General features: G+C 38.1%; 22 protein-coding genes, 4 long non-coding RNA genes, 3 other non-coding genes and 3 pseudogenes across 31 annotated transcripts; 18 read left to right on the top strand and 14 right to left on the bottom strand.

The window, feature by feature from the left end:
• The first annotated feature begins 26,362 nt into the window (after positions 1–26,362).
• LOC134801581 (acetylcholine receptor subunit alpha) lies at positions 26,363–46,607 on the top strand. Its single transcript, XM_063774200.1, has 12 exons — positions 26,363–26,451; positions 35,803–36,009; positions 37,194–37,325; positions 38,311–38,460; positions 39,578–39,771; positions 40,470–40,576; positions 40,719–40,850; positions 41,406–41,511; positions 42,015–42,210; positions 44,441–44,587; positions 45,640–45,800; positions 46,374–46,607. Exons 1-12 carry the CDS (start codon positions 26,364–26,366, stop codon positions 46,575–46,577), a joined length of 1,824 nt encoding a protein of 607 aa, XP_063630270.1. The 5' UTR covers position 26,363; the 3' UTR covers positions 46,578–46,607.
• Positions 46,608–52,416: 5,809 nt separating this feature from the next.
• Positions 52,417–69,619, bottom strand: LOC134801662 (probable chitinase 2). The gene is made up of 8 exons (XM_063774282.1): positions 69,497–69,619; positions 62,997–63,179; positions 61,762–61,862; positions 59,135–59,400; positions 57,179–57,318; positions 56,300–56,454; positions 53,514–53,964; positions 52,417–52,958 (listed from the first exon to the last, which is right to left on the bottom strand). Exons 1-8 carry the CDS (start codon positions 69,558–69,560, stop codon positions 52,774–52,776), a joined length of 1,545 nt encoding a protein of 514 aa, XP_063630352.1. The 5' UTR covers positions 69,561–69,619; the 3' UTR covers positions 52,417–52,773.
• Positions 69,620–76,528: 6,909 nt separating this feature from the next.
• On the top strand, positions 76,529–77,244 carry LOC134799784 (uncharacterized). Its single transcript, XM_063772197.1, has 2 exons — positions 76,529–77,071; positions 77,128–77,244. The coding sequence occupies exons 1-2, from the start codon at positions 76,529–76,531 to the stop codon at positions 77,242–77,244; spliced, it is 660 nt and encodes a 219-aa protein (XP_063628267.1).
• Positions 77,245–98,701: 21,457 nt separating this feature from the next.
• On the top strand, positions 98,702–121,469 carry LOC134801653 (protein SAND). Its single transcript, XM_063774274.1, has 9 exons — positions 98,702–99,098; positions 105,489–105,643; positions 106,289–106,489; positions 106,913–107,073; positions 107,601–107,859; positions 108,773–108,943; positions 116,943–117,072; positions 118,176–118,352; positions 121,226–121,469. Exons 1-9 carry the CDS (start codon positions 98,820–98,822, stop codon positions 121,364–121,366), a joined length of 1,674 nt encoding a protein of 557 aa, XP_063630344.1. The 5' UTR covers positions 98,702–98,819; the 3' UTR covers positions 121,367–121,469.
• On the bottom strand, positions 109,704–113,235 carry LOC134801910 (uncharacterized). The gene is made up of 2 exons (XR_010145742.1): positions 110,807–113,235; positions 109,704–110,242 (listed from the first exon to the last, which is right to left on the bottom strand). It is a non-coding gene; the product is annotated as an uncharacterized LOC134801910 (long non-coding RNA).
• Positions 121,470–125,452: 3,983 nt separating the features above from the next.
• Positions 125,453–144,124, bottom strand: LOC134801731 (uncharacterized). Of its 2 annotated transcripts, none has more exons than XM_063774327.1 (4): positions 143,727–144,124; positions 129,149–129,262; positions 127,837–128,832; positions 125,453–125,701 (listed from the first exon to the last, which is right to left on the bottom strand). In XM_063774327.1, the coding sequence occupies exons 2-4, from the start codon at positions 129,260–129,262 to the stop codon at positions 125,567–125,569; spliced, it is 1,245 nt and encodes a 414-aa protein (XP_063630397.1). In that variant the 5' UTR covers positions 143,727–144,124; the 3' UTR covers positions 125,453–125,566. The 2 variants fall into 2 exon arrangements, with proteins under 2 accessions (XP_063630397.1, XP_063630399.1); XM_063774329.1 differs by lacking the exons at positions 125,453–125,701; positions 127,837–128,832; positions 129,149–129,262 and adding exons at positions 135,205–135,326; positions 135,704–136,735; positions 142,615–142,737 and having other exon boundaries at positions 143,727–143,882.
• LOC134801729 (uncharacterized) lies at positions 130,246–133,630 on the bottom strand (annotated as a pseudogene).
• Positions 144,125–211,137: 67,013 nt separating the features above from the next.
• LOC134801577 (uncharacterized) lies at positions 211,138–214,703 on the top strand. The gene is made up of 2 exons (XR_010145699.1): positions 211,138–211,344; positions 211,423–214,703. It is a non-coding gene; the product is annotated as an uncharacterized LOC134801577 (long non-coding RNA).
• Positions 214,704–259,185: 44,482 nt separating this feature from the next.
• Positions 259,186–749,414, bottom strand: LOC134801853 (protein madd-4). The gene is made up of 30 exons (XM_063774493.1): positions 749,002–749,414; positions 525,027–525,060; positions 437,311–437,399; positions 391,926–392,018; positions 356,347–356,490; positions 340,120–340,299; positions 337,027–337,143; positions 309,916–310,060; positions 294,336–294,465; positions 292,870–292,985; positions 292,319–292,419; positions 284,462–284,602; positions 283,672–283,796; positions 281,614–281,856; positions 277,323–277,443; positions 277,022–277,143; positions 276,392–276,473; positions 275,909–276,076; positions 275,278–275,460; positions 274,682–274,834; positions 274,186–274,364; positions 273,466–273,572; positions 268,225–268,325; positions 266,134–266,226; positions 265,331–265,578; positions 264,918–265,029; positions 264,304–264,460; positions 264,040–264,185; positions 263,375–263,540; positions 259,186–261,899 (listed from the first exon to the last, which is right to left on the bottom strand). The coding sequence occupies exons 3-30, from the start codon at positions 437,353–437,355 to the stop codon at positions 261,793–261,795; spliced, it is 3,825 nt and encodes a 1,274-aa protein (XP_063630563.1). The 5' UTR covers positions 437,356–437,399; positions 525,027–525,060; positions 749,002–749,414; the 3' UTR covers positions 259,186–261,792.
• LOC134801725 (uncharacterized) lies at positions 278,781–281,419 on the top strand. The gene is made up of 2 exons (XM_063774324.1): positions 278,781–279,702; positions 280,943–281,419. The coding sequence occupies exons 1-2, from the start codon at positions 278,902–278,904 to the stop codon at positions 281,396–281,398; spliced, it is 1,257 nt and encodes a 418-aa protein (XP_063630394.1). The 5' UTR covers positions 278,781–278,901; the 3' UTR covers positions 281,399–281,419.
• On the top strand, positions 399,995–407,944 carry LOC134798942 (cilia- and flagella-associated protein 298). Its single transcript, XM_063771378.1, has 5 exons — positions 399,995–400,304; positions 401,355–401,525; positions 401,991–402,234; positions 406,648–406,765; positions 407,372–407,944. The coding sequence occupies exons 1-5, from the start codon at positions 400,098–400,100 to the stop codon at positions 407,508–407,510; spliced, it is 879 nt and encodes a 292-aa protein (XP_063627448.1). The 5' UTR covers positions 399,995–400,097; the 3' UTR covers positions 407,511–407,944.
• On the top strand, positions 478,913–486,769 carry LOC134801566 (uncharacterized). The gene is made up of 3 exons (XM_063774183.1): positions 478,913–479,016; positions 482,467–483,736; positions 486,570–486,769. The coding sequence occupies exons 1-3, from the start codon at positions 478,941–478,943 to the stop codon at positions 486,667–486,669; spliced, it is 1,446 nt and encodes a 481-aa protein (XP_063630253.1). The 5' UTR covers positions 478,913–478,940; the 3' UTR covers positions 486,670–486,769.
• On the top strand, positions 648,473–650,625 carry LOC134801563 (uncharacterized). Its single transcript, XR_010145693.1, has 2 exons — positions 648,473–648,583; positions 649,466–650,625. It is a non-coding gene; the product is annotated as an uncharacterized LOC134801563 (long non-coding RNA).
• Positions 648,506–650,596, bottom strand: LOC134801560 (uncharacterized). Its single transcript, XM_063774160.1, has 2 exons — positions 650,401–650,596; positions 648,506–649,439 (listed from the first exon to the last, which is right to left on the bottom strand). The coding sequence occupies exons 1-2, from the start codon at positions 650,594–650,596 to the stop codon at positions 648,871–648,873; spliced, it is 765 nt and encodes a 254-aa protein (XP_063630230.1). The 3' UTR covers positions 648,506–648,870.
• On the top strand, positions 666,866–668,068 carry LOC134798937 (uncharacterized). The gene is made up of 2 exons (XR_010145287.1): positions 666,866–667,292; positions 667,710–668,068. It is a non-coding gene; the product is annotated as an uncharacterized LOC134798937 (long non-coding RNA).
• A 35,757-nt stretch (positions 749,415–785,171) lies between the features above and the next one.
• Positions 785,172–790,536, top strand: LOC134798927 (glucose dehydrogenase [FAD, quinone]-like). The gene is made up of 6 exons (XM_063771361.1): positions 785,172–785,203; positions 785,514–785,677; positions 786,796–786,878; positions 788,243–788,400; positions 788,652–788,766; positions 789,167–790,536. The coding sequence occupies exons 2-6, from the start codon at positions 785,521–785,523 to the stop codon at positions 790,505–790,507; spliced, it is 1,854 nt and encodes a 617-aa protein (XP_063627431.1). The 5' UTR covers positions 785,172–785,203; positions 785,514–785,520; the 3' UTR covers positions 790,508–790,536.
• Positions 790,537–793,134: 2,598 nt separating this feature from the next.
• LOC134801550 (glucose dehydrogenase [FAD, quinone]-like) lies at positions 793,135–802,234 on the top strand. The gene is made up of 7 exons (XM_063774147.1): positions 793,135–793,194; positions 793,738–793,901; positions 795,972–796,054; positions 797,188–797,345; positions 797,672–797,786; positions 798,390–799,219; positions 801,704–802,234. The coding sequence occupies exons 2-7, from the start codon at positions 793,745–793,747 to the stop codon at positions 802,212–802,214; spliced, it is 1,854 nt and encodes a 617-aa protein (XP_063630217.1). The 5' UTR covers positions 793,135–793,194; positions 793,738–793,744; the 3' UTR covers positions 802,215–802,234.
• A 12,091-nt stretch (positions 802,235–814,325) lies between these two features.
• On the top strand, positions 814,326–817,533 carry LOC134799763 (glucose dehydrogenase [FAD, quinone]-like; annotated as a pseudogene).
• Positions 817,534–831,595: 14,062 nt separating this feature from the next.
• LOC134801869 (glucose dehydrogenase [FAD, quinone]-like) lies at positions 831,596–851,146 on the bottom strand. Its single transcript, XM_063774519.1, has 5 exons — positions 850,993–851,146; positions 850,061–850,143; positions 834,390–834,547; positions 833,683–833,797; positions 831,596–832,942 (listed from the first exon to the last, which is right to left on the bottom strand). Exons 1-5 carry the CDS (start codon positions 851,144–851,146, stop codon positions 831,623–831,625), a joined length of 1,830 nt encoding a protein of 609 aa, XP_063630589.1. The 3' UTR covers positions 831,596–831,622.
• Positions 851,147–857,107: 5,961 nt separating this feature from the next.
• LOC134799718 (glucose dehydrogenase [FAD, quinone]-like) lies at positions 857,108–862,614 on the bottom strand (annotated as a pseudogene).
• A 6,016-nt stretch (positions 862,615–868,630) lies between these two features.
• Positions 868,631–887,465, top strand: LOC134801621 (inner centromere protein). 2 transcript variants are annotated; one of them, XM_063774242.1, is made up of 23 exons: positions 868,631–868,817; positions 869,125–869,242; positions 870,622–870,785; positions 871,445–871,504; positions 872,638–872,737; positions 873,245–873,379; positions 874,249–874,359; positions 874,907–875,031; positions 875,618–875,681; positions 875,852–875,903; positions 876,059–876,395; positions 877,106–877,211; positions 877,363–877,465; positions 878,309–878,393; positions 878,487–878,600; positions 878,825–878,997; positions 879,369–879,461; positions 880,085–880,145; positions 880,555–880,694; positions 881,307–881,407; positions 882,538–882,674; positions 883,389–883,583; positions 887,179–887,465. In XM_063774242.1, exons 1-23 carry the CDS (start codon positions 868,737–868,739, stop codon positions 887,182–887,184), a joined length of 2,661 nt encoding a protein of 886 aa, XP_063630312.1. In that variant the 5' UTR covers positions 868,631–868,736; the 3' UTR covers positions 887,185–887,465. The 2 variants fall into 2 exon arrangements, with proteins under 2 accessions (XP_063630312.1, XP_063630319.1); XM_063774249.1 differs by lacking the exon at positions 871,445–871,504 and having other exon boundaries at positions 887,179–887,464.
• Positions 886,338–886,410, top strand: Trnam-cau (transfer RNA methionine (anticodon CAU)). The gene has a single exon. It is a non-coding gene; the product is annotated as a tRNA-Met (tRNA).
• Positions 887,466–890,173: 2,708 nt separating the features above from the next.
• LOC134801753 (ATP synthase subunit gamma, mitochondrial) lies at positions 890,174–897,472 on the bottom strand. Its single transcript, XM_063774352.1, has 7 exons — positions 897,274–897,472; positions 895,606–895,684; positions 895,007–895,064; positions 894,652–894,809; positions 893,504–893,668; positions 893,105–893,203; positions 890,174–891,052 (listed from the first exon to the last, which is right to left on the bottom strand). Exons 1-7 carry the CDS (start codon positions 897,432–897,434, stop codon positions 890,885–890,887), a joined length of 888 nt encoding a protein of 295 aa, XP_063630422.1. The 5' UTR covers positions 897,435–897,472; the 3' UTR covers positions 890,174–890,884.
• Positions 897,473–899,180: 1,708 nt separating this feature from the next.
• LOC134801875 (V-type proton ATPase subunit C) lies at positions 899,181–918,254 on the bottom strand. The gene is made up of 13 exons (XM_063774530.1): positions 918,096–918,254; positions 916,867–917,000; positions 916,374–916,475; positions 915,804–915,855; positions 906,195–906,292; positions 905,959–906,047; positions 905,518–905,616; positions 905,202–905,325; positions 902,738–902,869; positions 901,471–901,568; positions 901,185–901,323; positions 900,363–900,466; positions 899,181–899,817 (listed from the first exon to the last, which is right to left on the bottom strand). Exons 2-12 carry the CDS (start codon positions 916,993–916,995, stop codon positions 900,374–900,376), a joined length of 1,155 nt encoding a protein of 384 aa, XP_063630600.1. The 5' UTR covers positions 916,996–917,000; positions 918,096–918,254; the 3' UTR covers positions 899,181–899,817; positions 900,363–900,373.
• A 679-nt stretch (positions 918,255–918,933) lies between these two features.
• LOC134801786 (large ribosomal subunit protein uL24m) lies at positions 918,934–923,536 on the top strand. Its single transcript, XM_063774383.1, has 6 exons — positions 918,934–919,073; positions 919,150–919,325; positions 919,810–919,927; positions 920,456–920,596; positions 921,943–922,074; positions 923,387–923,536. Exons 1-6 carry the CDS (start codon positions 918,978–918,980, stop codon positions 923,483–923,485), a joined length of 762 nt encoding a protein of 253 aa, XP_063630453.1. The 5' UTR covers positions 918,934–918,977; the 3' UTR covers positions 923,486–923,536.
• Positions 923,537–947,970: 24,434 nt separating this feature from the next.
• Positions 947,971–961,156, top strand: LOC134801537 (vanin-like protein 1). Its single transcript, XM_063774139.1, has 9 exons — positions 947,971–948,116; positions 949,518–949,601; positions 951,863–951,934; positions 953,083–953,225; positions 953,982–954,163; positions 954,598–954,735; positions 955,314–955,466; positions 958,970–959,099; positions 959,542–961,156. The coding sequence occupies exons 1-9, from the start codon at positions 948,054–948,056 to the stop codon at positions 959,930–959,932; spliced, it is 1,356 nt and encodes a 451-aa protein (XP_063630209.1). The 5' UTR covers positions 947,971–948,053; the 3' UTR covers positions 959,933–961,156.
• Positions 961,157–963,273: 2,117 nt separating this feature from the next.
• Positions 963,274–967,691, bottom strand: LOC134798920 (chymotrypsin-1-like). Its single transcript, XM_063771349.1, has 7 exons — positions 967,641–967,691; positions 965,859–966,042; positions 965,416–965,560; positions 965,001–965,102; positions 963,934–964,080; positions 963,741–963,839; positions 963,274–963,456 (listed from the first exon to the last, which is right to left on the bottom strand). Exons 1-7 carry the CDS (start codon positions 967,684–967,686, stop codon positions 963,325–963,327), a joined length of 855 nt encoding a protein of 284 aa, XP_063627419.1. The 5' UTR covers positions 967,687–967,691; the 3' UTR covers positions 963,274–963,324.
• Trnal-cag (transfer RNA leucine (anticodon CAG)) lies at positions 966,697–966,780 on the bottom strand. Its single transcript has one exon. It is a non-coding gene; the product is annotated as a tRNA-Leu (tRNA).
• A 6,948-nt stretch (positions 967,692–974,639) lies between the features above and the next one.
• On the top strand, positions 974,640–984,339 carry LOC134800713 (uncharacterized). Its single transcript, XM_063773228.1, has 10 exons — positions 974,640–974,769; positions 975,164–975,275; positions 975,729–975,931; positions 976,409–976,507; positions 976,956–977,047; positions 977,640–977,760; positions 978,377–978,520; positions 979,087–979,268; positions 983,532–983,633; positions 984,214–984,339. The coding sequence occupies exons 1-10, from the start codon at positions 974,640–974,642 to the stop codon at positions 984,337–984,339; spliced, it is 1,311 nt and encodes a 436-aa protein (XP_063629298.1).
• A 39,160-nt stretch (positions 984,340–1,023,499) lies between these two features.
• Trnag-ucc (transfer RNA glycine (anticodon UCC)) lies at positions 1,023,500–1,023,571 on the bottom strand. Its single transcript has one exon. It is a non-coding gene; the product is annotated as a tRNA-Gly (tRNA).
• A 21,189-nt stretch (positions 1,023,572–1,044,760) lies between these two features.
• On the bottom strand, positions 1,044,761–1,045,990 carry LOC134800706 (uncharacterized). The gene has a single exon (XM_063773215.1). The coding sequence runs from the start codon at positions 1,045,988–1,045,990 to the stop codon at positions 1,044,761–1,044,763; it is 1,230 nt and encodes a 409-aa protein (XP_063629285.1).
• Positions 1,045,991–1,065,974: 19,984 nt separating this feature from the next.
• LOC134801681 (facilitated trehalose transporter Tret1-like) lies at positions 1,065,975–1,152,155 on the top strand. Its single transcript, XM_063774294.1, has 5 exons — positions 1,065,975–1,066,517; positions 1,125,352–1,125,622; positions 1,135,306–1,135,462; positions 1,146,455–1,146,642; positions 1,148,952–1,152,155. The coding sequence occupies exons 2-5, from the start codon at positions 1,125,518–1,125,520 to the stop codon at positions 1,149,966–1,149,968; spliced, it is 1,467 nt and encodes a 488-aa protein (XP_063630364.1). The 5' UTR covers positions 1,065,975–1,066,517; positions 1,125,352–1,125,517; the 3' UTR covers positions 1,149,969–1,152,155.
• Positions 1,152,156–1,153,433: the final 1,278 nt, after the last annotated feature.

The following is a 1,153,433-nucleotide window of genomic DNA, read 5'->3' as shown; positions in this document are numbered from 1 at the left end:
TACCTACATCATCATCATCTGTGAAAATTTCACCTGTCTAGCTATCACGGTTCATGAGATACAGCCTGGTGACAGACAGATGGTCGGACAGACGGACAGACGGACAGATGGACAGCGGAGTCTTAGTAATAGGGTCCCGTTTTTACCCTTTTGGTACGGAACCCTAAAAACGATCTATCCACTTCGTTGTCCTGTATGTCCTACGTGTTAAACTTTTGGACGCCAATGACCGATATATCCGCACCGCAGGTTCAACGCCAAAGACCGATTAATCGGTCACAGACCACAGAGCAACATAGACCTACGTGCATATGCATAAAGTTCAATTTCAGTTTTGACACTTGCCAAATAACTCACAATTGTTCGACCGTGTACTTTAACACTAGTTTCTCCTTGACATATTAAGGGCTAGGGTCTGTGGTCTAGATTCTTGTGACCTTGAACTCTAATTTGATAGATTAGAGCCCGTTTTGTAGGAGACTACTTTTTTAATAACTTCAACCGAATAGCGTCATTAAAACAACGAATCCACCGCCTCAAGCCCCCATTAAAAGTTAGTTGAAAACCATCAGGGCGATAAAGCTCTTAATGCCATAACAAATTACTGGAATCTACTTAATCCATTTATTGACTTATTGGAACGACCTGCAATCATCAATTTTCATAATAATCTTATGCGCTGGTTCTCAACGCTTGCCGCATACAGGGTGGCAAAAAATAACTGCATTCCCGTTGCCATAGAGGTTTTGGGATTATACTGAGCAACTTTTACTATGGGACCAACCCCGAAATCGCGGAAAAAATATTTGATATTTCATACATTTTGGCTGGTCCATTTTCTATGGGAGGGTAATTTTTTTTCGCGATTTCGGTGTTGGTCCCATAGTAAAAGTTGCTCAGTATAATCCCAAAATCTCTCTGGCAACTTAGCACAGTAGTAGTTGCCACGCACAGCTACGGAATGGACGCCTAATCGCGCTTGCGCCACCTTGCGGTCATATCTGTCTTAATAGACGCGTTTTGTTAGAGTGAACCTTCTGTACCTAGTACTGGTCGTTTCTCAAAAAGTTGGCACCGCCACCTGTAAATAGGTTTATGTTAGAACTTTTTTTTCATTATGTATAATTTTTATATATAAAATTTTAACACATATTTAGAGAGACTTTTTACACAGAGGCCTAATACTTTGAAAAAGATTTAATAAATATTGATTAAGAAAAAAAATATTGTAACTACGTTTATCCGTTAACCTGCCGTGTCCCAACGCGAGGTACTGATGTTCCGAGCTATGAAAACCACACAAATGATTAACTTAATTTAACGTTATTACCGTATTTTATTAACATATATCCTTAACTTTTAAAGTATTGCTATCGCATAATAATATTATACTTATATTTTAAGTTATTCGGCTTCAAAGTTTGTCCAAGGCAATTCTTGACAGTCACCTGGCGCGTCACGTTCACGATGATTGTATAACCCCCATCGCACCTTTCACGTCTCACTCTGCACGAGCCGAAGCCGTCACTCATCAGCTATCACCTGGTAGGACGAAGACGTGGTTATTTTGCTTCGCAAATAAAACACAAACCACAAAGTATCGGAAATTGGAGTTTGTAATGGGTAAGTACTCTTTATCCTGGAGTCGATATCTTGCTAATTATGTAACCTATCGCATTACTATCACGATATGTAACGTAAACAATAGTTTAGTTTTATATGCCTAAGTATGGAGTTCATCAAGCTAATACATTTTGTGTATTCGCGATATAACTGCCATTTTCTCCATCACCTGCATATCGTCCACCTGGCTAAAACTGCCAGGTGGCTGAGATTTTGCGGCAGGTTAATGTCACTGATACCACAACTAATACTCGTAATTATATAATTATATAGCGGTTATATCGCTTTTGTGTGTTAATTTAGGAATAAAAACTATCCTGTCTGTTAAAGCTGCATATTATTGAAATTTGTGTACTTTTGTCTTAAGTCTCGTTAACCTGTCCAAAAAAGGCAGGTGAATGATGCAATGGCAGGTGAATGAAGCGTCATTCACTTGCCATATGACAGGTGATCGATAACTATTTAAAATCCACGTTACATATACTCAAACTAGATTTGTGACGTCCCACGGGAAAAGGTACCTTATGAGGGTTTTTAGTTATAGACATATATTAAAATGATTTGTAAAAAGGTGAATACATGCTCATTGGTCCCGATACAGATTGGTCCCGTTTTTGTCAAAACCCAGTTCTGATGATGGGATCCATGAAGAATCGAGGGAACTCCTCAACTCTTAAAGGCATACATATAGTGATTTTTGTGTTCTTATTTACAAATCAAGCATATACATTCACAAAAGTGACATTTGATGAAGTGGAACTGCTGATGAAGATCAGAACGGAACTCTTCAACGACGCATAGTTCACGTTTGGCGATTTGTCCTCTTCGTTATGTTTGTTAAGCAAATTAAGTTTTTGAGCCACATTTTTGTCAATCTCGAGTTACGATGATGGGATCCATGAGGAATCGAGGGAACTCCTCAAATCTTAAAGGCATGCGTATTGTGACTTTTGGATTTTCATCAGAAAATCAAGCATTTTCATTAAAAACTGTCGCATTTGATGAAGTGGAACTGCTGATGAAGATCAGAACGGAACTCTTCAACGACGCATAGTTCACGTTTGGCGATTTGTCCTCTTCGTTATGTTTGTTAAGCAAATTAAGTTTTTGAGCCACATTTTTGTCAATCTCGAGTTACGATGATGGGATCCATGAGGAATCGAGGGAACTCCTCAAATCTTAAAGGCATGCGTATTGTGACTTTTGGATTTTCATCAGAAAATCAAGCATTTTCATTAAAAACTGTCGCATTTGATGAAGTGGAACTGCTGATGATAATCAGAACAGATCTCTTCAACGACGCATAGTACACTGAGTTCCACTAGGTGCTGCGAGGGTTCAGCATCAGCTGTATCTTGGGTACTGCCCGCCCAAATCCTCATCAAGACGTGTCGAATGACCAGAACAGCGTGTGTCTATGTTGCACCAAAACTGAGTTCCACTAGGTACTGCGAGGGTTCAGCATCAGCTCTATCTGGGGTACTGCTCTCTCAAGTGCTCATCAAGACGTGTTGGATGACCAAAACAGTGTGTGTCTATGTTGCACCAAACCTGAGTTCCACTAGGTGCTGCGAGGGTTCAGCATCAGCTCTATCTTGGGTACTGCTCTTCCAAGTGCTCATCAAGACGTGTTGGATGACCAAAACAGCATGTGTCTATGTTGCACCAAACCTGAGTTCCACTAGGTGCTGCGAGGGTTCAGCATCAGCTGTATCTTGGGTACTGCCCTCCCAAGTCCTCATCAAGACGTGTCGAATGACCAGAACAGCGTGTGTCTATGTTGCACCAAAACTGAGTTCCACTAGGTACTGCGAGGGTTCAGCATCAGCTCTATCTGGGGTACTGCTCTCTCAAGTGCTCATCAAGACGTGTTGGATGACCAAAACAGTGTGTGTCTATGTTGCACCAAACCTGAGTTCCACTAGGTGCTGCGAGGGTTCAGCATCAGCTCTATCTTGGGTACTGCCCTCCCAAGTCCTCATCAAAACGTGTCGAATGACCAAAACAGCGTGTGTCTATGTTGCACCAAACCTGAGTTCCACTAGGTGCTGCGAGGGTTCAGCATCAGCTGTATCTTGGGTACTGCCTTCCCAAGTCCTCATCAAGACGTGTCGAATGACCAAAACAGCGTGTGTCTATGTTGCACCAAACCTGAGTTCCACTAGGTACTGCGAGGGTTCAGCATCAGCTCTATCTTGGGTACTGCTCTTCCAAGTGCTCATCAAGACGTGTTGGATGACCGAAACAGCGTGTGTCTATGTTGCACCAAACCTGAGTTCCACTAGGTGCTGCGAGGGTTCAGCATCAGCTCGATCTTGGGTACTGCCCTCCCAAGTCCTCATCAAAACGTGTCAAATGACCAAAACAGCGTGTGTCTATGTTGCACCAAACCTGAGTTCCACTAGGTGCTGCGAGGGTTCAGCATCAGCTGTATCTTGGGTACTGCCCTCCCAAGTCCTCATCAAGACGTGTCGAATGACCAAAACAGCGTGTGTCTATGTTGCACCAAACCTGAGTTCCACTAGGTACTGCGAGGGTTCAGCATCAGCTCTATCTTGGGTACTGCTCTTCCAAGTGCTCATCAAGACGTGTTGGATGACCGAAACAGCGTGTGTCTATGTTGCACCAAACCTGAGTTCCACTAGGTGCTGCGAGGGTTCAGCATCAGCTCGATCTTGCGTACTGCCCTCCCAAGTCCTCATCAAAACGTGTCGAATGACCAAAACAGCGTGTGTCTATGTTGCACCAAACCTGAGTTCCACTAGGTGCTGCGAGGGTTCAGCATCAGCTGTATCTTGGGTACTGCCCTCCCAAGTCCTCATCAAGACGTGTCGAATGACCAAAACAGCGTGTGTCTATGTTGCACCAAACCTGAGTTCCACTAGGTACTGCGAGGGTTCAGCATCAGCTCTATCTTGGGTACTGCCCTCCCAAGTCCTCATGAAGACGTGTCGAATGACCAAAACAGCGTGTGTCTATGTTGCATCAAACCTGAGTTCCACTAGGTACTGCGATGGTCCAGCATCAGCTCTATCTTGAGTTCTGCTCTCCCAAGTGCTCACCAAGACGAGTTGGATGACCAAAACTGCATGTACCTATGTTGCACCAAACCTGAGTTCCACTAGGTACTGCGAGGGTGAATAGACAGTAAAATTGAATTTACTTATTCACAGAAACTTGTTGTTAAATTGGGAATCGAATCGAAGGAGAGGTGGGATCCAAAATTTTAATCATCATGGTGGACAATAAGGTCCCTTCTTACAGAAGATGACACATTTTTCGATTATTTTTAGAAGGCATTGAAAATGATGTGGTGGACAGGTGGATGACACTCATTACAGGTGAACGATGACAAGAAACCAGGTTAACGGCAACGGACACAGGTTAATGACGCCTCTCGATAACCTGTCAATATTTTCATTGGAATTTGTACTTATTTCTCGATAACCTGCTTCTACTATCGATAACCTGGAGACAAAATATCGTTCACCTGTCCTTGATATCATTAACCTGAATTTCAAACGCCTATATCTCCTAAACTAATTGAAGGAATTGCTTCCCTTCCACATTTTCTAATAGTTAAAGTTGCCTTTTAACGATCCCAATAAAAAAAAAGCGAAAATGCAAAATTTTTGAAAAACGTTAACGTTAACCTGGCGGTGCCAACTTTTTGAGAAACGACCTACTATTATTTACTCTGTGTCTTTAGTATCAGAAAACAGCGTCACCTAGCAAGCGTTACTAAACAAAAATTGTAACAGTCAGCCATGCCATTATCCAAAGAAAAATATTAGTGGTAGTTTTGGCACAGAAAAAACCGGGCAAGTGCGAGTCGGACTCGCGCACGAAGGGTTCCGTACCATAATGAAAAAAAAAAAACGGAAAAAATGGAAAAAAAAAACGGTCACCCATCCAAGTACTGACCACGCCCGACGTTGCTTAACTTTGGTCAAAAATCACGTTTGTTGTATGGGAGCCCCATTTAAATCTTTATTTTATTCTGTTTTTAGTATTTGTTGTTATAGCGGCAACAGAAATACATCATCTGTGAAAATTTCAACTGTCTAGCTATCACGGTTCGTGAGATACAGCCTGGTGACAGACAGACGGACGGACGGACGGACGGACGGACGGACAGCGAAGTCTTCGTAATAGGGTCCCGTTTTACCTTTTGGGTACGGAACCCTAAAAATTATAGTACTAGGTACAGAAGGTTTGATCTCTAACAAAACGCATCTATTACGACAGATATGACCGCTAGGTGGAACAAGCGCGAGCTGGCAGTCGTCCGTTCCATAGCGATGCGCAGCAACTTCTATGGCTAAACACCAAAATTGGTGTGGGCCGCATGTACTTGTAGCGACGCGACGAAATCGCGGAGTGAGCCACGCCTGGTTTTGGTGTGTTTGAGGCAAAACCTCGGCTACACTCTATAGCGTTCAGGGTAAGCTCTCCTGGGTTGGAATTTATGATGACTTAGCCCCGCCCCCGGGTCCTCTCGACTATTAAATTTCAATACTCATGTTCACGACTCGATAGATTTTATAGATGGTATTTGAACTGGCTTTAGAGTAATCGCTGCAAGAATTTATGGTTTTATACGTGTGCAGTCTATAAAGATGGGAACAGTACGCTGAGACTTCTACTAGATTAGAATAGGAATGGATTAGTAATGTTGCCAGATTAGTACTTTATTAAAGCCAGCTATTATAAGTATGTATCTTTATTAGGTATTTTAATAAAAGTAAACAAACAATTTGTAAATTTTCGGGTAGTTATAACATTTATTGATTAACCAACCAAATACAAAACCGCCTGGATCAGTCACTGAACGATCTGACTTTAAGCTGCATTATTTGACCGTGTAATGTTTTCATCTACCCTCAACTGGCTTAAGGAGCCATTTGAGGGTAAATTTGTTTACTTTTATTTAAATACCTAAAGATACAGAGTAAGTTAAGTATGCTAGGAGTTGAACAATTGTTTAAAACATGGTTCCACCCGACAGATATCAAACTTGGCAGGCGTTTATTTTTTATGTTTTTTTTACGAGGCAGGTAACAATCAATACGGCTTGCCTGATGGGATGTGGTTACCGTAGACTATGGACGTGTGACTGTACTCCTCTCTCACTAGTGTTGGAGTTACAACGTTGCACTTTTTAAAACACCCCAGACTGTAGGTAAGTCTATTTACCAAATAAATGGCGACGCAAATTGTGGATATCAACATAGCTTTGATGATACGGGTATGAAGAAGTGAACATTTTTTTTCACTTATAAATATACATTTTAAAAGTCAGTGTCAATATTCGGTTTACAAGTTAGATAACTGGATAAAATAAAACCTATTTAAACGTTTTAAATGTTAAAATTTGAGGCTAAAAAAAAATTGTTACTTATTTGTTTTGATGTAACCAGACAGACTTAACCCATACGTATTCTAAATAAATAAGAAACATACTTAAAACAGTATAACATAAAGTTCAAAAGAACACAGACGGCAGTATATTTCACTCTATTATGCTAAATGAGTATTAATTTATGGCATACTTAGCCCGCTGCAATGTTCTAACTCTGAAATATTACGGGAACTACTGATTTATGTCTTTTACTTACGAGCTTATATCTATTAACTATTGTGATAAATTGTTCAATCTTACATTTTGTTGGTTTATAAAATAATTATGGAACGTGAAACAACAAGAGCCTTAATATAAATATTGTTGGAAAGGTTGGAAATTTCGTCACAATACCATAGAGTAATATACCTAAGTAAGGGAAGAGTGGTAACTATACATCAGTTTTCTTACCAAAACGGGCGTTATTTCGTAGTCGACATCTATAGGTATCATATTCGAAATCGTCTATGACTAGCACACCCTTTCTATAATCAATTGCCAACAATTAACAAATTCAACTAAAATATACCAATATACTTGGCTTCGTATCAATTTGACAGAGAAAAATGTACACACACCTTTTTTTTAACAAAACACGCGCGCCTCCGCAATGGCTTTTCGGCGAGCGCACCAATGACGGTGATATTGAGCAGGTCGCTACATAATTTAAAGGAGTTCCAGAACACCACATTGTAACTGCCATATAATTTAAGCAGTTAAAACAGCACTCATGTCAAAGTAACTCCTCAGAGACTTCAAACTCACCGCTTTAACTTCACTCTTCAGGTGACTTTCGACTTATTTTTCATACCCCTATATTAAGCACAGACTTAGCAACTTTGAGTTTTCGTTTTGTGAATTCGTCTTAAACTTTCTACATTTACATGAATAATTGCGGAGCGGCGCATCATTTTGCCCCGACGCCTATAGCTCAGTCAAGACTGTGTGAATTATTTAAATTAACCCCTCTATATCAGGGAAACTTTGTTTCTTTTTTATGAAAAAAAGTGATTTAAGTTTTAACTCGAACATTGTTAAGTGAAGTGAAACGTGATATCAACACCGAATTCATAATTTTCAATCAATACTGATTTAAAATTATGACGTAACAATAGAATTTTTATAATAATATAATGTAAGGTAAACCCAGGTAAGACCGGACTATTTTTCGGCGAGTTGGAAGGACGTTACCTAAAAATATATTACTTATTTCTTAGTAACTTTTACCTTCGAATGTTTATTGTAAATCATAAAAAAGAAAGCAAACTTTTATTATAAATTCACTTAATGCCCCTTAATGAAATAGGTTAGGATTAATCTACACTCAAAGTTGGATTACATTTATAGTGGTAACCAGATATGAAGCCAGAAAATCAAATCGACCGGGCAGATGGAAAAGATTTTTCAATATTCTCCTCGGTAATATTATATTCAGGAACTTTTCAATAGAATTTAAAGGTTATTTACTAATCTAAATATATAAACGTGAAAGACCTGACTGACTGACTGACTGACTTAAATCAACGCACAGCCCAAACCGCTGGGACTAGAAAGTCCAAATTTTACAACTAGATTCCTTATAAGGTCTAGGTGTCCACTAAGAAAGGATTTTTCAATATACATCCCCTAAAGGAGTGAAATGGGGGTCCAGAGTTTGTATGGGGAAACAAGATAAGTTAGACTATTGTATTCCAAATTTCACAGGAGTATTCCTAAAGATAAATGAGTAAACACGTGTTTGTACAAGTTATACTGCTTTTTTAATATATTAAAAACGGTGTAGTGCGCATATTTCTCAAAAATGTGAATAGTTACCATAGGTAAGTAAAACTTATTTTTCGCTCCCAGAAATTGAATAGCAAAATAGATTCGGGAAATAGGCAGAAATTGAAACGTCCACGGAACTATATCGAATGAATTGTGTGATTGAAAGAGTACGTTTATCAATTATTTATGGAAGTAAGAAGCTGCTATAAAGTTACGATAGTGAGAGGGAGTTTTCGGGAGACATAGTGTACGATATTGACTTTATGTCTGCTCTGATTATTTGTTAGTAGTTTTTTTTTGTAGCGCGGGCGTACAGTTTTTAGGGTACCGTACCCAAAGGGTAAAAACGGGGCCCTATTACTAAGACTCCGCTGACCGTACGTCCGTCCATCCGTCCGTCTGTCTGTCACCAGGCTGTAACTCAAGAACCGTGATAGCTAGACAGGTTGAAATTTGGTACGGTAAATTTAGAGCTCTAGTCAGACTTCTAGGTATAGATACATATATATTTTAGTGATATATTATAATATTATCGTATAGGTAGGTATGCTATAATGAAACTTCTCAAACACCATAACAAATATTACATTTTACAGAATTTCCAAAAACAATTATATTTCACTTCCAAAGAACAGAGAAACAATTTAAGTCGAATTAAACTTAAATTCTGAACAGAGAATGAACGAATGACTCAATATAATGAGTCCAAATTTGAGTCACGTTGTTTCTAACACTTCTAACAATAAAGAAACTGGCAGCAATTCTGTTGAATAAATAACAGCTTTAACAGCCATTGGGAAATTCGTTTGATTAACGACCGTATTCACACGCAATAGAATCTAAATACAAACTGATACCGATGGTTGTTATGGCTGTTATGTTATGGGTAGAATTCTTACCGTACAAAGACGTCCCGGCAATTATTTTGAATGAAAAAGTTGAAGAAAGTTTGTTACAGATTTTGAAGATTATTGATAATGGGGACGTTTGGGGTCTTCATCGTGACTTAGTTTTGTTGAAAAGTTTTTTTCACAATGACATAAAAAATTTGTACATATCAACAATTCAAAAATAATATCCGTATTCTATTAAGAAGGGTTCCTTTTGAGCTATCTCTATTATCCCCACAGGCCCAGTATTGACCTTGCTGAGCAAACGCGAGGCAATGCCAACCAGTGTATCGTGAACTTGAGTGTCAGTCTTTTGAGCATCGGAGTCTAGTCAGCGCTATGGAAAATGCGCCAACTTGCATCCAGCAGCAGCCATAGAGTTGACTAGACGCCGACGCTCAGAAGACGCTAGTGTGAGGTGGCTGAACTGGACTGTGGTGTGGAACTGGACTGGAATGCTACTGGAATGGCCGGTTCACATTATTCCAGTAGCATTTCAGTCCAGAAATCCAATCCAGTGCTGGAATGCTACTGGAATAATGTGAACCGACACTGGAATACACTGGAATGTATACTTTCCAGTGAGCATTCCAGTCCAGTGACTGGAGAGACCGTCAACTTTTCATTCCAGCTCACCCAATCCAGCGCGTATAATGAAAACGATCCCAGACTGGAATAATGTAAAAGATATGCTCCAGTTCAGCACTGGACTGGATTAGCCCGCTGGACCACTGGACTGGAATAATGTGAACCGGGCAGAATAGATGTGAACGCCATAATCGCACGGAGTGTGTTTTTTCTTCGTGTAATCTGACTTGATGTTCAGGCAATTGGAATATCCAAAGGCTATTGAGTAGTATCGTCCCCGCGGGCCGTTCCGGCCCAGCTTGAATAGCGACGTGCGTATTGTTTGATAAGTGGGTCAAAATAGTTTATTGGCTGCTTGGGCCTTATTGAAATGTTTGCTTTTAAAATGTGAAAAGAAATCTGAGAAAGTGGGGTGACGAGGGGCGTACAGCAGGTGTAGGCACCTGAATAGAAGCAAATTGTATAATTTATATTTCAAAAGGGGATCAAATCAGCAGAAAAATCATTCTCGAAAAATAGGTATGCAAAAAGATGACTAAACATTTGGTCAGTATTCTATCATGACTTCATGACATGACACAGACAAAAATTAATGGGCTATCTCAACGATTTCCTACAAGGCTCCCTTAATTTCTTCCATCCTGTAAGTGTATTCAATAGGTTTCTTTATTAGATTGTTATTAGCTTCCTATTCATTTCAACGAATGTAACCAAAGAGGAAGGATGTGGACGAAAATAGAAACATTATTCCCCAGATATAATTGGTGAAAGGCAATAATACAGGATAATTGTGATATGATGATATTGATGTAGGGTTACTGGCTATTTTATTACATAGGTACAAACAGCAGCACTATAAACTACCTACAGTACGATGTACACACCGGTGGACCTTATTACAAAAGGCATAAGGTCTACCGATGTACAGTTAACAGTGTGGGCGATGGTTCGTATTGGATCGATTTTTATTTTGTGTTCGATTTTCGTCTGATTTAGATATAATTTGGGTAGTTTGAAAAGCTTTTTATTCTGAACGAAATGATATAGGGCCCGATTCGGATTTTGAAATAGACATCTATTAGATATCTTTTAGACATCACCAAGATACGATAACGATATGTTTAAGATCTAACCTGTCAAATTTGACATTTGCGCGATTCTGGAGATACCCTTGAACGATTTCCACTGGATATGACTTAGAGATCCAATTCACATCTATTAGATATATCTTACTCTATCTAATGTAAAAGTGGCATTGGTTGCGCGAATTGCGCTGCAAAAGGGAACTAGTTGATATCTAAACTATAACGTATCTAGAATGGATCTAGTACGTGTCGTCTCTTGTGAATATCTTAAAGTTTGAATACGGCAGATACTTACTTACTTACTTGGTTGGTGCGATGACCCAAAATGAGTCTTGGCCTCCAACACAAGAGCACGCCACTTTGATCGGTCCGGATATCCCACCAGCTTTCGCCGACGCCGAGCTCACGGAGATCTGCCTCCACTCTATCTGCCCAACGGAACGAAATATAGCAACTATGATATTAACATAATTTTCCGTATACATTAGTACATTATTGTCGAGGCTCGGAAGTAGCTACTTGCAGGCTGAGGATTCGTTTTAAACGGACGACCTTGGGAGTCCGTTTAATTGAATCCGAAGCCAGCAAGTAGCCTTCCAGCCGAGTCATATATAGTGCTTTTCTCAAAAATGGTGCAAGAAATATAAATATCATAGAAATATTTTACAAAAGCAACGTTCTTACGTATATATTTTCACAGAAAAAAGTAGAAACAATTGAAAAAATTAGCTTTGCCGCCTTTTTATTTTTTTAATAAAAAAATAGAAGTGTATTTTCTGCCGAAAATACGCCAACCTATTTGAGACAGCTAAATAGTCGCGGTACTAATCATCTGTTTGGCTGTTTAATGGGCCTGTGCCTTCATTTGATATGGCCATTTCAACTTTTAAAAAGTTTGGAACTCGACAAATAATGGAATTTGTATGCAACATTGCAGTCCCAAAATCGAGACTGCAATGTTTTTAACTTTTTAATTTTTGACTGACCATAAACTATGCGCTTCGCGACCTATTTTTTAAACGGCAAAGTCGACTTTGCCGTCCATTTTTGAGAAAAATATTTAAATGCCATCAAAAAATTAAGCTGAGAATTTAAAATCAAAATACCTCTCCAAAACAAACATTGTTACAAAGCTTGTAAAAGTGGAATTCATTTTCAACAAAACATAAGTAAGGCCCAAAGGCGCAAAAGAACAAGCAATACATTAACTGAAGTGACTGGAGTTGTCTCCAATTCCAAGATTCACGACAACCAAAACGAAAAGGACCAATGAGCTCTGGCCTCTACTAACGTAAAGTTTATATAACTTCACGGGTCTAGTAATACTGGAAAATGTAACAATTGAGACAAAATGTTTTGCAAAAGGCAGTTTCCGAGTGACCTGTTTACACTAGGTCACCTAGGTGTTCTTGTATAAGTTTCGTACCTTGGGACGTTAAGAAAGATGCGAAAATTGGATTGGCGTAGCAATCTAGAATTATGGAATTGGTAAACATGTGTTATTTTTGACGATGAGGTAAAAATCATACACTAAATATATACAGGGTGGATTAAGAGTCCACAGCAAGCTCGGCTCTCCATACAAATACAATAGGACAAGGTGCCTTCTTTCTTTCAAGGTAGCTTCAGATACTTAGTTAAAATAATACAGCGAATTTAAGTTTTTCACACAAAACTTTTTTTGCTCTATTTCGTTTGTTTTATAAGCTGGAGTAATAAAAAATAACTACAAGCATAGATATACCTCATGTCATTGTATGTGCAAAGTTTCATTACAATCCAACATGTAGTTATAAAATGAGAACGAACGTTTGAATGAGAAGGTGAAATTCGGCCTTGCTCCGGACTTTTAAGTCGTTTTAACATGACCGGTAATAATATTTTATTTAATTATAGGTATACGAGGTACACGCATTGCCATTTATTATTATGTAAGCTGCTTGTAGCAACACTGCCTCAAGGCCAAATATAATATTTTCAGGCTTTACCTCCGTCACAAAAACGTTATTATACCTATTGTTAGACTGTCAATCTCACCATTAAAGCTCTACATAAAAACCATTCAATTGCTTGTACCCATAAAAACAGTATCCATTCATTCGTTCGTTCACAAGACCGAGAATTTATAGCAAACCCTCAACAAAGCGAATGAAAGTCACATTGACAAATGACCGGAATTGCGTTCGGCATTTTTCCACTGGCTATAAAGGCTAATTATTGCTACATCGGCTACATTGATTTAACTTGGCGAGCCTTTTCTTTGCAAAGCCACGTAAAGCTAAGGCGGTGTTTCTGTAGAATAGATTTTTCTGTTTTGTACCAATGTCTGTTTTAATTAGAGGTTTGTCTCTGTCTTCATGTATTATGTGTGTCTGTGTCTCTCTATAAATGTTTTTGAGGTTGTGTAATAAAGAAGATTTATATTGTATTGTATTGTCATTTTATAAGTAGGTACATCATCATCGTAGGCCTTTTCGTCTATAGCAGACGATTTATGGTGTAACACCGGAGAAACACCGTTTTTGGTGGCTGAATAGACCGATGCGAGACCGACACCACGGGTCTGACAAGAGAAGTTTGTGGAAACCGGTTCTGAGACACCTTGTTGTCGTCTTTGCCTCTTGTCAGCGAGTGTGGCGAACCAGGTCTCATCACAAAACTTGCGACCCTCCACAACACGTTTGCGCCATTCCGTCCGCTGCTCTGCGAGCCTCTCCCAGTCTCGGTGGTCGATATGGAAGGCAATCATGTCCCTCTTTGCGCAATCCTTAAAGCGAAGCAATGCCAATTGAGAAACGCTGTTAAGCTAGGCAGCTGTGCAATTTCTAGAACCAGAAGTAGGTACATATACTAATACCTAATATTAATACTATTAAAGCAGTGAATAGAAATCGATTTTACCAATACAAACAGCAAGAAAACCAGTTTTTAATGTATTTGAGTACATATTTATTTAAACATATTTGCAGCGTACAGTACATAAAAGTAAAAATGACGGACTTACTGCCAAAAAGTATTCTCTACCAGTCAAAAGTGTACTTTTTGCGTTTTCAGGAAATATCGCTTCAGAAAGCAATATATGCATCTACCTACAAATGTAGTGCATAATTATTTTCCATCTATTTTCATGGAAACGTAAGAACGTGTCTTGCTATTTCAGTCAGTCTCGGTACAAAAAGAACGGAGGTTGACTGAAGTAGCATGACAAATTCGAACGTTTCCGAGAAAATACGATGTAATCGCATAGAGTATGTTCTGAAAGAGAAGAGTCGTTAAATGTATTGGGCCCCATACATTCCACAACTCTTCTCTTTCCGCACACTAGGTTTTTTTTGCAAAATACAGCATTTCCGTTGCATTAAATGTCTCATTTCCCAGTGTATCTCAAAAATTCTAACTAACACAAAATTCTCCGATACTTGTACGAAACCACCTCATAGCAATAGCTTAAGATTGGTCAGTTAGGCACATTATTCGTTCATGCGAGAAACGCTTAACCGTTGACAGACCTTAATATAATAACAATAAGATTTACAAATGGCGAGGAAGTTAATCGTATTGTGACAAGACCAATGGCCCCTTAGGGCGCGCACACTGCCCAAGAATAATGCGACGTTACAATGCATTAGGTGTCGCCCAAGGATTACACCGCTGTGTGTAATGGGCCGAGCCGGGGTAGGAATTGGGAGGATATCCCTAATAGCATTTTCTTGTAGGGATTTTGTTGGGCCTTTGTTTACGTATTAGTTGGGCAACCGTTATATTTGGCCGTACGATTTGCTGGAGGGCCCTCGACAAAGGCCCTCCCGAAGATTCCCAACAGAGGGCCATTAGAGTAATTTTTTCGTTGGGCCTATTTAAATAAATCATACAATTATTCAACGGTGGTGGTTTTGGTTGGGCCGTGGTTGGTCCTATACACTTTTGTTTGATGGTTGGTTAATTGTTACATTTGGCCGTATGGCTTGCTGTAGGGCCAACTGCAAAAAAATAAAAAAGGGCAATTTTTTCGTTGTGCTTCTGTTTGCAAATTCAACAATTACCCAACGGCAAGTCAGGTAGGTCGGTAGGTAGTCGTGCACCAGGTTGAAGGCCCAACACAGCTTGTCCCACAAAGGGCCAACATTGTAAGTTTAACGTTGGGCCTTGTATAGGATTCTTACAATACTACCGTAGGTAAATAGTTGTGTAATTTATAGTGTGCCTACAGTTTAATTATGTAATGGGCTTTTGTTTACGAGTCCTACAGTTACCCTACGTTAAGTAAGTGGTTGTGTAATACGACGTTGGGCCTTTGCTGATAAATATTACAATTACACTACGGTAGGTATTGGTTGTATCCACATGAAGGCCCTAGGCTAGGCAGCAGTTGTTGTTAATCTTCTCTGTATCGTTCCAATTTTAGTATATGTACTGCCGAAGCAAGTACACTTACTATACACTCTAATTTGTATATATACTAACCGCACTTCGAAACTTCGTAAGCGAGATTTATGTTTTTTGAGATTTAAATTGAGAAAATGTTGGTAAAATACAATTTTTTAAATTTATGTATAAATTTTATAGTTATAGCTATTAGATTTATAAGTTACTTTTAAAAAATATTATGATTATATCCGGAATAATCGAGAAAATAACTATAACTTCGATGTTTGGAGACAGTAACGCCATCTAGTGACGCCACAAGCAAACTCAACTGGTATTGTTGAGCATCAGTACCACAGCCAATGTTGGTAAATGCTATATTTGTGCTCACTGGGCCAACGAATGTTATTGTTGTTTAGCCACCGGTACCAAAATACACAAAGGCCCATTGTTAGGCGTCAGTGCCACAGCCAATGTTGGTAAATACGATATTTGTCATCATTGGGCCATCGGATGATATCTTTGACTAGCCAACATTACCAAAATACACAAAGGCCCATTGTTGGGCATCCGTTCCACAGCCAATGTTGGTAAATGCGGTATTCGTCACCATTGGGCCAACGAATGTTATCGTTGTTTAGCGAACGGTAACAAAATACAGAAAGGCCCATTGTTGGGCCTCAATGCTACAGCCAATGTTGGTAAATGCGATATTTGTCGTCATTGGGCCATCGTATGATATCGTTGATTAGCCAACGTTACCAAAATAAACAAAGGCCCATTATTGGGCATCAGTGCCACAGTCAATGTTGGTAAATGCGATATTAGTCATCATTGGGCCATCGGATGATATCGTTGATTAGCCAACGTTACCAAAATACACAAAGGCCCATTGTTGGGCATCAATGCTACAGTCAATGTTGGTAAATGCGATATTTGTCGTCATTGGGCCATCGGATGATATCGTTGATTAGCCATCGTTACCAAAATAAACAAAGGCCCGTTGTTGGGCATCAATGCTACAGCCAATGTTGGTAAATGTGATATTTGTCGTCATTGGGCCATCGGATGATATCGTTGATTAGCCAACGTTACCAAAATAAACAAAGGCCCATTGTTGGCCAACAGTGCCACAGCCAATGTTGGTAAATGCGATTTTTGTCATCATTGGGCCATCGGATGATATCGTTGATTAGCCAACGTTACCAAAATACACAAAGGCCCATTGTTGGGCATCAATGCTACAGCCCATGTTGGTAAATGCGATATTTGTCGTCATTGGGCCATCGGATGATATCGTCGATTAGCCAACGTTACCAAAATAAACAAAGGCCCATTGTTGGGTATCAGTGCCACAGCCAATGTTGGTAAATGCGATATTTGTCATCATTGGGCCATCGGATGATATCCTTGACTAGCCAACGTTACCAAAATACACAAAGGCCCATTGTTGGGCATCCGTGCCACAGCTAATGTTGGTAAATGCGGTATTCGTCACCATTGGGCCAACGAATGTTATCGTTGTTTAGCGAACGGTAGCAAAATACACAAAGGCCCATTGTTGGGCATCACTGCCACTGCCAATGTTGGTAAATGCGATATATGTCATCATTGGGCCAACGAATATTATCGTTGTTTAGCCAACGGTACCAAAATACACAAAGGCCCATTGTTGGGCATCTGTGCCACAGCGAATGTTGGTAAATGCGATGGTGGGCCAATACAAAATTAATGTTGGCTACGGAACGAACCTCATCCCAACGTTTTCCCTACCGTTGGCACCGTAGGCCCCAACGAAAATGCTACTAGGGATTCTGTGGAAAATCTAGGCATTATTTTAGATATATTCTATTTGTTTTGTTTTGTTTTGTTTGTTTATTAACCATAATGTAACATGATCATTACATGGTAAGTCAGCATTTCACAATATTATACTTAAAGAGTATGAATTTACAAAGTAAATACGCTTAGTAATAATAAAAATCTATTTACAATTTGCGTCAATTAAAATATTTTTTAATAATAAATATTCAGTAATCGAATAGAAGGCATGGTTTTGGAAAAAAGTCTTGACTGTATTTTTGAATAAATTAAAAGGTAAATCCGTGACATTTGTGGGCAGTTTATTAAATAGCTTTATTTTTATGAAAATTCCCTGTTTTTGACACTTTTTTAATCTTAGTGATGGAAGTATTAGTTTGCTATTGTTTCTCGTATTATAATTGTGGCAATCCGAACGCTTAAGTAGAGTGCTTGCTTTCTTGTGAATTTCTAACACAGAGTTGTATATAAACAATGATATGACCGTCATTACTTCAAGCTTCACAAAGTAGGACCTCGCAGATGTGCGCCAATTTACTCCGCATATTATTCTAATCGAGCGTTTTTGTAGAATCAATACCCGGTATATATCTACTGCATTTCCCCAGATAGTAATCGCATAAGTTAGTACACTTTGAACATAAGCATAGTATACAGTTTTTAAAGTTTTTAGGTTAACTAGGGGCTATTTTATAGGGCACGATAATTTCTAGCCTAATTTCAGACCTGCGCGGGACTCCATAAATCTAGCACGACTTCAAGTATGGACTCGCGAGCAAGAACGCAACTCATGCTAGCCGTGGTCCGGAAAGGTGGGCCAAAATGGTTACCGAGGGTCCCACGTAACACTATAGAAGGTGCAGGCCGGGGGTACAGGTAGACTGAAAGGACATGGTGGGACGACTTAGGCCCAGTTGCACCAACCACATTTAACAGACTGATTAACGTCAAACAGCAGTGAAGTATGAAATTTCCCATACAAATAAATTTAGCGAACGCTTTAACGGTGACAGACGATTTGGTGCAACCGACCCTTAGAAGCATTATCCGGACTGGTGGTAAAGTACCTACAAGCGACATAGTCGAGTGGAGGACACGAGTCTGCCTTTGCCCAGCAGTGGGACACTAAGGGCTGATACAGACTGACTGCAACCCGACTGCAATTTGTATGGGAACTGCAAGTTGACTGCACGCCAACTACAACGTCGACGTGCAGTTCCCATACAAGTTGCAGTCGGGTGGCAGTCCGTCTGTATCGGCCCTAAGTTAGGCTAATAAAATATATTAAAAATCTTAAATAGGTTGGAAGGTAGTAGCCGCTTTGGTAAAACCATTTACACGTAGGTACCAATTTTAAGATTCATCATCATCATCATATATTTAAGAGAATGACTCTTGTCGGTGGAGCAATTTCCATGCTTGTCGGTCCTCTGCCTTCTCTTTGACAGCCTGATACGACACGACGTTGATCTTTTCCTTTACTTGATTCATGTACGCTCTCCTTGGTCTTCCCTTCTTCCTCTAAGTATCTCTCTCTTATTTTAAGATTAGGTTGCACTAATTAAATTGCTGACGCAAATGTCTAATTCGATGTGGCTGCCCGGATGTTGACATATATGTGGCAGCATTGCAGTCGGCAGTAATGTAGCGCTGCAATACTGGTGTAGTCTGAGGGCCTACCGCGAACCACGTTCGACGTGTTGCCTCTCTGTCGCACTTTTAAATTCGTACGTAAGTGTCACAAAGGCAACACGTCGAACGTGGTTCGCGATAGGCCCTCTGACTCCGAACGGTAAAACAAGATACGCGTTGTTTATTCGTAAAAACTTCCATAAACAAAGGATCTAATAACCCGACATTTTTACGCCGCATAAAAATATTTGACAGTTAAAATGACACGTGTCGTAATATTACAATAATGGTGGCTATAAATCTGGGGACAAAAGCTGACGTTTTATAAAACGGGGCCCTATTTATGCTGTCACATTATGCGAAGTATGCGAACCCTTGTGTGGGTTGTTATTGCTACAATATTGTTATAATAGGTATTAACAGTTATCGCTTTGGTAGAATTTACTTAAAATAAACACAACTATTTTATCTACATAAATATACACACCCTATAACTATGCTACACACATTATATTATATTATAACCTATGAGGCGTTCAAAAATGAAGGCCAGCATAAACATAAACAAATTTCTTATCTGTAAAATTGCTTATTGCGTAATAATAACGTCAATATCGTTTAATAATGACATTAAAATTACGAATAACTCTGAAAAACAAAGGACTTTGATTTGACCTCATTTCTGGTATCAGTCGAGTGTTTGATCAAAAGCCGCCATGGCGGTCGTAACATGCGGTGCTTGAACTCAGCATAGAGAGCATTACTTTTGTGTGGAGTTAGATACAGTAGTGTATGTAATTGTACTTACATAATTACAATAATTAGGCATTAAAACATGATGTTTTTATGTTACAACGCTAACTCACACTCGTATTTTAATGCCTTTCATTATGTAGCAGTCACATAAACTACTATTAAGTTTTTTCCATACTGTTCGTAAGAAATACAGGCCTATTCGGATTTCGAGATAATCACAAGATCTTGAGACGATTTAGAGATCAACTAGATCTACATTAGATATCGACTAGATGTGACTTGGATATCTAAGTCATAACTTGTCGAAATCGTTCAAGAGGACCTCCAGAATCGCGGAAACGTCAAATTTGACATATCTATCTTACAAATATCTTTAAATTATCCGTATCGTAACTTGTTGAAGTCTAGTAGAAATCTAATTCATTTTCCGAATCGAGCCGATAGATCCATGTTAACATCATCACTGTCCGAACAGACCAATTTCCCGCAACACAAACACATACTAATTGTACACCCATTGATTGCACACACAGACAATTGGTGGACGCCTGAATATTTACAACGGATTTATTAAATGGTGTACTAATTAATGACAAGTGGACTCGCTGTTGTGTTGATCGGTATTATCGAACGTTAAAATTGATAATTATATTATGTATAGTCACCTGCAATAATATGTTACTCTTCGAAGGCCGCAAAAATATATGTCACGCTTAGTGATGTGCCGTGGGAATTTCCTTGTTCCCGGGAAACAACAACAAGGAATATTCCCATATGGGACATTCCTGGGAAATTTCCCGGTGTTCCCGGGAATATTCCCCAAACAGGGGCATATTGAAACATAGATTAAGTGTATTACAATTTTAATTAAAGCTAGCTATAACGACAAGTAACTGCGTTTATAATATATATATAAAACTATAGTAAAATAAAGTAGCCAAAAACCGTAAAATGCAAAGTGGCTTCCCAAAAAAAAACTTGGAAATACCTAACTTATTTTGACCCCGATTAAACTGTGATGATTTGTATCGATTTTGTTGAATAATGACGTATTATTGTAATAAAAAAATATTTTGGCCGGGGAATCATTCCCAGCAACGATGGGAAAATTCCCAGGTCAATCGGAAATTTCCCGGGAAGAATGGGAAATTTACCGGGAATATAGGGAATTTACGTAGGCTGATGACCGAATACCCGTTGTCGCCGTCGTGGGAATATATGCCAGGCTCTTATGGCTCTACCAATAAGTGTCAAATATTTTTGCGGCCTTCGAAGAGTAACATATTATTGCAGGTGACTGTACCAATTAATGACAAGGACCCGCTCTTGTGTCGATCGATATAAACGAACAATTATAATATTAATATTTAATCGTAAAATATATGAACCGTTCGGATTCAGCTACACCAGCGTTAAGGATGACTCACGCTAGACCGGGCTGGGGCCGGGCCGGAGCTTTCGGCGCCTCGTTTTCTATGGAAAGCATCACCATCAGCCGTCATATAAAATGACATGTCGGACGCCTCGGCCCAGGCCCGGTCCGGTTTAGCGCGTGTCATCCTTTACTGCTGCAGTAATGCGGCGAAAGTGTAAAAATCAATTTTGCTGCCCGGATTTCTAATATTTGCGGCAGCAATGCAGTCGGCAGTAATGTCGCGCTGCATTATTGCGACAGTAATGCATCCAATTGCATTAATAGGGTATTATACTGTATTTAAAATAAATTATTTCACACCATGCATGAAATAAAGCACCAGATAATTATTAGAAAAACATAGATAGCAGTTATTTTTAAACACAAGTTCTATTTAATAAATCGGATAGATATATAAAAAAAAAATACTGATTTGCAAGACCGAAGTGATCCCATAAGTGTACCGCGAACAAAGTTTTGATGCGGTACACTAAAAGTAGGTGAGTTGACCGTGACTCATTTCGTGGTCGACGTGGTCATTGTGTTTTTCATATAAATTCCATATTATTAGCAATTTAGCAAATCGTTTTAACAGTTCTAAAAAATAAACTAATTTGACTAGTAGGAGAATACCGTATTGTTACAGGAAACGTCATTTTTACAACAATTACCTATTTATTAATTAGTCAAATAAGTAACACAGCATTACAGTAAAACCAAGGCCCTGTGTAACTATAAAATAATATACAATACATGAAAACAAAAAACAAGTTAAACATTAGATTTGAGCGACGAAGTGACAACGTGACGTGCGTGAGGTAATAAATTTGACAATCGGCAGCATTACTGCAGTACCGTCAGCGGCAGAAGTTGCTAAGCGGGCGAGGTGTTCAAAATTACCTTGACACGCTCTTATTCTCTTAACAATAAAGTCGCGTCAAGATTTTGAACACCTCGCCCGCTTAGCAACATCTGCTGCTGACTGTACCTAATATTGCAGCGCGACATTACAAATGTCGACATCTTTAGTGCTCCACGGATTTCTGACGTGCTAGTGTGGCGTAGTCCTGGATGGGGAGAGTGGTGTCAATATAAGCTCAAATTGTCATCACTTCTTCAGTTTGTAACATTGAATCGGGTCCCTGTTAACCTGGTTGTTGGCTTCGCTCGCTCTCGGCAGGTATTATCAACATATCCAATTCAAACCAGTCAAAAACCGCCTCCAGCTGAATTGAATTATTCAATAACCATTTGGATTTTAGCCCTGATTCGACCAATCATATTTCCCGGTAATACTAGAACCATGTTTGTGGTGCGATACGGGTCATTTACATTTTACATGCCCCCCAGGCACATATGACCATTTAATTTCTATAACCCTAATTTTTCCTTAACACGGTACTGCAATTTCAACTTAATAACGCTAACGTTAAGGTTGCGTTTTTAAAAATACAATCGCGTGAGATACGCTTTTGCGAAAATAATCAAATGGAATTCGATTGTCGGTAGCGTTTTGTTTATTTCACACGTAACTATATTTCATCTTTTCAAGGGATTTAATACGCAATGCCAACAATTTTAAGGTTGATTTTGCTATGGATTAGTCAAGTAAGTTAAGAGTTTGCGTAAGTTAATATACTGAATTAATACAGTTGTATAGTGATTAGAAATCAATATGGCGGCCATTAATCTTGATGGATTGTGAAGAGATGATGGAAGCGATTGGGCGATTGTGTTTGATAGGTGTATTAAATCAATGTGTTAATCTGAGGTGTGATATGGACAATCTACAATTTACAATAAACTGCGAAGATAACTGACCCCCCTTGCAAACAAGTTTCTATGCAGAAGGGGTTTAGTTATCTCTGCAGCTTACTGTACAAAATTGCCTGATAAATATCGGAATGATGTCAAGTGTCATTGGAAGTTTTGAATTTAGAAGTAATAGGGTAATTCGCCAGTAACTGGCCACCCTAAACCAAAAATGAAATCTATTCACCTATAAACAGAATTCATTTTAGTATAAGGTGGCTAGTTATTGAACGCTGGCCGGTTATTGAAACCTTATACTAAAATGAATTCTGTTTATAGGTGAATGGAATTCATTTTTATTTAGGGTGGCCAGTTATTGGCCGGTGGCCAGTTACTGGCAAATTACATTATGTGATTGCGTAAATTATTTGCTTTACTAACGGTATATTTCAAATTATAATCGCTCACTGTATCTCCTAAATATAAGTTTTCGTATTTTCCAGTCGGCTAACCTTAAATTTTGTACATTCAAGCCGGTCGCTAGCGGCCACTATATATTCAGTACAAAAGCCGTCACTTTTTTATTTCGCAGTTTGCCTCTGTCGAATTAATAAAATGTCTGAAATTAAAACGTACATTTTCTCCTGGGAACCAATTCTCCCCAGTTTACCTTAAATTATAATAACATTGATTATAACACGGTGCAACATGTCAACAAAACACTATCGTAACTGGCACCTGTTTATTGGAAGTCGATATTCAATACAAACTTGTCGTGAACTGCTGTGGAAGTTCTGCTAATTTAAACTTTCTTGCTAATGGATACTATCCTTTTACAGAGTAAATTAACTACAGGAAATGTTTGTTGGTTAATTAATCATTTATAATAAGTTACTAAAACCAGGCGTGGCTCACTTCGCGATTTCGTCGCGTCGCTACAATATTAATGTACTTACTAAAATACTAATTGTACTTCCGTAAAACGATAGATAATGCGTGAGATGCGCTTAAACCCTCACAGTGCTCGCGAATCATTCTCAAGTAAACCAAAAAGCGTACCAATGTTTTGTGTGCTCTCTCACTCAAAAGCATACTTATAAGTGTGCGAGCGTGCGCAATGATGGAATCAAATCAGTATTATATTTTAACTCTTCTGAATACGCTCTGTTTGAGCGATACAATTATATTGTAAATTGAGGAATGAGGACATTATCATATTGGTACGTACTTTGATATATTATTCAAATGCTAAAAGCTTGTTCTAGTATAATGCGCTTTGCATGCTTAAATGGGCATTTTAGTAATTATCAATTATTAAATTGTGCTAGTTAAGATGTTTAATAGAGATTTTTTTTGTTCAACTTACAAAATTTGGTTGAGGGAAGATTGACGACTTCTACGCGAAGCCGTGGGCAGCAACTAGCCTATCATAAAATAAATGACTAGCCCCCTTTTATGGTAACATTCCATTTCTAACCGCAGCTGCACTACCGGTACTGAACGCGTCGCTGTCATTGTCAATTTCCATAGTAAAATTGACAGTAATGCAGTTTCCGGTTCGAGCGCCATCTTGATGGTCACGCGTCGTGATCAATTGCTTTGTTTTTTGCTCATTAATATTGTTTAAAGTGTAATATCGATTATACAGTAAACTAATGTGGTAGTGTGCAGTGAATGGAGAATTAATCTTGAAGCACGTTTAACCATCATTTTGGAGTCTACGGCCGGTTGTCCACGTGTTCCTTGTAAAGCCCGCTATCGCTTTACAAGAGCTAAATCACCGTACACTGTCTTGTACTAACCGTACAATTTCAATCGTATTACCCTGCTACTACGACCTTGACACTGGCGAAATAGTCCCAATGGGCTGAAGCCATAATTTTAAAAGAATGAATGACAGTAATGCAGCAGCGGTTAGAAATGGACTGTTACCCTTACATAAAACTTTACGGGCCTGATTTAGTTAAATACATAAGTCAAAGTGACAGATTATTAGCTAATTGAGTTTTGTAGCGCGTTTATGAATAAGGGGGTAGGTAATATAAGACATGTTTTAGATACCTTGCTTTTTAATTAAACCAGCTGTAAATTGTAGTTTATGTGGCTGTTTATTGAAGGCATAAAAATACGGTCGTGGGTTTATGAAACGAGCTGAAAGCGAGTTTCATAAAAATATCACACCAGTGTTTTAATGCCTAATTGTGTACAGAACTTACATACTTACTCCACTTTATCGACATAATATTACAGTCTCTCTATGATGTGTTCAAAGCCGCATGTTACGACCGTCATTGCGACATTTGATCAAACTGCAATTGACATACCATTTCGAATAAAACTTTATCTCAGCTGATATATTCCTTTGTTTTTCAGAGATGTTAGAAATTTTAATGGCGTTATTAATACGCAATAATAACAAGGAACTGTGTTCTAACAAAAAAGTTTATCATTATATGATGGCCATAATTTGCGATTTTTAACGCATTATACATGGTGTATAAACTGTATAATATGTGTGTAGGTAAAATAAATAAAGGTAAAAAATAATACGTACCTAAATAAATTGAATTACAATGAGCGAAAGTTAACCCTCCCGGTGAGCATTTTATAAGCGGCAACCAGCAGACGGTTATCGGCGTCCGGCGCGATAGTGCGCCATTTCCTCTTTGATTGTCAGAGCAGCGAGACCACTATAACAAATTCAAGTATAAAATGTTGTATGCTTGAATACTTATGGAAATATTAAGCCTGAGAGCGTTTTCACATTCTCCGAAATCCGATATCGGACGTGTCGTGACACAAGGCCAATTGTTTTCTTGTTGATATTTTTTCGTCACATTTCGGTGAAATTTGGAGGAGAGTTCTCAATTCTGTACAATAAAAGCGCATTTTTACGGTATGTCCTAAATGCTTCCTCTAAGTAGGTAACGAAAACGTATGTTATTTTCGTAACTCAACGGAAAATTGCATATTATTTCGGAACAATTTAAGATTTAGAATTATCCCACCCAGAATTAAGGATGATTGACTAACGCGAGTCATCCTTAAAGGAGCTCTTCAAACCAGTAAAATGTTATACAAATATAACGTAAAAAAACGCTCAAAAAATTAAAATTGTGCCCTATATTTGACTCGTTCACTTATCACCCAGCTACCTTAACGCGCACACAAAGTTTATGCGAGTAGTGTGCGTGTCTCCCACTTCCTTCATAATCACTAACTTTATTTTTATTATTATCACTAACTTTACTTTTAGTGCCGTTTTAACTATGGATTGGTTACGTTTGCTGTTTTGTGCGGTTTTAGTGCAATTGTGTGCGGCTGGCAATGAAACTAGAAGTACTTTTACTTACGAAAGTAAGTTTCTTTCTTATTTTTAAGTAGCTTTCTGTTTGGCACGTGGAAAAAGTTAAGGGCTTTAATGGGGGGGCGTGTGGACAAATTTAGAACGTTTCCGCGTATTCCTGCTACCTAAATGTGTCTGGATGAGATCGCTTTTTAGAAATAAGGCCCGATCGTTCTTTACTTGAAGCTTGCAAGTATTGCAGCGCGGCAATACTGCCGACTGCATTGCTGCCGCAAATGTCAATATCGTATATTAAACTTTCGTGAGACATATTTTAAACTGTTTAGACGATAAGGGTTTCACTCACTTGAATTTTTAGTCGCTATTGGCGAAATATGCCAAAACAATGAGGACCCGAAACATGTCGCCAATAGCGATTAAAAATTCAAGTGAGTGAAACCCTTGTCGTCTAAACAGTTTAATGTTAATATCTATGTTTCTGCAAGATTTTTTCATTTGCTGCAGTAATATCGCACTGCATTACTGGTGTAGTCATATGTAGATGATACTTAAGAGCCAACAGGAGTGGTCATTCCTCCATACAAACGTAGTCCTCGTTTTCCTCCGTGGTTTTTGAAGCTAGAGTAATGATTTTTTCAACACAGATTAATATTGTCAATATCTGTGTCGGACCGTTTTGCTTTTTTTGATATTTTTGTTTTTTAAGGCGCTAGAGCCCTTCAAAAACGGCCAAAATGGCCTAATAGACTATGCCGCAATGAGAGGCGTGGTATTCAAAACTGATATCAATTAGCCAAAAAAGCAAAACGGTCCGACACAGATAATTTCATAATCATTTAGATTTCCAAATTTGGTTACGATTGGTTAAGTTTTGGGGGAGGAAAAAGAGGACTACGAAACCTCGATTTTTGTCATTTTTACGCAGGATTTTTCGCCTCAGCTGCAGTTGTCCCTATCGCACTAATTTTAGGGGCGGAGTCAAGTTTCTAAATACGTACACAGCCAGAAAAGTGATGGGCAATAGTCGACATTTAATGTCGATAATCTAGTGATGTAAGAAGTTATCGATAAACCGTCTTGTGTGAAAATATCTAGATCCTAAGATACAAGGGGTTTTGGGTTGAGAGTAGGGAACACATTTTTGTAGTTATGATATACAATCTATTATGAACTTTTTGATTCTAATATTTCAAATTAGAAATCAAAATCAAAAATATTTTATTGCATGGTTAAAATGGGTTAACAAAATTTTTAGGTACCTACAGGCACGCTTCGTAATTGTCGAGCAATTTAGGGTCCTAGCTGAATTGGTTGTTCCATACTTACTCGTGCTCTATGGAATGTCCAATTTAGCTAGAACCCTAAATGGCTCAACAATCACGCAGCGTGACAGTACAAATGATTCATGTTCTGGTATATCCTGCCCTACAATGGCGTTAATATTTGGTTGTCATGTCTATACTTCGTTTTTAAGCATTATTGAAAAAAAAAATAGTAAATACTAATATTAACCACTAAGTACATAACTATTACAAAAAAAGCTAAATAATTATACGATTGCATGCTTAAAAAAGACACGTCACCTTCACTCTAATGCTAAACAAACGAAGAATAAGAACTAACAGCGATAAGACCGCCTGTTGCTACCTTTATCTACATTGTAAATCGGTTTTAGAGTTCCGTACCCAAAGGGTAAAACACGGGACCCTATTACTAAGATTCCGCTGTCCGTCCGTCCGTCTGTCACCAGGCTGTATCTCACGAACCGTGATAGCTAGACAGTTGAAATTTTCACAGATGATTTATTTCTGTTGCCGCTATAACAACAAATACTAAAAACAGGATAAAATAAAAATTTTAGTGGGGCCTCCCATACAACAAACGTGATTTTTGACCGAAGTTAAGCAACGTCGGGCGGGGTCAGTACTTGGATGGGTGACCGTTTTTATAAATAATGGTACGGAACCCTTCGTGTGCGAGTCCGACTTGCACTTCGCCGGTTTTTTTTAAATTTGTTTTTATGTTTGTGGTGTAATAAAGAATATTTTAGAGTCAGACCAAGAAAAGTCTACAGCAATTTTGATAGCACACGCAGTGCAAGTGTTATTTATATGTCATAATTTCATAGAAGCGACGTTTGAAATAATACTTGCACTGCGTGTTCTATCAAAATCGCTATAGATTTTTCTTGGCCTAACTCTACTTTAAATTACAAAGTAAGGCCTAAATTATAAAATAAGGCCCATCAATGTTTTTTTTTTTGTGTTTATTAAACTTGATATTTTGTCTATAGTATTAGCGGACATGGCCTCAAAATTTAAACCCGCTTAAGAATCGGGCCTTATTTCGTGCATTATATACAATACTACCCATTTTTGTGTAGTCATTATTTATACTATAGAAGCATTGTTTGAGTAGCCAATTATTTAAACAGTATTTTTTTAAAGGGCAACGGTGGCAATATTTTAAGGTCTGGATAATAAGATACAGATCTTAATAAGGATATCAATGTAAGTGAATGTTACCATGACTACCAAACAAACAAATGTGATAGAATTTGCCAGCTGGCATTGTAACATTCAGACAGTTACCTATGTACCTAATCTGAAATATGAATAAATTAGTAATATTTTAAACTGGAAAGTAAACCGAATTTTGGCCTTTTGCTGGACACAATCACAATAGTAATTTGTTTTACAAGAGGGCAAAGTTTATCGCCACCGGTTGATGCATTTGCAGCACCAATGGTAGAAAATGCAAGCTCATCATCAACTGCATAATCGACGTTTGATATGACTATTGAATCCGAGCTTTTTGATCATGAATCATGATAAACAAAATTTTAGAAGGTCGCAGAATAGTGGATTTAAAATATTTATTTTCTGTGATCTCAAATATCAGGCACGATCATACAAATTGTACATTTGCTGATCTTGCCTTTGTCATTGAAAGACGTAAGGGTTTACACAGAGAATATATATTTAAGTGTAATATGTGGAAAAAAAAGGAAACGTTACACTCTGAAGACCCAAAAAGAAAATGTTAGTAAATACTGCTCCTCCCCATGGTTACTTGGTTCCTTATTCAACCTACCTGAAATTAAACGAGTAGGTTAGTAAATTATATCATTTTACATTATAAAGTTAAATGTTTAGGTATCTCAATCACTTACTCACTGGTGGACATGGACGCAAAATTTTTGCCCATCTACTTATACTATCTTATAAAAAATGAAATTTTGGAAGTTAGCACGCTTAAAGTTCGTTTTTTTTTGCATTAAGGTAACAGATTTTGACATGTCTTATTAAAAATTACCATTGAAAAATAAGTCATAGCAAATATGTTAGAATTATAAATCATATTAATCATATTAATGAGCAAGAGCACCCTAAACCGGCGAGCGTGTATGAGGAATGTTATGAATGTGAAGGAAGCGAAAGTGGTATGTCAGGATCGTAGCAAGTGGAAATCCGTGGTCTCTGCCTACCCCTCCGGGAAATAGGCGTGATTGTATGTATGTATGTATGTATGTATTAATCATATACTTTTTTATATTCTTTTGCTTTCATAAGTAATATAAACAAATTTTTGAAAGCGTTTTTCAATAATTATTAATAAAAAGACACGTCATGATTGTTTACCTTCTTTCTAATGCTAAAAAATAACGAACTATAATAACCGGGCCTTATTTGGTACAGAACCTTGATTTGATAGGTACATCGGATATTCTGGGCCCCTGAGTTTGTTACGTAAAGGACAAAATGGTGACATGTGGTTAGAGCTGATACTGTTAAACTAGTGGTTCTGTGCGCTAAGTATAAAAAATAAGCTTCAGCGAACTCATTAAGCCTAGAAAAAACCCTACACCCTACTGCCACTTAAGTCAGTCTTCAGTCTTTGAATCAATTTCCGTAGTAGTACTACTACTACTAAGGTACTAGGAGGTAATAAGGCCTATAGTAGGTATAATAAGGCCTACCTGAAAAATAATGTTCTTACAACAGTGTAACCGTGTTAGTTATTTGAGTAACATATATGTAAAGTGATACAATTAAAAGCTAACAGCAAACCAGTACATAAATTATATCTTATGTACTTCTTATGAATTACACTCTTATAAAGGTTTCGGCTAATTACGCTTAATTACTTGAATAAAGGTAGATGAATTGCGTGCGGTCCAATAGGTAACCACAACTCACGGAGTCCAAAACAATAAGCTGATCAGCAAAGTCAAGTAAACAAAGCCAAGTCACAGTAGTAGAAAGATTATCGAGTTCCGTAAACGTAAGCCGGGTCAAAAAATTCAATCGCAACACAGTAAGTAATAAGTGAACGCCTCGTGGCAGTAACGCACGAAAAATAACATTGCAAATTGTCGGCAATGAGGCGCGCGCGGGTGCAAGCGTACGCATCTGTGTGCGTGCATTACACACACAAATACAGTCTCTCACGCCCCGTCAGAGCGACGGGTATATTCAGCTTGAAATCTCAAAATTGACTTTTAGCTCAGCTCCCGTTTCGTCTTAACAACTTTTACTATGGGGCCAACCCCGAAATCGCAAAAAAAATCTGCTGTCTCATACATTTCGGTGATTGAGAGTCATTATGTTTTCTATAGAACAGGTGATTTTATTTTCGCGATTTCGGGATTGGCCCCATAGTAAAAGTTTTAATAACAAAACTTCCGTGAGAGACAGATATATTAAATATATGTCGGGGCGTGACTCCAGAAGGACGTATTGCAGCGTTACAGTTCATAGTTTTAGACGCCTGTATACAATTGATTAGCAATGTTTGGCTACTAGCAATGTTTTCTGTTTGGAAGTTGTAACGAAATGCATAACGTAGAGAGTAACGCCGTCTATTGGCGTATTGTTGAACTAAGATGACAGGTAGAAGGCTTTGGAACGTCAAGAGATTTCTCTTGGGTGAAGGTAGGCACGAGTCGGCATTTTTGTCGTTATGTTGGTAGACTGGTCAAGCAGGTTGACCAACTTGACGTTGAGGCGGGAGGACTGGAGCAGCGAGGCTCCGCCGCTGGTGGGCAGTGTTGATCGGACCGCGGATCTTTATTTTGATTTCTTATGTTTCATTGGAAGCTTACTTTTGTGAAATATAGAAAGGATGTGTTGTTTTGAAAGGATGTGATCTTTTAATTTACAACAAATCACTGGGAAGTAATACATTGAGGTACTATGCCCACTGCTGTCGCCCGTGCCTCCGTCATATATTAAGAACATGTTGAGCGTTTATTCGAAAATACGTGAGTTTCATAGTAAAAGTTGTTTAGTACGAATATGACCTACATTTAAACCCCTCAGTATGGTCAGAGAACTCAGAGATAATAATTTCATTCTGTATAAAATGTCCATCAAAGTCTATAAGCTTAAAACGTTCCCTTTAAATCTAATAATAATAATAAATGAGCTCCTTAAACTCGAGTTCAACCAATGTCCATTAACTAGAGCCTATAACTAGAGCAAATTGATTCATTCCAGTTACGGAAAGATTTCTGAACTTCGAGTCGATTCTGATATAACAATTTGATATGCAACAAAAAATAAAATCATCTTAGATATTTACATCTTCTTCTTGATAGCCCTTTTCAATCTTTGAGATGTAGGCCTCCTTCAATTTTAGCCATTCTGATCTATTTTGTGCCCTTTGTACCCATTTTGATCCAGCTGTTCTTTTGATGTCGTCATACCAACGCATCTTTGATTTTCCTACTGGGCATGACTCTCCCCAAGGTCTCCACTCTACCAGCCTCTTACACCACGAGCCGTCTTTCCGGGCGACATGTCCAGCCCACTCCCACTTCAGTTTCGCCATTCGTCTGGTTACATCGGTGACTTTGCTATGTTCCCGAAGCCACTTGTTTGTTTTCCTGTCCCTAAGTGACATTCCTACCATTCTTCTTTCCATCGCTCTTTGGGCTACTTGTAATCTGTGCAAGATTTCTTTTGTAAAGACCCAAGTTTCCGCTCCGTACTTTATAACTGGTAGGACACACTGGTCAAATATGCGAGCCTTTTGTAGTGCTGCGAGGTTCATTTCAAAGGCGAATTTTAAGTAGGAGACGTTGGAGTACGCTGCCCATGCTAGTCTCTGCCGTCGCGCTATCTCATTGTCCTGGTTTTCCTTACCCATGACAATCTCCTGTCCCAGATACACATACTTACTGACTTTTTCAACTACAACTTGGCCAACAGTAATTACAGTGTTTACGCTCATGGTTTCTGCGACGTTTGTCATGGTTTTTGATATTTACATATGTATATATAATTATATTTTTGATTTGTGTTTTAATTAGTCGCACTAATATACTACTATTAAAATTATAAACTGAAAGAGATGACATAAAAAAAGAAAAATAGGGGGCAGGCCCTACGTGACAGAGGCCGGATTTAGTCGAGGCTGGCTGGACTTCCGTCTTCAGCTTACCGTGCCAGACCTCTGGGCTACCCGGGTACACGGCCGTACCTAGAAAAAAACAACGGGTTGCACTCCGGGCGTGCCGGCAGAAGTGAAAACTCAATGACATTGTAACTCAAAATATTAATAACAGCGCCATCTAGTGCAAAATGGCTGCAGCACTATGTATAATAGAGGTTAACGCCATCTAGCGTTATTTCGTCGTATTACTTGAAACCCCTAAGTACATCACTGTGAGTACTAGAGTTATTTTAGTACCAGTTTGAGGGAAACTCACTAGATGTCATTTAAATCAAAAAAGAAAAACTCAATGACATTGTAACAGTGTCCGTCACACGTGACGTCACGTCTTACGAATCTTACCTGTCGCAATTTTAACATTTTTTCCCCATCACAAAAAGTGCTCAGCGCCACTAAAGAAGTTTTCACTTCAAAAAACCGCAAGTATCACAACCAACTAGACTAGGGGGCCGAGTGTGGTCACCCAGACCAGGCCATCGGACACATAGTGCTGGAATGGCCCCTCACAAAATATATGGGCCATGTGAACGACTTCAATATCCTGCCGGAAGAAGCGGCTGATTACCTGAGTAGGGCGAAATTTAAATTTTAAGTTAGTATTAAATATTTTCTCTTAAAGTTTTTTATCCAGTGGCATGTAACGAAGCAATGCGATAAATAAATAGGAACCATCAGAAACCATATCAAATTATTGAAAACAGAATCGACCTCAAAAGATTCCAGAACTTGTCAGCCGTTACGCTGAATGATTAAATAGATCCGGCTCGAAGGACCATTTGGCCGTTAAATATTTAAACTAGGAACGGTTTCACAAACTTGAGCGCTTTTAAATATTAAAATTAAATTTTGGGTTTAAAATAACTTGAGGTTGTGGGTGATTATATGATTTGGGACATACATTTCAGAGGGCCTGCCGTGATCTTCGAAAATCGAAATTTATTTATCTGCCTCCCTACCACTCTTGCATTATGGCTAGACAGTTGAAATTTTCACAGATGATGTAGGTACTTCTGTTGCCGCTATAACAACAAATACTAAAAAGTACGGAACCCCCGGTGGGCGACTCCGACTCGCACTTGTCCGGTTTTTTAAACCTTATTCAGCCCAGAACGAGGAGCTCTACAAACCTACCATTTCATCAAAATCTGACAAAATAAGTACAAAAAATAAAAATCGGCCCAGATAACCTTTCAAAACTACATTTTTGTGAAACCGGGCCCAGTCTTTCCACGGAACTTCATAGGAATTATTACTAGCCGAAGTTTAAAATACAAGTTTAATGATTTAAAGTTCCGATTCCGTTGCTCGCTTCAATTTTAATAACTTTGGATACTTTTGGTGTTTAACAAGTAGGTAATTAATAAATTGGGTACTTAGTGAATTTAGAATTTGAACGTTTTAGGAGGTAGCGGCTCTATTAGGAAATTGGAAACAAGGCATTAAAGGCCCGATTAGAACATTAAGGCCCACTTGCACCATTCCACTAACCTGAAGTTAACCGGTTAAACCTGGAGTTGCCATGGTTACCCGTACAATTTGACACTAGGTTAACGGTTTAAACGCTTAACCCCGGGTTAGTGGAATGGTGCAAGTGGGCCTAAGATACGTTAAATATTCAAAACAAGAACGTCACTTTTGACACTGACATATCTAATTCATATCGTATTTAGACGTAATGTTTGACGTACGAGTATCTTAAAGTTCCAATCGGGCAGTATGTATCAGTTGCAATTAGTTAAAATTGGACAATGATAGAAAGTCTTCCTTTTTTAAAAGAATCAAAGCTTTTTCATAACAATTTAACAATTTAATTAAAGGTTTTTCCTAGTAGATTGTTGTTAGACTTTTTCTAGACGATAGACAATTTATGAATTTGAAATCATATAGAAATAAATGAGCTTAGACCGGTCACTTCACACATCAGTGTTCTGATAAATAATAAGTTGTATGGGAGGTACCTACGTTAAAACGAATTATGAATAAATTTTAAAATCGTTTAAAACTTGATACTTTTAAGCTTAAATTTAATCTTGTTACAGATAAGTTATCGCAAAGCTTGCTTAAAACTTATTATAAATGGGGTTCTATAATTTATACCTATTCTATGTAGTTATGTATGTCTATAGAGTGATCACTGTAAGCTCATTTCTTAATGCTCATATGTAACATTCTATTCCAACATTTTTAGTGTTCCGTACAAAACTTTGCTCACGGAACACTTAGGTAATGGGACCACTACTTCCGAGCCGTTAATCATAATAATTTAAATTTAACGACAGGTATTTAAAAAAGGGGGCCGCTATTTACTGTATTTTGTATTTAAGTACCTTTTGAATACATCAAACTAGTTTTTATGTTGCTGGATTCGTCAATCTATGCGTCCAAAGTTAAATTAAAACGGCCGTTTTTGTTTTGAGTTCATAGATCGACGAATCCAGCAACATAAAAACTAGTTTGATGTATTCAAAAGGTACTTAAATACAAAATACAGTACGTAGCGGCCCCCTTATGTTAATATTTTTCGTGAAATTTAAAATATTTAAATAAGTAATCACGATTATTAAGTACTGGCGCTAGTGCACTGAGAGAAAAAGGATAACAAAAACACACTTAATAGAATTACAAAAATAAACTTAATCCGGGGATAAGGAGAGTCAACTAATAGGAACAAATTGACTTTTGCAATTTCTATTAGTTCTTGCAATTTCTATTATCTGTTTGTTGAAATTAGATTTAGGATTACTGAGCTGTTTGTAGAAATAAAGAAACTTTACAGAAATAGTGAAACGTCCATAATTATTACTAAACTTCATTTTTTTCCCCCAGTACAGAACTGTTTTTTAATTCCTGGTGATGATTTTTCTCTCAGTGTGTGCACGTTGATGGGCTCTTAAGTCTTGAAAATGCCATCGGTTAAATGTTTTATTTATTTTTTTTATTTTTAGTGGTGGCAAAATGCAAAGAGCACATATGTAAACACGGCTACAAGTACGAGACGTTCTACAAAATCGACGCCGAGGACCGTGAACACGTGATATCTGACGCCAGTGTGGCGCTGGAGATGCACATAGCCATACTGGCGGCTAATAATGGGCATATTCTGCTTTCTACTAAAGCTAATCCTACTGTGACGGATCCGGTATATGAAATCGGTGAGTCACCATCAAAAACCCGATATAAATAAATAAAAAGTGATTTCCTCGATTTAAAGCTAGTTTTCTTAAATGGCATAGTAATAAACACAATTTCACTAAGTGGTTACACCAATTATGTAGTTTTAACGATGTTTCGGGATAGGTAAAAGATAGGTGCGACGATCAGTGAGTGCTCGGACACTCGAAAAAGGTTGTACTTTGCTGTCTTGTTGCACAAATATCTATCATCGATGGTGCGATCATGAGTGATTGCTTTGGACTGAAAATAAAGTCGTAGTTTGCTAAAATATTTCAGTTATTTATTGTAAAAGAAGCAAAACGTTCTACAAGTGTAGTTCGCTTGAACTAACAACTGGCCTCTTGTGTACAAACTGCCTAACCTAATATATATAATTAGCTATTACCGGAGTTCACGAGTTATCAAATTAGATTGCATAGTTACACATGGGGTCATTATTGAACTCTAGTCAGACTTCTATAATTATTTATTTAAACTTTATTGCACAATAAAAATAAGTACAAATGGCGGACTTAATGCCTTAAGGCATTCTCTACCAGTCAACCATTAGGGCAAAACGGAAATTCTCGAATGTGGGTGCAGTGAGAAAAATAATTCAGAAAACAACTATTACTTAAGCAGTTTTGCTAATCCAGTTATTAGTTCGTAGCTCGTGCCTTAAAAATGAACACTCGAAAAATATCTAACTCTGCTCTCTGGTTGCATACATATCAGTTATATACTCTGCTTAGTTAAACAAACTAACAACTGGCCACTTGTGTACAAACTGCCGAACAGCTATTACCGGAGTTCGCGAGTTATCAAATTAGGCTGCGATAGCTCCAACGGGACTCCAGACTAATTTGCGTGATTGTTGTTTAGACCTCGGATTTAGATGGCGGATGATAATAGTTATTTACGATACAAGTAAACACCGAAGTGAGCGTTTTAAATCGACACGAGTTGCGAATTACCTATTCGTCGCACGTGTATCGTACAAAGTTTTACAGTACATGTATACGGCCCTTTAAATTTTTGACGTAGTTACGGACATACACAGATCATATAGACATCTAAATATTGTAGGTAATTATTAACTCTTGACGTTAATGTAATGAAATGCTTTTCAAATTCCCTATACAAGGTTAGTAAGATGGTGGCCATACATTTTATTAATTTACAGTTGTTGGAGGAGGAAGTAACAAGTTCACAGAGCTGCGAAGGAACTTGAGACGCAACGGGAAGATCTCGAAGCCGACAGTCGGTATACTCTCCGCGATAGAATTCAGGCCTTTCTTCATCAGAATTACTACAGGTAACTTCATAATATAGAGGTCCGCCCTGGGGTCTAGCCTAGCCAATCTAGCCATACCAAGATGACAAACGTTGATGGCCATAATCAAGTGACTTTTCGTAGCATCTGTCATCACAGTACATTTTTAGGGTTCCGTATCCAAAGGGTAAAAACGGGACTCCGCTGTCCGTCTGTCAATCTGTCCGTCTGTCTATCACCAGGCTGTATCTCATGAACCGTGATAGCTAGACAGTTGAGATTTTCACAGATGATGTATTTCTGTTGCTTCTATAACAACTTATTGTCCCTTTAGAGCGTGTCACATATTTTTGCGGCCTTCGAAGAGAAACATATTATTGTAGGTGACTGACTGTACAGCATAAGGTACGTATGCTATTGTTATTGAACTTTCAGACAATATATTATGCCTGTTGATCAAATAAAAAAATACTAAAAACAAAATAAAATAAATATTTAAGTGGGGCTCCCATACAACAACCGTGATTTTTTTGCCGTTTTTTGGCATGGTACGGAACCCTTCGTGCGCGAGTCCGTCTCAGACTTGGCCGGTTTTTATTTCGTTTGACGTTTGTCGATTTATTTTTTCATCTATTTCAGTCCGCGGTGCACTTACAAGTTTAAAATTTAATCGTGGCGCCCTAACTTTAGCTAGGCTATTCGAAATAGATACCTATTACTCCTATTAGGTACCATGGTGAGGAGGATTGCCTCACGGCGCTCCTCGTTAATTTTTATGACTCCGGGCCCGGGCCGAGGCGTCAGACATGTCATTTTCTATGAAGGCTGATCGGTGATCATGTGGTGCTTTCCATAGAAAACGAAGCGCCGGAAGCCCCGGTCCGGCCCCGGCCCGGTCTAGCGTAAGTCATCCTTTACTGTCTACGGTACACCAAGGCGCCGGGCTGCGCACAGTGGGAACCCCTGTCCTATAATATCAAATAAGATTTTTTTTAAAGCACCATTTCAACAAGGACATGTATTTCAGATGGCGCTGTACAATTTGGTAAAGAAGGGGAGGAGCCCCTCTTGGACTATCGCGACAATAACCATCTCGCTATTCGGTACTTCAGCTTCGCTGCTTGGAACGGAGTCGAAGCTAAATTCTGCTACGATTGTCCACCTAAAGGAACGAATAGTAAGTATATGGTGGCGTTCTACAAAACACACCTGTTACTTACTTTATATACACGCAAATGGCATGATCTCTTCTCATTCGCGTTTTAAAATTTTTGAACGCGCTTCTGTCATGGGCTCCCTGAAAGTGATTTGTTGGGCAAGTGTATGTAGTATCTGTCTGAAGTATTGCGAGGCGATGGATGGTAGTGGTATTTTATAAAACTGTTTTTGTAAAGTGTTGTGTACCGTAACGTATAAGTTCACTCTAAATTGTACAGTGATTTGGTTTATACTGTCAGACTGTATAAATTTTGTTTGCATAAATAAAATAAAATAAACTTAAATGATTAGGGGCCACCTTCTCTTCGGGCATGACCATTATGGATGGCTCACGCTAGAACGTTTCGGATTCGGGCCGAGGCGACTGACATTTCGTTCTCTATAGATAGCATCACGTGATCACTCATCCGTCATAGAAAACGGAGTGTTGGACGCTTTGGCCCGGACCCGGACCGTTCTAGCGTGGGTCATCCTTAAAGGATCCTTCATCCTTGATGGATGACTTAGCCGTGACGACTGGAGTAAAAGAGGAAGGCAGACGTGGTTATATAATGTGGTACTAGTGCTCGACATGTTAATGCCCAATAGATGACACCCTACTGTCACCTCTATTGACAATGACTTAAGTTTCAAGATGACATGTACTGGGACCGCGTCGAGCACCAGTAGTACCACCACCATAAACTGAAAATCATAATTAGATTCCAAAAAAAGTAAGACAATGTTGCCACTTTTTACTAGCGCGTCTTGTATTTATGTAAAAATAAGTAAATAAAAGTATTTTTCTAAATCGTAGGAGTAAAATTACCAATAAATAAATTATCTTAGCGTGTTTATTTGTAAAAAGGAATTTACTATTTTACAAACAAATTATTGCAGTGGCAATATTGTCTTACTTTTTTTGGAATCTAATTATGATTTTCAGTTTAGTTGAGCGGTAGAAGGTATGTATCTTATAAATCTGTCGATGAGCCTAATCATATTTATTTTTACTTATAACCTGTCCATAATTATCTTACCAGCCGCCGCATATATACGTAAGTGGCAGATCTATAATTTGTGTTACAATCCCCTAGGTTCCACAACAAATTCCGAAGCCGTGGATCCCCTAATGTCAAACGCAGACAAACTCAAGGCTGCACTTCTTCAAGACCGCGCCCCGCACCTCCCGCCCGCGTCCCCCGTCACAATAAGGCTCGGCTTTAAGATTACCAGCCTTAAGTACAGCCCGTTCACTTCCAAGATGGTTACCGGAGTCGCTATAGTAGCGGTAAGATTTGTTATTGCAGGTTGGACTTCAAAAGTTCATATCTCTATATAATAAGGTTCGGCCTCAAGGCATTCAGACCAAATCAAGGCTGGACTTCTTTAAGAATTCGCCCCGCGACTCCCGCCAGCAGCCTCCGTCACAATAAGGCTGAGTTTTAAAATAACCAGCCTTATTATTAATGGGCGGACGACGGATGCAATATACATCAAAATCATGTTGTCTTATTTACCTAAACCAATTTTAGATTTTAATTACGTATATCGTTTGACATGATTTTGACGTATGTATATTGCATCCGTCGTCCGCCTATTACTTATTTATTATACAGCCCGTTCACTTCCAAGTTATCGGAGTCGCTACAGTGGCGGTAAGTCCTGACATAGACTAGGAATCCTCTAGACCGAGTTTAGAGCAATTATTTCATGCAACCGATGATGCCAAAAATGCGGGGGTGCGCGGGACGAGGAGGTGAGCGAAGTCCCGTGCCGTGATTGGTCCGTTCAAACGACGAACGAGTTCACGGACGCAACACAAAGACACTTTCGACTCGAACATGGAGTAAAATTACCGTATGCGTGGCAGAGGGGGTAGCGCGACTATGCTAAGTCTGGAGGACATTTCACAGAAGCCTTGACCTATTATATAGTGGGTCATTTATAGTAAGCTAGTTACTATCGTGGCTATCGCACTTGTTCCAGAGTTGGGTGGACGACAGCATGGCTTGGAATCCAGATAAGTTCAACAATATCACCAAGTTGACCTTCAGCGACGGACAAATTTGGCGCCCCACGTTTTTCCTTTTCAAGTAAGTATTATTATGCACCGAGTCTCAAAATATAACTTTAAAGGCTGATGTCTGTTAAGAAAAATTCCCAAAATAATCTTTTGTTTTCTATAAAAATTAAATAGCACACTTTTTCGCGCTAATGTCAGAAATGTCATTTCAGTTCTGAAGACCAAGGCTCCGTGGATATTGACAACCCAGGTCCCATCACGATGGTGAACAGCGGTGAAGCGACTTACTACTTCCAAACTCATCTCACCAGCTGGTGCTTTAATTACGCCAAAACTACCAACAAGTAAGAATCTTTTTTACACGTTATAGCCTTGTTACCCTAATATCCTCTCTTTCTCTTTTGCAAGCCGATTGGTGCGCATATCTTGCTTAGGCCAACAACAGTCGTAAGTACCCATAGTAATAATAGTACTACCTACTTACAATTTTAACCATATTCAATCGGAAGAGTTTCATTTCTTTTGTTTCGTTCGATTTTAAGACAAAGGAAATTCAATCATATTGTTTACACTTTTTCTTGTATAGTGGACCTAAGGTGGATATCCTGAATATCCTGATCCTTTATGACGTCCCACCGGCATCTCCAGGGCTTTCCCCTTTCACTCTCATCCTTTCCTGTCTGTGAGCCGTGCTACTTCGAGGCACCTGAGAAGCTGGGGACGTAATCAAACTTTTGAGAGAACTTCTAACAAATAAAAACCATTATACTCGGTATCTATATCCTAATTGAAGGAAAAATATCTTCAGTTAAGTATTACCTATATCATAGTGTATTCTAGAAACTTGTAGATGCAGACGCCCCATTGCTATGACTGCATGATTGTTCTATCATTTCCAGCTGGCCTCACGACGACTATCATTGCTCCATAGTCATCGCTCCATGGGAGCCGCACGAGAAAATCACCCTGGAGCAAATCAGTCATGCGGATGAGAAGATGGCTATTGTAAGTACTTTTAGAGCCCTTCATGTCAAGAGTCTTTAAAACAATGGCTTGCTAGCCAAATTCAGCCCGTGAGCCTGTTAATTTGATTCGCGAAAATAACCCGGCTTCTTACAGTCTATTTTGCGAAAAGAAACCAAAAGCGACCGCATCATTCGATTTAAAAAAGTTTTAAATTCACTTCCTAATATGAACTGAGTTCTTCAGGGTGTTAGTCTAAAGGTATACCTCTTTGGGTGTAATAGGACTTTCCCAAGAATATCCATAACAACCGATCGCGCGCTACCTTTATCGGTCCACCTTATTAAGGACATTCTGTCCTTATTATTCGCAGCCCAACTCGTTCTAACCAATAAAAGTACGCTCGATATGTACGGGCAAAGGATACCATCATGGGATGAAATTCCTCCAGCTCGCTTATTCAAATGCCAAGAGAAATTCCTTATAGTTTTAATACCGCGTTCTCTCACCAGAAAGCCAATAATTTTAAGTCTAGCTCTAAAAAGTTCGCAGAAAGCAACAAAGTCATCCCCAACGAATGGAGCATCGAATGGAAGCAAGGCGTGGTGGAACCGTCCGCATGGCACACCATCTTCACGGCGAATGACAACGACACCAACCAGAGCGACCGGTTTCTGGTCAACATTGCGCTGAGGAGGAGGGCTACAGCGTTCAATGTTGTGTTTTATACGCCCTTACTAGGTAAGAAGTAACTTGAGTCTTCCTTCCTTCCTTCCTTTCTTATAACTGGACAACGATAACGACACCAATCAGAGCGACCGCTTTCTGGTCAACATTGCGCTGAGGAGGAAGGCGTTCAATGTTGTGTTTTATACCTACACCATTGCAGGGTAAGTCAGTGAGAATTTCAAATTTACTAATCGAAGATTTCCGTTTGCAGACTGCAGTATTGTTCAGCTACCTTAACTGACTTTGGTGGTCCCCTTGAATGCTAATTGCACGCTCGGCTCGGAGCTTACGTTGCTTGGCCCCCGGTTAAGCCCATCATCTTCCTCACGTTGTCCCGGCATTTTGACACGGCTCATGGGAGGGAGCCTGGGTCCGCTTGGCAACTCATCCCATGAATTGGCGTAGGCATAAGTTTTTACGAAAGCGACAGCAATCTGACCTTCCAACCCAGAGGGTAAACTAGGCCTTATTGGGATTAGTCCGGTTTCTTCACGATGTTTTCCTTAACCGAAAAGCGTCTGGTAAATATCAAATGTCCCGGGTTAAACCCAACTATACAAATGAAACTATACAAATGAAACTATACAGAGCGGCTTGGAGAGCACTGGTGAAAAGTGCGCACATTCGTCACGTCCCTTAGCCACGAAGATACAAGTAAGAAGAAGAAGATGAAACTATAAACTGAATATGTGACGTCCCACGGTCAAAGGTACCTTATGGCGGGTATGGAGTTATGCATACCCCAGTAATCTACAATAAATAAGCTATCGATAACACAAAAGATCAACCTTCTAGGTTGCGTAGTTACAGAGATATGATTTTTTGAAAATAATGTTGTGAAATTAGCAACTTTACGATAGAGAAGTTTTAAGTTTAGCCGCCTAAAAAACTATGTTCCTGAAGTAAGTTACATAGTTGACTACAAATAATAATACCTTATATATGTGAGATTAAAAAAATATTGCGACTTGTTCTGTAATGCAAATAGAAACTTTTGATATCGACTGATTTATGTGTATACTAGCCAATCTCTTGAAAATAAAGTTTTATTTCATTTTCACGATTGATTGCAATGAGCTCTCAAGATTTAAATTCTATCTATTAGAAAACGACACTGACAGACAGTTTAAGCAAAAAACAATACCGATTTAGAGGTGAAAATGTATTTTCTGACTTTTTCATATAAAATCACAAAATTGAATATTTTTACTTTTAATGTGACACACAATCAATTTTTCTGAGCACATATGAAAGAAATTCTGTCATTCAAATGAAATAAATCCTAAAACCCCAACTAAATACTATATTTAACCCCTTATGCCACTTTAAACTTACATAACAATAACAGTATTTGCTCCATACATTTACGAAAAGGTACCTTATGGAAATAAATCTAATAATACATCACTACAAAATATCAATCATATTACAGTTTATCTTTTATGAATAGAAAATATTAATTTACATTAAACTGCCCCAAATTTAATTAGTTCTTCGTCATAATAATCTTAAAAAAGACCAATAATTTGTATGTAATGAAAAGGTACCTTGTGATTAAGTTACATGATGAGGCATGATGATGATGGAACAGTTAGGATAAACTAATAATATTTTGGGGTTAAGATGGTATAAATCGTCTATTTCTTATCAATAATATATTTCGGTTGCTATTGAAGATAAGCGGCATTGAGGTTCAATGACCTCAGATATTCCATAAGGTAATGCGTCGGGTATTGGCATTTTTCAGCAAACCAATGGCTGATTTACGGCATGCGACCAAACCAAATGAAGATTATTCTAGTTAAGAAAGACTTGACGAGAGTAACTTTGGTATAATAGCAGGCTACTTGGATTTGTGATGTCGGTCTATGTACGGTTATAATATTTGCGAGGCGCCCCAACCAGAACTGAAATTATCAAATTAGTTTTGCAGAATGCTAATACAGTTCTCTACCAAACTTCTTTTCCCGTATTGACTAGTTTTTTTGGGAATTTTCAATCTTTTTTCCATAAGGTACCTTTTCTACTAAACTCTGAGACGACATTACTAGGCTTATAACTAACTTATAACAAAAATAAAAACAGGTAAACAAACGTTACGCATTAAGGTTTCAGATCACACAATAAAAAAAAATTGAGCATTTTTTCACCTCTTTACAAAACATTTCATATCTCCGAAACTAGAAACCCTCATAAGGTACCTTTTCCCGTGGAACGTCACATATAAACATTTTTGTTCCAGTCCTCGTGTTGTTCGTGCTCATGTCGTTCTGGAGTGAGCCCCTGCAGATGTCCCGTGTGTGGTTCTACGCTGGTTCTACCGTCGTCATATGTGTTGGGCTATGCTACGTCGACTATCTCGTGCCTATACACACAGTGCCTACTATACGTGAGTGTTAAATAATGTATATTAGACCAGAATAGGCTAAACGTAGCTGTCAAACTTGGCTTCTGGAGCCTCTTCAAATTTTATCAAGACCCTTAAAACTAGAACTACCTAGTTCAACGTTCGTCATACATATACTATCTGTGGAGCAATGCTTTCTCCACTGTACGTGAATAATTAAGAGCCAACGGGAGTGGTCATTTCTCCATACAAACGTACTCCTCGTTTTCCTCCGTGGTTTTTGAAGCTAGAGCAATGATTTTTTCAACACAGATTAATATTGTCAATATCTGTGTCGGACAGTTTTGCTTTTTTTGATATTTTTGTTTTTTAAGGCGCTAGAGCCCTTCAAAAATGGCCAAAATGGCCTAATTGACTATGCCGCAATGAGAGGCGTGGCATTCAAAACTGATATCAATTAGCCAAAAAAGCAAAACGGTCCGACACAGATAATTTCATAATCATTTAGATTTCCAAATTTGGTTACGATTGGTTAAGTTTTGGAGGAGGAAACAGAGGAGTACGATACCTCGATTTTTGAGATTTTTACGCAGGATTTTTCGCCTTGTCCTTATCGCACTACTTTTAGGTGCCGCTTCCGTTAGCGAGACGGGTATATTTACCTAAAATATTTAAAACTTAGCTCCTGTTTCGTCTTAAGGCTATATTATGCAACAAGCCTCTCTCCGTAGCCACGTGCCATTGTGGATCGGATTGTATGGAGAAAGTGTAAAAACTCACTTTTTTACTTAGGCATTTCACATGGAGACATTTGGCTCATAAAATATGTTTCTGGAGTATAATTCTACATGTAGGTAGTAGGTACTTACTTATAGTTTCGCAAGCCATTTCCGTCAGTAGAAAAAGGCGGCAAATTTGAAAAATGTAGAATCAAACTAACCCGATCTTCCATAAAAAAAATCGCGCTTTTTTTTTTCTACCGTCATAGTGGGTTTTCCAGTATGTATTTAAATTTCTTTCTATATTCATAATATTCATATTTCTAATATTCTATATCCATAATAATTGTTACTACTTCAGGTTTTTCTTTTCAGTGGTCCTGTACATAACGGTGATGGGAGGTGTTCTACTAGCGCTATTGCTGCAGGTTCTACTGATGACTCCAACGGCGGAACGTCTCTGCCAGACCCACTCAGTGCAATCGCTTCTCCGTTCCAGCATGTTTAGGATTTTGTTCTTCTTGCCTCCTGTTAAGGTGAGTTGTAACTCCAATTGATCTAAGTGATGACAAGAGGTACAGGTTCCAGGTAATCACGGTTCATATCCCGGTCGATATAAGTGTAGAGATACAATTTCTACGGACGACCCCAAAAGCAGAAGCTCTGTTAGACCTACTATGTGCAATCTTCGTTCTAGGGTGGTTAGATACTCCTGTGGTTGTTTAGAAAACAGGATGCTTCCACATATTTTACATGAGTAAATGACAACCATAAGGATGCACTGCCATGCACATATTATACTCACATGCTTCAAAATTAGTAAATCTCTTGTCTTCGGCCAAGAATGTTTAAGGTTTTTTTATTGCCTACTGTCCCATTAAATTTAGAATCAATTTCAGTGGCTTTTAGGTAACATAAATGGAAAGGATCATCTACAGGTTTTATATTTGATGAATATTATAATCAGATTGTCGCTTAAGAAAAGTGCTCTTTTTATTTTTTTGCGTTTTAATTTGACATCCTAATATTTACTCGTCATCGTAACGACACTCAACTCAGGTGAAATGCTTGATCATTTACCCAATCAGAATTAAAACTTTCTTTTACAGAGCGCTGAAAACTATGACAGAATAAACGAGGCATACTCCGGTGAGGAAGACGAGGTTACGCCTCCCAGAAACGGAAACATTCCAGAGATGGAGACGGAGACGCCAACGCCGAGCGAGAGAGACGAGGTCGCAGCGGCTTTGGACTGGTTCCTGTTTCTAGTTTACTCTCTAGTTATAGCTGTTATGCTGGCTATGCATTTTTAAAATTAGAACGCTAATGATCTTCAAAATCTTACATCATGCATTAGGATAAAGTTTAAATTGACCTTGATGTCAGTATTTAGCAAGAAGATAGGGTACGTGAGCCACCTAAGGACGCACCAGAGAGTGGATCAGCTACACTTTAAAAATTGCCTACTCCATAGCACACAGTCGCTGTGGCCGAAATCAGTCAGGAGAGCATCATCATTATCATTATCATTATCATCATCATCATCATCATCATCATCATCATCATCATCATCATCATCATCATCATCATCATCATCATCATCATCATCATCATCATCATCATCATCATCATCATCATCATCATATCACCATCATCATCAACAACAACATCATCAATATCATCATCATCATCATCAACAACATCATCATCATCATGATGTATGAGTGACGCAATAGTTTGATCTTAATGTAGGTTTTTTATAATAAAACTATGTCTAATGTCTCTTTTTTTCCCTTAATACTTTGCAATTCAATTTAATTTGATAGCCTACCGTAATAAATAAAGTAAGTTTGTCCTCCTAATTGTATTGGATTGTATTTTCATGAAGGCAACTTAACCTTCCTATTCAAAGAGAAAACTAAGCCCTATTGTTCTTGAAATTTATGCTTCAAGAAACCTACAAGGATTGTAAGTCAAAACTGCGGTCTAATGATTATGCCGACACAGTTCTAGAGATCCTCGTCTAGTAATATTTTTTATTGAATATAAGTTATCTTCAATAGAGTCTGTTCGTAAAGAGAAGAGTCGTGGAATCGTGGAACCTTTGGGCGGTTGGGCCTTATACATTCCATGACTCTTCTCTTTCCGCACAAACTCTACAATGGATCACCTTAAAAGCAGAACCATCTATAAAGGTACTAAATTATATTTTTTACAGCTATAAAACCTTTTAAAAAAATATTTTCGATGCTTGTATAATTTATATAAAATAATGAAAAGCCGACAAACCATACCTAACCTTTGTCACACATATTTGTCTTAAGCTCTTAAGCCAGATTATTCCGGCAGGATTAAGAGACGGAATTTTCGTGTGGATTAACTGGAATCTAATACAAGCTCGCGAGTGGAGGCTCACTTAAATTGGGGAAAAGCGGGCTGCTTGATATATTGTGGATGTCTTGTGCGCTAGAAATGGCTTATTTTAATGCATAAAAGATGACTCACGTTAGACCGGGCCGTGTCCGGGCCGGAGCTTCCGGCGCTTACTTTTATATGACATGACAGGCGATCACGTGATGCTTTCAATAGAAAACGATGCGCCGGAAGCTCCGGGTAGGACACGGTCTAACGTGAGTCATCCTTAATAGGTACCTACCTACCTACAAGATGTAGTGCATAATTATTTTCCATCGTATTTTCACGGAAACTTACGAACGTGTCCTGCTATTTCAGTCAGTCTCGGTACAAAAAGTACTGACATTGACTGAACTAGTATGACAAAATTACGAACGTTTTCGAGAAAATACGATGGAAAACAATTATGCACTACATCTGTACTCCTAATTTGTTGAAAATTTAGATTCTGGATTAAAGGATCCGTTGTTATGTCTATTTTTGGATGGGACTTTGAACACCGCGTCAACGTCAACGTTTTGGAAACTCAAAATTTCATACAAAATGACACTTAACGCAAACGCGTACGTCACGTCAGCAAGTCATACTATCGAATGAAAACACTAGGGGTACAGTATTGGGTAAAGTTGAAATTCAACATCTTATAGCTGGGCAAGTTTTTCGAACTACACGCACTTGGTCTTGTTTATCAACTTGAACGTTTTGCACACTAGAAAAGAACAAAAATCTAGATGAACTCAGAATTATGAACCTCCTTTTTTAAACACATAGAATTAAATACAATTGGCATTTCCAGTGATAATAAGTAAAGTAGATCTGTGTGTGAACAATTTTCACCGCTTAACGAACCAATCACTTTTCTTTGATGTGTATGTGCCCTCCTGTCGCTTTTCACATGCAAATTCCATTTTTGATCGATTTGTGCAAAAAATTAAGCATTTTTGATCAGCGCTATAAAACGCTTTTTAAAAATGGAAAGAAGTGCGATTGGTTTGCCTCTATTTTTATTTCAGCTTCGGAGAAAATTGGACGTGTTACCTTTCGGTCCTACAAATACTTCAAGTGTGATTATAGGTTTTATGTCCAACGAAGTTCAGTATGAAAGGGCGACCTACGCAGAATATATTTTAACATTTCATGTGGGTAACTACATTTTTTTCGTGATTGTTTTTTGACAGTACTTGGGATGGTTTCATTTGCTTGATTATTTATGTTAGTATGAGTTAATTAGTAGCTAGTAGAGTTGTTTCGAGGGAACCTTTTTACTTAATTTTTTTTAAAGAACTTATCTAGTTATTCTAGTTACTAAACTAAAGTCTTACTTATTGTAACTGAATAATTTAAAAAAACGAGAATGTTTTAATTTCTTCACACGATTTTGTTAACCTAACGGCTTGCTGCATACGTTGGTCAGTAGGTACCAAAGAGAATACCTAGATAGTATAGAGGGGTCCTGTCATAGTAAATTTTGTAGTCACAGTAAATTTACTGCCATCTATGGACACACGACTAAAACACAAAATGAAAAACCTATAAAATTATCAAAAAAATGTATACATATGGATAAATGATTTTATTATTTTTATATCATTTTGACCCATGTTCATTCACTGATATCTATGTGTTAAAATTGTTAAATAAGAAACGGTGTCGTCACGCCATCTAGCCGAGCAAAGGCCAAAGGTGTGTGCGCCATCTACTCGAGAATGACTTTTTCTTGATTTCCGAGGCACTTTTTTCCTTAGACTTTATTCATCTTATACGAAGTTACATATGTCTTTGGTAGGTACCTATTGTTAATTGCGTAAGTTACCTAAGAGCAGATTACTTTTCAATAAAAAAAAAATTATAAATAAATAAATTTTCAATGAGTCGGTAATCGATTCTAAAATTCATGTATAATATATCACTTGTTGCGTATGCCATACAATCCAAGGAAAAACTAAAAACTCGCCATCAACAGATGGGTTTTCCGTCAGCCCCAATCCTTTTATAAACGAGCGGGTATCGAAAACACGTCTGCTCAGTTTGTTCAAGTTTGGGTTGCTATGTACAAATAAATGTTTGAAGTTCTGTCAAAATTCTTGATGTTATTTCTTTTATAAACCTCGCGTTTTGTACACATATTTAATTACACTTTAACGGTTAGCTGCAATTTCTTTGTCAACCCCGAACATTTGTTTAAACTAATTTCGGGTAATTTAGTGATATTTTATTTATATCTCCGCTGACATTTGCTGGGACGTCAGTCTTTCCGTGACCACAGCTGGTGCAACTCAGCTGAAACGTCGGAATTTAAGGTAAAAACAATGAAATTATATCGCGGTAGACCCGTTTGTGTAATTAAATGTTCATTTCTTATGTTTTTAAGGTGCTGGCCTCGTCGTTGATCATAGCCATGTTTGTCTTAAAAGTTCATGGCTACATTCAACATCAAGTAGCGATAGAAATAGACAGCTAAAATAGCCAAATAAAATAACAATTTGGAACACACATTAAATTTGTTAGTTTCATTACTGTAACAAAGATGTGTTCCGATATATTTGACCACTTCGGCTGTCCCAATCTAATAGAGGTTGGCTGTTACATTTTTTAATTACATAATTACCAAAACGTCCGCTTACATGTTGATAAATAGCTATCGTAAATTTTGTGGCAATTTAGGTGCAACAATAATGCCTTGAATTTATCTGTACTGTATACTCGTACATTAATTTACATTATTAATCCTAAATAACAGTAATATGAAACATAATTGGTCATAGGTATCTCTAGAAAATATTTTAAGGAATACTGTAATTTAACTACGCTGTATTGCAATAAAAATTACTCACTAAATATTAACAATCACTCGCCATTTATCAGTATAAATGTCCATAATTATTTACATTTCCCGAAATATCCTGACATCTGGTAACACTACCTACTACTGATACTCGGAGATATTGAAAAGGTACGCTTCCTTTGGTAAGGGTCTCGAGACCGGATAGACGTCATGATCGCATTTTTGATATTGGAAATATCAGGAGATCCGCAGGATTTGTACGCAAATCCCGCAATTTTGCCTGACGAATTTATTGTACATTCAGTTTTTAAAATGTAAAGTGCAGCATGAGAAAATTTGCAATGTCGAAGGATAATATTTTTAATTTCTAGTCGATTTATGCGGGTTTGTGAAGTCTACGGCTCCCAGAGCCGCTAATTAAACGAGTGTTAATGGCTCCTCTACACGAATGGCCAACGCCGGCCAATCCAAGGGACGCATTTATGCAAGAGGGAGCAAGTGATATTGCTATCTCCGTCTACCGCATGGCTGCGTCCCTTGGATTGGCCGGCGTTAGCCATTCGTGTAGAGGAGCCATAAGAGTTTCGGCCAAGCGGCAATACCGCACTGTCATCTAGCCGACCATACCACAAAGTATCAAACCGACTTCTCAAAAATAGGCAAAATATTAGCATCATATCCTTCGTCAACATCTGCCCTGTGGCTTTACATTAAAACCACATTTTTTCCGACACCTATTGAATGGCATAGAATTCACCATAACAATAGACCCTCAGCCTCAGCCTTTCCGCGCGATGACGTGAAAATGACACTTTTATGGGCGCCTGAGTATGCGGATTTTAAATCTAATATCCCTCGTCAAAGTTGCGGCTATTATTACAAGAAATATGTATTGTATAGTTTTGATAAAGTCGTCTGGAGGTTGGATACTTGAATATGATTTATGTAAAATAGTGTAAGAATGTTTTCTTTCATGTGTTTTGTGTAGGGTGAGTCTGGGAGTATTGCCCAGATGAGTTGAATAAGTTAAGCAATTCTTCTTCTTCTCGTGTTGATGGCTTCAGACTGTGAGGGGCCAGAAGTTATCTATATCTTTATTATCGACATTTATCGCCCCGATATCGATATTTTTTTTCCGTGAAGGAACACATCGTGAGGAAACCTGCATACATCTGTGAAGAAATTCAAAAGGTGTATGTGAAGTCCCCAATCCGCATTGGACTAGCGTGGGGACTATTACAGCCCAAGCCCTCTTGCGCACGAGAGAAGGCCTGTGCCCAGCAGTGGGACGTATTAGGCTGAATTATTATTATTATCGCCCCATCTGTCGCGGACGTCCTGCTCAGAGCACTCAAGTTGGCATGCGGGCACGTTGGACATGATAGTATGTGCGATTGTCAATCGAGATTTGCGCTTGTAAAATGTTGTTGATACTGTAGCTTGTAACTGTACTGCAGCTTTCCTGACTCATTAAGGCTGCCTTGTTAACTTAACTTTATTGTTCACAACTTTGGGAACAAATCAAAATTATTATTTTTTGTTCGAATCCGACTTTCACCACTGGAGGGTTTTGTCACTTTTATTTTAATATATGTGATCTATTTCAGTTTTTAACTCTATTGTGTTGAGTTCCATTAAGAGAAGGAATGTGCCCACTAGTGGACGTATAGTACCTACCTAGTGTAAAGGTTGATTACCTAATGGCCCCAATGGATAGCTTTTTTAAGTAAAACAAATAGATTTATATACATTTTGTAATTTTTATACTTAGTAATACACATTTTTTGTACTATCAAATTATTCACAAATTAATACAAACCAATAATATTTAAAAATAATATTGAATATCACGAACCATAAAAAATAATAATCGAGTTTTAATAACAATTGATTACTTAATACAACTCCTTTCAAAAGAGATTAAGACAAAGATCGTTTTGGCATATTTGCCAAAGTCGTAAATTGGCATTTAAAAATATTTACTGACAATATTTATGACCAAAGTTAATATATTTAATATACTAAACCGTTTTTAGCACGGTATTCTTGTAAACACTTGTTAAGTTTGCCTTTAAAGATTATATGAAGTACTCATATAATTAAATAGAGATTTATGTAGTATTTCAAACGAGTTTACACTTTTGTTTAGGTGCATCGAGTTAACTTGGGGAAACAAAGTAATCTTGAAAAACGCTAATTTCTATTAAACTAGAGGCACTTTTTTTGTGCTGTACAGAAAGTGCTTCAAATTTAGAAAATATTTGCAATTTATCAAAATTAACATACATCTGAAGTTTATTTTTCCAACGTTAACATGTGACAAGGTACTTATAATTGCAGTATTTGTTAGTGTCATCCCACACTAGGCCGCTAGGGCAGTCCATGAGTTTGGTCTCCAGACCGTAACCTCCCAAAACACACATAAAGAAGGTAGAGCAGTCCGCGGGGTTGGCTATTGGACCTTCTGAAGTGCACAATGCAGATGGCGTTGATGCTGCAATTAAAAATTGAGTTTGTGATACACGCTTTTATCTCCAGACTTTTTACATATTATGTAAGGTCAATGTGGCTAATTCCGTCATAGGGACTATTCCGTCCACGAGCTTATATTTTCATGATTTTCTATCGTAGGAAAAAATGCATTTGCTTTTTGATTGCTGAAACTAAAAGCAATCGCTGCTTTGTCGGCAAAATTATCAATGTTGTTCGTTGTTCGAGAAAAATGCTAGTGGACGGAATAGTCCCTATGACGGAATTAGCCACATTGACCTTACCAGTACTCTGTAACGCTCTTCTAGAGTCCACATAATTAGTATGTATTCCATACGATGAGAGAAAGGGGCAGAGGATTAATGATCGTTAAGTACCTGATTAGCTAAACATTATAAACAACCAGGTTTGTCTTAGTATAGGCAAAAATCTTCCCCATAGCTTACAACCTTTTAATTTTATGGTTTTTCGAAAAACGGTAGATTCCAAATTCATAACTGCGAAAACGACTCTGGGACTTAACGCTTTTTAACCAGTTTTTAACGGACCCTTTCATTACCTGTTGTTGTCGTTGTTTTTGCGGTAGATGTCGTTGTAGGACTAGACGTAGTGCTTGTAGGCGCTTTAGTTGTAGAAGCCGTAGTACTAGGAGTAGTAGTAGTAGTAGTAGAAGCCGTGCTACTAGGAGTACTAGCCGACGTGGTTGTTGACACTGTGGTACTAGGAGTAGTTGTTGATGTACTAGATGTAGAAGAACTTGATCCAGCTAAGGCTGTTTTAATAGATCTTAGTAAAGCAAAATCCTCTCCACATTTTCCGTGGAAGTCATCAGTTTCGATGCTCCAGACCATGGCACCGGCGATGCCGAGATTCATGGCATATTCGACCTTCTTGGCTAAGGAATTAGGGTCATCGTAGGATACCCAGTTATTGCCTTGGACTGCATATGGTACTTCAGCCGTGGAATCGTAAAGGACGTCCCAGGTTTCCGTATTTAGTTTGTTGCAGAACTGTAAAAGAAAACGTAGTGTAGTTTAAGGAGTGTTATTTGTTGCATATTTAATCCCCTGGGTACACAAATATGGTACTAATTTTAAACATAACCAAAGACTTACATAAAGTATATAATTAAAGGAATAGAAAAAAAACCGGCCAAGTGCGAGTCGGACTCGCGTTCCAAGGGTTCCGTATATTACACAATTTTTAACAATCAGTGCCGGATTAAGATATTTAATGTTGATGCCCTAAGGATTTCTAGGTGCCCCCTCTCCCTAGGGTCATCAAGATTACATTGATTTTTTGGTTAATTGAGAGAAGTTCATTGCCGCGTTACAGCTTGAGAATGGAAATCATCAGTCACATCATTTTATCACGAAAATTGACAGTGCCGCAGCAGTAATGTTGCAACAGAGTACCTAATGCTGTTGCAGTCGCCACCCGAATGTCATCTTTATCATAGCTTAGAAAGTAATAGAAACGCGAGCGAAGCGAGCGCCGAAATTTTTCGATATAAAAACGCAATATGATAGACAGTTGTAAATTTTTACTTTTAGTATGGAAATCAGTCACATCATTTTATCACGGAAGTTGACAGTACTGCAGCAGTAACGTTGCAACAGAGTAATGTTGCTGCAGTCGCCACCCGAATGTCACCTTTATCATACCTTATAAAGTTATTGAAAACGCGAGCGAAGCGAGCGCGAAATTTTTTCGATATACAAACGCAATTTTACTTTTAGTCCCAACCAGGCGCGAATCTAGGATTTCATACAGAGAAGGGATGGGACAGTTTTCTATCAGCCTAGCTTCGCATAGGGCTCGATATTTCTTAGGCTTCGATATTCGAGGTTGTTTTCATGCATAAAATATGCAAGAAAGCAGAGCTTGGAATTGAATTGGCGAAGTGTGAGAAAGGCAGTAGGCCTAGCTGCGAAAGAGGAAAGCTTGGATTTGGATCCACGCCCAAGTGTAATTAAGGCAGAAGGCCTCGCATAAGACCGAACGCCGAACCGCAAAAGAGTGGGTTGAAATCGAATCTATGCATGTAATCACGACTCTTCTACTGCTACCGATTGTTTCCCAAAGAATTACGCGCCATTATTTTTGCAAATTTGCTTTTGGACAGCTAAAAAAAATCGTGTGGTAAAAACGATGTGTCTGTCCCTAATTTTAAAATTTGTTCACCTTTTTCAACCTGGCATTTTGGTGCCCCTCCTGAACGTGGTGCCCTAAGCACGTGCTTGTTTTGCTTATTGGTTACAAAGTCTTTATTAATTCAACCATTAAAGTCGACGAGTACAAAAAACTTTAAGCTAGCTCTCAATTTAACATTTTTTTAAATTTGACCTTACAATTACTCGTAAGTAGGTAAGACCGTTAAATATTTAATATGATTATCTTATCAGAAAATTATCACCAATTACTCTAAGAAAACTACTACTCTAAGTAATCCGGCACTGTTAACAATGTATTTTTTATGTAAAACGTAAGTGAAATCTCTTTAAAAAATCCGTAGGGGTCGGATTAAAAACTGTAATTAAGTCCGACTCACGCTTGACTGTACATTTCTAATAGGTTTTCCTGTCATCTATAGGTATAGACCTATTTAATGTATTTTTTTCAAAATTGTAGACCTAGTAGTTTCGGAGATAAGGGGGGGGGGGGGGGGAATGGTCATTTTTTGCCTATTTTCTTGAATAACTTCTAAACTTTTGATTCGAAAATTATAAAAAAAAAATTATTTGAAATCCTTACAATAAGCTCTTTCATTTGATATGTAACATGATATAGTTTGAACAATTTTTTTTTTTCATTTTTTCATTTACCCCCCAAAAGTGGCCCCCATGTTTAAAATTCATTTGTTTACGTTACATGTCCGTATTCGGGTCACAAACTTACATATGTGTACCAAATTTCAACTTGATTGGTCCAGTAGTTCCGGAGAAAATCGGCTGTGACAGACGGACAGACAGACAGACAGACAGACGCACGAGTGATCCTATAAGGGTTCCGTTTTTTCCTTTTGAGGTACGGAACCCTAAAAAAGCAGAGGAAGACCTAGCGTGCGTTTCTGGACCAAGTCAAAGATAAAATCAGCGTAGTGACGTATCAGGAGCACAAAACAGTGGCAGAGAGAGGAACGGAATGGCAGTTACTCCACCGACAAGAGCCAGGCTCTTGAGAATAAAATTATGATGATGATGATGACAAAGACTTTCCCCGCTTCGTCAATTTTGCGGGATCTTCAAATGAACCATCATGTGAATCTATTACCTATCAACTAAGAGATGTGTCAACTTTTTATTTTTACTTTATGGTGATATAAGGATGGTATAGCCAACTTACCTCGTTGTACCCTATTAAGCCATTAGTTGCAGTATATTGTCCAGCTAAACCAGCGCCGCTTGCTGGAGCCCCTACCCCATTGACACTAGAATCGGTTAAGATAAAAGTTCTGCCGTAGAGGGGTAAGCCCAGGACAAGCTTCTCTGGGGGGCATCCTGAAATAAAAACAATTGATTATGTGAGCCGGCACTGTTACTTTTAACTAGCAATGTGCCAAACAGAATTTTCAAAAATTGCAAAATTCCCTTGAAAAGTTCATGGACTTCATTTTATATTTTTCTATATTTTTTTGCCAAACCCTCAGTTAGTTTCGATTTCTATGAAACTTGAAAAAGACACCAATGAGTGACGTAAATATTACCTAAATGAAACAGTCGTCAACATTTAAGAACATTGAGTAGATAACAAATAATAATCCGTAATCTCAACGGGAACTTTCTAAGTGGAATTGATGATATCGCATGAGAATTTTCTCATGAATGTTTACAGAAAATTTCGGAAATTTTTAGAATGTTCTGTAAATTGCACATTGCTACTGTTAACACCGGAACGACGGAAAAAGGGTTGTATAAGTTTTAGTAATAAATCCTCAAACAATAGTTTCAATAAATACGAATTTTAAATTCCAGTAAAGTTTGTCTAATGTAACTTTCCGTAGAATTTGTCGTTTATAGTGACACTTTGTGACGGCCATGTATTTATAAGTTCAGTCACCATCAGAGATATCGTAGCGGCCAAGGTACTCACAAATATCTGAACACACCTGGTTAGAGTGCGTGTTCAGATACTTTTGAGCACCTCGGCCGCTATATGATGGAAAATGTACTATGTGTTGCGAGGTCTATGTTCGGAGCGAGCTATTAAAAATCAAATACCAACCTTGTGTTAGCCAATAGTTCAAAGCGGCATCGACAGCATAGATTCTACCCGCATCTACGTGAAGAGGTGCGTTGTGTCCGGTGACCGAATCCCAGGCGCCGTACATGTCATATGTCATGATGCTGATGAGGTCGACGTACCTGTGGACAGTTAATTGTATTATGTCCTGTAGGTTGCCCTAGTATGAATCCAAGTACCAAGTAAGAGCATGGCAAGGAAGCATAGGGGTGGACGTATGGCCACGCGTTGGGCGGACAGAATAACGTCAGAGACAAACGCCACATTGCAGGCTAGCAAGCACTGGGCCCAAGACAGAGCGGCTTAGAGAGCACTGGTGAAAAGTGTCCACTTTCGTCACGCCTCTCAGCCATGAGGATACGACAAGGAAGAAGAAGTAAGAGCGCTGATTGCTTAACGGTAAGAGGGTGCGACTTTCACTCCAGAGGTTGCGGCTTCAAACCCCGGTTCGTACATGTACGATATATCGATTTTCGGTGAAGGAAAACATCGTGAGGAAACCGAACTCCCAATAAGGCCTAGTTTTTAGGAACTACGATCCTTGGCTCGCAAAAGTCTTCCAGCTTTCTTTAGCTTATTGTGACAGCCTCGTAAATTCAGTCCTAATTTAATCAGGATGAATAAATAAAAGGAAGCTTAGGCTTAAAAACCGGACAAGTGCGAGTCGGACTCGCCCACCGAGGATTCCGTACTTTTTAGTATTAGTTGATATAGCGGCAACAGAAATACATCATCTATGGAAATTTCAACTGTCTAGCTGTCACAGTTCATGAGATACAGCCTGGTGACAGACAGACGGAAAGACAGACATACGGACAGTGGAGTCTTAGTAATAGGGTCCCATTTTTACCCTTTGGGTACGGAACCATAAAAAAAGGAGTTTTGATGTGTCTAAAACCAAATCAATACGGTAACAAAAAGGAAGACTGTTTTGGAAGTTGTTTAAAGAAAGTGTTATAATCTGCCTGTAGACGTGTTGTTATGTTGCGGCACAAAAGGAAAGGGATAATCCCCAGTTAGTTATATCTTGTTCCGCGCCTCAAGCTTTTTATAAGCCCTTGTAAGACATCATTTACATAAAAGCTTGGTGACTAAACAAAGAGTGCCGGTTTTATACATTTTCAGCGCTTTAAATAAAACACATGTAAGTAAATTTAAATCTTTACACTTTGGATTAAATATAAAAGTACCAAATGACATCGCACAAAAACTAGTGTTTATCCAATTCGTGTAATTAGTTGTCATGCAGATCCCAGGCTCCCATGAGCTGGGCAAAAAGCCGGGATAAAATGAGATGATAATACCATGTGACATACGAAACTAATAACGTTAGGTAAAAAATATGTAATATGGTATGGTGGTGGTATGGTATGTAAAATGTGTAATATGGTAGAGAAGAAGGGAGACCTAGAATCACTTATCTCAGCCAAATAAAAAATAATGCGTCGTATGTGGAAATTAAAAGACTGGCACAAGAAAGAAATGATTGGCGATTACTCCACCGACAAGAGCAAAGCTCTTAAGTTATGATGATGATGAAAAAATATGTCCTGTAGGTAAAAAATATAAATCCTGGCTCGTATCGCTCAATGAGTTTTTCGGAACTTATGTACGAAATATCATATCATCAAATATCAATATTATGTGAAGGAAAACATCGTGAGGAAACCTGCATACATCTGCGAAGATATTCAAAGGTGTATGTGAAGTCCCCAATCCTCATTGGGCTAGCGTGGGGACTATAGCCTAAACCCTCTCGCGCATAAGAGGAGGCCTGTGCCCACCAGTGGGACGTATATAGGCTGAAATGTGATGATGATGATGAAAAAATATGTAACATTATATCATTTACATCATAATCTGCTGTGGTCTACGTGAAATTGTGATAATTAAAGTATCTGTCTGTATTATTCACGAAGTGTCAAGACAAAATCTTACTTGGACATTGTTGGAATATCGTAGGACAGCGATGCACTCTGCTCCACAGCCGCCACAGCTACAGTAATCAACAATCCATATTTATCGAACTCTTCCCTCAATTCTTTTAGTAACAAAGAAAAGTTATCCACATCAGCAGACCCCAGAGTTGTATCTCGTTGGTTCGGGTACTCCCAGTCTATATCTAGGCCATCGAAACCGTAGTTCAGGAGCATATCTCTGGCTGTGGTGATGAAGTTATTTCGTAGGGTAGCGGACGCTGCCATCTGTTGAAAAGTTTGTATTGTTGGTTAAGTTAATATAAAGTCTAGTTACTAGACTGGTGGCCTGTAGTGGCCTGTACAGGCCACTTTCAAACTGATATTATCATTCTCTGTTTCTCAATTTTAATCTTGTGACTTAGCAAAGATGGTAGCTATTTGTATGATTTTTTTATTACTTGGTATTATTTGTTACGAGAGGTAGCGCTAACAAATTATTCCCTGAATAAGCTCTCATGCGGTTAAGGTCAGTTTATAAAATATCAACTATAACATCCCGATATATTGCGTAGTCGATTAAACGAGTACCACGGCTTCTAAAAACGTTGCAACAAATGTCTTGCGATTGTATTATACCTAACTGCAGAAAGACCTTAGATTAGATTAGATTAGATTTATTTATTTCATAATACAGATTACATTATAAATTGCAGGCATGTCAATCTACAGGAATTCATATTATGATCGTCAAAAACAGGGATGTCACAACAATATAATCAATAAAATATCAAATTAAAAGTGAAATGATAAGATTTTAAAATAATGTCAAGTGGTCAAAATCTAATCTATAATCTATAATATAATCTAATCTAAATCTAATCTAATACATCATTCATAAATTCACTAACAGAATACAACGGTTTATCCAACAAAAAATCTCTTAATCGGCGTTTGAATGCTTGATCACACAGTTCATTTCTTACAACGGCCGGAAGTCGTTCATAGTAGGTGGGTCCTATGACACGAGGGTTTTTCTGTGCTAGGGCCATACGGCGAGGAACCGTTCTTAGCCGTCCCGTGGAACGGACGTTTATACCCTCAACGTGAACCCGTTTAAATTCTGATATATTGTTTCTCACGTACATTATGATTTCAAAAAGATATAGTGAAAAATGCGTCATAATGCAATATTCAACAAACAGATCCCTACACGAGTGTCTAGTTTTCGCCCCAGCCAAAATACGTAGCGCGCGCTTTTGAATAATAAAAACTCTTTTTGCATCTGTCGAGTTTCCCCACATTATTATTCCGTATGATATCAATGAGTGGAAATGTGCGTAGTACACAGATCTTAAGGCATCCTGAGATATAAGGGGTTTTAGTTTTCGTAGTGCAAAAACGGCACCACTCAGTCTAGCGCAGAGTTTATCCACGTGACATTGCCAGTTCAGGTTTGAGTCAATCGTGAACCCCAGAAACCGGTTTTTATCGCACATTGTCATTGGGGTATTTTCAAAACAAGGAGACACTTCAACATGACGTCCCGAGAAAAACATAATGTTAGACTTGGTTATGTTCTTAGCGAACTCGGCGCCGTCGACTGGACAGAGTAGCATGGCGGTCTTTGGTGTCGGAGGCCAAGATCCACTTCGGGTCGTTGCGCCACAGCAGTAAGTAAGTAAGTAACTGCCGGCTACGTAGGAGCAATGAATTCAATCGAACGTTCAAATGCCGCAATATATCGCAAATTGTATACAATTATCGGTTATCGGTGTTTGTAGAGGCCATTACATAATCACTCGACTAAATTATTCGAAGAATGGACGTATACGCTCGCTCGGTTTTACGGACTGCGGTTTAGTTAGATGCATCAAAACCACCATGTTCGTTAGCAACGGCTCAAATTCAGAGGGCCTACCGCGAACCACGTTCGACGTGTTGCCTCTCTGTCGCACTTGTAAATTTGTACGTTAGTGTGACAGGGAGGCAACAGTCGAACGGGCTCCGCGGTAGGCCCTCAGGATCCCACCCCGTGTAACAAGCAAGATTTTAACTGGGAAATAATCGCTGGTCTGCCATTTAAGCTAGCAGAAATCACCGCTGCTGTTCGTATATAAAAGCAGGGTGAATAATAACCAAGAAATGGGTCATGCTCGGGCCGATATTTATTTTGTAGTCGATTTTTTTTTTATATAATTTGGCTGGTTTGAGGAGTTGCTGCATTATGGGTGAAATATAATCTGTCAAGCCATTTCCGTCAGTAGAAAAAAGCGGCAATTTTAAAAACTATAGGCGCGAAGGGTTATCGACCCATAGAAAATTTGAATATAGCAATTATTTTGGAATTTAGAACCAACAATGTTTTAGTGAAAGAGTCAAAACTAAAGTCAAATGTACGCTATTATTTAACACAAAAAGATTTACGATGCCTTTATACTAGAAAACCACAGACAAAGACGTATTTACGTAAGGATGACTTACGCTAGACCGGGCCGTGCCCGGGCCGAGGCGTCCGACATGTCATTTTCTATGAAGGCTGATCGGTGATCACGTTGCTTTCCATAGAATACGAAGCGCCGGAAGCTCCGGCCCGGCCCCGGCGCGGTCTAGCGTGAGTCATCCAACAAGAAACACCAAAATACTTACCGTAGAATATTTAGCGGATCCCTCATTCCAGCCACCGACGGCGAGAATAGTTTTCAACTTGGCGTTCTGTTGCTTCAAAGCGTTGAATTTGTTGAAATTATCTGAGAGAAAGTACTAATTTTAAGTTTGAGAAAACCAATTATATTTTAAGTTAAATGGGTAGGTACAGATATAGCCCTCCGAATCGCTAAACTTAAGTGGTAGTGGGGGGGGCACATTGCCCGTAGAACCGATGGCCGTTGGGGCGGAAAGGTTCTCGAGTGGCGACCACGTACCGGTAGGCGCAACGTGGGTAGTTCCCCCACAAGGTGGACTGACGACCTGGTAAAGGTCGCGGGAGTCCGCTGGATGCGGGTGGCGCAAGACCGGTCATTGTGGCACTCTTTGGAGGAGGCCTATGTCCAGCAGTGGACGTCCTCTGGCTGATATGATGATGATGATGATGGGTAGGTACAGTCACCTGCAATAATATGTTAGGTACTCTTCGAAAGCCGCAAAAATATGTCACCCGCTCTTATGGCTCTACAAATAAGATCGTGTCAGATATTTTTGCGGCCTTCGTTGTGTAACATATTATTGCAGGTGACTGTACGACAACCCTGTGGCATTCGATTATTAGAGTTGGACTGGGATAAGTCTGCAACGATTTTGATAGCACACGCAGTTTACGTGTTATTTTAAACGTCAAACTTCGATAAAATTACGAAGTATAAATAACATTTGCACTGCGTATGCTATTAATAACGTTGCAGACTTATCTTGGTCTAACTCTACCTAGGTGTTCTCTAGCAATTTAGGGTCAGTCACGGCAAATCGCGATATTTGGATTAAATATTCGCCAAATTTTGTTTTATAGGAAGTTTCATAATTAGTTACTGAATGACGTTGGTCGATTATGGGTCTTACAACTGCCCTATAATTTATGGTTATAATAAAGTTTGGTGATTATTAAGTAGGTATCAGATCAAGATATGTGGTCAAGCGAGACAACTTTAATTTTTGACCCCCACATAGGTGTAGACGAGATGGAATCCCATGCCATTAGGTGGACTATTCGACAGTTTGAGATAGCAGTATCATACCTAGCCCATAGTTATCAGCTAGATCAAGATACGGATCGAGCGAGACAACCGTCCGTCCCATCATTTTGGATTTTGGATGTTGATGTAACAAGAATCTCTTCCCATTGGGTGGACTATTCGATACTAACAAAAACAGTACCTATACAATCTCACCTAATCCATAGTTATCAGCCAGATCAAGGTACGGATCGAGCGAGACAACGGTCCCGTCATTATTGATCCCGACGAAGGTGTAAACGAGATGGGTGCATAGCGACGTGTTGATGTCCGACACGGAGAACTTTCCGTCGCCGGAGCGGTAGGTGGCCCATGTGCCGTAGTAGCAGACTACGACTTCTATAAACAAATAAAACATAATGTTAATAAAGATAATCTGACACAAACATACACATACACAGACACTGCTGCGTCACTGCTAATCTCCTTGATAAAATCAGTGACGCACACTGCAGCAATGCAGTAATTAGAACGTTCAATCCATCATTCATTTTATCAAGGCAATTGACAGTGACACTGCGTTTGTCAACGCTGCACCAGCACGGATATGATGGTCGTTCTTGTCTACGTGACAGCGTGATAAAACGGTATCCGTCACTGTCTATCCCGTGGTGTTAAAAAGTGACAGTTATTTTATCACGTGGATAAACGTGGATAAAGTCATCCAAAATACGCCGACAGTAATGTCGTCTTCCTAACTTGAAATGTGTAAAATAACTCCTTGTTAACAAACGATAACATTATGCGACTGGCCTCAGTGAACGCTTAGCTGCTCAAATCCCTTGGGGCTAGGGTTTGCAATCCGGATCCGAAATGTATGAAATTATCTGGATCTGGATCCGGATCCGCGGATCTTCCCATACATTTCAGATCACAGTGCCAACCCTACTTGGGGCTTTGACTCTCGACACAAGTTATGTCACACAACGCTACACGCCTCACCGAACGCCTGTACGGTTACCATCAGTCGCACTCGAATATTAGTGCAAACGGGATGTATAGAAAGTAAATTACGTTCTCGACGGCGTTTATGTCAGTGACAAACTTATGGTAACCGTACTGGTTTCAAAAGCGGTAAAGTTGTAGTAAGTAATCCGTAGGCTACGGCAACCGTTTGTGTTGTAGTTTGTTTGACACCGACATGGTAAAATAATTAAAATCAGTACTGAATCTTCCCCTTAATAACCGCATGAGCCCGCCTGGATAACCCGGCCACATTTCATGCACCCTCCAGTAGGCCAGTGACGGGATTGCTCAATGTACCGAGTTATACCGATCTAAATTGAGATATGATTTACGATGTGGTTGCTTGAGAGTGACCGGGAGAAGTGCATAGTAGGCATATACCTACAGTTGTAGTGCATAATTATTTTCTTCCATCGTATTTTCACGGAAACGTATGAACGTGTCTTGCTATTTCAGTCAGTTTCGGCACAAAAGGTACTGAGATTGACTGAAGTAGCATGACAAATACGAACGCTTCCGAGAAAGTACGATGGAAAACAATTATGCACTACGTCTGTATTTACAATTTTTATATTAAAGGAAAAATTTTAATAAATCGGTTTGTTTAGCTGAGTCGTGTAATGTCAGGTGTTTAGGTAAATTCATCCCGAATCGTGAAACTTTAATATCAGATTAGAATTCAAGACACTTTGATATAAGTTTTATTTGCTATATTATATTATATTCGTGCAAAAATATATAATTAACGTACAGCAAAGTAAGTACTTTGATTTAAATACATCAGAAACTTCATTATTGATGACATCATTAAAACTGAAAGTGGAAAGTCCTCTTAGTACCTAATTGGTACATAATTAACAAATAACAAGTGACAGTGCGTCACATAGTGTTTTTCCGAGTGCACTGCTGCCTTATCTGTGAGAAAATGCAGCTTAATCCATACACATAATATTGTAAAATAATTATTAATAAAGATAATAGGTACCGTGCTATTATTGATGTGCCGTGAGAAGTTTCTTAAATTGCGAAATTCTCACAGAAAAGTTTCGGAAACTTCTTATATTTTTGTATAGGACTCGAAATTATCGATTCCTATACAAAATTCCTATACAAAATACTATCCTATATTATTCCTGTGGAATTTTCCTGAAATTTCAGATAACTGTTTCAATTTTCTAGAAACTTTTCGCAACTTGCACCTCTTAACTACTCGTAAATACCATTAGGTATTTAATTGAGATTTTCCGACTCTTAATTTCGGCACCTTGACATAATATTGTTTCTTTCATACAAAACATTGTAAACCCTATAAACAAGGAATGACTCATGCTACAACGGCCCGGATCCGGGCCGAGGCGTCCGACACTTAAGTTTTCCGCAGAAAGCATCACGTGATAACACTGATAACCGATCACCCGTCATAGAAAACGAAGTGTCGGAAACCTCGGCCCGGACTCGGACCGTTCTAGCGTTCATTCTTCACACGACCTACTGTAATTTTCTCTGTAACTCTCCTCCATAGCGTTAACCTGACCAGTGCTAGTTGTCAGTCTTGAGAAGACATTAATCGCGATTGATTCATCGCAATGTAAGCACGGACTGTATCGATACAAGCCACTTATGCCTGCAATTACACAACACGTGATATATCTGGCGGCCTAGCCAAGGTGACGATCGCTTGCGCTTCGCCATCGAATCGCTTTGTGTCTCTCTACGAGTAACTCTTCCATAATTAATGTGACAGAGACAATTGCGTTTCGTTCGCTACATATAAGCGTCGGCGATTGGCATTTTGTCTTACATTAAGATTGGTTAATTCTTTCGACGCCGTGTCATACACAAAAGCAGTCACGCGGACGCCACGTCACCGAAGTGTCAAAACTGAAATTGAACTTTATGCATATGCACGTAGGTCTATGTTGCTCTGTGGTCTGTGACCGATTAATCAGTCTTTGGCGTTGAACCCGCGGTGCGGATATCGGCCATTGGCGTCCAAAAGGTTAAATAAATAAATCAATATACCCAAATATTTTTGGGTAATATTCAAAATTGCAATCGGGGCACGTGTCAGATAAATGCCAGTCACATGTGAACCATTTTTAGGGTTCCGTACCCAAAGGGTTTAAACGGGACCCTATTACTAAGACTCCGCTGTCCGTCTGTCTGTTCGTCTGTCACCAGAACCGTGATAGCTAGTAGTAGAGGAGTTGTATGAAAACTTGTAGGTGAGGGTCAAAATAATTCCCACAAAGACGGGGTTTGATTGGTTGTCTATTGTTTGTCCGAAAATTATATAAAATAATACTCATATGCCCGAATTTTATTTGCCCGAATTTCATTTGCCCGAATTGTTTGTTTACCATAAAAATGATGTGACATACTCTTTGTTTACCCGATTATTAGATTCCAGAACGTACGAGTGCCATACGTGTTGTTGTCCATATTATTAATTGTAATAATATTATTTAATAGAATATTTAAACCTCACCTAACCCACTTTTCCAGTAGTATTTCTTTTCTGTAAGGGTCGCAGTTCAAACCTAACCTAACCCATTTTTCTAGTAGCATTTGGTTTCTGTAAGGGTCGCAATTCAAACCTAACCTAACCCACTTTTCTGATAGCATTTCTTTTCTGTAAGGGTCGCAGTTCAAACCTAACCTAACCTACTTTTCTAGTAGCATTTATTTTCTGTGTGGGGTGCAGTTCGAACCTAACCCACTTTTCCAATAGCATTTCTTTTCTGTAAGGGTCGCAGTTCAAACCTAACCTAACCCACTTTTCCAGTAGCATTACTTTTCTGTAAGGGTCGCAGTTTAAACCTAACCTAACCCATTTTTCTAGTAGCATTTGGTTTCTGTAAAACAATTATATTATGGCTAGTGATAATTATGGCTTACAATGATGATGACAAATGATATTATTGAAATTGATTTTATGGGAAACAAAGTTTCTGGCACGTGACTAATATAGTAAACAATAAGTATGGCATATGTAATTATGGGAAACAATATAATGGCTGTTGACTATTATGGGAAATGAAATTATGGCAAATGAAATTCTGGCAAGTGGGTGTATACCGGTTTGATTTTTTAGTTCTATGTTTGTATCTTTTTGACATACTAAAAATATATCAAAATATATGTATGCAAAACGCTTTTTTTTGACCACCAAAATTTTTAACTTCGTAAATTAAATAAAAAAAATTTATATCGTGTGTGGTATCAAATTACAGGATATTAAATAGTGAAAAAGGTAATGACGTTATTTCTAATTAAAAATAAATATCAAAATGGTGGAAGAAAAAATTAAAGCTTGTGCAGTGTTCAAAATCATAATTTTAATTGCGTTTATAATAAAATAATAAATATAAATCTTAAAATCTTCGGTTTCTTCTGAACGGTTTTTAACCTAATTAAACCACGCTGAATCCGAATTTGCCAATTGCTCGATCGAAATCTTGACCGGAAGTGAGATATTTGATATTAAAGGTCCCTTTTTTAGTTTTTCGTAAATAACTCTTAAACGGTGGCGCCTAGCAAAAAATGTTCTGATACATAAGTAATCTGCATAAAATTGCCTACAAGAAAGATTCAGTACAATTTTTCGCTAGGATCAATATACAAAGAGCTATTAACGCGGGAAATTTAATTATAATCACTTCTAAGGTCCCTTTTTTTTAGATTTACGTAAATAACTCGTAAACATTGGCCAATATAAAAAAATGTTGTTAAATGTTAATAATCTACACAAAATTCTCTACAAATAAGATTCAGTACACTTTTCGCCGGGATTAATATTTAAAAAGATAATAAAGAGGGAAAGTTAATTATAATAAATTCTAAGGTTCCTTGTTTTTATTTTTTCGTTAATAATTTGAAAAGTATGACTCGTAGCAAAAAAAATCTTGTACATAAATAATAAACATAAAATTTCCTACAAGAAACATGTAGAACACTTTTCGCTAGGATCAATATTAGAAACGATATTAAAGGAAGAATGTTCATAACAATTAATTCACAGGTCACTTTATTTTAGTTTTTCGTAAATAATTTGTAAAGTATGACCTATTTTGCTATGGGCCACAGTTTACAAGTTATTTACGAAAAACTAAAAAGGGACTTTTAAACTTATTATAATTAACTTACTCGCTGCTTTATTTTTTTAAATATTGATCCTATCGAAAAGTGTTCCATATGTTTCTTGTAGGAAATTTTATGTTTATTATTTATAAATATCTCACTTCCGGCCAAGAATTCGATCGAGCAAATTCGGATGACTAGTCTACAATCGTTTTTTGCTTTTTATATTCTGCCAATCACCTCCTTTGAAGTGCGTTCAGTTTATTGATAAAACTTTTAAATAAATATAGAGCCTGTGAGCCTATATTTTTCATATTATAATAATATAATTAAAAATAAGTATTCATGAATTAAATATTCTTTTCTTTTACACAATGTATTTTGATGTGTAAAACTATAATAGTTTAGTTTTGTTTTCAGTGTAGAAAATAACTTTCAACATTGAAAAAAAATCAGTTTTTAAGCCACTACTTTTGTTTTTTATTTTTATTTTGTAAAATCAATCTCACAATATTTTTTAGCGTGTAATTTCCTGTTATTTGATACCACACACGATTTTTAATATTATTTTTGATTTTTCAAATATCAAATGTCAATAAATGCGTTTTGCATTAATATATTTTGATATATTTTTAGTATGTCATAAAGATACACACAAAGAACTAAAAACATCAAACCCCGTCTTTGTGGGAATTATTTTGACCCCAAAGGCTATATCCTCTCTACTACTAGACAGTTGAAATTTTCACAGATGATTGTATTTCTGTTGCCACTATAACAACAACTACTGAAAACATAATATAATAAATATTTAAGTGGGGATCCCATACAAGACACGCGATTTTTTTGCCATTTTTTACGTAATGGCACGGAACCCTTCGTGCGCGAGTCCGACTCGCACCTGGCCGGTTTTTTTTAATCAAACATGCGCGGTACTTAGAGCTTAGTCTATATAAATATATACCCAGTCCATGTTTATTACACAATATTTATCTTTAAGTCTAGGAAGCACCTTCCTACTTAAAAAAAACAACGGGTTGCACTCCGGGAGTGCCGACAGAAGTGATAACTCAATGACTAGTCCAAAATGTCTGCAGCACTATGTATAATTGACCCATCCTCCTTTCTATTGAAAAACTTTTGTTCCGAAATTGTGTCAGTGAGCTTGTTTAAAATTCGAATAGAAATTGTAAAGTTACTTTGCAGACCACGCATCTAAATATATTTGGTCATGATATTTTGAGTTTTATTCACCAGTACTAGAGTTCTCTTTTATTAGCGATTTCATCAAGATGTAGCTTTATTGAATTATATTTGAGTGATATAAAGTTAGAATGTAACTGTGAGATCCTCGTATTTCAACCCGTACAAGATTAGAACCTTTTTCATGTAATGTCATTGAGTTTTTCTTTATTGATTTAAATGCCATTTAAATGAGTGGCCATCTAAACGTTACGGTCACGTGATCGCGTTACGCTGTCTGGAGTTTATCATTTTTCCCCACCTCAAAAAGTGCTCAGCGCCGCTAAAGAAGTTTTCAATTCAAAAAAATCCTCTTTCACTATTACCTACATCAATTCTCTCCATCTCATTAAAATTTAATTACTTACTATCTTGCCCCTCCGCAAAAACGGTCAGCAGAAAAATTCCAAACACATTGAACAACAAAGACATTTTCAAAGGTACTAATTATGCTGAAGAATCCAATGATTAGTAATGATAAAGCAATGCCAACTAATATAGTAATAAATAGACTACGTATATATATGAAAAACGTTATCTGGGGAATCAAGATCATGGGGATTAAGGTGAGCAAACTTGATACCTATCTATATTGAGTAAGATTAGATTTTATTGGCCAATATAGTTATGACTGTTTAGGGAAATGCTTTCACAGACAGATAAGAAATACTTACGATACACTTACCTATTCGTCAACATTCTATATCATATAAGTTTAGAGGAATTAAGTCCCAGCTAGCTAGATATCATAATTATTAATACCTTCATTAAGTCCTAAATTCGTATAATACGAGTTTGCTCCATCCCAGGAGGTGTGGATAAATTTTGGGAGCCTTGGGAGATACATTTTACCTTGGATTGACAAAACCACTCGATGTAGAAGGAACCCACCATCAAAATCAATGTCACTACCAGCAAGATAGCTGTAAATCAAACACTGGTAAAAAAAATCGGATTTTAACATGATTTTACCAAAAATAAAAGAAATTCAAAGTGGCGGCCATTTTCTCAATGTTTAACTACGACTTCATATGAAGGTATTTTTCGGATCCTCAGGTGTCAATATTTATCATGATTAGAGCAAATTTTCCGTCGGACGTACCGTTTTTGAACTACAAGCAAAAAACTGAAAAAGAGCAAAATTTTTTCCACAACTCCTGGAATGGAGCAAACTCGGATTACGTGTTTAGATTACGTGTTCAACCTCAGAACCAATCGAAGGTATAAAGACTATTTTCTCAAACATGCAATGAAATATTGATGTTATGTTCCTTATAATAGGCTGCGAAGTATGACGTTTCAGGTGCGGCTAGGACAAAAGGTCGTTAATGGAATTTCATACACATCTTGCAGGCCTAAGCCGGCAAAGTCCTCTTTTTTAATTTTCATTTCACAGATATTTGTGACACAGCATCGTGGCATTCATCCATTAAAAAAAACTAGAGGCAGTATTTGCTTTATGGTTCGTAATGACACTCTGCCACTACGCCTATAAAAAAAAAACACAAAAAACAATGTTTGCTATAATTTGCAGTTTTATTTGTATAAAATTAACATGAACTTAATAAATAATACATTCTATAATTTTATAATTTTAAATTATAAATTTAACTACACAAATAAAAAGATTTAAAATATTTCATCTAAACGTTAGCGGTAAAAAGGTCTACTCAAACATGCGTAACTTTATATTTTTTAAATTGTTATGGAGGTAAAGTTGAAAAATATTCATTCTGTTTTATTGGATTTATGGTGCGTCGTACTTTAATATGAGTTCCGACGAAATAATGAAATTAATATTAATTGTAATCGTAGGTGTTGGAATTGGCAGCGTAAGCAGAATTGATTTTAATAACTTGCTGCCTCTGCCGCCAAGTCAAAGACGAAGTATGTATATGGTTGCTTATGGCAATTTTATTATTTGAGAAACTAAGAAAAATGGTTTACAGTTTATTAGAAACAGTTTTGTGGCATATTTTAAATGAATGTAACTACAAATTCGTCAACACTGTGGAAATTATACTTACTTACTCCATGCATAAAGCAACGATGTATGTGAAACATGATATCAACATGAAAGACTATGTAAATTTATGTGACGAAAACGACAGTCAGACGGATACAAGGCGAAAAAATCGGGCAAGTGCGAGTCGGACTCGCGCACGAAGGGTTCCGTACCATATAAAAAAAAAAAAAGCAAAAAAAAAAACGGTCACCCATCCAAGTACTGACCACTCCCGACGTTGCTTAACTTTGGTCAAAAATCACGTTTGTTGTATGGGAGCCCCATTTAAATCTTTATTTTATTCTGTTTTTAGTATTTGTTGTTATAGCGGCAACAGAAGTACATCATCTGTGAAAATTTCAACTGTCTATCTATCACGGTTCGTGAGATACAGCCTGGTGACAGACGGACGGACGGACGGACGGACGGACGGACGGACGGACGGACGGACGGACGGACGGACGGACGGACGGACGGACGGACAGCGAAGTCTTAGTAATAGGGTCCCGTTTTACCCTTTGGGTACGGAACCCTAAAAATCAAAGATACATGAAAATATACGGGTAGTAAAAATACACGACTCGTGTAAAACATAATACGCGTGATAATGATATAGGTACGTGTTGGTTATATTTTGGGTGTAGTTTACTTTTAGTTTTTTCTATAAATAAAACTTGGGTTTCGTGGATATTTATTTTATTTATTATATTTCATTGCATGTTTGAGAAAAGCACTATACATACCTCGGCGGGAAATGGGGTTGCCCGCGCTCAGACCTATGCGGCCTCGCTTCGCTCGGCCGTCTATATGTCTTCGGCCGGCAACCCCTTTCGTCCCGGCCTCTGTAGTAATGTACTATTCCATCTTGCTTGGAATTAATTCCTGGAATTTTTTTTAGGTATTTGATTGTCCTAGTATAACGCTCTGCAATTATACAGCAGTAATGCCGTGCAGTGTGAATCCAATAGGTATCTTTAAACAGGTGTGAGACCTACACATCTGAAAGTTTATTTCACTTAATTATTTCACTTAACTACGTCGCCAACAAAATGCTGCGGGAATACTAATTGACCGAAGCGTAGCGAAGGTCTACGTTAACCGAAGCGTAGCGAAGGTCTACGTTAACCGAAGCGTAGCGAAGGTCTACGTTGACCGAAGCGTAGCGAAGGTCTACGTTTTGACTCGGGCATTTTGCTTTTGTATGTCCGGATGTTCTCCTCTACAGGTCACAATTCTCAACCGATTCTCGTGAAATTTTGTGACCAGATTCTATGAGTAAATAAAAAAGAAAAATTGTATTGCTGGTTTAGGCGGTATTTAGATATTTAATTTTTACTCGAGAATGAGTAGCCGAATTTCGTCAGCCTAGCTAAGAACTATCTTTCACACAGAAAGTCTGGGTTCGATTCCCAGTGAGACATAACTTTTTGTATTTTTTTTTACTTAATCTTCGTATTTTTTTTTAATAAAATAAAAAATTCTTATTGTTGATTGATCAAACCGCTGTGTGGCGCTGTCATCGTGCACGGTCCCAATAAGATATGCTCGCGAGGTCTACAGCTCACAGAGCCACTAGTGTATAATCATCACAATTATACATCAGCTGAGAAAACATTTATAAGCTACCTATCTAAAGGAATTTAATGATATTAATTGATTAATCATCACGTATTATCAATGGTTTGTAAGAAACCGTGATTTGTTTTTTTTCCGTTTTAGATTAGGTACCTGTTAGGTACCTACTGCATATGTTTACTGATTTTATCATGGAAATATAATACGATTAATTATGATGATTTGTGATTGTGTATATTCGGTCTTCTTGTTTAGGGTGCCTAAGCAAAAAGGTAACACGGGATTACGGGACCCTTATGGTGCGACTCTGTCCGTCTGTCTATCGGTCACATTTTAAATTTGGAATAGTTACACACAAGGCTAATTTTATTATTGACGACCGGTCTGGCCTAGTACTAGTAGACCCTGCCTATGAAGTCGATAGTCCCAGGTTCGAATCCGGTAAACGTTTTGATAGTAGAGGCTTTGTTCAGCTATTTACACAAAATGCATTAGCCGCTCCGACGTATCTGATGGTGGCTGTACTTCTTCTTCCGACCCTTGCCCCTTTTATAATTGGAACGGCTCTCCTAATCCTCCTCCAGAGATGTCGTTTCTGGGTCGTCGCTGGATCTAACTTGTTATTGAAGAGATCCTTTTTAACTGACATCCATGTAGTAAAGGGTACTGCCACTGCCACGAGGATTTGGTCCCGATATGAGGCAACCATGAATCTAGTATTAAACTGGATTGGGCATGAGTGGTGGGGATAACTGACAGAACGGGATAGTCTTACGTATCTTTAGAAAGCGCTATTATTGTTTGTCCTTGTCACAGTCTCACATATTTTTTGTTCCCCACCATTTTTTTAGTATGGATAATGGTGGGCAACAAATAAATTCGACCAATCATAGTGACGCATTGTGTATGTTTTGTCCCTCACGGAGGCACGCGTATCCCACTTCTATAGGATCCTACCTTCTATGGAGGCAACGCATTTTTTGGCATGTGCTCATTATGATGTACGGATATGATGGTCGTTCTTGTCTAGGTGACAGCGTGATAAAACGGTGTCCGTCACTTTCTATCCCACTGTGTTAAAAAGTGACAGTTATTTTATTACGTGGATAGAGATGGATAAAGCTGTCTTCTTATGACATGGCCATACCAGCGCAAGTGCGATTCTGTGACTTTGTCATAGAGTAACTTTGGACTTTGTCTTCTGACGGCGAGTGTACGTATTATGTACATGGGGCCCGTTTCTCAAAAGCTTGTAACTTGTAATGTATTTTAAGAAGTCATCCTTTAAATATATTCAAATCGGCACCCTCAGATCACATGTTATCTTTTTATTGCACGTATTATAACGAGTGTCTAACCAGGTTGTTCACGGCTTAGCTCCACTTGGAATAATTTTCATTTTTACCGATTGACTGATAACAGTATCAGTGTCAACAACTCTTTATTGATAGCGTAATTGAGTGCATTTAATCGTCTCCTTGTGTAACTAAGGTATGTGTCATCCGCCATATATATTGCCTTAAAAATATGCTTTTAAATTAATACACGATTGCACTAAAACATTGAGTTAGGGGCTATTTATAATTACGTCATTTCAAATTAGGGGCTGGTCATCGGATGATGGTAGCATGACGTAGGGGGAAACGGGGTCATTCGAAGCATGATTTTTGGATGATTTGGGGGGGGGGGGGGGGTCAAAAATCGTCAAAAATCGATGACGTAATTTATGGACAGCCCCTTATCACTATCACTATCACTACACTTTATAAAACAAAGTCCCCCGCCGCGTCTGTCTGTTTGTGTGTTTGTTCGTGATAAACTCAAAAACTACTGAACGGATTTTCATGCGGTTTTCACTATCAATAGAGTGATTCTTCGTCAAGTGGACGGAAACTGACACTGGACGAAAACTAGCAACCCCACTATAAAATTAAATTACCTATACTTAAAAAAAAGATGCGAAGCGTGGACACTGACACTCAAGGAAGAAAACATGGTGCTATTAGTGACCGAGAGGAAGATCCTCCGTAAGATACTGGGCCAAAAAAAAAACCGGACGGAAGCTGGTCAGTCCTTAGGAACCGTGAGATCGAAGACCTAGTGGCTGAACCTAACATCATGGGAGAGAATAAAACTCTCAGACTTCGTTGGTTGGGCCACCTTGAGAGAATGGATGAAGATCGGAACGTGAAAAGAGCATACCTGGGCCGTCCAGCAGGAAGACGTCCTATCGGACGCCCCAGATATCGCTGGTGCGACATGGTGGAGGCGGATCTGCGCGAACTTCGAGTCAACAATTGGCGAGAGGTCGCACAGGACCGAGAAAAGTGGCGCTGTCTTGTGTCGGAGGCCAAGTCTCAGTTTGGGTCGCTAAGCCAGCGGAGTAAGTGAGTAGTAAGTATACTTAAAAAACCGGACAAGTGCGAGTCAGGCTCGCCCACCGAGGGTTCCGTACTTTTTAGTACTTATTTGTTGTTATAGCGACAACAGAAATACATCATCTGTGAAAATTTCAACTGCCTAGCTATCACGGTTCATGAGATACAGCCTGATGGTGACAGACGGACGGACGTACGGACGGACAGCGGAGTCTTAGTAATAGGGTCCCGTTTTTACCCTTTGGGTACGGAACCCTATAAAAGCACTTAGTTAATAGTCTAATGTCTACCTAAACTAAACGTACGAAGACAATACGCCAACAAACATAACAGGAAATATTCAATTTATCAGTAATAGCTATATAGTATATACCCTTTGTTTAGGTAGTAAATTAAAAGTAAATTCATCAATGTTTACCTTTCGCCATCTCGAGAACCAACATTCTGTGGGTTGGAGGTTGCGTTTCATTAAAGACAGGTCTGTAGCTGAAGAATATAAACAGAGCCGCCAAAGACGATTTATTATTTTCACTCTCAGGGAGGCACGAGGCTAATTTTAACTTGGCATTTTGTAATGAATAGAATAAATATTAAATAAATAAATAAATATTATAGGACATTGATTGCCTGGAACCTAACATTATTGAATCCGAGGTCAGGAATGCATTACGAAAACTAAGATGTAACAAATCTCCTGGCAGAGACGAAATATTTGCCGAAGAACTTAAAAACCTCGGGGACGAAGGTATCAGAATCTTGCGAAACTTATGTAATAGAGTCTGGCAAACGGCCACCTGGCCCAATGACTGGAGGGAATCTCTGCTAGTACCACTCCACAAAAAGGGATCAACCAGGAAGTGTGGGAACTACAGGACAGTGGCTTTAATATCTCACGCCAGTAAAGTCATGCTGTACATAGTCAATGAAAGGTTAAAATCATTTTTACAATGGCAGATATCAAAGGAGCAGGCAGGGTTCGTCAAAGGCCGTGGCACAAGGGAGCAAATAGTGAACGTGAGGCAGATTATTGAAAAAAGCCGGGAGTTTTACGTTCCAATGATGATGTGCTTCATTGTCTACTCTAAAGCTTTTGACTGTGTACAGTGGGATTGTTTGTGGAAGATTCTCCTGCGGATGGAACGTCTATGGTAAGAGTGAATAGCGTAATCTCGCTCCCTTTTAAGCCTGGTAAAGGAGTACGTCAGGGATGTATTCTCTCTCCCATCCTTTTTAACATATATGGCGAATATATAATGAGAAGAGCCTTGGAAGAATGGGAGGGAGGCATCTCGATAGGGGGTACCAAGATCAGCAACCTGAGGTACGCAGATGACACCACCCTCTTTGCGACCTCAGAGAAGGAACTTGATGAGCTGTTCCGTAGAGTGGAGCACGAGAGTAATCTAGTTGGTCTCTCAATTAACCGAGCAAAAACAAAGGTTATGATCGTAGACCGAGCTGGACAACTCACACGAACAGGAGAACTCTCTGACTTACAGTTCGTTGGTGAATTTGTATACCTGGGGTCACTACTTACTAACGAAGGAGGAAGCGAGAGAGAAATTCGAAGGAGGACTCAAATGGCCAAATCTGCCATGAGTAAGATGACACGAATATGGCAGGATCGAAAAATCTCGAACAACACCAAGATGAGAATCATAAGAACGCTGGTCTTCTCGATTTTTCTCTACGGCTCGGAATCATGGACAATCCGGTCAGCGGAACGCAAGAAAATAGAGGCCTTTGAAATGTGGTGCTGGAGACGGATGCTACGTATCTCATGGACAGCCAAGAGGACAAACGTCTCTATCCTCCAGCAGCTTGGGATCCAGACAAGGCTATCCACCACCTGTTTTAAAAGGATTCTTAGCTATTTTGGACACATAGCCCGCCGAGAACCTGACAACTTGGAGAAACTTGTAGTTGTTGGGAAAGTAGATGGCAAGCGGCGACGTGGCAGATCTCCTGCTCGGTGGTCGGATCAGGTCTCTACCCTTACAGGCCTCACAATAGCAACCGCCATGAAGAAGGCCGAGAGTAGGGTGGGATGGAAGCGATTGGTGACAGAGGTCATCAGAAAATTTCAAGACGGACACGACCTTCAGCAATGAAGAAAACGACTAGAGAGAGAGAGGACATTCTTACACAGATTGACTAAGTCCCACAGTAAGCTCAAGAAGGCTTGTGTTGTGGGTACTCAGACAACGATATATATAATATATAAATACTTAAATACATAGGGAACAACCATGACTCAGGAACAAATATCTGTGTCATCACACAAATAATGCCCTTACTGGGATTCGAACCCAGGACCATCGGCTTCACAGGCAGGGTCACTACCCACTAGGCCAGACCGGTCGTCGAATCGGCGGAGGTCGGCGAAATAGAATTGCGGAAATCCATATTAATTAATACCCAAAATATTACTTTGCTAATCCACATGCTAGTCAATCAGTGCTAACCCGTTATACTTACTAGCGTATTTTTTACATGCATTTAATGTTTACACCCTCCCACCGCAAAAATAAATACACAAATAAAGATATTAAACTACCACCAAAAGAACAATACCTTCTCGACACGTGTTTCGCCTCTGTACGAGGCATCCCCAGGAGATGTTGACGGTCTGACGCCCGGAGGAGGAGGGTAAGTATAGTGGTGTTTTCGTTGCCGGGCGTCAGACCAGCAACATCTCCTGGCACAATCCGACTATACGAGAATCCGACTTATCCGACGAAATAACAATCTGGCGAAACAAGAATCCCGCAAATGGGGAACTAACCACGCGTTCGTTCAATTTTTGGATATGAATAATGATTTAATGACGCTCAAAATGTTAAAAATACCTTCTTTAACACATTAATTGCAATATTTTAGTCACTTCTGTGCGAGTTTTTATTCTATTGGCATCGGAACTTAATTGAAATCGCGACGTGTTCTACGTCGGGCAAACAGCTCAGGATTGAACCCGTTAAGATCTACTTTCCTATCGATAGGTACCACCCTATATCTACGCATGAGTAGGTACGAGTATGTCCAGCAATGTACAAGTTGCAGAATATTCTTAAAATGTCCGCAATTTCTGGAAACTCATAAGAAAATTCTAATGCAAGTTTCCACTTAGAAAGTTCCCGTTCAGATTAGGAATTACCAGTGGGGAGAAACTCCTGACTTCGGGCATACTCGGCTCCGCTCGGCTCAGCATTGCTCCGTGCAATTATTAGGGTTGACACAACTTGACGTCCCTTTGCGTACACGACCACAGATAAGATAATGACTTGAATTTTGACAACCCTAAACAGCCGAAAGGGATAGTGCCATAAGTTAGAAAGGGATATCATGATTCGACCCTGAATCGCTGTCAAACTTCGGTTTTGTAGGAAGTGTCCTTTCTGTACGGTAGTACTATTACTTATTCTATGTTATTACTCAATGTTCATTATATAATGAAATATTATTACTAATAATGTGCTTGCATTTAAAATATAGCTCCTTTAACAAGAAACTTTTTATCAAGTCTTAAATGGTAAAAGGATAAAATACCCAGAAAAACGCGTACACAAACTGGTAAACTGCATCGGAAAATACATTTCTTACTGTTTTATTTTAAAACGACACAGGCTCAAATAGGCGAGAGTAAAAATACCTGGTACTTGATAGCAAGTATTTCTAGTAGGTATTTATCTGTATAGCCCCCTCCAGACTATCCGCGTGAATCGCGGGCGAAGCCGCGAACGCGAGTGTGGAGTCGATTTCGCTGTCTGCGAAAAATCGACTCCACACTCGCGTTCGCGGCTTCGCTCGCGATTCACGCGCATAGTCTGGAGGGGGCTTATGAATGAATGAATGAGTCAAGAGTGCGTGCTCTTATAGTTCGTTTTTTTTTAGCATTAGAAAGAACTTGAAAGAAGGTAAGCGATCTTGACATGTCTTTTAATTGAAAAACGCTTTTTAAAAATCAGTAACTATTATTTATGAAAGCAGAAGAATATAAATGATGGTATTAGATTCATAATTGTAACATATTTGCCGTAATTTACTTTTAAAATGTGTTTTTCAATTAAAAGACACATCAAGATTGTAGGTATACCTTATTTCTAATGCTAAAAAAAACGAACTATAGGTGACTACATTCGTTGTGAGTAAGCATACAGTTACACATACCTAACTGTAATCATGTCTTGATCGCTAAAAATACTTAGTATTAATACTCTGTTCCAAACCAAGTTGCAAAACCAAATTATTCCGATGTTTGCGCAACATACGCATAGAAGGCTCGTATGGATTTATAAATTCAATTTTCACTGGGGTTTCACTCGGATTTGTGGCTCGGACTTAGTGATCAATTTCATGGCTCAAAATGTTTGCATACGCAGCCTGTTAGTAAAGGAGGACTCACGTTACACCGGGCCGTGTCCGGGCCGAGGCGTCCGAGAAGTCATTTTCTTTGACGGCTGATCGGTGATCACGTGGTGCTTTCCATAGAAAACGAAGCGCCGGAAGTTCCGGCCTGGCCCCGGCCCGGTCTAGCGTAAGTCCTTTAGTGATCTAATTCATGGCTTAAAATATTTGCATACGCAGCCTGTTATATAATAATTGTTTTGAGTAAATTAAAAAAGTCTAAGGTTTGTCTAAGCTAATTTTGCACCCTCTTGAATATAACATTATATATTACAAGCTTTTATTTAACTTGCAATGTTTGTAATAATATATGTTTGTTCGGGCAAATCATGCAAGTTAAATTCGATCCACATCCCATTATTCGATTTAGCTAAAAATTCACATACCTACACATATGTAATTGGGTGTGCCATAATCGAACGAGCGAGCGAAGCGAAGCGAAGCGAAGCGAACGAGCGAGCGAAGCGAAGCGAATCGAAGCGAAGTTCTTACATTCGACTTGGATCACGCGGCTGGCTAGCGCACGTCCCGGCATTTCGATGTTTTTAAGAGCGCTATTACATTTCGGCGTTTAGCGAGTTTAGGTATTTTACGCGCTGCGGCAGGCCGTGCGAGCTCAGTATGCCGATCCCTTCTACCACACTCGCACTACAATGATGGATTAAACATTCTTGATCCTTCGCGAAGCATATTGAAATCAACCATAACAACACTAACTGTGCTTAACTTTTAAAGTCCTAAAACTGTTATTTGGTAAGTACGAAAATACTAAATGCAGTGCAAATGTACATAGGGGCTGTTCATAAATTACGTCATCTATTTTTGACGATTTTTGACCCCCCCACCCCTCAAATCATCCAAAAATCATGCTTCGGATGACTCTGTTTCCTCCTACGTCATACTACCATCATCCGATGTCCAGACCCCCCACCCCCCTCCTCCCATTTGAAACGACGTAATTTATGAATAGCCCCATACTCGTACTTATGAAGGTATATTACTCGAAAGAAATTATAGGTACTCGCTTATTCACATGTTTCGTCATAGCATTTGGTACCTATAGTTTGTAAAGTTTGTATCAACGAGGGTTTAAAAACGAACTGGTATTGAGGATCTGATGATAATGATGATGATTAAGGTGGTCACGGATACCAATCAACCATGTAGTAACATGATTAGGCTCGTTTGATTCGTCTCAACAAGATCTTTGACACTGAAGATACACAGGGTCTGGTGATGGAGCTGGAAGGTGGCCACGGGTACCAGTCTATCATGTAACTAAACTACTTCGTGTTTGGGCTCGTTTGATTCGTCTCAACAAGATCTTTGACACTGAAGATACACAGGGTCTGATGATGGAGCTGGAAGGTGGCCACGGGAACCAGTCTATCGTGTAACTAAACAACTTCGTGTTTGGGCTCGTTTGATTCGTCTCAACAAGATCTTTGACACAAGACAGTACTCAGCGTCTGATGATGGAGCTGGAAGGTGGTTACCATTACCAATCAACCATGCAACTAAACCACATCGTGTTTAGGCTCGTTTGATTCATCTCAACAAGATCTTTGACACTAGGTGATACTCAGAGTCTGATGATGGAGCTGGAAGGTGGTCACCGGTACCAACCAACCATGCAACTAAACCACTTCGTGTTTAGGCTCGTTTGATTCATCTCAACAAGATCTTTGACACTAGGTGATAAACCAAACACGAAGCCCAAACACGATGCCCAAACACGAAGCCCAAACACGTAGCCCAAACACGAAGTGGTTCAGTTACGTGATAGACTGGTACCCGTCGCCACCTTCGAGCTCCATCATCAGACCCTGAGTAGTATCTTGTGTCAAAGATCTTGTTGCGACGAATCAAACGAGCCCAAACACGAAGTGGTTCAGTTACATGGTAGACTGGTACCCGTGGCCACAGTCCAGCTCCATCATCAGACTCTGAGTACTAACTTTTGTCAAAGATCTTGTTGCGACGAATCGAACGAGCCCAAGCACGAAGTGGTTTAGTTGCATGGTTGATTGGTACCGGTGACCACCTTCCGGCTCCATCATCAGACCCTGAGTACTATCTTGTGTCAAAGATCTTGTTGCGACAAATCAAACGAGCCCAAACACGAAGTGGTTCAGTTACATGGTAGACTGGTACCCGTGGCCACCTTCGAGCTCCATCATCAGACCTTTGTGTCAAAGATCTTGTTGAGATGAATAAACCGTGCCTAAACACGAAGTGATTTAGTTGCATGGTTGATTGGTACCGGTGACCACATTCCGGCTCCATCATCAGACCTTGAGTACTATCTTGTGTCAAAGATCTTGTTGAGACGAATCAAACGAGCCCAAACACGAAGTGGTTTAGTTGCATGGTTGATTGGTACCGGTGACCACCTTCCGGCTCCATCATCAGACCCTGAGTACTATCTTGTGTCAAAGATCTTGTTGAGACGAATAAAACGAGCCTAAACACGAAGTGGTTTAGTTGCATGGTTGATTGGTACCGGTGACCACTTTCCGGCTCCATCATCAGACCTTGAGTACTATCTTGTGTCAAAGATCTTGTTGAGACGAATCAAACGAGCCCAAACACGAAGTGGTTTAGTTGCATGGTTGTTTGGTACCGGTGACCACCTTCCGGCTCCATCATCAGACCCTGAGTGCTATCTTGTGTCAAAGATCTTGTTGAGACGAATAAAACGAGCCCAAGCACGAAGTGGTTTAGTTGCATGGTTGATTGGTACCGGTGACCACCTTCCGGCTCCATCATCAGACCCTGAGTACTATCTTGTGTCAAAGATCTTGTTGAGACGAATAAAACAAGCCTAAACACGAAGTGGTTTAGTTGCATGGTTGATTGGTACCGGTGACCACCTTCCGGTTCCATCATCAGACCCTGAGTAGTATCTTGTGTCAAAGATCTTGTTGAGACGAATCAAACGAGCCCAAACACGAAGTGGTTTAGTTGCATGGTTGATTGGTACCAGTGACCACCTTCCGGCTCCATCATCAGACCCTGAGTACTATCTTGTGTCAAAGATCTTGTTGAGACGAATAAAACGAGCCTAAACACGAAGTGGTTTAGTTGCATGGTTGATTGGTACCGGTGACCACCTTCCGGCTCCATCATCAGACCCTGAGTACTATCTTGTGTCAAAGATCTTGTTGAGACGAATCAAACGAGCCCAAACACGAAGTGGTTTAGTTGCATGGTTGATTGGTACCGGTGACCACCTTCCGGCTCCATCATCAGACCCTGAGTACTATCTTGTGTCAAAGATCTTGTTGAGATGAATAAAACGAGCCTAAACACGAAGTGGTTTAGTTGCATGGTTGATTGGTACCGGTGACCACCTTCCGGCTCCATCATCAGACCCTGAGTACTATCTTGAGTCAAAATTAATACATATAGAATGTCAGGTCGTTTCAAATATTTTTAATCCTGTCCGGTAGTTTATTAAACTGTACCATTATAAATTATAATACTATAAAAACAGTGCTAGGATCAAAGTCTCTCGTTGCGGTGTTTACACGCACACAGTATAGCGTTTTACACGGCGCCCGCCGCACACAATGATAAAAAATCTCGTCGTCGCCGTTGAAAATGTGCGGAGCCGACCGACACGCGTCCTGCCTCTACAAGCTCTGCCGCGGCACTGAGCTGGCGCAGCGCGCGTCATCGGTAATATAGAGTAGTTTTCAAAAAATTGCCAAAAAATTATAGTAGAATTTCATAAACAATAATGTATACCAACAGTATAAGCAAACGTTGCAGATTGCTTGAGTATGAAAATGACTTCGATATTAAGTAGATTTTCGTAGGAATTGACACTTGTTTCGGAGAGAAAATTGAGTTCGTTTTACTTTGATTTTCTCTTTCTCAAAGGTGTGTAGGAAAAATATCGTTTGATATGCCTAAAGTACAGGGTATTAGTAATACAAAATAGCCAGGTTTAGCAGAGTAAACTTCTCAACATTTCCAAATAAGAGCTTGCCATTCAGTGCTTCACAGGGTTTTTCGGAAACAACCATCAGAAAAAAAATCATTACTAATTTAATAAGTCCTTTTTCTAATATTTACAACGATATTTAAAAAGATAAGAAGACGCTTTTACTGGAACAAGTACTCATTGTTTCTAATAATGAGCACAAAGTCCTGAATTTCGTCGACTAGTATCATCAATTTTGCGTTATTTCGACTTTTCTTGTAAGAGCGCTCTTAAGCTGAACTGTCAGAAGATAGTTTGATACTCAAGAACTTAAGTAAATTTGTTCTAATTTAAATGAAAAAAATGAAAATGGGCCAGCGTGTAGAGAGGGTAGTGGCTTAGTGGTGTCGGATGGCTTATGGCGCGGCGGGATGGCAGTGGGATGGCCACGGTGTCGGTTTTTCATCCGGACGTCAATGATTTTGGCCAGCGATGGTGCGTACGAATCTACACGTGGCCCATTCCATAGTGCGTGCTCTCAACCATCGCATGGCATTCTCGCCGGTCCAATGCTGGGCCATCGTGTACATGAGTCATAACCATCGCATGGCCATCTTGCTGGTCCAACGCTGATGGAGCCATAAGGGTTTTGCGCCCAAGGGCCGCGGATCCCTAATTGCAAACCTTGAAATATTTATACATTTTATTTGCATTGCACCAACTAAAATGGCGGACGCTCATTAATCCTCCACTCTCAGACAACCATTATTTAATAAGCCAGCTGTCCAGGGACTTGAACTAAAAGTTGTACCGACTACTTATTTAAGTTTCTAAGTGAAAGAGCAACAGACACCGGAGTTAACCTGAGTTACTTGACTTGCTTAATTTAATTGTGAGAATTTATGAGATTATGGTAGCTTAGCTATTATAATTAACTTGAAAATTTGTTAAGATGTATTAGGATTAGGTATCTATTAAAATTACCTAAATTAAGTAAGCGATATTAAATAGCAACATAAGTTTAGACGCCACGCCATGTTCATTTGATCACAAGCTAACCATACCATACCTTCACCTTCACCTATATTTCTTTTCTCTTAATGAATGTGTTAATTATACAGGATTTTGACTCTTGGAGACCCTAGGAGACATCTCTAAGGATAATTTGATAAACTATATGATCTTATAGTTCTGACACTTAGAGACATTTACACCTCTACACGCTACCTGCGTCGGTACCCTGGCCCCGTCCCACGTCGAAGGGTCTGCTCGGAAACCCGGGACCGCCGCGGACCAGGCCCAGACTCTCAAGCGCCGCAAATACGCTTTCCTAATGAACGAGTACGAGTTTGCGGCGCTTGCAATGGAAACGCTGGGCCCATGGTCGACTGACACAAAAAAATTCATAAAAGAAGTGTCGGTCCGGCTAATAGGTGTCTCGGGCGACCACAGAGCAGGCTCCTTCTTTGCCTTTCTTTGCGGTGCAAAGGGGCAACGCCGCCAGCATCCTTGGCACCATTCCAGAGGCAGGAGACTTTGGTGAGGTTTTTTATATTTAATTTGTGGTTTAGTTTAGTTTGAGTATAAGTTAGTCAGTAAGCTAGATTAGTTAGTAGTTTTATGATCATATTGTATTGAAAATGATTGTATTGACATAATAATTTATAGTGCAATAAAAAATTAGAAGTTGTCTCCTCTAAACAATTATAGATATTTTTTGTGTTTTTGTATCTGTGTTTTTTTATATTATTATTATAGTTTTTTTTATGTAATTCGACATTAAGAGACAATAATTATACAAATCTCTAAGTAATTGTAATAATAATTATACCTATGCTAGTTTAAATTGGTAGTTCCAGTTGACTAACTGTCAAATACAACTGTATTTTAGGATCTGTGCGGAAAGCGAAGAGTCGTAGAATGTATGGGCTCCCCTACATTTCAAGACTCTTCTCTTTCCGTGTGCGGACTCTATAATTGTTGATGTATTCTTATTATTTTTGCTTGTATGGTAACATTGGTAACTCAATGTTGACGTGTAAAAGGGCCCTTGTGGCCTATTTGCTGAATAAATGTTGAAGTTTGAAGTTATGTACTTGTTCTTCTGATTTCTACCTAGGTACCTACACTACTTACAAATTAGTACAGTCAACTGTAAAAATATGGGTGTAGACAACTTACTCAAAAATATGTCCCATAGTTCTTAATTCGCCGACATAAGAGCTATCATATGAGACATATTTTTGATTAGATTTGTGCACCCATATTTTACATTACCTAGTTTAAGATTTGAGCATCACACTAAAAAACTACTTCACAGTTTGGTGAAATATTAATGTAGGTACCACAAACCCTATAACCCCGAACACACGCGTTATATCAAAAATACGCCACAAATCGCTTCCGCCACAATAAGGCAAACGCATCACGTATAACAAATTTGTCTCTTCAACTTTCAGATGGTAACGTAAAAAGAGTCCGTAATAAAACTGGCGTTTGGGCTCGCGGTTCACGACTTGAGAGTGAAGTTTGTAAATTCGTGAGACACGTAGCTTGCGGCGCTACCATTGTTTCATTAAATAAATCAAATACTAGGCGGACTTTCTCTGATCAGATCGGGGAAATCCTGAAGAAAGGCCAGGTCAAGAGCACCCTAAACCGGCGAGCGTGGGAGGAATGTTATGAAAGTGAAGGAAGCGAAAGAGGTATGTCAGGATCGTAACAAGTGGAAATACGTGGTCTCTGTCTACCCCTCCGGAAAATATTAGGCGTGATTATATTATGTATATATGTATATTTTAAAGTCTGTGCGGAAATAGAAGTGTCGTGAAATATATGGGACCCAAAAATACATTCTAAGTTCGACTCTTCTCTTTCCGCACAGACTCTACATGTATGACATTTTTTTACAAATTAATTAAGCCTCACAGTAAGCTCAGAAGGTTCATTGTTTATTTAAGTATTAAAGCATTTTTAAAAACATTTTTTGGTATGTTTATTTGTAAAACATGTATTTCATTCAGTAAAGTTTAACGGTTTATTTAAGGCCGTTCCCTGAGCCAGAAATGTAAAAATACCCCAATAATTATCATATTTTTCTAAGAAACGGTGATATTTGTAGACGTGGGAAAAATAAATATAATTCTTGATTATATTATCTTTAATAACACAGCTTTCGATACACGATTCATAACACTTCGCTCGATACAATTTATTCCCAAAGTAACCTCCAATTCGAATTTTTACTCCAACTTTACTCGTTTCTTTACTATGTGACACTATGAAACAAAAAAAGGAGAAAAATCAATCATAACTATAACAGTAATTTGACAGCTTTAGAAAAACGATAATTAGAGGCAATATTTTTAAAATAAATAAACATCAACTAATTCTATCGTAACAAAATATCGACTCCGGCCTGCATGCTCTATCTCCGTCCGTCTTTCGAAATGAGACAGTGATGGCTGAGCGCTCGTGCCAGACGGACCTGTACTAGGTGTCCCCAAAACAAATATAAGATTTACTTATAAAAGCTGTGCTGTGTTGTGTGTCCTAGTGATATACCGTGTGCACCAAAACCTTTAAATTATAATGGGTAACAAGCAATTGAATAAAAAGAAGACATCTCGAAAAAGACAACTCGGAAGATTCCAACAAACAATGGAACTAACGTAAGTAAAAATGTATATTTATTACACAGTGAAATACGTAATTATTACTTAATTTAATATATACTGATCGTACTAATTAGTAATCCATATAACTTAAAACATTCTAGAATTTAATAATCACTCCATCTACCGGTTAAACATTGTCATCAATTCATCATCTAAATAGCTTAAAAGGATATTGCGATTCGCGACGTTTACACCACGCGGCACTAGCGCCGCAGCCTTGCACGGCAAAGACAGAAAACATTGCCGTCTATGTGTGCGTCTCCGTAAGTCGTAGTTACGCGGTTGCGGTGTAGTGGGCCTTCCTATAAATACGAGCACACAGTGATACATGTAACGCACACAATTAGAAGCATAAAGCGTTCTTTTAGCAATCCATCCACCTATCGAGGGTTCGAACCTCAGCTCGTGATTTGTCATGCGTCTAAACTTTTTACTTTTTTGTTTTTCTAGGAAAAGAAGAAAATTGGATAATTTCACAGCCGAACATGATATCTTTATCGGGTGAGTATAATTATTTGACTTGTGCTTTTTAGCCCTACCTACGTAACACAATACACTACTACAATTTATCTTTATTTACAGACTGCAAAATATGGAAATGGAATCTCCGATTTCATCAACCACTGACATTCAAAGTAACGAGTAAGTTCTAATTCTAATTGTGGCATTATCTATGAAAAGGGACCTTATTGTCTATGGCGCTTACGACGCACTGCGTCGCACGGCGTGGTATTTATATCAGAGCATCGTTAATAATGGCGGAAGCGCCATCGACAATAAGGTCCCTTTTCATAGATAACGTCACATATGTAGGTACCTATGTCGCGCGTAACTTCGTGCGTTGCGATAAATACCTACCTACTCACAGCGGCGGCGTACGAAAAGACCTTAGTTAGATTTAGATACCTACTGTTTTCCTATCAGTGCAGATGCTTATATCTTTTTATGCTTTGAATTGATATTCTCAATTATTTGGACATATTTTGTACTTATTTTCCTAGATGGCTATTAGTACTACCTACTTAGCAAATGTTCGCCGAAAACTAAATAAAATGTCGCCAATCAATAATATCGTACGAGATACATTGCCCTCATCAGTTATTTGATATTCTCCAAGAGGTACTTAATTTAAAAAAACCGGCCAAGTGCAAGTTGGACTCGCACACGCAGGGTTCCGTACCATTATGCAAAAAACGGCAAAAATCACGTTTGTTGCATAACTATTTATTTTATTCTGTTTTTAGTATTTGTTGTAGCGGCGATAGAAATTCAATCATCTGTGAAAATTTAAACTGTCTAGCTACCACGGTTCATGAGGTACAGCCTGATGACAGACGGACAGACGGACGGACAGCGAAGTCTTAGTAATAGGGTCCCGTTTTTACCCTTTACGGAACGGTACGGAACCCTAAAAATGTACACTGGTAGAATGTAATAGGGTTGCCTGAGTAAGTCCCGGAAATTAAAATCCCGGGATTTACCGATTGTCCGTACTTTCGTTATTCTTTTACGTATTTTTTAATGAACTGATAGTTATTTTATATTATACCTACCCTACACAATAGTAAATGATGTCCTTTTCTTGAGCGTGTTGACCGATTTTTTATTTTAATAAAACTAATAATCTTGGGCAATTATTTCCATTTTCAATTTCTCATTTACCTGTGATAGAGCATTTTTAGGGTTCTGTAGCCAAATGGCAAAAAACGGAACCCTTAAGGATTCGTCATGTCTGTATGTCTGTCCGTCCGTATATACAGCCACTTTTTTCTGAAACTATAAGAACTATAGGTACTGTTGAAACTTGGATTTTCCAACAAAAATAGAAAAAAACAATACATTTTGGGGGTTCCCCATACTTAGAACTAAAACTCAAAATTTTTTTTTGCATCAATCCCATACGTGTGGGGTATTTATGGATAGGTCTTCAAAAAATATATTGAGGTTTTGATATCATTTTTTTCTAAACTCAATAGTTTGCGCGAGAGACCACCTCCAAAGTGGTAAAATGTGTGTCCTTTAACTTCTAAAATAAGAGAATGATAAAACAAAAAAATATATATATGTCGGACCCTGACACCAGAAAGACGTATTGCAGCGTTATAGTTCATTATTTTAGACGCCTGTATAAAATCGATTAGCAATGTTGAGCTACGTATTATTTGGTTGTAACAAAATAAATAACGTTGTGTAGAGAGTAACTCCGTCTATTGGCGCATTGTTGTAATAAAGTTGCGTAGAGAGTAACGCCATCTATTGGCGTGTTGTTGAACTGAGATGACAGGTAGAAGGCTTTGGAACGTCGAGAGGTTTCTCTCGAGTGAGCGTAGGCACGAGTTGGCGTTTTTGTCGGCATGTTGGTAGACTAGTCGAGCAGGTTTGCCAACTTGACTGAGGCGGGAGCGGAGAGGCTCCGCCGCTGGTAGTTCTTCTTGATCGGACCGCGCTAGAGATCGGACGTACTCGTTAGCCAACCTCGTGCCTAACTCGCTACGTTCCTGAAGGCTTATACCTGAAGGATTATTCTGATAGCTTATAGAATCCCGCGTTCTTTAACCATTTAGCTAAGTGTTTTATTTCAAGTGTTATTTTGATTTCTTATGTTTCATTAGTAGCTTACTTTTGTGAAATAAAGAAATGATGTGTTATGTGTTGTTTTAACTTATTTTGAAAAGATTTGTCCCTCTGAGTTTGTTGCCGGTCCCATATAGGGCTAAATCTTCTCATGTATAGAATAGAATAGAATAGAAAAACGTTTATTGCAAAAACCATCTACATACAGCACCACACATATAAATTTAAAAAAGAGGATCTTATACACTAAACAGTTTAAACTATTATTAGCTTAACTAACATGCAATAATAATCGTAGTATTGATGCTGCTATAGAGGCTACAAATGGACACCACTCAGCATATGCTCTAACATAATATATATGCTATAGCGCTGGTCTTCCGTGGAGCCAGGGCAAGAAGATAGCTCAGAACAGTAAAGGCAGTGTCAAAATGTGATTCGGTACTTAATATTTAACACAAATTAGAAACTTATACATGAAGAAAAAGGAAAAGAAAAAAAAAAAAATTGAAATTTGATATGGAAGTGAGTGGGTTGGGAATATGTAAATATATATAAAAGAAGTCAGGCAAGGCATGTATTTAGTATAATATTAAATATAGTGGATCATATATACATAAAAAAGGGAACTCGAATAAATAAAGAATTAAAATAATATAAAATTTGTGAGTTGGTAGTTGTAAATCGGTTTATAGAAAAGGCAACGATCGACGGTTTTAACCAACAAAAAATATACATTATGCACAATATCACGCCGGAAGTAAGTAAAATATACCTATGAAATGATTTAACTAAGATGCATGGAACGCTAAGAACACGGCAGTTGCAAGCTGAAAAGATATTGTTTAAATTTAAGTTTAAAAGTGTGTAATGTTTTTGAGTTACGTATTGGAGGGGGTATGTTGTTCCAGCATTTCGTGGCAGAATAGCGAAAACTGCCACGAAACGCTGCACAACCGCCGTGCCTCGGACAGAGAAGTCGAATGGCATCTCTCATTGGGCGGGAGGAGAACGACAACTTGTTAAAAAGGTATTGGGGCTGCTGAAATTTTACTACACCGAAAAGTAGGGTCGCAAAATGCAACGATCGACGTGCTTCCATTTTCAAAATCTTACCACTGTTAAGATAAGGGGTGACATGAGTACGTGGAGGGATGGGGAAACAGAAACGGGCACAAGCATTCTGGATGCGTTGAAGGAGTGCCTTCGAACGAGCCAGTAAGCAACCATTAATCACAGTATCGACATAGTTGAGTTTGGATAATATTAAAGTGTCGCATAGTTTTATTCTAAGGTCGACACTGAGATATTGACGAACCTGGTATAGTACTTTCAATCTATAGTAGCAGTTTTTAGCGACATCGAGTACATTTTGTTCAAAACGCAAGCCCTCGTCTAAGAGTATGTCAGAGGCGTAGGGTTGGAGCCGGCCTAGTTTGACTTGAATAACGATTTGAACGGTTTATAGCATCTTTTCATTTTCAAATCAATCCTTTGAAATAAAATTAGCACTTAGTTATTTTTATCGTTTAGTACTGAAATATATGGTAGGCGCTAGTATGGTTAACGAGTTCGAATGTTTATTTCATGCACTGGTAGCAATGGTAGCATACTGGTTTAACTGTGAAGTAATACATCTAGGTAATACCCCACGCGCCCACCGCCTTGAGACCATCCGTATTCGACATATATGATGTACATTACCATGCAAACTTCCACCGAAAATTGGTTTGAACGAGATCTAGTAAGCAGTTTTTTTTAGTACTTACGTCATAAACCGCAATTTTATTATGTTACTTGCTAGATTATTGCTTGTTACTATTTGGCTACTTTGTTGCTACAAAGTATTTGACGCCGACTGTACCTGTAACCAGCACAATGGTTTATTTACTTTCAAGTAGTTTTCTCCATTGTCATCACTTGTTATAATATAGATACCTACATAAAAATTTTGAAATTAGTCTGTCTCACTTTTCGAAATAACTGCATTTCTGGAATGCTGCGTTTCGCGGGTCCATGATCAATTTATGAAATAGTAATGGACTAATTTATAAATTGAGTGATGTTGTAAAGAAATGACTGGCTGCTACAATTCTTCGACCGACAGATTTGTCCGGATGCTTAATGAGAGGCAAAATGTGGCTGTTATTGTTCATCATCACTTGATAATAAAAAATAGTGCGAGAAATAGTTGACATGAGTTGCGTATTACCTATTCTCACATGTATCGTACAACGTTTTACAGTACATATAGCCCTATAGGTTAACTGGAAGAGATCCCTCAAAGGGATAAGTTCGCCTTTGTACTTCTTGCTAATTGTATGTTATTTTTAATATGTCTTTTTGTACAATAAAGAGTTTACTACTACTACTTGCCCTTTAAATATTTGACATAGTTACGTAATGTGTGTGTGCATTATCGCACTAGTGGGGTAAAGTCCATATGTGCTGTAAAACATCATACATTTATTTAATTTTGGTTTTGACAGTGAGGCGACCGGCTCAAACATTTTGAACCCACGCATTGCACAGGTGGATGACACTTATCGGGTTCCTAGTATATTAGAGGAAGAAGATACCCATGAGGTAGGTGATTCATGCTAATTATGCTTATTGATTGTAGAGCAGAGAACAATTTTACCTTTTGTACTAACTACCTAGCTAGAATAACATTGTTTCAACTTCGTGTGCCAGAATTCCATCGTAAATTGATTTATCACACGATTCGTAGTCTATTATACAGGGTCTTACTTCTATTTCTCTCGTTGGTTCTTTACCACCGGTGCTTTATATGTACAGTCGACGTCAAATATATGTATACATTTTTCACCTTATTACAAAGGAGTAAGCTGCAATAGGTACATATCTTTGACGTCGACTGTACATGATGTGACAAATTGTAAATGCTAACACATACAATATATTTTATTTTCAGTTACAAATATCGATCAATGTGGAAGAAGAGCTTCCTGACAAAACCGTCGGTCGAAGAATTGTCGCAGTTAGTTACCATTCGATTCGATTCCTCACATTTTATCCAATAAAAGATTGTATGGAAACTATATACATAAACGCAATATTTCACCGACAAAATCGCAATTTTCTTGTTTTGTTCATACTTCAAGATGGACTCTTTGTGACCTTGACGTCACGGTCACATATCGTTTTGTTCGGGGCGTTTCGCGAGTGAAGTACGACTGTCGGACTTTGACTATCATTTCTGACTTTTGTATTCCTTTAATGCAATGGATCCCATATAGACTTTTTATCCTAAAGACAAACCTGATCGATTGATACCATAAATGAAAATTAGTCATCTAGCCTATTATCGATAAGTATATATGTTATTCTTCATCAAATTATCAATAATTTTCATTTTTTAGATTGTTCCCTCTATAAACTCCTAATAGTCTACCTTGGTGCCAAATTTCAAGTTTCTAGGTCAGCTCGAAGTGGGTTAGGTTTTTGATCTATTAGACAGTCAGTCACAAAAATGCCGGTTTTAAAACGTTAATTTATGAATAACTGTTAGAGCTACGTTTACGAAATTTTGTATTCTAGACAAGATAAGGGGCTTGAATAAATGTGCAAAATTGCATGTGAGTAGGTAAAAGTGGTAATAAAATTATCAATAGGAAGGATCAAGAAGTTGTTGCAGCCAGAATTAAGAATTTACCAAGGAGAGGACATGATACTATAATATTTTAATTCATTTTAAAATGTCATTCAGATTATCAATAAGAGTTTCTTATACCGTATTCGAATTAAAAGAAATATTTTATGAATTACACAATTCTCTCTAGTTTTTGCTAGTATTTAGTATACAACTAACTAATTATTCGTATAAAATTATTTATCGTAGTAACACTCGTATAGTTTCAAAATAAGTTATTTTATTTTGTTGGCATTGTCAAACCCATTGACTATTTTTGTTTTGCTTTAATATATGGTCAGTCGTAAAAGTATTAGCGTCAGCAATGGATTTATATAATGTATTTCTTAAAAAAACATGATATTTCATGCTAAGTAACAGAAAACAGTCAAATATTGTACCGGAAATATTAGTCCCGAAAATCCCGAAAGTACCGGGAATTTAATTTTGAAATCCCGGTTCTTTGCTTGACTCTAAATCCCGGGAATTCCCGGTACTTTCGGTACCGGTATTTCCCAGGAGCAAACCCTAGTATGTAGGACTGTAGGTACTGTAAAACGTTGTACGATACATGTGCCAATAAGTAATTCGCAACTCGTGTCGATTCAAAACACTCCCTTCGGTCGTGTTCGAATTTATCGCCACTCGTTTCGAATTTCCTATTTGCCGCACTTGTAAACGTAATGTAGGTAAGTACTATTACAATATGGTGCTACTTTACCGCATTTGTGCGATAATTAGCACATTACGTAACTATGTCGAAAATTTAAAGGGCCATATTATGTACTGTAAAACGTTGTACGATACATGTGCGAATTACCTATTTTTCTCACTTGTATCGGTATGCCCTAACTTTTTAATAAATATCGATGATATACCTGCACAGTATACCTAATAAATAATGATATTATAGAAAACTTGCAGTCATTAATTTGTTTAAATATAAACTGTATTTACCCTTATAGTTAAATATTATTGAAATAAGAGTTGACTTCATTAAAATGAATATTTAATTTACACTATGTTTCATTTATTTTTCCCATTTAACTTTAACGCCATCTATGAGATGCAGCATGCTTTTTTTCAGTATTTAGTAATACGTTTTACAAATCAGTGTCCTGTTAGTTCATTTAAGTCACTACTTCTTGCGTGGCGCTGTTGTATCGTCATTGTATCTAGGGGCGGGACGGGTGGGGTGAGGAGAGGCTCGATTGTAGATTTCATTTGGGTACGGGAACGGCCTTAAGGGGCTACCCGAGGTTTTCGTCGATTTTTGACAAGTTTTGAATTGTATATCCTTTTTTTGTACTACAGATAGAATTATAAGACAAACGGTTATCGGTTCTTCAATCTTTTATCTCCGGTTTTGTCCACCGGATTTTGAAAGAAATGAATACTTATTTTTTTATGATTTTTTTAAACATTGTCTAAAAAAGACTTTTTTCGTATCTAGTTTGCTGTGAAGGATCTTACATGTATGAAATCTATATATTTGGATTCGTCTTTGACGTCTCGAAAAACGTGTCCAGGGTTTTAATATTAAACTAATTAACACAAAAGTTATGGCCTGAAAACCAGTTTTTTAGCCTAAAATTGTTCAACTTTGATGCCAAATATCTCGAAGACAATGAACTTTGAAGTAAATATATGGGATACTATATTGCTTAAAGCAGTTGCTGTTAATATAATATGCTACAAAAAAACATTAGAAAACTAAGGGATTCAGATCGAAGGTCATTGGCGTGGGGTAGCCCCTTAACTCATGGTCTCACCTATTTTTTGTCACCCGCGCGCTCACGCGTTATTCGGACTAACTCGACTTTTTTAGTCATCTAGGATTCTAGGCACTCCGAAACATAAATAGCTAGGCGTGGGCGAAGTGTCCGACCGATCTCATTTGAGTACAAAATTAGTACATAAGCTGTATTATTGAGTAGTACAAATTGGCCAATCGAACTATTTTAGTGTAATATGTAAGAGCAGCTCAGCCTATGTCAAAAAAATAAAAAATCTTGTTCGTCAAGCGCATTTCTAGTGAGTTACCAATAGTACCGCCCTTGTAAGGGAGTTGTATCAACTTGTATGTCGCAGAGTGACTTTTGAAGAGCCCCCTGACAAGTTTAGGCAAGATGTCTGCGCGCGACGTTTTAGTGATTAAGTGCGTTCGCAAATGGCTCGTCATAACAAATTGTTGGAGACAGAAAGGAGCTTAATTAGGTAGGTAGGATGTTTTAGGATTTTGAATTAATAATTTCCTGTTTTGAAGGATTTAGGTAGCTACCTACTTACTTTTTTGAACTGAAAATTTCTTTAGCGGCGCTCTGCACTTTTTGAGGTGGGGAAAAAATGATAAACACGAGACAGCGTAAGGCGTCTCTCCTCTCTTTCTACCGCACGGCGAAAATGTATGCCTGAGCCTGCTGATTCATGTAGGCGGCGCAGGGCGCTTGCGTGACGTTATGTTATGTGTGACGGACGATGTCATTGTTTTTTGTTTTAAATGCCATCTAGTGAGTTTCCCTCAAACTGGTATTAATACTCACAGTGATGTGCTTAGGGGTTTCAAGTAATGCGACGAACGACGATACAACGCTAGATGGCGTTAACCTCTATTATACATAGTGCTGCAGACATTTTGCACTATATGGCCCTGTTATTAATATTTTGAGTTACAATGTCGTTGAGTTTTCACTTCTGCCGGCACTCCCGGAGTGCAACCCGTTATTTTTTTTTTGGTATGGGCCTAACCTAGATTATGTTACTAACCTACTGAAATAAACATAAAACGGTTTAAAGGCTTCTAAATACATTTTAACAAATGACATGCAATTTTTGGGTATTTATTGGCTAAATAAGAGCATCGAATTCAATCGATCGATCCGTCAAATTGCCGCAATGTATCGCAAATCGCATGCGATTATCGGTAACGTTGGTAGAGGCCATTTGGTGCGACTTATTTCGAATACGTGGAGGAAGCATTCATCTTCAGCCTCTTCCTCAGGTTCTTTACTTCATTAGGCATTACATACCTATGTTATTGGAACTTGTTGGAGTATATATGCCGCGACGTGGAAATAAAAGTAGGTAGGTAAATTTGACACTTTTCAACCACGTTCTTTCGAACCACGTTCGACGTGTTGCCTCCCTGTCGTCACACTTATGTACGAATTTACAAGTGCGACAGAGAGGCAACACGTCGAACGTGGTTCGCGGTAGGCCCTCTGTTTTGTTAAAATCGGTGCAAAAAGTTACCTTAGACCTATAAAAGCATCTGTGCATAGATTGACAAGTTTGTCTGTCCGACACATCTGCCGTAAGTACAATTCTGACAGACATACATTTGTTATAGGTACTTTATACCTCATCATCATCATCATCATCATCATCATATCAGCCAGAGGACGTCCACTGCTGGACATAGGCCTCCCCCAAAGAGTGCCACATTGCAATGATCGGTCTTGCGCCACCCGCATCCAGCGGACTCCCGCGATCTATACCAGGTCGTCTGACTGAGTAATCGTTCGACACCCTCTTTTAGGAGGGTGTGAGGGGCCTCTTCCGCCGTTGTGCTGCGGAGGCTGTTTCGGGTCGCGCCCCACCTTGTGGGGCAGGTGGGGCGGGCGGTCGCTCGTCGTTTGAGGACGGCTGTGTATCATGTGTGGGCCAGCTTTGTCACCACCGGCCGTTATCCAACCCCGCGACCCCTAGCCTGGTTATCACCAGGTACCTATCCGGTATCCCGGTTGAGCGGGGGACCAGGTCGTCAGTCCACCTTGTGGGGGATCTACCCACGCTGCGCCTTCCGGTACGTGGACTCGAGACTCCTCCACTCGAGAACCTTTCCGCCCCAATGGCCATCGGTTCTACGGGCAATGTGCCCCGCCCACTGCCACTTATGTTTAGCGATTCGGAGGGCTACATCGGTTACTTTGGTTCTGCTGCGGATGGCCTCATTTCTGATGCGATCACGCAGAGAGACTCCTCTTTGGGTGACTTTATACCTATTACTAGCTAATAGGTAATAACGCTTTCGTATAAAGTTTGCGATAGTCTTTATAATTCCATTCAAGTCCGTTTTATAAGGCAACTCTCCACTCTCTCCAGTGAATCTGCACCGTTAAAGTACGCAGTTATCAGTTGTTTCCACTTGACTGACTCCGAATTTCGAGACACATTGAGTCGTAGTGTCCAACTCCCGTCTAGCGGATATTTCTTAGGAATTTGAGTGTCTTAGAAATATTTTGAATAGAAAAGATTCAGGGAAATAGTAGATTATCCCATAAATCGACACAAAACGCAGATGATCGTGAGTTCGAAACTCTTCGAAAAACTTTGTAAATAATTCTACTTTAACGAAAAAAAAAGGCTAAAAGATGGTCAAAGGTTTTGACGTTGTGGCAAATCCGGTAGTTAGGTATAGGTACTCTGTCAAGCCATTTCCGTCAGTAGAAAAAAGCGGCAAATTTAAAATAATAATATGTAGGCGCGAACATGGGTAATCGTCCCATAAAAAAATTGAATTTCGCGCCTTTTTTAAATTTTGCCGCTTTTTTCTACTGACAGAAATGTCTTGACAGAATTTTATACTACAAATATAAGAAATAAAAATTCCATTTAGGCCAAGCGCGCAGCACGACTTTTTGTCGCGCGATAATTTAGTCGCAGAAATGTAGCGTATGTGTTTATATGGCAGTGCGCGCATATGCGACAAAAAAATCGCAGCGATTTTAAAATTGTGATTTGTCACATTTTTCCGCGACTGCTCGCGACGCGATTGTCGCAAAGTGAATTGCAGCATACGGAGTTGTATGGCCCTGCGCGCACTGCAAATGCGCGCTGCTAATAAAATCGCACCCCGGACCTCAGTCGGCACTTTGCTCTCCAAGCCTCAACATGTCGGAACCTGCTTCTCCGATGGAGTCTCAAGATGAGACGCTAGATGTTGACCATTTAATTATGGAAATAGAAGGAGATCACCTTTGTGGTATAAATACTCAAAGTTATACGGCGATCGCATATTAAAGACACGTTTCATGACAAACGACTGGTACGAAATCCATGTTGACAATGAACAAATCGTCGACTTTTTCATCGCAGTGCGCGCAGTGAATTTTCTGCGATATATTACAGCGCGATTCTAAAATCGTGTCGCAAAAATTAAAATCGTGGTGCGCGCTTGGCCTTATAGTAAGAGAGAATCATACTATCTTTGTCTTACACTCTAGTACTGGCACTGGCACCCAAAAGAAAAATAATATATAAGTTTAGTTTTCATGTTTTTATTTACTGACAAATCCTATTACAATTTTTTTCTATCAATATGTTTATGACTTATGACATTTGGTAACAACATTCGCACTCCAGCAGTAACGAAACGCAAACGTCAGTTTGACATTTCTCTGATCGTCCCCCCATCCCATCAAACCAAACTGTAAATGAAGGATTCAGCATAAAATTTAATTAGAAACTGTTTTCCTTACTAATTAACAACTATAACTATGGCGTCGACATCCAAAGACAGTGTGCCGGCCACAAGTGATGTGCAGGTGAACATAGGAAGTGATTTAGAGCCTGGTGCTTGTCCGGAAAGTATACTGAATCCTACAGATTCTTTTGAAGAATTTGCTTCAGAGATGAGCTCGAGTCTTCAAGAGAGGAACGATTCTTTGACTGTGAAGAGTAGCACTATCAGTGAGATTCAGAGTGAGATTGGAGAGAGTTCGAAAGAAGCGCAAATGAAGACTGCAAAGTCGAGTGATGATTTACGAAATAAAGATGTAAGTGTTTTTGTTTGGTTTTGTTAATCTTATCTTTGCCTTAGTAATAATGAGTGGTTTAAATGTTTACTTTGGCTAATCAACTTATTGGCCAAACCTATATGTAGACACCACCGTTTTTTATGGGTGTGTAAAACCATCTCTAAAGGCATTTGGTAACAAATCTTTATGTTGACACTACAGATATGTAGTTATTAGGATTAGCCCCGTTTCCTCACGATGTTTTCCTTCACCGAAAAGCGACTGGTAAATATCAAATGATATTTCGTACGTAAGTTCCGAAAAACTCATTGGTACGAGCCGGGGTTTGAACCCGCGACCTCCAGATTGAAAGTCGCACGCTCTTACCGCTAGGCCACCAGCATTTATTGGCCTTCTATTACCTAAGTATTAATAATTTTAGTTATATTTATGGCTCTGAGTAAGCACTGGTAAAGTTAATATGTATCTTTAAATCCAGAGGCTGTGGGTTCAAACACTGTCTCATACCAATGAGTTTTATGTAACGTCTTTATGTGATTTAATATTTACCAGTTACTTTTTGGTGAAGGAAAACATTGTCAGGAAACAGGACTAATCCTAAAAAGGTCAAGTCTCCCCTTTGGCTTGGAAGGTCAGATGGCAGTTAATTTTGTTAAAACTATGCCGATTCTTCGAAATAGATGCCAAGCGTACCCCAGGCTCCCAGGAGCGGTTGCAAAAGCCGGGACAATGCTAGAAAGATAATGATATTAGTGTGTGTAAACATATCTTACTCATAGCTTAGCAATTCCCAACAAACAATTTGGTCGTATATGAAGTAGCTATACGACTCGAAAGTATTATAAAAGTAGCGTAACAGTCGTCATTTTGACTATTGGTGCATTATGCAACTAAATAGTCGGATAAACTTATTGTCATGTAGCAAGGTCGAATAAATGTTTATTCTACCATTTTATACAACTAAATAGTCGGTGAAACTTATAGTCGTATAGCAAGGTCGAATAAACGTTTATTCTACCATTTTATACGACTAATAGTCAGTAAACTTATTGTCGTATAGCAAGGTCGAATAAACGTTTATTCTACCATTTTATACGACAGTTGTATAGTAGGTATCACGATGACTCCTATAGAACTTTCTTACACGACAGTTGGTCGCATAGAGGTCCTCATTATTATGGTCGTAATAATGTCGTAGTCACGACAATTACACGACTTTTGAAAAGCTATGGCGACCATTCCAATCCAAACGTATAGATTATACAACCTCAAGTTGTATAACTGTCCCATAAGGCATCTGCTTAATAATTTGTTAATCAAAATAATTAAATACGTAAGAACTTTAAAAGTGCATCAATAATTACTTATGAACGTATATAGCAAACATCAGTAAATTTAACTGCGCAGTAGTTTACAGATATAATATACACTTTTTGTTACGTACGTGTGCTGGCTTGCTAGCTGGAACCGAACTGGGGGTACCCGCAGATCTTCTCATCTACCCACATGTCAATATATAACATGCCTTTCCCTCTGGATAGATGACACTTCACTACATTTTAGAATCCAATATTTAAAGTCAGATTTGTACTACACTGTTTATGCACTTAAACTATATTGTTCACTTGTACCCTAACATGCTTTCATAGTCTTTTATTATTATTTAGTAACTATTTAACTATTGGCTATCTGCACTATAATGTTCATCATCTCCACTATCAGACTCAATGTCTGAACTACCATATTCTTGGAGAGCTATCTTTTTCAAGGATGGTCTGTTGGATGGTGGGCTTTCACTCGACCGGGATCGCTTGTTACTGTTCGGTTCATTTCTAGGCACTGTATCATCCGAATCCCGTACTAAACACTCTTCTGGGCCTTTCACACCAATCATCTCTGCCCACTGACTCGGTGGAGGGATTCTTATTGTGCCAAAACCCTCATCTTCTCTTTCTTCTTCCCCTTGTTGAACTTCTTTACTATTACTTGATGGTCTTGCCTTGATTTCAACTTGTGTTTCTTCTTCTGTGCCACTTCTACTAAAACCAAGCATCTGATTTACATGTCTAATAAATAATTTATTTCCTTGTTTAATTTTATATCTTAACACTCCAATCCTTTTGACTATTGTTCCTTCTAACCATCTAGGCCCAGTTCTATAGTTCCTGAAACAAACTGTCTCTCCCACTCTAAATTCTCTCACACGTTTTGTTTCATTTTCCTGGATATCTTCTGTCTCCTTTTCTTGAATTGAAAGGGGGTGAAGCCTATCAAATTTAGTTCGGAAACGTCTATTGTTCAGGAGTTCCGCGGGTGTCTTACCGGTGACAGAACTAGGTGTTGTCCGCAACCCATACAATATCTTTTGCAGTCTGGTTGACCATGGGAGATGTGACATTTTTTTTAACTTCAATTTTATTGTCTGTACCGTTCTCTCCGCCTGTCCATTGGACGCAGGATGATATGGGGGTACCAGTATATGTCTAATACCATTCTGTTTAAAATATTGACTTATCTCTTCTGACGCAAACGCTTTTCCGTTATCGCTCACTATGGTGTCTGGCAGCCCTTGTTCAGCAAATATCTCATCTAACTTATTAATTACCATACTTGAACTTTGCTCATTAACTATTTTGACCTCCGGCCATTTTGAGTATGAGTCAATTAATATTAAGAAAACTTTGCCCATGAAAGGCCCTGCAAAATCAATATGCAGCCGGGACCAAGCCTTTGGTGGGGTAATCCATCTGTGAGTCACTTTGGCTGGCATATTCCTTACTTCTCTACAAGTTTGGCAATTATGTATCAAGCTCTCTATATCTCTGTCGAGACCAGGCCACCAAAAGTAACTCCTTGCTATTGCTTTAGTGATGACTATACCATCATGATTGCTATGGAGCTCTTTAAGAACGCTTTCACGTAGCTTCAGAGGCACAATTACTCTACCTCCCCACAATATACAGTCATTATATTCTGTTAATTCATCCCGTCTTACATAATAATCTCTATATTTATCTTCTACTGTACTTGGCCAACCATTCCTAATCCAGAACATCACCTTTGCTAATATACCATCGGTCTTACTCAATTTAGCCACATCCTTAGCCGTCATCTGTAACTCAACTGGTGTCTCATTGAGCAACAAAACATTCACCTCTTGCAGCTCTTCTTCTATTCCACTGCTTTCAGGACCAGGCCATCTACTTAGGGCATCAGCATTTCCAATTTTTTTCCCTTCAACATATTGTAACTCGTAATCGTACGAGTTTAACAATAAAGCCCATCTTAACATCCTGGGTGATATCACATTAGGTATTGGCTTCTTTGGGTCAAATATACCCAAAAGTGGTTTATGGTCCGTCTGAATGACTATCTTACGGCCAAAAATATATGAGTAAAATTTCTGTACTGCAAAAATAATGGCAGCAGCCTCTTTATCAATCTGCGAATAATTTCGTTCATGAGAGCTCATTGTCCTGGAAGCAAACATGATTGGTCTCAAAGAACCGTCCTCCATCCTGTGTTCCAGAACCGCACCAAGACCGTACTGCGAAGCATCACATGTAATAACCACTGGTTTCTTTAAATCATAATGTACTAATGTGTTCCCTGTAGTCAACATTATTTTTAAGAGACTAAAAGCTTGTTGGCAATTTGGTGTCCATACCCATTTGGCTCCTTTCAACAATAACTTGTACAGTGGTTCTGCTACAGTTGCTTTCTGTGCTATAAATCTGTCATAAAAATTCAATAAACCAAGAAAAGCCTGCAACTCCTTTACATTTTTTGATGCTGGCGTCTCCATTATAGCCGTGATCTTGTCTCCACAAGGATGCAGCCCATTGGCATCAATCACATGGCCTAGAAACTCCACGCTTGCCTTCCCAAATTTGCACTTCTCCTTGTTGACTCTAAGCCCGGCTTCCTTAAGGATCTGTAAGATGTGTTGAAGTCTGTCACTGTGTTCTTGTATTGTGCATCCGGTGACCACAATATCATCCAGCAGTACCGCTGCTCCTGATACGCCTGCCAATAAGTTGCTCATCATTCGCTGAAAAATTCCAGGACAGGCTTTAACCCCAAATGCTAATCTTTTACACCGAAATAATCCTTTAGGAGTATTTAAAGTAAGTAATTTTGAAGTTGGTTCATCAACTACGACCTGGGTGTAAGCTTGCTCTAAATCTATCTTACTGAAAATAACTCCTCCTTGCAAAACCGCAAAAGCTTCATTTAAGGTTGGCAGAGGGTAAGTATCAGTCTCAGTAGCCATATTCACTGTGGCCCTGTAATCCCCACAAAGCCTGACTTTCCCATTCTTCTTAATGATAGGTACTATAGGACTGGCAAACTCAGAATGACTGACAGGTTCCAAAACATCTTCTGCAACTAATCTGTCTATCTCTTGTAACACTCTCTCTTTAATTGCAAACGCCACAGGCCTACACTTCAAAAACTTTGGTTTCGCCTCGGGTTTCAAAGGTATGGTTACTACTGGGCCGGTGTACTTTCCTAAACCAGACTGAAAAACTTCTTTATATTTTTCCAATAAAGTATCTATATCTTCATCCTCCAATTTCATGTTATATATTCCCTGAATATCTATATTTAACTCTGGAAACCAATCACGGCCCAACAAATCTGGCCCGTTACCTCTCGCGATCAGCAAGTTTAATTTTTTATGTATATTTTTAAACCTTACATCAACTGCCGCTTCTCCTAACAACTCCACCTGGCTCTTAGTCCAGGTTGTTAACCTAACTCTTGACGCATCCAACCTTGGCAAGTTCCCATTCCAAATTTTCCTCGCTGTACTTTCTCTCAACATAGTAAATGCCGCTCCACAATCGACTTCCAACTTGACTAGTCGACCATTTAATTCCACATTTGCATAAAAAGGATCCACCTTGTTCGACACTAAATTACACAAAACATCCTCATACAATCCATTCAACCGACTTGATTCTTTTGACTTACTTTTGTCTCGTGTATCCGAACATACCTCTGCAATATGGCCCTGTTTTTTACACACATAGCACCGACTATATCTGAACCTACAGAAATTTCCGTGCCTTTTGCCACACCGCCAACAATCCTTGCTCGGTTCCAACGGTTTCGCTTTAATTTTATTAACCTCCATTGGCTCGTCACCGCCTGTACCAGCAGGCGCCACGCTAGAGGTCGCTACCGTCGCTGGCGTCGTCGCCGTCGTCATGACTATCACTCCGGCGTCCGCCGTTTCAGCCGTTAACGCCAATTTTACCGCTTGATCAAAAGTTAATGTTGTCTGCTGCAACAATTGTTTTTGCATCTCTTTATCACGAATGCCACATACTAACCGGTCGCGCAACGTGCGATCCAAATCGGTAAAATTGCACTCTATAGCCAATTTACGCAAACTAGCCACGTACTCTTTTATATTTTCACTGCTCGATTGACACCTCATATGAAACTTATACGATTGCACTATTTCATTTTGTTTTGGATTAAAATGATCGTCTAACGCGGACTTTACAGTTGTATAGGTTATGTCTGCGATCTTTTTCGGTGAAATTAACGACTCAACTAGATCATATAAATCACGACCACAAACTGCAAAGAAATTCGCTTTTTTTAACTCGTCCGTTTGAATACTATTCGCGAGCAAACAATATTCGAACCTATTCACGTAATTTTTCCAATTGTCTTTGTCCATATGAAATTCACTAAATTTTACCGACATTTTATTCATCACACTTAAATCACACTTTTAAACATTCAAACACTATGTTTAAAGCACTTTTAGCGTATTCCCGAATTAAATCCCGTCGCCAGAATGTTACGTACGTGTGCTGGCTTGCTAGCTGGAACCGAACTGGGGGTACCCGCAGATCTTCTCATCTACCCACATGTCAATATATAACACTTTTGTCTCCTATTTCATAAACCACCCACTTTAAAAAATGGCTACTTATACCTTCTTTCAAAGATACAATTTCACACCACTTGCTGTTAATATTGATGTCATGTTTGACACAATCCGACGCGGAACTTGCGTTGAAGAAATAAGCTATTTATATGACCTTTAAGCGACGATAACTCAACTTAAAGTCGTATAAATATCGTATTTCTCACCACGACCAAGTGTCGAATCGGCGACGCATATACGACGACTATGCAACTAAATAGGTATTAAAACGTCCATTACTCAACTTTTTTACGACTTTAAGTTGAATAAGCTGCGCCCAAATCGCGTCGTATAAACGTATATACGACGTTCATACGACCATAAAATTTGGTCGTATAAACCTAAATTTTGCCTCAAATTGTTAGTTGGGTTATTTATTGTTTAAAAATATTAATATTAATTGGTATACAGTCGTGATTATATTTTGTCATGTATTAAATAATATTTGATTATATTTCCAGGAATCCATGTCAGCGTCAGCCAGCAACTCCAATCTGGTGGAAGAGAACGGGGAAGTGGAAAGTGAGCAGGATGATTACCTGAAGTCTCCGGAGCTCGTCAACAAGGAGAAGCATGTGTTTATATTGAGTTCTGCCGGTAAACCTATATACTCTAGGTGAGTTCCATTTTAGTATTTAGTGCTTGGGAAACCTTGAGAAGCTTTTGTCAGAAATCCCGACAACCTGATTAATAACAATTAAAAACAGTGATAAAGGAACAAAATAAAACTACAAATGAGTCAGTGAATAAAGGATAATTGTATTGTATTGTACCTGGGAAACCGAGCTTTGCTTAGAAAACATGTAAACACTCAAAAATGCGCGTTTTCCTTAGCTAGATTGACTTTTTGCCCCCGAAAACGACCTTATAGTAAATTTCAACGAAATCGGTACAGCCGTTTCCAAGATCCCCGAAATATATAAATATGTATAGGTATAAGAATTGCTTAAGATGAAAATTTTCTTTTCAAAATTCAAAATTCAAAATTCAACAACCGGCTGTTGATGGATTACTGGGGTTTCATAAATTATAAACAGACATTATTTAAGAGCTGTGTAATGTCGAACCTATGTTTACAAATAAATGAATTTTTATTTTCAATAAAATTTCCCATTCCATATTATATTAAGTATCTAAATTATTCCTGCATTGGAGTTGATAATTTAGGAATATCTTCACAGACACGTTTATATCATATCATATATCCATTTATTCAGTAATAGTCATATATTGTCACAAATCACTACCTAACTACTTTCAGGTATGGAAATGAGGACAAGCTTGCCGGCCTCTGCGGAGTCATCCAAGCGCTAGTCAGCGTAGTAGAAGACCACAACCAGGATATCCTGAGGGCCATCAACACTAAAGACTGCAAAGCAGTGTTCTTAGTGAAAGGACCTTTGATACTGGTTGCAGTGTCAAAGAGCAATGAGAGTGAAACACAGCTGGTTTTACAGTTAACGTAAGTTTTTAGCTAACCGTAAACGTTTACTGACACTTGTAATTCCTAAAGTGAGGTTATGATTGTGGCCAACCAGTTCTACAGTCAGGAAAAGTGTACATAATACCTTCCCGATTCAGTGCGGGCACGTCGTACACTAGAGTCAAAGGAATTTAAACCTTCTATACAGTAGTTACGTTTCCTATTTGAATGGAAGTATCACTACGCGGGCGCTATCGACTAATATCGACCTGTGGCGATGCCATTTAAATATGGATTCTAAGTACAGCGTAGAAGGTTTAAGTTCCTTTGACCGCAGCTAGTATTGAGAAGACCACAACTAAGATATCCTGAGATCTATCAATAATAAAAATAAAATGTACACGATTCGAATGTATTTAATGAGTGTAGAACTTGTAAAGATTTCATTTATTGTATTTTCAGATATGCCTTCAACCAAATAGTGTCAGTTCTAACGCTGACACAACTCAACAAGATCTTCGAGCAACGTCGAAACTACGATCTAAGGAGATTGCTGTCAGGCGCTGAAAGGCTTATAGACCATTTGCTTATATTCATGGAAAAAGACCCAGCGTTTTTACTTGGTAATTATTAAAAATGAAATTTTTGATAAACTATCTAAAATGTGTTAAATAATGGGCTACATAAGATGGCAGAACCTACTATGCACAAGAAAATAAATATACGAGAACGGTAGATGGCAGCACTAAGTGCGCCAAAGCAAGTCTTGCTTTGGCGTGAAGTGCCAATGCACATGTTTATGTTTCCGATTCAGGCCACAAGATGGCAGACCCTCGGCCACGGCCTCTATTCTATATCTCACATGAATGTAAACAATTTGGTTCGATGGGTTAGTTATTGATAGGTTACTAAGGGCCACTTGCACCATAGGGGTTAACTGGGTAAACCGTTAACCTAGCGTCAAATTGTACTGGTAACCATGGTAACTCCAGGTTTTACTGGTTAACCCCGGGTTAGTGAATCGTGCAAGTGGTTCTAAGCGATTATCGCCTTCGGTAGGTTTAGGTATATACGGTTTCTCGGACTAAACATTACAAGAAACTTATTTGTTTGATATTTCTTTTTGATTAACCTGTAGAATTATTTCCAGGTGCCGTCCGTTGCCTGCCTCTACCAGAAAAATCCAGAGAATCCATAACCCACGCCATAATATCAGCCTGTCACAAAATAAGAGACCTGGTATTCGCAATACTCATAGCAGGCAACCAGCTGATCACTTTAGTGAGAATGAAGAAATATACATTACATCCTTCCGATATACATTTGTTGTTTAATCTGGTGAGGAGTTCGGAGTCTTTTAAGACTGCTGAGAGTTGGACGCCGATATGTTTACCCAAGTTTGATGCTACGTGAGTATGAGTTTTTTTGGTTAGTATACAAGGTTGATTTTAGGTTGACTGTGAATTGATATACTTAGTGAATAATCTAGAAAGTTCTTATAAGTACATCTGTATCTTAACACATTCAATACCACTAAGTGCTACGGGTTACGCTCGTAGCGCGTAGCCACGGTTTCGTCGTATGTAGCGCGTAGTCGCTACGAACAGTGAACCCGACAGTCGGGTTCTTGGTGTTGAATGTGTTAATTGATGAGGAGTTAGGAGTATTTTAAGACTGCTAAGAGTTCGACTACGTGAGTATGAGTTTTGTTGTTTTGTGTCGAAGGTTGAATTTAGGTTGACTGAAAAGTGGTATATCTGATGTAAAATCTAGAAAGTTTTTATAGAAACTTCATATTAAAAAGAACCACATACATACCGGCCAAAATCATAATAACCCTCCTTTTGCGTTGCCGTAGTCGGGTAAAAATGGAGAAAGATCATCATGATTTCCATCTATTTTTATATATGATTGAATATAATTCACATAACAGTGGGCTTGTAGATATTTTAGGTTGTTCCTGCCCAGAATCAGTTCTATTGATCCTATAAGAAGAATATAACCAGATAGAATAATATAATATAATTAATTTATTTCAAAATTCTCTTAAGAAAGTTGCTCACGTCATCACTACGCCTTAAGAACAAAGTCCCCTGCCGCGTGTATGTTTGTGTGTTCGCGATAAACTCAAAAAGTACTGAACGGATTTTCATGCTGTTTTCACCTATCAATAGTAATTCTTGAGGAAGCTTTAGGTGTATAATTTGTTAACCCGTGCGAAGCCGGGGCGGGGCGGGTCGCTAGTTATAATATATTATATCGCCCGCTTTGCTACTTCTGCTGCTTTTGACAGTTTTTTGACAACTTTGTTTTTAATTCCAGTGGTTTCCTCCACGGTCACGTCTCATACATCTCTGAAGACTGCCAAGCATGCCTACTCCTTCTAACAGTACAGCGAGATGCGTTCTTCCCTCTCTCTCAAGCAAAACACACCATAGCAGAGAAACTGCGGCAAAATAAATGCTTGTCGGCGATCAACGACGCACTAAACAGGTACTATTCAGTTTTGCTTCTCTTTCTAACAGTACAGCGAGATGCGTTCTTCCCGGTGTACTTTCGTTTGGGCCAAATACCTTTCGCCAAATTTCACTTCCCAATAAACTTATCGCAATAGTTTCATTTCCCAAAGGAACCTTTAGCAAAGTTACACTTCGCATATAATTTATTTGGTCAAATTATCATTTGGCATCATGCCAAATGTTATTAGGACAAAAACTTATTTAGCAAACGTTTTTTATTGGCTAATTTTATATTCCAAAAAGACGTTTATTTGAACTTTTTGTTATGTTAATATAGGTAAGTACGTTAAATTCTACGTAATTTGGGTGGGTTGGGTTAGGTTTGAACTACGATCCTCACAAAACGGAACCGCTATCAGAAAAGTGGGTTAGGTTAAGTTAGAACTGTGACCCTTACAGAAACGAAATGCTATTGGAAAAGTGGGTTAGGTTCTTACAGAAACGGAATACTATGTAAGTACTAGAAAAAGGTCAGGAAGTGGATTAATTAATTTAATAGAATAACGAGATGTAAAAAAATTACATGACATTTTAAACTAAAATGCGGTTTAAATATTGGTGGTTATTTAATATTTTTGGGTTGTGCAGGATTCGGTGGTTTTCCAGGGTCCATTCAATGAAGACGTTTATTAAAATTATAGAAAATTAATTTATTAGGAAAAGTGGCTTTATACAGCTCAAATTTTTAAATGTAACGAGTAACGTGTATATCGTGTCGTATATCGAGGCGAATGAACGAGACAAGATGAGCACGGAGAGGGGCGGTATAGCAGTTGTCGTCGCAGCGCCGCTAGGTGTCGCTAGTAGGTGCGTGAACATGCCCCCGGCCTTGGGAGCACCATCTCCCAAAGTAGTCTTCATCCGTCTAGGGCTGCCGGCTCTGGTAGTAGCGGGCAGATCTTTGAAAAGCTGCGTCGTATTGTTCCTGTCGCCGTGAGGATGTCGGCGACACGGTTCACGCCATCGCTCCCAGGGTATAGACGCGTGACTCGGCCTAACCGCCATTTGAGAGGAGGCTGGTTATCATCTTTGATTAAAACGAGACTGTTTAACGCTATGTCGTCTTTATGAGTCTTCCACTTGGTTCGTCGCTGGAGCTCCGTAACGTACTCAGTAGCCCAACGACGCCAGAAGTGTTGACGTAGGGCTTCGATCCTGGCGTAGCGAGACAGGCGGGAAGGCTGCACATCCGTCAGGTCCTCGCTAGCAGGGCAGGTCAACGGCCGACCAATTAGGAAATGGGCGGGCGTGAGCGGGGATAAATCAGTAGGATCTGTGGACAAGGGTGACATGGGCCGGGAATTCAGGATGGCTTCGGCCTGTGTCAAAACCGAGCTGAATTCCTGGTAAGTTAACCTAGCATTACCTACTACACGTTTCAAATGAAATTTGCACGCTTTTATTCCAGCCTCCCATAATCCGCCAAAATGGGGAGAATAAGGAGGAATGAAACTGAATTTGATGCCATCATTGGCAGCGAAATCGACTATATCCTTCGAATTATTTTTTAAAAATGTGGAAAATTCTTTTTCGGCCCCAACAAAGCATTTTCCATTATCAGAATAAATTATATGAGGCTTTCCTCGTCTACTAATAAAACGTTTAAGCGCTAATAAATAATCATCAGTGGTGAGACTCGTAACAAGTTCCAAATGAACGGCTCGTGTGACCATACATATAAACAAACAAATATACGATTTAATAAGCTGAGCTCCTCTCCCCTTTCGATTAAGTATGAGAATTGGCCCGCCGTAATCAACGGCTGTGCGAATGAACGGGAAACCAGGCTCTAAACGATCCAAAATAACATTACCCATGATAGGACTAAGTACTTTACCTTTCATTCGAATACAGGTAACACATTCTCGAACTATCTTCCTTGCCAAATTTCGCGCACCTAAAGGCCACCAACATTCACGCAAAGTAGATAAGAGTAGCTGCGGTCCGGCATGTAGCAGCCGATTGTGTTCATAATTGAATAACAACACCGTTAATTTATGTTTACTGCACAATAACATGGGATGTTTTCTGTTGTAATCGAAACTTGTGGAATTACACAATCTACCACCGACTCTAATCACTTTTAACTTATTACGATCGTCTAAAAACACGTTAAGACCGGATATACGGTTATATTGTTTACTATTCGTCTTAAGCGGTTTATTTTTAAGTAAATTATCGTAAACGTCCGGAGATGATTGCATCTGCGCGAATCTAACTAGCATAAGACGTGATGCACTGAGCTCGTCCACCGATAATGAACCGGTTTGGCGGAGTTGTTTACGCTCAGAGCTAATGCGTGAGTTTAATATAAAGCGGAGTACATACGCGCCGATTCTAATTAATTTAATGTAAGATGAACATCTATCGAAATTAAATAATTCATCTTGTTGATTGCAAACTAAACTTACCGCGGTCGATCGTAACTCGGGTAAATCTTTGAATGCCGTATTTTTACTCGTATTGTCATTAATAAAATCCGATTTTGGGTCATGCAAAACTGATGGCCCGAACCACCATAAGTTACAATCAATTAAATTATCTAAAGCAACGCCTCTAGACAATAAATCACTAGGGTTGTCTTCGCTTCTCACATGCAACCATGTCGCATTACCGGTGAGATCGTTTATTTGAGTAACGCGATTTTGAACAAAAGGCTTCAATAAATGCGGAGACATGCCTAGCCACGAAATTACTATAGTTGAGTCACACCAGAAGTAAACTTTAGTGAACACTAACCTTAAGGAATCAGTTATTTTCTTGTAAAGTTTAGCAGCAACGAGCGCTCCTGAAAGTTCGAGTTTGGGGATAGTTAGAGATTTCAGGGGTGCGACTTTACTTTTAGCACACAATAATCTAACAGTTACATCTGACCCTTCATCATATGTCCGCATATATGCGCACGCGCCGTAAGCATGCAACGATGCATCTGAAAAAATATGCAATTCCGTATGTCCAGTGTGTACACCCCTTACATGACGCGGAATTCGTAAATCGTTTAAACGGCTCAAAGTGTTTATGAAATTATTCCACATCGATTTAATGTCTTCTGGGACCGGGGTGTCCCAATCGATACGACTTAACCATAATTTTTGAAGCAAAATTTTGGAAATTATCACCGCAGGAGAAAGTAAACCTAACGGATCGTAAATCTGTGAAATAATCGACAACATTATTCGTTTATTTAAGTACGTCGAGTTAGGCAAGGGATCGATTTTTGTAGTGTAATACAATTCATCGCGCGTATTATCCCAACCTACCCCGAGCGTTTTGTTCTGGGTGTGCTCACCAACAAAATGCTCCTTAGACTTGTCCTGCGTAACGTCACAATTAAAGGTCCATTTACGTAAAGGAAAGCATCCTGATTGCAGAACGTTATACGTTTTTTGACATATGTCAAGTAAATTTTGGAAATCATCATCTCCTGTAATTAAATCGTCTACGAATATATCTTGGTTGATAACGCGGGCGATGACGTCATCACCACATTCCGATGCTAACTGTCGTATACAACGTTGACTTAAATATGGCGCACTAGTTTGCCCATAAGTGACCGTATTGAGTTCATAAACGTATAATGGATCGGTAGGTTTTTCACGCCAGAGGATCATTTGCAAGGATCTCTGATCTGGTTGTATCAAAACCTGCCGAAACATTTTCTCCACGTCAGCACAAGCAACGTACTTGTATTGACGGAAACGCAGTAGAATAGCAAATATATCGTTTTGAAGTGCTGGACCCGGCAGCTGAATGCTATTCATCGATTTATTCGTGGTGGTGGGGGCAGCACCACTATACACGACGCGCAATTTAGTGGTGGCACTTCCCTCCCTAAATACACCATGATGAGGGTGGAAGTAATTGGGTGTACCATATTCGGTAACACGAGTCATGTGACCCATTTTTTCGTACTCTCGCATGAAATCACAATATAAACGTTTATATTCCGGCAAACGTTCTAATTTACGTTCTAAGGATAAAAATCGATTTTTCGCTAACGTATAAGAATCGCCCAACGTATCAGCTGATTCTCTTAGCGGCATTCGGACGGAGAACCGACCGTCTTCTTCGCGTGTAGTCGTATTGATAAAAATATCCTCACATTTCTGCTCGTCAGCTGTAAGAATACTATCTACCTGAGGGATATCCTCGATCTCCCAAAACTTTCTAAGTTGAGAGTCAATCGTCTGAGTAAAATAACAATGGACTTGATTATTAATGCGCAAGTTCCCTGTATTATTTGGACCAGATACCAACCAGCCGAATTTCGAATCTATTAAGTACGGCCCTGTCGGTAATCGAATCTTTTCACCGTCTAAAAGGTCCCAAAATATTTCTATACCTATCAGTATATCGATTTCTGCAGGCACGTTAACCCTTAAATGCATAGTGATGCATTTATACACACAACATAAACATCGAATTTTATGCATAATTAAACAAATTCTATTTGTTCCTGTATATTATTTCAATAGTAAAACTAATCCATTTTCCGATTTATTACATAAATTTACGCAGTATTTTAATTTATAAAAATTACATTTGTTTAAAGACGAAATGTCGGAAAACTTGGAAAAACCTGGAAGTTGATGATTTTTAGTATGTGATTTTGGGCAGATTTTTCGGGGTTTGTAATTATTTTTTATTTACAAACTTTATCATAGGAATATCACAAATAGTGTCCCTTTGTGATAGCAGTAAGATTTTTCCTATCCCCCTTACTAATAAGTAGTTATGTATATACATATTTACAAAAATATGATTTAGCCTATGCAACTTCTAACGCTGATTTCGCAGTGAAAATTGATGATATATTTTTTTTACAATTTTTCCTAGAATCGTCAAACAATTATGTGATACATATATTAATTTCGGGCAAAAAGAAAAAATCATGCATTTAAGGGTTAAAATTGGGATCTGCTAACTGAATATTATCAGGAATACGTATACTATCTAAGTCTATGTAAGTCGAGGGCAAACTGGACGTTATGCGCTTCAAGACAAAACACGTTAATGACATAGAATAATCCGAATTTTTAGATCTTATAGTTACATCGCATGAGTGATTTGTCTGTGTAACTATTTCTGCAACACCTGAAATCTGAATAGTGGACTGTATGTTTTTCACGTTTAATCGATTACGTAACTCTTCCGTTATAAAACAATGTTCACTTCCATTGTCTAAAAACGCACGACACGTATGGAACTGATTATTCGCGTCGGCTACTTCTATTAACGCAGTAGTAAGTAAGCCTCGCCTGGGAGTGAACCGATCACCTACCGCGCCACCTTCGCACTCAGCCATAGGCGCGCGGTCAGCTGATACACAGTAGCTAGATGTACTCGGCACTGATAACGGCGCGCTGTGTGCAGGCGCACTCGACGGCCTCACGCACACATTATCATCGCGAGTACTATCCGTATGCAATAAACTATTATGTTTTTGTTGACACTGCTTACACGGACCGAATATACATTCATTTAAGGAATGCCCTTCGCGTAAACAATTATTACATAAGTTTTTATTACGAATTAAGTTTAACCTATCTTGGACAGATAAATTTAAAAACTTAGCACACGTATAAAGTGCATGATTCTCGTTACACATCGCGCAGTTTCGAAAACGTTTATTATTTAAAGGCTTTGATTTATTAGCACTGACACTAGCAGAGACACAACTAACTATTACTTGCGTAGGTTTATTGGACGTGTAATTAGGCTTAGTACTAACCGCGGTCGGTGCCTTGGAATGATTCGAGTTTATCATTTCTAACGTATCCGCCCGGTTTCTGAGAAACGATAAGAGATCTTCCAGCTTAAGTTTCTTAGACTCATTATTGATTGACTTATCCGAGATAGACCCTATGTGAGATTCCCACTTACGCTCCGTGGTCGTATCGAGTTTTGATACAATTAAATGAATAATTAACGTATCCCACGAGTCAGTAGGTTCATCTAACGTTTTTAAAGCGCGTAAATTACGTAACACGGTGTCTATCAGTCTACGTATTTGAGTCGAAGATTCTTGTTTCAAGGCTGAAATGTTGAATAACGATTTTATGTGATTATGCACTAAAAGCCTAGGGTTATGAAAGCGAATTTCAAGCAATTCCCATGCTTGAATGTAGTTGGCAGCCGTGAATTCTAACGCACAAATTACTTGTAATGCACTACCGCTTAGTGATGATCGAAGGTAATGAAACTTTTGAATCGCGTCGAGATCGGAATGTTTATGGATCATTGTTTCATAAGAATGTTTAAATTCGAGCCAACGATCGTACGAACCATCGAATGAGGGCAATTTAATTTCGGGTAGTTTAAATTTTGAAAACGGTTTGTTCACGGCATGGTCACAACTTGGAATAGTAACGTTATTTGTCTCCACACCATCGACTAAACAATTAGCGCTAGCCATAGTACCAAAATATAACTCCTCGAGAGTTTCTACGTATTCAGAATTGGCAGACATTTCTGTTTCTGGAGAGCAAAGTTCAATTTGGCTTTCAATATCATTAAAAAATTTAAAAGTCTCTGTAGCTGCTTGCATACGTAATTTTAATTCAGCAATTTGTACTTTAGAAGGAGTCACCGATAAAAGAGAATCAACGAATTTTTTAAATTGCGTAAGCCGGCCTTTCAAGTTACCCCTTTGCTTGCGAAGGTCTGAAATTGTGGCCTGACTTTTTCTAGGTGACCCTGATCCAGAAGGAATAGTCAATTTAGCAACAGCTTCATCCTTTTCACCCATTTCGAAAGATTAAGAGAAACTGGAACTACTCACGTGCACAAATTCCAAACTGGTACGGTAGATCGCAAACTGCTGCTGCGTGACTTGCGTAACGAGCGGCACTGGAATGCACAAAAAAAACTCGGTTTTAACACAGTTCGATTAGGAAAGGAATAGACGGGATTGGTAGACCTGACCGTTCACTGCTGCAGACGCTGTCGAGGTGCTGGTGTCGTCTCGCAAGGGTATTTCGTCTTCCCGACGAGCTGACTTCTCTCGCAGTATCCGGCTCGAGGATCAATTATGTGCAGGATTCGGTGGTTTTCCAGGGTCCATTCAATGAAGACGTTTATTAAAATTATAGAAAATTAATTTATTAGGAAAAGTGGCTTTATACAGCTCAAATTTTTAAATGTAACGAGTAACGTGTATATCGTGTCGTATATCGAGGCGAATGAACGAGACAAGATGAGCACGGAGAGGGGCGGTATAGCAGTTGTCGTCGCAGCGCCGCTAGGTGTCGCTAGTAGGTGCGTGAACATGGGTTACAATGATAACTTTGGTGTTATTTGCTTTAATAGATGTAAAAATCTATATCTAATGATCAGTTAAATACCAGCCAAATAAAATTCTGCAGCCTCCTCTCTCTATTGGTTTGTAAATTGTATGCCATGTAATATTTTGGGACATGTAAGTTATGCTTAATGATACATTTGACTAAATAATACTTGGTAAAATGAAACTTGTCCAAGTAATTATTTGCTAAACAATAACTTGCCAAAAAATACTATTGCTAACTGAAAAATTGCGATAAGTTGTTTTGCCAAGCAATATTTTGGGAAATGATAATTTGGGAAACATAGTTTGGGATGTGATAGTTTGGGAAACGTTTTTGGCCCATTCGTTAGTAAACCGTTCTTCCCTCTCTCTCAGGCAAAACAAACCATATCAGACCTGCTAGCATGAGTTGCGTTCTCGCGACTCCATACATCAAGCGCGACTTCAAGTATAGAATCGCGCGCAAGAACGCAACTTATGCTAGACCGCCAGAGTAACTGGATTTGATGGGATTAAGTCATTTATCGATGTTCTAAAACAGATGGCGCTGTACACTAATTTTTATATCTATGAAAATCCAACACTCCATAAATAATGACAAATTTACGGCCATGAAAAGTTGAATAAACTTAGTACTTTTGTATTTTATTTGTCTACCACACAATAATGACTATTTTCTGTATTCCAGGCATCCAGATTTACCAACGACAGATCCGCTGAAACACATAGGGATACCAGAGATCAGACACTTTATGTACAAGTGTAAATCCACGGCGCAGCTGTTCACTTCGGACCCTATATCTATAGACAGGTTGCAGGTATGTATATACACCGTGTTTTTTTTGATTTCCGTTAATTTCAAGGGTGCATTCCTGAGCTTAAATCAAGTAACTTTCTCAAAGACACCGATATTCTAATTAACTCCATTTCGGAGATAATCAATAATTTATTTTTTTCCTATAAGGCCTCTACAAGCGTGTACACTTGCCTTAGGGCCGGTTTACATATTGATTAGTGTTTAGAATGAGTTCATACATTTGCTACTAAACTTAAGTACAATCTCGGTCGATCGATTTTCGAAATGACATTGATATGTCACAGAGTTCAATTGTTTGGTTGAGTTAAATGTAATGCCCGTGTTCCAACAACGCTAAATGCAACATATAATTATTTTTTAAACTTACATTTTATTTAAAAAAAAAGAAAAATATTTTTTTTTAATTAACTATGCCATTTAGTTCTCTTAAACGTCCTTAACCATACCCCTAAGTTAACGGAATTCAATAAAAACACGGTGTATAATAATGAACATTTGGGAACACTCTTATACCAAAAAGAACTTGAAATAGAGGCGGATAGTCAAAGTAAATTTAGTGAAATGTAAATTTCTTTTGAGATGAATAAAATTCTTTAACCACAAATTATGTAGTCACAGTGAATTTACTGCCATCTTTCGACAGATGTTTAAAACTTTTAGAACGCCATTTGACTTCGACCCATATTCTTTCAGAGATATGTGTTAAATTTGTTATATATCAAAAAGTGTCGCCATCTACTCGAGATTAGGCCAAAGGTATGGCGCCATCGCTCGAAAAGATGGAACCATGCCTTCGGCCTAGTTTAAACATCTGTCGAAAGATGGCAGTAAATTTACTGTGACTACATAATTTACTTTGACAATAACTCTCTATACACTCCTGCTCTATTCTCTTTGCTTATACAGATCGATTAAGTCCTAATGGAATGTATATAGACAAACCTCTACATTTTTGTCATTAAAGAGTAGTCCATATGACTAACACATATTCACTGAAACTTATCCCTTATGCAACGTTTTCATTCGTTTTTGAAGGAATCTATCTTTAAAAAAAACTATTTTGTGTACCTAGTAATAATTTAATTTCTAACCTCCGTTTTACAGGATTACCGACTACGGCACAAAGAAGGCGGTGACGTAGTCAAAGAGAGGAAGCTAACGAAAATGTCCGAGATCGACTACGTCAGGAACTATAGAAAGTTCTGCAGCCAGATACATTGTACCTCTACACCAGCCAAGCTGATCTTTAGGTCCAATTCACAAGATACCATACTGGCCTGGGTAAGATTTATCTACTATTTACTAGCCTCCGCCTGTGACTTTGTCCGCCCGGAAGTAATATTGGTAGATGTAGATGTAGTGTAGGGACGCCTGGCCGGAAGCAGGCGGGCTGTCGATCGCGTGTCGCGTTCATTCAGCCCGATTCCCTGGAGTCGGAGCTGCAGGTTACTGTCCCGGCGGCATTCCCTCACCATTCTCCTCAAATCTTCTTGTTTTCCTGCAGAACAGAAGGACATCTTTGAGTTCGACGTCCTTTAGTTCGTTCTCTTTTAGTGTGTCTTTGCCGAATGTATTATATCGCGGTGCCGTAATATTGGTAAGAACTCGAGTCCACTGAGTCTGAATTTGAAGAACCCGGCTCGTTTTTACGAGACACGGCGCTTAAAAAACTTCTGAGTCTTTCAAGTCCCGAGTAGAATCCTTTGTTGATTCTTTTTTTAAGAGCAACTTAAGGACTAGAGTCTCCTAATAAAGAATGCGTCAACAATGTTACAGGATTTTCCTAAATAACAGTAAAGAAATTAGGCGTTATTGTATGATTTGTGTACCTAATTCACGAATTAGGTATTCGATCTTACCCCATGCGCTCAATATTCAAGAAATTATGGTTGTCAAACTTTAGATGTGGGGTCAATGAACCCGTGTAGGGTCAATGAACCACGTGGGTTCATTGACACCATAAGCGCGGTAGGTTGAAAAAAGGTGATAAAAGAGGATTAAAGGATAAATTAATATGAAAGTGGAGGAATGAATACGACCATTTTTAATCAGTCTGCGTTTTTATTATTTATAAAGATAGAAACATATTTGATTAAGTATAAGAGATCATTTAAGTATGTGGAGTTACTTAGTTAAGTGTAGAGATCAATACAAGATGATTTGGGAGCTTTATAGTGATTTAATATCTACTATTAATCACATTTACCTAATACCTAATTTAATTAGAAATAGTGGTAACACGAATAAAGTTTGAGCATCCCTGAGAATTTAAGATCAGATGATTAGGATCCGATCTCTTACCACTTCGGGTAAGACCGGATCTCGGCCTACAGGCATCGTATCAAAATTCCAAATATACAGATTTGTCACAAATTTAATAAAAATAACATGCAATATGTAAAAGAAACAAATAACGTTTCAACTTGCCAGTTATTCAAGAAAGACTGGCGGAGGGTATTTCCGGACAAAAAATAAAATCTCATTTTTTGGACGTTTGCACATATCTCGCGACTTGTTAGTCGGAGCGACAAGTGGGGCCTGAAGGGGGGTGCGGGACAAAATAGCGCATTGCAACACCTTGCTAGCATTTAAAAAAAGCCCCGCAAAAAGCGGGAAATTTGAATCATACGATCTTACCCGTTGTCCGATCTTAGTCGAACTCACCTTATTTATCTGAGAAACGGAACTGTTTTGTATGTATACCTTAGGTACCTACCTTTATTACGCAAGAAAATTTTAATGCCCCTAAGCATTATCTATTAAGTTCTTGGTTTTACTAGTTTCCAATTAAAGGTTTTATGATTTATAGCCTTTTTACGCTGGTAAGCCATTATTTATTTATTTATTTATTTATTTATTATTTATTTATTATTAATATCACAAGAACGGTTACAGTACTTATACCAATTACACTTGCTACTACATACTTATACAATTATATCAATAGAATTTTAAAAAATTAACCACATCATAACATCATTAAAAATTATACAATTATAACAATAAAATCTCACATTACAAGTTTTCCATTCATCACCTATTATATCACATATCACACGTTCATTCACTCTCACTATAAGCGAGGCACCTGGACATTAGTTTAGGCCACTTATCCATGAAAATATCCACTTGTGGATTCGTGCGCAGGAGCCCGTTGAGTGAGTTGATCATGTCGCACAGCGGCGAGTTGGAGCGTGACTCAAAAGGACTAGAGTTTTGTAAATTTTCAAGGTTCCATTTAATTAATAATTTTATTTACGTAATGATATTTGTAAAGGAAACGTTCAAGGAATTTCGTACATCGACCCGCCTATTCCTATCTTTATCGCACGCGCATAATTATGTTGCTGTCCCGCTAGCACAGTGTCCTTGACCACCGTTAGCATGGGCGGGACAGCACTATAATTAAGCGCGAGCGATAGAGATAGAGGTTAATCGACGAATCCGACTCGGTTGGGCAGCGTTTAGGAAGCTACGGCACATCTTTTTGTCCAATATTCCGCAGTGTCTCAAGACCAGTGTGTGTTGCCAGTGATGACATATGGAACTGAAACGTGGCCGCTAACTGTGTGCCTCATAAGAAGGCTCAAAGTCACCCAAAGGGCGAAGGAGAGGGCTATGCTTGGAGTCTCTCTGCGTGATCGCATCAGAAATGAGGCCATCCGCAGCAGAACCAAAGTAACCGATGTAGCCCTCCGAATCGCTAAACTTAAGTGGCAGTGGGCGGGGCACATTGCCCGTAGAACCGATGGCCGTTGGGGCGGAAAGGTTCTCGAGTGGCGACCACGTACCGGAAGGCGCAACGTGGGTAGACCCCCCCACAAGATGGACTGACGACATGGTAATGGTCGCGGGAGTCCGCTGGATGCGGGTGGTGCAAGACCGGTCATTGTGGCACTCTTTGGGGGAGGCCTATGTCCAGCAGTGGACGTCCTCTGGCTGATATGATGATGATGATGATAGAGATAGGAACAGGCGGGTCAATGCACGATATTCCTCGTGGTAAACGTTCTTCCTTAACTATTTTGTGTGTTGAATCCCTTACTGGGATTCGAACCCAGGACCATCGGCTTCGCAGGCAGGGTCACTACCCACTAGGCCAGACCGGTCGCTATGTAAGTATCATTTTCACATAAAATTTTCTTTCATTCCAGATAACGAACGGCTTCGAACTCTACGTGACCTTCGATCCCCTGATGGATAAAGACCACGCCATAAAAGCGGTGGACCGCCTCCTCCGGTGGATCAAACGGGAGGAACAGAGGATCTTCATCATGAACGCTCCGACCTTCTAGCCCGCGCCTTTTAGGGTTAGGAACCCCTTTATGAGGTACAGTGTGGAACAGAAAACAAATGATGTACATGAAACTCTTTAATGTTGAAGTGATATTCTTTTACGAATGTTCGTATAGGACAGACTTTTTTTAGAATATTTCACGAGTGTCGGTTACGAAACGCTATTACCCTCTAGCGGCCTACTATAGAAGAAAAATTTACAGTCAAATTTGAATTAATGTTGAATTTTTTTCGTTAAAAGACGTTCTAGCCCTTAGAGGATATAACCAACGGAGACGCCATGTCTAAAATTTTCGGTACAAAATAGTCTGACGTTTTTTGCGGGGGAGGGGCACATCAAATGTATAGGTACGTCATGTCAGATAAACGTCAGTCCATACATATGGTTGACATGTGGTTGACCATTGGCCGCTTATTTTGGACAGAGGGGTACGCCTGTTAATGGCGGCTCCATTGTTAATTACTCCGAGTTCTAGCCCGCGCCGCGCAGGGTTAGGAGCAGGGCTCGGAACCGGTATTTTTAAATCCCAAAATAGCTCAATATTTCTAATTATTTTATGCTCTTTCCGTAGGACTGAATCATGTTTTTAGGTAACGACTTCGTATTATTAGATTGACCCATCAAAAATGAAATAATAAACCAAAGAACGAAAAGGAACGTAATAATACCGGTATTTTTTGTATGAAGAAAAAACCAGTTCCGAGCCTTGTTTAGGAGCCCCTTTATGAGGTATACTTACTGTGGAAGAGAAAACTATCGATGTACATGAAACTCTTTAAAGTTGAAAGTTATGGTGGTATCCGTATACTAAGCTTCGTGATTTTAATAGGAAATACATTAGAAAATTACTCTGGAGTGTTGTGTAAGTCTCTCTCAAAATGCTAGAAAGCTTTCGGTCTGATTTGCTATGTTACTAAATTTGTCAGAAGAATTAAAAAAAATAGCCTTTCGTAAACAACAATCTGGTGTAAAGGTCCTATTTAATTAACTTTACCTTTACAGTAAAAAATAATTATCTGGGTAAAGAGAATCCAAGGCTACGTTTCCGCCAGAGATGTGCGAGTGCGAGGTTACGTAGTGAGGGATGTGTTTGTTAAGAACTAATAGAAATACTCCATTTACTGATGTGATGTGACGCCATTGCACTGGCTATCCAAATTATTGAAAGTTATGTAATATACCTATATATAAAGTGTAACAATGATTATATATGTTACGTTCGTGAACTTCGATCTTCGAACAAGTATATGCTTAAACTAAACGCAGTAGCAACCTCTACCTAGAGTAAAAACACAAAGTTAGCAGAACATATCTCTATTCAACGTTAAATATCCAGACCTTGTATAACATTAAATTATTTATAATAATATTCTACAGATGTACTGCATAATTGTTTTCCATCGTATTTTCTCGGAAACGTTCGTATTTGTCATGCTACTTCCTCGGAGTAATTAACAATGGAGCCGCCATTAACAGGCGTTCCCCTCTGTCGAAAATAGGCGGCCAATGGTCAACCACATGTCAACCATATGTATGGACTGACGTTTATCTGACATGACGTACCTATACATTTGATGTGCCCCTCCCCCGCAAAAAACGGCAGACTATTTTGTACCGAAAATTTTAGACATGGCGTCTCCGTTGGTTATATCCTCTAAGGCTACTTCAGTCAATCTCAGTACTTTTTGTACCGAGACTGACTGAAATAGCACACGTTCGTATGTTTCCGCGAAAATACGATGGAAAATAATTATGCACTATATGTGTATATGCTTAAACTAAACATAGTAGCGACCACTATGCAAAGTAAAATCAAAAAGTTAGCAGTACAATACTCTATTCAACGTTAAATGTATAATATTAAAGTATTGTCAAAGTAAATTTTATAGTCACAGTAAATTTACTGCCATCTTTCGACAAGATTAAAACTTTTAGAACGCCATTTGACTTTGATTCATATTGTTCTTTCACTGATATGTGTTAAATTTGTTCAATATCAAAAGGTGTCGTCATATACACGAGCATAGGCCAAAGATATGGGGCGCCATCGCTCGAAAAGATGGAATTTACTTTGACAATACGCCTCTATAGTAAATTCTCTTTTATAATAATATTCTAACTAAGCGTGTAGTTTTATGAAACGATGCTCGATTACTGTACCTTATTATTATTAGATATTTATAATCTAAAAATTGTAAATAAAATGTAGATAGACAAAAATGGGATAATTTAAATAGCTTTGCTCTATTTAGAGATGGAATTAACTTACTTTTAGGTAACAGCACTTTCACTCAGGGCTCGGAAACCGTCTTACTTTTCAAACCGGTTTCGTTCATTCAACCGGGAACGAAAAGGATTTCGATTCCGTTTGCGGTTACCGGTTCTTGAATTGTTCCCGTGAGATAACGGTGTATGCCAAATAGGTACATTCTCAATTCGTTCTTGAGGAACGAAATTAACCGGTTAAATTGTAAATATCGAAGCAAGACACAACTAGTAAGTACCTATTGCTGTCTCTTTCACTTGTGACAACGAGTTTAACCGCGTCTCCGAGAGATAGTAACCAGCATTATACCGTTCCCCGCGAATCATAAAATTCCGTTCCGTTTTTACCGGTTAGGACATAAAAATATTTTTTTTTAGTTGGTGTACGGTTTTTAATGAACGAAGTAATATAACGGTTCTGGAACGATATTAACAGGTACTTCAATACCGGTTTCGAGCCCTGCTTACACTATATTAGAGCACCTGCTAAAACTGATGTTCCTAAAAATAATGTTTTCAAATAAAAATAATGTTTTGTGTTAATGTATCCAAAAACTAGCTAAAAAATTAGAATGAAAAGTGCCAAATTGGTGGAAGTATTTATCCCTTATATACCATAAGTTTTTTTCCGCATTTTTACTTCGGGTAAGAATAGCAAACTACATAGTGTTCGACCAAGACAAGTCTACAACGATTTCGATGGCACACGCAGTGCAAGTGTTATTTATACGTCATAATTTCATAGTTTGACGTTTAAAATAACACTTGCACGGCGTGTGCTAACAAAATCGTTGCAGACTTTTCTAGGTATAACTCTATTATAAAATAAAGGCACACAAATATTGTATACTTTCTGAATTTAGCAATAATTTTTAACCCTGGCAAATAAGATGTCAAAACTGTCATCTATTTTGTCAATAATTTCAAAACATAACATCTTATTTGCCTGCTATAAGACCATAGATGAACCATTGTTCATATAAATATATAATACAGGGGGATCTCTATTGTTTCCCAAATAGTTTTAAGTCATAATGTATTGTTTGTCCGAATTTTCGTTTGTCATAATTGGTTTTTCTCAGAAACGCGTAACTTTTCAGGATTGCCATAAAACAAACCTAACCTATCTATAGAATAACCTTACGAAAGTCCTTAAAAGTTAACGGTTTCAGTTTTATGACTAACGATAATATGACAAACAATACATTATGACTTAAAACTTTATGGAAAACAAAGGGACCCCAATACAGGGAGTAATAGCTAATATTACTTCCACGGGAGAAGGGATTTCTCCTCTATTATCAAGGCGCTAGAGTGTTCAGATATTTTTGTGCACCTCGGCCGCTCCTATTTATTTGATGGCGATCGACTGTCGACTGTACCTAATCTGACAGCCATTTGTTCGATTTTTAACTTATTTCGAACGACTAGTTGAAAACGTTTATTTAGTGGTTAGAATGCATTTATGAATTTGTAAATATATAAAAATACAAATGTGATGGTAAATTATAAGAATAATTGATGAATTTCTGAATTCAGTATTGAAATTGTCTATGAAATTATTTAGAATGTTATATTTTGTTATTATTTAATGGTTTTATAATAAAGTTGCAGCTTATAAAACAATGTATTGTTTATATTTTTTTCCAAAATGGTCAAGCTGTAAAAAATAGTATAGTGCGACATAAAATAGTAGATTTAAATAATAGAACTAAATAAAATCCATACTAAATTGTTGCCATGTTTAATCATTTTACGTCAAAAATTAGACAGTTACGTAGGAAGTGGCGCCCGCAATAATTTTCTACAATTTCTTGTCGGACTATATGTAATACTATACTCTGGCACACCCACTATGTCAATAGAAAGCCGCCTACGTTGTCCATTTAGGTCGGTGCTTGTTAGCAACCATTGTGGTAAAACTGTCCGAATTTCAAATATAACCGTTGTCAGCACAGTGCACGATACTATTGGCTAGATGTAGTCGGTCCTCATTTACCAGATTCTGTATTTCGTAGGCATCCGCTATGTCGACTATTTTATATTTATTTACGTCGGCCCATATCCACTGAAAAAGAAAAAAAAATATTACCTATAGGTTTTAACTAAAACAGGACTTAATAAAATGTAATATATATTTATTGATTTAAATGTAAAGTCTAAAGCGAGGCTTAGACTAGCAAGAACTTGCAAGCAATTTACGCTACATTGCCACTAAGGTAGACTGCATTCTAAAGTTTGATCAATAGACAGGCGTGGCTCACTCCGCGATTTCGTCGCTTTGCTACAGGCAGCTAAAAGTACATCCGTTCCACACCAATTTTGGTGGCTAGCCATAAGCTGGCGCTGTCGCCACCTAACGGCCATATCTGTCCTGATCGTAACAGACGCGCTTTGTTAGAGAGTGAGTCTTCTGTACTAGACTATTATTTATTCTGTGCAATAGGTACCACAATGTAATGAAAATCGCATGTATAGTTAGCATTGTAGGAGAGGACGGAAAACGCTAAAAGATGGACGAGTGAGTTTGAGGGCCGACACGTTAGTGGAGGCCCTCTAATAATACGAGTCCATCTTTAGCGTTTCCGGCCGAGGCATTACATAGTACTTTTCACGACTACTGCGAGGAAATAAGAAAACATTTGCATAACTATAAGTACTAGCTCGCGATTTCTCTGGTAGCAAATTACTAGCCACTGCCTTAAGAATATCATTTTCTTCACTAGAAGAACACATTTTTATAACGAGCGTAGATACGCGTTTCTTGTACTCGTATTTTTTAGTCAAACACAATTTACACTATCCAATTCAGTGAGTATTTTCCGATCCCGCCTTTTTACTTTTTTTATCACTTTTAAAAGGCGTTTTTCTGTTGTTTGCTTCAAACCGACTCTAAACTTAGAAGCGTTTTTGCTAAAAAACCACAAACAGCTACAAAAGTAAAAAACGCCTTAAGCGTGAATCGACTGAACTGACTGAATGAATGAATGGTTTTGACATTTCTTTTTTTTTTTAAACAAGAAATTGGTCCTATAAATAACCTAATTTTATTTTAGAAGGAAAAACTTGCGCCAAAAAAGATCTTTTATTGATTTTTATGTTTTAAATAATACTCATTGCTGTAGTGAACCGTCACCAATGACAGATGATGATAACTATGAAACATAGTAGTAGTGGTGGTTCAGGTGCTACAGCTATTGCCTACTTTCCAGCATGGTTTTAGACCATCTATTGCCATATTTCCGAACAGTGGCGTGAAAAGTTATTTCTAGTCTAACTGGTAACTCTGGCTGTCAGAAGTTGGTGATTGTCAATGGGGTTGGCTGGTCAAAGTATTTAGCAGATGGCGCCAGCATAGCTTGCCCTGTCAATCCCTAGAACTGTGTCAATTTTTTTTATGGAGTTTTATGCCCTGGTTGCCAGCCCTTTAAGCCAAAACTCATAGAAAAAGGGGCAAGCTATGATGGCGCCATCTATGCAAACCTTTGATAGTTGCCAACCCCATATTCAGTTACCACAAAACATACGTCATCTATGCAAACCTTTGACAGTAAAGTTGCCAACCCCATATTCAGTTAAGTACCACAAAACATATGACGTTGACGCCGCACAGCGCCATATTCAACTCTCAAGCTTGAGACTCGATTTTGTCTTAAGGCCTCTCCAAACGTCACTGATAATGCGATTTGCAATACATTGCGACTTGATCTTGATTGAAATCGTTGCTCCTACTTGGCCAGCAATTACATAAAATTGCATTCCATTTGTTGCAACGTTCGTAGAAGCCTTTAGGTTTTACACATCTATAAGGCTACACATCCAGACTAGTAAATTTTTCGTCAATCTGATCAAATTGCCCGATCGAATCAGGACGTGTGGACGCAAACGCCAATTTGGCTCGCCTAATTCAACCGCCGATAATGACCGATATTACCGATAAAATGAGGTGCGGATGCAAGAATACCAATTTGTGACGCCCCAGTAATTTCGTTCTGGGGCATTTTTTTCAATTTAGAGGGCTCAATATAAGTCTAAAATTGGTGATTAAATTGGAAATTGTCGCCAATTTTATTTCTGATCAAATCGGTCGATTTGATCATCCCGTCTGGATACCGCTATACAATCAATGGATCTTGGCTGGAGCAATGAGACTACCCACTAATCCATTACAAATGTTAATTTCTAATTTTCTGATTCACTCACCTCATCACATACTTTCTTCGTTATATCCGTATAAGTTAGTTTAGTACACGCCGCTTCAAGACTAAATGCTAGACCAAAATACGAGTAATTCCTCACTTCTTCCATAAACATATCAAATGTATATACATCAGGGTCACCGTCAAGCTCTTTTATTCTCATCGCCAAATTTCCATGATAATACTTTAAAAGTCCTTCGTAATCTTTTAATAGTGCCACGTTACTATATATTACGCTAGAGACATCTAGTACTGGACTAGCACATCTAACTTGTTGAAAATCGACCATTTTGACATCAACTGGTATCTCATTAACATATTTAAACATATAGTTATTAGATCTGCAATCTCCGTGCAAAATAACTTTATTTTCTTTAACTGCTTTTGTCAAATCTTTAAAACGTTTGGGTACGGCGAATTCTCTTATTTTCCTTACATAAATGCTATTTGGATATTCGTTTTCAATAGCATTTATGGCTACAGAGCAAATTTGACTCCATAATTTCTTGTACCAACTCCAAAATCTTTCATCGTAGTATGTTTCAGTGATTTCTTTGGTTATTGTCTTATATTTATCAGGATCTTCAGTTTTTAACGCAAATGAGATAGCGTGAAATCTAGCTAATGTTTTTAAAATTAATTTCCCATGTTCTAAATCTATTATTTCATTAGTTTTAAATTCGACAGTCCTAATGTCTTGTAGGCATATCCTGTCATTCTTTCCATCGTAATGTGTGAAACAAAGTTTGACGTGGTTGTCGAATTTTTCACTTGTATCTTTCGAATTTTGAAACTTTAGAAGTTCTGGTAGAACTTTTTCATATAAATTAATCTCGTTTTTGAAGAAATCTGCGCTTCGAAAACTAAGGCTTCTAGTTTTATTCCAAGGCTGATGTTTTAGCACGAGTTCTGCGTATGTGTGTCTGTTTTCTTCGAATTGTGTGTTGACCTTCCATTGGGTCACTTGGCTGGTGAAAGATGTTGATAGGTCGTCGAGGTGCTACAGATAAAAAAAAAGAAATTTAGTAGGTATACTAAATAGTAGTGAACACTTATATATTGTATGCGAATATACATGGGCGTCGCCAAGAGGGAGAGGGGGGCAGCTGTACCACCCTAGAGAATAATGTATGCCCCTCCCCCTCCCCTTGGCCATCTGCCATATAAAGACACCCCCCCCCCTCGCGTGTTGCCTCTGTCGCACTTGTAAATTCGTTCGTATGTATGTCTGACGGGGAGGCGATACGTCGAACGTGGTCCGTGGTAGGCCCACAGATACGTATCAGATAACCGCGTAAAGGTAGGTAGGTACTTACGAAACAATGTGCGAAGTGAGCCGGCTCTCCATACCACCTGGTAAGTGCATCGCAAAGGAACTCGTGACTGAGGATTGGCCCATAGTCCGGGCTTTTACTGGAGAATACGCCCATCTGGAAACCAAAAGAAGCGTGCTTGAGGATGGTATTCCATGTCCCATTTCTTGGTCCAATGTCATTGCGTCTCACTCTCTCATTAAGTAAACAATTGGAAATTAGGTGGAATACGCTATACGCTACGCTCGTGGTTCAATTTTGGAATCTTCCGCTTGCTCGGGTATCAATATTAGCACGAGCGGTTAAACAACAACTTTGCCTCCTTGTAAAACAAATCACTATTGAACCTATGTTAATAGAAATATAAGTTTTCCTGTTATAGGGAAAAACCCACTAGACTCATCCCTGCATACCTATCTATTGCGACATAAATTGTTATAATGTCTACGGCACCATGGTATAATAATATACTCCGCCTGGTACTCCATTCCCGTCTTTTCTAGGTCACCTAACTGACACGGGCCTACGTCATCATGCGACAGCGCTATATGATAATATGCGATAGCGCTATATATAGCGGCCATGTTGTTGTGACGTAGGCCCGTGTCACTCTGGGAAAGGAAGACCATGTTTTATTAGACTATGTACGGCACCTTTATTTTTTACTAATTTAAGTACTTTAGTTTAACAAAAAATAAAACACAAAACAATAGCAACAAAATTGTGAACCTTTTTTAATGAATAACACAACTGTATTAATATTTTATAAAATGAATTGATTAGGTATCTTTATAATATGTCCACTTTCATATAGTATTTAGACGACCACTACCATTACAATAGTATTAGACGTAGGTACCTATTATTATCGTAAAAGTTTGGTAAAGTTAACAAAAACTGATCAAAAGTCACACACACATGCTATCATAACAATGTCAAACTAAACTAAGTGCCAGTTGCACCAACCACATTTGACAGACTGATCAACATCAGCCGGCGCGCCCCGGCGCTTTATTATGAAACTTTCCATACATAAAAATTTAGCGAACTCTTTAACGATACGAACAGTTTGGTGCAACCGACCCTAAATAAACAAATTCACTTGTTGTGTTTACTTCACTTTAGTCGGTTTACTCGGTTTCTGACAAGATATTGTATCCCTTTCTATCAATGGTAAGTTCCTTAAGGTGCGAAGGGTACCGACAACTGGTTTACCAAGGTGATAAACCTACAAAATAATGACTACCAATTCAGACGGCATGTTCGTTTCGCTGCATGGAGTTTTTAAAATGGTCGGCTTATATTGAAACGTCAAAACGTCATTGTGTTTTTTTGTTGAACATACCTACATTACCTAGGTACTATACTTTCATACAGGGTGACATCAGAACAGTGATACGATTCTATGAATTTTAGTTACTTAAGTCCGATTTTAATTTTCAACGATGTAATATAATATAATGTAGATTCTAAATGAAATTTTTATTATAGGTACCTAGGTCATCATACATCATTCTTGTCATTTTCTGGACTAGTCATGAACTATGTTTGATAACAATCGAATGTATAGCAGGAGTGCGGGAGTATTCTCGACGAATAAAAACATAGGTACTTACTTAAGTAAAAATATACGTAATTATATTATATACATTATGTATACAGTCGTGCTAGGTTTTTTTCTTCCAAAATGACATGAATTCGTTTCCTTACATAAATGATTATTCCTACACGCAATCAGCAAATAAAACGGTTGTTTGAGATTCCATCTAATTATACTGTTTTGATCCGCTTTTTTTAGTTAAATATTTGTTATGAACTTATAATATTAAAATAATTAAATTTTATATGTATCCTCGGTCGACGCAGTGTTTCACATTGTTGGCCTCCCTCTGACGTCCCTCCGTGGTCTTGAACGGTGCCAACGTCCAGATTTCGTCTATATTGCGCTTTTTGTCACCCTGAAAAATATACCAAGTAAGTATAAGTCGATAAATCAAGGAACTCAAACTTTGACTATACTCTGTTCAAGACACTCCTAACACTTGATAGTGGGTAATAATATGCTAGGCCCCAAAGCAGAGCGGCTACCGCGAAAACCGAAATTCGCAAATTGCGGGGATCTTTCTCTTTTACTCTAATGAAGGCGTAATTAGAGTGACAGAGAAAAATCCCCGCAATTTGCGAACTTCGATTTTCACGGTTATAGCCCTGTTACCTTCAGTAACAGAGGATGCAACAGATATAAATGCTAATAAAATTGATAAACCTCAGTCAATGTTTCCCTTTCTTACAAATACATAATTTAAGTCCTTAAGGGGTCATCCATTAATTACATCACACATTTAGGGGGAGGGAGGGGGTCAAGAAAATGTAACATGTTGTGACAAGGGGGAGGGGGGAGTCATAAACTTTGTGACGTCACTTTAACTTCATCAGTAACCGAAAATGTATTTAAATTATTTTATACGCTAATTATCATTTAAATAACAAGGTTTTTATTTTTTTCATTTCGTTTTCGTTTTTATTCGTTTAATTTTATTTCTTAATCAGTTTTGGGTTATAAAATTACTAATAATTCTTTTGTCAAAAATATTTTGATAAAATATTAAATAAATATTTGCCGATTTCGTTGAAGAAATGTGACGTCACACCAAATGTGACCAAGTGTGACAAGGAGGGGGGGAAGGGTAAAAAAACCTAGAAATTCGTGTGACGTAATTAATGGACGACCCCTAATGACAGACTTAAATAACTGATTAATAGCTAATTGAGGTTTGTAGCGCGTTTATGAATAATGCCATAAGAAGATAGACAGAGAAAAAAGCTTTGTCCTACCCCTTGCAGCTATTCTTATAGAAATTAAACTTTGTTTAAAGGGCCGTGTTGAGTAGAATCTTTACCTTTAGGTCCATATCAAAAGCTTCCTCCGTAGGCAGCACCATATGCGGCGTTGCCTCTAAACTAAACGCCAGACCGAAAAACGAATACTTCTTCACCTCCTCCATATAGCTGTCCCATGAGTAAACCTTGTCCGGATCACTTCCATACCCCTTTATCTGGCTCGACAGGACCTCATAATAATACTTCAATAGTTCATCATAATGTTTCTCCCGCATATCCTGGGTAGTACAAGAATACATGAAATAAGAGATATCCAGAACTGGAGAAGCGCATCTAGCGAGCTGGAAATCTATCAGTATAGCGTCCACGGGCCGTCCATTTACATACTTGTACAAGAAATTATTCGTCCAAGCATCACCGTGAGAAATGACGCCATTTTTGCGATCTTGGGCTGCTTTTATCATCTCTTATTGTACCTCTCTGGAACAGCGAATTCTTTAATTTTTTTAACGTATTTGGAATTTGGATATTCTTTTTCAACGGCGTCGATGGCGATACCACATAGGCGCTTCCAAAAAGTCTCGTACCATTCCCAGAGACGCTCATCATAGTATGTTTCAAATATTACATTGCTTATCCTGTTAAATTCTTTTGGCTCTTGGTCTCTCATTGCAAAAGATAAAGCGTGAAATTTAGCCAAAGTTCTATAAGTTACCCTGCAATGTTCTAAGTTAACTCCTTCTTGCCTAACAGGGTGTCCAAAGCTTAAAACAGTAGCATCTTCGAGACAAATGATGTCGTTTTCTCCATCACAATGCGTTAGAAATACTTTTGGATAATTATCGAAGGGCTCTGACATGTTTTTGGTAGACTGGAATTTGAGCATTGCTGGTAAGACTTCGGTGTAGAAAAGTATTTCATTTTTAAAAAATTCGTCGCTTCTGAATGTGACACGACGGGAGACACTTCTAGGGATACTCTTAAGAACAACTTGTATGTGTTTGAAATCGCCACTCGCAATCGATACGAATGATTTCGCTTAAATAGTTGTCACCTTTACCCGCTTCGCCAACGTACTGAAAAAGAAAAGACTTCAGTTTGTAAAAATAAGCGTTTCTGTTACTTCAGTCTACCGACCGATAGTCTGAAGTAACAGGGGGGTCTACCGATAAATTCGTCTAGAGTTAGACCAAGCTAAGTTGGCAATGCTTTTGATAGCCCCTACTGTGCAAGTGTTATTTAAACGTCATAATTTCGAAGTTTGAACTTTAAAATAACACTTGCACACTTGCACAGTCTGGGCTACCAAAATCGCTGCCATCTTAGCTTCCTGGTCTAACTCTATTTACTTAATCGCTCTTACAATAATCAATTGGCAGAGGCGGTCACAGCAGAGAAATTAAATTAAATTGAATTAAAGTAATTGAAAAAAAAAACTGTTTACTTTTAATGACCCCAATTTTAAACCATCTTGTATACCTACTTACCTCCCATCGAGCAAAGGTAATATTTTCCCTAAACCAATCACAGAGCAACTCGCTAAGTTTCTTGTCAGTAAGCACGGGGTAAATGCCACTCAGAGTACTAAACTCTTTAGACGACATGGTGCCCTGAAACCAAGAGAGACGGCAGTGTAATAAACTCCATTTCCGTATCTATTCGGCAGAATTAAACTACTATGCTGTCCGTCCGACTTGAAACTTTCCGAAAATGCGCGTACTTTAAAACTCACTCTTATCGTAGGTAGTGTTTGTGTCATAGTGCCACCACCGGCATCTTTTACATTAGGTATCTAATACCACAATTCGACACCAAATTATGATCCCCCTTTTATACTTTAATTAAAAAAAGAGACAGAACCATGAGAAATACACAAATCTACTAAATTGGAAAAACCGGCAACGCTTTATAATAAACAAGTAGATATACCTACCTACAGAGGTTGTCGTGAATCCGACCAAATACAGTAGGTAGGGATTTGAATATTTTGTTTAATACGAAGTTTGCGTTTTGAAATTGGTCGTAATTTCATAATTATGTATGTAATGTAAGTAACGCTACATTTTCCTGTTGCTTGATGATGAATGAGGCAGTGTTGCTAAGTGTGAAAAAAAAGTTCCGTATTAAAAACTGGCAACATTGACCTTGGCATTTAAGCGTTTTGATACTGCACAGATCATCACAAAAAAATATTCGTTTGAAAAGATCTACCATTAACAATTTTTGGTTTATGTGTAAGCGTCAATAATTTTTATCGCTTACACTTAAACCATTCGTACTTTAATTGGTCTATTTGGGAATGAAAAATATAGAGATATCGAATATTCTGTACTAGTTGGTACTAAGAATAAAGAATCATAAAAGTTCTGTTTATTCTTTATTGTCTAAATAAACACCCGGTAAATAATTAAAACAAATATCAAACATAATCATACTTATTACATCACAAATTATAGGTACTACATAAATATCATACCTTGGTAGTCTGATTATAGATTTACTAAGTAACTAGAATGAACTGTTTATATTGTTTATATTTTCAGTAAACCAAAAGTATTATAACTGAAAATGCAATCATTTTCATTGTTCTTAATTTTTTTAATTTCAGAATCTAGCTAATATGAAATACTGATTAGGTAAATTGTCTAAAGTGAGGTAATCTAATAATCGTAAATAATTAACCCTAAATCGAGCTAAATATAAATACATATTTATTGGTACCAGTGGGGAGACACTCCTGACTTCGATCGAACTCGGCTCCGTTCGGCTCAGCATTGCTCCGAGCAATTATTAGGGTTGGCACCACTTGACTTCCTTTTGCGTGCACGACCACAGATAAGATAATCACTTGAATTTTGACAACCGTAAATAGCCGAAAGCGATAGTGCCATACATTAGAAAGGGATAGCATGATTCGACCCTGAACCGCTGTCAAACTTCGGGTTTGTAGGAAGTGTCCTTTCTGTACGGTAGTACTATTATTTCTTCCGTGTTGGTACCACTTATTCGTTCTAGAAATTTCATAATACAGGGTGAGATCGGAGATGAGACCGAAAATTATAAATACATGTTATGTATGTTAGTAGGAACAAATTGGTTTGCTATAATTTGTATTGTATGAGTTTGTAAAAAAAAAATTCAAGCGTAATAGACAAAATAGTTATTTAGTAGCCCTGAGGGATCCCGGCTATTTTTGATTTGTTTTGTAGATAACAATCCCAGTTTATATGTATCCGTGGTCGACGCAGTGCTTTATGTTGTTGGCCTCTCTTTGGCGCCCCTCCTTGGTCTTGAATGGGGTCATCGGCCAGATTTCGTCGATGTTGCGCTTTTTGTCACCCTGAAAAAAAAAAAGAGTTTCGCGACTAGTTTTAAACCACATCTTTTTATGTTTGCCATTAAATGCATCTTATTAAACAAAGAATTCAAGAACATTCGATCAAATATCCAAGTATGAAGACTATTACGTCTAAGTATGTACATTAAGTGTGACAGATTTTTAACGACCCACGACAGTAAAAAATCCGTGTGTGTAAAAAGCACGCTTTTATTTTAGCAATTTTAACAATTGGACCAGCTGCTTTCTAATCTAAGATGTGCATTATCGGTCCGGAAATACCGCGGGCGACAGTTCATTGCACAGTTTAGCTGTGTTAGCATAACATTTCTGGAATAATACACAGTTGAGGAATATCAACCATCTAAAAAAATATTTACCTCCATGTTCATATCACATGCTTCTTCGGGCGGCAGTACAATATGCGGCGTCGATTCAATACTAAACGCCAGACCAAAGAATGAATACTTCTTCACTTCCTCCATAAAGGTCGCCCGTGAATAAACCTTATCGGGGTCACTTCCATACGCCCGTATCTGGCTCGAAAGGACCTCATAATAAAACTCCAATAGTTCATGATAATGTTTCTCCCGCATATCTTCTGTAGTACATCCGTATATGACAAAAGATGTATCCAAAACAGGAGAAGCGCACCTAGTTATCTGGAAATCTATCATCATAGCGTCAACGGGTCGCCCGTTCATATATTTGTATAAGAAATTATTGGTCCAGGAATCTCCGTGACAGATGATTCCATTTTTGCGGTCTCTAACGGCCTTTATCATCTCCTTGTACCTCTCTGGAACAGCGAATTCCTTTACCTTTTCGACGTATTTGGAGTTAGGATATTCTTTTTCTACAGCGTCAATGGCGATACCACACAGACGCTTCCAGAAAGTCTCGTACCAATCCCAGAGACGCTCATCAAAGTAGGTCTCAAATATTAAATTGCTTATCCTGTTAAATTCTTCAGGCTCCTGGTCTCTCATTGCGAAAGATAACGCATGGAATTTTGCCATAGTTTTGTATGTCTGCTTGCAGTGTGCGTAGTCTATTCCTTCTTGCCTGACAGGGTATGGTGCAAAGTTGTAAATAGCGACATCTTCGAGACAAACGATGTCGTTTTCTCCATCACAATACGTTAGGAAGACTTTAGGACAGTTATTGAATGGTTCCGATACGTTTTTAGTGGATTGGAATTTTAGCATGGCTGGCAGGACTTCGGTGTAGAAAATGATTTCGTTTTTAAAGAATTCGTCACTCCTGAAGGTGAGACGACGGGAGACGCTTCTGGGGATACTCTTGAGAATAACTTTGATACTTTTGGGGTCTCCGGAGTCTGTTTTACCGAAGACATTGATGCGCATCAGTTCGCTTAGGTAGGAATCGCCTTTGCCTGTTTCGCCGACGTACTGAAAAAGAACAGATAGATCTGTATAGATTACATTTTAAAATATACAGGAAATACGAAATCTTCAGACATTTTCACGAAGTGACAAACAACTTCACGAATGCACGAATGATCATAATTATTATGATAGTATGCTTCTGTTTCTAAGCACTTTTTATATCATAACGCAAATGGCATGCTTATCAATCACAATTGCATAGGTACAAGGTTATGTTATCATTATACAATAACTGCCTGTAAAGTGGCTGTTTAACTCAGTTTTAATTGCTTTTCTTAAGTGCTTATATGTTATTTACAAAACGATAAAAAGCCTTATGGCACCGTCATGCGTGAGATTGATTAATTCCTATGTTCGAATTCGATTTTTTGGTATACTGAGAGTTTTAGATAGTGTTGAATATCAAGTTTAGTTCGGCAAATTCGTGACTCGTGTAAAACCGTCGTCGTGCCAAATCTCCCATAACGCCCATTCATTGGTCTAATCTAGCGAAACCGAATGTTCGGTTTCGTTATTTTTATGCCGAAACTTAAACTTCGGCCTGACATTGCCGAAAATGTAGTTTTGTCGCGGCCGAAAGGTGCAACAATTTTTTTGCCCGAAACCGAGCCACAATCAAGAACATAATAGAATGACAATAAAATCGGTCGTGATTTTAGATACGATTCGATTACAAAATAAGAAAATATAACTATAGCGTTTATGATGTACAATACGTGTACCTACCTACGGCTATCTAGGTATAGGCAATTGGCCTTGGCGTGGCGTTGACATTAGACAAACTATATAATGATCTTGTTTATGCAGAATATCCGCTCTGTGCCTAACTGTGGCCGAAACTACTGTGACACAATGCGGAACCCATTACTAATCTTACTGTTGGCAAATTCTATAAAGATGTTCCAAGAATACACATTTTTACCACACCCTGCTTTGACGTTTCTTGTATTTTCTCATCATCATCGTCATCATTTTACCTCCGAATTTCCCACAATGCCAATAGCCAACAAGTTACCTAAATATTACTTTTTTAATACAAATGTAAGAGCGAGAGAGATAAATTTTATAACGCCACAAACCTAGGTGCTTCAAAAGATTAAGACGGGGCTAACGCAAAATTGTAGTTCGCAATGTACGCATATTGCATGGTTACTTATTTTAGTCAAGGACTAAAATTGTATAAACAATAACAAGGCGGTTATCATCAATCATAAATAATTACACACGGCTTTATTGTCAAAGCTGCAGAGATGTTATTCAAATTCATATTGTTATAATTCCGAAAATCAGCTCTAGGTATCTCAATATTCTGCATAAAATTACAATACATTTTCGCTCACAGCTACTAAATAACCAAAGGTACTAGCCCCAATTTTAAGGCACCCTGCAGTATACGTACATATACATGTACATACCTCCCATCGAATAAAGATGACGTTCTCCTTAAACCAGTCAGAGAGAGCCTTGCTGAGTCTCTCGTCAGTGAGCACGGGGTACACGCCGCTCAGGGTACTGAAGTTGTCCCCAATGTTAAGTCACCCTATACACATACCTCCCATCGAATAAAGGTGACGTTCTCCTTAAACCAGTCAGAGAGAGCCTTGCTGAGTCTCTCGTCAGTGAGCACGGGGTACACGCCGCTCAGGGTACTGAAGTTGTCCCCAATGTTAAGTCACCCTATACACATACCTAGCTCCCATCGAATAAAGGTGACGTTCTCCTTAAACCAGTCAGAGAGAGCCTTGCTGAACCCTTCGAGTGGCATTGTCCTCCTCGAGGTCTCTACGGTAAGTGGCGGTGGCCGCGAGACGGACAGACATAACAAGCCGGTTGAGTGGCGTGGCGCAGCCATTTTGGAACAATATACGTCAAGTGGCGGGGCCTCAACGGGTGATCATCGCGAATTTGGCGCGACCCGTACCGTTTCCCAAAAAAAATGTATGAATGATATATATAAACTATATATCACTGAATTCAGCATAAAATGGGTTATTTGATTGTATACCAATGAATTCTATTCTATTTATGTGAATTTATGCTAGACTTGTTCTAATCTCATATTACCAACTTTTTTCTACTTTCATGTAAAAATACGTATAAATACGAAATAAAACGATTGTAGAAAAAGCAGTCTTTATGACAAAACAATGCATTTAACACGATTCACACAGTTTATTTCACTTTTTATCAGTGCGTATTCCGTTTGAATGTTCGCGGCTCGACGACGGTCGGCGCGTAATGGGCGAGGTGGGGCAGGAACATCACGTCATTTCTAACAAACTTTGTTTTACGCGGGAATTCGACCGTTAGGGAATACCATCCTTGTTTATTGACGAATGCATCTTGCAAGAGTGAGCAAGCAAGGCATAGTTTTAACGGTTTTATTTTAGGCGCGAAATGCAGTGTCGCACAGATGCCGCAAGACGGTCTCTGCCAATTACGGGCTTGTTATGACCGAACCTTCTCGCGGCCTCTGCCACGCAGAGGCATATTTAAAAAAATGGCCGCGCCATTTCTCCTACCGTTCAACCGGAGGTGCTGCCACCCGAAGGGATAAGAAAATATACCTATAGCGTTTATGATGTACAATACGTGTACCTACCTACGGCTATCTAGGTATAGGCAATTGGCCTTGGCGTGGCGTTGACATTAGACAAACTATATAATGATCTTGTTTATGCAGAATATCCGCTCTGTGCCTAACTGTGGCCGAAACTACTGTGACACAATGCGGAACCCATTACTAATCTTACTGTTGGCAAATTCTATAAAGATGTTCCAAGAATACACATTTTTACCACACCCTGCTTTGACTTTTCTTGTATTTTCTCATCATCATCGTCATCATTTTACCTACGAATTTCCCACAATGCCAATAGCCAACAAGTTACCTAAATATTACTTTTTTAATACAAATGTAAAAGCGAGAGAGATAAATTTTATAACGCGACAAACCTAGGTGCTTCAAAAGATTAAGACGGGGCTAACGCAAAATTGTAGTTCGCAATGTACGCATATTGCATGGTTACTTATTTTAGTCAAGGACTAAAATTGTATAAACAATAACAAGGCGGTTATCATCAATCATAAATAATTACACACGGCTTTATTGTCAAAGCTGCAGAGATGTTATTCAAATTCATATTGTTATAATTCCGAAAATCAGCTCTAGGTATCTCAATATTCTGCATAAAATTACAATACATTTTCGCTCACAGCTACTAAATAACCAAAGGTACTAGCCCCAATTTTAAGGCACCCTGCAGTATACGTACATATACATGTACATACCTCCCATCGAATAAAGATGACGTTCTCCTTAAACCAGTCAGAGAGAGCCTTGCTGAGTCTCTCGTCAGTGAGCACGGGGTACACGCCGCTCAGGGTACTGAAGTTGTCCCCAATGTTAAGTCACCCTATACACATACCTCCCATCGAATAAAGGTGACGTTCTCCTTAAACCAGTCAGAGAGAGCCTTGCTGAGTCTCTCGTCAGTGAGCACGGGGTACACGCCGCTCAGGGTACTGAAGTTGTCCCCAATGTTAAGTCACCCTATACACATACCTAGCTCCCATCGAATAAAGGTGACGTTCTCCTTAAACCAGTCAGAGAGAGCCTTGCTGAGTCTCTCGTCAGTGAGCACCGGGTACATGCCGCTCAGGGTACTGAAGTTGTCCCCAATGTTAAGTCACCCTATACATACCTCCCATCGAGTAAAGGTGACGTTCTCCTTAAACCAGTCAGAGAGAGCCTTGCTGAGTCTCTCGTCAGCGAGCACGGGGTACACGCCGCTCAGGGTACTGAAGTTGTCCCCAATGTTAAGTCACCCTATACACATACCTAGCTCCCATCGAATAAAGGTGACGTTCTCCTTAAACCAGTCAGAGAGAGCCTTGCTGAGTCTCTCGCCAGTGAGCACCGGGTACACGCCGCTCAGGGTACTGAAGTTGTCCCCAATGTTAAGTCACCCTATACATACCTCCCATCGAGTAAAGGTGACGTTCTCCTTAAACCAGTCAGAGAGAGCCTTGTTGAGTCTCTCGTCAGTGAGCACCGGGTACACGCCGCTCAGAGTACTGAAGTTGTCCCCAATGTTAAGTCACCATATACACATACCTCCCATCGAGTAAAGGTGACGTTCTCCTTAAACCAGTCAGAGAGAGCCTTGCTGAGTCTCTCGTCAGTGAGCACCGGGTACACGCCGCTCAGGGTACTGAAGTTGTCCCCAATGTTAAGTCACCCTATACATACCTCCCATCGAGTAAAGGTGACGTTCTCCTTAAACCAGTCAGAGAGAGCCTTGCTGAGTCTCTCGTCAGTGAGCACGGGGTACACGCCGCTCAGGGTACTGAAGTTGTCCCCAATGTTAAGTCACCCTATACATACCTCCCATCGAGTAAAGGTGACGTTCTCCTTAAACCAGTCAGAGAGAGCCTTGCTGAGTTTCTCGTCAGTGAGCACGGGGTACACGCCGCTCAGGGTACTGAAGTTGTCCCCAATGTTAAGTCACCCTATACATACCTCCCATCGAGTAAAGGTGACGTTCTCCTTAAACCAGTCAGAGAGAGCCTTGCTGAGTCTCTCGTCAGTGAGCACCGGGTACACGCCGCTCAGGGTACTGAAGTTGTCCCCAATGTTAAGTCACCCTATACACATACCTCCCATCGAGTAAAGGTGACGTTCTCCTTAAACCAGTCAGAGGGAGCCTTGCTGAGTCTCTCGTCAGTGAGCACCGGGTACACGCCGCTCAGGGTACTGAAGTTGTCCCCAATGTTAAGTCACCCTATACATACCTCCCATCGAATAAAGGTGACGTTCTCCTTAAACCAGTCAGAGAGAGCCTTGCTGAGTCTCTCGTCAGTGAGCACCGGGTACACGCCGCTCAGGGTACTGAAGTTGTCCCCAATGTTAAGTCACCCTATACATACCTCCCATCGAATAAAGGTGACGTTCTCCTTAAACCAGTCAGAGAGAGCCTTGCTGAGTCTCTCGTCAGTGAGCACGGGGTACACGCCGCTCAGGGTACTGAAGTTGTCCCCAATGTTAAGTCACCCTATACATACCTCCCATCGAGTAAAGGTGACGTTCTCCTTAAACCAGTCAGAGAGAGCCTTGCTGAGTCTCTCGTCAGTGAGCACGGGGTACACGCCGCTCAGGGTACTGAAGTTGTCCCCAATGTTAAGTCACCCTATAGATACCTCCCATCGAGTAAAGGTGACGTTCTCCTTAAACCAGTCAGAGAGAGCCTTGCTGAGTCTCTCGTCAGTGAGCACCGGGTACACGCCGCTCAGGGTACTGAAGTTGTCCCCAATGTTAAGTCACCCTATACACATACCTCCCATCGAGTAAAGGTGACGTTCTCCTTAAACCAGTCAGAGAGAGCCTTGCTGAGTCTCTCGTCAGCGAGCACGGGGTACACGCCGCTCAGGGTACTGAAGTTGTCCCCAATGTTAAGTCACCCTATATACATACCTCCCATCGAGTAAAGGTGACGTTCTTCTTAAACCAGTCAGAGAGAGCCTTGCTGAGTCTCTCGTCAGTGAGCACGGGGTACACGCCGCTCAGGGTACTGAAGTTGTCCCCAATGTTAAGTCACCCTATACATACCTCCCATCGAGTAAAGGTGACGTTCTCCTTAAACCAGTCAGAGAGAGCCTTGCTGAGTCTCTCGTCAGTGAGCACCGGGTACACGCCGCTCAGGGTACTGAAGTTGTCCCCAATGTTAAGTCACCCTATACACATACCTCCCATCGAGTAAAGGTGACGTTCTCCTTAAACCAGTCAGAGAGAGCCTTGCTGAGTCTCTCGTCAGCGAGCACGGGGTACACGCCGCTCAGGGTACTGAAGTTGTCCCCAATGTTAAGTCACCCTATATACATACCTCCCATCGAGTAAAGGTGACGTTCTTCTTAAACCAGTCAGAGAGAGCCTTGCTGAGTCTCTCGTCAGTGAGCACGGGGTACACGCCGCTCAGGGTACTGAAGTCCTCAGAAGACATGATGCTCTGAAACAGGGAGGTAGATAACAGTAGGTAAGTAATGTTAGGTATACTTAATCCTTTTAATAATAAGCTATTGCCCAACCCAAGTGGCGAATCAAGACCAATCAAGAGAATTCATTTAATCGAGCGCGGAACATTTAATAATTAGCTATTTTTAGCAAGGAGGACATGACCCACCATATAAAGTTCTCAAATTTTTTATTTGAACCTTATTCTACAAGTAAATTAGAACGAATTTCGTTTGTTTTTAAAAGCAATGAAACAAAAGAAATGCTACTTTATTTGGTTCATGAAAGGTTCAAATTAGATTACACAAATATGTACATTGTAATGTACATTTAGTCTCAGGAGGTTAAATAGCATGAGAAAAGTTAACTATTGATGTTTCTTAAAAAGTAAGTTCCTTACATTAAAGGTAACAGTACTGTTTAATTTTTTTACAAAGTTTTAGCTTGAACAATAATTTTCTCCAAGTTTGTATAAAATGGTTTTAGGGTGCAGTTAATATAATTTATGGTAACATGTTAATGGTAAGCGTTTATTTCATTAAGTTAGATTGTTAATAAAGTATTAAAATATTTATTTATAATGACTAATGACTCACTACATTAAATATAATTCTTATAAATTGTTTCACTTTTATCACAGAAAAATATTATTATTATTTTATTTTTTTGGTGTCACGTCTTAATATAAGTATTAATTATAAAAATAATTGGCAAGTAGTTAGGATTTTTTTAATTAGAACATTTCGTTATTAGTTTTAGTCACCAAAATATTTTTTTAGGAAGTAGGTAATCGTAAATTATACTTACTACTACTATACTAACTCAACTACTTAACAAACAATATTTTAATCGGTAAATAGGTAAGTGAAATTAACAGGATATGTTCTTGTAAAAAAATATCTCACTTTATTGTTTTTAAAGACTCAAAGATAGAAAGCTAATAAAATGATCTAATTATTTAATAAAAACCATTTCAAAACTTACCGTAAACGCGCGTATCTTTAAATTACTCGGACTCCACTTTATCTGCGATGCGTCAAACAACGAATCGCATGTGTCAGCGTCAACACCGGTTCATCTTTTATATTATACCCCGAAATTCGACACCAGTATATTATATTATCTCTTTCACACTACAGTAAAATAAACGCTAAAAGAAGAGACAGAACTATAACAAAAACTCAAAGCCTACGTTGAGAAACTCATAATATTGACTTGATAAGAAGTAGGATGTGTGCTGTTGTTTGGTAATCCGACCAAATACAGTGGTCTTATATTTCACGTTTTGTTGGAAGGCAGTTTGCGTTTTGAAATCAGTCGTGTTTTCATAAAATGTCAAAAGCTGATTTTGCGGGAATGACGTTACCAAGGATGACGTGGCAGGGTTGCTATAGTGTGAAAGATTTATTTACGTAAGAATTAAAATATTTTAAACAGATATCAAACGTGGAAAGTTCTTATTAATTCGTTTTATTTTGTTTTATGTTAGGGACTGTAATAAAAACATCCGTGCGTGCATGTGCATCCGCGGAACACGATATAGATTTAAATCTACAAAAATAATCCTAGGCTTGACGACGAGGCAGCCCTACCGCAGCCCTAGCCCGGAAGTCCACCATTAACCATCCCTCTTCATATATGTATTTTTTTCTTGTTTTCGTTTAATTTAAAAGAATAAAATATGTAATCACTTTAATAATATAAGTAATTAGAATAAAAATATTTTATAAATGTATTAAACAACAAATAAAAACATCCTTTATATACGAAGTAATTTGTGTACCTATTTTTGGATTTATTAGCATATTAACTATACTCTGGCACACCCACTTTGTAAGTAGAAAAAGGCGCGATATTATTTTTTTCTATGGGAAGTTAACCCCTCGCGCGCCTACATTTAATATTCATAGTTAATTATCCGTCTAACTTTTCAAGTATACCTGGTCAAGCAGATCTTGTCAGTAGAAAAAGGCGCGAAATTCAAATTTTCTATGAGACGATATCCCTTCGCGCCTACATTTTTCGAATTTGCCGCCTTTTTTACTGACAAGATCTGCTTGACCAGCTATAAGTAAGATTAACTAATCCTTCGGCTGCTATCAGTAAAATATTCAAAGCTCTGTATTTTGGATCCCACTGGCAACATTGACGTAAAAGCGTTTTGATATTGCACATACTACACAAAATATGTCATAAATACATAATTTATTTAGAAAGATTATATTAAGGTTAAGTATGATTTTGATAATCAGTTTTGAATGTGGATATTAAATACTTATTTGTATAAATGTGATTGCCTCCAAACATAATATTAAGCCTCATAAACAGGTAGTAATTGACGAGTCCTTAAAATGCAAGAACAAAACGCACCGGAAGCGTGAATGTAGACTCAAGGGATCAACCAATCACCGTTCGACAGCGAAAATTGCCGCGTTTATCGTTTTGCCGTGGAATTTTGATATTAATTATTATAATAGGTATCTTGTTTAAACGTAAAATGTAGATACTTAAATAAGATTTTTAGATATTATAATAGGTACTAGCAGTGGCGTAGCTAGCATGGGTGGCACCCGGGGCGGAAATTGTGGGTGTCACCCCAAAATTCAATCAAAATTGTAAAATATGTTTAATATTTTACAATTATAAAATTACGTTTAATATTCCATAGCTCACAATTTACTCCATCGCTTTCATTTTAGATTCCATGAACTCTCAATAGTCCACACCCTGGCGGGTGTTGCCTCTGCGCGCGTTCTATGACACGGGCAAGGACAGCATCCGCTCGGTGTAACCCACATTTCATAAGTGTCATAAGGGCATCTACATGTTGGCTTGGGCTCCGCGCACGCCTCCCAAAGGTCCGAGTCATCATTGTCCCGTGAAAGATATACAAATAATTTACGTAAAAAAAAAAACTTTTTTTGCCAAGTGCGCGATTTGAAAGAGATTCTGTAAAATCCCATTTCATAATGAATTTCAAATAGTCCAGAGTCACCCAATTAGAAACAGTGACATAGCTTCTCAATTACAGAAATAATCACATAATAAAAAAAAACCTTTCTGAATAAAAAAACCTACGAGGCGCCAACATATTATTGTTACATACCAGGAACCCAGAGATATTGTAATCATGCATTTCTGAGGCCAAAATAAGGAAAATATACTAAAAGAGTTTACGTCAATTTCACCAAAATAAAATTGTTTTTCGATTTTTTGTACATAAAATGTAATTGTATGTAAATTTGTAAAACTGTCACCCAAAAATAATTTTAACTTTTTTTTGTCAATTACAGAAATAATCACATACTTAATTAAAAAAAAAAACTTTCCAAAGTTGCGAAACTTTCCACATGAGAATTTCTCGTTTTTCGATTTTTTGTACATAAAATGTAAATGCTAATTTGTAAAACTGTCACCCAAAAATAATTTTAACTTTTTTTTGTCAATTAAAGAAATAATCACATAATTAAAAAAAAAAACTTTCCAAACTTGCGAAACTTTCCACATGAGAATTTTTTGGTAACTTCTGAGAATGTTCTCGAGAACGAGAATTTATTTATTTATCGTAGTTTATACCATGAATATTCACGATAGTTTAGGTGTAGTATCCTTACCCCCAGAAAATTCCGACTTTTGGTCTACCGCTTCCGGTCAGAAAAATGTATGACGGCCCGGCCAAACGGTCAGACCTAGGTGGGGGGTGCTCGACCAAATGTCATAGAGGGACCCTGGCAGTTTTTGACGCCTCCATATTTTTTTCAATATGGCCGACTTTTTTTGAATTTTTTTCAAGTTTGTCCTAGCGCGCTGATACTTTGGTCACGGAATCTCGGGGTCCCCTAAACATGTACCTATGAAAAAAATTTTTTTTTTAAATGCTACAATTGCGGGAAAACTGGCCACTTTTATTTTGTATGGCAACTTTTAAACGGTGCGTGATAGGTGGGGGGTGCTCGAATGTCATAGAGGGCTCCGAGACAAAACAAACTGCATTAAAAGAAAACAAAATGGCCGACTTTTTTTTTAATTTTTTCAAGTTGGTCCGAGCGCGCTCAGATTTAGCATGGCGGGAGATAGAGGCCTCTAGATTCCTATGACAAAAAAATTAAAAAAAAAAATCCAAGATGGCGGAACAATAATTTCCATGTTGCAGGAATGTTCTGAGAACATTCTCGAGAACGTTTCCGCTTTTTGGGAATGTTCTGCAATTTGTACATTGCTATGCTGGTGGTACTGGACTATGAAACTAGGCGAATTCCAAAACAGTTTATAGGACATTTTAGTCTTTAAATATGATCAGGAATATTCTGTCAAAATCTCTCGGGTTCCTCATGGTTGTATATTATTTCCTTAATGGCGGTTATGCAATCTGCCACAGTTTTACGAATTTTTATAGATGCCACTACTGATGTTCACGGTCGGGTGACACCCCCCAAATGGGTGACACCCGGGGCGGGCCGCCCCCGCCGCCCCCCCCTAGCTACGCCACTGGGTACTAGTTCACACCTGAGGATGCCGAAGACCGGGCAAAGTGGAGAAAACTGAGCAGGAAAGCGGACCCTGGCGCTAGGCCGGCAAACGCTAGGTTGAAGAAGAGCTAGAGCGATAGTTTCCGGTAGTAATGTAAATATTTACCTATCTGTATGTACCTAACCATTTAAAAGATTGAAATGATTGATAAGTAACAAAAGGCTTAAATTTTAACTTAAACACAATAATATCGAAGCGTACATAGCTCTGCCGTGCCCTGGACAAGCCATCAATATTAAAACAGGCCGTAACAGAGTGGACATATGAAAACCGCTCATCTGTTTGTTCATACATACCTATCATTATTATGATATTAAACAACGTGTCAATGAACTTATTATTAATGTATAACCATTACTATTTCCCTCGCGTCGAGTCCGCGACACGGGTAAAAATAAGACTAGCGGCGCGATTCGGGAAACAAATTAGAGATTCACTAGATATGAAATAGTAAAGATATGTGACGTTCCACGGCAAAACGTACCTTATGGCGGTTGGCGCTTACGCTATTATTAACGCCGCTCTAATTTTATCGCGGACGCCGTAAGGTACCTTTTGCCGTGGAACGTCACATTTCTTTACTATTTAATATCTAGTGAATCTCTAATTCATTTCCCGAATCGCGTCGTAAGTTTTTAACACTCAAAAACTAATCCTACTTCAATCCTATTCCATTTAAAAAAAAGCCTTGTGTGACGACTTCTTATGGAATAGGAATGAAATGTAATCAGAAATAGTTATTTGTACAACAAGAGATCAAAGTTTGATATTTCTTCGAGTGCTTATTTTGAGTCCCGTGCAAGCGAAAGATTCTATAATAGATTCACGAGCGTAGCGAGTGAATCTAATTTAGAATCTTGAGCGTAGTAAGGGATTCAAAAGCGCACGAGATGTAAATAACTTTGATCTCGTGTAGTACACAAAATTTTTCACCCTAAGCAGTGAGAACATACCTAGAGGGACAGAGATAATAGAACCCAAGTATATCGAACTTGTATTAGACCCCGCGTGTTGAAATGACTATAAAGGTCACTTGAATGTCATTTTGTCTCACTCAGTGAGCAAAATCGCATTTTGCTCACTGAGTGAGACACAATCAGTGAGCAAAATGCGATTTTGCTCACTGAGTGAGACAAAATGACTCAGTGAGCAAAATCGCATTTTGCTCACTGTTTTTAAGAAGCAAAGTAGCCTTGTTCGAGCTGCTGAGGTGAAAAAACTTTTATTTTTACCCGTGTCTTATATTTCACCTCACCTGAGTAGTTGCTCATTTAATTTTTTACGACAAAATAGGTAAGTGTGCGGTCCAGATTTCAGCCTAAAGTACCCGCGTTAATCTAAAGAAAACAGTGGAAACACCTTTAAAGTTACATCTAAATGTGAACCTTAGTAGAGAATACATAGAGTCCAATTTGGAAAGGGATCGTGGTAAATTAAAAGGCTCACACCTGCAAAATCAAAACGCCATCAAAGGTAACGATACAGCTCCTTAGTGCATAGATATGCGTGTTTGGATTGCTGTAGTTATTAGTAAAATGAAAAAAAAAATCTCCACACGTCGTAAAGGCTCTCTTTATTCTTCAAAAACTAATGAGAAAGGTGCATTTTACCCACATGAAGGTGTAGCTTACCGTGGGACTAGGTCGATTTGTGTAAAATTGGCCTATAATATTTATTTATGAGTGGCTAAGTAAGCTGAATAACTTTGAGTTGTTTCCATGTTGGCTAATTGGCTGATAGAATTGACTTTAATGTGATGATTTTGAATGATAAATATCTTTTAATAACGTTCATTTTGATTTATTTGTAATGTTTTAGAACCTATTTTCTCATTTTTCTCGCGTTGGCGTGGTGAAAAATTTTCGTCTTAAGCACTAGCGATCCTACCATAGGTATTGTGTCACCAAAGGTTTCGCATTAAAAAATTCATACCCACACCAGCCGCAACACGCAGCCAATATAACATGCATAATTTAAGGAGCCCCAAATTCCAAGTTCACTCAAAGTCGAAATGGTCATTTACAATTTAGTAGCATTATAGACGTATTCTCGGCGGGTAATACCGTTCGTGAGTGAACTGGTGAATTATAAATGAACGAATGGAAATGGGAAATGTCAACGTTCGTTGCAGGTACTTCAGTGATGTACGAAGTATGGGAGTTTTGGAGTTGGAATATTCCAGGCCGAGTAAGTTCGTGTTCTTCTCTCACTCTCACTGAGCGTAAGCGTGAGTGAAATGGAAGTGCGTGCCCGGAAGCGCGGATGTCATGTTTTTTTAATTTTTTTTTGTAACTACCTACTAATTAAAAAAGTAATCGTACGTTCTGCGGACTCTTAAGGGCTTCTATTTTAAAACGCCTATAACTTATTTGGAGTTATAATATCATTCGGTACAAACAAACTAAAACCAATGATAAACATGACTTATAATAACTTGGTCAAGCAGATCTTGTCAGTAGAAAAAGGCGGCAAATTTGAAAAATGTAGGCGCGGATTATCGTTTGATAGAAAATTTGAATTTCGCGCCTTTTTCTACTGACAAGATTTGCTTCACCATCTATAGAGTCTGTGCGGAAAGAGAAGAGTCGTGGAATGTATGGGGCCCAATACATTCTACGACTCTTTTTTTCCCGCACAGACTCTACCTATATATATTCTTGTAATTATGATTTACGGAGTACATTTTTAACAAGATCCTAAATAAAAGGAATTACGAAATAAAACATAAATTTTGTTAAGAAAAGTTTCTAAAGGGTAGCTAATATTTTTAAGACAATATAAACTCAATTTTCCTTAAACTTCTCAAATGGGTGTTTTTCAGACTTCTAACTTACCAGTTACGATGTTCCTTGGATATTGACTTGGGAGTTGGACGTCGAGAGAAGGCAGACTTGGGAATTTGTTTAGTTATTCTAACCTTTTAACCAAAATGCTGTCACTCGGACGCCACTTCACCGAAGTGTCAAAACTGAAATTGAACTTTATGCATATGCACATAGGTCTATGTTGCTCTGTGGTCTGTGACCGATTAATCCGTCTTTGGCGTTGAACCTGCGGTGCGGATATATCGGTCATTGGCGTCCAAAAGGTTAATTTTGATCCTACTGTTTTAACTATGTCGCGTTTTGAACACATACTCGTAATAAATTATTAAAAGATATTCATATCGGGATTATCGCGAATGTATTTTGCTACCTTTATTTCAGAAATTTCGACGCAGGTTACATTGTTCGTGGCTGCGGATCAAATTATTTTACTTAAATATCTAACGTTCGTAACTAGCATAGCGAAATAACTAAGCTTAGCTTCTATGTATTTAAGTATTTCTCTGTGCCACTAGTTGGCTTCGGTCTGGATGGTGGTTTATCCCATAATCAGGGCCGCCTTAAACTATGCAGGGGCCCTTGGGCACTTAAGAATTTGGGGCCCTTTTGGAAAGTAAAGAAAGCTAATTAAACTAACTATTTTCTACTATGATTTCTATTTATCATGAGTAATCAAATATACTGTTACTGTCGGTCCTTCGGGGCCCCCTGAGGATGGGGGCCCTGGGCACGGGCCCCGTGTGCCCCTATGGTAAAGACGGTACTGCCCATAATGCCTTCTATTTTAGGTTATGAACTGAATAGGGTCATTGCGTCAGTTACCGTCCAGTGCCTGTTTCCGTCCACTTGGCGTAGTTGCCATAAAATATCCCTAACATGATAATAAAATTAATTAGAGATCATGTTAGTAAATATCATGTGTGGTAACAATTATTAACGCCAAAATCAAATGTTGCAGAAGTTTGCTACATTACATTATGGCAATGTCACGAATCCACGGCCTTTGCAAAGCATTACACGCTTAACTAGAAATAGTCCAAAGTTATTTCATAAATTGCGGATACAATTGTATAAATTGTCCTGGAAAACGAGGATGAATTTCTCTCGCCCGAACTATTCTTTTGTGAAAATAGTTACAGTAGAATTGTTGAATTAGTATAAAATATAAGTATCATAGGTACTTGTCCCACTGGCAAAATTGCCGTCTGGTCTGTTCCTGTCACTTGCTGTCACTATCAAACAATGGTCCTTAATATAGACCCCGTGCATGAACTATAGGGGGCAGCATAGGAGCCGTCAGATTTTTGGTGCGAGGCGTAAATGTGTCGTTTATGCTTCCGATGTAGCCCACAAGATGGCAGAACCTACTATGCACAAGGGAACGTACCGACGAGAACGGTAGATGGTAGCACTTGCTTTGGCAATGTACTTGTGCACATAATATATGTTTCCGATTAAGTTAAGTTAAGTCCGCCTTTTGTACTATAAGGTTTTCTTTTGTGCAATAAAGATTAAATAAATAAATAAATAAATAAATAAATTCAGGCCACAAGATAGCAGACCCTCCAACGTCCCTCCCTCCCCCTACAACCCCCCTATACATAATTCCCCGAAAGTCCTGACTTCAAAATTCGTCTGATTAACTTTTACGTACAATTAGCTTATACTTAATTGCTGTACTTAATTAAATATTATTAAATTCTTAGTTTTCATGATTTTAACATTTAACAAGACAATTTCGCAGACGGGATGTTTGCGGTGGACGTTTTTAGACTTTTGAATTAAAATTATTAACGTTTTCGGAAAAGAGGGGTGCGACCTACTTAACCTAACGAAATGATATCGCACAACGTATCAGCATTGCGATACAGCGAGGAAATACCGCCAGCATCCTTGGTACAATGCCTCAAGGGCCTATTTTAGATTTAAGCTAGTTATTAATTTCGTTCAGTAGTACAACTGTATATATCTTGTATGTAAATAAATGATTTTTCCCCAAAAAAAACCAGATGTGTTTGCGAGATAGATAGGTAGTGTAAATGGTAGTAATTAATGTAATTATGCATCCTAACGTCATTGACTATTGTAAATTTAGTTCTGACTTAATTATAGATAAACATGTGAAAACAACATACATAACATAACACATAATACATGTGAAGAGCCTGCGCCTTTCAATCCGGAGGTCGCGGGTTCAATCCCCGGCTCGTACCAATGAGTTTTTCGGAACTTATGTACGAAATATCATTTGATATTTACCAGTTGTTTTTCGGTGAAGGAAAACATCGTGAGGAAACCGGACTAAATCCCAATAAGGCGTAGTTTCCTCTCCGGGTTGGAAGGTCCGATGGCAGTGGCTTTCGTAAAAACTAGTGCCTACGTCAATTCTTGGGATTAGTTGTCAAGCGGACCCCAGGCTCCTATGAGCCGAGCCAGGATAACGCGAGGAAGAAGGAAACATGTGAAAACAACAGCCGAATAGGTTTGTTTCGGTTTGCGTGTTATTTTTTGCAGTTCCATTGAGCCCCCATTTGTAGCTGTGCCCGGCGAGGCGGAAGCGAAATATTGCCTCGTCGGGAAACGAGGCAGAAACCGCATTCAGACCAAAAATAAAAATTGTGACAATTGCGTTATCATCGGTATTGTTACGTGGCATTGTCATGACTGAAAAATATGCGGTAACAGCTATACTGGTTGTTATCAACCCGTAGTAGAGACCAGTACCTACCTACAGATGTAGTGCATATTAATTGTTTTCCTTCGTATTTTCTCGGAAACGTTCGTATTTGTCATGCTACTTCAGTCAACCTCAGTACTTTTTGTACCGATTGACTGAAATAGTACGACACGTTCCTACGTTTCCGTGAAAATACGAAGGAAAATAATTAGGCACTATCTACACCTTATAAAACAAAGTCCCCCGCCGCGTCTGTCTGTATAATGTCTGTCATATTCGCGATAAACTCAAAAACTACCTAACGGATTTCCATACGGTTTTCACCTATGAATAGAGTGATTCTTGAGGAAGGTTTAATGTATAATTTGTTAGGGTTATGTGTAAATTGGTCGAACTAGCCTTGCGAAGCCGGGGCGGGTCGCTAGTACGCAAATAAAACGCTTGTTACAGACTCAATATTATAATCGGCTTGCACAAACAAAATAATTGTTTCCAAAAGCTATATAAAGCAAACACATAGGCCGAATGCCGAGGATTTACAGTTTGTTAGAGCTTGGCGATATTTCTGTGTTGCTGTCAGCGGTTTTATTTGTTTCCGACACAAAAAGGTTAGTTTTCGTAACTCAGACAAAGATTTTTTAGACAGTGAATTTGCGCTTATTTTTACCCGACTACGGCAACGCAAAAGGAGGGTTATGATTTTGACCGGTATGTTTGTGGGTATGTATGTATGTATGTATGTTCATCTGTTCCCTCATAACTTCTAAAGTACTCATTGAAATTTGACAAACGACGTGTCATTCGAATCGTCTTAATCGTCCGCTGGTTATAGGCTATATGACGTCACAAAAAAATGAACACGGCGCCCTCTAGAGGTCATAAAGTCACGAACCAAAAAAATAAAATTAAGTGATGATGACGTGTTATACATCATTTCAAAGAGCTCAATTAGCACATTTCAAATATATAAATATTGTTAGCTTTTGCACCCGGCTTTGCTTGCATGCGCCAGATAAAACAGTAATTTATCGGTTAGGTAATTCGAACTATGAATCTACAAGCGCTCTGGATTCTATCCGCGTGTTACGCGACAACGGCGATACAAGAAGGTTTTTGCAAAAGAAATTTGTTTGGCCGCTATACATGGTTGTAGGCGATGCACGGGGCCGGAACCCCGTAGGCCCACATTCGAACCTAACTTCTTCGATAACTCAGTTGAGTGCTCTTCGGTATAGTCCTATATACTTTTACCGGCTGCAAGTCTGTGCACCCACGAAGTCCTAGCCTTCTTGCCTACTACTTTCCGGGATACTGAAGAAAACACCACTAATATTGTTATTGTCTATAATTATCGTTATCACTGAATAGAAGACATTAAGTAAGGTAAGTAAGTCTATGCGTTTTCTAATTGTGAAACTACTAAAATACCACAGCCTGTTTATAACACACTAAGTTAAGTCTATATGTAAAAACAATTAAATCTGCTTAAACCACTGAACACTTTTGAAAAACTAGAATAGAATCCAGAACTTTCCGGACAGAGTAACCCCGAAATTATTAATATTTACTCGCTAACCGGTGAAGATGCACTGCTGGCGCGAGCGGCGCCTCTAGTTTATATACGCAATTTTGATCCCATATGGGTGGAAAAAATTGGGGAAAAATTAGCCAATAGTGTCCTAGATATCCATTTCCGGTGGATTTCTAGAATGTTCCAACGAACCGGGTTGGTTGCGCAGGAGCAGCCTTACTATTCTAACATACGAGTATATTTCTACTGTCTCTTTCATGCCGTAGAAGGTTCTGGAAACTAGATCAAAAAGAAATTTCTCTAACTACTAATACAGTATACCTTATTACAAGGACATAAGGTCCAGCAAATTCAACAGTGACTAGTGCATTGTTTTAATGTGATTAATTATTTATCTATAAACCTATACCTGGCAATTATTGTACTAAAAGTTGTGGAAAACTAAGTATTTATATAATCTTAAAGCTGATTTAGCCGGAAATGATTTTAAATGACATAAAATGCGTTTTTTGTTAATAATTCTTAGAATATACAATGTTTTAGAAAATTACGACACTTAGGGCATTAAATATGTTATTCCACAAAAATGTATAACATTTTCATATTAATTAAAAGCCTTATTATAGAAAAAAGCGACAGTAACATAGTGGTAGTATGGCGCTGTCTCTTTCAGCGCGTCAAGGACAAAACGATTCCCTGCCGCTTCGCACGCGCAGTGACCTTGCGTTATGAACCTATTTAATGCCTTATTCTAGCCTAACTACTTACTAAACTATATCTACGATTCTATATAATAAAATGTTAACTTATTAGGTACGTAGGTACTAAAATAGTCGCTGGGTGTCCGTAACATTCTCCCCTCGCTGAACACGTAGTCGCGACGTGGTCAGCCTGTCCGTACCGGGAGGACAGCCAGCTTCGTAGTGGGACGCCTGAAGACTCCGCCCTTGGTTGAGACGTCCGCCATCCGGACCCCTCCATCTGGGCCAGGATATACCGCTGTGATGATGCCTCTGGGCCACACGTTCCGTGGTAGCGTGTGGTCGACGATGATTACCAGCCGGCCTAGCCAAGGTTACAATCGCTATCGCTTCGACAACGAAAAGCATTATGTCTCTCTATCACTCTTCCATATTAGCGCGACAGTGACAGTTGCGTTTCGATCGCTACGGAGAGTAAGCGATTGGCATCTTGGCTACGCGGCCTGGTCTCCTACTTGAAGTGGTCTCGCTTGGTTGGTGGGTGACTGCCGTGGGGCGAGTAGCGGCAAATACTCGCGTAGCCACCTCCGCCAGAAATGGTCGGCGAGCGCTAGTGTGGCGCGCCAGGTTCGCCGATCTGCCTCCTCGCACGGACCGGTTATGGGTAGGCCCGTGGAACCTCCAAGTAGAAAGTGAGCTGGTGTGAGTGCCTCTTCGTCTTTCGGGTCGACTGACACGTGAGTGAGAGGTCGCGCGTTGACTGTATTTTCGACCTCCGCGAGCAAAGTTCGAAGCGTCTCCTCCTTTGGCGCCCTCTCATGTAGTGTAGTTGTGAGCGCTGTCTTGACAGAGCGCACAAGCCGCTCCCATGCTCCTCCTTGGTTAGGCGCACCGGGTGGTATGAATCGCCAGCGCAGCCCGTGTTGCAGCCCGTACTCCTGGAGCTGCGGTAGCCACTCCTCGAAGGCTCGCCGTAGCTCGATGTCGGCCGCCCGGAAGTTTGAGCCGTTGTCACTGTAGATGACTGCCGGCCATCCTCTGCGCGCTGCGAACCGCCGCAACGCCATGATTGCACTGTCCGCTGAAAGCGATGAAATAACTTCTAAATGCACAGCTCTTGTAGTTAAACAGGTAAATAGGGCCACCCATCGCTTTTCATGCCTCCTTCCTATGGTAATGTGTAATGGTCCAAACAAATCTACCGCTGAGTGGGTGAATGGCCTTTGATATGGTGTAATTCGTGCTGCTGGTACATCACCCATCGCAGGGACCTCGGGTTTAGCCTTCCTAATTTTACACATCATGCATGCATACGCTACTTTGCGCACTGACGGCCTTAGATGTAGGATCCAATACAGTTGTCTTAGATCATTGATTACACGTTCATTGTTTGCGTGATGACTCCGCGCATGTGCCCGTAAAATAAGTAAAAATACGACCTTATTTTTGCCATCCAGTATGATAGGCCTCTTGTTCAGCCCCTGGACCGGTGCGGCGTTGATTCGTCCACGCATCCTGAGCAGTCCATCCTCCTCTAGCACCGGGTCCAGGCCGTAGAGTCGGCTGCTCGGCGGTATGGGCTCCCCTCGTGACAGCCTTAGTAGTTCGTCGGGGAAGGCTTGCTTCTGTGAGTACTGGAACAGCAGGTGCTCTGCTTTCTTCAGATGGTGTAACTGGAATGCAACATAAGCTTTATTTTTTAAGCGTTCAATAAACTGGAATATCCTTGCTGTTGCATTTAAGAGCCTGTCATAATTCGAAATTCTATCTGGGTCAGGTATAGGGACCTTATTTATAGACGGTGCCACCTGCGTAGCGCAACAAACCTCCTCTAGCCCTTCGGGCTCTATAGGGCGAGTGTCGCCCTCTGCCGGACGTTCTTGAGGCCATTCAGACTCCGGCCGCCTCAAAAAATCTGGTCCCTCATACCAAAGGCTATGTGCATGTACCTGACGCTTCATGTCCGGTCGACTAGCCACGTCTGCCGGGTTAACCTTGGTCGGTACCCATCTCCACTGGTGGGTTCTAGTGAGCTCTGCTATCTCGCCTAGCCTATTTGCCACATACATCGAGTAGCGTTTAGAGCCGTTTCGCACCCAATGTAGAACCGTTGAGCTGTCAGTCCACATACAGACCTTTTCAACGTCGAAACGATGATGTTTGAGTATAGTCTCCTTTAATCTTGAGCCTATAAGAGCTGCCTGTAATTCGAGCCTCGGGACGCTCAGCTGCTTCGTCGGGGAGACCTTACTCCGTCCGCCGATTAGAGTAATTACATAATCTGAATCTACCTTATATCTCCAGTACGCGACGCACGCGTAGGCCTGAGTACTTGCGTCCATGAAAATATGCAGCTGTTTCGTAGACTTCGTGTCCATTGCGAAGTAGCACCGGGGTATTCTTAAGGCCGTGACGCTGTCCATCGCCTCCAGCCAGGCGTTGAAGGCTTCTACATCCTCCGGTGGCAGCGGCTGGTCCCATTCGATTTTCTTACTCCATATTTTCTGTAATACACATTTCGGTGATATAGTATAATGCGCTAATAAGCCTAATGGGTCATATATGGACATGACAGCTGACAGCATTTCTCTCTTATTCGGGGCTCTAAGTTGATCCTTGACCTCCTGAGGTACTCTTAACAGTTTCGTATTAAAGCCGAGTTCGTCAGTTTGCGGGTTCCAAAATAAACCTAATATTTTACTTTCCTTGTTACCCAGCTTCGCGGGTGTTTCTGCTTGCAGCTCCGCTGGTATCTGCTTGCGGAGTAGTTCGCTGTTCGAGCACCACCCGCGAAGCTGGAACCCGCCGCGCTCGTGGCACTCGGCTACTTGCAGGGAGCTGGAAACCAAAGCAGATTCATTTTCAAAACTTGCTACGAAATCATCCATGTAATGATTAGTAGCTATTTCCTCAACAGCTAATGGGAATTCCTTTGCATTATCTAGCGCATTCTTATTTCGCACGCAATGTGCTAGAAACGGGCTCGAGGCTGCTCCGAAAATCATACTTTTCATTTTATAAACCTCAGGAACGCTCTTATTATTCTCTCTCCATAAAAATAACTGACTCGGCTGATCCTCCTTTCGTATCCTTATTTGCAGGAACATTTCGGCGATGTCTGCGACGACTGCGTATGGCCCTTCTCTAAACCTGTATAATATTCCTGGAAGAGACTGTAGGAGATCTGGGCCCTCTATAATGTGGTCATTCAAACTTTGACCCTTGACCTTTGCCGCAGCATCAAAAACTAATCTCAACTTGCCTGGTTTATTGACGTTAGTTACTCCGAAATGTGGTAAATAAAATGTCAAATCACTGTCCGGGCGTTCGTTAACCTTCTCAGCATAACCTTTATCTACCAGATTTTTTATTTGAGCCTTATATGCCTCCGCATACATCTCGTCTCGTTTCATTTTTCTCTCAGTTGAATGAAGCCTCCTTACTGCATTGGTGTAGCTTGGCGGCATCGTTGTGTCGTCCTTACGCCACAGCTGACCGACCTCGTACCTATTTGATTCAATTTTCTTACATGTCTGGTTGAAGATCTCAATCGCACGTTGCTCTGCCGGGTTACTTTTATTTAAATTTTTTATACCTAATGAATCCATCTCGAAATGCGACTTTACTAAGTCGTGCAGCTCGACCTCCTCTTCTGTATGGCAGTGCAGTGCTGAGTATTCTTCTTCTTCGGCAAGTAGTCGCATGAAGTGGGCAGGTGTAGTTCCGTAGACCACCCATCCTAGACGACAGCGTACTAAAGCAGGCTCGGTGTCGTCACCTACTCGCACCTCCTCTGGAATAGTTAAATACCAATGATCAGACCCTATTAATAGTCTAGGCCTCACTGTGCCATCATAGCAGGCATCCTTTTTAAAATCAACAATATGCTTGCAGTTCATAACGTCATCGCGTATTGTTTGCTTGCGTAGTCCTAGATACTCTACTGTTTTAAACGTGACCTCGTAGGCTGGCAGGTTACGACCTCTGACCTTCGCTTTAACCCGGCGACTAAATTGATTCCCAGACTTCATATCTAAAACGCCATTCACATTCAGGGGAATCTGTGGACCTGTGATGCCGGCTTCCTCCATTAATGATTGTTCTGCCAGTGAAATCGAGCTTCCATCGTCTAAAAGGGCGTATGTATTGATCGTCTTCAGCGGGCCCTCGACGATTATCGGAATTACCTTTAGTAGAACCGCTGTACTTTGCTCCTGATCCGGTGTAGTGTTAAGTACTGTTGTTGTCGTTGTCTGCTCGCTATCAGTCGTACCACACGCCTCTGTGCTCGGCTCTATGCGAGGGGGACAAGGAGAGCGAGGCGGGGGCGGTGCTTGAAATCCCGCCGTTTTAGACTTTGTTTCATTACTATGAAGCAGCTTATGATGGACATAGCGACAGCCGGTCACGCCGCAGCCCTTCGCCTGGCATTGATCACGGCTGTGTCTCCTTTCTAGGCATTTGAAACATACCTGATTTCCCTGTGCCCACTCTAGACGTTCTCCTATGGACATACCTAGCATTTTCTTGCAAACACTAATTCTGTGTACTCCGCCGCAGCACAAACAAACCTCTACTGATTTCACCTCTGTTATGTTATAGCTTTTCTCGGGGGGCTTGTGCATCAGTGATTGAGTTTGAACCTTATTATTATAATTTCTACTGTACTTGTAATCGTGTCGCGGCGCCTGAGTCTCTCGTGGCGGCGCGTATTGTCGCGACGGCTGCTCGCGCTGCACAGTAGGCCTCCTAAAACTCGACTTCACGTGGCTAAACTGCAGCTCTATGTCGCTTTCCTCGATTAGAAACTTTGATAAGAGTGTTAGCTCAGTTTTGCCTTTACTCATGTTTTGAGCGGCGTAAGAGCACCATTTTGACCTCAGATGTGGGCTTAGCCTTTCAGTTACCTCTCTAATAAGGAGCGGGTTATCTCCGTAGTTCTTCTTGTCCACATGTATTAAGGTACTTACAATGTTTGCAACCTTTGTAGCAAAATTATTTAAATCAAGGGCGCTCGTTCCGACGTTCGGCAATCTCCGCAGTTCCTCTAAAGCTCTGTCTATAATTAGATCGTTTCGCCCGAAGTTTTTCTGTAGTATTCTAATAATTAAGTCAGGCTCTGACGCCGTAGCCAACAGGTGATGTACACAGGCGCGTGCCTCCCCTCGTAATGCATTACGGAGACGCGCCATATTTTCGTAGTCACTGAATTCGTACCTTTTTGTTGTTTCCTCGTACGCCTTGAAGAATATCTGCCACTCGCTCGTGTCACCGCTAAAATAAGGGAGCTCGTATACCTGTTTTGGCGGCTTAGGGCGTTTAAGCTCTTTTAGTTGATCGGCGAGGGCTTGAAATGCTGCAGCGGCGTCGCTCATAAACGCCGGGTCGTTCATTGCGCGCTCCTCCTGTTCTTTCTTCACTCGTGGTGTAGACGTGTAGGCCGCCTGCCTCGACTGAGCCGGCTGTGGCTCGCGGGCATAGGCGGACGTGTCCTCGCGCTCGCCCTGATGGGGCGCAAGGTCAAAGTACCTATTATAATGCACTCGCGGTTGATTACGAACTTCACTGATAGCTTTAAAAATTTCTGAACGCGACGGCCCTACGTCTCGTTCGTACCGGCGCGGTGGCGACTCATCCGGGAGTCCCTGTCTAACCTTTCTTGATTCTAGCCAAGCATCTATTCTATTAACAGTTTCTAACGGCCTATTCACTTTGTCCGACACTCGCGGTTCATCCACTAAACTGTCACTCGACGACGACCTGCCTAACTGTTCGAGTCTTTTTAATAATCGTTCGTCTTCCGCGGCTCGATTTGCTAACAACGTTTTAATTTGATCTATTTCCGCACGCTTAGCGCTCGACCGCTGCGAGTGTAACGACGGCGTGTTGCTCCCGTCTCGACCGTCGGTCGCGTCGCCGGTGGGATGCGCGGGAAGGGATGCGTCGCCGCTCGGCGGAACTCTGCTGGCGTCGACGACGGTTGAAGCCGCGGCCGTCTCTTTCTTGCGCTTGCTCGGTTGCCGCACCGCAACCTTACGAACCTTTGGTATTGCGCCGGTCTTCTTAAATTTGAAGGAATGTGATCTCGGTGAATATGTAGCGGTAGTATTGACGATCGCCTTGATTTCTGCCGGCTGCAATGTAGCTCCGCCGACGGCCTCTGTAACCTCCTGTACGTTACGGTCCACAATAGTACGGTCTCCCTGCTCGGGATCGAGATTTTGTTGACTCTCCTCCGCGTTACGCTTTGACTGCGACCGCGTAGTCATATGACCTAATAATTTGTCCATTTTTAAAACTATCACGAAAGTCAATCAACTAATACACAGGGAGTCTAATTAGTAACGAGCGTAAGTATCGATCGCGACGAAATAATGTCCACGTGTTTTGAAACCTCCTCGCGAAACGAACACGACGTAAACCTAAAAATCACTACGACCCTACGTAGTAATATGCCTCCTAGCCTATTTTACGCGTGATTCGACCGCACTGAATTTATTGTTCAAATAAATCGCTCGCGAACACTTCTCACTTCGGCGACCGATATCTTGCACGACGTTATTCGTGGGGCCCTCCTCCTGAAGCTGCCGGTCTTGATCCGGCTCGAAGGACCACGCAATGTAGGCGATGCACGGGGCCGGAACCCCGTAGGCCCACATTCGAACCTAACTTCTTCGATAACTCAGTTGAGTGCTCTTCGGTATAGTCCTATATACTTTTACCGGCTGCAAGTCTGTGCACCCACGAAGTCCTAGCCTTCTTGCCTACTACTTTCCGGGATACTGAAGAAAACACCACTAATATTGTTATTGTCTATAATTATCGTTATCACTGAATAGAAGACATTAAGTAAGGTAAGTAAGTCTATGCGTTTTCTAATTGTGAAACTACTAAAATACCACAGCCTGTTTATAACACACTAAGTTAAGTCTATATGTAAAAACAATTAAATCTGCTTAAACCACTGAACACTTTTGAAAAACTAGAATAGAATCCAGAACTTTCCGGACAGAGTAACCCCGAAATTATTAATATTTACTCGCTAACCGGTGAAGATGCACTGCTGGCGCGAGCGGCGCCTCTAGTTTATATACGCAATTTTGATCCCATATGGGTGGAAAAAATTGGGGAAAAATTAGCCAATAGTGTCCTAGATATCCATTTCCGGTGGATTTCTAGAATGTTCCAACGAACCGGGTTGGTTGCGCAGGAGCAGCCTTACTATTCTAACATACGAGTATATTTCTACTGTCTCTTTCATGCCGTAGAAGGTTCTGGAAACTAGATCAAAAAGAAATTTCTCTAACTACTAATACAGTATACCTTATTACAAGGACATAAGGTCCAGCAAATTCAACAGTGACTAGTGCATTGTTTTAATGTGATTAATTATTTATCTATAAACCTATACCTGGCAATTATTGTACTAAAAGTGGTGGAAAACTAAGTATTTATATAATCTTAAAGCTGATTTAGCCGGAAATGATTTTAAATGACATAAAATGCGTTTTTTGTTAATAATTCTTAGAATATACAATGTTTTAGAAAATTACGACACTTAGGGCATTAAATATGTTATTCCACAAAAATGTATAACATTTTCATATTAATTAAAAGCCTTATTATAGAAAAAAGCGACAGTAACATAGTGGTAGTATGGCGCTGTCTCTTTCAGCGCGTCAAGGACAAAACGATTCCCTGCCGCTTCGCACGCGCAGTGACCTTGCGTTATGAACCTATTTAATGCCTTATTCTAGCCTAACTACTTACTAAACTATATCTACGATTCTATATAATAAAATGTTAACTTATTAGGTACGTAGGTACTAAAATAGTCGCTGGGTGTCCGTAACAATGGTGTTTTTTTAATGTCCTGCAACATTTTATAACGTGAATAGGTATAAGTCCTGATCAGCCAAAATGTATGAAACAGTAATTTTTTTTACAAGATACGTACGCGTTCCGAAGCCGGGCGCCTTCGGCGCCCTCGTACTAAAAGTGTCGGGCGTAGCCCGACGTATGCGTTCCAAAGCCGGGCGCCTTCGGCGCCCTCATACTAAATGAGTCGGGCGGAGCCCGACGTACGCGTTCCAAAGCCGCGGGCGCCTTCGGCGCCCTCATACTAAAAGTGTCGGGCGTAGCTCGACATACGCGTTCCAAAGCCGGGCGCCTTCGGCGCCCTCATACTAAAATAGTCGGGCGTAGCCCTACGTACGCGTTCCGAAGCCGGGCGCCTTCGGCGCCCTCACACTAAAAGTGTCGGGCGTATCCTGACGTACGCGTTCCAAAGCCGGGCGCCTTAGGCGCCCTCATACTAAAAGAGTCGGGCGTAGCCCGACGTACGCGTTCCAAAGCCGGGCGCCTTTACTAAGACTCGGGCGGAGCCCGACGTACGCGTCCCAAAGCCGGGCGCCTTCGGCGCCCTCATACTAAAAGTGTCGGGCGTAAGCCGACGTACGCGTTCCAAAGCCGGGCGCCTTCGGCGCTCTCATACTAAAAGTGTCGGGCGTATCCTGACGTACGCGTTCCAAAGCCGGGCGCCCACGGCGCCCTCATACTAAAAGAGTCGGGCGTAGCCCGACGTACGCGTTCCAAAGCCGGGCGCCTTCGGCGCCCTCATACTAAAAGAGTCGGGCGGAGCCCGACGTACGCGTTCCAAAGCCGGGCGCCTTCGGCGCCCTCACACTAAAAGTGTCGGGCGTATCGTGACGTACGCGTTCCAAATTCCAAAGCCGGGCGCCTTCGGCGCTCTCATACTAAAAGTGTCGGGCGTAGCCCTACGTACGCGTTCCGAAGCCGGGCGCCTTCGGCGCCCTCACACTAAAAGTGTCGGGCGTATCCTGACGTACGCGTTCCAAAGCCGGGCGCCTTCGGCGCTCTCATACTAAAAGTGTCGGGCGTATCCTGACGTACGCGTGTCAAAGCCGGGCGCCTTCGGCGCCCTCATACTAAAAGAGTCGGGCGGAGCCCGACGTACGCGTTCCAAAGCCGGGCGCCTTCGGCGCCCTCACACTAAAAGTGTCGGGCGTATCCTGACGTACGCGTTCCAAAGCCGGGCGCCTTAGGCGCCCTCATACTAAAAGAGTCGGGCGTAGCCCGACGTACGCGTTCCAAAGCCGGGCGCCTTTACTAAGACTCGGGCGGAGCCCGACGTACGCGTCCCAAAGCCGGGCGCCTTCGGCGCCCTCATACTAAAAGTGTCGGGCGTAAGCCGACATACGCGTTCCAAAGCCGGGAGCCTTCGGCGCCCTCATACTAAAATAGTCGGGCGTAGCCCGACGTACGCGTTCCAAAGCCGGGCGCCTTCGGCACCCTCATACTAAAAGTGTCGGGCGTATCCTGACGTACGCGTTCCAAAGCCGGGCGCCTTGGGCGCCCTCATACTAAAAGAGTCGGGCGTAGCCCGACGTACGCGTTCCAAAGCCGGACGCCTTCGGTGAAGTTCGGTGCCCTCATACTAAAAGACTCGGGCGGAGCCCGACGTACGCGTCCCAAAGCCGGGCGCCTTCGGCGCCCTCATACTAAAAGTGTCGGGCGTAAGCCGACATACGCGTTCCAAAGCCGGGAGCCTTCGGCGCCCTCATACTAAAATAGTCGGGCGTAGCCCGACGTACGCGTTCCAAAGCCGGGCGCCTTCGGCACCCTCATACTAAAAGTGTCGGGCGTATCCTGACGTACGCGTTCCAAAGCCGGGCGCCTTGGGCGCCCTCATACTAAAAGAGTCGGGCGTAGCCCGACGTACGCGTTCCAAAGCCGGACGCCTTCGGTGAAGTTCGGTGCCCTCATACTAAAAGAATCGGGCGTAGCCCGACGTACGCGTTCCAAAGCCGGGCGCCTTCGGCGCCCTCATACTAAAAGAGTTGGGTGGAGCCCGACGTACGCGTTCCAAAGACGGCCGCCATCGGCGCCCTCATATTAAAGGAGTCGGGCGTAGCCCGATATAGGCGGCGCTCTGCGTGCATTTCTGTACTGAGGACGCCCTCGCAAACGTAATATAAAGTGACTTCAAATAGTTAGTAACGAAATCATGACCCCAAAATTAATTAAATAAAAAATAAGTTCAAAAACTAAAACCCGACTACTGCAAATCGCGCTCTAAAAAGTATGAAACAAGATAGAATTCTTATCTGAAATTATCAAGCAAGAATTTTTTACATATTATATTTACAGAGATTTAGAGGATAGCCGTGGTCGTATGCCACATTACTTTTAAGTTTATAATCGTGGCATACAACCACAGCGATCCTCTGAATTTCTGTAAATATAAAAAAAAATTCTTGCTTGATAATTTCAGATAAGAATTCTATCTTGTTTCATACTTTTTAGAGCGCGATTTGCAGTAGTCGGGTTTTAGTTTTTGAACTTATTTTTTATGTACAGAATAGGAAACTATAGTTATCTTTATTAAAAAACGGCTAAGAACCATCCAACCAGTATAGTCACTAATCAAAACATATTAAAATTATTTTTTTGTTAGAAACTTATTTAAATGCCTATAGTTATTTCAAGTCATCACGTCCTGTCACAAAAAGGCCAGCATATTATATCAGGCTAGTTGAAATGAAGCTCGCTCCCGAGATAGCCGAAATAGCTCGGAGCTCAGTAATGAACGCTGCAGCGAAACTGCACTGCCGTGTTCCGTACGTTAAAGAGATTCCGATAGGAAATACGGGGGCAACATCGATAAATCGGAAATCGTTGTGTGCCTCCCTGTCGCTCTTGGATAATATTCACTAATCAAGTGATAGAACGAAAATAACCATGAAAACTTACGGAAAACAGATTGACTTGCAGTATTTCTGACTGTTTCAAAAAATACTGAATGAGGCAGAATTTTAAGAAAAAGTAATAGGGTACTTGGGATATAGGTACAAATAGTATTCAATCCACTAAAATCGACATGCAATTTAATTTTAAATGTCTATTTATTTCAAGACATCACGTCCATGTCACAAATATACAAAAGTCACCAGCATATTATATCAGACTAGTTGAAATGAAGCTCGCTCCCGGGATAGCCGAAATAGCTCGGAGCTCAGTAATGAACGCTGCAGCGAAACTGCACTGTCGTGTTCCGTACTAAGGAGATTCCGATAGGAAATAGGGATGGCCTACCGCCATCATCGAAAAATCTAAAATCATTAAGTATCTGTATTTCTATCGCTCGAATACAGATGGAGTGCATAATTGTTTACCATCGTATTTCCTCGGAAACGTTCGTATTTGTATGCTACTTCTGTCAACCTCAGTACTTATTGTACTGAGACTGATTGAAATAGCATAACACGTTCGTGCGTTTCCGTGAAAATACGATGGCAAACAATTATGCACTACCTTAGAACGGGGTTACTTTGAAAGATTTAAAACGGCCATAGAATTTTTTTTGAAATTTTTTATTAATTAACATTATTAACTTTAATTTGTAATTTAATGCTCTAATATTTATTTTCATTTAATCAAGTCGTTATTATTATATTTTATTTTAATTTAATTTCATTTCTTTTTAATTTCAATTAATTTATTTATCTCTGACATTGTATAGAATATAGATCATAATACTAACAATATTTTATAAGTCATAGTCGTAAGTACTAACAAAAATGATCTCAGTTGGTCCTTGAATAAATGATAATTAATTAAATTAATTATAGAATTACCATTATTCATTATTTACTGAAAATGTTCCTGTAACTAGTTAGATTACCTAAGTACTATATATTCATATTCACCTACTGTAAAAAATCTCGAATATAAATATATTATGGCTTAAAAACTAGAATTTTAAAGTCGCCCCTGCATTTGAAAGCCACCCCGTTCTACCGTACATATGTTTTAGAGCGATAAATAGGCTGACAACGATTTTCGATGTTGGCTGAAATTGTATCGATGTTTATAGATGTTGGTTAGATGAATTGATAAGCTATAAAAATAAGAAACATCTAAGCTGTGTTTACTAATAAGATACTCTGCTACCCTCTGGTGACGCCTATGGTCATAGCACCAGAGCACGTGACGCCGCAACAGAAAACTGCGTCACGAAAATGACTTTTTTAGTAAGTACCTATTTAATATTTTTATTATAGTATATATGTTAGTTTGTAAGGTATGTATCTATGGGCCTTAGTTGCCTGAAAATAAATGCTTTGATTGATTGATTGATTGAAAGCAATTGATAAAGTTCGATCATGAATCGCTATCAGACTTAATAACGCCAAATAGGCATCTCTTCACAAGTTTGACGTCAAATTGGCAGCGTCACTGTGGGAACGTCAAGTGTCCTTCCATCTAAACAGACTTGACGAGCTTAATTAAAGAGCGAGAGACCCATACACGAATCCCTGAGCCAGAGCGAGATGGAGGATATCAGTAGGTTCCAATTCCCTATACAGTAATTCGCGTCTGTTTTCGAGAGGGCTTCAGTTTGATGGATGGATTATACTTTTCAAAAGGACGTAAACGCCACACTATATAATGTTGTTTAAGACGTTGCTAAAGATATGTTACAAACTTAATCGGTTCGGGTGGCTAAATTTGGAAACGTCGGTTATAAAGTGCCTTAGAGTTTATAGTTGGCTATGACGCGGCGAATATAGGGGTAAGTCGGTATGTTGGGTATGGTATCAGGTGTCGAGGTTGTAATACAACGTTGTATGGGAATGTGATACGTGTTGAGAGTCTTAAGTGTACTCTAACTTGAACAGTTAGCGTAGCGTCAATAGTAACGGATAAAATAATGCGCCAAAAATATACGAGTATGCGTCTCTAAGGGCCACTTGCACTATCCTTCTAACCCGGGGTTAAGCGGTTAATCCGTTAACCTTGTGTCAAATTGTACTGGTACCCATGGTAACTCCAGGTTTAACAGGTTAACCCCGGGTTAGTGGAATGGTGCAAGTGGCGCTTATACATTTAAAAATACAGATTATGTAGGATTATTCCAAAAATTACGTCGGGACGTATCTATTATTTTAAACCTACAAGCGCCACTTGCACCATCCCACTAACCCGGGGTTAACGTGGTGAAACTTTTAAGAGCCAACGGGAGTGGTCATTTCTCCATACAAACGTACTCCTCGTTTTCCTCCGTGGTTTTTGAAGCTAGAGCAATGATTTTTTCAACACAGATTAATATTGTCAATATCTGTGTCGGACCGTTTTGCTTTTTTGATATTTTTGTTTTTTAAGGCGCTAGAGCCCTTCAAAAATGGCCAAAATGGCCTAATTGACTATGCCGCAATGAGAGGCGTGGCATTCAAAACTGATATCAATTAGCCAAAAAAGCAAAACGGTCCGGCACAGATAATTTTATAATCATTTAGATTTTTCAAATTTGGTTACGATTGGTTAAGTTTTGGAGGAGGAAACAGAGGAGTACGAAACCTCGATTTTTGAGATTTTTAAGCAGGATTTTTCGCCTTGTCCTTATCGCACTACTTTTAGGTGCCGCTTCCGTTAGCGAGACGGGTATATTTACCTAAAATATTTAAAACTCAGCTCCTGTTTCGTCTTAACCCAGTGTCAAATTGTACTGGTAACCATGGTGACACCAGGTTTTACCGGTTAACCCCGGGTTAGTAGGATGGTGCTAAGAGACTGGTAATAAAACTATAAGATACTGATAGTGATAAGTATAGGCATACATAGTTTCCTATTGTTTTCCTATGTACCTACAAAACACCTTTCACAAATAAACGACTTATGATTATGACATATCTTATATCTCAATAACCGGTAAAACAAACATTTTTCAAGAAATTTTTTTGGTACCAAAAGCTGAAACATCGTGACAAATACAAGCACGACTATTCTAACTTTGACTCTGGAGGGTTTAACTTTTGGTCTAGCAAACAACTTTGTTCAGGCCGTTTTGAGAATGCATTGAAATTTTTCTCTAATTTCCTTTAGCTTTCTGTTAAAATAAGAATAGGAAGAATATTTTAGATCCCCTTTAAAATCCCCATTCATGGATTTATGTCAAAGTTGACCCCTAAAATCATTGCTCACCTCGCTAAGGGATATGTCACATTAGAGGCAAAAATATTTATCCGAGGTATTTCAGTTTTTATCGTTAAGTATAACAATAACTATATAGTTTAATCAATTAACTCTAACTCTAATTAGTTCTAACTCTTGTTAGAACTAGTTCTCAGTTTTCTTTTTTACACGTATTTCTGTACTTACCATGAAAATCAACGTCGTATCAACCCGCCACATGTTGAGTAAGTAACATTTTGTTTTACTATTTAAATACCAATTAACTGTGTTCTATTTTTGTACTTATGAGTGAATTGCAAAAAAAGTGTACGTAATTAAGCGCACTTAAGAAGCTGTGATTAGTCTTAACTTAATTGATTCATTTGTGTTACAAAAATTAACTATGTAAATTGGATTGTATTGTATTTACTTACTTAATTCGTACACATAGTCTATAGCTTACGCTAACACACTTTCAAGCATCTAACTTAAATAGAAATGGCTTAACTGTTGTAATCAATTAACATTATACTAATTACCGGTGCTTAACTATGTACATTTTTTTTTGCAATTCACTCTTAATACATTTGTATATTACGAATATGATGGTCATTCTTGTCTACGTGACAGCGTGATAAAACGGTGTCCGTCACTTTCTATCCCGCGGTGTTAAAAAGTGACAGTTATTTTATCACGTGGATAAAAGCATCCATAATTATTATACGCCTGCTGCTTATTAAACTTATTTCACGAGAAACAAAACAAACACTTCAATGTTACTGAAAGACAAACGTCCCAACGCTAAATGACTGCTCCACTCAATTAAACTCTTTGATTAAACTATGTATCAATGTCTAGCCCTATCTATACTCTACAGGCTAAAAGCAACCCTAAATCTTTGTAATAAGGTTAAGTTTTCAATGGTAAGCAGGTAAAGAGCAATTTGAATACAGAATACACAAATTGAGATGGTTTTATGCTAGGTGCACGGGTATTGCACAGATCCAAGATCTGATAGTTTTCAGATAAGGCTGTGGGTTGTGCCTTAAATGGTGCAGTCTTGAGACCGAAAGGTAGTCAACGAAGTTGGTGAGTACCTTAGTTTATGGAATTGAATGACCTTTCGACTGTGCTTGATAGGTATATATTATGTTACGGGTAATGTTAGAAGGTTAGGAAGGAAGGAAAATTACCCTGGTAGCTAGTATTACCCGAGCCTTTTGGGTAAAGTCCGAAAATTCAAACAACATTAATCTGTATTCGGCGTTTACCCGGTTGTTTAGTCCGTTAGACCGGGCCGAAGCTTCCGGAGCTTCGTTTTCTATGGAAAGCATCACGTGATCACCTGTCATCTGTAATAGAAAAGTAAGCGCCGGAAGCTCCGGCCCGGACACGGCCCAGTCTAACGTGATAGTCATCCTTTACGAATATCTAAAAAATGAAATTTCCTATAAATTGTAGGAAATTTATTCAGAGAAATTTGAATTCCTGCAAGGTTGTACTTGTAGTAAGAGGAACGTCGTCAGATAAACTCAGATTGTAAAGTTACTCGGGGCCGAGGGAATACCCGCTCAGTATTTGGTGTCAAAGTTATATACAAGGCGACCACTGGATTGAGACTTACGCGCTTTTTCAATATTTCACATTTCTCATGCTCTAAAAATCAGCAAAGTGCGAGTCGAACTCACGCACGAGGGGTTCCGTACCATAACGCAAAAAACGACAACAAAATCACGTTTGTTGTATGGGAGCCCCCCTTAAATATTTATTTTATTTTGTTTACTATTTGTTGTTATAGCGGCAACAGAAATATGTACATCATCTGTGAAAATTTCAACTGTCTAGCTATCACGGTTCTCGAGTTACAGCCTGGTGACAGGCGGACGGACGGACAGACGGACAGCGGAGTCTTAGTAATAGGGTCCCGTTTTTACCCTTTGGGTACGGAACCCTAAAAATGGGTAGTTGTTGTTCTACATACAAGGTGTGCAAAAAGTGATTTTTCTTTTTTTCACTAGAGCATTTTACATTCCAAGTAGGTAGGTACGTTTTTTTTTTATTTTATTACGATAAGATTTCTTACGTAAATACCTACTTTTTAAATTGTTAATTGATAAGTTTATACTTTCTTATGTATCTTTTTTTTTTATACTTTTGAAAATTTAAATCATTTATTTACATACAATATATATACAGTGGTACTACTAAACGAAATTAATAACTAGCTTAAATCTAAAATGTTCTTGTTTCTTTTAGTTACACATGTGTTTTACATTCACACGTGGACTATTGGCGCTCGAACGCAATTGATGTACTTAGGTATTTTCTTCTTATAATATGTGCTTTTTGAATTCTTAAGAGGTATTTCCCATATTTTAAAATTTGTAGCACTGTTTGTATCAGTTGTATCTGCTTGATGAAAAATAGTTCATAAATATTATTGTTGTAATATTCCATAATTTGGCCAACCATACTGGTCATTATGAAAAATATTTATGTTAGTCTATAAGGTGTATGTAATATGGGCCTTGTTAAAATTAAATTAAAATAAACTTATTGTTTTTATTACAGTCAACATATGGCCCATAAACCTGCCTGAATTAATTTTTTAAATAAAAATAAACATAAACAAGCTAGAAGAACATGATCGTTTTCCCAAGTCTGTGGTCCCCGTGGGCCTCACCTGTCGATACCAGGTGCGGCGCTCCCGCGCTCATCTTTACACCTAATAATACCTATTACCGCAAATATAGCGGGAATTTCTGGGACACGGGAATTGGGACGATTTAGATGTAGGTTATATTTGTTTTAGAGAAATAAATGTATACACCCAATAATGTTTGGCAACTGTAAACGTAGGCGTGATTGTGAAAAATCCCGTGTCAATCCGTAATGGACAAAGTCTTGTTTTACGGGCGTTTTTTGGGTGTTTATTACAAATATTTGTTACTGAGTTTTGGATGTGTTCTATACATTTTGTATAGGTTTTATTTTTAACTATGTATAAATATATCGTGTTCTGGTACCCACAACACAGGCCCGCGCAGTGCAGGTGAAATTTATACGTCATAATTTCATAGAAGTTTGACGTTTAAAATAACAGTTGCACTGCGTGGGCTATCAAAATCGTTGCAGACTTCTCTTGGTCTAACTCTAGTTCATTATGATATAATACCAACACAGTTGACTTGGAATATCATCGTCTGAATGCCTGGTATTGAGATGTCGCAGATTATCGCACATTCCACACATCACCTTAACACATATCACAGGGTTGTCACTAATACCAAAAAGAATAGATAGTATAGAGGGCTCCTGTCATTGTAAATTTTGTAGTCACTGTAAATTTACTGCCATCTATCGACACACGACTAAAACTCAAAATGAAAACGTATAAAGTTATCAAAAAATGTATATATATGGATAAATGATTTTATTATTTTTATATCATTTTGATCCATGTTCATTCACTGATATCTATGTGTTATAATTGTTAAATATGAAACGGTGTCGTCACGCCATCTAGCCGAGGATAGGCTAAAGGTGTGTGCGGCATCTATACGAGAATGACTTTTACTTGAATTCCGAGGCACGTTTTTTCCTTAGACTTTATTCGTCTTATACGAAGTTACATATGTCTTTGCTAATACTGTACTCGTAACATACACAATATCTCTGCTTAGCCTTAAGCGTTAAGCTTAGAAACAAATTAAAAGTGGAAAAATTCACTGTCTCGGGCGAGTCTTGAACCCAAACTGGATCGCTAGCCCCGTGCTCTTCCATCTGATCTACCAAGATCTTACCCAATACAGCGAATAATTCCACCATATATTACTAGTGGCTCTGTGAGCTGTAGACTTCGCGAGCAGAGCTTTAAATTACATGGTGCTAAGAAAAAAACTACGAAATTAAAGTGTAAAAAAATAAAAAAAAGTTATATCCCAGCATACAAATACTGGGGATCGAACCCAGACTCTCTGTGCAAACAAAAAAAGCGAACGTTTACAAACTGAGCCAAATAGTTCTTAGATAAGCTGACGAAATTTAGCTACTCATTCTCAAATTAAAATTAGTTAAAATTAAATATCTCAATACCTCCGAAACCAGCGAAATAAATTTTCTGAATTTTTGGCCATTTAATCTATATACATATCTCAAAAAGAAAACACTCGTATGATACCGATACAACTATTTGTTTAGGCGCGAGCTATCACAACTTTTCCATTTTGAAAAATTTCCAAAAACCGGCTCGACAAAAAAATTTTATCGAGTCACAGAATTCGGTTACAAAATTTCACGAGAATCGGTTAAGAATTGCGACCTGTAGAGGAGAACATCCGGACATACAAAAGCAAAATGCGCGAGTCAAAACGTAGACCTTCGCTACGCTTCGGTCAATAAGCCTTATAGTCTAACCTGTTCACTTTAAAAAACTGCAAATGGATGTACAGGTTAGCCATTTGGCACACGCATACTAGAGGTCAAAACAAAATTTTTGACCCGCAGTTCCTAAAAAAATTCTCTTAGGAGGGGAGTGCTGAGTCATTGTTTTTTTTGTATGGGAAAATATTTTTTTTTCAGAACCTATCGTGTTTGGTGAAAGGGCTTTTTGAGGCGATTCTAAAAATATGCCACATCATTACATTTCAGCCATTTTTTTTTAAATAAAACAAAAATAATTTTCAAAATATACCAAGTTTGGGCTCCTCCAGATAGGATACGGCAGATTTTTTTTTGTACAATATACCGCAAATGATACGTGATATCCTCATATCTAACCCTAATAAAGCAATTTTGAAAATAATTTCATAATTTATTTATTTTTTTCAATTTTACTAAGTGATACAGTCCTATTTCAGTACCTATTTTACGAGATTTAATGGAACTGTACTGCAGATATGGTGTATATTAATCATAAAATGATACGTAATATCCATATATCCAACGGGGAATACCTCTTTAACCCTTTTACTGCGCCTTTTCATCAGTTGGTATAACTGTGTAGTAGTACTGTGTCACTATTGAAAAAAAAAAATACTAAATTAAATTATTTTTTAAATTCGTTTCTTGGGGTTAGATATGAGGATATCACGTATCATTTGTGGTATATTGTACAAAAAAAAATCAGCCATATCGTATCTGGAGGAGCCCAAACTAGGTATGTTTTGAAAATTATTTTTGTTTTAATTTAAAAAATGGCTGAAATGTAATGATGTAGTATATTTTTAGAATCGCCTCAAAAAGCCCTTTCATATAACACCACACACGATAGGTTTGTAAAAAAAAAATGTTTTCCCATACAAAAAATAAAATGACGCGGCACTCCCCTCCTAAGGGATTTTTTTTAGGAACTGCGGGTCAAACATTTTGTTTTGACCTCTAGTATACGTGTCCCAAATGGCTAACCTGTACATCGATTTGCAGTGTTTCTATGAAATTCGGGTCGTACGCCTGACGCTATTAGGGAGACTTATCGTAAGGTTTTTTCTTTTGTGCAATAAAGGTTAAATTACGACTACTCTGTAAAAGGTTATGCGTGGTCATACGTTACAATCGGTGAGTGAAAAAATCAATCATCCCCTATTTTCCTACCCTTAAGGTTGGATTTTTTTTTCCAAATTTATATGGGACCAACTTCGGGGTATACCCTTTCCAATAAAAAAATAATTATCTAAATCGAACATCTCTGTAAAAAGTTATGCGTGGTCATACATAAAAAAATAAAAAAATATACGCGTCGACTTGAGAACCTCCTCCGTTTTTTTTTCGTCGGTTGAAAATTTATAAATAATCCATTGACTGTGTATTTAACTATATATCTACTTGTAGGGAGTTTGATATTACCGTATAAACATTATGCTCTAACACTAAAAGTTTGTATGCGATACAAAATAGGTAATTAACCCATTGACCGCCAAAGACGTCAACTGAAGCGGCTACAGCCTAATATCAACTTTCGTGCATTATGACACGGTTCACGATGATGCGCACACGTCAGGCGTGGCGTTCAAAGGGTTAAATTCAATTGAATTTAATATAGGGAGTATTACTGCAATGTTCTGCCGCCAGAGTGCAGCACTAGTGCACCCAGTAAACCATAGAGTAACTTACACAGTCATACTAGGCCTTAAACAGTTTTTTGACAAGTTTTCACTATGACATTGATGCATCAAGGCGGTTTGTTTACAGGTGGCCTACCGCGAAACGCGAAAATGAAATTTCGTTATGTGCCTCTATATCGATCGAGTAAGCAAGAGTGTGCGATGAAGAGGCAGAAACCGAATTTTCGATTTTCGTGTTTCGCGGTAGGCCCTGTGAGTATGCTTTATATTTGTATTTATGTATTTGATAAATTTCTTACCATTGTTATAATTAACTAAATGCGGAAGCAGCCCTAGATGTAGATGGTATTTAAGCTGAACTATAATATATGTTATATACATACGTTTATTATCTGGGTCACCCCTATTGTGTGGTCAATGCAAACACTGCACTGTAATCTGAGTATATATACAGTCCTTAAGACCATTGTCTATACATTTATGTATACGTACATAGAGTACCAAAACTGAGAAATACACGGTGTGGCCTGTAACACGAGCAAAGAATTAAAACATAGATTGTACTCCTCAAACGGTGACACTTTTGTTCAACAACTTTTAAAAATTATGAAGTATTTAGACTCCCTATTTTTCATACAAAATAAATATTATCTTCAATGGACGCCATCGCCACGCCATATTAGTGTGATTGACGTTGCTTGTCACGCCTTAAACATAACAAAATTCGCAATACATTGCGTCTTACAATAAACATTAAAGTGTAATAAAAATCAAACCACAAGTTATTTTTAAAAGTCGCTGAACAAATGTTGGTCAGTATGAGGAGTACAGCCTACAGTTTAATTTTTTGCTCATGTTACAGGCCACACCCGGTATAAGAAAACGAATATAGGTACCTACACGTTGGGGTAAGATTGAAAGGGTTTTGCATGAGGGGTACCTAATTACTTTTGACACTGAAATATCAGTATCATATTGGAAACAGATCGAATAACTAAAACTCGAATTGGACTGTAAGAATTTTAAGATTACCGTAAAACACTATAACATTGCTCTTTCAACATAACTTTGCCCACCGCGTCACAGTTCAGAGCGAAGTAACCTAAAAGTTACAGATACACTTTCTTCGCATTTTTCAGAAAGTGTATCTGTAACTACTTTTAAGTTATTTCGCCTGTACTGAACTGTGACGCGGTGGGCAAAGTTATGTTGAAATGGCAATGTTATAGTGTTTTACGGTACCTACTTCGAAACCAAAACGTCAAAGTTTACTATATTATAAGTAAATTACGAGTGACCCGCGAATTATGTAAATAGGTACCTATCGGCTCCGTGTAAAAAGCAAAACTTTTACACTTTGACGGTGAAGTTTATTCGAAACTGGGATCTTCTCCTATTTGCATATTTGAACGTGGCCCACGGCCCGATTCGAACTTTAAGATACGTCAAATAATACAAGAGTGCTCACTCCATACATCAGTTTTGGTACCAAAAAGACTATTATTTCTAGCACCGAGTAGCGGAATTATCAGTACTGCTACTTGACAATAGATGTAGCAGTAAGTACTGATAATTCCGCTACTCGATGCTAGATGTCGACTATGAAAATAATAGTCTTTTTAGTACCAAAACTGATGTATGGAGTGAGCAAACTAGTACCTAGATTAGATAGGATAATTATGTTCGTTAGGTTTCTTAGGCCAGTAACGCATACGGATTTACTCTCTACTAAGACAGCATATTCCACCTCATTTAACACGGGACCCAAGAATCAACAATCCGCTTTGAAAAAGCAGAACCTAACCTACACACGCCGCTGCGCACAAAGGCGCTCCTACGAGGCTTCCGTCGCCACAATCAGTCTTTTGTACAAGAACACCAACTTATCTTTACACCTGCAACTACCTTAACATGTTAACAATAACCTTATTACTCAGTATTAAGGTTGAGAGTGAAGTTAGAGGTTGGTTGAGATGGTAAAGTTATGGTGGCGTTTTGCAAGTCAGCCATATTGCTTGAAGGCGGGAATCAAGGATTTCGCGTAGTTTCGCGCCAAAACAAAGATTTTTTGCATTTCGCGGGTTTCTTGAGATGTGTAATTAATTAAAAGTTCTGGATTAAGTGAGATTTTAATTAAGTTTGAGTTTTAAGCTTGTTTAGGAAAACCCCGTAGTTTTTAACTAAACTTTTTATTACACTTGTTAGAACTTAAGAGTCTGTATTAACACATTCAACACCAAGAACCCGACTGTCGGGTACACTGTTCGTAGCGACTACGCGCTACATACGACGAAACCGTGGCTACGCGCTACGAGCGTAACCCGTAGCACTTAGTGGTATTGAATGTGTTAAGCACTATGTTTGATACGTAGAGTCAGGTCGCACAAAGGAGAAGTTTATATAAATATACATATAGTAAGCAAAAGAGATAGTATCATAAAGAAGTAATATCATTTTACCAGTACATGTCATTTAGCAGTACACTCAGCAGCAGACGTTCATAAACAGGCAAGGTGTACAAAATTACCTTGACACGCTCTTATTCTCTTAACAATAAAGTCGCGTCAATATGATTTTGAACACCTCGCCCGCTTGGCAACTTGTGCTGCTGACTGTACCTATTCTTTGAGGTATTTATTTGGTTGGTTGTTCATAGCGAAAAGTGCCTACGAACGGAAAACCCGCCTAGCGGGTCGCTAGCAGTAAACGGGTTAACATACAATGTATTAACATTCATTTTAACTTCATTTTAACATGTAATCTTTTTACATAGGTAAGTAAGACAATTAGATTTAACTATAATAGATTGATGAACTTATGCGCTGAATTTGAATGACGAACTGAATGTAGATTGACGCTTGAAACTTGATGTTTGTATTTAATAATTTAAATTTTGATAATTTTTTAGTAAACGCGATATTTTTGTAATGTGTTTTCCTTTGACATGCATGAACTATGTCAATACAAATAATTTTCACATGCCATAAGGCCGAACATATCATGGGTCAATATGTACACTTAATAATATCTACTGTACCATATGTTCTCGTGAATAAACTTTCATTTCATTTGTACCTATGTATGTGTGTAAACACTTTATTGTAAGGTGCAGCGGGGCAATTTGGACTGCGTGGTAATTTCAACTAATCGAAATATCTTCCATGTTTTGCATTACCTGTTAACTAGAGTGCCATATATGTCCAGATAGCCAAAAAGATGTGTTGTGTGTGACTCTATAATTAATAATGTAAAACATGGAAGATATTTCGATTAGTTGAAATTACTCCTCTACTTGTTACATAAGACAGGTTAAAATACAATTAAACCAAAAGTATACAATGTAAGGCGAACTTATGCATAGGTATATAAGGGATAAGTCCAATGGGGTACAATGCGTTTGTGTTTATTTTAGTCGGCTGCTCTTATATACCATCATAATATGAATATTATGTACAATTCAGTATTAGAACACCCAATTAAGAAACTGTCAAGTTTTCAACACCTTTTTTAGTTTACAGCACACATTATGTACCTACTGTATATAGACGGAATCTATTACACTCCAGAGGTGCTAAACATGTCAGCTAGATGTTTACGACGCCTGCGAATGCTACTTTATAGTGAACCTTGTTAGTAGCACCCCTGAGTTTGTGGGGGAACGTGGGTTTTTAATGACTGTTGAGACATCAAGTGAAATATATTATTTTGAGTTTGTCGTCTTGTGAAAAAATGCATGTAGTAGATACTGATAAATCCACTAGGTACTTGACGCTAGATGTCGACTACGAAAATAGGCCTTTTGGTAACAAAACTGATGTATGGAGTGGGCATTCTATGCTTAATTATTTCTCTATGATTAATAGTGTTCCGTATTATGATAAATACAAGGCTCTTCTCAAAAGATACGTATTCAATTCAATTGTTTATGTGATAGCAAACGAGCAGACGAGCCACCTAATGGTAAGCGGTCACTTAATAAATCCTAAATCGTAGTGTACATTTCATTCGACAGCGTGACGAGTGTTCGCGTTTGCGTTATGTCTATTTTTGTATGGGATTTTGGACTGCGCGCCAAGCGGGACGTTTTGGAAACCCAAAATCCCATACACAATGACACGTAACGCAAACGCTAATGAGTGAAATTTACACTAGGGGTAGGTACTGAAAAAAGTGTAGTGAACAACTTTCAATAAAACGGCACAAAAAAATGTGCCATTCTCAACCAAAAGGGTACTTATTGTCGCTTATCAATAGGGTGCTATTTTCATAATGATTGAATTTTTAATAAACCTTATCGACAACCGACAATGTGGTACCTTTTAGTTGAAAACGTCACAAATATTCTTGTAGTCGTAAAATCAAAACATGAACAAAAAAAATCTAAAAATACGAGTAGTCCAGTAACGCACGAAATTTTGACACTTTTTATACTTTTTTAAGAAAATCGCCGCCAGCACTTCAGAATCAATCTGTGATGCCCAAAAATCACCAAGAGCCCAAATCTTCGTTTTATAAAAAAGTAATCGCCGAACAAGATGGCGCTAGCTCAAAAGCCGTCGATCCTTCTAATTGCCGCTGAAAAACATTTCTGGACGGCTGCGTATTAATAGCGGATTACAAGGAGGATTTTATACGACGCGGACAGTTTTCGACTTTTGTATTAACTTGACCCTTCACTTGACATAAATCAGTGTTTTCTGACGAACTTATGGTTCGCAATATCAATTCTAAGTAACAGAAAAAAAACTAAACAGATTACAACGGACAGAGGGTTGAGTTGGATTAGATCTAGAAGTTTGAAAACCATTTCTTAATTAATATTGTGAGAAACAAGTCTTCTGGAAAGATGACAATACTGAAATTGGACACCGACTCATGCGCAAGACTTTTTGCGTCATTCTGTATTTCATCAGTAGGTAGAATAACAAAAGGGTCATGTAGGTATGGGTCCCAGCAATTAGACGGCAGACATATTTTTTGAGAATGACCAAAATAGGGCGTGGAGTACCACTGCTTACTCATTTAAGGGGCCCACTGATTAACAGTCCGCCGGACGGTATCGGCCTGTCAGTTAGAACAAAATTTTGACAGTTCCGAACAACTGACAGGCCGATACCGTCCGGCGGACTGTTAATCAGTGGGCCCCTTTATACAGACGGCAACAAACTAGCATAACTCACTGTCGTTTGTTCGAGAGTCACAGTGTTTTCGACCTTTCTGACATTATGTAGAACTCACGCTCTAAATATAATGCCTGCATATGTCTACAAAATAACCAGCATTTAGTTAATACATGAACGTTATAAAAGTTCTATTTCTCGACTATTTTCTCATCCAAAAGCGAACCTGAGTGATTTTCCGTGTCTCTACACCTTATTTACCTACAGCTTTTCTTCCTATCAAGCTCTGTTGTATATTTCATTTTCCGACCAATTTAGTGGTCGTAAGGTATAAATGCACCCACTGGTAATCTTTCAAAGATTGCCTATTAAGGGGAACGCAAGAAATTAGAACATTTCCCGACGCGGAACGAAACCGAAATCGCAACTAAATAACCTGCCTAATATACTGCTGTATTACTTATTCTGGAATAAAATACGTATAGGAATTAGTTTATTACACTGCCGTATTACTTATACAGGAATAAAATCTGTGTTGGAATTTTTTTTTTCTGTAGTATAAGCTAGTGTTCTTACATCAGTGAAAATCAGCATTAAAGCTTGCCTAAATACTAAACTGGCTCTGTAAGCTTTAGTCGTGAACACTATTGGCATTTAATAAAATCTGAAACCCGTATCGACAAAAAAACTATAAACGATGGAAAAGTAGATTAGTAACTAAAATAATAACGAATAATTAAAATGTAAACAGTAAACGTAGGTGTGAAGTTATTTATATAACTTCACACCTACGTATACCTATCGTGTTTCCTTAAAATATTGTTCAATTTATCTTCAGGTAAAAAACCTAAACCTTATTCTTTATCCTGTTCTAGTTTCCACCTCTATTTTCCTTTATAAAATGACTTCCCTTATTTAAATATCCTCCAATAAACAGACGCTGCAAGTCCAATTCGGTGTTGACAGAAGTTTTTTCCATAAAAGCCTTCGCAGATCTAAATGCGACGGTTCAATATTTATTTAATAAATATTCCAGACGGCAATCAGACGGGGCGAGAGCTTGGAAAAGTGGATAGGGCGATGCAAATAAGGTGGGATGTAAGAATCGTTTGGAGCTAACATTTATATATTAACACACGTTATTTTATTTAGTAACACACGTAGACGTTAACCACTTTATCTCTCTGGAGACGTATGTAGCTGTTTGCGATTTGATACCGTCATTCTATTAAAATAACTATAATTTGTTTGTGGGTAGTTTTTAAGTTTTTAGGTTACAGTTTTTCTTTTTCTTTTTAATATTTTTAAATTTGATGTATATTTTATAATTCAGTGTGGTTTTTTTTATATGTTATTAGTATGTTTTTTTTTTGTTTTCCTTTTCTTTCGTTGTTGTTCAGTATGTATAAATTTTAGTGTCTCTCTCTTTTTTATGTCTGTTTTTTGTGTGTCGCTGGCGTATGTGTTGTCGTCTCATAATTTTATGTCAGGTCCCCACTGAAAACCAGCGCCACGGATTGCCGCGGCATTATGCTGAGTGGGGTCCTATTTTAGCGTCCAATGTTTTTTATGTTTGTATGTCTTTGTTTTCTAGATGTAATATGTTGTGGCGTTAAATAAATGTATTTTGTTTCTTTCTTTCTTTATATTAGTATTGAATTTTCTTTAGCATTGTATTTTCTACGCGTGGACTGGAAACCGAAAAACTACCCAGCTACAGTAGTGCATAGTTATTTTCCATCGTAAATACGATGGAAAATAACTATGCACTACTGTAGCAAGCAATTTTCCGTGCAAATGCACGGAAAATTACGAACGTGTCTTGCTATTTCAGTCAGTTTCGGTACAAAAAGTACTGACGTTGACTGAAGTAGCATGACAAATATGAACCGAGAAAATTATGGAAAACAATTATGAACTAAGTACATCTGTATATTATACTAATATGGTCCAAAACTAACTCTAATGTCCTCGTTCAAAACCCCTAATGTAAATTTCATTCGATAGCATGACGTGCGTTTGCGTTAAGTCTCATTTTGTATGGGATTGTGAACAGCGCGCAAGCGGGACGTTTTGGAAACTCATAATCCCATACAAAATGACACTTAACGCAAACGCGTACGTCACGTCACGCTATCGAATGAAATGTACACTAGGGGTACGTACGGTTACCATCAGTTTGTCACTGACATAAACGCCGTCGAGAACGTAATTTACTTTCTATACATCCCGTTTGCACTAATATGCGAGTGCGAGCGAGATGTATCAGAAAGTAAATTACGTTCTCGACGGCGTTTATGTCAGTGACAAACTGATGGTAACCGTACAGGTGCGACTGGTAAACTTTGTCGTATTGAATTTTGAGGACTGAGGATAGGGGGGAGGGGGGAGCTATGATAATGAGAGGTACGAAAAAGGTAACATGCACATTAATTTAATAAAAATAACAAACTGTCGCCCGTAGTATTTCCATCTGGACCTTCAGAGAAATTAAAAGAGCGTAGGTAGACCAAGAAAACTCTGTAGAGATTTTAATAACCCACGCAGTGCAAGTGTTATTTTAAACGTCAAACTTCTATGAAATTATGACGTATAATTAAATAACACTTGCACTGCATGTTCTGTCAACATCTCAAAATCGCTACAGACTTTTCTTGGTCTAACTAACTCTACTGTCTCTACGGCCGGCAACGTAATTGTAACCTCTTTGGTATTGCATATTGTGTCCATCGACGATCTCATCATCATGCGATTTATATGTTCAACACATCATAAAAAACAAATGCCTCATCTGTAGTTTTAGATCTCCGTTTCGCTATACATCAAGCGGCGAATCAAATTAGCTGGATGCGAAATGTTCGCTGAATCAACTCGGAGACTCTGGAGCAAGAACTCCGCAATCATCAGCTATTCTGTACTTTTATAGAGAATTCGTGTTACAAAATTACATCATCTTTGACGCCTAGCCTATACAGGTTGATTCAGGAGACGTGAGCAGGACTAACACTGCGCATTTCGTAAATTATAAGCAACTGTTTCGTATCAGTATTTAATACTGATACGAAACAGTTGCTTATAATTTATTTAGTAAGGTTAACGTTCATTTTCTAGTCCTGTTGGAAAAAAAAAAATATTTACGACATGCATGGTCACCCTAAAATTAAACTACCGATATTCTGTGTCAAATTGAATGTCATTACTGTCATCACGGTCTGGTTACTTTTGAAAACTCGTATCTCACTCAAGTTTGACAGTTTATTTTCTTCGTAATCAAACTGCTGTCATTACGGTAATATATGATCATTGTCAAGAGGGGGCTATTATTCTCATTTATTGATTGATTCTCATTGATTGGCAACTCGTTATTTTGACTTACATACTTTTACTCACTCTAATCATAATCAGTATCCAAATATTCGGTGTTCACATTTTTTTACTGTCGGTTTTTACCGTATAAAATTCATGTATTTTCTTACGCGTCACACATACGTCAAAATTACCTTACATAGGGTCTGCTACATTGTCAATGAATAAAATAGATCGTCTCCAAAGCCCATAGCAAAGAGAATAGAGTGTATAGAGAGTTATTGTCATAGTAAATTTTGTAGTCACTGTAAATTTATTGCCATCTATCGACACAAGATTAAAACTAAAAATGAAAATCTATGTTATGTATATCTTTGCCCATAGTAAATATTTTTCAAACACATCTTTGTTACTGTACTTAAGTATTTCCTCGCTTATGTATAAGATAACACTACAATAACCAAGTCGTAATAACCAGACTATAATGACATTTTGATTTGTTTACCTGTCAGCTCTGATGTTAATTTGGAAATGTTTCGTAGCGAAATAGTTTAATTTCCCGAACGGTTTTTTCCAGCAGTTTATTATTTACATTATTTACAATGTTTCGCTCTTGATTATGTATAGTTTTGGCCATTTTTTGTCATTTATTATTTAATATTCAACACTTAAGTATTATTCAAGTAAACCGCCACAATGACACTGACAACAGTGACAACCTATCATTAAAATTTTTGCCAGTGTAAGAAATTCCGCATCATGGCGCATGATCATATATTAATGGTCAGGCTTTAAATAGGTTTTATGTTTATGAATTAGGTCCTGTAGGGTGACCATGATTGTAGAGATATAAATTTTCCCTCACTAAAAAGTAAAAAAATAGGAAAAAGTGTGGTTGTTTCACCGAAATACGACGGAGATAGATCATTTATCAGTTACTGAGTGTGCAGGATTAGTCCTGCTCACGTCTCATGAATCACCCTGTATATACGAGTAGACACGAAGTAGGAGGTCCTGGGCTGGTTTCCTGGCAAGGGAATTTGAGGAGTGTCTTTTCAAAAGGGCTTGTTTCTGTATGTCTGTATTGTATGATTTTGTATGATATTTATTCTTGAGCTATGGAGTTTTTCTATCTTTATAAGTATCTATTTATTTATATATATGTAAAGATATAAATATGTGTTTATTTATATATGTAAAATATATTACACATGTATATCGTCGTCTAATACCCATAACGCAATGCATATTGAGCTCACTGTGGGACTAGGTCGATCTGTGTACTGGTTAATCCTTTTAACAAGGGGATATCATTTCCCACTTGGTCTATTCGTATAAAATCGAAGTATTTTTTTAAATTGAGGGCAAAGATAATTGAATATATAGAGGCGGATTATCAAAGTAAATTATGTAGCCACTGTAAATTTACTGCCATCTTTCGACAGAAGATTAAAATTTTAGATCGCAATGTGACTTTGATTTATGATTTATTATATGCAAAGTATTATTGACTAAAATATAACTCCATTAAGTATGCCAAACATCTTGCGCGGCATTACAATATTTGCGAGCCTAAGCTTATATTATGTTACCAATCGGACACTCCCCTAGCAAGCAGTGGCCAAAACACATCACCAGAAAGTACGGTATTAGACTAAACAGTTCTGTCATTCATTAGAGTTCATTAGTGAGCTCTAAGGACGGACCTTTTTGTACATAGACAGTCAAATTTAAACTTAATTAGTCTAGTACTTAACTTAAAGTGCGGTCAGGTTAGGACAAGTTTAGAAGGTTAGGGGCTTAAACGTTAAGTTTAAAAGGTTGAGTGTTGTGAGGGTGTGAAGGGTAATGAGTAATTTGAAGGTTAAGTGTGATGTTAAAATGTAAATTATAATGAATGAGGCTGGAAAAAATTTTTGTTTTAATATAGGTGTAGGTACCTGGGTGAATCAACTTTTAGAACACTGATTTCGTGTCTCTATATAGACATAGACTCCTTAGCAAAAAAAATCGATTTTTTCAAAACCATGTTGATTTTTTACTTTTTTGTGGGTTATCCGCAGATGGTCTAGAACGCAAAATGACTAGTGTGTTGTTTTGCCTAAATCGCAATTAGTCAACATCGCAAACGGTCTAGAACGCAAAATGCCCACATTATTCTAAAACCCAAAAGCCCGTTTTATCTTAAATTTAAAGCGATGTCGACGGAGCCCCGCTTCCGCGGAGCTCCTATTCTGTGCTGTTTGGCCTTCTGCCATTTGAAGATACCTAACGAACCTAACCTATCTATGTAAAATGTGGTGATATAAAAAGTGGGCATTTTGCGTTCTAGACCGTAGACTAATTGCGATTTAGGCAAAACAACACACTAGTCATTTTGCGTTCTAGACCATCTGCGGATAACCCTTTTTTGTTTACACGGGCAATATTAGATCTATAGGTATTTAATTGACATATTAAAATGAACAACTTGGTCAGATAAAAGTTACATTTTGTACGGTCAGGGACAGGGGAGGGATTTTGTATGTGAGCAAACTTTTTTCTGTATTATATCGTCGTCTATTTATTTTTAGGGTTCTACGGTACGCCCAAAGGGTAAAAACGGGACCCTGTTACTAAGACTCCGCTGTCTGTCTGTCCGTCCCTCCGTCCGTCCGTTTGTCTGTCTGTCTGTCATCAGGCTCGAGAACCGTGGTAGCTAGACCGTTGAAATTTTTACAGATGATATATTTGTATTGCCGCTATAACAACAAATACTAAAAACAAAATAAAATAAATATTAAAGTGGGGCTCCCATACAACTAACGTGATTTTTTTGTCGTTTTATGCGTAATGGTACGGAACCCTTCGTGCGCGAGTCCGACTCGCACTTGGCCGGTTTTTATTTATTTGCCTATTTATCATCAGTATCTACAGTATCTAACATGATTACCCCGAGTGATACGCTAAATGCTCCGCTAACTGTAGTTAGCAACAGTTGCAAAGCACTCAAGCGGGAATTACCGACTCGCTACAGTTACCGACTCGCTACTCGCTACACCGTGCCGAGTTCGGACTGTAAGTAAGCTACCCCTATACGGTTACCATCAGTTTGTCACTGACATAAACGCCGTCGAGAACGTAATTTACTTTCTATACATCTCGCTCGCACTCGCATATTAGTGCCAACGGGATGTATAGAAAGTAAATTACGTTCTCGACGGCGTTTATGTCAGTGACAAACTGATGGTAACCGTTCAATAGCGTGACGATGACGTGACGTACCTTGCTTTAATTGTCAATTTGTATGGGATGTTGAGTTTCCAAAACGTCCCGCTTGGCGCGCTGTTCAAAATCCCATACAAAAATAGGCATAACGCAAACACGAACGCTCGTCAGGCTATCGAATGAAATTTACACTTGGGGTTTAGGAAGATTCCCAAATCGGTCTTGCCATCTTCGAGAAATCGGGAATCATGTCAAAATGTTGATCTGTCAAAAATAATTTAACCGGAAGTTTCAGCTCCCGATTGGTCAATTGTGTATCCGCAGAGGCCCCCAAAACAGTAAAAAACCGGACAATTGCGAGTCGGACTCGCCCACCGAGGGTTCCGTACTTTTTAGTATTTGTTGTTATAGCGGCAATAGAAATATCTGTGAAAATTTGAACTGTCTAGCTATCACGGTTCATGAGATACAGCCTGGTGACAGACGGACGGACGGACGGACGGACGGACGGACGGACAGTGGAGTCTAATAGGGTCCCGTTTTTACCCTTTGGGTACGGAACACTAAAAATACTAGAACCCCTAGTCTAAATTTCATTCGATAGCGTGACGCGACGTACGCATTTGCGTTGAGTGTTATTTTGTTGTATGGGATTTTGAGATTCCAAAACGTCCAGCTTGACGTTCTAAATCCTATACAAAAATACATGGTCTAATAAAACATGGTCTTCCATTCCCAGAGTGACACGGGCCTACGTCACAATAACATTGCCACTTTATTTCAACATAACATGTTACATGGGTACATTATACCTATGGTTAATAAGTTAAAATATTTCTTTATAATTTTATAATTTTCATTTATATGTATTTTATCTTAAATTTTACAATAACACGTCATTTTCAATTATTCGTTAGCAATATCTTCCGATTCACGAAAGAAATTTCAGACGTTCGGGTAATTCTGTTTACATTACTGGCAACACAGGATAGCGCTGTGCACATTTGACAATTCGGATCTAGATAACTTCATGCCCTGACCGTCATCCTTGTCGAACGCGTGTTAATTGTTATTTCCTTCCCGCTCAGTGTCAGCAGTCGCAGTGTTTTCCAAACTTTTCACGTCGTAAGCTTGGTAATTAATGTGTAACTGTGAATTAGTTTTTTAAACGTTTGTCTTGTATAGATAAATAAAGTTTAATTTAATACATTAGATTTGTTTTATTTTACTATGTTTCTACACGAATAACTTAAAATTAATGCCGTTAAAATAATTTTCACCGTTGGTTAAAATTCTCCCACATTTCAAAGTTTGAGAACCTGTAAACAGCATGATGACGTAGACGCGTGTCAGTTAGGTCATACGCGAATCTCGGAATGGAGTACCAGGCGGAGTATATTATTATACCATGACAAAAATAGACATAACGCAAACGCACGTGAAGTGACGCTATCGATTTAAATTTACGCTAGGGGTTATGATAACGCACGCTCGCACGTGTCCAAAGCACGGTTCGGTATAACATTTTAGTCTTACTTAAATAGTTAAACTAGCGTTTCAGGTCGTTCCATAGGGCTTGTCTACATACACGCTGCCGTGTCACGCGCATCTCATGTAACTTTAAAAGTTGAGTTTCGAGATAATTACGTTTAAAGTTTTAAAGATATAAATGCTGTTATCGTTGACGGTTCATCGTAATTTTTTTTATTTTTTCTAATCTACATGTAGGAAATATCGTCACAGAATAGGCCCTTTCAATTTTTTTTTCGCATAATCGAATAGTTTTGATTTTATTCGAATTAAATGGTTCCGTATGATCAACTCTTCCATACTATAGTGGTCACACGAAGTCATGTAAGTAAGTCAAGTTACATGACATACGCGTGATCAAACGTGACACGTATTACTTGACCAATATTGTTGTCGTATAAACCATGCGCTCGGCCAGTCATGCCTAACTCCGGACGATGGTGATATTTTGGTTGTGTCAGTCATGCAACTCAAGTTAACTGAGTTGTGCCTGACGCCATCGGCAAAAAAATGAAGTTACATGAGTTAGTCATATGCTTCTCTCAGTAAATAATGAAGATTTTCAAAATTTTCTTTTAGAAGATATATCTTTAATGGTTTTTAAGACGATTTAGACTGGTCATCCGTAACTCATGTAACTCGAGTTAACGGAGTTAGGCGTGACACGGCAGCGTTCATTTTAGTGCGTTGAAGGTAATTTAACACATTCAATACCACTAAGTGCTACGGGTTACGCTCGTAGCGCGTAGCCACGGTTTCGTCGTATGTAGCGCGTAGTCGCTACGAACAGTGTACCCGACAGTCGGGTTCTTGGTGTTGAATGTGTTAATACTACATTAACTTTAAGCTTTTAAATTAAGATTTTTAGACAGCCCCTTATGAGGTAAATTGGGTATCCGAATGAATGAGTATAAAGTTGTCTTGTGCATTAGGTATTATTTGAAAAACCTTATGTAATAATTACTTATTGGCATTTTATTTGTATTAAAATAACCTTGTATTGGTAATATTACCAACAAAAGCTTGTAAACATGATTTTATCTCCGCAATAAAGAGCCGGGATCAATCTAATGCGTATTCTGTTTCAGTTTGCTCGCGTTACATTTATCACGTCATCGAAGCGAGTCCGCGGGGACGCACTAGTCAAAGAGCTAGAGCTTCTTTCATGGATCTTCTACCCAGCGTTATCTCGTTTAATTATTTTCAGAGTTAGGATCATTTAAAAATTTGTATGCAATTTGTTTTTCGCTCTTAACTCTTATAACAATCAAGAACTCGATAAATGTCAAACGAAGGCACATAGCTACTGTCAATATACAATAAATATAAAATCGAAAAACCAGACGAGGGAAGAAGAGAGCACGTATGATAAGAAAAAACTGTTCTAATCTATTATCTGCATATGAGAATAGAACTAGAGCATAATAACTATCGCTTTTGATGCGTATTTAATTTACAATAAGCAAAATAAATTTTCATAACATTCTTCATTTTACGACTATCGGCTATTTTCGGAAACTCTCGGTTGGTTTCGTTTCGAACTTCAAATAACCAAAATTATGTTTGTTATGTTGGTATGCAGTGATTTCGGCTTTTTTTACTCGAAGTAAAATAAAAAATGCTGTCAATGTCAACCTTGGTATATGTATGCCCCCATACGAGTGACTTCTGTCATATTTATGACATCATATTTGTATTAATATATTACTAATAATTTGCATTTCGTTGTTTTAAATTTATTTTCGAGTTATATTATTCAGATTGACTTTTACGGCTTCGGCAACCATTGCCATTCGTCCGGGGAACGGGCTGCCGAGAAAGCCCAAAAAATAAAAAGTTGATACGTTAATATGAAGTCCATCAGTTCAAGGGATGACTTTAGAGATATAATCAATTCGGGAACTGTTTTCTCGCGTAATACGATACGACTCGACCAGGTAAGATTTTTCTTCTTGCTGAATGTCACCATCAGATATATCAGAGCGGATGAGGTATTCACAAATATCTGAACCATGTAAATTATGTATAATGTAATTAAAGTGCATGTTCAGATATGTTTGAGCGACCTTGGTGGCTACGATATATATCTAATGGCGACTACACATTCATAAAGCAAATGTACAGTCTGTACGAAATAGATAGTGACGGCTAAAGTAGCCAAATATATCGTAATATAACTTTGATGCCATAGAAATAAGGATGTGTTCCGATATATTTGGCGATATATTTGGGTATTGGAGAGACCAAAGCGGCTGAGCTTCCGTGGCTCGGACACAGAGAGAATGGGAGAGGGTCGTGCCGTGAAGAGAGCGTACTTGGGACAACGAAATGAGAGACACCCGATTGGAACGCGTCCCGGCGCGTTGGTCAACGACACCTTCTCGTAACTCATGACATGAGCCTATGGGGACTAACAAGCAACACTAAGTGGTTTTCGTAGTCTATGGATGTTGCTATATTAAGGGTGTCACATGCGCGTTTCTGACTTATGAACCAATTGTTTCTACTATACAACCTAAAATAAATAATTAATTTGAGCTATGGTTTTGTTTCGTCCTCTTGCTCGCGGCGAGCTGTAATTGGCCAATTTCATTATAGTTGAGTAAACTGTATCGAAATGAATATTATAGTTGAGTTGGGAGCCCATACATTAAAAATACCTAATTGCAGTATGGTATAAGAAATCTTAATTCAAGAATTACAGTTGACGAGTAGAAAAAATACTATTGTCTCTGTTCGAAGTCATGGTCAAAAAAATTAAGGCCTACCGTCAGAGCAGACAAATGCGAGCGGGCGGGCAGCGTACTCGAATGCACGCGATCACAGTCGCGGTACGGCCCACACTGCCGCCACCGTATTCCCCCGTATATTATGCTAATGTGTGCGTGGCAGCGCGTGCGTACACGGCGCCCGGCGCGCACGCACACATTCAAGCCGGCAGCGGCACATTTCTATGAAGATTCACTACTGTTCATGGTATAATAATATAAAGTGTCATTCTATGGAACTTGCTAACTATGTAAACAAAAGTCCCTAGTAAATTCATCATTTTTGACATTTTCAATATGGCGGTTTGTTTACATAGTTAGCAACTTCCATAGAATGACACTTTACTCCGCCTGGTACTCTATTCCGAGATTCGCGTATGACCTAACTGACACGGGCCTACGTCATCATGCTGTTTACAGGTTCTCAAACTTTGAAATGTGGGAGAATTTTAACCAACGGTGAAAATTATTTTAACGGCATTAATTTTAAGTTATTCATGTAGAAACATAGTAAAATAAAACAAATCTAATGTATTAAATTAAACTTTATTTATCTATACATGACAAACGTTTGAAAAACTAATTCACAGTTACACATTAATTACCAAGCTTACGACGTGAAAAGTTTGGAAAACACTGCGACTGCTGACACTGAGCGAGAAGGAAATAACAATTAACACGCGTTCGACAAGGATGACGGTCAGGGCATGAAGTTATCTAGATCCGAATTGTCAAATGTGACAGCGCTATCCTGTGTTGCCAGTAATGTAAACAGAATTACCCGAACGTCTGAAATTTCTTTCGTGAATCGGAAGATATTGCTAACGAATAATTAAAAATGACGTGTTATTGTATAATTTAAGATAAAATACATATAAATGAAAATTATAAACTTATAAAGAAATATTTTAACTTATTAACCATAGGTATAATGTACCCATGTAACATGTTATGTTGAAATAAAGTGGCAATGTTATTGTGACGTAGGCCCGTGTCACTCTGGGAATAGAAGACCATGTTTTATTAGACCATGCTACTGTTCTTATACTGTGTCCTAGGTACCGCAGAAATGTCGTCGTTGCTCAAGACCTGCTCAACCTCGGCCATAGCGACTGGCAAGAGCTATTGCAAGACCGAGAAACATGGCGTGATCTGGTGTCAGAGGCCAGGACTCTTTTTGGGTCGTTGCGTCATCGTAGTAAGTAAGTATTATTAATATCCGGAAAGGTAAATGGGGACTACCTACGTTTGCATGAAAAGGCGATTTATGGGCGGTGGTCGTCCACATTCATCTTAAGGCGGAAATTAATCTAATGAACGTTTTTGCTGACTGGACTGATATGAGCTTATAAAAATAAATAATAATTAAAAAAAAATACAATCTTGCCTTTTTTCAAATGACATTATTTATTGAGAAATATGCGAACTAAGTTATCCAAATAACGGTTACAAATAAGAAGTCCCTTTCACAGAGTTATGAACCCTGGCAGGGTTGAATACATAATATTTAATGTCGATATTTAACTAAACATAAGACAAACTATTTATTTCATTTACGCGAGCGGAGCCGCGGGCCCGCCTAGTATACAATAAATTGTGTAAAAATATTTTTCATAAAGTCAATATCCATGGAGGAAAATGAGAACTACGTTTGTACGGAAAGGCGGTCGTCCGTTTTCGTCTGAGTACTTACCCCAAGAAGAGCAATAAACTGGAAGAGATCCCTCTTAGGGATAAGTTCGCCGTTGTACTACACATTTGTCAGACCAAGAAAAGTCTGCAGCGGATTTGATAGCCCAGCAGTGCAAGTGTTATTATAAACGTCAAACTTCTATGAAATTATGACGGATAAATAACACTTGCATTGCGTGGGCTATCAAATCCGCTGCAGACTTTTCTTGGTCTAACTCTACTTATCTACTTACGTAAAGTAGGGTGATTTGTCCGTATATAATTTGTCCCGACTCTGGGTCTATGTTGTGAAAGCCCCGGTAACAAATTGGCAAAAACTCCGGCACTCGCGCCCCGGAGCCTCCAACTTGCTGTTTTGAGTTATTGCCTCGTCTGTCAAAGCTTTGAATTCCTGAGTGCTTTAAGGGCTTTGGCACTTTCGGGGGTTCGCGTGGGAACTCCGCGGTACCCATGTTTAATGTGTATTTATTTACATTTAAAAATATATACTTAGGTTGTCCTTAGTAAAACTCATTAAAATGAAAAATAACCATATAATTACTAACAACTTTCTGAACCCCTAGTGTGAATTTCATTCGATAGCGTGACGTGCGTTCGTGTTTGCGTTATGTCTATTTTTGTATGGGATTTTGAACTGCGCTAATCGAGACATTCTGGAAAATCAAAATCCCATACAAAATGACACTTAACGCAAACGCGTACGTCACGTCACGCTATCGAATAAAATTTACACATGGGGTAAGGTTCATTACATTTTTCACAGAGAACTTTTTAACACAATTAGTAAAGTAAAGGTAAATTTTGCTGATCGGCACACATTCATCATTGAATAATTGTTATTTGAATGTTCTATGGTTGAAATATTTGGGTAATGGAAGAAAAAACGCAGTCAAAACCAACATTGGTAAACTTGATGGATGGACATTGGTGGAACTTAATTTCGTCTTAAAATTGTGAATCATAGTTAGGGTAGAAAAGGGATTTCAATCAATATGTGGAAGGGCGGCACCGTCGTCGAAACCAAGCCACCTGGCAGTGGACTTAAAGTGGTGGCGTGTGCCTCGGATGCACATGCTGGTGGCGCCTATAATGGCGATACTGATCCTGCATCTCAGCCAGCCCAGTATTATCTACCCGTTTGCCTATGTATTATGATTTTTATTACTATATTAAATGGTGCGATTTTGTCTTGTGAAACATAGTTGTTGAGTGGTACATAGTGTGTGGTGGTTTCACGGTACCTATCTAAATAGTGCATCATTGAATAATAATCAGTCTATTTCCATCCACTGCCTTGTAATGGCGATGTTTTGGGAGTTTCGGGCAGTACACGTTGCCCGCTCAGAGGCTGTCTAACCGCGGCATGTTTTGCATAAACTGCCGGGGAATATTGATGGGCTGCTGTTATGCAGAGGAACGATACTCGGTACCTAACTCGATATTTAAGAGGGGGTGTAAAGCGAGGAAATTAGAAAAGGCTAAAAGATATGGTAAGCCGCACGAAACTTGCGACGGAAGAAATGGCCGGTCGGGCTTTTACCTTTTATCTGTGACATTACTTATACATCAGTTTAAAATTTTCAAATTAAATTTTTCGGTAATTACCGATCCGATATTCGGTTTAACAGCATTGACATAATATCTAAAGACGGGCCTTACGGGCAATAAGAATGCGGCCAGTACAGCGGTGTTACGCACACCAATTCGAGCTAATCGTGCAGTCTAACGCTACTACAACGCGACTGGTTGATGGGTTCCCATCACGCGCACGATTGGTCGCATCGCAACTAGTGTAGACTGCGCGATTGGCTTGAATTCGTGAGTGACATGTACCATGTACCACTGAACTAGTACCATTCTTAGTAAGGCCCATATTTATATATAGGTCCATATATCAATGTGTGTTTTCCTTTGGCGCCCAACTTGGGGCCTCCGATATGTTTTAATGCCGTTGCTCGCTATCATCCCCTTATGTTTGCTCGGATTTGGGTCGGTATTGAATTTTAACTGTTTGCTGGGCCGCTATGGCCGGTTTTAATAATTGCGTTATCCGCTCTAACCGCGTCACAGCGATCGGGGAGGGTTATGTTTTCCATACAAATAAGACGAATAAATTACGCAAACATTCCAGGTTCTATCTTATCTATAGTTCGACCTAAATTGATATTTGAGGCATTGGTTTTGCATTTGATATGTAAATGACATAGGTATTTAATTACACAAACGGGTCTACCGCGATATAATTTCATTGTTTTTGTCCTACGTTTCAGCTGAGTTGCACCAGCTGTGGTCACGGAAAGACGGACGTCCCAGCAAAAGTGAAATTATATCGCGGTAGACCCGTTTGTGTAATTAAATATGTGTACAAAACGCGAGAGTTTAAAGTGTTATATGTAAATGGCATCTACATATTATATTCAATTTAAGAGTCAGCATACATAGTTAACATCCGACAGATTGACAAATCAAACAAAAAAAATAAAGCAAGTAGAGGTTTTGTATGTAAAATGATGTAAAACTTCTACTCGATCTAATTATGTGTACAAAAATTACGTTTTTAATAGCGGGAAATTGTGTACCTATTGGGTAATACTCAAAGCGGCGTGTGTATTATATTTTATGTTATGAAAAAGTGATAACTGTCTGTGTACCGTTTTCGAAGTCTCAAATGTCTAAGGGGCCCACTGATTAACAGTCCGCCGGACGGTATCGGCCTGTCAGTTGTTCGGCACTGTCTAAATTTTGTTCTAATTGACAGGCCGATACCGTCCGGCGGACTGTTAATCAGTGGGCCCCTTTAAGAGCTTCGTCTATATCCCGTCGCAGCTTGGGGCTTGTTAAGTTTCATGAAAGAGGGGTTTCGGAAATGTGGAACCGACACCAAGCTCAATGCAGGCCTTAAATCACCACAGCAGCCTCGTGTCAAACAGGATACGTCCTTTGTAAATGGCCTCCGTCGGCCATTGGAGCTGCGGCGATGACGGATTAGCTGACTGTATACGGTACAGTCGGTAACACTTTTACAATATTTACTATAGTTGTTTGTGATTTGAAAAGGAATATTCGGTGACCATTTACTACTCGTCTAGATACAATATGTATTTATTGGGTGAGCGATGATTTAAATTTTTAAGTGTCATTTTCAATTGTTTAACCTTTTCGACGCCGTGTCAAACACAAAAGCGGACGCTACGTCACCGAAGTGTCAAAACTGAAATAGAATAGAAGAATAGAATGCATATGCACGTAGGTATATGTTGCTCTGTGGTCTGTGACCGATTAATCCGTCTTTGGCGTTGGACCTGCGGTGAGGATATATCGGTCATTGGTCAACACTACCTACGAACTTACTTTACTTTTTTACTTTACTTTAGAGATCGTGCAGATTTTCCTTGAATAACATTTGCCTTCAATTTAGTAAGACTTCAATTTGCGTTAGCACTGTTAAAATCTCTTCAAACTTAAATATGGAGTTGCTAATTTTATTATCGTACGTCGTCGGCTTTCCTTGGACCTCAAATAGAACATCAATATTTTTTACACCTTATACAGAATAATGTGTCTGAGTGTACCTACGGATACGGGTGACGAATCGGCGAGACGTGACAAGTTGCCGAGTGTACCGCTAACTGGACAGGTGAAGCTATGGATTACCCGGATATAATGCCGATACTCTATTGGGCCACAGTGGAACTAAGAAAACAGTACTTATCACTCAGTTCACTAGTTACGTAATCTTTATTTAACGATGTTAGTCTAAAAGACGATGCCGCTCAATAATACACATCAAGAAATGTTCTTTTTTTTTTAATCCTTTTTTTTAAGGGGTTTTGTCACGCAGTGACACTGTCACCCAAGAAATGTTCTTACAATAAAACATTTAAAAGCTAAATTTGTTCATTATTTTCGTCTTCGGATGCCCACCATCACCATACTGTACATATTTCTCGCTTCCCTTGATTGAGGGAAAGCCAAAATCCTGTTACAGCCGATTTGGTTTCCTAAGAGTTGCCGGAATCACGTGCTACGGATGGAAATATATACCCAGATAATGGTTATACCAAGTCGAATTCATTATTGCGTTTGCGGAAGTACTTATGCTACTTATCGATTTTCAAATTAAGGAACTTATTTCACAACTCTTTACGAGAGTGTATGCCTTTATTGAGTCCAATTTAGCTGCCTAGGTAAAGTCAACAACGGATTATGAGCAGTTTACCCTAAATTGTGCGCAGGCAACTCGTGGGTAGTCTACTTAGAATTTAAACTGACACTGACTGAAAATTATATCTAAATGATGTCAGTCGCCAGTGCGTCTCGCTCGCACCCATACATGCACGTTAGATCTCACAACATAAGTGAGAATTGGCCTCTAGGTTACTGTAATATTCTGCTAACTGTTACCATGTTATTCAACACGCCGCCACACACCGAAGTCTCGAAATAACCGGAACATTCAGCTCTTCCTTTAGTCAAAAACGACGTCCGTACCTTCAAAATACAGTGCACTTACGCTCTTTTATAAAAATGACAGCTGACATTCCAAAATGACGTTTGCTCCTTGAAACTGGAATGTAGTTAAGACGTTTTTTAACTAAGACAGTTGTCTGAAGTATATGAAGTTTGGAGCTAAGATTATTCCTATTGGTTTAGATCGTCAATGGGTGATCTAAGTGTGGTCTCTGGTTATGTATAGATGTTATGGAGCTTGAGGTCAGCTTAGATTGGTTAGTTTGAGGATGAGTACAATAGCCGTGGAACGTAGAAGTTACCTAAAATGTCGCATAGCTTACTAGGGCATGAATACCGGAATTTTGGAATCCCGAAATACTGGAATATCGGACCGATTTTTATGATATTTCAATACTGGGATTGAAAAGGATCAATAACGAAAACTCGGAATTCCTGTATTGGATTTTTATAGTTTCATTTAAAAAAAATAATGATACGAAAGCTATAAAACTGATTAAAAAGTAGACGGCTGTTGGTGGCTGATTTTACCTACAAAAAAGATTTTTAAAAATCATCTTCAATACTACCGGCATTTTTACATGACTCTGTGGAGCACAAAAATTACATAAATCTAATAATATACGATAAAATGATTTATAAACAGCAAAAGATCGTATTTTCCTTTCTGATAATACGATATCGTATAATTGACTTCTTGCAAAGAAAAACATGTTACTCAAGGCTCGAGCCCGTTTCTGCTTTACAAATTTGATAAAGTTTTGATATTTGATACGACCCTGAGTCCCGGCGTCAGAGTCCTGCGATTCCGGGGCAAGTACGCGGCCGTCGGCTCAGCTCAAAGACCCAAAGAAAGGACGCTTAGTACGAGCCACGAGGAGTTTCGGACATTAACCCATTCCTATCTCTATTGCACGCGCGTAATTACTCAACGTGCATCATCACTGAGCAGACGGCCGCGTACTTGCCCCCGGGTTCGCGGATATCTTATAAAATTGTTTCATTGCTGCATACACATGACCTGGCATGGAATGATAGTCAAGCATGGGAATCCCAGCCGCACAATGTAGACAACTCCATCTTTGAGTTTACCACACAGGAACGGCCCAAAGGATTTAACGAAAGCCGACAAATATAGTGAGCACTGAACCGTCTAAGGACTGGTATCGGCAACTGTGCGTACCTCTGGCACAAGTGGGGGTGGAGCGAGTCGGCGGCGTGCGAGTATGGAGACCCAGAACAGACCATACATCACATGGTATTTCAGTTCCCTGTTACCAAATATAAGTGGCCCAGTTGAGGATTTTAAAAACCTGACAATAAACGCGAGTTTGCATCTGCGGAATTGTAAATTTTGATGTTAAGTGTAAATTTCATAAGTGTGTGTACCTATTGCCATACGATAAATAATAATTAATGTCCTGCCTATGATACCAGCGGCCAATGACGCTGTGCTAGGGGGCAGCAATATAATTATGCCCGTGCGATAGAGGTAGGAACATGATGGTCAATGTACGAAATTCCTGGTGCTACGCGTCCATTCTTTAAACACACTGTACCGTAGAACAGAATCGGCCTCCACGTTACTCAAAGCTCGTTCCTACAAAAAAGAGGGTAATTTCCTAGCTTATTCCCTTCGATGCAGCTTAATATTGATACTGGAAGCAATTTGCCGGTTAATGGAAAACAACTATTCCGTAATATCGGAACTGCAGATATTGCTTATTCTATTATTAATATAGCATGGGAAAATCGAGAAAAATACTGATTGGCAGGCCGTATCGCAAGGAATTGTAAAATTATTATGTACATACATTTACCATACCTACTTAATATAACTTCCTGTACCACTAGTGTAAATTTCATTCGATTGTGTGACGTGACGTACGCGTTTGCATTAATTGTCATTCTGTATGGGATTTTGAGTTTCCAAAACGTCCCGCTTGGCGCGCTGTTCAAAATCCCATACGAAAATAGACAACGCAAACGCGATCGCTCGCCACGCTATAGGGTATTTGACTGACTAGAAATTAGTTTCTTTTTCAGAACTATCAAAACGTTTAGGAACTATGGAATCTATGTGAACCACAGAACAAGTGACGTCACGGTCGAGTTATGTACTCTTTAATAGTACTCTCATAAAAAAAAAATTGTCAATAACTGCGGTCTACTTTTTTCTATTAATTTTCTGGTGCTTTATTTTGTTCTTGGTATGAAATAATTGATACAAGAAATTATGTGACGTTTATACATTATACACAACAATACATATATATTAACTTAATTAAATCTAATAGAATAAGGAAAAAAGAAGAATACCCACCCATGAAAAGTCTCTCAAGTTTGAGGAGTCTTGGAGTCTGTTGCCTCCCTGTTACACTTATGTACGAATTTACAAGTGCGGCAGAGAGGCAACACGTCGAACGTTCGCGGTAAGCCCTCTGTCCCCTGCAGAAGGGTACCCATAGGGAATATTACTTAAAACTCTGCGAAGAGGGCGAGGTCACAATGGCCTACCGTGAAACACAACAATCGAAAGTTCGGTTTCTGCCTCTCTATCACTCTTGTCTATTCGATCGATAGAGAGGCAGATAAAGAAATTTAGATTTTCGCGTTTCGCGGTAGGCCACCTGTAAACGAACCGCCTCGATGCATCAATGTCATAGTGAAAACTTGTCAAAAAACTGTTTAAGGCCTAGTATATATAAGTTACTCTATAGTTCACTAAACAAATGTGCTGCACTCTGGCGGCAGAGCATTGCAGTAATACTCCCTATTGCTGTTGTGCATATGCATGTGTATGTATGGATGCAGGTTGGCGCAGCGTCTCATTATGGCTGGTCACGACAAGCGGGTCAAGATCGTGTCGGAGGCACAAGTGAACCATAAAAAGGTGTATTAGTTGAGAAAAACTGCAGTGAGCGTGTTATTTTGTCTCAGGCTCTCAGAAAGTTAATATTATAGTATACTCATGGTCTAATAAAACATGGTCTTCTATTCCCAGAGTGACACGGGCCTACGTCACAATAACATTGCCACTTTATTTCAACATAACATGTTACATGGGTACATTATAGCTATGGTTAATAAGTTAAAATATTTCTTTATAATTTTATAATTTTCATTTTTTTTTTTTTTATAATTTATATTATTTTATCTTAAATTTTACAATAACACGTCATTTTTAATTATTCGTTAGCAATATCTTCCGATTCACGAAAGAAATTTCAGACGTTCGGGTAATTCTGTTTACATTACTGGCAACACAGGATAGCGCTGTCACATTTGACAATTTGGATCTAGATAACTTCATGCCCTGACCGTCATCCTTGTCGAACGCGTGTTAATTGTTATTTCCTTCTCGCTCAGTGTCAGCAGTCGCAGTGTTTTCCAAACTTTTCACGTCGTAAGCTTGGTAATTAATGTGTAACTGTGAATTAGTTTTTTAAACGTTTGTCTTGTATAGATAAATAAAGTTTAATTTAATACATTAGATTTGTTTTATTTTACTATGTTTCTACATGAATAACTTAAAATTAATGCCGTTAAAATAATTTTCACCATTGGTTAAAATTCTTCCACATTTTAAAGTTTGAGAACCTGTAAACAGCATGATGACGTAGGCCCATGTCAGTTAGGTCATACGCGAATCTCGGAATAGAGTACCAGGCGGAGTATATTATTATACCATGAGTATACTTAGTAGGCTGCTAACTTAATAACCTGCAGAACCCCTCGTGTAAATTTCATTCGATGGCTTGACGAGCGTTCGCGTTTGCGTTATGTCAATTTTTGTTTGACAGCGCACCAAGCGGGACATTTTGGAAACTTAAAATCCCATACAAAATAACACTTAAGTCTTAACGCAAACGCGTTCTTCACGTCACGCTATCGAATAAAATTTACTTTACGGGTAGGTATAGAAATCTGTATTAATATACCGTTGAATTAACTGTTTCAGGTGTTGAAAACACAGACCAACCTATTTTTTTTGTAATTTCATTTGACGGTTTTCTGTGGTTAAAAATCAGATACGAGACACTTTTCTGGGATGCCCCTGATGAGGAATGAATGTGTGGCATTATAACGTAGGAAACAATGCAGGAAGCTTGTTAGAATTCTCTGTTTATAGTCGTAGCACAGTCGGCAATAACAGCTTAAATGAATAACAGCTTCGATTAAATCTATTTTGATTCATTTGGTTTCCGGAATTACAAGAAACAATACCAATCAATCAATTACAGAACCCCTAGTGTAAATTTAATTCGATGGAGTGACGAGCGTTCGCGTTTGTGTTATATCTAGTTTTGTATGGGATTTTGAACAGGCGCCAAGCGGGACATTTTTAAACTCAAGAAAATATTGAAAACGAACGACTGAGAGTTTAAGAGTGACGTGACGTATGCGTTTGCGTTAATTATGTATGGGAAAACAAAATGACAACTGTACTAAAGTACTAAGTGGAACTTTACAGTACAAACTAATATAAAAAAACGTCAGACGTCTTAGGTCAGATGGCAGGGCGCTGGAGTATCGATCCAGAGGCCGTGAGTTCAAGTCTCACCCAAGACAGTATTTTTCACTTTTAAATTTATTCTAAGATTAATAAAAAAACGTATTGTCCTCGACTGACAAAATTAAATATCTGATAATTTTGTAGTCTGCAGGTATATTTTTGTCTCTTCGTCAGCTGCCGACGTTACCAGACACGTGGCACGGGTAATGAGCGCTAATAAATCTTATTGTCACGTCGCACCGACGCATATTGATGGCGGTAGCGTCGGCAGAACAATCGCCTTTGTCGGTTCGGTTATGCATAAAGTTTTGGTCGCATATTCATGTGTATCTCGTTTGTGCTGTGAGTAATTAGACGAATATTGTTTCCTTTGTGTTGCTATTCTCTAAAGTGATATTTTTCCCTGTCCAGGATGGATTTCCAAAAATGAAGTAGTCTATCCAGTGTAGTTGTGAAAATGATTGCATTCCTGCTGCAAATGTCAAAATCTATGTAGATCCGGATCGGATTGAAATAAAAACATATTCATAAAATTTTAATTAAATATAAATGTCTTGATAAAATGACCTTTTTGTCGTTTCCAGAAGTAATGCAATCGGCAGCGGTAATATTGCAGCGCGACATTGCTGCCAACTGCATTGAGAGTTTTGAAGTTTGCAGCAACAATGCAATCGGTAACAATGTCCTGCTCCTGCCGCATTACTGCAGGAGTGCAGGAGTAATGTAGCTAGTGTAAAGTGTAGTGTGTAGTGTAGTGTGTGGGTAGTGTAGTGTGTGTAGTGTGTGTGTGTGTGTAGCGTGTGTCTGAATCTGAAAGAATAGGTATACAAGAAATAAATATATTTCGCATCTGCTATGGTGTCCAAAATATAAAAAAAACGAATTTATACAAGCATACACATATTTTTTACATTATAATTTGCGAATAATATTTGACATTATCCGAAACACTTCTGCTGTCGCTGCCGCCATTTTTCCTTAAATTCGCCGACACTGATTGGCTCGTAATCGGATATCCGGCGGCATGATCACATGCCTGCCACATGCTTAATAGACAGCCGTTGTTCACAAATATGGCCGACTTGGCTAAGTGCACCAATTTAAGTTTGATCTGCGATCATCATCGACAAACAGGAAACTTTTCTGTAACGAAAGCACTTTAGTTATTTTACTAGACTATCTTTGACAGTACCCCTACTGTAAATTTCATTCGATAGGCCCCGCATGAACTATAGGGGGCAGTATAGGAGCCATCAGATTTTTGGCGCGAGGCGTAAATGTGTCGTTTATGCTTCCGATGTAGCCCACAAGATGGCAGAACCTACTTTGCACAAGGAAACGTACCGACGAGAACGGTAAATTGTAACACTTGCTTTGGCAATGTACATGTCGATAGCAAAAAGTGGAACTGCTGTAAACGCCAAAATGCAAACTTTACAGCAGAGCCAAAAAACTTTTCGATTTCGAGAAAAAAAATCGTAACTTCTTTATTTATGAACAAAAATACTTGTAATTTGGATCTAACTTATAACTTATAGATTTCTATCAACTGCCATATTCAAAGTTTGGCATAAGTGAATAGTTTACGGTATAGTGGCGCTTACGACAATGGCACTTTTTTATTCGTAACGCGGAAACGCTGTGCGTGCAAAAGGTAAATGTACTGAAATGGTAAGACAAGAACACATTTCATAAAGCATAAATGCCGTAACCAATTGCATATTTATATCAAAGATTAAATAATTTTGACTTAAATGCCAATAAATTCGTTACTCGACTTATTGAATTGTGTTAAGTGCCAACCGCTAAAAAGAAACTGTGAAATTAATACGACGTAAGTATCAATCAGCTTTTATTAACACATTTTTTATAAATGTTATCAAAGTTTAAGTCTAGCTTCATAATCAATCAAAAGCTTAATAGGAACAATTACCGCAATACAACATGCATAATTATCAAGTCTCATAATCTCTTTATAAAAACCATACAATAAGTTGCTTAAAAACCAAATTTCAAATGGCTTTCAAAAATATGAAAACTTCAAACGGCTAGAGAGAAACTTAAACGATTTTACAACCTTGTTGATATCTTCTATTGACTAAAATCTTTTCACAAAACTAAACTAACTATTTAAGCTTATAAAGTATCATTTTTATACAGAGTGGAATACGAAGGAGTTATAACATAACTTATAAGCAATCAGGGATTGTATAATATCGGAGATTAGGAATTTTACAGACCGATTGCTTTATTTTTACCAATGAACTATGTTAATTTCTATCCGTTTTTGAGATACAGTTTGTTAAACATACTATAAATTATATTTTTGTTTCCCTATAATTATTTTGTTTTTTTGCTGGATTATAATAGGTGGATTGTAGATAATTTAGATAACACTATTATCCTGTCAGCCCAGTCTTTTATTTAGAAACATTAGTTCCACCCAGCACCAATGTCTTCTATTTTAAACGTAACCCTCAAACAATCACACAAAATTATACCAGTCATGTTAAAAATAAAAATCTCTTAGAGTTAATCTCACTGTTCCTAATATTAATTTGCACTCTATGCACTCCCTATCGTTCCGGCGACTGCCAACCGACTGGTTCGCAGCATAGTCTAATAAAACATGGTCTTCCATTCCCAGAGTGACACGGGCCTACGTCACAACAACATGGCCGCTATATATAGCGCTATCGCATATTATCATATAGCGCTGTCGCATGATGACGTAGGCCCGTGTCAGTTAGGTGACCTAGAAAAGACGGGAATGGAGTACCAGGCGGAGTATATTATTATACCATGGTTCGCAGGCCGTAGGCACCAACTACACCGCCGCGAGCGCACATTTTAATGGCGGTATCGACGAGCTGCGCCTACTTCCCGCCGTTTTTCAAATGTCGTAACTGCCACCATGTTATATTATTTCATAATTTTTTCATAATTTCATTTCATAATACATTTATTGCATTTATAATCACGTGTTACATAAGGTCTTACAAAGGGCATTTTACAGCTAGTGTTCACATGAACCCTGTTAGGGTACATAGCAATGTAAGTACTTAACTAAAACTTAATACTAATACTAAAGTAAATTTAACCTAATTTTTATATGGCATGCAACATAACACGATTTAGTAGTGGAAAATTATTAAGAAATTTAAAATTATTAAAAATATTTTTCATTTTGACTAGTTTACAAGGTAATTTGTTAAATTTAACATCGACAATAAAATAAATTAATTCTATTTATGTATAAGTATATAATTATTAAAAAAATCATTTATATTGTATAATTAATAATAATTGTTATTTTATTTATTCATTGCTTATCATTATCAATTGAGTGTAAAAGAAAATATGATATACATTTTATTAACATTTACATTTATATGTACCTATATTTTTTAGTTCGATAAGGTTGTATCATTTAAAAATTCCTCAATAGAGTAATAGCACCTTTTAATTAACAGATCTTTAAGTTTTCGTTTGAACAATTCATCTTTGGTTTCGTTTTTTATTACTTCTGGTATTTTATTCGCTATTAGTATACATCGGTAATACGGACCATTTCTGAACATTGCTAATGTTGAAGTTGGTAATTCTAGCTGGTTTAATTTATTTCGTCTCTGTGATTTTATTACTTTTTGTTTAAATAAATTCATGTTCTTCCTAACAAATAGAGCTGCTTCTAGAATATAAATAGAGGGTAACGTAAGGATTTCAAGTTTAATGAAATGTGGAATACAGCTATCTGGTACCCGAGTATTTGATAGAATGCGGATGCATTTCTTTTGTAATATGAGTAACTGGTGTACATCAGTGCTGGCTCCCCATAATATTACACCGTATTGGAGCCATGCATGGGCGAAGGCAAAATAGGCTGATAACGCGGTTTTCTGATTTTCTATGTAAACGTAGTATGCGTCGATGGTAGATAATTTATTTTACTATAATTGCAGTAATCTTGATGAGTAATTTTTTCACTACATGCATAAATGATGTATACGCCACAGGACAAAATTTCGACAACGTTGTAAACACCACACTCGTTGGGTCATGAAAAACCGAAATAGGCGTAAGTGTACTCGTTTAAAAATTTGCTACTATTTGGGCGTTTACAGCAATTAGAAGGGGGTATGGTCAAAAAAATGTATTAGTTTTGCGATGCTGTCCAGTTTTTTCTAAGCGTCTTAGAGCCATGGGACCCAAACCATTCGACTCAGAAAAATATGCAAAAAATTTTTTTTGACCAAGTGGCGGTTACAGCAGTTCCGCTTTTTGCCATCGATGTGTACATAAATGTTTCCGATTCAGGCCACAAGATGGCGTACCGTCCAACGCGCACGGTCCCTATAGCGTGACGTGACGTACGCGTTTGCGTTAAGGCCGTCAAGTGTAATTTTGTATGGGATTTTGAGTTTCAAAACGTCCCGCTTGGCGCGCTGTTCAAAATCCCATACAAAAATAGACATAACGCAAACGCGAACGCACGTCACGCTATCGAATAAAATTGACACTAGGGGTTCAGTTGTTTATCGATTCGGCTCACAAAAAAAGTGCCAGTAAGATTTAGATTTGCAGTCTATTATTACGGGCTTAACGACAATAGAACTCAAACTCACGTTTACATCACGTTGGTGCGGCTTATTATCTCAATCTTACGTCATTTTGATGCCTTGGCCATCAATGTTGTATGACAATTTATTGCCGACGCGTCTCGTTAAAGCGCCCTAAACAAACATGTTTCATATTTCATACCCCTTATCACGATGATATTTCCACAGTTAATGTATTTTCAAACTTTGTTCTAGGTCATTCTAAATAGGTACCACTTACATGTTACAATTTCCAACTTCATGCTTGAAACACTTATGAGTTCCAATTACTTAATTGTCGTTTCTAAGTCGGCAACTACAGTTATGACGGCAATTTTCGCAATGCCGGGCTTTTAATAGAGGAAAATGAGGTTTTTGAATCAATAACCTAGTGTAAAGTAACGTTGAACTTTAAGTAACCATTGCAAATTTAAAATAAGGTCGAAGGAGCCAATCATGTAGTTTACCCTATTTTATATAATAGGGTCAGGTGGGGTAAACACAAGACAAACAATACAAGACACGGGTAAAAGTTTTTAATACTCAACAATTTATTCTAATCTATTTAAAAAGAAGCCTTGTGTGTAGATTTCTTTTTAAATAGAATAGGACTGAAATGGAATAAGTTTATGAGTAATAAAAACTTATAGTAAGTATTATTTTTACCCGTGTCTTATATTAACCCCACCTGATCCTATACTCAAAAGTAGGAAAATGGGTAAATCCCTTTGTGGCGATTTGTTTTTTTTTATTCGGATGATATCAGGCTACATTTTTTAAAAGAGTTTAATAAAAACCTACCATGTTTTTATTAACGTAAAAGGTTACAAAGTTTTTTTTTTGTTTAAAATGACTAAGATTAGGTAAGTACTTGACGTATTCGTCATCAAAGGAAATATGATAATTTCTGAATTTGCTCGAGTAAAGTTAATTATATTCCGATTTTGTAAAGTGTTCTATGGAACTTGCTAACTATGTAAACAAACCGCCATATTGAAATCATCATTCAGTGACAGTTTCAATATGGCGGTTTGTTTACATAGTTAGCAAGTTCTATAGAATGACACTTTAGAATAAATATTTGCATTTAAATGATTCGGCCATTTATACTTAACTTGGCATAATTGAATCAGTACATTTGCATCAATAAGTCAAAATTCACACGCGAAACTAATTCCAACAAAGCCATTTAATTCCACATCACTGCACAATTTGCCGCAACTGGACATTTAAAATGAAATGAAGTGGATATTCAAGCTCGTGGTGCTCTAATTGTTTCAAATTATACACGAATAGGTTTGTAGGTTTACTTATAATTTGCAATTAGTGTACAATTAATCACATTGCGTACAGATGTAGGGTATACTGGGTACGGTTGTGCCAATTTTGGTTTGACCGTCAATAATTTTGTTAATTCACCAGTAAACTGGGAAAAAGTAACATGAATCGTAATTTGTACATTTGTCTACGTAAAAATACTAAAATATTTTGCCTATAGACGCTGTATTAGTCATAACATCAAATTAGAAAAAAAAGGGAAAGTGTCACAACCGGCCACACCCCAAGGACGGTAGTGACAGTGGTTGGGGTCGGTAGTGACAGGCATAAAACATATACCAAAATGGTATATAATTACTTTTATTGTTACAAATATGTAACATAACACATCATCATCATCAGCCTACTCTCGTCCACTGCTGGACATAGGCCTCTCCTATTGCACGCCATTGAGCACGATTTGCGGCAACTCTGATCCAGCTCTTGCCAGCCGCCTTGCGAAGGTCATCGCTCCATCTAGTCTGAGGGCGTCCTACGCTACGTTTGCCGATGCGCGGTCTCCACTCCAGAACTCGCCTACCCCAACGGTTATCGGTTCTACGGCTAATATGACCGGCCCACTGCCACTTCAGCTTGCTAATCCGGTGGGCTATGTCGACGACTTTAGTTCTCTGACGGATGACTTCATTTCGAATACGATCCCTCAGAGAGACTCCGAGCATAGCCCTTTCCATAGCTCGCTGAGCGACTTTGAATTTATGGACCAGTCCTACCGTGAGTGTCCACGTTTCGGCTCCGTATGTCATCACGGGTAGGACGCACTGATTGAAGACTTTTGTCTTCAGACTTTGTGGGATTGATGACGTGAAGACTCGACGCAGCTTCCCATATGCTGCCCAGCCCAGCTGTATCCTTCTATTCGACTCTTTCTCGAAGTTGTTCCTTCCTAACTGCAGTATTTGCCCGAGGTAGACGTATTCCTGAACAACCTCGAGAACAGCCCCTTGTACTGCAATAGGTCCCGGAGCAACACGTTCGTTGAACATAACTTTCGTTTTGTCCAAATTCATCCGGAGACCTATGCGTTGAGAAGAATCAGCTAGACCGGTCAGCATATGCTCTAAATCCTGCAACGTCTCAGCCATGATGACGATGTCGTCCGCAAATCGCAAGTGTGAGATGTATTCGCCATTAATGTTAATACCATGTTCCTTCCAGTCGAGCGTTTTAAACATATCCTCCAATGCATTTGTGAACAATTTCGGGGAAATCACATCCCCTTGTCTCACACCACGATGCATGGGGATAGCCTTAGTCTGCTGGTTTTGGACTTGGACGGCCATGGTAGCTGCGTTGTACAGACATCTCAACACTTGGATATATCGCCAGTCGACTTGGCATCGCTGCAGGGAATCCAGAACAGCCCAAACTTCAATGGAGTCAAAGGCTTTCTCATAGTCCACAAATGCTAAGCACAGGGGCCGATTATACTCTTCAGTCTTCTGTATAATCTGCCGCACTGTGAAGATGTGGTCTATGGTGCCGTATCCTCCTCGAAATCCGGCCTGCTCCGGTGGCTGAAATTCGTCGAGTCTTCGTGCTAGGCGGTTCGTGATGACCCTCGAAAACAGCTTGTAGATGTGGCTTAGGAGCGAAATGGGTCGGTAGTTCTTCAATAGGGCCTTATTTCCCTTTTTGAAGAACAGCACGACAACACTCCTACTCCACACCTCTGGAGTTCTCCCATCGAAGAGAACGGCGTTAAAGATGTTCTGGAGCTCCTTCAGTGCAGGTTTGCCTCCCGCTTTCAGAAGCTCAGTTGTAACGCCGTCCTCGCCGGGGGCTCTTCCATTTTTTAGCTGTCTGAGGGCCATCTCGATTTCGTCAGTGCTGATTTCTGGCAAGTCTTCGGTAAAGTGGCGGATCAATGTGGCTCTAGAATCCTCATTTTCGGGATCTGGTTGAGATGCATGCGAAGCGTATAGCTGGCCATAGAAGGATTCGATTTCAGACAGAATCCCCGACCGGGACGATACAACAGCCCCACCAGTTGTGGTCAGCTTCGTCAGGTGGCTTCTTCCAAGGGACTGGACAAAAACTTTTGACCCCCGATTCTGCTCAATCGCTTGCTCAATGAAGCGAGTATTGGTGCACCGGAGGTCACGTCGTACTAGTTTGCCAATCCTCTTGTTTAGAGCCCGTCGCTCTGACGAAGTGGCAGGTGGGTCTTCCCGTCGTACCTTCATGAGCCTGAAGGTTTCCTCCGAAAGCTTCGACCTCCCGGCTTTACGCTGTATTTCGCAAAATCTCGTACCTTCATCCCTGAGGATTCCAACCACATTCTTGAGGGTCTGGTTTATGTCAACGGCATTTGTGGTTTCCACGGCAGCGAATCGGTTCTCCAGGTTCGACTGGAATGCTTCAGATCCTACCATGGTTTGGAGCAGGCTAGGACGGAGCCTGGACTTCATCAAACGGACACGTTCGAGCTTATAGTTGATATTCAGAGAGCCTCTAACAAGTCGGTGATCACTACCGGTGTTGAACCTGTTGATCACTGAGACGTCTCTGAATATATGCTTTTTGTCGGTTATGATGAAGTCGATCTCGTTTTTTGTCATAGTATCGGGGCTCCGCCATGTCCACTTCCTTTGGGGCTTTTTCTTGAAGAACGAATTCATCAAGAAAAGCCCCTCTCTCTCGAGGAAATTGACAAGCATTTGCCCCCTATGATTCCGGCTACCAAAACCATGGGATCCTACTACCGACTCGCTGCAATTCTGTACTCCCACTTTAGCGTTGAAATCACCCATGACAACGTTGAAGTGGGCCTTGGTGGTGCGATGTAGGGCCTTCGATATGTCATCGTACATATCTTCCACTTCTTCGTCCGTGTGTGTCGAGGTCGGTGCGTAAACCTGTACCACCTTGAGGCTGTATCTCTCATTGAGCTTAATTACGAGGTACGCAACCCTGCTCGACACACTCGACATTTCTACGACGTTGTCACAGAGGGCTTTGTTTACCAGGAACCCTACGCCACCTTGGGATAGCTGGTCTCCCTCTCGAAAGTACATAAGGTGGCCCGATTCGAGGGTTACTGTGTCCTCCCCCTGTCTTCGGACTTCGCATAGTCCCAGAATGTGCCACCTTATCCTTCCGAGTTCTTCTTCGAGTTGTGCCAGGTGCTCATCCAGCCGTAGCGTGCGTCCGTTGTACGTCGCCAAGGTCAGTTGTTTGTGGCGGCCTTCCGTCACCCGGCGATTCTTCGCACCCCCTACCCTACCGTTACCGAGACCGCCGCCATGGTCCCGGACGACAGGGCAACCGGGAACTGGGGGCCGTGGTCTTTGGTGTGCTTCCATGGAGGCTTTGCCCATAATCGCCACGCTGGGCAGGCGGGTTGGCGATCGCAGAGCGTAACATATCGCACCAGTGTCACTGCTGCCCGACACTGGTCTGTTGGATTTTGCTACGCTTGTTTACAAATGGTTATACCGCCATCAGTCGGTCCAGAGCCTCGTCTGTTGTCCGGCAGGATGCACCACGAGCAGGTGAGGTTGGTGGGAGCACTGAGGTGATATTTGTTCTCCCTTACATCCTATATGTAAAAAAATAAACGATATCGTTTACCTTTTTAAATGTGGCCACACTTTGCTTTGACCTGTCAATGTCATGTCATACGTCAAAGGTGGGAAGTGAGGTTATGTAGATTGCAATGCCGCTTTAAATAATCGCCGTTATAATTGTTATTTGTTATTGAGAAAGGAGTGACTAAAGCAGGAATAAACTTTAAATGTCGTTTCTTTGTTTACAGGTCGGTATTGTTAGTAATAGTACATAGTGTAGGTTAACATTAAACCTTGTAGTATTAAAAATAAATCTTTGTTTACAGAGCAACGCATGAAGTTATTCTTCCTTCCAGTTCATATCCACAAAAGTGAAATCATCTTATAAAACGACATTTCTAGTTACGAATTTCAAGGAAAGATGACGAAGCTTCGTTTTGAATTCACAATTCTACCTGGAAGTGACGAAAAAACAAATGTCTGTTGTATAACCTCAATAACCACCGAGGACAACAAGAGTTATGCATTACCGGACGGACTCCAGTCAGTTGGTCATCACAAAGAATTGATAAAAACAGCGGCATATAGTAAAGTAAAGAATAGTTTATCAAAAAGGTACCAGATAAGGAGAATTTGGATCTCGCTAACCGAGGACCTAGAGCAAATTTATATGGATGAGGACGGCAATGTGCAGTTTGCGGACAGATACCTGGAAGAATTGAATCAGGACCAATGTGCTTCTAATGCACCCACTGCTGCCGGCACAAAAGGGACCAATACTTTAGAAAAATTGTTAGAAAAGTTAATAGAAAGTACACAGGAAAGTAAACAACACAGCTTGAAGAATATTGCAGATAAGTTTGTAATCGAGAAGTTTACTAGTAAACATTCGAATGCGGCTCAATGGATGGACATTTTTGAAAAGGAATGTGAGCGTTACCAGATATCGGATGGAAAAAAGATTGAAGTTCTTAGGCTCTTTATGGATAAAAGTTGTGCAGATTGGTACAGTTCCATGGTTGTAAAACTGACTATGAATGCAGAATGGTCTGAGTGGAGGAAAAAAATTTGTGAATCATTTGTCAACAAAGGGTGGAGCCCAGTTACATATGCATTACTGTATAAATATAAGGATGGCTCACTGTTGGATTATGCTATAAGAAAGGAAAAGCTTTTACTCGATATGAGGAAGTCAATTGATTCTGGTACATTGGTGGACCTTATCGCAATGGGTTTGCCGGAGTACATATTAAACAAGATTGATAGAGAAGCGTTGAAGGACACAGTTGAGTTGTTCAATGAAGTAAGCAAGTATGAGCATATGGTTACCAAAAAAAGCAACATATTTAAGAAGAAGTATGGACCCTCAAGAACAAATTTCAAGAATGAGGATCTAAAGCCATGCAAAATTTGTGAAGGGTTAAACAAAGGCACCCGCTATCACGCTGAGACTGCATGTTGGTTTCGTACAAAAGAAGATGACAAAGTGAAGAGAAACTTCATTAAACATGTTAATAATGCATTGATAGAAGCGGAGTTAAATGAATCAGTTCCAAAAAACGAATACTAACACCACTGATAAAGGTCAACATACTAATTAATGATAAACATCTGATAAATGCAGTCTATGACCCAGGCTCAGTTGTTTCCATTATAAATTCTAAGCTCTTAAGCCTAAAAGGGAGAGGAAACGAATTGAATGAAGAAAATTTAGTAACAGTTGGTGGTGTTAAAAAAACGGACGGTTTGACCAACCTAAAAATAAAAATATTTAACAAAGAAGAGAATGTTGATATATCCATTGTGGATGAACAATATTTCATGCATGATTTTCTGATTGGCTTGGACCTTATAAAAATATTCCGATTAACTCAAGATGAGAATTTGGAAATACATCAGGTACTGGGTACAAACATAAAAGATAATGAGAAAGTGGAAGTTTCAAATGAAGAAATAAATCATAACCAATCAAAAGTTCCTGGGAATGATAAGAACACAACAAAAGAATATTATGTCAATTTTAATGAGCATATAAAGGAGGAGGATTTTAAGATAAAGATAGATCATTTGAACAAGGAGCAACAGTCTGAAATAAATACATTGATCAATAAATATAACTCAGTGTTTGCAAGGCATACATATGATGTTGGGACTGTCAATGGGTATGAAGCCAGAATAGACTTGTTGGTGGACAAATATTGCAGCAAGAGGCCATATAGATGTACCATGGAAGATAAAAAAGAGATAGAAGAGCAAATTGGAAAGTTACTCGATAATAAGTTAATAGAGGAATCCTATAGTCCATTTGCTGCACCGGTCACATTAGCATTTAAAAGAGAGGAGAATAAAAAATCAAGATTATGTATCGACTTTAGGGACTTGAATAAAATAGTAGTACCACAAGCTCAGCCCTTCCCACTGATCGAAGACCTTATGATGAAGACTAGGAATTGTACATTTTTCTCGACACTTGATATCAACTCAGCGTTTTGGTCCTTTCCTTTACGGATTGAGGACAGAAAGAAAACAGGGTTTGTAACCCAGGATGGACACTTTCAATGGACCTGCCTGCCTTTTGGATTGAAGACCTCGCCAGCAATCTTCCAAAGAATTTTAAGCAACATATTGAGGAAATATAAGCTTACGGACTTTGCAGTTAATTACATCGATGATATCCTTATATTTTCCAGAACGTTCACCGAACACATTGAACATTTAACAAAGTTGCTGGAAGCAATTAGGACGGAGGGCTTCAGATTAAAATTTACGAAATGCACATTTGCATCTGACTTAGTAAAATATTTGGGTCATATAATACAAAACAATTCAGTTAAGCCATTGAAGGATAACTTGACCTCAATAAAGAATTTTCCTATTCCTAGAACGCAGAAAAATATAAGACAGTTCCTAGGGAAAATAAATTTTTACCACGAGTATATTCCGAAGAGTGCAATAATACTAGACCCATTGCATAATTTATTAAGAAAGAACCAGAAATTCATATGGACCGCTGAATGCCAAAATGCATATGAAAAGATAAAGGATCTCTTATGTTCTCAACCAGTTTTGGAAATATTCGATGAAAATTTGCCGATACAAATCTATACAGATGCTTCATTAGAAGGCGTCGGTGCGATTTTAAAACAAATACAGCCTGATGGTAAAGAAAAACCCGTAGCCTATTTTTCAAAGAAACTGAATCAAGCTCAGAAGAAGAAAAAAGCAATATATTTAGAATGTTTAGCCATCAAGGAAGCAGTACGATATTGGCAATACTGGTTGATAGGTAAATCATTTACAGTATATTCAGACCACAAACCACTAGAAAACATGAATTTGAAATCTAGAACTGATGAGGAACTAGGTGATTTAACTTATTACCTGTCACAGTATGACTTTAAAATAAAATATTCTCCGGGAAAGGAAAATTTAGAAGCCGACTGCTTAAGCAGAAATCCTGTATTAGAACCTAATGAAAATACTGAGGAACAATTGAAGATAGTAAATTTGATAAGTCTCAACGACATTATAAGGGATCAGAAGGAAAATCCAGAAGTACAGAATAAAAGAGGAAAATTAATTGAAAGACACAATGTATACTTAAAAATGGGTAGAAGAAGAGGGAAAATTATTTTGTCAGAGGAATTTAGTATAAAACTTATGAAATCTATACATGCTGACCTAGGTCATATTGGAATAGGACAAATGCAGAAGACAATTAGCCCATTTTATGCAGCTAAAAACTTGATACAAAACATAAAATCAGTGTGCACCGACTGTGAAGTTTGCATTAAAAATAAGTCGAGAGGACACAATAAATATGGATTTATGTCACAGCTGGGCCCAGCTACCAAACCATTCGAAATCATGTCTATAGACACCATTGGAGGTTTTGGTGGTTCAAGATCTTCAAAGAAATACCTGCACCTGTTAGTGGACCACTTCTCTAGATACGCATTCATTTCTACTTCAAAAACCCAAATTGCAAATGATTTTATAAAGCTGATTAAAACTATATCAGATACAGAGGATATTGGTATGATTCTTACAGACCAGTATCCAGGAATCAATTCGAAGGAATTTAAAGATTTTTTGAGAAGCAACAATATACCTTTGATATTTACAGCAGTAGACTCACCTTTCTCCAATGGTTTGAACGAGAGACTGAATCAGACATTGGTGAATAAAATAAGGTGTAGAATGAATGAGAAAGGCAACAAAAGAGCTTGGACAACAGTAGCTCACGAATGTGTAAAGAACTATAATGAAACCAACCATTCAGTAACCCGTTTCTCTCCTAGTTATCTTCTGAACGGTACAGATGTCACGTTATTACCAAAGGAACTAAAGGAGGTAAAATCGCTTAGTGACTGGATCAAGGACAGGGAAACAGCATTAGAAAACACAAGAAGATCACATAACTACAATAAGAAGTTATTTGACAAAGATAGAAAACTCTTTGAATTGAGTGTAGGTGACATGGTATATGTTGAGAATGGAAATAGATTGAACAGGAGGAAATTGGATGAACTCAGAATTGGACCATATGTGATCATTGAAAAAATCTCAAACTCTATATTTAAAATAGACACAGGACACAGAAAAACAGAATCCAACTTCTTTCATATTACAAAACTAATTCCATGTCATAGGATACAAGAAGAAGAGGAGTAGTTTAGTAGCGAAAATTTTATATAAAAAATTTTCTCCTTCCAGGGGGGGAGATGTAAAAAAATAAACGATATCGTTTACCTTTTTAAATGTGGCCACACTTTGCTTTGACCTGTCAATGTCATGTCATACGTCAAAGGTGGGAAGTGAGGTTATGTAGATTGCAATGCCGCTTTAAATAATCGCCGTTATAATTGTTATTTGTTATTGAGAAAGGAGTGACTAAAGCAGGAATAAACTTTAAATGTCGTTTCTTTGTTTACAGGTCGGTATTTTTAGTAATAGTACATAGTGTAGGTTAACATTAAACCTTGTAGTATTAAAAATAAATCTTTGTTTACAGAGCAACGCATGAAGTTATTCTTCCTTCCAGTTCATATCCACAAAAGTGAAATCATCTTATATATATTATAAGTATGTATATTTATACGGTGTGTGTATGTTATTATATGTTTTTCTATTGTTGTTTGTTGTTGTAAAAGCAGGACTGCCAACAATATCTCTGCTTTGCCTTAAGTTTGGTAGTTACAACCGTACCCACAAAATTTGTCACAAGCGTACCCAACCTACACTTTCTAAAATAATAATTTGCCATGTCTGGGCCTAATAATCTACGTAAAAAGTAATCACTCGTAATTGACTATTAATGATCAACTTATAACGAAAAAAAATGTAAATAATCTATCTGTATCCAATTACCGGCAATTATCGAAAGAAATCGAACAAAAAAAATACTTTTGAATGTTGAAAAGCAATGTGGACTCTTGCTTACTTTAACGTCGCGCGCTGGCTAACGGAATACTGGGACACGCATTCAAACTTGTAGGCCGCTTCTTTCTCCCCTTGAAGTCTACCCCACGATCCGTATAGTTTCGATGTTATAACGACTGTCACTACCGTACCCTGGCACAACCGTACCCAGTCTACCCTAGTGCATAATTATTTTTCTTCGTATTTTCACGGAAACGTACGAACGTCACGCCAGTCTCGGTACTCTCGGTACAAAAAGTACTGAGGTTGACCGAAGTACCATGACAAATACGAACGTTTCCGAGAATATATGCCATAGAGAATTTAAAAAGTTCCTATCAAATAATCTCGGTATTTTTTTCTGCACGTTTATTGCCAAACCTTCTTACAGTTAGTTTTGTTTTCTATGACACTTTGAAATAGACGCCAATGAGTGACGTACCTAAACGTTAAATGAACCACCTTACCAGTACCTTACCAGTAGGTACTTTACATTACCAGTACCAGTGCCTTACCACGAGCTCTTCACTAACATAACACTGATATAATCGATAGCGTGTGCGTAACGTACTTTTATGCATCTCGCTCGTATTGGCATATTAGTGCGAGGAAGATGTATAGAAAGTAAGTTTGGTACGCAGACGTTAGCGAATATGTCGGTGTCAGGCCGCGTAACCAACATGCCAATCGCTTACGCTTCGTAGCAAACGAAACGCAATTGTCACTGTCACTCTAATTTGGAAGAATGATAAAGAGACACAAAGTGTTGTCGTAGCGCAAGCGATTGACACTTTGGCTAGGCCGGACAAGCTCATGGTAGCCGTACAGTAACTAACAGTTAAAAACTTTGAGTAATAATCCCTAATTTGAACGAGAACTTTATAAGTGGAAACTTGCATAAAAATTTCCTCATGAGAGTTTCCAGAAATTACGGAAATTTTGAGACGTTGTGCAACTTGCACATTGCTAATTACAATCTAGTTGTTATAAGAGTGAAAACAAGATTGTTTACAAAAACCTCAAGGTTGATTTGATACGTATTCCTCCGAGATTCCCTGCAGCCGTTGTGTTACAATATTCCTGCATTTTGCTGAGACACGGAGACAACTCCGTTGGGAGCGCTGCAGAAATTCGAGTAGAAATGCTGCTAAAGCTTTTATGTAAGGCAGGGTTAGGTTTGGCGTGAAAGTGTTTTGAACCGAATTGAAAAAATGGAGGCTCTCAATTTGCCGGGTTTTTCTTTTTTAGGGTTTCGTAGTCACCTAGAAACTCTTATAGTTTCGCCATGTCTGTCTGACCGAGACTTTGCTTCGTGATTGTTAGTGCTAGAGCTGCAAGTTGGCATGGATACCTACATAAATCTTGCATTGCGACAGAACGATAAAAAAATTTTTTTTGTGAATATTCACCGTAGACAAGACAAAGATAAGTCAAGCCAAGACAAGGCAAGACAAGACAAGATTGAACTATATTTTGGTATTTTAAATTTAATATTGAGGTAAATATTTAGAGGACTGTTTCCTATAGGTAGATCACGATCCCGCCGCCAAAAAGCCGATTGTATGAGACAAGATACGCTTTCATTTTAAAACGATATTCGGAAACAAAATGCAATTCGGCATGAAAATTCAAACAACAATATATCTAAGCGATCTGCTAAGTCAATAGAGCCGAAATTCGTGTAATATACTGTGTCATTTCCCTATTAGACCCTCAGGTCACTGTCCCATGAAAGGCCCTTATCTGTTCGTCGTCGTCCATTGAGATCTGACTCTCGGCGCTATAGTTTCAATAGCTTGGCGACCACTCGCTTTGAACTAGGAGGCCTATTCTGACAGTCATTTCTTGTTACGAAACGGTTGTGAATATAGGTCTGAAGACTGATAAATGTGATTGACTGATGTGTGATTTCTGGTTGAAGAAATATTATTGTTGACTCCTGACAGGTCATAATATATCGTTATCATTATCGTTAGTGTTGTGTGTCGACAGAGTGACTTCCCTAGTGCGCAAAACGTTCAAACTGATAAACAAGACCAAGTGTGGGTAGTTCGAAAAACTCACGCGGCTAGAAGATGTTGATGTCAACTTGAGCCAGTCTTCTCCGAGACCACGGGAACAACGCCGTCCTCGAAACGTCGGAGGTAAATCTTAAAACTTAAATACGCGATTAAGTCCCGTTGTGCAGTTTGATAAGATCATAATATACCTAAGATTATATAGTTAAAATCACACAGATTACCCTCCAATAGAGGGCTGATTCCTAAATCAATTAAATTGTTTCGTTAAGGCAGATTAGGTCACTTTCTTAGTGAGTAACTTAAATTTTTCTTAGAACTTGAGAAAATAGATTTTTTCAGCATCAATCAACGTAACCGGCTAAGGTTGGTGCTCACGGTCAAGGCTCGGAACCGGGTTGTAAATAAAATACCGGTAAAAACCGTTTTATTTCGGTTTTCCTCCAAACTTTCATAAGAACGCGAACGTTTTAAGAACTTTATTGTAACCTAAATAAACCGGTTTATTCGACGAGCAACGAGATGCCCGGCTGGTCTGGTGGTGTGCCACGTAAACATAGTTAACATAGACACCGTCATAGAAAGAAAACGGTTTTTATTGTTCCAAACCGGTTAATCTTCTCAGAACTTTGTGGACATGTTCTCCTAAAAACCGGTTAAAAAAATAACGGTATTTTGACCGAAACCGAAACTAAAAAGTTTTGTGCCAAGTACATGATAACGGTTTTGAAATTTAACCGGTTTCCGAGCCTAAGGTCAAGATCGTTTGAAAATAAGATAAAAAAGCATACCTATTAATAATATCAAATTGTTAAAACAGAATCCAACTTTCAATCTACTCGTATTTCAATCGAATTCCCCGCTCCAACACCGATAATCTAACCCTATAGACAATATTTATGATCAATTTCTATCCGACCCGTTAACCCTATTGTCTTACCCCAAAACGCCATTGTATAACGATTACCGCACTTCAACCAATTTAAAGTTCGCGAGTTAAACGTCCATAGTTCAAGAACTTCCAATGCGAATTTGAACCCTATTTGTAAGTAGGGTAGTTGCAAAATAGCTTGTACGATAGATAAAAGGGTCATTTTTCGTACCAGCCTCCCAATTTGAATGCTGTTATTCAAAAAGCCTTTTAAGATCCATTATAAGTGTATCCTTGAGATCTATAAAGATTAAGTTCATCCAGAGCTCATTATTTAGAATTAATCTGCATAAGGCCATAGTAACTACTTTAAGTTGTTGGATTTCGATTCCGGCGGCGTTGCACGGTAGCGTTTTTATCGCTTGTCACCATGCCTGTCACGTTCTAACAAGTATGTAAGTGCGAAAGGGACGCGCATACTGATAGGCGATAAAAATGGAACCGTGCTGCGCCCGCTGACTGCCTTTCATGAGTTGCGATCTTGCGCACGCGGCTCCTAGCACGACTTCAAGTATGGACTCGCGCGCGAGAACACAACTCATGCTAACCGGTCCGATTTTTCGTCTGCATTGTTCCAGCCTCACCACGCAGAACAGGAGGCGTATTCTGGTTGCAATAGCAGGTTATGAATTTGATCTGGATAGGTATGTTATGGATATGATCTGAGAATGTCAAATATAACCTTTCTAGTTTGACTGATAAATCCCAGTTAATCACCACACCTTATAAAACAAAGTCCCCCGCCGAGTCTGTCTATACATATATGTATGTATGTTCGCGATAAACTCAAAAACTAATGAACGGATTTTCATTTTTCATGCAGGTTTCACCTATCAATAGGCTGAGTGAGGTTTAGGCGTATAATTTGTTAAGGTTTTGTGTAGGTCACCAAAATCAAAACTTGGATAAAAGTGTACCTACTTATCGTAACGTACACCCGTAGAGAGTCCAACAAAAGCTCACATATATGCATATTCCTGTGAATAGCGGCTCCTGATAAAATTGATGTGGTCCAGGAAGCACAAGACATCGGAGATCGGTCCAAGGAATGGTCAGCAAATAAACAAGAAAGCGGTCATTAATTCTAACTTATTCACTTAAAAATAAATTACACAGTATACGCGTCCAAGATTTTTTATTTGGACTTGATTTGTAACTACATTACATTAGTATTTTCTTGAGTTGGTGTAGTGAAAAAATTCGTGTTCCACTCGGTAGTAAAGTTTGTATAACCATCCTCGCAACAATGTTCAAAATTTCACTTTTGGAATCTTTTGCTTCCTCGGAAATCAAAATTAGCATGAGTTAACCTTTACCCCCTTATAAAACAAATAAATATTTTTATAATATACAGGGTGCTTTTGCTATCAACTTATCACTGATCAAACTCTGAGGGGTGAATATATAAGTCATACTGAACAACTTTTACTATGGGGCCACCCCGAAGTAGCGAAAAAAAAATCTGCCGTCTCATACATTTCAGTGAATCAGATCAAGAGTCAATGTTTTCTATAGAAAAGCTGTTTGTGTTTTCGCGATCTCGGGATCAGCCTCACAGTAAAAGTAGTTAAGTATGACCTACATATTCACTCCTCAGAGTTCGATCAGTCATAACAAAAGCATAAATAAATAAATAATTGGTACTGCAAACTGCTGTATTGTAGCGTTGACCAGGGCTCGGAACCGGTTTTTTTTGAAATCCCAAAATAACCCAATACTTTTTATTATTTTATGCTCTTTACGTAGGATTGAATCATGTATTTAGGTAACAACTTCGTATTATTAGATTGTCCTATTAAAAACCGGCCAAGAGCGATTCGAACTCGCGTTCCGAGGGTTCCGTATATTAAGTCCGACTCACGCTTGACTGCACATTTCTAATAGGTTTTCCTGTCATCTATAGGTAAAGAACTATTTTGAGTATTTTTTTTTTAATTTTAGACCCAGTAGTTTCGGAGATAAAGGGGGGGAGGGGGAAATGCTCGGACAGATAGACAGACGCACGAGTGATCCTATAAGGTACGGAACCCTAAAAATGGAAAATAAACCAAATAACGAAAAAGAACGTGATAATACCAGTATTTTTTGTATGAAGAAAAAACCGGTTCCGAGCCTTGGCGCTGACAGCAAATTATACTAAATTTTAGTGTAAAATTAATTACGTAAAGAGACAGTGTGGACAAACAGCCTTGACGATTTCCTTTATTTATGATTACGGAGCCATTAAGTAAAAATTCATTCATCATTTCAATGTTACTTACCCATTATAACTTTAAATGTAAGTAAACCCGAATACCGTCAGCAGTCTAGCATGTAAAGCAATAGTTTGTTTGCTGACCGTCATACATAATAACAAGAGCCCATAGAGGAGATAGTGGCTCTCTCAATAAGCGCATTCGAGTAAAATCATAATACGAGCGGAGCGGAGCGGGCGTGGCGCGAGCCATGAGCGGAAGCGGGTTAACATATTGACCATTCCATGATTTTCGTTGATTGTGGTAAAATTGAAAATACATGCGAATGCGGTAAGTTCTGTTTCAGTTACTAGTAATGAATATAAATCGTGATAGATTCAACAACGTTTTGTATTGTACACTACATATACAGATCTACATCGACGAAAAAAATTGTATTAAATTTATTTCTAAAATAAGTTATTAGCCAAATTAAGTTACGTACTTAATAGTAAAAACGTAATGATTATATAAAATAAACAAAAGTCGTTTGACACTAGTGGCCATCTCCGTGGTGGAAAGTTTTAATAGCTGTGAAAGTTAAATTATAACACGCTTACAAACTACCGAAAGGACAAAGGGATATTTCATATCTACTTCAAAACAGACACTGCCATGGATGGATGGCAGCGACAAGAGCATGAATACAGCACAGAGTACAATATTAACGTCGTTATGTAGACTGCTGTTTGTATACTATAAGGGAAAAATTGCAAACGTTTTTCATTCCCCGCTCTCCGCCTATCCCACACACCTCACATACAATCTGAGCGATTTCATAAGTGGTAGCGATACGTCTACGAATACATATGATGAATACATACATAGCCTAAACGTATTGGTTTATTCAAAGGCTGATATAAAATACACTGCGCATTCCGATATTTTGAGTGGGCAGCCCGTGGAAACGGAATTTATTTCTAGCTTGCGTTTGAAAATATAAAAAGGATATCTTTTGTAATGATAACAGAGGTTCAAAGAGAAGTGTATGAAGTTAAAACCGCTGCGAATATATATTTAGGTTAGATTTTTATAACGATTTGGACAGATCACTGCTCAGATCACGACACAAAATAATGAGTTAACGTCCGTTAAATTTACTCACAGAAAGATAGATCTAAATTTAATATAGTAATAAAAATCATAACAATCCATAATACATAGGCAAAGGAGTAGATAATACATAAGTAGGGTAGAAAAGGGGTTTCAGTCGATGTGTGGAAGGGCGACACCGTCGTCGAACCCAAGCCACCTGGCTGTGGACTTAAAGCGGTGGCGTGTGCCTCGGATGCACATGCTGGTGGCGCGTATAACGGTGATACTGATCCTGGCGATGGCGATATATCAAAATGAGGTATAGGTAGGTACAGAGAGACCGAGGTGAGTTTTGACAGAGGAGAGTTATGATATTGTCGATTTTTTGGAATCTAATGACTGTTAGCGAGCTCGCAACAGTGTGCGTTTGTTAGCTCGTAACTTGAACTAACAAACGCGCGCTATTGCGACCTTGTTTTTAGTTAATAGATTCCAAAAAATCAACGATGTCACAACTCTCCTCTGTCACAACTAGGGTTGCAAATAGAAGAAGAAAACAAATGTTTTTTTTTCAAATTTATGAAAAAAACATGAAAAAAAACCTGGCACCATGGTTTTTTTTTCTAAATTAGGTTTTTTTTCAGATGAACAAAAATATGCCACAATAACGGTTTTTCGTGATTTATTTATATAAGTAACTTAAAACTAAGTCATTTTTGGGGAATCCCTGAATTCCCCGATGCGGCGACGAGAGGCGTTGGTGTTGCCAACAGTAAATTGCGATAACTACCACTACAGATTTCATTTATGTTGTTATTAATCAAAGTTGTTAAATTAAATTGGTTTAATGGTTAACATAAAGTCTAAAACAAGTAAAACAACCGTATAAAAGTATTAACTGCCTTGCAAATTTGGAGTTTTCATACTTTTGAAAAAAAACGTACTCCAGAAATAAAACAGTTTTTTTCTCACGGTTTTTTACATGTTTTTTTTTTCAAGTCAGAAAAAAAACCGTTTTTTTACAACCCTAGTCACAACTCACCTCAGTCTCCCCAACAGTTCCTTTAGTGTTTCTACTATCAAGCTAAACCCGATTTTGGGGTTCGGACCGCGGAACCCTTATACACAGTTTCGTTATGTCCGTCTGTCCGTCCGTTTTCTAATTCAGTTGACTTTTGGAAATAATCAGTCCGTAAGCGCCACTTGCACCATACCACTAACCCGGGGTTAAGCGGTTAAACCGTTAACCCAGTGTCAAATTGTACTGGTAACCATGGTAACTCCAGGTTTAACTGGTTAGCCCCGGGTTAGTGAAATGGTGCAAGTGACCCTAAGTAAGTCAAAAATATTGTGTCCTCCTGCTTCAAACTGTTCGTACCCGGTGTACAAAAAAATATCTTTCCATGAAAATTAGTTTGAATATGATCGGTAGAGCCAATACAATACAATACAAAATCCTCTTTATGGCACAACCTCAAAATAAATTTACAAGGAAACACACATAATACATAAAGACAGAGGTAAACAAAAGGTGGCCTTATCGCTAAAGAGCGATCTCTTCCAGACCAGTGGAGAAATTAACTCTAAATTGAACCAATTTAATGAGATTTTAAAAAAAAAATTATTGTATATATTGATCGACTTTATTCAACTCACGTCCGACGTGCTTTCTATTTATTTCCATATTTTAAATATCCATGTTCGCCAACGGACAAGTAAAACTTGGTGTATTATAAAACATTCAACGGAACTTACTAGTGGAAAACTTAACAAAACCACAAGAATGCATAGAAAATGTTAAAACAGCCCGATTCAGATATAACAACTAGTTACGGTTTGATCTTATTTTGATACGACCTTAAAGATCGGTCACGCTGATTGTTGCATGTGAAATGAAGTGAAATAGCGGAAGGTGCTGGGCCTAAAATACGGCGTTGCGTGAACAAAAGATTTCCTTTGGCAGATGGTCCTTAGGACCCAAGGATGGATTTAAGAACTGGAGCCACCGAGATTTTTTAATGTAAATTTTTAGGGGTAGGGGGGACTTGATCTTGATATCTATATCAATAGGGACCAACTTGATCTTGATATCTATATCATTTAAGCTACTAGGCCAAGTTTGGTATCGTTTTCGTATAAATCGGGGATGCCGAATTCATTTATGATATCATAATGATACCATTCCGAAGTAAAAACACATAAAATATGAAAAAATTACTTTTCACGATTAAACCGCTAAACCAATTTAGTTCAAATTTGGTACAGAGATAGTTTGAGTCCCAGGGAATAACATAGAATACTTTTTATCTCAAAAATCATCCCTTAAGGGTGTGAAAAATGAAAAATTTGTATGGGGATCCAATAACCGCTGAACCGATTTAGATGGTATAGAGATATTTTGAGTCCCGGGGAAGAACATAGAATAGTTTTTATTCATAAAAAATCTCTTAAAAGTGAAAAGGGAGGTGTAAGATTGTATGGGGAATCAATAACGGCTGAACCGATTTAGATGAAATCTGTCTACATCTTTGATTTAGTTGAAAATGATACTAAACTTGACATATACATATACAAAAAAATATTAACCTCGGACGTCGCCAACGCTTAAAACCCCCCACCCCCCACCTGCATCAAAAATCTAGGTGGCTCCACTTCTTAAATACATTTTAGGAACACAAAGATTAATTCTGCCAAAGGAAATCTTTTATTCAGTGAACGCCGTAGTTGACCTTTTTATGGCCTGAGCACACTCGACTAAAAGTCGTGCGTGAGATGCGCGCCAACCACCAAGACGATCGTCAAGGTCGTATCAAAACCATTTCCAAACCGTAACAAGTTGGTGAATCTGAATCGTGCTCCTGTTGCCCGAACTCGGGAAGGACTTAAGGTTAGTGTGGCTCGGGTCTTTGAAGTTTTAGGAGTTGACTTTTTTTTAACACTTTATATCGAAACTTCAGTACTTTTTTGCTAGAATGGAGTCAATGGTTGAAGCAAAATAGTTGAAGAGTGTTCAGAAAGTGTAGTTTTTGTATGGGATTTTGAATAGCGCGCCAAGCGCTTTGGAAATTCAAAATCCCATGCAAAATGACACTATCGAATGAAATGTACACTAGGGGTTGGTACTGCACTTTCGATAAAGCTTAGTAAAGTAGTTCAAGTATCAAACTCACATTATACCTACTATTGGAATTGGAACAGCCGCCATCAGATATATCGGAGCGGCCAAGGTGCCCAAAAATATCTGACATGTACAGATATTTTGCTAGCAGTCTTGAGACCTTCATCTGCATCGAGTTCTGGAGCGTAGTTCCGTGTTTCGTATTCGATCAGTTCTGCGAACACTTAGTACCTATACCACAGAATAAATAATAGTAGGTACCAGGTACAGAAGGTTCACTTTTTAACAAAACGCGAGTAGGCGTCCATTCCGTAGCGGTGCGCGGCAACTACTACTGCTAGACACAAAAATTGGTGTGGGCCGCATGTACTTGTAGCGACGCGACGAAATCGCGGAGTGAGCCATGCCTGCCTATACCTAATACTACTTCGCTGGCAAACCTAAGAGGTTGAGGTTCTTTTCATCTCATGTTTTACTTAAGTTTAGTTTAATTGTTTCTTGAATTAAATTTATTCTATTGTATTATTTAATTCCTTTATAAAATTTTCAAACTTCGAGTATCTGAAAATAATGAATTACCATGACAAAGACTCACGAACTAAAATGCACTTCTTTAAAACTATTGCCTTCTTTATTGTCCCAATAAAAAGCGTTGAGGATTCTTATAAGTATTAAAATTCATTACGAGTTTTCATTCTCAAGTTCCCAATGTGATTTAATTCCCACAGAGGGTTACCATTTCCATAATTCGGTCTTTTTCCTCAACTTTTCTCTTTGAACACGGTTAAAGTTGTACAATTTATTATAATTTTCTGTTACGCTCCGAGCGTCTTTTAACGTCCGCTTTAACCGTGTTTCTATTAGTTTGTACAGTGTTTAACTTTGTAGTTTTGTATGTTAATTGTTTTTCACATGTTTTTGTTTATTTCTCTTCGTGTACCGTGTCTTAAACAGAGCCAACAGAAGTAGGAACTTTTATAGAATTACCCACGTATTCATAAAACAATTTTTTGTTAAATTTTGTCCCTTTGTAACAAACAAATGTCAAAATGACGGGTAAGAGCCAACGGGAGTGGTCATTTCTCCATACAAACGTACTCCTCGTTTTCCTCCGTGGTTTTTGAAGCTAGAGCAATGATTTTTTCAACACAGATTAATATTGTCAATATCTGTGTCGGACCGTTTTGCTTTTTTTGATATTTTTGTTTTTTAAGGCGCTAGAGCCCTTCAAATATGGCCAAAATGGCCTAATTCACTATGCCGCAATGAGAGGCGTGGCATTTAAAACTGATATCAATTAGCCAAAAAAGCAAAACGGTCCGACACAGATAATTTCATAATAATGTAGATTTCCAAATTTGGTTACGATTGGTTAAGTTTTGGAGGAGGAAACAGAGGAGTACAAAACCTCGATTTTTGAGATTTTTACGCAGGATTTTTCGCCTTGTCCTTATCGCACTACTTTTAGGTGCCGCTTCCGTTAGCGAGACGGGTATATTTACCTAAAATATTTAAAACTCAGCTCCTGTTTCGTCTTAAGGACAAACGATTATCAAGGGCTTGACAGACTTAACAGACGATCATGGATAATGCTTTTTACATCTAGCTTTAGGTACAAAATGTATCTTGTACCCTACGAGTCATTCTCAAAACTTATACCTATTTACTTGAAATTTATTGGTTTTCTTACCCCAAGAGTTTGGTGAAGAACCTCGAAAATTTTAAATATGGAAAACATTAAAATACGCTTGTTATTGATTAAAATAATAACGTAATAGCTACTGAAATTTTAGATAATTAAATTATTAAATTCCACGCCTATTTTGATCTCTAAGGTACTTAATGTTATCTAAATGTTAATTTCGACGTAAAACAACTAGCATTAGCGTTTTAATTATATTTCCACAGAATTAGTTGATGTTTGATTCATAAATTATTCGTGCATTTGCTGCTAAGGGTCTACCGCGAAACACGAAAATCGCGTTCTGCCTCTCTATCGCACGAATATGCAAGTGATATAGAGGCAGGTAACAAAATTACGGTTTTTGTGTTTCGCGGTAGGCCTCTGAACCTATAAACCTGTAGATGTTTATCCTAATTCTTTGTATGAAAACCCCTAAAACACCACGTAAACAATATGTTACTGTCATTATTTCTGGTAGTTTACTCGAAACATTGAATATTCCAAGACATTTTGTCGGAAACTTGAAGTTCGTGGCAAGTGATTGTCAAAGGAACATAACGCTTTCGGTGGTAAACGAAGCCAACTAGTTGCCAGGGTTGTCACTTCCTCGGAGATGTTATAAAACACAGTAAGTATGTACCTACAGATGTATTTAATTGAGTCATTGTTTTCCATCGTATTTTCTCGGAATCGTTCGTATTTGTCATGCTAGTTCTGTCAAAATCAGTACTTTTTGTACCGAGACTGAAATAGCAAGACACGTTCGTAAGTTTCCGTGAATATACGGTGGGAAATAATTATGCACTACGTATCTGTAATCATTGGTTAGCAAGGAAAAAACTATTTTTATCGCCTAACCAGCTTGTATAGGCTCTCTTTATTCTTTAAATTGCAATTTTATCCAGGAGTGGCAAAGTAAGTTGATACATGAGTTAATATTTCCTAATGTTGGTTAGTTGAACTGAGTTTTAAATGACGTTTTTTAATGAAAAATAAAGTGTATACAGTGTTAATTTGGATTTGATTAGTAATTTTACATTTCGTATTTTCCTCGCGTTGGTGCGTAGCATAGATTGTATGGCGGCTGTTTTGTTTGTATGACTCTTAAGGCTGATCGACGGCAGTCGCAAAGCCAACGTGCCAATCGTTAACACTCCGTATTAGCGTATGGTAGTCATGTCTACCACTCTTCCACATTAGTGCCACAGTGCCAGTTGCGTATCGTTCGCTACGGAGCGTTAACGATTGCACGTTGGCTACGCTCCCAGGTAGCATAGCGAAATTAAGGGTCAACGTCGTACATAAGTTTCGTAATAGGTAAGCTTAGAATCAATTTAAAAGTGGAAAAATTACTGTCTTGGGTGAAACTTGAACTCACGGCCTCTGGATCAAGTCAATGGTTGGAGTTCAAATCTCACCCAAGACAGTAATTGCTCCACTTTTAAATTTATTCTAAGCTTAATACCATCGTTCGCAGACGTTTCTGCTTGTTAAAAATTAAATAAATTGTAGTAGGTACTCAAAAATCTGATGAAATTGTATGCATGTAGCATGTAGCAACCCTACCCGGGGTCATTAGTAGGGAGTCGATAGTTCGCGTCTCTTTAGCGCCGCGCACTTGCACTAGGGTTCTGCAGCCAAGGGCCACACTATAGTTTTCGAAAACTTAGGAGTAAGTATTCACAAAATCACCACCTACCTATGTTACATGCAATTCGCATTAAAACAGCGCCTACTCGCTTTAGGCGGAGTACCAGCTTTAGGTTACTCTCCCCTACTACTATCTATGACATCAGCCATAGCAAAAAGAATAGATTAGTTGAATTATCGAGAAGATGGAATCGCATTTGTAGTGGTTGTATGCTGATAGTACAAGAAAATAGAAAATTCAAATATAGAATGCCTGTAAACAAACAATACTACTACTTATGCAATTCCACGCTCTCGATGATTCAACTTATACATATGTCTTTGGCCATAGTTTTATGATATAGGAGGCAAACGAGCTCGCCTGATGGTAAGCAATTACCGTACTCATGGACATAACACCAGAGGAGTTTCAAGTGCGTTGCCGGCCTTTAAGATGGGAGTACTCTCTAAGGTTTGAAAGGCGTATCGGTCCTGAAATACCGCGGGCTAAAGTTCATTCCACAGTTTATAGCTGTGCGAGTTTCTGGACAAACGCAACAGTTGAGGACTACCGACCATCTTACGGCCCGGCCACGACATCGCGCGACCGGCGGCGGCGGCAACCACAGGTTATGCCAACGTGCTATGCATGGTTGCCGCCGCCGCCGCCGGTCGCGCAATGTCGTGGCCGGGCCGTAAGTAAGTGGTGAAGATGTTTTTGATTGATCGTAGTTTTTTTTTAATATTTTATTTCAAACGGAACCTAGATATTTCTACCTGTTCTTCACACTTTTTCGATTTCATCTCTTTTCATTAGTTAGCAGGAATAATGGATTCTCGGAAGCGGATTTTTATTTATGCTCCAGTGCAATTAGTGAGTTTTGTGTAGATCGCAATAATACAGAAAAAGAGAATTATAGGTATCTATTTATAAAAACTCTATTTGACTCGATACGTAAAGCTGACACTAGTATGTGTATGCCCGCGTAATTTTGCCAACTGCGCAGGTAAAACATAGCGTACGTGGCATTAGCTAGCCATACACGTACGGATTTGCCCGCCGGATCTGCCTGAAAGATGTGTCTGCCGGGCACATCCGTCAATGTGTGGCGAGAAATAGACACAGATTTGTCCGCCGGATGTCTGTCCGATGTCCGTGCTAAAAACCAACGGATCGGGATGTGATCCGTACGTGTATGGCTAGCTATTAGACTGTGCAGTTGAACTATATATTAGGCAAAACTGCGCATACGTAGGTACACTAGTATGAGTAGTATATATGGCCAGCTTAACGCACATCCAATAATTATGCTGCCAAAGTAACAATGTCTGTCTGTCTGTTACCTCTTCACGCCTTAACCCCTGAGCCGATGCAGGAGAAATTTGGTAGATAATAGATATGGAGATAAATAGTTTGAGACCCGGGAAAGGACATAGGATAATGTTTTTCAATCATCATCATTCGACGCAGAGGAAGTCGCGGGCAGTAGCTAGTTTGCAATAGCTGGGTAAAAAAGAAAATAGGCATATCTTTGACGTCAAATGTATTATGGGCCGGATACTATCACGAATACTGACATTACTTTGAAGGAATGATGTTTTTAGTGATAGTGTAGGGATTGTCATGAAGGAATGACGGCAAGTAATGAAGTTTATTTAAATAATTTCCGTCAGTATTGGAGTTATGTCAAAGTAATGATACTAGAAATGACAATACTACTGACAGTGAATTGATTAGAATGATGGAATCAGAAATGACAGAAAGAATGATGGACGATAATGAAGTTCATACATATTTATGATCGTTATAAACCACGCAACGGAAATAAGTGTAGGTACATAATTATGCAGTGCATAATTGTTTTCCATCGTAAACGTTCGTATTCGTTATGTTAGATACTTCAGTCAACCTCAGTCCTTTTGGTACCGAGACTGACTGAAATAGCAAGACTCATTCGTATGTTTCCGTGAAAATACTATGGAAAATAATTATGTAGGTACTTATGCGCTACAACTGTACAAATAGTGCTGTCATGATGTGTAATCCATTCCGCATTGGCTCAAGTTTGCTTGTATTCTACACGTGTAGGTATTGTACATAAATCATAAATCATAAATCATTTATTTTTCGTGACACGCTTGTAAGTATAGTACGCGTGGTGTAACCGGAGATAAAACGTTGATTATCCGAGACAAAGCGTAGGGCTCTCGTCGAGATGTCGATAACACACGGCCACTCCACGTGTCCGGGGGACGGTGGATATACTACACTACAACGTAGATGAAAAACTTAACAAGTGCTCTTTGTCAATCAATGGGAATAGGTCAAACACACAAAGATTACGAAATATTTTTTTTTTTTTATAATAAAAGAACATACGAAATAGTACATTACGATACAAGTGCGCAAACAACAATAAGTGCGCAGTATGCAATTCGCAACGAGTGGCGATAAACTAGACACGAGTTGCGAATTGCGAATTAAGTCATTGACTTGACACTTTAAATTTTCGACATATACACACGTAACGTATTGTGCCAATTACCGCCCTAGGGCGATAAAGTAGCACCATATGTACTGTAAAAGCAATTCTGAACCCCGTTACAGATGTAGTGCATAATTGTTTTCCATCGTATTTTCTCGGAAACGTTTGTATATGTGATGCAGTCATGCTAGTTCAGTAAATGTCAGTACTTTTTGTACCGAGACTGACTGAAATAGCAAGACACGTTCGTAAGTTTCCGTAAAATAATTATGCCCTACATCTATATCTACGTATGACAAATGAACATTTCGAACAGGGGGCCTTTTCTCAAAAGCTTGTAACTTGTAATACAAGTGGAAGTCCCTTTTTGACAGCTTTTGTTGGAAAGGGACTTAAAGCTGAATAAAAGCTGTCAAAAAGTGACATCAGTGCCCTGTTTATGAAAAGCTTGTAACTTGTAATACAAGTGGAAGTCCCTTTTTGACAGCTTTTGTTGGAAAGGGACTTCCACTTGTATTACAAATTACTAGCTTTTGATAAACAGGGCACTGATGTCACTTTTTGACAGCTTTTATTAGAAAGGGACTTCTACTTGTATTACAAATTACAAACTTTTGAGAAACGGACCCCAGGAGGTGTATTCTGGCTGTTATAACAGGTTATGAATTTGATCTGGATTTGTTATGACTATGATCGGTCCGTGTCAAAAGTGACATTTCTCAAAAATTATAAGTGTGACTACTTATAATAAGGTGCCCCGATAAAAAAAGGTTTTTTTTAACCACCCCCCTACCCCCCCATCTATGTAAGACGCTTAAAAACTAACTTTGCAAAATGGGAAGCGAAAAGTATCCAGAATCTTTTCATAACACGTTGGGAAAACCGAGACTAGAATATACTTGCGTTTCAGTACTTTCGTAAACGTTTTACGCAAACTTGGGGCAAAAGTTAGCAAACTCTGCCAACTAATTACTTAGCAAAATACCTTTAAAACTAAAGCTCGGAATACACCTGTACTCGTGCTTAGAAATATTAATAAGTTTTTAGCAAAATAGACATTTTTATACACGCTCAGTCTTAGGTACTATTCTTCGACGGACATCGTAGTATGGAAACCCTATTAAGGTGCTTTAGGATAAGTTCGGACGTGAGGTAATTTAGAATTTGGATAACATCTTAGGGATTCATCGACATAATTACGTCACAACAAAAGGCGGAGGTGGGGTGGGGGGGTCATGGTAAGTGTGACAGTGCTTATTAAAGACCCATCTTTTTCATATTAGCAGGAGATCTAAGGTCCCGTTTTCTAAGGGGACCTTGCATTTTGGAGACAAACCAAACCGCTTGGAACAGGTGTTCCTGGGGGTGACCTGAGCTGATTAAGCCCGGTTGCCAAGAGGTTCCCCCCAGCAGGTGGGCAAGGGAGGGAGGGGAAATGTGCCTCCCGCGCGCCTCACTCTAAGCTTTATATCTGTATACATCTCGCAACTATATCAAGTTTGGTGTCATTTTCGTATAATTAGAGGATGAAGAATTCATTTTTGTGGCTATATTTTCACTCACCCATACAAAAAATTCGAAAAATTCAAAATTCAAAAAAAAATCTTTTAATTTTTTTTTCGAAAATCTTGTACAAAATTTATACTATGAGAATTTGCTCCAGAAAAAAAATATCTGTGAATAGCCCAGTTATCCTACTATACAGAATAGTAAACTTGTCAAACATTTTTTTTTCATAACTCTGTTAAAAAAATGTTTTGTATCGCGCGGCGTACCTGCATTGTAAGAGCGGTATGCAACGTTTAGGATTTTTAAGTATATTTAGATGATTTCTGATAAGTTGTTATTCTTCTGGTGGTAGATTACATTAATAAATTACTTCTGGACGTGATATATATATACAAATATAAATTAAATATATAAATAAAGACGTTGGGAAAACTTTCGCTAATAGAGTTAAGTATTATAAATGTGATAAAATTAACATAGGAGATGTTTGACAAAAAATGCGGGTTAAAATAAGATATATATATTGTTCGTAATTGCCATTACATGCCCATGTGACTGTGCATTTTAGGTTTTTTTAACGCAGTTGCACCTTTCTGCGCATTTTGTTTTGCAGCGGCAACGAATAAGCTCTAAACAAGCAGCAGCCGCCGCAGGTAGGCTTGTCCATATGGGCTCCCAATAACCATGTTGTTTGGACCAGCCCCAGTCAGCAGGGCATGGTGGCTGTTGCTGAGGGGCTATAATCTGTCCCCAAACATAGACCAAATCCTACACATGCGACACAACTGAAAACCGCCGTGTTGCCGAAATAATTTCTGCACTTTGTCAACCAGGTGCAGAAAACCCTAGAGGAAAAGCAAACCGCTCTATGTGCGTTCCTTGATATTGAAGGTGCTTTCGACAATACGCCCACAGAGACCATACTCAATGGTATGAAATCAAAGGGAGTAGACGAAACCACCAGATGGGTACATAGCATGTTCTCGAACAGAGTAGCCACTCTGACCATCAATACTATTTATAGAGCATGAATTTTATACCATCCCCACTATTATGGACCCTAGCAGTGGACCAACTTCTTGCAATCATGTCAAGCCAAGACTTTGATACACAAGGATATGCCGACGACCTTGTAGTCATCGTCAAAGGCCCTTGCCTCAACACAATATCCAACCTAATGCAAGGAGCTCTAAACACAATATCTATTCAAATGGTGTAGAGAAAATGACTTCTCCATTAATCCGAGCAAGACTGTAATAGCCATTTAACCATTCACAAGGAAACGGAAGCTCGATAAACTCACAAAACCAAGACTTCATGGACAAATAATACCGTTCTCGGCAGAGGTCAAGTATCTAGGGGTCACCTTCGACCAAAAGTTAACTTGGAACCCTCACCTGAGAAACATTATACAAACAGCGAAAATGGCCACGTGGTCATGCTGTCGAATGGCAGGAGCAAGATGGGGCTTAAGACCCAAATTGCTATGTGGTTATACACAGCGGCAGTGAGGCCAATTGTCACCTACGCCTCCGCAGTCTGGTGTAACAAAACCAGCCAAAAGACAGCAATAGACACTCTAAACAGCCTGCAACGCACGGCTTGTTTAACAGTAACAGGCGCCTACTCCTCGACACCGGGAGCGGCCCTAGATGCACTGCTGGACATCATACCACTCCACTTGCAGGTGCAAAAGGAGGCCAGGCAGTGCGTCTACAGAATATGCACGCTAAACAGGCCAAAATGGCGCTCTCAGGCATTAACCAATCTAAAGGCCTGGGTTTTTGCGAATAGAACCCTTAGCATGCCCACTGATGACACGCAAACCGAATGTCATCTCACCAAACTGTACACAGTAGAAATACCTCCTAGAGACAAATGGATCAACAACCAAATGTACGTCGAAGAGGGAAGCCACATCTGGTATACAGATGGTTCCAAGAAAGGCAATGATGTAGGATGTGGGATCTATGGTGAGAGATCTAAGCTCAGAGCTAGCGTCAGCATGGGCACACTGGCCTCAATCTTCCAGGCAGAAGTCTTCGCCATCAACAAATGTGCGGAGATCAACCTGGATAGAAACCTAAGACACCAGCATATCTACATCAACTCAGACAGCCAGGCGGCTCCGCTGGCACTAGAATCCCTTGAGTCAAACTCAAAACTAGTCCAGAACTATAAAACAAACCTAAATGCACTGGCTTACTCCAACAAAGTTATACTTAGATGGGTACCAGGGCACTCCGACATTAACGGAAACGAAGAGGCGGACGAACTTGCTAGAATGGGCGCAGACACACCCCTGGTCGGCCCAGAACCGTTCTGTGGAATCACAAAACGGGATGCATATTCTCTGCTCAGCAACTTAGAAAAAACGAGAGCAATCGCTTGGTGGAAGTTCGTTAAAGGACAAGAACACTCGAAAGCTCTGATCAAAGGGTTCAACAGCAAAACTGCTAAGGAGCTTTTAGGACTCAAAAGGCACAAAACCTGCGCGGTGACCAGAATACTGACTGGACACTGCAAGTTGAACAAACATATGTTTCAAATTGGCAAGAAACAAGATGCGACATGCAGGTTCTGTCAGGAGTCAGAGGAGACTGCAATGCACATTCTCTGTTCTTGTGGACCACTAATGTCAAAAAGAAGTACCTACCTAGGGCGACACGTAGTGCAACCCTATGAGGTACAAAACATTACGGCCCAAAGAATCTGGAACTTTCTGGATGCAACGGGCATTAGTAATGAACTTAAAGGGCCGTCACAATAGATCAATGCTGGTCAATGCGCCACTCAAAGGCCCACAACACCACAATAATAATAATAATGTCCCGCGGGGGCCGCTTGTGGCGAGCTGACGGAGAGTGGCGACACCGCGGACCCCTATTCCAGACCTTGATTGGCCGGCCAGAATGGAGTCGCAAGAGCGGGACCTATGTTCCAGGTTGGAAGTGTAAAATGTCATAACGCCGGCGGCCTGCTGAACGGATTACCGGGATCTGGCTACCGCAGACTCACCTCTCGACAACCTCACAGCCACTCCAAAGTGTTGCCCTGTTGTCGCACTGTGCGTGCGGCCATTGCGGGGCCCACTCAATGAGTTGGCGAGTCACCACCTGTCATTTACAATTTTGAGACTGATTTTCACGGCAGGTGTCCGCTAGTCTCTCCCATAGCCCATTATCCAGTCCATCCAACTTTCAAATCTATAGCCCATGACCTTAGTTCCCATCGCAGCACAAAAGTGCTGCACTGCTATTGCAGCATTGCTTTTCCCCGCCATCTCCGGATGTATCACATTGTGCGTTCGGGGATAGTATACACCACATGTATCCCTTGCTTTTAGATTGAAGTGCCTTAAAGGGCCTCTGCGCTGTTGGCTTCGGCCCCACGTACGCCTCCCAAAGGTCCGGGACCCCATGGTTCCGAGATATGGAAAAGACATACAAATAATAATGTTAATTTTATCACATTTATAATACTTAACTCTGTTGGCGATGGTTTTCCCAACATACTTATTTATATATTTAATTTATATTTGTATATATATCACGTCCAGAAGTAATTTATTAATGTAATCTACAACCAGAAGAATAACAACGTATCAGAAATCATCTAAACATACTTAAAAATCCTAAACGCTGCATACCGCTCTTACAATGCTGGTACGCCGCGCGACACAAAACATTTTTTTTAACAGAGTTATGAAAAAAAATGTTGGACAAGTTTACTATTCTGTATAGTAGGATAACTGGGCTATTCACAGGTATTTTTTTTCTAGAGCAAATCCTCATAGTTTAAATTTTTTAAAGGATTTACGAAAGAAAAAACTAAAAGATTTTTTTTGAATTTTGAATTTCTCGAATTTTTTGTATGGGTGAGTGAAAATTTAGTCACAGAAATGAATTCTTCATCCTCGAATTACACGAAAAAGACACCAAACTTGATATAGTTGCGAGATGTATGCAGATATAAAGCTTAGAGTGAGGCGCGCCGGAGGCACTTTTTCCCCCCCTCCCCTGCCCACCTGCTGGGGGGAACCTCTTGACAACCAGGCTTAATCAGCTCAGATCACCCCCAGGAATACCTGTTCCAAGCGGTTTGCTTTGTCTCCAAAATGCAAGGTGGTGGACCTTAGATCTCCTGCTATATAAAAAAGTGTGTGTGTGGGGTCTAAAAAACCTTAGTTTTGTGACGGAAACGTATGCACGTGTCTATTTCAGTCAGTCTCGGCACAGAATAAATATAGTACTAGGTACAGAAGACTCACTCTCTAACAAAACGCGTCTGTTACGATCAGCACAGATAGCAGATGGCTTTCCCCAAAATTGGTGTGGAACGGATGTACTTTTAGCTACCTGTAGCAAAGCGACGTAATCGCGGAGTGAGCCACGCCTGGTCTCGGTACAAAAAAAGTACTGTATTGTTCGTATTGAACGTTTCCGAGAAAGTACGACGAAAAACAATTGCCAATTAAGGATGACTCACGTTAGACCGGGCCGTGTCCGGGCCGGAACTTCCGGAGCTTACTTTTCTATGACATGACAGGCGATCACGTGATGCTTTCCATAGAAAACGATGCGCTGGACGCTCCAGGTCGGACACGGCCCGGTCTAACGTGAGTCATCCTTTATGCACTACATCTGTAGAATAATACGGTCTAGGGCCACTTGCGCTAAAGTAAAGTTGCGCTAAAAAATAAAGCGAAAGTTCTGATTCTTATTCAGCTGGTTGACGATTACTCACACAATTTGAAGCAAATAAGTGTGCTCTAAGCCTAAAAGTTTTCTGCGTGTTTAAAAAAATAAGTTTCTAACCTTGTTAAGGTAGTTTATTAAAAAAAGCAAAGTCTGGAGGCTCTGGAGCCGATGCTTTCTGCATAAAGCTCCAGGGTTAGTTGGAGATTATTGTACTTAAAAAAAACACGAGTGCTTTTCGTATATGAATCAACTACTTAATTAACTTAATATGGTGTCTATCTATGACGATTAAGGATGACTCACGCTAGACCGGGCCGTGCCCGGGCCGAGGCGTCCGACACGTCATTTTCTAGGACGACTGATCGGTGATCACGTGATACTTTCCATAGAAAACGAAACGCTGGTAGCTCCGGCCCGGTCTAGCGTGAGTCATCCTTTTATGGACAACCCCCAAGTACTTTTAACTTCTGATTAACCTAGCTCATTGTCTTTTTTTTCGGCAGTAAGCTCAGAGAGAATAAACGCTCTTAATGTCAACTCGACAAAACTTTTTTAAGCTCGGAGCAAACTAAAATAGAAGAAACAGGAAAAGTTTAAATTAACACAAGCTTTAATCAAGACGCTTTACATTTAGGTACCTAATTCTACAATCTTGATCCCACTTTTTGTACATTCCAATTTCAACTTTACCGTAAAAAGAAATGAAATAAATGCATTTGTATTTTATTTATACATTTTCTGGGTCTCCTATCGACGCGGAATCAACAATATCCGATGGTAAACAGCTTTGTATTATAAGTTTTATAACGACGCAATAAGAGAATCGAAAAATAATGGAAAAAGACGTCGTCGCATCGTAAGGCGTCGGCCGAGCCGAACCGAGCAGAATCTGCATACATCCGCGAAGAAATTCAAAAGTGTATGTGAAGTCCCCGCATTGGGCTAGCGGGCTATAATAGTGCCCATGGGGAGGCCTGTGCCCAGCAGTGGGACGTATATAAGCCGAAATTATACCTACATACTACATATATGAGTTATGCTTAGTCCACATTCTGTCATCCAGCATTAACCATATTAAAGCGAACTATGTGTTATACACCATTGTTCTACGGCACCAGGATATTGGAAGCCATTGTAAGTTCGACAACTAACATTAATCAGATCTAAGGAATGTGCTGGGGCCACAGATCACCCGATAGATGGAGCATACAAAGTCCTCCGTATATGGTATGATTCATCTTTACAATCCGTCGTTACAAAGCACTGCTCAGCTTTGAATTGTGAATGTTTGCGTGTCGCAAGGAAACCGGCGGCTACCACCAGTTTGGCACTGACATAAACGCTATCGAATATGTAACTTACTCCATAGTGACTCTACAGGTCATACTGAACAACTTTTTATTACGGAGCCAATGCCGAAATCGTTAAAAAAAACATTTGGCCCATAGAAATCAGCGCCATCACATCAGCCGGAATGTATGAAACAGCCATATTTTTTGCGGCATTGGTCCCATAATAATAAAATTTGTTCAGTATGACCTAATAAAGTCACTAAGGTCTATGTGGCTTAATTTCCGTCATAGGGACTATTCCGTCCACTGATATAAAAACACTGATAATTTCGTCGACAAAGCAGCGATTGCTTTTAGTTTCAGCAATCAAAAGCAAATAGTTTTTTTTCCTACGATTGAAAATCAAAGAAATATAAGCTCGTAGACGGAATAGGCCCTATGACAAATTTAGCCGGTCTTACGTAGAGTATGAACGGTGGTCTAAATTTAGCCATTATAATAAATGAATTATAAATAAATGACTTTAACTCGCACTATTATAGTACGGGATACATTCGCAATATACCTAATATAAAATTAAAATAAAATAAGTTTAGTTAATGTACATATTTGTTTTTAGTTTAGGGATAATAATATTATGTGCCCTTACAGGGTGTCATGTACCTACCGTTTTATACTTGTACCTTACTGTATTATAAACATGACTATTATCAAAGACATATATAATTTCGTATAAGACGAATAAAGTCTAAGAAAAAAACGTGCCTCGGAATTTAAGTAAAAGTCATTCTCGAATAGATGCCGCACACACCTTTAGCCTATCCTCGGCTAGATGGCGTGACGACACCGTTTCATATTTAACAATTATAACACATAGATATCAGTGAATGAACATGGATCAAAATGATATAAAAATAATAAAATAATTTATCCATAATACATTTTTTGATAACTTTATACGTTTTCATTTTGAGTTTTAGTCGTGTGTCGATAGATGGCAGTAAATTTACAGTGACTACAAAATTTACAATGACAGGACCCCTCTGTACTATCTATTCTTTTTGCTATTATGAAATAAAGAATAAAGAATAAAGAATAAATTTCACCCAGTAAAACGACTTTATGAGTTGTCTTCTACACGTGCCAAGTAATATACACGTGTCTCGTTAAAACGGGAATAAATAAAACCTTTTTAAATAATTGAAACAATACGCTTCATTAGGAAACAACGGAAAATAAGCCTCCACGAGTATTCCATTGTTAATGATTTTTTTATTTATTTACCCTTGGGTATAAACAATGTAAAAAAGTCATTCATCATTTACTTTTTAAGAAGTGCGGGAAAATAATAAATATACAGGCTACCGGTCCGGTTTGACGACCGGTCTGGCCTAGTGGGTAGTGACCCTGCCTATGAAGCCGATGGTCCCGGGTTCGAATCCTGGTAAGGGCATTTATTTGTATGATGATACAGATATTTGTTCCTGAGTCATGGTTGTTTTCTATGTATTTAAGTATTTATATATTATATATATCGTTGGCTGAGTACCCACAACACAAGCCTTCTTGAGCTTACCGTGGGGCTTAGTCAATTTGTGTAAAAATGTCCTATAATATTTAGTTATTTATTTTATTGATATATATATAAGGTGCTACCTTATTACTTACAGATATTTAGTACTGGGTTCCTGGAGTATATTTAAGTATGAAACATTATAGCTTTTACGATGTTTTTATGGAGAAAACTGAAAAACTAATTTGCTACGTAAAAACACCCTGTTAATGTGATTATTAAACGTGAACTCATTGAAAATATTCTAGTACCTCTTTTACCTAACACCTAACTGTCTGGCCACTTCATCCTAATAACCTTTTGCAGTTATCCTTCTAATTAATTTTTTGTTCGGTAAATTAAAACAAAACAAAATTAAATATCCTTAATTTCTACTTAAAGTTAATTGTTTTAAAGTAAAGTATCATCTGTTAAAATATCAACTAATAAGGTAGAACTTTATACTTAGGGCATACTGAAAATTCCTGGAACTGGCCACTTAGAAAAAATTATATATATAATATCGGAATCTAGAAACTTTCAGTATGGCCAACATACGGCTTTGGGTATGGTATATGCGTATTATAAACAGTTGTCTCAGCCAAGAGGAAACTTACCCGATTGTTGACACCGACAACTTTGCCAAACAAAGGTTACTTCACTATAAATCATATTACGCTTTTGAACAATTCAATTAGTGTTGGGAAATATTTTAGAATCTACATCTTATAAAACAAAGTCCCCCGCCGCGTCTGTCTATTTGTCTGTATGTTCGCGATTATATCAAAAACTACTGAACGGATTTTCATGCGGTTTTCACCTATCAATAGAGTGATTCTTGAGGAAGGTTTAGGTAGGTATATCATTTGTTAAGGTTTACCCGTGCGAAGCCGGGGAGGATCGCTAGTTAGTTTATAAAATAATAAATACACATTTAATCTTTTTTGCAAGCTTTTATCGCTGACTGTACTTTTCTTTCAACAGGCACCAAATATAGGCAACTAATATGTACGAGACAATTCTAACAAACCCAAACACAATTAGGCTGTTTTACTCCTTTACCTCCTATTTCATATAACAAAAAAACGGACAAGTGCGAGTCGGACTCGCCCACTGAGAGTTCCGTACTTTTTAGTATTTGTTGTTATAGCGGCAACAGAAATGCATCATCTGTGAAAATTTCAACTGACTAGCTATCACGGTTCGTGAAATACAGCCTGGTGACAGACAGACGGACGGACGGACGGACGGACGGACAGCGGAGTCTTAGTAATAGGGTCCCGTTTTACCCTTTGGGTACGGAACCCTAAAAACAATGTCTATGTTGAGATTGTTGTGAACATCACTACTAGAGTCGACTAGATACATAAATCTGTCATCGCGCCTTCGCGGTTGCGAACTAAAACAATTAAGACTACAGAGAATAATTAATAGTACTACCGTACAGAAAGGAAACTTCCTACAAAAACGAAGTTTGACAACGGTTCAGGGTCGAATCATGCTGTCCCTTTCTAATATATGGCACTATCCCTTTCGGCTATTTAGGGTTGTCAAAAATCAAGAGATTATCTTATCTGTGGTCGTGCACGCAAAAGGAAGTCAAGTGGTGCCAACCATAATAATTGCTCGGAGCAATGCTGAGCCGAGCGGAGCCGAGTTTGACCGAAGTCAGGAGTTTCGCACCCCTGCTACAGGGTCACTACCGACTAGGCTACAAAGCCGTTAATGAGTACTAAGTACCTAATTAACTATCCCAGATAGTGAATAATTGTTTTCCATCGTATTTTCTCGGAAAGGTTCGTATTTGTCATTATACTTCAATGCTTCAATCAACCTCAGTACTTTTTGTACCGAGACTGACTGAAATAGCAATTTAAGAGACGTTCGTACGTTTCCGAGAAAATACGAAGGAAAATAATTATGCATTACATTAAATTTGTAATGAGTACTATGAGTAGGAGGTTAAATGTTTGCCAACATTTAATCGGGTCGGCACATCGGATAATTTAGGTAACACTGCCTGATGGCGGGCTTAATCGAGATCCTAAGATATAGACGTACAGACTACAAAATATTGTGACTAGGAATATCTGCGCAAAGTGGCCGCGTTAAGATTTTTGGAAAGGCCATGTCGTTCGTGGCCCGCAAAAAATGATCTCGCCGGAAGATCAGCGCTGACTCTCGGGTTAGCATTATGCAGACGCGGAACCATTTCGTGGTAATGGTAAACTCTGTGTTTTATGACTTAAATTTCTTGTGTAATATTTAAGCTTTTGTATGGAATTAAGTTTACCATGAATAAATAATAGAATCTAAATCTGAGTACCAAACCTCATTTTACAGAAAAGTCTACAGGTTTACTTAGGACCACTTGCACCATCGTACTAACCCGGAAATAAGCGGTTAAACCGTTAACCTAGTGACAAATTATACTGGTAACCATGGCAACTCCAGGTTTAACCGGTTAACCCCGGGTTAGTGAAAAGGTGCAAGTGGGCCTTAGTGTTATAAAATGTATATTTTGTATTATTCCAGGTTGTTTTGTCGACTGTCCCGGCTCGAAGCTGTCGTTGCAATATGCACACCTGGCTGCAAGCTGATGCGATATTTGCGGCTTCTATTCGAACTGACGCAGATTGCAACTCTATTAATTATCTAGAAAGTGTCTTGAGGTTTTCTTAGGAATTATTCAAGAACTATGTGTCTCGAGGGGCTACAGACTACTTACTATTTACGGTAACAACAGTAAGGCCCACTTGCACCATACTACTAACCCGGGGTTAAGCGGTTAAACCGTTAACCCAGTGTCAAATTGTACTGGTAACCATGGTAAGTCCAGGTGACAGTGACATTCGGTTAAACTCGGATTAGTGAATGGTGCAAGTGGCCCTAAAAACTATTCGTAAAACTAAAATACGGATAAGTATTGTAGCATAAAGGATGACTCACGTTAGACCGGGCCGACCGGGCCGTATCCGGGCCGGAGCTTCCGGCGCTTACTTTTCTATGACAGATGACAGGTGATCACGTAATGCGTTGCATAGAAAACTAAACTCCGGAAGCTCCGGCCCGGACACGGCCCGGTCTAGCGTGAGTCATCCTTAAATTCGGAAATTTGGAAAATACGACAAGCTCCAACCGTTTCTTCTATCAAAATTCCGAATTCAAATATGGAATAGATATTTGTGGACCGCACTGACTCAGCGACGGCGCAGCCAGAATGCAGCCCCGGAAATAATTTTCTAGAGTGGATACTACCCCCGATGGAATACAATTAAAGTTGTTAAAGTTAACGTGGTTCTAGTTTTCTTCTGTGGATTTTAACATTATAATAGATATTTTTACGAGATTATAAGTAGGTATATTAATTAAGCACAGCTAGGCCCTTCATTTGGATTATTAAAAAAAAATTATCAAATCTTACAAATTATGAGTAATACGCAGCGTACAACGTCAAACGTTCCGTACAGCGTAACGCCGTAGGTCGCGGCGGCGTCAAAAAGCTTCAGTTTAAAAAATGTATCGGGACGATATAGGTAGGTTATATAGGCGTTCCAAAATTGAAGCGCTTACATGATTGTACAAATTGTGCCGTTGCATTTCAATCATTCAACAACAAGTGTAACAAAGATGAAAGTTATGAGAAAAATAATCAACAAAACCAGATTTATACGTAGGTAATAAAAAATATGGAGGTATTTTTTGAGCTTTGCCGTACGATATATTGTTGACGCTAGCATCAAAACTATATACGAATGTTATAGTTAGGTACTTACCTTACTCAAAAGTTAATAAAAATCCCTAGTTTCATCCCTAAGTTTTTGAAATTAATAATTTAAAACAATACGGTATTATCTTCTCCATAAACACCCCCCGAAAATTCTATTTGGCGTTGCAGCGAAGAATATGTCCAGGATTTCCCGGCAAGTCTTACATTATGTAAAGTCCCGGCGCGCCGTAAATAAAGATTCCCGCTAATTTATTGAGTCGGTATGCTGTTTATTTTCGGCTTGGGTTGGCTTGATTTGACAGCCAGCATCAGAAATTGCTAGTCCTTTTATAGCTTATAAGATAACGCTGCACAGAAATACACGTACGAAGTGTGGAAGGCCATTATAAAAGTCACAATACATTTTCGTAGGACAAGGGAAAAGTGTGGACGAAGATGTAGTGACAAAAATTGAGAAAGGTATATAGGTTGAGATGGTTTGGACACTTGGAAAGAAAGCTAACAAAAGGTATTAAGTTAAGGTAGGTAAGGTGAGTGAAAGAAGGCTAACAAAGAGAGTGTATAAGGCAGAAGTAGAAGCAGGAGTTGGAAGGGGTAGACCTCGGCGGACTTTCTCTGATCAGATCGGGGAAATCCTGAAGAACGGCCAGGTCAAGAGCACCCTAAACCGCCGAGCGCGAAAGACGTAAGTCAGGATTGTAGCAAATGGAAATCCGTGGTCTTTGCCTACCCCTCCGGGAAATAGGCGTGACTTTATATTACGTATGTTCATAACGGAGCCACTTAACGGTACCTTTTCGGGTTCCAACTACTCCAACATTACTGCAGCAGTATTGCAGCACGACAGTCAGACAGCGCCTATCAACCACAGTGGAGTCACGCATTCTGACTTTCTTCGGCCATGTTTCTCGTCGTGGTAATGACTCCATAGAGCGTCTCGTAGTGCAGGGAAAGTTCGAAGGCACCAGGCCACGTGGTAGATCACCAATGAGATGGACAGACCAGATCAAGGCCGCAACTAAGTGCTCGGTTTACGAATGTACCCGGAAAGCTGCAGTCCGCGACGAATGGCGCCGTATTAGCAAGATTATCACTCATCGAGATTCACAATGATGACCACGACCACTCTGGCAAGAGTGTACCGACTAAGAAGAAGAATTGCAGCACGACATTACTATATTACCGTCAAAAATGAGGAAATAAGTTAATTGCAAACCATAGTGATCTTCTTCCATCTTTTAATCAAAGCATGTATTAAAAAACCACATTGCACAAAAATTAATAAAAAAACTTATTAAAAAACTAGCCCAACCATATTGGGCTTTCAGCCTTTCACAACAGGGTTGTGACGTCATAATTCTGAATGCCCACTCCTGTTATTCATGGCGGACACTCGGGTATTTTACGGTCATGTAACGCCTAGTGATGGGAAACGGGTATCGATAACATTATCGAGTATTTATCAGGTGGAAACTAAAGCGTTCGGGATTTTTCGTCTCCGTTCGGCTCAGCATTGCTCCGAGCAATTATTAGGGTTGGCACAACTTGACGTCCCTTTGCGCGATAATGACTTGATTTTGACAACCCTAAATAGCCGAAAGTTATAGTGCCATACATTAGAAAGGGACAGTATTTCTGTTGCCGCAATAACAACAAAAAAAAAATTCAGTGGGGCACACAGCAAACGTGATTTTTTGCCTTTTTTTGCGTAATGGTACGGAGCCCTTCGTGCGCGAATCCGACTCGCACTCTGCCGGTTTTTTATTTATAAACATCGTAAAGCAAATTATCTAATATTTTATAGCCTTTTTTTAAGGTTTAACTAAGTCATAATAATATTTTGTTTATTAGGTGTATCAACAACGGTTAACATTTTTAAATTATTGCATTTTGAGAATCATTAGTTAACTACACCCATATAAAACTTGCATGAACTTAAACTTAAATTAACATTAAAGAAGAAACCGAAACATCGAGATACTCCAGTGTATATTTCAATATTACAAAGTGTTCTTATTTCTTCATCAGAACATTTCCAACTGGCATCGAAGACCGTTATACTTATCATTAAAGTTCATTACCACCCTCTGGCTGCGGCGTCGTCGCACTGCGTTTGTTCTCAGATTTGCAAGCAGTTATCTTTTATGGGGCCGAGTGTACCGACGCTTGTAACCACAGACCCGACGATTGTGGATAAAATTTAATTTTAATTTTGTAAAATCAGGAGCAAGGTATAGATACCTACCTACCTAAGATACTTCTACCCTGAAGAGGGATTTTTTTATATCGATTTATTTTAAGATTATGCTGAGAATTTGTACTTTCCCAACTTATTAAAAATGCTATTAAAAGATTGTAAAAAAATATTTTACTGACCGAGCGTTTAGTTTGGGCAAAAATGCTTTCATACGTCCGGATTACTCCGATGTTCTCAGTGCAGGTCACATTTCTAAACCGATTGTCGTGAAATGTTCGGTTTGGTGTCAGATTTTTTTCTCTCGTTTTGTTTTTTGGAAAAAAAAACATAATGACCGTTGTGAGTTGACTGTGAAAATTACTTAACGAATTTAATTTTTAAATTCTTTAAGCTTATTACAAGTTACTGGAGAAAGGAAAAAAAATGGAAGTATTAAACAGATATTTCTTTATAAATTTACTACTACGTTGATATGTAGCATCAATAGTTCAATTAAGTTCCTATCGATAAATTTGACACCCAACACTAGTCAACTTTACAGCAGCGAGCGAGCAACGCATCACGGCAAGATGAAATATTCAGTAAATTGTACCGGATTTAGGACCGTACCGGCGCCCGGCTATCGACTGTTCATGTCTACGTCACAACACTATTTATCGACATGATTTTGATTTTCAGTTCCGAGCTGTTAGCTTTGGTGACTGTGTTTGACTTGCAATATTCGTAGCTCGTTTCGAAATATGCGAATCATTTTAAATTACATTGTTGATACGATTCAGGCGGCCTAGCCAAGGTGACGATCGCTTGCGATTCGCCATCAAATCGCTTTGTGTCTCTCTATCACTCTTCCATATTAGTGTGACAGTGACAGTTGCGTTTCGTTCGCTACGGAGCATTAGCGATTGGCATGTTGTCTATGGGGCCAGCTCACACACACACAACATACATTTCCATCTACACTATTTAGATGCTGTTCCTCAACTATGCGTTTCCCTTAGGGCATGCTCCCGGGAATTCCCGGTTCTCAAATTCCCGAGAATTCCCGGGAATTTTATAGTGTCAAAAGAACCGGTACTGAAGACCCGGTACCGGTACTTCCCGGTTCTCATCATATGACTATTTATTCCCATTTCAATAGTAGTAATGTTTTAATACTTTCTCGGGACATTAAATAACATTTAATAATGGTGCTATTTCATAATAGCACCCCACCGGGACCCAAATAACCCGACAAACTAACCTAGTAAAGTAGGCATTTCAATATTTCCAATCGATATTACGGATAATGGTAAATTGTAAAATTTCACCTAATTTATCTATTTCAATTTCATCTGAAACATTGCTCAGTACTTTTATGCCGGTTACATAGACGGACTATGTTATTAGGAATCTATCCGTTCTCGGGTCGAAATTTTAATTTCTGTATGCCGTGCCGTCATAGTGCTGAGTGCATCGACTACGCTACGGCCGTGTGGTTCCGGCCAGGCGGAGGCAGTGTGCCGGTTAATTTAGTAAAATAGGTTGGAACGCCAATTAAAAATGTTTATTTTTTTTTATAAAATAAGTCATTTATAGTTATGCAATTATTTATATGAAAATAAGTCTATCATGAAGATTGTACGCTAACACAAACAATTTCTTAAAAATAATCATATGATGCCTTGAGAACCGGGAAGAACCGGGAATCCCGGTTCCGGCCATGCCCAGAACCGGGAAATTAAATTCGTGGTACCGGGACCGGTACTGCATGCCCTAGTTTCCCTCCTTAACTAAACTGTGGCCCTCGGTATTTCTTTTCCCGGTATTTAAAGGCCGGTAACGCACTTGCAACGCCTCTGGCATTTCAGGTGTCCATAGGCGACGATAATTGTTTACCATCAGGCTATTAGTCCTATTTTAATATTTTATTTGGGCGAAGTTGGGCACCAATGGCGAAGTCAGGGTTTCCTACAGTAGATACTTTTTGCCCTGATATGAATTGCAACATTGATAACGGGGTTTGAGCCTACCACCATTACCATTACCTTGACATTATCGACCATCGTTTAAGTGACCGCCGTGTTATATATATTTACAGACAATTAAGCTACCAGTCGGCACAACTCGTCGCGTCTGGACTCGAACCGACTGCCAGGCGACTGAGCGGCGCCGACACAAAGAATAACTAGATACGATACTTCATAAATACTAGTCATCATCATAACTTAAGAGCTTTGCTCTTGTCGGTGGAGTAATCGCCAATCATTTCTTTCTTGTGCCAGTCTTTTAATTTTCTCATACGACGCATTATTTTTAGGGTGCCGTACCTCAAAAGGAAAAAACGGAACCCGTTCGTTTTTCCGGTATTTGGGGAATGGTCGGGCAGACAGACGCACGAGTGATCCGTTTTTTATAGGATAGGATCACTCGTGCGTCTATCTGCCCGACCATTCCACCCCTTTCCTTTATTTCCAAAACTATTGGGTCTAAAATTTTGAAAAAGAATACACAAAGTAGTTCTTTACCTATAGATGACAGGAAAACCTACGCGCCCTGGATTCTGGATTCTGGAAGATCAGATGGCAGACAGTTTCGTAAAAACGAATGCCTGTGCCAATTCTTCGGGTTACGTTGCCGAGAGTACCTATTCCGTGGCCAAAACACTAGGAAAATTATAATCGTCATCTGCATTAATAATAATTAATTATTTACTGCGATTTAAAAGTACGACGTTACACTAAAAATGCAATCGTCATAAACCCTCTGTTTTATAAAAAATATTCTTTGCCTCTATCCAACTAGGCAATGTACCAAATACCCTGTTCAGTAAGAAATTTATTACATTATGTTATAGCCGAAAGCTGCCCAACGAGAATGAACTCTAGAACAAAGAGTTAATGCACATATTTGTTTGTAGATTTTGGGATTAAGATAGTAAAAATAGGGTGCCTATCTAGTTGCAGGATATTTTAGTGTAAGTAACATTTTCCATTTATATGGTAAAGGTGTTGTAATACAGTGAGTGGAATTTTTAGAACGCGTTTTTATTTTGCTTTTTTAACAATAGAAAAAAGTTTCTCAGTTTTTCTGTGCCTAACCCTAGTGTAAATTTGATGCGACGTAGGTACGCGTTTGCGTTGAGTGTTTGTATGGGATTTTGAGTTTCCAAAACGTACCGCTAGGCGCGCTGTTCAAAATTCCATTCTAAAATACACATAACGCAATCGCAAACGCTCGTCACGCTATGTAATGTTTGTGATATTAACACTAGGGGTTCTGTTAATGTGTTTATAGTTTGGCACTAGTATGTACCGTAAAACGGGGTGAGTAGGTTTCGCGGGGAGCTATGGGTTATGAATGGGGAGAGAAGGATTGAGAGGGGGGTGAGGTGGGTTTTTAAGGCTACTGCTACAAAAATAATTTATTCCCATTTAAAATGGAGCTATTTATAGTAATATTCATAATAAAAAAAAATCGGTCCAACAATCTTCCAAAATCACCTTTGTATGAAAAATCCTCTCACCCCAAATACGAGGCACTACGGGGTGAGGTGGGTTTTCCTCTTTATCGTCAAAGTTATGAAATGGAACTACCAAAAATAAAATACAAACGTCCGAACCACTTATTATATACACCATTCAGTTTTCACATGTAAAAATAAAATTTTATCGAGGTTTGAAAGTCAAATTTCACCCAACTCACCCCATTTTACGGTATCATATATACGCAAAGCTTTGATAATGTTAAATCATACCTATATCATATCCTTATTTATACTGAGATTTTTATAGATCATACAATTGTAAAATGTTAGGTATTTTGTCTGAACAGAATCTCGAGTAAGTCATTTTTAGGGTTCCGTACCCAAAAGGTAAAACGGTACCCTATTACTAAGACTTCGCTGTCCGTCCGTCCGTCCGTCCGTCCGTCCGTCCGTCCGTCCGTCCGTCTGTCCGTCTGTCTGTCACCAGGCTGTATCTCACGAACCGTGATAGCTAGACAGTTGAAATTTTCACAGATGATGTATTTCTGTTGCCGCTATAACAACAAATACTAAAAACAAAATAAAATAAAGATTTAAATGGGGCTCCCATACAACAAACGTGATTTTTGACCAAAGTTAAGCAACGTCGGGCGTGGTCAGTACTTGGATGGGTGACCGTTTTTTTTTTTGCATTTTTTCCGTTTTTTTTTTTCATTATGGTACGGAACCCTTCGTGCGCGAGTCCGACTCGCACTTGCCCGGTTTATTTTTCATCATTGCTGCCGCTAATGTCAAAATGGTAGTCGTCTCCCGGAACGTTGACATTTGCAACAATGCAGTTGACATCAATATCGCACCGAAACACTGCAGCAGCAATTTCTGATGCAGTCCGAATCCGAACGGCACCTTTATTCGATCAGCTCAAGACAGATTTTGCAAATCGATCTGTACAAGCAGCAACACTCCTAACTGTACATCGGTGGACCTTATTACAAAACAGGGATGTTGCGGATATTCGCATCCGCATCCGCATCCGCGGAACATCCGCATGATTTTCTACATCCGCATCTGCATCCGCATCCGCATAAAATCGATGCGGAGCATCCGCATAATGCGGATGTCGACCAAGTCGGTAACAGGAACATATTAGCGGCGGCGCCGGCGGCGTAAGTGCTAGGTAATTTCGTCATCATATATAACGAAATCTAGATCCCGAAAAGTCGGCCAAGTTACTGTTTATTAAATAAAACGCACCTATATTCTTGCTCAAATACTAAACGTTTCGTTTTTTTTAAATAAAAAATGCTAAAAATATTTGCTATAAATGCTAAAAAATATTATTTGATGTTTTTTAAGTACCAAATCTTGACATCCGCATCCGCATCCGCGGATGTGAGACTTTAAATATCCGCATCCGCATCCGCATTCGCATCCGCATCCGCGGATGTCAAAAAATCTGCATCCGCAACATCCCTATATACAAAAAAGGCATAAGGTCTATCGATGTACAGTTAGCAGTGTAGGCGATATACTTTTAATTCTCTAGTTAATTTGTACCTACCCTTTTAACTAAATGAATTCTTACTTCTATTTATCGAAACCCCGATACAATTACGAAATAGGACGGAGTAAAACTCCATTTTTATACACGGAGAGCTAGCTACGGAAAATGGTACGGTCAATACGGGTACGTGTGACTCGCATTCACATTAGGGCTTTTTATAGTGTATTAGTGTTTATTGCGAGTTCATACATTAGCTATTTGCTACGTGACTTTAGTGGAAAATGTATGAACGCTCAGTAAACACTAATTAATATCGACGCCTGAAAGCAAACACGTAGTAACCCACAAAAACCAAATTGTTCACCAGAGACGAAAAACTTTTCGAGTTTTGAAAAAAAAATCATAACTATCTTGTTTATGAACATAACTTACTCAAATCCAATTTTGATTATTGCAATATTCAAAATTTTTTGGACTTCAATTTCATTTAAATAAATTTAACCGCAAGTTGTTACAAGTCCAGATTTTGTGGGTTACTACGTTTTGATATTTTTTACACAGTGCGCAAACTCGTAGTAAATGTCAGTACTAAATGTATGGGATAGCATTTCCTTAAATTTTGTATGGACAGCAAGCACGCAGTAACCAACCTGAATGTGACAAAAGATATCCGTAATAAAGTCTTAAACGTTGTTGTTTAGAAATTTTTGGTGAACAAAATGCTGTAACAGTATTTGTTTTCTTTTTGTAAGCAATTTATAATGCATTAAATGTATTGCCAAACATTTTACCACACCCTTAAAAATGACTTTAATGGCATCTTAAAGTAAATTGCACGACATTTCAAATGTATACTTATAAAATGTGAAGATGTTTCCGGGATTCATAAACGGAAATAAAACATTTGTTATGTTGATTTGAACTATTAAAATCAATATGAGCATTCTTAAGCCCAAACAAAACACATAACCTTTGTTTAATATTCAATAACATAATTAAATATTATAAGTCCACTTTGGAAAAGACATAACGTAATGGGAGATCAAAATCTAACCGAAGTATAACAACGTCGTTTGATTAAAAAAAGTGATTTCTACATTCTCTTATAAAATAAAAGTGGACTTTAGACAAAACAAACTTTCACCAGATACCATAAGACCAAATTTTGTTTAAGTACCATAAAACCATAAAATCGATACACACACCGTAAATATAGCAATTTTACATGCTTATAATTGAAAAAAAAAAAAAACTTACTTTTCTTAAATAAAAACAATCACTTTATCCAAAATCCCCGTAATATTTTACTTAATTACAAACACGTCGACTCACTTTTACCCCCCGAAGCGCACTGAGCGACGGCGCAAACGTTCAAGTAATGGCCGCGATAGCCGCATTAAAACGAAATAAGGCACAGGAGTTTAAACTTTACGCCCTACAACAGTGAAGTAATTATTAAGTGGTAGTTTTACTTGATCCTTATAAACGTAGTTAAAGACATGTCTCTCAAATTTTAATAGTATGTGAATTTGTGTTAAACCCCTACTCGACTAAACATTATTTCCCGCCAAATATCGTAACTGCAAGACATTCACATTCATGAGCGGCAAACACGTAGTAACCTACGTTTGTATCAGAACAACGGAGGTTGTAAATGACAAAACTAAAAAATGTAGGGAATTCAAAGTGCTGTAAATACAACGATTTAAATTATTGAGTTTTTTTTGCTATTTACTGTGTGTTTGCTGAGTAAATTTTAAGAAAAACGAGAAAATTTGTGTTCCTATTTTCTCCATTTTTCATCGTATTGGCACGTGGATTAGACCTATCGACGCAGAAAAATTTGGAGATTCCAAAAATGCAATAAAAAAATTTTTGACCTTGTGTGGGTTACTACGTGCTTGCTTTCGGGCGTCGAATGTATGTAAACAGGACTTAATGTAAAGGTCAGGCACACTTATCCGTATTGAACTTAGTACATGATAATGATGGGTGTAACGAAACTTGTCAGTTAGTTTGCTCAGTATCCTTATTACTGGATCCAGGCCAGGCCCATTCGTAGAGGTCAGAGATCAAATGCAGGCCAGTTGAAGGATGTAAGTTTTAGAGTTCTGTTATATGTATTAGATTTTTTTATATTTTAATACTATTTTGACGCAGCTCTTATTGTGAATTCTATGGATATTTTTTGGTAAAATAGTTACCTATTTTAAATATTTTACTTGGGCGTAGTTATTTAGGGTTTCCTATGTATGGTTCCGTAGATAGCCACTTAGCCACTCCTAATTTTAAATGAATTCTAATATGGTTTGATCATATACCGTTTTCCGTGGCTAGCTCTTAGTCTATTATTGGTGTTTTGCGTTGAGAATAATTGGAAAACGTTAATATCCTGTCATGGCGTCAGGTGCAAGAGATTACCGTTTAGACTGACCAGAGAGGTTTGTTTTAATTAAAAACGTTATAGGGATTTTCTTCAATAAGGGTAAACACAGCCCAGTTTTTCGGGGGTAAAAACGTACTAGCTAGTGATTAATTAAATATCGACTCAAGTGATATCAATGAACGAGAAAGACTGATAATTTTGGATCTCGTACCTTTTTCCGTTTAGCTTTTAGCCTATTTATTGCTGGTATGCGTTTTTATTTTTTCATTGAAAAAACTTAAGTGACAGTGAACTGGCCACATTGCTCGCAGAACCGAATTTTGAAGAGCGCGCCAAGCGGGACGTTTTGAAAACTTAATATCCCATACAAAATGACACGTAGGTACTTAACACAAACGTGTACGTCACGTCACTCTATCGAATGAAATTTACACTAGTACGTCTACCATCAGTTTTAACATTGACATCTTTCTGTACATCTCGCTTGCACTAATATGCGAGTACGAGCGAGATGCATAGAAAGTAACTTACGTAGACGTGAGCGTATATGTCAATGTCAAAACTGATGGTAGACGTATAGGGGTACAAATAATAATTTTAGGACAAATAGGTCCAAGGGATCGCCGTTTAGACTGACCAGCCGGCGTATTATGGATAGCTTTATCCATCTTTATCCACGTGATAAAATATCTGTCACTTTTTAACACCGTGGGATAGAAAGTGACGGACACCGTTTTATCATGCTGTCACGTAGACAAAAACGACCATCATATCCGTACAGGAGGTTTGTTTTAACACCATTCATCGCCGCTAAGTGCTACGGGTTACGCTCGTAGCGCGTAGCCACAGTTTCGCTGTATGGAGCGCGTAAGTAGTCGCTACAAACAGTGAACCCGACAGTCGGGTTCTTGGCGCTGAATGTGTTAATTAAAAACGTTATAGGAATTTCAATTTACTGTATCCCTAGTGTCAATTTCATTCGATAGCGTGAAGTGGCGTAAACTTTTGCGTTAAGTGTCATTTGTATGTCATTTTGAATTTCCAAAACGTCTTGCTTCGCGCGCTGATCAAAATCCCATACAAAAATAGACATGCGCGAATGCTCGACAGCTCGCGACGCTACTTAATATGAAATTTACGGGTATCTATTGTTTCCCAAATAGTTTTGAGTCATAATGTATTGTTTGTCCGAATTTTCGTTAGTCATAATTGGTTTTTCTCAGAAACGCGTAACTTTTCAGGATTGCCATAAAACAAACCTAACCTAACCTACCCTATCTATAGAATAACCTTACGAAAATCCTGAAAAGTTAACGGTTTCAGTTTTATGACTAACGATAATATGACAAATAATACATTACGACTTAAAACTTTATGGGAAACAAAGGGACCCCGAAATGTACACTAGGGGTTCTGAATTTCCGGATGCGCTAGTGTGAAAACCGCCTTATTGGGGTTCATACAGTCTAAAGATCACATACATCTAATTGGAACAGTTAACCAAAATTACATATTTATATGTGTCACACGAATTTGAACTTTACTCCATTTTGAAACTATTGAAATTTCAATACCATTGTTATGAACTTTGATGAAATATACGTATCAACGCATTCGGAGTATAGTTACACATTTAATTAGTAAAATGAGATGTGTCTGTCTGTGGGTTTCCGGTGGGCTTGACTGACTAATGATGGGGTTTCGATGTAACACACAAATGATATTTATGGTGTTCTGCCTTTTCGCAGAACTATTTTTGGCGGAATTTCATTTGCCAACCAACATTTCGCCGACGTTTCACTTTGACAACTAACGATTAGCAAATTTTTGTATGGCAACGTTTCAATTGGTAGAATTATTGTAAAGCAGATTATTATAACGCATCTAAACTTTTGGGAGACTTATCATTTGTCAAATCTTTCACTTGGTCGAACAACTCTTGGATATGGTTAGGTTAGAAGACTAAGGCGGGAGCTAGCTCCCGCCTTAGTCTTCGAGGTTATTTTTTTTTCAACCCAAAAAACGTAATTACACAGCAACTTTCGAATCAAATATCTCGGCCATTTTTGATTTTAGAGGAAAGCTTATTAAGAAAAAAGTGATTATTTCAACAAAATCATGTAAATTATTCTAAGTGTTTTGAAACCCCTATGTTTTTCTCATTTTCTCAAAAAAAAAAAAGTCCCAGAAACGGCCCCCCTTTGGTACAGTACAGTCTGACCAAATGAAACAATTGGTAAACAATAAACAACTAAGTGTATATTATGCCAACTAAAACATTTTACCACATGAAAGTTGGCATTTTGAAAATTGGCATTATAAAACACAGACCAAACGTTTAGTTGGTAAGTGTGCGGTTGGCAAATGAAAAAAAAAAGATTTGAAAAGTTGGGAAATGAAAATTCGGCGAAATAAAAATCCGCCAAACGTGAGTTGGGAAGTGATAATCGGCCATACCATTTTCGGCGATATATAAGAGAACCGATATTTATTGATATGTTATGCTGCGTATCCGGAGGTCACGGGCAATGAGTTTTTCGGAACTTATGTACGAAATATCATTTGATATTTACCAGTTGCTTTTCGGTGAAGGAAAACATCGTGAGGAAACCGGTTTAATTAGATAATATTAAGATAAGACCTAGTTTCCCCTTTGCGTTCGAAGGTCAGATGGCATGGCAAAACAACTTAAATTTATAAATATATTTTTTTTATACCACATCGGTGGCAAACTAGCATACGGCCCGCCTGATGATAAGCAGTCACCGTAGCCTATGGACGCCTGCAACTCCAGAGGTGTTACATGCGCGTTGCCGACCTTTTAAAAACTCCTTTTTTGAAGAACCCCATACTGTAGACCCATTACACACATTACATACATTAGATTTCCAATTGTGGAGCAGATTTTGGAGCAAAGTACCCACATTTTACGGTACAGTTTTAAAAAGGTTGCCCGCAATCTGTAAGCGGTTGGAACCACACAGGTTTAATGTCGACTTCATTCACCTCCACTTATCCCCTTAATTTCTCGTTATGCTGCCATTTTGTGCAACATTTGCTTGGCTTGCGTAGTTGAGTGTAGTGCATTTAGTACTACAACTGTTGGTACGTCAACCGGGGTGAATAGGATAAAAGATAAAAAAATAGTTTATTCAAGTAGGCATAATACAATGCGCTTATGAACGTCAAATAAAGCTATACCGGCTCCAACCCTACACCTCTGCCTCGAGAAGATTTAAATCCCCCCTCAATTGGAGGAGGGTATCCCAATATGGGACCGGCAAAAAAGTAGGCGGGACACATCTTTTCAAAACATTATTACAATATCTTATAATTAACATGCATTACGAGTAAAAAAGAAATAGGGATGGTTGGAGTGAATAATAATGTATCATACAAAAATGTACTACACATAATTTTCAATCAAATTATACATATTTTGTGGGTATTTTTTACGAAATTGTCAGGTAAATCACATTTAAAGTTTTCTATTCACCCCAGCCATCCCTATTCACCCCGGTTGACGGTAGTCATTTAGCGTAGCTTTAAGAGAAAAGTGAACGACCGGTTTTCCAAACAAACGAAGTCCCCATTTCCTCTCTGGATATTACCATTAAGGTAAATATTTTTACACAATTTGATACTTAGTACTTATATATTATGGTTATAATATATATGGTTAATAACCGGCTGACTTCTGGCCGAAGGGTGTCAATGTTTCAAAGGTTCCGGGGCAAACTGCCGAATCCGACACAAAAGCAGACGGTTCAACGGAGCCACGCCGTTCTGTAGCCAATATAGTGTCTTAGTTTTTTAGTTTATTAAAGTTATATATTTATTAGTATATACGGTATATTTAATGTGGTCCTTGTTGCCTGAATCAAATTTTAAAATAAATAACCGTTGCTACGTCCTGTCGTTTTTTTTTTATCTCTATAATTATTAAAAAACATAGGGGCTTCCACAAAATGGTGATCGAATTAATTATGTGCTCCTAACTCTTATATTTAAAAAATCTAAAAATGTCAAATAGAAAATGAAATAGAAACGTTAAATTATTTTCCTTTATTTACTATCCTCTTGTTTTCCTTGTCTTACGCCTTTGTTTAATTTCTTAACTGTACGCAACTTGCACATCTGTATCAATTCACTTAACTAAACGAAAGATATCACCTAAACACTACCACTAGACTCACAACTAGTTAAAATCAATACTCACTCGTATTACCACCCAAATCAGCATTAACCAGGTTTGCCGCCTCTGCGCAACAATGTGCTCTGTGGCAATCAGGCCGAATTGTTCATTAGACCAATCACGTCCCAGGACGCTAGCCAATCAAAGCGGAGTTTGGCACTGACGCAATGGAAATATCTCGTTTGGATTTAAATTCGGAATTCTGTTACGAATAGACTGCAGAACATGTAATTTTAGAACAATGTTTAGTATTGTTTGGGTTAGTTGCGGGCAGTTTGGATTTGACTGAATAATTTATTAGAATGGAACTAATTTCTATAAATAATCTGTGTGGCTGTGATTTGCACCATAATATATATTTATGTATTTATTTATTGACATTAATTTAAGTTTTCCAATCAAGATTTTTCTTTAATCAAGGACCTACCTATACCGGGTGTGGCCTGTAATATGAGCAAAAAATTAAACTGTAGGCTGTACTCCTCATACTGACCAACATTTGTTCAGCGACTTTAAAAAATAACTTGTAGTTTAAACTTTCACGATTATTAAACATTATCAAACTACACAACGGGACTTAATCGCGTATTTAAGTTTTAAGATTTACCTCCGACGTTTCGAGGACGGCGTTGTCCCCGTGGTCTCGGAGAAGACTGGCTCAAGTTGACATCAACATGTTCTAGCCGCGCGAGTTTTTCGAACTACCCGCACTTGATCTTGTTTATCAGTTTGAACGTTTTGCGCACTAGGTAACATCCCTAGTTCACCTCCACTTACCCCCTTAATTTCTCGTTATGCTGCCATTTTGTGCAACATTGTTACAGGCACACCCGGTATAGAGAAAAGGGGTTTTGCTGTGGGTAGGTACTTACTCTAAAGGTCTAGAAATACAAAGTACTACAAGGAGCTGAAACATAAGGTACCTAATAAAATAATTATATTGATAATATCGTTGGATACAGCATGTCTGAAATATTAAGTGGTGTGAGTAATAAAACGAAATAATTTAAGTAACTTATTTATATAATATATTTTATTCATATTTGAAAATTTCGGTACAATGTACAATTTCGGACTTATGCAATGGGACTTAAACAAAAATACTATTCAACATTGCGCAACATTCAGACAGAGGTATGTTGTGGTTCTAGCATAAACAAAAAAAATAGGGAACATTTATGCAACTCCGCTTTGAGTAATTCCGAAAATCACCTATAATTCAATCAAAGTCGAATCCATTTTCGGACTTACCCAAGTAAAGTCGCCAGCAGATATATCCGAGCGGCCAAGCTGCTCAAAAATATCTCAACCCGCACACACGCCTTGACAATAGAGGCATGTTCAGATATTTGTGAGCGCCTTGACCGCTCCGATATATCTGAAAATTTTGTGTTCCAGATAGAAAAAAATCGGAAAGTTTTCATATAACTATAAATGGGGATAGAAATTTTCAATCTTAAAAATGATAGTTTTCTTGTTTCTGTAAACATTTTCTGAAACCGAGCTTTTTCGCAACTTTTTGGAGACTGCACATCTGTTGGTCTACCGCTTGAAGCGTGGAAAGAAGGGATTGTGGTTAATAATCCACATGTAGAAGGTTTAATTGCGTACAGTTCGCAGCAGAAGTTGATAAGCGAGCGTTCAAAACTACATTGACATGCTCTTATTCTCTTAACAATAAAGTCGCGTGAAGATCATTTTGAAAATCTGACCCCTTTAGCAACTTCTGCTGCTGACTGTTTTGCACCATAGTTGGCTTTACTTTTTCACAACCTACTCAAGTTTATGAATATGTATTGCTGTTAAAAATAAATCGTCGCTACGGTATGCTGATTTTGAAAACATACAAGTAACAATAGCTGAAATATGTGCATTACATGACCTCACGAATCATAATATATTTAACTATATATTTACATTTAAGATAATGCGTGTAACAATTGACAACAAATTGTTTTACCTAATAGTTCGTATTTTTATAATACTGTATAGCATATTTAAAGAAAAATTATATCCTTAAGTATACAAGGAGTCGTTGAATACATATCCTAAGTCAGTAAAATAATTATAAGTGTTAAATTATAATTTTTTTGGAACCGCCTTCATATTTCACACTCACAATAGAATCATTTTAGTTTCCCGATTGAGTGAAAACTGAGAAAATAAACTAATCTTGAAACTTATTAAACTTAAGTTTTATTACATTTTCCTTATTCAAGACGGTTCCAACCAATATGAAAAAAAAGTACTTAGTTGAAATTTAAATTGATTATTACAATTTCCTATTCCACAGGTCATACCTTTAATAATGGTAATATATACATGTTTTAATGTAAGCGACTCGTATTGCTTTCAATAATAAAGAATAATTGCTAGTTTATAAATTTTCAATATACATATTAAATATGTTAAACATTTGCTTAACTACATACATAATGCCCTTAACAAGGTCATCTAAAGACAGCTTAAGTTTAAATTAATTTTACTAAATTGACATTTAATAATTATTTTCTATATAATGTAGAAACAACTGCACTCATAAACAATTTGCTTTTGAATTGATTTTGGCATTTTACCTATCTTTTCTATATGAATATTGCATTTTCTTATGTAATAGTGCGTTTTCAAGACAGAGCTAAGCATAATAAGGTATATTGTGCTGCTTTTGTATATTTATTATATATTTACATATATTTAAATATATAGTACAAAACATTTTACTAAATATTTTGATTCCTACTTACATAATAATCAATTCGAGGACTATTATATTGAAACATTAATTGTTCAATCGTTATTTTATTAATCCTATCAAATTATATTGATTTCTGAAATTCTTTCGTTCATTACAAAATATATTACATCCATTCATTGTTCAGTATCCAATCAGTGCACTTTACGACTAGATCTATTTTTTTTTCAATTTGTGCAACTTTTACAGTTAAATGGCATTTTCCTTTGTAACCTATAACTTATATGTTTATAAGAAATACGAGTGAAAACAAAGTAATAATCAGATCTGTTGAATTTATATAATCGCACAGAAGCTTTATTACATTCTTAGTTTTTTTATAGGTACAATGAAAGTCGTCTCACATGAATATATCTTTAAAAACGTATTCCTGCTTCAATTCCACATTAATTACATTTCAATTCTTATTTAAAATCATAGCCTCAATAAAATAGTACCGCAAATAGCATGACAATAGGTATTTTGTGATCTTTTAAAATTTGAAATCGGCGTCATAGTATCGTTCCAAGTCTTAGTTGAAATCAATCAGCAAACTGGTAGAATTAGTCAGCGAACTGACAGCGTACTAATTAAATGTTTAGTATACTTGAAGTAATGGTTACAAATCGTTTAGCAGAGCCGCGCTAAGTGATGCCCGTCAGCAAACTGATAGATTTAGTCAGCGTATGATATTATTCGGTGTACTTGAACTAATAGTTTACAGGTCTTGCAGCACTGTTGTTTGTAGCGCTGGAGGGCGCACATGTTCACGTTTCAAAAGAATACGTACATTCGATAAGTTTACAGTCAGCAAACTGATAGAATTAGTCAGCGAACTGACAGCGTACTTGTTAAATTGTGTAGCGTATTTTACTAATAAGTTAATAATTACAGGTCTTGCAGCATTGCATCTTGTAGCGCTGGAGGGCGCACATGTTCATGGCACGGACGTTCTCGCAGAAGCGCGACGTGTCGCGACAGACGCCATCTGCACAGAACAACTAGCGTTTTTATTGAGCCATGATAATAAATATAGCATTTATATTGTAAGACAATAAACGAATCTGAATGTAAGGGATCGTGATTTAACCCCACAGTCATGCGAGCAAAGTGATGAGGCGAATAGCGAGCGCAGTATTATTTCTACGTTTAGGACCGATACAGACGGAATTTAACCCGATTGCAATTTATATGGGAACCGCACGCTGACTGCACAGTTTCCATACAAATTGCAGTGGAGTTGCAGTCCGTCTGTATCGGCCCTTACACACTCGCGTTCGCTATTCACCGCGTTAAGGGGTCGTCCTAATACAACGTAGTCGCGATGATCGAAAGTTCTCGCGAATTTTACTAGTGCGAACGCGCGATCAAATATAATTATTGAACTCGAATTGGTGACTTAATTGTCAATCGCGCGACTCGCACGAGTTGCCTTGCTAAGTCACACGAGTGTAGCTATAAGAGCTGATTAGAATAATAAGATTCTGACGATTGACTGATTTCTGACTAACACGTGTGGATAAAAACTGTACTTTAGGTCACTTTGACCTTTTACTTCCTGTTGTAATTATCTATTTACTACTAGGATCGTACCTAATAGTAAATATTACCTAATTTCGATTCGGTCCGATCGTAAATCTATTTAAAATGACATATTAACATATTATCTATATTCTTTAGCTGTAGTTTTTTTGTCTAAAGAAATATTTGTACCTAATACATATGATCAAAGAGAATATTATTCTTATTTGTATTCAAAATAAATGTAATTAATGTGGCAGACTACTTTCTTATTCTTAAAGTTTAATTAAATTAAACTCACCCAAGAAATCATGTTTAAATAGAGAGCAAGACTAATCGAGTTAAAAGTCATGAATAAATTATAACCGAGTTCGATGCACACACCAGAGAGCTATAATAAATTATTTAAAATTAATTAAAGTAGAATACGGTAACAGAACTTAACAATTCAGTGTTTAATAATAACATTATATCATTGGCGATTGCCTGTGAATCTATTTCAGCAGATTTATTTTACATCTTCATGTATTTGAGACTCCATTTTGTGACAGTAACATTTGTGACATAAATGAATCATTCTTAACAATTAAACCACCAACAATGTGTGCATTTTCAAGTTCGTATAAGTGAACTCAGGGTAATTAAGCTTTTAAAAAGCTACAATTCATGCTTGGAATAATCTACACCCGTAAATTCATTTGGGCTAAGAGCGCACTGCTTAAATTGACACTGCCCGCCCCGCTGATCTGCCCATCATCCTCACAGTTCTTACCAACTAAACTATTGACAGCGGGGTATCCATAACCACGCACCTCGCGGGCATGCAACGTCGCACTGGCTTACAACGCTGGGTCACTTAAGGAACTCGCCACTAAACAAACCAGCCCTCCACAGTTCTCACCAACTTAACCATCGACAACGCTGTATCCGTTACCCAATTACCTCGCGGGCATGCAACGTCGCACTGCCGTATGACGCTAGGCCGCCTGAGGAACTCGCAAGCTGCGCCCGCGCTGCGTTCCTTGCGTCGCTTCTGTGATTGGTTGTGACGCCAGACGCAGCGCAGCACGCGGTGCTGACGGCCTGGGGTGTTGCAAGGGCCTATGCACTGGGGATGAGAGTTTTTGATAACGTCTAATTGAAAAGTCAATATTATGCAGGGACAGTACAACTGTACATCGTACAGTCCATCAGATACAACTAAGCGGCCACGGAAAATAAATATCTGAACAAAGCCTTTATTATCAAAAAGTTACGTGCATTTTAGATATTTTAGAAATTTCGAGCATCTTGGCGTTCTGATATAGATAGGTATGGCGGTTAAACATCCGCATTTAAGTTTTTCGGGTGTTGAAGATTTACTTTTGCAGGTCTACCGGTGGGTGTTCAGGTCAGAAAATGGATTTTAACATTTAAAGAAACCAGTCTACCCTTATTTAATGCAAGGCATCACATGAAACGCTTATTTGAAACGCTTTTAATGAGCTACTAAGTTGCCTTTCAGAACAGTTTCTACATAGTGTTATCTGGGTACGTGCTGACGTCTGATGCATCTGGAGGCACGTTGCCATTATGGAAAATGCGTAATAACACATATGATTTTGTACCTTACTCCAAGGCCCGACAGCCCAAGTCGCCTTGCAAGGCTGTGGTTCCCGCCTAGTCTTCTCCGGCTGCATGCTAATGTCGCAGGCCTCTGGAGCTAGCAAGGTGCCATTGGAACTGACGCATTCCACCCGGCGTCGGACGATGGCTGGATGGAAATAACTTTTGAGATACCATGAACTTTTTTGTAAAGAAATTGGAGAATTATAGACATGGACGTTGGACTCCCTATAGAGGAATACTAGGTAAGAGGTAGGCATATTTACCAGCACCGCTGGCGAGACAGCGAACTGGGGACCATGGCGACGCTCTCCACGATGCGCATGCGCCACTCGAGCAAGCGATCAGCACGGTAGGAGGCGTCAAGCCGCGCGAGAGACATTCGTCTGTCTCGACGGTTGTCGTCGAGTTCTCTTTCTTATGCTGTTGATAAGATGACCAATTGTATTTTTGTTGAAGCTTATTTATCACGCAGAAGGAATTCACTTAAGATAAGCGCCCAGTTTGATTAAAATTGCAAGGAAAATAGCAAAACTTACAGAAGACATTAACTCGGGTATCTTGGAACTACAGGGTCAACATTAGAAAAGAGAAATAGTGCCTAATAGTAGTAATGATGCAAATATCACTATACTATTTATAATTTGCTACCAGTCTCAAGGATATTTTTTAAACTACTGAGTTACTTACAATAGCATAAAATAGTACAAAATAGTTTTCTACAGTAAATCATCAAGTCTCGAGTCTATTTAATGATGGCAAAAGAGGAATAAAATGTTTCCATTCAGGATTAATCACATTTTAAGTACCTACAAAAGTTTACGTCAAATCATAAACGGACGGACTAAAATAATAAACCGGTAAAGTATTAAGACCTTACCTGGCAAACAGCTCCTCTAACCTGGTGGCCCGTTTGTCCACAAGGGGCATTGCACGGGGACCAGTCTGTCGTCTTCCACGCATACTCTTTGGCATCCACGGCTTCCACTCGTCTGAAAAGGCACGATATTTAAATTAGAGTAGTAAAATGCATAGAGCTTCTTGAGAACTGCTTAGAAATTTAACGTTAACAAATTAAAAATGGCAATGTGAAATAGTGCTTGTTATTGTAATACTTATCTACTTTGATTCTTAAGAAGCGTCAGATGGAGTTATAGTTAGTATTTATTTATTATTTCATTTCAAACGTTTATATGCATACGGTGTGTGGTATTTGTTGCCTATTCATCAATAATCAACATCATGAATAATCTTCCTGATTTACTTTTCCTTTCCATATTATAATTAACTTACCTGACTTCCGTAGTCGTTTCGTCATCTTCTTTCAAATTCTCGACCCTAACTTCATCAATGGTATTTTTATCATAATCTTCATTAACAATAATAATGTCAGAATCATCATCTTCAGGGAAAACGATTTGTTTGTCTTCCAAATTTATGATGTGGGCCTTGATAGGGGTGCCGTAGTTTTGGTACATGATTAGCGGGTCCACCATCCGTTGTCCTCTCGAGTTCCCGAAGCCCTGGAAATTCCAAAACATCTGAACATATCAATTATATGTGTCCTTTTGGGGCTCATTTAATAAATGTCAATGGATTGAGATATCTACGTGAATTTGCGAATAAAATGATAGTAAAATGACCGTAAATAATGATGTTACAATATACAGATTAAAGCTGTAGTTTTGGAAAGCTTGTAGTGTTGTATAAATGAAACTAACCAAAGATAATTACGACCATATGGAAACTGGAAACAAAAACTACAACCATGTTAAAGAAAACCTATGAAAGCAACCCGCAGGAAATAAACATGCCAATATAAAAGATACTGATGACCCCGTTGAATGATGATATATTTTTTAATGAATCGCCTAACTAAAGAACCCAAAAGTAAAAAACCAAATAAGATAAATCATGAAAGATGACAACCCTGTTAAACTACAAATTAAAGGACTCTGAGATGAAGACCGGAAGGTATAGAGGTAATAAACAAAATACCAATAAAACATTATACACCCGAAAAAACGACTACATACTACAGGTAAAATGAAACCAAAGACGATATAAATAAGGTCTCTATTCCGGTAACGTCTCACCTGGATCTGCATGACCAGGAAGTGGAAGCATGGCAGCAGCCGCGAGCCGCTGCTCGGCTTGGGGGGGAGCATCTGAGAGGAGACGGCGCTCTCCTTTAGTCCAAGCAGCGTTGGGAGATATATAGTTGTTGTTAAGAATAAACGTTGATATAATTCATACGACCTAAGTTGAGTAATTTACACGAAGAATTTTTGATAAGGTTATTCAAAATTTTGTTTAATTACACGGAGTTAGAATTATTTGGCTGGGTGCTACATATTTTTATAAACATGTATAATGAACGCGTCAGATTTCTTGCAAAGTGAGATTAATTCTTCTTCAATAAGTTATCGAACATCATTATTTGTTTTGACCTTGTGCTTTTTACGAGAGTTTGATATTGAATAGGTGCAGTCAGCTTCACATAGAAAGTGACAGACAATAAATTAATTCGATATATTTTGAGTTAGACAGTACGCAATATAATTGGAACTGCAACTTTATGGCTTTGATACTTCGTTTATTGAACACTACCAATTGATCATTTAATTTAATTTACCATTATTTTCTTACAGGAAAAATATTCTCAATATTGACTTTTTTGTGTATTTTTGTACATGTCGATCAAGATATTTTTAAACTTGCTTTGTAAACGTGTTGCTCAGCTGAATTACAAAAGTGTACTGAGGAAAAAGCAGCCGAACAACCGGGTGACATTAGTACTTGAGTGGCGCGATAGATGGCGCTACTAGTAAATTCACTAATTTAGGGCTGAGTTACATGGGTGTTATCTCATAATGTGGTTCAAACGAACGCACGGACAACTAAATAATGTTTTTTTTTAATTAATTAAAGCAACTGAACCTTTTAAAGTATATTATATTACTTGTATTCCCTCGTTCAATTACATTGTAGTAAACGTATCAAATGGCAGTTTTAAAGCCTTTTTAAGACCAATCTTTAAAGGTAGATAAAACAATTTACAGCCAAGGTGCCTTTGTCTACCGAATCTCATAATCAGAAGCGAGACGTAACTTCAGTAAAGGGGCCGATAAAACCTGACAATTTTATGGACACAATAAACTAGGAGTCCAATTCTGTTTTATAAAATTGATACGACCTTGAGTTGTGTCATCAGGCACCTCACACGCACCCATAAGCGCAAGCGAGACGCCTGATACGACTCCTGACTAGATTTCGTAAGCACCAATCGGTGTGAGCTGCAAATTTTTAAAGTTAAAGAAAAAATGGAAAATATCATCGTTTCAAGCAAGATTTAAATTCGCACGCTTCTGGTATTAAGCTTCGGTAGCTCAGTTGATTAAGACCAATTGAATTGGTGTTGTAAAAGGTCGCAATTTCGAGTCTTACTCCTCGGTGAGTTTTTCCATTTTTTATTTAATAAATTTTTTTTCGTGAGACTCTGATTGGTGATCGACTCAAGGTTGAATCAAAATATGAAAACCATATTATCAAATTGTTAACTCAGAATCGGCTTCTCAGTGATATAAAAACTGATGAAATATAATCTGATTTGGAATAGCGTAAATCAATCAATCAATCAATCAATATGTAAAGCCAACTGGGATCAATATGGAAACAAAGTAAAATTAGCCATAAGTCTCTAGTCAATTACATAGTTGGAAATAGTAATCCTTTGTTGCTCAACGTTCGCGTAATTGATTTTATATTTCATTGATGTTTTATTTCAATTCGTTGAAAAAATATTGTAAATAGTGGATTGTAAAAATTGTTGTCCATCTGTTTTTATACTTCAATGATTTATTATATTTTATTTACACTTTTTAATACATAATTTCTGGTATACTATGGTTTGCGACAAATAGGTATATGATTATGATTATTTTTTGTTTAAAATCGTTAAGTTCGTTAAATCGTTCTTATTAAATCCCCACTATTCTGTTTTTTTACTTACACCGAGATAATGTTACGTGAATTTGTCATTGTCTATATTTTTAGTTTCAATTATTTTTGCTGCAAATTTATTTTTACCCATGTTTTTTTTAAATGATACTAAACCTTTCACATGCGGATTAGACCATCAACAAGCCAAGAATTACCTATTTGGGGTAAAAATTGAAGATTCTTACCTCGTTCTCGTCGTAAATGTCTCTGGCCTGCGAGTTGTAGGAGGGAGACGCTTTTGTTGTCATCGGATTGTGGAGGGCGTCTCGGATTTTGTCTATTTTACCTGTGTGAACAAAAATATGATAGGATATGAGAATATATACTTACGAACAAAATACTTTAGATTGAGGAGGATGTGGAAAATGACCCTAAATACAAATTTTTTGCGCTTTATGGCGTAATATTTGCTAAATATTTTTTTTATGTGTTAATTTGTCAATCACATTAATTCATTTTCCCCCAAGTTGATGGAAGTGACAAAATGGTCACAAATAAGTAATGCCTTATTTTTGTGAACATAAACTAAAATCTTCAAGAAAAATTCACAATATTTGTATTTGCGATAAATGGCCATAAATTTGACAGTAATAATATGCATAAGTTCTCCACTTAGCAAGGTAGCTTCTTTTACCTACCTCTTGCTTTTGTTTTGCAAGAAGTCTACTTATACCTAAAGAGTGTCGTAAAAAGTATGAGTTACGCTTGAATGTTTGTAGGTATTTCATCTCAAGCTAGCCTAAAATGTAAACCGCCTTTTCTCGTATAAATGCCTAAATTTCCTAAATTATTTTACGGCGTCGTCTATTCTATTTTTCGTAGCGCGCAACAAAACCACTTTGGGAGGGTGTTGAAAAATGTAAATAAATTATGACTGTCATAAAACACGTAAATGGGTACCGAGATTCTCGGCGTGATAGAGGCGGCCTAGTGAAAGTATAAAAGTAAGTTAACTTTGCAATTTATTTACATTGAAATATTGGTCAATTACCGATGCTTTTCTCATGTAGTAATTGGGTACACTACATAACACCGAAATATTTTATGCCGAATTTTAAAATATCGAATTTTATTATTCCGATTTTTAAATGCTCGACCCATCAAAATTCCGATTGTCGTAATTACCGAACGATGAAAATCACGAAGTTTTATATTTCCGAATAGTAAAGCCGACGATTTTTTAAATTCCGAACCACATAATTCCGAATATAACAATTCCGATAGGGAGAAACACCGAATTTAACATTTACGATTTTTGATATCACGAATTCCGAATTGTCATAATTCCGAAATTTTGAATTCCGATTTGACGTGATTCCTATTTTTTACTAGCACTTTTCTAGTAGCAGTTGGTTTCCGTAAAGGTCGCAGTTCTAACTTAAGCCACTTTTCTAGTAGCAGTTGGGTTCTGTGAAGGTCGCAGTTCTAACCTCACCTAACCCACTTTTCAAGTAGAAGCTGGTTTCTGTAAAGATCGCAGTTCTAACCTAACCCACTTTTCTAGTAGCAGTTGGTTTCTGCGAAGGTCGCAGTTCTAACCTAACCTAACCCACTTCGCTAGTAGCAGTTGGTTTCTGTAAAGGTCGCAGTTCTAACCTAACCTAACCCACTTTTCTAGTAGCAGTTGGTTTCTGTGAAGGTCGCAGTTCTAACCTAACCTAACCCATTTTTCTAGTAGGAGTTGGTTTCTGTGAAGGTCGCAGTTCTAACCTAACCTAACCCACTTCGCTAGTAGCAGTTGCTTTCTGTAAAGGTCGCAGTTAACGTAACCTACTTTTCTAGTAGCAGTTGGCTTCTGTGAAGGTCGCAGTTCTAACCTAACCTAACCCATTTTTCTAGTAGGAGTTGGTTTCTGTGAAGGTCGCAGTTCTAACCTAACTTAACCCACTTTTCTAGTAGCAGTTGGTTTCCGTAAAGGTCGCAGTTCTAACTTAAGCCACTTTTCTAGTAGCAGTTGGGTTCTGTGAAGGTTGCAGTTCTAACCTCATCTAACCCACTTTTCAAGTAGAAGTTGGTTTCTGTAAAGATCGCAGTTCTAACCTAACCCACTTTTCTAGTAGCAGTTGGTTTCTGCGAAGGTCGCAGTTCTAACCTAACCTAAACCACTTCGCTAGTAGCAGTTGGTTTCTGTAAAGGTCGCAGTTCTAACCTAACCTACTTTTCTAGTAGCAGTTGGCTTCTGTGAAGGTCGCAGTTCTAACCTAACCTAACCCACTTTCCTAGTAGCACTTGGTTTCTGTAAAGGACGCAGTTCTAACCTAACCTAACCCACTTTTCTGGTAGCACTTGGTTTCTGTGAAGGTCGCAGTTCTAACCTAACTTAACCCACTTTTCTAGTAGCAGTGGTTTCCGTAAAGGTCGCAGTTCTAACCTAAGCCACTTTTCTAGTAGCAGTTGGCTTCTGTGAAGGTTGCAGTTCTATCCTAACCCACTTTTCTAGTAGCAGTTGGGTTCTGTAAAGGTAGCAGTTCTAGCATGTCCAAATGATTTAAATGCCTTTTTTTTTGCAGATCAATTTTAAAAACGGCTGACCATTTAATTACTTCCCTTTTGAAAATCACGAATTTCATTATTCCGAGTTTACAAAAGATCGAATTTCTGAATTCCGAATTATTTTATTTCCGATCGGTCAATGATTTTTCGGAATAGACAAATTCGGAAAAAAAAAAAAACGGTTTTTTTAATAATCGGAACTTTAAGCTTTCGTTCATATGACAATCGGATTTTAAGTATTCGGAAATAGCGCAGTCGTGATTTTCTTCTTTCGTGGTTTTCAAAGTCGTGATTTCGATATTTCGGACGTATAAAAAATCGTGATTATGAAAATCGAGGTTATGAAAGTCGGAAAAACATATTTCGGAATATTTGGGTGTTCCCGTAGTAATTGCACCAATTTTTGTTCGTAAAAATATTATTATATTAATAGTATGCTAATTAAACCAAATAATAAGTTTCTTTTTCCTTTTTTTAAGGTTTTTTGAAACTTCACTTATCATATTTTTTTATAACCTAGTGATCAAGTAATATAATTATGCTTTGTGCAAACTTTATCATCGACCCCGAAATAATACTTTCAAATAATATATCTACTTTAAAATAAAAAAGAAAATTAAGTTTTCATTTTGATTCATGTCAATGAAATTTTTACAAATAAACTATATTACTGGTACCTATGTATATGAGTATGAGTACATAGGTAAAAGGCAGACTGCTTTTCATCATGCCCTCAATATTCCGATGCTTGCTTCTAACGTTAACCTGCGAAACATTTATGTAAGTTACACGAGTCCATCAAAGTATTAAAAAACGCGCTTTACTTTTCTCCAACACAGTGATGTGGTCCGCAGCATCCTTAACAGCGGCTTATCTCTCAGATTAATTAAGATTTGCTCCGACTGTACGGAGCTCCGTAAACAACGGCGAATGAGAACCATTCTGAATTCTTTCTACGAAGCCAATTCTGCAGTAACAATATTAAAAAAGCCTGACTAAATAATTATTTGGCCTTTGCTATGTTGCGGATTTTCAGTGGTGAGTACTAATTAATTTTACTAGCAAGGAGGCTATTTGACAACCCGTTGAAAGTCATCGACTGTCACAAGAAAAGATTCCTAGATTATTGTCAGACCAAGAAAAGTCTGCAATGATTTTGACAGCACACGCAGTGCAAGTGTTATTTATACGTCATAATTTCATAGAAGATTGACGTTTAAAATAATACCTGCACTGCGTGTGCTGTCAAAATCTCTGCAGACTTTTCTAGGTGCAACTCTATTATAAACAAGTTTACTACAAAAATGACAGAGTTTCCCAAATATGCAAGAAATATGATTCTGAATACAATTAAATATATAAATCCTTACATCGAAAAAAAGGACGAAGGATTGCGTAGCATGTCAATAAAAACAAATTTGAAATTGGTCGTTGACATGACCAGTCAACCACCATTGCCATAATGGGGTTGGCCGGTGGAAGTTTTTAGCAGATGGCGCCATCATAGCTTGCCCTGTCAATCCCTATAATTGTGTCAAATTTTTGTTTTTTTAATATCCTGGATGCCAGCCCTTTAAGCCAAATCTCATAGAAAAAGGGGCAAGCTATGATGGCGCCATCTAGGCAAACCTTTGACAGTTGCCAACCCCATTATGTAAGCTGGTTGTAGCAATGTCGTAGCCAGATCTTAAAATTGATTATTTCATCAATCAATTCATGAAATGATCGGTTGGCTACAACATCAAAAATGGTAATTCATGAAATGATCAGATTCTTTGACGTGGCCACGATAGCAACTCTATCTCAGGGCCAAATAGAATTTCGTCAGGCTTTATATCAAATTATGAAACCAGAATCAGCCTCTAGGGTTTTCGAGCAAAATCGAGTTTCATTCAGATCCAGACATTTTATTTCCATTAGCACTATACAGTTTGGGTTAACGAATTGCTTACTATTTTTATTTTTGAATTTTCAATTTATCCACCAAAGCTCAGAGAGAGATTTTACAAAAAAGAAATCATGTCTGAAATGATTTTTCCTTTTAGTTGTTTGGCTTTTAGTTACTATTTTTGCCGTTATTATATTTCAGATTCTAAACTAAGAGTTTGATTAGAGTTTGTATTTTTCCTACTTTTGTACCAGTTTTCTACTTTCCTAAAATGGATTGCAATAGACGGGCTTGTGGATGATTATTATATACCTCGTTTTTTTAGAAGACAAGCCTAATACACAATCTTTACGTGTATTTTTATTGAAAGACGAATGTACATATTATCTCTGGGAGTCTGAGCTTTGCTCGGAAAACATACAAAAACTCAAAAATGCGCGTTTTCCCAGACATAAGACTTAGCTAGATCGATTTTCCGCCCCCAGAATCCCCCATATAGCAAATTTCATCGAAATTGTTAGAGCCGTTTCCGAGATCCCCAAAATATATTTATATATACTTAAAAATAAATATATATACGTACCTACAAGAATTGCTCGTTTAAAGTTATAAAATACTTTATAATTGTTACATATTTGCCGTGACTTATTTTTAAAAGGTATTTTTCAATAAAGAGACACGTCAAGATCGCGTAGTCTTTTTCTAATGTTAAAAAAACGAGGTATAAAATGGCTAATATTATCTACAATGTGTCTACATACATATCATGGAATTCATGTATATTATTTATCTCAGACGATACATTTTTATCTTTGCGGGTTTATAGACGTATGGTTGGAATAATATCAGTAGTTCGTGCAAGGAAAATATTTCACAAACGTGAAAGTTCGTTGCTTCCAATAAAATAACTTCGATTTGTAGTAAAATTCTCAAATATTTCATGTTATTCCTTTCAAATAAATAGAGATGCAAACTACAAAGGATACATTTTTGTGGAGAATAAATTTTCTGTGGTTTTTGAAAACGAATATACTTAACGACTTACCCTTCTGTTTCCCTTTGTAGCTTTTCCGAGTGTCGCCGGGCCGTTGCTCGTGGGATTGGTCGTCCGATCTGCCCCCCACCATGGCCCGGTAGCGGCCATCGGTTCTGCTGTTGGCAAAACGACATTTACAGCAGGATAGCATTTATAGATGAATGGTATTTGTAGGAAAAAGGTCAATAGTCCGGCTTTGTACGATTTAAAAAAAATTAACAACACGACTTCACAACTTTTCACCAGCGTCACCCTTTCTCTATCCAAATGACCATCACCGACTAGGTAAATTATATGACCCATTGGAATCATGGTGTTACAAGACCTATACAACCAGGCTGTGTAACAGTTTCTACTATATTCTTTCAAGTGTTGCATTTAAGCTGAGTTAAACACTATACTTTTCGAATACGAAACCAAATAAAAAGATACAATTTTGCAATATCAGTAATTTCTAGATATTATTTCCCAGTGCTGGTATAGCCAGGAAAGAAGGCCACAACCTTGAACAACTCATCGTTATTACTGGCAAGGTTGATGGCAAACACCCAAGAGGTCGCAGTCCAACAAGATGGGCAGATCAGATCCATTCCACCCAAGAACCGAAACAGATGGCGAGATACCGTCAGAAGAAAGTTGATGCCACTGGGAGTTCACGACCCTCAGCAATGAGGATACCGACGCGAGGAGGAGGATTGCCCAGTGCTGGGTACCTGTACAATAAATTACCTGTCAGCTAATGGTGATGACGGTTCATCCAGCGCCTTATGCCGCTCTATCTCCTCGCTGGACGGGAATTCCCCTGGCCGTGGCTTGACAAGCAACGTCAGGTTGGCGCTGGAGCGGCCAGCAACGCACGTGTAGATGCCGTGGTCTCGGAGCGATAGGGAGTTTATGCGAAGAGCGCCCTGGGGAGGAAAGTTTATCACAGTCTTAACACAATTAAAGAGGTTTCAATAGTAATCATAATTAATTTGAGAAATTTAAGCCTCTAATAAACTACCTGGGAATTAATTTTGCCTTTTTGCCGTGGCGGAAATGCTAAATTTTATATTTACATTTTCTCTGTCAAATACAATAAAATCCGAATGTTAAATGTATTAATGCCAATATAGATAGAAGGCCTTTTTGGATTGGATTCAGTCAATAACGTTACGCTAAGTGTCGTACAAATTCATGAATAGCGGCTTTTTAGATTTTTAGTCGAACTTGATTCAAATTATACCTTTTTCGATATCTTGTACTTCTTCGATTTTGTGATGATCTGGTGGTCCTTCGCCCACTGGATCTTGGTGCGATTGTAGCCTTTGACGGGGCACTTGATCTTCACCTGCGTCCCGTAGAACACGGTGGCTGAACCCCCCACTTTCACCGTCACCTTTGCAAGCAAACGCAAGAATTGTTAGTTGACTGTGTAAAGAACATTATTATTACCTAAGCAGAAAGATTACACAAAGATGGGGAACATTTCGCAAACATTTCAAGAATTGATGATTTTTTTATTTTGAAAAGCTATCCATGGAAATTGTTAAAAAAGACCACCTTAATTACAAGATGGATTATTTTTTTCTAGCCTACTTTGGGACAATGGTCCCAGCAGTGGGACAAGATGGATTATAAAAGAAGATATCTGCTGAATGATTGAGTAATATTTGTAGAGGTTTGCTCGACCTATAGAACATTCAAACTTCTTCGGGTCGTGCTGTACCTATGCGTATTGGACAACAAATTATCACGTCGGATCTGCGACCGCGCCGACTTGTCCAGAAAACAAGACCTGTTGCAGAATTTGGTGGGTACTGTAAATCCACAGTATCATACCTTCTTTTTCTTCGGATCATGTTGTATGTAAGAAGAGTTATCCAGCTGGATTTCTGGCGCCGATGTGTCCAAAAGACAAGGTCTGCTGTTGCAGGACTTCGTGGGTGCGGGCTTAGGAGAGTTGCAGAAAGACACAGGCCGCTCCACCACGTGGGACTGGGCCATTATTTGCTTGCATTCAACCTGTAGAAAGATAATTTTGATATAAAGATTTTTAACTAATAGATAATCTCGATGCAGCCGAGATAAATTACAGGAATTGTTAAGATAATTTTACAAACACGATCAATAAAGGTTCATATTTCTGTAATTAAGTTTTATTATTTCACATGGAATTTGGTAGATATAAATATCCCAATAACGCAACAATGCTATGCAGAAATTGCTACAAAATTCTGCACAGCATTGTTGCAGTTGTTGAGTTGTTGCGTTGTTGCATCGACAGGGAAGTTTAGTCCAAACGGTTTGCCACTTCAAAAATGGAGTATGTAACAATTATGTGTATACCCTATTTTTGAAGCGGCAAACCGTTAAGACGTACAAGATGTGAAAAAGTATACATGTTTTTTTTTTCTAAAAATATGGACTATTAAAACGGTGATGCATTGAAGAAAAAGTACGATACACTCACATCTCTCGTCTTTATTCCCCCTCCACAAGTCTTGGAACACTTTGACCATTCTCCTGTATGCCAGCGGACGGGGCAGTCCAGGACATTGCAGTATTGGCGGTCTGGCGGAGGTGGCTGTGGGCACATGCTGTTTGGTACGACTACGGTGTTCGTGCCTCCGCGTGTCACCTATGGGGGAAACGTCAACATGTATTGTAATATATTTTCGTCATTATTTCAAAAATCTTTTAATCAGAAGATCCAACAGCGACAAACTATTATCATTGCGTAAAAGGTCAGATAGACTAAAAGAAACATAGTTTATTTTGCTCTGGGTAAGAAAAACAGTAAACTCTGACCACGTTAATTAGCGCAAATTGGTAGTAATAATGCATATTATATCCCTATATGACGTACCTGGCACTTGGCATGAAAACTTAGCGTGGTCGTACTCTGACGATTCCTTATAAGGGTCTTATAATAAATTGATAATTGGAAACTTACCTCGTGAATACACGAAACTTCCCTCGTCTGTATACCGATACCGCAGGATTTTGTACACTGGGAGAAGTCAGTGTAGTTCCATCTAAAGTAAACAATAAATGGGTATTAAAATTTGATGTAATTTCATTCGAACACATAAATAAGCACACAATCAAATAAACATATAAAAAATATATAGGCTGAGGCATTGTGACTAACAATTTTTTTATGGGCCCCAGGGCCTGAAATAAATGAAAATTTAATTTAATTTATAAAACTTTTTCATCATAAATGGACATTTTGTGACGACAGATACTACTGAAACTAATGTAAGTGAACTCAAGTCACTCTATCTTTAGGTCCTGCATTTCAAGATAGTTGTCAAACTGTATCTATTATTACAGGTAAGAATATATACTTATTGCAAAACGAGAAGTGTGAACTCCTTCAACTCAAAAATTCAAAGGATAAGATCATCCCGACGAAGGCGTAACTTATAGCTCAAAAATCTTCGAACATGGTTTAAAGAAAGCACATCACGCTAATAATCATTCTGCGTAGCTGTATCTGAAGTTCGTATAGCCCTCATGATAGCCGACCTCCGGTAGGAGATGGCACTGGAAGAAAAAGAAGTTTCTTGCCGGTACTTGCCTTGGTGGACACGGATGGTCGTTGCAAGTCCTGACTCGGTTCTCGGGCTTGGTGAGCGGGTCACACATGTAAGGCGACGCGTTCTTCCCATCCTCATCTCTCACGCACTGGATTATAAGCTCCTGTAGTTAAAAAAAAATTGGTATCGCTCGGAAGATGCTCGTTAACTGGGAGGTGATTGTGTAAGATCAAGATCAAGACAACTGGTGTAAACTTGTGTAAGAAACCAAGTCTCGGTTCAAGCTACAACGCTTTTAGAGTTGAGTTTTAGTTTATTTAGTGTGGATAAGTGAATTTGTACCTGAACACCACTGAGACAGGACGCACTGCAGCTGGTATACCCCTTCTCCTTCCAAGAGTAGGACTTGCCGGGTGACCCTGGTGCCACCCTGATGTTGCTCGACGTGCCGTAGGTCAGTGACCTGCTGGGAAAGAGGTGTCGTTATTAATTTATAGCGATACTGGTCTTCATAAATTTTATGAAAATGAACACAATATTATCCTACAAACTTGTAGGATGTTATCGTGTTAAGGAAAACTTTATATTGAAAAACTTAAGTCCTTCAATTCTGCCCTCCTTCAAAATCCTCTGGTTATAAATACTTTACAAGTTGGTAACACCTAGCATGATAAATTAAAGTTTATTATTCATACACGTGTTTGAAATAGATAAAGACAAATTATTGTTTGTTATTTTTTTTCTGGCCATTTTAAATTTGTAGACACCACAAATGTCAACACAAACACAAAACCTGGAAGGTGTGGAAACCTTGGGGCCGTGGGGACCTAGCGCGTCGCCTCTATGAGGAACTGTCAGAGCGCCTCATAGAGGCTTCTGGTGACCAGAGGGCTGGCCAATATTTTGCACAACGGATCAGCATTGCCATCCAGCGGTGCAATGCGGCCTGCCTTCTGGGCGGGGCTCGGTAGGTTTACCGAGCGACTACGACTTAGTACTCAATTTTTTTATTTATAAGTGTTTTTATTATGTTATAAAAATGTTATGGATAAATAAAACATGAACACAAAACATAAAAAAATTGAATTAAAATTAATATATTTAATGAGTCGGGCATAGCCCGACGTACGTGGCGCGCTGCACTCGGTCCAAAGCCAGGCGCCTTCGACTCTCTCATACTGAAAAAGTCGGGCGTAGCCCCACGTACGTGACACGCTGTACGCTTACCAAGACGCCTTCAGTGCCCTCATACTCATAGCGTCGGGCGTAGCCCAACGTTCGTGGCGCACTGTACGCGTTCCAAAGGAGTCGGGCGTACCCCGATATATGCGGCGCTCTGCGTACATTCCGTACTGTCGACGCCCTCGCATAAGTAATATAAAGTGACTTCAAATAGTTAGTAACGAAGTCATGACCCCAAAATTTATTAAATAAAAAAATAAGTTGAAACACCCAACTACTACAAATCGCGCTCTAAAAAGTACCTATGAAACAAGATAGAATTCTTATCTGAAATTATTATGCAGGAAATATTATAAATGTTATAATTTTTTTTATAAAAAAATACAGCGTAATGTAATTTACAATTTTTTTTAATATATTTAGCCGCTTACACACAGACCGAATTCCACGCGGGCGGAGCCGCGGGCACAGCTAGTCAAATATAAAGTCTGTCAATCCATTTCTGTCAGTAGAAAAAAGCGGCAAATGTAAAAAATGTTGGCGCAAAGGCAACCGTCCCATAGAAAATTTAAATTTCACGCCTTTTTCTACTGACAAAGTTGCTTGACCGGCTATATAAAATTATGAACGTCATCTTATTGATACGTATTATCGGGCGTTATCAATATTCAGCTTATCGCGGATGATTAACTTTAAATAAACATCAGATACCACTTCAACAGTACTTATCGAAGCAAGAATGTCTCTAGACGTCAATATTAGTGAACCCGAAGAATTCAACTGCCAAGAACTACACACTTCTATTGAAAAAGCCGCTCTTATCAAAGGAATAAATGATTTTAAATATCACGTAGACACTATTAGTGGCAAAGGAGATAACTACATTGCAAATCTATTTAGAGTAACCATCAAAGATACTGAAGATGAAACTAACAGTGTTAATGTTATTGTAAAAACTCTTATAAATACAGCGAGACAAGAAACATTTAGTGAATTGCACAAACGAGAAGTCAAAGTTTATAAGAAAGTGCTACCAATGTTTAAACGAATACAAGAGGTCATTAACGATGACGATAGGGTGATATTTCCTGATTGTTTATTATCAAGTATTGAAGAAGAACAGGAAATATTGATACTCGAAGATATGCAAGATAAAGGTTTTGTAATGAGTGATAAGGTGGCTAAATTTGAATCGTTGACTTTTGATGAAATCGAATCAATATTAAAGGAGTTAGCAAAGTTTCATGCTCTCTCTTTGATTTGTGAGAAAACAGAGCCAAAAGAATTTCAAAAGTTACAAAAAAAGTTTAAAGATTTAATGTTCGATAACAGATTTCTGAACAAAAGTAATTTAAGGAAGTATTTTGTGGATTCTTTTGACATGTCATTAAAAGTTATAGAGGATATCGAACTCAAGAAATTATTAGAACAAATAGGAACGAGACTTATAGACTTGTTAAGACTGTATACTTCGCCAAAGAAATTTAATGTATTGTGCCATGGAGACTGCTGGGTTAATAATGTGCTGTTTAAAAAAACGGTAAGATTACTTTTACAATTAACTAGCGACCCACCCCGGCTTCACACGGGTAAACCTAAACAAATTATACACCTAAACCTTCCTCAAGAATCACTCTATTGATAGTTGAAAACCGTATGAAATCTGTTTAGTAGTTTTTGAGTTTATCGCGAACATACAAACACACGAACAGACCAGACGCGGCGGGGGACTTTGTTTTATAAGGTGTAGTGATTTATAGGTACAAAATGTTCATTTAACACAGTCCGACCAAGTCTTTTTATTACTAAAAACGAGTGGAATTCAAAATTGCTATGAGTAATCTAAAAATTCCGTCCTAATATTTTCAAGTGATGGCTCACGTAGTGTTTAATATCTAATATCACTAATTTCATCAAACATTACATATTATTATAAGCTTTTTTTTAATAAAATTGAATTACTTACTTAAAGAATGTATCACCCTTCGAGGATATAACCAAACGGAGACGGCTTGTCTGTAATTTTCTGTACAAAACAGTCTGCCGATTGTGGCGGGGGAGGGGCACGTCAAAATGTATACGTAACGTAAAAATAGCCATGTCAGATAAACGTCACTCCATACAATGTGTATGACCATTGGCCGCCTATTTTCGACAGAGGGGAACGCCTGTTAATGGCTACTCCGTTGGTTATATTCTCCAAGGTATCACCACTTGATTTACTTAGTATAGCGACGGCATAATCTATCTATAAGATCTAGCGCAAGATCTGAATTGATGACTACAACTATTTATCCGAATGTCACCTTAAACGTCACTGCTAGTTATTACATTACCGATGTACGTTAGCTATGTTTCGAATTACGGTGTGATCCAGTGTGGCTACTAGCACTGACATTTAAACGCTATCGAGAACGTTACTTACTTTCTATGCATCTCGCTCGTATTCTCGTATTAGTGCGAGCGAGATGTATAGAAAGTAAATTACGTAGACGTTAGCATATATGACAGTTTTGACACAGTCAGTGACTCATGGTACGGATACAGTTTATGTGTATTATCTATTTTGATAAGATAGGATATCGTACAATTTTCAGTCTTGAATGGGTGTGTATTTGTTTGATGTACGGAGTAAACTCAGAACCAATAACAATAGTGAATCACATCGTATTGACGTTTCTGTGCAAAGGGCGGGTCCCTTTTTTTTAAGCCTTATTTTGTAATAACTTAAAATTACTTTTTCCGATTTTCAAAAACTAAAATTCCATTTTTATTTCCAGGAAAACGGAGATCGGCTATGTTTCCTAGACTTCCAGGCGTTACGATATGCTAATCCAGCTACCGACGTCCTACATTTCCTGTTCCTATGCACCAACTCCAACTTCCGATCCCAACATTTAGAAAACCTCTTAGACGCATATTACGAAAGTTTCCAAGCATTCTCCAATTTATTCAACGTGGATGCAAGTTTAATTTATCAGAAGGAGGATTTTTACAGGGATGTAAGGGAAACTTTGCCTTTCGGGTTCTTGATAGCTTTCATAGAGTTGAGGATAGTCACATGTACAGCCGAGGATATTGATTTTTTGAGAGGTTCTAGTCTTTCGTTGAATACTTTGGAGCCGCCAAATGGCAATGAGCTGTTTAAAATTAGAATTAATGATGTGGTAAGAGAAGCCTCGAATAACGGTGCTATAAATAAATTGATTGATGAAATGAATAGGTTTAGTTATTAATATGCGTGTTGAAGCTATTTGATAATTGTATTTTACTGTTCTGTACTATTTAGTAGATATGTTTTTTTTACTTTTATTTTTATTTTTTGATGGCTAATCTAATTTTGCATTAAACCATACTTTGTTTGAAGCTGTTTTTAAATTATAATAAATAGACAATCCCAAAGTTGTTTAGCATAATTAACAGATAAGAGTTAATGTTGCCACCAACTTACCTGTCAGATCCACCATACGCAGGCACGCTTGAATCCCCAAAGGAAGTCCCATAAGCCAACGAACAAGGTTCCATCACGCATCTCTCAGTTTCCTCCGTTGGCTTCGGTCCCATGCATTTGCTGTCCGGTAATTTCGCTATAGTCCTACTGAACTCCAGGAATATCTTGCAATGTACTTCTTTTTTTCTCCAACCTTCTCCACATGAGACACTGCACGGTCCATATTCGTCATCTTTGATGTAGCTAGTAAAGAAAAAAAAACGTTAACTACTGGTTTATTACTATTATTGTCTATATCATAGTTAATAGGATACGCTATACTATTTAATACTATAGAAATTCACACGTTTCTCGTCATGCTGGGTGCTGAAGGGTCAATTCTACTAATCCTATCTTTACATTTCATCAATTTCTGGCTGGTATATGTAGAAGTATGTGCACCAGTGTATATATTATGTTATCTGTCCACCAATTGAATGTTTCACCTGAAAATTTTAACATAGTAAATTTAGCTTTAACATTGAGATAAGAATTAAAGTGCCCTGTAACATTTTTGTGTTGTAACTCTGTGGGTCAATCTTTTGGAAACAGTGTAGCTGTGTCTGTGTGGGTGCCAGAAATGTAGAGTCAAGAGTATTCGAAAAGTGTTTAGAAGCGAAAGGAAAAACAAATGCAAGACAAATTGTCACTGTGTGCTACAAGTGTGCAAGGAAATTTAAATTTTATTGTGCAGTGCAAAGAGTTGAAAATACAAACAAGTATTGTAGGTTTATGTGAAAGCGATGGATAGTGACAGTTAGTGGACTGATTTGATTTGTAAAGGATGTGCAGATTTTGGACGTCGATTAGGATTCTGTTTATTTTATTCTGTACAGTATTTACAGTGAACACTTAAAAACTGCTAAATAATCTAGACATTTCAGGATTATTTACATTTACATTCGGGTTTCTGTATCTATTCTAAGACCACTAGGATTTTACCGTGAGAACAGTTGTTCAAAAATGAGTCTTAATTTTGTTATCTTTTAGAACATTTTTGAGCAACTGCTGATACACAAAAGCTAGAAAACATAACAATAGCTAGCAGCCGGAACTGTGTTGATGGAGGGGGTCAATGTCATTCATTGTAAAAAATGTGTGATGTTATTTTGAATTGAAAAGTGAAACCTTTAAAAATTTGATCGTTCGCAGGTACAATACCTTACATACAACCAGCCACACGCAAAGAATATTTTGTAATTGCTGAAAGAGACAACAACAAAATACTCTGAGCTTTTAAAGGAAATGACTGAGACATTAATACGAGATGGAAATAACCTCAATATATTAGGAGATTAAAAAGGTTTTTTAATCATAACTGGACTTTACATAAGAGTCACGGGACTCTTATGTAGATTTATTTTGGACCTAACACGTTACAAAGGGTTTGTAGAACAAAAAGTTATGCAATCGGATAGTTAGCAAGTTAATAAAATGCACGAACTTTAAGCGATCAAAGTCCAGTTGTGCCTTAAAAAAATCATTTAATATGACATCAATTGTGACAAATTATATTTAGTAAAAAATTGTAAATATCTGTATGTGTATCCTAAATATATTATGGATATGATGTACCTACACTGATAAAAAAGAAAACACTGTCGGAGTTTAAATATAGAATTATAGATACTCAAAGTAATTTAAAATTATATCTAATTGATATTCAGAGCTTAAATACTAAAGCATAAACTCAGGGTCTAAAGCGACCACACTAGAACTTAACGTACAAATACTCGTGACTGGTTTTGTCATTTCATCGTCGACACTGTTCACTGACAATTGGTAAATGATAATAGGTCCACCGACGATCAGTTAAAAAGTGTGCTACTTTAAGTACCTTTTGTTGTCAACGTCTTTTAAGAACTGGTGTGGCCGATCCTTCGGTATATTGTACCAGAATTGTAACTGTGACCTTCTTAATGACATTAATTAACCTACTTATTCCAACTCAAACTAATAATAGGACGTATGAATTATGAATATTCTGGTATCAATGTACTAGGACTACATAAAACTTACGTGGCTTCGACCGGCACGTCGGGGTCTCCAATGAGGCGCTCGGCCTTCGCTTGAGGCGGCGGGTATGGTTGTATGAGGGGTTGTGTGTGGTACACTACGCCTGGGAGGAGTTCTTCGATGTCGTCCTATGTGAGAATACAATAAAATATATTATATTATTATACCAAAAAACTTGAGACCCAATTTAGGCGGATCAAGAACTTGCATGCGATTTTCGTTACATAGCGATATTATTTGGTCGAACCACTGAATTAATTGTATTGTAGTTAGCAATATATCGAACAATGCATGCACCATGTAAACGAGGCTTAGCTCGCTACTCATTTTTTATAAGATCTCGTATTTGATAAAATACTATTTAAATTGAAACGCAGCCGATTCTGGATTTGTTCAACGTTACTACATTTTTCTTTTAATTGACAATACAATTGTTTCCGAAGTAACTACCTTTTCTTATAGTGGAATTTATTTATAGCAAAATACCACTTGAAGTAGTAGTGAAGATGATCAAAATGGACGGAAAAACCCGTTGCTTATCTAGTCAACCGTGTGATAGTTTCAGTTGTTTATCCAACAAAACTATTAAAGATATCCTGGTCACGGCACCACATTGTACCATTAAATGAATGAGTTGGTAAAGCAATACCCCTTTTGACTACTCAAATGTCCCGTTAATATTACCAGCAAAGTAAAAAAAAACAATACTCGACTAGATAAGATTAGGTGCCTGAAGGTATGCACTCCACGTTGAGGATTTCGTTACCTTCGCTTCACATTGGCATTGACATACCTCAGGCTCTTCCTCCCTGCAACTGATACCAGTGGAGCATGGCCTTGAGATCTCCGGCCTGGTTGAGGGGTCGCAGCCGCCGCCAGATGGCGTGCACTCGACACCTCGAACCTGGATGCCTTCGCCGCAGGATACTGAGCACTGGCGAAAGAATTACAACAGAAAATGAAAAATTGTGTTGATTATGTGGATCTTAGTGCTGTTTAAGAGAAAAAAAATCTATAGCATCAATAAGATAGTGACGGTAAAGTAGCCAAATATATCGGTATCTACATAGAATTTTGATAGCCCCCGCAGTGCAAGTGTTATTTTAAACGTCAAACTTCTATGAAATTATGACGTATAAATAACACTGCGTGGACTATCAAAATCGCTGCAGACTTTTCTTGGTCTAACTTTAGTAACATAGGTGTTTTACGATAGTTTGGCCACTTTGGCCGTAACTATTCTATTCGATGCTGAAGTAGAGTGATCTGTTCATCAGTTAACCATAGACTGCTGTGCATACCACACCTCGGACACTGGCGATCAAATGTATGAAACAAACGCGTTCCTACGCATGCAGTCTAAGCTCGTGTAGGTGAACGCGTACCATGTTTGTGTGAGTGACATAAGACGTGCTAGGGTTTCCGCCATTTTGTTGTCAAGTTCGATGACCTCAATGACTCAAAACTCATTGCGCGAATTAGGAAGAAATAAGAATCGTATTATGTTGACAAGGTGGGTATCTAAGCTCGATTTATACAATAGTTTCCTATTTTGAATCAGTATAAACGAATAACAAAATTTTTGTAAGGAAATTCAGGCCACCAAAATCTCAGTCCGTCTATCAGTGCCCTTAGGAAACTGCTTGCGGTTTGTGAGACGTATGCGGAGACTCATGGATTGCAGTACAACCCAAAGAAAAGTCAGGTGCTAATGTTCAAGGCTGGTAGTTACACGCCAAGCTCTGTACCCCCGGTTGTACTGCATGGAACCACACTGTCTGTTGTGGATAAAGTGAAATATCTAGGGCATATCATAACGCAAGACCTTAATGATGACCTAGATATAGAGCGGGAGCGCAGGGCATTGGCTGTAAGGTCTAACATGCTCGCCCGCAGGTTTGCTCGATGCTCAAGAGAGGTAAAAATTGTGCTTTTTAAAGCTTTCAATCAATCATTTTACTCGAGCAGCCTGTGGGTGAAGTATACGAAAAAAGCCTTAAATGCCCTGCGCGTGCAATATAATAATGCACTGAGAATGTTTTTGGGGCTGCCCACATGGTGTAGCGCACCGCGCATGTTCGCCGAGGCCCATACAGACGATTTCCATGCGGTTATGCGAAAGAGAGTCGTCTCGATGATGGGTCGGGTTAGGAGCAGTACCAACAGCATTCTGGATGTCATTGCAGAAAGGCCTGAGAATCCTATACTGGCGCATTGGATTCGCCAAGTTATAGGCTTTCTTAAATTTAGAAAATAGATTAGGTTATAGTTTAATGTATGTACATATACTAGGTGTAAAAATTAACATTAGTTCCTAAGTTATACTAACAAATATGGATGCAAATCTGAAATAAATATTTTCAATTTCAAAAAATATTACGTAAGTTGAAAACATGATTTTTTGTTCATATAGATATTGTGTTGTTTTCAGTGTGATCTGATAGGTTTTGTAAATATTTGAATATTTTACGTGGCCTCCGCTCTGCGCACCGCGTCGTCGCGTCCTTGCCAGCCGGTAACTGTGAGGTAACCGAGAGCGGGTGGGCGGCACTTTCAACGGGAGGCAAAGAGTGTCCATACTGTACGTTAGTACTCTTTATTATACTGTGGTGCATACTGTGAATCTTTGGCGTAGACAAACTCTAGCCAGAATGTAATCCGTTTCTGACCGCAGGCAAAGTGCGACTATTAATAGTATCTACCGGACACGATATTGATCGCAAGCTATTTCCAGTTTCGCATTTAATATGTAATCCCCATTCTAGATTTAGTTCCGTTGTTGTTGTTTCGCTTACAGTAAAACCATCCAAGTATAGTCCAAAAACTATGGCCCAAAACTAACTTGAATATCTTAGTTCAGGTATGACTACTACAGGTAGACCAAGAAAAGTCTGCGACGATTTTGATAGCATACGCATCGCAAGTGTTACTATTTATACGTAATAATTTCATAGAAGTATGGCGTTTAAAATAACACTTGCACTGCGTATGCTATCAATATCGTTGCAAACTTTTCTTGGTCTAACTCTAGTGGCTCTGTGAGCACATAACCTATTAGAACTGAATAAAAAAAATTTAACAAGCAGAAACGTCTGCGAACGATGCTATTAAGCTTAGAATAAATTTAAAAGTGGAAAAATTTCTGTCTTGGGTGAGACTTGAACTCACGGCCTCTGGATCGATACTCCAGCGCCCTGCCATCTGAGCCACCAAGACCTCATCCATAGCCAGCAAATCTTTCCACCATATTATGGGTCAAGGGGACCCTAGCGACATCTACCGTAAGACTGTTACACTTCTTAAACGGCAACCGGAGTTCCAAGTCCAAGTCTCACCCAAGACAGTAATTTTTCCACTTTTAAATTTATTCTAAGCTGAATAAAAAAGTTCAGTATTTGGTAAATTAGACAAAAAAATATAGTTATTTAATCGGTTGAGAATAGGGATGGATGATGACACGTGTTGAATTTTATAACAATTTTCTAGTAAAATAGATAGCAAATGAGCAATTTATCACATATTGCGGATATTAAAAATATATATGGAAATAATACAAAAATACAGCACCTGAAAGTTTCAAAATTTAAGTTATTATTAGCTTCCAAAAATTTAATAAGTAAGGATACGATTCCTCACATTTTATCCAAAAAAAGATTGTATAGCAACTATATACATAAAAGCAATATTTCACCGACAAAAACGCAATTTTCTTGTTTTGTTCATAGTATTCATACTTCAAGATGGACTCTTAGTGACCTTGACGTCACGGTCACTTATCGTTTTGTGAGGGGCGTTTCGCGAGTGAAGTACGACTGTCGGACTTTGACTATCGTTTCTGACTTTTGTATTGCTTTAATGCAATGGGTCCCATATAGACATTTGATCCTAAAAACAAACCTGATTGATTGATACCATAAATGAAAATTTGTCATCTAGCGACCTTACGAAAGCATTTTTGCCCAAGCCGAAACGGAGACCGTCGCTGACGCTCGGTCAATTATTATTTGAATGCCGCATTTTGAAGGCAAGCTATTTACATCAATGGAAGCAAAAACTAGGATAACACCAAGTATTTAGTGATATAGTTCTGATGTAAACTATTGTCTTTGTTTTGTAAGTATGTAAAATGTAATATTTTGGCATTTTGTAAAATTTCAACTGCATTTTTGTCAATACACAATTAAGTATAGCCGGAAATTAAAGGTAAGGCAATGATACTTTGAGAGTTCTTCAAAACATTTGGACATCTTAAAAAAATACTAGGTACAGTCGCTATCAGATATATCTGAGCGGCCGAGGTGCTCAAAAATATCTGAACACTCCCCAGCATTCCACGGGCCGTTCCGTACAAACGCATTTAATTTTATTTCCTGTGTTGCGACTTTTTTTCGGCATTTAAAGCAGGCGATTATTTTTCTGTGCATATTTTTGACCATTTGTCATAGAAAAGGAAACTGTTATACTCTCTACCTCTTGTATCTTCAGAACATTTGCGTTTGTACGGCACAAACGGTAGACAATTTCATGGAATGCTCCTCTAACGCCTTGACAATAGAGGCGGATATAGATATTTGTGTACACCTTGGCCGCTCCGATATATCTGATGACTGACTGTCTAGCCAAAACGGCTAAATCTATACATGTTATGGGCCCCGCTGTATACAATAACCTACCAGCATCCATAACTGATGCGCCTAGTCTGATGAGTTTCAAGGCTAGACTCAAAAATTGGCTTATTGACCGGCCGTTTTATAGTGTCGAAGAATATTTGACCTCAAAATATTTATAATGAATACCAAATAATGTTAATAATAAAATAATAATAGCAGTAAATAATTAATCTACTTATTTTTTTTTAATTTGTATATTTATATATCTACCTTTAATGTAGTTTAGTCATGTAAGCCTGACCTGTAATTTATATTATCAATAAAATATGAGTATGAGTATGAGTATACAGTACCGTAATTTGCTATCACCATTTAGAAATAACAAATGAATTTGTAACTGTAAGTAATGAATTAAAAGCCCAATTTCACATGCTTAAAACCTTCAAAACTTCTCGAAAATACTTATACAAGTAAAACGTTTCTGGCTCCAGGAATTGTAGCACTTGTGAGTCTTGAAACGCCTCTCACAAAAGAATAAGCTACAAGAAGAAATAAGTAAGACGCAAGAATGAAGACAAGAAAAGTTTCCCAACCTGTGCGAGTTGTTAAAAAAGCCATTCCAATTAGCCAAAGTTCTAAGGCAGGTTTTTACTTTGGCTAACTATGTCGCTCGCGGCTTAACCAATTCTTTGATGAGTTGGAGCTAAGGCGGTAGCGGAGCGCGGGTGACAGAAGGCCGATAAATTCTACCGTATAACATATATATATAATTATGTTATACCTAACATATTATAAACGATTGATCTATCAAATCATACTTATAATTTTAGTTGTACATATATCAGATTTTAGATTTGATGATTTTATTTGGCATAGATAGCTACTTCTGGTTGCTAATCAATTATAACCAAGTTGGTTGGTTGGTTCAATTATCCAAATTAGGTATAGTGAAAAAAATAAACTTAAAGGGAATTTTTGCTGCAAAACGAAGTTTATCTTTGCTATAATTTTATTGTGGTAAAACTATAGGGAACGCTTTTTATTTATCTTTTCAAATCTCTCGTAATGCATACACGTAACGTTTTATTCGTTATTTTTGTTAACTGTACCTAAACCGGCTAAATTTAATTTTGCATATGCAGTCGGACCAAGCTGACTCTGCATAGACTTCGCAGTGATAATCTATGAAGGCGCCACCGTAAACTCCCAATTCCTAAGAAAATATGCCATCTAATTTTATGGTGGCTCCACACTTTGTAACTTCAAAATTGGTTTAAAGATATCGAAGACGGAGTGTAGATAGGACCATAACCTCTAGTCTTAAACTTCAAAGTCCTAAGTTTCGGCTAACTACCACTGCCCTTTCTAAACTCACGCTGCCCTCAAGCCTGTGTTAGAAGCTCACCTGACTGAATCGCTGCCTGGCAGACCACAGCCCTGACTCGGAACTTACCAACTTGTTAGTCTACGGGTTGTGTTGAAAGTTTGACAGCCCAAGTTGAAAGTTCACGTTGTCTTCGCTTTGGGTCAATTAATTATACGTCGCGGCTACCATGTTAATTGGGAAGCGAAAAAGAATAGATAGTTTAAAGCGTTTGAATCTGCCATGTCCTCGTGAGACCCTCTACCTCTGTACAAAATATTATTCATTTTTAAAAGTTTATTTATTGGCCGATTAGTAGGAAGTAAAACAATTTCTTGTGGAATTCAGAATCAGATAAGCGAAAGTCACACATAGCGAATATAGCGATTTATAAATTTTAAGTTTCTTAAAAAATTAAACGAAGTCAACAAAATGTTGAGTCGTCCAGCCGCCTTTTATTTAAGTTAGCATTGTACGTAATACATTATATTATACTTATATTACTTATACTATTATAATACGTTATATTGTGGTTGTTTGAATTAATATCTATGATATAATATGTATGAGAGTTTCCAGTAGAGATTTCGTTGAAAAACAGATTCTATAAACACTCCAATAATAGGTCAATTCATTTCATAAAATCGTAAATGGTAGACCAGAATATTTATCTGTAACACCAGGCAATCAGATTACATCTCAATACAATAATGAAAACAAGCGAATTTCAATATCAAAAACAAGCGGTGAAACATATTAGGTAAAAAATTTTTTCAGAATTCTCCATCTCCCGTCCTTTTGAAAGGGAACGTGATATTTTAAGGTTGCACCTCAGTTTATAAATGTATGGAGTATAAGTGCCTACAGGTACTTATACTTATATGTGCCTGACCAGGAGCCCGATGCGGATGTGTCAAAATGTTACGATTTTGATCTGGTTTTGATACGACCTTGACAATCGTCTTGGTGATTGGCGCACATCTCACGCATGACTTTCACTTCAATTCGCATGCACCAATCAGAGCGTCAGCGTACTTCAAGACTTTCTCGGGTACGATACGATTGTAGAATAATTTTTTTTGTATCTTTTTAAGTTTAGGTTTAGAATAGAAATTGTAGAATATTATCTTGAAATAAAATAAAGAGAACAAACAATTTCATTTTTTGTAACTTTCGTGAAATGAGTCAATATTCCCAACCCCTTATTTTACCTTACTCTGAACTTACTTAGCTTTATGTATATACAAGATAGATGCAGTCTAAACAATATGCTACCCTGATGCATCACTATTCCAATCCTTTTAGCATCCTGCCAATCAAACACGGACCTTAAACTATATATGCTTAGGTCGATTTTAGCTCGGCTGGATAATGTTAGAAATTATCTCTTGCATTTTCAACAGGATGGAATGGGCTGTCGAAAAAATTGACTACCAGCGGGCGCAGCATGGTTCTATTTTTATCGCTTGTCACTATGCCCGTCACTTTCGCACTTACATACTTGTTAAAACGTGAGTACTATTGAATGAGACAAAAAAAAAAAATGTCCCCAGTTTTTCAAACAAATTTTTAGTGTCAGTTTTGTGACGGTCCATACAAAATGTATGTGAAAATGCGTCACAAAACTGACATTTTTTTTTTTGAGACATTTTTTCTTTTTAAATCGATAGTCCTTGTGATTCTAAGTACAAATAACCCAAATATTCATGGATTTTAGAAAAAAAAATAATGGTACATTTTTAAGCGAAAGCGAAGTGAAATAAATTTCCCAATACCGAAAATGATTCCCCATTATATTTCCAAGAAATTCCGACACTGTAGACTTTATACAACAATATCAGCAATTTCCCATTCGCAAACAACAAAGTGCGGTAAGTAGAAAAGTATGCATATTCGCGATATTGCCGCGCCGCTATAAAACCCGAGCACTAAAAGTATTGAAAACTTAACAATGTTGCTACTTAGGACAGAGTTACGGGAACAAAGGACGGTATAAATGTTATTACGGCAACATGAGTGAGAAAGTAAGTTATTTTAGTAACGACGTTTTTTTGCGGAGAGCTTATAATAATATAAATACTTAGATTTATTTTGGCTATACCTACCTAATTATTTTGCTTTTTCACACTTTCGGTGCCGGACACGTTTCCAGTACAAAATGAACACACATGCGTGTTCTTGGCAGTGAATGTGTTAACTGCAGTTCATTGTATGCACAGCTTTGTTAATAAAAATAAATCATTGGTCTATTTTTCCTTACAAAAACTACAAACTTAAATCAAACAGTAAAGTATGATTAAAATTTTGCACATCCAGTAATAGGAGCTTTCAAAGCGGGTAAAAGCATGTCATGTCACATAAAAGACACCAGAATAACATTTTTAATTACGAAATATCCGTGAGACTGACATATTAAATAAATGACTGTCAGTTAACACGAGTGTTTCTGGATAAAGCTCGACATAAACATGTTGATTGTTGAATTGTTCTAAAAATGTGAGTGAAAATGAAAATGAAAAATAATTTATTCACTAAAAAGCAATGTTTAACAAAATACAGGTTGGTAAGTGACTTGTTTAACTTAAATATTCAATAACATTTTTATCAAAGCAAGAATATAAATGTTATATCAGTGACGTATTTTAGGGATGAAGTAGGGTTGGTAACATTTACTTACCCCTGACCATGGCCCTTCGACCCAGACAGGACAGTCCTCAGTGTTGCAAGGCTGGGTTGAACGAGGCGCTGGCGACACGCAACCAGGGTCTGGACTCGAACCTGTTACAACAAAATACTGCATTAGCTAATAATTATGAAAAATGTTGGTGCATTATGCTTTAATGATTTGTAGAAATAAAATTTTGCTCTAAAAAGTCTAGACGATTTAGAAAAAAAAAAAAAAAATATTGCACTGGTAACTGGATTCAACTATTACTTGGCAAACACCACAATGAGGCGTATCGATGCAGGAAGTTTTTTTTGTATTTCCGATGTTTTTTCTATTAAAAAGTACTAAAATTATGCTTTTTGGTTTCTTGGTTGATTTCTGCAGCTTAAGAGCAGTAGGTAGACAGTGAACAGCCTGTAGCGGTACAGACGTTAAGCTCGGAATATAAATCTCCAGTTTCTATCACTTTTGAATTAAAAAAGCTGTAAAATTATCTATATTTGTACCACCCTTTTACTGCGTTTGTTGAAACAGTATGTGTACCTTATCACAGATCTTACCAGGTTCATACGTGTCCGCTCTGGTCATGTTGGCGGAGCGTGCGCACAGGACGCGTCGCGAGCGCACACCGCCGCCGCAAGTCACGCTGCACGATGACCATTCCCCAACGTACCACCTGAGAGACAAAAAGCTTTGAAAAGAAGGCACTAGAGGTCGTGTGGTAGTTTTTTTTGGTTATAAACTAACCGGCGATTGACTGACGGAAAATGAAGACAGAGCCTAAGATGGAGCTAACCGGTTCAATAATAGCCTATTCACTCTTGCTTTAAGAGACTGAAGTCATATTTGTTAGGGAATACAGATGGCTGGAGCGCTTTCCATTCCATTAATTTTTGTGACTGCTCTATTAGATGTAGTATTTCACTATTGGCAGTCAGGCAATAGACTAGCTGCACTTCAAGTAGCCGGGAAGCCCGGGAAGTAGTGTCATAAGGTGCAAATTTTGGTATCGGATGAATTCACAGCACAGATGATTATATAATAAAGCTAAGCTAATTGAGCCCGGTAGTAGACATTCGCCACCCCCAGGCAGGTAGACAGGAGGGGCAGTCAAAGTAATTTGTAATGGATTCAAGCTTTCAACTCCTTTTTAACCCCGTTAGAGGATGAATTTTTAAAAACGCTGAAGTTATTTTCCTTTATCCTAATAATATGCGCATATAAAAAGTTTCAAGCCCCACACTCGAAAAAAATGTTGACATCCATACAAATTTTCAACCCCTATTTCACCACCTTAGGGAATGAATTTTCAAAAACGCTGAAATCAGTTTTCTTGTATTTCAATAATATATCTTTTAACGAAATTGAAATTCCTAGCTTAAAATAAAACATGAACCCCATACAAATTTTCATCCCTTTTTTAACCCCCCTAAGGGTTGAATTTTTCAAAATCGCTTCTTATCTCTTGTACACATTATAAATGTAACCTGTTGTGCAAATTTCAACTTTCTAGCATTTGTAGTTTCGGCTGATAATAGTAATTGTTGAATAAAAAAAATAGCAAACCGATTTTGATTTGTTCGTCAATATTTTTTTTTTCCATTAAACTGTACATTAAATATCTCAAAAATTAATTCCTCATTCCTGATTTTACTGGAAATGATACCAAACTCGAGGTGGTAGGTAAATAGAAGCCGATATGCGGCGTGTAACTTTGGATGCCCCCCTACCTACCCACCAGGGGGTGGCGGATGGCTACCGGGCTGGATTGGCTTAGTTTTACGTATACTACATCTGTGCCAAGTGAATTAATCCGATACCAAAATTTGTACGTCCCATACATTGGGTGACACTACTTCCTAAGCTTTCTCCTTGACAGCTCGAGACAATACAGGACCGGTACAGGACTTGATCGGACAAGCATGTGTGTTTCAGGAGACGATTGACGCTTATGGCTTGATGCAGAGTGCACAGCTGCTCAGGAACTAATAGATACCTAGCGACATCTTTATGGCGGTATACGTACTTGAACGGGCACGGATGTGTGTTACACGGAACGATGGACGCCTGGGGCTTGCTTGAAGCGTCACACAGCTGCTCTGGCGCATCTGACCCCGTTAACCGATCGCGGCAGACCGCTAGCGACATCTTATAGCCTGAAAAGAAAACCTACTTTAGCATTTGCACACTGCAAAGTCGGGAGTCTTACAAACAAACATTATTAGAGCATTTAAACGTACAATCGTACGCTAACACAGAAAATCTCCCGGATCAGAATAAAACAGTTCTGTAGATGCCAAAGATTAATGAAGAAATCTCATCTTGGTATAAATTTTAATATTGTCTTCTGCTTCGTCGCTTAATATTGTCTACTTCAAAACATTGTTATAAACCAACTTAGCTTGGTATATACAGGTAAATCATTATGTAGATATAGACATTAGGCTTAAGTAACTAATATCAACATTTTTAGATTGCATTTAGTAGTTAGTTAGCCAAACTAATTGTCGTAGACAGATTGCGAAATGTTTTTAGCTAAGATCGAACATTATTTTCAGTCAGTACAGACTTAAATTTTAAAGAACAGCATTAATTTTCAAAACTACAATCTTCATAATTTCAGGTAGAAAGCAACGCAAACCTCTGAAATAAACTCGCCTCCAAAAAACAAATACAGGCAAGAAACTTTCAGTGTTTAAATAGCCATTAGAGAGCTCTCAGGAACCAAATTACTAAACACGGATATAAAATCAACTGTAAAGTTCTCAAATATTATGTTAAAGAAAGAAACATTTTTAGGGGAAATCAGACCTTAATTGGCTAACAATAAGATGAAGATTGGGCTGTGCTACGGGATTGGGTTATGGTCAGAGGGCCTACCGCGAACGACGTTCGACGTGTTGTCTCCCTGTTTTACTTACGTACGCATTTACAAGTGCGACAGAGAGGCAACACGTTGAACGTGGTTCGCAGTAGGCCCTCAGCAGTAGACTGAGCCAGTCTGATGGTGAGGAAGTCCTAAGACGTGATTTACTTATAGTTTTACGGCGTTCTTCATAAACGTCTGTCAAGTTTAACGTTCAAAATCGTTTGTCCCCATCTGATATTTTGACATTTGTGTTTGTTAGAAAGAGACAAAATTTAACAGGAGGTTGGTATGTTTTATAAATAAGGGGGTTATGCAGAACCACATTTTTTAAGAGGTGAAAGAAATTAAGGAACCTAGCTAGTACCTACTCCCGTACTGTATTGTATAGACCGCCGTCGACCATTGTCGGAGCAAGAAATGATTTCAATCAATTTTCGACAACGACAATAATAGTCTTATCGCAAAATTCACAAAGGGTTTAATCTTTACAAGAAGATTATTTAGTGCCTAAATAGCAGATACTCTGACGCGAGTAAAGGTTATTTGATTTTCGTTATCATTTTCTTCAAAGGGTATTACGTCCTTAATTGAGGAGTCTTTTCAAAAGGGCTTATTTCTCTAAGGGCACCATACAAAAATAAGCCCTTTTGAAAAGACACTACTCAATTATAGTAATGGAGGGCATTCTGAATGAAAAATTGACCAGCATAACTTCCAGTCTAAAAACTAAGGAGACTAACTGGGAACTCTCCGTTATTATGCCTCGAAAAGACTTAACCCATTTTCTGCAAGAGATAAGAAAACTGTCAAACTCATCCAGCGTCACTTAGTCCTTGTAAACTCGGACCATGGTAATGAGCGATTAGCGAAGCCCGGGAGTTCTCGTGAATACATAAATATGTAAATAAAGATGGAGGTTCATTACGGGCCGCGTTCTGCAGGGGATATCAAATTTAGAGTCGCTTTGCCAGGCTAAAGTGCCGCCGAGAATGGTCAGACGTTTTTAACTTAAAGTGAAGCGACTATTTTATTTACAACCTACATACTTGGTCTTTGCTTCTTCTTATATCAACTGACTTTAACATAATGAAGGAAGAAGTTTTTGCAGGGATCTTTATGGTTTTTTTAGAATATTCCCAGATTTATGGAAAACTTAGATGGACTGGCTTGGATAATTCTATTTTAGGATCTAATGATATATATGATCCTGGAGCAATCGAATATCCCGTGTCAATGGTCAATTAATACTGTTTAGCAGCATCTAAACTGGGTACGGATATTGTTAATGCACCTCAAAACCCCTAGTGTACCCAAATTTCATTCGATAGCGTGACGCTTGTTCGCGTTTGCGTTATGTCTATTTTTGTATGGGGTTTTGGACAGCGCGCCAAGCGGGACGTTTTGGAAACTCGAAATCCCATACAAATTGACACTTAACGCAAACATGGACGTCACGTCACGCTATCGAATTAAATTTACACTGAGGGTACAGGCGGCCTAGCTAAGGTGACGATGGCTTGCGCTTCGGCATCGAATAGCTTTGCGTGTCACTATCACTCTTCCATATTAGTGTGACATTGACATCACTGCCACTGGCCCCTATTTCACCAACGTGACAGGTGCGACAATTCGACAAGTCTCATTGTTGCTGACGTCACAGGCATCCATGGGCTACGGTTATCGCTTACCATCGGGCGGGCCGTATTCCTGTTTGTCACCATCATTGTATTATTTAAAAAAACTTTATTATATCGGCAAAAAACAGGTATTTCTCTTGCGATGTTTATGATGATTATTCTCTTTATTTATTTTTCGTCTTAAGTTAGGGTTTTTATAATATGAATATAAAAGTAAAATATAAAAACACTTAAAAAACAATAAAAATACATAGAAACACATTATAAAAAACCTAACCTAGGGTGCCGCCAGCAGAGGGGCAGGGCCCAAGCTACCGGTGGTCAGGGCCGCAGAGAGAGGAACCGGCGGACTATCCGCGCCGTGTCCAAGATCACCGCCTTCTGCATCTGACCCTTGATCCAACCACCTAGCGAGAGTCTCTCAAGATGTTGGTCGAGACTCTTCGCTATTAGACCGTTCACTGAAACGACTATCGGGACAATGATCGTCGAATCAACATCCCACATGGCGGCTATCTCGTGAGCCAAGTCTAGGTACTTACTGGACTTGTCCTTCTCGGCCTTCACGAGATTCTCATCATGGGGGATGGTGATGTCAACGAGCACGGCCCGACGTTGCGATCGATCTATTATCACAATGTCAGGCTTATTGGCTACAATAGTCCTGTCTGTGATGATAATTCGATCCCAATAGAGCGTGGCATGACCATTCTCGAGAACAGGCGCAGGTAAGTACTTGTAGTACGGTACTTCGCGGTCCACAAGGCCATATAGAAGAGCAAGTTGCTGGTGAATAATTCTGGCTACGAGATTATGTCTGTGCAAGTACTCGCCGTTAGCAAGATGAGAACAACCGGAAATGATATGCCTGAGTGACTCTCCGGGACGGCGGCATGCCCGACAAATGTCGACCGTACCGTCCTTCAGGATATAATTATTTCCGATAGTTGTTCGGGATGATTATTATTATTATCGTATGGCTTTATTGAAAAAAAAAAAAACAAATTTACAAAGGTTATCATTATGTGTCTGTGTATCTATAGCTTAATATCTAGGTTTGACAGCCAATCCCTGGCATCCGTAGTTATTGCATGCAGATCTTTCATGCTTCCCGGAAAACGTCTCCTGGGGCATTCTTTCACTATGTGCGCAGTTGTTTGGTCTGGCGCGCCACAGTCACAGTTTGGTGAGGGCTTGTAGCCCCATTTGTGGAGGTTGTGGTTACAGCAGCTGACGTCGGACCTTATTCTGTTGAGTGTAACCCAGATCTTACGTGGCTCATCTAGGCCGGGTGGTTCTTGTATTGGGTTGATGTCGCTGTTATTGGAAAACTGAGTTTGTGTTCTGTAGGAGTTCCAGCTTTCCGTCCACTCCGAGTTGACGCAGAAACTTTCTGGGCCTTGGATTTGGGAATCTGACCAGATAGGTCTACGAGATTTGAGGCGCGCGCTGGGGAGGTTATCGAGTGTTTTGTTAATGGGAAGCATTCCTTTTCTAGATTTCTCCCATTCCCTCGAGGCGGCGTGTGTTCTGCGTATATCTGGCGGCGCAATATGGGATAGAACAGGGAGCCATTGTATAGGCGTTGGTAATAAGCAACCCGTTATCGTGCGCATAACACGGTTGAGCTGGACGTCGACTTTACCAGTGTGTGCGCTTTTGTACCATACTGCGGCGCAGTACTCGGCTGTAGGGTAGACAAGAGCCAAGCTAGAGGTGATGCTTTATGATGATAAGATGACAATTGTCACAAGATTTCAAAGAACTTTCGGTAATTCTTGACAGCAAATGAGTTCTGTGTCGGAATTTCGTGACAATTGTCGTATTTCTTGTGACAATTTAGCTTCGCAAAATAAGTACTTATTAACTGGCGATATAGTTGAGTTTTTTATTATTAACATGTTGGTGGCAAACAACCACACCGCCCGTCTGATGGTAAGCGGTTACCGTAGCCTATGGAGGCCTGTGACGTCAGTAACAGTGATGTCGACAATTGTCGGACCTGTCATGCACGTTGGTGAAATAGAGGCCAGTTACGTTTCGTTCGCTACCTAGGGTTAGCGATTGGCATGTTATCTACGGGGCCTGGTATGTTCTAGTCTAAAATAACAGTCATGAATGTGACATTTTTAGCAGCACATGTTTGTTCAGCTTTTTGTCCCCGAAATGTAGATTTTCTCACTCGTTTTTGTAGTTTCGACTGCAAACGCTCATTTGAATAGTAAATACAGCTAAATTCATGCTTGGTTGAAGGAAAAAAACATTCGTAAATAAAGGAACACTGGGAATTAATAATGCAATGAAGGATTTTCATCCATTTGTGCATTTACTTGGTACGTTTGTGCCGCGGTTTTTGTGCATACATTTACCAGGAATTTAGTCTGATTTTAATGAACAAAAGAAATCATACAAGCTATATTTCGCTCGGCCTTTTGTACAGAGAACTAGGACATGTGTAGTTTAAAGTACCATATATTATTTACTTGTACATTTTTAGGGTTCCGTACCCAAAGGGTAAAAACGGGACCCTATTACTGACACTCCACTGTCCCTCTGTCTGTCTGTCATCAGATCTCATTTCTCATGAACAGTTGAAATTTTCTCAGACGATGTATCTCTGTTGCCGCTATAACAACAAATACTAAAAAGTACGGAACCCTCGGCTTCGACTCGCACTTGTCCGGTTTTTAATGAATGTAAGCTAGATGCCCAGAAAGTGATGTCAAAATGAGACTAATTTACAAAGTAATTACAAATAAACCCCCTGAATGATATACAACGGGATCCGAACCCGCCACCCCGCGACAGCCGACAAGAACTGCGGCATTTGACACTCGAGATAATTTGTCGCCAATTAACGATAAAGTATCGCCTTATTTTGTCGTTTCATTTATTAACTGCGAAGCTTTTGTTTAACGATGTCGCGTTGAGTTTGATTCGTGAATTTCTTTGTTTATTTGTGACAATAACAGAAATAATTTATTTGATTTTAAACACGTGATATACAGAGTGAGCTTTAATAACCCGTATACTATTTGTTTATCTGTCTAATTAGCATAAACAAAATATAAATATGGGTCGTACACATTTTATTGTATTTTTATCAACTTGTTCGTGTTTTTCTTGTAGACATCGCAAAATTAAGAAAATCCGAAGCAAATTTAATGTTCAGGTTAGGTACGCTGCACCCTTTCAACCAGGATACATTTTTTCAGTAGGTACTTATTTTGTACTCGGGTCGTTAACTTTTTTTTATTTGTTGTCCTCAGTGGTGACCTTATTCAAAATTATGTTTGTCCCAAATATATTTTTGAATGGTTACTTTGCGCGTGCCAAAATTCATGCAAATCAGTTCAACAGTTTGAATTTACAAGTATGGATTATCTGCTAAATTGTATCTGGCACAACATCCCAAATCTGAAATTGTGATTCCCCATCGATACATCAACATAGTTAATTGCTCGGCTGGAGGTTAATTTATAACAGCAGACCGCCATTAGGAGGGCCACGATAAATCAGACTGGACTCCTTTTGTCTCCGGCTGAGGGCAGACGGGCGTAGCGGAGGGCTAAAGGTTTTTGGCGATTTTGGAAATGTTCACTATAATAACTATTAATAGTAATAATTAGAAAGCTCTGCTGAATGATATATCTTTTACTGTCTGATTTATGGTAGTCTCTTGTCTAAATAAATGGTTTGGATTAAAAATATATTACTAGAGTGAGATTGCGATAAGTCAGCATTGATTTTGATGGCACACGGAATAGATGATAGCTATCAAAATCGTTGCCGACTTACCGTGGTTTAACTCTATTAGTAAATAAAAACCGATCATCTGAACTGGGTAAGACTAGCGACATTTGGAATGCCGGATTATTCTCTCAAACTGTCGTAAATAAAAAAGGACTGTCATCAATGTATGACCTTCATCACGGCCTTCCTAGATATTGAGGGCGCTTTTGATAATACACCCATTCGGACACTGGTGGAAGGGCTTAGGGCCAAGGAGGTGGATTCCACCACTATCCGCTGGGTGCAAAGCATGCTCTCAAGCAGAGTGGTTAGGCTAGACTTGCTTAACACTACTCTCGAAGTGGCCACTGTGAGAGGCTGCCCGCAGGGAGGTGTCCGATCTCCCTTGCTCTGGACTCTCGCGGTGGATGGACTTCTGCACAAGATGGCGGAACTCCGAATCGACACTCAGGGGTACGCAGACGACCTTGTTGTGACGGTGAGGGGCAACTGCCAAAGTACTTTATCAGACCTTATGCAGAGGGCTCTCAACACCATAAATACATGGTGCGGAGAGAATGAATTGTCTATCAATGCAGATAAGACAATTATAGTACCATTCACGAACAAGAGGAAACTGGACAAACTCAAACCACTTGTCATGAATGGTAAAACTATTCCGTTCTCAACAGAGGTCAAATATCTGGGGGTAACACTGGACCAGAAACTGACCTGGAACAAGCATGTGGACGGAACCATACAAAAGGCTAAATCAGCCTTGGCAATATGCTGTCGTTTGGCAGGCAACAGATGGGGTCTAAAACCCAAAATTGCCTTATGGCTGTACACATCCATAGTGAGGCCGATAGTGTCTTACGCCTCTGTAGCATGGTACAGGAAAACGACGCAGAAGGTAACAGTGATGAAGCTTGGCAGCCTTCAAAGAGCTGCCTGTGTCATCGTCACTGGGGCCATGTCATCCTCCCCGACGGCAGCCCTAGAAGCCATACTAAATCTACCACCCCTCCACTTGCATCTAGAATTGGAGGCGAGATCTAGTATGCTTAGAATAGCGGGCGTGAGGAGAGGTAATTGGTTATCGCAAACTCTGAGACTGTTTAATGAATCAGTGTACGATATTCCTGTTCTTGGGATGCCAACCGACACTATGTCACCCAAATTTTGTCCACTCAAACTTTACTCAGTGGAAATCCCCAAAAGGGAGGACTGGTCAAACAGTCAAATTAAGTGGAAAGAAGGAAGCCTGAGGTGGTACACTGATGGCTCCAAATCCGGATCTGAAGTAGGTTGCGGAGTATACGGTGAAGCGCCTAGGAAAAGCATCAGCTTAAACCTAGGACGTTTTTGCTCTATATTCCAGGCAGAGGTATACGCCATTCTAGAATGTGCGTCAATCAATCTGCAAAGCAACTACGGCAACCATACTATCTATATCCATTCGGATAGCCAGGCGGCACTCTTAGCTCTAACCTCCGATGTCACCACATCGAGGCTGGTTGAGAACTGCAGGCAACTATTGAACAACCTTGGAGCCAGGAACAAGGTTGTTCTACGTTGGGTCCCGGGGCATGCGGGTATCGTAGGAAACGAGAAGGCCGACGAACTCGCGCGAGCAGGGGCTAAGGGGAAGAACTACAGTCCTGAGCCCTTTTGTGGTATCCCCAAAAGCCTAACGCGGCTCACCCTAAAGACCTACTGTCACTACAAAACCATTCAACTCTGGAGAGAAACAACAGGTTTGAACCATTCCAAAGCGCTTATCAAGGCCTTCAGCAAAAAGGCGTCCTCGAACGCCTTAGCGCTGTCTAGGAACCAACTGCGCAACTTGGTAAGGGTGCTTACCGGGCATTGCGGCCTAAATAAGCACATGCGCACCATGGGGAAACGTGACATAGGGCGGTGCAGACTCTGCATGGAGGCGGAGGAGACGCCCTTGCACATCCTCACAGAGTGCCCTTGCCTAATGCGTACTCGTGACCTAATCTTGGGCGGACACATATTACGCCCGGAGGAGGTAAAGTCTCTCGAGACCAAAAGGATCCTGCAGCTATTCGAAGTTGCAGGGTTGGATCGAGAGTTGTAATAGGTGGCGATCACAATAGATCAGGAATGGTCGCAGTGATACATAGGCTTTGGAGCCTTATATAGCCCCTAATAAAGAAGAAGAAGAAGATGACCTTCATCAAGAGTACGACCTACTTTTAAAAGGTCAAGACCAAGATCATGGTCAAGGTCGTAGTCAAGAATCAAGTCTTTTCCAAGAGCTTCCTCAATCTGTCCAGGCTTGATTCTGTCATCAGCTCCTTAGTCGATGACCATCAGACCAACTGTGACAAAGAACTAATTTCCAAAACACCCTCTTCAAAACCCAAAGATCCCATCGAATCGAGAAACATCACTTTTGTAAAGTCGGGTAAAATAAGATTAGAGGATTGGAACATAAATTAGTAGATTCATAGTGTCGGAATAACGAGGAGAAGTTGAGAAGAAATTTTTTCCACATTCTTTCCGCTAGGATACAGTATTTAGGCATCGAGTTTCTTAAATTGTCAGGCCAATTACTAAGACCTTATTAACCGACTTAAGTCTTTGTACTAAGTTGGATAGTTGCTCAGTCATTTAATAAAAATTCTTAGTTTTAATGTAGTAGATTTAATAATTATTATAAATTATTCTGTTAAAATAATAGCCGCGATATGTCGGTACTCTGTATTTCGCTAAGATCCCCACGTCACAGGCTGAGCCTAGTGTGGGGATCACTGTACTGCATCTCTTGTAATATTAATTTCTGAAAGAAATATATTTAGATTTTTTTTTTAAATCGAACGTACACTAATATCAGAATAACATTTAACTGAGGTCATTCAGATATCGTGCATTTCTATTGTACTTATTCGGACTATTGGTGCGGACGAGACGCACGACACCCTAAATAACATGATTGAAATATTATTCTGATGTCAGTGTACGTTCGAATTGACCTTTGTGCCTGAATTAAACCGCCTCGAGATTGTTTTTATCTATCTGCTGGTCTGCTCTCCCCAACCCTAATTAGGGACGAAGATCCGATAAGAATTAGCATCCGATGTAATCGTACTGCCTGAATAATTAACGTCCCCTGATTGATTCTCTTTCAAAAGGTCAGCCCGGTCGGGTAGTTTAAGCGTACGATTTGTTGAATACATATTTTTGATTAAGCTTTTAGACTATAAACTTAAATACCTACATAACAGATGTAGTGCATAATTGTTTTCCATCGTATTTTCTCGGAAACGTTCGTATTTGTCATGCTAGTTCAGTCAATGTAATTTTTGTACCGAGACTGAAATAGCATGACACGTTCGTAAGTTTCCCCGAAAATGTTAAATAATTATGCACTACCTACATCTGTATTATGCCATATCATTTACGCTGTCCAGTGTATCCGTCCTATTTTTTTCTAACATGCAAGAAGTGGGTAAAAATCATTGTGCAAGATTTTATTAACTTCTTTGTTAAAAGTGTAATTATATTTAGTAATTAGTTTTAGAATATCTGTTGCTATGCCCTGACAGGGTAACCGTGCATGCACTTAATACATGTTGAATTGAAACCTTAATGCATGGTTCTGCAATAAATGAAATGAAATAATAGGTAAGTGTGTTAATCCGCGTCAGCTTTTGTGGTTGAACTTATACAAAAAGTTCAATATTAAAGACTGACGTTTCACTGATTATGCTGAAAAAACCGATATCCAATCACAACGTTTAATTGGTACGCAGGCTAATTTCAGCGCTGTACGATGGATCGCTGTAATTACGAGTACACCTTTGCTGAAAGGATGCGCAAAGCTGAAAGGAGCTGTGTTGTGATTGGTTTCAGGAAAGCAGTCAGTTGGAGGAATTTAATCACGTATTGTATTTCAGTTTTGCTTATGGCTGTATTTCAAGGTACAGTCGACGTCAAAGATAATATGTTTACATTTTTCGCCTTATCGGTAACCCTGTTTAGGGCATATTGTACAGCCTTCTATACCAGCTGCCTGTGGTGTGATTAGTTATACCCAGAAACAGTTCAGTGCTCTGCGAGTCCAATATAACGTTGCCTCGATACTGCAGCGCGTCAGGGATGTTCGCGACAGCCCGGGTAGATTGCTTCTATGCAACCATGCGCAAGCGCTGCGCATGCCTGGTGCGCCGTGTTAGGGGCAGCTCCAACAGCATCCTAAAAATGATTGCGAGCAGGTTTGACTGCGCATTATGTGAACCATTGTTGCATGGCCCAGCATAATAATAAGGTTGTGTATGACATTTATTATTGATTAAAGTATTTGGATTAATTGTAAGTATGGTTTAATGAGAATGGGGCTAATAGTGTAAATAATAGTTAGTAATAATTTGTATTTTATTTTTAATTGAATTTCTATACTATCTTATGTAATTTTAATTGTAATTTTAATGTAGTTATGTTGATATGGACTTTGTCTGAAATAAAAGTTTTTTTTTTTAATTTATAACAAAGGAGTAAAGGTGCAAAAGTGTAAATATATCTTTGACGTCGACTGTACAACATATTCATATTCATATATATTCATATTCCTTTATTCAGTAATGATTATACATTGTCAAACAGATACACATACATAGGGGGACAATTAAATGTTGCGTCATCGCCGTTTGAATGATGTTTTCCTTCTCACTGACACTTGCACGGTATCTCTTCGTGTGTCAGACTCCATTTTGAATGCATCCAGAATCTCCTGAGGATGCCTCGTAGAGAGGCGAAACACGTGTAGAGTTAAAATTTTGTACTTTTGGTGGTTGTTTGCTATAAGTTTTTATTTTTGCGGTGGGAGGATGCTAAAATTAATTGTATGTAAAAATACGCTTGTAAGTAGGTATAACGGGTTAGCACTGATTGACTATCACGTATTAGTAGAGTAATTTTTTAATTTTAATTGACATTCAATCTAATTAACGAACCTGCTCACAATATTTCACATCCAGACATACGAAAGCATTTTTGCCCATGCTAGCTGAAACGGAGATCTTCACTAACGCTCGGTCAACAAATCACGGCTGTCTAACTTCCACTCGATTGGTTACGTCTAAACAAGTCTAGACAGGGTAAACAATTAGAGCCACATAGTCTATTATGTTTTAATTAGAACAATGTTTACTGTTAATTAATATTGGGAAATGGTTGTTACCGAATCTCGTAAGCGTCGATTAAGCGTAATATGCTCTAATATGGCCTTGATAAATTACTTACAAGAAATTGAAGGTAGACAACTGGTTGATCTATACTTAGAATTTGAAGGTATGTTTTTTTTTATGTAATAGTCAGCAAACGAGCAGACGAGCCGCCTGATGGGAAGCGATCATCGTCGCCCATGGACATAATCAACTTTACAGGAGCCGACCCTTGAGAACCCTAAATACCCGCTTCTTGAAGAATCCCATGTCGTAGTGCAAAGAAAATACCTCAGGAGGCAAGTCATTCCACATTCTGCACGTTCTGGGAAGAAACGAGCGAGATGCCCGCTTATTCTTGGTGTGCCATGTATCTAAGAAGTAATCGTAGTCGATTCTCTATTTTTAACACTCCAGAAATTACGCTGGTGAGCAAAAAATATTTACGAATGTTTCATACATAATTGGTAATATTTATTTGGTTTTTATTTTATTTTGTAATTTATAACGAAACGAAAGAGTAACGATAAAAAAATAAGCTAAAAATCTTGACGTTGATTTCAGAGACACCCAGTTCCATTACCTACACAATGACATAGCCCACACAGCCTAAGCATAATCCTTTAAAGTTGAAACCTTGAAATTAAATATGTACTTAACGGACATAATTATTACCTTACTCCAAATGTTTATATTTATTTTAAAGAAACCTCCTAAGTGATGAAAATGGGGTTAAAAGTTCTAAAGTGTCATTCTATGGAACTTGCTAACTATGTAAACAAACCGCCATATTGAAACTATCAAAAATGATGAATTTACTAGGGACTTTTGTTTACATAGTTAGCAAGTTCCATAGAATGACACTTTATTAGCAACTTATACGCGGACAAAGTCACGGGCGAAAAGTGGTAAATACCAAAAATACATGTGCAAAGTCTCTGTTTTATATACTCATTGTATTTATTTCCTAACCTCAACGGCACTTACCTGCCCTCACTGGATCAAATTAAAAGCGGTCCGAGTGTTTTCGATTAGATCCCATTAAGGCGTTGCCGGCAACCGGCAACCCTTGACCGCCGCACAGTGCACAGATTGAGATTGTAAACAAAGATTTTCTTTTGTTTTATTCCATTGGAGAAAATATAGGAAAGACGTGATGAAAATTGATGATGAGATTGATTTAACTTATACTAAAATCGTGCGTGCGTGCGTGCGTGTATCCGCAAAAACATAACAGACACAATACAACAGACAACAACAGAATACACACACACACACACACACACACACACACACACACACACACACACGGAACAGATAGTTGCCGAACCAAACATCATTGGTGTCACAAAGGCGCAAAGGCTTGGCCATCTAGAGCGAATGGAAGGCGATCGGGCGGTGAAAAGAGCGTTCGAGGGAAAACCGACAGCACGCCGGTGTCCACCTAGGACGTAGGTATCGATGGGCGGATGTGGTGCACGCGTATCTACGTGAGCTCCGGGTGGAAAACTGACGAGAAACAGCTCAGGATCGGGATCAGTGGCGAGCAGTCGTGTTGGAGGCCAAGACACACTTTGGGTCGCCGCGCCAGAGGAGGAAGTAAGTGTGCGATATAGGACATGGCGGGTCATTGAACAACTTTCATATGCGCTGCCTTCGACGCATTTTAAACATCTCGTGGAAGGATCGAGTCACAGACGAGAACGTACTTAGCATCGCACGTTTACCCAGTATCACAGCAATCTTGAAACAGAAACGATTACGCTGGTTGGGCACGTGCACAGGATGGAGCCTTCTCGTTTGCCACGTAAGACTCTCCTGAGCGAAATAGCGCACGCTAAACGACTGGTTGGGCTACCAATGCTTCGTTTTAAAGATAGCGCAAAGCGAGACATGTTGTCCTTCCGGATCGTTCCCACCAACTGGGAAAGGGAGGCTGAAGATCGCGACCACTGGAGGAAAACCCTGGGTGAAGGGGTAGTTGCACACGATGAAGCGTGGTTTAGCCTTCTTCACACTAGGCGAGAACTGCGACAACAGCGCGCCGCACTCCCATCTTCGTCACCGGGCACGGCATTCTCCTGCCAGCTATGCGGTCGCGGCTGCCGCTCTCTCATTTGCGGAAGTGCCGCACTCTTATGGACGCTGTTTAAACCATCATCTTATTGATGTTACAGGCCAATGATGATGGCGGGTCATTCTACAAAATTCTTCATGCTTAGTACCTTGCTTTACTTTACTGTACAAGGCCTGACTCAATAAATCGATAATTGGTCGTCAAAAACTTCCAGAACCCTTTAAATTATGCAACTAAATGTACGGTCTATTCTTGTAGGACCTTACCTTTACCTGGTAAGTGCTTGGTAATCTCTCAAAGATTATCTCCTGACCCGGCCCTTCAACGTTTCAATTGTTAATTAGGTGCGGGTGATGAATGGATGTCAGACTTTTGTTAGAAAGGGTAAAGGTGGGATGGGGTTATTCGGGATCGAGATAAATTAGATTATAAACTGAAATAGATTTCGTACGGAAGAAAAAGTGACCAAGTAAAGTGCCCAGTACGGATATGATATGATCCCGCGGTATAAAAAAGTGACAGTTATTTTATCACGTGGATAACCATCCATTATACGCCGGCAGGGTTAAATATTATAATAAAACAAATTGATTTGTTGTTCTTGATATAGAAGGCAAACGAGCAGATATAATAATTATCCCACATCGTATAAACATATAATAGTTATATCTTAACTCAAAATTATATAAGAATTTTATTTACTGTGTTTGGAAACTATCTCACGAAAGTATTACCTCGTTTTCAGATAAAATACAGCCATTTTTTTTTTAAAAGCGTGAATAGTATTATAATTCTAATGACATATTTAAGAACAATATTCGAAATAGTATTTTATACAATCGTGATATAATAGAGAGTTTTTCAGTCGAGTACCGTGTTTAGGCAACGAAGCTTGCTGAGTTGCCTAAGTAAGGTACGAGATTGAAAAGCTTGATTATATCACTATTGTATACAATACTTCTTCTACGAGTCAACAAAAATAATACTTTAAACTGGTAGAATCATACAAACAAACCAAACCAAAAGTATACAGCTAAGATACGCGAGCAGCCGCAAAACCTTCATACTAGTACGCGCCCCGGCCGCCGCGTTGGTCAACGACACCTTCTCGTAACTCATGAGGCCCTGGTACTTGCTCCGTGCAAAATTCAATTTGTATACAGTTGTTTTCTCGATTTTGGCCACCGTAGCCTATGGACACTAACAAGCAACATTAAGTGGTTTTCGTAGTCTATGGATGTTGCTATATTAAGGGTGTCACATGCGCGTTTCTGACTTATGAACCAATTGTTTATACTATACAACCTAAAATAAATTCGAGCTATGGTTTTGTTTCGTCCTCTTGATCGCGGCGAGCTGTTATTGGTCAATTTCATTATAGTTGACTAAACTGTATCGAAATGAATATTATAGTTGAGTTGGGAGCCCATACATTAATAATTGCAGTTTGGTATAAGAAATCTTAATTCAAGAATTACAGTCGACGAGTAGAAAAAGAATTAAATGATATTGTCTACTACGCCACCATGTCTCAAGGAAAACTCGTAACTTGTGACTTTCGAGTCCAATGACCGGTAATAATCCCAATGTACTTTAAAGTTCCCTTTGTTACAAGTAGAAAGGGAACAGGTGTACGAACGATTTAAGCCTACTAAATTGCTGTAAACCTAGCCTGTTAGGTCATGAAACTAGATTCTAAGCTGATTCAAAGGGTTAGTTGTCATTGAAATGAAAGGAATGGGTTGTTAAACCGAAACCGTATTGCGGCCGGATTCAGCCGGAAAGAAAATATGTACTTATTATTACATTTAACACATTCTGTGCCGGGAACCCGTTTGGCGGGCGCTCTGTTCGTAGTCGCGTTCCTCTACAAAGCGGGAGGACGCTTAAATCGGCTACGCGTGTCGTTACGAAAATGTATGACCCGTCACTGCCGCAGACAATACTCTGTCAACAAGGATAAACATACTTCCAGCACATGTAGCACTGCACAGGGATCCCGGGGCAGCGAGGCCAGCGAGCCAGTGGTATCTTGGCCTTGAGTAGAAGGACCATCACCACTGTAGCCGACTCCCTATTGACAAAGATACAGAACTAACCTCCACCACACGTCGCAGAGCATAGGGATCCCGGGGTAGCGAGCCAGTGGTACCGTGGCCTTGAGCAGGAGGATCCGTCGCCGCCGCAGACGCCGCACTCGTCGACGCGGCGCGTACTGCCCACGCGCAGGTCGCAGCCGACGCGCTGGGGACAAAAATTATATGGCTATTCATAAAAGTTTATCATAATCTAAGAAACCGTTGATAATTGTTTGTCCTTATCTATCATTTTGGCATTTGTGTTTGTTAAAAAGGGAGAAAATTCAACAAAGGTTTGGTAAGTTTTATGAATAAGTACTTCTTCTTCTCACAGGGCAAGAACTAATGCCGTCCGTAGAGTGTAAGTGGACCGACCTGTAAATATAGTATGTGTAGAAATGCAAGAGCTTTTAGATGGTTTTACCTGATATATTTATGGTAGAAAATTATGCGGAACTTCTGTATAGTTATTAAGCCTATGGCAAAGTGCACCCACACACGGGAAGCTGATATTTGGACACATTACTACTTCACCTCACTGAGTCGTCGCATGAATATGCTATAAGCAATCCTGCGGTATCACAGCTTGTTACGACAGAGAGTGCTTTTAATGATACAGTAAAATGAGCCAACTTTACTCCCCAATGGGTATTTGTGCTTAAATAGTTTTTATAATATGAAAACGACATCACAACATCAATTAAGGTGTGATAATATGATAGTAGTGATGTTTTACTTTAAATCGGCATATATAGGTATCAACATACATTGTACCACAATATAGTTGATAACTATGGTAATAAACGAAGACAAATGCAAATGCTAGGAAGAAGAAGAAATTAAATTTCGACTGCTGGAGCTAATTTTGAAGCAAAGTAGGCAAAATATCCTTTTTATATGATATAAGAGCAAGCTGACAAATCGCCTTGAGGTAAGCAATTACCATCGCCTATGGACACCTTTAACACCTGCTGTGGTACTTCCTCCGTTCCATCATATTTTTTTTCAAAACAAATCAACTCTAAGTCTTCCCTCTGTGTCCACAGCACGCCATTCGTCACGTCTCGCGTGATTTAGCGTTAGATGTTCTGACGCATTCTACATCTCTGTTTGCTCAGAGTTGGCTGCGAGTGTTTTATTTATGACTAGCTTTTAGAACTTGTCTCGTTCATTTATCCACAGGAGCGATGTTTAAAGTTTAAACTCTGATCTTGTTTCGATATTAAGTTAAAGTCTTGCATGCTCGTACCAATATCAATGATAAGCATTAGATTCGAATGAGTTCTAATTCAAATGCTCCATATATTAATTTATTTTTACGGTTTGGCTCACGTGTTTTTAATATTCAAGTGTTGGGTGACCTAAACGTGCCCACCTACAATGACAGCGCAAGAACATCATCCCCAACCGGTTATATCATCACGCGCCCAGCGCTCTGCGTAACAGTACGCGGCGCGCAGCTATTGTAAACGCTAATCATGCATTATTGTTACTATTGTTAGTGCTTAAAATGGATAAACTGGGCTCTCCGAATCATGTCGCGCGAGTGACTAAAAATACGTCAGATATACCGTAAAATTTGCTTTTGTTATTTATGGGTTTAATTCTGTCGGATTTCAATAATTTGTTCCTACCATTTTAAAGTCCCCCAATAAATGGTTTAGAATAGATAAACGGTCTCGGAACATTATATCTCGATCGGCTCCCAAAATCCTGCATACATTACACCCAAAGTCACAAAAGCACTCACTTGATCCTGGGGGGATAGGAGCCTTTGTCATTTTTGTCAGGTGACTTAACATGGTCCATAGTACTGTCAAAAATGTATGGCCACACTGTGCGGTTTCTGTTGAATTTCCCTTCTCGAACGCTCCGGCTGTGGAATGCACTTCTTGCCGGGGTTTTCTCTACGTAGACCAGTAATACAGGTATGAAAGATGCAGGGAATTGCGAAAGTTCTCGGAAATTTTAAGAATATTTTACAATTTTGGAAACTTCTTGACGACACATCAGTAGAAAGTAGGATTTTTTTTCTCGAAAGAACACCAACTGTTTCATGAATCTGGGGTCTTAATACTCGGCTAGTGCAGTCTGGAGGCTCTGAAAATCATTTATCAATTGCTTTTCGGTGAAGGAACAAACATATCGTGAGGAGACCGGATGAATCCATAAACCGTAGTTACCCTTTTGGGTTGGAAGGTCACATGGCTTTCGTTAAAAATAGTCTACTCCAATTATTAGGATTACTTGCCAAGCGGACCCCCAGCTCTCATGAGCCGTGGCAAAGAGTCGGACAACGAGAAGATGATGATGATGTTACCAAACCTAGTTACGAAAAGCAATACGCTGACATCGAGAAGTTAACGTTTTAAACTACTTTTCTCTGTTACGATAATTTACAGTGAATGTATCAGCGAAATGATATAAAGAGCGAGCAAGCTTCCGCCGGGACACTTAAATATGAAATACTACATATTTTTCCGGAAAATCGAGTATCAGCAGATGTCATAAGAGATAGCAGTTAAAAATAAACGTCCCAAATAAGCCAAAATAAGGTTAAATTTAACTATTTACGGTAGTAAACTTATTTTTATATGATGAAAATATTTATCTTCAAACTGATTTGAACAGGTAAAAATCGGTAGGTACACATTTATGGCATTATTCATAAACGCGGTATTTACCACTTCAATATCTCCCCTAAGGTTAATGTTAATGTTAACGATTTCTATGCGGACGAAATCACGGGCTTAGGCTAGTATTCGCATAAACATTTATTATAAGTCGAGTTCTACGGCCCATAATTCAATTTGCTTACGGCTGGATACTTCTGAGAGAGGTTAATTAAAGCTTACCTTGTCTGTAGAACTGGAAATTCTACTGAATTGAAAGTGCTTTTACATTTTCAAGGATCCAAATATTCATTCATCTAACGTTTTACAATTAATTTTTAAAAATAAACATAAAAGGCAAACTTCCGCGTACCACTTATAAGGTCTACCGTTTAACTGAGAGGGTTAGTAAAAGGTTTTTATGATCAGCTACGGATTACTGGTTAATGGTTTGGCTGCATAAAGATGAGTACCCGGGAGACCGAACTTTGCTCGGAAAACATAATATAAAACTCAAAAATGCGCGTTTTTCCAGAGACAAGACCTAGCTAGATCAATTTTTCGCCCCCGAAACCCCCCATATAGCAATTTTTTATCGAATCGAAGCTCCAACAGCTGTTTCCGAGATCCCCGAAATAGAGATAGTGTAAAAGAATATAAAAAATCTCCAGCCAACTTCTTTAACACCCTGAGATAAATAGTAGATCTACTACAACAGAATTGAAAGATCTATTACATTTTAAAGGAACCAAATTATATCCTTTCCTATCAAACAAACGTTTTACAAGTCATTTTTAAAAGCATACATAAAATTCTGCCTTCCGCGCTGAATTTAATACTTTACAGCATCCAAAAAATCAGTTCACCCCACACCAGTTATAAATTACCCAGATATGTAGCAGTGACACTGCTCATCGTTTATTCACGAGCTCGAATCGAGCCGCTGCCACACAAATGTGGCGAATTTTCCGATTATCATAATAAAGTAGGTTGAACCCGTCCCTTTTGCCCCAGAATATAATGCCGTATGAGAGAGTGGGTGCGAGTAATCGATCCTGACTGGTTAAGAGGATTTAAAGTTGAAGATAATTGCCAGCGAAATGTTTGTTTGAGGGCTGAAAGGTTTTTTTGGTTGAGCTTTAATGTGATCAAACACGACGGGTGGAGTTTTTTGATACTGATCCGGATGTGACGTGTTTTTTATGCTTTACATGTTAATGTGTGAGTATGGATGTTATGTAAGATGTAAATTTGAGAGATATTGTAATGAAAGTTGTTTAGGTACTCTGTGTTAATGAGCTCTCAAAATTCTTGGTAAATATTTAAAGAGCAGAGAATTGCTTTGATGTAGTGGCTGGTTTACTGAAAAGGTCATTTAGTAATTACTAATTAGCCTTTCTCGGTAAAAGGCTAGTCAACCTTTTACCAAGAAAGGCAGTAGAACTTAAGATACCTAAAATCTGTGTGTACTCATAACTTTAAAATAAATCTTTTATTATAAAATTATTAAATTTTAAATATCTTTAGTATAATTAATCAAGAATACGTTATTAAATTGTTTGTTGCGTTTTAATTTAGCTTTAGAGCTAGTTTTAGCTTTTTACGTAACTGATTTTGAATCACGACGGCGTTTAGAGCTAGAGCTGGATGCCAAGCGCGACGCTGCTGCGGCAAAACGAGTACATTATGATTACACAAATGGTGTGCTCACATGCCCGCAATGTTCGCGAACATTTAGTACAAGATCGGCTACGTTAGCCACTTGCGAGCACACCAGAGACAGCAACGGAGTCGATAGTTGAACATTTTCCCTGGTCAAGTTGTATTGTAATCTTTGCGAATTGAAATGAGGCGTAAGTTTTAGTGATTTTAAAAGAAATGTTTAATTGAACTAACAGAGAGCAATTAATATTAGAAAATTTTCCAAGCGGGAATATAATTTTATTGCGTACATAGTTATCCTATCACTAGTAACAGTTTGTGATGTCGCGTCAGTATTAGCCATCACAAAAAAATTCAAAAAATTCAAAAAAAATTCAAAATTATTTATTTGGTATCTAGGTGGATTTATACAATAATTTGTGGTGGATACCTCCTGTTAAGTATAGCAATACTTGTGTTAGGAGGTACCGCTCCTTCCAAACGGAGTGATTCAGGTTTAATACCAGATACATATTATAATTGGTACATAGTTGTTATTTTTACAATATCTATAACTATACCTATAGCTAATTCATATAAGTATTTTATTTTATTTTTTTATTATATTTTTACAATTCAATATTCAGAGATTTATAATAAATTATACATACAGGGAAAAATATTGTTCAAGTTAGTTTGTTATAATTACAAATTCATAATTTAAATTTTTAATTTATAATTACAATCAAGAATTAATTCGTAGGTATACTTTATCCTTATACTATTTTACTAACTCTAGTCTTAAATAGGGTGTAAGTTTGTGTGTGTGTCTCTCTCGGTGTGTGTGTGTGTGTGTGTGTGTGTGTGTGTGTGTGTGTGTGTGTGTGTGTGTGTGTGTGTGTGTGTGTGTGTGTGTGTGTGTGTGTGTGTGTGTGTGTGTGTGTGTGTGTGTGTGTGTGTGTGTGTGTGTTTGTGTGTGCATTTATGTTTATCATTTAAGGCATTAAGCCTTAAGAAGCGAATCACAATCACTGCACCTTATAAAACAAAGTCCCCCATCGTGTCTGTCTGTTTGTGTGTTTGTTCGCGATAAACTCAAAAACTACTGAACGGATATTCATGCGGTTTTCACCTATCAATAGAGTGATTCTTGAGGAAGGTTTAGTAAACCCGTGCGAAGCCGGGGCGGGTTGCTAGTTTTGAATAAAAACAAAGCAGTGATACATTGCGTGCTGAATCATTTTATAAAAAAAAAATATAAGTCGCTACTTTTATTTTGGTAAACATGACAGTTAATCCATTAAGACCTTATACTAACTATACCCATACAATATGTTGTCGTGTCAAAAAATACACGCTGTATGATATGAATATTCGAATTTTAATGTAAAAATAATATCATATCTGTCCACAAAATCACACATTAAGGGTCACTCCTTTTTTACCTTTCACCATTTTCGCAAGCGAGACCGTACTCTCTAAAACTTCCATCAAAAGTAACTCACCTAAAACACTAGAGGGCCAGAAGGCCCCGAAAGTGATATAACTCCGGAACGGCCACTACCCCAATTCTTTCAGCATTTTGCATAATTTCATATATTATTTAAGTGGCGACTTTCTACCATCGTTTGCATATTTGCATAATCCGACCCGCCGTGTACTGCCTGAATACTAATTCAGTTTTCAAGTTAGATGGCGCTGTAAAGGATAATAATGACATTGGATGGTGACCTTTTTTGGGGGTCTTTGAGATATGTTAACCTTTATAAGTATCGGAGAAATGTTGCCCACGAGATAAAATTTAATTTTATTGAGTAGAGCCGCAAGTATCCATACATAATTATACAAGTTGGCTAAAAAATATCTGCATTCCCGTTGCCAGAGAGGTTCAGGGATTATACTGAGTAACTTTTAATATGGGACCGACCCCGAAATCGTAAAAAAAATTTGGCTGTTTCATACAGTATTTTGGCTGGTCCATTTTCTATGGGAAGGTAAATTTTTTTCGGCAATTTCGATAGTAAAAGTTGCTCAGTAATTCCCGAAACCTCCCTGACAACGAGAATGCACTTATTTTTTGGCCACCCTGTATATGTATGGTTACTTGCGGCTCTACTCAATAAATTAAATGTTATCTCGTGTGCAGTTATTTTTTGGCCACCTTGATGTATAAAACAAAGATTCGTACGAAATGATAACCTCCTCATTTATGGAGTATGAAGAATATTCTCATACCCTATACATTATTGTCATGATATTAACTGCATCTCTTATTCAAACCGAATATGACCTATATTCTTATTAAGGCCTCCATTACTTAGAAGCTAGAAAAATCCCCTTTCTCCCAAGCCTATTCAAAACCCTCCTTCTATAGAAGTAATTCCAATAACTGTTTCCATAAGAATGCTCTTAATACCGACACAGTGGAAAGACCTTTTTAAACAAAGAAAAAAAATGCGAATTGAAACCTCGTGACACAATGTCGGAGCCGACCTGACATCATCAGGGAATGGGGACGCGAAATAATAAGGCTTGGGGGTGGAGCAAGGTGAGAGAGAGAGCGTTACAGAAACCTTTTTTGCTGATGCTGTTACGCATCGTCCCCCTGGCCCTGAGGTGGGCCCATTATAGGGGGATATGTGGGACTCTCACCTTCCAGCTCTTTTCAATTTTGAAAAGAGGGGGAGGAGCCTACCCACTAAACCCACACCGACGTTTGCCATAATATGCCGTTTGTCGAGGCGTCCTGGGATCGCGAACATTCTACCACGACGCGTTACAGAAACCTTGCATTTTTATTAAACCTTCTTCTTCTCCCAGTGCCTACTGGAGGTCGGCTGTCACGAGGGCTATACGGACTTTAGACACAGCTGCGCGGAATAATGATCGTGTGCTCTGTTTAGACCATGTTCGAAGATTTTTGAGCCATGAGTAACACTTCCCTAAAGACCTTATTATGTCCTATTTATTAATCCTTATTAATTATTCATCTTTAGTAGGGGTTCATAAACATAGTACCTAAGTAGGTACCTATACAAATCTAACTTCGGGGCCTTCAGAAACAGAGCAGGTTCAAGAGGCCTAGGTATACGTAAAATACTGAACATAACCTTTCACCTCTTTTGTATGTTCATTTCTAATCAGTATTAAATCCTGTTTGGCGCTCAATAGTATAAAATCTCGCTATCTCCTAACTTGTACCACCCTTGCCGGCAGTCGTCGGCGCCAGCCTTTGTCTAGCATGTTTGCTCCCGTTTTTAAAATTAAAACTATGTGGCCCGGAACATGAGCCCCTAGTTATTTGTCGCAACAACCACATTTTTCTAGGAAGAAATTGTTCGGCCTTTCAAGCTTTTTTTAAGAAACTGATGAAAAGAGTCCAATCTCGATATTGGTATTGGACAGAGAAAGCGTCTCTTCTTTATAATAATTCAACAATGCTAAGAGTCACGCGCTTGACTTCTCAGCTTCTTATTAATTACGGAACAGAACAATAAAAAAAAGATCTGCGTGAAATAATTGCATCGTTGAAACAAAAAGCTCTTTTATTAAGTTTTATCTGAAGAAAGTCGGAACTAATATGCATAAAGAACGGGATGAAGCTTTTCGCTTTCCAAGGGATTTCTTCTTTGGTTCTTTTGTGATTTTATTCACTTTAATAATTATTACGCGCAAGTTTTGCTTTGTTTTTGAACTGCACAAATGTAGGACAATAAAGAAAAAATGTGGTTTTATAATTCCCTTTCCTGACCGCAAAATGTATGCGTGTCTAATTCTTTGGCACGCCCTATTATAGGATAGTATTTGCGTCCTTAACTCATTAAAGGCCACTTGCACCATCCGACTAACCCGGGGTTAAGCGGTTAAACCGTTAACCCAGTGTCATATTGTACTGGTAACCATGGTAATTCTAGGTTTAACCGTAAACCCCGGGTTGGTGGAATGGTGCAAGTGGCGCTAAGTAAAGTGGAGATAAGGAGTTTTTGCTTATCAAAATACACATAGAGCAACTGAACTAGGAAATAACATGATTATTGGTCATGTTTATAATTTTCTGAAAAATATTACTAAATTATTTTTTTATATAGGTACATAAAATGAACATTTATTTTTTGGTTTATTGAAAAAGGCTAGGAAAGTTTTATTTTTTGTTCATGCATAATTTTGAATCAGCACGGGTAGTATAGCCTACCCCGTTTGACTGATTTCAACTTATGAGTTGTCATAACATTTTTATCATTTGTCAAAAATATCCAAAATACCGGATTTTGGAGCAAAAATGCACGAATGTTTATTTATATGATGAATCAATAATCTTAAAATTCAGCTTTAAACTGTAATGTACAATTTAAATTTGGTGAAAATCATCCCATTTCAATACTCGTTAACGCTCGTTATACAAACGAAAGCTTAATAACTTTGTTAATATTAAATACATTTACTATACAAACCGCATTGTCCCAATGTACCTTTATCGGGCCAATCCGAATTACTGTATTGACCGGTATCGGCATAGCTGATGTTTGTGTAGTTCGACAAACACAATCAAATCCAATTTATTCAGTTACCATTCCATTGTTTAATTTTGCTGGTGTGCAAAATTTGTAGTTTGGTATTTGGTGGTGTCATCTATTGTATTTATCTGTTTTATTCTATGGATATAGTTTAGTTTATTCTGTAGATATAGTTAGCTTATTAGTCAATTTATTACCTATAATAATTGACCAGTATCATCCTAACGCTTGCTAGCTCGAATTTAGTTTAACATTTTTTGTGTCACTTTGACGTGTTAAAATTTTATGGTTAAAATTAAAAGTTATTAAATACCACTTAGCCAAATTCGTAGTTATCAAGCATATTATCAACAAACACCTGTGGAATGCTTAAATGAACCCCTGAACCAATAAGACAGTACAATAACATCCTTTTGATGTCTGACATCAAAAAATAACTTGAACTTTGTACTAGAAATGAAACAACGTATTTTCAAAAACTCCAAGTCCATTATTAAATTCCAAGATATTTCTTGTTTGTACAGTCAGCGTCGTATAGTATTCCATCCAAAGTATTCAAATAGTTCGGTACACCATATAATCTGTATGGCTACCTACTATATGACGCTGACTGTACACTCTTACCAATACTCTCAACTGGCCTTTAGAGGACCTTATGTCTTGGCATTAAGGTTCAAAAATTGTCAATTAACAGTGTTGACGATGGTACAGTCAGCATCAATTACCTGGCGGATGAAACAACGAGCCAAAAGTATCTGCCAACCTGGAAGACTTTCCTAAATAGAGATATTATAAGGATATGTGTACCGTAAACTTAGGTAGGTAACTTAAGTCCACAACTTCCAAATATAGTAAATTCCAAATTTAAGTTTCATATAAATAAATGTACCTATGTATTTTTCTAATTATGTTGAGTATCTAATATAGAAAAACATTAGTATATCTAAGCTCTAAAATAATGTAACTAGTCCAAATCTAAACGGCTCGATAATAATCTGGTAACGATAAAACTGGACCATGGTTGTATTGTAGGACTCTAGTTATCTGTGTGTCTAGTTTAGCGTCTCTCTACAGTATCTAAACAGTTCGCGTTTAAAAGTATCTGCCACAATCTAATTGTTCTAAATATAGAGATATCTCTTTCTCTATTAATGGTAGATACTTTTGACGCATAGTCTGACACGCTACTTTTGACGCTAACGGTACACAGACAAACCTGAAATAACAGCGTCATCCGGGAACTTTGTAACATAACAAACCGTCTTTATGTTTCGTCAAAGCAGAGTTTGTAATTATAATTAAATTTTCTCCGCACTCATGTCATGGCAGTGTTATGGGAACAGTAAGGCAGGCTTACCCATTACGGGAACGAAGAGAATAACCAATAGAAGAAAGTCTCTGGTGTGAAAATAAATACTAAACGCCAACGAACTAAATAACTGGTAAATAACAGAAACCCTAGTGTTAATTTCATTCGAAAGCATGATGACGTTCGCGTTTGCATTAGGTATGTCTATATTTGTATGGGATTTTGAACAGCGCGCCAAGAGGGATTTTTTGGAAAGTCAAAAACCCATAGGTACATAATGATGCTTAACACAAACGCGTACGTCACGTCACGCTCAGGAATGAAATTTACACTAGGAGAACAGAACATTTTCTAACAATAAAACGGCCTGCACTGCACAGAATCAGTTAAATGGCTCAAGAGCAATTTGTGTACATTTAAAGGAAATTAATATTCTAGGTTAATTCTTGTGGACACCGGCTATGTGTACGGCTACGGCACTATATAGGATTCACACACAGACCAACCCCTATAGACCGAGCTTATAGGACGACTCGCGGTCACCGCCCGTATGGTGTATGGGTCAAATATAAGATTGTTCGCGCGCCGCTCCGATCAGTTGCAAGGTTACGACCTGTTGGCAGTGTGCACGAGTCTAAGAAAATAAATCGTAAAGTATTGAATTCATTGGGAAATCATGGGATATTGCAGCGTAAATGGTGTGGCAAGTCATCTAAGACATCTACTTACGAAACAGATGGAATAACATCCCACAGGAAAGTCAAATTCATTATTTCATTGAATAATGTTTCTTGTCCGCGGGGTTCATTTTATACTGGTCGTAAGCAGAGGCGAAGTATGTCCGTCCCTTTTCGTCAACTTGAAAATGCAATGCGCTATCCCTTTCCCTTTCGACTAGTGACGTGACGATGATGGTTTTTCAGTTGCGGAAACTTCGTGCTTCGTCATACCGTATTGTTGGTACAATAGACATAATATATAGGTAATATGTTGTGTAAGTTTTTTAGAATCCTCTAGGCCAGCGGAGCAGTTAGGCCGCATGTCACGAGATGGACCTGATGATGAACTTCTAAGAAGTGCGAGGGAACTCGGTGTTGGTTTGTGATAGACATATGTTGTATGGGTTTTTTAGAATCCTCTAGGTGAGCAGTTAGGTCTCATGTCACGAGATGGACCTGATGATGAACTCCAAAGAAGTGCGAGGGATCTCGGTGTTGGTTTGTGATAGACATTGTTGTATGGGTTTTTTAGAATCCTCTAGGTGAGCAGTTAGGTCTCGTGTCACGAGATGGACCTGATGATGAACTTCAAAGAAGTGCGAGGGAACTCGGTGTTGGTTTGTGATAGACATATGTTGTATGGGTTTTTTAGAATCTTCTAGGTGAGCAGTTAGGTCTCATGTCACGAGATGGACCTGATGATGAACTCCAAAGAAGTGCGAGGGATCTCGGTGTTGGTTTGTGATAGACATTGTTGTATGGGTTTTTTAGAATCCTCTAGGTGAGCAGTTAGGTCTCAGGTCACGAGATGGACCTGATGATGAACTTCAAAGAAGTGCGAGGGAACTCGGTGTTGGTATGTGATAGACATATGTTGTATGGGTTTTTTAGAATCCTCTAGGTGAGTAGTTAGGTCTCATGTCACGAGATGGACCTGATGATGAACTTCAAAGAAGTGCGAGAGAACTCTGAGTTGATTTGTAATAGGCATATGTTATTGGTCCATTTGAATATGTTTTCAATACAACCTTCTATGACCTTAATAAAACGGACAAAAGAAAATAATTGTATGAGATTTTGGCGACACTTTTTTCTCGTATCGAAAGAGATTGCGATTCTGAGTGGAAATAATATAAAAATTCTAAACTTTAAACAGAAATGCCCTAATATGTTAAGTAAACATTTCAGTTACATTGTTAAATTACTTATTGAAATATTAAATTAATCAATATAATTATTGTAAGTTTACTCTAAGTATACTAAATTGGTAACAATTTTACTACAATAAATTTCGGTACCACTGGTAACAGTACCCACTACCTGTAATGAACATGTCCCATCCCTACGCTTACACGTGTCAGCGCGCCGTGTTTGGAACGACCAATCGCAACGCCGTGAGCACCCCTCCCGCACCTCACAGTTTGGTGATTTGCGTCGGGAACAAAATGGCCAATATTAGGTTTCTAGAGGCGGTGTTCTGTGGATTCACACGATGAACGCCTTCACGTGAACCGTCAGATAAGCATTGGTGTTGATTACGTCGTGGAAAAACTTGCAAGCTATGTATATTTTAAATTTTAATGTTCTCGTACTAAATCCTTTTAATCCGTCTGTAAAAATGTAAAGTATGGTATGTATATGTCGGAACCTGACACCAGAAAGACGTATTGCAGCGTTATAGTTCATTATTTTAGACGCCTGTATAAAATCGATTAGCAATGTTGAGCTACGTATTATTTGGTTGTAACGAAATAAATAAAGTTGCGTAGAGAGTAACGCCGTCTATTGGCGCATTGTTGAAATAAAGTTGCGTAGAGAGTAACGCCGTCTATTGGCGCATTGTTGAAATAAAGTTGCGTAGAGAGTAACGCCACCTATTGGCGTGTTGTTGAACTGAGATGACAGGTAGAAGGCTTTGGAACGTCGAGAGGTTTCTCTCGAGTGAGCGTAGGCACGAGTTGGCGTTTTTGTCGGTATGTTGGTAGACTGGTCGAGCAGGTTTGCCAACTTGACTGAGGCGGGAGCGGAGAGGCTCCGCCGCTGGTAGTTCTTCTTGATCGGACCGCGCTAGAGATCGGACGTACTCGTTAGCCAACCTCGTGCCTAACTCGCTACGTTCCTGAAGGTTTATACCTGAAGGATTATTCTGATAGCTTATAGAATCCCGCGTTCTTTAACCATTTAGCTAAGTGTTTTATTTCAAGTGTTATTTTGATTTCTTATGTTTCATTAGAAGCTTACTTTTGTGAAATAAAGAAATGATGTGTTATGTGTTGTTTTAACTTGTTTTGAAAAGATTTGTCCCTCTGAGTTTGTTGCCGGTCCCATATAGGGCTAAATCTTCTCAGGTCAGATATGTACGGTTGGAGCCGGCCTAGTTTGAATTGAATAAACATTTAAACGGTTTCATGTGATCTTTTTATTTTCAATTTTTAATCAGCTAACCTCCTAATAGCGATTAGTTCTTTTTTTTAATTTAGTACTAAAATATGGTAGGCACTAGTATGGTTAACGAGTCCTAAGGTTTATTTCATGCACTGGTAGCATGGTAGCATACTGGTTTAGCTGTGAAGTAATACATTATCGTACTACCCCACGCGCCCACCGCCCTTTGAGACCATCGGTATTCGACATCAGCAAGTGGGATGGATGCGGAATTGCTTACACAGCCACCTGGGAGCGTGGTGTATTTCCGTGTGTTTTGGTGACCTACATTCCATAATCTGGACACGTGGTAATGGTAAGCTTATTGAAAGGTGAGTGCAATTCATTGTTATTTGGTGAGAATTATTGTGAAATTGTGATTGATGCAGTCGAGCATAGCGGTCGTTACGTGACGTCATCTCTGGTATCGTTACGTTTCTTTGTAATTAATTTTTGTAATCCATTTAAATCGAAGCGATCTTGAGTTATTTTGATTTGAAATCCATACTGTTAATTAAAACCGAGTATTAGCTATTACAACATGATATTATTTTATCGCTCACTTGTGAATCTACCCTCAATAATTGATTTTTTATAAAGATACAATTAATTTTTATAATCCATTTAAATCTAAGTGATCTTGAATTATTTTGATGTGAAATCCATCTTGTTAATTACAATCAAATATCGGCTATCACGACGTGATATTATTTTATCGCTCACTTGTGAATCTACCCTCAATAATTGATTTTTTATGATGATACAATTAATTTTTATAATCCATTTAAATCTAAGTGATCTTGAATTATTTTGAAGTGAAATCCATGTTGTTAATTACAACCAAATATCGGCTATCACGACGTGATATTATTTCATCGCTCACTTGTGCTTCTACCCTCAAAAATATTTTTATTTGAAAATACAATGCACCGTTAGAAATTGATCCTGTAATTCCTCCTGTAATCCTGTTTAGTAATTAATAAAATTGCGACAAATTATTGCCCGTAATGCCGTGATAGATCACAAATCGTGCATACTATGAAAACATGAGCTACGCATATGAAAATTAATGTTACAGTGTCCTGCAGCCAGAGTCGAGCGAACTTGTAGACACCATTACGCCTGTGACACAGAAGCAGCTGTGCAGTATCATCTTTGCTGGAGATTTGGAAATAAAAGGACAGGTTTCGTTCTAATTGTTTATTATTGAAGTTTATTTTGAGTGTAATGGCGAAGCATAACAGTCTAACATAACTAATTAGCTGTCACTTTTCGTATTGGCCCATTTTACCGTGTTACTCATTTTTGGAACACGTGTTTGTTCATAGAATGAAATAAAACGCACTCATTGAAGTTTAAATTTTATTCTGAGATTTTTGAAGTCCCGTATACATTGGAAACATGTTTTTTTGTGTCTGCTACATTGTATTTAATAAACCTTTGAGTTTATCCTGCTTACATGATAAACCTGATGCCGTGCTAATGATGATTTCAGTAACAGCCACCTATGTTAAACTACATCGTGCATCTCGCCATCTGCCGCAGCAACGGCAACGGCAAGGCGGAAAGCATCAGCCTTCGTGCTTGGGTTGGACTTCACCACCACCTTTGACTGGGACGCGTGCATCGAGCTTTATTAATCTGGTGAGCAGTTCCCATTTTGTTGGGATTATTTTGAGAGGATTTACTTCTGCATAGAAGTTTTGAGCGAGTTTCTGTTGTTAAAGCTAAAGTAGAAAGCTGAGTTTCTGTTGTTAAAGCTAAAGTAGAAAGCGTGAGTTTCTGTTGTAAAAGCTAAAGTAGAAAGCTATCTTTAGTGATTTTGATCAGTGATGTTCAGTTTCAGTTGATCAGTTGACGCTGATAGTACCAATGGTTCTGAGTAACATGATTTAAAGAACCGTTTTTATTTTCTTTTTGGAATTCACTCTTAACATTGTTTTTGCTTTCGATGGACTGAAAGCTTGTACTTTCGAAGGACTGAAAGTACGCCCGATGGACTGGGCACTACTGTTTTGCTTTCGATGGACTGAAGGCAAGCCCGATGGACTGGGCACTACTGTTTTGCTTTTGATGGACTGAAGGCAAGCCCGATGGACTGGGCACTACTGTTTTGCTTTCGATGGACTGAAGGCAAGCCCGATGGACTGGGCACTACTGTTTTGCTTTCGATGGACTGAAGGCAAGCCCGATGGACTGGGCACTACTGTTTTGCTTTCGATGGACTGAAGGCACGCCCGATGGACTGGGCACTACTGTTTTGCTTTCGATGGACTGAAGGCAAGCCCGATGGACTGGGCACTACTGTTTTGCTTTCGATGGACTGAAGGCACGCCCGATGGACAGGGCACTACTGTTTTGCTTTCGATGGACTGAAGGCAAGCCCGATGGACTGGGCAATACTGTTTTGCTTTCGATGGACTGAAGGCAAGCCCGATGGACTGGGCACTACTGTTTTGCTTTCGATGGACTGAAGGCACGCCCGATGGACAGGGCACTACTGTTTTGCTTTCGATGGACTGAAGGCACGCCCGATGGACAGGGCACTACTGTTTTGCTTTCGATGGACTGAAGGCAAGCCCGATGGACTGGGCAATACTGTTTTGCTTTCGATGGACTGAAGGCAAGCCCGATGGACTGGGCACTACTGTTTTGCTTTCGATGGACTGAAGGCAAGCCCGATGGACTGGGCACTACTGTTTTGCTTTCGATGGACTGAAGGCACGCCCGATGGACAGGGCACTACTGTTTTGCTTTCGATGGACTGAAGGCACGCCCGATGGACTGGGCACTACTGTTTTGCTTTAGATGGACTGGGTATTGTTTAGTGACCGCATCAGAAGTGCCGGAGCATGTAAGAGGTGCACGTGGTCTGCTTTTTATGTGCAGAATGCTCTTTGCGAGGAGTAGCACTTACGCGGCTGAGATGGTTACTTCTGACGAGGGTCTGGTATCTACTGAAGGACTGGCAATGCACCGAAGGACTGGTGTTGTTTTGTTTATGTACTGTGTTCATATGAGTAAAATTGGCATTATTAAGTCAGAGTGCTATTTATTTTAAGATGTCCTACAATGATTATTATCACATTTGACCAAAATATTTTTTTTAATGCCAGACGATTTCCCCGTAAATTGATATTGATGACAATAGTAGTGATACTGTCGAGCAATGAATTAGAGCTGTTGTGATTTGTGTTTTTGATGTTTGAGATTGTTCTGTTTTCACATAAATTTAAGAGTATCCGCCAGATGGAGGCGATGATTAATGGAGTGTATCCGCTAGATAGCGGCGATGATTACTGATTATTTTTATTAAGTCGTTGCTCGATGGACTATTTTTGACTAGAGAATTGAGGATTGTTAAAGTAATTTTGAACAATCATTTTTTCTGGTTGGATTGATAACAAAGTTTGATTTTAATAGTAATTTGAGAGAGACCCAAATTGTGGGTCAGGAATGACCGAGCGATGAGATACTGTGCTGAGTATTTTGTTACAGAATCAAATGCATACACCCACACACGAGGACGTGTGTAGCGCAGGACGGCCGTGTCGGAACCTGACACCAGAAAGACGTATTGCAGCGTTATAGTTCATTATTTTAGACGCCTGTATAAAATCGATTAGCAATGTTGAGCTACGTATTATTTGGTTGTAACGAAATAAATAAAGTTGCGTAGAGAGTAACGCCGTCTATTGGCGCATTGTTGAAATAAAGTTGCGTAGAGAGTAACGCCGTCTATTGGCGCATTGTTGAAATAAAGTTGCGTAGAGAGTAACGCCACCTATTGGCGTGTTGTTGAACTGAGATGACAGGTAGAAGGCTTTGGAACGTCGAGAGGTTTCTCTCGAGTGAGCGTAGGCACGAGTTGGCGTTTTTGTCGGTATGTTGGTAGACTGGTCGAGCAGGTTTGCCAACTTGACTGAGGCGGGAGCGGAGAGGCTCCGCCGCTGGTAGTTCTTCTTGATCGGACCGCGCTAGAGATCGGACGTACTCGTTAGCCAACCTCGTGCCTAACTCGCTACGTTCCTGAAGGTTTATACCTGAAGGATTATTCTGATAGCTTATAGAATCCCGCGTTCTTTAACCATTTAGCTAAGTGTTTTATTTCAAGTGTTATTTTGATTTCTTATGTTTCATTAGAAGCTTACTTTTGTGAAATAAAGAAATGATGTGTTATGTGTTGTTTTAACTTGTTTTGAAAAGATTTGTCCCTCTGAGTTTGTTGCCGGTCCCATATAGGGCTAAATCTTCTCAGGTCAGATATGTACGGTTGGAGCCGGCCTAGTTTGAATTGAATAAACATTTAAACGGTTTCATGTGATCTTTTTATTTTCAATTTTTAATCAGCTAACCTCCTAATAGCGATTAGTTCTTTTTTTTAATTTAGTACTAAAATATGGTAGGCACTAGTATGGTTAACGAGTCCTAAGGTTTATTTCATGCACTGGTAGCATGGTAGCATACTGGTTTAGCTGTGAAGTAATACATTATCGTACTACCCCACGCGCCCACCGCCCTTTGAGACCATCGGTACTCGACATATATAAAAGTATATCTTATGTCTTTATGGTTTGGAACCGGTTTTCTATTTCGCAAGACACCATGCCGAATTGCAAACATTTTAAAAACTATTTCGTAAATCGCTTATTAAATTTAAAAAAAGTCGATTGGATGCCACAGTCAGTTTCTTTAATCAAATAGGCCCTTTACTTTTCGTAAAAAGGCTTGTGTCGAAAATTAAATTGTAACAAAAACTTATTCCAACGTACTTTGAGAGTTGTTCCACAATTTCCTTTCCATTTCGTTGTTAGACGGTAACTTTGGAATATGCAAATGATAAAGTCATAAGTTGAAAATGTGGAACTCAGGAAGATTCTCCTTTTGATGCCGGTTTCTTAACTCAAAACAACTGGCAAGGTGGTTTAACAATTCATTCCTTGAATTGAAATAATTTTGACTTTTTTATGCAATGCATTATGTTCGATCAACAAATAAATTGTAGTAACAATCGTTGAGACCCGAAAAAGCACAAAGGATAGTTTTTATCAATCATCATTCCACGCGGATCAAGTCGCGGGCAGAGACTAGTTAAAATTTAAATAAAGCCTGATCAGGAATATATGATCATGGGCCATGTTGCGGAATTTCACTGCCACTGGAACAATTTTTTTCATACTATTCTGAACTGTCACCATATACAATGAGAATAACAGCGCCCTCTTGAAAATGATCATACCGGGTGTGGCCTGTAACGCGAGCAAATAATTAAAACATAGATTGTACTCCTCAAACGGTGACACTTTTGTCCAACAACTTTTAAAAATTATGAAGTATTTAGACTCCCTATTTTTCATACAAAATAAATATTATCTTCAATGGACGCCATCGCCACGCCATATCATTGTGATTGACGTTGCTTGTCACGCCTTAAACATAACAAAATTCGCAAGACATTGCGTCTTAGAATAAACTTTAAAGTGTATTAAAAATCAAACCACAACTTATTTTTAAAAGTCGCTGAACAAATGTTGGTCAGTATGAGGAGTACAGCCTACAGTTTAATTTTTTGCTCATATTACAGGCCACACCCGGTATATTCTGGTTACGCATTATATATTTTAGGATTGACGATTAAACAATAGATATAAAATCGAGGAATCTATAATCATTCTACAACCTTACAAAGATGCATACAAACAGCAACAACCTTAACTGTCCATCAGTGGACTTTATACCCTTTGTAATAAGGTTTATGAACTGTCAGGTTAACACTGTGGGCGATGGTACTTATTTAAGACGAAACAGGAGCTGAGTTTTAAATATTTTAGGTAAATATACCCGTCTCGCTAACGGAAGCGGCACCTAAAAGTAGTGCGATAAGGACAAGGCGAAAAATCCTGCGTAAAAATCTCAAAAATCGAGGTTTCGTACTCCTCTGTTTCCTCCTCCAAAACTTAACCAATCGTAACCAAATTTGGAAATCTAAATGATTATGAAATTATCTGTGTCGGACCGTTTTGCTTTTTTGGCTAATTGATATCAGTTTTGAATGCCACGCCTCTCATTGCGGCATAGTCAATTAGGCCATTTTGGCCATTTTTGAAGGGCTCTAGCGCCTTAAATAACAAAAATATCAAAAAAAGCAAAACGGTCCGACACAGATATTGACAATATTAATCTGTGTTGAAAAAATCATTGTTCTAGCTTCAAAAACCACGGAGGAAAACAAGGAGTACGTTTGTATGGAGAAATGACCACTCCCGTTGGCTCTTAATCACCTCAAATAACCAACATTCAACTGAAAATATAACAAGCAGATTGTTTCACCAGCAAATAACAAAAAAAGAAAATTGAAACGTCACGTCACAAGGCGATTATTAACCAATGCCTTTGTAGGTATTTATCAGTGTTGGGCATAATGCAATTAATTTGTAATTGCATTACTCATTAAATTACATTTAATGCAATTACTTGTAATGCATTACGCTCGTAATTGAATTAAATTTAATTTGAATTAGCTGGTAATTTTTAATTGAAATTACATTAATTCGTAATTGCATTACGCAATTACGTTGTGTAAACTATTTATTATTTATTATTAAAATGAGTTATCTACGGGATTGAAATCTATACCTAACTATTAATACAAGAATCAACCCACCTAAAAATACCGCCATAAGGTCCCTTTTGTTTTGGACTGACACAAATAGCGCCCAAAGTTGAATGTAAGAACTAAAACACGTACCTACTAAAAAACTTACACAAGTATGTAAAAAAAAATTAGTTGAAAATTTTGAGGATAAGTTCCTTAAAATTGAGTTGCAAAATTAAAACACAAACCCACAAACAAGTATAACATGCTATATAAAAACAATGAAAATGTTTTACTAAGTGAGTGTAATTTGTAATGCATGAAGTAATGCATTACGAATTAAAATTACAAAATGTAATTTCTAATTGCATTGCGATTTACATTTTGTAATGCAGTGAAATTTTAATGCAATTAGAAATTACATTTCCGTAATTTAAATTCATAATTCAAATTACATTTTGTAATTGCAATTCATAATTCGTAATGAAATTACTTTTTGCCCAACACTGGTATTTATAGTGTAATTTCTTGCCAAGGACTTAATTTAAGGAAAATGATACAATCCATAGAAATCTGTCAAAAGAATTTGAACATACTGACATAAAAATCATTTGTTTTGACAAATTTTATAGGACGGATCCTTTTTGCTAAACTACGTCTAAATATAAAGCCTTTCTGTATACCACTTGAAGCTCTGCCATGTAAACTATGTTTATTTATATTTGATGAATAGAAAATAAGCGGTTTTGTATCCGTTTCAACCTATCATCTGAAAGCATTAATTCATTGCCACTTCAGAACTCTTTTGAATTCTCCTCCCGGGGGCTTCGTAAAGAGATTCAATACACACAGACGTTGAAAACACACCTATGTAAATTTTACGCGAACAGTATACGTCACAAAAGTTTCATAATATAAATGTTAGTGAGCTACATTGTGTTTATGTAAATTGACAAGGTTACAATCAGAAATTTGTAGATTTTTTACTACAAACGTCAAAAGTTTGGGTTTTTTCGTTCTTCCTTGTCGTAACATCATGGCTGAGGGACGTGACGATTGTGGGCACTCTTCACCAGTACCACAGAATAAATAATAGTACTACCGTACAGAAAGGAAACTTCCTACAACACCGAAGTTTATCAGCGATTCAGGGTCGAATCCTGCTGTCCCTTTCTAATGTATGGCACTATCCCTTTCGGGTATTTAGGGTTGTCAAAATTCAAGTGATTATCTTATCTGTGGTCGTGCACGCAAAAGTAAGTCAAGTGGTGCCAACCCTAATAATTGCTCGGAGCAATGCTGAGCCGAGCGGAGCCGAGTTTGGCCGAAGTCAGGAGTTTCGCACCCCTGCCAGTACTCTCCAAGCCGCTCTGTCCTGGGCCCAGTGCCAGCGGTTTATAACCATAGCTAAATGTAAATTGTATTCGTTCGCCAACAGCAACATCAGCTTTAGATACAAATGGATCATTAGGGTTCCGTACCCAAAGGGTAAAACGGGACCCTATTACTAAGACTCCGCTGTCCGTCCGTCCGTCCGTCCGTCCGTCCTTCCGGCCGTCTGTCACCAGGCTGTATCTCACGAACCGTGATAGCTAGACAGTTGAAATTTTCACAAATAAAATAAAGATTTAAGTGGGGCTCCCATACAACAAACGTGATTTTTGACCGAAGTTAAGCAACGTCGGGCGGGGTCAGTACTTGGATGGGTGACCGTTTTTTTTTTCGACTTGCACTTGCCCTGATTTTTTATGGTTAAATGCAAATTTTGTACTAATTACAGATTATAATACCTATGTAGTTATAGTGATCTGTAAATATGTTGTCAAAGACCTTCTAGAGTAGACGATGCCCTTTGCTCTGTAATATTCAAAATGTTTGCCAAGCACTCCGCCCGTATCGCATTCAACTGATTTTATTAATGGTGCCACAGTTTTGATTTTCTATATTGAAAGGGTTGCCAAATGGAGTATCTTTTGTGCCTCAAACAATCCCAACACTGAATGGTGGGATGCTGACGCGTATTAATTATACGCTGAAGATGAAAAGGCTATGTAATTGAAAATAAAATGTAATCTAGAGGGGAAATTCCTTGAGGTACTTGTATTCATTCGATTCAATTCATTGTTTGCTTACGTTTGAAGGATGATTTAGTTTGATACTTTCGAAAATAATGTTAGGGACTTATTTCGTATACTTACAATTTAATACAATGTAATTGTTTTCCGTATGTTCAAATGCTATCATTTTATATTTTAAATAGATAATATCTTTAGAATTAAAAGAAGCATATAATTAAACTAAATAAAAAGCGGCCAAGTGCGAGTCGGACTCGAGCACGAAGGGTTCTGTACTATAACGTGTATAACGCAAAAAATGGTAAAAAAATATCACGTTTGTTGTATGGGCTTATAGCCCCACTTAAATATTTATTTTATTTTATTATTAGTATCTGTTATTGTAGCGGCAACAAAAATACATCATCTGTGGAAATTTCAACTATCTAGCTTTCACGGATCATGAGTTACAGCCTGGTCACAGACAGACGGACGGACAGCGGAGACGTAGGAATAGGGTCCCGTTTTTACCCTTTGGGTACGGAACCTTAAAAAACTAAAACTGCAAATAAACTAACTCTTCTACCTTTCGGAACGAAAATTATATTGATATCGCGATGTAAAAAAAAAACAAGAAGAACGTTACGGCGCCATCTTTTGGAAGACACTTTTAGACGAAATTATACATAAATATAGGTGAGTTTTTTAAAAGAAAGTATATGGAGCAGTAGAAACTGAAACTCCAATAAGGCTTCAATTGGCTTGTTTCTTTCTTTATTTGTTAGGACTGTTAGAAGTGGCCAATTACTATGTAGTGGCCAATACCTACAGCCGTCACTCTAGCGCAATAAATCGTATGATAAGAATAGAAAAGGTATAGAAAACTTGATTTAAATGAGATATATTATCTTTGTATGTAATTATAAGTACTCGTACTCGTAGTAATCGTGAATACTTATATTTATTCGAATATTTGCACCAAGGACGGTTTGCACCAATTCTTTCCCATTTAGAAAATCTATAAACAAACTCTTTCGAATGAAAGTTCAATTGGGTCTCCCAGAAAGTTTTCTACTTTACTGGAAAGTTAAAATTATTTTCCCCTTTAAATAATTCCGAACCTGTAAAAGTCGGGCAAATTAATTTCGTACTACTTTTAGCAATTAAAGTTGAAACCTGCAATTTGGAATGAAACTTTAGTGGGCCAGAGGTTACCGTGCTTAAATTAATACAATGTCATAAATTTAGGTAGTTTCTAATTTTGTTTTACCACGTCGGAATCAAACAACCATACGGTCCGCCTGATGATAAGCAGTCACCGGAGCCTGTGGACGCCTGCCTTTTAGATGCGCATTGCCGACCCTTTGAAAACCTCTGTACTTATTTTTTGAAGAACCCCATACTATAGACCCTCGGGAAAACCTCGGCAGGGAGCTCATTCCATAGCCGGAGCGTCCGCGGCAGGAAATTCCTCTTAGGGCCACCTCACACTAGCGTCTCCCGAGCGTCGGCGTTTACCCAACTCTGTGGCTGCTGCTCGACGCAACATTGGCGCAACTGCGCAGCGACGTCATTTTCCTAGCGCTGTCAAGAGGACGACGCTCAAAAGACGCTAGCGTGGGGTAAGCCGCATAGTGCGCGACCATTATTATTACCATCCAATATCCATGCACTTTAGCAGGTCGCTGTACGTTCCATACAAATATTTCTGAGCCATTTTCTAGTACACATCGCGCTTTTCCATTCCGTACCCGCCATATGGACGGCTTCAGTGAGGTACAGTCGCCATCAGATATATCGGAGCGGCCAAGGTGCTCACAAATATCGGAACACGCCTCTATTGTCAGGGCGTTAGAGCGCGTGTTCAGATATTGTGAACACCTTGGCCGCTCCGATATATCTGATGGCGACTGTACTTTATTTATGCATGATCGTCGGTTGAGTACTTTACACCTGACAGTTCTCTGAAATCTCTTCTATTATACCTCTTTTTTTTTTTTGATTCGAGAAAAACTACACGATATTGACGTGTCTCTTTATAGAAAAATAATTCACAGCAAATATATTATACCTTTAAACGAGCAATTCTTGTATATTTATTTATTTATATATTTCGGGGATCTCGGAAACGTCTGTAACGATTTCTATGAAATTTGTTATATGAGGGTTTTCGGGGGCGATAAAATATTTTAAAACTAAACACTACAAATCACATTATGGTTGCGATGCATTACGCAACCCCGCGGTGTCTGGGAGCCGGCCGCGGAACCGCCGAAACTTGACACCCTTCAGCCAAAACTCCTCCTTGGTGAAGGTCGCTAGATGTTCAGTTGGAACGCTCACCACAAACGAATTAAAATTCGCATTGTGTCGAGATTTCAACTTCGCGACCCTCAGGATGAATCCGGTCTTCGCTTTCACATACTTTACGATGTCACTATCTCTCTCATCATCTCCTGGAGAAACTGGAGAAACGCACAGTTGATGATAGGATCTAAATGGTGATGATGGAAATGTTGTCGTACAGAGCGATGGCGGAAAGAAGCAGTAGGGATTAATCCGAACAATTCCTCAGAGCACTCCCCGTTATACATGCAAGATGATCATCATCATTATTCTTAAGAGCTTGGCTCTTGTCGGTGGAGTAATCGCCATTCCGTTCTTCTCTCTGTGACTGCTACGTTGATTTTCTCTTTGGCCTTAAATTACGCTTCAATAAAAACATAAGTAAGATTTGAGTTCAGTGTCGTCAACTCGTTAAACTTGGTCGAGTCTGTCTATAGACTAAATTCTTACCAACTCTACGTATAAAGGCGCCTTGCATATACCTCGCGCTAGACGAGGCACCGCGTAACTTTATTATTAAAGCCAGCCTTGTTTATTTGTGGCTGCAAAGCTAACTAAATTACTGCATTTTGGTGCATTCATTTAAGTTACAAGAGGCGAGCGGAAGCGAGAGCGAGTAACTTGTGGTAAAATTAATAAAATAATCAGTGTCATAATAAACCCTTCAGAGAATTTTTCTTATCCAAAAAGACAATAACACATCCCTCGCAACGCATCCTCGCACATCTCTGTCGAAACGAACCCTTAACCAGCCGGATACTGGCCGGTTACAGGCCGGATCAACCAACTATTTACATGTAAGGATCTGTAATTTATATTATGAATAAACTATGAGTAGCTGTTCGGTGAAGGAAAACATCGTGAGGAAACCGGACATAATAAGGTCTAGTTTACCCTCTGGGTTGGAAGCTCAGATGACATTCGCTTTCGTAAGAACTAGTGCCCACGCTAATAATTCTCGGGAGTAAATAGTTGTCAAGCAGACCTCAGGCTGGCGAAAAGCCGGGATAACGCGAGGAAGATGTTGAATAAACTATGGTAAATAAAAAAGCCTCAGATCAATGTTTACAATGTAATCATTGATCTGAGACATTTCTTACTTTACTGTCTACACGGGCAAAATGGAATCGCTTCATTTCACAAATTAAACCGATGTGCGACATCAAATATTCAGCTCAGACCTCAGACATAGCTATTCGTTCCCTGTATAATGGGATTGTTTTAGGCGCCGAAGAAAAAGTTCGGAAAACGGCCGTAAAACAGACTATTGTGGCGGAATAAAGATATATCAGGTCCGATATAAAAGGTTTTTTAATCACTGCTTCGTAGTAACATTGTTGAGGTTTTTTAGGGTTCCGTACCCAAAGGGTAAAACGGGACCCTATTACTAAGACTTCGCTGTCCGTCCGTCCGTCCGTCCGTCCGTCCGTCCGTCCGTCCGTCCGTCCGTCCGTCCGTCTGTCACCAGGCTGTATCTCACGAACCGTGATAGCTAGACAGTTGAAATTTTCACAGATGATGTATTTCTGTTGCCGCTATAACAACAAATACTAAAAACAGAATAAAATAAAGATTTAAATGGGGCTCCCATACAACAAACGTGATTTTTGACCAAAGTTAAGCAACGTCGGGAGTGGTCAGTATTTGAATGGGTGACCGTTTTTTTTTTTGCTTTTTTTTTTGTTTTTTTTTTGCATTATGGTACGGAACCCTTCGTGCGCGAGTCCGACTCGCACTTGCCCGGTTTTTTTTTTTCAAGATAAGCAACCGTTTTTCCAAGGCATTTAAGCCAAGGGAGCTTTGTATTCGCCATACATATACCTACATAACAGATGTAGTGCATAATTGTTTTCCATCGTATTTTCTCGGAAACGTTCGTATTTGTTATGCTGCTTCAGTCAACATCGGTACTATTTGTACGGATACTGACTGTAACAGTAACACAAGTTCGTACGCTTCCGTGAAAATACGATGGAAAATAATTATCTCTACACTATACTACTAAAGTATTTGAACAAATTAAATTATTTCAGAAAAATATTTCTGGAGGCCTTGGTCACTTTTTCTTAGTATATGACATTTATTTCAGTCTACACTATACTGTCTACGGGATGACAATCGAAACCTCAGATTCGATTCTACAATTTATTATTTCTACGCTTTTCGACCCAGCGAATATTCGATCCAGCGACAGTCGAATCAACGAACATTCGACAGCAGGATACTCCGAGAGTACAGTCGCCATCAGATATATCGGAGCGGCCAAGGTGCTCACAAATATCGGAACACGCCTCTATTCTCAGGGCGTTAGAGCGCGTGTTCAGATATTGTGAACACCTTGGCCGCTCCGATATATCTGATGGCGACTGTACGTGTCCGAAACTATGATATACACTCATCTGCACTACATCTGTACCTAATACCCTAAAATCGCATTTTATACACATAATTATCTTGTGATTCGATGGGATGCTCTATTCTTTTCTTGATATTTTGGAAGGTTTGTAAGAAAGTGGAAAGCTGAAGACCTGACCGTTGTCTTCGTGATAAAAAGTTTGAAAATCGTATTACGCCGTAAGAATGAGTATATAGTTAAGGGGAAGTTTGAAAGTAGCACCGGTAACGGAGAAGATGAGGAGTAGTAGGTTAGCGTGGTATGGGCATGTAATGAGGAGGGATGAATGCCATATAGGCAAAAGAATGTTAGGGATGAATGTTGATGGACGAAGACCGGATGGTAACTACACCTAAAACACGACGGATGGATTGGGTGAAAGAGAATATGAGAAAGAAAGGAGTGCTGAGGTGACCAAAGACAGAAGAAAAGGGAAGAAAAAACATGTTGTGTCTACCCCACGTAACGCGGGATAAGGGCAGGGAGAAGAAGAGAGTCGTACGTAACAAAGCTAATGTCATACCTGGCAGCGGCCGTCGATGCACATATCCAAGCTGCCGGGCCGACACCTCGTGCCGTCGGACACTCGTGCCGCCAGAACTGCCACAACGACGCGGTCATCCTCGTCAAGGGACGCACTCTGGAACAAAAAAAAATATCAGATCAGAGTACAGACACAAAGTAAACAGATGGACAGAAGTGGGGTGGGGTATTCAAGACAAATCTTTGACTTCATGACAAGCCGATTTTGAATTACCGTAAAGTCGGGTTACTTTAGTCCTGGAGGGATTTACTCGGTCCAGGTTAATGCACTGTAATTATGGAAATATGACATGAGGTTGGTTTTAGCTAACCTTTGACTTTTTAATGTGTTTTGTTAGACCCTTTTAAATAAGCTTTTCATGTGGGTCAAAGTTACCCTCCTTTGGTTCAAAGTAACCCGAGTTTACGGTACATAGTTTTGTTTTAAACAGAAACGTCTGGAAACGATACCACAATGCTTAGAAATAAATAAAAACTGGCCAAACTCACTGTTCGGGTCGGGCGAGACTCGAACCCGCGACTAAGAGATAGGTACCAGCTCGCCGCTCTACCAACTCAGCTGCAGATATGTAGAATATGGTGGAAATATTCGCTGTCACGGGTAAGTCTCGGTAGGACAAATACAAAGACTTACTTCAATAAAACATAATAACATTATTTAATAGCGATAGCCAAGTAAAATAGGTATTTCTAAAATTCTATAAAGCCACTTGAACGTCTAGACCAGACTAATTGTATAATCCTCCCAAAGACCACGTTCCAGATTATCCGGGTGTACTGCTCGTAACAGTAAATGACCATCGGTGGACCTTATGTAATTGCTTTAAGGTTCAAAATTTGTCTTTTAACAAGGCGTTGTACGTGCCGTGCCGTGGAAACGTGGCCACGCTCGTATAGGACGTGGAGACGTCTTCAAGTTCTGTTGCACGTGGGTCACAAAAATCACGTGCCCAATATCCACGTTAAGGCAAAATAAAGTCGTGATAGAAGCGAAGCGAGTTTTTTAACCGATTAGTATTTTATGAAGACTTAATTGTCCTCAAAATTATTGATTTTACTGATTTCTGCGATGGTGAAGATGATAAACAAAAATTTTCCAAGCCCTGATAAAATTTGGAGGATTTTATAAAGTAAATGATACCTTTTATGTAGATATAATATCTTAAGCTTGCTTTTAATGAGGTAGACTGAAGAAAATATAAGATTAAATATCCTAGGATGCCTTAGTGCTAGTGTGCTTTAATAGGATTGACTTAAGAGTTACGCCGGGTCTTAAGTAGCTAGCTAAAACAAGTTTCTGGCTCAAGATATTTAAGTATTAAGCAGTATTTAAGTAGATAGTTAAATATATATAATTATGTATTATTAAACCCGCGACAGGTAAGAGCGCAGGTTTCGACGTCGTCAGTGAAACGACTATCTAATAGGTCATCTCTCTCTCTCTCATTCTATACCTAACTATCTCCCTCCCTAAGTGTTCAGTCTGCAACGCATGCTGCGGTTCCCCGCGGCAGGTAAGAGCGCAGGGCTCGGTGCCATCTCCATGGGCTCGCCAATGGAATAAGTATAGGATTAGCTATCTCCCTCACACACTTACCGGTTCAGTCTGCAACGCATGCTGCGGTTCCCCGCGGCAGGTAAGAGCGCAGGGCTCGGTGCCATCTCCATGGGCTCGCCAATGGAATAAGTATAGGATTAGCTATCTCCCTCACACACTTACCGGTTCAGTCTGCAACGCATGTTGTGGTTCCCCGCGGCAGGTAAGCGCACACGGTTCGGCGTCATCTCGGTGCGCGGGCCAGTGAAACAGCTCGCCACCGTAAGCGGTGCTGTCGTGTGCTGCGCATTGCTGCTCTCGTCATTTATGTCCTCTTCTAACAGCTATAGACCTAGCTGTCTCCCTCACACACTTACCTGTTCAGTCTGAAGTGCATGTTGTGGTTCCCCGCGGCAGGTAAGCGCACACGGTTCGGCGTCATCTCGGTGCGCGTACCAGTGAAACAGCTCGCCACCGTAAGCGGTGCTGTCGTGTGCTGCGCATTGCTGCTCTCGTCATTTATGTCCTCTTCTAACAGCTATAGACCTAGCTATCTCCCTCACACACTTACGGGTTCAGTCTGCAACACATGTTGTGGTTCCCCGCGGCAGGTAAGCGCACACGGCTCAGCGTCATCTCGGTGCGCGCGCCAATGAAACAGCTCGCCGCCGTAAGCGGTGCTGTCGTGTGCTGCGCATTGCTGCTCTCGCTATATGTCCTCTTCTAGCAGCTATAGACCTAGCTATCTCCCTCACACACTTACGGGTTCAGTCTGCAACGCAAGTTGTGGTTCCCCGCGGCAGGTAAGGGTGCGGCTCGGCGTCATCTCGGTGCGCGCGCCAATGAAACAGCTCGCCGCCGTAATCGGTGCTGTCGTGTGCTGCGCATTGCTGCTCTCGTCATTTATGTCCTCTTCTAACAGCTATAGACCTAGCTGTCTCTCTCACACACTTACGGGTTCAGTCTGTAACGCATGTTGTGGTTCCCCGCGGCAGGTAAGCTTAGGGCACACGGCTCGGCGTCATCTCGATGCGCGCGCCAATGAAACAGCTCGCCGCCGTAAGCGGTGCTGTCGTGTGCTGCGCATTGCTGCTCTCGCTATATGACCTCTTCTAGCAGCTATAGACCTAGCTGTCTCCCTCACACACTTACCGGTTCAGTCTGAAGTGCATGTTGTGGTTCCCCGCGGCAGGTAAGCGCACACGGTTCGGCGTCATCTCGGTGCGCGCGCCAGTGAAACAGCTCGCCGCCGTAAGCGGTGCTGTCGTGTGCTGCGCATTGCTGCTCTCGCTATATGTCCTCTTCTAGCAGCTATAGACCTAGCTGTCTCCCTCACACACTTACAGGTTCAGTCTGAAGTGCATGTTGTGGTTCCCCGCGGCAGGTAAGCGCACACGGTTCGGCGTCATCTCGGTGCGCGCGCCAGTGAAACCGCTCGCCACCGTAAGCGGTGCTGTCGTGTGCTGCGCATTGCTGCTCTCGCTATATGTCCTCTTCTAGCAGCTATAGACCTAGCTGTCTCCCTCACACACTTACCGGTTCAGTCTGAAGTGCATGTTGTGGTTCCCCGCGGCAGGTAAGGGCACACGGCTCAGCGTCATCTCGGTGCGCGCGCCAGTGAAACAGCTCGCCGCCGTAAGCGGTGCTGTCGTGTGCTGCGCATTGCTGCTCCCGCCATATGTCCTCTTCTAGCAGGGACACATTGCCGCGGCAAGGCTGGAAATAAAGGGTTATTTAGTAAATTTAAGGGATTGGGTAGTGTTCATCCATAATTATATAAATCCCATGGTAATTGCATATAAAATTATATATGCTTTAAAATGTATATACAGCTGCGTTGGTGGGGCAGGGTATATTGAGTGACGGCTTGAACTTTCGATCGCGTCAGTAATACGGCAACGGCAGTAACACAAATTATGAAGGAAATTGAAAGACACATCCACCATGTCCGGTTGTTACATCGCAACCAGCAACGTTGCAGTCGCATTTTAATGTCACCTAAACAAAAGATAACTGAACTTGCTTTGTTCTAAAATTTAACGAACAAAACGAATGCAACTCTGTTCCGATTAAACATGATTTACATTTCATTTAGCATCAGACATTACGATACTATGACGCTTTTTTTTATATTTTAGTAAGTTATTGGATAAAATGATAATATTTTATATAGCTTTCAACAAAGAAAATCCCACCAACCAAAATAATTCTAGACCCATAATCCTTAAACAAATGCGCACTCACGCTGTACATCATCATAAAACGCTTCATCTCGACTAAAGTAGTTTAGCTAAAAGGGCGTATTGTATCCTAACACGGTCGGCACTTAAGCCCTTCTTTAATCGAACGTCAGAGGTTTACTTTATACAGAATGCATGGAATAAAGTTTGTAGCCTCTTTAGGCACTAACTCAGAACCCAGAATAATAATGGTTTTAAGTGATGACCAATTCGAATATATAGGTAAAATGGTTTGGGTAAGATATCCTTTCGTTCAGCGAGTCCATTTTGTTGTGGAGTTTAATTTATAGTTATAAGAAATCGCAGAACTGTTAATTCTTTTTCATAAATATTGTGAATACTTTATGATTATACAAAACAATCATTATATAAATGTAAGTGATGAAGATGGAAATATAGCGATGTCGGAAAGAAGATTAATCCGAACACGCACATCGCACACAATAAATTAACTACATATTTAGGAGACAGAACAAAATGGTAAAATTTTTGTGTTAAAATTTAAAATGGAACACAAGTTTTACAAGTTAACGTGTCTTTCATTAATATGGACAATGCTGTCGATGGTCGTTGTATTTTTTTATAAAATTGATGTTTTTTTTACAATATTACATTTTAATCACTTGTGCTGCACGTTAAATACAAAAAAATATATAATAAATTGAACTGAGAAATTCACACTTCTCGAAAACGATAAATATACTTTTTATGGGCTAAAACAAAATAGACTTTTTATTTCCACAAAAATAGGTCCCAATATTTAGGCCTGTAATTCTAGTGTTCATATTTTATGACCTGCGTGCGATCTAGCCGTTATTACAGGGTTTATTGTAACTTTTTCTACAGCGTAATATGTGAGGATATCAAGGGTGCTGTTGACCTTGAGGACTTTTAATGTAATGTAGGTAGTGTTGTAGGTTAGGTAAACGAATTTTACAAAAATATCTACTGCTATTAGTACCCCTAGTGTAAATTTCATTCGATAGCGTGACGTACGCGTTTGCGTTAAGTGACATTTTGTATGGGATTTTGAGTTTCCAAAATGTCCCGCTTGGAGCTCTGTTCAAAATCCCATACAAAATAGACATAACGCAAACGCGAACGCACGTCACGCCATCGAATGAAATTTACACTAGGGGTCAGGTCAATATGGGTTAGTGTCTGAACTTTGGAGACTGTTTACGCATTTTTACTTGGTATTGCGTTTACATAGTGGCTTAAGTATGAACTCGAAATAAACACTAATTTTAACATTTCTTCAAGTGAAATTGAAGCGATACAAGCAGAAGGTCTGATTCGAACTTTAATATACGTCAAAAATTTTGCTGTAGATACGATATGGATCGGGCCGAAAGTAGCAACAAACGCTGACTGCACAACTCGTGTTCGAAATCTCCAACTTACCAATATTTCTTCCTGCCAAATGTTATTCGAAGTGCCGACCAATCAAATTTAAAAGCGCCACGAGTCTATATAAGGGCAAATACCAATTCGTATTATCATTCACTTCTCGTTCGCCCCCTGCGGAGTCGATTAAATTCGTAAGGAGCTTTGGAGTTACGGATACTTTAAATTCGGATTTATCCTGGATCTAGGATCTACATATTCACCCCTCTGAGTATGGGCAGTCATAACAAATCACTCTGTATGAAACTATAGGGAAGTTGTTGCTTAGTTATCGAAGTTCTTTGACAAAATCTAGATTTTTATGTTGTTTTTTAGGGTTTCGTAGTCACCTAGAAGCCCATATATAGCTTCGCCATATATGTCTGTCTGTCTGAGGCTTTGCTCCGTGATCGTTAGTAGCAGAAAGCTGCTATTTGGTATGGATACATAAATCATGCATTGCGACAGATCAGTAAAATAAAAAGTATTAAAAAAAATCTCCCAGTAGTGTGGGGTATCGTTAGATAGGTCTTTCAAAACGAATAAGGGTCTCCTAAAATTATTTTTGATATGGTAAATATTTTTGGAAATATGAGCTCCGAAAGAAAAAAAATATGTGTCCCCCCCCCCCCCTCCAACTTTAGAACCAAGGGTCCAAAAATAATAAGACTTACAAACAAACAAGAACTTAATAAATACTTTCAATAAAAACTATAGCAAACATGATCGGTCGTTTTTGAGTTATTGCAAAAAATCTTCTCTTCTTAATAAAAAGACGTAAGTACAAAGCGCTGCAATGCTAGTCCCTTATGATACTTACTAAATAGCCCCCGTTTGGCCTATTTTGGCCGAATGGTTACTACTAAACCCTACACTGAGCATGGCCCGTCATGCTCTTGGCCGATTATTTTCGTAAGCCTATGTCAACCTAGTTGAAAACCATTGACGGCATAGTATGACAATTGATAAGGGTTTGTTTACCAAAATACGAATAGATTAGTCAATGTCAAACGCTTCACCCATACTGGAAAGGCACTACCAAATGATTGCTAAAAGAGGTCATCATCGATCAAAGGAGAACTTTTACAGCGTATCACCAGGGTCTGCCAGGGTGCAGTACGGTTACCATCAGTTTGTTACTGACATAAACGCCGTCGAGAACGTAATTTACTTTCTATACATCCCGTTTGCACTAATATGCGAGTGCGAGCGAGATGTATAGAAAGTAAATTACGTTCTCGACGGCGTTTATGTCAGTGACAAACTGATGGTAACCGTACTGGTCACAGATGTAAGTAGTGGATAATTGTATTCTATCGTATTTTCTCGGAAACATTCGTATTTGTCATGCTACTTTAGTCAACCTCAGTATTTTTTATACCGAGACTGACTGAAATAGTAATACACGTTCGTAAGTTTCCGTGAAAATAATTATGCACTACATATGTCACCTTCTATCGCATGACGTTCTCTTCTTGGCTTGGCTGTAAGCAAAGCAAACAAATGCATCAAAACAATAGTTATTTGTTTTACAAGGGGGCAAAGTTGTAGTTTAAGCGCTCGTGCTGATATTGATACCCGAGCAAGCGAAAGATTCCAAAACTGAACCATGAGCGTAGCGAAAAATTTGCCCCCGAGTGAAACACAAAATTTTTCATCACACCAACGCGAAGTAAATATTAAATGTAAAATATTAAACAAAATCAAACCAAATCAAATCCAAATGAATGTTATTAAATATTTGTCATCCAAAATCATCATTTAAAAGTAAATTCTACCAGCAAACATAAGAAAACAACTCAAAATTTGCATTTGATTACTTTGCTTCACATGTGAATAAAATGCAACTTTGCTATCAGTTTTTGAAGTGCAAAGTAAGCCTTTCCGAGCTGGTGTGGTGAAAACATCATTGCACCCTATTACTTCCCAAATTGCCCTCTCATTGTTATGATGTTTCGTACACGAACGTAATGCCAGTGCTACACGAGCATAATTTTATTACCGTCGGCTAAATCGCCCGCTCCCTGCCTAATGTCCTAATAAATGTACTGCAGTTTGTGTGCGAGAAGTTGCATCATAACAGGAATATGCTGCCGTCCTAGTCTAAAAGGCAGTTTTTCGACAAAAGCTAGTTTCGAGATAATCGCAAAAAACCAACCCAAACATCTTTCTTGAATTTCTACGAAACGGAATAACTTTTTCCATTTTTTCTTTTTGTATGTGGTAGGTATATATATGTACTTATTTTAGGTATTTATAGTATGTTTCTAAACAGCTCAGTTTTTTTTAATTTTATAAAAAACACTATAGATTAGTATTAAGCTTAAAAATGTGTAGGTCGTACTAGTCAAGAAGGCGGTAAACATGCGTTATACGGCGTTCTAACTTAGTTACGAAGTAGAAACTAGGTAAAAACGCCGTATATGTCACATGCTGCCTTTTTGCTTAGTAACAATTAATAATTCCCACTTGAAATCCTAAGTTAAAAGACCGTATAGCAGCTATTCGGCCTTTTTGGTTAGTATACTAGGAAAAATTAAGATTTTGTCCAGATTTTCGACTAGCGTGCTAGTGTAAAAAAACGTATACCACCAAAAACACCGAATATACGGTTTTATAGATTAGTATTTATGGAAGAAATGGGAATAAAAAATAGACACGTAGTTTAAATGTTTATTTATATACGAACAAAAAACGCCATACTACTAGGCTATTATTAAAAAAACGAGATCCAGCGATTACTTTTTGGATTATAATCTTAATTACCATACAAAATTAACACATAAATTGGGTTATTCCCACTAGTTAACATCAAGTTGTTACCAGTGGTAACTAATGGGATTTGTTTCCCAGTAGTTACCACTGGTAAAAGGTGGGATTTTTTCCCCAGTAGTTACTACAATTTTGTTAGGGTTCAATAAAGCCTCTATTTTTATAGTATTCTACTTATACTGTTTTTATTACTATTTAACTATAACAACTTGATGGTAACTAGTGGGAATAACCCGATTTATATGTTAATTTTGTATGGTAATTAAGATTATAATCCAAAAAGTAATCGCTGGACCTCGTTTTTTTAATAAAAGCTTAGTAGTATAGTGTTTTTTGTTCATATAATAAACGACATTTAAATTGTACTGTAAAAAAATGTTGGTGGTAACTACTAGGGAAAAAATCCCACCATTTACCAGTGGTAACTACTGGAAAAAAACTTCCCAGTAATTACCACCAAACTGAGTTGGTGGTAGCTACTGGGAAGAAAGGTGGGAAATAAATTCCCAGTAGTTACCACTGGTAACAACTTGGTGGTAGATAACCCCATAATATGTACAAATTTTTAATGTGTACAGTCTTTCTGATTTTATTTGTATCATAGGCTAGATTTACTCGACTCTACTAATGACATTACATGTACTTCTAATGAGCATGAGCAACGAAACTTAAAAGAGTCCGCAATAAGCTCAGCCGAATTATTACTTCCCATAAAAACGGAGATTCGTACTCATTTTAAAACAACGTGTTGGATTGTAATAAATTGCACATACAATAACATAAGGTATATCTATACCAGTACCTAATTAGTTTATATTCCAACAAAACTTATGAAATAGAGGAAAAATAAGTTTTGTATGAAAAACTTATATTCGCTGTATTTTTTTTATTATGGTATCTGAAGCTACACGTTAATTACAGGCATAGATATACCTTATCCTTTAGTGAGTACAAAGTTTTAGAGCAATCTACCTGAATCGTTTTAAAATGAGAGCGTAACTACGTTTGTATGGAGATCCCAGCTTGCTGCTGACTTAAATCTTAGCAACCATCTATCTTTTTAGGTGACCAGTTTTCGCATACACGTAACTCACAATAATACATAATGATTTACCGAATTCGTGGCATCTCTAATAGTTATTTTAGTTTGTTATCAATAGGCATCGAATCATCGAGAGTTTCATCGCACGGTAAGACGTTAGCGAGTTGTGTAGTCTACATTAGCAATAAAATTAAACTCGTATTAATTCCTGCACATACTCTGTCATTTATTTAATTCTAAAACGCATTTTAGCGGTTGTACCTAATTAAAAATCAGATTCAAATTTTAATAAAATTATTTTTCTATTAGATTACAAACTCATAGCTTTTACTATTTTAACATACAACTATTACCTAATACACAAACATACCAACTTATTTTAAGATACATATTGTTTTTTATAAAACCCACTTAGGTATTTAATGGCCTAATATATATATAACTCTCAGTTGGTTTTTGGATGGACCCAGGTTCCATACAAAGATGCCCATGGTCCTTTGTCCTGGTTATCTAAATACTTAGGCGGAAAATGTTATTCTGTCCATAAGAATTCTCATTAAATTTCCCTTTAAAACATTTTTCAATAAGATTTAAACTCTTCGTAATGTCAAATACCTACTTGGCTTATAGGGAATTAAACCCGATACAATTAGCTCTAATATAAATTTGATTTTATTTAAATAAAAGCAGTCAAACCGTCGAATGAAAAAATAAAACTTAAACAACGTTTGCTGTAGAAAAGTACGTATGAACAATTTCATCATCACAAACTACGCTAGAAAGACGTATTTGCTGTCGAGCGTAAGTATTTGCGAGGCAATTTTAAAGTATATACCTTGATAAAAATGATAATACTCGAAGGTACTGATTGTAAACACTACATATTATTGATAACATATGATGGTAATGCAATAATAAAGTATTTTTCTTACTTTGGCGTTCGGTCAATATTTCGTGCGCAAAATGCCACCTCCGCTCGCATACCGGCAGCCACAAGCCTGCGCTTGCGGCTGAGGGCTTTTACTTAGCATAAGGGTGTCTTTCGGCGCGCGGGGAGCATGACGAAGGTTGGAGCATATACTGCGTTATAGACTAGTTAGACGCACTTTCAACCATTATAAAAGTTTGTTTGCGTTTAATACGACGTCCATACAAAATAAGAAGAACGTATAACATTTATACGTTTCTAAAGACTATTATGGTGACGTAAAAAAGTTAAGTGATACTAGGCTTAAATGACGTATGAGACATTTAATCAAAAAAAAATACTATACGATTTTTTAGACTAGTATCAGATCTAAAATTTTGCTAAAGATCCTAATCTTAAAGCGCGTATAGCGTCTTTTACGTATTTTTAGCCTAGTTTTTGGCTTATACGTTATTTTAGGCTAGACATGGTGGATAAGATTTTACGCAAACCAGAGCGTAAAAAAACGTATAGCTGCATATACGTTGTTTTAGCCTGGCTTTGTCAAATAGTCGCTTTTTAGACTAGGAACGCTTAGAAAAATAGTGCAAATACGGTCTTTTTACGATATTTTTCTCGAAAACTAAGCCACTTATCGGAAAACGGGCCAAAGTGGTCGATGCATCTTGATCTCTACATTACGAATATCACAAAAAGTCAATTTTGGTAAAATGTCGAAAAACTGCCTTTTAGCTTAGGAGGGCAGTATGGTGGAACTTAGGTACAAGTGCTTTTATTTAACTTGCAATGTATATATAATGTACTACTATTACTATTTTAATATTATTATAGGCCGGTAGCTTGAACATGTCATGCTCGCTTAAAAGTCTTTGCTTACGGTGGCGTCGTTGATCGGGTCGCCACTTTCCCGAATGAAGGTTGAGGGAGGCGATGGCTGAGATACGCGTCATACTCGTGAACGGGTGCTGTTTGTGGAGACTGGTCTGTTTAAGCTAACACAAGCTATTATACTTAGTAACTTTATTTTTATTAATTAATTACAGTGAGACGCCTCATTCTGCTCTCGTATGTTTCTTTTCTCTTAATGAATGTATTCATTATACAGGATATTGACTCTTGGAGACCCTATACATCTCTAAGGATAACTTGATAAACTATATAATCTTATAGTTCTGACACCTAGAGACATTTACACCTCCAAATATTATAGATTTTTTTTATGTTTTGTATCTGTATTTTTATGTAATTCGACATTAAGAGACCATATACATCTCTTAGTAATTGTAATACGTTAGATTGAATTGTTAGTTTTATTTAATAAAATTGTTGATGTTATTATTTTTGCTTGTATGTAAATTCAATGATGACGTGTAAAAGTGCCCTTGTGGCCTATTTGCTGAATAAATGTTGATGTTTGATGTTTGATGTTTATAAACTAGTTTGGGTAAAATCTTGCAAGCTAAATGAGACCAACTTCCCGTTATTCGATTAAGCTGAAAATTCACATACCTATGTGAGTTGGGTGACAATGTAATTTTATGATGCCATCGAGCTGATCTGATCATGGACACAGTAGGTGGTCGTAGGAATACTGTGTGGTCTGTGATAAAACAACGCAACCTATTATTTATGTTTGGGTTTGTTAGAATTGTCTCGATTGATTGCAAGTTGAAGGAAAAGTACAGTCAGCGATAAAGGCTTACAAAAATATTTTTTTTGACAAAAAAATATCATAAAGCAGCAATTTTTAAAGGTAGACACCTTAACTTAAAAGGTCCCAATTCGAGTAATCTTTAAAAAAATATATCTGTATCTGTACTCCTCCTTATTCCACGTAGCCTAGAAATCAATGAGCCAAATATCTTGTCTGTATGTTCATCAGTCTGTATTCCAGTATGTAAAATAGACTCAAACAGCGAAAATTAGGCAGCGCGAGTTAATCCGCCCACTGCGAGATTATAACACCACTGCCACTAGGGAAGTGTACACGAGAAATCAGATTTAAACTGAGTGCAGTACAGTGCTTTACGTAGGGAAAATTATAAAATTTTAGGTGATATTGTGAGTTTGAATTGATACCTCCTTTTTTTTAATCAAATTTATTGATATTCAGACCAAGCGACCTACACCGACTATCAAATGAAAAAGTTTCAAAGTGCCATCAGCATAATCGTAAAATTCGGATGTAAATATGTCAACATTGGAACTTTCACACTTTATTGGCAAAGTCAGTGCCTATAGTAAGCTAAGGCAGATTCTACAAAAAATAAACACTAAAAGTTATAAATGCGATGACTACTGCGTTTGATTATCGAAGATACTATAATGATAGATTAACTGAACAGTTTACTTCTCTACCATCCTAATTTTTACAAAATGTATATTAAAATGACAGATCCGTTGGGCATATTTAAGCAATCGGTCTATCATGTCAGTATATGTTATAGATATATAAAAACTCCACACTGTGCCACAGAGAAGAAATGAGCCAATTATCTTGCCTGTATACATTCAGTCTGTAACGCAGTTCTCTGTAGTCTTACTAGACTTAAACAACGAAAATTGGGCGAGCTAATCCGCGCTGAATAACGCTTCTGCCACTGGGGACTGTTGAAGTGTTCACGTAAAGTGTGTTGTAAGCATCACACAAACACACACCCACACATCTTCGTATCTTTAGCAAAATCAGCAAAACTAGTCGAAGAAGTAATCCCACAGTTACACCTATCCCAGAATGAAGTGGGTTACTACAATAACGTAAAACTAAGGATATTCCCAAGTTACGTTACGTAAGATTTCCATTCGGGCCCAGTGAAGGCAAACAAGATAAACTATCGAACAGAACTGTTATAACCGGAACATTGTGATTCCGAGGAAACAAGTTCCGAACTTTAACCTTAGGAACCTGAACTTGGAATGGTTGACTATCACACCGTAATGAATGGCCTATTTTCATTTATATACACAGAAAGGAAAATAAAGATACCCATTGTTTCGGATATCTTTGCTCCAACTTATAACTTACTTAGAGGCACAAAATTACCCCCACTAAAGAAGAGAAATTTAAAAACAACCAAAGTAGTACTTGAGTATTATAGGTACGTATCAGATAGAAATTTCCAAAACAAACAGACAAAACAGAAAGAGTCTTCAACTTCAGTGATAAGGCATTTCATCAAAGGGCTTAAAAATATAGACCAAAGAACTTTCGGACCATTGCTTGACTGTGTAAATTAGTCCCAATGGCACTTCAACTTTGCCAGAGCACTTTCTACGGTCAGAAGAAAAGTAACGCAACTATTTTTGCGACAACACAAATACTAGTCGTTCCTGTATGATTTATCTAAAAAAATATAAAATTACTATGCTAATAGCAATAGATACTCTTAATTATAATAACTATACTATAATTACAATAACATTAAACAATTGTCAGATACCTAACATTTTGGACACTGGTACCAAAACAAAACAGAATTTCAATGGCATTGTTTCCATGAAATCCATTTTTCCGAAAGCTTCATTCATTCGAATCTAATGTACGCGAAAGCAATTATCCGTGGAGCGCAACTCCAATAGAAAATATAGGTAAGTTAGATTTGCTTTGATGTTGTTTTACAAACAAAAACATGCAAAATGTACAGGAAAAAATTGACAATTCACATGAATTTTGCTTGCAGAGTAATGAGTTTTCTCTAAACCAATATGGACAAAATTTGAACTTTTAATAAAAATGATACAAATACTCTATTCGCCTACATATTATAATTAGATAATTTCAATTTTGCCTAGCATCTGCAAAATGGCGAGAAACAAAGACAAATTGAATAAAAGTTGTGAAATAACGTTGGCGTAACTATAAGGATGTAGTTACGTTACGAGTACAACAAGTTTCAAACTTAGGATGTTCCTGGCCGTCTGTTACACCGTCGCGAACAGTTTATGACAAAAATAACATAAATGTCCTTTACAAAAGTAAAAGCGATCTGGCCCCAATTTCACCACGGTGACAGGTGCGACAATTGTAAAACATCACTGTTGCTGACGTCACAGGCATCCATGGGCTACGGTTACCGCTTACCATCGGGCGGGCCGTAATCCTGTTTGCCACCATCATTGTATTTTTAAAAAAACTTTATTATATCGAAATAAACATATATTTCTCTTGCTAAGTTTATGACAATTGTCACAAGAAACACGACAATTGTCACGAAATTCCGACATATAACTCATTTCCTGTCAAGATTCACCGACAATCCTACAAATATGTCGACTAGAAAAAATAATTCTTGTTTCACAACATAATTGTAATACATACAATTGTAGCAAAATGCCTGTCATGTTTGTAAGTATTTCTATAGAAAATATTTTATAAAATTGTAATATGTCACCTGTCGCTTGACAATTGTCGCTCGACATATGTCACTGACAATTGCAGCCGTGGTGAAATTGGGGCCAGGGCGGCTACGACCGCTTGCCGCCCGCGTAACGTTCTGATTGAACCGTTATGGTAAAGACTCTCTCTTACTCCCTCTTTTCATATCCCAGATTCTAGCATATCTGTGATCAATTTACCCAACCAGGCTGTTTTTATACCAATTCTGTACTGGAATGACAGATCGGTGGAGAAAATTGGGGCAATCGAAGTGCTAATTCAGTATCTGGGATACAAAAACAAGTTGTTTGTTGTTGTCAGTCAACGAAGGCCCATAGATGATATACCTTACAGACTAACATACATATAATACTTAAAATCTTAAAATAATTTTGGCGACACGACAGTGTTTTGCTGTGTCACCCGTTCTGGTGTAGGATTTAGCAGATTCCCAAGGAACCGCCGAAATACCACTCCCCTAGACGTAGTCATTACGTAACCTAGGCCTAATAGGCCTAGTACGGTGTGACAGACAGCCTCAACTGTCGATGTCGCTCACTTCGCCTATTAATCACCGCTGAAAGCAAAGTTTGCACCTCGTTGGCTGCTATTGCTTTAAATTTGTTGGCCCCGCTTGACTTGGGAATTATGAATTGATGCTTAGTCACATGACAGTATGAGGATGCTAACTTACTTTTGAACAACTAAACGAAGCCTGACAGGATTCAATTTGGTCCTGATATTGTGTCGCGACAAACAGCTTATATTTATAGCAATAACTAGCGACCCCTCCCCCCGGCTTCGCAAGGGTTACACAAAACCTAAACAAATTATACAGCTAAACCTTCCTGAAGAATCACTCTATTGACAGGTGAAAACCGCATGAAAATTCGTTTAGTAGTTTTTGAGTTTATCGCGAACATACATACAGTCAGACGCGGCGAGGGACTTTGTCTTATAAGGTGTAGTGATGATATAGTGATTGTCCGTACCGGTCACGTCAACATGGCGAAGTGCAAATAAAATTTTGTCAGAGTATCTATACCTGCCCGTTTCTCAATGGCACTGATACCTTTGATTTTAATATCCGTGCGGCGGTGTATGACCCAACCTCACTTTAAAACCGTGAAAAGTCATGTGTTTTCATTGGTCCTGAAATGACGCTCATTGGTCGCTCCGCCAACATAGGACATTAAGCCAAGTCAAAACAATAATAGCTCCTATCGAATTCCCATTACCAGGACGTTTCATAATGGGCATTACGCCATTAAATTGCTCAGAACGGGCAGTTTGTGTTCCGAGCTAAGTCTATTCAAGAAGCGTAGCTCCGAGATTGTGAGTGCGTCTCTAGTGGAACCATCAGGACTATAAGTACACTATGTTTTTCCAACCCTAAGCCATACTTTGCGAAGTGAATTATGTAGTTTATACTACTTTTTAAGATACGCGCTAGTGGCAGTGGTGGTCTAGTGGTAAACGCGTGCGATTTTCAATCCGGAGGTCACGGGTTCAAACCCCGGCTCGTACGAATGAGTTTTTCGGAATTTTTGTACGAAATATAGAAAGAATAGAATAGAAAGAAAAATATTTATTCAGGCAACACATCATTCCATTACAAAAAAAAAACATAAAATGTGAAACAAGAAGTATACAGAACACAAAGAGACATATTACAGATAAAGATGTGAGGCTGAAATGGTCTCCACTCAGTAATGCAGTTGGCACGACTAAGCATTGCCAACGGCGCTGATTTTCTGCGGAGCCAGCGAGGTGTGCGGTGCGGGACAGCATACTGCGCGACTTGTGTGTCAGTAGTAGGAGTAGTTTGTTGTCAGATTAAATTATGTGTTTAAAATATTAAATACCAATACTTATATAAGTATTACAAAAATATTGTACATATGATTTTATTATACGGCGGTTAACTAGGAATCGACTTTGAGGTTAAGGAACTAGAGCTGATACCAATATGTTAGAAAATGATGCCCTTAGGCAGCAATACCTTGTTGAGCCAATAGATGTTTTTTCAGTTTAGACTTGAACCCACTAACAGTAATGCTCTCCCAAATAGGTGGCGGAATCAATGATATCTACCAGTCACTTTTCGGTGAAGGAAAACATCGTGAGGAAACCGGACTAATCCTTATAAGGTCTAGTTTACCCTCTAGGTTGGAAGGTCAGATGACAGTCGCTTTCGTAAAAACTAGTGCCTACGCCAATTCTCGCGATTAGTTGCCAAGCGGACCCCAGGATCTCATGAGTAGTGGCAAAATGGCGGGATAATGCGTGGAAGATGATACTTTTTAACATAAAGTAGGCAAACAGATGAACGCCGGCGCTGACGAGCGTCCTTCTCAAGGATGCCGTTGAGTGCCGCATAACTGGGTAGGCGGCCGGCGCCCGAAGACCAGGCAACGATCAACGGCGGCCCCACAAGAGGCGCAACTATGGTCCACACATACACCAGTCCCAACTCGGGGACCGGTGGCTATTCGGAGAGTCCCCGGATCGATGAATGTACCCGTGTTTGGTGATTGGTATGCATGCAGCCAGTGTCCAGACTTTGGTCGGGATACAATAAGGAGTTTTTCGCGGTCCTTACTCGAGGACGTGTGGATTAAAACTATGAACGCTTCAGAAGCTAATGTTGTCCCATCCCAAGCTTTGTCATTCAGTATGATTTTTAAATGTCTAAGCTCAGAGGAGATCTCGTCATGAATCCCACTGCTTGTATGTTCAAAATCGCAAGAATGGACACTCTAACTTACACTGGTCTTCAATGACAAAACGTTACAGTCTCATCGTGAATCCCACTCAAGTCCCGACCGCGGACTTATTTGATAAACTGCAAGGACCCGCTTTGAAGCGACTTGCTCTTAGTTCTGTACACTGCGGGACACCGAAATTGACTTGTTCTCGACTCGAGTGCTTCGTGGTAATGCAGCGATGAAATGCTGGGATGATAAAACGGGCTTTTCTGAGTACTTTATAATATACATAAAATGTATATTTTTATATAGTTATTATTTTAAAGCAACTTTCTAATGGTTTTAAATCCTTTTGATATTCTACCTTATATCAACAAGGTAGGTAGGTACTCGTAAAGTTGATATTTAAAAGACGCTCTTGATACTCGAAACGTGATGAAAAGAAAAGCGATGATGAATTTATAGTAATTTTGTTGCATTTATAATTAAGTTATTATTTTAAATAATAAAGTTTGTTATTGAATCTTGTTGCATTTTTGTTGTGTGTGAAAACAGAATTAAACGAATGGTAAATTTGCGATAGTACTCGTAATTACTTTCGCTGAAATTGATAAAGATTGCCGTTTTATACTTCTTGTTAAACATTTGCAACAATAAGGAAAACAGAACCCAGATTGTATTTCCTGTGTGTTCCTGAAAGCAATTATTTTCTCGAAATGAGAGTTTTAACATTTCTATGAAATTTATTTCGTGCATAATTTACTCGTGTTTTTTATTAATGCTTTATAATTACGTACTGCAGCTAAACGTTATTAATAAATTTATAAATTTCACTGATATCTCAATTGCCGCAATGTGATTAGAACACTTAGCTTCAGAACTTATTTTAACAGTGACATCGCCCGGTTTTGCTGCAAAGCATTGCATTCTTTTCATCACGTTTCGAGTATCAAGAGCGTCTTTTAATAACGATGCTGTTGCAAAATTACCACTAATGACTAACTTAGTTCAAAACATCATATTTTATCCACATCTTGTACAATGCCTCCTGTTGTTTAGCTCTGCTTGTATTTCCGTTTTCTGTTATTGAGGTGTGCAATAAAGTACTTGTATTGTTGTATTGTATTGTAGGTATTTGTATTGTTGTATTGTATTGTATCAGTTGCGTAAAACCACCCCCCGATAGTCCAAAATTAATTCTAATATCTGTGTTCAGGTGACTATTATTCGAATGTTATATTACTGTAGCAAGATGTCTATAAAAAAATGAAAAGAAAATTAAGATAAATTAAAAAAAACACTGGGGCTTTAACTTAGTTACATTTTGAAATTGTGGACCATTCTGCCGTATTCGAACTTCAAGATATTCACAAGAGACGACACGTACTAGATCCATTCTAGATACGTTATAGTTTAGATATCAACTAGTTCTCTTTTGCAGTGCAATTCGGGCAACCAATGTCACTTTTACGTTAGATAGAGTAAGATATCTATTAGATGTGAATTGGATCTCTAAATCATATCCTGTGGAAATCGTTCAACAGTATCTCCAGAATTGCGCAAATGTCAAATTTGACAGGTTACATCTTAAACATATCGTTATCGTATCTCGGTGATGTCTAAAATTAAAGATGTCTAATAGATGTCTATTTCAAAATCCGAATCGGGCCCATAGTTGTGGTACTGGACTATAGTCGGGTGATTTTACGGTAGGTATCCATCTTCGTTTGTCCGCCAGTGCCCCGACAACCAATTACCGCCACGGCAACAGTTTGATTGCGACCGCCGTGTTCCGTTTGTATCGCGTTTGTGCTACATCGTTATCATACTATACTACAGAATCTGGTAGTGCCACTGTGAATTCATATGAAAATATAATTTTTAGAGTGGCACTCCCACATTTCGTTACTTTACATTGGGTGCAGCCTCCGCGGTCATACCTACAAAGGTATTCAACAAGGCCGCGCTTGCACGTTTCTTATTTCACGTCGATTTTCCTTTAAAAAATGGATACTCAGATGCTCACCAAGGGTCTCCGTGCACACTATAGGAGTCAGTTGGCAACCTAAAACCTTGATAGGTTTCGTGGAGGAACTGGGATAGAGTACTTGTCCCACTTTAATTAACATAGTTCGGAAAAGACTGGTAGTCTATCTCGCCGAAGGATACTGTCGCGCCAATCATATGCTAGGCCTACAGTATAACGTTTCTTCAAACAAAAACATAACTTTTGACACTGACATATCTAATCCATATCATATCTAGACGTAATATTTGACGTATCTTAAAGTTCGAATCGGGCAGTAACTCACCTGCATATTGCAAATCTTGTACCGCACGGGCTCGCCGCGACAGCCGACCGGCGACGAACATGTTCGCAGCTGTCGCGACACGCCGCCGTCGCACGTTCGCGAGCAGAGCGACCATTCGCTCCATTGCGACCAGCCTCCGCGGTCCTGGGGAAGATGAAATAATACGCATAGTGAAATTAAGGTTAATGTGGGAAGACCATCTATCAGGTAGGGGCCCACTGATTAACAGTCCGCCGGACGGTATCGGCCTGTCAGTTAGAACAAAATTTTGACAGTTCCGAACAACTGACAGGCTGATACCGTCCGGCGGACTGTTAATCAGAGGGCCCGTTAAGACCGTCTAAGCTTTTTCGCCGGGCCAATTCGAGTTTTAGTTTTTTTTTAGAGTTCCGTACCCAAAGGTTAAAAACGGGACCCTATTACTAAGACTCCGCTGTCCGTCTGTCTGTCTGTCCGTCCTATTTTTAGTAGTAGTCTGTCTGGCTGTAACTCATGATCCGTGATAGCTAGACAGTTGAAATTTTCACAGATGATGTTTTTCTGTTGCCGCTATAACAACAAATACAAAAAAAAAATATTAAGTTGGGCTCTCATGATTTTTGCCGTTTATGCGTCATGGTATGGTACGGAACCCTTCGTGCGCGAGTCCAACTTGCACTTGGCCGGTTTTTTTTAATATATACGATCTGATTCAGATACGATACTCAGCTGTCAGTGTCAAAAGTAACGTTTTTGGTTGAATAAATGTCCCTTTCGACACTGACAGATCAGTATTTTTATTATTTTACACTGATTTTAACTAAAACTCGTAGTGGCCCGTACGTAGCAACAATTGTTCGTAGTAAGAAAACTCTGCTACGGACAACATAACAGCGTAGCACATGTAGCGGTTTGCCAATGAAAGCATTGCATTTTGCTACACAATACAACAAAGAAACGTTGCACTGCTTTCCTTCAGGCATTCACCTCGGGCATTTTTAGAGTTATATGACTTTCAGAAAAAGCGGATATTATTGAGTTTAATAATAATACCCGGGCGTTCCGGATAAGAAGCGTCTTTCCTGTGGACGATATTCTTAACGATTTGGGTACATTTTACTACATACGGCCTGATTCGAAGTTTAAGATACTTCAAAAATTTGCTAAAGATACGATATGGATCGGACGACACGGATGACGTTTCTTCAAACAAAAACGACACTTTGGACACTGACATATATCCGATCCATTTAGCAAATTTTTGACTTATCTTAAACGTCGAATCAGGCCGTGAGGCTTTTACATTTTTTATTCGGTATAATTTCATACGTACAATCAATGCGTAAAATCAAGGTCATAAATATTTAATGCATGTATGTAGTTTTTATTTATTTATTTAAACATTATAGCACAAAATTTAACTTATCGTACAAAAGGCGGAATTAATGCCAAAAAGCATTCTCTACCAGTCAACCTTAAGGCAAAGCAGAGAGTTTTTCACCCCAATCCATTAAAATAAGGTAAACAATCTAACAAACAATATTTTTGACCTTGAAAGCACGGCAAAAAAAAACGAATAAGTACTAAGGGATTTTTTATCTTAATATTTCCTTGACACCTAACACTCACAACAAGCTTAATGAGAAAAGCGTCTGCGAGTGACAAATAACAACGGTGGAGCCACTGACGTAGCACCAATAGCTGCCGCAACATAAACCGAAAGGTCGAAATTCTGGCCGAAAGGTGTCGTGTTTTGGAGGTTCCGGGGCAAACTGCCGAATCCGACACAAGACCAGCCGATGCAACGGAGCCACGCCGTTTTGTCGTATATATAAATAGTGTTTAGTTTTAAGTTTATAAAATACATATGTATGTTAGTCTGTAAGGTAAGTATTTGTAATATGGGCCTTGTTGCCTGATTTAAATTTTTAAATAAATAAATAAATAAACTTCATACGTGCGTTTAAGATTAATTCTACTATTCAGAGTACAGTACATGACTTTTCAACAAAGCAGTATTCTGTTATAAAACGACAAAACCCTGTGACACCAATTCATACAGCTCAGCGGAGTCATAAATATGTAAATATTTTTCACCTTAATGCATTTTAATAAGCACGAATTGAGCTGAGCGAGAATAGGTATAAGAAGTGTTTCTATTGGTTCATGACAAACACTTCCGTCGCTACGCATCCTCACATATCTCTGGTGGAAACGCTGTCTAAAAGGAGTTTCGTTAATTAGAATAAACCAAAACAGTTTCATTTCATTTTGAATCGTTTAAAACAAACAGAAAAGCATCGAATGCAACAAATACTCCCAATGCACGTTTCAAAGGAGCGATACTCAAAGAAAATTAAAAAAATGTAAACGTGAAAACATGTTATCTGCTTAAAAGGATTCTCCGATGCACTTTCCGTCGACAAAAACTGAAAATATTCCATTTCTATCGTACGTTTGATAAATCGGAACAGTTGACGGATGTACGATTTGTTTATTTTGCAGATTGCCTGGCGTTTGACGTTTCGTGCAAAACAAGAAAACAAGTATACGGAAAAAATCTTTTAATCCTTTGAAAGCCGACTAGTTTATTTTATTACATTAATATTGTTATGAATTACTTGATCAAAGGGTGACCCTCGAACTATAAGATGGACCGTATTAAGAGCATTGAACTATTATTACTAACGTATAGAACCATGCAGGCATGCAGAACCAGTATTTTGCACCATCAGTTGATGTTGTTTTGACAACAAACCATAGAAGCGGAGCGGGAATCTCGCGAATTAAAACCAAAATATTACTTTGCTAATCCGCGAAAAGATAACGTGCTAGTCAATGAGTGCTAGCCCGTTATACTTACTTGCGTATTTTTACATGCAATTAATATTCCTACCCTCCCACCAAAGCAAAGCAATATTTTTTTTTTTTTTTTGCGGTTTAGCAAAGTAATATTTTGGTTTTAATTAGTATGGATTTCCGCAACGTAACGCCTGATTCTATTCACTATTTGAATCTCGCGACCTAAACTAGTAAGCGCCATGAATTTTACGCCGCTTACGACGTTTTGTTCGCGTGGTACTTACAGGTTGCGATTGCGACGATTTCATTGTTAGGTAAGTATGGCTTTTATATAGTAATAATACTAATAATATTCCAATGATTAACCCCTGGAGCGCCCCAGAATTACCGTAGTATGGAACTCCTATACTAGTTACCAGCACACGTGTCTGTGTAGGGCGCTCCATGGGTTAAGAGTCATACGAACTTAGCCGCCGCCATTTACGCTCTCATATTATAACGACATTCTGAATAACATGAAATTTGGAATTAATTAACATTCAAGTAACATACTGTCAAGTACATCTTATTGTTGCTAGAAATTATAATACAAAAAAAAACAACGGGTTGCACTCCGGGAGTGCCGGCAGAAGTGAAAACTCAACGATATTGTTACGCAAAATATCTGCAGCACTATGTATAATTGAGGTTAACGTCATCTAGCGTTATTTCGTCGCATTACTTGAAACCCCTAAGCACATCACTGTGAGTACTACAGTTATATTAATACCAGTTTGAGGGAAACTCACTAGATGGTAATATTTAAATCAAAAAAAGAAAAATACAATGACACTATCCGTCACACGTGACGTCACGCAAGCGCCCTGCGCCGCCTAAACGAAACAGCAGGCTCAGGCATACATTTTCGCCGCGCGGTAGAAAGAGAGGGTTAGGCCTTACGCCTTACGCCTTACGCCTTACGCCTTACGCCTTACGCCTTACGCCTTACGCCTTACGCATTACGCCTTACGCCTTACGCTGTCTCGAGTTTATCATTTTTTCCCCACCTCAAAAGTGCACAGCGCCGCTAAAGACGTTTTTACTTAAAAAATTAGGGGCGAGTTTAAGAAACACACAAAACTTTGACTAGCTCTTTTATATTGTATTTTGCTTCGTTTGTACTTGTGTTTACGAATACAATTATATTTCTTCTTAAATTTGAATTTTTTCACTCTTTTCGGTGATGAAAGTTACAAGTGCGAAAAATAGGAAATTTTGTGAATTACATATTCGCACGTGTGTCGTAGAACGTTTTACAGTAGGTACATATCGCCTTTTAAATTTTCGACATAGTCACGTAATGTGTTTATTTTAGCACAGGGTTTCGTAATGGAGCACCAGAGTAAAAACAATTTTCATGCAAGAAACGAAGTGTTTTAGAAATGTGCCTGCAAACTCGTACTTTTGTCACAGAATTAATTTACTTTATAATAAAGCTTAGCCGCGCTCTAAGCCGCCATTGTTCACTATCTCACTTCCCAGTCGCCTTTTCAGAATACATATTGTTTACCCAGTATGAATACCTCTCAAATAGGTAATGTACAGTCGCCATCAGATATATCGGAGCGGCCAAGGTGTTCACAATATCTGAACACGCGCTCTAACGCCCTGACAATAGAGGCGTGTTCCGATATTTGTGAGCACCTTGGCCGCTCCGATATATCTGATGGCGACTGTACTTAATATTTTGCTTAAGTATTTACATTCATAACATAAAGGGGCCCACTGATTAACAGTCCGCCGGACGGTATCGGCCTGTCAGTTGTTCGGAGCTGGCAAAATTTTGTTCTGACAGGCCGTTACCGTCCGGCGGACTGTTAATCAGTGGGCCCCTTAACAGTTAAATGCTTAATAATATATTGGAGTTTTCAGAAAAAATGGTACCATTAACTTTTTTTCGAAAAACCATCAACTTTTGGGTATTTAGACTCAGAATCACGAGTACTATTGAATGAGACAAAAAAGTGTCCCCAGTTTTTCATACAAATTTTGGGTGTCAGATTTGTAACGGTTCATACAAAATTACAATATATATTAAACGATTTCAACTTGTATTAAAAAAAAATATGATGAATATGATGAATATGACAAAATGTTTGTGAAAATACGGTACAAAACTGAAATTTTTTTTGGGACACATTTTTTTCTTTTTAAATCGATAGTCCTCGTGATTCTGAGTAGAAATAACCCTCTTAAGTGCAAATGCCTATATATTACTAGGAACCCGCCCCGGCTTTTCACGGGTTACACAAAACACAAAACCTTAACAAATTATACACCTTACCCTTCTTCAAAAATCACTCTATTGATAAATGAAAACCGCATGAAAATCGGTTCAGTAATTTTTGAGTTTATCGCGAACAAACATACCTACACACAGACAGACGCGGCGGTGGACTTTGTTTTATAAGGTGTAGTGATTATGATATTTCTAAAACTAGTGGCTTGCTGAGCTGTAGACCTCATGTCCCCCATGTCTCCGCCATTTAAAAAAAAAACCAAGAACTGAATCGTCAAAAAAAATTGACTTGTAGAGGAGAAGATACCGACATAATACGAAAGCATTTTTGCCAACGCTGGATCGGAGACCTTCGCTAACGGTCGGTCAATTACGATACTCACCCTTAGGGTTCCGTACCCAAAGGGTAAAACCCTTTCCCCTATTACCGGACCCTATTACTAAGACTCCATACTGTCCATCTGTCCGTCTGTCTGTCACCAGGCTGTATCGGTTGCATACTCGATCGGTTTGTCATGAAACATTAATCAGGAAACTTTATTATTACGGAGTTAGAGGATCGGCACTGAATTTACTTAAGTCCTACTTAAATGGTAGAATACAAAGGGTCGATGTGAATGGACAGCGATCACCTGGGTCATTGGTCTCTATGGGTGTACCACAGGGGTCAATATTGGGGCCTTTCCTGTTCCTTATCTACATAAATGACTTGCCATTCCTTGTTAAGACCCACCATGATATAGTATTGTTTGCAGACGACACCTCACTTATTTTCAAAGTCAAACGACAGCAACAAGCTTACAATGATGTAAACAATGCTATTTCAAAAGTAGTAAATTGGTTCAATGTTAATAATTTACTGTTAAATGAGAAAAAGACTAAATGTATTAAGTTTGTCACTAGTAGTAACGTAAGGCATGTGCAAACAAGTGTAATTGTGAAGGATGAGGAATTGGAATTAGTTGATAGTACAGTTTTTCTTGGTATAACTTTAGATTCTAAACTCCAGTGGGGTCCCCATATTGCTACTCTTTCGAATAGACTGAGCTCTGCAGCTTTTGCAGTGAGCAAAATCCGTCAGTTAACTGATGTGAAAACAGCTCGATTAGTATATTTTAGTTACTTCCATAGCATTATGGCATATGGTATTTTACTGTGGGGCGGTGCTTCAGAGATAAATACCATTTTTGTTCTGCAGAAGAGGGCTATTCGAGCAATATACAAAATGAACCATAGAGACTCACTTAGAGATAAATTTAAGGAAATTGACATAATGACAGTGCACTGTCAATACATTTATGACAATATTCTGTATGTACATAAAAATATTGTAAATTTTAGGAAAAATTGTGAAATTCATAATATTAATACTAGAAATAAACATAAGCTCGCAGTGCCCTTCACTCGGCTCCATAAAATTAAAAAATCATTCATGGGTAATTGTGTAAGATTTTATAATAAACTTCCAAACCATATTACTGAATTATCTATTAATAAATTTAAGAATTATGTAAAGCGTAAACTTATTTCTAAAGCTTATTATACCACACAAGACTACATGAATGATATTACAACGTGGGATTAATTGTTATTCGAAATGATTATTTATTTATTAGGTATATTTGATTATTGATGAGGAAATGGATATTCCGATGTAATACTATCTACTTCTTTTGTTACTTATGCTTTTTTTTTGACATTTAGATTTTATTCTAGAAATTCTAGACTAGTATTTTTTTATACAATCTTTTTAATGTTTGACGATCCTTTTGTGAAATTTTTAGTGTTAAATTTGATATGTATAATAATCCAATTTTATTATGGAATAATATTAACATCAATAAATTGCTCTGATAATTAGATTAAGATTAATTACGATTCATAAGAGCTTGTTGCTAGGCCTACATGAATAAAGTAAATTTTGTTTGTTTGTTGTTTATCTCATGAACCGTGATAGCTAGACAGTTGAAATTTTCATAATAACAAATACTAAAAAGTACGGAACCCTCGGTGGGCGAGTCCGACTCGCATTCGCCGGTTTCATTATTTGTGATATTAGGAAAAGTTGATGTATCTATTCTCTTTACATCTGTTGTGACCTTGTTCCAGCTGGAATCACGGCGTTAATGAAACATCAATCAAAACTGGGCAAGTAATTTGCCGGGAAAACGTTTCAGGTCACGTCCCACCGAGTACGAGTAGGTACCGTCGAGTGCATAAATATGTATACATTTCTTCACCTTAACCCATTGCAATAAGGTGAAAAAATGTATACATATTTATGAACTCTACTGTACAGTCACCTGTAATAATATATAACACAACGAAGGCCGCAAAAATATCTGACACGATCTTATTTGTAGAGACCAGGGAGGCGAATAGGGGAATTTTCGGCAATACTCGAGCGTGGCAGTTTAAGATATGAGAGATACCTTAGACCTAATAGAACAACCTTGTAAAGTATTTAGCTCTATATGTAGTGACGCGCGCCTAGGATAGACGATCAGATTAGTAAAAAAAAATGGATAGTCTGAAATACTCGAGCGCCTCAGATTAAGATATTGGGGGTTGATTTTAGTGTTTAAAGACTAAATTTAACTAATCTGACGATAAGTCCTTGACGCCGCCGAGTTATAGGGTCGCGAACTTGTAAAAAAAAAACGTTAATCCGGCATTCTCGAGCGCGATTTTTTTATTTTTTATTTTGAAGAATATAATCTAAAACTTACTAAAAATACAAAATCTGCCGGTTTCCGCATGACCGGAAGTGTGGAGGAGCCATTTCGTCTTCCTAAGAACGCGTTGCGGCATATAAGTCGCGAACGATACATTTTACAAAAAAAAAGTTTAAATAAACAAAAAAGGTAATTTTATTGTCATTCTTAAATTCCCCGTTTTATCAAGGAGAAAGAAAGGAAAAAAAAGAAACCAAAAAACCTTTTTCGGTCAGATTAAGAGAACCCACCAACATTTTTGTCAGATTAAAAAAATATGCTTTCAGGATACCGAGATAAACCTCCCCTATGAAAATCTGACGCGCTCGAGTATTTCAAAAAACTTTTTTTTTTTGCATTTTCAAAAATTCATCGTAACTTATCGTCACGCCGAAATCGTCAGTTTTTTTAAAGGAAGCTTCCTTGGGGCCTACTTAACACCCCTTCCAAAAATCTGACGCGCTAGAGTAAATTTTTTTTTTTTGCATTTTTGACTACTTTATATGCCTACCCCCACCACGCAAACCGGCAGATTAGTATACCGTTGTTATCAGAGGCACTCGGGGCATACGTAGTATGAATATCTGACGCGCTCGAGAATGCCCAAGTAACTGTTTTTTTTAACATTTTTGAAAAACCGTACACGCCAAACCCACCGCTAAAATGGTTTTTGCCATACGAGCTTTTCTTTTCGAAATTATTTTATCTTTCGATTTTGATAGGTCTCGACGGCGCCGTTGAATTACGCCATTTAGCTACCTCGCCTCCCTAACTATTTGGTCTGTGGGTACCTACGCGCGGAGAGTGCTGAGGACGAGAATCAGTATTTTGGTTTTAGGTGTTTAGGCTGAGAAAGTAGATTTATATTAATCGTGATTTGTAAGTGTCTGAAATAAAACTATTGAAAGGGTTTATATTGCGTATATTGAATTCATACTACCTACAACCCGACGTTTCGAACCAATTATATTCTTTGTTTCGAACCCTTTACAGCGTTCGTGGTCAACGGGTGACTGAGGAAAAACTACACTGTGCAAAAACTACCCACTTACAAAGTAATGAACTATCATAAACTATAAATCCTAAGGCCAGTTATACATGCAAAATTAATTATTAAATGTTAATTAATTAAGTGTCTGGTGTTACTGCTTAAACAAAGAACAATAGTACAAGTGTTTAAATGCGAAGGCCGAAGGCCGAGCTCCGCGTAGGGCCAAAGGCCCGAAGCGTCCAAGACGTCAGTGCTTTAGCACAGAACAATAGCACAAGTGCCTAAATGCGAAGGCCGAAGGCCGAGCTCCGCGTAGGGCCGAAGGCCCGAAGCGTCCAGGATGTCAGTGCTTTAGCACAGAACAATAGTACAAGTGTCTAAATGCGAAGACCGAAGGCCGAGCTCCGCGTAGGGCCGAAGGCCCGAAGCGTAAAGGATGTTAGTGCTTTAGCACAGGACAATAGTACAAGTGTCTAAATGCGAAGGCCGAAGGCCGAGCTCCGCGTAGGGCCGAAGGCCCGAAGCATCCAGAATGTCAGTTCTTTAGCACAGGGCAATAGTACAAGTTACTAAATGCGAAGGCCGAAGGCCGAGCTCCGCGTAGGGCCGAAGGCCCCAAGCGTCCGGAATGTCAGTTCTTGCACAGGGCAATAGTACAAGTTTCTAAATGCGAAGGCCGAAGGCCGAGCACCGCGTAGGGCCGAAAGCCCGAAGCGTCCAGGATGTTAGGGCTTAAACACAGAACAATAGTACAAGTGTTTAAATGCGAAGGCCGAACGCCGAGCTCCGCGTAGGGCCGAAGGCCCGAAGCGTCCAAGACGTCAGTTCTTTAGCACAGAACAATAGCACAAGTGTCCAAATGCGAAAGCCGAAGGCCGAGCTCCGCGTAGGGCCGAAGGCCTGAAGCGTCCAGGATGTCAGTGCTTTAGCACAGAACAATAGTACAAGTGTCTAAATGCGAAGGCCGAAGGCCGAGCTCCGCGTAGGGCCGAAGGCCCGAAGCGTCCAGGATGTCAGTGTTTTAGCACAGAACAATAGTACAAGTGTCTAAATGCGAAGGCCGAAGGCCGAGCTCCGCGTAGGGCCGAAGGCCCGAAGCGTCCAGGTTATCGGTGCTTTAGCACAGAACAATAGTACAAGTGTCTAAATGCGAAGGCCGAAGGCCGAGCTCCGCGTAGGGCCGAAGGCCCGATGCGTCCAGGATGTTAGTGCTTAAACACATAATAATAGTATAAGTGTCTAAATGCGAAGGCCGAAGGCCGAGCTCAGCGTAGGGCCAAAGGCCCGAAGCGTCCAGAATGTCAGTTCTTTAGCACAGGGCAATAGTACAAGTTTCTAAATGCGAAGGCCGAAGGCCGAGCTCCGCGTAGGGCCGAAAGCCCGAAGCGTCCAGGATGTTAGGGCTTGAACACAGAACAATAGTACAAGTGTTTAAATGCGAAGGCCGAAGGCCGAGCTCCGCGTAGGGCCGAAGGCCCGAAGCGTCCAAGACGTCAGTGCTTTAGCACAGAACAATAGCACAAGTGTCTAAATGCGAAGGCCGAAGGCCGAGCTCCGCGTAGGGCCGAAGGCCCGAAGCGTCCAGGATGTCAGTGCTTTAGCACAGAACAATAGTACAAGTGTCTAAATGCGAAGGCCGAAGGCCGAGCTCCGCGTAGGGCCGAAGGCCCGAAGTGTCCAGGATGTTAGTGCTTAAACACATAATAATAGTACAAGTGTCTAAATGCGAAGGCCGAAGGCTGAGCTCCGCGTAGTGCCGAAGGCCCGTAGCGTCCAGGATCTCAGTGCTTTAGCACAGAGCAATAGTACAAGTGTTTAAATGCGAAGGCCGAAGGCCGAGCTCCGCGTAGGGCCGAAGGCCAGAAGCGTCCAGGATGTTAGTGCTTAAACACAGAACAATAGTACAAGTGTCTAAATGCGAAGGCCGAAGGCCTAGCTCCGCATAGGGTCGAAGACCCGTGGCGTCCAGGATGTTAGTGCTTAAACACATAACAATAGTATAAGTGTCTAAGTGCGAGGGCCGAAGGCCGAGCTCCACGTAGGGCCGTACGCCCGAAGCGTCCAGGCTGTCAGTTCTGTGTTTAACCACTGACATCCTGGACGCTTCAGGCCTTCGGCCCTACGCGGAGCTCGGCCTTCGGCCTTCGCATTTAGACACTTGTACTATTGACCTGTGTATAGAACTGACCTCCTGGATGCTTCGGGCCTTCGGCCCTACGCGACTTCAGCCTTTGGATCATGCGATTTAGATACTTGTACTTTAAAATACTTGGAAAAGTTACGGGTGGCGCGCGTCTGTCGGACGCTTCGGACCTTCGAATCGGTCCTACGCAGAGCTTAGCCTTCGGCCTTCGCATTTAGTTAGACATTGTACTATTGCTTTGTGTTTCCATACCGAAGTGTCGCGCATCTCGCGAATGCTTGATGTATTATAATTATTTTGAGTAATATCTTAAATTTTATCTCTAAAGATTATTTGGGGTCATAATGATTCACTGCATCTAAATGAACTTGAATACAGCATTTGATGGGTAATTTTAAAACAATTAATTACAGCGTCACACCTATTTAATTATATGATCATTTCATTTTGGAGTAATGAATGTAACGATTAGGTAAGTACTATTTATTTGTAAATAACACCCCAAAATTAAGAGAATAGATATTTCATACGGGCAATACACGTTTTATAGCAAACTCGTTCGTGTCTCTCCTGTAGCCATCGCAAATATAAGGGAATCTAAAAGCAATTTTTTACGCAGCACCTTTACATGCGGAATAATTTTTTTCAGTACTTGAGACTCAAATGAGAAAAACGGGATAAGTATATATGTACCAGAGTCGTTACCTTTTATAGTATTGTCCACAGAAGTGACCTTTTCTAAAATATGTTTTTCCCATAGGTACATCAGAAAGTACCCAACTAAGATAATAATTAGCAATAGGAACTCGAGATTGTAAAGCAGCCGTCATACGTTCTATGTGTTCTATCAAACTAACTCGCGCCGCCGCGCCGCCATAGATTCTAATGCATTATTTGAGGATATTAGCATGTTTTACTAGGGTAAAAGTGCTATATAAAGAACCGTTTTTGCTTTATCTTACTACTTCAGGTATTTTGCGCCAGTTTTGTGCCCTCTTTTTCGCACACGGTGGCCTCAAACAAGAGCAGTGATAAAAATTCTGTAAAAACTGTCACATTTTTATTTTTTAGAAGCTTATTATAATTCCGCGTGCTTTATTTTACTCATATTTCATTAAAATAAAATAAGATCTATCAAATGACACCAATTTTACCGAAATCGGTCAACGGGCTGATAAGTCATTACTAAATGAACACTGAAAATAGAGGTCATTTTAGCTCCGAATGCGTCGTTTCTAGCGTAGAATCGGCGCCATCTATGTCAGCGGCACATGTAATTCCGAGTAATGGCTACTTTCCTCTATACACTGATGTCAAAACTATACATATAGGTATTATAGTTATGGAGATATAAGCCTCCGAGCCATAACACTTTTCGTTACACTTGGTTTTTGGTCCGGCACCTCTACTACGGGTTTTTAAAGACGTTCACCTAACGTTTCACGTCAAAAAAAGAATCAAGCCTCTAAATTATTTATTGTAAATGTTGAAAATGTTCATTGTTCTTTTCAAACAACAAACGTACGTTTTCCATCATAGCTAAGCCGTAAGATTCACGCCTACATTTTACATTTCAAAATTCATAAAAAAACACATCAAACTCTCAACAAGCGAAAAACCTAAACAAAATGCAACGCGCGAATTTAAAAATCACAAGACTCCGCTTCTGTTAAAAGCAAATCTATGGGTCTTTCGCACTCTCCCATCTTAATATATCTTGCTGATATAATTCCAACCTTACTGTAAAACAATAAGGTTGGGGATTGGATGGTTAGTGAAAAAGTAATGTGAAGTTTGTGAGAGGCCTCGCAAATCTCGAAATACTTTATACATGCGCTCGAAACACTCGGTGAGAATGGGAACCTTTTATCGAATTTTCTGGTTCACGGGGTCTATTTGTGGAGCACACGTGAATAGTTAATATTAACGATGCAAGTAATGTTGATAAAAGTTTTTAAGCGGAAAATGAGGGTGTTACAGGCGCCTCTTTATAACAGTTACAATTTCCTGGCAATTCGGTCGTTAAGTAGGGAACCTATTACTAGTTGAACCATTTAACTATATTACCACGTATAGCAGCGGCACAGAGAACCAGTATTTTGCGCCTAAGTTGTTGTTTTGACAACAAACCATAGAAGCGGAGCGTGATCTTGCGACCTAAACGCGTAAGCGCCATGAATCTTATGACGCTTACGACGTTTTGTTCGCGTGGTACAGATTGTTATTGCGACAATTTCATCGTTTGGCATAGCTTCTCTATGGGTGCCGTTCAATTTTAATACAAACATTTAGCATAATTACATTTAACTATTTTTAAAACTCATAATAAACATAATGTATAGAAACAAAATCCATAATATTATTCGTTATAATAATTAAATTACAGAATGTTCTATAATCATAAAAACGTTCTTTATAACGATCATTAGGAATAATTTTACTTGTTATAACAAGTAACATACACGTATTACATACAGTTAGTATTATGATTAAAATGAAGAACTATATTTTAACGAATGATCGGGTGACATAATATAATATGACATAAACTATAAAACAACTTACATATTCTACCTTAAGGCAGGTCGCCGTTAGGTACGACGACGAGCGAAGCGAGGAGGAGTGTTAGGTAGAACTGGGACCCTAAAGCGCGCGAGCCGAGCGAGCGAAGCGAGCGTGCCGCGGAAGCGGCCGGCGAAGCGCCAGAACCGACTTATTTTATAATAGTACACATTTTATTACCCTCTCGATCATGAGAGGAGGCCTGTGCCCAGCAGTGGGGCGTGTATAGGCAGAATTATTATTATTATTTTGTCTGTCTCTTACACATTCTCATTTGGAAGGCGTGCGTGGTTTTTTTGGAAAAAGAACGTTATGAGCATTAAACAGTATACAAAGTGATCATTATACTGATTTCCTGTTATGCAAATACATTACTATGCAACTGAATTATTATTATTTCTGAAATTATGCAATTTGTTCTTATTCACTTTGTTTTTATACTAAATAATCATTTCTGCATTTCAAATTTATGCAATTCGATTTATGCAAAATGAAAATTCGTAAATAGTTGTTATTAAAAACATTACACACCCCTTCTCTATAGTAGTAATTACTCAATGAGTTGAACCAGCAATAAACCGTAGGCGATTTGTCACTTCTATCTGGTGACAATTGTCACCGTGGTGAAACACAGACCAAGATGTAGGATACGCCATAGTACTGAATTACAGGTGTGAGCTATACGAGTTGACATGGAAAGGCAGCTTAATCCGCTAACAGCATTTTGCAGTTCTCTGTACAGAGAAGCTCTCTCGTATCTGCTATCGTCCACTGTTGACTGAAACTCAACCTTATGACATCGATATAAGGCTCCCCGATGGTCAGTCGTGTTGTCGGTACGTAGCGTATGCGCGGAATTAAAGCTCACCTCACTCACTGTAACGTAACGAATCCTGACGACTCTTGACAGGCGTTGGAATTTTACCATTGCAAATTGTATTGAACAGCCTGCACTTTTTAGGGTTCCGTACACAAAGGGTAAAAACGGGACCCAATTACTAACTGCCGTATTCGAACTTCAAGATATTTACAAGAGACGACACGTCCTAGATCCATTCTAGATACGTTATAGTTTAGATATCAACTAGTTCTCTTTTGCAGCGCAATTCGGGCAACCAATGTCACTTTTACGTTAGATAGAGTAAGATAATAATTATATCTATTAGATGTGAATTGGATCTCCAAGTCATATCCTGTTGAAATCGTTCAAGAGTATTTCCAGAATCGCGCAAATGTCAAATTTGACAGGTTAGATCTTAAACATATCGTTATCGTATCTTGGTGATGTCTAAAAGATGTCTAATAGATGTCTATTTCAAAATCCGAATCGGGCCCTTATACTCCACTGTCCATCTGTCCGTCTGTCGCTCTGTCACCAGGCTGAATCTCATTAACCGTGATAGCTAGACAGTTGAAATTTCACAGATGATGTATTTCTGTTACCGCTATAACAACAAATATTAAAAAGTACGGAACCGTCGGTGGGAGAATCTGACTCGCACTTGTCCGATTTTTTACCTGCATGATGAAGGAAGGTTGTAGGACGTATTACCACGAGTCACTGACAGTCAAGACTGACTTAATACGCTAACGTCTAAGTAACTTACTTTACTTTCTATGCCTCTTGCCCGTACTTACATATTAGTGCGAGCGTATTTTATAGAAAGTAAATTACGTAGACGTTAGCGTATATGTCAGTTGAGTGTTGACACGGTACAGGTGATACATACATAGGTACATCACTGGGTCAGTGACCCAAAGAGGATCTTGGCCTCTGACACAAGAGAGCGCCACTCTGCCCTATTCTGCGCCACTTCGCGCCAGTTGGGTATTCCGAGGGCGGACAGGTCTTTTTCGGCTTCGTCACTCCAGCGGTATCTGGGCCGCCCCGACGGACGTTTTCCACCCGGGTGCCCCACATACGCTCTTCTCACAGCACGATCCTCCCCCATCCTCTCCAGGTAACCAAGCCAGCGGAGTCGTGTGTCAAGCTCTTAGTGGCGGAGAGGAAAATCTGGCGGAAGATTCTGGGGCCTATCAGAGAGGAAGATGGGACTTGGAGGCGAAGAAAAAATAGGGAGCTAGAGGAGCTGGTTGCGATGCCCAATATAATTGGCGAGATCAAAGCCACACGACTCCGATACAGGTGATACCCACCTAACAGTGCAGTTTCGCGGTAAGATGGAAATTTTCTAAAGTGCGTTTACGTCTTGCTCTGATAAATATATTTTACATATTCTAAATTAATGTAATTTCGGATAGGACCTAACATTGCAAAGTTAGTGAGTTACTTATTAGTATTATTACTCACTCGCAAAATACCACTTTGCATAATGACGCAACCTAACAATAATGTTACATACATTGTACAATCAACTTCATAAATATGTGTTTACCATGATCCAACGTTTCATGGTAATAAACAACAAATGAGTTCTGTCTCTCAAACGTCAGTGTCCCGCACACGCCTGCTATATGCGATCGGTACCCTTACCATGAGTTTATAAATCAAATCAAATTTCATTTATTTTCAAGCAACTAAGGCCCATTATATACCTTATACTGATACCTTACATATATTATACATATTATACTCATGGAAAAAAATAGAGGAATGCAAAAGAAGAGAAAGACGAAAAGGTTTATTTACTGGATTACAGCACCTAAAGTAATTTCAAACTGAGTAATTAAATTTTAATTTTAACAAGCAGAAACGTCTGCGAACGATGCTATTAAGCTTAGAATAAATTTAAACTTGAGTAATTAAACTTTTTATTTTGCGTTCCTCTAAATTTGTCCTTGAGTGGAGATAAAATTCTTATAAGTCACTCAAATAACAAACTTATTAACCTGAGCGACGCATTGCAAGTATGTTTACGCAGTCGCTAGAGAACATATCAGCTTTAAACTCTTGGTAGGGGTACCATACATGTTTCATGCACAAAAAGTTAAATTTGACATATTAAATTGTGCTTCAGGACGTATAAAAAGGGAATTTTTGATTGTCTTTGTTTTTAGCGTCATGTTTTGAAATGTGGAAATCCAGGGAACCGAGTGAAAAATTATGATTTAGCAGTATATTTGTGTCATGCTCATGTTTCGTATTTGTTATTGTATGGCAAGCGGTTGTAGCCGAATGGATATGACTACCGATTTCAATCCAAAGTTTGTTGGCATACTATATAGTACGAAGCCTACACCTTAGACTGATTTCCAAAAAAATACAGAGTCTGACCAATGGCATGTGCAATCAGAAAGTGTGACAATGTCATAAATAAAGTCAAGTTTCTATGAAAATATGACGTTTATAAATTGATGCGAAATTAGCTAAGACGGACTGTACAATGTATACCATAATTAAATACTTATTATTTAAGTAAAATTATAGTCAGTTGACTCATTTTCACAATCCATAACACAGGATGCTTAAATTTTACTAATAATTTGCGCTCCTCCGCAGAACGATTTCAAGGCACGAACTTCTTTACATACGGCTGACCGGAATAAGTAATTGTTTGGCAAACTGAAGTGTTCGGTTTGGGTGCCTTTTTGTGTCGAGATTGCAGTTTTGGTTCTTCACCAGTGAGCTATTTTATTTCTAGGTTCACTTCAATTTTTTTCACATATGGAAATTTTTATGTTCTTTCTACTTGAGTCACTTTTCCGATCCTAATAGGAAAAAAAGGGTCCCAAGTTTTGTTTCCATTACGTAAACATTTTACATAAACTTTGTATGACGGGATGAAAGGAACGTTCAGAAAAAATGGGACACTTTTTTCCTAGCGGTCGTCCATTACACAAATAATTTAGATTTTTTAGACCCCCTCCCCCTTGTCACACTTTTGAATAGGAAAGAGATACCTAGGTGTTTAATATGCATTGTCACACTTAGCACTTAGTACTATCAAGGATCATAGCTTGCTCTTGCTAGCTTAACTCTTCTTATGTACAATACCTATCTGGGAGACCGAGCTTTGCTCGGAAAACATATAAAAAGCAATTCCCAGCAATAAGACCTAGCTGGATCGATTTTTCGGCCCCGTAAACCCCCATATAGCAAATCGTTTACGAGATCCCCGAAATATATACATTCATATATCAATAAATACATAGGTATACAAGAATTGCTCGTTTAAAGGTATAAGATAATTTATTCCGTTTTCCTTATCTAAAAGCACACACGCAACCAAAAAAAGATTTAAACCGCCATAAAAGCATTCATAATGAAACAACAAGAAATACAATAACACACATGAAAGAAAACACACTCGAATGCGTGCGTTTGTTGGGAACAAACAAATTTGTAACAAACGGCAATTTGCAGGCAATCCGCTCACTTGACGAGTTGGAAGCAAACAATTTATGGAAAAATAACGGGAAGGCGTGTACGATGGGTTCAAGAAAAAATAAAAACAAGTACTTACAGAAAATATTACGAAACATGAAAAGATGCAGGATGTTTTGACTGATTTGGTGCTTGAGTTGTTTTAAGGTAGAAACAATTAAATCACCAAGTTGATGCTGAAATGTGATGCTGCGCGTGTATTATGGATGGCTTTATCCGTCTTTATCCACGTGAAAAAAATAACTGTCACTTTTTAACACCGTGGGATCTAGAAAGTGACGGACACCGTTTTATCACGCTGTCACGTAGACAAGAACGACCATCATATCCGTAGGAGGCGAATGGAAGGCATTAGTTCGAGAGACAGGTTTTAAACAAATTAGGAGGTGAGAAGAGTGAGTGCAAAGAAGAGCTATCCCGAAAACTATTGCAAATATACGCGGAAAAATGATTAGACACATACGTAATACGAGACGACCACTTCTTTAAAACTATCCTGGAGGGTCGGATAGGACGCAAGCGGGGTAGCGGAAACACGTGAAAGAAAAAGTAGGGGTCCTATCAAAATGAGGAAAGCTGGAAGATCCTCCACCGACAAGAGAATAACTCTTAAGTTAATGATGATATTGATGATGGACCAAGCTAAGAACCCTGATTTGAAGACTTTGTGTCATATTTCGAGCTTCAACCGAAGACCCTATTAGAAGTAATAATACCTACCCAGTTTGAATTTCCTTGACTGCAATGTAAATTCGAGTTTTCAAATTTCGAATGCGGCTCGAATTTACCAGTGCACAAAAGACCGTTAAACATCGTTCGCGCTTGCACAGATTAGCACAGAGTTACAAAAAAGTGGCACTAGTGTACCATCGTGAATACCTGTTAACCTGTTCTAAACCTTATTAATAAGACATAAGGTACACGTATGGTTAAAGAGTGTTGGTCCGTTGGTGTACGTGTCGGAAATTATGACGTCGTTACGTATGCATGGAGCCGGGCTTACGGAAAGCAAAAAGGGTTGCTTTACACATCATCGTTTGCGTCCGGTTTATTGTGAGAAAAGCATTTCTCGGCACACTTTTCTAACCTTTTTTGTTACGTGTTTTGTATAAATGGAAGGATATTGTTAGACCAAGATAAGTCTGCAACGATTATGATAGCACACGACACGCAATGCAAGTGTTATTTCATCTATCACCAACTGTTATGCAACATCATCACAGTTGGTGATAATGATAACTGATAATGATAACTTGTTCGTTATATTTAAAATTGATTGACTATGCAACCTATCCTTACTATGCTAATAGCGTGAAAGTAAGATAACTGTTTGTACTAAATATTAATTTTTATTATTAATTATTTAATGCCACCACCATCATCTTTATTCAACAGCCACCAAAAAAAAACAGTAAACGCAATTAAGTTCTCTTTCACCTTCCCTATATTATAATTATTTTAAGTTTATAACATTAAAATTCAACAAAAAATTAACTCATAAACATCTCAAACATCACGTAATAAAATCACTCGAAAAACAAATGATGAGCGTTCCCGTTCATTCCGTTTGTTTCTCGCATTTTTTTGTATCCAATTTCTTATAAATTATAAATCAATGTTCTTTTAATCTCAGAGTGAGAAAAGAACACTTGGCTAGGTACTGTTCGCAGTTGATTGTTAGGCCTTATTTGTAAAAGGGTCCTTAAATTCGAGGAAAGTAAGTCCAATTTTCTTGAAATAAAACTATTGAAACGGATTATATCGCGTATATTGAATTCATTCCAGTATAAATTCAATATACGCGATGTAATCCGTTTCAATAGTTTTATCTACACACATATCATAAACTCTCTATGATACCTTCAAAATCCGTAAATAATGGCCCACATTACGATAAACTGTTTTGTTACAGCAAATTTCTTATCTGTGAAAATGTGGTAATAGCTTCATTACTATATCAAAATCGATTTGGTAATGACATTCAAATTTCGAACATCTCTGGAAAAAAGGCAATTTGATTTGACCCCTATTCTAATATCAGTCGAGATGACGTTTTATTCGAAAACAAATGACAATTGCATACAATATTGACAAATCTCGCTTGTAAGTTGGTATCGGACGATATGGTAATCGACCCCGACTCTAGTTTGTCTTTGAATTAAAAAAAAAAACTACGGATGCGTGACATGCGTGAAAAAAGTTTTCATTTGCCGCCATTTGACGTACAGTTTATCTTTTAATTAGTTTGTAAGTAAAAAATCATTTGTTTTGTTGTTTTTAAAGTAACTATAACAAAAGTTTCGTGTAAAATGTGCGATAAAGATATTTCGGAGACGCCATCTCATATCCGCGAGTTCCGCCAGAGAGGAAAGTGCCCCAATGTCGGCTGTAATATGAGGTTAGATAATATGTGTGTAGATAAAGCAGTGTATGTAACTGTACATAATTAGGCATTAAAACACTCGTGTGATACTATTATGAAACTCATTTCATTCGTTTCATAAACCCACACTCGTATTTTAATGCCTTTCATTATGTAGCAGTCACATAAACTACTATTATTTCATGAGTAACTATCGCGGTAACCGAAGACAATATTACAATTTTCTTTATTTATTTATTTTATTATTATTATGTTGCATTTTATGGTTCATAATTAGTTATGTTATAGGAGTAGGTAACACCCCTTATATTGCATCGGGAGTTAAAAATTGGCATCTACAACTATACCTATCCGATTTTTTTTGGAACTAAACTGTCTTAAACAAAAATAGTTATTTATGTAGTTTCTGCTACTTTTATTTAGATCGCTTGTCGACGGATTATTGTACAGTTAGCTACACACAACTAGCACACCTTTGTTATTTTTAATTACGTATCTATTTTAACTTTTAACTTTAAAATGACTACTATTGACACATAGAAAGCAGGTGTCGTTCTACGTACTCTATCAACAGGATCCTACTAAAAATAAACATTGAATGACGGAGTTTCACAATACGAAGGCACGACAATAGAACGAAGTGTATATAAATAGATACTTATAGGTATGTACATGCACTGCCGCACATAGTACACACACAGTAATGCAGACGGTCGGATACCGGTAAAATTTTCAAACCGGTATCATTTGGCGTGAAATCTTTTCATTTCAGTTTGCTTTCATAATATGATGTTATTTTTAAACAGGTTTTGGGAGTGTTTTATATCAAAGTTGTTTCACGAATACCGCTGCACCTACATAACTTGTAATATAAACGGAAATTCCTTTTTATTAAAAAGAGAATTCAGTTTGTAGTAGAGTAGAAGGTTTGAGCAGCAATTTATTTTTATTCTTAGTTGAATAGGCAGTTATAACGATCGTTCGGTATATAATAATTAAAGAAAGCCTCGAAAAAAACCTATAAAGTTAGCTTTCAGACATAAAATTTATATTGTATTAATAATTACAATACAACAATAAATACACAGAAACTTCATGATGTAATTGTACCTTTCACATGAAGCGTGTAATTTATGCGTGTGTGTATCGTGAACACGTCAAGCGCTGACTGACCAATCAGAGGCGTCATTTGTATATGTGCACATGTGCGTGAACGCATTCGATTGGCTATTTACATAATCAGACTATGACTTCATATCAGAGCTATAAATACTGTTTTAATACCACAATCTATCGATTTCGATGAGGGCATCCCTATTAATTATGGATCTAGCCCATTGCGGATTAAGCCGAAATATATAAGGTCAATGCGGCCAAATGTGATTCAATGGACGAAATAGTTGAACCCCAGTATTCATAAAACTTAGCAAACTGTAGTTAAATTTTGTTCCTTTCTAATAAACACAAATAACAAAATGACGGATAAGGACAAACGAATATCAAGGGCTTGTTAGTCTTAACAAGCGTTTTAGAATAACGCCATAAGTATATAGGTATGTTTATGTCGTGTGTTCTATCAGTATGTCAAAACCGGGCTCGGAACCAGTATCGAAATACCCTGTTAAATCATTCCAAAACCGTTATTATATTTCGTTCATTAAAAACCGGTTAATTGATGAAACGCGAACTAAAAATATAGTTCTATCTCCTAACCGGTAAAAAGAGGCAGCGGAATTATATGGTTCGCGGGGAACAATATAATACCTGTTTTACTCTCACCTTTCGGAAACTCTCGGTTAAACTCGGTGTCATACGTGAAAGAGACAACAATATTTACTAAAGCCGTCTACGCTGGTATGGCCACGTCATGCGCAGACACCTGGATCATATGACTAGAAAGGTCCGGGCCATAGATGAAGTGAAGAGGGGAAGAGGCCGCCCACCGACAACCTGGACTAGGACTATTAACAATGATATGCTGACGATGGGCTTAACGCCAGAACTGACTCAGAATCGCCATGACTGGCGCAAATGTATTAGGAGGGCTGACCCCGAATAGGGAAAAAGCCAGGGATTGAGACCACCCCTCCCCCTTGTCACACCTTTAAATAGGAAAGAGATACCTAGGTGTTTAATATACAATGTCACACTTAGAACTTAGTACTATCAAGGACATAGCTTGATTCTTTTTATGTACAATACCTATCTGGGAGACCGAGCTTTGCTCGGAAAATATATAAAAACTCGAAAATGCGCGATTTCCCAGAAATAAGACCTAGCTGGATCGATTTTTCGGCCCCATAGACCCCCATATAGCAAATTACATCGAAATCGTTTCCGAGATCCCCGAAATATATACATTCATATATCAATAAATACATAGGTATACAAGAATTGCTCGTTTAAAGGTATAAGATAATTTATTCCGTTTTCCTTATCTAAAAGCACACACGCAACCAAAAAAAGATTTAAACCGCCATAAAAGCATTCATAATGAAACAACAAGAAATACAATAACACACATGAAAGAAAACACACTCGAATGCGTGCGTTTGTTGGGAACAAACAAATTTGTAACAAACGGCAATTTGCAGGCAATCCGCTCACTTGACGAGTTGGAAGCAAACAATTTATGGAAAAATAACGGGAAGGCGTGTACGATGGGTTCAAGAAAAAATAAAAACAAGTACTTACAGAAAATATTACGAAACATGAAAAGATGCAGGATGTTTTGACTGATTTGGTGCTTGAGTTGTTTTAAGGTAGAAACAATTAAATCACCAAGTTGATGCTGAAATGTGATGCTGCCCATGTATTATGGATGGCTTTATCCATCTTTATCCACGTGATAAAATAACTGTCACTTTTTAACACCGTGGGATAGAAAGTGACGGACACCGTTTTATCACGCTGTCACGTAGACAAGAACGACCATATCCGTAGGAGGCGAATGGAAGGCATTAGTTGGAGAGAGAGGTTTTAAACAAATTAGGAGGTGAGAAGAGTGAGTGCAAAGAAGAGCTATCCCGAAAACTATTGCAAATATACGCGGAAAAATGATTAGACACATACGTAATACGAGACGACCACTTCTTTAAAACTATCCTGGAGGGTCGGATAGGACGCAAGCGGGGTAGCGGAAACACGTGAAAGAAAAAGTAGGGGTCCTATCAAAATGAGGAAAGCTGGAAGATCCTCCACCGACTAGAGAATAACTCTTAAGTTAATGATGATATTGATGATGGACCAAGGTAAGAACCCTGATTTGAAGACTTTGTGTCATATTTCGAGCTTCAACCGAAGACCCTATTAGAAGTAATAATACCTATCCAGTTTGAATTTCCTTGACTGCAATGTAAATTCGAGTTTTCAAATTTCGAATGCGGCTCGAATTTACCAGTGCACAAAAGACCGTTAAACATCGTTCGCGCTTGCACAGAGTTACAAAAAAGTGGCACTAGTGTACCATCGTGAATACCTACCTGTTAACCTGTTCTAACCTTATTAATAAGACATAAGGTACACGTATGGTTAAAGAGTGTTGGTCCGTTGGTGTACGTGTCGGAAATTATGACGTCGTTACGTATGCATGGAGCCGGGCTTACGGAAAGCAAAAAGGGTTGCTTTACACATCATCGTTTGCGTCCGATTTATTGTGAGAAAAGCATTTCTCGGCACACTTTTCTAACCTTTTTTGTTACGTGTTTTGTATAAATGGAAGGATATTGTTAGACCAAGATAAGTCTGCAACGATTATGATAGCACACGACACGCAATGCAAGTGTTATTTCATCTATCACCAACTGTTATGCAACATCATCACAGTTGGTGATAATGATAACTTGTTCGTTATATTTAAAATTGATTGACTATGCTACCTATCCTTACTATGCTAATAGCGTGAAAGTAAGATAACTGTTTGTACTAAATATTATTTTTTATTATTAATTATATAATACCACCACCACCACCATCATCTTTATTCAACAGCCACCAAAAAAAACCAGTAAACGCAATTAAGTTCTCTTTCACCTTCCCTATATTATAATTATTTTAAGTTTATAACATTAAAGTTCAACAAAAAATTAACTCATAAACATCTCAAACATCACGTAATAAAATCACTCGAAAAACAAATGATGAGCGTTCCCGTTCATTCCGTTTGTTTCTCGCATTTTTTTGTATCCAATTTCTTATAAATCAATGTTCTTTTAATCTCAGAGTGAGAAAAGAACACTTGGCTAGGTACTGTTCGCAGTTCATTTTTAGGCCTTATTTGTAAAAGGGTCCTTAAATTCGAGGAAAGTAAGTCCAATTTTCTTGAAATAAAACTATTGAAACGGATTATATCGCGTATATTGAATTCATTCCAGTATAAATTCAATATACGCGATGTAATCCGTTTCAATAGTTTTATTTCATGAGTAACTATCGCGGTAACCGAAGACAATATTACAATTTTCTTTATTATGTTGCATTTTTATGGTTCGTAATTAGTTATGTTATAGGAGTAGGTAACACCCCTTATATTGCATTGGGAGTTAAAAATTGGCATCTACAACTATTATACACCTATCCGATTTTTTTTGGAACTAAACTGTCTTAAAGAAAAATAATTATTTATGTTGTTTCTGTTACTTTTATTTAGTTCGCTTGTCGACGGATTATTGTACAGTTAGCTACAAATACTTATATAGTGACTGGCAAAGTGGCCAAATACTATAGCACACCTTTGTTATTTTTAATTACGTATCTATTTTAACTTTTAACTTTAAAATGACTACTATTGACACATAGAAAGCAGGTGTCGTTCTACGTACTCTATCAACAGGATCCTACTAAAAATAAACATTGAATGACGGAGTTTCACAATACGAAGGCACGACAATAGAACGAAGTGTATATAAATAGATACTTATAGGTATGTACATGCACTGCCGCACATAGTACACACACACAGTAATGCAGACGGTCGGATACCGGTAAAATTTTCAAACCGGTATCATTTGGCGTGAAATCTTTTCATTTCAGTTTGCTTTCATAATATGATGTTATTTTTAAACAGGTTTTGGAAGTGTTTTATATCAAAGTTGTTTCACGAATACCGCTGCACCAGTGCACCTACATAACTTGTAATATAAACGGAAATTCCTTTTTATTAAAAAGAGAATTCAGTTTGTAGTAGAGTAGAAGGTTTGAGCTGCAATTTATTTTTATTCTTAGTTGAATAGGTAGTTATAACGATCGTTCGGTATAAATAATAATAATCTAAGAAGGCCTCGAAAAAAACCTATAAAGTTAGCTTTCAGACATAAAATTTATATTGTATTAATAATTACAATACAACAATAAATACACAGTAACTTCATGTAATTGTACCCTACACATGAAGCGTGTAATTTATGCGTGTGTGTATCGTGAACACGTCAAGCGCTGACTGACCAATCAGAGGCGTCATTTGTATATGTGCACATGTGCGTGAACGCATTCGATTGGCTATTTACATAATCAGACTATGACTTCATATCAGAGCTATAAATACTGTTTTAATACCACAATCTATTGATTTCGATGAGGGCAGCCCTATTAATTATGGATCTAGCCCATTGCGGATTAAGCCGAAATATATAAGGTCAATGCGGCCAAATGTGATTTAGTGGACGAAATAGTTGAACCCCAGTTATATTCATAAAACTTAGCAAACTTTAGTTAAATTTTGTTCCTTTCTAATTAACACAAATATCAAAATGACGGATAAGGACAAACGAATATCAAGGGCTTGTTAGTCTTGACAAGCGTTTTAGAATAACGCCATAAGTATATAGGTATGTTTATGTCGTGTGTTCTATCAGTATGTCAAACCCGGGCTCGGAACCAGTATCGAAATACCCTGTTAAATCATTCCAAAACCGTTATTATATTTCGTTCATTAAAAACCGGTTAATTGATGAAACGCGAACTAAAAATATAGTTCTATCTCCTAACCGGTAAAAAGAGGCAGCGGAATTATATGGTTCGCGGGGAACAATATAATACCTGTTTTACTCTCACCTTTCGGAAACTCTCGGTTAAACTCGGTGTCATACGTGAAAGAGACAACAATATTTACTCGTTCTATCTTGCTTCGATACTTTCAATTTAACCGGTTAATTTCGTTCCTCAAGAAAGAAATGAGAACGTATTTGGCATAAACCGTTATCTAAAATAACAGTTCGTTAACCAGTAACCACAAACAGAACCGAAATCCTTTTCGTTCCCGGGTGAATTAACGAAACCGGTTTGAAAAATAAAACGGTTTCCGAGCCCTCAAAACGAATGAACTGATTTTGGTGACAACGTGTCAATCAATTCGTTTTTATGAAGGAGAATCTGATAAACAGTTTATATTTATTAATAGAATTCGTAAACAACACAATATGAGATCCCACAAACATAAACATAATAAGGTATCAACATTCAAATTTAACATAAGTACCAAACAAAAAGTTAAAACTGTTAAAAGACAACATACGAAATTATAAGTATGTGGAATTTACTTTCAACTGAGCAAATAAAGTATAATGAGAGAAAAAAGATAGCACAGGAAAAGTAATCGAAAATGTCTTTAATTGGCTCATTTATTTTTCAATAATTCATTAGAATATAAGTAAACCTACTCTTACTACTGACTACAAAAAAAAAACACGACCTTACTTAAAGCTTGAGAGAATTATGTTATTTTTTTTTGTATTATTTTTATATTTGATGACGAATACTTAAAAACGTCTAAAATAAAAGTAAAAAAATTGGCAAAAAAATCATGTTAAAATGTTAATAAACCTCCACGTAGAATGAATTAGCTTTTATTTTGGATCATTATGTTAAAAAATATATTTTACAGTACATATAGTCCTATTTTCCCGCACTAGTGCGTAAAATAGCACTTTTCAAATCAAAAATCAAATCAAAAATATTTATTTGCATAAATAAGGGTACAATGGGTGGTATACAAAGTTTTCAGTCTTATTCCTTATTTTACCATAATATGGCGTACAAATATTCAATACGTTACCCATATAGAGCTATATTCTGGCTATATGTACATACATGCATTCTTATAATCTAAGTATATGGCACAATTTTACAAATTAAAAAAAATAATAATTTAAAATTAAATTGATAATTCGTGCGTATGTCAAAAGTTTAAAGGGCCATATGTACTGTAAAACGTTGTACGATACACGTGCGAATAGGTAATTCGCAACTCGTGTCGGTTTAAAACACTCCCTTCGGTCGTGTTTTAATTTATCGCCACTCGTTTTGAATTTCCTCTTTTCCGCACTTGTATCGTGAATAACTATTCCTTGTTACACTGCAAAAAACCTATTAAATCGTTAAAAACATAAATCTTCAAGCATTATTTTAGTTGACTAAATATTTTGTGCCGTGTTTATATTGGTTGATAGAGAATATACCTAACATTTTGTTTTTGTTGACGCTGAAGTTTCTTTCATGGGCCTCTAAAGAACCTAATTCTTCACGGGATTCGACAACGCAAAGCGAAATATTATTTGAAAAGGCTTTTAGAGGAAAAACATACGTACTACAACTAAAGCTTTCACAGAAAGTTCTGTAAGTAGTGCCTCTCTCTAGTTGAAAATATATCTACTAATAAAAAAAAATATAATTAAAAATCTGGAAAGTCTATAAAGTTTTTAAAAGATAAACATCAAATAACTACTTCAAAACTAAAAGAAAATTGATTTTTATATAATTGAATGAATGAATGAATGAATGAAAACATTTATTTTCAGGCAACTATTGGCCCATAGATAAATACCTTAAAACTAGCATACATATTATTACAAAATATATCTTAAAACTAAAAACACAATTATGGCTGCGATGCAGTTCGCAACCCCGCAGTGTCAGGGAGCCGGCCGCGGAACCGCCGGAACTTGACACCCTTCGGCCAAAACTCCTCCTTGGTGAAGGTCGCTAGATGTTCAGTCGGAACGCTCAGCACAAAAGAATTAAAATTCACACTGTGTCGAGATTCCAACTTCACGACCCTCAGGATGAATCCGGACTTGGCTCGTACATACTTCACGATTATTAATTAAATACTACATGGAAAATTGCACTGTCAAAAACAAACCTTTAAGTACCAACACATTAGACGTTCAATCCGTCAATTCATTTGTATTGCAGAACTGCACGCGCACCAAGGTAGGACATAAAAAATATTACGACGACGAAACATTACCATTAAATAGAACCACATAGATAAAATTTATTACTCTGTCTACCCCTAAAATAGGTCCAATATACTCCATCATGCCTCGTTTTCCTCCTAGTCGTAATGCCAAACTAATTTTCCATAAACAAAACAATAGCGACAGAGCCCAGCTTCCCCTCGGGTCTTCAATTTTTTCCTGTTACACAATAATTAATGTTGCCGACTTTTCTTGTAGACCGGGAGATCGTGAGGAAAAAATAATCATATTGGTTACTTCAGTTTCTTGTATAAATACCGCTTTCAATGCAAAAGTAGATGATTAGAAAAAAATAATGACTTATAAGTTAAATAGATTACAGTTATTTGATCGCGAGGTAATGCAAAAAATATCTTTTGTCAACATAATATGTAGTACTATTCCAAAGGCCAGATGCCTTTGGAATAGTTTATTATACCTCAATTTTTCTGTATATGTTGTATTTTCGAAATACATTTATCACACAAAGGATACATTTAACAATATGCACAAACCTTTTCTAAATTACTTTGTATTTACCTTTATAATAAAATTAAGTGATATTTTTGAAAAGTGCTTTTATATGGCGATGATCAATACATACAATACATTTGTTCCTGTAATAAACAATAATTAATAAAGTTGACTACCAAAAACCAGTCTTATTGAAATTCAGTTATTGAAAAATATTACAAGTAATCTGAATAAAATGTCTTAAGTAAGTATACTAAATTAAAAGTGATCTAACTCTCCATACCATAATTTAAATACAGTATACTAGGTATTTAAAAACGCAAATGATACAAATAATAATAAGTAAGAAACCTATTTGATTTGTTCTCAAAGTCTTACAACTAAGTTTTCCAGTGTTCGTCTCCCGGTCTACGTCTCCCGGTCGAGTTTGTTCTCAAGTTATTGCGGGCGAGGGGTCCGTTTTGTTTTTCACTTGGACTTTAATCGTTTTCGTTTGTCCTTGTTAATGTTGTTAATGAAAAAGTTCGCTTTTTGGCTTTTGCGAAACGTTTCGTTTTTTTGATATAATATTTAAAGTCCTTAAAATATCACAACATAACTTACCATAATTTATTATATAGAATATGACAGGCCAATTCGAGTTTTAGTTATTCGATCGGTTTCCGATATGATACTGATCTGTCATTGTTATATCGGAAACAGATCGTATAACTAAAACTCGAATTGACCTATAAGTCTAATCTTTAATTTTTTAAGTATATACTCGTAGTACTTTCCTGTGTACAGTTTAAGCTTTTCATGGCCTAGATAGACCATAAATATTTTCAGTCAGGTCAAATTCCTAAAAGTAGAAACACATTTTGCAATATATCAGCAGTTCCTAAATATCTCCAAATCTCGGATGGTCTGAAAAAGGGGACATTTTATTAACAAACATAAAATTTCAGATCTGTTCTAGAGATCTCGAGCTTTGTCCTAATTTGATTGTTCTAGTAGCCTAACGGGTAGAGAATGTAAACCGGTTTTTATTTGATGAAATTTTGCTTATCAACCGGTTTTTCCATACAATTAAAAACCGGTTTACATTCCCTACTAACGGGCGAAGTTTAAAAAATGATAATTACCAAAACAAAATCATTGTTAGGAGTCCTGTATCAGCTGATAAATCTGCTTATGACAGTATGTAGTTCATAAAAAACCTTACTTATAAAATAACAAGCCTTTCTAGCATCGTATCGCATGACCCACATAGGGCTCTATTCTCCATTGCATCATATTAGCGACGCCCAACCAGGCGAAATAAAAGAGGTGCAGCGCGAATTCACAATCGCGGGCACACGCTCGCTTTCTGTGTGGTCCAAGGTATAAGAAACATGGCTTATAGCACAATCGAAATAGAACAAAGCTCGAAATCTCTAGAACCGTCGTGAAATTTGATATGCCGCCATTTTAAAAAATGTGTTCCAGCCTTTATAACTTTGCCTTTTACTCTGAAGCGTATCGCATGACCCACATAGCGCTCTATTCTCTATTGCATCATATTAGCGACGCTCAACCCGGCGAGAAGGTGCATCGTGAATTCACAATCGCGAGCACACGCTCGCTTTCTGCGTGGTACAAGGCACAAAAAACATGACAGTTGACGACCCATTTTCCATACAAACGTAATTCCCATTTTGCTCTCTAAATATTGACATTCTGGAATATATTTTTACACCATCCATGGCTATGCCCCTTCATTTGAAATTTTTCGTTTTTGTCATTGTTATAAGAGCTAGGAGAGCGCTCTCTGCTTTTTCCTTTAAAATAGATAATACAATTTGTATGAAATTTGTTTTTTGCTCCTAATCTCTTATCCAACCGGTTTAAGAAATACCAGAAAATATGGAATGATTTCGGCTTTGCTCTTTTCTCGAAAATGCGTATAATAATTTTTTTTTTTTTCTTTAGCCTATTAGTGTGTCCCACTGCTGGGCAAAGGCCTCCCCTCTTTCCCGCCACTTGTCTCTGTCTAATGCACACTCCCGCCACTCCACACAGAATGTATCTAGGTTGTCCCGCCATCTCCGTTTGGGTCTTCCTCTGCCCCGAGATCCATCCTGTGGGATCCAGTCCGTGGATACTTTAGCCCAGCGTTCTGGGTGCATTCGGCAGATGTGCCCTGCCCAGTCCCATTTCAGCTTTGCTGCCTTCATGCCCACATCCACAATGCCAGTTTTGGAACGCAGTTCGGTGTTTCTATAATAATTATGTTAAGAATTTATTTACTTTATATACACCTAGATCTAGGTACAAAATTACAATTTAGTTTAGGTACTTGGCAAACTCGAGACAAGTGGCGGTTACGCAAAGAACTTTGCAGCCTGTCTAGAATGGCATGTAGTTGATTTGAGATTTAGATACTATGACAAGTCCATTTGAAACCGCTGCTGTCAATATTTTGGGTCCGCGGCAAGCTATTGTGTGACGACTCTAATAGCAGCGCAAAGAGGCGTAATAAATACGAGCTCGAATTTACAATCGCGAACACGTCCGCGTAGAGACGGAGTGTGGTCCAAGGCACAGAAAACGTACCGAAAATTAGAAAAGCGACGTGACAACCCTGACACTAACGTAAGAGCAGTGACGTGATCGGCGCATAGTGTTGGTTGAGACTTGAGTCCTTTGAGTTTTTCGCTTTAAGACTGTCAGACTCATATAAGTAAGTGGAAACTAGAGTTCCTTTCAACTTGTTAGAGACTCGGGTCTTTTGTAGAGACTCAAATGACTCGATTTCCTACCAACACTACCGGTGCTGTGCACTGGGAAGGGACAACGTGATTTGTGACCTTTCGCTATCGGACATTGGTTTTGTTAAATAGTGACCATTCTGTGGTAAGAGTGAATAATCATTCGAAAAAGTGCATCTAGATGTCGATAAAATTATTAACCTCATTGCAGGCAATTAAGAGTCTAATGTCGTACTTAAAACGTAAATAAATAAATAATTTAAGTGCACCCAGTTTCAGTCAAAAATTTGAAAATAATGAGTGACAATCGTGTGAGCTTACATCAATATACAGGAAACGAAATACGAATGACAAAGGTACCTTTGAAAATTATAGCAACGTCACATAATAATAGTAGGTAGTTCATATAAAATTCCGGGGTGGCCGCATCGACCGGATCCAGATTAACCGGATCGACCACATCACGATGTCTAAAAGAAAACTTCATAACAAAAACCAGGAGGTTGAATCTAATTTGGTATCGTTTTGATACGACTTTGACGATCGTCTTGGTGATTGGCATGCATCACATGCTTTCACTTCATTTAGCATGCAGCAATCAGCGTGAGCAATATTCAAGGTCTTTTTAAAATAAGAACAAAATCGTAACCATTTGTTAAATCTGAATGTGGCTCCAGTAGTGTTATAAAAGCGACGCCAAACAAGGTAAAAGAAACGGGCGCGAATTTACAATCGCAAACATACGCGAGTATTCATATGGGATGTGGTCCAAAACACAGGAGATTACACTTCTAGGTTTTTTATTATTTATACTCGTAGTTTAACCCACATACTTATGCTTAGAGAAAGGTTTTTCCCAAAAAGTTTTTAGTCTGAACTTTTTTTTATGTGTAGGTAGTAGTAGAAGTGAATTTTATTCTAATGGGTCGAAAACAACTCAATGATCATAATCATAATAGTCATAATTATTTATATGCGTTAAGTAATGCCGAAAATAAAACAATATAAACTGGCAAAAGTGGCAATCTAAAGCCCACAATACTCATCATCACATCTATATAATAACCCTACAACATACAGCGCATAAGCTGTAGTATCGTTTAACAGATCTAGTGCATTTTAATTTGGCTTCTTTAACATCGACTTTGAGAGCGATAGTATAAAATGAAAAATCTCAAACGTATTTACAGCTTCAATAGTCTAGCATCATAACAGCAAAGCCAACGACATAATAAAAATTCACGCCAATTTACAATCACGAGTGCACGTCTGTTGTGTGGCCCAAGGCACAGGCGGTAGCGACCGCTCACATTGTCGCACTATAATAGGTACGCGGAATGAGGCGCCATAAGAACGCTCGAGAATATACAATTGCACTGTGAAGGAGTTTAGGGTGCTAAAATAAGTACGTAATAATTGCTATAAGTAAATAAAAGTAGCACAAGGATTTGTCACTAACTATTTTATTTTTCTATATGAATATTTGATTTAATTTCTTATGCGGTTCTTCAATAAATTACAAGGGCTCAATAGATCTTTACCCGTACCATGAGTCACTGATAGTATCAAAACTGACATTGACATATATGCTAACGTCTACGTAATTAACTTTCTATACAATGATCTTGCTCGCACTAATATGTGAGTATGAGCGAAATGCATAGAAAGTAAGTTACGTTTTCGATAGCGTTTAAAATATCAGTGCCAAACTGGTGGTAGCCACACTTATTGTTTTATAAGTTTTTTTTATCAAAATCCAATCCCACATAATCTCCTTTGGTTTGTCATTGTGGTGGTACACTAAAAGTACTACACATTCGCATATCCATTAAAATATGAAATTAAATGATGTTTAGGTAGGTACCCTATACCCTATGTGTTCTGTACTGCATAAATAGAATGGAATGAAATATCCCTGAATGGAATAATGGATATGGGCCACCTATACCTATAACTTTATAATTGTCCCTTGGACAGAATAACAAAACAAAAAAAGTTGATCCACCCAAGGAACAACGACGGGAGTTGTAAAAATCCACCACAAGCCCTGTATTTGCGAGAAACAAGGTAACGGTTAAAACGAGCTGCGGTGCGAGAATTTATAATCGCGTGCATACGTTTGCACTAAGCTAGGGAGTGGTCCAAGGGATAAGAGACGGCGATTGTACCTAGGCTCTTTTGCCGACGTTCTCTCTTGCCAACAAGCTTTCGTTTTAGCTATTAATAAATTGCCAGTGCGTTAAAACAATGTTAAAATGAAATCCATGCTCATAATACTAACAATTTTATGGAGCTATGCAGTCTGAAATAAATATAGAAATTAAAAATAATTACAGTCATGGGAAATATGGATATTATGACTATGATGTCCTTACTATCTCTTATATTTTCAGGAAATGTAAATAACATTATGTAGATAACATCGATTTCGTCAAATCAACTCTGCCCTAGCTTGACAAAAGACAGCGCGGAAGCACCACCACAAAAAAAGTCAAATTCGTATGATAATAATATATGCCACACTTCATTGCTGCCAAATCAGTTTAAGTTAGCTTCATAGACGGACTTCAGAGTACAAACAGCAACACTCTTAACTATCCATCGGTGGACCTTATGCCTTTGGTAATAAGGTTTATGAACTGTCAGTTAACAGTGGTGGCGATATCAAAACCGCAAAACACGCTTCCTCTCATGACTTAGCTTCACTAACAAACGAAACAACTGACACAGTGCCATATGTAAATTCCAACCCCCAGGGCTACCAACTTCAATTTGTCAACCGCCGTTACATTTTCATTTTTCACAATCGACTTTACCTTCTATAACTCAGAGTTTAATTTCGCGAATCAAATATTTGATTAGAATGCGGGGAATTTCTGATCTAGTTTGAATTTAGAATTAGCAGATCTATTATTGAACCGAGAGCGAATTTGGAAATTTCGGCATTTATTATTTAATCAGAATGGCAGCTTGAATTTTCGGTGAATTTCTGTATCTAAGTGGCAAAGTCCGGTTCAAATACTGTGCGTATTTATTTTGTTACTCGGTGGTTTAAATTTAACTAATCTTATGCAAGCAGTTCATTTTGTGGTGTGTATTGGTGGTTTGGCGCATTGCATGTACCTATAGGCCCCGTGCATGAACTATAGGGGGCAGCATAGGAGCCGTCAGATATTTGGCGCGAGGCGTAAAAGTGTCGTTTATGCTTTCAATGTACCCCACAAGATAGCAGAACATACTATACACAAGAAAACGCACCGACGAGAACGGTGGATGGTAGCACTTGCTTTGGCAATGTACATGTGCACATATATGTTTCCGATTCAGGCCACAAGATGGCAGACCCTCCAACTCGCACGGTCCCTATATTAAGATGGGAGTAGCCTATTTTCTTGAAGGCTTGAAAGGTCGTATCGGTCCGGAAATATCGCGGGCGACAGTTCATTCCACAGTTTAGGTGTGCAAGACAGGTTTCTGGAGAAATGCACAGTTGAGGACTGCCAACCATCAGGCCACCCCAGACTTACATCTTAACATCTTTTGAGCGTCGGTGTCTAGTCAGCCCTATGGAAAATGGCGTCGCTGAACAGTAGCGCCAACGTTGCGTCGAGCAGCAGCCATACGGCTCGGCCACGACATCGAGCGACTTGCGACGGCGGGAGCGATAACCATAGGTTGGAGCGTGACACAGCGATCGGACCTTTCGCTCCAACCTATGGTTATCGCTCCCGCCATAGAGTTAGCATAGAGCTAGTGTGGCGTGGCCGTAAGTGGTGAAGAATAGAATAGAAAAGAAGTTATACAACAAGTTTTCACTATGACATTGATGCATCAAGGCGGTTTGTTTACAGGTGGCCTACCGCGAAACGGAAATTTCTTTATCTGCCTCTCTATCGATCGAATGGGCAAGAGTGATAGAGAGGCAGAAACCGAACTTTCACTAACCTTGCCATGGTGTGTAGAGTTGTCATGCTCGCTGAGGTCCGGGTCCTCTGTTGAAATATCGTGGCCATGTCTGTGCGTGCTGCCCCCTGATATCTGAAACAATGAGAACATAAACGTTAAACCGTGCTTCAAAATTTAAACAGAAAGTTAAAAAAAATCTGTTTAACGCTCTATGATAAAGAGAGACCACACACTAGCGTCTTTTGAACATCAGCGTCTAGTCAGTGCGATGGAACAATGGTGTCGCTGCGCAGTTGCGCCAACCTTCAGCGCGATTCGGGAAATGAATTAGAAATTCACTAGATATGAAATAGTAAAGATATGTGACGTTCCACGGAAAAAGGTACCATTGTCCCGGCAAATATTGGAGCGGCGTTAATAATAGCGTAAGCGCCAGCCGCCGTAAGGTACCTTTTGCCGTGGAACGTCACATATCTTTACTATTTCATATCTAGTGAGTCTCTAATTCATTTCCCGAATCGCGCCGCTTGCGTCGTACTCATAGACTTGACTAGACGCCGATGCTTGGGTATGCGCTAGTGTTGGGTAAAGGGGCCCACTGATTAACAGTCCGCCGGACGGTATCGGCCTGTCAGTTAGAACAAAATTTTCACAGTTCCGAACAATTGACAGGCCGATACCGTCCGGCGGACTGTTAATCAGTGGGCCCCTTAACTCAAAAGATCGACAAACATTTTTAATTATGGTAAGAATGAATTAAGCTAAGCATTTGAGTAATAGAAATTCAATCCTCACTGCTTTATTAGGTGTGTTTTCCAAAAGGCTTTCTAGAATTTCTTAAAGTAACACTTTCAATGAACACGGTTAGTTTCATTAGACATATATATGTCGCAGTCGTATCGTATAATCCGCCGTATTACATTACGGCTAGCCGTTTTCAAAAACAGTGGCGTTTTGAAATGCGGCGGTTTAATGATTAGCCGGATTGAATATGGCTGAATGAGAATCCGCCGGAATGTAATCGGCGCCATATGTTCTTCATCACGGCTAGCCGTAATGTAATACAGCGAGTCATTAGCCGCCGCTTTGACAGTTTTTAGTTCCCATCTTTAACACTCGTGGCGCTGCCTGACATAACAAGAACAAACTATGAAAAACGCTGGAGTGTCCATCAAATCTGGAGTTCGTCGGACTGTTTCTTTTCAAAAAACATTTCCTTCGCAACTTAACTAGACGGAGCCCCGCTTCGCGGGGCTCCTATTTCTGAGCGGTTTGCCCTTCGGGCATCTGAAGCTACTTAACGAACCTAACCTACCTACCTATTGATTTAGTGAGACGTCCGTGAAAACATTACACTTTGGGGAAAAAAGCGTAGGTATGTAAATAGGTTAGGTTCGTTAGGTAGCTTCAGATGCCCGAAGGGCAAACCGCCCAGAAATAGGAGCCCCGCAAAGCGGGGCTCCGTCTATTTAAGTTGTGAAGGAAATGTTTTGGAAAAGAAACACATGTAGTGCGGTGGGACCATGGTAAAAATAAATTAAATTGCAAACATTGTCAAACTCCGGTTACGTAGGCGACCGAAAAAACTGGTCACTCTACAATCTAAATAGTAGTACGATGCGGCTAAACGTAGGCCGCCTTATTGAAGAACGTATCGCAATGACAATCCGGCTAATCGTCGAAACGCCGCATTTCAAAACGCCCCTGGTTTTGAAAACGGCTAGTCGTAATGTAATACGGCTGATTATACGATCTGACTACGACATATATATCGCGAGCTCGAAAACAATACAAAAGGTAATCACGGTCCATATCCCGGTCGATATAAGTCTCTTAAAGTAACCTCATTTTAACTTCATTCATAGTACAATTCTCTCACACTTCTAAGTATATCAGTGCAAGCAAAATTATAAATGAGATTTATTTAAAAGTTGAATAGGTTTGTTTTCCCCATTTTAGAACTGACCAAACCATATTGGAATACCAATCAAACTTACCAAACACCATCGCAAACCTAGAAATAATACCCAACCCGGCATAAGCCGCTTAAGAAATACAATCCATTGCAATGAAAAGCCACTTGCAAATAGGTAAGATCGATTTTCAATTTGAAATCTTGCTGAATTTATGCAATTCTGACTCCTCAGATGATCCGAAAATACCAGTATAATTTCAAGGAAACTAGCCCTTCTGGCAATAGTAATAAAGATGATATCTTGTAAGCTTTAGGATATTCCGGGCCATTTGAAATGTGTTCGAATTCAGAATAGAACAATCGCTTCAAGTGAATAGAAAATTTGAGGGTATATTTGGGCAAATATTTACTTGTGGGCGCAGCACGGTTCCATTTTTATCGTCTATCACTATGCGCGTCCCTTTCGCACTTACGTACTTGTTAGAACGTGACAGGCATGGTGACAAGGGATAAAAACGCGACCGTGCTAAGCCGCTTGGAATATTTATTGTGTGCATCACAATATTGTCGTGGTAGTGTAGTACAGCAACACTCTTAACTGTCCATCGGTGGACCTGATGCCTTTTGTTGTAAGGGTTACTGTCAGTTAACAGTGTGGGCACTGGTACCTACGGAATAGATAAATATAAATAAATAAATAAATATTATAGGACATTTATTACACAAATTGACTAAGCCCCACGGTAAGCTCAAGAAGGCTTGTGATGTGGGTACTCAGACAACGATATATATATAATATATAAATACTTAAATACATAGAAAACAACCATGACTCAGGAACAAATATGTGTATCATCATACAAATAAATACCCTTACCAGGATTCGAACCCGGGACCTCCTGCTTCGTAGGCAGGGTCACTACCGACTAGGCTAGGAGGTCGTCAAAGATAATTATGGGCCCAATTTAGGGTGATTCACTTTTGTATGGAGAAAAAAAAGTTGTAATATTTTTCCTGACTTTGCTCACCAATGGAGTCTCCCCACACTAAAAACTATCTATTTCAATTTTCAAAAGAATCGAATAACGTTTAGAGGTTGCACAAGTTGAAAAGGTAGAGTGAGAACCCCATACATTGCGTGAAAATGAACTATGTTCTAAAATGACAAAATATAATGATCTAATACTAAAATCGAATGAGAAAACTGAATTTTGCGTCTAAAACACGATAAAAGCACTTTTCCTTTGGAAACAGGTGGAAAAACTGGAAAATCTTAATTAGAACATTTATCGAGTAACCAAAATCCAAGTTTACTACAAATTTTAAAATTTATTTATATGTAGAAGGTTCAGTATCACACTACTCTCCGCTTTGATGGTAGCCGCTTAAACCATTTTCTACCCTCTGATGTAGAGTCGTTGGTTATTTGAAAAATCTTTGTTGAAGTTGTGCAACCTCTAAATGTTTACCGATTTTAATTTTTTTTTAACGTATAATATTATTTTATCAGTTAGAACAAGAATTCGAGCAAAGTCAGATGAAAATCGAAAATTCGGAAAAATGAAACACCCTAGCCCAATTCTTACTCTATCTAACGTAAAAGTGACATTGGTTGCCCGAATTGCGCTGCAAAAGAGAACTAGTTGATATCTAAACTATAACGTATCTAGAATGGATCTAGTACGTGTCGTCTCTTGTGAATATCTTGAAGTTCAAATACGGCAGTATTTCATATCTCATCAAAGAACGAGATTTAGACGTCTTTTTGTGTAGAAAAGGGGACCGAAGTAAATCCGTATAGAAGCGGGCCACTGGACGTGTGCCGTCGGAAAGTTTCTAAAACTACGAAATTTCCACAAAGAAAATATTCGGAAACTTCTCATAGGTATATTGGTATGGGAACATATAAAGTATGACGTTTACAATGGCCCTTTCACACTTTGCCACGACAAAGTCGGTACAAAGGTAGATTACATGGACTCTAATTTTGAAATAAAAAGAAAATGAAAACAAAATTACTGAAAGAAATATTCGAATGAATTGCAGTGTAGTTTACACAATTATGAAATAAATTGCCCATCTTAGAAATTTCATAATACACCTGTTTCATAAAATACTACCATTTATAAACATTTTTAAACATCTTTTTATTTGTATTACGCCAGGGTCATTGAGACCAAAAATGAAAAATACGGAATGTAGAAACTTACAATGAAGTAGTAAATGAAAAAAACTACGACTTTTCATGCGTACCGACCTCTTCAGCTATTCAAGTATCTTATTTCAATCTCGGACCGGCAGTGTGATTCCGATAGCTGCTATCTTGAATAGCACGAGGTGATCTCTCGTAGGATCGAGTTAACTGTATGATTAGGTACATAATACTAGTACGTACAAGCTTCCTCACGCGAATTTGTTAAAAAAAAACTATGTAGATAGTTTGTATGTTAAAAAAATCTTAAACTTAATCAACCCGTATTGAATTAAAAAAAAATCTATCTTAAACGGTCTCTAATGTTTAAAAACTATTCATAAACTGTTTTGGCTGTGCACTGTCTGTCAGTATGTATTGTAACTACACGACCTTATTGTATGTCTTAGTGGCGTCAAAATATATTTCTGATCCATTGGCTTGTAAATATGTTATCCTGCAATAAAAGTGGGTAGGTGTCAATATTTTTTATAGTCACTTGTTTTTTATATTAAAATAAGATTAGTAAAATTTTTGACTGCCGGTGATTTCCCGTCACCTGCGCTAGCGACGAGAATACACGGCAGGCAACGTTGGATTGCCGCGAGATTAACAAAAGTTTGAAAGGCCGGCACTGAACCCGGGACCGCGCATTTTCCTGCCCAGTGGCTCTTGCGCTACATTAACTAAAGGTCCATGGTGGCAGAGATGAGTTAATTTTATTGACTGTTAATCAGCAATGGGGTTGGCCGGTACAGATGGTGCCAGCATAGGTAGGCTGTTATTCCTACGAATAGTGGCAAATAATTGTATTATTAAAAATAAATTAAGGGCTGGACGACTGGATTAAGCCAAATCTCATTGGACAAAACAAGAGACAGATGAAACCTCCTCCTCCTTGCATCGGTTTCCTCATCACTGAAGGTCGTGGCCACTTCTAGGGAACAGTTTCTCTTTGACAATTTGCCACCACCTCTTTCTGTCTGTCGACCAATGTAGGGCACCGTGGAGCCTTAGATCAAGGGCTGAGCGAATTTGGTCTTTGACAGTTGCTAATCCCATTGTTTTCATAGAACGGGTATTTGGAAAATAATTAAAAGTTTTAGGTATGTATCTCAAGAATTCACGCTTGATTCTTTCCGGTGAACTCAATAATGTTGCTAAATGGCATATAGGTATGGAGTCAAACCTTGCTTATGTGATGTCTGTTAGTATTTATGTTACCTATCTGTCTTTATTAGTTACAGGTCTCTGTTAGCATGCATAGTAATTTATGTTTACATGTAAATAGTTAAATACATAGATTTTATGTAACCTGAAAGTGGATAAAGAAATACCAGCTACATATGATACAAAGACCGCGCTACAAAAAATAGTTTTTAGGGTTCCGTACCCAAAGGGTAAAACGGGACCCTATTACTAAGACTCCGCTGTCCGTCCGTCCGTCCGTCCGTCCGTCCGTCCGTCCGTCCGTCCGTCCGTCCGTCCGTCCGTCCGTCTGTCACCAGGCTGTATCTCACGAACCGTGATAGCTAGACAGTTGAAATTTTGACAGATGATGTATTTCTGTTGCCGCTATAACAACAAATACTAAAAACAGAATAAAATAAAGATTTAAGTGGGGCTCCCATACAACAAACGTGATTTTTGACCGAAGTTAAGCAACGTTGGGCGGGGTCAGTACTTGGATGGGTGACCTTTTTTTGCATTATGGTACGGAACCCTTCGTGCGCGAGTCCGACTCGCACTTGCCCGGTTTTTTGTTATTAGTTTAGTACGGGTTAGCACATTGTTATCTACTGTACGTCTACCATCAGTTTTGACATTGACATATACTCTCACGTTTACGTAACTTACTTTCTATGCATCTCGCTCGCACTCGCATATTAGTGCATGCGAGATGTACAGAAAGTAAATTACGTAGACGTGAGCGTTATGTCAATGTAAAAACTGGTGGTAGACGTACTGGTGAATTATCGATATAACTTTGGACTCCGGTGCCGATAAGAGTGAACTCTCTTACAATAGATGTTTCTATGGAGGCCCCTAAGGCTTGTAAACCAAAGCAATCTGCTTTGAGCTAGATTCTAGAATAGATTTCATTAATAAGTACTTTTGAAACGTACTGTAACTTTTGCTTAGAATATAATGGTGATTCTAGTTTTTTGTTGATACGATATTCATTTATAACGTTTGGGTTACCTTTGAAACACATTTTTAACCATAATAGTAACAAAATATATTAGTTTGGTTAGCCGTTAGATAAATGAAACGAATTATGTCATTTTTCTATCAAATGACTTCATTCTGTGCCGTATTCGAACTTCAAGATATTCACAAGAGACGACACGTACTAGATCCATTCTAGATACGTTATAGTTTAGATATCAACTATAGTGCAAATCTTGTCAGTAGCAATGTAAAGCAAACTAAAGTAGGGCAACACTCAAAGAGTAGTATTGCGCTAAGAAAAGCAGCAATGTACAATGTACATCGAACCAAAAAAAATTTTTTTCCGCTGAGCGCGCCCGGCAATTCAAATTCTCTATTGCGGATTCTCTATTGAAAATGTTTGAAATTAAGATAAGATAAGATAAGATAATATTTATTCATTAAAACTTATGCTAATTTGATTTATACAATGGTAATTATACAATTTATACTTAAATACTAGTAATTCATGGATTCAGGTTAAGATAGGTACAGATCAATTTAACAATATTAATACCGATACAAATATGTATTTTCTAAACTCTAATGGAAATTTGAACAATACCTAAACTAAGTAAACATTTACTTGTATCTTAGGTATGCACGTTTTGTAGGTCAGTGTATAAGTGGGGAAGTGCTTACCAAACAAGATGGTTATTTATTTATAATAACAATAAACTATATGACTATGACTATATTCTACTCTTTAGAACGTTAAATGGTGACATACTTAGCAATTAGTTTGTACAACACACATATAAATTTCTTAACTTCTATGTGACTATTTCTAGTAGTCTTTCTGTGTCCTCGTACGCCTTGCCAATGATTGTTATTAATAGGTATGGACGGACAATTTAAAAGCGGTGTGTGATGTTGATAAAAATGATTAACTAATTTGAAGATCTCAAAATAAAATTAGAAGTGGACTATGCCGTTAAACAAGAATGTATGAATAAAATCATTGCTTCAGCAGGTAGATGTCCTACTGGATTTTAATATTTTATTAGATTTCTCAGTTGGCACTGTAGGCATTGTAGGAATCTTAACTTTGATTAAGCACAATCTTATTAAATATATTGGTATTTAATGGTGACACAGCAGAAATATCTCTTGAAATAGAATCGATTCAGAATGTAAACAAAGATGATGGCTGTCATTCGCGATCCACATTCCACAGATAAAACAAAGATGACACGCGATTTTCGAATTATTCGGACACAGTGTTGCTAACCCGCCATTTTTCAAATTTGCCGCCGTTTGCTACTGACAAGATTTGCTTGACCCAGTATAGTTCTCTTTTGCAGCGCAATTCGGGCAACCAATGTCACTTTTACGTCAGATAGAGTAAGATATCTATTAGATGATAATTTTTTTTGAATAAAAGGGACTTTATTGAGACAAAAAATACAAACTAAACTACATGTGAATTGGATCTCTAAGTAATATCCTGTGGAAATCGTTCAAGAGTATCTCCAGAATCGCGCAAATGTTAAATTTGACAGGTTACATCTTAAACATATCGGTATCGTATCTTTCAAAATCCGAATCGGGCCCTCTGCCATATGCCATGTATGTCGAAATGTAATCTATAATCATAAAAAAATATCATCTTCTTAAAACTAAAACCAATCATAATACACTTTCAATAAAATCCAAATCACCTTAAAACTGAACGGTTACCTAATTATTCTATTTCGTCGTTTCATTTTCTGCCAAAACATCGCCATAGCAACGCTTACCATCGTTACCGTTGAATCAATAACTCAATTTACATTTCGCTTTACTGTCAAACGCGATTGCACGGTTTTATTATTTAAAAAAGTCTTATCTCAAGTTTTTTCCTACATTTAAACCAAAGATCGCGTTTTACCTGTAGTTAAAATTATTGCCAAAAATGGTGATTCTCCTAGTAAAGAGAGGCGATGAAAACCAGTTCCTGTACGAAACCAACGTGAACTGTTCCGTGGATGATGTCGTCAAAGACGTGACGGCTATCTACAACGGCAGATTGAAGATCACCAGGATCTGTTACGAGATGGAGGAGCTTGGGAAACATGGGACGTTCCTGCCGCTTGAGATGCAGGGGTTGACAGAGGAGCAGGTAAAGAAAAACTAGAGCTATTGATATGGGTACAAGATTTAATTTTGCGTGGCTAGAGTCAAAGGTATTTTACTGTTGTGTTAGTTCGTTTAGTACGGCTAGAATATTTTACCGAGACACGCGCAACTTCATCATGCAGTGCTGCAGGCCTACCGCGAACCACGTTTGACGTGACAGGGAGGCAAAACGTCGAAAATGTTTCGCGGTAGGCCCTCTGATTCGTCCTCGTGTGAATTACGGCAAAAGATGGCATCTTATTGCTGGGGTTCAACAATTATATACCTACTTACCTGTAGTGTCACTTAAGTCCTATAGGTTCTGAATGTAAGCATTCGGTCGAATTATTTTTCAACAAGACTTAAGTACGTTATCCAAGTTAAACGTGGCTATAAGTCCCTATGAAAAATATTTGTATTAGGTACATTTTTATAATGCCATAACAGAAATAATAATTAAATAGTGCTTGTTGCTAATAGGCCTACTTGAATAAATTCCTAATTATTTGACTGAAAATTACTTATAAAACTATGGTAGGTACTCTATTTAATTTCCCCTGAATAATGAATAAGTACTTAAAATAAATGCCCTTTATGCCAATCTTGGTATTGATATTTTCGATTAAGTCCAAGGAAACTAAGAGCTTATTTTCTTTAGCTCCTCACTTTCACAGAAGCAAAGTAGCTATTAATAAGATTGCTATAAGCACGGCGCCAGGCGCTTCTAAGATTATTAAAAGGCACTTTATTTTCCTAGATTTATTTTCATACTTCAGCACGTAATTGAATTATGAAACTAAATTCTTAACAGTTTTCTTAATCATTACATAATTCAGTTTTATAAGTCCTAGTTAGACTGTAATTTACAGTTTCAAGGATATATTTACAGCAAATTTTTGACAAAGGCATACAAAGGGTTAGTTTTAGAGCTACTCCAGGCTATCTTCTTTTAAAAGAGACCTTTGACTAACACAACCTTCAAACCTTCAATACCTCTTGGTTGCTGATATATCCTCAGTAAAAACAAATCTATGTTTAAACCTATTTGTTTCAGATAAAGGAGCTAAAACTAGAAGACCCCTGGGCAACGCGCTGTGCGCCCATGGGTTATGTGGAATGTAAAGATGATATGGGTAGGCGCTGCGGCCTTGCCCCACCGCCGAATCTTCAGGACGTGTTGAAGAAAGCGGCAGAGGCAGCTAAGGAGTTTGTCCATAAGAAATTGGTGCGTACAGTTCATACTAAGATTACTAAGTTAACTTTGCACCGATTTGAACACATTGAACTATTATTACTAATGTATATATAGAACCGGCACAAAGAACCAGTATTTTGCGCCATGAGTTGTTGTTGTTTTGACAACAAACCATAGAAGCGGAGCGTGAGTCTCGCGACCTAAACGCGTAAGCGCCATATCGCCAGCGAGGTTTTGGTCGCTTGGTACAGGTTGCGATTGCGACAATTTCATTGTTAAGTATGGCTTCTCTATAGGAATAATAACTCAATGTTTGAACATAATAAACGCGCTCCTAATACTAAAAACCAACTACGCGGCTAGACAGTTTGAGAATTTGGCTGAGTCAATTTAACGCAAGGCATATTTTACAAATGCGAGTCAGATTGCATTTGTGAGCATGCGAAGAAAACTTCAAGGCGCAAATTTACAAACTTATTTAAAAATATCTTCCAGGTGGACCACCGTAAACCTTTAACCCAGAAAGACGTGACCCGCGCCCTAGACGAGCTCCTCGGAGCCACGAAGATCGTGTTCCCCGCTGGTCTTCCACCTCACGATCCAGTTCGCATGGAGCTGGAAAACGTTGAAGATCTAGCTGGAACGCAGGCTGCCAATGAGGTCTTGGATCCTGTGAAAGCTTGCTTATGGGCGTGCGGGAAGAAGTTGATCAGCGGGAATCTGTTGAGCGATCATTTAGGTAAGGAAGTAAATCATTTTCTGCTGGTTTTCTCTTCCTTTTGCATGAAGTTGGAGAATGTCGAAGATCTGACCGGCACGCAAGGCGCCTATGAGGTCCTGGATCCTGTGAAAGCTTGCTTATGGGCGTGCGGGAAGAAGTTGATCAGCGGGAATCTGTTGAGTGACCATTTGGGTAAGAATGTAAATCATTTTCTGCTGGTTTTCTCTGCCTTTTGCATGAAGTTGGAGAATGTAGAAGATCTGACCGGCACGCAAGGCGCCTATGAGGTCCTGGATCCTGTGAAAGCTTGCTTATGGGCGTGCGGGAAGAAGTTGATCAGCGGGAATCTGTTGAGTGACCATTTGGGTAAGAATGTAAATCATTTTCTGCTGGTTTTCTCTGCCTTTTGCATGAAGTTGGAGAATGTCGAAGATCTGACCGGCACGCAAGGCGCCTATGAGGTCCTGGATCCTGTGGAAGCTTGCTTATGGGCGTGCGGGAAGAAGTTGATCAGCGGGAATCTGTTGAGTGACCATTTGGGTAAGAATGTAAATCATTTTCTGCTGGTTTTCTCTGCCTTTTGCATGAAGTTGTAGAATGTCGAAAATCTGACCGGCACGCAAGGCGCCTATGAGGTCCTGGATCCTGTGAAAGCTTGCTTATGGGCGTGCGGGAAGAAGTTGATCAGCGGGAATCTGTTGAGTGACCATTTGGGTAAGAATGTAAATCATATTCTGCTTGTTTTCTCTGCCTTTTGCATGAAGTTGGAGAATGTCGAAGATCTGACCGGCACGCAAGGCGCCTATGAGGTCCTGGATCCTGTGAAAGCTTGCTTATGGGCGTGCGGGAAGAAGTTGATCAGCGGGAATCTGTTGAGTGACCATTTGGGTAAGAATTTAGTACATGTTTTGCTGGTATGCTTCCGGAGTGGGAAGTAAGCTGCCTATGAGTTTCGTGATCCAGTAATGGTGTGAGTGCATCGGGGAAGGATCAGTGGAAATCTGTTGAGCGCGATCATTTAGGTAAGAATGTAGAACCTGCTGGTCTGCTGCCATCAATATGGAATCGGAGAATGCAGATGATCTTAGCGCCAGTTAGTCGGCCAATAAGGTCTTTCGGTTTAAGATAGATCCGGAAGAAACTGATGAGTGGGAATCTGCTGAGCGACCTTTTAGGTATTAAATATATTCACATTTCCTAGTGGTCTTCCTTCCCACAACTCAGTCTGTATAGTACTGGAGAATGTATGGAAGACCTAAGAGGTACGCAAGCTGCCAATGAGGTTCCGGATCCGGTTAGGATCCAGATCCCGGAGGCTCGCTTGTGGGCATGTGGCGAGAAACTAATTAATGGTAATTTACTGAATGGCGACGCACATTGATCGTAGAATTGACAACTGTTTGTTTGATGAGGTTCTTAATAAAATACCAAAAGACGTAGCGTTAAATAGCATCAAAAAATTTTATAAGTAATCAGGTTCGCAGAAAACATCCAAACATTTTCTAGGATCGGCGAAAATGAGACTGATGAATAACACCCGGATAGAACAACTACAGAGACAGGTTTTTCTATACGTATTAATAGACAATCGTTATGCAATGAGGGTCCACAAGCACCACAGGTGTGAAATAATTCCCCCAACCCTGTCGCGTTTCTATTGGGTCAATGTACGTAAACTAGTTTTGAAATTCAACTTCCTGCCCTGGGGACGGAAAATGCATCATTGAGTTAGCAGCTACATAACTAAAGATAGTCACAATCTATATCAATTTATCTGTAGCTTTATTTTTCCGAAAATACGGTATTATCCAGACCGGAGCATATGTATATTGAAAAATTCTGTAGACATTTTTGCTACCAGACTTTTAAATGGTCGACAACGATTAGGGTTTCATTTTGAAAAATTATTCATTAATTTTTACTGGTATACCCACTCTATAATTTAACTAGTCATAAAAAGGACATATGTAGTTAAATCACCATCAGCCTTTTGTTCCTGTCTCATCAACGACAAATCAGCTTATTTAGAAACATACTCGCAAAGCCCGATTAATAGCCGTTGGACTGTAAAATACATTTTTTCCTGTTTTGCGCAAATTCTCTAAAACCAGAATGAATGAGAAATTTCCGGGCGATCTGAGTAATTGATTAATTGTGATAGAATAAAAAATGGCCGGCGTTTAGAGTATTTTCGTGTTTTGGCGTCAAATTGTGAGTATTTTATAGCTTTGAAATCCTCCTAAATATTCGTACTTTTTGTCTGTTTGCTATTAATGGCGTAATGTTTTTAAATAGTTACGATTATCATTACACCTATAAAATTGCCGTACTAAATGAGAAAAAATAGACAAGTTTTACTTACAATCTACCTGAAAGCATTATAATTTAAGTTTTTATAACGGAATGTCTTATACAATTTAGATATGAGCGCCGCGCCGGCGCGCCGCCGCCGCCGACAAAATTTTCGCGCCGCCGCCGCCGACGCTGCGCTATCGGCGTGGCATCGGCGTGACCTTGTTAGATACTACTACTTTCAGAATCAGATAATATATATTTTATCTAGTTTAGATCTTTAACGGCGCCAGTCTGAATAGCTTATAGACATTCAAAAGGTATTTTAGATCCATATAATTCAAAAATATTGATGGTAAATTCAAACTTTTCTGTTTGGTAACCGCGCTACTAGTGTCAGGGCAACGAAATGACTTATTTTGCCAGCTGGCTAGCTCATCCGTCTTCACCGCGAATTTAATCATTGCAACTACTGCAACCATGGTTTGAATGTCTTTAAAGGTGTAAAAAGGGGTTAATTTCAGATATTAAGCGTTTTCACGCTCAAAGGCCCGGCCGTTGGCTTCGCACGGAAGTCGTCGAAAACGGAATCGGGTCTCATTTAAGCTTGGCCATTGTTCAAATTTCAAGCTTTGCTCTCTCGCAGCTCAATCTTTGGCCTCGCATCGCTTGCATAGAAGTAAGACGCTACCTGAACCTCCAAGTTTTCGGCCCTGTTTGGAGCCTAACTTTCGGCCTCGCATTTAAAATGCATTCTTCTCCGATCTTAGTTCCACTTCAGCACGGCCTTTGGCCTCGCACGAATGCACCTGCAGAAAGCTCCTGGTCTTTAACACATGGCATCGGTCTTTAACGGCCTTCGGACTTGCTTACACTGGACCAAGTTCAATTCTAAGCTCTGCTCTCTTGCAGCTTGGCCTTCGGCCTCGCACAGAAGCGCGTCGTAATCGGCGCTCCGGGCTCACTTGGCGTTCGATTCTAAGCTGTATGCTTACTTGCAGCTCAGCCTCTGGCCTCGCATGGGAAGGCGTCGAAATCAGGTGTTCGGGGTTAGGTTGAGCTCGGCCTTGGGCCTCACTTTTTGACATAAATCGGTTTGTTGGGTCGATATTGGTTAATGACGGAGCTTGATTTTCCTCACTTCGGCTCTTTGGACTGTCGACCAGACGTATCCCTGATACAGTCAATCCGCTACTTTTTACTAAGCACAAAAGACAAGGGCCTCGCAAAGATCTTCTGGCCAGGGCCTCGCCAAGATTAAGACCGCATCTGATGCCGCGCAATGCCGTTTAGACTATATAAAACTTTTTTCGTACCTTTATTCAATACAATTTGCTTGAAATTGAAAAATAAACTTATTTTATAACTTTCTTACAGCAAAAACATGTTTTTTCGGTAATATTTTGGTTTGAATTCTTTTTTCATTAATAAAAGGTGTTTCAAGGCCACGCCGCCGATTCGCCGCCGCCGCCGACCGATTTTGACCGGCGCGCCGCCGCCGGCTAAATGCCTATCGGCGCTCATATCTAATACAATTACTTTTATTTCCATCAAATGCACATAAAAAAACGTCAAAAGACGGCGCGCGAACGCGCATACAATTTTTGTTATGGACTATTGAGGTTATATATACCGCGATGTAATGAAACTCGCATGCGGGTTCTCGCACCGTCTAAATGAGCCCTAGGGAAATACATGAGCAAAAATGCATTACACACTAACGACATTTACTAAGATCATCTCACCTAGACCTAGGTAAATTACAATTACATTGAGCGAATGTAATTATGTTATTTGTATCCAGTAGTTAGGTCCCTTTACGTTACATCCAACATGGTCTTGTGATTTTAATGGACAAATATGTTTACTTTGAGCGTCTGATGAATTAATTGATTTCTCGAGGATCCTACTGAATAATTCTAGAAAAACGTATATTGAAAAACGCCAATAGAAAAGTAAAAATGTGTTGGGGTGACATTGCGCGACGGAAATTCTTGTCACCGTTTCCACACATTAACCCACAGATATAGATATTATATATGTGCATTAACCTTTTATATGTGTGTAAGGAGCAGAAAAAATCATTAGGCCGACCCCCAGGTTATGGTTATGAATCTGTAAATTTTCTCCGGTTTGCAGGCAAGAACGACAAAACCAAAGTGACCGTCAAGCTGTGCTCTTCATCTGAACACGCGCCCGGGCGAGAGCCAGTGCTCTCCGAAGATGAACGCAAACAGCTGATGCTGCATGCCTACAGGTAAGAGCATCACTGAAATTGAACCTTATATTGTAGCAAGAAGACTCATGAATGGTCAATTAGATGTGAACGATGGTATAATAGCTGCCAAAATGACAGTGGACCATATGATATGTATTTGCGTTAAGAACGACAAAATCAATGACGAAACTGTGATCTTCATCTGAACACGCGTCCGGGTTAGATACATGCATACAGGTACATATACTAACAGCAACAAATGACCTTCGATCCTATTCTTTGCAATAAGGCTTTCGAATGGTCAATTAAATGTGGAAGATGTTAATAACAATAACAGCAACACTCACTAACTGGCCATTTTTAGTGTTCCGTACAAAACTTTGTTCACGGAACACTTATTTAACTACGTGTTATGAATTGTCACTTTCCTGCGTCTGATTGTAGATTTAGCTGAAATTTGGTAAATTTTGATCTGAACAAAACTGATCTAATAATAATTCTAGTTGGAAAAGGTAGCCTAAATAACTCTTCAACGGAAATTACAATCGCATGGAATTTAGACTCATTAGAGAGACTTTAAGGAAGTGCAAATTACTTGTAATCCCGTATACACTTCTATAAATATTATTATCTATCTATCCACAGAAAACAGGAAGAATGGAAGAAGTTGGAACAAGACGATGATGACCACTACATGGACTCCAAGTGGGCTGACGGCCAGGGCCTGAAGAGGGCGTTCCATGGCATGAATGATATCTCTTGGAAGCCTGTTGTTAGGAAGTAGGAATTTGATTTTAAGATGTAGCTGGGGGTTTTCAGGAAAAAGTGTACCGTCGTAACGGACTGTCACAAAACTGACACCCAAAATTTGTATGAAAAACTGGGAACACTTTTGTTTTGTTTTGATCAATAGTTCTCGTGATTCTGAGTAGAAACAAAGTAAAAGTTGATACGCACGAAAGAAAGGAAATGGTACACTTTCTTCTGGAAATGCATTTTTAGGGCACACAGGACTGTATTCCTTGTCAACGCAATTATGTGAATGTTTATTAACTCTGAAAGTAGTTTTTGTTATAAGTACTTTAATTAGCATTGTATTATTTAATTTGAATTTAATAGTTTCATTGTAATACCTACTCAGTATTTCACGATTTTCGATGTAACCTGGACTGTATGTTCTCACTTACTGAAATAATATTAATTCAATTAAGGTAAAAAAAATGTGTTTCTATCTTACATAAGTATGTCATTAATTAATTAATACTAATACTAGATATGGTACAACTACAGATATTTCACCACAGTGTGTGGTGACAATATCACTTCAGATGGCATAAATCATTTTAGAATTTTTGGAATTATACAAAAGTAAATTTCTACCAATTATTTAAATTTCAAATATACCTATACGTACATGTTCCACAGCGGGAGTTTGCTATGCAAAAGGAAGTGTAAACTTTTGGATGGCCATTTACAACGATTTTCGGTAAGCAGTTGAAACGATTTGGAAATGACTGACAAATTTTCAACAAATTGCATTTACCAGACTCTAAACAAATGCCATCTGTCGCTTAAAACATTCCAAAAGCCCAGCTATAAATTTGCAGGCACCGAGCACGGATTGAAATAAAATGGCCGCCGCCGTCACGTTGGACCATTGATCATTCCGACGGACGCCACGTGACTGATGCTAATTGATGCGTTTGAAGCATTAGATATTTATAACATTTTGTCAGGTTTGAGGAGACGGGAAGCTGGATCATAGGGGCGTACCGCGAACACCGAAGTTCACAAATAGGGGCTATTACTGCAGTGTTTTTTGTTATATTATAAACTGAATTTTCGAACGTCTAACTTTGAACAACCAAATTTGCCGCTGTAGCAGAATTTGAGATATGAATTTTGTTTGCACTTTTCGCTTCTTTTACTATTAATAAGTCCTGTTGTCCTGTGCTAACCCTGGTTTTCCTGCACCCTCCTTATATAAATCACGAACTCGACTTTAAGAAATTTAAATAGCAACAACCGACAGGTCTGGTAATGATAGGTACGTATGATAGACGATAGTTTGTACATGGATATTAGTGGGCGTACGTATCATAAAGCTCTGCAAATTACTGGTGGGCCTACATGATCAATGACGTGGAGTGGGACATACGGACGAAGAGAATGATGAACATCAGACAAGAAAATAACCTGTCATCTGAGGTGTCGTGGTTAAAAAAATCGTGGGTAAAACGTGCTCGTTAACGGTCCGTAGCGAACGAAACGCAACTGTCACTGTCGCACTAGTGGGGAAGAGTGATAGAGAGAGATGACTACGATACGCTACGGAGCGTTAACGATTGGCACGTTGGCTACGCGCCATGTTTAAAGCAGAAGAAATAGTTCTCTAAGAAAATGCATAAATCGTCAGGTGACAAGCAAAACTCACTAATTACCACCACAAGTTCATAGCCATAGTGAACCATATTAGTACGAAAAGAAGGTAGATTTTTGTTTAAATGTTTAGTAATTAGTGATTTTTGCTTGTCATCTGACGAAATGATCCTAATCATACACTGGTTAAGACGAAAGAAATGTAAATATGCAACAAATTCTATTCAAGCTCGAAGGTAACAAAATCCTCCATTTCTTTGTTCTGTAGAAAGCTACATTATTTTGAAACACTGTATATTAACACGTACGAAAGACATCGTCAGCGTCACGTACTAGATTAGTCTGACTCAGCTCATAAAGTCTGAAGTTCACTGCTACAATGTATATTATGCTTTAGCTTGACTTAGCTTTTATACGAGACACTGTCATTAAGAATTATATGAATAATACTTACGTCATTCTTTCGTTTTCTCATTCTCAAAGCAAGTTTAACTCTGGCATACGCCCGTGAGGGACAAAACTGTACTCCGCAATCTCGTCTAGCTGTGAAGATTTCTGCAGTCTGTACCCCTAGTCTAAATTTCATTCTATAGCGTGACGTGACGTACGCATTTACGTCAAGTCTCATTTAGTATGGTATTTTGAGTTTCCAAAACGTCGCATCCCATACAAAATGAGACTCAACGCAAACGCGTACGTCCGTCACGCTATCGAATGATAATTATAGGGGTGCTGCGCTATATTTTTAAATCTACGTTATGACTTTCCTTTTTTACACTTCAATCATCTTTGCACGTACGCGTATCGCGTAGTTTTAGGGTCGGTTGCACCAAACCGTCTCGTTAAAGTGTTCGCAAATTTTTATTGTATGGAAAGTTTCTTGACGAGTTGAGTGATTTTGATCAGTCTGTTAACTGTGGTTGGTGCAACTGGCCCTTAGCCTATGATTCTTACTGATTATTATCTGGTGCGCAAAAAAGTCAGTCGTTCGCCACGACAATGTGTATGATCTTTTATCGCGGTGTTAAAGCCATGCGTCATTCTTATGATTCCTTTCGCGTCATTTTCTAACCCGACCGGTGATCCATCATTAGCGTCATTTATACGAAGGGGGAGCGTGTTTCTTCGGTATTTGCTTTTGTGTGTTTTGGCGTAAGAAATATACGTTTAGAGTCTCATTACTTAGCAGATACTTATATCATTAAAAGTAGTAGGTATATTTAACTGAAAAACAAATATTTGCGTTTAGTTTAGCACTGTAGGGCTACCGCCAATACCGAAAATCGTCAATTGCGGGCATTTTTCTCTGTCACTCTAATTACGCCTTCATTGGAGTAAAAGAGTAAGATCCCCGCAATTTGCGAATTTCGGTTTTCGCGGTAGCCCCTCTGACATTAACGCTATCGAGAACGTACTTAACTTACTTTCTATGTATTTGCTCGTGCTCGTATATTAGTACCGACATATGTGTAGAAAGTAAATTACGTAGACGTTGGCGTATATGTCAGTTTTGACACTGTCAGTGACTCGTGGTAGTCATGGTAGGTACAGTCACCGGCAATACTATATTACACAACGAAGGCCGCAAAAATATCTGACACGATCTTATTTGTAGAGCTAAAAGAGCGTGTCACATATTTTTGCGGCCTTCAAAGAGTAACAAATTATTGCAGGTGACCTTATTTATACGAAGAGGATTTATAATGCACCTATAAGTCCTATAACGTAGGTACCTAGATCACAGGTGGTAGTAATTATGATTATGAAGCTCATTAGCGAAACTGGGCTGATTACGAGAGGCTTCATCCCGGATTGGGTTTAATACTGCTTTGAATGGCATGTCGATGATACTAGGAATATCCCAGTCTTTTTGTATTAGGGCTCATTTAGACGGCGCGCGAACTTGCAAGCAGATCTTTATGACGTTATGAAAAAATCGATATTTACCTAATAATGTTATATTTCGTTTCTTCTTTCTCCGTGCCTCTTCCCATTTCATTCGGGGTCGGCCCTCTAAATATGCTTCCGCCATTTGGCTCTGTCATAGTAAGTTGCTGGTATTTTTAGCGACTGTTTCTCCAGGTTTCTCCACCAGGTGGCTTTTGAGCGTCCTGATGTTGTATTTCGTTTGTGTTTTAAATTTCGTTCAAACCGTATCGCGATGAAATAATAATGTTATAAATAATTAACAGAAACAATTATAATATTGTCCATGAATCCATAAATAATCACTACACTTTATAAAACAAAGTCCATCGCCGCGTCTGTCTGTCTGTATGTTCGCGATAAACTCAAAAACTAAAAAGATTTTCATGCATTTTGCACCTAATTAATGGAGTGATCCTTGAGAAAGGTTTAGATGTATCATTTGTTAAGGTTTTGGTGCGAAGCCGGGGCTAATCGCTAGTAATCTAATACCTTTAAACGAGTAATTCTTGTTTATTCATTTATTATTTATATATATATGTCGGGGATCTCGGAAACGGCTCTAACGATTTCGATGAAATTTGCTATATGGAACCCCCATCGGGGGCGATAAATCGATCTAGCTAGGTGTTATCTCTGGAAAAACGCGTATTTTTGAGTTTTTATATGGTTTCCGAGCAAACCTCGGTCTCCCAGATATTAAATAATAATGAAAGAACTAACCCTCTTTATTAAAAGTGTAATACTTCAAGGATGAGTCCCATTTGTTATTATGATTAAAAATTTGCTTTCTATCGATACCGATAACACTTAAGCCGATATTTAATTAATCTTCACGTACGTATTTGTCCTTTTAGGCACTTGTCCCACCGCCGACGATGAGCGATAAGCGAGTAGAACGATAAACTAGAAACGAGTGGGCGAGCGGCGAGAAGCGAGTGTTAGCTCCAATAGTTTTGTCGCTCGGCTATAGGCGAGTGTTCGAGTGCGACGGGCTATCACTCGCGTCACTCGCTCGGGCGGTGCAGCGTAGCCGAACACGTAGACTGATTGGTCTCGCAGCTTGAGTTCTAACTATGAAGCGAGCATCGCCGAGTGAGTACCGCTGAGCTAGTATTATCTTATCGCGGCGACAAACTAGTAGAGCGAGTGTTCTCGCCGGCAGTGTGAACAGCCAGCGATGAACTATTAATATATGTGTCTCTTTTACTAACACAGGATCCTAATCTTTTGTTCGTTTCTTGGGCGAGAAAATCGCAGATAGTTAATCGCTTACTCGCTCTTGGTGGGACAAGTGCCTTATATTTCCATATTTTGCTTATTATATTTTACTTTGGATTAATATTAGCTGTATAAAATCTTCCATCACTCTCAAGGTCCTATACATCGTCAATATGACATCAATAACCGTCATATGTATTAGATTAACGATGGATTTATGTACTTTCGGTGTTCCCCGGTAATTCAGTCTAATCGAGATGGATAGGATCGTGTTTTGTTTTTGGAAAAGGTATTTTTGGCTTAAGGATAATGTTCGGTATTTTGTATGAGCATGGTAGTGTATTTAATTAACATTCGCGCGAAACGGAAATGTATATTTGTACTAGCCCAAAATAAAATACAGAGGTTATATATTTACTTTATTAAATTATAAATTTTCAAGACTTTTTAAATATCATTTATTCTTATTCCATCTGTAAGGGCCACTTGTGCGTACCAAGGTTAGCCAACTAACTCGGAGTTAACCGTTTATACAGTATAAGTAAGTACCTACATACATACTGTTGCTGTTACAGGCACTCTTGATGAAGGGTCAGCTAAGATGGTGTGGGCATGTTTGGCGTATGTGTGATTGCAGACTACCGAAAGCCGTTTTCTACTCCCAGCTATCTGCTGGTAAACGGAAGCAGGGTGGGCAGAACCTACGTTACAAGGATGTGCTTAAGCGCCACCTAACTGCCTGCGGTCGGGTAACCTTGGTCGGGGAACCCACGTACTCATACTCTTAACTGATTTTAATTGTAAACGTCGGTAAAATGTCGTTAAAAACATTGGAAAGTGCGGTTCGTGAGCTGCAAAAAACCGTGACTAATCTCGTAAATAAAGTGAGTGCTTTAGAAACGAAAATTACTGAGCAAAATCAAATAATCCAAGTGCAAATGAGAGTGGTTAACCAGCCAAATATAGAAGTCACTGGTGTAACATCGAAGACTACCCGCGACTCTCCAATTCCTGCTGCAGAAGCTCCAAAAGCGCTGCAGCGCCCTGCGCGCCAAGCTCGACTTAACGCCGTCGCGGCGTTAAAAAATAAATCCAGCGCTTCAAGTAAGCGACACACTGATGAACTGCGTGAATTGAGTGACGCAGCGCTGCCACTGTGCTCGACACCCGAGTCGTCCCGATCTCTGACGAACACGCCATCTAATAGTGTCGGAGACACTAAATCTCAGATGAAAGCCCTAGCGTCATCATCAACGACGGTGCCTTCGCCAAATATGACGACTTTGATTTCGGACCCGGACGCGACGGGTACAACGGATACAGTGAGTGCGGATGTTGAGCCGTTAAACCCGCTTGTCGAAACGCCGCAAGCGGTAAATGAGTATGATGCAACTGTTGAACATGAACAGGCGAACGAGAAATGGATAGTCGCTGGAGCTAACAAACACAGGAAGCGCAAACCTAGACCGTCAATAATAGTTGGAACCGGCATCAACGTTTCAGGTCTTCAGTCTGTCGAACGACTAAAATATATTCAAGCTTGGTTGTTCAAACCCACAACTACTGAAGATCAAATTCGTGAATTTCTATGCAAAGTGGCACAATCAAATGACTACGTAGTCGAAAAACGCAACATAAAAACGAACAGACACGCAGCATTTGTTATCGGTATGCCAGAGAGCCTGTATGGACGACTAACAACGCCGACTGTGTGGCCACCGGGCATCAGGTTCACGGACTGGTTTCTCGTGCGCCCCCGCCAGGGGCGGGGAGCCGCCAGCTGCGCTAGCGCTAGCAGTCGACCCACCACTGGCGCACGATGAGGATGTGCGCCCGCTGCCCGCCAGTACTCGCAATGTGACGTATGAGTATGACGCACCGTCCACCCGTAAGATTGTTATTTGCCAGCAAAATGTTCAATCACTTAACAACAAGACTGAACGGTTAGAGGTGTTATTAAAGACTGAATTGACCTGTGACATATTAGCTATTACGGAGCACTGGCTCACCGAAGACAACATTTCATGTATAAACTTTGACGATTATTGTTTAGTATCCTTTTTCTGCCGAAAACAATGTATTCACGGTGGTTCATGTATTTTTGTTAAGAAAAATGTCAAAGCTATCGAAGTGACTGAATTACAAAATTTGTCTATCGAACGTTATTGCGAAATATCCGCAATAGAATTGTTAGATTTTAATTTATTAGTTGTTTGTGTTTATAGAACAAACATGATAAGCGCTAATGACTTCATGACTCACTTAGAAAGTGTGCTCGCCAAGGTCGTGGAATATGAAAAAGACTGCATTATTGTTGGTGACATGAATATTGATCTACTTGGTAGTGACATCACACAAAAAAATTTAAAAGATCTATTGGTTGTATATAACTTTAAATCCTTAGTAGATTTTAATACAAGGATAACTAGTCACTCATCCACATGTTTAGATCACGTTTACACTAACTGCAAGGCTGGCGTAACGCATGCATCTCCTGTGACGACTAACATAAGCGATCATCTCGCGGTGCGCTGCGAGGCGGTATACCGGGCTCGCGCACCGCCTGCGCTGACGCGGATGGCGCGCGCAGTCACTCATGTGAACCGAGCTGGTTTTATTGAAGCCATTTACAGCATCGACTGGGATGACCTGTGGAGTCGTCGAGGTCATACGGCCGATCAGATGGCCACGTCTATTATTAATATAATCAATAATCAGTTTGAAATTTTTTTCCCGCTTAAAAAAATATGTAATCGTAAACAGCATAATACCTGGCTATCTGATGACATTTTTAATGCAAAATTATTACTTTTTGACATAATTAAAATTAGCAATATATTTCCTAATGACGAACGTGTAAAGAACATTACTTGGATTGCGCACAAAAAATATAGTGAGTTAGTAAGGCAGGGTAAATATGACCACTATATTAATATCATTACAAAGAGCCAAAATGCCTCAAAATCCATGTGGCAAATTATTAACAAGGAGCGGGGCCAATCATCACGCCGCCCTCAGACTGATTTCACAGATATCGTCGTAAATTCGAGCGGTGCAGGGTTTGGTTCCAAGCAGGCTGCAGCGAGCGCTATGAACCAACGGTTCGCGTGCGCGGCGGCGGCTTGCGGTGCGCCGAACGCAGACTTGTCACAAGTGCGAATTGCGCTAAAACTTGCTCGAGCGCCCGCTGACCGCTGCTTCCGCCTGCGGCTGTTCTCTGCAGAAGAGGTATATCGAATAATAACTAAAGTTATTCCTCATAAAACCACGAAAGACCTGTACGGAATTTCTATGGAGCTTTTATTCATCGCCGCGGCTCCCCTGTCACCAGTACTAGCGGGTCTGTTTAACCAATGTATCTTTGAAGGTGTGTTTCCCTCCCCCTTGAAAATGAGTAAAATATCTCCTCTGTTTAAGGGGAAGGGAAAAAGAGAAGACATTGATGCCTACAGGCCCGTCTCCATTATACCGGCGGTGGCAAAAGTATTCGAGAACGGTCTTAGTTCTCGCTTAATGGAGTTTTTAACAGCCACTGATGCCCTGTCCGAACGTCAATACGCCTACCGCGCGGGCCGCTCGACGTGTGCGATGACGCGCGAGTTGGTGCGCCGTGTGTTGGATGCTCGAGAGTGTGGCCAGCAAGTCGCAGCGTTGTGCTGCGACTTATCGAAGGCTTTCGATGTAGCAGACCACGGCGTACTCGCTATTAAGCTACGTCATTACGGCATTGGAGGCAAGGCCCACGCACTCGTATGTGATATGCTGCGCGGACGGTCACAGGTGGTTGTGTCTGATGGAGGCAGAGTGAGGTCAGAGCCTATATCTACAACAATGGGCGTTGCCCAGGGGTCGTCGGTATCCAATATACTTTTCTCATTGCTTCTCAATGATCTTCCAGAAGCCATAGTAGAGGGAGAAGTATATATGTATGCCGACGACGTAGCCGTGGTAGTGTGTGCACCTGACATTGACAAACTCGAGCAATGTCTGAATAAAGTCGCAAATCAGGTGTCACAGTACTTTAGAAGCAATGGCTTGGTACTAAACCTTAATAAAACCCACTTTCTCCACTTCTATCTCGGGGGTAGAGGCCCAAGAAACCTTGGAGTGTTTGTGGATGGTGTCCAAGTGGGTCAAGTGCAGAATACCACCTTCCTGGGTTTTGGGCTCGACAGAGGACTGCAGTGGGAATCGCACATAGGCAAAGTGTGTAACAAGCTAGCAAGTGCCTGCTTTGCCCTGCGACGTCTGGCGAGAGTGGTGCCCAGGAGGGTGGTGCGGTCTTGTTACTTTGCCACTGTACACTCACTCCTACAATACGGCGCAGAGCTGTGGGGCCGCGCTGCCGAATGGGAGCGTGTCTTTCGCATGCAAAAGAGAGCCGTCCGAGCGATTGTGCAAGTGAGTCAGAGTAACTCTGCGAGACCTCACTTTAAGGACCTTGGGATACTCACTCTGCCCTCCATTGTGATTTTCCAAGTAGCTACATACGTGCGATGTCACCTTGACGAGTACTCGAGTGGATCCGATATTCATGGACGAAACCTGCGAAACGCCCGAAAACTCGTGGGCGTGAAGCGTAGATTGGCAAAATCCGCAAAACTCACCCATGTAATGGGACCAGCCGTTTACAACCGTCTGCCACCACACGTCACAGATGCGCCGTCACTGACCAGCTTTAAATTTAGGCTTAAACGATGGCTTGTAGAGCACACTTTCTACAGTTTTGCAGACTTTATGAATTAAGTTATTACCTATGTTACCGTTGGTACCTATATCTTTATTTGACATTTCATTTATTGTAATACTAATTTTAATTTTATTTTAATTTAAATTTATTTTGTACTATACCTACTTTGATGTAACATTGTAAAATGACATGTAATATGAATTATTATTAATAAACGAATATGAATATGAATATGAATATACCACCTGACAAATGGGAGGAGCTTGCTTCTCAGCGGCCAGAATGGCGTTCTCGCTTTAAGATGAGCGTAAAGAACTTTGAAGACGCTCGTCTCACTGATCTTGATGCGAAACGTCAAATACGTAAATCCCGGCCGAAACCCTCCTATAATTATACTTACAATAATTCTGGTCAACTTTACTGCCCCACCTGCGACAGACTTTTTAAAAGTAAGTTCGGCTTTGCCAGCCATATCAGAGCTCACGCTCGTAATTAGCTAGGGTCGCCGTTGCCGATTACGGCATGGATAACTATATAACATACATACACTTTATTGCAACACAAAAGAAAAATTCAATAACAAACCCTGTATAGATATAACTAACCCTGTTTATACAGTACAGAACAGTTTAATCGATTCGTCGGCTGGTTTGTCTGCTGTACTGTACCTATCATTAAAAAACCGGTGGAAGTGCGAGTCGGACTCACGCACGAAGGGTTCCGTACCATTACCCTTTGGGTACGGAACCCTAAAAAAAGTCAAAGTATCAAAATAAAGTTAACCTACTCACCCATATTTCACAAATTGGTAAATTGAATGCAGACCGGATGCTGCAAATTCAGCCCGAGAATAATTATATCTCGGTAAGTGAGGGTACGTGATGATACGGACGTGCCAAGGAACGGGGGAGAGTTGACACAGGCGAGACTGCTGGCGCAAGTTACTAAACTACTGGCACGAATTTCGCACGAACGAAGTATGTGATATTTTTGCGGCCTTCGAAGAGTAACATATTATTGCAGATGACTGTATCTCTACGGACTGTTTATAGTTTAGGCTACTAAATGGTACCTAATAGAGCATTTTCAAATTTTGGAATTATTCATATTATTTCCACTCAGAATCACGAGCTCTTTCGATCCTAATACGAGAAAAAAATCTCCTTAATTTCATACAATTTTTTTTGTCCGTTTTGTTACGGTCATAGAAGATTGTATCATTGAAAACCGTATTCAACGGGACCAAAAAAATGGAGGATTTTTTTCTCAGTAACAATGGAAAAAGCTCGTGTTTCTGAGTAAAAATAAAATAAGAATTCCCAATTCTAACACGAAACTTGGAGATAAAACTTTAAATAGAAATGCCCTGTAACTAAACTAACATTAGAACAAAACAATGAAGCGTAGGTAGCACGTTAAATAAACCTTCATCTTTTACTGTCACAGCTAACGCCTATTTCAATTATTAACACATTCAATACCACTAAGTGCTACGGGTTACGCTCGTAGCGCGTAGCCACGGTTTCGTCGTATGTAGCGCGTAGTCGCTACGAACAGTGTACCCGACAGTCGGGTTCTTGGTGTTGAATGTGTTAATAACTTTGCAAAACTTAGAACTTGAATCCCCAATCCCCGCCTCATAGTTTGTCAAGTTCACTTACTCGTTCCAGTAGTTTGCCAACTTTACACGTGTCATGCGGTTAGCCGCATAACATGCCTAAGCACTCTCCGGCAATTTTGTGATGTGCCCCTAAAATAACTGGTGCTGCCTTCAAATAACAGAAGAGGGTTAGGGTAGGTAGGTCCCACCTAATTGATTTTTCGTGTCATATTGTAGCTTAAACCATCACTCGTGTGCTGAGGAGACCGTACATGAAATCAAAATATTTTTTTCTGCTGCCTAAACTATTTAGCATATTGGCTAAGCTTATATAAAGCGGATTTTCAATAAAAGTTACATCGGTATTAGTTCGTGGTTAAGTAACACATCGGCACCACGGAATACAAATTTACTATAATATTTATCTTGGGTTGCGAAGTTTACAGATTATTTCTAGACGACCGGCCTGGCCTAGTGGGTAGTGACCCTGCCTATGAAGCCGATGGTCCCGGGTTCGAATTTTGGTAAGGGTATTTATTTGTATGATGATACAGATGTTTGTTCCTGAGTCATGGTTGGTTTCTATGTATTTAAATATTATATATATCGTTGTCTGAGTACCCACAACACAAGCCTTCCTCAGCTTACTGTGGGGCTTAGTCAATATGTGTAAAAAAAAATGTCCTATATTATTTATTTATATTGTATGTCTTTCCCATCACGAAACAATGGTGTTCCGGACCTTTGGGAGGCGTGCGCGGAGCCGAAGCCAACACGTAGAGGCCCTTTTGAGACTTTAATGAAATGTAAGGGGTACACCGAGCGGATGCTGCCCTTACCTGTGTCATGGGACACACGCAGAGGCAGCACCCGCCAGGGTGTAAGGGCTATTGAGAGTTGATGGAATCTAAAATGAACTAGGTTATTGGGTGAAAGCGATGGACTAAGTACTGAGCTATGGGGTAAAAAACCGGCAACGAATATTACCAGAATATCGGACCGCGTTTTACGATATTTCAATACATTGTCTGCGTAGAATGATGATGTTAATGATTAATAAAAACAGGATTGTCTATCCTCGTCAAAAAGTAATAGACAGACAGACATACAGACAAACAGACAGAGTATTTTTTTTTTAAACTGTTTATTATAAATAAAATTTACAATTTTTTTTATGGACTAACTTAACCTAATCTACATTATAATAGATTATTAGCTAAGTGAGAGGTTTTCTCATAGTTACATCATTGACATTATTATTACTATATTTTAATCTAATTTATATAATGTGTATTTATTTTAAATTAGCTTTTGACTAAATTAATCAGTTCAAGTAGTACTTTTTTAACATTAGTTTCAGCTTATGAGGCTTATCTTGTAAGTTATCTATTATATGTCTAAGAAGACTATTTAGGATGTGTGGCAAGTAACTCGACCAGACTCTTTGTCCATAATAGTTGTTACTACTTGGTATATTGAAATGTTTTTTATTTATCAGTACTCTAAGGTTATTTGGCCTATCATACCTATTCAGACTTCCATTGAGTTTATGTCTATATTCTAATATTAAAATCTAATAGTAACTTACGCATTTATAATATTAGCTCGGATTGCAAGCCTGTAGTCAAGTAGACTGGTTCCAATAGTCAAGTGCACGCACCAGTAGCTTTCTAATCTAAACGACGCCCAATCTCAGCCGTTGGCGTCACGTGCTGCAGAGTTTTCACCGATGTCGAGATAGTAATAATTTCTCAGATACTGTATCAATATTGTAAGCCAGTAACCAAGTAATCTTGCACCAGCACTCAACATGCCTTGTACCAGTTGCTGGCCAGTTTAAACAGTACCCAATCTCAGCCATTGGCGTCACGTGCTGCAAATTTTTCGCCGATGTCGAGATATTAATAATTTCTCAGCAATTCTAAGCCAGTAATCTTGCACCAGCAGTCAAGTTGACTTGTACCAGTAGCTGGCCAGTCTAAACAGTACCCAATCTCAGCCATTGGCGTCACGTGCGGTCTGATTTTTCGCCGATGCCGAGATATTGATAATTTCCCTGACCGCTTTGTGGCCGATAAGCTTTCGTATGGAGCTTGGTTCAATATACTGGGAAACCGTACATTTTTGCTTTTGAGGGGATTATTTTCACAGGGTATATTCATTCACTTTTAGCTCTTTTAGGGTATATTTAACATGGAATAGCCTGTCATTCGGAGTCGAATAGGCACTAAAGTAATCGTCATATGCCAGTCAAAGCGGTATTAAACATGATTAAACCGAATCCAGAATGAAGCGACAGCTTAATCAGTCTAGCTTCCCTAATGAGCTCCGTAATTACCTCATACAAGCAATGCTTGCTGAGCAAATTTAACGCTTAGGTGGCGCGTATGACGTTAAGTTTCATTTCTGGTACCTATCCTACCAGCGCACAGGTATAGGTATTATCTAAATTACCCATTTAGCCCGACCAGGTGGTATAACACCGCTTTATTTTTTATTTTTTGTAGTGGCTAATTGATACTGTATAAAAATCATAAAAAATTAGGGGTAAGATTTTTTTAGTTTTAGGGTTATCTGGGTTAATATGATGTGTAGGTACAGTAGGTAGGTGCTTAAGTACTTATAAAGCTGGAGGTCTCCGGTTCGAATCCCGGTAAGGGCATTTATTTGTGTGTTCATTACAAATATTTGTTCCTGAGTTATGGATGTTTTCTATGTATTTAAGTAAGTGAAAAATGTTGTGTTTCACTCGGTGGCAAAATTTGTTTAAAGGGGCCCACTGATTAACAGTCCGCCGGACGGTATCGGCCTGTCAGTTAGAACAAAATTTTGACAGTTCCGAACAACAGACAGGCCGATTGTAATCAGTGGGTCCCTTAACGCACGAGCCTTCTAACCCTCGCAACACTTAAGATTCCACTTTTCGAATTACCCGCTTACTCGGGTATCAATATTAGCACGACCAGTTAAAGAACAACTTTGCCACCTTGTAAAACAACTATTTATTTTGATATTATTCTGTTCCATTTAAATGAAACCGCAAACCGCTTCTCAACAAAGCTCAAATTTTATTATACTACAATAGTTCCCAACAACTGTGTTGGACTCCATTGTTTGAGGGATTATTTTATAAATATTTGGACTCCCCGTTTTCATTGTTCGGAGTACAGATTTGGATGTTTATGCATTTAGTGGGAAAGATGCTGTTTTATTACAATTCTAGAGTTATGTGGATATTGGAGTTGTAAAGGTTACATATAGATTTACTCTGCACGAGCGTTACTGCTTACTGAAGTGCCGATGAAGTCGATGAACAAGCCCTCCGGTGGCCGAGGCCGGAATCGAACCGACTTCAGCTCTGAAGGGGCCCACTGATTAACAGTCCGCCGAATGGTATCTGCCTGTCAGTTGTTCGGAACTGTCAACTTTTTGTTCTAACTGACGGGCCGATTCCGTCCGGCGGACTGTAAATCAGTGGGCCCCTTAAAGGGCGAGCAGTAGCTACGTGCTTGCACCTTTCATACTAATTTAAAAACTTACTTAAAAACTCAAATTAAATAAGTTCCCTAGTTGTAAATGAAAGCTTGTTTAGTAAAAATCTTAATAGCATATATACAACAATGATATAATCATGCTTTTTAACCTCGTACCTTTCTTAGGCCACTCAGCAAGCTTAGTGGCCTAAACACGGTAGGCACTCGACTGAAAAGCTCTCCGTTATATCACGATTCTATAAAATACTAGTTTATTAACAATCTTTAGCAGCAATCATAACATTACGACGTTCAATTACATTTGGCTCAACTCAAGTTTCAAAACTAATGATCATTAACCAGGGTTGTCCATCAAAGGGAAATACAATGAACATCGCGCAATAAAACAGGGCACGCAATACAGACCCGCGGGCCAATTTCACCAAATCGACACCCCTGGTCTCCGGAGGGCGGTGCGCGATATGTAACCATTTGTTAAATTAGGTTATTTGTGTTGGGATTGTGTTTAGATATTTAGAGCTAGTTGGACGGTATGAGTCCGCCTTTTGTGTGTTAAGGGTTTCTTTGTGTAATGAAGGATAAATTAATTTGTAAGTATTTGTGAAATGTGTTAGTACTTGTATACATGCTACAGTAGAGATGTTTGACCTGAACCGATGCCTTCGCATTATGACAAATTCAAAGAACAAAATAATTAACCTAGTATAATTATTGATACTAGCTTAACTACCAAAGTCATTACTAGACTGCTGAAATGATAAATTAATGTAAATATATTATTTAAAATTTATAAGTCTGTTTATACCAAAGAGAATAGATAGTATAGAGGGCTATTGCCATAGTAATTTTTGTAGTCACGGTACATTTACTGCCATCTATCGACACACGATTACAACTTAAATAAAATGTATAAATTAATCAAAATATGTATACGGATAAATGATTTTTAATTTTTATTGTTCCACACTGACCCATGTTCTTTCACTGATATGTGTTCAAATTGTTAAATATCAAACGGTGTCGTCAACGCCATCTAGCCGAGAATAGGCCAAAGGTATGGCGCCATCTATTCGAGAATGACTTTTTCTTGATATCCGAGGCACGTTTTTTTCTTATACTTTATTTATCTTATACGGAGTTACATATATCTCTGGTTTATACTAAGATAAGTACATATTCGTTTTCATAAAATGGCAAAATATTTTCTTGTTTGCTGTTTTTTTCATATTATCTCCAGATATGTGGTACGTTTATAATATTTCCACGAAAACCGTCTTAAACCACATGTGCTCAAGATCACGTAGTCGCGACATGTCGTCACATAAGTATCTTCTTCCACGAAACCTTCATAAATCTCAAATAAAATATACCAACAACACCGCGACCACAGCTCAATAAAGACACCCGTTCCATTTAAAAAGCAAAAATGATTCAGTCTCGTATAAAGCGGTCCCTAAACCCGTTTACTGCGGCCAGTAATATGATGAGATACGCCGCGATTCCCTGGACATAGCAATATCCGTTGCGCGTCGTAAATACCAACCCACATAAATATTAGATTGACAGCGAGCAATATACTGCTCGCATTACGTTGTTATTCGTTAAATTGTTATTGCGGGACGAATGTGGTGGCGGGAATGAAATTTGGTAAGATTGTGATGAAAATTACGGTTCATGTATGTTCAATTTATTTGTGAAAGTGTAAACTTCGTTCATATCCACGTTTACTTGGCTATTTAGTGTTAAATAATGATATTACAGGCAAACTGCATTGGTAATAGTATATTACATTACAATACAAGTGCGAAAAATAGGAAATGCGAATTACCTATTCGCACATGTATCGTACAACGTTACAGTTACAGTACATATGGCCCTTTAAATTTTCGACATTGTTACGTAATGTGCTCATTATCGCACTAGTGCGGTAAAGTAGCACCATATGAACTGTAAAATGATTTATTCAACGCACATTGAATTCAAAGGACTCCTCTTGACTCGGACCAAGCTATCTCTGCATGGTATTTGCAATGATCAAGTGTGGCAATGTTAACATTGCCACACTTGGTACTTTGTTCTATTCCAGTTAATGTAAATTTAACTTAGTCGGTCTTTACCTATAAATATAAATATACCTAATTCCTATTTTTATGCGAGATATTTTGACCTTTTAACCGTTCAGATTATTTCACCAGTTCAGAATCCCTAGAGTAAATTTCATTCGATAGCGTAACGAGCGTTCGCATTTGCGTTAAGTCTATTTTTGTATGGAATTTTGAACAGCGCGCCAAACGAGACGTTTTGGAAACTCAAAATCCCTTACAAAATGACACATAATGCAAACGCGTACGTACGTACTCTTGTTAGTGCCAAAGTACCTGCAGTCCTCGAGCCCAGCGGTCTGGCCAGGGATGACGGCAAGAGGCCCGACGGAATGACACTGGTGCCTTGGAGCATGGGTCGGCCGCTAGTTTGGGACGCTACTTGCGTTGATACCCTGGCACCGACCCATGTTCCGAGCACCAAAGAATCTGCTGGCGCTGCGGCTTCCTCAGCCGAAAGCCTCAAGCGCCGCAAATATGCCGCTCTGGGAAGCAGCTACATATTTGCGGCGTTTGGTGTCGAAACTTTGGGGGCATGGGGGCCAAGTGCGCGTCGACTGTACAAAGACTTGTCGGCGCACCTAATAGAGGCTTCTGGTGACCAGAGGGCTGGCCACTATTTCGCCCAGCGTATTAGTATCGCCATACAGCGGGGAAATACGGCCAGCCTTCTGGGCACCTTGCCCGTTGACGGCGATCTGGACCTAATTTTTTATCTGTAAGTTTTTTTAAAAGTTTTATTATGTTTATTTGTTTCTTTCTTTGTTTTTATCATTAAATATGTACAACGCGTACGTCACGTCACGATATCGAATGAAATTTTGACAAGGGGTACAGATCGAGATCAAATTCTAAACTTGACATTTAATCCTAAAACAACCGTCAATTGCAATTTCAGAGGAAAATGTCACGTAGCACTGAAATCAGATTACTCTTGACTGGACTCGGTTCGTGACTTGGCTTGCCTGGCCAGGAATTATAGCAATGTTGCACTTTGGCAACTACGTTTTGACCTTAAAATCTAGATTTACAGAGCTTATCACACGAACTAAGCCGCCGTGATACAATTAAAATAAAATTACGCTCTTATTTCAAAATGATATTCTGAAATAATATGAAATTTTACATGAACATTAATATTACATACTGCCCGATTCGAACTTTAAGTTACGTCAATTAATAGATCTAGAAACGATATGGATTAGATGTGCCAGTGTCAAAAGTGACGTTTTTGTTTGAAGAAATGTCACATTTGACACTGACATATCTAATCCATAATTATGGAATATATCTAGATATATTAACTGACGTATCTTAAAGTTCGAATCGGGCCGATAGATCTGTGCTTGGTACTAGTTTTCGTTGCTACAAATCGTATTAATACAAAGAAGTTAGAGCGAGTTGAAGTTTTTCACACTAAATTTCTACTCGTACTATTCAAGACAACTTGACAAGTTTCATGTAATGCATTTATAGTTTTAGTCTCATTTCAAACATAGATAGAGAGAATCATACTATCTTTGTCTTACACTAGTACTAGCACCCAAAAGAAAAGGATGAGTATAGTTTTATTGTTCTTATTTACTGACAAATTTTGTTTTGATAGTTTTAAAATGAGAACGTAACATCGATTGTGTGTAAGCACTGTTAAAAAGTTATTCGTACCTCTAGTGTACATTTCATTCGATAGCGTGATTTTGAGTTTCCAAAACGTTCCGCTTGGCGCGCTGTTCATAATACAAAAAACATAGCCACAACCGAATACAGAACCTCCTCCTTCTATGAAATTGAAGTCGGTTATAATATAAATATAGGGATTCTGAAATGAAACATCTTTCTACGAAAATACTGGTGATATGATTGACAAAGATTTGATTACATTTTCTAACTCCCAATCTGCGTATACCAATCCTTTACATAGACAGTTTAGACAAACATTAAAGCAATATAACCCTTTTGGATTGGAACTCCATAGCAAACATTAAAAAATACACAGCTCTGTCGCATACGGACAGCTTATTTACCAAACTTCTGCTAATACGATGTAAAAAAAATGCTAATTAAAACTTTGCTCCCTAGCGTGCAAAAAGCGAAAAAAGCGGGCAAGTGCGAGTCGGACTCGCGCACGAAGGGTTCCGTACCATAATGCAAAAAAAAAAAACGAAAAAAAAAACAAAAAAAAACGGTCACCCATCCAAGTACTGACCACTCCCAACGTTGCTTAACTTTGGTCAAAAATCACGTTTGTTGTATGGGAGCCCCATTTAAATCTTTATTTTAAGCGGCAACAGAAATACATCATCTGTGAAAATTTCAACTGTCTAGCTGTCACGGTTCGTGAGATACAGCCTGGTGACAGACGGACGGACGGACGGACGGACGGACGGACGGACGGACAGCGAAGTCTTAGTAATAGGGTCCCGTTTTACCCTTTGGGTACGGAACCCTAAAAAGCAGGTATCAGACTGTTTTCCCATCGCTTTTATAACTCGAGATTAATGATATTGAGTAAAAGAGAGACCGAACAGAAACTGGTTTGTTTGAGGCAAATGCTAAGCGAAAAAAATATATATAACCCAGAGTCTGCGTGTTTCAAACATTTAATTGTAACTGACAGTATCAGTTACAAACAAGTACATATACATATTATCTCTCTCTTATAGAATAACTAGCGACCCGCCCCGGCTTCGAACGGTTTAACAAATTGTACACCTAAACCTTCCTTAAAAATCACTCTATTGATAGGTGAAAACCGCATGAAATTTTTAAGTTTATCGGAAACAAACATACAAGCACAAACAGACATACGCGGCGGAGGACTTTGTTTTATAAGGTGTAGTGATAGTCTCAAAGAAAACTAGATTATTAATATAATACTTACAATAATGTCACATGTGTCATATAAATATTTCCCAAGATTACGTTTGTATAAAAAAAGAAAACTCTCGTTGTTTTCATGTCTGTCTATTCAATAAGATTTCCCTAACACAACAATAGCAAAAGTTACCGAAAGTTATTGTTATGTGGATTTTCAGATACAAATGTAAGGATATTTTTTATTATAGGTACTTGGAAGTATTTTCTTATAATTGGTAGTATTTTCTTTATGACTACAAAAATACTGTTATACCTAGAATCTTCGAGCAACACCGGCTTCCGACACATCGGAAGGGAGGGGCCCAAGCGATATCTCACCGTACAAATCTTTCTGCCATTTTTCGCGGGGGGAAAGGTGCACACAGTCGCACTTCTCACACACTTACATACAAAATCCCATTAAAATCCAATCTGTAATGACGACACAAATACATAGAAAATGACAGACGTCAAAGACAAATCTTGCAAACCTCGATCTCTTTTTGTGTACGGACGAGTCCGGACGAGTGACAAGTGGCACAACACGCACACTAACACATTTTCGTTGAAGTATGTTATTGTATTCTGAGAGATGAGAAGTCGGATTTGTCGCTCGACCGATCCGCAATTTGTACTGAGCGAGCAAAATCGATAAATCCAACAATTACATGAGACTAAAATATAATAATTGTGTTTGAATGTAATTAAACATAGATATGTAAAAATAGTAGATTGTTAACCAAGGGTTGAAAGGCACCCATTTCTGTCGAGGTAGTTTGGCGCTCGAACGCAGTGAGAGCGCCAATAGTCCGAGACGGAAATGGTGCCTTTCACCCGAGTTAAACACTCTACTTTTCATATCGAATGCGAGGAAACCAAACAAGACAATGCAATTTCGCAAAATCAGTAATTGAAGTACCTAATAGACCTACGGCCATGATTTTTTCCTTAGGACTTACTTGCAATCGGAGACTTTACATGTGTGAAGATTAATAACCCCTAGCGAAAATCATTTAGATTGCAATATTTACGAAAAAACATTTTTTAACAAACTGCAGTAATTTTAAAATTATTTGTTCATTATAGTATGAAAATCAGCGGGATTGCCTCTTACTTTTTAATTTTATACTTTTTCGTTCTAAAAGCCGCAACAGACTACCGGACCGCACCGCGACCTTGGTGCGCCGCACCACGTAATAACATAATAAAAGTATTTTAAATAATAAATAATAATATAAGACATTTTTATCTTGTACTTTATTTTATTTTCATGAATATAGTGGTAAATAACTTTAAAAACCCATTTAATAACGTACAAACGTTTAACTGTGGCTGTATACGATTCTGCCTTTGCTCATTTACGCAAGGGTAAGGTTTAAAAAAATATTTTTGGTGTATTCCTTTTGGTTCCCGCCTTATGAAATCGAGTAAATAGAATTCAACGAAAGAAATCAAGAATAATTTGTTTTTAACAATTTACTTACATCATTTTTTATAAAAAAAAGGATCAACGTGGGATTAGTAAAATTAAACAATTACCAATTGTTCCAGGCGAGGAAATAAAGACACTATTTTTCCATTTTGTTTCCACCCAGTTGTTCGTGAGACGGGGACGCAGAGGAGCACACCACTTTTCTGCGCTAGAGCATAAACGTATCACTTTCTGCGCACCTTTTAGAACAACAACGACCCACTTTCAGAGCGTGAGATATGAAAAAAATATTACATGTGAAATGTAACACTTTCTTTTTGTAAATTTGATGTCCCCGACCTCTTTTTATAACAAAAAACCGAGCAAACAGGCATTTTTGTGCAGCAGTGTTCACGCGCGCGGCTGGACTCGGTCTAGTGAAAAATCCAAGCAACTAGTTTTATTACCCGCGCTAGATTAGATTGACGCGCTAATCTTGTACCTCGGCAGAGGGGAAATAGTGCGAATGCCGCCTCCCTTCCGTGTTGCTCGAAGCCTAGAATATTTGATAGAAACAATCAAATCATTGACAGCGCACTTCACTCCGTCAATAACGCCTACATCCTTAGCTACTCTAGCGCTACTTTGGAGAGATTTGGAACTATTATTGACAGCTGACTGCTAGACAAATTTACAACTGTTTTATCATAAGACCTCCTTGTACTCTATACTCCATAATTTTACTGTTCTATGGCATACATATACATATAGCCTAAACGCCCGAAAGCAAAACCATTTATTTACACACGCTCACAAAAAGAGAACGATTGAACTGAACGGACCGAATGGAACCCTGATTGAATGTAAACAATCTGATCTTAATTAACGTTATATCATTCGCTACATTAGACATGGAGCTTTTGTAAACATGGATAAAGCTGGCACGGGAAATCAATAATATATTGTAGGAATCGGCACCAGATTTGAGGTCACACATCGTATTGTCATAATAATATAACGATAAGGTCATGTGGGCAAGAGAAACATATATTTCTATAATTGTATGTTATTTGCATGAATTCTATAGTAATTAAAATTGTATTTTTCTTATTTACTCGTGATGCATGTTAATTATAAGATATAAGGTTTTCAAAAGATGTGTCCCGCCGAGTTTGTTGCCGGTCCCATATTGGGATACCCTCCTCCAATTGAGGGGGGACTTAAATCTTCTCGAGGCAGAGGTGTAGGGTTGGAGCCGGTGTAGCTTTATTTGACGTTCATAAGCGCATTGAAATATGCCTACTTGAATTATAAACTATCTTTATCTTTAGGCCAATTCGACTTCTAGTTATTCGATCTGATTCTGATATGATACTGATCTGTCAGTGTCAAAAGGGACGTTTTTGGTTGAAAAAATGTCATTTTTGACACTGACATCATATCGAAAACAGATCGAAATAACTAAAACTCGAATTGGCATGATGGTTTATTTTGATCGGGGCAAGAAAGACAGTATGAGGATTCCCTATAAGTATTTCTCTTGCTCCAATTTTTCTTTTAACCCATCTAACCTTGTCGGAATTTTGAAAATTAGAGAGAGAAATTTAAATGTGAGGTCAACCCAACCCGCATTGGGCCAGCGTAGGGACCTAGTAGAGGTATATACCTATACTTATAGGCTAAATTATTATTTATTTTTAATAAAGGTAGGCTAAAAAATAACTACATTCCCGTTGCCAGGGAGGTTTTGGGATTATACTGAGCAACTTTTACTATGGGACTAACCCCGAAATTTTGGCTGGTCCATTTTCTAAGGGAGGGTAATGTTTTTTTTGCTATTTCAGGGTTGGTTCCGTACTAAAAGTTGCTCAGTATAATCCCAAAACCTCCCTGGCAACGGGAATGCAGTTATTTTTTAGCCACCCACTAGGTATATTAATTTTACTGCCAAATCTCACATTTCACACATCAGCAGTTTTCCTTTTTCCCTACATTTTCCATCGTCAGTATTCGCAAATGTTCCAGTCGTATTCAAAGCGGGGCTTAAAAATAGCCAATAAAAATCAAAGTTGCGATCAAATATTTGCACTGCCAGCGCGGGGGCACAGTAGAGAGATTCAGCGAGAGCACTCGGTCCTGTTATGGTGTTTTCTAAAAAATGGACGGCAAAGTCGACTTTGCCGTTTAAAAAATAGGTAGCGAAGCGCGTAGTTTATGGTCAGTCAAAAATTAAAAAGTTAAAAACATTGCAGTCTCGATTTTGGGACTGCAATGTTGCATACAAATTCCATTATTTGTCGAGTTCCAAACTTTTTAAAAGTTGAAATGGCCATATCAAATGAAGGCACAGGCCCATTAAACAGCCAAACAGATGATTAGTACCGCGACTATTTAGCTGTCTCAAATAGGTTGGCGTATTTTCGGCAGAAAAATACACTTCTATTTTTTTATTAAAAAAATAAAAAGGCGGCAAAGCTAATTTTTTCAATTGTTTCGACTTTTTTCTGTGAAAATATATACGTAAGAAAGTTGCTTTTGTAAAATATTTCTATGATATTTATATTTCTTGCACCATTTTTGAGAAAAGCACTATATATGACTCAGCTGGAAGGCTACTTGCTGGCTTCGGATTCAATTAAACGGACTCCCAAGGTCGTCCGTTTAAAACGAATCCTCAGCCTGCAAGAAGCTACTTCCGAGCCTCGACAATAAAGTACTATTATTTAGTCTGGCAAACTAATATTTGTCAGTAAAGCCTGACCAGGAATATATGATCATTGTCAAGAGGGCGCTATTATTGTCATTTATATGGCAACAGTTCAGTATAGTCTGAACAATGTGGATTGGCAACTCGTTATTTTGACTTATATACTTGTATTCACTCTAATCATAATCAGAATCCAAATATTCGGTGTTTCTCATTTTTTTTATTGTCGGTTTTTACAGTATAAGACTCATGTATTTTCTTACGCGTCACACATAGGTCAAAATTACCTTACATAGGGTCTGCTACATTGTCAATGAACAAAATTGATCGTCTCCAAAGCCCATAGCAAAGAGAACAGAGTGTATAGAGAGTTATTGTCATAGTAAATTTTGTAGTCACTGTAAATTTATTGCCATCTATGTACACAAGATTAAAACTAAAAATGAAAATGTATGTTATGTATATCTTTGCCCATAGTAAATAAATATTTTTCAAACACATCTTTGTTACTGTACTTAAGTATTTACTCACTTGTATAACATAACACTACAATAACCCAGTCGTAATAACCAGACTATAATGACATTTTGATTCGTTTACCTGTCAGCTCTGATGTTAATTTGGAAATGTTTCGTAGCGAAATAGTTTAATTTCCCGAACGGTTCTTTTCCAGCAGTTAATTATTTACATTGTTTCGCTCTTAATTATGTATAGTTTTGGCCATTTGTTATTTAATATTCAACACTTAAGTATTATTCAAGTAAACCGCCACAATGACACTGACAACAATGACAACCTATCATTAAAATTATTGCCAGTGTAAGAAATTAGTTCCAATGAAATTCCGCAACATGGCGCATGATCATATATTCCTGGTCAGGCTTTAAATAATAGTAAAAAAAGAAAAACACTATCCCTATCCCTCTCTTTAGGGTTATAATACCGAGAGAAGGTGTCGAATCCCTATAAAAAAAATGTCGGAACCACGCTAGCAAGATGATATTATAGTTTTACATACCTAACACCTAACTGCTTCAAGCACTATATGCGTAGTAAGTACATATACATAAACGGTTAGATAGAATATCAGTAACAATCACTGACCTAACAGTATGCATATTGCTTAGTCTAATCGTATGGTACCTCAAAAATAGATTGCAATTTTCCATGCGCAAAAACAACTATTAAGGTTATACAATAAGTACAACATCTCTCTACCCTCTGGATATAGATGAATATGACATGTCGACTAAGGTATTTCTAACCTATGTACAAAGTCTCATTCCAAACGCCACAGTACCTATTATTAACGGAGAAATTACTGATTTTCAATTTAATACTTCGGAGCAGCCTGTATGTAGATACACGGTAATTAAAGAGTATGTCATGCATCATGTCACTAGTGTCACTTTAATCTTATCGTCATTGTGATCGACTGACATAGTATGCTCCTTTTATTGAATTAATTTAACTTTTTTTTATTTTTTTTATGTTAATTAAATAATTTACCATATATTATTAGAGCATTCCAGAGAAGGAACTCTACTCGGGATGTCGGTCAATGTCCAGAGAGTAGAGATACGTTGTATACCTAATCAAAGTTTGTAAAGTGAATTCGCTTACCCCCATTCAATCTGTGCCAGTACAGATAAGGTTTGTTTAATAAATCAATATTTTATTCAATGAAACATTCCGCTTCCCCGACATCAGAAGTGGGATGGAAAGTGTTCGACGGGAAGCCATTAGAGCACATAAAAGATTTTTCTATTGTCTACGTTTAAAATAAGAAATATCTTGGAAAGCTTGAAAATGCTTCTTATTGTTTACATTAATACAATGTGAGTTACAATTGTTTTCATGTTTACGATTTAAAAGAGGGCGTCAAGCCACGAAATTAGAAGGGAAAAAAGGATGTGGAGCGCCGCGCGATACTCGCGACGAAAGATTTTGCCATATCTCGGATTTTTTTCGGATTTATCTCAATTACTTCTGTTTAAAGTTTTACTTGTCAGATCCGTCGTCTATGTAACTAGCTATTTCAAACTAAAGTTATACTGCTATGGTATTCAGGGTAATGATATTATACAATTGAAAATCAGAACATGATTTGTGTTTTTTTTTTTTTTTCAAGCTAACTTTAACCTTTTAAGGTCTTGGTTAGATTCTGCCCTTGCAAATATAGTCTAGCTTTTCCCTTGATTAAAACATTTAAAAAATCAATATTAAAACTACTTTTTGTGTATAACTGAGCAGCATTTAAGTGACATCAGTTTTGATACGGTAGGTATCTTAAAAACTAGTCTTATCTAGATATAAGACTAGTTTTTAAGACACAAGAGCAGAACACGGAGAAAGACAAGAATACGGAGCGTTTTAATATCTTCCTAACAAAACTAAAGTAAGATAATACTAAAGAAATACCAACAAAACATATTCCAAAAACACATCACCTGACAATAAAATAAAAATGCATAACGTCTAATATAACTCAAGACAATAATATCATCATAATAAATCTGTCAACGCCAATCCCACTCACGTCACATGACATACTGTCAATTTGTCAAACCGCTCCGCCAATAAATGGAATAGCTTTATGTTTTATGTAAAACAAATTACTTTATAAACATGGCTCCTAATATTAAATTTATGCTGTCTGTATGAATACTAAACGGTTTTAACGTGATGAAAGTAAATTCTGCTTTCGGCATTTAATAAGCTATTTTTTAATGTAAAACGAAATCATTGGTTTAAGATTGCGAGTGACAGCTTCAATCTGAGGCAGGTGGGCTTTAGAAAATGAATAAATGTTCTTGAAAGAAGGTGAATTAAATTTAAATGAGTCTCGTTTTATGTCTGATATTTATTTCATTTTGTGAAGTATTTAGTTAGACATTAAGTAAATCTTTCCATTTCGTATAGAGTTTACAAATATTTATAATAGTAAATCATTAAATTAAAATAACACTTACAATTATGATTGTTTATTTCACGACACAATATTAAATCTATTAAGCATAGTTTCGATAGATGGCGGTGCTTTATTAAATTATACATTTACCTACAAAGAATCCTCATATACCATATTTAACCGTATGCTTTGCTATCTACTTCCTAACAGACATTATTATACAATTGTTTGCCACCAGAAAATTATAAAAAATATGTCAGAAAAGGCTAAGAAGGGACTACAAAGTTCACCTTTTCGTGATGTTAATACTAACATTTAAACTGTTTTTCTATAAAATACTACTGAAACAACGTAATTAATATCTAAATTTGTATAATCAAGCCAGCAATCAAGCCTTATAGCGACGTTATACCGGCTATTTACCCATTAGTTGGCCAACTGGGTATTACAGAGGTTATTGCATTTACCAACATAACAATTACGGTAAGTGAAATAGGGTAGTTATAGTGGAAGTTAGACGCGACGTTGCCGCTTGGTGCAGGATATATTGGTATATAATACCGTAGTATGAGCAATTTGAGAATAAACATAATATCAATAGGTAAAACTAACCTCTTGTCTGTGAGGATTCTGCATTTTTTATTAAGTATTGCATTTATTTTTTTCAAGATCTATTTTTTCTGCTTTACACATCCACCATGTTCGCGGAAGCACGCGTAGACAGTTTCAATTCAATGCTGTGCTGCGGAAAAAGAAGGCATCGCTTCTGAACAAAATACGTGACAGTGACAGCCCAAACAGCCTCCTGAATACAATAGCTGTAAGAAATGAGTGCTCAATAATGCAACACTTAATTATAAATACGTTGTCATTAGTGAGTTACGAATACTAACATAGTTTTTAGGTTTCAGTTTGTATATAATAATAACAAAGTGGATCTTGTTGTCTAAACAAATAAACATTTATTGTTATTATTATTTACACAGTTCGTAAGCGCGTGTAGATTTATGACTCGACCGCTAACATAATTTTGCAACGCTTAGGTCATGATTGGATCATAAAATGTCTAGTATCCTACAGAAAGAGAAAAGTGACATGAAATATCTGTACATCTCTCGGAGTAATTAACAATGGAACCGCCATTAACAGGCGTTCCCCTCTGTCGAAAATAGGCGGCCAATGGTCAACAACTTGTCAACCATATGTATGGACTGACGTTTATCTGACATGACGTACCTATACATTTGATGTGCCCCTCCCCCGCAAAAAACGGCAGACTATTTTGTACCGACGATTTGAGACATGGCGTCTCCGTTGGTTATATCCTCTAAGGTACATCTAGGCGTTTATAATTATTAAAATGTGGTTCATAAATTATCAGAAAGTCTAGATAATTCACAGGTAATTGACATAACTATGGGAGTTACGAAACGGAACAGAGTGACACTTAAAATCAACTTGTAAGATTGTACCTACATATTGAGTATTTTTGTATTTAATTTTAGATGTAATAATATATAATTTGGGTTGTTATTTGTAAGTTTTATGTTATTAGTTTTAATTTTAATGCGTTGTCAATATGTGTTATTTAAATAAATAAATAATACATACACTACAAACACGGGCATCTCTAACTACTAGTGCTGGATAAGAAATATTTAGTAACAAACAAATAGAAGAAGCGTTATAGTAATTTCCACTTTTATTTTTAGAAAGCTCATTTAGGCAGTCTTGTTACAAATTCTTACTATTTTCAATCTTCATACAACATAAGAAACAGTTAATAATGTACCCAATCCTCGTGGTTCTATATGAGTTTATGTCTTGTTTTTATATAAGATGAGTAATGCTTTAGAAATATAACTTTATTTTTAGAATAAATGGCGAGAATGCTAAGTTATGGGTTACAGGATATTTCACCCATGAACATTTCATAGTAGGTTTTTTTTATTTATGTGTACAAAGAAGAATACAGATAACTTAAAACCTGATATATAAGTAAAATATGAATATATGTATATGAAACCTACAAAAGGTTATGAGTGGTGAAAACTTATAAAGGTGTTACTCTGCATGTTTCTTTACTCTCCCATTACGCTAACCAAATTACGTTCCAATTAAGCACATTAGTTATTCACAAGTTGAAATCACTCAAACAGTGGTATGTTAATTCGTTATTTGATTATTCTCTAAATTTTGGATGTACTTTCCTAGGAGCAATATTCGGATTTTAAAGTTTTGATATTGTTATGATACGACCTTGGCATGGCTGGCAGGTTTTACCTACATTCATTCTCCAAATCACAATTAGAAATCAAAATAAACTTCCGTTTTAAAAATTGACAAAAATATTTTTTTTAAAGTTACGTACTAACCCTTATTCATAAACGCGCTACAAACCTCTAGTAGCTAATAATCGTTTGTCTTGATCTGTCATTTTGACTTATGTATTTGTAAGAAAGGGATAAAACATAATTTAACTAAATCAGGCCTGCAAAGTTTTATGAATAAGTGGGTAATGCGATTGCCGATTCATACAGGCTTATTATATTATTTACAAGAAAATTTGAAGACGCTGGATGCGGGTCGCTTCCAACCGGCACGTATCATATGGAGGTCCAAGGGGGAGGCCTATGTTCAGCAGTGGACGTCTTATGGCTGAGATGATGATGATGATGATGAAGAAAATTTATTTAATAACTCGCTAAATTTATTTAAGAACTGGCATTATGTAAAGTTGGTTTCATTTCGTGATACGGTTTGCATGTGATTTTATGCTCACGTCACGATTTAAAGGATGACTCACGCTAGACCGGGCCGGAGACGGGCCGGAGCTTCAGCGCTTCCTATATGGAAAGCACCACGTGATCATCGATCAGCCGTCATAGAAAATGGCATGTCGGGCGCCTCGACCCTGGCTCGGCCCGGTCTAGCGCGAGTCATCCTAGTCTTAACTTTCTTTGAATTACGAATAACCAAAACACTTTTTTTTTATTTGCTCGGAAATGTTGATCTTATTGTAGCAAAAATAGTAACGGAAGTTTTTTTACTATGGACATACGCAAATGTTTTTATGGCAATAAGGTTTGCTTAAATGCCTAATCTGAATGTCCGAAGGCATACGTACCTACCTACTTACGTATTTTAAATATTGCGATTTTCAAGTTGCTAAATATGTAGAGTCTGTTCGGAAAGAAGAGTCGTGGATGTTTGGGCCCCATACGTTCTTCGACTCTTTTCTTTCCGCATAAACTCTAGTCATATAATATTATTGGGTAGGTACTCACCAGTGAGGCACACAGTATGGTCAGCACTATGCAACAATTCGCCATGTCGCCGTCAGGGGTATCCTCGCTCTTGCATTACTGCGTTACACCTTCTGAAACAATTGATCTATGGTTAGAATGTAAAGTGTAGTCATCCTTACGTGTCTTATCATGTAAACAAAAGCTTCGAGCAACACCGGGAAGAGAGACGGCATTCGTACTATTTCCCCTCTGGTTGGTACAACTGTACCTATGGCGATGCGTGCTGTGACTCATCCGTACACAAAAAGAGATTTGATCAAGGTTTGCAAGATTTGTCTTTGACGTGTGTAATTTTCTATGAATTACAGATTGGATTCTGTATGTAGTGAGTGAGAAGTGCGACTGTGTTCCGACATGTCGGAAGCCTGTGTTGCTCGAAGAAACAAACGTGACGTCAAAGTGTCATTCCAACAATACGATTTATAGACAATCTAGACATCATAATGTCAGATGTTTTTGATGATCCGTTCGTTACTGCGATTATTGATGAAAATCTTATTACCAATGATATTTTTCAGTGGTTATTTGGTAGATTTCAATATTTTGTGTGTTTCTTTAAGTAAAAGTATACAACAACATCCTAAGTGATGATTACTGTGTAATTCCAGAGAAAAGTGTCATAATGTCTTGGAGAAGTGTTTGTTTACATGATAGGACAAGTAAGAATGAAAACACTTACGTATCTGATGAAACAGTTAAAAATTATAAATCTGTTGAAAAAAAGATAAGGGATTTTATAATAATCTCTTGTCGAAAATAGACATATAAAGAATTGACAAAATGTGGATTGACTAAATACCGTATAACAATGGTTTACACCAGTCGATCACCACCTTAGTTATAAGTATCTTGTAACATAGAACAACTATAGGCATAGATGTAAGTAAAATGAGGTAGATATGGTACCAGGCGCACGATCGTGAGCCATTAAATATAGGTTCCGGAACCTATATTTAGTTAGTCGTATGGGTGACGCGAACCTGTGAAGTCGTCAAAATCGTTGAATCAAATTTTAATTTTGTCAACTATGAACGTCACACGGTGATGATTATATGGTTATCGACTTGATATAACAAACGTCACTATTTGACACGCTTTGTTGCTCGTTCGTTTTTCCCGGTGTACAGTCACCAGCAATAATATGTTACACAACGAAGGCTGCAAAAATATCGTACACGATTTTATTTGCAGAGCCATAAGAGCGTGTCACACATTTTTGCGTCTTTCTAAGAGTAACATATTATTGCAGGTGACTGTACCTAGCAAAGTATTTGCATTTTTCCCCGGACCAGGGAAAGAGCCATACTGGGTCTTCATGTGGGATTCTCATCTTCTAGCCTTTCTTAGGGACAGACCCATTTGCTGAGGCGTCACATTTGCGAACATTTTCCGAGCCGCCCACCAAAGGACTCCCCAACAAGTTATCACCGAAGATAATCTGCTAGTTCAGTACCTATCCATTTACATTCGTGTCACTTTCACAACCCATTTTATTTTTTACTGTGAACGTTCAACAATCGATCGGCACGCCAACGCCACTCGATATTTACGGAACGCGACATGCGAACCTTATGTTTATTCCCTGACCGAGTTCTGTATTCGATTTAACTTCGCTCGCTAAATCTGAATCGACATATCGATGGAACGAAGTTTGCGTGCCGAGGTTATGTAAACCCTTTTGATGTAAGATACAAGGGATTGTTTAGTATAATCGGAAGAGAAAAAGAAATGTGGGAAGAAAGTCTACGGGTCTTTTGCCAAAAAACTTCTTTACGGGCATAGGAGCCAATCTTACCCCAATGCTTACTTTCATTTTTGAAATTGTAAATTTCGATTCCAATACAATGTGAGAAGTTTCCGATCTTTTTTCCAATTTTGAAAACTCCTCCTTGCGTCGTGTTCCTCATTGCTGAGGGTCGTGAGAGTTTTGAAAACTATCCGATGGCATATCAATAAGTGCCTAATTTTAAAAGATGTGGTCGCATATTAATCCCTCGTGTCTACTACTATTTTGTTACTTAGTTTACCCGTTTACTACATATTCTGTTATATTTACTATCAGCTCAACTCTAAGCCGCACACAGGCAAAACGTTTCACCGACCAAACTTTTTATAATTTACATAAACTTCCAAATCCCCATACAGTTTCCCCAAACATCCTTCCCTTCTCGACAAAAAGGGCACAAGTCACATCAATTTTACATGTTAATACGTCGTTTTTGTTTTAGGTAAGAGCATTAGCAGTGGAATCCTTTCGCAAAGAATACACGGGGAAGTTCAGCCAAGTTCGGCGAAGTTTGGGATACGACAGGTTGGGATATTTATCGGATTTTGCAGTGGCAGGTCATCTAGACTCGATTAGATTTGCGTCTAGATGTTCTGGGAGTTAGATACAATATATAGGTAGGTAGGCTGACTTATCAGGAATATGAAAGGGGAGTTTTGATTGTTCATTTAGCATTTGCTAAGCTGGTCATGTAAAGTTTAATTTGATTTTGACATGCTTTATGAAACCAACTGAAAGACAGGCTGGTATTAGATTAAAGGTATCGTTCGTAAGACTACACCAAAATTACTGTAGCAATATTGAAGCGCTACGTTACTGACGAGTGCATTACTGCCAAAAATGTCGACATCAATGTTACTGCCCAGATTTCTGAGATTTGCCGCAGCAATGCAGTGCTATATGCTTGTAATCGCCACTCAGCCACCTTTTAAGGTGACAGTCCATTTCCAACGACAGCAGCACTACCATTCATTTTACTATGGAAATTGACAATAACACCGACGCGTTCGTACTAGTAGTGCAGCTGCGGTCAGAAATGGAATGTCACCCTTAGGCATTCCACAAAAAACCGTTTCTCACCGTACTGGTTTTATGACTAATTCTTTCGCCGTCCAGGCTAGTCGTCTTTGGAATTCACTCCCTCTAAATATTAGACAAGCTCCAAGTAAGTTTTCTTTTAAGCGGTTGTTGCGTAAGCATTTGCTAAAACAAGAGTTCGAATAATATCCATCATTATTATATTTATAGTATGTATTGTATAAATATGTAGTAGTTTATATATATTTTATTTATTTATGTAGTTTATATGTATAGTTTGCACCAATTGTAGATGTCTGTTTGGCCCTATGGTTGACTGGTAGAGAATGCCATTTGGCATTAAGTCCGCCATTTGTACATTTTTGTATATACTTTGTGCAATAAAGTTTAAATAAATAAATACATAAAAAAGTCTACTTTGCCGGGTACATGACGCGTATGGCAGCTACTTTAGTAACCCGCAGAAATTGAATTAAGTATTTAGTCATTAAAAATGATCAAGTCAAATATCAGTTTCTAAGCTATATCAGAAGTGTTATAAACAATAGCGACACGCACTCAACACTTTTTTGGAATTTCCCCTTTTTTTACGAACAATACCGCGCAGTGTTCCCCCCAATGTTCCAATGTCCCCTTTTGTTTTATAATGAGTACATAAACAAGGCGCGAGCAGCATATGCGCAGCTGAAGCCTGTATGGACGTCCGCCGTGATAACGCGACGTACGAAAATCAGAATGTCCAACGTCAAGTTGGTCCTGCTGTACGGTTGCGAGACATGGCTTGTGAGGAAAGATGTCACCAATCGTCTGCAGGTGTTCGTAAACAAATGCCTGCGACGCATTCTAGGGATCTACTGGCCACGAACCATCTCAAACGTCAGACTATGGCAGATGACGGAACAGAAGCCCATAGGAAGGGAAATCCTCGAAAGGAAATGGCGCTGGATCGGACACGTACTCCGTAGGCCGGACAGCCATCTGGCCAAGCAGGGTCTCCGCTGGCATGCGGCCGGCAGTAGGCGGTCGGGGAGGCCTTGTACTACAGGGAGGCGATCAGTTGAGAAAGAGGCTGGCTCAACTGGACTCGGCTGGAAAGAGCCTGGAAGAAGCCGCTCAAGATCGTGACAAATGGAGGATTCTTCTGCGAGCCCTATGTCCCTAATGAGGGATAACAGGAATGCATCATCATCATCACATAAAACAAAAAGTCATTACTTCATTAGGTAAATTCTATCATTAGGTAAACCAAGCTTTTCATTATCACCCTCAACAACACTTGAAACAATATGGCGGGAAATATTAACAAACTTTTAATAACTGATATCAATCTAATGGCATATCCCTGTTACGTCACTTAATGATAAAAGCTGGCATGATAGGGTATAAAAGTGAGAGATGTAGGCAGAAGGTTCACTTGATAAAAACGCCATGATTTTAATCAACATGAAAAGGCCTAGTGTAAATAATTTGGCGTACCATCATCTTCATCATCTTCCTCGCGTTATCCCGGCATTTTACAACGGCTCATGGGAGCCTAGGATCCACTTGGCAACTAAACTCGAGTATTGGCGTAGGCACTAGTTTTCTGGTTAGATCTGGATGATCGGTCAGTGGCAAAAGTGACTTTTAAATTCTTAACCTGTAATTACAATCAGAATACGCCTTCTATTCTACTAACTAAAACAACGTAATTTTGCAACCAGCAACCAACACCACAAAAAAAATATGTTTGTCTGTAAAGTCGGTTTACGGACGATAATTTTGCGTGATAACGTCATAACAAAACGTGGCCGTAACGTTACCATGGAGATCCGCCCACAACGTTACCATGGAGATATGTGTCCACAACGTGACATTTTTTCGTGCATGCTACCGGTGTTCATCGATTTATAAGACGTTATAACGTCAAAAATAAATGGAGATTTGGTGTGGATTGGTTCCCGTTATATACATCAGAATTCCCGCTACATCCAAAGTTGCTTTACGCTTACGCTTTAGCCCTCTGTGTAAGTTCTGCGCTACGGTTGGGGAAACATCTGCTACGAACGTAGCGCTACGCAATAAGCTTGACAATGGACAAAAAGCTAGTGTTTTTCGAAATAGGCGGGAAAATCAATCTAATGGAAATTAATGACTATGGGTTGCTCATAAAATTATTTCGTTATAGCATATTCGAGCAGCACTTTCGATTTAGTAAGATAGTACTAGCCGTAAGTAGTTCCTCACTAAATGTTAGATTTTAATTGTAACTTAGTTCTGATATTTAAATTGTAATAGGTTCCCCGCGGGACCCCTGGTATGTATGTAACGATTAGCTGAAATAAATGATCTTTATTCTTATTCATTATTCTTATTCGAAATGAAAGCGTTTTAAATTTTCGCGGACTAGCTGTTTTGCTCTGTGTTGTTTACCTCGCATAATCAAGGAATCTAAATCGACCGTCAATTTGTTTAATGCGATGATAGTGTTTATCGAAATGACTAGTGTTTCTAGTGCTATCTACTTCACGATTAGTGAGCTTTATTAATCGATTTGCCCATTATGAGTGGATATTTTATATAGACGGAGAGAACCTACGGAAATAGGTTTGCAATTTAAAGAGCAACGAAATCCCTCTAGTTAGTGTGCCATACTATCATTATCAATTAATTCGGGCGCCTGGCAGCTGTTCAGCGGTGGGTGAGAGAGGTGTCAAATTAATTGAAGGTGTAGAATTTATAGAGCTCTGAATTTGGTGTGATATAATAGCTAATTATGTATTAAATTTGAATATAACAGGCCAAATTAGATAATAAAGTTTAAGGTGTCGTGTACCTATACAGGCTGGAACATTTCTAGAGACTGAGCTGAAAGGATAGTGTTATCTAAGTGATGTACAATCGAGTTATTATAATCGTAAAGCTGGATTAAAAAGTAAAACAAAATCATTAAAATTAAATATTTTTTTACCAGTGACAACCCTACATTATTTAAGTACATTTTAACCCTTAAACAGGCCTGACGAATTTTTTACTTTTGATTACTGACTCGGGTAGGTAATAGCTTAAAATGAAAAGTAATTTCTTGATTTTTTTTATTACCCCTAATTCAATAAAAAAAACCCGGTGGTTTTTATATGCCCACTGCTCGTGACCAATGGTGCTACGTGGTCCTTATATGGCCACTGCCTTGTTAGCCATACAGAGTAGTTTTAAGGGCAAGTCATGTGCACATCACATTTACACTTGCGTCACAAAATGCACTAACTGCCAGCACTTTCTTGGCTCGCATGGATGTAGTGGCTCGTAAGATTGACCGTTGAATAAATATTTAATTTAAAAACCAAAGGAAAATATATTATGTTTGTACTATGAGGGTTCATTCATAGTAATGAATCTTACCCTTAAATGTCATCTAAACTCCCTGCAGGGCAGAGGCCACTTATAAACCACTCGAACGTGCCCCAGACGGGCAGAGGGTTCATACGAACCATAAACTTTTAGATCGAATATTTTATCAGAAAACAATAACTAAGGTAAGTTATGACTTACTACACATACATTATCTAATAATCTACCATAAAAATACAAAAGAAAATACTTACAGTACTTTTTTTCGGTGTAGCGAACTTATACAGCGGGAGAAACGTACAAAAACTGCCATTTGTTGTCGATTTGAACTTTACAACTAAATTTTCAAAGAAATTTGTTTTGACACCTGTCATTTTTTTACGTTCCGATATAACCCACTTAATAGACTTTACGGCAATGACATATTGCGGTCGTTGTATTTACTCAGCTCGCCAAAAAAAAATCTTTTGCTATGTGGTACTTATAGATACACAACCCGTTTAAGGGTTAAATTCACACATGTTATTTAATAGGATATACTTCCTAGGATTGAAACATACAGATTTTTGCACTAATGTTTAACAAACTGTATCTCAAAAACGGTTAGAATTATTAACGTGATTATATAATAGTGAAAAATAAAGTACGTAGCCTAAACGATTCCCCGTTTGCGTAAAAGTCCTTCGTTCCGTTCCACCCGATATATTGTCTGATTGTATTATGTTTTGTTATGAATTACAGTATTAACGCTGAAGCCATGCTATTGTTTTATTCTACAAATAGTTGTTTGGAAAATGTTTAAGCTTATTTGAATGATACATAGTTTTAGATAGGAAGAAAACATTATCTAATTCTGGAATATAATTTAAACGAGCAATTCTTGTACTTATATATATTTATTTATATATAGGTAATATATTTCAGGGATCTCGGAAATGGCTCTAACGATTCCGATTAAAGTTGTTATATAAAAATAGGGGTTTTCGGGGCCGAAAAATCGGTCTAGCTAGGCCGTATCTCTGGGAATACGCGAATTTTCGAGTTTTTATATGTTTTCCGAGCAAAGCTCGGTCTCCCAAATATTAATTACTTATAAGGGTCCATTATGCCAAATCCAACTTGGATAGATGGATTAAAGACCTAATAGGAACTCCAAGAAAATTGAACATAGCACGGAAAGGGAGTATAAGTTACTTATTTACTTAAAAGCTTTTCAGTAACAGGTACAGGATTAAACGGAGCCGATTCCTGAAAGCACCAAACTTTCAGGAATAAGCCGAAAGCTTAGCTTTACCCTTTTCTATTTCACTTATCTTCGCTTTTTAGTTATCTGGATTGGGAACTCGAAAATATCTGAGATTTTATTGTTTTCAGTGTGTTTTTAAAAGTTTCTATGTAAAGAATTTGAATTCGTCGCATCGAAGTATGATTTTCTTTTCATAAACTGTTATGTTATACTTAATATAACCCTCATTAGGTTGGATAAGGTATCTTTGTTTTCAGAATTTTATTTATTTATTTAGACTTAATGTCTAAATGCATTCTCTACCAGTCAACCATAAGGCTAAACAGAGATTATTTTAATCATAACAGACTATTTGTATAGAGGTCACTTGTTTTTCGGACTTTCTAAAGCAGTGTTGCTGCTGTTTTATTATTATTCCAACGCTACGCCAGCGCTGGGCCCATCCAGCGAGTGGCCTAAGGGTAAGACGTGCAACTTTTAATCCGGAGGTCGCGGGTTCGAAACCCGGCTCGTACCAATACAATGAGTTTCTCAAATGTTTCCAACCCTTAGAACCGACTCAGTTAGTTTCTTAAAGCGTAGCATTTTACAAGTAAAATAACTTTTAGGATCATTATCAAACTGCACAACGGGACTTAATCGCGTATTTAAGTTTTAAGATTTACCTCCGACGTTTCGAGGACGGCGTTGTCCCCGTGGTCTCGGAGAAGACTGGCTCAAGTTGACATCAACATCTTCTAGCCGCGCGAGTTTTTCGAACTACCCGCACTTGGTCTTGTTTATCAGTTTGAACGTTTTGCGCACTAGGGATGTCACTCTGTCGACACACAACACTAACGATATTCGATTTATCGACTGTCGATATTCGTTTCCGCTTACATTTACTAATGACTGGATTCCATGTGGATGAGATCTTAAAACCCTCGTCCCGATTAAAATTGCAATGTTTTTTGATTTCAATGGCTTCCCGCACTTTTCTACTGTAGAAATGGCGATCCGTGGAGAGGATTTTAGGGTTATGCAGCTCAATCCAGTGGTTTGGTCCTGACTCCAGCAAATGCTCAGCCACCGCAGACTTGTTGACCTGACGATTTTTGACAGCTGCGATATGTTCCTTAACTCTTTCTGCTATGGTGCGCTTAGTTTCTCCGATATAGGAACTACCACAACTGCAATCTATTTTGTTGACCACGGGGACAACGCCGTCCTCGAAACGTCGGAGGTAAATCTTAAAACTTAAATACGCGATTAAGTCCCGTTGTGCAGTTTGATAATGTTTAATAATCGTGAAAGTTTAAACTTTTAGGATCTCCCCAGATATATCGACGCGGAATCGGCAAAAGCTGAAAGGAAAAAGCTTTATATCTGCGCAGTAAGAGCGAAAAATTCGTCGTTCGGCTCGGCTCGCATCGGCCGACGCCGTTATTTTTCGCTCTTATTGCGTAGACATAAAGCTTTTTCCTATCTGCTTTTCAATTATTTATTTAATTCGAATCACAGAGATCCATTTAGTGTTAGTCGTAAAACAAATCTTAAAATGAATTAAGGTTAGTGATATACAATTACAATTTACAAAATAGTTTAATATACTATGGCTTTTGCCGATTCTGCGTCGATATATCTGGGGAGACCCTTACATGACTTGTGTGGTGACTTCGCTATATCGCTCTAAGTAATAGTATATTAGATAGGATAGAATAGAATAATATATACTCGTATGTGTTTTATTTGTGTCACTGCCAGGTATATCGATCAAGCATTGGTAGCATGTCGTGGAAACATTGATTTTTCAGCACATCAAATATTCAGAGACTCACTGATTATAGGTATATTTGCCTCTGATACACATTTCACTGAATTCTAAACCTTAATCCTTTGCAATAAGGTTTAAGTTAGTTAACAATATTGATATATTGTAGTAATTATGTGTTATGTTTTTGTCCTTATTATCGAGTTTGATAGCTATTATTTTATTCCTAATCATTGTCGATTTTAATATACGATATTTTAGGTTGGTTATTATAATAACTTGGCCATATTTTTCATGATATCATTCAAGAGGATTATGTAGGTACAGAAAGTAAAAACCGGCCAAGTGCGAGTCGGACTCGCGTTCCAAGGGTTCAGTATATTAATTCCGACTCACGCTTGACTGCACATTTCTAATTAGTTTTCCTGTCATCTATGTATAGTTAAAGAACTAATTTGTGTATATTTTTCAAAATTTTAGAACCAGTAGTTTCGGAGATAAAGGGGGGGGGGGGTGGTCGGAGAGACAGACAGACGCACGAGTGATCCTATAAGGCTTCCGTGTTTTCCTTTTGAGGTATGGAACCCTAAAAAATGAATTATAATTACTAAACCAAACTAAAGTTAGACAGAAGCTTGTGTTATATGATTTCAAACTTCCAAGTAGTTTCCATTTACCTTCCATTTGAAATACTTGTTTTTATATTCCAAGCCAAGTTGGCCCGGTGCCGTAGGGGAGACCGAGGTGAGTTGTGTCAGAGGAGAGTTGTGACATTGTCGATTTTTTGGAATCTAATAACTGTTAGTGAGCTCGCAACAGTGTGCGTTTGTTAGCTCGCAACTTGAACTAACAAACGCGCGCTATTACGACCTAGATTTTAGTTAATAGATTCCACAAATAAATCGACAATGTCACAACTCTCCTCTGTCACAACTCACCTCGGTCTCCCCTAATTATGTAAAGTTGTGTAAATTGCGGTTCGTTGCTTTTACAGATTGCACTGTTTCTTGCGGTTATTAATGACTCTTCTTCTTCGTCGGTGTCACTCTTGACAGAGTGGTCGTGGTCGTCACTTCAGGTGTTGGTGGCAAGCTTCACAACACGTCGCCACTCTTCTCTGATAGCCGCCTTCCTCGTGCATTCATGTAGTGATGATGAGCTATTTACTGCCGCTTTTATCTGGTCGGTCCACCTCATAGGCGATCTTCCTCGTGGCCTGGTACCCTCAACCTTTCCCTGGACCACAAGTCGCTCAATAGCCACCTCCCCTCGGCGGCATACGTGACCAAAAAAGGTGAGGATACGAGACTGCACCAAAGATGATGAGATGAGATTAATGACTACTTGCTTTAAAATGTCAAAGCAGTGAATTGTCAGTTTACTTACTACCTGATGGTACGCGGTCGGAGGATCTTGAAGGAGTCAGACAAACAACGTATGCTTCGCATGGCGTATATTGGGAAAGTAAGACAAGTACATTTAAATTCACTAGCCTAAATCTATTACTATTGATTACAGCGCCACCTATGGACTGTATAGGGAACTATGTACCTTTATTGGCGTATCGATTATCGATAAGCCATCTAGGGTTCGATAAAGTATAAATAGGGTCAGATAGATGGCGCTGTTAACTTCGTTCGCAAGTTAACACTAACTTCTATGATGTTGGGATGATGAGTGATGACACATGTTGAATTCTATTAACAAATTCTAAGTTAAATAGATAGAAAATTAACAATAAGTATATCACAATAAATTGGATACAAAATATATGGAAATTACATAAATATAGGAGGAAAACGAGCAGACTAATTGCCGGATGGTAAGCAATTGGGCGTTTTCAGAAATAAATATCGAAAAGCCGATTCTCACAGTCCCGGTGTTTTTGGGTTATTTCAACTCAGAATCACTAGCATATTCAATTCTGATGATTAAATAAAATGCCCCCAAAAATTGTATGAAAATTGTACATCGGCTACGGCACGCACATACAAGTGAAAATTTTTTTCATACTAAAACGTGACGTAATGGAATGGACATTTTGGGACATCTTTTTTTAATGGTGGGATGGAGAATGCTGTCGATTCTGAGTAGAATGAGCCCAAGAACGTCCAGATGTGAAAGAATCAGGTTTTCAATATTTATTTCTGAAAACGCCCAATTACCTTTGGCCATGGACACCTGCAATATCAGAGGGGTTGAAAGTGCGTTGCCGGCATTTAAGATACGAGAAGAAGGAGGACCTATAAGAAGGGAGTACCTACGCTCTTTTTTAATCGTTTTCGTATTCGTCAGCTAGCGTGCCTAACTCTTAATATCAGTACTAATACATTAAATCAAATTAAAATCATTTTAAATTGGTGTAGACTCTAGAGTTTCATTTTTATTTCGTCCCAGTTTAAAATAAAAAAAAATTTATCATAATTTCTGACATGATTGATTCAAAATTTGCTTTCAATATTTCCTATAACGTTGGGCTACGTGACCTACTAAATAGCTTAAAACTAGATATTTATCGATTAAACAGGTATCCTTGTTTATGTTTAACTAGAAAATAAAAATAGTATGAGTAAATAATAAGAGTATGCATGTTTACTTATACATTACGCAAAGGCTTCATGCCTCACCGGCATATTCAAACACGATTATACCTGGCTAATCTAAAAAGCAGCATTTTCAATGAAAACTCAATGCAAAATGTACCTTAAAATCTTAATCTGAAAGTTCCTTTCTCAACCTCATTTGTTTTCGAGATACCGCCTTTTAGCTTATACGGCATTACTAGCTTTCTTTCACGATAAACCGCTTTCTTTCGCTTTCAATTCAAAAGAAATAACTAATAAATAATGAGGAGAACAAGATTAATGGCTGCGTGCAGTTTACCCTTTGAAAAGGGTTGTTATACTTATAAGTATACGCTAAAGCCCAGCGTACTTGTGGAAGTACAAATTATAACCCTACTCGGATGTTTTATGAGATACTTAAGGTTACATTGCTGTTGCGATTAGAACGTTCAATCTGTCACTCATTTTATTAAGGAAAAGGATAAGGGCATTTATTTGTGTAATAAACATATGTGTTCCTGAGTTATGGGTGTCTTCTAGGCAATATAAGTATGTATTTATCTATATACGTATGTATATCGTCGGCTAGATCTATGTAAAATTGTCCCCAAATATTTATTATTTATTTATTTATTAGTAAAACACTGATTTAAACTTTCACGATTTTTAAACATTATTAAACTTTACCACGGGACTTAGTCGCGTATTTAAGTTTTAAGATTTACGTTTACGACGTTTCGAGGACGGCGTTGTCCCCGTGGTCTCGGAGAAGACTGGCTAAAGTTGACATCAACATCTTTAACGCCGTCCTCGAAACGTCGCAGGTAAATCTTAAAACTTAAATACGCGATTATGTCCCGTGGTACAATTGAATTCCATAATAGGTATTTATTAGTAGATGAACTACAACCTAAAACTCCGGTAGTTTAGTTAGAAAGTTAGGTAATTCCGCGATTATTCTCTTAAGGACTGTAGGTACTACAAGCGTTGTAAATGTTTTTATCATATTAAAATATCTTTTTCAGTCCTCACATTTATAATAATAATGATACGTTCCATCAAATGTCAGCTTACAAAAGGTATCTTCTTTCACGTATTTTGCGTCCAATTACAGACAAAAACAGTTATTTCTGCTTAAGGAAAACGTCTTTCTCAACGAGAAACAGAAAACAATAATAATGTAAGAATATTTGATGTGCAATTATGAAAATCATTTGTTTTGATAGAAGCAGGAGGTACTTTTGGTAGGCATTTACTTGTTAAAGAGAGAGTTGCGATACTTCCATTGGATTTATGGCCTTGAATATGACAGCAGTGGCAGTGATTGGATCATACAATTAACGACCAACGGTTAACGTTCTTGCTTGAGGCAGCTTGGCCTTAAGCTTAATATACATACCATTTCAAATACCCACAGTACCTAGTAAATCAAAGTAAAATCAAATCTAAATTTGTTAATTTCAAACAAATAAGGTATCCATAGATTGTTAGTCAACAGGCAAATATATTAATCTATTGTTAGAATTTATACATAAACATAATATGAACTTATATTAAATTATTTGCTCGGTCCAATACCTTAGGATCGGACAGTCAGCAGCAGACAGCAATTTCCGTTAGAATGAGACTTTATTTTTCGTGTTAACTATCCGTGCGAGCTGCCTAAATAAAACGGGTCATTTTCTCATAAAATGGCCATATATAAATAAATAAAATAAAACAAAGTCTCATTAAATATTGCCCTTGATATTAGAATCTTTCTAGTTCACGCTTATAGACTAACTCTTTTGTAACAGTACATTAAAAACTCCTTAGTTAACGGTCGGTTACCCGCTTCCGCTACCGCTCATGCCTCCGCCCGCTCACGGCGACCGCTGCCAAGTCACGATTCCATCATAAACAGACCGAGCAGGCCGAATTTACCCTCGCACAGCGCACAACAACAAGACACTTTCATTTTACACTGCAATTTTAAGCAGTTTAACTAGCATTAGCACTGAAACCACGCCGCAAACGCAATACATAACTAACAGCTTAGATTTTTCCTTGTAACACACTTTTTTCTTGACATATACATATATTATTATACAGGTCCTGTCTGGATTTTGTTTGTGTTAGTTAAAAATCAACTTGTACTAACGGTTTTTTATTGCAATTTATTAAGTATTTCTATATAGAAATAGGGATATGCCCTTTATTAGCAGAGATCGGCGGGGGTGAGCTATTTACATTATAATTTGACATATCTTACGTCATATTATAAGGCAAATAGCTCACCCCCACCGATCTCTGTTTATTAGTGTTGCATTTTATTGTATTAACTTGGTAATAAGAAATTTATTTATAGATACACTTGCAGAAGCTCAAACTAGGATTTGTATACTTTTTAAACTCTTAAATTTCCGTGTACGTATACAAGTACAAATTACTTAGAGCATCTCAGACCTGACACACATAGGTACTGCCGAATGTGCTACACAAAGTACAAACTGTAAGATATAATAAAAAACTAGATGTGAAGCATACGTTTGGTGTCTGTGAACGAAGGGCCGCGAAATATGTTTTTTAGAATGTATGTAGGTACTGCCTACAAATTCAATACGGCAGACCAAAACCAAAGATATATGTAACTCCGTATAAGATAAATAAATTCTAAGATAAAATCGTGCCTCGGAAATCAAGAAAAAGTCATTCTTGAATAGATGGCGCCATACCTTTGGCCTATTCTCGGCTAGATGGCGTTGACGACACCGTTTGATATTTAACAATTTTAACACATATCAGTGAAAGAACATGGGTCAGTATGGAACAATAAAAATTAAAAATCATTTATCCGTAAACATATTTTGATTAATTTATACATTTTCAATTTTATTTTAAGTTTTAATCGTGTGTCGATAGATGGCAGTAAATGTACCGTGACTACAAAATTTACTTTGGCCCTCTATACCCCTCTATACCATCTATTATCTTTGCCAAAACACTCCATACTAAAATTATCTGAATATAAATATGAATAAAATTGCGTATCAAATTATAGTAAAGAAAGGACGCTTAGCACACGGAATTCCGTACATTAGCCCGCCTAGTTATATCTCTAGCGCACGCGCGTAAATATATATTGCTGTCCTGCTTGCACAGAGTCATTGACGCCGTCATTATAGGCGAAACAGCAATATAATTACGCGTGTGCAATAGTGATAGGAACAGGCAAAATTGCAAGATACCTAGGAAAGAAGACTCAATAACAATCCTTATATAAAATAGATAGTCTTATTTATGAAAATTTTGCAGTGGAACGTTAATGGCTTCCACGCAAGATTTGAAAATATAAAACTCATCTTAAATGAGGTTGACCCACTATGCTTTTGTATAAATACAAGAAACAAACTTTAAAAACAATTATTGCGCTAAGTTAAAAAAAATACGAAACCTTTTATAAAAGCCGTACACACAGCAGTATAGCCAGCGGTGGAATAGCGACATATATAAAGCCTCACTCACTCCCTGAACGTATTGATATTAAAAGCAATCTTGAAGTAATAGCAATCTTCTTCAACTTCTTCTTCAACCTAGCGTTTTCCCGGCCTAGCGCCAGGGTCCGCTTTCCTGCTCAGTCTTCTCCACTTTGCCCGGTCTTCGGCACCCTCAGGTGTGAGATTGTTCTCTCCCATGTCCGCTGTCACGACGTCCAGCCAGCGCTTCCGCTGGCTGTAACTATCTGTAACTTATATTTGCCCAACAGCTGTTTCTTTCTTTAGTGTAAGCTCTGTAAACATAAGTTGTGGCAGGCCGTCGGCGGCAGATTTTCGGAACAGCGGAACAATATGAGGCGTTTCGACATGTTACTAACATGCTAGCCGCATATGGTGCTCGGAAATTGCCGATTTTGAGTTAGTGGCTTGTTTCGGCGTCTTTATTGCGTTTAAAACTAAGCTATGACCGCTGTTTTGCCTTCGATTTTATCGTGTCGTTTCGAGAATTCGATATAAAAGTACGGCTTATTTTTTTAGCAAGTCATACTTTATAAAAGCAATATTTAGCCAGACAACCTTCTTCCACATTTATACATAATATAATGGACAGTTATCCCTTCAGGATTGTTTTTAGGGTTCCGTACCCAAAATGTAAAAATGGGACCCTATTACTAAGACTCCACTCCACTGTCCGTCCGTCTGTCTGTCACCAGGCTGTATCTCATAAAACGTGATGGCTAGACAGTTGCAATTTTCTTCACAGATGATGTATTTCTGTTGCCGCTATAAAAACAAATACTAAAAAGTACGGAACCCTCGGTGGGCGAGTCTGACTCGCACTTGTCCGGTTTTTTCTCCTTGACTCGCTTTTCGTTTTCGATTCCCGTTTCGGTAGTAACTCTGAGTGTCTTTATATTACCTCTTTACGCTTAAACCGCTGAACTGATTTAGGTAAATGAAATTTTGTATGGAAATGGTCTAAGTCCCGGAGAAGGACATAGGATAGTTTTTAATACAAAGGGGAGGATAAGGAGGAAGGAAGGAAGCAAGGAAGCACGAAATCGTGGACGGTAGCTTGTTAAGCCCGTCATAGACGGAGCGATAATATACCAAAAGATATCTTATTGCAAGGCATCAAGATACCTTGCAATAATATAGTTATTACGACACATTTCGTCTCTCTCACATTGTATTATAGATGCTAGACAGAGAGCGATATATATTTTGGTATCGTTGGCGTATGTGGTGCTTACCTATACTAATATCTCTCGGTATCTTTCAGTATATTAATATATATTATCGCTACGTCTGATGTCTGATTCTTTAATCATATTAACCTCGTATTGTCTGCGAAGCACTTCAATTTGGACCAAAAACGCACTGATTCAAAATTTTAATTAAATCCGATCTTAATTTGTAGCTAAACGCTATCCCGTATGTCAATCACACCTAAAACCAACAGATGGCGTTGCCGGCACCGCGCCAAAATTCCACCACGTCTGAATAGAGGCAACTCAATACAACTTGTATAAGACTTACGCCTCTTTTCAACTGGGGACAGCCTTGATCGCGCTATCGCACCGTGTCTGAATAGACGAACTTAACACACTTTCTATAGGACTTATGCCCTTTTTCCACTAGTGGCAGTTGATCGCGCTATTCAAGTATTATCTGTGGTCGCCGCTGATTGGATGAGTTAAATTAATGGCGTTTATATCCTGTCTCATTGGCTGGATGAAATGAAGTTTGGAATAAATAAATAGGTAGAGTAAATAGGTACTGGGCTATTTTATAGTGTTAAACATATTTAGTCGTAAATTATCCATTAGTACCTAATTGAAGTTCGCAATCATTAAAACATACTGAATTGATTAAGAAGCACTTAAATTAAATGAATGTGACAAATTTCATATGTCCCTGAACTTATCAATACAGAATCCAAACAGCATTCGAGTTTGCGTTGTCTATTTTTGTATGGGATTTTGAACAGCGCGCCAAGCTGTACGTTTTGGAAACTCAAAATCCCATACAAAATGACACTTAACGCTACGCTAACGTCACGTCACGCTCACGTCACGTCGAATGAAATTTACACTAGGGGTACTAGTATTTTATATAATGTATGATAATATTGATAATATTATGGAAACGATGAGGTGACCTTTCTTCCGATCTGTCACCCTGATAAATATTTTTAGGGTTCCGTACCCAAAGGGTAAAACGGGACCCTATTACTAAGACTCCGCTGTCCGTCCGTCCGTCCGTCTGTCACCAGGCTGACGGACGGTCACGAACCGTGATAGCTAGACAGTTGAAATTTTCACAGATGATGTATTTCTGTTGCCGCTATAACAACAAATACTAAAAACAGAATAAAATAAAGATTTAAGTGGGGCTCCCATACAACAAACGTGATTTTTGACCGAAGTTAAGCAACGTCGGGCGGGGTCAGTACTTGGATGGGTGACCGTTTTTTTTTTGCCGTTTTTTGCATTATGGTACGGAACCCTTCGTGCGCGAGTCCGACTCGCACTTGCCCGGTTTTTTTAATTAGTATTGTTTGATACATTACTTCCATGTAGGCTATGTCCCAATGCCGTGTCGATGCTATGCTGCATCGCAATTTGGACCTTATTACAATAAGCATAAGGTCCACCGATCGACAGTTAAGAGTGACGGTGATGGTAGCTTACACTTGTGTGTAGAATTCTTGGACATTTTACTGTAAGCCCGAAATCCAATCTCTTACCTTGCTTGCCAACTTGATCGCATAGCGCTCTGTTGAAAAACAGTACGTTGCATAACTGGACAGGTCAATTCCAACGTACACTGATATCAGACTGACATCTAACTGATGTCATTCAGTTCTCGTGCATGTCGCTCGTACTTGTCCGGACATGTATTGGTGCGGACGGGACGCACGATTTGTTTCTCGTATCAGTCTGCCACAAATTTAATGTCAAAATTGATGTTGCTTCCCGGATTTATAACATTTGCGGCAACATTGCACCGTAGTAACAATTCTCTTTTTAATTATGCAGAAGTAATGGTGGTGTAGTCTAAAATACGAATGGCACCTTAAATCTACACGTGGAAGTACAGAAATATAGTACTTACATACGTAGTCCATAATTGTTTTCCCTCGTACCTATAAAGGATGACTCACGTTAGACCGGGCCGTGTCCGGGCCGGAGCTTCCGGCGCTAACTTTTCTATGACATGACAGGCGAACACGTGATGCTTTCCATAGAAAACGATGCGCTGGAAGCTCCGGCCCGGACACGGCCCGGTCTAACGTGAGTCATCCTTTATCTTGGAAGCGTTCGTATTTGTCATGCTACTTAAGTAAACCTCAGTACTTATTGTGCCGAGACTGACTGAAATAGCATAACACGTTCGTGCGTTTCCGTGAAAATACGATGGCAAACAACTATGCACTTCATCTGTATTGTACTGTTTACCATCTGTGTGCTATTTATATCCCATTGTTCTCAACACACGATCGGTTTATTGTTACCTCCGAAGAAACACCGCCACACGAAATTGGACTCTATTCCCACCAAATAAAGCACATACTTCAACGACACGATTGTCACAGTCCTGATCGAATTACAGTAAGAAGAGTAATTCCTTCTAGAAGCGTTATTTTTCCTTTGCCTCGGTTTCTAAAGGAGTCTTGACGCGATCGGAACGTAATGTGAAGAGAATGTATTTTGTGTTTTCTGTGGAAAGCGATATACAAGACATTTTATACGTTTTCCGTTATAGACAGATCTTACCTACTGCTACCGATGAACTGCTGCCAGATATGTTTGAGTAAAGATGGCGTGAGGGTAAAGAACTCACGCTAGACCAGGCCGGGGCCGGGCCGGAGCTTACGGCGCTTCATTTTCTATGGAAAGCACCCACGTGATCACCGATCAGCGGTCATAGAAAATTTTACATGTCGGACGCCTAGGCCCGGGGCCGGGCCGGAGCTTACGGCGCTTCATTTTCTATGGAAAGCACCCACGTGATCACCGATCAGCGGTCATAGAAAATTTTACATGTCGGACGCCTAGGCCCGGGCCCGGCCCGGTCCAACGTGAGTCATCCTTAAGTGTGGCGGCGGGATAAGTGTGGCTAGCCTGTTTACACATTGAGAATGGATAAGATGAAAACTAGTTTATCTACAGGAATTAAAGGTGTTATTTATACTGAAGTTATTATATTAGTTATTACCACCACTTAAATAATTGTCTTTTGAAAATGACTAATATCGTTTAAAAGGCGAGGTAAATGTAATAAAATAAATGAAATAGGTATATTACATAACCTACCTATACGTGCCGTTATTCTATACTATGATGGTTTATGATCTTCGAGCAACACCGGGAAGGGAGTCGGTATTCGCACTATTTCCCCTCTGCCGAAGCACATGCCCAACTGGGCATGCACACAACTAGCGCGGTGCGTGTAGACTCATCCGTACACAAAAAGAGATCGAGGTGTGCAAGATTTGTCTTTGACGTGTGTCATTTTCTATGTATTTGTGTCGTCATTACAGATTGGATTTTGTATGTAGTGAGTGAGAAGTGCGACTGTGTGCACGTTTCCCCCCGCAAGAATGACAGAACGATTTGTACGACAAGATATCGCTTGGGCCCTTCCGACGTGTCGGAAGCCGGTGTTGCTCGAAGTGTTTGATATAATTAATTATTTCGAAATACCTTTAAGTACAACGTTATCTTTATCTCAGTAGTCAGAGAAATAGTTATTTGTACAACAAGAGATCAAAGTTTGATATTTCTTCGAGTGCTTATTTTGAGTCCCGTGCAAGCGAAAGATTCTATAATAATCTAATTTAGAATCTTGAGCGTAGTAAGGGATTCAAAAGCGCACGAGATGTAAATAACTTTGATCTCGTGTAGTACACAAAATTTTTCACCCTAAGCAGTGAGAACATACCTAGAGGGACAGAGATAATAGAATCCAAGTATATCGAACTTGTATTAGACCCCGCATGTTGAAATGACATTTGACTATAAAGGTCACTTGAATGTCATTTTGTCTCTGAGTGAGACAAAATGACTCATTGCTCACTGTTTTTAAGAAGCAAAGTACCCTTGTTCGAGCTGCTGAGGTGAAAAACTAATTAAATAATAGAAAGCAAAAACAAAACAAGATCAAAGTTCATTGTAGGTAACGTAAACACATGCTTTTCTCAAATTTTGCTCTTTGTACGATAAATTGTACCTTTGAAACTCTTTAAAGTAAATTACTGTTTTACTTCTATTTTTAAATGCTTAATTGAAACGCTTTTAAAAGCTCAGTACTAAATTGGAGGTAAATTTTATTTAAATTGGATTTAAGAGTTAATGACTAAAAAGGGGTTCGTTAAAAATGTTTTATTGTTTTTATTTTGTTTTCACATAGCTATCACATCTATTCCGCGGTTCCATTAAAAAAAATCAGTATGATTTTTCAAAAACTCTGCTTCCCTTTTTAGAATTCCGTACCGAAAGGGTAAAAATTTACTAAGACTCCACTGTCCGTCCGTCCGTCTGTCTGTCTGTCACCAGGCTGTATCCTCATGAACCGCGATAGTATGTTAGTTAGTGCTTCTGGGCATTTTCCGCAAATCGACAACCATTGTGCCTATTTTGCGTGAAACGAGGCAGCGCTACTGTAATCACCCCAGCTCCTCCATGAACACTAGCAATGTTTTCAGGTTGCTAACTGCCTCTTTTAGTGTGCACGGAGACCCTAGGTATTTGGTTCTGTATATTTCTGTCTGTTTGCAGTCTAGGAGAATGTGTTTTGTTGTTTCCTCTTCTTCCATGCACACTCTGCACATGAACCGTGATAGCTAGACAGTTGAAATTTTCACAGATGATGTATTTCTGTTGCCGCTATTTTAACAACAAATACTAAAAAGTACAAAACCCTCGGTGGGCGAGTTCGACTCGCACTTTTTGTCTTAAGGGGCTTTGTAATTTGTATCAAAATACTACGTTTGTTAAAAGTTGAAAATAAAATCATTTACGCGGAAGAAGTGACGGGCAAAGGTTAGTATGAAGATATTTATGAAAGGTGTATTCCACTTTTCGCCTTCATGGCGCCAATGGATAGAGTTTAAGCAAGTAATAGCCCTGGTTAGAAATCTGAACCTACGACCTCAGCAGATATAGTCCGTGAGACAAACTTTTATTAGGTAACGTTATTATAAACTGAAATAAATGTCATATACTAAGAAAAAGTGACCAAGGCCTCCAGTGCCCCAGGCTGGAATCGAACCAGCAGTGTTAGCGGTGTAGTTGTAGTGTGTGTGTGTGCAGCAGCAGTGGTTATACCGGGTGTGGCCTGTAACACGAGCAAATAATTAAAACATAGATTGTACTCCTCAAACGGTGACACTTTAGTTCAACAACTTTTAAAAATTATGAAGTATTTAGACTCCCTATTTTTCATACAAAATAAATATTATCTTCAATCGACGCCATCGCCACGCCATATCATTGTGATTGACGTTGCTTGTCACGCCTTAAACATAACAAAATTCGCAATACATTGCGTCTTAGAATAAACTTTAAAGTGTATTAATAATCAAACCACAAGTTATTTTTAAAAGTCGCTGTACAAATGTTGGTCAGTATGAAAAGTACAGCCTACAGTTTAATTTTTTGCTCATATTACAAGCCACACCCGGTACAGTAGTGTTTCTACTTGATAAAAACAAATTAAAATATTTTCTGAAAATAATTTAATTTGTTCTAATAGTAGGTAACGTTATTGTTACCTTATTAGTTATTACGATACAATACAAATACTCTTTATTGCCCAATACAGAAAATCATACAATGAATACAGCAACTCAAAAACAGGTAAACAGCAGGCGGTCTTATCGCTAAAAAGCGAGAATGATTTTGGTATTAAAAGTAGCATTTTCATAGGCCATGTATCTAAGTCTAACTAAATGCATTAATAGGTCTCAGTGAGGCCAGGGCCTTTAATTGTATAGGTAAGTAACATACCTATATAAAAATTTGAAAAATATATAATATAGGTATCTGTATTTCGCAAATGTCGTGATCTAATATGAAAATCAACTTAGACCCTTGGCCAACCCTCACACACATTCAATTTTCATTTTATAAATAATTTGCTTATAAGCTTAGAATAAATTTAAAAGTGGAAAAATTTCTGTCTTGGAGGCCTTGGTCACTTTTTCTTAGTATATGACATTTATTTCAGTTTATAATTTCTGTCTTGTTTGAGACTTGAACCCACGGCCTCTTGATCGATACTATACTGATATGATATGGATGGATACGATACTGGATATTTGCTGGCTATGGATGGGGTCTTGGTGGCTCAGATGGCAGAGTGCTGGAGTATCGATCCAGAGCCCGTGAGTTCAAGTCTCACCCTCTTGGGTAAATAATTGGGTCAGTAATTTTCCACTTTTCAATTTATTCTAAGCTTAGTAGCATCGTTAGCAGACGTTTCTGCTTGTTAAAAATTAAAATTTGCTTATACATTATAAATGGGGTTAAGATTTTATACCTGACCTGAGAAAAAGGTAGGTTATGCTTTTAGCGCCACTTGCACCATCCCACTAACCCGGGGTTAACCGGTTAAACCTGGAGTTACCATGGTTACCAGTACAATTTGACACTAGGTTAACGGTTTAATGGGTTAACCCCGGGTTAGTGTTTATAAAAGTTTAAGGTCAATACACGTAAGTGTGGCATAAGGGTAAGTGTGGGTGGCCGTTACAATACATTGCGACCTGTTTACATTTGCCAATAAACGCAAGTAGCAAGTAGTAAATGTATGAACCGGTATGCCACACTTAGCCGTATTGATCTTTTTATTCTTGCTACTTATTGTCAGTTTATTTGTTAAAGTAGTACCATAAGTAGTTACAGAAAAATAAATTGCTACTATAAAACTTCTTTATTTGATGATGTTTCAAACTTACAGCGGGCTCCCACACTACTCGCTCTATAAATAAAGAGCATAATGTACGGTAATCACACGAAAATGCCTCCAGTCACGCCCGGGGTCGAGTCGTGAAGAATCGGTGCACATTGTTAGTAACCCGATAGGCTGGCTTGTTAGGGTATTGTGTTCCGTGCTATTTGGTATAGATTGACTATAGTTTCTAAGGCAGCCATTCTCTAAGTGTGTTCCGCGAAACCCTAGGGTTCCGCGACACCCCTGCAGGGGTTCCGCAAGAATTTAGAACACTATGCTTTAGTCGCCTCGAAAAATTTTACTATGCAAAAAACACACTTCTAAAAACTATTGTTTTATTGTAGGGTTCCATCAAATATTTCGCTTTCCAAAAGGGTTCCGTCAAAAAAAAAGATTGAGAACCGCTGGTCTAAGGCTATGTGGTAATGCCATTAGCGATGATCGACTGGCGCATACTTACATTAGTACCTAAATCTGGCACGTAGTGGCAAACAGTCAGTATGACTCCAAAAAACCGGGCAAGTGCGAGTCGAACTCGCGCACGAAGGGTTCCGTACCATAATGCAAAAAAAAAAAAACGAAAAAAAAAAGCAAAAAAAAACGGTCACCCATCTAAGTACTGACCACTCCCGACGTTGCTTAACTTTGGTCAAAAATCACGTTTGTTGTATGGGAGCCCCATTTGAATCTTTATTTTATTCTGTTTTTAGTATTTGTTGTTATAGCGGCAACAGAAATACATCATCTGTGAAAATTTCAACTGTCTAGCTATCACGGTTCGTGAGATACAGCCTGGTGACAGACAGACGGACGGACGGACGGACGGACGGACAGCGAAGTCTTAGTAATAGGGTCCCGTTTTACCCTTTGGGTACGGAACCCTAAAAACAGTCCATTTTTTTCCATTTTCTACTGCAGACTGTACATGGTTTTTAGGGTTGCATACCCAAAGGGTAAAAACGGGACCATAAAGACTCCACTGTCCGTCTGTTTGTCACCAGGCTGTGTCTCATGAACCGTGATAGCTAGACAGTTGAAATTTTCACATATGATGTACTTCTGTTGCCGCTATAATACCAAATACATACTAAAAACAGAATAAAATAAATATGTAAGTGGGACTCCCATACAACAAACGCGATTTTGCCGTTTTTTGCGTAATGGTACGAAACCCTGCGTGCACGAGTCCGAATCGCACTTGGCCGGTATTTTATTACAACAGACGACTCATTAAATTAAATATACATTGCAAATACCCCATTTTTAATGGTAGTAACAGTAATTATAATATTATAAACGACCATGTTAGCTGTAATCCTAATTTTGAATATTTCAGCACATATATCAATACGTTTCCATTTTCCTCATGATTCTAGGGCATTGAACAATAGTCAGCATTGTCTTACTCCAAATACTGTTGAAATCCAAACCATAATAGCTCCTATCAATTTCTCTTCCAAAATTGCAGCATAAATGCAGAGAAATTTGACGGCACCATAAAAGGCAGCCTAAATTCTGGTTTACACGAATGTGGAACAGAATCGTAACACCGCAGCAATGCCGAGCTGGACGTATGTAAAATTAGAAATAAACGTATAAATTTGAAACGGCCACACGTCTGGGGGCCGTAAAAATATGGCGGCGCTACTTCTGGTTGTCGAGCAAAACCAGTGGGGAGAAACTCCTGACTTCGGGCAAAGTCGGCTCCGTTCGGCTCAGCATTGCTCCGAGCAATTATTAGGGTTGGCACCACTTGACGTCCTTTTGACGACCACAGATAAGATAATCACTTGAATTTTGACAACCCTAGATAGCCGAAAGGGATAGTGCTATAAGTTAGAAAGGGATATCGTGATTCGACCCTGAATCGCTGTCAAACTTCGGTTTTGTAGGAAGTGTCATCTGTACGGTATATTACTTATTCTGTGACAAAACCTTACGATTTTCAATCATATTTTTAATAAATATATGTTAAAAATGGTCACGTACACGTCACATACGTATACTTTAAGCAGTTCCCTACAAAAACACTAAACAAAAATGAATTTTTTGCCAAGAACTTATTCCTGAAATAAAATGTTAAATTCGTAAGAAAACCCCTGGTAGCCCATTTTCTCGAACCGGATCGCCGGCGTAAGCGGCCGGAAGTCGTCGCGCTGGCAACTTCCGGCTTCCGCCAGCTTTTCGTTCAAACAATGGAAAATGCTTTACGCTGTATGTTTGTGTCTTTTGAGCATATGCATAGACGCAGAGCTAGCAACGAAACTAAACAGTGTTCACTGTAAATTAAATATATCTACAGTACTGTGTGCTTGTAAAAATGAGCATTTTATATCCAAGCTAAAATGCGGATGGAATATATAAAAATAATTATTGATATTTCTAGGTTTTCCTTTAAGTCAAGTATTTATTTTAAAATAGCTTACATTAATGTCTCCATTCTTCGTATATTTATACACTACTTATATTTAGGTAAGAGAAGAAAATGACTTATTAAATATGTGTTTGGTTAAAGTAAGTATTCTCGTCCAAACAATATAAATTATTTATAAACATAAAAGGTTTGTTGTATATTTTTAAATCCTTTTTGTTTAATTTTTAGTATTTGTAATGTTTTCTTCATAATGTTTTGTAAGCAACAAAAACTACTTACCGTAAAATGGGGTGAGTAGGTGCAAAACTGACATTCAAACCTCGATAACATTTTATTTTTACATATGCAAACTGAATGGTGTATATAATAAGTGTTCCGGACGTTTGTATTTTAGTTTACATTTTATTTTGGGTAGTTCCATTTCATAACTTTGACGATAATCAGGAAATCCCACCTCACCCCGTAGTCCCTCGTATTTGGGGTGAGTTGGGTTTTCATACAAAGATGATTTTGGAAGATAGTTGGATCGATTTTTTTTTATTATGAGTATTACTATAGCTCCATTTTAAATTGGAATAAATTATTTTTGTAGCAGTAGCCTTAGAATCCCACCTCACCCCCCTTTCATCCCTTCTCTCCCCATTCATAACCCAACTCTCCCCGCGAACCCTACTCACCCCATTTTACGGTATATGACGGATATACTTACCTACATTCGTCTGTATTGTATGTATTTGTATGTGTTTGAGCCCAAATGCGGCTTGGAATTTTAAATATTTAAAGGGTCGGTGAACGGATTGAGTGATATTTTTAGAAGCTTTTTCCTTTTTTCGATGGCATTTAGTATTTATGTCCTTTGTAGAGCTTTTATCGCTTTCTTTTTTGATGTTTTTCTAAAGCGAGAGCTTTTCCTGGTTGCACCATATTAGATAAAAATAACCAGAGCCATCTATTACGCCTCACGTAAATATCTAACGTAATAGTTAAAAAAAATACTTGGATGAATAATAGTACCTACATAAAATTACAAAAATAGATGAATAAATATTTATTTATTTATGTAAACTTTATAACACAAACAGGAAAAATGTACAAATGGCGAATTTAATGTCTAAAGGCATTCTCTACCAGTCAACCATTGGGTCAAACAGAGACAAATGTTTGTGCAGGAGATTCATAACATATAAAGAGAAATTTAACCGAGAAGTCAAATATTATATATTAAATAATCAGATAAGCCTACTAAATTAAACAAATACGAGCTTTACATACTGCAAATAAATATAAACCATAGGGATGTCTGAATCCGAAAAAGGTATCTTCAGAATAACACTAATTCAGTTAAACCGAAATAAATGTTAAGTACACGAAGCAAAAGTGACTAAGGCCACCAGTGCCCAGGGCTGGAATCGAACCAGCGTCCTCCGCAATCGCGAACACTATTTCAAACTCCAAAACCTCATCGAAACAGGATTCAAACTGTGTGCACACGAGCTATCACAATTTACATACAAATGTATCTCAAAACAAACGACACGCGCATAAATTATCGAACATACATACATACAAATGTATACGGTTATTGGTAAATGTATGGAGGCGAGAACCGATATCTCTCCGACGATCTACCAATTAAATCGACTAGAATAACGAGCATGGGGTAGATCTAGAATGTTTCAGACAGGGCATACGAATAATATAACTATCAGGACAATTCGAACGCATATTGACATCAGAATGATATTTGAGAAACATTTTATGCCGTTTTAAACTTTTTTCGACGATTTTATTAACCAGAATTTTGGTTGATCTGAATAAACACGTGATCACTAGGTTTGGGAATTTTGGGTGCTTAACGTGGTTCTAGAATCCATGGAGATCCATATGTTAAAATATTGAAATATAGTACTATTATTTATCAAAGTATAAAAATAAAACGTTATATATCACAATTTGAGACAAAAAAACGCATGTAAATTTCCGTTAAGGTCCGAAAATTCCTTACGTATTCGTAACTCAGTGGAAGATTTTGTATGATATACTTACCTACGGTGAAATTGCGCTTGTATGTTGTTGTACAGATTTGGGAATTTTATCTATCGATTAATAATAATAATAATTTATGTACAGTCATCAGCAATAGTATCTTACACAACTAGGGCCGCAAAAATATATGACGCGCTCTTATTGCGCTCCAAATAAGAACGCGTCACATATTTTTGCGGCCCTAGTTGTGTAAGATACTATTGCTGATGACTGTACGCGTGAATGGGTTCCAGCAGGCGTTCTACATGACATCAAAGCTCTCCAAACGGCCTCTACGTGTCGGATCTATATCCCCACGTACGCCTTATAAATGACCGGGCTTAAAAACCCGAGAGTTAGTAACGGAGATACAAATAATAATAATAATTCAGCCTATATAGGTTCCACTGCTGGGCACAGGCGTCCTCTCACTCGCAAGAGGGCTCTATCTATCCATTAAATTTCATAAAAGGCTGACAAGTGAAAAAAAACGACAACAAATAAAAATGGGCCTATCTATCTCTTTCTATGTCTATAAACATATATCAAATTGAACTGCACTAATTAAAATAGATGACCCGATTACGCTCATTGAGATTTAGTGCGGGCACGAGCTTGGATTAAAAATGCCCGTTCTTCTATTTACCTTTTTTCCCTTATTATTTATTTACTAACACTTGATTTCACACGGACTTTTATAAGAAATGCCGCGGCGGAATGAAGTTTAAGTTTGGGTTAAGAAACACGGTAAAGATGAAATTTTAGGCAGAAGGTTTTTTTGTAAGGAAAAGGATAATAACCAGGTATGAATGAAAGCACTTTTATTTTTTCGGAAGTGTCTAGAACTCTAGACGAATCCAGTTAACACGTTTTTGAATTTTCACTTAGATTTCCTTAATTTAATTACTTACACAGGCTGACATATAAATAAGTTGAAAAAAAATAATGCGACATTTGAGACATACATACATACACTTTTATTCCTGTAATGTAATTAAGTGTTTAGTGTAAAAACAATGAAGTAATTAAACTTATACGTAATTATACTTGCCATAACTGTCATATTACCAACTTAACATGATTTTGATTGGCGGAACTTTTCAATTACTTGTATGTAAGTTCCAAACTCGTCGGGGTCTTGACAATTAAACTTGATAACAATGATAACTTGGAGTTTCTGTGTACTTTGCGTGTCACTAAGTGTGTTCGTAATTTATTTTAGACTGTTATCTTTCAATATATAAATTATATAATCTAGGTATGATCTAGTCTTCATGCATTTTTGTCACTTACAGCGCCCGGAGTCCACTCGGCGACCTATACGTCTACCATCAGTTTTTACATTGACATATACGCTCACGTCTACGTAACTTACTTTCTATGCATCTCGCTCGTACTCGCATATTAGTGCAAGCGAGATGTACAGAAAGTAAATTACGTAGACGTGAGCGTTATGTCAATATCAAAACTGATGGTAGAGGCTCTAATCACAAAAATTGACATAGGCACCAGATTTTACTTAGATGCCATCTGACCTTCTAACCTTAAGGAAAACTAGGCCTAAATGGGACTATTTAGTTCGGTTTCCTCGCGTAGTTTCCTTCACAGAAAAGCGATAAGTACCTAAATGTGGCTTTCCATCACAGAGGGGTCCTTATGCTTCAAGTGCCATAAGGACGTTTCCATCTGAAATTCCTATAGAAATTCTGATAAAAAGGTCCTTATTGCAGATGAAGCTAATGGACCCTTCTAAAAACTTTCTAAAAACTCATGATTACTAAATTTTACGTACGTTTGAAAGCCCTAAATAATAATAGTGACAGTTTTTACACGCTTAAATGTAAAGTGCAAAATAAGTAAACAACACACACGGATTTGTATTTAGGTTGTCAGTCTTCTACATTTCCTAGCCTCTGGTACGTTGTATGTAGCAGTAATATTTCTCTTCCCACTTGCTTGTGTGTCTACGTTTCATATAAGTGAGTAATTGTGTATGTTTTCATTAGCTTCCATCACTGGAAATGTTATTCCATAATATTAAATGTAATTAATTAAGTAGATGTAATCGATGTATCTACATATTATATTGGTACCTACTACTTTAAAAACCGGCCAAGTGCGAGTCGGACTCGCACACGAAGGGTTCCGTACCATTATCTATAAAAACGGTCACCCATCCAAGTACTGACCCCGCCCGACGTTGCTTAACTTCGGTCAAAAATCACGTTTGTTGTATGGGAGCCCCACTTAAATCTTTATTTTATTCTGTTTTTAGTATTTGTTGTTATAGCGGCAACAGAAATACATCATCTGTGAAAATTTCAACTGTCTAGCTATCACGGTTCGTGAGATACAGCCTGGTGACAGACGGACGGCCGGACGGACAGCAGAGTCTTAGTAATAGGGTCCCGTTTTACCCTTTGGGTACGAAACCCTTAAAAGGGGTTAGGTATATTGGCGTTCGTGTCTTCATTTTGGTAAGTGCTATTAGTGTCAAAGGAACTATAAATACAAATTAAATACAAGTTTATGAATAACGTCAAGTTACATGTCTGAACTCAGTGTAAATTTTATTCGATAGCGTGACGTTCGTTCACGTTTGCGTTAAGTCGCATTTTGTATGGGAGTTTGAACAGCGCGCCAAGCGGGACGTTTTGAAAACTCAAAATTCATACAAAATTAACGCAAACGCGTACGCCACGTCACGCTATCGAATGAAATTTTCCCTAGGGGTACTGGTAAAAAGGTAGTTTTGTGATGTCAAATTAAAAATACTTGGAACAGTATTCATTGGTTGAATATTATAGACATTTTTTTATGTTATCACTATGACACATTGAAAAATAATCAAGTTAATATTAGTAACTGGACTCTGTAGTGCAGTCTCTAAAATTAACTCGACCCTGTGGTCAGACCAGTAGCTAAAGTAAGCACAGAAGGTACGTTCTGGGTCATAAAAATAACCCATTTTACTGAAACTGTTCCAAGCCCTGATGAATAGGTCAACAATAAACACTAATTATGGGCTTCGGTTCACCGGGCCATTACTTAATTAACTTCAAGTTGTAAACGTCACTTTAGCTCGAGTTAAGTCATTAAAATTACAAAATGAGCTTTTTTTTATGGGCAGATATTTTAATTTTTATTTATCGCTAAATGGGGTTAGGGATCTTTAGTGGTTATAACTGAAGGTTCTTTAAATTCAATGAATGAACCACATACGGACTTACCTATCATATCATATCTTCTAGAATCTATGTGGTATGATATCTGGTAGAGAATGATATACAAAGTCGTAGCGTATTCTACGGGACCCAAAATTAATTTTACCATAATTATATACTGTTAAGAGCTTCACGAGCTTCCGTAAATTAAGTATTTTCTTTAACAATACGATACAATTTTGAAAGAAACCAAAATAGAGTTAAATGAGGTTACATTCTAAATAACAAATATAACTCAAAGTTCAACAACTTTTCTTACATTGTAACGATTTTAAGGCTTCTGGTGGAGTGTTAAAAAACGTGTTAAGAGTTTATTTTATGGGAGCGTGGGTTAAATATTTTCTCACAAATCAAAATCTTCAAAACATCCCCAATTTCCACAGTCTACATGAGGCTAAGTACCTCGTATCCAAAAATGCTGCTCTGCAAGTCTTTTATGCGCTACACACTATTAGTAAGAATGAAACCTGTAAAAGAACGAATAAAGAAATGACAATAACATTCATGTTAAGAGCCCATCAACGTGCACACTAGCGCCACTGCTAAATAATCGTGATTATTTAAATTTAACGAATGATATTTAAAAAAGGAGGCCGCTACGTACTGTATTTTGTATTTAAGTACCTTTTGAATACATCAAACTAGTTTTTATTTTGCTGTATTGGTCGATCAACGAACTCAAAACAAAAACGGCCGTTTTAACTTTGGACGCCTAGATTGACGAATCCAGCAACATAAAAACTACTTTGATGTATTCTAAAGGTACTTAAGTACAAAATACAGTACGTAGCGGCCTCCTTTTTTAAATATCTTTCGTTAAATTTAAATAATCACGATTATTTAGCAGTGGCACTAGTGTGCAAGTTGATGGGGCTCTTAATTGATGCTTAATTTATTGGCCCGTAATATCCGTCTTAATAAAATTGTATGCGGGCCAGATAATGTCATTACTTACGATCAAACTGTAATACCTATGTGTGATCAACATTTTTTTAAACGTCTAATTTTTTTGATTTAATATCAAATGTTTTCTTGTGAAAAATTCATGTGTTATGTACCGTAAAACGGGATGAGTAGGTTTCGCGGGGAGAGGTGGGTTATGAATGGGGAGAGAAGGTTTGAGAGGGGGGTGAGAAGGGATTTTAAGGCTACTGCTACAAAAATAATGTATTCCAATTTAAAATGGAGCTATAGTAATACGCATAATAAAAAAATCGATCCAACAATCTTCCAAAATCACCTTTGTATGAAAACCCCTCTCACCCCAAATACAAGGCACTCCGTAGTTATGAAATGGAACTATACCCAAAATAAAATAAAAACTAAAATACAAACGTCCGGAACACTTATTATATACACCATTCAGTTTTCATATGTAAAAATAAAATGTTATCGAGGTTTGAATTTCAGTTTTGACCCTACCCACCCCATTTTACGGTACATCATACTCTTATTTTCTTTAGTGCTACTAGTATTTAGATATAACCTACAAAATTGTTGACGGAGCCTATATTAAGAGCCCCGTCCTTTTGATAACATTTATTTATATAATTATATAGTTCGTTTTTTAGCATTAGAAAAAGGTAAACAATCTTGATGTGTCTTTTAATTGAAAAAGACGTTTTAAAAATAAGTCACGGCAAATATGTAACAATTATGAATCTAATACGATCATTTATATTCTTCTGCTTTCATAAGTAATAGTTACTGAATTTTAAAAAGCGTTTTTCAATTGGTTTTCCATTTAAAAGGCATGTCAAGATCGCTTACCTTCTTTTTTCTACTCGTAATGCTCAAAAAAACGAACCATAGCAAATGTTGTCCTAGACTGAGAAAAGACAACAAGCAAGTAATTAGCCCTAATAAAGATAAGACCTACTTTCGGCCAAATTTTCACACCCCCATTGAACTTTGAACACGCAACCAACCGCTTTGGCGGAACAAAACATCATATCTACGGAACCGCTCAAACAAATTGGCATGCACTTATACCACATTACAAATACATTCATCATCTCTTTATTGTAAGGAAATAGAGTTTGTTTTCGACTGTTTTTGTGTTATAAGGGTTAAGCGATGCCCTAAAACGCTGGTTCGCGTGTGTAAAGTACATTTGGCATGTGAGCACGGAATGCTAAGTTCGCCACTATTTTAGAGAATTGGCTAAGGATTCGTTATATTTCCGTGAAATATTGATTTGTGTTTGAAGTTTTTCCAATACTGAGGCAATAATAGTTAAGTATTTGACTATTTGTATGAATAATTGGGTAGGATACTTGGCTGTATTTTTGTGACGAGCCTATTTGTAGTAAATAGTCAACCTTAAATCCATTATGAAATAATTTTGGCAACCACCCAATAGAAAAACAGGAACATAGTTTTATTCACATATTTTTGCGACCTTCGTTGTGTAACATATTATTGCAGGTGACTGTACCTACAATTAAAGCAGCGAAAAGGTTAATAAAACACGTAGTTCTAAACCAAACGGATCTTACACCGTTAAATAGTGTTTCAACCCGTCGGCTGCCACGGCCCGCGCTGAGTTCTAGATAACCCGGCGCTGCACCGGCTGATAGCATCGCGAGGAACGTCAGCAGCGGAAGGGTTAATTTTTTTAATAAACTGTAGGTTCTTAGGCAGTCCCGGCTGAAGAATGAACTCCTCGGCAAACTCTTCTCTAGAGGCTTCAAAAAAGCTAATTAATAACTATGCAAGAACCTGTACATCAGCAAGCAATATATTTTTTGCGCATATTTCGGCCCATTTTTGTACTTTTATTTGATTCATACCTATTATTTGTAAATTTTCACACATCATAATAAAAGCATGATAAGGGAAAGAGTAACGATTTATAGGTACTTAGGTTACATGTTGTAATGGTTAGGGCTGTTCAACCCATTACTCCCATTAGGTAGATAAAAGGGTCACATATTTTGAAAATAAAAGTTGTCAGTCTGTAAATAATGGTCAACAGCTTGTTTGTCCATAAGTTCTGGTTTGTCCTATTTTTTAATTTTATTACCTAACAAATGCGAATCTACTTCGTATAAGACCAAAAAAGACATGGGAGAGTTCAAATAAATACAATCCGTTTCCAACATTAAGTAACACATCAAGCGCAAAAACACAAGTAAACAAAAAAACGCAGATCCCGCAATTTCGAAACACAACCAGCATGACTGTGCCGCCATTTTGCTGACGCTACACGTAGGTGGAGATAGCCGATAATTTATTGTTTCATTTGATTCAAGTGATTAAACTCTGTAACTTCTAGGAGAAAAACAGCGTATGTGCCGTGGCGTTTGTATGAAAATGTTGCGTTAAAGTAAAGGATAGTAGATTGAAACGTTCTCACGAAGGATATATTTTAGACTTGAGTTTATGTTTAGTTATACTTGCGCTTTTGACTGTTTACTCATTGATGTATATATATTTTACAAATTATTATGTGCCATCGTTTAAACTGTATCATTTCAATACGTTTTATAAACGGGTTTAAAAACCCGCCGCCACCGCCGATTTAAAACTAAGCCGCGGGTGGCCAAAATTCATGGTGTCTTTTAATTGCTAATTACTTACTGATATTTTGGATTGTAGGTACCTAGGTACTAAATTTGTGTTTCAGCACGTCAGTATATAGACACTTACCTGAAAGAGAAGAATAAGTTTAGGCATGATATGCTAAAATAAAAATAAAAATCTTGAACATTCAAAATTAATAGTTCAAAACTACAATGTTTTTGCCATCGTTACTGTACTTCCTACACCAAAACCAAAATCACAAAAGAAATTCTAAGATTGTTACAACATTTTAAATGTAAATTCCTTAGGTAGCCAATAATTTATAGTCAGATCGAAATCTATACTGGATTAAGCAATTCTCACGAAGAACTATCTATTCACATTTTAATTTATATTTAAATTTCAGAAACAGACTTTATTGGTAAATATAAACATAGTACATTTTACGGCGAGCGTGTATAAGGAATGTTATGAACAGAGGGCGGAATTGCCCATGGCAAAAATCAAACGTCAATAGAGTTGGAACGTTGATTTTTATCGACTTTTTCAGCTATCGATAAGTTCAGTCACCTTTTACATTTTATATGATGAAAATTAGTAACCTCAAATCCATAAGCAAACAATAATAGACTTCATATGAACATCACGGAATAACATTTAAATAAAAGACAATATAAAACGATAATTTTAAAAACTACTTAATAATAGTACTGCATTATTAAAATTACCTAAGTTTCAATAATACAACCTAAGGATTCAAAAACCAATTTTCATCGTATAAAATGTAAAAGGTGACTGAACTTATCGATAGCTGAAAAAGTCGATAAAATTCAACGTTCCAACTCTATTGACGTTTGATTTTTGCCATGAGCAATTCCGCCCTCTGGTTATGAAAATGAAGGAAGCGAAAGAGGTAAGTATGTCAGTATCATAGCAAGTGGAAAATGTGGAAATCCGTGGTCTCTGCCTACCCCTCCGGGAAATAGGCGTGTATGGCGTGATATGTATGTAGGTATGTTTGTACAATTCATATTCATTTCAATTTTGGAATACAATGTTATTGATACAAAATAGAAATCAAAGGAAATAAATCGAGTTAACAGCCAAATAGCAAGGCTTCTCGCATTTTGAAATTAAATTGTGTGTCAATAAGGATATTAATAATCACTACACCTTATAAAACAATGTCCCCCGCCGCGTCTGTGTATGTATGTTCGCGATATACACAAAAACTACTGAACGGATTTTCATGCGGTTTTCACCTATCAATAGATTGATAAAATGTTAATATTTTATGTAACCCGTGCGAAGCCGGGGCGGGTCGCTAGTAGAAAATGTTTTGTTTTAGTTAAAATTATTGTAGTTTAAATTTTAAATTACGTTTTTCAATAGTTATAAAAATATTTCTTTAAACTATTTATCATTGTATTTTGGGTCACCCTGTAGGTACTATTATAAAACTAAATTCAAAACACTTAGCATCTTACAGAGTAGAAAGAAGGATCACTTTCAACAAAAAACGCCCGGGCGGTAATTTGTAAACGCGGCAATTACGCGTGTAGATAACCGGCGATCCATTTTGTCCACACTCGAGGGTGCGAGCCCCCGCTGCGACGGAGCGCCGCACTGTGGTGCCGGTTCCGCTGCGTTTCTGGACAAAATTTAGTTTTTTTATGATATAGGAGGCAAACGAGAAAACTAATCACGAGATGGTAAGCAATTACCGTCGTCAGAGGGGTTGTAAGTGCGGCCTTTAAGATGGGAGTACGTTCTTTTCATGAGGGTTTGAAAGTCGTATTGGTTCGGAAATAATAATGTTTTTTTTAGTATTTAAGATTTTTATTATTGTATATATGTTAGTTTGTAAGGTATGTATCTGTGGGCCTTAGTAGCCTGAAAATAAATGCTTTGATTGATTGATTGATTGATAACGCAGGTGATAGTTCATTCCATAGTTTAGAAAACCAATTGGAATACAATACTGATACGGACATATGGGCATGTATTTATTTACAAAATTACAAGTAACACATTATAATAATAAATTTATTTCCATTATTTAAAGGTAGATAAAATATGAACCTAGGAAAATAACCGGAAGAGAAGCTGCAAAGTTTAGAAATCACCTTGCTGGCTTTTGTAGGTACCTATCCAGGTAAGACCCAAATTAATTTTTGCTCTTTCAAATTTGAAACTTACTTTTAGATATTTCTATAAGAGTTTCATAACTCGAATTTAATTTGTACAAGTACAAGTACGCGGGGATGTACGAGGCTATATTAAAAGGGTGCAGTTTTGCAATATACTAATAAGCTTTAAAAATTCATATTGAATATGACATTTACAGTAAATTTGCCATACTCTTTAACAGACTTTATATCTTGCCACACCAAAACAATCATCACATAACTATCAACACGTACTATCGGGTGCAGCGACGGTTGAGCATGCTACAGTTCGTTTTCAAATGCACCCCAGACGCGGTCACTTATTTACATTATCCACCAATCGGAACAGTCCAAGATTTTTGACCAGTAACTCTAAATATTTAATATAAACGTAACGTGCCTAACAATACGGTACAATTTACAACGGATATGAAATCGAAAGGAGTAGATTTTTTACTGTAAGCATAAGTAAACCACCAAGAAACATCTGGCTAGTAACACTCACTTAAAATTGAATGCATTCTAATGACCCAACTCAAATTCCTTACCTCGCAGTTTCGGTTCTAAAATTAAATCTCTTGACGACTTGTCTTTATTCTAGCCACCTTTTTTATAAAAAAATTGAGTGCTTAACGACGACGAGTGGCCTTTGTTGAACAACAAAGGCCAATAAATAATACTATTGATGTGTTTAATTTATATTTATGATAAATATAAGAATAAAATATACTTAACTACTTTTATAATAAATATTTAAGTGGGGCACCCATACAACAAACGTGACTTATTTGCCGTTTTTTGCGCAATGGTAAGGAACCCTACGTGCGCGAGTCATCATAATTCAGTTGCCAAATTAATAAATAATTGGTAGCTTGCTCATATTGAAATATTTTAACGCTTTTGTTGCCTAATTAGGTATTCATTTTAGTACCTATTTCTATTTTTTTAAGCTACTGAAATCCGATTAATTAGTTGACCGGTTGAATACGTGCCCAAAAAAAGTATGGGTCATTAAACAATTTAAGATTCATTTCAAGCGGGCAGATGTTAAGTTAAGACGCCGCACGGTCTCAGCACGCAAAGTGCGCAAAATTAAACAATTCTGGACAAACATTATGGCTATTAAAAAAAAGTTTCCAAGTATTTTTGGTCGCACAATTGTTTTACGGGCACCAGATGTGTAATCTTTCTAACATAGAATGCCGTTTGAAATGCAACTGATAGACTGATAACGATGGTCAACACGTGTTTGGGTTGGTCAGGTTAGAACCCAAAAACAATAGTGATGCAATATACTTATTGCACGACCGTGATTGGTTGTAATACTTGTAATATAAGGAGGCGTGACGTTTTAAAGTTTTGGGTGCAAGCGATTTTCGTTGAGAAATGCTCAACCGTGGCTGCACCCGATAGTACCTATCATTAAATGTTATATTAAAACAAAACCACAAAAAAATAAATTGCCTTTGTCCAAAACAAAAACGAAATGGTACCACTAGCCGTTTACACTCCTACCGCCCGCTGTTAGTGAATTAAGGTCCGTTCCTTTTACTTCTTTTGCTTCTGCGTGTAAAGGAACATTCCGCTTCACCGCTCGCTTTAACAACCTCGTAAATCTTTAATTTATTTACTGTGAATTCAACTCTATTTCGCACATTTTAAAGTCCTTTTTGCAGTAAAATTAACGAGTTAGTTAGGAAATACGGTAATGTTACGAGGGCTCATGTTTTATATTAAATTTCACACCTAATAATATTCGCTTGTAATGAGCATTCAAAATGGGAAATTATATGTGAGCGCTTTAACGGGTTTAAAAAAGGAATCAATTTCTTAAAATAATGAGATTTTGAGGAGCTCCATTTTTTATTTAAACATTCTTATCCTGTCCATGTTTTTTTAATCTTTGAGTTAATTTTATGGTTTTCGAGATAAGATGATATTATTATGTATTTGGTCCATTTTGTGAATTTGCTGTGTATATTTTGAGTGTCATTTAAGGAGGCTTAATTTTTTTCCGAAAACACTGAAATTTGTCAAGCCATGACAACCATTGACATTTCCGTCCGCATTTATTTTGTCACTTCAAAGTTTAATAAAAACTTTTGAAATGCCATAAGCTTATTTTGAGTTGAAAATTTACTTACTGTTAAAAAATTTGCTCGTCATATCTCTAAATATCAGTGGTTTTTTAGTAAAGTTTATACTGCTAAGGTATACAGTACTGAATAGAATCAGGCGTTATTTTGTGATAATCCATATTAATTCATACCAAAATATTACTTTGCTTATGCGTGAAAAGATAACGTGCTAATTAATTAGTGCTAACCAGTTATACTTACTTGCGTATTTTTTACATAATTTCGCGGATAAGCAAAGTAATATTTTGGTATTATTAGGATACTGTATGACGATATACAACTGAAAACAAATGATAAACTTACATGTTTTCGATATGTTTTCTATATAACCAACTGTAAACTTTTAGTGTTTTTAAAGTCTGCCTTTGCAAAATATAGGTAGTCTAGATTTTAGTGAAATTTTCATGGCTTTTTCCTTGATTAAAACGTGTAAAAATCCAATAAAAAGAAACTACTACATTGCATTATCAATTATCCAAAAACCGGGCAAGTGCGAGTCGGACTCGCGCACAAAGGGTTCCGTACCATAATGCAAAAAACGGCAAAAAAAAAAAAGGTCACCCATCCAAGTACTGACCCCGCCCGACGTTGCTTAACTCCGGTCAAAAATCACGTTTGTTGTATGGCAGCCCCACTTAAATCTTTATTTTATTCTGTTTGTAGTATTTGTTGTTATAGCGGCAACAGAAATACATCATCTGTGAAAAATTCAGTCATCGCTATCACGGTTCGTGAGAAACAGCCTGGTGACAGACGGACGGACGGACAGCGGAGTCTTAGTAATAGGGTCCCGTTTTACCCTTTGGGTGCGGAACCCTAAAAAATCGTCATCTCCATGTTTTTGTTTGTATAATGTAACATTGAATTAAGACTCGCACGCACGTAAGATGATATGATGATGATATAATAGATGATACACGACAGTTATGCACGATTACAGTCACTGCATAATGACACGTCTAATCGTCAGTAGGTAATCTGTGGTGCTCAAACTTTGGGGTATTTGTATGTATATGTATGTATACGTTGACGACCGGTCTGGCCTAGTGGGTAGTGACCCTGCCTATGTAGCCGATGGTCCCGGGTTCGAATCCTGGTAAGGGCATTTATTTGTATAATGATACAGATATTTGTTCCTGAGTCATGGTTGTTTTCTATGTACCTATTTAAGTATTTATATATCATATATATCGTTGTCTGAGTACCCACAACACAAGCCTTCTTGAGCTTACCGTGGGGCTTGGTCAATTTGTGTAAAAAATGTCCTATAAATGTCCTATAAGTATAAACTCTTTATTGTACAAGACACATATTTATGGCACAGGATAGGCAGTACAAAGGCGATTTTATTATACTTATTATTTATAACAAAAGTAGGTATTTTTGATTTTAGTAATATAACTGTAAATAAAATATATTTTTATCAAACAGAAACGTCAGTGAGCGATACTATTTTTTTATATTAAAGGGAAAAAAACATTCTTGCCGGAGGTGGTCAATTTTATCCATTGTTTCTTTAATATAAAAATTTGTTAAATGTATAGTTAAGCACTAAAAGTTGTTTTACACGTTAAATAAGTTCAAACTTACACAAAATAATATACAAAAACCCCGAATATTCGGGTCATATTTTAAGCACGGCATTGTTAGCCAAACTCGAATGGGCGAAGATTCGCGTGAAGCACTCAAAACTTGCTTTTGTCGCTAAGTTCTCGAAGTTTCGTAACTATACGCAAGTTTTTATTTTGTTATAGTTTGAAGCGCTTAGGGCGCTGTAATGGTGGAGAAATATTGAATGATAGTTTTAGTATTTGTGTCGTGTTTTGGGAATAGAAATGACCGTGTTACGAGAAAAGTTTTTAGATTTTATTTTATGATTGACATCAGAAATGGAAGGTTCCTAAAATAGTGTGTCTATACACTATTTATAAATACGGATACAAAATATATTAATATGAAACATAATGATCAATCAATTCATTAAATCACACATACCTATTAAAATATGAATTATCGTTTCAGGAAGCGTTTGGCATCAATAGGCGATTTTGCGACATTTAATGGGTTGACACAGTTGACATTTTTGGTCAGTTGCATCAATTATTACTGGTCAGAGATACTTACCAAGAGCCGAGCGCGATCGAATAATTGAGTTAAATATTAGTTTATGACTAGATCAGATTCTATTATCCCTTCAAGTGGCGCCAGCGAAAACGCGAAAAGTAGTCAAGTGGCCCCGCGGATTTGCGCAAAAGCAGTCACGTGGCGGGGCCCCGATGGGTGGTCAACGCAGATTAAAATAATTTAAAAAAATCGGCGATTTAAGCTTTTCTGTGTTTGAAAGTATATTAAATTTCATATCGTTATAATCGTTAAATACGCTATTTGAATATAGCAATTCAATAATTATAATGTATACATTTGGCCAGACCTAATAAAACTCCGGAAGAATGACAGTTTTCCAGTTTCCTTGTTAAAAATGAATACAACCATAAAACAAATTGATGATTGGAGATATTTAGTTATTATTTCATTATCAAATTAAGACTTTTATTATTAAGATTATATCATTAAAAGGGACCTAACATTCAATTTATTTTACAAAACAACCTCTTACAAATCAAGACTGAACTCAGACTAAGCGGTCAAATTTTATACTAAGTGTATTTGTGTTTCTTACGGTATGCTATCCTTGTCTAACTCGCTACCTAATTTTGGGTGTTAGAAGAGCGTAACTACACTAAAATGCGTTCAATTTCACCTCCAAATACGGCAAAACCGCATTAACCACTGGTGGCCGACAGTTTACTGGTTTTCGCATCGACCCGTGAGTGGTGGGCCGCCAGTTTACTGCTTTTCGATCCAACCATTAACGGGTTGACCGCCACTTGAAGGGTTAGGTATATGTGATTGACATTGCATAAAGTTTGAGAGCCGCACCTCGCCGTCGCCAAAACCAAAACATCAGTGTAACCGGAGCCGTTAGTCCGCCGCATTTCTGCAGCTATGTTGCGCGCGTGTCCCCGCGTTTACATTATATGTCTGTGTGCGTCAGTTGTGCTGAGTGTCCAAGTGTCTAAAGGTGCGTATTTTAAGATGATACCTATATTAGTGGTAATTCTTCCATACAAAAGTTCTCGACGTTTTTCTATCTGGATTTTGGCCCTAGATGGGTATTTTTATAGAGTTCAATATTACCAGTATCTGTGTGTGTGCGGTTCGCTTTATTTGATATTCTTGTTTTTATAAGAACTAGGTTACTTCAAATTGTGCTAAAAACGGCCAAATAAATGCGCCGTAAATAGATGCCTAGCATGAAATCGGCAACAGTAAATGCAAAAATCAAGACGGTCAGACACAGATAATTTATTTTTCATTCCGTTTCCTAATTTTCGTTACAATTGGTTAAGTTTTGGAGGAGGAAATATCAAGAACACAACCTCGTTTTCTGAGATTTTTACGAAGGATTTTTCGCCTAAGCTGCAGTTGTCCTTTTCGCACAAGGTATATAAAATATTACTGTATACAGTAATAATTTCTGCACTATTACTTTTTATTATTAATGTGACCTAAATCGAATACTCTTACTGGACGATTATTCATTAGGTTTCAAATTTCATCATTCATTTTATGCACAGTAAGTAAAACGCTACTAGCATGCTACGTAATATCAAAGAGGATTGAGTAAATATAGAAAACTCTGGGACCGTGGGGGCTAGCGCAAAAACCTTTTTCAAGGAAATTTCTTAGCGCCTTATTGACCTTAGGTGACCTTAGGCTAGCAGCAACCTCGGCCAGAGGATAAGCCACCTTATAAATCAAAGTCTAAATCTCTAAAAAAATATATTGAGGCAAAATATGCCCAGGCTAATTTGTGTTAAAAATTTGATTCGATTTTCCATAGTGCACATAATGTCATTATGTTAAATCATAATTTTAGAAGATCTATCCTGAATTCATTTTGTTAACTTTATGTCCGACCGACGCTAAAATTATGATTTAACACTGTGTTCAAATTATGTTTGAAATGTTAGTATTAACACATTCAATACCACTAAGTGCTACGGGTTACGCTCGTAGCGCGTAGCCACGGTTTCGTCGTATGTAGCGCGTAGTCGCTACGAACAGTGTACCCGACAGTCGGGTTCTTGGTGTTGAATGTGTACGATCATATATACTACTGACTGACTGTGAGCAGTGGTGGCCGAGTGGATATGACGTCTGACTTTCAATCCGGAGGTCGCGGGTTCAAATCCTGGCTCGTACCAATGAGTTGAGAACTTATGTACGAAATATCATTTGATATTTACCACTAGCTTTTCGGTGAAGGAAAACATCGTGAGGAAACCTGCATACATCTGCGAAGAAATTCAAAGGTGTATGTGAAGTCCCTAATCCGCATTGGGCCTAGCGTGGGGACTATAGCCCAAGCCCTCTCGCGCATGAGAGGAGGCCTGTGCCCAGCAGTGGGACGTATATAGGCTGAAATGATGATGATATACTACTCGCCTCTTGCTAAGTATGTGTATGTATATATATTTACAAATAGAGGAAGTCTACAGGCATTGTTCACCGGTATGCCATGAAACTAAACAGAAAATGGCACTGTTATTTCGAAATAGTTTCTACCTAAAGGTACCGTTCGAATTAGAACTACACCACCAGCATTACTGGGGGCTTACCGCGAAAACCGAAATTCGCAAATTGCGGGGATCCTTCTCTTTTACTCCAATGAAGATGTAATAAGAGTGACAGAGAAAGATGCCTGAATTTTGCGAACTTAGATTTTCGCGGTTATAGCGCGAGGAAGAGGAAGATATTGTTTTTTATATAAGTCTGTATCTTTAGGTATTTAAAGAAAAGAAAACAAACAATTTGTAAATTTTCGGGTAGTTATAACATTTATTGGTTAACCAACCAAATACAAAACCGCCGGGATCCGTCACTGAACGACCTGACTTTAACCTACATTATTTGATCGTGTAATGTTTTCATCTACCCTCAACTGGCTTAAGGAGCAATCTGAGGGTAGATTTTTATACTTTTATTTAAATACCTGAAGATACAGAATATAATATATCAAATTCTCATCGTTATTATTTCTACACGTATAAATAAGTAATATACAGGGTGTTTGGTACATCGTTTGCCAAATTAAAACGGCAGATAGGTTGAGTCATTTGCTATCTTCCCAGGCCTAGAAATTTTTAATTTTGCGCACTTTTTTTTCAGCTCTATGCCAGTTTTCGTAAATTTCAAAATTTTACTTGCGCAGTAGTAAAAAAAAACCATGGCCAATTTTTTTTTCTAGGCATGAGTAGATAGCAAATGACTCAACCTATCTGCCGTTTTAATTTGGCAAACGATGTACCAAACACCCTGTATACTACTATATACCTACCACTTATTTATTATTGATTGCCTATTTGCAGTCGAGCGAAGAATCATCAATTTAATAAACAATCAACTATGTTTACTGCCCCACAAAATACATATAGTTTCAAACTAACTAGTAAAAGCCATATTCATCAAAAATAAATAAAATATCCATTCATTTAGTTGAATAGTTAACATGCGGGTAATACTCGTACAGTCGCAGGTCGACATCAGATATATCGGAGCGGCCAAGGTACCATAAATATCTGATCACGCCTCTATTTTTAAGGCGTTAGAGTGCGTGTTCAGATATTTTTGAACCCCTCAGCCACTCCGATATATCTCACGGCGACTGTACTATTGCAATGATAATAATTCATAGTTGATATGAATCTAATTAAGTGTCATCTCGTATGGGGTTTGTTGTATTATAACATCATTGTCTATCTTGAGTTATGCTGTCATTGTAACTATTATATTATCTATCACTGTTAGCTCTGGATTGTTTAAATACGAGTACGCGGTGTTAGAGCACTCACTGACATAAGTGCGAATTTAATTTCCTACCCATTTTGTACCTTGTCACAGTGACAATTAATATGAAAGTCGCTAGAGACCTTATACTATTGTCACTGTGACAAAGTAGAAAACGGGTAGGAAATTAAATTCTTTGACTGCAAAAATAATAAATATTCTTTATTTGCTTAAAATATGGTACAATGAGTTGAGGTTGATGGTACTTCACTTCTTTCTGAAATTTGGGTATTTTTATGTTATTTCTATTCAATGAATGAAATGAATTACCGGATTTGAAGGTTTCGATCCCAATAGGAGAAAAATGTAGCTATTTTTTCCATTCCTTTACCGTCGTAGGAAATCTTTAAGAAAATAGTAACGAAATGAAAACAAAACATATGGGAGACTTTTCTCCTATAAAAATTGAAAAAGTTCGTGAATCTGAATAGATATAATAGTTATTTTTATTTAACAAAAGTGTAGATACAATTTTAAATAAAACGACTAATTTCCAGCATAATTATACTGTATTTGGAAAGAAAATGCGCAGTCGAAAGCTGCTTCTTAAACGAAGTGTTACAATTTGCAACTAAATAAAGAAGCTTTAATAATTCTAATAATTCTCCAACTTTTTTCCCAGAATATGTCTGCCAAGATCCAGATACGGGAACTCTTCATGAACTCAACGCAACTTGGCCATCAACCACTTTCTGCGGAAACTATACGTGTAAAATTAGAAGAATAAACACTGGTCAACAACCATCTAAAGTGTTTGTGAGTATTTTCAACCAACAAGCCAGGGCCGATACTAATAATGAAACAAATGAATTAAGTTTGAAACCAGATCCCACTAACGATAATGACAGACTTTTAAATAAAGCAGAAATTCAGAAAATTACAGAACTACTGCATTTAGTGAAGAAGAGTGACTTGGAAGCTGTTATAGAACTGTATAATGTAGCTCAAGAAATGTATAAGGATATGAAAGACGATGCGGCTAAAGAAGATAACAAGGAGAGCGAAGCAGTATCGGGGGAATCTAGAGAAAGTAGTCAACAAAAAACATCTTATTGGTATGAATCAGATAATGAACATAGAAAGGTAGCTGATATGAAGTCAGAAGGAACTGAACTTGAAAGTTCAGTCCTATATTCAGCTAGACCATATCCGTATGCGCAACCACAACGGTACTATTACTCGCCCGGTCGAACCTATCCCAATTACTTTACGGGATCGCTGTTTAATAATGAAGGTAGAGTGGGATATCCTAATGTACCGATGAATCAGCAAGGCGTGCCCGAATATTACCAAAAGAGAAATATTTATGATGGTCCTGGGCCAACACCACCTTGTAACCCTTGCGTTCGACCATATCAGTATCAATTAATGCCTATGCCTGTAAACTATCCTCCGCGATCCGCTAGTGACATGTATCCGTATTTGGTGACAGCATACAACTACACTACACAAGGATACAAAAATAATCATAAAGGAAATCCTTGGGCTTATTATGATTATTATAGAAACCTTCCACATCCGAAACCTTCACAAATTCTAAGAAATCCGAATGTATTAGAAAAAATATATGAGGAAAACAGTATTAATGCTAAAATCAAAGATGAACAATCATGGAAAACTGATCCTTTATCTGAAGACGTTATCAATGAAATCAGAGCAAATATAGCGCAGCGTAGTAAACTTATAAACATACCTTTGAAAAAGAGATTAAAATTAGAACGGATATCTAAAGTATTTAAACTAGATCAGAACAATAGGAAAACGAGGTCAATATCTAAAGAAAATAGTGAAGAAAAATATTCAAAAGAAAGTGACATAATTCAGAAGACTATAGAAGAAACAAAAACTCTTGAAAATACAGAAATAATGGAAACGTATGTCGAAAAAGTACTGTAAGTATCTTTAACAACATTTTAACTTCAAAAGTCATCCAAATTAAACTAAAATCCGAAATTCTGCTTAAAAATGAGTCACATTTACTAATCACGACCAAAAGCCCGCATACCGAGTGAAATGTAGAAAGGTAAGTATTTGGAGTATAAATTTGGTCAAAAATTACAATTTGCAAAGTCAACACGGGTAGTGGGACCGCAGCATTCCCGGTTCCTGCGGTCGAGCCTGCAATGCCAACTAAACTTGTTCAGAAACACAAAATACTACAGCAATTTTATATTTCATTCACGAAACATAAATAATTATGTAAAAGCATATTAAAACACTTACATTTAAAACTTATACTTAAGCATAAAAATAGTCCTAAGTCGAGGTGCCCAGAAGGCTGGTCGCATTGCCCCTCTGTATAGCAATGCTGATCCTCTGAGCGAAATATTGGGCAGCTCGCCACCTGAAGCTTCTATAAAAGCGGTTTGCTAACTCCATTGAATATTTTGTATTTAAATCAGTGTTTGACACTCGAGCACGTAGAAATTTTGAGCGACGTGACTCGTTGAGATTTATATCATATTTCAAGTCTCTGGATTCTTGTTTGTAAGTAGACAATAATTTTGCGACATTAATAACGCACACAATTTACACCTTGATAATTATAAATAAGTAGTATTTATTTTAGTAAAATACAAGCCACATTTATTCCCGCCTGTCCGATTCAGTCACTAACAACTATAGTTAAATTAAGTTCATAGTAATTATCGCAAAACCATCGGAAACCTTGAATTTTGAATAAAATTAATTATGGTCATATGTATTATGCACAAGTATTTTATTATTGTGTTCCTAAATTATGTTCGTCATAATCACTGCAAACTATAATTATCTAAAGTTTGAACAACATGTCCGAGCTCTGACTAATTTGTGTAGGTAATTTATTTTAATTGAGTTCCAGTTGTTGGTATAACTACCACCACCACCACCACTATACACCTTAAAACATCGGCTAGTAAAAAAAAATACTTTAGACACTTGTCCGACCGCCGACGATGAGCGAGTAGAATGATAAACTAAAAACGAGTGGGCGAGGGGCGAGAAGCGAGTGTTAGCTCCAATAGTTTTGTCGCTCGGCTATAGGCGAGTGTTCGAGTGCGACGGGCTATTACTCGCGTCACGCGCTCGGGCGGTGCAGCGTAGCCGAACACGCAGACTGATTGGTCTCGCAGCTTGAGTTCTAACTACGAAGCGAGCATCGCCGAGCGAGTACCGCTGAGCTAGTTTTATCTTATCGCGGCGACAAACTAGTAGAGCGAGTGTTCTCGCCGGCAGTGTGAACAGCCAGCGATGAACTATTAATATATGTGTCTCTTTTACTAACACAGGATCCTAATCTTTTGTTCGTTTCTTGGGCGAGAAAATCGCCGATAGTTAATCGCTTACTCGCTCTTGGTGGGACAAGTGCCTTACAGTATTGAAGTCGTTACGATAAAAATGGAAAAATAAGTAAAGCAAAAATCTGAGAAATAACAAAGTTTCTTAGAATTCTATCTTCGCGTAGACTAAAGAAATAAGAACGTGCTAAGTAGTCAATTCTTAAAAGATATTTATTTTATCTGACGAACTATGTTGACAAATTCCAACCGTAGGTACTCAGCGATATTGTTGATAAAGGTGACTTGCTGTGTTTATCATCAAATCGCTGCTACTAGTATAATATACTAGCAGTAGCGATTTATACAAATACTATACCGTAAACTCAGGTAACTTTAGTCCACAACTTACAATTATGGTTTGGACCATTCGAGCTCCAGTAAAATATGTATAAATATTTTTCAAATTATGTTGAGTATCTAATACTTATAGGAAAAGCATAAGTATAGCTAAGCTCCAAAACAACCGAGTATAAACCAAAAAGGCTCGTTAATAATCAACGTTAATAACTAGACCATAGTTGTACTGTAGGACTATAGTTACCTGAGTTTACGGTACTTATAAGAAAAGTCGTGAGATATCATTTCAAGATCTTTTTCCGTAGCATTTTTCAGCACACTGGCTCGTAAAGGCTTTCGATATTCTACAAAAAACTGATGAGAAAGTTGCATTTTGTCCTCAAGAGTGGCAAATTAATTAAATGCGAATGTTGAGTTGGCTTGTGGAATTAACTTTTATTATTATATTTCATCCTTATTGTTTGACTTAATACTACCTATAGGCCCTATAGGTGCATGAACTATAGGGGGCAGCATAGGAGCCGTTAGATTTTTGACGTGAGGCGTAAATGGGTCGTTTATGCTTCCGATGTAGCCCACAAGATGGCAGACCCTCCAACGAACACGGTCCCTATTGAACTAAACAAAAACATTTAGGACACGGATTCTATGTTTCTAATTTCGTCTCAAGAAAGAACCGTTTTTATTGTTTTTCAGTGTAGAAGGAGATTAAATATATTAAACTGGGTCACTCACGTTTATAAAGCCGATGATTGCTCGACATGTTTCGCTCCATAAAGGATGACTCACGTTAGACCGGGCCGTGTCTGGGCCGGAGCTTCCGGCGCATCGTTTTCTATGGAAAGCATCACGTGATCGCCTGTCATATCATAGAAAAATAAACGCCGGAAGCTCCGGCCCGGACACGGCCCGGTCTAACGTGAGTCATCTTTAACGAACATTGCGCTCTATGAAAATGCTCTTCGTTGTGGAGCGAAACATGTTGAGCAATGATCGACTTTATAAACGTGAGTGACCCGGTTTAATATATTTCATATATCTGTGTCACGAAAGTTTTGTTATTAGAAGGAGATTATGTTAAAATTGACCTACATATTTTCTTTTATAGGTGCGAACCACCGACAGAACTAGGTTTCTTCAAGATCGGCAACATGAACAAGCCTTTTCCTCACTGCTGTCCGCAAAAAATAGAAGATAAGCAAAGATAAGATTTATCACCTTGGTATCAACTATACTCATGGACAAATTTAGAGGAACGCAAAATAAAGCGTAATTACTAATTTTGATATTACTTTAGGTGTAAAGCACCCGTGAGACACAAACATAATAAAATTATTTTAAACGGTCACTCACGTATTATTAAGTCGAATAGCACGACATGTTTCGATCCAATTTTCGAGGATCTTTTTCACGGAGCAACAACATGTCGAGCTATTCGACTTAATAATACGTGAGTGACCCGTTTAAAATGATTTTAATATTGTTTTATACCTTTTAATTACTTTAGGTGCTTTAAACCTTTTTTGGCGTTCCTCGAAACGAAGTCGCTGGCAGAAGCTACTAGGCAATAAGTAAGGGAGACAGAGGTGAGTTATAACAGAGGTAGGTTGAAACAACGTCAATTTTGAGACGAAAACAAAACGATGTGTAGCCTCGTCCTACGTCTGCTGGTCCCTCAATATGCGTCCTTGCCATACGATTATGAATACCGCAGACGTTATAAACTGAAATAAATGTCATATACTAAGAAAGTGACCAAGGCCTCCAGTGCCCCAGGCTGGAATCGAACCAGCGTCCTCTGCTATCGCGGCAGGTGCCTGTGGCACCGGGCCACAGCGGCATAGGTCCAATTTTACCAAGGCACTTCTTACTGAACGCTTATGGCGCCCCCAATAATAATTTAATTTGTTCTAATACTTCTAATCCGCAGACGTTGTTTCAACTTAACTCTTTTTTGACTTACCTCGGTCTCCCCTAGTCCATAGTCTTTGCACATAATACACAATATAAGTTAGAGTTTCGAACCGAAAGCAATTTCAGTCTTCGGAAGCAATTATCTATCGAAATTGGACTTTAAATTGATAGACAGTTTTAGGTCAATAGGATTTCAAAATGAACCTATTTGAGACATTTACGTTTGGTAAATTCTATTAGGACTTACGTCACAAATGTAGAAAAAATTCAGAGGAATTACAGTACCCCTAGTGTCAATTTCATTCAATAACGTGACGTGACGTACGCGTTTGTGTTAAGTGTCATTTTGTATGGGATTTTGAGTTTCCTGAACTTGGCTTGGCTTAGTGCGCTGTTCAAAATCCCATACAAAAATAGACATAACGCAAACGCGAACGCTCGTCACGCTATCGAATGAAATTTACACTAGGGGTTCCGGTGTCCCACCATCCTAAAACTAAGGTCGCCTCCAGAAACTCGCGAACTAAACTGACATGAGTTTGACAAATAAAATGATACCAGCAATAGCAAAGAAAAAATAGTCACGGTATACGTCGATAAAATGATATCGATAAGTTATATATAAGTTAGAATATTGCACTTACTACCCATGTCATAATTATTTTATAAAGGGGTCACAAACGATTTCGATTTATATGAATGTGACGAGAAAAGTGGTTGTTTTGATTGTAAGATTGTGACGTTACCGATCAAATCAGGCTCCTATTTCACCACGGTGACAGGTCCGATAATTGTCAACATCACTGTTACAGACGTCACAGACCTCCATAGACTACGGTAACCGCTTACCATCAGACGGGCGGTGTGCTTGTTTGCCACCAACATTTTAATTTAAGAAAAATCCATTATTTCGCCAATAAATAAGTATTTATTTTGCGAAGCCAATGACAATTGTCACAAGAAACACGACAATTGTCACGAAATTCCGACACAGAACTCATTTCCTGCCAAGAATTACCGAAAGTTCTTTTAAATCTTGTGACAATTGTCATCATCATCAATATCATCATCATAAACTTCGCAAGAGAAATACCTGTTTTTTGCCGATATAATAAAGTTTTTTTAAATAATACAATCAGGAATACGGCCCGCCCGATGGTAAGCGGTAGCCGTAGCCCATGGATGCATGTGACGTCAGCTACAATGACATTTGTCGAATTGTCGCACCTGTCATCGTGGTGAAATAGGGGCCATGAGGTGCGGATGCGAAACTGACAAATTTCAATGTTAGTATGCTGGTTTGGGAGCAAGTTGTTTATTCCAAGAGCTCTGTTGTCGCCATAAATCTTAAATTGGTGATTTAATTTTATACATGTCATCGGTAAATGAGATTGGTCCATAATTATTTAAATTCTGACCTAATTGTCAACTTGAATGTCCAGTTTAGGGACTGGTCTTTACAATCGAAGCAATAGGGATCACCGAGACGATTTTATTTTTGCGTCCACAGGTCCACACCATACAAATTAAATGAGAAATTAATCGCATTGTACGAAATATTTCCCCATCTGGGCTGGCCTTTTTTTTTGTATTTTGAGTCAAAATCACTGTTTCTATGACATGTTATCACCTACAATTTGTTACTCTAGCTGTAAGCTTTCCTAACAAATAAAACAAAATATGTAATTATAATAAAATATAGATGATCAAGCAAATCTTGTCAGTAGAGAAAGGCGCGAAATTCAAATTTTCTATGCGGCTATATTTTTCAAATTTGCCGCCTTTTTCTACTGACAAGATCTGCTTGATCGACTATATTTATTTAATTACAATATGTTAATCCAATATCCTTGTCTCTATTACTATAAAATTGCAAAGTTTTCGAAATACCAAGTACCATTTGTAAAATAAGTTAAATTATTTAAAGATACATTTTAACTGACCGCACAACAGTAGCGCCCCTAGCGGTGAATTCTCGCGAGATTCTCTAATTCAAACTTTTTTGAAAATATCGATATGAACATCACTGGCCAAACTGTGGTATCATTTGTGCACATTGACCCTTTCAATTTAGTTCGCGAGATTCTGGAGGCAACTGTAGTACTACGAGTATTTACACTATTAACCTACATTGAAATATCAATCCTTTAATAGAACAGAGTTTCTTTTGTTTTATTTCGTTCGATTTTAAAACAAAACAAATTCGATTCTATCTTCTATAGGTACCATTGTTTCAAATAATGTCAATTTTTCTTGGCCGCTAGAGTACTCGTTCTAATTTCTTTTTATTACAATTTGTAGCAGAGAATACTAGTACCAGGCATAGATATATGTTACTAGAATATTCATGTCAAATTGCATTTTAGAATGTCGTGAGAATGAATGAATGAGAACATAACTTGTATCGATTGTATTTCGGCGGCTAGGATCGTGTCACTCTTATAGACTTCGAGCAACACCGGGAAAGGAGTCGGCATTCACACTATTTTCCCCTCTGCCGAGGTACAAGATCAACTGTGCATGTACACAACTAGCGTGGTGCGTTTTGTGACTCATCCGTATACAAAAAGAGATCGAGGTGTGCAAGATCTTTGACGTATGTAATTTTCTATGTATTTGTGTCGTCATTACAGATTGGATTTTGTAAGTAGTGAGTGAGAAGTGTGACTGTGTGCAGGTTTCCCCCCGCAAAAATGGCGGAATGATTTGTACGGTAAGATATCGCACATGTCGGAAGCCGGTGTTGCTCGAAGCTTAAAGAAATATAGGTTAGATAAATACGTGTTGTAAATATTTTCATAATACTTGTAATAAAATAAATGATTTGACAACATACCTTTCTATTTCTAGTTTATAACTCCAATCCCTCATTCCTAATTAACAAAACTAACTAATAAATTAACTATAAAGTAAAAAGAAAAATTACATTTGTTATAAACACATTAGTCAATAAATTCCAATTAAAGGAACGAAGTGAGATAACTTACAATTTTAAATTAATCGTCAAAAAAACTATAAATCAGATACGGCGTTTGATTGTGGGTCAATATAGAACCTTGTCTCAATAATTTAAGGATTAACTATTAAGGGTATTGTGGGGAATAAACAGCTGGCTTGCTTTGACAAGGTTGCATAGCCTACAAAACATGGGTACACCGCACACGAAGCAAAGTGTGGTATCACAATAACTACGTTTTTTACCCAAAACTTTGTATTCCGGCATAGGTTTGATTTATTATTCAGTAACTGGGTTACTTGGTAAAGTTTTGTGAAGAAAAGGTTTTTGAAGCAAAAAATGGATAACAATTTATTATTACGTGTATACAAAATGGTTAGGTATCTATCCTCAAAAACGGATATAACTCTAAGGCCCACTTGCACCATCCCACTAACCCGGGGTTAACTCGTTAAACCATTAATCCAGTGTCAAATTGTACTGGTAACCATGGTAACTCCAGGTTTAACCGGTTAACCCCGGGTTAGAGAATGGTGCAAGTGACCATAAGTGGTATTTATCAATCATAATCATAGTTATACAATGTTCTATTATATTTTTTCTATTGCCTGTTATTTACACAAATTAAATGTTATTAGAAAAACTATATATATGAATATACTTCATCCATTAAAAAAAAATGAACAATCCTAATTTAGGATTGTTAATTTTTTTTTAAATGTTCTATTTCGAAAACCATTTCGAGATATGAGGTTTTCAAACAGTTTCCGACATTTGCTGCGATATAATAATTGAGGATTGAAGATATTTCAACAAATATCCTTATGACCTTAGTTTGACCTTTCTCGTTGGCTGAATGTAAAGTCATCGCATAATAAAAGTTATCGGACCATAGTAAATCAATCCGTCACTCACGTAATTGTCAAAGTTATCATTGTCATAATGAAATTTTTCAGTTAAACCGCTGCGCTGGTTTGTTATGATTTGATTTATAATTGATACCTAAACAGTAGTTTTCGTTGCTTAATATATCAAAGACCTTGTTCCTACGTGTGGGAATGATTCACAAAAATAATTGTTCGAATCCGCGAAGACCTACGACGTGAAACATGGTGCCGTGAATTGAACTTGGAATACCTACCTACTTACTCGTACACACAGTATTGCTGTGAGGATCGCGTCGATGTAAGTATAAAATTAATATTATTTTACTACAATTATTTAAAAGCTCACTTTCTAGGTAGGGTCGCGGGGACCTATGTGTTTTCTGTGGTAATGTGGCCAGAGTATATAAAGGCAAACCGTTAAACAGAGATGGTGCCTACTAGAAAGAAACACTATACAAGAATAGTCATACTCAAAATTCAGCCTGAAACTGCTTTAAAAAGATATAATTTCTAATTTCCAGGTACATGTTGCAGTTCAAGCTGCTGATATCATGGTGGACAAGACTTAAGTTAATAGTTGTGAATAATAAAACATGTTTTTGTTTACCTACTTTTTTATTAATTTAGGAAATATATGTATATATATATATATGTTTCCCAAAAAAAGTAACTATACATATATGTATGTTCATCATGTTCTGCACGAGCAGCTGACAATGATGGCTTCTTGTTGACGAACCAGAAGAGAAGTGTATGGTTTGTTATTTACTCTGTTCCCAGGCATTATTTACTGTCGTAAAGTATTATGACGATTAATATGACGTTCGTTTCGATACAAAATGCTCAACTTTGTTCAGGGCCCAAGTGCCTTAACAAAATCAATCTCCTTCGTACATTACGTATCCCACAGCCGTATCTATATAGGAATCACATGATGACCTGAAATTATAGGATATAATTAGCAAAATTGGCATGTACCTAATATAGTACAATATCCAAACAATGGTGACAAGCCGGTAGAACCCACTGGGTGCTACCTTAGCAATGGACGCTTATAACGATTTTATGAATCCAATCATCTTACGAATCGAATCAGTTAAAAAATATATGATGTAACTTACATTTGTATTTTTGCTCCCCTGATTTCAGATAAGTTATGGTTGGAGTTGGATGCTATATGGATACATACTCCAATAAAACTAAGTTATATTATATAACTTAGGCAGATTTCTGGAATCAGCTTTCACAAATTTATAGCGTAGGTATTTTGAAATTATTGATTCAGGGATTCAAAATAAACGAGTTTTCCAGACGATATTATTTATAGAAACGCGTGACACTGACATTGTAGACAGGTGACATTACAATCAATTGACAATTACAACTATTTTTTTAATGTTTGTTATTGCTTGTGCTTTATCAAATCAGCCACTACATGTAATTTACGAGAAGTCGTATCTCATATTTTCAATAAATTATAAATATTCAACCGAGCCGTGAATTAATAAATCATTCAAATTGGTATCTTAAATTAACCTATATTTTCAGAAAATAAAATAAACATGGGGGTCTAAAAAAAATGAACAATCCTAAATTAGGACTCCCGACACATTTTTGTAATATAACTATTATTGTTACTATTTTTAGTTATTGTAGGTATGTAAATTATCTTGTTTATATGTTTTAAGCCTAAAGGCAAACATTTATAATAGGTACTATTAAAGCAGCAAGTGGTCGCTAAGCAGTACATCAAAGTAGCGGACCAGACTACACGTCAAAATGTAGGGGTTGGATGAAAAAAAGGGGCCCACTGATTAACAGTCCGCCGGACGGTATCGGCCTGTCAGTTGTTCGGAACTGTCAACATTTTGTTCTAACTGACAGGCCGATACCGTCCGGCGGACTGTTAATCAGTGGGCCACTTAAGTAATTAAGTCCGACTCACGCTTGACTGCACATTTATAATAGGTTTTACAGTCATACACAAAGAACTATTTTGTGTAATTCAAAATTTGAAACCCAGTAGTTTATCCTATAAGGGTTCCGTTTTTTTCTTTTGAGGTACGGAATCCTAAAAATAAATGTTTATATTTGTTAAACAATGAACATTTAGACTGTGACAGATACTTTTGAAACCAAACTGAAGTGATTTATATCTAGTTGGAAAAATATGGTGTACCCTTGTTTTCCCGACAAACTATTCATCGAATATAATTTCATGACAACGATTCATCGAAACGTTAGTACTAGTAATATTGTTAGGCGTTATTTTGTTTCATATACTATTTAGGTATTTCAATTTTTGTTACGAATATTACTTGATTGCTAATTCGTTTCAAATTATTTTAATTGGCACAACTACTAAATATTGCAATTCATTTGTTCGACGTATTACTTTAATACATTTTTATATGTCGTACTACACATTTATACTTTTTTCTGTTGTAAGAATTTTAGATTTAGGTTAGGTTATAACTGCGACCCCACACAGAAACGAACGGCTATCAAAGTCGGTTTAGGTTAGGTTAGAACTGCGACCCCAGACAGAAACGAACGGCTTTCAAAGTAGGTTAAGGTTAGGTTAGAATTGCGACCCCAGACAGAAACGAACGGCTTTCAAAGTAGGTTTAGGTTAGGTTAGAACTGCGACCCCACACAGAAACAAATGGCTTTCAAAGTAGGTTTAGGTTAGGTTAGAACTGCGATCCCACACAGAAACGAACGGCTGTCAAAATAAGTTTAGGTTAGGTTAGAATTGCGACCCCACACAGAAACGAACGGATTTCAAAGTAGGTTTAGGTTAGGTTAGAATTGCGACCCCACACAGAAACGAACCACTTTCAAAGTAGGTTTAGGTTAGGTTAGAACTGCGACCCCACACAGAAACGAACGGCTTTCAAAGTAGGTTAAGGTTAGGTTAGAATTGCGACCCCAGACAGAAACGAACGGCTTTCAAAGTAGGTTTAGGTTAGGTTAGAACTGCGACCCCACACAGAAACAAATGGCTTTCAAAGTAGGTTTAGGTTAGGTTAGAACTGCGATCCCACACAGAAACGAACGGCTGTCAAAATAAGTTTAGGTTAGGTTAGAATTGCGACCCCACACAGAAACGAACGGATTTCAAAGTAGGTTTAGGTTAGGTTAGAATTGCGACCCCACACAGAAACGAACGGCTTTCAAAGTAGGTTTAGGTTAGGTTAGAATTGCGACCCCACACAGAAACGAACGGCTTTTAAAGTAGGTTTAGGTTAGGTTAAAACTGCAACCCTACACAGAAATGAACGGCTTAGTAAGTAAAATTATTGTTATCAACCTATCTTCCAATTTAGAGAGCAAACTCAAATTGCCGCTTTCTCAAATTAATGTTTAGTTTCGATAACGAAATATTACAAATTTAAATAATTTTACGCGCAATAAATTTTATTTTCACGCCACTGTTCGGAAATGTGGCAATAGATGGTCTAAAACCAAGCTGGAAAGTAGGCAATAGCTGTAGCACCTGAACCACCACTACTACAATGTTTCATTGTTATCATCATCTGTCATTGGTGACGGTTCGCTACAGCAATGAGTATCATTTAAAACATAAATATCAATAAAAGGTCTTTTTTGGCGCAACTTTTTCCTTCAAAAATAAAATTAGGTTATTTATAGGAGCAATTTCTTGTTTAAAAAAAAAGAAATGTCAAAACCATTCAGTTCATTTTTTTAACAATTATCCATTCAGTTCACGCTTAAGGCGTTTCCCTAATAGCATTTTCTTGCAGGGATTTGGTTGGGCCTTTGTTTACGTATTAGTTGGGCAACCGTTATATTTGGCCGTACGATTTGCTGGAGGGCCCTCGACAAAGGCCCTCCCGAAGATTCCCAACAGAGGGCCATAAGAGTAATTTTTTCGTTGGGCCTATTTAAATAAATCATACAATTATTCAACGGTGGTGGTTTTGGTTGGGCCGTGGTTGGGCCTATACACATTTGTTTGATGGTTGGTTAATTGTTACATTTGGCCGTACGATTTGCTGGAGGGCCCTCGACAAAGGCCCTCCTGAAGATTCCCAACAGAGGGCCATTAGAGTAATTTTTTCGTTGGGCCTATTTAAATAAATCATACAATTATTCAACGGTTGTGGTTTTGGTTGGGCCGTGGTTGGGCCTATACACATTTGTTTGATGGTTGGTTAATTGTTACATTTGGCCGTATGGCTTGCTGTAGGGCCAACTGCAAAAAAATAAAAAAGGGCAATTTTTTCGTTGTACTTCTGTTTGCAAATTCAACAATTACCCAACGGCAAGTCAGGTAGGTCGGTAGGTAGTCGTGCACCAGGTTGGAGGCCCAACACAGCTTGTCCCACAAAGGGCCAACATTGTAACTTTAACGTTGGGTCTTGTGTAGGATTCTTACAATACTACCATAGGTAAATCGTTGTGTAATTTATAGTGGGCCTACAGTCTAATTATGTAATGGGCATTTGTTTACGAGTCCTACAGTTACCCTACGTTAGGTAAGTGGTTGTGTAATACGACGTTGGGCCTTTGCTGATAAATATTACAATTACACTACGGTAGGCATTGGTTGTATACCGACATGAAGGTCCTAGGCACCAGTTGTTGTTAATCTTCTCTGTATCGTTCCAATTTTAGTATATGTACTGCCGAAGCAAGTACACTTACTATACACTCTAATTTGTATATATACTAACCGCACTTCAAAACTTCGTAAGCGAGATTTATGTTTTTTGAGATTTAAATTGAGAAAATGTTGGTAAAATACAATTTTTTAAATTAATGTATAAATTTTATAGTTATAGCTATTATATTTATAAGTTACTTTTAAAAAATATTATGATTATATCCGGAATAATCGAGAAAATAACTATAACTTCGATGTTTGGAGACAGTAACGCCATCTAGTGACGCCACAAGCAAAGTTCCACAGCCAATGTTGGTAAATGCGACATTTGTCGTCATTGGGCCATCGGATGATATCGTTGATTAGCCAACGTTACCAAAGTAAACAAAGGAGGCCCATTGTTGGGCATCAGTGCCACAGCCAATGTTGGTAAATGCGATATTTGTCATCAGTGGACCATCGGATGATATCGTTGATTAGCCAACGTTACCAAAATACACAAAGGCCCATTGTTGGGCATCAATGCTACAGCCAATGTTGGTAAATGCGACATTTGTCGTCATTGGGCCATCGGATGATATCGTTGATTAGCCAACGTTACCAAAATAAACAAATGCCCATTGTTGGGCATCAGTGCCACAGCCAATGTTGGTAAATGCGATATTTGTCATCAGTGGACCATCAGATGATATCGTTGATTAGCCAACGTTACCAAAATACACAAAGGCCCATTGTTGGGCATCACTGCCACTGCCAATGTTGGTAAATGCGATATATGTCATCATTGGGCCAACTAATATTATCGTTGTTTAGCCAACGTTACCAGAATACACAAAGGCCCGTTGTTGGGCATCCGTGCCACAGCCAATGTTGGTAAATGCGGTATTTGTCACCATTGGGCCAACGAATGTTATCGTTGTTTAGCGAACGGTAGCAAAATACACAAAGGCCCATTGTTGGGCATCACTGCCACTGCCAATGTTGGTAAATGCGATATATGTCATCATTGGGCCAACTAATATTATCGTTGTTTAGCCAACGTTACCAAAATACACAAAGGCCCGTTGTTGGGCATCAGTGCCACAGCCAATGTTGGTAAATGCGATATTTGTCATCATTGGGCCATCGGATGATATCGTTGATTAGCCAACGTTACCAAAATACACAGAGGCCCATTGTTGGGCATCCGTGCCACAGCCAATGTTGGTAAATGCGGTATTTGTCTCCATTGGGCCAACGAATGTTATCGTTGTTTAGCGAACGGTAGCAAAATACACAAAGGCCCATTGTTGGCCATCCGTGCCACAGCCAATGTTGGTAAATGCGGTATTTGTCACCATTGGGCCAACGAATGTTATCGTTGTTTAGCGAACGGTAGCAAAATACACAAAGGCCCATTGTTGGGCATCACTGCCACTGCCAATGTTGGTAAATGCGATATATGTCATCATTGGGCCAACTAATATTATCGTTGTTTAGCCAACGTTACCAAAATACACAAAGGCCCGTTGTTGGGCATCAGTGCCACAGCCAATGTTGGTAAATGCGATATTTGTCATCATTGGGCCATCGGATGATATCGTTGATTAGCCAACGTTACAAAAATACACAGAGGCCCATTGTTGGACATCACTGCCACTGCCAATGTTGGTAAATGCGATATATGCCATCATTGGGCCAACGAATATTATCGTTGTTTAGCCAACGGTACCAAAATACACAAAGGCCCATTGTTGGGCATCTGTGCCACAGCGAATGTTGGTAAATGCGATGGTGGGCCAATACAAATTTTAATGTTGGCTACGGAACGAACCTCATCCCAACGTTTTCCCTACCGTTGGCACCGTGGGCCCCAACGAAAATGCTACTAGGGTTTTTACTTTTGTAGCTATTTGTGTTTTTTTTAGCAAAAACGCTTTTAAGTTTAGAGTCGGTTTGAAGCAAATAACAGAAAAACGCCTCTTAAAAGTGATAAAAAAAGTAAAAAAGGCGGGATCTGAAAATATTTACTAAATTGGATAGTGTAAATTGTGTTTGACTAAAAATACAAGAAACACGTATCTACGCTCGCTATAAAAATGAGTTCTAGTGAAGAAAATGATATTCTTACGCTGACGCCTACCGAAATTCAAGAGACAGCACAGGCAGTGGCTAAAAATTTGCTACCAGAGAAATCGCGGGCTAGTACTTATAGTTATGCAAATATTTTCTTATTTCCTCGCAGTCGTCGGGAAAAGCACTATGTAATGCCTCGGCCGGAAACGCTAAAGATGGACTCGTATTATTTGAGGGCCTCCACTAACGTGTCGGCCCTCAAACGCACTCGTCCATCTTTTAGCGGTTTTCCGTCCTCTCCTACAATGTACTATAAATACAATCCTAAATGAAATAAGAAAACCCGTAAAGAAATACCACGATATAAACTATATACAAAATAACTCAAGTACCAATTAAAAGTCCGTGATTTAAATTTACTAGTATCGATTCTTCGACGCAATAACTTGTCGATGAAATGAAAATACTTGAAACGTTGTCTTCGAAATAACATTCGATGAAATGTCTGTCGGCAATTCAAGGGTAAACCCATATACCTACAGTCGACGCCGTCAAAGATATTTATGTTTACTTACATTTTTCGCCTTATTACAAAGGAGTAAGGTGCAAAAGTGTAAACATATCTTTGACTTCGACTGTACTTTCGCTCGTTGTTTTATACGCTACTTGATGCGGAGTGTAGAATAGAATAGAATAGAATAAATGTTTATTGTATAACTGTGTACATACAAAGGTGGTAATTTACAAAGTAATAAGTATCAACAGTTGCCTGCTAGGGCGTACAATTATGGTAGGCAACCTACCTATCTTAAAACTAAGCTTATAATACTAATATTGTTATCTGTTAACTTGCAAAAAATTCGTTGACATCATAAAATACTTTATCTATTAGCCAGTTCTTGAGCCTCCGTTTGAACATAATTCCGTCTAGCGCTTTCATGTCTAGAGGGAGATGGTTGAAAATACGGATAGCCATAACAAAACTGCTCTTTTTGTACATAGAGTTGTTAACCCTTGGAAGGTAAAGATCATATTTGTACTGGTCTCGTATATTGCTTTTTAATGAAGACTTATTTACAAAATATGCAGCTTGACTTTTTATGAATAAACATAGCTCTAGGATGTAAATACATGTCAAAGTTAAAAGACGTTTTTCTCTAAACACGTTACGAAGCGATTCCTCAGTGCGCATACGATATACAGTTTTTAAGCATTTTTTTTGAAGTTTAAATGTTTTTTGTACATCGACAGAATTACCCCAATAGATAACTCCATATGTAAGTAGTGGATACACATTTCCGTAATAAGCATTTACTACTACAGTTTCGGAACATGTTTGTGAAAGTATTGATAAGGCATAACAACTACTTGAAATCTTGCTGTTTATGTACTCAATATGAGTCTTCCAATTTAAGTGAGAGTCTATTTTAACACCTAGAAAGGTAGCATTTGTAATTTCCTCAATAGGAGTCCCTGCGTCAGATATATCTAAAGGAATTGGTGGAGTTTTATAATGCCTAAATTGAATCAGCTTCGTTTTACTTAGATTCACTTTAAGATTTAGAGTCTCAAGCCAATCTAGAATTGTACACTATAAGCTATTTATAAAATCTCTGCTGAATATTAAATGCATTTTTAATGCATACCAATATAAATGACAATAAAATTCCCATTATAATATAAAAGCAAACCGCCTCGATGATTATCTTATGACGCACCCCATTTTACGATCATTACATAGTCTACACTAAAAGCATAAAAATGACAAAAGCACTATGATAAAACCGTATTGATTTAAACTGATCATTTGTAAATCGTATTTCAATGGCATAAGATCTATAATTGACCATTCAGTTTGTTTTCTAGTAAATGATGATGGCTACATACGATCTTTTTCCACTGTCATGGTCTATCAACAACAGGGCTGTAAAACGAAACAATGTAATTAAAATCACTCAACATTAAATTTACCACCGGATCACAACCCTAATGGGAGGAATATACATTTTGTGGGCGGACGATCGGGCCGTGTGGAGGGAGGGTTCTGTATAAATTTATTTATAATACCTACTACTAATAAATAGAGAAGCATGGCGGGAAATAACAAAAAAGGCCGTATAACGACCTCAATGACCACGATTGCTCTGACAAGAGTATCCGACTAAGATGAAGAATATGGGAACGGTGTCACTACCCTTCAAAGTTAACGGCCTCCTAGCCTAGGCGGTAGTGACCCTTACTACGAAGCTGGAGGACCCAGGTTTGAATCCTGGTAATGGGTTTTATATGTGTGATAATCTGGGAGCACGGTTGTGCCCCCGCCAAGACCAGCAAAGTGAAGCGCAAGGGCATTTTACCTACCTTTTCTCGAAGCGCTTCAACGTTTTTTTGAACCCTGATAACTTGGGTTTGGATTATACCAGATAAACAAAATTCTCGGGATATATATAATAAATTTCATTTATTCGAGTAACATGATTCATACAATTTGTTAGTGACCAGGCTATGTAACTTCCTCCTTAGTGGTCAATTAAACCCCTTGGTCTGTCCATATGTATACGGTGCGTCCCTATGCGCGCTGTCGAAAAAGGATGGCGGTTTAAGGCCAATCGCTGTCGGCAGCGTGTTCCGCCGTTTGACTGCCAAGCTTGGTTGTAATGCTGTGAGAGACGAAATGGCTTCCTATTTGCAACCGTGCCAACTGGGATTTGGTACCAAACTGGGTTGTGAGGCTGCCATTCACGCCGTTCGAGCCTTCGCGCTCGATCCAAATAACGCGGATTGCATCATAATTAAGCTTGACATTAAGAATGCTTTCAACTCTCTGGAACGCGACACTCTTCTTGCAGAGGTTCGGGAGAAAGCCCCAGCTCTTTACCCTTTCTTGTACCAGTCCTATTCGTCTCCTTCCAAACTCTTCTTTAACGGGTCCCTTATTCCATCCCAGGTCGGTGCTCAGCAGGGGGACCCGCTTGGACCCCTTATCTTCAGCCTGGCTATTCAAAAAGTCATATCTAGATCTCGATCCCCTTTGAACGTGTGGTACCTCGACGACGGCTCTCTGGGGGGTAGGCCGGAGGAGGTCGAACAGGACCTGCTTGCGCTCCTTCCACTTTTTCGGGAGCTGGGGCTCGAAGTGAACTCTAGTAAATGTGAGTTTTTTCCTTGCAGTGCCAACTCACAACCTTCCTTCTCTTTGTTTTGTGCCCTACTTCCTGGCCTCAAGGAGTTATCTACCCAGAATTTTAACCTTTTGGGTTCCCCGATGTTCCCCGTAGCTATACCTGAAGCCTTCAAGGTGAGAGAGCAGCTTCTTAGGTCCGCTGGCGAGAGGCTGAAAAAGCTCTCGGCTCATGTGGCACTTACTTTGTTAAGGTCCTGTTTTGCCGTTCCCAAGGTGATGTACTTTCTGCGTACTGTACCTGCCTGGCTGCACCCCGGCCACATGGACTCGTTCGACCTGGTGGTGAAGGAATGTGCTGAGGGTGTGCTGAATGTCTCTCTGAATTCGAACCAGTGGGACTTGGCTTCGTTGCCTATACGGAGTGGCGGTATTGGCATACGGCGCGTGCGGGATGTGTGCCTTCCGGCTTTCCTGGCGTCGGCGGCGGGGGCCGTGGACCTTGTCACTAAGATTTTATCGTTAGATGGTGGCAAGGCAGAAATACCTTTCGCTTCCGATGCGTTGTCGGCCTGGGAGGCTCTCAACCCGGGTGCGTCAGTGCCTGAACAGCCGTTCCGTCAGCGCTTGTGGGACGAGGTCGGGATTAAGCGTCTGTTTGACTGTCTTTTAGGCAAAGCTTCTGGTGCGGATAGAGCCAGACTGAACGCGGCTTTGGCGCCAGAATCTGGGGCTTGGTTGCACGCCCTTCCCTCCCCGAACTTAGGCACCCTGCTCGACAATGACTCGTTGCGGGTGGCCGTTGCTCTTCGTCTGGGCTGCGATGTTTGTCAACCACATCTATGCATCTGCGGGTCCATGGTGGAGAGCAACGGGCACCACGCTTTGAGCTGTTGCCGATGCGCGGGGAGGTTTCCACGCCACCACGCGTTGAACGACATTGTTCGAAGGGCGCTGGTGTCAGCCAACGTCCCGTGTGTGCTGGAGCCGCCGGGCCTTAGTCGGTCAGATGGCAAAAGGCCGGACGGTTTGACTCTGGTGCCGTGGGAGAAAGGAAAGTGCCTTTTGTGGGACGCCACCTGCGTCAGCACATTTGCCGCCACGCACCTTGGCCGCACTGTGCGGTCGGCAGGTGCAGCCGCTGAGCAGGCGGCGTCCCTAAAAAGGGACAAGTACTCGGGGCTAACGAACTACTTGTTCATCCCCTTGGCTGTGGAGACATCTGGGTGTTGGTGCGCGGAGGCGAAAACTTTTCTCGGGGAGCTGGGGCGTCGCCTGCAGCAGAGGGGTCTCGACCCCCGCTCCGGATCGTTCCTAGCGCAGAGGTTGTCCATCGCGGTTCAACGCGGTAACGCAGCAAGTGTGATGGGCACTTTTGCGCCGGGGGCGATGCGGGGTGGGTTATTTGATTAGTTTTTATAGGTTAGTTTGGGTTTAGTTGTAATTTATAGTTTTAGAGTTTACTGATAGTTTATTTCTTAGTTCTTAAGTGAAATTGACATTAATGTAATTCTCGCTTATTAATTAAATGTAAAGTATAATAAATATTTGTTAGTATACAATATTATAAATTCTTATGTCTAATGTTAGTACAAACTTAACTACTTACACGAATTAAATATAATACGGGCAGCAAGAAACATGCTTCTCACAGCAGTGCCTCAAGTATGGACAGTCGAACCTGTCCGCGATAGAACGCAGGATGGGGTTGGGGCTGGCCCGCACCCGGCGCACCAGGGATGAGCATCGCTTGCGTATGATCGCATAAAAGCAATCCATACGCGCCTCTGGAAACATCCCAGATGCGCTACAGAAGCGGGGCAGCCCCACCAGCACCCGGAACGCGTTGTTATATTGGACCCGGAGGGCTCCATATGCTCTCTGCATATAATCCTTCCATAAGCTGCATGTGTATAAGGATGTACAAAAGGCTCTAAACAATGAGACTAACTTCTCTTGTACATCGAGCAAACTTACGGGCGATCATGTTAGCCCTCACAGATAGGGCCCTCCGTTCCCGCTCTATATCCATATTATCCCTCATATCGGATGTCACAATATGGCCTAAATATTTAAAACTATTCACCCTCTCCAGTGGTGTGCCATTTAATGGTATTGGAGGTACCTCCCCTATCCTGTATCCTCTCGGTTCAAACACCATGTACTGCGTTTTGGTGACATTGTATTTAAGGCCATGCGCAGTCGCATACTTATCCCCACGCAAGCCTATCAAAAGACCGGGATTTATAGGCCCGTGAAATCCAAGGAGGTACCTACTAACATAACATAAAAGCATATTTTACCAAATACTATTTACCCACGGACCCCTAAACAAGGAACGTAACTCTGTTCAAGTTCGCTTAAAAAGGCATTTACCCGCCGTCGCCCTGTGACTTATCGCGGTCCCGAAAGGGACCACAACAGTAAACTTAGCGAGAAGGAAAGGGACGGAGCACGCATAGAAATATTTAAATTAAGTCCTCTCCCTAATGTTGGACATTATTTTTTTATCGGAGCGCCCAAATAAAGATATGTAAGGAAATGTTAGGGAACGCTCGGATACTTAAAAAATGTACGTAGCGAGTTGTAAGATGGGTAGAAATGAAATGAGGTCAACATTAGGCCTCATTGCGTTAAAATAGTCACACAAACCCGACTGTAAAAAGCCGCTCCCATACAATCCAAGAAGCTCTCATTTTAAAACGACATGTTTACATTCCGAATGTCGTTTTAAAATGAAAGCGTAATATCGATTGTAAGACGGCGGCAAGGCTCGTGTTAAGGACGACTCACGTTAGACCGGGCCGTGTCCGGGCCGGAGCTTCCGGAGCTTACTTTTGTATGTCATGACAATAGATCACGTGATGCTTTCCATATAAAACGATGCGCCAGAAGCTCCGGCCCGGACACGGCCCGGTCTAACGTGAGTCATCCTTTACTCAACTGTATAGGCGATGGCAGATAGATCCACTATCTACACCTAAGTATAACTAAGCCCGCTTCAGAATAATTAAAAAATCCTCTCCTATAATCCCTCTACAATCTCAGGGTCAAAAAAACCCACATGACAGGTGAACCCAACTCACGCTTATCTGTGGGGCGAACAAATATTTTAGACCCGAAAGCCTTGTCGACTCAATTTAGGGTGAAGATTTCACTGTAGAAAACGTTGTTTGGATTTAGTGTGAAATTTTACAAGTTAAAGTTACAAGAAAAAAAATGGGTTATATTTTAAAAAAGCTTCGGTAGTTCAGTTGGTTATGAGTAGGTACATATTATTACCCGAACCAGTGAAGTTTCAATTTTATTTCCGGGATTCGAACCCGGGACCTCATGCATTGTAGGCAGTCACCACCGCCCACTACACTACGAGGCCGTTAATAAAAACTGTTTATTTATTTGTAAATTTGTCCCTAACTAGTAACTATCTAAAACCAACCGCAACCCTCAATTATTTAACACATCAATTCACCCTTGAACTCTGGCGTATTCGCTTTTTAGTTATTCGATCTGTTTCCGATATGATAAATACTGATCTGTCAGTGTCACTTTTGACACATCGGAAACAAATCGAATAAATAAAATTTGTACACGCCGGTCTCTAAAAAACTTTCCCCGTAGCCCAGGAGCCAAATGAACCAAAAGGCAGATTAATGTTTAAAGCATATCTCATTGTTCTACAAACAATAGATCTAACAAGATATAATAGGTTCAATTACGGCTGCTTGGAATTTCATTAAGTCTTTGTGACCTCTGCTAGAGGGTCTGGACGGGAGCCGGTGAGAATTTTAAATCTTAAATTTGTTATTGACATACAATAAGGTACTGGCACCTGAGATGGCCCGGTTCTTAAGCTTGCCTACATTCGAAATTTCATACTTTTTATAAGTATGGGTTCAATATTGCGTCCCTGTTTGCTAGTATCATAGACAAAACTGCAAGATCATATAAAAAATATAAGTAAGAAGAAAAAAATAAAATAAAATAAGAATGTAATAATCATGTTACATTATGGTTAAAAAACAAACTAAAACTAAACTAAAATATTGATGAACCATCATGTTAGGCGCATAGGTAGCATTATTTATATGGATAATTAGTATTATTTGTACTCATTTTATACAATCTTAATTATTTAAGTTTGTTGTAATTTTTTAATGTTTTTATGTTTGTAAATTTTTTTAGCGTACATTGTAGAAGTATTTCAGTAACTACTTATACTGAAATAAACTTAATTCAAAATGAAGAATGAATACAAATGAAATTATTATGCTTAGAACTCACTGTAATTTACGGTTACTTTATTTCTAAGCATTGTGCAAGCAAGGATCTACATTTTATATTAAGCAGACGACTGCTTAATATAAAATGAATATATTTAACCTTCGATAAAATAATTAAGTTGAGCTCCCGACCTAAGAACCCATGATTTACGCGGTTTGGAAATGAACCCATTGTTACGGAACACCTCTCGATGTAGCCCTAATATATTGTACGGGCACTTCACAACCAAACTATTACATTTAATATAATACATTACATACAACAACAACTATTACATTTAATATATATTTGTGACACTAAAGGGGCCCACAGATTACCAGTTCGCCGGACGATATCATCAGCCTATCAATTGTTCGGAACTGCCACCTTTTGTGACATGCGCGCCAACCTCCAAAACCATCGTTAAGTCGTATCAAAACCAGTTCAAAAACATATCAAATTCTTAAATTAGAATCTACCTCATGTCTCCAACTAGACATTAATATAAAAATAATAATAAAAACAACATAACAACTTAACTAAGCCTCTACATTGTAGACAACATCTCCGCTCATGTTTTAAGAACATGTTTATGAATCCATGTCACCTTGTTGACATAATCTTCCTTATTATCATCCACACCGTGATCCAAACATTTTACTGTCACATTCAGAGGCTAGTTAATATAGGAGACAGACAACCTCCATACAAAAACGTGATTCGTTATTTTTGTAGGTGACGCTATTGACTAGTTTGACTTCATTTGTATGAAATCTGTCACCTTACTTTTATTTATGACATCGAAACCAATAATTGGACTAGCCTGCCCGCTGTCAAAAGCATACAAATACAATAAAAGCATAATAACAACAGAACAACATTGTAAACATAATATCTTACTTCATGGCGCCATCTAGTTATCTTTTTGAGAAGGTTAAAAAAAGTTGTAGGTTCAGAAACATACCTAAAATGCTTTTTATTATGCCTTAGGCCCACTTGCACCAATCACTAACCCGGGTTTAACCGGTTAAACCTGGAGTTACCATAGTACCACTACAATTTGACACTGGGTTAAAGGTTTAACCGGTTAACCCCGGGTTAGTGATTGGTGCAAGCGGCCCTTGGACTTAAGAGGTCAAGTAAGCTCAATCTTATTGGAGTTATTTAAAATCACCAGGTGACAACCAAAACTCACTAAAATTTGTCTTGTTTTGGTTGGTACTAGTATGGTTACTATAATCCAATATAGCTCTAAACGTTTGGTAGTACATAATTGGCGAGTTTGCGCTGACATCTCGCGAAATATCTGTAGGGTTACAGTGCACAAAATAAACTACAAAACTAAGACATTGCGCCACCTATAACAATGATAAAACCCACGTTGTGTATAGGTTGACACTCTTGATTAATTTACTCCCTGCCACATATTGAATGAGATCGGAATTTAAATAAGAACAAAAACATTAACTTCCCGGACAAAATGTACCTTTCTCCCGATAGCCGATACATTATAATAAAAAAAGAAATCGGGACACTCCGCGTTATCTATGTCGTTCGATTACTACCGATGTTCACGGACAAAAAGATGTACACATGTTTCATGTTTTCTAGTTCGTTGTACCTTTAGAACGTAGCAAGAATGCCCATTTTTATTTAAATTTTGGATTTGAATTTACATTTTATTGATATCAAAAGGACTTTATTAATAAAGTATATATTTGGGCATTTTAACTTGTTCTTTAAACGTAACTTGAGTTTAAATCACGTTTAACTGACACTTTCCTGACAAATTAAATGGGGTTTGTAATTGACGTTCGCATGTCAAGCGCAGCTTTATTGTTGACAGAGACATTGCCCGCATCAATGCAGCAACATGCAACATTAACGTTGTAACAGCAATGTTGCTGCAGTTTCCATTTAAATGTCACCTTTACTTGAAAAACAGGATCCGGGTATCACAAAAATAATGCAAATTTTATGAAGGTACCGACTTTATTTTCATAAACTTCAACCGGCACAGCCTTCACACGAAACAGTTTAGCAATATTTCTTAGCCAGCCAGGCAACGTAAAGTAAACCCATAGTAAACCACACAAAAATGTCAACTTCTACATATTTCACAAGAAATAAAACTACCCTCGAAAATCAAGACAGAGGGTTAAAACAAATCCAAATAAACTCAAGAAAGGCCCACGGTAACGAGTTTGGTCAATATTTATACGGAGCCAGCAAGATTTACAAAAGGATTGGATACCAGAAACGACATCCAAATTTCCTTCCTTCCGTCCCTTTCACTCCAGTAGTCTTAACCTTTGTATTAGGGGGATGGGGATAGCTAGCCTGTTTAAGAATGTAATGCTTGTGAGAAAGTGTGCGCTTTGGAGCAATGAATAAATTTAGGTATAGAGATAATATGAATTTCTATTGCCTTATTGTATTGGAGTAAAATGCTGGAAGAAAAGATCCTGAAGAAGAAATCTGACGGATTTTTAAAATATTAGCATTTAAAAGGAAGCTTACTTTGAATGATTTAACCCCGCGAGATTGTCTCAAGTCTCAACACATGTCCCAACTCAACGAGCAAACACAAAAGATCAAATATGGCTGACATGACATCCCAGTGTTCTGTACCAACTTAGATTTGCCGCCGCGAGGCGCCACTGTAAACAACTTGGTTGTGTTATCAAACTGCACAACGGGACTTAATCGCGTATTTAAGTTTTAAGATTTACCTCCGACGTTTCGAGGACGGCGTTGTCCCCGTGGTCTCGGAGAAGACTGGCTCAAGTTGACATCAACATCTTCTAGCCGCGCGAGTTTTTCGAACTACCCGCACTTGGTCTTGTTTATCAGTTTGAACGTTTTGCGCACTAGGGATGTCACTCTGTCGACACACAACACTAACGATATTCGATTTATCGACTGTCGATATTCGTTTCCGCTTACATTTACTAATGACTGGATTCCATGTGGATGAGATCTTAAAACCCTCGTCCCGATTAAAATTGCAATGTTTTTTGATTTCAATGGCTTCCCGCACTTTTCTACTGTAGAAATGGCGATCCGTGGAGAGGATTTTAGGGTTATGCAGCTCAATCCAGTGGTTTGGTCCTGACTCCAGCAAATGCTCAGCCACCGCAGACTTGTTGACCTGACGATTTTTGACAGCTGCGATATGTTCCTTAACTCTTTCTGCTATGGTGCGCTTAGTTTCTCCGATATAGGAACTACCACAACTGCAATCTATTTTATAAACGCCAGGTGACTGGAACGGAATAACTTCCTTCGGTGACCTTAGGCTCCCTGCTGCTCTTCTCCGAGACCACGGGGACAACGCCGTCCTCGAAACGTCGGAGGTAAATCTTAAAACTTAAATACGCGATTAAGTCCCGTTGTGCAGTTTGATAATGTTTAATAATCGTGAAAGTTTAAATCAGTGAACTTGGTTGTGTGATTTGTTCTCCCAACTTTTACATGTTTGAGTCAGCTACCAGGTAAATGTCGTCTTAAAGGTACCGTTCGGAGACAGACTACAGTCCAGCATTACTGCTGCAGTAATAAACAACGAATTTAATCTTATGATCCGTATCTTGTTAAAATAATTTGGTTGAGGTTCGAAAAGAGTAAGGTGGCTTGTTCCGTAGCCAAAAAAATTATGGCAAAATCGGAACCCTTATTCTTTCGTAATATTCGTCTATCCGTCCGTTCGTCTGTCTGTCCATATGTCACACACAGCTATTGATCTCAAAATACTATAAGATAATACTTGAATGAAATTTGGAACATACGTGTAAGTATTTAAACCGCTAAAACAGATGTAATGCATAATAGTTTACCTTCGTATTTTCTCGGAAACGTTCGTATTTGTCATGCTACTTCAATCAACCTCAGTACTTTTTGTACCGAGACTTACTGAAATAGCAAGACACGTACGAACGTTTCCGTGAAAATACGAAGGAAAATAATTATGCACTACATCTGTACCTAATTATGCATAGAAGTATTATTTAAAAAAAATGGTTGTCTGTAAAGTCGGTTTACGGACGATAATTTTGCGTGATAACGTCATAAGAAAACATTGATGAAAAATTGCCGTAACGTTACCATGGAGATCTGTCCACAACGTTACCATGGAGATCCGTCCACAACGTGACACTTTTGACATTGGAAATGTCTTTTCGTTCGCTCCAGTATAGGGTCCGATTTCACGAAAAAGTGCGATCCCCTTATATCTCGGAAAGTTGTGAAGATATGATATTAAAAAATAGGCTCAAAAGACGCATAATCACGAGAGCTGTAAGGTGCTAAAATAATTATTCGAGAAAGTCAAAAACAAAAAAAGTTATGGTCGAAATAGTGAAAATAAAATTCAATTTTTTCCGAATTTTTGTATTTGATGCTCGATAATTTGGAAACGAAGAATATCAAAAATTTGAGAAAAACGGCTCTGGACAATTTAGTCAGCTACAATTTGAACCTAAAACAAAGACGATCGGGTTAAGGGTTTGCCCTGTAGCCTAACCTTAAAATAGTCAAAAAGTCAGAACGACATTTTTCACATGACATTTATGACTTCATGTTTCGCAGAGTTCGTTATCGGTGTTTGTTGTGAATTATCGGGATTATCGTGGGCTATCAAAATCGCTGCAGATTTTTCTTGGTCTACTCTATCTATCCTGTTTGAGACGGGCGTAGATAACGCACTATTCGACAATCTATGCATTCTTGTGGTGATGGAAATAGAAATAGAGGTAGAGGTAGAGGTAGAGGTAGAGGTAGAGGTACAGGTAGAGGTAGAGGTAGATATAGAAATAGAAATAATTTTATTCGTGAGCACAAACACAAAATAAAAACTTATACAGAGAAACATAAAAAAGAAAAAGTGCCACGAAATGGTCTCACCTCAGCATGTTGCTGGCGGCTGCTAGCCGATAGCTGATGCTGAACCCTGGCAGTAATTAGTGGAGCTCGGGTTTAATACAACATAAGCACACGCTGTTTTGGTCATCGGACTCGTCTCGATGAGCACTTAGGAGAGTAGTACCCAAGATAGAGCTGATGCTGAACCCTGGTTGTACCTAGCGGAACTCAGGTTTGGTGCAACATAGGCACGCGCTGTTATGGTCATCTCTCGTCGCGTCAAACTGCTGTCAAGAAAATTTCATATCTTGCAGCAAATGGGCCGCTGCCGATCAAGACTCGAGTGACGATAACGGCGATGTGGCTACCACTTCTCGAGTTGACTACGGATTTGCCGTGTAATAATTTTCTTGTACTTTGAACATTAATATATCCTGCTTATTAATCGAAAAATGAAATATGTACCTATACTTATGCGCCACGGCGACAATTAGTCAAACTTCGATACGCGTGTGGAAATTTTGCAATTTGTTTGTTCACATGCGTCGGTCGCGTTTTTATCCCTTGTCACGATGCCTGTCACGTTTTAACAAGTATGTAAGTGCGAAAGGGACGCGCATAGTGATAGTCGATAAAAATGGAACCGTGCTGAGCCCGCAGGATACTTGTATTAATCTAAGAATAAAATAATTATCATTCAACGTTGTAGTTTTATTTTGTAACTTTTTCCTTATCCAGACTTTCTCGTCGCTCAGCGACAATATTTTTTCGAATTCCGTAGATTCATTTCCAATCTGCTCGATAGTCGTGTGAGGCACGAAATCTGTGAATTTTTCGAGCATGCTACCGCTGTTCATCGATTTATAAGACGTTATCACGTCAAAAAAAGCTCCATACATATAACAAAAAGTAAACAAAAAGTTAATGCATCAGTTGCTTGCCTGCGGCTGCTTGACGAAGGAAGGTCCTGTAATTTTAAAACCAAGTGTTAGTTCCTTGTTTGAACACTGGTAAAATTAAGTTTGTATGGTTTGTATGTTCCGCTCTTTAACTAAGTTATATTTGCCGTTAAAGGCGTCGCTACTGTAGAGTTAACTATATGGAAATATCGTAGTTTCCTGTTTAACCCACGGTAAAGTTATGTTTGTAAAGGTCTAAAGTTTGTTTATGTTAATTCGGTTTCCGGAGATAAGGGGAATTCTTGGACCTACCGCACATGTAGGTAGGTAGGTATAAGGGAGTGTTTTTACTAAAACATGCCTTTTGAATTTAGTAGACTTGGGAAGAGTGGAGAGATTCGGAGTTTTTTAATGTGTTGAAATTCTTTTAAGTTTCCAATTCGGAGGTAAGGAATTAAACCTCCTGTCTGAATCCTAAGTCATCTTTGTATAACGCAATTGCGATCATATTACGATCTTATCCTCCATCCGATCTTATCCCGGAATATCTTACATAAATTTGCAGTCATTTTTTGAAAGTTTATTTCTTCAATTTTAGGGTTTCGTACCCAAAGAGTAAAACGGGACCCTATTATTAAGACTCCGCTGTCCGTCCGTCCGTCCGTCTGTTACCAGGCTGTATCTCGTGATCTGTGATAGCTAGACAGCTGAAATTTTCACAAATGATGTATTTATGTTGCCGCTATAACAACAAATACTAAAAACAGAATAAAATAAAGATTTAAGTGGGGCTCTCATACAACAGACGTGATTCGTGTGCGAGTCCGACTCGCACTTGCCCGGTTTTTTTTATTAAGGACTTGAAGGAACTGTCATAATCATAAGCACCATCATTTGATGCGAGAGCTATAGTGTTGAGGATGGTTGTCTTATGCTTAGGTTATTACTTTAGTAGACCAAAACCTTTTTGTCACTTTACAAAAAAAAAACCCAAAAAAAATCCAGGATGACTCACGCTTGAGTGAGTCACCTCACGCTAGACCGGGCCGGGGTTGGGCCGAAGCTTCCGGCGCTTCGTTTTCTATGTAAAGCACCACGTGATCACCGATCAGTCGTCATAGAAAATGACATGTCGGATGCCTCGGCTCAGGCCTGGCCCGGTCTAGCGTGAGTCATCTTTAAAGTTTAAACCAATCTTGAGACAAAAAATACCTAAAGCGCCTTTACATTTCATTCCTATCTATTTTGTAATCCCAAAAATTACCTAATCAACCGCCAGCTATAAATCTTAAAACATTAGACATTTCTGAACATCTAATCCACTTTAGGGGACTATTCCCAAAGTGGAGGCAATTTCATTTGGAACATTTTAAATCTACGGGCCGAAGAAAGGGAATCTGGACGCGTTCTCATTGGATGCGCGAGCTTGACTGAACCAATGTATCAATTATCTATGTGTGTTCTTAAAAAGTCAGTAGAAATAGGCGTCGAATTAAAGAAAAACGTTTAAGACACCTGTGACAATCGCACTTAATCGTTTGCTTATTTCTTAATTTAAATACTCGTACGAATCGTAAATACAGGGTTTTTATGAAAAATACCTATATTTGTATAAACTCTGTATGGGTTCATACCCATGGGTACCCAAATATACCCATAGCCATATTTCGCTAGGTGAATGTGTAAGTTTTTGGTCCAACTCCATGTTCATGAAAATTATGGGTGTTTCATACAATTTGGCGAGCCGTAGACCTACCACGAGTCACCGACAGAGACAGTGTCAACACTGACATATTGCGTGCACCAATCAGCGTGAGCGATCTTCAAAGTAGGATCAAAATAATATCAAAACTGTAACTAGTTGTAATTATTATTTTTTTTACTTTTTTCTACCTATACGTATCTGCAGCGAGGCCTTGGGGGCAAAGCGGGATTACATTTCGCTTCCTTGAGCCTCGTGTTCCAACTATCCTTCGTTCATTAGAGACCTCTCGACCTCAGCAAGCAATCGGAATGACACCAGTACAATTCCTTCAAATTGGTGATATTTCGAAATGGAGAGATGAATGAAGGGCCGAATTGAATTTTTCGCGTTCAACTGACGAGGATGTCTGTTTTGTCCGTCATTTGTCATCTTTATTTGATGCGTAAAATGTGGGTGCTTTAGAAAAAAAATTGATGTTTGATGGAACGATTTAAAAGGAAAAACTTTTTGTAAAATACGAGGTGGCTTTTTTGTCAGATACCATTAATGCGCTAGTGCGCTACTGAAAGAAAGATGAAAAAACCGGCCAAGTGCGAGTAGTAGTTAACGCGCACGAAGGGTTCCGTACCATTATGCAAAAACGGCAAAAAAATCACGTTTGTTGAATGGGAGTCCCACTTAAATGTTTATTTTATTTTGTTTTTAGTACTTATTTGTTGTTATAGCGGCAACAGAAATACCTACATCATCTGTGAAAATTTCAACTGTATAATTATCACGGTTCATGAGTTATAGCCTGGAGACAGACAGACAGATGGACAGTGAAGTCTCAGTAATAGGGTCCCGTTTTTACCCTTCGAACGGAACTTTAAAAACGAGAAATGAAGATGAAATGAAACAAATCGAATAAATCGACAATTGAAAACAAGCCAATTCAATTCGAAATAATTTAAAGACTGCCGCAAATGTCAAAATGGATGTTGCTGCTCGGATTTTTGACAGTTGCGGCAGCAATGCAGTCGGCAGTAATATCGCGCTGCAATACTGCTGCAGTAATACTGGTGTGGTATGGATCCGAACGGTACCTTTAAGTACCTTCTTATTGCAGTCCAAAATTATAAAGTGTCATTCTATGGAACTTGCTAACTATGTATGTAAACAAACCGCCATATTGAAATTGTCTCTGAATGATGAATTTACCAGGTAGTGACTTTTGTTTACATAGTTAGCAATTTCCATAGAATGACACTTTAGTTTTAACTTTTAACGAGGAGGTTCCTGAATCAAATTACAAATATATCGAACGTGTTTACAATTATCACTTTTGCCTGTGTGCGTCAAATTATTTATTAAAGCTTCATCACAAAGCCCACTTAAGAAACTCAAAGAGAAAGTCCCAGTAATGCAACCGAAACATCCCAAAAAAATGTAAATATATCATGACCACTAAGCATTGTACGATCACAATGTTTATACAATTAGGTCTTATTACAAGGATATAAGGTACAATATGTGACTGTATGGGAGTCGAGGGATTACTGTCATCGAGGTATTAAATATCACAGTAATGGTTAATTTAGCTTTAGCTTTGATAGGTGGAAACCTTTTTACACTGGGTAAGTGCCACATACCATGTTAAGTACTGGTAGTGAGTATGCAAGAGATCATTTAAAAAAAAAATGTTTTTCTTGGACAGTCAGCTGCAGAGAAAAGGTACCCCCCTGCATAGAAATTTGTATGCAAAGATGCTAAGCATATAATTGTTGACTGTACAAATTGAGCTATTACAATTATGCCTTTCGTCTTGAGGGTCCTATAAATTTATCCACGTAAAACTAGAGAGTAACAACTTAAATAGATAAGAGAACTAACAAAAAAATACGTGTATTGTCATTACACTATTATAACACTTTAAGGTCATTTCTCAAAAAGTTGGCACCGCCACCTGTAAATAGGTTTACGTTAGAACTTTTTTTTCATTATGTATAATTTTTATATATAAAATATTAACACATATTTAGAGAGACTTTTTACACAGAGGCCTAATACTTTGAAAAAGATTTAATAAAAATTGATTACAAAAAAAAATATTGTAACTACGTTTATCCGTTAACCTGCCGTGTCCCAACGCGAGGTACTATGTTCCGAGCTATGAAAACCACACAAATTATTAACTTAATTTAACGTCATTACCGTATTTTATTAACATATATCTTTAACTTTTAAAGTATTACTACCGCATAACAATATTATACTTATATTTTAAGTAATTCGGCTTCAAAGTTTGTCCAAGGCAATTCTTAACATTCACCTGGCGCGTCACGTTCACGACGTTTGTATAACCCCCACCGCACCTATCCCGTCTCATTCCGCACGAGCCGAAGCCGTCACTCGTCAGCTATCACCTGGTAGGACGAAGACGTGCTTCGCAAATAAAACACAAACGACAAAGTATCGGAAATTGGAGTTTGTAATGGATACTCTTTATCCTGGCGTCGATATCTTGCTAATTGTGTAACCTATCGCATTACTATTAAGATATGTAACGTAATCAATAGTTTAGTTTTATATTCCTAAGTATGGAGTTCATCAAGCTAATACATTTTGTATATTCACGATATAACTGCCATTTTCCCCATCACCTGCATATCGTCCACCTGTCTAAAACTGCCAGGTGGATGAGATTTTGCGACAGGTTAATGTCACTGATACCATAACTAATACTCGTAACTATATAATTATATAGCGGTTATATCGCTTTTGTGTGTTAATTTAGGAATAAAAACTATCCTGTCGGTTAAAGCTGCATATTATTCAAATTTGTGTACTTTTGTCTTAAGTCTCGTTAACCTGTCCAAAAAAGTCAGGTGAATGATGCACTGGCAGGTGAATGAAGCGTCATTCTCCTGCCATGTGACAGGTGAACGATAACTATTTAAAATCCACGTTACATATACTCAAACAGTGATTATGTTTATTAAGTCGTTAGTGGACAACTGTTTCTCCATACAAACGTAGACCCCATTTTCGTCCCTGGGTTTTCTTATGAAAAACAAAAATTGTTACACTAATACCCTCCCTCGACTCAAGGCGCATGTGTTCTGATATGATGTTTCTCCACAACATCTGCCATGACAGGTACGACTGCTCAGAGCTGCTTGACAACATTTGCTTTAGGGTCCCCTCACGCAGTACCGCCCGCTCTAATGCCTTGTTCGCCGTCCCAACTTGTTCATCTAACGCTGGGATCCGCGCACCTTTGCGCCGCCTTTGCAATACTTACAATAAATTATTCACGGCCGTGGACATTTTCAACACAAACAGAGCACGATTCCAAAAACAAATTCTTGATATTCTAGCTGAGACAACATAATTTCTTTGTATATTTAGCTGGTTTCATTGCATCTTGTCGCTAGTGTGCGTTAGCTTAGTTAAGTTTACCGTAGCATACCTTTACCTATATTATGTATAGTTCTAAGTGAGAGCGTTTTAGGAGGTAGGTGCACATCTTTTGAACTATATAACTTACCATTAACTATTATGTACTTACTTCTGTTGTTTCTCCAATAAAGAAAATGAAAATGAAAATATCGTAAGTAGATTTGTGACGTCCCACGGGAAAAGTTTTGTAAAAAGGTGAAAACATGCTCATTTTGTTTATTGTGTGATGAGATGATGGGCGAGAGAGAGAGGTATGGATGAAAAGAAAAAGACATGCTGCGTCGACCCCAAATGTCTGGGGCAAGGGCAAGCGAATGATGATGATAATCTGAAACCTCAATGCTTAACGTTTGTTTACCTGACCGATTTTGAAAATTATTTTTTTGATTGTATGTATATGCATACAGATTGGTCGCGTTTTTGTCAAAACCCAGTTCTGATGATGGGATCCATGAAGAATCGAGGGAACTCCTCAAATCTTAAAGGCATACATATAGTGATTTTTGTGTTTTTATTTACAAATCGTGCATATAAAAGATATATTCGACATCTCGGTGATGCTAATCCACTCGGTCGCAGCAGAACTGTCTCCTGTACTCGCAACCGTCTACAACAGGTGCCTGCGCGAAGGTGCATTTCCCGACACGCTCAAAGAAAGTCGCATCTCGCCATTATACAAGGGCAAGGGAAAAAGAAATGACATCGACGCCTATAGACCTGTCGCCATAATTCCGGTGCTGGCGAAAATATTTGAATACGGCCTAAGTTCCAGGCTGACGGAATTTTTAAGCTTAACGAACTGTCTATCTGAGATGCAATATGCCTACAGGAAAGGCCGTTCGACGACTTCGCTAGCCCGATCTGTGGTCAGGCAGATACTGGAGGCCCGTGAGCGCAGTAACCAAGTCGCAGTTCTATGCTGCGACTTGTCAAAAGCTTTCGACGTTGCAGATCACCAAGTTCTGATAAAAAAACTGCGTCACTACGGGTTTGAAGGTTCAGCGCTTACATTAATGTGCAACCTGTTGCGAAATAGGACTCAAGTTGTGGTCGCTGACGGGGGTCGCGTTCGGTCTGACACCGTGACTACATGTATGGGCGTCGCACAGGGCTCCTCTGTCTCGAACATACTGTTCTCCCTACTGTTAAATGATTTGCCAGAAGCTGTCACCAGTGGAGAGACATTCATGTATGCAGACGATGTGGCTGTAGTTGTGCACGCCCCTACATATGATGAACTTGAATGCAAGCTGAACATGACCGCCACATCAGTGTCAAATTGGTTTCGAAGTAACGGCCTTATTTTGAACACTACCAAAACACACTTCATCAGCTTTGACCTCTCTGGACGTCAAATGAGGCAGTTGTCAGTACTAGCGAATGGAAGTCCTATCAATCAAGTTATGAACTCAACATTCCTTGGTTTTGAGTTAGACAGCGGCCTCACCTGGGGAGGTCATATAGATAAAACGTGTGGAAAACTGGCTACAGCATGTTTTGCCTTAAAACGATTGGCACGAATACTCCCAACTGAAATGGTCCGGGCCTGTTACTTCGCTTCAGTGCACTCACGTTTACAGTATGGGATCGAGCTGTGGGCAGCGGCCGCCGACTGGGAGTGGGTTTTCCGCCTCCAGAAACGAGCTGTGCGTGCGATAGCGCGCATTCCGCAAACCAGCTCTGCGAAACCACTCTTCAAGTCGCTAGGCATATTAACACTGCCCTCACTCTTAATACTGCATATGGCAACAAATGTGCGTGATGAGGTGGACATGAACCCCATCATCGAACCCCCGCGAAGGTACGAGACCCGTAGTGCGCGCGCGGGACTGCTGCGACTCGAGCCGCATAGACTAGCTAAGTCCAAAAAACTCACCCACGTCATGGGCCGTAAGATGTACAATCATCTACCGCGGGAAATTATAACAGCACAAAGTGCTTCACTTTTTAAATCAAAACTTAAAAAATGGCTTCTCGAGCAGACGTTTTACGACCACAAGGAGCTATTTAATTAATTAATAATGTAAGTTAAACCTATGGTTTAAAATTTTATTCTTGGGATGAAATCTCATTTTATGTAGTTACACACTGTAATCTAGTATTGACATGTAATTTTTATTATCAATAAATTATTATGATTATGATTATGATTGTGATTATGAATGACCAAAACAGCGTGTGTCTATGTTGCATCGAACCTGAGTTCCAGTAGGTACTGCGAGGGTTCAGCATCAGCTCTATCTTGGGTACTGCTCTCCCAAGTGCTCATCAAGACGTGTCGAATGACCAAAACAGCATGTGTCTATGTTGCATCAAACCTGAGTTCCAGTAGGTACTGCGAGGGTTCATCATCAGCTCTATCTTGGGTACTGCTCCCCCAAGTGCTCATCAAGACGTGTCGAATGACCAAAACAGCGTGTGTCTATGTTGCACCAAACCTGAGTTCTACTAGGTACTGCGATGGTCCAGCATCAGCTCTATCTTGAGTTCTGCTCTTCCAAGTGCTCACCAAGACGAGTTGGATGACCAAAACTGCATGTGCCTATGTTGCACCAAACCTGAGTTCCACTAGGTACTGCCAGGGTGACAGCAAGATTGAATGTTTACTTATTCACAGAAACTTGTTGTTAAATTGGGAATCGAATCGAAGGTGAGGTGGGTCAGAATCCAAAATTTTAATCATCATAGTGGACAATAAGGTCCCTTTTTATAGAAAATGACACATTTTTCGATTATTTTTACAAGACATTGAAAATGATGTGGTGGACAGGTGGATGACACTCATTTCAGGTGAATGATGACAAGAAACCAGGTTAACGGCAACGGACACAGGTTAATGACGCCTCTCGATAACCTGTCAATGTTTTCATTGAAATTTGTACTTATTTCTCGATAACCTGCTTCTACTATCGATAACCTGGAGACAAAATATCTTTCACCTGTCCTTGATATCATTCACCTGAATTTCAAACGCCTATATCTTCTACACTAATTGAAGGAATTGCTTCCCTTCCACATTTTCTAATAGTTTAAGTTGCCTTTTAACGATCCCAATAAAAAAAATGCGAAAATGCAAAAAATTTTAAAAACATAAATTTTAACCTGGCGGTGCCAACTTTTTGAGAAACGACCTTAAACTCTCGCGTTTTTTACCCTGGTTTTACCCCGGGGTGAAACGTCAGACAGTCTTACTCACCACAACCATCGAGGACATGCGGATGATACTAGATGACTAGAGGTAGAAAGCGGCAGACTGGGGCTGGCAGTGAATAGACAAAAGTCATGGTGGTCGATCGGGCTGGCAAGCTGACAGGTTCCCATGAAATCCAGGGTATTGATAGGGTAAATAGCTTTACTTATCTGGGATCTCAGATAAACAATGATGGAAGCTGCGTTCCCGAGATCAAGCGCCGAATCGCAATGGCTAAAGATGCCATGACGCGCCTTCAGGTTATCTGGAAAAGCCGTAGTATAAGCTTTCATACGAAAACGCGCCTGGTCAGAGCCTTGGTCTTTCCCATCTTCATGTACGGAGTAGAGACATGGACAATACTGGCAAGAGAGAGACAATGAATCAACGCATTCGAAATGTAGTGCTGGAGGCGAATACTTAGGATACCGTGGACGGCCAAGCACACAAATGCGTCTATTCTTTCCCAACTGGGCATCAAAACACGTTTGTCCACCATCTGCCGACATCGGTTGCTGGCATACTTTGGCCATGTAATGCGAAGAGGAGCTGAGAGTCTCGAGAAACTGGTTGTGATTGGTGGAGTGGAAGGCAAGAGAGGTCGCGGTCGCTCGCCAACCAGGTGGACTGACCAAGTTAGAGAAGCCACTTCCTCGAGCAAATTCCATCAAGCAGTGAGGGCAACAATGGATCGAGACCGATGGAGACAGCTGATCAAGGGTGTGAAACATAGTGATCACGATCCTCAGGAATGAGGGAACGACTGAAGAGAGAGAGAGAAACGTCAGAATTTAAGGTAAAAACAATGAAATTTGAGACAGAGGCGATTGAAATTAAAAAACACCCTAAAAATTTCAATCGTGAGGACGGGTACAAATTATCGTCTACTTGGGGACCAGTGATTCAAATGTTGAAACCAGCGGATATATCTTCGGACCAGTGTACGGATACTGTGAGTGTTGCGTGTCGTGCCGTGGACAATAAACATTAAACTTTAACGGGTAGCTGCAATTTCTTTGTCTACCCCGAACATTTTTATAAACTAATTTCGGGTAGTTTAGTGGTGTTTTATTAATATCTCCGTTGACATTTGTTGGGACGTCAGTCTTTCCGTGACCACAGCTGGTGCAACTCAGCTGAAACGTCGGAATTAAAGGTAAAAACAATGAAATTATATCGCGGTAGACCCGTTTGTGTAATTAAATATGTGTAACAATGAAATTATATCGCGGTAGACCCGTTTCTGTAATTAAATATAAATACACTATTACATCTGAATAAATACTTACACAAAACCTGATTAAGTAACGTACAGCAATTTATTTACGACTAATTTATTTATCTAAGACCTAAGTCACAATGTAATTATATTTCCCTACCTACTGTTGATTTCTTTTACCAAGTATTTACTCATCTAGATAAAACGTTAATAACGCTAATAGATCGAACGCCGCAAGAAGCACGTTTTGCTTATTTCTCGGATTTTCTCTATTAACCAGGGGTCGATTCTGATATAATAATTTGGTAAGGTTTTGATCATCATCATCATACGACCTTGACGATTGCTCACGTTTCACGTTTGGTGGGTGCGAAAAGAGATGTCATTAAGCGAACAAAAGTTAAATGAAATTAAATTAAATTTTAAATAATATAATATTTAATAGATCCCTTTTAGGGATGAGTTCGCCTTTGTACATAAGATTTTTATTTTTGTTTTGTTTTGTCCGTTTTATGTAAACCTGTTTATGTGCAATAAAGTGACATACATACATAATTGTAAAAAGACAAACAGCAAGCAAAAGTAGAATGCATCATCGAATTTAAACTGTTGTGAGACATACTAACATTGAATAATTTTACGGTTTAGACTCACTTGTTTTTAGTCACTCACGCGTCATGTTTCGGAGAGCCTAGGTCTCTCAGTGCTTGAGAAAGGAGACCTAGGCTCTCCGAAACATGTCGCGCGAGTGACTAAAAACAAGTGAGTCTAAACCGTAAAATTATTCAATGTTAGAATGCATCATTCCCGGATTCATTGATGCGCTTATTGGCAACTCGCACACACATATTGGTGTGCGTGATATGCCTAATCATACGACTTTGATTGAATTTCGCGTTCGTATAGGTCGTATCGAAACAAGATCAAACCTTTAACAATTAGTGGAAGCAGAATCTAACTCTTAAGGTCAGTGTAATCAGAACAGTCGTCTTAAATAAAATACAGTGTCTCAATCTCAGTATCTCTTTACTAAAAGACTTTTTCTAGATTAAAGTTAATGCCAAGAACATCTTTAGAAATAATAGTATATGGCCATTGAAGTTGCGGTTTGTTTAGTTTTAAGGGAAACCAGCATATTTCTTTGACTGCTTATAATAATTAAACCACTGATTTCCAATGATATTTATATAATGTAAGAAATGAAGGTATTTAGTTAACTATTTACTTCTAAAATTTCTTTGTGTAGGTACCTATACGGCTCAAAAACTTTCTGTGTACATTATTATTTATCGTATGGCATATGTACATGTCACTGGATTACAATGTCAAAGGTTTTGTTAAAATTTCGCCCTTCCCAGGTACGCAACTGCATGTGTACATTACCAATGTTAACGATTTGACTACATTTTTCTAAGGCTTAACTAATATCACAAACTTTCTCGCTGTTTTTGTGGCCTCAGTGACCTTGCTAATGACTTTAGTATTCATATATGCTAACGTTTTTTCGGCGAATATTTTCCAAGTAGCTTGTAATTTTTACTACATTTCACGCTGTTTTCGTGGCCTAATGACCGCGTGTCTTTAACACGATTACCTACGCTTTATAGAGTCGAGAGCCTTATTGTCTATGTCACCTCTTTGTCATCTTTAACTAATCTCACAAACTCTAATTACCGCGGTTATTTGTCGAGGAGGCTTGCTCGAGCGGCTTTTTATTACATTTCCCGCTGTTTTCGTGGCCTCACTGAACTCTAATGACCGCGGTCCTTAACACGCTTACGCTTTGTCGAGTCGAGAGTCTTTTCCAGGTCGCTCTTTGTCTCACCTCGGGGCCCATAATGGATTAAATTCTGAGAGTTCGATAAGTAAAAGTTTTATGGAATTGTACCCTTTGGTGCCATTTTACTTTAGTATGGCGTAGTGAAGAATAGATTATAATGGGGTTGGCCGGTTGAAGTCTTTTACAGACGACGCAAGCATTTTTACCTGTCAATACTGAGAATAGTGTCAAATACTTTTTTATGTGCTAAGTAGCACTCTAAGCCAAAAGCCATATAACAAAACTAGAGAGAGCTTATGCTGGCGCCATCTATAAAAAATATAAAAGCCTTTGACAGGTAGGTGCCAACCAAATTAGAGTAACCAAATTGTCGGACCCTAGATTGGACTAGTTGCCATGGTTACGCTTAAATATTTTCAACAGACTGCCCATAGCCATCTGATTTTTCATCAAAAATCTAAATAAAAATTTAAATCAAATACTTAGTACTCCAGAATTAATACTGGTACGAGTTTCTAGAAGATTAGTTATGACTCGAGCGACTATCGGCCCGATTCAAACTTTAATATACGTCAATTAATAGATCTAAAACGATATGGATTCTAGATACGTCAGTGTCAAATGTGACGTTTCTTCAAACAAAAATGTCACTTATGCTTATGACACTGACACATCAAATTCATATCGTTTCTAGATTTATCAATTGATGTATCTTAAAGTTCGAATCGGACAGTATTATGAAAGTTCTATACTTACACAATTGAATGACATTTCGAAAATTTTCTTGTCTCATACTTTCTACTAACAGAGACAGAGCGAATCGAATCCAAGTACTTATTTCTAATGTCGCTTTTTCTAACGTTCACAGCAAAATCGAGTTATGCTCACTGTTTTCAAACAACGAAATACACGTATTCGAGCTGTAACTTTCTAATATGATATGATGCATAATTATGTCTATTAATTTCATTTGTTAATTAAGTAATCAAAATTGTAACTCACGAACAAGTGTTGCGGTTACCACTGAAATTAATAACAAACATTCAATTAGGTTATTGCTTATTTCCCCTACACATACAGCTCATGAAATAATTATTAGATTACTAATTAATGAGTGTCGCTCGCGGTGTCTTACCCTGAATATAACGGGTTAATATTACATGCCGGGTTCATTACGTGCTTTTGCATTTTTAATATTACATTTTGAGACAGGTACAGAAGGGAAGTTTAAAATAGGAGTAATATGAATAAAGATTATTTTCTGGTAGATCAAAACCATTCAATTTCCAAATTTTATTTTAACTTTAGGTATATTGGTTTATACTTAACCATTTATATCTCAAAATTCAATGTATTTTAATATTATCAATCATAAAGACTAAAAAAAACATACTGTCCGGCTCCCTGACACTGCGGGGTTGCGTAAAGGATGACTCACGCTAGAACGGGCCGGAGCCGGGCCGGAGCTTCAGGCGTGCTACGTTTTCTATGGAAAGCACCACGTGATTACCGATCACCCGCCATAGAAAATATCATGTCGGACGCCTCGGCCCGGGCCCGGCCCGGTCTCGCGTGAGTCATCCTTAATGTATCGCAGCCATGACGCCTTTTGAAGTTTTTAGTTTGAGATGTATATTATTATTTTCTTATTACATGTACGTTACTTTTAAGGTATCCATGGATGTACATTTATCTATGGACCACTAGTTGCCTGAAATAAAAGTTAAAATTTTAATTTCATTTTAATTTCATTTCATTTACATTTTACAAACGTTGAAGTGGGCCTACTGTGTTATCTCCGCTGTGCCCGTGAAAGCCCAAAGGGATGTCTTATATCAGAACTGTGTCCCCATTATGTATTAAAGAGTACAAGTAGCGACACATGATTACATACTGAATTCACTTTGAAATTTATGATCCGTGATACTATGTAGGAACCCTAGCGCTGTCATGGTTTCTTTAATAATAGCACTGAACCCCTAGTGTGAATTTCATTGGTTAGCGTGGCGAGCGGTCGCGTTTGCGTTATATCTATTGTTGTATGGGATTTTGAACAGCGCGCCAAGCGGGACGTGTTGGGAACTAAAAAAAACGCTATCGAATGAAATTCACACTAGGTATATGAGTACATATAATATAGTATTTACACTAGATAGATATGATGTCAGTCTGTGTTATGACTTTATGAGGTCGTTCTTGTCTACGTGACAGCATGATAAATTGGTATCTGTCAATTTAAATCGCGCGGTGTTAAAAAAGTGGCGATTATTTTTTCACGTGGATAAAGCCATCCTACGCCTTTCGCAAGTTTTTGGTATTTGTTTGAATTGGATGTATTTTCAGTTTTCTGTTTAGAAAATCTATGAACATGTAAGTAAAGGCCTCGGCATTTAGAAAGCGACCAGGTACCTAGTACCTACCTACAGCACAATATGTTGTGTATAGATGTAACGTTATTTTAAATTTAGTATTTTCATCATATCACATTTTCTTCAACCAAAAACATCAATGACACTGACGAAACATAATATCCATAAAAAATCCAGATTAAATTAAGTAATAATCCGTTACTACAATCAGAATACCTACGCCTCCTGTTTGTATAATTGTGTGTGTTAGTGTGTGTAGTGTATTTTGAAACTTACATTTATAGCCCATTCCTTGAATCCCAGTCGATACCTGCAAATAAAGAAAGGTTGACTTTAATAACATACCTAATACTCAATACGCGTGAGTAAAATATTTACAACAATCTTAAATAGTTTTATACGATACAAGTGCGGAAAAGAGGAAATTCGAAACGAACGGCGATAAATTAAAACACGACCGAAGGGAGTGTTTTAAATCGACAACGAGTTGCGAATTATCTATTCGCACGTGTATCGTACAACGTTTTACAGTACATATGGCCCTTTAAACTTTTGACATCCCAAGTAACATTTTAGTCCTATAATTTTAGTTTTTATCGCTAAAAGCTTGTATAGACGTCGTATTAAGGTTTCAGAGATGACCACCTGTCGTATAAAAGCGCTTGGCAACACCTTTTTGCTCTATAGGCTTATACAGCTAATATATTCTATAAGCAATTGATGTAAAGGTTTACATCATCATTTTATAGAGCCGTTACAGGCGTGTACTATAACAGGTTCAAATATAATCACTATAGAGCAATATTACTGTATAATAGTATTTGGAATCACTTTTATGCAACTAATTTGCGCTATTAAGGTTCCCTGCCAAGCCGCTATAGTTTTGTGTTTTAATAGTGACAAAAACCCAACTATACAACGATTTTAGGATATAGTGGCTTTAGAGATGACTGCTATAGTACATAATACTTTAGTAGTTTGCGCTATTAAGGTTCCCTGCAAGCCGCTATAGTTTTGTGTTTTAACAGTGAGAAAAACCCAACTATACAACGATTTTAGGATATAGTGGCTTTAGAGATCACTGCTATAGTACATAATACTTTAGTAGTTTGCGCTATTAAGGTTCCCTGCAAGCCGCTATAGTTTTGTGTTTAAACAGTGACAAAAACCCAACTATACAACGATTATAGGATATAGTGGCTTTAGAGATCACTGCTATAGTACATAATACTTTAGTAGTCATATGAACACTATTATAGAACTGTTTTGCTCTATAGTAGCGTTTTTGGGACATATTTATAGCGTTAAAAAGCGCTTTAGTAGTTTTAAAATCCCTATTATATCTCATCGCTGTAAACGTCACAATGACTCTTTTATATCACAAAACTGTTGTATAGTGGTTTTGTTTTTTCTTTTAAAAGACAACAGCGTTATAGCTGAGTTTTTATGTCTTTTATAAACCGAGTTAGATACATAAAGGTAGAAAACGACTACTTGTAAATGATCAATTTGATCTGTAATGGCTACTTATATCTTGCTTATATAAGTTCAGGCCTAAGCCACATAATGTGGTTCCGTACAAAATATTTTTATATTTTAATGAATTGATAAAAAAGACCCCAGTGATATTAGTGATTGTAGGTGAGATTTATCATCAATGATTTAATACAAGCATAAAATAGTGACGGTTTAGATATTTATCGACATCCATTATTAGCACATTTTTTTTACCTATCTCATTGAAAAAGGAAACAACAGTAATGACTACATCTAAATTAAAAAAAAATCCTATATCTTTCTAAAGAGTTTGTAGGTGCAACTGGGTCACAGCAAAATTCTTTTGGAACCCTAATTTTAATCATGATGGCGGTGAATATTTCCTCCTAAGTTCTATAGTTAGCCTATAAAAGCGTCGGATTTACTTCTTGGCTGTATAGTAGTAACTATGGTGAATATCATAATATTTTATTAAATTATTTTATTAAAAACATAAATAAATCGAGGGGGCATTTAAAATTCCTCATTAACCTAATACTATTCTAACGGTAAAACTTCCGTCCCATATACTTTTTGCACTAAAGACCGAATTATTCGACATCTAAATGGCGCATATTAATATAACGTCTTTATTTATCACCATTTTACTTAGTACCGTTTTTGTGAAGTAAACACACAACAAGTAGTAAAGGAACTATGAATTCTACAATAGTATAAAAAAGCACTATAATAGAATTTCAAATACCATAGTATAAAACAAGCACTATAATGGAATCTCAAATGCTACTATAGTATAAATTAACACTATAATGGCGTTTCTGACAACAAATTAGCACAAGAGTCATGCATTACATCACTTTTATAGACCTAAAACGTCACGGCTGACTCTGCTACAGGTCTACTATATCACTGAATGGCACTAAAGATACGCCATTTCGGCTTTATACAACCTTCTTAGGTCTTTTATAGGACCTTAGGTGGTATTTAGGAAACGTTCTATTGACCACTATAGTACCACAAATTGTTACTTGGGATACGCACGAAAAGTGCTATTTTACGCACTAGTGCGGGAAAATAGGACCATATATGTACTGTAAAAATTATTTATATCACTACTACGTATATTCCATTATAAAATAATTATTTTACATGACAATCTCGTTCCTGTAACTATTACCACTAAATTAATAACGATGACGCAATTAACAGTGATTGTCGAAGCGATATCCAATATCAGTTAATATTGCGTTTTCGCACAATAATGTAGAAGCGGTGACCCAATTTACGGATATTGTCATAGTTGGGCCCATTACGCAAATGTGTACCTCAGTTACATATTGGGCTATAGGGAATATTACGCGAAACTCGCCACTACCACAATCCATCACAATCTGGGGGTCTACCGCGAAACAAGAATATCGAAATTTCGTTATCTAACCTCTTTATCATTCTTGCATATTCGAGCGATGAAAAGGCAGATATCTAAATTTCGATTTTCGCGTTTCCCGGTCGGCCCTTTTTAACAAACCGCCTACATCAATATCATATTTTATTGTCTGTGGAAATTTGTCAAATAATATTTAAGGCACAGTAGGTATGTATGACCAGTAGGTAGGTATGTATGATGATCACAGTATGTCGTGGCGGCTTGGAACCGTTTACCGGATAGTGTTGCGACTGCTCCTTCGGTCAATGTGTTTAAAAACAGATTGGACAAGTGGCTTTTAAACAATAAGTTAGACTGATGTTACTAGTGATGTGATATGACTTTACAAACTTTGAACAAGGCATATAATACTGGACACTGTGTGACATAGGCTCATCAGCTGAATAGCTGCTCGCCTATAATTATACTCGTATAATAATAAGTTACTCTATGGTTTACTAGAGGTGCTAGTGCTGCACTCTGGCGCTTATCAATATAGGTATTAAAAATAGACATTGCCTTACTTTTACTAGAAACGGAACTTTTCTGGGCACCCCTTCAAAGTACCATCGCCCACACTGTTAACTGACAGTAAACCTTATTACAAAGGCATAAGGTCCACCAATGGACAGTCATCATCATCATCATTTCAGCCTATATACGTCCCACTGCTGGGCACAGGCCTCCTCTCATGCGCGAGAGGGCTTGGGCTATAGTCCCCACGCTAGCCCAATGCGGATTGGGGCCTTCACATACACCTTTGAATTTCTTCCCAGATGTATGCAGGTTTCCTCACGATGTTTTTCCTTCACCGAAAAGCTAGTGGTAAATATCAAATGATATTTCGTACATAAGTTTCGAAAAACTCATTGGTACGAGCCAGGATTTGAACCCGCGACCTCCGGATTGAAAGTCAGACGTCATATCCACTCGGCCACCACTGCTCCCTCATATCCACTCGGCCACCACTGCTCCCAATGGACAGTGAGTGTTGCTATTTGTACCTACACTCTCGTGTTAAGAGGATAGTGACCGCTTCTCCAAACAAATGTAGTCCCCATATTCCTCCCTGGATACTGACATTATGGAAAATATTTTTACACAATTTATTGCATATTCACCGTAGCATGCCCCTTTGCCTTCTTTTAGGGTTCCGTACCCAAAGGGAAAAAACGGGATCCTACTACTAAGACTCCACCGTCCGTCTGTCTGTCTGTCTGTGAACCGTGATAGACAGTTGAAATTTTCACAGATGATGTATTTTTGTTGCGCTATAAGAACAATAACTAAAAACAGAATAAAATAAATATTTAAGTACGGCTCCCGCTCCCATACAACAAACGTGATATTTTTTGCCGTTTTTTGCGTAATAGTACGGAACCCTTCGTGCGCGAGTCCGACTCGCACTTGGCCGATTTTCTATTGTTGGATTAGATATTACAGTTAGGAGCAGAAAACAGATCCCATACAATTTTTTAATGCTCCTATTTAACTCTTATAATAATAGAAAAATCTAAAATAATATAGCATAAATCTAAATATATAAACGTGAAAGACCTGACTGACTGACTGACTGACTGACTGACTGACTGACTTAAATCAACGCACAGCCCAAACCGCTGGGACTAGAAAGTCCAAATTTGGCAACTAGATTCCTTATAAGGTCTAGGGGTCCACTAAGAAAGGATTTTTCAAAATTTATCCCCTAAAGGAGTGAAATGGGGGTCCAAAGTTTGTATGGGGAAACAAGATTAGTTAGACTATTTTATTCCAAATTTCACAGGAGTATTCCTAAAGATAAATGAGTAAACACGTCTTTCAGGTTTTTTGAAAATTGAACCCCTAAGAGGGGGAAAAGTCCCCAATAGGGTTGATATCTCAAAATATCAATATGGGTATCGTTTTCATAGTATTTTGAGACGCTAATAACAAAAATGGCATCAAAATTAAAATTAACGTAGCCGAAGTGAACAATCATCCCCCTGGTGGGGGTGCAATGGGGTTGAAATTTCAAAATATCAATATGGGTATCATTTCCATGGTTTTGTGGGACGCTAATTACAAAAATGGGATCAAAATTAAAATATAACGTAGCCGACGTGAACTATGGCCCCTGGTGGGGAATGCTAATTACGAAGATAGCATAGACGGTTGTAACATACACGCTGATTTACAGCCACTCGTGATCCAGACTTTTGAGAATGCAATGCCTTGAAGTAAATTTTTTTAGCTATTAGCTCAGGGAAAATTTCACTAATACCTACAATGGCTGTTGAATCGTTGGATATTGATGGGACCATGTTGGCTCACACCGTAGTACCTATAATTGGAGATGGAGCCTGTCAGGCCGCGTAGCCAAGATGCCAATCGCTTACTCTCCGTAGCGATCGAAACGCAACTGTCACTGTCGCGCTAATATGGAAGAGTGATAGAGAGACATAATGCTTTTCGTTGTCGAAGCGATAGCGATTGTAACCTTGGCTAGGCCGGCTGTTTCGCGCCATCTCCTATCTTCTGTATGATACGCAGGTGATGGCCAGGGAGGTGCGCGAGCAAATCGTTAGTCACGTGGTGGCCAACTGGGAGGAGTTTGTTATTATGTCTCATAACAGTAACGGTGATAATTACTCCAGCTCCTTTGAATACTGCCTTGAAATGTCGCGCCCGTTTACTTACGGTAGTCTCTGCGAGTTGGTAGCGGCAGGACAACTGTTTCCGTGGGTTTTCGAAGTTTACCGCAACAATGAGCTATATATGAGAGTTGGTACTGTGGGTAATCCGGAGGGCCAACTAAGATTTTCAAGTGATTTGTCTAGCGGTCATTTTGACGTATATATTCGCAGTGAATTACTCGTAAGACCCACAATATCAGAGCCCCCTTCTTCACTCCTCTCTGTGGTTGCCAAGAAGATTACCACGAGAAGGAATGAAGAGATTACCACCCCACCACCCCATTTAGAATCAGACTCATCATTATCTCTTACCGCTACCAAAACAGTTACTAAAAAACGCCGTGCCAGGTTCACGAATACTACACGGAACAAACAACTAAAAGCTGCCGCAAATAAATATATGCAAAACAAATCATCAGATCACCAAGCTGCCGTAAGCAATTACCAAAAAATGAACCCTGATGTACACAGAGAAGCAGTAGCTAGGTATCAGCATCAGCAAGCCCACCCCGATGTAAACCGTGACACCTCCGCTAGGTATCAGCAAACCCACCTCGAGGTAAACCGTGACACCTCCGCTAGGTATCAGCAAATCACACACACTGATACACTTCATCCATGTAAAACTCCGCACCATTTTGCAATTCTCTCTCAAGTTGCCGTTTAATGTCGTCCGAAAAACTGTCCTTATATTTTTCAACAAATTTATGAAAAAAAAACATAAAAAAAAACCTGGCACCATGGTTTTTTTTCTAAATTAGGTTTTTTTTTCAGATGAACAAAAATATGCCACAATAACGGTTTTTCGTGATTTATTTGTATATGTAACTTAAAACTAAGTAATTTTTGGGGAATCCCTGAATTCCCCGATGCGGCGACGAGAGGCGTTGGTGTTGCCAACAGTAAATTGCGATAACTACCACTACAGATTTAATTTATGTTGTTATTAATCAAAGTTGTTAAATTAAATTGGTTTAATGGTTAACATAAACTGACATAAGGTCTAAAACAAGTAAAACAACCGTATAAAAGTATTAACTGCCTTGCAAATTTTGAGTTTTCATACTTTTGAAAAAAAACGTACTCCAGAAAAAAAAAGTTTTTTTTTTACGGTTTTTTTTTCATGTTTTTTCTCAAGTCAGAAAAAAAAACCGTTTTTTTACAACCCTACACCTTCGGCCTTGTCATCACTTTCCAGCAGGTGAGACTAAGGTCAGTCACTGTTCAGTCCGTAAAAAAAAAAAACAAAATTAAAAAAACTCTCCTGCGCGTGCGAAGCCGCGGGCAAAAGCTAGTTATACTAATATATAGCGTTCATCTCTTACAAACGCGCAGTGTCAGACACTGACGTTTGCCACATATTATGTCATGGTAGGTAACCGCGGCCAAAACACGCCTACAGGACCTAACACCCCCTTTTGGGTCCGTCTGTGACCCCTATAAAGACCCAACCTCAAACTGACTTCGAATTACTAATTAATTTGACTGACTATCACACCGTGACATAGGCTATTCTACATTTTTTTATTTATAAATGTTCGTATAGCTTCGGTAGCGATTTACATTTCCTGAAAAAAAAAATTGTTGAAATTTAAACGATAAATGTACGGGGCAAAAATGTAGCCGCCATTCTTGTGACGTCATAAGATCAGTCAGCAGTCAGCTAACGCCATGAACCCTCTGGCCACTCCGTCATGACGATAATTTGTATATAGTGTGATTACTTTAAAAAACACAAATCATAATATTTGATAAAAAAAATTTTTTCCCAAAGATTGATAATGTAACGGCTCGGGCACAACATTGCGCGACTGGCGGCGGCGGCAACCATAGGTTGGAGCGAGAGACAGCGATTGGACCTTTCGTTGCCGCCGCTGCCGCCGCCGGTCGCGTAAAGTCGTGGTCGAGCCGTAAAAGTTTCGACGCCGGTATGACAGGCGGTCTAACTAAGGGTCCGCATTAATTTGGAGCGATTTAAAATTAATTTCGCGGAAATTCAATTTTCCTAAGTGGCATATCAAATTAGTTGACACGTCAAATTAAATAAAAAAATTAAGCACCCCGATTGTGCAGCCTGAAAAGGCCTGCCTTTGTCCCTTTATTGGGGGCCGTTAAGAAAAGTTTTTGAATAAGGTAATTAAAATTATGGTTTCTAATTGAGTGAGGAGTTGGCTAATTTGTACCTACTTAATTTTGTAAAATGAATTTTGGAACAATATGGTTAAAAGTGAACTGATTTAACAATGATGTACCTTTTTGGTTTAAACTTTTTTTTAACAAAATAAAATATGTATCAGCAAACGTAGACATACAAACGTAGTCCCCATTTTCCTCTCTGGATATTGACATTCTGGAAAATATTTTTACATAATTGGATGTATATTAACCATAGCTATGCATTTAACTTTTTTAGACTTTTTGATTATGGTAAAAATGAGGAGCGAAAAACATTACATACAAATTTTTAAATGCTCCTAACTCTTTTAATAATTAAAAATTCGAAAAAAATCAAACGTAGCATAGCTGTGGTTGATATACCACAAATTGTGTCAAAATATTTTCAATAATGTTAATAACCAAAGGTTGTCTGGAAGGGATAGCTTTTTAACAATAATACCGCCTGTTGTTTACCTCTGCTTGTATTTCTGTTTTCTTTTGTATGTGCAATAAGGAGTATTTGTACTGTATTGTATTGTATCCAGAGAGGAAAATGAAGACTACGTTTGTATGAAAAGGCGATTCCGCGCGGGGCCTCCACTTTCGTCTTAAACATAACCTGATTTACCTACATACATGCTGTAAAAAGAAACGCAATAAAAAGCGTGTCATGCAAAAGGTAAAATATAAAATTAGGTTTCCTCACGGTAACCAGATTTCCTTCATGTATAATGAATGATGATAATGAAGTGTAAATGTCAGGTGCGACGAGTCGAGATGGCGAAGGTCGGGGCGAAGAAATATGAATTGACATTGAGATATCTATCTTAATGTATAAAACAGTGCCTGGGACTTACCTGGAAATAACAAATATTATGGCCCCCTTTTTTGCTATAAGACTTACGATTAAATAAATAATTTAACAAGTATGTCGTCATTCTTCTCTTCTCTTCGTTTTAGCCCTTTTCAATCCTTGAGATGTAGGCCTCCTTCAATTTTTGCCATTCTGTTCTATTTTATGCTCTTTGTACCCATTTTGATCCAGCTGTTCTTTTCATGTCATCATACCAACGCGTTTTTTGTTTTCCTACTGGGTATGACTCTCTCCAAGGTCTCCAGTCTATATACCAGCCTCTTACACCACGACCATCATTGTCATTACTACCGATAAAAAGTTTTAATTTTTAGGGTTCCGTACCCAAAGGGTAAAACGGGACCCTATTACTAAGACTTCGCTGTCCGTCCGTCCGTCCGTCCGTCCGTCCGTCTGTCCGTCCGTCCGTCCGTCCGTCTGTCACCAGGCTGTATCTCACGAACCGTGATAGCTAGACAGTTGAAATTTTCACAGATGATGTATTTCTGTTGCCGCTATAACAACAAATACTAAAAACAGAATAAAATAAAGATTTAAATGGGGCTCCCATACAACAAACGTGATTTTTGACCAAAGTTAAGCAACGTCGGGAGTGGTCAGTAGGTACTTGGATGGGTGACCGTTTTTTTTTTGCTTTTTTTTCGTTGTTTTTTTGCATTATGGTACGGAACCCTTCGTGCGCGAGTCCGACTCGCACTTGCCCGGTTTTTGATACAAGCTTTTATCGGTGGCTGTACTTCTCTTTCAACAGGCAACTAATACTCATCGAGATCATTCTAACAAACCCAAAGACAATTAGCTTCATATGACCTCCTGTGTTCATCATCCGATCAGCACTATGGTACAATCAGCAGCAGAATTTGCTAAGCGGGCCAGGTGTTCAAAATGATCTTCACGCAACTTTATTGTTAAGAGAATAAGAGCGTGTCAAGGTGATTTTGAACACCTCGCCCGCTTAGCAACTTCTGCTGCTGACTGTGACATCCAAATGACATGTATGTAAAGTTTCAGCTCAATCGAATAATGGAAAGTGGCTCTAATTTGGCTTGCAATAATTATTTGACCCGGATATAGATACATACAAACATTGCAAGTTAAATAAAAGTTTGTAAAACTAAATCGAACGCTAATAAACGCCAAAAACCCTAGTAATTGTTTTACACAGCAAACAACCGAAAACCTATTACGTAACTCAAACATTTTAATCCAACAAACTATTTCCAACCATCCTAAGGGAAAACTAATCGTCCCGTCCGCCCGCCATTTTTCTCGGCTGTCAGCGAGTGACCCGCGCATTTGTCATTCGGCCGCTTTCGGCCGCGGTCGTGACGGCTCGGAAGTTTTGCCAATTTATATTTTTTATACTTACACATTTTTTCTGACGTCTTTAGGTTAAGTGCCTAGATGTATTAATGCTTGCTTTGTATTAAGGTGACATTTCCTTAATAAAAAAGCGTAAACATGACAGTCGAATGTCAGTTGCGGCAATCGCCCCGTTTCGAACTTTAAGATACGTCAGATAATAAGATAAGATAATATTTAAGTGACACATTTGTTATTTATACAACCATTGAATCTTTGAAGAAAGGGATGTTACTTAATTTTATTTATTTTACACGATGCAATAGGAGAATACAATAAAATGAAACAAGAAAAACTAAATAAAAACTAAACTAGCATTAAATATAACTACTTTTGAAGTGAAAACTTCTTTAGCGGCGCTGAGCACTTTTTGAGGTGGGGAAAAAACGATAAACTCGATTCAGCGTAACGCGTAACGTAACGTAACGTAACGCTGACATCATGTGTCACTGACAATGTTATTCACCAAAGAACTTTAGTCATAACGTATCATAATCAGGTCAATTATTTAAAACTGGACTTTTATATTAAGCAATAAAGCTCAATGTTCTAATCTTGTACGGGCTGAAATACGAGGATCTCACAGTTACATTCTAACTTTAAATCACTTCAATATAATTCAATAATTCAATAAAGTCTCATCTTGATGAAATCGCTAATAAAAGTGAACTCTAGTACTGGTGAATACCACTCAAAATATCATGACCAAATATATTTAGATGCGAGGTCTGCAAGGTAACTTTACAATTTCTATTCGAATTTTAAACAATTAACGCTACAAATTTAAGCTCACTGGCCAGCAATTTCGGAACTAAAGTTTTTCAATAGAAAGGAGGATGGGTCGATTATACATAGTGCTGCACAGTGTTGGCCGAAAGTTAATGCGAATTGAAAATGTTGGCCATTAACCATTATAAATTGAACCTTAAACCGTAACGGACGATTACAGTTTACGATTCAATTTATAATGGTTAATGGCCAGCATTTTCAATTTGCATTAACTTTCGGCCAACACTGGTGCTGCAGACATTTTGGACTAGTCATTGAGTTTTCACTTCTGTCGGCACTCCCGGAGTGCAACCCGTTGTTTTTTTTTATATTGTATTTATAGGTAGGTACTAATTTATTTAGAATTAGTTCAATATTTAAGTTAGATAAGATAAGATAATATTTATTCATTTAAAATTTATGCTAATTTGATTTATACAATTTATACTTAAATTCTAGTTAATTCATAGATTCAAGTTAAAATAGGTAAATATTAATTTAACAACTTTAATACTGATACAAATGTGTATTTTCTGTCTCTAATGGAAATTTGATAACAATACCTAAACTAAGTAAACATTTAAGTACTTCTGTGACGATTACACAATAAACAGTACGACGCAACTACCCGCTAGCTTCACTCCGTGGAGAAGTGTGATGGCGGCGGGTGGCTGGCGGAGTGCACGAACAATAACAGTTGTTTCATTTGATCACCCAGTACACAACGGAGCCTGGACGTCACAGATGGCGACGAGGGTAAAATATTACAAAAAAAATACGGAAAGAAAAGGTAACGGTGGCGGAAAAAAACAAACCTAAGGTATGGAAATCCTAACCTAATAGCTACCGTATTTGTCCATTTCCTCCCGAGCTGCCGATTGTATTCAGGTAATACAAAATTTTGGGCGAGGTGATATTCAGTGTAACGAGTGACGTACGGTTGTACATAATGCGAAAATTTGTTGACTGTTTACATAAGAACAGTGGTTAACTTTACAACTATTATTGAGTAAATAATTGATGGTACGTAGCTCGGGAGGAATGTTTACTAAGCAAAGAAGAAATATACGCGTGCTTATTACACTAACTCTTTGACAATGGCTACTGTGCGTGAGCCTAGTTACCAAATGTAAATCCAAAAGTGTAATCAATGCAAGATAGATCAATAATTGGGGTCACTACAAAAAATAATGTACTCATGTTACATTATTCCTATGATGTGGCACCGACGTATTAGCCATGAATATTTCCATGAAATGACAGAAACGAATATGCTGATGGTTTGCGTGTTACAAATACAGATGGTACATGGTTTATTTTCTGACTCAAAATCGTATATTAGAATTCATATGATATAAAGGGTAAATAATCAAACTACCTTCGCGGAAATCATAATTATTATGAGTTGTGTATTTACCGTTCATACTTAAAATATACCGACCTACTTAGTCGTGTAATCAAATACTAAGATATTTTTACATGAGGGAACGTATAGAGAAACCTGCATATTAAGTCGGTATAGTTGTATACATTTTATGGACCTTATGTCCTAAAAGAAATATTGTTCGGTTAAAATAACCAGTTATAATCAATTGAAATGCTATTTATAGCACGATATGGGTATGAATCGATGTTAACTTAGTGTCGACTTAACATGTATTTATATATACATAGGTATGTGCTGTTTATGATAATAAACAATGCTAGCAGGTAACGGACCAGTTAAATTATCAAGGACCGTTACGATGTCAAGTGAGTCAAGAACATAGATAGCGTACTTAGACTGATGAATGCCGAGGGCTTTGTTATTGTTTTACTGTAGGAGTAGACACGTAAACTCAGCATCAAATGAATTGAGTAGTAAGTTCGGAGTCGGACTAACAAGAAAAATAAATTGCAAGAAGTAAACTGTACATCACATCTATGCTGCAGTTGGTATAAGTAATAATTAGTAGGTTGAAACGTTCAACTGGTACTAGCAAAACAAATAATTAGTAGGTTGAAACTTTCAACCGGTACTAGCAAAACAAATAATTAGTAGGTTGAAACTTTCAACCGGTACTAGCAAAACAAATAATTAGTAGGTTGAAACTTTCAACCGGTACTAGCAAAACAAATAATTAGTAGGTTGAAACTTTCAACCGGTACTAGCAAAACAAATAATTAGTAGGTTGAGACGTTCAACTGGTACTAGCAAAACAAATAATTAGTAAATTTTGTATTAAAGGAAAAAATGGAAAAATTTACGCTTTCAATTGGTTAAGAGCAACACACGGATTGTGGAGGATGCGGGTTCAAGTCCTGCCGGAAGCGTAAATTTTTCCATTTTTTCCTTTAATACAAAATTTGGAATATCGCTCGCAGACGTATCTGCTTGATAAAAAATTGATTTAAATAATTAGTAGGTTGAAACGTTCAACTGGTACTAGCAAAACAAATAATTAGTAGGTTGAAACGTTCAACTGGTACTAGCAAAACAAATAATTAGTAGGTTGAAACTTTCAACTGGTACTAGCAAAACAAATAAGTAGTAGGTTGAAATGTTCAACTGGTGCTAGCAAAACGAATAATTAGTAGGTTGAAATGTTCAACTGGTACTAGCAAAACAAATAGTTAGTAGGTTGAAACTTTCAACCGGTACTAGCAAAACAAATAATTAGTAGGTTGAAACTTTCAACCGGTACTAGCAAAACAAATAATTAGTAGGTTGGAACTTTCAACTGGTACTAGCAAAACAAATAATTAGTGGGTTGGAACTTTCAACTGGTACTAGCAAAACAAATAATTAGTAGGTTGGAACTTTCAACTGGTACTAGCAAAATAAATAAGTAGTAGGTTGAATGTTCAACTAGTACTAGCAAAACAAAAGAAATGATAAGCGAAATCATAACACTTACCTACGATACAAACAGAGAATAATTAGTAAGTTGAATGTTCAACTGGTACTAACAAACCAAAAGAGTCAAATGTACCTAGTAACTAGTCTAGTAGACGCGATAGTGGTGGTTGGTACTAACGATAGGACCTTTTGTTATAGGTCGTCCAAATTAGTACAACATAGTACTTAAAAGTAAACTGACGCGATATAGTGTTGGTTGGTACTAACGATAGTATCTTGTTTTAGGTCATCCAAAATGTCCTAGATACCACCATTAGATGGATTCTTTAGTCGACCAAAACTTAATAGGGAGGCAAAATAGTCATTAACTGACATTATGTTAGTATAGAGTGACCTCCTATTATGTAATGTATTTATTGAATTCGAAATTATATAATAAGCAGTTAAGTGCCTCTGCCTACTGTTCCAGTTAACTTAAGGCGTAGGTATAGATGGATGGCCTCGGGAATAGGCATATCTACTAATGTAGATTCAGGATAGATTTCAATTATAAAAAAAAAAAATACGCCAGTTGGAAAACATTTTCTGTAAAGTATTACAATTTAACCTTCTTCTAACCTATACCCGTATCATAAATTTACTGCATTTTGCAGATGTTCGTATGGGTAAGAACTTAATGTATCAGTTTAAATAAAAACGAACAAAGTATATATAAAAATATATTATACGACGACTTTGACGGTATTCCGGTTAAAGATTGTTGTAGCAATCCTGTTGGAACAGTTAGAAGACAGGTTAAATTATAGTTTAAGAGAAACAAGCAGGTGACCAGGATAAGAGTAATAATGCATTCTGCGTAAGTAGCCGTGGAAATTGTGGAACACAGAGGCATGCCTAAACTGCCCAAATAAAACCTATAAATAGATGAGGATATACAATTCTTCAAAATCGTATATGACCCAGATTTCATATAATAAATCCCAATTCCAATCTATTTTAGAGCCGGAATACATGATTCTATAGAATAATAATCAGGGCAAAGCTCAATTACAAACCCAAGTACAACAGGTACGTAAATAGACGCTGGGCCTGTCATAATACATCATGTCATGTAGTACCTAAAGTCAATGCTGTAAAAACTGAAGTGGCGATGCGGGGAGCCTTACACGGTGAGGAAGCACTGCTTACTAAACTACGAAACTATACCCAAGGCAACCATGACTAAGGTACTAACAGAAAAACTCTAGTGACCAGCAGTTAACCTAATGTCTTGTAAATAGACATACGACTTTTGTCGGTTAACAGTATAGATGACGAAGTCCCTTTTTAACTACCTAGGTAGTAGGTACACCTACTCAGATGAAGATGAGTGATGTGTGTGATGTGATGACTAATTATAATTAAGTGTAATTAAAAAGGCACTTTACCGGAAAATATATTTCCTTATTTCAGTCACATGCATAAACTTACAATAATTAAGGATGCCAAAACGCTTAGGTATGCGGTTGAGACAATACATACATTAGAAATTATACATAGTCTCAGAACCGATACATTAAATCAAAACAGAAACAAATAACTAAATACTGTGTGTCGGTACACATTCCTACACATTATAAAATAAAAACAATTAGTATTCGAATTAACCGTGATTTTGATCGCTCTCAATGACAGTTTGCCTGATGTTTAATTTGTTGAGGCTAACAAATTAAGTAAAACTAGTAGATTAAAGTTGTAGCTTGAACCACTTCATTGATCTACCCAAGAGTACACATTTATTGTACTAATTGAGCACTAAGACTCAAAAGACCAAAAACCTAGGTCTTTTATCATTTAGAAACGTTAAACGTAACGATAAAATGGTAAAGTACCTAAACATTCGAACTGTACTCTGGTGTACTCAGTATTTCATGGGATCATGGTTAGAATAATGGAATTCCATTGGTTCGTTGGGAGATGTTTATTGAAATTAAATGACATACTTACCAATGGCAGGATATAGGAAGCAGACATACTTACAAGGTGTATACCTATGTTTCAGGTTTATAAAATATGTTGCAAGTAATTGAAATAAACCGATGAAAAAGTGTATAAGTACAAATAATAATATTTATGTGACAGTCTGACAGTAATTATTGTGGAAATAATAATACAATACTTACTGGTCACAATTCAATTGAAAAATCAGCTTTCAATTAGTAAAGTGTTACGTTATTTTCATAACATAAATTGTAATTATGATTCTTCGCATAAGTAAGTTGCTAGAATAATATTACATTCGATATTATATTTGCTGTGTTACTTTTTGAGCAATAAAATGAATAAAATAAATATTTGGATTAATTGATGTCAAGATTATATTATTCAAGTATTATAATTAAAGAACGATAATTAGATATGTATGCAATGCAATTAATAATAATAATGGTCAAATAGGCAGGTAAATCTTAGTAGGTACCTAACAAATTAATAATATATAAATCTATTTATATAGATTATTGTTTGCTTAACCTATTCACAAGTAAAACTAATCATAGGTACTTGACGTGGTACCTCTACAACGAATGTAACATTCCTACTTTATTTGACCTTGGATTATCTACAAGTATTTTAAATTGCATTATATATATTAACATCATACAAGACAAGTAAAACAGAGTCAATCAGTTATTGCCAATAAGTAACTAATGCCCAAGGCGCTTGGCAACCTAACAATGTTATTGTACCTAAATCATGAAATAGGTATTAATTAGTAAAATATTATATTGTATGCTAATGGAAATACCTGGAAATGTGTAAGCATCAAAAGGAAAATGTAGTAATTAAGGCGTTTAAAGTAAATCTTTGAGTTATAAGCAATTGAATAAAAAACTCAAAACTGCAAATAGGAGAAGGAGAGGGACTGACACCTAAGAAGAAATTGTAAAAGTAAAATAATAGTTTTACAGATTTAAAGGCTTGCTAGTGTTGGAAAATATTTATTATTTAACTGTTGTAAAATGAATACATCCACACCTCGCCGAGTTTCTTACGCCGGTTCTTCTCGGGTCTGAGGTTAACCTTTCCGAACCGGTGGTAGTATACCTAGATTGGAAAAATAAATTAACCTAGCGAGTATAAGATAATACGATAAACTGAACTATTGTTGCATGATAAATATATAAAGTAAAATAAATAAATCATTATAAAAAGGGAGAGATGTGACGATTACACAATAAACAGTACGACGCAACTACCCGCTAGCTTCACTCCGTGGAGAAGTGTGATGGCGGCGGGTGGCTGGCGGAGTGCACGAACAATAACAGTTGTTTCATTTGATCACCCAGTACACAACGGAGCCTGGACGTCACAACTTCTATCTTAGGTATGCACGTTTTGTAGGTCAGTGTATATTTAAGTGGCGAAGTGCTTACCAAACAAGATGATTATTTATTTATAATAACAATAAACTATATGACTCTGACTATCTTCTACTCTTTAGAACGTTAAGTGGTGACATGCTTAACAATTAGTTTGTACACACATCCTTATATATAAACGCGAGCGGCTTTGACGGTAGAAACAAATTAAATTATGCTCAAACAAAAGAGCGTAAAAAAATAACACATTTGAATCGAGAACATATATCCGCAACATTCGTATTGTCGCGTATTTTGCATTTAAAAGTGAAAAAATTTCGACAAACAATACTAAAGGCTCAATTTGTTGGTTGACATTTGACAGCTATGCGTTGCGTTTAGAAACTGCAAACATGCTTACAAGTTAGGTTGGTCGTTTTTTTTTTAATAAAAAGCAAGACGAATATTACTGTTTATTTGATGACTTTCCGGTATGTATAATGGTTATTATTTGCATTAAGTTTCGTTTCATATGGATATGTATACCGGTATAATTATTACATAAATTTGTTTTTAAGCCAGAACGTGCGATAGTCTGTAACGGCTTTTAAGACGATAGCAACACTGCCTAGACGTCAACGATGGCTGTTATTCGAAAATACTTTATCCGGTACTCCAGACGTGATAAAAACCTGTTAAATAGTGTATTGTGTGTGTTAACAATAAAAAATAGTCACCGAACATAGTGCAAAGTGCAAACGCCATCGTAACGTAACGAGATTTGAACTTCAAAGCGTTCCATGGGTGTATTGTGTTTAGTATAAACATCGGTCTCAGTTGTATTTTAATATTTCAGAATGATTCCAAATATTCTTACATGTCAAGGCACTACTAGCTACCTGGAAATGCAAGTGAAAGCAACCTTGAAGCAGCTGTGATAAACTAATAAGTGAGCGAGATGAAAATGACGTTGTTCAAAGAAACTTTGAGTTAAGTGCCAGCTGACTGTAACACACTCTAATTAAGTACATTGCCAGTGTGAAACAGTGCAAAAAGCTACAGTGTATTGTGGACATATTTAATAACTGTGCTTTAGACTATGAATCAAATTTGAGGTGTATCGGTGAATTGGAAAGTCAACTGCATAAAGCTAATAAGTTATCTCCGGAGTCAATGTAAGTTGAATATAAGATTAAATATAATAAGATATATAGATAGTATATATGTCGCAGTCAAAAGTGTGAACTGGTCAAAAGAACTTTATACCGACAAAAACAGGCAAAACTGCTTTTGACTGAGCATGTTGGTCAAAAGTAGTTATACCTGAAAATCATTGGTTAATAGTAATTGTGTTGTGACTGTTACTATCAGTCAAAAGTACTCGCAGAGATAGGTAGGTTAGGGTTATTTTTTTGCTACGCCCAAAAAACGAAACTGTTCCCAGAGATAGGTAGGTTAGGGTTATTTTTTTTTTGCTACGCCCTAAAAACGAAACTGCTGCCAGAAATAGGTATGATTTTCAGGTAAAACTACTTGACCAACATGCTCAGTCAAAGCAGTTTTGCCTGTTTTTGTCGGTTAAAAGTTCTTTGGCCAGTTCACACTTTTGACTGCAACAGGTTGGGCTGGACATATGGCAAGGGAAGGTAAAGATAAGTGGGATAGAGAGGAAGCGGAATGGTATCCTAGAGATGGAAAAAGGAGAGAAGGGAGACCAATAATGAGGTGGTCGGATGACATAAAGAAGCATGCGGGACCTAATTGGATAGGGACGGCAAGGGATAGAGAGCTGTGGAGAGAGCTGGGGGAGGCCTATGCCAAGAAGGCCGACTGAAATAATTATTAAAAAGCAATAACATAAAAATTATTTAATAAAGTTACTAAGGAAAAAATATTGAAACTAATTGATATAAATGAAATGTGAATTTATTTAAATGTAATATGTGCTGAAATTTAATTTTTTGGTCAATAAAGGCTATTCTATTCTATTCTATTCTGACAGGTGACAACAAAAAAAATATTAATTCCTGCTAAAATTTCAAAGTCATAGTGAAGCATAGTACATAGTACCAAAACAAGGTTGATTTTTAGGGTTCTGTAGCCAAAGGGTAAAAACGGGACCCCTATTACGAGGACTCCAATATGTTATTAGATCAAAACAAATTATTTTCAGAAAATATTTAATTTAGGCTTAGGGATGGCGAGGCTCCATAAACCTTCAGTAAGTAGTGCATAAGTATCCTTGGAAAAATTCGACCTATGCCGCCGTGGGTGGCCCGGTGGCAGAAGTGCACAGGCACCTGCTGCAATAGCAGAGGACGCTGCTTTGATTCCAGCCTAGGGCACTGGAGGCCTTGGTCACTTTTTAGGGTTGCGTACCCATAGGGTAAAAACGGGACCCTATTAAATATTAAGACTCTGCTGTCCGTCTGTCTGTCACCAGGCTGTATCTCAAGATCTCATGAACCGTGATAACTAGATTAACTAGACAGTTTCAATGTTCACAAATGATGTATTTCTGTTGCCGCTATAACAACAAATACTAAAAACAAATTAAAGAAATATTTAAGCGGGGCCAATGCAATGCTAGGCTGGATATGACTGATGAAATGAGTAAATTTTTATTAATATGTTTTAATATGACATGTTGGTGGCAAACAAGCATACAAGGCTGTTAATGCCGATGGTAAGTGGGAGTTTAGACTAGACCTCTGCTTCTCCAAGGGACTCACATTGCTGACCGAGTAAATTTTTATTAATATGTTTTAATATGACATGTTGGTGGCAAACAAGCATACAAGGCTGTTAATGCCAATGGTAAGTGGGAGTTTAGACTAGACCTCTGCTTCTCCAAGGGACTCACATTGCTGACCGAGTAAATTTTTATTAATATGTTTTAATATGACATGTTGGTGGCAAACAAGCATACAAGGCTGTTAATGCCGATGGTAAGTGGGAGTTTAGACTAGACCTCTGCTTCTCCAAGGGACTCACATTGCTGACCGAGTAAATTTTTATTAATATGTTTTAACATGGCATGTTGGTGGCAAACAAGCATACAACTCATACGAGGCTGTTAATGCCGATGGTAAGTGGGAGTTTAGACTAGACCTCTGATTCTCCAAGGGACTCACATTGTTGACCGAGTAAATTTTTATTAATATGTTTTAATATGACATGTTGGTGGCAAACAAGAATACAAGGCTGTTAATGCCGATGGTAAGTGGGAGTTTAGATTAGACCTCTGCTTCTCCAAGGGACTCACATTGTTGACCGAGTAAATTTTTATTAATATGTTTTAATATGACATGTTGGTGGCAAACAAGAATACAAGGCTGTTAATGCCGATGGTAAGTGGGGGTTTGGCCGGTTTTTCTTAGTAGGTATATGACATTTATTTCAGTTTTACTTCATTGTCCGTCTGTCTGTCTGTCTGTCACCAGGCTGTATCTCATGAACCGTGATAGGCCTAGGCAGTTGAAATTTTCACAGATGATGTATTTCTGTTACCGCTATAACAACAAATACTAAAAAGTATGGAACCCTTCGTGCGCGAGCACTTGCCCGGTTTGACATTTCAGGCTCCGTCACACAGGCGCGTTTCGCGTGCGGCGCGTGAGCGGGGCGCGCCGCTTTTTCATATAAAACGCTCAGGCCCGGCTCTGAAATCGCGCCGGTGTGACGGAACCTTTATTTCAGTTTACTCCACTGTCCCTCTGTCACCAGGCTGTATCTCATGAACCGTGATAGCTAGACAGTTGAAATTTTCACACATGATGTATTTCTGTTGCCGCTATAACAACAAATATTAAAAAGTGTTCCGTTCTTGATGGGTGAGTCCGACTCGCACTTATTCAGTTTTTTTTTTGTAAACGAATTTAATATTAACGGATAGGCATTATATTAAAGAATGAAATAGTAGTGATAATTTCCATACTTTCACTTTAGTGCCATGAAGGGTAGGTACAAAAGGGTTCCCTCTTTTGAGATTGGAAAGTGGGCTAGGTTATAAATGCGGCCTTCACAGAACCGATCTGCGACCAGAAAAGTGGGTCAGGTTAGAACTGTGATCCTTATACTCGTACGAGCAAACTGCAACCAGAAGTAAGTTAGGTTAGAACTGCGACCCTTACAGAACCGAACTGCTACCAGAAAAGCGGATTAGGTTTTTTTAATTACATATTTGTTTTTAGATATATCGGAATAGTAAATTTTTCGAGTTATGATTGTATGTTACGGATTTAAAGTTTTCTGAGATGAGATAGGTTTGTAACCGCCTTGATGAAGGTATGAAGTCTAAAAGTGAATAATTACTTAATTCAAAATGAGTATTACCTATTACTATTATTTATTTTACCCGAGCGAAGCCGGGTTTTCATCTAGTATATTATAAATCTCTCCAACTTTTCTTAACTTCTATGTGACTATTTCTAGTAGTCTTTCTGTGTCCTCGTAAGTCGCCATCAGATATATAGGAGCGGCCAAGGTGTTCACAATATCTGAACACGCGCTCTAACGCCCTGACAATAGAGGCGTGTTCCGATATTTGTGAGCACCTTGGCCGCTCCGATATATCTGATGGCGACTGTACGTCTTGCCAATGAGCAACGTTTGTAGCTTTTATGCAGACTTTACTGGGCATTGGGTAAATATTCAATAGCAGATTGAATTTATTGTAAAGGAAATATATAGATAGATTATAGATCTAGAGATAATAAATCTAGAAACGATTGGAATAGATATGTCAGTGTCAAATGTGACGTTTCTTCAAACAAATACGTCACTTTTGATACTGACACATCTACTCCATATCGTTTCTAGATCTATTATTTGACGTATCTTAAAGCTCGAATCGGACAGTGTTTCATTGTTGCGGCTTCGTTCTTGCAGCCGCTTTAACTGTCACTATAGTTGATACAATAGTTTTACAGTATATCTGGTGCTACATTACAACACCCCGTGCTATAATAAGCACATTACGTAACTACTTCGAAAATTTAAAGGGCCATATGTACTGTAAAACGTTGTACGATACACGTGCGAATAACTGCACTTGTATCGTAAATAACTATTAGGAAACGCTATCAGAAGTTCAAAAAATATTTAACAAACATGAACAAATATATTTAATTTGTATAGCTGTAGTATTATATTTTTAATTTGTATAGCTTACCTATAGTTGCGCTCTCTCGAAAGGGTCTCCACGGAAAACCAGCGTCGGGGACCTCAAAGGTTCCTTGACATGATGCTGAGTGGAGACCATTTCAGAAACACTTTATAACCAATCTATGTCAGTGTTATTAGTTAAGTTTATATTAAGCGTTTTTGAATAAAGCATCTTCTATTCTATTCTAATCAAATTTTTCAAACTTTCACTATTTTCAATGATGGATTTTGATTAGGCATATTTATCTGGAACAAATCGCTCCAAACGTAGTATAAAATATGAATGGAAAAATGGACAAAAGCCACGTCACAACCTGTCACTCCGACGACTCGAATAGGCCCCGTGAAAGCGCTCCAATGTAACAGTGACCCAGTTCACAGTTACAAAATGACCGATAAATTAAGTAGGTACCTACCTATAGTATCATAATGATTCTACTAGACTAAGAGCTGGCCCCGAAAAACGGTAAAATGGTATTACAGATGTACCCCCTTATTCATAAACGTTTACTAAAGTTGACAAGCCGATAATAATCGTTTCCATCATACCAATACGTCGGAAAGGGACAAACGATTATTATCGGCTTATCAAATTTAGTAAACGTTTATGAAAAGGGGGGGGGGGGGGTGTATAATTATTTTCCATCGTATTTTCACGGAAACGTACGAACGTGTCTTGCTATTTCAGTCAGTTTGGGTACAAAAAGTACTAAGGTTCACTGAAGTAGCATGATGAATACGAACGTTTGTAATAGCAACCTTGTTACCGGATCCGGGCATCTGGCAGCTGTTCATTGGTGGAGGTCAGAGTAACCGGCCAGCAACATTTTTTCAGTCGGAAAAAAAGATGAAGCTCAAAAGTGGTCACGGTTTTTAATTTTTGTCTGCCTCTTTCGCACACATGAATGCCATTGTCGGATATTACGAGATAATGATGAATAATAGAAAACTGTCAAGTTTCGTTGCTCTCATTCTATTTTCCGGAGTTGGCTCTTCGTCTATACGAAGACCCTCGAAATAAAGAGGCGATTTAAAATACAAGTGCTACCCATCGGGTCGAACGCAATGGATCGAATCATGTAAACCCTTTCCGAACGTGGGTGTTAGGGCTCCGTGGATAAAGGGTTCCGTAGTACGGAGACTGACGTGTTTATATGCAAAAAGATTTATAAACACAGATTAGATTCAAATATGAGTTCACACTGAGTTAGACTTTCACGATTTTTCCATATAATTATTATTTGTAAAACTAATAACTCTATTCTAGCCTCGTCCTGTCCAATGTGATTTTTAAAGGACATATTCCATTGTTAGCAAGTCAAAGCCTGGATAAGTTCAGGTTACCTGTTTTTTTTTTAACTTAAAACTTGAACTAAAATCGACTCTATTTACCAAATACCTAATTTGGTTTAAATTTCAATGGCTCAAACTAAACATGATGGGTAGGACGAGGTTAGATTGACTAATTGACTGACTCGGTGCAAAACGTTCAAGTTGATAAACAAGACCAAATGCAGGTAGTTCGAACCCGCGCAGCTAGATGTTAAGCCATTCGTAGAGATCGCAAGGATAATCATTTTGTCTTGGAAACGTTGGAGGTAGGTATGGTATGGTACGGTGGTACGGGCACGTCATGAGGCGAAACAAAGAGCATATGACAAGAGCAGTCATTGAAATAGAACAACCTAAGAAAAGCCTAGGACGCCGACCGACTACCAGGGCCATGTTACATAATAAACTACAACTAATGTTACAAGCGGAACTCCTTTTCTAATACACCTATTAACGCCCTGGATGGGGATCATTTCCAAAGACATGAAGACGACGTAGTTTAAAACCAGAGATGACACAGAAACGCCCAGAGTGGCGTTTACGGACTATGAGGGCCGACCCCAAGAGACATGGAAAATAGGCTGAGAAGAAGAAGAAGAGTTGGAGGTAAGTTTTATTTTTGTACGCTCTTATTTAATAATAAATGTGGTTTCATTACAAAGCTACGTTGTTTCAGGAGCAGTATTTTCATGAAAAAAGTCGGGTTGAAATTTTTAACGTTTTGCTTGTACACTTTTTTTGCGATCGACGGTAGACGCATATGTGCAATTGATAACTTTTTATTTGCTTTCATCGGTATAAAATATTGTGTATTTGAACAAGCCTACACATTTTTTATTTCAGACTAGCAGACTATGCAGTTGGCCAGATTTTCTACAAAAATATAGGCCTAAATAAATGCAGTTGGAAGAGCGTTTCAGTATTTGCGTTACATTTTTCATGTGCGTATAATCACAGAATATATCATAGTACTAGTACATATTTTTTGTGAATATCTGCTGGTGTCTGATTTACAACGAATGCAATGTCATGGTTTTGTTTTGTATCAGAATTGGGTATTTTTAACTAGATTACTTATACATCTTACAACCGGTTTATAGTATTTCTAGCGTATCGATATTTGTGTGTATTTTACATTCTCGTTGTTTTCTTATCTTTGTTATTAATCGTTATATAATGTAACTCAATGGATGACTGATATTGGCCTTATTTTTATGTAAGCATTAATATGTCTTAGTTATATTTACGGCTGTTGTTATCCTGAATACTAATAAAATAAAAAAATAAATAAAACTAGTACTACTAAGTTGTATCTGAGTTTGAGTACATGTACAAATACGAATTTCTCCCTAAAATGTCTCTTCCAGCTAACCAATGAGAAAAGTTTATAACAAAACTTTTTATTTATATTTTGAGAAAATGAGAAAGGAACATAAATACACTTATAAAATACGTTAATATATGTACTAATAACATACGTTATTTAATTACCAATCTGGAATCAGTTTGAAATAGTACTTTTCACGTGTTAATTCATTCTCAATTATTCATGCAGATTGTACATATAGCTTTTTTAATAACAAAACTTCTGTGAGACACAGACATATTAAATATATTAAGAACGGGTCACTCCGTCCTGTACGTCTACCATCAGTTTTTACATTGACATATACGCTCACGTCTACGTAAGTTACTTTCTATGCATCTCGCTCGTACTCGCATATTAGTGCAAGCGAGATGTACAGAAAGTAAATTACGTAGACGTGAGCGTTATGTCAATGTCAAAACTGATGGTAGAGGCTCTGATGACACTCCTCGGTACGGAGTGAAACATGTCGAGCGTTTTTGTGAGTGACGATACGATATTTAATATGTACATGTAGTTGTAGCTGAGTGTACACGCGTTATGGATTGAACGGTTCACGCTCGTGTGGGTCCAATTAATGGTACGCCTATAATATTGTTATCTCAGTTCTGACGTGATCAAGATATCTATATAACTATAAATATATCCTTATAACATACGTATAAGTGCGTAGACAAGATGACAATCGTTACTCAAACGCAAAAAAGTACGATAAAAGGTAATAATATAGTTGGTCAAACCAATTGGTCAGTCAGTAACCAGGAAAACTATACTCATCCTTTTCTTTTGGATGCTAGTAACCAGTGTAATATAAAGATAGTATGATTCTCTCTGTCTATGATTGAAATGAGACAGTCCTTTGACAAACTATAATAATCAGGTTATCATTTCCGTACGTTACTGTTTTGATTGGCTTTTTCTATTGATTGACATCTAGGCCTCCTGTTTTGTTACATACATGCCGACAGTACACATACATTTTGTAAGTATCTTTGTTTTGCTCTATGAGTACGAGTAGAGTCTGTGCGGAAAGACAAGAGTCGTGGAACCAATACATTTTCACGACTCTTCTCTTTAGGACCGTCTTAAACTATTATGGGGCCCTTGGGCACATACGAATTTGGGGCCCTTTTGGAAAGTAAAGAAAGCAAATTAAACTAACATTTTTCTACTATTGTACGGTGAGTAGACACATGACGTATTGTATCGTATTGAGGTCAACACGTCATGTGACATTTAAGGTGACATTTAATAAATAGAAAATATATTTAATAAAATAAACAATAATTCTAATTACATTTTCATAAAGGTCACCTAAATGCCACTCACGTAGGCCACTAGTATATAAGCACCAATTTACTCAATAAAGATGTTCAGTAATCAGCAGACGTTATTAGTATTATTTACTACCCTGCGACGCCCCACATTACACTATGATCTCCTATTTTTTATAGGTAATCAAATATAATGTTACTGTCTGTTCTTCATGGCCCCCTGAGGATGGGGGCCCTGGGCACAGGCCCCGTGTGCCCTTATGGTAAAGACGGTAGTGCTTCTCTTTCCGCACAGACTCTAGGTATGACTGACTGTTAAAAATGCCGTGTATTAATTGTATGATGTTGTATTTTCTGCTATAAATATTAAGTTAATAAATATTTTGTACAGATGTGTCCTAATTTCTAAAACGGAGCAGAATTTCTGGAATTCTTTTAAAATGTCGGTAATCTACTAAAAAGTTCCACGAAATTATTCATGCCCAGACATGTTACGATTACAAATTAAATAATTAATTGCACAAAGGATAATAGGGTAATCGGGTCACTTTTAAGGGTAAGGACGGCAGATGTGGCCACCCGGGCCGCGTCGCAATTTATATCGGCGCAAAGTTAATCCTTTTGAAGCAACTGACAGAATGAAAAGCTGAAACATATGAGTTAAAAAAATAAGATCTTGATTTGATATTTAACAAAATGTTGTTAAATATATTATCAAGTTTTATGTCGTTCCTGAGCCTGAGTTTACGATACTTCGCAACCGATTTGAGTTCAAGCACTCACGGTCTGATTCGAACTTAAAGATACGTCAAAAATATGCTAAAGATACGATATGGATCGGATATGTGACGTCACGACGTTAAAGTTCGAAGCAGGCCGTTACATTGAAGAGTTCTTAATTTCCGCATATTTATAATAGTTTTGTACGATAATCGTCTATTTAGGTACAGTCAACAATAATGTTGTACAATTATATGCCAAAATGCATATTATCGATCCCGTGAAAAGTATCCACATTCGTCACGTCCCTCAGCCATGAGGATACGACAAGGAAGAGGAATAAATACTGTATTGTACGAAACAAGGATAGGTAACAGCAGATATACATAAGAGATTAATGTAGCTGACATAGAAAATGTGGGTTGATTAAGAGTGTTTAGTAGATTTAGATTGTTTATTTTGCGCCAAAAATACCAATGTCACCCAATCGCTGCCTATTTACACGTGATAACCACATCAGAACTCAAAACGGTTTCTAACCCATCCACATTTAAAAATAGATTAAGGTCGTTTTTGCTAGCTAAATGTTTTTATTCAGTTGAAGAGTTTTTCCAATACAATAATGAATCTATTTAATTCTGACATGTGCATTGTATATTATTTAATGAAATCAAGTTTTCTTTGTTTTTTTAATTAAGTATTTGTTTTTTGATTGACATGTTATCAAATATTTATTTAATTGTTAATATTTTAAATTATGATTTTATGACATTTTATATTTGACATTATATTATATTATTTTATTAGTACTTTTCACTTGATAATTAATTGTTTAATTTTATTTGAAAACTTATTTACTTATTTGCTGACATGTCCCATCTTTACTTAGTTTAATTAGATTATAAGTATGTAATTATTAGTTCGTAAGTTTTCTAACACAATGTATTATTGTTATAGAAATAAATGAAATGAAATGAATGAATGAATGAAATAAAAGTACGATACTCCATCATAGTGGTCCACTAAGATGGGCCAGCGTGTAGAGAGAGTAGTGGTGTCGGATGGCTTATGGCGCGGTGGGATGGCGATGTGATGGCCACGGTGTCGGTTTTTCGTCCGCACATCAAAGGTGGCCCATTCCATAGTGCGTGTCCTCAACCATCGCTTGGCCATATTGGCCATCTAGCTGGTCCAGCGCTGGGCCATCGTGTAGAAGAGCCAAAACCAACGCATGGCCATCTCGCTGGTCCAGCGCTTGGCCATCGTGTAGAAGAGCCATTACATTATACGACGTAAAGTCGCATTCAGTGTGCAACCGATCTTAAGCTATTGGCTTGTCAACCCCCGATTAGATGAATTTTAACACAAAATTGCTGATTTTGAGACTACGGCTGAAATTTGGAGGTTCCAAAGTAAATAAATAGAGTTATTTATCTTTAATTTTTGGCCGATTCAAGTTTGAAGTGAACGGACAAAGGGAAAACGTTTAACAATTTAGATATTAACATATTCGATGCATATAAATTAATAATTAACGTTTCGGAACAAGGAAATAGAAAATACATTCTTTGAAAAGCCGGACAGTGTGTCTAATAATACCTTTGAGCAAGTGTTGGAAACTTGATAAGCAAATTTTCTTAAACATGAATAGGTACTATTTAATTATCTTTTAGTCAAAAATACCTTTTATATTTTATGGTGTTTTTATTGGTAAACGACAGGGAGTAGCCATACTCTGTATCTTTAGGTATTTAAATAAAAGTAAACAAAATCTACCCTCAAATGGCTCCTTAAGTCAGTTGAGGGTAGAAGAAAACATTACATGATCAAATAATGTAGGTTTAAAGTCAGGTCGTTCAGTGACAGATCCAGGCGGTTTTATATTTGGTTGGTTAACCAATAAATGTTATAACTACCCGAAAATGTACAAATTATTTGTTTACTTTTATTTAAATACCTAAAGATACAGACTATAGGTAAATATTTCCATTATTTTGGTTAAATATCACTTATAAATCAACTAACTTTGTATTAAAAAAACAATACCTTTTTTTGACAAGTAATTTTCTTAATTTTATACCTCTCATCATACTCCTAATAATTTTCGTTTGTCTCGTCGCCGACTATGTCGAGCAGCCTAATTGCCATTGTCTCCTGAGTTACGGCCGTTATTGGCGCCATAATGCTCATCGTAAATATCGATGGTGTTTGTACGTCACGATTTATTGTAGTTCAGTACAAAGGAGTTAGCACTAAGGGATCTGCCCTTAGAAATGGGGTATGCCCTATCGACGCTGATATTAAACAATTGTGTCGCTTAACTTCAAACTCGGGTAAATCCATTCGACCCTCTCAGCAAATATCTACTCTATTACCTTTTCTTAGTACCAAAATCGCATAATCTGACAGATGGATTTACCCGAGTTTGAAGTTAAGCGACTCAATTAAACACCATTCTACAATGATAGGGCTAAGAATTAAACTAAAATACATACTAGTTCCACTTATATCTATAAATCAGTGGTTTATGTCGAATCCTCCGAACTCAATTGTGCCCACACGAGCGTAAATACACCAACAAGTATCAAAAATAATGCCACAAAAAATAAGCACTTACGAGGATAATATCCTGGGTGTTGCGGTCAGTACGGATAAAATAAAGGTTAATGATAAACGATCTTAACACAAGTTAATAAAAATAAATTTCCATTCTCCTTTATTTTTAATTTACATATTTTTTGCAAACTGTCACGTCTCATCAAAATCTAAATATTTCAATTAATTTATCTTAATATCCCCCGTAAGTTTAAATAACCTCATACGGAGGTACTAAAATAAATAATAACCTGTACTACAGACAACAGATCCTGTCTAAATTACTTATCAAGCATTAGCACTTAATTAGAAGTCATAATTAAGAAAACCGGCTTAACGAAACGATTGCGTACGCAATTATTTTTGTTTAGCATCCTTTATGTGAATTCGTAATAATACATTCAAGCTTTGCGAAAGAAAATTAATTGTAACGGCTCCAGAATTATGCGGAAAGCACCCCTGCCTCGTGAAAAACAAAGTGCCTTAAAGACGTTACAGTTCAAACAAAATTGGACTGTAACCCTCTTAACTACGATTCAAATTTCAACGAAACAGTCGACAACACATAGGCTCGATCAACTTTTATCAACTGATCATCGAAGTCATAGCATTTGAGTAGCGTTCAAACAAAAGCGAACCTTGATTGACAAATAATAAGGTTTAATTTTGTTTACAAGTTTCAGGGACATACGCCGTTTGGTGTCGGAGCTTGAATTAATAAAAGCCAGATGTAAGCAACCTTGTGGGTCGCATACTAATGACAGGTCAAATATTGTTAATTTTGCCTTATGCAGCATGTTACTGAAGGTAATGGACATCGGCTGAGTTTGATCTTAGGAAAGCAAATTGCCTAATAGACTGGGTAATGAAGTAAATGCGATTAATTTTACTAGTAAAAGAAAATACATCTCAGTAAAAGCTTGAGAAAAACCGGTTTTATCCTATTTGTAGTCAAATGTGATTAGCCAAAGATGTAAACAAACCATTAATTATGATTATAACATTTACAATTTCTACGATAACAATTTTACTACGATTCTTCTTTCATACATGGCAAAGAGGAACCAACGGTGGGTTGGGAATTACAATATATTCTTCTTTTTTTGTATGCATATGCAATAATGTAAGTAAGAATGCCCTTTGCATTAAAATACATATTTATTCAAACTTACTAGTTTTCATTACTTTTGTAAAATATAAAGCAAATGTATTTTATATTATTCGTCAAAACAATTAATCTCGACAAGCACACCTACCCAATTACATAAAATAAAAACAATAAATGCTCCACCCTGTATACAGTTAAATTTTATTCCCGCCGAGTACACTGTTTTTTCCACAACACCCTGTGTGGCTCGACTTCAATTGTTTTGGGGGAACGATTCGCAAATTATGTCAAAATATTATAATTTCATTTTCGTTTGAATTAAATTTACGGCCTGTATTTGATTTTACAATCGTATACTGTTTTACCAAGCATATTAACAGTAAGTGGCGTTCAAAATACATTCAATTGTTTAGGTACGAGTAGGTACCGCATTTCTATGAGCTTTAATGTTTTAGCTTAAATATTTACTTGTTGTTAAAGTTATAAGAGGGAACGTATAAAATCGATTTGAGAAGTAGGCGTTTTTTATTTTTGTGAGATTACATGGTCGTTTTCACTTTGTCCGATCCGATATCGGATGTCGGATTTCTTTTGGAGAAAAACAACTGCTAGAAAAGTCCATATGTCACCAAGTTCTGTTATTTTTGAATATATAATGCTTTCTTTTGAACGAAAAGCAATAACAAAAAATACTTAATTTACATTTTTTTTATTTTTGCTTCTTTGTAGTCGTATCGGAGATCATATATCGGATCGGACAGTTTGTAGGTAAATGCTTTTATAATTTGCAGAAATGTTAAGTTTTTCTTAATGACGAGATTCATTTTTACTTTTTACTTTTCTTCGATTGTCATATTGGCTACAGCTTGGTATAGTTTTTCCTTCAATCCTTATATTTTTTACAAAAAGGTTTTTATTTAAGGGTATTTTCATTCGTTCTCATGTCAACCCTCTCTCTTCGGGGCTCGTAGATTATTGAGGAACACCCGTGCGGGACCTTGCGGATTATCTACGTAGCGTCCGCAAATGTACCTCCAGGGCCGTAGCAAAAAATACAATTGCTTTTTTTATGATATAGGCAAACGAGCAGAAAAATGGCTTGATAAGAAATTTCCGTCACCTATGGGGACCTGCAACACCGGAGGAGTTGCAAGTGTGTTACCGGCCTTTAAGATGAGAATACGCTATTTTCTTGAAGATTTTTGAAGGTTGCCTCGTTCTGCGTAATAATACCGAGGGCGACTCATTCCACTGTTTAGCTGTGCGTGCCAGGAAGTTTCGAAACGCACAGAGGACTGCCAACCATGTTAAGTGGTGAAGATGGCAATGTTGTCGCGTAGAGCCATGGCGGAAAGAAGCGGCAGGGATTAATCCAAACAATACCTCGGAGCACTCCTCGTACTATCACGCTCCGCGATTGTTGCGCCATTTAGGGTCTACATTGAATGGTCAATACTTACGCTATAGAATTTCCAATTAAGCAAGAACCATAAATGGCATAACAATCCCGTGTGGTGACTGTACATCGACAAACGCTAGTAGAAAAGTAAAAACCTATCGGGATAACAGATGCAACGAAAATTGACTTGATCATAATTTCTATAAATTATTGTAGATTCGTTTGGCGTCACTCAAACGTGTTCTACTCAAAGGTTAACTGGAAGAAATCCCTTAAAGGGATAAGTTCGCCTTTGTACTGCCTATCCTGTGCCATACATTTGTGTTTTATGTTTTGTACAATAAAGAGTTTATACATACATACGTTACAATTAGAAAGGCTCTGTAAATTCTTGAAAGCCAGTGGGTAAAATGACTTTTATCCACAAAAGTACAAAGCAATTGAATACCAATTTTGAGTAGTTTCTTCACGTAAGCTGTTGGAATGGAGTCTTAGACATTATTTTAAATTGTACAAATTTTAATGTATTAATTTTGTTTTGTTTTGTAATATGTTACTGTTGGTATTTTGTCAAGTTTACAGCACGCAGAGCCACAAGTATTATCTGTAGACCGATTTAGGTACCATTGACCGGGGTGACTTTCAAATGCAGGGGCGACTTTAAAATTCTAGTTTTTAAGCCATAATATATATTTATGCGAGATTTTTTACAGTAGGTGAATATGAATATATAGTAATATAACATTTTCAGTAAATAATGAATAATGGTAATTCTATGGCCGTTTTAAATCTATCAAAGTAACCCCAAATTTTCCAAAGTCACCCCGGTCTACGGTACTATTAATATGTATTCTATAAAACATCGTAATATAAACCTTTTTCTTCTATCGCTACACAGGGCGAAGCAATCAGGCGGGGATATAAAGGGCGGCCCGTAAACTGCCCACGAGAGATACAGGATTTGTGCTAAACTAGTTTTTAGAACATCCTGTACGTGGGCTTGTAGTGCGGACTCTAATAGTTTTGTTGTGTGAAGAAAACAAAGCGAACAAGGGAAAATGATACAGACCTCATGTGAAACATTTCTTTTTCTTCCTTAGAGAGGTAGTTTTCTAAATATAAAAGAACTTTTACAGTACAGATGTCGTGCATAAAAGTTTGTGTAACCCCACGAGGGTTGAAACCCTCGCAATGCTTAAGATTCCACTTTTCGAGCCTCTCGCAGCGCTCGTGGTCCATTTTTGGAATCTTTCACTTGGCCAGGTATCAATTATTAACATGGGAATAAACAACAACTTTGCCTCCTTATAAAACAAGTGACTAAAAATATTATCTGGTTATTTTTAATGTAAACTGTTTTGGGTGGGTTTTCCCATTTTAAGTCGTTAACCCCTCTTTTAACTCAGGGTAGTAATATCTAGTGCAATAGTAGGACCCTTAATTTTTAGGTTTCCGTGCCTAAAGGGTAAAACGGGACCCTATTACTAAGACTTCGCTGTCCGTCCGTCCGTCCGTCCGTCCGTCCGTCCGTCCGTCCGTCCGTCCGTCTGTCACCGGGCTGTATCTCACGAACCGTGATAGCTAGACAGTTGAAATTTTCACAGATGATGTATTTCTGTTGCCGCTATAACAACAAATACTAAAAACAGAATAAAATAAAGATTTAAGTGGGGCTCCCATACAGCAAACGTGATTTTTGACCAAAGTTAAGCAACGTCGGGAGTGGTCAGTATTTGGATGGGTGACCGTTTTTTTTTTTTGCTTTTTTTTTTTTTTTTTTTTTTGCATTATGGTACGGAACCCTTCGTGCGCGAGTCCGACTCGCACTTGCCCGGTTTTTATATTATTGTTATATCGCACGTTTTGCTATAACAGAACCCTTATTTATCACTTCGACCCCTTGGATGTTGGTGATAAGTGATAACTTGCAACATTGCCGCCATTTGTACTTTATTTGTTATATTGTGCAATAAAGTTTAAAATAAATAATAAACTGTAAACTTGACATATAAATTGTAACATGATATATTTTCTATTTTGTATGATTTTTGTATTATGATAAGGTTATATTAATTGAAATTTGGTGTTTTGACATATAATTGAGATTAAATTTGATGTAAGTATTTATTTTTGTATAAGATAGGGTTGTATTGTCAATTAGTTTGTAATATGTTGACATTTTTACTATATGTATAAAATGCGACAGAATTTTGCACGCCAATAAATGGCTGAATGTAAATGGAGACCAGAATTATCACCCTGACATCTTGTAACTATGTACCTACATTCTTGCAAATAAACATTTTATCTTTATCTTTATCTTTAAATAAATAATATTTTCTTATACATAGACAATGTCTCAGAACTTCGTTGTTTGTTCCTAATTAATCAAAACACGTGAAATTAAGAAACGATTAAAAAGTATGCCTGCTTTTCCATTTCCAAAAGGAGATAGTTCTCAATTCGGTTGTATGTTTCTTTTATAAAAATAAATAAAATTTAAAATATAGCATTGCCGCCGGAGGGGTTAAATATAAACAAACTTCAAATAAATTTAACGTTTTGTTTCAAAATTAAAGTATTACACTCCAAAGGCAGAGCATAGAGTATGAAAAAAGAAACTGGCCGAAAATCTCGTTTCAATCGCCGAAAATATTTCATCACCATCATAGTTCGGACACGTTTGAAATTGGAATAGTACGAGTACCAACACCAACTCATCGAATTTCTCAAATGTCAGTTGCGTGTGTTTTTTTTAAGCAAAAGTGTCTAGATTTAGTTGATTTGTATTTTTTATGAGTAAGGAGGTAAACGAGCAGATGAATCGCCTGACAACACCAGTGGGGTTGCAAGTGCCTTGTTGGCATTTAAAATGGGAGTACTCTCTTTTCTGGAAGGTTTAAGTAGTAACATATTGTATCTAACTTTATTTTACTATTTTATTTCAAACATTGTTTTTCGTTAGGTATTTGCAGGCAGAATTTTTAAAGGTAAAATTATGTGAATGATAATCAATTTACTGTATTTAATGAAATGTGTTTATTCTGTGTCTTACGGAAGTTTTGTTATTAACATGAGATGACTTTAACATTGAATTTGTTATGAGTTGGTTTTAGATTATTAGGTATAAAATTACATGTTCAGAAATGTATAAATGTTTATTTTTATATTTAAGTAGGAACTTCTACTAAATTTAATATGGCCTTTAAAAATTATAGCCGTAGAAAAAATATTTATTTCGCCGAATTCGGCCAGCATATTTTTTTCCGATCTTACCTCTACTCTAAGCTTTAAGCTCTTCGATGCCCGTTGAAATAATAGCTTTAACGAAACGAAAGCTCCATTACTGAAGAATTACTATTGCTCCTAATTGGGGCTTAACGAACGGGTATTCGTTAAATTTAACGTTCTATTTAATGAGCATTGTTTATATTTTGTTGAAAATCGTTAAAATGTTAGAAGTTGAAATGTGTGAAGTGGAATGGAAATTATTACATACATTGATTTTTATCTATTGAATATTTTCTTATGAAGGGTAGATAAGGTACCTAAATGATAAATATTTATATATGTTATGTTAAAAATGTATTTAAAGTACAATAAATGTACTAATTGTTCTCCTTAAATTCACTAATTAACTGTAATCGCATATAAATCAAGCAAAGTCTGGCGTTCTATACAGTTGTACACAATTTCACATTTAGTTTTCAATAAAGTTATGCGAGATGGCGTTGACTGCTTTGACAGGAACTGGTGGGAGACGGGTCAAGACCGGGATACGTGAAAGAGGAGGAGGGAGGCCTTTGCCCAGCAGTGGGGCAATTTAGGCTCATAAAAATAAAATAAATAATATTATGCATTCAAAAGTACAGTTATATCTTGATTCAAGTTCCGAGCCACATAATGGCTCTCAAACGAGACAATATCATAAAGCTCATAATAATAATAATGCAACAAAATCAAACGCCATAAAAAACAACTATTTCCTTACGACTTCAGTGTTAAATGCTAATTTGTCATCTAACGGCACTGGAGGCCCGTTCGAACTTCAAAAATCGCAACTTGATTTTATTCTAAAATCAAATGTATTTTACAAGTTGGGCCTTAAGGGCTCTTACAAATCAATGCAACATTTACAGTGACAGGAAAAATACATCGCATAATAGGTTAATTGACTGTATTTAAAATAAATTATTTTACACCATGCATGAAATAAAGAACCAGAAGATGAATGAAAGCAGTTAAGCAGCGAAGACAGCAGTTATTTTTAGACACAATATCTATTTTAAAACCCGTATAAAACTATAAAGAGTATAGGTAATTTGATCGTGACGTCACATGCTAGTGTTTCATATAAATTCCATAGTAGCAAAATCGTTTTGACAGTTAGAAAAAAGAAACTGATTTGACTAGTAGTCGAATAGCCTATATTGTTTTGACGCTTGCAGTTCATCTTACCTGATGCGTCAAATGATAATCCCTATGTCATTTCATTTTTATATGGTGTAGCTGTCATGTAAATTTTTTGAAGAAATTTTTTGGATATTTATTTAGAAATGTAACATTTAAGGCATAAACATTCAGTAAAATATAATTCTTTAATTATTTATTAAACAAAGCCCAAGCAACACAGATTTGAAGAAACTGTCATAGAGATTATCACTCAACGCGATAACTCTTTGATTGCAAGTAATGTCAAAACAATATTAAACCAAGATACGATTTTTAAAGTTCGAACAGGCCTCCTACTTAAGCTTGAACAACAACTTAACTCCACATACTTTAAACTAAGGCCGAACAGAACCCCATTAAAAAATCTACTTTAATACCCTACCTATAAGATGCAAAATGCAATAAGCATTGTAAGTAACGCCGCTGTCCAAATATTTTAAGCAATAGCGTGGATGCAAAATGGCGTTTATTGTAAGGCAAATGGTGCTACTTAAGACCTTTTTGGACTAAGTATTGGACGACAAGCGATGCGGTCGGGTGGAGCGTTTAGCGTTAATATTATTTATGTTTCGGCTAGTTTACTGGACATGAGGAGTAAGGTATGAGAGATAGCGATAAATAAGCGGCACCACAGTCATGCACGGAGTGAAGAGGCAGGCTGTCGTTTTAGACATATAAGTAAAAAAAAAGTTAACGCCTCAAATATCTAGAGAAACGTAGGTAAATGAATCTATGTATCATGTATTATGATTTATATAATAATAAGCCTATGTATTATGATTGTTATGAATTTTATTAGCTCCGCAATGAGGTAGGGACACGAGATGAGAAAAAAAAACCTAAATATATTCGAATAAATTATTAAGTTTAAAATACAAAAAAAAAACATTGTAAAGTACGTACTTAATTTTCACGACCATGGCATTCGGTTAAATGTGACTACTCAATTTTACTCCATTCTAATAACATATTTTATTCAAAAATACAAAAATGTTCGTTTGAATGTATAACTGAATAAACATAATAAGTAATAGATCGTAGGTTAAGATTTATTCAATAACAAAACTTATAAACTATTATTAAAATTAAGTATAAACTAAATAAATTAAAACTAATAAAACAAATAAATAAATAAAACTTACCCACCGATCTCATGTCCCCCAGACCTGTCCCCTGCTGAAGGGTGCCCATAAGGCTGGCTACATTCCCACGCTGAATAGCTATGCCTATTCTTTGGCCTAGGAATGAGCCAGCCTAGCGTCAGCCGTGGTATGATGAGTCATTTCAACAAAACCGCTCCTCCTATTAACTTAAACCGTATTATTGGCCAAACATTTAGTTTGTTTATAGTCCACACATCGAAAGTCGAGTGTGGCCAAAGCGAGGCACCTCGGACAGGCTAACTTAAAACCAGGGAGTAGTAATAATCTAGAGAAATAACCTCTATATAATGCCGCGTGCCGTGTACTGTACCTCATTATGTGTGTCTGTGTGAGTGTGGCCAAAGCGAGGCGCCTCGGACAGGCTAACTTAAAACCAGGGAGTAGTAATAATCTAGAGAAGTAACCTCTATATAATGCCGCGTGCCGTGTACTGTACCTTATTATGTGTGTCTGTGTGAGTGTGGCCAAAGCGAGGCGCCTCGGACAGGCTAACTTAAAACCAGGGAGTAGTAATAATCTAGAGAAGTAACCTCTATATAATGCCGCGTGCTGTGTACCTCATTATGTGTGTCTGTGTGAGTGTGGCCAAAGCGAGGCGCCTCGGACAGGCTAACTTAAAACCAGAGAGTAGTAATAATCTAGACAAGTAACCTCTATATAATGGCGCGTGCTGTGTACCTCATTATGTGTGTCTATGTGAGTGTGGCCAAAGCGAAGCGCCTCGTACAAGCTAAAATAAACCAGACAGTACCATTATCAAAAGTGGAGGTTACCTAATACCCTCCATTTTAATGACAGTTCGTCATTGTTGTAGGTGGCGTTATATATACCGAAGTATACGTACAATCAGCAAAACTATGCTTAAAACACTATACCCCTGCATGTCAATATAGAATTCATGAGCTAGTTTCAAGTTTCAAATACCTATTACCTCTTCTATTTAATTTTATATAGAGATTATCAGTCTTCTATATTTACTAGTCTCTGGTTCAAACTAAACCTTTTGGGTATGTTGACAGTTTTATAGTTATGTTTCACCGAAATGTTCTGTTGACTAGTTAAGATTTAAGCCTAATTTATTTTAATCCGTAAATATTTTAACCCGCGCTTTGATACTTCAATTTCTAAGAAGACACATATATTTTTAAGATAACGGGAACCTATTGTTGAGTTGAATGTAATAAAATAAAAGTTTAACAAAATTATCATTCTAACAAAGACCGTTGTTTTTGTTTCTAAAACAAGAAAGATATTTTATTATACGAGGTGTAACAAAAATAGTGGGGATCCGTTTAAGGGCATAATAATATTCGGTATCGTGTTCTGTATAGGAAAAAGTAGAAGAATATTTTTTTAATTGATATTAATACTTGGGACTCCTTCTACCATTAACCGATTGTGAAAATCAGGCACCGAAATTCAAAAAAATATTCTGCAAGCATTACCGTATACAGGGTGTCCCATAAGTGACATGTCACAGTGACACTAAGTTGGTTTGGGTCCTCTTGGCCTGGTCTACCTCCAGTGTCACTGTGACGTGTCACTTATGGGACACCCTGTATATCTAAGGACTGGCCTTACGGGCAATAAGAATGGGGCCAGTACAGTGGTGTGACACCGCTACAACGCGATTGGTTGATGAGTTCGCATCACGCGCGCGATTGGTTGATGAATTCGCATCACAGTTGCGTTAGGCTGCACGATTGGCTCGAATTCGTGAGTGACACCGCATGTCTGCAAGTAGTCCTCAAGGGCTCTTTTTCATTTACAGTAATATCATATCGTGACATGAAAAATACATAGCAACATTTATAAATATATAACCCCCAATTCCAGGGTAAACATTACATCATCATCCTCCTCTTCCCTACATTACATTGTAATAATCTTAAAAATACTTAAATTATTACTACAATGTAACAGAGATGTATAGTATAGTTAATAATATATTCAATTTGGAGATGTGAAAGGTCCCCGATGTCAGATTTTACATCTAATTACTTAGCCACAAGATTGGAATTACTACATACATATACAATAATAAGTTACGCTCATGACAACTCCATTGGGAGCAAACAATATCAATTCTGAACATCTTGGAGAACGCCCAAGATAATTATAAGCAAGAATTCGGCAACCGTATTAAGCGCCAAAACAATATAATATGGCAGCCAAGCTACATTAGTTTTACTTTAGTTTTAGTACAAATAGCAGCACTCCTAACTGTCCATCGGTGGACCTTAATACAGGGTGTCCGGTGGCAGATTTCAGATTTCAAATCCAAAAAAATTTCGAACGCGTGCTACGGAGCAGTGGTGGCCGAGTGGATATGACGTCTGACTTTCAATCCGGAGGTCGCGGGTTCAAATCCTGGCTCGTACCAATGAGTTTTTCGAAACTTATGTACGAAATATCATTTGATATTTACCACTAGCTTTTCGGTGAAGGAAAACATCGTGAGGAAACCTGCATACATCTGGGAAGAAATTCAAAGGTGTATGTGAAGTCCCCAATCCGCATTGGGCTAGCGTGGGGACTATAGCCCAAGCCCTATCGCGCATGAGAGGAGGCCTGTGCCCAGCAGTGGGACGTATATAGGCTGAAATGATGATGATGATGATGAGTGCTACGGAGACGCAGGGGTTCTTTTTAGTCTCGTCAAAAGGCATAAGGTCCACCGATGTACAGTTAACACTGTGGGCGATGGTACCATTTACATTAAATTTCGTAGATCGTAGACAGACGCAAACAATACGACTACATCGAAAATATGGTTAGTAACAATCATCAAGTAGATACAATATTGCTGAAGAACCTATTTATGATTCACCAAAAAAACATGCGGAAACCAGCCCTCTGTCAATTATAACAAAATTTGACAAAACTCTATCGTAAAATATGCCTACTTTGCTCCTCGTTGGGTAATTGCGCTCCAACAGTTTCAGTATATGAAAAAAACCGGCAAAAGTGCGAGTCGGACTCGCGCACGAAGGGTTCCGTACCATTACCCAAAAAACGGCAAAAAATCACGTTTGTTGTATGGGGGCCCCACTTAAACATTCATTTTATTCTGTTTTTAGTATTTATTGTTATACTTTCACAGATGATGTATTTCTGTTGCCGGCAACAGAACAACTGTTACAACTGTCTAGCTAACATGCTTCATGAGATACAGCCTGGTAACAGACAGACGGACAGACAAACAGACAGACGGACAGCGAAGTCTTAGTAATAGGGTCCCGTTTTTACCCTTTAGGTACGGAACTCTAAAAAAACCGGGCAAGTGCGAGTCGGACTCGCGCACGAAGGGTTCCGTACCATAATGCAAAAAACGGCAAAAAAAAAAACGGTCACCCATCCAAGTACTGACCCCGCCCGACGTTGCTTAACTTCGGTCAAAAATCACGTTTGTTGTATGGGAGCCCCACTTAAATCTTTATTTTATTCTGTTTTTAGTATTTGTTGTTATAGCGGCAACAGAAATACATTATCTGTGAAAATTTCAACTGTCTAGCTATCTCGGTTCGTGAGATACAGCCTGGTGACAGACGGACGGACGGACGGACGGACGGACAGACGGACGGACGGACGGACAGCGAAGTCTTAGTAATAGGGTCCCGTTTTTACCCTTTAGGTACGGAACTCTAAAAAATGACTATAAAATAAAATAATGCGAGCTTAATTATCTGGGATATTATTGTACAGTAACTGTAAACTGTAACTGATGTACTAAGCTCTCTTATATAACAGTTAAAGCCGAAAAACTGTAGAAAAATAACGTGGCCATTATATTTATTCTCCGAACCCGGATAAGGCGCGGTCTACCTTGCCGGTGTTATTCACATGCTGCGGCCATTACTCATCTCCCCCTGTTGTTTAGTGAAATGTTTTCTTAGGGGTCACTAAGAAAAGAATACAATATAATATTATTTCACTAACATTTCGTAATTGGGGTAACTTTGAAAAAGAGGTAATTTTCAAATTGGCAAATATTTATAAAGGGGTCCCTTTGTTTCACATAAAGTTTTATGACATAGTGTATTATTAGTCACGCTGTTACGTAGTCTCCCAAATCTCATGTTTAATTTGTCTTTGGTTTTTATTTGTAGTTTTGTTGTCGTTTTCTTGTATTTTAATTTTGTAGTTTCACAGTGGTTAGTTTTTACTGTAATGCTGTGTCACTTATTTGAGTAATAAATAAATAAAACTGAAACCGTTCGCATTAACTTTTCAGGATTTTCCTAAGGTTATTCCTATATACAGGTTAGGTTAGGTTAGGTTTGTTTTATAGCGATCCTGAAAAGTTACGCGTTTCTGAACCAAACAAATTATGACTAACGAAAATTCGGACAAACAATACATTATGACTTAAAACGTTTTGGGAAACAATAGAGACCCATTTATAAAACCAGAAGCACTACATAATTTTGCAACGAATGCAAGGATTACCAAGCCATCTTATTGTTGCTACAGTAAAAAGTGCTCAAAATTGTTTATTTTTGCGTGGGTACCTACATATAAGAAGAAGAATTCACGTTAAGGATGACTCACGTGAGACCGGGCCGAGTCCGGGCCGGAGCTTCCGGCGCATCGTTTTCTATGGAAATCATCACGTGATCGCGTCATGTCATAGAAAAGTAAGCGCCGGAAGCTCCGGCCCAGATACGGCCCGGTCTAACGTGAGTCATCCTTTATGGAGGAACCCGTAAGAATACACGTCACGCACTTTGCCGTTTTGTAAGATATAGCCTCTTAAGTGAGCAATTTCTGAGGAGGAAAAGTGAGGTTTTAAGTTGGATGATACGGGAAAAACGGGATTTTTATAAATTTGTCAAGTTTGCACACGATTGTTGAAGGTAACTTCGCTTGCGAGTAATAACTTGTGTTGTACCTACCCTTCTAGATTATCGAATTTAAACTGTCGTGAGTCATACTAATATTAAGCTAATTTTATGGTATAACTCACGCTTTTAGATCACTCGGGCGACATGTTTCGGAGAGTCTAGGTCTGCATTTCCAAGTACTAACAGTTCATGAGCATCACGGCCTGATTCAAACAATTACGTCACTTTTGACACTCGCATATCCGATCCATGTCATTGTCGTATCGTTAGCAAATTTTAAAAGTATCTTAAAGTTCGAATCGGCCTGTTCGAAAAGGCCTGACGTAGCGTGCGGCTATCATGACTGACGAGTCATGATAGTTTAGTTTAGTTTATTTATTTCATAATGATAAATTACAGTATAAATTATTCTTACGCTAATCTATATGAATTTACATTATGATCGTTAATAATTTAGCATGCAAACGTAATTATACAATGTCAACAATGATAATCAAATTACAAATTTATAATTTAAAAAGAAATTTGAGAACTATCGTCAAATTGAAAAAAAAACTCAATAAATAACAAAATACATGTCTAATATCTCATAATGATCGTCATACTAAAACTAAGAGCGGTAATCATAGGTAATAAGTTCAGAACGAATGTCAATCAATTTTACATAAGCTAAGTATAATGTCAAATAGTTATTTTAATTTTAATTCCATGTATTCGTCCACTGAATATAATGGGTTATTCAATAAAAAGTTCCTCAGTTGACGTTCAAATGCTTCGTCAGATATTCAGATAGCCGCACGCTACGAGTGCTGTTTGAGTGTTGTTGCCGTGGAGCGCGATGAGATAACCGGTTGGGGGGGGGGGGGGGGGGGGGTTTGCGCTCTCCTTGTAGGCGGGTTTACAGCACGTTTGCCCAAACCTGCCACCGTGCCTGCCTAACAATCAATTTGCCAAATAATCAACCTAAGCTGACTCCATTCTCCATTAGCCAATCCTCCGTAACGGCTCGCGAATCCATATTCCCGAGCCGTTTGGTCACAATTGTGTATTTTCCGATCTCCAAATAAATACTTAAGAGTATTTCCACCGATCCAATCAATACTGCGATTGGCTTTTCTTGCCCAAATAGGTACATTAAAGAGAATGTTAGAAAAACGCCCCTATTCGCCAATCACTCACGACCTATGCCTTCCTAGCACATTATAGGGCAATTATTCTTTGTTTGCAACCTTTCACCCCAAATCTGACATTTCCATCACCGACCCCGTTACCCCATTAGGCATACGGCAGGCTTATGCGGTCAGTTCGTAGGTCAGACAAGGTTAATGCTCAGTGTACGGCAATGGAGGTCCAAGTTATTACATTATAACGATTTTCAGTAGAGTCCGACTAAGGGCCGGTACAAACGGTAGCAACACTATTAAATATATTAAAAACGGGTCACTCACGTATTTTAAGTCGAAGTGTGAGTGACCCGTTTTTCATATATTTAATATATCTGTGTCTCACGGAAGTTTTGTTATTAAGGCTGCAACACTGCCGTGCTAACAACATATTTATGCAGTAATCGCAGTTGAAAAGTCCTGCAATTGTTTATCTTGTTCTCTTTGAATAAGTTATTTATTTATACGACGTTTTTCATGCAAGTACTGCACATACGATAAGCGCAGGGCAAAACCCTACTGCAACTTGTATGGGAACTACACGCCGACGTTGTAGTTGGCGTGCAGTCGGCGTGCAGTTACCATACAAATTGCAATCGGGTTGTAGTCCGTCTGTATCGGCCCTAACTCTGAACCTACTTTTGAACCGATGACGTAAGAAAATATAATAATTATTATCATCAAATAACTACTAACTTATTGGATTACAATTTCTGCATATTATACTCTACCGCTACTTATATTTTCTTGTTAATACCTACTAAATAATATAATTATTGCCTAAAGATAACCTCAAAACACGTGGCATGTAAATCGGCCTTTAGAAGGCCCCCGCTACCGCTCATCCCTCAAACCGCTTCTAATTTGTCAGCTTTTACCAGATTGAATGTTATTACCATGATTGCGTTCGGCGCACCTTAGCTTTGACTATTGTGAGCTTTCGGAAAAAGCTCGAATCGCAGTACATTTGAATAAATCCCTGGATTTATTGTCAAAGTCTTTTTCTGAACAGTTGAAAGGAATTGGCTGATTAAATGTTTAGAAAATAAATGACAAGCGAATGGGACTATTTTGCTACTTGTTTTCTTTCATGTTTATTGAATGAGTGTTCTTGTATATGCTTAATTTATTAAACGATGTGATTATAATGTTGGAATTCTATTGAAAACAGCGTGAGAATATACATGTTGATATACGAGTATGTCTGTCATTTCATTACGGTTAAAGGCAAAAATAGTTATTTATCTATCTATCTAATATCTTTAAACGAGCAATTCTTGTTTGTTTATTTACATGTATATTTATTTATAAATATATATTTCAGGGTTTTCGGGGGCGATAAATCGATCTAGTTAGTTCTTATTTTGGGAAAACGCGTATTTTTGAGTTTTTATATGTTTTACGAGCAAAGCTCGGTCTCCCAGATATTGTTGCTATAAAACGCACGGCCGGACTGATGATCTATTTCAAAGTGACTAATAATATATTAATCATTAGGCATAAGTAATCAAATATTAAGATAAGATAAAGATAAGATAAAAAATAGTTTATTCATGTAGCAGTAGTAATAGTTGTAGGTATTATTTATGTTCAGGCAACTAACACCCAGACCCTCTCAAATTAACATTCATAGGTACAATACAATAAACATTATTTTCAATTTTATATTGTTATCCTGTATAGCATAGTAGTATATTTTTTGATTAAAATAACAAGTTATACGAGTATAGCCGACGGATCAGACAAGCAAAATTTTAAGTGCCCCGCCTAAACTTGGCTATATTTATGATTTCATTCTGGGTCTCTATTGTTTCCCAAATAGTTTTAAGTCATAACGTATTGCTTGTCCGAATTTTCGTTAGTCATAATTGGTTTTTCTCAGAAACGCGTAACTTTTCAGGATTGCCATAAAACAAACCTAACCTAACCTAACCTAACCTATCTATAGAATAACCTTACGAAAATCCTGAAAAGTTAACGGTTTCAGTTTTATGACTAACGATAATATGACAAACAATACATTATGACTTAAAACTTTATGGGAAACAAAGGGACCCCGTTCATTCTGTATCAGTTTGATCTTTCAATAAAATCGAATAGTAAACTCGATTCACAAGTATTCCTGGTACACCCACAGCCCACATTGTAGATCGCATCGGGTCAGGTCTAATTCTGAGCAACGATTATATCAGGAGAATACCCCACGTACATCCGTAGACGTACACGTTACCCTTAGAGCATTTAATAACTGGAGTCGCCTTTAAGAGCTTACCCCTCAGAGGGACAGAGTCTGCCAAAAAACCTAGCACAATTGTGCAAACTTTTGTATGGACTGACATGGCTATTTGTACGTTACGTAGAAATCATGTAGAAATAGCAATACATTTGATATCCCCTCCCCCGCAAAAATTGGCAGACTGTTTTGTAAAGAAAATGGCAGCCGTGACGTCTCCAGTTACTAAATGCTCTAAGACGTTACCTATATTGATTTTATAACTATGTTTGACAGACTAAGTAAGTAATAGTACAGTCACCTGCAATAGTATTTTCCACGTGGAAGATCGCAAAAATATGCCCATAAGGGAGCCGTTTCATTGATAAAATGAGTTAAGGTGACAGTCCATTTCCAACGACAGCAGCACTACCATTCATTTTACTATGGAAATTGACAATAACACCGACGCGTTTAGTATTAGTAGTGCAGCTGCGGTCAGAAATTGAATGTTACCCTAACGTTCGCGGCATTACTGTCGCAATTATGACGTTCAATCCGTCACTCATTTTATCAAGGAAATTAACAGAAACAGCGGCGGTAACAATGACGCCGCAACAGTAATGGTAGCAGTTGACACCCCAACGAGACCTTTACAGTACTGTCGTGTCATGATTAATTGATGTACCTATAGATACATGAGTTAGTGGTAACAAGGTTAAATTTATTTGGTCATATTATACCCCCCATAACATTGATGTACATATACTCAGGACTTAGCACTGAAAATGGTACTAGTTCAGCGGTCTTACTTACAAATTCGAGCCAATCGTGCAGTCTAACGACACTAGTTGCGACCAATCGCGCGCGTGATGCGAACTCATCAAACAATCGCGTTGTAGCGGTGTCACACCGCCGCTGTACTGGCCCCAGTCATGCCCCATTCTTATCGGGCTTATCCTTCACTCATTTTTATCAACGAAATTGGTGCTGAAACGAAACGCTGATGCGCTGCCGCAGTAATGTCGCAACAGTAAAGTAGCTGCAGTTAACATTTGCGTTAAGGGTAACATTCCATTTCTGACCGCAGCTGCACTACTAGTACGAACGCGTTGGTGTTATTGTCAATTTCCATAGTAAAATTAATGGTAGTGCTGCTGTCGTTGGAAATGGACCTGTCACCTTTAGGCTTACAAATATAATGATACGGTACTTATTGTCTATTAAGTATAATGTCATACGTCCCTTCCGTTTCGCTCTAAGCCAAATTGGACCGTCAGAGTAATAACGAGAATTGCCCTAGGTACCTATATTTTCCAAAGCTTTTCCTGTTAATATTTTACTGCTAAAAAGAACTGCTAAATTTCTATGGTGAACCTTCATTTAACAAAATCCTATAGACGTTTCGGAACTTACAGGAAAAAAGACGCAGCTTGGTGAGGGGAAAATATATATTGTTTTTCACCACACCAGCTCGTAAAAGCTCTATTTATTTTTCAAAAACTGTTGAGAAAAATGTATTTTATCCTCAAGAATAGCAAAGTAATTTGATGCACATTTTGGGTTGTTTCCGCATGTTGGGTAGTAGAATTTACTTTTAAGCGATGATTTTGAACGTACAATAAACCATAAACGTTAAAATAATGTTCTTGACGATATGTCGAATTTCCGGTTTAATTTTCCATCAAAGAATCCAAAAATATTACCCACTTGCCACATTTTAACGTCCAAAACTCTAAAAATAACGTTCACAATACCTCTTTTGTAGTTATTTTCGGACGTAAAGCGAACCATGTACGTACCATGTTTATCTACGCAAATGTGATCAATCATACGAGAAAACCCTTTTTTCTACCATAAAAGAAAACTGTCTGACAAAAATGAACTTTAACTGGAAGACACAGAGTTGAATATCCAATGGTGTATGTTGGGCTTAGGAAAGATCAATAGCTAAAAATATATTTATGAATATGTAGGATATATTTTGTTGAGTGCATAGTCTAATAAAACATGGTCTTCCATTCCCAGAGTGACACGGGCCTACGTCACAACAACATGGCCGCTATATATAGCGCTATCGCATATTATCATATAGCGCTGTCGCATGATGACGTAGGCCCGTGTCAGTTAGGTGACCTAGAAAAGACGGGAATGGAGTACCAGGCGGAGTATATTATTATACCATGGTTGAGTGCAAGAGGGTATTATGGAAAATATATATTAAGGCTTAGCTTTACTTCGAATAAACTGGGCTCGATATCTTCCAAAGATTTTTCTATATATTTAAGTTCTTCCTTGGCACTCGTGACTTAATTAACCTACTTGTAAATTCGTGTTTACAAATCATATAAACGTACCAGAAGTTGATTTTTTGTCATCGAGCAATGGTAACTGGTGTTGGGTTTTAAAATAGGTACTTACCTGGAACAGAAAAAAAAACATGTAAGTACGATCATTTGAATCGGTCATTAATGTCATTATTTGTGGTAGATTTTAAACGTAAATAATGATTTAACTTCCCTATAATATAGTAGTAGGAAGTTATTTAATACGAATATTGTATAAGTACAAATATTTGCCAGCTTTTGTATAAACTGTATTGCGTTAGATCATCAAAATGTCACAGGACCAGCAGGCCTAGCCAAGGTTACAATCGCTATCGCTTCGACAACAAAAAGCATTATGTCTCTCTATCACTATTCCATATTAGTGTGACAGTGACAGTTACGTTTCGATCGCTACGGAGCGTATGCGATTGGCATCTTGGCTACGCGGCCAGTTAAGGTGACATTCCGGCAACAGCAGCTGTATTAAGGTAACATTCCATTTCTGACCGCAGCTGCACTACTCCTCCGACACGTCGATGTTATTGTCAATTTCTATAGTAAAATGAATGACGAGATAATAAATGACAGTAACGTCGCAACAGTAGTGCAGCCGTCGTTAGAAATGGACTGTACTGTTGCGGCATTTCTGCTGCGCTGTCACTGTCAATATTCTGCTAAAATGAGTGACGGAAACGTTCTAATCGCAACAGTTGGTAGCAGTAATGCAGTAACGACGTCACTAATTTTACCAAGAAATTCTGCTGAAGTGGTTATATGATTAAAATTTGTTTTACGTGTCGGTTATTTTTTTTTATGTTTAATTGAAATAAGTTCTTTATAAATCACGTCTGTCGCTATGTACTTAAAATGTGACGGAACAAAACGTAAAGTTTGTCAATTTTATGACGGATATAAAACCAGCTGTTGATGGTACAAATTTATATGAAAATGCATAAGCTTAAGAGATTTTAGAGAATAGGTTTGTCTAGTATTATCCAAGATTATAGTAAGAAGGTAGACTCAACAACATATTCAAAGTCGCTGTCAAATAAGCACATAACTGCATTTTACACTTAGCGCCATGCAAACAATCCATAATACCGCCCAGCCGACCAAAAAAGAGCCCTATCACAAGTGAATAGGGCACTACAAACACGCTTTTATAACATTGTTGACACTAGAGATGGGCCGAATATAGAGTTTGCCGAATAATATATTCGGCCGTATGTTCAGTTCAGAAATCTTACAGAACCGAATATTCGGCCAAATTATTCGGTCGGTTCATCTGTATCATTCTAATAAATCATTTAAAAATTTTCAATTACATTAAGTAGCTAAAGATGATCAATTCCTATGCAATTTCCTAGAAATAAACAGGCCAAAAGAGAAGCGCAAACTAATTTTCAACTCTCTCCAAATAATCAAAACATCCTAAGTATTCAACATCTGATCATTTGTGTCTTAATTACAACTGCCAAACGTAACCTGCTGGAAGAGAGTACTTAAAAAGAACGAAAAGTACTAAGATAAGACAAACATTATTAAAAAAATATTTGCCGAATATTCGTTACGTCGTCGTCGTCAACTTTAACCGAATCATTCGGCCGAATACAAACATTGGAAAACTGGCCGAATATGCAGTATACTGAACAATTACGGAATATTCGGCCCATCTCTAGTTGACACGGATTAAAAGTGAGCCAAATCAAAATTAAGCTCTGCTTCTTACGCTTTAAAGTTCAAACTGAAATAAAGGACTTTCTTTAGACTTTCTTTAGAACTGCGGCAAAGAGTTGTAAACAGTGTTAAAAGAGTATGAGCTTTATTAAAACAGAAGTAAGGTTATGTTTTGTATGGCTTATAGTGCCTTTGAATAGTAATTGGTTTAGATTCAGTGAAAAGCAAGGGTTATGAAAAATATTAAACATTTTTAACGGATACGTTTTGCAGTTAAAATAAATTACTTGGAAGTTAAGGGAATATTTTGTATTAGAATATTTTTTTGCGGTGGAACAGGGTTCTCAAATGTTGTTTTAATCTAAACAAACGACAATACTAGATTAAAAAACAAGGGGAGCCCTTTTCCCAGCAGTGGGACACTAAATTAGGGTAAAAAAATATCAACTTTCGTTTTAGCTATCGCAATAGGTAAATATATTTTTCAAATTTAATATTATAGTAATAAAAATCATAACAATCATAATACATAGGCAAAGGAGTAGATAATACATAAGTAGGGTAGAAAAGGGGTTTCAGTCGATGTGTGGAAGGGCGACACCGTCGTCGAACCCAAGCCACCTGGCTGTGGACTTAAAGCGGAGGCGTGTGCCTCGGATGCACATGCTGTTGCTGGTGGGTAATAGGTAAATATTATTTATCACCAAACCAGCAAGTAAATGCTCTCTTTATTTATTAAAAAACGAATGACACATAAGTTGAAAACTCGCTTAGGTAAAATTATTCAGTAACAACTGACACTACAATACGCATATTATGATTTAAAGATACAATAATATTTTTGTTTAAAATGTACATTATGATATTAAATTTAATCTTACCATTGATTTACTTTTTGTATATTTTATATAGGTACTTACTCAATAAATAGGTATAAAACAGTAATATTTTACACATTTTAATATTTTAGTGCAAATACATAAATGGATTTAGCTATACAGCGAGGAAATGCGGCCAGCCTTCTGGGCACCTTGCCCGTTGACGGCGATTTAGGGCAAATTTTTTACCTGTAGTTAGGTTAAGTACTTAGTATTAAGTTTTATTATGTTGGTTTTTGTTTATTTAATTTAGTTCGCAATAAACACTGTATAATTTGCACTAAAAACTATTAAAGCAATATTTAAAACTATCTTATAATTATAATTGAAAACAAATAAACGCCGCATTCACTAAAATTATTACAACATAAATAATCCACTGCGAAACTCAATATTTCATTTGAAATTAAACAACGAAAGAGTGGCCAATTCGAACCTACACTTCGATATCAAAATTATATCTTTTCGATATCTTCCGCGCGTGCACATCGCTCATATATGCGAACGAGAAACATGGGCGAATGAAAACAAAATGAGATCACTTTGACTTCGTCATAAAAGTTCGAATTACTCTCAGGTTTTTGGGACGCGGCCTGCAATTTAATTATTATCGCACAAGGATAAAAAGGGAGTTTTTCCGGTCTGTGAATAGGAAATGTTTTCCCGAAATAGCGACAGAGTAATAAGGTAATATGGTTATTTTTATAAGAATAAATATAGAGACTACAATATGAGGCAATGACAGAAATTTTATCAAGGAAATTGGCAGTGCTAATATTTAGATTTTTTAACGATTCTAATTAATAACACTCGACTGATAAAGAAAGAGTCACAGGAACGTAGCCGCTGGCATCCAGTCGAAGTTAAAGATGACTCACGCTAGACCGGGACGGGGCCGGGCCGGAACTTCCGGCGGATCTTTTTCTATGGAAAGCACCACGTGATCACCGATCAGCCGTCATTGAAAATTACATGTCGGACGCCTCGGCCCGGGCACGGTGCGGTCTAGCATGAGTCGTCCTTTTTGCTCTCATTTTAAAACCATCTGATGGCTCCTCTACACGATGGCCCAGCTGTGGACCAACAAGATGGCCCTACGATGGTTAAGAGCACGCACTATGGAATGGGCCACGTGTAGATGCATACGCACATTCGCGGGCCCACTACCTTTGATGTGCGGACGTAAAACCGACAACGTGGCCATCCCATCGCCATCCCGCCGCACCATAACCTTAACCCACCACTACCTTAGTGGGCCAGTATGATGGCCCATCGTGTAGAGGAGCAATGATATCAGTCTACAATAACATGAAATTTGACATGAACATTCAAGTAATATATATCTATGTCTGGTACTCGTACTAGTTTTGGTTGCTTAAAATTGCTATACAAAAAAAAGTCGCTCTAATTACTTTATATTACAATTTCTAAGAAAACTAGTACGAGAGAGATATAGGTTAGGTACGTCAATGTTCATACCAAGTTTCATATTTCAGCTTGTAATTTTAAGAGGGAAGTATAGCACGTGATCGGCCATACAAAATGTGAAAACGTTTTTCCACTTCTAAATATTTTCCATTTTCCTTGATTTTTTAGTAGGTATGTTATAGACACAATGACAAACTAGGTTTATAGATACTATTCCGTTTTTCAAAATTTGTAACAAAAAAATGTTTTAAGCGGAACCTTTAAACCTTTAACCATAATGTAGAATACATTATGCTGAAGCGATCGACATCAAAATCAAAGTGATATGTTAAGATTTAGTTAGTGGAAACCGTTTTCTACCGAAATGTATTGTTGTAATGTAAAATTTTCTACGAAAATTGTATACAAAAAGTACCTTTTGTCAGTAGCTATACTTCCCTCTTAAGATGAGAGCGTAACATTCGAATGTATGAAAGCGGCTTTTATCAGCGGGTTCGTGTTACTCTTAAACTACTATTATATTTTGAACTACACAAAGTTCAAAGCCTACTGTTAATTAGATTAGATCTCCAAGTTATCAGCCGCTAAGTGTCCGTCCGGCGATAATCAGGTTTCCGGACGGACGGACGGACGGACAGAACAAGATTAGACGGATGCTGTAACGAGGTCAGTTGTTCTGGGAGTTTGCAGAGGGGTTTGGATGTTTAGTGAATTATAGGTTATAATTATATCCCAACGACGGCTTATAGGTACAGGGTGAAATTTTAATGCCTGTGCACACCGGCTTGCGTGTGCGTGACGTGCACGTCACGCAAGCGGTGTGCCGTCTCTCATAAGGATCTGTATACTACAACGCTGCACGCGCACGTGCACGTCACGCACACGCAGCCGGTGTGCACAGGCCTTTAACCACCAGCCGTACTCTGCGTAGTGACTTTATAGGTCATACTGAACAACTTTTATTATGAGACCAATGCCGATACGCAGAGTATTGGCTGGTGGTTAAAATTTCACCCTTTAGAAAATGTCGGGTGTTTTATCACTCTCTCACAATCTCTCTCTCTCTCTCTAACTATTGGACTTATTTGTAATATTTGTAGGTACTTATATTAAATGGCTTTTTTTGTTCTCGACAGAATGACGGATTCGTATTTATTAAGATAATTATATTCGCCGTCTGCTGGTCGTCAGATGTAATGGATTGCCGTAGTTTTTACGTTGTGCGTTAATTCACGGTTTTCTTTTCCTTGTACAACATTTTTATTCTAAGGTAAACGTACTAGTGCTCGACATGCTAATGTCCAATAGATGACACCTTGCTGTCACCTCTATTGAAAAGATGACACGTACTGGGACCGCGTCGAGCACCAGTACGTTTACCTTACTTCGCGTGATTAATAATTTTCCTAAGACAGATAATTGAAAGTGTGTACGTAACCCTCGGTGCGCGTGTAAAATGATCCCGCACTTAACCTGTTTTTATTTCTCTTACCTATTGTTACATGCAAGGTAAAACATCTACATGCGTTTTATATTATGTAACTACAGATATATGTATAAATAAAATAACACACAATTTCCACACACATTCGTTCCTAATAACTTCCTTTCCGCGTACCTCGTCACTATTTCTAAGAAGAAGAATACAAATCAACAAAGGAATATTCTAAGAAATATACTATTATATTTACTACGCTCCGTAGGTTGGCAACGTATGTAATAAATTACGCGGAGTGTACTGCCTAGCTAATGTAATGTTCTGTACAGTCAGCAACAGAAATTACAGCAAAAATATGTTGACTAAAGAATTTTTAAGAATATATTTTTTACTTAACCCCTTACCGCATACGAAGCCATATATGGCGGATATGATATTTAACTCTATTGACAGCTATTAAAGTTCAAATTTCAACAAATATTTTTTATTATGTGCAGTAAGGGGTTAAATGTCTTTTACAAAATATAATTAAATAATACCTACAATCATTTCAATTTAGTCAGTAAGCTAGATTAGTTTAGTCAGTAAGATAGTTAGTAGTTTTATGATCATATTGTATTGAAAATGATTGTATTGAAATAATAATTTCTCTACTGGGCGTCCAATGCTCAGGTTTAAGGACTCAGAATGCAAGCGTGACATGAAGGACTTTGGAATTGAGCCAAAAAACTGGGAACTCCTGGCACTGGACAGACTGGAATGGCGTCACTTACTACGCAGAGGTAGAACAAATCACGACGATCAGTGGTTTGAGAAACTTGAGGAGCATCGCCTAAAGAGACAACAACCGGCATCTCCCAGCTAACGCCAGATTTACTTGTTACCGTTGTGGGAAGCAGTGCAGAGCCCGCATCGGTTTGTTCAGTCACAAGAAAAGATGCGACTCTCGGAATACACAGCAGCTGTAATAAACATCTGAAGAAGATGTAAAGGCCAATGATGATGATGAATAATTTATAATGCAATAAAGGATCATTTAACAAAAACAAAACTAAGTATTATCTTTAAAATAGGTTCATCTTTGGCTTGGAGCAAAAAACAGGTTTCATCGAACTCTTATAATAAAGGAATAATCGAAAAAAAAAATCAAACGGCCAGGCATAGCTATCATACATTAAATATTTTCCATAATGTCAATATCCAGGGTGGAAAATGAGGATTACGTTTGTATGGAGAATGGATCGTCCCCTATCCTCTTAATTTCTTGCCGTTTCAGTCTAATTTCTTGCGGTTTCAGTCTAATTTCTTGCGGTTTCAGTCTTATTTCTTGCGGTTTCAGTCTAATTTCTTGCGGTTTCAGTCTAATTTCTTGCGGTTTCAGTCTTGCGCGTGCGCTTATTTATGAAGAATGTTGTACAGTCACCTGCAATACTATGTTACTCTTCGGAGGCAGCAAAAATATGTGACACGCTCTTATGGCTCTACAAATAAGACCGCGCGTGTCAGATATTTATGCGGCCTCCGCTGTGTAACATATTATTGCAGGTGACTGTACAACATTCTTCATAAACGCACGCGCAAGACTGAAACCGTACATTAAATTTTTTGCGGTTCTGAAACCGCAAGAAATTAATCGCAGTCTGTTCTAAGCCTAAAACGGGTTACGGTAACATCGCCGCATTCAATACGGCTACATCTCAAAAAGTATGATTGTTGGAGATTCTATAGTTATTTAAATTGTGTTGTTTTTTGTTTACTCGTAAATCATGTTAATTATAACATGTGATGTTTTGAAAAGATGTGTTCCGCCGAGTTTGTTGCCGGTCCCATATTGCAATACCCTCCTCCAATTGAGGGGTAATTAAATCTTCTCGAGGCAGAGGTGTAGGGTTGAAGCCGGTGTAGCATTATTTGACGTCTCTTTCTCTCTTTATCTCTTTATTCAATCTTAATTAAAAATAATAAATTTAAGTTTCCTTTAAAATTGTTGGTGCCCAAGTGGCCGTATTGCAGGCACGAAACGACATAATACATATTATGTAAAACATCCCCTCGAGGCATTAAGCCACACAACAATCATAACAATCCAGCCGGAGATTCCATAAGCATATTTCACGCGTAAAGGCTCCGCAAGGAAGCGATAAAATAAGGCGACGTCCACATTACTGTCAGAACCGCTAGGCTCAGGCAGACGGGCGGGCGAACCGCTCGGTTTAAAGCCCCGAGTAGCAAGGAAACGATAAAATAAGACGGAGGCCACATTAGTGCCAAAATAGCTAGGCTGGAGATGGACGGTCGGGTTGATCGCTCGGTTTTAAGACAGGCGCCGTTACAAAATACCCGCACACACAAAACAATCAGCCGGAGATTCCATAAGTATTTTTCACGCGTAAAAGCCACGCCAGGAAGCGATAAAATAAGGCGGGATACACATTAGTGTCAGAACCGCTAGGCTAGACTAGAGACAGGCGGGCGGGAAAACCGCTTGAAATAAAAGCTTAAGTTATAACCATAAGAAATATTCATATTATCGTTAGTACTGAACTACTGATATTTTGTTTAATTTAAGTCTTACGTGGTTACATACTGTTTTATTTTAACCATACTTAACTAAGTATTTTCTTTGTCTTGTTTCTAACCAATTTGTTTGTAATTTTTGTCATATACAAAAAACCTATTCCTACATTTTATCCTAATACAAATACAAAGAAACAAGCGTTTTAAAAACGCCCGTATACCCTGCCTCACAACATTGTAAATGAACTACCGTTGTCAATATTTATTCGATAGTTCTCGTTTGCTTTACGCCTGCTGTACAACACCAACTTACCAAAACACCCGGTAAAATCGTTACCTTCCTAAATTTCATCAAGTTAATCGAGTAGATGCGTTTTTCTCTTTTTTATAACCGCAAACACAATGTGGTAAATCGTCAAGGGAGCCGAATTTTGAATTTATTTAATCAGGTGTACGCCGCTTTATGGAAATGAGACAAAGGGAATGAAAATGTAATGATAATGACATGTATACGTTATCATAACAGCCGTAAGTCTATTTAAAACCAGTTTGAATACGGAGTCTATTGCGTGAAAATACGGGAAACAATTGAATGCATTTTCCATTTGCTATTACGGTTATGATTGGAGTATTAATTTTTGTGGTGACGTACGGTGTTTTTGTAGGTGCAATTTTAGAATGGAAAATGAATGCGGATGCCTTTCTTCTGATATGTTAATTAGAACAAATTTGTGGAGGGTTGACAGTTATGAGAAATGGAACTCGAGAAATGTTTTCGACCAATATCTCTAATACCCATTATGTCCAAAGTGTTCGAGTATCTTATGAGTTCATCACTTATGAGATACTTCATAGGGAATGGTTTATTAAATAAACAACAGTATGCCTATCAAGCGGGGCGGTCGACCACGGACGCGACACGCGATGTTGTGGCGCGGACGCTGTCTCATCTCGACGCCGGGCGACAGGTCGCTGCTATTTTTTGCGACCTGTCGCGCGCCTTTGAGATGATCGACCATTCTTTGCTCCTTGAAAAATTATCTAGGTATGGTGTTGGTGGCCAGTTTCATAATACCATACGCTCCTTTCTAAATAACCGTAAACAGAGCACATGCGTCATGAACTCTAAATCGAATTTAGAAAATATTGGCAATATTGCTGTACCGCAGGGGTCAACAATGGGGAATGTCCTATTTTTGATCCTGGTAAACGACATCTCATCGGCTAGTCCTGATTTGGAGTTCATAACGTATGCTGACGACACATGCATCCTGGTGAGTGCCGACAACCTTCAAATTTTAAATTCTAAGGTCGAAATTGCTATGCAACAAATATCTCAATGGTTTGCTGCAAACGGAATGCTGTTAAATTTAGAAAAAACCAATATTTTATATTTCCAGCTTAGATATAACATCAATAATAAACTAGATATTAAACTAAATAACATCGAAGTACCACAAGTTAAAGAGGTAAGATACTTAGGCTTCATTCTGGACTCCGGTCTCACGTGGTCCCCCCACATCGACCATGTGTGCGGTAAACTGTCTTCCGCATGTTATGCACTTTCGAGAATAGCACCGACATTGTCTCACGAAAATGTGAAAAAAGCTTACTACGGATATTTTCATTCTGTTCTTATCATGGGTGCTGACCTGTGGGCGACGGCGGCTGACCGCGATAGGCCTTTCAAATTACAAAAACGTGCTGTTCGTATCATTAGCGGTAAGTCACATGATCATCCCGCAAAAAGTTTATTTAAAGACCATAAGATACTCACTCTTCCAAGTGTTTACATTTTAACTGCCTGTAAGTATGTTAGGGCCAACGTGGATCGATACGCTACCCATTCGCAGGCCCGTAGGAAAAACCGGTTAATCGTCCCGGGGTGCAGACTTGCAAGAGTTCGGAAGTCTCTTGGCATCTTAGGCGTAAAATTATATAACTTACTACCCGAGGAAATAAAGATGGCAAAAACTGATAAAATGTTTGACCGAAACCTTAAAACATTTTTAATTGACTTAGCATGCTACAGCGTCGACGAATTTGTCGAAACGTGCACTAACCCTAAGTAATCTACTATACTTATACACAATATAAACAAATGTATACTTACTTTATGAAATTAATAATATAATAACTTATGTTTGTTCAAGCTATATGCGACCCTATTTGACTACTTACTGATTGTTTACTTGATTTGTTTCGCTTAAAATAAGTTGTTTATTTAATAGTAATATAAAAATTACTGTGCAAATGCTGTACCAACCTACCTACTGCATATTATTATTAATTTATTATTTACTGACTTGTAAAACATTGACTTTTATCAATAAATATCTTGTATCTTGTATCTTGTATCTTGTTTAGATATTATTAAAACTACATTTTACAATAACTGAATTGCAAAACTGTTTAAAAATTAGTTTCGACTTAGGGCCCGAATCGGATTTGGAAATAGACATCTACTAGATATCTTTTAGACGTCACCAAGATACGATAACGATATGTTTAAGATCTAACCTGTCAAATTTGACATTTATGCGATTCTGGAGATACTCTTGAACGATTTCCACAAGATATGACTTAGAGATCCAATTCACATCTAATAGATATCTAACACTATCTGACGTAAAAGTGACACTGGTTGCCCGAATTGAGCTGCAAAAGAGAACTAGTTGAAATCTAAACTATAACGTATCTAGAATAGATCTAGTACGTGTCGTCTCTTGTGAATATCTTGAAGTTCGAATACGGCAGTTAGCCTAGATAAACATTAATTTATCTATTAGCTACCTACGTATTAACCTAGGCATTTTCCGATTTTCTTACTCTTTGAATGTCAAGAACCCTGAAAACGCGTTGTGACACTAGTGACTTTACAACTTGTGAATTTTCGTGCCAAAGGCGCCATAGAAACCTTATATACCTACAAAACATTTAATACTAAAAACCATGCTTTGGTAAAATAAAAAATGAAATTACCTGCCAATTTGATTTTATTATTAAACACAACATAACAGCATTCATCTTCGCAATACCAAAGACATATGTAACTTCGTATAAGACGAATAAAGTCTAAGGAAAAAACGTGCCTCGGAATTCAAGCAAAAGTCATTCTCGAATAGATGGCGCACACACCTTTAGCCTATCCTCGGCTAGATGGCGTGACGACACCGTTTCATATTTAACAATTTTAACACATAGATATCAGTGAATGAACATGGATCAAAATGATATAAAAAAAATAAAATCATTTATCCATATATGTATATACATTTTTTGATAACTTTATACGTTTTTATTTTGAGTTTTAGTCGTGTGTCGATAGATGGCAGTAAATTTACAGTGACTACAAAATTTACAATGGCAGGACCCCTCTATACTATCTATTCTTTTTGGCAATACTAAAAACAAACATTACAAGCAAACATTTTATTAAAGTCAATTTTCCACTCCATTATTCACTAGACATGTAGAAAATCTTAATACAAACGCAACCTTAACACGTCTATATAAAGTCTATTATTGATTCATGGATTATTTAGTTGACAACCTTCTCCTAAATTCCATAACGATATAAATCAAAATACTAACGCAACCCAATCTGAACTTTAACTCTAATAGATAAAATTTCAAATCAAAGTTCGACGTTCGAAGTTAGTTCCATAGCTTTTCCTAAATTCCATAACGACATAAATCAAAACACAAATGCAATCCAATCTCAACCTTAACACTAATACATAAAACTTCAAACCAAAGATCGTCGTGTCACGGCGACACGATATCTTTTTGTTTTTCTCTAGAAAATTCAGCTGCATTGATCCAACCCGACCGAATGAGGGAGGTCGTTAGCCCGGGGTAATAAAGTCGTGGAACTAGCGAGGAGATTACCTCTCTATTTGGTTAGCTTATCTGGTGCCCGCAGTGCTATGACAGAGATTATGAACGAAAATAACGTAGACGTGTAACTTGTTTAATTTCAAAAACACTAAAACTCGGGAGCTGTAATATGAGAGACATGCTGTTCGCTGTACATTTTTAAGGTACTTTTAAAAATCGAACTTAATTAATATTCTACGTTTCGCATTACGCACGGACGCACCAAGTGGCCAAACGAAGGTCATATATACTGAGTATAAATTATATAGGATGCTATTACTGGCACTGCGGATTATTTTCTGTGTGCACCGAGTAAGGCGCTCTACGTGTCTCGACTCTTCTCGACTTGATTACTCCGCCGTGGCCGACGAGGTGGTTGAGTACGTCCGCCGGAAGACTGGTTAGTGTTTACACGCTGAGGGTGCACCAGCTACAGTCGCGTCACTATGTGCACTTCAGTTCACATGTGGTGCGCGTGCCGTGGCCGCTGCAGGACACGATCGCAAGCGCGGACATCTGACCAAAGGGTGTGGTGTTTCGGCGGTTCCGGGGCGACCGCTGAACCCTACACCGAGTCAGACGAAGCAACAGATCCACGCTGTTATGTCGTCGCCTGAATCTAATGTTTACTCGTAATTTGTCTTTGGTTGGTGTATTTTGGTTATTCTCTTTTATTTTGTAGTTTCACAGTGCCTTGGTTTTTACTGTCGCTTATTTGAGTAATAAATAATAATTAAGAATAGTTTTACCAACCTTTACTCGTATTTGTAATGAACTGAATACATGGGGTTTGATATAGTTTGTCAAAGGACTATCTCATTTCAAATATAGGCAGAGAGAATCGTACTATCTTTGTCTTACACTAGTACTAGCACCCAAATGAAAAGGAGTATAGTTTTTTTGTTCTTATTTACTGACAAATTTGACCAACTATAAGTGGGGAGGTATATATGTTGTATGTCGCTTCTGCGACGTCACTCTGTGGACCGAAGACAAAGCGTCGCCGTGTCAAATTAAACAAATCCGAGTTATGACAATATTTGTATTTACCCGCCAGCAACTCACTTAGCTTTTTGTGTTGGCTGGATGTACAGTCGACGTCAAAGATATGTTTACACTTTTGCACCTTACTCCTTTGTAATAAGGCGAAAAGTGTAAACATATGTTTGACGTCGATTGTACCCACTGTCTGGGGATACAGGGTTTCTAGTTTTATTTTAACATTGTATTAAAAAAATCTAGCCCAATACGTCCCACTGCTGGGCACAGGCCTCCTCTCTAGCACGAGAAGAGTTTAGGCTATAGTCCCCACACTGGCCCAATGCGGGTTGGGGACTTCACATACACCTTTGAATTTCTTCGCGGATGTATGCAGGTTTCCTCACGAAGTTTTCCTTAACGGAAAATGTAGTGGTAAATATCAAATGATATTCCGTACATAAGTTCCGACAAACTCATTGGTACGAGCCAGGATTTGAACCCACGACCTCCGGATTGAAAGTCGGACGTCAGAACCACTCGGCCACCGCCGCTTAACATTGTATTATTTAATATTTGAACAATTAAAACATTTATTTACATACAAAATATATACAGTGGTACTACTAAACGAAATTAATAACTAGCTTAAATCTAAAATAGGCCCTTGAGGCATTGTACCAAGGATGCTGGCGGCATTTCCTCGCTGTATCGCAATGCTGATACGTTGTGCGAGGTAGCCGCCAGCTCTTCGGTCACCAGTTACGTCAACCAGACGCTTCGCTTTAATATTTTAGGTAGAGTCAAATAATTTAATTCCTGACCCATTTCGTACCTTGTCACAGTGACAATCAATGTGGAATTGTGGAAGTCGCTAGAGACCTCATACTATTGTCACTGTGACAAAGTACAAAATGGGTAGAAAATTAAATTCGTTGATGGTACATTATGAAATGTAGGTAGAGTTAGACCAAAAAAAGTCTGCAGCGATTTTGATAGCCCAAACAGTGCAAGTGTTATTTTAAACGTCAAACTTTAATGAAAGTATGACGTATAAATAACACTTGCACTGCGTGGGCTATCAAAATCGCTGTAGACTTTTCTTGGTCTAAGTCTATCATCCCTACTAATATAATAAATATACGAAAGTAACTCTTCCTGTCTGTTACCTTTACGCCTAAACCGCTGATGATACAGGTGAAATTTGGTATGGAGATATAGGTCCGAGGTAGGGAATGCAAACCGGTTTTATATTGTATGAAAAACCGGTTAATAACCGGTTATTAACCAAAATTTCATAGAAATAAAAACCGGTCGTTATATTATGTTAATACTGTAAATATTTGTCTTAATATGTTCGGAGATACTTACTAGGTATTCTTTCTTATTATCTTATCCATCCTTGCCATACCCACGTACACTTTTCTCAGTAATTTTCCTATCTCATTAATTATTTCTTGACAACAGCATGTTTTATGTTTCGTATAAAATATTATCTAATACCATTAAGATGTTTTATACCCTAGAGGTCTGAGAAGACTTAAACAGCTTAGACATTTGTAATAGGTAGGTATTATTTCAAATTCACAATAACACTGTCGTTAGATATTAATATTAATAATATCTGTTTTTTTTACATTTCATATTAAATGAGGTTTTTGGAAACTGCATGAAGGACCATTTTTATTTTTCAACTTATAGTTATTCCGTCAGGAAAACTGATTTAAAGATTCAATAACATAACATAAGCTAAAATATGTATAATATGAAACAAGACTCTTATGAGTTAGTAATATATAAATTATCATCATACACAACAATAATACATACATACCAATGCCTTTTCTCTCTGGGTTGAAAGATAACAACGAAATACATTTTTATCATACACAACCTGCCAGAGCTATTGAAATTACTTTAGGAGCCCATCAACGTGCACACTAGCGCCACTGCTAAATAATCGTGTTTATCATGTTGCTGGATTCGTCGATCTATGAACTCAAAACAAAAACGACCGTTTTAACTTTGGACGCATAGATTGACGAATCCAGCAACATAAAAACTAGTTTGATGTATTCAAAAGGTACTTAAATACAAAATACGGTACTATGCGGCCCCCTTTTTTAAATACCTATCGTTAAATTTAAATAATCACGATTATTTAGCAGTGGCGCTAGTGTGCACGTTGATGGGCTCTTAACATTTTATCCACAGCGTCAAACGACATGTTACCCAAGACACTCGAGAAACTAAGACATGTAAATGTCTAGAAGCCTTGTAATCGTCGCATTCAGAGGCAAGAAGCCTTGTAATTGGTCGACGCATTCAGAGGCATTCAGGCAATTACCTGCTGCACCTGGAGAGTCGGCGCTGCACGACAAGGGCGCCCTTAAGTATTGTGAGGAAGGTCGGCCAATTCCGTACTTGTATAAGATGGCACAATGGACTATGTTTGTTTGAATAAACCACACCTATGTGATATAGTTCTTTATTCAACTATGTCCAAGTTTATGCGACTTTGTCCGAGTGAAAATACAAATTTGGAGGTTGAATTTCATCATGGATACATAATTTACATCAGAAATATATAAGTATTTACCTATTTCTAATCGTAGGTACGAGAAAAGTTATGGCTATCAAATTTCCCGAAACTGCACTGTTTGGTAATTATTTATTGACTTGCATTCTATACCTACCTATAAAAGATCGTCAAAAAAAGTGAAAGTTTTTATTCTTCAAGTTAAGAATATTACAATGCACTTATGAATATCAGAAATTAATTACCCAGTTCTAACCCGACACTGCAGCTCCGATATGATACCGGCACAAAAAACTTGGCGGGACTCATCTTTTCAAATAAATAAGTACGAGTAAGTACACCTATTTAATGATATTAAAAAACATATTCTGAATAAAATACAGTTTTAGTAATAGAATAAATATTTTTTTAACACAAAAATATTAACATAAGGAAAAGAAAAATAAATTAATATAATAAAATAAAATGTGCTCATGTCACCCCTGGAGTTAGCAAGCGTATATTCTGCTATGCCAGCTTATCTATTCACTTATCGCAGGCGTGGCATAAAAAAAATACTTACACCAACAGTTAGCGTGTCATTAAAAAACCCAGACTAAAGGCCCTTCAGACGCGCGGCGCGTGTGTAAGGGCCTTTACCCAAGCGAGCGTAAAGGTGAGCCCTTTCGAGTGCTCACAATTTAAGGACTCACTAAAAGGAGCTCGGGTTTTATATTTTATTTCGTTCAATTTGGGAACCTTTGATAGTCGAATGTACTTGTCTGTGATAGTCGGCCCGATACTATGATAACTTTAAAATAATTATGTCAAATATTACATCTAGATACGACATGGATTAGATATTTCAGTGTCAAAAGTGACAATAACTTTAAGATACGTCAAATATTACGACTAGATACGATATGGATTAGATATTTCAGTGTCTATAGTGACGATAACTTTAAGATACGTCAAATATTACGTCTAGATACGATATGGATTAGATATTTCAGTGTCGAAAGTGACAATAACTTTAAGATACGTCAAATATTACGTCTAGATACGATATGGATTAGATATTTCAGTGTCAAAAGTGACAATAACTTTAAGATACGTCAAATATTACGTCTAGATACGATATGGATTAGATATGTCAAAAGTGACGTTTCTTCAAACAAAAACCACCATCCCACTAACCCGGGGTAAACCCGTTAAACTGTTAACCCAGTATCAAATTGTACTGGTAATCATGGTAACACCAAGTTTAACCGGTTAACCCCGGGGTTAGTGGGATGGTGCAAGTGGCGCTTAGTCGGCTAGTCTAGTATCCATAATACAAGCTTTATTGAGTTTATTGTATGACAGTCGGTCTTTTAAGATTGTCATAACGTTTACTCGGGTAATTCCGAAATTCGGATAATTCCGAAATTCAGATGAAAATCACCCAAAATTCCATCATAATAAAAGTCTCTTTTCGGAATTATCCGACAGTTTTCGACATTCTGAATTACCCGAATACACCTTAAATAATACAGGTTAACCAAAAATACGTTGACAAAATTATTTACTGCATATTGCAATACCTATTGATAATAATTTTAAGAAACTTTTGCGTATGAGTACCTATCAAAGCTAAAGAAGAATGTTTTGAAATTAGACCAAGAAAAGACTGTAACGATTTTGATAGCACAAGCAGTGCAAGTGTTATTTTAAACTTCTATGAAATTACGACGTTTAAATAACACTTCGCACATGAGAGGAGGCCTGTGCCCAGCAGTGGGACGTATATAGGCTGAATTATTATTATCATAAATAAAACTTGCACTGCGTATGCTATGAAAATCGCTGCCGACTTTTCTTGATCTAACTCAAATACGTTTTGTTTTATTTACTGATTGTATTTAGTTTTATATGTAAATGAAATAAAATAAAAAAAAACCGGGCAAGTGCGAGTCGTACTCGCGCACGAAGGGTTCCGTACCATAATGCAAAAAGAAACGAAAAAAAAAAGCAAAAAAAAAACGGTCACCCATCCAAGTACTGACCACTCCCGACGTTGCTTAACTTTGGTCAAAAATCACGTTTGTTGTATGGGAGCCCCATTTAAATCTTTATTTTATTCTGTTTTTAGTATTTGTTGTTATAGCGGCAACAGAAATACATCATCTGTGAAAATTTCAACTGTCTAGCTATCACGGTTCGTCAGATACAGCCTGGTGACAGACGGACGGACGGACGGACGGACGGACGGACAGCGAAGTCTTAGTAATAGGGTCCCGTTTTACCCTTTGGGTACGGAACCCTAAAAACAGTTTTAAGTAAGAATATTCTTAAAACTTCTTTGTCAATTTATATTTGGTCTAGCCTGTTTGGTGTATGGCATATAGACATAAGGTCGCCAACCTCCGGGATGGAGAAGGCACTTAAAGAAGAAGAAGCCTGTAAATACTTATTTATTTATTAGCCTAGAGAAATAATTTATTTAGATTACATCCCCCATTAAATACCTGCTAGTAAATTTACCGTCCATTCCTTACCCTTTTTCGCGAACAACAAATTCCCAGCAGCTTAAAAACATAATAAATTTAAGTGTGAATAACTCAAGTTAAGAGGGGGATAAATTTGACCGATAAATGGAGCCATATCTTGTGGAAGAATATAAATATCCCTTCGAAATGCGAGTTTGCTGCATTCGGAAAATGCGAGTCGGAAAACTCATTCCATAGTTAACTCCACTTTTGTAATATATTAATATTGAATGATGTAAAAGCCTTTTTATTTAGCACACGAGCCCGCCGCCAAAAAGCCGCTCTCATACAATGGAAGATAGGCTCTTATTTTAAACTAGCGATCCGCCCCGGCTTCGCACGGGTTACACAAAACCTTAACAAATTATACACATAAACCATCCTCAAGAATCAGGGCCCGATTCGGATTTTGAAATAGACATCTATTAGACATCTTTTAGACATCACAAAGATACGATAACGATATGTTTAAGATCTAATCTGTCAAATTTGACATTTTCGCGATTCTGGAGATACTGTTGAACGATTTCCACATGATATGACTTAGAGATCCAATTCACATCTAATAGATATCTTACTCTATCTAACGTAAAAGTGACATTGGTTGCCCGAATTGCGCTGCAAAAGAGAACTAGTTGATATCTAAACTATAACGTATCTAGAATGGATCTAGTACGTGTCGTCTCTTGTGAATATCTTGAAGTTCGAATACGGCAATCACTCTATTGATAGGTGAACACCGCATGAGAATTCGTTCAGTAGTTTTCAAGTGTATCGCGAACATACATACATACACATAGATAGACGCGGCGGGGATTTTCTTTTATATAAAAGGTCTAGTGATGACATGACAAAGATGACTATTGAAACTTGATTTAGGGACATTAGAGCGTATGAACTACATTAAGAGTTGCAATTAGGCGCTGAGATTAGCGAGATCTGTTAAAAACAATAAAAAATCTACTTCTTGTCAGGAGAGAGAGCGGAAGGTAAATAAATCAAGTCAATAAAATCTCTCAAGGCATTATGCCTTAAATTCTACATTCGCATAAGCGGTTGAATTTCTTTCCTCGATTAGGCAAGATTTGTGTCGCAAGTTCACCAACAACGACTTTCAAGTGGTTTTTACTTTTTTTACTTTTTTACAACTCGCAAATTAACTTGGATAAGGGCGGTTTTGATAAACGACTCTTTAGAAACTTCCATTTGGGGATTTACAGCGATTTTTCCTTTATTCATGTAGGTTAAATTTTATTAGGAAATTAGTTGGAGTTGGTATGCGAGCCACTTTTTATTATAAACTTGGGGTATTTTCCAAGCTTCTATTGTTAACGCGAAGTCGAATTACGAAAGTAAATAAATAAGGGGAGAGGATTTTGCATTTTTTGACAAAGAAAGAGAGGTTAACGTTTTTTTTATACTAAAATTGGGACGTATAATTAATTCCCTACATAAATGACACCCATCACAAAAGATGACAGGAATATATATCCTTGCTCATACTCTCTTAGGGCCGGTACGGACTGACTGCAATATGTGTGCAATATGTAGTTTCACAGTGCCCTAGTTTTTACTGTAATGCTGTGTCACTTACCTATTTGAGTAATAAATAAATAAATGTTTGGGAACTGCACGCCGACATTGCAGTTGGGATGCAGTGGGCGTGCAGTTCCCATACAAGTTGCAGTCGGGTTGCTGTCCGTCGGTACCGGCCCTAATGAGTATGAGCACGGACCTTACTAGGATTCGAACCTAGGACTTTTTATCGTGCAGATTGACTTTCAAGCGAACTGCTAAATCAGGGTAAAAATTAAAAAGAGCTCGTTATTTTAATTTTTTTTAATATATTACAATCAGGAATACTTTACACAAAACCAAGGTGAATCCGCCATTATTTAAATAAGTAAAAAGACTTTCTAACGCCTGTATCAAATCCGGCTTAACCATATTAAAGCAAGTCAAGAAATCTCAGAGCGAAAAAATGTTAATCTGCCAAAAGGTACCCTTGAGTAAACCTCTGCTAAATCTGTCTGCGGCATTATGCGAGATGGGAATGAATTCGCATTGCTATGAATACCTATTACCCGTCAGCTATGCTATAAGCGACAAATCTAAATCTAATTCGTACATTATCGTACGTAATCTGTATTGTAAGGTTAACCGGGGTAATTGCGTCACAGTTTTTTTTTTTCAAAATTTTATACTCTTCTTTAACCTCAAATTATGACTTATTTAATTAGTGTAGAGAAATATTCTTTTGATATGTGCTTTCTACAACTCTTTGCCAAGATAATTCGTGAAGTCGCTTTTTCGATGCACTGTAATTAAAATATATAGATTTTTGAAGTGAAAACTTCTTTAGCGGCGCTGAGCACTTTTTGAGGTGGGGAAAAAATGATAAACTTGAGACAGCGTAACGCGATCACGTGACCGTAACGTTTAGATGGCCACTCATTTAGATGGCATTTAAATCAATAAAGAAAAACTCAATGACATTACATGAAAAAGGTTCTAATCTTGTACGGGTTGAAATACGAGGATCTCACAGTTACATTCTAACTTTATAGGTACAGTCGCCATCAGATATATAGGAGCGGCCAAGGTGTTCACAATATCTGAACACGCGCTCTAACGCCCTGACAATAGAGGCGTGTTCCGATATTTGTGAGCACCTTGGCCGCTCCGATATATCTGATGGCGACTGTATCACTCAAATTTAATTCAATAAAGCTACATCTTGATGAAATCGCTAATAAAAGTGAACTCTAGTACTGGTGAATAAAACTCAAAATATCATGACCACCATATTAGATGCGAGGTCTGCAAGGTAACCTTACAATTTGTATTCGAATTTTAAACAATTAACGCTACAAATTTGAATTTCGAATTTTAAACAAGCTCACTGACCAGCAATTTCGGAACTAAACTTTTTCAATAGAAAGGAGGATGGGTCAATTATGCAGACATTTTGGACTAGTCATTGAGTTTTTACTTCTGTCGGCACTCCCGGAGTGCAACCCGTTGTTTTTTTTTTATTACTAGTAGTTTCATAGTTATAATTTTTATTGTATATTCCCAGAAATTCCCTTTCCGAATGAGGCTGTATATTTGGATTTCTCATCCCCAGAAGGGGGGGGGGGGTCATTAGGGGTGAGACAGACAAACGCGTTGACGGAAAAATGTGTAACGAACCGTGCTGTCGTGGGAGCGGTGCGAGCGATAAGCGGAAGCGGAAAATGGTAATCTGTACTGAGCGTATACTAAGCTGAGGTATTTAAGATATTCATAACTTACAATATATATTCAATAAACAGAAGAAAATAAAAACCAAAGGTGTGTCATACCACATACCATAACGGTAACGTTAACTAAAAAAAACGCATTGGTATAAAACCGTACCTATTCGAACAAACGATCCAAACTAAAAACAGCTAAATGATACAAAACACATCGAATCCATTCTTAATTTTAAAAACCAACATTCTAATTATTTTTAGTGCCAGGCGGTTTGGTGCAACTGACCCTTAGTGAGTGACACCACTGAACTAGCACCATCCTTAGTGCCCGTAAGGCCCGTCCTTAGATGTCAATGGAGAGAAGAACACTACCTTACTGCACCTTAAATCTAAAGTCATATGTCCATAAGCGGTAGCGTATAGGAAATTGGAGCATGACATGAAGCCAGATGTAATCTTCTGACTCTTGCGCCTCGGGACTGATGTTTGTCTGGCATTGGCACATTTTTTCTCATAGGTACGTCGCGTTTTCTCAATGCTCACTCTGTGTCGAATGCGCGAAACTAGTTTTTAGTACCTGACCTAACATTCTTTGACCAAAAAATCTGTCAATTTCCTCTATAAAATAAGTGACATTCACCGCCGCTTTACTGCCGCGATTATGACGTTTATGGGTAGCATTCCATTTCTGGCCGCAGCTGCACTACTTAACTAGTACGAACGCGTCGGTGTTATTGTCAATTTCCATAGTAAAATGAATGGTAGTGCTGCTGTCGTTGGAAATGGACTGTCACCTTATCTGTCACTTATTTTATGACGGAATTTGACCGATACAGCGGCGTCAACAACGACGTCGCAACAGTAATGCAGCTGGAATTGACATCAGAATGTTACCTTTAAATGCTGATCCCATTGAATTATTATTACTAACGTATAGAACCGGCACAGAGAACCAGTATTATGCGCCATGAGTTGATGTTGTTTTGACAACAAACCGTAGAGCGTGCGTGAATCTTGCGACCAAAACGCGTAAGTGCCATGAAGTTTACGGCGCTTACGACGTTTTGGTCGCGTGGTACAGGTTGCGATTGCGACAATTTCATTGTTCGGTGTGGCTTCTCTAGGTATCTATAGTTACTCAATGGCTGATGCAGCCTGAATTGAAACGGTCACCTTTAGTCCAAAGTTAGCTTATTTAGATGATAATAGGGTCTCTAAAAACACGTGCGTAAACCCGAAAGTTTATAAATAAATTAGACCCACATTAGATCTCTTTAATGTATTCCGTGAGATTGACCACTTAAAAATAGGCATTGCGTTAGCGATTCATCAAAACCTACGCACAACGTATGTGGATAATAATTTAACGGAACCAATTTTTTATGTACGATTATTTTAATCTAAATGTCGTTAAAGCGTAGGCTGAACATACAAATCGATGATATAAAGGTCGGAAACTTTTACGTGGACGGAATGGTAAATTTTTTGTAAACATCCAAGTTTTAAAACGTACGGTCACACCGAAAGTTTCTAGAATGAGTAACTTAGATGTCATATACCTAATGTAAACTAAGATTTAGTTCAGTCGCGATCAGATGGTGGTCCATCCGAGGTGCTCAAAAATATCTGAACACGCACGTCTCTAACGTCTTGACAGTAGAGACGTAATGATAAATAATGATGTGTTTATAATATCATTTTTATCGCCTCACCGACTTAACAATCAGCCAGAGCATTACACGCCTTACACGGGCTGTCCCGTACAAATACATCTTATTTCCTGTGTTGCGACTGTTTTTTTTTCGGCATTTAAAAGCAGGCGATTATTTTTCTGCGCATATTTTTAACCATTTGTCATAGAAAAGGAAACTCGTATACCTGCAAATCTTCAGAAAATTCGCGTTTGTACGGGACAAACGGTAGACAATTTCATGGAATGCTCCCATGCCTGTTTCAAACCAACGACCCCGGGTAATTTTGTTATACTCTCACCTCATTCTATGTAATAAGCGATATTTTTTGACGAGCAAGCACAGACGCAATAACATCAAATCCTAAAAAATTAGCTATTCCCTTTTCTCCCAACAGTTAGCAAGCACACTTTTAGATATAAAACAAAAATAACCGACGCAAACGGGACATAAAATATGAGTCCCACAGGACAGAACAACACAGTCCTCCCCTCCGCAAGGACGTAAGTCCATCAAAGATATCTTAACAAATTTGCACCTAAATGTAATAGAAATAAGGTGAATATTGTATACATATTTTGACGTGCAGGGTCTTTTTGAAAATAAGACAGTACAAGTCAGAACAGAAGTGAGTTCAGGCTCTGAGGAGTCGGTTTTTACAAGTCGTCAAGTCGATTTTCATCTTGTATATATAGGTTGACATCGTAACATGTAATCAGAAATGATAGAAAAGTATGGCATATTTCAAAAGGTGCTAAAGCAATCACAATTTCTGTAAGTGCCTTGTCACATTAGCAATTTTCGACATACATAAGCGTACTGAGTAAGATACTGGAGATTTAGCAAAAAACATATAAGCAAATTTGTTGAAAAGTCGTTGCGCGCTCATGGCGAAATAGTTACCCATACGCGCTAGTGGCGAAATCGTTGCGCGCTCATCTCTCTTTCAACTGTCCAGCAAATCGCCAGTGTGCAGTGTATTGGTTAACAGGCAGGTAGCTATACATACGTTTTTATCCAATGATTTAGGCTTCCCCATGTGACAACATATCTGCAAAGATCAAAAACACGTTAGTTTATTATACAATAGAAGATTGATAACACGAGATAAAAACACCGGACAAGTGCGAGTCGGACTCGCCCACCGAGGGCTCCGTACTTTTTAGTATTAGTTGTTATAGCGGCAACAGAAATATAATACATCATCTGTGATTTCAAGTGTAGCTATCACGGTTCATAAGATACAGCCTGGTGACAGACAGACAGACAAATGGAGTTTTAGTAATAGGGGTCCCGTTTTTACCCTTTGGGTACGGAACCCTAAAAAAACGCTAGCCCTGTAATTAGTACCGAGCGACTAACAATGGCGATGTAAGCAGTTCGGTTGCGCGACCTACTCCTCTTCCTCGCGCCCCGCACGATTACCCTGACTATAGTCCGACCACTTAAATGAGTCCTCGCCTACGCGGTACGGGGGCGACGGGGTAGGACGACTAAGGGTGGCGGGGTAGGTGCGGGCGGCAAGCGTACGGCGCCCGCACCTTCCCCGCCGCCCTTAGTCGTCCTACCCCGTCACCCCCCAAACGTGCAGGCGAGGACTCATTTAAGCGGTCGGTCTATATGATATGATATGATATGATTTATTTATCTCACAATACAGTGTGTCTAATACGGGCGATAAATTAAATCGGACATAGTATTCATTAGTGTAATCATGAAGTAAAAGGTTTTTTTAAGTTGCAGTTCATTACGAGCCCATAATTATTTTTTTTTAAATTTCTCAGCAGCAATGTACCGTAAACATGGTTGCGGTACCGAAATGTCAAATGTTCATTAGCAATACAACAATAGCATTTACAAACTTACCTATCTGGAGGAACATTCACAATACATGTTAGCATTACACTGCGTTTAATGTTTTGTAGTTATTTTGGTAGATTAAAGTACTACTAGGCGTGTTAAAAGATATTAAGTAAATCTTATTTATTTATCATGTTTATCAACAAGAAACTGACTTCATTTTAATCAGTCACGATAACATCACTTGACGTGATTATTTCTAATCTGAGCAATAGACAAGCACCTTTGATAGCACACCTTTTTTGAAAATTCATTTAATATCAGTATCTCATAAGTGATTATTGTGTATTCATTTCGTATTTAATTTGCCTGATTTTTTATACCAGGATGGCGGAAAATAAGCATACGGCCCGCCTAATAGTTGTACAGTTATTACCAAAATTATTTCGAGAATTAACTAAACCGTCTAAACACCACAAAACTTGGTACATTGTGTGAAAACGTGGCAAACTCTTTGGTGGAATTGCAAGTTTCTTATTTTATTTCAACTCTGATTTGACAATGTCAGTCTTTCGATTCAAAAGTAATCGTATGTTATAAAAATGCCTCGTTTAACTACTTTTACTGCTCCTGAATTAATGGACATGATTTTAATTTACGGTGAAACACTACAAAATGGTCATCGAGCGCTAGCAGTGTACAGAGAGCGATTCCCTCATCGGGTCGTACCAAGAAACGCTCGAGTAATTGTAAACGCGATACAGCGAGCTCGCGAAGGATTGCCCGTAACTGGAAGGGTGGAGGGAGCAGCTATTCACGATGAGCTTCCAGTTCCATTGCAAGACCGAATCCTTCGCCATTTTGCACTTAATCCTGAAAGTAGTACAAGGGATGCAGGAAGACGATTTAATACGAGTTGTTATTTTATGGAGTCAATCAAACGTCGTTGCGAAACCTGTTCTGAAATACAAGGAAGGCACATCGAGAATAGGTATTTGCGGCGAAACCGGCAAAACTAAACTCAGGTTTCTCAGAATTTGTATTGTTGTAAATTGTGTTTTTTAGTTTTCTTTTTTAGTTGGTTTTCTTTAGAAGTATTTCAGCAACTTCAGTACATTTCAGTTGTAATTTCAATGGGCCGTTATTAAAATAAATGATTGCTTTAATAAGATTTTTTGATGTAATTTGATTTTAATCTAGGTAGTCATTTCGTCAGATAAAAAACATCATACTTATTTATTATTTACCCACTCATGACAGTTAATGACATTACATACGCAATAGGAGTTTTTGAAAGTAACTGTCAACGAGCGTTTAACGTGAGTGTGTTTGCATTACATTGCGGGCTGAATTATTTTGTATGGACAAAATTATTGTTGCAACTTTAAGTAAATGTTATCTAATTACCTTTACTTTGTCCTATACTAACCACCGTTAAGAGATTCGCCCGTATTAGACTTACACACTGTATACAATGTCACTTAAAATTACACATGGTAAATTTTTAGGAATTTATATTGTGATTGTCAGTTTTTTTACATTATGAATAATGGAGTACGAAAAATAACACTGATAATCAAAATTTCATTCAAAATTATTTAATTACAATCATATGTCAGCAGTTTCACAATAAATAAATTAAATCCAATTATTTAAGAAATAAATTCACCAGGACATAGACGGCTTCGTCGAATGACTGTATTTGTTTTATAGACTGTGGTTATATTAAATGGAATCAAAAACAAAAGCAACCAATTTGTTATCCGCATAAATTGCCCTGCTTTTGTAGCTGCCTGTACCCGCAAAGCGTGTGCGCTCGTGATATTTAGCGAGACATTATTTATTACTTTTTTACTCCGCTATTTGCAACTAAGCGAAAATGTTCCTGCGAAATAACATACACTCATACCCCCTCATTCATAAACGCGCCACAAACCACAATTAGCTAATAATCGTCTGTCTTTATCTGTTATTTTGACCTATGTATTTGTAAGAAAGGGATAAAACATAATTTAACTAAATCAGGCCCGTAAAGTTATTTGATAACATTCTAGACTAGGATCCCAGTTCTGATTTTACAATTTGTTATGGTTAACTGGTTTTGATACGACGTTGGCGATCGCCTTTCTGTGTCACTCTAATTACGCCTTCGTTGGAATAATAGAGAAAAATCCCCGCAATTCGCGAATTTCGGTTTTCACGGTAGCCCCTCAGGTCACGCATTGTTTTCGGTGCATAGTTTTTGAGTGAATTCAACTATGGCCGACAATTGTGTGATAAAATGTGTACGGTAAACACATAGTACTAAGGTGTAAACACACAAGACACACACAGATTAGCTAATGCCCTGTGTAACGATCGTTACTCACGCTTCCGATGGTAACTAGGGAGGCAAACAGTGGGTCAAGATAGACAGTTAATGTTCGTTCACTTGGAAATTGTGCTAAAACAAAAAAAAAACAGAATCAAAACAATCAATATACCATCTCATAACTTCTTTTACATACATTTGCGGCTGGATCAAGCGTATGTACTTTTCTACTAGGATACAGTGAGCCAAATCACTTTTTACTTTATCTCACGCAGTGTAGAAAAGTTTTTTTCGTTACCTATTTTTATATGAAAAGTTATTTTAACAATTTTTTTCTCTACCTCTAATATTATGTTCTTCATCATCATCATCATCATCATCTCAGCCATAAGACGTCCACTGCTGAACATAGGCCTCCCCCTTGGACCTCCATACGTGCCGGTTGGAAGCGACCCGCATCCAGCGTCTTCCGGCGACCTTAACAAGATCGTCTGTCCATCTTGTGGGTGGACGTCCTACGCTGCGCTTGCTAGTCCGTGGTCTCCACTCGAGCACTTTTCGACCCCATGGACCCGGGTATGTCCTTAAACTACGTCCAAGACCACCGGTGGACGGGCAGCAGCGTCCCTCAAATTCGGTGTACTCGACTGCGATCGCCAACCCGCCTGCCAAGCGTGGCGATTATGGCATTCACCCCCCATCATGATGAGCACAATAGAACCACGGCCCCGAGGTTCCGGCGACCCCCGGTGCTCTGGCTATGGTAGCGGTCAGGGCATTAGCGGGGTCAGGGGTGCTAAGAATCTCCGGCAAAGATCCGGCTACCCGCCCCGACGACGACTGGCCCTGGTAACACACAACATACGCACTATGAGGACTGACGAAAAGATCTGCGAGCTGGAAGAGGAACTGAGCAGGTTACACTGGGACATTGTAGGGTTATGCGAAGTCCGTAGAGAGGGGGAGGACACGACAACCCTGAAGTCTGGTAAATTGCTCTACCACCGGGAGGGCGACCAACAGTCCCAAGGTGGTGTCGGGTTTCTCGTTCACAAGTCCCTCGTAAACAACATAATAACCATCGACAGTGTGTCGAGCAGGGTGGTATACCTAATACTCAGAATATCCAAAAGATATTCGCTGAAGGTCATTCAGGTATACGCACCGACCTCGTCACACTCCGATGATGAAGTAGAAGCTATGTATGAGGACGTAAGTAGGGCCATACATACTTCTAAAACCTACTTTACTGTTGTTATGGGGGACTTCAACGCAAAGTTGGGCAAGAGAAGCGGGGATGAGTTGAGAGTGGGGCAATTTGGGTATGGGCAACGGAACCCTAGGGGTCAGAGGCTGGCCGACTTTCTGGAGAGAGAGGAACTCTTCATGATGAACTCTTTCTTCCAGAAGCCGCCTCACAGGAAATGGACCTGGATGAGTCCTGACGGTTCCACGAGAAACGAGATAGACTTCATCATGACCGACAAGAAACGGATATTCAGTGATGTCTCTGTGATCAACAGGGTAAAGACCGGTAGTGATCACCGAATCGTAAGAGGCACACTGAATATCAATATTAAACTTGAAAGGTCCAGCCTGATGAAGTCTACGCTCCGACCTACTCGAGCCTATGTTCAAAACCCCGAAAGCTTTCAACTCGAGCTCTCTAACCGCTTTGCTTGCCTAGAGAACTTGGCTTCAGTGGACGAAATCAACGACGGGCTAGTGGAAACTGTCCACACAGTAGGGTCTAAGTTTTTTAGATCCCGCCGTAAAGATAGACCTCAGAAATTGACCGAGCAAACCTTGAACCTCATGGCTGAACGACGCTCGCTACAGTTGCAGTCTCCCGATGACGCGGAGTCATATAGGCAGCTCAATAGACGTATATCTAAGTCCCTGCGACATGATCTGCGTCTCTTTAATACTAACCGTATTAAAGAGACTATTGAGCGAAACCAAGGCTCCAAAGTGTTCGCAAAGGACAAGTCTATTGGGCAAAGCCAGCTGACAAAGCTGAAACGGGAAGATGGCAGCATAGCGTCGAGCAAAGCGGAGGTTTTAGGTGAGATCGAGAGGTTCTATGGACAGTTATACACTTCGATCGCAAAGCCCGTTGACAGCTTGGTAGGAGATCCAAGAGCCAAGCTGTCCCGACATTATACCGAAGATATCCCGGACATCAGTCTGTACGAGATTAGGATGGCCCTGAAGCAGCTTAAGAACAACAAGGCGCCGGGCAAAGACGGAATCACTTCAGAGCTTCTGAGAGCGGGTGGAACACCGGTACTTAAAGTCCTCCAGAAGCTCTTTAATTCCGTCTTGTCCGAGGGCATAACGCCTGAAACATGGAGTAGAGGCGAGGTGGTGCTGTTCTTCAAAAAAGGTGATAACAACCTATTGAAGAACTACAGACCCATCACGCTTCTGAGCCATGTCTATAAGCTGTTTTCAAGGGTCATCACGAACCGTCTCGAACACAGACTTGATGACTTCCAGCCTCCCGAACAAGCCGGTTTCCGAAAAGGCTATAGTACCATAGACCACATCCATACGCTGCGGCAAGTTATACAGAAGACCGAAGAGTATAACTTGCCATTATGCTTAGCGTTTGTGGACTATGAGAAAGCCTTCGATTCGGTGGCAACATGGGCGGTGCTTGAGTCTCTTCATTGATGCCATATTGACTATCGGTACATCGAAGTGTTGAAGTGTTTGTATAGTAACGCCACCATGTCGGTCCGAGTACAGGAGCAGAGCACGAGGGCGATTCCATTGAGAAGAGGCGTAAGGCAGGGAGACGTTATCTCTCCGAAACTGTTTACTGCCGTAATGGAAGACGCCTTCAAGCTCCTGGAATGGGAAGGACTTGGCATCAACATCAACGGCGAATACATCACTCACCTTCGGTTTGCCGACGATATCGTAGTCATGGCAAAGTCGATGGAGGAACTCAGCATGATGCTCGATGACCTCAACCGAGTTTCACAACGGGTGGGCTTGAAAATGAACATGGACAAGACGAAACTTATGTCAAATGCCAATGTTGTGCGTAGACTTCATCAGTGTGATAAGGCTCTAGACTTGGTACCTGCCTGTTAGCTTTTCATACGTTTTTATACAATGACAATGGCTTCCCCAGGTGACAACATACCTGCAAAGATCAAAAACGTTTCTTATACAATAAGATCTATAACACGAGAAATAAAAAGGTACCTATTAGAATATAGAATGGTTGCACCGGACCAATTGTCAGTGTCAGTCGTAGTTTGTTAACATTTGGTTACTTGAAAAGTTGGACAGTTATTTTTATTATTAATATGGAATGATAATAATTTTCTATTTGTAGGTTTTTACTTTTTAAGTGGTTTTAGTTTAGTCTGTACTTGTTCTTAGTTTAATTTATTTTTGTTAGACATAATTTGTTTTAAGGTGTAATTTTATGATTAATGAAAAAGCGAAAGCAACCAATTTATTATCCGCATAAATTGCCCTGCTTTTGTAGCTGACTGTACCCGCAAAACGTGTGCGCTCGCGATATTTAGCGAGACATTATTTATTACTTTTTTACTCCGCTATTTTCAACTAAGCGAAAATGTTCCTGCAAAATAGCATGCACTCATACCCCCTTATTCATAAACGCGCTACAAACCACAATTAGCTAATTACCGTCTGTCTTTATCTGTTATTTTGATATTGAGAAAGAGATAAAACATAATTTAACTAAATCAGGCCCGTAAAGTTTTATGAATATGGGAGTTATTTGATAGACTAGCAGCCTGGTTCTGATTTTACAATTTGTTATGATTAACTGGTATTGATACGATGTTCGAAGTTTACAAATTGCGGGCATCTTTCTCTGTCACTCTAATTACGCCTTCGTTGGAATAAAAGAGAAAAATCCCTGCAATTCGCGAATTTCGGTTTTCACGGTAGCCCCTCAGGTCACGCATTGTTTTCGGTGCATAGTTTTTGAGTGAATTCAACTATGGCCGACAATTGTGTGATAAAATGTGTACGGTAAACACATAGTACTAAGGTGTAAACACACAAGACACACACAGATTAGCTAATGCCCTGTGTAACGATCGTTACTCACGCTTCCGATGGTAACTAGGGAGGCAAACAGTGGGTCAAGATAGACAGTTAATGTTCGTTCACTTGGAAATTGTGCTAAAACAAAAAAAAAACAGAATCAAAACAATCAATATACCATCTCATAACTTCTTTTACATACATTTGCGGCTGGATCAAGCGTATGTACTTTTCTACTAGGATACAGTGAGCCAAATCACTTTTTACTTTATCTCACGCAGTGTAGAAAAGTTTTTTTCGTTACCTATTTTTATATGAAAAGTTATTTTAACAATTTTTTTCTCTACCTCTAATATTATGTTCTTCATCATCATCATCATCATCATCTCAGCCATAAGACGTCCACTGCTGAACATAGGCCTCCCCCTTGGACCTCCATACGTGCCGGTTGGAAGCGACCCGCATCCAGCGTCTTCCGGCGACCTTAACAAGATCGTCTGTCCATCTTGTGGGTGGACGTCCTACGCTGCGCTTGCTAGTCCGTGGTCTCCACTCGAGCACTTTTCGACCCCATGGACCCGGGTATGTCCTTAAACTACGTCCAAGACCACCGGTGGACGGGCAGCAGCGTCCCTCAAATTCGGTGTACTCGACTGCGATCGCCAACCCGCCTGCCAAGCGTGGCGATTATGGCATTCACCCCCCATCATGATGAGCACAATAGAACCACGGCCCCGAGGTTCCGGCGACCCCCGGTGCTCTGGCTATGGTAGCGGTCAGGGCATTAGCGGGGTCAGGGGTGCTAAGAATCTCCGGCAAAGATCCGGCTACCCGCCCCGACGACGACTGGCCCTGGTAACACACAACATACGCACTATGAGGACTGACGAAAAGATCTGCGAGCTGGAAGAGGAACTGAGCAGGTTACACTGGGACATTGTAGGGTTATGCGAAGTCCGTAGAGAGGGGGAGGACACGACAACCCTGAAGTCTGGTAAATTGCTCTACCACCGGGAGGGCGACCAACAGTCCCAAGGTGGTGTCGGGTTTCTCGTTCACAAGTCCCTCGTAAACAACATAATAACCATCGACAGTGTGTCGAGCAGGGTGGTATACCTAATACTCAGAATATCCAAAAGATATTCGCTGAAGGTCATTCAGGTATACGCACCGACCTCGTCACACTCCGATGATGAAGTAGAAGCTATGTATGAGGACGTAAGTAGGGCCATACATACTTCTAAAACCTACTTTACTGTTGTTATGGGGGACTTCAACGCAAAGTTGGGCAAGAGAAGCGGGGATGAGTTGAGAGTGGGGCAATTTGGGTATGGGCAACGGAACCCTAGGGGTCAGAGGCTGGCCGACTTTCTGGAGAGAGAGGAACTCTTCATGATGAACTCTTTCTTCCAGAAGCCGCCTCACAGGAAATGGACCTGGATGAGTCCTGACGGTTCCACGAGAAACGAGATAGACTTCATCATGACCGACAAGAAACGGATATTCAGTGATGTCTCTGTGATCAACAGGGTAAAGACCGGTAGTGATCACCGAATCGTAAGAGGCACACTGAATATCAATATTAAACTTGAAAGGTCCAGCCTGATGAAGTCTACGCTCCGACCTACTCGAGCCTATGTTCAAAACCCCGAAAGCTTTCAACTCGAGCTCTCTAACCGCTTTGCTTGCCTAGAGAACTTGGCTTCAGTGGACGAAATCAACGACGGGCTAGTGGAAACTGTCCACACAGTAGGGTCTAAGTTTTTTAGATCCCGCCGTAAAGATAGACCTCAGAAATTGACCGAGCAAACCTTGAACCTCATGGCTGAACGACGCTCGCTACAGTTGCAGTCTCCCGATGACGCGGAGTCATATAGGCAGCTCAATAGACGTATATCTAAGTCCCTGCGACATGATCTGCGTCTCTTTAATACTAACCGTATTAAAGAGACTATTGAGCGAAACCAAGGCTCCAAAGTGTTCGCAAAGGACAAGTCTATTGGGCAAAGCCAGCTGACAAAGCTGAAACGGGAAGATGGCAGCATAGCGTCGAGCAAAGCGGAGGTTTTAGGTGAGATCGAGAGGTTCTATGGACAGTTATACACTTCGATCGCAAAGCCCGTTGACAGCTTGGTAGGAGATCCAAGAGCCAAGCTGTCCCGACATTATACCGAAGATATCCCGGACATCAGTCTGTACGAGATTAGGATGGCCCTGAAGCAGCTTAAGAACAACAAGGCGCCGGGCAAAGACGGAATCACTTCAGAGCTTCTGAGAGCGGGTGGAACACCGGTACTTAAAGTCCTCCAGAAGCTCTTTAATTCCGTCTTGTCCGAGGGCATAACGCCTGAAACATGGAGTAGAGGCGAGGTGGTGCTGTTCTTCAAAAAAGGTGATAACAACCTATTGAAGAACTACAGACCCATCACGCTTCTGAGCCATGTCTATAAGCTGTTTTCAAGGGTCATCACGAACCGTCTCGAACACAGACTTGATGACTTCCAGCCTCCCGAACAAGCCGGTTTCCGAAAAGGCTATAGTACCATAGACCACATCCATACGCTGCGGCAAGTTATACAGAAGACCGAAGAGTATAACTTGCCATTATGCTTAGCGTTTGTGGACTATGAGAAAGCCTTCGATTCGGTGGCAACATGGGCGGTGCTTGAATCTCTTCAGCGATGCCATATTGACTATCGGTACATCGAAGTGTTGAAGTGTTTGTATAGTAACGCCACCATGTCGGTCCGAGTACAGGAGCAGAGCACGAGGGCGATTCCATTGAGAAGAGGCGTAAGGCAGGGAGACGTTATCTCTCCGAAACTGTTTACTGCCGTAATGGAAGACGCCTTCAAGCTCCTGGAATGGGAAGGACTTGGCATCAACATCAACGGCGAATACATCACTCACCTTCGGTTTGCCGACGATATCGTAGTCATGGCAAAGTCGATGGAGGAACTCAGCATGATGCTCGATGACCTCAACCGAGTTTCACAACGGGTGGGCTTGAAAATGAACATGGACAAGACGAAACTTATGTCAAATGCCAATGTTGTGCCCATCCCAGTCTCTGTTGGGAACTCGGTACTCGAAGTTGTTGACTCGTACATCTACCTAGGACAAGTAGTCCAATTAGGTAGGTCAAACTTCGAGAAAGAGGTCAACCGCCGAATCCAACTCGGTTGGGCAGCGTTCGGGAAACTACGTAATGTCTTTTCGTCCGACATACCTCAGTGCCTCAAGACGAAAGTCTTTAATCAATGTGTGTTACCAGTGATGACTTACGGCTCCGAAACGTGGTCTTTCACTATCGGCCTCATCTCAAAACTCAAAGTCGCTCAACGAGCTATGGAGAGGGCTATGCTCGGAGTTTCTCTACGTGATCGAATCAGAAATGAGGAGATCCGTAGACGAACTAAAGTCACCGACATAGCCCACCGGATTAGCAAGCTGAAGTGGCAATGGGCAGGCCACATTGCACGCAGAGAAGATTATGTTCTTGTTACTACCTAATTTAAAAAGTCGGGTGCAAGCATAACAAAGCTATCTGCATTTCGTGCCTATACGAGTGCCTCACGTAACGGTAACGTACAGATTTTCACAACGAGTTAGATATATAGTACCTATTATAGAACCTTTTCCTATTTCCAATGTTGGCAAAGCATAACAACTACAACCAACTTTGCTCTCTTATTGCGCGAAAAACTATTTATTCTCTCCATCAATCTTGCTGCACCATATTTCGTCGAACGTCGTACACGAAACGTGATGGCGCGTCGATATAAAGAATGTGTCGAGTCATACAACATGCACTTTCATATGCAGATGCACTTCAAACAGATCAGCGGTTTTACCAAATTGATACTACTTTAGATATTGTTGTTTGAGGAAAAACACCCGTTATTTCAATGCTGTAAGGTTTATTTCTGTTCATATTAAAATTTGTATTAAAACTGGATACGCCTACAACGGTGAAATTTATGTTTTCATGTCGGTCAATAATGTTTAGTTTTGCGGCATTTCTGTGAAATAAGCATTTGATTTTGGTTCTGATATTGCCGCTTTCTTGTATGTACAGTTACCTGCATAATATGTTACACAACGAAGGCCGCAAAAATATCTGATACATATATGATCTTATTTGTGGAGCCATAAGAGCGTGTCACATATTTTTGCGGCCTTCGAAGAGTAACATATTATTGCAGGTGACTGTATATCGTGCCAATTATTTTGAGTAGGTACTCTAATAAATTATGGAGTCGACTGTACTTCAAACTGTAGAGTTGAGTTGGCCTAAAAGTATGAAGATGTCTTCCCACGAAAGTTCATCGTTTGGACTACGTCATGCGTTGGCGTCACTTGTATTCCCCTACCACCAACTTCGCACATAGCCAATAAACAGACCAAAGTCTTATATTTCACTGATGAAACATCGCTGAACGAAGATGTAGTGACAAAAATTGAGAAAGGTATGTTGAGATGGTTTGGACACGTGGAAAGAATGAGTGAAAGAAGGATAACAAAGAGAGTGTATAAGGGAGAAGTAGAAGCGGGAATTGGAAGGGGTATTCGGCGGACTTTCCCTGATCAGATCGGGGAAATCCTGAAGAAAGGCCAGGTTAAGAGCACTCTAAACCGGCGAGCGTTGAGGAATGTTATGAAAGTGAAGGAAGCGAAAGAGGTATGTCAGGATCGTAGCAAGTGGAAATCCGTGGTCTCTGCCTACCCCTCCAGGAAATAGGCGTGATTATATGTGTATGTATGTATATATAAAACATCGCTTCTACAAAATGCCTATTAGCGTGAATTGTCAGTTTTCCCTATTTGTGTAAATAATGCCGGCGATATTTTCTATATCGACGCGGGCAATCTGCGGATGGAGGAAATTTTTATCCCTCGCGAGTTTGGGATTGGGCGGCAGTGTTAGCGATGATAAAATAAGTTATTTTGTCAAAAAACACTTAATTACAATGTGACATACTTACGGTTGGTTTGCGAGGTGCATCAGTAATGGCTTTAGTTAGATATTGAAAGAAAAATATTTAAAAAAGATTGAAACACTTAGCAATAGTTTGACCAGAGGGTTATGTCACAAAATATGCGGTAAATTAAATAAAAACCTTCATCATCATCATTTTAGCCTATAATATACGTCCCACTGCTGGGCACAGGCCTCCTCTCATGCGCGAGAGGGCTTGGGCTATAGTCCCCACGCTAGCCCAATGCGGATTGGGGACTTCACATACACCTTTGAATTTCTTCGCAGATGTATGGAGGTTTCCTCACGATGTTTTCCTTCACCGAAAAGCTAGTGGTAAATATCAAATGATATTTCGTACATAAGTTTCGAAAAACTAATTGGTACGAGCTAGGATTTGAACCCGCGACCTCCGGATTGAAAGTCAGACGTCATATCCACTCGGCCACCACTGCTAAATAAAAACCTTATCTTGCAATAAATCACTACGAGTATGAAACTAAATGATAATGTAAAATCAGGTAACTATAGTCCTATAATACAACTATGGTCTAGTTTTTAACATTGACTATCAACGAGACTTTTTGATTTGTACTCGTTACATTTATTTTGTTGCTTAAGATATACTAATGCTTTTTCTATATTAGATACTCATTATAATTTGATAAATATTTACACATATTGTACTGCAACTTGAACTTGGACCATAGTTGTAAGTTGTGGACTAAAGTTACCTGATTGTACGGTACATTAAAACTAACAGTTTATTTTGACAATCGAAAATGAAAATGCAAACTAACGTGACAACTACATATATTATGTATGTACTTAATTTGGAATTAAAATTAATTTAAATATTAAAGACTGGCCTGGCCTCTGTGCACGGGATCTTATAACTCTGTCACTATTGAATGTCAACATGTGTAATTTACATAATTCTTTACATATATTACTTCTACTACATATATTACTATTAGAACAAATAAAAGAAGAAAAAAATATTTTTGGGAAAATTTTTAATTTTTGTTTTTTATTTCAAGTAGAAACACTACTATATAAATTATAAACTGAAATAAATGTCATATACATACTAAAAAAACTACCACTACTACTGAAAAGTGTCATATAATATATATCATATGGAGGCCTTGGTCACTTTTTCTTAGTATATTATGACGTTTATTTCAGTTTATATATTATATGTTTTTGATACAATAACAAATTGTCACGCTCCAACTCGACCGCGCCCTTGCCGCCTTTGTACGTTTACAAAATGGCGTATCCCTTGTTATTGGACAAAAGCGATTTGTATGAAAAATCCATTGTTCCCCCACAATATGTCAAAATGTTTACTGCTCCCGAATTACTTAGGCCTTAGATTGTTAGCATTTTACTTCGTGTTGAGCTTTGAATAATTGTTGTATTTAATGTTGATAAAGTTTTTCGAAGCTCATGATATACGGCCAAGGAATTTGGTCTCCAGTCGAAGAGGATGACTCACGTTAGACCGGGCCGTGTCCGGCCCGGAGCTTCCAGCGCATCGTTTTCAATGGAAAGCATCACGTGTTCGCCTGTCATGTCATAGAAAAGTAAGCGCCCGGCAGCTCCGGCCCGGACACGGCCCGGTCTAACTTGAGTCATCCTTTACACTCACATTTATACAAGTTTTACATATAAAACTTCTACTTGCTCTATTTTCTTTGTCAATTTTTAACAACGAAGAGTATGAAATTTAAGTATGTCGTTTTAAAATGATAGTATCTTCGATTGTATAATTTGTATATGAGCTAAAATATTCGGTCCGACAGCTGACGGGGAGTCCGATATGTCTGAAATTGTTACTGTCTATTTGGGGGCCTCCCAAATATGGGAAAGACAGGTAAACATTTTTGCCATGCAGATTTCTTAAATGAATTAACAAATTAAAAAAAAAAACCGGGCAAGTGCGAGTCGGACTCGCGCACGAAGGGTTCCGTACCATAATGCAAAAAAAAAAACGAAAAAAAAAGCAAAATAAAAACGGTCACCCATCCAAGTACTGACCACTCCCGACGCTGCTTAACTTTGGTCAAAAATCACGTTTGTTGTATGGGAGCCCCATTTAAATCTTTATTTTATTCTGTTTTTAGTATTTGTTGTTATAGCGGCAACAGAAATACATCATCTGTGAAAATTTCAACTGTCTAGCTATCACGGTTCGTGAGATACAGCCTGGTAACAGACGGACGGACGGACGGACGGACGGACGGACGGACGGACGGACAGCGAAGTCTTAGTAATAGGGTCCCGTTTTACCCTTTGGGTACGGAACCCTAAAAACATATGTTATACGTTTAACTTGCATCCGATATCCGATATCGGATCGGACAATGTAAAAATGCTCTTAAACGCTGCGGTTAAAGGAAACAGCTTCGAGATCCGATAGTGAGATTGTAGGTTGATTACGTTCAGTGTAGAGAGATCGTACACTATAGACATCGGTATGATCAGGATTCATGGTTCTATGCACGGACAAAATTCCAAATGGGTTAAAATTTATTGCACAATTACAATGTACATAGTACATATACACCAAATTACTGATTTAATGTCTCCTAAATTCTCTACAAATCACGAATGTTATTTCTCTTCGGAAACTTAAATGACAAATTCCAAACTTCATTTATAGTCCAGGATCCCGCCCGGCTATTCCATAATATATCTCGTCAGCAAATTCTAACAATGCCATCAATTTCCTGTTAGAATAAGATCAGAGATAAATTAATTAAAATAAACCAATTAACTAGGCGTAGCCCGATTGGTATCGATGGGGTGTGGGTGTGAGATTCCGAGCTACGATTTATGATATGAATGTTTATACAAAGCTTTTTTGTTTTTATTGATAATGCAGGTGTAAGAATGTTTGTTTTTTTTTTATTAAATAGAATCAATGAAATTAAATTAAATTAGGCATTTAGTTCCACTTGCACCATCACACTTACCCGGGGTTAACTGGTTAAACCTGGAGTTACCATGGTTACCAGTTCCATTTGACACTAGGTTAACGGTTTAACGGGTTAACCCCGGGTTAGTGGGATGGCGCGAGTGGCGCTTAGAAAAAACTATCAAAAACCTCCTTTTAATTTTTTTTTAACTACATAATGATGATATACCTAATACACTTGAGTGTTCCATCCATTTGTTATAAAAAATACAGATATTAATAATATATTTCCCTCACATTTAAAATTTGGCGATACCAAGAAAAGTCGTAAAACTCAAATTATGACAACGTTACGTTAAGTGTTCTTGTAACTGCCGTTTTCAACCCTTGTATGACCTTTATATGACCCTTGGGTTTCAGATTTTGGGTTCGATTTTATGGGAGGGCCGTTTTTTAAACATTATTAAAGAAATGTTAAACTTGTTAACTCGTATGTTTGTTACTTAATCTTAAATTTTCTTACAATTTTAACGCTTAGAGCGATTTCGCACTACGTCCGATCCGAATCCGATCCGAACCCGTGAAAATATGGTCCGTAGTAGCCGTAGAACTATTTCTATGGTAAGTTACGCACTAGATCCGATCTCCGTCATCCGATTTCTTAAGATAGATTTCTCCGAGTGCGTAACTTACCATAGAAATAGTTCTACGGATACTACGGACCATATTTTCACGGGTTCGGATCGGATTCGGATCGGACGTAGTTAAGATTTAAAAAAAACACGAATGATGAAGCTTTACCTCATCGCCTCCGTAAAGTCTTAAAAAATCTTCCCATCTTAAAGGCCGGCAACGCACTTACAACCGCTCTGGTCTTGCGGGTGTCCATGGACAGCGGTAATCGCTTACCATCAGGCGATCTGTCTGCTCGTTCGCCTCCTTTATCATAAACAAAATACAAAAATATGACGCCATTTTTGTCATAAAGGCCCTATAAAGAGTAAAAGCAAAAATAAACCGACTTGTGACTAAATTACCAACTGTAAAAGATAAAGCCATCCAGAACACGCCGGCTGAACAACTATGAAATTATTCTAAAAGATAGATACTTGTAATGAGTAATTACGCTTAATACGTTGTTTAATCCTGGCGGGTAGAGTGAACAGTGATTTGTTGAAATTCTCTGTCGGGATCGACGCACTGCGGCCCAACGAGGGGAGACAGGCGTTTTTAAAATATAAGTACCTAAGTAAATCATTTATTCTGCCTAATGTGGTGCATATGTTGGTTATCATGAAACACAGGATTCACACATTTTACCAGCAACTGGCAAGGAAAACATACTAGTGCTTTTTACTTTTCCAGCTATTTTATATTTAATTCTGACCGTAATCGATACGTCCACACCAAAGAGTTTGGATGTTCAAAAGGTTTATATAATTTTTATTTTGCCATTAAACATTTAATAGAAATAGAAATAGAAATAGAAATAGTTTATTCGTGGCATAAAAAATTGGTAACAGACAAAAGAGAAAAAAAGAAGAACGAAAATTAAAATTTACACTTAACATTACAACACATATCATTACATAACAGAACAAGTAAATAGCCACGAAATGGTCCCGACTCAGCATGGTGTTAGCCTTGATGGGCCAACGCTGGTCTTCCGTCGGGGCCATGGACGAGTGAATCACGGAAACGGAAAGTACACAACATTTAAATAATGAACAGTAGCAAAAAAACAAACGAGATGGAAATAAATAAATAACAGTAATTCATTAATATTATAAAATAATTACATTTTATGGAAATAAAATAAAAACCAAAAGAAATAATGGCGAAAGACTAAAATGTGAACGCGACCAATTGTGACAGAAGTGTCGAGCAGTACGTACAAAAATTATTGTTACAACATATAAAGTAAATATTTATTCGTTATTATATAAATAAAACGTTATATAATACGATGTTTCGCTAAAAACTTTTTTATTATTTGGCTGAATGGAACTATCATTGCCACGTTGGCTGTCGTTACCAGAAAAAATAAAAAATAAAAAAGTAAAACCGGTGCCCGCCATTTTCATTTAAAATTTCGTTTTATCAAAATAATTAACTTAAATTGCAATTGTAAGAGTGTTTTTGTATGAAATAAGTTAATGTGAGTAGTTTATAGTGCTGTATAATATACAATATCATTCAAGTTCAAGGGAAAATTCGTAACTGTAAGTGTGATACTCATGTAACCAATATTTGTTTTAGTGTGATTTTTTCGCAAATGTATTAAAAAACGTCGTTCAATGTAGGTACGTGTGGAAGTGTTATTATTTACTTGTCCCGTGTCTTTTATTCGCCTACGGCTCATAAAAGACATCTCGGGATCGTAACTAGTAACACACTTTCCACACTTGCATTGAAATGTACTATTACAGTACATATGGTCCTATTTTCCCGCACTAGCGTAAAATAGCACTTTTCGTGCGATGGCAAAAGTTTAAAGGGCCATATGTACTGTAAAACATGGTACGATACTAGGTAATTCGCAACTCGTGTCAATTTAAAACACTCCCATCGGTCGTGTTTTAATTTATCGTCACTCGTTTCGAATTTCCTCTTTTCCGTACTTGTATCGTAAATAACTATTATGTATTTACTCGAGACATTTCGACGTCTGCTGCGAATATAAGAGACGCTGATAGACATTAGATGGAGTGGATATAAACACACCTATTTATTAAACACACGTGCGTTTTAACGCATTATGTACGACATGGTCAATGATTTTGCCTGTTTTTTTTTGTGGCCAGAGTTTTCTTTCCGAAAATAACTTCTATAATATCATGCAATATTTTCTTTTCCTTTTTAACTAGAAAATATAATATTTGGAATTGTAATCATACTTAATATTTTGCGGGCGATGCTTAATCTTAGCCAGCGGAGCGTGAGCATTTGAGCTGTAATTCCTCGTTATATCTCTGGGGATCCCAACACTACTGGCCAAGTTAAAGCCCACAAGCGTTTTAAAGTAAAATAAATAAATAAATATTAGGTGACACCTTACACAGATCAACCTAGCCCCAAACTAAGCAAAGCTTGTACTATGGGTGCTAGGCGACGATGTACATACTTATATAGATAAATACATACTTAGGGGAAACTTGCCTAATTCGTACCCCTTAAGAGAAAATGTTAATTTCTTGGAAATCTAACTAATAAAAAAAAACTAATGGTGTTTAAAGAATCTTTATTTAATAACGATGCCACCATCAAAAGTAACAAGTTAAACTTAAACGTCTACAACTTCTGAGAAATAAAAGTTTTTAAAAAAAGTGGAAAAGGTACGATTTAGGCCTAATTGTCCCTTAAACGTACCCGTATACTCGTATATCGTACTACGTACCTATCATACGTATTGTCTCCATGTCAAACCATGAGATCTTATAATTAGTATCGGTCTTATAATCACAGCAATTGACATAAGTAATCTTTGCAGTCATCACAAATAAAATTATGAGTATTTTTGTCAACCCCAGCACATAGTTCGTGAATCCAGGTTTCACAATATGTGCATTGCATCATGTCTTCTAAAGTACGAAATAAAACAAACTGTTCAGTACGAATAAGGCACATGATAACTAACGATTTTAATTTTGCCGCGTAAAAAAATGGCTGCCGGGCTGGCGTCTGTCGTCCATTATTTGAAACCGTAAAAGAGTATATAATTAAGCATTAAACTTCTAATTTACATATCTCAACATGTACGGAATTGAAAATCTTACGTATCAACCAAAAAAATTACTCGAAAAGAGCAAAATTCTGATTTAAACTTTCACGATTATTAAACATTATCAAACTGCACAACGGGACTTAATCGCGTATTTAAGTTTTAAGATTTACCTCCGACGTTTCGAGGACGGCGTTGTCCCCGTGGTCTCGGCGGTCGTGGTCGTGGTCCGTGGTCGTGGTCTTCTCCGAGACCACGGGGACAACGCCGTCCTCGAAACGTCGGAGGTAAATCTTAAAACTTAAATACGCGATTAAGTCCCGTTGTGCAGTTTGATAAGAGCAAAATTATTAACTTTTTGAATATTTTTATGTAGAAGGGCAGCGTAGAGTTGTTGTACGGGTGATGAGACATGGCGAACTAGTAGTTTCATTTTGTAGCACTGGCGTCGCCACTGCAGTTTCACAACTCGAGATCTTGATAGTGTACGTTTTAGGCGCAGCTACGATTAAGGAACGTTTCCCCTATATATACAGGGTGTTTGGTACATCGTTTGCCAAGTTAAAACGGCAGATAGGTTGAGTCATTTGCTATCTACACATGCCTAGAAAAAAAATTATCCATGGTTTTTAGGGTTCCGTAGCCTAATGGCAAAACACGGAACCCTTATGGATTCGTCATGTCTGTCTGTCTGTCCGTCCGTATGTCACAGCCACTTTTTTCCGAAACTATAAGAACTATACTGTTGAAACTTGGTAAGTAGATGTATTCTGTGATTAAGATTTTCACACAAAATTAGAAAAAAAAGACAACAAATTTTGGGGGTTCCCCATACTTAGAACTGAAACTCAATTTTTTTTTTCATCAAACCCATTACGTATGGGGTATCTATAGATAGGTCTTCGAAAATGATATTGAGGTTCCTAATATCATTTTTTTTCCAAACTAAATAGTTTGCGCGAGAGACACTTCCAAAGTGGTAAAATGTGTGTCCCCCCCCCCTGTAACTTCTAAAATAAGAGAATGATAAACCTAAATAAAATATATGATGTACATTACCATGCAAACTTCCACCGAAAATTGGTTTGAACGAGATCTAGTAAGTAGTTTTTTTTAATACGTCATAAATCGTAAACCGCAATTTTATTATGTCACTTGGCCGCTTTTTACTACTGCGCAAGTAAAAATTTGAAATTTACGAAAAACTGGCATAGAGCTGAAAAAAAACGTGCGAAAAATTAAAAATTTCTAGGCCTGGGAAGATAGCAAATGACTCAACCTATCTGCCGTTTTAATTTGGCAAACGATGTAAGTACCAAACACCCTGTATAGAAAACACCCATGAGTCAGGAACAAATATCTGTGCTCATCACACAAATAAATGCCCTTACCGGGATTCGAACCAAAGACCATCGATTTCACAGGCAGGGTCACTACCCACTACACCAGACCGGTCGTCAAAATAAAAACACTGTTTTCTTATGCCCAAACTTTTCTTTGGTAAAGCGAAATGTGGCTTTCCATTATAAAAGGGCCCTTATGCTTCATATACATTACGAATTATCCATCAGAAATGGGAACTTATGTGAGTAAGTTCTCTATTATGCAAAACCACAAATGTTTTTTTCATCATTACAAAAACTAAAATTCTCATTAAAAACAGTAGAAGGTAGATGTAGTAATGGTAGGTAGATAGGTAGGTAGAATAGAGGATTCCAATTGGATATAATTATCATCATCATCATCATCAATTGGGATCATCATTCAATAAATGCATAAGGTTTCAAATATTTGTAAATAGTAACGGGAAAAATTGTAAGGGTTTTGTTATATTTTATTTACTTACAAATATATTAATAGAGTCGCACCAAACAAAGTCTGCAGCGGATTTGATAGCCCACGCAGTCTAATGTATACGTCATAATTTCATAGAAGTTTGACGTTTAAAATGACACTTGCACTGCGTGGGCTGTCAAAATCGCTGCAGACTTTTTACGGTCTGACTATAAGTATTTCCATCTTATCGTTTCGTTCTCGCTCCCACTTATGCATTGCGCCGCAAGCCAGTTGAATAAGAGACATCAGTCACAAGTTTTGGCGAAATCCCTTATCTGTCAAAATCTCGCGTTCCGCCAACTGCGGCCGGCCGTGCCCATGTATTTGGAGAAATGTGGACAAGTATTACAAGTTACATGGAGCATCTGTCTCACGTTGCTATGGTTTCGGTCTCCTGGGTCACTCTCTAACCATGATTTTATGGCATTAAAATAGCCAAATAGGCGTTTGCTTTCCACAGTGAGCCATCTACCAAGCATTCCAGTAATACTGGTAACGTAACGTAGAATAAGAGATCATTGGTATAGGTTTTCTTATAAGTTTTTTCGTTTTGGATTTATTTATTTATTTTCAAAATTGTGGCCTTTGTTAGAGTCATGGACCTACGTGGTCCTATATGTATTACATTTTAACAGTATTGATTGATTCACAGTTAGTTTAACTAGACTTATATCGATCGGGATATGAACCGTGATTACCTTTTGTATTGTTTTCGAGCACAAAACAATTTCGACCGAAAACAATACAAAAGGTAATCACGGTCCATATCCAGGTCGATATAAGTCTAGTGTATTACATTTTAACCCTAAAAACATCACAAAGCAGGGAAAGTTGTGGGCTCAAGTTTGAACCTCCGTGGTGCTCAATAGGTTGTAATCGTCCAAGTAAGAAAAAAATGCAAAAAGAGAGTCAACAGTTAATAAGTTTAATATGTTATATTGGATGTTGTCAAATTAATTTCGTACCTAATTTGTACAACTGACAGAAAACTATATTAAAAAAATATATATTTTACACGTCTTTTGCCCATAGGTACCTACGTCATATTCCTTTTATTACGTCAGACAATGTGGTCACCCGACAATGAATATTTGACAAAGTAATTTGCGTACCTACTAGGCCTGGACGCATACCTATTCCTTTCCTACAACTAAACCTAGGGGTTTTGGGGTTGTGCCAAGTTACAACATGAAAAACTACAGTTTTTAAAGACGACCGGTCTGGTCTAGTGGGTAGTGACCCTGCCTATGAAGCCGATGGTCCCGGGTTCGAATCTCGGTAAGGGCATTTATTTGTGTTATGAACACAGAGTTCACATTCCTGAGTCATGGCTGTTTTCTGTGTATATAAGTATGTATTTATCTATAAGCTCAGCTGCTTTTGCAGTCAGAAAAATGAGACAGTTAACTAATGTAGAGACGGCACGATTGGTTTACTTCGCCTACTTTAATAGTTTGATGTCATACGGTCTTGTACTGTGGGGTTCTGCTGCCGATATAGAAACTATATTTATACTGCAAAAACGAGCAATAAGGGCAATATATAACTTAAGAACGCGGGACTCATTGAGAGAAATATTCAAGAAAATTGACATTTTAACGCTACCGTCACTATATATTTTCGAGATAATAATGTATGTCAGGAGGAATTTGTACAATTTTCCAACAAATACTGATAAACCAAAGGTTACCAGAAATTCGGGTAAGCTTAAAGTCTCATCCTACAGGCTAGTAAAAACAAAAAAGTCCTTCTTGGAGAATTGTACAAAGTTCTACAACAAAATTCCTTTAGAAATTTGTAAGCTAACGGATGCAAAATTTAAAACCGTGGTTAAACGAGCACTTATTGCTAGAGCGTATTATAAAGTTAAGGACTATATCACTGATCGGGATATATGGAAAAAAAATTGACATAAACCAAAAAACGGTTAAATAATTGAAACTGATTTTATTTTATTTGATGCTATGTATACCAATTATGCAATGTGTTTGTAATTATGTATTTGATGTTTGTTGTGATTGTTTAATTTAGATTTAATTCTGTACAATTGTACTTTTTTGACCTTCATAGGTGCATTATGTTAATGCCTAAATTGAATAATAAAGAAAATTGAATTGAAATTGAATTGAATTGAATTGAATATACGTATGTATGTCGTCGCATAGTAGGTACCCACACGTAGTACAAGCATTGCTTAGTTTGGGGCTAAGTCGATCTGTGTAAGATTCTTCCCAAATATTTATTTATTTAAACACAAAATACACGCTTTTCACAAAGCAACGACGTAAAGAAAAATCAAGCCTCCTTTTTTCACAGCTAAAGTAGATAGCGCTGTATGAAGCCATACGCTCAGAACAAATTTGTTTGTGCCAAATGATCAGAACACAAAATCCTTCTTAACATGAGCGAATGCGAACAATGATCATTTTGGATACTTCGGGGCCTAGTCAAGATGACAAACGTATAGTCAGCAAAACTATTAGCTTACGCTGATGCGCGTGCGAGATACGCGCCAATCATCAAGAGTCAAGACGATCGTCAAAGTCGTGTCAAAACCATTTCAAAACCGTAGAAAGTTGTTAATTCTGAATCGGATTCTTACACAGATTGACGACCGGTCTGGCCTAGTAGTGACCCTGCCTGTGAAGCCGATGTTCCTGGGTTCGAATCCTGGTAAGAGCATTTATTTGTGTGATGAACACTAATATTTGCTCCTGAGTCATGGGTGTTTTCTATGTATATAAGTATGTATTTATCTATATAAGTATGTATATCGTCGCCTAGCAACCATAGTACAAGCTTTGCTTAGTTTGGGGCTAGGTTGATCTGTGTAAGATGTTCCCCTAATATTTATTTATTTTATTTATTTAAAAAAAAACTGAATCGGAATCATGGTATAATTGGTATAACGAGAGTTCTACTAACAGTTAAATTATTACTTTTTCTATTACCCGTTCCTTTTGGTGTCCGGGTGCTTTATTCAAAAACTTTAGATATCTCTCTCCTCCAGTTTCGTATGACTTACGAACTTTTACCAGGAAATTCAAATAGGATATCCGCTTTAATCAATACAATGGATTTTAATCCTTATGTATTAAGTGTTAAAGTGCCTTTCACAGTTATTGGGTAAGTTTCAAGTGGTTCTGCAGCTTTCGGTAAGTTTCAACAGTTTAAGTTATTTTAGTGTGTGAAAACTTCGAGAGATGACGCCTTTTCATTGAAATCGGTGTTTCGCTTTAAGCTGTTAAAATTGTTCTTGAAACTACTGCGGATTTTGGTTGCAGTATAAGTTTCTTTTTTTTTTGTAAGAAGTTAACCAAGAGTTAGAATTTTATTTTCTATTAATAGAGAGAAAGGCGATTAGTTTTTTCTTAACTTATGCACGAAAGATTATTTTATATTTGCCAGTTCTTTGCTTTGGTGAAAAAAAATTGCATGTAAGTATTCAAAGAAATACAAAGTGTGGTGAAATCAGTGATCCGCATTTTTCCATTCCGTGGCCATTCTTAATAGACTTTTCATAAAAATCACTAAGTAGAAGATATAATATAATAAATTCAGATATTTGAGGCATTTTAAGGGTTCCGTACCCAAAGAGTAAAAACGGGACCCTACCTAGTATTAAAACTCCACTGTCCGTCTGTCAGTGCGTCTGTCTGTCTGTCGCCAGGCTATCTCATGAACCGTGATAGCTAGACAGTTGAAATTTTCACAGATGATGTATTTCTGTTGCCACTACTTATAACAACAAATACTGAAAACAGAATAAAATAAATATTTAAGTGGGGCTCTCATACAACAAACGTGATATTTTTGCCGTTTTTTGCGTAATGGTACGGAACCCTTCGTGCTCGCCACTCCCGAGTGGTGGCCGCTGGAACTACTAATACCGATTTTGAATCAAATGAAGTACTCTAAAAGCGTGTTAGTTGCCTGTAGGTTTAAGGGACTACTTATTAAAACATTATATCGAGAATGAAGCGATGAAATATAATGGCATCAAGCATGCAAATGACATCTGTAGTGTGTACAGACACACTAAGGGACAACAATGTCCCTTAAGAGTCTTAAGAAAGGTAGGTACCTACAATATAAAGGATCTCATCTAGTTTGCTATTTTGACTCAATAACAGCATAGTTGCTCACTGGGACCCAGCCAACTCCCATTTGATAAAAGACTCGAATACATTTCCAAGCAATTTCTGTTATCAAACATTTTGCAGACGAATTAATTTAAAGATAAAAATCCTCCGGGCATAGCGCCAATACTCAAAATGATCTTACACTACTTACTTCTCTAAACTCTTATCTTACCTCACTATGTTAACTTAAAAAGAACTTTATTCTTTACGGAATTAAGTGCACTTTAGAATGTCATAGAAGCTGAAAATGGTAAAGTTAGCATTTTACCTAAAATGATCTTAGACTACCTACTTCTCTAAACTCTTATCTTGTTTACCTATGTCAATGGAAAAAGAATTCTATTCTTTACAAAATAAAGTGTACTTTAGAATATTGTCGAAACCGAGTATGGCAAGGTAAGCATTTGATATTTCTAGTGCACTCATGGTTCCCTAGTATCTGAAATGAGATCTGATGCATTCGATTTAGATTAGGGGTGCATATCTATTGCTGAATAGGGGATAAGCAAATTTTGATACTGTCATGTTATTTTACAAGATTGTATTTGAACGTAGTAGGCCAATTTTATTGATATTTACCAGTCGCTTTTCGGTGAAGGAAAACATCGTGAGGAAACCGGACTAATCCAAATAAGGCCTAGACTAGTTTACCTACCCTCTGGGTTGGAAGGTTAGATGGCAGTCGCTTTCGTGAAAACTAGTGCCTACGCCGATTCTTGGGATTAGTTGCCAAGCGGACCCCAAACTCCCACGAACCGTGGCAAAATGCCGGGACAACGCGACGAAGACGATTTGAACGTGGGCCAATAAAATTAGATTATTTCGGTAGAATTAATTCACCTTATTTGGTACTAAATGCGTGTAATCTGAGTTTTCGTAATCCCAGGAGGTGTGCATTAGGTACATAATACGTATAGGTATACAATACAGCACTTTATCTGACAAAAAGCATCAAAACTAACTGTTCCGTAGAGGAACAGATTAGTATTAATTATTTTCTATGCATATTTAAATAGGTATTTTTCTTACATACAAAGCAACATAATTAGGAAAGAATATATTTTCGTGTAGTAGATATTTGAACTGGCAACTGCATTTATCTCAAAAGCCCTTCCGGCGCGACACAACCGCGCCACCTAGCGAGGAAAAAAAACTCTTCGCCTGCCGTTGAAACGAATGGCCGCGATCGATCCGCGCTCCGATTAAAATAATTCATATAACGGTTCCCGTCGCTGCGATTTAAGTGAAAATCAACCAGAGACTAATTAGTGACCCAGTGCCCCTTATGGATATATGCAGCTGTCGATAAAGCAGAGGATTTCCAAATCATCATACATAGACCACCACGTGGTACGTCAAGGTGCTGCTGGATTTATGTAAGTTGGTCTCAATTTATCTCGGCTACACTAACCCTACATACCTACACAAAAAAATAACCTTATCGACTTAGGTATTGCTATTTAAAGGTTCCGTCACACAGGCGCGTTTTTCGGGCGGGGCGTGAGAGTTTTATATGTAAAAGCGGCGCGCTCCGCTCACGTCCCGCCCGGAAAACGCGCCTGTGTGACGAAGCCTTAACCCTCTCCACTTACGCGGGCTAAAATACTTAGATATATAATTACTTTCATCTCTAAAGGGCAACAAATTAATAATAGTTATCAAAATCTGATATTTCAACTGCCGAAGGTCGTCTGGCTTTTAACCTTAAGCACTAATTCCAGTTATTCCACCAATAACTTAGTGGTTAAACACCAATTAATTTGAAACTGTTTTGTATCAGATTAATTTTCATAACTGAGCGATCTCAATTAAGTGTTGTGTGGTTTTCTTATAATAACGTTGATTATTAATGTTTAAATAATTCATCAATTGGTTAATTAACATTACTGCTTAGTTAACATTATTGCTTCTATTTAGCACAATTGATAATACAATATAGGTAAACAAAACAATACAGACGCGTACAGATGTAGTGGATAATTATTTTCCATCGTATTTTCACGGAAACGTACGAACGTGTCTTGCTATTTCAGTCAGTCTCGGAACAAAAAGTACTGAGGTTGACTGAAGTAACCATGACAAATACGAACGTTTTCGAGAAAATACGATGGAAAACCATTACGCACTACATATGTAGATACTTTTGACGCGTTTGATCCATTACTTTTGTTGCTTACTGTACCAATTTAATGAATTGTTTTACCTGTTAATTCGTTTTTTGACTCGATGACAAGATGATCACATACCTGTGGACAAAAAAAATGTTTATTAAAATCTGTAATATGACAGATTAAAAAAAACTTCAAAGAGTCAATTATAAAAAGTATAAGTAAATATTTTGTAACAGGAGTTAATTTTTTATTACTTAATTTTAATTAATTGATAATTTTGTACTACTATTGATAAGTTCCACCTACTAAGGAGCTGTAAACGGGTACAAATATAAACAAATTCAACACAAAAATAACCCTTTTAAGTATTAAACTCAATTATTTGCAAATGGCGCAACTTAAAGTAGGCTCGCTTAAAAATAATTTCACTTCTTAGTTAGTAATTTAATGTGCAAAGTGCCGTAAATTAGAACAAGTGCCAACTCGTACGCAATAAGTTTGTGAGATTTATCCTGTGTAGCCTGAGAGCCGACGGTCAAAATGTTAACCTGACTGAAAAAACTGTTATCAATCAATTAATCAATCATTTATTTCAGACATAATCCCATATCATTTGTTAGTAATACCTACAATACAATTAAGCTTAGTACCTAAGTCTTTTATTTGGATAAAATTAATTTTACTTAAATCTGCATTATTTTCATGTAATGTTTGATATATGTTTCAACTACGCGGTACGTATTTTAAAGGGTTTACTAACGAATGGGCCAAAAACGTTTCCCAAAGTATCACATCCCAAACTATGTTTCCCAAATTATCATTTCCCAAAAAAATGTTTGGCAAAACAAATTATCGCAATTTTTCAGTTAGCAATAGTCTTTTTTGGCAAGTTATTGCTTAGCAAATAATTACTTGGACAAGTTTCATTTTACCAAGTATTATTTAGTCAAATGTATCATTATTATCATTAAGCATAACACATTGCATGGCATACAATTTACATACCAATGGATATTTATTTTTGCTTTTATTTGAAATACTTAATCCCGACCTTGGTTTTTTTATCATTTTGGTTATGTTTTACGCATACGGATGTGATTAGTTGAACCATAAACATTATAATTTTTAAGAAAAAAACCGATTTCTATGGGGGCCGGTGAAAGATTATTGTAGATGGTGCACTAGGTATGTAGAAAAAGAGGTAAAACCACCCACTTTTTAGTAGCATTTCGTTTCTGTAAAGGTCTTAGTTCTAGCCTAACCTAACCCACTTCTCTGATAGCAGTTCGGTTCTGAGAGGATCGCAGTTCTAACCTAATCAAACCCACTTTTCTAGTAGCAATTCGTTTCTGTAAGGCTCGCAGTTCTAACCTAACCTAACCCACTTTTGTTCGGTTCTGTGAGGATCGCAGTTCAAACCTAACCTAACCCACTTAACGGCTTTTTTGGAATATAAATATTAGCCAATAAAAAACGTTTGCTAAATATTTTTTTGTCCTAAGAACATTTGACAAAGTAAAATCATGCCAAGTGATAATTTGACCAAATAAATTATATGCGAAGTGTAACATTGCTAAAGGTTCCTTTGGGAAATGAAACTATTGCGATAAGTTTGTTGGGAAGTGAAATTTGGCGAAAGGTATTTGGCCCAAACGAAAGTACACCATTTTAAAGATTGTAAGTATGTATAATTATTTGAAAAAATATTCCTGCTGTTTCTTCTCGGGGCTGTGTATTAAGTGTATTTATTGTAATATGTCTAAATTGACTAAAAAAAATGGGTGTGTAATTGTAACAAACTCAATTATCGTGAATATGACTATGAGTAATAACTTTAGTAAAAGCTCAACAAAATAGTCAAACTGTGTATAATAGTATAGGTACGTTAAGAAAATTTCTATCAAGACCACATCAAGACAATGTTTATTTATTTATTCGTTTATATCGTTGTTGTAAAATTAAACTGTACAACGTATCTACAATTCTAAACATACATCGACATAAGACATCTAGTTACTTATCAAATATAGTAAAGGTATAAAATTAAAAGTTAGCTCTTGGCCTATTCGGAATAAGCGGGAGCCTAACGGGCCTTGTTTAGTTTTGCTCATTCGGCCAAGTTTCTTAAGATATTCAAACTCAAATTAGTCCCACTGAAGACCTAGATTAAGTGCTTAGAACGAACACAAGTCTAGCTCGGCTGACTTAGATTGTTTGTCAAGAATACCTTGCGTAATAGCCTACGCATTATAGAAATAATAGGTAGTATCAAAATCTAGAATAAGTAAAAATTAATAAAGTACCATGTATAATAGGTAAAAAGGTTCTTGGATTCGTATGTTTAGTTCTTTTTGATATAATAATGATATTCGAATTCGATTCGGTTCGATACGGATAAGTTTTAATTTCCTTAAGAAAATGTATGTAGCTCAAGATTTTTTCACTGGGCAACTTTCGTGTGAGTTACAGAACCTTAGAAAATACATTTGAATTTCAGCCTATACCTACTTATTCGAGAGAAAAGTCTTTTGTATAAATATATCTAAATACTCACTATCTGCTCTAGTGCTTGTATTTTTAAGGAAATATAAATATACCCACTATTTTTCCGGAGTCTTGGCTCTTTTCTATTCATTGAATTATTCATCGATCGTCATATCGCAGTATTGGAAAAGAATACGCAGGTATGTACAGTCGCCATCAGATATATCGGAGCGGCCAAGGTGCTCACAAATATCGGAACACGCCTCTATTGTCAGGGCGTTAGAGCGCGTGTTCAGATATTGTGAACACCTTGGCCGCTCCTATATATCTGATGGCGACTGTACCTACATCTTCTGCAATTTATATAAAAACCATACCTACCTAAGTCCTATAAATACAGCTGTCTCGGGGCCAACTACGAGTTCGTAGCAAACTCCGGCCGTGGGGTAGAGGAGTGCGTGGGCTCCTTAAGGAGCTTGGTAAGCGGTTAAGGGAGGCAACAGGGGACTCTCGCGCGGGCAGCTTTCTCGCGCAAAGGATTGCCATCGCTATACAGCGCGGGAATGATGCCTGCGCGATGGGCACCTTGCCGAGGGGCCTAGACTTTGAAGGTAGGTTTTAGGGATTTTTATTTTTTTGTTAGGTTTAGTTTTAGTTATTTTATTTTATAAGGTACTTAAGTATTAAGATCTTATGTTATTATAATATATTACTTGCATACCTACCTTAACGTTATTTTAAAATGGTTGTAAAAAAATGATGGGGATCCGTTTATGTGCATATTAGGTATCGTGTTCTGATTAGGAAAAAGTAGAAAGCATTTTTGAATGAGAAAAAAAAAAAATTTTCTATTGAGCGGAACATGTCGAGCAATCTTCGACTTTTAATACATGAGTGACCCGTTATAATATAATAATTTAATGTCTCTGTCTCACAGAAATTATGATATTAAAACTAAATACCTACCTACTTATAGGTATATGAGCGAAATTAAACTTTCGTGAGACATATTTAAAATTATTTCGATCACAACGATTGCACTCACGTGAATTATTTTTAATAATTAATAATTTTATATACCTAAAGAACAACTCGAGTAGATCCGAAATAAACTCAGCAAGTATAATCTCATTAGTCATTATACATTAATACTACTTCTCTGAAACACCTCACCTTACGTAATGACCAATTATTCTCAATTACTATCACAACACTTAAACATACATCTCTCCGGTATCAGCCGTAAACCGGTAATGACGCCATGAATACCGATTAACGGAATACGTAATTAATGGAATTACTGCAGGAAGATATCGAAACGGGAGTGGAGTACTTATACGTACAATACATAGGTATCTCCGTTTTTCCATCATATTTTCTGGTGACGCGGCAAAATATTGATATGCATGTTAGGCTGTAAGGTGTCATAATCGGTTTACTAACGAATGGGCCAAAAACGTTTCCCAAAGTATCACATCCCAAACTACGTTTCCCAAATTATCATTTCCCAAAAAAATGTTTGGTAAAACAAGGTATCGCAATTTTTCAGTTAGCAATAGTCTTTTTTGGCAAGTTATTGTTTAGCAAATAATTACTTGGACAAGTTTCATTTTACCAAAAATTATTTAGTCAAATGTATCACTAAGCATAGCATATTGCATGGCATACAATTTACATACCAATAGATATTTTTATTTTTGCTTTTATTTGAAATACTTAATCCCGACCTTAGGTTTTTTATCATTTTGGTTATGTTTTACGCATACAGATGTGATTATTTGAATTACATTATAATTTTTAAGAAAAAAAAAACGATTTCTATGGGGGCCGGTGAAAGATTATTGTAGATGGTCCACTATGTAGAAAAAGAGGTAAAACCACCCACTTTTTAGTAGCATTTCGTTTCTGTAAGGGTCGTAGTTCTAGCCTAACCTAACCCACTTCTCTGATAGCAGTTTGGTGCTGTGAGGATCGCAGTTCGAACCTAATGAAACCCACTTTTCGAGTAGCATTTCATTTCTGTAAGGCTCACAATTCTAACCTCACCTAACCCACTTTTGTTCGGTTCTGTGAGGATCGCAGTTCAAACCTAACCTAACCCACTTAACGGCTTTATTGGAAAATAATATTAGCCAGTAAAAAACGTTTGCTAAATAATTTTTTGCCCTAACAACATTTGACAAAGTAAAATCATGCCAAGTGATAATTTGACCAAATAAATTATATGCGAAGTGTAACTTTGCTAAAGGTTCCTTTGGGAAATGAAACTATTGCGATAAGTTTGTTGGGAAGTGAAATTTGGCGAAAGGTATTTGGCCCAAACGAAAGTACACCGTCATAATCACAATTGTAAGCATCACAATGCCTTAGAATTCCCCGAACGCAGACTACATCAATTTATTTGAATAGAAAAAATTACTCACAGTCAACTTTAGTAAATACTGCAAACTTTAGTAAAATTAGAACTGCATTCGTTAAAAAACAGGCTCCATCGATGCATTAAAAGTAACTATGTACATACAGTCATACATGCAATCCAAAGAAATCCCACAATTTCACACCAAAACCTAAGAAGCAAAAAGTCGTGTATTCCGTACATTTTTGTAGCATAACCGACTTTTAAACAGCGAAGTACAGGTTTTATGGCGTCAAGTACCGTGTCACCATTATGCCAAGTGTTGAATTAAACGAGGCGACGGCAAGTTTGTACTTTTTATGTGTTTTCTATGGAGATAGTGTATGGAAATTAACACATTCTTGCATTCTTAAAGTACTCCTGTTATTCCAATAGAGCGTAGGCGGGTTAAAATGTTTGGACGAACTAATGTGTGTCTCTTTGATATCATAGATCGAAAAAAAGACGATGCGGTATTTTGATTTTATAAAAAAATAATATGTTAAAACTTTTAAAATGTTGTTTACTGTTATAAACTGAAATAAATGTCATATACTAAGAAAAAGTGACCAAGGCCTCCAGTGCCCCAGGCTGGAATCGAACCAGCGTCCTCTGCTATCGCGGCAGGTGCCTGAACCACTCGGCCACCGGGCCACAGCGACATTAGTCAAATTTTCCAAGTATATGCACTTCCTACTGAAGGCTTGTGGCGCCCCCTGGCCATCTCTAAGGTAGAACAGTATGGTTCGAACCTTCTATCTGGATCATTCTCATGATGATACCGAGCTAGCGAGAGAGATGGCGCTGCCAATCAATACTATGAAGTATTTGAACAAATTAAATTATTTTTCAGAAAATATTTTAATTTGTTTTTATCAAGTAGAAACACTACTATATAAATTATAAACTGAAATAAATGTCATATACTAAGAAAAAGTGACCAAGGCCTCCAGTGCCCCAGGCTGGAATCGAACCAGCGTCCTCTGCTATCGCGGCAGGTGCCTGAACCACTCGGCCACCGGGCCACAGCGACATTAGTCAAATTTTCCAAGTATATGCACTTCCTACTGAAGGCTTGTGGCGCCCCCTCTGCGGTCGCTGTGGCCCGGTGGCCGAGTGGTTCAGGCACCTGCCGCGATAGCAGAGGACGCTGGTTCGATTCCAGCCTGGGGCACTGGAGGCCTTGGTCACTTTTTCTTAGTATATGACATTTATTTCAGTTTATAATTTATATAGTAGTGTTTCTACTTGATAAAAACAAATTAAAATATTTTCTGAAAAATAATTTAATTTGTTCAAATACTTCATAGTATTGATTGGCAGCGCCATCTCTCTCGCTAGCTCGGTATCATCATGAGAATGATCCAGATAGAAGGTTCGAACCATACTGTTCTACCTTAGAGATGGCCAGGGGGCGCCACAAGCCTTCAGTAGGAAGTGCATATACTTGGAAAATTTGACTAATGTCGCTGTGGCCCGGTGGCCGAGTGGTTCAGGCACCTGCCGCGATAGCAGAGGACGCTGGTTCGATTCCAGCCTGGGGCACTGGAGGCCTTGGTCACTTTTTCTTAGTATATGACATTTATTTCAGTTTATAATTTATATAGTAGTGTTTCTACTTGATAAAAACAAATTAAAATATTTTCTGAAAAATAATTTAATTTGTTCAAATACTTCATAGTATTGTTTACTGTTGTTTATTGTTGCGGTATTGTTGTTGTCGCTGCGGTATCTATTAATTTCCTTGTTGAAATGCCGCTTTAAATACTACCGCTATATTGTTCTTTGCGTCATTCATTATATCAAAGAAATTGGCAGATATGCCGCAGCAGTAATGCAGCTGCAGTTGGTATCCGAACGTCACCTTAATAGAGGTTTGTAACTACTTATTTAAGTTTTCCTTTGTAAGATAAAAATAAAAACTAAGTAATACTTTCCTTACGAGCTTACGATAAGACTTTGCTTATCCGGGTTTGGATCTTAAGTAACTCTGATTGAATATAGGCCCGTAGGGGCGTATTAGAGCGTGCGTGGGAAACAAATAAATTCATTAGCAAAGCCATTTACGTGACGGATCCAAGTGTGACGCAAAACACCTACAGTTAAGGTGACGCTTGGATGTCAACTGCATTACTGTTGCGGCGTCGTTGTTGCGCACGCTCCATCTATCAATTTCCGTGATAAAATGACGTCATAATCCGTGACGGAATGAACGTCATAATCTCGGCAGTAAGGCGGCTCATTTTATCAAGGAAAATTACAGATACAGCAGTAATGCAGCTGCAATTGACATCTACATTTAGTTTGTGATAAGGGTTGGCCTATGTGGATGTGTGTACAAACATGTACTGACTTTTCTTGCTATTGCTTTTGTCTCGCCAAGATAAACTGATCCCCATGTCCACCTAGACTTATTACAAATAAGACTTTTTATAATAAATAAAGCTTCATTCCTCGAGTTTTTACAAGCCTCGCTCAACTCGTCCGTTAAACTGAAAGTTAATCTACCGTCTAGTACAAAACTCATCTAGTTTTTCCAGTAACAAATGGGTGTAAAGTAAATAGAATTCAACCGGTACCGTTAAGACACTAACCACGTACATAGTGTCGGAGTGATTGGTTGCTGCTCCGTGACGGGACGATGTTTTCTGTTTAGTTTAAATGGTGCAAAAAGGTGAGCTAAATGATAGATGATACTGAAGTGAATTAGGTGAGGTGTCCTGGAAAAAGGTAAAATTGGGTTTGGAAAACTTAACTTCATCAATACACCTTATAAATAAAACATAGTCCCCCGCCGCGTCTGTAGGTGTGTAGGTGTCTTTTTGTACCGAGACTGGCTGAAATAGCAAGACACGTTCGTACGTTTACGTGAAAATACGATGGGTAATAATGATGCATTATCTGTACACTACATAATAAGGAACCCTAAAAAGATTAAAAAAATATATTTGATTTGTTCCCTAGTTAAACTAAACAAATATACAAAAAAAGCTAGTCGAACAACTCATCCCGCGGCATTCCATACGCAAAGGCGCCCATTGCGCTCGACGCGTTGTCACGCTGAATCGCGATATACAGCCTATACATCAGAATAGACCCGGAACGAGGTTCATCATTTAAATTGGAAATTGATTGGAGTTTCTAATCAACAATAGATCCCCGCACCTTTCTATTTTAGCATCTACATACGTTACGAGTACGTTAGGTATTGTTTGTACATGTACGTACACGTTAATATACACCACGAGCTAACTCAAGTGTAATTACAAACGCTTGCCGAACGGACGCGAGTCGCATATATTTTCACTAACCAGAATAGATAGATAGAATATTCTTTATTGGCATACCTCAGTAAAAAGATACAAAAGAAAAGAAACAATTTATTAAATGTAGAGGCAGACAACAGGCGGTCAACAGAATATACTCATACCTAATTGTATATGTACGTAATACGTACGCCGTAATTTTAAATTTAAGAGTATAGTAAACCACCGCTGCTCCATACAAACGTAGTCCCGGTTTTTTCCCTAGATATTGAGATTATAGAAAATATTTTTTCACCTCAGCAGCTCGAACAAGGGTACTTTGCTTCGTAAAAACAGTGAGCAAAATGCGATTTTGCTCACTAAGTCATTTTGTCTCACTCAGTGAGCAAAATCGCATTTTGCTCACCGAGTGAGACTAAATGAGTGAGCAAAATCGCATTTTGCTCACTGAGTGAGACAAAATGTCATTCAAGTGATCTTTATAGTCAAATGTCATTTCAACATGCGGGGTCTAATACAAGTTCGATATACTTGGGTTCTATTATCTCTGTCCCTCTATGTATGTTTTCACTGCTTTGACTGCTTAAATAGGGTGAAAAATTTTGTGTACTACACGAGATCAAAGTTATTTACATCTCGTGCGCTTTTGAATCCCTTACTACGCTCAAGATTCTAAATTAGATTCACGAGCGTAGCGAGTTATAGAATCATAGATAATTATAGAATCTTTCGCTTGCACGGGACTCAAAATAAGCACTCGAAGAAATATCAAACTTTGATCTCTTGTTGTACAAATAACTATTATATACACATTTCAATGCGTTTAGACCTCAGCTATGCATATTCGTTACATTCGCACAGTTAGGAGCTTTTAAAATTTAAAATCAAATTCGTCACACAATAAAATCAAAGAGCGTTATGGTTAATATACATCAAATTGTATAAAATATTTTTTACAATGTCATCCAGAGAGGAAATCGGTATTACGTTTGTATGGAGAAGCATATGTCCCATTTGAGTGTTCTCGCACAGCAAGAATGTCCTCTATCGGATCGACATGGGGCAAGCAAAATCACATCGTACACTTTTCAACACTTTTTAACAACTTTTTGTTACCAAATCTTGCACCCCTCGATCTCTTTTTGTGTAAGGATGAAGCCCTTGCTACACGGTCGCCGACAAGCCTTCAGACCGCGTGGCCTTGGTCTGTCCCGGACCGTGTAGACAGTTGTTTCCAACAAAATTTGACCAAAACTGACCAAGGACAGACCAAGGTCAGACGGTTAGAAGGCTTGTCGGCGACCGTGTAGCAAGGGCTTTATGTGCATGACTTTGAGCACGTGCTTCGGCAGAAGGGAAATAGTGCGAATGCCGACTCCCTTCCCGGTGTTGGTCGAAGGTTCGAATAGGCCCGTTAACACTGGTTCACGAAAACACTCGCCAGTCTATTGCGGCAAAGCACTCTGTCCGCCTTGCGCTCACAACACAAACAAGCGCCGAAGTGACATTGATTTGATAATGTTTGTCGATGTTTGACTGCCATTGTTGGGTTTCTGGTTGAACTTCGGAATGGCGAAGTCGTCTAGAGAAGAGAATATTGTTTTATGCTTATTTAACTCTAAGACCAAATTAAATTACTTTCTATGAAAATCGTCAAATTTCTATGAATTGATGACGTACAAATAACACTTGAATTATCGGCTCTCACTATCGTTGCAGACTTTTCTTGGTCTAACTCTACCTAGGTATACAAGGTCGCGGGAAAAAGCTAATAAGTACCCATACTTATATGCTTCTACAAATTTGTCACTATTTTTAAACATCATTAATTTGTTAAAATAAATCTCGACACTTATAATTTTGCATATGAAAAGATATTACAAGATCCTATTTAAATATCAATAGTTAAACCAATTCTATAACATTAACTATTCCATATTCAATAACTGGCAGTGTGTCTGTCCGCAGCGTAAACAAGGCGCTCAGCGGGCGGTCACGATTTACTGCGCCGGACCCGAACCCGCGACCCGTGAGCTCGTGACCTCACGTCATCGTGTTTCGTAAGTTGTTGATATCGATATGGGAAAGTTGTGTGCGATTAGAATAGTAACATCAAAATGATATCAAGTCTCACAATTAACTATAATATTCTTAAAAACTAGGTAATGCATACTTTAAATAAATAAGATAAAATAAATCAATGTTACATATAGGACAATTTTACACAGATCAACCTATAGTTCATTAGGAAGAAGGTAAGCGATCTTGACATATATTTTTATTAAAAATCACCATTGAAAAATAAGTCACAGCAAATATTTATGTTAGAATTATATATCATATACGATCTTTTACATTCTTTCGCTTTCAGAAGTAATATAAAGTAAATTTTTAAAGCGTTTTTCAATATTTTTTAATAAAAAGACACGTCAAGATTGTTTCCTTCTTTCTAATGCTAAGAAAAACTAACTATAGTCCCAGAGGCCATAAATATCAGAAACATTTTATGCGTTTCGCTGTTCACGATATTATTGCAATTTACTTGTTTACTTCTGTATTTTATTGAACAAAGTTTAAATAAACGAGAAGTCAAGTATTCCTTTATAACCCCCTTTGCTTTGCAGATTTCTTCTGTTCTCCTTTAGCGATAATAAAAGTCAACTTATTGGCATTCCCCGATCCATCCTTATTTGAAATATTGTTTTTCCCGTGCAATAGAGTAAGCAATAACGCTATATTGTAATATACTGGCTTTTGAACACGTTTTGTCAGCATTTCGCTTTATGAAAATGTTTTATTGATGTTTTGTGGAGTTAAGGAAATATTGAGAGCTTTCGAGGAGCCAGCGTTAATATTTCTCATACGTATGATTTGTTCGAGGAAAAACTGAACAAGTGAACACATCAGAAATTATCAACATTTAATTTAATTATGTTTAATATTTCTTGCAATAGACGATAATATAAGTACTAAATACTTACAATAAAAAAAGTTTCATACAAATGAACGGGCGGGTGTATCTTACGGGCAGTTATATAGTAGGTATAGGTACTTTCATTTTGGAGTGAACTCAAAAGCAGCTCAAACAGAACCACAAAAATAACTGTTAAGATATTTAAATCTATAAGCAATTAAATTAAATTCGCGAATTTCATTTCGTCCAGAATCAAAAGGCGTAATTTTACATCACAATCATAATCAACGTTAATGAAATAAATCAAATGATGTTAACCAATAATCGAAGTTTATCAAATCACAATTAAATTTCCAACTCTTATTCCAAAACTCAAACTTAATCAAAATTACAGTCAATCAATTTTTAAACACTTCATATTTCTTAGAAACTAATTAATACGTCTTCTGGCTCATACATAATGGATGAAACCATCCACGCTACAGACAAATGTAAACCTTATTTGAATGTCTTAAGGTACACCTATGGTTAGCGAAGAGTGTCGCTGTTATGATGTATGGAATGAAAATCGACACCGAGGTGGGGAAAACGTTATGAATGGTCAATTTGTATTGATGAACGACTCCATCTTTAAGTTTTGATTCGAAATATGATTGTAGCAGTGTTAAGGTGATGTCCGGATCTCAACGGCAGCTGCATTACTGTTGCGGCGTCGTTATTGCTGTTGTATCTGCCAATTTCCTTGATAGAATGAGTGACATCCGCCGCGGCGTTACTGCCGCGATTATGACGTTCATTCCGTCACTCATTTTATCAAGTAATTTGACAGATACAGCAGCGGCAACAGGAATGCAGCCTTACCAGGAATCTAACTAGAGACCTCCTGCTTCGTAGGCAGTCACTGCCGGCTAGAGTAGGAGGCCAAAAGTTGCTGAAGAAAATGTTAACTATTCAGATCATCAACAGTAAGTATCAACAGCGATTTTGACATTTTCTGAGCAATGCTGCCCACCAATATTTCAAGAAAATCAGGAAACGTCAAAAAGCTATTTATCATCGCATTGATTATAAAATTTAACACTTCCTTCCAGGCAAGCAGCATTGCTGTAGACTACCCGAAGAGTTTAATGGCAACCATTCAGACTTGCTCGCACCTAATGAAGGCGCAGCCCTAAGGGCCAAGACACTGGATACAGCTCTTTAATTTTTTTATTATTAATATTTTAAGCCACTCGAATCTTGTTTCCCATACGAATAAATAAATTGCTGCAAAAATGCCAAACCTAAAGTCGATGTGCTGGATACTTGACATTTCCTGGAGGAATTCAGTCGACCGACAGCAATAACAGCAACGCTGCACCTGTACCTGTAGGTTGCTGTTGCAGTCTCGATTCGAATTAAACCAAGACCATTTGGTGTGATGGACGACGCCACCTTAACTAGTAATGGCGCCGTCTCTATTACCGGTATGTGGGTCGAAGGTGGTTGATTAATGACACCTTTGATGATTGTGATCACACTTCTTGATTAAATTATTACAATATGTTAACTAATATGAATTTCCATCGGAATTGGGTGAATTGTACCGATGTTTCTGTTTCTTTGTTTTTAGGGTTCCGTACCCAAAGGGTAAAAACGGGACCCTAAAGAAGGCCTTTCCAGTGGAGGAATTGTTTATCGTATACTCATAAAATTTAGCTTTTACTGAGTAAAAGCAAAAAATAACTTTAGAGGATCCAGTACCCCTAGTGTGAATATCATTCGATAGATGTATAGAAATATGTTTGAAAATTGTGACTTGTAATGCCTTATTACCAATAAATTATGTCTATGTCTATGTCTATGTCTAGATTTTCTATATAATTTTATAATTTTCATTTATATGTATTTTATCTTAAATTTTACAATAACAAGTCATTTTTAATTATTCGTTAGCAATATCTTCCGATTCACGAAATAAATTTCAGACGTTCGGGTAGTTCTGTTTACACTACTGGCAACACAGGATAGCGCTCTCACATTTGACAATTCGGATCTAGATTACTTCATGCCCTGACCATCATCCTTGTCGAACGCGTGTTAATTGTTATTTCCTTCTCGCTCAGTGTCAGCAGTCGCAGTGTTTTCCAAACTTTTCACGTCGTAAGCTTGGTAATTAATGTGTAACTGTGAATTAGTTTTTCAAACGTTTGTCTTGCATAGATAAATAAAGTTTAATTTAATACATTACATTTTTTTTATTTTACTATGTTTCTACATGAATAACTTAAAATTAATGCCGTTATAATAATTTTCACCGTTGGTTAAAATTCTCCCACATTTTAAAGTTTGAGAACCTGTAAACAGCATGATGACGTAGGCCCGTGTCAGTTAGGTCATACGTGAATCTCGGAAGAGAGTACCAGGCGGAGTATATTATTATACCATGGTACATTATGTAGAGGCCGTGAAGTAAGGGATTGCAGGACGAGATTGTGGTAGATTCGAGCACCATGTTTAACCGCTTATAAAATTGCCACCTTTTTTATCTTTTAAACTTGACATATGAAAAAGCTATTCGAGCACCATGTTTAACCGTTTATATAGTACCATAGATTTTTTTTTTTTTTAATGTCGCAAGTATGCTTACAGAGAGAGTGGTTTTCCCTTGTCAGTCTAATCTTAGTGAGCAAATTTAAAAAGTTAGAGCAGCGGACAATAATGTAAGTTTCATACTAACTCCCTACATTACTTCTTGGCCTAGGTCAAGAAGTAATGTAAGGAGCCATAAATGAGCAACTTGAGTGACATTAACGCATAAATTTCGGACTATATTTGAGAAAAGTGTCATTTTGTATGGGATTTTCAGTTTCCAAAACGTCCCGCTTGGCGCGCTGTTCAAAATCCCATACAAAAATAGACATAACGCAAACGCGAACGCTCGTCATGCTATCGAATGAAATGTATACAAGGGGTTTGGATTAAAACAATATTAGCTAATCCGCTCTAACCAAAATCTGCGGAAGTACCTATACTAAATTAACGTCAAGGGATTGAATATTGCTTATCGTTTAATAATGTTATAATCACGGACAGAGGTAGTTTAGGTTATTTTAGGTATTTACCTAAAAACTATACTTAAATAAATATTAATTTATGCTATAACGGCCTCCTAGCCTAGTCGGTTAGTGACCCTGCCTACGAAGCAGGAGGTCCCGGGTTCGAATCCTGGTAAGGGGCATTTATTTGTGTGTTCATCACAAGTATTTGTTCCTGAGTTATGGATGTTTTCCAAGATGTATTTGTATATATTGTGTATATTATATATATCGTCATCTAGTAGGTACAGATAACACAAGCCTTATTGAGCTTACTGTGGGACTATATTATTTATTTATTATTATTTATTAAAGCTTACTTACACGGTAACTACATAAAAGTATCTGCATTTTACTGTTACTGTAAGCATCAAAAGTAACGGATCCGACTACACGTCAAAAGTATCTATCATTCTCTAATGACTAGGTACTAATAAAATAACATATTTATAAGTAAGGTACTAAGTATACCCCGGTAAGACCGTACTATTTTTCGGTGAATTGGAAGGCCGTCAAAAAAATAATTCTTATTTCTCACTAACGTTTTCCCCCAAATGTTTATTGCAAATAATAAAAAAGATAACTATAGTTATAAAATAGTTCAGGAGTAATCTATTACACTCAAAGTTGAATTACAATTCTTCAAGACACCATCAATGAACCGAAAAACCCTCTCGGACTAAGATCCGACTAATTGCTAATTTGAACTCTAAAGCAAGGAGAATAAGTTGAATACGTTGCAAAAATCCGGTCTTGACCATTTTACACTTAGACTGTCACATATAATATAGAACGCGAACTATAGAGATTCTAGGATTCTAAAAAATATTCCAGAGAATCCAGAGTGGCAGATACTTTTGGTGTTGTGTAGGTATGCTATTTATGCGTTGTTTCAAATTTGAAAACTGCTCCACAGAAACATTCAATTGTTTTTTTTAATGTGAATTATACATTTTATGGGTTGCCACATAAAACATGTATTTTATTTAAAGAACACAACGAAGATATACATTTTAAATACATCACCAATCCATTATTCCAACTCACTAACTCCCAAACCAATATGGTAAATGTGAGACTAGAACCTTGGAATATCTAAATAAAATATAAATAAAGAAATCCATTAGCTAACAAGCGTATTCAAGCCAACTGGGCCGGCGATTATTCATTCAGAAAATTTACGATACCGAGGAATCGATTAAAACAAAATCGAGTCAAAGAATTATAACGAAAGATTGTTTAAATACGATATTATGAAAAGGAAAAGGACAATTTTATTTTGTAAAAGGGAAACAGTCATTTCGTAAAGAGTTGGAATTTCGAGGATATTGAAAGTAAAGATAACATTACAGTTTTTCTGTGGTTTTTCTTTATAAATAAACTCGAAATTATGAATTAATGTAATAATGTCCATTCAAATAATTTAATACCCGTACGATTTCGTACCCTGTCACAGTGACAATCCATAGGAAAGTTGCTAGGGACCTCATACTACAATTGTATTGTCAATATGACAGAATACAAAATGGTATAGGGACCGTGCGCGTTGGAGGGCCTGACATTGTAGCCTGAATAGGAAACATATGTGCACATGTACATTGCCAAAGCAAGTGCTACCATCTACCGGTTCTTGTAGGTACGTTTTCTTGTACATAGTAGGTTCTGTCATCTTGTGGGCTACATCGGAAGCATAAAGGTGACATTCCATTTCCAACTGCAGCTGCAATACTGTCAATTTTACTATGGAAATTGACAATGACAGCGACGCGTTCAGTACCGGTAGTTAGAAATGGAATGTTACCATTAACGTCACATTTACGCCTCGCGCCAAAAATCTGACGGCTCCTATGCTGCCCCCTATATTTCATGCACGGCAAATTAGATACCTGGACCATACCTAGTATTCGGATTCGTACAAATAGTGTATATCCAGTATTACTGCTGCAGTTTTACAGTGCGTTATTACTGCCGACTGCATTACTGCCGCAAATGTCAAAATCTGGGCAGAAACATCGATTTTGACATTTGCGGTGCATTACTGCCGTAGTAATGCTGCCATTACTGCAGGAAACGTCAAATTGAAAAGGTACAGTTATAAAACCAAGCATTTATTTAGTAGGAATCCAGAAATTGATCTCACGTCTCACGTTCCAAATATTAATATTAATATTTAAGCGTAAACATAACTACTAATAAACGCACAAACCAATAAACCTCTAGAAACCCAGTATCTTTCCTAAACGAATGTGTTACTAACACATCTGTCAACATATTCTTTGTCACATTTAAATTTATATAAAATATTAGTGGGTAGAATAATTCAGCGAGAAACGCAACGGGACACCGCTAGGCCAAACCCTATTATACACGTTGCAAGCAAAAATGAGCTTTAATGATTGAGTCGTTCTTCAAACTTAAAAAAAAATCGAAGACTGTACAAACAGTCGCCAATATGTCGGAACGGCCAAGGTGCTCACAAATATCTGAACTCGCTTGTATTGTCAAGGCGTTAGAGTACCTACTTCTTCAGATATTTTTGAGCACCTCGGCGGCTCCGATATATCTGATACTGTACATAACAAGTTTGGCGTTAAAGGCGATTTTGATGTAATATTCGTAAAACATAATTTTGACAAAACCTTTGGATTCTCAAAATGACAATCCTTAGTCAAAAACTACAACCTACCATCGTCCACACTGTTAACTGACAGTAAACCTTATTACAAAAGGCATAAGATGGAGTTAAGTGTTGCTGTTTGTACGAACGAATAAATTAACGAATCATTTAGAATGGTTATTAGATTAAGCCATATTAGGTTGCCGATAAAGTGTTACACTAGAAATATAATGATATCATCATAACCGACGTTAGAGCGTTTACACATGGTCCGACCCGATATCGGCTGTAGGATCCTACATTCGCGTAGTCGCTGTCTTTAAGCCCTTGCTACACGGTCGCCGACAAGCCTTCTAACCGTCTGACCTTGGTCTGTCCTTGGTCAGTTTTGGTCAAATTTTGTTGGAAACAACTGTCTCCACGGACCAAGGCCACGCGGTCTGAAGGCTTGTCGGCGACCGTGTAGCAAGGGCTTTAGCGGTCACGCATACTACAATAAACATTATGCATACCTACATATACGCACACAAACAAATATTACCGGTCCGACAGCTGACGGGGGGCTCCAATATGGCTAAATTTATTGGAAGCGCCTTTCCGACATCGGATGTCGGCAGGCGCCTATGAGAAAAACAGCTGCGGTAGAGTGCCATATGGCATCAAGTCCGCCTTTTTTGCGTTATTTATTGTTTTTTTGTACTCAATAATAAAATGAATAAATAGAAACAGAAAAACACACATGTCTTACATTTTACTTCTATCCGACATCCGATATCGGATCGGGCAGTGTGAAAACGCTCTACTATCAACCGGCCTCCAAAGTTACGGTTTTAACTCGCGCCCCGCTGGGTTTACGCACAAATTATGTTTTATGGCAACATTGACAAATTGGGTACTTTACGAGAGGCCGCCATTGGCGAGATGATCAATATTGGGCCCAATACGTAACATTAGGTAACGCCCTAGTGTTTGACAAACCGATTCCAATAGTTGGCAGCCTGTTGGTCACTTTTATTACTTGCAATAAAATTCATCATGTTCATCTTCCTCGCGTTATCCCGGCATTTTACCACAGCTCATCATGGGAGCCTGGGGTCCGCTTGGCAACTAATCCCAAGGCACAAGTTTTTACGAAAGCGACTGCCATCTGACCTTCCAACCCAGAGGGTAAACTAGGCCTTATTGGGATTAGTCCGGTTTCCTCACGATGTTTTTCTTCACCGAAAAGCGACTGGTAAATATCAAATGATATTTCGTAAATACATAAGTACCGAAACACTCATTGGTACGATTACCTTCAAAAGGTTGAAGGTAGGTTTGGACACTGTAGAGATATTTACACTATGGCAGTTTACACCACACACATTCAAACTCTTTTCAAGTTATAGAAAAAAGCAAACAGATTTGAGAGGATAAATTTAATTTAAAAATGTTGATTTAAATATTTTAAAACTGTTTGAATTTGAGGTACGATGTTCATAATGATGTTTTTTACGATATCTGCAAACGAGCAGACGAATCACCTGATAGTAAGCAATTAGCGTCGCCCATGGACATCTGCAACACCAGAGGAGTTGCAAGTACCTCGTTCCCTCTAAGATGGGAGTACGCTCTTTTCTTTGAAGGTTTAAACTGTTTAAAAAGGTCGTATGGGTCCGGAAATTTTGGCGAGCGTTCATTGTTAAACATGGCGGTGGCAGCTGTCATTTTATAACTGTCAAACTTTGCATACAAGCATTATAACGACCTACGGTAAAGTTTGACGACAGTTTGTTTCAACCGGCTCTCAATGATACTATATGTACCTATACTTAAATAAGGTTTTTAGGTCTAAGACAAGGAAATTTTTATTTACAATACCATTATTTAGCGCGTTTAAAACAAACGCGAAAAAATCGAATGAGATAATTTAGGACCACGAAAAAATGCACTATACAATTAGATATAACTAGTATATAGTCAGCAGCATCAATAGAAGTTGCTAAGCGGGCGAGGAGTTCAAAATTACCTTGACACGCTCTTATTCTCTTAACAATAAAGTCGCGTCAAGATCATTTTGAACACCTGGCCCGTTTAGCAACTTCTGCAGTGCTGCTGACTGTACTATTTGTACTACTAAGTATAATATAAATAACCACAACAACAACCAAGTGCGAGTCGGATTTTGGACAAGTGCGAGTCGGACTCGCCCGGCATTCGGGTTCCGTACTTTTCAGTAAGTATTTGTTGTTATAGCGGCAACAGAAATACATCATCTGTGAAAACTTCAACTGTCTAACTGTCACGGTTCATGATAAGATATATACAGCCTGGTGACAGACAGACAGACGGACAGACATACAGACGGACAAACGGACAGTGGACTCTTACTAATAGGGTCCCGTTTTTACTCTTTTTTTTATACCACATCGGTGGCAAACAAGCATACGGCCCGCCTGATGGTAAGCAGTCACCGTAGCCTATGGACGCCTGCAACCCCAGAGGTGCTACAAGCGCGTTGCCGACCTTTTAAAAACCTGTACACTCCTTTTTTGAAGAACCCCATACTGTAGACCCTCGGGAAAACCTCGGTAGGGAGCTCATTCCACAGCCGGAGCGTCCGCGGGAGGAAATTCCTCTTAAATCGCACAGTACGCGACCATTTAGGTTCTGCCGACGGCGAGCGGTGCGGTGATAGAAAGCGGCCGTTGGCATCATGTCAAATAATTCCTCAAAGCACAGCCCATTGTACAAGCGGTAGAACACACACAAGGAGGCAAAGTCTCTCCTTAGACTTAAAGGTTCAATACCGCTTGTGAGTTTGGGATCATCGACGATTCGTACAGCGCGCCTTTGGACTGAGTCGAAGGGTCCAAGCTGGCATCCAGGTGCTCCTGCCCAAAGGTGACAGCAGTACTCCAAATGGGGTCTGACTTGCGATTTATAAAGCAGCAGTCTTTGCCCCGGAGTAAAGTATCGCCTCGCTTTATTGAGCACACCGAGTTTTTTGGATGCCAGCGCAGCCTTACCTTCCGTCTCCAGTGACGTCCAATTCCGTAGCCAGGTGGCCGGACGTCACTGGAGATGTCGACACCTAGGATCCCAATACTCCCTGACATGGTAAGGGCTGTGCCCTGGAACTGTGGGACCACAGTAAATGGGGTTTTCTTAGCGGTGAACGCGCAAACTTGTGTCTTGGTGGGGTTGAATCGCACTAAATTGTCCCGACCCCACACCGAAACTCTGGATAGAGGGCTCTCAATGTCCGACACAAGCTTTTCACGACTCTCCAGCACCACAGAACGAGGGATATTGGCACGGCCTGTGTAATAGGCATCCCCAGTACTGTCGTCTGCATAGCAATGAATCTCATCGATAGACAACATGTCATTGATGTGCAGCAAAAACAGCGTTGGGGATAGCACAGAACCTTGCGGAACGCCAGCGTTAATGTCCATGCTATCGGAGCAGCTTCCGTCTACTACAGCTCGTATGCGTCTGCCGGACAAAAAGCTAGCGATCCATTTGCATAGTCTCTCCGGCAATCCATAAGATGGTAACTTCGACAGAAGACCCCGATACCAGACCCGATCGAACGCTTTCGCTATATCTAGGCTGACTGCCAATGCCTCACCTTGACTCTCAATGGCCGAAGCCCAGCGGTGTGTGAGATACACTAGAAGATCACCAGTCGAGCGACCGTGGCGAAAACCATACTGGCGGTCGCTGATCAGGTCGTGTTCTTCTAGGTATCTCAGGAGCTTTGCGTTAATTATACGCTCCATGACCTTAGAGAGAAGGGAGGTAATAGCGATAGGCCTGTAATTCGATGGGTCCGATCTATCGCCCTTTTTAGGCACAGGGTGCACAAGGGCCGTCTTCCACGAAGATGGAACATGCCGTTTGTCGCTAGAGAGTGTGAAAAGACGCGCCAACACGGGACACAACTCAGAAGCACACTGCTTAAGCACAAGAGCTGGTATGCCGTCTGGCCCGCTCGACTTATGGACGTTCAGGGATAGCAACTCCCGCCGAATATCCCTCTGTGTGAATGAGATTTCTGGCATGGAGTATACGCACCGCGGGATGGTGGGCGGCACGGCGCTACCGTCGTCGTTCAGGGTCGAGTTCGAGACAAAAAGAGTACCAAGTAGATCGGCTTTCTCTTTTGCACTGTGGGCCAGATCACCATCAGCTTTCCGCAGTGGTGGTAAAGACGACTGACAAAAATTTCCCTCGGCAGCTTTGTCGAGCGACTAGAACGCGCGACTCCCAGTGGGATAGCCCGCTAGTTTCTCACCAATTCTGCCGACGAAATCGCGTATTTAGCCCGGGCAATGGCTTTTTTACTGGACCTCGAGGCAGCGTTTAATTTGCGTTTCACATCAGAAATGTTCGGATCCTTATTAGCTACGGCCTTGGTCCAAGCCCTGTAAGCAGCTTGCTTGCGAACTGTAGCTTCTTTACAAGGCCGATTAAACCAAGGACGTCGCTTTGCTCCCGCAGCTATTACCGAGTTGGGAATGAAACAATCCATTCCCAGCAGTATTGTCTCGGCAACATTGGCTGCACAGGAGTCAGGATCGTCTTCAGGAGTCAGGATCTTTGGGTACGGAACCCTAAAATATCATTCCCACTTGAAGTGCCCTAACTTGTTTTTTATTATTGTAGGTACTACTTTTACGGAACATTAAAAAACCATCTTAACAAACCTCCGGGTGACAATTATTTTTATTTATTTTTTATTTTAAACTTTATTGCACAGTAAAAAATATACAGTGACAAAAGGCGGACTTAATGCTACACGGCATTCTCTACCAGTCAACCTTTAGGCCAAACAGAGAAGCATAGTTGGTGCGGGTATGTAAAAACACTAAAACTTGATGCTTAAAATTAATAGGTACAGATATAAATGTAAGAAGATAAAATAAATATATATACAACAACGATATATACGTATATGTATACAATAATGATATATAATATATATAAATATACATAAATATACCTGCTCCTAATTTACTATGATTTAATTATGAGACTTTTCAAAAAGATACTTGCGCAGCTTGCGCTTGAACGTTAACTTAGTGTCGGCTTGTCGTATGCTGAGAGGCAAATCATTCCAGAGACGGATGGCTTGCACGGTGAATGATTTGGATAGCACTAGAACGGTGATGCGGGACAGCTAAAACAAGTTTACGAGCAGTGCGAAGTTCGCATCCGGGTCGGGCAGTTACAAATTTAAATTCAGATCTCAAGTAATCTGGCGCCACTGGGTCAAATAGAATGGAGAACAGGGTGCATAAACTTTTGAGACTTCTGCGCTCACGAATACGAAGCCAGTTGAGTTTATGGCGAAAGGCGGATACGTGGTCATATTTCCGGAGGCCATAAATGAACCGAATACAGTTGTTCTGTAGTCGGTCGAGCTTGTCCAGTAATTCTTGCGTCATATTAGTGCAGCACACATCACAATAATCAATGACAGGTAACACCAGTGCTTGAATAAGGAGAGTTTTGGTAGAAATCGGTAGAAAATGTTTAAACCTATATAGCGAGCGCAAGGTATACGTAACTCTTCGACACACATCGGACACTTGGGGTTCCCAGGTCAGGCCACAGTCAAACAGCAATCCTAAGTTTTTAACTTTGGTGGAAAAAGGGATGACAATATTTTCGAAGAGAATCGGTGCAACATACGTGAAGTCCTTATTTAATACCAGACGCGGATTCCCGATAATGATAGCCTGACACTTGGAGGGATTCACAGCAATTCCGAAGTCTTTGGACCAAGATGAGATGCGATTGAGGTCATCATTCAATCTCGAGATAGCCTCATCCACGTCCTCAAGCCTCGATTGGGTGTAAAGTTGTAGGTCATCAGCATATAAATGGTAGGAGCACTTAATTTTGGTTGTAATCAAGTTAATAAAAACGGAAAAAAGCAAGGGAGAAAGTATACCACCCTGAGGAACGCCCGAAGTTAGGTCGCACCAGTCGGAAAGCGACTGATCAGCTCGGACGGCCTGGCGGCGTCCCTGTAGGTAGGATGCAAACCACTCTGCCACTGACGACGAGATATTTAGGTGATTAAGTGTAGCGAGGAGGAGATCGTGATTTACTGCGTTGAATGCGTTCGAGAAGTCAATTAGGACCAAGACAGTAACTAGTGAAGATTCAATGCCAAGCCTTACATCTTCAACGACCTTTAGCAGCGCAGTGGTGGTACTGTGACCTGGGCGGAAACCTGACTGTAGCGGTGAGAGGAGATGGTTGGAAAAGATGTGATGTATGATGAAAAGATGAAGTAGAGTGGGATTAGGGGTTTTCGGGAGAGGAATAACAAAGGCACTACGCCACGCAGAAGGGAAAATACCCGAGGACAATGAAAAATTTACAATGTAAGTGATGATTGGTACAATGTTTTCTAAGATATTTATTATCATTAACCTACTTATCTCGTCATGTCCGATCGCATTCGACTTTACCGACAATAGCACCTTACGTATCTCGTCGTCAGTAGCCGGGGTGAAAGAGAATGTAGTTATAGAAGGAGATGACAGAGTACTGATGAAAGATAAACCAAGAGACTTTGTAGTGGGGTCTAAGGAAGAAGTTTTAGAAAAATGATTATTAAAATCGTTTAAAGGGAATGGTAAAGAATTAGAACTACACTGAGAGCTACCCACACCAATAGATTTTAGAAACTTCCATGTGTCAGCAGGCGAAGAAACAATGACAATCATATTAGAACTATATTTTGCTTCGCACAATTTGAAATAACTATCGAAAGATAAATTTGGTAAATTGTATACGGCTTGATACGGCTAACCACCCTCTTTTTAATATCATAGATAAGGGTATAATAACCAAAACCAATCATAGCCAAACGCTATGATAACACCCTCACACCCAAAACGTCTTATGTTCATACAAGACAAACATCACATACGTCTTTTTGATAAACGGTTTATATTGATCGGACGGCACAGTCGCCATCAGATATATCGGAGCGGCCAAGGCGCTCACAATTATCTGAACACGCCTCTATTGTCAAGGCGTTAGAGCGCGTGTTCAGATATTTTCGACCACCTCGGCCGCTCCGATATTGTCTGATGGCGACTTTACGCGATACGAAACACATTAACCTTTTATTCGTTCGATAAGACATCCAGTTCCGGGTAACATGGCGTAAATATTTTATGGTACGTTAAAGACTACTTTTAGCTTCGAGCAACACGGAAGGGAGGCGGCATTCGCACTATTTCCCCTCTGCCGAGGTACAAGATTAGCGCGTCAATCTAATCTAGCGCGGGTAATAAAACTAGTTGCACTTGGATTTTTCACTAGACCGAGTTCAGACGCGCGCGTGAACACTGCTGCACAAAAATGCCTGTTTGCTCGGTTTTTTGTTATAAGAAGAGGTCGGGGACATCAAATTTACAAAAAGAAAGTGTTACATTTCACATGTAATATTTTTTTTTACATATCATACGTTTAATTACATTCAAACACAATTATTATATTTAGTCTCATGTAATTGTTGGATTTATCGATTTTGCTCGCTCAGTACAAATTGCGGATCGGTCGAGCGACAAATCCGACTTCTCATCTCTCAGAATACGATAACATACTTCAACGAAAATGTGTTAGTGTGCGTGTTGTGACACTTGTCACTCGTCCGTGCACAAAAAGAGGTTGCAAGATTTGTCTTTGACGTGTGTCATTTTCTATGTATTTGTGTCGTCATTACAGATTGGATTTTGTATGTAAGTGTGTGAGAAGTGCGACTGTGTGCACCTTTCCCCCCGCGAAAAATGGCAGAAAGATTTGTACGGTGAGATATCGCTTGGGCCCCTCCCTTCCGATGTGTCGGAAGCCGGTGTTGCTCGAAGACTTTTAGGGTGATTGGTATTTTTTTAGTATACAAAAATAACTTTACAGTTTTGCACCTTACAGCCCGTTCACACAGAGTATCCGTATTTACGGTACACGTTTTAACGGATACAACAAAAAAATATGCTTTGTTCACACATAGGCACCGTATAACGTTCAACGTATCCGGCATTAACTGAGAGCCCGTTCACACATACGTAGTCTCCGTAATTACGGACACGTCAGTATACCACCGCTAGTCTACCAGGATGGACGTTGTCGTGTTGTATTGGTACTATCGCCAGCGGAGACGGTACAATCGGCGTTATTGGCAGCATCCACTCTTGGTGCAAAGAGGTAGAGCAGGTGCTTACAGTTTACTCATGAGTCAGTTGCGGGGAGACGACTCAAAATTTTTTAATTACTTTCGTATGTCGATGTCTTCTTTTGATCATCTTCTTAAACTACTGGAAAAGGATTTAAAAAAGCAAGACACTAATTGGAGGAAAAGTATCTGCCCTGAAGAAAAACTAGCAATATTTTTAAGGTAAGTACTTTTTATTTTTACTCAAACGTTTACAATATTAAAACCCAGACATATCTAGCGTGTTCTCATCACTGCACGTAGATTGTACTGATGGTGATGGTGTACTATCACTATACACTATAATCTGGTCTTGTAAAATTTGTATTTGGTTACTAGCACCAGATGCTTGGGTATAATACCCTTGTGTTTGGTGATTAATAGCACCAGATGCTTGGGTAAAATACCCTTGTGTTTGGTGATTAATAGCACCAGATGCTTGGGTAAAATGCCCTTGTGTTTGGTGATTACTAGCCTAGTGCTTGCGTATATGGAGATGACCAATTGGTTGACGGGTTAACTTTCCTTCTTTTAATATCTTGCAATAGTTTAATAACTCCAGACTGAAATTCTAGAATTTCATCATCATTTAGCACAGCCAAGGACGGCAAAATACCTTTGAAGAATAAGAGATTACGATCATCCGGTTCAATGTTCTTGGGTTTTATCTGGTGGTCTATGTAGGCCATCATTTTAGCATCTAATTCATTTAATCTTTTTGTTGGTGCTCTTCGTTTTGTCGGGGGGGATTTTGTTTGAGTGTCATTGCGAATATGTTCAATCTCGTCACCGTCATCTCCGTTTGTTTTATTATTTTTGTTTACTGCCGTGGTGTTAACCTCATCAGTTTTTTCAGCACAGGCACTTTCGTGCGTTTCACCAGGCTCAATAATATTTTTTAAAAATAACATCTGATGATGATATTTGTACGGCTTTATCTTTGAGACAGCAGAACCAGATGTCTTGCAATTCTTTTTATCTTTTAACGTTCTCACCCAAGCATCTCTAATCTGTCTCCACTTTTTTATAACATATTTTCCTGAAACAAAAAAATTTTTTTTTCAGATATGTAGCATCCGGATGTTCATTTAAAGATCTTCATTACACCTATCGTGTTGGTGTATCGACCGTTAGCAACATTATAAAAGACGTTTCAAGATGCATATGGAATAATTTGAGTGCTGTATATATGCGACTTCCTGCATCAGTCGATTGAGTGGAAACAGATAGCAGATGGATTTAACAAAAGAGCAAATTTTCCACACTGTCTCGGTGCAGCAGATGGAAAACATGTCAGACTTAAAAAACCACAAAATAGCGGTTCAATGTATATGAATTACAAGGATTTTTTTTCCATCGTATTATTAGCGATCGTAGACTCTGACTATCGCTTCGTATACGTTAGTGTTGGATCTTATGGGAAAGAATGTGATTCATCAATATTCAAGGAGACAACATTTTGGAAAATGATGCTAGACGGCAGTTTACAAATACCAGCACCATGCCCATTATCAACAAACTCAGAGTTGAGAGTTCCATATGTGATCATTGGAGACGAAGGTTTCGGATTACATGAAAATTTACTTAGGCCGTTTGGCGGGACGCACCTGGACAAAAATAAGCGAATATTCAACTATCGCTTGACTAGAGCTAGGAGATACGTTGAATGTGTTTTCGGTATCTTAGCTAATAAGTGGAGAATATTCCATCGACCTTTAGACACTGATAAAACAACAGCTATATGGATCGTTAAGGCATGTACTGTTCTACACAACTTTATCAGGGATGAGGAGGGTTTAATCTCAAACAGTGATAATAGCGTATCTGAAGAAGTTCAACTCGAAAACCTACCTAATGAGAGAAGGACACGAGGTGGTAATGCTGCTAATTCAGTTCGAACAGAATTTATGAACTATTTTATGTCCGAAGCTGGGTCGGTTTCATGGCAGGACCAATCTATCTAGAATATACCTCAATTCAAATATAAAACGAAAACTTACCGAACTCTTGTCTTTGTTTTTGTTCCATATCCTCAAAATCTTTGTTTAAAATAACGCATATTTCGCGCCAACTTGCAGTACTAGCAGTCTTGTCTTTGTATTTATCTAGCGTCTTGTCCCAAAGAACTGGTCTCTGTTCCATTAAACTAATTAACAATTCCTTGTCTATTAAGTTATCCCATTCCTTGATTGACATGGTTGGTCGCAACAAAAGCACGCGTTCTTTAATGAATGCAAAATAGACAATGCGTGCATGTACAAACTTGTTTGTCTAGCTGCACCGCTCCCCCCGCCCCCCACACCACACACAGTTTATATCCAGTAAAAACGTACGGATACATGACGGATACGTATTCCGTTCATCCAGTATTCGATGACAAAACGGAATGTCACAATTTTACGGACCGTTATTTTTTACTGTATACTGAATACTGTGTCATATGTGAAGTCGCTCATACAACTCCATACGCCATCAATGAAAAAAAACGTATACGATAAAACGGAACAGTAAAACGGACACCCTGTGTGAACGGGCTGTTACTCTGTTGTAATAACGCTTAAAATATTTGACGTCGACGTAGATACCATCGCGTTCACTGTTAACTGACAGTTCGTAAACCTTATTACAAATGGCATAAGGTCCACCGTTGAACAGTGTTGCTATTTGTGCAAAAAGCGTGCGATGCGAAATCAAACAGGCCGTTCCGTTCTTAGTTTCATGGTTAAAAGTTTACTAAATATGTCGCTAGATGTCGCTGAACGGAATATGGCGATTTGTTCATCGCGCTAACGAAATTTTAATTGCATTTGTACAAGGGCTCACATATAAAAGCAAAACCAGACGCGTGATTAAATTAATTCATATTAAACGCGGAATCCTAATAGAACAAATTAAATAATAATAAAAAATATCGTAGGCGTAACTAGAATTATTTTAAACTATGCTAATAACACTTTAATCGTTCTAACAGTTTGATAGTTTTTGTCAAGCCGCCATTAAATATAACAAGCCACTTGTCCCAAACTAGCATAACTGCGCTTCTATGCTAATGTAACTATTTTAATGCATTATCGCCGTTCTGTTATAGTTATTAAATACATATAACTATAAATTTCAATGTAAATCCTTTATAGTATATGTTGATTATTTTAATCGTTGAAAATTCCTTCGGAAGTTATGGCACAAACAGCCGTCCATTTAAGAGCAATTCGGTGCCTGGTCAATTAAAGATTTTTTATTAAAAAAAAAACAACGTTATTTTTTTAAATATCAGCTTATGGAGGATACATATTATGGAAATTAAGGATTATGCAAGTATTATACTTATAAGTTTTTAGTGTTATGTTATGTTATAAAAAATGTACTTATAAGTTTATCAAATTATCACCTAAACTCGTAAAGATTTGAAAGCATCTAAAACGTTTAAAAAAATACCATTGTGTAGGAAAGAATACCACCAGTAGTAGTAGTTAGAATAATACTCGTATTTAAAGAAATACCAATGTAATGATAACATTCGGTTACCTAAAAAAATTCTGACTAGATATACAGATGTTTTCAAGCAAATTTTCTTTAATCACTCTATAAATCACACAAATAAAAGAAAAGGTAGCTGTAATGTCGTATAAGGAAATCAAGGAGGCGGCCCTGGATAGAGTCAAATGGAGAGAGCTACACCGACAAGAGGCTAACTCTTAAATTTACGACGACGACTCTATAAATCTTCATATATTATGATCATTCTTTTTAAAAAAGTAGGCACTAGGTAGGTACTTATCTTTATTTGCTAATAAGTATAAAAGTCGACCCTGAAATTTAAACAGTAAAAAAATATTCAAATCAACATTTTTATCAAACTTATTATCCTCTCAAATCTCCAACCGATTAAAGCAATCTCCCCTTAAAACTTTACCGCGACTTTTCCTTCGGAATCCATTCATACTTTTCTTTGTATTTTGTCTTAAAATAACGATCTTTTCTATTTTTGTCGGCTCTTTTTAAAGCATTTGTACGCGTTAACTTCAATCTTGATTCAGGAAAGAAAACAGATGAGTTATGAAGCTTTTGGAAGCAATACTTATAACTCGTATAAATAAGTACAGTCCACAGAAGAAGTGAAGTGACTACGATGAACTGCTTAGAAGTACAGTCGTCATCAGATATATCAAAGCGGCCAAGGTGCTCATAAATATCTGAACACGCCTCTATATAGTCAAGGCGCTAGTTACCGTGTTCATATATTTTTGAGCACCTTTTATTCTACCGATAATACCTACCTATGTAGATGCAGCGAACCGGGTTGTAGAAAGGTGTTAATTGATTACAAGGATCCTACGAACTGAGATTAGAAAAAAAAAACCGGGCAAGTGCGAGTCGGACTCGCGCACGAAGGGTTCCGTACCATAATGCAAAAAACGGCAAAAAAAAACGGTCACCCATCCAAGTACTGACCCCTCCCGACGTTGCTTAACTTCGGTCATAAATCACGTTTGTTGTATGGGAGTCCCACTTAAATCTTTATTTTATTCTGTTTTTAGTATTTTTTGTTATAGCGGCAACATAAATACATCATCTGTGAAAATTTCAACTGTCTAGCTATCACGGTTCGTGAAATACAGCCTCGTGACAGACGGACGGACGGACGGACGGACGGACAGCGGAGTCTTAGTAATAGGGTCCCGTTTTATCCTTTGGGTATGGAACCCTAAAAATCGTAATATATTCATAGGTGCGGTACGAGCTCGTGTTTTAAAATATTTTTATAAATAATGATTGTTTTCCATTAGGTATTTATAAAAATATTTTTGTACACTTACTGTAACTACACTACATTATGAAATGATATGTTTTATCGTTTTGTTTATAAAAATATCTTCCAAAGACGAGAGGTCAGATTTCGTATTAATAAAACTTAACCTAGTTTCATTCTGGCATGGTAATTTCATCAAAACGCCACAAACCTAGATTGTCAACATATCTATATCGATAATCGATTACATTTTGCATACGAAAAGCGAAGATCGTCCATTCGATCCGCTTTGCGTGATCTCTACGATAAAAACTCACTTTCTGTTTATTTAATTGCAATGAATTCGTTTAATTACTCGTTATATAAATAAAACATTAGACACGGGTGTTGATAAATATTTGGATTTGTATGGCGACGGTTTGAGGCGGCGTTTTTGATGTGAAACTGACACGGTTGGAAGTTGGTACTAAATCATACAGATTTACATTTTCGTTTGTGAATTATGTTAAGATGTCTAACGCAGTCATGGATAGTGCCTATAAATCTCAAGCCATAGGAATTTGTAATGTTTATACAATTTGCCTTTGTCATACCTAAAAACAATTTATATAAGACTGATATTGTCAGTATCAAGAGTACGGTATCTGACTATGCGTCAAAAGTATCAAACATGCTCACATCTTAATAAAAAATATATGGCTACGTGGAAACGCTAGTGGTTAAGATATTTTTGAACGAAAGAAGAGATAGATTTATATTTATAAGAGTATTCGAAGGTTTGCCCGCTAACTACTATTTAGTATTGGTGGTGCTGACTGTAAGGTGGAGATTTTTTGCTGTTGAGTATTAAAAAAAAAGTATACATTTTTAGGGTTCCGTACCCAAAGGGTAAAACGGGACCCTATTACTAAGACTTCGCTGTCCGTCTGTCTGTCACCAGGCTGTATCTCGCGAACCGTGATAGCTAGACAGTTGAAATTTTCACAGATGATGTATTTCTGTTGCCGCTATAACAACAAATACTAAAAACAGAATAAAATAAAGATTTAAATGGGGCTCCGATACAACAAACGTGATTTTTGACCAAAGTTAAGCAACGTCGGGAGTGGTCAGTACTTGGATGGGTGACCGTTTTTTTTGCTTTTTTTTTTGTTTTTTTTTTGCATTATGGTACGGAACCCTTCGTGCGCGAGTCCGACTCGCACTTGCCCGGTTTTTTTTATCAAACGGCCTTCCACTAAAACTTTACCACCAATTTTACCACTGACGCTACGAGCCTTAACAATTTGACATGTGTGTATACTGTATATGTGTATAAACACAGAGTTACTTCTACCCTCCATAGTTTGAATATAGCAAACGTCAAAGCTCGCCAGTTGGGTAACTAAGTTCCTGTATATTGCAAGCTGTCAGGACAAGGCATTGTAATCGGTGCGGTCCGTCGCTTTGCCCGAAGCAATTCATGAAGCTTACTAACCACAATCCTCTATTAATACTAGTAGTTTGCCACAAACAGAAACCTCGCGAATGATGAGTCATATGTATTTTTATTTTTGTTTTCTATGGCGGGCGATCGGTGTTCATGTGATGTTTTTTTTTAAAAATGAAGTAAGTATCAGGCGCTACGGCTTGGACCCGGACCGTTTTAGCGGGAATCATCCTTAACTCCTAAACCTCAGGCCGATCCTTCTCATAGTTCCTTATTATGGCATTAGGGCAATAATGAATGGCTGAAGAATAATTGGAATGTCGTCTTACAACAGTTACAACCAAGAAAATTACAAACACGAGAGTTAAATTTTCATACATCACGCGCACACCCTTTTTACTTTCCTATACAACTCGCTCGCACTAATAATTATGTCAGTACGAGCGAGATGCATAGAAAGTAAGTTAAGTTCACGCTAGCGTTTATATCAGTGCCAAACTGGTGACAGCCACACTTGAAGGGGACGAATATACTTTTACGTGAACGAAGTCGCGAGTAGAAGGTAATGGGGTTTTATAAGCCTTTTACAGATCAAGCCCTGTCTGTTTTAAACCCTGGGTGAAGGGGTAGTTGCCCACGATGAAGCGTGGTTTAGCCTTCTTCACACTAGGCGAGAACTGAGACACCAGCGCGCCGCTCTCCCACCTTCGTCACCGTGCACGGCATTCTCCTGCCAGCTATGCGGTCGCGGCTGCCGCTCTCGCATTGGACTTAATAGTCATTTGCGAAAGTGCCGCACTCTTAATATGGACGCTGTCTAAACCATCATCTTATTGATGTTACAGGCCAATGATGATGATGATGATGACAGATCAAGCATATTCTAGATGTGAGCCGATAAGCGAGTGCAACGGTTCGTGAATAAGGGGATGTACTCAGTGACTTCATTAGTGCTGTGTGCTTTAGCGACGTTGACTCACGGTGACTTTAGGCTGCCCGCACACTATGATAATGTGAGGAAGACTTATAAACTAAGGTAAGACCGTCTACAGGCTCTCGAGACCTCTACAAGGCCAGCGGACCACTGGGTACCCTAAGGGTAAGATTTTTCTAGAGGTCCGTTGAAAAAATTTGTTCAACCCTTACCTGCCTATAAACATGTACCTACTTGGATTGTATTATTCACAACGCTGACTGATACATTTTCGTCACTACCTTGCATTAAAATATGTATTTTCGTCTTCTTCAATTTCAATTTAAGATTGGTGGAGTATTTTCCATTTCTCCCTCTCGTATGCCATATCCTTGACCTCTTGATACGACACGACACCAGCTTTTTCTTTATTCGGTCTACGTAGCTACGTCTTGGTCTGCCCCTGCGTCTCCTTTCTTTTATCTTGCCTTTAAAGAAGTTGTCGTGCCGTATCTAATGTCCAATCATTTTTCCCCGTCTGTTGTTGATGGTGTCCGTATCATCCTCTTCTCTTCTCCGTCAGTATCATCCTCTTCTATTTCACACTTAATACCTCTTCGTTCGTTATCTTCTAAGAAGATTTATCGAGAAGATGTATCTTCGAATCCATCAAAAAATACAAGAGTCAATTATACCTTATCGACTTGTCCGTTTGCAGCCAGCTTAAACAACTGAACTCTAGTCTAACATCGCTCAGCGTAATTGTAAAAGTTCAACAATGAGTTAGAGTGCTATTGTCGATTTATTAATTTCTTGCATTGCTCTCTCAACTCTGAAGGGTTGTTACCTAATGCTCAGTTTGATGGAATGTAGCTGGAATATGAGTCAATTGCAAAAAAATTTTTACATAGATAAGCACCTGTAATTAGTCTAAAGTTAATTGATTCCATTGTGTTACCACAGTTAAGCCATTTCTATTTAAGTTAGATGTATGAAAGTGTGTTAGCGTATGCTATAGACTTATATTATGTGTACGAATTAAGTACAATAAATACAATACAAATACAATTTGCATAGTTAATTTTCGTAACACGAATGAATCAATTTAGTTAAGACTAATCACAGCTTCTTAACTGCGCTTAATTACGTACAATTTTTTTGCAATTCATTCATATCTTCCTTCTCGTATCAAATATTGTAATGCCGTGCAAGAGATTTGACTCATATAATTGAACTAGCGACCCCGAGCTTCGCGTGGGCTACACAAAACCTTAAAAAAAATACACCTAAACTTTTCTCGAGAATCACTCTATTGATAGGTGAAAATCGCATGAAAATCCGTCCCGTAGTTTTCGAGTTTATCGCGAACATACATACACACAAACAGACAGACGCGGCGGGGGACTTTGTTTTATAAGATGTAGTGATTTTAGCCAATAGAAACTTTTATTGACAAATAACTTTTTTTTTTAAATAAGTAGCGGAAAATTGTGTATTAGGTAATATTACTGTGAATGGGGTACATTTATGGAGAAGGTACAACTTTTAGTGATATAAGTAAAGGACGACTCACGTTAGACCGGGCAGTGTCCGGACCGGAGCTTCCGGAGCTTACTTTTCTATGACATGACACGTGATGCTTTTCATAAAAAACGATGCGCCGGAATCTCCGAGTCGGACACGGCCCGGTCTAACGTGAGTCATCCTTAAGTCAGATAAGCGTCAGTCATATGGACCGTTTTTCGAAGTCCAAAGTGTATTGAAAGCTTCGTCCAATATATAGGTATGTGCTTTGCCGCTCTGTATAAAATATTATTATTAATTATGTTGTAATTTCTTTTAGTAATACCACTGTCAACTAGAATGAAAGTCAGGAACATAGACATTTCATTGTACATAAAAATTTAGAGTTTATGTATTATTTTGAAATAAAGTTACAAAGACAAGAAATTAAAACTAAATTATGTTGTATAGGTGCCTTGAAGTAAAAATAACAGAGTAACACTTCTGTATATTTTATGGACGACCAAAAAATACGATTGCATTAAAACGCAAACAAAATATTTCATCAAGTTAATGTCTCCAGAGCTTGCTACTCAAAATTCACCTCTGTCCCTTTTGATTAAAGTTTATTATGCCTTAAAACAATACTTAGTCTTAGAAATAAAAATGAGTTATGTAACATCTTTGACTAGGTGTAATTTGAACCTTAAGTACATTATTTTATAGTTTAAAATGCTTGAAAGGCTTAATAAGTGAAAAAGGGTCATTTTTTACGGCCTGTTAAACTAATATTTAATCTTGAATTCATTTGGTTTAACTTTCGTTTTATATTAATAGTATTAAGGGCAAAGGTTACCTCGTGGGTGACACTTAGGTGTTTGGTTTTATTATAATTTTATAGCCATTTTAATTATATATAAATTTAATTAAATTAGCTGGTGTAATCCTTGTTCTACAACCATTTATGGCTGAATTAGTAAATTAAGATAGTTACTTTTTTGAATTACAAATAAACTGTGTCAGGTATAACAAAACTTCATTGCCGTTATATAAAATTACTATGACGTGCTGTAATTTAGTAGATATAACGTGTACCAGTGGCGGCGCGTCCATAAAAGCCGATTCCCACCGGCTTGCCTGTTTTTGGACGTTTGAGCAGAGTTGTAAAGGAAATATGTAAGCCAAATTAAAGCCCCGGCTTGCCTATGGATATGTTTGAATTGTTTGACGCGCCGCCACTGACGTGTACCATAAGTTTGCCAGCCCATAACATTGTACATTTTTGCCTAATTTATTAACTCTGTAATAAAATTGTGGATTATTGCCCATTAGCAAAATTTTTTGGCTGGGTATGCATAAAAATATATGTATACAGAAACCAATAATGAAGAAATGTTAGCAAATAGGCTAGTTTGTCTTTAAAATAGTTATAAATTCAATTGGCGTTTTAATCATAAATAAAACAGGATTATAAAAACCTTTCATCATATTCATATGACAGTCCAAAAATTATTCGTGCCTTCCTAATTACAAAATTATTTAAAAATAACCATAAGTCATCAACTCATCAATAACCGTCACCCAGTTAATATTTAAATTAAAATACATTAATATTTATATGATATAAAATTATATCTAAATTCTTTTACCCTCGGAATATTAAAATCAAATTACTTTTTATGCTCGTAGGCAAAGAATATCAAAACACGATTATAAAATCCATATTTTTTCGCAATTGGGCATTTAAAGGTATCATCATCATCATCATTTTAGCCTCCAGTCGCCCACTGCTGAGCATAGGCCTCTCTTCGTGTACGCCACTTATCCCGGTCCTGGGCTAGTCTCATCCAGAAATGTCCCGCGATTTTTCGAATGTCATCCACCCAACGAGCCAAACGGACGCCAGGCGCTTCTTTCATCCGACAGCGGCCATCAATCCGTCAACATTTTGGTCCACTTGCCATCACTCTGCCTGGAAAAATGTCCCCCCCAATTCCATTTCAGCTTGGTGATGACGCCAATGGTATTATAAGGTATTAAATAGGGATATAGTTCAAAACATTTACAGTCTCGATTTATGTTGATACATATTCCCTTATTTGGTGCGGTCCAAGATGATACAGCAAATGATAATAAATGCCTTGTATTTAATTTGAATTATCCGGTAACTATCCGATCCGATCTTAACCCAGCAGTTGTAAAACACCGCCCTCGCTATTTAGGTCAAAAGGGTCAATAAACGGATGTGGTCGTGGGACACCTAAATTTAATTGTTGCTTCGGAACTCAAAGGGACCAAGATGAGGGTACGGAACCCTTAAAGAGCAAAGGGTTCGTGGTTTGTGTTATAAACAGTGTATCGAGATGAAAAAGTTTCTTCGTTCTAATGAGTGACACACGAACAGAAGGAATGATGGATATTGAACGACTGTATTAGTGACTGACCTACAGGCCAATTCGACCGTACCTACAGTGATATCAGAATGACATCTAACTGATGTCCGTACATGTTGGCGCGAATGAGACCCATGATAACTAAATAACTAGTCTCAGGCAAATGCAAAGGAAATACAAAACGACTTGATCACGTTCTTCACAGAAAAAATCAATGGACAGATTTTTTTATTATTGCATAATATAATGAGTTAGAGGAGTGAAAACAAATTCCATAAAAAAATTAAAATAGAAAAAAAAAATTAATGGTTTAGCTGTGGTTAATAACGGGAAGACCGAGGTAAGTTAAATTAAAACAGAAGTAAGTTGAAAGAACCTCAATTTTATCGTATTTATAATAGTTTTGAGACAAGGACGCATTGTAAAAATATTTTCTACGAGTATAATGTTATAAGGAAAATAAAGGAGACTACGTTTGTATGAAAAGGCGGCCCCGCTGTCATCCACTTTTGTCTTAAGGAACAAAAGTTCCACAGTTTTGCTGTCAATGTGTCCCATTTTAATTGCCAAGCCGTAGAAACTAACTGAAGTCAACTCTAAATAACTCGTAGGAACACTAAATAAATTAGCGCTCAACATACATTTGTCTAGCTCGCTTCGCGAAGCCGTCGCTTTACTTCGTGAATATCTAGTTTATATTTCACGAATTAAGTTGTTTCTTTGATTCAAAGTTACAATGATAGTGTGGAATTTTCACGAATATCCTTATGTTTATTTTTACATTAGTATCAGCAAAACTGAATCAAATTAATATTTCTGTCGGTTACCGCGATAATTACTCGTACTCATGGAATAAAAAGAAATAAATGGATTATATCGCGTGTAATTTTGTACATTATAATTTTGACTGAGGTGTATACCTACTAAAACTAGGTATATTTTTCCTCAGTCACCCGTTGACCACGAACGCTGTTAAAGGTTCGAAGAGTCGGGATGTATTTTAAATTCATTATACTCGATATAATCCGTTTAAATAGTTTTATGAATCACAATATATTATTAATCTTATTTGGCAATGCTTAAAAGTTCATTCTAACGTGTACAGTCGACGCCAAACTTATATTTCACCTTACTTTTGTTACAAGACGAAATATGTAAACAATCAAAAATCTTTGACGATGGCTGTACAACAGCTAAAAATTTTCATCGAGTTACTTTTCACAAACAACTTTGCATTTCATAAGAACAAATAATGCTTTTTGAGCTACGCTAGAAACTCATAACAATAAACATATATATTTCCAACTGCATTTCCCAGTATATTATTTTATTCCAAGTATTCCTGATAAGCTGAACAACATAGCTTTGAAATGTTTCACAGAATTTCTATGCAGTTGTCAGGATTTCTGAGTCCCTCCGCACAATAGATCGACATAATCTAACAGGGGTATTTTTGAAGTATTCCACGGAGTACTGAATATGCTCTAATCCAATAATGTCGTAGAGAAATAATGAATTTTAAAGTTGGTCTGTATGTCGTATTACATAATACGTTTGCAGAGGGGTTGTCAATTTGCCTGAGACTCTAGAAGTCTAGATACTTCTAGTGTTTATTACTAATACGTATCGAAAGATTGTGTTTAAAATTAATAGTTAAAAAAGGTATTTTCACTGTTATATTATATGTTTTTCGCATAGGTTGAAATATTAAAAATGCAAAATACCGTGAGTAAAGCTACACCTGTTACCTAAAAAGCGCGCAATAGTTATTTGTTTTACAAGGGGGCAAAGTTGTTGTTTAACCGCTCGTGCTATTGAGACACGAGCAAGCGAAAGATTCCAAACGTTATTAAATATTTATCATTCAAATTCGTCATTTAAAAGTCAATTCTATCAGTCAAGTTAAGGAAACAACTCAAAATTTTCATTCGTTTACTTTGCCACACATGTGCATGGATAAAACGCAACTTTCTCATTAATTACTAGAATCAGGTGTTACTTTGCGGAAATCTATATTAATCAACTACGTACCTACGTAGACTAGCACGTTATCTTTTCGCGGATTAGCAAAGTAACTATATTATAATTTTTAATTACTTACTCATTCGTTTTTGAACAATCAAGAGAGCATTTACCAGCTGGTGTGGTCAAAAAATATTTCACACGCTCTTTTCTCATTGGACATTTTCATGGAGTAGAGTATAAGTTTAACTTTTACGCATCATATCGCTCCACCCTGGCCACCCTTCCAGTATGTGACAGCCCTTAACCGTGTGACATGCGTGCATAAGTGTATTAGCCGCTCGATAGGCTTGTTAAAAATAACAGCATGGATTATTAGCCTCAAGGTCGCAGGAATACACACGAATGAGGTCATGTTATATTAAATAATCTATGGTTTGACACGGTTAAAAAGTACCTATAAGTTTCGACGAATTATTTTTCTAACATGGGTACACAGTACACAGTACACAGCATGGATACGGAGGGAGATATCACCTCCATACAATTTATAACTTTAAAACGCAAAATCTCGCAAATCTGCAGCAGTAAAATGCTTGTGTAATCTGACTCCATAGTCTCCATACGGTAAGTACCTTTGAAGCGGCAGGAACCCAGCGTGTCGTATGCGTTACTCCTTCACGTCACATAATTACGTAATGATTCGTGTAACATAAGTCATCTACGTATTACGTACCTGTAAAAAAGAAAAACATTTGTTATAAGATGGTTTTAATCTGAATGAAAAGAAAAAAAATATTTTATTAAATTAACATAATTCCGATGTGTCTTATGGTGACATTCCATTTCTAACTGCAGCTGCAATGCTGTCAATTTTACTATGGAAATTGACAATGACAGCGCCGCGTTCAGTACCGGTAGTGCAGCTGCGGTTAGAAATGGAATGTCACCATTATTCTCAAATATATTATTAAATTCTCCGTGTATTCACGGGACACTAAATACGCTAAAAGGTACATAATTTCTGCAATTCACCCAGGTACGTTATTATTATATTAGTCTCATTTTGTATGGGATTTCGAAGAGCACGTTTTGGAAACTCAAAATCCCGTACAAAATGACACGTAACGCAAACGCGTACGTCACGTCACGCCATCGAATGAAATGTACACTAGGGGTACATTCGAATTTTAAGATTTCTTCAAACAAAAACGTCACTTTTGTACGCTGACATAATATCCAATCCATATCGTATCTTTAGCAAATTTTTGACGTATCGTAACCAATCAGGCCGTATTTTCGAATCAGGGGGCCGATATTTGAATTTCGATCGCTCGATTTCGTCACTCGAAAATCGGTGGAAAACGGCGAAATGCTAATTTTTTAAATACGAGCGTTCGAAATTTGGCATCTAGTGGTAGTGACCACTCGATTTCAATTCTATTAGTAGAATTTAAACGCCTAGTAGTGGAGATATAATTAAACGAAATACACGAAATCGAGTGGTCGAATTTCAAAAATCGGCCTCAGGTCGTAAGTCACTTCCAACATCACAAGTCTCATAGCGACGTTAATTCTGCCTTGACTAGTCCACTTTATAGCAACACTAGTGTTCAGACTAGACTGACGCGATAGCACAAAGCTGTGATAACGCCGCAGGCTTGGCTTGCTCTGCTCTCTGGCAATTCACATGCAGATGATTGGATTGGAGGTTTAAGATGATCTAGATGTTGATTGAAGATAAACTAGATTATAAACTGGTTAAGCTTAAGAGGATAGTGGACGAACTCTCCATCAAGGCTCGGAACCGGTTTTTTCTTCATACAAAAAATACCGGTACCTATTATTACGTTCTTTTTCGTTCTTTGGTTTATTATTTCATTTTTGATGGGTCAATCTAATAATACGAAGTCGTTACCTAAATACATGATTCAGTCCTACGAAAAGAGCATGTGGTGACCATAAACTCCACACTACCGACTTCTCCAGCGGGCCCGTAGTCAGGCGACGGCGAGAGCGGCCCGCAGCCTGGCGGTCCCTGGCTGTGACGTCACGCCCCCACCGCGGCGCGACCGGCCGGAGCTCAGTTCATCGCCTGCGCTCGGACAGAGGCTCCCAGAGATTCGCACTGAACGCACGCCGCTTTTCTCCGCCTTATCGCTAGCCTCTGCTTACGCGCGTTACATCTATATTGTACATAGCTTCTTTCTGTCGCCTAACTTTCTTCCGCACTTTGCACGCATTTTGTTATTTTATTTTCTTAGTTATTATAAACTTTATATGGATCTGCGAGTTTAATTTCTACGCCGCTGAATAGGAATCCATATCTGGTGACCCCGACGTGATCTTTTTTAAAACGCGATGTCGGACACGGAGCGCGAGCAGACAAAGGAGACAGCGAGCGGGGCAAAGGTCAATCCGCCGGGCAAGACGGAAAACGTGGCCGCGGCTCCCTCGTCGGATAATGGCGTCGCGGAACCTTTAGTGTACGGCGCAGTGAATCGAGTTGCTGTTCGTTTGCCCCCGTTCTGGCCAGATGACCCAGAAATTTGGTTCGCCCAGGTGGAGGCGCAGTTTGAAGTTGCGGGTACGAAGACTGACTCCACTAAATTCTACACCGTGGTGCAGCAGCTAGATCAGAACGCCGCCAGGGAAGTACGTGACATAATTACAAATCCACCCACGAAAGACAGGTATGAAAAATTAAAATATGAATTGGTGCGGCGGTTATCGATGTCACGTGACGAACGCTTACGGAAACTTCTAGTAAAGGAGGAGCTAGGCGATTTAAAACCGTCCCAGTTTCTGCGTAAATTACAATCGCTAGCAGGATCAGGAGTGAGTGACGAATTTTTAAGATCGCTGTGGTCGAGCCGTCTGCCAATTAATGTCCAGCAAATTATCGCTTCGCAAAATGTAAACCTCAGTGATTTAGCAGATGTAGCTGATAAAATAACGGAGATTTCACCGCCTAATAATGTACTTCAAGTAGCTAGCACCAGCTCGGCGGCCGTTCAGCAGTTGTCATTTGAGGGTATGCTTTCAAAAATGGAAGAGTTGATCACCAGCCGTATTAAATCTGAAATTACCCAACAGATCTCTCAGCTGAACATTCGAGAACGACGGGGCCGCAGCCGCACGCCACAGGGACGAGGCAACCGTTTAGCCCGGTCTAGAAGCAGGGGTCGTCAACATTCGCAGAGCCGTACTCCAGGTATTTGTTGGTACCATAATTTATTTGGGGATGACGCCGAGAAATGCACCGTCCCCTGTAGTTATAAATCTTCGGGAAACTTAAACGACAGTCAGTAGAGGCGGCAAATGACTGTCTTAAACCTACCAGCCGCTTATTTGTCACAGACAAGAATACAAAGGTGCAATTCTTAATAGATACAGGCTCAGATCTTTGCGTTTTGCCACGTAGGTTCGCCCGGGACAACAGAAGGCCAACCGGTTACAGCCTGACTGCTGCAAATAGCACAGTTATCAAAACTTATGGGACAATTAAGCTGCATCCAGAATTAGGCCTGCGGCGCGATTTCGCCTGGAATTTCGTGGTGGCTGACGTAGATAGGCCGATCATTGGCGCTGATTTTCTTTCATTTTACGGGTTGCTTGTTGATTGCAGAAACAGGCGCTTATTGGACAGTTTGACCTTATTGTCAACTACCGGCGTGGTCAAGACCTGCCAGCCGCCGAGCATCAAAGCTATTTCGGGTAACACAGAGTACCATAAACTTCTGGCGCAGTACCCGGACCTCACCAAGCCATCCGGCATCATGAGAGAGGTAAAGCATTCGACTGTCCATTATATACGCACTACGGCTGGACCACCTGTTTTCTGCAGACCTCGACGATTAGCACCCGACCGTTTGAAAGTAGCAAAAGATCAATTTGACGAGATGCTTCATGATGAAACAGCTAGACGCTCAGATTCTCCTTGGGCATCTGCATTGCACCTGGCACCGAAGAAGGGCCGTGCGGCGACTACCGTGCTCTAAACGCACGCACGGTACCTGACAGGTATCCTATCAGACACATAGAAGACTTCTCGCTCAGACTAGCTGGTTCTAAGATATTCTCGACACTGGATTTGGTGAAGGCTTACAACCAAATCCCAGTATATCCTGAAGATATTCCCAAATCTGCCATTACGACGCCGTTTGGATTGTTCGAATTTCCGTACATGTCGTTTGGGCTCAGGAATGCGGCTCAAACATTCCAACGCTTCATGGACGAAGTTCTACGGGGTTTAGACTTCTGTTTTTCCTATATCGACGATATTTTGATTTTTTCCCAGACCCACGAGCAACACCTGGAGCACCTGAAGCAGCTGTTTCAGCGCCTAAACGAGTATGGCATTCTACTGAACGAGGCCAAATGCAGCTTTGGTGTAAGTGAAGTCGTTTTTCTGGGGTATAGCATATCAGCAGAAGGCGCACGTCCGCCGGAATCGAAAGTCACAGCCATCCAGCAGTTCACGGCACCTGAAACAGCAAAAGGTTTGAGAAGATTTCTCGGAATGCTCAATTTTTATAGGCGTTTCTTACCCAAGGCTGCAGAAGAACAGGCAGTTCTACACGGCATGTTGGCCGGTTCTCACGTCAAGGACTCTAAGGTCCTAACCTGGACCCCACAGCTTCTGAACGCTTTTGAAAGATGTAAGTCCAGCTTGTCAAAAGCTACTTTACTGTCTCATCCAGTCCAAGACGCTCCACTGGCTCTAGTAACAGACGCTTCCAATACAGCCATAGGGTCGGTAATTGAGCAAATAATAGATGGCCAGTCACAACCTCTGGCGTTCTTTTCAAAGAAATTGAACAATGCAAAGAAACAGTACAGCGCATATGACCGTGAACTGCTGGCGATATATGAGAGCATAAAACACTTCCGCCACATGATCGAGGGACGACATTTCGTAATCTATACGGACCACAAACCGATTACGTTTGCGTTCACGCAAAAGGACCGCACCTGTTCTCCTCGTCAGTTCAACTACCTCGACCTAATTTCTCAATTTACAACAGACATTCGGCATATTTCAGGAAAGGATAACCTGACTGCCGATGCCCTTTCTAGGATTGAAGCCATTTCAACTCCTGTCGACCTGGAGAAGTTAGCACGCCTACAGCAGAACGATGCCGAGTTGCAGAACCTTATGTCCAGCGGTTCATCACTACAGCTAAAACGTGTACCGATACGAGGTATGAATATTTCCATAACTTGCGATGTCTCTCAGTCGAAGCCACGACCGTTCATCACAAAGGAACTACGTCACCAAGTGTTCCAGTCTGTCCACGGAATGAGCCATCCAGGCGCGAAAACTACGACCAAACTGGTAACAGACAGATTCGTTTGGCCCTCCGTGCGTAAGGACTTGCGAACCTGGGTCCAGAGCTGCGAGTCGTGCCAACGCGCAAAGATCCAGAGACACACTTCTGCACCCCTGGGAGATTTCGAACTTACAGGAACCAGGTTTTCTCATGTTCACATAGACCTCGTGGGACCCCTACCATCGTCATGCGACAACCGATACTGTTTAACTGCTATAGACCGATTTACACGCTGGCCGGAAGTCGTACCGCTGCAAAATATCAGCGCTGAGACGGTAGCTAAGGCATTTTGTGATACATGGATTTCAAGGTTTGGTTGTCCACAGATCGTGACCACTGACCAAGGCCGGCAGTTCGAGTCCCATCTATTTAAAGAACTCTCCAGGCTGTGTGGCATTCAACTGCGACGCACCACAGCGTACCATCCGGCTGCCAACGGCATGTGCGAGAGGTTGCACCGAACTTTGAAGGCCGCTATAATGGCCCACAATGAGATACGATGGACAGACGCCCTACCCATCGTGCTTTTGGGTCTACGGACGGCGTGGAAGGAAGACTTACACTGCTCAGCGGCAGAAATGGTCTATGGTGAGCCTCTGAGGATCCCTGGTGAGTTTTTACAACCACATTCTGCGAATAAGGTCCAGCCAGTGGGTTTTGTTTCCCAGCTGAGGCAGCACATAGCTAAAATCAGACCTACTCCTGTTTCAAGGCATGGTACGAAGTCAGTTTTTGTCCATAAAGACCTCAAAACCTCAAGCCATGTATTTTTAAGAAAAGACCATCTTAGAGGGTCCTTGGAAGCTCCGTACACAGGTCCACTGAAAGTCTTGAAGCGAACCGATAAAACTATAACTCTAGACCTACAGAGAGGACCAGTAACAGTTTCGATCGACAGAGTCAAACCAGCTTATGTGGTGACTGACGACAGTTCATCTCAATCCCAAGTTAGCGTCTGTCCGTCTGAAGTCGTCAGGACGACACGCTCGGGCAGAAAAGTAACTTTTCCTGATTTTTATGTCGCAGGGCCATAAATCTCCAAGGGGGGTGGTGTGGTGACCATAAACTCCACACTACCGACTTCTCCAGCGGGCCCGTAGTCAGGCGACGGCGAGAGCGGCCCGCAGCCTGGCGGTCCCTGGCTGTGACGTCACGCCCCCACCGCGGCGCGACCGGCCGGAGCTCAGTTCATCGCCTGCGCTCGGACAGAGGCTCCCAGAGATTCGCACTGAACGCACGCCGCTTTTCTCCGCCTTATCGCTAGCCTCTGCTTACGCGCGTTACATCTATATTGTACATAGCTTCTTTCTGTCGCCTAACTTTCTTCCGCACTTTGCACGCATTTTGTTATTTTATTTTCTTAGTTATTATAAACTTTATATGGATCTGCGAGTTTAATTTCTACGCCGCTGAATAGGAATCCATAAGCAAAAAATTATTAAAAATATTGGGCTATTTTGGGATTTAAAAAAAAACCGGTTCCGAGCCCTGCTCTCCATACAAACGTAGTCCTCATTTTCTCCCAGGATTATTTTTACACAATTTATTGTATATTATTGCCCTTTCGTTTGACTTTTATCGTTTTTTTTTATTATTATAAGAGTTAGGAGCGAAAAACAAATTACATACCAATTTTTTATGGTCATTTTACCTCTAAGCACCCTCTAAGCTAGATCATCTATTAAAATATACTCATATGCACAACTTTTTCCACTACAGACAATTAGTTTTTCACAAAGCTCTACAAAAGGAAAATTCCACACCAGTCTTTTTCAACGCTAAACTCTGTCCATTCCTTTCTAATTAAATCACTTACAGACATAATTACCACCCCATTTGATTGATCGGACTTATCAAATTGACCCACCTAATGACACCCGTGAAATTCACATTAAATATCCATTAGCACTAAATGTACGTTTTTCATTCGTATTTGTATCAAATAATGTGCGAAGTTGCCACTCGAAGCCCGCCCAACTTTTGCAATAAAATTGTTCGTGTGTGGGCCAGTTCACAAGCTTTAGTGTTTCAGTTTTGGACTCGTGTGTAAATAGAGAGAACTCATTCTACAGATGTAGTGCATAATTGTTTTCCATCGCGCTTTCTAACGTTCGTATTTGTCATGCTACTTCAGTCAACCTCAGTACTTTTTGTGCCGAGACTGACTGAAATAGCAAGACACGTTCGTTTCCGTGAAAATACGATGGCATATGCATTAAATCTGTAGCGTCTGTTAAAGTGACCGCTAGAGGCGCTGTACAATGATTCTGTATACCAGCGGTCGGTAACCAGCGGCCCGCGGGCCGCATGCGGCCCGCGAGCCTGCCTGATTATTTTGTATGTAATATTGACAAACGACAATGTCTGATAAAGTCATAAATATTAACAAAGTGCGGCCCGCGTCCACTTCGTTAACTGCTATGTGGCCCTTGGCTGCTAAAAGGTCGCCGACCGCTACTGTATACAAATCGTTTTTGATGCCGCTATGAAGAAGGGTGTAGAGTGAAAGCTGGCGTCTTCACTTCACTTCAACTTCAACATTTATTCAGCAAATAGGCCACAAGGACACTTTTACATGTATTGTCAACATCGAATTTACATACAAGCAAAAATAATAATAATACATCAACAATCGAATTTAAACTGTTGTGAGACATACTAACATTGAATAATTTTACGGTTTAGACTCACTTGTTTTTAGTCACTCGCGCGACATGTTTCGGAGAGCCCAGTACGGTTACCATCAGTTTGTCACTGACATAAACGCCGTCGAGAACGTAATTTACTTTCTATACATCCCGTTTGCACTAATATGCGAGTGCGAGCGAGATGTATAGAAAGTAAATTACGTTCTCGACGGCGTTTATGTCAGTGACAAACTGATGGTAACCGTATAGGTCTCCTTTCTCAAGCACTAACAGTGCGAGCAGCGTTCACGACGGCCGTGTATCGCTTACTCAATAAGCGATACACCCGCCGAACAACTATAAAATACAACTAACTGCAACTAACCAATTCAAACTAACGTAACTAACGTATTACAATTACTTAGAGAGGTATATGGTCTCTTAATGTCGAATTACATTAAAAAACTACAATAATAATATAAAAAAGGGTGGATGAGAAGGGAGAAGAGTCGTGGAATGTATTGGGCCTTATACATTCCACGACTCTTCTCTTTCCGAACAGACTGTCGGCTCGATTCGGAAAATGAATTAGATTTCTACTAGACTTCAACAAGTTACGATACGGATAATTTAAAGATATTTGTAAGATAGATATGTCAAATTTGACGTTTCCGCGATTATGGAGGTCCTCTTGAACGATTTCGACAAGTTATGACTTAGATATCCAAGTCACATCTAGTCGATATCTAATGTAGATCTAGTTGATCTCTAAATCGTCTCAAGATCTTGTGATTATCTCGAAATCCGAATAGGCCTGTGTACCTCTTAATCTTGTAACTCGCGCCGTACATTGCTGAATCTGCTGAACGTTGCAATGCGATGATACCACCGTTATGTGTGGTTACCCTACATCGGGACGTGTCTCGTATTTGTTCTGTTCGAAACCAATTGTCTTGTAGTGTGGCCATACTTCTTATCGTGTTAGGATACATATAACGGATATAGAAGGTGTTTATTTATTTATTTTAAATTTTAGGCCGTCGACTTAAGCAAAAGGGAGAAGAGAAGATCCCCGCTCCAAATCGTTTCTGGTGCAGAGGCTGTCCATATTAGCCATCCAGCGGGGTAATGCCGTGAGCATTATGGGCACTTTTGCACCGAAAGCGATAAAGAACGGGTCTGACTAATAGTTACTTTCTTTGTAATCATTTAAGATGTAAAATTCCTATGGAATAATATATTCTAATTCTAAGGAATAAAACTTTAAACATTATTGCTCATAAAAAAGAGTACAACAAGCGGACTTAATGACACTACAGGCATTTTCTACCAGCCAACCATAGGGCAAAACAGAAAAGTACTCTTATGTAGAAATGGAAAGGTATTTATGTATATAAAAGGAAACTTCTTCTCTTTTGAAAATTATGTTCATGTTTTGTAACTTAAGGTGACGTACAGTTGGAAACTGCAGCTGCATTAACACAGTAGCACAGCACAGCTGCAGTCGACATCTAAACGTCACCTTTACTGCAACAATAATGCTGGTGTAGTCAACCCGAATGGTACCTTTATTCTATTGTGCACAAGACTAGGCACAATCACAATAGACTGTGACACATCACAGTATATCTAGATATAGAGCTCGAGGTAACGTTGTGTTAGTGCCTAGGCACTAAGCTATCTAGGCAACGTTAGACCCATTGAGGCTCTCAGGACACTCAGATTACGCCATGGTACTTGTAGGTATCAAATACTGAGTATCAGCGCCACAAAGATTAGGTATATAAGTACCAAATACATAGTAAATTTGGCATGAACATTTACGTTACATTATATCTAGGTAAGCCAAGAAAGAAGAGAAACAAATCAGAAAGAAACAAGCCAATAGAATTCTTATTGTTAAGAGTGGCCAATTACCATGTAGTGGCCAATGAATATAGCAGTCACCCTACTTGGGTATTTATTAGATTTTTGACTAACATTGTCCCTTCAGATACAGTCTCAATTCTTACAAACAACGCATAACAATGAACACCTATCAAAAACAATTAACCATCGCCAAAACCGCCTCCGACGCACGCAAACCCAAAAGGAGACGTTTCAATTTTCCAACCAATACCCACTCTAATTCCAACCTTAAAACCACGACACTAAAGTCAAATTTTCTTTAGCAACGTTTAAATTTTTCAATCAACAGTTTCCCAGTCGAATTTAAACCTTAACCTAAGTGAATAAAGTTGAAGTTTATTTGGCTAAGTTTGTGATGTTTTCTTAATTCCTAAGTATTTAATCCGTCGGACTTTCCCGGATCCGAAGGAACCGCAAATAAGCTTTGTTCTAATAACATGCGGTGGGTCTGAGTTGAACGATTTTAGAGGTTTAGTCCTTGATTAGAACTGTCGCGGTGGCACGTATTTATCGCGCGTGACATGATAAAGTGATATAATATTTAAATCTTTCGCGTTTTGAACACATTTATAGACGGGTCTAACGCGAATTCTGTTTTGACACACAAACGATTTGATGCACAAATCTCTGTTTTGACATTTTGCTGGGACATCAGTCAGCCGCGACCACGACCAGTGAAACCTGTGTCGAAACGTCGGTAAATAAAGGTAATTGAATAAAATTCGCGTTAGACCCGTCTATAAATGTGAGTTAATATGATAAAGTGACATGATATGACGTGAAATCACTATCACTACTCCTTATAAAACAAAGTCCCCCGCCGCGTCTGTCTGTTTGTTTGTGTGTTTGTTTGTATGTTCGCGATAAACTCAAAAACTTCTAAACGGATTTTCATGCGGTTTTTACCTATCAATAAATAACTTGAGGAAGGTTTTGGTGTCGTATAATTTGAAAAACCTCGTGCGAAGCCGGGGCCGGTCGCTAGTGATAATTATAAGGTTTTTTTTTCTAGTAACATGCGTGGTGGTGGTTTGAGTAGGGGAGACCGAGGTGAGTTGTGACAGAGGAGAGTTGTGACATCGTTGATTTTTTGGAATCTATTCACTAAAAACAAGGTCGCAATTAATAGCGCGCCTTTGTTAGTTCAAGTTACGAGCTAACAAACGCACACTGTTGCGAGCTCGTTAACATTCATAAGATTCCAAAAAATCGACAATGTAACAACTTTTCTCTGTCAAAACTCACCTCGGTCTCCCCTAATGAACGATTTGGGTTTTCGCCTTAAGAGGCCCACTGATTAACAGTCCGCCGGACGGTACCGGCCTGTCAGTTAGAACAAAATTTTGACAGTTCCGAACAACTGACAGGCCGATACCGTCCGGCGGACTGTTAATCAGTGGGCTCCTTTAGCTAATGTAAAGTATACGGGACTTTACAACACCAAGCGATAGTTTAGTTTAGTTTAGTTTAGTTTATTGATCTCTCAATACAATTTTCATAGTTAATGTAAAAGAATACAGAAGCAATTACTTATCGTATAGCGATCGTCAGGATACAAAACAAAGCAAATAATTAAATTACAATTGATATTATAGTTGAAAATACAATGGTATATAAATATATCACAAAATATTAGTAATGTCAAAATATTCAAATATAATAATAAGATATAATAAGCGTAACAAATTCATAACCAGTTATTAATCAAAACACGCCTCCGTGTCGTCAATATCGCTACAAAAACCTCGATGAATAATTTTGACCGCAATAAAAACGTCAATAAACTCTCGTCCCGAAACCAGATTTTTAACTGAAAATTTATTTTCGGTAGTAGATAGAGAGAAAATGTGTTTTTTTCAGCTTTCAATTGATATATGACCCTTAAGTAGGTACACGGTAGGGGAGATTGGGGAGACTTAAATTATAAAACCTTAAGTCAATGAATAAATAAATAAAAATTTATAAGTTTTCACAAGAATCAAGCCCTTACCCACTTGAGACATTACATGTCATTCGCAATGATTACCCAGTAACATATACGAGTATACAATTTATCGATACTGTATTCTACTCCTAGGTAATAAATCTACCCTAATGTTCCTCAATGCAAACATAAAGTTATAATAATGTTGACACGAAGCCAATAATGCTTCAGAACCAACCAATATTTAACGATATATTACCTTTAGCCTTGCGTCATTTTGTATCTAATAAGGATAACGTTTCAATATCAAGCAATATCTTAATGATTCATGTGTCGTTGCGTATAAAAAGGATCCATAGAACAATTTGCACCCTCACCCATTTGCATTTGCACTGCATTTGCTCCATGTGCATTTGTCACCCTCTTTTCACTTTCTCCTCTCATCTACTCAAAGGTTAACTGGAAGAGATCCCTCAAAGGGATAAGTTGGCCTTTGTACTTCTTACTAATCGTATGTTATTTTTAATGTCTTTTTGTACAATAAAGAGTTTACTACTACTACTACAATTGATTATATATTTATACATTCTTTCTTAAATAGTACCTACAGGCGCCATCAGATATATAGGAGCGGCCAAGGTGCTCAAAAATATCTGAACACGCACCTAACGCCAGGACAATAGAGGTGTGTTCAGATATTTGTGGCCTTGGCCGCTTCGATATATCTGATGGCACCAGCCAAGCCTTCAACTAGTCCGTAGACTATAGTATAACTTCTTACCAACCGCCTAAGTTAAACGGCAAACCGCGCGAAGGACCCTTGTACGGAACGACACATAATTCGTGTAGTTAATATGTATCTTCTAAATTCCGTTCATTGCCTGAGGTATTAATAATATTAATATGTGACCTTGAGGCCCACAGCTATATTGCTGACATAACTTGATATCGGTCTTAGTCAAATTAGATAGTTCCCGACACAGAGCGAAGTAATTATATTGCCTGTGGCGTGAATTTAATTGAACAACATATATGTATATTATTGGTACCCAAGGCTTCGAGACGAGAAGTTACTAATTTCAAAACAAGGAATTTGAAGTTTTTTCAAAGGATAGGCAAACGAGCAAATGAATCGTATAATGGCAAGCAATTATCCTGTCACACTTTCGTACGAATTTATAAGTGCGACAGAGAGGCAATACGTCGTGATTCGCGGTAGGCCCTCTGATATATAGCGCGACAACAGGGGCCCGTTTCTCAAAAGCTTGTAACTTTTTATACAAGTGGAAGTCCCTTTTTAACAAAAGCTGTCAAAAAGTGACATCCGCTTGTATTACAAGTTACAAGCTTTTGAGAAACAGGCCCAAGGTACTGCTAATGCAGCTGACAATGCAGTCAGTCAAAATCGATGTTGCTGCCCGGATTTTTGACAGTGGCAGCAATGCCGTTCGCAACTTGGCAGTAAGGTCACGCCGCAATTCTGCAGCAGCAATTCTGGTTTAGTCTGAACCCGTACTTTATAAACTCACGAGTACACATGTCGCTTGCCCGAACACGACTTAACGCTGCCAACGTTTTGGTAGCGCTACGCTCGTAGTCGATCCCAGCGTTTTCCCGCTTTGTAGCGGAACGCGACTACGAACAAAAAAAGCAGAATGGATTCCTGGCACTCAATGTGTTGAGCGTATTGTTACAATTTCAGAGCGTGTATGACGTTTTTGATTAACCAAAGGCTAAGCAAAATGTTTTAGTCATAAAACCGTATAATATGACTTTATTAGTTAATCCACCTGTCTACATATTCCCCGGAGAAATATGTCGGACATTGAAGCCCCGAACGAGAGTAATATTAATCAACTAGCGACCCGCCCCGGCTGCGCACGGGTTACACAAAAACTTAACAAATTATACCTACACCTAAACCTTCCTTAAGAATCACTCTATTGATAGGTGAAATCCGCATGAAAATCCGTTAAATAGTTTTTGAGTTTATCGTGAACATACATACACACAGACAGACGCGGCGGGGGACTGTGTTTTTTAAGGCGTAGTGATATCTTCTGTAACCTTGAACATACGTTTCGGCCTAATTTATAAATCATTGGTGGTCTTTATGTCAGTGCAGTAGGGGTCAATTATGATCTCAAAGTGTACGTCCTAATTGGTCTTCTGCATTGAAATTGCCATTTTTGTGCATTGAACTATTATCACTAACGTATAGAACCGGCACACAGAAGCAGTATTTTGAAGAAGAAGAAGAAATACATTTATTTAACATCTGGGTAATAACACACAAAACAACTTACACAAACTAATTAGATGCTAAACAGGATCCCCACTCAGCATAATGCCACGGCAAGCCATGACGCTGATTTTCAGTGGGTACCTGACTTAAAACTAATAATCTACACCTAAACTAAAACTAAAACTAAACGAGTGACAACACGCACTTCAACACAGATTACAAAATACAGTCATACAATAAAAGAGGGAAACTACTACAAAGAATAAACTTAAATTAGACGGTAGTTTATCATTTTTAGCAAACTTAACGTTGCGGACCGTTGTTGGCTTGCATACTGAGATTACTGGGTAAAGTGATTAAGCAAGCAGGCAAGCAGCAAGGAGAAAATTAAGTAATTTGTTCGTTCAACAAGTATGCTCGATAGTTAGACTTAAAAGTGTAAAGCGATTTCAGTGCCCGGATCGGCGGCGGAATTAAGTTCCAGCACGGCAGCACACCTAAAACTACCACGAAACGCTGCTGTCTGGTGAGGAGGACAGAGAAGCTGAAGAAACCTTGCAGACCTAACCTCGTTGGACCTGGAGTTACGTGACCATAAAAGCTTGTTGTAGAGGTAGGATGGCATCTGTTTGTTGACAACCCCGAAGACCAAGATTGCTAAATGGAGTCTTTGACGAGTAGACATTTTTAACACACGATTTTGATTTAAATATGGCGTCACGTGAGCCCGCGGCGGAATGTTATAACAGAAACGCGCGCCTATTCCACCTATCCCTACCGCGATATCCCCCCCAGTGGGGATATGTGGAATATTTTTCCATCTATTTCTACTAGTAGGGATACTTTTCCATCTATCCCTACTAATTGATGCCAAATGGATTTTTTTCCGCATATCCCTACCATTTTCCCCCTGGTAGGGATAAATGGATTTTTATCCTCCCGTCCCTACTGTTTCCCCCCCTGGGGGGGACAGGTGGAATTATTTCTATGTATACCCATTGGTTTCCCCCCCGGTGGGGATAGGTGGATTTTTTTTCACTTATCCCTACAACCTCGCTATTTGGTAGGGATACATGGAAACTTTTCCAATCATCTTAACCTGATTATATTTTGGTAGGGATAATTGGAAACTTTTCCAATCATCTTAACCTGATTATATTTTGGTAGGGATACATGGAAACTTTTCCAATCATCTTAACCTGATTGTATTTTGGTTGAAATACATGGAAACTTTTCCAATCATCTTAACCTGATTGTATTTTGGTAGGGATAATTGGAAACTTTTCCAATCATCTTAACCTGATTGTATTTTGGTAGGGATAATTGGAAACTTTTCCAATCATCTTAACCTGATTGTATTTTGGTTGAAATACATGGAAACTTTTCCAATCATCTTAACCTGATTGTATTTTGGTAGGGATACATGGAAACTTTTCCAATCATCTTAACCTGATTGTATTTTGGTTGAAATACATGGAAACTTTTCCAATCATCTTAACCTGATTGTATTTTGATAGGGATACATGGAAGTTTTCTCCAATCATCTTAACCTGATTATATTTTGGTAGGGATACATGGAAACTTTTCCAATCATCTTAACCTGATTGTATTTTGGTTGAAATACATGGAAACTTTTCCAATCATCTTAACCTGATTGTATTTTGGTAGGGATAATTGGAAACTTTTCCAATCATCTTAACCTGATTGTATTTTGGTAGGGATAATTGGAAACTTTTCCAATCATCTTAACCTGATTGTATTTTGGTTGAAATACATGGAAACTTTTCCAATCATCTTAACCTGATTGTATTTTGGTAGGGATAATTGGAAACTTTTCCAATCATCTTAACCTGATTGTATTTTGGTAGGGATAATTGGAAACTTTTCCAATCATCTTAACCTGATTGTATTTTGGTTGAAATACATGGAAACTTTTCCAATCATCTTAACCTGATTGTATTTTGGTAGGGATAATTGGAAACTTTTCCAATCATCTTAACCTGATTGTATTTTGGTAGGGATAATTGGAAACTTTTCAAATCATCTTAACCTGATTGTATTTTGGTAGGGATAATTGGAAACTTTTCCAATCATCTTAACCTGATTGTATTTTGGTAGGGATACATGGAAACTTTTCCAATCATCTTAACCTGATTGTATTTTGGTTGAAATACATGGAAACTTTTCCAATCATCTTTACCTGATTGTATTTTGATAGGGATACATGGAAGTTTTCTCCAATCATCTTTACCTAATTACATTGGAAAGACTGGCCAAAAAAATTGTGACGAGGCTATCTGAACATATATATGAAAAGGTGCAGGGGCGGGTGTAGGGCATGCTCCCGGGAATTCCCGGTTCTCAAATTCCCGGGAATTCCCGGGAATTTTATAGTGTCAAAAGAACCGGTACTGAAGACCCGGTACCGGTACTTCCCGGTTCTTATCATATGACTATTTATTCCCATTTCAATAGTAGTAATGTTTTAATACTTTCTCGGGACATTAAATAACATTTAATAATGGTGCTATTTCATAATAGCACCCCACCGGGACCCAAATAACCCGACAAACTAACCTAGTAAAGTAGGCATTTCAATATTTCCAATCGATATTACGGATAATGGTAAATTGTAAAATTTCACCTAATTTATCTATTTCAATTTCATCTGAAACATTGCTCAGTACTTTTATGCCGGTTACATAGACGGCCTATGTTATTAGCAATCTATCCGTTCTCGGGTCGAAATTTTAATTTCTGTATGCCGTGCCGTCATAGTGCTGAGTGCATCGACTACGCTACGGCCGTGTGGCTCGGGCCAGGCGGAGGCAGTGTGCCGGTTAATTTAGTAAAATAGGTTGGAACGCCAATTAAAAATGTTTTTTTTTTTAATAAAATAAGTCATTTATATAGTTATGCAATTATTTATATGAAAATAAGTCTATCATGAAGATTGTACGCTAACACAAACAATTTCTTAAAAATAATCATATGATGCCTTGAGAACCGGGAAGAACCGGGAATCCCGGTTCCGGCCATGCCCAGAACCGGGAAATTAAATTCTTGGTACCGGGACCGGTACTGCATGCCCTAGGCGGGTGGAATAAGTCCATATTATATATCTACTAAACGCCTGTGCAAACCGGCGGAGCGCAGCGCAGATCACTTTAAATTTATCAATGTGTATTCTTCCCTATTTCAATTTCATTCAGGTATAAATTTGAATGCTCTGAGACATGGAGCATCTCGGAGCATCACGGAGGATTGTTACTCCGCGGCATCGAGGAGCACGTTAATCCTCCTGGGTGATCTGCGCTGCGGTCCGCCGGTTTGCGCAGGCCTTAAACAGCTAGGTAGCAGGGCGAGTGGATGAAATTCCATATATATCCCTACTAGGTAGCAGGGACGGGATGACTGGAAGAATTTCCATATATCCCTACTAAACAGCAAGGTAGCAGGGACGAATGGAAGAAATTCCATATAGCCCTACCAAACAGCAAGGTAGCAGGGACGAGTGGAAGAAATTCCATATATCCCTACCAAACAGCAAGGTGGCAGGGACGAGTGGAAAAAATTCCATATATCCCTACCAAACAGCAAGGTAGCAGGGACGAGTGGAAGAGATTCCATATATCCCTACCAAACAAAAAGGCAGTAGGGATAGGTAACATAAAATCCACCTGTCCCCACCTGGGGAGGAAAAAAGAGGTTAAAGTGGAAAAAAAGTTACTTATCCCCACCAGGGGGGAAATCAACAGGTACACGTGGAAAAAAATCCACCTATTTCTACCAGGGGGGAAAGTAGTTGGGAAAAGCGTAATAAATTCCATCTGGCCCTACCATTCAAAAATAGGGGGGATAGATGGACGACTTGATTCCATGTATCACTACCAGTAGAAATAGATGGAAAAATATTCCACATATCCCCACTGGGGGGGATATCGCGGTAGGGATAGGTGGAATAGGCGGAAACGCGCACAGCCATTTTGTACTCGCTGAATCAGCCGCTGCGTGCGCGACAAAAAGCGCGGCCCGTACACTATATCGCCATAGTTCAGTGTTGAGAGCACCAGCGCCTCACACAGTTTAACTCTAAGCTCAACATGTAAGAATTCGCGTATTTTGCGCCATGATTTGATGTTGTTTTGACAACAAACCATAGAAGCGGAGCATAATTCTCGCGACCTAAACGCGTTAGCGCCATGAATTTTACAGCGCTTACGACGTTTGGTTCGTGTGGTACAGGTTGCGATTGCGACAATTCCATTCTACTTCTCTATAGTAATAATACTAATAATATCTCAATGAATTTGTGTCAACCGAAAACTTTATATCACTCTCGACCGGAAATCCCTTATTTCCCAGTCTTTGTAGTATCACCCTTTTTCAATAGATACCTCACATATTACTATTTGAACACGAATATCCAAAGTCATATCTACCTCAAACATATAGGTACAATGAGCTCATTCCCTAGACGAATTTTCATGTATCATAAATGGAAGAGCACTTTTACTACCCCGCTTTACTATTGGGGAGGATTTATCACCTCCCCTAGGGTTCGGCGCTCCTGGTACAGATACTCTTAACAGCATCGATAGACCTTATTTATTTGTAATAAGGTGTATAAGCCAACAGTGCACTGTTATGTTATGATGTGAATGTGCATTGAAAAGATACGAGTAGTGATTTTAACATGTATAATGCAGTAGTGCATATTTTGAATTTTAAGGCGATATAAAAAGAATTTAAGTTTCATTTTAAAATACACCTTTTAAATAAATAAAATTCAGGAATTCCGTACAGGTGGGCGAAAAATCTATATAGCAAGGTCTTATCTCTGAAAAAACGCGCATTATTTAGTTTTTATATGTTTTCTGAGCAAAGCTCGGTCTCCCAGATATTGTGTTTATATTTAACAAACAAAGGCCTGAAAGAGATTTCTAAATCACCTTCAAAGAAACATATTAGTTAAACAACTGCAAATCTTATTTTCTACTAAATTAGGCTCAATTTTCAATGACATCCTATTGCAGGTAGGTATTAAGTTACATTTGCCGTAATAACGTGTTGTGTGACTTTCAGAATGAAGACGTATAAAGTTTTGGGTGGCTAATGTAATGATTCTCATTTATTATCTAACGTTGTGAAACTTTAGATATAGTACCTATGAAGTTTGCCTAGATATTTGTTTATATAAGAAACCTATTAGATTTTCGTGTCTATTATTATAGTACAATAAAATTTACATTAGATAGGTACTTATTATTGTGAAGAAGTTAAAAGACTTTAAGTCGTTTATTAGAGTTTTATTTATGGGTCTCTATTGTTTCCCAAAAAGTTTTAAGTCATAATGTATTGTTTGCCCGCATTTTCGTTAGTATAATTTATTTGGTTCAGAAACGCGTCACATTTCAGGATTGCCAAAAAACAAATCTAACCTATCTATAGGATAACCTTACGAAAATCCTGAAAAGTTTACGGTTTCAGTTTTAGGACTAATAATAATTATGACAAACAATACATTATGACTTAAAACTTTATGGGAAACAAAGGGACCCCTTTATTTATACCTACCTATTTGTAACTAATTTGGTCTCGCTCGCATCGATACATGTACGGACAAGTACAAATGAACAGCACTGATATCATTATCATGTTGATGTCAACATGTTAAGTCTGAATGTGCAATTAAAGTATTATAACAACACTATTAAATAAATATAAAATATTAAATTAGCTTGAAAATAAAAATACAAACTATCTCTAAACTTAAAATAAAGAGCCTATAAATAAAAAACGTCCCCCAAGTCACTGCCGATGGGCAGTGTGCCCAGAAGGCTGGTCGCATTGCCACGTTGTATGGCAATACTAATGCGTTGAGCAAAATACTGGCCAGTCCTCTGGTCCCCTGCGGCATCTATAAGGCGCTCCGCTAAGGCCTTGTATTGTATATACGGCGCGCGCTTGGCCCCCACGGCCCCAGCTTTTCGACCCCAAACGTATTGTCTGAATTGACTTCAAGCTTCTAAGAAATACTTTCATGATCTAACTATGAACTGCAACTATGCCTCCTCAAGTCAAAAACGTCACTTCTTTCAACTCATTTCTAGGCAACATAACACCTTTTGGTTTTATACTTGGAGGTAATAAGAGGGTAATTAAGTCTTATCAGAGGTAATTAGCGAGACCAGCTGCAAAGTGCGAAATCTCATTATCACGATAATGTCTGGTTAAGTGCCGAATGGCTTCTAAGTGGCTCAGTAAGGTAATTACAAGTAATTCATAGCGAGATGACGTTCTTTGTGCACTATAGACTATTAATTCTTACCTAAGTATGTTCTAATATCTACACGGTGGCCAAAAAATAAGTGCATTCTCGTTGCCAGGGAGGTTTTGGGATTATACTGAGCAACTTTTACTATGAGAACAACCCCGAAATCTCGAATCTCACGCTCTTCAAGTTCATTATCACATTGCGATCTAAACGGTAACAAATAAGGTAAACGTACTAGTGCCCAATAGATGACACCTTGCTGTCACCTCTATTGACAATGACTTTAGCTTCAAGATGACAGGTACTGGGACCGCGTCTAGCACCAGTAGTAGGCAGGTTTACCTTACTTAAATCTAAATCACATTTTGCCCCTATTTCACCCTGAACCTTTTCCAAGCCAAAAATGAAAACGAGAGAACAGAAAATAAACTGTCAGTGTATTAAATTCTCTATTCTAAGCAATTGGAATATAATTTGGAGGCGAGATTGAGGATGACTCGAGTTTTTCTTCGACCTCGCCGTGTTCGCTCGCTAAAGTTTTCTAATAAAAACCCGCTTAATGGTCCCGCGATGATCCAATATCGGCCAGTTCACTGTTACACATAGACAGACGGACAGATACTTCGCTTGACGCATATGATTTTATTTTCTTTAACTGCGATTTAGTAAAAACTATACTCGAAATCAGTGCACAAGTGGACGTCAACTGTACTTTAGGTATTTCTGACCAATTTTTACTATGGCTTCAATCACAAAATAGCAAAAAAAGTTATTCCATAGAAAATGTCGACATCTCCAGGCGCAGCCAAATGATGCATGGAAAAACACTTGACTTGTTAGGATATTCAAATTTTTTCGTGATTACAAAGTTGTTCTGTCAAATGGTTTCGTCCTAAAAGGATGACTCACGTTAGACCGGGCCGTATCCGGGCCGGAGCTTCCGGCGCATCGTTTTCTATAGAGAGCATGACTTGATAGCCTGTCATGTCATAGAAAAGTAAGCGCCGGAAGCTCCGGCCCGGACACGGCCCGGTCTAACGTGAGTCATCCCTTAGAATAGATTTTTTACGTTTACTGTTACCGTTTACTATAACTTTGATAAAGGTTATGCAAACCGTTTCTATCTTCGAAAATTTATTCACTTTGAGTTAAGATCCGCAACATCGCCTCTTAGGCGTCCATGAGCGACGGTAAGTGTATACTTGCCATCAGGTGATTCATCTGCTAGTTTGCCTCCTATATCATTAAAAAGAAACGAAGCAAAATTAGCTTAACTATAAACTGACTCGTCTGTCCCGCGCTCTGTGCAAGCCGCACTCCACCACATCCTATTACTTTTGAACACCCGACTGCTGAAAAGGCGTTGTGATCTGCATTTTTAGATAAAATCTTTCATTCATGCCGCCTCGGATTCATTTCTAAGGCTCGTATAAATTGCATTCAAATGCATTCAAGAAAAGTACGTAGTTTATTGTGTAGACATTCACTTCAAATCATAGTTTATTGGGTGACATTTAAAGATGTTCATTTATTTATGAAAACTCGTTTAATTCTGTGACTACCACCAGTTTTGCGCTGACATAAACGCTATCGAGGATGTAACTTCTATACATCTCGCTCGGAGTACTCGCATATTAGTGCGAGCAAGATGTATAGAAAGTAAATCACGTAGACGTTAGCGTACCTATATGTCACTTTTGACACTGTCTGTGACTCATGGTACGAGTACCTGATTTCCATATTATTTTATTCAAAGTGAGTATTTCTTATCTGTGCAGTATCTTTCAGGCATAGACAAGACATCCTCCAGATTGAGCATAGTAGCTCTACCCCCTCTGCCACAAATGCGGTAGTTTTACTCCATTTTCGAGTCGAAAGTGTCTTTGTGTGACGTCCGTGTCTTTGAAAGGACCAATCACGGCACGGGACCTCGCTCACCTCGTCCCCCGCACCCAGCATTTTTGGCAGCATCGGTTTCATGAAATAATTGCTCTAAACTCCGTCTAGAGGATTCCTAGTCTATGCTTTCAGGCTTCAAATCATTTCGCCATCTAGTGCGACATTATATTTATTCGTTTATTTAATTAGATCCATGTAATATTTTATGGATTATTCTTTCCGCGTCACTTTACAACATTAGCCTATTATTTTGCATGAGATTGTATAATAAGTTTCCCTGTAGTAATAAAAGTAACCCGCCGTCCTGTTGGTCAAATTTTCGATCAAAATTAAACAGTTCTAAAGCGATTTTACCTTATTATGCATGTAATTCGTTGTCTTACCCACAACACAAGCCTTCTTGAGCTTACCGTGGGGCATAGTCAATTTGTGTAAAAATGTCCTATAATATTTAAAAAAAAAAAAACAAAAAATGTTTTTTATTGTGTAGTCTGCCCATCCAGTCCATCACTATGCATTTAAGGGTTAAAACATTTACGCAGTCAACTGAAAGTTCTAAACAACACGTCAAAACAGCTTTCAAGTCAATTAATAACCCTTTTCTCGGCACAGCCGTCATTAATTATCGCCGCCATATTGAAAACTTGATACCGACGTTTGGCAAGATTAGCTCGAGTACAGTCGCCATCAGATATATCGGAGCGGCCAAGGCGTTCACAAATATCTGGACACGCCTCTATTGTCAGGGCGTTAGAGTGCGTGTTCAGATATTGTGAACACCTTGGCCGCTCCGATATATCTGATGCCGACTGTACAATATTAGGTTTATTAAGTCGTTAAGATGCTGACACTTGGTGACCTAGAGGTGGTTCTGACAGTTTGTATTTGAATAATTAATAGAATCCGGTGTTATTTTGCGGAAATCCGTTTTAAAACAAAAAATAATACTTTGCAAATCCGCGAAATAATAACGTGCTAGCAATAGAGATGGGTATTGAGTAAATACTCACGGGTAAATACCGAGTAAATACTCAGTATTTACTCAATATACCCGTATTTACTCGTTTATACCCAAATTGGTGGGTATAAACTATTTAGAGTGCTGAAAGGGGCATATAAATTTGAGCTATAGGTGTATTTTGTAAACCGCTACTGGATTAAGTACTCAAAATTGTAAGAAATGTATTTTTAAGAGGGGCACTCCATACATGTAACTAATTGTCACAAAAATAGATTTCAGAAACCACCAACGTGTTGCACATCATTAAATGGGTCTTTAAAAATAACTGGAATGTTTCTAAGAACTTTTTTGGATAAACCGAATACTTTTGGAAAAAAACCGTTTCGAAAGGCCAAAATAATGTTTATCTCTCTATAACTTTCGAACCAAAGTTCAAAAAATATACAAAAACATATCGGGAGATTAGCCGTATAAGAAAGTACAAAAAACGATATTTTGAACATCATTGGTTGAGCCATTTTTGAGTTTTCTTTATAAAACCCTTAATAAAAGGTCGTAAGTGCCGCGTAAACACGCACTTTTGCGCGACATGCAGTTATCTAGGACATCGATGGAATTTAAGTACCATATTTTTAAAGTAAATACCTTCTTATTTAAAACAATATTGTTAACTATGCATTATCACAATTTGCCTCTCACTGATAATTACCTTTTTTTCCAAAATTAAGCGTCCTATATGCTTTTTATTTTATAGATATTGTTAACACACGTTAGCACTCTTCAATAAAAGACAATTTTGTTCTTATACCTCACTTTTTGAATATTTTATAAGCAATCGTTTTTACCCACCTAAATGAGTAAATACGGGTATTTATCGGGTGCTTTGAGTAAATACCGAGTAAATACTCAGTATTTACTCACCCCTACCCATCTCTAGCTAGCAAAGAGAATAGATAGTATAGAGGGGTCCTGTCATAGTAAATTTTGTAGTCACAGTAAATTTAGTGCCATCTATCAACACACGACTAAAACTCAAAATGAAAACGTATAAAATATCAAAAAATGTATATTATATGGATAAATGATTTTATTATTTTTATATCATTTTGACCCATGTTCATTCACTGATATCTATGTGTTAAAATTGTTAAATATGAAACGGTGTCGTCACGCCATCTAGCCGAGCATAGGCCAAAGGTGTGTGCGCCATCTATCCGAGAATGACTTTTTCTTGATGTCCGAGGCACGTTTTTTTCTTAGACTTTATTCATCTTATACGAAGTTACATAATAATATGTCTTTGGTGCTAGTCAATCAGTGCCAACCCGTTATACTTTCTTGCGTATTTTTATATGCAATAAATGTTCCCACCCTCTCGGTGGGGAAATAAATACGAAAGTCGACGAATCGAATACGACGGTCTAGCGTCCGCCAACAGAAACATCGAATTTCGCTTACAGAAATATCTAAGCAAGTAAGCAAGCAAGAAATATATAAGTAAGCGATACTACTTTTTTTTAATTAAAGGAAAAATCACCGATTCAGGCAAGATTCTTAACCAACGGTGCTACCGACCACCAGAAGCCTTACCTACCAGAAGCTTATTTTTACCTACACGCCTTAAGGCCACTTGCACCATCCCACTGACCCGGGGTTAAGTGGTTAAACCGTTAACCTAGTGTCAAATTGTACTGGTATCCATGGCAACTCCAGGTTTAACCGGTTAACCCCGGGTAAGTGGAATGGTGCAAGTGGGTCTTAGGGAGCAAACGCCGAAGTGGTGAATTTTTCCATATTTCCTTTAATTTAAAAACATTCAAAGTAATTGTCAGATGATGACATGACTTTTAGGGTTTAAGTTTAAGAAAGCTTTGTTAAGACAAAGTCAGCAAGAGGATTTCTTCGGCATTAAGTTAAAATATTATTCCAAATTAATGTTTGGTGGGTTTGGAAAATAGGTCGTTTAATAAAAAGGAATTCCCAGTTCAATATTGACGTTAATAAACTACTCCTTTGTATACCTTTCCCGACGCCAGGCGCATCGCTTCGAAATTATTAAAATTTCCAAACCGGCGAAAATCAATACGCCACTCGACTAACTAGGGTCCACTTAAACTTTACTTAATTTTCTTACTTAACTACATCCACCTGCCGTCTGATTTGCAACTTTATAGCTTCAGCGTAAGGCCCTTATTGGTTTGGTGAGATTGGAAAATAGGTCGTTTATAAAAATGCCTTTAATGAAAGAACAGTGCCTATTCTGTCGGAAGGGTATTCTTTCAGACGATGGAGATTTTTTCAAGAGACTCCTTTGATAGCTTATACGTCAAGTGAAGTAGAAAAAGTAGTCGTTATGCCACTGGATTTAGAGTTCATTTTGGCGCAGATTTTGTCGCCTGGTGTACCCTTAGTCCTAAGGTATTATGTCTCAGCGAGATAAGGGCATCAAAGACTTGTATTGTCTGAAAAGCGTTGTTAAAACGCAATTTTCGTTCGAGCTTTGAAAGTTTTTGGGTTATTTTATGAACCTGTCAAGATGAAGTGAAGTTTTGAGTTAAATTGCGAAACTTATTTCTATTTAATTTTACTACGGCCTTTGTAAAGTACGTGTATAACATCTAATTGAATCAGTTTTTCAATTTTTTGAAGTGAAAACTTCTTTAGCGGTGCTGTGCACTTTGTGACGGGGAAAAAATGTTAAACTCGGGACAGGTCACGTGACCGTAAGATTCGTAAGACGTAAGACGGACACGTGACCTGATCGAAAAACTGTTACAATGTCATTGAGTTTTCACTTCTGCCGGCACTCTCGGAGTCGACGACCGGTCTGGCCTAGTGGGTAGTGACCTTGCCTATGAAGCCGATGGTCCCGGGTTCGAATCCTGGTAAGGGCATTTATTTGTATGATGATACAGATATTTGTTCCCGAGTCATGGTTGTTTTCTATGTATTTAAGTATTTATTTATAATATATATCGTTGTCTGAGTACCCACACCACAAGCCTTCTTGAGCTTACCGTGGGGCTTGGTCAATTTGTGTAAAAATGTCCTATAATATTTATTTATTTATTTATTTTATTTTAACCCGTTGTCTTTTTTTTGCAAAACGCTTCTTTTTCAATCATATTTATTGTTCACGAGCGATTTTTTATACCCACTGAAGAATAATTATTAAATTTAAGAATAATTATAAAAAGTTATATGTACATATAATATATTACAGATGGTTTTACGTCCTTACTTTAGGCTCTTTGGTTTCAGTCACTGTCGCGTCACATATTTACGACATCATGCCAAAGAATTTGCTATGACGCGAGCGGTATTGTCTTACAAAATAATTAGGGCCGGATTATGCCTTTGTTAGATCGCGTCGCGGCATTTTGTTGACTCCGGAGATGAAAGGAAATAATTTCGAGGTAAAACAGCGAAAATAATTGTCGCGTTTTAGGAATAAATATCTGGGAGACTATATATTTCGGGGATCTCCGAAGCGGCTCTAACGATTTCGATGAAATTTGCTATATGGGGGTTTTCAGGGGCGAAAAATCGATCTAGCTAGGTCTTATATCTAGAAAACGCGCATTTTTTAAGGTTTTATATGCGGTCGGTCTCCCAGATATTAAGTACATAAATTAAGCTCTGTATCTTAACCTAAAATTTAATAAAGATTATTTATAAGATGTTATCATGTAAGTCATGTAATTCTTATAAGAATAAAGAATCTTTAACCGTAGGTAAATAATCCAAAACTTTAACACCGGTCTAATATTTGGCAGTAAGCAACCTTAGTTGCATGTTGCATAACATTAAAATTAAAGTGTCTATTATTGGTTACCTATCATGTGAAATATTGGAGCGTTTACCTTATATGTAATTATCCTGTCAATATATAATTATCCTGATGAAAAACGTATCTGAAAGCAAATAAAACATGTTATTTTCAGAACAAAGCAGTATTTCGACATTAATGAACCAACATTTCTACCTAGAAATTAAATATTCTCATTATAATATGAAAATCGAGTTTCCATTTTAAAATGTTGAATTAAAATGGACTGAAATGTCTTTTTCAACTACATATTTAACGAATGAAATTATTTTCATCATATAGTTGAAATTTATTAATAAATCAGTTTAAACTAAGTATTCTTTAATTTACCCGAAATTTTGTGGTGTTTTTTTTTTTTTAATTTGGGCTAGTAAAACGAGACCAAGGAACGTTTAGATATGCCAAAAATTTTAGATTTTTAAAGCAGTAATTTTTTCAACCAATTTGGGTGCAAGTAGGTAAGTATTTAAAATTAATACTAAACTCATGTGACACTCAGACATATTTATATCAATATAAAACCGGCAACATTTTTAAACCCCCAACACAAAAGAGGGGTGTTATAAGTATGACCACTATATGTGGGTATGTCTGTCTGTAGCACCGTAGTTGTTAAACAGGTAAACAAATTTGGATGCGTTTTTTTTATTTGAAAGCAGGTGTTCTAGTGGTGGTTTTAAGACGTGTATTATTAGAGCCGGTTAATCCGTTTCATTGCATTGGTTTTTTTTTTAGTTATTCCATACACAACATAATACTGAATGCAACAATGCTTGATCTACGCCGTAGCGTGCTACGCGTGTAGCAATCTCGTAGGAAGACAATTCCATATTTCTACTCATATAAGAAAAGCTTAACACAAAATGCCATCAATTTAAAAAAGACTTAAATGCCTTAATAATAAGATTGCATTTTCCATGGAACTGTTCTTCCACTTACAACTATTTCTATTTAATTACACGACTAAAATTGTTGAAATTTAAACCTAATGCAATTGTAATAAGATTGCTTTTACAATTGCTTGCACAGTTTAGGATGTCTATGTAGGTTTCATGCAGCAAGCCAATAGAACAATTAACAGTGTTATGCGGTGTACGGTAGTGTACGGTAGTGTACGCTATTGTACGTTGTTGTACACGTTGTGTGCTCTGGCTTTGTTTGGCCGAGCCAAACAGGAATGAAGTTGAAATAAGCTTGGTTTGTAAGTCGCTTACATACTGCCGTATTCGAACTTCAAGATATTCACAAGAGACGACACGTACTAGATCCATTCTAGATACGTTATAGTTTAGATATCAACTAGTTCTCTTTTGCAGCGCAATTCGGGCAACCAATGTCACTTTTACGTTGGATAGAGTAAGATATCTATTAGATGTGAATTGGACATCTAAGTCATTATTCTGTGGAAATCGTTCAAGAGTATCTCCAGAATCGCGCAAATGTCAAATTTGACAGGTTAGATCTTAAATATATTGTTATCGTATCTTGGTTATGTCTAAAAGATATCTAATGGATGTCTATTTCAAATTCCGAATCGGGCCCATAGAAACCAAGATTATGTTAGAAGTCTAACGATAACTAGAAAGTGAGTTTAGAACTAGTTCAAAGTTAAATTTACGTTGAAATTTCATAGTATAAAGTTACATACGTTGAATACAAAAATGGCAAAGTAACTGTCTGTCTGTGTGTCTGTCCGTTACCTCTTAACGCTTAAACCGCTGAACCAATTTTGATAAAATTTGGTATGAAGATCGTCTGAGGCCCGAGGAAGGACATGGGATAAATAGTTTTTATCAATCATCATCATCATCCTACGCAGATTTACAGGCCTATTCGGATTTCGAGATAATCACAAGATCTTGAGACGATTTAGAGATCAACTAGATCTACATTAGATATCGACTAGATGTGACTTGGATATCTAAGTCATAACTTGTCGAAATCGTTCAAGAGGACCTCCAGAATCGCGGAAACGTCAAATTTGACATATCTTATCTTACAAATATCTTTAAATTATCCGTATCGTAACTTGTTGAAGTCTAGTAAAAATCTAATTCATTTTCCGAATCGAGCCGGAAGTCACGGGCAGAATATAATGTACAGTCACCAGCAATAATATGTTACACAACGAAGGCCGCAAAAATATCTGACACGATCTTATTCGCAGTACAATAAGAGCGCGTCACATATTTTTGCGGCCTTCATTGTGTAACATATTATTGCTGGTGACTGTACATTCAGCAAAACTATTAGCATTAGTACATTCACCTGCAATAATATGTTACTCTTCGACGGCCGCAAAAATATCTGACACGATCTTATTTGTAGAGTCATAAGAGTGTGTCACATATTATTGAAGCCTTCGAAGAGTAACATATTATTGCAGGTGACTGTACCCCTGGATGTTAATAGTTTTGTTTACTGTACATATTATCTTCGTAATCTAATTGTAAACACAGATGTCAATCACAATGAAAAAATCAACGATGATCAACTCTGGCCAACGTGGGACTCGAACCCACATCCTTGGCTTGCCGGCCCGATGCGTTACCAGTTCCGCCAGCTGACCATCCGTCAACGCGAATTTAGTAATTGCAACTGTAACAACGTCACTAGCGACATCTGCATTCTAAAGTTCACAACCTTTGACCACCTCTGAGACCACCTTGGATTTTTTTATGTAATTCATACTAATGTAAACAATAGTTATTTGTTTTACAAGGGGGCAAAGTTGTTGTTTAACCGCTCGTGCTAATATTGATATCCGAGCAAGCGAAAGATTCCAAAATTGAACCACGAGCGTAGCGAGTGGTTCGGAAAATGGAATCTTGAGCGTTGCGAGGGTTTCATTTCAAAGCACGACGGTTAAACAAAATTTGCCCCCGAGTAAAACACAAAATTTTTCACCACACCAACCCGAAGCAAATATTAAATATCAAACAAAATCAAACCAAATCAAATCCTAATGAATGTTATTAAATATTTATCATCCAAAATCATCATTTAAAAGTCAATTCTACCAGCAAACATAAGAAAACAACTCAAAATTTGCATTTGATTACTTTGCTTCACATGTGAATAAAATGCAACTTTTCTATCAGTTTTTGAAGTGCAAAGTAAGCTTTTCCGAGCTGGTGTGGTGAAAAAGTATTATTTGAATATCATTACCCATTCGTAAGCCCTACAGAATTGTAAGTTGTTTTATAATCAGCCGTAAACCCAAGTTTACGGTGCTCCAGGGAGCTCTACATTGTAATATTAACTCTACAATGTACGAGCGTGACAAAGGGTAGAGTTAACCAACTTTAAACGAAAGGGAGAGCAGATCAATCTAACGGCTCGATTCGGGAAATGAATTAGAGAGTCACTATATATGAAATAGTAAAGATATGTGACGTTCCACTGCAAAAGGTACCTTATGGCGGCTGGCGCTTACGTCACATACACTATTGCCGCAATAATATTGGAGCGGCGTTAATAATAGCGTAAGCGCCAACCGCCATAAGGTACCTTTACTCGTGGGACGTCACATATCTTTACTAGGTATATCGTATCTAGTTAATCTCTAATTCATTTCCCGAATCGCGCCGTAAGTCGTGCTCTGTTTATGGCACGTTCTATGATGTCCTTCATACAGGGTGTCCAGCGGCAGATTTCCTGTTTCAAATTCTAATAATCCTCGAACGCAAGGTGAAGATTTATGTAGATGCCAATTCAAAATTGCATTGTGACATCAAAATGATATCCACTTAAATGATGTCAGTCGCTCGTGAGTCTCGCGTGCCAATACATGAACCTGTGACATGTACGGGCAAGTACGAATGAACTGATAAATAAATGATAACATTTTGATGTTCGAATTGGCCTTTAAGATACATTCATCTATTCAACTGGATTTTGTTATTTATAAAATTCAACATAAATATTACGAGTATATGTTATCGGATCATCCTGATCCACTCCCTAAAAAGACGTGACAATTAAGTATGCGAGTAGGTATATTGAATAAAACTTTTAACAACCATGTACATTATGTCAAAATATAATCAAATATTCCACTTCATTACGAGATGTCGCTAGTAGCTTCATTCCTACTAAAATATGAACACGAATACCACTTGACTCGTTAATATTTCACGTGTCATTTACATACAGTTCAAGTTCATCCTGTATATTCTACGTGTAAGAGTGTTCTGGCCGCGTAGCCAACATGCCAATCGCTTACGCTACGTAGCGATCGAAACGCAACTGTCACTGTCGCACTGATATGGAAGAGTGATAGAGAGACACAAAGCGCTTCGTTGTCGTAGCGCAAGCAATTGTCACCTTGGCCATAGAGAAATATAGTAAGAATAGAGTGCTCATAAGTACCAAAACTGCAGTAGTGCATTGGAATTCATTTATAAAGGTATGCACTTTTACAGCTGTGTGTAGGAACAATAAAGATTTTAATATTTTGTGTTCAGATAATTTTGAATCTTGACCGCTTAGCTTTTGCTGTCGACTGTACATTTTTAAATTTTCTTAACAACTTGCTTCGTGCCATATTAAAACTTCATAAAAATCAAGTTAAGCTCAGTTAAGTTGGCGTTCCTCTATTATTTTTAATTTTACTCCCACCAAGGCATTTTTAATTTCAAATCTAATAAAGTAATAGTGACTATATTGCTACGGATTTCCATAAAGGTCCCGCTCGGATTCAGAATACACCAGCAGTATTGCAGCGCGACGTTACTGCTGACGGCATCGCTGCCGCAAATGACAAAAATCCGGGCAGTAACATCAATTCTGATATTTGCGCCAGCAATACAGTTGGCACTAATGTCAGGGGTGCGAAACTCCTCTCTTCGTGCAAACTCGGCTCTGTTCGGCTCAGCATTGCTCCGAGTAATTATTTGGGTTGCCACAACTTGACGTCCCTTTGCGTGCACTACCACAGATAAGATAATGTCTTGAATTTAGACAACCCTAAATAGCCGAAAGGGATAGTGCTATATATTAGAAAGGGGCAGCATGATTCGACTATGACCCACTGTCAATCTTCGGTTTTGTAGGAAGTTTCCTTTCTGTACGGTAGTATTATTGTTTATTCTGTGGTAATATCACGCAGCAATACAGCTGCTGTAATGTTGCCGAATGTCAATGCAGGAAATGTCAAATTTAATATAAATGCCATGATAAAATGACCTATCTGCCGTTCCTTGCAGCAATGCAGTCGACTGCATTACTCCAGCAGTGTTGCAGCTCGACATTACAATGCTGTCGGCAATAATGACGCGCTGCAATACTGCAGCAGTAATCCTGGTGTAGTCTAAACCTAAACAGTACCTTTAAAGTAACCACATTGCAAGAGATTACCATAAACCCCCAGGCTCTTTCAAGACGTTCTTTTCTACTGAATAATATTAACCCACTTTTACAAAACTCTTTGATTTAAAACGAGAACTCTAAATTGAATTCTTCTGTCTATTTTAAATTTTCTTAATTGGATCGCTTCCAGGGATAACCTTCGTTAACTCTTTGCAGGGTGGCCCAAAAATAGGTTCACAAAACAATTTTATTTATTTAGTTAATCATTTATTTTATTGCACAACACAATTTAACAAAAAAGCTGCTGCAGTATTGCGGCTCGACACTGTTGCGGAATGCAAGCCTGCCGAAAATGTCAAAAATCTGGCTATCAACACTGATTTTGCCATTTTCAGCAGTTATGTCGCGCCCCAAACTAAAATACTACAATATGGTATAATTATCAAGCTTATATTAAAGACGATTGCTTCAGTAATAATACAATCGGATTAGGACTAACCTCGAAATCCCTAGGACAGTCCTGAAATTTGGTATGTACGATAATTAAAGGTCTGTTTTCATGTCCACACTATTTCACATTTGTGAACCTCGAGGAACCCCGCCATCTTGGAAAATGTGTACCATCTTGGAGAAATTTGCATTTTACTCGGAATCTAAGTTTTCTATGACAATATGATGTAGGACAACATTAAAGCCAATTAAATTCTACATAAAGACTTCGACACTTTTGCCGAGAAAATACATTTTCTTAGAGAAAATACTTGCTGAATCCAATGGATGGCCATTGCAGTATTGCGACACGAAGTTCCTACATTACTGCTGAAATTTCAAAATCAATGTCGATGTCCGGATTTTTGACACTTGTGGCAATAATGTCGCACTGTGATACTGCAGACATTTATAAAATTGGTGCAATCTGAACCTGAATGTTAGCGTACGGGTTTAATGTATTTCCGATACCTAAAAAGCCAGCACGAAAATATTCCAACGCATTACGAGAGACACAATACGAAACGCTCATGCCACACAAAAGAAACGTTTTAAGAAAAAAATCTTTCAACGATAAAAAAGCGGGAAAAACACAAGTGGCTCTGGTTCGCACTTGTTTGCTCGTCGAAATGAGGCTGGCAGGAGGAAAAATAAGGTGTTCTTTTTTCGAATTCCACGAGGAATAGGGATGGGGCGATGTATCGGAAAAAAACTTACCTAATAAGTAAAAAGTTTGTGTAGCAGCTAGCAACTTCTAAGCTTACACTGCAAACCTCGATTAGCTAATAATCGTTTGTCTTTATCTGTTATTTTGACTTATGTATTTGTAAGAAAGGGATAAAACACAATTTAACTAAATCAGGCCCGTAAAGTTTTATGTATAAGGGGGTACGTTTACAAATACATCACAAACACGAATGTCCGAACACTGTACTTACATGTATGAGTGGCTTTACATATTTTACTTGTACCTCTTGAAAAGCCTAATTCGAATGCTAAATGCGAATTTCGTCGACATAATAATTATGAACATGTAAAAAACATAAGTACTCCAGAATTGATTGTTGCCTGTTCGACCGAAGTGGGTCCTACTTGAAAATTTGATATTATATGTATAATATTTAACATTATAAAAAATGTACAACTAATCGAATTAAAACGCTTAGTATTACTAATGGAATTAAAATAAACTTAATTAATATCATCCGAAAGTAAAGCTGATCAAATTATGCATGAATATTCAAAAAACTAATAAGTTATGACTAAAGTTTGAGAGAGGTTTCTTTGATGTTTTGATATTTGCATTTTTTAAATACGAATTAATTCAATTAGTGGAAACTAATTCTGAAATAGAAATATGCAAATACAAATAGAAAAATGTTAAAGAAAAATATTAGGTACAGTACCAGTACCTTTACAAATGAGTTAACCCGATGGCATTCAAATAAAAACAAAACTGTTAACGGTTAATATAATTTTTATTTAGATCTAATTGACCCTGTGATCCGATTTGCCTCGGTCTTCCTATATACGCAATTACGCATTGACAATTAACTCCGTGTTCAAATTCACGTTCATTTGTGAACGCTATTTTTTACTTTTAATCATACATATAAATTATAATTTCATTTCATTGTCAAATAAAAATTAAGAAACCTTTACACATTATAAAGTAAAAGTCCCCCGCCGCCGCGTATATATTCGCAATAAACTCAAAAACTACGGAACAGATTTTCATGCAGTTTTCAAATACCAATAGAGTGATGTAAAGTTCATAAGTTATTTATTTGTCATTTTGCTGTCTTTTTCAATGAAATAAAGTTCCATATACCTTCAAAAAAAAATTGAGTCATTCTTGATGCAGGTTAGGTGTATAAAATGTTAAGGGTTTTTTTTAACTAATGGTATTTAAGTTCGTCTAATCCTTCAAATAAAGCTCCCTCGATATTATCAAACATTGTCTATCACGGTCTAGTTCATACACAAGTCTGGGGGCTGATTTTTGAATTACGACCGCCCGATTTCGTGTATTTCATTCAATAATATCTCCACTACTAGGCATTTAAATTTTACTAATAGAATTGAAAACGAGTGGTCAATCCCACTATATTCCCAATTTCCATCGCTCGTATTAAAAAAATTTGGATTTCGCCGTTTTCCACCGATTTTCGCGTGACGAAATCGAGCGATCGAAATTCAAAAATCGCCCCCCTGATGTATTGTTTTCTGTATTAATCTGTGATAGGTACATCACTAGCGACGTGCTGTTAACAGTCATTAGTTTCACACTGAATTCGGGACGGCACGGGACGTATCGACGCGACTTATTAGGCGCCGATTTATCCTCCGTTGTGACTAAATTGGCTCATCTGATTAACTACGAAATTCAACTAGCGCTGTTTATTGACTGCGTGTAAAGTGTGCGGGGGAAGTCGAAGCGAACACAGCGCCTGCTACGGCTAAAAATGAAAACACTGGAGCTATTCTTCTCTCTACCATCTTTAACTCTTTCCTTCTCACTCCTTTCCTACTAGGCAGTGTCGCGGCCCCTCAAAACAACTCAAAATTTGCATTTGATTTACTGTACTTTGCGTCACATGTGAATAAAATAACTTTGCAAATCAGTTTTTGAACAATCAAGAGAGCCTTTACCAGTTGGTGTGGTAAAAAGTTTTTTACCTATACAGTGGAAACAAGAACAACGAAATAACTTGATAATTTGCAGTGAGAAGAAAACAGTAATTCACGTAACCTTTAGAAAAACCGGGCAAGTGCGAGTCGGACTCGCGCACGAAGGGTTCCCTAATGCAAAAAAAAAAAACAAAAAAAAAGCAAAAAAAAAACGGTCACCCATCCAAATACTGACCACTCCAGACGTTGCTTAACTTTGGTCAAAAATCACGTTTGTTGTATGGGAGCCCCATTTAAATCTTTATTTTATTCTGTTTTTAGTATTTGTTGTTATAGCGGCAACAGACCTACATCATCTGTGAAAATTTCAACTGTCTAGCTATCACGGTTCGTGAGATACAGCCTGGTGACAGACGGACGGACGGACGGACAGCGAAGTCTTAGTAATAGGGTCCCGTTTTACCCTTTGGGTACGGAACCCTAAAAATTAACAGTACATTCCAACCCACTTCGACCGGTCCGGTTAAATATTCAAAATACTCCGCCAAGTCAATACTAACATTTTCGCTCAATTAACAAGGAAATTAAATTAACCCTTATTAAATTATATTGACCCGTATAAACTTTCAACCCTCTTTGTCCATCCCTCTTTATTTACTAAAATATAAAAGAGACAACCGTGGTCAGTTGTTAGCACTTGAAAATTGCTTGAATGAGTAAATAGCATAAAATGAACTGTTTCAAATACACTATCTAGTAATCGTAAAAAGGCATAAGTGCCATAACATTTATAGATTTATAAGTCGTTTTTGCTTGGATCTAAGTGTTTATTTAGTTTAAAAGGGCGTAAGTGATTAGATATTAGGGTGGATATACGCCGTTTTTGGTTGTTAGGTTTGCAATGTACACAAAAACAGGCAACATTAGCTGACCCGATGACTCAGCGGGGTTGGGGTTCCAGTGAGAGCGAGCATAAAATCACTACACCTTATACTTAAAACAAAGTCCCCCGCCGCGTCTGTCTGCTCAAAAACTACTGAACGGATTTTCATGCGATTTTCACCTATCAATAGAGTGATTCTTGAGGAAGGTTTAGGTGTATAATTTGCTAACCCGTGCGAAGCCGGGGCGGGTCGCTAGTAAATGTTTAAGAGCCCAGCAAGCTCGGCCGAATTTCACCTTCCGATACCAACGAAGTTCCGTTCTCATTTTAAAACCACGTGTTGGATTGTAATGAAATTTTGTACATACAGTGACATGAGGTATATCTAGTCCTGTAAATTAGTTTATATAGTGCCAGTTTATAAAACAAACGAAAACAGCAAAAACAGGTTTTGTGTGAAAAAATTAGTTCGCTGTATTTTTTTAACTATGGTATCTGAAGCTACATTAAACTAATTACAGGACTAGATATACCTTATCCTTTTGTAAGTACAAAGTTTCAGAGCAATCTAGGTAGTCGATTTAAAAGGTGTGCGTAATTATGTCTGTATGGAGAACCGAGCTTGCTGGGGACTCTTAAGTGTTAACCATTGTATAATAAACTCCGCATTTATTATATAGCAATAAATAAAACCGTAAATTAAAGTAACGCTGAAATCAAGTAATTTTCAGCACGCCATAATGTTTTTCACGTTCAAAAATATTAAAATACGTCGCATAATTTATTCTGCGTCCGTGCCGTCCGATTTATTGCTATCGTCGGAAATTATTCGACTCATTTTATTTTGTGAGTAATTTCTCAAAATAACTTGTTTCCTATTTGGAAGTTTTTTCAAAGTGAACTTTACTAGCTAAGTCTTAAGGTGGAGTGAAGTCGATTTGAATCCAAAAGGACATACCTACATATAAACGTGACGTATAAATCAATAACACGTGTTTTGACATAAATTATTAAACATTTTTGACCGGCATTTTGATATATGTATGTATTAAAAAAATTGACAATGTAAATTACCTACACATCCGTAAATTAAAACATTTTAGATACAGGTCAGTTTTTAGGTTAATAGGTTAATACAATACCTACAACAGCCATGGCGTTAATTATCGATGAAAACATGGTGTTAATTGATAGATAATTGATATAGGTTAGAATACTTAATCAAGCCCCGATTGCTTTATACGAATTGATTTGCCTTACACGAGTAAATTTGATGCCTAATTGAAGCAATTATAATTTCCCATAGCCATTATATTTTCTGTTATTTTTAGGAAGAAACGATACTATGTCTTCAATGTAATTGGTGCGTTAACCACGTACTTGAAAGTATACGAGTGGAGCGAAATATATAAACATAAGGCCAATTCAGACTACGTCAAAGATTGAATTCAGAAAATATCGAATTGGTTTATACTCGGAAAAGCTAGCGGCGTAAACAGCGGCAGGAGCAGTTTTGAGGGTAACTGATCTAAAAATTTCATATTTAATCAAATATTCCAACGCTATTTAGTAGCTTAACGAGTTAGGTATTCAAAATAATCTGCATGTGCTCTATCCTCATAATAAATTTATATCCGTATTGCACCATTGAACACCTGAGGCCCTACTGGTCTAGCCAAGATGACAATCTTACCTACATCGACCAAAGCCAAACGAAAAGTGAGTAAGCCCATTCATAATAAAAAAAAAGAAGAAATGCTACTAAAAGTCGCGTCAATATTCCATACAAATAATGTAGTTTCTATTTGTGTCTTCTACAAACGATTCTCATCTTGGCATAACTAACTTCTGCTGTTCATAAAATAAAAATAAAAGCACAATCGCTGTCACTGGGGCTCTACCTCAGGGGCTCAAAACGCAGTTTAGCAAACAAGCGAGCGATTACTGTATCAAAGGACTAATCTAACAGAGTGCCGCTAACTACAGTTAGTGTAAGTGGCGCGCTGGTGTAGCAGTGCGCGCGATAAGAGTGCGCAGTGGAGCGACTACGACTGATAGTGGCTTTGCTTTTTGTATATGACTGCGTAGTCACGAAAATAAATATGAGTTGGAAGGATGGCAACATTAATTGCATGCAAAAAACAGGTACGCAAGTATAACGAGATAGTACGTTATTATTTCGCGGATTTGCAAATAATAAATAATAAATAAATAAAATAATAATTTTTCCGCAAGGGACGCAAAATTAACCTGATTCTGTTAATTATGTTTAACCTGATTCTGTTAAGAGTTCGCGAATTTGATTTTATTTTTATTTCAAGATATTATATATCCATATCCATCAATCGATAAGTCTTTAAAATTGATTAAAAAGCTTTTTAATTAATTTTAAAGACTTATCGAATAATCAACCAACAATCTAAAAAAATGTATTTCCCAAAAAAATATGGTAGATTTTATTTTTAATATTGTCGGTTGAGTCGTTTGTGAGTTTTCACCAAAAACTCTGTTATTTAACAATGAATTGTTAGTTACGATAAAACACAAACTATTTTTAATAAAAGCACTTAAGTACCGAGATGACACGCCATTTCGCTCACTGATTTTTGTTAACTTGGAATGTTTACAAAGATTTATAGTGACTTATGATGGTTTGTTTCTGTTGGGATATTTGCCGGGATATTTCACGGGATACGTTCAATCTTATCCCCCGACCCAATTGATTTCCTTCCGGCGGTACTATGGGTTCTCGAGCGTAAAAATTGTGAGTTATTGTGTGAATTTTTTTAAGTGCTAGTCAGCAAACGAGAAGACGAGCCGCCTGACGGGAAGCGGTCACCGTCGCCCATGGACATAAGACATGGGAGGAGCTACTTATGCGTTTCATGGACAGCTTTATATTTTGGATAAATTTACAATGCAAAAAGTTTACACGATACATTTACCCCCTTATTCATAAAACTTTACGGGCCTGATTAAGTTAAATTATATTTTATCCCATTCTTACACATACATAAGTCAAAATGACAGATAAAGACAAACGATTCATAGCTAATTCAGGCCAGTAACGCGTTTATCTTTATTTAATAACGTCATTAATCTTAACGTACATTTAAAACGGGAACAAATAGTAAAGCTTCTGCTCTTAAACAGTATGTAATACTAGTTTACAATTATTATTATTATAGTTATTTATTATACAAGAAGTTACAACTTTTTTGTAAGGACAATGCTCCACAAAACTACATTTAGTTTGACTGTGGAGTCTCACTATACTATACTTAATAAAATTTAAATATTATAATAGGTTTACATTTGGGAGTTAAAATACTTAGGTAAGTAGGTATGTCATGAATACTCTGTAGGGTAACAACACATCTCCTATAGAGTATTCAGGAGATACCTTTTTAGACTATTTTTAAATCTACTTTTTTTGGGCTCTTTGACTATGTCCGCGGGCAAAGTATTCAGTAAATAGGGTAAACGTTTCTTAAGTGTCCTATCGCCGTAATAATTATACACCCTAGGTACTTCATATTTGCCCGCAGTTAGTGCTCTGGTATTATGACTATGTTTGACTAGATCTCTGTGTTCCTGGCTGCCATGACTGTTTATAGCTAACATATATTTAAGTTTTATTCCCACTGGTAAAATTTTACATAATTTAAATAATTGTCTGTAGTCAGATTTGCAACTGTATTTTATCTTTTTATTAACTAGTAGTATTAGAAAACGGATTTGTAACATTTCTAATTTATCTATGTTTGTTTTAAACGTGAGGCCATAGCAGTCAAGACCGTAACTAATAATAGACTCTACTAAAGAAGTATAAATACATTTCAACGTGCTAACAGGAACTTTAAAACTAAGATGGTAAAATATGCTTAAAAGTATTCTTAATTTATTACTAATGAAATCTACATGAGTCGTCCAGGAGAAGTTTTCGTCGATTTTCATGCCAAGATATGTAAAACTGTTAAATCTTTCTATGGGCTGACATTTACAAGTTCCGGGGTTATTAATACTATGAAAACAATGGAAACTATGAGTGAAAATCGATGGGATATCGTTTTTAGGTACCAAGTATGGAGAATATATTATCATAAGTTTTGTCTTATCGGCATTTAGTACGATTCCATTATCGTGAGACCACTTGACAACAGCATCGACGTCCTCCTGTACGAGCCTGCAGGTCTGCTCTAGGTCGGTGCCGGCGCGCAGCGTGCACAGGTCGTCCGCGAACATGTGTGCGGAGCAGTGACGCAGCACGCCGCATAGGCTGTTCACGTGCATCAGGTAACAGAGGGGCCCGCAGCCCGAGCCCTGCGGCACTCCGTAGCGGACGACCTGCTCGTCACTGAGCGCCGACCCGACCTTCACGCGGAAGGACCGCGCGGTCAGGTAGTCGCGGAACCATTGGTTCAGCGGCCGCCCCACCCCGCACTCCTCCATAGCTTTCAGCAAAGTATCGGTCTCTAGGGTGTCAAAAGCCTTTTTAAAATCAAAAAAGATAGCTACCACAAACTGTTTATCTGCTAAGTTATTGTTAATCTCATCTGTAAAGGCAGATAATAGTGTGTTCGTACTTTTCTGTTTTTGAAATCCATGCTGGCGACTATTTAGAATATGGTTAGTTTGTAGATATACAAGTACATTATATACGGATTGACGTGTATAATACAGCTTTTCACATATAATAGGACATAAATGTTTGTAATTCTGTACCAAGACGCGACTTTTCACCCAAATACAACACAAACAGCGAAGTAAATTGTGTGGAAAGCAAGGAAATCGGTCTTAAGGTGTATTCGGGTATTACCGAATGTCGGATAATTCCGAAATTCAGATGAAAATCACCCTTAATTCCATCATAATAAAAGTCTCTTTTCGGAATTATCCGACAGTTTTCGACATTCGGAATTACCCGAGTAAACCTTATACATATTTTTGTGATGCTTATTTCTCTCTCTCGTTTCTCTCTCCGTCCGTCTTCTCTCTTTGATTTTTCAAAAAAGGGAGTGGACAAAATACACTTAAATAGATCTGTAAGTATAGACGAAGTTATCAAACGAACATTTTCAAATAAAATTAAATTCGAATAACACGATTTATATTTTAACCAAACAGAAAGCCTCCTTGAGCCTTTTTTAAATGGGTGAAATTTTCTTAAAATAAACTGGGAAATTTTAGGTCAGTATAATAACAGTAAAAGGGCCCAGTATTTGCTAGAATAATATCCCGTGCACTTAGTCAAATGGGAGAACAATTCAGATTTAACAAAATGTTACGGTTTTGACACACATATTACTCACATATTACTCACATATTACTCACATATTACTCACATATTACTCACATATTAGTGCAAGTGAGATATATAGAAAGTAATTTACGTAGACGCGAGCTAATCTCTCTTCTTCCCGGCCGATTTCGGCCACAGCGACTGCATTATATTATGCCTAGGAGCGGGAACTGAGCTGGTCCGCTCGCTCGTGCGCCCTCATGTGACTGCAGTACCCAATCTTCGTCTGCAGTGCTCGTCCACACCGAGGGCATGTCAGGACTCCGTCAACGTAGTGATAGGTGAAGGCTGTAGGTGGTCGGGCCTTTAGAGCATCTCGTTTATTATCAAGGCCTACCCTCCTCCGCTCTTCAATATCATCATCCTTTAGATGCACCAACCGTCTCCACTCCGGACGCTTCGCCGCTTGCGCTTCCCTCTCAGAGGGGTCAATATTACATCGCATCATGTGCCTTTTCTAAACATCCTTAAGCCCCTGCTACACGGTTGCCGACAAGCCCCCAGACCGCGTGGCCTTGGTCCGTCCCGGACCGTGTAGACAGTTGTTTCCAACAAAATTTGACCAAAACTGACCAAGGACAGACCAAGGTCAGACGGTTAGAAGGCTTGTCGGCGACCGTGTAGCAGGGGCTTTATAACGGAGGAATTGGCCGCCTGGTTTCCGCTTGCCGTCCTGAAGCTCAGAGTCAATGTCAAATCAATATGTCAATGTCAAAACTGGTGGTAGCCGTACTTTACCCGTACCATGGGTCACTGACAATGTCAAAACTGACATATAAATTAAGTAGACGTTACTACTTAATTTACTTTCTATACATCTCGTTCGCACTAATATGCGCGTACAAGCGAGATGCATAGAAAGTAAGTTACGTTCTCGATAGCGTTTATGTCAGTGCCAAACTGTACCACGTACAGTTTTCACATTGACATATTCACTCACTTCTAAGTAACTTACTTTCTATGCATCTCGCTTGTACTCGTATATTAGTGCAAGCGAGATGTATAGAAAGTAATTTACGTAGACGCGAGCTAATATGTCAATGCCAGAACTGGTGGTAGCCGAACTGGTGGTAGCCGTACTGGTGGTAGCCACTTGACGATCGTCTTGGTGGTTGGTGCACGGCTTTCACTTCATTTTGCATGCTCCAATTAGCGTGAGCGCTGTTCAACGTCGTATCAAAATAAGATCAAAACGATAACAATTTTTTAATTTTGAATCGGGCTGAGGGCGCATATCAAATTTGAGTCATTCCTCATGTTTTTGGAGGTGCCCAAGCTGTAGAAATAAATTAAATACTTTATTTTATAGAATGAGATTTAAGGTGAATAGAGTGGGTGAAAGAATTAAAATAAATGTTGAAAGAAAAAACGTAATGTTACGCAAATCGGCCTAGGCCCGAAATAAGCTTTAGATTTCTAGAATAAGCTCCGACGAACAGGCCGCTTATAGAAACCTATTTAGAAGTACCTAAATTGTGTATAAGTACTAGATAGAACCTTAAAACTAGAAGTAGGTATGTAGTTGAGCGCTGCATGCCGGTTCTATACGTTAGTAATAATAGTTGAATGTCTTGAACGCGCATTTTTTTTTTTATAAATACGAAAATTGTTTGTCAATTTGTTCTTCTTTCATTCACGTTTTTTTATTTAAATATACTTTGCTGACAGCCTGACATGGGATACTTTCAATCCTAAAATAACGTAAATCCCCAAAGGATTTCACAACATCCCAAAAACTATTCAAATACATTTAGTCCTATTTCGATCAAGTATCCTGTGAGTTCACGCTTGACCGCAAACGTCAAGATTCAGAGAGGATTGGAAAAGAAAATGTACATATTCCTTTTTGTGATAATAATATGACAGTTCATGGTACCGGCTGTCACTCGCTGTCCGTTTGACAGCTGTCCCAAGCCATGAACTTTAAATTATTTTGTGGCGAGCTTTAGGCCGCGTGCATGAACTATAGGGGGCAGCATAGGAGACGTTAGATTTTTGGCGCGAGGCGTAAAAGTCGTAAATGTGTCGTTTATACTTCCGATGTAGCCCACAAGATGGCAGAACCTACTATGCACAAGGAAACGTAACGATGAGAACGGTAGATGGTAACACTTGCTTTGGAAATGTACATGTGCACATACATGTGTAATATCTGTGGTATTAGTATCCGAAACAAATGTAACAGTATAGGACGTTTCCGAACGTAGTTTTAAAAAAATGATATGTAATGTCAAATGGGTGACCACACCCTCTTTGCCGGAAGCTTGCCTAACGATAAGTACTACTTGCTGTAAACTAACTCAATAACTAAAATAAAACATAAGTGTTCCTCCAAACCTGCGTTTCACTGAACTCCAAATACTACATGGCGCAGTCGTACAAGAGCCAAGCTCCAGTTAAAATAAAACTATAAGAATAAAATAAAAACACAAGAAATCAAGTCAAGATGTCGGGCGTCGAGTACCGCATGCCGGCACCGTTAAATCTTGAGGTAATTGAAGACCTTTATCCGCAATGGCTTAGATTTAAGCAGGCGTTTAGAATATTCGTCTCAGCGGCTGGTTTGGAAAAAATCACGGAGGCCAGAAAAGCATCAGTTCTACTTAACTGTATCGGTCAACCGGCGCAAGAACTATATTTTAATACGCTAAAGAAAGAAAATACAGAAGACACCGCTAAATTAGAAGAGGTAATAACACTGTTTGAAGAATATTTTAAACCGAAATCAAGTGAGGTAATTAACACATGGCAGTTCAACAAAAGAATACAAGAAGAAGGAGAAAACTTTGATTCCTATTACACCGAGCTTCGAAGAATAGCAAAAAATTGTAACTTTGACAAGCAACTGGACCGGATGTTAAGGGACAGAATTGTAGTGGGCGTCAGAGAGCAGCGAGTTCAACAAAAACTGTTGGAAATAAAAGACCTAACACTTGAAAGAGCAGTTGATGTCTGCAGATCGGCGGAGCTTTCCCGAGAACACGCGCGGGTCTTGGCAAAGCAGACCTTGGCGGAGGTGGATGCAGTACAAAGGCGTTCATCAGCGCAGCACTCTAAGCCATCTCAGTCACCACCAAATACTCAAGCTAAGTATAACCTAAGCTCTCTTAATAATAAAAAATATAAATGTAAAAAATGTAACACAGAGCATGGCCCTCGGGCGTGCCCGGCCTATGGCCAGCGATGTGAAAATTGTAACAGGTACAATCATTTTAAAGTTGGGTGTAAATTAATCAATCAGATTGAGTGTTTTGAGCAGGAAAATGAGGAAATGATCTGACTAGTTCGGGTATGTCACTCAAGTAACGAATGTAATTGTGAGTGGACAGAGTCTTTAAAAGTCAATAACAAGTCTGTAATTAATTTTAAGTGTGACACAGGGGCACAGGCAAATATTTTGTCATTAGAAGATCTTAAAAAAGTTGTCGATGATGAAAATAATATAAAACTGTCTGAGACAAGAAGTATTTTAGTGGCTTTTGGAGGATCACGCATTGTTCCTGAAGGAAAAATAACATTAACACTGACACTTAATGATGTTCAGTATAGTACACAGTTTATAATAGTAAAACAAAATGTAAAAGCTATTTTAGGCCTGTGTTCCCTGTTCAAGCTAAACTTCATTCCAAATAAAAATATAAACACAATTGATAAGTCTCAATGGGATAAAAAATCAATTTTTAAAAAATATGGTAAACTGTTTCAGGGTGTTGGAGAGTTTAATGAACCTTTGGTGCTCCACACTCAACCGGATGCAGAACCTGTGGTGCGGCCGCCGCGTCGGGTGCCTAACGCAATCAAACCCCGGCTTGCGGAGAAACTAAGATCGTTGGAAGAACGACAGATCATCACCAAGGTCGAACATCCTAAGAATTTTGTGAGTAATCTTGTGATTATAGAAAAAAAAGACAAATCACTGAGAATATGTCTAGATCCTAAAGATCTTAATAGTGTGCTAGTCAGGGAATACTATTTAATACCTACTCTTGAGGAGATTGTCCCCAGACTGTCAAATAAAAAATATTTTTCAGTGCTTGATCTATCAGAAGGATTTTATAACATAAAATTAGATGAAAAATCCAGTGATCTTTGTACTTTTAATAGCCCGTTTGGCTGCTACAAATTTAATCGGTTGCCCTTTGGGTTGTCTGTAGCACCTGAAATTTTTCAGAAATATAATGAAAGGGCATTTGGGGACATTCCGGGAGTAATAATTTATTGTGATGATTTATTAATATGTGCTGACAGTGAAGCGGAGCATGATGCAATTTTAACAAAGGTGTTTGAAAGAGCTAAAAAACATAATGTGAGATTCAATAAAAATAAATTTCAATATAAAATGAATGAAGTAAAATATTTTGGTCACATTTTCTCTCATGAAGGTATGAAAATTGACCCCGAAAGAATAAAAGCCATTAATAGTATTAAAAGTCCCAGTAATAAAAAAGAGCTACAAGTGTTTCTAGGAATGGTAAATTACCTAAGGAAATTCGTTCCTAACCTAGCTAAAATTGCATCACCACTCCAATTACTTCTTAAGAAAAATGTAGATTGGTTATGGACAGATGTACATGAAAATTCGTTTAATAAAATAAAATTGCATGTCACCGAGGCACCTGTTCTGCAAAACTTTGATGTAAAACAACCGGTGGTTATACAATGTGATGCCTCAAAGGATGGCCTTGGTTGTTGTTTACTTCAAAATGGAAAACCTGTTTGTTTTGCATCGAGGAGTTTGACAGCATCGGAGAGGAATTTCTCACAAATAGAAAAAGAGCTTTTAAGTGTTGTCTGGTCAACCAGGAAATTCCATTACTATATTTATGGGCAAAAGTGCATTGTTCTTAATGATCACAAGCCACTGGAAACCTTACTTAAAAAATCTATACATGAGGTTCCATCGCCCAGACTTCAAAGATTAAAATTAAAATTACTCAAATATGACATTGAATTTCAGTACCTTAAAGGTAAATTTATGTATATTGCTGACCTACTGTCACGTGCTTTCATGACCGGTAATGAAACTGATGAACCAGACATGTATGATGTCATTCACTGTGTTGGCCTAGCAAATAACTTGCAGTGCACTAATGAATTTAAAAAAGAATTAATTTCTGAAACTAATAAAGATACGGAATTGTCAAATCTTAAAGAATTTACTAAAAATGGATGGCCAGATAAAAAACATATTCCTGATAACATGCAATATTATTTTAAATTCAAAAGTGATATTACTGTTGATGATAATTTGTTGTTTATGAATCATAGATTATTAATACCTAAATCTTTACGGACACACATAATGGAAAAATTGCATGAAGGTCATCTTGGTATGACTAAAATGAAAAATCTAGCTAGAAGTATGTATTATTGGCCCAAAATAGATGAACATCTAGATAATTTTGTAAGACAGTGTTTTGTTTGTCAAACTTACCAAAATAACAACACAAAAGAGCCACTATTAAGTCATAACATCCCAGACTTACCTTTCTCAAAGTTAGGAACAGACATAATGGAATATAAAAATAAAAGCTATCTAGTGATATATGACTATTTTTCTAAATGGCTAGAAGTAAAACCAATAAGTAATAAAAGTGCCAAGACTGTCATAAGTAGTCTTATAGATATTTTCTGTATATTTGGTGTACCGAGTGAGATAGTCTGTGATCATGTTCCCTTTGACTCACGAGAATGTAAAAATTTTGCTAACATATGGGGATTTAAATTTACCTATACCAGCCCTAGGTACCCACAGTCGAATGGTATGGCGGAAAGAGCTGTACAAATTGCTAAAAAATTGCTTATTAAATGCCAGGTGGACAACACAGACTACAGATTAGCGCTTTTACAATATAGATCTTCTCCTGTTTGTGGCACTAAGTTTTCACCAGCTGAATTGTTAATGAATAGAAAAATAAAAACTAAATTACCTGTAACATCTACATATTTAAGACCAAGACTGAATATTAATATTAAAAGTGAGTTCCATAAGACTGTATCTAGAAATGTACATAACTATAATGCTAATACCAAAAGTAAAAATAATTTTGTTGTTGGCCAGAAAGTCTGGTTTAAGAAAGACTGTAATAGTAATAAGTGGCTACAAGGCCAAATTGTTCAAAACAATGGACTGAGGTCCTATGATATTATAGATAATAGTAATGTTAGGTACACTAGGACTTCTTATCATGTTCGACCTGGGTGATTGGTAGTCCTCCGGCGCTCTGCTACTGGTTGAGTGTGGGGCTACATAGATCCTTATATTGTGTATGGTACTTATTATAGACACATTATTAGTCATAAGGTACTTAGTATGTAAGTAGAGGCACATACTGATTTTTTTTTTAATACAACTATGTGTAAATCTTTAACCATATTGGTAGTGGTAGTTAAAACTTAGACTTAGTATTTTCATTTGTAATGCAGCGTTACTTAAAAAAAAAAGGGGAAAGAGAATGTATAATTTTTAAAAAAAGAAAGGGGAAGATGTAATATCTGTGGTATTAGTATCCGAAACAAATGTAACAGTATAGGACGTTTCCGAACGTAGTTTAAAAAAAATGATATGTAATGTCAAATGGGTGACCACACCCTCTTTGCCGGAAGCTTGCCTAACGATAAGTACTACTTGCTGTAAAATAACTCAATAACTAAAATAAAACATAAGTGTTCCTCCAAACCTGCGTTTCACTGAACTCCAAATACTACAGTACATGTGCACATATGTTTCCGATTCAGGCCACAAGATGGCAGACCCTCCAACCTATCCAACTGAACGTCTAGCGACCTTCATCAAGGAGGAGTTTTGTCTGTAAGGGTGTGTAATTTTTTTATATAGAAAATCGCGGTCGTCTTTACTTTGGGCCACTCGGGACCGCCAAGAAAATTGTGAACGTAAACATATCCCGGATTCGCTAAAGGATAATATCATTTGTGACGTCACATCTTGCATTTACTTACTAATATAATTTGTTATAACACTATTTTTCTGAAAACATCAATCGCCAGTAAGTATTGCTTTTAGAAGAGTCTCATGTCTTTCTTACTAATATTTATAGAAATACTAAACTTCTGTAAAAGCTGGCTGGTTCGAAGGAAATCATCAACATTAACACGATTCTGATAGTGTTATTGTGACGTCGTAAACTGCGTATTATTTTTTCCGATTATCTGAAAACGTAAAACGCTATTACGGCCCGATTCGAACTTTAGGATACGTCAGTTAATAGATCTAGAAACGATATGGATTAGATATGTCAGTGTCAAATGTGACGGTTCTTCAAACAAAAACGTCACTTTTGACACTGACACATCTAATCATTATCGTTTTTAGATCTATTGATTGACGTATCTCAAAGTTCGAATCGGGCAGTTAGTCTATACATAAAACGTAAATGCTAATCTGCAATTTAAACACATCAGTAATGTCAAATTTCCATGATAATATGACGTTTAGAATGAGTCTCCTTTACTTGGTTATATTCAAGTAGGTGCAACATATATTAAAACAGGTCACTCACGTATTTTAAGTCAAAAAAAGCTCGATATGTTACCGAGGAGTGTCGCCAGGATCTTGCGTTGCGCATTGCGTTGGAGCGTTTTTCGACTTAAAATTTGTTAGTGACCCGATTTAATATATATTTAATTGGTGGAAAGTTAGCCTAGCCTCTACGTACCTACTATTAACACGACCCTCCAATAGTATAGTTATAGCGTAATAAACTGTGTATTATTTTATATATATTGTTTTATCTAGAAACGTAAAACGCTAGTCGCCTGTACTTTGTGCAGTTTGGGACTACCACGGAAATTGTCAACGTAAACACGTTCCGGATTCGCTAAAGGATAATATAATTTGCAGGGATCCGGCCGTTAGAGTCAAACGCGATAATGTAAGCCCACTGCCCACAGCTGGGCATATATGTATGTAAATATCTAAATATGTGTGTCTATGTATAGCTTGTATGGGAGCGTCCCTTGAGAAATGAGGGTTTTCACTGTGAATTCAGGCTTTTGTGAATTGAAAAATAAAGTATAAATGTTCTTATTTAGTTAGTATCAATGTCATTTTAGAAATCAAAACTAACTGTAAAGCGGGATTTACATTACGAAATTGGTGTCGTGAAATTGATTTCGTGACATTAGTTTTATCAACAGTTTCACGTGTAATTTAATATTTTCGTAATACATGCATTAATTGCATGAAAGCAGATAAATTTAGTGTTCTGCGCGATTTTTTGTTTAAATTAGTGTCATGCAACTAATTTCGTAGTGTAAATGCGACGTGAAATACCTATAGTGTCGCGAAAGTGCCTGTGCTGTGCCTGCCTGGACGTGTAGCTTCGATGCTGATGGGGCCATACGAGTAGTCACTGCGATACTGTGAATTTCACGAAATTAGTTTCGCGATTATCGAAACTACTTTCGTGAAACTGATTTCAACATGTATGACACTAATTTCTTAATGTAAAGTAAATCCCGTTTAAGGATTAGCAATAAACGTCAAGAAAAACACTTGTAATATTTAAAAATTGTCTTCTGCCCATTACTACTCCTGTGTATGATCTTGATAGCACTATGGACGTATATAGCGATGTCCCGGTTGCACACCAGAGCGACGTGCGTATGCGCATACAATGTGAAGACCGTCTTATTGACCGCAAATGATAGGATAGACAAACAGGCCGACGAAAAGAGTAAATATTAATAAGTCCGCCTATCCCCTTCGGGTACGACACCCTAAAAAAAGTAAAGGTATGGCAACATTTTCGTAGTGCAACGCTCGTAACTGATCTCAGCGTTTTCCCGCTTTGTGGAGGAAAGCGACTATTAACAGATAACCCGCCGCGCCCGGCACTCAATTTGGGGGAATTTCCTCCCGCGGACGCTCCAGCTATGGAATGAGTTACCGACGTTTTCTTGAGGGACTACAGTAGGTATGGGGGTTCTTATAGGGTTAAAGGTTTTTATAGGGTTGGCAACGCGCATATATAACATCCTTACAGTGACCTCCTACGCTTGTTTGCCACGGTATAAAAATAGTAAGGTTAGTAAAAGTTAGACATTATTTAAGAAACAATTGTGCTATTTTAACGGCCCGTAAAAAAACTGTTCTAACGCACACCTAAGGGATAATAGTTCTCGTAAAACCAGCAAAACGTCCAGTTTTTAACGCGGGTCGGCCGTAAAGGGGAAGACATGTTTCCGACATGTACGGTCAGCAAGAGTAAATTGATGATTGATAAACCTTTGTTTCATAAAATACCTCCTCAAGCATTTTCTTTGCACAACGATATGGGGTTATTCAAGAAGAGGGTATTCAGGTTTCTCTTGACGGCAACACATAAGTGGCTCCTTCGATGTTGGTTATGCCAGGGGGGAGACACTCCTGACTTCGGGCAAACCCGGCTCCGTTCGGCTCAGCATGGCTCCAAGCAATTATTAGGGTTGACACAGCTTGACGACCCTTTGTATGCACGACCACAGATAAGATAGTGACTTGAATTTTGACAACCCTAGATAGTCGAAAGGGAAAGTTAGTAAGGGATATCGTGATTCGACCCTGAATCGCTGTCAAACTTCGGTTTTGTAGGAAGTGTCCTTTCTGTACGGTAGTACTATTAATTACTTATTCTGTGGTTATGTTCATGGGCGACGGTGACCGCTTACCACCAGGTGTCTCGTCTGGTTGTTTGCTGACTGTCACATAAATACCAAAGATTTCACTGAAGAGTGAATAGAAGATTAGTGGGTTAGCTTCGAAGAGTCAGTCATTTTGCTCATGGAGAGAATCGTTTCTATGTTTAAAGGTATTTGTCGTCTAGGACTCCTAAAATAAACCTTATAGAGCTTACTGAGGCATTGGGTCAATTATTTATACAAGATTATCCCGTAATAATAAAATTTTCTTAAAAGTTAGTAGTACAAAATTACCGCCATTAAGAACTACAGCATAAATTAGCTTTTTGAAACTTTAAGGTAAATACATACATTTATATAGAAAACGCAAAATGTATTTCGTGTTAGTTCGTTTTCGATTAAATAAATATGTTTCGACCAACACCAAGATAAGGTAAGTACCCCTATTAACGAGGGGGTTAAGCAACTTTTACAAAGACAGCCAAAAATTAAGCATAAGTTGGCTCTGTATGAACAAAGACATATTTTTTTATGATAGTTTGTACATCGAAATTTATATTTTATTCGTTTTTGGACTTGTTTTGGCCAGTTATATAGAAAATAATAATGATTAAACCTAAAACGTCGAAATCGCCTATTACCGTGGTAATTGATCATTGCTACCCAAATACCGCGGATAAGGGTTCCTTTTTACGAGGGTAGATAAACCCATCGCATTTTTAGTTCCTTCTTTATATACCTACTTATATTTATTTGACAATAGTAGTTAAATAAATAGTAGGTATTATATTTAATCAGATTCCCAATCATAAGATTCAATTCATATTTTTATTAGGTTTTTCTATAAGGAAAAATAAGAGGATTTTTAGTAAAACATAATTATGGAAGTGAATACCTTTGAGTCTACTTACACCTACTAACTACACTTAGATAATTAATATATTATGTGGTCGTATCAAAAATACATGTTGTATACAAGTATCTACATAAAACAACATAAAATAAATAAATATAAGGGGACATCTTACACAGATCGACATAGCCCCAATCTATGCAGAGCTTCTACTATGGATACTAGGCGACGATATACATACTTATATAGATAAATACAAATTTATAAAATAAAATAATTCAGCCTATATACGTCCCACTGCTGGGCATACTTATATATCTACTTACATTAGAAAACACCCATGACTTAGGAACAAATATCTGTGTTCATCACACAAATAAATGCCCATCAACATCAAATTGATCCAATACAAAATATGTGAAATCAAACATTAAAATAAATTAATATTGGATGCAATGTACTGCATCTTTTACACAACACATAATCCGGACACAATTTTACATTAATTAAAAACTAAACTTAAATCTAAATATAAACTAAATATGTATAAAATAAAAAACCTACTGAAACCCGTCCCGGGCTGCCCCTGGCGCAAAGGTGCCCATCACGCTCGCTGCGTTGCCGCGTTGGATTACGATTGTATGTTGGTGTATTATATGTTCAAATTATTTTAATTAGAACATATAATACACCAACATAAGTAATACAATAGGTTTTATAATTATTATAATTATTATGAACCTATTTATTTCCTACCAAAGTTGTAGGTGGGTCGATATTGGGTTCCCATACATCTTATTACCGAGTGATGTGTTTTGTAACCATCGGTAAACGGTTTAATTCACATTATTGTAAAACTGATTACGAGTAATAAAAATAAATAAAGATCGCGTACGTTTTGAACACAATCAAAATGGAAGATACTAAATATTACGAAACATTGTTTAAAACAGACTTGACAGCCATGCTTTTGTTTTTATATCAATATTTAAACAAGATTCTCATAAAATGGTTTCTAAGGAAACCTCCAGTTAAGTGCTTAAAACTGTAGTCAAAATTAAGAGTTCTTGAATAGATTTCACACCACGTTAATAGCTCTTTAGCTTTATAGATGGTTAAATATTTCAATAACATCAAGAGTTAATGAAATATGTATTTACATATGAATATATAACCCTTCGAACTTAAACTACCGTTTCCGCTATTACCGAGGTATACCTCGAAATTAGGAACCACACCAAAAAATGGAACCCAACACCGAGGTTTTTAATTTCCTGTTTTTTACTATTGGCAAGCAAATATTTACAAATTGAGGATTTGGGAACCATAAATATCATAATTAAGAATTGATATAAAGTTTTAGTCTTTCTATAATATTCATCATTACTATGAAAATCACTAAATAAAATACGCGTTTGCTTACTTGAGGTGTTGCGCGTAGTATGGAGCATTCAAATCCTGCGCCCCCGATGAGTTAGTTTACGCTTTTCGAATTGTTTACCTTGTGTTTCTTTACTAGTGCTATACTTATTCGACAGTCAATAGAGAAGGCTTTGTTTGTGTGTACTTCAATTTTAAAAAAGTCCATAGGCTTTCTTATAAAAAGCGTTTTTGTACATACCGCGGTAATCAGTGCCGATTTTAATGGGCTCGTTAATAGGGGTACTTACCTTATACCAAATCATGAACTGGACGTAATTGACTAGTACCTACGGGGAATACGGGGTACGTATGAATAACACTGCTTAATTTCAAACATTTTACTCAATAACAAAAAGAACAGTTTTGAATGATTCACGGTCAGTTTCACTAGACTTATATCAACCGGGATATGAACCGTGATTACCTTTTGTATTGTTTTGTAAGGTAATCACGGTTCATATCCCGTTCGATATAAGTCTAACAACAAAGAAATCCATATATGCTCAACAAAAGCAAAGAATTGTTGCTAAAATCTAAGTTCAAATCTAAAGAACTCCCAAAACAGCAGTCACGCTCAAATCGCTCGATACGAAGTTTCTGAAAGGAGAATAAAAACTAATGGTGTGCAGCGAGCGCGACTGTAACACGGGTACGAGTACGTTTAGACGAAACAGTACGACAAATACATAGTACTATTAGTACCTATATTGTAAGCTGTGGGGCTGGGGGGTAAAACAATATAATTAAATAATTATATACACTGTTAGGGGGTAAAAGTATACTGGGTCAAGCAGATCTTGTCAGTAGAAAAAGGCGGCAAATTTTAAAAATGTAGGCGCGAAAGGATGTCATCCCATAGAAAATTTGAATTTGCCGCCTTTTTCTACTGACAAGATCTGCTTGACCAAGTATATTAAATAAATAAAAATATTGTTAATAAAATTCGAATAGAAACCCGACGCGGAGCGGAGGACTTTAAGGGGTCGTTCTAATACAACGCGTAATTATCGTAAGTTCGCGCGAAGTTTCCTCGTGCGAACGCGCGATCAAACATATTGAAGTCGAATAGGTGTCCTAATTGACATTCGCGCGACTCGCGCGGACTTGCGATTTTAATCGCATAGTCGCGTTTAAGTTGTAATAGTACGACCCCCTATGATTTGAGGTTTTAATATATTACTACAATCTACACATGTTATGCATCACAATTGCGAGAAATTTTAAAGAAAAAAATATATAACTAAAATGATAAACAATCTTAAACAATAGTCCGCCGTTTTGATATTTTTTGAAGTACCGCATGCTAGACATTAAGTACTACCTACAACGGCTACAACCCATTTCGTCTGCGTTTCATCTACTTATTAACATGATTAAAAACATTCAAAACCTTCATGTTTAAAGGCTATAAAAGCAACCGTATACTCAAAAAAAAACAACATTAACGTAGCATTAACTACAGTCACTAAATTACTGCTTTCGTACAATTGAAACAATTTACAATTCCAAGACGCAATGCTACGTTATAAAGTACTTTATACACGGCACTTACTAGAAATATACGGTGACCGACTAGTGATGCAACGACTAGTGCTTTTATGAATACGAATAACACTTTCAGAATTTCACGAATATGAAATGCAGTTACGATTGAGGTACCTATATTTGTGACGTTACACGGCAAAAGGTACCTTATGGCGGCTGGTGCGTACGTCGCATAGCGCCGCAATAATATTGGAGAGCCGTTAATAATAGCGTAAGTGCCAACCGCCATAAGGTACCTTTAACCGTGGGACGTCACATTTAATCTAACAGTTGTCCCCATACTCATTTGTCATGAGCGATTTTAACACATTCAGTGCCAGTGAGTGCTACGCGCTATGAGCGTAGCCGTTAACAAAAACCCGTATGTAGCGAAAAGCGACTACGGACTGAGCGCCCGCCTAGCAAGACGCTGGCAGTGAGTGCGTTAATATAACTTTGTCATGAAAACAGTAAACAAATGTACAGTTTTAAATTTTCCTTGTCTTTTGCTGTAAGATTATCCATAGGTTGTTATTTCCATTTCAAGGAACTTCATGAAAGGTCAACTCTTATTTATTTGAATGGGCACGTTAGAAAATTTAAATGCGTAATAGGTACCGAAAACCTACCATTTTTAATATTCCGTGAATACGAATATTCTTAAAAACGTTGATATCAGCCGAATACGAATCGTATCCGTATTCGTTGCATCACTAGTACCGACATAGTGTCTGAGCATTTCTTAAAATTTCTCCAAGTAAACCGGGACGAAATGGGCACCCTTTTCGTCTAGGGTAGAAAACCCTCATTTTGACGTGATCGCTGACGCGGCAGCTCGAGTTACAATGTAAGGTTCATTCATAACTAGAATATTTGGACTGCATGAGAAAATTTGTATTGGGTGACGGACGTCGTAAAAATGTATTTAAGTAGGTAAGTATTATATTCGGATAAAGGTCACATTCCGATTACGACCGCAGCAACGGTAATTTTGCAGCGTTTTTGCTGCAACGTTGACATTGTCCTTGCTAAATTGTGTTGATGACGTTGACTTTTCAATTTTTTTTCCGTAACGTGATGAATTTCTACCAAAGAAAAAAAATATTACTATAAATATTTTCAATGAAATCTCCTATTTCAATTTTCCATGAAAATACTAAATTCTTGCGATATTAATTGTATATCTTGTTTATATATGACTTTGCTTTGAACCAACATGAGGTTTCGGGTTATCGGGTTTCGGGCTACAAATTTTAGACACCTTTTAAGTACCTATAGTGTTAAGGGTGGTCTGTTTTTAACTAACAGTAAGAGTTACAGTTACACCAATAAAAGGCTGCAGTGATCTTGACAGCACACGCAGTGCCAGTGTTATTTATATTTTGCATAAGTGTTAGGTAATAATAATCATACTTCGCCATATTTTAGAAAGTAATACCTAATGAAACAATTACCTTAGATTTCATAATTTGGAATAGTCGCGGAATAATAATTCCATAGAAGTTTGACGTTTAATATTAACACTTGCACTGCGTTTGCTGTCAAAACCTCTGCAGACTTTTCTTCATCTAACTCTACCTGATATTTGACAGTTTATAAGCAGTAAGAGTTAACAGCGATGATCAGTTAAATGATAGATGATAGATAGATAAAACGTTTATTTGGATGCTGCAAAAACACACAATTTACAAATAGGTGCATTACAAACAGAACAAAACTAAAAATATGTACAGAGTTTAATTAACAATAAAAAAAAATACTTAAACACGAAAAGATGGGTTTACTTGCTGTACACTGTGTGCATTGCAGCAAAAACAAAAGGGTTCCGACTCAGCTATACGCTTCGCTCTTTTGAGCAAAGCACTGATATTCTGCCGGAACCCAGATCACGTTACAGTTGGGTAAATATGATGGTAAAAAAGTGTGTAGTTAAATGGTGTTAAAATGTTCCGAAATAAAAATACATAAATAAAACAGAAATAAGAATATTAAGTGGCCATAAAATGAAATAAAAGTGAGTAAGTGCATAGGGTTTGGTTCTAGTTCTCCTGGAAATCCTCCGAATTACCGATTAGATCCTGAAATCCGCAACCAAAAAGCCATATGGTATCCCTGTTTTTTGTTTTTCAAGCAGTATCTTTTTAAACTGGTGTTTAAAAGTTAGTTTATTTTTGAGCTTTCTTACAGGTGGAGGGATATCATTCCAGCATTTGGTCGCGAGATATCGGAAACAACCGGTAAATGCAATCGTTCTATGAGGGTACATTTCTAAGAGACAACGCCGAGTTGACCTAGTGCCATGACGGTTGTGAAATGTTGAAAAATTAATTTTGGAAAAGAGATATTCCGGAGTTTTATTGTTTAAGACGCCAAAGAGGAGACATGCAAGATGTAGATGTCGCCGAGAAGACATATTAAGCATGGACGATTTGTTCAAATACGGGGTAATGTGGCTTCTAGGGGGTATTGAGTAACAAAATCTGTAACACGCATTTTGTACTCTTTGTATTAAGCGACGAGTTTTATGTTGCAGGCGTGGTCCATAAACTATATAAATGTAGCTGTTTGTTCATTCTGCAAAGATTTACTTAGTGCTTACAACTAATCTAGCTCTGTAGTCACAGTACAGTACATGAGTACAACTACTGCGCCATTAAAGTTTTAGTTTTATTTACTGTAAATATTTACTTAGTGAGCAGAATATTTTTCTTTTTTTTTTCCCTAGTTTACTTTGGTGTCCCACTGCTGGGCAAAGGCCTCCCCTCGTTTTTTCCACTCGACCCTGTCATCGGCATTTTCCCACCATTTGGGGTAGAATGCGTCCAAGTCGTCCCGCCATTTCCTTTTCGGTCTGCCTAAACTCCGGCCTGCACCGTCTATTGTGTTCCGTGGGTCCCAGAATATTACCTCTGCCTTTTAATATTAGCTCTTAGTGCAATTATCTAATACCTTTAAACGAGCAATTCTTTTTTATTTATATATATATTTTGGGGATCTCGGAAACGGCTCTAACGATTTCGATGAACTTTGCTAAATGGGGGTTTCCGGGGCCTATAAATTGATCTAGCTAGGTCTTATCTCTGGGAAAACGCGCATTTTCGAGTTTTTATATTATGTTTTCCCAGCAAAGCTCGGTCTCCAAGATATTAAAGCATTATACGTGACGTAATATGACAACAACACACGGCGAAACAAATCGGCTTCACGAAACCGTTTAATATGCCCTATTTTTTGGTCCATTATTTTTTATTTTACCATTACCATTTGTCCGGAGTAAATTTACAAGTTGCTCAACACTACCACAAGTTTGACACAAGTTTGACGCGTATAATATACGCGAGCGTGTGCGTAACTTACTTTCTACGCATCTCGCTGGTACACACATATTAGTACTTTTAAATTCCTTTCTTCCTTTGAATATAGGTGAGCATAATTAATACATTTACCTCTAATAAATGCCCCCTCGATTACTGTAGGATTCCATCATCAGATCTTGACATGATGACAGGAAGATTTCAAACAAAAAAAATTGGGTTAGTCGTATTTATAAAATCTGGCACAATTAGTAAAAAAACAAAGTTCCTCACTAATTTAGAACTTCCTTTTTACATTTAAAATATAAAGACTGTTCAATGTTCAAAATTAACCTCTGTAAAGCACGATTTAAGCTCGATCCGTATCATACCCTTGACATGACTGACCTCAGAGCTTTCACCTTTACCTAGGCCTTTTAAAGTCAAATAAAGGATGACAAGTCCAGATACAACGCCACAACTTAGACGTTTAATTGAAGTCTATTTTAATCTAAAACCAGTCTCAAATGTCTGACTAAGGAGTCCTAATACTGAGTAATAAGTTTTCTTCTGAACTGTACATAATACGCATTTAAATGATATAAAATAAGACAATAATTAATTATTTTATAGAGTTTTGATGGTTTTTACCGACAGTACAAGACAAGTAGCCTTACCACGACTGCCTATCTGTGACAAACTGACATATTCGCTAACGTCTGCGTAAGTTACTTTCTATACATCTCGCTCGCAATATTATGCGAGTACAAGCGTAAATATATAGAAAGTAAGTTACGCAGTACGCACACGCTTACGAATATATAAGCTTCAAACTAGTGGTAGCCGGTACCTATTTATTACTACATAATTCACGAAACGTGTCGAAAATAATACGAAAAATACGACTGGTGACCGAAGAGCTGGCGGCTACCTCGCACAACGTATCAGCATTGCGATACAGCGAGGAAATGCCGCCAGCATCCTTGGTACAATGCCTCAAGGGCCTATTTTAGATTTAAGCTAGCTATTAATTTAGTTTAGTAGTACCACTGTATATATATTGTATGTAAATAAATGATTTAAAAAAATACGAAAATATTACAAAATATCGGCATACGCCCAAAATTAATAAACTCTAACATCATACAATTTTTCCGCCCTTAAATATAAGGATATTTCACTTGAAAAGCGAATTATAACAGAAAGACCCTTTTCATTTTCCGTAACAAGTCAACGGCCTTTATAGGAAATTGCCTGAATAGAAACTACAAAAGGCTGAATATTAATAACATTGTTTTAGATTACAGCTGTAAATGTTGTAATATGAATATTATTTTAGATTACCCTACCCGCCAGAGGCTGGTAAATATTGACTGAAAACCTCATAATCTTAATCTTATAAATAATTTAACTTAATTATGTATTACATTAGGTACCTTTAGCAGGAGTACGATAGAGTTAGATTAGTTGTACAGTCACCTGCAATAATATATTACACAACGAAGGCTGCAAAAATATCTGACACGATTTTATTTGTAGAGCCATAACAGCGTGTCACATTATATTTTTTCGGCCTTCGAAGAGTAACTTATTATTGCAGGTGAAGTTTCCATGCCGAATTTATGTAGGAAATGTTCTCAGAAATTTAAATTTAGCAAACAATGAGTAAATTTCAAGATCTTAAATAAATACAGGCTTTATTTAAGGCAGGCCTTTTCTAATGCTAAAAAGACGAGGTATAGTATACGCGTGTATATAAACATAGACACTTAATTATAACCACACAAGTAAGTAAATAAGCATAGATGTTAGTCCTAGAAAGATCTATTTGTGTTTTTCTTTTGATATTACTTTGTTTACGAACTCCCAACTTTAAGAGCTGAGAATAAAGTACCGAAATGACAAAAACAATTTTTCCTAAGCGTCAAGTTGACAATAAAGGACAAAGTTTGGCGAAAGAGACGGCGAAGTTATAATTCCGTACAGATTCTGCGCTATTTCAAATGCCTATAGAGTGCATCGCTACAGCACGGATATGATGGTCGCTCTTGTCTACGTGACAGCGTGATAAAACGGTATACGTCACTTTCTATCCCGCGGTGTTAAAAAGTGACAGTTATTTTATCACGTAGATTAAGGCCATCCATAATTACGCCCGCTGGCCTACCAAAGTAATACCTAGACATTTCGTATAGTGTCTGCAATACGGTCACTTCGGTACCAATTTTTTTTAAAGAAAACATAACTTTAAATCATATTTTTAAGATTTAATATCCAATAGTCATACATTTTATTTCTGAAAATAGTCAATTTGTATAAGAATGTCCCTATAATATTTACTCGTATCTATTTATTTAAAGTGAGACATTTCATGATTATTATTTTATACTTTATAGCACATAAACTTTATCCCTATCTTATTTATGTTAATTGGAAAGCCAACATTTACATTATATTTGTTTGCTTGAAGCAAATACTTGGTAAGCCAAGGTTTATAGCTCAGAGACTACTGAGAAACTATGTTTTTTTGAAACTACCTTGTAACTTTTTGTTGAGATTTAGTACGATGTTGTTAAAATATTTGCTGGGCTAATAATATCTTTAGAGAAAATGTAACATTATGTTACAAAAATAGGATTTACCACAGCTAACAATTTTACAATACAATTGTTTTTTTTTTGTCATTTATGGGAAACATTCTAGACAGTTTCATATAATTAATATTTTTCCGCACAACACACATACAAAGTTAAAAATCGTTTCGACATTTCACAAAGAGCTTTTCATAATATGCCTGTATTCTAGACAATTTTAATATATATTCCAAGAACTGAACAAAAAAAGTACCTATTTGAAATATTTTATTAAAATGAAATTTTAATATAAAACGAAATCGCCATTATTGGATTAAATATTTCAATTTTAAATCAGTCATTTGTTTTAATTCGGCAGACATTGAGTAACGCTCCAGCGGCCGTTCAATGCCCGCACACGATTTAAAACAGTTCGGTTTTTAAAATGGCGTCAAATAAAATACCTTTTTCACAATATAGAGGGTGATAGAGGTATGAACGGAATCCCATTTAATTGAGCAACTATGGTTCGAGAGTTTTCTATGAAATTGTTTTTCTATTGTTTTTTTGTGAAAAATAGTTTTAACATTCGCCCCAAAATATCTATCGTTCAATGACAAATATTTTAACTTTCGCAAAAATTCCGAAAAAAAGTCGTATAAAAACGCGAATACTTTTGCTATAATTTTTTTTCAGTAAGCGTATTAGATACATACTGTTAATTCTAAGTACTTTATATTTTACTCCAAGATCCCAAATACATAATTAAAACCTAATAATATAATATGCTTTTAAATTGCGTGGTATTTACTCGACGGTATCTCATGCTACATTATATTCTTAAAAAAAGGGATCAGCATAGTTTTTATTCTACTTGCAAGACTATAGAAAGCTTAATGACATACCTCTTTAATATTTTCACTTCAAAAATGCTTGAAAATACGCACCTCTTGAGTTACAAACAATTACCTGTTACAAAATACAGGTTGGTGCATTTTTATAAGCACAAAAATACCTGCCTTTCTTTGTTTTAACAAGATAATCCAGAAAAGTACTTGTTATTTCAAACTATTTACTTACTATAAGAGAAAGAAAAGTTTACTACATAGTTAGAGTTAGACCAAGTAAAAGTCTGCAGAGATTTTGATAGCCCACGCAGTGCAAGTGCTATGTTAAACGTCAAACTTCTATGAAATTATGACGTATAAATAACACTTGCACTGCATGGGCTAGGTATCAACATCGCTGCTGACTTTTCTTGGTCCCTCTATGATGATGAATAGGTACCTACATTTCATCAGATCAGCAAAATAATTTAAATTAAAATGTCTCCACATACAAGCCGGATCGTAACGTTCTCGCTCCGATCTCGCGGGCCCATTCTGTTAATAGCTGCCAATAAATTTGGGAGCGATCGCGGCACTTAATTGGACTTGTGTGTTTGTTGCTTAAATGGCCCTGTTCCAATCAAATTTCGGAATACAATATAAACACACACATAAATATACTTAGTGAAGTAATAGGGAAAACTTGGGAACCGCGACTATGTACGTTGTCGACATCTATTAATAGTCGAGTAATTACTTATGTGTTTATGTTATTCAAAAGGGATATTTATTTGCCAGTTTCTTCTGTTTTCAGTTATTAGGTATACGTAAAATAATGTACCGTAAAATGTGGTGAGTATGGTCAAAACTGAAATTCAAACCTCGATAACATTTTATTTTTACATATGAAAACTGAATGGTGTATAAAATAAGTGTTCCAGACGTTTGTATTTTAGTTTTTATTTTATTTTGGGTAGTTCCATTTCATAACTTTGACGATAAAGAGGAAAACCCACCTCACCCCGTAGTGCCTCGTATTTGGGGTGAGAGGGGTGTTCATACAAAGGTGATTTTGGAAGATTGTTGGATCGATTTTTTTTTATTATGCGTATTACTATAGCTCCATTTTAAATTGGAATACATTATTTTTGTAGCAGTAGCCTTAAAATCCCTTCTCACCCCCCTCTCAAATCTTCTCTCCTCATTCATAACCCACCTCTCCCCGCGAAACCTACTCACCTCGTTTTACGGTATGTAAAGAAATTGGCTGCATACGAATAATAAGATATATCAGAACCCCTAGTGTAAATTTCATTCGATGGCGTGACGAACGTTCGCGTTTTTGTTATGTCTACTTTTGTATGGGATTTTGAACAACGCGCCAAGCGGGACGTGTTGGAAACTCAAAATCTCACACAAAATTACATTTAACGCAAACGCGTACGTCACGTCACATGGTACATAGAAATACATTTCGGAAACATTGATAAGTTGCCCACATTCAGAGCATCCTAATGCCATCCTAATGGTTGTCATTTGCTATGATTAAACTATGTTCATGAAGATAATCTACAAGCAAGTAAAATCAAATGTTCTTTTTATTAATCACTTTACACCTTATAAAACAAAGTCCTCCGCCGCGTTTGTTTGTATGTTCGCGATAAACTCAAAACTACTGAACGCATTTTCATGCGGTTTTCACCAATCAATAGAGTGATTCTTGAGGAAGGTCTGTGTATAATTTGTTAACCCGTGCGAAGCCGGGGCGGGTCGCTAGTGTCAAAATATATCCTAACCTAGTTTTAACCCATAATCACTGAGTGTTTTCAACATGAACCGCAAACACGTAATGCACTAGATCACTGCTCTCAGCGCAAGATGGATGGACCGTGTGAGCTCCGGGATTCCAGTTTTATACCCCGTAAAACTATAGTGCGGGGGACAACGACTATTTTGAGAAGTCATCGAAACACAAGTTGGTACATGTCAAAAGTGAAACGGATCAATATTAACTAAACTAAACTTTCCTAACGTAACATTGAAAAACGGCTCGATTCGGAAAATGAATTAGATTTCTACTAGACTTCAACAAGTTACTTAAAGATATTTGTAAGATAGATATGTCAAATTTGACGTTTTCGCGATTCTGGAGGTCCTCTTGAACGATTTCGACAAGTTATGACTTAGATATCCAAGTCACATCTAGTCGATATCTAATGTAGATCTAGTTGATCTCTAAATCGTCTCAAGATCTTGTGATTATCTCGAAATCCGAATAGGCCTGATAGTCTTTTCACTTTAGAAAAACCTACATTTGTAATTTCTTTTATACTTTCTTTACATTCTCGACCTAGTTTTTGGTAAATTGCCCTTATAGCTCTAACTTGAAATGTAAGAGTATTTTTTTATCTTTTACTGGTATGACTAAAACTCAACATGAACCGCAAACAAGTAGGTAATGGACTAGATCACTGTTCTCAGCACAAGATGGATGGACCGTATGAGTTCTGGGATCAATCAATCACTTTATTTGCAATAAAACATACTTAAATGCATGCAAATACAATTATATGGTGCACAATAAAACCGTAGTTTTGAGAAGTCATCGAAACACCAGCAGGGTTGGTTGGGGAAATCGAGAACACACATGATGGTGGATATTAAAATGATAATTTTAACGACACACTTGTCTAATTTTTTTCTGACACTTACGTTCTTAAAAAAAACCTAACCTGATTTTAATTTAGTTTCCTATTCTGGATATTTTATAGGTAATCAAATAATTTCAATAATGAGACTTCACAATTAAATCCAACAAGAGGCTATAGGGGCCCACTGATTACCAGTCCGCCGGACGATATAGGCCTGTCAGTTAAAAGCAAAATTTGACAGCTCTGAACAACTGACAGGCTGATATCGTCCGGTGAACTGGTAATCTGTGGGCCCCTTATGTTTTCCCGCCGGCTCTCAGTCTAACTGCCCCAGTCTGAATTAACCTCAGCAGTTCCGAATATAAACCAGGGTTTACCCCGTTGTTAGTAATAAAACCTCTTTGGGTGTTTAATATCGGCGTAGCTACATTTATACGCGTAGCTCGGGAATATGAAAATTCCCTGGAAGAAATCTTTTATATGAGCTAAGTTTGAAACTCAGTGGGGCTAAGGCCATTCTAAGGAATGGGCGGTAAGCGATTTAGTATCCAAGGAATGACGGAATAAAGGTCATAATTGCGCCAACAACGCCGCCGCGACAAAAGTAACATTCCATTTCTGACCGCAGCTGCACTACTGCTCCGACACGTCATTGTTATTGTCAATTTCCATAGTAAAATGAATGACAAGACAATGAACGACAGTAACGTCGCAATAGTAGTGCAGCTGTCGTTGGAAATGGAACGTCACCTTAAGGGTAACATTCCATTTCTGACCGCAGCTGCACTACTGGTACTGAACGCGTCGGTGTTATTTGTGTCAATTCCCATAGTAAAATGAACAGTAGTGCAGCTGTCGTTGGAAATGGAACGTCACCTTAACGCAGGCAGCAGTTGACATCCGAACGTCACATTGAAGACTGCTAAAATCATGATCCTTCCCATAATCCTAACCCCTAATGTAAATTTCATTCGATAACGTGACGGACGTACGCTTTTGCGTTCTCATTTTGTATGGGCTTTTGAACAGCGCGCCAAGCGGGACGTTTTGGAAACTCAAAATACTGTGAATTAGACTTAACCCAAATACGCGTACCTACTTCATGTCACGCTATCGAATGAAATTTACACTAGTTAGGAGTCCAGTCAGCAGCAATAGTTGCTAAGCGGGCTAGGTGTTCAAAATGATCTTGACGCGATTTTATTGTTAAGAGCATAAGAGCGTGTCAAGGTAATTTTGAACACCTCGCCCGCTTAGCAACTTCTGCTGCTGACTGTACTGGTAAGCTGAGCTAAAGTAAAATGTAATCGACACTATATCGTACACGGAAGTAGTAAATATTTATAAAAGAATATTCCTTCCATATTCCCGCTGACTGGCGGTCCCGGCTGACCTATCGTCGGATCGGATCGGATAACGACGGATTGACAATTAGGCTCGATTGAGCGGCGCCTCCCCGAGGATGGTAGGGTTACCAAACGTCGGAGTTTATCTTCGTGTGCCACGAATTTCATAATCATATAAAAACCGGACAAATGCGAGTCGGACTCGCCCACCGAGGGTTCCGGACTTTTTACTATTTGTTGTTATAGCGGCAACAGAAATGCATCATCTGTGAAAATTTCAACTGCTATCACGGTTCATGAGATACAGCCTGGTGATAGACAGACGGGCAGTGGAGTCTCAGTAATAGCGTCCCGTTTTTACCCTTTGGGTACGAAATCCTGAAAACTGTCAAGTTGATGATGATGATTCACGATAAAACAAACATTTGCTATGCTTGGTGGGGTAGAATAGTCATAGAGGATACGATGGTATGTTGTTAATAGTTTAAAGCTACAGATTTTTTAGACTACATCTTTGGCAAATAAACACAAGCAGCTAGAGTTAGACCAAGAAAAGTCTGCAGAGATTTTGACAGCACACGCAGTATACGTCATCGCCTTTCGCCTTCGCCTTTTGTACAGTGTGTTTTCTTATGTGCAATAAAGATTAAATAAAATAAATAAAATAAATAATGTCATAGAAGTTTGACGTTTACAATAACACCTGCACTGCGTGTGCTGTCAAAATCTCTGCAGAATTTTCTTGGTTTAACTCTAGCTAGACATAATTATGATAAGCGATCACCGTAACTCGTAGGTACATTCCTTGAATATAAACGAAGACAGAAATAAGAATTGTAAAACATTGTGGTTGGCACCCCTACTAGCTCGGAAGGGTTGCTTGAAGCATGTTTTTGCCGACAGGGGATAAAAGTACACTTTGTATTAAGTATATCGTTTCGTTATTAGATGAATTTTACTATTTTTCTGTTTATTGAGAGAGTTATAATTTTAAAACTGCCCGAATAATTTTCAAAAGGCCCACACATCACAGGGACCAGCCACCAGGGACCTCTTGATTCTTAGGCAGGATCACTACAGACTGACGGCCTGATTGGAACTTAATAAGAAAGTAGAACAATTTGAGCAGCAGCGTCTGGAAGACCTGGATGCTAAGCGTCATATCCACAAGACGCGATCTAAGCCCTCCTACACACCCGCAAGTCAACTGGACAACTACACTGCGCATCGTGTGACCGCATCATTAAGACAAAGTTTTGTTTTGCAAGCCACATTAGGACATTTCATAATCCGGATAAGAATTGTTGATGGAGTCTCCATTGCCGGATATGGCAAGGAAGGAAGAGAGTTCCGATCCATATTGTATCTTGAGCAAAATTTTGACGTATCTTATAGTTCGAATCTGGCCGTAGGACGTTAACCAGCCGTAACCACCTGAATAAATCAAATGTATTCATTAATAAAGCAATCGTACTGTGTGACCCATTTGTACAATTCGGCCGAATTAAACCCACAGTAAACCCGCGAAGTGGAACTAACGTGTTTTCAGAGGTTGCGGAGCGGACTGTACTTAGTGGAGTGGTCAGTCGTCAAAGGCAACCAAACATCTCGGCTATCCGTTTATACTGACTAACCCCCTTATTACTTTGGGAACAAATCAAATTTTTTTTTGATTCGTGTTTTTACAGTAGTCACAGTACTTGTTAATTATTGTTTATCACCAATAATGATGATTGTTTTTCAGATGACAAGTAGAAAAAAACATTTTTGCATACAATTTGGTCACCCTATTCAATGTGATATCTTGTCGCTTTCCATACAGCGTAACTATGTCAAAAGTCATAGGGTAACCAATATTACTTAATATACATACCTAAGAATAGTTTTACTTGAAAAATTAAACTTATTATCTTTTTATCAAATACTACCTGTATGACAATGTGGATCATTTACACTATTTACAGAGTCCGAAAAAGTGGTTCTGCGTCGTGATCCAGAATCACTTGTGATCTTAATCATCCTGTACAATGGAAAAGTATCCGCCAGACACATCTGCCACATAGACCTACTATTACTATTGGCGACACGTATGAAGCTACATATCATTTCGTCGCGCTAAAAACTATTTTGTAGTCCGCCGCGCGCCCCGCACGCATATATCGGCGAAACGACCGGGAAAGCCGTAACAATATAATTTTATAATATTTCGCGCAGGACAACAGGACGGATGAAATGGTGGGATAATCCTGTCAGGGTCTGCAAGTTTAAATCTTATTTATTATGTAGAAAAATATCATAGGACTATCTTATATAAATCGACATAATATGATAGTACATGTAGTGCATAATTGTTTTCCATCGTATTTTCTCGGAAACGTTCGTATTTGTCATGCTATTTCAGTCAATCTCAGTACTTTTTGTACCGAGACTGACTGAAATAGCAATGAGACACGTTCGTGTGTTTCCGTGAAAATACGATGGAAAATAAGTATACACTACATCTGTACCCACATTCAATAAGGCTTGAATTGTGGATAATAGACGACAAAGAAAGATTTATCAAAATATCTTACACTGGTTTTTAAAAAGATAGAATAAAAGACGGCAGTTTCTAAAGCTATTTATTATTTATTATTTTTACTGGTGATAATTTAAATAGGGGTAAAACTATAGGTAAGTACAAAAAAAATACTCTTAGAAAATAATCTCGGATCGCAGTCCAAATCACATTTTAGATCGCTAAGGCAATGGAGTAAATGAATATAAGTCATGCAACACCTCTGGAGTTGCAGGCGTCCATAGGCTACGGTGACTGCTTACCATCAGGCGGGCCGTATGCTTGTTTGCCACCGATGTGGTATAAAAAAAGTCAACAATAAATAAATCATTACCAGTACAATGAACTTAAGTCAAAACTTTGATGAAACTAGACAGATAATTACGATGAATAATTGAATATTTTACCATTTGACATTGTTAGTACTTTTAATGGCATAATTGGTTCTATACATTACGGATATCCTAATATATTTAATATGAATAGAGCATTAGTCCCTTTGTACCCGGCACAACTACGGCAGGATATTGGGCGCCATTGTAAGTTCGACAACTCCTATTAATCACGCCATATTGCGGTAAACACCGCGATTCTATTAAACTGGAAGTAGTAATTGAGATGGCGGGTCTTTTCTTGTCAACGTAAACAGTAATGGCCAACATTATTAAAAGTATAAAACTTTGCCCTTTAACATAACTTTGCCTCACAGATCAGAAAAAGCGAAATAACTTACGAGTAAAAGTAGTTACATATACACTTTCTTCAGAAGATTTTATAAGATAGAAATGTAAGTAAGATCACTTATTAGTGATCGTGCCATGACATTTTGTACTTTTTATCAAAAGTATAATAATAGAGGCCTGTTCTGCGATCGTAGTAATTATTTATTTATTAGTAGCCTAGTTTCCGAATTTGAGCGAAATCTTAACTTAATTTGGTAACTAATACCAAATTAAGTTAAGATATATACATGTTAGTTGGATGTAACATTCAGTGTTTTATTACTTTTATTTTGTTGTACTTATCTCCAAATTCGCGGGTCTGTGACGGAAGAGCCCGTAAAATATTTGAGCCATCACAACATGGCGGCTCGCACGACAAATTGAAATGTCCACACAATTACACCCGCCTGCCATTTTGTGTTCCGTTGGTAAAGGTTGGGACCAAAAATTAATGAAAGTTGAAAGGTATAGAAAACAGAAATTAAATTACAAGTAAAAATCACAAAAAAAACACGAAGCAGGAGGTTCCAGGGTCGAATACTGGTAAGGGCATTTATTTGTGTGTATGTCAGATCCCATCAACCTAAAATACCTATTCAAAAATATAAAAAAAAACTTGTCAGACGTTGTAGGTGATGGAAAACAAAAATATTTTCTAGATAATTTATTTTGTCATCTAGTTGCCATAGTAGATTGATAATTTTAATAATTATGTGCAAAAATGGCTACATTATATCTATTCATATTTTATAACATAAACAATTTTACGTCTTCATTTTATGACTTCTTCAAATCATAAAACCACATTCATTTGGATAATACAGTCAGCAGCAGAAGTTGCTAAGCGGTCGAGGTGTTCAAAATTACCTTGACACGCTCTTATTCTCTTAACAATAAAATCGCGTCAAGATCATTTTGAACACCTCGCCCACTTAGCAACTTATGCTGCTGACTGTACAAGGAAAACAAAATTTCATATTTAGATTAGGTCCGCTCGTGCTAATTTATATATACAAAACTATAAAATAGGTCGTAACTTTATTTACGATACGAGTGAATTGCAAAAACAAATTTACTTACATAGTTAAGGAGTAAGGTGCTGTAATTAGTGAAAAGTTAATTGATTCCATCTATTTTTAGATCGCTTACACACTTTCATGCAATCATGAAAGTGTGTAAGCGTATGCTATTGACTTGAATGTGTATGAATTAAGTACAATAAATACAATTTACATGGTTAATTTTCGTAACACAATTGAATCAATTAACATACGAATAATCACTGCTTGTTAACTACGCTTAAGTATGAACAATTTTTATGCAATTCTCTCATACAAGAGCGAAAAATAGGTAATCCGAACGAAACAAGAGTAACACGACCGAAGGGAGTCTCCGACATACTGCCGTATTCGAACTTCAAGATATTCACAAGAGACGACACGTACTAGATCCATTCTAGATACTTTATAGTTTAGATATCAACTAGTTCTCTTTTGCAGCGCAATTCGGGCAACCAATGTCACTTTTACGCAGTGGGGTAGCTAGGCGTGGGCGAAGTGGGCCGTCGCCCACGGCCTCGCGCCCCAAGGGGGGCCTCGCGCGATGCTTCTTCGAGCAGAGTGAAAGAAAAGGGCCTCGCAGATGCGACTTCGCCCACGGCTAGATTAGTTCACGCTACGCCTCTGCTTGTACGTTAGATAGAGTAAGATATCTATTAGATGTGAATTGGATCTCTAAGTCATATCCTGTGGAAATCGTTCAAGAGTATCTCCAGAATCGCGCAAATGTCAAATTTGACAGGTTAGATCTTAAACATATCGTTATCGTATCTTGGTGATGTCTAAAAGATATCTAATAGATGTCTATTTCAAAATCCGAATCGGGCCCATAGACATCGCGGGCGAAGGCCAGTATACGATATAGCTCTATAATTATTCTCTAAGAAAACCATACCTATGTTTTTTCCCTATTGCCAAATATAAAGCTATTCAAATATGAACAGATTAACAAATTCTCATCTTTATATCTATGACCAATCAGATTTCGACGGCTATGCATTAAATTAACCATCATAACATATAGATATAAAATAGCAAGTTAAACATTCAAATTCACTAAAACATTCAAATATATGCAATACAACTTTAACTGTACGTTTGCTAAAACTGTGCCAAAGGAATTTCTACTTTATTTTAATGCTCAGAAGTTAACTGATCTTTTATGCATTGAAATCTGGATGCAATTTTAAAATGGTTCCTTTATCTCGGTATGGAAATGAAAAGTTAGGGCTATCTAAAAAATGCCACTGTTATTGGTTTTCGTGAATAAAATAAAATGGTTTATTTTAAAGCGTATTATTATAAAAATAAGGTAAATTTTTCAATGTAATATTAAATTAAATGCTTAAACATTATGTATAGTAAATAACAGAATAAGATAAGGATGAGATTGTGAAACAATTACTTTATAATATCGGATACTTAATAAACTGTTTACGACCCTTGGGTATTAAATGCCAGTTTTAATTACGATATTTTGCATATTGGATACAAAATTGACTATCAAATTGTACGAATATTACTTAAAATTAAGAGTCGTTTACATTAAAACGTTGAATCACAAAACTTGTGTGTATTTTTTTTAGATTCGTATAAAGAGCGTGCAGGAACCATAGGGGGCAGCACAGGAGCCGTCAGATTTTTTGCGCAAGGCGTAAATGTGAAGTTTTTGGCTTCCGATGTAGCCTACAAGATGGCATAACCTGCTATGCACAGGAAAACGTATTACGAAAACGGTAGATGGCAGGATTTGGTTTGGCAATGTACAATTGTACATGTTTGTTTCCGATTCAGGCCACAAGATGGCAGACCCTCCAACGCGCACGGCCCCTATAATGTCTTAAGATTCACACGAACCCGCCGCTCCCATACAATCTAAATTACGCTCTAATTTCCTATTGAAATGTTTAAATTACATGAAAATGGCATGAATATTTATATACGTTACATAGGTATAGGTATAATTAGAGCGAGTAAGTAGAACATTTGTTTGTAACTCATTTTGATTGGTGTAAAAAATGTTTCACTATTACTTACATAGTATGGCGTTCCCAAATTCCATTAATATATACCTTACAGTTTTTCATTTAAATGGCTGTGCTGCAGCATACGGACAGACGGACAGACAAGACGAATCTATAAGCCATTTTGGCTACGGAACCCTAAAAAGAAGCAAAATCATAGTCAGTTACCAAGAAATTTTATGAAATGTTACAAATTCTTATTCCACAAAGCAGTATTTAAATTCTCAGTAACGTGGCACACTCCATTAGGCGCCATTTTATTTTTCTCTCAGTACGGTTACCATCAGTTTGTCACTGACATAAACGCCGTCGAGAACGTAATTTACTTTCTATACATCTCGCTCGCACTCGCATATTAGTGCAAACGGGATGTATAGAAAGTAAATTACGTTCTCGACGGCGTTTATGTCAGTGAGAAACTGATGGTAACCGTACGGTCGCTATTTTAAAAACTGCAGTCTTATGTAGTTACTATAGCGATGGAAGCGGTACTTTTTTCTCGCATACCTTCCAATACATATTGCGTAGAATATTGTGACTAATTAATAACTGAATGAGGGAGTTTAGAAATGTTTTTTACATTTACGTGCGAGTTAAGCTCTTTTAATAATGAGGTAGTACATACAAAACCGCACGCACGGCGGCGGCCAAACCGCACAACCGACGGATTTCAATTACCGAGTCGAACATTATGGAGCGATCGACTGACATTTGTTCTTGCGATTATGACGGTCATTATAGTAAAACTATTTGATACAGATCGAAACCTCGATTTATCGTGTGTGATACATATTTTGAATAATATATTGTGACTGACGATTGCATATTCTATTTTAAGTTCTCTAAGTTTACATTTGAGTTGATGTAACTATTTCGATTTCAACTAGCCTGTTTTACACTGTATAGTTGAATAAATATATATTTAAAATACTAACACTAGTAATTAGGTTGGATTGTAAGTTACTATTACTACCACACGCTTTCATAACTCAGTGGAGGATTTATTCCAACTGCCGTATTCGAACTTCAAGATATTCACAAGAGACAACACGTACTAGATCCATTCTAGATACGTTATAGTTTAAATATCAACTAGTTCTCTTTTGCAGCGCAATTCGGGCAGCCAATGTCACTTTTACGTTAGATAGAGTAAGATATCTATTACCTAGATGTGAATTGGATCTCTAAGTCATATCCTGTGGAAATCGTTCAACAATATCTCCAGAATCGCACAAATGTCAAATTTGACAGGTTAGATCTTAAACATATCGTTATCGTATCTTGGTGATATCTAAAAGATGTCTAATAGATGTCTATTTCAAAATCCGAATCGGGCCCCAAGTTTCCAACATACGATAATATTGGGCTTATATTAAACTGTACCCCTAATGTACATTTCATTCGATATCGTGACGTGAATACGCGTTTGACGTAGTAGTAAAACACTTTATTTTACAAGACAAGAAAAATAACGTGTATTATTTTTGTATGTGATTTCCCAAAACATCCCGCTTGGCGCGCTGTTCAAAATCCCATACAAAATGACACTTAACGCAAACGCGTACGTCAGTCACGCTATCGAATGAAATTTACACCAGAACAGGGAACTCTATTTATCCACCAAATTTTATCAAAATCCGACGAAAAAAATTTCGGCAACATAATGAAATCGGCTCAGATAACAACCCTATCGACAATCTAATACAATATCTACTTACTCAAATGTCATACATTACAGCGTATGGATAAACGATGGCCCATGTGTCCGTACCATGAGTCACTGACAGTCGGCTCGATTCGGGAAATGAATTAGAGATTCACTAGATATGAAATAGTAAAGATATATTATGTGACGTTCGTTCCACAGCAAAAGGTACCTTATGGCGGCTGGCGCTTACGTCGCATAGCGCCGCAATAATATTGGAGCGGAGTTAATAATAGCGTAAGCGCACCGTCATAAGATTAACTTTACCCGTAGGACGTCACATATCTTTACTATATCGTATCTAGTTAATCTCTAATTAATTTTCCGAATCGCGCCTAGTATCAAAATTAACATATACGCTAACGTCTACGTAATACAAGCGAGATGCATAGAAAGTAAGTTACGTTCTCGATATCGTTTATGTCAGTGCCAAACTGGTGGTAGCCACAATGATGTTCTCTGAGACCATTAATTTTCGCTGAGCACACATAGGGGTCAAATCGTTAGCTCTCAAGGCCCTCTATCATTGGTCTCCGCTTGATCCATACTGATCGCGACAATGTGAGGCTGGTGTGAGGTTATTAATTTGATCTGAATTTGTTATGATATGTCAGTGTCAAAAATAATGTTCCTGGTTGAAGTAATGTCTCCTTTGACCTTTGAAAACTATAGGGATGACGTAGCCTACAGTTATTTTTGACACAAGTTTAATTTAATAAATAAGAAAAACAGTCCTCGTAAGACCCAGGGCAATTTTGGCGCATTTGAATTTGGAACTTTCTTTTATTTCTATAGTCAAAATCAAAGTTCAAAAGTCGAATTTCATTTATATTTGTACAAGTAAACGGGGATTTACGAGGTTAGATCAAGCTGCCCAGGATCAGAGTCAGTGGACGAAAATGGTTCGAGCCACTACAGCACAGGGTATCAGAATGAAAAGAAAAAGAAAGGCAAAGCAAGGCAAAGGCAACTTGATAGTCACGTCACATCTCCATGTTTCATAGTAGCTTATTGATTTGACAGTTCAAAAAAAACCGGACAAGTGCGAGTCGGACTCGCTACGAGGGTTCCGTACTTTTTAGTATTTGTTGTTATAGCGGCAACAGAAATACATCATCTGTGAAAATTTCAACTGTCTAGCTATCACAGTTCGTGAGATACAGCCTGGGGACAGACGGACGGACGGACGGACGGACAGCGGAGTCTTAGTCCCGTTTTACCCTTTGGGTACGGAACCCTAAAAAAGAAGATGATTTGTCAGTTTTACACCCAATTGGTCAATTTTATTATATCGTTTATTCTGCCAATGTACCCTATTAAAGTTAAGTATATTGTGAATAACGGCAACCATTTAATCCAAGTCTGAGGACAATACTCGTTTAACCTAAAGGATAACTTAAGCTTAGTCGGTCTAAATGTTTGCGCACCGGAGTGTTAATTGGACAATATTTGTGCCGACTGAATACCTAAGAATAGCCTTTATTTAATTGTTTTACTAATGCCCATCCAGGATTAGAAGGCCATTAGCACAAGAGGTATTATTTTTTTTATGTTATAGGAGACAAACTTGCAGGGCTATAACCGCGAAAATCGAAGTTCGCAAATTGCCAAAATTATATTTAATTACACAAACGGGTCTACCGCGATATAATTTCATTGTTTTTACCTTTAATTCCGACGTTTCAGCTGAGTTGCACCAGCTGTGGTCACGGAAAGACTGACGTCCCAACAAATGTCAACGGAGATATTAATAAAACACCACTAAACTACCCGAAATTAGTTTATAAAAATGTTCGGGGTAGACAAAGAAATTGCAGCTACCCGTTAAAGTTTAATGTTTATTGTCCACGGCACGACACGCAACACTCACAGTATCCGTACACTGGTCCGAAGATATATCCGCTGGTTTCAACATTTGAATCACTGGTCCCCAAGTAGACGATAATTTGTACCCGTCCTCACGATTGAAATTTTTAGGGTGTTTTTTAATTTCAATCGCCTCTCTCACGATCCGCGGATAATAGTGTCGCTCGTTGGAGAGGACTTTGGGTTTATGTAGCTCAATCCAGTGATTCGTTCCTGTTGTCAGCAAGTGCTCAGCTATTGCGGATTTGTTTACATGGCGATTTTTAACAGCTGCTATGTGTTTCTTCACCCTCTCTTGAACGCTGCGCTTAGTTTGGCCAAGGTACGCACTTCCACAACTGCATTCTATCTTGTAGACACCCGGATTCTGATACGGAATGACATCCTTTGGGCTGCGTAAAAGACTTGCTACTTTAGATAACGGCGTGTATACAGTCTTAATGGAGAATTTCTTCAGTACTGATCCAACTTTGTCCGTTATCCCTTTCACATACGGCAAAAATGCTGGTTGCCTACTAACCTCCGGATGTCTTTCTTTTTTCCTAGTCGTGCGTGGGATTTTCTGCAAGTACCCATTTTTCTTTAGCACTTCCTGAACATGGGCTAACTCATTATCTATGTGTTCCGCGTCACATAAGTCTCGTGCTCTGTTAACCAGAGATGTGACCACGGATTGTAGATGCCTCGGATGATGGTGGGTGATTAAAGTTAAAAACAATGAAATTATATCGCGGTAGACCCGTTTGTGTAATTAAATATGTGTACAAAACGCGAGAGTTTAAAGTGTTATATTGCCAAAATTATGTTAAGGTCGAAGGCGTAATAAGAGTTGTCGTGTCGTACGTCAAAAGCATAGAGCATTTATTGAATAGGTTCAATACTACTACATCTTCCTTCTTATAACGAATTAAGTAATAAGTTAACAACACTCAACAAGATGCAGATAGATAAGTAGAAAATACAAAAATTATAAAAATACAACATAACATTCCATCTCCCGTCAGTAAAATAAATAAATTAAACAATAAACAAAACAATTAAAATAAATTAAATAATATAATTGCTAATACTAGGAGATTTTAACGCAGTGGTGGGAGAAGGTAGAGACGGAGAGACAGTTGGTAGGTTCGGGCTGGGGAATCGCAACAGAAGAGGAGAAAAACTGGTACAATTTTGCAAAGAACACGACCTAACAATAACAAATACGTTATACGATCAACCTTATAGAAGACGTTACACATGGAAAATGCCTGGTGACATAGCTAGATATCAACTAGATTATATATTGATAAAACGAGAACACAGAAAGTGTGTAACAAAATGTAAGAGCTACCCAGGAGCTGATGTAAGTACGGATCACAACATGGTTATGTGCAATCTTAAAGTCAAACCAAAAAGATACAAGAGAGTAAATAGAAGCAAGAAAATAGATCTCAGAAAACTAAAATGTGATATTGAAACTAATGTGCAATATAGTAACTCAATAGGAGGAAAATTATTAGAGTATAAGGATAAATATATAAGTGACAATTCGTTTAATGAAATAGATGAAAGATGGGACGACATAAAGAATATAATGACGGAAAGTGCCAGAGCCACTGCGAAGAAAGAGAAATTAATCCCTAGGAAAAAATGGCTCACGGCAGACATTATAAGCTTGATGATAGAAAGAAGGACTATAAGAAACAGAACTGATGAAGAAAGCCTGCAAAACTATAAGAGAATCACAAATAAAATAACGTTGTTGTGTAGAAAATCAAAAATAGAAGATATGGAAAAAGACTGTGAAATTATTGAAGAACTCATAAAAAAGGGAGAAAATGACAAAGCATACGGAATCATAAGAGAACTACATAGGAACCATAAAACCAAATCAACAACAATAACAAACGAGAATGGACATATAATAACGGACAGCAAGGATATTCTGGCAAGGTGGATAAGATATGTAGAAAATCTGTACAAAGGAGATGGACTGGAAGAAAATGATATTGAGATTGAAGGGGAAGTGCCTAAAGATGACATGGGGCCAGAAATAATTAGAGGAGAATTCGATAGAGCACTAAGATCAATAAAAAACGGAAAAGCCGCAGGTGCTGATGAAATCTATATAGAAATGATAAAATACGCTAACAACCCAATCTTAATGGAAGAAGTTTTTAAGCTGGTGTCGAATATGTACGCAAAAGGAAAAGTACCCAAGGACTTTACAAGGACGAAAACAGTAATGTTACCAAAGAAAGCAAACACCATGAAGTGTGAGGAACACAGAACGCTTAGTCTAATATCACAAGCTTCAAAAATCCTACTGAAGATAATACAATATCGCATACGAGATAAGATTGAGAGCAACCTAGGAGAGGACCAATACGGATTCAGGAAGCAGAAGGGTACTAGAGAAGCAATACTGGCATTGAGATTGATCTTAGACCGACGATTAGATATAGGCCATAATACAAGTGTAGCCTTTATAGATCTGGAAAAGGCTTTCGACAAGGTGGATTGGAAGCTGATGATGAGCAGACTTAAAGAAATAGGATTAGACTACAGGGATCGGAAGATAATATATGAACTATACAGACAACAAGAAACAATTATAGAAGTAGAGAATGAAAAGGGAATGGCTAAAATAAGACAGGGGGTAAGACAGGGATGCTCATTATCACCACTCATATTTAACGTGTTCATTGAAGCTGCTATCCTAAAGGTTTTGGATTCAGTAAAAGAGCAGGGCATTCAAATAAATGGAAAGAGAGTAGTATTTGTTAGGTTTGCGGATGATATTGCAGCCTTAGCCAATAACAACACTCAATTAGAAAAGTTGGTAAATACAATGGATAAAATATTTCAAGAATTTGGACTAAAAATTAATGACAATAAAACTAAATTCATGGAAGTGTCTAAGACAGCTAATATAAAGAGTGAGCTAAAAATAAGGGGAAGAGATATAGAACAAGTCAAGAACTTCAAATATTTGGGAAGTATCATAACAGAGGACACAAGATGTACTCCAGATATAAAAGCAAGAATTGCAATGGCTAAGCAGACTTTTTATAAGAAGAAAAACCTTTTTAAATCACGTATATCCTTAAACTTACGGAAGAAATTTATGAAAACATATATATGGTCCATCGCACTATATGCATGTGAGACATGGACGCTAAATAAGAGAGACGAAGAATACCTACAAGCATTTGAGATGTGGTGTTGGCGAAGGATAGAAGGAATAAGTTGGACTGAAAGAGTTACGAATGAAGCTGTCCTAAACAGAGTGAAAGAAAAGAGAAGTCTAATGAGTGTTATTAAAAATAGAAGAGGAAGAATGATAGGCCACCTGCTACGACACGACCACTTCATCAGAAACATCATAGAAGGGAAAATAAATGGAAAGAGAGGGAGGGGAAGACCAAGGAAGAGTTATATGAGCCAAGTAAAGGAGCATGTAGGGGCCGTGTCGTACCAGGACACTAAGGGGCTGGCTTTGGACCGACCAAGGTGGAGACAACTTCATCACGCTGCACCGACAAGAGCCTAGCTCTTAAATTGAAAGAAAGTATCTGTTAGTGGTGATTGGAGTTGTTGGGGAAGCTGAAGCAGACGCGCGTTTGTTCCGCTGTAAGATTTGTACTCGATTTCTTCGGTATGTTCGACCGTTTTGTGTGGTAAGCCAGTACGAGCGCTCTCCGCGTGCGACGCCTGCAACTCTAGCGGGTACCCAGACGTTGTTGTCACGCATGTGGACAGTTTCACCTGGTGTGAGATGGAGCAGGCTTCTGGTACCACGATCGTAATATTCCTTGACCTGTGTTGTTTTTTCTTGACGTACTTTTTTAATTGTGGCAGGATTCACTGTTTCGGGCTTCAAGCTTTCGTCCGTACATGGAAGTCGTGTTCTGAGCCTGCGTCCCATCAACAGTTGTGCTGGCGAATACTCCTCTCCAGATATTGGAGTGTTCCTAAAATTAAGCAACGCCAACTGCCAATCAGTGCGGTCCTCTTGTGCCTTGGTAAATAGTTTTTTTACTGTCTGTACATTCCGTTCAACCAACCCGTTAGAACGGGCATAAAGCGGTGAACTCGTCACATGTTCAAAACCATAGAATGCAGCAAATTGCCTGAATTCTTGCGCAGAAAATTGAGGACCATTATCAGTCACTACCTTCTGTGGTATTCCTAACCGCCCAAAAAAGTTTTTCAGATGATTAATAATAGTGCCACTTGTTAAACTGTTTAAGGACGCCACTTCAAAATATTTCGAGTAATAGTCTACGACAAGTAGATAGTGTTTTTGTTGAAACTCGAAAAGGTCAGCAGCGACTACTTGCCACGGCAAGCTCGGCACGGGATGGGGACATAACGGTTCACGAGGCTGTGCCGCGCGGTGTCGCTGGCAAGGCTCGCAGCGCTGTACCAGCTGCTCGATGTACACGCCCATGCCCGGCCACCAAACCAACTCCTTAGCACGACGTTTGCACTTCTCTATTCCCAAATGCCCCTCATGTATAATTGAAAGTATTTCTCTCCGTAATGTTTTGGGAATTATGATTTGCTGATTCCGAAATACTATTCCGTCAATGACGTGAATCTCATTTTGAAAGGTCCAATATGGCCCAGTGATATCATTGGCTTTATTTTTATTACTAGGCCAACCATTTAAATAATAGTCCTTTAATCGCTGTAATATTTCATCTTTGTTAGTCGCTTCTCTGATTTGATTAATTCTATTTTTTGACACGTTAAGACACTCAATCAAATTATTTACGTGTATAGTGACATCGGCATGCACGTCTTCATCCGAACCCTGTTCTGATGGAGCACGAGATAACGTATCTGCTAAGTACAAGAGCTTCCCTGGCTTGTAGCGAATTTGGAAAGCGTAACCGTGAAGTTTCATTAGCATACGCTGCAGTCTCACCGGGGTACTGTTCAGTGGTTTTTTAAATATGGACTCCAGGGGTTTATGGTCAGTCTCAATACTAACTTTATTATGGCCGTAAATGTACTGGTGAAAACGCGTACACCCGAACACAATCGCCAGAAGTTCCTTCTCAATCTGTGCCCAACGCGATTCAGCTGGCGTGAGTGTTCGCGCCGCGTAGGCCACCGGTCGCCCTTGTTGTAGTAAAACAGCACCCAGGCCGCGCGAACTCGCGTCAACGGAGACTGTCACTTCTTCGTCTGGTGAGTAGTATCTTAGCACCGGGGCACAGCAAATTCTGTTCTTCAACTCATCGAAAATTCGTTTATGTGCATCACTCCACTGGAACTCACAATCCTTTTTCAACAAATCTCGTAATGGAGCCGCAATGTTTGAATAATTTGGGATAAAGCGAGATAAGTAGTTCGTAACACCCAAAAATCGTTCTAGCTCTTTTCTGTTCAACGGTGCAGGCATATCTCTTATTGCTGTAACTCGCTTTGGATCAGGACGCATCCCTTCAGCGCTAAATATATGACCTAGATATTGGACTTCTCTGTTGTTGAAAACACACTTCGCTTTATTGAATTTCACACCATTTATCTTGGCTCTATTAAATACTTCTTGCAATCTCGCATCGTGTTCACATTTTGTACGACCAAAAACTATCAAATCATCAATATAGACAGCTACTCCTTCTGTCTTGAATATTTTAACCATTTCATTGTGAAATATTTCGGGCGCACAATTGATACCGAAAGGCATCCTGAGAAAGCGATATCTGCCAAAAGGTGTCGCAAATGTGCAGAACTTCGAACTAGCATCATCAAGCTTAAGCATCCAAAACCCTTTACAAGCATCAAGCTTCGAAAAGTACTTAGCACCATCCATCTCACTTGCGACCTCATCCAGCGTCGGCAGTTGAAAGTGGCTTCTGCGTACAGCTTTGTTCAAATGCAAGGGATCCAGGCAGATGCGTAACTTCTTGTCTGGTTTCTCTACTATGACTATAGGCGATACCCAATCAGTGGGACCCTCTTCGCGTTTTATAATACTCAACTTTTCCATTTCATCCAGTTCCTCTTTCAGACGAGGTTGCAAACACAACGGTATTCTCCTGGAAGCCGAAATAACAGGTGGTACTGTTTCGTCAATAGAAATTTTGATAACGGAAGGCAGGCAGCCTATACCCTCATATACCGAGTCCTCTACATGCAATTCATCAATTCTCTTAATTAGTTGCAGGTCAGTGCATGCCTTCCGCCCCAATAAAGTATTACACTCCATGTCTAGAACATACACCTTTTGTATTGAGGTACGCAGTTTGCATTTCATATTTGCCATGAAATATCCTACAACAGGCAAACGATTATGACTGACTTCCTTAAGCACCGTGTTAGTTTTACGCAATGTACTAGTATCAAAGCCCGCCTGTGTAAAACACTTCAATGGCATTACAGACGCATCGGCACCGCAATCTAATTTAAACCTTATTGGCACATTATTAATCAATATGTTCTCGAACCATGGCGATTCATCACTGTTCATCACATCAATGTAAATGTTTTCAAGCAAAAACTCACCATCATTATCAGTACAGTCCTCACCGTCTTTTCCGTCAATCGCAATCTCTCTTATCAGCCTCTCGCGGCAGGTTTTAGCAAAATGTCCAGCGCGCTCGCACCTGAAACACTTCACGTTAGATGCTGGACAACTGTCATTAGCGGCGTGCCATCCACCGCACTTGCCACACTCCGCGTCGCGACGTTGGCCTCGGCCGGCAAACGCACCACGCGTGAAGCCACCATGACCTCCGCGTCCTCTCATTCCACCACCACGCTTTCTCGTCCCGAAGCCGTAGCCGCTACCGCCGGGTACGCTGCGTCCACGTGACAGTTCTTCCAACGCAGGTGTGGTTTGTTCTGTTTTTACACTCCGACACGCTGCCGCTTGCACGCTGGCTCGCTCCGCCGCGCGACAATATGCTACAGCCTGGTCTAGATCTAACGAAGACTTTGAAAGTAATCGTTCACGCATGTGACTATCCTTTAGGCCTCTTATTATCTGCGTTAAAATAAGGCTATCTTTGAGAGTACTAAATTCGCAACTTTTACTTTTGATTTTCAAATCGCTCAAATATTTATCAAAGGAATCGTCTTGATACGTTTCAAAGAACGTATGCCGTTCAAAGTTAACGTTTTTCTTTGGGTCAAAACGTTCTGTAAATACTTTTACTAGCTTCTCGTAATCGGACTTGTCATCAAGTTCGAATTCTTGTAAAATTTCACGTCCAAACTTTCCTATGACATGCAGAAATATTGCACACTTATCTTTCGAAGAAGCCTCGTCGCGCCCTGATGCAATTAGGAAATAATCAAAAGCAGATTTCCATTCTCTCCAGTTGACAGCCATGTTCCCTTGTTCTTGCAAGGGTTCCGGTTGCTGTATTGTAGCATACACACTATTATTATTTTTCGCCATTTTAGTATCAGTCTCCTAAAAGCCGGCATTACATTTACTCTAAAATATTAATTATAATATTTTATATTATATTTTCACACCTGACACCATGTCGTGTCGTACGTCAAAAGCATAGAGCATTTATTGAATAGGTTCAATACTACTACAAGAGTGACAGAGAAAGATGCCCATCTTTCTCTGTCACTCTTATTACGAAAGATGTATCTTTCATTTCTTCCATCTTTCATTATTGTCCATTTTTTTAAGTTAAATTAATTCAAATAAATCATCAATAAATAGGAGCATACTGTGTCAGTCGTTCACAATGAGGATAAGATTAAAGTGACATTAAGAGTGACATGACATACTCTTTAATTACCGTGTATCTACATAAAGTGTCATTCAATGGAATTTGCTAACTATGTAAACAAAAAGTCACAAGTAAACGCATCATTCAGAGACAATTTCAATATGGTGGTTTGTTTACATAGTTAGCAAGTTCCATAGAATGACACTTTACAGGCTTTTCCGAAGAATAAAATCGTAAATCAGTAATTGCTCCATCAATACCTACTGTGGCGTTTGGAATGAGACTGTACATAGGTTAGAAATACCCTAATCGACACGTCCTATTCATCTATGTCAAGAAGGTAGATAGCACAATCGGATTAGGACTAACCTCGAAATCTCTAGAAGAGTCCTGAATTTTGGTACAAATGTTAATTAAAGGTCCAGTGTACGGATACTGTGAGTGTTGCGTGTCGTGCCGTGGACAATAAACATTAAACTTTAACGGGTAGCTGCAATTTCTTTGTCTACCCCGAACATTTTTATAAACTAATTTCGGGTAGTTTAGTGGTGTTTTATTAATATCTCCGTTGACATTTGTTGGCACGTCAGTCTTTCCGTGACCACAGCTGGTGCAACTCAGCTGAAACGTCGGAATTAAAGGTAAAAACAATGAAATTATATCGCGGTAGACCCGTTAGTGTAATTAAATATGTGTACAAAACGCGAGAGTTTAAAGTGTTATATTGCCAAAATTATGTTAAGGTCGAAGGCGTAATAAGAGTGACAGAGAAAGATGCCCATCTTTCTCTGTCACTCTTATTACGAAAGATGTATCTTTCATTTCTTCCATCTTTCATTATTGTCCATTTTTTTAAGTTAAATTAATTCAAATAAATCATCAATAAATAGGAGCATACTGTGTCAGTCGTTCACAATGAGGATAAGATTAAAGTGACATTAAGAGTGACATGACATACTCTTTAATTACCGTGTATCTACATAAAGTGTCATTCAATGGAATTTGCTAACTATGTAAACAAAAAGTCACAAGTAAACGCATCATTCAGAGACAATTTCAATATGGTGGTTTGTTTACATAGTTAGCAAGTTCCATAGAATGACACTTTACAGGCTTTTCCGAAGAATAAAATCGTAAATCAGTAATTGCTCCATCAATACCTACTGTGGCGTTTGGAATGAGACTGTACATAGGTTAGAAATACCCTAATCGACGTCCTATTCATCTATGTCAAGAAGGTAGATAGCACAATCGGATTAGGACTAACCTCGAAATCTCTAGAAGAGTCCTGAATTTTGGTACAAATGTTAATTAAAGGTCTCTTTATCATGTCCACACTATTTGACATTTGAATCGCAGCCATCTTGGAAAATGTGTACCGTCCTGGAGAAATTTGTGTTTTACTCTAAATCTACGTTCTCTATGAAAATATGGTGTTAGGCAACATTAAAGCTTATTAAATTCTACACTAAAAAGTCCTATATAAATATCTTTGCAGAAAAATACATCTTGTTATAGAAAATAATTGCTGAATCCAGATTTAGAGCTTATACGCAAATTTAGAGTAAAGAACGTAGATTTAGAGTAAAACGCAAATTTCTCCAGGAAGGTACACATTTTCCAAGATGGCTGCGATTCCTCGACTCTCGAGGTCCCCAAATTTAATGTCAAATAGTGTGGACATGGAAAAGAGACCTTTAATTAACATACATACCAAATTCCAGGACCCTTTTAGGATTTCGAGGTTAGTCGTAAAAAAGTCGTAAAAGTTGTAAAATTTATTCTTATTAGAGAAAAAAAGAAATCAACTTTTTCGCATTGTACAGGGACAATAAACTTTTTAACGAAAATTTTGACCCAGTTATGCCTAGTAGTAAATGTAGCGATTTTACCAAAATGTAATAGCGTTTTCAACAACCCCAGTTACACAAATCAATGGTCCTGTTCTGTACATCTGTTACACAACAGTTTAACCCTTCTGGTGCATTGCGTAACATGTAATTTAAGTTTGTAAGCTGACGCGGGTTAGCTTAGTTTGGTCTAGATGTTTGTTTGATGGATAGCCTAGGGCCTAGATGGTTTAACTTTGGTAAGCGAAATCTAAGTTATTTTTAAGTTTATAGAGTTCCACAAAAATCTATGTAAAACATATCCTGGGATCACTTCGATGTCTGTCTGTCCCGAGATTTTTTTATATGAAGTTGTTAAGGTATGCACAGACGTTGCAACAAATGGTATGCGCTTTTAAACAAATAGACAATTGTTGCCTAAGTAGCAGCAACGATCGGCCAAGTACAGCAATCTATTGCAAATCACATGCGATTATCGGTGACGTTTAGAGAGACCGTTAGCGAACTGAGGATAAGGCATTTTACTCACCCATGAATTTATGCTTTGGGGTTTTACCCTTGTTCATAATACTTCCTGATTTCAAATTCATGGCTTATAAATACTATAGTCCTTGATATAACTATGTGACAGATAGACAGAACCGTAAGGGTTCCGTTTTACCCTTTCGTACCCTAAAAATGTGTTCCATTTAGATAAATTGGCTTAATGAAGTTTTCTTTCTCTTCTCAAGTATTTAAATTAAGCCAGCATTGTTTCAAAGATCTAATTAAATTAAAACAAAGCCTTTACGCATTTACTCGCAAATGACTACTCAAGACAAATTTAATAAGTCAGAGTAGTGTTATCAAGAGAATAAAATAAATATTTGCGATTCTGAGTTAACATTATAATCTGCCTTAGGTACAATACTTACCGAAAAACCGCGCAACCAGGTAGGTACAGTAAGCAGCAGAAGTTGCTAAATGGGCCAGGTGTTCATAATGATCTTGACGCGACATTATTGTTAAGAGAATAAGAGCGTGTCAAAGTAATTTTAAACACCTGGCCCGCTTAGCAACTTCTGTGCTGACTGTACCTACTGGTGATTTCGGGGCCTAAGTTCAATACATAATTAAATAAGTATCAATAGGGTAATTCTTCAATTACTGGCCACTGTTTAATAACTGGCCACCTTATACTAAAAATAAATTCTATTCACCTTTAAACATTTCATTTTAGTATAAGGTGGCTAGTTATTGAAGGGCGGCCTGTTATCGATACCTTAAACTAAAGTACAAGGTGGCCAGTTTTAACCGGTGGCCAATAATCGACTATTTACCCTACCTATCTTCTTGTTGGTTTTGTCGGGATTTTTTAATCGCCGCCGACGTAAAAAAGAGGGATGTTATAATGTTTGACGCCTCTGACTATCTGTGGCATCGTCGCTCTCAAACGGATGGACCAATTTCGATGCGGTTTTTTTTACGTGGAAGCGAGTTTATTTGCGGTGGTTCCTAGCTATGTTTGATAATTATCGATCCAACAGTTTGAACGGTATCAGCTCTTTTCCATAATTATGTAAGGTATTTTTGGTATATACCTAATGGATTTTTTGGCACAATGTGTAGGGGTTTTATTAAATTATTAATTTTAATCGTTATTTTATTTCTTCGATTTATAGATAATAGTCTCGTCTAAAAGAAATTATACGAGTTACTTTGAGGCCATAGTTGGAAGACTACCTACATATTATAATATTAGATAATAGTTGCCTATTTATTTTTTTAAACGAAACAGACTATAATTATAGCCACATACATAATTATACATTTAATAGTTAACGTTAGGTACATGTAGGTAATACAAATTACACTTAATTATCTGCATTTTCTTTATTTTAATCCTTACGGATATTATGATAATACCTTATCTAAATATTTAAAAAATAAAATGTTACCTACTTTTCCGCAATCCTCAAATACGGGTAACTCGTAAATCTTAATTTATGACCGTAAACGTAGATATTTCCGAGATAACTTGGCATTTCATTACCGAATAAACGTATTTCTTAAGGATTTTTCGAGTTCAAATTATAAAAATGTTTAACAGATTAAGTAGGTAGTACGCTGCTCGCACTGTTAGTGCTTGAGAAAGGAGACCTAGGCTCTCCGAAACATGTCGCGCGAGTGACTTAAAACAAGTGAGTCTAAGCTATAAAATTATTTAAGATTACGTATACTTCAAAACGTAATATTTTTTTTTTCAAACACGATTAAACTAAATTTAATGTCAATTTAACATGTATTTCTGAATTGTTCATATTATATTAGATTAGAAGGTATTATCGATTATTTATCGCACCTAATAAAATTCATTATATTCATAATACTGTTAATGAACTATATGTAAAGTACCCTAATTAATTAAAATAATTAAACACGAAAATTACACTTACCTCACTTTGCTGCACTATATCCAATTTCAGCAAACAAAACACTTCAGATGCCAACAGGAAATCCGGTCTAGAACACAACAAACACTCAAATCTCCGACACTTCTCAAACACTTAATTCCAATTTCAAAAACTTCAAATCCACTCACGTCACTTCCCAATTTAATTTTTTAAATTCCAAGCACAATCGCGCGGTCCGTATTTCGAATCACATCGCGTCGAATTTTTTTAAATACGCTCGCGCGAGAGTAAAGCTCCAGCGACACGGCCTCCGGCGGTCGCAGCGACAACCCGAATGCTTTGCGCATGGTTCCCTCTCCGTAGAACGGAACGTCCTATGTCGCATTGCGTTTTTACATTTAAAAAGTTCCCTTATAAGCTCTAGATTATCTATGGACAAAAACGCGCCATATCAACCCCTTTTACTTGACACTTTAGTAATTTTCGTTTTATTATCATTGTGTTTAGGGTTTTGATTGGAATTGTTTGGAAGAGTTTTTGAAGAATGCGCAATACAAATGGGTTGAAATTATATAATTTATTGGCTGCGGCATTTCACAGCTTGAATTCTGATGAAAATATAAGTTCGGCGAAACAACTTTCATCGCTACTGCTTTTGCTTTTGTTTATTTTGTAGCGTTTCCGACTACCGCCTTCTTCATTTTTATGTCGTTTTTCATTCGTTCTTTCAAAGAACTGGCCATTAAAGCTTTTAAAGAACTAAATTAGTTAGGCAGTCTAGTCGTATAACCAGATTTTAACGATTTATGCGAGAATTAGGGAAACGGGGCAAAATGTGTGGTGTGGACACGTAAAAAATATTATGTAAAAAAATATTATAATTTTTTTTTTTATTTATTAGAGATAAATCACAATTACATAATATTTTGATCCAAAAGCATCGTTAAACCAGAATGGTTTGCCTCGATACTCCATTCCGCAGTACTTAAATAATTAAATACCTATACAATAGGCACTTAAAACACATGTAATTCGTAAACAGCATAATAAATATAATGATTGCAAAAAATTACAAACTGAGCGCATCAGATGCAGATTCTGTTATCACTGTTATCACACAGTATGTTGTTAATTTGAATAGAAGCATTAAATTTACCTATTTGATGTAAACGCTTATTGCATGCGAGATCTTCTTGGTAGAGGTTCTAGTAAATAGTAGGTATATTAGTAATAGTAACCTTGGGCGTTTCTAGAAAACGCCCTTGGGATGACTTGTTTGCCGTTAGGAACGCTTTTAGACAATCTTTTTGTTTTCAATGTTGTATTGGAATATTAATTTCCAATTGTAGAAAACATTTATTTACATACAATATATATACAGTGGTACTACTAAACGAAATTAATAACTAGCTTAAATCTAAAATAGGCCCTTGAGGCATTGTACTAAGGATGCTGGCGGCATTTCCTCGCTGTATCGCAATGCTGATACGTTGTGCGAGGTAGCCGCCAGCTCTTCGGTCACCAGTTACGTCAACCAGACGCTTCGCGATTTCTGCGAACAACTTATGCGCTTTGGGACCCCATGGACCTAGAGTTTCAACACCAAATGGTACAAAATGGTACTCTCTACCGAGGCTCTTATATTTGTTACGTTTTAGAATTTCGGCGCTTTCCGCCGCTCCGCCCGCTTTTACAGTAGTCCGTTGGAGGTGGGACGGTGCCAGTGTGTCTACGCAGGTAGCATCCCACACCAACATCCGTCCCAAGCTCCAAGGAACTAAGGACACTCCATCGGGCCTCTTACCATCATCTCTGATAATGCCAGTCGGCTCAAGAAGAGCAGGCACATTGATGGTGGCAAGAGACCGACGGACTATGTCATTAAGCGACGCATGTCTCGAAAAACGGCCTGCACTTTTTTGACAAGATAATCCGTGGTGTCCCAGTCGGTCCACGTCCGTGCCACAAGAGCATATGTGTGGCGTACACACCGAAACCCCGAGTCGCAAACCAGTCGCCAGTCTAAGGGAGGCCGGATCCAAGAAAGTACCAGTATTGGGCGAAGGATGGGCATGTAGCCAGTAACCGGCTTCCCGGGCTCCGACCGCCAAAAGCCTCGCGCGGTCTGGACCTGTACAGTTGTTTAGGAGAGTATTGTAAGTTAAATCACAGTAAACATTATCCCAACTCCTTTGTGAATTTGGGTTGTCTGGAAATTGATTGCCTGGGCAAGCAATTTTAAAAGCATTTTTGGCGTCCTCAAAGCCCGCAATCTCACAGTTTGTGGGCAAAGCCCTTAAGATATTTCCTATGAGACCAGACGTGCTATGAGTGGACGCCAAAAAGGCTGGGGAAGCCACACTGGAAATTTTGCGAATTCCTAAACCTCCAAACCGAATGGGGAGGGACGCTTGAGACCAGGAAGGCTCACTTAGCTGAATGTTTAGAATCGTCTCTAAACTAATTTTGATCAAATCATCTATGGGCGACAATAAATTTTGATGTTTCCAGAAAGGACAACAGCGGAGCACATACGTAAATTTAGGGACAAAAAGGCAGAATTTAAGAATCACAAGAGCATAATGAGGGCTAATTTCGAGTAAGCGATCCGTGTGACTTTTGAATTTAGTTATGGAGTTAGAAATATAATCGGGAAAAGATTCTTCGAATATAGGAGAACCCAGGAGGCAAAGAGAATACTTGTCTACTGATTTGATATTGGGAGTCAGATCGTCAAATTTGGGTTGTAAGTTGGTCAAAGTACAAGAAGATTTTTGAATAAAGAGTTCGCATTTACTGAAATTCAGTTCTAAACCAATATTTTCGAAACTACTCTTAATAAAAGACAAATCAGAGAGTACAGTATTCACGTCACCTCCTAGGGTTCCGTCATCTAAGTACCACACATTGAATTTTGATTTTAAATTTTTGATAATTGGATTTATAGCCAAACTAAAAATTGCTGGCCCGAGAGGGTCACCCTGCTGACAGCCAACCTCGGAAGATAATTCATGTGACTTGTACATTAATTTAGATGAGTCTGAATAGCAAAAGAAAAGGTAATTGTATAGTTCCGGAATTTTGTCCTTAACTTCTGTCAGCAAGGTGTCTCTACTAACCGAATTAAAAGCATTTTTAACGTCAATTTTGACAACAATTTCGCAATCATCGAGTGAAAGGTAGGTCCTTAGGGCATGGACGGCTGCCTCGCACCCACCTTTCGTGCCGAAACCTAGCTGTATTGGTTCAAAAAGGGATTGTAATTTTGATCTAATGTGTCTAACCGCAATTTTTGAAGCCAGACGTCGTAAAGTTGACCCCACCGCAATGGGTCTCACCCCTCCGTCCTTTTTGGTTAGGGCGATCAGGTTTGCCCCGTATAGAATCGGGACGATATTAGTGTTAATTTTGCCTGAAAACATAAAATTTATTAATTTAGTAAGGGAACAGACAAGCTGCTCACCTGCGTCGCCCACGGAATGAGAAATAAGATCTTTCAAATGTTGGGGCGAGATCCCATCCAGGCCGGCCGCCGAACCGGCTTTGAAAGAAAATATGGCGTCAATAACGTCTTTGCCTTCGATTTGGAGGCAGGCCTGGTCAGCTGTAGGTGGGGCAAACGAGTGTGGTACTGAAGGAGCCGGGGGATGTTTAGATCGTAAGGCCGAGAGGGTATCGGGAGTATCTGGCGATAGCACGTCGTTTGTGAAAAGAAGACGAGCGGCACCTTTAAGATCGCCGTCGCTAATTTTGCTTTCAATTAATTTAGTTCTATTGAAAGTGGATGAGCTACATCCAGAAGGTCGAGAAATGTGTGGAGTTGTATTCGAAACGCAATTGTTTTTGATTTTTTGTGTTAAAGAAATTGTCTTATCCTTCTTGGCATGAAGGGTTTTGAATGAGAAAAGGAAAAGATTATGCCAATCATCAATTTGATTATTTTCCACACATTTTGTAAGTAGGCCTGAAAGGTGTTTAGCGACTGTGATCCTGGCGCCGCGCGGAACTCTTTTAATAACGGGCACATTATTTTTAAGTTCGCTAAGGTGTAAATGGAAAGGGATAGAATTTGGATGGTCAGAAAGGGGGGTGGTCAAAAGGGATGGGCCTAAATTTAGACCGGCGTCATTTTGGCTGATACAAAGACGGTGTTTTTTGGAAATATGAATATTGAGGCCTCTCTGCGTTTTAAAAGAGTTATCGCATTGTACACAATTAAAATTTGGATATGGCGTGCCATCGCCTGATTGAGTTGCGGCATGCATCCACTTACCGGAACTACACAGCAGTAATTAAAGCACAAAAAACTTAAAGATAAAATAACAAGATTCACTAGAAATACAATATATAGTTCGTTGTAGACGTTGACATCGGCCGTCAGGGCGACACGACGTAGCCGTGCAAGACCGCAACGTCTGAAACAAAAAGATATGTTATTATTTGTTCAGTACTGGGCCTGCCCACACTATTGCACAGTAATCTGGTGTTTTTTGATAAAATAAAAGCAGTTTTAGGCAGCCAAAAATATCGCTGTGCAAAGTGACAGACAGAAGGTTTATCAAATATCAATTATTTCCAATTTCATTTTTTGAATAATATTGATGTAATAATTTTAGACACGTTATATTTTATGTACCTACATACATTTCAGTTTTCTCAATAACAAACTTCATGGATTTATTTCGATTGAAAGTCAACATAATCATTTCATAGCTCTTCATAACTTTCGGCCTAATTCGAACCTTAAGGTACGTCAAAAATTAACTGCGATACGACTGACATATCCGATCCATACCGTATCTTTAGCAAATTTTTGACGTATCTTAAAGCTCGAATCAGGCCATTTGCCGTACTGCCAACATCGAAAAATCGTTATCTGCCGAATATGCAGAAGCGATAGATAGGCTAGGATAGGATAGACCTAATGATTGTAAATTTTTCGACTCCGCTTCGCTTGATCAATAAGTTCAAATAGCTATTAAATCCTCCTGAGAATCACTTTCATTCTATTTATAAATACGACTGTTGCATACAAACAGCAACTCTCCTAATCGTACATCGGTGGACCTTAAAACAAAAGGCATAAGCTCCACCGATGTACAGTTAACAGTGTGATGGTACAACTACGAATAAAGATACGCTGCCATTGTTTTTATTAGTAGCAAGTATTCCAGCATTTCCATCTTGATTAATATTCCGTCCTAAGCGCGGCAGAAACTGTCAAGCTACTTCCTAGCTTTACTGTACAGTCGGTGCCAAAAGGCTAAACATACATACATATAATCACGCCTATTTCCCGGAGAGCTAGGCAGAGACACGGATTTCCACTTGCTACGATCCTGACATACCTCTTTCGCTTCCTTCACTTTCATAACAAAACAAAAACATAGACAACAACATAGGCTAAACATGCCCTAATGAAACTCAAATACTTATGCTATAAGCTGTAAAATAACCTTCTTTTCGGATCTGAGGACCTCTGTCTTCTGGCCTCTGCCTATTCTGTTTTACAATTTGATATGACACCTTAATTTCTTTGTTTACACATATTTAATTACACAGCTCAACTCAGCTGAAACGTCGGATTTTAAGGCACAAGCGATTGAAATTAAATGATTTTCATCTTATTTAGTATTACAAATATGAAAGTTTCTCATGGACCCCGGTGGGGTATAGCAATTGTCCTGAATTATAACTAGGTTATACAAACTAAAACTAAACTAAACTAATTATATAATCAGATCGATATCATGAAATGATAAAACATTATATACTTAGCAGTTAAAAAGGGGGAGAAAATATTCAATATATATGTCTCCCATAGTTAAGATTGGAGGTTGGAGGTCACGAAAGGAGTCATAAGTCTGCTCGTTAGGCATCTTTCTCGCACTTATTACTACACGTGAGATGCCTAATAGCACGACTCAAGGTCTTATCAAAATAACACGAAAACCATATCAAATTGCTAATACAGAATCGACCTCACGGAAATAAATGTAATGATGTTTTATTGGAATAGGACTGGAACTGTTGATCAAAATACGCCTTTTCCTACATTTTTATGAGTTTATTTTTAGATCAGTTGATCCTTTTTTCTCGAATCCGATGTCTTTACGAGAAATGGGATCTATTTACTTAGAAATACGACAACCTTTGCGTTAAGATAACGTATAAACCTATTGTAGTTATAAAGTAATAGTTGGTCATTTTTACTAGTAGAACGAAATATATGAAACAATACAAGATTAAGTATAAAAATTAATAACTAATATTAGGAAATCTACGGACATATTAGTCTAATTAATTATTATTGTAAACTGAAGTTAAATATGACCCACGGCCTGATTCGAACTTTAAGATACGTCAAAATTTTGGTAAAAATACGCCATGGATCGGATATGTCAGTATCAAGAGTGACGTTTCTTTAAACAAAACCGGCCAAGTGCGAGACGGACTCGCGTTTGTAGGGTTCCGTACATAAGTCCGACTCACGCTTGACTGCACATTTCTAATAGGTTTTCCTGTCATCTATGGGTAAAGAACTATTTTGTGTATTTTTTTTTAATTTTAGACCCAGTAGTTTCGGAGATAAATGGGAGCGGATGGTCATTTATGCCTATTTTCTTAAATAACTTCGAACCTATGTATTTTAAAATTATATAAAAAAACCGGGCAAGTGCGAGTCGGACTCGCAAACGAAGGGTTCCGTACCATTATCTATAAAACCAGTCACTCATCCAAGTACTGACCCCGCCCGACGTTGCTTAACTTCGGTCAAAAATCACGTTTGTTGTATGGGAGCCCCACTTAAATCTTTATTTTATTCTGTTTTTAGTATTTGTTGTACTATCACAGATCACGAGATACAGCCTGGTGACAGACGGACGGACGGACGGACGGAAGGACCGTTTTTACCCATTGGGTACGGAACCCTAAAAACATGTCCATCTTTGGGTAACTAATTTACATAATGTGTACCAAATTTCAACTTAATTGGTCCAGTAGTTTCCGAGAAAATAGGCTGTGATAGACGGACAGACAGACAGACGCACGAGTGATCCTATAAGGGTTCCGTTTTTTCCTTTTGAGGTACGGAACCCTAAAAAACGTCAGTTTAGGCACTTGCGGTTAAATCTTTTTAGCGAAAATCATAAAAACTATCCCTTTGGAAAGTTTGTAATGCAAGTACGTTGCCTAATAAACATTACATCCCAGTTCAAGTTGATCAGCAAAATTAATTAAAAGTTCATTAACCGGTTTCACCCCCACTGTACGTGCAAATGGATGTTAATTTCTTAGTTTATACGGTTTTACCAGTCTACATAATTCATCAGCCGCCTTAGCTTGAGTAAACACTAGGCTGTCTTATTACCACACCCCGTTATCAGTGTTGCAGATTCATTGAAATCTGGTACTAGGGTTGTTACATAATATTTATGTCGAGTAAATGTGACATATTGTTTAAATTTTTGACAGAAAAATATTTTAACATAATCATCTTACCTTTTGTTAATTTATTATTTAATAATAAATACCTAATAGGTAGGTATTATCAATGCAATTATTATTGTCAATGCAACATGTGTACTATTGCTTGAAGAATGTTTTTACAGGTAAAATAAAACATTTTTTTTTTACTATCACATTATATTGTTTCTTGAATAAATATCATACGCAAAACATTTGTATACTTTCATTAGTGGTAAAATGTAAATTTATTTTATTAGTCATTAAAAATACCTACATTTATTTTTTCAAAAACACAGAAAACTAAACTATTTCTTCTAATATATTATACTAGCGACCCACCCCGGTTTCGCACGGGAAAATCACGGGTTCCTCTACTGTATTATGCATTCATTATACTTAAAAACCTTCTTCTCGAATCACTCCATCTACTAAAAAAAAGCCGCATCAATTGGTTGGGTCATTTTGAAGATTTAAGCATAGGTACATAGGGGCGGACAGACAGCTACAGTGACTTTCTTATATATGTACTATGTAGTGATTCATTACTTGTCTGAATAAATTATTAAAAGTTTTTCTAGATTAGCTGGCGTTAAATTTTGTCGTCTGTTACTGTATATCCATTTTAAATATGAAAAAGATCGCTCCACAGCTACAGATGTTATTGGTAAATATTTTAGGTAATTATAATGTTCCACTGTGTTTTTGTTAATGCATTTTGTAATTTCAGCTTCCCCATTATTAAGTAAATTTAAAATAACTCTTACTGTACTGAAATCGGGATTTTTTTTTAAGACTGTGTTCAACTTCGTATATACAATTTTTCCTTTGGGGTGAAGGTTTGACATAGACAACTTTTTTTGGACACCAATAACAATGCACATAGATTCTTCTAACGTTAATTTGGAATTTTGTAATTGATCTATTGCAATTGTTAGGAAACAAAATTTATCAACTATGAAATCAATGTCGTGCTTTAAATTTGGACTGCAAAAAACTCGCTTCGCCGCTGCTATGGCAACAGCATCTCGACTGTTGAATTCATTTATTACGTCTTTGATTTCAGTAAAGTATTTTTGATAATAGGTAACTGCCTCTAGCCATGTACCCCATCTTGTGATGACCGGACGGGGAGGTTTTGGAATTGAAGGAAACATGTCTTTCAGTTTCTGAAGTCGTTTTGGCGATTTACTAAATACTTTTTTGACGCTGTCAACCAATTTGTTGACATTTGGATATATACCTCTTATCGTGTCAGCTACTCTGTTCAATGCGTGGGCTATACAAGTTACATGAGACATATTTGGAAAAATCTCTTTAAGAGTTTTTGCAGCCTTTATCATGTACGGGGCAGCATCCGTTGTTAAAATTAGTAGCTTATAAAGATTATTTTCGTAATTGCCACCCCACAGGTCTTTTAGAGTCTCGACTACTAAATCTGACACAGTGCTATGATTTGTGGTTTCTAAAATTTTACTTGCATATATTCGAGGTGTTGAGACACAGTTATCCATCTTCCCTATAATGACATTGGCGATGCTTTTTCCATGATTTTCAGTCTCATCAATGCTCAAATATATGTAGGAGTCCTTTAAATCTATTCTTATCTTTTCTTTTTTTTCTTCATATATGACTGGCAAGTAATTTAATCTTAATGTAGACTCACACGGAAGGCTGATGTCATTTCCATATTTATGCGTCAAGCAGTTTTGAATAAATTCTCTAAATTTGGGGTTATCCAATTGGCTCCAGGGTATATTACAATTAACAAAAAATTCAGTCAAATCTTTATTGAATTCCGGTTGCATATTCTTTATATTTCTGTGTTTTAATGTATCACAATGCTTTTGTACACTGAACTTGGAGAAAAATAAAGATACATTACAAGATTTACAAAAAACTCTGGAATCTTGAATTTCTAAATTTTCAGCTTCAAAATCCAGGTCAAAGCAAGATGGAGAATTGCCGGCTTTGTCATTGTGACCTCGAGTTTTAAGATGTGATTCCAAAATAAACTTTTTCGGTTTAAGTTCTATATCACATACCTTACAAAATATAGTCTGCCCATGGGTTTCAAACTCTACGTTATCCTTCAGATAATTATCCATGCTTAGTGTACAGAAATACGCTATATTTTTTAAGAATATAGTTATTTCGATTTAAGTATGACGTCCATCTAAGCACTCAAGTCAACAAAAGACAATGTTGTAAATAGATTGACATTGTGAGTAAGAACAACTGGCCAGTAATTGCTTTGATGGATAAGGTTTATCTCGAGGGCCCTTATGCGAGAAATAAAAGGATGTTGTGGATTTACAACCGCAATTTAATTAAGGATATATATACTAAACTAATTTAAATACTTTTCAATCAAATTCACTACTTCAATCCAAAAAGGTTCCATTTGTTGAGGTGATATTTTCATAAGCATTTTTCTTAATTTCGATGTCTCCCTATTGCACGTGCAGTTGAATTCCCCTTTTGTCCATCCATTTTCACATTCTGTTGTATATTTTCTGAACACTTTAACTACTTCATCCCAACAATCGTCATAGTTGTATATGTCAACATGTTTTAATAAGAACCGAAGGCACCTTACTTTAAAATTTATGGTGCATTGGCACAAATGTATCATATTTTTATCTGTAACAGAACAAACCCGTAAATTTGATTTAAAAGAAATAATTAAGTATTTATTCGAAAATTAATACTGTATGTATGTACATTATTTTAGCTAATTTATACCTACACTGTTATTTGTACAAGGTATTAAATTCACGAACCATTTCCGCGTCGCATTCGGGTTACTTCTAATTTCGCCATCAACTCTGTATTAAACCGGGAAAATTCTAAGTGATCATTTAGGAAATTCATGACTTTAACTGAATATTGAGAACGAATCATATACGACATAAATTAAAGTTTTGACACATAAATGACGTTACGACATATTATAGACTGAAAAGCAATATATCCTTTTTTAATTACCGGATGAAAAGAGGTTTATTTTGTTAACAACTTCAAACACCATGTCGAATTAAATTTAAATGTAAAGTGTCAACCCTAGCGTTTTCAATGAATCTGCAACACTGATAACGGGGTGTGCTTATTACTATTATAACTGATTCCGTAATTGGTAGTTTCCATTCGAGTTCGAGTTTGACAGGCCAATTCGAAACACTGATTACAATTTCATTTTCAATATCGTTTATTTGACATATAAGCTTACAGTAAATACAACCAAAGCATAAATACAGATTAATTCGTTATTATTCAAACAAAAACGCCACTTTTGACACTGACATCCATATCGTATCTTCAGCAAATTTTTGACGTATCTTATAGTTCGAATCAGGCTTTAAAAAATATTATTTGCAGCGATGAATGTTATCGATAATCCTTGTATTCCGAAAAAAATGCGAGGTTTATATATTAAATGTGTTGCTGACTGTACTTGAGGAAGCTACCGCGTTTTTAACCGATAGCAGATACAGATCAGTAATTCCAAATCCAATTTTAGGAGGATATGGTTTACAGGGCTTCATTATTTAAATATAATATAAAACGTGGATTTTGATCAGGTGCAGTCTAAATTTAAATCTCATGGTATAATAATATACTTCGCCTGGTACTCTCTTCCGACCACGTGACTGACAGAAGCCTACGTCATCATGCGACAGCGCTATATAATAGTATGCAATAGCGCTATACAAAGTGGCAATGTTATTGTGACATAGGCTTGTGTCACTCTTGGGAGAGAAGACCATGTTTTATTAGACTATGCTTAAATCTGCTTAATTGAAGTATAATTAGGTACATTAGCCACTCGGTAATCCGGCACCTGAAATTTTCCGGCTATGCCGGAATGTTGGACTGCCGGATTATTGGATTTGCAACCGCTCTACAATCCGGCGTTCGGCCATGTTCGGCGCTATAAAGCGGGTCATCTGAGTCGTTAATGGCCGGATTACCGGGCGTGCCGGAATATTGAGCGCCTACTGTACCTACAGAGTACGGCTTCTAATATAGCGACGAAACGCTTTCCTCAAAAATGTACCTATCTACCTAATTATTACACTGTTCTAGTGTGTTGTATTGTGTTGTGTGTTGTTATGCCGGTACAATAGACTAGGAATCCTCCAGACCGAGTTTAGAGCAATTATTTCATGAAACCGATGCTGCCAAAAATACGGGGGTGCGGACGAGGTGAGCGAGGTCCCGTGCCGTGATTGGTCCGTTCAAAGACACGGACGTCACACAGAGACACTTTCGACTCGAAAATGGAGTAAAACTACCGTATGCGTGGCAGAGGGGGTAGAGCTGCTATGCTCAGTCTGGAGGATGTCTTGTCTGTGATGGCCGGTACAGTCGAAAGTTTTAATTTATGACCCATTTTTACCTTGTCATAATGACTAGTATGAGGTCTCTATGCGACTTTCATATTCATTGTCACTGTGACAAGGTACGAAATGGGTCATAAATTAATACTTTCTACATATCTGGACACTTTTCTCTACTGGGACAAGTGGCCTACCATGTAGGTCACCGTCTTATCAATTTGCCCGGATGCCGAATGGCGGATATCTGCGGGCTCTTTACGACTATTGGCCGTATTGATCGGAAATGCATAGGAATGGTTTATGGTAGGGTTTTAGAAGTCAAATTGTACAATGTTCTTCATAACTTGGGAATTTTGGGATAAATAGAGCGTTTTTACACAGACAGTGCTTCAAATTAAACACATGCAAAGGTTGCACGGGTTCAGTAAGAAGGTTTTTTTTTTTATTCAACCCCTCATAAATACATATTGTGGACGAGAAACTACGCATGTGTCCTCATGTGCCATCTCCATTACGGAAAAAAAAAATTATGTTACAATTTTACACGAATCGACCTAGCCCCACTGTAAGCTCAATAAGGCTTGTGTTGGTACTAGACGTCGATATTTATGTAATATAATAGATAGATATGTATAGATTTGGTGTAGATAAATACTTAGATACATAGAAAACATCCATAACTCAGGAAAAAAATGCCCGTACCAAAATTTGAACCAGGGACCTCCTGCTTCGTAGGCAGGGTCACTACCGACTAGGCTAGGAGGCTGTTGAAGAAGATATTTGGGGACAATCTTCCGGGAGTAAATATGGCATTAAAGGTTTTTAACGGTTTCTGCACGAACAAAGTCACAGGCGGACGTTAGTCCATAATAGTTGCATTTAACCCGAGAAAATGCAATCTAGTTTCCAACAACCTTACGTTACCCTTCCCTGTTACGAGCGTAACACAAAAGACTGTTTACGCTCACAGCGTAACCCGCAGCGTAATTTTTACAAAGTATTCGTAAAAGTGAAAGAAGTGCTCCGAAATTATTCCCGTCTTTGGACGTCGGTCAGACTGCGATGCGTTACTATGGGTCTTTATTCGATTCGAAATAAGTTTATGTCAATAATCTAAGTTTTTAAACGAGATTTTATTGCTGACTGTACATTTGTTTAGATATACAACAACTCATTCATGTTATTTCTGGTTCGGGTTCAGGTGAAGTGATGCAACGTTGCCGGACATCGCCCGACAACATAAAGTCGTACGATGTCGCCAGTAACTATGTCAGGCGAAGTTTCGCAAAGTCTTACGACTTCGCCTGACATCGCTACCGACTTAAGTCGCGCGATGTCGCCAGAGAAGTCAAGCAATATCGCTCGACTTCGCCTGACTTGTCACCGATACATGTGTATCCCTGGCTTTTTGACTCAAAACGTTATAAGGTTGTGTAATATTCTCTGCATGGCATTTGTATTTACAGGATTTTCCTTATACTTCGTTGAGCTTTTGACCAAAAATAGACATTTTTGCTTAGCACGGAATTAAGTCGGGTCTTCGATAGTAGTAAACTCATTATCTCGTATGGAATCACATGCCCTAAAGAAAGCCAACACCTACGCCCATATGCTGAAGAATTTCATCACATACTTATTACTGGGCTTTTCCTTGTTGATTCGAGAGTGTATTCGTATTTTATTACAAGCTTTATTAACTTACAATGTTTGTTAGTTTCATATGTTAAATATTACAGACAAAAATTTCTTATTGGCTGGACTAAATTCTTCAAAGTTAATTTTGATGTGAAAGAAATATAATTATACGCGTGCGTGCAACAGATCACAATTTTTTTTAACAACAGAAGATGAATTGAAATGATATCAACAGGTGGGGCAATGTACGAAAATCTATGTGAAAAGCGTCTTTTTTTTTAGTAGTAAATATTTCGTAAAATGTGTTCAATCCTTCTGCGTCGAGGGTTAACACATTCACTGCTGACTCGAAATGGATAATTCAATGTATGTACTTCTTTGTTATGTTTTATTGACATTTAGATTTTATTCTAGAAACATTCTAGACTAGTTTTATAAAAAAAAATATATTTGACGATCTTTTTGTGAAATTCTTAGTATTAAATTTGATCTGTATAATAATCCAATATTACTATGGAATAATATTAACTTCAATAAATTGCTCTGATAATTAGCTTAAGATAATATAATTATTATTATGTAAAACGTTCATAAGTGCTTGTTACTAGGCCTACATGAATAAAGTATTTTTGACTGCTGAGCTACCGTCGTAGCCGATAACATAGGTTTCCCGGTATGTAGCGCAAATGCTCCACACAAGTGTTTGTGATTAGCGCTGAATGGGTTAAATAGTACCACCGCAAGATTTATCCACATTATAATTTCATGAATGCAAAAGCCCACTTTGTTGCAAGTTTTTCCGTTCGCATTTAATTTCGTGTTCGCTGTTGTTATGGGCAAGCTGTGATGTGCTGAAAATAAATATTCTTTTCACATCACCTAATCAGAAAATGGATTTTTCTTCCCTGCTAGGAGGGATCAAAGTGGCACTTTTCTGTTCAACGACATTTCATTGCCAGTATAAAATATTAATATAATTAACTATGAACATCGAATGTATACAGCCTGGCAAAAAAGAGTAGAAATTAAAAAGTGGCAACACTGTAGTGTCAACACTAAGATTTTTTTATTTTCCTCATAGTTGATGTGAAAAGCAGTAGGTATGTGTCACACGGTATCAAAATTATTTCTTATTGGGCGTTAACATATGAATCCCTCATTACGCTCAGGATTCAATGTACGCCCTTGACGGAAATATATTATTTTGATCCCTTGTAACACAAACTACTACATATGGTGCCGCACTAGTGCGTGAAACGTCACTTTCCGTGCGTACGAGTATGTCGAAAGTTAAAAGGGCCATATGTACTGTAAAACGTTGTACGATACACGTGCGAATAGGTAATTCGCAACTCGTGTCGATTTAAAACATTCCCTTTGGTCGTGTTTTAATTTATCGCCACTCGTTTCGAATTTCCGCTTTCCGCACTTACATCGTAAATAACTATTATTGTGCACCATGCAGTGAAAAATACACAGAAAATGATAAACATATATTCGTATGAGATTTTTTAAAGTGACGCTGAAATACATATTTGATTTGACAAAAACTTTCATTGCAGAACAAGCATTTTTGCCTTATCAATAAGGTCGATATTCGAACACAAGCCCTTCACCGCAGATACCCATTCCATAGACGAACGTATGTCCATTCGGAATGCCCAATTAACCGGAAACCCAACTAAAAGTAAAACTCCCGTCACTCGCTGTCACGAATTGGAAAAGTTCGCTTTTTTATTAAATCCTGGCAACTCTGGTAACGAAAGGTTTTTATAAAAGTTTTCCCTTTTGGGACTCTGAATTAGAGTCTTTGATTTTGCAAACACGGCCCGATTTCATAGGACAGATAGGAGTAACTTTAAATTGGAAAAAGTCAATAGATACGTATGCGTTTGATATACACAGAACGCCTATGGAAAGTTTACTGTTTGCAGTAACATGAGCTGAGACTTTTACCGTAGGAGTAGACAATTCTCGCTTCTTTTCGTCGGCTTCGGACAGGTTACACAAAAACTTAACAAATTATACACTTAAGCCTTCCTCAAGAATCACACTATCGATAGGTGAAAACTGCATGAAAATCAGTTCAGTAGTTTTTGAGTTTACCGCGAACATACAGACAGGCGCGGTGGGGGACTTTGTTTTATAAGGTGTAGTGACTAATTGATATTTGTAAAGTTTTATGAGCAAAGGGTTCTCCACAATCTAGTCTCTTGCTTTACAAAAGAAACAAAACATTTGTTCTTTTACATTTTCTTTCACGTGAATCAATCGATAGCACTCTATTCCAAGTTATATTTAAACTTCTTTAACCCTTTGTCTAAGTTCGTTAACCTGCTAGTTTATCTAAAGAGCATGTTACGCCAATGTTTTAACCATTTCAACTTAATTACCTCCAGCTTAATTGCCAATCAATGAAAGAAAACAAAGAATACCTAGTTAAAAACGCGAGCTGATTAAATATATGTTAGATTTTGAGACTTTTATTTTAGAACACAGTTGTAAAAGTATACAAAGATTTGCAGGGCTTTATAGTAATCTAAATTTTATAAAATTGGACGTTTTTTCTGTAGACATCGATCGCGTCTTTCTGTACTGTACCCTTAATGGGCCCACTGATTAACAGTCCGCCGGACGGTATCGACCTGTCAGTTATAACAAAATTTTGACAGTTCCGAACAACTGACAGGCCGATACCGTCCGGCGGACTGTTAATCACTGGGCCTTATCACACTGGTGGCGATAAAATTTGCGTGCGAGTTGAAAGCAAGGCGAGCGCGCAGCAGTTCCCCGCGAGTGCTTAACGACTAAATTAATGTATAGCTTTGTATATTTTCCCGGTATACAGTGGTAGGTAGCTTTGCTAACTGTTCTGTAATTTTAATGAACTTTTATAAACTGCCCCAAGGACCTCTAACCAGGGTTCTGGTGTGTAATTCTAATAGCCGAGCACTGTTGAGTCGATTCTCAGACCTACCGCGAACATTGTGATTTGTCTATTCCCCTCTGTTACTCTAACCTTTTGAACGCCATGCCTATTATCAAATCAAATATCATTTAATTTCAAACAGCTAATGCTTATAGATGCATACCTCACAAACTAACATACTTACATACAATAAAAAACAGTTTTCTGTTGCGATGTAGGATTTGGCAGATTCCCACGGACCGGCCGAAAGACCACACCCTTCGGCCAGAAGTCCGCGCTCGCGACAGGGTCTACCGCGAACCACGTTCGACGTGTTGCCTCCCTGTCACACTTACGTACGAATTTACATGTGCGACAGAGAGGCAACAAGTCGAACTTGGTTAACGGTAGACCCTCAGCAGAGTCCGCAGCAGCACGCGTACCACGAACGAGCTTTTAACTTATCATCTATGCGGAGTATCTCTAACCTACTTAGGGCCACTTGCACCATCCCACTAACCCGAGGTTAACGGGTTAAACAATTTGACACTGAGTTAACGGTTTAACCGGCTAACCCCGGGTTAGTGGGATGGTGCAAGTGGCGCTTATTATGAGAAAGAGGCTACAAATATAAAGGTCCAGCTACACCAGCTAGCCTGTGATTGGACTCCACCGCCCTCATACAATTGGGATACAGCGGGGTATCTCTGACGCCTACTTAATGCGCGCCGTAAGCCGCGTCGCTCCACTTTTTACATACGAAATTAATTCCCACGGCTCCGGACGGTCAGCAGAACGGGAGTTACAGGATTTTTGATATACTTTTTGTACCACGTCGGTGGCAAACAAGCATACGGCCTGCCTGGTGTTACTGGCTGGTGTTACAATGCGCGTTGTCGACCCTTTTAAAACCTGTACACTCATTTTTTGACGTGTAGGTTAAAACAAAATTATTGTATCTTTTTTAAATAAATAGGTAATAAAATTGTAACGTTAAGTGATACCTTTTGAATTTACTTTTTAAAATCTTTGTGTGATAGAAGCTTCTGAAAATTTCTAGCCAAATTTTGTGCATTATAATCTAGAATAATATGGAGTTTTAAGGTCTGGATAAAATAATTTCGAATAAAACTAATCTGCACCCGAAAACGTAGTATAAAATACCGAATTCATTGAAATCGGTGATATAAGAGCGCTAGAGCGCTGGCGGCTACCTCGCACAACGTATCAGCATTGCGATACAGCGAGGAAATGCCGCCAGCATCCTTGGTACAATGCCTCAAGGGCCTATTTTAGATTTAAGCTAGTTATTAATTTAGTTTAGTAGTACCACTGTATATATATTGTATGTAAATAAATGATTTGTAATTAGAGCGCTAGATAGCTCAATTTGGTTAAGAGCATTTCCTTAGGTTAAGCTAAGATTAACTAAGATAAACTTTTTGACTGTTTGAAAGAGAAGTCTTTCTTTAACAGAAAAGTTGAGATGGTTTAACGAACTGAAGGGTCTCCCTTAAGGTCTCTCCATAATCCCCAACTTTCCTGTTTTTGAAAACCATTTACGATTATCGGCCATAAGAACTTTCGAACTTTTCGAACTTTAAGATACGTTAAATAATAGATATGGAAACGATATAGATTGGATATGTCAGTAGTGTATATTTCGTTTCGTTATCGTCCGACGCTACCGCCAGTTGTTGGGATAAGCGGCTAGCTTTAATTGTTTGGAACCGAGAACCGGATTAACGAAAAAACCGTGATCTCCTTTATTTTAAGCCTAAAACGACACGTAGGGCTTTAAAATATGAAATGTTTTGACATTTTCTAAATCATGATTCGGTGGCTTTATATGGAAAGTTGATCTAAAATCTGATGAAGCAGAAGTAAATTGAAATTGACGTTTTCTTTTTTGGTAAGTGAAACTTTTAATTATCTTGAAATGATTTCCGATTAAGGTATAGTTGCGTGGGTGTCCAAGCTCTGGAGTGGCATACGACCTTGTCATTCAACTCATTTTTCAATCTAATTTAATCCAAAAAATAATAATCTACTTTTGAATGCATTGAAATAAATATAAAACTATATTTATGAAATTGAGTTGCAGTAATTTTATTCACAAAAATCATTAAAGTATTTTTTGAGATCGCAATTTTTAACAACACAATGCGTCCACAAAGAACTTAATTTCCACCAGCTTGGATACTTAAAAAAAAATGTTTTATTCAGATGAAATAAACCCTATTATACAGATTTTCTTCTTCTCGATCTTCTTGATTTTTTTAAGATTAACGAGTAGGTTCAGAAAGAAATTCAACTTGTGTGTGCTTACATTTGATACCACCTTTGACCTTTACGATGAGAATAGATAGGTATTAGGTAAAGTGTCTAGCGTAGATATTATTTAAGTACTTCCTCCTCACTTCTTATCCTTACTTGATCTGATACTGGGTCAGGTATCCACTTAAGTGGGTCAGAAATGGGTACTTCCGACCAAAATGCACCGTTTACATTGATCCGATGGCTAGAAACGGTCGCGCACGGTTCGAAATAGATTCCATTTGAATGTCAAATTCATGCGGCCACCTGTGCCTCCATTTGTGGTGAAAATAGCAGTATCTCTTTGTAAATACTTAATTAATCACACAATACCTACATAAGACGACGTACCTACATTTAAACTTAACCATAAAATTTACTTTTAGTTTTAGTTAATTAATATTAATTTCTTCGTTTCTGGTGTACTTGTATTCGAACATTCATAAAAAGAAAATAATACAATTATGAAAATCATTTATTTACATACAATATACAGGGTGGAAAGATAAGTCGGGCCCTGGAGGGAAACTACCTTAAATCCTTAAGCTGGCACATTTTACTTAAAGGAGACATTCCTTTATTTTTAAAAAGAAACAAAACTGCATACAAAGTATTTTCCTGTTTTTTTTTTCAATTTGGCTTGCCTAAAAAAATTTTGAGTACTAAATATTAGATTTTATGGATATTTTGTACGACAGACGAGTGTAAGACCTAATGTTTCTTGGAGAAATGTTATCATTAACATTAACTGTATCGACTAGTAGAATAAAATTGCGAGTTTTTATTTTTTGGAATTTTTAGTCGGTTCGAGTCCCGGGCGAGGCAAGCGAGTTTTAGAAAATCATTAAATGCAGTTTTGTTTCTTTTTAAAAATAAAGGAATGTCTCCTGTAAGTAAAATGAGCCAGCTTAAGGATTTAATGTAGTTTCCCTCCAGGGCCCGACTTATCTTTCCACACTGTATAATAGATACAGTGATACTACTAAACGAAATTAATAACTAGCTTATAACAAGAAAATAATAAAATGTTTACGTGTAGTCCGACAAGAAATTATATAAAATTATTGAGGGCGCCACTTCCTACGTAACTGTCACATTTTTGACGTAAAATGCTTAAACATGGCAACAATTTAGTATACAAATTTTTTGGTTCCATTTTATTTAATTTCTACTATTTTATGTCGCACCATAGTTTGGGCATTTTCCCTAATTTTTTGAAAGAAAGAAGAAAGAAAATACATTTATTTAACGCCACTACATATTACCTATATAAAAGAACACATAAAAAACAGACATAAAAAAGCATTGGACGCTAAAATAGGACCCCACTCAACATAGTGCCACGGCAAACCGTGGCGCTGGTTTTCGTGGGGACCTTAACTTAACACTATGAGACGACACATACGCCAACGACACACAAAAAACAGACATAAAAAGAGTGACACAAAAATGTATATATACTGAACAACAACAAAAGAAAAAAAACACTAATGACATATAAAATATACACTGAATTATAAGAAATACATAGAATTAAAAAATATTAAAAATCTTGAAAAATTACAAAGAAAAACTGTAACCTATTTTGATAGGTACAGTCGCCATCAGATATATCGGAGCGGCCAAGGTGCTCACAAATATCGGAACACGCCTCTATTGTCAGGGCGTTAGAGCGCGTGTTCAGATATTGTGAACACCTTGGCCGCTCCGATATATCTGATGGCGACTGTACTCGAAGATTGTTCACGTTGACTGGTGCATATGAAATAAAGTGAAAGCCATGGTATAATAATATACTCCGCCTGGTACTCTCTTCCCGTCTTTTCGTGGTCACGTGACTAACACAAGCTACGTCATCATGCGACAGCGCTATATAATAATATGAGATAGCGCTATATAAAGTGGCAATGTTATTGTGACGTAGGCTTGTGTCACTCTGGGAAGAGAAGACCATGTTTTATTAGACTATGGTGAAAGCCGTGCCACCGACCCAGACAATCGTCAAGGTCGTATCAAATCCTGTTGAAACCAGAAACAAGTTCTAAAATCTGAATCGGGCTACTTTTTAAATGCATCGAACAGGCCAATTCCGACGTGCACCTGACTTCAAACCGATATTAGAATAATAATAATTGGAATCATATCAGTTAGCTGTCCTACGCGTGAGCCTCTCGCTCGCACTAATATGTGCGAACAAGTGTGAGCGAAATGATTCCAATATTATTCTAATATCGGTTTCATGGCAGATGCATGCAAGTGCTTTCGAATTGGCCTGGAACGTTTTGAAAGTCAAACTTCGGCCCGATTTGAACTTTAATAAGTTTTTGGCAAAAATTTCATTTTTGGTACAAGCTTTTATCGCCGACTGTACTTTTCTTTCCACAGGCAACTAATACTCATCGAGACAATTCTAAAAACCCCAAACACAATTAGGTTTCGTTGTTTTATCACAGAGTTCCTATAGCCACCTCCGGTCTCCATCATCAGATCAGCTCGATGACACCATAATATTGCATTGTCATCCAACTTACGTGAGTATACAAAATTTCAGCTCAATCGGAAACCGGGGACTGGATCAAATTTAACTTGCAAGATTTGATTACACACAGACAACGGTCAGGTGAAACTAAATAAAAGCTTGTAAAATACGTCACATATTACGCCTAGATACGATAAGGATTCTTAGATATGTCAGTGTCAAAAGTGACGTTTCTTCAAACAAAAACGTCACTTTTGTGTCAGTGTCATATCTAATCAATATCGTATCTAGACGTATCTTAACCCTTAATCAATTAACGGGAATTTATTTCACATTTCATTCTAATTTACGAAATATTTTTTATCTTTTTAATGGCAGCACTCAGCGATACCAACCATACAGATTTAAAATCTTAGTAACATTTTGCATTTGAAAAATGGCAACACTTTTCCAATGGCCGCCATTTGTGACCATACGTCAAAGTCAATGTCAGTTGTCGTAATTTTTTTTGCAATAACGACAATTTTTTTAGTGTTTTGAGGTTAAGTGCGAAAAAAAATCTGGTAAGTGCATACACTGAATACTATCATAAACTAGACTTATTTTCCCTGTGTTTTACTTGAAAAGAATTGTGATAACGATATGATTTAGCCAAGATTTTAAGGTTTTAGTAAGTGGGAAATTATTTCCCATTGTTTGTTCATGAACTTACGATTTACAAAAAAATTGGTAGGTTTTCTCAAGTGGGAAATTATTTCCCAGTGTTTGTTCTCCACCTAAATTTTAATTTGTTTCCATAAATGAAAATATATGTTCGTTTGTCTGTTACACAATAAAATCTGTGCCTTCTTTTTGGTTTCTTTTTTCTTTTATTTATTTCTTAGATTTTTGAAGATAACGTTAAAAAATCATACTTGAATTCCAAGCAAAGCCGGGGGGAGCTACTAACTAGTAAAAAGTTCGTAACCGTATCGGACAATGGGAAACTATTTCCCACTTCATTTAAAATTTTGCTATTCCGTAACGGATAACGGGAAATTATTTCATTTCATTTCATTTTTTGAATGCCAACCATGGTATTACAAGGTGTTTACATACTATAATAATAACATTATAAAGTACAGCATGGACCCTGCTAGGGCGTGACAAATCTTAAAATATAACTTAACCTAAGAAAAAAATGTAAAATTTACACTTAAAACTCATACATATTTTCAGCTCCGTCATTTATATATTCTTCGAGAGTGTAAAAAGCTTTAGATATTAAATATTGTTTTAATTTTGTAACAAAAATAATGTATTTCTCTTCAGCTACTATGTGACTAGGTAAGTTACCCACCGCAAAACCCCTCTTTCCCCCCACTTATTTTTTTTTTTCGTAATCTACGCACACAAATTACCTAAAACCCATTCTTAGTTTTTAAAAATCTCATAAAAAGTGTTCCGTTTGATTAAGGGTTAAAGTTCGAATCGGGCCATTGTCATGTTTCGACCGTTTCTCGAAGCCCTGTTTCTAAACCAATTAAAGTATTCAAAGTCAACCGTCTAATCCCCAAACTTGACCAAGTCCCCAGCTACCTAATTGCCCGATAATCACCAACTTGGCCTGGCCTCTGTCCACTCATTATTAAACAATCAAACTTGGCTGACTTAACGACCTAGTTCGAAAGCGTAGGGTTATTTCGGGTGAATTATTTTAGTCCGTGGTGTTCACTACAAAAAAGTGCGATTTACGGGAAATTATGATGATGGAATTTCCTTTTGCACAGTTATTCCTTTTAACTCACAGATTTTTGATTTTTGATGCAAAACTTTAACTTTAAGTGGGGTGGCAAAATTAGGCACTTATTCGAAAAAAAAATGGCAAATTTAAATTTGACATTTTTTTTCAATTATTTATATGAAACTGTATAAATTAAATATCAGAAATGAATTTTGCATCCTTGACTTACACGAAAATGATACCAAACTTGACCACATAATAGCAACACTTAATTAAAAGTCAAAATTTTGCATCAAAAATTCGATTGGCTCCCCTTCCTAAATCAATATGTGAGTCAAAAGGAGCAACTCTGCAAAAGGAAATTCCATCATCATCATTTGCCGTATAATTCAGTAAGTGTACAGTACACCACGGACTATTTCGGAAGTTTATTGAATAAAATATGAGTGAAATTGTTACGTGGACTTTTTATTAAACTAATGATACTAATTTACGGTCATCGGTAAAAAACTTTTACTGGAGTTAATTTTTTTAATGTATCTGTTTATACTCTGGCAAGTCAACGTTGTCAAGAAAAGTAGAAAAAGGTTAGTAAATTTAAAGGGCCATATGTACATTATGTACTCGTACTGTAAAACGTTGTACGATACATGTGCGAATAGGTAATTCGCAACCCGTGTCCATGAACACTTCTTTCGGTCGTGTTTTAATCTATCGTCACTCGAATTTCCTACTTTTGGCACTTGTATCGTAATGTACTATTACTTTCACTATCAAAAATGAGGAGCCCTCATCACCAACGCAGTGCACCCTTAAGAGCACATAGATAAATAACATCCATGGCGTAGCTAGGCCGTGGGTGAATGGGGCCTTCGCTCACGGCCTCGCACTTAAGGGGGCCTCGCAAAGCCAACCTTTTTATTGCCTTGGAAAAACACATTGAAAAGGGCCTCGCAGATGTGGTTTTCGCCCACGGCTAGATTGATTCACGCGACGCCACTGCATAACATTTCTAATTTTTAGGGTTCCGTACCCGAAGGGTAAAAACGGGACCCTATTACTAAGACTCCGCTGTCCGTCTGTCTGTCTGTCAGGCTGTAAATCATGAACCGTGATAGCTAGACAGTTGAAATATTCACAGATGATGTATTTATGTTGCCGCTATAACAACATATTTATATTAAAAACAAAAAAAAATGTAAGCGGGGCTCCCATACAACAAACGTGATTTATTTGTCGTTTTTTGCGTAATGATACTAAAGGCCTGTTTTTTGTTTAGATTACAAACTAAAACCCGATGCACTTAAAAAGTCTCAATCAACAGGTCTGTTAAATATCGGAGATATCGGAGTGGGCTCAGCCCAATGATCCGACGGGGCTTAACAGACAAACAGATTATCGGCTTATGTACAGCTCTCTTGGCTTTCGAGTGGATCAGTTATTGAATTGTACAGTAACGGTAATATTTCAAATACTGGGCGAGGACGAAAGTGTAGCGTGTGTCGATAACTAATGTATAGATTTAGTCACTTTTTTGAAAAATAGAAAATTTTGCGTTACCTAATTCTGGTTAGAACCAGTACGGATATGATGGTCGTTCTTGTCTATGTGACAGCGTGATAAAACGGTGTCCGTTACTTTCTATCCCGCGGTGTTAAAAAGTGACATTTATTATATCACGTGGATAAAACCTCCATAATATCCTGCCAGGAAAATGACGAATTTAAACCGTCGTGAGCCAATCCCAAATCCCACTCATAGAGTTTTAAAATTTCGCGCGAGTAAGTAACAAAAAATATGTACGAGTGAATTGCAAAAAAAATTGTTACTAAAATTAACTATGTATTATTGTATAGTATTTATTGTACTTAATTCGTTCACATATAAGTCCATAGCATACGCTAACACACTTTCATGCATCTAACTTAAATAGAAATGGCTTAACTGTGGTAACACAATGGAATCAATTAACTTTAAACTAATCACAGGTGCTTAACTATGCACAATGTATTCTTGCAATTCACTCTGACTTAAACAGTAAAATTCATCTTTATTTTAAAGTCATTTTCTCATAAACTGTGTGTGATAGATCGTAATAAAACGGACACAAAGTTTGAAAAGTGAGTGCAAAACATTCGTCTCAACGCACAAGCAACATTCTGATTACCAAGATTGGATTGGATCTACTTCATACATGCAATGCAATAGCGGTCTGGACTATAAAATGCATTTAAATGTAAATATTTGTAAAATCAGTTAGATTCTAACCAAATAGCTATCGGACAGGTTGTGCGCTGGCACAAGTGACCAGCGCTACGCGGGTTTGCAGGCTTAAATAGTAGATTGTTAACCAAGAGATGAAAGGCACCTGCCTGACGATATATTTTGTAGTTCCAGACAGTTTTCATTTCGAATACTAGTTCGATTCTCTAACAAATTTCAAAAGTATAATCCCAACGGAAAGAAAGCATGAAACTTGGCATGCAAGTTCAATATGTTATGAAATAATTATTGTGCGCATGTGATGTGTTTATAAAATTACTTATTTATTCATGTTATTTTACATTACATTTTGTTTTAAGGGGAACAATGTGTTTTTAACAATAAAATCTAGACAAGCGCTATACCTAAAATATGATTTTCCTTAAGAAACTGTATGGTTTACATTTTAAGCTTTTTCTAATATGTAATAAGTTAATTATGTAAACTTATTCTTTCATTTATGAAGTTTTATAAAAACGTGTGAGTAATTCACTCTTTAAAAAAATCCACAAAATATATTTCTAAGTAAATTATCATGAGAGTATTGTGAGAGTGGTCATGACCCTCGCTCAGGGTCGTTCCTTATGCAAAGGTTGTCCATCGTGGTTCAACGTGGCAACGCGGCGAGCGTGATGGGCTCCTTTGCATCTGGTCATACTAGGGCGAATATTGTGAATAGTTTTTGTGTTTGTTAGTTGTTAGTTTAGGTTAAGATATTTGTAATTTTGTAGGTAGATTGTAAGATTTTTTAATTGTATATTATTTTGAAATGATTGATAAACAAACCTGATGATTAATAAACAATCCCGCTGTCGCTCATGCCTTGAGTGTATTCGTAATGTACTAAAGGAAGACGCTCCGATCGTTAGAGTAAAAAAACGCGATCCAATTTCATTACGAGCGTTTTATAGAGCGTGTCCTGCTACGGGGTGCTCCTTTAATGGGCTTCATTAACTACTATAGCATTTTACCTCGGGATTGTAGTTTATTACTTAATATTCAAAGTGAAAAAATGTTTTGTTCTTATAAACTTTATTTTTTAAGTTGTTTTACTGATTCCAGTACCCATGTTTGTGTGTATTTGATTGTTGTAAAATGAGTGTATAATGAGATGGTTAGACATAAAGATTTTTCTTGCACTAACGAGGCAATGCTACTTCCCTCCGATAGTTAGTTTATTCTTGTTCACTTATTTATTTCCAAATGTGGCCTTTGTATATAAAACTTCTAAGATGGGTATCGTTAAACTAAATATCGGAAGGAAGTCACTAGCGTTGCCTCAAATGCCTCCTTCGTGCTACAAAAATCTATATGTCTAGTTATAGTTATAGTTCATATAGTTCATCATGGTATAATGAATATTTTAGTTCAGTTAGGTCATGCCGCTACGGGATTCCCCTTTAATGGCTTTCATTAACAGTAATATGATTTTATTCCGGAAATGTAAGTAGCTTATAAAATTATAGTACATTACTGCAGAGGCCGTGACGTAAGGGATTGCAGGATGAGATTGCGGTAGACGGCCGAGTCGTAGACGAGGTCGAATAAAGCGAGTCTTGCAATCCCTGTTCCGGCCAAGGATTGTATTAGCTGCTTTGTTACTGCACACCGTTGTATGGGGACCTTGCACTTTGAGACTATGCGCTGAAACTTGGCACAGTTGATTCTTAGCTGGTCTTGAGCAGATACAGACCGGGAGACCTCGAGAGCCACGTCTCATTTAGTGGGGGGGAGGGGGGGAAGTTCGACGCCGCCGCGCTTCACTTGGAGCAACATTTCTCTAAAACTATACCTATTAGGGAATGTAATATATCATTTTCGGATAAATTAAGGATGAGGAATCTAGTTTTGGAACAAAAACAATGCACTTTCTAACAAAAAAAAAGCATAAAGTAGAAAAGACTAAAAAACGTATTTTTGATTTTTTCATAATTACCAATTTTTTTTTAAAGTATAGCAGGAATCTGAAAACAAAAAATACAGTCGTAAAGCTACACTTATTACGTTTAAGAAAATATATAGTTTAATATACAAAACTGTTGATAAATGGGAGATAAAAAATAATATTAAGCGTGGGTCAGAGTGATCTCAATACAAAATATGATGAATGTGGGAAAGTTACTTATAATTTGTTCTACAATCGTTTATTTTTCTTGTTTTTCGTAAATAACTCGTAAACGGTAGCCCACAGCAAAAAAATATCTTTTACGTAAATAATCTGTTTCAGATTTCTTATAAAATAAGTACTACTGTTTTTCGGTACCATCAATATTAAAAAAAATATTGAAGGGAGAAAATAAATACTTAGGTCCCCTTTTTTAGTCATTCGTAAATAACTCGTAAACGAAGGCCAATAGCAAAACAATTTTTAGTACATGAATAATTTACATAAAATTTCCTACAACAAAGGTCATTCGAACTTTTTCGCTAGGATCAATATTAAAAACGATATTAAAGAGAGAAAATAAATTCTAAGGTCCCCTTTTTAAATATTGATCCTAGCGAAAAAGTTTGAATAACCTTTTTTGTAGGAAATTTTATGCTAATTATTCTTGTGTTAAAATATTTTTTGCTATTGGACATCCTTTACGAGTTATTTACGAATGACTAAAAAAGAGGACCTTAGTATTTATTTTCTCCCTTCAATATTTTTTTTAATATTGACCTTAGCGAAAAAAAGGAGCACTTATTTTATAAGAAATCTTAAACAGATTATTTACGTAAAAGATATTTTTTTGCTGTGGGCTACCGTTTACGAGTTATTTACGAAATTATTAAAAAATAAACGATTGTAGAACAAATTATAAGTAACTTTCCCACATTCATAATATTATGTATTGAGATCACTCTGGCCCACGCTTAATATTATTTTTTATCTCCCATTTATCAACAGTTTTGTATATTAAACTATATATTTTCTTAAACGTAATAAGTGTAGCTTTACGACTGTATTTTTTGTTTTCAGATTCCTGCTATACTTTAAAAAAAAATTGGTAATTATGAAAAAATCAAAAATACGTTTTTTAGTCTTTTCTACTTTATGCTTTTTTTTTGTTAGAAAGTGTATTGTTTTTGTTCCAAAACTAGATTCCTCATCCTTAATTTATCCGAAAATGATATATTACATTCCCTAATAGGTATAGTTTTAGAGAAATGTTGCTCCAAGTGAAGCGCGGCGGCGTCGAACTTCCCCCCCTCCCCCCCACTAAATGAGACGTGGCTCTCGAGGTCTCCCGGTCTGTATCTGCTCATGACCAGCTAAGAATCAACTGTGCCAAGTTTCAGCGCATAGTCACAAAGTGCAAGGTGTCGTGCACTAACAAACTAGCTATATAGTGATTTTCTCAAACAATGTAAGAACATAATTATAATTAAAATAACTACTAAGTAATCAAGTAAATAAGTTAATTTGCTTTTTTCCGGTAGCATATTACGCATAGCTAAGTTGACTTCCTCTCTTAAATTAGGCAGAGTACAGTCCATAATTTCCCTATCGCTCGCGTCACTTGATGTCATTTTTATTTTTGGTGATATAACAATCGGAACGAACGAGAATAAATAAAAATGTAAATGGGTCAAACAGATCACTGTGTTATGTCTTTCCTGTAGACATACACAAGAGTTAAGGGCTATAAAGGTTAATTTTCTTATTTAACCCTTATCCACGTGAAAATGTCCTCCTTTTATTTAAAGAACTATGATAAAATCATTACTTACATGCCCACAAGCTGTTAACTATTGCCCACAGGAGAGAAAACTAGTGTGTTATCGCGAACAGCACATTTTTCTCTCCTGTGGGCAATAGTTAACAGCTTGTGGGCATGTAAGCAATGATTTTATCATAGTTCTCTAAAGAAAAGGAGGACCTTTTCACGTGGATAAGGGTTAAATAAGAAAATTAACCTTTATAGCCCTTAACTCTTGTGTATGTCTACAGGAAAGACATAACACAGTGATCTGTTTGACCGAAATTGCTGCCTTTTTTCTTTTTTAAACTTGACATTTGAAAAAGCTATTCGAGCGCCATGTTTAACCGCTTATAAATATAGTACCATAGATTTAGTTTTTTTTTTTTTACGCAAGTATGCTTACAGAGAGAGTGGTCGTTGGCTGTATGTAATATTTCCTTTGTCAGTCTAATCTTAGTGAGTAAATTTAAAAGTTAGAGCAGCGGACAATAATGTATTGTACGTTTCATACTAACTCCCTACATTACTTCTTGGCCTAGGTCAAGAAGTAATGCAAGGAGCCATAAAAGAGCAACTTCATGTCTTCATTTCGTGACATTAACTCATACATTTCGGAGAATGTTTGAGAAAAATATTATTTTGTTCCTCATATTTTATTGGTTGAGTTTGTGTCAGTGTATTGAATTGTGGTTCAATTGTGTTCAAACTGTCAATAATTCGCCAATTGTATTTGCTTAGCTGTTGTAGTTGTAATATTCACAATCATGTCAATGTAAGTAAGTCTCTATATTGACTTGTGAAACAGCCCTTAAGGTCGATTAGCAAAAAAAATAATGTTGTGTCTTTTGCGATTTGTATTTCTATATCGATTAAAAAAGTAACGTATTACCCGGCCTATTTAAGTAGAGAAATCGATTAACACTTATTTAAAACGGTTTAATTAATTTTAACTCTACGGTAGGGCTCACGATACAGACGTTTTCATTCACATCTCCTACGTTTAAAAACCAATAAGTACAGGTGAGTAAAATAAGACCAAGTACAATATGAAATTAATAAAATAAAGCACCAAAAATACTTCCCGAGCTTGGAATATTAAAAACAAGATTGAACCAGGAATATGCAATATTGGCGAAAATATGCTTTTGCGCTTAGGAAGTACCTTTACAAAAGAGAGGGCATTAGCCAAATATTGTAGGCAAAACGATATTTGCTTTAGGTATACTTGGGTCATTCTCTGAGAATATGTCTACGGTGGCGTCTAATTGTCACGACTCTTTTCATACATTTTGTATGGGTCGCGGCAATTGGAACACAGACATTTTTTTTTGAGAATGACCCACTTACGAAAAACACGCTTAATATTTTCAAACTACCTAATGAGGTACTTTTTGTGATATGAATATCACCAACCAAAAAAAATAAATGAGTTGATTCAACATAATTATGGTCACAGAATAGGTAATAAGTAATGTCAAGAATATTGCTCTACCAGGATTTTTTAAACTTTTAAGTCAATATAGTCTTTATGATACAATACAGTACATTAAGAGATGTAAAACATCCTCAAATAAGCCTTTGTCGGGTTATGCCTTACAAAATCTTTTTTATTATGTACAAAAACGGGACTTAACCGTGTATAATTGAATTTTAAAAATGTTGAAATCTAAAAGTGTCGCAAAAGTGGGTGGAAGAGGAGTCTTCACCACGATTAAGTCCCGTTTTAGTAAATAATAATGAGTAAAAATCGTGAAGGTTTAAATCAGTGTTAAACCTTTTTCCTATGTGTACATTGTAGTGTATCACCCTGTACACATCACTTAGCGGAACAGTTATAAAACTTTACGATGCCGTTAAAGGACACGTCGTTGCTTATCATGAATAGTGACACAAAACAAAATGAAATGCCATTCGACTTTAAATCTTACCTGTAAAAGATAGAATATTAAATGCAATAGCATTTCATTTTTAGTTGTACCACTGTTCATGATAAGCGTCGACGTATCAATCGCACGTAAATTCGTTGCACCTTGCCGTGGCCACGTATTATCTTGTTATCTTTATATATAAACGCGAGCGGCTTTGACGGTAGAAACAAATTAAATTATGCTCAAACAAAAGAGCGTAAAAAAATAACACTTTTGAATCGACAACATATATCCGCAAAATTCGTATTGACGCGTATTTTGCATTTAAAAGTGAAAAAATTTCGACAAACAATACTAAAGGCTCAATTTGTTGGTTGACATTTGACAGCTATGCGTTGCGTTTAGAAACTGCAAACATGCTTACAAGTTAGGTTGGTCGTATTTTTTTTAATAAAAAGCAAGACGAATATTACTGTTTATTTGATGACTTTCCGGTATGTATAATGGTTATTATTTGCATTAAGTTTCGTTTCATATGGATATGGATATGTATTATTACATAAATTTGTTTTTAAGCCAGAACGTGCGATAGTCTGTTACGGCTTTTAAGACGATAGCAACACTGCCTAGACGTCAACGACGGCTGTTATTCGAAAATACTTTATCCGGTACTCCAGTTCCGAGAGATAGGTAGGTTAGGGTTTTTTTTTTTTTGCTACGCCCTAAAAACGAAACTGCTGCCAGAAATAGGTATGATTTTCAGGTAAAACTACTTTTGACCAACATGCTCAGTCAAAGCAGTTTTGCCTGTTTTTGTCGGTTAAAAGTTCTTTGGCCAGTTCACACTTTTGACTGCAACAGGTTGGGCTGGACATATGGCAAGGGAAGGTAAAGATAAGTGGGATAGAGAGGAAGCGGAATGGTATCCTAGAGATGGAAAAAGGAGAGAAGGGAGACCAATAATGAGGTGGTCGGATGACATAAAGAAGCATGCGGGACCTAATTGGATAGGGACGGCAAGGGATAGAGAGCTGTGGAGAGAGCTGGGGGAGGCCTATGCCAAGAAGGCAGACTGAAATAATTATTAAAAAGCAATGACATAAAAATTATTTAATAAAGTTACTAAGGAAAAAATATTGAAACTAATTGATATAAATGAAATGTGAATTTATTTAAATGTAATATGTGCTGAAATTTAATTTTTTGGTCAATAAAGGCTATTCTATTCTATTCTATTCTAATTTGACAGGTGACAAAAAAAAAAAAAATTCCTGCTAAAATTTCAGAGTCATAGTGAAGCATAGTACATAGTACCAAAACAAGGTTGATTTTTAGGGTTCTGTAGCCAAAGGGTAAAAACGGGACCCCTATTACGAGGACTCCAATATGTTATTAGATCAAAACAAATTATTTTCAGAAAATATTTAATTTAGGCTTAGGGATGGCGAGGCTCCATAAACCTTCAGTAAGTAGTGCATAAGTATCCTTGGAAAAATTCGACCTATGCCGCCGTGGGTGGCCCGGTGGCAGAATGGCACAGGCACCTGCTGCAATAGCAGAGGACGCTGCTTTGATTCCAGCCTAGGGCACTGGAGGCCTTGGTCACTTTTTAGGGTTGCGTACCCATAGGGTAAAAACGGGACCCTATTAAATATTAAGACTCTGCTGTCCGTCTGTCTGTCACCAGGCTGTATCTCAAGATCTCATGAACCGTGATAACTAGATTAACTAGACAGTTTCAATTTTCACAAATGATGTATTTCTGTTGCCGCTATAACAACAAATACTAAAAACAAATTAAAGAAATATTTAAGCGGGGCCAATGCAATGCTAGGCTGGATATGACTGATGAAATGAGTAAATTTTTATTAATATGTTTTAATATGACATGTTGGTGGCAAACAAGCATACAAGGCTGTTAATGCCGATGGTAAGTGGGAGTTTAGACTAGACCTCTGCTTCTCCAAGGGACTCACATTGCTGACCGAGTAAATTTTTATTAATATGTTTTAATATGACATGTTGGTGGCAAACAAGCATACAAGGCTGTTAATGCCAATGGTAAGTGGGAGTTTAGACTAGACCTCTGCTTCTCCAAGGGACTCACATTGCTGACCGAGTAAATTTTTATTAATATGTTTTAATATGACATGTTGGTAGCAAACAAGCATACAAGGCTGTTAATGCCGATGGTAAGTGGGAGTTTAGACTAGACCTCTGCTTCTCCAAGGGACTCACATTGCTGACCGAGTAAATTTTTATTAATATGTTTTAACATGGCATGTTGGTGGCAAACAAGCATACAACTCATACAAGGCTGTTAATGCCGATGGTAAGTGGGAGTTTAGACTAGACCTCTGATTCTCCAAGGGACTCACATTGTTGACCGAGTAAATTTTTATTAATATGTTTTAATATGACATGTTGGTGGCAAACAAGAATACAAGGCTGTTAATGCCGATGGTAAGTGGGAGTTTAGATTAGACCTCTGCTTCTCCAAGGGACTCACATTGTTGACCGAGTAAATTTTTATTAATATGTTTTAATATGACATGTTGGTGGCAAACAAGAATACAAGGCTGTTAATGCCGATGGTAAGTGGGGGTTTAGACTAGACCTCTGCTTCTCCAAGGGACTCACATTGCTGACCGGTTACAAATCTATTACACTCATACTAGGGTTCCGTACCTGAAGGGTAACTAAAAAACGGGAACCTATTAGCGATTCCGACTCGCACTTGGCCGGTTTTTCTTAGTAGGTATATGACATTTATTTCAGTTTTACTTCATTGTCCGTCTGTCTGTCACCAGGCTGTATCTCATGAACCGTGATAGGCCTAGGCAGTTGAAATTTTCACAGATGATGTATTTCTGTTACCGCTATAACAACAAATACTAAAAAATACTTCCATACGGAACCCTTCGTGCGCGAGCACTTGCCCGGTTTGACATTTCAGGCTCCGTCACACAGGCGCGTTTCGCGTGCGGCGCGTGAGCGGGGCGCGCCGCTTTTTCATATAAAACGCTCAGGCCCGGCTCTGAAATCGCGCCGGTGTGACGGAACCTTTATTTCAGTTTACTCCACTGTCCGTCTGTCACCAGGCTGTATCTCATGAACCGTGATAGCTAGACAGTTGAAATTTTCACACATGATGTATTTCTGTTGCCGCTATAACAACAAATATTAAAAAGTGTTCCGTTCTTGATGGGTGAGTCCGACTCGCACTTATTCAGTTTTTTTTTGTAAACGAATTTAATATTAACGGATAGGCATTAATATTAAAGAATGAAATAGTAATGATAATTTCCATACTTATACTTTAGTGCCATGAAGGGTAGGTACAAAAGGGTTCCCTCTTTTGAGATTGGAAAGTGGGCTAGGTTATAAATGCGGCCTTCACAGAACCGATCTGCGACCAGAAAAGTGGGTCAGGTTAGAACTGTGATCCTTACAGAACCGAACTGCTACCAGAAAAGCGGATTAGGTTTTTTTAATTACATATTTGTTTTTAGATATAATTATCGGAATAGTAAATTTTTCGAGTTATGATTGTATGTTACGGATTTAAAGTTTTCTGAGATGAGATAGGTTTGTAACCGCCTTGATGAAGGTATGAAGTCTAAAAGTAAATAATTACTTAATTCAAAATGAGTATTACCTATTACTATTATTTATTTTACCCGAGCGAAGCCGGGTTTTCATCTAGTACTTGTTTATTTCTTTGCTCTACTTATTATTCTATGAGTATTTGGCCCGATTCGAAGTTTAAGATACGTCATATATTACGTCTAGATACGATATGGATTAGATATGACGTTATTGTTTGAAGAAACGTTACTTTATCTAATCCATATCGCATCTAGACGTAATATTTGACGTATCCTAAAGTTCGAATCAGGCCGTATGACATTATTTCGGAGAATCTCGTAATGATAAAATTTAAGATCTGAATTTATTAGGTTTGCTTGAAAATGCTACGAATAAAGCATTTTAACTACACGAGTAATACAGTTAACGGTAGCGAGCAATTATTATTTATGAAAACGGAACTTAATCGCGTATAATTTAATTTAGTATAGGTACGCAATTAAGTCCCGTTTTCGTAAATATTAAAGTGTAAAAATACGTTTAACAGGCCAATTCGAACGTGAGCCTGACTTCAAACCGATATTGGAATCATATTCATATCAGTTAACTTTATGATCGGGAAGGCATACATCATACATTTACAACACCTAGACTTCCTGGTATTAGGACAGTAATACATTTGGACTTGTTGGCATCAGCACATTGCGACTCTGGACTTTCAGAACAATTTGACACAAGTATAGTATTATGCCCCTAAAGAACTTTAAAAGTTCGCTATTTCTCTTTTGTTTGTTTAAACTTTATTGCACAAAGATAATTATACAATTACGTATGTACAAATGTTGTTTGTTGAATATTGAAATGCTTATACCTATTTTTAACTCCGTTAGCAACATGACTGACATCCTAAGCCTTGAAAGGCGCATACTGTATTTATTATTCTTTAACATTTCTCTAAGTAAATAACCAAATGGACCGCGCGCAACGCTCTTGACGTTGCTATGTTTACCATCCTCGAAAATTCACTTGCAGCCTTCTTAAGTATCTAGTCAGTAGTCACATTTTATAGAAATATAAACCATATTAAAAATAACCTAAGGTCGATATTACATTAAGGTTTTTGATGGAGTTACGAGGTTTTGAAGATGAATGAATTTTTCCAAGCGAATTCAGAAAGCCTTGGTTGCCTGTTATTTTGAGGGTTATATTTTATTACTGAAATTTAGTGCTTTTCTAACATGTGAGCGAAGTTTTGTTTCACTGCCTTAGTAGATAAGATCAATAAGCCTACTTTGAGACTACTTTTCAACGAGTATATATATATTTTGTAACTTATTTCTGTTTACAAAGTATGCAAAACATCCCACTTTACTTGTTTAGTATTTTATCTCTTGTTTATCACGGAGAAGAATAAATATCAAAAAACCGTGTCACCCACAATGTGAGACCATTGTTGGTCATTGGTCAACAAGTAGCATGTAGGCTACACAGTACCTACACACACTACATCCAGACTTGGCCGTGTTTTATCAATTTCCAATTTTTACAATAACATAAAAGGCAGCACGAATGGAAATTAGTAATTGAATATGCTTGTGTGAAGTAAAAATACATGTCATAAGATTTCTATCTAACATTAATTTTAGACTTAAAAAGGAAGAAGGGTTTAGAATACGCAGTAATCGGTCATTCCTGTAGTTATGTAATATACGAGTATAATATGTATATTAGTTTCTTACCTGCATGAAAGTGTGAAATACAGCGTTATACCAAAAAATAATTATTTTTCTTCGAACTTGGCTGGACACACTACCGTATCTATATAATATAATAATAAATAATAATATTTAGCTCAGTATTTATTAAGCCAAGCAAACTGTCTCTTAATAGTAATATCGTGATCCTGACAGTGATCATCACCTCTGTGGGCAGCACGCGCCGCTTTCTCTGCCACCTCTGCTCTATACAAGTAAGATTTTTTGAGAAATTCCTTAATGCTTTCCAGTGACATTTTATATATGTACAATAAAACTCATAAATTTTGTATTCTGAGAAGAAATAATCCAAAAGTATTAGTGATAGTACCTACGTTCTTTTCTGAAACTCCTTTTATTTTTATTTCTTATATTAAGTATGTTTACTTTGCAGTACTATTGTTATATAAGAAATGTTTTTTGTCTATTCTATAAAATTTACTTATTTAAATAGGTATGAACAGGAATCACCTGCATTGTATATCTAATTAAATATTGACTGAAACTTATCTACAAAAATCGCAGTTCGAATATGGTGGACACCGTATGGCAGCCGCCAAACATCGCTCAACAATGCCCGGCACAGACAAATCTCACCGCGTGTACCCCTTTTGCTCTCGTGTACCTCAACTTGTTGGTGAAACTGTTTGGCTCGGCGCCGGATCGTGCCCCTGAGCCTGTAGACGCAGGTAAGTGATTTGTTATAGCTTCAAATCTATTTTAATCCTGTAGACCTATGGTAGCCTCGACCAGTTGTGCCCGACGTACCTACGCAAATTTGACCACATGTACCCCTTTTGCGCTCGTGTACCTCGACTAGTTGTTTGGTTCACTGCAGGTAGGTGACTTGTTGAAGTTTACTAGTAGTCTGTTCGAGATACGGAAAACGGTGAAAAATATAGATAATACTCCTAAAAATACGTGTGATACCTCATTAGATTCGTAATGATGTCTAGAAAAATGTATTCGAAGCGTGTATTAGCACACAAAAAATTACAAAAGTTATTAATAAAAAAAGGGAGTTAAAGTAGATTTGTCTTATTTCCCAAATATCTCAAAAAGTATTAATATTTAAGAAACCAAAATTAAAATTATAAAAGAGGAGGATATTTCCAATCAAACTTTCCATACTTGCAGAACTGTATCTCCATTATTTATACTTTTTTCCCAAGGCTGAACACAGCCCTCCGCGCCTCATTTTCGAGAAACGCGCGCGGCGTGAAAAAACCATTACGTAACATTAAATATGATTTTAAAGATATTAAATATTGATTGAAAAATTTAAAAACAATATGGTGTATTTAAAACATGTCAACAAATGTACTACGTGTATAAATTTATCTTAAAGTCCTTTTTTCAATGAGTTATGCAATTGTTATATTATAAACGTCAAACGAATCTAATGAGGTATCACACGTATTTTTAAGAGTATTATCTATATTTTTCACCGTTTTCCGTACCTCGAACAGACTATAGCTTGTTATTGGAACCTAACCGTTCAGTGCGGCTGTACATACATATTTGCTTTTAAACAAATTTTTATTAAGTGCAACTGATAAAAAGTCTACAGGCCTATAAAACTCTGTCATAAAATGGCCACGAATTCCTATGAGATATGGATATCAGGAGCACTCTGGAATCTAACTTAGGACTCGTCGCATTTTTAGGACGCTTGAGACTCTGCGCATTTTTTTCGGCATAGTTAGCCGCTTTGGTGTTGTGCTGAAGTACAAGTAGTTGGATCGGTGAATCCAGAATATCATTTACCTTTTATACATTATGCATTATAAATATCCTCTAATTTCAGAAACCTATGACTTCATCGTTGTAGGAGCCGGGGCCGCTGGATGCGTCGTTGCTAATAGACTCAGTGCAATTCAAGAATGGAAGGTAGGTTATGCTTAACTGATTGTTTTTTTTTCCAATTCCATAGAAAGTTTGTGATTAGCGACCACTCAGCAACGCAGGCTTCGTCAATCGTCAAGTGGCCACGAAAGCAAATCAGCCTAGCCAAGGTGACGATCGCTTGCGCTTCGCCGTCGAATCGCTTTGTTTCTCTCTATAACTCTTCCATATTAGTGTGACAGTGACAGTTGCGTTTCGTTCGTTACGAAGCGTTAGGGATTGGCATGTTGGCTACGGGGCCTGCTACAGCTAACTGATGTAATATCGCTTATTTGGTATTACCGTTAAATAAAACTTGTTGTGCATCAATTTTAACCTAAAATTAGACAAATATTACATGAGAAGATTTCGTTCTTGTGTCGATGATTAATTTCATGTTTTAAATTTTTGCGTAACCAGAGGGTGAGAACGCCGCGTCTCTTAGATCTTGCTTGGAACAGATCTGCGGACACCATCATTTCAGAAGCCGCGCCATATTATAATAAGCACATTGGTAAAGGTTGACTGGTAGAGAATGCCTTATAGCATTAAGTTCGCCTTTTGTACAATGTGTTTTTTCTACGTGCAATAAAGATTAGATAAATAAATAAATAAATAAATAAACTCCTGAGCCGCTTACAAATGATAGATAAATAAATATTATAGGACATTAATTATTACACAAATTGACTAAGCCGTATAGTAACATTCGATAAAAAACTCAGAGCACTTTTAACTGAACTGTACGTCTACCACCAGTTTTTACATTGACATAACGCTCACGTCTACGTAATTTACTTTCTGTACATCTCGCTTGCACTAATATGCGAGTACGAGCGAGATGCATAGAAAGTAAGTTACGTAAACGTGAGCGTATCTGTCAATGTCAAAACTGGTGGTAGCCGTACTGGCGTGTTATACCGTTGACGACTTTGTCAGTAGGGCAGCCAACCCAACCACATAAAAAAATCTGATAGGTACGTACGTACACGTGTAAAACGTATATAAATTAATTAATTAGTAACAATTTAATGTAATTTAATTATTTATACTATTGTAAAATGACCTGTAAATTACTAAATTTTATTAATAAATATCTGAATCTAAATCTGAATCTGTAAGCTTAAGAAGGTTTGTGTTATATGTACTTAGACAACGATATGTATAATAGCTATACAACTACTTAAATACTTACATAGAAAACACCCATGACTCAGGATTGTCAGGAACAAATATGTGTGTGCTCATCACACAAATAAATGTCCTCACCGGTATTCGAACCCAGAACCATCGGCTTCATAGGCAGGTCAGATATATCCTTATCTTCTACGAAATAATGACGACATTTAATAGACGCCCAAACTGTTCAGGTGCTGCTCCTAGAAGCTGGTCCGGAAGAACCCGAGATAACATCCGTGCCTGCGTTGTCCACGGCGCTCCTCAACTCAAACTTGGATTGGCAGTACAGGACTATGCCTAGCAATATTGCCTGCCTGGCCTTCCCGAACCAGCAATGCAGTTGGCCAAGGCAAGTTGTAAATTCTTCTCATCCTATTTCGCTATCCTCGCCCTCCATAACACTAATTCCCGTCATCATTACCAGACTTTCACTTGCATCTCAACGTCTCTTGACACATGACACATAATTTATACCTTTGATCATCACATCACACGCTTGACCTGTACCAAGCTTGAAAAAAAACTGAAAAAGTTTAAAAGTTAAAAATTGTTTCGTGAGTGTTTGAGAACTTTATTGATAGCAGTTAACAACCGTTTCAGGGGAAAACTGATGGGTGGTTCAAGTTCTATCAACTCGTTCGTGTACGTCCGCGGCCACAAAATTGACTATGATGATTGGGCGGCGCGTGGTAACCCGGGCTGGAGCTACGATGAGGTGTGTAACGCATATCCCATTACATAAATTAATAATTACATTAGTAAACCATCCCATCATAAGCACTATTAAATCATTCCCTCAATGGCCATGAAAAGATGACCTCTTATTGGAATGCAAATGCCTTGTGTAAATGCAAGGTCGAAGTTTGTATGGGTTTTGGGGGGTTTGCTGTAAGAGTCTTTAATTTTTTCCGTCGTTATAATTTTCTCCAAGCCATATGATATTTATTACCTACGCCTAAATCCATTTAATCGTCATTGTCATTAAAGGTTTGTTATCTTTAGTTAACTCACAAATATTAGTGAATTTTCATATTCAATAGATGTCCTAATATTTGAACAGTACCTATGCTGGATGAAAATGCTATTACATAATAAGAGTAGTTTTTGTTCCGCAGGTATTACCATACTTCAAGAAATCTGAAAGGAATCTAAACATAGAAGTATTAGATCGAGCATATCACGGCGTCAACGGCGATCAAACCGTGTCATTCTTTCCCTACGTAGGTGATCCCGCTATTATGATGACCGAGGCTTTCAACGAGAACGGGCTGCCAATTAATGACTGTAATTCCGCCCGACAGTATGGAACTTTACAAGCCCAAGCCACCTCAGAACAGGGACAGAGAGCTTCCACTAACAGGGAGTTTATCAGACCCATCAGATATAAAAGGAAGAATCTTACTGTCAGACCAGAAGCCGAAGTTGTCAAAATACTATTTGATGAAAACAAAAGAGCTTCTGCCGTACAATACATAAAAAACGGTCAGTTTTTCACAGCTTATGCGACTAAAGAAGTTATACTGAGTGCCGGATCTATAAATTCTCCAAAACTACTAATGCTTTCTGGAATCGGACCTAAAGGACACTTGAATGATCTAAATATACCAGTGATCTCAGATTTACCGGTTGGAGAAAACCTGCATGATCACGTCACTTTCAACGGTCTTGTTGTTGCATTGTCAAATAAAACCGCAACCACTGTCAGCCAAGAAAAGATAATTGAAAATATATTAGAGTACAAGCAGATGGAAGTCAAAAGGGGTCCATTGTCAGGCAACGGCCCAGTGAACAGTATATCTTTTTATCTGACAGAACCTGGCTTGCCGGCTCCCGATATCCAAGTACAAGTTAACAATGTGAACTGGGAAGAATATGTCAGAGAACCTATTGATTATGAGAGTTTGGCTATCTTCCCGACAGCGTTTTATAATGGAGTCATTCCAAGGGTCATGAACAATGTTGCAAAGAGCAGAGGTAGATTGCTCCTCAACGCGAGTGATCCTTACGGACATCCTTTAATATGGTCTGGATATTTAACTGATCCGCAAGATTTAGAAGTACTAATTAAAGGTGTGAAAAGGGTTTTGGCTTTGGAAAGCACTCATGCTTTTAGATCTAGAGGTGCTTACTTCGTTAGGACCCCTCTGCCAGCGTGCAAGCACTTGTCTTGGGGTACAGACTCGTACTTCGAGTGTTTGGCGCGGTCTTATACATCTAGTACTTACCATCCTGTGGGATCTTGTAAGATGGGCCCCGCTGGCGATCCCACGGCAGTGGTGGACCCCAGGCTCAGAGTGTATGGAGTGACAGGTCTAAGGGTTATAGACGCGTCTATGATGCCACAGGTAATTCGAGGTAACACGAATGCTCCGTCAATTATGATTGGTGAAAGAGGAGTGGCTTTAGTCTTGGAGGATTGGCTGGATAAATATAACAAGTATAAATATGGAAAATGAGAAATCTGGAAAACTTTGCCAGTGACGCGGCTACAACAATGGAGTGTGTGAATTATCATATGGAATCTTGAAAACTTACATCAACTTTAACACTTTAACTTCCGACCATATCTGATCTCTCCCTTAGACAATCCCCTAGACTTCCTATAGTTACAATTTATTTATTATAATACTTAATAAATCAACCTTAATTTATTATTATTCTACTTTTAATAGGCCGTTATAGTGTCCCTCTGCTGGGCAAAAGCCTCTCCCCTTGATTTCCACTCCTGTTGTTGAGCTTTACCCGGCCAGTTATTAATGAAGGTGTCTAAGTCGCCCCGCTATCTCCGTCTGGGCCTGCCAAGTTATTATTTTATTAACACTGATAATTTTAATGACTTCATCATCTCATTTATCTTCCTCGCATTATCCCGGCATTCTGCCACAGCTCATAGGGCCTGGGCACGGAGCCTGGGGTCCGCTTGGCAACTAATACCGAGAATTGGCGTAGCGACTGGTAAATATCAAATGTTATATTTCGTACATAAGTTCCGAAAAACTCAATAGTACGAGCCGGGGGGTGTGAACCCGCGACCTCCGGATTGAAATGAATGAACTACAAATACTGTACGTATATCGCACAGCGTAAGTTTAATACAGCCACAAAAATGGTACTGCTATTTAGGCTAGCCTAATTTCAGATCAAACGATTTTCATAGATTTTTTTTTATCAATGACTTACTCATTACCAACTTGCTTATTAATAATCATTATTTGCGACAGTTGTGACGTCGCGGCCGTAAGTTCAAGCAATGATAGTAATTATCTTCGAGCAACACCGGCTTCCGACACATCGGAAGGGAGGGGCCCAAGCGATATCTCACCGTACAAATCTTACTGCCATTTTTCGCGGGGGGAAAGGTGCACACAGTCGCACTTCTCACACACTTGCATACAAAATCCAATCTTTAATGACGACACAAATACATAGACAATGACACACGTCAAAGACAAATCTTGCAAACCTCGATCTCTTTTTGTGTACGGACGAGTGACAAGTGTCACACACGCACACTAACACATTTTCGTTGAAGTATGTTATTGTATTCTGAGAGATGAGAAGTCGGATTTGTCGCTCGACCGATCCGCAATTTGTACTGAGCGAGCAAAATCGATAAATCCAACAATTACATGAGACTAAAATATAATAATTGTGTTTGAATGTAATTAAACGTATGATATGTAAAAAAAATATTACATGTGAAATGTAACACTTTCTTTTTGTAAATTTGATGTCCCCGACCTCTTTTTATAACAAAAAACCGAGCAAACAGGCATTTTTGTGCAGCAGTGTTCACGCGCGCGTCTGGACTCGGTCTCAAAGAGTATAATAATACATACTATACATGTATTAGTAAAAGAGAGCCAACTCGCGAGTAAATGTCAAAAAACGTCGACACTAACGCTCCTAGCGGATTTTTGTTACAAACCTTTACGTATGTGTGCGTGGCACACATGCATAGTAATAAAGACTATGGCGCCTTTTTCCTTGACCGTGTACAGTGCACTACAATGAGGTGTATTCATTTTTCACGTGATTGCTTTGCAAGAAGGTGAAAGAATATTCGCGACTTCAAACATATCAGTTGGTAACGCATAGACATAAAAAAGGATAATATTTTATTTCATCCATTTTGAAGTCGGTTTAATTTTTTTTGTAAAAAGTTTTTATTTGTTTTAACGTTTCCTTTCACGTAAGGCACTTGGCGAAACTATTTAGTTAAATGTTTTTAATAAAAACGATTATATTATTTTAATATAAATACAATTATATTAAGACGATAAAAAAATGTGAGGTGCCTAAATTACTGAAAATTTTAAACGTTTCATACTTGAAACGGAATTTGTGATAAAAATGCAAAGACAAAGTTTTTTTTCTTTGTAACAATTATGGCCTGGATGCGTGTTTTTTAAGACACCACAGACAAAGCGGTGACACCATCTAGTTGATTTACATGGAAGCATCAGGTGAGGAAATGTTGCTGTAAACATAATGCTGACTGCGCTAGTTTCCATATATAAGGTACCCCTCTTTGAAGTTTCGCCCCCCTGCTCGGTCTAGTGAAAAATCCAAGTGCAACTAGTTTTATTACCCGCGCTAGATTAGATTGACGCGCTAATCTTGTACCTCGGCAGAGGGGAAATAGTGCGAATGCCGCCTCCCTTCCGTGTTGCTCGAAGGTAATTATACATTACATGCTTAATTAGTTATTTCATTAGGAAAAACAAACGTTGTAATTTTTAACCGACTTCCAAATCTTAAAGAAGGAGGTTATCAATTCGGTTGTATGTTTTTTGTTCTTTTTTTTTATGTTTGTTACTCCATATCTCCGTCATTACTGGACCTGGAATTTTAGACTTAATAAGAAAGAAGGGTTTATGAATACGCAGTAATCGGTCATTCCTGTAGTTATGTGGTTATGTTAGTTTCTTACCGGCATGAAAGTGTGAAATACAACGTTATACCAAAAAATAATTATTTTTTTCGAACTTGGCTGGACACACTACCGTATCTAGGTATATAATGCTCAGTATTTATTAAGCCAAGCAAACTGTCTCTTAATAGTAATATCGTGATCCTGACAGTGATCATCACCTCTGTGAGCATCACACGCCGCTTTCTCTGCCACCTCTGCTCTTTACAAGTAAGATTGTTTGGGAAAATTCGTTAATGCTTTCCAATTACATTTTATAAATGTACTATAAAACTCATAAATTTTGTATTCTGAGTAGAAATAATCCAAAAGTACTAGTGATAGCTACGTTGTTTTCTGAAACTCCTTTTATTTTTATTTCTTATATTAAGTATGTTTACTTTGCAGTACTATTGTTATATAAGAAATGTTTTTTGTCTATTCTATAAAATTTACTTATTGACCGAAGCGTAGCGAAGGTAGGTTTGACCGAAGCGTAGCGAAGGTCTATGTTTTGACTCGAGCAATTTGCTTTCGTATGTCCGGATGTTCTCCTCTACAGGTCGCAATTCTTAACCGATTCTCATGAAATTTTGTGACCAGATTCTTATTTATTTATTTATTTAAACTTTATTGCACAAAAGAAAACTTATCGTACAAAAGGCTTTTTTGTCTATTCTATAACATTTACTTATTTAAATAGGTATGAACAGAAATCACCTGCATTGAATATCAAATTAAATAATGACTGAAACTTATCTACTAAAATCGCAGTTCGAATATGGTGGACACCGTATGGCAGCCGCCAAACATCGCTCAACAATGCCCGGCACAGACAAATCTCACCGCGTGTACCCCTTTTGCTCTCGTGTACCTCAATTTGTTGGTGAAACTGTTTGGCTCGGCGCCGGATCGTGCCCCTGAGCCTGTAGACGCAGGTAAGTGATTTGTTATAGCTTCAAATCTATTTTAATCCTGTAGACCTATGGTAGCCTCGACCAGTTGTGCCCGACGTACCTACGCAAATTTGACCGCATGTACCCCTTTTGCGCTCGTGTACCTCGACTAGTTGTTTGGTTCACTGCGGGTAGGTGACTTGTTGAAGTTTACTAGCTTGTTATTGTAACCTAACCGTTCAGTCCGGCTGGCATCAGCAAGTGTGGCCTAGCGTACCCAAATTAATCTCACCTCAATTACTTCTTTTGCTCTCATGTAGGTATATGAACTCCCTCAGTATCTAGACTGCTGGAGTGTCCAAAATAAGCACACATACGCAGGTAGGATAATAGAATTCAAGAAAGGTTGTTTTCAAATACGGCGGTTATGCCATTCATACAATTCAATAGCAAAATAGAGTCAAAACACGAGAAAGCTGAAGTCGTTAGTGTTGATTTTAACAGAGATGTGAAAAATACTTTATAAAAAGTATTTAAATACAAAATACAAATACTTCCTTGATAATACAATTTCAAATGCAAAATACAGAATAGTTTTTGAATTTGTATTTAAATACAAAATACGAAATAGGTATTTTCAAAATACTTTTTAAAAATACAAATACTTTGCGATAAAAGGTACTCTGAGTAGTGGATACCTAGTCTGAATTAAAAAGTATTACTCGGAATTTCAGAGTTAAAAAGACTCTCTTTATTCTTTGAAATCAATCCTCTATCTAAAGTGCAAATTTCTAGTTGTTTTGCTCATATTAACCGGTAGGATGTAGGTATGGATGATGGTTTTTAACGGCCAACTTTTAAAGCATTAATTCTTAATGTTTGTGTTTCACCAAGGCAGAAAAGTTTGTACTCCTCTAGTGCCTTGAAACCCTCGCAACACTCAAGATTCCACTTTTTTAACCACTCGCTACGCTTGTGGTCACATGCGACGTTACTAAACAGATTCAACAGTTCCATGTTAAAAGAATGAGAGAGTTGCCAGGATTGTAACATCAGAAGATATTGTAACTCCTACCTACATTACCTACCTACTTAAAATTACAAAATACTTTATAATAAAGTATTTTGTATTTTGAAAATAGAAAATAGGTCCCAAAAACTATTTCAAATAAAATACAAAATAGTTTTTTTCGAAAGGTATTTAAATACAAAATAGGTATTTTGCATTTTAAATACAAGTATTTCAAATAAGTCACATCTCTGGATTTTAAATTTTTTATTAGTAATTTAATTAGGTACTTGATGTCATATTTTCATCACGACATTTATGTTTATTGTTTGGCGATAAGAAAAGTACAATGTTTTCAGATAATATGAAAACTTGAAAAGTCACTATCTCTTTTTAATTGGATTCATACTATTTCATACGGACACAAACCGAGCTTTAAGAACATACGCATATTATAAATCTTATAAGTACCTACATATTTGCTTTTAAACAAATTTTTATTAAGTGCAACTGATATAAAGGCTACAGACCTATAAAACTCCTCTGTCATAAAATGGCCACGGAATCCTATGAGATATGGATATCAGGAGCACTCTGGAATCTAACTTGGATCTATCCGCAACCGCGGAACTTCCGCATTCTTTTCAACATCCGCATCCGCATAAAATCGATGCAGAGCTCATGGTGATGCGGATGTCGACCAAGTCGGTAACAGGAACGTCTTAGCGGCGGCGTAAGTGCTAGGCAATTTCATCATTATATATAACGAAATCGTCTAGATCCCGAAAAGTTGGCCAAGTTACTGTTTATTCAATAAAACGCACCTATAAGTACTATAATAAGCAATAAGATTTTCTCAATAATTTATTCTTATTCTTATATTCTTGCTCAAATACTAAACGTTTCGTTTTTCTTTTCAATATAAATTACTAAAAATGTAATATTTGACGTTACCAAATCTTGACATCCGCGACGATGTGAGACTTTAAATATCCGCATCTGCATCCGCAACATCCCTGGTGCTAAAGTACAAGTAGTTAGATCGGTGAATCCAGAATATAATTTACCTTCTATACATTATGCATTATTTCCTCTAATTTCAGAAACCTATGACTTCATCGTCGTAGGAGCCGGGGCCGCTGGATGCGTAGTTGCTAATAGACTCAGTGCAATTCAAGAATGGAAGGTGAGTTATATTGAACTGATTTCTTTTTTTCAAGTCCATAGAAAGTTTGTGATCAGCATCCACTCAGCAACGCAGGCTTCGTCAATCGTCAAGTGGCCACGAAAGCAAATCAGCTACCTGCAGCTAACTGATGTAAAATCGCTTATTTGGTATTACCGTTAATTCAAACTTGTTGTGCTTCAATTTTAACCTCCAATCAGACATATATTACTAGTTCTTGTGTCTATGTTTTCATGTGTTTCCATTCATTTTGCGAAACCAGAAGGTGGGAACGCCGCGTCTCTTAGATCTTGCTTGGAACAGATCTGAGGACACCATAGTTTCAGAAGCCGTGCCATAACAAGCACATTGAACACCTGAGCTGCTTACAGATGATAGATAAATAATAGTTATTTGATTTACAAGGCGGCAAAGTTGTTGTTTAACCGCTCGTGCTAATATTGATACCCGAGCAAGCGGAAGATTCCAAAATTGAACCACGAGCGTAGGGAGTGGTTCGAAAAATGGAATATTGAGCGTTGCGAGGATTTCAAAGCACGAGGGTTAAACAAAAATTTGCCCCCGAGTGAAATACAAAAATTTTCACCACACCAACCCGAAGCAAATATTAAATGTAAAATACCAAACAAAATCAAACCAAATCAAATTCAAATGAAAGTTATTAAATATTTATCATCCAAAATCATCATTTAAAAGTCAATTCTGCCAGCAAACATAAGAAAACAACTCAAAATTTGCATTTGATTACTTTGCCTCACATTTGAATTAAGTATGTATTGTGTTATGTATTGTAATTTAGCAAAGTGCAACATTGCTATCCGTTTTTGAAGTGCAAAGTAAGCGTTTCCGAGCTGGTGTGGTGAAAAGAAATAAATATTATAGGACATTATTACACAAATTGACTAAGCCGTATAGTAAGCTCAAGAAGGTTTGTGTTGTGTGTACTCAGACAACGATATGTATAATACCTATGTAACTACTTAAATACATAGAAAACATCCATGACTCAACAAATATTTTTGTGCTCATCACACAAATAAATGTCCTGTCCGGGATTCGAACCCAGAACCGTCGGCTTCATATGCAGGTCAGATATATCCTTATCTTCTACGAAGTAAGCCCAAACTGTTCAGGTGCTACTCCTAGAAGCTGGTCCAGAAGAACCAGAGATAACCTCAGTTCCCGCTCTGTCCACTGCGCTCCTCAACTCAAACTTGGACTGGCAGTACAGAACCATGCCCAGCAACGTCGCCTGCCTGGCCTTCCCGAACCAGCAATGCAGTTGGCCAAGGCAAGTTGTGAATTCTCCTCATCGTATCTGCTACATTTTGCTAACTCACTCACCCTCCTATATAACTATTGCCCGTCATCATTACACACTTCCTGCATGATATGTGGTTAATAATAATCGTTTTTACTCAGTCTATAGTCTATACACCTATTCCTTGATCTTGCAGCCTTCCATATTTATAATACTTAGGTATCATGACATGAGTTTCACTTACATCTCAACTTCTCTTGACAATGACAGATAATTTCTACTACCTCTTCTCATCACATCACATGTGTACCGTACCAGGCTGAAAAAAGTACTGAATAAGCTGACAATTGTTTCAGGGGTAAACTTATGGGTGGTTCGAGTTCCATCAACTCATTTGTGTACGTCCGCGGCAACAAACTCGACTACGATGATTGGGCGGCGCGAGGTAACCCGGGCTGGAGCTACCACGAGGTGAGCAATGCTGAACGCATTATGGTCATTACTAAGATGCCTTCTATCGTTGCAGCATTCTCCTTCTCAGCCTATTTTGGCCTTTCGACTTCACTTCCTGGTATAAGCTACAGCACTATTTTTTCGTCGGCGCTGTCATGTGTGATATTCTGGTTTCTCCTCTTCTTTCTTTTCTCAATTTTGCCCTCCAGGATGGTGATCCCAATATACTTCAGTAAACAGAACATCCCATAAGCACTATTAAATTCGACATGGGCTCGTCATCAGTTGTTCTCTCAATGCTGAGGCCGATGACAATTATGACTTCTTATTGAAAACTAGATTTATTCAAGTGCTCATGGCACTTTGTGCAGATGTAATTGCATTGTCTAAGGAATTTCGACTTTGGGGGGTTCGCTATAAGGCTTCTTGCCTTTATTATAACTGTCTCCAAGCTATATACACGTACGCCTAATTTGGCTAATTCCACTAAATCAAAGGTAGTGAATATTCAAATTCAACAGATGCCCTAATTTATTCAGGTCATCACAAGAAAAATTAGGACTTAAAATGTATGCTGAATGAAAATGCTATTAAATAATGAGAAATTGTTTTGTTCCGCAGGTATTACCATATTTCAAGAAATCTGAAAGGAATTTAAACATAGAAGTGTTAGATCGAGCATATCACGGCGTGAGCGGCGATCAAGCCGTGTCATTCTTTCCCTATGTAGACGATCCCGCTATTATGATGACCGAGGCCTTCAACGAGAACGGGCTGCCGATTAATGACTGTAATTCCGCCCGACAGTACGGAACCTCACAGGCCCAGGTCATCTCAGAAGAGGGACAGAGAGCTTCCACTAACAGGGAGTTTATCAGGCCCATCAGATATAAAAGGAAGAATCTGACTGTCAGACCAGATGCCGAAGTTATCAAAATACTATTTGATGAAAGCAAAAGAGCTTCTGGCGTACAATACATTAAAAACGGTCAGTTTTTCACAGCTTATGCAACTAAGGAAGTTATAGTGAGTGCCGGATCTATAAATTCTCCAAAACTACTAATGCTTTCTGGAATCGGACCTAAAGGACACTTGAATGATCTAAATATACCAGTGATCTCAGATTTACCGGTTGGAGAAAACCTGCATGATCACGTCACTTTCAACGGTCTTGTTGTTGCATTGTCAAATAAAACCGCAACCACTGTCAGCCAAGAAAAGATAATTGAAAATATATTAGAGTACATGCAGATGGAAGTCAAAAGGGGTCCATTGTCAGGCAACGGCCCAGTGAACAGTATATCTTTTTATCTGACAGAACCTGGCTTGCCGGCTCCCGATATCCAAGTACAAGTTAACAATGTGAACTGGGAAGAATATGTCAGAGAACCTATTGATTATGAGAGTTTACCTATCTTCCCGGCAGCGTTTTATAATGGAGTCATTCCAAGGGTCATGATTCAGGGGTAAACTTATGGGTATTTAAATTAGTTTAGTATATATATCCTTAATTAAATTGCGGTTGTAAATCCACAACATCCTTTTATTTCTCGCATAAGGGCCCTCGAGATAAACCTTATCCATCAAAGCAATTACTGGCCAGTTGTTCTTACTCACAATGTCAATCTATTTACAACATTGTCTTTTGTTGACTTGAGTGCTTAGATGGACGTCATACTTAAATCGAAATAACTATATTCTTAAAAAATATAGCGTATTTCTGTACACTAAGCATGGATAATTATCTGAAGGATAACGTAGAGTTTGAAACCCATGGGCAGACTATATTTTGTAAGGTATGTGATATAGAACTTAAACCGAAAAAGTTTATTTTGGAATCACATCTTAAAACTCGAGGTCACAATGACAAAGCCGGCAATTCTCCATCTTGCTTTGACCTGGATTTTGAAGCTGAAAATTTAGAAATTCAAGATTCCAGAGTTTTTTGTAAATCTTGTAATGTATCTTTATTTTTCTCCAAGTTCAGTGTACAAAAGCATTGTGATACATTAAAACACAGAAATATAAAGAATATGCAACCGGAATTCAATAAAGATTTGACTGAATTTTTTGTTAATTGTAATATACCCTGGAGCCAATTGGATAACCCCAAATTTAGAGAATTTATTCAAAACTGCTTGACGCATAAATATGGAAATGACATCAGCCTTCCGTGTGAGTCTACATTAAGATTAAATTACTTGCCAGTCATATATGAAGAAAAAAAAGAAAAGATAAGAATAGATTTAAAGGACTCCTACATATATTTGAGCATTGATGAGACTGAAAATCATGGAAAAAGCATCGCCAATGTCATTATAGGGAAGATGGATAACTGTGTCTCAACACCTCGAATATATGCAAGTAAAATTTTAGAAACCACAAATCATAGCACTGTGTCAGATTTAGTAGTCGAGACTCTAAAAGACCTGTGGGGTGGCAATTACGAAAATAATCTTTATAAGCTACTAATTTTAACAACGGATGCTGCCCCGTACATGATAAAGGCTGCAAAAACTCTTAAAGAGATTTTTCCAAATATGTCTCATGTAACTTGTATAGCCCACGCATTGAACAGAGTAGCTGACACGATAAGAGGTATATATCCAAATGTCAACAAATTGGTTGACAGCGTCAAAAAAGTATTTAGTAAATCGCCAAAACGACTTCAGAAACTGAAAGACATGTTTCCTTCAATTCCAAAACCTCCCCGTCCGGTCATCACAAGATGGGGTACATGGCTAGAGGCAGTTACCTATTATCAAAAATACTTTACTGAAATCAAAGACGTAATAAATGAATTCAACAGTCGAGATGCTGTTGCCATAGCAGCGGCGAAGCGAGTTTTTTGCAGTCCAAATTTAAAGCACGACATTGATTTCATAGTTGATAAATTTTGTTTCCTAACAATTGCAATAGATCAATTACAAAATTCCAAATTAACGTTAGAAGAATCTATGTGCATTGTTATTGGTGTCCAAAAAAAGTTGTCTATGTCAAACCTTCACCCCAAAGGAAAAATTGTATATACGAAGTTGAACACAGTCTTAAAAAAAAATCCCGATTTCAGTACAGTAAGAGTTATTTTAAATTTACTTAATAATGGGGAAGCTGAAATTACAAAATGCATTAACAAAAACACAGTGGAACATTATAATTACCTAAAATATTTACCAATAACATCTGTAGCTGTGGAGCGATCTTTTTCATATTTAAAATGGATATACAGTAACAGACGACAAAATTTAACGCCAGCTAATCTAGAAAAACTTTTAATAATTTATTCAGACAAGTAATGAATCACTACATAGTACATATATAAGAAAGTCACTGTAGCTGTCTGTCCGCCCCTATGTACCTATGCTTAAATCTTCAAAATGACCCAACCAATTGATGCGGCTTTTTTTTAGTAGATGGAGTGATTCGAGAAGAAGGTTTTTAAGTATAATGAATGCATAATACAGTAGAGGAACCCGTGATTTTCCCGTGCGAAACCGGGGTGGGTCGCTAGTATAATATATTAGAAGAAATAGTTTAGTTTTCTGTGTTTTTGAAAAAATAAATGTAGGTATTTTTAATGACTAATAAAATAAATTTACATTTTACCACTAATGAAAGTATACAAATGTTTTGCGTATGATATTTATTCAAGAAACAATATAATGTGATAGTAAAAAAAAAATGTTTTATTTTACCTGTAAAAACATTCTTCAAGCAATAGTACACATGTTGCATTGACAATAATAATTGCATTGATAATACCTACCTATTAGGTATTTATTATTAAATAATAAATTAACAAAAGGTAAGATGATTATGTTAAAATATTTTTCTGTCAAAAATTTAAACAATATGTCACATTTACTCGACATAAATATTATGTAACAACCCTAGTACCAGATTTCAATGAATCTGCAACACTGATAACGGGGTGTGGTCATGAACATTGTTCCAAAGAGCAAAGGTAGATTACTCCTGAATGCGAGTGATCCGTACGGACATCCTTTAATATGGTCTGGATATTTAACTGATCCACAAGATTTAGAAGTACTAATTAAAGGTGTGAAAAGGGTTTTGGCTTTGGAAAGCACTCATGCTTTTAGATCTAGAGGTGCTTACTTCGTTAGGATCCCTCTACCAGCGTGCAAGCACTTGTCTTGGGGTACAGACTCGTACTTCGAGTGTTTGGCGAGGTCTTATACATCTAGTACTTACCATCCTGTGGGGTCTTGTAAGATGGGCCCCGCTGGCGATCCCACGGCAGTGGTGGACCCCAGGCTCAGAGTGTATGGAGTGACAGGTCTAAGGGTTATAGACGCGTCTATGATGCCACAGGTAATTCGAGGTAACACGAATGCTCCGTCAATTATGATTGGTGAAAGAGGAGTGGCTTTAGTCTTGGAGGATTGGCTGGATAAATATAACAAGTATAAATATGGAAAATGAGAAATCTGGAAAACTTTACCAGCGACGCGGCTATTACAGTGGAGTGTATGAATTATCACACATTTATGTAGGAAAGCCTCACAAAAATGACTATAAAATAAAGATTTTTTACAGGTCACATATTTTTTGTTACTCGCGGGAAATTTCCAAACTCTAATCTAGGCCTTATTGGGATTAGTCCGGTTTTCTCACGATGTTTTCCTTCACCGAAAAGCAACTGGTAAATATCAAATGATATTTCGTGTATAAGTTCCGAAAAACTGGTACAAGCCGGAGTTCTTATGCCCTAAAACCCTATAGCCATGCAGCATTTTGACTTACAACATGTATTGTGTACCTATGTATATGAAGTAGGTAAGTCAGCAGAAAATCTCGGGAACGTATAACAACAACTTATTCTACACGTAATACGGCACTCGCGTTCTGTTCGTAGACCAATCAATAAAGCTGCTGAATGCAACTAACATTTTCCCATTTTTACGCTTCTGAACCCATAGTGTAAATTTCATTCCATAGCGTGACGATCGTTCGCGTTTGTGTAATGACTATTTTTTGTAAGGGATTATGAACAGCGCGCCAAGCGGGAAGTTTTGGAAACTCGAAATCCCATACAAAATGACACGTCGCGTCACACTATACGCTATTGATGAAATGTACACTAAGGGTACTGTACGTACATCATACCTATTAGATATTAGCGTAGGTACAATTATTTACACATTACCTAATTGCTAATTAAATCATTACTTGCAACAGTTGTGACGTCGCGACAGTAAGTGCAAGTAATAATACAATGCATGCTTTATAATTTTATTAGGAAAACAAACGTATATATTTTTTTCGAATTAAAACATAATTATTATAGGAATATTAATTTATTTGGGCCTATACTGACTGTATAATAAAACACAGCTTTTAAAAGATGCGAAACCTATATTTAGCTTCAAATAAAATTTACATTTGTTACGAGAAGACAGTTGTTTTAGGGTTGTCACATTAAAACTAAATAAAAAATGTGGCCAGTTTGGGACATACTTTTTACCTATCTCTCTCTCTTCTTCCTCGCGTTATACCGGGATTTTGCCACGGCTCATGGGAGCCTGGTGTCCGCTTGACAACTAATCTCAAGAATTGAGATAGGCACTAGTTTTAACGAAAGCGATTGCCATCTGACCTTCCAACCCATAGGGGAAATTAGGCCTTATTGGGATTAGTCTGGTTTACTCACGATGTTTTCCTTCGCCGAAAAGCAACTGGTAAATATCAAATGATATTTCGTACATAAGTTAAGTACCCTATACAAACTATGTAGGTATTAAAAAAATGTTAAATATCTTATTTAGCACTAACTACCCTTAGAATAAATATGTGGTTATGTCAAAAATACGAACTTTATATGTTTCCCAGGCATGCTTTATAAGATCTGAGAAGGAAGAAAAAAGTAAGTACAATTGGTGTCTATAGGCCGCAGTGACACCAAAAAATATTGGTGTTACATTACTTATTTTGTAGTATTTTTACAGCTGAATTAGGCTTATCAAACAAAATTACTGTACAAAAGGGGTTAACATTTTAAAGCAACCGTATATGAGGGCCTACCGCGACCCACGTTCTTCTCTTCTCTCGCACTTGTTAATTAGTACCTAAGTATGACAGGGAGGCAACACGTCGAACGTGGTTCGCGGTAGGCCCTCTGTAGAGTAGAGTCGCCATTGATCGGAGTATAAGCCATATAAGCATAAACATAAGTATAAGCTGCAACTTGGCAGATACGCCGATCGACACGCGACAGTACGGCGCCGGTACACTGAGGCGCACAAATCGAGTTTTCGGCCCGAGGGTGGAAATGAACCACTTCCCGTCTCGTTATCAAATTTTATGAGGCGGTTTTCAGCCAGTTACGGTAAATATGATATTACAAATATGAATTTTACTTATCCCTGTCGCGTAGAATGATGATTCTTGTGTTGTGACAGTTCATTTTTAGGATTCCGTATCCAAAGGGTAAAAACGGGACCCTATTACTAAGATTCCACTGTCCGTCTGCCTGTCCGTCTGTGTGTCACCAGGCTGTATCTCATGAACCGTGATAGCTAGACAGTTGAAATTTTCACAGATGATGTATTTCTGTTGCCGCTATAACAACAAATAGGTACTGCAAACAGAATATAATAAATATTTAGGTGGGGCTCCCATACCAATAATTTTACTGCCGTTTTTTGTGTAATGGTACGGAACCCTTTGTACGCGACTCCGACTCGCACTTGGCCGGTTTTTATATGATTTATCTATGTAGAGGTAGTAGATGTAATGCATAATTGTTTTACATCATATTTTCTCGGAAACGTTCGTATTTTTCATGCTACTTCAGTCAACCTCAGTACTTTTTGTACCGAGACTGACTGAAATAGCAAGACACGTTCGTACGTTTCTGTGAAAATTCAATGGAAAATAATTATGCGCTATATCTGTAAGAGATTATGAATAAAAAAGCCTAAATCATTTTAAATGAAGCCTAAATAAAATATCATCAGTCTCATATCTCAATGTCCCATTTGTAAGATAATATGTTCATGAAAAATAATAATATGACTCCTTCCATGTATGACAGCTTATTACAGATATAGTATGTGTTGCCATGACAAGTGTGACAGGCGTTTTGCATTTGTTTCATCGACAGATCTATTTAAGGTGGTTCGATTTTCATACAAAATTCAATCGCATTGCATTAAGTCACTACACACTATTAGTACATAAATATTTCCGCATTTATCTACTTTCGAATATTCGTTTGCGCGAAATTAATAGGAAAACAATGTTTCATACAGAAATCATGCAATAATCATAGTTAAATTTTCATCAATTTTACGTATGTGTGTGTCACAAATGTCGTGTACAGATACATTTGCGACGTTGCCATACTATTTCCGACGTTGCCGGGCTGACCACGGCGCGAATTTGGAGTGCCGTCATGTTTAGTGCAATTTTGTTGACAGGTACTTAATTGACTGAAGCGAGAATAAGTACCCGAAAATAGTCAGCTTAGCTAAGAACTATCATGACGTGTTTTGCAAACAGTCGCTTTTTTGCTTTCAATCGGAAAGTTCCCGGTTCGATCCCCAGCATTGTATGCTGGGATATAACTTTTTGTAATTTTTTTACACCTAAATTTCGTATTGTTTTTTTTTATATGTTTATTTAATTTTTCTTATTTTCAAAAAGCGAATGACTACGCGTATTCGTTTATTTTTTACAAAGATAATTAGAAATTGTACTCTACCTAATCTCTTTGATTTTTACAATCAGGACATCCTCACTGCAATAAAAAAGAAATGTATAATATTTCCTGTGGTTGAAAATAATGGAATTTTTGTCCATGAATGAAGAACACAATTACAGTTACTACCAGGTAAGTAAATTATAACTCGATTATAACATTATTAGAATCCATATTGTTGCATCATCTTTCTTCCTATTACATCAGAGATTTTTTCCTATCATGATTCATGATATTATATTTCTTTCAGGTACAGGGACTACTACGGATAACAAATATGAAAAAAATGTACTTGTACTTGAATTCAAAATAAAAAAATACTTAAATAAATGTTTTCATTTTATTTTAGGTAAAACCGGCCAAGTGCGAGTCGGACTCGCAAACGAAGGGTTCCGTACCATTATCTATAAAAAAGGGTCACCCATCCAAGTACTGACCTCGCCCGACGTTGCTTAACTTCGGTCAAAAATCACGTTTGTTGTATGGGAGCCCCACTTAAATCTTTATTTTATTCTGTTTTTAGTATTTGTTGTTATAGCGGCAACAGAAATACATCATCTGTGAAAATTTCAACTGTCTAGCTATCACGGTTCGTGAGATACAGCCTGGTGACATACAGACGGACGGACGGACGGACAGCGGAGTCTTAGTAATAGGGTCCCGTTTTACCCTTTGGGTACGGAACCCTAAAAGCTGTGAAAATCAGGTATTGAATATTTTTTTTGAAAACGTTGATAAAGTAATTTATTGATAGAGTCTGTGCGGAAAGAGAAGAGTCTTGAAATGTAGGGGAGCCCATACATTCTACGACTCTTCTCTTTCCGCACATACCCTAATACCAACTAATACTGAATATCTGGGGGAGCGGTGGTGGCCTAGCGGAAAGCGCGTGCGACTTGCAATCCGGAGGTCGCGGGTTCTAACCCCAGCTCGTACCAATGATATTTGGTACGAAATATCATTTGATACCTATTTACCGAAACCTATTTATATACCGATACCTATTTTTCGGTGAAAGAAAACAATGTGAGGAAACTGGACTAATCCCAATAAGTTAACTCTCTGGGTTGGAAGGTCAGGGCAGTCGCTTTCGTAAAAACTAGTGCCCATGCCAATTCTGGGATTAGATGCCAAGCGGACCCCACGCGAGGAAGAAGAGATTGAATATCTGGGAGACCGCCCAAAGCTTAGAAAACATATAAAAACTAAAAAATGCGTGTTTTCTCACAGATCAGACCTAGCTAAGAGATCCAACCCCTTATAGCAAATTTCATTGAAATCGTTAGAGCCGTTTCTGATATCATCCAAATATATAAATAAATATATATATATAATAATTGCTCGTTTAAAGGTAAGATAACACAAAAAGACTAAAATAAACAAAAAGAAATTACCTACTCGCACCAGTCTTGAACCCCAATCCTCTTGCACGTATTTCCACGAACATACCGTTACGCTATTGCAACATACTTACGTTGTGTGAAATTGTCTACTACAAGGATCACGGAAACACTGTTTGCATGTGTGAGTAATAGTAGGAAAAAGCGTGACAGCAACACTCCGTCGAATTAAAAAGGTGGTTTTTGCACAATGAAGTATTCAATGTTTATTTTAATAGTTCAATATTTATTTAAAGAGTGCGCGAAACATACTTTTAAGTATACAAATACCATGACCATTTCACAAAAAAATAAAACCTGAAATTTTGCAAAAGTGGTGCCATCTAGAGCGAGAGTTAAGTTTTGAGTAACCTAGGCGAACCACCTTAAATAAAAGTAAACAAACAATTTGTACATTTTCGGGTAGTTTATAACTAGGGATTGCAAACCGGATTGATTTTCAATCCGGCCGGATCCGGCCGGATTTTGGCCACAATCCGGCCGGATCCGGCCGGATCGGATCCGGTTAGGTATAAGGATATTAATGTTAATTAAATGACATATTTTCAAGTTTTATGCATTATATGAGAAACAAAGGGTATTTTTACAAATGTATTCATAAAACAACAAATTGAAGTAAATAAGAAATAACTTTTTAACAATAAAATAAAACTAAGTATTAAAAAGTGTCACAATGTCAATCTCAATTGAAAAATAAAATTTGAAATCTAAGTCATTTTTTAATATTATTATATTTAATCATTCACATTCTGCTCAAATTTACGTTTACAATAAAGCCTATGGGATGGGAATTTGAACTCCTTGAAAGGACAAGTTTTCGTAACTGTTCTTTGATGGAATTATTTGTAACGCTGACATCCATTCTAGTAACAAGATATTTTACTTTTAACCAAAATTATATGAAATGCACTCCAATATTATCTTGCTTTCATTTTTTATCCGTGAAAATAGTTTTATAGCCTAAATCACAAATAAATAAATATTATAAGACATTCTTACACAGATTGACTAAGTCCCACAGTAAGCTCAAGAAGGCTTGTGTTGTGGGTACTCAGACAACGATATATGTTATACTTAAATACATAGAAAACAACCATGACTCAGGAACAAATATCTATGTCATCAGACAAATAAATGCCCTAAATAAATAAATAATTCATGAATAAATATTTGAGGACAGTCTTTTACAGATCGACCTACTCGTAGCCCCAAACCAAGCAAAGCTTGTACTATGGGTACCTACTAGCTAGCTAGTACTACTAGGCGACGATATATATACGTATAGTATATTGATAAATACATGCTTATATACATAGAAAACACGCATGATTAAGGAACAAATATCTGTGTTCATCACACAAATAAATGCCCTTACCGGGATTCAAACCCAGGACCATCGGCTTCATAGGCAGGAGGCAGGGTCACTGAATGGTCACTACCCATTAGGCCAGACCGGTCGTTACAAATGCCTTCCATGACATCGCCATCCTTTAATTTTTACTTCTAAGTATTTAAGTAGTCGTCGTATCGTGCCAATTCGTGCCACCAACATGCAGGAAGAAATCCTCTTCTGTTCTCAATCATCGTCATATTAAATATCTTCTTATTTTACTAAATATTGACTTTTTCATTCGTTCTTTATTCTGTTTAACTTCTTTCTTCCATCCGTCGCCTTTATCTCAACTAAAACCTACAGTTGGTGCTGTGTGCGGTCTTTTTTTCTATTTTCCCGGATCCGGTCCGGATCCGGTGATTTTAGCCGGATCCGGTAGCTCCTAAAAAGTGCCGGATCCGGCCGGATTACCGGATCCGCCGGACCGGATTGCAATCCCTATTTATAACACTTATTGGTTAACCCACCAAATACAAAACCGCCTGGATCCGTCACTAAACGACCTGACTTTAACCAACATTATTTGATCATGTAATGTGTTCATCTACCCTCAACTGGCAAATGGATCTATTTCAGGGTAGACTGTTTACTTTTATTTAAGATAATAATCGTTTGTCCCTTTCCATCATACCAATACGTCGGAAAGGGACAAACGATTATTATCGGCTTGTCAACTTTAGTAGACGTTTATGAATAAGGGGGTTTGACTATAGAATGTACTTTTGGCACGTAGTTCTGTCCATGCCGACTGTACTCCGTTCCAAGAATCTCTGCTTTATATCGGCCTTTTTATTGCATTTTATTTCGGCGCCGCCTCCACTCGGACAAGGTTCCCCGTCTCCCTACATCCACGCATTATAGAACCTTGTCACAGTTGCTTCTACTCCATGCAAGCTATTTATATGTAACAGCAACACCCTTAAGTAACCATAGATAGACTTTAAGTCGTTGGAATAAGGTGCAAGAAGAGTGAGTTGGCTGTGTTAGATGGTACGCCATTTTGGCTGTTCTTTTGATGGTTGACAACATTTGGGCGTATTGATTTTAGGTCGTTGAGCTGTGTGTTGTAAGGGGCGGGAGCTTCAATGGCAATGAAATCTGATCAATTTGAACTGTTTAAATAATAGTACCTACATACTTACTTAATCCGTTTTTTTTTTGCTCTAAACTACCCCAACCAGATCTATCAATGTATGGCGAAAATTATGAAAAGATGTGTCTGTCCGTCTGCATGATATAATGTGTAGGGTATAATGTGCCGTGTATTTATGGCTAGCAAAAAGTCGCTCCCATGCCATTTAAAACGATATGCTTGAACTGATGAAACCTAGACATATTGTTTATTTATTTATTTATTCCCGATCTATTATTCCCGATCCGAGGACAAACTCAGTCAAAAATGGTTGTCCAATTACTACAAAATATAAATATGTAAGTATATATGCATTAACTATTATTAATGCATATGATCAAAAAGTCCTCCACACACGCACAGAAATCAAGTTTCTTTAGAATACATTACCATAGTTTCACCTAACCCGATTTAAGGTTCCTCGAGTACTTTATCTCTTCGTACTTAGTATTTCCTGAAACTGATACTTTGGAACACTTAGCGAGGTATCATTGTACTTACCTGCATGTGTCGGGTGTGTCGATAAATGGATTAGGTATCGATATCGATGAAAATAGTATTCGAAACTGAAGTGGGGTGGACGAATATCTAAAAATTAAATATTGGTTAGCGTAGCGCTACCTCGTTTCACGCAAAATAGGCACAATGGTTGTGCGAAAAATGCCCAGACACACTAACTTAAATATTTCAAGAAAATACACATAAATTTAGAATTTGTATCGAAGATCGTCGTTTCGCGCCTATACATTTTTAAAATTTTGCTACTTTTTTTACTGACATAATTGGTTTGCCAGAATATACATATGATTTCATAATTATAATTTTTAAGCATATAGTTTCAAAATGAGAGCGTATTTACGTTTATACGGGTTCGGCTATTTGGCGGCGGGTTCTTGTGACTCTTAAACGGAGTTTAAACAATTTATTAATTTTACTTTTTTAAACCCAATTCAAAGTATGTAATTCTATCGATATCATTCAGATAAGTCCGTCCCACGGTGCATAGCTGTGGGGATACACGGGCACGAATTAAATGAGTGTACGACCAAGTGTGATGTGTATCACACTTTACAATTAAAATAATGTTTTGGTAATTCTATCGATATAATAAAAAAAAGTCCGTCCCACAGTCGCATCCCTGTCGGGATTCGAGCTCATAAATAAAATATAGGTCGCCACCTGTCCGCTCCCACACCTGCAAGGGATATATCCGACACGGGCACGAATTAGACGAGCGTGTGACCGTGTGTAGCACATTTTACAAGCTAGAAATTTGATGAGGAAACTAATCAAATTATTTTATACCGGTGCCTATCTCGTCGCATAATAATTGATTGTCCTAATGTAATGTTACGCATAAAACTTTTTTCGCATAATTTTTCTCCAGCTGGAACAGAAAGTTGTTTCGAAAATATTTTTCATAAGCTGTGTAGAATAGGGTAGGTTAGGTTAATCAATTATTATGAGACCCACATATACCCGTGTCGGTGTATGATAACTTGTTACTTGATAAGGATAGGTACCGACCTGGTACGGACCGAATTTTTAGTCATCTTTTTGCATTTTTGAAGTGAAAACTTCTTTAGCGGCGCTGGGCACTTTTTGAGGTGGGGCAAAAATGATAAACTCGAGACAGCGTAACGCGATCACGTGCCCGTAACGTTCAAATGGCCACTCATTTAAATGGCATTTAAATCAATAAAGAAAAACTCAATGACATTAAGTACATGAAAAAGGTTCTAATCTTGTACGGGTTGAAATACGAGGATCTCATAGTTACATTCTAACTTTATATCACTCGGAGTAATTAACAATGGAGCCGCCATTAACAGGCGTTCCCCTCTGTCGAAAATAGGCGGCCAATGGTTAACAACTTGTCAACCATATGTATGGACTGACGTTTATCTGACATGACGTACCTATACATTTGATGTGCCCCTCCCCCGCAAAAAACGGCAGACTATTTTGTACCGACGATTTTAGACATGGCGTCTCCGTTGGTTATATCCTCTAAGTTATATCACTCAAATATAATTCAATAAAGCTACATCTTGATGAAATAGCTAATAAAAGTGAACTCTAGTACTGGTGAATACAACTCAAAATATCATGACCAAATATATTTAGATGCGAGGTTTGCAAGGTAACTTTACAATTTCTATTCGAATTTTAAACAATTAACGCTACAAATTTGAATTTCGAATTTTTAACAAGCTCACTGACCAGCAATTTCGGAACTAAAGTTTTTCAATAGAAAGGAGAATGGGTCAAATTATACATAGTGCTGCAGACATTTTGGACTAGTCATTGAGTTTTCACTTCTGTCGGCACTCATTTTTTTCATAATTTGCTGCACTATCTCAACCACGACAAAGGTTTAAACCCACGATTTAAGACTTCCACACACATGCGTAAAGTTAAACAACTTATTACTTTTATATTTATAAATGACCTAAATTGTCAAAGGAAATTTTTCAATTTATCAAAAAAAAATTCGATCTAATTTTAAAAGTTTGAAAGAGTTTAGGCGGAGTATGTCACTTTCTTAGGTGGTCACTTTCGAGTTAGGTCACGTTCTGAGGACGTCACTTTCTGAGGTCGTCACATTCTGAGTACGTCACTTTCTGATAACGCCACTTTCTGAGGACGTCACTTTTTTTAGCGTGCACACGCAACGTGCGCCTGCACGAACAATGGACACCAGCAATTATTTTAGCTGTGATGTACTCAGAAAGTGACGAACTCCGCATGTGACGTCCTCAGAAAGTGCCGTTCTCAGAAAGTGACGTACTCAGAATGTGACGACCTCAGAAAGTGACAATCTCAGAATGTGACGTCCTCAGAAAGTGACGTCCTAAGAAAGTGACATACTCCGCCTAAACCGCTCATTTGAAAGGTCTCGAGAAGTTACTTGATAGACATATAAAGGAGAAAACAATTTGACGGATACTTATTCTTACAGCAGCTATCCATTTTATTATTTGGTCTTATTTCCAACTCGGTGTTGGAAATCTATAATATTTACCATTTACTGTTTCGTGACAACAGCCATCGTGACCCATTTTTATCGTGAATATCATAAATATGATTTAGAAAGCAAAAATCGTGAACATAATAACTGAGACGTAGTATGACATTTAGCAGAAACACAGCCGGGAACTTTTAAAAATAGTCCATGCTGTGTTTGCGCGTCGATAATACCTCTTCATAAAAAAAAACCGGTCAATTGCGAGTTCGTTTAACTCCCGCACCGAGGTTTCCGTACAAACTTTTAATTTTCTCATGTAACTATTGGCTACGTCTACGTGCGAAGTGCATGGTGGGGGGTAAGTAAAGCGATCGCAGCGCATGCGGTGGTGAAAATTGGAACTAACGAAGGATAGCGTCTTATCAAAAAGAATAGATAGTATAGAGGGGTCCTGTCATTGTAAATTTTGTAGTCACTGTAAATTTACTGCCATCTATCGACACACGACTAAAACTCAAAATGAAAACGTATAAAGTTATCAAAAAATGTATATATATGGATAAATGATTTTATTATTTTTATATCATTTTGATCCATGTTCATTCACTGATATCTATGTGTTAAAATTGTTAAATATAAAACGGTGTCGTCACGCCATCTAGCCGAGGATAGGCTAAAGGTGTGTGCGCCATCTATTCGAGAATGACTTTTGCTTGAATTCCGAGGCACGTTTTTTCCTTAGACTTTATTCGTCTTATACGAAGTTACATATGTCTTTGGTCTTATGCAAATGAAACCTAGTAACTAGACTTTAGAGTAAGCGGTGGTAGCCGAGTGGATATGACGTCCGACTTTCAATCCGGAGGTCGCGGGTTCAAATCCTGGCTCGTACCAATGAGTTTTTCGGAACTTATGTACGAAATATCATTTGATATTTACCACTAGATTTCGGTGAAGGAAAACATCGTGAGGAAACCTGCATACATCTGCGAAGAAATTCAAAGGTGTATGTGAAGTCCCCAATCCGCATTGGGCTCGCGTGGGGACTATAGCCCAAGCCCTCTCGCGCATGAGAGGAGGCCTGTGCCCAGCAGTGGGACGTATATAGGCTGAAATGAATGAATGAATGAACTAGACTTTGAAATGTTGCCCCCTCTTTATATTTTTTATATAATTAATAAAAATAAATTACACTTACAATGTGTTTGGGTTAGCGTTTATCATAACTGTTCCAAATTCAGTAGTTCTCGAGATAAGTAAGGTATTTCTGAACATTATAAACTCGCGATTAGCGAAGTTAAGTTAAGTTCTTGGACCGGCAAATACCTGCTGAGCAAGCTGGTTTCGTACCTGGGCGGGGGACACGGGAGCAGAGCGGCTACCGTGAAAGCCGAAATTCGCAAATTGCGGGGATCTTTATCTTTTACTCCAATGAAGGCGTAATTAGAGTGACAGAAAAAATGCCCGCAATTTGCGGTTATAGCCCTGAAATTTAACGTGCGCCAGATCATCGAGAGATGCCATAAATGGAACAAGCCTCTTGTCTTGCTTTATAGATTATGCCAAAGCATTTGACTGCGTCAGATGGAAAAACACGCTGAACGTGCTCTCCGAGATGGGTGTCCCTGCTCGTTTAGCACATCTCATAGAACACTTATACGCCGAAAGTGCCGCTACAGTCCGTATCGAGAATACGTTGTCAGATCAGTTCAAGCCGGGAAGAGGAGTGAGACAGGGCTGTATATTATCTCCCAAGCTCTTCAATATCTACGGCGAACAATTTTTTGGTATAGAGCTAGTGATACATGAGGCGCCTGTACATGACAACATGACAAACTGTGCGATATCCGGCAAATGATAATAATGGGATATTTGCTCCAACTATTCTGCCCACTTGTAAAACAAATAGGTAACTATTTATTTCTTTACCGCAGAGCAATCATGAGCTTCGTGTGGCAGCCGCCTAACCTCCTCGAGCTGTGCCCGGCACACACGCACCTCAGCGCGTGTTCCCCTTTCGGCATCATGTACCTGGACTTGTTGGTGAAGCTGTTTGGTTCAGCGCCGGACTATCCGGAGCCTGCCCTCGTGGACGGGGGTAAAATAGAACTTCGGCAAACTGCGAAACAGTTTATTGGCGAACGATATACACCCGTCCTATATTTTCTTATACTATTTAACATAATACACCCAGGCGCCATGAAAACGGGTTACTTGATTTTGACGGCCGCCTAGCCTAGTCGGTACCGTAGTTACGTACAAAGCTGGATTTCGGGGTATTTGTGTGTTTATACAAATACATTTGTTCCTGGGTTATGAATGTTGTTTATGTATTTATCAATATAATGACGTATATCGTCGTCTAGTAGGTACCCATAGTATACAAGCTTTGCTTAGTTTAAGGCTAGATCGATTTGTGTAATTTTATTTTGGTTGTCTTTCAGAGACCTACGATTTCATCGTAGTGGGAGCTGGGTCTGCCGGATGCGTTGTCGCGAACAGGCTCTCTGCTGTCAAGGAGTTTAAGGTACATACAGATGTAGTAAACAATCCCTTACCAACGTATTTTCACGGAAACGCACGAATGTGTTATGCTATTCCAGTTCCAGTCTCAGTACAAAAAGTATAATAAATAAATGTTCTGGAATGTGCAACTAAAGCTCTTTCAAATCATACTCTTCTTGACATAGTAACTAGTTTAAAATCGCCCTCATATTTTACATTTCCCATAGTGAAGAAATAAACACTTTTGGTACGGAACCCTAAAAATCTTAACATGTAACAATAGTTTTTCCCAAATTCTTCAGGTGCTACTCCTAGAAGTTGGTCCCGAGGAGCCCGATATAACCCAAGTGGTCGGCCTGACCGGGGCGCTGGCGAACTCGAACGTGGACTGGCAGTACAAGACCATGCCTAGCAACTTGGCCTGTCTGGCCTTCCCGGACCACCGGTGCAGGTGGCCCAGGTTAGTTGCTAAACACTCCAAGTAGGTAGGTCTTACAGACCTCTTAATTTGTGTCCCGCTTGTACATTGGATTGTGCTCTGAAAAATTGTTTGACCTTGCAAATGGGAGCTAACTTGGTCCGACTCTAGAAGCTCTTCTTCTTCTTTGTCGTCACACTCTTGTCAGAGTGGTCGTGGTCGTCATATCAGGGCCGGTGGCAAGCTTCACAATCCGTCGCCACTCCTCCCGTACTGTACACCTTCTTGTACATTCATGGAGTGGTTCATTGAATGCACTTTTGACTAGATACCTAGACTAGTAGAAGCAGCATGCATTAAAAATAGGATATAATTTTGGTTAATATCTAAAAGCACTGTTGTCCGTTCAGGGGTAAAATGATGGGCGGCTCCAGCTCAATCAACTGGATGTTGTACGTCCGCGGGAACATGCTGGACTATGATGGCTGGGCGCGGCGCGGGAACACGGGCTGGAGTTACCAAGAGGTCAGATAAAAATAAAATACATTTATTCGCGACACTCACAAATCTAAGTATTTATTTATATATAAATGTGAACATATATTATATATATCGTCGTCTAGACCCACAACACAAGTCTTATTGAGCTTACTGTGGGACTAGGTCGATCTGCGTAATATTTTCTTATAATATTTATTAATTTCTTTTATTTATTTAAATATGTACAGACAACAAAAACAGAGAAAAATAACATTAAGTGCGCATCACGAAATTGGCCCAACTCAGCATTAATGGTAATGGTAACTGGGCATCCATTATATATTTCTAATAGACTCTCGTTAACTAATCCCCTTCTTACCGCAATAAATGCAATGTGCTATTTTTGTTACCCAGGTTTTACCATTTTTCAAGAAAGCCGAAAATAACTTGAATATAGAATAAGCGCTTGATCGAAAATACCACGGCGTCGACGGCCCGCAGCCTGTATCCCGGTTCCCCTACGTAGACGACCCCTCCATCATGGTCACCGAGGCCTTCATCGAGAGAGGGCTGCCGCTGAGCGATGTCAACGACGGCATTCAGTTCGGAACCGAGCAAAGCCAAGCTACCTCCAAGGAGGGTCAGAGGGCTTCCACCAACTGGGCGTACATCAGGCCCATCAGATTTAAGAGGCGTAACCTGACCATCAGAACAGAAGCCTATGTTATCAAAATACTTTTTGATGAAAATAAGAGAGCTACTGGTGTACAATACATTAAAAACGGTCCGGTGTACAGAGCTTATGCAACTAAAGAAGTCATAGTCAGCGGTGGAGCTATTAATTCTCCACAACTATTGATGCTTTCTGGAATCGGACCTAGAAAGCATTTAGAAGATCTTCAAATACCAGTGATTGCCGACTTACCGGTCGGGGAAAATCTTCATGATTACGTCACTTTCAACGCTCTTATTGTTGCGTTGCCAAATAAAACCGCTACGACTGTCAGCCAGCAAACGATTGTTGAAAATACAATTCAATACCAGCAGATGAAAGTGAAAAGAGGTCCATTGTCAAGCAACGGCCCGGCGAACATCAGTTTATCTATATGGTTGACTAACCCTAACTTGCCGGCTCCAGATATGCAAATGCAACCAAATAATATTCTCTGGCAAGAATATATAAGAGAACCTGCTGCTGCTAATGATGTGACTATCTTCCCAGCGGCGTTTTATAATGGACTCATGCCTAATAGGGTTATGAATAATGTTCCTAGGAGCAGAGGTAGACTACTCCTCAACGCGAGTGATCCTTACGGACACCCTCTGATATGGTCCGGTTATTATACTGATCCGGCCGATTTGGAAGTATTACTTAAAGGAGTAAGACAGTGTCTGACTATAGAAGACACTAAACCTTTTAAATCTAGAGGTGCTTACTTCGTCAGGACCCCTCTGCCGGCGTGCAGGCACTTTACTTGGGGTACAGACGCGTACTTCGAGTGCTTGGCGAGATCATATACGACTAGTCCTTACCATCCTGTGGGGTCTTGTAAGATGGGTCCCTCGGACGATCCTACGGCGGTTATTGATCCCAGGTTGAGAGTGTATGGGGTATCGGGGTTGAGAGTGATTGACTCGTCTATTATGCCACAAGTAGTTCGGGGTAATACGAATGCTGCGTCAATTATGATTGGAGAGCGAGGAGTGGCTTTCGTGTTGGAAGAATGGCTTCCTGGTTATCATTAACATCATCATGACGATCACGAAGAACATCATCATGAAAATCATCATCGTCAACACTAGAGGGATGTAAGTACCAAGTACTTACCAACTGTCTGCAGAAAAGCAAAACATAATAGAAATAAATAAAATTTACATTTTATATTTGGTTCATTTGTTACCGAAGCATACCTTTGATTATAATATGTTAACACACACACACACACACACACACACAACAGTAGGTACACTCAAGATTTAGGTATTATTTTTTGGTAGGTCCTATCAAGATTTTACATAATTATTGTAAGTTAATGAATACTAATAAAATTTAGTGGACATCTTTAATTGGCTTATTTTTAGGATTCCGTAGTTAACTAGGAACACTTATAGTTTCGCCATGTCCGTCTGTCTGTCCGTCCGCGGCTTTGCTCCGTGATTGCACCGACTTGAACAGAATACATGCTAGCTTGCTGCGACTCTAACCCGCTCTAATGTAAGTGAAAAACTAAGGGCCTACCGCGAACCACGTTCGACGTGTTGCCTCTCTGTCGTACATGTGAATTCGTACGTAAGTGTAACAGGGAGGCAACACTTCGAACGTGGTTCGCGGTAGGCCCTCTGAACTCTCTATTTACGACTCGAACGCCGTCCGTACCTATAGGTATGTACAACCAGCAACACTCTTAAGTATCCATGGGTGGACCTTATGCCGTTCGTAATAAGGTTTACCGATGGACAGATAACAGTGCGGGCGATGGTATATTGTGAAGTATGTATACCTACTCGGCCCCGGGTGAAGAATTTACGAGATCCTCGACTGATCTCCGTCTCGGTAAACGGGGGTTTATCCCCGTTTTGTTCTTTACTGGATTTGGTTTTACTAAAGAGAATTTAGACTTGAGGAATATTGTCAAAGTAAATTAAATACCGTAAAACGGGGTGAGTAGGTTTCGCGGGGAGCTATGGGTTATGAATGGGGAGAGAAGGATTCAGAGGGGGGTGAGGTGGGTTTTTAAGGCTACTGCTACAAAATAATGTATTCCAATTTAAAATGGAGCTATAGTAATATTCATAATAAAAAAAACCGGCCAAGTGCGAGTCGGACTCGCGTTCCAAGGGTTCCGTATATTACACAATTTTTAACAATCAGTACCGGATTAAGATATGTTGATGCCCTAAGGATTTCTAGGTGCCCCCTCTCCCTCGGGTCATCAAGATTACATTGATTTTTTGGTAAATTGAGAGAAGTTCATTGCCGCGTTACAGCTGAGAATGGAAATCAGTCACATAATTTTATCACGAAAATTGACAGTGCCGCAGCAGTAATGTTGCAACAGAGTACCTAATGCTGTTGCAGTCGCCACCCGAATGTCACCTTTATCATAGCTTAGAAAGTAATAGAAACGCGAGCGAAGCGAGCGCGGAAATTTTTCGATATAAAAACGCAATATGATAGACAGTTGTAAATTTTTACTTTTAGTATGGAAATCAGTCACATCATTTTATCACGGAAGTTGACAGTACTGCAGCAGTAACGTTGCAACAGAGTAATGTTGCTGCAGTCGCCACCCGAATGTCACCTTTATCATACCTTATAAAGTTATTGAAAACGCGAGGGAAGCGAGCGCGAAAATTTTTCGATATACAAACGCAATTTTACTTTTAGTCCCAACCAGGCGAGAATCCAGGATTTCATACAGAGAAGGGATGGGACAGTTTTCTATCAGCCTAGCTTCGCATAGGGCTCGATATTTCTTAGGCTTCGATATTCGAGGTTGTTTTCATGCATAAAATATGCAAGAAAGCAGAGCTTGGAATTGAATTGGCGAAGTGTGAGAAAGGCAGTAGGCCTAGCTGCGAAAGAGGAAAGCTTGGATTTGGATCCACGCCCAAGTGTAATTAAGGCAGAAGGCCTCGCATAAGACCTAACGCCGAACCGCAAAAGAGTGCGTTGAAATCGAATCTATGCATGTAATCACGACTCTTCTACTGCTACCGATTGTTTCCCAAAGAATTACGCGCCATTATTTTTGCAAATTAGCTTTTGGACAGCTAACAAAAATCGTGTGGTAAAAACGATGTGTCTGTCTCTAATTTTAAAATTTGTTCACCTTTTTCAACCTGGCATTTTGGTGCCCCTCCTGAACGTGGTGCCCTAAGAAATGCTTGTTTTGCTTATTGGTTACAACGTCTTTATTAATTCAACTATTAAAGTCGACGAGTACAAAAAACTTTAAGCTAGCTCTCAATTTAACATTTTTTTTAAACATTTTTTTTAATTTGACCTTACAATTACTCGTAAGTAGGTAAGACCGTTAAATATTTAAAATGATTATCTTATCAGAAAATTATCACCAATTACTCTAAGAAAACTACTACTCTAAGTAATCCGGCACTGTTAACAATGTATTTTTTATGTGAAACGTGAGTGAAATCTCTTTAAAAAATCCGTAGGGGTCGGATTAAAAACTGTAATTAAGTCCGACTCACGCTTGACTGTACATTTCTAATAGGTTTTCCTGTCATCTATAGGTATAGACCTATTTTATGTATTTTTTTCAAAATTTTAGACCTAGTAGTTTCGGAGATAAGGGGGGAGGAATGGTTATTTTTTGCCTATTTTCTTGAATAACTTCTAAACTGTTGATTCGAAAATTATAAAAAAAAATTATTTAAAATCCTTACAATAAGCTCTTTCATTTGATATGTAACATGATATAGTTTGAAAAATTTTTTTTTTCATTTTTTCATTTACCCCCCAAAAGTGGCCCCCATGTTTAAAATTCATTTGTTTACGTTACATGTCCGTATTCGGGTCACAAACTTACATATGTGTACCAAATTTCAACTTGATTGGTCCAGTAGTTCCGGAGAAAATCGGCTGTGACAGACGGACAGACAGACAGACAGACAGACAGACAGATGCACGAGTGATCCTATAAGGGTTCCGTTTTTTCCTTTTGAGGTACGGAACCCTAAAAAACGATCCAACAATCTTCCAAAATCACCTTTGTATGAAAAACCCTCTCACCCCAAATACGAGGCACTACGGCGTGAGGTGGGTTTTCCTCTTTATCGTCAAAGTTATGAAATGGAACTACCCAAAATAAAATACAAACGTCCGAACCACTTATTATATACACCATTCAGTTTTCATATATAAAATTTAATAATAACATTTTATCGAGGTTTGAAAGTCAAATTTCACCCAACTCACCCCATTTTACGGTATGTAGTCAAAGTATCGCCATCTACTCGACGATAGGCCATAGGTATGGTGCCATCTTTTCGAGCGATGGCGCCATACCTTTGGACTACTCTCGAGTAGATGGCGATATTTAATTACACAAACTGGTCTAGCGCGATATAATTTCATTGTTTTTACCTTAAATTCCGACGTTTCAGCTGAGTTGCAATTTGTGTAATTAAATATGTGTACAAAACGCGAGAGTTTATAGTAGTTTGTGTTACAAGGGATCAAAATGATATATTTCCGTCAAGGGCGTACATTGAACCCTGAATGAAGCGATGGATTCTACAATAGAATAGGATTCTATTGTAGAATCCTGAGCGTAATGAGGGATTCAAGTTTTAACGCCCAAGACGAAATAATTTTGATACCGTGTGACACATACTGCTTTTCACATCAACTATGAGGAAATTATTATGTTCCAAAATATGTATAATTTGACCAAAAAAATAGTATGCAAGAAAGAAAAAATCCTGTCCTAGAACAGAAAAGTACAACTTTGATCCCTCCTAACAGGGAAGTTAAGTGCCACTTTGATCCTTCCTAGCGGGAAAGAAAAAGCCCTTTTTCGAATAGGTGATGTGAAAAAGTGTTAGATGGCGTTACTTTTGGACATTTAACAAATCTGACACATTAAGGAAGGAAGTAAAAAATAAGGGTCAAAGTCAAATGGCGTTCTAAAAGTGTTAATCATTTGTGTCGAATGATGGCAGTAAATGTCCTGACTACTTAATTTACTTTGACAATATTCCTCTATTTCAAATTATCTTTGGTTTTACGGATAAAGATATTTTAAGAAGCTTATTGGAGATAGATTGATGTTTAATGTGATATGGTTAGAGAAAGATGATCATCAAAGATAATGGATGCCTTTCTATATATAAATTTGGGGTTTTTAAATTTTACTGAACCGCTAGTGGCATTTCATTCGATAGCTTGACGAGCATTCGCGTTTGCGTTGTCTATTTTTGTATGGGATTTTGATCAGCGCGCCAAGTGGGACATTTTGGAACATTGGCTGTCTGTCTGTTACCTCGCTGAGCCTATTTAGATGAAATGGTATGGAGATATTTTAAAACCCGGGAAAAGACCGACAAGCCAATTCGAACGTACACTAATTAATAATGACATCTGACTGATGTCATTAAAATATGGTGCATTTCACTCGTACGTCCGTACACGTATTGTCGCGGGCGAGACGCACGATAACTAAACGTCATTCTAATAGAGGAGGATAGTATCAAATTAAATATATTAAGAACGGGTACCGAGTAGTATCATCAGGAGCTTGCGTTGACGGCGCCGGTCAGTGACGGTACGGAGTGAATCATGTCGAGCGTTTTTCGACTTAAAATAGGTACGTGAGTGACCCGTTCTTAATAATATATTTAATATGTCTGTGTCTTACGGAAGTTTTGTTATTAAAATTGCTAATCTTTAGGAGGATATTAAATAAAATCCAAGTAAGTAAAAAGTGAACATATTTTATTGAACATCACAACAATTACCACCTAAAGTCTTCGAGCAACACGGAAGGGAGGCGGCATTCGCACTATTTCCCCTCTGCCGAGGTACAAGATTAGCGCGTCAATCTAATCTAGCGCGGGTAATAAAACTAGTTGCACTTGGATTTTTCACTAGACCGAGCCCAGACGCGCGCGTGAACACTGCTGCCCAAAAATGCCTGTTTGCTCGGTTTTTTGTTATAAAAAGAGGTCGGGGACATCAAATTTACAAAAAGACAGTGTTACATTTCACATGTAATATTTTTTTTTACATATCATACGTTTAATTACATTCAAACACAATAGGCCTGATGACAAATTTTGAAAACCCTTTTAATATCGTCGGTACACTTGTATTAGTTCCGAAAAACACTATATTTCAGTTATACTCATAAGATTTAACATAGATAATTGCATTTTATTATAGCTAGTTTAAACTTCGCGCGAAAACGCCTCGCATGCCATTTGTGACGTCATCATTTAGTTGGTGGTAGGGTGGTAGATATTGTTTACATACTTACAGTTACGAATTTCCCTTGAATCCGAATGATATTGTTAATTCAGCACCATATATTACGATTAGGGATAATAAATACATTACAAAAATTTATCACAATAACTCATTTTACACAAAAACTCTCACACGGTTGCAGTTTAAGATGAATTATTTAGATACATGTAAATTTTGAGTGAAAATCACCGAACGCCGGTTTTACTTTTTAATTTTTATTTTTTTCTAGTTACGACAGCCAACATGGCAATGATAGTTCCATTCAGCCAAATAATTAAAAAAGTTTGTTGTTGAAATATCGTATTATTTAGCATTTTATTTAAATAATAACAAATAGATATCTACTTTATATCGTGTAATAATATTTTTTGGACGTAATAAATGTTTAGTGGCGAAATAACATTTTTTTTGCACCTTTCGAACTCTTTGGTGCCCACGTATAGATTTCGGTCAATGAGGTTGTCTATGTTGCTCTAAGAAATATGTTATGGATTGATGACGTCACTGTTTGGAACGTTTCTGATTGGCGTTTCAGTAAAAATGGCCGATTGGAGAATTATGCACTTTTATTTTATTGAATATATTAATAATCCTTCAGTTTATACTGAGATTGGGCCATTTTTTAGAAACATATTAACATATATGTTTCGTTGAAACCATTATTTCCATGATTCTTTGTTACTTGCAACAGGCCTATTATTATATTTTATTCTCATGTAATTGTTGGATTTATCGATTTTGCTCGCTCAGTACAAATTGCGGATCGGTCGAGCGACAAATCCGACTTCTCATCTCTCAGAATACAATAACATACTTCAACGAAAATGTGTTAGTGTGCGTGTTGTGACACTTGTCACTCGTCCGTACACAAAAAGAGATCGAGGTTTGCAAGATTTGTCTTTGACGTGTGTCATTTTCTATGTATTTGTGTCGTCATTACAGATTGGATTTTGTATGTAAGTGTGTGAGAAGTCCGACTGTGTGCACCTTTCCCCCCGCGAAAAATGGCAGAAAGATTTGTACGGTGAGATATCGCTTGGGCCCCTCCCTTCCGATGTGTCGGAAGCCGGTGTTGCTCGAAGCCTAAAGTATACTTGGTCAAGCAGATCTTGTCAGTAGAAAAAGGCGGCAAATTTGAAAAATGTAGGCGCGAAGGGATATCGTCTCATAGAAAATTTGAATTTCGCGCCTTTTTCTACTGACAGGATTTGCTTGACCATCTATAGATCACAAATTATAACAAAAAAGTTTTTTAACTGTGGAAACTTGAAAACTCAAAGAAAAATAAGTGTGATTACAGCAGATTACAGTAAGTAAATTAACTTATTAAATTCCACTTGCACTATTTACTAACCCGGGATAACCGGTTAAACCTGGAGTAACCATGGTTACCAGTATAATTTGACACTAGGTCAACGGTTTAACCGGTTAACCCCGGGTTAGTGGGATGGTGCAAGTGGCGCTTAGAAGTTTAATAACTATCGAGAATTATTAACGCAATAACAATCTTGAAAGAGTAATAGGGTAATCCGCCAGTAATTGGCCACCTGTTAGTAACTGCATCGCCCCCCTAAACTAAAAAACCGGACAAGTGCGAGTCGGACTCGCCCACCGAGGGTTCCGTACTTTTTAGTATTTGTTGTTATAGCGGCAAAAGAAATACATCATCTGTGAAAAACGGAACCCTAAAAATTAATTCTATTCACCTATAAACAGAATTTATTTTAGTATATAAGGTTATTGAAGGCCGGCCAGTTATTGAAACCGTATACTAAAATGAATTCTGTTTTTAGGTGAATAGAATTAATTTTTAATTTAGGGTGGCCAGTTATTGGCGAATTACCCTAACATGAATAATTGATAGAGCCGATTATGAATGATATAAGTCGGAATCACTTTATTTTTAAAGAATAGGTACTGTTTAATTAATATAGGTCTACATACAGCAAATCATATTTTATTTGGTTACAAATATACAATAAACCCGGGTTTCGTTGTTTTTTTTATGATAATTGAACCGTAATTTGCTGATAACATTATCTATGATTATGTTGTTAAATTAGTTACTTGCTTGGAACGGATTATGCGATGTTTATGCCATTATTGTTTCCACCTAGTCGCGATTCTACACAATATGAATTCCACGCAGCTGAAGTTTATCACGAGCGTTATTCTTCACAGTTATTATTTCAGCACAATCTGGACTCTACCTAGTAGCGATTCTACACAATATTTATTCCACACATCTGCAGTTTATCACATGCGTTATTCTTCACAGTCATTATTTCAGCACAATCTTGACTCTACCTAGTAGCGATTCTACACAATATTTATTCCACACATCTGCAGTTTATCACATGCGTTATTCTTCACAGTCATTATTTCAACACAATCTTGACTCTACCTAGTAGCGATTCTACACAATATTTATTCCACACATCTGAAGTTTATCACATGCGTTATTCTTCACACAAATATATTACTATACAATCGTCGCAACTCTTATTAATGTTCGACATCGGTCACATTTCTGGTAAAAAGGCACCTTAAATGAGTATTTTTTTTTAATAATAAGGTATTAATACTAACTACTAAGAAACAGTTTTCATATCAGAAATAAACTTCACTGGCCGCAGTGGCCTCTTGTCAAAACCATTGTCTTGTTTGACGTTATCGCAATTGTTGACGGATCAAAATAAATTAATTTCTACTGCTTAAAGTTACTAAAACCGGAAAAATGGAGGAAAATGAAGTAGTGTTCATAAAAAGCGAAAAAGGAAAGGACGTTCTATTAAAAAGTGGTTACAAATATTATTTTAGGGGTAACCGTAAGAATGGTACTAACTGGCGGTGTGTAAATTCGTTATCGTGCAGTGCTTCAATAACCATTGATAAGGAGAAGAAAGGTGTTCTGGGAATTAGTGCACATATGTGTAAACCCAATCAATTCCAAAATAAAGTAGATATTTGCCTACATAACTGTAGGGAAAAAGTTGTGAAGACCATGAAATCTATTCAACGCATATTTGAAAAGGAGTTTGAGGCTTTAAAAGACGAAGCCTCTCTCAGCGAATCTAAAAAGATTCCCGAATTCAAAACTTTAAAAGACGCATTGTACAAGCGGCGATATAAGGCATTGATGGTCGAAAAAAGTTGTTTCGGAAATATCGATGACATCACGTTACCCCAAATTATTTGTGAGGATTTTTTGATAAGCGACAAATACAATATCTATATATTTGCTACACCTCTAGCTAGAGAGACCACACAAAAGACTACGAGTTTTTTAGGCGATGGGACTTTCAAGGTCACACCTTCGCCGTTCTTCCAACTATATACGCTGCACGCGGACTTAAAAAATATGCAGATGAGGATACCACGATAGTACCCGTAGTTTATGCATTGTTACCCAACAAACAGCAGAATACATACGAGCTGTTATTTTCAACACTCAAGGAGAAACTGTCACTAAGTATCGTACAATTTAAAAGTGATTTTGAGCTGGCGGCCATAAATGCCTTAAAACAAGTTTTTAAAAATGTGGCCATAACTGGATGTTATGTTCATTACCAGCAGAGTATTTGGAAAAAATCTGAAGAGCTTGCAGTCACTAACCATCCAATTGGTGAAGGCATTACAAGGCAGCTATGTAAATTAGCGTTATTTCCGCCAGCGGAAATACCGGATGGGTTGCGTGTGATTACTGACCGCATGCCTAATACTGACGTGTTTACTGACTTCATAAAATACTACAACCGAGAGTGGATGAACATATTTTTTTTTTTACAAATGTTACATGTATATTTATATGTAAAAATTAAGTTAATGTTGGTAAACTAAATCCCATCAAAAACATTACCATATAAAATGATGCCAAGACGAGACCATATGACTAGCACTGTCAAAAAGTTACCAGATCTCATGTAGAAATTTTGCAACTCCATGGATTCTAGAACCTCAGTATGTTACCAAAAATCCTAAGCCTATTTATAAGCATATACTAATGGACTTTAATTTCAAAAGTGTTTAACTGAAAAATAACGTAAATCTGTAATTGTGGGAAAACGATTTGGGGTGGTCAACTTCACATGGGTAGCGTCTGCGATTGTAATAACTTACAGACTGGTTAACAAAAAATCTTTACTTACTACGATCTTATTAGAAAATGTTCATGTCCGAGCTGTCACTCTGTAATAGTGACTGATTATTATGGTCAGAATCGGCATCCGTTTCTGATTCATAATCGTCATCTGTTTCTAAGCCACAACTAGCGTCTGCTTCTAGACTATTGCTGTCATCATCAGATCCTGAGCTATCGTAATCTACAAATAAGTAGTCATCGAAATCACTCATCGCCTTCAAGGCCTCGGCAATTGATATTTCTATGTGTAAATATTTTTCAACCATATCTGTTCCTGTATTATAATGGTTAGTTTTTCGCTTTTTGGGGTCTTTTTTGGTGCATCCGGCTAAATTTCTCTTAATTCTAAAATTCTGGTAGTTCGCCTCTCTTTTTAGTTTATATAAAAATAAAAAGAGTTTCGGATGGCGACCAAATCTAACATTAATACGGTGGTGCCACCCTTCCAGAAAGTTAGTCGTTTTATTTGATTGGTTATGACAACTAAACATCTCGGGTCTTATTATGTTCATCCACTCTCGGTTGTAGTATTTTATGAAGTCAGTAAACACGTCAGTATTAGGCATGCGGTCAGTAATCACACGCAACCCATCCGGTATTTCCGCTGGCGGAAATAACGCTAATTTACATAGCTGCCTTGTAATGCCTTCACCAATTGGATGGTTAGTGACTGCAAGCTCTTCAGATTTTTTCCAAATACTCTGCTGGTAATGAACATAACATCCAGTTATGGCCACATTTTTAAAAACTTGTTTTAAGGCATTTATGGCCGCCAGCTCAAAATCACTTTTAAATTGTACGATACTTAGTGACAGTTTCTCCTTGAGTGTTGAAAATAACAGCTCGTATGTATTCTGCTGTTTGTTGGGTAACAATGCATAAACTACGGGTACTATCGTGGTATCCTCATCTGCATATTTTTTAAGTCCGCGTGCAGCGTATATAGTTGGAAGAACGGCGAAGGTGTGACCTTGAAAGTCCCATCGCCTAAAAAACTCGTAGTCTTTTGTGTGGTCTCTCTAGCTAGAGGTGTAGCAAATATATAGATATTGTATTTGTCGCTTATCAAAAAATCCTCACAAATAATTTGGGGTAACGTGATGTCATCGATATTTCCGAAACAACTTTTTTCGACCATCAATGCCTTATATCGCCGCTTGTACAATGCGTCTTTTAGAGTTTTGAATTCGGGAATCTTTTTAGATTCGCTGAGAGAGGCTTCGTCTTTTAAAGGCTCAAACTCCTTTTCAAATATGCGTTGAATAGATTTCATGGTCTTCACAACTTTTTCCCTACAGTTATGTAGGCAAATATCTACTTTATTTTGGAATTGATTGGGTTTACACATATGTGCACTAATTCTCAGAACACCTTTCTTCTCCTTATCAATGGTTATTGAAGCACTGCACGATAACGAATTTACACACCGCCAGTTAGTACCATTCTTACGGTTACCCCTAAAATAATATTTGTAACCACTTTTTAATAGAACGTCCTTTCCTTTTTCGCTTTTTATGAACACTACTTCATTTTCCTCCATTTTTCCGGTTTTAGTAACTTTAAGCAGTAGAAATTAATTTATTTTGATCCGTCAACAATTGCGATAACGTCAAACAAGACAATGGTTTTGACAAGAGGCCACTGCGGCCAGTGAAGTTTATTTCTGATATGAAAACTGTTTCTTAGTAGTTAGTATTAATTGGTATTAATACCTTATTATTAAAAAAAAATACTCATTTAAGGTGCCTTTTTACCAGAAATGTGACCGATGTCGAACATTAATAAGAGTTGCGACGATTGTATAGTAATATATTTGTGTGAAGAATAACGCATGTGATAAACTTCAGATGTGTGGAATAAATATTGTGTAGAATCGCTACTAGGTAGAGTCAAGATTGTGTTGAAATAATGACTGTGAAGAATAACGCATGTGATAAACTGCAGATGTGTGGAATAAATATTGTGTAGAATCGCTACTAGGTAGAGTCAAGATTGTGCTGAAATAATGACTGTGAAGAATAACGCTCGTGATAAACTTCAGCTGCGTGGAATTCATATTGTGTAGAATCGCGACTAGGTGGAAACAATAATGGCATAAACATCGCATAATCCCTTGGAACGACACAAAAGTTTTGAATAGTTGCCAAATAATAATAAAACCTGGGAACCTACTTTCTAACTATGTTGATCAATAAAAGTGACATTTTTTGAGCATTTGCAATGCACTGTATAATACAAAACAATTTTTATAAAACCGCCCAACTAGGTACTACGATTATGGTCCTGGTATAACCCAAGTAGCACAGATAGCTCTATAACTACTCACTTTTAGTTCTATCTAACGCTCTGTGCGTATTAAGACACTTATAAGAGCACACTCGTGGTCCTACAGCTGTATAATAGATCTCAGTGATATTTATATAGCTTAGGGCCGATTAAAAGCTGCATTACGGCTCTGAAAACTACCATTAATACGCAAAGAGTGATATAAAGGTATATTTGCTACGACCCTATACAGCTTTAAGGGTTATCAAATGCTTTAACCGTTATAAGGTCTGTTTAGTGGATAAAATTACGCCATGTGCTGTATAAGGAGGTAATTGTGGACTTTTATTACGTTGACTTATTAAGGGAGCACAAGTGAACTATTATGAAGCTAATAGACGTATAATGGAACACATGTGGCACATAATACAGCTTGTCGCTTAACATGTTTACCACTAAGCAGCTTTTATTACACTGACTTTTAAGGGAGCACGAGTGAACTAATATGAAGCCAATAGACGTATAATGGAACACATGTGACGCATAATACAGCTTATCGCTGAACGTGTTTACCGCTAAGCAGCTTTTATTACGCTGACTTTTTAAGGAAGCACGAATGAACTATTATGAAGCCAATAGACGTATAATGGAACACACGTGGCGCATAATACAGCTTATCGCTGAACATGTTTACCGCTAAGCAGCTATTATTACGTTGACTTTTAAGGGAGCACGAGTGAACTAATATGAAGCCAATAGACGTATAAATGGAACACATGGGGCGCATAATACAGCTTATCGCTGAACATGTTTACCGCTAAAGCAGCTTTTATTTCGCTGACTTATTATAAGGGAGAACGAGTGAGCTATTATGAAACCAATAGACGTATAATCGAACACATGTGGCGCATAATACGGCTTAGCGCTGAACATGTTTACCGCTAAGCAGCCTATTATACTACCATTGGGACTGTCTGCATAGCGGCTGTTAAAACGTTCATAAGATGCCTTATAACTGTTTAGAGGTTCACTAGTGTATCGAAATAGCGACTTGGACTTTATAGTGGTTCACTTAAGTATCTTTATCAGATATATAACAGTCGTATGCTGCATATAAGAATTTTAACGGTTCACGTTGCTTTTTAACATTGACCGCCATTTTATTGTATATAACCTACAAGATTGAAATTAATTTTCCAACTTTTAAGGGTAACAATTTGGTTTTGTGCCTGAGTTCTTAACCTAAATCATTAGTTTAGTACTTCCTATAACGTATTATTAACTTTTTATCTCATAATTCTGTCCAAACCACTGAAATAGTTTTTACACATAGCTTATTTATATCATTAAAATAAATAAATACTGATTATTTTCGTGGCGCACTGAAATTTTCTTAGATAATGTATATATATAATGTCAATAAACTTGCATTCCCAAACATCTTTCTCGCATTAATATATAAAAGATCATCTACAAACATTTAACTAAACACTTTAACAAAATGACTTATGGTGTCGTTGCGCTTAATGTTTTTGCTTCAATATAAATATGTTCACCTCTGCGTTCGTCGTCACTATACTAAATATAATAGCTGATTTTTAAGGCAGAGGTGTAAAAGTATGTTATTAATTATCTTTTATTCAGCCCAATGTCAATATTTCCCGGTATTAGGGCGCACATGTGACATATTAGCTGAATAAAGGGTAACTGGTGGTCTCTTACCCAGCCAATATACACCTCTTATAACTCCTGTTACCCCTTATAATTCCGTTAAATTGCTGCTACAACGCTCTTAAGTAGTTATGTGAACTTAAGGCTGCCTAATTTGTGCCCATTTAAGAGTTATAAAAGCTAAAAAGACGCTTATACAGCTCTTATGCAGCTTTTATATTCCAGCTTCAAGCGTATTCGTACTTCATTATGCGGCTGCTATACAACTAATCTGTGCTACTTGGGAATCTTCTGTAAGTTTGGATTTGTCTGGGTTCAAATAAATATTTAATTGAGGCTCCCATACAACAAACGTGTTTTTTTTTGAGTCCGACTCGCACTTGGCCGGTTTTTTCTTCTATTAAACATATTTTGCTAAGGAACTAATACTTATAGATACACGTCATCATCTTCCTCGCGTTGTCCCGACAATTTGCCACGGCTCTTGGGAGCCTGGGGTCCGCTTGGCAACTAATCCCAGGAATTGGCGTAGGCACTAGTTTTTACGAAATGACACAAGTGAATTACACGTGAAAGAAGTTATTCAAGTAAATTGGGAGCTTTTGGTCTATAGTTGGATAGTTTATCGTTCATTCTTAGATCCATATGCTTTATAGTAGTTTATAGCTTTAATTGTTCTGAAAATTACACTGCGTTCAGCAGCGCTGTAATTATGTAGCTTAGTTAAGTTAGGTACATAAGTTAAGTACCTTTTTCAATGCTCATTTTGCTCAATAGTTATGTTTCCAATCTTCCAAAACGAACCCTACTCCTCGCTCCCCAATCATAATCGACGGAGCATTAGTATTACCTCTAATCACTTGCGGCATTATAGACGCATCAATCACTCTCAACCCCGAGACTCCATACACTCTGAGCCTGGGGTCCACCACTGCTGTAGGATCTTCAGCTGGACCCATTTTACAAGACCCCACAGGATGGTAAGGACTAGACGTATAAGACCTCGCCAAACACTCGAAGTACGCGTCAGTCCCCCAAGAGAAGTGCTGGCATGCTTGCAGAGGGGTCCTAACGAAGTGAGCACCTCTGGATCTAAAAGCATAACTACTTTCCAAAGACAATACCTCTTTCACACCTCTTATCAGCACTTCTAAATCGCGCGGATCAGTCAAATAACCAGACCAAATCAATGGATGTCCGTAAGGATCACTCGCGTTGAGGAGCAACCGACCTCTACTCTTTGGAACAAGGTTCATGACTCTAGGAATTACTCCATCATAGAACGCAGTTGGGAAGATAGTTAAACTATCATAAACAGTCGGTTCTCTTATATATTCTTCCCAGTTTACACTGTCTACCTGGACTTGGATGTCGGGAGCCGGCAAGCCGAATTGTGTTACATAAAAAGACACGCTGTTCACCGGACCATTCCCGGATAGAGGGCCTCTTTTCACTTCCATCTCTTTGTAGTCATATATATCCTGAATAATCTCATCCTGGCTGACAGTGGTAGCGGTTTCATTTGGAAATGCTACGATAATACCGTTAAAAGTAACGTGATCGTGAAGATTTTCCCCGACTGGTAAATCGGCAATCACTGGTATATGCAGATCTTCTAAATGCTCTCTAGGGCCGATTCCAGAAAGCATTAGTAGTTGTGGAGAATTTATAGATCCACCGCTGACGATGACTTCTTTAGTTGCATAGGCTGTGTATATCTGACCGTCTTTTATGTATTGAACACCTGAAGCTCTTTTATTTTCATCAAAAAGTATTTTGATAACTTCGGCTTCTGTTCTGATGCTTAGGTTATGCCGCTTATATCTGATCGGCTTGATGAACTCCCTGTTGGTGGAAGCTCTCTGACCCTCCTCGGAGATGGCTTGAGCCTGCATGGTTCCGTATTGAATGGCGGCATTGTAGTCATTCAAAGGCAGCCCCCTCTCGACGAAGGCCTCGGTGATCATAATGGAAGGGTCGTCCACGTAGGGGAATCGGGATACAGCCTGTTCTCCTTTGACGCCATGGTATATTCGATTTAGCCCTTCTATATTCCGATTCCTTTCAGATTTCTTGAAATATGGTAATACCTGGGTAACAGAAAAAAATCCATAGCTCAAGGGGCAAGGGGAAACTGATTTTTTGTACCTTCACTTGATAATGAAATCTTGTGAGTCAATTTAACCTAGTTCAACTAGACTTATAATGCAGATGACAATACACAATAACAAGATGGCCGGCTCCCTGACACTGCGGGGTTGCGTAATGCATCGCAGCCATAATGTGATATGTAGTGTTTAGTTTTTTAAAGTTTAGTTATAAAATATATTTTTATATAATATGTATGCTAGTTTTAAGGTATTTATGTATGGGCCATTAGTTGCCTGAAATGAAGATTTTCATTTCATTTCATTTCATTTCAATACAGTTGACAAAAACTTAGTGTGTGTTTGGCAGAAACATAATTTAAAGGCCCCTGTACGCAATGGGCCAGCGTGGGCCATTCTGGGGGACGCATTTAGGTATGCGTTAGAGGGAGCAAGTGATATTACTATCTCATTCTACCGCATGGCTGCGTCCCTTGGACTGGCCGGCGATGGCCCATTGTGTACAGGGGCCTTAATAGATGATGAACTCATCATCAGACAATTGTCTTAAAATATCTACTTAATACTGTTAAACAGATTTATAATATTATCTGTTGTGTGGGCAATCATGTCATGCCATAATTGCACGATATTTTATAACAAAATAGTACGTGTATGTCATATGTAAACAAGTTGTGTGTGCGTGTGTGTGTGTGTGTGTGTGTGTGTGTGTGTGTTCTGACCTCATCGTAACTCCATCCTGTGTTGCCGCGCCGCGCCCAGCCGTCGTAGTCCAGCCTGTTCCCGCGGATATACACGAACGAGTTGATGGAGCTCGTGCCGCCCATCATTTTACCCCTGAAACAGGATACCAGTATGTTAGTCGTCCTTAGTAGTCGTTCCAAATTATAATCTGCTTAAAGGCAAATTGTCTAGTAGACCATGATCAACATCAGGTTTCTTGAAGCCTAGGAGACCTACTACAAGGATTAGAAGTCAAACTGCGGTCTAACAATTATGCATACGACACTCTTCTATGTAGAGATCCTGGTCTATATCATGATCTTGGCAAGGGAATCGGAGGGATGGAAAACATGTAAAGAGTAAATGTGAATGGGAAATAAAAAACCAGTGAAATCCCAACTGGCCTGGTTGGGCACCTCTTACTCTCACCTGTAAGACGGCGAACGTTGAGGAAGTTCATGACTGTTCACCGAATTTATCTAGGAATTTGGACTATATAGCTTATAGGAGACGTATGAGATATAGTAATTATTCTCACTGTTGGTTCTGAAAGGCCAGGCAGGCGACGTGGCTGGGCATAGTCTTGTACTGCCACTACTACCATCTATGTTGTACTTGAGGAGCGCTGTTGAGAGCACCAGCACCGATGTGATATCAGGTTCTTCTGTCTCGTTGTGTAGTAACAGAAGAGTGAGAGAAGGCTAACCTCGGCCATCTGCACTGTTGGTTCTCAAAGGCCAGGCAGGCGACGTGGCTGGGCATTGTCTTGTACTGCCAATCGATGTTGGAACTCAGTAGTGATGTGGACAGCGCTGGCACTGATGTGATATCAGGTTCCTCTGGACCAGCTTCTAAGAGTAGCACCTGAATGTATGGTAAAAACTTTAAGTTCTTATATTTTAAGCAAATTATATTAACCAGACCGCTAGCATGGGTTGTGTTCTCGCGACTCCAGACTAGCAATGTACAAATTGCAGAACATTCCCAAGAAGAGGAACTGTTCTCGAGAATGTTCTCAGAACTATTCTGCAACATGGAAATTATTGTTTAAACTTTGTCGTAGTACCTTATTTATATAACAATGTCAATTACTATTGTAGTGTGTGCTACGCCTTACCCTCACACGTAACATAGCCTAGACTATATAAGCTTGTACCCATGTTATTCTAGACATTATAGACCTATACTCCAACCAAATAGTTTCATTTAACGTCCAACACTACATGGCGACCCTACCAGTGCGGCCTTGTGCTGCACTGGCGGCGCGCCGCGCCAGCCAGTACACGTCGGGAAGAAAAGTAAAACTTTAAAATAAGTGATAAGGACATATTTGTGTGAAAAATACTATAATTAACAAAAACTATACATCCACAGTGAATGAGTTTGGCGGACTGCTAGAACTTTATTTTTTATTGGTGTTATTAAAATTAGTGACTACGGACGCATTAAATAGTAAGAAAAAAAAGTGATCGCTATGGACTTACATCAAAACACGTGAGAAAGTAAACCACTATTAGTGATCTTCAGTGAAAATTTCTAACTAGTTACAATTTTGACGAGAAGAACGTGACTTAATAATATATGGACTCAATAAAATAAAAATACAATCAATTTAATAAGCGCGAAGCATTAACGATGGTTGCAGCAGGGAGTTGATGGTGTCCTTAGCCTAGGATGATGCCAGGAGGACCAGAGACGCGTTTGATAGGTGTTGATTGGTAGATTGGTTGCGCCATGTGAAAAACAATAAAGTGACATTGTGAAGTGCCGTGCAAAAGGGACATTTAATTACCTATTATATTTGCTAATTCCTTTTTTGTTTTCAGTAGTTAATATCAATTGTTTTTTAGCCTTGTGTTGAATTTTATATTAGGTATATTAGAAGTCCGTATGTTAATTTTTAATGTCACGATAGGATAAATAACTGTTGTGGTAAGTAAGTATTAGGTATAACTATGCCGTATGATGACGAAACAATATGTGGTTAAAAGATTGGTCTAGATTTTTTATAAAACAAAACTTAATTATCTATCTATTTTTCATTACAGACTTGTTCATTTTAATTATATACCTATATTGCATTGAATTTTATTCAATTTCATATTATAGTTAGTTACGTGACATACTTTTATCCCTTACAAATATGGCACGAGGCGGCGGCGAGTGCATTCCTTATAGGGAATGGCATGCGGCGTCTGTCATTACATCTCAAATTTCGTAGTCTTTGTACACTTATTTAGAGCATTCAAGTTATTGTAATCAAATTAAATTTAAACAGTTAGTATTTAGTAGTAAGTAACGCCTACCTAAAATATTTCGGTTTCAGATTTAAAAATATAATAGTATGCCACAATATGTTCCGAATTTTAACCATATACAATTAATGCTTAGTTTTCATTAGATAGATATAAATTACATTTATTTTTACTTCGAATTTGAAATAATTTTTTAATGATAGTGATTATTATTGTTTACACATATTTTTTACACGGATTTGACATAAATAACAAACAAATATGGACTTTATATTAATGGATATGACTTTTAAAATAAATTGACTAGTGGTATTATAAATAACAATATTGAATTGTGTAAGGAACAGGTTTTGCGGGTATTCGGTATGTTTAAAGTAAAGATTGATGTTGGATTTTAGGGGTTGAATTTTAAGGGTTGTCAATATGTTTGAGACTGTGTGTCTATGGAAAGTTCTAAAGAATTAGTTAGGTTTTTGATCGTTGTATGAGTGAGATGGAATTAGTTTGTTATAAGAAAAGTGCGTTAGGAAAGTGATTGGGAAAACTAAAACAGATAAGTTTTTCAAAGGACGATTAGCCTGATCAACTAACAGTTGCTGAAAATCTTATATGTTGAAGTTTTCATGGTGTTGTGTTATGCGATTGGTTTTTGGATGTTTTTGTATGAGAGGAATGTATTAAAAAATTAATAATAATATGCCTATCGCATCTTCGGTGGCCCGAGAGGCGGCCTTGAGCGATATGGTATAGCAAGGGTACGCCAGGATACAAGGCTTGGATGTCTGACCATGATTCGGTCGAGTATCAATTGTGGAGACTCCTTGGACACGTGGAAGGTTATGATGTAAGGAAGTGTTAAAAGAACTGCCTGAATGTGAATATGAATATATGTATGTGTGCGCGCGCGTAAAAATAAAATATCCTTGTATCCTGAGCAAATAAATAAAATGTATAATAAGGTCGGCCGACCAGGTAAGTAAATGCGCTGTGTACCCTTGCCAGAGTTGCACGCTTTAGATGCACATCTTAGAAAATTGTGGTGTATTAATTAAATGATTATTATGTAAGATGACGTATGTAAAAGGAGAAATATAATATATAAAGTTAAATAAAAAGGGATTTCACAAAATATGCGCGTTGAATTGTCCAAATATAAGAAACAATAAGGTACCTACCAATAAAAGAGAATAACTAACATGTTCGTATGTCTTCATACATAACTTTCAAGGACAAGACTAAAATCATAAAAAAATAAATCTTATGCAAGATGTATTTTGTAAGTTTTTTATTGTTAGTAGTATGTGTATTATCAAATAGTATTAAACTTTTTTTTTTTAGTAAAAAAAAATTAGTTCGTCATCAATACGAGCATACATTGGTTATACTCGTATAGTAGATTGTTAACACTTGCTACGTATTGTGTATTAATTGTATATTTCTTAGTAATGAATTATGGAATGTTTATTTTTAAGGTGTATGCTTGTGTGTGTTTCCTTTTACTGTGTTTTTTTTTCTCTTTATACAAAATGTAGATAGGTTATTTTGTATTGTATGGTTCGGTAGGTATATTAAATTGTTTAATAATTCAATTTTCAGTTGTCATTACTGACTTATAATAATTTTATAATATTTTTTTATTATGTAATCATAACATAAGTAACATAACACATTTTTCTTGTTTTGAGGGTGAAAAATTGATGATTTCAGATTGTTTAAAATATCTTTGTAATTTTATTCATTTCTTAAACTTAACTTTTCTTCGAAAATTATAATTTTTATATTTCCGATTTTGTGTATTTCAATTCTTAAGTTTTTAGATATGTATTTAATATATAAAAAAAATAGTATCTAAAGATACAATTTTTTTTCTCCAAGAGGGAAGGTGTAGTGTGTGCTACGCCTTACCCTCACAAGTAACATACCGTAAACCGGGGTTACTTTGATCAATTTTAGAGTTTGGCACCATTTTTTGACGATCCTAATATACGTAAAAATATGAAATAAAAATATAATAATCGGTTTTTTCTCTTCTTTCCGCCTGCCAAATAAAAAAAAATGAGGACTTATATTTTTTTCATAAATAAATAAAAACAACGCGATCAAAGTTATATTGAGAATGGGGTTACTTTGAAACCACTAATTTTTTTGCTGACAATCTAAAGTAGACCCGCTAAAAAGCCCGTAAAAAATAAAAAAATAAAAATCGGTTAAGTATTTTTTAAGTTATTTATATTTTTAAGGTGTGGGGTTACTTTGATAACATACCAAATGATACAAATTAATAACTTGAAGCGCTTATTACATTATCTACTATAAATAACGTAGGATTTTAACTTATTATCTCACTTAGCAACTGATTTTTGAATTGCAAGCTTTAAGGTTTCAGTAAATTTGGTATGTGCACTCGGGTTTTTGATATGTTGCCTTTATACTTATTGTATGTTCTATAAAAAAATTGTATGCTTTCGACGCGGCACGAATAGATCTTGTGCCCGCCACTAGGTGTGGCGTGCTCATTGAGTTGTTCTTCTTGGTATTTTTTGTAGTCTCGTTACCCGATATTTTTTTGTAATCTCTGGCATTGTTTCTATAAAAAAAACAATGCATATTTATTAATAGTAGAATTAATTAATACCATGGTGGGCTGGTGGCCTTACGCACGTATAATAAAACACCTAAAGCAAAGACGCAGTATTAAATATCGCCAATTTCCACCCAGAAAGTTAATACCATACAATAGAAACGGGTAAAAGAATGTTTAAAATCAGATGAGCAGTTCCGGAGATCAACATTTACATACAAATTTATAATTCTACAACCTCTACCTCTTCCACTGACTCAGACGATACATATTTATTATTGAAAAAGATACATAAAAAAATCGTAGGTTGCCAAAACAATTCATGGTGTTACTTTAATATTTTGATCAATTTCACCACGTATAAGTGATCAAAGACACCCCGACTCATGGATTCCCCGGCTATGTGCACATGTGTAGGTTGTCGAATTCAGGTATTTTTTTATAAACTCACGAATAAACACTGATTAATCTAAGACACTATAAAATTACATGTATTTAATTATTGACACAAATACAGTTAAAGTTTTTCAACCAATAAAACCAGAAAGAAATGCGTATCCGCCATTAATATTTTTTTTCAAGACGAAATAATAATATTACACTCACATCCGGTTACTGGGCGATGAAGCAACTACCAGTGTTGCCAATAAAGAAAAAAATACTGCGAAGTTATTTTCCAACTCGTCAAAACAAGCACTTTAGTAGCGGAGGGAAGTCGTTATCAAAGTCGACCCGCAAGTCAAAGTAACCCCGGTTTACTAGCCTAGACTATATAAGCTTGTACCCATGTTATTCTAGACATTATAGACCTATACTCCAACCAAATAGTTTCATTTAACGTCCAACACTACACTATAATTACTTCAATAGACATGCATTTTACTGTCCGTTGATAAGATGATAATTGATAACTGGAGTAAACTGGAGTGCAGCTCAGAAAAAAAAAATATTATAAGGACTACACCTAAACTATCGTGAATATTCATGGTATAAACTACGTAAATAAATTCTCGTTCTCGAGAACATAATCATAATCATAATCGTTTATTGCCAACCATGGTACATTTATGTTGTTACAGATTATTGAAGTGTCACATGGACCCTGACAGGGCATAGCACGTATTCTTAAGAGCGCTATTACATTTCGGCGTTGAGCGAGTTTAGGTATTTAACGCGCTGCGGCAGGCCGTGCGAGCTCAGTATGCCGATCCCTTCTACCACACTCGCACTACAATGATGGATTAAACATTCTTGATCCTTCGCGAAGCATATTGAAATCAACCATAACAACACTAACTGTACTTAACTTTTAAAGTTCTAAAACTGTTATTTGGTAAGTACGAAAATACTAAATGCAGTGCAAATGTACATAGGGGCTGTTCATAAATTACGTCATCTATTTTTGACCCCCCCCCCCACCCCTCAAATCATCCAAAAATCAAGCTTCGGATGAATCTGTTTCCTCCTACGTTATGTTACCATCATCCGATGTCCAGACCCCCCCCCCCCCCCCACTCCTCCCATTTGAAACGACGTAATTTATGAATAGCCCCATACTCGTACTTATGAAGGTATATTACTCGAAAGAAATTATAGGTACCTACTCGCTTATTTACATGTTTCGTCATTGCATTTGGTACCTATAGGTTGTAAAGTTTGTATCAACGAGGGTTTAAAAACGAACTGGTACTGAGGATCTGATGATGATTAAGGTGGTCACGGATACCAATCAACCATGTAGTAACATGATTAGGCTCGTTTGATTCGTCTCAACAAGATCTTTGACACTGAAGATACACAGGGTCTGATGATGGAGCTGGAAGGTGGCCACGGGTACCAGTCTATCATGTAACTAAACAACTTCGTGTTTGGGCTCGTTTGATTCGTCTCAACAAGATCTTTGACACAAGACAGTACTCAGGGTCTCATGATGGAGCTGGAAGGTACCATTACCAATCAACCATGCAACTAAACCACATCGTGTTTAGGATCGTTTGATTCGTCTCAACAAGATCTTTGACACTAGGTGATACTCAGAGTCTGATGATGGAGCTGGAAGGTGGTCACCGGTACCAATCAACCATGCAACTAAACCACTTCGTGTTTAGGCTCGTTTTATTCGTTTCAACAAGATCTTTGACACAAGATAGTACTCAGGGTCTGATGTTGGAGCCGGAAGGTGGTCACCGGTACCAATCAACCATGCAACTAAACCACTTCGTGTTTAGGCACGTTTTATTCATCTCAACAAGATCTTTGACACAAGGTAGTACTCAGGGTCTGATGATGGAGCGCGAAGGTGGCGACGGGTACCTGTCTATCAGCTCCATCATCAGACCCTGAGTAGTATCTTGTGTCAAACATCTTATTGCGACGAATCAAACGAGCCCAAACACGAAGTGGTTCAGTTACATGGTAGACTGGTACCCGTGGCCACAGTCCAGCTCCATCATCAGACCCTGAGTACTAACTTGTGTCAAAGATCTTGTTGCGACGAATCGAACGAAGCCAAACACGAAGTGGTGTAGTTGCATGGTTGATTGGTACCGGTGACCACCTTCCGGATCCATCATCATACCCTCTGTACTACCTTGTGTCAAAGATCTTGTTGCGACAAATCAAACGAGCCCAAACACGAAGTGGTTCAGTTACATGGTAGACTGGTACCCGTGGCCACAGTCCAGCTCCATCATCAGACCCTGAGTACTAACTTGTGTCAAAGATCTTGTTGCGACGAATCGAACGAAGCCAAACACGAAGTGGTTTAGTTGCATGGTTGATTGGTACCGGTCATCAACTTCCGGATCCATCATCAGACCCTCAGTACTACCTTGTGTCAAAGATCTTGTTGCGACAAATCACACGAGCCCAAACACGAAGTGGTTCAGTTACATGGTAGACTGGTACCCGTGGCCACCTTCCAGCTCCATCATTAGATCCTGAGTACTATCTTGTGTCCAAGGTCTTGTTGAGACGAATCCAACGAGCCTAAACACGAAGTGGTTTAGTTGCATGGTTGATTGGTACCGGTGACCACCTTCCGGCTCCAACATCAGACCCTGAGTACTATCTGTGTCAAAGATCTTATAGAAACGAATAAAACGAGCCTAAACACGAAGTGGTTTAGTGGCATGGTTGATTGGTACCGGTGACCACCTGCCGGCTCCATCATCAGACCCTGAGTACTATCTTGTGTCAAAGATCTTGTTGAGACGAATCAAACGAGCCTAAACACGAAGTGGTTTAGTTGCATGGTTGATTGGTACCGGTGACCACCTTCCGGCTCCATCATCAGACCCTGAGTATTATCTTGTGCCAAAGATCTTGTTGAGACGAATCAAACGAGCCCAAACACGAAGTGGTTTAGTTGCATGGTTGATTGGTACCGGTGACCACCTTCCGGCTCCATCATCAGACCCTGAGTACTATCTTAAGTCAAAGATCTTGTTGAGACGAATAAAACGAGCCTAAACACGAAGTGGTTTAGTTGCATTGTTGATTGGTACTGGTGACCACCTTCCGGCTCCATCATCAGACCCTGAGTACTATCTTAAGTCAAAGATCTTGTTGAGCCGAATCAAACGAGCCCAAACACGAAGTGGTTCAGTTACATGGTAGACTGGTACCCGTGGCCACAGTCCAGCTCCATCATCAGACCCTGAGTACTAACTTGTGTCAAAGATCTTGTTGCGACGAATCGAACGAAGCCAAACACGAAGTGGTTTAGTTGCATGGTTGATTGGTACCGGTCACCACCTTCCGGATCCATCATCAGACCCTCAGTACTACCTTGTGTCAAAGATCTTGTTGCGACAAATCAAACGAGCCCAAACACGAAGTGGTGCAGTTACATGGTAGACTGGTACCCGTGGCCACCTTCCAGCTCCATCATCAGATCCTGAGTACTATCTTGTGTCCAAGGTCTTGTTGAGACGAATCAAACGAGCCTAAACACGAAGTGGTTTAGTTGCATGGTTGATTGGTACCGGTGACCACCTTCCGGCTCCAACATCAGACCCTGAGTACTATCTGTGTCAAAGATCTTATAGAAACGAATAAAACGAGCCTAAACACGAAGTGGTTTAGTGGCATGGTTGATTGGTACCGGTGACCACCTGCCGGCTCCATCATCAGACCCTGAGTACTATCTTGTGTCAAAGATCTTGTTGAGACGAATCAAACGAGCCTAAACACGAAGTGGTTTAGTTGCATGGTTGATTGGTACCGGTGACCACCTTCCGGCTCCATCATCAGACCCTGAGTATTATCTTGTGCCAAAGATCTTGTTGAGACGAATCAAACGAGCCCAAACACGAAGTGGTTTAGTTGCATGGTTGATTGGTACCGGTGACCACCTTCCGGCTCCATCATCAGACCCTGAGTACTATCTTAAGTCAAAGATCTTGTTGAGACGAATAAAACGAGCCTAAACACGAAGTGGTTTAGTTGCATTGTTGATTGGTACTGGTGACCACCTTCCGGCTCCATCATCAGACCCTGAGTACTATCTTAAGTCAAAGATCTTGTTGAGCCGAATCAAACGAGCCCAAACACGAAGTGGTTTAGTTGCATGGTTGATTGGTACCGGTGACCACCTTCCGGCTCCATCATCAGACCCTGAGTACTATCTTGTGTCAAAGATCTTGTTGAGATGAATAAAACGAGCCTAAACACGAAGTGGTTTAGTTGCATGGTTGATTGGTACCGGTGACCACCTTCCGGCTCCATCATCAGACCCTGAGTACTATCTTGAGTCAAATAAATACATATAGAATGTCAGGTCGTTTCAAATATTTTTAATCCTGTCCGGTAGTTTATTAAACTGTACCATTATAAATTATAATACTATAAAAACAGTGCTAGGATCAAAGTCTCTCGTTGCGGTTTACACGCACACAGTATAGCGTTTTACACGGCGCCCGCCGCACACAATGATAAAAAACCTCGTCGTCGCCGTTGAAAATGTGCGGAGCCGACCGACACCCGTCCTGCCTCTACAAGCTCTGCCGCGGCACTGAGCTGGCGCAGCGCGCGTCATCGGTAATATAGAGTAGTTTTCAAAAAATTGCCAAAAAATTATAGTAGAATTTCATAAACACTAATGTATACCAACAGTATAAGCAAACGTTGCAGATTGCTTGAGTATGAAAATGACTTCGATATTAAGTAGATTTTCGTAGGAATTGACACTTGATTCGGAGAGAAAATCGAGTTCGTTTTACTTTGATTTTCTCTTTCTCAAAGGTATGTAGGAAAAATATAGTTTGATATGCCTAAAGTACAGGGTATTAGTAATACAAAATAGCCAGGTTCAGCAGAGTAAAATTCTCAACATTTCCAAATAAGAGCTCGCCATTCAGTGCTTCACGGGGTTTTTCGGAAACGACCATCAGAAAAAAAATCATTACTAATTTAATAAGTCCTTTTTCTAATATTTACAACGATATTTATAAAGATAAGAAGACGCTTTTACTGGAACAAGTACTCATTGTTTCTAATAATGAGCGCAAAGTCCTGAATTTCGTCGACTAGTATCATCAATTTTGCATTATTTCGACTTTTCTTGTAAGAGCACTCTTAAAAAGTTCTTAAAACTAATGCAATGGGGCAGTAACAATTTTGCCATTATAGATGTTGATCTTCCAGGAACTCTGCAACAGAGTAGTATGCTTTCTGAATTAAAAGCGTTTTTAACTTTGTAGAAAATAAGTTGTTAGTTGTGATATTTCGTATATTTATCGGTATTTGGTTATATAATTATTATTATTGAGCTGTAATATGGGCCTTTTTTGTATATATTTAGTATCGGTTCTGGCGGGATGAGTTTATCATTCCGACGAACGCTATTATAGAATTTAAATAGATGGAGGTTGTTTCTGACAAAAGTGGCTATTTCTAGGATATATAAAGAGGGTAAAGTTAAAAATTTGAAGTTTATGTAGTGTGGTTTGCAGCTAACGTTTTGCGGTATGTTTGGAAGTATGCGGATACATTTTTCCTGCATTAAAAATATGTCATGTGCGTCGGTGCTATTTCCCCATAGCATGACACCATAGCGTAACCAAGCTTGAGCGTATGCGTGATAAGCAGAGAGAGCACATTCTATATGAGTGTTGGCCTTTAGTATGCTTAATGCAAAGAGGAAAGAGGATAGTTTTGTTTTGACTTTGGCTACATGATTTTTCCAGTCAAGGTGTGAATCGATTGTGAATCCGAGTAAGGTGGCGTCTGTCTTTTCGTTGATTTTGATCTCCTGTAGCAGTGGTTTTAAGTCGATAGAATTTTTTTGGTATGGTCTAAATTGTATTATGTGTGTTTTATTCGTATTTATTATTAGGTTATGGTCTTGTAGCCATTCGGAAAATCTACTAAATGTTTCTTTAATGACGGTGAAATTGTTAGAGTTATTGGGATGGCCAAACAGCAGCGAAATGTCGTCAGCGAATAGTACACACTTTTGGTTGGTAATCTTAGGGAGGTCATTAATGTACACTAAAAATAGCACACATCCCAAGACGCTTCCCTGTGGGATGGAGCTGTTGACAGTCACCGTTTTTGATCGCGACGTTTGCAGTAGTTGTCCGGAGTCTTCCTGGAGGTGTTTAATTTCCACGCACTGTTTTCTATCTTTCAGGTAAGATTTAATCCAATTGTAAGCGTTTCCGCGGATTACCAATTGCGTACAGCTTATTTAATAAGATTGGATGCGAGACTCTGTCGTAAGCTTTTGACATGATGTCCAACATTAACCCGATAGCGTAATTTCTATTTTTGAGACAATCTAGTATGTTTTGAATATAGTTGTATACAGCTAATGTGGTGGAGTGTTTCTTACGGAATCCAAACTGATTTTTATCTAGAAGTTGAAATTTCTCTAAGAAAGAGTAAATACGGTCGGCCATGCATTTTTCATATATCTTAGAGAGTGTGGGTAGGAGGGCTATTGGTCTGTAGTCTGAGAGGTTATTTTGTTTCCCCCCTTTTTTAAGTATTGGCTTGACAATTGCGATTTTCAGTTTGTCCGGGAAACAACAGTTATCAAAAGACTGGTTTATGAGTGTCGTAATTGGTGGTGCTAGTTCGTCACTGCAAGTTTTAATTAGGACGCTGGGGATTTCATCAATTCCTCTCGTGTATTTATTCGGAAAGTTCTTGATGATTTTCTTTACCTCAAGTTCCGTGACAGGTTGGAGATAAATAGAGTTTACAGAAGGGGCGGGACTCGGGCGGCCCCGAGGTTTCTTCTCTAAACATTCTCAGAAGTTACCGAGAGTTCTCGTAAGTGCATTGCTACTCCAGACATTTTGCGCGACTTCAAATATAGACTTGCGCGCGAGAACGCAACTATGCTAGCCAGTCAGGTAAGTATATAGTATAGACGGTATAGTAACAATTTTATCTCTAAAATGTCCAAATTGACTTAAGAGGCTATCTGCCCACTAATGGCACTACTAATAATTTTACTTTACCGTCTAAACCAGGGCTCTCCGGCCCGCGAAGCGTTCCAATCCGGCCCGCGGGAGCCAGGCTCCAGGTGTTCAGCCCTAACAGCACCAACCAGATACAAATCCCCCCCCACCCCTCCAAAAAAAGTTTGGAGACCCCTGGTCTAAACTATAAAACTGGCCAAGTGCGAGTCGGACTAGCGCACGAAGGGTTCCATTCCATTCCATTACACAAAAATCGGCAAAAAAAAACACGTTTGTTGTATGGGAGCCCCACTTAAATATTTATTATATTCTGTTTTTATAGCGGCAACAGAAATACATCATCTGTGAAAATTTCAGCTGCCTAGCTATCACGGTTCATGAGATACAGCCTAGTGACAGACAGACAGGCGGTCGCACGGACGGACAGACGGACAGCGGAGTCTATAGGGTCCCGTTTTTACCCTTTGGGTACCCTAAAAAACTAAACCTTATTCGAGAAAGATACAGGTGACATAATAGTTTGTAATTTATTACAAACCTAAAATGTAAACTGTACAAGTAACTCATGTCACATTTCACTTTCTCGAGTCAAATAGGGGTTCCGATGCTCAGTTATTCAAGGTATGTCAGGTCAGGTGTAACCAACCTTGTAAAAACATACAGTAATTATGTATTTTCTAACCGGTATACATAACAAGGCTGCGGTAATGAGCAATCAAATAAGTTGCTATCGGAAAATGGCTGTTCTGTCTGTCCATTACAGTTATTTATGTTTCGGGACTGTTGTATATGAAACTCTTTAAGGGTTCCATATCCGTAGTCAAGACAAGGAACCCTTATAGTTCTGTGTGCATTATGTGGTACAAGGTGGCCTAGTTTTTTGGTACCTACTTACATATAAGATTGTATTGAAATTTTTCGAACAGATATTGCATTGCTGAAATTTATTAAATAATCTCTATATCTTTAAAATAATTACTAATCTGAGAAATAATTTCATTTCTAGACTTTCAATAAAATTAATCCAAAAAAAAAGTAAAAATAAAGTAATTGTCTTTGTTTATGTTACTTTACATTAATTGTAAACTACGAATATGTGAGGTGTGCAATAAAGAGTATAGTATTGTATTGTAAAACCGACTTCAAAAAGGATTAAATAATATATTAAATAAATAATATAAATATTATAGGACATTCTTACACAGATTAACTAAGTCCAACAGTAAGCTCAAGAAGGCTTGTGTTGTGGGTACTCAGACAACGATATATGTATATAATATATAAATACTTAAATACATAGGAAAACAACCATGACTCAGGAACAAATATCTATGTCATCACACAAATAAATGCCCTTACTGGGATTCGAACCCAGGACCATCGGCTTCACAGGCAGGGTCACTAACCACTAGGCCAGACCGGTCGTCAATATTACTCCGTTTTATATGCCCTAAGCAACTGAAACGTATTCTGAAGTCTTTTCATTCTTAGGAGTAAAATCACCTACTTTATACTCCTTGATGGGATTTTTTTTTAATGAGCAAGAACAAAAATTAATAGTCCCTACGGAACCATTCAAGAAATAAATTGCCACTTTTCGCATTTTGAATATACCTATTCCAAAAACTGGATCGACAAAAAAAATCTATTTGATCATAGAATCTTGGTCACAAAATTTCACGAGAAACGATTACATTTTGCGACCTTAGAGGATGTTCGGACGTATATACGAAAGCAAAATGCCCGAATTAAAACAGAGACCTTCGCTAACGTTATTAACGGTCAATTAGATGCTCTTGGCCAATTATTTTGCGTGATTTATCGCCGCTCAATTAAATCCATATTCATTATTTACCAATTAACCATTATTTTGTTCAATGAACAACGTTTTAGAACACTAATGAATAACCCGGAGGTTACAAAAATCCCTTCTTCAACGAATAGCGTGCGATTTTATGTGATTTCTGGCTAAGCAGGAGCAACGAATTCAATCGTTCGATGAAATGCCGCAATGTATTACAAATCGCATTCGACTACTCAGCAGCATGGAAAGGCTGTGGAAACGTAGTAGGTACATGCCATGTGGATCTATACAGGGTGTCCCTAGCCATTGGACAAAGCCGAAATGTACATATGCATTAGGGTATTTAGAACCAGTATACAAAGTATCACAACAATCGGTGTAGCGGTTACGAAGAAATTAACAAATTACATTTTTTTTACTTTGGAGCAACCTGTATGTGTTAGTAGCTCCTGAGGTAAAAATAGTATGAAACCTTCTTCGACCGTTTTGATTATCTTTTTTATTTATGACATTAATAAGATTCTGACTTTTGATAAATGTCATCATTGCTGCACATTTTCAAACAAATTGTCAAAAGCACTGCCAATTATTAATACAGTATGTTTCTTTTTGTTGTTGATTATTGGAAATAACTTTTGTTTGATAAAATATTTTTTTAGGTTTACCCTTGAATTGCCGACAGACATTTCATCGAATGTTATTTCGAAGACAACGTTTCAAGTATTTTCATTTCATCGACAAGTTATTGCGTCGAAGAATCGATACTAGTAAATTTAAATCGGGGACTTTTAATTGGTACTTGAGTTATTTTGTATATAGTTTATATCGTAGTATTTCTTTACGGGTTTTCTTATTTCATTTTGGATTGTATTTCATGAAATTTATTACGCGCAAAAGATTTCAATTTGTAATATTTCGTTATCGAAACTAAACGCAATCACGTCAGTCGTCTCACTCTGCGCGATTATAGCTATGTGCTCTAATTTTGAACACATAATTTTACAAGGCTGCATTTTCATTTTGGCCAAATTATAAATAGGTTGGTAACAATAATTTTACTTACTAAGCCATTTCTGTGTAGGGCCGCAGTTCTAACCTAACCTAAACCTACTTTGAAAGCCGTTAGTTTCTGTGTGGGATCGCAGTTCTAACCTAACCTAAACCTACTTTGAAAGCCGTTTGTTTCTGTGTGGGGTCGCAGTTCTAACCTAACCTGAACCTACTTTGAAAGCCGTTTGTTTCTGTATAGGGTCGCAGTTCTAACCTAACCTAAACCTACTTTGAAAGCCGTTTGTTTCTGTATGGGGTGATGGGGTCGCAGTTCTAACCTAACCTAAACCTACTTTGAAAGCCGTTCGTTTCTGTGTGGGGTCGCAATTCTAACCTAACCTAAACCTACTTTAAAAGCCGTTCGTTTCTGTGTGGGGTCGCAGTTCTAACCTAACCTAATCCGACTTTGATAGCCGTTCATTTCTGTGTGGGGTCGCGGTTCTAACCTAACCTAAATCTAAAATTCTTACAACAGAAAAATGTATTAATGTGTAGTACGACTACGAGAGTACGACGTACGACATATAAGAATGTATTAAAGTAATACGTCGAACAAATGAATTGCAATGTTTAGTACTTGTGCCAATTAAAATAATTTGAAACGAGCTAGCGATCAAGTAATATTCGTTGAATAGTATTTCTACGCAGTAAGAAAAATTGAAATAAATAGTATATGAAACAAAATAACGCCAAACAATATTATTAGTACTAACGTTTCGATGAATCGTTGTCTATGAAATAATATTCGATGAAAAGTTTGTCGGCAAAATAAGAACTTCTGTTCTAATTAAAAAAATATTACCGTTAGAGCATTTCTTAGAAGTAACCCTACGTGGGATTTCAGGGTTTGCCCAATGGCTAAGGTCACGTTGTATAAAGAAACATTTCAGAGCAAAGTAATATAAGTAAGCACCGGGTGTGGCCGTAGACCGGGGTGACTTTGGAAAATTTGGGGTTACTTTGATAGATTTAAAACGGCAATAGAATTACCATTATTCATTATACTGAAAATGTTCCTGTAACTAGTTAGATTACTATATATTCATATTCACCTACTGTAAAAAATCTCGCATAAATATATATTATGGCTTAAAAACTAGAATATTAAAGTCGCCCCTGCATTTGAAAGTCACCCCGGCCAATAGTATGTTAAACATTGAACATTGCAAATGTCCGTTGGCACAATGTCCGCTTACCATCAGACGGGTCGGGTCGTCCGTACCATCACCGTAATATAAAATCTTTAGGTTTAAGTACCTTCCACTCTTCGATTGCACTGAGCCTGTTAGCGACCACGCATCCCGCTGAGCCAGCGCCTACCACGACGAAGTCGTAGGTTTCTGAAACGAGAATAAAATAAATTCTTCATGTGGCATGTTTAAGAGGGAGCTGGAAGAAAAAAATTCAAGTTTTTGTTTTGTTAGAAAACTTCTAGGTACTTATACAAATCTGTCAATATATGTATGGCCGGAATTAGACACATTAGGTATGTTTTTTTATGCGACGTCGGTGGCAAACAAGCATACGACTACAGGGGTGTTACGTGCGCGTTGCCAACCTTTTAAAACGTGTATATCATTTTTTTAAGAAGCCCATACTGTAGCCCCTCGAGAAAACCTCTGCTCATGAGCCTCCTCATTCCACAGCCGGAGCATCCGCGGGAAATAAATCCTCTTAAACCGCAGTGCGCGACCATTTAGGTATTTTAGGTTCTAGGGTGTCAGGACGAACACCCTGCCGACGGCGAGTGGTGCAGTGATAGGAAGCGGTCGTTGGCATCATGTCAAACAGTCTTCAGAGCACTGCCCATTGTACAAGTGGTAGAACACACACAAGGAGGCAAACTCTTTCCTTATTAGACTTAAGGGTTCAATATCGCTTGTGAGTTTGGGATCATCGTCAATTCGTTCGACTGAGTCGAAGAGTCCAGGTGTTCCTGCCCAAAGATGACAGCAGTACTCCATATGGGGTGTGACTTGCGATTAAATAGTACCTAATAGTCTTTACCCTGGAGAAAAGTAACGCCTCGCTTCTTGCGCACCGAGTTTCATGGATGCCAGCGCAGCCCCTTCCAGGTGGCCACTGAATTGACACAGCGGATCCCAATACTCCTATTGTATTATATGTAGGTATAAGAAGATCTACCTGAACATAACCTTAGTTATAGTAGAGTCGAGTAACAAGCCTACCTGCATCCACTGCCTCAGGGGCATGGTCCGGCGCTGAACCAAACAGCTTCACCAGCAAGTCGAGATACATCAACGCAAAAGGGGTACACGCAGTGAGATTCGTGTACGCCGGGCACAGCTCGTACAGGTTAGGCGGCTGCCACACGTTCACCATGGTTCTATGATAAGAATGAAAATAAATGTAATTTGTGACGTTTTCAGGAAAAGAGTACTTCTTCTTCTTCTTCTTCCTCGGTCCCTCATTGCTGAGGATCGCGACCATAGATGCTCCGTCTCCATAGTGTGCGGTCATAAGCCATATGGGTCACGCACTGCGTGTTGCCGCCAACCATCCACTTCACAGCATAAGATCATCTCGTGGGTGCTCTTCCTCGCGCACGCTTGCCATCCATTTGACCCAAGATAATCTGACTTTCTAGCTAGATCATGCTTTTTAGACAGGAGTACAGTCAGCGCCAAAAGTAAAGGATCAAATTACGCTTTAAAGTCTCTGTAACAGGTCGGTACTTTTGAATGCAAACGATAAATCTAATTTCTATAAATCTAAAGGTCACTGGGGTCCCAGCGCGCATAAGTTGTTCGCAGAAATCGCGAAGCGTCTGGTTGACGTAACTGGTGACCGAAGAGCTGGCGGCAACCTCGCACAACGTATCAGCATTGCGATACAGCGAGGAAATGTCGCCAGCATCCTTGGTACAATACCTCAGGGGCCTATTTTAGATTTAAGCTAGTTATTAATTTCGTTTAGTAGTATCACTGTATACAGGGTGAAATTTAATTCACTGGCCAAATTGAAACAACCGAAAGAACTCGAAAAAATATTAAACACGTGTTTTTTCTTTTAATACCGCTCAGTACATTTTTTTCGAAATAACTCATCATCAAGTTGTCCTAAAAACCTCGTACGTTATGGTGAACCGACAACTACCCACTACACCCGCTTCTCTCTTATCAGTTAAGGTCATTGACACCCCGCCCCTCCCGCTGTTTGCAATCGCGTCACCAATTATGAACCCTATTGCAGCGAGATTACCTACATAAGTTGCTAATTTTTCCTTTCATACTTTAACGGGCTTAGAACCGTCAAAATGCAAAGGCAACCCATTTTTAATCTAAAATGTTATTTCTGACTAATGATTATTAACAAAACGTCCGTGGCTTAAAAATAATGAGTAAAAACTAGGTCAGGAATCTTTGCATTCAGGCGTATTTAAAAAATTGAATCAACTTACGTACATTTGATTAAAAATCGACGCAATTAACGGAAGTCCCACGAGATGGTACTCTTGGATTCAATCATTGTCTGCGAAGGCGTGGAACGGATTCCATTTCGTATAATCTTTGTGCACCACGTAAACACTCACCACTTAATAAATAACACCGTACCACTTCGTAATATTCCCGGTTCGAAAACATTTTTTTTAACCTTAGTACGCGCGCGATTATTATTTTAAGGTTGGCGAGTGACGAGTGACTAATCATTTACCGTTATGTTTACCGCTAGCGCGGAATGGTTTAGTTTAGACTACCCTCGAAATTGATAAACCTGCCTACCATCGCCAACACTAACTGGGTGGACCCTATTGCAACGATTATAAGGTTTAGTGAAGGTCAGATAAGGGTTTTGCTGATGTTGTTGTTAAAACCTACTATTAGGTTTGTTTACATTTGTGGTAATAGGGTGACCACGACTCGTGGAAAATATTTAAAAATTGAAAAATGAAAATTAAAAAAAAATGTACTCTTTTTTTCGCTAAATAGATTCCTTAAGTGTAACCTAGTGCCGGGAATGAATATGGCCAGTGATTTAAATTTCACCCTGTATATATTGTATGTAAATAAATTTTTTTTTCATCTCTATTTGAAAAAGTATACCAGGTTGGCAGATAGGTACTTTTGGAGCGTTGTCTCATCCCGTACTATTGATGCTGATTGTACAAGATTTTACGACTTGAATGTTCTTGATTTGACTGTTCAACATTGATTGGGTCGATTTCTAACTAAGGTAAACGTACTGGTGCTCGACGCGGTCCCAGTACATGTCATCTTGAAACTTAAGTCATTGTCAATAGAGGTGACAGCAAGGTGTCATCTATTGGGCATTAGCATGTCGAGCACTAGTACGTTTACCTTACGGGAAATAACTAAGTATAGGACGCTCTACTTTGTTTTCGTTAGTGTCAAGTGTCAGTAGGTATCAAGTGTGTGTAGAAAAAACCGGACAAGTGCGAGTCGGACTCGCCCACCGAGAGTTCCGTACTTCTTAGTATTTGTTGTTATAGCGGCAACAGAAATACATCATCTGTGAAAATTTCAACTGTCTAGCTATCACGGTTCGTGAGATACAGCCTGGTGACAAGAGAATCCACGGACGGACGGACGGACAGCGGAGTCTTAGTAATAGGGTCCCGTTTTACCCTTTGGGTACGGCACCCTAAAAACAGCATATTTTAGAGACGTATGTTCTTAACTTCGCCTTGCCTGGTTTGGTCCCACTTCGCGGCGCTGCGCGGTCAGGCGTTACCAAATAAATTATAAAATTGTTAATTAATACTTAAACCATGTAACGCTATTAATTATATTCCACCGTTTAATGTTCATTTTACAATTTTAGTGTATTTTACACGTAATTAACGTACGCGAAGTTATTTATTACATTTTTTGTAATCTAGATAACCACATCCTTAATTAATGTAATTTTCATACCGGATATTGGAATTGTATATTAATATTTTAACCACTTCTGTGTCTGATTATGCTGAAACTATTACACTTGTTAAATTCGGAATGTCGGAGATAAATTTTAAAGCTTAATTATACTGTTTTATAAATTAATAATGTGTAAAATAAAAATCATGGAAGTTTAAAACTTTAAATCAGTGTTTGGCGTCCATTACTGGTGCTCGACGCGGTCCCAGTACATGCCATCTTGAAACTTAAGTCATTGTCAATAGAGGTGACAGCAGGAAGTCATCTATTGGGCATTAGCATGTCGAGCACTATTACAGTCAGCCAAGAAAGTGGTCTACCACTTTTCGACTCTATCATCTGATTGATAGAGTCGAAAAGTGGTAGACCACTTTCTTGGCTGACCGTACCACCACCTTATGTACCTATTATAATATCTACTTGTATGATCAAGTTTTTTTTTACACCAAATAAACAATTAGGGCTTATATTTCTATTCTATTTCTATTTAAATTACCTGGATATGTGAGCGGCAGGAGTGTTTAAGGCGTGTGCGCTGCCGTGACAGCCGAGCGCACTCTGGTGGTTACACAAAGCAGGATTCACTATTAAAGGGACGGGACGGATAACCTTGTATTGCTACATAATCATAATACTTAGGTCACACTGAAACTTCCTAAAATCTCTAAAACTGTAGTAGATTAAAAGGGCATTTCTATTTAAAGTTGTACCCCCAACTTGCATTTTAGATTTTGGAATTTTTTTATTTTTTCGACTCAGAATCACGAGCTCTTTCGATACTTTGACGACCGGTCTGGCCTAGGGTTGTAAAAAAACCGTTTTTTTTCTGGAGTACGTTTTTTTTTCAAAAGTATGAAAACTCAAAATTTGCAAGGCAGTTAATACTTTTATACGGTTGTTTTACTTGTTTTAGACTTTATGTTAACCATTAAACCAATTTAATTTAACAACTTTGATTAATAACAACATAAATGAAATCTGTAGTGGTAGTTATCGCAATTTACTGTTGGCAACACCAACGCCTCTCGTCGCCGCATCGGGGAATTCAGGAATCAAAACCGTTATTGTGGCATATTTTTGTTCATCTGAAAAAAAACCTAATTTAGAAAAAAAACCATGGTGCCAGGTTTTTTTTCATAAATTTGAAAAAAAACATTTGTTTTGTTTTTCTATTTGCAACCCTACTCTGGCCTAGTGGGTAGTGACCCTGCCTGTGAAGCCGATGGTCCTGGGTTCGAATCCCAGTAAGGGCATTTATTTGTGTGATGACACAGATATTTGTTCCTTAGTCATGGTTGTTTTCTATGTATTTATTTATTATATATACCTATCGTTGTCTGAGTACCCACAACACAAGCCTTCTTGAGCTTACTGTGGGACTTATTCAATGTGTAAGAATGTCCTATAATATTTATTTAAGAAAAAAAGTGTCCAAAATTTTCTAATCTTCTTTTTTGTTTGGTTGTTACGGTCATAGAAGGTTGTATTGAAAACCGTAACCAAATGGACCAAAAATTATGGGGACACTTTTTTTCTCAGTAAAAATGGAAAAAGCTCGTGAGTCTGAGTAGAAATTATATAAAAATTCCCAATAAACATTTTTGGTACAATTTTAAATAGAAATGCCCAAAAGTCAAATTCTTTCACGATTTCTAGTTCGGTCCTTTAGAGTTTTTAGTATATAACCTAGATAAATTACCTCGAAAAATTTGGCTAAGGGTTAAAAACATACTGTAGGTATCTGTGGATTCTCTTTTCATATTATTTTACCCTTGAGAGTCACTGTCATCGTCATAGGCCCGCAGGCAACATGATTGATAACTGTTACTTTGTTACTGATTATAGGTAAATTACTTTGCGGAACTCCATCATAATTGCTAGAAAAATTAAATATTTCTATGTCATTCCAACTTATCATGATCATGAGTGAGTGAGTGTCATAAATGCGAAACTTTGCTTTCGCTTAACTTCGGAACTAAATGACCTACAGACTTAAAATTTTGGATTTTAAGTATGTGATTATAGCTTACTGGATGACCAAAATTTCTGCGTTCTGGTCTTATCCAGAGGTTCTCAAATAGGGGCCTGAAAATGCGGCGAAATGGTTCCAGTAAAGGATGGTAGGGCAGTGTTTGCTTCGCGCTCGACTTGGCGGTGGCACTGCCAAGTCGAGCGCGTAATTTTGGTCATCCAGTAAACTATAATCACATACTTAAAATCCAAAATTTCAAGTCTGTAGGTCATTTAGTTCCGAAGTTAAGCGAAAGCAAAGTTTCGCATTTATGACACTCACTGACTCATGATCATCAGAATAGAACTAGTGCTTCCCATAAACTCAGAGAGCTGAAATTTGGTACAGAGTTAGGGTTTAATGGCCACATAAAGGGAAAACCTAAAAATATTGCAATATCAGTCACGTTTTAAAGATCTAAGAACTGCATAAGTAAGTTTGTAATCCTATATAAATATATGATATTACAAAGTTACTGTTGCAGTTCCTACAAATAGTAGGTAAAGTAAAGGTACACTACGATGTAGATACGAATGAAGATATGTTTAGTTATGATACGAGTATGTGTATACATAGTATGGGTATGAGTACCCGAAAAGAAGGACTGCCTACAAAAAGAGATGAGATCCCATCAAAAACATTACTTACATGTAAAAAGGTGCAAGTCTCGCAACGCTTTTACTACAAAAAAGTTTTGAGATGTAATGTGAAACCAAGTCGGTTATTTTAATCAGTGCCAGGGGGTGTTAAAACCGTATCAATAGGATATCTTTAATTTGTAATACATATAATGACTTGGCAATCGCACATAATGCTTTACTCGTACCGTACTCGTAAATATGTGTAATGCTCAAACTGCAATTAGCGCTAGCGTTATGTTCAATTAGAATTATTTTTAATAGGTGACGATGATCCTTTTGTCATTATGCAGCCGTGCGATGGCCAAGTCATTATACGTATTACAAATTAAAGATATCTTAGTGATACGGTTTTAACACCCCCTGGCATTGCTTAATTAGATACGAGTAGTTAGTGGAAATAGGAAATAATGGTATTCGGGTATCCCTAATAAAGAGCTTATTAGTTATGTACCTATTCTGTAGTACGCTGCCTACAAAATACTGCTACATACCTACTCTTAGATACACAGGAATTTCATATTAACATATGATCAAAAGTATTTGAACATAACAAATGATTTAAATAAAAAACGTAAATATTATTTATTTCTTTTGTTTTGATTGTATGTATAGGTATCATAATATTATATGCCGACTAATCTGCGTTTTTGCCAAACAGTCGCCGATTACAAAAGACGCCAGATTGTCGGCTTTCCCGACTAGTCGGTACCTACATTCCTAGTGATGATGATGATGATGACCTTCATGATGGTGCTCATGATGAATGATGATGATCTTCATCATCAAAAGGTTTATAACCAGGTAGCCAATCTTCCAACACGAAAGCCACTCCTCGCTCTCCAATCATAATTGACGCAGCATTCGTGTTACCCCGAACTACTTGTGGCATAATAGACGAGTCAATCACTCTCAACCCCGAAACTCCATACACTCTCAACCTGTGGTCAATAACCGCCGTAGGATCGTCCGAGGGACCCATCTTGCAAGACCCCACAGGATGGTAAGGACTAGATGTGTAAGACCTCGCCAAACACTCAAAGTACGCGTCTGTACCCCAAGCAAAGTGCCTGCACGCCGGCAGAGGGGTCCTAACGAAGTAAGCACCTCTAGATTTGAAAGCTTTAGTGTCTTCTATTGTCAGACACTGTTTCACACCTTTAATTAGTAATTCCATATCGATCGGGTCAGTATAATAACCGGACCATATAAGAGGGTGTCCGTAAGGATCACTCGCGTTCAGAAGTAGTCTACCTCTGCTCCTAGGAACAATGTTCATAACCCTGGGCATGAGTCCATTATAAAACGCTGACGGGAAGATAGTCACATCATTAGCAGCAACAGGTTCTCTTATATTCTTGCCAGAGAATATTGTTTGGTTGCATTTGCATATCTGGAGCCGGCAGGTTAGGGTTAGTCAACCAGAAAGATATACTGTTCACCGGGCCGTTGCCTGATAATGGACCCCTTTTCTCTTCCATATACTTGTACTGAATTGTATCTTCAACAATCGTTTGCCGGCTGACAGTCGTAGCGGTTTTATTTGGCAACGCAACAACAAGAGCGTTGAAAGTGACGTGATCATAAAGATTTTCCCCGACCGATAAATCGGCAATCAGTGGTATATGCAGATCTTCTAAATGCTCTCTAGGTCCGATTCCAGAAAGCATTTATAGTTGAGGAGAATTAATAACTCCACCGCTGACTATGACTTCTTAAGTTGCATAAGCTGTGTACACCTGTAGCTCTCTTATTTTCATCAAAAAGTATTTTCATAACATAGGCTCCTGTTCTGATGGTCAAGTTACGCCTCTTAAATCTGATGGGCCTGATGTACGCCCAGTTGGTGGAAGCCCTCTGGCCCTCCTTGGAGGTGGCTTGGCCTTGCTCGGTTCCGAACTGAATGCCATCGTTGACGTCGTTCAGCGGCACCCCTCTCTCGATGAAGGCTTTGGTAACCATGATGGAAGGGTCGTCTATGTAGGGGAACCTGGATACAGGCTGCGGGCCGTTAACGCCGTGGTATTTTCGATCAAGCGCTTCTATATTCAAGTTTTTTTCGGCTTTCTTGAAAAATGGTAATATCTGGGTAACAGAAATAGTACAAGGTGCATTTAAGGGTAAGAAGGGGATTATTAGAAGTATAATACTGGATAGCCAGCGGCGGATTTCAGAATTTACATTTTAAAAAATATTAGATTTTTTTTAATAGGCTCTACGGGAGACTAGCCCTGGTTACATAGCTAGCTGTTTAATGTTGAGTTGGGTCAATTAAATTTCGTCTTTACATGTTCGTACATATTTGTGAGTGTAGCGAATAAATGTATTTTATTTTTATCATATCTTTATCTGACCTCTTGATAACTCCAGCCCTCATTAGTCCCGTTCCCGCGCCGCGCCCAGCCGTCATAGTCCAGCATGTTCCCTCGGACGTACACCATCCAGTTTAAGGAGCTGGACCCGCCCATCATTTTACCCCTGAAATAGGACAACAGTCACAAATTATATAATAGTTTGTCAACAGTTTTTGACCGGAGCGTAGCGAAGGTCTACGTTTCGACTGGACCATTTTGCTTTTGTATGTCCGGATGTTCTCCTCTACAGGTCTCAATTCTTAACCGAATCTCGTGAAATTTTGTGACTGGATTCTATGTCTAAATATATTTTTTTTGTCCGTCCGGTTTTTTGAATTTTTTTAAAATGGCGGAGTCGTGACAGCTCGCGCCTAAACAAATAGTGGTATCGGTACCATACGAGTGTTTTCTTTTTGAGATATGTTTATAGATTAAATGGCCAAAAATTCAGAAAATTTATTTCGCTGGTTTCGGAGGTATTGAGATATTTAATTTTAACTAATTTTAATTTGAGAAGCACTCGGTCGGTCTCTTGCCACCATCAATGTGCCTGCTCTTCTTGAGCCGACTGGCATTATCAGAGATGATGGCAAGAGGCCCGATGGAGTGTCCTTAGTTCCTTGGAGCTTGGGACGGATGTTGGTGTGGGATGCTACCTGCGTAGACACACTGGCACCGTCCCACCTCCAACGGACTACTGTAAAAGCGGGCGGAGCGGCGGAAAGCGCCGAAATTCTAAAACGTAACAAATATAAGAGCCTCGGTAGAGAGTATCATTTTGTACCATTTGGTGTTGAAACTCTAGGTCCATGGGGTCCCAGCGCGCATAAGTTGTTCGCAGAAATCGCGAAGCGTCTGGTTGACGTAACAGTAGGGCTACCGCCAATACCGAAAATCGTCAATTGCGGGCATTTTTCTCTGTCACTCTAATTACGCCTTCATTGGAGTAAAAGAATAAGATCCCCGCAATTTGCGAATTTCGGTTTTCGCGGTAGCCCCTCTGGTGACCGAAGAGCTGGCGGCTACCTCGCACAACGTACGAGTATCAGCATTGCGATACAGCGAGGAAATGCCGCCAGCATCCTTGGTACAATGCCTCAAGGGCCTATTTTAGATTTAAGCTAGTTATTAATTTCGTTTAGTAGTACCACTGTATATATATTGTATGTAAATAAATGTTTTAAGATTTGAGAAGGAGTAGCTAAATTTCGTCAACCCATCTAAAAACTACTTGGCTCAGTTTGTAAACGTTCGCTTTTTCTGTTTGCACAGAGGGTCTGGGTTCGATCCCCAGTATTGTATGCTGGGATATTATAACTTTTCGCATTTTTTTACACATAAATTTCGTATTGTTTTTTTTTAATTTACTATATTTAAAGCTCTTAGCACCATGTTATTTAAAGCTCTACTCGCGAGGTCTACAGCTCACAGAGCCACTAGTTATAGATGTTATCACAAATTATAAATAAGTTATACCTATCTCATTTTTAATGCATTCTAGAGCATCCACCACGTTAACTTTACGAGCCATTTGCATTATCAAACAATTCTTCAGAGCACAGCACATTGTATGTATGTAGTTACAAGCGGTCCACTCCACACACACAAAGAGTACTTGGAGTAGGTATTTAAGAGTAACCTGGGCCACCTGCACCGGTGGTCTGGGAAGGCCAGACAAGCCAAGTTGCTGGGCATGGTCTTGTACTGCCAGTCCACGTTCGAGTTCGCCAGCGCCCCGGTCAGGCCGACCACTTGGGTTATATCGGGCTCCTCGGGACCAACTTCTAGGAGTAGCACCTGAATTTGGGAAAAAAGATTGTGGAAGTAGGATTTTATTGGTAACGAACAACAACATAAGTATAAACTTACAATAATAACATGGTATAATAATATACTCTTCCCGTCTTTTCTAGGTCACCTGACTGACACAAGCCTACGTCATCATGCGACAGCGCTATATGATAATATGCGATAGCGATATACAAAGTGGCAATGTTATTGTGACGTAGGCTTGTGTCACTCTGGGAAGAGAAGACCATGTTTTATTAGACTGTGCAATAATAAGTTACCTAAAATTAAAACTACCTACAAAACTAAAACTAATACTTTAGTAAGGCACCTGCTCTGACGAAGACCCTGTAGCTTTTTATTTTTATTTTATGTAAAAAAAACTTTTCACCTCAGCAGCTCGAACAAGGGTACTTTACTTCTTAAAAACAGTGAGCAAAATGCGATTTTGCTCACTGAGTCATTTTGTCTCACTCAGTGAGCAAAATCGCATTTTGCTCACTGAAGGTCTTACTCAGTGAGCAAAATGCGATTTTGCTCACTGAGTGAGACAAAATGACATTCAAGTTACCTTTATAGTCATTTCAACATGCGGGGTCTAATACAAGTTCGATATACTTGGGTTCTATTATCTCTGTCCCTCTAGGTATGTTCTCACTGCTTAGGGTGAAAAATTTTGTGTACTACACGAGATCAAAGTTATTTACATCTCGTGCGCTTTTGAATCCCTTACTACGCTCAAGATTCTAAATTAGATTCACTCGCTACGCTCGTGAATCTATTATAGAATCTTTCGCTTGCACGGGACTCAAAATAAGCACTCGAAGAAATATCAAACTTTGATCTCTTGTTGTACAAATAACTATTTCTATGTTACTAGCGAACATGGACGCAAAATTTCAAGCCTATCACACTTATAAGAGTATGGAATTTTAAAAGTTAACAAGTTTAAGGACCGGCTACTTTGGTGCAGGTACCTATTACCATATATGACATGTATTCCCATCGTAGTAGGAGTAGGAGTGACCGAGCTGAGTTGAAACAGAGGTGAATTGAAAAAAATACAATTTTGAAACCTCTGTAACTGAGAGCTGAAAATAAAATGTTTCAGATGCTCCTCACCGTCCGCGGGTCCCTCAACATGCTTCCTTGCGTCAATACGATTAATAGATACCACAAAATTGTCGTTGTTTCAACTTACCTCTGTTTCAACTCACCTCGGTCTCCCCTATGATAACACAACAAATCTAAACACCTTAAACTCCTTGACAGTAGTGAGCCTGTTCGCGACAACGCATCCGGCAGACCCAGCTTCCACCACGATGAAATCGTAGATTTCTGAAAGACAACCAAAATAAATGATAAGCTCTAGTGGCTTAGCGGTAAGGGCATGCGCCTTTCAATCCGGAGGTCGCGGGTTCAAGCCCCGGCACGTACCAATGCGTACCAATGAGTTTTTCGGAAGATATTTACCAGTAGCTTTTCGGGGAAGGAAAACAGCGTGAGGAAACCGGACTTATCCCAATAAGACCAAGTTTACCCTGTGGGTTGGAAGTTCAGATGGCAGTAGCTTTCGTAAAAACTAGTGCATACGCCAATTGTTGGGATTGGCTCTAAAATACAATTGTAAGTTTTACTTAACGTAAGTCAAAGTTAGACCAAGAAAAGTCTGCAGTGATTTTGATAGCCCACGCAATGCATTATAAGTGTTATTATACTTACGTCATAATTTCATAGAAGTTTGACGTTTAAAATAACACTATCACTGCGTGGGCTATCAAAATCGCTGCAGACTTTTCTTGATCTAACAAGCTATTTGTTAGAATGAAATAATGATAATACATCTCTCATTCTAGGCCTTCGATCTTGGTCCGACTCTAGAGACGTAACTTTTAGAGCCTACTTATCACTAATTTTTTTTTAATTTTTATATTTTTATTTTACCACCGTCCACGAGGGCAGGCTCCGGATAGTCCGGCGCTGAACCAAACAGCTTGACCAACAAGTCCAGGTACATGATGCCGAAAGGCGAACATGCGGCGAGGTGTGCGTGTGCGTGCGTGTGTGTGTGCGCCGGGCACAGCTCGAGGAGGTTAGGCGGCTGCCACACGAAGCTCGTCATGATCGCCCTGCGGTAAAGAATAAAAAAATCGGCCAAGAGCATGTCGGGACATGCTCAGTGAGGGTTTCGTAGTTACTATTTTGTCAGAACGGGCCAAACTGGGGCTATTAGTAAGTATCATGTACATAACCAGCATAAGGGACTCTAAAGGAGTACCTTCGCAGCGCTTTGTACGTCTTTTTACTAAGGAGAGAAGATTTTTTTGCAATATAACTCAAAACCTATTCCTATGTAGGTAAATCTATTGTAGCTTTTAGAAATGTTAATAGCTGTTGGTTTTCCATGTATGTAATTAAAAAAAACCGGCCAAGTGCGAGTCGGACTCGCACACGAAGGGTTCCGTACCATTATCTATAATAAACGGTCACCCATCCAAGTAACTGACCCCGCCCGACGTTGCTTAACGTCGGTCAAAAATCACGTTTGTTGTATGGGAGCCCCACTTAAATCTTTGTTTTATTCTGTTTTTAGTATTTGTTGTTATAGCGGCAACAGAAATACATAATCTGTGAAAATTTCAGCTGAGCTGAAATCACAGATTACGAGATACAGCCTGGTGACATACGGACGGACGGACAGCGGAGTCTTAGTAATAGGGTCCCGTTTCACCCTTTGCGTACGGAACCCTAATTAAATTAAAACTGCTGGACCGATCATGTTTTTGAGTTATTGCAAAAAATCTTAAGACGTAAGTAGGTACAAAGCGCTGCAAAGGTACTCCCTTGTGATACTTACTATAGCCCCCGTTTGGCCTATTTTGACAGAATGGTAACTACGAAGAAACCCTACACTGAGCATGGCCCGGCATGCTCTTGGCCGATTATTTACAACTTGTCTTCTTTCCTTCTTCTCCTCTTTTGTTTTCTTCTAATTTCCTGGCGATAAATCCCAATACCCCATCTAATATTTAACATAAGACTAGCTTTTTATTCCACTTACGCCAGCTGAGCCGCAGGCAGGTCTAGTTCAATATTCGCACAAAAACTACAATTTTACGTTTGCCCTCTCTTCAAGGTGAATATTAAGTATTCAACCACCGGTAACGTTTTGCATAAGTTGCATTACGCATTCACGCACTGGCTCCTCGATACGCGCGTGCACTCTGTCTGTCTGTGTCTGTCTGTCTGTCTGTTACTTCTTCACGCTTAAACCACTGAACTGAACCGATTGAGATGAGAGATAATTTGAGTCCCGGGGACATAAGATAAAGATAGTATTATCCCAGAAATCACCCATTAAGGGGATGAAAAGGGGGTGGAAGTTTGTATGGGGAATCAATAACCGCTGAACCAATTTAGATGATATTTTAGTATGGAGATAGCTTAGGACCGTCATTCGACCAATCCTTATGTATTAGCTAGAGGATCCTTACCAATCCTTATATACGAGGAAAGTCAGCTCCTGGTAGAGGAAAGAAAGATCTCGTAAGATCCTGGGACCTATCAAGAGAGACAACGAGACGTGGAGGATACGGAAGAATACCGAAATAGAGGAGTTGGTGGGCGGACCCAATATCATCGGCGAAACGAAATCCCACAGACTTCGCTGGTTCGGTCACCTATTAAGCATGGGAGAGGATCGGGCTGCGAAGAGGACGTACTTGGGAAGACCGACTGGTGGACGCCCAGTATGTCGAACCAGATACCGCTGGGGAGAACCGATAATTACCCTCATGCATGAAGTTTACATTTGAACGAAATATTTTTTATTCGGATGTTTGTTGCCGTTATATCATGTTACAAATGCATTTCCGTTATTAAATTATCATTTAATTGCTTAAAATATTAAATAAAAAGTACAAAAGTTTACCCGCGAAAAGCTAGTGAACGAAAGTGGCGTGCTCTCGTTTCGGAGGCCAAGACCCTCGTTGGGCTAGCCATTTTAGTTAGTTGGTTGATAGTTTGAGGCCCGGAAAAGGACATACTTAGGATATTCTTTTATCAATCATCATCATTCCACCCAGGCCACGTCGAGGGCAGAAGCTAGTACTTCTTAAGAGCGCTCTTACAAGAAAAGTCGAAATAATGCAAAATTGATGATACTAGTTGACGAAATTCAGGACTTTGCGCTCATTATTAGAAACAATGAGTACTTGTTCCAGTAAAAGCGTCTTCTTATCTTTATAAATATCGTTGTAAATATTAGAAAAAGGACTTATTAAATTAGTAATGATTTTTTTTCTGATGGTCGTTTCCGAAAAACCCCGTGAAGCACTGAATGGCGAGCTCTTATTTGGAAATGTTGAGAATTTTACTCTGCTAAACCTGGCTATTTTGTATTACTAATACCCTGTACTTTAGGCATATCAAACTATATTTTTCCTACATACCTTTGAGAAAGAGAAAATCAAAGTAAAACGAACTCGATTTTCTCTCCGAAACAAGTGTCAATTCCTACGAAAATCTACTTAATATCGAAGTCATTTTCATACTCAAGCAATCTGCAACGTTTGCTTATACTGTTGGTATACATTAGTGTTTATGAAATTCTACTATAATTTTTTGGCAATTTTTTGATAACCACTCTATATTACCGATGACGCGCGCTGCGCCAGCTCAGTGCCGCGGCAGAGCTTGTAGAGGCAGGACGTGTGTCGGTCGGCTCCGCACATTTTCAACGGCGACGACGAGGTTTTTATCATTGTGTGCGGTGGGCGCCGTGTAAAACGCTATACTGTGTGCGTGTAAACCGCAACGAGAGACTTTGATCCTAGCACTGTTTTTATAGTATTATAATTTATAATGGTACAGTTTAATAAACTACCGGACAGGATTAAAAATATTTGAAACGACCTGACATTCTATATGTATTTATTTGACTCAAGATAGTACTCAGGGTCTGATGATGGAGCCGGAAGGTGGTCACCGGTACCAATCAACCATGCAACTAAACCACTTCGTGTTTGGGCTCGTTTGATTCGGCTCAACAAGATCTTTGACTTAAGATAGTACTCAGGGTCTGATGATGGAGCCGGAAGGTGGTCACCAGTACCAATCAACAATGCAACTAAACCACTTCGTGTTTGGGCTCGTTTGATTCGTCTCAACAAGATCTTTGGCACAAGATAATACTCAGGGTCTGATGATGGAGCCGGAAGGTGGTCACCGGTACCAATCAACCATGCAACTAAACCACTTCGTGTTTAGGCTCGTTTGATTCGTCTCAACAAGATCTTTGACACAAGATAGTACTCAGGGTCTGATGATGGAGCCGGCAGGTGGTCACCGGTACCAATCAACCATGCCACTAAACCACTTCGTGTTTAGGCTCGTTTTATTCGTTTCTATAAGATCTTTGACACAAGATAGTACTCAGGGTCTGATGTTGGAGCCGGAAGGTGGTCACCGGTACTAATCAACCATGCAACTAAACCACTTCGTGTTTAGGCTCGTTTGATTCGTCTCAACAAGACCTTGGTCACAAGATAGTACTCAGGGTCTGATGATGGAGCTGGACTGTGGCCACGGGTACCAGTCTACCATGTAACTGAACCACTTCGTGTTTGGGCTCGTTTGATTTGTCGCAACAAGATCTTTGACACAAGGTAGTACTGAGGGTATGATGATGGATCCGGAAGGTGGTCACCGGTACCAATCAACCATGCAACTACACCACTTCGTGTTTGGCTTCGTTCGATTCGTCGCAACAAGATCTTTGACACAAGTTAGTACTCAGGGTCTGATGATGGAGCTGGACTGTGGCCACGGGTACCAGTCTACCATGTAACTGAACCACTTCGTGTTTGGGCTCGTTTGATTCGTCGCAATAAGATGTTTGACACAAGATACTACTCAGGGTCTGATGATGGAGCTGATGATGATAGACAGGTACCCGTCGCCACCTTCGCGCTCCATCATCAGACCCTGAGTACTACCTTGTGTCAAAGATCTTGTTGAGATGAATAAAACGTGCCTAAACACGAAGTGGTTTAGTTGCATGGTTGATTGGTACCGGTGACCACCTTCCGGCTCCAACATCAGACCCTGAGTACTATCTTGTGTCAAAGATCTTATAGAAACGAATAAAACGAGCCTAAACACGAAGTGGTTTAGTGGCATGGTTGATCGGTACCGGTGACCACCTGCCGGCTCCATCATCAGACCCTGAGTACTATCTTGTGTCAAAGATCTTGTTGAGACGAATCAAACGAGCCTAAACACGAAGTGGTTTAGTTGCATGGTTGATTGGTACCGGTGACCACCTTCCGGCTCCATCATCAGACCCTGAGTATTATCTTGTGCCAAAGATCTTGTTGAGACGAATCAAACGAGCCCAAACACGAAGTTGTTTAGTTACATGATAGACTGGTACCCGTGGCCACCTTCCAGCTCCATCATCAGACCCTGTGTATCTTCAGTGTCAAAGATCTTGTTGAGACGAATCAAACGAGCCTAATCATGTTACTACATGGTTGATTGGTATCCGTGACCACCTTAATCATCATCAGATCCTCAGTACCAGTTCGTTTTTAAACCCTCGTTGATACAAACTTTACAACCTATAGGTACCAAATGCAATGACGAAACATGTAAATAAGCGAGTAGGTACCTATAATTTCTTTCGAGTAATATACCTTCATAAGTACGAGTATGGGGCTATTCATAAATTACGTCGTTTCAAATGGGAGGAGTGGGGGGGGGGTCTGGACATCGGATGATGGTAACATGACGTAGGAGGAAACAGATTCATCCGAAGCTTGATTTTTGGATGATTTGAGGGGGGGGGGGGGGTCAAAAATCGTCAAAAATAGATGACGTAATTTATGAACAGCCCCTATGTACATTTGCACTGCATTTAGTATTTTCGTACTTACCAAATAACAGTTTTAGAACTTAAAAGTTAAGTACAGTTAGTGTTGTTATGTTATGGTTGATTTCAATATGCTTCGCGAAGGATCAAGAATGTTTAATCCATCATTGTAGTGCGAGTGTGGTAGAAGGGATCGGCATACTGAGCTCGCACGGCCTGCCGCAGCGCGTAAAATACCTAAACTCGCTCAACGCCGAAATGTAATAGCGCTCTTAAATAAGTATTAGAAAAATAAATTCGTATGGTCGCGTGGTGTTGGGCAGTCAGGTGTTTCCGATGATTTTGTTATTTATATTTATTTATTTATATGAGCCTAGAGTGTCCCACTGCTGGGCAAAGGCCTCCCTCCCCCCTTTCCACGTATCCCGGTTTTGACCCGTCTCCCACCAGTTCCTGTCAAAGGAGTCGAGGTCATCTCGCCAACGCCTTCGAGGTTTGCCGCGACCCCGGGTTTGATGTGGGACCCAATTGGTTGCTGTTTTAGCCCACAAGTCATCCGGCATACGGCAAACGTGTCCCGCCCAGTCCCACTTCAGCTTGGCGGCTGTTTCATTTTGTTATTTAATTTAAATTATTATGTACATAATTATGTATATTATTATTACCCAATTACGATGCTTCATTGTTTCCAGTCGCTTTGCAGGAAATTAAGAGTAAGTAGATGCTAAATGCGCCAAAATTATATTACCTATATAATGATAATAATTATATACAACTTAACAATGCATAATTTGCCCTAGTTGTTAAGAGCAGTAAGAAAGAAATATAAAGATGGTCAAGCAAATCTTATCAGTAGAAAACGGCGCGAAATTCAAATTTTCTATGAGACGATATCCCTTCGCACCTACATTTGTCAAATTTGCCGCCTTTTTCTACCGATCGGGAGCTGAACCTTAACTAGTACTTAATATACTCTTTGCCCTTAACCCCCCCCCCCCCCTGTTTTTGGGCTACTACGAGCATATTTCATTCTCTTTGACTACGAGTGCCTCAACATTTGCTCAACATCAACTCAATAGTATTAGAAAAAACTTATGTTTCATGTGCTAGCATGTGTTAAACTAATTAGCTGGCCTTATTTTCTTAATTAATATTATGAATTCAACTCAAAATTATAATAACAATATTTAAAAAAAAATCTTGCGTTTTTTACAAAATAAATATTATTTTGGAACGCATCCGATTTACATCTGGCGACGACATGGCAACATTCAACGTAAAATTTCAATTTCAAACGGTTTTCGATTGTGTAGTGTTTTAGGTCGTTTGTCAATTTGTGAAACATTTATTAAAGTGTATTTTTTATTACAATAATGTCCGTATTTGATGAAATAATGTGTAAACTTAATGAAATATCGAACAGTTATGTTCGCTCCCTAAACGAAGACATAAAGGTACAGCGATATTGTGTTTAAAAATACGTTGTGAAAATGGTGGCTTGCAGTGTACTTATCAAACCGTTTTTGAAGCGATGTGAAATTGAAAGTGGTGTTGTATTGTGTTCTTGTAACACATTTAGATCTTTTGATCCAGGATAATACTTTATATTAACTATAAAACGCATATCAAGTATAGAAATATCACATCAAAACTTCAATTTCAAATTTTCTTGTTGCGACGCTTTTCCGTCTAAAATCTCAATAAAGTGTTCAATTACCGAGTGGAATACAGTGTTAGTGATTACAATGACGTGGTTTGCAGGTCGCTTTCGACGCTATAGATAAGTTTGCTGAGGAATATCAGAACGGACGCGGGAAACGGGACCAGAATCAGAAAAAGGCCCTGGTGAATACGCTTATGAGCATAAATGAAGACGAAGGTACGCCATTTTACTAGAATATGTCCAATTTACAATTTAAATGCTTAAAAAATGTTTGTTTTGGTCTAAAATGCTTACTGGTTTGACCGACAACAGCCTACAAACCTGTATTTGAAGACTTCAAAAAACACTTGCAACTACCGTGAGTATAAGTGTAGCAATCAGCCTGAAGCAATTATTGAATAATTTTTTGTTAAAGTAGGAGGGCATTCGATTGGACTGTAGGAAAGGTGGGCCTGGCACTTAGAAAATTTTAGCCAAAATCATAGAAACGGTCCCCTTTTGGTGCAGGGCAACCGGGCATTCATGTTTTGATACTATACTTAGCTCACTACTTGGTGAGTGCCTATGAACTGTCTTCAAGTTAAGCCTCTGCTTATAAAGAATCATTTATAGTTAGACCAAGATAAGTGCAACAATTTGGATAGCACATGGAGTGCAAGTGTTATTTGGGCATTTTCACTTAACTGTGCACCTTTAATGGCCGGTTAGCAATCGTTACAAAACTGACGGTCAATGTCAAATCCCATACATTTTGTCAGGAATGTAATGGTTAGACGTTACTGAAACACGACTTAAGTCACGCTTTAAAGTACAAGTTAAATGAAAATGCCCATTTATGTCATAATTTCATAGAAGTTTGATGTTTAAAATAACACTTCCACTGTGTGTGCCAGTGCCACCAAATTCGTTGCAGACTTATCTTGGTCTTGCTCAACATATTTATTATAAAGTATGTTATACCAACTAAACTTAGTTTCCAAGTGGTCTGTAGGCGCTCATGAGACATGGCAAAAGACCAGGTCAACACTAGGAAGATTTTATTTATTTATTTATTAGAGATATATCACAATTACATAATATTTTGATCCAAAAGCATTGTTAAACCAGGATGGTTTGTCTTGATACTCCATTCTGCAGTACTTAAATAATTAAATATACAATAGGCACTTAAAACTGATGATTATTCAGACCAAAATTTAAGATCTGTGAGACTTCGTTGAATAATAGTGTTTGAATATGAATGGACTAAGGAAATAAGTTTCATAATTACTTTTTTTATTCCTTTTATTTAATATTGCCTAATGGCATAGTCAGCAGCAGAAGTTGCTAAGTGGGCGTGGGGTTCAAAATTACCTTGACACGCTTATTCAATTACGTCGTGTCAAGATCATTTTGAACACCTCACCCTCTTAGCAACTTTTGCTGCTGACTGTATTTATAAGTATTTCCAGCATTCAGACATCTGAGGAAATTCTAACTGTATCATCGCCCACACTGTTAACTGACAGTTCGTAAACCTAAAAAAGACATACAGTCCACCAATAGACAGTAAAGATTATATCTGTTTGTACCAAATATAACAATATTAATTCCAGATGAAAACTCCCCCAAAGAAGTCAGGAAGTCCAGGGATGGCTCGGAGAAGCGGCTCTCGAACAAGCGGAGCAAGGAGCAGGTGGACGGCATGTTGAGCCCTGAACAAGAGAAGAGACCCAAGAGAAACGCCTCCGTTAAGGCTCAGAACAATATTACCAAACAGGTAAACATCACAAACTACTACTGTTATACTAACTATTGGAAACTAGCTTTTTCCTGTGACTTGGTCAGTGTGGATTGATGATGATAAATAATCTTAAAGGCCGGCAACGCACTTACAACCTTTCTGGTCTTGCGGGTGTCCATGGGCGGCGGTAATCGCTTACCATCAGGTAATCCGTCTGCTGGTTTGCCTCCTGTATCATAAAAAAAAAGTTAATGGACGTTTCTGCTGAGAATTCACTAAGGCTTGTTTTAAACTGTAACCATGCACTTTTGTAGCCATTTTGGGCAGCCAAAGTGTAAAAAATGGAAAAGATATGAATTGATACAGGGCTGAGAGAGTGTTCCAAAGATGTGAGTCCGAATCTTTCTGGAGGAAGTCGCACTTACCTAATCATAATAATTTTATCAATATAAAAAGATCGTCCCAGTGCGAGTCGGACTCGCGCACGAAGGGTTCCGTACCATTACGCAAGAAACGGCAAAATAAAATAAATCACGTTTTTGTATGGGAGCTCCACTTAAATTTTTATTTTGTTTTTAGTATTTGTTGTTGTTGTTGTAGACGGTCGGACGGACAGCGGAGTCTTAGTAATAAGGTCGAATTTTACCCTTGGGGTATGGAACCCTAAAAAATAACTCTATTTGTTTCTTGTGCAGAGACAAGCCCTGGAGTCTTTAAATCAGAACATTTTACTTCTCAGTGATGATGAAGACGTGGTAAATTTAAAATTTGTTTCAAAGTCCATAGAATGTAATGTAAATCAGTAGTAATAGCTAGTTATTTTTCTCTTACCATTTCTTGCTTAGGTTTAGTTCTATCTAAAATTAAATTATGGAAAGCATTACCATAATATAAGGGTGGTATTCCACCTGTCCAATGTCATTGGGTCTCACTCTCTCATTAAGCAAAATGTGAGGGAATGGCACCCTAACTGAATACTTATGGCATATGGAATGGAATAGGTCATATTTATATGTAAAATATTCTTGTTTTATTAGGTATTCAGCAGTTCTTTCTCCTAGATAGGTGGTTGATATTATTAGGACAATTTATCCCATAATATTTCACATATATTTCTAGTTGCATTGTAGTTAAAACATTTTGTGTAAGGCTGGTATTCCACCTGTTAAATTTCTTGGTCCAATGTGTATTTAGGGCTATTCATAAATTACGTCATTTCAAATTAGGGGGGTCTGGACATCGGATGACGGTAGCATAAAGTAGGAGGAAATGGGGTCATTTGAAGCATGATTTTTGGATGATTATAGGGGGGGGGTCAAAAATCGATGACGTAATTTATGGACAGCCCCTTTGCGTCTCACATTTTGCTTAATGAGGGAGTGAGACGCAATGACATTGGACCAAGATATCGGACATATGAAATACACCCTAATTTAATTTACTATTTGAGGGCCACTTGCACCATTCACTAACCCGAGGTTAACCAGTTAAACCTGGAGTTACCATGGTTACCAGTACAATTTGACATTGGGTTAATTGTTTAACCGGCTAACCCCGGGTTAGTGGGATAGTGCAAGTGGCGCTAAGGCAACTTACACACTGGTTATATGATCTGTCCCAACGTTTCCCACTTACATCACTTCACCTTATAAAACAAAGTCCCCCACGGCGTCGGTCCGTTTGTGTGTGTGTATGTTCGCGGTAAACTCAAAAACTACTGAACGGATTTTCATTGGGTTTTCACTTATCAATAGAGTGATTCTTGAGGAAGGTTTAGGAGTATAATTTGTTAAAGTTTTGTGTAACCCGTGCGAAGCCGGGTCGGGTCGCTAGTACTCGTTAAAAAGTACTGCTTGCATAAAATGTAAAAAATGTTAATAATCTGCAGGTGAACGTGAGTCTGACACAGAAGCTGCGGCGAGACGACACGGACAAGACACGGCGACGTAAGGATGACGACAAGGAGAACACGCTGCCGGTTGTACAGGGTAATCTTACTATGAAAGCATAAATACATGTAAAGCTATGTCCAAACTGCCATTTTGTTCCATAAGGGTCTTCCCAGATATATCGACGCGCAATCGGCAAAAGCCGATACTACTCAAGAGCTTTTCCCACCATCTCCATGTGCCGGATGATGGAGCTCATGGGTAGCGTTTTTAAGTCCTTTAAAACGCTAATTTATTTACTGTTGTAGAGTAGAGTTCATAAATATATATACATTTTTTACCTTATTGCAATGGATTAAGGTGAAGAAATGTATACATACTTATGAACTGGACTGTAGCTAGGGCACGTGAATATGCCTTATTTATCAACCTTATATGGACATCAGGGTGAATTAAAACAAAAAAACGTTAAAAAGAATGTCACCCGGACATTCTTTTTAACGATTTGTTACAGATTTATTTTTAAGTGGCAATAATTAATCCTCCTGTGTCTAGTACGATTTTGATGAGCGAATTTAAATACTAACAATGACTACAAAATTACAGTGAAACAAGAGAAGATATCCCTCCCTCCGGAGCCCATGGAAACAGAAGCGGTGTTAGACATACCGCTGGTGCCTGTGAAACAAGAACCCAGTAAGGATGAAGCCTCCATGCCACCACCAGCCGCTCCTGTTCCAAGTAAGATCAAGATTATTTTATATAACTGCATAATTAAGTATTGCTTGCAAACCCGATAAGTCGAGATATTTTTTATTCAAGTCCTCCTCCTCCCTCCTTGCTGAGGGTCGTGGCCTCCACGAATTATTTTGTGGACTAACTCCTTCCACTTGTTGCGATCTTCAGCAGTGTGCAGTGCATCGTGGATTTTAGATTTACAAATACAAATGCGTTTATTTCATTACTTTTTACATAAGTTCTTAGGTATAGTATAAGGGTTAGGTAGGTAATTAGTCCATCTTAGGTATAAGGAGTAAGTAGGTAAGTATTAATCTAAACATTGTGTAACAAATTGTGTAAGTAATGAAAAAGGTGCGGGTACAGCTTGCTGAATTTAAACCCGCCCTCAATAATAATAATTTAGTGCCTTCGCGGATCTGATCTGTCCATCGCATTGGGCTTCTTCCACGTGGTCGCCTTCCTTGGACTTTCCCCGTTACCAGAAGCATTTCCAGTTTGTCATTTTTCTTTCTGGCTATGTGTCCAAAGAATTCAAAAATTCTGCGAAGACAGATGGTTGACAGCGTGACAGTAACTCCCACTTCTTGTAGGATGGACACATTTGTGCCGTGGGCTGTCCATGGCACTCGAAGCATTCGCCTCCAGCACCACATCTCAAATGCATCAATGCGAGCTCTGCTCTAATTTTATTCAAATAAGTGAAGTGAAAGTGAAGGAAGCGAAAGAGGTATGTCAGGATCGTAGTAAGTGGAAATCCGTGGTCTCTGCCTACCCCTCCGGGAAATAGGCGTGATTGTATGTGTGTATGTATGTATGTGTTTTGTACACATATTTTTATTGTATTGTATAGATTGTATTTGAACTTTTAGAGCCCCGCAAGCTACCACCAAAGGAGAAATCTACGGATAGTGAGGACGAGCCGTCCGGCAAGCGCAGCACAAGAACAAGGAAGAATACGGAGACCATGCCGCCACCACCTGGTAAAACTTTGCTTGTAAAATTATTACCTTTTTTTTCACAACATATGATTACAGTACAAATTACATTAATGTCAATTTATAAGAATCTATATTGTCTTAATAATACTATTATTAAAGAGAATTTGAAATAGAGAGTTGATGGTAAATTATGTAGGTAAAGTACATTTAATGCCATCTTTCGACAAGATTAAAACTGTTAGACCGCCATTTGACTTTGATCCTTATTCTTTCACTGATATTAATATTAACGCCATCTACTCAACTGTAGGCCAAAGGTATGGTGCAATATTATTGAGCGATGGCGCCATAACCTTCAGCCTACTCTCGAGTAGATGGCGTTAATATTAATATGTATTTAACAAGTTAATACATATCAGTGAAAGAATAATGGTCTAAGTCAAATGGCGTTCTAACAGTTTTAATCTTCTGTCGAAAGATGGCAGTAAATTAACAGTGGCTGCATAATTTACTTTGACAATCCGCCTCTATACACTCTATTCCCTTTGCTATTATCTTAGTATGTATTTAATGTGTGTTTGTGTTTTAGCTCCAGCACCTGTGGAGCGAGCAGCGCGAGCGTCTCGCCGCGGCACGGCCGCTAGGCAGGCCGAAGCGGACACGCAGCAACTACCGCCTCCAGAACCCAGGCCCAAACGCACCCGAGCTAAAAAGGTACTACTGAACTCTTTAGGGTTCCGTACCCAAAGGGTAAAAACGGGACCCTATTACGAAGACTCCACTGTCCGTCCGTCCGTCTGTCACCAGGCTGTATCTCATGAACAGTGATAGCTAGACAGTTGACATTTTCACAGATGATATATTTCTGTTGCCGCTATAACAACAAATACTAAAAAGTACGGAACCCTCGGTGGGTGAGTCAGACTCGTACTAGTCCGGTTTTTATTTATATCACAAATACTAAAATTTGATTACCCAGTTAATTACCTCCTTCATCAATTCAATTGTTAAGAAGTTGGTGTTGTCAAATAAAGTCGCAAATCCCTTATCTCCTTTCACATATACTTAAGAGCTTTGCGACTTTAAGGTACAACTTGTAACCCGGCGACGACTACAGACGACGCGTCGCCGCGACACGAGTGCTTCAGTTGTCGTCTACGGTCGCGACACGTCTACAAGTTCTAATTTGTACCTTTAATCGACCACATAATTCAGTGAAACCATTTCATACAGAATGAAACTTTACAATGTTTCACTCCTTCCATAAAATATAAAGTACATATGTTCATGGTTTTTACAGAAAGTATCAGAGTCCTCAACTACAGACATAGAAAATACACAACCGCCCGTAGAAAACAGCATTGGTAAGTTATTTCTTACCCCTTTCTATTGCACACAAATCACACAATATACCTTTTAAAATAAATTTACTTTCTAACGCATCATATATTAATTTCATTACACAACATTGATTTCCGTATGTTTTATTTTATTTTTATAAATAAATATAAAATATTAATTAATATTTTTCCAGGTACACCAGACAAACCTCGACCAAAGAGAACTAGACGAGGGAAGAAAGCAGCGTAAGTATCAGGAACAAATTTAAATCAGGCAAAGATTAAAATGTCCCCAGTTTTTCACACATTTAGAAACATAGTTTGTAACGACCCATACAATATGTATGTCATAACTCATAAAATTGTCAAAAAGTAACACAATAAAAACTTTTTTTTTTCAGCGAGGAAGAACCACCTAAACCAAAAGATCCATCCCCAGAACCAGAAATAATCACCCCCAAAGAAGAAAGAATATCCATCCCCGAGACCCAATCGCCCGCCATACCTCAAAAGACCGTCAAAAAGACCAAAAACGACTCAACGCAATCTGTTATCTCAGATGACTCGATCCAATCGAAAAAGGGCGGTAAGAAGAAGGGGCCAAAGTCCAAAGTTGACAAGCAAGCGATGGAGGAGACTCAGGTTATAAGCAATGTGAATACAACGGTGACTATTAGTATGGATAAGACGGTCGTGCTGACTAATGGGGTGTATGACCATACTGACGGAAAGACTACGGTAAGTGGTTATTAATGTTATACTTTTAAAGTGATTGCGACTGAATGTACAGTCGAGTTGAGTGAGCTGAGTCAAGACTGCACTAAATCGCGCCTAAAGGGGGCCACTGATTAGGGGCTATTCATAAATTACGTCATTTCAAATTAGGGGGGGGGGGGGGGGGGGGTCTGGACATCGGATGATGGTAGCATGACGTAGGAGGAAATGGGGCCATTCGAAGCATGATTTTTGGATGATTTTAGAGAGGTGGGGGGTCTAAAATCGTCAAAAAACGATGACGTAATTTATGGACAGCCCCTTACCAGTTCGTCGGACGATATCAGCCTGTCAGTTAAACGCAAAATTTGAAAGCTCCGAACAACTGACAAGCTGATATAGTCCGGCGAAATTGGTATGTGGGCCCCTTTAACCCGTTAAGTTTTTCATGAAAAAGATTATGAATAAAAGTTGCAGAAACTGATGTTAAATTATCTATTAAGCAAAAATCTTATTAATCGGTAAAAAAATATTTTCAAGTAATTATATTTTCAAGCATTCATTGAGGAAATCGGCGTAGAATTAGGAGTTGTGGAAATATTTCTTACTCGCGTATTATACTAAAAATTAATATTACTGACACATTTATAATTTTAGTGTGGATAATCACTCTAAGAACAAAGGAAAATATGATAGGTTGTAAAGATAAATAACATATGTTTCGTTTTTTACAGATTGCAATGAATGAAACAGTCGTGTTAGACAAAATCAACCGAGACACCATGGTTTTGGACAAACCACAAGCTAAGATTATGGACTCCACAGTTGTTATAGAGAAAGGTAACATTTTACTTCAACTTAAATTGATATTCTATTATTAGTTCTAAAGATTTTAGTGATTGTATTTTTCTTTATCTTTTACTTGTAAACTTAGTACTAAATAAATATATTTTGCTTATAAAAATATATAAAATATAGGCATTGTTTTCAGACGGCGCGACGCCCAACATGACGGACGACCTGTCCCTGCTCACGGACGACAACAGCGAGGAGTACTGCACGCCCACCAAGGACCACAAACAACCGGAACCCACGTAAGTCTCACCGCTTGCACCAGTTGCATCCGGAAGGACCTAATCAAATCACTCAAGCAGTCTAATTAAAAACATAACATATAATCACGCCTATTTCCCGGAGGGGTAGGCAGAGACCACGGATTTCCACTTGCTACGATCCTAACATACCTATTTCGCTTCCTTCACTTTCATAACATTCCTCATACACGCTCGCCGGTTTAGGGTGCTCTTGACCTGGCCTTTCTTCAGGATTTCCCCGATCTGATCAAAGAAAGTCCGCCGAGGTCTACCCCTTCCAACTCCCACTTCAACTTCTACCTTATACACTCTCTTTGTCAGCCTTCTTTCACTTTCTAATTAGAAAGAAAAAAAAACATTTATTTAACATAGTAATTTGTAAAAACATTAAGACAATACATAATGCCACGGCAGGACGTGACGCTGATTTTCAGTGGGTACCCGACTTAAAACTACTCTATCTTTAGGTGTTAAATAAAAGTAAACAAATCCTACACTCAAATGGCTCCTTAAGCCAGTAGAGGGTAGATGAAAACATTACATGATCAAATAATGTAGGTTAAAGTCAGGTCGTTCAGTGACATCTCCAGGTGGTTTTGTATTTGTTTGTGGTTTGGCTAATAAATGTTATAACTACCCGAAAATGTACAAATTATTTGTTTACTGTTATTTAAGTACCTAAAGATACAGATTCTAGAGTTCGATTGCGCGAAATTCTGTTTGAAAAACGCGTGCCATGTATCTATTCAATGGCTACTATCTGATTTGCCTTTGATTTGATTAATTTTTTGCTGGCGAAATCCTAAAAAGTATATTTAATTTGTACGTGTGATTTGTTTGCAGTTCTGCTGTAAAAGCCAAAGTACAACAATTTGAAGAGATGGCCGCCAGGACCACTAGGACAAAAACGAGAGCTATGGCCAAAAAGGTAATATAAATTTTAGTTCTGTTTTGAAAAATCTTAAATATATGTTGCTCGTTAGTTTTGATTGGAATTAATTTTTTTAAATAAATTTGACAGGCCGCCGAAACAGAAAACAGTACGCCGCCCGACAAAATAATATCCAAGCAGGTTCTGTCTGCGGACACGCTCACCAAGATGAACAACATGATATTCAACGGCAAGACCACTCAGGTGAGCCCTAAGATAAGTACATGGTGTAAAAACCAAAGGAATTCAGAATCCAAGAACCCCTTAAAGTCAAAGAACCCTAGGCGTTAAGAGTTAAATTATATAAAATATTGTTGGCGTGTGCGTGACATTTTCAGATGAAACAAATTAACTTTGTATTTTCAGTGTAATGTTACATTTGTTTTATGTTTTAAATATGTAAAACCTACCTTTTCTTTATTTTCCAGATATCAAGTTCAGCCACAAAGCCGACCGCGAAACTGCCCCCTGTAAAGACGTTGCCGGCTTCAGCATCTAAAGTGACCGCTATCAATAAAGCCCGCGAGGAGCTGCTCAGCAAAGATGACGCGAGGAAGAAGAAGGAAGCCATGCTGGAGGCTAAGAAGGAGATGCAGAAACGGTGAGAACAGACAAAAGTCACAGAAGTTGCGGAAAGTTTCCAAAAACTTGGAAAAGTTCTAGGAAAATTTCACAGAAAACAAGGGCAACTTGCATTATACAAATATTTTTTTTGATTTCCATACAAAAATTACATATTTTTTCAAGTTTCCGTAATCATGTAGAAATTTCGCACTTTTTGGAAAATTTCCGTCGGCATACCAGTAATCAGAGCAATAATAATAATGCCTGGAATATCTGCATTTGCTGTTCATCATTATCATATTGAGTGTTGGATGTCCACTACTGGACACACGCTTCAGCCAAGGATCTCCACTGCAGCTGGCCGTGCGCTGTCAGATTTAAAAACTTTTTTTTATTATTTTTTTTTAGAAAACGCGAAGAGAAAATGGCGGCCGCCGCAGCGGCGCGGGAAGCGGCCGAGAAGGAACGCAGGGCCGCGCTACAGGCGCAGGCGAGGGACAGGTACTTTATTTGTGGCTATCCATCACAGAAGGGTCCTTGTGCTTCAAGTACAATAAGGTAAATTCCAACAGAAATTCTGATAAAAAGATCCTTATTGCACATGAAGCATAAGGACCCTTCTCTAAATAATGGAAAGCCACATTTTTATTTCTTACTAGATTTTAGACCTAGACACCATCCTCAACAACTGGCCGGAAGAGTCGCTAGATCGGGAGTCGTGGAGAGGCCTTTGCCCAGCTGTGGGACACTAAAACAGGCTAGGGAAAAATCTAGATTTTGATTGACTTCCTTGGTAAAGACTATCTTATGTCCTTCCCCAGGACACAAAAGTCTAATCAATTTTTTTATTGATTTGAAAATAGTTATTTACGATACAAGTGCGGGAAAGAGGCAATTCGAAACGAGCGGCGATAAATTAAAACACGACCTAAGGGAGTGTTTTAAATCGACACGAGTTGCGAATTACCTATTCGCACGTGTATCGTACAACGTTTTACAGTACATATGGCCCTTTAAACTTTTGACATACGCACGAAAAGTGCTGTTTTACGCACTAGTGCGGGAAAATAGGACCATATGTACTGTAAATGAATATTTTCAAATGTGTGAATGTTTGTCATCAGGATGGAGAAACAAGCCCATGCTGATCAAGGGAAACTAGAAAAAATGAAGGAGGTAGAAAGGGTAAGTAAAATGTATGCTAAACATGATGATATTGATGATGACTTGAAAATATAAACTGAAATAAATGTCATATACTAAGAAAAAGTAACCAAAGCATCCAGTGCCCAAGGCTGGAATCGAACCAGCGTCTTCTGCTATCGCGGTAAGGTGCCTTGAAAATATATGATTTTTGTACCTACATAAGTTAATTGAAGTCATATACCTAACTTGTTTGCATTTATAATATGACTGTCTTTTAATTGTCCCATGAAAAGTCACCAATTTCATTGATTTTCGATTTTTTTTTTAATTAAAATTAGCAAGTCGGTGTTGTTTCCTTACTAAACACAGTATGCCTATCATATTAACGACCTAATGCACGTATTTTTATTGACATGATCCTATTTAAGTGTATAAACGTATGTTTTAGAAAAAGCAAGAGCTAGCGCGTAAAGTGGCGGAGACGGAGGAGCGGCGCCGCGCCGAGGAGCAGGCGAGGCTCGCGCGACTCGCCGAGGAACAGAGGAAGGCTGACGCGGCCAGGAAGAAGCAGCAAGAGGAAAGCGAGGCGTAAGTACCATCCCATACACTGTAACTGTACATCGGTGGACCTTATGCCTATTGTAATAAGGTCCACCCATGTACAGAGTGTTGCTGTTTGTACCATACTACATACGACACACTCAACTGGATCAAAATTATTTTCGTTGACTTGTTTCTGACCACTCTGTCACGCTTCTATTTTTATCTTTTATTAAATAAATAATAGTACATTAAGATACACGTGCGAAAAATAGGAAACTCTCAACGAGTGTCGATAAACTAAAACACGACCGAAGGGAGTGTTTTAAATCGTCACGAATTCCGAATTACCTATTCGCGTATGTATCGTACAACGTTTTACAGTACATATTTCCCTTTAAGTTTTCGACATAGTTACGTAATGTGCTAATTATCGCACTAGTGTGGTAAAGTAGCACCACAAGTACTGTAAAATAACTCACAGGGCAAGTTAAATAAAAGCTTGTAATATTCCTTGCCGGCGTCTATATTTCCGTGTTCTTATAACCCGGCAACCTTCTGGGCGAGCTCGCTCCATCGTAGGCCACGTCTACGCCTCGGCTAGTCTGTGGCCATGAGTAAGCCCATTCATAATTAAAAAAAAATTGAAATATTTTCCAGTATGAAGAAAGAGGCTGCGATGATGGCTAAAGACATCGAGAAGAGACAGAAAGAGTATCTCGAGAAACAGAAGATGAAGCAAAGAATGGAAGCTGACAAAAGTAAGTTAAACATATCAGGGGGGGCGATTTTTGGGTTCCGTACCCAAAGGGTGAAAACGGGACCCTATTACTAAGACTCCACTGTACGTCTGTATGTCACCAGGCTGTCTCATAAACCGTGATAGCTAGACAGTTGAAATTTTCACAGATGATATATTTCTGTTGCCGCTATAACGACAAATACTAAAAAGTACGGAACCCTCGGAGGGCGAGTCCGACTCGCACTTGTCCGGTTTTCCCTTTTTTGAATTTAGAGCGCTAAATTTTGTCACTCCTAAATCTGTGGAAAACGGTGAATTGATATTTTTGATATACGAGCAATAGAAAATTGGGAATCTAACGTTATTTGAGTAGAATTTAAATGCCTAATGGTGGAGATACATTGAAGGGTGCCACACGAAATCGAGCGCTCGAAATTCAAATGTCGGCCCCCAGTTATTATTCCACTAAATTATATTTAAGTTATTGGACGCTTGTAATGGTCTAAATTTATTGCATAATATTACAAATGCAGCTACCTTGACTCTTTTCTGTTTTTTCCTATGGTTAACTGGTAAAGAATGCCTATAGTGGCATTAAGTCCGCCTGCTTTACTATTTTTATGTGCAAAAAACTTCGAAATAAATAAATACAAAAACTTTGCGTCATTCTGCCGCAAAGGGTAATTTAATCGAAGAAGATTTAGTTACAAATCGCACTTATCGATTACTGTAGGACTTTTGATTGAGATTGTTACAAGATTTTGTCAAGAGTACTTTCAAGCGGTGGTGGCCGAGTGGATACCGGTGGTTCGACTTTCAATCCGGAGGTCGCGGGTTTAAAGCCTGGCTCGTACCAATGAGTTTTTCGGAACTTATGTACTTACGAAATATCATTTGATATTTACCACTAGCTTTTCGGTCAAGGAAAATATCGTGAGGAATGCATACATCTGCGAAAAAATTCAAAGGTGTATGTGAAGTCCCCAATCCGCGTGGGGACTATAGCCCAAGCCCTCGCATGAGAGGAGGCCTGTGCCTAGCAGTGGGACGTAGATAGGCTGAATGATATATACTTTCATAACAAAAAAAATAATGTATTTTGGTTTTTCTCATTTAGACTGGACTAATGTGTTGACTTTTTGTTTTCAGTGCATACGCCATTGAAGAATGGCACGAAAGCGCCTCCGATGGAGCCCGTGTACATGCAGGACGGCTTCCAGCACCTCAACTCGGACGATGATGATGATGACGCGCCCCCTAAGTTCCCCACCCCCGCCTGGTGCAAGGTATTATTGTACTAGTAACACAAATTTTATATTAAAGGAAAAATGGAAAAAATATCGTTTCCGGCAGGACTTGAACCCGCGACTTATTGTATTAGTATTCAAAAGTAAATAGTGGACGAATTTAGTTCTCACCCCGAGGATTTAATAGAATCAATTTTGAGATCTTCATTTTTATTAAATAAAAAAGAGACTATGAACTTCCAACAGTTTCATGTGCATACATAGGCAGGCGATTTCGTCGCGTCTTTACCAGTACATGCGGCCACACCAATTTTGGTGTCTAGCAGTAGTAGTTGCGCACCGCTACGGAATGGACGCCTGCTCGCGCTTGCGTTACCTTACGGCCATATCTGTCGTAATAGACGCGTTTTGTTACAGCATTGAATCTTCTGTGCCTAGTACCATTAACAGTGGGGAGATACTCCTGACTTCGTGCAAACTCGGATCCGTTCGGCTCAGCATTGCTCCGAGCAATTATTAGGGTTGGCACAACTTGACGTCCCGTTGCGTTAACAATAAGATAATTACCTGAATTTTGACAACCCTAAATAGTCGAAAGGGATAGTGCGATAAGTTACAAAGGGATAACACGATTCGACCCTGAATCGCTATCAAACTTCGGTTTCGTAGGAAGTGTCCTTTCTGTACGGTAGTACTATTACTTATTCTGTGGGCGCGTTTAGTTCATGCTTGTTGCAAATGTTTGTGTTCCAGTCGCGGCACCGGCAGCTGGCGCTGCAGCACCTGCTTCCCAACGGCCTCGTGGACGCGCTGTTCTCGGTGCGCGTGCACCACGTGGACCTGCGCGCTATATTCCCGGCCGTGGAGCGCGCCGCGCTCAAGCGCACCTCGTCCGCCGTGTGGCGCACCCCGCCAACCTTACACCTGTCCAGGGTCCAGGAGTCTCCGGTGAGTATAATCGCCCCATTCCCAAATTCTACACGTCGGAGTCCATTTTCAAAATTTTTCGACTTTGGACATGATTCGAAATTACCGGAATACGATTTGAGCATCATCATATCGTACGACCTTAATGACATCCTCGCCATCCGCGAGACGATAACCTGCCCTAATTGTGATTAAAAATTATATTTTAGATTGGTTTACGTTCTAAAGACTGAAATGTTCTTTATTAATTTCTGTCAAAAAATTATTTTTGAAAACATTTTTACTGTCAAGTCTACTTAATGCCCCCAACATCATATATTACTTATACAAGAGTAGCCTAAAGTCAACTTACTTGCTTTGCTGAACAAAGGGTAGTATTGCACATGTCCGATTACTTGGTCCAATGTGCATTGTGTCTAATTCTCTCAGTAACACTGACTTAATATTAGAAATAGACACACAGAGCGGAACAAAAACGTCAACAAAACGTGGGTCAGAATGACACAAGCGCCAAATTTGCATTGATGATAAAAACGCTTACGTAAATTTTGAGTCAAGATAAATGTTTTGTTCGGAAAAGAACTTACTGTCGTAAGCATTAAGTGTCAAATTTATAAACATTAGTACCAACACTGTTAAAACTTTAAGTCCGATGGCACTAAACGTAACGTCACCATTGTATTTACGTCAAACGAGAATAATGAACGAATGGAGGCCCTTTGGTTCATTTTAATAGGTATTACTGTACAGAAAAACCAAAGTAATAAAAGAAACAAATTTAATTTGATCGGAAGTTCAAATAAAATTAATTCATTGTAACAACCCGTGTAAGTTATCATAAAACAAATTTATTTTTAATAAGTAGTATACGTGTTTAAATACTATTTTCCTTGAAATAAATTCAACTTATTAAATAACTGTGTATTTTAGATCTACATAATACTCTTCGCACTTTCGTTCTTTGCATATAGTGCACGGGGACATTTAGGTCGCTACTGGTACTGATTGGTTATGGTCTTTATCAAAAAAATCCTGTGGTTGTCACTGTGTTCAGACAGTTTTAGCATTTACAGTTAGTCGATGTAAGCCCTTATTGGTCGTGTATATGGGGCTATTCATAAATTACGTCATCTATTTTTGACCCCCCCCCCCCCCCCCCCCCCGCCCTAAAATCATCCAAAAATCATGCTTCGAATGACCCTGTTTCCTCCTACGTCATGCTAGCATCATCCGATGTCCAGACCCCCCCCCCCCTAATTTGAAATGACGTAATTTATGAATAGCCCCTATGTCGGAAACAGGGAAATGGGCCGAACACACAATTGCCGTTTTGCCTTGTTTAAAACTGCATCACCCCTATCTCTTGCTATAATAGCAGTCCTCTGCACGTCGCATAGGTTTTCTTGGAAATCTCGAATTTAAACATAATATTATATCTCTTTCCCATCACGGAACAATGGTGTTCCGGACCTTTGGGAGGCGTGCGCGGAGCCGAAGCCAACACGTAGAGGCCCTTTTGACACTTTAATGAAATGTAAGGGGTACACCGAGTGGAGGCTGCCCTTGCCCGTGTCATGGGACGCACGCAGAGGCAGCACCCGCCAGGGTGTAAGGACTATTGAGAGTTGATGGAATCTAAAATGAACTAGGTTATTGGGTGAAAGCGATGGACTAAGAACTGAGCTATGGGGTAAAAAACCGGACGCCTGCCTAATAAAACGGTATGCAATTTTATTTCCGGCAGACGGTGACTCGCCCTCACAAGATGGGCCCCCACAAAAAGCGACATCTAGGATGGCTCAAGGGCAACACCGGTGTGAGCGGCTCAGGGGTGTCGAGAGGTGTGCGCCGCTTTCTACCCAGTGGCTGTTAACAGCCACTGTGCCAACTCGCGTCTTATGCATATTTCACTTCCTCCCCTGGAGCTTATAGCTCTAACGACTCCACTCTGGCCGGCCGGCTAAGGCAAGCCAGAGGCAGAGAATCCTGTCCCATATTATATCTTATTCTTATATTATTATTATTATTTTATTTTTTTGTAAATGTAATATGGGTCCTGGAACCTGAAATAAATGATTTTTAGTTTTATTTTTATTTATTTATCTTACGAATTCCATATATAAATAAAAAAGTATTGACCTCACATCGACTCATTAGATTTTTGTTCCTTCACGTCCCTTCTTTGGTACTAACAAAATAATTTATTCAAAACCATGAAATTACCACCAGATTACATAAAATATGTAATGCTATCCAAAGAACTAACCGAAAGAAAGACATTCCATGCTTTTTCCTTGTTTTATCATTGTTATTTTTGCATATTTTTACGACCATTTTACGACATTGTTGACAACTTCACATTTGAGCGGTCCATACAAGACTAAACGAAAAAGTAACGCGTGATCTGTTTTAACGTTACTTTTGCGGGGCCATTTTTGGCGGCTGATTGGGTATCCAGTTCTTATTCTATATCAATGCTCAGTAAGGGTGGTGTCCAATGTATATTGCGTCTCACATTTTGCTTAATGAGAGAGTGCGATGGAATACCACCCTTAGTAATGGGTGTAAACATTTATTCATTTATAAAATTGCCACAACTTTTTTTTTATTAAGTACAAGATCAGCTACTTCGCGAACTATATCGTATCGCTAAAGCAGATAATCCAAAAATAAATCTGCACTTCAATTTTTTTTTTATAGATAACCGAAAAACGAGTGTAAGTATGTTTATATAGATAACACCAATAGTTGGTTATTTTCGTCGGCCCAGTACCGGCCTCGGTGGCGCAGTAGGCAGCGCGTAAGTCTCATAATCTTAAGGTCGTGAGTTCGATCCTCACCCGGGGCATAGTTTTTGTATTTCTTTCTGTGGCAAAGGGCTTTTGATTTATACATTTGTTGATCTATTTACGAACCTGTCGAAATAAATCGTGTCTATACCTAAAATTCCTGGCATGGGTGTAATTTTTTAATGATTTATTAAAATTTTGTATAATTACTAGCGAACCGCCCAGGCTTCGCATGGGTTAACAAATTATACACCTAAACCTTCCTCAAGAATCACTCTATTGATAGGTGAAAACCGCATGAAAATCCGTTCAGTAGTTTTTGAGTTTATCGCGAACAAACATACAAACACACAAACAGAGAGACGCGGCGGGGGACTTTGTTTTATAAGGTGTAGTAATTAGTTCAATTTGATGTAAACTTAATAATAAAGGTGAAAGGACAAGGGCTTGCAAGGGTTTATTTGTTTTTTTATCTATGCATTAAAACTTAGCATTCAAGAGCATAAACCCTATGTAGGAAACATTTTCTCCCAAAAATGTATAGGGTCAAGGAGGCAACAGTGGCTTGAAAAAATAGCCGGGTACAGTGGCTCACTCAACCTAAATCCAACACGAGATAAGCTATTAGCTTCCCTACTAATACAGCAGAAACATTCAGTAATCGAACAAATTCAATTGGACGAGCAATGGTTATTCTATCACGTAAGGGTGCTAGGTGGTAGTGTATAGCGGTATTTGGGCGACTGAGCCACTGTCTGCATTGAGCCACTGTTCCCTCCTTGACCCTACAGCGTTTATTTAATCTGAACTTTCAATTTATTTTTCAGGTATAACATCGAGTTGAGACCAGTCGCGGGCGATCATTGTAAATAGTATTATGTAATTTGTATGTTATCGCTAATTATATATAGATATATAATGCCGACCATTTACTAAAGACCTGTTCACGCCCAAAATTACTCTAATTTTCTAATATATAATGAGCTGCTGTTGCCATCATGTATGTTCTCAGTATAGTAACATTCTAATTTTATTCACCAGAAATTATAATAAATAAGGCAATCATACACAAATAGAGTCCTTCTAGAGTTAGACCAAGATAAGTCTGCAACGATTTTGATAGCACACGCAGTGCAAGTGTTATATGTACGTCATAATATAATGACGTTTAAAATGACACACTGCGTGTGTTATCAAAATCGTTGCAGACTTATCTTGGTCTAACTCTAAACCCTACAGTAATCATGGAAATAATTTACGCTTCTTCCAAGTGTAACTTTATCTCTAAGGGTGGTATTCCAATTGTCCAAGATATTTGTCCAATGTGTATTTGCGTCACGCATTTTGCTTAAAAAATGTAAGACGCAATAGGGGATATTACTGCAATTTTCTGCCGCCAGAGTGCAGCACTACCGACACAGTAAATTCATAGACTAACTTATGCATACTGTGCCTTAAACTGTTTTTTGACAAGTTTTCACAGACCATAAAATATGACATTGATGCATCAAGGCGGTTTGTTAACAAGGGCCTACCGGTAAACGCGAAAATCAAAATTTAGTTATCTGCCTCTTTATCGCTCGAATATGCAAGAGTGATAGAGAGATTAGATAACGAAATTTCAATTTTCTTGTTTCGCGGTAAGCCATGTGACGTGTGATGTGTCAATGTGGTTTGTTTACTGTATGTGCCACAAAGGTGCCACCTACGTAGAGCTTTGCCTAATATTCCCTATTGGACAAAGGTATTGGACAGGTGAAATACCACCCTAACTCCCTTATTCACAAAACTTTACGGCCCTGATTTAGTTAAATTATGTTTTATCCCTTTCTTACACATACATAAGTCAAAATGATAGATAAAGACAAACGATTATTAGCTAATTGAGGTTTGTAGTGCGTTTATGAATACGGGGTAAGACTGTAAATTAGTATCCAAAATTACACCATGAAAAAAAAATAACAATTCATAAATAGCGTAAGACCATTGCACGGTGATTTAATACTCCTTCGCACAGTCCGAGTTTTAATTTATGACCCATTTTGTACCTTGTCACGGTGACAATATGGGTCATAAATTAACCTGTTGAACGCCAAACGGCGCATCCATTTGCCGTGCCACTGACGCCACGGGGGTAAAATTTAGTTTTGTGAATAAATAATGCAAACCTAAATAATGCCTGGGGTGTTTTTCAGCAGATTTTCATCAAAAAACGATCGACGTCAAATGCAGTCTTTGGCGTCGTCACGATTTTGCGTTGACGTCAACTGCCGTCTGTGGCGTTCAAAAGGTTAATACTTTCGACCGTACCACCATAGGACTGTTTTTTCTTGTTATTTACCTACAACATACTGTGTATTGCCAATAAAAGGTTTAAATTTGATAATGTATAGCAGAATTGCGGCAGGGTTGGTTATATAAAGACTGTCAGTAGAATTTTAGAAAATTACAATTCTCGGGTGCAAAATTGTATTGTCAAATGTATTTATAAAATTGACATCAGTGACATCAAACTTTGAAAACGGTCAAGATTCTTTTATTGTTATAGTTAAAATGTAATCATGTTTCTTAGGCGAATGGATATTGTTTAGGTGTTTCGTGTTAGCGTATTATTAGATTTTTGTTAAAACATTATGTTTTAAAACTGACGACATAAGAATTAGCGCTAAGTTACGACGTGGCTACTGCATTCAATTTTAGTAGGCAATTTAAAGGCACCTTTGATTTTGAACCTTAACTTAACGATATAAGGCTGTTTATTGCATGTTTAGGTTGACATAATTTGTGTGCAATTTTTATGAATCTGCTCTTTCTAAATTAAACTTTATGTGCTCTATGGTTAGGTTCATTTTCATAGAATCGTTAAAATATTAACTTTTTACATTACGACCAACGCTGATATATTGTGGCTATGTGCGCGACTGTTGCCTCACTTTTGAATACATTATTTGTCAAATTATGTGTCCATTTTTGCCACAATGTGCGTTGCTGTCTTTTAGTTTTCTCCCTACGCGTTGCGCACATAGCCAACAGACGTAGTCGGAAAAATTCTTGTAAAAATTGTGTTACACTAAATACAGTTAGATTTATATAAATTTGAATGCAGCCGTTTCCTTGACGTATATTAGAATTTTAAATAATATATAAAGATTGTATGTAATGTTTTTTTGTCGCTGTGCAATTGAAAGTTTTATAAAACAGCGTGAATCTAAATGCGTTTTTTTTGTTCTTCATAAATATATATTCCTTTCAATAGACCTTGATTAGGATTAGCCCTTTGATGTGAAACGTTTAACCATTTGAACGTTTTACGTCATAAACAAAAACGTCACTCACACGCCAAGGTCACAGGCGCAAGCGAGCTAATGTAAACCTTACTCGAAAGTGTATGGCGCTGTGGGCACGACTAGTTACGGCGCCTTAAGGTGTTCTTGGCGTTCAAAAGGTTTCACTAGTACAAAATATTGTAGCACAGTTGAAATAGATGGCGCTGTACGGCGCCATACATGTCGTGTTAACTGGAAATTAGCTGCCGAGTAATGGCGGGTCCTAAATTATGTACAGAATATTTGTTCATCGAACTAAGCGCCACGTGCACCATCCCACTAACTGGGGGTTACTAACCGGTTAACCCCTGGTTATGGGGTTACTAACCGGTTAACCCCTGGTTATGGGGTTACTAACCGGTTAACCCCGGGTTAGTGGTATGGTGCAAGTGGCCCTAAGTAAACTTTCAAAGGGTGAAATTGGGTTTTAGTCCTCTTTGGACTTCTATTACAAAGACTGGTTTTTACAATGTAAGCTTTAAATAAAAACAACGAATAAATCTAAATGATACTTTATTTAATAAACCACCACTTTCACCGTTGGTTTCCAACCATGATCGACGAATAACCTCATCTAACAGTGTCCAAAACTATTTATAAAAAGGTGTTAAAGCCAGTAATGTATATAAATGCGTGTTTTTTACAAATAAATGTGAACACCATCCGACAATGTCAGCAATACGGTACATTTTTCTATTGATTACATTTTTTAAACGGCAGTATAATATAAATAAAACAATTTTTACTTTGACAACGAATTTCAAGCTTTTCTTAGTGTGTCTTGTATGGTAAATAACCCATGAGCCTAACACCGTTACTATGTTAGGTTTCACTCTAGATGATAACACCCGCTTGGCAAAAAACCATGCTAAAAAGATGTATAGATCTTTGTCGCCAGATAAAATATCGTTTCTTACGCAGGACAGTAGCGAAATGAAACTTATTCGTCATCTTTTATATTTAAAGACAGAATAACTTTTCTTCAGGTCTGAAGAAATATCAATCTAATCCACCCACTGTCTCAGATATTTTATCTGTCTGTTTTAAATCCTAGGTAATAAAATGAGAGCCAAATTGCCAGTTTTCTACCAAAACGATAGACTGGTTGGACAAATTGGGCCATTATTTTAGTATCCGGGATAAAAAAACAATTTTTGATTCCACAATTTCGATTTTCCTCCAATAATCCGCTGTCAAAGTTGTACATTTACTCGAGCGCAGCAGCACCAGAGATGATCTCGATGAGCTCTCTGGTGATGACGGCCTGGCGCGTGCGGTTGAAGGTGAGCGTGAGCTTGTCGATCATCTCGCCGGCGTTCTTGGACGCGTTGTCCATGGCCGTCATGCGCGACGACTGCTCCGAGCACGCGCCCTCCTGGAATAAAAACAAAACGTTTAACACATTCAGTGCCGAGAACCCGACTATCGGGTATTTTATGATTTCGTTCCCGGGCCGGACGACCCGATAGTCGGGATCGTGGTACTAGTGCTTTATCACGCAAAAGAGACGCAAGTCGTCGAGTTGCGGAAAATCGCCCGAACTACAATACAATACTACTGCTTTATATGACGAAATTATTGTGGCCTGGCGCGGACGTCTTGTTTGGCTGGGTGGCAATGAATGTATTAATGGTTGTTGTCATAATGTGGACTTGTATTCTGTCCCACACATAACAGCCTTGGAAAACAGCGGTACTGATAAATCCACTACTTGACGCTAGATGTCGACTACGACAAATAAATAGCGTTTTGGTATATGATTTTAGGGAAATTGTATAAGTACATGCGGACGGAAAGCAAAATTATGTAACCTGAATAAAATTAATTACACAGGTTCTATTAACTGTGATACTATCATGGAATTAGAAGCATTTAGGCCCACTTGCACCATTCCACTCATCATAGGCCTTTTCGTCTATAGCAGACGATTTATGGTGTAACACCGGACAAACACCGTTTTTGGTGGCTGAATAGGCCGATGCGAGACCGAAATGGTCTACCACAGGTCTGACAAGAGAAGTTTGCGGAAACCGGTACTGAGACACCTTGTCGTCGTCTTTGCCTCTTGTCAGCGAGTGTGGCGAACCAGGTCTCATCACAAAACTTGCGACCCTCCACAACACGTTTGCGCCATTCCGTCCGCTGCTCTGCGAGCCTCTCCCAGTCTCGGTGGTCGATATGGAAGGCAATCATGTCCCTCTTTGCGCAATCTTTAAAGCGAAGCAATGGCCTCCCAACGTTACGTTTTGCATTCGTAACCGTACCAAGAAGGACACGACGAGGTAGTCGAGAGGGTTCCATCCTGTGCACATGCCCTAGCCAACGCAAACGTCTCTGCTTGAGAAACGCTGTTAAGCTAGGCAGCTGTGCAATTTCTAGAACCCTTTCGTTTGTCACCCTGTCTTGCCATGTTATTCCTCTAACCACCACCATTCCACTAACCTGGGATTAACCGGTTAAACCTGGAGTTGCCATGGTTACCAGTACAATTTGACACTAGGTTAACAGTTTAACCGCTTAATCCCGGGTTAGTGGGGTGGTGCAAGTGGGCCTTAGAATGCTAAGGGCCACTTGCACCATATCACTAAGCCGGGGTTAAAGCGTTAACCCAGTGTCAAATTGTACTGGTAACTATGGTAACTCCAGGTTTAACCGGTTAACCTGGGTTAGTGGAATGGTGCATGTGGCGCTTAGACATTTTAGAATTCATTATCTTTTTAATGACAATGATTTTAGATAAGAGAAAGAAGGAAGTTAACATATTCACGTGAATAAAGTTGTCTTTAAAATGATGGAAAATAGAAGTGTGCTAAATGATAATTGCAACGTACTGAATTAGAAAAAACCGGGCAAGTGCGAGTCGGACTCGCGCACGAAGGGTTCCGTACCATAATGAAAAAAAAAACGGGAAAAAAATGCAAAAAAAAAACGGTCACCCATCCAAGTACTGACCACGCCCGACGTTGCTTAACTTTGGTCAAAAATCACGTTTGTTGTATGGGAGCTCCATTTAAATCTTTATTTTATTCTGTTTTTAGTATTTGTTGTTATAGCGGCAACAGAAATACATCATCTGTGAAAATTTCAACTGTCTAGCTATCACGGTTCGTGAGATACAGCCTGGTGACAGACAGACGGACGGACGGACGGACGGACAGCGAAGTCTTAGTAATAGGGTCCCGTTTTACCTTTTGAGTACGGAACCCTAAAAACTGAGTTCTCTCAGTTAGGATTAGTATCTCATTAGGCTACAAAAACAAATCAAATGATTTAAATGACATAATATAATATATATATGTAGCAAATTTATCAGTACTGCTACTTGACACTAGATGTCACGAGTGTCGCGACAGACGAAAAGTGTATTGCTCAACTAAATTCCATTCAATAACAAGAAATTACACAGCAACATAAATAAAAGACAAACCTTCAGAGCGTAGAAAAGCATGGAGGCGAGCGAGAACTCCATGTAGGACTGCAGCACTTCGGAGTCCAGGGAGTCGTACACCGCCAGCTTGGGAGCAGCCTGCAAATTAAACGCTTGTTTAGTGTCAAATTAAGCTTTTGAACGCCACAGACGGCAATTGACGTCAACGCAAAATCGTGACAACGACGCCAAAGACGACATTTGACGTCTATCGTTTTTTGATGAAAATCTACTGAAAAACACCCCACTTTTAGGCTTGACCTAGTGAAACGGTAAATGGATGGAACGAAACGGTTGACAATTTCTTGGTACGAATGCGAACGAGATGAAAGAACGACGTGGCACTCCTAAGCCCGTAATATATGAAGGAAAATCTAATACATTAACTTGTACATTTACCTCGACAGCCTTCCTGCTGAACAGGGGCAGGTCATCCTGCGCGTAGGACACGACGGAGCGGAACTTGTTGTAGATGATCTTGCCGGATCCGAAGTCGTAGCCGGAGGTCAGGATGCCGTTAGCCAGCTGCGCGGCGTCCAGGAAGGTGGGGGGGAGGCGCCCAATCTGAAATAGTTCATGGATATAGTTTATGCTCCAATAGGGTATTTGACTGTATTTAAAATAAATTATTTTACAACATGCATGAAATAAAGCACCAGAAGATTAATAGAGAAACGTAGACAGGACTAATTTTTATTATTAGACACAATTTATATTTTAAAACCCGTGTAAAACTATAAAAAGTAGGTAATTTGATCATGACATCACATGCTAGTGTTTCATATAATTTCCATAGTAGAAAAATCGTTTTGACAGTTCGAAAAAAGAAACTGATTTGACTAATAGTCAAACTGTGTGATGACTTCTCTGTGTGTGAAAAAATACGTATTGCATAGATTTTTTAAGGTTTAATTGTTAAGAAACATATAATCTTTTCAGTAATACCTAAGAGTTAAGAAAGTAGTGACGCAAATATGCAGAATTTTGGTACAGACAAACTACATCAAGGTGGTTTCACAGGCAGAAATTAGGCGCCATTAGGTATCTTTACATTCGGAAACAATAGTATAGTGTGTAGCTTTCAAATAGAGCTCGACGGCTAATCCTATTGTCTATTGTTAAGTAAAACCGCACCGCACGTGCTACTTACCTGCAAAAAAGGGTCTTCATTATTCTGTTTGGCACCTGAGCGCGGGCTAGTCCAACGCTCAAAAAACCAGTGTAGGTGCGCTCTCCGATAACGCGCCTTTGTTACGCATCACGATAACACATTTTAGACGTTCTGCAGCGTTCGACTCGCCGGCACTCAGTAACCGAAGTACGTATTTTTTATGCAGGTGGTTGTAGCACGTGGCACGAGCGGTTTTACTTAACAATAGACAATAGGATTAGCCGTCGAGCTCTATTTGAAAGCTACACACTATAACAACTTTTGTTTTACTACGAGTTTATGACCCCAATGGGGATCGCGACAAAATGCCACCACGCGACTTGTTGCCAACACAGATCCGTTGTCATTTGGAGGATGACCTTGACACCTGACTTACCTCGTTGCACACAGAGATGATGTGCTTGCCGTACAGACGGGACAGAATAGCGCGGGACTTGTCGCCGACACAGATGACTTTGATGTTCTCGGCGCCGGGCTCGGCCAGGCGGAGACGGATGACCTTGGACACGCCGGTGTGAACGGCGCCGCACAGACCTGAGGAGATAATATGAGTAGAGTCCTAGAGTTCCATCAAAAACTTGTCAGCCTTTAAGCATTTGCATTGTATCTAGCAATCAACAGGCGAGCTTCTTATTTTTTGAATTTTCTGTTCAACTATTAACGTAATCCTAAATTTGACCGTTTTCCTTATGAATTTTTAAAAGTTAAAAATGATTATGCTGGTTACTTACCTCTGTCTGAGGTCATGGCAATGTAGAGCTGCTTCGGCTCATCTTCGGGTACCTGGACCTGTTGAGATATCAGTAGTGACTTAGGATGATTTTACACTATGTATTTGTTAATGAAAGAGTGAGACGGAATGACATTGAACCAAGATATTGGACAGATGGAATACCACCCTAAGCAAAGCATTCTAAATTTTTGGGAAATTATTTAGCTTGTTATTTGTGGAAATAATTATTGTATAAATTGGAAAGAACTTCAACTTTATATGACTTAGAAGTGAAAACAGCTGTACAGATTCAAAATTGAAACTGCAACTCTCACCAACATTGTTAGACTAGCCTCCTAACTCCTGAGTTCCTTTAAAAAGAACAAGATAAAATCGAATTTTGAACTATAGAAGGTTCCAAATTCAAAACTGCAAAAATGACTCGAGGTCTTAGGAGGCTAGACTAGTTTTGAAGTTCTCAACTTTAGCCTATTACTTGAGGTCTTCTACCCAACTTTACTCATAATACCCAAGTCTTTATCCAATGCTATATTCTCAATAGATTGCTGTCAGTAAGCATTATCTGTGTAAATTTTAAGACCCAGTTAAGCATATTACCTCAGCTTTCTCATAGAACTGGACAGCACCCTCACCATAGGGGCGCGCAGCCTTCAGGTCACGCTCGGCGCGAGTGTATCTGGAACATGAGCATAGGTTACAAAACTCACATCACTAGGATGTCTATCTTGTCATTGAAAAATTTATGGTTCTGTGCTAAGCTTTCCGAATAGATCTTTTTTTCTGGGGTTTTAGAAACTCCAAATTCCATAGACAAATCAGTAGTCATCTATTGCTCTATTCAAAAACATTCATAGATTTGAATTTTTGTTTTAGGTATTATATTAGGATATTTTATTATAGGATATTTTTACACAAATTGACTAAGCCACACGGTATTGCAGGAGAATAATGATTAATAATGAATGACAATGTGACAAGCGCTGGTGGCCTAGCGGTAAGAGCGTGCGACTTTCAATCCGGAGGTCGCGGGTTCGAACCCCGGCTCGTACCAATGAGTTTTTCGGAACTTATGTACGAAATGTTATTTGATATTTGCCAGTTGCTTTTCGGTGAAAGAAAACATTGTGAGGAAACCGGACTAATCCCAATAAGGCCTAGTTTCCCCTAAGGTCAGATGGCAGTCGCTTTCGTCAAAACTAGTGCCTACGTCAAATCATGGGATTAGTTGTCAAGCGGACCCCAGGCTCCCATGAGCCGTGGCAAAATGCCGGGATAACGCAAGGAAGAAGAAGAATGAAAGACAATGTGGTTGGCTTCTTTTCTCGAAGTAACATAGTGGCACCAGTGACCAACAGGAACCTATAACGGACACTTTGATTTTTTATCCAAGAAAATAAGGGAGGAGGCGATTTCTTGATATGGCAACACTGTGCAGTTGCTGGATAAATAATCAGTGTCGATTATAGGTTCCTGTCAGTCACTGGTGCCACAGTGTTACATATCTTATAATCACACACTCACACACCATACTACTTCGTCTTCATCTTTGTCACATGTGGCTTTTGACTTCCACAAGTGTGTAAATATTGAACATGGCTGCTAAATAACAAGTTTATTATGATGTCAGTAGAGTATTAAAATTTCAAAATGGTGGTAAAAAAACCCAACAGCCCTAAAGTACTTAGTAAGCAACTCTAAGTAAATGCATGTTTCCCACTAACATAGTATAAACAACAGCAGGTTTACTGCTGCCTTCTTAATCAATAATTAATTATGACAACCAAGACACTAAAATATCAATTCATTCATTTTGTGTTAGGAGGGTATACAAAAACTGGCCAGTATCTAATGATGATACTGCACTTGTACTATTCTATTAGATCACTCAAACATATGTCATGTCCAATAGCCTAATTAAGTTAAGCAAGGCCTATAGTCTGTATCTTTAGGTAAGCAAGAACTTGCATGCAAGTTATGTTGCCGACTTGTAAGGTAAACTGCATTCAAAAGTTTGCTCAGATGCCACAATGTAATGGAAATTGCATGCAAGTTTTTAGTAGTCTAGAGGTCTAAACCTCAGTTTAGTGTTATAGTGGCATACATTACATTGAGTTTTTAGCTACCTACTACATTACTTACATTACCAGTTTGTCACACTGTGACAGTTCACCATAGATTCGGAGTCTATGAATGAGCTTCGACATGCTACTTTGTCCAGGTGCTACATCTGCCCTAAGACACCATCAGACATTATTTTGTACTTACTTGGCAGCGGACACCATCTTCATGGATTGGGTGATCTTCTGAATATTCTTTACGGACTTCAGACGGAGGGAAATGGACTTCAGAGTGGCCATATTCCTGTTCTGCTGGTGACTGACCACCGCCGTCACCTGGGCGACACCAGGCGCGATACGTCCCAACATTTTCACGGCTCTGAAAACAAAATCAGATGATAGAAACGCAGGTTAGGTGCAGTTATGTAAGAATTTGACACCCTGATCCGCCGACATTGAAACAACTTTAACGCTTTATAAGTACTCAATTTCTACACGGATGTATTGAACACGTATTTGTGAAGGGAAATGTGCACTTTTAATTGCTATTATACTAACTTTTTTTGGTTTTTTGGTCAAGTACACCAGCCGACGATAATGTAGCTGGTTGGAAACGTCGTTCGTGGTTAGCCACAGAAAAAAAAAACTCATGGTATAAGGAACGCAACCTAGAAAGACTATCCTCAGGGTAAAATAAATTTTTAAATATTTTGGAACGCTATATTTATGTTAAAACTATTGTTTTATTTATATTTATAATCAGTTATTATTTTAATTATATAGAGTAGATCGTGTCTTTACATCAACAGAAAAATATTGAAACATCACCAGATATCAAAATGCGTGGAATGGAGCGTTACCTCCGATAACGAGGGATTAAACCGACCAATTTCAGAAGTTTTTACTCTCTATAGTAACATGCTTGTCTCGTATTCAACGTAATTTGTACAGGTTATACTTTATGAGAAATTTAGATAGGTGTGTACTTTTTTACAAGTTCTTTTGTTTTTATTAAAATTACTCATCTGAATCTCTTGTTTCTAAAATGCCTGAACCAGAGAAGACCCACCCAGTGAACCCTGAACAAATTCAACAGCAGCCGACTCGAGAAATAAGCCAGACCGATCATTTGAACAAGAAATTGTTGACTTCCCTTTTCAAAAGATTGGATGAGGAAGATTCCACTGCCTCAAAAATGTTGGAAACGGAAAACACCACAGAAGACGACGAATGGAAGGACTAACGTAGCAGCATTATTTGTAATTTTGTACGGTATTAATTAAGGCTAGTTGTAAAATATATTCTAATGTGAAAAGCGACATTGTTTTTATTATTGCATTGAGTACGCAGTCGAGTTGCCAATTGAACGAACTGAATCAGAAGTTCACAAGAAATAGTTTGATCCCCAATTGATCCCGCGATTAACTCATTAAATGAATACTTGCTGATAGGAATGTTTTAGAAACGATAAAGGAACTGGAATTAAACTTGCATAAAATAACATTAGCATAGTTGATAGGTACCTGCTTTGTCTGTTGCAGGATGGTTGCAGGGCTTCCCAACATTTGTGAATCCTCTTAATACTTTTGTTGCCTCTTTGCCATCTCGCTACACCCCCTGGGAAACTTAGCACTATCAATTTGCATAATTATGTTTATCAGGGTTGGGCACTAAGGTACTTACGCCTATAATGGCACGGTTCTAGTTTGCCTACTTTCAAAATTTCATGCTTTATAAATGTAAATTAAAATTTGATGTCCATGTTTGCTAGTACCATAGACAAAGCTGCAAATTCATCAAGAAAAATTACAATGGGCCATCATAGGCGCAAGTAGATACCTGATGTGGCTGAAACAGCCGCCAAGCTGAAGTGGGACTGGGCGGGACACGTTTGCCGTATGCCGGATGACTTGTGGGCTAAAACAACAACCAATTGGGTCCCACATCAAACCCGAAGTCGTGGCAAACCTCAAAGGCGTTGGCGAGATGACCTCGACGCCTTTGACAGGAACTGGTGGGAGACGGGCCGAGACCGGGATACGTGGAAAGGGAGGAGGGACGCCTTTGCCCAGCCGGGGAGCACTCTAAGCTCATATAAATAAAAAAACACACACAAACAGTAACTTGAATAATATTTTTATTTTATTATGTACCTACTACACAAGTTATGACGAGGAATGTTCTTATTTACATAGTTTTTTTCCATTTCATTAACTCCAATATAATATCTGTTGAACATTTATTATACAGCATCAAACGGATGATATGCAACTAGTCTACTAACGCAACTCACATAATACTGAACATAAGATTGTTGCGCTTGGAACATAGCAAAGCTAAACACTTCCAAATACCTTATTTAAATAACAACTTACAATAATAACACAATAGAAAACATGCTTAACAAATGTCAGTTATAATAGACAAAAAAAGTTACTGTTTTTTTTTTATGAGACATTGACAGGCCGTTTATTATGCCAAATAAAAAGGCACAGAAAATTGGCCTGATTTTCAAAAATGTTACTATTGTAAGAACTCAAAACATACAAACCTGCCTCGAAATGTAAAATAAAACAAAAACTGTACATTGGTAAAATATATCGCAAATGATTTTATTCATACAGGCCACGTTTATATATATTTTGTCGGTTGATAAATATTCTATTTAAAAATATAATTATTGTACATTTTTTTTTAACAGATTGCAACTATTTCTTGCGGGCGCAAGCCGGGCGACATGTAGTTATTTTACCTGCAACAAAAAAAACAATTAAAAATAAATAATAGAAATAATAATAATAGGTAATGCGGTGTTTTTATATTTTACTTTTATATTCATATTATAAAATAACCTAACTTAAGATGAGAAATGAATAAAGAGAATAATAGGTAACTGAAACATACGTTATGCGGTAACTGGTATTCAAATGGTAATGTTTCACAATCCAGTTACCACATGAATCTAGTATATAACTGGATCAGGCATGAGTGGTGGGGGGAACTGACAGAACAGGATAATCTTACGTATGTTTCAGTAGGAGTAGCAGAGAAAGCGCTATTATTGTTTGTCCTTGTTAGTCTCACATTTTTTAAATTCCCCACCGTAAATTTTGTATGGTTTATGGTGGGCAACAAATAAACCTACCAATCATTTTGTCGCATTGCGTATGTTCTGTCCCATGGAGCCTTAAAGCGCCGCCTAGCTCAGTTGTCAAACTTGGAGCAAGATTTTTCTTAGGCTTGTCATAATACTTTTCAACGATTGAATACAATATTTTAATAAACGTAGTGACGTACCTAGCTATGGCCTAGGCCTTCTCAATCATGTCGACGTTGACCTTGTAGAACACGTATGGGAAGTACTCCGACTGCCCGAAGCCCAGACCCGCGAGTTCCGCCGTCTGAAACACATTCAAAAACAAATTGAGAAAAAATATATACATAAACTGTGTTTTACACTGACATAAACGCTAGCGTGAACGTAACTTACTTTCTATGCATCTCGCTCGTACTGACATATTAGTGCGAGCGAGATGTATAGAAAGTAAATTACGTAGACGTTGGCGTATATGTCAGTTTTGACACTGTCAGTGACTCATGGTACGGGTACTGGGGTAAGCCTACATGGATGGCGCGCTAGGATCCACAAAATATACAATTGAGAGCTAAACTAAAAAAAAGTTAGTTTATTTTTCAAGTAGGCATATTACAATGCGCTTATGAACGTCAAATAAAGCCACACCGGCTTTAACCCTAACCTCTGCCAAGAAGATTTACTTCCCTCCTAAATTGGAGGAGGGTATCCCAATGTGGGACTAACCCTAAACTCCTCTAGTTTAGTTTGCTATCCTTCCTGTACCTGGCCAAAATATAATGCTCGTGTCACTTTTTGACTTTTAACAAATGTACCACATATCAGTGAAAGAACAAGGATTAAAGTCAAATGGCGTTCTAAAAGTTTTAATCATGTGGCGAAAGATGGCAGTAAATTTACTGTAACTACAAAAATTACTTTGACAATCCGCCTCTATACTAAATTCTCTTTGCGTATACCTTACTCCGGGCGTCTGGCAGCTGTTCATTGGTGCCGCTGTCTTATATCGTGTGTAGTATACTCACGTCTGCGGCGTTGGCCCCGTGGCTCTGCGCGGAGTGGTCGAGGTGCGCGTATAGTTGTTGCAGCACGTCGCGCAGTTTCTTCATGCTCTTGCGGGACGGGACCATCACTACGGCCTGGAAGTTCACGGGGAGGCCGTATCTGGAAGCAAAGGTTATATTTGAAGCCTGGATAAAAAGCAAAACAGGGTATTTTGTTATGACTGAGTATACTCTGAGGGGTGGATATGTAGGTCATACTGAACAACTTTTACTATGGGGCCAACCCCGAAATGTACTTAATACCAACCTGAGTACGGATTCTACGAACACACGCAGCGCCTTGACGTGTATCCAGGCGCAGAAGCACTCTGAGAAGTTCACCTTCAACCATCGGACCAAGGGACCCTGTGCAACAGAAAATAATCAATTATAATTCGTGACGTTTAGTTTTTTTATCCAATAAATCGCCTATTAGATGCTAGACGAATAACGATAATGGTGCGACAATGACGGTGTTTAGGAGGAAAATTAATTTTGAGGAGCATAATGACATACAATTACTTCTTCTTATCGGTGACGAGCTTGCTGGTAATTTCGCTTATGCCGGCGGGGAGGTTCTCGTTGCAGGAGTGTAGCCTATAGACGCATGCTACAGTTGTACACAATACGTACGAACGGTTTTTTTCTTGTGAATGCCGACAATATTGAGGCGAATGACGTTCATGCTGCGACAATGACGGTTTTTAGGAGCATAATGTCAATGTCGGTTTTGAGGAGGATAATGTCTAATGACAGATTTGAGGAGGATTAATAATGTTTAATGACGGATTTGATGAGGATGATAACGGTTTTGGGAAGAACAATGACGATTTAGGGGAGGGTAATGAATGACGGAAATAAAGAGAATGTCGTACGAATTGCTTCTTCTTGTCGGTGACGAGCTTGGTGATCTCGTTCTTGCCGGCGGAGAGGTCGTTCTCGTTGTAGGAGAACTCGCGCACGATGAACTTGTTAATGACTACAATATTGATGCGAATGACGATCATCGAGCAGCCGGCGACGTTATTTAGGAGAACAATGACGATGTTTAGGAGGACAATGACAGTGTTTAGGAGAATAATGACGGTTTTAAGGACAATGACGGTCTTTAGATGACAGTGACGTTGCTTAGGAAGATAATCACTTTGTTTAGGAAGATAATGATGGAAATGACGAGAATGAACGAAATAAAGAGAATGTCGTACGAATTGCTTCTTCTTGTCGGTGACGAGCTGGGTGATCTCGTTCTTGCCGGCGGAGAGGTCGTTCTCGTTGTAGGAGAACTCGCGCACGATGAACTTGTTAATGACTACAATATTGATGCGAATGACGATCATCGAGCAGCGGGCGACGTTATTTAGGAGAACAATGACGATGTTTAGGAGGACAATGACAGTGTTTAGGAGAATAATGACGGTTTTAAGGACAATGACGGTCTTTAGATGACAGTGACGTTGCTTAGGAAGATAATCACTTTGTTTAGGAAGATAATGATGGAAATGAGGAGAATGAAGGAAATAAAGAGAATGTCGTACGAATTGCTTCTTCTTGTCGGTGACGAGCTTGGTGATCTCGTTCTTGCCGGCGGAGAGGTCGTTCTCGTTGTAGGAGAACTCGCGCACGATGAACTTGCGCTCGCGGGCGTGCAGTTTGAACTCGTCCGCCACCTGGATCATATAACACGTGTTAAAAGATGCATACGTATTACATATATACATTTATTTAGGGTCTATTGTGTCCTACTGCTGGGCAAAGGACCTTATTGTGTTTCACTATTGGGCAAAGGACCATATTGTGTTCCATTACTGAACAAAGGACCCTATCGGGTCCCACTGGGCAAAAGCCTCCCACAAAATCGGAACGAATGGATAAAGAGGAATTTTACATCTGACCAGTCTCTCAAAAAAGAGCACAAGTCATCGCCGACGAGGACATTAAATACCTAATGTAACAACCCGCCTACCCTTTTTTCCAATACAATTACTGGTTCACTACCGGTCGGTATATTGAGGGTAGATACAACTCGGACAGAACCAGTTGGGGTGCTACCAGAGGTTATAAAAGGCCGTTATCCAGCTCGGAACGGGCACTTCGTGTCTAACCTTAGACCCGTTCGGTTTAATTATAAGTGTAATATTGAGAATTGAAGTGAATAAAAAAAGAAGGGATTTTAAAACCCAAGTGTATTATCATTGTTCCTGGAGTTCTCCTCATTGAAGGTTTCACTAAAAACCTTGTGACTTTAACTTTAATAAAATTATGTTCAACTAGTAACACTCAATTTTCAAAACGTAACTTAGATCAAATATGGCGAAGCTTAGATCGAAATGTCAATCTTGACCCGTTTCAAATATTTCAATAGGGACCAGATGGAATTTAAACAGTTGTGAGACATACTAACATTGAATAATTTCACGGTTTACGCAGCGTGCGACGCGATACACGACCGTCATGAACGCTGCTCGCACTGTTAGTGCTTGAGAAAGGAGACCTAGGCTCTCCGAAAGATGTCGCGCGAGTGACTTAAAACAAGGGACCTGGGGCCTATTTCTCGTACTACGTTACAAGTTCACAAGTCTACAAGCTTACATTTAAAATTTCATTGTGTGTGTTTTAATTCTGTTTCTCGTAGGAATGATTACTACAAGTGCTACAAGGCGGCTGTCTAAAGTTAGAAAATAGGTTTGTTTACTATGCAAAAAGGAAATGCAATGGCCATTATAAATGTTATCTTAATGTCAATGTCACTGTTATGCATCATAATCTTAATAAGAGGAAAATAAAATGGCTGACTTGTGTTTTCGGAATATACAAGCGTATAATAATACAAGTAGTAATGAAAAGCGTTTCTCAAAATTATCAATTACAAGTGTAAAATCAAACTCAGTTCCGTCAGTCACTCTATGAATGTTTACAAGCTTCAGGGTGGGTCAGTTTTTTTTTTATAATACGGGTGAATTTGTTACAAAATTATTATGTTATTGGTCATTTACTGGTTCTTTCCCAATTATAATAATTTCATAGGAATGAGTTTACTGTTTTTTTTTCGAGAATAAAAGCTAAATTTAAATAATATTACTGATTTTAACGAAGTGCATTCAAAACTTACACGTTTGAGATCTTAAAAATACAATATCTTCATTTATTTATTAATCGATTTTTACCAAAAACGCATATTAGCAGTTTATAGAGACTCCTCATTATTTCGTGATAAGTCACAAGCTACAAGTATAAAGTACAGCTTTTGAGAAACGAAATTACTATTTTAGTATATAATATCTACTAGTGTTTGTCAACTTGTGAAACAAAAACACTTGTGAAAACTCTTTTATCCCCGCTCTTGTAACAATTATACATTTACGTGAAACGGAAACTTGTAAAAAATGTTGAAATACAAGCGTTACCATAGATACACACTTGTATTACAAGACTTGTAACGTACGAGAAATAGGCCCCTGATCGTTCCTAAAAGTACTTGATCCATTAAATACGATTACCTTCTTGAAAAGCGTGACGGTGAACAGTCCGTAGTCGTTGTCCTGGTGGACGAGCTGCGAGGAACGGGGCACGATCATGTCCGTGATCTTCTCGTAGTTGACTGTATGTGTTAGAAAGAGACGCACCTTCTTAAAGAGCGTGACGGTGAACAGTCCGTAGTCGTTGTCCTGGTGAACGAGCTGCGAGGAACGGGGCACGATCATGTCCGTGATCTTCTCGTAGTTAACTGTATGTGCTAGAAAGAGACGCACCTTCTTAAAGAGCGTGACGGTGAACAGTCCGTAGTCGTTGTCCTGGTGGACGAGCTGCGAGGAACGGGGCACGATCACGTTCGTGATCTTCTCGTAGTTAACTGTATGTTAGAAAGAGACGCACCTTCTTAAAGAGCGTGACGGTGAACAGTCCGTAGTCGTCGTCCTGGTGGACGAGCTGCGAGGAACGGGGCACGATCATGTCCGTGATCTTCTCGTAGTTGACTGTATATGTTAGAAAGAGACGCACCTTCTTAAAGAGCGTGACGGTGAACAGTCCGTAGTCGTTGTCCTGGTGGACGAGCTGCGAGGAACGGGGCACGATCATGTCCGTGATCTTCTCGTAGTTGGTGTTCCAGTCGTTAAACATGGCCCTTTGAACCAAAAAGAAAGTTGTGAAGGCTGTTGAAGGCACACATGTATGATACATTAACGGTTAACTCTTTGACCGCCAAATATGTCAACAGACGCGCGCTGCTAAAGTCCGATATCAACCTTCGTGCATTTGCGCGTTGGCGTCGCTTGTATTTCGCCCACTACCAACTTCGCACATAGCCGATACTCACTTGGGCACAATGACGAGGAGCGTGACCAGGTACTCGCTGTCGAGGATGAAGTGCTCCTTCTTTACCAAGTCCGATAGATTACGGGTTAGAAGGCTGCCGCTGTAAACACACCAATTTAATTTAATTAAAGCATTATCTTAGCTAGGTCTATGCAAGGCCGAGAAAAGCCTATACAAATATATAACGTTTGTCGTACATATTTCTAAAATCTCGCTACATTATTAAGATGGCAGCGCCAGTTGACCACATACGTCCCGATACCAGTCGGTGTCATGATCAATTGATCACAATCGTTATTGACAAATGAGAAGCGAAAAGTAAATATCTTGATAACGGGATAGCATTGGGCCACAGTGGGGACTAAAGCACAACACAGGCCCTCTCGCGCATGAGAGTACAGTGGGACGTGTATAGGCTTAATTATTATTATTGGGCACTTACGTCTGTTTCTTCTCGAGGTTCTGCAGGTTGCCCTTGAGCGCGTTATAGGCGCCCGACTTCACCTTCAGGTCCGCGTCGATTTGCCCCACCTGCACAACAATACAACGTTTAACATATAAACATCTACCTACAAAGCCTATCAAGTAAGAAATATGAGACAAAGTGTGTACAACATGATGAGATTGATGTATGTATATATATTTGTTATTAAACAGACTATATTTTTTAAATCATACCTGTTTGCTAATAATATCAGCGATGTTGCGCAGACTCTGCTTGATGGGGTACTTGGCCATGTCCCACTGGAAGCGAGTCAGGTAAGTGGGCAGGTCGGCTGTAAACACACATCCGTTTTACACTTGTATTACACATTTGGTGAACATACTCTTTTGAGCAGGGCCAGTCAAAGTCGTTGTAAATCGGTATTTTAGCAAGAAGCTTATATAAGCATCTGGAGTTTGCAAGTAGAAAAAGAGGGATAGAAATATGACCTTGATTGACTCACACCTACTGCTGTCTATTAAAAGTAGTTGAATCCTTAAACGGGCATTAAGTTGTATATATAATATAAGGAATTACAGATGTAGCGTATAATTGTCTTCCATCGTATTTTCTCGGAAACGTTCGTATTTGGCATGCTACTGTCAACCTCAGTACTTTTTGTACCGAGACTGACTGAAATAGCAAGACACATTCGATACGTTTCCGTGATATTACTATTAAAAATAATTATGCTCTACATCTGTATACGCGCCTAATTGAAACCTGTCACTTAATAATATTTATAAACGCTTAAGAGTTAATTGTTAGTGCAAACTCCGGCTGAGTATATAAGCTTATTGATTTGGACTGATTGCTCAACTTATGTGTTTTATCGCTTTTAAAAATATCAGGCACCTTAGTAATCTGACGCATTAAATGTCACAGTGTAATATTTTTTTTAGGTACGGGCAATATTTTCATGAATCAGAGCCAGGGTTGTTTATGGTGATATGAACTCAGTGGACACGCGACAAATCATTGTGGTGAAGCTTAAGGTTGTATGTAGATATAAGTAGTAAGTACATGTTGCATGTATTTTACTTTTAGTTTGTAGGCAAATTTTAGGGAAACGTCAAGAGAAAAGTTTGGAATAGAATACCGCAGTCTACTTATGATGATTGGGATGATTTTAAATCAGCCGAAATGTCTTGAATTTCTTGATACAATAAGAACGAATTAATTTTCTATGGAAAACTAATTTTATCGTCTTACACAAAATAAAAAATAAACGTGTTTCCTTTTCCGCACATATAAATAAACAGTTCAAACTTAAACGGGGCAATCTAAAAAGGTTAATATGGGGTTACGTGGCTATAATTTACTAAAAAACTAAAGTCAAATAAGTAATAACGTAGTAACAATCATTAGGACCAAGTTCAAAAATATGCTAAATCAATTTATTATTACGGTAAAACTAAACTAAATAATGTTTCCTACTTTCCATGCAACATGTACGAAACTATTTCAACGCCAAACGCAAAAAGTACACAAGTACAAAATTCAATTTTTCGGGTCGTCTTCACAAGTGCGAAGAAAAACTGAAAATAAAAGGCCTTTCAATAAAACACTAGCAATAACACATTTCATGCGTTATACCTACGTGAAACAAATTTAAAATAACTTAACACCAAGTACTACAGCATGCAACATATAGGTATTTCATGCTTTCATACAAATGCCTACAACCAATGCAAAGCTTCACATACAAAGTAATACAAACTATACATATTTAATTTTATAAGTACTTATCACAAACCTTTTAGAAAATCAAGATATATTAATTATATCTCTAAAAAGAATATATCAATATTGACCATAATTGTTGCTCCCTTATTCGAAGTCAATTTAGATACCTGCCACTTAATACATTTTATGTCCAAGTGATGTTTTTGATACAAATGTGGGTTAAATACATTTTAGAAAAAGAACACGTCTGTGGACAATACAAAAGTTAACGACTCTGGTATATGTATATATATATCCCGTTTTTCTTACTTGAGTCTCAAGTATCGAAGTAATGTATCCTGCTTGTAGGGGTGCCGCGTTAAGCATATTATAAAATGTGTATGACCCGCGTTAATGACACGTTTTAAAATTGACTTTTAAGCACCGGGCAACATTAGGATACCAAAGTATTGTGCAAAAACATCCACATCTTTTTCCACACACAAATTACTTTTCAAGAGATTTGTTAGACTCAGGACATCTATATTTACCTTTTATAACCGATAAAGCGTTTAAAATATTTAGAAATATAGTGTTTAAGTAAGATAAGAATAACCATGATTAATGTAATTTTATATTTCACCAAATTCTTAAAATAAAATAAAATAAATTTCAACAAAATAAAATAAAACATTTACTTTGGGTACCTAGAAAAGCCGCATACAAGTATTTTAAAAATATGCAACTCATTAGAAAATTCATACATACGATAATATTACTTATGTTATGATAATATACATATGAATAAAATACGAGCAAAATGCACGATGGAATGCATCCAGAAATAGTCTGATAGATTTCCAAAACTGGTTGAAACCTAACTGAATGTTCACCTGTAAAAGTGCAATAACCCAAAAAATCACATTTTTGGGTCGGAATTAAAAATTTATCTTAATAAAAGCTACTTACATATTTCATATAAAGTAAACATAAGACATCAATGCAAAATAAAAGTTAAACCTAAAAACAACAAAAGCTAAATAAAACATTGGTGTTTAGCCGTTGGTGAAATTTTTAAAATATAAAAATTTCACTTTAGTCTACATGTTAAATAGGTACTTAAATGTAGCAGTTATACTTAAAAGCGACATTGAGAAATGACAATCAAGACGTACAATTTGCGGATAATGCCAGTGTCAGAGCGTCAACCTAAACGTGTAGCTCCACAAACGCTTTGTAATACTAAACTAGGTATGCAGAAAATATTTTGACAACTGTCAAAAGAAAAAAAGGTTGTAAATATAGGGGTAGTATATTTTGTGTTTATTTAGTACCTATTATTTCGTGCAAACTGCTCAAGAATTGTTTAAACATTAATATACTATTTGACTTTAAATCTTTTGATTATCAAAGTCAACAGTGATCTGAAATTATTGGGGTATCAGCAACAGCGATTTAAAGTAGGTTTTTTACCAAATCTTTTGAAAATTCTTAATTGAAAAACGAACCTCGATTTTACAAATTTAGAATGGCGCTTGACACTTAATATTACGGCCAGCGCCAACTGCTTAATTAGCAACTAAAAAACCTAGATAGTCTAGATACCTATTGTTTACGCAATCACTGCCTTCACATTAGTTAAGACTAAAAACGCAGGCAGCGCTGTTCGTAGGGGAATACCTACGGGGTCAGAGCGAAGGGCCTAACGGATAGGGAAGGGCATTTAGTCATTGATGCTGAGATAATAGTCCCTAATTTTGACTTTATCATCTGGCAATACTGTAGAGTTATCGGATTGTGTAACATAATTTCTTCAAGCTTAAACACTGTAACTACAAGGTTAGGGTACAGATAAGTAGCTTAGGTTATAAGGACTAGCATTTCATATGCTTCGTCACCTGTCGCGAGTGCGTGCGATCTTCCTTTCCTGCTAAGTCTGTAGTAGATGGTGCGCGCAAATTTGCAAACACCTTCAACATAAAACTAAGTTACAATACGACTTACGAAGAATTCAGGCTTCTTATCGGCGGATTAGGGTTATAATATTGATTTCTATGCGCTAATTAGGGTATTCACAGGATTATTACAGGCCTTAAGTTTTAGTAGACTTCCAGGACTATTCTCCAGCATCAAAGACAAGGATCTTGGGACCTAAACCTTGTGAGAGCACGTGATGCGGCCTCTCCTCTTCCTCGTCGTCGTCCCACCGCGGCGAGCTGCGGCCGCTGGAGGCCTGGGACTGCTCGCAGGAGTCGCGGTGCTCGCACGGCCAGCAGCCGTGGTGTTCAGAAAACGCCGAGTCACAGATGGGTGAAGTCGGCGTGCCGGGCGGCTCGCCCCCGCCGGGGTCGCCGTATGAGTCCATGCCTGGCAGCATAGTTGTCGCGGATTCAAGAGCATAATCGTGCTTGCGCAGTCATAAAGTCGCATCGAGGTTAGCGTACCTTCAAAGGGTACTGAAGAGCTCCTAAGGAGAAGCTCCCTGGTGCCGTTGTATTGAACGAACAAAGCGCGAAGAGCCCTTTGTAAGACTCAGTGTGGTTAGTCTACAAGGTATGTGTAATATGGGCCTTGGCGCCTGAGTCTATATTCAAATAAAACGAATAATCTTTATCTCATACCTTAATCTATGATGCGACATTTACCTGTACCTATTTCAGTCCTTAATTATTTATGACAGTTTATAGCACTGCCAGCTATGACACAACAACCCATTCGAGGTACTGTCATAAATAGTATTATAAATATTATATCAAACATCAGTCCATTCCCATGGAGCTTATAGGCCCGGTGAATATAGAATTATATAATTTGTCGAACAAGGAAGCCATTCTTGCTGGTATCATTAGAATTCGAATATCCTTTTCAATATCGTTCGCTTTAATTTTTAGAAGGATGCTCTTATACCCGCGACAACACATGCTGCAGGGTTCTATGCCATGTTAAGGAACATGTTAAGAGTACTGATTCCGACTAATAGACAACTTTCTTCTTTTTTTATAACAATGTTTCTTATAACAAAAAGGTTGGTATTAATATAACATTTTTAAAAATATGAAGCTTCAAGGACCTGATTCCGATATCCAATCACCTAAATGTGATATCACTCAGTGAGAACTTTACTTATCTGAAACATTTTGAATTAACTCTTAATTCGTACTCTCCCGGTTTATCTGGATATTTTTGCCATTTTCAAATCTCTTAACACGCTCCCTCACAGTAGGCATCGCCCGTATAATCGCCGCTGCTATAGTTAGGTTGAAGACTCGTAACGTGTTATTGTTATAAATTATTTATCGTTTACGATGTCATAAAGCTTTTATTCGCCTATAAAACGCTCTTCAGCGTCAGATTTTGAACCTAAGCTTGTTTTATTGAAAATAAAATAAAAATAGGATTTTAGTGGGATAGGAGCAAAATATAACAAATAAATTTAAGGAAAAATAAACTAAAATTTAATAATAACAAGAAGCGCAAAGCATAGACGGTATGTAGAAGCTCGGTATGGCTAAGCTATGAATGTCTTGTGAGGCAGTGATTGCGATATCTATGGTATGACGACATAGTTCTACGTATATCTTATATCGAGACACTTGTGCATGTATAGTTATCATAAACGCCGGTTGTGGAGCCAAATATAGATAAATATGGATTAAGGAACCTCTTCTTGTAGTGGTAAAAATGTAAAGGGCTTACCACAGCAACCGATCGATTCACTGATCGAACGATTGAAATGGTAACACCAAGTTAATAGGTATTTTGTAATTTTATGTAGAACTTTGATTAAAAACAGAAGCCGTCGTGTCGTTGCCCACTTAAGTTTCAAATTTAGGAAAAAAATAGTGCTTGTTGCTATTTAAAATGGTAACTTAACGACCGCATATTAACCTTGCCACTATATAGAAAAGCCTCCGTTTTTATCCACGTTTATCACAATATTCTTTAGTTCTATAGACACTTATATAATCTATTTTAAACACCGATTACTTATTTTATATGTATACTAAACGTTACATTTGACAAGTAACCTAAAACACGCATTTAAACTTCTAAAACACTGTAAAAACATAGTACGTACACAAGACTTTTAAATTAGCTAGACTACATAATACAACGAAATTATTCAAAAGGCGAATGGTTCGAAGAATTTATTTTCTCTATACCACTTATTATTCCTTATTACCTATACCAATTACTATAATTGTCAAAAAAAAAATCCAACCATACATCGATCGTATTGGTTAGAAAATAAAAGAAATAAGACAAAATTTACAAAGCGACGAACATGCAAAAGTAAAATTTCCAAAATTATAGTTACTGATACTGATTAGGGTGGTTCAAAAAACATTTTTTTTTTCCTACGGGGCACCCCCTTATTTTGTTACACTTATTATGCTGATAAAATACACCAAGTTTCGTAATTTTATCTAAACTACTAGGGGGTGCTCAACCACTTAGAAAATTTTCAAAGTTGTATGAAATCCAAAAAAATAAGGATTTATTATTCAGAATTTTATTTAAGTATCTGGTTTCACACTATTCGCACATGTGATTTATAAGTTTTGAAGTAGAAAAACATTTTTATTTCTATTTTTTTTAATTTTTCAAAAGTATTTTTTTTTATTTAGCAAAAAAAATCATAAAGAATAGAAATAAAAATGTTTTTTTACATAATAACTTTTAAATCACACTTTCAAATAATGTGAAAACTACAAAACAAACATCATACACATCTAAAAAATAATAACTTGATTTTTTTGAATTTCATACAACTTTGAAAAATTTCAAAGAGTTTGAGCACCCCCTTGTAGTTGAGATAAGATTACAAAACTTGGCGTATTTTGTCAACATAACAAGTGTAAAAAAATGAGGGGGTGCCGCTTCTTCTAGCTAGAGTTTGAATTTTTCCCATACAAACGTGAACCACCCTAATACTGATACTTGGTGTAGCTCCAGTCAACATATCCTGCAGTAAGGACTAGGAAGAAGAGACTAGACTTTATTTTTTTCAACAGAGTATAAGTATTTTTAAACTAAACTGACAATATCAGATAGTGAATATAAGAACGCATATACCTATACTTACTTTGGCCGTTAATACATATATCATACACGATACGTGGAATATACATACATGTATATCCTCAAAGCATCAGAAGCGCAGTAATTGCTAAGCTTTTACATATACATACTACTAAATAGTTACTCACTGCCAAAAAACTTTTTCCACTTTTCAGACACTGAAATGCAATTCCAAACACTAATTTGCAATCATCTACAATAGGAACGAATATATTAAGAAGGCCATTAACGAACCTTTATTTATATATTTAAATACATAAAAGAAGCATCGAAAATAAAAAAAATATTTGTGATTTACGATGTTACCATATGATATAAATAATTTCGAAAAAGAAAATTAAGAAGTCTTGTCTTAATAAATAATGACTTCTCAAAAAAATAATTATTATACATGTAAAAAATCACTCACCAACTATACTTATAACTTTATCCACTGCATAATGTTTCTAGAAGTTGGCCCTAAAATAGAATAGTCAAAAGCGCCAACCTATAAAATTAGTTTATGATGTTCCTTTCCTATGGCGGAGTCGGAGTATAAAACATCAAACCTACGCTACAATAATATTTAAAACAACTATCGTATAATACAAAGTGATACTGTAATGCAAGGTGCGAGAGGTCAGTATAGCTGTAAGTAGACGAACCTCTTTCTAAAACAATAAAACATTCGTAACAAACACTGTCCACGCAACATTCTTAGCCATTTTACAATGTGTAATCAACGAACCTTCTACGAAAAGCCCCAAACTTATGGATACTATAACATTTTAAAATTAAATACTACTATACGTGCAGTATCCTTGACAATTGATTTTGACTTGACAAATCTTGAGTTTTATCGATTCAACTTATGTTATATCATCACAATTGACATCTTAATATTTTATTACAAAATATATTTTGCTATGTTTTTTTTTCTGTAGTAGAATTAAGTACTTGGTTGACGAAGGTTCATGGTTTTTGGCTTTAGGTAAAGATTCGTTGTCATTTGAAAATCACATTTAAGTTAATTAATTCAATATTAAAATATAAAAAGATTAAAGTTTATACAGGTGATATGAGATGTGTACATGAAAATGTTATGTGTTAAATAAAATAATTATGTATGTAAGTACAAACATTCTTACGAGGGGTGTTCAAAATATTCTCGGTATGAGAATGAAAACAAACAAGTACGAAAAGTTTGATATTTTTATTTTTCAATATACTCCCCCCCTATGTTCATACACTTAAGAGATCGATCAATTATTTTTTTTAATCCCTCATAAAAATATTTTTTATCTTTGGTGTAAAAATGCTCCTCCACTGCCGCCTTCAATGCTTCATCGTCAGAAAATTTATTTCCACGCAGATCCTTTTTAAGATTGGGGAACAAAAAGAAGTCGCTGGGGGCTAAGTCCGGGCTATACGGTGGGTGAGTAACAGTTTCAAACCCACATTCAACAATAGCTGCCTTGGCAATATGAGCAGTATGGACGGGGGCGTTATCATGCAGAAGCAGAACACCTTTGGTTAACTTTCCTCGCCTCTTTTCTTTGATTGCATCCTTTAACTGACGTAGAATATTAGCGTAGTACTGTCCTGTGATACTGACACCTTTTTCTTTATAGTCGATTAGTAATACTCCTTCACAATCCCAAAATATCGTGGCCATGACCTTGCCAGCTGAAGGCATGACCTTGAATTTCTTGGGATGAGCTGAACCCTTAATGTGCCACTGCATGGACTCTTGTTTACTCTCTGGGTCATAATGATGAACCCAGGTTTCATCTCCAGTAACTATTCTTTGCAGCACCTCATCAGGATTTTCACCGCACAGGTCAATAAAATCGGAACAACAAGCAACACGCATGTCTTTTTGAAGCCGAGTCAGCATTCGCGGAACCCATCTTGCACTTACTTTTGACATATTAAGATGGTCATGGATAATATCATGTACGGTACCAATAGAGAGATTGGTTACTTGAGCTATAGATTTTACTTTCACTCGACCATCTTCTAATATAAGTTTTTCCACTTTATCTATATTTTCTTGTGAAGTAGCTACTACAGGCCGGCCAGGTCTAGGGTCATCTTCAATACTCTCCCTTCCACGTTTAAACTCGCTTGACCACTTTTGAATGGTAGATAAAGAAGGAGCAGACTCGCGGTAAACACAATCCATTTCCTCTTTTATGGTTTTTTGATTTTTACCCTGTTTTGTCAAGAATTTTATGACGCATCGATGTTCTAATTTTGTTAACATTGTCAATTCGCACATGATGTCCGTGTTTGTTCAGCAATTGCAGAAAAACAAAAGAACATCTCGGTTCGAATTATACTTTTTTTTAATGTCAACGAATAAACCTTAGCGGCCAGTAACGAAAGAAATTTTAGAAGAGGTTGTAAGATATCAATACCGAGAATATTTTGAACGCCCCTCGTATATACAGTGCAATTTTATATTGCAAATAAAATTTAAAAAATAATCCAGAGAGATAATGTTACTGACAGTGGTTCAAGAATTAAATAATTAAAATATTAAAGTGTTCGTTATAAAGAAAAATACATGCAAAATATACACAAGTTGAAACATAATTAACGAAAATCAAATAGGAAGTATAAAAAACCAAATAAAAAATATAACCATCGAGATCCAGCGACGCATGCTAAAAATGTTCGCACTACTCTGTGCTTTTATTTCTTTTTGTCTACATCAGTTCATTCTTGTCTATGAATTAGTTTTTCATGCTGGCCACTTTCCTGCTTTTAAACAGCCTATGTCCTGTCTAGCCCAAAAACATGCCATCGTTCAATTCTAAAACTTTACATGCAAAATTCTCGTCTTTTTAAAAACTTTATTTAACTTACTAAGACTCTAGGTATAACTTCAATTTTATTTCATTTGTTTAATTTTTTTATACAAATGGCACCAAACAAAGTACCGTAATTGTTTTTTATCTTTACGGAATTACTTAAAATAGTTATATATAGCTTTGTAATTAAACAAAAACAAATAAAATGTTTAGTGCCACATGAAAAATAAATTGCCCCAAAAAATTTAAAAAGTGACTTACTGTTGTTTGCCATCAGATTTTCGTGCAGCTTGTCGCGTTGATCTTCTAGTACCTGTCGAATAATATTTAATTCTTTTTAAATAAAATACTTTAAGAATAAATAAATACAAACAATTTAAAAACTTGAAAGATTTAAACAATGAAGTACCTATGTAGATACAGAATAAGCAAGAGAAGCTTTCACATGTCGCAGTTTTTATGGCATTGACACAAGGTTTGATTTTGCCTGGCCTGTGGCAATAGAAGTGCAAATATAAAAAAAAAAGTGGAAATCTTTGATATTTTTGGTAACACCAGGCGTGGCTCACTCCACGATTTCGTCGCTTTGCTACAGGTAGCTAAAAGTACATCCGTTCCACACCAGCGCGTGGCGCTGTCGCCACCTAGCGGCCATATCTGTCCTGATCGTAACAGACGCGTTTTGTTAGAGAGTGAGTCTTCTGTACCTAGTACTATTATTTATTCTGTGGTAACTAACACACAAAAACACATCTAGGTACAGTTGACAAACTATAATTTGCACATCTCTGGCACAACTCGAATGTCAAATAATTGGCTATAAGGACTCACCTCTCCGAGGTACTGGGCCACTTTCCTGGTGACTCCCTCGACGAAGGTGTCCAGCTTGCCAAGGTCATCAGACAGACCCACCAACTGATCCAGCGTTCCCACCTGAAGAAGAAAGTTTAATAAAAATAATGTCAGTCTCATGTCTATGGATTACCAAATCATGTCAAACTATTTGGTGAGGTACCGATTAAAATTTTTAATTAATACATATATCAATTTAAGAAAGTTAATTAGGGAATTACAATTATTTATTTTCATTAATGTACCTATTCCCAATATGATTTTGTATATCTAGACACTGATAAAAAGTGATACTGATGTAAATTGTGATTTGTGATTGAATAAGATAAAAACACATCTTCTCATCTGTCATGTATAGGGGGGTTTAGCATATAATTCTAGTCCTGACGTGCCAACAGACCTGCAGGCAGGTCTGTTGACATGGCGCTTCCCCTTGAGTGCTGCTTACCCAGTACTCCTTCACTATACGTACCTTTAGGTCGGGAATGGGGAATTTGTAGTTGACACTAAGGTTGCCCGATTTGGTGGCATTGTTGAGGGTGTCCCACGTCTGTTGGCACGTCTTGTCGCCAGGGGCGCTGATCACCCAGTACTCCGACATCTTCACTGTAAACAAAAAACATCATATTTGTTGCTTTTAATACTTTTTTTTAATTGAAACAAACACAATAAAAATTAAGTCTGACCAAGCTCATTTAGCACTGACAAGTAAGAGTATGTCCTACCATAAACAACAAATTCCTATAAAAATAAGATATTTATAGTTAAAATTAGGACATAAATATATTTAGGGAATTTCTTGACAATTATTTATTTCAGTGCTTCTTCCTAGGGCTCCATGTTTTTAGACCAGTAGAATTTATTAGTAATTTTATTAATTGTAAAATTATGTTTTCTACATTTTTTAATTCAACAACTTCAAGTAAATAAGCTATATAATAGTGATACATAACCCATAATCCAAACACGAAAGACTCCTACTGTAGGATTTCGTAAAAAAATCATATGACTTATTTGAAGAAGACTGCAGTACACATAGGTGCATGATATTATTTTTTCTTATTAGGGTCCAATACAAATTGGACAAAGAAATTGGATAGGTGGCGTGCCACCCTTATACACTGTGATATAAAGTAATGCAGTAACATAAACCACCAACTAACCTGAGGGTGAACTCGAAATCTATTACACTCTAGCTTACAGTTCGACCAGGGGTTCACTTCACACACCAAAAATACACATAGTTAAAACTCAGAACAGAACATCACGCGAATGTTAAATATTAGGTACTGAGGAATGAGGACTGACCTTGAGTGAGAATTAAGCTTCTATGGAAACCGTAATAGGCCAGAGCCCAAGCAAATACGCAGCGATTTTCATATTGAGAAACATATAGTACTCCTTGTCGAAAAAATCGATTAAGCTCCGAGAAATTTGGAGACGTCCTGTTAAACGCGAATATGGGCAACGAAGTGGTGTTTAGCGCGGTCTGACGCGGTGGGATTGGGAATCGATACTCGCCCCGGCTGTCCGGCGCCCCGTTAGCGCTCAGACATCCAGGCGCCACAATTACTAACACCAATTCACCCCAAACCACCCCATAGTACACCCGTCACTATTTTGACACTTTCAAGTCCCGCGCAAAAGCATTTTAACAGCACACCGCGCACTTAATAAGCCTAAATACATTACTGTACTCACCTAGAACTTAAAAATTAATGCTGTTTAACAGTAAATATTAGAAACAGCTATAATTTCGTGAAATCACAAGACGTCGGGACTAGCCCTGCTTCAGCGCCATGAAAATTCACGTGACGCTGTGCTGCCACCTACAACGACTGATATCAGACAGCTGATTTACGTCAATTGTCTATGGTGCACTATGTTTTTGGCGAATTAAAAAACAGAGAATTTGTAAATTTGCTTATTCAACGTTATTATTTATCAGTATTTTGAGACTCTTTTCAATATAATAGGAAACAAAAAAATATTATATTTGTGGCACAAGTAAATTTTAGGAGAATTTAAAATTTTGACAGTGACATGTTGATTTTTTTGTCTATTATTTAAATATTGTTTGTAGGTATAAATCGGACTGTCAATAGACCGTTTAATCTTTTAATACTCAGATATGCCTAAGCTTTTAAATAAGTTCAACTAGAAGATATAATTGCAAAAAGACTTTATTCTGATATTTTCTTTATCAAAGTTTTGCTAACTATAATAGATTTTATTACCGTGAAACGAAACGCTTTCGAATTGCCAGGTGATATAAAAACTGAAGTATAGAGAAAAAACTTGCTGTTAATTATTCACTGAAATATTCTAGCTAAACATCTTCGTCCGAGGGAATTATTTTATGAATTTATTTTGTAATTTTAAAAGTTAATTACCCACCGGCTTTTAGTTTTAATTTTACTACCGACTGCCGTCGCGTTCTATATTTGTGTAGCGTTTTTTCACGCTATTTATAATTAAGAATTGGCTATACATTGAATTTCAACTCCTGTCAATTCTGTCTTCTGTCACTGTCAAAAGTGTCAAAAATTAGTTGTATATGTTCTAGGTTAATTACGGAACAAAATGCGAATAATAAGTTTTCTAGCAAAAAAAGTCGGCGACCTCACCGTTAAATACTCAAATTTACCGGAGTCTTACATAAAAAGAAGTTATGAGCAGGTATTTAAATCGAAATACTCATGTACTTCCCTTATTTTGTAGTACATAACCTATAAATTGTTATGTTTATTTTCAGGTGTATTGGAAGAACCCCGCGGGCTATCCACAGTATCCGAAGGCACAGGTAGCTCGCAAGAAGTACCGTTTCACCACGAACCGTCCGTGGACTGGCCAGTTCCGTATGCAAAATGAACGAAATGTGCATAGGAAAAAAGTATTCTTGGAGCCTGTTGGAGAATGGAGTTTCTTTAGGTAATACACTGATCGAATTAAGGGGCTCCTTAATGCCAATGACCTTCGATCTGAATTTCTAATGTTTCGTGTAGCTTATCATATTAAAAGCAACGGCTTGAAGCATTATAGCATCCCATATTTAGTTCAAAGTTCATTGTGTTCGAGATATTTGTCATCCACATAACTTTTGTCTTAATTAGTTTAAAATTAAAATCTGACACATTTTTTGAGATGTTAAAGATGAACCCAAATATGTAGATTTCATATATGTAAGATCATTCGCAGCAATCTAGTTACGAAAAAAGTCCTAGTCGTTTATCTTTTAATTCTATCTGTAGTGCAAGTGTAGGAGATACAATTCAAACATTTCACTTGTCAAAGATTGATGAAAACTGCGGGTAGCCCCTTATCAAATTATGGCGTTTTAACCTTTTTCAATCTAAATAGAAAACCTGTTTATCTGTCATTTCTTTTTATTTTTACTGGGCTGTATGGTTTTCAGAGGTGACCGGGTTGAGGTGATGGTGGGCAAAGATAAGGGCAAGCAGGGCATTGTGGTGCAGGTGATACAGGAGCGCAACTGGGTCATCGTGGAGGGGCTCAACACACATCTCAGGACAGTATGTATCGGACACCAGAGGAAATAATTATAAAAAGCTGATAACCAAACTAAGTACTTGTCTGTGACACAATTTTAGTAATCCTATGACATTCCCTCATTGAAATAAATCGAATGATATCTCATATATTGGAACCGTCAATTTCTGTAGACTGTGCCAAAGAATTAGACATACATTCATTTCAAAACAACCCTTCTTTTGGCAGTCAGTTATTTTTTTTTATTTCAATAGCCTTTGAGACTGCCTGACTGACTTGAAATAAATATATTTCTAATTTAATTTAATTTAGTTTCCTTTGGCAAGCAAGTGCCAATAAAGTGTTTGGATTTCTAATTGATCAGTGCAAAATATGTTATGTTTCTCGATTTTTACAAAAGATCTCAATTCTTCTAGAAAAATGTTAGTTTAATTCGCCTTCTTTACATTCCAAAAGGGCACCAAATTCTTATGTGCCCAAGGCCCCCAGCATAGTTTAAGACGGCCCTGTGTGTTAGCATGATGTTAATTAAATGTGAATCTTTTCTTCAGGTAGGCAAGGACAAGGAGTTCCCGGGCGTGACAATAAGATCAGAAGCACCCTTGCTGGTCACCACCGATGTGAAATTGGTGGATCCCGAGACACTCAAGCCAACTGAAGTTGAGTGGCGGTATACAGAGGAGGGGGAAAAAGTAAGATAATACATTTAAAATATATAATACTGCCCTGCTAAGCCAAAGAGCGCTATCTCAAAAGAAAATTCATTGCTAACTTATACTTATTTTCTATTACTGAGAATTCAATTTTTAAAATCATTTGTTTTTGAGATAGCGCTATTCGGCTTAGGAGGGCAGAATAGGTGCGACATTAGAGCAAAGTTTTTGCTTCTTGCAGCAAACCCAGACTCTAAGGCACAAGAAGCAAATAGTTATTTACGATACAAGTGCGGAAAAGAGGAAATTCGAAACGAGTGGCGATAAATTAAAACACGACCGAAGGGAGTGTTTTAAATCGACACGACTTTCGACATACGCACGGAAAGTGCTCTTTCCCGCACTAGTGCGTAAAATAGCACTTTTAGTGCGTATGTCAAAAGTTTAAAGGGCTATATGTACTGTAAAACGTTGTACGATACACGTGCGAATAGATAATTCGAATTTCCTCTTTTCCGCACTTGTATCGTAAATAACTATTACTGTAACATTCCACATCTACTGACATTATGATTTAATTCAGGTACATTAGTATGCGTTAATGGAAGAAATTGCAATGTGATGCAGTTCTGACATATTTTTGATGAAATAAAAACATTATTGAGCGTATATATATTTCGTAATATATATTTCGATTTAAACATACTTTTTTTTTGCTTGCCCCTTTCTCTAGTTCAGTTCTATGAGATTTGGCTTAAAGGGCTGGCATGCCATCCAGGGCATAAAGTTCTATTAAAAAAAAACAAGAATTTGACACAGATTGACAGGGCAAACTATGCTGGCGCCATCTGCTAAATACTTCGACCGGCAACCCCATTACATCTTACATCACGCCTAGGGTTGAAAATTCTCAAAAAAATCAAATCATTTTTTTTCAGGATGTCTTGAAATTTTAGTTTTTTTCCGTATTTTTCAGTTTTTTTTGGGAACGAAATGAAACATTTATAAACTAACGACAGCGTCAAAGGCAATAGACATTTTCACAAATGATCGCCAGCCAGCATTTAGATAACAAAACACACGACTAAGCAGGTGTAGTTACCTTAACTATGGATTAAATATAAATGGAAAAATTCAAAAGTTCTTTTCAAAGTGCGTTTTTTTGCGTTTATTTCCGCTTTTTTGTATTTTCCGAATAAAACTAAAAAAACATGGCTTTTAGAAAAAAACGGGAATTTTTCCGGGATTTTTCAACCCTAATCACACCTAATAAAATGATTGCGTTTCGGGAAAAACGTTAAAAATCCACAAGTTGTGCGAAAGCACACCAACTTCTGGTCATTAGCTGACATAACCACCATTCTCACTCACACTGACTGTTTCAGGTTCGAGTGTCAGCAGCCAGCAGCCGCATCATCCCAATACCAAAGGCGGCCGAAGAAACCATAGATTATAAAAGCAAGGAGCTGTATTTGGAGAACGACGAGAAGGACACCAAAACTGATGACGTCACCAAGGTGCGTCTTACTACGATACCACAGAATTAATTAATAATTGACTGAAGCGTAGCGAAGGTCTACGTTTTGACTCGGGCATTTTGCTTTCGTATGTCCGTCCGGATGTTCTCCTCTACAGGTCACAATTCTCAACCGATTCTCGTGAAATTTTGTGACCGGATTCTATGATTAAATAATTTTTTTATGTCAATCCAGTTTTTGGAAATTTTTTGAAAATGGCGGAGTAGTGATACCTCGCGTCTAAACAAATAGTCGTATCGATATCATAAGTTTTTTCTTTTTGAGATATGTTTATAGATTAAATGGCCAAAAATTCAGAAAATTTATTTCGCTGGTTTCGGAGGTATTGAGATATTTAATTTTAACTTGAGAATGAGTAGCTAAATTTCGTCAGCTTATCTAAGAACTATTTGGCTCAGTTTGTAAACGTTCGCTTTTTTTGATTGCACAGGGAGTCTGGGTTCGATCCCCAGTATTTGTATGCTGGGATATAACTTTTTTTATTTTTTTACACTTTAATTTCGTATTGTTTATTTTTAAATTTACTATATTTAAAGCTCTTAGCACCATGTAATTTAAAGCTCTGCTCGCGAGGTCTACAGCTCACAGAGCCACTAGTAGTAATAGTTTTAGTACAGAAGATTCACTCTAACAAAACGCGTCTATTACGACAGATATGATCGCCAAGTGGCGCAAGCGCGAGCCGGCGGCGTCCGTTCCGTAGCGGTGCGCGGCAACTACTATGGCTAGACACCAAAGCTGGTGTGGCCGCATGTACTTATAGCGACGCGACGAAATCGCGGAGTGAGCCACGCCTGGGGCCCTTTTCTCAAAAGCGTGTCCCTTTCTAACAAAAGCTGTCAAGAAGTGACATCCGCTTGTATTACAAGTTACAAGCTTTCGAGAAAGGGGCCCGTCTTATTACGAAACTGTATTCTTATTACGAGTGCGTCTTGTTGCTATCCAAAGATCCTTATTAACTGACTTCAAAAAAGGAGGAGGTTACCATCAACCGTTTCAAACCAACTTCAAACATCAATTCGCTGGCCCAATATTACAGGGTTCTATGTTACATTTTCAAGATAGTTGAAATTCGACTTAATGTCACTATGACAATGTTCAAATTTCAGTTCGATAAAAGTGAAACATAGAACCCTGTAATATTGGGGCAGCGAATTGCTAATTTGCTAGTGCATATTAAAAGTATAAATACAAATACAAAAATGTATTTCGTTACCAGGCATACATGAAATATAGAATAAAACAAATCCATCTTCCCTATGAAAGTTTAAATATATCTGTCTCATTGCAGATCACGTTCCAGCCGAGACTAGCCACGTTCGAGATGGACGTCATGGAATCCTTGGGCATCAAAGAAGATCGGGTGCCGGCCAGGACCTACTGGTACTGAAGCAGACAAATTGTTAGTTAATGTATAGTTTATGTTTAATAAAAATAGAAATACCAACTTTTATTTTCATTTACTGTTCAGTCAAGGTCTAAAATATTGATACGGATAGTCAATGAAATCTATACGCTACTTTAATGTCTAGGCAATAAGGTAATGTACATATAGTTTAGGTGCCTTGTCCGTATCGATATTTTAGATTGTAAAGAGTAGATAAAAAGTTTATTTCGACGTTATCAATGCTCAATAAAAATTGGTTCTTAAACGACAAACACTAGTTACAACGACTAGAGAACAACAGATCGAATTAATAACCTTATTAGAAAGCAGGAAGGTTGCTTTGACATCGTACGCAACAAGTGTATGAGACATGGCACACTGCGTCCGACTCGCACGTCGCTCCGAAGTTTGAGCGAGGCAGACAACGCTATGCGCGTATCCCGCTCGCCCGTCAGAGCGTGCGAATCGGACGCAGTGTGCCAAGCACCTATGAGTGAAATATTCGCTGCCGTTGGGTAAAATTTCGAAGCTGACCTGGTACTCGTAGTGTAGTAAACCATTTCTAAAGTGTGTGTGTGGTGTGTGCTTCTAAGTGTGGTATTCTACCTATCCAATGCGTCCCACATTGTGCTTAATGAGAGAGTGAGACGCAATGACATTGGACAAAGAAATTGGACAGGTGGAATACCACCCTTAAGTACACCTTCGCCACCGTCTAAAATAATCGTACTTCTATAAGCACTCAAGTAGTATGAAATGCTCAAAAAACCAATGCGATAAGTATGTAGTCTACTCAGGGCCGGATTAACCCTAAGTCAAAGTAGGCAACTGCCTAGGGGCCCCGCCTCGGCTAGGGGGCCCCGGCGGCTCAGCGCGCACCAATAAAAATTTTGTTCCATAGGGTCAAAATTCATGAGTAAATTTTTTATTCTTATTATGCTTTGTTATTGTTTTTTTTTTTTCTGAATCTTTAATTAATGAAATACTTACTGCAATAAAATTTAAGCAATACGTTACAGTTTACGGGACGTATTCTGCGTACCTGTTGTAAAGTTGTAATAATAGGGGTTTTCAGGAAAAATGGTTCACTTTTTCTCGAACAACCAACAACTTTTGGGTTATTTCGACCCAAAATCACGAGGACTATTGATTAAAACAAAGAAAAAGAAAGAAGACGAACGTGTCCCCAGTTTTTCATAGGAATTCTCGACCGTCAGCCTCACTTTTTACCTCAATTTACCCATTGGTTTGTGTTCCACATCTCTACTTCAGCTTCGCCTTTGGCCTCGCTGCGCCAAGCTCGGCCTGCGGTCTCGCTTTTTAATACAATGGACATTGGTTCGTGTCTGTGCTCAACTATTTATCCTGAAGCCTGATGAAGCACGGCTTTGACTTCGCATGAAGGCTCGCCTCACTGGGGCACTTCGGACTTAGGCCCAGATGAAGATCGATACCCGGCCTTTTAAAACGCTTTCACAATTTGCGATATATGTAGTTAAAAAAAAATTCGCGCTCGCTGCGCTCGCGTTTATTTTTGGTTCCTTAGTTGACCCTGTATCATCTACATGTTAGCTTGACTGGTGAATAAATAGAGGTAGACCAAAAAAAGTCTGCAATGATTTTGATGGCATAAGCAGTCCAAGTGTTATTTATACGTCATAATTGCATAGAAGTTTTGACGTTTAAAATGACACTCGCACTGCGAGTGCTATCAAAATTGTTGCAGACTTATCCTGGTCTAACTCTAATAATTTAAGTAATTTTAACATATGGAAATTCTTTATTATTAGGTTAATTCTAATCGTGTGGCTCGGCGTTTGATCTTATGGTCGGACAATCGCTGTTCAGCCTCGCAAAATATTAACTATTGAGAAAATCAACTTTGCGGCACTAGTTGAGCTTAGCCCTCGCTGAAAATTTGCCATTAAATAGAGGTAGATAGGAAAGTGACGGTGAAGCTCACATCTTTGGTATTCCACTGGGAATTGGCCTTAAGCCTAAAAGGGCTCTCCCCACACTTGACACGACGCGGAATCGGCAAAAACCGATAGAACAAAGCTTTATGTCCACGCAATAAGAGCGAAAAAGACATCGTTCGATTTGGATCGGCTAGGCCGACGCCTGAAGATTGAAATTAAAAACGCACTTATTTCCCTGTACTGAATATGTTGTGTGCAGAATTGACTGTAGGGGGCCCCGAGCCTCGCACTGCCTAGGGGCCCCGACATGCTTAATCCGGCCCTGAGTCTACTAACTTTTGTTGTGCTTACTTTCGTGCTTCTTTAGATTACCTATTTTAGATGTGAGTGTAGGCGCTGTGGAGGAGACTGCGATATAAAAATGGTTTGTCTATGGAGGAGACTGCGATATAAAAATGGTTTGTCTATGGAGGAGACTGCGATATAAAAATGGTTTGTCTATGGAGGAGACTGCGATATAAAAATGGTTTGTCTATGGAGGAGACTGCGATATAAACATGGATTGTCTATGGAGGAGACTGCGATATAAAAATGGTTTGTCTATGGAGGAGACTGCGATATAAAAATGGTTTGTCTATGGAGGAGACTGCGATATAAAAATGGTTTGTCTATGGAGGAGACTGCGATATAAAAATGGTTTATCTATGGAGGAGACTGCGATATAAAAATGGTTTATGTATGGAGGAGACTGCGATATAAAAATGGTTTATCTATGGAGGAGACTGCGATATAAAAATGGTTTATCTATGGAGGAGACTGCGATATAAAAATGGTTTATCTATGGAGGAGACTGCGATATAAAAATGGTTTATCTATGGAGGAGACTGCGATATAAAAATGGTTTATCTATGGAGGAGACTGTGATATAAAAATGCGCGGTTTATCTATGGAGGAGACTGCGATATAAAAATGGTTTGTCGATGAATACAAAGATATGCTAAAAAGAAGAGTGTATCGAACACAAGTTCCGCCGTTTCGTACTGCCTTTGCGAAACGATTTGACCCTTATATATCTAGTTTTATATAAAACATTGTCACTAGAAATCTAAATATTAAAGAAAAACCAGTATTTAAAGCAAAACAACTTATAAGGGAGTGGCTAATAGCCAACTTAAGTTACGATGAGACGGAAAAAATAGTCCAAATTCGAAATAGTTGAAATTTTTCACATGCAAAATTAACTAATTTGTATGTCTATCTTTATTATTATTAGTTTAGTTTTAATGTTTAAATGTATAAGTACATACTTAGTTGTAGACAAAACCAACCGATTAAATCTGTCAACCGACTGAAGCATACTTTAGTTATAACATAATACGAGTATGTTATTGGTCGCCGCGATACAGGTGTGCCTAGTGCAGTTACCAATGTTTATCAACTTTGTAATAACTTTTTGCTGAATATAGTACATTATTGTCGAGGCTCGGAAGTAGCTACTTGCCGAAGCCAGCAAGTAGCCTTCCAGCCGAGTCATATATAGTGCTTTTCTCAAAAATGGTGCAAGAAATATAAATATCATAGAAATATTTTACAAAAGCAACTTTCTTACGTACATATTTTCACAGAAAAAAGTAGAAACAATTGAAAAAATTTGCTTTGCCGCCTTTTTATTTTTTTAATAAAAAAATAGAAGTGTATTTTTCTGCCGAAAATACGCCAACCTATTTGAGACAGCTAAATAGTCGCGGTATTAATGATCTGTTTGGCTGTTTAATGGGCCTGTGCCTTCATTTGATATGGCCATTTCAACTTTTAAAAAGTTTGGAACTCGACAAATAATGGAATTTGTATGCAACATTGCAGTCCCAAAATCGAGACTGCAATGTTTTTAACTTTTTAATTTTTGACTGACCATAAACTACGCGCTTCGCAACCTATTTTTTAAACGGCAAAGTCGACTTTGCCGTCCATTTTTGAGAAAAATATTTTTTTTTAATTTTTTTTTTCATCTCTTACTCTCTGTCTAGCGTGGTAAGGTAACAGTGCCCCTGCTATTCCATCCGTCCAATATCTTGGTCCTATGTGCATTGCGTCTCACTCTCTCACTAAGCAAAATGTGAGATGCAAATACACATTGGACAAAGAAATTGGACAGGAGAAATACCTGAGCCGCGAGTTTCAGAAATCAGAGAGAGTGAAATCTCGCTTGAAAATGTTGTACTTAATTTGCTAGTATTGCGACGAATTTAGGCATTTATGATACGAGGCTTCGTTAATGGGTCTAATATTATTAGTGCCTTGTCGTTATGAAAATACATAATAATATTGATATCATTCGAAAATGGGCCCATCATCCTAATCATGTTATTGCCAAAGCCTGACACATCATAACAACGTGACGTCACATGTTTGTTTAACTTTAACCTTTTTATCTAGCGGTTATATCTTTCCGATAACTGTTGCTTGATAATTTGCGGGGGGTATTTTTATAGCTCTTTGTGGCGCGTTACTTCAATTATATGTTATTGAATATAAGAAGTAGGTATTGTAACAATGTTTGAATAAAGGAACATTGGAAATGGAAATGTTCACTTGGGCGAGACTTGAACTCGCCACTAGGGACATTAGATACCTAGCCCAATGCTCTACCAACCAAGATTCAGCATCCCCACACATCATCATCATCATTGGCCACAGCATCTTGACAGATGATTGCTGCAGCGACAGTTTATTAAGAAGAAGAGGTCTGTGCGCCGTCAGAGATCGGAGGTGCGGCACATACCTTTTCCTGTGGCCTTAAAGTCCAATTGCAGCACGGCACTTCCTGCCACAAAGATCGCAGGTGAAACGCGAATCTGTTGATGGTTCCTGTGAAGCCCGAAGTCTTTTCTGCTTTAAATCATCGAGCCAGACTTCATCATGCTTCGCTATGCCGTCATGTAAAAGGATACGCCATTCCTCTCTTTTAAGGGCCGTTTCCCAGGTGTTCGAGTCGATGCCAAAGGACAACATGTCCCGCTTGCAGGAATCCTTAAAGGGAAGCATAGGTACATATTAGGTATACTTACAAAAGGTCGGTCGCCCTCCGCCAGCCCCAGCTTATCGCCAGGGCACCCGCACAATATTAGAGGGATTCCTAAGATTACCTATTAATAGTGCAGTAAGGCTAGGATGGTCGGCTCTTTATCATTTGTCACCATGCCTGTCACGTTCTAACAAATATGTATCTAAGTGATACCGCTGCAGCACGGATATCATGGTCGCATATTTATCACCTGTCATGTCATGCGTCACTTTCGCACTTGTTAGAACGTGACAGGCATGATGAGATTTGATGAGAGATAATAAAAAGGAGACCATCTTAGCCCTACAGGAGGTCGATAAAATAGTTATTTGTTTTACAAGGGCGCAAAGTTGTTGTTTAACCGCTCGTGCTAATATTGATACCCGAGCAAGCGAAAGATTCCAAAATTGAACCACGGTCCACGAGCATAGCGAGTGATTCGATAAATGGAATCTTAAGCGTTGCGAGGGTTTCAAAGCACGAGGGTTAAACAAAAGTTGCCCCCGAGTGAAACACAAAATTTTTCACCACACCAACCCGAAGCAAATATTAAATGTAAAATATCAAACAAAATCAAACAAAATCTAATTCAAATGAATGTTATTAAATATTTATCATCCAAAATCATCATTGAAAAGTCAATTCTACCAGCAAACATAAGAAAACAACTCAAATTTTGCATTTGATTACTTTCCTTTGATTTGATTACCTCACATGTGAATTACTGATAGCAAAGTGCAACTTTGCTATCCGTTTTTGAAGTGCAAAGTAAGTCTTTCCGAGCTGGTGTGGTGAAAATATAATTGTTATCATTTCGAACTGGTTTTGATACAACCTTGACAATTGGCTTAGTGCTTGGCACGCATCTCACGCATGGCTTTCACCTCATTTCGCATGCACCAATCAGCAGCGATAGCGAATGTCAAGGTCGTAGGTATAAGATCAAAGCCGTAGTTATTTATTTAATATTTATTTATTTATTTACCCTAGGGCCATCCGGGCCATGGCCCGGGGCGCCAACCCCCATGGGCGGCATATGCCGCGCCCCTGGCGGATTGCATTTTGTTTTTCTTCCTTGACTTCTAGGGCGGCAAAACGTATTGGCCCGGGGCGCCAAATTTCTAAATACGCCCCTGTCTTCAAGCTACCCAAAAAAAGGTCTTATAGGGTCAGTTGCACCAAACCAGTTCGGCACACTAGAGTTCTTAGACCACTATAACCAACACATTTGCTGCTCTTTGTCATTTTCTATTAGAACTGGCGATTTTTAGGGTTCCGTACCCAAAGGGTAAAAACGGGACTCTATTACTAAGACTCGATTGTCCGTCTGTCTGTCTGTCTGTCACTAGGCTAGCTGTATCTCATGAACCGTGATAGCTAAACAGTTGACATTTTCAGAAGTCATGCCCTAAATAATCAAACAGATGTTTATCTTAATCCAAATTTAATAAGTGTAAATAAATTAAATCTATAACGACAATCTCAATCACGCATGCATGAACAGTGGCTGATCATCACGACTTTTACACGTGGTGATAAATAACAGTGATAGTAAAGACGTCGATAACTGATAAAAGTGCATTTGCTTTGGTAACTGTCTTATTAGGCGATAAGCGATAAATATACCAAGGCCAAGAACCTTAGTGACGTTTTATGGAAAACGTCAATCGTAATAACACTAATAACCTAAATAATGTATGGAATTGTATGAAGTCCGTTTTTTGAAGACTTGAATAGAACTAAATGCACTGCATCGTCATTATATACAAACATAATATTTTCATTAAAAAATCATATTATTGATCAAATGATTGACACTCTTAGGCCCACTTGCACCATCCCACTAACCCGGGGTCAACCCGTTAAACCGTTAACTCAGTATCAAATAGGGTTAGCGATTTGATAGCTGTTGGTCCAAAGCGATACCCTTGGTCTGACTCCATGTGCCTTTTCGTTCGCATTTGTCATCCCAATACATTTTAATTTCGCTTTTACTTTCGTCAATTAACGATTGTCATCTTGGCTACCACAGAACTTAATCTTATCTTATACCTTTAAACGAGCAATTCTTGTAAGTATATATATTTATTTACATCTAGGTATATTTCGGGGATCTCGGAAACGGCTCTAACGATTTCGAGGAAATTTGCTATATGGGGGTTTTACGGGGGCGAAAAATCAATCTAGGTCTTATCTCTGGGAAAACGCGAATTTTTGAGTTTTTATGTTTTCCGAGCAAAGCTCGGTCTCCCAGATTTTGATACTGGAAAGTGACGGAAGGTAAATTCCTATATCCTATCCCATATATTGCCGTAACAGACATTGAAAAATTGTTTTGAGGGATTGTTCGGATTAATCTCTGCCGCTTCTTTCCGCCATCGCTCTACGCGTCATTTCCATCTTCCCCACTTTAGGTAGTTGGCAGTCGTCAGCTGTGCGTTTCTCCAGAAACTAACTGTCAAAAAAAGAGCGAACTTTACCTACCCATTTTAAAGGCTAAGCAATGCACTTGCAAGTCTTGCAACCCCTTTGTGTGTGTTAGGTGTCCATGGGCGACGGACGTCTAAACATGTAGACCTCCCATATCATAAAAAAGTGTGGCCTACTCCACATTAGTATTAAAATTACGCAAAAGAAATAAATCCACAAAACCTTCTTCGTGTGGACCCACAACGTAAGTCGACACTCGACAACATGGCCGCGCGCGAGCCGGCAACCGTTGCTAAGCAACGATCGTCGCTCGCGCCGATGCCGCGCGCGCCGCGCCCCTCCGGCAGTGTTACCTACGTCACGGGATCAGACGCACGCGCATCAATAACTTAAATCCTATCCGTGTACCGACCTACCGACTGTGATATCTTATTATAAAACCCTGACACTAATAGTAGAAGAGCCGGCCGCAAAATTTCTAACCGACTTGATACCACGATGAAATGCACAATGGTTTCCCAGAAAAGTTATGCTAAGTCCGAATTCGATAGTCTGCCACGGCGGAACTTGCCGAAAGTACGAAAAAGAAGGCCACTTCCGGTGCGAAAAAAGGGGCTGATTTAACCCATCTGATACCGAGATAGTAGTTATGGCAGCAGTTAGAAATTTACATGTAGACACAGAAAAGCGAAGTCTGCCACTATTTTTTTTGCCGGAAGTGCTTGGCAGACGCTCTCAAAGGTGACCATCGGGACCCCTAAATTAACCCATCTGATACCACCATGAAACCAATGCCAGTCGGTAGGTATGAACTCTCATGTCAGGAATATATAAGTCTGCCAAGGCTTTTCCTGCCGAAACACCATGGCAGACGAGATTATGTAAGCAAGGTCGCCATCGGTTACCCTACACTAACCCATCTGATACCACCATGAAACCAATTCCATTCGGTAGGTATGAACCCCCATTTTAGGAATATATAAGTCTGCCAAGGTTTTTCCTGCCGAAACACCTTGGCAGACGAGATTATAAGCAAGATGACCATCGGTTACCGTACACTAACCCATCTGATACCGCCATGAAACCAATTCCAGTCGGTAGGTATGAACCCTCATTTCATGAATATATAAGTCTGCCAAGGCCTTTCCTGCCGAAACTCCTTGACAGACGAGATTATGTAAGCAACATCCGCATCCGTGGGACCGGTATACGTGATTACTGTAGGCTTATTTATTACTTTATGCTTTTACATATTTGTATATTATTATGTTATTAATGAAATATATTTATAATTTATTAAACCTATACCTAATACATTGGGAATTCATTACCTGCTTACGGCAGTAGTAGGGAGTAGTGGGTGAGTTCTGGCTCACTTAGCCAGGCCAACAGTCCCTCCCCCTTTTTTTCCCTTGTTGAGGCCCTGCAACCTTACCTTGAACCCAACCTAATGTCATTGTAGCTCGAATCTAACCTAATCTATTTTTATTGCTTTTAGAAAATATTCTAATAACAATTATCTACTTTTGCAAAGTTAAATGTTGAATTCTTTATTTCGCAAAATGGAATTTTAATGTGACTATAATGTATGTGCAATCTACTTAGAAACTGGGTTTAGAAATATAAAAACACACATTTTATATAGGATAATAAGTTTATTCAAGTAATATTCTGAACATATGAGATATAGTAACATCATTACTTATTCTGTGTACAGTGGAGAAAACATGCAAGTGATAAACTAAACAGTATTTGCCACAAACCGATGTAAAAAAAACTTTGCAGTTGTTGATTACAATACCATATCTTAAGGCCCCAGTACACAATGGGCCATCGCCGGCCATTCCAAGGGACGCATTTATGCGTTAGAGGGAGCAAATGATATTGCTATCTCATTCTACCGCATGGCTGCGTCCCTTGGAGTGGCCGGCAATGGCCCATTGTGTACTGGGGCCTTTACAATTTCTCTCCATGAACATTTTATGATACCCAACCAACCTTCCGGTTTTCGCCCGAATGAATTAAAATATTCACCAACACCATTGACATCAATATAAATGGCTATCCGATGTCAGCCAGGTTTAAAATCCGGATCTAAATTGATAATAAGCAATTTAAACAGGTGAACAGGTAGCTGAACAAACATTGGCATTTTGTTGGCTGCAAATACATTCGATTCCACGCCTATATTCATTTTACTCATATAGTGTTACACAGAACTCATTTGCTGTCAAGAATTACCGACAATTGTCGTGTTTCTTGTGACAATTGTCATTAGCTTCGCAAAATAAGTACTTAGTATTTGGCGATATAATGGAGTTTTTATTTTATTAACATGTTGTTGGCAAACAAGCACACCGCCCGTCTGATGGTAAGCGGTTACCGTAGCCTATGGAGGCCTGTAACGTCAGTACCAACTGTGATGTCGACAAGTGTCGCACCTGCCACCGTAGTGAAATAGAGGCCAGGCCCCAATTTCACATCGGTGACAGGTGCGACGAATTGTAAAATCACTATCGCTGACGTCACAGGCATCCATGGGCTACGATTACCACTTACCATCGGGCGGGCCGTATTCCTGTTTGCCACCATCATTGTATTATTTAAAAAAACTTTATTATATCGGAAAAAACAGATATTTCTCCTGTGAAGTTTCTGACAATTGTCAAAGATCTAGAAGAATTGTAGGTAATTCTTGACAGGTAATGAGTTATGTCGGAATTTCGTGACAATTGCAGTGTTTCTGTGACAATTGTCATAAACTTAGCAAGAGAAATATCTGTTTTTTTTCCGATATCATAAAGTTTTTTTTTAATAATACAATGATGGTGGCAAACAGGAATACGGCCCGCCCGATGGTAAGCGGTAACCGTAGTTCATGGATGCCTGTGACGTCAGCAACAGTGATTTTACAATTCGTCGCACCTGTCACGTTGGTGAAACAGGGGCCAGGAGTTAAGTCAAAAGCTAGTAAACAGTAATCTCCTCCATAGTCCTCTCTAACTTTCAGGCAGTTTTATTAATTTCTTATGGTATCAATGTGGAGTATAAATAGTCTACTATACATATATCCCAAAAACTTTAACGTTTACGTTTTTAAATACAGGGTGACCTTAGCCATTGGACAAACCCTGAAATCCCACATAGGGTTACTTCTCAGAAATGCTCTAACGGTAATTTCTTTTTAATTAGAACAAAAGATAAAACATTAAATTATCAAACAAAAGTTAATTCCAATAATCGACAACAAAAAGAAACATACTGTATTAATCATTGGCAGTGCTTTTGACAATTTGTTTGAAAATGTGCGGCAATGATGACATTTGTCAAAAGTCAGAATCTTATTAATGTCATAAATAAAAAAGATAATCAAAACGGTCGAAGAAAGTTTTAATTAATTTAATTTAATGTAATAATTTAATAATTAATCTTATTTAAAGCTGCAACACGACTGATCAATTGACATGATTGTTCTCCCAGAAGGAGGTTCGTGGGGTGTTAGACTTTGGTACGGTCGTATAGAGGGCGGTCTCGTGACTTCAGAAAATTCCGACTTTTGGCCTACCGCTTCCGGTCAGAAAAATGTTCGACGGCCCGGCCAAACGGTGGGAGGTAGGTGGGGGGTGCTCGACCAAATGTCATAGAGGACCCTGGCAGTTTTTGACGCCGCCATTTTTTTTCAAAATGGCTGACTTTTTTTTTAATTTTTTCAAGTTTGTCCTAGCGCGCTAAAATTTTGGTCACGGAATCTCGGGGTCCTCTAGATTCGTATGGGAAAAAAAAATTTCGAAAAAATCCAAGATGGCGGAAAAAATGGCCCCTTTTATTTTGTATGGCAACTTTTAAACGGTGCGAGATAGGTGGGGGGTGCTCGACCAAATGTCATAGAGGGCCCCGAGACAAAATAAACTGCATTTAAAAATTTTCAAACGGGCCGACTTTTTTTATTTTATTTTTTCAAGTTGGTCCGAGCGCGCTGAGAGTTCGCATGGCGAGAGATAGAAGCCTCTAGATTCCTATGAAAAAAAAAATTTTTGGAAAAAATCCAAGATGGCGGAAATAATGGTCATTTTAATTTTGTATGGCAACTTTCAAACGGTGCGAGGTAGGTGGGGGGTGCTCGACCAAATGTCATAGAGGGCCCCGAAACAAAGCAAACTGCATTTAAAAAAATTCAAAATGGCCGACTTTTTTTTTAAAATTTTTCAAGTTGGTCCGAGTGCGCTGAGATTTGGCATGCGGCGAGCTAGGGGGCCCAGCATTACCATGTAAAAAAAATTTTTGGAAAAATCCAAAATGGCGGGCGACAAGGGCAAAATTCAAATTTCCAAGTAGGTTAAGCGAGCCCGAAGGGCGAGCTTCAGGCCGGGAGGCCGAAGGCCGACCCCGCGTAGGGCCGTCAGGCCCGGAGCTTCACCCCGAATATCCAAGCGTGCCCCACCCCCAGTAATTTTGGGCGAGGCCGAAGGCCGAGCTGCGGGAATGACGAACAAAGCAAAATCCTATACAAAAAGTGTGTTAAGCGAGCCCGAAGGGCGAGCTTCAGGCCGGGAGGCCGAAGGCCGACCCCGGCGGAGGGCCGAAGGCCCGGAGCCTCCACCCCGACTCCCAAAACGCGAGGCCGAAGGCCGAGCTGCGTGAATGCAGTTCCCCCAAGCGTTCTACAAAGTCAACTGTCTTGATAAGCGAAGCCGGCGGGCCGAAGGCCCGACGGCGAAGCGTCGAGGCTCGCGAAGGCCGAAGGCCGAGCTCCGCGTAGGGCCGAAGGCCCGAAGCGTCACACGAGAGGGGGAATTTGGCCTACGGCCTTCGGCCTTCGGCCCGCCGTTTCGCTTGTCTAAGACACTTTTCCTATTGGGTCGTGTTTAAGCTCCAACTTCCCGCTTAAGCCCCGAAGCAAAACCAACCCTCCCAACTGTTTTAATAAGCGAAGCGGCGGGCCGAAGGCCCGACGCTGAGCTTCGAAGCCCAGCGAAGGACGAAGGCCGAGCTCCGCGTAGGGCCGAAGGCCCGGAGCGTCCCTTACGAGTTCCCAAGCACGCGAGGCCAGGCCGAGCTGCGGGAATGTAGTGCTTTCACGCGGATCTTTTCGTCCTAGCAAAAGTACAACTTTATTTCTTTTTCCCTTTGGAAAACAAACTACTACTACTACTACTACAACAAAAACAACAGCACCAACAACAAACTACAAGAAGACCGCGGGGCCCTCGGGCCCCGCGCACAGGGCAAAATCTAGTCATACTATTTATTACCTCAGGAGCTACTAACACATACAGGTTGCTTCAAAGTAAAAAAATCGTAATTTGTTATGATACTTTGTATACTGGTTCTAAATACCATTGACGTGTAAAATTGTATTGATTTTATGAATAAATTATTGAATATTGAATATAAATACCCTAATGCATGGACACCCTGTATATCAACTTGAAAGAAAATGTTCAATATTTCTTTATAGTGCGACTCCTTAGCTCGATTTAGTATGGAGGTAGAGTCTGGCTAATAAAAGATGAACCTGCAAAAATGCGGTCCTGGTCTGACCCATCCTAAATCCTGTCCCATCCGGCAGAAAGCACGAAACTTGGCATGCAAACTTCAAACTTCAACATTTATTCAGCAAATAGGCCGCAAGGGCACTATTACACGCCGCTAAAGAAATTTTCACTTCAAAAAGTTTTGAGATGTAATGTGAAACCAAGTCGGTTATTTTAATCAGTGCCAGGGGGTGTTAAAACAGTATCAATAAGATATCTTTAATTTGTAATTTTTAGCGAGTTTTAGCGGTGGGCAAAGTAATCCGGTGATTTGGCATCCATACCAACATTGCCCACCACCAAAAACGGATTAGGGTTGTCACTTTCATCTAATTTACCCAACTTCGCATGTAAAATAAGGTTATGTTTGTACACTAAAGTAAGTTTATAAATATATACTGTATTTAATTTGTCTTATTATCCTTTACTTAGATGTTTTATCCCGTTAACTAATGAAAAACACAGCAAAAATCATATTTTTGGCCATTAAACTATTGTAACAGATTTTCTCAAAAGTGACAACCCTAGCCTTTGTAAAATGCTTAGGCGAGCCTTATATGGAAATGAGCAAAAACGGGTAGGCAACATTGCCCAGCAAATTTATTTAAAAGTTTTTACACTTATCGCTAAGTTATTAACAGGGAATGGTAGGATTGCCCAAAACCAGTGATCCTTAGACATCATCATCATACGAGCTGTATTTGAATACCAAATTGACGTGGGCAATGTTGGCGAAAACTCCGGATATCTTTGCCCACCCTCTAAAACGCAAAAAAATGGGTAAAAACACGATAAAAATATTTTTTCTTCAAATAAACTGATGCGTTTGATCACAATGGACGTGCTGAGCAAAAAAAGTAATTACGATTTTTTTTTTTTTGAGAAATTCGTGTTTTTTTTTAAATGCGGGCAAAGTTGGTGATAATGACCGGTACCTACTCTTCGAAGGCCGCAAAAATATATGACATGCTCTTATGGTTCTACAAATAAGATCGTGTCAGATATTTTTGCGGCCTTCGTTGTGTGTTGTGTAACATAAATTGCAGGTGACTGTATATTAGGAATAATTATTTTATTTAGTTTCAACGAAAGTTTCAAGTTTAGTACGAAAATACTTCAGATATACAATATGCACAAAATGTAGACCTAATCGAAATAAAACATTGCTTTTTATAGTAAATTTTTTTAAAAACATTCGATACATAGGTATACATAACAATAACCAGGCCACAGCGGTATTGGCCTGTAAGCTTTATCTCGGTCTCCAAAGCCGCAAAAACTCGCTAGTACTTCGTGCTGGTCTAGCCGTTATTTTTTCTTGAAGATTTTCAGAGAACAGCACGTACACGCATTATACATATAGACGGAACGAACGGCATAATCATAATCATTTATTCGTCGCAATCCATGGTATTACAGATCTAGGTACAAGACTTTCAGGTATTACTTATACGAATTACATAACGCTTCCTGTTAATAGGCAATATTTTAAGATAAAAGTTCTATAATATATTACAAGATTACAATTGTCATCAAAATTAATTGACGTACAGAAGTCAAATACGTTTTTAAAATGACGCAAAATGAAAATTAATCCCAATCAGTAAAGGATGAGTCTTTAAACTTTTTTCATTTTAAGCGAGTTTTGATTTGAAGGAACATAATACTTAAATTCGACTGTAATCGTATTGTTTTAAGATAGTTTACTGAGGTTTTCAACCATTATGACCCGTAAATAACAGCAAATCAAATTTAAAGGAGACGCGAGCTGATATTTATGTACCCTATTTTTTGAAATACAATTTATCTACTGGTATACTTTCTCGTGTGCGTATATGATTTAATGTCAAATCAAGCTGTCATTTTTATTTGAAGAATTATACGTGTGCTCCGGTGCAGCCCCAGCGGGCATCTGACTTGAAGAAGAATTTTGAGTGATGTCGTCAATGTATGGAAATTGTTCGAAGGTTTACATTTGAGATTGAATTTCTGTGTTGTCTTTGTGAGTAAAAATATAAATCTTGAATTGTCTAGCTTTCAAAATCACACAATAATTCAATTACTGTCAAAGACAAAATTGTTTTGCTTCTTTCTCAAACGGAACTCCATATTTTGATATTTTGATACTTTTAGTGTCGATTTGTAGAGAATAACAGCAAATTAAAAATATAATGGCATGAAGAGTCGGTACACGGTTTCTTCGTGAACAAATTTACGTGTAATAATAATAATTATAATATATTATATTATAGTGGTTTTCCGGGTCAAGGTCCGGGTCCGAGTCCGGGTCCGAGTCTGAGTCCGAGTCCGGGGGGTCCGAATCCGTGTCCGAGTCCGTGTCCGGGTCCGAGTCCGAGTCCGGTTCCGAGTCCGGTTCCGAGTCCGGGTCCGAGTCCGAGTCCGGGTCCTAGTCCGAGTCCGTGTCCGAGTCCGAGTCCGGGTCCGAGTTCGAACCGGATCCGGGTATGAGTCCGGTTCTGGGTCCGAGTCCGGGTCGCAGTCCAAGTCAAAATCGAAATTAGAAATCACCAAACGTGTACTATGCGTCGTTGAAGAGTTTTGTTCTGGTCATCATCAGCAGTTCCACTTCATCAAATGCGACAGTTTTTAATGTAAATGCTTGATTTTATGAGGAAAATACAAAAAAAAAAATATTTTATTTTTTATTTATTGGTATTCAGGATAACAACAGCCGTAAATATAACTAAGACATATTAATGCTTACATAAAAATAAGGCCAGTAACAGTCATCCATTGAGTTACATTATATAACGATTAAAAATAACAAAGATAAGAAAACAATGAGAATGTACAATACACACAAATGCTCGATACGCTAGAAATACTATAAACCGGTTGTAAAATGTATAAGTAATCTAGTTAAAAATACCTACTTCTAATACAAAACAAAACCATGACATTGCATTAGTTGAAAATCAGACACCAGCAGACGTTCACAAAAATATCAAGATAAACATCATAATGTAGTAGTTATTCAAACTGAAAGTTTATTGTTCATAGAATTATTATAGGAGTTAGAATCTAAAAAGTACACCTACCTGAACGTACAACTAACTGCATTTCCCTGGCAACCAGGAACACATAGCTTGAAAAAATTATGATCTTATGATATAAAGAGATGTTGTAATAAAATGTATGTATTTATTTAAGGAGCAATTAGTACCAGTACTGAAGTTAAATGTAGAAACACAATAGTAATAAAAACAGAAACTGATTTTATGTTAATTTTCTTTGAACAAAATGGAATATATATATTTTTTGAATTTATTTTTAGAACCTACAAAAGGATCGGCAGTGCAGAATTCAGTGTTATACAAGTGAGGGATCCGTGATAACACGGCGTTAGAACCATAGTTAGTGGAGTGGAAGGGAACATGAAATAGAGTTGTATGTCGAGTTCGACGTCTTGGAACTCGAAACGTTAGACCAGATAATAATTCAGGGCAGTCTAAACGATTTCTAGTTATATCGAAAAGTAGACTCATATCAGCTAATTTGCACCTAGCTTCAAGTGAAAGTAGGTTATATTCCCGGCAATTACCTTTGTACCCAGCAGATGGTTTCTTAAATTTAAAATTTAAATGAGCTACAAATTTTTTTTGAATTTTTTCGATGCGGTCTTTATAAACAGCGTAACAAACTGACCAGATAGGTGATGCATATTCAAGGATGGATCTCACATATGCGTAATATACGACTTTTAGACATGACAAGCTATGAAAAGGTTTACAGGTCCTCATGACGAAGCCTAAACTGCGATATGATCTGTTAATAATGGAGTCAACGTGATTTCTCATTGTCATTTTAGAATCTAGAATTACACCCAGGTCACGCACAACATCGACTCTGTTCACCGCTACGCCATTAAAGTGGTATGAGTAATTAAATGGCTTAAGACTTCGAGTAAAACTTATACACTGACACTTATTAACACTTATTGTTATCTTATTACGGAAGTAATACTCGACTAGGTTATTAAGATCATTTTGCAGGAGTTCGCAGTCTGCTAAAGATTTAACACGCATGAATACTTTTTTATCATCTGCATATAATAAATGGCGTGCGGTTACAAAACATGTATTAATATCGTATATATAAGCATTATAAAAGAGAGGACCGAGATGGGAGCCTTGGGGCACGCCGGAGGGAATATTAATGTAATCAGACCTATAGCCGCCAAGAACTACAGCTTGGGAACGATTAGTGAGGTATGATTTGACCCATCTGAGCAAGTCGCCATGAATTCCGAGTGCTTCAAGCTTCATGAGAAGTATAGCATGGTTGACACGATCGAACGCTTTTTCAAAATCTGTGTATATCACGTCGACTTGACCGCCTCCTTCCATTTCTGTTAAAACATGATTCGTGAAGCAAGCTAGGTTGGAAACTGTAGAACGTCCCTTTAGAAAACCGTGCTGTTTATCCGAGATCCCACAAGAGACAAGGGGGTAAATTTGTTTAAAAATTATGGATTCAAAAAGCTTTCCTATGGTATTGAGGATAGGGATAGGTCGATAATTCTCGATATTGGACTTTGAACCTTTTTTATATATAGGAATAATGTGGGCCCTTTTCCAGATGGAGGGGAAAATACAGTCCTTTAAAGATCGTTGAAATAGAATGGTTAGTGGGCATGCAAGGCTCTCAGCACAAGAAGATAAAAAGATAGGTGGAACGCCGTCACAACCAGGTCCCTTAGTTTTATCTAGTCGCTTTAAGAAACTTAACACGATCTCGCAAGTTACATCGATTCCGGACATTGCATCGCACTGATTGCTGCTCATAGAACTATTGTTAAGGTTATAAGAGGAGTTTGAGGTATCAAAAACACTCTCAAAAAATGTATTAAACGCATTACAGATATCCATGCCACTGTTGTAGTGATTACTACCTAAATTGAAACAATTAGGGTAATTAGAGCCTCCCCGTTTAGATTTGACATATTTCCAAAAGAATTTAGGAGAGCGCTTGATGTAAGATTCGGTGTTGTTATTAAAACGCTGAAAACAAATCTATACTTATGCCTTTAATATTTGAGGAGTTCCCTCGATTCCTTATGGATCCCATCATTAGAACTCGAGCTTGACAAAAATGTGGCTTTAAAACTTGACTTGCTTAACAAACATAACGAAGAGGAAAAATCGCCAAACGTGAACTATGCGTGGTTGAAGAGTTCTGTTCTGGTCATCATCAGCAGTTCCACTTCATCAAATGCACCAGTTTTTAATGAAAATCCTTGATTTTCTGATGAAAATACAAAAATGTCTATACGCATGCCTTTAAGATTTGAGGAGTTCCCTCGATTCCTCATGGATCCCATCATCAGAACTCGAGCTTGACAAAAATGTGGCTTAAAAACTTGACTTGCTTAACAAACATAACGAAGACGACAAATCGCCAAACGTGAACTATGCGTCGTTGAAGAGTTCCGTTCTGATCATCATCAGCAGTTGCACTTCATCAAATGTCACTTTTTTGAATGTGTATGCTTAATTTGATGATAAAAACCTAAAAATCACTATATGTATGCGTTTAAAATTTGAGGAGTTCCCTCGATTCCTCATGGATCCCATCATCAGAACTGGGTTTTGACAAAAACGGAACCAATCTGTATGCATATACATACAATCAAAAAACTAATTTTCAAAATCGGTCCAGGAATGACGGAGATATAGAGTAACAAACATAAAAAAAAAAAAAAAAAAAAACATACAACCGAATTGATAACCTCCTTCTTTGAGATTTGGAAGTCGGTTAACAAACTAATATTAGCCCAAAATCTAAAATAAATGAAGTACCGATCACATAAAAAGTAAAAAATTAAATTAAGTAAATAAAAACAGGAAGGTATCATAAAATGTTAATGAAGAGAAATTGTAAGAGATGGTATTATGCCAAAAAACAACTGCAAAGTTTTTTAACATCGGTTTGTGGCAAATACTGTTTAGTTTATCTTTATTTTAAAACGAAAAATGTCAACTTGCATGTTTTCTCCACTGTACACAGAATAAGTAATATGATGTTACTATATCTCATATGTTCAGAATATTACTTGAATAAACTTATTATCCTATATAAAATGTGTGTTTTTATATTTCTAAACCCAGTTTCTAAGTAGATTGCACATACATTATAGTCACATTAAAATTCCATTTTGCGAAATAAAGAATTCAACATTTAACTTTGCAAAAGTAGATAATTGTTATTAGAATATTTTCTAAAAGCAATAAAAATAGATTAGGTTAGATTCGAGCTACAATGACATTAGGTTGGGTTCAAGGTAAGGTTGCAGGGCCTCAACAAGGGAAAAAAAGGGGGAGGGACTGTTGGCCTGGCTAAGTGAGCCAGAACTCACCCACTACTCCCTACTACTGCCGTAAGCAGGTAATGAATTCCCAATGTATTAGGTATAGGTTTAATAAATTATAAATATATTTCATTAATAACATAATAATATACAAATATGTAAAAGCATAAAGTAATAAATAAGCCTACAGTAATCACGTATACCGGTCCCACGGATGCGGATGTTGCTTACATAATCTCGTCTGTCAAGGAGTTTCGGCAGGAAAGGCCTTGGCAGACTTATATATTCATGAAATGAGGGTTCATACCTACCGACTGGAATTGGTTTCATGGCGGTATCAGATGGGTTAGTGTACGGTAACCGATGGTCATCTTGCTTATAATCTCGTCTGCCAAGGTGTTTCGGCAGGAAAAACCTTGGCAGACTTATATATTCCTAAAATGGGGGTTCATACCTACCGAATGGAATTGGTTTCATGGTGGTATCAGATGGGTTAGTGTAGGGTAACCGATGGCGACCTTGCTTACATAATCTCGTCTGCCATGGTGTTTCGGCAGGAAAAGCCTTGGCAGACTTATATATTCCTGACATGAGAGTTCATACCTACCGACTGGCATTGGTTTCATGGTGGTATCAGATGGGTTAATTTAGGGGTCCCGATGGTCACCTTTGAGAGCGTCTGCCAAGCACTTCCGGCAAAAAAAATAGTGGCAGACTTCGCTTTTCTGTGTCTACATGTAAATTTCTAACTGCTGCCATAACTACTATCTCGGTATCAGATGGGTTAAATCAGCCCCTTTTTTCGCACCGGAAGTGGCCTTCTTTTTCGTACTTTCGGCAAGTTCCGCCGTGGCAGACTATCGAATTCGGACTTAGCATAACTTTTCTGGGAAACCATTGTGCATTTCATCGTGGTATCAAGTCGGTTAGAAATTTTGCGGCCGGCTCTTCTACCATAACTAAAAGACTACTTGACTGATTATGTATGGTGTGGTGCATGAACTTAACAAGTGTTTTGGTGAATTGTGTGTGCCTGTACTAACCGCTTGTTTAAATGCTAATCCCGACAAATAATAAACCTTAAACTGTAATTACCAGAAAATTTCATACGCACTGTTTGGTCCAGCAGGCTCCCACTCCACTTACAAACTGTAGTAGCTCAACACCCAGATATTCCTCTGGCAAAGTTGTCAGAATTAGCAGATCACATTCATGAGATTGCCTCGCCTAGCCCTCGCATTGCGGAAGTGTCACCCACAGCTGCTCAATTGCAACCGCACTTACCCGGCGCTACGCCTTCAACGTTATCAGCGCACAACCCCTACTCTACGCCGCACCCGACGTCGCCTCTAGAGACGATGTCCTTGCAGATCGCTGAACTCACCCGACAGATGGCAGCACTCACCAGTCACGTGTATGAAGTTCGCTCTCGCTCCCAGACCAGGTCATCCCGTCGGAGCAATAGTCGTTCGCGTTCCAAGTCCGGGGCACGCTCACAAGTGCGCGACGGCGTGTGTTGGTACCATCGTAGATTCGGTTCGGATGCAACGAGGTGTACCCATCCCTGCGATTACAAGACGGAAAACTAGCGCGGCAGCTTGAAGTGGCCGAAAATGACTGCCCTACGCGACCCGGCCGCCTATTTGTAACAGACAAAAACAGTAAAGTACAATTTCTAATCGACACGGGAAGCGATCTTTGCGTTTACCCTCGATCAGATGTCAGAGGTCGTCGATCCAAAACCGACTTCCAGTTATACGCCGCAAACGGTTCTATCATCGCAACATACGGATATGCTCACCTGGAGCTGGACCTAGGCCTGCGACGTTGCTACCGCTGGCGATTCATTGTTGCGGACGTCACTAAAGCCATAATCGGAGTCGATTTTCTGTCCCACTACAACCTCCTCGTCGACTGCACCAACAAGCGCCTCATAGACTGCCTAACGTCGCTGCATTCCCCAGCGAAACCCGTTCCATCATCAAATACGATAGCCTCAATCAAGACTATCATTGGAGAATCAAAATACTACGATATTTTACGCGACTTCCCTGACGTCACTCGCCCGGCCGGCACCCATCGTCAGTTGAACCACGGCACCGTTCATCACATACGTACAACACCCGGTCCGCCAGTCGTCAGCCCACCTCGTCGCCTAGCGCCAGACAAGCTGAAGATAGCGAAAGCGGAATTTCAGTCGATGCTCGAAAGTGGAACAGCTCGACCTTCTGAAAGCCCATGGTCTTCACCCTTACACCTCGCGCCGAAGAAAGATAACGGATGGCGTCCATGCGGTGACTATCGAATGCTCAATGCCCGCACCATACCCGATTGCTATCCCATCCGTCACATACATGACTTTACACAGAACATCACAGGCTGTAAAGTATTCTCCACCATCGATCTCGTAAAAGCCTATAACCAAATCCCAGTCAACGAAGACGACATCCCAAAAACTGCCATTACTACGCCATTTGGTATGTACGAGTTCCCCTTCATGACCTTCGGACTTCGAAACGCTGGTCAGACTTTCCAGAGGTTCGTCGACGAGATGACGCGAGGACTAGACTTCTGCTACACATACCTGGACGATTTCCTGGTGTACTCTACGTGCCATGAAGAGCATGAAGACCACCTTCGCCAGTTGTTCTCCAGACTCCAGCAATACGGTATGGTTATAAATACATCAAAATGTGTCTTCGGGAAGTCGCAAGTTACTTTCCTCGGCTACAGTATTTCGGCAGACGGTATCAAACCTCTAGAAACAAAGGTTCAGGCCATTAAGGATTACCCTGTACCCAAGACGGTAAAGGAGCTTAGAAGATTTTTGGGCATGCTTAATTTTTACCGCCGTTTCATCCCACATGCAGCCAAACTCCAAGCGCCGCTTAACGCCTTCTTGACTGGCTCCGTGAAAGGCTCACACCCCGTGGACATATCGGGTGATGCACTCATAGCATTTGAGGACTGCAAGCAAAGCGTATGCGATGCAGCACTCCTAGCACACCCAGACTGCAATGTTGAGCTCTCGTTAGTCACAGATGCGTCTGACACATCGATCGGCGCAGCCATACATCAATACAAAAACGGAGCATGGCAGCCTCTGGCATTTTTTTCGCGCAAATTAACTACAGCACAACAAAAATATTCTCCTTATGACCGGGAACTTCTTGCCATCTACGAATCCGTACGCCACTTTAGACACATGCTGGAGGCAAGAGACTTTATTGTGTTTACCGACCATAAGCCCATCACTTTTGCTTTTACCACAAGACGCGACAAGTGCTCACCAAGGCAATACCGTTACCTTGATTACATCGCGCAGTTCACCACAGATATTCGCCATATCTCTGGCATAGATAATTCAGTCGCCGACGCGCTGTCACGCATAGCATCCGTCGCAGTAACCATAAACTACAAGGCACTGGCAGAAGATCAGGATTCAGATTCTGAACTGCAACACCTCCTAACTAATGGTTCCTCCCTAAGACTGCAAAAAGTGAACACCGAAGGCGCAAGTATATACTGCGATCTCTCTCAGAGCGCACCAAGACCTTATGTGACACCACTGTTCCGCAAGCAGGTGTTTGACAGCATTCACAATTTAAGCCACCCAGGCGCCACAACATCGGCCAAATTAATCGCTGACAGATATGTGTGGCCCGGCGTTCGTCGCGATTGCAAGATCTGGGCACAGAGTTGCCCAGACTGCCAGCGCAGCAAAATACATCGCCACACTTCAGCTCCACTTTCTCCCATACAAACTCCTTCCGATCGCTTTTCCCACGTGCATATGGACCTCATTGGCCCCCTTCCCGTCTCTTCAGGCAACAGGTACTGCCTCACCGTCATCGACCGGTTCACAAGATGGCCTGAGGTGTACCCACTACCAGACATGACGGCAGAGACGTGTGCAAAAGCGTTTGTCTTCGGCTGGGTGGCACGTTTTGGCTGCCCAAACAAAATAACGACCGATCGTGGAAGACAATTCGAGTCGCAACTATTTAAAAGCATCACAGGTTTCCTCGGCTCCAACCATTGCCCCACAACATCATACCACCCTGAGTGTAACGGCATGATCGAACGTCTGCATAGACAGCTAAAAACCGCAATTGAATTGAATTGTGTGTGCCTGTACTAACCGCTTGTTTAAATGCTAATCCCGACAAATAATAAACCTTAAACTGTAATTCCAGAAACATTACATACTGTTTACTAAGTGAGTGCATTATCATTTACGATCCACGTAGGTTTAACACCCACAAAAGTACCAACTATAACGTAAATATTCGACCAATCAGTCTTCTTCTTCTTTTCCCGACCTAGCGCCAGGGTCCGCTTTCTACCCAAATCTTCTCCACTTTGCCCGGTCTTCGGCATCCTCAGGTGTGAGATTGTTCTCTTCCAATCAGTACGTTGATAAAAATAAGCATCGTGGCGTAAGTCACGCAAGCCATGGTAATGACCTAGGACTCCAGTAAAACTATGTAATTCACTAAACTTTACAACATAATACCCTAAGAAAACCAGAATAACTCAGAGCTCTTGCTAAGAACTGTTACTAAGAACTTAAGGGTCAAATTAGTGTGGAGTTGTGGACGGTAATAGGGTAAAACAGTGGATGGAAACCGGTTTGAGAATATAGGGTCAGGTAACCTTATGTGACTTGTCAATGTATTTACGTAGGTATATGGACATTTATGGCACACGTTTTTGTCATTTTATACACAGACAATTTTATTGTTTCCTACAAATTACGATTGTCACGTATGCACGATACTTTTATTTTATGCCGTTGATGGTACTAACATATGGCCCTTATGGACAGAGTTATGGTAAGCGGTTGCTGTAGCCAATGCGGACGCTTGTTAACTGGGTGTTAAATCCGCGTTTTGGTAATAAAAATATACCTTTAATTACAAGCAATGTAACTCAGGTTCTTCTGGTGGAATAGAGCTGCGAAACACAAAATCAGAATGAATACGAAGGTTTTATAATGAAAAAATGTATTATCAAATAATACATTTTTTTCTCACCACCAAATCTTTATAAGAAAATGGTCACGAGCTCAGAAGACTCATCCATTACTGGGTCCACACAAACACCACAAGCAATCGTATGATAACTCGGCAATGAACATCACAATATCCAGATAACCAAACGATATATATCTACAGAGTTCGATTTCAATTATATATATGTTAGGCCGTCTATTTACTTTTCAGTCATTCCTTCGCGAGGTCTCAAAGAGCGTGGTCGTGTTTAAGTAATAGTACAAATATATTCGCGAGTGAAAATGGGGTGTTTGTTAAATACAGTGATCGTATTTCTACTTGTTGGTTTGACGAAGTCTTCAACGGTAAGTGGATTTCCATTTTTTTTGAGATTTGGTTGGGTCAATTTGACGAAACAACAATTAAACAGAGTTAAATATTAGCTAAGGTTTTATATGTTTTGTGTAATTATTTAATTATATTTATTTCGTAATTGGTATAATTAATATTTTTAAAGAAGTAAACAAAATATGCACTACACTTATAGCGGTTCAACTCAATTGTAAAGTAAAACAATACAATTGAAACGCGGAAAAATATGTAACAATTTTTGGAAAAATTATACACGCCCTAAAGCAAGCCCTCAGTTTAAAATTGTCAACACAAAGCTAATTCAACTTAAAAAATCACATTCCTTTTATTTTTGTATAATTCCTATAGAAGAGGGTAGACGTTAAAAAAATTACATGTTGACTAAAGTAGGTACTTCAATTCTTATTGATTTCTGTTAACAAAACTAACCACACTACTTTTATGCAAAAATGAATATTGTATTACCTACCAAAGAAAAAATATTAACACATTTCAACTTTGTCTACTTTTCAATGCTAACAACAAAAAAAATACGACGACTTGGGATGTTTAAACGCATGCGTGCTCACGTACGCATGGGGTACTCGTACATTCGACGTCAAAGATATGTTTACACTTTTGCTCCTTACTCCTTTGTAATAAAGCTAAAAATGTAAACATATCTTTGAGGTCGACTGTACGATATCTTTCTCGTCACTGGTGGAGATCGTGACTTCGACGGAACCTTAGGGATAGACTCGCTTCACTAAACCTTATTATCTTTACTGGTAGGTATTCAACACAGGCTCAAATGACAGTTCGATTGGTCCAGCCTGGCTGGGCCAAAAATACATTGACAAAGTTTTCTAATTATATATATATATATTTTTTATAAATAATTAGGTACTTTTATCCGGGTACCTATGGCCTAATAGCATAAAATACCCTTAATTTTTATATTTACCTAGTTATAAGTTTGTAAATTTCTGTGTACATAATATGAGTTAAATAAATATACTTAAATAACTTTGTAGGGTTGAAAAGTAAAAAAAAAAGTAATATAATATTATAAGTGGGTTTATTTTAATTTTAGTTTAGTTTTTAAATGTTTAATTCATAGTTATTTTTAATGTTTTTTTATTATTTATAAATAAATAAAAACTGTCTTAAAAAAAAAAAATATTTGTACCTACTGCCGCATTTTGTTGATCATTTTAACAAACGTTTGCGTAACGTACTTGCCAATTTTGTATTAAAACGACAGATCGACCAAACAAATTAGGGCTGCCGACCGGCTATGGAACTGTACTGTCAAATTTAATAAAAAAATTATAGGTACTAAAGTTTTTATGTGAAATAGTATCAAAAGGTATCGGTATATAAGTTAATTTCTCTAAACCTAACATCAATTGCAGCACACCTACAGAGCTGGGATCGCGAGCAGCACCCAATGCAGCTTCGATGCGTGCGCGCAGCTCGTCCAGAATGCGGCTAAAGCTGTAAGTACTAAATATTTCCGATTCCGAACTTATGGCAAAATCGAATTTAACATTATACACCGTGTTTTTTTTGAGCTTAAATCAAGTAACTTTCTCAAAGACACCGATGTTCTAATTAAGTCCATTTCGGAGATATTATCCATAATTTATTTTTTTCCTATAAGGCCTCTACAAGCGTGTACACTTGCCTTAGGGCCGGCTTACATATCGATTAGTGTTTAGAATGAGTTTATACATTTGCTACTAAACTTAAGTACAATCTCGGTCGATTGATGTACGAAATGACATTGATATGTCACAGATTTCAATTGTTTGGTTGAGTTAAATGTAATGCCCGTGTTACAACAACGCTATATGCTACATTTAATTACTTTTTAAACAAAAAAAAAAAAACAAAAAAAAAAACAAAAAAAAATTTTTTTTTTGAAAAATAACTATGCCATTTAGTTCTTATAAACGTACTTAACTATACCCCGAAGTTAACGGAATTCAATAAAAACACGGTGTATGTGTCGTAGTCAGATCGTATAATCCGCCGTATTACATTACGGCTAGCCGTTATCAAAAACAGGGGCGTTTTGAAATGCGGCGGTTCGACGATTAGCCGGATTGTCATTGCGATACGTTCTTCAATAAGGCGGCCTACGTTTAGCCGCATCGTACTACTATTTTAGATTGTAGAGTGACCAGTTCTTTCGGTCGCCTACGTAACCGGAGTTTGACAATGTTTGCAATTTAATTTATTTTTACCATGGTCCCACCGCACTACATGTGTTTCTTTTCCAAAACATTTCCTTCACAACTTAAATAGACGGAGCCCCGCAAGCGGGGCTCCTATTTCTGGGCGGTTTGCCCTTCGGGCATCCGAAGCTACCTAACGAACCTAACCTACCTACCTATTGAGTTAGTGAGACGTCCGTGAAAACATTACACTTTGGGGAAAAAAGCGTAGGTAGGTAAGTAGGTTGGGTTCGTTAGGTAGCTTCGGCTCCGTCTAGTTAAGTTGCGAAAGAAATGTTTTTTGAAAAGAAACAGTCCGACGAACTCCAGATTTGATGGACACCCCAGCGTTTGTCAGGCAGCGCCACGGGTGTTAAAAATGGGAACTAAAAACTGTCAAAGCGGCGACTAATGACTCGCTGTATTACATTACGGCTAGCCGTGTTGAAGACCGTATGGCGCCGAATACATTCCGGCGGATTCTCATTCAGCCGCATTCAATCCGGCTAATCGTTAAACCGCCGCATTTCAAAACGCCCCTGTTTTTGAAAACGGCTAGCTGTAATGTAATACGGCGGATTATACGATCCGACTGCGACATATATAAAATATAACAATCTACTTTTTACAAAATCAATTAAACTTTTATAAGTTTTTCCACTTATTTTAGTTATTAAAACGATTAAATGAACAATGAAACTTTAATAACTAAAATCATACCAACATAACGTTTAACGTTGCTTCAAATCCCCTAATATGACTATCAGTCCGATCCCTTTAATTACCCGACTACGGCAAAGCATTAAAGTAGGGTTATGATTTAATAAACCTACTTCTGGCATGAAAATAATATTCAACTTTTCCAAATATTTGTTTTAACGACTTAGGTGACTATTTAAAATTATCTTCGTCGCGCTAACAATGTTCGAAGTCACATTAGTCATATTTAAAATAAATACAATACAATTACTTAACATTATTGTTTGTTTACATAACAAACTAACCTTGTTGCCCTTAATTACAAAAAAACTTAAATTATAAGACTATGTTTAGGTACCTAATCGTAAGAATACAACTCGAGGGTTATTTGCAATTAACACTTCACCTCCAGCTAAGTACCGCTATTAAAATGTTGTTATAATAAATAGTGTGAAAGGTCAAAATGCTGGTCATTTGTTACGTTATTTATTTTATATGGGTGACCGCCATTATCATGTAATAGGTCTTCATGTTGGGAGGTAAATTCATTTATTATTATGGTTACTTTTTTGCTTTCGGCCCCTCATAGTGCCGATAAATAATATTAGGATTTTATTTTGCTTTTTATCTAGTAAAATTAATTTTCCGGAAATGAACCTAGCTAGATTAATTTATTTTCTTTGTACACACGTATTGTCAAAATAGTTAGAGCCTTTTCTAGAAATAATTATAATACTTTAAAAGTATGTAAAATATAAAAGTTAATTAACTCGGTCGTTTCGTTACCGCGCGATACGGCTATTTTTCTTTTAGGTACCTAAATGTGTTTCTGTCTCTTACAGAATGTGGATATATTGGTGCTGCCTGTCCCGGAAGATATTTCCAGATCAGTTCAAACAGATAATTTTGATGAGGTAAGTTATTATTCTTAATCATAACAATAACAAACCTATACCAATTACATAAAAATGAATGATCGCCTCTCTATGAGTATGAGGCATCCTCATCCTCACACAGAGATCCTTAACATGCAAAATACGCAAATCGCAGGTAAATACAATATGTTGACACCTTTTATAATTATTTACCTTATATGTAATGTACTTAGGTTCCATACCTAGGTACCTCTGTAGGTACTTAGCACGTAACTTCTCATAAATTTAGTATTGCGATGTTAAATGTTTTAATTTGTGTGTTAATGTTAATTTTTAACATGAAAAATAACTTACAATTAGCAAAATATAATATACTTAACGATAACAAAGTCACTGACACCGTCAATGACAATAATAAGTTCGGCGTCATGTTTCAGTTTTAAAAGTATGCAATACTTTCAGGCTAATTCGAGTTTTAGCTATTCAATCTGTTACCGATATCCGACAACTATTGAGACAGTGTCCCGCAATGGCACATCTAGTTTACCTACTGATTAATCAATTTAATCAACAAAGACACGTTTAGGTCACGTGAACGATACCCTGATGACTTCTGTGCAAAATATTTGACAAATATAACTTATCAAACCGATAATAATCCATAAATAGTATTCAATAGGCCTGAAAACTTTAAACAAAAACATGCCTACTCGTAAGTATATCGTAAATTAAAGATCCGTCTTTATGGTAAACATAACATATTATCAATAAGTACCTAATTCTAATTAGTTACTTAGTAAAATGAATACCAAGAGTGAAGATTTTTCAGCTACATACCTAATAAGTTTTTAGATGCGCGCGTCGGTTCTGTATCTTGAGCAAGCAAAAGATTTTATAATGGAATCACTCGCTAGCTAGTGATTTTTAGGGTTCCGTACCCAAAGGGTAAAACGGGACCCTATTACTAAGACTCCGCTGTCCGTCCGTCCGTCCGTCCGTCCGTCTGTCACAGTTGAAATTTTCACAGAAGATGTATTTCTGTTGCCGCTATAACAACAAATACTAAAAAGTACGGAACCCTCGGTGGGCGAGTCCGACTCGCACTTGTCCGGTTTTTATTTGTTTTGTTTTGTACATTTACCAACTTTTGATGTCACGAAAATAAGTTTTATTTTTTTATTCAACAGGCAGTGAAAGTAATCTCAGGCTTAGCGAAGGACAACAAAATCTACATCGTGTCACATTTGCTGGAGAAGGTGCGATGCCAAGAGAAAACTGAAATTATCAGGAGTAACCTGGTATTCGATCGTCAAGGGAGCGTCGTTTCTATGTAAGACATTTCAACGTAACAGTTTGATAAATTACTCTTAAATATGAACTTACAGGCCAATAATCCAAAATTAACGTAGTCGGTAACTGCTCAGTTATCTATTGCTTATTTTTTATGTTAGGTACTGAAGAGATTTCTTCATTATTAGTCTATACTTTATTAGTATATTTTAGTTTTTATATAATATTATAAGTATTAGTTAAGCTTTATTTAATGTAGTTACTAGTGCATACAAACTTAATATACATAACTAGAAAAAAAAGAACATAATTAAATAACTAATCTACAAAACTTAAAAACTAAATCTAAAAATAAATAAAACTAAACTTAAAAAAAAAAAATTACAAAATATCCCCCTGCGGAATGGTGCCGTAGATGCTGGCAGCATTTCCTCGCTGTATCGCAATACTTATTCTTTGTGCGAGGAAGCTGCCAGATCTACGGTCACCAGTGGCGTCAGCTATCCTTTTTGATAGATCCTTAAAACGGGTAGACGCGTCTATACTTAATTAAACCATTTCGAGAAATAGACATTGCAAAAGGTTTATCTAATTGTCCTAATTCCCTTTAACCGAATGTTACTTTAGTATGTCTAATACATTGCTATTAATAATTTTATTAGATATTCATTATCTCATCGAAATAATATATCTAAACTTTGTATGCAGTTTTTTCGTCACCTTGCCTTTTGTGTTTGTTAGAAACGAAAAAATATAATGGGTTTAGTAATAAGTATTATGATCTGTTTGTTTACAGCCATAGGAAGCCCCTGGACCCCACTGCCACTTGCAATGTCACGGCCACCGAAACCACCTTCGTAACTGACTTCGGTGTCACCTTCGGTTTGCTGATGCCAGAGGATTTGGTGCTGAGAAATCTGCAGGGGAAGAACTTTGTAGTGGCTGGGGAGTGGGGATCAGAGATTCCAGCTCTTGCAGGTAAGCATATTTAATAATGTGTTTCTAGTAAGGTTTATTACAAATCTTAAGTCGTTGTAATTAAATAATTCTAAGTGACGGAGGAGGTCAAGTTTCAAGTCACTAAACTAAACACCACTCAAATAAACACCTTCGAACTCTTCGGTAACGCGCAGTTATTTGCCCCCAAAGAATAATTGAATATTTAAATAATATAATATAAAAAATCATGCAAAATATTTAATTATTATACCGCATAAATTACCCGATAAATATTCCCATATTTAAGTCCACTTGCGGAGCTATTTATAATGCAAAAAAATTACGTTCTGCCCTTTCATATTCTCTACCAAATTACTCGTAAACATACCTACCTTTGGAACATTCCACAGGTTTGACCAAAAGACCTCGTTTCTCTCGGTGAATTATTTCAAACTAACTCCTCATATTTCCAGCTCCTCAATTCTTCAAATCCTGGGCCTTCACCACCAATGCCAACCTGGTGTCGTCGTTTGGGGTCTTCTCTGGGAAGGCTGGACAAACTGGCCATGGAACTGACTTCGTTGTCGCTGAACTGACGAAGGACGGAGAAGGTAAAGCATTTAACATGCTCCATCATCCATCCATCAGGCCACCAACATCAAAATAGAGGTTCTCAATTCGCCGAGATCTTTATGTTTTGTGTATGTTCCATGATTTATGAATAGTTTTTGGAAATTGTTTACATTTGTTTTGAAATGCACCATTTAGTGCAGTGGACCTATTGATTCATGGAAGAAATTATAGCATTTCCAACTGTTTTGTGAAATTGGATCAATTATTGTTAAAATCTATTTACACCTTAACGGAACTTAATCGCGTACCTATAAAATGATGGTTAGCCAGTTTTTCACGCGGTCGAAACGTTGGAGGTAATTTTAAGTTTATTTTATCCTCAATTCAGTCCCGTTTTAGACAAAATATGTATTTTATTATTATTGGGGTGTTGTGGGCCTTTGAGTGCCACGTCGACCAAGCTGTGATCTATTGTGACGGCCCTTTAAAGTTCACTACTAATGCTCGTTGAATCCAGAAAATTCCAGATTCTTTGGGCCATATTGCTCTTGACCCCAAAAAATTTAAATACCTACGTTTATTTACTGTGGTTTTCACTCCAACCTGTCTTCTCCAGACGCCATCAACACTCCTATCGCCACCACAACTCCACACGTTCAGGACCTGAGCCAGTACATCATTAAGCCCCTGGACCTAAACCAGGATGTGCGGGAGACAGTGTGCCACGGACAGTTCTGCTGCCAGTTCCATGTCAAGACCAGTGCCTCTGGTAAGTTAATCTTATCCCAAAAATGGACACAGTGTTGTTACGAAAGCGACTGCAAAATGTCCTATATCCGTCACGCACAGAACAGAGAGTTCACGAAAATTAAACACACTGGCAAAATGTCAACAATTTTAAAATAATGATTAATTTAATTTTACATGTAAAACAGAAATAGTTATTTTTACAACAAGAGATCAAAGTTTGATATTTCTTAGAGTGCTTATTTTGAGTCCCGTGCAAGCGAAAGATTCTATAATAGAATCTAATTTAGAATCTTGAGCGTAGTAAGGGACTAAAAGCGCACGAGATGTAAATAACTTTGATCTCGTGTAATGTCCTATATCCGTTATCTCTGTCCCTTTCCCACTGTTAGCAAAAAGAAACGGACAAAAAAAAAGTTCAAACGACATCCGTATATTGACGGTTTATAGTAGACCCCCGAAAAACGTCAGAACGCATCGTTCCAAACCACGTACGACTCACGTACGAGTATGAATTCTTAATAATTAATTAATACAAATAATGTTTAAGATTTGATAAAAACACTATATTTTATGTATTTTATATTTTTATAGTACAATTAAAATAATTAACACAAAAAAAAATACACAGATTATCTCGCAAAAATAATTATTCTACTTTTAAGAATTTCTACTATTAGGTACTTAGTTGACAAATAGCACGTGTATCCGCAATTCGAACCGTATCTTCAAAGGTTTTTTTTTACAAAAAAAGTTGTCGATTGAAGTGTCAGTTGACTCAGTTGGTGATGTTCGTTATTTCCATAATTACCTATTATTTTTCTGAAATTTATTACGTTTTGTTTTTGTGTTCGATTGCGGTAATTAAACTTAATTGTTAGTATATATCTTAAGAAAACATGAGTGCATAGTGATTAAGTGACGAAGAAGGATTACATTTTTCAAGTTGTCTAATAGGTGTGTTCTCACTGCTCCGGTGAAAAGTTCTGTGTACTACACGAGATCAAAGTTATTTACATCTCGTGCGCTTTTAGTCCCTTACTACGCTCAAGATTCTAAATTAAATTCTATTATAGAATCTTTCGCTTGCACGGGACTCAAAATAAGCACTCTAAGAAATATCAAACTTTGATCTCTTGTTCAATCAATCAATCAATCAATCAATATTTTATTTGTCATAATACGGTTTACATGGGATCTTAATTTAATTTAAAGTAGTACATGCGTATTCAACCTGCATGCAGGTGTACAAATATTGCAACGTTTTATACAATAATAGGTCAATACATTAGTAATATTAATGTGTTTACATATTATCGCATCCATTTAGTCCCTATTTATATTATTCTATATTATTTACATATTTACATTCAATTCTAGACATTACATTAGAGACAAACAGAAAAGAATTTTACAAATTTACTTCAATTAGGAATAGTCAAATAATAAATTAATAGTTGCAATAAAATAATTTAAAATACAAACATAAAAATAAGATAAAAATTACATTATAAATTACAAATTAAAATTTATTTTCCTCTAGGTCGTCAATATTTGCCCATACAATTATTACATATTATCTAAATATTCCTTTGTACTATAGAAGCATTTTTCCTGTAGCCACTCAACCAATTTGATTTTAAAACAGTGACTGTTCTGTAGTTTAATATCGTCAGGTAATCTATTGTACAGAACTAAACACATGTTAAAACTATTTTTTTTATAGATTGTAGTGTGACAAGGAGGCTGATGTAATAGATATCTGTATTGAGTCCTTGTGTGCCTTGTGCTAGTTTCAGTGCGTCGAATGAAACTATCAGGGTTTTCTTGGACATATAGACACGCATCTTTTATATACATACATGGGAGCGGGAGCAGATTAAATTTTTTGAATAAGGGTTTGCAGCTTTCAAGATACCATGCGTTATCTAAGGCTCGGATACACCTTTTCTGTAGCTTAAAAACTCTTTCTATCTCTATGGAGTTTCCCCAAAGTAATAATCCGTAGCTTAAAACAGAAGACACGTAGCCATGGTACGCTGTAAGAGCTGCTTCGACTGATACTGTTGTAAAAATAACTATTTCTGTTTTACATGTAAAATTAAATTAATCATTATTTTAAAATTGTTGACATTTTGCCAGTGTGTTTAATTTTCGTGAACTCTCTGTTCTGTGCGTGACGGATATAGGACATTATCATAACCCAAGTATTTCGAACTTGTTTTGTCCCCGTATGTTGAAATGACATTTGAATATAAAGGTCACTTGAAAGTCATTTAGTCTCACTCATTGAGCAAAATCGCATTTTGCTCACTGTTTGTAAGAAGCAAAGTACCCTTGTTCGAATATTCCACCTACCTATCATTTAACGGTAGAGTTCAGAAGAAATACAATTTGTTTGTATTATGTACCTATGACTGTTTAATAAGGTAAACGGGTAAACGTCTCAATGTTTGACATTGAAATAATTAATACTGTAACAATTACTAATGAGTAAGAGTTGATCACTGGGACATTTACCTTAAGTATTTTTGCAATTGGCAGATTTGAAAACAGATACGTTTGAGTTAAAACGATGTTTTTGTTGTATAAGAAGGGCAGGGCAGTAACATATGATTTAATCACAAATACAAATTGCATCAAATATACAGTAAATATTATTATCTTCATTTAGATGTCACATCAATATTATGAGTATTATGACGTTTAACTAACGTGTCATCATTACCATCATACGATACTTGGGTACTAACAACACTCTTCACTCTTAGACCACCAAAGACGCCAACTGACGCGCGCGGGTACAGTTACGGTACATAGTACTATTAGTTATTCTGTGGTACAGCCCAATATAAAACTTCGTACATTAATTCCCCGACAAGGTTCACTATGACGCGCCGTGCACTCGGAGTAATTTTATTAACAATGGAGCCGCCATTAACAGGCGTTCCCCTCTGTCGAAAATAGGCGGCCAATGGTCAACCACATGTCAACCATATGTATGGACTGACATTTATCTGACATGACGTACCTATACATTTGATGTGCCCCTCCCCCGCAAAAAACGGCAGACTATTTTGTACCGAAAATTTTAGACATGGCGTCTCCGTTGGTTATATCCTCTAAGGCCGTGCACGATATACTACTGTAATAAATAGTAGTGTAGTAGTCCTTAACTCAAAAAATCTTTTTAATTTAAGATTAGTAGTTAAGTTTGTAAATAAGCATGCTTTTTTATGAAATAAACAGATTTTTTTTTATATGCGTGGCGTTCTAAGCTGTGTGGAGCATGATACTTATTCTAAGTAACAACAAAGAGAACAACAAGTTATCTTAATAATTAATACAGTTATATTATAGTGACGTATGATCGCGCGATCCAGTATCTATGAGGTACAATAACAAGTATATTAGCCTATATGAAAAATATGTTAGGAAAGCGATAATACTTGATAGAAGTTGATAAGCTGCTCTGTTTTCCTATTTCGCAGTTGTATTAATAAAATAAACCAACCTTATTTTCAGGACCGCAAGGCTTGAATTTCGGCCTCGCCGCGTTTGAAGGCCTCCGCCATTACGGAGGTGGTCAAAACATCGGCACACAGGAGTGCGCTATTCTGCCCTGCATTGGAAGCTTCAAGTCTTGCGATATTGGGTAAGTTGACATTTTTTAGGACTCCAAGGCTTGAACTTCGGGCTCGCCGCGTTTGAAGGCATCCGCCATTACGGAGGTGGTCAAAACATCAGCACACAGAAATGCGTTCTTCTCGCCTGTGTTGAAAGCTTGAAGCTTCAACTTTTTGAGATGAAATCCCGTATACCTATACTTAGAAAGTATTTTTGGTCTAAATAGTTTAGAAACATCTAAATGGGTAACAACCCATATTTTGTCCAAATTGTGACATAGGTTGTGAATACGATTCTGTATGTTGAAGCAGGTATTATGTATAATTTAATTGCCACACTGTAAGGTAAACGTCCCAATTTTTGACACCCTAACCCCAATATATTTTTTAATTTAAATTTTATCTCATAATGGCATAGAATTTGTATGTTAACTTCTGGTGTTTATTTATAATTTTGTGTATTTTCCACAGATCCATGAACAGCACCAACATCATATTCGACGAAATCTCCATCACCGCTAATTTCAAACCTACAGAATCTGCTCAATTCCCGATCATCCTGTCAACTGACACACTGTCAAACAGCCAATTCCAATTTGACAGCAAACATGAGAACTATACTAACCAAGTAACTGTCAAACTGTACGATGCACAAAACCTTTTGAATTTCGGCATTTTTGGAAGAGATTTCTCGAAGGATTATGTAGAGAAAACTGTGATCTATGATAATAATGATGGTTTGACGTATAAGATCTACGAGTACATTAACAGTGATGAGGTTCTAGAGTTCTGTGATTATGTCTGGATCCGATTGAGGGTACTTATTTTCGTTGTTTCTATCTATGTTTTGGAAATGATGTAAATGTAAGTTTGTAATTAAGTAGGTATATTATTTTTACAGAATGTCATCGCGCCATATTTTTTGCGTATTTAAAATATTTATTAAATAAGTAGGTACTTTGTAATATGTTAATGTTTCAACGAAACGCAGCTATCAAACTTAAGAATTTGGTAAAAAAAATCCAGTTGGCATGCTATTACGACTGTTATTAAGTACCTAGATAAACTTATAGGTACTTAAATTTATTTTTTACTTATAAACTTTTACCAAAAAATCAAATGTCATGTCTAAAATTCCTATTTTTGCATTTAATTTTTAAATTATCCCCGTCCCAGTGTTATTTGTTGCGATGTATTTTCTTGAGATTTTGTTTATAAGTCTACTCTTTTATTTCAGAAAATATTTAGGTACCTACCTCGGTATGCCTGCCATACAAACCATAAAAAATATATGAAATATATTTTAAGGTACTTCGACATATTTACGAAAGCCTAGTAACAAATTACTGAAATTAAATTAAGCATGTTAAAAAATATATTCGCGAAAAACCAAGGTTAGGTTAAAGAGCAATATTTGCACATGGTATAATATGGCACAGGTAACTATTGTATTGTTTTGGTGACGAGTGTGACGGTATTTTCTAAGTCACGTTTTCATTCACATGTAAGATTTAAGGAATTTCTAGTTTTCGTATGCAAATTTAAAATAAACTATGTATGTACAAAGACCTCATTAATGCAGTGTTTTCCACTTGGAAACCCCTAAACTGTATGTCAGCGTATGTAAATGTAAATTAAAATAACAGGTATGATATTTTAAGAATTCTGATTTTAAGATTTTTAAGTACTACCTACTTGTACTTAGTTATCAGTTCATCAATCAGTGTGTTATCAGTGTGAATTAAGTTTTCATTTTGTAACATTTAAGAATAGGTACCTCCTATGTCCATAAACATACATGCTACAAATGTTATGTTAATTCTATGTATTGAATAGGGAAAACTACCTACTAACAGCACAGCTCGATAATCGGCATGGCACGTATTAAAACGTGCAGAAAGTGGATACCAAAGTTTGGTGTCAATTAATGGGTATTTTACCCTATTTTTTTTGTATCTGAAAATATTAAGTTAAGTCAGCTGTCTAAATGGCAACGCGTGTTTTTATGGTAAACGACTGAATACTGTGATATTAGATTATGAGATCCTACGCATGGGTGGAAAATAAAGATCGTTTAACATTTATATTTACTTTTGTTCATTAATTCATCCCTGTACCTATAGTCTGTATCTTTAAGTATTTAAATAAAAGTAAACAAACAATTTGAAAATTTTCGGGTAGTTATAACATTTATTGGCTAACCGGACAAATACAAAACCGCCTGGATCAGGCACTGAATAACCTGACTTTAACTTACATTATTTGATCATGTAATGTTTTCATCTATCCTGAACTGCCTTAAGGAGCCATTTGAGAGTACATTTTGTTTACTTTTATTTAAATACCTAAAGATACAGAGTATACACCTACCTAGAAGTATAAAAATGACCCTTAATTAATTTGTATTATAAAATATAATTAATAATTTTAATTAAGATTGTGATAAAAGGTTTTACAAAAAAGTACTGTTTTAAATCTATCTACTTTTATAATACTAAAATGACTATAACCGAACTAAATATTAAAACTTACTGACGACAGATTGATATCAAGTCATAAAGCCTCAAACGCCACAAATATGTCACACTAGGTAGTAGCTACATATTTGCGGCGTTTGGTGTGGAAACCTTGGGGCCGTGGGGACCTAGCGCGCGTCGCCTCTATGAGGAGCTACCAAAGCGCCTCATAGTGGCCTCCGGTGACCAGAGGGCTGGCTAATATTTTGCCCAACGGATCAGCATGGCAATGCGGCCAGCCTTCTGGGCACCCTACCTACGGACTACGACTTAGGACAAACTTTATATTTATACGTTTTAGTGTTTTTATTATGTTGTAATAATTTTATAAAGATAGAAATAATGAGGATTTTTTAAATTATCAAAAAGTTTATTAATAACCCATCTTAAGTATAACTAAGTTCCATAAAAATAATAATAACAGTACCTATATTTATAATGATGTGAGCTTATTTAATGCTTAAAAATAAAGAAATACCTACGATGAAATATTCACAATTAATAAAATAACGAATTAGACATTTCAAAATAAGCCTGTTTGGTTTTTAAACTTATTTTTGTAATTTTATAACTAAACAAAGTAAACTCAAAAAAAAGATAAAAGGTTTTACAAAAAAGTACTGTTTTAAATCTACCTACTTTTATTATACTAACATGACTATAACCGAACTAGTAAATATTAAAACTTACTGACGACAGATTGATATCAAGTCATAAAGCCTCAAACGCCACAAATATGTCACAATAGTAGGGAATGCAAATCGGTTATTTTCGGTTATTTTTTGTATGGAAATAACCGCGGTTTCGGTTAATAACCGATAATTTCCATACAAAAAATAACCGATTTGCATTCCCTACACAATAGGTAGTAGCTACATATTTGCGGCGTTTGGTGTGGAAACCTTGGGGCCGTGGGGACCTAGCGCGCGTCGCCTCTATGAGGAGCTACCAAAGCGCCTCATAGTGGCCTCCGGTGACCAGAGGGCTGGCTAATATTTTGCCCAACGGATCAGCATGGCAATGCGGCCAGCCTTCTGGGCACCCTACCTACGGACTACGACTTAGGGCAAATTTTATATTTATAAGTTTTAGTGTTTTTATTATGTTGTAATAATTTTATAAGGATAGAAATACTGAGGTATTTTAAATTATCAAAAAGTTTATTAATAATAATAACCCATCTTAAGTATAACTAAGTTCCATAAAAATAATAATAACAGTACCTATATTTATAATGATGTGAGCTTATTTAATGCTTAAAAATAAAGAAATACCTACGATGAAATATTCACAACTAATAAAATAACGAATTACCCATTTCAAAATAAGCCTGTTTGGTTTTTAAACTTATTTTTGTAATTTTATGACTAAACAAAGTAAACTCAAAAAAAAGATAAAAGGTTTTACAAAAAAAGTACTGTTTTAAATCTACCTACTTTTATAATATTAAAATGACTATAACCGAACTAAATATTAAAACTTACTGACGACAGATTGATATCAAGTCTTGGCTCAGCCATAATACAAGAAAAAGAATCCAAAAAAATGCAATTTTAACCTATACTGTAGACTGTACCACGGTCATTATCTCGACTACAGGGGCCCAGAGTGCCTACCGCGAAAGTCGAACTTTCGTTATCTGCCTCTATCGCGCGAATATCTATGAGCGATAGAGAGGCAGATTAAACGAAATTTCGCTTTTCGCGGTAAGCCCTCAGATGTCGTTCAGAATTGTCGGTTAAAATCGGACGTTCCGGTGTCTGTTGGTCTTCCTTCGTCCAGCCTCCTCCATTTTGTTGTTGATGTATCTCCAGTGGTCTTCATCGTCGTCCCCGAGGGTCTTCTCTATCCAGCCCATGAAAGCTTCCACCTGGAATAAAAATAAAATTTACCATAAAAATTCATACACAGAATACACACTCGTATAAAAGAGAATATTCTGCCAATATCGACAAAAACCGGTCCTACTGTTGAAGATTTCAACAAAACATCACATTGAATAAATAACTAAAATCTTAAATGTTATAAATACGTCGGTTATTTAAAGGATTTAAACCTCCGCTAGTCTGTTCTTAACGGTTTTTAAAATTAACCGTAAACCAATGCAAAATTAGAAGTATTAAGTATTTAAAATTAGAGGATAACCAGACTTACTTTAGTGTAAACATCCGGCTTGCCCCTGGCGCAGGGAATGCCCCATGACACGACGCCGATCTGCCGACCCTCGCGGACCAAGGGACCTCCGGAGTCTCCCTGAAATCAATTCAAAAGTAAATAATTCGTACTCCTGAACAGAAACAACATTAAAGTTGAACTTATTTTAAGTAGAGTAAAAGATGGAACTCACATGACAAGCCCCTTCTCCCCTCTTAGTCAGCGCGCAGATCTGAGTTTCGTAGACCGCGTTGATATTTTCGTGGGCCTTCTTACACTCCTCGTATGTGATGGCTTTCAGTTCCAACTGCATCAGGTCGTTGGGGAGGCGGCCGGGGTACTGGAAAATACTTAACATTGCACATCTCACTCTAGAAAATCAGGAAAAACTATCTTTACCCAAAAATAACATCGTCTAGAGTTAGACCAAGAAAAGTCTGCGGCGATTTTGATAGCCCACGCAGTGCAAGTGTTTTTTATACGTCATAATTTCATAGAGTTAGTTAAGATGCATGCTGCATACGATCAAATATTTGTATACCTGCACCCGTGGGTAAGACATAAAGAAACCTGTACATAATTTTGACACCATAATTGTACCTATGTTTTCACAAATAAAAAGTGAAGTGAAGTGAAATTCACCTCAAAATTTGTTTCAAAAATATGCTCTCATTACTGTTGCCTGCATTTAACGGACTTCCAACAATCTACATTTACATTCTACGTGATGGAATTTTGATGGAAGTTTGTATAGGGATGCAGAACCGATGGCAAAGGTTTTAATGTTGCAGTTGTATAAATAGTTTTCGTTTCAATTGTATGTGTTAGATATAGTTCTAGTTTTTAATTAGTTTAGTAAATTATAGCATAACCGCCTCGTCGTCGAACGGCGTACGCCTGGGTCACAACGGAAGAACAGCGCTGGCTTTGCCAGCTACTGCTGAGTTGTGACCCTTTTATGGCATTTTGTACTAAATGTTATACATTGTATATTTGTCAACATGTTTTTCTCATCTGTGTTTATTTGTCATAAATAAATGTTTTTCTATAAAGTATCGACTGGAGCAAAAGGGCATAACAAGGTGTACCTACACACGATGTTGCCAATAGGTATAATTGACGATGTAACGGATGATGTTGCTAGGACACCGTTGTATGAGGGCACCGTACGACCAGTGATTGTGGACAATTAGCGATATTTTTGATTGGCGTAGTTATCTCAAAGATTTAGGCGACTAATGTAGGTAGAAGGTTACTTACAGAAGTCGTCCCCCACCCCGTCAAAATCAGATCTTCCCCTTTCTCGACCGGCTCATCGTTGAGCTCAATAGCGTCCACCGTGCTGCTAAACTCGATCTCCTCCTGCGTAAGAAAGGTAAATCAACTTTAGTAATATCGTCCATTAGGTGTCAGCTTTAGGTATATCGTCCATTAGGTACCTATATCAGCATTAGGTGTTTCGTGCATCAGGTAAAACGTGCTGTAAGTATTTCGTGCACGTATTAGGTTGATTAGGTGTATCGTCAATTTTTTATTTAAACTTAGGTATTATAAACATAGGTCATTCAATTTATAGGTAAAATGATCGTTAGGTATTTAAAAAATTAGGTGAATCCAACATACATAGGTGTTTAAACATTAGGTAAGTTAATTTTAGGTATTCTGATATTGTAACCTGCGTGAACACGATGGCTATGTCGTTGACGATCTCGTAGTTGTCGTAGTTCTCGTGGTAGACGATCTTGCGGACCCCGTACGGGGTCCCGCCGGCGAGGAGTTGGTTGGTGCCCACGACCACTTTGAGGTATTGAGGGCGCATGCTGAAATAAGTGGATCTGTCAGGGGGCAGTCGCGTGAAAATTTTTTTTGCACCTACCTATGTGTTAATATGTGACGTTATCTATGAAAAGGGACCTTATTGTCGATGGCGCTTACGCCGTTACTAACGATGCTCCGATATAAATATAATACCGCGCGACACTGTGCGGCGTAAGCGCCATCGACAATAAGGTCGCTTTTCATAGATAATGCCCCATATTATGCGAGTTTCCTGTGGACATCATATATTAAAGGCGGTAAAGGCCTGATAAGGATTCTAAACATGTAGAATTAAAGTACCGTTCGACGCAATGAGCCGCTGTGAGGATGACCCTAGGGGTCAAAATGGAGGCTCCACAGTAGTGCCACACGCCGTAGACCCGCAGCGAAGCCTGGTAGGGGTAGGAGCCGTTGGCGGCCTTAGTGCCGCCTACGATTCTCTCCCAGTCAGCTTGCTTCTCTGATGAGTAGAACTCGGAGGACACTGGGTTAAAAATGTTTAATTACTTATCGTATTAGAAATTCAATTTTAACTTCTAAAGTTTTTCAAGCTTAGGCAATGTATGGTTAATAATGATATTTGGCGCGGTTGCGTAAAATAACAAAATATTTTTGATAATAAATTAATTAAATATTTGAATTGGATCAGGTCGGATATTACGAATTTATATGTCGTGTAAAATAAAACTCTACATTTTCGACATAATAACTTTTTAAAAGAAGGACGGAATTTTAATAAGTTAAATCGTTTGTGGTATTTTGCTTCTTTTTAAAATAAAACACACATGACAAACGAACGCATCAAGTATCAATGTAGGTATCTAATAACAGGGCCAAAAAGTTAAGTTAGGTATGCTGCCTATATACCTACTTTACACGGTGCCTGTATCAATTTTCGACAGCCTGGTTTTTTTTCTTTATTTGAAACATGTAGGTATACCTACTTTAAATATGAAATTAAAAACAAGGATTAAACAATACGAAATGACTTTTCTACGATTTAATTGATTTCATTCTGAAGGTAATACAAGTTACCTATTATAATTATAACTAATTATTGTAAGTATTATGTTGAACATAAACGAATTCTTTTAAAAAGTAAAAAAAACACTAACATTAAAAAATAACGCAAAAAGTCTGTCAGAAGTGGGATTCGAACCCACGCCCACAGAAGTGGACTGCGACCTGAACGCAGCGCCTTAGACCGCTCGGCCATCCTGACTTGTTAAATGTGGGCGAAATTTGCTATCAGTTGCGTTAGTTGTTTAATTGGCTGTTTGAGTCACTGGAACGTGTGTTGCGTCATGTTATGACGTCACGGTGCCTACTGGTAGAAGATAGTAGAACAAGTATTATCTAATCGTAGTTTATTAGTTAAGAGTTTACACTTACTTTAGTTGTTACTAACTTACTAAACATAGAGTCAGGCTCAGCTAACTCTGCACCGTGTTTCATAGCACATCACATAGTATGGGTGGAAGTGTTGAAAAACGTCAAACTTCTATGAAATGAAGTACATTATGACGTTTAAATAGTTATTTGTTTTACAAGGGGGCAAAGTTGTTGTTTAACCGCTCGTGCTAATATTGATACCCGACCCGAGCAAGCGAAAGTTTCCAAAATTGAACCACGAGTGTAACGAGTGGTTCGAAAAATGGAATCTTAAGCGTTGCGAGGGTTTCAAAGCACGAGGGTGAAACATAATTTTCCCCCGAGTGAAACACAAAATTTTTCACCACACTAACCCGAAGCAAATATCAAACAAAATCATACCAAATCAAATTCAAATGAATGTTATTAAATATTTATCATCCAAAATCATAATTTAAAAGTCAATTCTACCAGCAAACATAAGAAAACAACTCAAAATTTGCATTTGATTACTTTGCCTCACATGTGAATTACTGATAGCAAAGTGCAACTTTGCTTTTGTTTTTAGTAAAGTTTAATATTTGAATTTAGTGGAACGTACCGAGTGAGATAATTTTAATTTTACAGTGTCTATTTAGTTTAAATTATTTTTGAGTTCACTATGTAGGTACCGATTGACCTAAATTGTAAAATTTGTAAAAATTACCTTACCTAATAACGGGAATATCCCAAACACGACCAATAACAACGAAGCCATGATGACAATTATAAATACTCTAAACAAACCATCCCACATAGTCCCACTACTTATATACTTTCCTCTCCCATACCAATATTGTTAATACCTTAATACCTATGTAAATGTATGTTTGCATGCAATATTGTATTGAGCTAAATATTTATGCATATTTTTACCCCTATGTGACTGCTTGCCTCATAGTTACTATTGCATATAATATATACCTATGTAATGACGATATCTATCTATCTAAACCTTTAACCGAGTGATTCTTGTTTATTTATATATTTCGGGGATCTCGGAAACGGCTCTAACGATTTCGATAAAATTTGCCATATGGAGGTTTTCGGGGGCGATAAATCGATCTAGCTAGGTCATATCTCTGGGAAAACGCGCATTTTTTTTAAAATATGTTTTCCGAGCAAAGCTCGGTCTCCCAGATATTAGGTACCTATATGAGTGATTGGTATATTTTTTGAGTTTAGGTAGTACATTATAGGTCTGCCGGCGTATTATGGATGGTTATCCATCTTTATCCACGTGATAAAATAACTGTCACTTTGTAACACCGTGGGATAGAAAGTGAAAAGTGACGGACACTGTTTTATCACGCTGTATGTGTAGATAAGAACGACCATCATATCCGTACTGGTCGATAAGTGTAACATTGTCACATCATATAGTATTTATTGCAATAAACAAAATCTACAATATATAATGCTACATTAAATAAAACTACATTAAAACTAAAAATTAATACAAAATAAAATTAAAATACGTCTACTCAATAAATCTCCCTTTGGCATGGCGCCGAGGATGCTGGCAGCATTTCCGGTGTATTGCGATGCTAATACGTTGTGCGAGAAAGCTGCCAGCTCTTCGGTCACCAGTGAAGTCGACCAGTCTTTTTGATAGCTCTTTAAAAAGTTGTATTGTAGAGCATTAGGACCCCACGGGTCAAGGGTCACGTAATATTTATTTAGTAAGTATGTAAAACTTCTACTCGGTCTAATTTTTTTGTATAATATTTTTTTGCAACGAAAACTAATACCCGATATAGATTATGACGAGATAAACTTTACACATAATTTTATAGTACCTACACTTGCCCCATCCATACAGGCGTATAAGTATTCTAATTTTAATTGGAAATAGATGGATCTGTCAGTGTCAGAAGTGACGTTTTTGGTTGAAGGAATGTCACTTTTGACACTGACAGATCCGATTCATATCTAATCCAGATCGAATTAATGATTTGAATACGCCTAACATGTACGTTGAGAGTTATGAGTGTTATGACATTAGATTGCTATATTAGTTTTGACAGGCGTTTACTTTATCACAATTTTATTCATTCTGAACTGAAGCAAGGTGAGCAGTACCATAATGACACTTAACGCAATCGCGTACGTCACGTTACGTCACGTCACGTCACGTCACGTCACGTCACGTCACGTCACGTCACGTCACGTCACGTCACGTCACGTCACGTCACGTCACGCTATCGAATGAAATTCACACTAGGGGTCCTGTAGGGCAGGGTTAAGATGGTCGGTTTTTTATCATCTGTCATCATGCCTGTCACGTTCTAACAAGTATGTAAAGTGCGAAAGTGACGCATGATTTGACAAGTGATAGAAATGCGACCATGATACCGCTGCTGGAGTCATGTCGATGCTAGTTAGCTAGTTCCCTGTTCGTTCATTGTTGATAATTGGCCCGATTCGAACTTTAAGATTATTAAAATACGTCAATTAATAGATCTAGAAACGATATGGGTTAGATGTATCAGTGGTATCGTCTTGGGTCGTCCCATTCGTTTTTCGTCAAGTTCTTAAATAATTAGTCCTATTCTGCTTTCGTCACTCATTCTACATTCGTCACAATCGTCGGTGGCTTTCAATGTAGAATGAGTGACGAAAGCAGAATAGGACTAATTTAAGAACTCGACGAAAAACTAATGGGACGACCCAAGACGATACCGTATCAGTGTCAAAAGTGATGTTTTTGTTTGAAGAAACGTCACATATGACACTGTCATATTTATTCCATATTGTTTCTAGATCTATTAACTGACGTATCTTAATGTTCGAATCGGGCAGCAAATGACACAAGTAGGTACCGAAGTAACAACATTCAAGTAGCAACACTCTTAACCCTTCGAGTGGCATTGTCCTCCTCGAGGTCTCTACGGTAAGTGGCGGAGGCCGCGAGACGGACTGACATAACAAGCCGGTTGAGTGGCGCAGCCATTTTGGAAAAATATACGTCAAGTGGCGGGGCCTCAACGGGTGATCATCGCGAATTTGGCGCGTGTTAGAAATATGACCGTTTCCCAAAAAAAATCTATGAATGATATATACAAACTATATATCACTGAATTCAGCATAAAATTGGTTATTTGATTGTATACCAATGAATTCTATTCTATTTATGTGAATTATGCTAGACTTGTTCTAATCTCATATTACCAATTTTTTTCTACTTTCATGTAAAAATACGTATAATTACGAAATAAAACAATTGATTGTAGAAAAAGCAGTCTTTATGACAAAACAATACATTTAACACGATTCACACAGTTTATTTCACTTTTTATCAGTGCGTATTCCGTTTGAATGTTCGCGGCTCGACGACAGTCGGCGCGTAATGGGCGAGGTGGGGCAGGAACATCACGTCATTTCTAACAAACTTTGTTTTACGCGGGAATTCGACCGTTAGGGAATACCATCCTTGTTTATTGACGAATGCATCTTGCAAGAGTGAGCAAGCAAGGCGTAGTTTTAACGGTTTTATTTTAGGCGCGAAATGCAGCGTCGCACAGATGCCGCGAGACGGTCTCTGCCAATTACGGGCTTGTTATGACCGAACCTTCTCGCGGCCTCTGCCACTTAGAGGCATATTCAAAAAAATGGCCGCGCCATTTCTCCTACCGTTCAACCGGAGGTGCTGCCACCCGAAGGGTTAACTGACCATCTGTGGACCTTATGCCGATTGTAATAAGGTTTACGAACTGTCAGTTAACAGTATGGGCGATGGCACCTACTCGTATTTATTTTATGAATGAAGCTATCAAATCAAAATACAACTCAATCGCATATCTTCACGCCTCTCTTACAATTCTATCGACACTGCACAGAGGAAACGGGCAATTTCGATCACTTACACACCAGACAACGTATCTTATTCCATCACATAACAAAAACCAACCTTATTGTGTAAACAATAAAGTACAAGTTATAAGAACAAGAAATGTCAATGAAGTGTGTGATTTGTATCGATTTAAATGCAGCTCGATGGTAATTGCGCATGAAACGTTGCATTTGAATCGAAGGTTTATAGGTTAGCGTCTAAATTATGGTGTTATGAATGTTATGGTAATACATCCCATTGCTTGACAGCAATTGCTTTGAGATTTTAGATGGAGTGGATATTTTACACTAGAATTTATTGACCGACTTCAAAAAAACCAAGTTCTGTTGGGAATAGTTCACGCTTCATAGTTGGTCCTATTATTATCACGTCATTGGTCACCTGGATTCAAAACCAAATTGTTTTATAACCAGATTCAATGTCCTATAGGTAGGGTCAAAGAGTACCGGATATCCGGCTATTTTCTACCGGGCCACACTATTCCTTCCTTGACCCTAAGTGACATATAATTGAGTGAGTCTTTAATAACTAAAAAAGCCTGTAATAACACTAATAACTTAAAAAAGAGCATTTCCACTCTTCATCTAAATACCACCTTCTTTGACTATTAAACATACGTAAAAAAGACCTAATACCTACGAGTAAAAGCAGGTACCTATATTAATGTAATAATAACAGCTATTGAGAATTTCCTGTCTATGAAATCGGTTAAAATATTGTCATGCATCTCATATGGCTGGTGCACAATAAGCGTCCTAACATTGCTCGTACCGTTATAATCACACAATGCAACTTGCATAACGCGAGCACGTATGATGAAATTGCATAGCGCCATACAAACTATAAATGCAGGCTATAATGCTGCGTACACATTGGCGTGGAAAACGGCGTGTTTTGAAAATAAAGTATAAAAAAACTCTACCCCAAAGGTTTGCAATAATCGATATTAAACTTTCGTGAGACATATTTTAAATTGTTTATACGACAACACCCGACACTCGAGCCTGAGGAAGGACCCCCGACGGGCCCGAAACATGTCGCCAATAGCGACTAAAAATTCAAGTGAGTGAAACCGTTGTCGTATAAACAATTTAAAACTCTACCCTTTATATGTCGGGTAGATGTACCTATTAATGTGTCTAATCAGTGTAGGTATTGTAGGTAATCATTCAAATATCGCTTGATTGGTGGAAGAGGACACATGAAGGGTACACGGAAAGAATATGTCTAGTCACCCGGACAACATTTTGAGTTATCGCGGTTTGAAAGGAACGATGTACATAATTATCCATATTATTTTCGTGTATACTTAGGTGTTTTTAAAGTGAGAAAAAAAGAAGTTATAGTTATGATTACAGAGGTAACAGAAGCTGTAACTAAATAGTTCATTGAGAACTCTACATTAAAATATCAGTTTAAAAAAAAAGTGACTAGACAATAGACATGTTCATTCCTTGTAGGTACCTGGGTATTTGCCGCTCCCGTATACACAGCCATGAAAAACGTTCTACCTGACACTGTTTCTATAATCTGCAACAGACTTTAAGATGATGATGATGGTGGAAGAGGAAGGGTATTTTTTAATGCATGATGCATAAAAAACTCGACTGTCCTTTGGGAGACCCACACTAGCGTCTCCCGAGCGTCGGCGTCTAGTCAACTCTAATATGGCTGCTGCTCGACGCAACGTCGCAACTGCGCAGCGACGCCATTTTCCATAGCGCTGACTAGACGCCGACGCTCAAAAGACGCTATTAGTGTGGTGTGGCCTTTTAAGTCGGGTAGATGTACTGTACATACATACAGTGTCATCAAATAGGTATTGTCTGACTGGTGGAAGAGGGAACATATTTTTTTTCCACAGACGTCAGAAAATGACGATCGACGTCAGATACCTGGTATTAGTGTTTACCAATAGCTGCCCGAGGTTCCAAAAACAACAAATGGCCAGTTTCTCGTGTTTTCACATTATTTATTGATCAGTTGCGATCAGGGAGATGTGGCGGTTGGTAGCTTTAGCCGTTCTTTGGGGTAAGTACGTAGGTACTAAATTACAAATATGTATAATGGTTTATATGGTTTAACTTATCTGCTTTGCCTAAAGGTTGACTGGTAGAGAATGCCTTATGGCATTAAGTTCACCTTTTGTACAATGTGTTTTATTATGTGCAATAAAAATTGATTTATGCGTCGTTGGACTAAAAGTAAATATGGCGATGTATAAAAATGTCTACTTGCATAAGTTCGTGCGTATATAATTTCGACGAAGTATAAAAATGTGCATCTGTACATTAGACCAAATATAAATATGTTGCGGCACTAGACTAAAAGTAAATATGACGATGTATAAAAATGTCCACTTACATAAGTTCGGGCGTATATAATTTTGACGAAGTATAAAAATGTGCATCTGTATATTAGACCAAATATAAATATGTTGCGACACTAAAAGTAAATATGGCGATGTATTTTAAAATTACTCTTTGTTATATTTATTATGAGAAATGAAAATGTATGCATGTAAAATTTATTAAGTAGTCATTTTTATATTCCGACTTGATAAGACTTAGACATTTGTATACTTTGAAAGTAGTCATTTTTATATTCCGACTTGATAAGACTTAGACATTTGTATACTTTGAAAGTAGTCATTTTTATATTCCGACTTGATAAGACTTAAACATTTTGAAGTATTGGCTTTCTAATACTCGGACCAATTTTTATTTTATATGTAGACATTTTTATACATCGCCATATTTACTTTTAGTCCAACAACGCATAAACCTAAAAATTAAATATGCTAGATTACTTGATATTGGCTCGGATTGTCTAGGTCTAGGTACTCTAGGTGACGCTGGGTGGTGTAGCTTTCAAAGCTTTTTGATGACGGAACTGTGGGTTCTTAGCCAACGTGCGAATCTTTCATGTTCCGTAGCGTAGCGTAGTCATCTCTTTCTATCACTCTTCCATATTAGTGCGACAGTGACAGTTGCGTTTCGTTCGCTAAGGAGCGTTAACGATTGGCACGTTGGCTTCGTTGCTGAGTTACCAGATGCAAATTTAGGATTTCCTGACAAACTTACAGACAATATGACATTTTTACACAAATTGACTAAGCTCCACGATAAGCTCAAGAAGGCACAACAAAAGTTGTGGGAACTCAGACAACGCTATATATAATATACAAATACTTAAATACATAGAAATCAACCATGACTCAGGAACAAATATCTATATCATCATACAAATAAATGCCCTTACCAGGATTCGAACCCGGGACCATCGGCTTCATAGGCAGGGTCACTACCCACTAGGCCAGACCGGTCGTAAGCCTATCTGCATTAGGATCGTGTAACTGCTCATCGCTAATATGGGGTCATCCATTAATTACATCACACGTTTAGGGGGAGGGAGGGGGTCAAGAAAATGTGACATGTTGTGACAAGGGGGAGGAGGAGTCACAAACTTTGTGACGTCACTTTAACTTCATCAGTAACCGAAAATTTATTTAAATTATTTTATACGCTAATATACATTTAAATAACAAGTTTTTGAAACGATAATCGTTTTTATTCGTTTAATTTTATTTTTTAATCAGTTTTGGGTTATAACATTACTAATATTTCTTTTGTCAAAAATATTTTGATAAAATATTAAATGAATATTTGCCGATTTCGTTGAAGAAATGTGACGTCACACCAGGGGGGAGGGGTTTGCCAAATGTGACCAAGTGTGACAAGGAGGGGGGGAGGGAAAAAAAACCTAGAAATTCGTGTGACGTAATTAATGGATGACCCCTATCTCAGGATATTTTAAATATGTATTATTTGGCAGGTTCAGTGTGGAGTCAGTTCTTCGACTGCCACGATGACCCCAGCTACGACCCTGACGAAGGTCAGGTCACAGAGCTGCAATACTCCTGGTTAGGCGCCTTGCAGTATATACATGGTAGGCCAACACTCATCACCTATTAACCTTTAGCGTCTCCCGAGCATCGGCGTCTAATAAACTATTGGCTGCTGCTCGACGCCACGTTGGCGCAACTGCTCGTGCTCAGCGACGCTATTTTCTATAACGCTAACTCGACGCCGACGCTCAAAAGACGCTAGTGTACGGTGGCTCTATACATCTTACGAGTTTTCCGACTGGCGCTGGACCGGCGCAAAAAATTGGCAGGACATATTAAAAAAACATCAACTCTTAGAAACAGGTAGTTCTTCAAGAAAACGTATCAAATTCTTTCATTCATCAAATTCATACTGATGGACAAATACATTCACTGGTATAAAAATGATGCAGCCATGCTTGAATTGAGGATCTAATCTGTTTAATAATTCCACAGTCAAGAATGGGACCCCCCACTACTTCAGGGTGCCACGAGTGGTGTTAATTAGTCGTCAGTTCGTGTTGAGCACGGCAGTGGACGCTGCCGTAATTCCTCATGGATATGCTTTGTAAGTTGGCCAGCTTGAACCAGGACACCTAAAATGAGTCAATATTTGTCTCCACTGAAATATCTCGACGAAATTTCTATCAAATCGGACATATCTTAAAGAAGCGTTAGGTAAAGTAAACCAGAGAGAAGTGCCCCCCCTGCAAACAAGTTTCTATGCAGAGGGGTCACATCTTTCTGCAGCTGACTGTACATACTTCTGCTCATTCGTTTACTTTACATAACGGTTCTTTATGGTGTGTCCAATTTGATAGAAATTTCGTCGAGATATTTCAGTGGAGACTAATATTGTCTCATTGTAGGTGTCCTATTCCGTGTACTATAACCGATTATTTAGTGCGTCTCTCGGCGTAAACATAAAGTATTTCTTGAGATTTTCTTTCAAATCGCTCTTCTAAATTACCTGAAAAGTCTACTGCTTATCTGAAAATTATACCCCTTATTCCTCTTACAGAGGAAACGTGATCTTCGGCGACTACGAGCGAGACGAAGTGGAATGCGAGACCACAGTCCTAGCTCTGGCCAACATGAAGGCGGAGTGCGAACCAGCCATCCTGGTGATGCCAATAGCTGACGTGCTGATCCATCCGGAGTTTAAGCACTTCGGGGCGAGGAGCAGCGTGGCTTTGCTGAAGCTTATCACCACCGTCAAGTCCAGTAAGTTGGTTGATTCAAGTGGAATGCGAGGAATAATGTTGTGGAGGTTTGCGAATTTTTTCTCAAAAGTTGGAAAAATTCTCGGAACTTTCAGGAAATTTCACTAGAAAAGAAAATTAAAAAGGAAAAAATTAAAAGAAAAATTAGATATGCAAATACATAAGAAGTTTTTGAAACCATTCCATTTGGGAATTTTAAAATTTTAGAAACTTTCTGATGGCAGCTCAGTAGGCTTAATAGGACGAATGCGCCGGGACAATATCTCGGGCGTCAGGTAGACTAGCCGTCCTTTTCTAATTAATACAGTTAGAGTAAGACTGCTCAAGTAAGTTTTGATTGAAGTAGAATGTGAGACACATGCGCAATTTGCGGTAAGTTTCTAAAACGTTGGAAAATTTAGAGTTTCAGAAAACAATCGAAAAAGCTGATGCTTTAACGTGGATCTCTTTGAGAAGTAACATGAACATATTATTTCAGAATTCGTGTTGCCGGTGTGCCTGCCCTTCAGGAACTTCCTCGAGCGCAGCAATGGCAAGATGATGGTGGAAAGGCTTTACCACATTGACTTTGACAGTGGTGAGTTGGTTGCTTGTATTCATCGGTACTACTCGACATGGTTTATCTACTCGTCAAAACTCAATGATGCCGTTATTTTTTAATATTTACAGTTCTTATAGCAACATTCGGTCTCTTTCATAAAATACATCAGCACAATTGTACAATGGGATTGTCACTTAACTTACTAGTAAGATGCGATTTACCTCTTTATTCTTAATGAAAACTGGTAAGGAATGGAGACCTGTCATCTGTAATCCCTGACAAATCTTGCCGGGAATACAGAGGGCGGTGAGTTTCTCAAATTTTCCTTTAATTTAAAAATCTCGGTGAAGCAAGGTCAACTAAATGTATGCTCCTTCCCTTGGGCACCGGCCATATCAACTGCCCCTCCTCCCCTCCATCAGCTGGCGACGCTCTTGCTAGGGTCAATCCCTTGTTGATTTGTAATAAAAATGCTATTTCACAGAAGTGCCCCGAGATTTTGTAGAGGAAGAAAAGGAAGTTACCAAGATCAGCCTGCTGCCACGAGAGCTCTGCTACATATACGACTTGCCAGAAGTATGGTTATGATCTCTCTCTCTCTCTCTCTCTCTCTATCTCTCTCACATCGTAGAGTTAATCCCGTTTTTTTCGAAATCCAAGGTTTGCTTTTCTGCTATTTTTATAACATCTGTGCATTTATTTTACTGCGAGTTTACTTTAAATAACCGCCGCCGAGACTATCAGACCAAAAAATTGGCTTCTTATTATTATCTAAATTAGATGCATTGGTAAGAGACAGTTAGTGGTGTAAAGTCCCTCACCCTCATACAATCTTAAAAGCGCCGATATGGACTAAATATATGCGAACAGATATCCTTACAGCCAAGTTAGTCAAGTACAAGCTTTGCTAAGTTTGTGGCTAGGTAGATCTGTATAATAAGGAGATAAATCAGACTTAAATAACTATCGTCCCATTATAGTCTAATATCACATTTATATAAATTATTTATTAAAATAATAGGATAATAGAATTGCCCCACTGCTGGACAGACATCAGCCACCCGAACAAGCTGGATTTTGACCGAGCTTCTCCACCACTGACCATCACCACCACTGATCTGTATAAGATTGTCCGCAAATATTTATTTATTAAGATTTTTTATTTTAGAACAACACGCGACTGAAGAAGGAACGCATTGCCTGCACGACTGGCTGCGGGTTCCGTTCTGGCGCCCCGAGCCTGGTTCACGAGCACACTGGACATTGGACCGTTGTCTCTCTCGCACATGGTGGGATATACTTGTTCTTCCTCATTGCATGTACGACTGGCTGCGGGTTCCGTTCTGGCGCCCCGAGCCTGGTTCATGAGCACACTGGACATTGGACCGTTGTCTCTCTCGCACATGGTGAGATATACTTCTTCTTCCTCATTGCCTGCACGACTGGCTGCGGGTTCCGTTTTGGCGCCCCGAGCCTGGTTCACGAGCACACTGGACATTGGACCGTTGTCTCTCTCGCACATGGTGAGATATACTCATGTCAGTAAAGTCGGACTTCGATGGTTTGGGCACGTCATGCGCCGAGAAGACATGACACGCAAGTTCTGGATATGTTCCCCGCACAAACGCGACGAGAGCTTTTAAAACATAATCTCACTAACGGCTACTAGACCAGGTTATAGGATGACTCACGCTAGACCGGGCCGGAGCTTCCGGCGCTTTGTTTTCTATGGAAAGTACCACGTGATCATCGATCAGCCGTCATAGAAAATAACATGTCGGACGCCTCGGCCCGGACACGGCCCGGTCTAGCGTGAGTCATCCTTAAATCGGCATATCAGGAAACCCATGATGTTAGTGTTTATATAAAAATTATATGTAAGTAGTATTTAGTTGATCTGTCCAGGCGGAACACCTTGCCCCGATCCGCTGCGGTCCCACCGGCCTCCAGCACCCCCTCGCCACACAGTGCTCTACCCTTACGTTCCCTGGATAACAGCCGCCATTACTGGCAAACCCCTGGGCGCTTTCTCCAAAGATGATCCATTCGGTGAGTTAAAATGCCTTCTAGATAGAAAAAAAGTCACATGGAATTTAGTACCTATTTCTTAAATTGAGAGCAGCTCAACTTGGGAAGTATTTTGAACCTTTTAGTCCTGCTTTAGCCTTCTAAGGCCCAAGGTCCTACCTATAGTACTTATTCAGTTCAATGGAATTTAAATCATATTCGATTGGAACAGAGTTGCTTTTGCTTTGTTTCGTTTAGTTTTTGAACAACTCAAACTCAACTCTATTTCCTACACTAAAGGTTTAAATTTCTGTGACAAATATTGTATTTTTCATTTGTATGGCTGGGCCTTAGGAGGATAGTGTTCTCATGTAGGTCAGTGCTGATATTGGTCGTACGTACGGTTGTAGGTCGATAACATCCTCTTACAGCAGCGTTTGCGAGACGTCTCCAACTCCTGACTGTCTCATGGGTGGATCCAGGGGGAAGAGGAGGGGGGCGCGTCTCCCGGGGGACATGACCTCCCCCTGACCATAAAGCTGGATCCGCCCTTGGACTGTCTGTGCTCATTAATGTACTCTAAAAGAAAAATAAGTTTTTGTTTCCAGGGTTCGTGATGCCCCGCGCGTCCCCCTACGACCAAGTTGGTCACGCCTGGGTGGGCCATTGGTGGATGGGTGGCGTGCGATGTTATGACAGAGGAGATGCTGCTTTAGACATCTTCAGGTTTTATCACGAGATCTTCAGTGTGAAGCCTGTTGCGCTGTCCAGGCTCAACTATCATTTAGAGGTAAAAGGGAGATTATTTAAAAAGTTTAATAGAGTTAAAGGAAAGATCGTTCTAGAGACGAGCCAAATGAACGGCAAGTGAGACCTGTTCAATAAAGATAAATAGAAAAAGCGATTTGCCAGTAATGCAAAAATTTCCCTCAATGAATTCAGAAGGATATTCCGAGGAGTATGAATAATTGAGAATGAAAATAAATTCTAGTTCAGAAAGAAATCTATTCCTGGAAAGTGGTAAGTGGAAGACTCTAGATCTTTAAAATAAATGCCAACAATAAAAAATTAAGTAGTAAATAAAGTAAAAGTCCGTTAGAGCTTGGTGGCATGCTCTTATCATGTAATGATTTAATTTTGTATCAAGCAGAAACGTCTGCAAACCAATATTCGTCTACATTCCATAATTACTATTTACTGTGATTGTAAAACTCACTAGATATTAACTATCAAGCAATAGATAATACGTTTTGTAAGGTAATTTTAAGTATTTACAAGCTTTTATTTAGTTTCACGACCGTTGTCTGTCTGTCGGTCTGTAATCAAATCTTGCAAGTTAAATTTGATCCACTACCCGATTTCCGATTGAGCTGAAATTTTGCATGCATGGATAAATCGGATGACAATGGAATATTATGATACCCATCGAGCTGATCTGATGATGAAGACGAGGTGGCCATAGGAACTCTGTGATGAAACAACGCAACCTAATTGTGTTAGGGGTTTTTAGAATTGTCTCGATGAGTATTAGTTGTCTGTCGTAAGAAAAGTACAGTCAGCGATAAAAGCTTGTACGTACCAAAAATGAATTTTTTGAACTTATTCGCTATTAAGGTTAACTTGTCATACCCTATTCAGGGTACCTATACATACATGCTGTTCAATTTAATTTAAAATATCATCTGTAGGTATATACCACGGAATGCAATTTATGCAATAAATAAATGAAATGAAATGAAATATGACTTGGAACTCCGATAGCCGTTTAAGAAGCTTAAGACTCTCACGGTAGATGTCGCTAGAGCCTCCCTAAGGCTCATATATGGTGGAAATATTCGCTGTATTGGGTACGGTCTTGGTAGCTCAGGTGGCAGCACACTGGGCTAGCGATCCAGTGATCGTCGGTTCAAGCAGGGTTGGGCAAAATACTGGCTTCCACGTATTTCAAATACAAATTACAAAATACATTTTTAAAAGTATTTGAAATACCAAATACAAACTACTTTGGTGACTGGTATTTGAAATACAAAATACAAATTACAGTGTTTAAAATAATGTTTTTCAAATACAAAATACTTTTAATTTTTTTTTTGTTTAATCATTTAGTTTTTTAGGGTTCCGTACCCAAAGGGTAAAACGGGACCCTATTACTAAGACCCCGCTGTCCGTCCGTCCGTCCGTCTGTCACCGGGCTGTATCTCACGAACCGTGATAGCTAGACAGTTGAAATTTTCACAGATGATGTATTTCTGTTGCCGCTATAACAACAAATACTAAAAACAGAATAAAATAAAGATTTAAGTGGGGCTCCCATACAACAAACGTGATTTTTGACCGAAGTTAAGCAACGACCGTCTTTTTTTGCCGTTTTTTTGCATTATGGTATGAGTCCGACTCGCACTTGGCCGGTTTTTAACGAATATCCTTTCCTAAAAACTTATAGGGTCATTGTGCTTGTTTTCGTCCAGCTCTAGTTTTCTTCCACTTGACGAAATTTGAATAGGTATAAACCTACATTGCTGCACAAATTTGGACTGATTTCAATCCTTAGCTAAACAATATATCTGTCTACATATAAAAATTATATTTGGCAAATAGTAAATTAAAAATGAAATATATTATTTGCTAATCTGTCAAGTGTCAACCATAATTTCAGCCACCGGAGCAGGCCGGATTTCGAGGAGGATACGGCACCATAGACCACATCTTCACAGTGCGGCAGATTATACAGAAGACTGAAGAGTATAATCGGCCCCTGTGCTTAGCATTTGTGGACTATGAGAAAGCCTTTGACTCCATTGAAGTTTGGGCTGTTCTGGATTCCCTGCAGCGATGCCAAGTCGACTGGCGATATATCCAAGTGTTGAGATGTCTGTACAACGCAGCTACCATGGCCGTCCAAGTCCAAAACCAGCAGACTAAGGCTATCCCCATGCATCGTGGTGTGAGACAAGGGGATGTGATTTCCCCCAAATTGTTCACAAATGCATTGGAGGATATGTTTAAAACGCTCGACTGGAAGGGACATGGTATTAACATTAATGGCGAATATACATCTCACACTTGCGATTTGCGGACGACATCGTCATCATGGCTGAGACGTTGCAGGATTTAGAGCATATGCTGACCGGTCTAGCTGATTCTTCTCAACGCATAGGTCTCCGGATGAATTTGGACAAAACGAAAGTTATGTTCAACGAACGTGTTGCTCCGGGACCTATTGCAGTACAAGGGGCTGTTCTCGAGGTTGTTCAGGAATACGTCTACCTCGGGCAAATACTGCAGTTAGGAAGGAACAACTTCGAGAAAGAGTCGAATAGAAGGATACAGCTGGGCTGGGCAGCATATGGGAAGCTGCGTCGACTCTTCACGTCATCAATCCCACAAAGTCTGAAGACAAAAGTCTTCAATCAGTGCGTCCTACCCGTGATGACATACGGAGCCGAAACGTGGATACTCACGGTAGGACTGGTCCATAAATTCAAAGTCCACCGGATTAGCAAGCTGAAGTGGCAGTGGGCCGGTCATATTAGCCGTAGAACCGATAACCGTTGGGGTAGGCGAGTTCTGGAGTGGAGACCGCGCATCGGCAAACGTAGCGTAGGACGCCCTCAGACTAGATGGAGCGATGACCTTCGCAAGGCGGCTGGCAAGAGCTGGATCAGAGTTGCCGCAAATCGTGCTCAATGGCGTGCAATAGGAGAGGCCTATGTCCAGCAGTGGACGAGAGTAGGCTGATGATGATGATGATGAATCTGTCAAGTGGTCGAAAACTAGAGCATGGACGGAAACTACTGCAATGACCCTATCCCCTGGCTGTTGACGAAAAGTTCCGCGCAGAATAGCTCGCGCATTGTACCTACATATTTGTACCTCGTACAAGTCGTACATTATATTACTGTGATAAGAGTGAAGTGCTTGTTTTTAAGAGCGGTAAAATAAAGCCGATGAATGTTCCGCCCATTAAGTTGAACGGCAGCGCACTTCAGGTGGTGACTAAATTTAAATATTTAGGTCATGTAGTCACCGAAGACTTGAAAGATGACAGTGACCTTGAAAGGGAGCGCAGAGCATTGGCAGTCAGGGGTAACATGATTGTTCGCAGATTTGCTCGATGCTCTAAGCCGGTTAAAGTGGCACTTTTTAAGGCATATTGCCAATCTTTTTACGCGAGCAGTCTGTGGGTGACATACACCTGTAAGGCTGCCAATGTTCTGCGCATCCAATACAACAACATTTTCAGGATGCTGATGAAGCTGCCCCGGTTCTGTAGCGCATCTGGTATGTTCGCGGAGGCGCACACGGACGGGTTCCACGCCATCATCCGCAAGAAAGTGGCCTCCTTGCTCAGTCGCGTTCGAAGCAGCAGCAACAGCATCCTGGGACTGTTTGCGTATAGGTTTGACTGCCCCATTTATAACAAATGGAGGCAAACAATGCTGGGGCTTGTGTAAAATATAGATATTAATTTATTTAGTTGTTATTTTAATTGTTATTAGTTTTTACTTTTTTGTATACTAACATAGAATAAGGCATTGTTACTAACAACTTTTATGGGCCACAGGTCTGAAATAAAGGAATATTTAATTTAATTTAATTATATTTAAAAAAACGTTCCATTTTAGGATCAAAGAATTTAATAAAAAAATGTATTTTGTAGAAATGTATTTTGAAGCTTAAAGTATTTGAAATACAAAATACAAAATACATGTGAGTGCAGTATTTGAAATACCAAATACAAAATACTTTTCCAGGTAGTATTTGAAATACAAATACAAAATACTAAAATGTATTTCAAATACGTATTTCAAATACATGTAATTGAAATACTGCCCAACCCTGGGTTCAAGTCCCACCCAAGACAGTGAATTTTTCCACTTTTAATTTGTTTCCGTGTAAGGTGATGGTACTGGTGCTCGACGCGGTCCCAGTACCTACTTACATGTCATCTTGAAACTTAAGTCATTGTCAATAGAGGTGACAGCATCTATTGGGCATTAGCATGTCAAGCACTAGTACCACCGCCTTAATTTCTTGAATGGTTTGTTGTCAGATCGTGTCACCCAGAGAAGCTATCATTATCTGCGTGAAGGTTGGCATGCCGTACCAGATCGGTCATCCCAGGGTGTACGATTTAGACTCCCCTGAGATTTCGGTAAGGGGTTCAGCGTGATCGGAGCTTTGAGTACGAGTATTAGCAGGCGTGGCTCACTCCGCGATTTCGTCGCTTTGCTACAGGTAGCTAAAAGTACATCCGTTCGGCTCCAATTTTGGGGTTTGCCATAAGCCGCGCGTGGCGCTGTCGCCACCTAGCGGCCATATCTGTGCTGATCGTAACAGACGCGTTTTGTTAGAGAGTGAGTCTTCTGTACCTAGTACTATTATTTATTCTGTGGTATTAGTTTAGTTTATTTATTTCATAATGATAAATTACAGTATAAATTATTCTTACGCTAATTTATATGAATTTACATTATGGTCGTCAATAATTTAGCATGCAAACGTATAATTATACAATGTCAACAATGATAATCAAAATACAAATGATAAAAACTAACAATTTATAAGTAAAAAAGAAATTTGAGAACTATCGTCATATAATTTTAATTTTAGTGGGTTCGATTCCCGCGGGAGAGAATAAGCGAATTAAAAAAAAAGGCACTTTCCTTCCAGGGCCCATAAATTTTTTCCACCCTGTAAAGTCTGTGTCTGATAGACTCTGGCCTTGTTCCCAGGTGGACATCCCCATGCTGCAGTTCAGTTCACAGTACAGCTTCGAAGTGGAGGCCTGGGGCTACAATCACACCGAGTCCGTGTCTTCCGACAGCTTCAAACCTGACGATTCCGATTACCATGACTAGGCCCTGTTTTATACATACATACTTACATACATATAATCACGCCTATTTCCCGGAGGGGTAGGCAGAGACCACGGATTTCCACTTGCTACGATCCTGACATACCTCTTTCGCTTCCTTCACTTTCATAACATTCCTCAACGCTCGCCGGTTTAGGGTGCTCTAAGACTTGACCTGGCCTTTCTTCAGGATTTCCCCGATCTGATCAGAGAAAGTTCCCCGGGAAATGAGAATGTTTTATATCTAAAAATAAATGTCGAATTTGTAACTATGTTTTTATACCTGTGGTAAACAAGCGTAATGTTCGTCTAAAGCTAAAGGTAAGCGGCTACCGCATCCTATAAAAGCTTGCTGTTTTAATTATTTAACCTATACAGATATTTCAGAATACAAGTAAGTACCAACGGCGGACTTAATGCTTCTGTAGTGTCACAAGCGAGTTGCTGCCTGTTTATTATTAGATTATGATGTAGGTAGGTATAGTCAAACGGCTACGGCAACGGGGCAAACTGCCGAATCCGACACAAGAGCAGCCGATGCAACGGAGCCACGCCGTTTTGTCGACTAAATAGTGTTTAGTTTTAAGTTTATAAAATACATATTATGTATGTTGGTCTGTAAGGTATTTGTAATATGGGCCTTGTTGCCTGAATTAAATTTCTAAATAAATTAAAATAAATTATAGTCGGATGGCTTTAAAATGTCGGGATCCACTTGAGATACTACCTGGCGATGTTGTTATCTTTTGATTACCTGTGCAAAATGAAATGCAATAACAACAAAAGATTCCAAACAGATAACATCTTTACCGCTTGAAGGATATAGTTAAATTACAATAGCAAGTACTTGATATAGAATTTTGGAAATTAAACATGAAACATAAACTAACACCTGGGCGACCACGGCTGTAAATTCCAAAAGGTCCTACAGGTATCGAGTACCTGCTAATGTAACTCTAACTCTATTCTTTAAGCGGTAAAGTTGTTATCTGCATGGAATATTTTGTTGTTATTGCTTTTTAATTTGCACACGTAATTAGCAGGTTTAACAAAAGATAACAATGCCATTCAACGGCAGGTAATCTCTCAAGTGGATTCCGAGTTCCGAAATTTTAACCTTTTGAACACCAAACGGCGCAACCATTTGCCGTGCCACTGACGCCACAGGGGTAAAATTTAGTTTTGTGAATAAATAATGCCAACCTAAAAGTGGGGTGTTTTTCAGTAGATTTTCATCAAAAAACGATCGACGTCAAATGCCGTCTTTGGCGTCGTTGTCACGATTTTGCGTTGACGTCAATTGCCGTCTGTGGCGGTCAAAAGGTCAATAGTGTCATTCGATAGCGTGACGGAATTTGAGTTTCCAAAACATCCCGCTTGGCGCGCTGTTCAAAATCCCATACAAAAATAGACGTAACGCAAACTCGTCACGCTGTCGAATGAAATTTACACTAGGGGTAAACTATGCCATCTTTACTTCATCAGGAGCACACCAACTCCCTAGTAGAAGTGTTATTAGAGCTGTGGTGGATGGAATCTAACATGACTTACCCATAAATGAAATGTACGGACGAAGCAACTACAATGGGGATATTATAGCCGGTCAAACAACTTTGTTAGTAGGAAAAGGTGCGGAGTAAAAATTTTCTATGGGACCTTTCGCGCTTATATTTTTAAAAATTGCCACTTTTTTGTACTGATAGAAATGGGGACTGATGGTATATTACGAGTACATAGTAGCAATAATTATACATAGTATGATAACAAAATGTGCCACCTACAACAATGATGAGTGAGCGACACGGAAAAAGCTTCAGTTTTTTTTTATTTACTAGGCCCGGTTACTATTTAAACACAGTAATAGTTATTAAAAACACCCAAGTATGGTATTGTGGAATTAAAACGTACAGTTCAGTGTTTGTGTCGTTAACGATCCACGATCATTCACGAGAATAACTTGTCATTACATATAAAGAAAGGGCCGACGGGAAAGGAATGTACAGTCGGCCTCAATTGCACGTACACATCCCTGTGGGCGCAGCACGGTTCCATTTTTATCGTCTATCACTATGCGCGTCCCTTTCGCACTTACATACTTGTTAGAACGTGACAGGCATGGTGACAAGGGATATAAACGCGACCGTGCTACGCCGCCTGGTGCGCCGTGTGCGTGGCGGTCCCAACAGCATCCTTCGCATGATAGCGGATAGGGTTGACTGTCCCTACTTGTTACACTGGGAGGATTGTGAGGGATTGCATTCCCCCATCAGTGTTGTTTTGTTTTAAAAAAATAATCCTGAAACTTTTACTAACCCCTTAGTTTGTAAGCTTTACTAATAAAATGTCCATGTGTTACACGTAATAAATAAAATATTCATTAATTCAATTGGCTTGAGATAGTATAGGAGGAAATAGTCTTCAGTCTAAGCTAAGTCTGAACCAACTTGTCAAGCGACGGAATGTAGCACGGCCATTAACATCACTTTATATGAAAATATGACATTTATAGTGGTGGCGGTGCCACACTTTGTCGCTTCCAAGTCGGTGCAAAGTGCAAACTCCGATAGGTAAACAACTCTGAGCATAGATATAATAATATACTTAGATGACGCCTCAGCGAGCTGTCACTGTTGCCACTTTTGTTTAGTGTACGATTAACAATGTGGCCCACATTATCAAACTGCACAACGGGACTTAATCGCGTATTTAAGTTTTAAGATTTACCTCCGACGTTTCGAGGACGGCGTTGTCCCCGTGGTCTCGGAGCAGACTGGCTCAAGTTGACATCAACACGACGACGAACGACGAACGACGACGGTGAACGGGACGGTGAGACGAAGTTCACGTATGAATTGGAATCACAGCGCAGTTTGCCGTTTTTGGACGTGAAAGTGATTGGTCGAGTGGATGGAACCCTAACTCATACTGTTTATAGGAAACCTACACACACTGACAGGTATTTGAACGCCCTTTCTCACCACCATCCTCGTCACTTACAATCGGTGGTTACCTCGCTAGTAAACAGAGCACATGATCTGTGTGACCCTGAATATTTAGAGAGTGAGATGTCGCATATTCAGGAGGTACTAAGGAGGAATGGGTACAAGGTAAAAAAGTGGCAACCCAGACGAAAGGCAACGCGGAAACGTCCTGATGTCTCCAGACAGCCGGCATTTTTGCCGTATGTAAAAGGGGTAACGGATAAAGTTGGCACAGTACTTGGGAAGTACTCTATAAAGACGGTGTACACACCTTTATCCAAAGTAGCAGGGAGCCTAAGGTCACCGAAGGACGTTATTCCGTTCCAGTCACCGGGCGTTTATAAAATAGATTGCAGTTGTGGTAGTTCCTATATCGGAGAAACTAAGCGCACCATAGCAGAAAGAGTTAAGGAACATATCGCAGCTGTCAAAAATCGTCAGGTCAACAAGTCTGCGGTGGCTGAGCATTTGCTGGAGTCAGGACCAAACCACTGGATTGAGCTGCATAACCCTAAAATCCTCTCCACGGATCGCCATTTCTACAGTAGAAAAGTGCGGGAAGCCATTGAAATCAAAAAACATTGCAATTTTAATCGGGACGAGGGTTTTAAGATCTCATCCACATGGAATCCAGTCATTAGTAAATGTAAGCGGAAACGAATATCGACAGTCGATAAATCGAATATCGTTAGTGTTGTGTGTCGACAGAGTGACATCCCTAGTGCGCAAAACGTTCAAACTGATAAACAAGTCCAAGTGCGGGTAGTTCGAAAAACTCGCGCGGCTAGAAGATGTTGATGTCAACTTGAGCCAGTCTGCTCCGAGACCACGGGGACAACGCCGTCCTCGAAACGTCGGAGGTAAATCTTAAAACTTAAATACGCGATTAAGTCCCGTTGTGCAGTTTGATAATGTTTAATAATCGTGAAAGTTTAAATCAGTGAATGTGGCCCACCTTGCTGTAGCCATGTCGATAAAGTCATATCGATAAACTATCGACATTTCTTGCAATTTTAATTTTACTTCAAAGGTTTAACGATACCTACGGGCGCAGCACGGTTCCATTTTTATCGCCTATCACTATGCGCGTCCCTTTCGCACTTACATACTTGTTAGAACATGACAGGCATGGTGACAAGCGATAAAAACGCGACCGTGCTACGCGTGCTAAAATGAACAAAAACGCTTTTATTCTTTATTGTGGTTATCAGATCACACATTTTATCGTCACGCCCCAACAGGGAACCAAGGGAAAGTTCAGATATTTAATTAAAATACATAAATACCTACTAAAATATGTGTTCCGCAATAATTGAATTATTTTATTACATTATAAATATAATATATTAATTATCCATTAGCATTTCAATTATGTTTATGTTAACGAAGATATTGAAGCTTCAATTAATCGCTATTTCGTTCCGCTGTGTAGCGTTTATCGATATATAATATGATTAAAATCGACTTTTCACATCCCTAAAAGAGCACACATATATGCTTTTACGCACACATACACAACCTGGTTCTACCAAAAAAGGCAACACTTTGATTTGAAGTCCATCTTGTCAACAGTATGGTTGTCCTTTTTTGACAAAGGGCATTTTTAAAAGAGCGAGGAGAGAGAAATGATACCAGTTGCTGCGCCGTCAAAGAGAACAGAAAACGTTGGGGCCTTGGGGCTGAGCAACGCGGGGAAACCTATAGGCTAGCGGTAGTACCATATTTTGTATGGAAAAATGATAGAGCTTTAAAGTGTACGTGAGTCCGACTGTACGTGCACATAAAAGCGTGAATGCCTTTATTGCATTTGTTTGTATCTTCATTTCGATTATCAATTCTGCAATATTGCCAGACCGTGGTATTGCAATTTGAACTCTACTTATAAGGGAGAGAGTCTCATTTTAAGTGATAATTGTTATTCTGAGTTGGTTATGAGGAAGCCTTCTATAAAGCATGATTTGTTAAGGCATTGTTGTTTTAAGAAAAAATACAAGATTACCCAGAATAAAGCAAGCATTCATATATGTATGCATTTAAAAAAAAATTAATCTTATATATTGTTTTGACACTTTTAACGAAATGTCAAAACTATTCCCCAGTATGATTTAACAATATATAAATAAAGAAATATTTAAAAGTAGGTAACTCAATTGACTAGCCAGTGCGACTGCGACCCAGATATTGTTATACTTACCTAACCTAGTAGCAAACTAGGAATAGGTATATAGGTACTATAGTTTGCCAAGCTATTTCCCTCAGTAGAAAAAGGCGACCAAAATATAGCCGGGTAGTCCTCCCACAGAAAATTCGAATTTCGCACCCTTTTCTTCTGACAAAGTGGGTTTGCCAGAGTATAGTTTATGATTATACCGAAAGGTAGGTAGTGGAAAATACAATATGTTGCCATGAGTTTAAAGTGACATTTCTTAACCAGTGGCCTACCAACGCTATATAAAATTAATGTAAAAGCAGTATTCCCCTTAAAACTATTCTTGCGGACCGGTTCCTTGTTAGTAGACACGCCTCCTGTATCGCGAGACCAATATATCAACGCCACTTCATAAAATATAAGTACAATGATTCTCGACTCAGTGCCAATAAATAAAGCAATCATGTATATAAAGTATATACATGATCAAATGTAGGCTTGAGACTCTAGTCGTAATGAGGAGGCACACTGAAAGGTTAGGACAGATGTCGCCACTGCTCCCGGCTTTCTTTACGTTTTGTTGTCAAGTGACAAGTGCGAATTTTTCAGTAATACTCGCGATTATTAAAGTAAAATGTATTCATTTATGAATTATGACTGTACGGGAACTGCAAACCGAGCTTCGAAGGAGAAATGCTACAGTTGGTGGAAAAAAGGCTGATTTGATACAAAGATAATCAATTAATCACTTAATATATTTGACGTTATCTTGTGTATTTTACCGTTTATTCAAATTTTCGAAGGCTCACGTGCAGTTTTTCCTCTTATATTACAAGTGTTAGATCGAAAACAAAGCTTTGGTGTATACCTGGTGGGGCGGAATATAAATTTCGAAGGACCTGCGGTAGCGCAGCCCGAAGATAAAAGGGGACTATGGCTATGTGTGATAATATTATGATATTAATGGGGCCGACCGTACCTGGATGTAATCTTCGGTGGGTTTTGGCGGCCGCCAGATATGTGATACGGTTCGTTTCCTTCTTCTTCTATTTCCACTTATTTTTCACCTTTTTTATTCAAAACTCGCGAAAACGTATTTTTACGATTGACGTATATTTTGTGACTGACAGAACTGACTTAAATTTGAATTCTATTACGTTTTTATTTATTGGCGGTTAAAAGGAGGTCGGCAAAAGGCGAGTGACATGAGAAATGAGGTCGAGTATATTAATGAAAGAAAGAGTGAGCGATGGATGAATGTGAATGATAATGAATGAAAAGGGGCGCGAACATTCCCCCCCGGCTTTAAAGGGTTCCTTTAAAGGAAACAAAACTAAATAAAGTCAGAGATAACCCTTCTCATCAAACTAAACGACCATTCACAACAATAGCGAAATAACAAACTAAAAGAAAAGTATTATCCTAACGAATTATACTATATACATATTATTGGTTAGGCAGTGGGCACAATCGCACGACAGGACGAACAAAACTTCCTTTACTTTACGTATTTTTACGATTGACGTATATTTTGTGACTGACAGAACTGACTTAAATTTGAATTCTATTACGTTTTTATTTATTGGCGGTTAAAAGGAGGTCGGCAAAAGGCGAGTGACATGAGAAATGAGGTCGAGTATATTAATGAAAGAAAGAGTGAGCGATATGGATGAATGTGAATGATAATGAATGAAAAGGGGCGCGAACACCTGGATCACCTGGATGTACAAGAAGGCGTTTAATATACGCCCGCCCTCGATACATCAGATAGGTACACAAAGTCGTGATGCGTATGGAGTACAGCATGTGTGGCCAAGCCATTATGCCTGTGGAGTGTAGACTGTAGCTTTTCGTGATGGGGGTTCGTTGGGAGAAGCGTAGAAACTCGCCGCTGGAACGCGCTGGCCGCTGTGCTGTCTCGAAGTCCGCTATACTTCCATTTACCGGTATATGTGTTGTGTGAAATGAAAACACATAAAATATACGAGCACAAAGTAAAACATGATATACAAAAGTAAAAATAGCAACCTAAACGTAAAGACTAATTTAACACATGCATGAACCCTAATAGCTATTTACGACAATGCCTTAAATTATGTACTACTTCATTAAAACTTAGCTTACCTGTGTATTTACTCTTTCCAAAATATTTGTCTTCCTTAAAATGCAGCATATAAAAACGGTCTTTGTCATTTGCTTTACTTTTTGATACTCAAAGCTTTTTCTTACTAATTTATGCATATCGGGTCCTTGGGGAAAAAAGGGAGATGCTATATTTCTACAATTTGTCACACAATATTTCAGTATTTTGGAGAAAAAGGAGAATGTTTACAATTTATTTGAAAAAATGTATGTGATTTGACAGTGACAGCCGACGATAATTGAGGTGCCGCCTGGCGGGATAAAATGTCAGTTTTCCTCCTCATTCACATATTATAGAATAGAATAGAATAGAATAGATTTATTCGTAAGCACAAACAATCGGAACAGTACATAGTATAAAAGAAAACACAAAATAAGATTAAAGTGCCACGAAATGGCCCCATCTCAGCATGTTGCTGGTGGCTTCCAGCGCTGATCTTCCGATGAGACCATCAAGTGAGAAGAATCACGGAAGGTAACAGACAAGAAGAAAAAAGACAGAAATAACATACAGTAAACAGAAAAAAGTTACACAGCAAGAAGATACAACATAACGACTATTTACAATTAAGATTAATTAATACAAAAACAAGCATCGTGCTCTAAATCGCATGTGATCAGACCAAGGCAATTTTAGACTGACTTTGACATGACAAAGTATGGAAATGCCATGATAAGCGTCACATTTTCATCAAATTTGACGTTTGTCGTTACACTTCCACACTTTGTCATTGAAATTCTGTGCCTAGGCAGATAACGAAATTTCGAACTTTGTTTTTTGAATGGTTAGGACCATGTATTTATTTATGTCCATAAGCCCATAAGTCTTTGCTTATAAGTATTATGTACGTATTTATTTAAGCGCTTAGTAAAATCTTTAAACTTTTAATTAAGTATTTTTTCCATAAAATCACTTAGGTCTTTAAAAAACCGGGCAAGTGCGAGTCGGACTCGCGCACGAAGGGTTCCGTACCATAATGCAAAAAAAAAACAAAAAAAAAGCAAAAAAAAAACGGTCACCCATCCAAATACTGACCACTCCCGACGTTGCTTAACTTTGGTCAAAAATCACGTTTGTTGTATGGGAGCCCCATTTAAATCTTTATTTTATTCTGTTTTTAGTATTTGTTGTTATAGCGGCAACAGAAATACATCATCTGTGAAAATTTCAACTGTCTAGCTATCACGGTTCGTGAGATACAGCCTGGTGACAGACGGACGGACGGACGGACAGCGAAGTCTTAGTAATAGGGTCCCGTTTTACCCTTTGGGTACGGAACCCTAAAAACAGCAGACCGTAGTAAAATAATACCTAGGTTGGCATAAAAATACCTACTTAAACTAATTTTATACTCATATATTGTTTTCATTAGTTAAGTAGGTAATCAGTTTGGGTGTTTCTTTTACATTAACACGGATTTAAAACATCACAAGAAAAGAAGTTTGGTTCTCATAATGAAAAGGTCACATTTAATAAGAAATAAGTCGTCACTTGCGTCTTTTTGTTCACGACAACGCCATTCAAGATAAAGATAACATGACAAACTTTGGACAAATTAGCTTCATGTAACACTATACGGGTTTTGTGAGCGTTCTGAAAACAATTAGGCGTTAAAAGTTTGAGGCCTATTCTGTAATAACAACTTGATTAATTATTTTAACTCACGTAAATACATGTTTCGGAAAGCCAAAGTCTCCACTGTCTAGTGTCAAGGTCAAGGTCTATGGCATGTCGCGCGAGTGACTAAAAATACGTGAGTTAAACTGTAATAATATCTGGGCAAACATATAAAAACTCAAAAAATGCGCGTTTTCCCAGAGATAAGACCTAGCTAGATCGATTTTTCGCCCCCGAAAACCCCCACATAGTAAATTTTATCGAAATCGTTAGAGCCGTTTCCGAGATCCCCGAAATAAGTAGGTATATAAATAAATAAATATACAAGAATTGCTCGTTTAAAGGTATAAGATTTAAATTAATGTTAGTATGTTTCACGGCAGTTTAAATTCGAGGACTTGATATGGTCTTCCTCTCATTTTGATACGACCTTGAGGCCAATTCAAACTTAGATTAGACATCAAAATGATGTCATTTTGTTCTCATTCTACCATGCGTCTCACTCACGCCAATTTATACATGTACGGACAAGAAGTACGAGAGAAAAACACGGAGAAGTACTAGTGGAAGGGAAACGCAAGACGCGCAGGGTGCCTCGTAAGACTCTGTGTGGCACAGCGGAGCCGGTTAATCTGGCCTACGAGTTGCGACACCGAGTAAGGCGCTTTACGTGTCACGCCTACATTACTCCGCCGTGGCCGACGAGGTGATGGAGTACGTCCGCCGGAAGACTGGCTACACGCTGAGGGTGCACCAGCTACAGTCGCGTCACTATGTGCACTTCAGTTCATTTGTAGTGCACGTGCCGCGGCCGCTGCAGGACAGCATCGCAAGCGCGGAGATCTGGCTTCTGGCTTCTGGGTGTGGTGTTTCGGCGGTTCAGGGGCAACCTGCCGAATTCTACGCCGAGTCAGGCGACGCTATGGAGCCACGCTGTTACGTCGTCGCCCAAATCCAATGTTTAATTTGTATCTCATTTTTATGTGTTTGTTTTTTCTTTGTCTCCTTGTATTTTTTTTTTAATTTGTAGTTTCACAGTGCCTTGGTTTTACTTTAACGCTGTGTTACTGATTTGATCAATAAAATAAAATAAATAAATGCACGGACGAATGATAGCTAAATGACATCGTTGCAGATATGATGTTGATGTCAAAGTGTGGAGGATTGGCCTTCTTGAGTCGTATCAAAATGACACGGTGTCACGCGCACCAATAAAGGATGACTCACGTTAGACCGGGCCGTGTCCGGGTCCGGGCCTACTTTTCTATGACATAACACGTGGTGATCACGTGGTGAAATTCAATCTGGAGTCGTCTCATAGCATAAGGCTTATGTTATGAGACGACTCCAGATTGAATATTATCAGATTTTGACAAGGTCGTGTCATAACAATATGAAAACCACGTAAAATAGTTAACACAGAATCGGTCTCCTTATTTTTAAATGCATGCGAACAAAGCTCTTTGTCAAAACACCGAAGCTAATATTTCAAAGGTTGGTTAAACTGTATGCTTTGACAACTGTAGTGGTCGTTTGGAACACTTTAGGCGCTGGCGGTCTTAATGAAAATAATAAAGCTTCACTTCCATTTGGCATGGATTGGGTAAGTTTGGTGACAATGGAATACTATTGTGGTATTGAGCTGGAAGCCTGTTAAATAAGTTGCTACGTTACCAATACCAATCGATTATTTGACAGTTACATATTATTATGTATATTCTAGAGATATTCTACGATGAACTACCGTTACCTAGTTTGCGTTTGTAACAGCGCCATCTTTTATGAAATTTGGATATCAAAATTAACAAAGCCCATTCGAACTATAAAAAAGCGGCCAAGTGCTAGTCGGAATCGCCCATGAAGGGTTCCGTAGCAGCAACTAACATAATAAAATTGCGGTTTACGATTTATGACGTATTCAAAAAAACTACTTACTAGATCACGTTCAAACCAATTTTCGATGGAAGTTTGCATAGTAATGTATATCATATATTTTTTTAGTTTTATCATTCTCTTATTTTAGAAGTTACAGGGGGGGGGGGGGGGGCACATTTTACCACTTTGGAAGTGTATATTAGAAACCTCAATATCATTTTTGAAGACCTATCCCTAGATACCCCACACGTATGAGTTTGATGAAAAAAAAATTTTTGAGTTTCAAGTATGGGAAACCCCCAAAATTTATTGTTTTTTTTTTTATATTTTTGTGTGAAAATCTTAATGCGGTTCACAGAATACATCTACTTACCAAGTTTCAACAGTATAGTTCTTATAGTTTCGGATAAAAGTGGCTGTGACACACGGACGAACAGACAGACAGACATGACGAATCCATAAGGGTTCCGTTTTTTGCCATTTGGCTACGGAACCCTAAAAGTATAAAAATCTCAACATGATTTGGTATTGATTTACCTAACATTGCTCATAGTGTTTTGCTCGCGTTTATTGGTGCGAGCGAGATGCAATGATTAGTAACAGAAAATATCGATTGGAGCTTGGAGCTATGTAATTTTAACAATACCTCTACCAATCTGCCATAGACAAAAAATAACAATAAGTTTCGAATAATAAAATCAGAAATTGATTCTAAGCACGCAGATTAACGTTTTTTGCACAGTAACCAAAAAGAACAACACTCCATTTTACAATTAGGCACCCTACCACAAGTTACCACATTATTCTATAACGACTTATGTGTAATATAAACTCTATAGCACATACGACCATTTAGTATAGTGTAAATATAGTAGGGAATGGGTTTGACCTACCCTAATCGTAGGGTGAGCATTCATTCATAGTTTGTTACAATTGGTAGCTTATTTGTTTTTTACAAGATTTTGAATAAAGTTTAGCTGAATATTTTCGTTGGTTTTGCGAAGTTACTAATTCTTTCCAGTTTTGGGCTTAGTTATTATTAACCCCATTGCAAGGATCTACGTAATTTATTATGGGCAATTTATTTATTAACGGCTCGATTCGCAAAATGAATTAGATTTCTACTAGACTTCAACAAGTTACGATACGGATAATTTAAAGATATTTGTAAGATAGATATGTCAAATTTGACGTTTCCGCGATTCTGGAGGTCCTCTTGAACGATTTCGACAAGTTATGACTTAGATATCCAATAGCTGGTTTGTTAGTGCACGACACCTTGCATTTTGAGACTATGCGCTGAAACTTGGCACAGTTGATTGTTAGCTGGTCTTGAGCAGATACAGACCGGGAGCCGTCGAGAGCCACCTCTCATTTAGTGGGGGGGAGGGGCGAAAGATCGACGCTGCGGCGCTTCACTTGGAGCAACATTTCTCTAAAACTATACCTGTTAGGGCATGTAGTACATCATTTTCGGATAAATTGAGGATGAATAATCTATTTTAAGAACAAAAACAATGCACTTTCTAACAAAAAAAAAGAATAAAGTAGAAAATACTAAAAAACGTATTTTTTATTTTTTTATAATCACCATTTTTTTTAAAGTGTACCAGGAATCTGAAAACAAAAAATACAGTCGTAAAGCTTACGTTTAAAAAAATATATAGTTTATTATACAAAACTGTTGATAAATGGGAGATAAAAAATAATATACAGCGTGAGTCAGAGTGATCTCAATACAAAATATTTATTGAACTCTCAACGCCCAATATAGCCGACGATAGCAGTTGGAGAAGGTAACTGGTCTACTGGCGCCTCGCTCGAAACCGCAGTCGCCCCAGCCTACTAGATGCCCATGTGCGAAGCCCTCGACGAATATCTTCAACCGCCTCGCGTTAAGGAATAAACTACACGATTTAAAAAACTGACTTTTATTTACGCGGTACAAATATAAAAATACTCCTACAACGATTAGGCGGTACAGCTTCGGATCCCTCAGGTCTTCCTTGGTTTTCTTCCTTTGGTTTTCTTCCTTTTGGTTTTTCCTTTTCGGCTGCTCCTGGTGTACTGTACGATCCGAAGCGGTTCCGTCTTACTTTTATACGAAAAATCAAGAAAGAGAGTCACCTACGATAGGGAGATAAAATCATGTCTTAATTCGCGGAATTAATCGGCCTGTGATTGGTTGATTACGTCATACGGTCATTTTCGGGTGAATTTTCATTATCCCGCTATCGTTCTGCGACTCATATTACATACATCTGATTAATTACTGACTTAAAACTATTACAAATAGTTAACTACGTTCATTAGTTATAAAAACAAACGATAACAAGTTCACTAGTCCTTACGACTTGGCTTACAATAGATAGGAAAGCGGCCGAAATGGATACAATGGACGGTTTATGGCCCTTTGCCGACTCGCAGGCCTTTGTCTACCTGTGACTGCCTTATGATTCTTATCTAACTAGGTGACTAGGCTAACGACCTATAATATCTACAAATATTGTTATGATGTAATTTTAACAGGTTACGAATTAATTAATGAAACGTGTATGTTTCTAAGTGAAAATTACGCTGTATCGGAGCGTTGAGCTCGAATTTGGCCGACCAATGAGAAGCGGTCAGTCTGTCCCTTTCATATTGAGACTTCCTTGTCTTGATCCGCCTTTCTTTGGTTAACCAATGACAGAGCCTACATTATTTTACCAAGTTTATAGTGATTACTTGGGAATTGGAAAATAGGTTTAACTTTGTTTTTCCTAACTTACTGTGTGACCTAAAACTTATTACGAACCTACGACTTAAATAACGGATATTTTGAATACTTATGACTACTGACAATCTAATCGCGGTTTTCCCTACCTATCAAGTAATTTTTTATTGAGAATACAGTCTTAATCTAATTTGATCTTAATCTAATTTACAATTATCCGCGTCTTGTCGTAGCGTCGCTAACATTTTGTCCCCGCAGTCGAAGACTCCTGGTGCATGGGTTGCGACGCGATGACCGCCAGCTTGCAGCTCGGCCTGCGTAGCGTCCCGTGCCTCGTTCTGACGTCTGCGGAGCGAACCCTCCCGTCGGGTCCATGATAGACGGTCTCGACGACTCCTTTGGGCCACACGCTGCGTGGTCCGTTGGGCTCAGAAATGATGACAACATCTCCCGGCTGGATCTGTCGCCCTCCGTCGTCGGATAATTTGCGTGGTGCCAGCAGTGGAAAGTACTCCTTGGTCCAGCGCCGCCAGAAGTGGTCTGCTAGCGCCTGGGCAGCCCTCCATTGTCGCTTGTCGTTTTCTTCGTAAGCGCCAATCATAGGTAAGTTAGCGTTATGAAGTAGAAGAAAGTGCGCAGGTGTGAGACTTTCTTCGCTCTCTGGGTCGACGTTCACGTGTGTTAACGGCCTTCTGTTAACGATATTCTCGATCTCTGCCAGTAGAGTCTCGAACACTTCGGTTTTCGGTGCTCTAGTGTTGAAGGTATAGAGCATCGCTGTCTTCACGGTGCGTACCATCCGCTCCCAGGCTCCGCCTGCAGATGGGTTGCCGGGGGGAATGAATTTCCAATCCATTCGTCGCTGCACGCCGTAGTGTTGCAATTGCGGAAGCCATTGCCTGTAGGCCTCACGTAGCTCGTTCGATGCCGCCTTGAAGCAGGTTGCGTTATCGCTATACATAACGCTCGGCCATCCTCTTCGTGCGGCGAAGCGCCTTAGCGCCAGTAGAGCGCTATCCGTAGACAGGCTATGTACAGTTTCGAGGTGAATAGCCCGAGTTACTAGGCATGTGTACAGACACACCCAGCGTTTCTCTCGTCGTCGTCCTATGGTCACGTACATAGGCCCGAGGTAGTCTTGCGCGGTGTAGGTGAATGGCCTCTGGTAAGCCTGTAGCCGCTCGGGTGGTAGATCGCCAAGGGGCTGCGCTCGCGGTGAAGCTCGACGTAGCTTACACAGCGCGCAGTCTCGCGCTACAGCTTTCACGGTAGGTCGCAGTTGTAATATCCAGTAATCTTGTCGTAGCTGATTCACCACTGCCTCGTTATGAATGTGCGCCATTCGCCTGTGTGCGCGTTGGACCATTAGTCTGGTAAACGAGTCCTTGCCGTCCAATATTACGGGTCGTACCGATGTGTACAACACTGGAGCGTTTCCTAATCTCGTCTTCATTCGCAGCACGCCGTCGTCGCACAGCTCGGGTGCTAGATCGTATATTCGCGATTTCTTGTCCAAATCGCGTCCTGCGCTTAGAGTGCGCAGCTCGTCCGGGAAACTTCTTCGTTGGCTATTCTGTAGCCACATATGCTCGGCTCGCTTTATATGGTTCACTTGCAGCTGCAGCGTCTTGTTCTTATTTTTCATCTTATCTATGAAAAGTAGAACGTAGGCCGTCGAATTCATTAGCCTATCGTAATTACTGAAGCGTCGTATGTCAGGTAGCACGCTCGACGGATCTGACTTTGACGTAGTAGTAGATAACGTAGTCTCTACTGTGACTCCGCTTTTCCTTTCAGGAAGGTCTTCAGTCGGTCTGCCTATTTCTTGACTCGGCCACTCCACTTCTGGTCGGTGAAGAAATGACGGTCCTTTGTACCATTCGTCGTGAGCGGTGATTTTCCTCGCCGGCTTCCCTCTCGTAGCGTGGTCTGCGGGGTTCACGTCGGTTGGCACGTACATCCACGCCCGCCGGTCCGATTTTTCAGCTATTTCAGCCAAACGGTGTGACACGAACGGCTTGTAGTTTCTTGCGTCGTCCTTGATCCATCCTAGCAATACTCGAGAATCCGTCCAGTAGATAATTTTCTCGACGTTGTATCGTTGCTCCTTTTTAATCGTCTCGGCCAGTCGAACTCCGATTACTGCGGCTGTAAGCTCTAGTCGTGGTACTGACAATACTTTCAGGGGGCAAACTCTGCTTTTGCCCGCTGCTAGGCTGACTCGTACATCTTCTTTGTTCTCGATACGCCAATACGCCACGGCGCAATAGGCTTCAGTTGACGCGTCGGTAAAAACGTGTAGCGTGTATCTCGTAGCTCCGCCCGGTGACTCATACCTTCTAGGTATGCGTAGCGCCGCTACGTGTTTCAGTGCGTTGTGCCACTGAAAGAAGTCTTCAGCTTCTTTGTCTGGTAGCGGTGCGTCCCACGTAGTGCCTTTTATCCAAACTCGCTGAAATATCATTTTAGCGCTGATGACGTAGTGAGCGATAAGTCCCATGGGGTCGTATATGGACATTATCGCGCTGAGAAGTTCCCTTTTTGTCGGCGGCCGTTCTTGCGTCTTCACAGCCTCGGGAACTCGCAGCATTTTCGTGTTGTAGCCCAGAGTGTCCGTCCTAGGGTCCCACGTCATGCCTAGAACTGTAGGTTGACCTTCGCCCAGATGCGTCGGTCCTTGCGCTGCGTGTAGTTCGTGCTCGACGCTTGCCAGCATTCGCGTACTGTTGCTCGCGTAGCCTCGTAGATGAAAACTGCCCTCCGCGTGCGAGTCTCGCACTTGTTGTGATACTCGTAGCAGCTCATCTTCTGTCTCGTACGATGCCACGTAATCGTCCATATAATGGTTATTGTGGATGTCGTAGACAGCTTCCGGATATTTGTCCTGGTTGTCGAGCGCGTTCCTATTACGCACCGAATGCGCGAGGAAAGGCGATGACACGTTGCCAAAACAAACTCTGTTTAGTTTGTACACCTGGGGCTCCATATCTCTTCTAGTGCCGCGCCACAGGAAGAGTTGGCTCTGTTGATCTTCTTCTCGCATTTGAATTTGCAGGAACATTTCTTGTATGTACGCGACCACCGCGAAATTCCATTCGCGGAATCGTAGCAAAATTCCTAATAGGCTTCGTAGTAGGTCTGGCCCCGATAAAATATAGTCATTCAGACTATTTCCTTGACTTTTTGCCGCGCAGTCAAAAACGGCTCTTCCTTTGCCTTTATTTAAATTAAATACATTAAAGTGCGGCAAAAACCAGGTTCGGTCGGTCTGCGGCGGCTCCATGATACGTTCCGCGTATCCTTTCTGTAGTAACTTCTGAATTTGGGCTTCGTAGTCTTCAGCGAAGTCCTTGTTGCGCCGCATTTTCATCTCCAAGTTGTGTAGCCTCGACCGCGCCATTACGTAACTCGGTGGTAGCTTCACGTTGTCCGACGCCCACAGTTGACCGACCTCGTACCGGCCCCCTGCAGTCTTGCGTACCGTAGCGTTGAAAATGTCGATGGCTCGCTGATCGCTCGGACTGACGTTTTCTTTATTCGTTACTCCTAACGCTTCGATCGACCAATGCTTCTTAACTTGATCGATTAATTCGTCGTCCTCTGTGCGGCAATGAAGTACGGTTTGCTCGATCGTGCGAATGATGCGCGGCATTCGCCCAAAAAATACCCAACCCAAGGGTGTCTTCATTGCGCAAGGCTCGTCCTCTCCGCCCTGCCTGATCTCGATGGGAGTTTTCAGGTGGCAGAAATCGCCTCCAATCAGCATCTGCGGTACTCCTGTACCCACGTAGCATTCGTCGCCCAAATCTTCTAAGTGTTTGTGCTTCATCAATTCGGCCTTGTTAAGCGATTGCGATCGTATGCCAAGTCCTTCTACGGTCTTCATGACGATCTCGTGCACGGTGCCTCCTCGCAGCGGTCCCACTTGCGCCTTTACAGTTTGCGTGATAGATGTGTGCTTCAGGTTTCTTATCCCACGTAGACAGAGAGGTTCGTCTTCGCCTACTGCTCCGATTTCATCTGCGACGTCTTGATCTATCATGGAAAGCGTTGACCCGTCGTCGAGGAAAGCGAATATTTGAGCCGTACCCTTCGGCCCCGTGACTGTTACAGGCAGCACCTTCAGTATCACGTTGAAGTTTGGGGTTGACGACACGTAGACGCGCGGATCGTTGTCCTCTCGTTCTGTAGGCCGCGACTCCGTTTCGGCCGCTGCCGCAAACGATGACGTCACTCTCGGTGAGGCGACCGCTCGATGCGTCGACTGAGCTACCGCTATTGTAGCCCCACTGCTGTTGTTCGCCTGTGTAGGCTCGGTGTGCAGCAAACGGTGATGCGTGTGCGGGCAGCCTGTCACGCCGCACCCTTTCGCGTTGCATTGCGACTTCAAATGTTTCGCGTCCATACATCTGAAGCATATACGATTGAGTCTTGCCCATTCCCATCTAGCGCCTATACTCTGTGCGGCCAGCTTGCGACAATCTGTAGTAATGTGATTGCCACCGCAGTACAAACACGTGCTCTTCGCTGTGATTTGTCGAGCCGCATACGTCGCCTTCTGCCCTCCGCTGCATCGATTTGCGGCCGGAGCTGGAGTGGGGATGGGATAGCGCGGCGCGGGCGCGTTCAGTCTAGCGCCAGGCGCGCGCGCATACGGTGCTGTCATCGGTCCCTGCGCGCGCTTCGCTGGTGCGCGCGCGTGACAGAATGACATCTCTAGCTCGCTCTCTTCCATCAGAAAATCAGCCAACTGCAGGATCTCGGGGTCGTCGGTATCGCGATGTCTGTTGGCGTAGTCGCACCATCTGCTTCGTAGATGAGGCGATAATCGATCGGTTACTTCCCGTATCAGCATCGGATTGTCGGCGTAGTGTCTTCTATCTATGTCCATGATAGTAGATACGACGTTCATAATCTTGATCGCAAACGTATTGAGGTCGTTCGCGCTCGGCCCCAACGGTGGCAGTCTTCGTAGGTCCTCGATCGCTTTATCCAAAAGCACCTCGCTTCGGCCAAACTGCTTCTTCAAAATACGTATAACCATGTCTGGACGAGTAGCTGTAGACAGGACATGTGACACGCACATCTTAGCGTCCCCGCGTAACGCCATACGCAGTCTTGCAACGTTCTCGTAGTCGGTGAACTTGTAGCGCTTCGATGTCTCGATGTAGGTATTGTAAAAGCTTCGCCATTCGCTCACATCTCCGTAGAAGTGAGGTAGCTCGAAGATATCTTTAGGTGCCGGACGAGCCGCCATCTGCATCTTCTCGAACAAATGCAGCATAGACTCCGCAACTGTGCCTTCCTGCGTGTGTTGCGTACGCGCCGTGTGCGGCGTACGGGGCTCCTCCGGTGGCGATTCCGATCGCCGTTGACGTTCCTCGCGGCTCGGTGAGCGGCGTCGCATATGTCGCTCGTCCCGCAGAGGCCGTCTAGGAGTCTCGTAGTCCGGTGGTGGCTCGTTGGCTAACCTCTTCTTAACTGGCTCGGTTATAGTCTTGTCATCCTGAGAGTCGTCCATCCACTTCAGGATTCGTTTCTGTTGTGGCTCGACGTCACCCGCATCTGAGACTGCGCCCGTGCTTCCTTCCGCTATAATCTGTGATTTCTGCGCCTCTAGCCTCTTCTTTATTAAGTCGGCTTCGATCCGCAACTCTTTTCGCTGAATTTCTGCTAGACGTTCGCTCGCCTCAAGCTCCACTTGAGATAGCCTTGCCTCGATGACCGTACTAGCGCATGAGTGCACGGACTGAGTAGGGGCAGGTGCATACGGAGTGCTCGACTCCATAGTGCCTCCCTGCTGCGTAGCTGCGACATCCTTAAGTTTCGTTCTCGCCCGTCGCAGTGGTAACGGTGTGGGCCTCGCAAGTCGTCGTAACCGCTTGCGGAGCTCTCTGCTCCACAGCAGTGTATTTACTTGCGAGGGAGACCCCGGTGGCCTCGTGAAGTCGTCCGCCCTGAGGGAGTGCTGTGGTGCGGCCGCTACGCCAAACGGCTCGGCGCTAGCGGCGCGCGGACGCTCGCTGAGCGCGTCGGACGACGTTACAGGGGTGAGGAGGGGGCGCGCCGCCTCGGCGCCCTCTGACCTCTCGGCGTCCGCGCGGGCAGCCCTCTGAGCCGCCGCCGCGCCCTCCGCTAGGTAACGCCGCCTATCTTCGTCGCTCTGCATCGACGCAGCCTTTCGCGAACGCGTACTGACCATTTTATCGGTCATTTGTGACGTTTCTTCGCAGCAACTGTAGACTTGAGCACGACGTCCCGGTGCGCTGACAGTAGATCCGGCTCGAAGGACCAGAAAATATTGAACTCTCAACGCCCAATATAGCCGACGATAGCAGTTGGAGAAGGTAACTGGTCTACTGGCGCCTCGCTCGAAACCGCAGTCGCCCCAGCCTACTAGATGCCCATGTGCGAAGCCCTCGACGAATATCTTCAACCGCCTCGCGTTAAGGAATAAACTACACGATTTAAAAAACTGACTTTTATTTACGCGGTACAAATATAAAAATACTCCTACAACGATTAGGCGGTACAGCTTCGGATCCCTCAGGTCTTCCTTGGTTTTCTTCCTTTGGTTTTCTTCCTTTTGGTTTTTCCTTTTCGGCTGCTCCTGGTGTACTGTACGATCCGAAGCGGTTCCGTCTTACTTTTATACGAAAAATCAAGAAAGAGAGTCACCTACGATAGGGAGATAAAATCATGTCTTAATTCGCGGAATTAATCGGCCTGTGATTGGTTGATTACGTCATACGGTCATTTTCGGGTGAATTTTCATTATCCCGCTATCGTTCTGCGACTCATATTACATACATCTGATTAATTACTGACTTAAAACTATTACAAATAGTTAACTACGTTCATTAGTTATAAAAACAAACGATAACAAGTTCACTAGTCCTTACGACTTGGCTTACAATAGATAGGAAAGCGGCCGAAATGGATACAATGGACGGTTTATGGCCCTTTGCCGACTCGCAGGCCTTTGTCTACCTGTGACTGCATTATGATTCTTATCTAACTAGGTGACTAGGCTAACGACCTATAATATCTACAAATATTGTTATGATGTAATTTTAACAGGTTACGAATTAATTAATGAAACGTGTATGTTTCTAAGTGAAAATTACGCTGTATCGGAGCGTTGAGCTCGAATTTGGCCGACCAATGAGAAGCGGTCAGTCTGTCCCTTTCATATTGAGACTTCCTTGTCTTGATCCGCCTTTCTTTGGTTAACCAATGACAGAGCCTACATTATTTTACCAAGTTTATAGTGATTACTTGGGAATTGGAAAATAGGTTTAACTTTGTTTTTCCTAACTTACTGTGTGACCTAAAACTTATTACGAACCTACGACTTAAATAACGGATATTTTGAATACTTATGACTACTGACAATCTAATCGCGGTTTTCCCTACCTATCAAGTAAATTTCTATTGAGAATACAGTCTTAATCTAATTTGATCTTAATCTAATTTACAATTATCCGCGTCTTGTCGTAGCGTCGCTAACAATATTATTAAGGTGGAAAAGTTACTTATAATTTGTTCTACAATCGTTTTTTTTTTCGTTTTTCGTAAATAACTCGTAAACGGTAGCCCGGAGCAAAAAATTATTTGTTACGTAAAAAATCTATTTCAGATTTCTTATAAAATAAGTGTAATTTTTTTTCGCTAGGATCAATATTTTAAAATTTTATTTTAAAAAAATATTGAAGAGAGAAAATAAATTCTAAGGTCCCCTTTTTTAGTAATTCGTTAATAACTCGTAATCGATGGCCAAAAGCAAAAAATGTTTTATTACATGAATAATTTACATAAAATTTCCTACAAAAAAGGTTATTCAAACTTTTTCGCTAGGATCAATATTTAAAAAGGGGACCTTAGAATTTATTTTCTCTCTTTGATATCGTTTTTAATATTGATCCTAGCGAAAAAAATTATATGATCTTTTTTGTAGGAAATTTTATGTACATTATTCATGTAATAAAACATTTTTTGCTATTGGCCATCGATTACGAGTTATTTACGAATTACTAAAAAAGGGGACCTTAGAATTTATTTTCTCCCTTTAATATTTTTTTTTATATTGATCCTAGCGAAAAAAAGTAGCACTTATATTATAAGAAATCTGAAACAGATTATTTACGTAATAGATATTATTTTGCTGTGGGCTACCGTTTACGAGTTATTTACGAAAAACAAAAAAAAATATACGATTGTAGAACAAATTATAAGTAACCTTCTCACCTTCATATGAGATCACTCTGACCCACGCTTAATATTATTTTTTATCTCCCATTTATCAACAGATTTGTATAATAAACCATATATTTTTTTAAACGTAATAAATGTAGCTTTATGACTATATTTTTTGTTTTCAGATTCCAGCAACGCTTTTTAAAAAAATTAGTAATTATAAAAAAAAACAAAAATACGTTTTTTAGTCTTTTCTACTTTATGCTTTTTTTTTGTTAGAAAGTGCATTATTTTTGTTCTAAAAATAGATTTCTCATCCTTAATGCTGAATGCATTTATCCGAAAATGATATATCACATGCCCTAATAGGTATAGTTTTAGAGAAATGTTGCTGAAGTGAAGCGCGGCGGCGTCGAATTCTCCCCTCCCCCCCACTAAATGAGAGGTGGGTCTCGATGTCTCCCGGTCTGTATCTGCTCAGGACCAGCTAAGAACCAACTGTGCCAAGTTTCAGCGCATAGTCTCAAAGTGCAAGGTCCCCATACAACGGTATGCACTAACAAACCAGCTACAAGTCGCATCTAGTCGATATCTAATATAGATCTAGTTGATCTCTAAATCGTCTCAAGATCTTGTGATTATCACGAAATCCGAATAGGTCTGTTAGATATCCAAGTCACATCTAGTCGATATCTAATGTAGATCTAGTTGATCTCTAAATCGTCTCAAGATCTTGTGATTATCTCGAAATCCGAATAGGCCTGTAAGTCGAGAATAAAATTAAGAAAATACCGAGAGTATACATTTTATCTTTTTGCATAATTCATCGTATTTATTAAAGTGGACACATATTTTTTAAATCAAGAAAACATTTGATAAAAAAAACTAATTAGACATTTATAAACAGCTTTATTCTTCCAAAACAGATTTAAAAAAATCTATAACAATACTTAAGTACCTATCTACGTTAAATTTTTTACTACCTACATACACATTGTTCAGCATAATTTGAAATATTTGAATAGGCATTTGACTTAATCCCCTAGACACCAAACAGTTTCAACCCCTGTTTAAAGAAAATAAATAAATATTATCGCTGCATTGTAAATATTACATCAATAGCTCTTAATCCGGGTTATAAATAGGGCTTCATTAAATATTAGTTACGCGCGTAATGCGGATTTACGTGCGATGGTTCCGCGTATAAACCGAATATGTGTACTTACGATCAATGAAAATGGGTCACTTTGTATACGTCGTCAGTGTGTCATGGTTAGGTACCTATACATCCCTATCCCTACTTCCCTACTAGTATTGTAGATGGCAAACTAACTCTGTCTATCTGTCTGTTTACATCGTTAGATTTAATTTGGTATATTTATAGGCACGTGAGATAGTTTGAGGCCCGCAAAAGGACATAATTATTGTCAACCGGGGTAAACACGTCACTTGAGGTAAATGCGTCTTTTAAATATATCTTCTAAACGGATTTTTAAAAACTATAGCAACTCTCTATGTTCGAAGTATGGTGAGCAAACTATTAATGTAGACGGCTATAATAGTAATAAATATGTTGCTTTCGAAGATATCTTCTAGACGCATTTACCTTAAGGGACGCATTTACCCCGGTTGACCTAGGGTAATTTTTATCAATAATCATCATCATCATTCCACGCAGCCCTAATCGTGGGCAGAAGCTAGTACCATCCCCCACACTGTTAAGTGTACTGTTCCTAACTGTACTTCGATGGACCTTATTACAGAACGCATAAGGTCTACCGATGTATAGTTAGGAGTGTGTTTGAATATATTTAAAAACCAAAATTCGAGAATATATAATAAATAAATAATAATAAATATTATAGGACATTTTTTACACAAATCGACTAAGCCCCGCGGTAAGCTCAAGAAGGCTTGTGTTGTGGGTACTCAGACAACGATATATATAATATATAAATACTTAAATACATAGAAAACAACCATGACTCAGGAAAAAATATCTGTATCATCGTACAAATAAATGCCCTTACCGGGATTCGAACCCGGGACCATCGGCTTCGTAGGCAGGGTCACTACCCACTAGGCCAGACCGGTCGTCAATTATATATATTATTAGCTAGTAATATAGAATCACGGACGGAATGGAAGCACGGATGGAAGCACAGCGGTAAGAGCGTGCGACTTTCATTCCGGAGGTCGCGGGTTCATATCATTTAATAATTTCCAGTTGCTTTTCGGTGAAAGAAAATATGGTGAGGAAACCGGACTCCCAATAAGGTCTAGTTTACCCTCTGGGTTGGTAGGGCAGATGGCAGCCGCTTTCGTAAAAACTGGTGCCTACGTCGATTCTTGGGTTTAGATGTCAAGCGGACCCCAGGCTCCCATGAGCCGTGGCAAAATGCCGGGATAACGAGAGGAAGAAGAGAAATATAGAATCACGGACCCTTTACACCAGCCATTGTGCCCAGGGACCCCTACTAGCGCACGCGCTCGCCAGGTGCAGCAATCTGCGGCCGATTGTTGTCCGTGAATGAATGCATTCTTTAATTACTGCAGGTCAGGGGTGGTTCCCCTTTTGGGCGCGTTTTGGATACGAGTAGTTTCCTAGACTGCTTCCAAGGTCACATTTTTATATTTTATTAAGTAACTAGCTGACCCGGTGAACTTCGTATCACCTATCTACAAAATTGTTTGTTTTTACTATCTTTCTCTGAAATTTTTAATATTTTCTCACCGTTTAAACCTTACCTGGACTTCTACAAATAATTCAATACCAAAATTAACCAAATCGGTTCAGTCGTTTTCGAGTTTTAGCCAGACTAACGAACAGCATTTCATTTTTATATATATAGATAAAAAATAAAAGGCGTGTGCTACATGGTATAATAATATACTCCGCCTGGTACTCCATTCCCGTCTTTTCTAGGTCACCTAACTGACACGGGCTTACGTCATCATGCGACAGCGCTATATGATAATATGCGATAGCGCTATATATAGCGGCCATGTTGTTGTGACGTAGCCCCGTGTCACTCTGGGAATGGAAGACCATGTTTTATTAGACTATGCGTGTGCTACGCATTCTGTGAACGAGGCATTAGGCGTGCAATATCGATAACTAATATGTAAGTGTATGCTTAGAGTTATTTTTATTAGTGGTTACTTCGCTAGCTATGGATGTAGCCTTAGTGGCTCAGTTGGCAGAGCGCTGGAATATCGATCCAGAGGCCGTGTGTTCAAGTCTCACCCAAGGCAGTAATTTTTCCACTTATAAAATTCTAAGCTTAATAGCATCGTTCGCAGACGTTTAAGCTTGTTAAAAAAAAATTAATAAGTAATAATTTTGACTTAATCGATTAATAATCGAAGAGAAATAGCTGAAAAGCCCTTGTGGTGTGGCCTAAGTATTGAATTATATTTGAGTTTGAATTCAGCATCTTTAGTAGCGGATCAACCTACGAACAAAAGTATCCCAACAAAAACATTAATGTGAAATGAGAGCCAAGTGTATGATGTGCAATATTAAGAATAGGTACTTATGTGTCGTTGTTGACTTGCCGACAAAAGAATTGAGATCTATATATGGGTGCCAAGTTCTGTGCTGTCTAGGAAATCCTGAAATTATTATGGATTTGACTTGGCTAGTTTGCGAAATTTTTATATTAAAGGAATAAATGGAAAAAGTTAAGCTTCCGATTTCAGTTTGCGAGGTTCTGGTGGTTCCGTAGCTCAAATGGTTAAGAGCAACGCACGATTGCGGTGGTTGCGGGTTCAAGTCCTGCCGGAAGCGTAAAAAAATAATCCAGAAGCGGTATCACGGTCGCATTTTTATCACCTGTCATGCCATGTGTCACTTTCGCACTTACATATTAGTTAGAACGTGACATGGTGACAAATGATAAAGAGCCGACCATCTTAGCCCTACAGGATGGCAGATACTTTTGACGCGTTGTTTTATCCTCTTTGTACTGATGATGAATGTACAAGAGGACATGCGACCTATCTCTACATGATCCTGATAAACTAGCACGTGAGATTATCGGTAACAGCTATCACCCACTACTCTGATTCATATGGGAAACGTAACAAGGTTACACATATTACGACATTTCAGGTTACCCTCTTACTATAACATCCGAAAACAAACCTTAAACCAACAGTTTACAGTCTAATATAGCCTGGGAAAGTCGAGATAGGGGGTTATCAAGTGTCAACTCGAATTTGCGGCCCACTTTCTCTGTTCCGCTCGAAATGAGAGCGATCGCTTGTTAATGTTCGGATAATGTGATTTTCAGTAGTGTGGTGCGGGAGGATTGGTCGCGAGATTCGTCTGAGGATATCGCTAAAATTGTGGCATAAAAACATGCCTCCGATATATTTTTCTGGGTCTTAAATACATAGGTGATTGTAGTCTATGTGGGAAGGCAGGTAGAGTTATACCAAGATAACTATGCAGCAATGTTTAGCCCAGACTGTGTAAGTGTTATTTTAAACGTCATAATTTCATAGAAGTTTGAAGTTAGAAGCCTTGGTCTAAGTCTAGTAAATTTAGACCTTGATAATAGACCGGTAAACACTGTGCCAAATAAAAATAAAAAACAGTTCAATTGCCCAATTATCTATTAATTATCTGGCTTTTGTATACCTTGTCGGTTCCCTCACATAAGTATCCACTTTTCTATACAATTAGTATAGCAACGTGAACTTGGGTACTTAAGTTGGGGAACCGACCGTACTAATTTTGTACTAAAATAACAGATCGTACGGACAAATTATTAGATAAGAGAGGGCCGAAAAAGGGAAATGTTTCACCCATCCCTCCACTTTCCGCGCGTTGCCAATTTAACCCTTTAAACCCTGTAGAAAACTGTCTTTTGAGTGTTTTTTTTTCAGAATCCCCGCTTTGGATAAGTTAACCCCTTACTGCATGTAATGAAAAATATTTGTTTGAACTTTAATAGCTGTCAATAGAGTTGAATATCACATTCGCCATATATGGCTCCGTTATGCGGTAAAGGGATGAGTTACACATTTATCTCGAGATGCATCTCCAGACCTTCTCTCGTTCGTATCGCGTCGCGTTCGCGTAATATGGGTCAAGTGGACTGTCGCTGCATTATGCAGGGGCAGCGATAACACAACTTAGGCGGTTATCACACCGATGCGGTTTTCGGATGCGACTGCGGCGCTAGTGTGATAAACGCCGTACTCTACATGTGTTTGTACTATTGCGAGTCCAAAAGGGTCGTCCGTTTTAGCTGCAAAACGTTGACCTGACTTAAATGGATGATGTCCTATAAAGGATTTCTTCCAGTCAATCTTTGAGAAATTGAGAGAAAATGATTGACAAACACTATCGGTGGCAAAAAAAATAACTGCATTCCTGTTGCCAGGGAGGTTTTGAGATTATACTGAGCAAGTTTTACTATTGGACCAACCCCGAAATCGCGAAAAAAAAAATTACCCTCCCATAGAAAATGGACCAGACAAAATATATGACACAGACAAATATTTTTTTCGCGATTTCGGGATTGGTCCCATAGTGAAAATTGCTCGGTATAATCCCAAAACCTCCCTGGCAACGGGAATGCAGTTATTTTTTAGCCACCCTGTATATTTAAAGGATGTTCCAGTCTGAATGAGCACATGCTTCTGAAAAAGCCACCTCCCACGAAATGGGTAAATGAGAGGACGCATTTACCCATTTCCAAAGCAAAATATTTATTAAAAGATTAGGTTTCGACAAAAACGGCGATAAATATCGCGGCGGGGGAGCGATTTGTCAAACGTGCGCGCCGCCTAAACAAACATATCAGTTTCGGCCCAAACACAAGCGCTACTGCCGCATTGCTGTCTGTACACAAATGGCTACAGGTGTGCCTATTATCTGCTTAAAACTCCTTCGATTACTGCACCTTGAAGTCGGTTAAAAAGTAAATGCGCCGAATCAGTTAAATCATTATTCAAGAGTACCTAGTCCCCTATGGGTATAATTTTATTGCTTTTGTTTTCTACACAACAAAACTTTCACTTTATAAGTAATAATAGTTTCTGTCCGTAACTTCGCATGCGTGAAGTGATGATGATATTAAAACTCCTAACCTATATTATATTAAGATCGTTCCCCGAGCCTCAAACTATTTCCATGCCATCCTTCATCTAAATCTGTTCAGCGGTTTACGGACAGATAGACAGTAGAGAGAGCTACTTTCGCATTTAGAATATTACATATAATATAGTATTCGTAGGATTACGATTACTTCTTCTCCATCTGTGACTCCATCGTAGTTTCAAGCAAAAACTCCACTGTCTGCGGTGTCCAATGTCCATTCATCAACACGAATGTTTGTTTACCACCGTCGTGGTAGGTACCTAGCCTACCTAAATACAAATTACTTACACTAAATCTTCAAACACACGTCTCTCCTGTCTCAAACCACAGCATGCCTTGTTATCGTTTTGGCTCTCATACCCGCGCGCGGCGCGGCGCGGAAGGTTATGTGTTTGCCTTAGCAACGGTGATTGCAAACGTGACTTTTAAAACCTAATCCTGAGTTTACACACTTGTTGAAATGGCTGTAAAAAGTTAAAAGATACGTGCTTATTCACGTGTTCTGGTTATAGAAACAAGTTACCGTCAAAAATATACACCTACCCAAGACGATACCTTTTTAAAAAAAGTTTTGATTGGTCACTAAAAGGTTTGATTGGCTAAAATAAAATTCTATATTCAAGCTCTTTTGTGCGGCATAACAATAATTGACGTTGTCAAGCTGCGCGCGCAGTACAGTCACCTGCAATAATATGTTACACAACGAAGGCCGCAAAAATATCTGACACGAATTTATTTGTAGAGCCATAAGAGCGTGTCACATATTTTTGCGGCCTTCGAAGACTAACATATTATTGCAGATGACTGTACAGTTGAATTGATCGCGGCACAATGTGGGGTCATTCTTGAGCTCTACATTACAATGCATGCTGGGGACATTTTTGAGCGCTAGTCAGACTTCTATTTCTAGTTATTTTAGTTCATTGCCTAAAAACTATAACCCAGCATGTTCCCGGAAGAAAGTCCATCATTCACTCATTCGCCTCGTATCTCGGAAACAATGGGAATCCCACACTACATCATGGTTTGCACATGTGAACATTCCAAAACCAAACAGCATGAAACTTGCACAAGCGCATTCTAATTTCAACTTGAACGCTAACGCGTTAAGACTTACATTAAAACAATTAAAAGCTCCATACGATAACACATGTAATTTATAAAGTGAAATGAGCTAAGTCTGAATCAAGCGCGTTCTACTTTCAATCTTAATGGTGATGGGATAGAGTCTAAAATGCAATTAATCTATGGATCCCCTTAAAGCTAATTAAGAAAAATACGGCGTGAATAACTTCCGTATCTGGCTTCTCAGAATGGCGACAATATGTCTGAGTTGGTTTGGTTAGGTTTTATTTCTAAGAAAAATAGACAAGTTGTTCTAAAATATGGACTTTTTATCGGAACATAGTCGCAACTATTTTGTTACATAATGTGAGAGAGAAGGATAATTATTGCGCAATCTGAGACTAGATAGGTTTTTTGGAGCCATACCTAGGCTAATTTATAATAGGGATCCGTATCAAAAAATATTTTTAAAAAACTTGGCCATCCACCAAACACAATGTTCTATGGTCTATTTTCCCATTAGAGCTAGCCAACATTTTCAAGAATCGATATTTCTTGCCGATGAGTTCTCGAAACTTCGCTCGAGATCATGCCGGGACCACATAGCAAAACTTTATTTTTTAGTAGTTTTGGGGGGCACTCCCCCAAGTTAAAATTTTGCAACAAAAATTCGATTGGGGGAGCCAAATGACTATGAGAGTCAAAAAGAGCAAGTGAGCAAAAATAAATTCCATCATCATCATTTGCCGTAAAACCACGGACTACTCCCCCTCCTTGACGTGTGATGGATGGATGGATGGATGACCTCAGTTCAGTTAAAGAAAATTATGCCTTTTTACGGAATCCTACATCGGAGTCGGATCGGAACTTGACCGAAATGTTTTGATCGACATTGAACTTTTTATCAGATGAACTACTTTTTGCAGGTTCGCAAAATTCAAATCGTTGTTGTTGTTATGATCGCTTGTTACATGAGCAAGTTTGATAATTAGTATCTAAGAGGAAAATTACCTATTTCTGAGTAGATTTAACTTCAATTAGGGTCTAAATTATACAGACACAGACATCCCAAGCTGAAATCAAACACCGAAATCTAAATCTGCATCAAACTTAGGGTCAAACGAACTTAGCCGCTCCCATATAGTCTATATACGTTACGATCTCATTTCAAAAAGGACCATCTTAAATAGCATGAAATTTGACATTAATATTCAAGTACCTAACATAATATCTATGTCTGGTCTTGTACTAGTTGTCGTTGCTAAAATTTGTTATAAAAAGAAAATCGAGTCTTCTCGAATCTAGTTTTTATTATTAGTATTAGATAAAAGTTCATGCCAAGTTTCATGTAATTTAAGCATGTTGTTTTAAAATGAGAGCGTAACCCTGATTTGTATGGGAGCAGCGGCTTCATGTAACTCTTAACAAATCAAGTAGGTAATATTTTTATTAACCGACTTCACTTTCATAGAAGGAGGAGGTTCTGTATTTTTTAAATTCTGAATGCCGTTCCAAGACCTAGGTATCATTATGTTGTAGGTATCATACGTTGGATTAAAAGCTCAAGTAATTTCAAGCATGAAATTAACGAATTAAGCTGTTCAAGCTCTAAAAAGTAAATGTAACTCGAGCGGTTACATTCAACGAGTGACATTAATACGACTGCAGAAAAAATAATCCAAAGTGAGTGATACAATTAGTTCTGCTGATAATTACTGTCGGCGTATCATGATCGCTTTTAATGATTCTTTTTATAATTCGTAGGCGGCAACATGTTGGTTGATACACTGATTTAAACTTTTACGATTTTCACACATCATTATTTAATATCGAGACCGAGCTGTGCTCGGAAAACATATAAAAACATGCGCGTTTTTTCAGAGACAATAGGTACCTATATCGATTTTTAGCCCCCGAAAACCCCCATATATGTGGCAAATTTCATTGAAATCGTTAGAGCCGTTTCCGAGATCCCCGAAATATATAAATATACTTACAAGACTTGCTCGTTTAAGGTATAAGAATTTTGATTTATGTTTCAAGAGTTTTTTTTGTGTGTTATAAATTGTAATGCTTTTGTTTTCTCATTTCATCTCCCGCCAGATACGTACAAAACTGAGATTTTTGTCTTAAAAGAATTGTCATCAAGCTCTTTTTAGTAATAATTGGTGTAGAGATGATGTTTCTGTGAATTACTTCGGGGTCTCTTTGCAGATAATAATCAAAAAACCATTTCGGGGAATGATGCGTTTAATAATTAACGAACTTAACTTTGTTTGTAATCACAAATGAGTAACGTAAGTAGTTATGCGTAAAAATAAGTATACATATGTTTAATTATTTATTCTTAATTACCGTAAAAGTATAACATTTTGCCCTTTAACTTAACTTTGCCCACCACGTCACAGTTCCGTAAAATCGAAGTAACTTAATAACTTACCTACTTAACTTACTAAGACCCACTTGCACCATTCCACTAACCCGGGGTTAACTGGTTAAACCTGGAGTTGCCATGGTTACCAGTACAATTTGACACTAGGTTAACGGTTTAACCGCTTAACCCCGGGTGAGTGGGATGGTGCAAGTGGGCCTAATAGTGAAGAAAGTGTATCTTCACTTTCTTCAGAACGTGTTTTTACTGAACTGTGACGCGGTGGGAAAAGTTATTTTAAAGGGCAAAGTTTTATACTTTCATGTTTTAAGATTAAACTAAATGTTTATTTTCTTAGGAACATGAACGACTATAATTGGTACAGTCAGTATCAAAAGTGGCGGGCCTGACTACTTACGCGTCACGTAAATATATTTTTCTGTATACTGCACATATAAAAAACAGTTAATTTAATTTGTAGCAAATACTTCCGAAATGCGAACTTTAAAGGTTCCGTTTTTGCAGTGCGGAACTTTAAAAAGTTCGATTCTGGTGGTCCTTTAATTATTAAAACAGGCTTTCGCGCGAAGCGTGTTATTTATATTTAAATTGAGCCTAAAAGCAATAATTATGGCAAATTAGGCGCCACAGGGCACGAAATGTGTGGTCTTTATTAAGGCCTTAAATTATTAAATCTCTGTTTTCACCAGATTGCTGAAGAAGGTGCAACATCTTATATTTGTTGTGTGTAATAATATCATTAAATCGATTTATAATTAGGGATAGGAGTAGGGGACATAGGATAGTTTTGGTCACAGAAATCATCTACTTATTGACAAATAGTGTCCGCCCGAAACCGAACCTTCGGCCGATACATGATTTTTTTTACCGAAACTAGTCGAAACCGAAACCAAGACTTCGGTCGAGTACAGTACCTACCGAAGTAGTAACTACCGAAAATACAGTTTCGGCGGGGTTTATATGTTCGGCAGTTTTTTGCCAAAATCGAACCCTCGACCGAAACATTACTTTTGTGCCGAAACTGAAACTTCGGTTGGACACTACCATTTATCAGATAAAGTCTAGGACATTATATTTTTATATACATCCTTAGAAGCTATCCTTCCTGGTGTAGTTCAAGTATGATTTCATACCTTTCAGTATTTCAGGTCAGGCCTTGATAAAATAATCAATGACGCCATCTTATTCGCTGAAACAAACCATCTGTACTCCTTTGGAACTGGAATTTGATCGTAACTAAACTGGGTTTCCCCGCGTGAATAAAGCGTTATGACTTATGAATTATGAAATTCGGAACAATGCGTACGTAGGCAGTCTTAGATCACTTAGATTACTTAGAATACTTAGATGGTACTTAAATATCCACCCAGTACTTTATTTAGTAATCTAGAAGACAAGGTCAAGAAAAAGTAACTCAACGTAATAGCCATGTATCCGCGAACTATTACTTAGGAGCCAGTTTTGATTCCTTTATACAGTTTATACTAATTAATAAGTTTTTGGCAAAAATTTCATTTTTGGTACAAGCTTTTATTGCTGACTGTACTTGTCTTACGACAGACAACTAATACTCATCGAGACAATTCTAAAAACCCCTAACACAATTATATAGGTTGCGTTGTTTTGATCACAGACTTCCTATGGCCACCTCCTGTCTCCATCATCAGATCAGCTCGATGGTACCATAATATTGCATTGTCATCCGATTTATACATGCATGCAAAATTTCAGCTCAATCGGAAATCGGGAAGTGGATCAAATTTAACTTGCAAGATTTGATTACAGACAACGGTCAGGTGAAACTAAATAAAAGCTTGTAATAAAAAATAACATCTAGCCGGCCCACCATTACATACAAGAAAAATTGGCAATCTTTGAATCAATGGTAATTAGATAATAATTATAATTTATTAGGTAATGTTTCGTTTTAAAATCGAACAAAACAAAATGGAAAGTTAAAAATTTCATTGGAGGTCATTTATTTCAAACGGTTATCAAAACCCCAACAATACATAATTATATTTACAGCCTATATGTCAGTATTGACACTGTCAGTGACTCATGGTACGGATACAGATTCACGAGACTGTTCGCGGGGCTTCAGCGAAGCGGTTCTCTGGCGTATTATCGAGATATATAGCTATGTCCGCGGAAGACGCAATAACTGCCCTCACATCTCTTGTAGTTGAAAACTTGGATAGGCAAAATAAGTCCTTAGCCGTCTTTCTGGACCTGAAAAAAGCCTTCGACACTGTCTCTATTCCTATTCTCTTATGCAAACTTCAGAAAATCGGTGTTAGGGGAACGCCACTCTCTTTGTTTAAAACTATCTAACAGAAAGGAAGCAGAGGGTAAAACTCACACAATACACCGGTGAGGAAGAGGAAGTCTCTTACGGTGTGCCGCAGGGAAGCGTTTTGGGTCCTACGTTATTCCTGGTCTATATTAATGACCTATGTAACATGACTATCCCTAATGCAAATCTGTTCTCTTATGCTGATGATACTGCGATTGTCTTCACAAGTAGTTCATGGGAGCATGTCAGAAACAGCGCCGAACTTGGAATGGCTGATATCTCGAAATGGTTACGAATGAACCTACTGACGCTTAACACCAGTAAAACTAAATTTATGTGTTTTAGCATCACAAGTTGTACTCAACCCACTGGGAATATGGACTTAAAAATACACGATTCTCAACCTTGTGATATAACTCATTGTGTTTGCCCATCTATTGAAAAAACTTCCCAAATAAAGTACCTGGGAGTTCAATTAGATGAGCATTTAAATTGGTACTCACATATTGATCAGGTCATCAGTAGAATTCGAAAGCTGCTCTGGATATTTAGGACACTGAGACACGTTGTACCAAGGACAATAATAACAACACAAACAAAGTCTCGTAATATACTCAATGAAATATATACATCTCTGGCACAGTCTGTCTTAGTGTACTGCATATCCGTTTGGGGAGGTGCAGCAAAAAGCCGTTTTATAGACTTGGAACGAGCACAAAGGGCATTAGTTAAAGTAATGTATTTTAAAAAGATTACATTTCCTACTGATTTACTGTACCAAATCAGTGGACTTATGTCGGTTCGGAAACTATATATTCTGCAAACAACCTTAAAAAAGCACAAGATTCTGCCATATAACCCGAACTATAAAAAAAAAGAAGACTAATGCCGAACATAGCCATGCTACCTAAAACCATTAGAACCAAATTTGCTAGCTCACAATACCAGATACAAGCCTCACATCTCTATAATAAAATAAATAAACTTCTAGACATTCACTCAAAACCACATCATGAGTGTAAAAAGCTCATAATAAACTGGCTAAAAACAAAAACATACGATGAGACAGAGAATGTAATTCGGTAATCCTTCAGACACACGCGAGAACAGAAACACACGCTCACACACGCACACTCACACACACACACGCACACACACACACACACACACACACACACACACACACACACACACACACACAGGTAGGGATAACACACACACACAGACACAGACAGAATATCTCTAAGATGGTTTTTTGTTAGTAGAGTAAGGCACTTTATTTGTATGCAGAAAAGGTATTATCGCTTACTTTAGTTAGTTAAGTTTAGTTTACTATAAGAATAGTTTACTATGTAGTTGTAGTTAGTTACCTATGTAAGGAAGAGCGGTGTCTCCCAACACAAGCATTTATTTTGCTTACAGGGAGACTCCATCCCTTTGATCATTTGTACGTGTTTTTATTGAATAAATAATTTTAATTTATTTATTTTTTTTTTTTTTTTTTAATGCCTATGATGATTTTGTATGAAGATGAAATACTGGCGATAATAGTTTTGCCGTGACTTCCTTCTTGCAAAACATGTGACATAATTCAGAATACATTATTAAATGCAAATTCGTCATGGGTTCCATTGAAGCTGCATTGTGTTCCATATTTGAATTCGGTTCCTTTCAGTGGCGGCGCGCATAACATACCATCCTCATACCCGGAATTAATTTTAAAATCTCGATTCAAATTAGGCTAGCAGTTCTAATAAAGTTCCATCCTCCTGAGACCCAGAAGCACTTATTTTATATTTTATTTAGAACCCTTACTTTCACAATAAAAGGTCAAAATAGATTGTGGAATATGTACAAAAATTGTACACAGGATCTTAGGAGAGTTAGGAGGCTAAAGACGCGGCGGATAATTATATATAAAATCTTTAAATAAAATAGGTAAGTACCTAACGCGTAGTTCTTCCAGAAAAGATGACAAAATTATATAAAAAAAGTACAGTTTTTTTGTAATAAAATAAATCAATAGACTAAATATTTACAGATGAAAAAAATGTGCTTAGAATTAAAAAAATAAATAAATATATATATATGACTGATTGCCATATACCATACCTACACGAGTCTACAAATGATACGCGACGTAGGAATGACTACATCGGACGTGACCGTTTCAACTGTTTGAAGTGGTACCGGTGGTAATGCCGACGCCATGACAATGGATAATTGTGAATATTTAATTAGATTTTTGGAACTTGCCTTTGGTGTTCATGGAAACTTTTAGTCACTAGCTTCCAGTAAAACTTCGTCATATTGAATAGAACGGGTTACTTATACGGTAAAGAAGAAAATAAACTGGACAAGTGCGAGTCGGACTCGCCCACCGAGGGTTCCGTACTTTTTTAGTATTTGTTGTTATAGCGGCAACAGAAATACATCATACTCAAAATTTCAACTGTCTTGGTTCATGAGATACAGCCTGGTGATAGACAGACGGACAGACGGACAGTGGAGTCTTAATAATAGGGTCCCGTTTTTACCCTTTGGGTACGGAACCCTAAAAAATAGTACACTGAAAAAAAATCCTGGTACTGGTAACCAGAATCTGGTTAGCTGTACTATATTGTCTTGTTGTATATGTGACGACAGGACACTTTGTAAACATAACCAGACCATTCTTGTTAAATTAAATTTGTTAATTCTATGAAGTGTATAGTAGTGGGTATAAGACTTTTAGTAAACCCAACTAGCCGGTCTGTTAATGGTTACTAAATAATACAGTAACATATACGTTCCTGTCCTGTTGTTATAACAAGGTATTCAGTATATGTAACTGAACGATTTGTGCGGTGTACTGGTTTTATATTGTTCACGTTACCAGAACGCACTGTGCTAATGGGGCTTCTAAGCGAGCCATATGTTCACTGCAATATGTGGCCGGCAACTATTGGTGTCCTCTTACTCACATGTTAGAGAGGGACACTAATAGTTGCCGGCCACATATTGCAGTGAACATATGGCCCGTTTAGAAGTCCCTTCAGCACAGTGGGTTCTGGTTACGTGAACAATATATAACCAGTACACTGCTCTTCTAGTAAATACAGACAAGTTTTTAAGCACACTTATTTTATTTTATTTTATTGATCAAATAAGTAACACAGAATTACAGTAAAACCAAGGCACTGTGACACTACAAATGAAAAAACATTTTGTCTCCACAAATAAAACAATAGACACAAAACGACGTAACAGCGTGGCTCCGTAGCGTCATCTGACTCGGCGTAGGATTCGGCAGGTTGCCCCGGAACCGCCGAAACACCACACCCTTCGGCCAGAAGTTCGCGCTTGCGATGGTGTCCTGCAGAGGCCGCGGCACGCGCACTACAAATGAACTGAAGTGCACATAGTGACGCGACTGTAGCTGGTGCACCCTCAGCGTGTAGCCAGTCTTCCAGCGGACGTACTCCACCACCTCGTCGGCCCCGGCGGAGTAATGCAGGCGAGACACGTAGAGCGCCTTACTCGGTGTCGCAACTCGTAGGCCAGAATTAACCGGCTCCGCAGTGCCACACAGAGTTTTACGAGGCGCCCTGCGCGCCTTGCGTTTCCTTTCCACCAGTGTGAATCCCTCCTTATCCACATCGGTGCGGGAGGACTTTTCCTTAATCGGAGCCCGCACATTTCACTGTGTCAGCAACACGCACTTATACTATACACTTGTACTAGTTTACAATAAAATTATGGACAGGATCTACGTAAATAAAATATCGACCGGCCGGAACGTAAGACGCTGGCGTAATGGCTGCCGTTCTGTGACTTGCGCAATTCCATAGTCTAATAAAACATGGTCTTCCATTCCCAGAGTGACACGGGGCTACGTCACAACAACATGGCCGCTATATATAGCGCTATCGCATATTATCATATAGCGCTGTCGCATGATGACGTAAGCGCGTGTCAGTTAGGTGACCTAGAAAAGACGGGAATGGAGTACCAGGCGGAGTATATTATTATACCCATAGTCTAATAAAACATGGTCTTCCATTCCCAGAGTGACACGGGGCTACGTCACAACAACATGGCCGCTATATATAGCGCTATCGCATATTATCATATAGCGCTGTCGCATGATGACGTAAGCCCGTGTCAGTTAGGTGACCTAGAAAAGACGGGAATGGAGTACCAGGCGGAGTATATTATTATACCATGATTATACCATGCGCAATTCCTTTCTCCGCCCCCCGCCACCCGCGCATACACCGTGGTGTTGGCCCAACTGTTTGATTCGTTCAGACTACAATGCATTATAGTAACCACAACATAATAACTTGTAACGTGTACACTCGTATCTTTATTTTTACATATCAATAGTTAGTGTTACGATGCATATATTAAACGAGACAAACGTTTAATATTTACAACACTTGCATCTTTACATATACAACGAAATTGTAAGCAGTACTAAATTGCAATTAACTAGAATTAAACAGTGATGTTTAGAAAACAAGTTTTACACGATACAACATTTTTTGTTATTACTACCGGATTTTAGTAGGTATAACTATATTTTTAATTACTATACGTTCTGGTAGTATTGTAGAAAATTATTTTTTTCGGTGTATCTTCGAATTTCCGATAATCATGATGCGATCATGAAAGTGGTGTGACTACCTAAAAACATAAATAAAAATAGTATTTAATAAAATAATTTTATTTATTTCCTATTAGATAGATAGTTAGATAGATTAATTTATTTCTTATTGAAAATTACATCATATTTAACAATGTCACAATGTTTCCAAATAACATGAATTCACAAAAAGATCGTCAGATTGTAAACAATAATAACACACAAACACGCATTAAACAACACATGTAACATTAAAATAATTAAGAATTAAGTAAAAAATATAAAACAATCAAAAAATCATAATAAAAATTAAAAGTAAAAGTCAAATACAGTAAAGTAAAGTGTAGTACAAAGTTACAGGTTTATAAATAATATTCAGAGCCATACACAGAATTTATGATAGATACTTTGCAATATAATCAAAATACCAACTGGAGCATCGCGCACACATACTTGTGTAGCAGCGTGCGTTTTAAAAATCCGAAGCATCTTTTTGCCTTTACGTACGTACATAATTTTCTTGAAAACGACTTCGCATCCTTTCCTGTGTTTACCATTCCCAATGTAGGTACTTACTGAGAAAAGGTTTTAATAATACAAGTCGACTCATCCTGGGGTCATGGGTTCAATTCCGAATGAATATTGTACCTATGTGCCAAGTCTTCCGTAAAATTATGTAATTTGTAGAAACATAAATAAAGATAATGTGTTAAAATTGAGGAAATTTATTCTTGGTTGAATGCTTTTCTTGCATTGTATGTAAATTCGTTAATAAATTTTGAAGAGTTGTTAATTTTATTTTATTGACTTTTTTTGTATTTAAAAACATAACTTTTATTTAAAACCATAAACATAATTAAAATCAAACTTACAATAAAAGGTAACCTAAAATTAAAACTACCTACAAAACTAAAACTAATACCTATTGACTAAAAATAGTAAACATACAAGAAAAAAATAATAAATTTATCAAGAAACAAAACAGCAAAAACGCGTGCGTTGGCCGGGAATCGAACCCGGATCAACTGCTTGGAAGGCAACTATGCTGACCATTACACCACCAACGCCGGTGAGAGCATTGGCGAATTATATAAACACGTTCCTCGTTCGTCCGCCGACCAATGACATTGTGACGTCACGAGGTTATTAACTCTTGTGCCGTGGAAACGTGATATGACTAGATGAATGTTTCACGCGAAATATAAGACCTTACAACCAAAGAGGCTTAACTCAACAAAAAGGCCTTTCTAATTTGAACTTTAAATGTTTAACATAAGGTATAACTTTGTAACCTTTGAAATATTCTTGTTTTCCTATTGACCTATTGACTATCGGCAATTTGGACATTTTTAGTGACAAATTAAGCGAAGCGTGACTATAAATAAGCACGTGATCATAAGTCATAGAAATGTTCTAGTTTCTTATTTATAGTTTCTAGTAATGTAGTGATGGGCATATTCGGTATCGTGATCGTGTTCTGATTACGACATTTTTTTTTCTATTGGGGCACCTAGGTCGTCCAAGTCGGCCAACTCTCCATACAAAGCCCAATAATGATGTCAGAATGACATCTAAATGAATTCATTCACTTATCGTGTATTTCGCTAGTACTTGTCCGTACATGCATTCACGCGAGCGAGACACACGATGACTAAATGACACCATACAGATTTCCATCTGATGTCAGTGTACGTTAGATTGGCCTGTTTCTCATTCCAAACGCCGTGCAGAGTTACCGTGGCCCGACTTTAATATCATTTATTTATATTTACCGAAGTAAGTATTTGTTAGTGTGTAGTGTGTTTGTGGCTTCTTAAGGGGCCCACTGATTAACAGTCCGCCGGACGGTATCGGCCTGTCAGTTGTTCGGAACTGTCAAAATTTTGTTCTAACTGACAGGCCGGTACCGTCCGGCGGTCTGTTTATCAGTGGGCCCCTTTAAATTATTGCTTATAACTTTGAGCGCCTTAAAATTGCTCCCCACATCCAAAACGTCTGAACAACACACAAACCAAACCCGCATACACCCTTTTAACGAGAAATAATATAATTACCACCACCTGTCTTAAGGTTCCGTCTGGCTACGTCCTGTGGGAACCTAGGGGCGGAAATTAATAATAAACCCTAAGGGTGCTTTCTTCGACCTTGAGGGGTAGCGTTATACGAATAACTTAAGGGTTCCTTGAGATTGTAGGGTTTTATTTGAGGTTTAAAAAAAATTGGATGAAAAATAAAACTACTAATGGTAAGTGGCATACATATTTTTTTTTATAAGGAGTTTTTTTTAACAGGTAGGAAGTTGAGTAGGTATTGTTTATTTTAAGTACCTACTATGTGATACTAAAGTATTTGAACAAATTAAATTATTTCAGAAAAATATTTTAATTTGTTTTTATCATTTAGAAACACTACTATATAAATTATAAACTGAAATAAATGTCATATACTAAGAAAAAGTCACTTGGTCACTTTTTCTTAGTATATGACATTTATTTCAGTTTACTATGTGATAGTTCTAAATAAAATTTAAAATAATTTTGTACTAAGCAGAGACGTCTGCTAGCGATATTACAACTTTCTCCCGAAACAATTTTTTTTTATTTTTCCTTTAATTTTAAAATTAGCAGTTGGTTAAACCGATTGTTCATCATTATACCCACATATAAAAAAAGAACAGAAAAACCGTAGGTACCTACCCATTTTTCGTCTAAAGCAATAAATAGGATTACTTACTGGCGTACTTTTGTTTACGTCGTTTTTAATAACAACATTGTATGAAAAAATCGAAACGTTAACTAAAAAAATGTACCTACCCAATTTACGAATTAAACATTGACCAAGGTCATCGGCCTCTTCTGCATTCGCACAAAATATCACAAATCAAAATATTTTATAAAACTTCTATATATTTTTTCCATAGTTATCTTAGTACCTAAGTATCGTTTTTTTTTTAATATTCTTAGCAACTTTTAAATAAGTATCGGTTAGCGACGGATCTCCAAAATCTAAATTGCATAACTCGAACCACCATCTGTCATTGTATAATCATAAAAGATAATACAACGGCATTTTTTGTCTCGGATCGGGATAAGATAGTAAACACCTGATAACGGTAAAATTGACGTCAAAATATCTGTAGGTACAATAGTTGAACTTTATGCCATTGAGATAAGGCGCATGATGTTTACATATTTTTACAGTTAACGCGCCGTTTTGATCTAGGAATGCGCAAAGATTTTGTGGTAACAATAAGTCAGTAACAGTTGGTAACAGTTGAATGGGTACCGGTAATAGTTTTGCGTTTAGTTGGTTCTTAAGACGAAAGGGGATGACCGCCCCGAAACCTCCTTTCCTTACATATGTAGTCCTCATTTTCCCCTCTGGATATTATCATTATTGAAAATATTTTTACACAATTTTTCATAAAATTAATATCCAGTGAGGAAAATGAGGACTACGTTTGTATGGAGAATAGATCGTCCCCACGTCCCCTTTCCTCTTAAAATGGCGGGTTCTTAGCGGGTTACAGGTACGTTACAACTGTTACAGTAATATGTATAACAATATTAATATAAAGTTAGCGAAGAAGTGGCTTCAAACATCAGCTGCAGCTAACATCCGAATGTCACCTTTACTGCTCAGAGCAGTCGTGAGCCGAGCATGCCCGAACTAAGTGATATAGTTACCAGTGCTACCACTGACTACAGAACCCGGAACTAAGATAAGATAGGGATCTGATCGTTATCAATGCGACCGTCAAGTAGGACCATGACCTAGACAGACACACAAGGTTTATAAGTGTTATGATAGATCACTTATATTTCGATTCAAGGTACGAACAGAGATAACTCTATAAAAAGGACTGTCAACGTCCATATGACGCAATTTTACTTTGCTGATGAGCCAGCCCACACCGCGACACAGCGATCTTTGATCCATTAGGTACGAGTACAACCCTATAAATACCTACCTTCGTTTAACTCGCTGAAATCCCCTCATACTCAAAAAATACCACAATATAGTAGATGATATAAAGTAGGTAGGTAAAAAATAAAAATAAAACTTATATGCCTTTAATGTAGGGTTGCCATAAGTGTGGGGACTCAGACCGGGACATTTAAAGAAAACCGGCCAAGTGCGAGTCGGACTCGCGTCGCGTTTAAAGGGTTACACAATTTGTAACAATGTATTTTTTCATGTGAAACGTGAGTGAAATGTCTATAATTAAGTCCGACTCACGCTTGACTGCACATTTCTAATAGGTTTTCCTATAGATAGGTAAAGAACTATTTTGTGTTTTTTTTTTTCAAAATTTTAGCACAGTAGTTTCGGAGATAAATTTTCCATGTGTTAAGCTACCATGTAGATTCAGGGGATTCAGGGTCAACCAGCAAAAAACGCGAGCGAAGCGAGCGCGAAATTTTTTTGACAAAATTGTGAAAGCGTGTTAAAAAGGCCGGGCCGGGCCTAAAAATCCGAAGTTCCCCAGTGAGGCTAGCTTTCATGCGAGGTCGAAGCCGTGCTTCAGGATAAGCTCAGCTAGAGCATAGACGCCAACCAATGTCCATTGTATTAAAAAGCGAAACCGTAGGCCGAGCTTGGCGCAGCGAGGTCAAAGGCTAAGCTGAAGAAGACGAGATTTGGAAGACAAACCAAAAATTTAGGTAAAATGTGAGGCTGAAGGTCGAGCTCAGAAATCTCCACATTACTTAATAAGCCCGAAGCGTACTTATAACCAGCGCGGTGAGCTTTCATGCGAGGCAAAAGGCCAAGCTTCTCAAATCAAATTTTTATATTTGTTAAAATTTAAGCAACACTGAAGGTCGAGCTGTAAGAAAGCAGCGCTAGTGTTACTCAACAATAATATGTGTCATATGTACAAGAGTTACTCGGAGGGCCGAAGTTCCATTGATGAGGTTTTAGGCCCTAGGGAGCCTGAAATTCGAGCTCTACATTACAGACTTTAAAAGCTATAAAATAACATAATTTACATAATCATCTAATTATTGTGTGTCTGAGAAACTGATATTGGACATTAGGTAAAAGTAGGTACCATAAAACATTTTTTTTTAATTTTGGCCATGTGATACGTAGAAATGTAGGTATATTATTATTTACCAAGTACAGCCCCCTACTAAATAACTATGATTTTTAAACCGGGACAATTTTCTTATCGGCCGGGACGCCGGGACACCGTGCTTTAAACCGGGACATGTCCCGGCGTACCGGGACGTATGGCAACCCTACTTTAATGGGTTAATACAGTAACAATTCATACTGAAACTTTTAGAAAATAGATGGCGTTGCTGCTTTAGAGGTCAAATCGCCTTCAAATTTCAGCAATTATGAAAAAAAGTGGCCCATCTTCTCTAGGTGCCATAATAATTATGCAAGTGACTAAAATATTGTCCGCTTTAAGCGGACCGTAAGCTTGTTTGCCACTGTACTTGTATTAAAAAATATTCGACACTGAATAGAAACCTGTCGTTAATTTCTTCTTTTTTTCACCTTGTTACCCTCTGTTAGGGTGCAGCGCTCGAATCATATTCTTCTACTGACTCTGGTACTATTATATAATCGGTCCATCCATCCATCCATCTGCTCAGAGAAGTTGACAAAGCCCATGAACGCCCGGAACTACCTCTGAATAGAGACTTTGTAACAAGCGTTTTGGTCTTATTAAGCCATGGACTATTGGTGGTACTCAGGGTTCGTGGGTCTGACGCTCTATTGTCACACTACACGTCTGTGTTATTCCTAAAAATCTATTTTAGTAACTAAATTAATTTTAGAGAGAAAGAGTAAGCAGTAATATTGGGCGCCAGCACGCTATAGAGCGTACAGATAGGTAAAACTAAGATGAGATAAAGAAAAACTATTGTTTAAGCTCGAGACAATTAAATATAATTTCAAAGCTTCACACAAGGAAAACAGTAGTAGTACAGTAAAGCAATACAGAAAATAACCTTATGCTATTAAGTATACTAAGAACACTATGCTATCGGACTGGCTAGGCAGTCTCAGTTAAAGTTTATTAAGTCTATACACTAATTATGCACTGAGCACTTGAAGTTTATTAAGAGGCCACTATTGCGTGAAGCTAATTAAAGTCTATTGATACTAGCACGCCTAAGTCGCGTGTCCATAGCAGAAGACGGTGAAGCCGTGGCCACGCACTGCTCCAGAGGCGCGCAGGGGAACAGCCAAGAGTCGCGGTGACACGCGGTGATACCGTCAGCCACGTGTCCAGGTGGCTGCCTGCCCGCTTCGCCAACGTCGCGCTGAACAGCACGAAGCTCCAGCCCAAGGTCCACAGCAACGCCCAGCGCCGACACGTGCCCGAAGAAAAAAACCCAGGGTAGAGACCGGCATTAAAGCTAAAGGAAAAAAAAAAACCACATATTGAAACCCAATATAAAAAAAAAAAAAGATTGAGGTTACGCACATGTCAGACCCTGCCTCTACAAGTGCATTTGCCGCCCCATTTTCCACAGAAACCAGCTAGACCATTAATCAAATAGTTTGCCACGTGATCATTTGCCACACATGGACAAAGACAAAAAAGGAAAACTACACTTTCTACAGTAAAATCACAATTGCTTACCCGGATTTTAAGTGAAGCGATTGGTGCTACACTGCTGACATTTAACAAAAATATTTCCTTAACTATCCCCTACAGGAATTTAGTATGGGACGCCATATTGTCTTGCATGCTGAAACAAAGAAATGAAAAATCAGTATAGACGAACGTCATAAAGACCGGGCCATATTTCTCCTGACACTAAACACTTTTACTGTGACATACCTTGCCTTTAGAAATGTAGAAGTGTTTCCATATTATCTGGGGTGGCCCCCGTAGAACAGATGAGACTTGGAAAATATGCTCGCCGCCCGCTCACATCGCTGCAGAAATCCAAGTGACTCGTCACCATAGACCTATATAATAGGGACAAGACATATTGTTCTATACGTACAATTGCTTATAGAAATAGCACCCATTTTGACGGCACACACATAAATATATATCTATCTCGTTTTTACTCAGTACTGTAACCCATAGCAAAAAAAGGTGACAGTATTTCAGTACGGACATAAAGTGTTCCATGAAAATACGTAAATACCTAATGCGGCCGAAAATCCGCCATGTTTAGTCACGCAAATGTCATTGTCTGTCAGTTCAGCCGGTACTTGTCCTGTCAAAAAGTCGTGGTGAAAATTAAAATTATTAATTATCTTTCAATATTTTGCTTGTGATTGAAAATAATTGAAGCCAAATGTGAATAATTACGTCGCGAATATGCCAGTGTGTAGTGTATTAGGGTGCGGCATAAGAAAACCACCAAATTTGCCATCTTTAACCTTACACAGGTACGCTATCATTTACATGAAAAATATTCGTTATTGTTAATGTTCCTGGGAAATGTAAGGATGTTTCACATTATAAATAGCAAGGTTCTTCTGTGCAGTTATAGATCATGAAGTGATTGGATTTATTTAACTATATTTTTACGCTTAAATATTGTAAACATTTCAGCTAGGGTTGTACTTTATTTATCGACTTTGATATCGATATATTATGATTGCCTATTTATATTTTCTTATTTTATCATGCTACCCCGCTTCAAACCAACTAAATTATCTTAATTTAATAATTAAATCATTTTTTATAGGTTACCAAGAAATGAACATAAAAAGAAAGTGTCTGGAGATGGAGATCCTGACCGACTCTCGGGAGCACTAGGGTAACTCGGGGCCGTGGGGTCGTTACTCCACAAGCTGCCCTGCGGGCTTTTTTATATCATTATTATATTTTTTTTATATGATTCGACATTAAGAGACCATATACTTACATATAGTTGTAATTTATAAAATGGTTAATGTATTGTTATTATTTTTGCTTGTATGTAAATTCAATGTTGACGTATAAAAATGCCCTTGTGGCCTATTTGCTGAATAAATGTTGAAGAAGTTGAAGAGCGGAAGTCATTCCTTATTTTTGTAATAAAAAAATGTTCTGAAGGTGTTTTTTTTTTTTTTTTTCACCCGTCGCTTAATAAGCTTGAATTTTGTATCGCTCTCACTTATAGATACGGCGCACCAAGGTCGAGGTGCAGTGCGGTAGTGTGTTACAGACTTTAGGGTTAGCAACACAACAAAATTGATTGTAATGGAGAGGTAAAGTCCAAGAAAAACACGTACACTTATTCTGACATCCAAAACGGATGGCGCTGTACTGCGCCATGTGTTTTGCGGTCACTAAGTTGTCAAACGTCAACTTTTGAAAATCAGAGTTACCGCAAAAATCGCAATATGTATTGAGTAGTACAGCGTCATCTCGTTTACCTGTCAAATTTGAAGCACGAAATTGTCCTAGACTCCACACATCTTACTCAATCAAAGTATCTTTTCACATAACAATATACTAATAAAGAATTTTTATTTATTTACTTACTTCCTATTAAAACATAAACTCCACAAATAATACATACTTAGTATTTTAAATAAAATGAGCCGAGAACGTTAAAAAGTTATCGATGTATCGATAAAACCTAGTAACAGTAAAAATCTTCTGGGCAGCACTAAAACCGCCATGTTTAGTTCTAAGATGGCGTCACAGTGGCACGCATTATTCGTTGACGTTTCACTTCCATAGGTTTCATATTTCAGTGCTCGTCACGCTCCACAATCCAATTCCTCTCTTGTTATTTTTTTTTTTTAATCTACATCCACGCTTTAGAGCAAAGGAATTTTGCCAGGTATTGCAAACGATGTCCCAAACAATATTTGAAAATTATCATATCAAAAGACTAACGATATTGAGTACTAATATTTTAGAAGAATTAAACCTAAATCTTTCAATCATTAAAGAAAATCTTTAATACTAAATAAGAACCATAAAGTTTCCTAGAGTAACAGCTTGCGACTAAGTGATCAAGTGCCATCTTGTGCGGATAGATGGCGCTGAAGACAATCCTGTGCGGTCTGTTCAACCACAATGCCGCTAGGTGTCGTTGTGAGTACCAAACTAAAAAAAGAAATTTTCCCCTGCTACGTTTGAAACGTAACATTACCACCCAACTTAGATAAAAAAAAATGTTAATGTAAGTTAAACATTTTTTTAACATCTTATTAACTAAAGATGGTCAAGCAGATCTTGTCAGTAGAAAAAGGCGGCAAATTTGAAAAATGTAGGCGCGCAGGGATATCGTCTCATAGAAAATTTGAAATTCGCGCCTTTTTCTACTGACAAGATTTGCTTGACCGTCTATATATTGACTATGCCATGAGGTATACACAACCCTAACTATCAAGTTAAACTATGTTTATAACTAACATGCAAGAAAACTATCGACTAGTGAGAGATTGGGAGAGTAAATCTCGGCGGTGCAGCGAGCGAAGAATAGTTCTAAGCGGGGTGCACGTCCGAGCTTTATCTACTCCACAACCCCTAAAAGCTAAGAGTAGACTGCAGAAACACCACAATGTGGCGTACGGACAGGAAGAAAACAAAATTTCAACCTTATCGACTCCATGGAGGCGTGCAGCAGAAGAACACGAACTCCCCATGCAAGGACCGCAAGCGAGAATCCAATGCATGAAATGAAGTAGACCGCGACTTAGCAGTCAAATGCATTCCTAATTAAAAGAAACTACAAAATATTCTAAGTGTCAAAACCGGTGATACATTTTTCCCCTTTCTCCCCTATTGTACCAAATGTGCAGAAACACACCGAAGACTACCGTCCCCTTTCAGAGATACAAAGAGAAGCATTCAGAGTAAACGATTTTATCAAAATATAAACTTATGTAAGTATATGTCCTTAAGAATTTGTTCCAACAGAGGTGGAAGCAATTTCCCGTACACTGCTTATAGAGAGAGAGAAACAGTGCACAACAAGCAGAACGTACCTACTGAGAGAACTTCAATTTCTAATCAAAGTTTAAAGTCATTACAAAAGTTAGAGTTTTAAAAGAGATGGGCACTAGATTGCCCCAGTCTCCCCTTTTCCAGTGTCAATATGTGCAAGAACACACCTTGAAATTATTTTCATAATACGAAACACAAGAACTAATCCTTGAACACAGATCCAATTAAGGGCCAGTTGCACCAACGACATTTGACAGACTGATCAACGTCAGCCGGCGCGCCCCGGCGCTTTACTATGAAACTTTCCATACATAAAAATTTAGCGAACTCTTTAACGATACGAACAGTTTGGTGCAACCGACCCTAAATCTTTACGTGAAACGGAACGCATATAGTTTGACGTATAGGCTTCCCATTCCAAAAGGTCGTAAGCGCCAAAGGAATTGAAAATGGAGGTTATATACAAGTGCATAATAAAAAAATTTCGCTCCAGATGGGATTGAAACTTCATCCAATGCTCAAGGGAACATGGATCAACACATCACTGCACTGTAATCACCATTTTCACTTCACAAAGCACTGAATCACTTCACTTTACTGAAAGAAAGAGGTTAAGACATGACAAACGTTATGAAAAGCAATTTAGAAAGTGTGAAAGTTAGGTAACTGCATCGGTGTTCAAGCCCACAGGTTGTGATTTCAGAATGTCCTTGACATGCCATATACCTATCGATTTACCAGTAATTAAGTCCTCCAACTCATAAGTAACAGCTGATATTTTCGTTTTGACTTTACACATTTTAAACTTTGGGGCCAACTTTTGTGTGAAGAACTTGCTAGCATCAGAGAGTGGATATTCCTTTTTATAGACAACTTGACCCTCCTCATACTCTATAGACCTTCTATTGCGATTATAGTACATTCTACTACGTTGATAGGCCTTTTGTAGGCGTTCATTGACATTCTCAAACAGCGGTTTGAGGTGAGTTAACATAGCAGAATTCAAAGATCTATCAACAAATACCAACTCCTCAGTTGACAAAGGTCCTGCAGGATACCATTCACCTGACAATACAGCCTCCCTTCCAGAATTTAGAAAATAGGGACTGCGTCCAGTGACCTCATGAACTGCAGTATTAATAGCAAACTCAATTCCCCTCAACTCCTCTGGCCATTTGCGATGGTCCTTACCTACATAAGATGCGATAGCAGTGACTACTACTCTTATAATTCTTTCCGCGGGATTATTTTGTGGAGTGAACCTACAGTTATAGAACAGTTTAGGTATTTTATATTTATCTTTCAAATTTTGCATGTGCTTAGAAATATACTGAGGGCCATTGTCCATTATGATACATTGGGGAATACCAAACTTTAATGGAACATTATTTTCAATGATATCTACTACCGTTTTAGCCAAAGAGTTTCTCATGGGGAAAAGACATGTATACTTAGTGAAACAGTCACTGACCACTAGAACAAAGCATGGCCCTTGTAGCTTCTGGGTAATGGCCCGAGAATGTCTGTACATAAACTTGCCATGATCTTTGTATACGCTTAGGATGTTCCATCAACCCTGGAGATGCCTCATTGCTACTTTTGTATGCCAAACAAATTGAGCATTTCTTAATATATTTCTTTATGTCTCCTAGCATTCGGGGCCAAAAGTAACTTTGTGAAACCCGTTTAAAGGTTTTAAATACACCCAAGTGTGCCGCATCCGGCCTATCATGACACTGTTTCAATATGTCCTGTCTCAGCTCTAATGGTACTACTCGTTTCCAGTCACAGTCTTTAGCTAACGGATTCTTGTCCCTGACACGCTTGTATAAATTCCCATTGATTATCCTATAGTCTGGATACTTGTGTGGAGTATTTTCCACCCTAGCAAATAAGTTAGTAAACCAAGTATCCTGTATGGAACCAACTGGATATATACAATTTAAGTTACCAGAGACGATGGGAGCACGAGAAAGTGCATCCGCAAGTTTATTTTCAGAACCCTTTCGATAATGAACATCAAAGTTAAATTGAGAAAGACGCAGTGCCCATCTAGCCAGGCGTCCTGTTGGAGATTTTAGACTTACTAACCATTTTAGACTACTATGATCAGTGTAAACTTTGGTTCTATGAGGAGAACCCTCTATGTAACCTCTAAACTTTTCTAGGGCAAAAATTAACGCATTTAACTCTTTCTCAGTAGTGGAGTGATTTCTTTCAGCACCGACAAGTGCCCTACTGGCATATGCAACAGCATGCTCGTGGCCATCATCATCCAGCTGTGATAAGGAACAGCCTAGGCCGACCTCTGATGCATCTGTGGTAATTATGAAAGGACGGTCAAACCTAGGCATGCATAATATAGGTGCAGATACCAGCAGTTCCTTGCTGATCCTGAAAGCCTCCTCAGCATCTTCTGTAAATTGGAAAACTTGCCCCTTTTGTAACTTCCTAGTGAGCCTATTTAAAGGAGCACAAACAGTGGAGTAATTATTTATAAATCGACGATACCAAGATAGCATTCCCAAATAACGTCTGAGTTCCTTTTGATAGGTAGGGCGAGGATAATCTACTATGGCCTTAATCTTATCACTGTCAGTTCTCAGACCTCTGTGATCCACTACATACCCTAGGAACTTCAAAGATGGCCTACAAAAGACTGACTTTTCTAGATTGATAGTTAGACCTGCCTGTCTCAGCTTTTCACAGACCTGTTCCCGCAGAGATACATGTTTTTCAAAAGTGTCAGAGACTATTATGATATCATCTACATAGTAAAACACATTGTTTGCAAACTCAGGTCCGAATACTTTATCCATAAGTCTCATCATGGTAGCAGTCGAATTTACTAGTCCAAACGGCATACGCTTGAAATGAAAGGCTCCCAGACCCGGCACGACAAAGCAAGTCTTTTCCCTAGAATCGGGTGATAGCAGTATCTGAAAGAAAGCTGACTTCAGATCTAGAGAGGTTAGGTATCTAGCATTACTGAGGGAATCTAGAACCTCTTGTATTCTGGGCATGGGATAGGAGTCCACCTTAGTGACACTATTTAATTTTCTACTATCCAGGCACATCCGGAGTTCACCATTCGCCTTTGGTGCTAACAAAATTGGACTGCTCCATGGAGAGTTACTTTTTTCAATAATGCCCAATTTCAACATTTCATCTATCTCCTTCCTAACATAATCTCGGTGGTGATAGGGTATGGGATAATATTTTTGCTTAATTGGAGAACTGTCTCCTGTGTCTATTACATGTTCCTCCAAAGCAGTACAACCTAAAGTATCTTTGTCAGCCGCTATAGACCTAAATTTTACTATTAAATTCTCCAAGTGTGATTTTTGTTGGGCACTCAAGTCCTCAAATTTATGTAAGTGTATATTAGTATTTGAAATAATGCTCACCTTGCCAGGAGGAACCTCCTCCGGTGGCACCTCTTTTAGTATATCCTTACAGAGCCCAAATTTCCTCAAAAAATCTACCCCTAGTATCATGGGCATGTTAATATCTGTAGATATATAGAAGTTTATAAAATGCAGGTCATGTTTATAAGCCACAGGAATTTCTACAAAACCTAACATACGTAAGTATGCCCCATTGCCTACACTTAAGTTTTTATCCGGTGGCCTCATAGTGAAAGTGAGCCCCTCATCATGTAAAGTCCCTAAAGCATCCTCGCTCAGTAGCGAGACAGCTGCTCCTGAATCAGCCAATGCATTACGTTCCAGTCCTAAAATACCTACATTCAAAAATGGCCTATCATCATCATCATCAACCTTAAACAACGGCCTAGTAGGATAGTAGCTTTGTTTATTAGCAAGACATGAATTGTTTGGCATAGCAAAAGTTTGGTCAGAGACATGAGATTCAGTGGAATCACCCATGATCTCCGACCCCTTATTCAGTTTTTTGAGCAGTCGCAATACCTAGTAATGGTGCCTGGCTTTTTGCATCTGAAGCAGATGGGATTTGGATGAATGTCACACCTAGAATGATGATGTGCACCACCACACTTTCCACAGAGCACAGTGCCACCACTTGCCTGTCTTTGAGTGTTGTCACGCACATTGCTACCGCTGGGCTTAGGAGTTAAGGGAACTATGTCTGCGCCTACACTACAGAAGTTTGGCAGAATGGCATCCCTACCAGTACTCAAGTAACCTCGATTCTCACACCTGAACTTCGACAACTCTAAACGTGCGCAAATTTCCTTAAGTTCCCTAATAGTGTGCACATCCGTGAGTGCCAACCTAGATATAAAGAAAGGACTCATGTTAGTTGTAATAATATCTAATTGTTCAGCTTCAGACAAAGGCCTAGACAGTCTCAAGAAAAGGTTTTCCATTATATTTATAAAAGATTTGACAGTTTCATTTTTACCTTGTAGACGGGCCTTTATCTGATTCAACAGACACCTTTCATAGTCAATTGGCTGAAATTCCGCCTTCAATGAGTCAATCAAGTCCTGTACGGAGTCGAACCGAGTTTTATTAGTTCTAAACCACAACAAAGCCTCACCCGTGAAGAGATGCACTGCATTTCTGAGCAGTTCCTGATCAGTTATTTCAGAAGAGTATTGAAGCTCTTGTAGTCTAAAGATAAAGTCATGCACTGGAGTGCGTCCGTCAAAGTTCAAGTTCCACTTCAAGACCTGAGAGGCACGCTTGTGGCATGAGGTGGTTGGAGTAACATCCTTGACCTCCATGACTTGTGTGGAATTAGAAGTAGAAGCCGAGTTACATTTCAATGTTTCTGTGGCTCTGAAGGCCTTAGACACAAGAGATATTTTCCTAAGCTGTTGATCCGAGCTGAGTAATGTCAATCTTTCTAACCTTAGAATGATGTGAGACAACTTCGAAAGACAACGCCTCCGACACGACGCCGTAGAATGATCTGCCTGCAGCACCTGGACGAGTTTCTCCTCGCAGACCTGAAATTCCCCGTCAACAGACAAACTTGAAATATATTGGCTACCTTTAGTGCTGTCGTGAGGTGTGCCTTTGGCAAGTCTAAATTGTTTTCTCAAATCATCAACAGTGGACTCTTCATTTGCCTCAAATCTCTTCATTTGTTTTCAGCTCAAAAATGAGCTCATCTTTGTTTAGACAGTCAACATCTACATGTAGGGACATGTTGTCTCTGTATAAGTATTATTTAAATTAACAGAAGTATTTTTAAACACAGAGTAGACAAAGTCTAGATAATCTAGATAGTAAATTAAGTTTGTTACTTAAAGTAGTATTGAAATTTACCCAAGATCAGTGTAAACAATAAACAAAACTTTTGCAAGCATGCAGCAACAGACGTCCTAAAACTATAAGTATGTTATATCGAGCTCAAAAAATAGCTAAGAGAGATTTCTTCAGAATCCACAGACTGTGACAACAATATTTAGGATAATAAAGCGTCGCCCCTTAGTTGGGTGTCAAATGTAACAAGCGTTTTGGTCTTATTAAGCCATGGACTATTGGTGGTACTCAGGGTTCGTGGGTCTGACGCTCTATTGTCACACTACACGTCTGTGTTATTCCTAAAAATCTATTTTAGTAACTAAATTAATTTTAGAGAGAAAGAGTAAGCAGTAATATTGGGCGCCAGCACGCTATAGAGCGTACAGATAGGTAAAACTAAGATGAGATAAAGAAAAACTATTGTTTAAGCTCGAGACAATTAAATATAATTTCAAAGCTTCACACAAGGAAAACAGTAGTAGTACAGTAAAGCAATACAGAAAATAACCTTATGCTATTAAGTATACTAAGAACACTATGCTATCGGACTGGCTAGGCAGTCTCAGTTAAAGTTTATTAAGTCTATACACTAATTATGCACTGAGCACTTGAAGTTTATTAAGAGGCCACTATTGCGTGAAGCTAATTAAAGTCTATTGATACTAGCACGCCTAAGTCACGTGTCCATAGCAGAAGACGGTGAAGCCGTGGCCACGCACTGCTCCAGAGGCGCGCAGGGGAACAGCCAAGAGTCGCGGTGACACGCGGTGATACCGTCAGCCACGTGTCCAGGTGGCTGCCTGCCCGCTTCGCCAACGTCGCGCTGAACAGCACGAAGCTCCAGCCCAAGGTCCACAGCAACGCCCAGCGCCGACACGTGCCCGAAGAAAAAAACCCAGGGTAGAGACCGGCATTAAAGCTAAAGGAAAAAAAAAAAACCACATATTGAAACCCAATATCAAAAAAAAAAAAGATTGAGGTTACGCACATGTCAGACCCTGCCTCTACAAGTGCATTTGCCGCCCCATTTTCCACAGAAACCAGCTAGACCATTAATCAAATAGTTTGCCACGTGATCATTTGCCACACATGGACAAAGACAAAAAAGGAAAACTACACTTTCTACAGTAAAATCACAATTGCTTACCCGGATTTTAAGTGAAGCGATTGGTGCTACACTGCTGACATTTAACAAAAATATTTCCTTAACTATCCCCTACAGGAATTTAGTATGGGACGCCATATTGTCTTGCATGCTGAAACAAAGAAATGAAAAATCAGTATAGACGAACGTCATAAAGACCGGGCCATATTTCTCCTGACACTAAACACTTTTACTGTGACATACCTTGCCTTTAGAAATGTAGAAGTGTTTCCATATTATCTGGGGTGGCCCCCGTAGAACAGATGAGACTTGGAAAATATGCTCGCCGCCCGCTCACATCGCTGCAGAAATCCAAGTGACTCGTCACGCTCCACAATCCAATTCCTCTCTTGTTATTTTTTTTTTTAATCTACATCCACGCTTTAGAGCAAAGGAATTTTGCCAGGTATTGCAAACGATGTCCCAAACAATATTTGAAAATTATCATATCAAAAGACTAACGATATTGAGTACTAATATTTTAGAAGAATTAAACCTAAATCTTTCAATCATTAAAGAAAATCTTTAATACTAAATAAGAACCATAAAGTTTCCTAGAGTAACAGCTTGCGACTAAGTGATCAAGTGCCATCTTGTGCGGATAGATGGCGCTGAAGACAATCCTGTGCGGTCTGTTCAACCACAATGCCGCTAGGTGTCGTTGTGAGTACCAAACTAAAAAAAAGAAATTTTCCCCTGCTACGTTTGAAACGTAACAACTTGGCTACGTTCAGGTGCAAAAGGCTGAAGTCTAGAAACCCACCGGCTCTCCTTATCCACCAACCACGCTTTCAGTGGAACCTGAACGACGCCTGGTCCGAAGAATGGTCGCAAGCAGACGTTCCATCTGACCTCTTTGAGTTAAAACCCGCGGAGCCACGCGCCTGGCTTTAATGAATCACGACGTACCTGGTGCATGCTCAACCGCCTGAGAACAGGAATTGACCACTGTGCCTAACTCCGGAAAAAATGGGGATGGAGCGACCAAGAATGCCGCGAAAGCGGTTGCCCAAAGCAAACTGTTCGGCATATTGTTTTGGAGTGCCCACTTACAAAGTACGATGACCCAGTGGAAGATTTTAAAACCATAACGAGTGCAGCCATCACCTACTTGGAAAAATGAAGATTTAGATTATAAATAAACTAAGTTGTTAATGAACAGTGTCTTCTTCTTCGTATTCTTCATTACTGAAGGTCGTGCCTGTCTTGAAATGCCTTCACCGAGGCCTCGACGAGCTGCTTCCATTTCACCCTGTCTTCGGCTTGTCTAAGGGCAGTAGTGACAGTAAGTCCTGTAATGTTCCTTACTTGATCGGACCAACAGGTGGGTGACCGTCCTCTCGGCCTCTTGCCATCCACTTTTCCACAAACAACCAGTTTCTCCAGGTTATCTGGCTGCCTTCGAGCAATATGTCCAAAATAGCCCAGGACTCGTTGGTAACAGATTGTGGATAGTCTGGATTTGATCCTGAGTTGGTTGAGAATGGATTTGTTGGTTCGTTTTACTGTCCACGGTATGCGCAACATTCTCCTCCAACACCACATCTCAAATACCTCAATTCTTTTCCTGTCTATTGGCCGTATTGACCATGACTCCGACCGTAGAGAAAAATTGAAAACACTAAAGACCGCACAAGTCTCATCTTGGTGTCATTGGAGACGTTTCTGTTCCGCCAAATTGTGTTCAATTTGCTCATGGCGCCTTTTGCCATCTGTGCGCGTCTTCGAATTTCTTTCTCACAGCCGCCCTCATTGCTGATGAGTGAGCCCAGGTAGACAAACTCTTGTACACATTCGAGGTCCGACAGTTCACCAGTCCGTACAAGCAATCCAGCTCGAGCAATGACCATGATTTTGGTCTTCGATTTGTTAACCGAGAGCCCTACCATTTTGCTTTCACGCTCTACCCTCCTAAACAATTCGGCTAGTTCCTGTTCTGAAGAAGCAAACAATGTTGTGTCGTCTGCATAGCGAAGGTTGCTGATCTTGTGACCACCTATTGAGATGCCTCCCTCCCAGTCCTCTAGGGCTCTTCGCATTATATATTCGCCGTAGATGTTGAAAAGAAGCGGTGATAGAATGCATCCCTGGCGGACACCCTTTCCTGGTTTGAAAGCACCGGACACAACATTATTGATCTTGATGCTCGATTCTCCATCTTCGTACAAACTACTAATCAATGCTATCAGATGCAGAGGGACGCCCATTTCTTGCAAGATTCTCCACATACAACTCCATCTTACACAATCAAACGCCTTTGTGTAGTCGATAAAACACATGAGCATTGGAACATTAAACTCTCGGCTCTTCTCTATCATCTGTCTAATGTTCACAATTTGCTCCCTGGTGCCTCGGCCTTTGACAAAACCAGCCTGTTCGTTTGGTATTTGGTGTTGCAGGTACGATTGAAGAGTGTAATATAATGTAAATGCCATACGATAAATAAATAAATATAATCGGTGCTCTGGGCCTGGACAGTTTGAGTATTTAACCTCCTCCCACCCCACCCCCAAATCCCCCAATACATCCAACTCTTGCTCCGCGGAACGGCGCCAAGTGAGGGCGACCATAATATATTTGCTTTCGCTGGGCATCTTACAAGTCAGGGCCACTTTGGATAGGTGGGTAGTTCTATTAGTAGTCCTTATTATCGACAAGTCTCTGGCATGAACGATCACGTTCCTTGACCACTGGTTGCAGATTGCTGCAGCTATTATATAATCAGAGCGATCGTTCACGTGTTGAAGGGGAAGACACTATTGATGCATAAAATCACAACAAGGGAATTGAAACGATGACGCGAACTATGTGTAGGCAAACCCTTTCAATTTCAACGGGTTTGCTTTTTTTTTGATGTTAGAGGCAAAGGAGCAGACGAATCGCCTGATGGTAAGCGATTACGGTCGCCCACCAACACCAGCAGCACACAGTTGCAACACCAGACGTGTTTGTAAGTGTGTTGCCGGCTTCTAAGAAAGGAGTGCCCTCTTTTCTTGAAGGTTTGAAGGTTGTATCGGTCCGGAAATACGCGCTTTAGCTGTTTGAAACCCTTTAAAATGTACACTCGATAAAGGTAACGTCGTATGGATTTTTTATACAAAAAGAACCGTTTTATTGTCTCTTGAGTGCAGGCATGCCTATACCTACATGATAACAAAATGAAACAAAATTTCGGGAAATAATACCTACCTTGGCTTGGTGATTTGTTGGTTGCGGGCAGCGAATGACCGTTCGCTGTGGAGATCCTTGGGGGAGGCCTTTGTCCAGCAGTGGACGTCTTTCGGCTGAGATGATGATGATGATGATACCTTATATTTGCCGACCCGAAGTTTGTCTCTGTCTCTATCACGTCTCTATCATCCAATTCGTCCAGCATTACCGCTGCAGTATTGCGGCGCGATATTACTTCCGACTGCATTGCTGCCGCAATTGTCAAAAATCCGGGCAGCAACATCGATATTGACATCTGATCTGCAGCAGTAATATACTAGTGTAGTTTGAATTCGAAAGGTACTTTTACGACTAATCCCAAGTAGCACAGATTAGCTGTATAGCAGCCGCATAATGAGGTACGAATACGCTTGAAGCTGGAATATAAAAGCTGCATAAGAGCTGTATAAGCGTCTTTTCAGCTTTTATAACTCTTAAATGGGCACAAATTAGGCAGCCTTAAGTTCACATAGCTACTTAAGAGCGTTGTAGCAGCAATTTAACGGAATTATAAGGGGTAACAGGAGTTATAAGAGGTGTATATTGACTGGGTAAGAGACCACCAGTTACCCTTTATTCAGCTAATATGTCACATGTGCGCCCTAATACCGGGAAAGATTGACGTTGGGCTGAATAAAAGATAATTAATAACATACTTTTACACCTCTGCCTTAAAAATCAGCTATTAAATTTTGTATAGTGACGCCGAACGCAGAGGTGAACATATTTATATTGAAGCAAAAACGTTAAGCGCAACGACACCATAAGTCATTTTGTTAATGTGTTTAGTTAAATGTTATGTTTTATATATTAATGCGAGAAAGATGTTTGGGAATGCAAGTTTATTGACATTATATATATACATTATCTAAGAAAATTTCAGTGCGCCACGAAAATAATCAGTATTTATTTAAATTAATGATATAAATAAGCTATGTGTAAAAACTATTTCAGTGGTTTAGACAGAATTATGAGATAAAAAGTTAATAATACGTTATAGGAAGTACTAAACTAATGATTTAGGTTAAGAACTCAGGCACAAAACCTTATTGTTACCCTTAAAAGTTGGAAAAGCAATTTCAATTTTATAGGTTATATACAATAAAATGGCGGTCAATGTTAAAAAGCAACGTGAACCGTTAAAATTCTTATATGCAGCATACGACTGTTATACATCTGATAAAGATACTTAAGTGAACCACTATAAAGTCCAAGTCGTTATTTCGATACACTAGTGAACCTCTAAACAGTTATAAGGCATCTTGTGAACGTTTTAACAGCCGCTATGCAGACAGTCCCAATGGCAGTATAATATAGGCTGCTTAGCGGTAAACATGTTCAGCGCTAAGCCGTATTATGCGCCACATGTGTTCGATTATACGTCTATTGGTTTCATAATAGTTCACTCGTTCTCCCTTATAATAAGTCAGCGAAATAAAAGCTGCTTTAGCGGTAAACATGTTCAGCGATAAGCTGTATTATGCGCCCCATGTGTTCCATTATACGTCTATTGGCTTCATAATGGTTCATTCGTGCTTCCTCAAAAAGTCAGAATAATAAAAGCTGCTTAGCGGTAAACATGTTCAGCTATAAGCTGTATTATGCGCCCCATGTGTTCCATTTATACGTCTATTGGCTTCATATTAGTTCACTCGTGCTCCCTTAAAAGTCAGCGTAATAAAAGCTGCTTAGCGGTAAACATGTTCAGCGATAAGCTGTATTATGTGCCAAGTGTGTTCCATTATACGTCTATTGGCTTCATAATAGTTCATTCGTGCTTCCTTAAAAAGTCAGCGCAATAAAAGCTGCTTAGCGGTAAACACGTTCAGCGATAAGCTGTATTATGTGCCACATGTGTTCCATTATACGTCTATTGGCTTCATATTAGTTCACTCGTGCTCCCTTAAAAGTCAGTGTAATAAAAGCTGCTTAGCGGTAAACATGTTAAGCGACAAGCTGTATTATGTGCCACATCTGTTCCATTATAGGTCTATTAGCTTCATAATAGTTCACTTGTGTTCCCTTAATAAGTCAACGTAATAAAAGTCCACAATTACCTCCTTATACAGCACATGGCGTAATTTTATCCACTAAACAGACCTTATAACGGTTAAAGCATTTGATAACCCTTAAAGCTGTATAGGGTCGTAGCAAATATACCTTTATATCACTCTTTGCGTATTAATGTAAAGTTTTCAGAGCCGTAATGCAGCTTTTAATCAGCCCTAAGCTATATAAATATCACTGAGATCTATTATACAGCTGTAGGACCACGAGTGTGCTCTTATAAGTGTCTTAATACGCACAGAGCGTTAGATAGAACTAAAAGTGAGTAGTTATAGAGCTATCTGTGCTACTTGGGATGTTTAGTGTCATTTTGGCACCTAAGTTAGAAAGTATAGTATATTATTACCTTTTTTTTCTGTGTCTTCAATCGTTAACAAAAAACCGTCTCCTGCTACAATATCATTCGCATCGTTCTAATTCTCACTTATTTACTACAAATAACACTTAACCCGGAAAAGTGCAAGTGTTCGTAACAATGTCAACAATCAATAAATCAACGGTACCCTTTACAGGGTTCAAGGAACCCGCTTTCTCGAGAAGGAAGGGTTAGGCATGTGTGTCACTGCCAACAAATACAAATACAAATAAATACAAATACAAATACTTTATTAATAACGCCAAGTTACATGTCAGGTACAGTCTATATCTAATTTAAAATTAGATAAATTAAATTGAATTGTATCATTATTTGATTTAAATATTACAGTAAAACATTAAAATACTGACTAGAAAGTTATATAGTAGGGAGTTGGTAGAACTCGTTTACAGAATAAAATATATGACTAAGAAGCCACTTGCGTAATCTAGCTTTGAAGACCACCGCAGAAGTTGCATCTCTTTTTATTTCGTTAGGTAGTCTGTTATACACAGACGGGCCCGAGATGTATACCGACTTTTCTGATTTGCGCAGTTTGTGTGCGGGAGTGACGAGGAGATGGGCAAGCTTGTTGCTACGCATCGCGCGGGATTCGTTCACACCTCGTTGTCTAAACGCATCGTAGTGTTTATATGTAAAGAGAGCAACTTGGAAAATGTGCTCACAGGGAAGAGGCAAAATATCCAATTCTTTAAATAACTCCCTGCACGACACGTCATCAGGCACACCCACAATAGCGCGTACCGCCCGCTTCTGCATCCTGAAGACTCGATCGGCATCGGCAGCACGCGCCCACAGCTCCACGCCGTAGGTGATGAGGCTGTGGACGGTCGCAAAGTAGCACGATAGCACGACGCTACGGGACGCGGTGCCCGCGAGGCGACGGAGCGCAAAGCATGCTCGGCCAAGCCTAGAACATATCTCATCGATATGTTGGTCCCAGATGAGGCCGCTATCTATTTGGAAGCCTAGTAGTCTAGCCGATTGGACCATCTGCAGGGCGGTTTGTTCAGCAGTGACTGAGTACGGCGACGGCGCCGTGCCATTGAGCTGGAATGTGAGGTAACAAGTTTTATCTCTATTTAAGGCTAAGCCGTTCAGTCTAAACCAAAACTCAAGCCTCTGGACTACGGAGTTTAACTTGTGTTCCAGTTCTCGCGTGGTCGGCGCAGTAACTATGGCGGCAACGTCGTCTGCATACATATATATCTCTGCGTCGTGTATTGCGGTGGGCAGGTCGTTGAGTAATAAACTGAACAGAGTGTTCGACAGGCACGAGCCCTGCGGCACGCCCATCACATTCGTCATCTCAGATGATGTGATCTTTCCGTTTTCCGCAACAACGACTTGCGAGCGGTGAGACATGAATGATGTTAGCAGGGACAAGGCCGGGCCGCGAATACCGTAGAAACTCAGCTTGTCGGCTATGAGCTGGTGGTCTGCGGTGTCAAAAGCGCGCGAGAGGTCGCAGCATAGCAGCGCTACGTGTTGGCCCGCTTCGCGCGCGCTCAGCACGCGCCACACCACTTCGCGCACCAGGTCGGTGGTGGCGCGCCCCGCCCTGTATGCGTATTGTCTCTCAGTCATCACGTTGCACTGTTCGATAAAGGATAGCAGCCTTTTGTTTAAACCTACCTCTAGAACCTTACTGATGGCAGGAACCAGGGATATCGGCCTGTAAGACTTCATATCGAACTTTTTCCCTTTACCTTTGTAAAGGGGCGATATTTTCACCTTTTTCAGAGGCATAGGATACGTACCCTCTCTGATGCAGGAATTAAATAGGTAGGCTACGATTGGTGCAATAGGTAGTACGGCTGATCGAAGTAGGTTAGGTGATATGCCATAGACGTCTGTACTGTTTTTAGGGGCTATATGCTTGTTCAGTAGTAATACTATTTCACCTGGGGAGAACAGTGTTAGCCGCAGGGATAATATATATATAGCCGCAATAAACAATAAGCGAGAAGCGATTGAAACAATGGCAACAACCAATAAATCGACAGAACCCTTTGGGTCAAGGAACCCGCCTTCGAGATCTGTTGGAAGCTTGGAAGGGAAAGCGAAAATGATAAACTTTGGGTGTCAGTTTTGTGACGGTCCATACAAAATGTATGTGAAAATGTGAAAACTGACATTTTTTCGGGGACACATTTTTTTTCTTTTTATATCGATAGTCCTCGTGATTCTGAGTAGAAATAACCCAAAAAAATGGATTTTCGAATAAAATAAATGGTACACTTTTAAGTGAAATTGCCCAGGTATTGTCTTTTGTTACACGGAATACAACATCTACATTTACACATGCGTATGAAAATAATCGACATCTAGTTGCTTTATCGCCGCCGGTCGAACCGCTCCCTTATGACCTTTCACCTAAGGTGTCAAGAGTGTGGTGTCAAGTGTCAATTCTTTCAAATGTAAACTAGATCGTACTGGGGCTTTAGTATTTGCTAAGTAGTACCTATATCCTATATATACCCGATTGCACGACGCAAAGGAGGGTGATGCTTTTATTAAAAATGTCATCATCATCATCATCATGTCAGCCATAAGACGTCCACTGCTGAACATAGGCCTCCCCCTTTGGGGGGTGTATGCCATAATCGCCACGCTTGGCAGGCGGGTTGGCGATCGCAGTCGAGTACACCGAATTTGAGGGACGCTGCTGCCCGTCCACCGGTGGTCTTGGACGTAGTTTAAGGACATACCCGGGTCCATTAAAAATGTAAACATATAATAATGAATGAGATCTTAATCTTGAGCAAAGCAGCGCGCAAAAATAAGTATATGAAACGCTCTTATGACAGATATGTGAGATATGACCTAACAAAATAAGTCCCCAATATTCCAAAATATCTGAAACTCATTTAAAATATAATAAGTGTTATAAAAATGAATATAAAACTACAATTAAGATAACTAAAGCTAAAATATTTAAAATATGTAAGTACCTATCAATTCTTTTTACCAAAATATGTAAGTACTTTAAAAAAGTAAATCTTAATTTACAATTTTAAAATTATAACATTTATTTACATACAATATATATACAGTGATACTACTAAACGAAATTAATAACTAGCTTAAATCTAAAATAGGCCCTTGAGGCATTGTACCAAGGATGCTGGCGGCATTTCCTCGCTGTATCGCAATGCTGATACGTTGTGCGAGGTAGCCGCCAGCTCTTCGGTCACCAGTTACGTCAACCAGACGCTTCGCGATTTCTGCGAACAACTTATGCGCGCTGGGACCCCATGGACCTAGAGTTTCAACACCAAATGTTCTGTACTGGGTACTAAATTAATATAATGATCATTTTAGATTATAATTAGAATTGACAGAGGATAACGGGGTTCGTATCACCCAACTTAACCCAGAAATACTCACTAACATATGTAACATAATACGTCAGAATCCTGCTAATCTACTGTTTTATCAACCCCTTATCACCTGCTCCTTTAAGGGCCCTCTTAACATTCCACAGCTATCACTTCATAACTGGCTGGAAACCCACATCTCATTTGACGGGTTATCTCTCCGTATTTTATGATAGGTTATGTTTCTGGCATTCTGAACAAATTTACATTTGCAGTTCAAATTCGCTGTTAGCGCCAGTTAGTATGAGAATTGTAAGGACAAATTTAATCCCTAATTAAAACGTCGGCAAATGTAAAATTGTATCCTGCATTGGTGAAAAACACAAAGTTATATCTGCTGTTAATAGTGTCGCTAGCGTCGCGCGTTTAGTAAAATAAGTATGCGACTACGTTAGTTCTAATTTTGTTCAACGGTGTCAACAACATTGTAGAGATACCAAATTAATCTTGCCATTACATTGTCGCTACTGGTCCATAGTAGGCTAAAATTAAGTATGAGATGAAACGTGTTATAGTTTTAGCCGCAGGCAAATAATAAGTTTGTGCTATTAAAATGACAGCTTTCTTTAATTTTTGTGGTGTAACTTGAGATTTAGAGGATCGGAGTCAAGTTTGACCTTGTGGAAGATAAAGATAACAGATTTATTGACCTGTTCTGAGGTTTTTATTTCATATTTGTATCAGTATAGTTGAGTAGGTTACTGGGTAAAATACTTTTAATGTGTGTTCTGAGGGAAGTCCCTAATCGGGTACCTAAATAACAAGGAGGGCCTGCCTATTCGAGATATACTTATATAGGAATCTCTGTTAATTTTTTTGTGGATTTCTTAATATTATTTATATACCTATTATTACTTGTTATTTGGGTTTCCCAAGTAACATTTACGTACTCTACCTAACCATAGAGAAAACAATACATAGAGTGCTCACTCCATACATCAGTTTTTTATACCAAAACGACTATTATTTTCGTAGTCGATATCTAGCATCGAGAAGCGGAATTATCAGTACTTTGTAACGCTGGATTATCCGGAACTCTATTTTCAACACCTTCTGCTTTTAATATTAGTTGTAAATTGTTGTTCAATACAATTTTCGTGAGTCGCGACACTAGAGAATTCTAGTATCAAGTAGCGGTACTGACGGGCTACCGTGAAAATTCGCAAATTGCGGGGATCTTTCTCTTTTACTCCAATGAAGGCGTAATTAGAGTGACAGAGAAAAATGCCCGCAATTTGCGAACTTCGATTTCCGCGGTTATAGCCCTGATAATTCCGCTACTCGATGCTAGATGTCGACTGCGAAAATAATAGTTTTTTTGGTACCAAAACTGATGTATGGAGTGAGCACTCTATTCTTACTATATTTCTCTATGACCTAACTAAAATAAACAATAAAAACAAAAGTCGGTAACTTTTTTAATACCACGGCATTAGAAATCCGATAAGAAAATCATTCCATACTACAATTAAAATCCATTTACTACATTTTAGACTTGTGATATAAATCTAATCGGTCTCCACTATGTCAAATTCAAGGCAAATTATCCCTATGCATTTGACAAAAATAATTAGAGGCCATAACTGCCGTGCTAAAAACATATGCAGTGATCGCAGTTGAAAAGTCATGCAATTGTTTATCTTGTTCTCTTTGAATAAGTTCTTTATTTAAACAATGATTTTCATGCAAGTACTGCACATACAATAAGCAGGGCAGATAAACACTGCGATACAAAATACAAAATCAATGGTCACCTTACTATGTCACACGTAAGGTGACCATTGATTTTGTATTTTGTATCGTTGGACTTGGTCAATTTTTCTTTACCCTGCATACCCCAGCAGTATAATTTTAGTATAGGTAAGTACATAGCTGAGGGATCAGACGAGCAAAATTAGAAAAAAGCATCTATTTGAGGCTTTTAGCCCATAAACAGAAGTATATTATTAGGGTATTATTATCTAGTGTATAATAGCAAAGACATATGTAACTTCGTATACTTAAGATGAATAAAGTCTAAGAAAAAAACGTGCCTAGGAAATCAAGAAAAAGTCATTCTCGGATAGATGGCGCACACACCTTTGGCCTATGCTCGGCTAGATGGCGTGACGACACCGTTTCATATTTAACAATTTTAACACATCGATATCAGTGAATGAACATGGGTCAAAATGATATAAAAATAATAAAATCATTTATCCATATATATACATTTTTTTGATTATTTTATACGTTTTCATTTTGAGTTTTAGTCGTGTGTCCATAGATGGCAGTAAATTTACTGTGATTACAATATTTACTATGACAGGAGTGACAGGACCCCTCATATTGTTCCTATACGCGGAACCCTTTTCTCACGAGGACATGTCCAGTTTTTTTATAAAACATAGGAAAGGCGCCGCTGGTAATCGGACAGAAGTATGTGCCCACGGAGTGATTGATGTAGTTTTATAAAAACATGGCCGATATAATGGGTTTATAAGGGTTCCTTATCCGTTATAAAAGGGTTTTGATTCATGTTTGGTCGTCATCTTAATGTTTTTCCGGTTGCATTTATTAAATTCTAATCCTAACGTGTCTCTTTACCGAGGAATTTTTCAAATTAATACTGAAAATTTTGAATATTTTTTGTTTTACTGATACCTCTAAAATTTCTAATTTTCTACACTTTTGCGCGTTAATGGTCTTTTATATTTTTGACGTGTTTTAATGAAATATACTGCAACTGGTTTGAACACCAAAAATTGCAATCTTGGACTGTATTGATTTATATTAGAAATTAAGTTGTACTCAAATAAAATTAAAACTGATTTATATAACATCCAAGACTTGTTTAGATTACCTATACCTATACGGAACACTAGATTCTAGAAGTAATAAAATTAAACAAACCGTGCGAAGAAGAGAAAATACCACCAACGGGCAAAGACCGATCCATCGATGTTTTCTTTTACATTTCTTTCAGAAATTCCTATCTCAAGCAAACATTCCATTGCAAAACCACCCATAAACCACGTGTCATAAAACCCATATTCGCATCTGATGATGATGTTTAATAGGAGTTAGAGAAAGTTTGATTGGCTTTAAAAAAGCATTTCCTCAAAGACCTTAGATTAAAATAGATGCCCCAAGGACTCTTATTAGTAGGTATGAAAACCAAGCGATTACTGGCTCAGTGCGAATGCGAGACTTGAGAATAAACAGGAAGTGACACTTGACAGGTCAAGTCCCACGGCCCAATTCGAACAATGCTTACAAGATGTCACAGCGACACGATACCGATCTGTCAGTGCCAAAAGTGTCATTTGTTCAACCAAAAACGTCGCTTTTGACACTGGCAGATTGGTATCGTATCGCTGTGACATAAATTATAAGCATTAGGTACTTGAAGAATTGGGCCGTCAATCTCAAATCTGGCACCTGAAAATATGGGACGAATTAGAACCTATTTTATGAGACCCCGAACTTAACGATTCTTTTGCGTCATCCACCATCGCCTCGGCTTAAATGTGACATTCGTCACATTCGCAACAGTAATGCAACTGCAGTTTGACATAACATAAATTTTTCATATAAACGTAGTCCCCATTCGTCTCTCGATATTCTGGCTCATCCTTTTCGAGTCTGTACTCTGTAGGGTTTAAAAAACAAATGATGTACGTGCATTTGCAGCGTCTAGTCAACCATATGGTCTATGCATTTCCTTTTAGATGACACTTACTAAGTTGCACCAGTATAGGGACCGGTTAGAAACGTTACTTGTGAATGGAAATGTCAGGTTTGATGAGAGCTGCCATTTACATGTGTTAGCATTGTGGCGTGTTAATAATTGTACTTTACTTTTTGACGGTGATACGACAATGATGTTGATAAATAAAACTGATTTTATAAGCACCATTAAGGATGACTCACGTTAGAACGGGCCGTGTCCGGGCCGGAGCTTCCGGAGCTTCGTTTTCTATGGAAAGCATCAAGTGATCACCTGTCATCTGTCATAGAAAATTAAGCGCCGGAAGCTTCGGCCCGGACACGACCCGGTCTAACATTGTACAAAAGTCATATTTTACTATCACTTTTAAGAGGGGCCGGCTAACGCAAAATTGATAGTTTTGATATTGAGTTTTTACATAAACATGTCTAACTATCAGTTATTTTCAGTCACATAGCAACACCGAGCAAAATTAAAAAAAAATTAGATAAATATATGTAGTTTATTTCAGGCTTTTAACCCATAAACAGAAGTAGGTATATTATCCACCCACCAGAAGTATATTAGCCAGTATTTGTCCACCGCGTCTCGCGTCAAGTCATATATTTTGTTTCTTCTTTATCCTGGCATTACGCCCCCTCTACAAGGCGCCGTCAGTATTTCTTAACCATTCAGGATAACAGGAAAGGTAATAAGTACGCATAACTCGTTTTAAACCATGAAAGGTTAACCCTTAGTTAAACTAAACCAAAGCCGTGAACTCCAAGTAAACACTAAACAGCCTGTAATTAAGATTACACTGTTATCTTAACTGAGAAGTTAACTTGAACGTTTAAATCTGTACGTGTTTGCGCACGTTTGTCCTGTTGTTTTAAGGGTTCTATTCTTACGGTTCTTGAGAAGTTATTATGGCTGAAGGTTTTGCTTTTTTAGTGACTAAATACCGTTACGAGGTGAGGGCGCTGCGATCGCACCACGCCATTATGTGCATGCACTTCAATGCACTACTGGAATAGAGAAATATATTAGTAATTAATTCATACCTGGGAAAACTCGGAGCATCTATACGAAAGTGATGTAGCAAAATATTTTATCGACAAAAAAATATATCGATGTTACTGTCAACATCTAAATGTTATTCGACATAAATAAATGCAGTGAAACCTGGATAAGTGAGACTTCAAGGGACGAGCAGATTTGTCTCACTTAAAGAGGTATTTCACTTACCCAGGCTCTCAGTTAGCCAGGTATAAATAAATTTCGGTCTCATTTACAGAGGGTCCTATTAATAGAGGTGAGAATAGAGGATATATCTCAGTTATAGAGGTGGTTAATAAGGTATTTTGTAATTATCTTTAAATATTTAGGTAAAATAATCCTTGTCCCTAAATATTTTTTAAGTCTGTTTAAATATTCCTTTGAATTTATTTTGAATGATTTTCCAAAGGATATATTTTTTCAATTAAATTAGATACGGACTTCATTGCGTCTTAGAAATTTATTAAATGAAAATTTGTTTATTCTTGTTACTTATCAAGATTTCAGCTTTTGTTTCGATCGTTTTAACTACATAAAGTAACTAAATGAAACTTGAAGTCGTTTAGACACAAATAAGCAAATGCGGAATTTGTGGATAGACTAAGTGTAAGAATACGGAAATAGATCAATAAAGTCCAAGTTAGAGAGGTCATAGATTGACGTTATCTCAGATACAGAGGTAATTCGTATAAAATTCTAAAACAATTAGGAAAATGTAATCTTATAAATATAGTCTCAGTAAAAGAGGTAAAATACACTCTCTGTCTCAATTATAGAGGTAAATGTGACTATAAAATCACAACAACTAATCCCAGTTATAGAGGTTCGTTTTATCTCACTAACAGAGGTAATACAGTGCTAAAGTGTCGGGACCGCACCATGAGTCCCAGCTATAGAGGTTTCTCACTTATCCAGGTCCCACTTAACCAGGTTTCACTGTATTACTTATTTTCTCCTCTTTATAATATATAATCAATATTTTTTCCATATTCGTCGGTATTAATGATTGCCGTCTAGATAAATATCCACTTTAAACCGCTAAACGTTCTTACTCTAAGATATGAATGGTACTGACAGTAAATTGTCATTTTGATTGAAATGACATCTGCTTTCTTTTATTATCTTAAATAAAATAAAAATAAATAAAATATCTTTATTTCAGAATATTAAAAAAAAAAATCCATACAATATTGTTAGTATCATATCATTACAGCTACATGTTAGTAAGTACATTAAAATTAATAATTAACATTATAGGTACATATAGGTAAATAATTGACACAATGTTTTGACAATTGACAATGAGATCAAGATTTATAAATACATTAAAATTAATTGAACTCATTAATATATAATAAAATAAATAAGTAAAATAAAATTGACTAGAATTGAAAGGATGTCACAATAGAGAGTCTAGTCTAAGTCTTAAGAGGCTCGATATTAGATATGACATCGAACCTTTTTATTGTAATCGAGAATGTTCAATGAGCACATGTATTAATGTGTATGTGCTCAAATTACGGATGGTGTGCTCAAATTACGGCACCTATGCAATTAAAACTGCACGAGGCCATGCGCTTGTCGGGGAACAGAACCCTATGGAGGAACCTGGTCTTCAACAGAAGGATATGATGTCACGATCCTCAGTACGGGGGACGGACTGTAGAAGAAGTATTAATTTAATTATATCGACATCTTTTTTATCGATATCAAATCCCTAGAACTTGCCCCGAGTTATCCCAGGTATGTTCAATTATGTATTTTTATCTCTATGCTACTGGGGACTTCTGGCCGAAGAGTGTGGTGTTTTCGGCGGTTCAGTGGTAATCTGCCGAATCCTAAGCAGAAAACTGTGTTGCCAAAATGATTATTAATTTTTAACATTATAATTATGGTATGTATGTAAAGATTGTAAAGCCTGACCAAGTAATATATGATCATTGTCAAGAGGGCGCTGTTATTCTCATGTAGGTGACATTTCAGAATAGTATGGAAAAATTAGTTCCAGTGAAATTCCGCAACATGGCGCGTGATCATATTAGGTCCTTACCTATGAAATTGGCGTTTTTGTTCATAGATATAAGTCTGATCCTAGTTTTTTTTTTTTTACAAAAGTACATACACAATTACAATAAAACTACAGTGCACTCAACACACAATTTTAAAATTATAACATTTATTTACATACAATATATATACAGTGATACTACTAAACGAAATTAATAACTAGCTTAAATCTAAAATAGGCCCTTGAGGCATTGTACCAAGGATGCTGGCGGCATTTCCTCGCTGTATCGCAATGCTGATACGTTGTGCGAGGTAGCCGCCAGCTCTTCGGTCACCAGTTACGTCAACCAGACGCTTCGCGATTTCTGCGAACAACTTATGCGCGCTGGGACCCCATGGACCTAGAGTTTCAACACCAAATGTTCTGTACTGGGTACTAAATTAATATAATGATCATTTTAGATTATAATTAGAATTGACAGAGGATAACGGGGTTCGTATCACCCAACTTAACCCAGAAATACTCACTAACATATGTAACATAATACGTCAGAATCCTGCTAATCTACTGTTTTATCAACCCCTTATCACCTGCTCCTTTAAGGGCCCTCTTAACATTCCACAGCTATCACTTCATAACTGGCTGGAAACCCACATCTCATTTGACGGGTTATCTCTCCGTATTTTATGATAGGTTATGTTTCTGGCATTCTGAACAAATTTACATTTGCAGTTCAAATTCGCTGTTAGCGCCAGTTAGTATGAGAATTGTAAGGACAAATTTAATCCCTAATTAAAACGTCGGCAAATGTAAAATTGTATCCTGCATTGGTGAAAAACACAAAGTTATATCTGCTGTTAATAGTGTCGCTAGCGTCGCGCGTTTAGTAAAATAAGTATGCGACTACGTTAGTTCTAATTTTGTTCAACGGTGTCAACAACATTGTAGAGATACCAAATTAATCTTGCCATTACATTGTCGCTACTGGTCCATAGTAGGCTAAAATTAAGTATGAGATGAAACGTGTTATAGTTTTAGCCGCAGGCAAATAATAAGTTTGTGCTATTAAAATGACAGCTTTCTTTAATTTTTGTGGTGTAACTTGAGATTTAGAGGATCGGAGTCAAGTTTGACCTTGTGGAAGATAAAGATAACAGATTTATTGACCTGTTCTGAGGTTTTTATTTCATATTTGTATCAGTATAGTTGAGTAGGTTACTGGGTAAAATACTTTTAATGTGTGTTCTGAGGGAAGTCCCTAATCGGGTACCTAAATAACAAGGAGGGCCTGCCTATTCGAGATATACTTATATAGGAATCTCTGTTAATTTTTTTGTGGATTTCTTAATATTATTTATATACCTATTATTACTTGTTATTTGGGTTTCCCAAGTAACATTTACGTACTCTACCTAACCATAGAGAAAACAATACATAGAGTGCTCACTCCATACATCAGTTTTTTATACCAAAACGACTATTATTTTCGTAGTCGATATCTAGCATCGAGAAGCGGAATTATCAGTACTTTGTAACGCTGGATTATCCGGAACTCTATTTTCAACACCTTCTGCTTTTAATATTAGTTGTAAATTGTTGTTCAATACAATTTTCGTGAGTCGCGACACTAGAGAATTCTAGTATCAAGTAGCGGTACTGACGGGCTACCGTGAAAATTCGCAAATTGCGGGGATCTTTCTCTTTTACTCCAATGAAGGCGTAATTAGAGTGACAGAGAAAAATGCCCGCAATTTGCGAACTTCGATTTCCGCGGTTATAGCCCTGATAATTCCGCTACTCGATGCTAGATGTCGACTGCGAAAATAATAGTTTTTTTGGTACCAAAACTGATGTATGGAGTGAGCACTCTATTCTTACTATATTTCTCTATGACCTAACTAAAATAAACAATAAAAACAAAAGTCGGTAACTTTTTTAATACCACGGCATTAGAAATCCGATAAGAAAATCATTCCATACTACAATTAAAATCCATTTACTACATTTTAGACTTGTGATATAAATCTAATCGGTCTCCACTATGTCAAATTCAAGGCAAATTATCCCTATGCATTTGACAAAAATAATTAGAGGCCATAACTGCCGTGCTAAAAACATATGCAGTGATCGCAGTTGAAAAGTCATGCAATTGTTTATCTTGTTCTCTTTGAATAAGTTCTTTATTTAAACAATGATTTTCATGCAAGTACTGCACATACAATAAGCAGGGCAGATAAACACTGCGATACAAAATACAAAATCAATGGTCACCTTACTATGTCACACGTAAGGTGACCATTGATTTTGTATTTTGTATCGTTGGACTTGGTCAATTTTTCTTTACCCTGCATACCCCAGCAGTATAATTTTAGTATAGGTAAGTACATAGCTGAGGGATCAGACGAGCAAAATTAGAAAAAAGCATCTATTTGAGGCTTTTAGCCCATAAACAGAAGTATATTATTAGGGTATTATTATCTAGTGTATAATAGCAAAGACATATGTAACTTCGTATACTTAAGATGAATAAAGTCTAAGAAAAAAACGTGCCTAGGAAATCAAGAAAAAGTCATTCTCGGATAGATGGCGCACACACCTTTGGCCTATGCTCGGCTAGATGGCGTGACGACACCGTTTCATATTTAACAATTTTAACACATCGATATCAGTGAATGAACATGGGTCAAAATGATATAAAAATAATAAAATCATTTATCCATATATATACATTTTTTTGATTATTTTATACGTTTTCATTTTGAGTTTTAGTCGTGTGTCCATAGATGGCAGTAAATTTACTGTGATTACAATATTTACTATGACAGGAGTGACAGGACCCCTCATATTGTTCCTATACGCGGAACCCTTTTCTCACGAGGACATGTCCAGTTTTTTTATAAAACATAGGAAAGGCGCCGCTGGTAATCGGACAGAAGTATGTGCCCACGGAGTGATTGATGTAGTTTTATAAAAACATGGCCGATATAATGGGTTTATAAGGGTTCCTTATCCGTTATAAAAGGGTTTTGATTCATGTTTGGTCGTCATCTTAATGTTTTTCCGGTTGCATTTATTAAATTCTAATCCTAACGTGTCTCTTTACCGAGGAATTTTTCAAATTAATACTGAAAATTTTGAATATTTTTTGTTTTACTGATACCTCTAAAATTTCTAATTTTCTACACTTTTGCGCGTTAATGGTCTTTTATATTTTTGACGTGTTTTAATGAAATATACTGCAACTGGTTTGAACACCAAAAATTGCAATCTTGGACTGTATTGATTTATATTAGAAATTAAGTTGTACTCAAATAAAATTAAAACTGATTTATATAACATCCAAGACTTGTTTAGATTACCTATACCTATACGGAACACTAGATTCTAGAAGTAATAAAATTAAACAAACCGTGCGAAGAAGAGAAAATACCACCAACGGGCAAAGACCGATCCATCGATGTTTTCTTTTACATTTCTTTCAGAAATTCCTATCTCAAGCAAACATTCCATTGCAAAACCACCCATAAACCACGTGTCATAAAACCCATATTCGCATCTGATGATGATGTTTAATAGGAGTTAGAGAAAGTTTGATTGGCTTTAAAAAAGCATTTCCTCAAAGACCTTAGATTAAAATAGATGCCCCAAGGACTCTTATTAGTAGGTATGAAAACCAAGCGATTACTGGCTCAGTGCGAATGCGAGACTTGAGAATAAACAGGAAGTGACACTTGACAGGTCAAGTCCCACGGCCCAATTCGAACAATGCTTACAAGATGTCACAGCGACACGATACCGATCTGTCAGTGCCAAAAGTGTCATTTGTTCAACCAAAAACGTCGCTTTTGACACTGGCAGATTGGTATCGTATCGCTGTGACATAAATTATAAGCATTAGGTACTTGAAGAATTGGGCCGTCAATCTCAAATCTGGCACCTGAAAATATGGGACGAATTAGAACCTATTTTATGAGACCCCGAACTTAACGATTCTTTTGCGTCATCCACCATCGCCTCGGCTTAAATGTGACATTCGTCACATTCGCAACAGTAATGCAACTGCAGTTTGACATAACATAAATTTTTCATATAAACGTAGTCCCCATTCGTCTCTCGATATTCTGGCTCATCCTTTTCGAGTCTGTACTCTGTAGGGTTTAAAAAACAAATGATGTACGTGCATTTGCAGCGTCTAGTCAACCATATGGTCTATGCATTTCCTTTTAGATGACACTTACTAAGTTGCACCAGTATAGGGACCGGTTAGAAACGTTACTTGTGAATGGAAATGTCAGGTTTGATGAGAGCTGCCATTTACATGTGTTAGCATTGTGGCGTGTTAATAATTGTACTTTACTTTTTGACGGTGATACGACAATGATGTTGATAAATAAAACTGATTTTATAAGCACCATTAAGGATGACTCACGTTAGAACGGGCCGTGTCCGGGCCGGAGCTTCCGGAGCTTCGTTTTCTATGGAAAGCATCAAGTGATCACCTGTCATCTGTCATAGAAAATTAAGCGCCGGAAGCTTCGGCCCGGACACGACCCGGTCTAACATTGTACAAAAGTCATATTTTACTATCACTTTTAAGAGGGGCCGGCTAACGCAAAATTGATAGTTTTGATATTGAGTTTTTACATAAACATGTCTAACTATCAGTTATTTTCAGTCACATAGCAACACCGAGCAAAATTAAAAAAAAATTAGATAAATATATGTAGTTTATTTCAGGCTTTTAACCCATAAACAGAAGTAGGTATATTATCCACCCACCAGAAGTATATTAGCCAGTATTTGTCCACCGCGTCTCGCGTCAAGTCATATATTTTGTTTCTTCTTTATCCTGGCATTACGCCCCCTCTACAAGGCGCCGTCAGTATTTCTTAACCATTCAGGATAACAGGAAAGGTAATAAGTACGCATAACTCGTTTTAAACCATGAAAGGTTAACCCTTAGTTAAACTAAACCAAAGCCGTGAACTCCAAGTAAACACTAAACAGCCTGTAATTAAGATTACACTGTTATCTTAACTGAGAAGTTAACTTGAACGTTTAAATCTGTACGTGTTTGCGCACGTTTGTCCTGTTGTTTTAAGGGTTCTATTCTTACGGTTCTTGAGAAGTTATTATGGCTGAAGGTTTTGCTTTTTTAGTGACTAAATACCGTTACGAGGTGAGGGCGCTGCGATCGCACCACGCCATTATGTGCATGCACTTCAATGCACTACTGGAATAGAGAAATATATTAGTAATTAATTCATACCTGGGAAAACTCGGAGCATCTATACGAAAGTGATGTAGCAAAATATTTTATCGACAAAAAAATATATCGATGTTACTGTCAACATCTAAATGTTATTCGACATAAATAAATGCAGTGAAACCTGGATAAGTGAGACTTCAAGGGACGAGCAGATTTGTCTCACTTAAAGAGGTATTTCACTTACCCAGGCTCTCAGTTAGCCAGGTATAAATAAATTTCGGTCTCATTTACAGAGGGTCCTATTAATAGAGGTGAGAATAGAGGATATATCTCAGTTATAGAGGTGGTTAATAAGGTATTTTGTAATTATCTTTAAATATTTAGGTAAAATAATCCTTGTCCCTAAATATTTTTTAAGTCTGTTTAAATATTCCTTTGAATTTATTTTGAATGATTTTCCAAAGGATATATTTTTTCAATTAAATTAGATACGGACTTCATTGCGTCTTAGAAATTTATTAAATGAAAATTTGTTTATTCTTGTTACTTATCAAGATTTCAGCTTTTGTTTCGATCGTTTTAACTACATAAAGTAACTAAATGAAACTTGAAGTCGTTTAGACACAAATAAGCAAATGCGGAATTTGTGGATAGACTAAGTGTAAGAATACGGAAATAGATCAATAAAGTCCAAGTTAGAGAGGTCATAGATTGACGTTATCTCAGATACAGAGGTAATTCGTATAAAATTCTAAAACAATTAGGAAAATGTAATCTTATAAATATAGTCTCAGTAAAAGAGGTAAAATACACTCTCTGTCTCAATTATAGAGGTAAATGTGACTATAAAATCACAACAACTAATCCCAGTTATAGAGGTTCGTTTTATCTCACTAACAGAGGTAATACAGTGCTAAAGTGTCGGGACCGCACCATGAGTCCCAGCTATAGAGGTTTCTCACTTATCCAGGTCCCACTTAACCAGGTTTCACTGTATTACTTATTTTCTCCTCTTTATAATATATAATCAATATTTTTTCCATATTCGTCGGTATTAATGATTGCCGTCTAGATAAATATCCACTTTAAACCGCTAAACGTTCTTACTCTAAGATATGAATGGTACTGACAGTAAATTGTCATTTTGATTGAAATGACATCTGCTTTCTTTTATTATCTTAAATAAAATAAAAATAAATAAAATATCTTTATTTCAGAATATTAAAAAAAAAAATCCATACAATATTGTTAGTATCATATCATTACAGCTACATGTTAGTAAGTACATTAAAATTAATAATTAACATTATAGGTACATATAGGTAAATAATTGACACAATGTTTTGACAATTGACAATGAGATCAAGATTTATAAATACATTAAAATTAATTGAACTCATTAATATATAATAAAATAAATAAGTAAAATAAAATTGACTAGAATTGAAAGGATGTCACAATAGAGAGTCTAGTCTAAGTCTTAAGAGGCTCGATATTAGATATGACATCGAACCTTTTTATTGTAATCGAGAATGTTCAATGAGCACATGTATTAATGTGTATGTGCTCAAATTACGGATGGTGTGCTCAAATTACGGCACCTATGCAATTAAAACTGCACGAGGCCATGCGCTTGTCGGGGAACAGAACCCTATGGAGGAACCTGGTCTTCAACAGAAGGATATGATGTCACGATCCTCAGTACGGGGGACGGACTGTAGAAGAAGTATTAATTTAATTATATCGACATCTTTTTTATCGATATCAAATCCCTAGAACTTGCCCCGAGTTATCCCAGGTATGTTCAATTATGTATTTTTATCTCTATGCTACTGGGGACTTCTGGCCGAAGAGTGTGGTGTTTTCGGCGGTTCAGTGGTAATCTGCCGAATCCTAAGCAGAAAACTGTGTTGCCAAAATGATTATTAATTTTTAACATTATAATTATGGTATGTATGTAAAGATTGTAAAGCCTGACCAAGTAATATATGATCATTGTCAAGAGGGCGCTGTTATTCTCATGTAGGTGACATTTCAGAATAGTATGGAAAAATTAGTTCCAGTGAAATTCCGCAACATGGCGCGTGATCATATTAGGTCCTTACCTATGAAATTGGCGTTTTTGTTCATAGATATAAGTCTGATCCTAGTTTTTTTTTTTTTACAAAAGTACATACACAATTACAATAAAACTACAGTGCACTCAATAAACAACGATTTTACATACAATTAATTGTTATTTTTTATTGTTAAGTGTTCAGAATTAAGCCTTGAAAATAGGTCTTTTCATGTGCTGTCGGTTCGAGTATTAAAATTACTTATATTTTTCTAATGGTACCAATTTTCAAGAAATGGAGATATTGAAAACATACCTTAAAGGTGTCAAAAATTACTGGAAAAATTTTGTTTGGTTTGAATTAGCCATCAAAAAAATATCCGCAAAATTAATTGTATGGAAATTCGTGTTTCGTTGAAATTCTCCGAACAAAACGCCAATTTCATAGGTAATGACCTAATATATTCATGGTCAAGCTTTATTTTAGACTGTAAGGTATGTTTCTATGGGTCTTTGTTGGTTGACAATAAATGATTTTTAATTTGCCATCCGTAAAAGTTTTCAAGATGTTGTTAATCGGCATTTTTTTAAAGTAGGTAGGTAGGGTACATACATGAAGTGACAATTACATTTTAACCCAAGAAACCGTGAAATTCCTGGTTGCGTTCATAAAATCTGGAACTACGGAAACAAAGTAAACGTTAATGACGGACCGATAGTGTAGCTTGCCCTTAAAAATAATCTCGCAAACAATTTTCAACCTTAACTCGAACTGCTATGGTTTGTTATTGAATGATGTGTAGTCATTAATAGTGTAATAGTTCCGTTTGATTGTTGCAGAGTGTACTCCAGTTAACAATCTGATAAAGAAAGTCAACAATGTGTGGTGTTTTCTACGTATCTAAGACTTTTCATTCACATATTTAGCCCTCCCATTATCATAAAATTCATTGATTAATCGAACTCTGGCTGTAAACAAGCCATTTTTGGCCTACCAGTTAGACAAATTTAAACTTTTGGATAAATTGGATGTATGGAAAATGATCCAATCAATACCGATTTAACTAAAGATCGACGTTGAGATAGAACGCGCCTTAACAGACAAAAATTCTACTACAATGTACTTCCATTGTTGCTTGCAGATTCTGTTTTACAAAGTTGCAAGTTACCTACCTACAATGACCTTTTATTTATGTAGACGTGTGACGTTCATAGTTGACAAAACTAAAATTTGATCCAACGATTTTGACAACTTGACAGGTTCGCGTCACCCATACGACTAACTAAATATAGGTTCCGGAACCTATATTTAATGGCTCACGATCGTGCGCCTGGTACCATATCTACCTCAATTTACTTACATCTATGCCTACCTACAACAGACCAATTCGAACGCACATTCGAATGCACGCTCATCAGAATGATATTTGAATCATGTTATTTAGTTAAAGTTCGAAATACTCTAAGAATTACCGCTTGTATTCTTAAATATACATGGCTGGAATTAGTTTAATTAAATTGGGCCACTGCTACATTGTAATACGAAAACAAACTATGTTTTCTAATAATGATCGATACGAGTACCTATACTTACGTATTTGTCTGTTTACTTTTTGTTCAGTTTTAAATCTTACTACTTGACATTAAGAGTCATAACAATATTATAATATTTGCGGTTAGCCTATTTTAACATATTAGGTCATGTATCCTATAAATTTTGTTCTGCTGCAGTGGTCATATCTTGAAAGTACTTAATATTTTTACACTAATTGTACCTATTTCTCACCTATTTTTAAATAAAAAAGACGATTTATTTAAAATAACATGAGTAGGTACCTAAATACGAGTAAAATTTTTAGCTTTATTGTTTCGAAAAAAGTACTATTTTAAGGGGCCCACTGATTAACAGTCCGCCGGACGGTATCGGTCTGTCAGTTGTTCGGAACTGTCAAAATTTTGTTCTAACTGACAGGCCGATACCGTCCGGCGGACTGTTAATCAGTGGGCCTCTTAAGGGTAGATTTTACTGACTTTTATACATATCAATAAAACTCAGTGAAATCTAATATCAATTAGGCATTTAAGCGGGCGCTGAAATAAAAGCTTTAACGAAATTTTCATAAAATATAATTTAATTTGAATTGTAATGAAATATTCTTGACTTTGTTTTTATTTTACTCTAATGGATACTTCAGACTTCGATACCAGCTTTATACTTTATTATAAACTTTTACCTCTAAATCTAAAGTCCAGCGGTTCATTCCTTATTTCCTTCAGGCGTATATTCATCATCATCTCGTTCATTATAAGTAAATTAAAATTAACAAATAATTAAATTATACTTACAACTGTAGATATAATTAGTCACCATTATATTATAACGTTTATACAAATTACTAATTCCGCCACAACACTACGAAAGCGGTTATAAACATTTCAATGTGGTCAATCAAGACAGTTATTTGTACCTACCAATTTTGTAATTAACACCAACTAAAGGATAACTCACGCTAGACCGGGCCGGGGCCGGGCCAAAGTTTCCGGAGATCACCGATCAGCCGTCATAGAAAATGACATGTCAGACAGTCGGATAAGTCTCGGGGTGATAAGTTAAGTCATCATCATCATCATCATCATCATCATCACTGGCTCAGTGACCCAAAGAGGATCTTGGCCTCTGACACAAGAGAGCGCCACTCTGCCCTATTCTGCGCCACTTCACGCCAGTTGGGTATTCCGAGGGCGGACAGGTCTTTTTGGGCTTCGTCACTCCAGCTCTGGGACGCCCCGACGGACGTTTTCCGCCCGGGTGCCCCACATACGCTCTTCTCACAGCACGATCCTCCCCCATCCTCTCCAGGTGACCGAGCCAGCGGAGTCGTGTGGCTTTGATCTCGCCAATTATATTGGGCATCGCAACACGCTCCTCTAGCTCCCTATTTTTCCTTCGCCTCCAAGTCCCATCTTCCTCTCTGATAGGCCCCAGAATCTTCCGCCAGATTTTCCTCTCCGCCACTAAGAGCTTGCTCTCTTCTTTCTGAGTCAGCGTCCAAGCTTCACACCCATACATCAAACAGATAAGATAAGTTAAGTAATTAATATAATATGTAATAAGTAGACAGAGATTGAAATAGAGAGCCTTATTTTAGAGAACTTATTTTACAAAATCCATTTTGTAACTTGTTGGATTAACTATAAAATCTGGACCAAAGACAACCATTGTAGATATAGAGGCATTAGCGTCGAAACAAGAGCGTGCAAATCACACAGCTCCATACTTGGATATCCTGCACTATAATTCGTTATTCATTTATTCCGATAAGGCCTGTAGTTGACATCGAGGCGCCTACGCTGCCCACACCTCTACCTAATGCGGTTTAGTTGACTCTACAAAACCTAGACGTTCGTTGATAATTTTCTGTTGACTGCAAAATTACAATTTCTTTTAATTCTGAGTGACCCAAATTTAGTAAGCTTTCTTACAGCAAGTCGTAGCCAAAATTATTGTTTTCACCGATGTATTAAATCCCCATCAATTATTAAAGTTCAGTAAATGAATATCAAAATAAAACTAAAAGTTTTTTCATACTAAAACAGTTGTTGTATGTACGATTGAAGAATTATAATTTGCACCGATTCGTCCTACAAGTTGTTAGAGAGACCCACATCTTTATTAAAGTTTTCGTCTAAAGAAAACAGCTTTGGTTGTATTTCCTAGACTGCAACTTAATTAAAAAAAACTGAGATGGCAACATCATGATCATGAAGACGTGTTGTTAATAAAATAATAATAGGAGAGCGCTTAATGCTATAGGGTCGGCCGATTTTATTATTAAATTATATTAGCCGGTAAAGTCTGTAAACGAACAACAGCAATTTTAATCCTTCAAGTAACATTTAACGAAATAAAGAAAAAAGACTATAAAGCTTAATGAGTCAATTAAGGATTTTATCAGAGCTCAAAATGTTTGAATGCACTAAAAAACAGCAAGCGCTCATTGTCGGGAAAGTCATTAATCCGAAACAAAAAACTATTGTCCTCGGTGTTTTTCAACTTTTTGGACAAACCCCAGCTGCTACTTTCGCTATTTCGTAATTATGTCAAGTAATTCAAGTATACGTGTAAATTACGTTCTAAGAAAAATGTTACGGTTTCATTTCAGGCTCTTAAAATCCCAGTATAAAGATATGATTCACGACAAGATACCTAATGCAAGACCTCAAAGGACATCTAACAAGTGGAAAGAACACATCAATTAAGGTTATAAATGAAACGCGCCGGCGCAAAGCTCTATCGTAGAGTGTGGTAGAGTTCTTCATTCATATAATGACAAATACATGTGTCCGACTTACTAACACAGATAAACATCAGATGCTATAACAACTGCCAAAGAAATGTAGACTGTGAAATGTAAAAGATAGGGTTGAGGATCAGGCGTTTGATTGTGTTGCACATGGGGTTAGTAAACATCGACGCGCGCGCAGCCGATGGTTTGGCTCGTCAGTTTAAAGCCGGCAGCTATTCAGAGGCACGCGTCCACTAACTCGCGCGCACGTGTCGAAATCGAAATTTAAAAAACCGTTTTTAAAATTATATATGAAGAGTGCCGCAAGGGTGCGTTTTTGGCCCAGTGTTTAAAATATCGATCCAGTTCATAGTGTTCTAGTGATTTTAATTCATGTGCAGTGGTCCATTGGGATGCTGATATAAATGGTGAGTGATTTCAAAAGCATGAATGACACCCATTGTTTAGAGGAGCTTTTCAAATAAACAGTCAGACGTTCGATTTAGCCATTTATCTGAGTGATTTTTAATTAAGAAATTTAACTCTTAGTTTTAACGGCTTGCGCTTAAATGTGAATTTTACTACCGGAGATAGTCAAAAGGTTGCAGTTGGTTTATGTTTACGTTTTGTTATCGCAGAATCATTAAGTTTAGGAAGCGATAAGGGCACCGAGTCACTTTGCTTACGAGATTTATCTGTGGGAAATTTATGATAAATTCGTTGGAAAGTTTTTTTCTAAAACCTTGAGTAAACATTGTCAATGCCAAAGCCTCAAGTACATTTTCTACATCGCACTATCGTGTTATCTTTCAAGTACCTCTTTACATTTTCGTATCCAAAGTACAATTATTTTTAGTCCTAAGAAGTCTTTTATAAATTTTGAGTAAAACCTTTTACCGATGCAAAAATAGTGTTCTAGAAATCTCTTATTTGTAGCATGTCAAATTATTTTCTTTTATACGAAATATTTTAAAAATGCTATTAGTGCTATTTTTGATAGTATAAGTTATAAATACGACATGTTTTTCTACAATGTTTACCGGTCAACCTCATTTGGCTAAACAGGTAAATACATACGTCCGGCACCACCATAATAAGTAACGTACTATTTATCTACCATAAACCGCGTTGAATTCTCAAGACTTAAAGCTCCAACTGGACTTGCTAGTATATCTCCATTAACTACCGTAGCTTTCTCTGTCATAAAATCTCCTTCATCTATTAAATAGTAGAAAACTGGCATATGCATAATATTAGTTGCTACATTTTATGTGCATCTATCAATATTGTTAATCTATTCTTTTATTGTTCCTTTTGTTATATTCTCAAGTTTGTATTAGGCTATTTTATTTAAGTTGTACACTACCTTTTTTAGATTTGCGAATTTTTAAGTTATTTACACTCAGAATCACGGGCTCTTTCGATCCTAATAGGGGAAAAAAACTGTTCAAAAATTTTTCGTTCCTTCCATTCCGTTACCGTCGCACAAAGTTAAAAATTGCAACGGAATGGAAATTTTGGAAAACCATTTTTTTCCTATTAGGGTCGTAGGAACTCGAGATTCTGAGTAGAAATAACTCAAATAACTAAAAAAGAAAAACAAATATAAAAACAAGTTTAAGACTGTACAATTTTAAATAAAATGGAACAATTATGCCTAAATAAAATCCTGATTGATTATTAAATAAATTTAATCTTCTGTACGTGCTTATTAATTCTCTTCATTGCCTTTATTATCGGGTAGTTACTTTAAAATAGAACAAGTTAAAGTGAGGGTTGTTCTTAAAGCTGACCCATAATAGCTTAATCTCAAATTAAATCTCTCTTAGGCAGTGCACGTAACTTTGGACGGCTCAAGTCGGTACTCAATAACTACTTGTTATCAGGAAGAATTTTAATCTTCTTCAAGTGCAGGATTATTTTTGATAGTGTACAATTCTACATCTTTATCGTAATGTGCGTTTTATAACCAAGCTCAATTTTATTGCCTAGAGGTGTTCCTATAAGTATTTATGGTTTAAAGTACTTACACGTTTTATTTTTATTGCGATTTTGCGATGTAATTTTCTACCTGGTGCTATTATATGAAGTGTAATTTATGCTCCTTAAAAGGTGCGGAGAATTTTATAGTTTTATAATCGTAGTTAAAACAGTAAAACCCCTTTGTGTGAATATTTCCCGACACTTCGTAATTCTGTTAAGTATATAAAAGTTTTATTTTCCAGTTATAGCCATTTTCTAGGTTTTGTATCATAAAACATTTTTTTTTATTATAGACCTGTGACCTGTGTCACATGTTTTTTAAAAACTATTCTAATAAATAATTAGAATGATAAGGTATACATCATTTTGTCAAAAAAATTAAAATTTTAAAATGTAATCTGCAAAAAGACCACAAGGGCGCTTTAAGAATAGCCAATAACCGTCAATATTTTATAAGTTTGTTACTGAGAATTGGTTTTTAGTTGAAGCTACCAATTTTTTTATACATATCAGTATCAGTTGATGATAAAATTTATTAATTCATAATAACACAGGTCAAAAACACAGAAGTACATTGTCAAAAATTATACAATTAATAATAAATACAAATTCTTCCAAGTTATATTTAAAAATATGATCAAATTTTTAGTTAGGATATCCACAACGCAGGCTTCGTCAGGTGGCCACAAATGCAAATCCGCAACATGCTTCGTCCAAAACAAACCAATGATGATATCCGCAACAGGCTTCGTCATTTCTAAACAATAATGCTAAGTTAAACAATATTTAATTATATATCTGATATCAGTGCATGTTTGAAATGCAAACTGAACAGAATAGGATAATGCCATAGTTCTGGTAGGTTTTACGAGACATAAACATAAAATTCCTTTCTAATCATTCCATAAATCCTTCGTTTGGTGCCCAGAGCGACGCCTGATATGTTTACGAGAAAAATGTCAGCGTAACTTGTGCGATAATATAATCTCTGATAATACCTGACGTTTGGCTGGGCTCAAGTTACAAACAAGAATTGTACAGCAGGCGTATTATGGATGGCTTTATTCACATGATAAAATATCTGTTACTTTTAAATACCGCGGGATATAAAGTGATGGACACCGTTTTATCACGCTGTCACGTAGACAAGAACACCAAAGCTAAAAACTGCCACTGCGTATTTGCTTTAATGTCAATTTGGAGTGTTCTTACTTTGATTTACTTATATAATTTGCACAAACCCAATATGAACAAATTATGAGCTAAGTTCCCCATTTTTTTCGATATGAACATGTGTACTTGTCAATGAAACACTATAATAATTTGTGGTGGTGTGTCCTCATACTGCTCAGAACGTTTTTAGAGGTATAAAAACAGAACATGTGTGGAGTTATTTAAAGCTAGTTTTTGTCGAACAATGTCAAAACAATGTGGTGGGATTAACTGTACCACGAAATTGGTTTTCGTTTTCTATTGCTGAGAAATACAGAAAAAGTGGTAAAATTTACCGTCTCGAGCGAGACAAGCAAACAGCAAGATTTCAAAAACTTTTTCAATTTTCTTTCACGTAGACTTTCTGCATGTATCCAGGTTACATGCATTTTAACCCGATATTTTATCTTGACCTAATGAGGTCGGATCAAGGACCAGAAGCATGTGTAGATGACATAGTTATCGAATCACATGCAAGATCTGGTAAATCCCAATTGAGAGCTGCGTCTCGCCTGACATCCTAGCCAGCCATTACTCAACTCCAAGGAATGTCGTTAGATGTACGATGACTTATTGAACTTTGGTTTGGTTGTTACTATATTATTTTAAGTAGCTGGCAAGTTAGGTTTGTTAATAGTCATAAGGAACATGTAAGGTAAACGTCCTAATGCTAATGTTTGACAGCCTAATTCGAATAGCTGACAGCTCGTTTGTCACCTCTGTGATCGAAGTTAGGATGGAAGGTGGGATTGGAACAGTGTTAAATTCATTTGCGTTTCCTTCATTTGTTACAATTTCACTAGTTTCTGACCAAAACTGGATATTTTGCCGAAACCAAAGCCAAAACTGAAGCTTCGGTTTTGTTTAAGTTTCAACCAAAACCGAAACTTCGGCCGAATCAAGATTTTTACGCCGCAACTGAAAGTCTACTAAAAATACAGTTTCGGTGCGGCCGACAGATCCGGCAATATTTTGGCCGAAATCAAACCTTCGAGCTTCGGCCGAAATCAGCCGAGACCGTAATCGAAGCTTCTGTCAGACACAAAATGTTACCTACTTGAATGAGAAGACTTAAATGTGAAGATAATAAGGAGGATTCGCAGAAAAGTTAGATCTCTATAACATTCTTGATGTTTAGCGATAGCCATTTAAAAAAATATTGTACTTATGTTTGTAACTACCTACTTTTGAAAACGGAATAAACATAGGTGTAATCATGTAGGTAAATCACATAGGTAATAATGTGACGGTCAAAGATGAATGATGTAAGAGTTCACGGTGACATACCATACTGATATTCGAAGTGTTGTAATGTCTTGGTGTAAACAAAAACAAGGACTAACACTTGCCTTCGTGAAGCAATCTTCACATCTATAACTCAATTCACAAGAAGTCAGAACTAAATTACACATAGCCAACCCTATAAACTTGGTCCGCCCACACGGTCAGATTTAGGAGAATCGCTTACTGGAATTGCATCAGTACCTACTTACCTACAGATGATAACATTAAATAACTATTATAGGACATTATTTAATTACACAAATGGGTTAAGCCCCATAGCAGGCGTGGCTCACTCCGCGATTTCGTCGCTTTGCTACAGGTAGCTAAAAGTACATCCGTTCCACACCAATTTTGGTGGCTAGCTATAACCCGCGCGTGGCCCTGTCGCCACCTATAGACTACCTACCACCTATATACTAGCGGCCATACCTGTCCTGATCGTAACCGACGCGTTTTGTTAGAGAGTGAGTATTCTGTACCTAGTACTAAGTATTATTTATTCTGAGCCCATAATACTTAAGTTCAATAAGGCTTGTGTGGTAGGTAGGTTCTTTGACAACGCTATCGTTACGATATGATACCTATAAGGTAATTAAATACATATAGAAAGCTGAAACCCTGGACCATCGATTCAGATTCACAGGCAGGGTCACTGTTAGGCCAGACATGCCGTCAAAAGAATAAACACTCAAGTAACAACATTGTTTTTGAGTGTTACAAACTCATGTTTTGCGTCCTCATAGACGTTTCCGCTAAGATTTTCTCCAGGAAATAACTTTGAACTATCCATTAATTACTGCAAACCAATCAAGCCAACATCAACAGTCAAGTTAAAAAACTGCAAAAATCCCACCACATTAAATCACTGATCCAGCCAAGAATCAAGAAAAAAGCAGCCATTATGAGCCAGCGCAGAAAAATCCCGTTACTTTTTAGTAATTTGAGTCATTATGCTATCAGAGGTCGGCTACCTTATCGCATGTAAACAATAACTTTGTTGTTCTGTTGAATATTGAGTACTGGATGACTTGTTCAGGGAGTTATGATTTTTATGGTCATTAAGAAAAGATAAACAGTGTACTTGAAACCAGTGGAGGGAATTTTAAGAAAACTAGATTCCTACGTGATTTTTTTAATGATATAGGAGGCAAACAAGCAGACGAATCTCCTGATGGTAAGCAACTACCATCGCCCTTGGACCCTGCAACACCAGAGGGGTTGCCGCCTTTAAATTGGGAGGTAGGGTATGTTCTTTTTTTTGAAGGTTTGAAGGTCGTATCGGACCGTAAATACCGAGGACGACAATTCATTCTACAGTTTAGCTGTTTGCGATAATATTATAATCTATAATAATTTTAACAAATATATATAAATGAAGCCAATCATAAGTCATATCATATCTTTTAAACTTATATCCGTTAATCCGTTTGGCCGAGCTTAAAAAACATAACAGGCAAACGTCACATCGAAAGTCTTATGTAACTTTTGCCATCGATTTAGTTACCTCCGATATTATAATATTATTAAGGCCTATTATCTGTTCTTCTGGATTATAATTATTCATAACTAGCTCTCTTCACCTCTATAATGATGATTGATTAGTTAAAAAGTATAGATTAGAAAGCCCGTTGAAGTTATTGTGCAGAGCAATTTTTAATACTGGTTAGTAGTAAAGCAGTGAAATAAATAAAAAGGATGGCTAACGCTAGACCGGGCCGCGCCCGGGCCGCGCCCGGGCCGCGTCCGACATGTCATTTTCTATGACGGCTGATCGGTGATCCCGTGGTGCTTTCAATAGAAAACGAAGCGCTGGAAACTCCGGCCCGGCCCTGGCCCGGTCTAGCGTGAGTCATCCTTAAAGCTGAAAATTTGTATCACACACATTTAGCTATTTACAAATTTGTTGTTAACTTTCTTCACGGTTTTCTCGTTATTTGTTATCAAAAATCAGAATCTGCCAGACGAGTGTTTTTCTATACTTATAGATAATGTCGCTGATAAGATAATTCTGGTAATAGATAATTAGTTATAGCTCTGATAACAAACGAAGAATGATATGTTTTCGGTCTGAAACTACAAAGCGGGAGAAAGCGAGGGAAAAGTGTCTATAGAAGAATAATATCTTGGCTAATACAGCATATTATATAAATAAATAGTTACTATTATATTTTTTGCGATACTACGATAACTGCAGGCAATCATGCAGGTGTTTTATCGATACATCATGTCCATAATCTACTCAAATATTAAAAACAGGATTATATTAATCAGATAAATTAGTTTTAAGTACTTGTACATTTTTAATTTTATTATTTTAATAAATATCTTTGATATGATCATTTAAGATTAGATCTTGGGCGTCTTTTTATGTATTTTAAATAAATGAGTTAAAAAGAAACAAAATGCAGGTCCCGGGTTCGAATCCTGGTATGGGCATTTAGGTATTTGTGTATATAGGAAGAACTACAGGACTTCTTCAAAAAGGGTTCATACAGGTTTTCAAAGGATCAGCATCGCGCATCGCGATTTGCAAGCGCCTCATACACGGTCACATGTAAAAAAAAAAACATTCTTCGAAGAATCACAAATTCTTCGTTAGTCTAGCAAAAATATGGACAGCTTTTTAAACACGACAAAGTATAAAGTCACGTGTTATTTTTTGCTGAGCCACAGCTCCGTTGATTTTGTAAACACCGCCATGTTTGCAAACGGCCAGTCTCGAGACTTTCGCAAATATACGGGTCACGTTGTGAGCTCACGTGGGACCGGGGAAAATAAAAAAAATAATGAGCTACTTTTTTGTCTTTGGTGCTAAGTTGTCTTCGTTCATTTAAAAGCAGACTAGAGTTAGACCAAGAAAAGTCTGCAGCGATTTTCATAGCCCACGCAGTGCAAATGTTATTTTAAACGTCAAGCTTCTATGAAATTATGACGTATAAATAACACTGGTACTGCGTGGGCTATCAAAATCGCTGCAGACTTTTCTTGGTCTAACTTTATGCACGACATGACCCAAGTAACATAGGTAAATTAAGTGACAAGCGTATAATTTGAAATATATTGGACAGGTGGAATACTACCCTTAGATACAATCGTAACGGTATCCAAAAAACGTGTATAGTAAATTTACAGGAATATAATATTCGCTCAACCATTACACAGAAAATGGCTACGTGATACTACTCAAAAATGGGCCCTGCATGGTTTTGTATGCCATACTAATCTCCAGTACATTGACACAAATGACACAACATGAGTGTATTGGCTGACACAACATAACACAGCGAGGTCACTTTACTGTGATTCTATTGAATGTGCAAAGTGCAGGCGAGCCCAGTCGCATTTGATATTTAAATCTTGCGGTGCGCGTGAGATGCACTGCAAGAAATATCGAATCAAATTGTGTATGTGGCTTATTGGTATAGTATTTGGCAAAAATCGATTCTGAATAGAGTTTTATCGACTACCGTACCAAAAAACACGCAGGCTGCCTACTGGCAAGCGATTAGAGTAGCCTATGGATATGGACGTTTCCAATAAGTTGCCATAAGTCTGATATTCCCGTTGCCGATCCTTTAAAACCTGTATACTTTTTTGAAGAATTCCATATAGCAATCTCTATTACTATTTAGGGAAACGTCTTATTAACTTTTTCTGGTTCCTCTTAGCGTTCGACTCGTGTCCGGTGTGCGATTAGAATAACACAATTGATTGTATGGTACAAACTCTACAATGTCGAGTTGACATGACATCAGCTACTACTAGACTAGGTACCTACTTATGAACAAATATAAAAACGATTAGACATTTCTTACTTAGACAATATTCCTCTCAAAACTTATTACCCAAATTCAATATCGTTCGTATGTTATTCGTGTAATCGTTAAACGATTCTTAGTTTTAATAGAGTTCTTTAAATTAAAAAGAAATAGGTCCAACCCAGTCTTCACATTGTTGTAAACATTTCTCCAAAGATAGTATCTCGCAATATAATATGTTTTATAACACATATTTACTAGTTATTATCGTCAAAATTTTCTCGGAAATGTAACACACTTTTTCCCGGCCACGATGCCAAAAGATAACGCAATATATTTACATACACATGAGGCATTGAAATAAATGTACTTACCTACTTTATTTCTCGGTAAATAGCTCAAGTGGCCGTAGTCAAGGCCTGACCTTCATGATATTACAGTTGTTAAACAATGTTTTGACAAATGTTCAAGGCGCGTTTCAATAACAAATTTTTCCTTCTACTTATATCTAATTGTAATAATTGACCGATACTTTATATTCGAGGCCAATAGAAATCCTACTAATTCGTATAAATATGAAAGTGATGAAATATTTTGGTTATGTGGATGTTTTTTCCTCGAATTTCTATAAAATTTGGCACACGGGTAGTAAATATCCTGGATAGGACAGGATTCTATTTTTCACGGATAATTGTTGAAATTCATTTCTTTATGTGTGTAAAAAGATTTTAATAAGAAAAATAATAATTCAATTACGTTTGAGATTAACTTGATTTGCGTAAGTCTCTCCATTAATTTTTAGTTGTTTGTAAATGCAAAAGTTTACTCAATACCATAAAAACTCATCCCCCTAACTTATATCTAAATGAACTTTCTTTAAAAAAGTACTCTATGAGAGCCCTTTAGCTCAAATAATATCGAGTTCGGTCGCGTACAGTTAGACAAACTAGTACCGGTTTACACTCCTGTGCATGCATCTGTCATCGCTCTTACTCTCTCCTACATAAAGTCTGATTTTGAATAACCTGACTGCATTTCGTGTTAAACCTATTGTTAAAACGTATTGCATTTGTAAAAGCCCTTATGGGTTAAATTTTAAGGGTTATTTTTGAATCATTTATATGAATTTGTAGGTATTATAATCATTCGCGTGTCATGAATGACGCGTGCTCGGTCTTTAAGGAATTTAGTTATTTACTCATACTTGTACTAATATACCGTTACAAATTTTTAAGTGGTGCTATAGTGTTCAAAAATGTATGGTGATTAAAAATAAAGTGTATAAATGCATACAAACACGTTTAAATAACATATCGACTCCATGACGAATTTAGTAACATACAGTATTTTTTTTTAAAGGCGGACTTATATTGCCACATGGATTCCATTCCCCTATCATTTACTCGCATTGATAGAGCCAAACAAAAATTAATGTACCTACAGTGGTGAAATAAATCTATCGGAGGACTTTTTTTTTTATTTTACTGAGAAAGAAACTACATTTTTAAATAAAACTAAACTCAGTTCTGTAGAAAATGCTGATGTTTAGTATTCCGTTTTTTTCCTTTTGGTTGTTTTGTGCCGGATGGCCGGATGTGGAAATATCAAATATTTTGAATACTTACTTTGCTTTTTTGCTGCGAAACGAAACGTGTTACTTACATAACATATATATTATATTATGTATAGAGAGTAGTTGCAATGTGGTATAAATTATTGATATTAATCAGGAAAACTGCAGATTTGAACAGGGGCCTGACCGACGACCAAGAACAACCAGACATATTCTAATGTTAGTAACAAGATATGAATGAGATCTGGACTAGACATGGATCTGATCTGTCAGTGTCGAATTTGACGTTTTTGCCTGAAAAAATGTCATTTTTGACAGTTTTGACACTGACTGATCAGATCGGTATAAATCCAGATCGAATTAATAAAATTAGAGTAGGTATCTACTGAACTTCACGTTCGAAATTAAAAAAAAAAAGTATTGATGCTTGACTCGTAAAAAGTGTCTGCCATGCTCTAATAGTTTTACAAAGAGATACCTATATCTCAATATGTGAAACAATTGGAGTGTGACGGATACCTACTTTTGACCGAAAAGTGTAGTGATTTATCTCTCTTATTTGTAAAAGTACGAGCATTAGGTGACAGTTTAAGGAATGCAATCCCGCATGAGGAACTCAATCCCGGTATTCCGCGGGATTGTCATTTTCAGTCCCGCGGGATCCCGGTATTTGCGGGATCCCGCAAGTTAGTATACAATTTTACGAACTGGTACTAAATTTGAAGGTTGAAAACAAAAAGTAAACTAAAATTAGAAATAGTACATTTTGTATTAAAAGAATACGGTATAATGACGGTAATCAAGAATTTAAGAACGTGTGTAAAGGCTTAACTAACGTGATTTCGTAAGTCCTGTACCACTCGTAGCACACACAATGTTTTTCATCACACCTGTGAGGAAAAAAGGGGGAAAACAATAAAAAATCTGCCTAATTTCGGACGTACCTACATAACAAAATTGCCTGGGTACAAATTTAAGATTTACGGACCGCGTCGCCTACGCAAAATAACACCTTTTACGAGCAAGTGTGATAATAAATAGACAAATTCGGGCAAAATGCTCTTCCGTGTCATTACTCCTTTCCTCCATAGATGCATTTAGGCTCCGTGAAGAATTTTCGCCAGTAGGCACGAGCCCGAGCCTGTGTTCCTTGTAGTAACACGTAAGAACCACGTCGCTCTTCGATCCCGCAAATCCCGCGGGATCCCGCTTAATTTACGAGCGGGATTAATCCCGCAAATTGCATGCGGGATCCCGGTATTTCGGGATCCTGGTATCCCGGTATTGCATTCCCTAGGTGACACGTAGTGGCAGATATTTATGGCGCCAGCTCCTATCAGATACTAATGATGACTTTACCTAATCGTTAAAGTTTGCTAAGAGCAAATGAAATTACTTTCTATAAAAATATTTTAATTTGTGTTATTTCAATGTAGATACACTACTACATATTTTATTATATTATTTTGGTGTGTACGTTAAATTTTTGTGCGGAAATCGCCGAAGTAAAAACAATAATTTTTTTTTTTTTTTATTTAAAAGTGGAAAAATTACAGTCTTGGGTGAGACTTGAACTCACGATCCCTGAGGTTATCCAGGGGTCGTGAGTTCAAGTCTCACCAAAGACAGTAATTTTTCCACTTTTAAATTTATTCTAAACTTAATAGCATCGTTCGCAGACGTTTCTGCTTGTTAAAAATAAAAATATGAATCTATGATGACTAATGAATCAGCTTGATAACGGGTTTTACACAAACATTAATTAAAATGAACTCAGGTCAAGGAACAGCGATAAATCATGACCTGTATAAACCCGATATGTGATGTACCTACAGTTCTGGGCAGTGTAGTAGTAATCGTGTGTGTAAATATTGTGCAGACATTTTAGGGCTTGTACTTATTTTCCTATTATTCAACTGAGGGTACTCTCTTATTTAGATTCCCTTTGTTTTGATTTACATTTAAGACCAAAATCTAGACAATGACAAAATGTCTGATTATTTAATTACACAAACGGGTTTACCGCGATATAATTTCATTGTTTTCACACACACACGCGCGCATACACACACACACACACACACACACACACACACACACACACACACACACACACACACACACACACACACACACACACACACACACACACACACACACACACACACACACACAAACATACACAACACTACAAACACACACAGACACATAAAATGTCTGAAATCGAATTGAGTAAGGTCTGTATTTTATTAATTATGAAGTAAAACGTGAATGCCAAAAGTAGACTACCCGATTAGAATATTTTGTAGGTTAGATCCTTATCAGCTACGATCTCGTCGCGATCGCTCGCTTCGCTTTAAATTCTCCCGCAAATCGCCAGTGTGATAAAGATCTTAGTGAGCGAAACATGTTGCTATTTTTAAGTATAAATAGTTAGAAGAATATCTTGGATTTGTTACACCTATAGCTACAGATAATATCTGTATCTTTGTTACACAATGGATACGAGAATTGTAACAAATTCTGTGTTTACAAACAGATTTGTTACATATAAACCAGACCGTCGTTAAATCCGCTGTAAAACGATGAAAAGTAGGTGTGTTTATGAAGCTGTGTCTAGAAAGTGATCTAGATAAGATTAAGGTTATGTAAACTATGTAATACGTATCTAAATTATGTGTTTACCTACTTTCATGTTTTCGGTTTCTGTAAATCTCTCTATTTGTAAAGCTTGAGTGGTTACATATGTAGTGCATAGGTAATTATTTTCCATCGTATTTTCATGGAAACGTACGAACGTGCAGCTATTTCAGTCAGTCTCGATACAAAAAGTACTGAGGTTCACTGAAGTAGCACGACAAATATGAACGTTTCCGAGAAAATTCGATGGAAAACAATAATGCAATACATCTGTAGGTAGGTACCCTATTTTTTTTAGCCCGTGATAGTGTCCCACTGCTGTACCCTATATCAAAATAAAATCAATTTAAAAGTTCGATTTCCGCTCTTTGTGAGAACTGCTTGAAAGCGTAATATTTATTTGTACTAAGTAACAATAATGATCTTAGTTGGTCTCTGAATAAAATAAAATTGAAATTGTATTTTACTACCTACCGTGAAACCACCCAAGTAAAATCCAGCAGGTACTACAACTATGCCCCCCTAGTTTGTCCTCTGAGTTGGAAGGTCAGATGGCAGTTGCTTTCGTAAAAACTAGAGCCTACGCCAATGCTTGGGATTAGTTGCCAAGCGGACCAGACTCCCATGAGAGCCGTGGCAAAATGCCGGGATAACGCGAGAAAGAAGGGGTACTACAACTATCATATGGTCCATAAGTTTAACAGGTAATTAAGTAAGTAGGTAGATATCTATATCCATACCAATCTTTGTTATGGTGTCTGAGATTTTTTCTTCCTGTTGTGATTTTTTTAGCTTAAAACTGCAACATTCAAATATTATTGACACATATTCGCACCTGAATGAAGATTTGGAGCTTTTAGACTATAGAATGAATGAATACACAACAACATAAAAATAGGCTTAAATCTAGGCAAATTAGAAGTCACAGTGCTGCGAGTGGTTCCAGAAAAGGATAACACTCAGCATGTGTCGCAGCACATGAGTAGTGTTTCGAAGCTGATTTTCAGTGGGTGGTTGGTGTAAGGGACCCTTAGCTTAATTTGGGCACTGTAATAGGACAGCGAGTATAGGAGAAAGGAGAGGCAGGATAGAGTAGGGTGCTAATAAAAATTTCATAGCTCTTATACTATTACAAAAACATTCAATGTAAGTAAATACTGAGATAATTCAAACCTATCACTTAGTTGTTAATCGAGTAGCCATTATTGTTAACGGTAAGTTAAATTCTTTATCAATTATCCAATTTACGTTAAACGATGGTTAATGGTGCAGCGTTTGGGACAATTTCGGACAATCCAACTTGATTGAGATAGATGAAACAGTAGATAAAGCAAGTTTTAATATACTTAAGTACCTAAAAATACTTGTAGTTTCGGCCTACGAAACTGTAGCCTTACCATGAGTTTGACACTGACATTATTCGCTAGCGTGTGGTATTCTTTCTGTGTGGTTTTTAACTCCTATTGTGAAACATTGGTTAGTAGAAACAATAATATTAATTGTATCCCCGTGCTTTTACTTTGCACTTTACTAATTTGTTTGTTTTGCAGCCATTTAGGTTAATAATGTAAATTGCTTTTATAATTATAATGTTTCCTCATTAAGACCTACTGTATATGCAAACGTCTATATTAAGTAGAAGAAGATTTTAACTGCTCCCCTAACATTGTATGTAATCGTTTCTCTCGTCCGTATTAACTACTTAAAAAAAATAACATACAAATATTTTTTAACCGAGAATCTTACACAGATTGACCTATTAGCCTCAAAATAAGCAAAGCTTGTACTATGGGTACTAGACGACGATGTACATATATGTGTATGTATGTACTTATTTGGGGTAATGTATAGGTAATATCTATAGGTAACTCAGGATCAAATATTCGTGGTAAACACACAAATAAATGCCCTTACGGGGATTCGAACCCGGGACCTCCCGCTACGTAGGCAGCAAATATGTTGCGCTTTCATTACTACTACAATAGGGGCAATTGCAATAAACATTACATTACCCATTTAAACATGCAGACGCAGGTAGTTTGACTTTTTCAGACATAAAAAAATAGCCACTTAAATCTTTCGTACAAACAGCAACACTTAACTGTCCATCGGTGGACCTTATGCTCTTTATTATAAGGTTTATGAACTGTCAGTTAACAGTGTGGACGGTGTAACAATACAAAGTCAATCCGAACCAACCGAGAAAGCTCTAAAAAGACAAGCGATGAGAATTCCCCATTCCTCAATCCTTTTATACATTGTCATCAAGGACCTTAACGCTATGACTTTAAAGTTTAGTATTACATTTTATCATAAATTTCACAACGTTCGTAAGTGCCCAGTGCTTCTTTAAAAAATACGCTCTTTTAACAAATCTATAATCTATACAATCCTTTAACTATTTAAGAACCAAAATACCCTAAAACATGGTCACATATTCAAGCAAATCTAGTGTTAAATGGCTTAGTAATAAGCCATGTAATCGCTTGAAATGTATTACAGGCCAATTCATGTTTTAGTTATTCGATCTGTTTTCGATATGATACTGACCTGTCACTGATAAAAGTGACGTGTTTGGTTAAAGAAATGTTACCTTTGACTTAGGGTTGCCAACTTTGTTTTGGTGGAATATAGTATTTTCCAGAATAATGCATCAAAAATATAGTACATTTCAAAAAAATATAGTACTTTTAGATAAAATACTAAACATGAGTGTAATATACGTTTAATCGGAAATATAGTATTTTAGCGTACCTACTATATATTTTTCCAACAGTATATAGTACAGAGAGCCAAAATATAGTACAATACTATATAATATAGTACGGTTGGCAACCCTACCTTTGACACTGACAGATCAGTATTATATCGGAAACTTATCGAATAACTTAAACGGGAATTGGCCTGTTAGTAACAGTATGGAGTTGTCAGACGGTTCAAGTCGGACTCGCGCCGAGAAGCCGACAGGCGGTAAATTGCCGACGGACATGCATTCTGCGGCTAAACGTCAAGCGTGAACTGGACATGTGAAAAAAGTTGAGTCTGGTTACCACAGGCATGTAGGTATGCTAGGTATTGGTGGGCTAAAGTTACTGAAATGTATCAACTTTCTAGAGTTCTGCAGACAGAGTAAGTATGTATTATGTGTATGTATAGTAGAGTGCGCTACCTATGCCTACTAGGTAAATAATATACCTACATTGTATTATTTACCTAGTTCTATTTACATTACACTTTTATACCGAAATATTTCAAATTTTCTTTATAATTTTCTTTTTTGTAAATATCCTACATAGGTACTTACTCTTCTATTTAACAAGCCATATTCGTAGAAATAGGTCATTATCATTTCTCGAAAGCGGAGCTAACGAGTTCAAAGAAATGTACAATAAGTATAGGGATTTACGAATACGCAAAATAGATCTCGTTTTTCACACACTCGAAATAAACAATTTCTAAGTATTATTAGGTATTTTTCACAAATATAATGTTATGGAAAGTCAAGGTGACTGAAGCTCAGAGTTTATAATATATTAGTAGAACTGTTTCCGCTTAAATAAGTACATAATATCGACCTATCTCAACCACTAAGTTGAACTATCAACAAAGTTGTCAGATCAGAGCCGATTAATAATTAGAATAAACAAATAGTTCAACTGGATCATGTTTTAACCTTACTAGTAGTATTTATACATCTAGATCCATTAAATGAATGCACTTTAGTATCAATTTGTAGTTTTACATCAATAAAACTGCAGTTTGTAAAGCTAAAGTATGTAGACTACCATCAAAATACAAAGTAACAAAATGAATGACTTTGTAGCCCGAGCAATTTACGACTACTTGTTCGGTTCAATTAATTTGATGATAGATGTTTGACGTATGTGTTTCTTTTCGTCTATGCACAAATGCACAATGTATTATGAAGTTCAATAAGAAATGATTACCTACGCAAGTACGCACGCACCTACATCGGATTACAATCTGTACCTATGCCTACTTATTGAAATAACATAGTACTATTACGACTATTACTATGCCGATGCCTCTTTTTAAGTAATAAAGATACTTGTAGTAAGAAGCACCGCTCTTCCGTAATAATAGCTTACAATGTTGGTGTGTACATAGTAAGTACATATGTAATTATGTACTTGTTTACCATCCATCAAGTTTATGAGAATGCATAGATTTGCTACATATAACATAAATATACATAAGACATCGTAGATAAAAAACGCTGCAAATACTCGCAGCAAATAAACGTCAACTTCCATGTCAATCATGTCAGTCTCCAATTTTATTACACCCGTGGAACACCGACACGACAGTGACTGATTTATTATTACATTAATCATGGTTTTTTGATGGAAAAAGAAAGTATGGAGGAAGTTTCTGGGTAGATTGGTGTGGCGGAGACGAATTGAGCGTAAAATTGGATGCGACCGTGAGATCGGGAGGCTTTCGAACTTTGTTAATTGGACTCGTATTGAGATCTTACTAATATATCCCAAAATAGAATAGGGTTACTCTGTCTGTTTCTCCGTCTGTAACCTTTTCACGCTTAAACCGCTGAACCCATGTAGATGAAATTTGCGGGTATATGATAGTTTCAAGCCCGAGGAACGACATAGGATGGTTTTTATCAATCATCATCATCATCCCACGCTGACGAAGTCGTATAACTAGTCATATAACTACCTAAAAGCAACATGTACCTAAGTACAAGTGATGTCAAAATTGTATCGAAATAAAATATGTGAAGTTTGAATGACGCTCCAGGGCTAGAAAACTTTGTAGGTACAAATGCAGAGAGTAATTATACGATATTATATTCATGCGTTGGATAAATTTGATTTCTCTGTATGTCTTTATTAACTTTAAATATTGAGACAGCAGCATTTTTACATTATTTACCGGCTTTTTACTGTCTTTATAACAAAATGTACCTATATGACATACTAGTATAGGTAAGAAGACAATTGTTCAACGACAACAAACTAAAATTTTATGGATAATAATCTTACTAAGTAAGTACCTAATGTCTAGTTAAGGTCTGGTGGTAGTAATGGTTATTTAATTATTTGAGGAAATGAGAAAATATAATAACTGTACTCATCAAAAAGGAGTCGCAAAACTACGACGAAACTGGAATGACATACACAATAATAAACATCTGAAATTATAATGTTAAAAAAGCGTGACTAAATAAACTATTTAACTACTAATAATCTTTTATAAGAACTCAATCAAAACCCTATAAAGAGACCACACATCCACACAAGAACTGTTGCTTATAATAAACAAAAAACCTAACCAAATTCATCTTTAACCCCACGCCACAAAAACCCGTGACATTTTTATCGTCCGCATAAAGAAAATAATGACAAAGCATTATATTTTCTTAATAGACTCTTATATGCACGCGCCTTTACTTTTTTCTATAATCTTACGCCATCCTAAATTGTACTTTATTACAGTTTATTTTGGGTTGAAAATGGATCGGTAGTGGAATTAAATTTAAGGGTGGAACATAATAAACGTCTTAGGTGGTCGAATAGAGGAAGATGTCATTAAGGCGGGGTTCGGACATGAATCAGATTGTTGATTTGTTTGACGTTAACATGGAGATATTATGTTACATTGACAATCAAGTTTTTATCACGCTTAGGAATTATCAGATCAAAGTTACACAGTTTTTTCATATGCACAAAAACAAATAAAAAAATTCACAGATTTCGTGCCTCACACGACTATCGAGCACATTGGAAATGAATCTACGGAATTCGAAAAAATATTGTCGCTGAGCGACGAGAAAGTCTGGATAAGGAAAAAGTTACAAAATAAAACTACAACGTTGAATGATAATTATTTTATTCTTAGACTAACACAAGTATCCTGGACATAACGCATGTGAACAAACAAATTGCAAAATTTCCACACGCGTATCGAAGTTTGAATAATTGTCGCCGTGGCGCATAAGTATAGGTACATATTTCATTTTTCGATTAATAAGCAGGATATATTAATGTTCAAAGTACAAGAAAATTATTACACGGCAAATCCGTAGTCAACTCGAGAAGTGGTAGCCACATCGCCGTTATCTTCACTCGAGTCTTGATCGGCAGCGGCCCATTTGCTGCAAGATATGAAATTTTCTTAACAGCAGTTTGACGCGACGAGAGATGACCATAACAGCGTTTGTCTATGTTGCACCAAACCTGAGTTCCATTCCAATAGGTACTAATAGGGTTCAGCATCAGCTATCTTGGGTAATGCTCTACCATGTGATCATCATGACGAATCGGGTGTCCAAAACAGCGCGTGCCTATGTTGCACCAAACCTGAGTTCCGCTAGGTACAACCCAACCCAAAGTCTCCCTCTCCCTCTCCCTCTCCCTCTCCCTCTCCCTCTCCCTCTCCCTCTCCCTCTCCCTCTCCCTCTCCCTCTCCCTCTCCCTCTCCCTCTCCCTCTCCCTCTCCCTCTCCCTCTCCCTCTCCCTCTCCCTCTCCCTCTCCCTCTCCCTCTCCCTCTCCCTCTCCCTCTCCCTCTCCCTCTCCCTCTCCCTCTCCCTCTCCCTCTCCTCTCCCTCTCCCTCTCCCTCTCCCTCTCCCTCTCCCTCTCCTCTCCCTCTCCCTCTCCCTCTCCCTCTCCCTCTCCCTCTCCCTCTCCCTCTCCCTCTCCCTCTCCCTCTCCCTCTCCCTCTCCCTCTCCTCTCCCTCTCCCTCTCCCTCTCCCTCTCCCTCTCCCTCTCCCTCTCCCTCTCCCTCTCCCTCTCCCTCTCCCTCTCCCTCTCCCTCTCCCTCTCCCTCTCCCTCTCCCTCTCCCTCTCCCTCTCCCTCTCCCTCTCCCTCTCCCTCTCCCTCTCCCTCTCCCTCTCCCTCTCCCTCTCCCTCTCCCTCTCCCTCTCCCTCTCCCTCTCCCTCTCCCTCTCCCTCTCCCTCTCCCTCTCCCTCTCCCTCTCCCTCTCCCTCTCCCTCCCTCTCCCTCTCCCTCTCCCTCTCCCTCTCCCTCTCCCTCTCCCTCTCCCTCTCCCTCTCCCTCTCCCTCTCCTCTCCCTCTCCCTCTCCCTCTCCCTCTCCCTCTCCCTCTCCCTCTCCCTCTCCCTCTCCCTCTCCCTCTCCCTCTCCCTCTCCCTCTCCCTCTCCCTCTCCCTCTCCCTCTCCCTCTCCCTCTCCCTCTCCCTCTCCCTCTCCCTCTCCCTCTCCCTCTCCCTCTCCCTCTCCCTCTCCCTCTCCCTCTCCCTCTCCCTCTCCCTCTCCCTCTCCCTCTCCCTCTCCCTCTCCCTCTCCCTCTCCCTCTCCCTCTCCCTCTCCCTCTCCCTCTCCCTCTCCCTCTCCCTCTCCCTCTCCCTCTCCCTCTCCCTCTCCCTCTCCCTCTCCCTCTCCTCTCCCTCTCCCTCTCCCTCTCCCTCTCCCTCTCCCTCTCCCTCTCCCTCTCCCTCTCCCTCTCCCTCTCCCTCTCCCTCTCCCTCTCCCTCTCCCTCTCCTCTCCCTCTCCCTCTCCCTCTCCCTCTCCCTCTCCCTCTCCCTCTCCCTCTCCCTCTCCCTCTCCCTCTCCCTCTCCCTCTCCCTCTCCCTCTCCCTCTCCCTCTCCCTCTCCCTCTCCCTCTCCCTCTCCCTCTCCCTCTCCCTCTCCCTCTCCCTCTCCCTCTCCCTCTCCCTCTCCCTCTCCCTCTCCCTCTCCCTCTCCCTCTCCCTCTCCCTCTCCCTCTCCCTCTCCCTCTCCCTCTCCCTCTCCCTCTCCCTCTCCCTCTCCCTCTCCCTCTCCCTCTCCCTCTCCCTCTCCCTCTCCCTCTCCCTCTGCCTCTCCCTCTCCCTCTCCCTCTCCCTCTCCCTCTCCCTCTCCCTCTCCCTCTCCCTCTCCCTCTGCCTCTGCCTCTGCCTCTATCTCTATTTCCACCACCACAAGAATGCATAGATTGTCGAATAGTGCGTTATCTACGCCCGTCTCAAACAGGATAGATAGAGTTAGACCAAGAAAAATCTGCAGCGATTTTGAAAGCCCACGCAGTGCAAGTATTATTCTGCCGTCATAATCCCGATAATTCACAACAAACACCGATAACGAACTCTGCGAAACATGAAGTCATAAATGTCCTGTGAAAAATGTCGTTCTGACTTTTTGACTATTTTAAGGTTAGGCTACAGGGCAAACCCTTAACCCGATCGTCTTTGTTTTAGGCTCAAATTGTAGCTGACTAAATTGTCCAGAGCCGTTTTTCTCAAATTTTTGATATCATTCTTCGTTTCCAAATTATCGAGCACCAAAATCAAAAATTCGGAAAAAATTGAATTTTATTTTCACTATTTCGAGCATAACTTTTTTTCTTTTTGACTTTCTCGAATAATTATTTTTGCACCTTACAGCTCTCGTGATTATGCGTCTTTTGAGCCTATTTTTTAATATCATATCTTCACAACTTTCCGAGATATAAGGGGATCGCACTTTTTCGTGAAATCGGACCGTATACTGGAGCGAACGAAAAGACATTTCCAATGTCAAAACATCGTAATACACATTCAAAAATACTGTTTCTTAGTTAAAAATGAGACTCTAACTATTACTTAATTTTAAATAAGCGATATAGGTACGAAACTAACAGGTAATTTTTTGGTACATACATATGTACTTATTTCTAAACATTATAACACGTTTTTTAGTACATGTAAGTAAATATGTACCTACTTACAAGATGATTAGAAATGGTAATACCTACGAATATTAGTAATAGTAAAGAGAAAAAACCCTACGATTTTTTTATCTGTCAAACAAAAGATTAAGGCTGCGTTTACACCAGGGATGTGCGAGGATGGCAAGGAATATTTGTTAAGAACCAATACAAAATTTCCGACTAGAGTTGCGCTGAGCGAAGCTAAGTAACGCACGCACATCTCTGGTGGAAACGCAGCTTAACAATTAACAAGATCTAAAGCTTTTGAAACAATCACTTAGGAAGATCCAAAGCTTCGTTCTATCAAACATCAAACCTAAACGTTAGATACGAACCAAATTGAAACTGAAATAGTGTTCCTGATTTAGATCTCGTTTGTTTGTTCTTTACACTACCAACCCTTTTGTCTTCCTTGATTTCGTAAAATAAACCATAATAATGTTAAAATTATGGACCATTTTCCTCTAATCATTAAATACCTGAAAGTAATAAAACTACGAATTTATTAAGTCATTAATTTAAATATATCAACAGAACGATATACGTATAAGAGATAATTAACCCATTTTCAGCGGCTAGCCCCGAAATGATGTGGTAACGAAGATAAACAATTTAGATTTGGGATAGAAATAGTTTGGAAAGTAAACTTAGAGAAAGCTTGAAAATTATTCGATTAAAATTATCGTAAATATTATTTCCATCTTAATATATTTTCTTTATTTAGTTACTTATAACATAACAATATAAAACAGTCAACTGCAGAGCTAAATACTAATTATTTGATTAAGTTTATGCATTTATATGGTACCTTATTCTTGGCTCATAAATACATTTTAAGTATTTTAACCTTAATTTTATACTATAAAGTGAAATATATGTCATATTATAGGTTTTAAAGAAAAAGTCGCCAAGCCCTCCAGTGGCCCAGGTCGGAAATGAATTAATTTTATACATTCAAAATTGTAGAAAGTACCTTTATAAACTAAAATTATTATTTAATAAACCAAAAGAAAACTAAAAAAAAAAGCACTTACGAGTTACGAGTTATATAATACATTTTAAAGATATTATGCCCGTATACCTATTCGAGTTATACCAAATGCATGAAAATAAATTGTAGCCCCAATCTTAATGAAAAATACTTACAATTATTAATGAAAACTACTAATTAACTTAAACTGCTCATAATTAACCGATTACGGAGATATTAACGGTTATGGTTAGTCTACCTGGGTGGCTTTAATAAAAAAACTTAAAACGTGCTTTATGATTTAGAAGAAAAAAGTAGGATTGTCTTTGGTATTGTAATTTGAGATGTTTCGTGTTTTGATGTTCTTTTGGGGTTAAAAAACAATAGGATTGAGATGTCAGATGATTTAAAAATGTTACAAAAAAAAGATCAGGATTAAGGAATTCGATATTTTGTAAGCGTACTTAAATATGGTAGAGCTACAATTGAAAAGGGACAAGCGATATTTGACAAGAAAGTTAATTTAACACTGTGTAACACGGTAACATTAGGTAACTACTAATAGGTAGGTAGGTAGGGTATTAGGCAGTTACTTATCGTTACACAGTGTTGCTGCACAGTTGCTTCACAATAGTTAACTGTGGTGTGGGAGTTTCGTCTTAAGAAAATATATTTGTCGGGAATATGAACAGTCAATAGTCAACGATTAGTATAAGTATGCATATATGTTCTTCACACGGGATCTGCAACTACCACGAAAATCGAAAATCGTAATTTCGTTATCTAAGCTTCGTTTCGTTACCGCGAACCACGTTCGACGTGTTGCCTCCCTGTCACACTTACGTACGAATTTACAAGTGCGACAGAGAGGGAACACGTCGAACGTGGTTCGCGGTAGGCCCTCTGCCTCTATTATGTTATGACTCTTGCATATTCGAGCGTTTGCGTTTCATGCGCGACTTGACCGAGAAAATACTTAGTAAATCGCTAGACGCCGTCACACGCCGTCTTGGTGTCTGTCGATCAGATGCCTATAGTGATATTCAGAATTAAGAATAGGTACTTACATACTCGTAGTAATTTGACAATGCGGACGTGCATTTATAATGATACTAGCGACCCGCCCCGCCTTCGCTCGGGTTATAATTATACACCTAAACCTTCCTCAAGAATCACTCTATTGATAGGTGAAAACCGCATGAAAATCCGTTCAGTAGTTTTTGAGTTTATCGCGAACAAACATACAAACACACAAACAGACAGACGTCGCGGGGACATGGGATTTCCGCGTTATATTTATTAAGAATCCAATGCGTTTTATAAAAGCTATTTTTGTTTTCATGGTTCTACTTCTTTTTTTAAATGTTTTATCATAAAAATACTAATTTCTTGAAAAAAATGGAAATATCAGTTTCACATAAATAAATGTCTGCTGGTCAGAATAACAATGGTGAGCAGATTGACTTACTTAACATTAGGTAAGTCTAATTTGCCTATTCATTAATATGTAAACAGAGAAAACGTTAACTAATCGTAACCAACGATAGTTTAAGTAGAAACTTCCTTTGGAAAAGGAAATTTCGATCCCCTTATAAAAATATGAGAGATATGTCCGAAACAATTCAATGTGGAAATTTAAAAATTTTGAAAACTTTTCGACGGCACATCAATATTACAAGCGCAGTTATAACACGAAGTAAAACAAACAAAGTGTGTCCAACAGATGTTAATGCAAATAGGTTTTATTATCATTGGAATTGAACCATGTTGTCACTATTTTGTATTGCTGACATCTACAATCCTTACAAAATGGCGTATGTTCACTGAAATCATCGACACATGCGTCGTTTTAGAACGGAGGGGGTAGTTATAAATAAATTAGAGCAAATAGTCGCCCAGCCGTCTGAAGACGTGCGTTACTAAATATGAATGCTATTAGGAAAGTGGATTGTAAACAAAATGTTGCTAGAGCTACATTAATTTAATTTAGGAAGGTATTTATGTAAAACAGAAAACAACACAATTTAACAATTTTCAAATAAAATGGTACCTATAATTAAAAGTATAAAATTATAGCTAATTTCAAAACATATTATATAGGGGCTGGCAAAATAAAATATTGACATATGTGTGACTATAGACTATAGATGTTTACCTCAACCGGTCCCAATTTTTCGAGTATATGCCAAATATACGTAATAAGTAGGTAATAAAGTTTTTTGTTCTTCTTTAGTTACCTATATGTCATTATATTTCAGTTTTTAATTTATTTTATTAGGTATTACAAATATATCTAGTCACTCCATACCTTCTAGATAACGAAGGTTGAGATGCAAGCGTATTCCAACTTTTAGAAGAACTTGGGAAATATTTATGCTTAAAAAAAGTTGAAATCCTTTACATTGAAACCGAAGCACGTATCCTCTTGTATTCGTAGGAGCCAAAGAACAAAACACACAAATATGCGGTTTTTGTACATGCTTACCTGCAGCGTTACGTTTAAATTTGTCAACAGTTGTTTTCTTTTGGCAATTTACATTTTTAATAATAAGTGTGGCTACCACCAGTTTGGCACTGACCTAAACGCTATCGAGAACGATTCCAAGATTAAAAGAATTTATTTGCATATAACACAGTTATGAGAAGGTGTTACAAAATAAAAGATACCAATATAGATAAGTTACTTACTTTCTATGCATCTCGCTCGTACTCACATATTAGTGCAAACGAGATGTACAGGATGATTCATGAGACGTGAGCAGGACTAATCCTGCACACTCAGTAACTGATAATTGATCGATCACCGTCGTATTTCGGAGAAACAACAACACTTTTTCCTATTTTTTAACTTTTTGGTGAGGGCAAATTTAATTCTCATCAATCATGGTCGCCCTACAGGACCTAATTAATAAACATAAAACCTCTTTAACCGTAATGACATTTTGAGTACGAAGAAAATAAACTGTCAAACTTGAGTGAGATACGAGTTTTCAAAAGTAACCAGACCGAGATGACAGTAATGACATTCAATTTGACACAGAATATCGGTAGTTTAGTATTCTAATTTTACGTTGACCATGCATGTCGTAAAAAAATTAATAACTTTTTTTTTCAACACGACTAGAAAATTAACGTTAACCTCACTAATACTGATACAAAACAGTTGCTTATAATTAACGATATGCGCAGTGTTAGTCCTGCTCACGTCTCCTGAATCACCCTGTATACATAAAAAGTAAATTACGTAGACGTTAGCGTATATGTCAGTTTTGACACTGTCAGTGACTCATGGTACGGGTAAAAGTAGATTAGAATCTTCCAATATTTAAAATACCGATGTTACAAAATCTTGCATATGTGCTAGAATGACCATCTCGTGGGATGGGCTGTTAAAATCACTCTTTGTCTTGAAATTCCACCAATTCAGGCCAGCGGTCACATTGTCATTTAACTTCATTTATCACGTGATGAAGAGATAAAGATAGCGTTCCGATTATCTTTGCTTCTGGAATAAATTAATTTCCATCTTTATCTTGTACATAATCAAAAGCAAAATTATTTTGTTGTTGTTTTAGCTTGTAAACTAACCTTAGTTATAATTTTGAGTATTTTTCAACATATTTTGAATGGGGAAAGAAATAGTAAAATAATATAAGAAAAAGCAATTCAAATTGTTTTTTAAATTTGTACTTACCTACCTACTAACCCGAAAGGCGTATAAATTAAAATATGTACCTATTTCAATATAGCCGAAAGCTCCATCTAAAATTTCAAACTTTTTATATAAGTGTTATTTAATATGCTTACAATGAGTTATCAAATAAGAGAAAACTTTAATGTTATAAAAACCAATTTTTGTTCAACCGCTGGTCTAGTAGGCAATGGTTTAGAAACTTTTGGGGCCACACAATTCTCACAGCAAACATTCAAGGAAACCATTATGAATTCGTTCAGGGTGCCAGTCCAGCTGATACAATCTGTGCCGATACTGTCAATATTGACCCACAAGACGTGTAGCCCTAGAAAGTAGTAATCGTTAGAAATCAATAGATCAACGCCAATAATCTATTCCACTTTTCCAAAATTTCATTTCTTAACAGGAATGACATCAACCTTAGAACATTTCATAACAGAAGTCGCCTTTAAGAGCTCACCCCTCTGCCGAAAATCTTGCACAATAGTGCAAACTTTTCTATGGACTGACGTTTATCTGACATGCCTATTTGTACGTTACTAACGAATCATGTTCAAATAGCCATACATTTGACGTGCCCCTTCCCGTAAACAAACAATCGGCAGACTGTTTTGTACAGAAAATGTCAGCCAAGGCGTCTCCTCAGAGACCTCAACATTATTTTTTTTATCAAAGTATGTACTTTTTTCAGCGCAAGCCGCAGTACCTGATGAAGTTGATGAACTCAAAAGCGAGATATAATACAATGAATTATTTTATTTAAATAAAAACTGAACTAACCAAAAAAGCGTAGACAGTTTAGAGACCTGAGGCCACACAATTCCAAGGAAACGATTATAAATTCGTTCACGGTGTCAGGACTATGTCAGGTCGACCGATATAGTCAATATTCATGCTACACCCACTACGTGGAGCCCTAGAAAGCGGTAATCGTTGGAAAGCAATAGGCCAACGGCTAAACGGGAATGCTAAACACCGACCTTTGCTAGTGGGGGACTTCGACTCAAGACTTTTGAGAATAATGTTACAGTTTCGAGTCTTTGGGTTCATGGACTTTAAGCAGCTTTGTAAACCACTTATGAAACACACGTAAAACAGCTATTTTTATGAAAAACCTGGCTGTTCTCAAGCTATTTCGAAGGAGAAGTTTTTCAATTCGGAGGGATCTTTGTTTTTTGATTTCTCCACGATTTCTCAAAGACAATTTCTCACGGAAACTATTATACATTCGGTCTCGGTTGTCAGTTTGACCGATATCGTCGATGTTTATGTACGAGGGCACGAGTAACACCCACAACGTTGAATTGAAACAAAATCTAGTAGGTTCACAGTATAAATAAAGGTAAATCTCTGAAAAGACTCAAAAACTTAAGCTTCAACTTGATGACTATACTTTAGAAAATTATCGAATCTTAATGGTGAATACTCCAAAGGCTCTAGTTCTTTCCAACCCTAGGCGGGCATCACTAACTTTAGCGACATCACAGCTAGACCAATTTAAGTCTGACCTAAGACTACACCTAGTCGATACTAGGGTAAGGGTCAAATTAAATGATTATGTCTTACAGGCGAGTAGGTTTACGATTTGACAGTCTGACCGGAACTGGGACGTCTCGTCTGTCATTTTAAACATGGACACCCTTTTAGTAACCATTAAAAAGTATTAGAAATGGTTACGATTAACTTTTTACGAGACTTTGAGGTGGTCGTTTTATTTTATACCATTGAATAAAATAGTGTGTATTTATATTATATAATGTGGTTCGTTATTAGATGCCATTTATTTAGTAGATTTTTCCTCTGATCTACTCAAAGGTTAGCTAAGGTTAGCCATTTGGTACATTTCTGTATTTTCTGCAGTGAAACGAATGTCTACTTGATACCGGAATCTCCGACAGTATTTTGGTTAAAACCAAGGTTTTTTTTTAAATAAAACTGGTACTTATTGTTAGTCACTATAATTGCTTAGATAGCTTTTTAAAAAATAGGGGAAAACTCTAAGAACAAATTAAATTATTTTCTATGAAATATATGTTTTTCTTTTTTATTTCGGTTTGTAAATTAGGGGAAAACGGAGAAGTTCTCCCATGTGAGAAAATTGAACCTTCTTTTTCAAATTCAATAAAGGTTTTTGTTAAATGCGAAATACAACTGGCTCCCCCTATAACGCTGTTTAAGCTAGTACGAGTACCATTCCTGATACATATTCATCATATTATTACGTAGTCAATTCCTGCTACGATGATGTGTTTTTCCGTGTCGTATCGACGGTCCAAGGCTTGCAAGAGGACAATTCGTAGGACGCCTAGCATACCTATAGATTGAGAATACTGCACGATCCCTTATAGAGAATAGGTCTCAGTTTTACCTTATCTAATGTAGGTACTTCCTGATTGGTATAGTACTAAATAAATGACTTTGTTCAGTACCCCTAGTGTAAATTTCATTCGATAATAGCGTGACAAGCGTTCGCGTTTGCGTTGTCTATTTTTGTATAGGATGTTGAACAGCGCGCCAAGCGGGACGTTTTGGAACTCAAAATCCCATACAAAATTACACAGCAGAACAAAATTATTCAAATAATAGTCTCAATTAAACCCGGTTTTACGGTTCGATAATTCCACGCCTGTTCCAATCAGTAAATACTTATGATACCAACAAATATTAATTAAACGTCAAACCGATTTGTATGCAGTTTAACTCATTATATCACTGGTTACATTCACCTGTCCAGAAATAAGCAAGTCTGAAGACCTGTGCCAGATCGTTACGTCAGGCCTAAATATACCCCGCCAAATGTTAGGTTAAATTGAACTTGTGTGTCACTCCGATAGGTTTGCGGCCTATTTCTATTAGGCTATGCACCTACTCAGTAAGAACTATACAGTGACAATATACAGAATGATTTTGTTATGTCTGACCATATTCTGAGGGGTGAATATGTACGTCATACTAAACAACTTTTACTATGGAGCCAACGCCCCAAATCGCAAAAAAAATGTGTCCATTGTAAACATTGACATATGATTCGCCAAAATCTATGAGACAGCAGATTTTTCAACGGAAATAATGTGCAAAGTACGGAACCTTGAGGTACAAGCTCGACTCTGACTTTTCCGGTTATTATTTTCGTCATTTGCCTTTGTAAAAACGTGTAACAATTCAGAATACAAACTTTAATTTTGTGTTAGTCCCCTCGACAATCATAATCTCAAGTTAATCTTCAGCAGCTTTTATAAGATTCATAATTATAAACTTGCTAGCAACATACACGTTAACGATCAGTGGATTCGTATCTTTATTGTAGAGAGCTTGTTTTAACACGATTTAACAGAGAAACACGACCTCACTCTCACAAGAAAGGTCGAGAGGACTTTCGTCTGGGAATACCCGGGTACCTGAAGACGGGGTTTTTGATCGGTTACTGGTTTCCTTCAACTTTTTGTTGACTTTTATTTGGTTAAACTAACTGGTCGTGTGGTTATGGTTGGGTTTTCCCAGGGATTGGAAGATTTGGAAGATAGTTTTGGTTAATGTTCTTGGGAAAACCTCAAAAAGTTAATGGAAGTGTAAATTTATGGTTATAGATTGTGGATTTATAAGAAGTGTGATTTATGTAACAATTATAACATGATAGTTGTACGAGTGTATATCTCTGTGTTCATCGGTGTTCAAATATACAACTAAAAACAAGTACATAGGCATATCAACATAACAAAATGTAATAATTTTCAAGAATAAATTTATTTTTCAAATTTAGGAGCAAATTTTGGAGCAAAGTAGGCACATTTTACGGTACCTCTGTTGTATTTAATGTGTTAGAAAATTTACCTACCTAATTACTAAAAGAAAGATAATTTCTTAAGTGGCCCCCCTGTTTGCATATATACGTATCTACAAAAATTGTAATGAAAGATTTCATAATTACAAGATTTTTGTAAGTGTAAATTGTGATATTTTACATTAAAATTTATGTCTTATAGGTCTCTAAATTTTATATCAAAATTAAGTAAACTCCTTAAAGGGATATCTACGCACTTACCTAAGTGTTTTGTGTTAATTTATGTTTTACGATTTATAATTCCGCGTATCGGCGTATAACTTAATTGAATGTAACTTGGTCGACAATTTGTAGGAATTATCGTTAATTTTAAGCTCTGTGCCAATTATAATTACGAAAGATAGTATATTTAGCGCTACCTCAATAATTAAGCTATGTTAAAACTATGCGTTAAATTGTTAGCCTTATGTAGTTAATTGAATAAAATTACACCTAGAGTTACACCAAGCTAAGATGGCAGCGATTTTAATAATGACTCTTCTCTTTTTCCTCCTGTCCTGACTGTACAAGTGTTATTTTAAACGTTAAACTTCTATGACATTATAACGTTTAAATAACACTTGCATATTTTGGGCTATCAAAATCGCTGCCAAATTAGCTTGGTCTGACTCTAATAATTTTATTAGGAATGGTAACTTTTACAACAACAGAATTATTTTCTTTTTTCTAGCTATCGTTGTTCTATAGTTTCAAAAAGCTAAGTAAATTATAATGAAGAATGTAAACGTAAAAAAAAATATTTAAAAAATTAACGTAACCAGTAAGCTCGGAATGTATTACATGATTTTTGTACATCACTAATGTTTTTTATTATCAAATAGCGAAATATTAATTATATTTGTGACAGCATCAAAATTTCTCCTTTTACCCCGTTGTATTACAAAAGTATATCTAGTTAACACTTTCCTTACCAAGAAATCTCCAGCAATCAAAGATAGCCCAGAAAGTGTTAACCAGAGTGTTTCGACAATTTGCCAACAAGCGTCTTATTGGCCCGAGCAGCGCTAACAAAGCTTAAGTGGCTTAATAACCAGTTTTCCCACGGAATAACTAGGGGCTTTCTAGACCGAGATCTAGAAATGCTAGATCGGACTATCAATAATAGATTATGTATATTATAGTTTACAACTTACCCCGGAAACTTCTAAACCCGCTCTCCTCTACCTACTAATTTTAACAAAGTTCGTTAATAATGAGTTAAGAATAATTAACAAAAAAAAAACATATTTAGGTAGGTACTAAAATATAGTTACTGATAAGGAGTAATAGTTATATATATGCACACCGTATCTCAAGTTGTTTGTTTACTCTTTTTGCCATTTCTATTGAAATAAATACATTTTAAGGCTTTCTGCGAACAGATTGACTTTATTGGCACAAATGACCTACAATGACTCAGCTAGCGTGTCATTCATACGAGTGATATTAATATACATCCGTGGTACAGCACGCGCCTTGTGATAAATTACATCATATCAGGGGGCATAGCAAAGATGGCGCCAAAGATAACGCCAATCGAAACTTATACTCTGTATCTTTAGGTATTTAAATAAAAGTAAACAAAATCTACCCTCAAATGATTCCTTAAGCCAGTTGATGGTAGATGAAAACACTACATGATCAAATAATGTAGGTTAAGGTCGTTCAGTGACTGGTCCTGGCGGTTTTGTATTTGGTCGGTTAACCAATAAATGTTATAACTGCCCGAAAATTTACACATTGTTTGTTTACTTTTATTTAAATACCTCAAGATACAGACTTTAGGTAAATAATGCATGGAAATAGTCACATGACTTTTCGTAGCATTTGTCATCCCGATACATTTTTTTATTCGTATGGCGTTCATCGATGTAAGTACGATTGACATGTTGGCCCACTTGTATTGCAAATTGGACCGACTACACAAATAAACAGTCTCTAGTTGTTGGTTTCCTGTTTTAATGTGTACTTTGCAATATAAGAAAGTTACACCTTTTTAAATAAATAAATAGAGTTAGACCAAGAAAAGTCTGCAGCGATTTTGATAGCTCACGCAGTGCAAGTGTTATTTAAACGTCATAATTTCATAGAAGTTTGACGTTTAAAATAACACTTGCACTGCTTGGGCTTTTCTTGGTCTAACTCTAACTCTTCTAGCGTATACTCAGCGTACTTTACTCGATATCCGTGGCGCAGCACGCGTCGTAAATATCAGCTATTGCACGTTTTGACACGGCTACACAAACATAGTCTGTACTGCGGGCTCAGCACGGTTCCATTTTTATCGACTATCACTATGCGCGTCCCTTTCGCACTTACATACTTGTTAGAACGTGACAGGCATGGTGACAAGGGATAAAAACGCGACCGTGCTAAGCCGTCTGGTGTAGGCTTCCTGTGATTATGTACTAAGTATAGTCGACAATACATACAAGTAAATTAATGTTTAAGAGTTACATGAACCTCGCCGCCGCCATACAATCGAAATAACGCTCTAATTTTAAAACAACGGTCTGAAATACATAACATGAAATTTGACATATATAAATATTTTAGGGCCGACACAAACGGAATTTGTATGGGAACTGCACGCCGACGCTGCCGTTGGCGTGCAGTCGGCGTGCAGTTCCCATACAAATTACAGTCGGGTTGCAATCTGTCTGTACTGGCCCTTATTATATGTCTAAGGTTTCGTGGCTATAACTTGTAATTTAAAGAATTTAGAGCGAAGTAGAAGTTTACCTACAATACTTGTACTCGCTCTGATTTCTTCGTTTAAAATAAGACTTTTGTATATAAATAACAATCTGTCTTTACACTAAACTTCAATGTCTTACTTGTCATTGGAATATAAAATATTATCATAAACCTTACGCTTTGTTTACTCAAACAGACAATAATTATTAGTCAAGAAAGTTAGTTCCTCGCTTGACAAAGAAAATTACTGGAAACCAAAGGTATTATTTTATTAGAAAGCCTACGTCGTACGTAAAGTATACGTCGTTTTGGTTTTAAAAGTGCTAGATGTCAGTAAAACACTTTTGCTTTCTTAGGTATGTTTCACTGAACATTTCTGCTGCGATTAGGGAAAGTGATTAAAATTGCTTGCTGTACAGTCGGGGAGAAAAGTTTAACGACTCAATTCGAACTTTAAGATACGTCAATTAATAGATCTAGAAACGACATGGATTAGATATGTCAGTTTCAAATGTGACGTTTCTTTAAACAAAAACGTCACTTTTGACATTGACACATTTAATCCATATCGTTTCTAGATCTATTAATTGACGTATCTTAAAGTTCGAATCGGGCAGTAAGACATTTTAAATATTGTTAAGCTACACTTAAGAACACGGATTATGGCAAACATACATCAATCGTTAATGTTAAGATAACATTACATATATTCTACGTATTACCTAAATATTTTTAAGTTAATATTTAATTTTAAGGAAAATTTTTAGTCATGACTTTTCACATTTTAATTCAATTATAACTTGATTAGTGTAAAATCTAAAGTTAATGTACAGTCACCTGCAATAATATGTTACACAACGAAAGCCGCAAAAATATCTGACACGATCTTATTTGTAGAGCCATAAAAACGTGTCACATATTTTTGCGGCCTTCGAAGAGCAACATATTATTGCAGGTGACTGTACCTATTCCTACAGATTAATACTAATAATATTACTCCGTATTTGTAATATGGGCATTGTTGCCTGATTTCAATTTCTAAATAATAAATAAATATTTACTAATACAAATAAAGTATGCACTATGATGTCGTTAAAAATATTTAAATTTACTTACCTATTTTTTTTTCTTTCAGGTAAGCTCCCTAATACCTTACTCGCGATGAACAATATAAGTACACAACATACGTAAAATTAGTAAGTAAACATTGTTTTTAAGCCCCTGAAATATTAAGACTCCTGTGTGAAGAGTGGAAAAGAGGTGGGAGAGAGGGAGAGTATAAAAAAAATTATAAACGTCCATACCAGGGGTCACCTAACTTTTGACCCTATCCCGCTTACTTTTCTCAGAACAGATTGACAGGCTCGCGGGCCGCAGATTAGAGAACCTTGTATTCTACTATAATGTTATTATCATAATATGTACATTTTTAATCATTATTTTAATTTTAAATGTAATTATTGGAGAATCGTACGCTTCTTTGGAACCGACCTAAATAAGACATGTGGGCATGAAAGTACTGCAGATTAAACTATTATGAGATTTAAGAGGTAAATAGCGCTCTGTTTCAAATTCTTCGCATAATTCGCACTCGCAGAATGAAAAAGTTGCGAATTCTTTGCGAATAATTACACTTTTACTTTCCACTGTAACATGCATTTGCAATTAGTACAGCTAGCAGAAGAACCGGTGCTTAAAAAGTGAGTTAAAAAGTCTAAAAACTTAAACATAAGTAGATTAAACTACTTTTGAACAAAGTAAAAGAAAAATGAGAAAATTCACATTCTCAGCCGAAATTCAAATTTAGCCCTGGGACATCACGCCTACCGCGCTTCCTAAGTTACCGAAACTTATATAAGTACAATTGCGTCAAAGTTTTATTTAATTTAATTGTTACATGACACCCCATACACTGACTTTTCAATCCTTGTTTTTCCAATCGTCGAGTAAGAAAATTGACAAAAACTAGAGCTTTCCCGATAAAAAAATATTTTTTAAGAAAAACTCATTCAATTTAAGTAAACACTGATTTTCACTGTCACCGTTAAACTATCCACTTTCATAAATGTACAAGCAAGAAATAAAGGCAGTTATTTCTTGCTTATACATACATTTAAGAATAGTAAATACCGTATAACGGGGTGAGTAGGTTTCGCGGGGAGCTATGGGTTATGAATGGGGAGAGAAGGATTGAGAGGGGGTGAGGTGGGTTTTTAAGGCTACTGCTACAAAAATAATGTATTCCAATTTAAAATGGAGCTATAGTAATATTCATAAGAAAAAAAAATCGATCCAACAATCTTCCAAAATCACCTTTGTATGAAAACCCCTCTCACCCCAAATACGAGGCACTACGGGGTGAGGTGGGTTTTCCTCTTTATCGTCAAAGTTATGAAATGGAACTACCCAAAATAAAATACAAACGTCCGAACCACTTATTATATACACCATTCAGTTTTCACATGTAAAAATAAAATTTTATCGAGGATTGAAAGTAAAATGTCACCCAATAATATAATGTAGCATTGCCTTTGACAATACACTATTAAAGCACAGTTAATGCTAAAGTTATACTCGCATACGTTTTACCCTTTTGTCAGAAAGTCAGAATGGACACGGAGTCCAACAAAGCAATCTATTCGGACAATGCTTTCGCCAGTTGACTTTCTAAATCCAATGTTTTTTATACTTACAAAAAAGTAACGTTCGTAACGAGCTTTGGGACGTTTACCATAGCAGAAGGTAAATTTATATGACTGCTTATAACTTTTTACGTAATTAACAATACCTAGAGGTAACAACAGGGTGTCACCTATTGAGCTTAAAGCAGCATATCTATAAATTATATTAATATAATGTAACGAACTATGACAAAGTGAATCTTCTATATATCTACATAACTTTGCGGAATTTTGAAGTTTGACCTGCAGACATTTGGGCGGTATCACTGCAACTAGTCACGCAAGGCACCATAAGGCCATGTTACGAATTATCATTTAAACAAGTCGAATCTACCCGGAGATATGTAGTTCAAAACATCTTTTGTGTTCCAAAAATACTCAATCGAAACGAATGCACATCCAAGTGGCATCACTCAAAGGTGTATCACCAATTTACAAACCACACTTCATATCACTCTTATATTAACCCATTAAAGTACAAAATCTTTTAACCTAATTGCTTTTGTACTAGAGTATTTTGACAAGTTAGTTATGCGGTTAGAATAGTCCTTATCGCAAGGGATGAAAGTTGATAATAAAGGTGTAAGGATGTATTTGGAATGGAATGTAATGGTTAAAGGCAGCTTGTGCTGTGAAGAAAGCACGCCTTGTTATTGATACTTGACACTGCACGGTTCCATTATACGATGCACTTGAAATAATATTTATTGTGTGCTAAAAATAATAACAAGTAGGTAAAACCCTACCCTTTTTCTTCGGATTTGAATCCAGGGCCTCCAGCTGCCAGCTTCGTAGTTAGGGTCATAACCGAATATTAGCGTTTTCACATTGTCCGATCCGATATCGGATGTCGGAAGGCAGTAAAATGTTAGATATATGTTTTTCTCTGTATTTATTAATGCATTTAATAAATCATTATTACTAAGAAACGATAAATAACGCAAAAAGGCGGACTTAATGCCAATGGCACTTTCCTGCAGCAGGTTTTCTCATACTACATGTCTGGTACTAGTCTTCGTTGTGTATGCTTGTTTACCACTGACGTAATATGTATCGAGTTGTGGATGTCATCTACGTATTTAACAATTCTCTTACTGTAAGTAGGGGCGTTAGACTTTTACTGTATATGTAGAACTTAAACTAACACTACCATTATTTAGAGTACTGTGACATTACATCATATCTTCATGGCATGAGATTGTTGCAAAACATAAAAACGTCTGGACTATACATAAAAATATTGTTGTGACGTGTCGTGTAAGTAAATGGAAACGCGGCAAAAGCTGCGCGTGCGGCGGTAACCAGTAATTCACTGCATTGGCTAACCCGACGGACACGACCGTTACAACACCCTGTAGCTTACAGTTTACTGATAATATGGGTTAGGGGAGAAAAAGATGCCTATTAGTCGTTACAGTTTTAACAGGCCAATTCGAGTTTTAGTTATTCGATCGATTTCCGATATGATACTGATCTGTCAGTGTCAAAAGTGACATTTCTTCAACCAAAAAAAACGAGACATGGACATTGACTCTCAGAAGGGCCAATTAGTTGCCTACTAATACTATTTGCGAGACAAAATTCAGAATGAGGACATTCGCCTGTCCCCAACGCACCAAAGTTAGACATCGCCAAAAGAGTTGCGCAACTGAAACGGGAATGGGACATATATGTCGTAGGGATGACGACCATAGTAGGGGCCAGCGAGGTTCTTCCTCGAATTTTTATAAATAATATAATAAACTATAGGTTTAACACTATTTTGACGAAAAAACGGTGTGCATTGATTCGTCTGATCTTGTGTCGGATTCGGCAGTTTGCCTCGGAACCTCCAAACACGACACTCTTCGGCTAGCAGTCAGCCGTTTCGGAGACCGTCGGATCGGGGTTTTTTTTGTCGTAGTCCACTGTCGGGCAAATGCCTCCTCCCAATTTCTCCACTGATCTCTATCCAGTGCTGTGTCTGGCCACTGCTTCAAGAGGGAGTCCAGTTCATCCCGCCATTGCCGGCGGGATCTGCCAGATCCCCGATTCGAGTTTTCGGGCTCCCTCATTAGTGATTTTGGCCCACAACTCATGCGACAGATTGAAACTAGTCGGAAGTTTTTACGTAAATATATGGACATGATCACATCAAGTTTCCCTTTAATGAGCTACAAAAATACGCCCGAAGATATATCTATGATCAAACACTGTCAGTTCCCTCTTATCTCGTAACCCGATAAGTTGTATTGACACCCGATAGGCCGGAAACTAGTGAGGACAGTAAACACTGATTATTTTAGATAAAATGGCGCCCGTGTGTCAGGATGTGTGTGAATGTTTTGGAACTTCTGGATTACTCACAAAAGAGAAGCCCGGATAAGGAAACTTTGGAAAAACTCACCGCCTCAGGCGAGACTCGAACTAAGCCCTAAGGCGCATATGGTGGAAATATTCGCTGTCAACGGGTTAGTCTCGGAAGCTCAGTGGGTAGAGCGACGGGCTGGTATCCCGGAGTCGCGAATTCGAGTCACACCCGAGTCGACTTCTCCTTTATTTCTAAGTATTTCTAGTTTCCGTGTGATCCTTTTGATCCTTTTCATAGTAATCTTCTAGAAGGACCCATCTTCTGCGGTCCAAACATGATCTCTACTACTAGGACTAGTGAATATTGAGTGAGTGCTCTTTGTCCAGCGGTGTGACGTTATGTAGACTACTAAAAAAAGTTGTCTGTCCGTCTGGCCAACTATTTCCGTCATTTAGAAGGGCGCGAAGAAAATCCTACAGGTGATCAACCTACCACGCCTACATGTTCAAACTTTGGCAAGTGGAAATAAAATAGCACGGTAGAAAAAAAGAAAAAGCCACCGTAACCTAATTTATATAACGTTTTTACGATTTTCTCAGTATATCACCGGTCTACATATATATCGATCTATTTTATCGTCACCCCATAATACGGGGAACACACAAGACATGTCAGTCAGTAAAACTATTCTTGTCGTTCAAGGAACGATGCCTTCTGCGAAGCTGTTTCACGGTTTTTTGTGAGTTATTTTAGATCTCGATTCATTTGTTTCTACTGAGAAAGTTGCACCAATGTTTAATGGCGATAAATGATAAAAATGTGGTGCTGACAGTTATGAGATTCAAACTTCAAATAGTTCAAATTAGTACGAGCAATTGATAATTTTTGATAAACAAATCTTCGTATTAGGTACTTAAGAAAGTGCCCTAGTATTCGAAATTCGACTTTACTATCCACTAATTCAGTTGTAACTGTAATGTAATATTTTCATTAACAATATGGAAAACATGCCAGCAGAACGGAATGTGCATCAAAACCATTTTCCTCTATCGCCCGTCAAACCATTATGCAACTGTTATGAAACAACAATAAAACATTTGATCATAAAAATTCGTATTAAATTCCAATCGACCATTTGTTTTCGCAATAAATTCCTCTTTTACGACTCGCTCTCCTATACGTATCGAATGCAGTATAATTATATGCAGTATTTTGACTTCCTCATTGGTTATTGATATTCCGTTTGTTCGGGCTCGTACGACTCATGAAATCAGAAATCATTTGTTTTATTCATGACTAGCGACCCGGCGGCTTCGTACGGGTTAAAAATACACCTAAAACTTAATCAAGAATCACTCTATTGATAGGTGAAAACCGCATGAAAATCCGTTCAGTAGTTTTTGAGTTTATCGCGAACATACAAACACATAGACAGACGCGGCGGGGGACTCTGTTTTATAAGGTGTCGTGATAAACTTAAATGTCATACGAAAGTTTAATAGGACAAAAGAAATTTAAAACAAAAAACATAGAGTTTACCACATAAAGTCACCACTGATCTTCCGGCGAGACCATTTGTTGGTCACGATCGCAACTATACGACACGAGACCGCCTTACCATAAAACTGAACGAAGCCACTTTGCGGCGGCGATCAGCGCCATCTAGTCTGGGGCATGGATAATATGACTACTCCGAGAACTCATTTAGGCACTCTCTGATATTAAGTAAAATGTGGCACTATATATATGTATATTGTCGGGAAAATCCTCATTTGGAACTGCCTTTTCAACTTGTCGAAGGCAACAGGGAAGCTATTTTTAACTTTTAGATTAGTCTCATATTTATCTTATGTTGACGTCTCTCGCAGCGCAATTTACTCGACCACAGAGAGTGACGTCAAAATGAGATCATTAGTAATTTTCAAATAAGCCTCAAGTTGTTGCTATTCTGCTGAAAAATATTTGTGGCAGTTAACCTATTTTATTCTAAAAAAAATAAAAATAGGTTACCTACAATGAGGTGACCTGAAGTCGCCAAGAACATCAAGACAGTCCTATTGTATGAAGTTTTGATCTTGGCACAAAACGTAATGATCCGACCTCGTTTAAATGAGAACAAAATGAGCCAAACGAAAAAATAGTTCATCCCTATTGGTAACACAGCCCATTGTTCTAACTTCTAATTGAAGCGACCGTGACACATAAGTATGTTTTAAGAAAAAGAAAAGTCGCTCCTAGAATAACATTGGAACTCTACAAAAAGATTTTATTTCACGATCACTCGTAGTGAGTTTTTAGAGGCGAGTTTTTAAAATATTAAGCGAGAAACACTACAAGTTATATCAAAATGAGATCAATTTATAACGTTAGGATTCCTGTTAGGAATAGGTACCATAATCTCCGTTAGGTACAATGTTCATGACTGTGTACCTACGGCGCGTCACATTTCTACGAAGTCACAATACTGTTTATTGGTATCGTGGCTCAGATCTAAGCCTATACGGTTTCAGCCAACGTTTCGTAATAAATATACTTTTAGTTTTATTCCTAAAGTTAAATTTGATATGCATCCACGTGGATTATGAAATGAACTACCTATTATATTGCCAATATCTATAAACTACATTTTACGTGACTGAGATTTTCTACTCAATTCGCCCATATTTGGGTAAAAGTTTGAATGCATTTTATCGTAGAACCTAGTCCAGGCGTGCGACTTTGATTCAGTTCAGGGGCCTAGGCGACGACTTCAAACTTAAGGGGCCCACTGATTAACAGTCCGCCGGACGGTATCGGCCTGTCAGTTAGAACAAAAATTTGACAGTTCCGAACAACTGACAGGCCGATACCGTCCGGCGGACTGTTAATCAGTGGGCCCCTTTAAATAACGTATGGAATTAGTCACGTTTCGTAGCATCTGTAGGTAATCCCGACACATTTTTTTCTTTTCGTTTGTCGTTTATCGATGCACGATTGTCGTAAACGTAAGGAAACAACTTAAAATTTGCATCTACCCTTGCACTCTTGTGGATAAAATGCAACTTTCTCATTAGTATTTGATTAATAAAGACAGTGGCGTAGCGTGTACTAATCTAGCCGTGGGCGAAGTGGCATCTGCGAGGCCCTTTTCTTTCATTGTGCCCAAAGGGGCCTCGCGTGAGGCCCATTTGGGCCCGAGGCCGTGGGCGAAGGCCCACTTCGCCCTCATCTTAGGCCACTGAATAAAGAGAACCTTTACGAGCTGGGGTGGTGAAAATAACCATTGTTTATACATTATATTATTATTAGACGACTAAGCAGACACTAGTTTCCTTTCTCCTTTCCATATTATGTTACTACACAAACCTATAAAATCTGTTTAGGAAATGAGTTTCATATAACCTCTTAGGTAATATTGCTAACTTTAGCTCTGCATTTATATGCAAATTAGCGATAACATTAAGATTAACAAAACGGTACTTCAATAAAATTATGATAATATCAATTTTACTGCCTACCTCAATAGAAACATTTACAACTATCACTTTCTACCTTTTATAACAGGAAAACCTTTCAAATGTACAGTCGCCATTAGATATCGGAGCGGCTGGCGCTCACAAATATCTGAACACGCCTCTATTGTCAGGGCGTTAGAGCGCGTGTTCAGATATTGTGAACACCTTGGCCGCTCCGATGTATCTGATGGCGACAGGACAATAGGAAGTACTTTCATATAAGACCATGTTAAATTCATGCAGCGACCACAGTTGCGGTCAGCTGCCTCACAGGCGATGGAGCGTAAGCATTGTCTACAGTTACATCATTGTCAAATTCTAAAGGTTTTAAGGTTTTGCCATGGTTTTGCACTCATTTTTAATCAACTTGCAAAGAGATTTTTGCAGTTTATTTAAATCAAAGTATTAGTACAACATCATTTGTATAGAGTTATCTGTAGCATGTCGGTGGCAGACAAACATACGGCCTAATAATAAGAGACACGTATAGTATAGTTATTGGACTATAAATTGTAAAGGCATTTTGTTTTTCTTTTTTTCTGCGAAAGCAGAAGACTCTGGTTCCATTCCAAGAGTATTCCAACCCTGGACACAGGCTTTGGTCACATTATTTTTCCTATGTGACATCTTTTTCGGTTTAGGTATATTTTACTAGCGATTCCAATGGAAATAATATAAATCAATTTAATTTGTTCTCTAGTTGAACAACTAAATTTGCGTGGAGTTTGAATGGCTCAACAATTAAAGTCCGTGGCATAAACATAAAAGGAATGATTTAAGAACCTGTAAAGTATCGAATGATACTGTATCAATCAATTGTAGTTAGTGGAGCAATACGGTCATAACAATAAGGTTGTTAATGTTAATGGAGCGGACTTTGTGAATGATAAATTGATTAATTATTATAGATACTAATACATACTTGCTCATTATTGCCATCACAGAATTATACCAAACAGCAGCTCTGTACGTCTGTTTGTACCCTTAGTGTGTTTGCTTGTTTGTGTCATTTTATTCGATAGCGTAACATGATGTAGGTAAGTACCTACGCGTTTGCGTTAAGTCTAAAATTGTATGGGATTTTGAGTATCCAAAACGTCCCGCTTGGCGCGCTGTTCACAATCCCATATAAAATAAGACTTAGCAAACGCGTGTACGTCCGTCACGCTATCGAATAAAATGTACACTAGGGGTTCTGAGGGCCTACCAAACCACGTTCGACGTGTTGCCTCCCAGTCATACTTACGTAATTTACAAGTGCGACAGAGAGACAACACGTCGAACGTGGTCCACGGTAGGCCCTCTGCTGCCTTCTCTCTTTACTCGCTGTTTTTCGCTGAAAACATATATGTAAGTAGTCAAAACGGCATATCGTTGGCCTTCGTTTGATCCGTATGTCCGTTATATAGGTATATAATACTTACGAATACCTAATTCTCTACGAAGCAGAAAACCTCTTCCGCATAGGCCGGCGACTTTGAAAACGATCCTACTCACAGCTCAGTCAGCCAAGAGTTGGCCAGGTGCGGTGGTGCGGTGTCGAATAAAACAATAGTTGCCGCAAAATCTGCCAAGCTGACGTGAAAGCTCACTTATCGGGTTACATACCGGGTGTTGCCTGTAACACGAGCAAATAATGAAATCATACATTATACTCCTCTAGCTATAAAACTTTTGTTCAACAACTTTTAAAAATTATGAATCCCTTAGACTACTTCTTTTTCATACAAAATAAATATTGGCTTCAATGTACGCTGACATCAGTACGGTTACCATCAGTTTGTCACTGACATAAACGCCGTCGAGAACGTAATTTACTTTCTACACATCTCGCTCGCACTCGCATATTAGTGCAAACGGGATGTATAGAAAGTAAATTCCGTTCTCGACGGCGTTTATGTCAGTGACAAACTGATGGTAACCGTACAGGTGTGTTTGACGTTGCTTGTCACGCTTTAAAGATGACAAAATTTGCAATACTTACATTGCGTCTTAGAATAAACTTTTAAGAGTAATAAAAATCAAAACATAAGTTATTTTTAAAAGTTGCTTAACAAATATTGGTCAGTTTGAGGAGTACAGCCTACTGTTTAATTTATTGCTCTGTTGTTACAGGATACACCCGGTATAGTGATGGCCATGCATATGTACCTATATGTTCATATAGGTACCTACATATATAGACAAGTAGTTTCATGGGCAAAGGATAGAGACACCACATTTTGTGGTAACTGCAGCTTGCAGGTGCTATGATTGATGTAAAAAAAAAGTCACTTTTTAACGCTGCGCGATTGAAAGTGATAATGACAGGATACTCGAATTTGAACTGTCATTAGCAATTTAGCATGTTAATCATAACTAACACTAAGCTAATTATACGGTTTATCTGACGTGACTTCACACGAGCCCGGTTATCGTGAACGCTAATCAATCTAATCATTTAGTTAGTGCTTCAAAAGTCACTCAGTTTTTTTGTCACTCACGCGACATGTTTTGGAGAACCTGTCTCCATTTTCAAGTAATAATCTTATAGCTTAAAACGAGCAATTCTTGTATATATGTATATATATTATATATGTATTTATATATTTCGGGGATCTCTGAAACTGTTCTAACGATTTCGATGAAATTTGCTATATGGGGGTTTTCGGGGGCGAAAAATATATCGATCTAAATAGCTAGGTATTATCTCTAGGAAAACGCGCATTTTTGAATTTTCTTGTTTTCTGAGCAAAGCTTGGTCTCCCAGATATTTATATTACTACGACATTTATATAACTTTCTCGATTTTCGCACATTTTTAAATTGGTTTTTGCACATTTCGCGTATTATTATTTTTATTTATAAGATAATATATTCATGTAATAGGTCATATAACAGCGCCCCGTAGGTTAACTAAGCGTTTAATCTTGGCATTAAATTTATTTATAGAAGGACTACACAGTAAAATTAAAGTTTTATTACCCTCAGTCTAGAGCTGGCTTATGTGTGGGCGCTATTCAACAAGTTTCAAAGGTAGGTCATGACATAATATTGGCAATAAATCGAAAATGATGTGTTGATAACTTAGAGCATTTAATAACTGGAGTCGTCTTTAAGACCTTACCCCTCTGCCGAAAAACTTGCACAATTGTGCAAACTTTTGTATGGACTGACATCGCTATTTGTACGTTACGTTCAAATCATATAGAAATAGCAATACATTTGACGTCCCCTCCCCCGCAAAAATCGGCAGACTGTTTCGTATAGAAAATGACAGTCATGACGTCTCCAGTTACTAAATGCTCTAAGGTTGATAATCTTATTGTAAAAATACCATACTGAAAACTGGTACCGTAAACTGGGGTTACTTTGATTCGTGGGGTAACACTGATCATCGATTTTTAAACTATAAGGAATACGTTTCTGAACGCTTTCATCATCTAGTTTCGTTAAGCATGCCAACCACATGATAAAATGTTTAAGTTCGCATTCACAAATCAACTCCCTATTCCTCAAAAATCGATGATTAATGTTACCCGCGGAACAAAGTAGCCCCATTCTACGGTAAATTTTAAAGTAAAAAACCAAGACAACGGTATCCATTTATGTTACTAAAAATGTATGTTGTAGAAACTTCCGTCCTCATCTGTCTCCACAATTGGAGGTAATTGAGTCGCGCTTACTACGCATTTTAAGGCTGCCTTTCCACTGGGGCGGAACTGAGAGGAGACTTTGTGGGAATCAACAGCGGAGCGGAGAAGAAATATGGATTACAAGCAATGCTATTGGTCGATTCCCGCATGACTCCTCTTAACGCCTCTCATATCCGCTTCAGTGGAAAGGAAGCCTTAAAAATGCTATATCTTACTAACGCGCCGTTGTAGGAAATGCTAAAACGGCGTGTTTGTAAGATATAGCTAAATTTAGCTTTATCTTGTCACGTCATGTCGAAAAAGTGCGATCTGAATATGAATATCTACCTACGCTTGCTGGGAAAGCACACTCGTCAAACTGCACAGATCGGTGACATTACCGCCAACGTTACAAACGTAGCAATATCATCAGCTGCCGATAACACGTCTCGAATAGAACCACATGGCGTCAGGTTATATAAGCGACCTAAGATGTAACCAATACGCGATATCTACAAAGTCAGTTGCTTCCCGCTGTTAAAAGCTAGATTTGTAGCCTTTGTCTTTTATGATGGTAATAAAACTTGACATTATTTCTATGTATACATAGCATTAAAATTTGCATGCTATTTCATAACTGTACATAGATTCAGATTCAGATTCAGATTTATTTATTTCTCAATAGCAATACAAAATTTTCATGAATACAAACAAAAATATGCACACATAGTGAGATCGTCGAGGTAGGTACGCTAGGTACGCATTTTAAACTAATATTTACATTATTTTACAAACAGAAAAATAAAAAATATAACATTAAAAATATAATTCAATTTCAATTACATATACAATTTGAATAATAATTAATTAATTAAGTAGTCTATTGATACTAACGGGTACATTAATAGTTATTATTTAAGTATTCTTTAACGCTATAAAGTGTCTTGTCAAGTAGGAGCTGTTTAACTTTGCGACGAACAGTGTTAATATTTGTCTCAGTTTTTATTACTTTTGGCAGCTTGTTGTAAAGTTTCTGCCCTATTATTTTGGGACACTTTTTTGTCATTTGTAATCTGCATTTACTTTGTCTTAAGTTGTCAGGATATCTAGTCGGTCGTTTACTTACGTCACCGATACGTTCAAATTCACTTGGATTATTTCTTACATACATTATAACTTCTAGGATATATGTCGATACAGATGTTAATATTTCTAAATTTTTAAAATGTTCTCTGCAGGTATCATTATATTTTGCATTGGCCAGGATTCGAATAGCTCGTTTTTGCATTTTTAAGACACGTTCAAAGTCAGTTGAGTTTCCCCACAGTATAATCCCATAAGACAAGATTGAATGTATGTATGAAAAGTAGGCTTCTTTCAGATGATAATTTGAGATGAGGGGTTTCAATTGTTTAAGGATATATATGCCTTTCGCTAGCTTTCCACATACTGAGTTTATATGAGATTTCCATGATAATGTTGGATCTAAGTTGAAACCAAGTAGTTTCACATGCTGTACACTGTCAATGATTGTGCCGTTTGATAAAGGTATATTTATTTTATTAGCGTCAGTTTGACGAGTGTTAAATTTCATTATATTTGTCTTTTCAGAGTTTAGTTTAAGTCCATTAATTCTAAACCACCACTCCAGTTTCTGTAGGATCATGCTTATTTTATTAGTTAATTTGTCATCACATTCATCATTTACAATAATTGTCGTGTCATCTGCGTATAATATAATTTCTCCGTCTATGTCAAGTTTATCAATGTCATTTAGAAATAAGGAAAATAAGGTGTTCCCTAAAGACGATCCCTGTGGCACGCCTATTGTTGTTAATTGTGGCTGTGATCTGTAGTGCTTACCGTTTACTTTTATTTCTACAGTCTGTTGCCTTTCTGATAGGAAAGATTCTAGTAAATGTGCACTTTTGTCTCTTATGCCATATGTTTTCAGTTTAGCCAGCAGCAGGGAATGATTCACAGAGTCGAAGGCCTTCGACAGGTCTAAAAATATTCCTACAACTTTTTGTTTATTCTCTAGACATCGTGTGACACTTTCCACGAATTTCTGTGTCGCCGCTGTTATATGTAATCGTTACATACATATACCTAAGTTAAAGATGTTATCTAGATTCATAAAACCTGGATATAAAACTCTTGCGGTGGTTTCACTGCATAGGTTAGCTGCTACTTATGTTGTAATTTTCTCCTGGCGAGGTTGATATTTAATTACTGGTGCTCGACGCGGTCCCAGAACATGCCATCTTGAAACTTAAGTCATTGTCAATAGAGGTGACAGCAAGGTGTCATCTATTGGGCATTAAGCATGTCGAGCACTAGTACGTTTACCTTATAAAATGAGTTACGCAGAAAAACTCCATTCATGGCCTTTTTATTTATATCTCTCATCATAATCATGAATATGACCTTTTTAGGGTTCCGTACCCAAAGGGTAAAACGGGACTCTATTACTAAGACTCCGCTGTCCGTCCGTCCGTCCGTCCGCCTGTCACCAGGCTGTATCTTACGAACCGTGATAGCTAGACAGTTGAAATTTTCACAGATGATGTATTCCTGTTGCCGCTATAACAACAAATACTAAAAACAGAATAAAATAAAGATTAAAGTGGGGCTCCCATACAACAAACGTGATTTTTGACCGAAGTTAAGCAACGTCGGGCGGGGTCAGTACTTGGATGGGTTTTTTCTTGCCGGTTTTTGCATTATGGTACGGAACCCTTCGTGCGCGAGTCCGACTCGCACTTGCCCGGTTTTTGATCCAATGCTGGTTCAGACATTTTCTCTCTTCATCTACCTACTCTCGGCGAGCTCGTGCCCATTTCATCCCTACTACATATAGGTATCTAAAAGCACGTTGCCGGAAATCTTGACAGGTCTAGTCATAACTGCAATCAATCGCAACTGCACTACATATTGCACATATCACAAGAAAAACATCCCAAGCGCATACAGCACTCACTACCTTCCGACACTCAGGCAGTAAGGTTGGGTGCCGTCTTCACGCAAGTAAATGAGTAATCATGAACCATATTGCTTTGAGATATGGGTTATTTAAGGTCAGTCAAGATGAACACGTGCTTGGTCTGCATTTGTTCCTAGACACGTGAGGAGTGTAATCACAGATGTAGTAACAAATTGGATAAACGACCGGTTAGGAAGTTTATATCTGAGCGATTCGCGAAGCTTGCTGTCTCGTTTGCTAAAGCGTGTGTGATGGGCCTTCGATCACGCATAGTTATGAATCTTGGAGTCACTTTAGTGCTTATATGTATAACTAAACTTCTCTACACACAAAATCTGGAATTGTCGTTAGTTCTCAACATTTTTTTAATGTAGAAGTTTTATTAAAGCTTACCACAAAAATCCGTCATTAATACACAAGCCGGGAGATCAGCGTATCGCGTCGTTCTGTCGCTCATTACAGCCGAGAGCGGTAATGATGCCGATTAAAATGTCGCGGCTTACAACCCCCGACACGACACGCCATCTTACGACACGACATGGCATTGTTCGGTGATTTGGGTCTGCTGTAGAAAAAGGTTGGGAATATGTCTACAATTCTTCATCATTGGCTTGTAAATATGTAGGGCGGAAGATTCGTTGCAACACTTGCAACGTCCGTGTGAATAAAATTAAAATAATTACACTTCCTAAGATAGCTGTAGAAATCAATTCTTCTTCTTTCTCGTTCCCCATGCTGAGGATCGCGACTACTGCAAAGTGTAAAATTTCTATGAAAATATCACGTTTATAATGACACTACTTCACTTTGTTTTATTCAAATCGGTGCAGTGTTAGCTTAAATTAACTCAACCAACGTGTAGCTTATGACCCCACCGATATTAGAATGATATTGGAATCATATCCTTGACTTGTTCGCACAAGTCTGAGCAGTGCACGTTCGAATTGGCCTGTCTATTAAATCAATTCATATTCATATTCATATTCATATTTTATTTATAATATAAATTACAGGTCAGGCATTTTGTAAACATAATCAATAGGCCGTTTATTTTCAAGTAACCGTCTCAATTCATGAAATTAATGGAAATTCCCCAACAAGAGATCAGCAGACCTCTCACGGAAGACCCTTGGGGTTGACCTACCTATCACTTGACTGTAACGTACGACTTGTTCCACAGGTGTATTCTGATTTTAGTAATAATTTATGAATTAGATCTGGATTAGTTATGGATCAGATTTGTCAGTGTCAAAAGTGACATTTCTTCGACCAAAAACGTTACTTATAAGTTATAACTAATCCAGATCTAATTCATAACCTGTTATTAAAATCAGAATACGCCGGCCAGTCTCAAGAGGACTATATACAAATACGACCCTAGGGCGATCCTCAGTGTTAGACAAACTACCTAACACGTCGTGCGTTGTCTTGGTTTCAAATTTGTGTATTGTTTACGTGAGTGGGTTCGTTTAAGTTAAGCCTTAAGTGAAACATATCTGGAAATTTCACTAAGAAACTTTGTGAAATGTTCATATTAGATGAACTACTAGTATATTGGTTTAACTTGACGTGTGATATTTACTACGGTTTTGGATCTAAAATTGCCGACAGTGACTCATTATTTATGATAATCTATTTCTGATAAACTCAAAAGCAGTGGATAAGTTGTACACTTTAAGTGTAATTTAGATATAAACTATAAAACAATTTAAAACACAGGATTTTTTGGATTTTAAAGGACACGATATGTGTGTTTACTGAATTTATAAGTGAAATTAGTGGTTATTTAATTAGTGATATAAAGGAATTATTAGTAACCTGAAATCTAAACTCAAGTGTTGAACGTGCAGTGCGTTTACGTATATACCTACTGTGTAAGTATTATCTTTATTTGATTACTAGGTAATTACTGATTTTACTTCATTGATCTGTTAGAATGTGAAGAAATAATTTAGCTTTCTGTATTTTGGTTGTCGTTACAGTTCATAATTATGTACACTCATGGACAAATTTAAAGGAACGCAAAAAAAAGTTTAATTACTAATTTTGAAATTACTTTAGGTGCTGTAATCAAGTAATTAAACCTTTTTTTTTGCGTTCCTCTAAATTTGACCATGAGTATAAATAGTTTAGTAGGTAGGTAGGTACGCGAGAAATACATTGAATGAACGATTCTTTATATCATTGAATAATTTTACGGTTTAGACTCACTTGTTTTTAGTCACTCGCGCGACATGTTTCGGAGAGCCTAGGTCTCCTTTCTCAAGCACTAACAGTGCGAGCAGCGTTCACGACGGCCGTGTATCGTTAAATTCGATTCTTTATAAATTAAAAAAAATACATCGTACATTGTAAAGGGCACCGTATAAAGATGTAACTAGTCGATACAAGCTCTGGCAGGCAATTTGCCGATGTATCTTTTCTTAATAACACTGAATATCCCCTAAAAAGAAAAAAAAACCGAGATCGCATCTCAGGCGATATAATATGGTAGTTAATGGGTGTTTAAAATAATAACATGAGTCGGGGCTATATTTTGCAAGGAAAACTAGACGAAATGAAGTTTTATGGTAATGTTACTGGCTTGGAATTTACAACATATCTATGTTGTAAATTTTGTCGTACTATATGGAAATGGATGCTAGGGCGGATGGGAAAACCGAAATAAATCACGTAGTAACATTTGACCTATTTTGGCTTTTTTAAAGTAAGAAGCTTCCGTTTTTTGTGTAGTATTTAAAATGGAGTAACTGTGGGAAATTTTGGGGTTTGATAGTTTTAAAACGGTCATAATTTTCTCAAACTGTTCGTGCAACAAGTTAGATTATTCTTAATTTTTGTTTACCTACTGGCAGAAAACACGCATAAAAATATTTTTTGGTTTAAAACCTGAAATTACAAAGGCGTCCCTATATTTCAAAGTTGGTTTTACAGGTTTGGGTACCAGTATTTTAATTTGTATAGTAATAAATTATAAAATAAGCATTATTTTTTGGGACTCTGTTAATAACTCCATCTTCCCTTCCGCCGCATTTCACTTCACTTCCCCAACCCATAACAGCCGTAAAACCATTTAATTAATGCATCGTCTGAATGGCTCGTAAACTAGTAAACAAACATGCACGCATGCACTATTGTGCACGTCGTAAATCTGCAGTATCGCTTCCGCGTTGTGATAGCGAGTGTAGCGACCAATTTTTATTGTGATCACAGCCTGGTGATTTGAATATTTTGAATGTATCGGACAGTCCTTGAAACGCTAAAAAAATACGTTTGCAATACGATTGATGCAAAAATATTTGAAAACGAAAACGTAAGATTTTCTTCTTAATTCTTTATTGGGAAACAAATTTATGGCATTTTTTTTTACTATTTCGATACTTGATTGCTGGACTTTGCTAATTTTGTATCTATCGCCATCGTTACCTGCTAGACTTTATAAGTTAAACCATAGAAAAAAAAGCTTAGAGTGTGTGTGTGTGTGTGATATGGATAAAAACCATTTATAATATTTTTTATGCAAACTTTGTGAAAATTTACCTATTTATGATCTTAGGAAGTATCAACTTTTAAGCAAGTTTTAAATGAGCGATTAAAAAAAAATTAGTTTCTTACATTTCATTCATGTCTTCAAAATATTGACTTCTTGGGCTCATTTTACTCAGAATGATTCGTACATTCACGCCCTATACATGAAAAAATGATTCCCAAAATTTTGTATGAAAAAATAATTTTCCAGTGCGTCACATTAATACAAATAAAAAAAATCATACAAAAATGTGACGATCTGGAAAGGAAATCTTGGGACACATTTTTTCATGTATGAGGCGTGAATGAACAAATGATTCCGAGTAAAATGAGCCCAAGAAGCCAATATTTTGAAGACATGAAATATATATTTTTTGGAAAACGCTCAAATAATAAGTTTTATTTACCATACAATTTATTATTATTATGAAGTAAGGAAAGCCATATGCCTACTCTTAACTTAATTATATCTCTATGATTAAACAAAGATTAGTCAACCTGAGTCTAGGAGCATTTTAGTTTATTTTATGTAGGTAGATAGTCTGTACGCCTATGACATTTTTTAAAAATAGTACAAAATATCTAAATGCGTAAATCACAATTCAAAAATACTCCAACGGCATTGGCCTCGACAGACACACAATGCCAAGTGTATTACTAATATCTAATAGTCACAATGAACTCGGCCTAGGTGTTTACTATTTTTAAAATATTTTTTTGTATTGACGCCACAAAATCAATCGGCAAATCAACTCTCGCTCAGCAATTGCGTGCTGCTTAGAGTATTACGCTCAATTTAATTTCAGTACCATTTCGGTACAGTCACCTGCAATAATATGTTACACAACAAAGGCCGCAAACATATCTGACACGATCTTATTTGTAGAGCAATAAGAGCGTGTCACATATTTTTGCCGCCTTCGAAGAGGAACATATTATTGCGGGTGACTGTACCTTGTCACAGTGACAATAGTATGAGGTAGCAACTTTCATATTGATTGTCACTGTGACAAGGTCCGAAATGGTACGGAAATTAAATTCTTTGACTGTACTTATCAATGGCGGCGTCTTAAACATATCCATATCTGCTGGGCAAGTAAATTAGGAGCTAATTAGGCACGGTTTTTAGGGTTCCGTACCCAAAGGGTAAAACGGGACCCTATTACTAAGACTCCGCCGTCCGTCCGTCCGTCCGTCCGTCTGTCACCAGGCTGTATCTCACGAACCGTGATAACTAGACAGTTGAAATTTTCACAAATGATGTATTTCTGTTGCCGCTATAACTACAAATACTAAAAAGTACGGAACCCTCGGTGGGCGAGTCCGACTCGCACTTGTCCGGTTTTTTTCTTAGAAACTGTAGGATACGATGGATAATAGGTAATCCGGTGGAACTAAAAGTCTATGGACCCATCCCTACTGGTATCTATTTCCCACCATAGGGTGGCACAAAATTACGTCCATAAAAAAATTTTAAAAATTTTTTTTCACTCACTTGAATTATAACTGTACTAGCCTCTACCTGTGACGTTTGTTTTGCGTAAAATCTGTTGAACTTAGCCAGTTTTTAGATATCATCGTAAAACATTCAAAACAAAAACTCCCATAAAACTTTCTAAATTTTTTCCTGCCTAAATATTTTTCTAATTTCTATAGAAAAAGTAAATTTTTATTGTTACTTTCAAGTGACACCTTTGTGAATGTTGTAAGAGCTTTATAATAAGTTACGCTATATAGATAAGTTACACTTGTTTGCAATCATTGTGGTATAAAAAACTTTTATGGCATTGTAAACCAATGGCGCCAAGTCTGACCAGACTTAAAAACAAACACCCCTTTTGTTTACCCTTAACTGTGTATTGTTTACCCTTAAATGTTTATTGTTTACCCTTAAATCAAAGCCTGTCAAATGGTATCGATAGCGCTTATACTAAGCTGACAGCTTGACAAACGCTGAAGTAACGCATGCGTTTGTACGTCCACACCAGTGGTTGCATCATTGTGTCTTCACACTTACGTTCGTCTTTTTTCAAGAACTACTTACTGCCTATTCATATTTAATTACACAAACGGGTCTAGCGCGATATAATTTCATTGTTTTTACCTTAAATTCCGACGTTTCAGCTGAGTTGCACCAGCTGTGGTCACGGAAAGACTGACGTCCCAGCAAATGTCAACGGAGATATAAATAAAACACCACTAAACTACCCGAAATTAGTTTATAAAAATGTTCGGGGTAGACAAAGAAATTGCAGCTACCCGTTAAAGAACAATAAACAGTAAACATTATAACAATAAACATTAAACTCTAACAGGTAGCTGCAATTTCTTTGTCTACCCCGAACATTTTTATAATAGGGAATTCGTATGTACTTTCATTGAGCATAAAGAAAAGCTTCTTAAATGTTATTGTTTACATGAGAGGGAACCGTTTATAAATTATGACATTCCTTTTTTATTTCTATGGTGAAAGATAAATTATACAGGGTAAAAATTTTAGAAATTTAAAGAGACACAAATGAACTGCCTTAGTGTGAACATACGTGCAATCAACAATCAAGGGATACATTATTTATATTTAGAATTTCTAATTGCCTCATTTTTTAACGGATACTTACATTAATGTGCAAAATTAATGAGTTAAAAAAGCGACATTAATAGATTTCGAAGTGTCTGTAGGCTACCTTATCCGCTTACGTTAAAGCGGGCAGAAAATTTGTTTGCAGAACGTGGTTTAAAACGTAGATGAGAACCTGCTAGGTTAGGTTAGGTCTTAGGTTCTTGCGGTGAACCGCCTTGATAAAAAGAATGATAGATTAAACATATTTAATGGCTACAGCAATGCGGCCTCGACTGCAACCCAATTTGTCAAGAAACTCGCAACTGCATTCGTAATTCGAATGTAACCTTTAACTTCAATCGTCAAACGCTGTCAGCTGTCATAATCATAAGATCATAAGATCATAAACCTCGACTAAATATATGTATTTGTTATGGCGCCCTGACCCGAATGTTACTCTGTATAAATAGCATAGACGGCCTTCCGCCGAGCGCATTTCCTTGAAGCGATTCCAATAGGAGTTGACAAAAATATACAGGTTGACTTTTTAAATGTTACTATTTTCACGTTTCCGGATTGGATGACAATAAATATTTTTAAATATAACTTAAATAATTTGTAATGAGTTTTACAAGGAATGCATGTTCCATGAAATTCTTCCTTTTTAATAATGAAATATATATAAAAAAAAATTAAAAAATAAAAACAATAAGCTTATTTCCACCGATATACCCAATTTACAGATGCAAAAGTGCATACCGCCTTCATGAATAGAATTCATTCATTAAGTGGGTATGGACTTTTGCCGCTCGCTGTACCATCTCTATCTAATGTTAGTAGGAATTTTAACGCATATGCCTAACGTCAAAATAGCATGTTATATATTTTTTAAATAATTGCCTGCACTAATGCAATTATAACTATTGCAACATATATTATTATTTATTAAGTTACGTCTAAGTTTTAAATGTGTCATAGTTTGTATATGTAATTACATTATGTGCTTGTAATCTAATATTTAGTATAAATACGTTTACGTAGAGCAAACAGTCGTTACTGCGCTCAGATTAATGATATTTACTCGGGAAATTTGTTTACCAAACTATTTATTTTGTCCGGCGTCATATAATATAGCAGTATGCCAAAGTATACCTATTCACACAGTTGCTTAATCAGTACCTACTTCAACTATTTAACTACTTTGACGGCCTTAAAGTAGCAATGTTTTTTAACAAACGTGTACTTTCAGAGTTACTGAGGTAAAATGTTAAAACCCGCGCGATTGGCAAATCTTTGTTCCCTTTTAATTTCTTAGCTTTTAGGCCCCCTCCACACAGCGTGTTTCATACATTTTGGTTGATCCAATGTCGATATTTTCTTTGGAAAATCCAGCAATTTTTTCCAGATGTCGGGGTTGGTTCGACTGAAAAATTAGCTCGATTTAGCGAGTAGAATCGAGCCCTGCATTTAAGCCCCATGGTGGGAGACACACTGTATAATGTGGACTATTAAGGAATTGTATTCGCTCAATTGGCTGGCGTTGCAATTGGCTTAGAATTTTGACATGCCCACGCAGAAAAAGTTGGTTAATTCACATTTTAAATAATAAAATAATATCATAGTTGAAACACTGCTTTAACTCATCAACGAAAAAGGTTCTAAGCAATATTTATAAAATTAGGTATTACTACACTCTAGGGGGAGGCCCATATCCGCTTGCATCAATAAGTGTTAACAATACTGTGATATATTATGTTACTTTATAATATACGTGTGTCACTATACTGCATGGCAAAATCCCATAAGTATTTTTTAAAGAACAATCGTGAGATTTTGTATGAAAAAGATTTATTTAAAACTTGTAAAGTATAAGTATTAAGTGTCATTTTGTATGGGATTTTAAGTTTCCAAAACGTCCCGCTTGGCGCGGTGTTCAAAATCCCATACAATAATATAGACATAAAGCAAACGCGAACGCTCGTCATGCTATCGAATGAAATTAAATTGCGGGCATCTTTCTCTGCCACTCTAATTACGCCTTCATTGGAGTAAAAGAGAAAGATCCCCGCAATTTGCGAATTTCGGTTTTGGCGGTAGGCCCCCAGGCCTCGGTCGTTCACGAGCGGGTGAGAACGACTTGGACCTACGGCCCGATTCGGACTTCAAGATACGTCAATACGTAAGAACTTTAAGTTATTGTATTTAGACGTGATGTCCGTTTATCTCTAAGCTCCATGTTTACATTGAATAGAACCGTATGTAGAGAAAAGGCCTATTAAGGAAACACAATTTATAAAATTACAAGTTAAGACAAACTTAAACTATTGTACATAACACAATAAGTCGTTAAATGTACTATTTACTTTTGCTTACGTTTGGAAAATTCATCATAGTCGTAGTAAATTGTTTAAGATTTTAAGAATCTATTGTAAGATTGTAAGAATATTGTCTGTGGAGTTATCTTCTTTATTGTTTGTTATCTCTCTTGAATTCCTTTACGTTTCCTTTATTTTCTTATAATATATGCTTTCCTTGAGCACTGCTTTCTAAAACTATGGTTTGCTTAATACAACAATTGGCAGTAAATATTCTACACACTGCCTAGAAAAGGTAAGCTTTAGCACCTTGGTCGTAAAAGTGCTTAAAACAGTTCTAGCAACGCTTACAATGCAAAGCTTTTAAGCTCGGGAAGGCTTTTTTTCAGGAAGGAGGCCTATTTGACTTGGCTAAGGATCTTTTGTACCTGACACTTTAACTACTTACATTTTACACTAAAATAACCAGATTAATAGGCAAAGTCAGCCTTATCGCGAAACAACGATTTCTTCCAGGAAACCTACAATGTTTTTACAATATTACTAATTTTTTATACTTTCTATAATTTCTATAATTTTCAAATGGTCTCACGTCGTATATTATAGCTATGTATGTATATGTATTTGCAAAAATAAGCTGACGCAAAGTGTAACTTGTGAAAAAATTAATAATTTTCACTTATATACTTTTGCAAGCCAAGCATTTAAATAAAATTCTGAATATCCGGGGAAGTACACAACAATACACTTTTTATGGATAATATTTAGTTACTGTCACTTTAAATGCATATAAAAGAAAAACCAAGTAAATTGCATCCTTAGCCGTATACCATCATTTGCGTCATCCCAATATATTTCACCGTGCGCACTTCTTTTGTTTTTATAGGGCATTGTCTCCACGCCCAAGTAACATAATAGCGTAAGTCACAAAAACCAATTATCGTGGTTTTCTCGAGGAACTTTATATACATTATAGAGTTCTCCAAAAAAGCAGTCTACAGGTTTCTAAAGGGTCAGTAACGCGTATGTAACACCAAGAAGAGTAAACGTCAAACGGGCGGTATGCTTGTTTGCCAGCATCGTAGTATAAAAGTAAGATTTCCCACGTAGTTTTACAACTGGTAGGGTCGTAATTTTACAAACGTGTCCTCTAGTAGGTACCTAGACTCACGCGAGCTTAAACTTTTACAACCTAACCAATGAAACAAATTGCCACGTAGTACACACGTGTAACACGTGGCGCATAACGTGTGTACTCGTAAGACCTGACGTATCCTGTCATAATGTCCTGTGACATGTTAGTTTTACGGCGCTGTAACAGGCTGAGAAAAGACGGCGCGCTTATGTCTCAGCAATCTTGGACTTGCAGATAGGGAATGCAATAACCGGCCAAACTTCATAACCGGTTTCGGTTACGGTTATGCCCGAAAAATAACCGAATATCGGTTATAATCGGTTACGGTTATTTTAGACGAAAAATTATAAATTTACAATGAAGTAATTAAAAAAATACAAAAATCTTTGTTTTAGTACCTACAGTATTAGGGAATGTGAGTAAAAGTCTTCGTTTTTTAATAAAACACACCAAATACAGTAAAAGTGAAATATTACCTTGAACGTGATACAATATTCAATAAAAATATTTCATAAATAAGGAAAGTAAATTTGGTATATTTTTGTTATTAAAGTCCACGAATGACAAAAATTATAGTCACAGGCGTCACAGCCAAAAATGGCAGGATTTTGTAGTCACTTGATGATAAAAACATACAATTTAAGTCATAAATAAATAACCGAAAATAAACGTAACCGGTTATTCGAGTTTCCAATATTCGGTTATGAAATTTTGTCAAAATATTCGGTTATAACCGAATATTTCGGTTACGGTTATAACCGATTTGCATTCCCTACTTGCAGATGTTAAAGTCGTGAGAATCAATTTAAAGTAAGAAAATTGCCACTTTATAGAGATATAAAGACTTGTCTCCCGAACGTGAAAAATAACGATGAGTATGCAGCTCATTTAACTAATGCATTGTTTTAAATATTTTTAATTTGCCGCTGTAAACGAGAGCTTTTTTGCATTATCTTGCTGCTAAGTACCTATCGTGTCCATAAATTCCTTAACTCATACTGATACCACGTTAGAGTAACTTGAAATGACATATCAAATACGTCGGCACAATTAGTCTTTTATCCGGTAATGTTAATGGTCGCGCGCGCGTTTTCTGAGGAATTTCCTTCCGCGGATCCTCCGGTTAGCGGCGGGCCTACCGCGAACGCCGAAGATCGCAAATTGCGGATATTTTTCTCTGTCACTCTAATTATGCCTTAATTGGAGTAAAAGAGAAAGATGTCCGCAATTTGCGAACTTCGGTATTCGTGCTAGGCCCTCTGCTGTGGAATGAACTCCTGGCCGTGGTTTTCTCATGGGACTACAACATTGTACCTACAGGTCCTAACAATCGTCCGGAATTACAAAGGTCCATAGATTGTATCAACCACTAACGATGAGGCAGGCAGTACGCTTGTTTGCTACTTACGAGGCATTAAATTGAGAAATACTTAATATCTAATTTAAGCTTTACAATAATAATATTTCCTTAAATAAAAAAAGTTACGTAAACTCACGTTGTAACGTTGCAATTATTCAATAACTGTAGGTAATTCTAATATCTAATAATAATAAAAAAGGCGACCGCTATCGCCTATCCGCTATTAAGAATTACATATAGACATCTCTATGGTAGAGAATAACTGATTTTTCAAGCATGAAATTGTTTGAAACAGAAAAGGCAATGGTGAGGAAGTTTTTGATAGGTACTTTATAACTGAGGAAGTAAAAATGGACAGTTGTGTGGTTTTGCCATCGCGCTGATGGCGTCTCGAACAATTGATTGTTTTGATGGATAATCAGCGGGCGTCACTCAGTGACATCTGCGGCTTCTTCACACGCGGTTCTGCCGAGAAAATAGACTTTTGTGGGTTATGTGGTTATTCAACTCTAACGTGAATTTCATTAGAGCACGCAATGATACAAAACAGATATAAATAGAAAAATTTTTCGTCAGTGTTCTTTACGTCTTATAATTTTTACTCGTGTATTAAAAACCGATTAGGTGAAATGCCAACTTTTTTTAATTTTACATTTATTGCAATTTTTTTAAAATATCGTGCGAATTAGCTCACTTTCTACTTGTCTAGTGATATCATGCGATCAAACTCATGCTCGTACGTACCAATAAAGTTTCTTCTAATATATGTTCCAAATAGTTATCATGTGATATTTACTGGCCTCTATCTTTTTTTTCCATAATAAAGAAAATTAAAATATGAGAAGCTATTAATCCCAATAGTAAGTTCTAGTTACGCCTAGGAACAATGTCAATCGTCTTCGTAAACATGCATGCACTAATTCTAGTGATGCTGTTGAAAAGCAATAAAAAACCGATAGAAAATGATGAAACAACTAACCACACTTTTCTTTGTTTCAGATATCCAACAACATGTGTACCACGTGACAATAAACTCATACATATGTGCCACAAACTGTGCCTACGCTAAATAAACCCATACATATGTGCCTCAAACTGTGCCAACGCTAAATAAACCCATACATATGTGCCTCAAACTGTGCCAACGCTAAATAAAAGCATACATATGTGTGACAAGAAGTTTTTGGCCGCGGAGGAGAAGATGACGTGTCCGGAGTCCAGGATCATGATCAGGTCTAGCGATGGACGGACCAACTATTACAGGACACAGGTTAGTAGATACATTTGATCTAAGCTCAGCGGAGAAGACCGTCTATAAGGGAAGACCGTCTACAAGGTCTTTCGCTGCTTCTAACCCTCGCGTTTGTACACATACTCCATTTACAGAAGGTCGGCAGAGCAGAAGGGAAGAAGTTTTCCCTTTCTGACATGTCAGTGCGACGTACTTATACAAATACGAGAGTCATAGGGCAATGACGGTCTTCCCAGCAATAAAGTTAAATATCTTACATATTCATATATTGTGATCCCTCTAAATTCTAACCCCCTTATTCATAAACGCGCTACAAACTTCAATTAGCTAATAATCGTTTGTCTTTATCTGTCATTTTGACTTATGTATTCAATCAATCAATCAATCAATCAAAATATACTTTATTCATGTAGGCCTAGCAACAAGCTCTTATGAATCGTAATTAATCTTAATCAGAGCAATTTATTGATGTTAATATTATTCCATAATAAAATTGGATTATTATACATAATATCAAATTTAACACTAAGAATTTCACAAAAGGATCGTCAAACATTAAAAAGATTGTACTTATAAAAAAATACTAGTCTAGAATTTCTAGAATAAAATCTAAATGTCAAAAAAAAGCATAAGTAACAAAAGAAGTAGATAGTATTATATCGGAATATCCATTTCCTCATCAATAATCAAATATACCTAATAAATAAATAATCATTTCGAATAACAATTAATCCCACGTTGTAATATCATTCATGTAGTCTTGTGTGGTATAATAAGCTTTAGAAATAAGTTTACGCTTTACATAATTCTTAAATTTATTAATAGATAATTCAGTAATATGGTTTGGAAGTTTATTATAAAATCTTACACAATTACCCATGAATGATTTTTTAATTTTATGGAGCCGAGTGAAGGGCACTGCGAGCTTATGTTTATTTCTAGTATTAATATTATGAATTTCACAATTTTTCCTAAAATTTACAATATTTTTATGTACATACAGAATATTCTCATAGTCTCTCAGAATATTTGTAAGAAAGGGATAAAACATAATTTAACTAAATCAGGCCCGCAAAGTTTAATGAATAAGGGGGTTAGGAATCACTTGAACCTAGCCGTGGCCATACAAATGAAGTTACACTCTCATTTTAAAACGACATATTTTATATTTCCATGTTATATTATCAATAAAAAAAATTATACATGAATTTTGACATGAAAATTCAAGTAACATGCTATTTCTGGTATATTTTTCGTTGCTAGAAATTGTAATTCAAAGAAATTAGAGCGAGTAGAAGGTTAACAGGTACCTTTAGGTACCTAATTTTTATCAACGGAAACTAAACTAGATATAGGTACTTAGGTACCTATGTTAAGTAAATGTTCATGACAAGTTTAATGTAATTTGAGCATATTATTTTAACATGAGAATTGTATGGGAGCGCCTTTTGTCGGCGGGTTCCTGTGACTCTTCTTGCATTTCAATAAGGTTTACCTACGATAACGCGTTATACATAATACGTAGGCGTGACGTTCAAACCGAGATTCGAGCTTTATCACTGAGTTTTTTTTCCGGATGTTTAATTACCTAATAATTATGATCAAAAAATTAGATGACACATGATACCTATATAAAATAACATACCTACTGAGGTACCTACTACTTTTGTTATGAAAATAAATTGTTTATTAAAATGGAACGCGGTTAAAATAATAAAGGAACGGTAACATCACGACAATAACAATTCTCAGTGCTATGTCATTCTCATAATTATAGCACTATTCCATTGTTCGAACATGCAATTTCTGTTATGAGAGTTATGACTATTATGACTATTAGGTAGTACCAAAGAGAATAGATAGTATAGAGGGGTCCTGTCATAGTAAATTTTGTTGTCACAGTGAATTTACTGCTATCTCGATAGATAGCAGTAAATTTACTACTACACACGACTAAAACTCAAACTGAAAACGTATAAAACTATCAAAAAAATGTATATAATTATATAAATAAATGACTTTATTAATTTTATATCATTTTGACCCATCATTCACTGATACCTAATATGTGTTAAAATTGTTAAATATGAAACGGTGTCGTCAACGCCATCTAGCCGAGCATAGGTCAAAGGTGTGTACGCATCTATCCGAGAATGACTTTTTCTTGACTTCCAAGGCACGCTTTTCCTTAGACTTTATTCATTTTATACGGAGTTACATATGTGTTTGGTAGTACTAGTACCTACACGTCTGAGCCCCTAGTGTCATTCGATAGCGTGCGAGCGTTCGCGTTTGCGTTACTTATGTCTATTTTTGTATGGGATTTTGAACAGCGTGCTAAGCGGGACGTTTTGGAAACTCAAAATCCCATACAAAATTAAACTTAACACAATCGCGTACGTCACGTCATGCTATCGAATGAAATTTACACTAGGGATACCTACTGATATGATAATCGAGTAACAGGCGCGTATTCTAATTTTAAATTATAGGATATGAATTCGATCTGGATTAGTTATGGATCGGATCTGTCAGTGTCAAACGTGACATTTTTTTCAACCAAAAACGTCACTTTTGACTGACACATCCGATCCGTATCGAAATCATATCCTATAATTAAGGCGCGGTGTGTAGTAAAATGCGCTTTTTTGTCACCATATTTACAGACTTTTACAAGGATTTCATGCATTATTTTCTAGTATGTATAACTTCAGTCCTTGAACTACGTTATTGCTTGTCAGAAACACGACGGCTCATAATTTTCTCGATAGAATCTTAAGTTGAAAACATGCCTAACACTGTCTTTATTTCCTTATGTTAGAAGTACTACGACGAAAATGTAGATGAAACTTACTTCAGTCGATAGCTTTTAAGTAAATCTTCATTATTGCTTGTCCTTTTATCGAAACGTTAATGTTTTCATTCATCATTTGATGAATTCAACATTTTGCTTACTAAATTACACCCTACGCGGCAATACCTTGCGCCCATTCCTCACGCCAGTACGCCCGTGACCACTGTCGGCGTCGGACCTATGCTAGTTTAGCGGACGTTTCATAAAATGGGTAATCACAGTATAAATATGCAAATATGTTATACACACAATGTTTTTCAACATGCTTACGAAGAAAAGCAAAATAATTCTTAAATACGGTGACATTTCAGACATTCGTCCGTCATATTGTCATTTTATAACAAGTTGGGCAGCAAAGGCACACACCCATCTAACCAATCCGGAATTCAGTCACGAATACGATTGATAAATTGTGTAAACATATTTTAAAAGGCTATAAAATTAATCAAATTGAATAATTTTTAAACATAGATATACAGGATTCAAATATTTTAGACTGGTCATATTTTTCATAATATCGATTTCGCCTGGCAAATCGTATTACTTTTTAAAAACCGGGTTTTTTAACCTAATTAGACCCCGCTGAATCCGAATTTGCCGGTTGCTTGATCGAATTCTTGACCGGAAGTGAGATATTTGATATTAAAGGACCCTTTTTTTTTAGTTTTTCGTAAATAACTCTTAAACGGTGGCGCATAGCAAAACATATTCTATTACATAAGTAATCTGCATAAAATTGCCTACAAGAAAGATTTAGTACAATTTTTTGCTAGGATCAATATTCAAAGAGATATTAACGCGGGAAATTCAATTATAATCACTTCTAAGGTCCCTTTTTTTAGTTTTTCGTAAATAACTCGTAAACGGTGGCCAATATCAAAAAATGTTGTAATACGTTAATAATCTACACAAAATTTTGTACAAAAAAGATTCAGTACACTTTTCGCAGGGATCAATATTTAAAAAGATAATAAAGAAGGAAAGTTAATTATAATAAATTCTAAGGTTCCTTGTTTGTATTTTTTCGTTAATAATTTGAAAAGTATGACTCATTACAAAAAAAATCTTATACATAAATATCAACTTACTCGCTGCTTTGTCTTTTTAGGGTTCCGTACCCAAAGGGTAAAACGGGACCCTATTACTAAGACTTCGCTGTCCGTCCGTCCGTCCGTCCGTCTGTCACCAGGCTGTATCTCACGAACCGTGATAGCTAGACAGTTGAAATTTTCACAGATGATGTATTTCTGTTGCCGCTATAACAACAAATACTAAAAACGGAATAAAATAAAGATTTAAGTGGGGCTCCCATACAGCAAACGTGATTTTTGACCAAAGTTAAGCAACGTCGGGCGTGGTCAGTACTTGGATGGGTGACCGTTTTCTTTTTGCATTTTTTTCCGTTTTTTTTTTTTGCATTATGGTACTGAACTCTTCGTGCGCGAGTCCGACTCGCACTTGCCCTTAATATTGATCCCAGCGAAAAGTGTCCTACATGTTTGTATGAAATTTTATGTTTATTATTTATGTATAAGATTTTTTTTGCTATGAGTCATACTTTTCAAATTATTAACGAAAAACTAAAAACAAGGAACCTTAGAATTTAATATAATTAACTTTCTCTCTTTATTATCTTTTTAAATTTTGATCCCTGCTAAAAGTGTACGGAATCTTTTTTGTACAAAATTTTGTGTAGATTATTAACGTTTAACAAGATTTTTTTATATTGGCCACCATTTACGAGTTATTTACGAAAAACTAAAAAAAGGGACCTTCACCCCCCCTCCCCCCTACACCCTCAGCACACCCGCTAAGCTCGAGGACATTAAGTATGGTTATCTGGACACCACAAGGTATAACTGTGCCAATTTTCAAAATTATACGAATTATTTCCGCATATTTTTTTTTTCTTGAGCTATTAACTAACTCGAATGTCGAAGTAGAAGTGTTTTTTGTCATTACAATCTTTAAATGCTCGACTTTTACTCGTCAATTCAAAATTAGAAAAATAGTAAGTATTACAGTTAGAGTTATAAATTGTTATAATTCTTTCTTGTGAAGACAGCTAATTTTATGTACTTATTGGAGCTATGCATAACTCAATAGTCCCACAAATTATCTTAGCTTTGCTAGCATTCTTCCTTATTTTCACTACCTACTTGCCCGAAATTGACTGCTAGAGTTAGACCAAGTCTGCAACGATTTTGATAGCATAGGCAGTGCAAGTGTTATTCATAATTTCATAGAAGATTGACGTTTAAAATAACACTTGCACTGCGTGTGCAATCAAAATCGTTGCAGATTTTTCTTGGTCTAGCTCTATTACATTTTTAATGTCTATTAGTAAGTACTATTTTTTGTCTCATAATAATTTGGTATCATTTGATTAGATTCTCAGTTTGTCGCGGTATACACTTATATTGTATATAATTAATAATTATTTACACTCACCGTCTTACCTACTACCATTTTTAATTTCATTAAGTACTCATCAAAATTCGAATTTGCTAATAAATCTTATTCAATATTAATTGCCGGAAAAAATCCCGGAACTGACAATTCAGAATACCGATGTCGTCAGAATAAGGACGTAGACGTGCTGCGCGGGAATGGTGCGGTGCGTCGCGCGGGGCGCCCGCCTGCCCCTTCTACCACGCGTCTGCTTCACCCCCTTGAAAACGTAAAACTCGAGTATAAGAGCGCCTTAAAATTAGAATACGCCTGTGATGATACCATCATCATGAAATTTGTATTCAATGCCTCCGTTGGCAGCGTTCAAAATGATTGTATAATTACAGTATTTTAAATACCGTAGCTAAAAAACAGACAGATGCTATTGACATTACCATTACGAATCATGATCTAGAACCGAAAAGCCCCCCAAATAGTCCAAATTGGTCGCACTCCACTCATCCCGCTGACTGACTAACCTGATAACGCGACAATTACTATCGCTCATCTCTGACATAACCGACACAACATGTCACACGCTTCGTCAGCGCGAGCGAGTCGATATCTAGGCTGAGCCAATGTATCGTGACCTTACAATGTATCGGTCTACATCTGAACCCCTAGTGGAAATTTCCAGCTCAGGTAGTCTACCGCGAAAATCGAAACTCTTAATTTTGCGGTAGACCCTCAGAACCACTAGTGTAAATTTTATTCGATAGCGTGACGGACGTACGCGTTTGCGTTAAGTCTCATTTTGTATGGGATTATGAACAGCGCGCCAAGCGGGACGTTTTGTAAACCCAAAATCCCATACAAAATGAGACAACGCAAACGCGTACATCACGTCACGCTATCGAATGAAATTTACACTAGGGGCTCTGAGGGTCTACCGCAAAATTAAGAGTATCGTTTTTCGCGGTAGGCTATCAGTACGGTTACCATCAGTTTGTCACTGACATAAACGCCGTCGAGAACGTAATTTACTTTCTATACATCCCGTTTGCACTAATATGCGAGTGCGAGCGAGATGTATAGAAAGTAAATTACGTTCTCAACGGCGTTTATGTCAGTGACAAACTGATGGTAACCGTACTGAGCTGGTTTTCAAAATTAAGGAGTTTTGCTGACGCTCAAAAGCTATAAAAATGGTTCACTCAAAAACTTGACGTGAACTAGGTACTTATTTAAGTGAGATTCTGAGTAAATTTCAAAATTCGAGTTTAAGACTTCCTCCGAATTTAACGCATTTCGTATAAATCATCAATATAATTAATTGTTAATGGTATGCCTCTTGAAATTTGTTTTAGAAATCGAGTATCAAGTCTCTAACAAGTCTTAAGGGGCCCCTTTAAGCTCAATGTCAACGTTACGACTTAACTCTAAAATATGAGAACTCCAAAAAATCGAGTAAGTACCTTTCTGACAAGATTCGTTTGATCGACTCGATCGCTCTCGTTATGTATGGTATCAGAATGACATCCAAGTGCTTTTACCACTTTAAATATTCATTCATAGAACTCGTAACACCATTGCATAAGGTCGAGGTTCTATCAACGACATCTGACATTGGTATTAAGCTCTGATATAGATAATGGACTGTATGACACGATGATAAGGTCGATTATGGCTTATGAGGGCTAGGTGCGAATGTATGGCAGTGTGCCGGCCGTTGACCTGGCCGAAATGTTACAATCCGAACGCTTTCAGATAAAGTGCCTAGTGATGGGACACTCATAGATTTTTTCCCATTTTTAATTTAAAATTAAAAAGAAAGAATTCTAAATTAAAAATAATTTCGCATCGTCTGTTGACAATATTTAAGACCAATTTGAAGATGTGAACACTTTAGTACTAAAGTCTGTTTTTAAAATTTACGCTTGATGTATCGTAAGCTAATTAACTAGGTATTTTATATAAAATTGCATTATCGAAGAAGTATAAAATTTATAAGTTAATAGGTATTAAAAACGCATATCCCTAGCTTATTGTGATCAAAATTTAAGTGCTATTTATTCATAGTATTGTACTTTATTATCAAACAATAATTGTTTACGGATTTTGGTTTACGTAGTAAGTACCTTAATTTGGTAATTATAACATTGTTATTACTATTTCTATGTCAAAAGCGAATGCCCTCTACAAAGTTGTCGTAGATAACTCAAAACAGTATAAATTAACTGTTATATTTATGGCAAGTGTTCATCATAAATTATTGGCATAATTGTCAAGGTCAAAGCTACGGGTCGCAGTACAAAGGTAGATTGACAGTTATATTGGCAATGAACTGAAAGGAGCGACAGGGAGAGATAGTAGACAGTTGTTTGTAAATAAAGTTTATAATATACATATAATTATTAGGATATGTATGTCATTGTACGTTACATTTTGATTTTACGTACGAAATGTATGAAATAATCGTAAAACGATGTCTAGAAGTTCTGATCAATATAATTTTATTGCATTATAACTGCCCCAAAATTGTTTCAGTAAGTACGTGTTTTCATTTCTAATATGAAAGCGGATTCTGCCTTTGAAAGATATACACATAATAGTAATTTTGTAAAATCGTAGATCACAAAACCTCAATTTCAAAAGCACACCGAATCATACCTACATACAAGCATTTCTAACGCTTTTTTGATTCCCAGTCAGATCATATATTGCATTTTTTATTATCTTTTCTGGAAAACCGTTAATTTAGAAATTAAGACCTCAATAAAAAACTAAGTAGGTAGGTATAACAAAAAAAAATGTCAAATAAGAATTTTAGAATAATCTATGTATATTCTTTACTCTATATCAACACTTATCCCCGCCCTAGCCATTCACACTTCACTACAGGGTGTTGTACTGATCGATTCCGTCCTGTACACACAGCTATATACAGCGTGTTCTTTAAAACGATATATCTTTGTTGCTGTCCGGGTCGGAATTTATGTTTTCGGGTAGTTTAATGGTATAAGTTTTTGAATAACATGTTTTGTTAACAAAACTAAATGTACTTGGTTGTTGTTGTGGTTTCGAAAAAGGTGCGATAAATTTAAATGTTATTGAAATAGAGATGGTATTTATGACGCTTTTATTCTCCATTCTCTGTATATTTATATATTTGTTATAGGTACATATTTGTGTATACAAATTGATAAATGTGCAAAGTAAGGTGCCATCACCAATATAAAATGTAAACCACAAATTTATATTTCAACAGAAGTCAAAAACTTATTTTATAACAAATTCAACTAGGTTTTACCTACATGGGGTAAGAAACACAATGGAACTTGGGGCAGGAAAAACACTTCTTGTAGGGAATCCTCAGACAGTTCCTAGCAAAATCCGTGTGTGTGGTGTGTTCCGAGCAAAATAAACTATGTTTGTCTGACCCCACATTACCTTAAATAGAATAATTGCTAAAATGCTCGCTTGGACATGTTGCAAAACTCGTAAATGATACATATGTTAATTATTTATTTTGTAAAGTAATACTTAGAATTTATTGCTGACGTTTATAGCTTTTACGAGCCATATAATTGTCTCTTTATCTAGTCATCATACTTTGTTACGTACATTGGACGTTTCATAATATAATGCGTCATTTAAAGTATACCTACTCGTATCTTGACTCACAATGGGCCCATTTCTTAAACGGTTTTAGACTAATATTATGATGAACCAATAGGCGTGATTTGATATTTCGTAGACTAATAACTACTCGCGATGAATGATGGGCCGTATGATAGTTCTGTTCCTTCAAGTCTCTTTTGGTTGGACTTGGGTAATTTTAAATAAATACATAACTGAAGATATATGTCTAAAATTGTGTTACAGCTTTTTGTGACAGCTACTCAATATAAATTAACTATCATAGGGACCATTGAAGAAATGGGCCCCAAGAGTGCCACAAGTTTAATGTGTGTGCATATTGAGCATTATGATAAAAAAAACCGGGCAAGTGCGAGTCGGACTCGCGCACGAAGGGTTCCGTACCATAATGCAAAAAAAAAACAAAAAAAAAGCAAAAAAAAAACGGTCCCCCATCCAAATACTGACCACTCCCGACGTTGCTTAACTTTGGTCAAAAATCACGTTTGTTGTATGGGAGCCCCATTTAAATCTTTATTTTATTCTGTTTTTAGTATTTGTTGTTATTGCGGCAACAGAAATACATCATCTGTGAAAATTTCAACTGTCTAGCTATCACGGTTCGTGAGATACAGCCTGGTGACAGACGGACGGACGGACGGACGGACGGACGGACGGACGGACGGACGGACGGACGGACAGCGAAGTCTTAGTAATAGGGTCCCGTTTTACCCTTTGGGTACGGAACCCTAAAAATAGCGTTTCTCTCCGAAAGTGTACCCTTATATTTGTAATTTTCATTCTTGCTTTCCCCCAGATCCTGGCAGCTCTGGCAGTGTCCCTCGGGCCCTTCGCCGCAGGGCTCAGCAAGGGGTACATGTCTCCCGCCATCGCGTCGCTACAGGATACGAAACCTGGCGGCTTCGCTGTGAGCGACCAGCAGGCTAGTTGGATCGCTAGCTTAAGTTTATTAGGTAAGTCTATCTATGTATCTATTGGCCAAAAAGTTCTCTGTTAAACACATGCCTCCCTCGATCTGCATTGATACAACCGGCATCCAGTGGTTTTTTTTATGATATCCGTCCATATTGTAGGACCGCAAAGCCTGGCATGCCTCAATGCAAATCCATTATTTCGTGGTGTTACTTGGATCCTTCGTAGCAGGCCTCATGTCGCCCGCAATCGCTTCCTTACAAGACACAAAACCTGGTGTCGTCGCGGTAAGCGACCAACAGACTAGTCGGATAGCTTGATATTGAGTTCAGTCTATCTATCGACACAAGAATTCACCAAAAACATTACTAGCATGTTAAATCCCTTGTTATCTGAAAAGTTTGGCACTCTTATAGCTGCAGTATGTTTTATAGTGCTCTTTTACTAAGCACCACATGCGTAAAAACATTGAGGACCATAATTTATGTCCAGCGAAATGGCGTATTAAGCGTGATAATTAAAAACATATACGGTTCACATGTTGCACCGCCATTAGCAATGGTCGGTGCAGGGTGCGGGATATTGCTGTTATGCTGTTTTGCGGCGTAATGCTGAAACGGCGTTTAATCTGCGTTTTTACTGCGTTTTCGTGATTGTGCGTTTGAATCCTGAGGGCGTACCGCGAACACCAAAGTTCGCAAAATGCGGGCATTCTTCTATGTCACTCTAATTACACCTTAATTGGAATAAAAGAGAAAGATGCCCACAATTTGCGAACTTACCGATTTTTGGAGTTTATTGGAGTTTACTCCTTCAAAATCGATTTTACATATATAAGGCCGTATGAAAATGTATGGGGAGCAAGATTAAACGTCATGGCGGGATTCCACCAGTGTGCGGCACTGTGCGGCCCAAGCATATTCAGTATAAAAATGCTTGTGCTGCACAGTGCCGCACACTGGTGGAATCCTGCCTTTATGTTTCGTGCGCAACTTATCTTTCGCATCCCCTAGCAACACTTTATTTGTCAACAAATAACAACTGTCAATTTGCGGAGTTTAGATCTGTATTTTATAATAATTATAATCGTTCGTAAGGAGTAAACTCTAGTCGTGCGTCGGAGCTGACACACACACTTTTTATAAATAAGTACTATTACAAAGTATTAGTCAACACTTTCAAACCAACAATTTCTTACTCACCCGTCTATTTAAGCCATTAACATTTTACAACTCTTCCTAATCATCATCACAATTCCCTAAAGCATCGTTAAGCATAATGCATTATCCCATAAAACTGTCGTCAGCTAAGTTTATCTGTCATTTCACAAACTCCTGTCATCTTGACATGCTGGCGTCAGCTGATATGGTAAATCGTTTGGCTATTAGTGAGCTCGTATGAGACACGTAGGCAAATAGTTGCAATGTTTTTACGTGTGCGTAACCACGTAGGAGTTTTGGATATCTAAAAAAATTGAAATAAAAAAATACGCTTGAAATAAAAAAATACGCTTGAAATTTTCGTGTTCGGTGGGTCGGTTGCGAATTCATTTGTTTACATTTAATTCTAACGTTTCAACACAGATTTCGTTTGTTCACGGTCACGGACAACTGAAGTTTCAGCAAAATGTCAAAACAAAACAAATGCCCACAGGCAAACTTATTTTAAGGAGACTGACAATGTCTTTTATATTGGTGATGGTTACGCTACATGAAGTCCATCTAATTCAAATATATTAATACCTGGTAGACATCAAATGTTTTCTGGTAGAACTTAATTATGTATTTTTCATATTTTATGTAAACTGTCTTGAAAATATGAGTCAAAGACATTTACCTATAGATAGAATTTCTTTCGCCAGTATATTTTAGGGGTTTGAGATTTTAGAAACCAGTGGTAGTTCATTAATATTTTTTTTCCATTTAATAGTTTCAGATCTCAGAATGCCACAAAAACCTCTTCATACATACGGAAGGAATTTAATTTCAGTATCATTTGTACCTTGTCACAGTGACAATAGTATGAGGTCCCTAGCGACTTTTATAATGACAGTCACTGTAACAAGGTACGAAATTGTACTGAAATTAAATTCTTTGACTGTACTGTGATTTAATTGACTGTTTGTAACTCTTACATACTCGTAGAGTCTACAATAGTCAGTTGAGTGTGTACGTGACTAAATGCACTATTTAATCTAATATAGTCCAAAGTGTCCAAACAGATTTATTTGGACAAAGTGCTTGCTTCGTCACGCCAATTTGCTGTTTTATTAGTTTGCTCAATTACTTAACTACTTTCTTAATATATTTATACTAACTGTAAATATTTAGGCATAAACTGTAAAACTGGCAAAAAAACCTTAAAAAATCTCTATTCTCTTTTGCGTGAATTGTCAATAGATGATTTTAGTAAACATTTTTTTTATCGTCTAATCTAATTTATCTACTTACGTGTAGAAACTGGAAAATTCTTTTGACGTATAAATGGAAACAATTGGCATGGTAGTGTAAACTCGTACATCACGAACTGGGAATACCAGTCAATATTTTATTTATACCGACATTAAAATAGGTAGGTACCTAGGTGCTTGAATACTATATGTATAACTTCAACATAATAAAAATAAGCTGAATAAATTCAGTAGTTAATAATTTAATAATACATAGATTTCCTCAAAAACCAACACCATGAGCAATCTAATCTAGTCATGTCATAACCATCATCATTTCAGCTGTAAAACGTCTAGCTTTTAACAGAGATCTTTTCAATAGTTCAATGCCTTTGAAGTATAATTGTATTGAGACTGAAATATACAATATACACATGTGTAGGTAGTTGAACATGTATTGTACCAGCTCAATGAGACATAGTCTCACAACACATAATATATGCATGTATACTCCGGTATACCGTGTTACTTGGTGCATATGTCGTAGTCAGATCGTATAATCCGCCGTATTACATTATGGCTAGCCGTTATCAAAAACAGGGGCGTTTTGAAATGCGGCGGTTCGACGATTAGCCGCATTGTCATTGCGATACGTTCTTCAATAAGGCGGCCAACGTTTAGCCGCATCGTACTACTATTTTATTTAGATTGTAGAGTGACCAGTTCTTTCGGTCGCCCACGTAACCGGAGTTTGAAAATGTTTGCAATTTAATTTATTTTTACCATGGTCCCACTGCACTACATGTGTTTCTTTTCCAAAACATTTCCTTCACAACTTAAATAGACGGAGCCCCGCAAGCGGGGCTCCTATTTCTGGGCGGTTTGCCCTTCGGGCATCTGAAGCTACCTAACGAACCTAACCTACTTACCTACCTACGCTTTTTTCCCCAAAGTGTAATGTTTTCACGGACGTCTCACTAAATGAATAGGTAGGTAGGTTAGGTTCGTTAGGTAGCTTCAGATGCCCGAAGGGCAAACCGCTCAGAAATAGGAGCCCCGCGAAGCGGGGCTCCGTCTAGTTAAGTTGCGAAAGAAATGTTTTTTGAAAAGAAACAGTCCGACGAACTCCATTTTTGATGGACACCCCAGCGTTTGTCAGGCAGCGCCACGGGTGTTAAAAATGGGAACTAAAAACTGTCAAAGCGGCGGCTAATGACTCGCTGTATTACATTACGGCTAGCCGTGTTGAAGAACGTATGGCGCCGAATACATTCCGGCGGATTCTCATTCAGCCGCATTCAATCCGGCTAATCGTTAAACCGCCGCATTTCAAAACGCCCCTGTTTTTGAAAACGGCTAGCCGTAATGTAATACGGCGGATTATACGATCCGACTGCGACACATACATAATGCCGATTGTAAAGCGTCTTGTGTTGTTAAGTGCCACATTCAAACTGTGGTAAATTCAGTTAATTCAGCAAATTGGGGTTTTATTGGAGATGAAATAAAGTTCATACTTAAAATTAATTTATAAGTTAGCTTTGAGGATGGTCTACAAATATTAAAAATAATACAGTTATCATCAGTGCTTGTTTTATATTGAGTAGTATTATCAAAATCGTCTGAAAAAAAAATCTACAATTTAGCCACTTTGAAAGTGTAATAGCAAATTATTTTGCTACACGAGGTTAGGTTAGGTTGTACTATAAAGTTGTTGATTAAAGATTAAAATTAATTCCTTATAAATTTTGTAAATACCCGTAATTATAATTTACTTACGGTTAGGTAAGAGAAACATTGGAGCAAAATAAACACTTGTATTGAATATTACTCATTGCTGTTTCTCTTGCCCCGGTTAAAATAAACCGTGTTTCTCTAACCCCACGACCGTAATATATGACTGCTTATTGCCTGGACGGTCAATGAATTTAATTTAATTAGTACCATTTCGTACCTTGTCACAGTGACAATAATATGAGACCCCTAGACTCCCTAGAGCGACTTTAATATTGATTGTCAACTGTGAAAACTTGACAAGGTACTAAATGGTACTGAAATTAAATTTTTTGACTGTACATTATAATAACAGAGAGCCAAGAAAATGGCAAAAGCCATGGTTAGCCACTAAACGCTATACGTGTTAAAGTTAATGTTAAACGTAATTTTACCGATTACCCTGATAATAAAATAAAATAAAATAGAAAGCAGTTTCTCTTGTATGTTGTTCAAATATATTATTGAAATGGTCGTTATATGAATTGATCGTTTATGTACACGCTAGGAACGTTTTCCGTGTTTGGTGATCAGTTCATGTTAATAGTCATGCAGAATCGTATTTTATAACGGAAGTATTTTACGTATTTAATGGAAATAAGTTAAACCAAGTAATGCAAGATGTACCTACTGAGATTGAATAATGATATTATAATTTTTATATCCTGCCGAGTATAATTGCCTAAACTTTATCGTACTTTTTCGTACTTACATGGTTTAGAAATATCGGAAGAATTTTAAATTAATTACAATCGTTTTAGCGATAAGACCGCATATTTCTACTGTCATTTTGAATTATTTACCTATTGTGTTTATTGTTTGTAAATACTTGTATTGTTTTATTATATGTGTTCTGCTAAAAAGTGTAGGTATTTGTATTTTTGAAGTCTTTATTAACTATAGCTTTGGGTTCAAAATATCCTTTTATACCCCGAAATAGAGGTCTAGACCTCCCACCTTCAATAGGATACATAACCATTATCAAAATCGACATATATAGGTACCTACTTTGTATTGTGTATAATATCGACATAAATTGCCATATTTAGCGTAAGTGGATCATTTTGATATATTGCTTAATGCTCCCGGCGCATGACTGCCGCATTCGCAATCTAAGTAATTTATCCATATCGGTGATATATTTATCCACAAATCAATATTGATTTTATGAACTGGATTGATTTAATCAATCCAGTTAATAAAATCAATCGTTACGCAAGTTACAGCGTACAAAAAATATATTTACTTTACCCTATGTAATCTCTTTTTCAGTTTGTTTGGTATGATAATACGCATTAGTAGGTAAATATTTAAAACTAAAAAAATCTGTTTACGACATGCTGAATAAAATGAATCGAGGATTCTCGGAGGAGGACGAAAAGCTGTAGCCAAGATGACATACGTCAAACGAAAAGAAAAATATATACAGATGACAGATGCTACGAAATGTCATGTGGCTATTTTCATACATTATTTACTTGCCCCAACAGAAATAGCTTGATTATAACCGTACCTATGTGTATCGAAATCAAATACAACACCCAATAAACATTTCTATAATTCCCCACTGCACTCAGCAAAACATCTCTCCATCATAAATCCCGTCTCGAAGGAAACTCTGATTATCATCAGATCCAGACACAAATAAACGACCAACCCGCTCGAAATATACTCGTTTTGTTTACATGCCGGGGTAGCTCTTAGCGGGTTGACTATAAATCATGCAAGTTCAGTGCTAGAAATAAAACACTTGTGAAATAATTTTGCATTTGATAGTTGGGGATATTTCTTTAAAAATGAGGAGGGTGCGTAACCTATGGTTGATGATTCGATTTTTTTGTTCCTAGACACAATAAAACAAAACTCAACGGCCAACCCGCTCGAAATATACTCATTTTTTTACATGCTAGGGTAGCTCTTAGCGGTTGACTATAATTGTCACATTGTTCATGTGAATATGCGACTCCCACTTTTATATTTACATTATTCACAATCGCTTGGCCGGAACGTTAAACTATTTGTTCTTAATTAGTCAATTTTAAAAATAAACAACATGCTCCGACGGCCAAGCATTTTGCGTGTGAATAAAGCAAAAGAAAACACACTTCAATTACGTTAACCAGAAACTCTCAAAACATTCATGTCTGTTTGAAAGCCACCGAAATTATACATTTTCATAGTAGCATTTTGTCAGCGCGTAAGTAAATAATAATCTAAGCTTGGTTTTTATATGTGTGTATGCATTGACGTGCGGTGAATCTACATAATATAGGTACCTATACTGTTTTGGAGTTTCTTGCTTCGATATCTTTTCAGACCCTCTGAAAAGATATCGAAGCAAGAAACATGACGATCAAATGACGATTGCGACATACGCGAAACGAAAAGAAAAAAATGTAATGGGATGAAAGATGCAGAGAAAAGTCACGTTTCCATACATTACGAGTACCTATTTAAGTTTCGACCGGCGTTTTCTTTATAAACGATAGCCATCTTGGCTAGGTCCCTGGTCACGTCATGTGTAAACTTAAGTAGTAGGAGTAGTTTTCCTTTACGACATTTATAAGCGTATAATATAAAAACTTTTTACAAAAAAAATGAAACAGACTTCAAAAAGGATGAAATAAAATATTATCCTTTTTTATGTCTATGCGTTACCAACTGATATGTTTGAAGTCGGTGCCAAGCCAAATTTTGAAGCATACCATGACTTTGGTGCGATTCGATAAGGATTTACCTCGTTGGATTGCCTTACACGACGACAATGAACGTACTTCCTGTAGGTACAGTCGACGTTAAAAATATGTTTACACTTTTCGCCTTATTACAAACCTTCTTGGCGCAGTCCGTACCATGTTTGTCGGCACATTATTGTAAATATAAATGCATTTTTTTGCCGTCGTATTTTTGAAAGAGCATTTCTTACTAATGCTCGAACAGTCTATAGCACGCAAGTGACTGAGTTATATCCCGTCCCTTATCCAGAGGACTAAATTTCAAAATATAAAACAATTCAAGGAATTTACCTTCTTGCCAAATTTCACCTAAAGCGGTTCAGTTGTTTAGCCATGAAAAGGCGACAAAGAGGCAGAGAGAATTCTTTACACATTAAAATAGTTATTAGTACAGTTCTAATGGGATTTAAAGCCATAAAGCTGATTATTTTTGACTGGTATTGTTACTACTTGGCTTGGCACCGACTTCAAACATATCAGTTGGTAACGCATAGACATAAAAAAGGATAATATTTTATTTCATCCTTTTTCAAGTCAGTTTCATTTTTTTTGTAAAAAGTTTTTATTTTACCATTTTTAATTTTAACGCAATGTTAAGAGCGCGCCGCATGAATGAAAAACAAGATCATGTTTAACACTAAATTCGTGTACCTATTACTTTAGTAAATATGTAATCAGGAATTTCTCGAGTCCGTCTGGGAAATTATAATTCCTATCAACTAAATCCCTCCGCCCGCCCCGCCACTGACCCAATCCCTCAGCCCCGGAATCACTCAACCTCACAGCACATCAACCCCTGATCCAGGAACCCCTCCATCCTGAACCAGCAACCCTTCAACCGCCATTCCCCGACCCCTTAATCCCTGACCCCTTAACTCCTAACCCTAACCCCCGATCAGTAGCCTTACCAGCTTACCACGAGTTTGACATTGATATATTCGCTAGCATGTGTGTAACTTACTTCCTATGCATCTCGCTCGTACTAACCTTAGTGTGAGCGAGATGCATAAAAAGTTACATTTAGATGCATAAGACGTTAGCGAATATGTCAATGTCAAACTCGTGGTAAGGCTACAGTTGCAGTACATCAAATTGGTGGTTTTCGGAAGCAAATGTTCGAGTTACTTTAGAAAACCCCGAAAACACTTAACACGTGCCTTTAAAAATTGAGGAGTTCCCTCAATTCCTCATGGGGTCCATCATCAGACCAGAACCAAAAATAATACGGAAACACCTTTGAGGTAACTTCTTCCAAACAAAAAAATAATTACTAAAATCGGATCACAGGTGCCGGAGTAATCGCTGAACATACTTACATTTAAAGAAATCATCATCATTATCATCAAAATAATCATCATCATCAGGTCTACTTCATCAAATTGGTGGTTTTCGGGAGAAAACGCTCGAGTTGCTTAAGAAAACGCCCAAAACACCATGCATGTGCCTTTAAAAATTGAGGAGTTCCCTCAATTCCTCATGGATCCCATCATCAGAACAGAACCAAATTAAAATGGGACCAACTCGGAGGCAGCTTCTTTCAAACAAAAAAGAATTACTCAAATCGGACTACGGCTGTCGGAGTAATCGGTGAACGTACATAGAAAAAAAAAAAGAAAATAGCCACAACCGAATACAGAACCTCCTCCTTCTATGAAATTGAGTCGGTTAAAAATATGCCTAAATGAAGAATAAATGATTGTTTTACCTCGTAAGAGGTTGACGTGCTTAAATAAGCTCGTATTGGCGCGAGTTGCGAATGACAGGCATGACAGCTGTCACCAGTCCTAGCGAAACCCGGAATTGAATGTGGCGCCCGGCTGACGGTAAGAACATGATAGTTATTTGACAGTTGACAGATGTCAAAGATCATGAACGTGTCAGAAAATAAAGTTCAAATTTTCGCTAAGCCACCGTAGTGTTTAGGTTGGTACATAGCTATAATAGGCGAAGCATGACAACGGGATATGCAGTCTATAGGTAGTACGTTACTGTTCAACCAGACAGTAAAATGTAAGAACAATTGCAACGTATAATGTATTCCTAACTTGACATATCTCTGAAAATAGAAGAAACCACAACCCTTACCAATGAAATTAAAGTCAGAATACCTACATTCCGAATCTTTTAGTTACACAATCACCAATATCAGACGACAAGTTTAAAGCAAAGCCATAGTGTATATCCGTGACAGTAGAATGTAAGAATAAGTGCAACGTGTAATTAATTTCTAACCTCATAAATGTCTGGAAATAGAAGAAAACACAATCCTAACCAAAGAAATAAAAGTCGAAAAACCACCGAAATCAGACAAAACGTACAGTTTATTTCAGTGGCAACCTAAATACTTGGCTGTCCAACAAAAGACAGTAGAATGTAAGAACAATTGCGACGTGTAATTGATGCCTGACGTGATATATTGCTCAAGGGTTGCACTACCGATGTTTTCAATTTAGGAGATTGCTTTAAATATTGTCGCGACAAAACGTGAGGACGTACGAGTATAGGTTGCAGCTAATTCGTGTGTAAGCGTGAAACATTAGGTATAATCTTAACTAAAAAATTAACTACACACAACACCGCAAATAAAAGTTTTCAATTCAGTAACGATTCTCCATTTTTTTACTCCGATGTACTTAATCGATTACTATAAACACTATAATTCTGGTAATGTATTTATTCATTTAGTCCTAGTCGGAATTTGGTTAAAGAAACACATTTATGTCAATAGGTTTATTTGTGTCAATTGATCACAAAAGTACTAACCAATATATAAGTCAATTGAATTATAGATAACCAACTAACTGTTACTATTAACTTAGCTTGTACAGTTTATCCCACCGGAGACTTCCCATCATCTATGACTACTTTCTCGAAGCTGCTATCTCTGCATCTCGCAATATAGCTAAACTATATACGAATACCATACAATTACCACCTTATACCTAATACCATATAAGTGGGTGGCAGTCAGCAGCCTCAACTATACCAATTATTCAATCCGGAACGCCACAAATCAATCGTCTAACCGATGAGGCGAAACGGCCGAAAAATGCGCTCGGCGTATATTTAGAACGGCGGCGACGGAGTTTATTTGTGTCTGCGATGTTCCGATTATCGCGGATAGACTGCAAATCCATACCACATAAGATATAGTACTACATATAGAATTCTCACTGTAACAAAATGTTTTGTCACGAATCAATTTGTTCCTCCCATCGTGTTGAATTGTCGATACTTGGAGAGGTTTTCTCGATGGACAGTATGGGGTTCTTCAAAAAAGGAGTGTACGTGTTTTTAAATACTCAGCAATGCGCATGTTGTTACATGCGTTGCAGGCGTCTATAGGCTATTGCGGCCGCTTATCATCAAGCGGGCCGTATGCCTATTTGCCATCAACGTGGCATAAAAGTCTTGAGCCGAAAGCGCCCGAACCATTGAGTGGCATAATTACCTACCACACACATACGGGTCGGATGCCGGATTGCAGAACGCCGAGATTGCCAGTGATGCGATGAAAGTTATGTCTTTATTAGAGTATCAATCTCATGGCAGTTAGTCGTATGTTGAGATTCAGAGTTACAGAAATAAATGCTTTTAAGGGGAATTAAGTTTGGACATAACTAAGGTAGATAAATTCTCAAAAAGCTTTTAGCGCTTGGTTAAATTATTCTGAATTATCCTGCTTCCTGGGCTCTTCAACAATGTAGAAGTAATTTTCGTACAAGTCTGATATAAATTGTCTTCAAAGAGGTAGAAAGTTTGCGGACTAGAACGGATATGATGGTCGTTTTTTGTCTACGTGACAGCGTGATAAAACGGTATCCGTCAGTTTCAATAGCGCTCTGTTAAAAAGTGACGGATATTTTGTCACGCGGATAAAGCCATCCATAATAGGCCTGCATGTACCAATATTTGGTAGAGCAGAGGCGTGGGATTACATATACTTATGTACAATTGTACATATTATGTTACCCTATCACCAAAAACCAATGCGTGGATGCCAATGCTACGTAAGACTTCATGTCGAGCATTAAAACAAAAGATACTTTGCGAAATCAACTCAAAACTTCGTCGAAAACAAATTCGTGATAGACCCGTCTATAAATGTGAGTTAATAAGTTTTTCTTTGTCCTCAGGTGCCCTCTTCGGTGGAGTGATCGGCGGGCTGGCCATGCGGTTAGGTCGAAGATCTGTGCTGCTAGCTGCTGCCCTCCCTTACACGCTGACTTGGCTGGCCACTGCGCTGTCTACTGGGGTCGACATGATCTCCATAACTTCATTCTGCGGAGGGATGTTGGTGTCATGCATATCTATGATTACACAGGTAAATTTCAAGATTCATAACTTTCTTTCAGTTAGCCTTACCAGCAAGATCATCAGTCAGGTATTTTAGGTTATGACTTGACTGGCAACTGCTGTCTCTTCTTTCTATACTCTCGATTTTTAGACGAAGCAAACACAGACGCACCGGTGGTACCGGTGGTATACACACCGGTGTGGCTAAGCCTTTAATTGCTATCTATCACACGTTCCGAATACAATTAATCATTATATTACCGATGTCGTCGGTTGCAAGTTCCCGCCATTGTTTTAAGTAATCGCAATTAGAAACTGTTAGGGTGAAAAACGTTAACGCTCGTATGTGTCTCAACACACACAGAACAGCAGAAAAGTTAGCAAAGAAAATAACAGATTGTGTTGTGGTTGTGTTGATTGAGTTGCATGATCTTCGACTTCTATAAAAACGAATGATTGCCTGTCTAAAAGCTTTTGTGTTAAGAAATTGGCATATAGTTTATTTAACAGATCTAAGAGTGAGATGAATGAAACTCTTAAACATCACACTTCAAGTACACCTAAGTTTCGCTAGGGCATATAAACAACGATAAGATTCTTACGTTAATAAGATCCCATTGTCCAATAAGACCTAGTTTCCCTCTGGGTCAGATGGCAGTCGCTTTCGTAAAAACTATATTGCCTATGCCAATTCTTAGTATTAAGCAGACTCCCATGAGCCGTGGCAACGCGAGGAAGATGATGAAGATTCTATTGTTCTGTATCCATACGACTCTTGTGTGACTGTGAAACTAATAGCGGTTTCCGAAGCAACGGGTAAAAAGCTTGATCACACATAAAATCAATGACAAATACGCATAATTGCAACGCTAATCGCGCGTTTTCCACGATCTGTACTTGATACGGTGTTTAGAAAATACTGTTGTTTTTACTGGTTTTTGCTTTGTTATTTATCATTACCTAGGGTAATTTATCAATTTTGGCCACTGTTTAGTAACTGGCCACCCTAAACTAAAATTGAATTCTTTTCACCTATAAACAGAATTCATATAAGTATAAGGTGGCTAGTTATTGAAGCGTGATGGCCATTTATTGGAACCTTATACCTACTAAAATGAATTCTGTTTATAGGTGAATAGAATTCATTTATAGTTTAGGGTGGCTAGTTATTAGCCGGTGGCTAGTAATTGACGATTTACCCTATATCAACTCAACACAGTTATATTCAGTTACATGATATAAATAAATAGGTACAATGACGAAGTATGTGAAAACGTAATTAAGATTACGATGTATTTTTTTCCATATTAATGAAACAGCCATACTGATACCCTCTCATTATGCCCTCCTACTTAACTATTTAGGTACTATGATTTATAGGTTTATTACTATGTATACTATTATGCTCATTATAGTCCAACTTACCTACTTACAAGTAATTTAAGTTCGCTGGATGTGATTTACTGCCGGGATATTAAAGTTAACAGCATAGGGAGCATTCAAGGGCTAAATTTCGGAACGTCCTAAATAATGGTCTATTTATAAACGTAGAGCATAATTATAATATTCGAATTTGAGATTTTTAGTACTGAACTTAGATATTAGTTAGATTTACCTAGATAAGAAATACTTCGGACTGGTTCTTAGTTTATTAAGATGTTCTTTGTAGTACGAGCTAGTCAATTTTTAAGTCAAAATTATTTACATTAAATGCTAATTTTCATTATATCCATAATATTGTTTCGACAAGTTATTTTCATGCAAAACCTTCTATGTCATTGTGAATCGCCCGCTTTTAGCTCATTTGACGCTTTGTTCATTCGCTGAACGAATTTTAACATTGAATATTTAAATATTTCCTTTATTCTTCCGTTCTTGGCAATAGATATTTTGTCAGTTGTGGTAGAATTGTTTTCACGCGGTAGGTTAAAAAACCAAAGGTAAGCAATAAATTCAAACATTCTGCATAATATCACTGCAGAGAATCTGAAATCAAATAAATGTTCATTAAACGCGATCGCTATCAGAATATCTATTCTATATTGTTCCTCGCGTTATCCCGGCATATTTTTGCCACAGCTCATGGGAGCCTGGGGTCCGCTTGAGAACTAATCCCGTGATTTGACGTAGGCACTAGTTTTTACGAAAGCGATTGCCATCTGACCTATCAAAATATATATTCTATACCTAATAAAAATAGCACTGAAGTAAAAAATAGCAGTCTCAAATTTCTTTAGACATAAATATTAGAGCACCTTATTTACTCCAATAATTGTGGCAAACTGTATCACGATTAAAAACAAATATATTATTAAGTATAAAAATCTTTGTTCACAGGTATACGTCACCGAAATCGCCGTCCCAGACATCAGAGGCTGCCTGAGCTCCGTGCTGAAGATCCTCAGCCAAATAGGCATCCTTATCTCCTACACCTTAGGTGCCTATTTGGAATGGCACCAGCTCGCTTTAGTGGTCGCCTCAGCACCCGTTCTACTCTTCTTTGCTTTACTCTTCATACCAGAAACTCCATCCTCTTTACTCTTAAGAGGAAAGGAGGAAGAAGCTTCAAGTGCCTTACAATGGCTGCGAGGGCCTGATGCGGATGTCAGGCAGGAGTTAGTAACAATAAGAACGAATATTCTGGCCAGTAAGAGATGCCATGATGGCGGAAAGCTGAAGGCTCTCCTATCAAAAAGATTAACGAGACCAGTATTAATAACCTGTGGTCTCATGTTCTTCCAAAGGTTTACTGCCGCTCACGCTTTTAACTTCTACGCTGTCAATTGGTTCAGGAAGACTTTGAGAGTTCTAAGTCCTCACGGAGGTGCTATAGCTACTAGCGTAGTCCAGCTCCTAGCTTCGTGCCTATCTGGGATGCTGATAGACCATGTGGGAAGGCTACCACTTCTTTTAATAAGCGGGGCAATGATGTCACTAGCGTTAGCTGGATTTGGATCCTACGCTTATTACCAAGATGTAATCTTGACGAGTAGTAATGTTGACTCCGGATCATATGACTGGATTCCTTTACTCTGTGTTCTGACGCTTACCATCGCCTTTTCTTTAGGCATCAGTCCTATATCTTCATTATTAGTAGGAGAACTGTTTCCATTGGAGTATAGGAGTACGGGAAGCGCTTTAGCTACAAGCTTCAGTCATTTCTGTGGTTTCATGAATGTAAAAACTGCAGCAGATTTTCAGGAGCATATAGGCTTGTATGGCCTTTTCTGGTTATACGCTGGTCTTTCCGTCTTGTGTCTTCTATTTGTTATTCTCTTCGTGCCGGAAACGAAGGGGCGTGAAATTGATGAAATGGACCCGAAATATGTCGAATCGCTTTGTATAAATCGATAATACGAATGACGTAGGCTTTATGTGTTTGTTGCGCAGAATATGCTCAGAGGGCCTACCGCCAACCACGTTCGACGGGTTGCCTCCCAGTCACACTTACGTGCGAATTTACAAGTGCGACAGAGAGCCAACACGTCGAACATGGTTCGCGGTCTGAACGTCAAGTTTAATTCAGCCGTATTTACAATAGTATACGATTGAACAGAATACCTTGCGATATTACTTAACGATGTAATCATATTGATGATGTCAATTTTCTCATCCAGACCGTATTCTGCTCGACAAACGTAGTTTTTATGCTTAATTAGATAATTAGGTAGAATTATTAATAAATTTGGGCTACTTTAGGGTAAGCTATCTGTCAGATAGTGATTAAATGAGATTATCTTTAAGATGGCCCCAGTCTTCCAAGCTAATACAGACAGATCATACAAATGTAATGGCATTTTTATTAAACAGTGTAACTAGCCAGTATTCCTGTCTGTATAGCTAATAGTGCAGTATTATTCTTACGAAAGTATTTGTCGAGTTGTGCCTTCAGTTCCTCATCACAAGACTTTTGAGTGGATATCTAGTTTGCGTATGTGTGTGTGTGTGTGTGGTTATGGTTATAGCAACTAGCATAATGAATTGACATTTACATGACGGTGACTAGCCCTTGCTATATAATTACAAAGGTAAAATATATAAGCAATGAGAGTGAGTAAAGTCACATGCAAAACAACACGCAATAATAACAGACACTATTTTTGCAGTATCTCCGTACAGAAAACTACTTCAGATACTAACTATGTATTTATAAAAACTACTTATGAAACTCGCTTTTAGCTCGTTTCATAAATCCACACTCGTATTTTAATGCATTTCATTATGTAGCAGCCACATAAATTACTAATAAAATAACGTGTTATTAGGTTATTACACGCACGATTTGAAGACCATTCGGGTAGGTCATAAAACAACTATGCTAGTTGCTATATTACCCTGGTTTTTCAGATCTGTTTATTTCTTTTCACAACTGTTAATAGTTTAATGTACATATAGTTTAATTTTAGTTGTTTGAAGAGCTTTTTGGTATAACGGGTAACATATTGTATAATACTGATCGAGGTCATTATATAGGTAAAATAGAATTAGGTTGACATACAACCCACAAAAAATGTTGTTGTATAAGTGACATAAATATTGTTTAAAATGCGTTTAAATTATTTCAAAACAAAATTGTTTTTACTGTTTCTTTAAATATTTACGACGAACTTTTAGATTAAAATCTTATATTTTACAAAGAAAATGTGATGTCAAGTTTCGAGCAGTTTATAATTTAATTGGTAAAATATAATATTTAAGGCACAAATTAAGATATTGGTTATTGATGATATAATTGTCGACAGTAGCTTCCTAACGGTGCTAAATATACGAAAATCCTTTTAATGTAGAGCATTTATACGTAAAGTAGGTAACAAATTTTATTAGATGCATTTATTTTGATCATTTTCTGTTAGATTATCAAATGAAGTCAAATGTGGAGATTATAGACGTCCGAACAATACTGATATTCACATGATTTATTAATATTGAAATTGTGTTACATAAACGATTTTCAGTTCAGTGCCTGTAATTGATATGAAATACATTTTCTAGTTATGAAGTTATCATATTGAGTAGACAACAATACAACATTGCATTACGGCAGCTAAAACATTGTTTTAAAAGCGAAACGTTGTCAAAATACTATTTACAATTTAAGGACAGGGTGCCTAACCAAGATGCCAAACATTTGCGCTAAGACAATTAAGGTTCTGTCTCTCTATCGCACTAATACGTGAGAGCGATAGAGAGACAGAAATTATCTTGGCTAAGCACCCAGAAGTGCGACAAATGAAAATGGGTAAATATATACCCAACAATGGTATGTATAGACTGTTAATGATATAATAATTAGTTATATGATATAAAACTGGTGCTAAGTGGGTGCCTTGTTGTTACAATAATTTAGAATATATTATATATTTACATATAGTGAATCTTGTACATAATATAATATAGGACTGTAAATACAATATTTATGATATGTTTAAAATCGTGTTGCCATGCCATACGCTATGTTAAAGTTTATTTTATAAGTATTTGTACTTAAAAGTTTTCGAATTTAGTATTCTGTTACAAAGTTAATAAATTTTGTGAACCCTTTATATTTTTTTCTTACACTTATTCCTCACTGCCCATGTGCCCATAGCAGGCGTGGCTCACTCCGCGATTTCGTCGCGTCGCTACAAGTACATGCGGCCCACACCAATTTTGGTGTCTAGCCATAGTGGTTGCCGTGCATCGCTACGGAACGGACGCCTGCTAGCGCTTGCGCCACCTAGCGGTCATATCTTTATTAAGAGAAGTATTAATAAAAACATCGTTTCCGATACAAGACACGATTTTATACTTGTAATTGTAAGTTATTCATCGAGGCGATTCTAACGAGCTAAAATTCAATGATTTCAGCTTACTTAATACCTACACCTACCATAAGTAGCAGTAGCTTACTTTATTTTACAGGTTCACATAAATATTATATAAATTAAGGTACAGAGACGAACTTATCCCTATAAGGGACATTTAGCCTCCAGCTTACCTTCGAGTAGGAGTAGTGAGTTACACAAAATTTCAGCTCAATCGGACATCGCAAACTGTTTGATCGCAAGATGTGACCAACTTAAAAACTTGTACCTACGTAAAAGTGACTATATTTGTTAATTTGACTTGTCCTTAAATTCCTTTACTTTCACACTTGTTAATCACGAGGCACGCAAGTAGCAAATATTATTTTTCAAAACAAACCATGCACCGTACATCCGGAAATAGTACATTTCGATGCTAGTGCGGAAGGTATGTCATTACTTCACGAGTACCGAGATATCTTGCCACGAGCCGCAGGCGAGTGGGAAGACTCGGGACGAGTGAAGAATGACATTTCCGCACGTGTATCGAACGACGTTTTTTAATACAGTTGCGAAAAAATAAGTAAAACATTGTTAATCGTACACTAAACAAAAGTGGTAACAGTGACAGCTCGCTTAGACGTCGTCTTTAAGTATATTATATCTATGGGCGTTTGGCAGCTATTCCGTTCCATTCAGACACCTTATTAAGAACGGAATTTTCAATATTCAATATTAAAAAATAAACGTGTTATAATGATGAAGAGGTAAGTATTAAAATATGAAATATGTATATTTTTCATATTCTTACATTAACAGTAGGTTTTTATGCTGATTACGACGTTTAAAGGAAACTAATATTAACACTCATCAATAAGTAGTCGTGAATTGGAACAAGTATAAATTTAAAAAAATTGGAAAAGTAAAAAGCACTAGTTCGACATAACCAACTTTCCGCACGCTAAACAGCTACGTAAAGTAGCACTTTGTGAGCAACTGTATTAAAAAATAAATTAGAGCCTAAACAGTTCCAAAT

This window comes from Cydia splendana, chromosome 2 (genome assembly GCF_910591565.1).
Source record: "Cydia splendana chromosome 2, ilCydSple1.2, whole genome shotgun sequence".
NCBI lineage: Eukaryota > Metazoa > Arthropoda > Insecta > Lepidoptera > Tortricidae > Cydia > Cydia splendana.
This window is presented reverse-complemented; position numbering and strand designations above follow the sequence as displayed.

Coding starts and splice junctions, on each gene's coding strand:
- LOC134801621 (XM_063774242.1), top strand. CDS start 868,737: ATGTCCGTATTTGATGAAATAATGTGTAAACTTAATGAAATATCGAAC. Junction 873,380..874,248: donor ACCAGCCGCTCCTGTTCCAA/GTAAGATCAAGA, acceptor TTGAACTTTTAG/AGCCCCGCAAGCTACCACCA. Junction 882,675..883,388: donor CCACCCCCGCCTGGTGCAAG/GTATTATTGTAC, acceptor TTTGTGTTCCAG/TCGCGGCACCGGCAGCTGGC.
- LOC134801550 (XM_063774147.1), top strand. CDS start 793,745: ATGGTGGACACCGTATGGCAGCCGCCAAACATCGCTCAACAATGCCCG. Junction 797,346..797,671: donor CAGCAATGCAGTTGGCCAAG/GCAAGTTGTGAA, acceptor CAATTGTTTCAG/GGGTAAACTTATGGGTGGTT. Junction 797,787..798,389: donor CGGGCTGGAGCTACCACGAG/GTGAGCAATGCT, acceptor TTTGTTCCGCAG/GTATTACCATATTTCAAGAA.
- LOC134801786 (XM_063774383.1), top strand. CDS start 918,978: ATGCGAATAATAAGTTTTCTAGCAAAAAAAGTCGGCGACCTCACCGTT. Junction 919,326..919,809: donor GGAGAATGGAGTTTCTTTAG/GTAATACACTGA, acceptor TATGGTTTTCAG/AGGTGACCGGGTTGAGGTGA. Junction 920,597..921,942: donor ATACAGAGGAGGGGGAAAAA/GTAAGATAATAC, acceptor TGACTGTTTCAG/GTTCGAGTGTCAGCAGCCAG.
- LOC134801537 (XM_063774139.1), top strand. CDS start 948,054: ATGGGGTGTTTGTTAAATACAGTGATCGTATTTCTACTTGTTGGTTTG. Junction 954,736..955,313: donor ACTGACGAAGGACGGAGAAG/GTAAAGCATTTA, acceptor TGTCTTCTCCAG/ACGCCATCAACACTCCTATC. Junction 955,467..958,969: donor TGTCAAGACCAGTGCCTCTG/GTAAGTTAATCT, acceptor CCTTATTTTCAG/GACCGCAAGGCTTGAATTTC.
- LOC134798927 (XM_063771361.1), top strand. CDS start 785,521: ATGGTGGACACCGTATGGCAGCCGCCAAACATCGCTCAACAATGCCCG. Junction 785,678..786,795: donor CCCTGAGCCTGTAGACGCAG/GTAAGTGATTTG, acceptor CTCTAATTTCAG/AAACCTATGACTTCATCGTT. Junction 788,767..789,166: donor CGGGCTGGAGCTACGATGAG/GTGTGTAACGCA, acceptor TTTGTTCCGCAG/GTATTACCATACTTCAAGAA.
- LOC134801869 (XM_063774519.1), bottom strand. CDS start 851,146: ATGGTGAACGTGTGGCAGCCGCCTAACCTGTACGAGCTGTGCCCGGCG. Junction 850,144..850,992: donor CCCTGAGGCAGTGGATGCAG/GTAGGCTTGTTA, acceptor TTCTCGTTTCAG/AAACCTACGACTTCGTCGTG. Junction 832,943..833,682: donor CAGGATGGAGTTACGATGAG/GTCAGAACACAC, acceptor TCTGTTACCCAG/GTATTACCATATTTCAAGAA.
- LOC134799784 (XM_063772197.1), top strand. CDS start 76,529: ATGATCGTAGACCGAGCTGGACAACTCACACGAACAGGAGAACTCTCT. Junction 77,072..77,127: donor CTGCTCGGTGGTCGGATCAG/GTCTCTACCCTT, acceptor GGCCGAGAGTAG/GGTGGGATGGAAGCGATTGG.
- LOC134801875 (XM_063774530.1), bottom strand. CDS start 916,995: ATGTCGGAGTACTGGGTGATCAGCGCCCCTGGCGACAAGACGTGCCAA. Junction 906,048..906,194: donor CTGATATTATTAGCAAACAG/GTATGATTTAAA, acceptor ATTGTTGTGCAG/GTGGGGCAAATCGACGCGGA. Junction 902,870..905,201: donor CCGTCACGCTCTTTAAGAAG/GTGCGTCTCTTT, acceptor TATATGATCCAG/GTGGCGGACGAGTTCAAACT.
- LOC134801731 (XM_063774329.1), bottom strand. CDS start 142,731: ATGTCTTCTGAGGACTTCAGTACCCTGAGCGGCGTGTACCCCGTGCTC. Junction 136,736..142,614: donor TCACCTTTACTCGATGGGAG/GTATGTATATAG, acceptor GTTCTTTTTCAG/TACGTCGGCGAAACAGGCAA. Junction 135,327..135,703: donor CATGTGATATGAACATGGAG/GTAAATATTTTT, acceptor TTTTTTTTTCAG/GGTGACAAAAAGCGCAACAT.
- LOC134801753 (XM_063774352.1), bottom strand. CDS start 897,434: ATGTTGGGACGTATCGCGCCTGGTGTCGCCCAGGTGACGGCGGTGGTC. Junction 894,810..895,006: donor TGCCATGACCTCAGACAGAG/GTAAGTAACCAG, acceptor TTATCTCCTCAG/GTCTGTGCGGCGCCGTTCAC. Junction 893,669..894,651: donor TCATCTCTGTGTGCAACGAG/GTAAGTCAGGTG, acceptor GAACTATTTCAG/ATTGGGCGCCTCCCCCCCAC.
- LOC134801653 (XM_063774274.1), top strand. CDS start 98,820: ATGGCGTCGACATCCAAAGACAGTGTGCCGGCCACAAGTGATGTGCAG. Junction 106,490..106,912: donor CAGCTGGTTTTACAGTTAAC/GTAAGTTTTTAG, acceptor TTGTATTTTCAG/ATATGCCTTCAACCAAATAG. Junction 108,944..116,942: donor ATCAACGACGCACTAAACAG/GTACTATTCAGT, acceptor TCTGTATTCCAG/GCATCCAGATTTACCAACGA.
- LOC134801566 (XM_063774183.1), top strand. CDS start 478,941: ATGTTGCGCGCGTGTCCCCGCGTTTACATTATATGTCTGTGTGCGTCA. Junction 479,017..482,466: donor GAGTGTCCAAGTGTCTAAAG/GTGCGTATTTTA, acceptor CTTTTTTCCCAG/AATATGTCTGCCAAGATCCA. Junction 483,737..486,569: donor ACGTATGTCGAAAAAGTACT/GTAAGTATCTTT, acceptor TTTCTTTTATAG/GTGCGAACCACCGACAGAAC.
- LOC134801581 (XM_063774200.1), top strand. CDS start 26,364: ATGGATTGGTTACGTTTGCTGTTTTGTGCGGTTTTAGTGCAATTGTGT. Junction 38,461..39,577: donor TCCACCTAAAGGAACGAATA/GTAAGTATATGG, acceptor ACAATCCCCTAG/GTTCCACAACAAATTCCGAA. Junction 39,772..40,469: donor CCGGAGTCGCTATAGTAGCG/GTAAGATTTGTT, acceptor CACTTGTTCCAG/AGTTGGGTGGACGACAGCAT.
- LOC134801725 (XM_063774324.1), top strand. CDS start 278,902: ATGTCTCTAGACGTCAATATTAGTGAACCCGAAGAATTCAACTGCCAA. Junction 279,703..280,942: donor ATGTGCTGTTTAAAAAAACG/GTAAGATTACTT, acceptor TTTTATTTCCAG/GAAAACGGAGATCGGCTATG.
- LOC134798942 (XM_063771378.1), top strand. CDS start 400,098: ATGGTGATTCTCCTAGTAAAGAGAGGCGATGAAAACCAGTTCCTGTAC. Junction 402,235..406,647: donor TCTGTTGAGCGATCATTTAG/GTAAGGAAGTAA, acceptor TCCGGTTTGCAG/GCAAGAACGACAAAACCAAA. Junction 406,766..407,371: donor CTGATGCTGCATGCCTACAG/GTAAGAGCATCA, acceptor ATCTATCCACAG/AAAACAGGAAGAATGGAAGA.
- LOC134800706 (XM_063773215.1), bottom strand. CDS start 1,045,990: ATGACTGAGAGACAATACGCATACAGGGCGGGGCGCGCCACCACCGAC.
- LOC134801681 (XM_063774294.1), top strand. CDS start 1,125,518: ATGTGTGACAAGAAGTTTTTGGCCGCGGAGGAGAAGATGACGTGTCCG. Junction 1,125,623..1,135,305: donor CCAACTATTACAGGACACAG/GTTAGTAGATAC, acceptor GCTTTCCCCCAG/ATCCTGGCAGCTCTGGCAGT. Junction 1,135,463..1,146,454: donor CGCTAGCTTAAGTTTATTAG/GTAAGTCTATCT, acceptor CTTTGTCCTCAG/GTGCCCTCTTCGGTGGAGTG.
- LOC134801560 (XM_063774160.1), bottom strand. CDS start 650,596: ATGTCAATCAAGGAATGGGATAACTTAATAGACAAGGAATTGTTAATT. Junction 649,440..650,400: donor AAAACAAAGACAAGAGTTCG/GTAAGTTTTCGT, acceptor TTTTTGTTTCAG/GAAAATATGTTATAAAAAAG.
- LOC134801662 (XM_063774282.1), bottom strand. CDS start 69,560: ATGTCTTTGTTGTTCAATGTGTTTGGAATTTTTCTGCTGACCGTTTTT. Junction 63,180..69,496: donor TTTTGCGGAGGGGCAAGATA/GTAAGTAATTAA, acceptor ATTTGTTTATAG/AAGTCGTAGTCTGCTACTAC. Junction 53,965..56,299: donor GCTTAATAGGGTACAACGAG/GTAAGTTGGCTA, acceptor TTTCTTTTACAG/TTCTGCAACAAACTAAATAC.
- LOC134801853 (XM_063774493.1), bottom strand. CDS start 437,355: ATGGCGAATTGTTGCATAGTGCTGACCATACTGTGTGCCTCACTG. Junction 283,797..284,461: donor GCAGGGAGGAAGAGCCTGAG/GTATGTCAATGC, acceptor ATTCTCACATAG/GACGACATCGAAGAACTCCT. Junction 274,365..274,681: donor AGTACAAGATATCGAAAAAG/GTATAATTTGAA, acceptor TTTCCTCCCCAG/GGCGCTCTTCGCATAAACTC.
- LOC134798920 (XM_063771349.1), bottom strand. CDS start 967,686: ATGGCTTCGTTGTTATTGGTCGTGTTTGGGATATTCCCGTTATTAG. Junction 965,103..965,415: donor TAGCCATCGTGTTCACGCAG/GTTACAATATCA, acceptor TTTCTTACGCAG/GAGGAGATCGAGTTTAGCAG. Junction 963,840..963,933: donor GGGGAGAAGGGGCTTGTCAT/GTGAGTTCCATC, acceptor AATTGATTTCAG/GGAGACTCCGGAGGTCCCTT.
- LOC134800713 (XM_063773228.1), top strand. CDS start 974,640: ATGTATTATTTGGCAGGTTCAGTGTGGAGTCAGTTCTTCGACTGCCAC. Junction 977,761..978,376: donor CGTTGTCTCTCTCGCACATG/GTGGGATATACT, acceptor TGATCTGTCCAG/GCGGAACACCTTGCCCCGAT. Junction 979,269..983,531: donor GGCTCAACTATCATTTAGAG/GTAAAAGGGAGA, acceptor GTTTGTTGTCAG/ATCGTGTCACCCAGAGAAGC.